The sequence below is a fragment of the Cynocephalus volans genome, chromosome 6, assembly GCF_027409185.1.
Source record: "Cynocephalus volans isolate mCynVol1 chromosome 6, mCynVol1.pri, whole genome shotgun sequence".
In the NCBI taxonomy this organism is placed as follows: domain Eukaryota; kingdom Metazoa; phylum Chordata; class Mammalia; order Dermoptera; family Cynocephalidae; genus Cynocephalus; species Cynocephalus volans.
Genome location: NC_084465.1, coordinates 3,955,269 through 5,108,701, shown reverse-complemented (window position 1 = coordinate 5,108,701; position 1,153,433 = coordinate 3,955,269). Strand labels below are relative to the sequence as shown.

General features: G+C 42.9%; 1 protein-coding gene across 1 annotated transcript; it reads left to right on the top strand.

Annotated features, from left to right (window-relative positions):
- The first annotated feature begins 389,396 nt into the window (after window positions 1-389,396).
- DPP6 (dipeptidyl peptidase like 6) lies at window positions 389,397-1,131,555 on the top strand. Its single transcript, XM_063099369.1, has 26 exons — window positions 389,397-389,642; window positions 762,393-762,507; window positions 782,860-782,958; window positions 841,227-841,321; window positions 860,146-860,220; window positions 927,671-927,723; window positions 953,583-953,664; window positions 994,966-995,086; window positions 1,020,213-1,020,367; window positions 1,023,657-1,023,754; window positions 1,043,873-1,043,996; window positions 1,045,432-1,045,470; window positions 1,053,557-1,053,664; window positions 1,055,435-1,055,526; window positions 1,056,537-1,056,584; window positions 1,058,542-1,058,660; window positions 1,097,239-1,097,286; window positions 1,111,152-1,111,250; window positions 1,114,782-1,114,851; window positions 1,117,585-1,117,779; window positions 1,126,378-1,126,432; window positions 1,127,497-1,127,608; window positions 1,128,515-1,128,573; window positions 1,128,956-1,129,028; window positions 1,129,121-1,129,194; window positions 1,131,409-1,131,555. Exons 1-26 carry the CDS (start codon window positions 389,397-389,399, stop codon window positions 1,131,553-1,131,555), a joined length of 2,601 nt encoding a protein of 866 aa, XP_062955439.1.
- Window positions 1,131,556-1,153,433: the final 21,878 nt, after the last annotated feature.

Genomic DNA, 1,153,433 nt, shown 5'->3' with positions numbered 1-1,153,433 from the left:
GGAAGGAATGCCTCTCTCTCGAGGGTTCCAGGTGATTAACCCTTTTGGGGCTTCTCACTGCTCCGAAGAGATGTGCTTTGAGTAATCTTTTGTGGCTCTGTCACCCAGGGGAAGAGAAGTGACAAATCCATGGGAAGCAAAGCAACAATCAAAGTCAGCAGAAGGCAGAAATAAATTAAACAGAGAATACAAAAATTTTTTTTTAAATACTAAGATTTGCTGTTTTGAAAAGACTAACAATTTGACAAACCTTTAGCTAGACTAATTAAGAAGAAAAGAGAGAAGATACAAGTAAATAAAATCAGAAATTAGAAAGGAGATGTTACAACTGATTCCATAGAAATAAAAAGGATCATAAGAAACAAATATAAGTAATTATATGAAAACACATTGGAAAACTTAGAAAAAAAGGATAAATTCTTAGAAACATACAATGTACCAAGAATGAATTGTAAAGAAATAGAAAATCTGAACAGATCAATTATAAGTAAGAAGATGGAATTAGTAATCAAAAACCTCCCAACAAAGAAAAGCTGAGAACCAGATGCTTTCACATGTGAATTCTATTAAACATTTAAACTGAACCAACCGTATGTTAAGAGGATTATGCACCATGGACAAGTGGTGTTTAACCCTGGATTGCAATGGTTCAACATACGAAAATTAATTAATGTGATACACCACAATGAAGGACGAAAATCACAATTTTCTCCATAGATGCAGAAAAAGTATTTGAATTCAAAACAATTTTTATGATAAAAACTCCCAAAAAACTAGGAATAGAGGGAAATTATCTCAACATAATACAGGCCACATAAAAAAAGCTCACAACAAGCATCATAATCAACATTGAGAAACTGAAAGCTTTTCCTCTAAGATCCGAAAAAGTCAAGGACACTTTCACCACTTCTATTCAAAATAGTACTAGAGGTCCTAGCTGGAGCAATTGAGCAGGAAAAAAGAAATAAAAGACATCCAAATCAGAGAAGAAGAATTAACATTGTCCCTGTTTTCAGATTATGTAACTTCTATATAGAAAACCCTAAAGACTCCACACACAAAAAACTGTTAAAACTAATAAAAGAATGAAGTGAAGTTTCAGGATACAAAACCAAAATACAAAAGTCACTTGCATTTCTATGCACTAACAAAGAACCATCTAAAAAAAATTAGAAAAACAATCCCATTTACAATAGCATCAAAAAGAATAAAAGACTAAGAAATAAATTTAATGAAGGAGGTGAAAGACCTGTATACTGAAAACTACAAAGTTCTGATAAAAGGAATTAAAGAAGAAAAGCAAATGAAAAGGCATCCATGTTCATGAAATAGAAGACTTAATATTGTTAAAATGTCCATACTACCCGAAGTGATCTATAGATTCAATGCAATCCCCATCAAAATCCCAATGTCATTTTTGTATTTTACAGAAATAGAAAAAAAAAAAAAGATAAAAGCAATCCTAAAATTCACGTGGAACTGCAAAGAATCAAGAATACCTAAATCAGTCTTGAGAAAGAACAACAAAGCTGGAGGCATTACATTTGTTGATTTCATGAAGGTACTTTTAAAAGTTTGTGGAGAAATGGATTTAGAGATATTGCAAATTTTTCCATAAACTTTTTGAAGTACCCTTGTATATTACAAAGCTACAGTAATTAAATAAGGATGGTACTGGCATAAAGACAGACATGTAGACCAAAGGAACAGAAAAGAGAGCCTAGAAATAAATCCGTACATACACAGAAAACTGATCTTTGATAAGGGTGCCAAGAATAGGGAAAGGATAATCTTTTCAAAAAATGATTTTGGGAAAACTGGATATCCACATGCAAAAGAATGAAATCGGACCCTGATCTTACACCATAGACAAAAAACAACTTAAACATAAAACCTAAAACTGCAAAACTCCTAGAAGAAAACATCGGGGGAAATCTTTATAACAATAGTCTTGGCAATGAGTTCATGGATATGACACCCAAAGCACAGGCAAGAAAAGCAAAAATAGACAAGTGGGACTACCTTAAACTAAAAATCTTTGGCATAGCAAAGGAAACAACCAGTTCAGTAAAATGAGAAATCATGTATCTGATAAGGGTTTAACTTAAAAAATATAACAACTGTTACAACTCAATGAGAAAAAAACCTAATAATGCAATTAAAAATGACTAAGGACTGGAATAGACATTTCTCCAAAGAAGACAAATGACTGACCCATACATGAAAAACTCCTCAAGTCAAAATAACTAATTACCAGAGAAATGCAAATCAAAACCACATTGAGATGTCACCTCACACAAATTACAGTGATTATTAAACAAAACAAAACAAAATAAAGCATTGGTGAGGGTATGGAGAAATCGGAAGCCTTGTACAAATGGTGCCGTGGTTATGGAAAACAGTACAGAGGTTCTTCAAAAAAAGTAGGACTGCCATATGGTCCAGCAATTCCACTTCTGGGTATTTATCCAAAAGAATTAAAATCAGGATCTCAAAGAGATCAGCACTTCCATTTTTATAGTAGCACAATTGCCAAGATGTGAAAACAACCTAAATACCCACCAGTGGATGAATGAATGAAGCAAATGTAGTCCATACACACATTAAAATATTATGCGGCCTTAGAAAATCAGGAAATCCCACCATATGTGACAACATGTATGAACCCCAAGGACATTATGCTAATGAAATAAGCCAGTCACAAAAGGACAAATACTGCATGATTCCGGTTTAATGAGGTATCTGAAGCAGTCATACTCATAGAGTCCGTCAAATGGTGGAGCTGAGGGGAAGAGGAAATGGAACATTGCAATCAGTGGGTATGAAGTTTTGGGTATGCAAGATAAATATGTTATAGAGATGGCTGTACAAAATTGTACCTATAATTAACAATAGTGTACTGTACACTTAAAAATTTGGGGAATAGATCTCATGTAATATATTCTTATCACAATGAGATAAATATATTTTTAAAACTGCTCACTATCTCAGGGTACAGCTGTGGGCCCCTCACTGGCAGAAACCTATTTCCTACCTGTGCTGTCTGTCACTGAGCACCTCTGATTCAAGGTTGTACTGTGGTACTCAGGAGGCAAGGAGCTAACACAATGCTGATCTTGCTTTGCTATGCCTATAAGTAATCAGTTGCTTGGGTTAAAAAACTAGTACTTGGCAGTCTAAGGCTGTTGAAGTGGCTGAACAATGCTAATAGGGTCTCAGGTTCTTTTCTTCTTTCTGCTCTTCTACTACGAACTTGTCTTTTATTCTCGTGTTTGCTGTCTCATTGTTACAACATAGCTAGTCATCACATCTGTTTTTAAGTCAGGAAGATGTGGGTAGGGATGGTGCCAGCTATGCCTCATTTAATCAGGAAAACCAAAGCTTTCTAGAAACTCTGACATTCTTCCAGCATCTGTCACTGCCAGGTGTGTGTCACAGGGTCAACCCCTACCTATAAGGGAGGCTAAGAAAGTGCAACGACATGAGCGTTTAGTGGGTACGTTTAGTCGTAAACAAACCCTGTCTGTCATAATTTACGTATCAGTCTGAGTCCTTACTTGTAAACCACAGAAACCATTTCTGATTATGAAGCATAAAATGAATTTATTAAATGGAAATTGGGTCCTTCAGGAAATCACTGAAAAGCCTGGGGAACCAAGGTTAGGGCTAAGTTTCCAGGAACAGTGCCCAAGACCACTAGAGAATTGGTCTGATGAGAAGACAACTGTGGCTCCCACTGAGAGCTGTTGCTTCTGCGTGGGGAATTCAGTTCAATTTCTATAGTGACAACCACTATCTCAATGTCCCTTCTGCTCCAGGGTCTTTATCTATAGGTATTGGTACTGAGGCCAGATCCAAGAAATACTGAGCTCACTACCACTTCCTTCCTGCATCACCATCCTGAATCCAGGTTGGGTGAGGGTACATCTAATTGGTGGAGGCCAGGTAATAAACCTATGCTCTAGCTCTGAGAGATCTAAAAGGCAACCATACAGCATGTCTGTCTCCTTAAAGGGAGAAGTCTTTTTCCCCCACCAAGATCCATGAGATGGATAACCTCCACACATGAAAGGGACAAATGCTATTTCAGATACATACATATATACATGGCAAATGTGCACTATATAAAAATATGTGGATGCCAGGAATGGTTGGCTTCTTGAAATGCTGATGGTGCTACTCATACCTGGTTAGTCTCCACTCATTGGTTACAGCCCAGGGTTACAGCAGCCAGGCAACAGCTCTGCGGGGGCAGTTTTCTTGTTTTTCACTTTTTGCCTGGGTGACGTGGAGAAATAAGATGAGGAAAGGAGGTGGTGGGCATACCCAGGGACATGCCACTGTGGAAGGCCTGCAAGTTAAATGACTGTGAGATTATGATTCAATGGAGAAATAAAGAATCCTTACAAAGACAAGTACCATCAGACTACAAATCTGGAACCTCGATCATTATCCAACAGAAGGTCACCACAAAAGAGAGCCACTAGGTTGAAGTGAAGGAACGAAGGAATGGCACCCTCAAAACCTGAGGCCTTGAAGAAGGAGGCAGGTCCAGGATAGTGCAACAAAGACCCTGGAAACCTGTTTCTCCACGAAAAGAGACAACACTGACAGAAATTGTCAAATAAGTTTTTCAAAGACTATGGAATTTAGCTCAAGCTTTGCAACAATTTAAGGAGAGTTTATTTAAAAACAATAACGACAACAACCAAACAATGGAATCTCAACAAGAACAGCGAGCACTGTGGCGTTTTAGGTTGCACTGTCCCTGCCCTTCTCGCTAGCTCCGTGGTAGCCTTGAAAACCAGCAGCCCACAGTCACAGCGCCTGTGCAGAGCAGCAGCCCGGCAATAGCAGGAGGGGGCAGAGAGGCGTGGAGCTCCCCAAGAAGCCCAATTCTCAGAGAACTGTCATCATTTGACATGTCTGACAGCTCCCTGAAAATGCCCACTAGGAGGACTTGTCTTAATTTGTCCTGACTCAGAACCAGCAGACTGCAAACAGCACTTTCTCTGGGGACGCTTGTTGAAAACAAATTACAAGCAATTGTTTAACATCACGACTTCTTGAGGCAGTGGTAACAGAACAAGCGAGAGGCTGACCAAAAAAACTTGAAAGGAAAAGCAGGGGAATGAGAAATTCATGGCAGGCTTTGAAAACTCCAGAAAGACGCCTGGGGATCCAGAAGGTCACACGCATGCCCAGCACAGATCTGAGAGACTCTGGTCTCACTCCGGCTGATCTTGAGGGTCTGTACCAGCAGGCAGTGACTGATGAGGCAGAGTTGTGCACTGCCCAAGTGTCCAAGGTGCTGAGGCAAAGGCAGGAGACATGTTGGTCAAGGTATTGAAGGAAATCTCTGTTTAGTCATTAGCTGACCACTGAGCTAACTGAGCAGAGATTTCAGTGACAAAGAATACAGACTTTCCAGAATCAGTTCAAGAAAGTCACTAAACAAATAGCATGAACAGCAACAAGAATATGATTGCTCTGGGATATGGGAAATATGATTTCCATAGTTACCACGTTATAATATTTAAACTGCAATGAGAAGTTGAGTTCAGGGCTGCACAGCACACGCTGTTGGTGGTAATGGGAACAGTGCAGCTGCTTTTGAAAATGTCTGGCAGTTCCTCAAAACGTTAAGCATAGAGTTACCATATGACCCAGCCGTCCACTCCTAGGTATTTTGGTTTCTTATTGCTGCTAAGAAATTACCATGAGCTTAGTTGCGTATGACAAAACAGGTTTATTATCCATCAGTACCGTCAATTAAAAGTCCAACACAGTTCTCACTTGGCTAAAAACAAAGTATCATGAGGGCTGTGTTCCTTCTTGAGTCTCTAGTGGAGAGTCTGCTTTCTGTCTTTTCCAGCTTCTGGAAGCTGCCTACATTCGTTGGCTCGTGGAGCCTTCTATTATCCTTGAAGCCAGCAACAGCATCTGATCCTTTTCTCTTCATATTCCTCTGACCCCCTCGGCTGCTCCCTCTTCCACTTTTAAGAACTCTTGCGATTACATTGCACCCACACAAACAATCCAGGATAATTCCCTTATTTTACAATCAGCCAATTGGGAACATTAATTCCATCTACAACCTTGGTTCCCCTCTGCCATGTAGTACAATGCATGTGTATGTTCCAAAGGTTAGAGCGTGGATGTCTTTGGGGGGTGGGGAGGGAAGAAGGGGGTGTTATTCTGCCTATCTTGATATGCGAGAGGATTGAATATACATATGCACACAAAAACCCATGCAAGAATGTTCATAGCGGAATTATTCATAATAGTCGTAAAGTCTAAACAACCCAAAAGTTCATCAACTGATGAATAGATAAACAAAATGTGAAACGTTATTCAGACATTAAAAAATACATATATATTAATAGATGCTACAGTGTAAATATATTTTGAAATCCTGTGCTAGGTAGAAGAAGCCAGTCACAGAAGGGCCACATGTACAATTTGATTTATACAAGATGTTCAGGACAGGCAACTCTTCTGATAGAGAAAGAATATTAGGGGTAACAAGGTACAGTGAGGAAGGTGACCCTGAGCAGTGACTGTTCGAGTTTGGGTGTTTTTTGGGGGCGGGGAGTGAAATGTTTTGAAATTAGTGGCGATGGTTGCACAACTTTGTGCATATACTAAAAACCACTGAATTATACATTTTAAATGGGTGCATTTTATGGTATGTGAATTGTATGCTAATAAAGCCATTACTAAAAAAACATGAAAACTTTGAGAGAACTTGCAGACTAGACTGAATTCTGAGTCCCCCAGACAGACTCTCACAGAATAGCTGAAAACTGTCATTAAACATCAGCTTTGACCCTGCTCGTTGGGATCAGTCATTTGTGGTTCATTTCTCAAGTCAAGGGGAAATCACTTTGCACAAAGTTCAAGACTATACACATATAAAACACTTTTTTTAATTGGCACATTGTAGCTGTACACATTTATGGGTTGTGCTTTGTTCTTTTACATATATGTAGTGTGTAATGACTGAGTCAGGGTAGTTAGTGTATCCGTCACCTAAAGCATCTGTCACCTCTTTGTGATGAGAGCATTCAAAAGCCTCTCCTCTAGCTATAGTAGTGTACTGTTGACCATAGTCACCAACCGTGCAATAGGACATCAGAACTTATCCCTCCTTTCTAAATGTCATTTGGTACCCACTGACCAACCTCTCCTCGTCCTTTCTTCCACCTTCCTTCCCCAGTCTCTGGTAACCACTGCTGTACTCTCTGCTTCTATGACAGCAACTTTTTTTTTTTTTTAAGATTCCACATATGAGTGAGATCATGTGGTTTCTGTCTTCTGTGCCTGGCTTATTTCACTTAATGTTATTCAGATTCATTCATGTTGCCACAAATGACATGATTTCATTCTTTTTTATGGCTGAATACCATTCCGTTGTGTGTGTGTGTACATATATGTGTATATATATATGTATATATATACATATGTATATATATCACATTTTCTTTATCCATTCTTCCCTTGTTGGGCACTTAGATTGATTCCATATCTCAGCTTTTGTAAACTGTGCTTTAATAAACATGGCAGTGCAGCTATCTCTTTGACATACTGACTTCATTTCCTTTGTTGATATACCCAGTAGTGGGATTGTTGGATCAAATGGTAGTTCTATTTTTAACTTTTTGAGGACACTCCATACTGTTTTTCATGATGGCTGTGCTAGTTCACACTCCCACCAGCAGCATGCAAGGGTTCCCTTTCTGCACATGCTCAACAGCACTTGTTTTCTTTTGTCTTTTTGATAATAGCCATTGCGACTGGAGTGAGGTGGAAACTCACTGTTGTTGTGGTTTGCACTTACCTGACTATTAGTAATGTTGAGTATATGTTTTTAAAGTCAAACAAGCCTTGGATCAAATCCTAGCTCAGCTATTACTAACTCTGTGCAATTTATTTTACTTTTACAGTCTGTTTCCTCATTCTAATATAAGAATAGCTGTGGAATTTTTTACAACTTCCTGCATGAATCAGCTGTGCAGACTAGGTAAAAGCATGTGTGTATCTAGAGCATGTATTCTCATGTGCAGGGTGATACTACACTGCCCCTAGGGGGGCAAAAATTGTCTGGAGGGACAATAAATCACAGATATTACGATAGTTTTTGTCCCTCCAATAATCAGCCGTATGCCTGACAAAATCTTATTCCTTAGTATTTATTGTCATGAAGTGGGGGAATGCAACTTAACAAAAAATATTTTAAAAGGCCCCTTAGGGAAGCAAATTAAAAAAAAAAAGTTGAGAGAAACCTTTGGAGCTTTTCTTTCATTAGTTGATTGGTTCAATAGAAATCCTCAAAAATCATGGCTTTTCACCATTACATGTAGTTGGAGTTGTTTTCTCCTTTCTTAGGTTGAAACAGATTGCTATGTCCAAAATTACAGGCTGCTGGGCCATTTGGAGAATGAAAAGCATTCTGCCAGCAACCCAAATACCATATTTCCAAGAAAGTGCCTTTTTACTTGAAAAACTGTGAAAGAAGCAAGAAAGTGAACCCCTGCTACCTGTATTGCTCTCCTGGTTTTCTATCACATCAGTGAGCCATTGGGTTCTTCAACTGAAAGGTCGGCTGGCCGTGTTTGCCACCAAAAACTGCTCTGCCCTTCTTGGAGGCATTCAGACAAGTGACTGCTGATGGAAATATTGTCCACCATGCCGGCAGCACACAGCCGGGACCTGAGCAGAGGCAGGATTGCCTAGTGCCTCAGTTTCCCCTCCATGTCTTCAGGGGGTCCCTCCTGCTGCCTCAGGCTGTTCTGTCTGTCTCCACACTCAGGGTCCCCAGGGCACTATTTCTTTCTCACCAGTTCCCCACACAGTGCCCATTCCCAACTCAGTAAAGCTTATGCTACAAGATGTAAACTCTAAGGGTGGAATATATCATCAAACATAAGGAAGCTGAGTATCTTAGCAGGAACTGGGTTATATCTAGTAGGCATTCACATGTAAACCTAAATCTTCATGGACGTTTTCATAACCAACATCTTCACTATCCATTTATTCATTTCTTTAACACTTACCTCCAAGAATAATATCGGTTTATTTTAAAAACTGAGTGTAGTAAAGGTTACATCACCTAAGGTTGTGTTTCATTCAACAAATATATTTCGAGCCATAGCTGTGGGCGGGCACTGTTCTAGACACTAGTGATGTGGAGGTGTACAAGGCAAGTACGTTCTTGGCTTCATGGGGCTTACATTCCAGTGTGTGTGTAATTTGTGCTCTTAGCCATGCCTGAGTTATTCTTACCCCTTTAGGAAAGGGACAGCACACGGATGAAAAACATGAATGAATAAATAAATATCACTCTATGATGAAGTAGGGATAAATACGACGAAGAAAAATAGATCTAAAATCTAAAAAAAAATAACCTTAAGTCTCATTAAGGGGGTAGAGAATGGAACTGGGTTCTAGTTATATGTGTTCAAACAAGGTAATGTTTGAGCACAGAAGAAAAAGCAGCATGGGGATATTTAAGGAAATGGTGGTCCAAGAAGAGAAAAGCAGGTGACAAGCCCTGAGATGGGGGTGTGATACTCCTTGTGTGTCTGATGAACCACGTGGAAGCCAGTGTGTGGCTACAGCTCAATGTGTACACACACACACACACACACACACACGCACAAATGTGCACAGAATTTCAGTCGATGTGAAATTGCAGTTGATAGTGTGCTGTTGCACTGAGTGATACCTATTACTTGTTTTCCCTTAAACTCTCTAATTCCTTTTCATGTCTCAGAATAACTGTTCTCCCAAACCACCATGAGAACTTCATTTGCATACTGAAGACTACAAGAAAATTCAATGCCAGGTGATATGTGCACATGCAATTTTCTTTTATCCACTTACCACATATATACTCACACACTTCTGAAAACCCTGAATTGGTTTTGGGAAGTCTCTTCCCCTTGTTCAATTATATAGTTATACACAATTTATGGTTTCTCCATTAGTTTCTTGGTCCCCCATCCCATAAAAGGTAATCCAATGTGTAACTTGTGCTCGTCGCATACTCTAGCTGTTTTTGCCCCTTTGGGAAAGGAAGGTGCATTTTGTGGGATGACAACCATAAAATGAGTTAATTACAGAGTGTCTGTCAAGTGCACTGTGCTATGCCAGTTGCTTTAAATCTATTATTATTATAATAATTCAAACACTAGGCATACATTTTTTATCATTTACACTTTAGGCAACAGTAACCAAAATGTTAACTCATCAAGGTCAAGGGGTGGCTGAGTGGCAGAGCTAGACTGTGAGTATTCAGGTCTGGCTCTCCCCCAAGCACCCTCTGAACCATCGAAGCATGAAGTCTCAGTGTGGTGTCAAGAGATGAATGCAGACAAGGGTCACCTCCATGGTAACTCACATGCACGCCCCTTTGACAACCAGAGGCTGACGGTTTTTGACTTGGGCCTTTTCTCAACAGGTGGACAGCAGCAGGATATTCTCAGAGAAATGGAAGGTGAGGTTGTGTACCCCATGGCTGCAGGTCCCAGGAAGGCCAGACGGCCTGTGCTGTCCACTCTCGGCTTGTACAGCTTTGCAAATGAGTTTTCTTTTAATTTAATTGCACCGGACAGACAGGGACATGTGCATTTGCTTTTGCATTTAACATTACTTCAGAGGTACCTGAAACATGTAGGATCTGGCAGTTAAATGATCCTCCATCCTGTTCTGAAAAGGGAGTCTCTGGCTTGGCCTGATGGCTTTCTCAGTCGCTCTGCATTCTGTCTCTCTTCGTGTGTGTGTGTACACATATATACATATAAGTGTCTATGCATATATACACAGATGTGTGTGTACATATATGCATGTATAATTTAGCTTCTCATCATCTCTAAGAGTAGTCATTTTTAATTTTTAATTTTATAAATTGTGGTACAATTAAAATGCAACAGATACTTAAGTTCAAGAATTCCATATTCCCGGCATAGATACAAGCAATCACCATCAAAACAGCATGTAAAACATTCCCATTGCCCCAGGAAAGTTCTTCGTCACTTGTTCTGGTCAATCTCCCTCAGCTCCTAGAAGCAGCCACTTTCTGATTTCTATCATCAGAAGTAGCTTTTGCTAGTTCTTGGGATTCAATACAAATAGGATTGTATAATTTTGTGTCTGGCTTCTTTGGCTCAATGGAATATTTTTAAGACCCACACCTGGTGTTGCCTGTATCAACAGTTTGTTCTTTTTATTGGCTGTGGTATATTTCACTGTATAAATATTCAACATTTAAAATCCATTTTCCAGTTAATGGACATTTGGGTTGTTTCCTGTTTTGAGCTCTTTGACTAAAACTGTGGTGAATATTTTTATAGAAGTGATATTTGAGGACATATGTTTTTTATGGTTTATTCAGAAACGATGGATATACAATAAAATGCAGTATTTGAGATATATAATTAGATACATTTTGACAAAAGAAACCATCATCCCAATCAGAATAATAAACGTATTCGTCCTTTCAGAAGTTTCCTGTGGTCCTTTGAAGCCCTACTCTCTGTTATGACCCTCATTATCCACAGGCAACCACTGAGTGGCTTTCCGCCTCTATCGATCAGCTTCAATTTTCTAGAATAAAAGGGGAATCCCAGCCTTCTTTCATTGAGCATGGTTCTATTGACACTCGTCAGTGTTACTGTGTGTATAAATTGTTCATTGCTTTTTATTGCAAAATAGTATTCCATTGTAGGGGTATAATTACAATTGTTTATATATTTTCATTTGATGTACATTCGGGTTTAATCCATTTTGACTATCAAAAATAAAACTTTGGGCCGAGCCCGTGGCGCACTCGGGAGAGTGCGATGCTGGGAGCGCAGCGACGCCCCCGCTGCGGGTTCGGATCCTATATAGGGATGGCCCGTGCACTCACTGGCTGAGTGCCAGTCACGAAAAAGCCAAAAAAAAAAAAAAAAATTAAAAAAATAAAATAAAATAAAACTTTAATACATATTCATGTGCAAGTCTTTGAACACATGTTTTTATTTCTTATGGTAAAAACCTAGGAGTAGAATGACTAGGTCATTAGACAGATAGTTGAACTTTTTAAGAAACTTCTGGTGTGTGTTTAAAGAAGTTGTACCATGTTTCACTGCTTGAGAGATTTCCGTGGCTCCCTGTCCTTATCAGCACTTGGTGAAGTCAGCCTTGGTTTTAGGCGTTGACGTGTGTGTCGTGGAGTCTCACTGTAGGTTTAGTTTGAACCTCCCTAACGGCTGACAACACTGAGCCTCTTTACCTGCTCGTCTGTCACATGCACATCTTCTCTGTTAAGGTATCTGTCCAAATCTTTTGACTTCTTAAACAAGTTGTTTATTTTCTTGTAACTCGGTTTTGAAAGTTTCTTATGTATTGTAGAAGCAAGTTCTTTATCAGATGTGTAACTGAAAATGTTTTTCCTGGTCTGAAGCTTGCTTTTCTATTCTCTTAACAATATCTTCCAAAAGAATATTTTTCAGAACTGTCATGCAGTCTTATTTATTTTTCACTTTATGGACTATGCTCTTTGTGTTGTATCTAAGACAGCTTTTTCTAACCCAGTCACGAAGATTTTCTCTATTACTCCTGGGTGTTTTATAGATTTATGTTTTATTTAGAACTATGATAAACTTTGAATTAAACTTATATGTAATGTGAGGTATGAACTGAAGTTCATTTGTACATTTGTACCCCCAACTGTTCTAGGATAGTTTGTTGAGAGCACAGTATTCACTAAGTTGCATTTTCAACTTTGTCAAAAGCCACTTGACCATATGTGACTGGGTCTATTTTCTACTCTGTCTTTTCTTTATCTTTTCTATTTATCTATCTTTAAAACTATTCTAGAGTGTCTTTACTACAGTAGTTTTATTTTAAAAATCTAGAAATCAGGTAGTGTTAGTTTAAAAATTGTTTTTATTTAAAGATATTTTTGATATTCTAGGTCATTTGTATTTCTATATAAATTTATCAATTACTACAAAAACTCTGCTGGAATATTGACTGAGATCATAATGAATCTATAGAACAATTTAAGGAGAATTAGCACCTATACAATATTCAATCTTTCTATCCATAAACATTCAGTTTATTTGGGTGTTCTTAAATTTCTCTTGGTAAAGATTTTTTGTTGTCAGTGCAGTGTTTTGTAGTTTCCGGAGACCTTGAATATCTTTTGGGTGATTTAAATACCTAAGTAGTTTATATTTTCTGTCATTGTAAATTGTATTTTTAAATAACCCTTTTCTTTTAGAAAAGTTTTAGGTTTACAGAAAAATTGAAAAGCCAGTACAGAGGATTCCCATATACTCTGCATCTAGTTATGCCTTACTAACATTCTTACATTACTGTAGTATATGTCACAATTAGTGAACCAAGAGTGATGCGTTATTATTAAAATTCATACTTTATTTAGATTTCCTTAGTTTTGACCTAATGTCCTTTTTCTGTTCCGGGACTCCATCCAAGACAACACATTATATTTAGCAGCCATGTCTCCTTAGGATACTCTTGGCTGTGACAGTTTCTCAGATTTTCCTTGATTTTGATGACCTTGAGCAGTACTGATTATGTGGTTTTTTCCTCACCCTTTTAAACATATCAGTTGTCTTTTTTATTAATGACTTGGAAGTGTTCTTTACATATTCTGGATATGCGCCCTAATTAGGTATCTAATTTTTCTTTTTTATTAAAAATGTAAAACAAAGTTCCTTTACTCACTAAATATTTTTTGTTTTAGAAAATAAAGCCATTTGTCACTTAAAATATATTATTTGCATATTTTAACATGTAATGGGTTTATTTTTATTTTTATTTTTTATTATTTATTTATTTATTTTGCAGGATTTTTTTTCTCTTTTTTTATTATGAATATTCATAAAATATAAAACTAATTGTCACCCCTCGTGCCCATGACGTGAGGGCCCGATTCATACTGGCAGCATACCCATTACCAGAAATTGCATTTGTACCCCGTGTTCCCCACCCAGTTATCCCCAGCCTCCCTCTCCCTCCCCCGTTCCTCCCCACTCCACTTTGTAGCCCAAGGAATGTTCTCTCCCTCTGCAAGATCAATGCACCACTGTGGTCTTTCTTTCCTTCCTTCTTTCTCTCTTAGCTCCCACATATGAGTGAGCACATGCGGTATTTATCCCTCTGTGTTTTGCTTATTTCACTGAACGTAATTATGCATTTTGTAGAATGTGTCTCCACTGACATTAGTCTGATGTTTTTCTCATGATTAGACTGTAGTAATGTGTTGTTGAGAGAAAAATCACAGAGGTAAACTGTCATTCTCGCCATATCATACCAAGGGTTCATATTATTGATATGATCTATTATTGTTGATGGCCTTAGTCACCCGGCTTGAGACAGCGTTTGTCATGTTTCTCCACTGTTAAGTTACTCTTTTTTTTTCTCCGTTCCATATTTGCAGTCATTGGAACAAAGTCAGTATGACAGCTCTCTCTTAAGAGGTGGGAGTTATGCTCCAGCTCCTTGAGGATATATGTATGTACTAACTCATGTATATACACATTCTATGGGCAACATCTGTTTTATATTAAGCTAAACATGAGCCAATACTGATGTCTTCAACTCTAATCCATTACGACGTGGATTATTCTAACCTATAAGAGGGCTTTTAAAACATGACAGGAAGATAGCTGCTCTCTGTGTCCCAAGGAATCTGTCTTCTCAGGTTTATAGAGCATGGTTAGTCTACAGCACAAATCTCTTAACATGCAGCATAATATACTTTTCTCTAATGTACACCAGTTTGTCTCAATGAGGGTTATAGCGTGCAAAAACTAATCTAAAAATCTCAAAAGTTTAATACATCACATATTTATTTATCACTCATGCTACATGTGCAGAGAGGGCCTGGAGGAGAGTTCTGTTCATATGCTCTGCTATGGGAGAACGCTGAGTCGTGACATGTGCTTCCACAATCATGAGGAAAGAACATGCAATTTGAGAACTGGCACCTAGAATTTACACCTAGGAATGAGTGGCATGCCACTTTCACTAAGATGGTATTGGCCAAAACAATCAAAATGGTCTTTCCTAACTTCAAAGAGAGTTGGGAAGTATTGTACAACCCTACCATAACACCCAGAAAGATCAAAACCATAATTTTTATAAACAGCGTTAAGAATTAACAATAAAGGTTAAGGATGCATCTTTTAAAAATTCTATATCTACTTATTCAAGAGTGCTACAGTCCTTATTTTTAAAAAGCCACTTTATTGAGGTATTATCGACAAACAAAAAGTTGTACATTTCTAATGCATACAATTTGACGAGTTCAAAGATGAGTATATAAGATGAAATCAACACCACAATTTATGCCATAAACCGACCCATCACATCCAAAAGTTTCCTCTCATCCTCTTTATCTATTATTATCATTTTGATAAGAAAACTTAACATAAGACCTACCCTTTTAGCAAACTTTAAAATCAGGATCCTGAAAAAACATCTGCACTCCCATGTTCATTGCAGCATTATTCACAATAGCCCAGATCTAGAAACAACCTAAATGTCCATAGACAGATGAATGAATAAAGAAAATGTTGCATGAACGTACAGTGGAATATTATTCAGCCTTTTGAACAAAAAGGAAATCCCGCAATTCACAGCAACATGGATGAACCTGAGGACATTATGCTAAACGAAATAAACCAGGCACAGAAGGAAAAGTACTACATGACCATACTTCTATGATGCATCTGAAATAGTCAAATTCATAGAAGCAGAGAATGGAATGGTGGTTGCCATGGGCTGGGGAAGTGAGGAGGTTACAACGTTAGACTTCTAAACCACTCTGAGGGACTGGCCTCTCCATCATTACACTGAACATGGTCTTAGTCACACCGAGGCACTGAGATGTTTAATCTTCTCATAGACTGGTCTGAGTAGGAAAAAAGAAAAGTAAACAAATGTTTATTCTAGTTTCCTTGGTACTTCCTGGGCAAACATTAAAAATGCAAACTACAATTGCTACAGTCATATTATTCCCTTACGTGTTTTTTTATTATTCCCTCACACTAAATGGATTCTAGAATGAAACAATATTATGCATTAATCTCCTGGCAGTTGTTGAAAACACTTCCTGTCTTCTCACTCCCTCCCGTTCTGTTATATGGCACTTGTAGCTTGAGGGGGCCTCTGTCTTTACACTACAGGGTCTCTGTGGTTATTGTACAGATGCATAAAGAACAGTATTGTGTCTTGACACCGCAGATGGTAACCAGAGTGTGAGGAAGGACAGGAGGTGATGGAGGAAGCCATCTTCAAGACCTCTACCCTGTCTTTTTTTGTGTTCCACTCCTCAGTCCCTGACACAGGGCCCACAGTTCCTCTAATTCAACAGTGGACTAGCCTTTGGTTATTTCGTTACTTACTAATTGTTCAATTCCCAAAAATTTTTGCACATTGAAAGGAAGCACTAGAAGAACTAAAATAAAACATAGTAACCTCTAACAACTTAATTTCAGACTTCATAAAGAGAGGTTTACATCTGTTGTGCAGGCAACGAGCAATGTCAGCACACAGGCGGTGACACAAAGCAGTGACCCCAGGCAAGTGGCTGGGAGGCTTTGCAGAGTGGAGTACAAGAGTGCAACAGGAAGGCAAGACTGAGACTGCGGTCCCTCAAATTTTATGACCCCAAATTGAATTTGGCAATATACCTGGAGATCATGGAATTTCAGGTAACTCACCATCACTAAACAAACTCAAGAAAGATGGAGGTAGAAAACTCAGGAAAACAACTTATTCAGTTACAAGGGGTCTAGAGGAGGATGCACCTGCTCTCCTGACCTGTGTGCAAGATCAGGGCACGCTCTGTCCTGGGAGGTGTTTGGATACACCCCTGAATGTCTGTCTCGGGACGCAACATTTTAATATTTGCATTAATGATTTCTTTGTGGATACAGTTACTAACCTAAAAATTGTGTTAGTTATAATAATAACAGAAGCAAATAAGACATGGGTGTTTAGAGAACACATTATGTGTCAGATACTGTTTTAAGTGCTTTACATATATTAACTGGTGTAGTTCTCACAACAACCTTACAAAGAAACTGAGGCACAGAGGAACATAATTTTCCCAGGTTTGTACAGGAGCTGGGATTGAAACCCTGGAAGTTCGTTTCCAGGGCCCATGCTTATAGTCAGCATGTGTCATCAGATTATAGTTCAGATCTTAGCCTAGGGTCCTTTTAAGGTAACTGTATTTTTTTTTTTTCTAATTGATTTCAAATTGATTTTCTAGTTTGGCTTCCAGGAGCTGCTCCCAGCTGCATCAGACATATTTATGGTTGCTGCCATATACTCCCAGACCCTGTGTGTGGTTTCCATATTAAAAGGGATTAATTTTAAATTGATTCTGACCTTCCTGTATAGCAGCCTTTCTGGCTTTTAGTCTTTTTCCTTTGTTCCTTTTATCTTTCAGTCTCAGTTCTACTTAACCTCTGAGGACTTTGTCACATTTCAATTTCCTCTGCCTGGCAAGAGATCCCAAGAATAGTTTGCAGAGGGACTGAGGACAGATAAAGCTGCCTCCCATAGGACCTAGGAGCAAGGCTCACTGGACAGTCAGCCCGTAGAAATGCCTCAAACAGGGATAACCAATTTTCAGGGAAATAGAAGTTCATTTTTCTTCGTGGAATATTTCTAGGGCCCTGTACCAATGTTTTGAGAAGTTTGGGAGCTTCTCTAGTAAAAGATTGTACAAGAAGCAATGTCTGCCCTTGTAGGCTGGAAAGGGACTGGACAAAAGACCCTAGTTAAGCCCAACTTCTTCCTACGGCAGCTCCACCATTCCCAGGTAGGAGCATCATACAATTGACCACTGGGGGACAATGTCTGCACCACATAAACATATCCCTTACATTAGTCCTGCCACACGGTCTGAAATGTTCTCATTTAGATGCATAGTTCTTCACCTTTCAAGGACGATAGATCCCCTTGAGAGTCAGATGAAAACTACAGACTGTCTCCCTATAAAATGCTCATGTGCACATATGTAAACGCTCGTGCACACAAGACTCTGTATGCAAAATCCAAGAGCTTGCGCCCAAAGCTGAGAACCTTGCTACTGAGCTACTTTCCTGTGGATTAAAATTTTACTGTTTCCAGACATAGCCTTTGAAAAAGTAAACCTCTGCAATGAGCAATACACAGAAGAAGACTTTACTTTGAATACATGACCTTATCAGAAATTAGCAAACCAGGCACAGCTTGATTCTGATGGAGGGAGAGTTGCTTTTTGGGGGAGAGGAAGAAGCCTTCAGGTCCTAAGAGAAGGGGATGCAACCTACGCAGGTTGGTTTTCTGTGAGGGCAGGGAGTCCCGGCCGCCAGAGCAGGAGGCAGCTAATCCAGATCATCTCACTTCACACACTATTGTCCTTCCTGCTCATCTTCTAACTCACTGAGGTCAGAAACTATTTCATAGTTCTTAAGACCACAGCTGCATTCTGTGTCCTGAACATGATAACTCTTACGACAATTCCATGGGATATCATTCCCCTTTTATGGAGTAATAAACCGAGGCCCCCAAAGTTCAAGTGGCTCCTCTGAGGCCAACTAACTAGTAAATTGTGAAGCTAACTTTGGACTTTTTAACCAACCTGCCGCTGTACTCTGCAGCTCTTAAAGGTTTAAGAACTGATGACATTTTATAACTGAACATAGCATACAAGTACCTGCTCTTTTTAGGGAACTTTACAAATCCCACATGTGAAATATACAGGAAATAAAATATATGACATAGTATCTCCCTTCAAGGTATTTTCAGTCTAGTTAGAAAGACAAAGATTAACGCATGTGAAGTTAGAGTCGTGATTTTCCGACTGTAATTGGTAGTTTCTGTAATGGGTTTAACATTTTTTGAAACTATGCAAATATTATCTGAATTACCTGTAAAAAACATGCAATTCTATATACTTTGATTTTTATATATGACTAAAAGCCTTTTATGCATTACCTAATAAGTGAATTGTGAAGGAATGTTAAAATTAACAGACATAAACAAAGATTAAACACAGAAGCAGAGTTTCCTACACAGAAGTCTGGTTACCAAGAAGTGTCTGGGGGGAAAAAAAGCTTCTAGAAAGCATGTACACATATAGATAGTTGCATTTTTCTGTTTTGAGAAAGGACTCTGTTATCATTGCAACATCAGTGTTGAGCTAATTATAATGTACAATTGCTGCTATTTTTGCTTTTGAGTTACAGATTCCTAGTATTTTACATTTATTGTTATCAGTTCAGCTTTTGAGTAGTATTTGATTAACCTAAAATGAGTAGGGATGAATATGTGCTTTAGCAGTATTTGTGCTTGTGGTTTTACAATAATTAGACCTTAAGTATGTTTGTATTATAACTCAGACATTAATCTCTGTCAGAGAGTGAACAAAACCAAACATCTTGTGCCCCACTTGCCACACCGGCTCCTGTGTAGCCTCATTCCTCTGTGTCACTGACCCGTTATAGATTCACGTTAGGGCAAATGTAGAGAGAACATAAGATTTGGGGGTGAATGGTTTATTTACAGCAGGTGGTGTTGGAGGTCTGTACAGTAGCATCACAGGACCCCCTGACTCATAGGTCAGAAGATGTTAGCAACTTATTTTTCTTACGGTGTTTCCTGAAAGTTATTTTTAATAACGGGTCTTTTGCTAGATAAGCTTTGCCTAAACCGGGAGTGCCAGAGCTCTCATCCACTGTAGACATCTAATTCTTTGCAGCGTGCAACTTTCCTGTATGTAAGTTACCCCTGTAATAAATATCTTTGTATTACACCTGCCTGCTTCCTTCTTTGGTCTCAAAGTACTTTCTCAGTTCAGAGGGTATTAACTTTAACTTCTTCCTTGAACAATCACCATCCCCAGGCTGGCAATAATAAATAATCCACTGAAATATTCAGGGACAGTGACTTGTCATTATCTTTATATTTTTTCTCACATAAAGTTGGATATGGTCATCTGTGAAATCTTCCTTTCCCTCACTAAACTGCAACTGGAACATGAGTAAAAAATGTTTGGTAACTATTGCATTAGAAAACATAAGACAATGCACATGTACATTTGCATGATAGAATTAAGTGTATATGTGGTGATGAGATCAGTGTCGAGCATACACCTCTGAGATAGTTTCATTGAGGCAGTAAAGCCTGACCATTCTGCATTTGACTGATTGATTGACTTGAACTGGACCTTGCTTGAGGGTTAGAAATGGCCTAAGTCCAAGGAAAGAGCAATCACTTTCAGCTAAGGCAGTGGCATGAGTAAAGCATTGGGGTGGGACGTGTGAGGTCCCTGAAAATGGTGCGAGGATAAGCCCAAAAGGAGTAGAAAGCAAATATCAGAGGGTCTGGAGATAAGATCAGATGGGTCAGCAGGGACCATGACATAAAATGTTCTAAAAGCTAGGAAGAGCAATCTGGAAGGGATGTGGTAACTGCCAGGGCTGTCTCCTTTAAACACCACTTCTCATTAGTCTTGATTCTCTTCCTGGACTCTTCATGGCCATTCGTGGACCTGTATTTATGAAGGGGCAGCTGCTTCTGGGATGCTCAGGGTCTTTGTGTATCACTGATTCATTTGGGAAGAAAATGACCCTGGAGAAAGTGAGTAGGCACATCACAGCTGGCGTGAGAGCTCAGCAGAAATTAGGAGTTCCCAGCACAGCAGGACACGAGTGTGAATTCCAGGTGACAGTTCTGCAACGTTCTCTCTTCTGGTGGGCTAGGTCCCGTCAGAAAAGAGTGACTCTGCTGAGGAAACTGCTGGATTTTCAGTTTTTCACCAGAATCAGGGTTTGAAAATTACTTTCTCTGCATAATACAAATTCCAACATGGATTTTATTGTGAAATATTTAATTAATTGGAATAAACAAGTTGTTAATAAGGCCGAGAGTCATTTTTTAACGAATTACTTTTGAAATTTTATAAAATTAAAGTAATGATATATTAAAAAATTAAAAGTCTTTGCATAAACCACTGAGCTCAAGAAATGGAATATTTTTAACAAAACTAACTAAGCACTTGAGCCCCCTCCCAGTTGCCTTGCTTTCTTTCTATAAAACCAAGCATGACTGTAAATGTTCTTTGTTTCTCTTTTTAGTTTTACTAAATATGTGCATATCCCAGAAATACACCAATTAGCTTTGTTTGTTTTGGAGCTTTTAAAACGACATCAATAGTTTAAAGGACACAATTACACATTTTTTAAAATAGATGCCAAAAGAATATTTGGGTTAATTTTCAAATTGTTGCCCAATGATAGAGGAAAGAAGCATAGTATAAAAGGTAATACAATTTCTGCAGTAATAGAATTTGCAGTCTATTTAAACATTCTTATAGTTTTAGCCAAAACAATAAGAAAAGTTTTTGTCACAAAATGGAAGAGAGAAAATTATCTGTGCACTAAACTGTCTATCTGACAGTCCAATTAATTCAACTGAAAACTTCTTAAAACTGAGAACTTAGAACTCATTCAGGAAGGTGGCACTTTATAAAGTGCATATAACAAAAGCAATGCTTCTTTAATATACCAGCAATAATCAGTTAAAAATAAGATTTTTGTATCCTGATTTGAGCATCACATATTTCACACAGGTATTGATATTCACCTCTATATCCCACAGATATACCTGTGCCCTATAGTACAATCAACTATGTTTCAATAAATAAAAAATAAATAAAAAATAAAATAAAATAAAATAAAATGATCTCTTACTATATGATTTCTTTTGTGACTTACTTTCTCCCCCAGAAATGTATATGTAAGGGAATCACCCATGTTGGTACATGTTGTTCAAGTTAATTTATTTTTACTGTTTTATATCATCCTCTTGCATCAATATGAATATACCATGATATATCTATTTATTTCATTGTTAATGGGCATCTGGATTTTTTTCTGCTCTGCATATTTTGTTGCTGTTGTTGTTATTTTTGCCATCACAGGCCAGGCTGCGGGAGTCTCTCAGGCAGTGGGAGAGAGTCTCTCTAGTGCACGTAACTAAGAATCTCACTGCTCGGGACAGTATCCGCCAACCTTGTTCTCTTTTCCCAAGAACTGTCTTCTCTGTCTCATTGTTTACCAGGGAATCGCAGCTTAGCAGGGTGGAGGTGAATGTTTCACAATGTACACATGTATCATCAAACCATCAAGTTATGCAGCTTAAGCATATACGATTTTTAATTGTCAACTATGAGTATATCTCAATAATATTTTAGGGGAAAAAAGGAAAGACCCATGTACAATTGACAAGCAGTAGCCTCCTTTTCAGAGGTGTTAGTACAGGAGACTATTGAGATCATAGCAGGCTGGGGTAGGCCTACCTACCTGGAAGATCCATTCCTTTGCATGAGGCAGCACCTTTTCCACTGATTTTCTTTGGAGACTGGTAGCACCATCAGCCCTGTGGAACGGGGTGAGGGCTACTGGGGCACAGAGGCGGCTCGCATCTCAGAAAGGGAAAGGGGAGGAAAAGGAAGAGAGACACAGCAGAAAGTCTTCAGAGTGAGAACCATTTTAGCTGGATTTTAAATGACAACTAGGAGTTTGTCACTAAAAGATTATCATTGATTCAGCAAAGATACAGATGTATAAGAATATTTGTGTCTAGAATACAGGTGTCAGGTGAGACTCAATCCTCAACAACTGTAATTCAGTTTTCATTATGGGCCACATGGTGCTGGCCTAGAAAAACTATCTTTAAAGTGGGGAGGAGAGAGATGAGAAGGACTGGGAATACCCCAAAAAGGAGTTTGGGTTTTGGGGGACTTTCAAAGTTTTAAATTAGGAAGTGATATGACTGGATCTCTGTTTAAGAAAGAAATTTCTGGAATTCTGATTCTAGTATATGATAAACTAAGTATTTTAAAATTTAAAATCTCTCAATAAAAACCATTTAGACATATGCTGAATAAAATATGACAACCATCCTTTTAAATGCATAGCTGAGCTTATAAAGAATATAAGAAAAAATGTCTAATTTGAACTGAAAGAACTGGAAATCTGAGTGGAAAGCTAGTGCTGTTGCAAAGCTGATCTGCAGACTTTTGGCAATCTCAAAATAAGAGGCTTGTGATTGAAAGACCTCTTGGGACAAGAGATAAGGTCAATGCAAAAAGGGAGATGGAAACAAGTCCTCTGCCTCGCCTAAAACAGGACATAACAGGGAAAACGATGAGACTGATAAGATCTTCAGACAATAGGATTATCAAATGCAAGTTTGACTAAAATATTTTAAAAAATTAATGATAGAATTTAGTTTAGTTTTTTCTTATAACTTCTTTAGATTAATATTTTGATTATTGTTTTTAGCATTTTTTCCTAATACTTTCAACTAATGACATAAATTTTCCTCAAAGTACGTCTTTAGTTCTATCCCACAAGCTTAATATGAGTATTTTCATTTAAAATATTTTTGAGCTTCATAGTGTTTGTTTCTTTAATTAGTGGGTTATTTTGAAATGTATAACTTAGTTTTAAACATTTGACAATATTCTAATATTATTTTCATTATTAATTGTAGCTTGAATTAACCATTTAAAGAATGGTACTCTGAGTTTAATCCTTTTAAATTTGTTAAAACTAACTTTATGGCCAAGCATACAGATCTTTTGGTAATTAACGCATGTGCAGTTAAAAAAGAGTGTATTCTCCAGTTGTTTCTTTTTTATATTAGGTCAAGTTTATCAAGTTCATCAAAAGTTTATAGATCCTTATTAATTTTTTGCTTACTTTCTATGAGTTTCTGAGAAAAATTATTAAAATTCTCGGTATAACTATTATTTATGTATTACTCCTTTTAGCTCTGTTAGCTTTTCTTTATATACGTTGAAACTATGTTCTTAGGAGCATGCACTTTTGCACATTTTTAAATAACTGCTTGGTGTATTTACTCTTTTTATGAAATGTTCCTCTTTTTCCTATCCACGCTTCTTGTCCTAATGTTTACTTTATCTCATTAGTATAGCTGCACATTTCTTTTCATGGGGGTGGAGTAGTCTTTTCATGTTTAAAGTGTGTCTCCACATAGTAGAACTGTTAAAAATTCAGTTTAATAGTTTTGTCTTTTAATTTCAATATTTAATCTGTTTATATTTAATCTAATTTCTGAGATATTTGGGTATAAATATATCATCTCCCTACTTTATTGCCTTCTTTGGGTTTAAGTATTTTTTAAAATAATACATTTTCCAAATTATGTTGTTTTCTTTTATTATTCTCTTAGAGATTGTTTCAGAGATTACAACTTGCATCCTCTACTTACTAGAGTAGGATACAAATAATGTTTTGCCACTCCCATGATTTTCAAGGACCTTAGAAACCTTTACTTCCATTCGTCCCCATGTTGTTTTGTTACTTTGATGCCTCATGTTTTAATTTATCTTTACATATTTATATAATACCTTCATAGATTACTTTTGTTTTATTTCACCAATATTTATTTAGACTCACCCACATATTTATCCTTTCCCATGCTTTTCACTCCATTTGCATTTCTGTGTTTCCATCTGATATCATTTTTTTTGTACTTGACAAACCTACTTTAGTATTTCTTTCATCTGGGTCTGACACATCTTTTTTTTACTTTGAATTTTAAAGGATATTTTTTCTGGTCATAGTGTATTTCTGTTGAGAAGTCAGTTGCCAGACTCATTTTTGTTCTCCCGAAGGAAAAAATATATAGTCTTTGTTAATCAGTTTTGCTATGATCTGCTTAGGTTTTGTTTTCTATATAATTCACTGTGAAATTTCATGGTAATTCTTAAAATGTGGGTTAATGTCTTTCATTGGTTTTGGAAAATTACCAGCCAGTAGCTCTTTAGTTATTAGTACTGTTCCGTTATCTGCCCTCAAGTTCCATAACTCAAATCCCATGCATGCTAGATATTTTCATCAGGTACCATATGTTCCTTTGACGTTTACCTGTATTTTTCATTTCTTTTTTCCTTCTGCATGCTTGTCTGGATATTTTCTACTGACTTATAATCAGGCCTAATTATTTCTTCTCCTGTGTCTAATTATCTGTTCAATCCATCTACTAAGCAATTAATTTCATATTTAAATTCTAATATTTCATTTTGTTTTACAGATTATGATACTCTGGTGAAATTCTCTATCTTGCCCTCTATTTTGTTTAATATAGTAACAAGCTTACTTATGTTCCATACCTAATGATTCAGTATCTAGATTGCTACATGTCTGTTTTTATTGCCTTTCCTTCCCCTTTCTCTGCAACATTTGGTTCTATTTCCTGGTTAGTACTCCTGAATGCTAGACCTTTTTATGGAAGCTTCTAAATAATCTTATTTTTATTTACAGAGAGTTTATTTTTTCTTCTGGCAGGGATTAGAGCAGATCACCTTGATCCAATAATGCATTCACAGTATTTGAGCTTGATTTCAGCCTTTTGAGGGATAGTCTAATTTGTTCTTACTCCCATGTCCTTGTCTTTATCAGGTTTAATAGAAAGTCTTGGGTGTTTGATAGGACCCTGACTTCAGTTTTCTCTTACCAAAAATTGTAAGCCACACCATGTAAGAATTGGCAACTGCCTCAATCAGAAATGAGGTAAAAAACATTGGTCTCAACTCAGGAAACTTTTCTTCTCTCTGATATTCTACCCTCAAGACATGGCTACCACAATTGATCTCCTTGGGGATTTCTCTTTAGCTTATTTTAGAGATATCCCTTATTTTCTTTAAGCCCAGATATAGTTCAATGGATTTAAAAAACATTTTTTATAAAATGATTTGTGTTTTGTATTGGGAAAATATTTTAAGAATAAATGGACTGCCTATTGCCAGAAGCAAATGTATACATTATTTTTATACATTTTGCATGTATCACATATTTCATAATTTACAAATAAATACATTTCTGGTAGAAGCTAGAAATATAGTTATAGGGTGAAAAGGGACTTCAACCAGGAAGTGTATTAGAATGATTTTGCAGTAATTCAGTCAAGTTTAAAAGGGTCTGAATCAGGATCATGGTAATTAAATGAAAAAGAATTTTAAGTAATTAAGATTTCAGAAAGCATATTAAAATAAATTTGGTGACTGGGCAACTTAGGTCTGCTGAGAAGGAAAGAGAGAGGGCACAAGGACATCTTCTAGTTGCATCACTTGAAATAGTAATATCTTTTTCTGAAACAAGAAGCACTTGAAGAAGAGTAAATGTATTAGTATAAAAGAGGCAGGCAACGCTGTAAGTTCGTATTAAATTGGAAACACCTGCAGTGTATCTAGTTCACACCCAGTAAGTGATAACATATATGATCTATATGGTCCTGGAATACAAGTTTATGGAGTTCTCCAACTTTTAATGGTAACTGAGTCATGTGTACCAAGGAAGGAAAATACAGGTTTAGGGGTTTGGGAAGCAGAGGACCAGAGAGGAGGGAAGGGAAGGGTTGTGATTTGAGAAACAATTTACCCAATATTTTTAACTGTGCAAATCGAAGACATAATTGTACATTATAACTAATGTAAAATTATTGTACCATACATGTTAAGACTTCCCGATACGGGGCCGAGCCCGTGGCGCACTTGGTAGAGTGCTGCGCTGGCAGCGCGGAGACGCTCCCGCCGCGGGTTCGGATCCTATATAGGACTGACCGGTGCACTCACTGGCTGAGTGCCAGTCACGAGAAAAAAAAAAAAAAAAGACTTCCCGATACGTGGGTAAGAATAATGTATTTAAAAATTCTTGGTCACTACATGTTTTAGATAATGTGTAGTCATTTATGAAAAAAAATTCTAATGTTATAATCTCTGGTTTCACGTGGATGGTTCTTTCTTAGCCTTTAGATCCCAGCTTAAATGCCCTCTCTTCCTCAGCAATGTCTCCCCAGTTTGCCTGTTCCCTTGTGGTAGGAAGTTTCACTACACTGCTGTCTGTCCTACACTCAGCATCTTCCACACTAGGTACTTGATAAATACTTATTGCATATATGAATTAATTGTAAAACCTTGTAGAGAGACTCACAAATAAAAGAACTCCACTTAAAAATAATCGTTATACTATATCCTGAGGCAGCAGGCCATCTCTATAATATTTGAATCAAATTGTGTGGTTCTACCCAAACGTGGAAATTAGATTGCTGGAAAGGGGTAGAAAGCAGGGTGCTCTTATTTTCCAGAGAAGTGTATATAATGATATAACATATTACCTAGAGCTGTGTATTGTATTATTTTTAGCCTAACCTCCTACAACATACAGATAAAGTTGGCATCATATCAATAAAGAGAATTCTATTTGCTTCTAATTACTTGGAAAGGATTGAGATACTAATGGAGACAAAAGCAAGGTTGCAAGTCAGTACACAAGTATACTGCCAAGAGGGGTTCATGGTTAAGAACATCAGCAATGTCATTAAGAAACCTGCTTAAATATTTATGTTGTTTCTAACTTTTAACTGAGGTGAAAGAATTCAGAATTACTAAGGCTATTTTCTGCTTTTTCTAGACAATAAATTTGCGGGCTTTCACATTAAAATAACATAAAAAACCCTTTTATGAATACTTTATTCATGCATATTTATGCATACTTGTCAGCTTCCAGGAATTATTATACCATATGTGTTCTTTGAGTAGTTTAGTTTTGAAGAATATCATTCAATGTGATGTGGTCCCAACCTGTGCATGGAGATAAATTTTTCCTAGGGCCAGAATTATGAAAGAACAAAGTAGGCAACGGCCTCTGTGGTCCTACACAGTTAATGTTCCAAAATATTGTTCTACCAGAAGAGCTTCTTTCCTCAGATCTTCACAGTTTCCAGCTTGGGACATATATCACGTAATTTCGTGATAAAATAAATCCATATACCTATTATAGGTCAGTAATATCTAAGGAAAGAAAAGGACATGAAACTAGAGAGATGGTTTGGGGACAATATTTTGAAGAATTTTACAAGTTATATGGTCGAGCTTATATTTTATCATACAGATGTTTCCGAGAGGATGAGGCAGGGAGATTGGAAGGTGAGTGGAAGTGATGATCCAAGAGGCATTTTAAAAACCGAATCAACAGGAGTATTCTAGGATAAGGAAGTTGCAAAGACTCTGCATTTCCTAACTAGGGTGACCGAGGGGGTGGTTATGCCATAAATGGAGACTAACGAGGGGATGGAGAATACAGGAAAAGGAGGCTGTTCGATTTAGAAATTCCTGGTGGTACTTGTGAAAAAAAAGCCTTCTTAAGTGAACTTTAGCAGTTTTGTGTCATTCATGAAACTTATCCCCTTTATGTGCATTGCTAAAATGTATTGGCATAAAGTCGTTCATTCTATGCCCTTATCATCCTTCCAGTAACTATAGAAATCTACTGATACGCTTGTTACATTCCTGACACTGGTGATTGGCGTCTTCTCTGTCTCTCTTTTTTTCCCATGTAGTCTGGCTAGAGATTTATGGACTTTGTCTATAAATTTTCCCAATTAATCAGCTTGTGATTTCATTGAATTTTCTCTACTATTTTTCTCTTGTCTATCTCATCAATCTCCACTCTGACACACATGATTTCTTCTGTTGTACTTACTCTGTGTTTCCTTTGTTCTTTTCATCCTTATTGCTGAGGTTATTGAATTGAGCCCTATTTTATTTTAATGCAGTTGTCTTTCACTATAATTCTAAGCACTGCTTTCACCACAGCCCACAGATTTTGATATATTGTGCTTTTGTTTTCATTCAGCTCAAAATATTTTCCAATACACCTTTTGATTTCTTCTTTGACCCACTTGTTATTGAGGAGAGTGTTATCAAATTTTCACATATTGGTGGATTCTCCAAAGATATTTCTTATTAATTTCTAATTTAACTCTATGTGGCCAGAGAACACACTTTGCATTACTTGAATTCTATATTTATTGAGAGGTGTATTGCGACCCATGATGGGATCTATATTGGTAAATGCTCCACGTGTACTTGAAAATAATGTGTATTCTCCTGTGGTTAGGTGGAATTGATACAGGAAGTGTTCAGTTTCCCTGGGTTCAGGTTTCAGGACATGCCTCTTGGAGGAAACTTACAGTTGCCAGTTGGGCCTATTTTCAGCACCAGCATGGGAAAATGAGACCACAAGGGGCTGGCTTATACAATCCAGTGGCTGGGCATGCTCAATAAAGGGCACAGAATATTCTTGAATATGCCTGGTGCGTGTGACAGGGTCTGACAATGAACATGCTCCAGGAAGAGATCAACTGAGCATGTGCAAGATGAAATGTTAAAAACCTGGGAACCACCCCCTTAGTTGAATATTCTTTAGATAGAGAAACTATAAAAACTGGATTCCAGCTGAAAGTGGGGCTGCTGCTCACGCTCCTGGATGCAGCCCACACTTCGCTGGCGGAGGTGGGTGTCTAACTTACTTTCAGCAGCAGCTGCTCATTCTCTTGAGCCAGCCTACACTTTGTACGAACTTTAAGTATGTTTTTCTTGCTTTTGCACTAGACTTGATGTCTGTACTGAACTTACTTTTGTTTTAAACTCGGTGTGGGCCCAGCTCAGTCTCTGGAGCTATGCTGAACTCTCTTTGTGGAACCTGCATTTCCTGTTATATTAAACTTGTTATCACTGTCTACTGTGACTCAGCCCCTGAATTCTCTCCTGTGGCGGAGTCAAGAACCTGGTAAGAGAACAGGGTGGGTTGAGGCTGACTATCCAGCCCCTTGAACCCTACCTCTGACATCGTAAGATTCTATGTTGATAAGGTTAACTTGTTTAATAGTATGGTTAATATCTTCTTTATCATTGCTAATTTAGTGACTGTATTTTCTTTCTATTATTTAGAGATAAATGTTGAAATCTTCTTGAACTCTACTTGTGAATAAAGCTACTTCTTGCATTGCATTAGTTTTTGCTTCACTTAATTTAAAGTTACATTTTTAGGTACAGAAATGTTTAGAATTCTTATGTCCTTTTAATAAATTGACCCCTTATCATTATGAAATTACCCACTTTACCCCTCATAATATTCTTTGATCTGAAATCTATTTTGTCTGATTTTAATATAGCCACTTCAGCTGCATTTTCATTACATTAGTATGTGTGTTTTCCATCCTTTTACTTTTAGTAAATTTTTATTTTTATGTTTAATGTGGGTTTAATTTAAACAGCATGTAGTTGGGTCTTGCTTTTTTATCCAGTTTGATAATCTCTACCTTATAATTGGGTTATTTAGAACATTTACGTTTAGTGAGATGATTTATATGATTGAATTTAAATATTTCATTTTCCTATTTGCTTTCTATTTTCCTCATCCATTCTTTGTTTCATTTTCTCTACTTGCTTTCTTCTGGATTAATGAAATATATTTTATAATTTCATTAATCTCCTTGGTTGTGTTAGCTTAGTAGTTATTATAAGGTTTATAATATATATTTTTTAATATATTACAGTCTATTTTTGAGTGAGTCTATACTACTTCATGTATAGCATATTTACCAATAGCATCTTTCCATTTCTCCCTTCCCATTCATTTTGCCATTACTGTCATATATTTTACTTCTGCTATTATATTATACATTCTTAAATACATTGTTGTTATTTTTGCTTTAAGCTGCAATTACTTTTAACTGACTTTACATAATAAAGATACAGTATGTTCTAGTTTTTAATGTAGTTCTCACACCTGGTACTCCTCATTTCTTTGCATAGATACAGATTTCTAGCTGGGTTCTCTCTTAACTTCTTTTAACATTTTTTACAGTTCAGTTCTTCTGGTGATGAATTATCTCAGCTTTCAAATCTCTGAAAATCTTAATTTACTTTCGATTTTGAAATAGATTTTCACTAGGTATAGAATTCTGGACTGACAGTTTTCCTTTAATCTAAAGTTGTTGCTCTACTGTCTTTTGGCTTGCATCAATTGTGACACAAAATATTCTTTATCCTTACCTTTTTTTCTGTACACAATGTGGCTTATTTCCTCTTTATACCTTTAAGATTTTCTCTTTATTTCTTCTTTTAAGCTAATTTATTATGATGTGCCTTGGTGTAGTTTTCTTCATGTTTCCTATGTTTGGAGTTCACTGAAAATCATGGAGCTGTTGTTTTATAGTTTTTAAAATCAAATTTTTTATAATTTCCAATCATTGATTATTTCTTCCAGAACTTTTTCTGTTCCTTCTGCTCCTTCAGAGATTTTAATTACACATATCCTAGGCTGACTGAAGTTGTCCCACAGCCTTCTGATCATCTCTTCTTTGTTTTCTGTCTTTATTTCTCTCTATTCATTTAAAATAGTTTATGTTGCCATATCTTCCAATTTACTTACTTTTTCTTCTTCATTGTTTGATTTTCCATTAAACCTGTCTGGTGTATATTTCATAACAAGCATCATAGTTTTTATTGCCAGAGGTTTAATTTGGTTCTTTTGCTTGTCTTTCACATCTGTACTTAAGATGTCCAGTTTTCCCCCCTGTAGTTTCTTGGACATATAAAATGCAGTTACATTAACTGCTTAATGTTTTTGTCTGCTAATTCTATTAGCTGTTACATTTCTGGGTTCACTTTCATTGTTCAAAGTATAATTAATATGATCTCTTTGGAATCACTGAGGATTAGTATATTAGGTCTCAAGCTTCTTAGATTTCCATTAAAGATTACATTTTCAAGACCAGAAATTACAGTAGATGTCCCTGAGATTCCTTGAGGGAAAGATGGGTATAAAAAAATCCCAGGGAAATTATGTTTTAGTTCTTCATGTACTCTTTCCTAAAGTTAATGTGCTTGAAAACTTCTGTGATCCATGAGTTCTTTAAAAACTTATCTTTTACAATTGCTTTTGCCCATTAGTTACAAGGTCAGGCATGTTCTTGCTCCTTCTGGAATCATACTCTTGTGCATTTCCCCAGGGCATGAAAGGAATAAATCAACAGTGCTTCGCTCAATAGCCAGCATCCCCTAGGAGCAAAGGCAGATCTTCAGTAAGAAAAACGGAAAGGGCAGCATCTTACTGTATCCAGTTCACAAACTTTGCATCTGTCCTAGAATTATAACTGAGAAGTGAGACGGTTTTTACAGAGACTTAGTATTATCACATTTTTTTTTCAATTTAAAACATACAGTCAGACTTTTTCTGATAATAAATAGATCTGATTTGACTGGTCAGGCTGACAACGAGGACTGGCTTTGCAATTACGTCACATGGCAGATTTGATTTAAACCTGTAGCTCTCATATTTGAATATCTACAATATTTGAATATTTATAATATTTAATAATCTTATCTACTAAACTTCCAATGAGAAAATTTAGATGTCAGATTAAAAAGCATATGGTTTTTAAGGAATATGAATGCCAAGATTATTATTCAGCTAAGAGTTTTTAAGAATCTAGACTTTAATTGCCAATGGTATCAGTTTTTATCAGAACGTTTAAAAAAATAAATACATTAGTTGATACACAGCTAAGAGACCTATAGAAGGGAACATAGTATAATTCATGGGGCATGAAAGGAGAGGATCTAATAGGAGACATTAGTAGGTGCGATTGCTCTGGTAAAGTCACAGTGAGCCTGCCGTGACCAGCAAGGGCACCTGTGACTGTCCAAGCAGTGGCCATTCTCAGTGACTTCAAGAATATAGTTAGGGCATTGCTTGGGAAAGGAATGTGTTATCAAAGAGCTTCCTTCAGATACTGGTGCCTAACCTAAGTAATACTGTGCAATTATATCCCTGGCTCTGAAAGACATCTTCTATTTCTAGTAAGTCGAAGGAAATTCATGAGAACAAGAAAACAGTCTTCTAGTGCCCCCTTTCCAGCCCAAAAAAAAAAAAAAAAAAAAAAAAAAAAAAAATCACCAGACAGCTGAAATTGCAGAGGAGCGCCCGGAAGTGATTATAGTAAGGGAATTCTTGAAGACAGAAAGAACTTCAAGGCTCAGGTAGTAAATCTCCAATCAAATCAGAAAAAAGACGACTTAGTGTGGAAAAGGACCTGCTTGAAAAGATAGAGCCTGGCTGGGGAAGACGGTTCACATTCATGTTAGTCATTTGGGTTAGTGGACAGAAGAAGGGAGGGGAGAGAAGGGAAGAAGAGAAAGAAGACAAGGGGGTCAGAAACATTGTTCTTTCACTTTCCAAATGCTGCATTCATGAGATTAGTGATCTTGCAGCTGTTTTAAATACATCCATTTCTTAACTTTAATGAATTTACAATCTAAGCAATGAAGCATAATCTACACCCATAAAACAGAGAACTTTATCATTTTTAATTTTTTTTTGTATTTGTTCATTTATACCCCACTTTCCCCCACGACTTATTCAAACAAATGTAAGCTTTCATATTATACAAGGGGTCTTCAAAAAGTTCACGTAAGGATTCGTATTATCTTTTAATTCAATTTTTCCACGAATTTCTTGAAGTATCCGAGTATGTTCAATATAAATTCCAAAAAAGGGAGGAGCAAAATGAGTCGAAGCAATTAGAAAAGGGCTTCATCAGAAAGTCGATGAGTAGAATTCGAGGCGGGCCTTGACTGCCGTGTAGAATGTCACTGGAACAGCAGTGTTGCTCAGAAGCAATGCATGGCCATCGCATGGAGGTCCCAATGGTTTTAGCATGTGAGAAGAGAGCCTAAAATTTGACCTGCCCACTGGGCTGCACCAAAATTATGCTAACAGGGAATGAAGAAACATTTTTAAATCAACCTTTAAGAAATATTTCCCATCCAAAAAGTATTGTTCCAAGTGACACAGTGGCAATTTCTGAATTTTAGCTCTCTGAGAATAAACTTGGATAAATAATTCATCTTTCAGTATCTTCTCTCTGTAGTTTCTCTTGAAGAGTTTGACATGTGTGAGTGTATGTTGTAGTTTTTGTTTTTAATATGTCAAAACAAAAAGATAAGTTTTCTTTCATCTGATGTACTTGTCTTTAATGCAAAATTATTTTAATTTAATATAGAAAGAAAACAAATATTGAAAAGAATAGCAACTGGGGTATATTTATCTGCATTTTCTGTGTGATTATTTCTCACACCCTCTTCTACTAGTTCTGTTTAAGGGACCCTCTACTTGGCATTACACATCTCAGTTAGCCAAAATATGACCATTAGTTTCACATTGTGGCTTTCCTCAAGTTACTCTATTTTCTAGAGAGTGTGATGTTTTGGGGGTAAAATGACTGCTGACAGTTCTCTAATTTGTTCCTACATGCCTACATGTGGTGTCGTTTCATGAAAGTTTGAGACTGAGTGGACAATGAAAGTCCATGAAATCCCCCAGAGAAGAAAGCCCCCATTACAGCATCTGCACATTGTTTGGATGGCAAGACTTTCACTCAGAACAGCAGGGTGTACCTTTGGGAGCTATGTCAGGCAGGGCTGAATTTTGGCAATGAATTGCAGGGAAGTGCTCTCATGTCGGACCTTTTGTCAGGTGTTCCAGGAATACCATACTATCTAAACAAATATAAGAATGATGTTATTGATATATAAGTAGGTACATCCCTAAACAAGTGGTTAAATATTTAGTTAATACTCTGCAAATTGATGAGGAAAAGAAAGGAAAAAAAGGAGGAAGTGGAAAAGAGAGAGACAGAGAAAGAGAGAGAGAGAAAGAGAGAAGAAAAGAAAGAGAAAGGAAGAAAGAACTTGAAGTAATGTTTTCAAAATTCAGAATATATCAAAATTTCCTGGAGAGAAAAAGTCAAGGATGTCCACCATCCTACTTTTATTCAATATTTTACTGAAGGTCCTAGCAAGTGCAATAAAGTGAAAGGAAGGAAGGAAGTAAAGGAGGAAGGAAGAAAGGAAGGAAGAAAAAATGATAATCTATTCAGAAAATCCTAAGGAATTAATAATCACAGCTAATAGGTGAGCTTAGTAAAGTCATAGGAAACAAGGACAATGTACAAAAATGAAATGTATTTCTATGTATCAGCAATAAGCAATTGGAAATAAAAATTTAAGATAACAGCATTCAAAAATGACATAAAAGTTAGCAAAATATTGCATCTTATACACAAAAATTTATAAAACATTGCTGAGAAAAATTATAGGCAAGCTAAATAAATTGAGCTATACACCATTCATGGAATGAAAGGCTTAATATTAAGACATTAAGTCTCCCCCAAATTGATCTATAGATGCAAGTCAAACCCAATAAGGAACATTTAGGCTTCTAAATGGACAAACTAATTACACGGTGGAAATAAAAATGCAAAGGAACTAGAATAGTCAAAGCAATTCTGAAAAGGAACAGAGTTGGAGGACTTACATTTCCTAATTTTAAGACTTACTATATATCTACAGTAAGTAAGGCAAAGTCATACTTGCATATGAATAGCCGTAAATAGAATGGAATGGAATAGAATTGCAAAAGGTTTTTCACATATATAATAAACTGATTTTTGGCAGAAGTCCCAAAGTAATTCAAAAGGGAAGGGCTTGTCTTTACAACAAGGTCTTCTGGAAAAAAATGGATAACCATATGCATTTTAAAAAAACCTCAAATTTACTTCACACAGTTCACAAAGGTTAAATTGTTCATAGATCCAAGTGTAAGAGCTAAAACATAAAACTTCTAATAGAAAGCATAGGAGAATATTTTATTGGCCATGGATTAGGCAAAGATTTCTCAAACAGGACAAAAAAGTATAAACCATAAAACAAAAAAAGAATGAAAAATTAGACTTAATCAAAATTTATAACTTTTGTTCATCAAAAGGCAATGTAAAGAAAATGAAGAAGCAAACCACAGACTGGGAACATATTTGCAAAACATATAACTCATTAAATAAAGTTTCCAGAAAATATATATACATACACTTACAACTCAATAACAAGAAAACTAGCAACTTGGTTTTCAAATAAGCAAAAAATTTGAATAGACATTTTTCCAAAAAAGATATTATTGCCAAAAAATACTAGGAAAGGTGCTCAATGTCATTAGTCATGAAGGGAATTAAAAAGAAATCCAATAATGTATTATTATAAAATCAACATTTAAAAGACTATAAGTACCTGAATTTTAAAACAAGGTAACAATTCCAAGTTTTGATGAAGATGTGGAGCAAGCGAACTCTCATACAGTACTAGTGGGAATGTAAAATGGTGCAACTACTTTGAAAGATAGTTTGATAGTTTCTTACAAAGCTGATCATACATATTGTACAACCCAGCAATCTCACTCTTACATATTTATCGAAAAGAAATAAAAATATGTCTACACACTCATACTCAAATATTCATAGCAGCCTTATTCATTATAGCCCCAGATTGAATACAACCCCAAATCTGTCTACTGGTAAGTGCATAAAAATTGTGTCATAATTATAAAATGGAATACTCCTCAACAATAAAATTAAATGAATTATTGATATCTACGTAAATGAATACTAAACAACAGTGTAAATGAATACCTAGAATGTCATAGTAAGAATCCAGAAGGGTAGAAATATATATATGCATGATTCCATTTTTATGAAATATGAAAGACAAAACTCTAGTGAAATAGCAGATCACTGGTTACCAAGGAGTTAAGAGGGAACTTCTTGGAATAGAGGTAATTTCTTTACTATGATGTTATAGTGGACACATAACTGTATATATTTATGCAAACTCATCAAATTGTACTCAAAATTGGTGAGTTTTATTTTCTGTATATCTTAACTCAATACATCTGATTTTTAAAAATTAAACACTCTGGTTTGGCAGTCAATTAAATAATTATTGAGCTTGTAGTTATTTATGTAGTCATTTTACAAATCTCTACAAGGGAAGAAAAGAGGAAATCTGCCCTCCAGAGGTACAATACGTATTAGAAGCCCAAACCAACAGATCTGTTCAATCTGTAAAAATTCTAGCTTCTCCTGCCTTTGCTCCCTTGTAGCTCTGAGTCATAGCCTCTCACTGCAGCAATCATGGAGGTGCATGGCTCAGATGTCCCTTTAAGAAAGAAACTGCCTTTCCACTACAAGCAGTGCAGTCACTGCCTGCCAAGACATTTCCATCAAGGGCACACTGTTGCCCACAGCTCCATACAATGACTGAGCTTACAGGAGTAGCAGGACCAGGCCATTTCTGCCTTCTCTGATAGGCAATCTGTGCTCTAGGGCTTCCCATGTAGGTCATCTGAGGCTTTTTCAGACCTTTATAGTAGCTTGAGACTCTCACTGTCCAGTTCTGCTTCATTGTTTTTATTTTTCACAGGTATTATCCCCAGTAACCTTTTGTATTCCTAACTTCATCATACTGTCTGCTTCCCAGAGGACCCAAACCAACACTCATACAGAATAACAGAGCTGTTCTTATTAGAAGAGTTTGGCAAGGTAGAAGCAATGTTGGGTCAGCAGCCACCCCTGGGCTATCCAATGTGTTTGTACTGTCCCAACAATTTGTGTGTGTGCACACATATTTACAGGCAGGCGAATATGCTGTTGTCTATGTGTGTGTGTATCTGCACAAAGAGAGCAGCCCCCATCCACAGGCAAGTACCTATGTCACCTGCTGAATCCCTGGAGTTAAAATGCCATTCCTTTGGAAGAGGTTTTTCTTATACCATGACCAGGTAGACAGATGGATTACTCAAAGTAAAGAATGAAAGAATGATGCATAGGATTTCAGGTAAAGAGAAATCAAGGATTTTGATTCCCAGAGTTGTACACTTCTTCCCCAAATCAACTACCTGTAAACCAAAAGAAAACCTGGTCTCTACAGTTTTGTGAGGTGCAAAGTAGACACAGTACCTTGAGCTCCCTTCCAGGCATCACCTTTTCCAATCAATTAGACATTTACTTGTGGATGAGCTGAAAGAGTCTCCATCCCAACTGCTGCTTCATTTCTACCCTGAGAGAAATTCAGGAGTGAGGCTGAATCTGCAAAGGGCTACAGAGATCCCACATCAGCTAGCGTGGGGCTGCATTCACACACAGGAAGAATTGCAAGAGAAAACAAAAGCTGCTTCAGCACCGCACTGTGAGGCTAATGGCTCCCAGGGATCAGGCTCAAATCCTGATTCTTCATCATGTGAGATAGGACTGGCTTTCTTTGAAAGAAAATTATTACTTGATATAAAATGTACACCTCTGGCAAATTCTAATGATACCATTATCCAAGCAGTTATTGAATGTGAGGAGCGAGACCGAGCCTACAGCCATTCCTAGCAGAAAGAATGAACCAGGAGCAGAAACCCAACTCCTGGAATAAGGGTCCTCCTACTCTTCCTCAAAGGCAGTGGGTGCTGAATGGAATGAAGGAGGTAGAGGAAAGGCAGAGAAAAACCTCCAGGGATGCCCCAGGAAACCCTAATGCGTGAAGACCTGTCCTGTACACCATGATGCTTTCTACAGAAGTCAAGGGTAGAGATTAACTAGAATTTGAAAAACTCAGTCTTCTATCCTGCATGACTTTTGGTTTTTAACTAGTTATGTTTAATTTCAATTGAAAGTGATATAATATCCAACCCAAACAAGTTTGCAAAGTAAGTTTTGGGTCCGATCATGAAATGTTACAAGTCTTGGGCTAGCATCAGGGGTGACTTGATTCGGGGTCTTGAATGAAGTCATCGTGCCCTGGGTGGTTCTATCCATCTTTCCCATTTCCTACCCCCATGCCCTTGTTCACCCTTAGCCAGACTTCCCCTCCTGCACCCCTGACCTTACTGTGGTGACGAAGTAGCTGCAGAAGCTCCAGCTCTCACATCTGCTCAGCTTCACATCCCAGAAGGAAGAACAAATTTCTTCTCCTCTAATGTTTAAAAAATATATATTCATGTACATCCTTGGCCTAATGCTCATTGGTTTAAACTGGACAATGTACTCATTTCTAATCTAAAAATCACTATAATCAAGGGAAGGTGTTGATTAGAGCAATCAGGGCTGATCCCTGGTGCTGAAGGAGGATTAAATCTTATCTCAGGACTGGAGCTGAGAGAGAGGTGGCCCCTGTGGATTCTCGAGGACAGCATGTACCAGGACAAGGTTGAACTGGAGGTGCACCGACGGAGTCCATGCGACAATAACAGTGTTCCTCTAGAATTCCAGCTGTCCTGAAAACTGAAATCAACAGTTAATATTAGCTTAAAGTGCAATTCACCACCCTCCCCCACACAAGAGAAAATGTGAGGTTTTGTAGTGATAAAGCCTTTAGGTATCATTTCTGCTCCCAGAGAAGAAAGAAAAAGTTTGGTTTGGGGTGGGGTGGGGTGTGTTAGTTGTCATGACTTAGGACCTTCCTTGCATTGCTGTGGTTTTCCTGGTGTCCCTTGGCCTGTCAGTCCTTCAGGTATCCTCTGCCAGATTCCCACCCTCTCTGTCTTTCTGTCTCATTGTCTCTCTCTCTCTCTCTCGTGTGTTCATAATTGAGAAAAAGAGAAGGATTGACTGTGACCTCATCAATAAGAGCAATTACCACACCACGAATACCACCCCACCAAACACACACAACACCCCCACACCACACGCAAACATTCCACATACCACACACCCGCTCACCACATATCCCATACTACACACCCCATACATGCTTAGGCCACACCGCACACACACCACATACCCCACACCACACACATACCACATACTCCACACCCACACAACCCCTATATACACCACGCCACACCACACACACACACCTGTATACCCCACATTGCACACACCACACACACCCATATACCCCACACTACATGAGCCAAACACTTCCCCACAGACAACACACACACCCTATACACACCACACCACACCACATGCACCCCACCCATTGCCACCACCTTTTTGATCATAGCACCCAAGGTCTTTTGTCAACAGAAAATTTATGCCTAACTGTAAAATGGGCCTCAAACGAGCATACTTGGAAGAGTTCCTGATGGAGACCCAGCTCCAGCAGGATGCGACATCTCATCCGTGGGGACTTCAGCAGCGTCTGGTCCAAGTCCTCAGCCCCTGCCTTTCATTAACACCATGACTACAACTAACAGAAGCCAGGTCAACGTTGGAAAAACTCGGGTAAATAAGCTCTTTCTCAGCTACCCCAGCCGCTGCTCAACGTTCGCAGCTAAGAGCAGGTGCTGACGCCCCCTGGTCTCCAGATGAAGTCACCCAGGGGAGGGCGGGGCGTCACCAGGGCGCCCCCAGGGGGCCCCTCTCTCCACTCCTGTGTGCTGGTGCACGGGGGAAATACCGATCCCTGTTAGCAGGGATCAACTTGGAGGGATACAGGAATTTGTAATACCGAATATGGAAGAGACTCCTGGGACGCACATGGAGATGGGGAAGGGCTGGGGGGTGACTGGGAGGCAGCGCGGGGTGAACGGCCTCGGCGGCGGCGGCCTGGAAGAGCCCCAGCTGCACCTGCACCCGGGCTCGGGGGCGAGGCTGCGGAACGCCCCGCGCCTTCCTGCGGACGTCTTGTCTTCACTAAGCTGAAAATGCGTCTGCCAGCTGTGGCCACTTTTCAGCTACGAGTTTTGAGTCAGGAATTTCCACCTTGCAGAGATGATTCAGAAAATTGGGCAGAGATGATTCAGAAAATTGGGCTGTGGAGTAAAAATGAAAGAGCAGCAAGATCTGCTGGTGCATGGAGACCTGAATTTTGCAAAGAGATCACACACACTTTAATGTCTTTAGTAAAAATTATTTCCTACTGTAAAATCATTATAGGCTCACTGTAGACATCCTGGGAAATGCAGAAAAACAGTGAAGAATAAAAACACATATTAACTCCATCACCCAAAGACGATGATTTTTAATATTATGTTTTATTTTCTTCTAGTCCTTATACCGTGCAGAGATTTCTGTTGTTTTTGTTTTTCACATGCGTGAGATCAGATTACCCAAGAGAGCAGAATACGCAAATTTAACTTATCCTGAATGTTATAATTAGAGAAAAATGTTTATGGTTCCCTAAGTCTGAAGTTTAAGATATTTTCCAGGTTCATAAAGTCATGACTCCTTACATGAAAAAGAAATATCTGACATTTAACCACCTACGAGGAGATACTGTGCTCTCAACCCATTTGCTTTATAATATTCTTCAAGGCAGTTTTCACCACCTGACATGGTGTCACCTGCTATCGTATTGCATATTTAACTGCTGACCGTCTGGCTCCTCTAGCAGAAGGGCAGCAGGTCCTCGTTTGCTAGTCCCAATCTATAATCTCAGCACCTGGAAAAGTTTTTCAAAAAAAGATTGAATTTTTAAATGATTTATGCTCCTTCAAGAATATTGCAAAGGGGGTTGGAAAGGAGACGCAGTATTTTAGTCTAATCCAGTAAACTTAGTGGGATGCGATCATTTAAGCAGCCTCTTTAAGTAAAGTCTGCCTCTTCAGGTGAGTCAATCTTTCAGATCTCTCTCCTTCTTTTCCTCTTTGAAGTGGCGTCTGGATTAATGGAGGTTATTGTCTGTTTAGCTCCCAACCTCAATCCATTTCCCATCCCTTTTCTATCTAGTCGTGCCCTGGAGAGGATGACCCTACACACCACGTACCTGGGCTCACTTGCGCTCGGGCCTCTGGTCGGGTTAGGCCAGTGGAGGTCACCAGTGGGAGACAGGAAGACAGAGGAATGATGTGTCTGGGTATTTCCTCCATTTCCCCCTCACTTCTCCAGCACGGTTCTTCCGACAGCAGCTCCATCGCTCTGTTTCTTCCTGTCCTGCTGGGCAGCCCCTCTTCCAGGGCACAAACTCCACAAGGCTCCAGAAACACTGTTTCCTCCTGCTGCCCCTTCAGACCTGGGCTTGGTGACCACATCCTGCTCTTGCTGGTCCAAGGATGATTCAACAGCTTTTGTTGTTGAGCGGCAACAAACCTGCTCACCTTTCTGAAATAGCCACGTCAGCAAACGCTCTTCAGATTCTGAGCTTACTCTACCTTCTGTTTCTACTGTAAACTTGAGTGGTGCGAGGAGCCCGTGTGTCCTCATGGCACAAAGGGGAAGGTGCTTCCTGGCCTCGTGTTGTCTTTGGAGAGGAGCCCTGGGATGTACTCACCGCAGTGCTGGCACCCGCAGTTGAAGCTGTGGCTGGTGTAACTCCTGGTCTCTGATTTTCTGAACACCTCAGAACATGGTGGCCTTCTATGGTGACTCAGCCACACATTGGTTCTTTCCTGAGTCATGACTCTGTTTGCTATTTAATCCCTGGCTGGATTCATAGCCATCAATCTAGCCCCTCTTGAAGGTAAATAAAAATCGCTGGGTCCCTCCCACAACCTGCAGAGTCAAAGGAAGTTTGGGTGGGCCAACTTGGTTTCTGTTTTGTTTTCTTTGATTCACACCCCTCCACCAGATCTTGCAAGTGTGGCTCTTCCCAGATTCTCACATGGGGGCTGGCTGAGAAAGGGCTCTTATGCTTTTAAATATTTTTCAACCTCTCCAGCACAGCTTTCAGTCTTTGGTCTGGTCAACAAGATCTTGCTTCCTTTCATACCTCTGCCTTGCTCTACCTCTCAGAACTCAAGAAACAAGATTAATCCTTCCAGGGTCTGTTCAGTTAACTCAGTTGCTTAGAACGTGTTGTTATGACACCAAGGTCAAGGGTTTGGATCCCCACACTAGAGAGCTACCAAGAAAAAAATAATTAGCCTTCCCATTTCTATTGTGTCCGGATGGCTTGTCTTATGCTTTATCTTCTAATTTTCTGAAGTTTCATCCAATGTCACTATCCTCTTTTTATGGGTTTTAATGTTTAAGAGTCTGAGGAAAGGGAGGATAAACCAGATCACTGGTAAGGGGACATGAATTAGGATGTATTTCAAAAATATACCTTGTATTATTACTCAGGGTTCTCTAGTGAAACAGAATATATATATTCATGCAATTGTGGATTGGCTGGAAACGCAGGCCAGAGTTGATGCTGCAGTCTTGCGTCTGAATTCCCCAGGGCAGCAGGCTGGGAACTCAGGCAGAATTCTCTATTGAAGTCTTGAGGACAATGCTTCCTTTTCGGGAAACTTCAGTCTTTGTTCTTAAGGTCATCAACTGATTGGATGAGGGCAACCCACAATATGGAGGGTCATCTGCTTTCCTCAAAGTCTGCTGATTTACATATTTATCCCTTCACAGAAACATCTAGACTACTGTTTGACCAAACAACTGGGCACCGCAGCCTGGTCAAGCTGACACACAGCATTAGCCATCACACTTCTATATTTATTTAATGGGTTTAAAGGAGGGCTCTCACCTCCTGCGTTAGTTCAAGTGAGCTGAGAAGTGGACACTGAGATGAGATGGGACATGCAGGAAGTCTACGAGGGAGGGTGCAGGCTGGTGCACCTGTGTGAGGAGAGGGAAAGAGGGACGGTCGGGCACTGGGGGCAGCTCCAAGGAAAGTCTGGGGTCCTCAAGCCAAAGACACCTATCAGAAGAATCCCGTCTTTTACCAGGATGGGTTTGCCTTCATACCTCCACCGTGCTCAATAATTTTCTGGGAACAGCTCTCAGGAGACGTGGCTTCAGCTCATAGAACTGGATTGAGAGGTGCAAGAGCTGTGCTGTCAGGCAGCAGGACGTCTGCTGATGCATTTTTACAGCCGTCTCATTTCCCCATTCGTAGTGTAAACTCCATGAGGACAGAGTTACACTCGTGCCTTCAGCATCCATGTGACTTCCCAATGCATGACTGTAGAAGGATCTTCTGGATAGAAATTGGTAAAGATTAAGTAGAACTAGAAAACACTGACTGCAACGGGCTTTCACAAAGACATTTTTTAGTTGGGAAGACATTTTTTCAAAAGTTAAAAGAAAAGAAAATAACTTCCAAATTGATGTTTGTGGCTGTATATATGAGGTATTCCTAGCTGTGAAAGAAGATCAAAGGGCAAACTAGAAAAAAAAATTATATTGTTGGATTTTGTTGTATATCTTATTACTGGTTAAATTTTTATCATTAAGATATGGAAAGCAGATCAACATTTTCTTATTCATTTATCGAGACAGGTGCTGTTTAAATGTACAGATGAAATGAGATGGACTTCATTGTTATCAAAGGGCTGAAATGTGGGTATTTAGATATAACTCTTGGCTGTGATTTTTCAGATTGCTATAAAGAAATTTTGCAGCTAGGGTAATGAGAAAAAATGAATTTGTCATAAAGTATGTTGGCTTTATTTAAATAATAAGTAAATATTACCTTAGAACTCAGGAGACCTTATTTTGGAATGTAATTATATAATGGATTCTAGCCTGCATACATTTATTTGTTTTTCTTTCTGGAACATTTATAAAGTTTACAAAATGATCTTAGAAATGGTTATGGCAATACTTCCGATGAGCATTAGCAGCCAAAGCATAAAACCTGGAGAAAACATTCAAAACACTTCTATCTTGCCAGTTTTACAGAAATGTAAGAACACTGTGTCTCCTGGAGTCAATTCCATTTTAATTTTCTGACCAGTCTTACGGGAAAAGATGTATTTATTTGAGACCAGTGAAGGTTTCTCATCCTCAGGGACTATTGAAGGCCAAACCACATTGAGGCTGAAAGGACTGCACTGCCTCTGAACCAAACAGTAAGAAATGGGACCGAGTGGCACCACCAGTCAGTCTCAGCCTTACCACAAAGACCAGAAGGTGTGGCTTCCTTCCCCAAGCCCAGTCATCTCAGGGGAGCGGTCATTCAACTCAGAGAGAAGACAGAGGGGTGTTGGAGCAAAGATATTTGGAAAACTTGAACATGAGGTCTAGGAGATAACTTTGGGTGTAGTTACAGGTTCAAAGAGCTGACTAGAGCAAGTGGACCTGAAGCCTAAGTGTGGTTCAACTGCAGTGAATCAGAGACCAAGCAGTTGAAGGCTTGACAGTTAAAGACACAATCTGCTTCAGCTTTGCAGGAGCAGAAGACAGATTTAGCATCCTACGAGGCCATGATCCTTCACGCTGGCTTCAGATGTGGCTAAGAAAGGTGAAGGAAAGGAAAGAAATCTCCAGAGGGTAGAGAGAAAGACCATGGAGGACAATGGGCAAGGGTTTTCTCAGAAGAAAGCAAGACTAAGATGTAATCAAAGAAGGTTCTCACCCTCAGGTCTGGTGACCTTCACAGTGCGGGCACCACTTAGTGCCTCGGATTTCCACTTGCTGTGACCAGTGACTGCTGCGTCTCATCTCCACCCCCTCCCCCCTTACAACCATTAAGAATGCCTGAAGAGGGCAGTATTTAACTCAAAATGAAGATTTATGAAGTTTCAGATCCTTGGTGACTTGTGTGAAGAGCATCAAGTTTTACATCCTCATATACTGATGACCAGATACCCCACCCCAGGCTGCTCTGCTTGGCAGCAGTATGACATGTTCACCTCTAAATAAGAGCAATGGTTTGGAAAGTGTCTACATCGGAGTGCTGGGAAACTCCCCATGGAAAGACATTGCTGGGTCAGAGCCTAGAATCCTATGCACAAATTGTTCGAACAACTAAGGTGTAGTCAATATAAGGGATACAATAAAGAAGAAAAAAAGATATAGAGATTAAGTGTTGGTATTCCCAGAAACCATTTTCAATTCAACTCAGCACTCTCCCTTCCCTTGCCACGCCCACATCTCCCAATAGAGAGATCTGGTCTCTGACCTAAACCGTTTTCACTTGTTTGGTAGCACATGGCTGTGTGTGTGATATTATCCCTGGGAAGTCTGGATGTGGTTTATATTTTTGTGTTGTAATTTATTGGGTAAATATTTCAATATAAACATGAATATGTGTGTGTATGTGTTAATTCAAATTTGTACCCAGAAGAGGTTACTTGACATGATGTGCACCAATCAGGAATAGCTTCTCCAGGAATGGTTCTCCACATGACTGAGGCTTGGTTGGACCATGACTTCTCTCCGTTCACCAGCTATGATTTATAGTAACCTCCATGGTTAGGTTGCCAGGCAGAAGTCCTTGATATGAAAAAATAAATAAAGCTTTGTAATTCTGAATTATTTTTTATCTCTGCCCGTAAAATCTGGCTTTCAAAACTCTTTTCTCACCATGGATAAGACACGTCAGCTTTGAGGCTCCAAAATCCCATTCCAGATGTCAAAAACTGAACACTATATTTTTTCTTTCTTCTTTTTAAAAAGTATTTATTTATATTTATTTTGTGGAGTGCAGTGTGTTGTTTCAATACATGCATATACTGCACAAGTACTCACCTAGGGTAGATAGCATGGTTTTGTACCCATTAGTCCACCACTTCACCCCTCACTCCCCTCCCTTCCCCTCCCTCCAGCCTCTGGTAAATATTATTCTACTCTCTTCTTCTATGAGAACCACCTTTTTTTCCTGGGATCATGTAGTATTTGTCTTTTTGTGCCAGACTTACTTCACTTAACATGATGTTCTCTGCTTCCATCCATTTTGCTGCAAATAATAGGATATCGTTTCTTTCTATAGCTGAATAATATCCCATTGTGTAGATATGCCACAGCTTTTTAATCCATTCACCCACTGACTGGCATTCAGGTTGATTGCATCTCTTGACTATTATGAATAATGTCACAATAAACATGAGAGAGCAGGTGTCTTTTTTATATACTGTATATACCCAGAAGTGGGGAAGGTGGATTGTAAGGCAGATCTACTTTAGTTCTCTGAGGAACTTCCTTACTGTTTTTTACAATAGCTGTACCAATTTACATTCTCACCAACAATGTATGAGAGTTACCTTTTCTCCTCACCCTCACCAGCATTTCTTATTCTCTGTCTTGTTGATAGCAGCCATTATATCTAGGGTGAGATGATATTTCATTGTGGTTTTGATTTGCGTTTCCCCTATGATTAGTGACTTTGAATATTTTTTTCATGTGCTTGTGAGCCTTTTGTATGTCTTCTAATGAGAAATATCTGTTCAGGCCCTTTACCCATTTTTTAATTGGGTTATTTGTTTTTTTTGCTATCGAGTTGTTTGAGTTCCTTATATACACTGGATTTTAGCCCCTTGTCTGATGTGCAGTTTGCAAACACTTTCTTCCATTTTGTAGGTTGTCTCTTTACCTTGTCAATAGTTTCTCTTGCTGTACAGAAGCTTTTAAGATTGATGTAGTTCAATTTGTGTATTTTTGTTTTAGTTGTCTGTGCCTTTGTAGTCTTGCTCAAAAAATGTGCTGCCCACTCCCATTTTGTGTAGTGTTTACCCTGTTTTCTTCTAGTAGTAGTTTCATAGTTTCAGGTCTTAAATTTAGGTCTTTAATCCATTTTGAGTTGAATCTTGTGTATGGTGAGAGATAGGGGTCTAGTTTCAACCTCATGAGGGTGGATATCCAGTTTTCCCAGCACCATCTCCCTACTGTATAATCTTGGCACTTTTGTCAAAAATCAGTTCACTATAAGTGTGTGGGTTTCAAATTGGTCTATTGGTCTGTTTTTATGACAGTACCATGATGTTTTGATTACTATAGCTTTATAGTATACTTCGAAGTTAGGAACTGTGATATCTCCAACTTTTTCCTTTTCGTTCAAGATTGCTTTAGCTATATGGGGTCTTTTGTGGTTCCATACAAGTTTTAAGATCAGTTTTTCTGTTTTTGTGAAGAATGTCATTGGCATTTTGATAGGGATTGCACTGAATGTGTAGATTGCTTTGGGTAATATGGACATTTTGATGACGTGAATTCTTCCAACCCAAGAACACGGAAGGAGCACCTTTCCACTTATTTGTGTCCTCTTCAATTTTTTTTTTTTCACTGATGTTTTATAGTTTTCATTGTAAAGGTCTTTCACCTCCTTGGTTAAATTCTTTCTTTTTTTCCATTTTTTTTGGTGACTATTGTGAATGTGATGGCTTTCTTGATTTCTTCTTTAGGCATTTCTTTATTGGTGTATAGGAAGGCTATTAATTTTTGTGTGTTGATTTTTGTATCCTGCCACTATACTGAATTCACTTATTAGTTCTAGTAATTTTTTGGTGGACTCTTTAGGGATTTTTTATGCATATGATCACGTCATCTGAAAATAGGGATAGTCTGCCTTCCTCCCTTTCAATTCGGATGCCCTCACTGCTTTCTCTTGCCTTATTGTACCGGCTAGAACTTCTAGTGCTATGTTGCATAAGAGTGGGGAAAGTGGGCATCTTTGCATTTTGGTTGTAACAATCCTAAATCTAACTGAGGCAGATGAATTCTCCTGACCATACAGAAGAGACTACAGCAAGAAAATGTCAAAAATGCCAAAAATAAATCACTTACAGTGAGTTTAAGAAATATTATCATTATTACATTTATGGTAAGGTAAAACAGAGGTCATTTCTCTAGTAGAAAAACATTGAAAATGGTGAAGAGTTATATGAAAAACCTTTTCACAAATGCAGTAGAGTTACTAATTTAGCTAAGCATAGTAGTTTATCATGAAGAAATTTACAAAAGAAAGTAATTGTGGCTTAGGAGATAAGATTCCGACTTGGATTTCTGTGGAGTCAGGACAGATCCCTTCCCATTTCTGAACTTGAGGATAGCATTAGGCAAGAGATATGGGTGAAATATTCATTTTTCCCTCTAACACCCTAATTTTATCCTTAATCTGCATTCCTGGCATCAAGTTCCAGAGCTGGGTCAGGTCAGGGGAAATAAAAGGAGCCGTCAGTCAATCTGACACTTGGTTAGTATCCCAGCTCTCAAAATCTGGTGCAGGGAAGTCACAATTGTATCTTCAAATGTGGTTTGTGAGTTTTCATCTCACGTGTGGATGCGTCTGTCCGTGGCATGCCTTGCTGTCCTCATCACACCACTCTTTCCCTCTTACAGAACAGCCACCATGGGGACAGGGAGCACATCGCACACAGGTGATAATTATCGTTGAACACGTTATGTGTCAGGCATATCGTACTTTAGGGACCATGGCAGAATCTCATACCCAGGAAACCAAGCAGCCATATGGGATAGGACTGCATACTAGAAATTGGGAGGAAAACTGTTAGAAAATTGGATGCTATACATCCACAGGAGTGTTGTCTTCTTTAAAGGTGTCACCGTGAGCATGCGGCACTTACTCCAACATACCTGCCCACCCAAGATCAACACCAAACTAAACGTAAAACCACACAGGGCAATCTTTTTCAAGGGGATGGCATGGAAGTACTGAAGCATTTACAAGGAAATCAGCAACATTAATTTTTAGGCATGCCTTCTCTCTTTTCTCTATTTTGCAATGGGACCATGAAACCAGTACAGGAGAGAGGATCTAGGGTAGATTACTCTGCCTTTCACATTATGTTCTCAACACTACCTTATCAGCTCTTGATGTGAGTTACTAGATGCTGTGAGAAATAAGAAGAGAGGGAGGGAGGCAGGAAAAAAGAAAGAAGGAACAAAAGAAAGAGAGGGGGTTGAAGAAAAACAGGAGGGAGAGAGAGAGAAGTGTTGGAGTGAGCAGGACTGAAACCTGTTGGGACCTGAAACCACATGGGCTGTAGGCAAATTTTAAAGAGACTCCGTTTTTTTCTTGGCATGCAGTTCTCTGAGTTCTCTCTTTTCCCATAGTTGTTTGATATTTTGAACCTTGGTTATGGGGCAAGATGACATTATTTACATGAATGTAAAGTTGTTTTCCAGCCAGCCTGTAGCTGCAGACTTGCACGTACTACCCAGACCTTGCGATAGCAACAAGGATGGGAGCAGAAACCAGATGTAGCCTCGGCAGGTCTTTGCCCCTGGCCCCTTGCACATCCCAACCCTCCTGCTTTTCATTTCCCATGGTCCATTCCCTCAACGCCCTCTTTAAAAACTCCTCTGAGTCTCTGAGATGGCTTTAGTCTGGCCGTTATTCTTCAGGTTTACTGGAGAGATGGGTTAGCCTAACATCTCTCCTCAGGTCACTGATATTCCTGAATAAAAGCTGACTTCTGTTTTCACCAACATTTAGGGTTGTTTATTTTTGAAAGGGAGCAGACTGCTAGACCTGTGCCCATAGCAGAGAAAGAAAAAGTTCCTAGGAAGCTACTCTTTTCATGTTTTCTTTCCTTTCTTTTGTTCCCTCCATGAAATACACTTTGAGAACTTTTCATGTTTTAATCCACTTAAAATTGAGAGATGAACAAGATAAAATATTCCTACTTCCTGTAAAAACTGGCAGGAAAACAAATTTAAAAAATCAAAACCCAGATCAAAGTACCAAGAATATATTGAAGTCAAATCAAATGTTATTTGAAATGTAATATTTCCATCAGTGAACTAAAAACAGCTTCTTAGAAAAACAGAATCCTGGCAAGTGATAGTTTGGTGGCAGAAGACTATCCTAAAGATGAAAATAACCCACATGAGGATATGGTTTTCTGTGACCACTGTACCCTCCATGCATTCTTGAGACAAAAAGTCCATAGTGGAGAGTAGGAAATGAATCAAAGAGAATACCTTTTTTTTTTTTTTAAAGGAAAGGGACCATTGTGCCCTATTCTTCCCTGCTAATCAATTCTAGAATGTTTACATTGCATTTTCCAGAAAGACTATTTCATACCTTTTCCTTCTTCATAATTCTTCGACCCTCTTTCCTGCCTTACCTCATTGGACAGGGAGGTCTGCTCCATACAGTCAGTCGGGGACCCAGGCACCTCCCTGCCTGGTGAAGTGCCATCTTCAACGGCCATCCCCCAAGGTCACCTCAGACTGGAACACAGAGGGGAGAGGATAACACATGGGAGAATGACATGGGGTGCAGTGTCCAGGTGGAGGGCATCACCTCAGCCCATGGCACATCAGCCATGTGGTCATGTGGCCCCAACTAAATGCAAAGTGCTGAGAAATGTTGCTCGGCCACGTGCAGGAGGAAGGGCAGAAGTGCAGGTGTCTGTGGTGCCAGGCACAGCCACATCACTCTGCAGCCTGTGCTCCTTGAGCCCTTGAGCTCCCTGCAGGTTTTTCACTCTGTGCACCTTACCCTCCCTCTTCACATGCTCTCTGCTCCCCGCCGCCCTCCTCTCTGGCCACTCTTAGGCTTGTCCTCAGGGTTCATTGTCAAGCTTCCTTTGTCCTCTTTCTCCCTTGGCAACCACATGACTCACATGGCATCGCTTGCTCTCTACGTGAGGTGTCTCTAGAATGCACCCCAGCTCAGCCCTCATCTGAAGCTCCAGACTTACAGATTCAATTGCCTAGTGAGCATCTCCACTAATATGTTCCAAAGCCCACCGTATGGTCAAGAATGCTCCTCCAGTTATTGCTACAAACTGGGAAGGAGTGATCCCCAGGACATAGTGTTAAATGAAAACAGCAAGGTGTTAAAAAGGGAGTGGAGGAGGCTAGAGCCTGTCTGAGGAAGGTGGAGGGGACACCAGCCTGTCTGTGTATCTGATTGTTTAAACCTTGTGTAATAAATCATGAGAGTAAAAGTGGTTACCTGCAGGAGAAAGGGAACTCTGTGTGCAGGAAGGGGGATTCAGGAATAAAGCAAGGCTTCTTTGAATGTACCTTGGTTTGGAGAGTTGGCTTTGGAACCATGGTAATATTGTAAAAAAAAAAAAATATATATATATATATATATATATAAATACACACACGCACACATACAGACACACACAAACACACTCTCTTAAAAGTAATACTTACAAATCAAAAGTAAAGAGCAACAAGGAAATTGAAGTGTGTATCCAGCTGAGAGCATAAGCTCACAGACAGGAACTGTGCCATGCAGCTTTAAAACATAGTAATACCTAAGGACATAATGAACTGGGAAAAATGTTAAACTGTTTCAAGTAGTCCTATTGCTGGTGGCAGGTGGCAGTAATGGTATTGTTATTCTATGGTTGGGGTATGTGTTGTGGGATAAAGCAAATTATTTTGTTGGTATTCTTTAGAACTGTAGGGGAGAAAAGAGATAAAGATTTAAAATTAATCAGGTTATGTAAACAAAACAAAACAGAACAAAAAGAAAGCTACCTCTAGCCCTGAATTTGAACTTGACTTACCGATGTGAATTCCTGATGTATTTTATCTTTAAAAATATGTCCTAGTTCTATCAACAGAAAATGCCTAGAAACAATGGCAAATCCAGGAGCAACGTCTCCAAAAAGCATTCGCCCATCCATAGGAACTAGGACTCTCTGGAGAAAAATGGATTCCAGGTTTGGGCCAGAAAATATGCGAGACAAGCCTGCAACATCGTGAAATACCAGAAAGCTAGAAAGAGGACAAAGACTATGAAGTCCTGTCAAAGGACCCAGGAGCCATCCCAAAGAGGCTCCAAGCAGCCAAAGATGGAACAATTTGAGCCTCAATGTGATAATAACTGCAAAGGACTGAAACATAAAATGTGCCTAAATTATGAATTCATACTGACACTATGTGAAAAATTATCAGTCACCTTTGGAGGGTGTAAAGAAACCAAGTCAGTATTTTGAAAACTGCTAAATCAAGGTCAAGAGTCAAACAGTTCCCCGCCCTTCCTTTGTTGTCTGCAGCCTGTGAAAAACCTACGTGGTCCATGGAGAGTCTTCCCCCTATAGATGTATTCCAGTTTATTAACAAAAAAAGGTTGACGGACTAGAGTGTCTCCATTTTGCAACCCCTAATGAATTAATGGACCTAACAATGCAGGCATCACACTCGTGGAGACAATCAGACATAGTGTGACATGTACAGAGTTATCTTGACAGAAAAAACCCAGCCCAAACTTGAATCTCATCCAGCCTTCCGACAGTGGAGACTCTACTAGGTACGTGGTCCAGTTTCATCACGAATAAATTGCCAGGGAAAAAAGGAGGGAGGCAGAGGGGGAACCCATAGACTGCAGGAGACTTGAGAGATGTATCAGCCAGTTACGAGGCATGGCACGTATTTAGATCTGACTTAAGCTAACAAACATTTTGTAGAGAAAAGTGGGAGAAGAGTGAATCCTATCTGGATAGCTGACGGTATAAAGGAATTATTGCTTTTCTGCTTAGATGTGATAATGCAATTTTTAATAATGTAATGTTTTTTAAAAAAGAATCCGTATCATGTATTAATCTTGACCTTTCACCTTTTAAAGATATAGTCTCACTTATTTATGGATAAAATAGTACATGTCTGAGATTTGCTTTAAAGTAGTCTGGGGCAGGGGTGGAAACATTGAAATGAACTTGACTGTTGCTGAAAAAGATAAACAGATCCTAGAGGCATCCCAGCCTCCCCTGTCTCACCAAGTGACTGGCCTCAGCGACTGTCCAGTAACCCATGTCCTTTGTTGTTCCCTTTTCTCCTTCACTCTCCTTCTAATATCTAAATCCTGATCATTCCTTCTGCCATCTTAAAATTTCTCTAACTAGTTTTTTTTTTTTTTTTTTTTTTTTAGCATCCTACACTCTCTCTGCACCCTGGCTTGGAAACCAACATCATCGGCCTTGTTCGTTCCCCTCTCGAGGGGGACACTTCACCTCTGGTTACTCGTCATGCCGCAGACAGATCCATCACGTTGCTTCTGTATTTACACACATGAGCAGCCCTGACCCAAGACGCTGCTCTTAAGACAAAATTCAACATGCTGATTGGGTATCTCATGTAGTTCCGACTTCGTATCTCTGCAGAATTCTCCTTGTAATTTCCATGTCGTTTGAGTAGGCCTGTACTCGAGCTATGTACGTGTTCTCTTTTCCCCAGACCTTGGCTGGTGAGCCTGGTGTCCGTCTTCCTCCTGCTCTCATTTCTTCTGGTTGATTCTTGTACGTACCTCAGGAAGCTACCCCTGGTCTTCCAGGACTGGGTTATGTTACCATCCTAGGAGCTCACATAACTTTATGTTCTTATAATAATTTATAAGAACACTCTCCTACCTAAGGATATGGCAGGTGCATAGCAGTGCTCAGTAACATTTAATTGACTGAGTGAACAAATCACAGGAAGGAAGGAAGGAAGGAAGGAAGGAAGGAAGGAAGGAAGGAAGGAAGGAAGCAAGGAAGGAAGGAAGAAAGAGAGGGAGAGAGGGAGGGAAAACCAATTCAGATATGTAATAATCTGGGACAAATATTGGTACAGTAAATCCTGATCATACTAAAAATCAATGTAATACTGAACTACAAATCCTCCAGTAAGTAAACTTACAAATAAATTTACGTGTAATTAACATTAAAGAGCTTTGCCCTATAATCATGGGTATCTAAGCTGTAAATTCATTATTTCTGGATTATGCTAAATGAAGAGGCCCTCAAAAATCCAGGAATAAAACCCTGTAATAATAGCCTCAGCAAATTGGTATTTAACTCTTCCATGGAAGCTGTTTTCCCAACACATGATTATCTATTCCATCAGTATTTGAACAGTATACATTCTTTAGCCTAATGGTGGCTACAGTACCCAAATGTTATTTTTTCGAAATCCTAAGAAAGAATCTAGACTGAAAACAAACATAAAAACTCATTTTCTCTTTTTCTTTAAGTGAATTCAGTGGTAATAACCTGGCTTCTGTGTCTGAATCTATTTTGTTTGGTATGCCTACAGTACTAAAGGGAGGCCGACAGACAAACAGCTTTTAGAGTGCTTAATTATTCTTCCATGTATGGTCTGCAGAAAACTATGATGCTTTCTGGTGAGTTAAATGAATAGTATCACCATTATTATCATCACTGATCCTCACCCCCAATATGGGTAACAGTAATTAAACCCAACGCAAGGGAGTCACTAGTGTTCAGTACTGGAAGAGCAGCGGCCTCACACGGGGACCATTTCAGGATCTGAGAGGGGGACTGAGGAGTGAGACCTCAGACAGACACTGGGTGTTGGGAGAGGAGGCACCATGAGACAGGTGGGACGCATGCAGAGGCTGGAATCATGGTGTGAAGTCGATAATAGGATATGTGTGTCTGTGTGTGTGTGTGTGTGTGTGTGTGTGTGTGTGTGTGTGTGTGTGTGAGAGAGAGAGAGAGAGAGAGAGAGAAGAGAAGAGGGCATCAGTCATAGTGCTGTTGGCCTTGTACATCCTCCCACCTGGCTCTGGGATGTCCCCAGGGAGGCATTTGTTTCACACTTCACAGGTTGCAAGGCCTAGTCCCAAGTGGAATTTAACTTGACCCTGTAGCCCTCTGAGTTAAAGAGAATACATATTATTAGCCCCACCTTACAGATAAGAAAACTAAGAATTAGGGAAGATAGAAGTGACGATGTTCACAGTCAAGACTAGAGCCCAGGGATTTAGGCATCTTGCCTAAGGCTTTTTCCAGCTTCCCCTATAGAACTCTACTCTTTACAGGGCACGAGGCTTAAGAACACACAGAAAAACCCAGTGGTCCTCTATATGGTATAATCTGAGAGAGATATAAGAAAGTCTTCATCACCCAGCCAGTAACACCTCCACCAATCGAGAAATGCCATATAAAATCAAGCGAGGATCATTGGGCATAGTGGCCTGTCACAACCCTATGTGTTTATTAGCCAGTTATCTCTTCCTAGATTTGCAAAGGGAGAATATAAAAACCACAGAATGCTCTTTTATCTTCCTCCTTTCCCAAAATGAGTGACATAATAACAGAGAAACCCCTGTATTCAGAAATATGCCAGGATGCTTGAAATTTGGATAGATGATTAGATGGATGGATGGATGGGTGGATGGGTGGATGGTACATGGATGTCGGTGAGGATTTAACTGGTTCTGTGGTGGTCTGGATTCTGGACCAGCTGTTTGCTGCCATGGGCAGAGGTCTATCTAATAGACTAATAAGTGGTTGGGGCATCTGTGGAGATAAGACATGAGGACATTAGCACCTGGAAGGAGCTAAGAGAAAGTAAGTGGATATTGAAATGACTTCATCATATTTATATAGGGCTACCCTGGTGCTGTTCAGAGGCTGAATTATGCTGTAGATTCTTTGCCTGCAGAAGTCTTCATTTTAAACAAGATTTCAAGGTAGATGGGATGTTATTATTTCTCCACATGTCAACAGCTCCTGATGGGTTCGTTTATATTTTACTGTGCTGATATCTGTGAAGCCCTATTAGGCTGCAGCTAAAAGACATTTTTCTTATTGTTTCTTCCTTCCCTTCATCTAATTGACATACTGTATTTTGTTCTGTATCCTCTGTTGGTGCTTTATGACAAAATGTCCACATTTCTCATGCAGCTACCCCAAGGTGCTTCTTGTGAGCAAAAGACAAAGATGACTCTTTTTATCAGAAGAGAAAGTTTTCCAATTCTTTCCAATTCTGGGTTTAGTGCAATAAGCCTGGATTGCTTGACAGAGGGACTTCAAAGTTGCTTGCAGTGATGATTTACAAAACTAAATAAGAAGTTGAGAGGACTGGAACAAATCTATTCTCATGGAGTTAGTAATGGTTCTTACCTGGCAGAAACGCATAAATGGACTATTTCACAAAGAATGCAATACCATATAACTCACCAGGTATACTGGAGTTTAAGAAATAGCTATATGATTAAATTATTTCAAAATTTACCTTTTTAAAGTTCAGATCCTTTGTCATAAAGTCATTGGATGTCCAAACTATAAGAACCTAAGAGATATGATATAATTCATTTAGGTGTCTCCATCAATCCAACAGTGAATCAATCAACTAGCATTTTTCCCTGTGGATAACTTAAGTCGGTTAACAAACATGAATCCTATCCTGCAGCGTGGACCCCAGACCAAAGCTTAGGAAACCAGGAGGGGAGACCGTGACACAGCGTATGCACTTAAATGGCACGCAGGTTCAGAGAATGGGGGAATCTGAGCTGCAGGGCTGATGGAAGAGGTGGAATTTCACATTGGCTTTGAAAACCGTGTAACATTCGAAAAGGCAGAAAGAAAGGTTGTGATGATTTGAGACACTGGAGCCCGTCTGAGTGAGCCACTGAGGCAGGAATCAGCACAGTGAATGGCCAGGGAAAATGCAGAGCAGCCACACACGAGGTGGAGCTGACCCTTGACTTCATGTATCTGATATACTAGTGGAATAAATTTTAAATAATCAGATGGCCAAAAGCCTTAAGACAGAATCCAAGGTGGGGGAAAGAACACCTCTATAAATGACTTATAAAATATGAAGGGAACCCCAGTGCTTATGAGCATCTCCCTGACTTCAAGAGCTGGGTGTGCTTGGGTTTGTCCTGCTCCTTTCTTCTTGCCTGACTGCCCGCCGCTGCATACCCCCCTGTGTTCTCCCTTCAGCAAGTTCACTCATTTATACTGACCTGTCCATGTCTGAGAATTCCTTGATACACAATCACTCCTAGGAGTAGCTGGAATTAAATTTGGAATGGTATTTAGAAATTCAGATAAGAGTACAATGGTGCAGGCTGGAAAATTTGGAGACATGGAGGCTACCTTCCCAAGATGACCCTTCTCAAAGATGAAACCCTAGGATGACAGGAACGAGGTGATTGTTTCTATACTTTAAATCCTGTATTCTTCTTTTCTAAACATGGTTGTGGTTATCTTTCCCATACTTCTTTTCTCATGAAGATTTTATATTCATTTTGGTGTACATGCACGGTGGACGTACAAGCACCTGCAGCTAGTACCTTTGTCTTTCCATCATCTGCTGCTAGGATATCCCATCTAATGCTGGATTTGCCATTAACTCTTTGTTATGAAATGTTATATCTGTATATATTTATGCATTCTATATTTTGAAGTTACAGAATTAGGTAGATATACTTAAAATTGCTATATATTCTTGGTGAGGCAATCCATCAGCCTATGATTAATTTCCTTATTTTAAAAACACTTTCCCTATTACATTTTCTATAATGCTAGTGTGGTTTGAAGTTTAAGCAGTTGTATATTACTATTATTTTTGCTAGAAATAAATATGCCAGTTTATCCTTTTTTAACATATTTATTTATTTTTTAATTTATCCATATACAATGTAATTGGTTTCCATGGCCCTTTACCAATTCCTTCCTCCCCCCATCCTTCTCTCCCCTTCTTACCCCCATGAACCTCATATCTGTTCACTTATCTTAACAAGTTCAAGGAATTATTGTGATTGTTGTGTCTTTTTATTTCTGATTTATTTGTTTGTATATTATTTATTTATTTTTATTAGCTCCCACATATAAGTGAGAACGTGGTATTTGTCTTTCTGTGCTTGGCTTATTAACACAATTTTCTCTAAGTTCATCCACGTTTCTGTGAATGGTAGTATTTCATTCCTTTTTACAGCAGAGTAGTACTCCATTGTGTAGATAAACCACATTTTCCTTATCCATTCATCCAGTGATGGGTATTTAGGCTGGTTCCAACTCTCGACTATTGTAATAGTGCTGCAATAAACATGGGAGTGCAGGTATCCTTTCAACATGATGATTTCCATTCCTCTGGGTATATACCCAGTGGTGGAAGAGCTGGGTCATCTGGTAGATCTATCTGTAATTGTTTGGTATCCATATAATTTTCCATAATGGTTGTACCATTTTGCAGACTGTATATGACTATTTTAATAACAATTCCTAGATAAAAATAAGTTAGTATTGGTCTGATATCTTCTTAAAATTTTTAATTAATTTTTCCAGCTTTATTGAGGAATAATGAACAAGAAATAAAAATCATGCACGTTTACCATGTACAAAGTGATGTTTTCCCATCCTTTGACTTTTAAGTTTTCTTTGTTCTTATGTTTCTTTTACCCAGAGAATTTTGGTCAATATTGTGATCACTAATATGTTTGAATTCATTTTTTCCATGTTATTTTTCTTTTTATTTGTTCTACTTTTTTCTGCATTTCTCCACTTTTTCCTGTTTTTCTTGATTTGAAGTGATTGAGGTCTGTTTTTGTTTTTTGTATATTTTCATTCTATTTTCTCCTGTGCTAGTTCAGATATTATTATTTCTATATCTTTCGGTATTTCTAATATGCATATTTACCTTCAAAAAGTTTAAAGTATGTTTACAACCTTAGCACATTATAATGCTTTAATTCTGAGCACCTATTCCTGACTACTATACTACTATTTATAACTTCAAAGATTAGTATTTTTCAAAGTATACTTATTGTTATTTTTAGTTCTGTGTATACCATTTTCTTTCCTTGCTGTTAGTTTTACATGTCAAACTTTTCTCTGGAATTGTTTCTTTTTCCCTGAATTACGTCCTTTTGAACACTGATATTCAATATGTGGTCCACCTAATGGCACGAGTCTGCAAACTGTTAGTTACTGTTCACAACCTGATAAGGAGCTTGATCCAGAATGCAAATCAACATCATTAAGAATTCTGTTTATTACAGCCAACATGTTTTTCACAGCAAGACTTTCTCAATAAAAGAAAACAGTCTGTCAATTTATGTTCTGTAACAAGCTCTTCAACCTGTCCTGGGCCTGCCTAAGCTTTCAGTAACACAGCTCTAAGAGTTTGTTTCATAAGATTCTATGAGCGTTAAATTCCCTCGGGGATTTTTCGTTTTTGTTGCTGCTACTAAATGTTTTTATTTTGTCTTCATTTTGAACAAAATAGTTTTGTTTGATAAATAATTATCAGTTTAGAGTTCTCTCTTTTTATTTGCTGGTTATGCTATTGAGAAAGCTCTCAGCCCAGTTATTATTCCTTCGTAGATAGCCTGTCTTTTTCTCTCTGGACAGTGGACTTTTAGTCTACACTGTTTTTCGTTTTCTCTATCATATCTTGGTGTAGATTCCTTCTAATTTCTCCTGCATAGAATTTATTGAACATCTCATGTGTAAAGACAAGCCTTTAATCAATCCTAGAGAATTCCCTTCCAATAGCTCTTCACATAGTGTCTCTTCTCCATGTCCTTTGTTGTCTCTTCTGATACTTTCATAGGATATATTTTAGTCCTTCTTACTTAATCCTCGCTGCTCCTTTACCTGTCTTACATTTTATCACTGCTCTCTGGATAGCCACCTGGTACTGTCTTTAGATCTTCCAGCTCAGTAACTCTCGTTTAACATCATCTAGCACGATGCTTGTTAAGTTCATAGGCAGATAGACGAGAGATAGATAAACAGATAGAAAGATATAGATGACAGACAAATAGGTGACAGACAGGTAGGTGGATAGATGTAGGTGAAGATAGATAGAGATAAATAATAGGTAGAGATAGATGGAGAGGACAGATGGATAACGGATAGATTGATTGATTGATTCTGACAGGAGATATCAAGTTTCTGGATCAAAGAACAGCATCTGTCACTCACAGAGCATCTTAGCCCCAGATCTTCACAGGGCGGATCTATGAGGGACAGATGTTCACCTGCACTATTTTTAAGACTCCACTGGCCATAGTGAGCTGTAATTTTATTAATGTGCCTCATCTAACTCGCCTTTCTGTTGTTTTTTCTAAGTAGAAAACCACTGTGCCTCTCTTCAGCTGGGTAGTTCATTCCATCTTACCGCAGGTACCAAACCCTCTAGGATGCCTTCTCTAAACTTCTTCTTTGCTGCTTTAGCACGCTGTACTCTTCTCTCTCGATGCGCTCATCACACAGCTGTTCAAAAAGCAGATTATTGTTTGTCTATTTCACTGCACTATAAACCCCTCTAGGGCAGGAGAGATCTTTTCTATTCACATTCCTCCTGCTTATCTGAAACCCGGGCACTTACTAATTCTCAGTGTTTATCCACCCTCTAATCAAACAATCATTGCTGTCCTATTTCCTGAGCTTTATTATTATTTTGTAAGATTATATTAGGTTAATAAAGTGTTCGAAGTAGTTGGAAGCCTAGAGAATCTCTATGTTGCATTATACAAAACCATTGTAGAGTACCTTTTATTTGTTTTAATGTTAAGGACTGGTATTAATTAGGATACTCTTGGCCCCATCTCTCCTACATCTCATGGACCAGTACAAGTTGATCTGCCTAAAATCTTATTTCGTAGAAGGAAAGAAAAGTGGGTATCTTCCAGCAAGAAAAAAAGGAAATGGAAATGCCATTGGGTAAGTAAAACACAGAGTTTATAAATTTATTAGTAATATTATAGATATTTCTTTATTTCTATTTTAAATATTTCTCTAACTTTCATTACTGAGTTACATCAGTTATTTCTAAGTTGACAGAGAAGCAACTGTAACTCATTTATTTAAGTGTACTGTGATTTGCACAGTTTCATAACCTGTTAGCATCTGCTCATTGATAATTCTGAGCTTGTGCTTTCCTGCTGAATTTTTACTGCAGAGGTGGAAAAGCACTAAATGGCAATTTGTTCCTTTAATTTTCCTGTGCAAACAGGGAACAAATAAAGATGCACAGTGCCTGCAAAATATCATTATTATTTTATCAACTGTAATAATACAATACTCCATTAGTAGAATTTCTTAGTTATAAATGCACATAAAAGCAAGATCGCCAGGCAATGCAAAAGACAAATGCCCATAATGCTACATGAATTATTTTGCATAGGGCCAACAGTAGGCCAACCACCTACCGCATCCTAACAGATTAACTGCAAATTTTGCAATTTTACATCTATGTCACCAGCTTTCAGCCTGTGCATTAGCTATGGCCAAATAGACTAATGCATATGCAGGCTAATTATATGTAAAAGTAGAATCCCTAGTACACCTGAACTATGATTTCAGGGACTAGCACTTCAGTATGTGATCTCAGTGGCTACTGCTGGAAGTTTTTTTAAAGGAAAATAAGATTTTCCTTCTGATTGAAAGGTACAGTTTTTAAAAGTACTTCTTTTGGAGTGATAAAAATGTATGGACTTAAATTTGCCTTAAGGTTAAACTGATGAGAAGTGAAGTATATGTTCTGAGAGAATGAACAGGCTGCACGTGCTCAAGTAAATTTAATGCTTGAAGTAGAAAATGGAGGCCCATGAAAGCATATAGGGGAAAATAACATCTCTCTTTCCTTTAATTGCTAATTGAAATTTAGAATCTACTTTAATTATGATTCTGGACAACAACCACACTTGCATGAGCAATAACCTGGGTTTGTTACCATTAGAATACTATTAGATACTTCTGATATTTTTATATCACATTACAGCTGCTGCAAATACAGTATCTTGAAATGTTCATTCTCAGGATGACTTTGAAGTTGTAATTGTTGTTTTTTCCACCACATTTAATAAAGAATTGTTTAGGTTATTTTATCAAAAATTTATTGTTTTTTAAGTTTTGACTGCTGCAATTTCAATACAATTCATTGCCTTTGTAATCCTATGGCTTTCTTTTTCTTCTTCTCCAGCTTCTTTCACATTCAAAACCTTCATTCTGAGAAGTGTCTATAGAGGGGCCCAGATGGCCACAGGATCCATATCTCAAAAAAAGGGTAAACACTTCTGCCTTAAAAGTTGAAGAAAAAATGAAAAGTCAGGGTTCTGTTAATAAGGTTCTTCAACTTCACAATTTTGCTCTTGGCTAAAAAAGCAGATGTTCCCTTATGAATACACTAATGGACAATTTAAAAATCAATCTCAGTGTAATGATGGTGAGCACAACTTCCGAACAGAATCCCTTCTAGGTTGCCAGATTACAATCATCTATACCCCAAGCCTTAGGTGAGGCCAGAGGCCTGAACCTCTGTCCTAGGGAAATTCAGCTTTTACATAGCGATAAAAGAACCTTTATTATGTATGGAGAATTGTTTTGACTGGTATTAATTGAAGCTTGCAAACAAACACAAAAATTAAGTGAGCAGTAAAAGAACCAGGCAATGAAACTCCCTTTTCTCAATCATTTCTCTCATCTTCTACAACAACAATAACAAAAAGTACAGAGATAAAGAAACCATCCACTCTTTCTACTTACAGTCTTAGCAGGTCAATTACAATCCATTGAATGAACATTTTATGCTATGAATTTCTCAGGATTTGATTCTCTGATCTCGTAATCAAAACAAATATAAAATTTACCATTATGGATACTAATTTTTGTGCTAGACACACTGTTGAATAAATGAATGAATATGTGTTAAGCCCATAGTATATGTGAGTTACTTTTCTATACCAAGGGTTGGCAAAACTTTTTCTGTAAAGGGTCGGAGAGCAAATATTTTAGATTTTACAGGCCATATGACAATCTCTAATGTGACTGAATGCATTGCAAAAGCAGCCATAAACAGTAGGGGTGACTGTGTTCCAATAAATCTTTATTTACAGAAGCAGGCTCTGGACCATATGCAGACACAGGCTGTAGTTTGCCGACTTACATCTTAGACCTTACATCAGTGAACCGGAGATACAAAATTTCCTATTTCCTGGATCTTACTTTCTAGCAGAGGGAGATGCACAGTGAGCTGAGTGAAAAAGCTTGCTGCATGGTATATGATAAGGTGATGAGTGCAGGGGTGGGGCGTGAGTTCATGGGGGAGGTCACAACCTCAGGGTTGTCAAGGTGTCAGGGAAGGACCCTGTGAAACGGAATATTCGAGGAAATTTTGAAGGAAATGAGGGGCAAGCCAGGGCCAAGAGTATTTCAGCTTCTTTGATCACGAAAATGACCATGCAAGATAAAAAATAGTATTCTGACAAGAAAACAAAAACAAAAAAACCGCCACAGATTTAGAGAAGTTCATTTACTTTTCAAAACTCTGATAGCTAGGCTCATCTAGACCATGAAATCAATATTTCTTGAAGTGGGTCAATGTCGTTGCTATTTTTTTTAAAGTTGTCTAGGTGATTTTAGTATCCATTCATGGTTGACAATCTGCACCAGGCCATACTGACCTTTAATTTATTCTATCTATTTTAAAGAAAACAACCTAACATAAACTTTGATACTTTTATATGCAAAAATAAAAATAAAAAGAAGAAAAGAGAGTTAGTAGTGTCAGACACTCTATAGTGTCTGAGATACTTATTGTGTTGGTCAAAATATTCTGACAGGAAAACACCATGAAAATGTTAAACATACAAGACATTTATTAGGGGAAATTCCTGTGATAGAAAGTGGGGTGGATCTAGAAACACTGGGAGAGCAGTTAGGCCACAGTACAGGAGGGTGAGAGAATTGATATAGCCCTGCAAACAAATATAAATGAATCTTCCTCTCCATGCCAAGTGAATGTGAACTGTGTCCAATCATCTTTGCTAACTGGAATGGAAAAGGGCATACTGGCCACATCTATAGTTGAGTGCAATGTACACAAGGCCATGCTTGTCTGCTTTCACAGCTACACCAGGCCTGGCTGCAAATACAGCTGTTATGTGTTAGTCTGTGTTAACCAACAGTCTGTTTCCAGGATTCATCCAGGTTTTGCAAGGGCCAAACTGGTTGATTAAATGGAGACGCAATAGGGACCACTTTTCCTCTATTCTTGGGGCCTTTCATGGTGGCACAAGTCTTTGCTATCTCTCTCAGGATACAAAATTTTTTTTATTTATTATTTTGGCAGGGGGATGAGATGGAAATTTCCGAGGTTTCCACCTGGCCATTCCCATTTGATAGTTCTTATCCCACATTCTAGAAACACAACAAGAGGGTTACTGTAATTACTAAGAATAATCATTCCAATTATGTACTTGGGGATGGAAGAAATGATCCATGGACCCAGTGTACCACTGAGAGGTGGATTTTAGCAAAGATTTTTAATTTTACCTAGCTGCTATAGGCCCCCACTCTTAAAACTGGGCTGTGTTGTGTCTTTGGACCTCCGGGTATCAATATCAATCCAGAACCTATGTTCAGGAGTCTTATGAAATATGCTTTTATTCTCTTTTCTCCAGTAACCCAACTAAATGGCTGTAGATCCCTTTGAGGAAGAATTGGAATTTTCTCAGTATACACTTGCTATGGTGTGCCAGGGTCTTTCTTCTTAGGAATATGTTGGTGGGTTCTGAATCTGAAAATTTGGCTCAGGTCTGGGAACTGAGCAGGCCTGGTGGGGAAGGAGATGGGGACAGCTGTCAGGTGGAGCTCTTGTACTGTCAGGTAGAGCCACTGCAGCATCTGCTCATACAGCTAAATGTCCATTCTTATGAGGGAAATGCGGGCACCTTTGCAAGTCCAGCATGTTCGGGGGGTCTTAGAGTCAACAACCTGTAAGGCATACATCCTCATGTCCCTGTGCCATGTTCCATGTCTCGATCCTTTTCTCACCTGGGCAATGACCTCAGTGATAAATTCATATGTCCCTGGAGCTCTGCAGCTGTAACAATTAGGTCTTCTGACTGCCACTGAGCCAGGCCATTCACTTCCACTGTGGGAGATATGAGCCTCCCTTAACACTAACACACGGGCTCTCTTGCTTCCCTTCTCCACTTACCCAGTAGCTGGTCAACAACCCCCAGTCTCTCATTATCCTTCTGCAGGGAGTTAATACAACTGAGCCATAACTCATTGACTCCTTTGTCTTTATATACATAGTTTCCCTGTTGTGTATTTTTTTAAAAGTAGGAAAGAATGAACACATGATGATTGTCACATGCAAAAACCTCTTCAATTTCTATTTCAACATGTTATGTCCTTTTTGAGTGAGTTCCTAAAGTAGTGTTTTCCCAATTAAATAAACTTTGTAATAGCTCAGGATGTACAAGTTCTAGAGACCCTGCAATGTTTCTTGATCGATGAGTAAACCAGATTCTCTCTCACACACACATATATGTGCTCTTGATAAGAAAAGAGGGATCCGGGTCTTGGGGTAAGTTATACTGTAAAGGTGGGAATCCTTCTTTCTCACAGTTGGTAAATGTTCATCTCACATGTCATGCCTCTGAGGTGTTTTCTCTCATTTGTTACTGAAGTGCATGGTGCATGTGTGGTGACATCTCCTCACTGTCCGTGTTCAATGGGGACTGGGCTTCCTAGGGCTCCCCACCTTGTAGCAGTGCGCATGGCTTGCTACTCTGGAAGTGAGTGGGTAGGTGATTCAGGGCTGAGTCTACATTCTGCTGACTATGTAAGTGTACTGAGCCCAGGCAAATACAACAGTCCCCATGGAGGGCCCCTAAGGTCTAGATTCAAAGAAGAAATATGGGAGCTTATCAGTGTTCAGGTCAAAACCCCACTCACTCTATTGAAATGATGTAATTCAGATAAGATTGGGCATCTCCCTGGTCTGTTAATAGGCTGATACCTTTATGCACCTTCACAAGCCTAGAAAAAAATGCAAAAGCAAAAAATCCCTGCATAAAACTCTGGGAAGATTTCCAGGTGACCTAGGAAGCATCTTTACCCTAGCAAGGAGTATTTGCTTCCATTAAATACACAATACACAGAGAATTAGGACATGTCTTTGGGCTATGGCTTTTGGAGCATTTTAATTTTTTCTTTCTAGTCTAAAATTTTTCTGGACAATGATGAAGTGAAACCCAGGAACTTAGACACCACATATTCTATAATTACAAGATGTTTGTTGTTGTTTAGAGGATCCTGTGGGCAATTTGGCTTAAAGTGCATTTATTTAAATGTCATATAAATCAACTTATCAAAGTTGCAGGACCACTTTCAAGCTTGATGCCATGTTCCAAGAAAACAGAAAAGGTAATGGAATCAGCTTAGGAACTCTGGGAAATGGTTTCATCTCAAAGGACTACAAACATCACAAGAAGAACATTAAAATTGATTCTAGAACGTATTGTCATGTGTTTATCTTTCTAATTATAACACAGAATTAGGGTTCTAAGGTTGAAATAGACTAATGATGTTGCTTCAGACACCCCACTTGCTCTGCAAGCCACTCCCAAGCATGTCACTCCTTCATTATGAGATGTCCCTAAAGAAGGGTAACTCCTTCCTGTCTCCAACACTCAACATTCAATGTGTATTCTCAAGTTTGGGGGGTGAGTGGACAGGAAAAAACAGCTCTTCATCACAAAACACCTGTTACCCTTGGCTTAGCTGTAGCATTTACAGTGCAAATGTTAGAGTGGGGAGATTTAAGTGGGTAATATTCAAGGATTGTTGAAATTAATTCTCAAATTTTCAAACTCACATTTCTGTAGACCCTACTGACTTTGAGTCTATAGACATATATACAGTGTATACCAGTGAAAATGCTTAGAAAGAAAAACTGTACCCAGCAACTCTGCAATGGGAAGTCAAGGTACATTGCCTTGTAACTTGCATCTGGCAGATATACACATCATTTCATCTATGAACTTAGAGGGGATTTCGTGACATATTGTTTTAATTATTATTAATATCCAATACTAAGTGGCAGCTTGCCCCTAAAAAGTATCAACACATAATTTTTTAAAAAAATTTTATTTTGTCGATATACATTGTGGTTGGTTATTGTTGCCCCTTACCAAAACCTCCCTCCCTCCTCGCTCTCCTCCCTTCTCCCCAACAATTTCCTTTCTGTTTGCTTGTCGTATCAACTTCAAGTAATTGTGGTTGTTATATCTTCTTCCCCCCCACCCCAGTTTTCTTTTTGTCTGTGTGTGTGTGTGAATTTATATATTAATTTTCAGCTCCCACCAATAAGTGAGAACATGTGGTATTTCTCTTTCTGTGCCTGACTCATTTCACTTAATATAATTCTCTCAAGGTCCATCCACGTTGTTGCAAATGGCAGTATTTTATTCATTTTTATAGCTGAGTAGTATTCCATTGTGTAGATGTACCACCTTTTCTGTATCTACTCATCCGATGATGGACATTTGGGCTGGTTCCAACTCTTGGCTATTGTAACCTGTTCCCCAATGTTCATTGCAACACATAATTTTTTAAAAAACAACATAGACTATAAGTAAAACTCAACCATTTATTACTACCCCAAATTATTAATTTCTACTTCTGATATTACGATTGGTATTTGGTAACATCCAGCTATTTGGAAATAGCGATATCCTCTGAGATTTTAACTATAAAATCAATGCATAAAGGACCAAAGATTCATTATGCAAAGTCTCTGTGGAAAGAAAACAGATCTCAAGTTGGAGCAAGACTTGACTACAATCAGATTAAAGGTATTAATGTAGTTAAATAAGGCACAAGGCTAAAGCTGTACGTGTACCACAGGAAAAAAAATATTGGAATAGAGTTAAAAAGGGAAAACAAAAACGAAACATCTTCAGTGGGAATCAGAAGACTTGAGGTTCAGTCTTGCCCAAGACTAAAAAACTAGACAGACTTAGAAAGGCAGCCTGAAATTAAGTTTAGGGATCAAAGGGGTGTAAGATAATTTGCTCTGTCCTTGCAAAAGGGCAGTATTGATATATTTCAGAACAAGTCAGATGACAATACCCACGCATGACATTATCTTCCTGTGTAGACTCCAGGGAGGCCATGTTGCTGGCTCTGCCACTCTCTTTACACAGCAGGGCCAATTACACATGCTCCACCCTCTGCCCTTCTCTGAGCACATGTGATTCAGCTATGTGACATCCTGTATGCAGTTCCCACACTCGGCGAAAACAGCCCAGCCATGTGGCAGCTCTTTCATCCACAACATACAGAAAGGAGACAGGAAAGGCTCACTCCTCCAGGATCTGTAGAGTCTTCTTTTTTTTTTTTTAAGTTTACTCTTATACAAATATTACCCATAATTGAGATAGCTGCTAGGTCCAGATATCACACAGCATGTCCTATTAATAAAAATGATAAACATGCAGGCATTATTTTGCTTAAACACAGCTTAAAACCAATTTAATTCTAGGGCACATCTTGTTCCCAATGTTTTATTTTAAAAATATTATTAGATGTCCATAGCAGTTTTAATATAAAGGTATTTCAAATTAAATATTAGCTCCAGAGATACCAGATATCGTTTTATGCAAAGTTTTTAAATTACAATAAAATAGTTATGAAACAGCAATAACTTAGCAATCTTTTCTCATTAGCTTTAAATTACATCACATTACTCTAGTATATTTTATATAGTGTAAGTCTACTTTCTCCTTCTTTACTTTCCCTAATGCTTATGGTGTGCCTGTTCCCTTGTGTACTTCCTGAGATAAACAGCCCTTTCTCTGCACCTGTCCAAATTCTATTTTCAGCCTCCACAGCCTCCACGTAGCCCCTTCATGTGACCACTTTGGTCTTCAGAGCTGGTGTGGGCCAATAAACCCCTGTAGCCTTTTCTTTAGATTTTTGTTTGCAATGGATGCTGTACTAAATTGAAATTTTGGAGGCAGGATAATGAATGCTTTAAATGTCCATGTTCTCCAAAGAACTTAAGAAAATGCTGATGCAAAGTAGGAGCTTTAGAAATATGTGCTGATTAAATAATTCACAGGTATTAGGAAGAATGAGTATATTTATTTTCTTTCATTGCAAACACACACACACACACACACACACACACACACACACACACACACACACACACACACACACACGGATTAAGTTTTTAAGCCAAATTGAGATGTCGAATTTTAGGCACTCCAAGAGGTACTGTTGATTGCCATTATTTATGGTAGTTATGCTCTCTGAAGTTACTGGGAACAGTGAATTAGCAAATACTGGACCATTGTTCCTATGGAAAATGTAGGGTTAGGTTTCAGTGAGCCACTGGTCACAACATTCTTTTTGGTCAACTAATAATATTTATGTTTGTTTTATATGTTGCTGCTTAAAACAAATGAATATATATTGCTGATTTATTAACATTGAACTCACAGCCAAGAGTACTATAACTTGTGCCTTAATGAAGCTCATCTAAGATACATATTTTCTCTGTAAGGCACATCAAGGCCTTTTTGTTCTTCAGAGTACTAGACAAGGGCTGGCCAGTTAGCTTGGTTAGAGCATGATGTTGATGGCACCAAGGTCAAGGGTTTGGACCCCCTTACCATTAGCCATTAAAAATATAAATAAATAAAATAACACTAGACAGCACTTCAGCACTATAATGCAAAATCATCTACAAAAAGCACAAAAATTAAAACGTCATGGCATCAAGTAGACCAAGAAAGGGACACTTATTTACAGTATGAGCTGGGACAAGAAGGCAGAGGGTCACCTGGCTTGACCTCAGTTGGGAATATGCACATTGGTGATTCACATTTATTGCACCTGTACCTATCTGCAAATGGGTGTGAGAATACCGTGAGTATTGATTTGAAGGTTACGAATAAGTTTGGCGAATAGGCAAATTTGCAAATACAGAATCCATGAGTGTTTTAGTCCATTTTGTGTTGCTATAACAGAATACCCGAGACTGGGTAATTTATAAAGAAAAGAGGTTTATTTGGCTTATTATTCTGGGATGGTTGCGTCTGGCACGGGCCTCAGGCTGCTTCTACTCATGGTGGAAAGTGGCAGGGAGCCAGTGGGTATGAGCAGATCACATGGCAAGAGGAAGCAAGAGAGAGAGGAGGTGCCAGCGTCCTTTAAACAATCAGCTCTTGCGGGAGCTAATTGAGCGAGAACTCACTCATTACCCACCCCCCTAAGGGAGAGCATTAATCCATTCATGAGGGATCCACCCCCATGACTCATTCAGTTTCCAACAATGCCACATTGGGGATCAAATTTCCACATGAGTTTTGGAGGGGACAACACATCCAAAGCCCATCAATGAGTAATGAAGATGGACTCTGTGAGTTGTCAGAGGTGGAGTGCAGGAGTCTAAGAAGAGTTTTTCCTTTTGCATTATTTCCCACAGGACCCACCCACACCCTTTAGAAGGGTCTCTAGGGAAGAGTCGTGATTCCCAGGCACGAAACTTCCACGTCAGCCCTGGCTCTACCGTAACAAGCTCTGCATAGTGAACCCCAATCTCTTCATAAAATGGAACTGGACAGGATGAGAATATATTGTCTCCTTTTATATTTGTGTTAAATATAATGTACATGTTTCTAATACACATTAATTTCAGTTTAAAACTCTGTGATTCCTTCATAAAATCAGTTGTTGATTCATGCTAACACTCACACACTGTGAATTTACTGTAAAAACTGAGACCCGTATTTTTGTACTGAACTTTGGAAACCTGCAGGAAGAGTCGGATGACTTCTCATGGACTAAGGGAGGAGTTGCAGCTGTCAGGCCGTCATCAACTAAGCACTCTTTTCTGGTGGCTGGTCGGACCCTGCAGTCCTACCCAGCCCCTTTCCAAGGCAGGTGACAAACTGGTATGCGAGGTGTGCCAGACACTCTGCCAGGCGCTTTCACTCCCATTTTACTATGAATACCTGACACTGTACTTTTCAATTTCGGGAGCTGCTCTGAAATACCCAGTCATCTTTTGTAAAAATTAGGTGACGGATGAAGCCTCTGGCACTCGTTTCTCATCCCTTTCCTTTGAAAAAGCAACTTTATCCCTCCTGATGGGAGTTTTTTCCTGCCCACTATTCGGAAACTGGGTATGCACATTTTTTTTCCTGGCCCTTGATTCATTTACATATCTTTTATTTGAGAAAGAAAATCAATGAAGTCACAATGGGGTGTGTATGTGGCATTGTAATATGATATCCTTCCTGGAAAATTTTGCTTTAGATTGTGTCATCTTTCAGGTTGCAAAGGAGTAAATCTCTAATGGAGAAGTGCCAGGCCAAGGTGGCTGAGGTTGGTGGCAGAGAGCTCCAGCCCTCCACTGCGACTCTTCACGGGAAGCTTCGGGCATTGTCTATGTTAAGGCTTATCTCCCACTTCACTTAGGCCACAGGCACTTCCTTCTTGCCACAGATGCCCGATGTTATCACTCACTGGACACATTTCCACAACAGAACTCACCGTGCTGGCGTCTTCGGTCAGGAGAAAATGAGCGTGCACATCCATGGTGTTCACGGAGTGTCTGCATTCTCCAGGGCACTTGTAAATAGTACAGTAGGACCGTTTTGAAATAAAAACTTCCACCTTTGTAGGACTTCCCCCCCGACCAAAAAAAAAAAAAAGAATGAAAAATAGCAGGAATTTCAGGACTGCTGGGGGACAGAAGGGAAAGGAATGGGGAAGTCAGGTTACTTCTCCCTTGTATGGAGGAAAGCCAGAATGAAAATAATAAACAAAAACAAAATATAATGGCTTTGACATTTCAGTGATATTGATTATACAGAGTCACTCTCCCTATATGGGAGAAAAGTATTCCTCTAAATTAGCACTAATAAAACGATTCATTTGGAATTAATATAACCCTACATCTACTTTAACCTATTTTTAAAAAAATGCACATTATAGTATCAGTACATTCCCTATACCTATTTCCCTTTTCATTACAAAATGTATCTGACACAAACCATCATGAATTTTTATGTATTTTAGGCCTTTAACATCTAATATAGCATCTAATCCCTTGTGAGGTAGAGAAAATCTGTAACAACCAGATTTAAAGAGGGTTGAATATTGTTATAAATCAATAAAACGGCTAAAAGGCAATTATATTAAATCTTAAAAAACTTACTCTCTTTTTAAATTTGATTCATCAAAAATTGTTCTATGTCTTCATTTTTTCCTAACATAGAAGGAAAAATGAAGTTAGTATTAGTCTTAAAGACATCATAAATTTAAGAAAAACACGACAAATAACAATTTAATTAAACTGCAACTAAATAAAGGAGTTAAAAATGAAACGTAAAGCAATGTGTTGTTTATCATGAGACAGGTAATGAGAACTAAGGACAATGAAAGGTGACTGAATTATAAATTAGAAGATTTCTATTGTTACCCTCAATTTAACACTGACTGGGTCACGGTGGACATGCCACGTAAATGATTATTCATTCAGTAAATCTTATTGAGCACGTACTCAATGCCAGGCAATGTATGCAGATGGGGATACACCAGTAAAAATAGAGACAGACCCCTCACTCTCACGTGCTAATGTTACTTCCGTATTTCCACATTTATATTTCTCTGAGATTGAGAATATTATGGTTCTGTGAATAAGATTTGCACTCACTCCCTTGATAACTGCATTGAGTCTCACAGTTTTAATCACTATCCACATAGTAACTACTTTCCATTTTTTGTCTTCAGGTCTGTAGCTCTTCCCTGAAGTCTAGATTTATGTATTGAACTGTTTGGATATTTAATAAGCATCTCCAACCTAACCAGACTCCTGATCTTCCACCCCATCCTGCCCCTCCCACAGTCTTCCTCATCTCAGCGACTGCAGCTGAGGCCAGACACCTTTGATTCCTCTCTTTTCCACCACCAAGATTTCGGCAGAAAACTCTATCAGTGCATGTTAAAATACTGGACCCCAGAACTCATTGATTCACACCCTCACTCCAACACATCTACTTCAATGGCCTTGCCTGGACTCCTGAAATAGCCCCCTAATTGGTCACAATGCACCTGCCCTTAAATACCTACGTTGAAATTGCAACACAATAGCCAAGGTGATTTTTTAAAAATGTAAGTCAGGTTGTGTCACTCAATAATTCTAATAACTTAGCATCTCATTCAGAGAAAAACTCAGTACTTCTACAACGGCCTCAGTAGCCCGGTATACTCTGCCCTGTTGCCTCTCTAGCCAAATCTGCTACCACGCTCACCCCATGTCAGCTCCACAGTTCTCTGGTAGTGGCTCCCAGTAACCTAATCCTGTGTTTCCCCCGGGAGCAGTGGTTCAATATTATCTGATTTGTTGCTCACAGGACTTGATAGAACATACTACTATGATAACAAGAATCACCTGTAGAGGAGTCTGCCTTGTATGTAGTTGGGAAGAGTGTGTGTATCTGTTAAGGCGTAAGGCCAGATAAGTGGGAAGATAACATGTTTAAGAGCTTTGATCTTTTAGTTAGTGTATCATTTCTGCATACTTTCTGACCATCTAAAATAACATCTAAATTTTGAGACAAGACAAAATTAGATACAATTTCTTTTCATTGAGTTGATAAGAGATCGTAGTTCTCTGTACATAAGCCCTATTCTGGTGATGCATTTTAAAGCTGGAATATGATTATCTCCAGCAACCGAGCGGATTAAAAGAACAAAACATGGATTATGAACTACTCCCAGACCTTATTTAAGAACAACTCTCTTCTGAACTGATTTGAAGAAATTTGAGCACATCATTTTGAACACAATATTCCTTGAGTTTACATTTTTCTGTGAGGTTGCTTAAAAATGTCATTTCTCGATAAAGACTATTTACTGATAGGGTTCAGGACACACTACCACAAATATGGCACTTTAGCATTTGAGAAAACTGCAGAGACAGGAAGGTCATTCTCACTTTACCCCCTTGTCCCCTGAAGCGTGTCGTAGGACTCCCATTCAAGAGGCGCCCTTCGTACACCGTGAGGAAGGAAACATCGTTTTCACTGAAGTTGAAGGGCCACACAGAGGAACCTAACAAACAAGCCTTGCCACGTCCCCAGTTTATTACCATTGGATCATGCTTTTTTATCCAATCATACTTCTTCACCATTATCTACTTCTTCACCAAACCTAGTGTAAAAAATACATAGGTTTACCTGTTTCTTTGAGTCTGTTTCTGAATGTTTCCTTGACAGGCAAAACTTACATAAATACATTTGTATGCTTTTCTCTTGTTAATTTTTTTAAATCAGCCACGAACCTAGCAATGGGTGAGAAAAATATAAATTTCTTCCTCCCCTACATTCCTATACCTGAGGCTATATTATTGCCTTGCTCATTCAACTACATTTAAATTGTACCCTATAAATAAATATAATTATTATCTGTCAATTTAAAATAAAATAAAATTAACAAAAATGTCTAATAAGAGTCTACAAGACTCTGTGTGACTTAATCACTGCCTTATTTTAAAACTCTCTACTTAATTACAAATTATCTCAAATGACTGGAGGAGTTTGGATGATCATTGGTGTTTTACCAGATACTGATCCAGTCTTAACATTTTGTCATATTTTCTTTAGATTCCTTCTAGGAAATACTACCATAGAGATAAACCCAACCCCCATTTCGCTCCACTTGTCTCCCCTTTCTCCTCTCCCAGCCGCAGCACCCTCAAGGTGGCGCGTATTCTCAAACCCTTGTTTTATACCCTTACTACTCTTGCATGGAATCACGAACAATGTATAGTATGGTTTTCATATTTCACTCTCTACATACAAAGTCCCATTCTCTGCTTTTCCTTCTGGACATTTTCTGGTAAGCATTGTTTGTCATCCACTCTGCCAGTCTCTGCCTTTTAATTAGTGTGTTTAGACCTTTTATCTTTAGGGCGATTGTTGACATATGAGGACTTAAGTCTGCCGTTTTATTGTTTTCGGTTTGCTTCCTTTCTCTCTTGTTCTTTTGTTTCTCTTTTCTTACCTTCCTATGGGTTATATAAATTTTTTTAAGAGTCAAACTTGATTTATTTATAGTATATTTGAGTATATTCCTTCTTATAGTGTTCTTAGTGGTTGTTGTAGATGTTACAATATATGTATATAACTTATCACAGTCACTGGAATTGACATCTTACCACTTCAAGTACAGGAATCTCCCTTCTTTTAGGTCCCTTCACCCTCCCCACATTTTCAATATAATTGTCTCAGCTATTTTCTCTACATGCATTAAGGATCATGTCAGATGACATTATAGTTTTTGCTTCAACCACCAAAACTCATGAGGAGAAAGATAGACTATTATATTTAACAAAGTGTTTTACCCATTTCTAGGTTTCTTTTTTTTTTGCAGTTATCAGCATTCTTCTGCTGTCATTTCTTTTCTATTTAGAAAACTTCCTAAAGCTGTTCTTTAAGGGTAGATTTGCTCGCAACAAATTTCTCTCATTGTCTCTTGTCTAACAATGTCTTTATTTCCCTTTCATTCTTGAGGGATGATTTCTGTGGATATAGAATTTGTAGTTGATATGGGTACAAAATTATGCTATCCACCCTAAGTGAATCACTGTGTACAATATGCATGCATTGAAACAACACACTGTACCCCACAAAGGATATACCCAAAGGAATGGAAATCATGTCAAAGGGATACCTGCACTCCCATGTTTATTGCAGCTCTATTTACAATAGCTAAGATAAGGAACCAACCTAAATGTCCATTGATGGATGACTGGATGAGGAAAACATGGTATATATACACAATGGAATACTACTGTGCCATAAAAAGGAATGAAATTCTGCTATTCACAGCAACATGTATGAACTTAGAGAAAACTATGTTAAATGAAATAAGCCAGGCAGAAAGAGAAATACAGCATGTTCTCACTCATAAGCAGGAGGAAAAAAAAAAAAACATAAACAAATAAACACACAAAAAAGAAAGAAGATACAATAGCCACAATGACTCATTGAACTTTCAGAAGGAGAGAACGGAACTGAGGCTACCAAAGGTGGGAAAGTGAGAGGGGGCAGGTGGTTAGTGAGAAAGTAGAAAAGGGCCACAAAAATTGATTACATTGTGTAATGATAAATGTAAACTTATCCTGATTTGAGAATCCATGTTGCACACAGGTATTGATGTTCAATGCTGTACCCCACAGATGTGTACAATCAATTATGTTGCAATTAAAAATAAAGTTTTTAAAAACAAGGCTACTCCATCTTGGTGGAACCGTTGACAGTATTTTTTGAGTTCATGCATACTGTTACATGTAGGCTTAGTTTTTCAGCTTAATAATCATATGTGGTCAATTATATGAATCTATTGCAGCCTTCTGACCCATTTTCTTATTCATAGATGTTTGCTTTTTTTCCAGTTATTTTCCTTTATTAACAGTGATCAACTGCACATCCTGATATGGTCTGAACATACACAAAGATTTTCTCTAGAATAACCCAGGAAGTAGAATTACTGATTTGAAATTTCCCCCTTTTCTCTGTTGATTTCTCCTTACTCAGAGGTTTTGTAATCATCTCTGTTCAGTCCCAGGGACCCCTTATTAGAGCAGGTTTTATATCAATGCGCCTGATTTCCACTCTGAGGGGCATTGAGGATCTTACATATCCACCCCCTGAGCTAGAATGGCAGCTTGGCCCAGATTCTGATCTGGAAACAATCTCAAATTCCTCCCAGCTCCTTGTACGTGTAAGTGATTAATGACAAAAAAATTTTTTTTATCATCCACTAACTGGAAAGGAACTACTACCACCTAAGTCCTCGATGTTAAGCAGTGTGCCTGTGCAGTCCCCACCTGTCAAAGACACTTAGTTTTCATGATCTTACACAACCTGAGCTCCCAGCTGCCTTTGTCTGCTTAGAGATCAACAGGATGGTACTTTTATATTTCCCCTCTGTTTGCTTGTTTATAGTCTAGAGATGTGTATCTTGCTTAAAACTGCCTGTGTCTCTTAGATTTCCTCCATTGATGTTTTATCTTTCATTGCTCTGTGTTAGAAGAGAGGGGAGTTTTGGGAGAGGGGACTGAAAGTGTGAGGTTCCAGAACCCTCCTGGATGGAAGTCTCTACACAGCTTCTGTTGTGCTGTGATTCTGCATTTCACTTGCAATGCACTGTTCTGTTCGATCTGCCAAACTTTTCACACCTTTGGGTCCTCACCCACTGTTCTCTTGGGTCTCATCTTAAATATTTATCTGAATACCCTGTTTAAATACCGGAATAAATTACCTTCAAGATAAGCCCCTTGTTTGTTTCCTTCACTTCACTTATCATAACTTGTAATTATTTTATATCTGTTTTTTTGTGTGTGTTAGTGTCTCACCCCTCACTACAGGAGCCTCATGCCCACGTGGACTAATTGTATTCTGAGAGCATCCCATGGAGCTCAGTCCATAACAGGTACTCAATATGTATTTACGGCATAAATTCTAACTGGGCAGCCAAGGGCCAGCTTCCATTACAATAACTTGTCTTTAATCATCATTACTGATAATTCTGATTGAAATGTGTCCCACACACAACTTTGTTTTTAAATTTGTTCACGTGCAAAGTCAAGGAGGAAATACTTAAAATTTATGCAGAAAACCTGAAAACCTTAAATTATGAAGATGATAAACCGAATAATCTGTTTTCTTTTTGTTTCTGTTTTATGTCTCTTTCTCCAATTCCCAATCCTATCAACCTTATCTTTCCCTCCCATTTCCTCCTACAAAAATCCATTCTGAAGAAAAACTCTCATATCAGTTGTTTGCAGTCATTATGACTAAGACCGTAAAAGACTTCTCTCTGTGAGACAGTGTCCAGGATCTCTGTGGACCAAAAAACTGCTGCATCTTTTGCCACGTGGGGAGACAGTAAGCCCGGGTCAAAATGCACACGTTTTTACAGAAAGTAATGCACATTGACTTACACCTGGGTGGATACATTCATCAGATCTTGTGACTCTTACCCACACCAATTTCACCTGGAGAAAGACAGGGAAAAGTTGTGCAGGAAAAAAAAAAGGGGAGGGGTATTGAGATCATGGAAATGATAATTATTTCACTCTTTTCTTTGGGACTAGCCAGGATAGCAATAAAATAACACAGCTTTCTATTTTAGAACCCAATAATGACTATTAGGTTATTAACAATGCCAAAGCAGAAGAGCAACATTGTACGGGTGCTCATTGCACCAACATGCTTTCATTTAACCATTCACAATTCCTAGGAGACACTGTTTCTGTTGCCATCCCAGGTAAGGATGAGATAATTCAACAATGATTGTCAGTGTCCTGTTCAACAACCTGTCTTTAAAATCTACACGTATTATTTAAAAAGATGAAGTCCTTTAAAATATTGCACTTGGTGAATTTTGAACTTTATTTCTTGCATTTTCATCGGCAGTTGTTACTGGAGGTCATGGTTCACCACTGCAAATCAAAATGATGTCTACAAGTCCCTTACATCACAAGGAAATAGACTGGGTAGCTCAGATGGCAGGCATTCCCATGCCTGTTCTATTAATAATGCACTATCTCCCATCAGGGTCTGCTTTTCTGTCATCACTCATAGAGACAGTATCATTCTGCCTTTAGCTTTCCCGTGCCCTCCACAGCTAGAAGCATCATTTAACAGGATATTGCAGAATTCACTGGGTGTTTAGTCTTAGAAAACCCAAGGCAGAAATGCCCAGCCCACTGTCTTCCAAGTACTTGCTTTTGAGCTTTTAGAACACAAGAAAATAGTATTAAAGCTACATCTGCAAACACAAGTGGGGAGTGAAATTGGTTCTATAGAATCCAAATATACTCTTCCTTCCTCCTTGGAGCTACAGGCTATTGAAGCAACGCTTGCCTACTAACCATAGTCAAGTATTTAAAGATCCAACCTGCTTTTTCTCTACATAACCATTTTGCTAGAGTAAGACTGCCCTGCCTGGTTTACCAAGACAGGCTGTGAGAATTCATCTCTCCCACCTTTACTTAGACTTTGCGGGTGGCTTGGAATAACCAGAACCATTCTCTTTATCTTACAAAATCCCACTCAATCCTCAAGCCAAAACTCAAGTCACTGCTCCTCGATGGGGTCTTCACTGAACCTCACAGTATACATCTATTTCCCTGTCTCCTGCACGGATGGCTTTCAAAGTCTGTATCTGTAATAAGACAGTGAACATGCTTGCTGATGTAGAACCAAAAAGCGGCACTATTAATCCAAAAATGTCTGGACTTAAATTAAGTTTCCTGTTGTGGGATTTACTGCTCTTACCCACCAAGATCTGGTTGTTTCCTTTCTGGGCACACAAAAGTGACAATTCCCAGCTCTCTTGCAGTTGGTTAGAGCCACATGACTAACTACGGCCAGGAGACTCTGGGTAGAGATAAAATCCCCCTCCATGATGAAGCAAAGCCCTGTGTGGTCCTCTGGCTTTCTGTTCCCCAGCTGTGATACCCTGGAAGCCACACATGCAGGTGACTGAGCAGCAACATGGGAACAGGCTGGATCTCTCACAAAAGACATTGAGGAAATTAAAATAAAAACTTTTGTTATACTAAACTGCAGATATTTTGGCAATGATTTGCAACCATAGCATAATATAATCTATCATGGCTAATGCTTCTAAGTTCTAGACCTGCACCTACCCTTAACTAGCTAGTTTGGGCAAACCATCTTCTCTACCATCTCTGGTTGAATGAATTCATTTTATAAGTGAGGGAATGAGCTGGAACCCAAAACCCTACAGAGGTCAAGCAGGGAATCTGATGAAATGGAAGTGGGGGGAGATGCAGGCTGAATAGAGATTTCATGCATTGTCGAAAGAAGGTAGTTGCTACTCAGTTATTGCTGAAGGGCACATGAAGAAACCCAGTTTCCATGGAACCACATCTTGCCATTTCTTAAGGGAAGCCTTATATCTGCACGTATGTCTTCTATGTAGTCCCATAAATATCCCGATTTTAAAATCTTGGAGATATGCCTGTCCCTAAATAACAATTTTATCAGGTAAAGTCTTTGAAAAGTCCCAGCACAATAGAAAATATATATATTAAGTTTTACATATGATCATAAAAATATGTATATGACATTTAAAAGTAACTTGAATCTTTGCTCTATAACAAATGAGAATTAGCTCTAAGATCCTTCTAAAATAATATTTTTAATAATTATATATTTGATTACTCTTAGATCCTGTGACTATGTAGTATAATTATCCTAAAATTCAATATAATTATATTCAAATGCCTTTTAAAATATTTTTTACCTTGGAGTTCACCAGCAGGAAATGAAAAAGAATTCTGAATCAAGTCAAAAGTTTGAGGTTCAAAATCTGGCTCTGCTACAAATAAACCCTGTACGGTTAGAAAGTCCAGTAGGATCAGTTCATGACAGGCATTAGAATAAGAAACATGAGTTTGAATTCTGATCCCACCTCTTACTAATCATGTAACTTAATCATAAAGTTATTGTGAGAATTAACTGAGGTAATACATATAAAGGGCTTAGCATGGTATATACTACATAGTAAAAATAATAACTACCATGCATTAAGTAATAACTGTTAGAAATATTTTTTTGTAATTTAGAATGAAATTCTGTCACTCTCAAGTTGTGTGGGACCCAAAAAAAGGCTAATAACATTTTTCCTCTAGATTTTTCCTTTTCCTTTTTCATTTTTAAAAAATTAAATAAATTCTTGCTAAAAAAAAAGGTGGGGGGAGCAATAAGCAGTATTTGCATGAAAAAAAAAGACACTTCTTCACACAGTACTCAAATTCCAAATCCCCTCATTACCACCACCAAGCACCTCCTCCCCCAACAAAAAGAAATCACTGTCTAGAGTTTAGAGAAGGCTGGTAAAAAGTGTTTCCATGCCCATAACTAGAGTTCTACCTCATTTTTTTATAAACTTTATTGTGATATAATTTACATATGACAACATGCATATATCTTAGTTATATGTTTTGATGCAATTTTATAAATGTATTGAGTAGTGTACTTTGATCAAGATGTGGACTTACATAACTCCAGGAAGTTCTCTCTGCAGTCAGCCCAGCATACCCTCAGACCAGGCAGCGACTTACCTGCTTTCTGTACTACGTATTAGATTTGGATAAACAGCAATACACTGATGTCCTCTTTTGTTTCTGGCTACTTTTTAAATTATTAGCCTTTTTAATACTTCTGGAGTAGTATTTCGGTGTATGAATATACCATCATTGTTTTACCCAATCGCCAGTTTATGGACATGTAGGTTGTTTCCAGGGTCGTTTATGGTTTTTATTATTATTATTATTATTGGTTATGAATATTTATGAGATACAAAGCTTATCATCACCCCTCAGGCCCATGATGCCTAAAAGTACAAGCAGCAAAAGAGAAAATAAACAAATGGGACTATGTCAAACTAAAAATCTTCTGCATAGCAAAGGAAACAATCAAGAGAGTGAAATGACAACATACAGAGTGGGAGAAAATTTCTGCTAACTACGCATCCAACAAGGGATTAATATCCATAATATACAAGGAACTCAAGCAATTATACAGTAGAAAAACAAATAACCCAATTAAAAAATGGGCAAAGGAGCTGAATAGACATTTTTCAAAGGAAGACATACAAATAGCCAACAGATACATGAAAAATGCTCAATGTCGCTAGTCATCAGGGAAATGCAAATTAAAACTACATTGAGATATGTGTTGTTTTTGGCTCTTAAGAATAAAGCTACTAGATTGAAACCTTTACGTATAAGCTCTTGTGTGTACATGTTTTCATTTCTCCTGGGTAAATATACAGGAGTGAAATTCTGGTTATAAGGTAAATGTGTATTTAACTTTATTAGGAAGTACCAAACCATTTTCCAAAGGGGCTGTACTATTTTAAACTCCCAACTCAAATGCGTGAGACTTCCAGTTTTCCCACATCTTTGGGAACACTTGGTTTTGTCAGCCTTTTTAAAAATTAGCATATATATTATTACAAATCATACTTATTCTTTGTGCACCTTATCCAATCTCCTTCTCCCTGTCCCCTCCCCCTCCGATAACCCTAGATTTCTTTTCTCCTTCTGAAATAGTAAGGGTTACTCTGTTGATTTGTTGCCTAGATGATCTGTCCAATGCTGAGAGAGGTGTGTTCTGGTCCCCACTATTATCGTAGAGTAGATGCTGCCTCTATCACTCTGGAAGGGGCTTGTGGAGAGAGATGTCCTCTTCTTTTGTTTGGTCTCTGTGGTGACTCTCTTTGTGTTGATGCACTCGAGTGGCTGGCGGGCCATCTGCACGGTGGTTGTGGTGTCTAGCTGCTTTTGTGACAGCCGTGGCAATTGTGGTGGCTGTGGTGTCACCCACATGGAAGTGGTGCTTTTGGCATACTCCTTGCCTGGTTCTAGGAGAAGGGGTTGTTCTCTGGCTCCATGCTTCAGGACCCTGAGCAGGTCCTGTGGCAGTGGCAGCAGTGTGCCTGATTGTGAGAGGAGGCGTCGGTCCCGGGCTCCATCTGAAGCCTTTTTAATATTAGCAATTTTAGTGGGTATGAAGTGGTATCTTAATACAGTTTTAACTTACATTCTTCTGATGGCTGATGATGTTAACCATTGTCTTACGCACTCACTGGCCATTCAGGCACCTTCTCTTGTGAAGTGTCTGTAAAGTCCTTTGCCCATTTTTTATTGAGTAGCTTGTCTTTTGATTATTTAGTTATGAGAGTTATTTATATATCAGGCATAGCTCTTTGATCAGAGATATATTTATTGAGAATATTTGGTCTCAGCGTAGCTTTTTCATTTTTTTCAGTAGTGTCTTCTCAAAGAGCAGAACATTTTAAGTTCAGTGAAGTTTAATGTTTCATTTTTTCTTTCATAGTTAGTACTTTTGTTTTATGTTTAAAATTTTTGCCTATCTCACATTTGTAAAGATTTTTTTCTAAAAGTTTTCTAGTTTAAGTTTTATGTTTAGGTCCATGAGCCATTTTTAATGAATTTTTTCATGTGGTCTGTTGGAGGGGTCCCAGTGTACTGTTTTTCTACATGGATACTTAGTTGTTCCAGCACCACTTGTTATATCTTTTCCTCTCCCTGCTGAGTAGCTTTAGTGTTCCTGTTGAAAATAATTGACAATGACAAATTTCTTAAAAATCAATTGACAATATATGTGTGAGTCTCTCTTTTATTCCATGGATCTATTTTTCTCTTCTTACACCAGTGGTACACTGTCTTAGTTACTATGCTTTAGAGTAAAAGGTCAGATAGTGTAAGTCCTTAACTTTATTCTTTTTCAATGTTGTTTTGTATTTTATAGATCCTTTGCATTTCCATACATTTTACATTCAGGAGTACACTTATATAACAAATCCTGCTAGACTTCTGATTGACATTTTGTTAAATCTGTCAATCAGTTTGGAGAGAATAAATATAACAGTATGAGTTTTCTGATTTAGAAACCATATGTCTCCATTTAGTGGTTAGATTTCTTTAATTTCTCTCAGTGATATTTTGCAGTTTTCTGGTTAGAAGACTTGCACACCTTTTATTAAATATATTCCTAAGAATTGTATGCTTTTTTAATGCTTTTGTAAGTGGCATTTCCACACATTTTATTTTACAATTTTTCATTGCTAGTATATGAAAATAAATTTATTGGTGTATATTAATGTCGCTAACCAAATTCACTTACTAGTTCTTGTGCTTTATTTATAAATTCTGTATGGTTTTCTTTACATTATGTCTTCTGCAAATTCCTTTGTTTGCCTTACTGGCCTGGTAGGATATCCACTATCAGGTTAAACAGAAATTGTGATAGCCAATAAAGCTCCTTTTGTATATTCTTTTTTATATCTGCACCATATTACCATTCTTTCTTTCCCTCTCATAACTGTTTCTTTGTGTTCAAGATGGAATTCTTACTTTTTTTTTGGTGCACATGTTTTTAATATTGGTAAGTTAAATCTATTATATACCTCATGTTCTTTCTTACTTTTTCTCCTAAGCTAGAGGTTAGCAAATTATGGCCCACTGGTCAATTCCAGCCTACTACTTATTTTTGTGCAGAACATGAGCTAAGACGGTTGTTTTCATTTTTAATTCATTGAAAAAAACCCAAAAGATATTTCTGACATGTAAAAAATAATAAAAAATTAATTATTTATGAATTTAATATTTCATGATATATAAAATTATAAGAAATTCTAATTTTAATCTCCATAAAGTTTTACTGGGACACAACTACTCCCATTTGTTTATACAGTGTCTATGGCTGCTTTCATACTAGAGCTGCAAAGCTGAGTACTTGCAACAGAGATCATCTGGCCTGCAAAGCCTAAAATATTGACTAGCTGGACATGTACAAAAAATCTTGCAGGCCCGTATCTTATGCAGTATATTATAAAATTCCACTCATGTTGCTATGGATGTGTTTTATTCTTTTACATTTGCTTACCTGCTGCATAGCACTTCATGTGTATGCACCACATTTTTCTTATCTACTCTCTTAGTAAGGGACATTTAGGCCATTTCCAATATCTTACCATTGAAAACAATGCTGTGATGAGCATTCTTGTAGTCTTTAAAATAACGGTCTTTCTAATTAGAAACATGAGATTTTCATTTGTCATGATGAAAAAGTTCTGGAACTAGATAGTAATGATGCTTCCACAACATTATGAGGACATTTCATGCCATTGAATTCCACACTTTAAAATGGTTCAAATAATAAATCAATTGTAAGAAAGAAAAAGGGAGGGCGGGAGAATGGGAGAAATTCAAACATGTTTAATGTTTGATTATATTAAGGAATTATTATTGATTTTGAAAATGTGATTAAAAAATAAAATAAAATGGTTAAAATGGTAAATTTTATGTTAGGCGTATTTTACCATGATAAGAAAGGTAATTGATGTGCTAAATTGCTTGAAAACAATTTTTTATCTTAAACATTTTAGTTTTGTGTACACTATTGATTTGCTTAGTCAACCCCTTCCTCATAGAAAATACAAAAGTAAATCAGCCCAGATTTCTGCCAAATTAATAAGTTCTAACTAATAAAGCTTTGGAATATAATTCAAGAATCATTAATTGGACTAGGAGTCTAGTCAGTTCCACTAATGTCAAAAAAAGAAGTGGGGGGTGGGAAGGGTTAGGTGGGGGCCCAATGACTTTTTATTCAAAATGTAATAACATTTAATTTTCATGAAGTGCATATATACAATATGGTAACTTTTTATGTCTGTGTATTGAAATATTTAGCTCCTGCAATGAGTTTAGTGACCTAGGTATGCATATTGACCATCAATATCATATTTTGATATACTTTCCTGGAGAATTGGTGTACGGGAGTTAGTAGAACTGTCTGTGCAAAATTGTGCAGGTCTCTCTGAGGATCTGAGCATGCGTATGAGTTTCAAAGAACAAGGGCAGAGAGTGGTTGCCGGAAAGGACAGAGGAGGCTGTTCCAAATGTGGAAGCAGCATGCCTGGAATACAGAACCAGGGGCAGGGTCGAGTGGGGGCCAGCCAGAAAGAGCACATTAGTTGGCATGTGTAGGGGGCATAGAAGGATGGGAGATGAAGAAAAAACAGTAAAAAAAAAAAGTGGCAATATTCTGTGTCTGTTTCCTGAATTCAACCAGCATGATTTTAAAATCTAAGGAAAATATTAAGAGCTAAAAAATGGACTTTGCCATATGTTTTATAGAGTTTTCAAAATAATAATTGGGTGCATTGAATTAATTTACACGATCAATTCAAAAGGCACCTATATATCTTCAGGAGTGCCATATAATCAGACCAATACAACTGAGATATGATTTGGGATTTTATTAGTCAAGGAAAAAGGCAGCAGAGAAGGATTCTCCTAATCACAATTTTACGCTTTATTTAAGGCAGGGAAATGGAACAGAGCATCATTTTCCAAAATTTCCTAATATGATATCTCCTGTGAAAATGTCAAAACAGTTCATATAATCTTATTAGAGAGCAGATGAACTAGTGGCATATACTGACTGAAAAGAGATACTGAATTAAGATAGATGTTTCACTAATAAAATACTAATTTGCTTAACAATGTTATTCAGAGCACCTTCTCAATACATTTTGGAAATAGTTTTGTATAGGCGAGGCCATCATTTTACATACACAGACTCCAGACTCTGGTGCACATGTTGCAGGGAATCTACTAATCCATAGCTCTTATACCCCTGGAAGTTACAACTTAGTGATTTAAAAATTCTGCTATAAGAAAGCTGCAAATTCAAATTATTTTGTATTGTTTGGAATGCTTCCTTTCATACTGTAGGTTATCGATCTATAATACTTAAGTTCCCAATAACTACCTGAAGTAATCTTCTACTCTGGCCTGTGCCTCGACTGAGAAGTGAACTGATTTCTCCCATTCTTCACATGACACATGAGTGTGCTGGGCTGTATCTAATTCGAGGCCCCTTATAGTTCCAACTGTTATATAATTTACAGAATGATCAAATTAAGTGAAGGCTGTGGTTGTTAGCTTGTACCTCTGAATGTGTCTCAGTTCAGAGTTCTCTCTGGAAAAGGACTGTAAATCAAGGATTATTGTGTACAGGTGGTTAAGTGGGAAGGTGATGCTGTAAATGCCACTAGGAAAATAAAAAATTGAGATATGCTTGCCTTCATTTTTCAAGAAACAGACACCATGTTGGGATTGAACATGAAAGGACTTGATTTGAGAAAATACCTGTGTGAGGGAAAATAGGAAATGAGCCTGGGATGTTACCGGACCACAGTGTATGTCTGATCCCAGTGACGGAGCAAAGGAGAGAAGCTTGGGTGCTTTCTAAGCTATGGGCAAGTTTTTCAGGATGTCCTTGTAACAGAGCTGGATTCCAGCGAGGTTCTGCATCTCCCAAGAACAGGTCTGCATTAGTATCCCTGCCACCCTCCACTCCTGGCTGGGGGAAGGAGGTGTGGCCTCCCACAAATGCTGTCATGGATTCCAAAGCACAGCAGTGGGGCCCTCGGTCAGTTTCATATCTGTAGTAGGAGTTATGCCAGGGCTTTCTCATGACTACCACATGAGATACAGAAGGGAAGGGAAATCAAGAGAGGGTGCAGTGTTAACCAAGTTGCCAGTGTGGGTCCTGGGAACTCAGAGAGACAGGATGGAACATGCACCTCAAAGTCATCATAGTCTAGGATTGAGGACTGCGGCTCATGTCCCATGGTCAGTTCTATTGAGTTGCCAGTGGGTCATGAATTCTGTGGCACTTGCAGACTGCCACACACCCAGAGTGTGGGGAAAAAACCCTCTGGCAACCAGTACAGGTGCTTGCTGTTGAAAGTCAGGCCTGTAGGCACAGAAATGCCCAGTGCCAAGAGGACATGGGCAGGGCACCAAGAGATTCTGGTGCAATGTGCTAGACAGATGGTGGTGATGGAGTCCATCTGCCCCACCTGGGAGCCCTCCCTCCAGCCTCAAGACCATTAGAATAACCTTCTGAAGACGGAGGGCAGGCAGTACTTCCTGTGTTTAGATGCTTTGACGTAGTAAAAATGCTCTGACTTTACCTACCCCAGCCGCTGACTTTTTCAGTGTGGTACAGAAACCTTGGGATGGCCTCCTGTCTTTGCAGCCAGAAAGCTGCATTCATTCCTGTCACTGCCCACGAGAGAGTTTAATAGCTCTTTTTTTCTGTCCTTATGAGATGCATTGAGAAAACTATCTACAAGTTAGCCAGGCTATCAATTGAGAAGACCCAATAGACCTGAAGGAAGGGAACAAGGCACAGGGCAGTTAAGGTTCAAAAACAGAGCAGGGCAAGCTCGGCAATAAGCTGTGGGGAGCCAGGGAAGCCAGGTGGGGTGCACTATAGAGACAGGAAATAGGTGTGAGAGCAAGCTTCTGACTGGTGGGGATTGTTTGCCAAAGGTAATCTTGGATGACTTCACAGGTAGCCTGTGGTTATGTAATTGACTGGTCTCCAATAATGCCAAAAAGTGCCAAAGCCATGACAATGACAAGTTTAGTCGGATTGATTTGCAAGGAGTACGTGGTGTGCCTACAAATATGTAAATATCAGTCATAGGTCCTAGGAATATAGAACTTTCACACTATGTGTTTAGAGTTACTGGCAATTTTCTCATGACATTATCAGACTTAGGAGCATTCCAAAATTGCCCTGGATGCCAGGGTGACAAATATGTGCTTTCTATGAGTATTCTGCAGAAACATCAGCTCTGCAGAGTGCCCATTGAAAGTTCAGTAGTCGCCCAATAATTATTAATGAATGTTAACTCTAAATTAACCATGGAAGTGGTAGGTAAACCTTCATTACCATAAATGCATTTCTCTCAGTCCTGTTTCTAGATTGATGAGAAAGAGTGATCTACAACGAGTTCAATTCACTCTTCCATCAGATCCAGGGCTAACAGCGAGACAGCAGTGTTTTAGTAGCACTGAAAATGTTTGTGTTTACTGCTTCTGCCTCCCTCTGCTGTGAAGGATGGATGTGAGTTAGTATCACAGGTGGTTAAGCTAAAACTATACTGCTCTCCTGAAAGACAGATAGGAAGTTTAATCAATAAAAATACAATGCACAAGATGTAACTTTATTTTTAGTGATCTGCAGCTTGCTTAGCCTAGTGTGAAGAGTGGACTACCGTAAGATAGTAAGAAAACAGTAGACTTTAAATCTTACCATCCAAAACATGGAATTGCCACTAAAATTTGATTTAAAAACTCACAGGATTGGTGGCCTAACCATGACTTACAGCTTATTCACTGGGCAAGTTAGCAGAAACCCAAGTGCCCATTCTTTTTTCAGACATTGACTATGAGCACTTGTGTGTTTTCACATTCCTAATGAAAGGTTTTTTTTTAAAAAAAAAACCAAAATATAAAGTTGTTAAGCAAGCAGCATGGTAACCAATGAAGCCAATAATGTGAGGCCGTATTTAACTTTGCAAAACCTTAGTCATATTTAACTTGTTCTATGTACTGATTTTCTTATTCTTGGTAGGAAAGGAAGTTGGTAAGTATAGCCTAACTGTTTTAGCTTTGAGGATTCCTCTATTACACTAGCCTGGAGGTGGTCTATGTTTGATTCAACTTAAGAGCCATAAAAAACATGCTTAGGGAGTTTTAAAGACAGCAACTACGCTGTAAAGTAGCAATCACATAGCTCACTGGTATCCAGAAAGAGAGAGAGTTGTGGGGGAGGGGCTGGGGAATGCATAGCGGTGGAGAAAGGGAAAAACGTCCCCAAACCTCTGCTCATCCTCCTCTTACTTTGTGTCTTCAAGCCTGACACAGCATGATCTGTTGTGTGGTGTTGCTTATCCAGGACCGAAAAAATGGATCCCTAATGAACACCACCATATTTGTAAGCTACAAATGTTATTATTAAAAAGTAAAATTTATCAGTAAACCTGAACACATGACAATAAACTTTCTAGCCTTTATATTTATCATTTCAAAATAGTGTTGAAAGTTATAGTAGGCTAACTCTAAAATTTCTCCCAGTGATCTCATTGGAATTGGATTCTCTTAGAAGTGAGATGTTTATTATGAAATGGCAAAAACTTAGTGATAGTGTAGTCTGTAGTTATGCTTAAAACAGAAGATGTACCTTGTAGATGTGGTTATATAGCTAAGGAAATTTCTGGGCAGTGTGGGAAGTACTACCTGTTTTTTTTCTTACTGGTTATAGTATAACATAACAGAAAAGACACAAATTGAGAGAATAATTATTAAACAAAAACAAAATAGGAGACCCTAATGTCAAAAAAGTTATACTAAAAGATATCTGATTTCAGCTCCAAAATGTAAGGAGCTTAGAAGTCATCACTTCTACCCTACAACAACAACAACAACAAAACATGGATAAACTGAAAATCAATGCCATTTTTTGGACCCAGAAGAGAATTAATCTCTCAGAGCCAACAACGACCCCCAAATCTGAAAAGATAGGTAAATTAAGAGAGTAATAGCTGAGCTCTGCTTCCCGAAGAAGAAACCACTAGAAACAGAAACTGTTTGTTTAGTAACACTTTGATGGTAATTGATGATTTGTCAGAAGTTGAGAGTAGAGTAGTGTAAGAGTGGAAAACTCCTGGGAGTCACACTCTTAGGGTCTTGCACATTTGTGGATTTCACCTCCAGAAACCCCACCAAGTTCTCACAGTCAAGAGCTGAGAAACATGCTGTCATGGCCCTGTCAGGGGATGTAGAATAGTAATCATTGTGAAATGTACTCAGAGCATTCTCCATAACAAAGACCTACTCTCCAGGGAGGAAAACTTTACCAGCGACCTACCCCATCTGGGAGAAGGTCATTTATCCCATTCTGGACCCCAATGCCCTTCCTGTCCCTCATAAGTAAAGAAAATAAATATGTGTAATGGTCACATCCAAGGGACATAGGCCCAGTAGAAGACTGAGATGTGATTGTCTGATTATAAAATGCTTCCCCATGCTACACCTCACCACCATCCCAATGGGGTTCCAATAAAGCAACAGTGGGTTATACCTGAAGGAGCTGCGAGGCACAGACTCTCTCTGAGGAGGAGTATGTAGGGAAACCTAAAATCAACAGAAGAGGTAAAAATAAGGACATTAGAGGAATTTGAAGCCACCATCACCTACAGCTACAGCAGACATTAAACACAGCTCAATTCCTAACCAGATTAACAGCAGCAACAGCAACAACAAAAACAACAATAAAACTTACACTAAAGGCCTATCTATCTTAATTCTTACTACCCCATGAATCATGCCTGGTTTTCAACAAAAAACTTTAAGTCATGAAAAAAGGCAAGATAAAACACAGAAGAAACACAAGAAGCATCAGAAATAGACTCAGATAGGACACAGATTTGGGAAGTAGCAGACAGGGAGTTTTAAATAACTGTATTGAAGATGTCAAAAGCTTGAATGGAGGAAACAGATGACATGCAAGAACTGATGGGTAATGTAAGCAGAAAAATGATAACTATAGGAAATTTTAAAAAGCACTAAGAGAAATAAAGAATGCCTTCAATATGCTCATCAGCAGAATGGGTAAGTCTGCAACAGAACAGATAAACTAAATTATTAATTAATAGTTAAATTACTTAATTAAGATAATATAATAATTTAATAGGTAAAGATACCTATTAAAAGACAGACTTTCACTGGTATAAATACCAATTAAAAGACAGATTTTCATTGGTAAAGATACCTATTAAAAGGCAGATTTTCACTGGAAATGATACCTATTAAAATACAGATTTTCACTGGTAAAGATACCAATTAAGAGACAAATTTTCATTGGTATCATTACATGGTTCACATTGAAAATGATTACTAACAATGTTAGGTTAATATCTACCATGTTTTTAACTGTCTTCTATTTATCACATTTGTTTCTTATTTCTATACTTCCCCTGTTTTTTATCTTTTCTGATTTTAATTGAAGGACAGATTTTCACCATATGGATGTTTGTTTGTTCCAGTACCAGCTATTGAAAATATTATCCCTTTCTTATTGAAATGCTTTGGAACTTTTGTCAAAAATCAATTGACCACATATATTTGTTTCTATTTCTGGATTATCTGTTCTGTTGCATTGATCCCATACATGTGTGTCTTACTCCATCACCACACTGTCTTAATTACTGTTGCTTTATAGTAAGTCTTGAAAATAGGTAGTGTTAGTCCTCCCAAGTTATTCTTCTTCAAAATGGTTTTAGCTATTCTACTCCTTTACATTTCCACTTAAATTGTAGAAAGAACTGTCAATTTTGAAAAAAAAAGTCTTCTGTTAGTTTGATTGGTGTTGCATTGAATTTATAGACCAACTTATGGAGAACTGAAATCTTAATGGTATTGACTATTCTAATCTATGAATGTCATATATCTCTCCATTTATTTGGGTCTCCCTTAGACCTCTCAGAAGTGTTTTGTAGTTTTCACTGTAAGTTTGCCCTAAGTGTTTTATATTTGTTAACATTATTGTAAACAGATTCCCGTTATTAATTATTTGAATATACAAACAACTGTTTTATATATTGACCTTGTATTCTGTGACCTTAACTTACTTAGTAGATCTCAAAGGTTTCTTATATATTTCTTAGGATTTTGTACCTACACTGTCCTGCCATCTGTGAATAAAAGTTTTACTTCTTCATTTCCAATTCGTATAACTTTTGTTTATTTTTCTTACCTTATTGCATTGACTATAATATCCAGAACAAAGTTGAATAAAATTGGTGGGCATGGAAAGAAAGAAAGAAACAAACAAACAAAAAACCAGATTTTGAGAGTGGTAAAAAAATAAAATCCAACTATAAGTAATGTACAAGAAGCCCATTATAAATATAAAGATATAGATAGGTCAAAAATAAAGGAAGTAAGAAATATAAATTATGCCAACACTGATAAAAATAAATATTGTTTTGCCATATTAACTTTGGACAAAGCAGATATTAGAACAAGAAAAATTATGAGAAAAGGAGGAACATTACATAATAATAAAGGGGTCAATTCTCCAAGAAGACATAACCATCTTAAGCATTCATTCACCTAGCAATAGAGCAAAAACACTTAACAATGATGCAAAAGCTGATATAACTAAAAGAATACACAAATTAATGATTTTAATTGGAGACCTCAACATTCCTCTTTCAGTAATTGACAGATCAAGCAGGTAGAATATCAGTAGCTATAATTGACTTGATCAACACTATCAGTCAACTTGATGTAATTGACATTTATACAAAACTACCTATAAAACAGCATACCATATATTCTTTTCAAGTTCTCATAAAACATGAACCAAGATAAGTCACATTCTGGGCCATTAAACATACACAAACAAGTGTAAAATAATAGAAATCATACAAAGTATGTTCTCAGACCAAAATGGAATTAAACTAGAAATCAGAAACAGAAAAATTGCTGGACAATCTAAAAATATTTGATGATTAAAACACATAAACCTAAATATCACATGGCCCCAAAAAGTAGGCTCAAGAAAATATAAAAATATCTCTAAATTAAAAGAAAATGAAAAATCAACTTATCAAAATATGTAGGATGCACTGAAAGCAGCGTTTAGACAGAAATTTATATCATTAAGTACATATAAGAAGAAAGATCTAGAATCAATAATCTAAGGTTACACATTAGAAATGAGCAATTAAAATTTTATAGCAGAAGAATAAAAATAAAAACTAGAGCAGAAATTAATAAAATGTAAAACAGGAAAACAATTGAGAAAATCGAAGAAATTGGATACTGTTCTTTGAAAATATCAATAAAATTGATAAGTCTCTATGTAGGCTAACCAAGAAAAAAAGAAATGTGACACAAATTAACAATGTCAGAGATGAAACCAGGGTGAAAACTACTGATCCCATGGACAGAAAAAGGACTATACAAGGATATTAGGAATAACTCTATGCCCACAAATTTGATACCTTGAATGAAATGGACCAATTCCTTGAAATACACAAACTCACACAAAGAGAAATGAATAATCTTAATAGATGTATTTGTATTAAAGACACTGAGTTAGTAACTAATAACCTTTCAAAAAGAAAAGAGCAGTTTTAAATGGTTTCATTTAGGAAATTTTGCCAAATATTTAAGGAAGAATGAACCAAATTCTCTGCAATATCTTCCAGAAAATAAAAATAGAAGGAATATCAAGTGGAATTTATTACAGGAATGTATGAGTGGTTCAATGTTTGAAAATCAATCACTGTAATACACCACATCACCAGGTTAAAGAAAAGTTATGCAGGATCATACTAATTAATGTGGAAAAAGCATTTGACAAAATCCCACATCCACTCATGCTAAAAACTTTCAGAAAACTAGGAACTGTTGTTACATAAGTATTTATTGAATAAATTAAAAAATATATTTATGAATGTTATACACATAGAGAAACAATTTATATTTCATATTTTTCCTAGAAAATAAACATGAAGTTCTTTAAATTAACCTACAGAATTAAGTTATTTGGAAATCTTTTTTTTTCCAATCAGAACGTAATTGATTATATATATCTGTGAGGTTCAGAGGTGAATATCAGTACCTGTGTACAGTATGTGATGATCAAATCAGGATAACTAGTATACTCACTTTACAAAATGTAATCATTCTTTGTGCCCTTAACCAATTCTTACTAACCTTCCTCCCCCTTTCCCACCTCTAACCCACTACTGGGTGTACACCTGCCTTGGGTTGAATTGTGTCCCCCAAAGTCCGTGTATTAGAAACTTAACCCCCACTGTGACAGTGTTAGGAGGGTGGAGAATCTGATTATAGCAACTGAAAGGTGGGACCTTGAAGAGGTGATTAGATTGTGAGACTCATGCCCTAGTAAATGGATCAATAAGTTGATGGTTTAATGGTGGTCAGGGGCATGGTTCTGAGGGCTTTATAAGGAGAGCACATGAGGAGCTCTCTCTCTCTCTTTCTCTCTCTCTCTCTCTGCTATTCTCACCATGTGAAACCCTGCATTGCTGTACAGTCACCTCACCAGATGTGTTCACTGGACTTTGGATTTCCCAGCCTCTGAAACTGTAAGCAATAAATATTGTTTCTTACAAATTACCCAGTTCCAGAAATGGACCAATACAATAACCAAAGAAATGGAAATCATCATGTCTAAGGGATACCTGCACTCCCATGTTTATTGCAGCTCTATTTATAATAGCCAAGATGTGGAACCAACCTAATTGACCATTAGCAGATAACTGGATAAATAAAATGTGGTATATTTACACACAATGGAATACTACTCAGCCATAAAAAATAAAGAAATTCTGCCATTCACAGCAATATGGATGAATTTGGATGAAAGTATGTTAAGTGAAATAAGACAGGTATAGAAAGAGAAATACCACATGCCCTCAGAGAGAGAGAGAGAGAGAGGGAGAGAGAGGACAGAGAGAGGACAGAGAGAGAGACAGAGAGAGAGGACAGAGAGAGAGAGAGAGAGAGAGAGGACAGAGAGAGAAAGAGAGAGAGAGAGAGAGAGAGAGAGAGAGAGAGAGAGAGAGAGAGAACATAACATCTACAAAAACCTACAGCTAACATTATAACTAATGGTGAGAAACTGGATGCTTTCCTGCTAATATTAGGAGCAAGACAAGGGTGTCTCTTCTTACCACTCCTATTAGACATCATATAGGAATTTCAACCTTGGGCAAGAAAAGGAAATAAAAGGTTTCTAATACGATTGTCCAATAAAAGGAACCAGGGCTCCTTGGAGAAGTGCTTGATTCCATTCTAGTGGCAGGAAATGTACAGATGAGTCTGAAGTGCCTTGTAGTGCTACAAAGTAAGGAAGTACACAACACACAACACACACACACACACACGCACACACTGATGGAGGCATGGCAAAGGTGCACAAATAGGAGCCACTGAAAGATCACCCAATGGCCAAAGCTGGAATAATTTGAACAAAAAAGTGGTAGTATTGGATTATAACCCAAAGTATAATATAAATATCCACGAGTCCATGCAATATAGCTACAGTATTGAATAAGTAAAAAAATGAGTGAAAGGGACAGATCTGCCATGGGGAAGAGTGGAGCATTACTCCCCACTCTAAGTGTGAGCTGCACATGGAGGCTTCCTTCCAAAGAGTATAATATGCAAATGAAAAAAACAATAGTATTTTTACTTTACAGAAACCTTAAAAACACTACCTCAAGCCAGGAAACTCTGACGTTGCCTGGTTGGATTTCATAATTGCTAAGGAGCAGTGATTCCTTTGTGCCTCCCATTTTCCTCCTTTTTGAACAGGTAGGCCTGTAGCGGTTATCTAACACCTGTCTCATTATTGTATTTGGAAGTGAGTTGGGAAGCCACCTTATTTCTTTGCTTTCACATATCTGAAGATGGAGAACTGTACTCCAGGAGCTCCACTCAAGGAACAACACCTGAGACTGCTTTAGATAATATCATGGTGGGCTTTGACATGATGCTATAATAGGATGACCTTTGGAGACTTTGGAAGGGAGTGAATACATTTCACATGGGGAAAGACACAAATCATTGAGGACCAGAGGGCAGACAGGGGTAGGCTGCTCCTAATATGGTTCCCAATGGTCCCATCCTCCTGGTGCTCACACCCTTGTGAAAAATCCTCCCCTTGAGTGTGGGATGGACCTAATGACTGGCTACTAATCAATAGAATACAGCACAAGTGATGAGATATCACTTCCAGGATTAGGCTATAAATGACCGTGACTTCCATCTTGCTTGTACACTCTCTTTTTTGGGTTCTGCTGGCACGCTTGCTCTGATGAAACTGGCTGATAGCCCACCTGGCAAGAGAATAAAGATAGCTTCTGGTCAACCTCCAAAAAAAAAAAAAACAAAACAAAACAAAAAAAACAAAAACTGAACCCTCATTCCAAAAGCCTTTGAGAAACTGAATTCTGCCAATAGCCACATGAGTGGCCTTAGGTGCAGATCCTTCTCTAGCAGACCTTTTGGATGAAACCACAGCACCAGTTGACAACTTTATTGCTGTCTAGTGAAATACACTGAAGCGGAGGACAGAGCTAAGCCAGGACTGGATTCAAGACCCTCAGAAACTCTGACACAGTAAATGTGAAGGTTTTGTTTGAAACGTCCATGTTTTCACGTTATTTGCTATGTAATAATAGATAAGGAGTTTAAAATGGTACAAATGTTTTGGAAAATGATTTGGCAGTTTCTTAAAAAAATAAACCCGCATCTACCTTGGGACACAACTCCAGTCCTAGATATTTATGTGTGGGAAATGAAAGCATTTGTTCCCACACATAAATGCACAAAACCTTGTACACATATGTCCATAGCATCGTGACTCATAATAGTCAGAAACTAGAATGAGCATACGTAGTCATTAGCAAGAGAATGGATAAATAATGGTGCATCCGTACAATAAAATACTACTCAGCAACAAAAAGGATGAAGTACTGAAATAAGCAAAAACATGATGGATCTCATAAACACCGTCTTCAGTGAAGGAGTTTAAAATGTATGATTTCATTTGAATGAAATTCTAGAATAAGCAAAACTAATCTGTGATGATAAAATCAAAACAACTGTTGCTCATAGGGGGAGTTTATTAGAAAGAGTTTATCGAAAAGAAACACCCTTCTGGGGGTGGTGGGAATGTTATATATCTGAATAAGGGTGTGGGCTATACAAATGTATGCAGTTGTTGAAAGTGATCCGCTCATTTTATTATATGTAAATTACACCACAGTAAAAAATAGATAGTGATAATAAAGAAAGAACAGGAAAAGTTAGTGAAAAACCAAATCTACTATATGGCAATCTTCAGGAATAAAACTATGCTGTGGAGGAAAAAAAAAAAAAATTGTTGTTTTCCTTTAACGTAATTGATTATGTCAAAGTCAAACGCATTTCATTCAAGTGACATAAAGTCAATTGGATATTAATAACGTCTTTCTTGTCTTTTTCTTTGAAAATTTTAAATTTAATACAAAGGTAAACCATTAAGCTCTGAGGTCGTTATGAGTTCCTCTGAGGTCCACTGCACGTGCTCGTCCCTTAAATTCTTGTCAAGGGGCTTCTCCTCTGCTACAATGAAGGTTACAGTCAAGAGTGGGAGAGAACGTACACAAGTAATCACACAGATCAATGCACATGAGTAGGTGTTAGGCAGAAAAAGAGCCGAATGAGGTCATAGTGGCTCTAAATGAATGTGAAGTGCTACCAATTGTCCCAGGCAGTTGGTAACACAATCCTTGCCATTTGCTGAGCTCCTACTACCATGCTGACTAAGCACCTTCAACACATTCCTGAACCTCGTTTATTATTTTTGAGGCTCAGTCCATATATCTGACCCTCAGTTTCCTCACCTGGAAAATAGCAGCTATAACACCTACCTCAAAGTTGTAAGAATGAAGGAGAGAAATAATTTGCCCAAAGACGCACGCTAGCAAATGGCCAAGGAGAGATTCTAGCCAACGTCTGCCTGCATAGCCACGTTCTGTCCACCGTGTTATGCTGATGCCCAAGCTGTACCTCCGTATTCCCAGAGCAGAAATGTCCTGAGTTGCTTTTGAACGTCTTCTGCAGGGAAAAGCAACCAAGCATAATAACTTATTTTACCAAATGGGGATTATTCCACCTTGGAATTGGGGACCTTAAAGAAATGACAATGAACATCAGCAAATAACTGAAGAATTAAAGGAAATCTCCTTTTTACTCTTCAAGGGGCACCACACGGGGGTGTGCGCCTGTTCCCAAGTTCGTCTTCCTGAAGGGCAAGTGCAAGGCTGTACTCACAGACGACGCCAGCTCCTTCCTTCACTTCACACGGGATAAGACGAAGGATTTGGGGATGGGAAACAGAAACCGAATTACGGTGGCTTTACTTTTCCATCTAGGACATGCAAACTCAACTATTTCTGCTTAGATAAATCTAGAACTAATTAACATTTTGCTAAATAATATGCTGTCTCCTAATGTGCCTTTGGTCCGTTGCTCAGACTTAGGATTCTAAGATGTTGCAATGCAGTCTCCATCAAGCAATTGCTCTTTCTTGATTTGTTTTTCTTAATTCCCAAGGGTCAACTTTCCCTCCAGCTGTGTCCAAATACTGCCTAATTAGATCGTGATTTCACAGGTGCCAAAAGGCAAAGAGAAAGAAAAAAAAAAAAAAAAAACAAGAAAGAGGGAAAAGGAAACGCCTTGGGGAGCTGCAAAGACGTCTTACTGCAGAGAGGAATAGACGCACCCTGCTGCCTCCCCCAAATTCGACCCTCGTCAGCCAGACCCGGCTGCCCACACAGGGAGCTGACCGGGCGCGCAGAGCCTGCCCCGCCGACAGGGCGCTCGCATCCCTCAGCTGTAGCTCGTGGGGACCGTGCCGAGGCGCCCGGATACCGTCCCAGCTCCTCCTCCGCCCCCTCCACTTTCTCGCCTTTGCCTGTGCGCTGGCTCCTAGCAGAGCCTCGTATGCCACCTCCCGACCATCCCGGGAAGATTTGGCGACTGGAGCCCAGCGCAGGAGCTGCAGGCAAGAGCGGGCGCCAGTCCCTCCTCGTCGCCCTTCTTTACTCTCCCCTGCAGGGCGGGTGGACTGCCCCCGGGTGCGCCCCGATCACCGCTGCAGCCTGAGCTCTTGAGGGGGAGGAGGCGTGTGGGGACATCCACGCAGGAGCGGATCGCGACCCCGTGGGTCCCTGCAGCGGTGGCGTGAGGGCGTGACTGCGCGGGGCTCCCGAGCGCTCGCGGGTGTCCCCACCCCGTGCGCAGGGAAGAGCCTGCTCTTGCGTTGCCCGCACGCCTCACGCGGACACGTCCTCGCCCCTCGGCGGAGGAGCTGCCTTCGGGTTTGCTCCGGCTTCAGGTCTGGAGAGTCCTGGACTCCTTCCCAGGCAGGCAGCACCGGGCAGAGCGCCGGCTCGGGCTCCTCCGGGGTCCCAGCAGCTGCTGCTGCCTCTTCGGCTCTGGGCTGCGGATTTCACCGTCCCCAGGCGAGGAGCCGCACGGACACCTGCAGCGTGAAGACGCCCCTCGCGCTCGCCCGGACTTGGCTGCAGGGGGACCCTCGTCCCGTCTCCCCGGAGGCGCGCCCCTCTGCCGCCACCGTCCCAGCGCCGCGGAAGTTTTGCAGGTAGAGAATCCGGAACCCTCGACTTCCTCTGGACATGAATCAGACAGCCGGAGCCTCCAATAACGTCAGGTGTCCCCCCGGAAAAGGCCACAAGGTAAGGGACCCGCGACGGAGGGGGCTTGTGCGGGGGCCTGGAGAGCAGGTGGAGGCTGCAGTTTGCGGGCTGGTGGAGGCTCGCGCTGGCCTGTGGCTTAGGAACAGTCGCCGCTCCCTGCCCACCGCCGGCGGGGGTCCTTGAGTGGGGACGGCCGACTGCTGGCGCGGGGGACTGTGAGAATACGCGATGTTTCACGGCCCCGAAGCCGACCGCCGGGCTCAGCCGTGCACCTGCTCCGGGCCACCCCGAGCTACAGATCGCTGACTGGCTCGCCGCCGGCCTGCCAGATGCAGCTGTTTCCCGCGGTCGCGGAGTTTTAGGGGGCCCGGGGTCAGCGGTGGGAATCCGAACCACTCCCTCCGACCCCCAAATCCCTTGCGCCAGAGGTTGCAGAAGAGCGCTCCCCGGGACACGCGCTGGGCGCTCCCGCAGGCGCTGGCTGCTCCTGGTGTCACCGACACGTGCTTCTTGAACTTTAATGGTACCGTGCGTGCCTGGAATTATTTCCAGGGAATTAGTGACGTTCAGAGAAAGGACAGCGTGCAGAGGCCTGAGGGATCCTTACGGAGCCTCTCTAGCAGCCCGGAGTGTATAGGGCATGACTTGGGAAACGACTACTTCCACGCGCAAAGACACAGATCGCCACCGAGGTTTGCAATGCCACCCACACCCGTCTTGTGCGGCACAGACCGCCTTGGCCATCCCAGGATTACTTTTCTCTTTCTCACCTATCTGTGGCTCTCCTTAGGTTGTGGTTAGTTTGCAAAGAAATTCCTTACCTGGGTTACGTGGAGAAGCTCCATAGCAACGCATGTACCGATGGACTCTCAAGATCTTTGAGTATTTATATATCAGTTCTTTAAAAAACTGAAAGAAGGCGAGTACTTCTGAGCTCAGTATGTGATATGCAGCCTGAATCTATGCTCTGCTCTTCTGTGTCTTTGCTACACCTATTTTTACATGTACATGTTTGCGTGCATAGAGGCATGTGCATTTATTAGCATGTTATTAGAAAAATGTTCCCATGAATAACTACTTGTTGGGGTTTTGGACACGTGTGGAGTTGGAGTTAGTAATGATAACTGGATTCATTTGGTGGATAAACTCTTGGTCTGTTTGAGTTCTGTAAGATGAGAATTTAGTGCTGAATGCTTTTATCTCAGCTGAGTAATATCCAGCATTTTCTTCTATCAGAACCGGATGAAATATTTGAATCAGCATGCCATATCTCTGATCTCTGTTCTCATTAACAATGATTGGAGTAGTTACATGTTTCACGTTCACTTTCATATCATATGAAATGTCTTTTTAATGCACAGAAGCTGATATTATAAGATTTTAAATTAAAAATAATAAAGTTTCCCACATCAGTGATTATGTCGTAGAGACATCTGTGGAGTTCAGAAGATCATCCAGTAATTTCTTTCAAAAATGCTTTTGGCTCTGGTGTTAAAGTGGCTGCTTGGCAGAATTGGGCTGCCGGCTGTTGACACCAATAAAACTTTCTGGAAAGGGTTGGAACACACACCAACAATTCATTAGGTTCTAGGGGACCTGCTAGTCATGAGTTAGGGATCACTCTGCATCCATCAGGTGTCCAGCAAATACTTTGTCCATCGGATCATATTAATTCAATAAACAGTCACCACCAATAGTGCATTTGACAAGTGTCATAAACCCCGATTAGGTTCCAAGAACCGAGAACCCAGATATGAATTTAGGCCTTGCCTTTCCGCTCTGAAATGCAATTCTAGTCATATTCCACCCTTCTGTCTTTAATATCTCTGACGACTCCGCATTGCCTGAAGTGAGATCATGGTTATGCATCAGCTGAAAGAAAAACAAAGTCCAATGCTTTTGTTCAAAGACAAATACACTCAAGTCGTCGTTTGCCTTCAAAGTTTGTAGGTTTGTAGTGCGTAGTTTGTCTTGAAGGTCGTTGCAGTGAGACAGCAACATTGGAGATTGAAATGACAGCAGAGGAGGTGTTAGTGAATGTTCTGGAGTGAGTGAGAGACTGGTAGACGACATGGGATTGACAGTCAACAATGGATAGTATCGGACAGACCACGTGAGATTTAGGTTGTAACTTTTTAACATAAAATATAAAACTTAATAATGGTTTATTTTATCAGGAGTTTTAAGTAAGCTTGTTTCCGTTTTACATGCTGTTTTTAGAGTTCAGCTTGGGAGACTTCTGCGGGAGGGAGGGCTTCAACCTCTCAGGAAAGTGTTCCAGCTGGACTCACTTTTGTCTCATTCATTTACTGACTACTATTACAGCAATTTATATTTGCCAAATTATTATGATTTGTTCTTGTGCAGACATTTTTTGAAAAACATTTATTCTCTTTCTCTTTTAGGATAGCTACTCAATGGTTGGGTTTAGCCATCTTTTAGAGGTGTTACTTACCATGTGGTTCGTTCTCAAATACTAAAACAAAAGGTCCCTGTTGTAGCCTCCTGCTCCCGAATGTAAGAGGAAATCAACCATCTGCAAATAGCTGGGAAGGATCACAGAGGGTTAACTGACCATACTGTCTGCCGTGATCCAGGCAGGAGACACTGCTCCTGAGAAGAAACTCCAGGATTTATAGTCATATGGGATTAGGAAATTAAAAATATCCCTGTGGGATCATGCAGTCATACCTAAGTCTTTGGATGCTGGGCACAATGACTACTATTCATTAAGTACTAGTCAAGTACTAGTCAACAACTAGGGCTGTTCTACAATTAGTTGAGGCCAAATAATAAGATGCTACCCCAAATGTGATTCATTTAATAATATCTTTAAATTGTAATTGGCTCCTGGAAACTTGAAAGGTGTATTCATTTTTGAACAAAGGATACAAACTTGAGTTCTACAGAAAATGCAAAGAACAAAGATAAGATTGTACAACTTTAGCTTTGGAAGATCATGCTCACCTTCTGAGCAGGATGCAGACACCCAGCTGAACAAATGACGCCGGCCAAAGCAGGAGCTCTTCTTTTAGCCTCTGGTTTGAATAGAACACAAAGGTTTGGATCGAGTTTCTTTGCTTAGAGCTTTTCTGAAGAAGAAACTTTGCTGTGGCAGCGTGTTGCATGTATTACCTTAGGCAGCAAGGCAAAGATTGATGCTTCAGTCTCTGGAAGCAGGAGAGGTGGCTGTCTGAAGCCTGGACTTTGGAATCCAAATGTGCCAATGTCTTCCTGGATGAATTACTTAACTTCTGTGTCCAGGTTTTACAGGACCTTCATTGTAGGGTTTTGTGAAGGTTCAGTAAGCTGCTTCACATTTGGGGCTGGTAGCAGGACATGTGACACAGGGTTCTACTTCACTTTTGAGCACCCAAAATCAGCGAGGACAAGACAGTTTCACTTTAATCCTTTTCATTAGTTGTGGCACATACTTTCCAAGGTTTTGTATAACAGCCACTTTTTATGCGATCACCTCCTCTCACAGGCAGGCAGCTCCTCAGGAGCGGATCCCATAGAGTACGGACAGGTGGTAAAATCATTAGGAGGACGGACTTTGCAGTGAGATGGGAAGTAACCTGCTGAAGTTCACACAAGTGGGAAGAAATAGAGGAAGGACCTCATTTAATTTATCTTTGTACATCCGAAAAAAAAAAGAAAGAAACATAATGCATACATTATCTCCTTTAATCTGTAAGAAAATGCCCATGAAAGAATGTGTTTGCATTTATTAAGTACTCCCTGTGTGATAAATCTTTACATCAAGCATGGAGGTAGGTCCAGGAAATATAAAGAAAACATTGAATGTATATTTATACACAAAATATTTGTGAAAAAGAGATCTTTATATTATATTATGATCTAAGATCTCGTTTTATCTAAAATTCTTCAAACTACCTGAAGTTGTATTTGTTCATGTTTTATGTCAGTTTTCCCTTTTTTTCTTTTTTTTTTGTCTGCTTTCAAGATTGTCTCCTTATCTTTGGTTTTCCATATTTGACTAGCATGTGTCTAATCATGGATTTCTTCATATTTATCCTGGTACGGATTCAGTAAACATATCTAATTTTTAAATTATTTTACCATATTTGGTAATTTTGCACCATTATTTCTTTGAATAGTTTTGTGTGCTGCATTCTTTCTCTCTTGGGATGACAGCTGTGCATATATTACATAATTTATATTGTCCTACACATGGACACATCATTTAAACCATTTGATAATGCTGACCAATTTAACAGATCCCACAAGCACTCTGCAACTTTTGAGATTCCTCTCCTAGCTGGTTTTACTAACGAGGAGGAGTCTAGCTTAGCCCAGGCAAAAAACCCGTCAATTCAGAAAGGCACAACTGAAGGTAGAGATCAAAAGACTTTACTTTTCATTTGTAAAGGTGGGTTTCTAACATTCCGTTTTAAGTTGCTATTTCACTCTTCGCTTGTCTAGCCAGAAGGCATGAGATATTAGCCACATGGACCTCAACTCGTTCTTTTCATCGAAGAGTACACTGGACACTGTGATGAACACAGTGATTAATGATCCTAGTGTCTCCTGAGAACCCATTTGTGCATGTAGACTGAGGCCAGAAGTCAATCCTTATTTATCGCCTGGCACCATTGTCTGGTGAGGAATGTCATTTTCTACTAATGATGAGAATGTTGGTGTTTCCTTGCCAGGTATTCATTCAGTGAAAAAAATGCATCAAGCATTTGCATTTCCAAGCTGTGTACGATGTCCCAAGAGCATTTTCCAAGGTGTCAGGCTCAGTGTTCACAGGGGCTCGCTGACTTTCACCAGCTCTGCTACTTCTAGTGCTCATTTCACCACAAGGACAGAGAGAGCAAAGATATGGCCTGAGGACTCAATCTGGCTGGTGTGTCTGTCGTCTACTCTTTAGAATGTTTGAAAAAACACAGAGACTGTCAACTGAAGCCAGCTTGGCTCAATGAGAATGCATTTTGGGAAACAATACTAGTAAGACCCACCTGCATTTTTACTTTGCCTTTATTCTTAAAGATTTTTCAGTATGTATAAATCTTGGTGGACAAGATTTTGGTTTCTCTTTCAGCACTTTCATGATGGCATTCGGTTGAGTTCCGTCTGTTTTTTTCTAGTAAGAGGTGAAGTCACTGGATTCATTGTTGCCAGTAAGTGGATAAATCATGTTTCTCTGCTTTTAAGGTTACCTTTGGTTTTCAGTATTTGGTTATTATGTGCCTAGGCATTGTTTTCTTTATATTATCCTGGTGGGGGTTCAAGAATCATCTTAAATCTTTAAATACATCATATTTGGGAATTTTCTGGCCATTATCTCTTCAGATTTTTTTTTATCTTGCTTTGTATTTTGCATGGAAATACAGATGTCATACTGTGATCATTGGTTTGACAGGAGCTTAACTCAGACATTACTGGGCATGAGATTCTATTTATACTTTCATTAGTAAATTTAATGCCCAGGGTTTAGAATCAGTAGTTTTGGGGACCTTGCCTACTGAGAGAATTAATGACATCGAACTTATACTCACTAGTTGAATAGACTTACTATTTACTACCTTTTCCTAAATCTTTGGTTCAGCACTTAATGCTACTCTGCACTTTGACACTGTGCTCAGGAAAGAACGATTCACCCAATTTCATTCCGCCCAATATTGCTCTAATCTTCTATCTTCTCTCCGTCAAGACTTGGTTTAAATCCTGCTGAACGTCTCTGACTTGTTTATTTTTGCCCAATCTCTTTTTCATTTCCTCTTCTGTCTGTTCTTCCTCTACTCCTTTCTTTCATTTTCTCAGTTTGTTTTGTTCTCCAAAACTCACATTTTGATAAGTTGTAACTTGTTAAATCTAAAGGCCTTCATTTACTGTTCTTTGATGTTTTTTTTTTTTTTTTGCCTGCTAATAAAAAGCAAAACCTAATTTGATGTTCTTCCCCTGCCCAGATACCTCCTGTCTTTTTTTGCTACTCTTTCCTGCCCTTTCTTGTTTCCATCAACAGAGCTTCCCCCTCATGGAGCATTTCATCCACTTTCCAAACTTTTCCTCAGTGTACACTTCTTTGGAATTAAACAGCCTCCTCCTCCTTTTTCTTTTTTTTAACATAAAGGATTTCATCCCTCGATTTGAGGACACAGTTGAATCTCTAACTCCCTTTCTGTGGGAGGCTCTCCCTAAATAATTAGATCAGCCACTGACTCACAAGCTACTGTGGGCCATAACCAACTCATGCAACCCTTGCGAATTTTTATCAATTGCTGCTGTAATGTAATATGGCTCTTTTCCTGCCTTTTCTCTGTCCTCACACATTCTGAGGAGGAGACTTTCATCAAAACTCCCAGGTGCAGGAATCATTCTCCGGCTTGTTCTTTGGCTTGACTTTCAGACCTTCTACCTCCTCTGATCCCCATACCTACTAGTTCCTGAGCCTGTAATGTTTAGTGAATTCCAGGTTCCCTGACCCTGACTATTGATGTCTGTCACCTTCCATGGAAGTGTCTGGTTTCTCCCATGCAAGAGAATCCTCCATCCCTAATATGTAGTGTTTTAAACCAGGATCTTCCTTTAGAGTAATTTTGTTTAATCCTCTCATTTCATAAAACCCAAGGTCCAACAAAACACAGCTAGTTAATGAGCAAGCTGGGGCTCAAAGCCTCACTCCCCGATTCCCAGTTCCTGGCATGTTACGTTATATCAGGCTATTGCAAGGTTTCTATTCTCCATGTGAGCACAAAGTCAAGGTCCACATCTGATACACACTTAGACACCATGAGGGATAGTGAATCAGCCTGCAGGACACTTCACTAATACTTAACGATAGCAACAGCTTGTCTGGTTTATTGTTTCTTACCCACTGTTGCTCTTTATACGAAACAGGAAGCTTACTTGTTTGGTGGGTAATTTCTGGAAGAAATAGGAAAGGGCACTCATATAAATAAAAAAATGTATTTTTTTTTTTTTTTACTACCCAGAACTTAAATCATCCTGAAGAATTTTAGGAAGCTTAATGTAATGCATAAAACATAAATTGCTTTAATGACTTCCAGGATATTAGTAAAAGTCTATTTACATTATTTTGGTTTTACATTATTGATTTAAAAAATTTTAATCGTCCTCGTTTTCTCAATAAAGTACATAAAATGAATATAAGCTCATGCATAAGTTAAGTTTCCAGGAAGAGAGGTCAGTGAGCGAGTAGTAATTGCTTTTCTGGTTTTATTTGTCAGATTATTTTTTAAGTTAAAAGCTTACCTAAATGCAGTGTTTTAGTTAAAAGGAAATAGACTGAAATTTTATAGGACCCTCAAATCTGTTATTATTTTTTATTCCAGGCCTGAAAAATATGGGTTTAGTTAACATAAATGAAAGAAGTTACATAATTCCTTGGTTATCCCCTCCTTCCTTTTTTAGGGTTTTAGAAAGATTGTATTATTTTTATACCACAAAGATATAATGTGTATTTTCTTTCAGTGTCTGTATCTTCCTTTTTTATGAAAATTTCAGATTCGTTATTAAGGGATCATAAGATGTTTAGACAGTACCGGATAATTTAAAATTATATCTGATGAAATGTGCACACAGCAGAATGAATTCCTGTCTTCTTTAATTTTATTTTTTGTAAAGTAAAAAAAAAAAAAAAAAACGATGCCATGAGTTTGGATGTGAAAAACTCATGCAGTGGAAGACTATTTACTGAAGTAGAGTGGAAATAGGGAAAAAGGAAATCAACAGACTGTGCCTTATGTTGACCTGAGCTGGGCCCCTGCTTGGCACTTGCAGAGTCTTAGGCCGGTGATTGCAGCTCTCCTGGCCTTGTTTTCCTGTCTGAAAGCTGAGGACATTCAACGAGGTTCTGAGGCTGACGAAGCTCTAAATTTATGATATTCCAATCCTAGAAGAAACATAGGCAAAGTGATGGCCAAGGCATCCCTGGGCATAGATATCAAAGACAATTCTACAGTAAAATGTACCTAATCTAAAACCTAAGCCTGCAGGAGTGCTTTGGACTTTAGTATAAAAACAGTGACCACCAGCAACTCTCAGGAAAGATTGCATTACAGTTGCCAGACTAGTCTTTTCCAGGGCTCTTAATTGTTTTTCTTTTTTTAATGAGCACTAACCTCATTGTGTCATTTTACCTTGTAAAACAGTTTTAAAACAAGACCAAGAAAAAAAAAAAAAGATGATAATTACCTCTTTTGCTCTTGAAACAGATATTAAAAATACTGAAAAATCATGTTTAACAGCTGTATTGTGGTATAATTGACTGCACATATATAAAATGTACAATTTGATAAGGTTTGACATATGTGCTTGTGCACACCCGTGACAGCATCGCAACCAAGATAATGAATATATGTATCGTTCTCAGAAGTTCCCTCATGCTCCTCTATGATCTCACCCACCATCCCACCACCTCTTCCCGTCCCCAAGCAAAAACTGATCTTTTCTTCTGTTACTTACTTTTCATTTTCTAACATTTTATGTGAATGAAATCATTAAAGTATTTGTTTGTCTGTTTTTGGTCTGACAACTTTTACTAAGTATAATTATTCTGAGATTTATTCATGTTATAGCATGTATCAGCCGCTCATGTATTTTGTTGCAAAGTCACATTTGATTATATGGCTGTCCCACAGTTTGTGTATCTATTTGCCTGTTGATGGACATTTGAGTTACTTCCAGTTTGGGGCTATTACCAACTTTTATAAACATTCATGTACAAGTCTTTGTATAGACGGATGTTTACATATCACTTTGGTAGGATAAATACCTGTAAGTGGAATAGGTGGATCATATGGTAGGTATACATTTCAGTTTTTAAGAACTGCCAAATTATTTTCCAGAGTGGTTTTAGAATTTTACATTTCTACCTACAACGTGTGAGGCTTCCAGTTCCTCCAAATCCTTACCAGCACACAAAGTGATCAGTCTTTAATATTAGCCATTTCAATAAGTGTTTAGTGGTATCCCAATGTAGTTTAACTTAGTATTTTTCGATGACTAATGATGTTAAGCCTCTTTATGCATGTTTATTTGCCAGCTATAGATCCTCTTTGCTGAAGAGTTCATAAAAATCGTTGACACATTTTTTTTTTTTTAAATTTTATTTTGTCGATATACATCGTAGCTGATTATTGCTCCCCATCACCAAAACCTCCCTCCCTTCTCCCTCCCCCCCTCCCCCCAACAATGTCCTTTCTGTTTGCTTGTTGTATCAACTTCAAATAATTGTGGTTGTTATATCTTCTCCCCCCCCCCCCGGTTTGTGTGTGTGTGTGTGTATGTGTGTGTGTGAATTTATATATTAATTTTTAGCTCCCTCCAATAAGTGAGAACATGTGGTATTTCTCTTTCTGTGCCTGACTTGTTTCACTTAATATAATTCTCTCAAGGTCCATCCATGTTGTTGCAAATGGCAGTATTTCATTCGTTTTTATAGCTGAGTAGTATTCCATTGTGTAGATGTACCACATTTTCCGTATCCACTCATCTGATGATGGGCATTTGGGCTGCTTCCAACTCTTGGCTATTGTAAAGAGTGCTGCGATGAACATTGGGGAACAGGTATACCTTCGACTTGATGATTTCCATTCCTCTGGGTATATTCCCAACAGTGGGATGGCTGGGTCGTATGGTAGATCTATTTGCAATTGTTTAAGGAACCTCCATACCATTTTCCATAGAGGCTGCACCATTTTGCAGTCCCACCAACAATGTATGAGAGTTCCTTTTTCTCCGCAGCCTCGCCAGCATTTATCGTTCATAGTCTTTTCGATTTTAGCCATCCTAACTGGGGTTAGATGGTATCTCAGTGTGGTTTTGATTTGCATTTCCCGGATGCTGAGTGATGTTGAGCATTTTTTCATATGTCTGTTGGCCATTTGGATATCTTCCTTAGAGAAATGCCTACTTAGCTCTTTTGCCCATTTTTTAATTGGGTTGCTTGTTTTCTTCTTGTAAAGTTGTTTGAGTTCCTTATATATTCTGGATATTAATCCTTTGTCAGATGTATATTTTGCAAATATTTTCTCCCACTCTGTTGGTTGTCTTTTAACTCTTTTAATTGTTTCTTTTGCTGTGCAGAAGCTTTTTAGTTTGATATAATCCCATTTGTTTATTTTTCCTTTGGTTGCCCGTGCTTTTGGGGTCGTATTCATGAAGTCTGTGCCCAGTCCTATTTCCTGAAGTGTGTCTCCTATGTTTTCTTTAAGTAGTTTTATTGTCTCAGGGTGTATATTTAAATCCTTAATCCATTTTGAGTTGATTTTAGTATATGGTGAGAGGTATGGATCTAGTTTCATTCTCCTGCATATCGATATCCAGTTATCCCAGCACCACTTGCTGAAGAGGCAGTCCCTTCCCCAGTGAATAGGCTTGGTGCCTTTGTCAAAGATCAGATGGAAGTAAGTGTGTGGGTTGATTTCTGGATTCTCTATTCTATTCCATTGGTCAGTGTGTCTGTTTTTATGCCAGTACCATACTGTTTTGGTTATTATAGCTTTGTAGTATAGCTTAAAGTCAGGTAGTGTTATGCCTCCAGCTTTATTTTTTTTGCTGAGCATTGCTTTGGCTATTCGTGGTCTTTTATTGTTCCATATAAATGTCTGAATAGTTTTTTCCATTTCTGAGAAAAATGTCTTTGGAATTTTGATGGGGATTGCATTGAATTTGTATATCACTTTGGGTAGTATGGACATTTTCACTATGTTGATTCTTCCAATCCAAGAGCAAAGCATCCAGATTGGAAAAGATGAAGTCAAACTGTCCCTGTTTGCAGATGACATGATCCTATATATCGAACAGCCTAAAACCTCTACAAAAAAACTGTTGGAATTGATAAATGATTTCAGCACAGTAGCAGGATACAAAATCAACACACAAAAATCAGTAGCATTTCTTTTCTCCAATAGTGAACGTGCAGAAGGAGAAATCAAGAAAGCTTGCCCATTTACAATAGCCACCAAAAAAATAAAATACTTAGGAATTGAGTTAACCAAGGAGGTGAAAGATCTCTATAATGAGAACTACAAACCACTGCTGAGAGAAATTAGAGAGGATACAAGAAGATGGAAAGATATTCCATGCTCGTTGACACATTTTTAATTGGGTTGCTTGTTTTCTGTTGAGTTCAGAGTTCTTCATAGGTTTCTTTATCAGATATCTGATTTGCAAAAAGTTTCTCCTAGTCTATGGCTTGATTTTTTAATTCTCTCAACAGTCACGTTCGAAGAGCAGAAGTTTGCAATGTGGATATCCATATGCAAACAACAATAATAATTTTCATCCATACCTGACACATATGAAAATATTAACTCAAAACAAATGATAAACATACATTTTAAATCTGAAACTGTAAAATTTCTAGAAGGAAATATAGAATGCCTTTGTTATCTTGGGTTAGGCAAAGATTTCTTAGATACAACACCAAAACACTATTCACAAAGGAACGAATGGATAAATTCAACTGCACCAACATTTAGAACTTCAGTTTGTATTTTACAGAGTTTGGCTCATGTAGGATCTTTGCCTTTTCATATGAATTTCAGAATAAGTTTGACAATGCATAAAGAAACAAGCCTGCCAAAAGTTGGATTGCAATTATATTCAATCTATGCATCAACGTGGGGAGAATTAAAATATTGACAATATTGAGTCTTGTGATTCATGATTATGATATATCTTTCTCTCCATTTGTTTATGTCATCTTTAATTTTTATCTGTAGAACATTTTCTTGACTTTAATTTACAGATTTTTCACCTATTTTGTCAGATTTATCCCTAAATATTTTATGTTTTTGATGTTATTATAAATGGTATTATTTTTCAACTGTAGTATCTGGTTGTTCATTGCTCTTATATAGAAATTGCAATTGGCATTTGTAGGCTGATCTTGTATTCTACGACCTTACCAAAATGACTTATTAGTTCTAGAAGATTTTTTGGGTGGGGTGGGGTGGTATATTCTATTGAATTTTCTTTCTTTTTCTTTTTTTTTTGTCGTTTTTTCGTGACCAGCACTCAGCCAGTGAGTGCACCGGTCAGTCCTATATAGGATCCGAACCCGCTTCACAGACAGCATGTTGCCTGTGAATGACGATTTTACTTCTTTTTTTGCAATTTGCAATTTAATAGTAATTTATTTAGTAATATAGTTGGTATTTGTAGGTTGATCTTGTATCCTACAACTGTGCTGAACTCACTTATTATTTCTAGAATTTTTTTTGTATATTCTGTTGAATTCTCTTTATACGCAAACATGTTGCCTATGAATGAAAGCAATTTTACTTCCTTATTTGCAATCTGGATGTTTTATTTCTTTTTCTTGCCTCATTGCTCTGGCTTGTACCTCCTTTACTTTGTTGAGTTAAAATGGAAAGAGTGGACATATTTGTTTTTTCCTTGATTTTAGGGAAAAAATTCAGTTTTCACCATTAAATGAATAGAAGCTCTAGGTTTTTCATAGATACACTTTATTTGTTTGAGGAAGTTCCATTCCATATTGAATTACTTAATATTTTTACTAGGAAGGAACGTTAACTTTTTGCAGATTGTTTTTTCATGTATATTGATTCTTTCTTTCTAATTTAATATAGTAGTATATGTTAATATGGAGTTAACAAGTTAATATTGACTTATTGTAATTATTAAGCCAATCTTGCATTCCTGGGATAAACTTTACCTAGTAATGAGGTACTATTATTTTTATTATAGGATTTAATTGGCTAAAATTTGTATTTGAATATTTGCACATATGTGCATAGAGTATATAGGTCTCTAATGTTTTTACATGGTGTTTTTGCTTGAGCATCAAAATAACACTTGTGTCATAGAAGTTGATAAGTATTCCTTTATTTTCAATTTTTAGAAAGAATTTTTATAGAATTACTGTTATTTATTCCTTGAATGTTTGGTAATATTTGCTATTGAAGTTATCTAAGCCTTAAGTTTTCTCTGTGGAGAGGCATTTGATTATTAATTCAATTTATTTGATAGATATAGGGCTATCCAGGTATTCAGGTTATCTATTCTTTTTGAGTGAGCTTTGGTGGTTTGTATTTTTTGGGTAATTTGTTCATATTATATAAACAGTCCAACTTATTAGCATAAAGTTGTTTATGATATTCCCTTATATTCTTTTAATATCAGTAAACTTTGAAGTAAGATAACCTATCACATTTCTGATATTGTTAATTGTTTTCCTCTCTCCTTTTCTCATCTTGATTAGTCTGGATAGAGATCAATCAATTTTATAGATATTACAATGAAATAGCTTTTGATTTCATTGCTTTTCTGTACTGATTTTTCCTTTCTCTATTTTATTGATTTCTGCTCTGATATTTAATCTTTTTTCTTCTACTTATTTCAAGTTGAATATACTCCTCTACTTTCTTAAGGTTGAGCTTAGGTCATTGATTTAGACCTTCCTTCCTTTCTGATATGGATGTTTAGTGCTAGAAAGTCCTCACTAAGTATTGCTTGAGCCTAACAACACAAAATTTGTATGGTGTGTTTTCAAATACAGTCAATTCAAAATACTTTCTAATTTCCCTTTGGATTTCTTTTTTGACCCATGTGTATTCATTAGTTTCCAAATTGTTGGAAAATTTCAGAGATCTTGCTAATTTTGATTTCTAATTTAATTTCCTTGTAGTAAGAGAACATACTTTGTGTGACTTGTATATTTTATAAGTCATAGAAACTTGTTTTATGGCTCAGAATATGGTCTATTTTGGTAAATGTTACATATGTACTTGAAAACAATATGTATTCAACTAACATTTCTGGACATACTTTAAAATGTTAACCTACATCTAGATGGTTGATAGTGTTGTTCAAATCTTTTACATTTGTATTAATTATTTTTCTACTTGTTCTATCAATTGAAAGAGGGGTATTGAAATCTCCAACAATAATTATGAATTTGTCTATTTCATTTGTACTTTTATAAGTTTATATTTGAAGTTCTTTTTATTTTATTTTCATTTATTTTTTAAAAAATTTTTATTTTTTATTTTTTATTTCTTTTACATATTTCACTTTTTTTAAATTTTATTTTTCGATATACATTGTGGTTGATTATTGTTGCCCATCACCAAAACCTCCCTCCCTCCTCCCGCTCCTCCCTCCCCCCCCAACAATGACCTTTCTGTTTGCTTGCCATATCAACTTCAAGTAATTGTGGTTGTTATATCTTCTCCCCCCCACCCCGGTTTTTTTTTTTTTGTGTGTGTATGAATTTATATATTAATTTTTAGCTCCCACCAATAAGTGAGAACATGTGGTATTTCTCTTTCTATGCCTGACTCGTTTCACTTAATATGATTCTCTCAGGGTCCATCCATGTTGTTGCAAATGGCAGTATTTCATTCGTTTTTATAGCTGAGTAGTATTCCATTGTGTAGATGTACCACATTTTCCGTATCCACTCATCTGATGATGGACATTTGGGCTGGTTCCAACTCTTGGCTATTGTAAAGAGTGCTGCAATGAACATTGGGGAACAGGTATACCTTCGACTTGTTGATTTCCATTCCTCTGGGTATATTCCCAACAGTGGGATAGCTGGGTCATATGGTAGATCTATCTGCAATTGTTTGAGGAACCTCCATACCATTTTCCATAGAGGCTGCACCATTTTGCAGTCCCACCAACAATGTATGAGAGTTCCTTTTTCTCCACAACCTCACCAGCATTTATCGTTCAGAGTCTTTTGGATTTTAGGCATCCTAACTGGGGTTAGATGGTATCTCAGTGTGGTTTTGATTTGCATTTCCCGGATGCTGAGTGATGTTGAGCATTTTTTCACATGTCTGTTGGCCATTCGTATATCTTCCTTAGAGAAATGCCTGCTTAGCTCTTTTGTTCATTTTTTAATTGGGTTGCTTGTTTTTTTTCTTGTAAAGTTGTTTGCGTTCCTTATATATTCTGGATATTAATCCTTTGTCAGATGTATATTTTGCAAATATTTTCTCCCACTCTGTTGGTTGTCTTTTAACTCTGTTAATTGTTTCTTTTGCTGTGCAGAAGCTTGTTAGTTTGATATAATCCCATTTGTTTATTTTTCCTTTGGTTGCCCATGCTTTTGGGGTCGTATTCATGAAGTCTGTGTCCAGTCCTATTTCCTGAAGTGTTTCTCCTATGTTTTCTTTAAGAAGTTTTATTGTTTCAGGGTGTATATTTAAATCCTTAATCCATTTTGAGTTGATTTTAGTATATGGTGAGAGGTATGGGTCTAGTTTCATTCTCCTGCATGTGGATATCCAGTTATCCCAGCACCATTTGCTGAAGAGGCAGTCCCTTCCCCAGTGAATAGGCTTGGTGCCTTTGTCAAAGATCAGATGGCAGTAAGTGTGTGCGTTGATTTCTGGATTCTCTATTCTATTCCATTGATCAGTGTGTCTGTTTTTATGCCAGTACCATACTGTTTTGGTTATTATAGCTTTGTAGTATAGCTTAAAGTCAGGTAGTGTTATGCCTCCAGCTTTATTTTTTTTTTGCTCTATAATGAGAACTACAAACCACTGCTGAGAGAAATTAGAGAGGATACAAGAAGATGGAAAGATATCCCATGCTCTTGGATTGGAAGAATCAACATAGTGAAAATGTCCATACTACCCAAAGTGATATACAAATTCAATGCAATCCCCATCAAAATTCCAAAGACATTTTTCTCAGAAATGGAAAGAACTATCCAGACATTTATATGGAATAATAAAAGACCACACGTAGCCAAAGCAATGTTGAAGTTCTTTTTAGACATATTATTAGGTATATAAATATCTAGGATATTCATGTCTTGTGATAAATTGATCACTTTGTCATTATAAAATAACTTCACCATTGGTTATATTCTTTGAATTGAAATTGAATTTATGTGATATTAATATAAATACTCAGCTTTTTTTTGATAAGTGTTACCATGGTGTATATTTTTCCATCCTTTTACTTTTAACTCGTTGTTTCTGTATGTTTAAAATGCATTTCTTGTGGGCAGCACATAGTTGGGGTTTTTTCTGTAATACAATCTGAGAATCTCTGCTTTTATTTGGGATTTTAGAGTATTTACATTTAATGTAATTATTGATATGGTTAGGTTTAAATATATTATTTTGTTGTTTGTTTTCTATTAGTATCATCTGTTTTTTGTTCTCATTTTTCTCTTTTCCTATGGAGATATAAATTGAGTACTTTTTCTGATTTTCTTTTGTCACCATTGTCAGCATAACTGTAACACTTTGTTAATTTATCCGTTGCTTTAGGGAATATAGTTTATCTCTTTAATTTACCACTATCTACTTCCAAGTAATATTATGGCACTTCATGTATAGTATAAGAACCTTACAACAATACACTTCCATTTTTTTCTTCCTAATTTGGCATCACTGACATTATATGTTTTACTTATATATATATTAGCAATAACACAATACCTTGTAGATTTATTGTGCATGCTTGTGTATGTTTAAATAGTCAGTTGTCTTTTAAAGAAATTAACATAATAAGAAAAACATTTTATATATTTACTGATATAGTTACCATTTCCAGTGTTTTTCAATCCTTTCTGTAGATCAGGATTTCCAACCTTGGCACTATAGCCATATTGAGCCAGGTAATTTGTTGTTGTGTGTGTGTTGAGGAGAAGGGCTGACTGTGCACTGTACAATGCTTAGCAACCCTGGCCTCTACCCAGTGGATGCCAGTGGCATCCTCCAACTGTGACAACCAGGACTTTCTCCTGGAATTGCTAAATGTCCTCTGAGGGGGCAAAATTATCCACTGTTGAGAATCATACTTGTAGATTTATATTTATAAGTGATTTCATTTTTCTTCTGCCTTGTGAACTTGTTTTTAACATTTTGTATAGCAGGGATCTGCTACTTCTGAATTCTTAATACATTTGTATGTCTGAAAATGTCTTTAATTTGGTTTTGTTTCTGGAAGATATTTTCACTTGCTATAAAAATCTAGGTCAATAGTTTATCTTTCAGTACTTTAAAGACATTGCTCCACTGACTTCCAACTTGCATTGTTTGTAATAAGAAGTCTTCTGTCCTCCTTGTCTTTGTTTTTCTGGACATAACAATCCTTATTTATTGTTTTTCTGGCTGCTTTTTAAGATTTTTAAGTCATTGGTTGTAAGCAATTTAATTATTTTGTGCTTTGTTTGTAATTTTATTCATGTTTCTTATGCTTGGGAATTAATGAGATTCTTATATCAATGGGTGTATTCTTTTCACCAAATTTGAAAATTGGGGGGTCATTATTTCTTCAAATATCTTTCTGTTCCCACCTCCCTCTCTCTGTCTCCTCTTCTTCAGGGGTTTGAAATTCATGTATATTAAGGCTACTTGAAGTTTTCACACATCTCACTGGTGCTTTATTCATCTTTTAAAAATTCTCTTGTCCCTGTGTTTTATTTTGAATTATCCATATTCCTATGTCTTCAAGTTCACTAATATTTTCTTCCGCAATGACTGATTTATTGTTAATTCCATCCAATGTCTTTTTCACCATACACATTATCCTATTTCTCTCTAGAATTTCAATTTTGGGTCTTACTAATATTGCCCATGTCTTCACTTTACTTATCGCACGTATGAAATACAGTTATAATAACTCTTTTAATGTTTATGTCCATTAATTTTAAAAGCTATGTCAATTCTAGATCAGTTTCAATTGATTAGGATTTATCTTGTCCTGCTTCTCTGCAAGCTTGGTGATTTTTTGATTGGATGCCAGATATTATAAGTATTACTTTGTAAGTGCTGCATATTTTAATATTCCTGTACATATTCCAGAGCTTTTTTTTTTTTCTGGGACTCAATAAAATTACTTGAAAATAGTCTGATTCTTTTAGCTTTAGCTTCTAAGATTTATCACATGGAGCCAGTAATGTGCTCAGCGTAACGCTAATTATTCGCACTACAGGAACAAGATCTTTCTGTGTATTTTATCAAATGCCCATAAATCATGAGGTTTATGACACTGGTTTGTGTAAACGAGCAGTATTTCCTGCCCTGTATGAGTGTCAGGGCACTATTGCCTGTAATTCAGGTGATTCTGTCATCACCCTTGGTTAGCTTGTCTCATGCATGACCTATTCTGTATTCATCAGAAGTTTCCAGGAGACCCTCAGCAAATCTCCACAGCTTTCTGTGCTGCTATCTCCTCTCTCATACCTTCTAGTTATGAACCATGGCTTCCTTGTTCTCCCCAGGCTCTCAGCTACTCTTTAACACAGAGTCCCCTCCGCTCCACCTACGTTGTCCCTCATAACCTGGAAACTCTCTAAGGCAATAAGCTGAGAATATCCTAGGGCTTATCTCGTTTGTTTTTCATCTTTCAGGAATCACTGTCCTCCTTTGCCTGATATCTAGTGTCTTGAAACATAATGTTTCCTATATTTGTACAATATTTATTTGTTTCAGGAAAGAGGGCAAATCCATCCTATTTATCCATTTTGACCAGAAGTGCAGTCTCTAGGAAAACCTTATAAAGTCTACTTTTTGATTTTAGAAATCATGACTTTATAATAAAATTGGCTTAAGAGTCATAAGAAATTTAAAATTGTAAGCAAGTATGCTAAGTACACCTAATACAACCACATGCTCTGTATATCTGGTGTAAACTTGAGGCCTGAAGACTGAACAGTACCAGAAATGAAGAGATGATCAACAATTTGACATGTCTTTCTTCACTCTTCCACTTTTCATAACTTTTTCATGAATCGTGTCTTACTTCATGTTTATGACAGCCAATGAGGTAGACGAGATACATTTTTATTTCTCCTTTTTTCTGTACTGAGGGAACTGTGCTACATGATTACATGCAAATCGTGTATGGTCTCAAGGCAAGTAAACTTTTAAAAATGTTTTTAAACTTAAAACATGTAAATATTAATCAATTGTTTATTCAGCAAGCATTAACCCATGCTTCTTTCAACCTATGTGTGTATTAATTTACTCACCGTTGAGTATTATTTATGTATTTCCTGAGCATTGGGCTTCTTAGTATTCTTAAAAAAAAAAAAAAAAAAACAAAGAAGCAGCAGCAGCAGCTGCTACTTTTATTAATGAGTCAGGGTCTGCACAGATGAGACAAGAAACAACGGACTAAAATACACAGGGAGGTTAAAATAAATAAATCCAAATTGCAGGATTGTGGTTGGTCAGTATGGTTTAGGTGGGGATGGTTTTCCATAGGAAGCAGGGCTCATTGCTTACTGTTCTCATTATGTGTTCTACAGTCACAGAAGTGTCATATGCACTAAAGGGTCAGCATAATTGACTTTTTCTGCTTCCCAGTGATAACTGTCATCCTTGGCAACCTAAGGACCTGTACCATTTTATTAAACAGTTTTAGATAACATTTTCTGTATTTGTTTCTATTGACTTTTATTTGTGACCACTGTGAATTTTATTTGTGACTGTTGAGAGGAAGGGAAGGCAGAGAGCAGCAGAGATAATAGAAATTATGAGGCCCTAAAACACAGAGACCGTAGCCTCACTTTCAGACTTTCTAGTTACGGTCATGTGAAGCTTGTCTTTGTTTCTTCTTATTTCCTTTTTGGCACTTTCAGTATTCTGAGATGTACTATTAAGTAAAACTGATAGCACATGAAGAAAAACATTGAATTAATAGATTTCCTATTTTTGCTCCCATTCCCCATTACCTCCAAATAAGACTATTCTTGTTGAGCAGATTTTTCTGTATGCTTCTTTGCATTCTTATCTTGCACCCCAAGAAGAACAATTGAGAAAAAAAACCCCGTTGAATTCTGAATTGCTTTCTAAGCAGGAGTGGGAGTGATGGTTATTTTCCAGGTTATTATTTGATAGAGCTCGCTAGAATTGAATTTATCAGAAAAACAGAGGGTATCCGTGAGGCTTTGTGAGAAGAGATAAAAGGGAACCAGAATAACAAAGATGATGTTTCTGGCAGCCAGGAAATATGCTCTGGGGAACAAAATAGAAATGTTGCTGTATTTTATCTCATTTTTCAGAAATGTGTCAATAGAAGTCTTTTGGGTTTACTAATGTGTCATACACCTGGACCTGGGTTTCTGTGGTAATTGGAGTTTAATAGTTTGATGTAACTTTGTGTAGAGGTTCAAGATGGGAGTGGGACAAGAGCCCAAGGGGCACTCAGGAAATCTAAGTTACATTCATAATACATTTGTTTGTTGTTGTTTTTATTTGAACTTTTTGTATGGTATTTGTCTGGGTTTTTGCATGGTATTTGTATGGGTTTTGGGCAATCAAATGACTGCTTACAAAAATAATGTGTAATGTGCAAAGCACCTTGGAGGCTTCAATAGACATTAGATATGACCTCTGCCTTTAAATATGTTCACCAGTGTTATACTGAATATGTCAGACTCAGCAGCAATCATTATATGATTTTTTTTTTCTCCAACTTTTCCTTCACAACAAATCTTTGGCTAATTCCAAACAGAACTACTTTGATTTTTGAAGGTATTATAGTTTTTTCTGATTCTTTTGCATCACAAGTAGCATCATTTACAACATTAAAGTGTCCATTACAGCCTAATGTAATACTCTTAACCCCAGCATTCATTCAAAGATAGGCTTCTCTCTCACAGCTGGAGCCTGCTTTGGGTCTGGAAGTCTGCACTGGGGGAGGGCAGGGAGGCCTTTTCTGCTTCCTAGTGTATTTCTTATTCCTCTGCTCACCAGCCCCAGTTTCCCACTTCTCCAAGATTTGGTTCAGGGCCAGAAGGAATTAGGGAAAAGGCACAGTGTCACAAGGTGGATGCACTTGTACTCTGGTGATGGAACTCTCTGATATGACAGATACACAGGCTGACACTTTTTCTCATGGGGACATTTGGGGGAATTTTCTTTAGAGAACCTCGTGCAGGATGTTAAAAGACAGCTGTAGTCTTTTCTCCAGCTGTGATACCCTCATTCATCCTCATGCTTCCAGTTTCCACCGTCTGCTGCTGGCTTCGCCCTGTTAGGTGGAGTTCCTTCCAAAATGGCCCATTTCTGGTTCCTGAGAAGCACCCATGTTTTCCCACCATCACCAGTGCCAACACAGCTTGCTCCCAATACAGCCACTTCTGTTCACATTGGGCTGCCTTGGAGGTAGATCTAGTTTCAGCTTCCTGGTTTTAAATTTTTCTAGGAGGGTTATAGATACTACTGCTTGTGTTTGCAAGGCACCCTTTTCTCCAAAGCATTCATTTCAAGCTGAGTCTAGGATTGGGGCAGGAAGAATATAGCATGAACTTGGAATATCTTGTAGTACCAGAAATTAAAGAAGAGGGATTGTTGAAAGGACAAGGGGCTGAATTGAAAGAGAGCCTAATAGCCAAAGCTGTAAAGTTTCAAGCAAGAAAATAAGTAGAGTTGATATAGAATACTAACCCCAAAGTAGGAAATAATCATCCATGAGTTTATACTGATAAATAAATATTTATATCAGTTAAATGATTAGTGTTTGAAAAGGGATAACTCTTCCTTATGGAGTAATTCCATTACAAAAATAGAAAGAAGGAAATAGAGAATCACTGTATTAATCTGGTTCTGTTGCTTATAACACAATACCTGAAACTGGATAAATTATAAAGAAATGAAACTTATTCCTTACAGCTTTGAAGGCTTGGAAGTCCAAGGTCCAGGGACCACATCTGGTGAGGGCCATCTTCGGTGTGGGAACTTTCTGCAGAGTCCCATGGCAATCAGGATATCACATTGCTAGAATGGGCTGAGCAAGAGTGAGTCTGCATTTCTTAAAAAAGCTCCCAAATGATGTGCATGTTGCTGGTCCTCTGAACACACTTTGAACACCTCTGAACACTGTCACCTTTGCTAAGTAATATGTAATGCAATACATAACACATTATGTCATATATAAATGACACATCAGTCTTTCACTTTGTGAAAGTGGTCTTAGTGGTAGTCTGCACATAATAGCCTCTTATTTCTTTGAACCGTGGTTAGAAATTTTGGTGCCATTCATTTGAAAGAAGGATTGAGATAAGGACAAAGAGAATGGGGATCCCATGATAAGTTACGCTGTCAACTGGCTTTGTGGCCATTAACAAGTATCAGCATCTCTAGACTTTAGCCACTGTCATTAAAAGATTTGTTCAATTAGGGGGTCTCCAGACATCTCACCAATACTAGCATTCTATTTCTAAATATATTTTATGCTTATCTACCCAGCTATGTTATAAAAAGCCCAGGTGCTAAATCTTTATTTTTACATATATTTTTCTTCCTGGAACAAAATATACACCCTTACATTTAGTGGATGCTCAATAAATATTTGTCGATGATGATGTGGAAGAACTTTGACAGTGAAATGAGAGTGGATCTAAGTAGTGAGGAATCCATACAGTTAAAAAAATCATTTTAGCAAATGTTTATGGCTGAATGATATTGACTTACTAAAATGAAAGTAATAAATTCCATAATATTTTATGCATGCTGAGTTTCTCATCTCTGACTTTGACAAGGGTTAGTAGAGTCAACCTCTCCAAAATTCAGTAGTAACAGCAGGGTAAAAGAGATATAAATGTTATCATTATAAAAATAATAAAACTTTTTGAAAACACAAGGAATACCTATATTTCCTTGCTCACACTTTTTAGTGATTCTACATCAACGAAACCTCCTGCTCTCTTTAAGGCATAATTCACCAAGATATTACCAAAACCACGTAGTCTTTCCAAATAGCTCCTATATTCTGACTTCTTTAAGATATATTCTATTTTGATTCTACCCACATCAGAATCTACATAATAATTTGAAAACTCAAACTCAGTGACCAGCCTACAAGCTATCAGTTTACTGGGTTGTGGGGCCATAAGTTGACGAGGGTTGAGAAAAAGATCAATGAAACAGACAAAATGACCTAGTCATAGTCTTTAAATGATGTATTATTACAGGCAGAGAATGTCACTATGACATTTATGAGCTAGAAAACAAGATGGGGGAGGGGTGAGGAATCAGCTTACAAGACCTAGAAATTCCTACCTGATGTATTCGAGTGATGAGCTGTGAGGCAAATCCTTCCACTTAGCAAGGAGAGCAAAAAAATACCCACTTTTCTTTTACCTGTTAAGTTACAGCTCTTATTTTAAGGGACAAAATGTGCAAATGGCTGCACTAAATGCAACTCTGAAAATAAGAATAGAACATGCAAGTGTAAAACTTATATGTTACCCAACTTTCAAAATGGCGAGAAAACCTTTAAATATGTTTTAGATACTATGGGAAATGTTGGGGTCTTATTCTGGACGAGTACCTCAGATGCCATAAATTTTAAAATTTATGTCACTCCACAACAAACTTCCCTTTGCAGCACTAGTGCTTTGAGGGCTCTGTCTAATCCATTTTGTTGTGTTTGTCATAAAGTGGACACCTAGAACAGACGTGTCACTGTTGCATGTGAAGGCAGCACCTGGACAGTGAAAAATGTGGGGATGAGTAAAAATTGAGACCAACGTGAGCTATTTTAATATCTTCACAAAACATTTTGATATCTGAAGTGGACAGCTAAAAATTAAATAATTGATAATGGAATTAAGGTTTCAGGGGAAAAGTATTTGGATCTGGGTGTGGTAGTATGGGGAATGAGCTGGAAAGTTAATATGGGATCAATAAAGCAATATCTAGAAAATGTGAAAATATAGTTTAAAATAATGTGATTTGTTGTGGAAGAGGAATTTTTAATTTTTCTCTGGATGAACTAGTCCTTGGCAGTAATTAGGGAAGAAAAGAGAACAGGTCAATCCATAGATCAAAGGATGGAATACTTATGTGAGAGGAGTGTGTTTCATTTTATTTAACCCTCACAGTAACCCTATGATGTGCTTTTGTAAAGAAGACTCAGAGATATTCAGGAACTTGCCTAAGGTTAACTATCTGTCAAGAGCCAGAACTGGATTTCTCACCAAGACGCTACCAATCTAACAGTTTACTTCTCACAATACTCTGGAGAGTAAATGGTACAAAAGAATTAATTAATTAATTGAAATGGTCTTTTAGCAATTTGGTCATTTGTTAAATTGGCCTTTGATTAAATAAGGTTCTTCTCCATTATGGGAACAGTACCATACAGGAACAATGTCCTACTAGAAATTGTGGCTCTCATTTATTTGCCGAGCAAGCGTTGATTTTTCAGAAGTTGATTTTGTACCTATTAATCTAACAACGCTTTTGTTAGCTCTAATAATGAGTTTTTGCTAATTCTGTATATTTGATCATAGTATCCACAAATGATGACAGTTATAAATTTTATTTCCTATACCTTATTGCTCCAATTCATTTATTATTATGTTTTTTTTGTATTGTATACATTTAAGGTGTAGAATGTGATATTTTGATATGCAGATGTTTCTTGAGTTACAATGGAGTTATGTCCCAATATACCCAAAGTTGAAAATATCATGTCAAAAATGTATTTAATCCACCAAATCTACCAAACATCATAGCTGAGCCTAGCCTACCTTAAGTGTGCTCAGAACACTTACATTAGCCTACAGTGTGCAAAATCATCTCACACAAAGCCTATTTTATAATAGGTATTGAATAGCTCGTGCAATTTATTGACTGCTGTACTGAAAGTGGAAAACAGAATGGCTTTGTAGGTGCTCGAAGTGTGCTTTCCACTGAACGTGTACCACTGTCACTTCATCCTAAAGTTAAAAAATCATTGTGAACCATTGTAAGCTGGGGATGTCTGAATATGTGTTGTGAAATGATTACAGCAATCAGGCTAATGAGCATATCTGTCACCTCACATAGTCTTGGTCAGGAACCCTGGTGCTATGTTCAACAGTAGTGTGACTAGTGAGAGTTGCTCAATATTCTAGCACAGTTGGGGTGCATAATGGTGTCATTTACTAAGACAGGGAGCAGCTTTGAGATACATATGATTATCCCTGTGACATATTCAAGAAGAGCTACTCAGTAGGAAGTTGGCTATGAATGGCTAGCTCTGGAAAGAAGTAACTTTAGGAGATTTGGACTTGGACATTATCAGCTTACAAGAATTAAACTGGGAGGTGTAACTGTCCAGTTTTTTCTCAGGGGTGTTCAGAACTGAAAAGTACTACACCTGGCTTTACAACAACAACAAAAAAGCAAGTTAAAATGTCTTTGAGTTTTCTCTAATCCATTAAAGAGATGAGGTTGCAGGACAACCAACTAAACCAAATCTAGGGTGAGATAGAAGACTACGGGCTGGGATAGGATATGAACACTTTCTTACATGATTCAGATGAAGTCAGGCATCAGTAGGAAGAATCCAGCTGGAGTAGTAGGCGAAACGCTGGAGGTCAGGTGTGGCTAGTTGGGGAGTATAGAGCTCCTGGGGATGTTTATATAGGGGAAGAGGAACATTCACATTCTCTTGAAAACTTTTTCTTCATGAATCCAGGCATTCACAGGGAAGACTGGGAAGAGAGCTGAGAAAACTTTCCTACAGGTGCAAGCCTGAGGGAGAAAAACCAGCAGCTGTGGGAGAGGCTCTGGACTCAGCCTGGACTATTCTCCATATGCACAGTATGGAACCAAAGTCTTATTCTGCAGTGGAAAGGCAACAGAAACTGTCGCCCTTAGGCCCTTGTGAATACCCATTGCAACTGTATATGGAAATAAGAAAAACCATTTATCCCAGAGAGTACATGGGAATATATGCTGGACCTAGACATACAGCTGGAGGAAGGGACAGAGTACTTATAAAAGCCACACTCCCTGGATCAAAGGACACAGTGCCTGGCTAAAGCTGAGTCTAAATCAGAACAAAGAAGAACATCCTAGCTCATTTGAGCTTGAAGAAAATTATCATCAGTGAGATAGACACAGAAAGAGAAATACCATGTTATCACTCATGTGGGATCTAAAATTAAAAATGAATAAACAAATAAATGATAATCATAATAATAAATTGAACTTTTAGAAGGAGAGTAGAACTGTGCTTACTAGAGGTGGGAAAGGGGTTGGGGCGGGGGATAGCGCGAGGTTGGTTAATGAACTCAAAGTAAAATTACGCCTAGATAGGAAAAATAAGTTCTATCGGTGTACAGTCAAACTAGGCATCTATAACTAAAAAGAATTTACCATGTGTTATCAAACAGCTGGAGGAGAGGAGATCAAATGTTCACATCACAAAGAAATGATTAAATTTTGCATTGCTGAATATGCTAATTACCCTGAGTTGATCACCACACACTGTATACAATGCATTGAAATAAAACTCTGTACCCCATAAATACATATATAACTAATATGTTTCTTTCTTTCTTTCTTTTTTCTAAGAATATCTTAAACACAAGGTATTGATAAATGAATTTGAAACTTCTGGTACACTAAAGGTAGATAGCAACCAGAAATCCCAAACCCAGCCCAAGTTCCAACTAGATTAAAATAAACCTACACACACACACACACACACACACAAAAAAAAAAACAAACAAATAAACAAACAAAAAACCAGGAGAAGGGAAGGAATATTCATTTCCAAGCACAGAGCTGTTAGCCTCATTCCCGTCCAGCACAAGATGTCAAGCTATCATCAAAAAAGCACAAGATGTCAAGCCATCATCAGAAAAGTATGAGGAATATGAAAAGGCAAGAGACAAAGTATGAAAGAACCAGAACCAGAAAATTTTAACTAAACACAATTATGTTAAAGGCATTAATGGAAAATGTGAATAACATGCAAGATCAGATGGTAACTGCAGCAACTAAGAATCAAGTGGAAATGCTTAAATAAAAACCATGGTAATCTAGATGAAATATACTTTTGACAGGCTTATCAGTAGATCTAAAAACAAAGTAAGAATCAATAAATATGGGATAGATTAATAGAAATTATACAAAATGAAACACAAAGAAATAAACTGACTAAAGAAAAGAAAAGAAAAGAAAAAAAAAAAAACAGAATCAATGAGCTATGGGAAACATAAAATGACGTAACATAGGCATGTGTGGAACCCAAAAAGGAGATGAGAGATATAATGAGAGGAAATGTTTGAAGATATATTGGCTAAGAGTTGTCCAAAATTGATTAGAAACACCAGACTACATAAGACTCAGTAATTCCATTCCCTGGTATTTACCCAAAGGAACTATAGACATATGCTCACACAAAAACCTCTATGCAATTGTTTATAGCAGCTTTATTTATAGTCATTAAAAACTGAAAATAACTGAAGTGTTCATCTACAGGTGAACAATAAATTCTGTTACGCACATACAATATAATACTACTCAGCTGCAAAAAGAAATGAATTATTAATACATGCAGCAATACGGATGAATTGCAGAAGAATTATGCTATATGAAAGAAGCCAGAATCAAATATCTGATTTCATTTATGACATTCTGGAAAGAGCAAAACTGTAGGGACAAAGATTGGATCTTATGTTTTAAATACCATCTTTCAATAGAAAGAATCAGGGTATCCCAGAGAAGTGGTTGAGTCCAGGGCTGGAGCAGAAAAAATTCAAGATAAACCTAGAGCATCTTGTGGTATCAGATATTAAGAAAATGCTAAAAAAAAAAAAAAAAATAACAAAGAGGGCTTGTAGAGAGGGCACAGGGCCAACTGGAAAAACCACCATTGGAATACCCAGTTATAACTGTTACAAGCACCATCCACCACTGCATGCTAAAATTAGTGAGCAAAACTTTAGGGAGAAATAAGAGACTTGCATATTCTAAAAGATCTCCCCCAAGATATTTAATGATTACATAAGGAAAGATAATAACTTTATAGTGGAGAAACCTGGCAGATGCCGTCTTAATTGAGTAATCAAGGTAAATGTCATCAGTAATAAGGCATATAGGCATCTTACACCTCCTGACACAATGCAGTGAGAAAGGCACATATTCTGGCCCAAAATACATAACCTCAATCAGGACAAAACACCAGACAACCCCAAACTGAGAGATATTCTACACCATCACTGAGCAGGACTCTTCAAAAGTCACAGAGGACTAAGGTAGACACAGGAAAGGAACTATCATAGATCAGAGGAGACTAAAAAGACATGACAACTGGGAGTGTATCCTAGAACAGAAAAGGAACATTAGTGGAAAAGCAGAGGAAATTCAAATAAATTCCTTAGTTTAGTTAATAGTATTGGAGCAACATTAATTTCTTCACTTTGATCATACTATGGTTGTACAAGATGTTAACATCAGAAAAGATGCATGAAGCATATATAGAAATTCTCTGCTATATTTGCAACTTTTTTACAAACCTAAAATTATTTCAAAATAAAGAGTTATAAAACAGGAGCTTAAAGGATGGCAAGGAAGAATGTAAGAAGAGAGGCATAAAATAAATTATCATTTAAAAACGAAAGCACGAGCCAAGGTAGGTGTATTCATGAAAAGAGAATGAATGTTCACAAAAGTAAGCAGTGACTCGAAAGAGAACAGTGTTGTGCAAACCAAGAAAGAACACAGCATTGCTTGGAGTACATTCATGCAGAGGACTCTCATGAAATTACCCCTCTGAATAAAGAAATGATTTCATGGCTATTCAATCTTCTTGAAACCAGCAGTTCATATGAGCACAATTAACAGTTTGAGAATGTCTGCATTATTCAACTCTTTTTTTAAAAAAACAAATCTAACGTTCCCCCAAATTATTTAGCTATGAGTACTTTGTTTTCAAGTAACCTCGTGATATCAACTTCCTGAAAGCAGGACTAGCTCTATTTGGTGCCAGGTGTACAAACACGGTTCACAGTGCATAATAGATACATATTCATTACACAGGTATTTATTGTACAGTTATTAACATCCTTGGACTTTGGGTTCTGAAAAATATACTTGGGCAAAGCTCTAACAGACACAATGATACGATGAGGTTGTGGCTGACAAGAGGATAGTGGCCTTGGGGAAAATAAGATTAAATAACCCTGAGAATACGGGGGTTCTAGAAAAATGAAAAACAGTTCTCTCCCTGGGTTGCTAATAATAAGAAGAGAGAGTCTGTATTGGGAGTTAGTCCAGAAGAATCTGTTGGAGTGGCCAGAACATGTTTAGGTTGATTAATTCTACCTCCAAGTTTCCATGTGGATTATGATACAAAGATGTGGGCTTTTAACAAAGATGTTTCATCATGGAATAAATATCATACCTAACTGCTAAAGAAAGAATAAAAAAAGAAAAATGATTGCCGCGATACATTTTCCTGACATTTATTATAATTCTGTCTTGAAACATTTGTCAGGGAGATGTTGATGAGGACTGAACGATTTCATACACTTGGATGTATTCTCTGAATCGTTTTAGAAGAGAGTTTTTAATGCAGATTAATGGATCTCCTGTGCAAGTCAGGATAATGCATTATGATGACTTCTGGGTCCATTTCTCATCTCTCCTGTGCAGATTGAAGTCTTCCACCTCTAACTGTGGATTGGCCACCTGTTGCGATAGTTTTATGAAGTTTCAGTCCAAGATGAGAAATAGCCCAACAATTTGCTTAAATCCCTTATTAACCCAGTATCAAAATTCTCCAGGGCTGAGGGGAAGTTGTCCATGCAGAGCAGTGGCAGACTTGGGCAGTAAGTGATTAGCAGAAGATACTCTTGGTAGAGCTACACTAACTTGCTTTCTATCTCGCTGACCCTGGTGATGAAAGACATATTGTGGTTCTCCCCTAGGGATGGGCAGCAGTTCATTATGCAAACTACTTATGAACACCATGTTCTCTTTTGTGCAAGTCAATCCATTTGAAAGAAGTCAGACATAGACTAGTTTGCCTCATGAAAGCTTTTCTGCTCTTTCCTAGGCATCTCTTAGCAAAAAGAAAAGGTAGACTGGTTCCCTCTCATTTTGCTGTCCTCATGAGTCCCTGTTTATATCAGTGAGATGTGTAGACATGTGAAATAATTTCAGAGTAACATGAAAGGGTCACAGCACAGTTTTAAGTTGACTTCCCCTGTAAATCTGCCTCAGGATCGCAGTGCATGGAAATAGATGACACTTGATGAAAATAACTTAAACAATTCAATCATGTTAAGGATATTTGAATTTTAGCCTAATTTATTAGATGAGATTAATGTTTTGTTCATATATCAAGATAGCTAAAGTCATAAAGCACTGATTATTAACTAAAGTCACAAACTCTTACAATAATCTGAAGGATGTCGTAGGCCCTTTCCCACAAAGAATGCACACGTGTGCCTATTCACACACATCTTACATTTAATATTGACTGTCCAATCCAGAAGGAGCAATCAGGGCCATTATGATGGACACTGTAGTTTCCTCTCCAACATCTGTGAACCCTTTCTTCATTACAGGCACCATGCTGTCTGGGAGGGTTTAACCCCAATCCCGTTTTTTGGGTGGACCACGATTCCTCTAAACCAATATCTTCCTTTAATCACACCAAAATGATCAATTCCAGTGACTCAGGCCTAAGCCAATTAATCCTTGACATTCCCTAGGCCATAGTTAGGCATGGCCCAAAGATCTTGAATGGCAGGACTTTTGCTGGGAATCGAAGGTACAGCTGTCCTTCTGTATACTGTGGTGGCCAGGCAGGAAGCCTAGAATAAAAGAATTCATTTAGTTATCATGAAAGAAGCTAACCCTGGCACCATGATGATAAAGTCATCAACCAGAGGCAGGCAGAACTAAGAGCATCACGGAGAAATAAAACTGCAGCACTGAACAAAACATTTAGAATTTTACTGGTAGCCTGGGATTTAAACAGCTAGCTTTGTAAGCTCAAACTCCCTTAGTGCATAGATCCTTCCAGGTTTTGTTTTCTATTACTTGCCACAAACTGAGTTCTAAATGATAGCATTTAATGCTGCCTCTTTAAGTACAGAAGTGCTAGAGGGTGGGTGGGGAGAGAAAAGGAGGAAAAGAAAGGGTTTAGTTAATTCTCTGGCATACTGTCCTACTTATTTAAAGATGGAGCTGTTGACTTTCGTGCTTTCCCCGGAGGGAGTGGAGGTAGAGTCATCTCTGGCCATATATATTTCTCCACCCAGTCTTGTGACTAGACTTAGTCTGTGGTTACCCAGGGTCCAGTCAAGGTCCACAGACACAGAGCAGAGGCAAACCAACTGCATGAGATAACTGAGCCTATCCACAGCGTGGCTTCTTTACCACCACGTGCGACACCTGTCGAGACAGCCGTGCTGCTGCCTGGCTCGGCGGTACTCACTGAAATGTGAATGTGATCTACAGGTGGCATGCTGGGAGTTTCATGAAGTGTTGGCTTATCTTTTACTTTATGAAATTAAACTTCACTGAAGGAGAAGCAGGGAAACTGATAAATCTTTATGGAGCCAGCGTAAAGTGTAGCTTGCAGGGCATATTGCAGACGTGTCCACAGAACACAAAGCGAGGCACTGCATAAACATACATTCAGGTGTTTCTGACTGATACACTTATGTTTTTTTTTTAGCCACAACCACCTGTAGTTTTGGGCATATCATAAAATCTATATTAGATGTAGAGATATGGAAGTTGACAATACATGTTTGTCACCTTTCACTCCTCAAACCTTCTTGCATGGCAATAGGAACTTGCATGTGCTGGTGAGAGGAATGTAATCAGTACAGCTATTTTGGAAACCAAATTTACATACTAAAGCTGAACATGTCCATACCCTACCTTCCAGTAATTTTACACACATATTACACCAAGAGAAGTTTGCAGAATATTCATAGTAATATTGTTATAAGAGCCCCAAATTAGAAAAAACTTTGGTGTTTGTCAAAGTAGACCAGATAAATATATTGTTGTCGTTTTAATATACTGGAATTCTACATAGCTATATGTAGCAATATGAATGAATCTCACAATCATATTTTTTAAGGGAAAGAATTTATGATTTATGTGGTATATGATATATGTATTTGGTGTTTACCTAATACAGTACCTGGCACATAGTGGTTACTCTGTAAATGTTAGTTTGTCATTTGTCTTACAAAAGCACAAAAGAAAAAAAAATTCTTCTTCACTATACAGTGTACAAGCAATAAATCCTGAAAACACTTTGGGAAAAAAAAGATACAATTAGTGCTAAGTAAATTAAATGGATTTTCCTCGTTCTTGCTGTACATCCAAATGTGGCATTTATACCTCAAGTGTATCAACAAACATAATAAATGTGTCATCAGCAATTTGCAAAGAACATTGCCATGATGTAATCTAACTTGTTTTTCAAATCCTAATTCATCAACCTGGAAACAAAAATATGTATTTTCCACAGTTAGCATAAATTTAATTGTAGAAGATGAAAGTTCTGAATTTGGAATCACATGATAGTAAAATGATAAAGAATGTTATTATTTAATGTCTAGTTAATTCTACCTTGTTCATTAATATTTAGCTAGCATTCAGACTTTAATCATTTATAGCAATGAGAAGAATCAAATTATTTCAAAGGTAGACATCTGATAATTATGAATGTTTTAGTTCTTGTTTTTGAAGAATTACTTGTGGATGATGTAGTGTGTTAAAAATGGCTGAATTTCAGAGGAAGATATGCCTTGTGACTTTCATTTTGAATCTTAAGCACCCACAGAGTTAAATTGCAGTGAAGCTCATAAAAATCAGTTTATAATTGATGGGACATTGGATTTTTAATGGTAATGCTTTAGGAGTCTGAAAAGATCTAGTGGTCCATTATTAATAGGCCACCCTAAAAAGGTGTGTGGGTTTCCCCTCCCAAATGCTAACTTTTATAGGGTGTGAAGTAGACACAAACTTTATTCATATTTACTACTTTTGAATAAAATAATTTTAAGTAAGCCCTTAAAATATCAGATCATAATCAAAGGCTGAATAAGCATCCTTAATTATTGCAATATAAAATCTCTTGTAGCATATATCTAATTCCCTATTACCCAGGATCCTGGGGGTGGGGTGGGGGCAGAATGAAGTTATAACTACCTCCAATTCACAGGTAATCTATAAATTCAGGTAACAAATTCACAGTAAGCAATAGTAGACTGTAGGGTTTTTTTTGTCACCATTGTTTTTACTGTTTTGGTTTGTTTGTTTTTTAGTCCGTTGACAGTGCACAGCTGGGAACTGAAATGCGCTTAGATCTTCAGGAAAATAGGAAAGAGCTGGTTATCATGAGTGATCACAAACCCAAACCTCTCTGTACCTAGTTCTGTTTCTGCACGTTCTACTCTGCTCCCTTCGTCTGTCTGTCCCAGCACATGTACTTTGTTTTGTCTGTTGCTAGACTGTAAGCTCCGTGAGGGCAGTGCTCTTTGTTTGGTTCACTGATACATCCCAATTGCACAGAACAGGGTCTGGCTCATGGGAATTCAATACACATTTGTTGATTGAATTAATTATGCAAAATTTTAGTATTTTTTTTTTTTAATTTTATTTTGTCGATATACATTGTAGCTGATTAATGCTCCCCATCACCAAAACCTCCCTCCCTTCTCCCTCCCCCCCTCCCCCCCAACAATGTCCTTTCTGTTTGCTTGTTGTATCAACTTCAAGTAATTGTGGTTGTTATATCTTCTTCCCTCCCCCCCCCCCGATTTGTGTGTGTGTGTGTGTGTATGTGTGTGTGTGAATTTATATATTAATGTTTAGCTCCCTCCAATAAGTGAGAACATGTGGTATTTCTCTTTCTGTGCCTGACTTGTTTCACTTAATATAATTCTCTCAAGGTCCATCCATGTTGTTGCAAATGGCAGTATTTCATTCGTTTTTATAGCTGAGTAGTATTCCATTGTGTAGATGTACCACATTTTCCGTATCCACTCATCTGATGATGGGCATTTGGGCTGGTTCCAACTCTTGGCTATTGTAAAGAGTGCTGCGATGAACATTGGGGAACAGGTATACCTTCGACTTGATGATTTCCATTCCTCTGGGTATATTCCCAACAGTGGGATGGCTGGGTCGTATGGTAGATCTATTTGCAATTGTTTAAGGAACCTCCATACCATTTTCCATAGAGGCTGCACCATTTTGCAGTCCCACCAACAATGTATGAGAGTTCCTTTTTCTCCGCAGCCTCGCCAGCATTTATCGTTCATAGTCTTTTGGATTTTAGCCATCCTAACTGGGGTTAGATGGTATCTCAATGTGGTTTTGATTTGCATTTCCCGGATGCTGAGTGATGTTGAGCATTTTTTCATATGTCTGTTGGCCATTTGGATATCTTCCTTAGAGAAATGCCTACTTAGCTCTTTTGCCCATTTTTGAATTGGGTTGCTTGTTTTCTTCTTGTAAAGTTGTTTGAGTTCCTTATATATTCTGGATATTAATCCTTTGTCAGATGTATATTTTGCAAATATTTTCTCCCACTCTGTTGGTTGTCTTTTAACTCTTTTAATTGTTTCTTTTGCTGTGCAGAAGCTTTTTAGTTTGATATAATCCCATTTGTTTATTTTTCCTTTGGTTGCCCGTGCTTTTGGGGTCGTATTCATGAAGTCTGTGCCCAGTCCTATTTCCTGAAGTGTTTCCCCTATGTTTTCTTTAAGAAGTTTTATTGTCTCAGGGTGTATATTTAAATCCTTAATCCATTTTGAGTTGATTTTAGTATACGGTGAGAGGTATGGATCTAGTTTCATTCTCCTGCATATCGATATCCAGTTATCCCAACACCACTTGCTGAAGAGGCAGTCCCTTCCCCAGTGAATAGGCTTGGTGCCTTTGTCAAAGATCAGATGGCAGTAAGTGTGTGGGTTGATTTCTGGATTCTCTATTCTATTCCATTGGTCAGTGTGTCTGTTTTTATGCCAGTACCATACTGTTTTGGTTATTATAGCTTTGTAGTATAGCTTAAAGTCAGGTAGTGTTATGCCTCCAGCTTTATTTTTTTTGCTGAGCATTGCTTTGGCTATTCGTGGTCTTTTATTGTTCCATATAAATGTCTGAATAGTTTTTTCCATTTCTGAGAAAAATGTCTTTGGAATTTTGATGGGGATTGCATTGAATTTGTGGCAGAAAACTTCCCAGGTATAGGAAAAATCATAATGAACAAGAGATAAAGATTTCACAGAGAGAGAGTGAATCTCTTTCTACAGAAACTGAGCAGGGCCCACACCAAGTTTAACACAAAAGTAGGAAATCCACACTTAAAGTTCAGTGCAGCGTGCAGGCTGGCTCAAGAGAGTGAGCAGCTACTTGCTGAAAGTAAGTTTGATACAAAGGGAAAGAAATACACACTCCACAGGCAGAGTGCAGGCTGGCTCTAAGAGAGTAAGCAGCAGCCCTGCCTTCTGCTAGGATTCAGCTTTTATAGTTTTGCTATCTAATTAATATTCAGTTAAGGGGATGGTTCCCATTTATGTAGCATAGTCTTGCATGTGCTCAGTTGGTCTCCTTTTGGAGCATGTTCATTAATAAAATTCTGTCACATTTACCGAACACATTCAAGAATACCCTGTACTATTCAGCACCTCCTGTAGAAGGTCATTCAGCTACCAGGGTTATACCGCCCCTCTCTACTGAGCGTGCCCAGCCACTGGATTGGCATAAGCCAGCCCCTTGTAGTCTCATCTTCCCTATGTTGGTGCCCAAAATAGTTCTAACTAGCAACAGTAAGTTTGCTCTAGAGGAGGACCTCAGGAGGGGCCCGGAACCTTGGGGTAATGGCTTGAAACCCAGAGGTGTGCCCTGTCACCTGAGCCGAGGGAAACTGAGCACCTATCTCAGTAGTGCCTTGCCAATCAATGTATAATTCTAATGCATTTTCAATCTTACATTCTTCCATTGGGGAATGCGTACTATATCTATTTTTAAAAGTGTTTTTTCTATCTTTAGTATAATTTCTTTTCTTTATAAAAGAATAAAATGCATAGAATTCAAGTATTTAAATCTTTATGATCATTTCTAATGTAATCATTTATCCATTGCATATTCTAACTGAGTATGTTTGCTAAGACAGCATTGACTTCTGTGAATTTATTTTGTAATCAGCCATGTACTGAACTAACTTAGACCATGACTCATAGATTTTCAAGTTAGTTTTCTTGAGTATTCTTGGTAGACATTCACATCATGTTGACTTCTCTTTTGCAGTATTTATACATCAATCTTTGTATATTAACCCTTCCTTTAGTAATATTGATATATGACTAGAAATACTATTTAAAAGTATTAGTCTAAATAAATGAGGGATTGCATTCCAATACAAATATGAATACAAAGAAATTATGTAAATAACATTAATTCACACAAAAATTTCAGAACAAAAGCATTTTTAAAAGGTTCACATCTCTAGTAATTAAAACAATGGAAATTAAAATGAGACTACTATTTTGGTCTATCAGCTTGGGCAAATCATTCTTTTTTAATCTATACCAATATTTTTTTCAGCCTACAAAACAAAGTCATACCACTAGTTAGGGAGGTAAAAAGGTGTGCTAACACTCTAGAGATAAATTTGGTACTATGTACAAAAAGTCACTGGAGGAGGGAAAAAATTCCCCTTTAAGAAATGTGTCTTAAAAAAATGATTGGATGAATATACAAGAATGCTTGTAAAGAGATGTTCACTATAATAAGGAAAAAAAGGAAGCAATGTAATACCCAAACCTAAACATTCATTCTCCAGAGATGTTGTTCTTTATATACCCTACATTGTTGAGAAAAACCTTCTATTTTTGCTTAAAAAAAATAGATGTTCATATGTAAACATTTCATCAGAAAAAGTCAGTTTACTGGGGTTGTATTTAGGTATTGAGGTGAAGAGTGATTTACACTTTTGGTTTTTCTGTCAGCTTATTTCTTTTGCCTAATTTTCTGTGATGATCTGAATTGAAAAGGTGTTCATATGAGAACCACTAGTGTACACCCCAGGAGCTAGAACTGGGAAAGAAGTAATATATAATTGACATTCTAGTGGCTCAGTACAGGTATTCCTCATGCTGGTTGGATTCAAGTTGCCAACCCAACTCTACCTTTGTCAGATTTTCTTTTATGGCTGGAAAAAATTTTTTTAAGTTCTTAAAAACTTGGAAAATAATTTCATAATACTTAGATTAATTTGTAGACATTAAATATGAAAACCTCAAAACTACATTAATACATTAAAGCCTGTGCGTGTTATTTGGAAGATCTTTTTTCTTACATTTTGGGGCACATCCAACCACTTTTCAGAAAAGTGCCTAGGAGACTTTGTTTGAATCTGGAAGCATGCATCCATTGGCCTTTTTGAAACATTTAGTAAACTACAATCTGCAGCTTCAAACTGAATGACCTGTTCAAAATTAGACGGTGTATAGACTTTCTGGACAAAGTTACTCATACATGCAAAAGTTTCATTGGAGAAAGAGCCAGATAAAAGGACTCTACTGGATTGGTGGTTTTGAAACTTGTCAGTCCCACTGCCTATTTCGTGTAATACCACATTTCATTGTTTCATATTTAACATCTCTTGAAATAATCTGTGCTTTACAATGCATACTATATCAACTCAATGCTGGACAGTTTGAAACAGCTGTCATTTGTCTGTATATGCACCAGGTCAGAAGTGTTCATACTCTCCTAACTTTAACTGAGTGCTGTGGATTGCAGCATCTACATGTGTAGGGCTCAAGTCATTGAAAATGTCTTCCTGTTTGTTACCTGAAAATCTTCAATTGACACCTCAAATATGTTTGAGTGATGTTAAGGCATTATTTCATAGTTTAATTGCAGTATGTTTTTGCAAATTTCTTAACATAAAATATGCCATGTCTTAAAATCAATGCTGTCTTAGATTCAATCTAATAAGGAACATAATTTGTAACATCTTCTTTACTATCCTGAAATATAATTCATAGGTAATAAAGCTACCTAAGTACATAAATTTCAAGAATTATTGTGATTATCTATCTTGAACATGACAGATAAATAAAAGGCTATCAACATGTATTCATCGTGAAAATGATTTGGCATAACCACACCTGAATACATAATGAAGTAGTCAGATGTTTATATCTACCTATGAGGAATAATGTTGGATTTAAGAGAAATGAGATAATCAGAAACTATTCTTTAACAAAAGCACATGAGAATAAAATGCACGGGTACAGGTGGATGCTAGAGTAAGTAGTAATTCTGTGGTAAATAATAAGTGAAGATTATTTGTATTGATAAGAGACAGAGGAAAATACCCTTAATTGAAGTGGAGATAACATACATTGGAAAATTACAAAGTGCTGGAGTGGAAACAATGAAAAAGTGTTTTCAAAGAGGAGCTGGGACTTATTTACAAGTGTAATGTCAACATAATTGCCTTTGTTATGACATGGAATGGGTAGTGATAACTCTCATCGAAAATATGTTTACTGTTAGAACATCCTGTTAAAAGCCAAGGTGCACATTCAGTTCGCTAGAACTTAAAAAGATCTTGAAGGCAATGTACAATATCTTTCAAAGATTAGCTGACAAAACATTATAACACGGGAGCATCTAGAGAATGTGTGTGGGAATATTATCTGAGTAGAAAGGAAAAAAATATCAACCACAAAATGAATAAATAACTAATCAGTAACAATTTTCATAAAATAGATTTCTATCACCATGCTGTATAATTATTAAAATGTGTAACCTGGCAAAAATGTGAAATATTTTTTAAATCATCATTATTTATGAAATTTAATGAGATCCCTGAGTTTCATGTGGCTCCATCAATTTAATCATATTTGGTTTTAAGCCTCCTAAGTGGAGTCTCAATTCTTTATTGTGTATTTGCAATTGGGTCACATGTTTTTCTTTCTTTCTTTCTTCTTTTTTATTTTAACCAACACTTTGTAATTATACATACTTAAGGGATACAGTCTGACATTCTGATACACATGTATGTTGTATAACAATCGGGTTAGGGTAGTTAATGTACTGGTCACCTCACGCCTCTATCATTTCTTTGCATAGCTTTAGCTATTGCACTTTTCCAGTAAACATGAGATTCAAAGTTTTATAATTCCTTGAGTATATATAGGGAGTGAATAAATTATTCTGTTACTTAAGACAATATCTTTATGCATGTAAGCATCCCTCTCCACAACCATATTTTCCCAGATGTTTGTACTTTTTTGTAACTTCTTGTGAGACACTTCCACGATGATCATGTCCTAACATACTGGCAATAGACTGTATACAATAGGTTCAGTCTACTGGGCCATTTGAAATTCAGGAGAGATGTGGGACAATTTTGTTTTTCAGAATTGACCTGCACATCAAAGAATAGTTAGTAGAATTCTCCCCAATCTTCTAAATGCCAGTAGCACCCCTAATCAAAAATACCTTCACAGATTTTCAAATACTCCCATCCCAGGTGGCACTGCCCCTTCGAGAGCTACTGTAGTTACTAACCCTGGGGCACACGGAGTAGAAGGTGAGGAGGAAGGTGGCAACCTGAGGGTCACTCCCCAGTGGGGCTGGTTGAAGTATTACTGTCTTACTGGATGTTATTGGGATATATCCCAATGGGGGAGGAGATTGTGACCTCAGCTGGACCCTTCAATTAAATACATAGTGTACACTTAAAAACAAAACAAAGCTTTAACCTGGGAGATCCCTCACTGTAAATTAAGACCTGCAGTTTAGTCGGATGCTCAAGTGAGTCCTGTTCTTCCCTAGATATCTGGACAATAAAGTGAAGGACTTATTCCACAGCTTTCTCTCTATACCCTGAGGGCTGTCCCTTGGAACCAGTGGATGAAAGTGATATCCTATTACTTTGGAACTTCTGCATTTTAATCTGACTTGGACTTTACAGGAAAGTTAATTATTTGTTTTGGGTGGCAACACAGCAAACTGCTAATTCATATAGAAAACCATTGGGCGACTGATCGCAGGCATGGCCAGGCTCTCCTTAGATATTGCAATAGGAGAGAAACACAGAAATGTGCCTACACACACACACACACACACACACACACACACACACTCCCACAAATGCTCAAGTGACCCACTTTAGCATGTTGAAGGCTAGCCTATGTAGGAAGCTTTATTTTGGGGTCACTTTTTGTTAGTCTTATCAGTTAGAACAGAAAAATGATTTATTGCTAAAGTCAAATCAAGAGCACTGTGCTAAAGCTCCTTTTTAAAATGGAAATAAATGTGAAAACTTAGAATTTTTAGGATAAAAATTCATAAAACAGTGTACCTGTTAAACTTGTCTAATTTAGCTATTATTATATAAAGGAATGTTTTATTTGCTTTGGGCAGAGAAAGCGAGTAATACTCAATAAGGTTATGCAAGAACAATGAGCTTTCTGGAAAAAACCTGTTTAAAGACTAGATAACATGCACAGATAATATTAAATTCCAGATGTATTAGGGGGAAAAGTCATACAAGATTATAATAGAAATAAGTTATTGTGAAATTTACTCTAAGCTAGGGAGTAAAGAGAAATGTTGCAAAGAACACTGAGAGGATGGAATTTACAAAGTTAGGAAAAAAGATTCCATGAAAACAGAACAGAAAGAGTGAATCACATCACATACAGCAGAAATTTTGCCAAGCTATCAGCTAAAGAGACGAAGTTTTAATTATTACCAGTTTGACAAATGTTATTAAAATGTTAACCACCAATGCTGTCAGCAGTATATATACACTCATATAGGCTTTACATTATTTTATATTTATGTATTGTGAATGAATCTGTATTAAGCGAACACAAGAAGATTGAAGATATTATATGTTGTGCTGTATATGACAAACATTGGAAGGAATCTTTTTCTCCAGGTCTACTTTGATTCTTCTGAATCATCAGGGACACTTAGTAATATCACTGCCTCAGTCAGTAGGGTGACAGTATCCTTCAGAGAATGCTAGAACAGAATTAGCAAGGTAAATGGAACACCTTCAAAGACTTTGGGACTGACTGCATTCTTGAGGACACTCACAAAGACTTTTTCCTCTTTATGTATATATTCATAGGGATTAGAATATGATAACTCAAAAATATTTGTATTAGATCATGTATTCCTAAACTCTGAGCTGCTCTGCAGTATTTGTGCTTAAAGTGAATTTAATTTGACATTTTATATTAGCTTAAAATTTTGAAATAGATTTTCAAAGTTTTTATTATTATGCTCTCTTCAAAGTGAAGAGTCGTGATGACCATCAAATTATAATATATTTGTTTATCACAACTTTTAGAAGATTACCTTTATCATTGTCACATTGGGAGAGAGCCTATTAGTTTCGAACTGTGTGGAAATCTGTCACACTGTGTTCAACTTACTACTTCTTCCAAATTTGGGATTTGTAGTTTAAATAAATGTTCTCACATTACCAAGAAAATGAAGAATGAAAAAATGAATGATGATAGGTGGGCGTTTCTTCATGCACTTTGTCGAAAACCTCAGTAAGCATTATCTCGACAGGTATCGGATGCCTACTTTTTGCTATTTCTGTGGTGAGATGTTTTAGCAGAATACTGCCATTCGGCCCTCCTGGAGCTTTATAATCTTGGTTAACATGAAGTAATCGAAGAAACATTTAAAAGAGCGTGGAGAAAGTGAACAAAAGAAGAATAAAAACATTATCTGTTGTGTCAATTTTTACAAAAGGCAGGAGACTGACTTTTTCTCCTTATAGTGTCATAAAGCTCCGATGGAACCAGTTACCCAGAAGCAGCTTGTCTTTGAAGGAATACAGAGAGTGGCAGAAGAATATCTTGAAATGTTGGAGAGGCTCAAAATAAAGGCGCTGTAAACAAATCCTCGAGTTCATTTCTGCAGGACAATTATTCACCATTTTGGAAGACACAGGAGCCCAATAAAGGCCCCAGAAAAATTGAAAAAGGGAAATCATGCAGTTTGCCTTTTGATGATGTAGCTAAATGCAGTTCTGTTATCGCAAATCTCTTATTCATCTTTGTGTCAAATGAATTTGTTATAAAAGGCTCAGGAATATTTAGATAAATTGTATGTGTTTTGTGGCCATATGGTTACATCAATATCCTTAACATATTAAACTCATCAATAAGTTAGAGAAGAATGACTTCGAAGTCTATCCTATGTTATTAGTGTTCCATGAGAGTGAGGCAGTATTACTGAAACTTAGTGTTACGGCAAAGGTACTCAACATTACAGATAGATTCTGCAGCACAGTGTGAAAATAGATGCCTATTCACATCTCTGGGAAGTGCTCTGAGTTCAAAACTGACTTTCAGTGCTATAGGTAATGATTAGGTTCTTATAATAGCACATGGCATCCTATATGCTATTATTATATATTAATATAATATCTATATTATATAATAGTCTATATTAATCCCATAATATAGTTAAAATCAAGATAGAGGTCATGAACTTGAGACTTGACCATGAATAAGAGAGGGAGGCAAGGACTATTCATGTAGAGGCATTGTTTGTACCAAGTGATTTTAGGTTGGAGACCATGTGTATCTCCAGTATGAGTGGCAAATTAGGATCTGTTTACCAGGGAACTTTGGGCAACTTTGCCAATATGTTCTACACAACTCAAAGGGTGCTATTCAAAGAGTCTTTTTCTGGAGAGAAAACTAGTATCTTAACTTTTGTGATAACAATTTCCTTAATATTTTTTATAATATACACATAGAAAAATTTTGTTTGTAAACTTTATATTGCTGGAATCATACTGTATTTATTCTTTTATTATTTCTTTCACACCACAGTAACTTTGTCAGATATATTTATGTTGGTGTGTATTGTTGTTCTACAGCTTTTGCATTTCCATTTTCATATGAATTTTAGAATTAGCTTGTCAATTTCTACAAAAAAATCTTCTGGGAATTAAATTGGAATTAGCTTGAGTCTATAGATAAATTTGGAGAGAATGGAATTTTCTATTTAATCCTCTTCTAATGTATTTGTGCCTTTAAATTTAAAGTGCAGATGGTGTAGGCAGCATTTAGTTGGGTTTTGAATTTTTATTCAATCTAATAATCTCTGCCATTTAATTGGAGTATATAGACTGTTTATATTTATGTCGTTATTTATATGGTTAAGTTTAAATCTGCTCTCTTGTGATATGTTTTCTCTTATCCCATTTCATCTCTGTTTTTCTTTTCCTATTTTTCTAGCTTCTTTTGAATGAAGTGATGTTTTGTTCTCTTGTATCTGCTTTGTTGTCTTATTTGCCATAATTCTTTGTTTTGTTATTTTAGTGGTTGCTCTAGGTTTATAGTATACATCTTTAACTGATCACTGTCTACTTGCACATTATATTGTACAACTTCATAGGTAGTACCAGGAGCTTGTAATAATATACTTCCATTCTACCTTCCTTATCTTCATGCTGTTCTTAAAAATGTGTTTTACTTCTACACATCCCAACTCCCAAACTACATTGATATTAAATATATCAATATAAAATAACAGCATTTATTTTCCATTTATTCTTGCAGGATACGTATACAGTTATTCTTTTCCCAATACATTGAAGACATTATTTCTCTGTCTTCTGACTTATAAAATTGCTCTTCAAAAGTCTTCTGTCAGACTGAATTTCATTCCTTTATGGTCATGTGACTTTTCTCTCTGGAAGCTTTCATTTATTTTTTTTCTTTAACTTTGAAGTTCTTCAGTTTCAGTATGATATGTCTAACTAATGCTTTGTTTTTACATAACTTGCTTAGAATTTGTATCAGTTCTTGAATCTGAGGTCATGTGTCAATAACCAATTCTTAAAAATTCTCAACCATTATATTTTTTTAACAATGCCTCTCCAGAACTCTGTCTCCTTCAAGAAATCTGATTACCTTATATTATACTGTCTATATTATCTTATATCATAAGGTATTATAATAATATTAATACATAATATAATAATATATAATATAAGGTAATTTTACCTATCATATGATAGATATATATGGTATAATATACAATATCTGTAATATGATTACCTTAGATTATACTGTCTATAATATACTGTCTATATTATATTCTCTTATATTATACTGTCTCAGTTTATCTCCATATTTCTTTCTCCTCTTTTATAACTTCCATTTTTTGTCTTTGAATTTTGGCTAGTTTTTTTTATATTTATGTTTTCTTTCACTAATTCTCTATTATCTCTGTCTAATTTCCTGTTTAACTCACCTATTAGATTTTTAGTTTCAATCACTTTAATTTTCATTTACGGAAATTATCTTTGTGTTTTTTCCAAACTGTTCATTTTTGATATTCACTAATACTTGAGTCACACTTTAGGTGTCATTTTCATTTATTTAAGGTTATTAGAAAGTCATTTTATATTCCATACATAACAGTTCTAATACATTAAATATTTCTGGGTCTTATTTTGTATTGTTTTGAATGCTAATTTTGTTCATGATAGCTTTCTTTCCTTGTATATTTGGTGTATGTTTATTTTGGCACCATGTTTTTTGGTACTTTATGGGTAAGAATTCTTTGAAGTCTCAGTGTAAGGTGAGTTAATCCATATTTGACTTGTGTTTGCTTCTGATAGTTGCCTAAAGACACAATCCACCTGAGACAACTTTTGACTAAATTCTCAGGAAGGAATTCTTAAGCTACAAAGTACTCCCTCCAAACGCATGTGAGGTGTAGTTTCTGGCAAGCGATTCTTGGGGGAGAATTTTTTTCATCTACCAATTCGATTGGTCAGTGTTCTTATCATTTGTCTTTCCTTGGCAGGTTCTTGTGAATTCTTTTTCACTCGGGTGTTTGGTTTACTAATTTTATGTGGAGTTTCTGATCCCACTCCTCACCTTTCATAATTTGTGGAATGTCTTTTTTGTCCTATATCCCCAAGGCAACCACCAAGTTCAGTGCTCACTCCTTTTCTAGATTTGTCTTTCTCCCTGTGTTTATTTCCTGATAATTTTTTATACATTCTTTATAGTAAAGATTTGCATTTTATTATTTTACTACTTAATCTACCTACATTATAGATGTTTTTACTGAAAGAGTTTAATAGAAATGGAAAATTTTCCCTCACTCCTCTAGCCACAGTGGCCATCCTTTGTCATGTCTCTCGGACACCTCACATACATTCCACCTTGGTTCTTTGCATAGGTTCTCTTCTACCTGAATCACTCTTCTCCTAGATTGCTCCAGACCTAGCTCCTCTTTAAATTAGTAATTTAGTTCTAATCTCCCTCTCACAAAGCCCCACTCGTATACCAACTACTCCTTTTGAAGTATTCACTCCCAGATTGTTTTGTTGTAATTTTTGTCTTTATGACACTGATCATTATTTCATATTACTTTTGTTTCCTATTTGTTATCTGTGTTCTACCATTCAGCTGTAAGCTCCATAAAAGCAGGGACCTTATGAGTTCTGCTCATATCCGCATACCCCCACTCTCTTTAGCAAATCTGACTAATGATAGGTGCTTAAAAATACTTCCTTAATGATTGAACAAAAATAGGAACATAAAATATGACTTGGAAATGGAAAGACTGAGCTCCTACAATGCACTTGGAGAATGGAGACATTGGAGTGGTGCAATTTGCCCAGAAAGAAGAGACTTAAAGCGAAAACCAGACCATACAAAATTCACAGTTTCTTTTCCCACCAAATCAAAAGGATAAATAGTATGAGAGGAAGAAAGGAACAAATGATATTCAAAATAATTAGAAAACAACCAACAAATGACAAGAGTAACACCTTATGTATCAATAATAACCTTGAATGTAAACTGATTAAATGCCCCAATTAAAAGACATAGACTGGCTAAATAGATAAAGAAACATGACCCATCCATATGCTGCCTACAGGAAACGTACCATACCTTCAAAGACACATATAGACTGAAAGTGAAGGGATGAAAAAAGATTCCAAACAAAGGGAAAACAAAAGTGAGCAGGAGTAGCTATACTTATATCAGATAAAACAGACTTTAAATCAAAATCTGTACTAACAAAGAAGGGTACTACATAATGATGAAGGGATCAGTACAGCAAGAGGATATGACAATTTAAAATATATAAAGCCAGATATATAAAGCAAATATTATCAGATCTAAAGAGAGAGATAGACACCAACACAATAATAGTTGGGGACTTTAACACCCCACTCTCAGCATTAGACAGATCATTGGGACAGAATATCAACAAGGAAACATTGGATTTAGATGGCACTGTAGACTAGATGGACCTAGCAGACACATACAGAGCATTTCATCCAACAGCTGCAGTATAGACATTCTTTTCATCAGCACATGGAACATTCTCCAGCATTAATCATATGTTGGGCCTCAAAATAACAAACTAAACCCAAAATAAGTAGAAGAAAATAAATAATAAAAATCAGTGCAGAAATAAATGAAATTGAGACTAAAAATACAATACAAAAGATCAATCAAAAGAAAAGTTGGTTCCTTGGAAAGATAAACAAAATTGATAAATCATTAGCCAAACTAACCAAGAGAAAAAGAGAAAAGGTGCAAATAAATAAAATTAGAAATGCAAATGGGTCCATTATAACAGATACCAATGAAATACAAAGCATCAGCACAGATTATGATGAATAACTGTATACCAATAAATATGAAAGCCTACACAAAATGGATAAATCCCCGAACACATATGACCTACCAAGACTGAACCAAGAAATGGAAAACCTAAATAGACCAATAACAAGTAATGAGATTCAATTAGTAATAAAAGTCTCCCAACAAAGAAAAGCCCATGACCAGATGGCTTCACTGCTGAGTTATACCAAACATTTAAAGAACTAATACCAATACTATTTAACCATTTCAAAAAATTGAAGTGGATGGAATTCTTTCAAACTCATACTATGAAGCCAGCATTACCCTGATACCAAAACCGGGTAAGGACACACACACACAAAAGAAAACTACAGGCCAATATTCCTAATGAACATACATGCAAAAATCCTCAAAAAAAATATTAGCAGTGTCAAACAGCACATTGAAAAGATTATACACCACAATCAAGTGGGATTTATCCCAACAATGTAAGGATGGTTCAACATATGCAAGTCAATAAATGTAATACATCACATCAAAAGAAAAAATCATACGATCATCTCAACAGACACAGAAAAAGCATTTGATAAAATTCAACATCCCTTCATGATTAGGTATAGAAGGAAAGTATCTTAATACAATAAAGGCTATGTATGACAAATTCACACCTAACATCATACTGAATGGGGAAATTCTGAAGGCTTTTCTCCTAATAACTGGAGCAAGTCAAGGATGCCCACTCTACCACTTCTATTCAACACAGTAGTGGAAGTCCTAGCCAGAACAATGAGACAAGAGAAAAAATAAAGAGCATCCAAGTTGGAAAGGAGGTAGTGAAGTTGTCTCTGTTTGCAGATGACATGATTTTATACATACAGAAACCTGAAGACTCTACCGGAAAACTCCTAGATCTGATAAACAAATTCATTAAAGTTTCAGGATACAAAATCAACATATGAAAATCAGTAACATTTCTATGCAACAACAATAAATTTGCAGAAAAAGAAATCAAGAAAACTATCCCATTTACAACAGCACCAGCAACAACAAAAATATCTAGGAAAAAATTTAAACAAGGATGTGAACGATCTCTACAATGAAAACTATAAAATCCTGATTAAAGAAATTAAAAAGGACACATAAAAATAATGGAAAGACATCCCAAGATCATGTATTGGAAGTATAAATGTGGCCAAAATGACTATACTACACAAAGTGATCTACAGATTCAGTGCAATCCACAACAATCTACCAGTGACATACTTCACAGATATAGAAAAAACAGTTCAAAAACTTTATGAAACAATGAGACCCCAAATAGCCAAAGCAATCCTGAGCAAAAAGAACACAGTAGGGGGAGGAGGGAGGGGGCAGGTATCACACTCCCTGACTTCAAGATATACTACAGAGCTATAGAAAACAAAACAGCATGGTACTGGCACAAAACCAGACATATAACCAATAGAACAGAATAAAGAATTCATAAATAAAGTCACATATCCACAGCCAACTGATCTTTGACGAAGAAGCCAAAAACACTTTGGAGAAAGGACAGACTCTTCAGTAAATGATGCTGGAAAAATTGTAGATCTATATGTAGAATGAAACTACACCCCTGCCTCTCACCAAAATCAACTCAATATGATTGAAGACTTAAAAGTAAGATCTAAAACTATAAAACTTCTAGAAGAAAACATAAGAGAAACACTTGTGGACATAGAAGTGAGCAAAGATTTTATGCATAATACTTCTGAAGCACAGGAAAAAAAGCAAAAATTAGTAATGGGATTATATCAAAGTAGAAAGCTTCTTCTGCATAGCAAAAGAAACAATCAGCAGAGCAAAAAGATAACCTGCAGAATGGGAGAAAATATTTGCAAACTATGCATTTTACAAGGGATTAATATCCATAATATACAAAGAACTCAAACAACTCCGTAGTAAAAAAAAAAAAAAATCCGATTTAAAAAATGGGCAAAGGAACTGAATAGACCTTCTTCAAAAGAAGATGTACAAGTGGTCAACAGGTATATGAAAAAATGCTCAACATCATTAATCATCAGAGAATGCAAATCAAAACCACAATGCAATATCATCTGACCGCAGTTAGAATTGCTATTACCAAAAAGACTGAAAATAACAAATGTTGGTGAGGATGTGGAGAAAGGGGAAGTCTTATATATTGTTGGTGGGAATGTAAATTAGTATAGCCATTATAGAAAACAGTATAGAGATTTTTCAAACAACTACAGGTAGATCTTCCATACAATCAGGGAATCCCATTTCTGGTTATACACCCAAAGGAATGGAAATCATCATGTTGAAGGGCTACCTGCACTCACATTTTTATTGCAGCTCTGTTTACAATAGCCAAGATATGGAGCCAACCTAAATATCCATTGACAGATGACTGGATAAAGAAAATGTGGTGTATATATACACAATGGAATACTACTCAGCCATAAAACAGAATGAAATTCTACCACTTGCAGCAACATGCATGAGCTTGGAGAAAATTATGTTAAGTGAAATAAGCCAGGCACAGAAAGAGAAATACCACATGTCCTCACTCATAAGTGTGAGGAAGGAAGGAAGGAAGGAGGAAAGAAGAAGGAAGGAAAGAAAATAAAGAAAAAGAGAAAGACCACAATAATACGTTGAACTTTCAGAAGTTGTGAACAGACCTATGGCTTCTGGAAGTGGGAAAGGGGGATGAGGAGAGGGGTTGGAGAGAAATTGGGTAAGGGACACAAAGAATAATTATAGTTTGTAATAATGATCATGCTAATAATATTGATTTGACCATCACATTTTGTACATAAACACTAATAGTCAACACTGTACTCCCAAATATGTATAATCAATTATGTTTCAATTAAAAATAAATAAAAAAGAAAGGTACAACAATCACAATAATTCCTTGAACTTTCAAAAGGAGAGAACAGAACCAAGGCCACCAGAGTTGGGGGAGGGGGAGGGAGAGGGAAAAATTGATAAAGGGCCACAAAAATGTTCACATTGTGTAATGACAAAAAATTTTTAAAATAGTTACAGAAAATTAAAAATTACAAAAAAAAAAAAATTCATAGGTTTTCTGAGAGTGCCTCTGCTTTTTTATTTCTATCACTTTTGCCCTGTCCTTTACATCTCTACTTACTAGGGCTTAACAACTGATTTTAGCAGAAATTTTAGCAGAGAATTTTTGGCTCATATGAATGTGGTTTTTACACACACACACACACACACACACACACACACACACACACACACACACACAGTGATATAACTGGGATTTTAGGCCATTGATTTGGATTCATAAAAAACTCCAGACAAGTAAGTGAAAGTCATGTTCCTGATTCCTTCTGAGTCTCTGGGAATCAACGGTCATTGTGTATGGGCAGCAGTGTCCTGTACTCCAGATAGTTAAGTCAGTATAGAGTCTAAAAGCTTCAGTGTACAGAATGATGCTACCCATCTCTGTCTGAACCAGTTTCAAGACCCTCTCTCATCATATACCTGTATATTTATACCCAACTCAAAGGTTATATGTAAGACACCTGTGGTAGGCAGCCTCTAAGATTATCCTCAGTGGTCTCCACCCGCTGGTATTCATGACCCTCCGTATTTCTTTCCCTTGAATGGGGGTTGACTTGCTTCTAGCAAAGAGTATATGGCAGAGTTGATGGGATGCCACCTCCAAAATTAGGTTACAAAAAGACAGCGGCTTCTGTCTTTGGCATCTACTTTTTCTCACTTGCTTACTCATGTCGAGAGAAGCCAGCTGCCATGTTTCAAGCTGCTCTATGAAGGGGCCCATGTGGCAAGAAACCAATGTGGATAGCCAGCAACTGACAAGGACCTGAGATCTGCCAACAGCCATGTGATTGAGCTTGGAAGTGAATCATTCCCCAGGCGAGCTCTGAGATGACTGCATCCCTGGCTAACACCTGATTATAGTTATTTGACAGACTGTGAGTCAGAGGACCCCTCTTCACCACACCTGGATTCTTGACCCACAGAAACTATGGGATAAGAAATGTTTGTTCTTTTAAGCTACTAAATTTTGGGGTGTTTTGTTTCACAGTAATGGATAACTGATGTAACTACCAGATATCAAGAAAAATAGGAGGAGGCAGGATATTGGATAATTAAGATTCTGGCTCTAACATTAAGAAATTCTGACTCAGACTAATCTAAGACAATTTATTATATATGGTAGGAGGAAATCAAAAGTAGGGAGGATCTTGAGCTTGGATGAGTCCATGACTCAATTATGTCTTTCCATCTCAGCACTGGCTCCATCCTCACGTTGTGGTGAGATGACTCCACCTAAAACGCCAATGCATTATTAGCTCAGGCTGCTGTAACAAACTACTGCGGGTGGACGGCTTCAGACGTTCATTTCTCACAGTTCTAGAGGCTGGAAATTCCAAAGTCAAGGTGTCGGCAGATTCTGTTCTTGGTGAGGGCTCTCCTCCTGGCTTGCAGATGGCCACCTTCTCTCCATGTTCTACACGGCCGAGAGAGGAGGCTCTGGTGTCTCTTCCTCTTCTCAGAAGGGTATTAATCCCATCATGGAGCTCCACCCTCACAACCTCATCTGAATCTAATTATCTCCCCAAAGTCCCGCCTCCTAATACAACCACATTGGGGGTCAGGACTTCAACATATGAATTTGGTGGGAGAAGACACAAAAATTTATTTCATAACATCCAACAGCCAGCCATAGAGGAGGTATTAATTATTTGACTTTCTCTAGAAGGAAGAATGTTTTCCTACAGCCCTCCAGCTGATTTTCTTCTTTGTCTCATGACCTTTTCATGATCACGTGCCTGCAGCAATCACTGGCAAAGGCTCCAGGATCTGGCTGGGTGTGGATCCTTTACCACTGAGGCCCTTGGCTGTGAGGGGATGTTGAGGACACCTAAATAAAACTGGTTTCTTTAAGGAAGGAACAGAGGCGTACATATTGGTAGCTGCCAAGAGTGCTAATGAAGACATATAATTCTAAAAAAAAATTCTTCACCTTCATAATTAATGGGATGTTATTAGAAATTTCTATTTGAATCTTCCCTAGTACATTTCAGACTGAGTTTGATTTACTAAATATATATTTTTATAGAACTAGCCAGCCATACCAATCTTCAATCTTAAAAGCACGGAAATAAATTCTAAAGTTGCATGACCTTTTTTTTTGAGCTGGTTGGCTCCTAATTATTCATTTTTTTGAAGAATGTTGAGTATTTATTATGTGCTACAAGTAGATTCTGTGCTGAAAAAAGTAGATACCATCCCTGCCCTCCGAAAGCTTATGCAAGTCTCTATGCCATATACCACCCAGCTCTAGTACTCCTTTTCTAATTTCCAAGAAGTAATAATCAGCTTTTGCAGTTTACAGCCAATAAAATTTCCTCATTAATTCACTGAAACTTATCTATCTTACCCACTTGAGTGTAGCAAGCTTACTGCTTCAACACTGTTTGAAATTTGCTCCTTCCACTAAAAAGGACATTTTTTTGTGTGACCACTAGTTGCAATAGAATGTATTTGCACTATTAAGGCTAGATTAACTGTCTCTATTCTTCCAGTGAGTGTGCATTTGTAATTTTAGATAAGAATAAATTATTTGTACAATTTAACCACAGCTGTCATCAAATAGACTAAAAGTGATGGTAACAAGGCATATTATATGAGCCCTAAAATATTCTTTTTTATTGCTTAGGTTAAGTTATTTGTGGAACTTATGCATAAGCAAAGAGCAAATGCAAAAGGAAGTAAGTGGCCGATGGCACAGAACAGGCAGCACTTTTAGGAATTACAAAACCTCTGATGCTCCTACCAAATCACCTTAATATTGGGGGCAGATCACTTCTTCTTTTTAAACAATATTTTCTTTTCTAATTATAAAAATAATGTGTGCTTTATTTTTCACAGTTTCAATGCTAAAGAAAAGTATCCAGTGCTCAGAAGGAACCAAGGAAGGAAACTTTGAAAAGTCAAAATGACCATTGTAAAATAATGTTGAACATAGTAATTATTCCTGATTTGAGCATCACATACTGCACACAGGTATTGGTATTCAACTCTGTACCCCACAGATCTGTACAATCAGCTATTTGTCAATTAAAAACATTTTTAAAAAATTGAACAGCTGAGCTGAAAAGACTCCATGTCACTAAATCAGAATAAAGTGAACTTTATTATACAATAAAAAAAATGTAGGACATACATTTTAGGTCGAATCTCTTTCCATGTGCTCTATCTTCCTTATTACCCTTCTGGGTTCTTCCAAACCTCACAGGTCCCCAGACCGTGCACTAGAGATGGCAGGTGTTCAGTTGCAGAAGGAGAGAGGGAGCAGACTCTGGGTCCTGCATTGCATTAAACAGCTGTGTTCTGCACAAAAGGGAAGACCTTGGAGTAAGGCCGTGGGTGACGGCAGGAAAGTGGCTGCTGTAGCTGCTCTGCTGGCACGTTGTTGATAGCTGCAAAGATCCCTAAGCTGTTGAGTGACAACAGAGGAGATTCAGGAGACTATTCTGAAAAATATAAATAAATTAAAGAAGAAGACGATGAAAGAAAAAAGAAAAGAAATTGCAAAACAGCTCAAGGCAGAGATTCGTAAACTTTTTGGGAGAACATGAAAAACCATGAAACTCTCCCCAGAAGAAGGTACATAAACAAAAAATTGTGAATTAAAATTCAGAGAGCCCTCGAGGCAGCTTCTGTCCTCAGGCTGGTCATGGTTCATGGAAAGTTAACCCAACTCTTCTTTTCCAATACTTACTTCCCTCTTTCTAAAGTTCTTGCACATCTAGCATGTCATTTTATTTTTAAAAAAATTCTGTTAGGGAGGAAAGGCGGGTATTGATTTCCTCATCTCTGAAACAGAAAGGGAAATGCACAGAAAGCTGAAGCAACTTGCTCGAGATCAAATGGTTATGTGGTGGCAATATGAGATGTTGAACTGCATTGAGCTAGAGCTCGGAAAGCTTTGGTCTGTAGCCAGTATGCTGTGCAGCCAAAGTAGCCCAGGTTTTGGAGTGGGGCACACCTAAATCCTAATGCCACTTCTGCATATTACCTAACCCATCAGCAACGCTGCTTCCTCACCTGTGATGGGGATAGCACCCCCCCACCACAGAGATCCCGGTGTGGGTTCAGTGAAGTTAAAATAAATAATAGAAAGCTCCAGCCCCAAACCCAGGGCTCACCTGTGCCTACTGGTGGGGAATGACATTCTTCTATAATGAGTCATCTTGGGTTCATTGTTGAAATACCAAAATATTATTTAGATTTTCATGCAGTTAATATTTCCCAATAAGAGTTCTCTCTGTATTCTAGAAATTTGACAGTGGATAAGAATGAGAAGAAAAACAAAAACACTGGCTTCTTGCTGATCACTGAGATCAGCTCATACACTGGCCCAAAGCATGACATCTGATAAGTCCTCTTTCTGCACAAGTTATGACATTCCTTTACTCAGTCATTGATGCCTTAAAATGCACTAAAATTTTATCTCTATGATGCTGCTGCCTTCAATCCCCTTGTTTATTCAGAAAATGCATGGGGAAAGGAAATTTAATTCTTTTTGAAAGTGAAACTGTATTCAGAAATTTGAAAATTGTATTAATCATTGAATAAGAAGGCCCCTACTTTTATTGAAAACAACCTGGAAAGAAGCATGTTTGATGTGTCTTGAAATCCTACTGGCTGTAATTTCAGAATACACAAGAATCCGACTGCTTTTCATTAACACCATTGCTGTTGGCCAGTTCTGAAGCACCAGCACCCTTTGCCCAGATCGCTGCAATAGACTCATGACTGGTCTCCTGTTTTCCTCCTTGCCCTTCCATCATACTTAGTTCACTAGGCAGAGTGGTCCTGGAAAAGCATGCATCCTCTGCTCCAAGTCCTGCAAGGGCATGGTCTCTCACAGAGTAAATCCAACCCCAACAACAGCCTATGTGACCCTCCCGACCACCCTGCCCTGTATTGCCCACCTCTGCCCACTGGCTTCTTCCTTCTAGACACATGGGCTCCCTGATGTTCACCTACTACACCAGCATGTCCCAGCCTAGGATATCTGTCCCCTCGTTCCCAGCATATGCAAACCGTGATGGTTAATTTAATGTGTCAGTTTAACTGAGCTAAGGGTGCCCAGATTAAACATTATTTCTAGGGGTGTCTGTGAAAGTTTCCAGATGGGATTAACATTTGAATCTTTAGACTCAGTAAAGCAGTTGCCCTCCCTGATGCATCTGGGCATCATGCAATTCACTGAAGGCCTGAATACAACAAAAGGCAGAGGAAGAAGCAATATGCCGCTTTTTGCGTCCTGCCTGCTGCTTGGGCAGGGATGGCTCGTCTCATCTTCTCTGGCCCTCAGACTGGGATTCACAGCATTGGCTCCCTGGTTCTCAGGGCTTTCAACTTACACTGAATTATACCAGGGGCTTTCCTGGATCTCCAGTTTGTAGGTGGCAGGTCATGGGACTACTCGGCCTTCCTAACAGTGTGAGCCAATTTCTCAAAATCTTCGAGAGAGAGAGAGAGAGAGAGAGAGAGACAGAGAGAGATCAGTACATAAACGTATATGAAAATACATAGAAAGATATCTTCTGTAGTGTATAATATAATATGCATTATATAAAATGATCTTAATATAAATTTACATAAAAATTTATATAAAAGCAGATTCTTATATATACATGGAGCCAATTCCTCATAATAAATCTCCTTTGGTATGTATATGTGTGTGTGTATATATATATATAAAGATATATATAGATATAGGTATCTCCTGTTATATATATATATGTTATCTAAAATAGTCCTTTCATAATTTATATAAAGCTTATATAAAAGCAGATACATGAGATACATATGTACATATTTTTATACATGAAAAGATGTATGTATATAAAAGGATATATGTATCTCTCCTATTGGTTCTGTTTCTCTGGAGAACCCTGACTAATACACAAACTCTTTATCAAGATATCTGCATGTCTTACTCCCAATTTCAAGTCTTTGTTCGAATGTTAACTTTTCTAGGTCTTCCCTGTCCATCTACTCAAAATTGCACTATGCTTCCTAGCACTCCTGCTAACCTCTTATTATGCTCTGCTTTTTTTCCTCCATAATACCATAATTCATCAATTCTAATGCAGAGATTGTTTTCAGAATTTTAACATCTCCAAAACTGAAATGCATTTTAGCAATCTCTACTGTCAGGGAAAGGTGATGATACTGTAACATCGCCTATAGATTTACATCAAAACTTACAGCGTGGATGTCAGAGGTTTATGAGAACCCCATAGACAGTGACAATACACTGTTCACAGCATCGAGGACAACACCGTGCAGGGAGAAGATATTGACAGGATCTTCATGGAAAAAGAGGTTTTAGGAATGCAACAACAAACTTATTTCATGTGTATTTTGCTTTTTAATTACTGACACAGATGATAATGTGACAAACAATAGATCTATTCTTTTAATGAAATAAAGATATAAGTGAAAATTAGTGTTTCAGATGTTAAAAGTCAAAATGGTGTTTCTTTCTCAGTGGTACATGAAAAAATGGCCCGTCTTACAATGGGTGGCATTTCAGGCTTGAGAAAATATATAACTTACTTATTTTCTTGTTTATAATCTGTCAGCTTTATTCTTGTTAGTCAAGAGTAAAGAAAGCCTCAGGAAATCACAGCAGTTAGTCTTGTTGTTGGAACATGGAGGGGGTTGTCAGAACATATCCAAATCAGACTTCCTGAGGAGGGTGGTACTTGAGTGACGTCTTGAAGGAGGTACAGAGTTTATTTGGAGTATTTTTCTCCACGCTTTCATCTAGCTGAGGGAAGAGCACATATTTGACGTAGAAGAAGAATAAGTGTTAGGGAGCCCACAAATTTTTTAATAATTGAAACCAGTAAGGTTCCAGGGACAGGGGAGTTGAGTCCCTCCCTGTCTTTGGTCACTGCAGTCCTTCAAACTAGAATCCTGCCTTGACCCCCACTCCTTGCCACATCGTTGGCCTTTTAAAATCCTACAGATCTGTTATTTTTACATGTAATGCTACCTCCACCATGGGACCTTCCTGGAAGTCCTCTATGCAGACTTAATTTCTCTGTCTTTTCTGAATTCTAAGCACTTTATACCCCTGTTACTAAATGCATAAGTCATTTATTCATTCATTGATTTACTTCTTTGACAGAAATTTGTCGAGTGCCTTTTATGGGTAAGTCACTGGGAACGCAGGGTGAATGAGGTTGAGTATATGAGGGCACTTCAAAAAGTTAGCAGAAAAATAGAATTAAAAGATTATGACAACTGCCCTTTGAACTTCTTGAAGTACCCCTGTATGTATGTTCCTCATTTTCCAGCTATAATTTTGGTTCCTGGAAGTTAGGCATGAGGTCTTACATACATTTGTTAAATCCTTATATAATGCCTTCCATATCGGTGATGACTTATCAAGGAAGACGACTTACTGTCTTTATTAATTATGATACTTGTTATTTCTGTATGACTGTAGCAAATATAAAAATCACAGTGCCTTTAAATTCTCTTTTCCTTATACGCTTTTTACTTCTGGTCTTTTCTAAACTGCATGGGCCTTTAGGAATGACCATTTCTATTTGTTATAGTGGTGATATGTAGGTGAAAATTGACCTAGTTTCAGGGAGGGGATGGGGAGAGGTGAGGGAAAAAAAGAACAGGAAAAAGAGAAAGTTTCCTTTGAATATAAATAAATACTACCATGGAAATGTGCTTTACCAAAGTGTACTGGGAATGAGGCATGTGATTATTAAATGTGATCTAACTGAAGACCCCAATGGCCCTTTAATTTCCCTCTTTTCCACTAGAAATATTTGTCAAATTGCAGAATCCTTTTTCATTGTCTTGGTAAGTGAAAGAAAGTGAGCCAAGACACCAGGTACCGTTCAAGCTTTCTTAAAGGAAAAGAATCTGCTGGGTTGTGCTCAAAGTGGGTGGCAGCCCATGGCTGCCCTCAAAATGGAAGACAGTCCCAGGTGTGCGGGTGGTAGAACTTATATAGTGGGCTAAGGTCTGGCCAATATAATCAAGGAGGGGCATTATGCTAATGTGGGTCGGGGTGGAGAACTGTGTCCTTGCTGAAGAAAAAGGGGTTTTGTTTAAGTCAGGAGGCTTCTCATAAAGGGAAGCAGGGAGGGGTTTGGTGCTGGTGTGGAAGACAAGGCTAGCAGCTATTTTGTGCTTTTTGTGTGCACAATGGCGCCAGTCATGTCCAAAATCCATCATTCCCACCTTTTAAGCATAAGAAGGGAAAAGGAACGAAGGTCTTATTCTTTTGAAGCTACTTCCTGCTGAAGATGAGTGAAGATATGAAAAAAAAATAAAAGATTTATGTTGGCAGGTGAAACAATTAGGTGGCAGGGTATTGGTTTCGTGTGGAGAGACTGTATTCCTCCGGGGAAGGGTTGCTGATATCCTCCTTGCAGGAACAATTTGGCAGTCTTTTGGTTGGCGAAAGCCTGCATACAATCCTGCAAGAAATTAGGGAAACACCAAAAGAGACAAGGACCAAAAGTAGGATAAGTCCCAGCACAGTTAGGGGTCCTAGCAGGGGCATAAGCCAGGGTATCCAGGGGTTCAGTGGAACGGTTTCAGTTGTTTGGGATCACCCCGGATTCATTTACATAACAGCAGCATTCCTCCCCAAGAAGGGGCAGGTGCCTTCCTTCTGGCTGTAAGGAAGTAAAGGGCCCAACGGTTCTGTAAAGTGACTGTCGCGAGTGAGGTGACCTGTCACTGGAGGGAGGAGACGCTGTCTATGCTTAGTTCTTCTGAGAGTTTTGATATGATTGAAAGGCTTTAGCAAGGTCTGCTATGTCAGTTCCAGTTGCAGGAAGGATCCCTGCCCCAATTAAAAGAAGTACAATTAGTGCCCTACAGGAGTGGGGGGCCCTTCCTGAGAGGGGGGCTGAAGTTAGTCCCAGTCCTGCCTCCATCTCTCCATCTGTCTGGATGGTGATGTCAGGGATGAGCCAAATGAATATGTAAGAAATTGCACTAGGGGGCTGGCAACAGGGTAACGTAGCTTTACAAAGGAAATATATTCTGGTTTTAGGGCATGGATGAGGAGGGGGTAAGTGAGTGGTAGTGTTTGATGTTAGTGAGGCAGAGTGTGGGCAGGCCCCGCACAACGCTGACAGTCCCCACTGAGGTGACATTAGAGGAAAGTGAAGAGACATTTGTGGAAATGTTGTGGGCTGCAACGACAGGGAGGGGGGTGACCACAAAAATTTTCTAGTGAAGTGGGAGACAGATGAGTCACTCGGGGTCCAGTCTGATTCGCTGAGGACTGCATCATCCCTGCAGACCTGAAACCTCCATGTTCCAGGTAAGGGGGAGCTTGAGATAGGAGGGAAAACATGGGAACGATGCAAAAGGTTAGGAGCCAAAACAATTTAAAGGGCACATTGTCACAATGAAATTGCTAAGAAGCTTCCTACCAATAGAAGGTATAGGAGTGCAGGAGAAACCTTCCTATAATGTTACACTGCTCTGGGGCAGTTGCTGCCAATCCTGTAGCAAGTACTAGAACAGATAGTATAATAATAGCTCCTGTGCAAGGGACATGGAGAGGGCCTGCAAGAGTGAGAGGATAATCGCCGGGGGAAAGATCATCCTTCTTCTGGGATTGGGGGAAGAGCGGAGGTCCTGGAGATTTTCAGTTTTCTGGGTCCTAAAATGGATGAAGTGTAGGGAGATGTTGGGTTGGGGATTGAGCAGAGGGACCCCTCTGGCTTGGTGTTAACAGATTTTTTGGGTAAAGTCTCAGGTGCTAGTTTTACCAAGGATAAGTGATACCAAGGGGCCTTTCTTAGTACTTTTACTGCCATGGGGTTGGCAAGAAGTACTGTATAAGGACCTTCCCAACATGGTGAGAGGGGCTTTGGAATTCGGGTTTTTATATACACTTGCTGTCCTGGGCTCAGTTTAAAATCTGAGAGGGTGGTGGGCAAAGGATGAGGTAATAGAAGGTTGGCCTGTCCCCTAAGAAGATCCCTAATGAGTGAAAGAGCAGGCAGATACTGGCCTAACGGCAATGAGCTGGAAGGGAGAGGTGTGAGAGTGACGGGCCTACTGTACATAAGTTCGAGGTGCTGAGGCCTATGGGCTTGTGGGGGGCAGCCCATAGGCAAGTGAGTGACTGGTAGGGAGGCCAAAATGAGGGATGATTTCTGGGGTGAGAGCATGCATTACTGCTGCATCATCCTCTGAAGTACAGGGAAAAGCCTCAATCCAACCTGAAAAGGTAACTACTAAGGTTGGAAGATAGCGTGTCCTTTTGTGGGGAGAGTAATATAAGGGCTGAAGAAGGCGTAGTAGGAGTTCATAGCCTATATAAACTGAATTATGGAAATCTAAAGGGATTTGCTCAGCTTGTGTAGTAGGGAGGACATAGCAACTGGAGAGAGTATACCAGTTGTCCTTTCTCTGTGTCCCCAACTGTTGGAGGTGTATTTCTTGAGGTGTTTATTGGAGTAAGGGTGTAGGGGCCATGAAAAGGACCTGAGCAGGAGGGAAAGCGTGGGGGCCTGGTGACTGAGCAGCCTGTTTTGCCAGTTTGTTTCCCTGGGCTATGGGGTCGTTGGAGGTTTGGTGTCCTCTGCAGTGTATAACCCCAACCTCCTTTGGGAGTTGTGCAGCCTCAATAGCTTGTGTTAGATTTACTATGGCATAACCTGCCCAGGGGGCGGGCATGGAGGTGGCGCTCCCATCTACAAACCGTGTAATGGGATGTGAGGAGATGTGTGGAAAGGGATTGAGAAAGAGGTCTAAAGCCTCCATGCAATTGTGTTCTAAGGTTCGTGAGTGTTTTGGGATGAGAGTGGCTGGATTTTAAGGGAAGGCAAAGGTGCTCGCTTCGGCAGCACATATACTAAGGGAAGGCAAGGTTTAAAGGAGAACTGGGAGCTTTCAATGAAGGTACGGTAAATAAGTTGTAGGCAGGAAAGGGAGAGAATTGACTTGGGTATATGGCTGAGAAGGTCTTGACTGTTTGTTGTCCAAAAGGTAGTTTAGAGCTTTCTTGTGTTAAAAGGGCAGCTGCCACCAAGGCCTGTAAACAGAGGCCCATTCTTGAGCTCTGCTGTCTAGTTGTTTAGAGAGATATGCAACTGGGGAGAAAATATCTCCTGCCTTTTGTCCCAAAACCCCTATTGACAATCCTTGGGTTTTGGTGACATATAGGATAAAAGGATGAGATAGGTTTGAGAGAGTTAAAGCTGGGGCTGCGAGGAGAGTGGCTTTTAATCGCTGGAAGGGAGAATGAATGGGCTTTGTGGGGTCTAAGGGAATGGCAGGACCCCCTTTGGCTGCCCCATAAAGTGGCTTTGCTAGCACGCCAAAGTTAGGAATCCATAGGTGAAGATACCCTGCAAGCCCCAAGAAAGAAAGGATTTCACCCTTTGTGGTAGGAGTAGGAAGTTCAGGAATTAGACTCTTGAACAGAAGGAGAAGAAATTTGGGCCTTGCTGGGGGACACTCGATATCCCCTGGAGGTCAGGAAATTAAGGAGAGCAACAGTGTGGGCCTGTGAATCCTCACAGGAGGGGCTACAAAGGAGGAGGTCGTCCACTTATTGTATTAAAGTGCTAGAGATTAGGAGAAGTTCAGATAAGTCTTGAGCCAAGTCCTGGCTGGAAAAGTAGGGGCCATCCCGAAACCCCTGAGGTAGTACTGTCCAGGTGAGTTGTTGGGAACGGCGTGTGTCAGGATCAGTCCTGTACTAAGTGGTATGAGCCCTTAGGCTTTATAACTGGAAGGATGGGTGTATTGGAAAGCAAATGGGTAGGCCATGAGAGATGAGAAGAAAGGAGTTTGTGTACAACAGGTTTTAAGCCTGTTAGGTGTTTGTTAGCGATGGGGTATTGTGGGACATTAGGGAACAAAGAGGGGTTCTGCAGTTTAACAAGGATAGGGGAATGGTGCATAGCAATGAAGGGAGAAGAAGTGTCCCATACTAGGGATTAACCTTGTCTGAGGGGGAGGGGAAGGTGGAAGCCCCAGGGGCCAGGTCTGGGGTGGCCAGGTCAGGAGTATTGTAGCTGGAGTTAAAGTGTTTAGGGTAAGAGTAGCTTTGAATTTGAAAAGAATATCTTGTCCCAGTAAGGGGGCTGGGCATTGAGGCATTATTAAGAATTTGTGTGTGAATTGGGTGTGAGGTAGGGTGCAGGAAAGGGGTTGAGTGATCCATGGGTGGTATTCTGATCCTGTGACCCCTACTATTGTGATAGAGGATGGGGTTGTTGGTCTTGCATATTCAGGAAGGGTAGAGTAAATGGCCCCTGTATCAAGACAAAAGAGATCAGCTTACCTGCTACAAGGTGAGTTACCCTAGGCTCACGCGTGGTGATCTCTGTGGGGGCCTCAGGCCCTGGGCATTGTCAGTCCTCCTCCAGGGCAAAGCCTAGAAGCTCCAGTAGAGATGGCTGTGGAGCTGAAGGTTGTGGGTTAGAAACTGAGCCACTCCTTCTCTGGCGAGTGGCACAGTCAACTCCCCAGTGACCTGACCATTTGCAGTGAGGGCAGGTTATGACAGGCCCATGCTGAGTGACCCAGTTGACTGCATTTGAAGCAGTTCCTGGGTGGCTTGTCCCTTGAGGCAGCCAGCTTTGGAGTATGTGAGCCACAGGTGGCATTAGCCAGGAACTGGTATTTGGCCTGATTTCTTTTATAGTTTTTTTGAATATCAGGGGCTGATTGGGTAATAAAATGAGAGTGTAAGAGGGCTATGCCTGCAGGGGAGTTTGGATCTATACATGTGTATTCATTTAAAGCCTTAGAGTGGTAGGTTAGGAACTTGCTGGGATTTTCAGTGGATCTCTGTGTGATTTCTCTAAGCTTGTCGTAATTGACTGACTTGTGAGTAGCCTTTTGGAGGCTGTGAAGTAGGTGTGTGATCATGTTATCCTGGAGATCCTGATCCCCATGGCTGGCCTGGTAGTTCCAATTTGGATCCGTGCAAGGAACAGCAATGGATCCCACAGGCTGCCTATTATTTTGAGCGTGTACCTGAGCCACCATCCAGACCTGCTCCCTGTACATGGACTCAGACAATTCCTTCCATCCCAGCCACTTCACGGAAGGGTTATAAAAAGCTGGAGCTGAGGCAGGGTTGTTACCTGATGAAGGGGGAGAAGGGGAGGTGTTGGGCTGAGGATGAGCTTCTTGAGGCCAGGTGTGGGGAAGAGAGAGAAATGTGGAGGGCCTGGTGGAGGATTTGGAGTGTACAGAGGTAGTCAAGGCAGCCCGTATGGGTAGCAGAGTAATCTGACAGATCAGAGGATTGATCCAAGTCTGGAAGGGGAGGTCGAGCATGAGCTAGGGGAATTTGAGACATAGGACAGTTTTGACAGAGAGAAGAACGAGTTCAGAGATAGGAGAAGGCCTGAACAAGGAATCTCTACAGCTTTTGCCATTCCAGTGACAAAAGTTGTCTAAATTTCTGAGAGTATCTAAATCGAGTTCCATCTTGTGGCCACTGGGATCCATTGTGATGAGGTGTTCGAGTTTTATTGTCTCCCTGGAGGCTGAGAGGTTGTCCAGGAGGTGGCCCAGAGGTGAAGAGCACAGAGTACAGTGGAAAACGAGACGTCTAGGTTTGGATTGTGAGGATCCTAACATTTAGAGGGTGAGAAAGAGAACAGGCAGTCCTCCTAGAATGGTGCTAACAAAGAGCATCCTCTTTGCTGCCCACCTTCTTTTCAAGAGAAAAGCCATGACCAGCTAATGAAGCGTCCTTCAGTAGCGGGGGTGCATGAGAAAGGTTCCCTCAGGCAGGCGCCTGGGCTTTGAGAACGAGAGAGAGCAAGTCCAGGGAACCCAAGATGAGAGAGGACTGACCCACTGACTGACCCTAAATTGAGGCCAATGTTGGATGCCTTGGTCTGAAATGGCAAAAGGAGAGAGTCCCAGAGGCACCCGGTTTGGCTGGTCTGGGAAGGGCGGCCGAGGGCCAATCACCCCAAGAGAGAGGCGATTGTCCAACAACGTCATCCAAAACCCTTCCTGGGTTTTGGCACCGTAATGAAAGAAAATGAGCCAAGATGTCAGGTACCGTTTAAGCTTTATAAAAGGAAAAGAATCTGCCAGGCTGTGCCCACAGTGGGCGGCAGCCCATGGCTGCCCTCAAAATGGAGGACAGCCTCAGGTGTGGGGGTGGGAGAACTTAAATAGGGTGCCAAGGGCTGGCTGATATAATCAAGGAGGGGCAGTATACTAATGTGGATCGGGGTGGAGAACTGCATCCTTGCAGAAGCAAAAGGGGTTTCTGTTTAAGTCAGGAGGCTTCTCGTAAAGGGAAGCGGGGAGGAGTTTGGTGCTGGTGTGGAAGACGAGGCCAGAGGCTATATTGTGCTTATTGCGTGCACGATGGTGCCGGTCACATCCGATATCCATCAGTAAGTAAACTTTGATAAGTCATATGTAACATTTAGAAAATCAAAAATTCTGTTAGAAGTTAGAATGTCCTCATATTTCTCACCTTAAAAGACAACAGAAGTGGATTTAAAAGGTTTAGGAGATTTGACAGAATATGCACTGGTGCAAGGCATGGTATAAAAATGAGGTGTGCAGGTTGAGTCCCTAGCATCTGCTTGCTTTCTGGAGATGTGCCACTTTTTCCTGAAAGTTAAAACAGAGGAAACATTACTTATTTGAGGTTTTGGCTGGTTTGGGTGGAATGCATGTGATGAATTATTCCTTAAGTGCTCCGAGGCTGAGCACACTTACTGGTCTGGATGCTAAAATTCAGACAGAGACTTTGTTGTGCATGAAAGCCTTCTGCTCCTGCCCACTTTTCATTTCCAAATACCCATATTGATTCCTTCCACGACTCATATCGATCCTGTGGCTTGAAAGAAGCCTCTGCCTGGAAGCTGTGGGGGAGGGATGAAACGCAGAGTAAACTCTGTTAACCTGGAGAGCAGGAGGTGGCCTGGGAAGAGAGCAACGCTAACCACTCCCGATGAAGAGCAGTTTCAACAGTAGACAGCGTGCTGGGAGAAAAGTAGCTCTGAAGGGAGATCCCACCACCTTTCCCCTCCTTTTAATCATTTTTTCAGCTTTATTGAGGTATAATTGATAAATGAAAATGCTATGTATTTAAAGTGTGCAATGTGATATTTTGATATACGTATACATTGTGAAATGAGTACCACGATCAGGCTAACAAACACACGCGTCACCTTACATAGCTGCTGTGTGTGTACATGCGTGCACACATGTGCATGGTGGGCACATTTAAGATCTACTCTTAGCAAATTTCAGAGCACGCATATGATATTATTAACTGTATTCACCGTGTGCTACATCAGATCTTCAGAGCTCATTCATCTTACATCTGCAAGTTTGTGTTTTTTGACCAAGATCTCCCCATGCCTCACTCCAGCCCCAACCCCTGGTAACCTCCGTTCTACTCTCCACTTCTATGAGTCTGACTTTTTAGATTCTGCACGTAAGATCATGCAGTGTCTGTCTTTCTGTGCCTGGCTTATTTCACTTAATGTCCTCCAGGTTCATCCGTGTTGTTACAAATCACAAGATTTTCTTCTTTTTTAAGGCAGAATAATATTCCATTGCATGTATATGTGTGTGTGTGTGTGTGTATGTACACACACAATTTCTTTATGAATTTATTCATCAATGAACACTAAGATTATTTCCATATCTTGGCTACTGTGAATAATGCTGCAATGAGCATGGGAGTGCAGTTATCTCTCTGAGATGATTTTATCTCCTTTGGATATATACCAAGGAGTGAGATTGCTGGATCATATGGTAGTTCTATTTTTAATGTTTTGATGAACCTCCACACCATTTTCCATAATGACTGTACCAGTTTTCAGTCCCACCAACAGGGTACTAGGGCTCCCTTTTCTCCAAATCCTTTCCAGCACTTGTTACCTTTTATTTTTTAATAATAACCATCCTAACAGATGTCTCATTATGCTTTTGATTTGCATTACCCTGATCATTAGTGATATTGAGCGCCTTTTCATATACCTATTGGCCATTTGTGTGTCTTCATTGGGAAAATGTCCATTCAGTCCATTTGCTTATTTTTTAATTGGGTTACTTGGTTTTTTGCTATGAAGTTGTTGGAGTTCTTTATTCCCTTTTGATAATTACTCCCTGCTTTCTAATGTCTTGAAAGTTCCTGTCTCCACCCCATCATGTTTTAGCTTTCACTTAGCTCTACGTGATGTCTGAACATCCTTATAATCCAGCAAAGTGCCTAGCGTGGTGCAGATGTTCAAAAGATGGCTGATGAGTGAACGGATAAGGAAATGTGACTTGACACTTGCCCTTGAACAGTCTGTAATCTCCTGAGCTCTGTACAGGACCGCTTCTTCCACGGTCCCTGCCTTGCTGCTTTTCTTCTGTTGACTCCTACTGAGAATGTTTGTGTTGGAAGAATCTTGCAGCCCCTCACTTGCTGTGGTGATGATGGTTTTCTTTCCCACTCAGGGAATCGTAGTTCCTGAAGATAATGGGATAAACTAGCATCCCCTGAAGTGCTGCTGGACAGTAATCGGCCTGGAGGGAGCATGGGACAGCATGAGAAAGCCTATGGTCTAGTCTTAAATCTGTTTCCTACTGGGATCTGAGCTTTGCCAAGTCACCCAAACTCTCTGAACACACTTTCTCATATCATACAGTTGTAGGATTATTCCTCTCTGCTTTCTTCTCAGGCTTGTGATAAGGATCAAATGAGTTAATGTGAAAGATCTCAAAGTGTAGGCATTACTCATGTGTTAGGGATTATTATTTTTTAGCTTATTGTCTCCCAGGGAACATGTTTTCATCTTAGTAGAAGTCTTTGGTGCCTTAAGGGAGCTACCATTAGAGGGAATCCCAGGTGGATGATGGAGGAAGATGCTTTGGTGTCCTCAGGAGGCCCTGAGTCACCTTTTCTATCACCTCATGTTGAAGCTTTAGGCAGAGTTCACTGACCCAATGCCACAAAGGCAGGTCTGCATGACACCTGCTGAACAAGCTCCAGGCTTGAGTCTCACAGCCGTGAAGCCTTGTCCACGTTACTCTTGAATTTCAGCGAACAACTGATATGTCATCATTTCACAGCAGTCCATTTCTGGTGTTGACACATGACTTTATAGAGTTGGGAGAGAACTCACAGATGGTAAGACTATAGGATGTCTCAGCCCTTCAGTGAGTCAGGAAACATTTAATAAATCACATAAAATTCTAGACAGGGATAAATCTATTTTATTTTAATTTTAACCCTAACAATAATGCTGATACACAGTACAGAAAAATTTGAATATCTGGACCCAAAAGAATGGGATGTCATTGGTGTAAGATGTGACGGAAGGACCATAGGAGAATCTGTATATATTAAATGGAGCGTAGGAGGAGGGAATAATCATTCACCTAACTAGTGTTTATCCCAGAAACAATAACAATTCAAATGGAATAATCAGACTTTTTCTCAGTATCCTTTTTCTCCTACTTATCTTCCCTCCAAAATGATCCAGATGTCTGTCTCTCCCTCTTAATAAGCACTGGGACATCTATCCTATGGCATGTGCTTGATCCTTTTGACTGAGATACGAGAGTCTTGTCCTAATAAACTCCCATTTTTATTTCATTGAGAGATTAAAAATTAACTGAGTGGTAGCAATAGAGTAGTCTGATAGCCTCAGATCAAATCACACAATAGAAACGTGGCTATCATATCCAAGACGATCTTTTGACGAACTGTTCTATTAGAACAGGTTTAAACACATGGTCAGCCTATACTTCAGCCAGTACTGGAATCTAACACACAGCTGCAAACAGGAGTCCGACTTAGCTTAGCCCACACTGTTACTCAGGACATACTACCTGTCCTCTAGCAAGGATGCAATAGCCCAGAATAAAAATGTCCCCAAGTACAAATGGCTCTTGTTGATAAGTCAGGGATGCTGGGCATTGACTTGTCTATAACAGTAGATAATTACATAAGTCTGCTGACAATACCAGCTGAGCTGACCCAAGATCACCTACAAGGTTTGAGTTACAGGACACTCAACAGTTTCCCCTCAATACACAATGTTTCATTCTGATCAGTGACATCTAAGTTGAGTTTCATCCTCTTAAACACTACACTCTGCTTTAAATACAGACAGCTCTGGGTACGGCACATGAAATGGATTATTGGGGCAGAGGCCTTCTTTCCTGCATGGGAAAGCCCGGGCAGCGTTTAGGTTCCTAGAGAACTGCAAGTGAGGAGGAAGAGCCAAGCGAGCGGCAGCACACACCCAAAGTCGAGGTCGTCTGCTTCATGATCTTCCACGTTTGGGGGTTGCTTGTCATTTCTTCAGGGACCCTCTGCTTGTAGAAGGTAGTGACTTCATCCTTCCCGGATGGCTCCTTCTGAGTGACGACAGGAAATGGGACCACAGAGGCATAGGATGCTTGAAGTTGGAGAAACTTTTGAGGCTATTTGTTGGATTGTCTCATTTTTACAGATGTGGATATTGGAGCTAGTCTCTTAAGGTCACAGAGCTGTTATGTTTTCTATTGTGATATGCAAATGCCATTTTTCTGTCTCGTGTAACTGCTCTTTTTGATGGCTTTCCTCCTCCCTAGCCTAAGATTCTTCATGTGAATTCTTGAATTTCATGGATGATGACAGCTGGTGGCATCCGTAGGTGCTGGGTTTCGTTTTGTAGTTGTTATTATTTTGAGTGATAATGCCAAGTACAGTAAATAGATGACCTCAGGAATGAGTTGAGGTCATAGAGATTTAAAACAGAGTCAAGTGTGTGGTCTCTTCACTGCCCCCAGTGCACGGCCCTAATCCGAACGCCTTGACTTCATTGATTGTCTGTTTATCTTCCCCTGGATCTCCACGACACTCTTTTCTCCCATCTCCACAAGTCTTTTCCCACATTCAGATAAATGCTCATAAAAGGGCAACTGTGACATTGTTTCTGTTTGTCTTCTTGAAGGAAACTGGTTCACCTCTGCTACATTTCTAGCCTTGTTGGTTCTTCCTGGGTTTATGTTTGTCTATGTTCACCTTTTAATAATTAGGCCAGGAGAGGAAGAAGATCCTTAAAACACACAATTTCCATGTCTGAGGAAATTTAAGTAAATTTTTGTAGATTTTATTACTGTTTCGTGTGTATGTGCAAATTCCTTACCCAGTCAACTCACTGTAACCTTGAAATTCAGCAAGGTTTTGGTCATTGCGCTTGGTATTTGGAGACTATCCTAACCCCACCTGGCATGTGGCTAAATGACTAACTGAGAGGAGTCGCTTTATGATATGGGAGCCTTCTGCACGGTGACGTGCTAAGCTCGGAAAGGCATAAGAAGCCCCTCAAAGAGGTGTTTTCAGAACAAATGAGTCACAGCTGCATGATTCTTTGTCTGCCGAACGCAAAACCAAGAAGCCTGACTCTACAGAGAAAGTGATGAAAGTCAAGGCTGTGAGGACTAATATAGTGTTGGAATTCTTGCCCTTGACTCAGGCATCACAGTAGCACAAAGAAATAATACACTCCAGAAATCCCTCGGTACGTGATCTCCTCCTAGATCAACAGATCACCTGTATTATCAGCCTACGGTGCATTTGGGAAATATACAATACACTGCAACTAAAACAAAGCTTTGTTAAAAAAAAAGAAGAGAGAGAGAGAGAATAACAATCTTTGTGTGGGTCACTAAATGTTAATGCTAACGAAGATGAGTCATTGAGGTTATGAAATCACAGAAACCTATTCATTAGGATCAAAATGCCTAAAGAAGATTATGTCTTAAGTCAGAATTATCATTGCTACCATTACCAAGGTTAGCCTTTCTGACATGAAAATCCCAAAGCATTTCAGTGAGAGTTCTACAGAAGAGATTACATGAACTCCCAAGAAGTTAATACTCAGTCAGAGAAAGGTAACTTGTACGGCTTTCCTAGGGCAAATCTGGACAGAGATCTAGTCTGAACTTGTTTAAACTTGCAAATCTGTCATCTCTGCTTTGTGAATTATCTGTATTTCACCTGTACATTAAGTTCATCTCCACAAGTTGGCAATCTAAATTATGACTTGTTATTCTATATGCTTTATTGAAACATATTTATTTAAAGAAATAAATTAATATAAATTAAGGTAATATCACAAATTAGTGAAATAAGGAATGGTCAGTATTTTCCAAGAACCTAGCTAATTTTTTCAATGTCATTTATTATATAAGTTTTCTTATCACATATCATACCCAACTTAATTCCAGATATATTTAAGTAGCTAAATATAAAAATAGAAAAAACAGATAATACTGAATTATAAAAACTTACAGAAATGGAGATAAATTATTACCTATTATTTCAATAAAGAATATTATTCTCCAAATAAAAATAAAATGATCACAAGGAAAAATATTCTTAGATATTTCCTATTTAATAAACAAACTATACATTTACAATATCAAACAAAAATAAAAGGAAAACAAAATCTGATAAAATATTTGCAACAAATTTCATATGTTAATATATTTAATATACTAAGGGACCAAATAATTCATTAGAAAAATTAGGCAAAATACATAGTCAAGGGGAGAGGGGCGGAAGGGAGGAAAAAAGGTGGACTAACAGGTACAAAACTATGCTGTCTACCCTAAGCGAATCATTGTGCAGTATACGCATGTATTGAAACAACGCACTGTACCCCACAAAAATAAATATAAATAAAATTGTAAAAAAAGGTTCTAAAACTAGAAGCAAGTTTGAACTCACTAATAATTATTGCTGTTATTTACAATAGTGAAAAATTGGAAATAACTGTTTCCCCGTGACTTAATACTGACAACAGCGTGCAAATTACAATACATTCACATAACACTTAAGATGGAAGACTAAGCTTATGGAATTAAGCCCCTCTCTTCTCCCAAAGCTATTGCAGTAAGAGTAAAGAAAGACAAAAGGAACTGTGTATATAAGACACCAAAAAGCAAAGGAGGAAGCAGCATCCTAGATTCTGACAAATTTCTGTAAGAGAGAAAGAAGATGGGGTCATATTAACAAATGTCTCCTAGTGAAGGAAGCCATGGCTCAGAGTACACAGAAGAGAAGGTATCAGCAGGTGAGTCCCATTCATCAAGAGTGGAGTCTGCCCCCCATCACCCCTACCAGTGGAGCAGCTGCACAGAGAAATAGCACAAAAGTTAAGTGATCAGTTTTGGAATGGACAGAAGGCAATTCTCACCAAGCCACTCCCCCGGTCTCCCTCTGGGGATCTGAGAACATGGCCTCAGTCTGAGAAGGTAGTGCTGAGACCACGGCAGAGAAAAACCTCGTCAACAAGTGATACTAAACAATGCAGGGCCCATGGCTCATGCTCATGGGAAAACATAAAATCAGAAACTTTCCTCAGTATACACATATAAATAAAGTCCAGGGGAATTACAGATGTAAATGTGGGGAAAAAAAACTAAAAGTTTTTTAAAACGCATAGGCAAATATCTTTATGACCCCACTGGGAAGGGAAGGGTTTCACCAACAGGACACAAGCATCACATACCGCACAGACAAAAGATGAAAGTCACTATGTTGCATTTAAAAGCATTAGTACATCACGGGAAATCATTTTTTAAAGCAGGGACAGGATGGGGAAGTCATACACTGGGAAAAGCTTTGTCCATCCAGAATATCTAAAATACTCTACAAATCAATAAGTGAAAGACAAACCATTGAATAGAAAAATGAACAAATGATATAATCCACCAGTTCAAGGAGAGAAAAACAAATGGCCGATGATATATGTACATGTCTTAAACTGTATTCATAATCAGGAAAGTGCAAATTAAATCTGAAGTGAGACACCATTTCACATTCATGATGGCACCTGTCACACACAACTGGTGGAATGCGTCAAGCCCAGACACAGCTGATGAAATTCCAGCCCTAGGTATAAATCCTGGGAGAAGTAGTTTCCACATTAAAACAGAGATATATATAAAAGAATGTTTATTGCAACATTGTTTGTAAAAGTAAAAATTGGGGAACAATTTTTTAATGTATTAGTGGAGGGATAGATACGTAAATTGTATAATACCACGGACTACTGTACAGTGGCAAGGGAAATCTGCAGCTTTCAACATGGATGAACCACATAAATACAATATTGAGTGAAAAATCAAGCTGCAAGGCCCTTGCTGCGTGGAGCCGTTTATGAAATGTAAAATGTAAAACAACGATATGCATTTATCTAGCCAGGTATCGATTAAGATGGCTAAAGTCTTTTTTTAAATGGCTGGGTACAGCAAACACCAAGTTTAGGATGGTGCTGAGCTCTGGTGGGGAGGCAGGAAAAGCAATTTGAGAAAGGTAGGCAGAATTTGTAATGTTTTTATCTTTTAACCTGGTGCAAGGGTCATGTGATCTTTTCTGCTTGCCTGAAATGTTTTCTACTTCAAAAAATTAAAAAAGAGAAAGAACAAAGAAAACAGAGGACAGAGAAATAAATTAGATCATCTCCCAGAACTAAAGAGGACACCTATTTTCAAATTGAAATGGTCCACAAAATAGAACAAATGAAATAAGATCCATACTACCCATAAGATTCATATTTAATGTGAAATTAAAATAATATATGAAGACATGATCTTAAAAGGCGTGGGGGGTGCAGGAAGGGAGAAAGAGAAGGAGAGAGAAGTGTTCGATGCATTAAAATTCTTTGGGTTTTTGATTATTAAAAGGTTTTGGCCTCTTTATAAGCAACAGCAGGTACAGGAAGACAAAGGATGTGTCTTCAAGTTGTAAGGGAAAATGAATTGGAATCCAGTGTCCAATATCTGACCAGAAGGTGACATAAAGACATTTTTCATCTTGCAAGTTTGGGGGCATTTATCTCACATGAACCATTTTAGGAAAAGACAATTAAGATTATACTCTAGCAAAACAGAAAGAAGCCCAAGAAGAGAGAGCAAGATGTTTAAAAAGAAAAAAAAAAAAAAAAATGAAGCCAGGAATGCAATAATAAAGAATCCAGGATGATGGTCCAGAATGGGAGGTGCTTAGCCTGGAAGGTACATTACAGCTATCAACAAATATTAAAAGTAAGAAATTGCTTTTATGACCTGGGGATACAGTGAAAAAAACAATTCTTTTAATTTAAAAACATGAAAAGGCAAGTGAATTTCATCAGTTGTTTAAAGTCTATTTTGACTCTCTTTCATTGACCCTAAGATACAATTAATTATAACATGGACCTTATTATATGGGCCCTAAGGAAGAAAGAAAAAAATGTTGCCAATTTTATTTTAGCCCAATGTTTCTATCTCTCTTAGCACCTTAATTTTCTGTTTGTTGAAAGAGCTTGTTTAAAATTATGTAAAATTTTTAAAAATCATAGATCAATAGGAAACATTATTAAGAAGCAAAATGAAGTAAATGGGTTAAGTGTTGCTAAGTCTCTGTCACATTGAGTCACTTTTCAGGTGCAGAGTCAGGCGTGGTGGTGTTTTCCACACTGTCCCTTCCTCTGTGCCATCAGCAATACAGGTGATGCAGCATTTCTGTGAATGGACCGAAACTGTGAGCAGTTGTGGGTGCACAGGGTTGACAGCCCAGTGAGTGCAGAGCAGGTACAGGTCAGGACTGCGCCTGGCCGACAGAAGCCACGTGACGCAGGCTACTTAAGGGATGTCAAGTGTGAAAGAAATGTGCATCTTAAAAATCACTAAAATACCAGGATACTTCAAAAGTTCATGGAAAAATAGAATGGAAAGATAATATGAATCTTTCTTTTTTGTCGTGTTTTTGTTTGTTTTTATTGAAACATAATTTATTGTACATGTCTATGGGGTGCCATGTTGAATATCAACACCCGTGTGCAATATGTGATGCTCAAATCAGGATAATTAGTGTATTCAGCATTACACCATGTATGAATCTTTCCATGAACCTTTGGAAGTACCCTCATAAATGTAGTTTAATTCATATTTGTCCAAGGAATATTCATTCATCTTTTTTTTGTTTTTGCCTATGAGTTTTGCTATTTTTGTTGTTTGTGTCTTTTTATCCTCATTATTTCTATTAAAAGAGAATTCATGTGATCGTAAAGCTAGGAACGTTTTTCTTCAAGTGGTACTAGTCTAATAGTATGAAATTACATCTTCTCTATATCTTTAATCACACTAATTCTTCAGGGAATAATATTTCCATAATCCTAATATTTTAAATGTTTTTAATTAATTTTCAGTTTCCAGAGTGTATCAGGAAAGGATTAGCAGTAATTTCAGAATACAGTGTAAGTAGCATAAACCTTGAAATTACAAGAGGAATGAATGGCAGGCTTTCTATTGGAAGGCATAGGAGGTAAATTTGGGACATACCACATTCTTCATTGTGCAAATGGATAGCAAGAGATGCTGTGTAAAATTGACGGGTGCGTTACTTAAGGTACTCCCAGCTGCCACAGCAAATAAACCCTGAAATCTCACACTTTTAACAAAATGATAGTTTCTTTCTCAATCACTCAAAATGAAGTCTGTAGCCTTCAAGATGGTGAATCAAAGACTCAGATTCCTCCAACTCGTGGATCCATTGTCTCCTAATATTTTAGAATATTTTAATTCCAACTTTAAAATGAGAGAGAACCAGCGAGTTCTCAGAAGGTGTCTCCTGATGTTTCTATGGGCCAGGCCTGAGCATAGCATATAATTCTGTCACATTCCAATAGCTAGAACTTCGTCACAGAGCAAAGGAGGCTGAGAAATACAGTCTGGCTGTAAGGCCAGCAGGAAAAGAAAAACCAGTTTGGTGAAAAATGGGCAAGTTTCCACCAAAATGAATTAAAAAAACAGTGATCAGGGCTTATTATAAAATGATAATGGCAATTAAAAATAAACTTTAAAAGATTTATGCAAGAAAATTTGCTAAGAAAAGGAGAAAATAGCAATTGGATAGTGGAAGTAATTGAATTCTTCATCTTCTACAGCTGACAGATAATGCATTCTGTTTGAACTGAATTGAGAAGTGAGAGAGAAATTCCCCCAGTTTACATACAGAGAGATTCACCAGAAGAACCATCAAAAGTGGTTTTCTTTGAGGACTGGGACTGAGCAGGGAGGTTGTGTTGGTTCTGTTGGAGATGGTGATGGTGGTGACAAAGAATAATTTACATTTTTATTGTTACTTTTCAGTACTATTTTGAATTTTTATTTTTATGTGTGTGGATAACTTTTATCATTAGGCAATTAATTAATCAAAGTATTAGTGGTAAAATACAAGCTAAATAAATGAACCCACGTGCAAAGATCCGCTTAAATAATAAGCAACTATAGACAATAAGAAACAATATTTTTCAGAATATTTGTTATGACATTAACAAATATTCATATTAAGGGAAAATTCAAGATAAAAATTATAGATAATATAATCTCTTTTACATAAATAATATTCATAGAAAACACTAGAACTGCTGTGGCTTTAGAATATTTTTTATGATGAATTATATTATTGTCTTTATTTTTGTCTATGTTTTGTCTTTATTGTCATCTGTACATGATGAATTGTATTAATACCTATGCTTTTATGTCTAGAAGATTCAAATTAAATGTATTTCAGGGGGATAGGAAAAGGTTGGCCAGCAGATACAACATTACAGCCAGATAGGAGGCATGAAGGTTAATTCTAGGTGTCAACTGGATTAGATTAAGAAATACAAAGAAACCTGGTAAAGGTGTCTTTTTAGGTGTGTCCATGTGGGTGTTTCCAGAATAGATTAGCATGATAGCCTGAGTGGACTAGGTGGGAAAAATCCACCCTCAATATGGGCAGGAACCATCCAATCCTCTGGGGGCCCCAAGAGAACAAAAAAAATGGAGGAAAAAAGGTGAATCTCTCTCTCTATCCACTGGAGCTGGGACAAACTCTTCTCTCCTGTCCGTGGAGATCAGAGCTTGAGATTCTTCAGCTTTTGGGTTCCAGAAATTACAGCAAGGACACCATCGGCCTCCCTGGTTTTGAGGTCTTCAGACTTGGACTAAGCCACACTACCGACAACCAGTTTGCCGATGGCCTATTGTGGGATTTCTATTTGCAACTGAGTGAGCTAATTCCCCTAATAAATATTTATATACGTATCCTATTGGTTCTGTTTCTCTGGAGAACCCTGACTAATACAGGAGGAATAAGTTCTGGTGTTTCATAGTATTGTACAGTGACTATAGTTAACGATAATTGTACGACATCAGAGACTAGAACAGAGGATTCTGAATGTTTTCAACACAAATGACAATGTTTGAAATGATGGATATGCTCATTACCATGATTTAATCACTGCATATTGTATACACATATCCACATATTACATTGTACCCCATAAATATATACAATTATTGTGTGTCGATTACAAAATTAAAAATTTTAATGTATTTTATTGTCAAAAAATAGATGAGCCACAAAAGAAAATGCAGTAACTAAAGCAAAGCAGTATGTGGGGTGCTTGGCACTGCAGCTAGCTTTGTCTGATGACAGAATAATCATTAGAATTAGAACCACAAGTCCTAGGGTTTCATTCTGGATACAAGTAAACTTCAAAAAGTTCGTGGAAAGATTTGCGTTATCTTTCAGCTGTATTTTTCCACAAACTTTTTGAAGTACTCTTGTATATTGCTAACTAAATGTATGATCCCATATAAGTCACGTTATCCGTGCCTCAGTTTTTTATTTGCCAAGTGGTATTTATGTTTTCCCTACCTGTCACCTGAACATTTTACTTTAACCATGATACTCGTGTTTCCTGTTGATAGACAGCAGATGAAAGACACAAACCCTATGGAGGGAGAGAAGTGTTTTTTTTCCACCATGTATTTATACAGCTTGGTTCCCTACAAAACAAGCCTCTACAGGGGAGCACATTAGCCCTTCTCTAGCTAAATATTCCCAGTTTATTCCTCCTATGTAACTGGCCTGTTGTCATTTACTCGTCAGGTTGGTTTATGGCCCAACTAGTGTCCTTATAGTATTTTATATCATTCGTTCCCTGAACACCACTCTTCCACTCGATTATTTGTCTAGGTGAGCTGTTAGCAGGGGAAAATAAGGGAAAAATTAATTTTGTTGTAAAGAAGTTTCAGATGGAAGATAATATAATGTCTCTTCCCCAAACAGAGCAGCCTTCAATTCTCCATTTTCATGTCAAAGCAAGTGATATTTCCTATACATGCAGAAATGGTACATTTATTAAACAGCTAATAATTAGAAAACATCCAGGAAATAAAATCATATGTAAATACTCAATCTGATGAAGATGATTAAACTACCTACCGTGGTGAGCAGCAAATAATATTACTTGCTTGCTTTTATACATTTAGTTGATCTAACAAAAAAATACATTTGTAATATTTCAACCAGAAATATTTCTAAGTAATAAAATATAAATTATAGTGTTCCTTTATAGATTGCATGCTTTTTTCCTCTTAACATTTCAAAGAACTTACCTTTTTTGTATCACTTGAATAAAATCAAACTTCCTGAGGAGCTTAACACAATCTTCGCAGTACCGAGTAAAAACATATCTTCAACACGACATTTTTTTCTGGTCTTTAGGAAAGCTTTATCCAAGAGCTTTTACAAAGGTTTTTGAAAATGAAATTTTCTGAGAGAGCTTCATGTGTAACTGCTGAATTTGATAATTCTTAGCAATTGCGCTGAACTCCATTCACTTTGCAGCCAGCTTCCTTTCCTAATTTTATCACATAACCACCCTCTTCCTCAAAGGCTGCTAACCACCTTTGCAAAGATGACAACTTGGATTTCAGTGAATACGAATAGATTTAATTTACAAGCTCTCTGCTCTTTGCTTTGCTCTGTGTAATTCTTGATGAAAGTGAGAAGCCCAACTGAAGGCTTGAGAAGTGTTGGCCAACCACTAGCTAGCTTTTTTTCTCTTCCAGTAGCTCTCCCAGGTTCCATCCCAGCTTAACTCTGCACAGGGGTCTTCTTGCCTCCCAGCTTCTGCCTGAGTCCAGCCCATGGGAAGATCCAAGGGGACAGGACAAGGTCAGTGCGGGCAGGTGGACTGTGGCTGCCGTCTCTACCTAGCGCCCCCACCAGGCAGCCCTCTCCTGCAGCTACAGCATGATTGACATAAAACAAAAGTCCTCAGTGCCCTGGCAGCCACTTATTTAATTTCTGCTCTTACAGTTTTGCCTTTTCCAGAATGTTATATAAATGGAATTATGGAGAATATACTCCCTCGGTGTTGAGGGACAGGTCACACTGCCAAGGAGCATGGGAGACCTTCTGGGAGGGATGGGATGCGTGATGTCTAGCTGTTATATGACTATTCACAATTGTTGAAACTCCTCAAACTGTACACTGGAAAGGATGAATTTTATTGCATGTACATTATACTTCAAAAAAGCCAGCTTTAAAAGTGAGAAATAACCCTAACGATAATTACATCTCTTGTTCCTGCAGTCAGTTCCCCGACTACAATAGAAGGGCCTTCAGAAGATGCTTCCATGTCACTACTCTTCTGTGCATGGTGCATTTTCATAACAGACATTAATATTTATAGGCCTGATAACATAACCCCTCCTCATTTTGATTATGCAAGGAGTACTGACAACACACGCTCAAGGAGAAACTCCCGTGCCATCATTCAGTCTCCGAGTGGTTCTTCCTTCTCAAGGTTCCTCTTTGATCACATCTAAAGCAGAATTTGGGATGTATGACTTCTTTTGTAGCTGGGAAGCTTTTACAATCAAATTCCTACTCATGAAGGCTTTGTTTTAAGCCTCAACTCTTCAAAGGCTTGAGATTTCTCTGGCTGTACAATTCCTCAAAAACTTAACAGGCTCTTCTGATTTATTTGCTGCCCCTCAATTCTAAGTACGAATGTCTACACCTGGAGTTTATCTTTATATTCTCCAGCACGCCCTGTTTCATGGCCTTGTCACCCCCTTGCCTTCTCTCAATCTACAGCAACTGACTTGAGATTACTTAGAACAGGAATAGGAAGTCAACACCTTTAGCCAGATCTTTTGGCTAAGTCACATTATTCAATTGAGTAGCTGTATTAAGCCTTTGCTGTGTGAGACCTTTCAAAACCCCATCTCTCTTTGAGTTCAAAAAGCAGCTGGCTTCCAAACCTCAAGGTCTCAGATTTCTTGATTTCTTACCTTTCATTTTGTTTACATATTGTCTAACTATTTCCCGCACTCATCTATGTCTTATGTTAATTTATACTATTTTGCAGTGGAAAACTCTGCTTTCTCATATTAGAAGACCCTCTTTGAAGAGAACTGTTCATGAGTTATGTAAAAGGCTCTACCACAGATATCAGTACTGCTCACTTCCTCCGTGCCTTTTCCACATCTTCTTTGATGTCTTCTCTGACTTCTCCAGACATTCTCAGGATGCTGTGGAAGCAGAGCTGATGAAATTATTAGCATAGAACTTGTATACAGATAGACCACATCTGGTTTTAACAGTTATCCTTCCTCATTTCTACCGGACAACACCCCTTAGGAAACTGCACATTGCATCTTGCTCATTTTTCTATCTCCTGTGTCTAATTTACTGTCAAGTCCATAGCAGGCATGTTTGCCAAATGAAGTTTTCTTTATTTTTTCAAAAAACAACTTTGCCGATATGTGTATATTGTTAAGCTTGCATACTTGGCACTGTGAAAAATTGCAAAATAGCCCTGAACAGCCTTCTTAGGAAGATGTTTACACATAAAGGCAGCAAAGAGTAGACAGTAACATAGCAGGGAGAAGATACACACTGACTTCCACTCAGAAAATGGGACTGTCACTGGAAAATTGACTGCCAGGGCTGTCTTCATTGAAGAGCATCACATCAGAAAGTGTGCAAGATTTCAGTACATGGGGAATGGAATACAGGATATTTCAAGCTACAGCAAAAAACAGATAAAGTCAGCTTTGGGAATGGGCCTAGGAGGGTGGGGATAATAAACAACCTGTCTAGCCAAAGTGAACATACAATTTGGGATGGGATTTAGGGTTGCCTGAATCACTCTGAACTTTTCTAGATATGAAAAATTAGACTTTCTCTCCTGTGATTCTGCATAACCTCCCAATTCCACTTGAAACTGTGTCCACTGATGTGTGGTCTTTCTGTGTCCTTGGACCTCTTTTGTTTTCTCGGTTTGATCTCAGACATTTTTAAAGGTTTGCATTTTTCTATTGCTTGCATGAGGATTCTAAAAAATTGTATTGCTGTTGATAATTAAATATAAAAGGTTTCTGCTAATATACTTTACCTACTACAGCATTAATCTGGTTTCTGCATTAGTCTGGAAAGGGTTTAGGTTTTATCACCCTCATTAAAAATCCACTTAAAAAGCTTGTGTGCCTCTATTCTGCATGTAAAGACTTCAATTTGGCTGCCATATGCCACATACAATGGGAGACAAAAATAGATTAAGTCCAATATGTTAACTATAGCCCTGTAATTTATGATTTCTGTTGACTTGTGCTTAAAAAATTATAAGCACATGCATATAATATACCATGCATATACTAACACAAAATACGAATTTTGCCATATATATGTGTTAAAATGAAAATGTATCCATTAACCAGCTTCTTGATGGATAAAAAAATTACAGCTAGATAGAAAAAATAAATTCTATTGGTGCAGTCAACCCAGGAATCTATAATTAACAATGATTTACTGCATATTATCAAACGACTAGAAGAGTGATCAAATGTTCACATCACCAAGAAATGATTAAGTTTTGCAATGATGAATATGCTAATTATCCTGATTAGATCATCACACATTGTATACATGTATTGAGATGTAGCCTGTACCCCATAAAAAATAAAATAAAATGAAATGAAAATGTAACTCATCATTTGTTCAAATAGGTAAACTACAGGTATTTGGAAGAATAAATAGAACACTTAAAACAATTACAATTAACAACTTTTATGATGTTTATTGGGAAGTTTGTGATCACCAAGTGTTGAAGACCAGGTTTGAAAAGAAAAAAACTTAGAAGCATAAATGAAAAAGTTAAATCATTAAATTATAAAATATTATAGAAATTTCTATGATAAGGTGACAAATAAGTGTGGTAACTTTCTCATCTTTTAGGGAAAAAACACTTAAGTTTATGTCGTTATAATTTTAACAGTTTTCAGAAGAACACATAACAGTCTATGGAAATATCCAAAATACCAGAAAGAAACATACGCACACGCCGCAAAATGAATTTTAAATTGTCATACTTTTTATACTTCTGCTTCTGGAAAGATGGAGCAGACATACTTTTCTGTACTCTTCCCAGTAAGTGCAGCTAGAAACCCAGGACATTATAGGTAGAACAAAGTAAGAAGACTCGGAAAAGAAGATAGGAGAAGGCAGACCAGCCAGGGATCCTCAGACCAGAGCAACAAATCAGTGGTAGGTTCCTTGGGGTGTCTTTTTGTCTCCTATCTCTCAGACTAGGTAGTAGTGAGCCTGGCAAAGTGGGGACCCTTCTGAGTGCAAACCAATGCACCCCAAGAGGAGCTGCTCTCTCGAGTCAAAGACCAGAGAAGGGCTAGCAAGACAGTGACGGCTCCACTCTCAACAAACTCCACTTAAAAAACTGTGGTCTCACCCTCTGCACCTCAACCATGCAGCTTTGCCAGGCTGTCATGAGCCCCCAAGCCCCACTAGAGCGGTGCAAAAACAGGTCAAGTGGGGCAGCCAGGATGTTCCCCTCTCCCTGGGTGGTCAGGGGCTCCCCTCTCTATGGTGTCAGTGGAGACCCAGTGGAGAGCTAGACTTCTGCCTCCACCTGAGGTAACAACATGCCCCCCACCCAACTGGGGGTGTCAAAGGAGGCTAGTGGCGAGTCAGGACGTTCACCAAAGCTTGGAGACAACAAGGCTCCCACCCCAGAGGGTCAGTGGAGACTAAGCAAGGAGGAGTAATGAGGCCACCCCCGCCATGACCAGGATGCTTGGGTGGAGGCAGGTGCAGAGCCTGATGCCCCCTCACACAGCAGCACCAGAGTCCTTCCCTGATGTCTGCTGAGGCCCTGTAGAACCTGGACTTTCCCCCATCCAGCAGTAACAAGGGAGCCCACTTCCTCTGCCAGCCTAGTCTGAAAGTCCTGCCCAAACTCAAAATTCAAGATCTTAGAGCGCAGTATCCAGGAGTAAGGAAGGTAGGGGGGAGGGTGTGAATGTAGAGGGGTAGTGGGAGAGAGACGGTTGTGCTGATGAAACAAAACAGTTCTGCCTTGGTTGTGGGGGCTGTTACAGGAACCTATGCATAAGATAAAGTGACATAGAACCGTGAGCATACGTTGTACCGATGCTGAGTGTCTGTTTTTAACGTTATACCGTAATTATGTAGGTCATAACCATCTGGGGAAACTGAGTGAAGGGTACATGGGATCTCTCTATATCCCTTTGCAGAGTCCTGTGAATCTATCATTATTTTCATGCAAAAAAGTTTAAAAGTATATGCCATGCATAAAAAAATAGAAAAAATCAGAGATGACTTACTAATATTACTGTTATATCAATAAATGTGATTAGGATAAAACTTTCAACTAGGAAAGGAATTATAACCAATTCGAGAGTATATTCATGTGCAAAATCTTGAAATATATAGTACAAAGTTACGACCAAAAGTTCATAGAAAGATTTGCAATATTTTTTTTCCTTTTTCTTTTCTTTCTTTTTCTTTCTTTTTTTTTTTTACAGTTACTATAATGTTTCTTTGTCATTCCAGAATCTCCCTTTTCTGGGACCGGTCTGGATGGTACCTGCGCCTGAGGCAGCTGCGGCAGGAAGCTTTAGTTTGGGTTGAGAGTGTCTTTCCCTTCTTTGATAGGGCTTCCAGAAACTTGCTGCTATATTCTTCTCCAGTCTTCATTTCCCTCACATGCTTGGCCTTGCCCACTTCCTCTTGCTGGAAGATGGCCATAGCCATGCACAAGCTCTTTGCCTGACTCAGTAGTCCACCCCGAGGGTGTTTGTATGGAAGGCAAGGGAGGAAGAACCACCAGGGGGTCCCCAGCTAATGTGAACATGGTCCCATGGGTGCTCACCTCCAGCCTCTGCCCCTGGGAGTTAGGGGAAATTGGATGGCAGTGAGGTGGTGGGTGGGGCAGGGTGCTGGAGTCCCTTGCTCTTACCTCCCCTGAAAACCATAACTTTGTAGGTGGAGATTCACAAGTTGATTTTCCCTTTCCTAGATTTGTTCTTGCAGAAATTTCCCAGAGTTTCTGGGTGTGAATATCTCATTTTCTTTATTTTCACTGAGTGCATCTTTTCCACATTTTGTATTCTATTTTGCATTTCACAAGTCACCATTTATTCATTTGTCCTGTGGGCAGATCTCTTTCCTTCCTTCCTTCCTTCCTTCCTTCCTTCCTTCCTTCCTTCCTTCCTTCCTTCCTTCCTTCCTTCCTTCCTTCCTTCCTTCCTTCCTTCCTTCCTTCCTTCCTTCCTTCCTTCCTTCCTTCCTGTTCTCCTGTAAATAATACTTTCAGAGGCTAAGAAGTCCAAGGTCCACATCTGGTGAAGACTTCTTCTTGGTGGTGATTCTGCACAGCATCATTAGGGGTATCACATAATGAGGGCTGAGAAGAGCGAGAGTGAGAGAACTTGCTTCAAGATTCGTAATATCTTTTAATTCCTTTTTTCTGTGAACGTGTCTGTATATGCCTGGGAAGTTTCTAGAAGGATACATAGGAACTCTGGGTAGTTAGGCTAACAATTGAGAAGAAGCTGGGAATTTTCATTTCATTTCTGTCTTTACGTATTATTTGCAAATTATATCATATAAATTCATTACTTTCATAATTGAAATCCACCACCTAAAAGCCATAAAGGAAGAAATGATCTTGAAAATGTACAATATTTAAAAGACCTGTTTGGAAATAATATTAAAACTAAATTGAATTCAAACTACAGAAATCTGGATTCGGGGATAATTTGTTCACAAGGTATGTAGAACACTTGAATATATTTCTTCCAAAATTTACAATTTGGATTTCTTTCCAAATCCCTAGTGTGTGGTGCAGTTATATGGATGCATTATGGTTGTGCATTTATCTTGTATCTTTGTTATCTCTATGGCTACGTGGTTAGGTAAACAAAAATGCAGGACTGTGAGCAACAGTAAAAACAATATTTTGCAACTTCGGAGGCAGGAGACCCTCAAGAAAAGTCCTGTAAAAACCCAGAATCTTTCCTGAGGCCAAGTTCTGGTTTGTTAGTCTTTATTATTGCCTGTCCTCCCTCCCTGACTTCTTCTCTTCCTCCTTTGATATTTGGCATCTCCAGATTTCTGTCTTCATTCATTCTACTGTACATTCACTCCACAGAACATTTATTGAGCATCTATTATGTGATGGGCTGTTTTCTGGGTATTGAGAATATAGCCATGAGAAAACTAATGTCACTGCTGGAATGGAGTGTTCTTATAGAGCTTGGACACCTGCATGGCGACCCCTACCCCTTTCATCATGTCTCAAGCTCATGACCTGAAGCATGGTGTCAAGCAGGGGACAGGAACTGGGCAAATCAAACACACTGACAGATTTTGGGGGATGTTCTTTACATTCAACCTTAAACAGACAGCAGAGACCACTTCTCACAGCTGCAAGGAGCACACAGATATTTCATGTGAGAAGGTAATTTGGGCACAGCACTGTATTTTGGAACTTGTGTTCCATTTCATTATGTGTTTATAGGAAACTGAAATAGACCAAGGGAAAATAGATTTGGGCTCAACAATAATGCACTTATTTCCTGGTTACGGCTTTAATCATGTATTAAATTGTATAAATCCTTTCCAATTACTTTAATTTAACTCACCGTCAGTGGTAGTGGATTGATGTCAGGAACTTTGTCAGTTTTAGCTGTTAGCCAAGAAACCTCCATGAGGTAAACAACTTAGGAAGAAATACCTAATTCTTCTCTGAGATGAGCTTGGAAGGATTTCAAAACTTCAATCATTGGATTTCCATTTTTCATCATCGTGAAACCTGGAAAAGGAACATCTAATGCTAAATTGTTCTCTCTTACCAAACTAATCTGCGTGCACACTTTTTTTTTTAAATGCAGCAGTGATTAGCATGGTAACACTGGTCTTTGATTAACGTTCATGAGAATTTTGCAATTTTTTTTTTTTCCAGGAGCAATTTGACCTATGTAAGTCAGCCTTTGGTAGACTGTTTGCCTTGGCAAATACTCCCACAGAAGGTGGAAAGGAGTCAACTAAGATGAAGACTAAGAAGCACAAGTGTCGAGCCCAGTGTTGGCAGGAGCTCTCTTCCCTCTGTGTTGGTTTCTCGACTGACCACCGTTCAGTTGTTCTTGTACGTCTGCTCAGAAACCATGGTGCAGGGGATCTGGAGTGTGTTGTACCATGCATGTCCATCACGGGTAGCGCTTTCTCTCATTCTGAATTTAACTTTTTTATGACTGAAGAAGCAGTACTGCAGCACGAGAGAACAATAGCTTAGGGTATGTTTTACATATTTTGGACAAAGAGCTTAGGCAAGAGAGAAAAATATATCGTTTTATTAAATACTGACCATTTCACTTCCATAAAATAAAGGATTGATTAGCATTTTCTAAGCAAGCTGTTCTGCCTTTATTTGACTCACTTAGTGTGCATATATATAACTGATTTAGATTTAACATTCTTTCTACATTTTTGTAGATTACATTAGAGAAAAGGAAATTTTTCATGGGATGAATTAAACTAAAAGTGATCTGAGCACAGAGACATCATCAGAACCAATATTTATAAATTTGCAATTAATTTTACCAGTTTTACTAGGTTTTACCTGCTATGGAACATTTGACTGAATTCATGAGCTCATTTATTCAGTAGGTACATATTGAGGGCCAACTATGTGCCCAGTTCTGTGAAAGGGCAAGGAATACAACAATAATAGTGGCAAACAAAAATCCCTAGTTTTGTGGAGTTTATATTCTAGTGGAGAAAAGAAATAACATTTTAGAAGGCAGTTCCACATTTCAATATGATCTGTATAGGAGATACGCAAGGTGATGCCCGTGTGTAGCTGAGTGAAAGGAGCCCACGAAAACCTAACAGAGGAGTCGACATTAACGCTGAGACCTGGAGACATGTGAAGAAAACCAGCTGGAAAGGGGCTGGAGAGATGGCCAGTTAGGCTAGAGTAGGGGTTGGCAAACGTTTTCTGTAAAGGGCCAGAGGGTAAATAATTCTAGCTTTGTGACCCGTATGGTCTGTGGTACACCTAATCCACTTTGCTTTGGTAAGGCAGGAGCAGTCACAGACGATATGTAAACCATTGAGCATGGCTGAGTTCCAGCAAAATTTATTTATGGACACTGAAATTTACATTTCATTTAATTTTTATGTGTCACAAAATAGTACCTTTCTTTTGATTTTTTTAAAATGTATTTTATTTATTGAATCAAAACCGATTATACATATTTTTAGGGTTGAACATTGAGATATGTTGAGTAAATCAATATTACTAGCATATATATTGTTAAAATTATAATTATTCTTTATGCCCCTTGTCCAATCTCTCCCCTCCCCTCCCCAATTACCCTAGATTTCTTCTCTCCCTCTGAAAGAATAATGGTTACTCTGTTCATTTGTTGCCTAGATGATCCGTCCAATGCTGAGAGTTGTGATCAGGTCCCCCAATATTGTCATAGAGCAGGTGCTTCTTCTGTCACTCTGAAATGGGTTTTGTGGAGAGAGACATCCTCTTCTTTGCTTTGTCTCTGCTGGTGACTCTCCTTGTGTCAATGCACTCCAGTGGCTGGCGGTCCATCTGCGCGGTGGCTGTGGCGTCTAGCCGCTTTTGCAGTAGACATGGTTATTGTGGTGGCTGTGGTGGGTCACCCACGTGGAGGTGATGTTTTGGGTATGCTCCTTGGCACTGGCGGTATGCCTGGTTGTGGGGTGTGTTTGGTCCCCTTCTCCATGCCTCTGGTCCCTGGGCAGGCCCCAAGGTGCTGGCACCATGTGCCTGGTTGTGGGAGGAGGGTCCAGTCCCTTTCTGCATGCCTCGGGTACCCAGGTGGGCCCCGAGGTGCTGGTGTTCTGTGCCTGGTGTGGGAGGAGGGTCCGGTCCCTGGCTCCATACCTCAGGTCAATGGGTGGGACCTGAGGTACTGGCTTGTTGTCCCTGGTTGTGAGAGAGAGGTCCAGTCCCCTTCTCCATGCCTCGGGTCCCCAGGCGGGCCCTGAGGTGCTGGCACGGTTTGTATGGTTGTGGGGGAGAGGTCCAGTCCCCCTCTGCGTGCCTCTGGACCAGGTGGTCCGCAAGGTGCTGGCGTGGTGTGCCTGGTTGTGGGAGGGGGGTCCAGTCCCCTTCTTCATGCTTCAGATCCCCAGGCTGCCCCCAAGGCACTGGTGCAGTTTACCTGGAAGTGGGAGTGGGGTCTGGTCCCCAGATCCAAGCCTCTGGATCCCAGGCCAGCCCCAAGGTGCTGGTGGTGTGCCTGGGCCGGAACTAATTTTTTATCCTTTGCTTCTAACATGGGGAAACTTCCTGTGGGAACCAGTACTTGAGTGTGTGGTTGCTTAAATTGCTACTTTGCTGTTGTTTCCCTAGTGAAGGCTTTTTGTGCAGCTCAGGGTTTAATTATTGATCCTACAGGTACTTCTGGCTCTCCAGAGACCCAGTGGATCTGTGTTCTGTAGAATCTCTGATCTGAGCCTGAGTTTTTTCATCAAACTGCACCCCATGCAATTCTGCATTCCCGACCATTCTCCTGTGAGTGGTCCTGTGCTGATTGGGGGGGCAGGTTGGCTGTCCTTGCTGTGTCCCAGTGTTCTCCCGGTGTTCCCATCTCATCTACCGCCCATGCTCCAAACAATTCCCATGGGATGGGCCCTTCATTGGTCCCTGTGCTGGTCCCTTGTGGTGACTCACTGGCCTCTGAGTGGCTCCCCTTTTTCAGCTGTTCTGGCTCCTTGCTCCTGCATGGGTCCATGGGAACACTGTTAGTGGTCTTGCTGTCCTGGGGGCTGCTGAGGCCCTCTTCTCTCTTGCTGCCTCCAAGTAACTCCATCTGAAGGGCACAGCTGCAGCTTCTGCTGGCTCCTGCTCCATGTGCTCAGCAGCTCCAGCCTTAAAGCAACCACAGCCCAAAGTGCTCAGAGAAGTTTTCTTTCTCTCTTCATAGTTTCTCCTGCCTTCATGAAGTCTGTAGGTCTCTCCTCCCCTTCCCCTGAGCTCCAGCAGCCCCAGCTTGGCTGATGTTACATTTTTATAGTTGTAAATTTGAATGATTTGTGGGAGAGAGTGACTCTGGGGACTGTCTATTCTGCCATCTTGACCAGAACTTCTCAGATTTATTTTTTTTTAACCATTGAAAAACATAAATGCTATTTTTAGTGCACAAGCTGTATAAAGTGGGTAGTGGTAGCTGGATTTGGACAACACAGCTGTAGTTTGCAGACCCCTTGGCCAGAGAAGAAGGAGAGAGGGGGATAAACAGACGAGATGAGGGGCCTGAGATGAGCAGGATCCAGGTCATTCGAGACCTTAGGAAAACTAGAGTTTTATTCTAAGAAAATTGTAAGTCACTCAGGGAATTTAAGCAGAGGAGTAGTGGTCTGATTTATGATTCATAAAAGTAATTCCAGTTGCTGTCTGGTGAATGGGTTGTAGTGGGCGAATGCAGAAGCAAGACTATTTAGGAGGAGATTTTTAGAAGGCTGCGGGTGCAAGATGATGGGGCTTTCAACTAAGGTGAGAAAAGTACATGTGTATGAACATCAGTAAATAACATCTATTTCTCCTCTGCAGCCTCCCACCTAGCTCTGTAAATAACCAAAACTATGGATGGACCAATAAATACTAGCCAATTCCAGATTTCAGTTTAACATTGATACCTACCATGTAAATGTATAGAGTCTTCTTGATTAAAAGAAAAGCAAACAAACAAGAATCCTCTGTTCTCTGCTGGTAAAAGAGATGCCAAGATTGCTATCCCGTCATCATGCTGCATGTGTTCATAATAACATCCAGTTTATGACGCATCCTTCTGTACATCCATTTCTGCTAGAAACTTCCAGAGAATACTCTTTTGCTGATGAACTGAGTCTGATGCTGAGGGTGCCTGCATTTTATAAGAACAAAATATTAATACAGTGCATAGACATCAGCCACTTTTCAAGTGGTGCTCATGTAGGCTAGTGGAGTATTGCTCCCTGGTCAGTTTGCCTGATCCTGGGTACTTAGATGCATCACTTGTCATTGGGGGAAATATGAACAGGCTCCAGGGGTTCAAAAATAAGCTAAGAATGCATGACCCAGAGTGAAATATTGAATTTGACCAATGGGATGCCATAGAAATATGGGGCATGTGGTAATTACATGTTGTAGTGTCCCCCATTTAGCAGTGATTTTTTTTTTCTATAAGCATAAGGTTGTTATTCCAAAGATAATATGCACTCCTAAGCATAAATGACTTTATTTTGATCTATGGTCTCTTTGAATACTTTTTACTCTTTCATTTCCAAGAGTTGCATCATGTTGGGGCACAGGAGACAGCCACTGTAGAGCTGTTAGGATCTCAAAGCCCTTCACCTTCCAGTCTCAGAGGCTCAGAGGTGGGAGGTATCACAGGGATGCATTTGCTTATTTCTCATTGTGACACAGCTGGGAACATTTCATTTTCCTCTGCCTTGTATGGAAAACTTGGAATTCATCTTCAACATTGGCTAGTGATTTTGGCTACATGGTCTTTCTGGGTGAGGCCTGGCATCTTCATGGCAATATGAAAATACTGATTTAATGATCTCTTAAAGTATTGATCTCTTGCAAGTGCTTTAGTGGAAGGGCATTCGTACTGTGAAAGGGGATTCTCCAGGGTTGTTGATGAAAATAATCTGCAAATTGGACTTCTGTCTTCAGTCCTTCCTCACCCAACTCTAACTCATGTCATACACTATCTAAAAATCAATCTTACTTTTGTACAGGCATGAGTGCAATCTACATATGCTCCATATTTAAAGTGAAGTGTGTCCAATAGAAAGGGGAGAGTCTAACTCACCATTCTGGCTTTGGACTGTCTCTATGCTACATATTTGGGGTTCTATCTGTCTTGTACACAATGTCCAAAATAAATCTACTATAAAACTGAAATATTCACTCACCTAGAAATACACCTGTGGCATTCCCATCTCACACCTTGGTTCATGCATTTCCCATCATGTGGGCCACAGGACACATCCCGTTTTCCTTTCTGTATCTTTCAAGGTACAGTTGACCCTCTTGACCACAAAAGACTTCTAAGCCACTCGTTGTCTTAAGACATCTACTGTACTTTTTCCTTGAACTGTAAACTCCTGACCTGTGGGTTAATAATGTGAGTATATCCCATTTCTCAGAAAGGATATCAAGGGAAGTAATGGTAAATTAATTTCTTTCTGTGACAGCAATGTCAACAGTGCTGAAGATCTAAAGCAATATGCTTAACCCTTCTGGGACTCAGTTTCCTGAGCCAAAATTTCCTGAGTCACAGTTTATTTATATGTAAAACAAGGATAAGGATAATAATAATATCCACTGTACTTGATTCTTCTAAAGGTTAAATCGCATAATGAAACCAAAAGCCTAGCAACGTGTCTCTCAAAAGGAATTGCATGGTTGCATATACCGTTTGGTTTACATAGCATTTCACAAATATTATCTCTTTTGATTTTTGAAACAATACGATGGCCAGAACATTTATTTTTTTACCACCATGTTTCAGTTGAGTAAACTGAAGTTCAACCACATAAAGACTATTTTTAGGATGATCTGTTAGCAAACTGTATTTACTGGAACTTCATAATTTTAGTCATACATTGGTATCTTTGCCTATTAAATAATTGTTGACTAGATAAACAATTTGGGTCAGGAAGAAAGTATTTTTTTCGTACAAAGAGACAATGTGGCACGCAAGTAAACATAAGTCCTGTTAAATTAAGTAGCTACCTGTTAATGCTCATTTTCAGGTTTGATTGTTTAGGTAAGTAAATGCTGAGCATCTGTATTTTCATCCTACGTTAACCGTTAGCAAGAGCTCTGCTCAGGATCCCAGCATCCCAATACAGGGCAGTGCCTCTTCTGGGTGGCAGCATCAGGATTAAGAGAAAAGCAAGTGAAATCGACAAGGCGAGACCTTCCTCCTCTTGGCTGAAGTAACGTGAAGGTGCCCCTTCGTCCTTGTAGATGCAGAAAACAGACTGTAAATAGGTGTGACGTTAATGAATCCAGAGGCACACTAATGGAAGAAAACTGAATTTATTTTCGTTTAACATATTGTTCCTTGTCAGTTTCCTTCCTTTGAATTATAAGTTTTAACAAAATGCCTGACAAGTAATTTAGTGACGGGTGTGATTAATGCTGATGTGGCTTTTAAGTAGCAGTGAAAAGTTATAAGAAACATTTTAAATGTAAAGGCTGGGGGAGCAGGAGGGGGAAAAGGAGGAATTGGTAAAGGAACTGTGAAAATCAACTACATTGTATATTGATAAAATAAAAATGAAAAACATAATAAAAAATGTAAAGGCTGCCTTTCTGGTGTCATTCAAATGCCTGGAAAACTGAAAGACTAAGTTTGCCCTCTACTGGAATTGAGAATTAAACCACTGGCGGTCTTATGGCTGTAGAGAAGAAAGGATCTATATATACGAGGGTACTTCGAAAAGTTCGTGGAAAGAATCAAATTATCTCTTAATTCTATTTTCCCATGAACTTTCCGAAGTACCCTCTTATATGCTTCACACATTAAAAATTAGTTAGTATACTTTAAGTATAGTTCCAAACATAGATCAGATTATACAAAACAAATGCTTTCTGGTAGAATTTTGCTTCCCATGCAAGACAGCTTTGAAGAGCAGTGATCAGGTGCTCTGCAAAGGAACCACAGCAGCGATTTCTTCCCTCAAGAGTTTTGCAAAATATGAGTAATCAACTGACACACAATCAGGAGTTCTAATTCTAATAGTTTTGGACTGGTGTTTGGTAGTTAATATATAACTCCAGGAGTAAAATTATACCAGAATCTAGGACATCATCAGGCAGGTGGCTTTGAGTGCAGACCTGAGAGTAGTTAAAGGGAAAGGTGGTGTTAGGGAGGCAGGAAGCTACTCACTAGCCTTTTATAACGACTGCACTCCCAGTTCACACCTCTGAGCATTCCTCGTGCAACAGTCTGGGGGGCGGGGTTATTGTGGCAACTGCCCCTGGACCGATGCCAGTGAGAGTTCCAGGCTCAGGGATTTTGGAGAAGGTAGGGGTTAAAAAGATGGAGCAGGAGCTGGAAGAATGGTATTTCAAGGTGGCTTTGGGCACAAGGAAGTGTAACCCTATTTTGCCCTCTCCTTGCAGCTAAACATCGTTTAGTCCTCCTCTTCCTTACCTGATCTCCCAAAGCCACCAACTGATACCTATATTTTGCTGTAACATGAACATTTATATTTGCATACTCAATGGTGCACAAATTTCAGAAGCTGGAAAATAGGAAGGTTGTCATGCTAGAGGCTAATACAACTCAATAAATCAAACCATTGTGTATATATTCCTGGCTCAATTCTTCACATTTTATTGCATTTGGCCAAAGGTTCAGAGAGAAAATAGATACAATATTATTTATCAAAGGCAGAGTAAGCATTTGAGGCAATCAAAAAGAGAACAGCACATCCCAGACCTACACATCACCCTGCTATTTAGACTTTTGTATCTAAAATAGCAGTTTGTTCTGATTTTAAAACAGCCAGAGCAAAGTGGGTTCAAAAGTTACATACGCCTCCATGAAGGACATTATATAATTTATCTTTTCTAGTTCTCTATAATAGTAGAACCTGGCTCCTATTCTCTAAACCAAGATGTTCCATTGCAAAAATAGTATAATGACATTTTCCCCCCAGTTTGCAGAAAAATAGTCAGTGAACTAAATTTTATAAATGTTTGAGTTTTCTCTCAAAAGTTTTTCATAAAAGGTAGGTGCCTGCCACTACTCATCCCTACAAGAACGCAGCATATTATAGTCTCCAAGGAGGAATGATGTACGTTCAGATTTAAATAGTTAAAATTTTATTAAAAATATCATGGCATTTCACAACAAGGTCATGAATTCCAGGGCTCTGCCACATGAACAAATCCTAGATTTACTCCTGAATTCTAGTTAGAATTACTCTCAATGTTCAGATAAATTGCAGAAATAAAAGATGTGTGGATTAAGCTCTGTCTTGGTGTTACAGAGATAGAGGCTGCTGGGCAGGCTCTGGCCAGTAGTATCCTGTGTCAGTCATGGCCACAGGCATGCCTCCACAGCCAGGAAAAAGGATATAATGGGATCACTGTAATTATTATTTCATACCACAAAGAATGTATCTGCTTATAAACACGGAGGTCAGAAGAGAAGAGTCTATAGGGTTTTTTTTTTTTTTTTTTTTTTTAGATCATAATCACTTCTAAACATTGGGAGATTAAACAGGATTCTAAATCAAGGAAAATAAGAATGCTGGAGATGTTTTCTTTCTTGAAGAATAGCATGTGTTCATTACAATGGGATGCTGCATAATTTTATGTCTATTAGGAAAGGATTTTTGTTTTCAATCCAGGGTGTTCACAGTAATAGCTGCCAATCGTTGGCTGTCAGCTAAGTGCCATGTGTATTATGATAATTTACTAATTTAAGTATTTTCACAAGCTTGCAAGGCAGGTATTATTACCTCAAGGTTGAGTTAAAGAAATAAGGGCTGAGACGGCTCATATAACTTGACCAAGTTCACTTAGCTAACAAATGATCGACGCCGGGTTTGGGTCAAGTGTGTCTAGTGCTCAAGCTCACATTTTTCTGTGCTCACTCTCCAGGAAACCTGCTAATTTAAAACCCTTTTTCTATCCAGAATAAATACATTTAAGCACTGATACAGAGCCAGTTTTCTACTCTCTTTTTGAGTGTATAAAGGGTCAATGATAACCTCTCCAAATAATCATGCACTTTTACAGCTCTTGTAGTTCTTATAAGATTCCACCGCCTGTTTCCCAAGTGGGTATTATCAAAGCTACTTAGGAAAAGAAAGGCAAGTGTAATCATGGAGGGAAGAAATAATAGGGCCATGATATATTTGCCAAAAAGTCAAGAAAAATGTGTCTACACATTAGGTTGCCAACCTCACACTGGGCACCCAAGAGATGAACGTGGGGGTTGAGAGTGAACCAGAACCAGGAGTCTCATTGTGCATGAAAATTACACCAGACTCCACAGTCCTAGCAGCAAATTGACTGTTGTGTAGGGTGTCCAAGGGATCAGAGTCCATAATCGCAGAAGCAGAGCAAGGGTGTAGAACTCCATCTTCAGAAGAGAGACTTGATGACTCTGGACCCACAGATGTTGATGAAAATTAGCAGGCAGTTACAAACTTGGAGATTAACTCTGCCTTGACTGATTCAGGCAGAAAGAAGTGAGAATTATGCTACTAGGTCACTATCCATTGCTGAAGCCAGATAGAGATAAAAGAGAGAAACAGAGGAAATAAGAGGAAGAGAACAGGATGCTGAACAGCAAAGGAGTCTATGAGAGTCAGCTGGGGGATGTCCTGATCGAAATGATAGAAAGCAAAGTCAGGAGAAAATAGCTTCCATGAAGTATTTTATGTCACCAACTCCACCTGAATTTCATGGTATAAGAAGTGAGAAACTTTTATTGAAATTATAACAAGAAAACAGTCAACGGGAGAGCTGGAGGACACATTTTGCCTGTAGCTGATTTAGCTGGCATATGACATTTGCTTTAGCTTATACTAAAATAAAGCAATATTATTGCTCTGATTGTATGAGCTTATAAATAAAATTCTCCCCCATTTAAAGTTGAAAAATTAGGAGCAGGCATAGCTTGTGAATAACATCCAGAATTCAACACCAGTGGTTCTCAAACTTGCCATTAAAGTCACCTTCTAAGGTTTGTTCCAACTTTTGCTGGGCCCACCTCCTCATTCAGTAGATCAGGGGTAGGGCCCAAGAGTTTGCGGTTCTGAAACGTTCCCAGGTGGTGCTGGTGCTGCTGGTTCAAGGACCATACTGACAAACACAAAATGGTCTTGCTACCTGATATTACCTTTCTGTTTTTTTCCCTCTTTGTTCTTTTTTTTTTTTTTTTTTAAATTTTATTTTGACGATATACATTGTGGCTGATTATTGCTCCCCATCACCAAAACCTCCCTCCCTTCTCCCTCCCCCCTCCCCCCCAACAATGTCCTTTCTGTTTGCTTGTCGTATCAACTTCAAATAATTGTGGTTGTTATATCTTCTCCCCCCGCCAGTTTGTGTGTGTGTGTGTGTGTGTGAATTTATATATTAATTTTTAGCTCCCACCAATAAGTGAGAACATGTGGTATTTCTCTTTCTGTGCCTGACTTGTTTCACTTAATATAATTCTCTCAAGGTCCATCCATGTTGTTGCAAATGGCAGTATTTCATTCGTTTTTATAGCTGAGTAGTATTCCATTGTGTAGATGTACCACATTTTCCGTATCCACTCATCTGATGATGGGCATTTGGGGTGGTTCCAACTCTTGGCTATTGTAAAGAGTGCTGCGATGAACATTGGGAAACAGGTATACCTTCGACTTGATGATTTCCATTCCTCTGGGTATATTCCCAACAGTGGGATAGCTGGGTCGTATGGTAGATCTATCTGCAATTGTTTGAGGAACCTCCATACCATTTTCCATAGAGGCTGCACCATTTTGCAGTCCCACCAACAATGTATGAGAGTTCCTTTTTCTCCGCAACCTCGCCAGCATTTATCGTTCAGAGTCTTTTAGATTTTAGCCATCCTAACTGGGGTGAGATGGTATCTCAGTGTGGTTTTGATTTGCATTTCCCGGATGCTGAGTGATGTTGAGCATTTTTTCATATGTCTGTTGGCCATTTGTATATCTTCCTTAGAGAAATGCCTACTTAGCTCTTTTGCCCATTTTTTAATTGGGTTGCTTGTTTTCTTCTTGTACAGTTGTTTGAGTTCCTTATATATTCTGGATATTAATCCTTTGTCAGATATATATTTTGCAAATATTTTCTCCCACTCTGTTGGTTGTCTTTTAACTCTTTTAATTGTTTCTTTTGCTGTGCAGAAGCTTTTTAGTTTGATATAATCCCATTTGTTTATTCTTCCTTTGGTTGCGCGTGCTTTTGGGGTCGTATTCATGAAGTCTGTGCCCAGTCCTATTTCCTGAAGTGTTTCTCCTATGTTTTCTTTAAGAAGTTTTATTGTTTCAGGGTGTATATTTAAATCCTTAATCCATTTTGAGTTGATTTTAGTATATGGTGAGAGGTATGGATCTAGTTTCATTCTCCTGCATATGGATATCCAGTTCTCCCAGCACCATTTGCTGAAGAGGCAGTCCCTTCGCCACTGAATAGGCTTGGTGCCTTTGTCAAAGATCAGCTGACAGTAAGTTTGTGGGTTGATTTCTGGATTCTCTATTCTATTCCATTGGTCAGTGTGTCTGTTTTTATGCCAGTACCATACTGTTTTGGTTATTATAGCTTTGTAGTATAGCTTAAAGTCAGGTAGTGTTATGCCTCCAGCTTTATTTTTTTTGCTCAGCATTGCTTTGGCTATGCGTGGTCTTTTATTGTTCCATATAAATGTCTGGATAGTTTTTTCCATTTCTGAGAAAAATGTCTTTGGAATTTTGATGGGGATTGCATTGAATTTGTATATCACTTTGGGTAGTATGGACATTTTCACTATGTTGATTCTTCCAATCCAAGAGCATGGAATATCTTTCCATCTTCTTGTATCCTCTCTAATTTCTCTCAGCAGTGGTTTGTAGTTCTCATGATAGAGATTTTTCACATCCTTGGTTAACTCAATTCCTAAGTATTTTATTTTTTTGGTGGCTATTGTAAATGGGCAGGCTTTCTTAATTTCTCTTTCTGCATGTTCACTATTGGAGAAAAGAAATGCTACTGATTTTTGTGTGTTGATTTTGTATCCTGCTACTGTGCTGAAATCATTTATCAAATCCAGCAGTTTTTTTGTAGAGGTTTTAGGCTGTTCGATATATAGGATCATGTCATCTGCAAACAGGGACAGTTTGACTTCATCTTTTCCAATCTGAATGCCCTTTATTTCCTTCTCTTCTCTGATTGCTCTGGCTAGTACTTCCAACACTATGTTGAATAGGAGTGGTGAGAGTGGGCATCCTTGTCTAGTTCCTGTTCTTAAAGGAAAAGCTTTCAGCTTTTCCCCATTCAGGATGATATTGGCTGTGGGTTTGGCATATATGGCTTTAATTATGTTGAGATACTTTCCCTCTATACCTAACTTATAGAGGGTCTTTGTCATGAATGAGTGCTGAACTTTATCAAATGCTTTTTCAGCATCTATAGAGATGATCATATGGTCCTTGTGTTTGAGTTTATTTATATGGTGTATCACATTTATTGATTTGCGTATGTTGAACCAACCTTGCATCCCTGGGATGAATCCCACTTGATCGTGATGAATAATTTTACGTATGTGTTGCTGTATTCTGTTTGCTAGTATTTTGGTGAGAATTTTTGCATCTATATTCATCAAGGATATCGGCCTGTAGTTTTCTTTTTTGGTTATATCTTTACCTGGTTTTGGTATCAGGATGATGTTTGCTTCATAGAATGAGTTTGGGAGATTTGCGTCCGTTTCAATCTTTTGGAATAGTTTGTAAAGAATCGGTGTCAATTCCTGTTTGAATGTTTGGTAAAATTCTGCTGTGAATCCATCTGGTCCTGGGCTTTTCTTTGTTGGGAGCCTTCTGATAACAGCTTCAATCTCCTTTATTGTTATTGGTCTGTTCAAATTTTCTACGTCTTTACGGTTCAGTTTTGGGAGCTTGTGTGTGTCCAGAAATTTATCCATTTCCTCCAGATTTTCAAATTTGTTGGCATATAGTTGTTTAGAGTAGTCTCGAATGATTCCTTGTATTTCCGATGAATCAGTTGTAATATCGCCTTTTTCATTTCTAATTTTTGTTATTTGAGTCTTCTCTCTTCTTTTTTTTGTTAGCCATGCTAATGGTTTGTCAATTTTATTTATCTTTTCAAAAAACCAACTTTTTGATTCGTTGATCTTTTGAATTGTTTTTTGGTTTTCAATTTCATTCAGTTCTGCTCTGATCTTAATGATTTCTTTCCGTCTGCTAACTTTAGGTTTGGATTGTTCTTGTTTTTCTAGTTCTTTAAGGTGAAGTGTTAGGTTGTTCACTTGCCATCTTTCTATTCTTCTGAAGTGAGCGTTTAATGCAATAAATTTTCCCCTCAATACTGCTTTTGCAGTATCCCACAGGTTTTGGTATGATGTATCATTGTTTTCATTAGTTTCAATAAATTTTTTGATTTCCTGCTTGATTTCTTCTTGGACCCATATGTCATTAAGTAGAATGCTGTTTAATTTCCATGTGTTTGTATATTTTCCAGAGTTTCGTTTGTTATTAATTTCTAGTTTTAATCCATTGTGGTCTGAGAAGATACATGGGATAATTCCAATTTTTTTGATTTTATTGAGACTTGATTTGTGACCTAATATGTGATCTATCCTGGAGAATGATCCATGTGCTGATGAGAAAAATGAATATTCTGAGGTTGTTGGGTGGAATGTTCTGTAGATATCTGCCAATTCCAATTGGTCTAGAGTCTTGTTTAGATCTTGTGTTTCTCTGCTGATTCTTTGCCTAGATGATCTGTCTAATATTGACAGTGGGGTGTTCAGGTCCCCTGCTATTATGGTATTAGTGTCTATTTCCTTCTTTAGGTCTAATAGAGTTTGTTTTATAAATCTGGCTGCTCCAACATTGGGTGCATACATATTTATGGTTGTTATGTCTTCTTGATGGATCAGTCCTTTTATCATTAAGTAGTGTCCCTCATTGTCTCTTTTTATGGTTTTTAGTTTAAAATCTATTTTGTCAGATATAAGAATAGCTACTCCAGCTCGTTTTTCTTTTCTGTTTGCATGGTAAATCTTTTTCCATCCTTTCACTCTTAGTCTGTGTGAATCTTTATGGGTGAGGTGGGTCTCTTGTAGGCAGCATATAGTTGGGTCCTGCTTTTTGATCCAGTCAGCCAGTCTGTGTCTTTTAATTGGGGAATTTAAGCCTTTTACATTAAGAGTTGTTATTGAAAGGTGTTGATTTATTCCTAGCATTTTATTGGTTGTTTGGTTGTTTTAGGTGTCTTTTGTTCCTTGCTTTCTGATTTACTGTTTGTTTTCTGTGTTTGTTGGTTCCTTAGGTTGTAGATAGTGTTTTTGTTAGCTTGTTTTCTCTTCATGAATGCCATTTTTATTAAACTAGCGGGTTTAGATTTTTCTTGGGTTTTTATGGCAGTGGTAGTTATTTTTCAGGAACCAAACCCAGTACTCCCTTGAGGATTTCTTGTAAGGGTCGTCTTGTGGTAGTGAACTCCCGCAGTTTTTGTTTGTCTGAGAAATATACTATTTGCCCCTCATTTCGGAAGGATAGCCTTGCAGGGTAGAGTATTCTTGGCTGGCAATCTTTGTCTTTTAGTATTTTGAAAATATCATCCCATTCCTTTCTAGCTTTTAGGGTTTGTGATGAAAAGTCTGATGTTAACCTGATTGGGGCTCCCTTATAGGTGATTTGACGCTTCTCTCTTGCAGCTTTTAAGATTCTCTCTTTATCTCTGAGTTTTGCCAATTTGACTATGACATGTCTTGGAGAAGGTCTTTTTGGGTTGAATACATTTGGAGATCGTTGAGCTTCCTGGATCTGAAGATCTATGATTTTTCCTATACCTGGGAAGTTTTCTGCCACTATTTTGTTGAATATGTTTTCAATGGAATCTCCATTTTCCTCCCCTTCTGGAATACCCATGACTTGGATATTTGATCGCTTATGGTTGTCTGATATCTCTCTCAGATTTTCTTCAATGTCCTTGATTCTTTTTTCTTTCTTTTTGTCTGCTTGTGTTATTTCAAACAGCCCATCTTCAAGTTCAGAGGTTCTCTCTTCAACTTCGACAAGCCTGCTGGTTAAACTCTCCGTTGTGTTTTTTATTTCGCTGAATAACTTCTTCAGTTCAGCAAGTTCTGCTACATTTTTTTTCAGGACATTGATTTCCTTGTACACTTCCTCTTTCAGATCCTGTATACTTTTCCTCATTTCATCATGATGTCTAGCTGAGTTTTCTTGTATCTCATTCAGTTTCCTTAGAATTATCACTCGAAATTCCTTGTCAGTCATTTCAAGGGCTTCTTGTTCTATAGGATCTAGAGTTTGAGATTTATTAACTTTTGGTGGTATACTTTCTTGATTTTTGTATTTCTGGTATCTTTTCTTTGGTGTTCATTCATTGTGGCAGGGGGTTTCACAGTCGACCGGTTTGAGACTAATGACTAACTAGGATGTTGCTGTGGTTGCCAATTTCGTATGGCTCCCTCCGTGACTGCTCAGTTGGCCTCTAGTGCCTTGTGTGTGTGGTTGCCTCGGGTCTTGGGCTTCTCCGGGGATCCACCTTTCTGGTCAGCTTGTACTCTGCTGGGCTGGTGGATCACATACCACAGGGTGTGTGATCTCTGTTGAGCTTTCACTTCCTGTGCAGGACTTCTCCCTGTTCCGTGTGCTCTGGCCCAGGCTGTTAGATCGTGCAGTGGCGACCCCACCGGGTGTGTGGTTTCTGTCGAGTCTCCGCCTCCCTGGCCGCACGTTTCCCCACTCTGTGTGCACTGTGCTGGGCTGGGGCGTGTCTTCTGCACCCCTCGTCTATCAGCTGGGCCTTCAAGACCCTGCTCAGCACCACCTCGCCCAGGAAGTCTACCAAGTTTCTGCTAGGCACAGACGACCGGTCTCTCTGGGTGCCTTTGTAGCACTATGTAGATCTTTCTCGGGTCTTGTTCACCTTTGTATCCCCCCAGTATAAACCGAGTCTAGCGCCCACCTGCAGCCTGGTCTCCGGCAGGTTCAAGCGGACCTGGGAATTCTCCTACCACACTATTCCCAACCAGAAATTCGTTAGGCTTTTTTCCAAACTGGTGGCCGCAGAGATGGTATCTGCCTCCCAGTAACAGGGAGTTTACCTGGGGCCGGAGTCCAGGGTATGGTGGAGTGACAGTTGGCCCGCCCGTACTTCCTTGCCCTCCTGACACTGGCCGGGACACCCCCCACCACCAGCCCCGCCAGAGAACCGCGGAGGGAGTGGGAGTGGAGGCCGGTCCGCAGGCTCCGGAAAGCCCTGCGCCAGGCCAAGCAAGTGGGAGGGCTCAGTGACGGCCGAGCAGGGCGGAGCTGCCCTCACCTGGGAAAATGGAGGCAGCACTGGGTGGTGAGTGGCCTGGTGGTGCAGGCGGGAGCCGCGTGGGCATCCACCCCCCGAACAGAGCTATGCCAGGGATCACTCACAGTGCTGTGCCAGGTCGGGCGCTCACTCTCTGGCTCTGGTTTGCCGCCTTTCCCAGTTCTTGGCCGCTGCCGCCTCGGGCTGTTCAGTCGCGGCGCGGCTCGGGCGCTCCCAGGAATCTTCTTTAATGCCGGCCTGAAACCTCGAATCCTGAATAGGGCAGCTGGCCGCCTTCAGCGCGGCCCCTGCCTCCGGGATCCTGTCTGCATCCACAGCAGCCCTGGCGCCACGTTCCCTGTTTCGAGACTCACTTTTGCAGCTAAGAAACAGTTCTTTTCCTGCCCCACACTTCAAAGCTGTTGCCTGTAAATGAGGCAGCCTCTCCTGCCGGGGGCAAAGTGGCGGTCACCCCCCACGACTGGTCACCAGCAGTGGTCCTCCCTTAAGAGATGTTGAGAGGAAGGTCCACAAGTTTCCCAGCTGCCTGAGGCCCAGTGGCCACCTTATTCACCTCAGCTACTCCGCGCCAGCCGCCACAGCCGCCGCCATCTTGAAAAGCCTGTTTTTTTCCCTCTTTGAAGCTGATAGACTAAGAGAAAAAGATTTGAATTCTTACGCTGGTACCACTGACTAGAAAAAACAGTCATTAATCTGACAACTGTCGTTATTTGTTGTTTTGTTTTGTTTTAATCTGGCAGGTTAAAACATATGCAAAAGCATTTTATCATTAGTCATCTCTTTGCGGTTGTGAGGGTGCATCTTATCTCTTTGCCAAGGTGCGGAGAGCACAACCACTTGCCAGAGGTTTTGCGATGGAGGGATGAGGGATGCAGGATGTTCAGTGCAGGTGACAGAGCCAAGCTTGCATGCACCTGTGCTTTCAGACCTCTCTGAGCAGACCAGTCCAGTCTCAGAAGACCAGAGCAGTAAGAAGCCTCCCCTGACCTCCCTAGGGAAGAAAAACACACATTTCTACAGTGGACATAAATAGAATTGTTAAAGTTAATTTCATGGAGAGACCTAAATAATTATGTGGTGATGGGTCCAGTGGTTCTCAATCTGTAGCATGCATGAAAATCACTTGGAAGACTCATTAAAAAACAGATTGCTGGGGCCTACCCCAGAGTTTCTGATTCAGGAGATCTAAGTCTGATTCTGTGACCCAGGTGTTTGCATTTTTGATTCCCAGGTAAGGTTATTGCTGCTGGTCTTGAGGTGCATATTTTGAGAACCGTAGATCTTTATCTAAAATACATGAAAAAATTCTACATTGGCAAAGTAAGGCAATTATTTACAACACCACAAATACGTGCCTTTGTCTTTGTCCAGCAGTGGCAGCTCTTCATAACCATCATGTCCCAGTGTCTTTATGAAAAATAAACAGTTTCATCGAATATGGAAGTTTTCTACTTTGATTTTGTACAAGGGAAAAAATTTATACAAGATGCCAGTTTTAACGAGGACTAGCTATAAAATTTAGTATAATATTCCATCACAGCTTGCTTCACTTAACTTGTTGCAAACAGATGGGATTTAAGCAATTTAAATACGCTCAGTTATTAATTGCATACAAATATCAGAGAAAAAGAACACACTGCCCAGCAAATTCCAGTTCAGAAAGGACTGGATATGTATTAAGAATCTTCATATAATTTTAGGTTTATTACATTGAATTATAGAAATCAGAGAATCTAAACTTTGTTTAATCATCTAATAAAAATTCTTATGCTTCCTCTTAAAGCAAATCACACATTCTCATGCAATTTGATTCTTGCATTAATTTTGGTATTAAACAGGACATTTGCCGAGAACAGAATAAAGATTTTTCTAAAATTTCTGCTCCTGATGCTTTAACCAGTACCTCAGACATGACAGGTAATACTTACTCTTTAAATCAAAGGTTTAGCCCGACTCAGTGTAAGAAAGTGAATTGGAAATGAATAACCAGAACTTCAGAGCAAAGAGACAACCTAACGCTGAGGGTGGAGCACATGGTGGGAATGACCTGCTGAAAAATCATCCCACATTCCAAATTTAAGGATTGCTATAGGCATTTAAATCCTCATACCCAAGCAATTCATGAAAACAGACAGCAAATAGTCCTGCTTAGGACTCAGTATATGTTCATCGAAAGGGCTGGGGGTGAGAGTTCTATTTGCCTCTAACAATAACAGACCCTGCCCCAGGAACGAGCAGCTCAGGAGAGCCTTCCTCATCTGAGCCAAGCCTGTGAAACACGAAGCCAAAGGCATGTCTGAGGAACAGTGAACTTTAACTGTGGCCACACCCAGTGATGTATCAGGTTAAAAACCCCCTCCTGGGAAGAGAAACCAGTGAGTCTAGAAAGAGCAGAAGAGCCCAACTGTGGCATGTCCTTGGTGGGCTGTGGCTTGGACCTCAGGCAAAAAGGGTGGACGATCCCCTGCAATAAATGAAATAAAACACCAAACGAACTAATTATCAGGTCACTGACAATACTATATTTTGTCTTACTAGATATCATGTAATGATGCGGATTACTTATGCAGGGTGCAAAATATTTTAAAGATGAATTCCCAGTCTTCAAACCTTCTTATTATATTGCTTATACACAAAGACGCATTATTATTTTGAAAGTCAGAGGATCACTTATTTTATCACTCCTTTATATGAGTAACCTCCGGGAAGTTTCACAGTGAAAGTCTCAACTCACATGTGACAAATGATCTGAATAACTGAGATCCTCTTCTTCCTGATCTAAACCATCTTGTCCTGTTGACGGCCCACTCTGCTTTTTCATCCCCATTCTGTGTGTTAAGTTCATGCTGCTCAAACTCATTTTTCTTGTGCTGAATGAGGCATTGAATTAAATTCTCTAAATGCAAATTAAAGGGTTTCTCTGCATTACCAAGAGGATTTGTGTCTTGTTAAACAATATAGTGGTTTGAGTCAAATGAGTTTGCAAAAGCTACTCAAACCAAATTGGTTTTGCCCATATTTTAAACTCTTTTCACATTTCACTTATATATTCCACACAAGTGCATAAATCTTAAAGCAACTAGAGTCAGCTGAAAAAAGAAATGCTCTAAGCATTTACCATGAATAAAAGATATTTGAGAAAGTAGGCTTAGAAAAATTGGGAAGCTTTCTGAGATGAGCAGCAGTAACTGAGGAGCTGTAATGATTTAACACACTTCAAGCAAAGAGTAGACCAGCAATCATCTGACTGGTGTTTTCTTTTGATGTATTTATCTTGCTGAAGAAACTTCCTAATACAAAATAACTGTCATTATATGTTTTTCATTGTATATGCTCCTGTATGATTCACTAATTTAATATGTATCCATGTGGCTTTTCATTGATGATTCAATGGAAATTAAGAACAAAACTACTGAAATGGAAGAAGTCATCACAAAATGTAAATGCACAAAAACCAGAGCTTATTACATAAGCATGTTTCCTATAAATAAAGTCAAATACACATATATGTCTTTTGATCAACACTGCAAATTTTCCCTCCAGAAATGTTGCACAAGTCTACAGTCCAGAAAGCAGTATGTAGGAATGCTGCTAAACTTGACCCCAAACCAAAACAATTTGGCATTGCTTTGAGAAATCTCTCATTATTGGTACAATTTGTATTTTTCTTTATTTTCATTGTATATTGTCTGGTCGTATTTCTTCTTTGTAATTTACCATTCTTTATTCTTTGCCAATAATTTTGACTAAGATAACTGATCAATAATATATCAGCTCTTATAATTCAATATTTTTGTGGTTAATATTTTTATTTGCTTTATAGTTAGTTTTTAAAAATTTTTCTGTTTTGTGTTCAATCTTTTCCTTTATGGTTTTTGCCTGCTTAATAATGTTTAAAACTGCCTTTTTACTTCAAAATTATACAAATATTTATCTTAATCATCTTGTAATCCTTTTATGGCTTAATCTTTCACATCTAAATCTTCGAACCATCTGGGTTTTACTTTACAGTAGTGAGTAAAGAAGAGACCTTATTTCTTTTCCAACTGATTATCAAGTTTTTATAAAACCTTTTGAAGTAGTGATTTCTTCTCCGATTGATTGAAAATCCATTTTTATCATACACTAAATTATTTGTATTTGTAGCTGTGATTCAGAGATAAATTAAAGTTCAGAAATGGACCCCAGTATTGGAAAAAAATTTAGGACACATAGGTATTGTTGCAATATTCAAATCTCCTGTAAAAATTCTTCACCAATATCATTAGTTTGGATATTTCCAAAACTTTGAAAGAGAGTTCCTTTTACTGAGTGAAAACTGACCCTCCCCTCACTCACCCACCTGCACACATACACACACACACACACACACACACACACACACACACACACACACACACACACACACACACACACACTTCTTATTCTTTTATACCAGAGGTCAATAAACATTCTGTAAATATTTTAGACTTTGTGGCCACAGGTCTCTGTAACAACTGCTGTGTGTGTACCACAAAACAACTATGCATAATACATAAATAAAGCAATGCAGTTCTGTTCCAGTCAACCCTTATTTATTGACACTGCAATTGGACTTGTGTGTAATTCTAATGGGTCAGAAAAATTCTTCCGATTCTTTTTTTTTTTTTAACAGTTTGAAAATGTAAAAAACATCCTTAGCTTGCGGGTCCTACAAAAACGGTTGGTGGGCCAGACCTGGGCCCATGGAGTGTTCTATGTGACAGCACTCCAAATATTAGAAGGTAGTTGTAGAGCTAGGGCTAGGGCTCATAGACCCCTTGAGCCCATTGCACAGAGTGGGTCCCAAACCCTCCACACACAGGTCTATGAACTAGGTAATAGAAAAAGGTCCTGGGAGCCGTGGGTAACAAATTAATAGGCTTTATTCCGAGCTAGGAGCAGTCGTCCTAGTGGCTTCTCGGAGCATCCTGAGAAGCCACTGTGTGTCAGAGCTGTCAGTCCTTTTCACTTAGGTCCATTACCCAGGACACCTGGGTGCCCATATGCAATAACGTTAAGTAGCAACAAGGAACACCTGAGGATATTTACAGCAAATGCTCGGCAAGATTCTGAACATCTGAGGGGCCCTGGCCATTTTCCTGTTTTCCAAACATTTGCAAACGTATTCTCCCAGTCTCCTCCTTGCTTTTCATTCTCTCAGTGGTGCTTTTGATGAGCAAAAGTTTTTAACACTGATGAATTTTAAATTTATCAGTTTTTCCTGTTGTGTTTACTTCTTTATGTGTTCTTTCTGAGGAATGTGTTTTGGCCTATTTTGTCGTTCAAAAAATGCTCTACCTTAGTGAAATTTCATGTGCATCAACTTTTCTGCCTCGTTCAATCTTCCTTCTTGTGGAACGCCAATTATATTTGCGTTACACGGCTTGGGATCGTCCCAGAGATCAACATGGCTCTGTTCTCTTTTCTTTAACCTTTTTTCTGTGTTTTTCACTGGACAGTTACTTTTGTTTTATCTTCAAGTCCATGTGCTATTTCTTCAGACATCTCCAATCTGGTGTTAAGAACATCATGTGATATTTTTAAAATATTAATATAGTTTTCAGTTTTGGAATCTCCACTTGGTTTATTTTTTATCCTGTACATTTCTGTGATGGGTTACCCATCTCTTCACTCACTATAACCACTTTTTGCTTTAAGGCCTTGACCGTGTTTGTAACAGCTGTGTTTGATTCTCTGTCTGCTAATTCCAACATGGTGGTATCAAAATCTGTTTCTTCTGACACCTTTTCTCTTGACTATGCATATTTTACTATTTCTTTGCACACTAGTAATTTTGTACTGTATACTAGACTTTGGGGATAATACATTCTGGAGACTGTGGCTTTTGTTATCTTCTGAAGTTTTTGATGTTTGTTCTAGCAGGCAGTTGCCTTCAGGGCTGATCACCTTGAACTTGTGAAGGTTTGGTTTTGCACATTATTAGGGCAGGCCTCAAGGCATGAAACTTCTGGAGTTGTAATAGACACTCTGAAGTGTTTACCAAGTGCCTCTAATTTGGAAGGAGTTAAAATCTAAATCATGTGTTCCCTCTAATGGGCAACAAAATCTGTCAGATCTTTTTCAGCCTTCCAACTATTGCTTTCTATAGGACTATGCGGTATCTTCCACATACCTCGGCAATTCAGTTTCAATTACTTACTTGTGGGGTTTTTATATGCAGAGTTTCACCCCCTTCCTACTGTGGCTCCTTTGTTTCTGGGATTTCCCACTTCAGTTTACAGCCACTTGGGCAGTCTCACACTCTCTCCTGTGGCTTTGTGCTTTCTTTCCAACCACCCTGTACCACATGCAGTGAGAGCGCTGCTAGGGGACAGGTGTATGAAGATGGATTTAACTTGCTGCAGTTCTCTTTGTTTAAGGGTCCAATTTATTCTTACTTTTAGGAACTCTCTAGAGCCATCAGTTTTTTTGTTGTTGTTTGTTTTTAAAGATTTTCCCAGAGTTTATAGGGTTAGTCTGATATAAGCTACTTCACCGTTACTGGAATCAGAACTTCCCAAATCAATATTTGTGAAATCTCTCTTGAGCTATGTGTCATTCGTTGTGCTATCCGTCCTTTAAGGTTTCATTTTTGCTTTGTATCTTATCTCTGTGTATTCTCCTCAGTTATTTTTCTAATTGTGCTCATTGGTTTTGATAGTCTGTTGCTCTTTTGTCATATTTTCAATCATTTCTTTTCTCTTTAAACACATGAAATGCAATGATTTTCTTTGATAACCCCATTCTCTTCCGTGTCTTGGGGTCTGATAATGGGGTGCTAGCGTTTCTTTTGACTTAAATTTATAATGGCTTATTTGTTTATGTTTACTTGAGGTATTTTAATTTAATTTCTCCCTTCTCTCCACCTTTGGAACTTTATCTGTAGGAATCCATTGAGCATAGACATTAAAATGCATTTCTACAGAGAAGTATTTGTTTTATTTTTTCTACCAAAATATGGAGTACATATTCAAAACTGGATTGTCTTCATTAATATTTGTCTTGCTGTTCTGTGGGCCACACAGTTGCAGTGAATGGAGGCCCTAAATCCAGAGGTGGCTATAAATCATTAGTAGAGATGCTGTATATTTTTCTGAATGCTCTGTACAGTACTAAGACTGAGTCAGACAATTAGACCCACAAGTCCCTCTGCAGAGGTATGTTTCCCTAGTTCAGCCACCGAGGTGTTATCCTTGCTGGGTTCTAACTTATGATCTTGTCTTTAATCCAACCTATTGCTCAGGACCAGGACTTGTCTTTTTTTCTAATGCTCCATAAAGCCCTAATAATTCTCTCATTTTAACTCCCATTAAGCCACATGTTTTTTTTTTTTTAAATTAACTTTTTTTTGGAATGCCATAAAAGCTAAGTTTTTACCAAAAGTCTGTTTAGCAATTTTACTGGAAGTGGAAGTTTTTCTGTCAGCTTTCGTTTTATATATTTCAAAGCTGTGCTTTCAAGTACATAAGGGTTCTGACCTTTTTAATATTCTTTGAGAATTCTTCACATCACCAGCATGAAATATACCTCCTTGTGCACCGCACTGCTATTTGCTTTGCATCCTACTTTGTCTCATATACATACTGCTACAACCTCTGTTTTTGTTAGTATTTGGTTGGTATTTTTTTTATAAACCTTTATTTTCATCCCTCCTGTATTGTGTCATTTAGATTGAGTGAAAAATCAAAATTAATTTGTATTTTCTCTACAAGAACCCCTTTGTTATTTAATGGATAAATTTGGACCTATTAGTAATTATCGAGTATATTAATGTCATGGGATGTATTTCTGCTGTATTATTTTGTGCTTTCTACTTTTCATGCTTTCTAGTTGCACATTTTTTCTTCCTTTGTCCTTATCTATTGCTATGTAACAGTGTTACCATACTTAGTGTCTTAAAACAACACACACTTACTTTCTCACAGCTTCTGTGGCCAGGAGTCCAGACACAGCTTAGCTGGGTGTTCTGCTTTAGGGTCTCACAGGCTGCAATCAAGATGTTAGCTGGTGCTGGGGTCTCATCTGAGGCTTGACTGGGGAAGGATCTGCTTCCAAGCTCATGTGGCTGCTGGCAACATTCAGATCCTTGTGGGTTGTTGGACTGAGGGGCTCTGTTCCAGCTGGCTGTCAGCTGGAGGCCACCTTCTTTGCCATGTAGATCTCTCTACACAACAGCTCACAATGTGGCAAGTGGCTTCTTCAAAACCAACCAGGGAATGTGTCTACTACCAAGACTAAAGGCACAATCTCCTGGAATGCAGTCACACACACATAAATACATCCATGCATCACCTTTTCTATATTCTACTGGTTAGAAGAAAGTCACAGGTCCTGTGCACACTTAAGGGGATGACACTACAAAAGCACATGAATACCAGAAGGTGTCGGTCTGGGACTACCTTAAAGCCTGTCTGCCACATATCTCATGACTTGTTTTAGACTGATATTATTCTCTCTGTCACATTTATTGTAATGGTTTGAAGGTTATTTATATTTTAATATTCCTATTTACATGTATATTTTCCCAGCAGTGTCTAGAGTTGATCAGATTACATATTTTCTTCCCTCAAATAAGCCAATATCCTTAGCAGGCTTATAGTTCCTTTTATTACCTATTCCCACTTTGGCCATTTACCTTTTAATTATCTGGAATTCTAATTTGGTAATTAAAAAAACACATAAATGTAAAAATCAACAGTTATTTTGCTTACAACTACATCTTACTAAATCATTCACTCACTTTTCTTTAGACGCTTTCTTTTCTCGTGGGTTTACTTTGTGCATTTCAAAATATTTTTGTCTTGCTCTCACTCCTGAATTGTACCCTAACTCAATATAAAATTCTTTATTCAAGGTTATTTTTTCCTTCTGAATTTTAAAAATATTGCTTTAGCATTATGTGTGACACTTCATGTATCAATCTGATTCTTGTTCCTTTGTAGACAATCAGATTTTTTCACTTTTGTAGCTTTGAAGAGTTTTCTTTTTATCTCTGGCTTTCTGAAACTTGACAATCAGATATTTTAAGTTTTTGTTTTATATTATTTTTGTCTCTGTGTTTGTTCATTTACAGAGAATAACTTTAATATTAACAGACTTTTTTTCTATATCTAGGAAAGTTTCTTTGGATAGCCTTTGAATATTTTTCTCCTACATTATCTTTATTCCTTTTTTTCTGGAAATTTTATCATACTAATGTTTCAAATTCCAGATCTAGCTTCTATGTGTTTTTTTAAAAAAATACTTTTTATATCGCTTTAGTTTTTGACTAAATTCTTGAAGAATTCTAAACAGCAATTCCATAGCTCTGAAATTTACATTTGGAGTATGACTGCTAGTATCTGGATGACACACCAAATTTTTAATTTTGGTGATAAAATTTCGAATATACATGATTTCTCTTTAATTTTTACATATAATGTTTTCTCTCATGTCTCTCTGATGATGTTAATTATACTTACATTCTGCTCTGTTCCTTGGTTGTAAGCCATCCCGTCTTTGGAGTTTGTTATTTCATGGCATTTTCTTTTGATGCTAGGTGCATCTTGTTATGCCCTCAGCTCTTCCTGTTAGACTCCGTATCTGAGCAGCCTGGCTGGAGAAACAGTCAGATGCGTGGGAGTGATTGTTCCCTCTTTGAATCAGCACGCACACAAAGACATTCAAGTGCAATACATGTTATGAGCCATGGCAAACGTGTATGTATGTGTGTGTTTATACAGGAAAAAAATGGTTTGCCAGACATTTACCCTCATAAAATTTAATATTTATCTTCTTGTGAAATGAACTCTGGTATTGTATATTCTGTTCAATTTTACTTTTTTCAAACACTAGTTGAGCAGTTTATTGATTTCAAAATGCCAAAATGCATCTCAACTGCAGTTGATAAACACTATTTTAGGCCATTTTCATAAAATAAAAGAAGGGAGTAGACACACCACAAAGTAAGTCGTATCAGTGTTGTGAGGCTGCTGCACAGAAAAGGAACCAGAATACCTAACTGAGAATTTAAAAGGGGGTCTTTATTGGCTGGCCGGCAACTGTCTCTCCAAGAAAGTCTCGGAAGAGAACAGCCCTGACTTGAAATTTAGGTTTTTTTTTTTAAAAAGGAACATTTTTACATTAGTCACACAGTTAAAATTATCAAATAGTCACACACTTATAGTTATCATATAGTCACACACAGACACACATGCCCTCCTGGCATGAGGAGGGGGTTTGAGGAGGCCTAGCACAAGCTGATAACAGAAGCTGAAAGAAGCCAGTTAATCGCTCAGGGACAGCTTGGGTGGGGGACAGCAAACAAAATTCAAACTTCTCTAAGTGCAGGCTAATATTTAGCTTTTAACTTCTATCAAGGGGGCTGAAGAGCTGAGGGGGATTTTCAAACAACAACATTTTCTAAGCAATTCAAACACTATTTAAACTTAATCAGTCTATCTTGTCACACAGCAAGCAGTTTCACAGAAGTGAATTGTGTATGTTATGAAAGTGGGGTCACCCTGTCTCATCAAGAGCTAATTTTTGACACATGACACCCTTCCATTTTCTGGTCACCCCAGCCATCTGTACACACTGTCCCACGTATCCATAGAGCACCCAGACTAACTCTACTTAAAAAGCATACCTCCCTGTTGTTTCTGCCCAGATACAGAAAGAAAAGAGAAATGCAGAGGTGTGAAGTGCCTGGCTGTTCCTGCCGTAGTATCCCAACAAACACCTTTTAATTCACCCTGATTCCTCCTCTTCCTGTCTTTCATATCACGGTGGGAAGTATTTTTGGCCTATTCCTACCTTGTATAGCTTTTCTGCCTTTGTGTATTTGATAATGTCATTCCTTCTTCAACCTGATCTCATTTACTTATGCTTCAAAATTACTAGTAATTTCTGTTCCACCAAGAATTCTTCTTTTTATTTTCTAGTTTTGTACCAGATTTATTTATTTTTATTAGTTATGCCATTTCTGGGGCTTGAGGCTATAACATGCGCTCAATTTGCCATCTTGAACTAAAAAAATCTAGACTATCTTTCCCCAAAAGCATTAATGTCAACCAGAGTTGTTGTCGATTTAAGGAGTGCACATCTTCTTTGGTGACGTAACAAGTGGACGCATTTATTGGAAATCTCTACAGGACTTGTAATGCAGCCTGCAAGGAAAGCCATCCCATCAGCACTCAGAAGAAAGCTGGGAGAGATAGTGCCTATACATAGAGTCAAGGTATTTCTCAGGAAAGTAACTCATTAATCTGTTTGTCTCAGTGGACACAACAAAATCATGCATTAAAATTCAACTTAACAAGAAAACATTACTTTCCGTCTTTTAAAAAGTTAGTTCCTTTCAAGATTATTTTGGCTATTCTAGGTTTCTTACATTTCCAGACGGAGTTTAGGGTCAGATCGTCAACTTCTGCAAACAAAGGAGCTGGGTTTTTAATTTTCCTGTTCTTGTTTCTTTGCACGTCTCTAATTTTTTTCTTGAAAATTAGACATTTGAAATAATATACTGTGGGGATGCTGGAAATCAGATCCTCCTTTCCTTCCTCAGTGTTTGTTATATTTGTTGTTCTTTGTTTAGTGACTTTTCTGAATTAGTTATGAAAAGTGTTTTTTGTTTTGTTTTGTTTTGTTTTCATGCGTGATCACTGATAGCTTTGCTTGGTTAGCTTAATGATTAACTAATGATTGGACAGAGATTTTCGTTTCATCAGCCTGGAAGAGTAAGTCTCCCAGTCTTTGTCAAGGTGCTCATGTGCATGGTGGGGCACACCTCCAGGCTTAGCATTTGACAGGCATTTGACAACTCTGCCTTAGCTCCTACAACCTGTTTAGGTACTGCCTCAGGGTCAAGCAGAGGTGAGATCTTAGTATTAAAGCTTCTCTGACCTGCATGCCCGCCCCACCCCCCCCACATGTGCATGAGCTCCTAGAGTCCCAGGAATGTGTTGGAACTTTCCAAAGGTTCTACGGATACTTAACTCTCCAGCCTTACCTTTTAAGCTTTGTGGTTAATCTGTTGTTTCTCTGACTGTTATGTAATGCTATAGACAAGCGAGAAGTTAAAGAGTTGCCTCAATAATTTCAACGATTTCCCCCAAGTCAAAGGCTTTGTGCACTGGGCAAGCACCAAGTCATGTCAAATAAAGCAGACTGTAAGTGGGGTCTTCTGGGGATCTACAATGTGGGTGAAATAATGACAGTTCTCTGGAAATGAGGCTTCAAAGGAGCTTCAACCCTGTCCTGCCTCTTCCAGTGGCTGCTGGATTTCTCTGTGTTTGCAGGCTGCTGATTTTAAAGCCTGCTACAGAGCTGGGAGTAGGATTGAGGATGGGAACAGGAAAAGTTAGAACACCACTAGGTCACTAGTCTTATGAAAATTTGGCCATTTTTCTTGAATAAATGTTCTCCGGATTTGTGTACAGTTTTTCTATATTTCTGAAAAATTGATTTTGACCATCTTTGTCAGTTTTTCATTACTTTTTGAAGAAGAGAATGTTCAGAGGTTCTAATTCTGCCATTTTCATTGAAATCCTACTAACTTTTATTTAATTCAAAATATTATGTATAAAAAAATTAGTACAAATTTGCTATATTAAATATAGTCCTGAGAATAGCTGGTCCTGAGCATAATTATGATTTAGGAGGAATTCTTTACTGTGGACTTATATCCGATCCTGCCCCATGGAGGAGTCTACTATGAGTTTGTCACTTTTACCTCCAAGCCCATCTATAAATACACCTGCCCCATGTTCCATTCTTAAGGGACCTCTTTTGTTAACTTAGCAAAATAACTAATTAGGTTCAAGGGTTAAGGACTAATAATGACACTATATGTAATCATTCAAATCACATTTTTAAAATAACCAAGGGCTTCTGTATCTTAATCTAAGGGAGTGAACAATGTGAGGATTATTGGCTCCTTAAGAGGACCAATCTATCTTACATACAATGAGCTCTAAGCAAGATTCTTAGCCCCTGACAAGTGAAAGAAAGAAAAGATCACAATAATACATTGATCTTTCAGAAGGAGAGAATAAATCCATAATTACTAGAGGTGAGGGGGGGACAGGGGAGTTGCAGAGAGATTGGTTAAGAAGCATAAAGAATAATTACTATTTGTAATAATGAACATAGTAATAATATTGATTTGGTCAACACATGTTGTACACAGGTGATGGTAGACAACATTGCATGCCCCAAATTATGTAAAATCAATCATGCTTCAATTGAAAAAAATTCTTTCTTTGCAAATGCCAAAACATGATTTCTTTCAAAACATCTAAACAATGTTGGACTTCCTATCACCTAATTCATTGCCTCTCTCTATTATACTTTGCTAGTATAGACAATATTGAGGAAAATTATCAGACACATGCTCCAAATTAATTCCTTTTTCTGGTGTGAAAAAGCCTTTAAAAATGAAGATGATTTGTTTCTGTACAAGGCCACCGTATTAGATCACAAACTAGACTAAAGCTTTCATCTAAAAGTTTTAAGCATTTTTCTTTCCACACAGGTTAAGCAAAATTCTTAGTAGTTATTTAAAAAAGAATGGATATAATTCTAATTTATGCTTATTGCTATGTGTCCTTAGAACTCAGAAATTATCTCTCTGTATCCTTCTCTCTCTGTCTCTTTCTCCTTGTGTATGTATGTGTAGTGTGTGTGTGTATGTTTGTGTGTGTGTGCGCACATATAAAATTCTGGTGCCAGTTGCCATAGTCAATATTTAAAATGCTAAGCTCAACACAAAATCTAAAATTCTGTTAGAAAGGAGCTATTTCTACCACTTGAAAAATGTCCTCTCTGCCCAACCTCTACTCACAGCTTTCTGGCATGTGACTTTGGAACAAAGCCATGATTCTTCTACTGGAGAGTGTTTGGAGATGTACTTTGAATGTTAAGTTATTTCGGATGATGTTTTTTTTCATTTGATGCCAGCATCCACTGTTCATGCAGTATTAAGACATCAGTTAAACTTAAGCAAATGCAAAATAGATATTTTATCTAGACTAATTATAATGCTTAGTGTATAAACACGTATTCAGAATACATTTTTACAAAGATATGGCTATAAAGATGCAGTAATGTTTGTTTTCCTGACATATTTCATATCAGATCTGCATAGCACTAAAACCTCATAAGTAGAAGACCACACATTTTGATTTTGTGATAATTTGGATATGGTCAGAGTTAGATTACTTTTTGGATAAATGAAGAACAGGTTCAGGAAGTAAATTAATTGCATAAAAATGTTATAAATTGAGTTTTCATTTGCCTCTGAAGTTCTCTGGATTTAAAATTGTAATGATGTGATTTTTTTTCAAGCACCATTTACACACTGATGTGCTTGTTACATTTCATTCTAATTAGTCATTAACGCAAGTCTTCTAAAGACAGTTTAGGAAACACTCTGTTAGCTGAACTTGAGTTATGGGTTTCTTGCTTTTTGTTGTTTTCCTTTCCCCTCCTTACGTGAAAACAACAAGAAAGACTCAATTAAGTTAGATTTAGCTGATTAATTGCAGATTGTGGTAACTATAATGAATTTTTGAGAAAGACATGGCACAGATGATTGTACACACCAGGAACAAGGTTCCAGTTGCAGGAATTTGGAAAAATCACCCCAGGGGATTAGTCCTGCTAATGATATAGTGATGATATAGTTTTCAGTGTATCAAGGAAAACAGAGATGCCAGTAACAGCACAAACTTTTTTTTTTTTTTTTTTTTACGGTGGCAACAGTGACCCAAGACTGGAAACTTGCTCTTATTTCCGATCCATTCTATGTATTCTGTGATTCTCAGCCCAATTATGAGACTTTCCTCCCACCTCTGCTTGCCCTAGATCACACAAAAGTCTTCAAACGTTTGTGCTACTCATGTGTTGGTGTTTCTAAGAACCATTTTCTGCCTTCAGAAGCCCATCCGCGTTTTCCCCTTGCTGCCTGAGAAGCCCACCCTCTGCTCCCACGCACAGGAATCTTCACATGCTGCTCTGTAGACCTTTTTTCTCCTTCAGCTTTAAACAGAGTTGTTTAATGAAGATGAGACTTTTATTTCCTTTTCCTTATATAGGAGTTGCTGAATGCGAGGAGGAAAGAACGTGGCTTAATCTGGTGGAGTTGATGGAAGCAGTGTATAATTATCATTACCCGCTCCAATTAAGGCACCGTCAGGCTGTGTTGTGACAGTTTATTGTGGTATGTGGTGGAGCAGTAAAGTGATGTTTACTCCCCATGACTGCTTTGCCATTCGGAAATCCATAACTATATACATGCGTTCTGTGGTTAGAGCATATGTCTTTAGGATTTTCCTCTTAGGCTGGGTCTTTACATTGGGAATGTGGTCCATGAAAGGAAAATAGATTCATAGAATAGATCAGAAAGTAAAACATTGTTCAATGTTGACAATGAAGAAAATCCTCCTGCGTGCCATGTGGGTACTAGAGTCTGTTGGTAGAAGGCCTGGGGCTGGTGTGGGCGATGGCCCCGAGCTCAGAGGCAGGACTTGGAGAGATGGAAAGGACCTGCACGCACAGCACCAGGTGCAACGCGGGGAGAGACGCACCTGATACATTGACTGATGGGGCTTGCACAGACGTGCATGCAGCCCTGACTCAAGACGCATATTCGAACCTTCACTCAACCTGATAAATGGAGGCTGACATCCAGAGGGGACAAGGGAAGGCAGTGAGAAGGGGTGAGGAGCAGACAGTTCCAGAAGAGATGGCTGTCTAGACCGAGTCATGCAGGAAAACATGAGTGAGGCCCCAGAACTGAAATCAGCGTTCTGAGCTGTACAGGACAGAAGCTCTAAGACAGCCATGTGACAACTGAGTTCTGGCTTTGCCATTAACAGGTGGTGTGACTGTTAGCCCAGCTTACCCTCGGTAGCGTGGAGACATACATGGTGGGACTGACTGGCTAGGGTTGTTGCTGAGGTTGAATTAGCTAATGTACGAAAAGTGCTCAGGGCAACGTCTGTAATGTAGTTATCACTACATAAAAGTTTTCTTTATAAAAATTATTATTATTCCAGGACAGCCAAAGATTGCACCACCTATCCCAGTGTATTTCAATTATTAAAAGCAGACCACTATTTCATTCTACAGGAATGATTCGCAAAGATTTAAGTTTCAAGCACTTTGACATCTGGGGAATCTTCACAGAGTCGGGGCAGTGGGGAGCATGAGGCTTCTTTTCCTGCTCAACGTCCCTGAGGCTGATGGCTTGCGCTCTCTTGCCCTTGGCTTCTGACTGCGTGTGGTGCTCTGCAGTGGCTAATGTCTGGAATCCTGCTCACATCACCAATTGTGGTGCTACTGCTAATGTCTGGAATCCTGTCGACATCGCCAATTGTAGCACTCTTAATCCTGTTCATGATGCCAATTGTAAAGCTACTTGACCACACCCGTTGTTGGGCTCTTTTACCTGCTGGTGATCCTGCACCAACTGGGCCAATTTTTGAGCTAAGGCTGGGTCTTGAGCCTACAGACCCCTCAAGCCCGTTCACAGACTGGGCCACAAACCTTCACATACCAGGCTGGGTCACCAGACCCCTTACATGCAGGTCTGTGAGCTAGGTAACTGGCCAAAAGGTCCTTGGAGCCATAGGTTGGAGAGCATGGCCGCATACGGGCAGACACCCAAGGCCGACATCCACCCTCCTGCTTCACTAAACTCCTCTGTCACTCTCTCACTCTCTCTCTCTCTGAAGAACACAAGAATAGCAACAAAACTAAAAAGATACATTGGTGCACAGGCACACTAACTCCACACCCACACACCCACACAACACACAGACACACACACAAACCGGGGGGGCGGGGGAAGAAGATATAACAACCACAATTACTTGAAGTTGATACGACAAGCAAACAGAAAGGTCATTGTTGGGGGGGAGGGGGGAGCGGGAGGAGGGAGGGAGGTTTTGGTGATGGGCAGCGATAAGCAACCACAATGTATATCGATAAAATAAAAGTTAAAAAATGAAAATAAATAAATAAATAAATTTATTAATTAAATAAATTTAAGGCAGTGGGATTAATATCATTAACAATAATAGTCATCACAAACCATGAACATATTTATACTTTATATGTATTGCAAATTATAGTTAACATCATGTGCAGTCTCAAAACAAAAATGTTCTGCATAGCTACACTTTCTAAGTAAGACATATTTGGCCGATGGCTTAATATAAATAAATGGTAACTGTTTAACCATTATTCTCTAATGCATGTAGCATATCCAAAAGATGCATATCTTTCCAAAAATTGCACTGTCAAATAAGATAAAGAAGAAAGTTATGGTGAAGGGTAATTGGGAATTGGAAAACAAAGAAGGCAGGAAATGGGTTTGAAGGTAATGTCCATGCCCTGAAGGCTTCTGCAGTGAGCTCTGCATCCAACACAATTAAGGTAAATGCAATTAGCTGCACTATATACTCCCATATAATGCATAAGATGAAAATGCACCACCTAGTCAGGTAAAGCAAATTTCTTCCAAGTACTGAGACAAAGGGAAGTTTAATCATTAAAGGAAACATTGTGGTCATGTAGAGAAAACTGGACTTGGTTATATCACTGAACTGATTTTATTTATTGATCCGCTCAGTGTAAACAGATGGTATAACCCAAAGGGCCATTAGGTGGTCGCAGTTCTTTAGGGAAAAGGGTGAGAATGGTACAATCCAGGTAAAAATCTCTGATGATGGTCCTGATGGTCACAGCTGTCAATTAATGTTCCCAAATATTTGTTGTGATATTAGAGGGTATGGATCTCTCAAGAAAGTCACAAGGACAAAAACAACAAAGAGTTGTTGGGAATTTACAAGCACAAAGGAGAGAGAAAGAAATGCCACATCTGCTTCCATCCTTGACCTTAATCATCTTGCTAAGCAAAGCCTGTCACCAGACTAGGACTCATGCTTAAACAGCAAGTCGCTCAATGTAGACTTGAGAAATAAAAAGAAAGGCAAATGTGAGGAAAAGAGCTACAAAATTATTTCAAAATCAGGATGGATGCAGTTTGAAAAGTTGAAATAAGATTTTAAAAATGGAAAAGAAAGAAAAAGAGTATCTATACTGTTAAAGAGCATCTATACCCGAGTCCTGCAGACCCACCAAAGCTCAGAGAACACAGTGCTGTGACTATTTGCCACCAACATCCACTGGCCTGTCAGCATCAAAGTCAGGTCTGAAACCAGGTTCCACGCCAGAGATCTCAACTCCACATTTTGAATTATTTGACTCTAGTCTTTAACAACACTTAACAGGTCGCAACAGTTAACTATCACCTTCATTTAATTCAGGGTAGGCTAACCTCACAAGACAGCCCCAGCTCATCCTAATCTCTTGTTAAGGCCAGCATCCGAGGGGTAAAAGAAATTTGCCCATGAGAACCAGGTAATAGGAAAAGGAAAAGAGCTTATTTCTGGCAGCCAGGGCTACGCAGGCCCATCGAGGAGCGCAGCCCAGAGTTGAAACCTCTCGCAGCTTTTATTTTTAGCTAGGTGGGAATTTTTCACACCTGACACAATCTAGCCAATTGAAGCAAGCCAGCGGTACATAAGCTAATTTTGTGGGTAGCCCTGTAGCCCCTCCCCACCCTGGATTCCCCATAGGGACTTTTTAGGCTAAAATGGCAGAGCTGTCTAAAATGGCATAGGCCATCTTACTCTGTTTATTCCCCCATTTATTTTAGCAAGCGACTTTTACAGAAGCAGAATGCATATGTTAAGGTCAGTAGGGGTTGGGGAGTCCCTTAACATTCCCCCTATTGTTGTAGCTATAGCAAATCATTGCTATCTTAGGGGTTGAATTTTAAAAAGCACGTTAAAGTCTCTTTAGTCTTATCTTAGTTGGGTGGTCGGTGGTCTGGACGCTCCAGCAGTCGGTGTTGGGGTTTGAGTTCGGTGCCGGTTTGACGTGAGTCCAATGTATCCAAGCGTCCTTTCTGGCAACCTTTACAGCTGTGGGTGTGCTGAGGACCACCGGATATGGTCCAGTCCAGCGGGGCTGGAAGGACGAGGCAGTTAACTTCTTTATGTACACCAAGTCCCTGGGTTGAGGGATGGGTCTGGGTGGCTCCTGCTTTGGAAGGGAAGTGTTAGCATTTAGTTTGTTTCTGATTTGTGAACAAATCTGTTGTAGGGTTTGAAGTTCCCCCAAAATAGGGGCAGGCAGCTTTTGGGGGTCAGCCTCCATTGGCACCCTGGGTAATAGGGGTGGGGGGTGACCAAAAAGAATTTCATAAGGTATATATCCCTGTTTATATGGGGAATTTCATACCCTCAATAGTGCAAAGGGAAGGAGGTCTACCCAGTTTTCGCCAGTTTCTAAATGAAGCTTGGTCAAGGTTTCTTTTAAAGTTCTGTTCATGCGCTCAACCTGTCCTGAACTTTGAGGGCGGTAGGCACAATGTCACTTCCATTCTATTCCCAAGCATTTGGCCAATTGTTGGGATATTTGTGCCATAAAGGCAGGTCCATTATCTGACCTGAGGGTTGTGGGTAGCCCAAACCGGGGTAAAATTTCATTGATTAATTTTTTTTTACTACTATAGAGGCTGTTTCAGACTTGGTAGGAAACGCCTCGACCCATCCAGAATATGTATCTACTGATACAAGCAGGTATTTGTATCCATACTTCCGGGCATAACTTCAGTGAAATCAACTTCCCAATGTTCTCCTGGAGTATTACCTGTTTGTCGAACTCCAGACCATCGATGTGTGAGCTGTTTAGAGTTTACTTGAGTACATGCAAGGCATTGGTTAGTTAATGATTCAACAATTTTTGATGCATTATTAAAATTAAATGATTGTCTAATTAATTCTAATAGCTTTGTTTTCCCTAAATGGGTGGCTTGGTGAATTTCGTGAGCCAAGCGTTGACCCATTTTTTTCTGGTAGCCATATGGCTTTGTCCTTTGATTCATACCACCCAGTGGTTATGTTTTTTTGGTATCCCGATGTTTCAGCCTTTTCCTTGTCTTCTGGAGAGTACTCAGGTTTTAGTGGCAAATGAGGTTGTGGTAGCAAAGGTGCTATGATTGATGTCCCGGTAGGTTGGAGTGCCACTGTTTTAGCAGTCTTATCAGCGAAGTTATTTATTTCCTTGAGTTTCTACAGTTGTTTCCTTTTGGTGTGCCTTGCAATGAATAACTGCAACCTTGGTTGGAAGCCAAATAGATTCTAATAGTGCAAGAATTTCAGGAACATTTTTAATTGTCTTTCCTTCTGAAGTGAGTAACCCTCTTTCTTTGTAGAGGGTCCCATGTACATGTACAGTAGCAAAGGCATATCTACTGTCAGTGTAGATATTTACAGTCTTACCTTCACTAAGCTGAAGGGCTTTTGTGAGAGCGGTAAGTTCTGCCCGCTGGGCTGAGGTCTGGGACCCGAGAGCTTCTGCCCATAGTACTCATTCAGGAGTAACCACTGTGGCACCTGCATACCTGACTCTGTCAACCATGTAGCTGCTGCCATCTGTGAAAAGAGTTAGCTCCGCCTCCTTGAGAGGAGTATCTTGCAACCCTGGTCGGGTGCCCTGGAAGGTGGCTAAGATTTCAAAGCAATCATGTGTGACTTCACAGCGGTCAGGGTCACTGTCAGGGAGCAAGGTGGCTGGATTTAGGGCAACCGGGTTAGAGAATGTAATATGTTCGGGTCCAAGCAGTTGGGTCTGGTAATGAGTTAACCTTGCATCTGAAATCCATTTTCCTGGTGGGGTTTTAAGTACAGTCTCTACCCCATGAGAGGTAACAATATTTAGGGGCTGGCCCAAGGTTAACTTATTAGTTTCTTTTACTAGGAGTGCAGTTGCAGCTGTAGCTCGTAAGCATGTGGGCCAGCCGGTGGCCACTGGGTCCAGCTTGTATGACAGGTAAGCCATTGGTCGTTTCCATGGACCTAGATCTTGGGTTAACACCCCCTTTGCGATGCCCTTGTTTTCAGCTACAAATAAGGTGAAAGGCTTTTCTAGATTGGGCAGTGCCAGGGCTGGGGCCTGCGTAAGAGTGGCCTTTATGTTGTTGAATGCCAATTGGAGTCTCTCAGTCCAAGTAATTTGATCCCCTGGTCCCTTAGTAGCCTCAAAGAGGGGCTGGGCCATTTCAGCAAAGTTGAGATCCATAAGCGACAGTATCCTGCAGTTCCTAGGAATTCTCGAATTCGTGTTTTAGTCTTTGGCTCTGGTATATTTAGGATGGCTGTTATACAGTCAGGGGACAATTTCCTTTCCCCTGCGCTTAAGATATATCCCAAACATGTCACCATCAGGGAGCAAAGTTGGGCCTTTTTAGCAGATACCCGGTATCCTAGGTATTGTAAGGTCTTTAATAAATCCCCTGTGGCTTGTTTACCAATTTCCAGGGTGGGTGCAGCCAATAGCAAGTCATCGACATGTTGTAACCGTGTTATATTTGATCCCCACTTTACCTTGAAATCTTGGAGGTCTCGGCTCAGCGCTTCATCAAACAGCATAGGTGAGTTTTTAAACCCTTGGGGCAGTCTAGTCCATGTTAGTTGACCAGAGTAGCTTCCATCTGGGGCTTCCCATTTGAAGGTGAACAGAGGCTGGTTGATTTTGGCTAGGGGCAGACTGAAGAAGGCATCCTTTAAATCCAACACTGTATAAACCTGATGGAGGGGATTAACCAGGCTCAACAACGTATAGGGATTTGGTACAGTTCCATGGATAGTTTCCACCCTCTTATTGACTTCCCGGAGGTCCTGGACAGGCCTGTAGTCATTTGTCCCTGGCTTTTGGACCGGTAACAGGGGAGTATTCCAGCAAGACTTGCAAGGCACTAGTATCCCTTCTTGTTTTAATTTATTGATGTGAGGTTCTATACCTTGTCGTGCCTTTAATGGAAGAGAGTATTGTTTTACTCTGATGGGGGTGGCAGTTGCCGTGAGCTGGACCACTATTGGAGGTTGGTGCCTTGCTAGCCCAGGGGGATTAGACTCAGCCCAGACCTGGGGCACAAGTTTCATGTAATAAGCTAGCAATTCTTGGTGGTTGGAGGATTTATCGTCCTGCAATTGTTCTGGCCAGAGCTTATATTCTTTGGACAAAGGCAGTGTTACCAAAAGGGTGACAGGTTGCTCCAAGCTTAGTGGAGTAACTCTCTGCCCAATAAAGGCACTGGGCAGCCAGGCATTAAAATGAACAAATGAGTAACTGTGTTCTTGCCTAAGTCAGTGAGTCGCCCTTCTGTCCATGAACAAAATTTAGTTTTCTCTGTGGCCCCTTGAATGGCAATGGGGGACTTATTACTAGGCTATTCTGGTTTTTTTTTTTTCTCAGTACAGAGTAGGCAGCCCCCGTGTCCACCAGAAATGATACTGGTTTGCCCCCTGCTTGAAGAGTTAGCCTGGGTTCCTGGGGGTTAAGGGGCATGGAACCCTGACCCCATCAGTCTTCTGTGTCTTCACCCCAATGAAGCACAGTATTAGTCTTTTCAGGTTTTTCCTGTAACCAGGGGCAAGCCTTTTTCCAATGACCTTTTTCCTTACAGTAGGCACATTTGTCTTTATCCAATGGTGGGCGTTTTTTCGCCCCCCGTGTTGACTACTTCTTTAGGGGCCTGAGGTTTCTTGGGTTGGCCTTGTGTGGCCTGCAGAACCTTAGTTAGTCTTTTAAGCTGCTTATCTTCAGGTGGGTCGTGATTTGCAAAACCTTTTGGGCTATTTCTACCAACTGTGAAAGAACCTTGCCCTCAAATCCCTCTAATCTCTGCAACTTCCCTTTTATATCAGGTGCAGACTGAGCTACAAAGGCCAAATAAACTGCCCTTCGATTTTCAGGTGCTTCCAGGTCTATGGGTGTATAGATTGAGTACGCCTCTAGGAGGCGCTCTAAGAATGCACTTGGAGATTCGGTGGGCTGTTGGGTTACGTCACTAACCTTAGATAGGTTTGTGGGTTTTGGGGCTGCAGCTCGAACCCCTTGTAACAGGACCTGGTGAAACCAATCGAGAGCCTCCTTACCTCTATTACTATTTGGGTTCCAATCGGGGCGGTGGGTGGGGAAAACAGCAGCCAATCGCTCAGGGTCATCCGTGGGGAGACCATTGGGGCCCAGGACAGCCCATTGGGCCTCTCGGTGGATTTGTTCACGTTCCTCAGAAGTGAACAGAGTCTGTAACAGTTGTTGGCGATCATCCCAGGTGGGCTGGTGAGTATAAAAGACAGACCCAAGCAGAGACATGAGACCGTGTGGATCGGCGGAAAAGGAAGGGTTCTGGTTTTTCCAGTTGTAAAGATCACTGGTGGAAAAGGGAACATATACCATAAAAAGGCCGTTTGCCCCTGTGGCCTCACACAAGGGGAAGAGTCCAGGAGGGGAAGCAGTGGAGGGAGGTGAAGAAGGGGAAGCAGAGGAAGGAGAGGACACTGGTGGGGCGGGACTTTGGAGACGATAAGAGGCCCCAGAGCAGGTGTGTGTGGGAGAGATAAGTGGGTCAGACACTTGGGTGGGGTCCTCTGCTTAAGGTGGAGGGTGACAGATCAGGTCCAGCTCCATCCAGCTCCTCTGGAGCGGTTGATAAAACTTGCTTAGGGGCAGAATCAGGGTGCGGCTTTGTCAGGAGAATGGCGCGGTCTCTCAGTGCCGAGCATTTTTCTTTAACCCTGGAAAACATCTTTTTAACCAAGGAGGAGGGTAAGACAGAATTTCAATCCAAATGAGAATATAAGGTATCTGGTCGGGGTGTCCAGGTTTTCTGAAGATGACCCGTCCGACAGCCTGAGCTAATGGGGGGCTAAGAGAGCCCTCTGATGGCCAGTGACATTGAAGGCCAGCCAATCAATCTCACAAAGGACTCGCAAGACTTCGGGGTCCACAGAGGCCCCAAAGTCTGCAGCCTTCTCTCAGAAGGTGTTAAAGTTCATAAGAAAACATTGGAGGACAGTTGGTCTGGAGGATCCTTGTCCCATGATGTCCTGTGGAGCTGAAATGGCCAAGCTACACTTATAGCAGACGACACAAAACGAAACTAGACGAACAAAAGGACTAAAACACAGACCGAAACTAACAAACAATACGTATATAATAAAAGATTTTAAAATCAAAATGAAAGTCCCAACGACCTAAAAAAGGTCCCAACGGATCAGAATGACGTCTTGTTTGATCCAGGGAAAGAGGCGTCTACGGCTGCGTCCAGCCGAGCCTTTTCCCAACCAAGGAGTCGACTCACCAAATTCAGTGGCGCCTGCCCTGGGGTTTGTCTCTCTGGGGCTGAAAAATGTCTTTTCAGGAATTCCCCCTTAGAGATCCAAAAAGTCCCAGGGCCAAAAGGACTGTTCTTGAGAGGCTTTAAGGGATCCCGGACGAGCCCCCAAATGTTAAGGCCAGCATCCGACGGGTAAAAGAAATTTGCCCACGAGAACCGGGTAATAGGAAAAGGAAAAAAGTTTATTTCTGGCAGCCAGGGCTACGCAGGCCAATCAAGGAGCACAGCCCCAAGTTGAAACCTCTTGCAGCTTTTATTTTTAGCTAGGCGGGAATTTTTCGCACCTGACACAATCTAGCCAATTGAAGCAAGCCAGCGATACATAAGCTAATTTTGTGGGTAGCCCTGTAGCCCCTCCCCACCCTGGATTCCCCATAGGGACTTTTCAGGCTAAAATGGCAGAGCTGCCTAAAATGACATTGGCCATGCTACTCTGTTTATTCCCCCATTTATTTTAGCAAGCAACTTGTACAGAAGCAGAATGCATATGTTAAGGTCAGTAGGGGTTGGGGCGTCCCTTAACATTCTGACTTTTTCTTTTGTTTCTTTTCTTTTTAGGCATTGTACCTAAATAGTGCCTAAAGAATTGTTTTCCTAGTAGGCAGGCTTCTTTTCTAAATGAAGTTACGGTTACAAACCTATGCTGTGCTTGAACTTGCAAGGGGAAAATAAGCTAGATTTAGTAGGCTCATACTTTTTTTTATGTTTTAGGTTTCTGCAAATAACAAGTCAAAATTCAATCTTAATGCATTGAACTATTTGAAATATATTTATAAAAATTATTCAATTAAGGAAGTTTAGAGCTAAAAACAAATGGGTAACACATTACTTAAAGCATATAACAAAGGTCAGTTTTCTTAATGTAAAAGAAATCATGCAAATCAATATGCAAAAAAAAAAAAAAGTAATACACCAATGGGAAAAATAGGCAAATATTATGAGCAGATGGTTTACAGGAAAAAAAATGTGTATATATATATATTATATATATATATGTATGTATGTATGTATGTATATATATATGAGGATATATTTATCTTAAAAAACATTAGTTAAGTAATATCCTATCTTAAATGTTTTATTTCTAATTAAAACATATGAATGTGCATTTTAAACAATCTTTTGACATAATTAGCATTTTGTCTCCTTTATTATGTAACATACCAATCATGCATTGCTTTTTATGTCAAATTTTGTTTCTTTAAAGTACAACAAGAACTTAAAAACCTGCTAAGTTCAGAATACTTCTAGATTTCCCCTTTTTCCTGTTTTTTAACAGCCTTACAGAGATACAGTTTCTATACCATAAAGTTCACCCATTTATTCTGTATGATAAAAGTCAATGAGTTTTAGTATGCTGACAGAGCTAAACAGCCATCAGCTGCATCTAATGTTAGAACAATTTCATTACCCCCAAGAGAAACCTCACGCCCATTAACATTAACAGTCATTCTCCGCTCTTGCCCACCGGTCTTCACTGCCCCCAGCCCTAGGCAAGCCCTGCTTTACTTCTTCATAGACTTCCCTGTTCTGGATATTTCATATAAAAGGAATCATATAGTACGTTGTCTTTTGTGACTAGCTTCTTTCACTTAGGATAAAATATTTTCAGAGTTTATCCATGTTGCAGCATGTATCAGGACTTTATTCCTCTTAATGACTGAATAATCGTCCATTGTATCTTGTAAACATCAAATACATTTTGTTAAACACTTTGTGTTTATCCGTTCATTAGTTCACAGACGTTTGGGTTATTTCCTCTTTTTGCATATTATGTGAGAGTACATCAAAAAGTCCATGGGAAGATTCGTATTATTTTTTCATTCTATTTTTTTCCACAAACTTTTTGGAGTACCCTCATAAATAGCGCTGCTATAGCTATTTGTGTACAGGCTTTTGTTTGGGCGTATGTTTTCATTTCATGGGTATGTACTTAGGCTTGGAATTGCTGGGTCAAATGGTGAGCCTGTATCTAACTGAGGAGCTGCCAGACTGTTTTCTACAGCAGCTGCACCGTTTTGCATCCTCGCCAGCAATGTATGAAAGTTCCAGTTTTTCCACATCCTCTTCATTGCTTGTTGTTATCTGACTTTTTTATTATAACAGTTCCAGAGTGTGTGAAATGGCTGTGGTTTGTGTTAACACTCTTTTTGTAGAAAAGGAAAAAACTCAAACCTATGTTTTTAAACATATATGCCTGGGGCATTTTTAACAGGGAAGAAATAATGTGTGGTATGTACGCTTCAGCCATAGATATGCGATGGGACTTGCAGTTCTAAAGCATGCAGGATTTATTCCTCTTGGTTGCTGAGATGGATGGCAGTTTACTGACAATTATTCACAGTTTTGTTCCCTTCTGTGCATAAATGATCTTAGGTTCAGGGAAAAGTCCCCTGGCAGAAGTCAAGAGATCTGTGTGTTCTCAGCTCTGTTCCTAAACTGGCTGCATGAACTTTCAGCCCCAAATCTCATAAACAGTTGATAATAACTTGTCTCCAATATTTTGCCGACATGATGTGAACATGATGCAAACTGATAAATGTGAATAATCTGTGAAAAACTGAAAGTACTTTACCGTGCATCATATTTAGTAATTGTATTTTATACACATGTGTGCCTGCTCTCTCTCTCTCTCTCTCTTTCTCTCTCTCTCTCTCACACACACACACACACACACATGCATCGCATTATATAAACAGGGACGAAATAATAAAGAAAAGCCTTATTTTGTATAGAAAAATGGCAAAGACAGCAGAGACAGCAGTATTTTCTGGGCAAAAGGTTAGAGTACAAAATAGAGCATACAGGAAAATACAGTTATTTATTCAGGGCAACACCCAAGGGTATTTTTTGTTGTCGTTGTTGTTGTTTTCCCCTTTAGATTCTAATGAGGATGATTGATTAACTGGTGTCCTTCTCAAAAGGAGACAATAATCTTGATTTTCAGAATGCAAATAAAAGAGACTCTAATTTCTTCCCCTTTTTGAAATATAGTTGTCATTTAATAACTATAGCCTGACTGATAGCTAGGGTGCAAATGACATTTTAGTGGATAAAATTTGGTCAATATTAAATTTTATATAAATATATACTGTCAGTCCTCCTTTAACTTTTATGTCTTTGGCTAACACATCAAACAGTCAATAAGAGCTTTATTCAGAAGTCATTCATCTGTTCCAGACAGTTTGAGAGTCATTTCTTTATGGTTCCATCTTATGAACTTTCTTGTTGTTACAATTTGTACCTTTTGTCGCTGTGACTGCCACTCCACTGTCACTGAACCAGGACCACGGACTGCAGAGTGACAAAATCATCCTCACAACTTTTCCGCTTTCTGAATTTCTCTTTAAATATCCACATTAAGGGTGCTAATGCTCTTCCAGTATTCAAAACTCATGCTGTTTTATTGCCGTAACTTGCCCTTTATTCTCTCTTTAACAGATCCATAATCCTTCCGTCTGTAATGCTGTGTCCTAAGGAACAGTTTTTCTCCAAGTCAGTTCAAGGATCATTTGTATCAGCATCACCTGGGAGCATGTGCAGAATGCAGGTTCTTAGGCTGACGCTACACCTGTTGAAACAGGTGTGGCCTGGAAATCTGTATTTTTACAGGCATCCTGGTAGTTCACATGTACACATGTGACTTGCACCCACTGCCATGGAAAGTGCTTTGCTCTGATTAATCGAACAAATATGCAACAGAGTAAGCCTCACAGTCTGATATTTGACACTCTGGAGTAGGGTGGTGAGAACTCATAGGTTTTCCTCCCAGTGTGCATTACAGCCAGGGTGAGAATTAGCGACATAATTTTTGTTTAAATATTTAAAAATTATTAGTATAAACGTTAAATGTTTAATTTGCATCAAATATGCCACTGGTTGCCAGATTAACCTAATTCTCACTGACTTAGCAAGTCTTATATTTAGTTATAATTTTAAAACGATAGATAATGTATATTGAGTGCTTACTGTTAGCCCGGCATGGTTTTTCATAAATTAATTCATTGATGGGAGTATTTTACATTAACTCATGTAAACATCATAATGAGCCCATGCGGTGCTACTATTATTAGTATCATGATTTTAGATGAGAAAACTGAGGCTTGGGGGCCTCACACAGCTAATAAGTAGCAGAGTTGTGACTTAACACCAAGTCGACTATCACCAAAACTCTGGCGCTCAGCAATTACACATATGCCATCTCTTTGTTTGTAAAGAAAGTATATTTCTTTAATTTTTGACATTTTAAAAGTTGGGGTGTATTCACAGTACATATTTGTGGAGCACAGAGTTATATTTCAATGTATATACACTGTGTGATGATGAAATCAGGGTAATGGACATGTTCATTATCAAAAAAAAAGAGTCATTTCTTTCTGATGAAAGCGCTTGAGCTCCTCTCTTCTAGTGATTTGAAAACATACAAAAAATTATTGTTAATTATAGGTGCCTAGCCTTACCGTGCACCACTAGAACTCGTTCTTTCTACCAGCTGTGATTTTGTATCCCTTAACCAACCTCTTCCTATGCCCCTTCCCATTCCCTTCCCAGTTTTTAGTAACCACCATAAGCTCCTTTTTTATTTTTTAGCTCACACATGTGAGTGAGAATGTGCAGTACTTATCTTTCTGTGTCTGACTTATTTCCCTTCACATCGTGTCTTCCAGGCTCATCTGTGTTGCCACAAATGACACTACTTCATTATTTTTTATGACTGAATAGTATTACATTGTGTATATGTACCACATTTTCTTTATCTAATCATCCATCCATGGACACCTAGGTTGATTCCATATCTTGGCTACTGTAAATAGTGCTGCAGTGAACATGGGGGTGCAGGTATCCCTTCAGTGTGCTATTTTATTAACCCTTATTTTGAACAAAGTTCCAAATACGTATATATTGAATATCTAGCTATAATTGAGGTTTTTTTCCCTGCCTTGTGAGGACCCTGCCACAAGGTATCTGTGGCATTTATACAATATGTTCATTTAAAACTGCATTTGAGTGTACCTAATTTCAAATAAAGAGTGAAAACAAACACTGATCTACCCTTATATAGCTTACAATCTAGTTGCAGAGATAAAAAAGAAACCGAATAATCACAGAAATAAACATAAATTTTAAATGTTGTCAAATCATACAAGATAGAATTACTCAGAACTGTGAGAACTTTTAATAGGTGGATTTATTCTACATGGGGAAGTCAGGAGGGCCTTCCTTGGGTATGGGTGCGTGGATTTGAAAAGTAGCATTAACTTGGTAAAGAAGGGAGCGATGAGGGGAACACTGCCCCATGAAATGCAGATGAGAACATTCAGAAAAGGTGGGAGGCATTGCAGAGCTGCCCAGCAAGTGAAGACTTGAATGGTCAAGGTCTGAAAAATGGAAGAACAAACACGTAGAAAAATTTAGTACTGATGACTACACATTAGCACATGGCAGCTGACAGGTTGGGAATCTGCACAAACGCTCAGAGCCTAAAATAACTAGAGGCTCTGAAAAACACACCAGGGTTTGAGTTGGAATCCCCAAAGGACTACACACTAGAATAAAAGTACTAGAGATGGGTTGTCTCTCAAGGCTGAAACTCAGACTCTGAAGACTTCAACCTATGATTGGGTTAAGAACATTTGCTCCCTGCCTATCTGCCTGCTAGAATCAAAAGTGAATCCACTCTGGAAGAAGACAGAACACTTAGGGCCTCATATTAACTTTCCAAATAGCTTTGAAAATGTAGAGACTTCCACCAAAAATGACCAAGAGAGAAGATCAAAATAACTGAAAAAAATTAACACACACACGCACACACACGCACGCACGCACGCACACATACACACACACAAACACACACACACAAATAGAAACAAAATAACAGAAGAATCAGAAAGAAGTTATCAGTCATAGACTTTAACATACACATAATTTGCATGTTTTAAAAAATAAATGACAAAATGGAGGATTATATTATAAGCTGGAGACTATAAAAGGAATCAAATGAAAATATTAGAATTGAAAAAATCATGATATGAAATTATGAACTTAATGGGTGGATTTAACAGCATAACACAGCGGAAGAGAAGATAAGTGAGCAAAAAAAAATTCGGTTTGTTGCTACATATAGAAAAACATAATAAAGAGGGTAATGTACACAATGCATTTTGAAAACATTTAATATAGGTGCAATTAAGGCTCCAGAAGTAGACAAGGGAGAAAACAGAAAAGAAACTCTATTATAGAGGAGAACGTTTAAAAGTAACAGAAAGAAGCAAGCAAATTTAAGCAGCACTAGCACTCCAAACAGATTAAAACAAGCAAATTAAAACATATCTAAGGACATAAAAACAAAATTTCTGAAAACTGAAGACAAGAGAAAGTCTTAAAAAGCAGACAAAATGTGCATTACCTTCCAAAGAGTGATTATAATACTAATAACTGACAGCAGTGGAAGTCTGAAGACAAAGACATGACATTGTCAAGTGCAGAAAGACAGTGAGGGGCAACCTAGAAATCTAAGCACCCTCAAATTCTCCTTCAAAAAATGAAGGCAAAGTAAGGATATTTTTGGATAGCAAAAATCTGGAAAATTTGTTTCCAGTAAACCACCAGTAAAAGAACAACAAGGGAATTCTTTACATCAAAGAAACATAATCATAGAGTAAAATGGAGAAGCTAAAAAAAAAAAAAAAAAAAAGACAGAATAATGGGCAGGATAAATCCAAAGAAATATTGAGTGTATAAAACAATAATTAGAAAAGTGTATACGTATTTAAATAATTCATGACAAACAATAGTATAAAAGACAGGATTTCACTGAATGACATTTGATTATTCAAAGTTCCTTATTAACTGGAGAGTTGTAAATACTCGCATTAAAATAATTATCAATTAAACAATAATAATCATTTAAACGAATATAATTTTTAATATATTATACTATTTATATTAACTAAAAGTACATTTTGAACTTCTAGGATAAACATGGAAACAATAGTGATAAGAATTGTTTAATGACAAGCTAATGGGAAGGAGATGCAGCCACAAAAATACTTAACTCAAAAAGGAGAAATGGAAGAAATACGAAGTTAATAAGATGTTTGATTTAAATGTCAATATATTGTTAATTGCATTAATGCAAGTGGATTGAATACTCAAATGGCAAAAAATTGTCAGAGTGGATTAGCAAATAAATGCATGGAGCACACACACACACACACACACACACACACACACACACACACACACACACACACACACACACACAAATACTGCCTAAATTATGAGGGCAAGGAAAGGCTAAAAGTAAAATGATGGTAAGTTAAATACATGTGAAAGGTGGTCAGAGTAAAGATGGTGTAGATGATCTTGCAAATAACACTGAAAAGCAATAAATGACACATTTCTAAGCACAATTAGTGTCATTTCATAAGGACTAAATGGTCTATCTGACAAGAATTTATAATTCTAAATTAATACGCACCTAATCATATTGCTTTAAAATGTATAAAGCAAAAATTTACAGAATTAAAAGGGGGAATAGACAAATCTACAATCTTAGATTTTATCACACCTCTTTGATTATTGAAATAACATTCAAACAAAAGTTAATAAGGATATAGAAGATTTGAAAAGCACAATGAACAAACTTGATCTAGTTGAGAAATATAGAATATTATATTTGCGGTCTTAGAATACACATCACATTCTGTTTAATATAAAGATTCTTTGCCCAAATTGACTATATGTTTGAAAAATAAATGAAATCAAATGCACACAACCACAAATTATGATGATTGAAATTCTGAGTATTTTTTTGTCTGACTACAGTGAGATTAAGCTAGAAATTAGTTTCAAAAACATAGTTAAAGCATCCCCAAATGTTTGTAAACTACTTCTAAACAACCTATTGGCCAAAGAAAAGTTACAAAGGAAATTAAAAATACCAGTTATGAAGCCTAACAGCTCAGTAATTTAGACAACAGAACAGTAAGTAAAACACAAAGGATATTGTACCTATGAGTACCTTATGTAGCATTCTTATTAATTAGACAGAAATAAATGCATAATACAATTGAAAAGCTAAAAGTTGTTTTTCAAGCAAATAATGAAATTGATAAACATCAGACAAGATCGATTTTATAAAAAATCAAGTATTACCATATGCTGATTTAAAAAGAATTCATGTTAATGTAAGTCAAAGAGTACAGAGTTGTTTGCAATAGTTGTGAACTGACAAAAAAACTCATATCTTAGATATATTTAACATTTTTACAAATAAGGAAAGAAAAATAAATCAGACACTTAAATTAACAAGTGGCCAAAAACATTAACAGATTCTTTACAAAATAAAATATCCAAATGACTAAGAAATATACAAGAGCTTTTCTTTTCACCATCATTAGTCCTTAGGAAAATGCAAGATATTAGTATACTCCCATTAGAAATGTTGCTTTTTAAAGCCAAATAAAACAAAATATAACCTTACAATATCAAATGTTAAGAAGAATGTGGAGCAATAGGACAATCATATACTGCTGGTTTGGGGGTAATTTTGTATAACCATTGTTCATTAGTATCTATGAAAGCTAAACATATATCATACACATTCTAATAAATCAACTTAACTTCTAAATATATAGCTTTCAGAGATTTTTATATCTGTGAATCAGAGACTTGTACAAAAATGTTCATAACATCATTACTTATGTTAGCGTCTATTGACAATGTCACTCAACAGTATCATAGATTAATTATGATATAGTCATACCATGGAGTTCCACGTGGAGATGAAGATTAAATACAGCTACATACAGCATCAACGGGTCTCCCAAATAAAAGGCTGAATGAAAGAAACCAGACTCGAAAGAGTACACCTTATCTGATTCCATTTATGTAAAGCTCAAAACTATCTAGTGTTAGACGTCAGGATAGTGGTTGCCTTAGGTGAGAAGCAGGGTTAGTAAACAGAAGGGTGCACCAAGAAAGCTTCTGAGACACCACCACTATTTCTTCATCTGGTTTTTATAGCATGTGAGTGTTCACTTTGTAATAACTCATCAAGTTATATACTTATGACTTATGCACATCTCTGTATATGTTGTACTTCGACAAAATATCTTGTTTTGTTTTTAAAAAGAGAAAAGTTAGGGGAGAGTATTTAAGGTAAAGGAAATAGCAAAACAGACACCTGGACCAATGGAACAGAATAGAGAACTCAGAAATCAATCCATGTATTTACAGCCAACTGGTCTTTGACAAAGGCACGAAGAACATACATTAGGGGAAAGACTGCCTCTTCAATAAATGGTGCTGGGAAAACTGGATATCCATTTGTAGAAGAATGAAACTTGATCTGTGCCTCTTACTATATACCAAGATCAACTCAAAATGGATTAGAGACTTAAATATAAGGCCTGAAACTTTAAAACTCCTAGAAGAAAACATAGGGGAAGCACTCCAGGATTTAGGACTGAGCAATGACTTTATGAATAACACCCCAAAAGCACAGGAAACAGAGGAAAAAATAAGTAAATGGGATTATATCAAACTAAAAAGCTTCTGCACAGCAAAGGAAATAATTGATACAGTGAAAAGACATCCTACAGAATGGCAGAAAGTGTTTGCAAAATACACATCCAACAAGGGATTAATATCCAGAATATACAAAGAGCTCAGACAACTTTACAACAAAAAACCCAAATAATCCAATTAAAAAATGGGCAAAGGAGCTGAATAGACATTTCTCAAAGGAAGACATGCAAATGGCCAACAGGTATATGAAAAAATGCTCAACATCACTAATCATCAGGGAAATGCAAATCAAAACCACTTTGAGATATCACCTCACCCCAATCAGACTGGCTATTATAAAAAAGACAGAGAATAGCAAATGCTGGTGAGGATGTGGAGAAAGAGGAACTCTCCTGCACTGTTGGTGACACTGCAAATTAGTACAGCCATTATGGAGAACAGTATGGAGGTTCCTTAAACAACTATGGATAGAACTTCCATATGATCCAGCAATCCCACTACTGGGGATACATCCAGAGGACTGGAAAACATCAGGTCGAAGGATACCTACACTCCCGTGTTTATTGCAGCTCTATTTACAATAGCTAGGCGATGGAACCAGCCTAAATGTCCACTGATGGATGACTGGATAAGGAAAACGTGGTACATATACACAATGGAATACTACTTAGCCATAAAAAAGAATGAAATTCTACCATTCGCAGCAACGTGGATGAGCCTGGAGAAGATTGTTCTAAGTGAAACAACCCAGGTACAGAAAGAGAAATGCTGCATAACCAGGAGCTGAATCCATAAATAAACAAATGAATGATAAAGAGACAGAGAGAAAGAAAGAAAGAAACAACAATCACTGTAATACGCTGAACTTTTAGAAAATTAGAGGTGGAAAATGGGAGGGAAGGTGTGGAAGGAGGGGGGCTAATGAGGAATTGGTCAATGGACACAAAGAATGATTGTGTATTGTAATGATGAATAAGCTAACTATACTGATCTAACCAGCACACACTGTACACAATTACTGAAAATCAACGTTGTACCCCATGTGTATGTATAATAAATAAATAAATAAATAAACAAATAAATAAACTTAAAAAACAAAAAAAGCCCTATGCAGTGAGCAAGGTGGGTACAAAGACTGGATAAAGTCAATGTGCCTGGAGTGCACATACAGAGACAGACAGAAACACACACACACACACACACACACACACACACACACACAGACAGAAACACACACACACACACAGACAGACAGACAGACAGAAACACACACACACACACACACACACACACACACACACACACAGAGATAGAGAGAGAGAGAGACAGAGAGAGAGAGAGAGCGAGAGAGAGACAGAGAGAGACACCCCAGAGTGGTTAGACATGAGGCTAGAGAAAGGAGTTAACATGTCACCTCTCCAAGGTCCTGAAAAATTGGATACTTTTCTGACAGTCACAGAAAGCCAGAAAAGGAATGTAGCTGTGAAGAGAATGTTGACGCGATTACATTCATGTTTTGAATGTTTCCAGCTGAATGCACTGGAAAGGGAAAAAGGTAAATATGGGTAGATGTGCGGGAAAAGATAGCAATGGAGCAGCAGAGAGAAGAGTCGGATGCCTGCTTTGAGTGACAGTGGTGGAGATTAAGAAAAAGGCCAGCACAGGAGATGCTCAAGGAGCTATAGGAGTAGATAACGGTGAGGATGTGGGGCTGAGGGAGAGGAAGGTGTCACTGTGCCTACAATCTCAGTCCAAGTTTTCCTGACTCCAAAATACCTTTAAAAATTCATGTAAGCACGTTTCTCGTTTTCATAACTTAAAAAATAAAATTAATTGTTTATATTGAAAAGTTAGGACTTTTTCGTGTTCTAACCTAGTAACACTATTTCATGGATTAATTGTTTTAATGTGGGTTTCCTAGTCTTCCTAGTTTTATTTATAATCTCATTCGAAGCAGAATTTCTGACATATTTTATAAGGGTGGGCCCAATAGTCTTCGCTATACTGTAGACACATAGTAATTACATTTTAATAAATTTATTGCCTACTATTAATTTTTAATCTTTTTTGAAAGAAATATACTTAAGATTTTTGACTCATTTATTATTGATTGTGCCATCTTATGGGAAAATTAGCAAGCTATATTTATGAATGTGTCTCAAAGCTTATTTTTTTGAACACTTATGTTCAGATATTATAATTTTTAGCTGTCCATAATATGACTGTTTGTTACATAGAAGTTTATTATAAGCAAACTAAAATTCCTCCCTTTGCCTAAATAATTTTTGTATGTTCATTACTTTCTGTTTACAGGTGTTTGGCCATTTCTACTCTATAAAGATTTCGTAGGAACACTAAATTATATATTCTGCTGTACCGATTTTATAAAATAGATATGTTACGTAAGGAAAATTCACATTGCCAAAGGATTCTTATACTGTCAACTGCTTATGTTTTCCAATAATTTGCTTATTTACAAAGCTTCTTTTAAAAAGATTCTTGTGTATAAAAGAACTCATCCATAGTTTTATACCTCTTGCTGTTCCTTAAAAAGGTATTTAACATGAGTATCAACAAAATACTGCTCCAGTCGAGAGCCTTAACCAACCAATTCGAGTAAGAAGACTGAAGAATCTGAGGAGTTTAAGTAGCTGCTGTTTTGGAGACATGTGACAGTGACATGACTGGGAAGATAAAACCCAGGTTCCATCCTCTGTTTCTCCACTTGTAAATGGAGCACGTAGCAGACCCACTAGTTAATGTTCAGAGACAAGAATAAGAGAGAAAAGAGACACTGAGCTTGATGTATGAGGATACTTCAAAAAGTTCATGGAAAATGGAATTAAAAAATAATATGAATCTTTCCATGAACCTTTTGAAGACCCCTCATGTTTTGGTCCATAGAAGTCCATCACCTGACATGGGCCCAACCCATTAGGGCCAACCTAATCTGATGGATTAGAACAGAGTTATCTCATTCCTGAGAAGTTTGTGATTTCAATAGGACCTAGAAAATAACCCTATTACACTGAGTAAGGACTAAGATAGAGATTTATTTAAAGTATTTCTTTGATTCTTGGTCTACTCTGGCAAAATGAAACATTGTCAAGGATAAAGGTCTTTTAATTTAATTTGCAGGGTTGTTTGTGTATACACTTGGGATTTCTCTGATATATTTTTCACTAATAGGGCAATGTGCCTAGGCTTAAAAAATCTATTTATTAAAAAATTTTATAATGTCAATTTTTGGAAGGGAGGCAGTGACAGGAATGCCCCTTTCTTCATTGTTTCATTTGTTCAGGAAACATGACCTGAATGGCTACAATTGACCAGTCCAAGACTGACAGCACAAGGACACACAGAAGGACAGGACAGCACATAGCTTCAATTTGGTATGCAGACATGGACACTTCAATAAATAAATATGTGTGATAAGTTATTATAAATGCTATTCTAGCTATAAGAAAGATGGTTGATTTAATGGCCAACCTAGCCATTTTAATGTTATATCACTGAGGTGATGTGGAATTTAGTGTGCATCTCTTGGTTGTAAAGGAACACTGGAGAGCTATGTCAGATGACAACTGGGGTGACACTGGACTTCCTGGTTTTACATGGATGAGCTATAAATGACTCTTCTCTTATCCTTACAACCTACCCAAATGTCCATATTTTTATAATTCCCATTCGGAATTGGTGCAGGAGCTTCCTATTGCCTTGCCTGGCTTCACACCAGGCCTTTGGAGGGTAGATTAGAGGAGAAAGCATTTTATTCTTTTAAGACATGGGTCTGGCTGTGTCACTCTACTTGGCTTCGGCATCCCAATTTCCATAGGAAACAGCTCACATGGCTGTCGCTGCTGGCCCCCTGTGTCTGTCCACCCTCATCTTCCATGTGTTTGCATTCTGAACTAATCATGAAATCCCGCTGCAGGCATTCCTTTCCCTGGCTCCATGTTCCTAGTGGCTAAATTTATTTTGGTTCTGTGAGATGTATTTCAGATGTCACCATTGGTTTTAGCTTTCTCTGATATTTGTCCAAACACTTCACAAACCCTATCATTTATATTCCTGTGTCATATCTGTACTATTATTATTATTGTTGCTAATATCGTGAGTTTTGATGTCTCCTGCCAGACACTGTGAAATCCTTGAAGATAGGGACAGTTTTCTAAAATAAAACCCACCACCTATCATAGTACTTGGTATGTAATTTGTGTTCCAACATATTTTAAGTTAATTTTTCTAATTTCTGAGTAGGTGATTGAGAGAAAGTGAAAACAATCTGTTATATGCTTTCTCCAAACTATTATTATCATACCTGTAGATTTTGTAAAATAAATGATGTCTGGTCACATTTTTTCCCAGAAGATATCTTCCTGAAAATTTGTGGGTAAATTACATAGAATGAATAATATTTTTAATGCACTAGAAAAGCTTATATTTTAAAGAATATCAGTAATAAATTAATCTATGTAAAAGAATAGTTTGTGTTAAGAATAACCATTCTTCCTATGCCACCTTGACTTTCACTTTCATAAAGTGGGAATTTCACATGTTGAGTTTCCTTCTGGTGGAGTTTACCTAGGTGAAAGTATCCACACAGTTCAACTTCTAGTAATAAGAAAAGAACACTGATAAAGTGACATAAGGAATCTGTTCTCATGTTGTAAATATTACCTGATGTCAAATGTGAAACTGAACGTTTCGCCAAAAGTCTCAACTTAAATCAAAGCTACTTTAATCAAAGTCATTGCTAATGCAAACAAGACATAAATTAAGGATAGAGCAGAAAGATGGATGTACCAACAACTGCATGATGGCAAACCTTGGAGAGAGGCCGTCAGAGTAGATGCCCATGAGTCAACACTTAGCAAGGTAAGTGAGACCTAGATAAGAGAAAACAGGAAAAACAACCTAGACCAGAGAAAACAGCAAAAACTAGAGAGCAGAGCAAACACTTGTTGATATATATATAGAACCATATATATGTCCCTGTTTATAAATGCAACAACACAGGGGGGAAAAAAATCATTTTGCAGATGGGTTGGGGACAGAAGAGTGCCTCTAGAACCAAAAGCGAGTTCACCAATTTCTGGGCAAAGCCTCGTCCACATGACTTTAAAAGCTACTTTTCAAGCATTGGGTTTTGGTTTACCTATTTCTTCCACTGACCTCTCAAGCCCAAATCATTAGTTTTCATCTGCACACCAACTACTTTTATGTATCTTTATATATAATATATATTATATATTATACCGATGTAGTTAGTGTATATGCACTTATCATGCATGCATGTGGGCATTGTGGGTGATTTGCATGTCATTTCTGTTGCAGTTATTCAGAATTTTCTGCTTCTGTGTGAGTTTGAAAGTGGCCTCCTTCCTTTTACACACGGAGATTTTTTGTGAATGTGAAAAAACGGGAAGGCTTCCCAGCCCCCTCCCGGGCTGGGCTCTCGCTCCCGCCACTGCCCCTACCCCCCCCCCCCCTGGCGAGGGCTCGCGCGCCACACACACGCGCGCACCCCTGGCTGTGAGTTCAAGCCTGATGCGCCCGTGTCTGTCGAGGCAGCTCCAGCTCCGGCGTTTGGAGCGGCCTGGACCGTCTGCACACCAATCCCACCACCTTTTGCGTGCGCGCCCTCGGGAGCGCGCGTCCGTGTGTGGTCCCGGGAGCCAGCCGTGCGGTTGTGAATGATTGGTTGTGAATGACTGATGGGAGCAACACGGTCGAGGAACCCAGGGCGCGGTCCCAGGGCAGCCCGCCTCTGGGGTGGAGGTTAAAGAAACAGGCGCTGGGGTTTGGGCCCGGGCGAATGCCCCGGGGGCTTCCGGGGCCAGGCGGAGCTCTTGGTGCCGGCTGGGCCGTGGGAAGCAACTGGGACCAGATCCCTGCAGGCGGTGGAGAGAAAGCTGAGGAAGCAAAGTCTCCGAGAGGCGCGGGTGGGAGGCCCCAGGGAAGCGGAGCCTGGGCATCCAGGTGTGCGGCGGGGAGGGTCCCCGTGCCAGCCAGAGCCGGAAGCCGGGCGCTGCCAGTCCCCGGCAAGGTGCTCGGTGCCCTGGAGCCGTCGCAGCCGCGAACTCCGAGGCAGACCCGGAGCGCAACCATGGAGACGCAATGTGTGTCCCATAGGAACCTGGAACAACATTATTTATAAGCTGCCATCCCCAGCCGCCCCCCATTCCCCTCGGCTGCTTCGCCAGACTCGCGGCCAACGTGCACGGCAGTGTCTGGCTCTTCCCCGCCTCCCCTGCTCCGGCTGGCGCAGCCGATCAATAGTTAACACCCGGCGGGGGGCGGCGGCTCCACCCGCGGCGGGCACAGCAGTGCATGTTTGTAAAAGCCGAGCGTGCGTGCGCCGCGCGCGCACCCTGCCCAACGCGGAGGGGGCCTGCCAGGGGAGCGGCGCTCATCGCTACCCAGACAGTTCGGGCTCGATTAACCTTGATGCAGCCCTGGTACAGCTCAATTCAGGCAGAGCACGGGCGCGCGCGCGCGTGCACGCACACACACACACACACACACACACACACACACACACACACACACACACACACTCACACACACGCGCCGTCTCCGGCGTCGCCGCCTGGCCGGGCCCCGCCCTTAGGGACAAGTGCAGTGGCCGCTACGCCCCGCGCTGCCAGCCGGAGGAGCCCCGCGAGCCGGGGTCGCGCCGCCCCGTGTCCCCGGTGCGCCCTGCGCGCGTGCCGCGCCTCTGTCGCTCGCAGTGTGTTGCCCGCGAGCTCGGCGCACACGCCAGCTGTCGGGCCAGCGCTGGCCGCTTGCTAGCTCGGCTCAGCCTCTGCCCCTCCTGGGCTCTCTCGGCTTTTGATTGAAAGCACCGCCCCCCGCCTCCCGCTTTTTTTTTTTTTTTTTTTTTCCTTCCCTTTATTGGCAGTGGCCAGAAAGAGTTGACTGGTACTGGGGACCGCTGGGCAGCGGAGAGGGGCAGGGGGCTGCGGAGGCGGGAAGACGCGAGACCTGGAAGAATTCCTTGTTTCCTCTCAAGAGCCGTCCCTGCCCAGCCATTGGCCAGCCCGATCTCTACTTTAATCCTCACCGAGACAATGGATTAAGTTACTCTTCCCTGGGCCAGAAGTCGGGTTCAGACTTGGGGCAAAATGAAGGAAAAGGCCATGATCAAGACGGCCAAGATGCAGGGCAACGTGATGGTGAGTGCTGGCGGGCAGGGGCGCGCGCAGGGGTCGGGGCGCCGCAGTGAGAAGCGACCCTCCCGGGAATGACAGGGACACCCCCGTCCCCGCCCCGTGCCCGCGCGCGGCGGCGCTTTCCCCGCTTCCCACCCGGACCCACCCGGCGGCTGCGGAGGATCAGACATTAATTTGCAAATCGCAACTTTGTGGCTTCGCGGTGGCTCCCCTGTGGGCACGTCGCTTTGTGTCTCTGGGTGAGGGGTGGGCTGTGCGAGGTGAGGAAGGGGCTGTGGAGCAGCCCGCGCGGGCCCCGGGGTTCTAGTCCCGAAGCTCGAGACCTGTTGGGGTTGGCCGAGTCCCCGGTGCGCTCCGGGCAGGAGTCGGTCGCTCTGCTCCAGAGGCTGCCACCGCAGCCAGCGGCCGCCGGCCGGGTGGGGTCCTTCTCCCCGGGTTTGGTAGAGATGACGCCCCCGAAAGGTTGGCTGTGCCGGGGAGGGTGACCATGGCACCGTGGCACTGCGGCTCCCCCAGATAACCGTGCGCCGGGAAACACCGTGGATCCGCGGGAGACTCCGCGCGGCCGGCCGAGGGGCATCTTTCACGGACAACTTCGCTAAGTCGGGGGCCCCGGCGTTCCGCGCCCCCAGCGAGCCCTGCGCCCTGCGCAGCCTTGGCGCGCCCGCCCGCGGATTTCCCCAGCCGGCCCGGGGCATGGGGCCGAGGGGTCGGGGTGCCGGAATCTCCCAGCCAGGAGGAGGTTGCCATCTTGTTCTGCTGGAGCTGTTTGTGTGCCTGCGTGTGTGTATTTGGGCGGTGTTTTAACCCTTTAGGCGTTGGCGTGGGATGGTTGGTCGGAGGGTGCCAGTTTTTATGTTGCTCGCCGGTCCTTTTTCTGTGACGGAGGGACAGCGATGGGGACTGCCGTGTTACTTTCGAAGGTCCAGCAGGAAATGCAGGGATGCCTTCAGGTGCAAGGTCGGGCGTTGTTTACAAAAGTGGGCTGGGTCCAGGGCCTGGAGGTGGGGAGGTGGGTTCGGGAGAAGCCAGTAAGTGGTCCATTTGGAGGTCTCGCTTTAAACAAAAAGAGACGAGAACTGAAAATTTTACTTTAATGGAACAGATACCCAGCTGGCTTAACCACACCCACAGCAAGACACCTGTTGCCTGGCGGAGGCTGCTGGGTTCAGAACTTGACTTCTGACCTGAGGTGTGCGCTGTCCCATTCAGGAAGGCCCTCAGGAGCGCAGCTGCTGTGCACAGGTTTATTCTGCAGGACCCCTCCCCGACCCATGACGACGAGCTCTCATGCAGACTGAGGACTCTCACACTGGCTGACCTAATTTCTTTTTTTGTGAAAGTACATGTTTTTCCCACTCTCTCTTTTGCCATTGTGTTGTTCAGCATAGTTTCTTGTGCGGACAGTGCAGAAATGTGTATAAAGTCATGCTTTCCAATTAAGTGTCCACCCGTACCCACGCTTCCTCTTGTAGGTTAGGCCGTAGTGTGCTGGTGAAACATACATGTTTAGGACTGAGGCTAAAGGGAAGGATTCAGGTTAATTATACCGATAATGATAATGATACATTATTGATTCATTACATAAATCTGTTGTCAAATAAGTGTTTCCACTCATAATTTATATGGTATGTTATGAAAGAGCAATATCTTCATATTACTGTACATCTTTATTAAAAACTTTTAAGGTCTGCTCTTCTGCTATCCCCTCGCTGCCTTTTATTTCAGAAAATAAAGAACGAAAGGATTGCTAATCACATTTCTCACTCATGCTCCAAATAAAGATATTCCATGTGATGCTCACTGTATACGCTCCCCTGTGACTAGTGTTAATAAGTACAATTAGAGCAAGTTGAACTGAGCCTAGAGAATTCTACAGAAAATAATATTTTCAGAGTCATCCGTTGGATCAAGAGAAAAATGAGATGCAAACTTATTCAACTTTTAATGTTCTGTCAATTCTTAAATTGATAATTATGACTCCACAATATGGTTTGTAACTTATTTGAAATTTCATGTTCTAACCAAATCCATGTGGCTTCAATTGAGTGATCATTCCACACTTAGACATTGTTAATTTGGGACTTACCGATCCTTAATTTTTCATCAGTTGCTTTGAAAGACTCGCTAATCACAGCCTTTCTTGGATTAGATGACTGGCAAATTCTTTGCACTCCCAACTTGATTAAAATTCAGGTGATATTCTACGTTCAAGATGAGGACTGAATGATTTACTCCTATTACTGACAGTTGAATTGCTGCACATCTGACTGCTACAAAAAGCAGCAGAATGTTTTATGCAGTATCTGTGCATCCACATACTCACAGACACACAGAAACCAAATCTCAGTTGAGAGTACTCAGAGCTCTCTGAGCTGCCTGGACTCATATTTGAGGTTTGATATTTAAAAGAGAGAGAGAGAGAGAGAGAGAGAGAGAGAGAGAGAGAGAGAGAGAGAGAGACACAGAGAGAGAGAGAGAGAGAGAGAGAGAGAGAGAGAGAGAGAGAGAGAGAGAGAGAGAGAGAGAGAGAGAGAGAGAGAGACACTTGGTCCTGCCCAAATGGTTATGGAAATGCCAAAGCCAGTTACAGCCATGCATGCAGATTGTTTTTAATCCAGTCTCTTCTCACTTATGCTCCCATCGTGTGACGATCCTTGACCTGCGTCTGTGGTTTCACCAGGAGCCCTACATGAGCTATGACTAGCATCCCAGCTCATCCCTGACATGCCACATTGCTCAGTTGAAAATCTATTCTTATAAAATCTTCATGTTTTATTTCTCACACATTGCTTTAGAATTTTATTGCTGATTACAGTTTGAGGATTAAGGGAAGGCAAACATCTTGGTGCATGATCTGATCTTGCTTTGTGTTGAGTATAAGAATTTCCATCACTGGAAGCAGGTTCACAACTTCTGTTTTAATTCCTGAGAAGAGCTTACTTCATAAACTTTACTTCTAATATTGTGAGAATTAATCATGTCCAGACTAACTGTGCCACATTCTATCTGCAATTTAATACACTGAGAAAGAGATCAAGATTTACCACTCTCAAAACAAAAATTATTTTAAAAATAACTGTATTTTCATAAAATCTACATTTGAAAATTCGTAGGAGGGCTGATGTGCATACTTTTTCAACCCAATATTCCTTTATTGCTAATATGTTGCTGTCCTACTTATTTAACAGGGGCGTATCCACTTGTAATATGTCCGAGGGTCTATGGAAAATTCCATTAACTGAAAGATATTGCTTAATGTGTAATTCCCCTACTTTGTCCATGTGAGCTTTACCCAGACATCGAGTTGCTTCGTGTAGACTGAGTAAATGTTGCTTCACGAGTAAAAGTCTTGGGGACTGCCCTTTGACCATAGGAGCCCGCTCCCTTCCTTGATGTGTGTGTTGGTGGCTGTACAAGTACATTGTTGGGCAGGCCCTTGGCAACAAGAGGGTATCAGAGGAGGTTCAGACACAGACACAGAGGCTCAGAGGTCTGCAAGCCACGACGATGCTTGAGAATCCCATGGTTGATTGGTGATGGTTTTAAGTGACAGTTGCGTCTGGAACTCCTCTGTATAGGGAAAGCTAAAGTTTTTCTTGTCACTGCAACTGATTTTAGGTCTTTAGTCACTGATTGAATATGTCTGTGATGCTATGAGCCTACGATCTTTCCAGAACTATTGTCTTCTTCCTATGTTGGAAAAAAACCTCTGGATCTGAACTGTGCAAAATAAGAGTTTTCTTGCAGGCCATTTGAATATTTCACTGCTTCAGTGAAATGAAATGGATGACATTCCAGCCATGATCCTCTACTTGTAATAATCCAAAATGGGCAGAGGCTCTTTAAAATTTTTAGGCAAGTTATAGGGGCTGGTGTGGGACACAAACCTCCTGTTGTCAAGCACTACTTGGGAACAGCAACATACATTTGTGAGATGATTTTTAGGGGTGTAGCCTTTAATGATGCAATATTTTTTCCTTTATGCGAGAGTAATTGGAAACATTTCTCTTGCTTCTGTATGCGGGTTGGAAACTTGGTGACAAAAACCCTTGGGGTGTGTTCTAAATATGAGCATTTTAGAATGGATTTGGGGGGGGGCAGAATTTGCCATCTCAAAAGGGTTCCAAAAATTACTTCTCAGGTCACAAGTTTCTCTGGGAGTCCTCACTGTGTGTCCCAGTGGTGTGATACTTGGGTTGATATTTCTCCCTCTACATCCTAGCTGTTCAAATCGTCAACCATACAGCTAGACTCCTCCTTAAATATTGATCAATCCCATCCGTGCAGGAGAAAGGGGCTGGGCACAGATCCATTTCACACACCCTCTTTATAGGATTTTTAGAATTGGGAAGACTTTAAACTCATTAATGACCAGTAAAAATATACAAAGTTACTAAAATTTCCAGTAAGAAGTTATCAAAGCCGGAAAGAGTTATCAGCTCAGAATGTTTTATAAAATGTCTTAAACAAAACTTTGGTGGAAGGCGCCGCCCTGTTTTCCCACAAATCCCTGTTCAGGTCCTTAGTTCCTGTATCCATTGGGTCTGGGGTCTGAATGTGTGGACATATAGATGTACTAAAATGGCCATTTCCTGTCCCACAGCCTTTTCTGTATCCCATCCTGGTCACTAATCTCATTACTAGTCACATTACTCCAAACTTGTTCATCATGTGGGCTTTGAACTCTCTGTGCCATTCCCAAGAGATGTGGTGCATTTTGGAATAGTAGCATCTATTTATTATTCACCCAGTGGGTAAGTGCTTTGTACAGTAAACACTCAAACAGATGAACTGTGAAATGGGCGGATGGTGGTTGTTCGTTTCTTAAAGACTGCTTCGTATAGACTGTGTGTTTTTGAGAAAGGCCCATGATTTGAGTTGTACATTATTTTTTCTTTTATTTTACTTGAAGAAGTCCTTCAGGTTTTAATGAATCAAATAACACAAGAGATAATTCCATGCAAAGAGTGTTTTCCAGTTACAGCTATAAATAAATTGATGCTTATGCCCATTGTAGCGGGTAAAAAACTACTGCCTCAGTATCCTTTTCATTTGGGGTGGTAAATAAATTTACTCCAGACCAATTTCTTCTTTTCCATGTATAAATTTAAAATAAATTCAACAATATAGGAGAATTTTGTGACCTCGTTTGGTTATGGGAGTCAATTTTATTTGATTAACAAGACCACATTTTAGAACTCAAGAGTACACCCCAGAACTTTAAGTTCTCCTGTAAATACTGAAGTGGACAGAACCAGCCAGAATTCCTCTTTAACCATGTGCCTTCCTGTGAGGATAGGAGAAAGGGTTCCATTCCAAAGGTAGAAGTTCTAAAACCCATCTTGTGCAGTGGCTTGTAGCAATGGCTAGACAATAGAATGAGCTGGGAGGTTTTGAAAAATCCACGGGCACTTGTGAGCATGTGCAGTCAAGAGTCATTTGGTCCAGGGCAGAGGTTCTCAGTCTCGCCTGGAACTAGCCATTCCTCTGCCCCCCCACACACACCCACCTCCCTCCCCACTCCATCCCCCATGCTCTGGGGATTCTGGTTTAGTTGCTCCGAGCTGCAGTCTGGCCCTTGATATATTTATTAGTGGTTCTGTTGTGCAGCCAAGATCCAGCTCCTCTGGATTAGAGGCAGACTTTTAAAATAAACGTTGCCATCAAGGCTTAAGGAAATAATCATAACATTTATAGGGAGGCCTTCTGGAAAATGTGCAATTAAGTCTGATTTCATATGTGATGGAAAACAAAATATATGGAGAGGCAAATAGTGAGCATGGAATGAAGGGAAAGGCGAAGTGAAATGCCTGCGGGAGAGAGAAGTGGCTGCGGGGGGGGAAACGCTGAGGCAACGTGCTGTGTTTTCAGTTTAAGTTTCCTGACCTCAGTTGCAGACTGGGTATGGTCAGAACAAGAACTCTTGGAGAAACTTAATTGTCCTCCTGTTTCTTCATGCCCAGGAAAGAGCAATCTTTTTGATTGCAAGCTAGTCTATTATTTGTCTGTGGTCCACCTGAAAACTTATTTCAAACCAAATGCAGCAAGTAGAAACCAGGAGGGGGACAGAGACAATATAGCTGTAGACAGCCCTGGACCCGCAGAAGTTCTGCAATTGGTGATGGACTCTGAGTGGCCTGGACCTGTTTCCTCTTGTGTAAAGTAAGGGCATTTGAATAGATGGATTACGTCTGAAGTCCCTTTCCACTCTCTCTCCCAGTCAAGGGTATCCTTACTGGAAATAACCTTCTGTGCCAGAACAAATATATTGTTCGTAGTATAATTTCTTCTGTGCTGACTTACACATCAATTCCCAGCTCACCAGTCTGTCCTGCAGCATGTCACTGTTCAAAGGTAAAGAAAATAGATGGCACAAATTTATATACCAGCAAGTCACAAAATCTAGAGCAATTGCACCACAAGCCTTAATGAGCTGAGAAGAACTGTATATGTGTGCATGCGTGTGTGTAGGCTCACACACACACGATGCACACACATCTCAGATGTGAAGTGCTCCCCACCACCATCCAATATAGCTGCAGATCTGTTGGATAAGAGCTGCTGGGGCACAATCACTTTGACTTTCTCAGCCATTAAACACACACACACACACAGACACACACACACACACACTATAATAAAATAGGAGTGCCAAGGATGTTCTGGTTGTCAGTGTGATGTTACTCCTCTGTGAAAATAAAAAGGAATTGCTACTAGACAGGCTGGCCATGAGGCCTGGTTGGCTGTGCACCAGCTGGATGGGTTGGGATTTTCCTGGGTCTTCCCAAAAGGAGAGGGCTAGGACTGATCACACTTTCTTCGCCAATACTGGTATTTGAAAAGTAAGATTTTCTTCTCTCTCTTTTTTCCTCTCCTCTTAGACTGGTGGCCCTATTAGGCAATACAAATTTTCACTTCAAATCATTCTCATTTTCTGATTTTGATTATGTATAAACAACGTGTAGTAAAATCTCACTAATTGGAACCCAGTTATGAACTTGAGTAAACCAGACGGACAATCTCATATTGTTCCAACCCTTTTATCTAAAAATGGAGCTTCTAGGGTGTGTTCTTGCTACTGTGTACACTCAGCTCAACTTACTGTACTTTCTTATTCTATATGTGTGGGAATTTATAATCTTATTCTATATGTGTAAGATAATAATCTTTATTCTTTCTTATATAAGAATAATCTTTCTTATTCTATATGCGTGAATATAATCTTCAAGACTGAGGACCAAAATTCTTTCATTTTTACAGAAATGATTGATTATAGACTAGATTCTCTGTGCTAAGGCAAAGAAAAATTAACATAATTTAAAAAATCTGTAATTATCTGTAGCAGAAAATCAAAGACTTTCGGGTTAAATACTGCTTTCCCAGAAATTTCTCTTTATATCAGATCAAATCAGATCCTGAGCAAAGTTTGTTTTGGGGGGTATTTTTTTATGCTTATACATATTTATGGGGTACAGAGTTAACTATCAGTATTTGTGTATAGTATGTGATCATCAAATCAATATTATTTGCATATTCATCATTACAAATCGTAATTACTTTTTGTGTCCTTTACCCAATCACTCCCTAACCCCACCCGCCTTCTCCTTTCCCATCTCTAGTAACAATAGGTCTGTTCTCTCCTTCTGAAACTTCAATGTTTTATTGTGGTCTGTCTTTCTGAATAGTTTTTAGAAGAGGATTTTTCTTTTTCTATTCTTCTTCCCATGATTCTGTGAATTGTTCATATATATTTTAAAATCTTTACTCTTTCGTTTCAAACCTAGTTATATTAATAGCTTATGGTTGCATAGAGCCTTTAGCGCTTATAAAATAATTCTGTGTACACCCTTTTATTACGTTAGAACAATGCATTGTGTTGGCAAGTCAGATACTATTTCTTTTTTATGATTGAAAGAGATAAGACTTGGAGAGATTATATGGTGGGAATGAACTAGGAGCTGAGATGCTGACCCATTTCTGGGCCAGTTTCTTTGCAGTCCATGATATATTCTTTCAGAAATTCCCTCCTTTCCAATAGCAATTGGAAAGAAACATAGAATCAAGAAAATGTAGAGATCAGTATCTCTTCTGCTCTATCCCTGTAGGATTTCTAGCCTCTTCTGGAACACGTCTAGGGATGGGAAACTGCTGCCACCATTAGCAAGTTCTATTTGGTAGAACAGCGCTTCTTATGTTCACAGGAAACACGCCTTCATTGAACTTCTACCCACAGCTCTGGCTCTGAGCCTTCTAACTATACAAAATAAGTCAGGTCTCTATTCCACACGACAACCTTTCTAATAAGTTCAGACAGCTCTCATGTGGTCCCTTCATGGTCTCTTTCCCAGGGAAAACATCTCCACTTCCTTCAACTTATTTAAAAATTTGATCAAAGTAACTATGAATTTAACAACTAGATATGCTTTATTTTCTATCCAATCATAGCTTTTTTTTTTTTCAATTTCTCATCTTCTACAAGTTTTTCCCTATTTATTGTTGTTGGTGGTTGTTATTTATTTTGTACCTGTTTAAGGACAACAGAAGCACAGTTTTAAAAATTAACTTTAAAACGCCATGATTAAATTCAGGGTGCACACAACACTGGCAGAATGCCGCATTATCTTTTGCTGTCCTTCATAAAGGATAAGGCTGTCACTTACCAACAGCAATATTATGGCTATTCAGCTAACTTTTCTCATAACTGGTTTAGGTTTGCTTACAGAAAAGACGAAAGCAATCCCTGCCAACTTTTACAACAATAATGAGCTTTTTGCAAAGCATTATTTCAGTCTAGCTGATACATGTGGTTTCCTTCTAAAGTCTGTCTCTTCCTTTTTGATATATAAAGCAGTTCAACCTCACTTGGAAATAAGAAACACAATTACTTATAATTAATCTTTCTGTTCACTTGGGAAATATATTACACCCCGACTACAGCACCTATCTCCCTAATAACTTCTAGCAGAGAGGAAGAAATAACATGATCAGTTAACAGCAACATGAGGAAATAAAAACCCACCTATACTTTTAAGAGCCACCTTGGCAAAAGGAGAAAGTTTTGCTGGGCAGCACCTATCCAGATGTCTATAGAAAATATCTAAGTTCCCTAAGAATTTTAGAATAGAGCAGTTTGGTGCTCACTGCAACAACAGCCCAGTATAAGCTGTGGATCTATAGAGCAATATTCTCTGGGCCAATAGAATTTCACAAAAATGCACTGAGCACCTCCACTACATTTAGTCTAACCAGGGACATGCAAATTAAAATCACAATGGGAAAACACCCAGTGAAAAGTCTCAGGTTTTTAGAAGATTTGTAACACTAAGTGCTAGCACAGATGTGGAACAATGGAACTCTACACACAGATAGTGGTGGTGGGACAATGTAAACTTGGAAAACAGTTTCACATTAGCTGCCCAAGTTGGAGCTATACATATCTGATGATGGAGCAATTTCCCTCCTAGGTATTTCCCTAGAAATACATAGGAGAAATTCATGCACATATGCCCTGGGAAACATATACGAGAATATTTGTAGCAGAAATATTTCTGATACCTTCAGACTGACAGTAGGATATGTAGATACACTGGCGTATTTATACAATGGAATACCAGATAGTAGCAGAAATGAGTGACATCACACTCAAAAACATGGAGACTTTCTCATACACAATGTTGAGCAAAAGAAGCCAGGCCTGAAAGAATATATACTGCATGGTGACATCTATATAAATGTTAAAACAGGTAAGGTGAAAATATTGTGTTAAAAGATACTCACACAGTATCCCTGACAGAAGTGATATATATTTTTTTTTTTAGAAAAATTAAGGCAATTATGACTGTACAAATCATGGTAGTGGTTACCTGTGGTGGGGAGAAAGAAGGTTGCAGTTGGGAGGCCCGCATGGGGGGCCTCTGGTGTGTGGGGTGGGTTCTAATGCTTGGCCAGGGTGGTGTTTACACAGGCGGCATCATAATCAACTTTTGTATGTCTGTGCAAAGATGTTTAATGCACTTTTCTGGGTCTGTGTCACATTTCTCAATGCTTAAAGAAATATTTTAAAACAGATTTTGCATCTACTGGGTTAGTGTCCAAGGACACAAATAGGTGGACAGATGCCACTTTTTCCTCTAGAGGAAACATTGTTGCTTTCAGAGGTGGAAAGGGCTGTGATCTGCACGTACCCTTGTATAAAAAGGCTTGGTTATATTCCCATACACGAAGGTGATTACAGGTGCTGTTCTGTGTTGAGCCACTAGTGAATTGTCAGAGAGCAGCAGCCCAGAGGGAAAAAGTGGACACTCCAGAAGCCGGGGGTGAGGGGCAGTGAAGGAAAGACGGTGCCAAGGCAAGTGCCCGGAGGGTGGGAAGCCAAGACCTCCCACATATGGAGAATGGAATGACATATGAAGAAGGTCGAATCAGGCTAGAAGATTCTACTAGTGGCTTTGGGAAATACTGATCACTGGCCCTAGGAGGAAGGACAGTGGCTGTGTCCAGCTGCGGGCATCAGAGGCCTTCCAAAATGAGCAGTGATGACTGGCAAACAGGGACGCAAACACAAGTGATGAAATCCAGCCTGATTTCTACTAAAATCAAAGGTCTTGCCTGACTTGTACACCATCGACATCTGTGTAGTCACGTCTCAAAGTATGATGATATTTTATGTGCTTTGATTTGTATATAAATTTTACTCCGATATCTTTCACTCTAATAAAGTAGTTTCTTGCATTCCGAATAGCTGGTTTTATGAAATATTGCTGATGATCCGTTACTATACGAGAAGGGAGAAGGCAAGAGACATAGACACTGGGCTTCCATTAATGTTCAGAATTACAGCTGCACACAGAATCAAGGGCAAGTGAAAAGAAATGCCCTCCTATGGCTGCTGCTCCTTCCTTTTTTTTTTTTTGTTTTTTAAATTTGATTATCCTAAACACAATTTGTGTTTTTACCCACCTTTACTGAAGTGCTCACCCTTGTATTTACAATGGGAAATTGCATGCTGCAGCTGGAGAAGCAGAGCCCAGCTCCCAGGATGGTGTGGTCACCTCTAGTCTTACCATCCAGCCATCATCTCAGAAAGAAGGAAATCCTTCATTGGCACTAAAGAGAGCCAGGGAGATGGCTGATAGAGAAATGTGATGCGTCTTCTCTCTTCCCCCAAAAAACTATGTTTTCACCTGGTCAACGTGGCCAGAATAAGGGGCTATTTTATTTGTAGACTTCCTTGAAAAATGAATCCCTCTTAGTTTTGGATTTCGCATATCATTCAGGTTCTCCAAGGACCTTGCAAATAGCTGCTTGAAAACACAACAGTTTAATATAATTTGATCTCTCACTGCTGCTTAGCTTCTGAGACAGATGTTATGCTCAAAGTGCTCGTGTGTTCATTAAAATTGAGGGTATTGAAGTCATTAGAGCCCCCCGAACCTGTTTGAATGTGTGTGTGAATGTGTGTGCACGGCAGGTGCAGGTGTGTGCTCATGTGTGTATTGATGCTTGTAAAGCTGAATGTGATCCTGCTCACTGCGATAGTTTAAGACCATTGTAGTCTAAAGGTGAAAATAAAGCAGATGCTGGAATTAACTTGATGTTGACCCCCACTTTGACTCCTGGTGATAAACTAGAGTCATTGCGACTCTGAGAATGGTTCCAGTAGTGGGGTGCCTGGACCAGCAGTGTCAGCACCACCTGGGGGCACTCCAGAAATGCAAGATCTTCGGCCTCACCCAGACCTACTGAGCCTGAAACACAGAGGGTTGGTGAATCTATGCATGCTAAAATTTAGTCCTCAAACTGTCCGTGGTGAAGGGCCAGTGTGTTTGTTTTGTTTTTTAAATTTCTATCCCATCATGAATCAGTGCTTTTATAAAATACAGTCAACAAGAAATAATTAAAAAATAAAAGATACACAAAATACAAACCCACGTTTTGTGTTATTAGATCCAAAGATGTAAAATTACTCTGTCAAATTGCTCTAAACCTTTCTAAATGGCGTACTCTCAATTTCTTTTTCTTTTCTTTTCTTTTCTTTTTGTCTTTTTCGTGACCGGCACTCAGCCAGTGAGCGCACTGGCCATTCCTATATAGGATCCGAACCCGCGGCGGGAGCGTCGCCGAGCTCCCAGCACCGCACTCTCCCAAGTGCGCCACTGGGTCGGCCCTCAATTTCTGAACTTATCTGTTAGAGAAACGGTGACAAGCAGTTTGCAGACTGACTCTGGCCTGCTCTCCCTGGAGGGCTCCACAAGCTCATGGAGACTGTTAGCACTGCCAGAGCACCTGCTGGGGACATATAATTAAAACCAAAATCTCCTCCCAACCAAGAAAACCTCTCCACAAAGTTAGAAGAGAAAGAAAATAGTTTTATTACTGAGTTAGCCTTAAACTAGAATGAGTTGGGCATCACGAAAGAGACTGCAAAGACAGATGGAAATCTCATTCTTCTATGGAGCTAAGTGATATAACTCATTACATGAGGTAAATTTTGCAATTTGGAGTCTGGTGACAAGTTAGGCCCATCTTCTCTCAGGAAATTGGGAGATGGGATTTTAACTTCCTTGATGATTACATTTCAAAGAGATGGCTCCCAGGTCCTCAATACATACCTTTGTAAAGGACAGAGAAAGAAATTCTGAAAGAAAAGATTGTGTGTGGGGGGGGCAGGTGGTGTCTCTTTTATTTTCAACTAGGAGAATTAAACTTCTTATTTTTAATTTCCCCTTAAGTCTCCAAATTCTAAGGTTGTCATGTTTCATTCATTTATTTATTTATTCTATTTTATCTGTAGCATGCTTTTTGGTAAGAGGTTTGTGAGCTGTTGCCCCCAAATAATCTTCCTTCCTTAGTGTAACTGTTCCATTTTAAGTTTGATTCACTGTGGAGTGCTTGCATGGGTAGAAGAATTAAGGTAGAAGATGTGCCTTTCATTTTTGAGTTTTGTTTTTAAGAAAGAATTTGGTATTTTCTCTAAAGTTTATTTTTGGCTATGATTATTTAAAATGGTTCATTTTTTTTTTAGACATCTGGGAAATGTTAATTACTACAGATAAGACTCCCAATTCTAAAGCCAACCATAAAGGCTTTTCTTCTTCAATACATATAAAGGAGATAATGTTAAAATGCTCTTATGCAAATTTTAAAATTCCCTATTACATTAACAATGCTAATGACAATTAACGCATTCCTAAAGCTTCTGTGTGATCTCAGATACTCAAAGTGCGGTGCTTAGAAATGTTTCAGGACCACCCTGCAAATCTATGTGAAGCAGATTTTTCATGGAAATTAGTTCCTTGAAAATGAATTCAGTGCTGAATTTAAGAGACGAAGAAGAGCTAGAAAGTCAGTTTAGTGCAATACAGAGGTCTCAGCGGATAAAGGTTGAAACCCTCTCTTCCCGGACCACTGTAGGGGTAAGCACAGTATCTGAGACGAACGCTGCAGTTCAGTTAGAAAGGGAAATTGTCCTTTACAAAGCACAACAGAGGAGGGTGAGGATAAACAGGTATTACAAGGATAGACCAATGGACAAAACAAAGAAACTTCCTCTTGCTGAGAATGATGTCAACTTCCACCTGGACCAACTGGAGTGACTACAGGAAGGGCACTGTCATCCAGTAGATTGTGTCTTCAGATTTCAAGTAACAGAGGACAGAGCCCTGTTGTTTCTCTACTGACCATGGGAATTCTTCCTGCAATGCCTTTGAAGAATACAGATCCAGACTCTTTGCAAATAGCTCTACTTAGGTTAATTCAAGTGGCCACAGAGTCTTGCCACAGGTGCATCTGATTCTAGAAGCTTCTTTGAGTACTTCAACTTGTATTTTTTTCCTTCCTTCTTCCTTGAATTCCTTAACATTAAACACAGAGAAGGGGAAGCATGTGCAACTTACACTGTGGGTTAGCTGTAGTGAGAACGCCATTTGGGTGCCTTCTGAAAATTCCCTGTGGAATCTTTACAATAGAGCCTGTTGGGGAAACATAATTAAAAACAAAATCTTCTCCTAACCCCAAAATCCTCTCCCCCAAGGCAGTAGAGAAAGAGGCCACTTTTATTGTTTGAATAAGCATAAAATCAGAATGAGGTGCACATCATGGCCAATACGCTACAATATTGCAAAGACAGAAAGGTATCTCACCCTCTTAGATAGCCAGGCAGAAGCAACCCATTAAATTCTGTGTTTTCAAGAAAAATAGTAACTAATCCTCAGGAAAGAGGATTTGACAGTATCGTTTATCACATATAGTTCACCCTAACTTTACCTGGTTATTAGGGTAACTCTCTGTGCTAGCTGCTAATTGCCTTTATCCAAAGGAAAAAGATTCTCATGTTTTTATGACAGGAGGTAGCTTTGCATATTGCAGCAAGGTGTGGACCTCAGTTAGACTCCAGAAACTGGGAGATAAGGATGCTGTCTCCCTTGTTGTCTGCATTTCAAAAAGATGGTTCCCAGATTCTTAGTAAAGACGTCCCTGGGTCATAAAGCTGACAAAAGACCTACCTATCTCGTCTTCAAAAGGCAAGCATTTCAAAGAGATGAAAAAGTGCTTACAACTGCCAGTTTTCTAAGGCAAATGCTCTAAGAAAAAGGAGAGAAAGGACATCTTTTCCCTTATTTTCAAGAGGAAGAATTTAGCCTTTTATTTTTAATTTGTATTTGTCCTTATAAGTCAGAGCATTGAACGAGTCACCTTTACAACAGCCAGCAACACCACAGACACCATCCAGGGTGACTGGAGCCTGTCCCAGGCTTACAGATGCTGAGTGCTTGAGATGTCAACACAGTTTAGCCAAACTTTAGGATCAGGAGCCTGCCAAGGACACCAGGGCATGATGGGACCATTCTCTCTTCCAAGAATTTAAGAGCAAGAAAAAAATTCAGCAAAATACTCAGAGCACTTTTTATAGTTTTGGGGTCTTACATTTAAGTCTTTAATCCATTTTGAGTTGATTTTGGTATATGGTAAGAGATAGGGCTCTACTTTTATTCTTCTTCATATAAATCTCCAGTTTTCCCAGCACCATTTATTGAAGAGACTGTCCTTTCCCCAATGTATGTTCTTGGCTCCTTTGGCAAAAGTCAGTTGGCTGGAGGTATGTAGATCTATTTCTAAATTCTCTTTTCTGTTCCATTGGGCTATGCATCTGTTTTTGTGCCAGTACCCACTGTTTTGATTACTGTAGCTTTGTAGTATATTTTGAAGTCCAGGAGTGTGATGTTCCCTGTTTTGTTCTTTTTGCTCAGGATTGCTTTGGCTATTTGGCATCTCTAGTTGGACCATATAAATTTTTGAATTGTTTTTTTTCTATTTCTATGATCTTGAATGTTATAACCACAAAGAAATGATAAATGTTTAGATGATAGATATGCTAACTATTCTGATTAGATCATTATACAGTATATACATGCAATGAAACAACAAACTATGCCCCATTAACATGTACAATGAAAACAAAATGATAGATTTATTTTAAAAGTTCCTGGAGTAGGAGGTCTCATATTCTGCTCTAAAAGCATTAGGGGACTGCATGATGCAGGATGGAGGAATTCCTAAGGAGAGACTATGTAGGGGCTCTGGGCAAACTAAGGGGCTGTGCCTGAAGACCATGATGTTCAGGAGTCTTACTACCAAGGACTATTAATTATCCAGTGCCCACCAAGTAGCGAGCAATGAGGTAAGCACTTTCCATGCCGCATTGTCACTAAACCCCCATAGCAGCCCTGGATGAAGGTGAAGTTATCTTCGTGTTTCAAATGAGGCTCAAAGAACTTCAGTCAGAAAATTGCCCAGGGTCACCTAAGTATTAGGAAGAGGCCAGCATCCAACTCAGATGTATGTGACCTTGTCATCTTAAGAGAAGGGAGCCAGCTTTGGGTTTCCCATACAAAGATGATACTCTTCAATACATAAAAAAGTAATCATTCAGTAAAATCTTATTAATGCCATGTTGTCTGAGGCCACAGAAGGCTGTTTGGAAGCTTGTCCAATAATTCACTTCTGTTGGTTCTACTCAGGCCTTTGTTTTTTATTTTACCTTCTTACCCTTTCACTGCATCATCTTTTGAATACTTAGTTGTTGCATTTAGTTTCCAAAATTAAGTGTGTGTTACTATTGTTACATTGAGTACTTTCTGAGTCACAGGAGACCAGCACTTGTGCCCTGTCTCCTATTGAAGAAGGGGAGGACTTTGGGTAGTGGGGCTTTTCGCTCTTCTCAGAAATTGTCCATCAGTCATCATATCTATGACAAGTAGAGCGTTTCCTGTGTCTCTGCTACCTATGAAAAGAAGCAGATAGGAAAACATTTTGCTAATCAGAGAACTAAAATGAGATTCTTCTTGGATTCTCCTTCATTTTCTTTCAATTTCTTACACTTGGGGCAACTTATCTGTTCTAGTACCCTCATCGCTGTGGACTAGGGCAAGGGGCCGGGGTAAAATTGAATTTCTCCAGTGCTAATAATTTCATTAAAAGGCTTGGTGGGCATAGCAGAGGGGCTATAGTGGTGACAGTGAGCATTCTGAATCTCACTTACCCAAATCATCTCTTGAATGATTGAATGAGTAATGAGACATACATTCACTATTGACTGAGTGTCTCCTATGCAGGCACTGAGAGTGAGTGAAACATAGTCCTTACGTTCTAGTGGCAGAGTAGACAGTGTACAACTAATTATTCAATTACAAGTGTGATGCATTCTGCAAAAAAAAAACCTAGATTGAGATTGTTATCATTTCAACATAGGCATTGCAGTCTGGGCTGGAATGCTTTTACAACTAAGAAGGGTGTTATGTGGCCCGTATTTATATGAAAGATATGATAAATGAGAAAGATGTTTCCCCTAAACTGTCAATCCAAGGCAAAATAAAAAGGAAGTCATAATTAAGAATATTTCTAAAAGGGGATGAAACGACTACGTATTAGCAACTTACTACTACAGTGAGGAGTTTAAAAAGAGAAGAATTTAAATGAAATTTAAAGTGAAGCTTGGGTATCTATAATTTGTGAGTGTTGTGAGAGAAATATAACATAATTTACTGAGGACAGGCATCAGGACTCATTTGACTAGGTGTTTTATATGCTTAAAAGATACTAGGAAATGAGGAAGTACGAAGGAGTGACGGATAAGAGCAGCACGTGGATAGCATCGGCTGTGAAAGGTGGAGGTTGAACTGCAATTCCATCCTGGGACCAAAAACCAAAGAACTAGAAAGAGCTAATAATTGTCAAGCAGTAAAAGAAAAGCAAGAGTGAAGCTTGGGCGGTAGGACTTACTCCACACAAAAGTTGGGGAAAAAATGAAGTAAGGAGACTAATAGAAGTGTGATACATGTATTCTTCTTTACAAATGGAGTATATTTTAAGAGCACTGAAGGATCTTTGAATCCAGTTTCTATGAAGAATGTATATCAAGGCAGAAAGAAATTATAGACTTCTGTTAAATTTGTGTCAAACCCCATTCGCCAAGACAGAAGCTAGTATTTAACGAGCTAAGCATTCTGATGCCTTTTGTGCCAGTCAAATCTCAGCTGGATGTTCAATTCTGAGTGCCATATGTAAAGAGGAACAAACTGGCACATAGCCAGAAGAGAGGCATCAGAATAACAAAAACATTAGAAATCGTGCTGGTAAAGGAAATTTGAATTAAATGACAATGTTTAACCTAGGTGTGATGGTTAATTTTATGTGTCGGTTTGGCTGGGCCGTGGTCCCCAGATGAGTAGTCAAACATTATTCCGGATGTTTCTGTGAAGGTGTTTTTGGATGAGACTAATGTTTAAATTGGTGGACTTTGAGCAAACCAGGTCGCCCTCCCTAATGTGGGTGGGCCTTGCCCAATCAGTTGAAGACCTGCTAGAACAAAGGACCGACCTCCCCTGAGTAAAAGGAATTCTGCAGCATCATCTCTTCTCTGGGTCTCCAGCCTGCTGGCCCACCCCACAGACTCTGGACTTGCCAGCTCCCAAAATCACGTGAGCCAATTCCTTAATATAACTCTCTTTCTCTCTGTATATATGCACACATCCTACTGGTTCAGTTTCTCTGGAGAGCCCTGATTAATACAGTAGGAACGCACAGCTGTGAGATGGAGGTGTGACAAGTGTTTATAAATATCTGGAGGGCTTTCATGGAAATAGAATCAGACTTATTTTGTGTGATTTTGAGAGATCCAGATCCCTGGATTGAAATTAGAGGCTGGCAGTTTTAGTTTAATAGAGAGAAGAAAACAAAAATTGACAAATCAAGACAAAAAATTTTTTTTTAAAGGATTGACATGTGAGACAGCAAAATTCAAAACATGGAGCTGTTTATGAAGTCACTGGACCATCACTCACATTACATATTGTAGAATGGACTCACTGGGAATTGAGAGTGTCCCAACTGAGAATGTTCATTGGGAGTTAGAATTATAGAGTTTCATAAGTTTCTAATCTAGTGGTCCTTGTTTCAGGTAATTCATAATGTGAAGGACTGAGACACATTTTTTATTCCACAGTACATAAAATAACAAACAATCAAAAATGTATAATTATGGGGTTTAAATAGAAAAATTCAGACCACAGCTAGATAAGAACAAAACCCTGGAAATAGTGGCAGATTCAGTGCCTGGTTATTTTAATACTACTCATTTGTAGACATGGGTAGAGTATATGCAGAGAGCAGACTGTCAAATAAATACCTATTTCAAGTATAAAGGGAGTGGTAGTCAGACAGTTTCTTATAAGGACACCACCAAAGAACAGAGCTTATTACAGAAAGACATTTCATGTAGCTCTTTTACTAAGAACATTGTGTGCATATTTATCAATTCAGCATATTACAAATGAACTGAAAAACTGCCATCTTCAAGGATTTCATTATAGGATTCCTTATGAACACTGTCACAAAATGAGTGGCTAACTCACCCAGTGAATGAAACTACGAACAGTTAGGTATTGAATTTACTTTAGACAGGTTGTATGTGTGTTGGTAAATAGCATCAAAAAATGCGTTCCATTTTGTTGTTGCTTTAATCCTTTATTTCTTTCCCAGTTGGTTTGCCTGAAGATCTTAGATGACATTGGTCATGCTGAGGTTCTGCCACTGGTCAGGAGGACAGGTGTGAGGTAACCCCTAACAGCCCTGCGACGGTCACTCTGGGTCAGTGCAGGTGCACACCTGTGCAACAAAGCCAGGGGCTCGCGTTCTCAAGCGGATTGTTCCCATCAGACGGATGAATGTGCTCTTGTATTTTTATATCTTAAAAAACAAAACAAACTTAAAAACTCACAAAACAACTTCCTGGATGCCCTGTACCTTCAAGTTACCAATCTTTCCCTTGCAGACTCAACAGTACGATGCCCCTATCTCCACCTCCCCTCATCCCCATCCCCCATTTCCTCTTAAAATCTCTCTCATCAGGCTTTGGTTCTTACCTCTCCATGGAAGTGTTATCTGTCCATATCCCAAATGGCCAGATCCCTCCAGCCAGATCCCAAGGTCAATTCTCACTTAAGTTGGCCAGCGGGCAGCACCTCACATGGTTGATGACTCTCTTTTTCAACCACTCTCTTTACTTCACTGTCGGGTCAACCGTGCCACCATCTCAGGGCCCCTCATTTGCTTTACCCTTTCCTGGCGGTGCCTCCTGCCCCAGGGCTGAGACATCATCCTTCTGCCCTTTACTAGATGCTCTCCTTTGTCAGCATGGCTTTCAGCAGCATGTATGTTCTAAAGATTCTCAAGCTCATATCTCAACCTCTGAGTTCCAGGCTTTTATACCAAACTCCCTCCTAGACATTGCCTCTCACAGGCCTAATGAGTTATCGAAATCAGCAGAGCCAACAAGAACTCTTGACTCACCTCTTCACCCCTTTCTCCTTAGGCTTTCTGATCTCAGTGTGTCGGGCCATTCTTCACTCTATATCTTGGAGTGACCCTTGGTTACTGTCTTCCTTCCCAGCTCACAGCCAGTGACTCCATCCACAAACTGCTCTGGCTTCAGAAGTGTCCTGAACTGACCACTTCCCCTTCGTTTAGGATTTCCAGCTCCATCAGTGCTATCATCCTCTCCTACCAGGACCAAAAAAAGCCTCCTATTTGGCTTCCCTGCCTCCACTTTGGGTCAGAAACAGATTATGCTCCTCATAGCCTCCAGAGTGATCTTTGTAGACACAGGTCAGATTACTTCACCTAATAGCTTCTCACCATGCTAGACTAAAACCCATATTTCCTACCATACCACTGCCTGCTGCTGCGAAGGCCTCCAGCCTCACCCCCTGGCCTGGCTGTGGTGCCTGGAACAAATCAAGCCTTGTTGAGCCTCGGCCCCTTTGCACCTGCTTTTCCTTCCATCTAGAACTCTACTCCCCGAGGCGTTGGCTCCTTCTTTCTGGAATGCTCTTCCTCTGGACTTTCATGCTAAAATCATCCTCTATGCTCTATGCCCCTGCCCCTATATCATGACAGCTCCACAGTCATTCACTAACCAGGACCCTTTACTTTTCTTGAAATCATATGATCTATTTATTGGATTGATTGACTATTATCTATCTCCACAACTAGAATATAAGCTTCACTGATGGGGATCTTGTCTTGTTCATTTTCTATATCACCAGTGCCTGCACATAGGAGATGCTCTCCTAGATGAAATGAGTTAATGTGGGGTGGGAGTTATTCAGAATATAATTTTTTTAAAAAAGGCTTTAGGATCTCTCTCTCTCTTTCGGTTTGCAATTGAAAATGTTTGCAAGGCAAAGAAGTTACAAATTGATGAGCAGCACAACAGGATCATTGAAAAAGTCCTGTGCTGATGGTCATGCTATAAATGCAATGATATCTGTTCCAATCCTGGCTCACAGTGGCAGCATTATAACATGCAGATTCATAAATCGAGGTCAAAAGAACTTCCTCCTGTGTGAACAGAACCCAGAAATGGAAATACTCATACATGTGATGTGACATTACTGTCACCGATTTAGTTTTAATGCTGATACATTTTGACACCTATTTTTAAAGAATTTCCCTGTCATGTCTTCTCCTCTTGGACCAGGCACCACTTTTAGAGCACTCAGTGCAATGGGTATCCATTAAGCACTTATTAAGGGGATAATACCAGGCTGGATGCTGTCCAGCCTATACTGGTGCAAGTCAGAAGAACTTATGTGAAAACTTTGTATTAAGTGAGGAATTCAGAACTTTTCAGTGTTTAGGAAACTAACTCAGTGCTTTTATTGTATTTTGGTGACATCCCCAGTGGTATCTGAGACACCTATTAAAAAACAAAACCAAATCACAACTGTAATTTCTGCAAAAAATTAATATCCACACTAAATATAATGAATAAAGTTATCAATAGTTTCATATCAGTTACTGTACATTTAGCCACCACAGGAGTTCAGGGCAGAAAAGATTTTGCTCCCAAATGAGCTTCAAGGGGCTTTATGGATGCTGAAATTGTGGCCTCTGTATGATGTGATCTCTGCTTTCCTGGAGCTGAATCACTGCGATTGATTTTATATATACTCAAATGAAAGGAACAGGAATCCAGGCAGAGGATGCAGGTGGGAAGTGGCCTGACATCAGCTGAGGGGGGAGATCAGCCAGAACCCAGAAGCAGGAGCTTCATGAAAAAGATGTAACTGGACTTTCACTTGAGAGAAGGACCCCTCTGCAAAGAGCCAAATCCTCCCAAGCCTGGATCCAAGTGCTCTTTCCTATTACATTTCAGCTGCCAAAATAGCTCTTTGAATTTGGTGCTTAGAAGGATTTAGAGATACTAAAAATTGCAGCATTTCCTACAGAGCTATTTGTAAGAGGAAAGTAATGGAGGTAGAGAAGTGGGTTGTTGAGAATAATAGGGTGAACTTGAAAAAGGAAAAAATGTGGATTAAAATTAGGCCAATCTTCCTCATATTGAAATTTCACAAACTCTATATTCTCTAAGGAGGTTTAGTCTCCTTTTTCTTAAGGGGAAGAAAATCAAACTCTTCAAATTATGCATACGTCATGATATATATATAATTATATTCATCCGAATTATATATATATATATACATGATTTCAGGTAGGAGCAGCTGAGCTGTCAGAGTTTTACTCACCAGGTAATCTCTTTGGACTTCCTGTTCACATTAATCTGCCCCATTGCAGCCATCCTAACTTAAGAAAACTAGTAAACCTGTGGAATAGCCTGAAAAAGATGAATGCAGACATCTTCAGTCTAGCTTTTGCACATCATGATGTCTATTGAAAACCCTGTTATTAGGTTAGCTGGAAACCAAAGATTGAGGTTTCTTCTCCAGTAGTACTGGTGTGTGTAAAGATTTTTCTGTGTTGAACTGTGTTTGGGAGTCATGATCCATTTTCTCATCTTCAAATAGTGAGTTACAGTTAAACACTGCGGTGTGGTTCTCTCCAGTCTTAACATATCAGTTCTTTAATTTGAACTAGTATATAACAAAATAACTCTTAAAACAGATTCATTGATTGTTTCTTCATGTTTCTATAAGCTACATTAAAGTATCATAGTCTCAAAATTGGAAAGCATGCTAGTAAGAGGTTATTTGCTATTGCTTCCCCTATATTATAAAAATACTTTTTTTTTGATGTAGCAAAGCCAAGTAGCATTTTATTTTATTTCGTTGATTATGCATATTCGTGGGGCACAAAGCTGACCATCACCACCTGTGCCCAAAATGTGATGATCAGATCAATACTATCAGCATGCCTACCACTTCAAATTGCAATTATTCCCCATGTTCCCTACTCAACTACTCCCCAATTCCTCTCTCCATTACCCCCACTCTACCCTGGCAGCCCTAGGTCTGTTCTCTTGCTCTGCAAGTCCAATGCACTGCTGTAGTCTTTCTTTCTGTCCTTCTTTCTCTCTTAGCTCCCACTTATAAGTGAGGACATGTGGTATTTTTTTTCCCTCTGTGCCTCCAGGCTCATCCAGGTTGTTGCAAATGGCAGCATTTCATCCTTTTTAATGGCTGGGTGATATTCTACAGTGTATATGTACCACATTTTCCTTATCCAGTCATCCACTGATGGACATTTAGGTTGGTTCCATATCTTGGTTATTGTAAATAGAGCTGCGTGAACATGAGAGTGCATATATCCCGTTGGCATGATGATTTCCATTCCCTTAGGTATTTATGTAGAAGAGGGATTTCTGGATCGTATGGTAGATCTATCTGGAGTTGTTTGAGAAACCTCCATACTGTTTTCCGTGATGGCTGCACCAATTTACAGTCCCATCAACAGTGTAGGAGAGTTCCCCTTTTTCCGCATCCTCATCAGCATTTGTTATTCTCCATCTTTTTGATTATAGCCAGTATAACTGGGTGGGATAATATCTCGATGTGGCTTTAATTTGCATTTCCATGATGATTAGTGATGTTGAGTGGTTTTTTTTTTAAGTACCTGTTGGTCATTTGTATGTCTTCCTTAGAAAATTGTCTATTCATTTCTTTTGCTCATTTTTTAAACTGGTTTATTTGTTTTTTTCTGTGTAATTGTTTGAGTTCCTCGTATATTCTGGTTATTAATCCTATATCAGATGTATAGTTTGCAAATATATTCTCCCATTCCACAGGTTATTGTTTCACTCTATTGATTGTTTCCTTTGCTGTGCAGAAGCTTCTTAGTTTGATATAATCCTGTTTATTAATTTTATCTTTTTTTTTTGCTTGTGCTTTAAATCTTATTCAAAAGTTTTTGCCCAGTCCTATTTCCTGGGACATCCATGTGCAGAAGAATGAAACTAGACCTGCACCTCTTGTCAAATACTAAAATCAACTAGAAGTGGATTAAAGACTTACGTATAAGACATGAAACTATAAAACTACTAATGTATAAATACTTTCATTGACCTTAATTTCTACCTCCCCATAACTGCACTCATTGGTCCTACAGCTGTAGTTGGCACCAGCACCAAATATGTCTTGTCTCTTTCACCTGGTATATATTTAGTATTTGAGGAGACCCATCACATCTCCCTTCGGTATTCTTTTTGCAAAGTAAAAGACTTCAATTTGAGGTGGGGACTTGTTACACTTTGCATTTTCAGACCTCAGAGACATCACAGTTTTGCAAAGGAGCCCTTTGTTACTTCATGGCTGGGGGTGCTCCAAACCACCGAACACAACTCATGGTCCATGTATGTCTTCATCTGAGCAATGATTGAAAGAGAGCTAAGCCTGTTCTGGAGGGTTCTAATTTGCAATGCATTACCAAGATTTTCACATTTGACAGGTATATACTAGAAATATGGACTTTCTCATGAATACCAGGAAGCCAGTCACTCCTTCCGTTGTCTGAACAGCCAGAGAGAAAACTTGTATTTGGTATTCACTGAAAACTGACTTATTTGGCCAAGTCAGTTTCTGAGCCCAGGAATTCTGTAATTCCCTTTACCTTACCTGCAGCTGTGTGCTTATTAGAATTCTTTCTTGAGGAGGGATCCCTTTTAAGTTGCAGAAGTGCCTTCTCCTGACCACAGGTATATTGTTTTTAAACAGCTTTATTGAATTATCAGGTGCATTACATATTTAAGTGTACAATTCAATGAAGGTTAGTGTATTTACAGAGTTTTACTACCGTCACCACAGTCTAATTTTATAACATTTACCTCACCCTAAGAAGAAACCTCATCACATTCCACAGGCTTTTTTTGAATGTGGATCTTCTTGGAAAAGCCACTTATCCTTTTCTTTACAGATGAAAACATCAAGGTTCAGCATGATCAAGACTGCCTTTGTTCTTTATTCCACAGGGTCAACAGCACATCTGAGGGAGCTCTGGCAATACATCGTCAAGTATAAAGCATAATACAGATATTAAGTATTAGATTTTTTTGTCTACGCTGTGGTTCTCTACTCTCCTCTCTTTCCCAGGTTCATCAATAATTGGATCTGGACTCTTGGTTTTATTTATGATTTAAATTTCTCATTGTGTTTGATACTGTCTAGCTAAAGTTTCCTTTTAGGTTTAATTAATAATGTTATTTAACTGTTCAGCAATAGAAACTTTTCTGTTTTACCCATTTGTTTTCTTGGAGAGAATGAATTTGTTCTTATAAGGTTTGGTAAACATGTCAAGAGGAAATCACAAAAATTAGGCTCAAAGCTTGAGTCAGGGCCCCATAATTTTAGTTCCATATAGTGCAGAAACACCCCCCCCCCCCAATTAATAGGAACCTTTTAAGCATTCTGTAAAATTGTCCAAAGAAACTCCACTGACTTTTTAGTGAGAGTCAAGTTTTTGACCCATTTTCTGGCATCCTTAGGGATGTCTTAAGAACAAAGATCCCAGTAACGATGTCCCCACTCCCCACTCCTGACACTGGCCGTCTTCCATTTGCCTCCCCTGTTAGGGCTCAGAGCAACATGCCTCTCCTAGGAGTTATTTGATTACTCAATGTCCTACTCGAGTTTGAATGACTAATAGTTTTAACAAGATCTTCTTTTCAAAAAGTTTGGTTTTTTTCTAACACCAAAGTGAGATTAATGGAAACTGAGAGAATCAGATCAGAATTGAAGAGAGAAGAAGAAATGGTTCTGGAGGACTTTGAGGAAGGTTATTCCGTGGGGTAAGACTCATGTGTGGGATGAAAACCAGTGAGGGTCTCACAGGCCACTGGAGTTGGGGACAGAGTTGTTGGGTAGCAGAGTGGCACCGGGGGTATGGGAAATGGTCTCCTGCCCCTGTGACCTGCTGATTCCAGTGCTGGTTCTATGCTGCATTTTGTACTTTTGGTGAAGAGACAGTAAATAACAGCATTTAAAACTATAACACAATAATACCTTTAGATATATCTCTAAAGGATTAATACTGCTAAATTAGAGAAAGAAGAATTAGTAAACAGAAATAACCCCTTTACCTGGGCCCGTAGCTGACACTGTAAGAAAAATAGCTCCTTCCCTTTTGGTTCCAAACAACATGTTCTTGGAGCAAGCAGGGCCTGAACAGTCGGCCCTGTTCATCTTCCCCTCCATCCCTTCTCCTGTATTTTTGTATATTCATCAGGGCTAGTAGGCAGCTTCCAGCTCACAATGGCTCTTACCTTCAAGGCTATAAAAATAAATTAATGTATTTCTTTACCACTTATTTTATAAATTTTATCACCATAAGTGTGTGTGGGGGTGTTTTAAAGAAAAATTTCTGTTGGGTTTTCTGTTTGTATCTGTGTCTATTTCTGACTTCAGTGAATTGTCCAGACATGACCATTGTCATGAAAGTAGTTGATGGACAGAGCGTTGCTGACTCTGGCAGTCACCTTTGGGCTGGTGGGTGCCATAACATTGCTTTTCAAACTGGAACGTGCGTTCAGATCGCCTGGAAATCTTGTGAAAGTGCAAACTCTATGCAGTGGGTCTGGGGTTGGCATGGGACTCTGCATTTCTAAAAAACCCCAAGTTGATGCTGATGTTGCACGTGCAAGATGCCCTTCAAGAGGCCAGTTCTTTAGGGCCATGCGGCGGTGAGCCAGATGGGCCACTTAAGGCAGGTGTCCCCAAAGACTGGCTCTTCCTGTACCTCGGTTGATGGGGATTAGGGCACGATACACAACAGACTTGGATCAGGGGAATGTATTCCAGGAGGAAAGGAAAAGCGATGTTCTCTTTGCTACATTTTACCAGTTTTTAAATTTATTCAATGTGGATTGTACATAAAGTAAGAAATGTGTGTATCCTGGGGCAATGCTACCCCTGCATATGCTCTACCTGGGGGGCAGGTGGGGCAGGCCAGGGCAGGTGGGGCAGGTGGGTCAGGCGGAGGGCAGGCGGAGGGCAGGCCGGGGCAGGCCGTACCTTGTGCAGCTCCCCAGCATCCCTGCTGCTTTTTCCTCCCCCGCCACTGAGTGTTTCTGGACTCGGGAGGGTGTGGAGTCTCTCAGGAAGTTGCTGCCATGTTTCTCTCCCTCCAGAAATCTAACGTGAACTTAAGGGTCTGGGAAGATAGAAATGAGGTACCTCTGTTAAAAAAAAAAAGTCACAAAATCTTGGCATAAATTCATATACATTTTGTGGATTTTATATGACTACTCTAGTGTAGTGGGCTACGAGTGGGTTAGGCCTCCTGTTTAAAAATAGCATTTTTGTTTTGACATTTAAGATCGTCATTGTTTCTAGTTGCATCTAGCTTAAGTCATAGCAAGGTAAACATTACTTTTTCCTTTTCATTGACAGAAAAATAAAAGAAAATGTTTCCAAGACCTTCCTAAAATAATTTGATCCCTTCAATGTTGCTATCCTTAGCCATATGATTCAGAAAATAGCAAGTGTCTTTATAATCAGTTTATTTGCTTATTTATGATGTTTTCTGTTATCCTGGAAGAGTTATTTAAAGATGTGCAACGTATCTCCGATGCACTCACTGTTAGTTTTAAACAAATGAGACCCACTACATCTGACACCCTCAGACATCGTGAACTGAGTTGGTTCATTAACTACCATGTGGTATGTCTATTCCACACCGACTTTGTCAGATACCATTTTCTGGAAACAAGAGAACCATGAATTATGGGGTCTTACTTGTGTCTACAACATGACCCTTGGGTACTTTGATTGCCATGGAGACTGACACATAAAATTTTAGTGTGAAATATAATTTTAAATTGTCTGTTGGAAATTTCTTCATCATTCCTTATTATAAGCAGTGGAAACAATGTCTCAGTAAAGACTCCTTTTAGCCGTATCTCTTTTGGTATCTTGAAATGATTGATCATATTAGTCACTGGCTATATCTACTATGGCAAAAGAAAGAGGTAAATTTTTCAAAAACATTGTTGTGTGATGTCACCTCAGTGTAGCTAAGTAGGCCACTACAGATCACTGTCTTCTCCAGGAAGTTTTGAGTGATAAAATCAGAACTATTCTGTGTCCCTCTGGTGGGTGTGTGGGTGGGGGTGGGGGAGGGGTTCATGCTGTTCCCCATTGCAGGACAGCTGCCAGAGTTCATGGATCGAAAATAAATGTTAAATCACGATGGATTTCCTTGGTCTTACTCCCGAATTGCATGAACACACTGCATTGTCCAGGTACTAAGTGATCTGGTCTTCTGTCCCCTTTTCCACCAGTGGAGGATTGGGTTATGCCTTTTTCTTGGAGCTTCCCATGCAATCTCCTGCAGCATTCACTGTCAGGATGCCTGCTGGGACGAAAAGCCCAGACAGTGTTAAAGGAAGCTGACTCCAACGGCAACCCCAGGCCCATTCCTGGCCTCATTCACACAAGTTCATACCTAACATTTGGACTTCATGGTAAACTCTATCTCTGCCTAAGTTGTATAGGTGTCTACATTGCTGGAAAAACGTGTCTAATATAAGGTTTCCTGATTTAGCAAATTATAAATGATAATTTGAAAAGGATTAGAAAAATTAAATGCACTTTAATAAAAGAAATTCAAAATCAGGTGGATGGATTGTGCAGGCCATCCATTCAACCCCTTTTTATTTACAAAAGGGAACATTCATTCCCAGGGACAGTGACCAAGTTTATCAAGGTTAAGCTCATAAGTGACCCCAGTCCAGCACTCTCCTCACGGAACTGCATCAAAAACAAAAGGAAAAAACAAAGACAGGAAAACTTTGTCCAGTGTCTACTTTGTGTGATTCCAGGTCTTAAGTGTTCCACAGGGATTTGAGAGAGAGTGACAAAGCCTTTTGTCTGAGGGAAGCACCTCCTGACTGTCTCCTTTAGAACTGAGTTGGGCACGTGGAGCAGGTGTCAGGGAGACTGGATGCATGTCACTGTCGCAGGTCAGGCTTGCTCTGAAGGCTGAGAGGACACCTTGGCCGCTTGCAGCCAGCATTACAAAAGTGTGTTTTCAATTTATCGCAAACGCACCTCAATTCTCATTTATAGAGCTTTCTGCTTGATAGTGTACCAGTGAACTGCTGAATGTGTCTCAGCAGCTTTAGCACAGCCTGTAAAAGTTGTCTGTAAATCTAATTTTTGAAAATCAAATGGAATATAAAATACTGTTAAGGACGTGGCTTATTTAAAGCATTCCTTTGAAATACCTTTTGTGAAGTAAAGAATTATCTCCTAATTATCTCCTGATCTTTAAAGCACAAAAAATGCACATAGAATTACATGAGTGTAAAGTATTCTGCCAAACACTGTTTAAAAAATAATGAAAGCTTAGGCCTCCATTTTACTGATTTCTCAGTGAAATTATTCAGTGAGATTTATGAGCTTTTGTTTCAAGTATTTTAGATCAGAGAAGTCAAATAGGGACTGTTGATGTTGTAATCGTCTTCACAGCAATTGTGGGTTGCTTGTTTGTTGAGGTTACTGTGAAGCTCGGCAGAGAGTAGACAGACTTTTGAGACTCTCAATACACCTGTCCAGGAGGTAACACCTCTGGCTGGCAGGGGGGCACTTCCTAACTAATATTAATGGTAGCATGAGCTTATTAATGGGGTTTTACTGCTGCTTGAGCCCAAAATTTCCAACAATTATAATGACTCAGATGTATCTCACAGGAAATCAAGTAAGGTCACGCAAAGAATATGAAATATACACATTTTGCTGCTGTTGGCGGGATCCCATTTCCCACCAGGTGTAGCCAACAAACCTTTCTACTACCAGTGATAATTAGCCTCTCTGAAAGAAGTCGGGAGGTGTGAGTAACTGTGGACATGCCACTGGGTCAATAGTTTCTGTCTTACTTTTTTTAATAAATTTTTTTTAACTTCCTTTGATGCAAAGTTCTTTTATGTCTGGGTCCTCCCAGAATTGGCCAAGAGAACCAGAAAGCCACCAGCTTGCTATCCCAAGTGCTAAAGAATATTGCGATGCCATTGGGAATTCCCGTCACATTTCCATCACTAATAGAACTGATTTAAAAGGAAGAAAGGAGGGAAGGGTGAGAGGCAGGGAGAGAAGAGGAAGAAGAAAAAGGAAAAGAAAGGAGAGGGGAGGGGACGGATGCGTGTTCTCTGCATGTGGGGTACTGTTCCAAATAGCAGCAAGAACTCCTCACTGGTGGACCCTTAGCTCATTTCCTATTTAGGTAGTCAGCCTTTCTTAGTTATTATTAATATTGATAAACGGAGTCACCAATATCACTATCAGTATGTACTAAATAAGTCTACTTCTAAGTTGATTTATAAGTTACTAATAAGTTTTATTAGGTTAAAAAGCTAAGGCTCAGGAGGCTTAAGTAGTGGTGTTTACCCACAGGATCTTGAAGGTTGTGTTTATCTTTTACAATTATTTGATTCCTTGATCCATAAAGAGAGGGTTTGGCTGTAGGGCTTGTGTTGGCCAACAAAATATAAGAGACGGTGATACGTGAGTGTTAAGACCGTCTTGTGGCTTGCTGTGTCTTTCTTTTTCTGCTGTTTTGAGATCTGTATGCGTTCCAGGTAGAGGCTGTGCTGTCAGCCTGGGTCCCAGGGTGATGAACACACAGAGCAGAGTTCCTGCCCACACACGGCGGACACTTAGCAAGAAGCAAATGTCTGCTTCTGTGAGGCTCTGGGATTCAGGAGCTGATTGTTAACAAGGCAAAATCCAGCCTACCCAGACTGAAAGACACCCGAGGTAATAACATTCCAGAAGCCTTAATTTATGATTCTATAAAAATTTATATTATCACATTGCTCAGAAAAAAAAAAGATTAAATGCTGTTTACAGAATCCACCCAACTCAATGGAATTAAAGTGCGTAAATTATATAACACACCCATATTTGAGTAAAAGAAAATGAGGGCAGAGAAATAAATCATGGGCAAGCCTGATACCATGTGATCCAGTGAGTGTGGCAGGTATCTAACCAAGGTGAGCTGCAGTGCCATTATAAAGAGGGAATACATTGTTCGCAGCTTAGATAAACCAATTGTTTTCATCTCCAGTGAGTTCTGCACACAATGAGCACAGCAAAGTGGAAATTAAAGTAGACTACCTTATTACTAGCTGAACAGGTCCAGAAGGGCCCCTGATATAGAGTGCTGGATCAGGATATATCACTTGGCTCTGCAGACTCAGCAGAGCATCCTACCTCCTCCCTCTGTTCCTTCTCAACCCCCAAATTTAAAGCTCGATTCCAGCAGACTCCCATGCACGTGCAAGGGGAAAAGGACAGTCTGGTCTGAGCACCTGGCTCTGGCCAAGCTTACAGACCCAGCTGTGTACTCAGAGGGTGTGGCCAGACCTGCCTCTCTGCTCACCGCGTGGGAACAGGGAGCCTAGAAGAGGTGCAGCCAATGGCTTAGCAGGTCAGGCCCAGCAACCCAGTGCACTGTTAACCTGGTTCTTTGATCTCTTGGAGGGGAGTCAGAGTCTAGAGGTAGGGTTGCATTGTGCCGAGTCAGTGATGACCCAGTGATGAGGTGTAAGTACCTCCCACCCACTACAAACTGCAGACCCAGGTGGGTTTTTCTTTGTTGAAAATAAAAGCAACATTTCCAGGCACCTGTCACTGGCTTAATGCTGCATTTCTTCAGGTCTAAGATGCAAATTATGTACATATTTTTATAGCTCTAATGTCATGGTATACCTTATAAATAATGGCATGTCATATTTTAATTGGAAGTGATTTTTCTTTATGATTGGTCCATAAAATAATGTTGCATATTACAGTCACAGATCTCTTACATTTGATGAAGAATGGTAAAAGCACATTTGCCGTGGCAAAAATATCAGCCTGCCTCAGAGAAGAAAAGTGTTAAGTTTGGAGTAGACCATACTGGCTTTGAGGAGGGTCCTTAGCAAAGACCCCTGTGCTCCTGGTGTTTCTGGAATCCAGTGTTTGGAGGACAGACAAGAATGGGAAATACAAAGCTGGGACATTTTAAATGAGACAATACAGAAATCCACAGTCCCTTACACCAGTGATTTCAAATGGTTTGGGCCTCTTTTATCATTTTTATAAACTGGAGCTCACAATGGCCTAAGTCACTTATTCAGTGATTTGTCAAAGCAGGTGCTGCAGTTGGTCTTTCAGTTCCAGCGAGCAAGGAAGGAGTGGTGAGGTCAGATACTGCTATGGAGCCAGTAAAGCCAGGCATCCCAAGTGGAAAGAGGCAAACAGGGATTTAAGATTGACCAGGAGCACAGGACTTAGGGGGGCCAGTTCAATCCTAATGTATCTTTATGTTGAAAATCACTGCCCGTTAGAAAGGCAGCTCCCTAAGGCAAAGGGCAAGGTGAATATAGCGTCCTAAAACTTTAAAGTGGCAAATGCCAAGTTCAGTGTGTGTACATGTATGTGTGCATGTATTGCTGATCTCACATACTTAACTTCTGAAGCATAACTCACAGACAACCACACTAAGCTGAAGGTTAAGTCAACACTTTTTTAGGAAGTTCGATTGTCTAAGGAGGCCATGATCATGAATAGAAGATCCCTTCACCTTAGCAGGAAGGAGATGAGGGATAAACCACTGGTTGTATCTCACTCTTGCAATCCTCTTTAAGTAGTAGGCAGGGGGTACAAAAGGGTAGTATTTGAAAGTAAATACTGACTTGGTCATGCTGTGGCTTAAATATCCCCCAGCACCCAGGACTCAATAATTGCTCAATAAATCTGTGAATAAAGTTGTGTACAACCATTTACTGGCTGGATAACCTTGGGCTACTTATTTAATTTCTCTGTGTCTTACTTTCCTCATGTGTATAACATGGAATAACAATATTATTTCATGTTTAGGGTTTTGAGGAAGTTTAAATATATTCATTGATGTTGATGAGGGTGATGATGATGATGATGATGATGATGATGGTGTAAAGTTGTTATTAAGCCATCTCTCCCTCCCTTTCTTCCCTTCTTGGAGATTGTTCAGACTTTTAACTGGGACCTTTAAGAGTTTTCCTTCCTCTCTATGGGTCTGATCAGTGCTTTGAGAAGTGGGAGAATGCCTGGGGCCATGATGAGTTGGCCTCTGACGCTGATAAGCAGTAGACCATCTGCCCAGTTGTTGGTCTGAGTCGTCAATGGCCAGATCCAAAGACCAGAGAGGTACTGGGGTCAGGGTTACGGAATGTGGTGGGTGTCCACAGCCGGGCTGCATGACTGGGGCAGAGTGGCACCGTGAGCACTCTGTCGGCTGAGGGAGCATCGGGGATCCATTGAGAAGTCAGCATTCTGGGGATCAGGGTTTGGCAGGACGGTTTCTGTAAGCTTGTGGTGTGGCAGTCAAGAAAGAGTCTGGACTTGAGGACAATGCTGTCATTTTCACCTCCTTAGCTCCACTTGGTCTGGTCATCAACGTTGTACTTGCAGTGTTGTGGGTCTTCTAAGACAAGATCTGAAGACTGCTGGCAGGCCAAAGTGTGGATGGTGAAAGCAGTGGAGCAGTGCTGAAGGTGGGCAGAGAAGGGACTTATTAATTGAGTTGTCAGAGAGAGCTCGGATTCCCTAGGAAAGCTGGCCCAGGACTGCTAAGTTAAGTCCTAGGTTCTGATTAATGGTGGCTATCCTACATGGTGGAAGATCTAGCCAAGCAGTGTGAGCTCAGGAAGGTGCCTTAATCTTTCTGAGCTTCTGCTCCTAAAAACACTAAAATGCCCATTGATTACGGGAAACCGTGAATATGTACATTGGCTATGTACTGTAAGTGCTTGATATATTTCCAGTTACATCTTAGGTATGACTACTGTGATGTGATCATGAGAGTGAGGACATCCTCAGACAGTTCACGGGTGACCACAGCAGGCACCTGAAATCACTGATTTTTCAGGGACAGATTCTTCACACCCATTAGAGAGCAGTTCACTCTCAACATTTGCCTCCATATAGTCTCTCCAGTTGAACTCAGATCCATTCATTCAGTGAAAGTTTATAGAGCTCCTACAGAGCATCACCCCATTCCTCTATGGTTTTTGACATTCACAGTTCTGATTCACAGCTACTCAGTCCTTACATAATCTATGTAACCTGTCACTGATCACATACATGTTTCTGTCTTTGAGTCTCTTGTGCTCACATGTATAAGTAAATCACATCAGAGTAGGAATTGTCTAATTAATTACGGGTTGCTCAAAATCACTTTTTATCCTATTAGGAAAGAAAAAGAGAGGAAAACAAATTCCCAAAGCCCAACTTCTATGTAAGAGTATTGATATATTAAAGGAAGAAAATAGTGCTGTGAATTCATTATGGGAGAGAGAATGTCAGACCTCAAGCCTTCACTAACCAAGAGGTTGGACTTTGATCCTCCTGGTTCATGGAGTGTTTTTGGAAGATAGGTGTGTTTTATTTATGCAGTTCAGATGTTGGAAGGGGGTTGAGGGAAGCTGATAGGTAATTGTTCCTTGAATAAAGGACAAATGAAGTGTTAAAAAGTTAGCTATGCATTTTACCTCCCTGAACTTTTTCCCCCATCATGCAAAGAACTCAAAGATGGGTCTTTGTTACAGAAACTGGTTGTTACCTGGGTGGTGATTGGTGATATTACTTTATTTTTAGAACTTCTTCTTTTGTAACATTCAACAAATGAACAGCTCCACTAGAAAAATGCAGATTTTAATAAAACAGTATCTGTTACAAAAAAGTTTTCTCTCTATGTTTCTATCCAACAAATTATTTATGTATTTTATTTAAAACCCTTACTGTAAAAAATAAATACCCACTCACTGTAAGAAATTTCAGTGTAAAAATTTACCTAAATATCTGTCACCTTTTATTTTTTAAAAACATTAAAATTTATTTTGTTTTTAATTAAAAAATAATTGTGTGATATCACATTAAAATAATAATTATATATATTTATGGGGTGATGTTATGATACATGTATACAATGTAGAATGTGATAGATCACCTTTAGTATTTTGATGGACATCCTTTAGTTCATCTCTGTTGCACATATATGTATATCATATAGGATTTTGCAGATCATGAATGGATCATGAATTCCAGTTCAGTTAAGTCCATTATTATATCTGCTGGATGTGGCCAACTAAGTTACTAGAAGATATGGCCAACTAAGTTACTGAGTGTATGAACAAGAAGAACATTATGACTATCTTAAGACTAATTGTGTTCTTAAGACTAACTGTGTTCTTCCACATTTGCATTGTGGATGAGTTAGAAAATACAGAGAACACACAGAGAAAAAGTCATAACACCACATTCCTATCACCATAGGAAGACTTTATCTTAGTCTGTTTGGGCTGCTATAAATAAATACCATTAACTAGGTGGCTTATAAACAACAGAAATTTATTTCTCACAGTTCTAGAGGCTGGAAGCCCAAAATCAATGTACCAGTAGATTCGGTGTCAAGTGCGGACCAGTTTCCTGATTCACGTAGTGGAAGGGACAAAAAAGCTCACTTGGGTCTGTTTTATAAGGGCACTAACCCCATTCATGATGGCTCTTCCCTCATGACCTAATCAGTTCCCAAAGGAGCTCTTATTACAAAGAAATAGATACCTTAAATAAGAATGTAGATCTCCCGGAACTAAAGGGCTCATTCAATGAAATAAAACATACGACTGAGAGCTTAAGTAGCAGGATAGAGCAAGCAGGAGAAAGAATTTCTGATCTTGAAGACAGTCTTTTTGAAATAACTGAGACACACTAAAAAAAAGAGAAAATAATTTTTTGAAAAATAAAGAAAGTGTATGAGAGCTATCAGACAACCTTAAGCATGCAAACATCCAAATCATGGGTGTTCTGAAGGGGAGGAGAAAAGAAACGTCTTTGAAAACCTATTAACAAAATAATGGTGGAAAACTGCCCAGGTATTGGGAGAGATATAGACTTTCAGAGCCAAGAGGCTCAAAGATCCCTGGATTCAATCCAAAAAGGTCCTCTTTGAGACACCTTATAGTCAAACTGTCAAAAGTCAGACACAAAGAGAATCCTAAAAACAGCAAGAGAAAAGCATCAAGTTGTCTATAAGGGAGTCCCCATCAGACTAACAACAGGTTTCTCAACACAAACTTTAGAGGCCAGAAGAGAATGGAATGATATACTCAAAGTATTAAAAGAAAAAAATCCCTGCCAGCCAAGAATACTACACCCAACAAAGCTGTCCTTCAGAAATGAAGGAGAAACAGTGTATTTCCCAGACAAACAAAAACGGCAGGAGTTCACCATCACATGACCAGCCAAAAGAAATCCTCAAGGGAGTCCTGTATCTGGAATCCAAAAAATGATAATCACCACCACGAATACACAAGAAAGAACAAAACCCACTGGGTAGAACAGATATGCAAATGAGAAAGAAAAACACCTTAAAAAAACCAACAAACACTGAAGGCAAACAATAAAACAAAACAACCATATGAAAATCAATAAAATGTGAGGAGTAAGATAATACCTGCCAATAACAACCCTAAATGTAAACAGGTTGAATTCCCCACTCAAAAGACATAGACTGGCTGAATGGATCAAAAAAACTGACCCAACTATATGCCACCTACAAGAAACTCACCTCACTGCCTACAAGAAGACTCACACACTCTAATAGTGAATGGATGGAAAAACGATATACCACACAAACAGAAACCAAAAACGAGCAAGACTGGCTATTCTTACATTGGATAAAATAGACTTTAAATCTTAACTTCTGAATCAGCTCCTAACCTCTTAATGCCATCACGCTGCAGTGAGGATTTCAACATCTGATTTTTGGGGAGACACGAACATTCACACCATAGCATACTTACAATAATGGCATGCTATGTTTTCCCCAGGCCTTTTAAATTTATATATATATGAAAAAACTAATTAGAAAAATGTAGTTAAGAGACAGGATAACCTGGTGCACAAAAGTCCACACAGAGGGAGCAACTAGAAAGAGACTCTGTGCAGGAAGTTGCCTGGTATGTTGATTTGGGGAAAGGTAGAGCAGAGACCATGAGAGACATTGGTGGGAGAGGAGGTCAGAGAGAGAATGAAGGGCCGGATTGCTAGGACCTTACAGCACTGTAGAGACTTTGTCTTTTCCTCCAGTGAGAAGGGAGTGGTCTGACTTAGGCTTGACAGGATCTTGCTGTCTGCCTTTCTGCTCTGTAGGGAAGATACTACGGGAGAGCAAGGGCTGAAGTAGGGAGACCTTTCAGGAGCCTGTTTCCTTATTTCAGCCAAGAAATGATGGATGTTGGTGCAGACCAGGGAGGTGGTGCTCAGTATAGGACACAGGATTCTAGGTTGGATTAAATGTGGGAAATGAGAGATGTGGAGAGGTCAAGATGGCATCAGGATTTGGGCCCAAGAAACAGAAAGAATAAAGCTGCATTTTATTGAGATTGGGGAAGCTGTGGGTGATGCAGGTTTGGGGCTGAAGTTTTCTGTTTCATACATGTTGAGTTTGAAGTTGTGGGATGTTGAATAAATGAGTCTGGAGTTTGAGGGCAGGCTGGGGGTATCATTTTAGAAGTCTTCAGCAAATAGGTGATATTTACAGCCTTTAGATAGATGAGCTGAGGAAGAGTGGTGCATATGACAGAGAAGAGAATAGAACTGGGGAAAATGCAAAGACTTGTAAGGCTACAGATCACATATTTGCAGATGACTTTAGAGAAAGATATCAAGGTATTTTCCTACCAGCAGCAGGTGGGAATGATTGGCTCATTGCAGCTCATCTGTTCTCCGTATTGCGAATTTTTAAATCATGACCATCTTGAAAGAAAAACTTTGCTGAGTTACTGTTTGAAGTGTAATTTATTTGATTGTGAGAAAGGGTGGATTTTCATAAATGTATTAGTCATTTGCATTACTTATAGTGAAGTGAGTTATGTTCATTTCTCATAATTCTAAGTCAAAGGGACTGTGTTTTTTTCTGTCACAGTGGAAGCCGCTGAACATTTTTAAAGAGCACAGCATGATGTGGGTGGTTACTTGGGAATATTAATAGGAAAAGTTCCTATTTTCTCTTTATAATTCATTGATCAGTGATTCAGACTCCAGAGCCTCAACTTTCTGAAAAGCCTGGAGAAACTGGTTAGTCAAGTGCAAATGAGTTAACTGGTATTAATGGAATGAAACCCTTGCTGGTTACAATGGGGAGCAACCATGCAGGGTCATGTGTTAGCCTTGAATAAAAGCACAGAATATAGAGAGACAGATTCCCATCCTCTTATTTGCCTGTGTTCTTAAAGCCAATTATTGGCTCAATCCTCTATCCTGCCCCTCCCTGCACACAATGGGAAATACCAGCATTGTTCATCTCCCATGTATGAAATATGCGGTCAAAATAGTCACTGGTGGGTCATTGTCTTCAGGGAAGATGACATGTCTTCCATGCTGTCCTTTGATGGTCTCAGCAGGATATGGTTCTGAAAGAGTTTTTATCTTATTTTTTTAATTGACAGAAGTTGTATACATTTATCATGTACAACATGATGTTTTGAAATATACCTATATATTGTTTAATGGCTCAACTGAGCTAATTAATACATTGTACAACATGGTGACTATAGTTAATAACAGTGTATTGCATTTTGAAAATTGCTAAGAGAATAGATTTTAAATGTTCTCACTAAAGACTTTTTAAAAGTATAAAACGTATTGGGATCTACCTGCTGGCTCCCACTAAATCCTCTGACGTGATCAGCTCAAAACCCATTGGGGAGACAGCTTAAGGAGGCAGAATTCAGCTTTTCAAATTTCCTTCAGAACCTGGGGTATATTGTAGGGACATATTCTCTTAAATATCTTGAATGTCAAAAAAAAATGAGGGCATTTAATGGTGGCAATTGGGGTGAGCTTGACTTGGGGAAACATTTATGAAGCATGGCTTCGAATAAGCTAGCAATGTCTACCATGTTTCATATGCACAGCTTGTTTTAGAAGAGTGTGATTAATTTTCTTACAAGGTTCTGAAAGCAATTCTCAGAAAGGAATTCCAAAATTATTTTTAATAGCAGCAGCATTATTAGGGTTAGCTGTGTTCCATCCCAAGGTGACTCCTTTATAGGAAATGATGCTCATTCAGATGGCTATGTCTCAAAACGTGGCCTTTCAAAAGCAATCTCAGAAGATCATAGTCACAATTGTGTACTTAGGGATTTCCCATTGAATTAGAAACACTGACTAATTACCGGAAATTATGCATTTAAAATCACTATGGATAAGAATCAAGGTAGAACTGCAAGATCATATTACCCACTTTCTATAAGGAAGAATAATTTAGCGCTCAAAATCAGAATGGAGGTGTTTAAAAGATTTGTGATTTTAAGAAGAAAAAAGTGCCACGTTCATTAAAGCATTTGCCAAGAGAAAGTAGCAGCACTAATATAGGCCACACCCTCCTGGAAGCTTTGACAGTCTTACTATGATGGTAAATGAGACAAGTTTTGCCCTCATTTCAGGCTCATTGCTATAAATGCAACTTTTCTTTCTTCAGGTAAATGTCCTAGGAAGAAAAATATTGTTCTTTGAAGAAAAACAAAACTAGCTAAAGTATTTCACAGGGGGGGAAAAACCTATTTAAATTCATTATTCTGTCAACTTCAGCTGAGGCCCTCTGAGGCTGTCAGAAACAACCCTTTCCCTGAGCACTTATTTCTGCCAGACCCTGAGTGCACAAATTCTTTTTACAAATGATTTTTCCTTAGACAACAATTGAATCCTAATATGTTTATCTTGAACTTGTATTACGGCTGGTAGCCAAAGCATTGTGTCTCAACAGCCTCTTAAAAGTGTCCATAATGGATGTGGAAAATCAAAGTGCCGTACGTGCAGTTGCTTTTCAGCTTTTTGCACCTTAATTTGCATTGCCTGATCAACTGATCATCTGCTGAACACATAAAACAGTCTTTATGAGGCAGTTAATTTATTGCATTGCAGAACAGTTGATCTCCAAAACAACTTGTAAGAAAACTGCTCCTTCTCATTTGCTTTCTGATCAGAACAGCAAAAGGAACTCATGATCATTTACAAATGACAAAAATGAGGGCTATGAAAGGCAAGGATTTTATTTTATTTTTTGCGACTTGCCTTTGATTTATCATTTTGTTGATGGGAATTATAGGACACCAACGTCAACAAAGGAGAAATGTCTTCTGATTGATATAGCTTTCTTTTTTCAAAAGAACTCTGAGGAATAGTAACAGCTGAGGGATGAGAGCTATTTTGTCATCTCTTCTCTCTTATGTGCAAGAACAAACAAGAGTGGGAATCTGGTTGCAGTGAAGAAGCATTGTTCCTTAGACTTGCTCCAAACCTTGGGAGGATGACCCATTCCATAAAGAATAGGGAAAGCATGAAATCATCATAGTTTGATGAACTTTGGACAGTGATCGCAAAAGCCTTGTTTATAATCAAAGATCTGCCGTTACTTTCTTGTCTCTCTTTATGATTATCCTAGCCTGTGTACATCCTCAGTTTCCTCAATTGTAAACACAATTTTTTTGACCTGATGATCTCTAAAATCACATGTATCTTTAATATTCTATGATTCAATGAAAATGGCTACCAAGTTACAATGCATAAAGCTCTGTACTCTCTTTCTGGCTAGAACAGAGGAATGCCATACGGGCACTCCCGGAAAGGTAAGAATGCCTGGCTCCTGCCCTGTCCTATTTAGGCAAACCATTGTCTACATTGAAAATATAATAAAGTTTATAGTAACTAGGAGGAAGTGCAATACAGGAGTATTCTGTGTCTTTATCAACACCAGGAACACTTCTACCATCTTCAACAAGTTCATTTCTTCTGAAGCTTCACTGTGCATTTGGCACTGCACCAGTGCCCTGTGGCACATTAATAGGCATAGAGGAAATAAGAACATGATTCATTCAGATCATGCAGGCAATTATTTCTCTGCTCCACTCCATTCTTTACCTGTCATTCAAATATTTTCAATGTCCTACATTCCCACATTCTCTCTCTCTCTCTCTGTCTCATTCACACACAGCTGTGTAGAAATATACACCCCAGAACCAAGCCTTCCATGTTTTAGTTCCTTCCAAAGAGGCAGACGATATCCTACACAGACTGGGTTGTTTCAGAGTCAATGGGGCAGGAGGTGGCAGACTACAGTCTGCCAGCCAAGTCAGTCCACTGCTTGTACAAATCGTGTATCATGTTGGAACACAGAGGCTGTCATTTTTCTGTGCATTATCTATGTCCAGAGCATCAACAGCAGAAATGAGTGGTCACATCAGAGAACCGTATGTGGCCTGCACAGTCTCAAGTATTTATAATCCAGACATTTGTAAATGAAAGAGTGCTGAGCCCTGCCATAGGTGAGACCCTCCACCTTCCCATGTTTCTCATCATCTCCACTGGCTGCTCTAAGGGGTGCCATTCCTGAAAAGTTCAGAATTAGGTGCATGCCTTCAGCTAACTTGAAGCAACTTTTGTTTATTTCCTGTGGGGACTGTCAGTCTTGGCTGTGTGTGACTCAGCAGGCTGAGGGCAGGTGAACCAGGTGAGCCAGGAGCAGGAGGCTCTGGTGTGATCGTGGTGCCGCTCACCCCAATGCCCACCTCCCTATCCCCGCACACTCTTTTGGAAGGAAGCAAGTGCACTGCAGGGAGTCAAAACTGCCTTTTCCCCCCTGCCAAGGCTGTTCTTGGGGTTTATTTTGACCAGATTTTATGTGCATTAAAATAACAGTTTTGGAAAGGAGGATAGTTGAATTTTATGGTCTGTGTTTCAAATTATCTTCCACATTTTGGGATACCCCATCAAAATGGAGTGTAATTTTTCCTAGAAGCAGATTATCCCAAATTTGACCTGCTCTGCTCCAACCCATTCTAATTCTAGAGTGAGGGGAGAGTGTTTTCTGTAAGGTATAGGAATAAGCCCCAGGATATTCATTTTCTGAACCACCATCGCACCTGAGCACATGCACCCACACCCTCACTCACATCTGCAGACGTGAAGGGGAGAATTTCTAGGACCACGCTGACAGCAAATGAGAGCTTTGTTGGCTACAAATCCCACTTGTGGGGCATGAGGAAGCAGAGCACGTCCAGATGCTTTCCTGAGCCAGGGCAGCAAGAGATGTCTATGGGTCAGACAGTACTAGGACGTTGTGTGCTCCAGGACCGACACTGGTCAGCGGGTCACATGAGCCCGACGCTGCTGGCCCAGGCAGGTATCTGGTGCCTGCATCTCCCTCCTCCGTGGTTGCCAGAGTTTTTGGATGAAATGGAAGCGAGGGTTCGGCAGCCAGGAGGCCAAGGTTCTGCCACCACCCTGAGTGCCGTCCTGGTGAAGGAGGTCACAGTGGGAGACACAGACCAGGGCCAGGGACTGCGAACGTCCTAGTGACTCACTCAGTGGCAGGACTGGCCCTGTACACGGTGACAGCTGCAACACTCTACACTCGCTGGGCTGCAGGCAGGTGGAGGGGAGCTGCTCGTCAGGCAGAGGAGGGGACTAGGCATCCTGTGCCTGCAGAAGGAGGAGGGAACGTAGAAACAGGCAGGGGCAAGGCGGGAATGTCCAGAGCCAGGCCAAGCCACCCTAATCCTAGCTTTAGTCATGTGAACCTCAGCTTAGAAACAGACCTCTTCCTCTAATGTCAACATTAAATGGCCCAGCATAGAAACCCCACATCTGCCCACCTAACCTCCCACACAGCCTTCCCCCCATCAGTCCTCAGCACAGAGCGGCTCCTGCCCCCTGGCTAGGCTGCTCCCCTGCTCCTGGAGACCTGCTTATCCCTCGGTCACTACCCACTTAGTGGATGGAAGCTCAGGGCCAGTGCTATGGCCAGTGCTTGTCACCATCATCTTGTTTATTCTGTACAGCAACCCTGGGAGACAGGCCATACTAGCCCCATTCTACAAATGGGGAAACTGAGGCTCAGGTGGTAAGGTGAAGATGGTTTGGGCTCTCAGCCTGGCTCTGTCTCTGATCAGTGGACTTCCCCACCACAGAGTACTGCTCTCCCATCCGCCCGACCCCAAACTTCCACGAAGCCTTTGTGGGATTCCCCCCACACCTGCACCCCCGTGGTATTCTGCTAAGACCAGGTGTGGGATTCTGTGCCACATCACTCTCACTGAGCTACACTCATGCATGTCACCAACGGACATGTGATGACACTAATTAGTAGTCTGAAATGTTATTTATTTTCCTTTTATTTCTAGGAAATCTAATGTCACATGAAGCCCTTAGTTCAGCACTGGGCTAGGCACACTTCTCTTAGCGGAAGGCGGGAATGCTCTGTCCATATCGGCTTCTGGGTTCGAATTTTTCCCAGGTAACGTGCAGGTACCACAATAAAGTGCTATAGGATGCAAATTTTGTCTCCCCAAAAGCTTATAAACTAGTAGGTGAGGGCTAGGCATACATATTCAGATAAGTCAACCAGGGCAGCGGTAAGGAAGAAATCACCTAGCAAGACAGGAAATGTTTTCAATGAGGTCGGATGATTCCTGTTAGGAGTAAAGATAAGTTAAGCAGTATGAGCCAGAGTGGCCAGGACAGGATCAGGATGGGGAGCCCAGGGCAGAATGTTATGGGGGAGACCAAGAGCCAGCCACTCCACGTGCCTCTGCCACTTGCTGGCTGCAAGGATAGATGGCGTTCCCATGTTCTCACAGTCAGACGTAGCCCTGTGACTGAGCCACTGCCACTGCCACGTGAGAGGAAGTGGCATATGGCCCTCGCAGTACTGCCCTCAGGGCTGTGAGATGTCACATTTCTATTGTGGAATCACCCAGTCTGCGGTACTTTGCTGTGGCAGCCCAAGCGAGCTAGTACACCAGCCAAAAAGTCATTCTGATTCTGCAGGGACAGAGAAAGAAACTCAAGGCCAGGACTCAGAAAACATGAGAAAGGGGTTGACTTGAAATTGGCCACCAGGCAGCATGTGGACGTAGAGTCCTGTGGGGGAACACCTGGAGATGCTTGTTTCCAGGAAAAGCCACTGTGGGTGCATGTGGCTGGGGGAGAAGGGCCTGGCCAATTCTAGAGTCACTCTTAGGATAGACAGAGGGGATCTAGAAAGCTCCATGAGCCTCAGGCTCCCAGCCATCAAATAGTGAGGAGATGGTGATATGACTCTGCCAGCCCATGGCTGCCATAAAAAAAAAAAAAAAAATGAGTCTATTGCATAAAAGCCGCCCTAATTTACTAGTTATCACTAAAACATAGAAGCTGTGCAATCTAATTCTTCCAGGACACCTCCTTTCTTCAGTTTGCACTTTAATGTTTTTTTCCCCTGTAAAGCTGACATTGATGCCCTTTTAATCAGATTCAGTGTGACGTGGAAGAGAGTATCCCTGGGGATTTGTGCCCAGGGCAGCCCTAGGAAAGATTCCTGCCCCTCAGGGCCGCCAGCTGCATCAGGTGGAACAAGAATGCACACCTCTGCATAAGACTGATGGAAATACACGTGCTCAGTCTCACTCTGCTAAGGAAGGGCAACATGCGTTCACAACGGTATGGCTGGTGCTACGAAGGCTGTGCTAGTTCTCAGTTCTCCGGCTGTTACCTTCCACCCAGTGTCCCTTCCCTCCGAAGACAGGACAAGTCCTTGCAAATTCTGATCTCCTCCCTGGTTAGAGGGAGCAAGTAGACCCTGAAGAATATGGCATTTTTATTGTGCCTGGCATCTGACATATTACCCTTTCTCGCCTCTCTCTTTAAACTTCATTTTTTTTTTCTTTCATGCATCTGCTCCAGATGAGCAGGTAGATTTTCAGATCTGAGGATTAGGGGTTTCCCATTTTGTACTGAGGCCCCATCATTAAGCCGGCTGAGAACATGCAAGAGGAATCCATCGGGTTTATCACATGGAAGTCTAGAGCAGCCATTTAAATCCTTTTAGAAAAAAAATGAGTTTCCAGGGTAGAGATCAAGCGTCTAAGTCTAAAGAGCAAAGCAGACAACATTTGCTCTTTCAGAAAATCATGAAGATTTTCTACCTGTAGGTGCCTAGATGCTAGAAAAAGCCTTTTGAGTTGAGAAAAAGACAGCATGAGTGAAAATTGGTAGCATGTTTGTCGCATGCATGTGTGTGCTTTGCTGTATAGAGTTGTCCGTGTTCTGCCGCAGGAGACCAGCGCTCTCCGCATTTGCTTGACTTCTCTCACATCTCCTTTCCTCCTCCCTGCAACTTTCTCTTTAGTTTCCTGTTCTTCAAGTTCTATTCTTTGAGAAGGAAAGCAAAGAATCGTGAGAAAACTCACATACACAAAAGTGACTTTTCCTGAGGACAGAACTCTGCTGGATCGTCTGAGCTGTGACATTGACTTTCATCAGTGTCATGGTGGCGAGAAACACTCAATTGGCCCAACCAAATCCTTTAATTAAAAATTCTCAGGCCGTAGCCTCAGAAGTACTTTTTCGACATACATTGATGCCAGCACAAAAGTAGGTTTTAATTCATTTGTGTGTTCTTATAATACAAAGGTTCCCCCCCCCCCGCCACCCAAACAAAATGCACTTTTCTCGGGTATCACTACAATTCTGTAGTCAAAATAGAAATTGGTAATAGGTGGAATGAGGTCATTTTTGATAATACATTGTTTTTGTTTTTCAGTGCCTAGAAGTTCATCATCCATGACATCAGAAATGGTGCCATTAGCCGCATACTTTATATATAGTACGAACATTATTATCATTGACACAGTGCTCACAATGTTCTAGATAATAAACAGTTTATAAAGTATAAGCATTAAGTTATAGCAGTGGGTACTTTTTCTTCTGACTGCCAAAAATTATTTTCTTGTTCTCTTAAACAAATATTTATTAAGTGCCTGCTCTGTGTCACAGCTATGAGCAAAACAGACACAGCCCCAGGGCTCAGGGAGTGTACACTTCACAGTCCAGCAACAAAGACATTAAACAAACAACCGCTGCAATTAGTCTTAAATTATAGTGTGACAGGGACTCAAAGGTGAGTGTGGGACACTGTGAGGAGTACGATAAAGGGAACTAACTCAGGCTTTGGTTGCAGAATCCTCCCCAAGACTGCTTTCTTTGAATGCCTTCATTCACTTACTTGGCATTTATTTGAACGTGTCAAGTCCTGTGCTGGGTTCAGGGAGATAAGAAGATGGATAAAATTCTTATTCTCAGGGAATTCCACACTACAGTGTGAAAGACAGCTCTAAAAGCAAATAGTTGCACAGACTTCCTTATGTCACTTTACTCCACTTTGCTGTGAAAGGTGATCTGCTCACACGCCCTCCTGAAGATAGGAGCTGAGTGCCGGGTACACAGAGAACTAGAAAAACCAGCTGGATCTCGGAAGATGAGTTGGTGCCATGGTAGCACAACGTAAAGTTTTTTCTTATTAAGCTAAAGGAAAGAAACATTCCTGATCACCGTATAATACAGAGCGTCATCAAAGTAGCAGAAAGTGAGGGATGCTGGTTAACATTCGACTGTGATGCTGAGTTAGCTAGGACAGGAAATGGAATGACGGCTTCTTCCCACAAACAAAATCATGCTAACAAGGAATTCTGGCCCTTGGGTTTCTCCCTACCTCTTCTGGCTGTGCATACAGGGAACAGGTTTTGCTCAGTTTCTGCATTCAGAATGCAGAAAGTATCCAAAAGGAAATGGGGGATAGGCATTCAGTCACTCCACTTAAAAGAGGACACCACTGGTGCAGCCATGACCTCTTTCCATAGGGAGGACCAGCTTAAGTATTGACGGTAGATCAAAGACATGGAATTTTCTTATCTGAACCCTCATTTTCCTTTGGTAGGACTGATACAAACTAAATGGGCAGGAACTCAAGTGTCCAGGTGAAGTTGGTCATTGCTCTGCAGCGATAGGGTCTCAACAGTAAGAATTAGTGTGAGTAGTTTTGCTCTGAAATAGACTTCACGTGGTTGTACTAGGTGATCCTTAATTTTATAGTCGGGGAAACTAAGGTTCCAGAGAGGCGAGATGATTTATTCCAGATTGCATCACCTGTTATTCAAAACGGATGGAGACCACACTTTTTCTACACCAACTGCAGTCAATACCCCAGCTGCCACTGGGAGCAATCTTCGGGGTCCCGCTCTTTGAACCCCAAATACATGAAAGATCTCAATATGAGCCTGCATTCACTAAGCATATGCAGCTTCAAGACAAGGCATCTGGCCTCTTCTTTCAACCAGATTGCTGCTTATAAGTCTTGCCCGTAGAGAAAGCTGGAACTTCCACAGGCATTGTTGGTCAGGGTCTCTGCATATGGGAGACACCTCTGGAGGGTGCCGAGGATAGGTATGTTTTGTTTCCAGGAGTGACCGAGTTGCCTTAGGAACTTTCCCATTATAGTCCAGGAGATTAATCATGGACAGAATAACTGTTCTACACTGATTTTATACTGTGAATGTTTAAAGTGAGATGTTGTCCCTAAAGGGAGTGTTTTGTGATGTCTTAGCAAGTGTGCACTGTATACTAGGTTTCTTATGAAGGTTAAATGGGCAAATGCATGTTAGGCACGAATGCCCAACAGTGGCTAGCACATAGATGAGCCCTAGAAGTGTCAGAGCACGTTGCAATTATGAAGCAGCTACTGTTGCTACCACACGGCCTCCGGTTGCTAAAGCTGCTGTAACCCAGGAATGCCTGAAACAGAGACAGCCACAGTGTTTTAGCTAAAGCAAACACATAAGCCCACGAGCTCCCTGCCCATCGATCTTGGAGGCAGGGGTGGTGCCGAATGACTTCTGCAACGAAGCTGAGATTTCCAGGTCCCTCTGAGGTTCGGTGGTTGAAAGTCTTTCCCCCTAGCTCAGGCCTGGATTACAGCCTTGAATGAATCGCTGGCAGGACTCTGCAGGACGGAGAGAGCCTCAAGGAGCTCCGTCACCAGGGTGACCTTCCATATAAGAAAGAAGAAAAGAGGAAATATGTGTGTAGTCCTTTCATGTGCAGCAACCCGAGTGCATCTCGTAGCCTCTGCTGTTCATGCATGCAGCGCTGGGTCTTTTTCAGAAACGTGAATTCAAAAAACATGTTTTTTAAATTCCATTGCCCACGCAGCTAAAAAAGTATCAGGTACACAGCAAGATAAGAAGTACAATCCACGTCAGAAAGAATAAATTTGTTGTCACTGAAGCTTCTGAATGAATAATCAGAGGAGTTTCCAGAATATGCTAAGAACCACTCACGCTCTCTCCCTCTCTCTTTTTTCTTGCCTCTCCTCCTCCCTCTTTCTGTTTTTCTCTCTCCCTTCCTCCTGCCCTTATCCCCCTCCAGAAAACTTCAATTTCCACATGTTCTTGTAGCCTTGTTTTTCACGTAAGGCTGTGAAAGAAGGGGAGTGTAGAAAGCCAAGTACCTCTAAAGAATATTTGCAACAGTAACTTAAAATCTTATGGGGAAGCCACAGGACGTGCCCCGTGGTTGCTTGCGGTTTTGCCTCTTCTCCACCACCCTGCCTGGTAATTGCAGCAGATACGCTGCGGGAGCTCCATGCTCACGTCGAACGGCCACTCCACTCACAGCCGACGTTCGTAGAGTACCCTTCACTCAAAGGCAGGGCTGGCCCAGCACTAAATCGCCAGCCCACCTGCACGAGGCTTTGGCATTTTTTACCACCCCCCTTGCCTGAATTTCCTTTTCTGTTCCCTTTTAGACTATTGCAATTTTGTAAGAGCCTTGTTCTTCACCAAATATCAGCATATCCCTAATAAAGTTTTATTAATAAGAGATTTTAAAAGGACCCAAAGGCAATTATTTCATTTGTTGGGGAACTCGTAAATACAAAAGTTTGAAGACCCAAAGGAATGAATCTCTAATGACCAATTCCTGGCACTACCTGGCAGCTAGGGAGATAATTTGAGGCAAAGAAATCTTCCCTTGCCTGTCAAACTCTACAAGTAGACATCTGTTGATTTCGTAAGTGTGATCTGTCCCAAAGAGTGGCTAGTCATGGACATTTCAGACCTCAGATTGATTCAGTACTTGCAACCCCTGTCAGGGGCCCCTAAAGGACTTCCAACCCAAGTTACATCAAGTCACACCCATGCCTCTCCCTTTGGTTCTCCATCTACTCAGTGGTGTTTCCTTCCAAGGAGGGAGGCAGGACTGCAGAGCTTTCTCAAGATGTCCTTTGGTGCACTGTGGCTTCCGAGGCTCATTTACTTTCTAGTGGCCTGCCTCTGTTTTCATTCCCTTTCCAGTGTCAATCTCAGTTGCAAACACCCCCGGGCAGCCACAAGGCTCCATTCAGCTCCTGCCTTTGTGTGAATGAACAAGGAGGTGAGAAGAGTTTTTCATAGATTATTGCCAGAAAAATGTGTCTGCCAGCTTCAGGGCTTATAAAGAGTGATGTCGCTTCCCCATAAGCTAGCAGTGTTTACTAAACACATAATAGAGAATTTATATTTAATATTGAAACATCTCTATGCCCTGAGTCTAAGATGTCTGCTGCATTTTTTTTTACAAGAGGGAATTTGAAAGAATGATGAGCTCCAGCGCCCAGCCTGAGACAAAGGAAGCTCCAGTCGAGTCTGCAGAGTCCTGTTCCTCCCTTGCCTCTGCCTTCCCTCCTCGGAGAGCAGCTCCATGGTTTCCCCACTTAGGCAAATGAGCATCTGCTGTGTACATGGAAAATGGTCCAAGTGCAATAATACAGGGAGATGCTCCTGGCATGTGAAATCATCCCCCCAATTATCAATTGAAATAAGATTGCATAATAAAGCCCTGTTATAATGAGCCTTGTGATTGCGTTGACTCCAGTACACCCCAGTCTCGATCTGTCTAGCCATTCATTTGGCAATTAGCGTGTGCTGTGTCTCCCCTCAGCTAACTTGTGTGTGTGTGTGTGTGTGTGTGTGTGTGTGTGTGTGTGTGTGGTCCTTCACCACTACAGTAAGATTTTCTTCTGCAGTTTGTTTACACACATACGCTGAACTGAGGCATGTGCTTGGACCTGTAGCTGCAGGAAAGAGGAAGGTGGCAGGGCCCTGCTCAGGTCATATGATGTTAAAGCAGAGTTCTGCAGGACAACCAGGTGGTGGTTGTGGGAAGGGAGAAAAGCAGGAGGAGAAGAGTGTGCAGGGAGAGGCCATGCTGAGAAAGTCTGTAGGACCCATAAAGGAACGGCTGGTCTCGCTGTAATGTAGACGGGAAAGCAAGGGTAGCACACAAAGACAAGACAGGAGAGACCTAGCATCACACAGGTCTGGAAGGCCATAACTGCAGGGGAGTGACTATCAGTGTACTGCTTTTGAAAGGTTACTCAGGAGGAGGCTGCAGATACAGGAACCACCTGTCTGTTCCCTGAGCAAACCAGGTTGTTTCCTGCCTCAAATCCTTTGTACTCGGTGTTCCTGCTACCAGGAGCATCACCCGTGCCATGCTGTGCCAGGACAGGTTCCTTCCTACAGGTGTCAGCTTACACAGAACTGCCTTGGAGATGTCCTCTCTTATCATGGTCTCTAAGAGGCATCCTGCCCTCATCTGCACTGGTGTATTATTCTGTGCCAATGACTCTGCAGCACACCACACTGTGTATTCTTGTGTGATCACAAGAACATGCCCTGCTTGTGATTATCTCATTTCTCTGTTTGCTTGTGTACTGTGAGTCCATCTCTTTTTTTCTCCTTTTGGAATTTCTAGGAGAGGACTGATCCATCTCCTTGGTTTTTCCTCTACCCCAGTGTCAGCCACACGTGGCACAGAGTGCACCATCAGGAAATCCGTGCTGAATGAATGAATGAGTGGAAGCCAGGGGAGAAGTCATCAGAAGCTGTCTGAAGTAAGACAGAGATATGGTGGCTGCATAGAGTAAAACAGAACTAGTGGGGTGGAGTGAACAGGCCGTGTATGTTCTGAGAGAAAAAGGATGACTTGGGAAATCAGGAAGTTAGAAAAATAGAAGGATGGAGGAAAGAGTCTCTAGAGATCACCTCTTTCAAGAGCGAGAGGCACAGGGTCGGTGTTTGAACACCTTGGAGGCAGGAACAGCGAGTGCTCCCTACTTTTCTCTTTGTCACCACAACTCCTCCGAGGCTGTGGGTAAAGATCTTACTCAAGCCGGTAAAATCGCCAAGTTTTACATTTCTCAGAAGTGGTTTTACCAGGCAGTAAGTGTGAAGGACAGAAAGGGGGGACTGTAGAGGTCTAGAGGTCTGGGGCAAGTGGCGTCAAGTGGCCTGTATTTCCCCAACCTGCTAGCCATGTGGGCTGAGTACTGAATTCTTCTCAAGTCTTTGTTGTTATTGAAGTGAAACAGTATTGATTTTCAATCAGTTGATCAAATTCCTAAGTGGAGCACCTTTGAATGTGTGTGCTTCTTTTGGGTCTCATGGAAAGATATGGAAGATGTCCAGGTCTGGGTGTTTACCTGCAAAGAGGCCACAGCCCCTCTTGTGAGAGAAGACTGCCGTGGACCAAATTTCCTGTTTTTTATGAAGACACCAGTCATACTGGACCAGGGCACCCCAAAAACCTCACTGTTACCTAATTGCCTCTGTGAAGAACCTGTCTCCAAATAAAGTCACATTCTGAGGTTTTGGGGGTTAAGATTTCAACATATGAATTTTGAAGGACACAATTCAACCTATAACAATTGCCATGATTATTTTCAAATAAGATTCTATTTACTAGGAAAAATAGATCAGTTCTAATTATGTGGTCATACTGTTTTTGTTACTAGCTGGTGGCACTTCTGTAGTCTAGGGATGACAGAGGAAGTCAAGTCGTTTTGTTTGGAAACTGAAACATTATCATGCATGGGCATACCTGAGAGACAGTGAAAGAGAAACCAGACTAAAGTTTGGAAATAGTAGTCAACTGTGCATAATGATGCATGAAGACTTTTGCCATGAATTATGGACATATTACAAGAAAACCAGCAAGCCCACCACAATTGTTGATATGTAAGTCAGGAATCACACTGGCTGCTGGCCCTAGTCCCACCAATAACTAGTTTCATGGCTTTGAGAAAACTACTTTGAAATATGTATATTAATATTGGGATGGATAAACGTGGCTAGAGAGAGTTCCTACTCTACCTTCTTTTTTTTTAAAGGATAAAATGAGATAAAATATGTAAACTTATTAAAATGTATAAAATATAATACAAGTTTATGACGCTCCCACTTAACTGTCCTCTGCAATGCAGACACCCCCCAAAACCCTCCCTCAGAACAGTCATTGTTTCACTTAGAAAGAGTAAAATCCTCATTTCCCTCAAGGAGTAATCAAGATTGTCCAATGACATATTAAACAAGTGTTAAATAAATAGGCACAGTTAAAGACAACTGAAGAAGTTATTTTGATTCACATTTAGGGCGAATCATCAAGTAAAGTTATAAAAGAATATGAAACAAAACATGCCTGGTCACTACTCATAAAAATCTCGCAATTAATTTCACCATGTTTTTAAAGATAAATACAAAATGTGTACATATGAAACAATAATACATGATTGAGTGCGTTCCAAACGATGAGACAAAATTTATTTATGACATGATGTCATTCTGAGACGTCTCCCCCAGGCTCCTGGAAGGGTCTGTGCCTAGAACGTTTGCACCTAGAACGTTTGCACCAGGAGTGCCCGCTGTGGAGGGAGTCCTGCGTCCTCCCTGCTCTTGCACACATTGATGGGTGTTTGCAAATGCGGCTGTTAAGAGCAGCCGCAGAGATTCAATCTAAGAACACAGGGTGCTCTACTTTGAGGAAGGGAGGGCGAGTAATAATTCCTGTAAGCGTAGGTTCCCTGCTGCATTGTCCCTGGTGCTTCTGCTGTAACATACCTAACCAAATCCAACCCTCATTTCCTTGCAGCTCAATCCATTTTTCTCCGGTCTTGGGAAATTCTTTTCTTATGACTCAATCAAGAGTTTAGACGGTATGTGGTGCTGGCTCCACTTTCAAAGCCTGCTTGAGAAAGACGTTTCCTAGATCTTTCTGCTAGTTTTTCATGCTTCCTGCATCTTAGCCAAGATATTTGCAGGTAAAAGAAAAAGGGTGACACTTAAAATGTGTAGTTCAGTGAGTTCTGACAAATGGGCGTGCCTGTGTAACCAATGCCACAATCAAGATCCAGAACATTTCCATCACCTTAAAAGGTTCCCTTGTGCCAATTTGAAGTTCCTTCTGCCCCAGGCAACCAATGATTTGATTTCTGTCAGCATGGAGTGGTTTTGCCTGTTCTGGACTTTCATATAAATAGAACCTTGCAAACTTACTGCTTTACGTCTGGCTCGTTTTGCTCAGCACAACGTTTTTGAGTTATTCTTTTTGTTATGTTTATCGCTAGTATCAGTAACAGAGTCTTTAAAAAAACTTTGAGTTAATTCTATCAAAATGTCAACTATTAGGACCACATTATAAATTAATGTTTTATTCAAAAAGAAAAAAGATAAAGGACAAATAGAGTAGAGTCTGTCAAAGGGAATCATGAAATAGGCTTATGTCTCTTCCAAAAAATGAGCAAGTTTATCTGTCACTCACCTAAATGTCAAGACTTGTCATAATTTAAGTTCTGGACTTTAACACCCCAAAGTATTATGTACCTTGCAAACCTTATTTTCCTCTAAGCATTTGGAAGAATTTGGTTTACTGCGTGTAACTGTAGGGAGTAAATACGCATCAGTGAGTAGAAGGTGGAAAGTTTCTCCCTGTACTAAGCTGAAACATTGTAACCATCTAAAAATGGTGGGTCACCTGGTGAGAATAAACTGAGCATCATTTCAAAGGTTTAAACAGGGTCTGGAGGATGAGCAGCTGGCTCTGTTTTAAGGGGAATCACAGAACTGGTTAGAAGCTAGGCTGGAATGATCCAGTCAACAAACCCTTAACGTCACCCGGCCTTAGATAGCACTAAGTAGACATGGTTACGGAAAATGAAGAAAAGTTACAGTCCACAGGCGACAGATGAGGAAACGGTCATTATTATCAACCTGACTGTAGAGAGTGAAGGTTACATGCAGGCTCAAGGCGGGGCAGGTGTGTACTGAAAAGAGCACCCAGGCTGACCTGGGGCAGGGCTGGGAAGGTTTCATGGGACAGGGGGAGCATGTAAGAAGTTAAAATTTAAGCTGAGGCACAGGGGCTGAACAGGAGTTTGTCAGGTAGACGGGAGAGGAAGGGATGCCAGGCAGAGATGGCAGTGTGTGCACAAAAATGACCAGACCCAACACAGCAGCTGAGGCTTAATCGGCTGCACGAAACGTGGTGGGCAAGAGGAGGGATACAGCTGGGCTGGGAGTCGGGAGCCTGATCGTGACGATCCTTCTGTGTTACACAGAGACTTTGTAGGTGTTGAGCAGCACACATTAAATAAATCTGAGCGGAGAGCACCGTGACCACATGTGCCTGTTAGGAATATATTTGTGGGTGGAGAATAGGCTGGTGAGAAATGAGACTACGGGGGAAAAAGGCTATTAAAAGATGTCCTCAAACAATTGCAGATAGATCTACCATACGACCCAGCTATCCCACTGCTGGGAATATACCCAGAGGAATGGAAATCATCAAGTCGAAGGTATACCTGTTCCCCAATGTTCATCGCAGCACTCTTTACAATAGCCAAGAGTTGGAACCAGCCCAAATGCCCATCATCAGATGAGTGGATACGGAAAATGTGGTACATCTACACAATGGAATACTACTCAGCTATAAAAACGAATGAAATACTGCCATTTGCAACAACATGGATGGACCTTGAGAGAATTATATTAAGTGAAACAAGTCAGGCACAGAAAGAGAAATACCACGTGTTCTCACTTATTGGCGGGAGCTAAAAATTAATATATAATTCACACACACACACACACACACACGAAAAAAAAAAAAAAAAACGGGGGGGGGGGAAGAAGATATAACAACCACAATTACTTGAAGTTGATACGACAAGCAAACAGAAAGTACATTGTTGGGGGGAGAGGGGGAGGGAGAAGGGAGGGAGGTTTTGGTGATGGGGAGCAATAATCAGCCACAGTGTATATCGACAAAATAAAACTTAAAAAAAAAAAAAAAAGATTATTTCATAGCCCATGAAAGAATGTCTAAAGTGGGAATGGAAGAGAGAGGAGATATAACTCCTTAGGTGATGGACTCGATAAGATTTTAGAATTGCTCACAGAGAGAGGAATCATGGAAAAATAGGCCTTATATTTCTTATTTGACAGTTGGGTGAATGCTGACTTAATTCACTAAGAAAGGTGAGTGAGAGGGAGCAGAGGACAAAAAGATGGACATTCAGACTTGCACGTGTCCAGCGGAAAGGAGCACATTGGTGGTGCAACATGGAATATGGTGAAGAGTCAATAGCTGTGCAGGTCTGGAACTTAGAGACAGGTCAAACCTGGAGATCTAGTTCGGAGTCACTGCTGTACCCGTGGTGGTGGAAGCCACGTAGGTACGCATGGGATTCCCCAGGTGGTGGAAGCCACGTAGGTACGCATGGGATTCCCCAGGTGGTGGAAGCCACGTAGGTACGCATGGGATTCCCCAGGTGGTGGGAGCCACGTAGGTACACATGGGATTCCCCAGAGAGAGCAGAGAGGATAGAACACTGGCACAGCCAGCATTTGGCAGGGGAGCAGACTGCCAGGCTATGCGGGAACATTTGGCAGCACGAGTGACAGCGATGAGATGGAAAGCAATAAAAGTAAATGTGGTGAAGGCATGTAGAAGGGAAAGATCAAAAATTCCAAAGGTCAAGGAAAGACCAACGAAGCTTCCCATTGTATGTCCACCGCTCCTTGGTGGCCATGGCAAGAACCATTCTGGGGAGAAGTGTGGGTGAGAGCTGAGGACCTACTAACCATAGCTCCAACATAGCTGGGCATAATGCAGGGAGAAGAAGGGAGAATTTTTTTTTTTTTTTTAATGAGGAAGGATCTGAATGTGTTCCTGTTTGAAGGTGACATGCCAGTGGATAAGATGAGCTTTGGGATAAATCATACAGCAGGGGGTGAGACCAAGGGCGCAGGTGGAAGGCAATGCTGTCAGGCTAAGGCAAGCCCCTTCTTTCCTGTCCACTTGGTTGCCTGATGCGTCACCTCCTCATTTAGACTGACCCAGGCTTTAGGGGACTCTCTCTGTCTATACCCCTCTCTTCGGCAGTCATCAGTGAAGATGATGTGCTGTGCTGTCAGATGTGCAGATAATTGATCGGCCTTACTATCGAGGAATTTACAGTCGAATTGGTGAGAGTCTTACCGTACTTTATTTTTGGATGATGTCCTCCTAACCCTTCTAGCACCAAACATAAAAAATTTTTCCTGGCATGTTTCCTCCCAGGAACAAGATAATCAACAAAAACTTATGGAATTAATCTCATTACTCAGTTGAGCAATTCTGCCATCGTGGGAAGTTTGTCCTTGTGTGGTGGAATATATACCTCTTAAATGAAAGACCGTTTTCCTATTATTGTCTTATTGAGAATAATGCTTTAACACATGGTGCTCAATTAATGCTATGTCAAATGCAATTCTCTACCATTGCTGTCATTTCTGTGTAGCTGCCTTTCATGAGTACCATGCAACTACATTGTAAAATACATATTTCCATTCCCATTTGACAGAGGATTAAACTAAGGCCCAGAAAGATTAAGCAACTGTTTCAAACTCATACAAACAGTTTATAAGTCATTTATATCATTGGGTAAGTCTTTTTAAGATTCAAATCCAAATTTTAATTCTATTAAGTTTGTGGAAATCAAACAAAATGTTTCATTATTTTTTTCCCCCCTTGGGGATTCCAGCAAGAAGTGCAATTTGATTTTCCAGATACAAACAGTAAAGTACACTGAGTTTACGACAGAGAGCCTCCCCCCAGAAGGGGTGATATGTGGAAAACCCAAGGCTTTGTAAGTATCTTTGGATGGGAAGACTCCTTCCAGTAGAAAAAGGGCATTTTAAAGGTTTATTTATTTCTTTACCACACTTCATACTTATTTAATTAACAGTTTATAAATCTCAGCTAAATCTCTAGGCCATAATAAATTACATCGTTCACCACGATAACTTGATATGGAATTCAGTTATAACAATTTATCACAAATACTTAAAATTGGTATACCCCATGTCGTTTAAAGTCCTGACAAGTACAGAAGTCAGTCAGTTACGATTTTAAAAGGCTTACCATAGAAAGCTCTAAATCTTTGCACAACAAGTGTATCTTAATAAAGGAGAAAACTATTTTTGTAAATCTACCTAGAAGAATTTTGTGTTCTCTTCTACAATCGTGTAATGTGGTGGGGGCAGGTGGCAGGAAGGGGGATAAAAGCCTGTGTTTATCTTTAGCTTGCATGAGTGTAATGAGAACACAGAAGGCATTCCTTGAAAACCACTGAAAACAAGTATGAATACTACCATTATCTCTCTTTTTTTAAAATTTGGTAGTCTCTCCCATTTCTTAAAACAGTTTTTAAAATTTTCCTTTAAATTTCCAGAGTGCCCTGAAATGCATTTTTCATTTTATCCTCAAAACCACAAGAATTAAATAAGAGCTGGTATTATCATTGCCTTTTACAGATAAGGCCACTGAAGCCAAAGAAGTTTGGGCAATTTGCCTAAGATCTCACGCTAGTTAGAGATGGAACTAGGACACAGATCTCCTAGCATTTTTTTCTAGCAATTTTTTTTAAAGTAAAAATTGTCTAATCTCTTCTTCACTTACCCCCCAAATACTGTGAAACTCATTAATGAATTGTTGTGGTTCAGTAGAAAGTCTATGCCCGGGTCAGAGAAGGATCTAGACCTGCCTCCGCAACTAACTTCCTGCACCGTCTTGGGCAAGCCTTTGATTTCTTAGTATCCCATTTTCTCTTCTGTAAAATGATACAGCTGGAAGGGAAATGGTAATTTTTTTATACTATTGTGTCAGTCAGGATTTTCCAGAGAAACAGAACAGGATATGCACATGAATGTGTATATTTTAAGGAACTGGCTCACATGATCTGGGGCTGGTTGGTCAGGTCAGCAGGCTGGAAACTCAGGCAGGATTTGTATGTTACAGTAATTCTCAGCTTTTGCTCTTAAGTCCTTCAGCAAATCAGATGAAGGCCACCCATATTTTCAAGAGTAATCTTTACATAAAAGTCAACTGACTGTGTTAATTATGTCTATAAAATCCCTTCACGGAAACACCAGGGCTAGCGTTTAACCAAACAGCTGGGAACCACAGCCTGGCCAAGTGGACACATAAAACTAGCCATCACAAAAAAATGTCTCTTTGGACGACAGTGTTGTCTATAAAATTTAGCCACCACAACTGTGATGTGTGTGTCTTCTGGATAAAAGATACATCCATTGAATAGCAGACGATAACCAAAGATGTTCAGTACTAAGGAACTTCCTTTTTGAAAACCTAATTGCAGAACTAACAAAACGTAAATTTCTAATAAATACAGCACGTCTTTTCATGTTCCTCTGCTAATTATCATACTTTAAATTTGAAGGACTCTAAGCTCCTGTATATAGTGCAAATATTTATAATTCTTGAAGAAGTTTTAACAGGTTGGTGCACTGTGGAAATGGAATAAACCTGTGATGGTTAATTTTATGTGTGAACTTGGCTGGGCCACAGTGCCCCTCATTATGTTCAAACATTATTATGGGTGTTTCCGTGAGGGTAGTTTTGGAAGAGATTACCATTTAAATCAGCAGACTGAGTGAAACAAATTGCCCTTCATAGTGTGGGTGGGCCTCATCCGATCAGCTGAAGGTGTGGGTAGAAAAACAGGCGGACGTCCCCGGATCAGGAGGGGATTCTCCAGCAGATGCCCTCGGACTTCGTCTGCAACACCGCCTCTTCCTGATTCTCCAGCAGATGGCTTCAGACTTGAACTGCAACTCTCTCCTGAGTCTCCAGCCTGCTGGCCTCTCCTACCCAATTTTGAACTAGCCACGCCTCCATAATCTTGTGAACCAAGCTCTGAAGTAAATTTCTTCCTCCACATCCTACTGGTTTTGTTTCTCTGGAGAACCCTGAAACAAACATCACTGAAACATAAACAAAGGCTGAAAACTTCATGCCTGCATGAAGGGTCGAGCAGGGATGACAAATGAGCGTCTGGGGTCGGGACTGAGTGGTGGTTGGCAGGTGTGCAGTGTGGGGCTATGGTGACCTGGCGACCCCAGGCTTGACAGAAAACATTTCAGCTGATTGTTTCAGTGAGAAAATGCGGGGCCAGAGTGACCAGATTTCCTATTTTTTAAAGTTAAGCTCTAAATATGGATTTTATGTGAAATTAAAATTTTTTTAAGTGTTGGCAATTCACATTTGAAATTAAACTTTATTTGGTCAGCAAGTCTTCTTCAGCCTGCAGGTTACCAGCGTGTGGCATCCCTGGATCTCAACAGGGTATGATCAAGTTTCATCATAGTATCATTATGGATAAGATGGAGAAAAATGTGCTGGAAAACAAGCAAACGGGGTGTTGATTAACACCAACCTAGAGGAAAAGTCCTGATGGGTTTTTAGAGACTGCTATTTTTCATGCTGTTCTAGGGAACATTAGCATCAATGGCTTGGTGGAGAAATAAAACCTTCTTGGAGGAAGAAATCATCATCATCATCATGGATTCATATGAGTGCTTATGAGGGCCTATTTTGTGATTTGCCTGCATTATCTTAATCTTCATAATAATCATTAGAGTAGATGCCAGTATTGTTATGGTTGTGTTGTTATTTTAGAGCTAAGAATAGGAGGCACAGAAGATATTAAGTAACCTGGGAAAGGTCACGCAAGTGGTGAATGGAAGAGCAGGGATTTGGTCCCAGGAAGTCAGATTTCAGGGCTACATTCTTAACCATACACACACCCAGGTATAGTCGTTCAATCTGCGGATAACACAGAGAAGGAAGAAACAGTGATGGTGTGGGATGACAGATTTGGCCCTTCATTCCAGCCTGCTAGATTTTTTGGACGGTGGTCCTAAGAAGGTGGCATGTCAAGCAGGTGGACATACAGTGCTGCCCGTGGGCCCTAGGTCATACCTGCAAAAATACGAGGTGTTGACTAAGGGTGATATTCCCAACCCAAGGGTTGACCCAATACTACCTGGTGTAGGAGCCAGAGAAGTCCATGAATGCTTCAGCTGCATCATTAGAGAAGCGGGACTTGGAACTGGTAGGTGGGGGCTGTGATCCAGTCTGAGCTGCTCAGAGCTCCTTGCAGAGTTCTCACTGGAACCACCATGCAGGAGGGAGACCGGGCTGACCAAGGAGAGACCATCAGAGGTGGGAGACGAGGGAAGATGTGGAGGAGGGGAAGCCATGCTGCTTGAGGAAGGCCTGAAAGAACTGGAAACATCTGTCCTGGAAAAGAGAAAACGAAACTTGCAGCTTGAGGAAGGTGACAGGTGAGCGTGATAATGGCTGTCTCAGCTCACGGGTACAGTGAGCCCAGGCGATGGGTCTTCTTATGTGCAGCCAGTCTGTGACGTGGCCTTGAAGGGCAGCCGTAGTCCCAAGTAGCTTCCGCACGTGGTCCTCTGCATCCTAGGCTGTCTGATCTTGGGAATGCACAGTGCTCAACCTGGTGCCTTCTTCAGGTACCCAGGAGAACAAGCTGTCCTAACCCCTAAGCTACTGCAGAGGACCATAGGCTTTTGTCTTCTGCAAGAATTTCTACTTTCAGCTTATCATTGGGCAGATTTCTTAAACAAAGCACAATCACGGCAGCAACCTTTCTTCCACATGCCAGCCAGTCCCAGCCTCAGCACGCCCTGCAACATTTTCCGTGATCCTGCAGTGTTTATGTATCTTTCACTACTTCTATAAGCAACTGTATTACGCAGCACCGTGGCCATCCACTACCGTCGTTATCTGGAATTAGTTCTAACCAACTACTTAAAAACTACCTTCGGTATCAAAGCTTGGGATTTTTAGTGTTAAAAAAACCAACTAAACAACAACAACAAAAAACCCCCAGATATGATCTTAGTTCTAAATTCTGACTAATAAAGAAGTTATAAGAAAGCAGGCTTTGGAGAGGTCTATTTGTAAACTCCTTGTACGCTCCTAAATGAAGTCAATTACCTGAGGAGGAGGAAATGAGCTTCCTGCCACTAGTAGCGTTTAATCAGACGGGCAGTTGTTCAAGGGACAGATAGAAAGCCGAACTAAAATAATCCAAGGGTAAGAGGAGAAGAGCAATGAATGGCGTGGTGTTCAGAGTCCTGGGATGTCAGAAAACAGGACAGAGTTTGAACATGTGTGAAGATGCAGAGGACTTTACGTACCCACAGTGCTTCTGAGTCCTCCAGGTGCACTACAAGTTGAGGGACTGTCCCCCAGATTTGTCTCAAGTAGGAAGTTAGGTGCTGTGGTATCTGTTGCATAGATGAGAGAGCCCAAGCTTGCGGAGGTAAAAGGAACCTTCTCCAGGCTCTCAGCAGACCCTTCAGAGCCAGTTTCAGACTGTCGGAGCTTATGAAAAAACTCAAGTTAGCCCACTTCTCATTTATTCACAGAACTCAGAGAGGGGAGCTGTGGGACTTGCACGTTCCTACAGGGCAAGCCCCTCAGGTCACCAGGAAGGAAAGGAGCCTTGAGTGAGAGAAGGGACTTGTTTATTCCATGCAGGTAGTTTATGGAGAGACCAGCCAGCACTGAATATTCCCGGCCTCTAATCCAGTGGGGTTATTATCCTACTATTCACTCTGTTTTCTGCTGCTTGCAAATGAAAAATTCAGAACTAATTATATTTCTCTTTCCTCTTTCATTTGGAGAAGGGTGTTAATTTACTTTCTTGTCCAGTTCACATGCTCTTTGGCTGATAATTGTGGACAGGGTCTCTGACTGCAGTTAGGGCAGGCTAGCTGCTGTAGCAACTAGACCACAGCATAAGTAATGGCACGAACACAGGACGCACCTGCAGTTTGCCTGTGCGGCACGTGGCAGAGCAGGGTGGCGAGGAAGGGTGTACTCTGAGCAGGCTCTGCTATCCTCACTGTATTTCTCCTGATGTGGCTTGAAGGACTGCTTCATTCCATCCACCCGAGCAGATAAAGAGCGTGGAGGACAGGACGCAGGAGACTTTGAGAGCCCCGGCATGCGTCCCGTTCCACAAGGCAGAGCTCAGTCGTGGGACTGTGCCTGGCTGCAAGGTGGGCTGGGAAACGTAGACTGGGCAGTGAACCGAGGGAGAGCGGTGGTCTTGCCTCTGTCCCAGCTCCACCTGCACATCTAGCCAAGAGCCGAGGGTTTTGCAGAATGCTGAGCAAATTTCTTTCTTTCCAGTATGCTGCCTGATTTATTTTTAAACTCCAGAATCACTGGATGGGGTTTGCATCCATGGCACAGTCCCTTTCTCTTTCCCACATACACAAAGCTCTTGTCTGGGGGGTGGAGGACAGCAGGAACAGGTACTGTGACTGAAATCAGCTCTCTGGCTCTGTTCCCTGAGAGCCATTGTCATTTCTCCCTGAGTATCTGGCTTGCTTCCTGGGGTGTGTAGAGAGGCCCTCTGTTCCTTCAGGGCCTCAGTTCAGCACCTGTGAACATGGACTTAAAAAAATCCTCAAAAACTGCTTGCTGAGCACTTGGAACACAATCTGCTCTGCATGCACCCTCCCACACCCCCTGCTTGTAATAATAACATTTACCTGCTTGGCAGAAAGAGCCATTAAGGGCATACATGAGTTCACCTGCTGCAAGGAGTTCAGAGATTCTTTAATGAAGGCATTCGATGGCAAAAATTAATTACGGCATATTTCAAAGGCAGGCCGAGAAGTCAGCTTTCTCTCCATTCTGCTTATGGGCTGCTCCGATGCTGACGGTCACCAAGGGGAAGACAATGACAACAACAATAATTCATGACTTTTTTTCCCTTTTTTTTGGCTGATTGTGAATAGCAGAGTGGGCGCAGGCTTCTGACTGCAGCTCCAGAGCACTTTACTGCAGTGCTGTTCTCCCCCGGCACATAGCATACTAGTTGTTAACGGGCCCTAAATGAACCTAAAGAGTCCCGTGGCTCACTAGTGGGTTGAATTGCACATGTTCAGCGAGTGTGGAACCCCCCCTAGTGTCACCAGACTTTGGGGGGACTCAAGTGACAGCCTTTGTGTGCAGCAGCATGCTGAGGAGGAGGACAGGATTTGTTGAGACTGTGAAGGAAACACATGACCTGCAGACACTTCGGGTGGAAAGCCAAACTGCTAACTTATTCTCCTAATTAATTCCCACTATGAAAGAATTAAACAGAGTTCATTTTTGACTCAGTTTTGGTGTCAGAAGAGCTGATAGTGATGAGATTTATGCCTGCTTCCATCACAAATCATGCTTCTGGGCATCAGTACGATGCAATGTGATGTTTATTCCTTTACTTTCATTTTTTTTCTCCCATCTCCTGTTCTACTTCTTCCCCCCAACAACCCCCACCCACGTGTTTAAGGCTTAAAATTGCTGTGTGTGCTCAGTAATTCCTTGGCACTGTTGATATTGAATGAGTAACACAATTACTCGGTGAAAAGGCTCAAAATCTCATGGGAATAGATTGGACCACCTTTAAGGTGGCCTCTGTCATTAAAGCCCTGTGTGCATGACTCTGTGTGTGTGTGTGTGTGTGTGTGTGAGTGTGTGTGTGTGTTGAGAGGTAGATATATGTGGATATATGTAGATTTTTAAAATATATTAAAATTAATCTTTTATGTTTTGGATACTCTTGTTTTCTCTGAATACCTTTTCCTAGGAGTGAGCATTAGTGTGAAACAAAGACAATTATTTATATAATTTTATTTCAAACTCCATCAGTACCTATAATTTTAGTTTAAGTGTACAAGAAATATATTCATGCATTATTCTAATCATATGCTAACAAATTAAACATAAGGCTTGAGTCCCTTTTCATCATCCCACAGCCTTTATCCCAGTATTTTTTAGAAGGAATTGTCATTACTTTGGTATGTAAATTATTAGTCTTTATGTATATAATGTATATGTATTTATATGTGTATGTGTAGATACATACACACATATACATATATATAGCCACATGTACATTTGTATATGTAGAAAGATATATAGGTATAGATATTATTTTATTCATGTATGATATTTTAAAATAAATAAAATACTGAAGTATTTTTTCTCAAGTAATGTATCACCCAACAACAAGATTTAGTAATTTTCATTTATTGACTTGTTTTGAATGCACACACAAATGCACACACAGACATCCTCATTCTTTCAAACTGCTGCAGTGTGGGGTATACCATATCATATAAAACCTTTCCCCTGTTGATAGATATGCAAGTGATTTTAAAAATGTTACTTTTATCAACAGTGCTGAAATGATCATCTTGCCATGTTCCTGCTGGTAACATACGTGTTGTTGCTTGTCTAGCAGAGCTACTGAGAAATGGAATAGCTGGGATATAAGTTACGTGTATCTACATTAAAACTGTAAATGACAAATCATCTTCCAAAATAGTGGCCACAATTTATAGTCCAACCGATTGTAGAAAATACACATATTTCTTCACCTTTTCTGATAGAATATATTTTTTTAAATTTTATTTTAGTTTGTCAATATACAATGTGGTTGATTATTGTGGCCCATTACGCAAACCTCTCTCCGCTCTCCCCCTCCCCTCTCCCTCCCGACAACCTCCTTTCTGTTCTCTTGTCATATCAGCTTCGAGGAATTGTGATTGTTGTGTCTTCTTCCCTCCCCACCCCCACGTTTATTTGTGTATTTATTTATTTATTTATTTATTATTAGCTCCCACAAATAAGTGAGAACATGTGATATTTCTCTTTCTGTGCCTGACTCGTTTCACTTAACACAGAATATTTTTTAGAACACTTACCATGTTGAGGTAGAATCTGAGAAGACACATCAGTGTTTTTGGTACTCACTCCAGCGTTCTTTATGAGTTCATATATACACCTCTACAAAGTACCGAAGTGGTAAAAATACATAATAGTGAAACTAATTTTTCTATCAAAACTACTGTAAATAATGATCCACATCAGTGCCTTAGCATGCACCATAATGAAACCATTGTGTGAACAATTTTGTACATCTCCTTTGGAATTCTATGACAAATTTTCTTGAATTTCTTCAGAAATTGGGGGCAGAAGGAGAGTCTTTGAGGATAGATTTTTGGTTTTCGAAAGAGTGAAAAGCCATTTGGAGCCAAATCTAGCACATGAAGAACGTGATCAAACTCTAATTGCTTAGATATCTGGCATCGTGAAGGAGTAAGGCTGACCCTTGTGTACACATAATCTCATAATTCTAAGGCACGGTTTTAGTTTCTCAAAAACAAATCGGTCACATTCCTTACAGCCATGCCCATCTGAGTCAGGAAAAATTCTTGTAGAAAAAAGCAGCAGGAATTTGCTCTTCACATTATTGCAAAAGATCGGTGCTGGCTGATAGGTGAAGGAAGGTGGAAACTGAAAAGTGTGAGTGGTATTATGCTTTATTTTGTTGCAGAAAATACATGCATTATTTTCATTGCTGAGTTTAGCAGTCATGCGCTGGACCATAGCCCAGCTCAGCAGCCTGAGTATTCGTCTCCAGGGAAGAGTGCATGTGTATCATTTCTCCAGGTGTCTCGTGCCACGTAGGAGACACTGAGTTGATCACCTATCTCCAGTGTGTCACTGGGTGATCTGAGATTGTATCCTTGCCTGAGTACATAAGTATGTTTTCCTCTGGTATCTCCCTTCAGAAAAACGTCCAGTGTTCCACAGATGGCTCGCCAAAGGGTGAACTGTTCTAACACCTTCTGGAAGGACGGCGTGTTACGTGTTACGGAGGGCCACTGCTCTTTTGACTCTTCATTGGGCCTGGCAGGCGTGTTAATGAGGTAGCAGGAAAATCATGCTGTGCTTTGAGTTTCCATAGATGTGATTATTCCTAACACTTCCTTTCATGACTATTAGTCTTTGGAAATTGCTCTGAGCTATTTTTAAGAAGTCTCAGAACAAAGAGATTATCCAGGAAGGTGAGGGAAGCAGATGCCCTAGCACTGCTGAGAACAATGATATTTGGCATTTATCTAGGTCTCTTTGTCCTCGTGGATTGGATGGGCACTCAGCTAACCGGGGATATCTGTGTCAGGAGTCTGGAAGCTGTGAGTTGCAACATCATTTTAGCTGCTTACCCTCTTGTGAGGGGCTGAAGATGACTCATGTCCTCGCCCTTGGCTGCCAGGACCAGCCCCGTGTGTGGCAGAGTAAGCTGAGGCACAGAGAATGTGACTCGGGGTTTTTGGAGAGCACCCCCTTTCGAAATGGTCTACGAGTTGACCTGTGACCTGCCGGCCCACGTGCGTAGCCGTTCTGTGTCGTGCCTGGTGGCAGATCAGCTTACTCTGCGAGCACAAACTACACGGGAGAGAAGAGCGTGGCTGGGGAGAAAAGAAGCACGTGTAGCACCATGTCTCTGCGAAAGGCTGGGTCCTGGCATCCTGGAGGCAGAATAGAGGTGGCATGTGTGATTCTTCAGAAAACATTACTTTAAAGCAACCAAATACATGACTAGTCTCCGAAGAAAGAGCCGGACGGCTAGTGGGCGTGCTAAGGGCGGAGGTTCTGGAGACCTGCCCTGTGGAATGGCTCTTCTTTGTAATCCCATGGCCTATTTTAAGTCCTTAGCCTATTTCATGCTTTCTACAGGATGGGATGCTCATGACCACTCCTTTTTCTGAAGCTGCGCTCGCCCTCTGTTCCCGTGATGACTGTCTCTCCTGCCTTTCCTGCACACTGTGACTTCTTTCTGCCTCTCTGCCTCCACCTGGGCTTGAAGAATTGGTGTTTCCAGCCTTCCTGGCCTCACTCCTGTTCATCGTCTCATGTCGCATGGTCACCGTGTGATTTTATCTGCTGTCCCTCCACTCTCAGGCCCAGCTCCTTAGGTGAGCTGGATGTTTAGTGTGGAACTCCTGGCAAGCGCTGCTGCGTGGAAGCGCCGTGGAGACCGAGTGTGCAACACGTCGAGCGTAAACACGTCATTTGGTTCTCCAGACTTTCTCTGCTTCCTCTCTCTTCTGTCTTGGTTAATAGTACCATCATACACCCAAACGGAACAATCGAAAAGCCAAAGAATCACCTTTAAACACCTCCACCCCAACTCACAACTATTCTACATTTTAGCAATACAAGACTACAGCACTGTCTGAAACATAACAGAACATTTTCACTTCCACGTCTTTGCCCATGCTGTTGCTTCTCAAGATGCTCTTGCTTCGTTTCTGCACCTGGCACACTCTTACTCGTCCTTTGAGACCCAACTCAAATGTGGCTTTCATCCTGGGGACTTTTCTGACTCTTCCACCCACACTGATTAACTGCTCCTTCTCTGTGCTCTCTGAAGGTTTGCACTACTTTCTATTGCAGTCATTAAAGACCCCTGAGCTAACAAAATAACCTCACAAGTGTTGTCATATTGAAAAGTGGAAAATGAGAGCAAATGAGGAGCCAAGTGTGGGTGAGGACGGAGGTGAGGAGACAGGTGCAGGGAGGCAGGGGTGAAGGTTCGCAGCAGAGGTGGCCAGTGAGCCTCCTGAGGAGGAGATCTGCTGCCCCTCGGCTTTCTCAGTGTCTTCCACGTGCTGGGCTCTGTGGGGGATTCGTGAAGGGCTGGAGAAAGGGCCCAGGTTCCCGAGCTTCAGAAGGCTGCTGTCCAGAAGTGGTGCCCTGCTGCCACCTCATTAAAGCACGTGCAGTACAGGAGACTTCCCAGGAGGCCTTGCAGTGGAGTCTGCTGGTGAGAAAACCCTGGGAGGCTGTCTACTGCCTTGGGAACTCATGCTGGCAAGAGTTTGTCTGCCCTAGAGTCGTTCAATGGTGATGACTTTTAATGGAAAGCACATGTTATCCCCATTATTGGCCTTTCTGAAAATACTGCAGGTTATAGAGACAATGCCATCTCACGTCCCCTGGCAGTGCCAGACGCCCCCCAGGCACACAAGGGCTCCATGAAGATGTGTCACTGGGTGTCCGTGTTTCCACTCTGAGATTTAGGAGAACTGGCTCCAAATCCCGTGTCTGCACCAACTTCCTGCAAGACTTTTGGGGCGATTACACTGCTGAGGACACTCAATGTCCTCATATATTTGCAAGGATGGTGGACAGGGTGGACTGCCAGCTCCACGTTTGGTGATTCCCTTATTAAAGGGTCTCGTGTTGGTGGCACACCTGGAAAAGATCTGCAGCACGACCTGCCAGAGTGGACTTCGCTCTGATACTCCTCAGTCTTCTCCATGGCTTTTCCCTATATTTATTTATTTATGGAAAGAATTGGGATGATTTTGGTTAGTTACGGCATGTCCATTAATAATTTCTGCTCTATTAGTTTCCTCATCTAATACACTGCTTGCTCTGCCAGCCAGAATTCCCTTTGTCTGTAACCACGGCTCTAATCCACCGTATCTCATTATATTTATTTTCTAAAATAATTTGAGACTTACACTCACTAATGCTTTCATTAGTTCACATTTTAGAATGGGTTGCTAGTGGGCGGTCATGATAATATTGTGGCAGCTCTGCATCTGTGTCTCACAGCCGCATGTGCTATTTGAAGGTTTGGTTATTTCTCTAGTTTTTCCCTCATAAATCATTGTGGTCCCTCCTTAGGCCACAGTCCACATGGCCACTAAGAGTGAAGCCATGTCTCCTGCAGTCATATTCTGCATGGACAGAGATGTAAATAGCTTAGTTTCATTGGTTTTTTAAAAACTATGCATGATTCTGCAATGCACCATTTCCGTTATGTTTTTGTTACTATGAGCAGTAATAAAGAAAACCTACAGCTGCTATATTAATCTGGAAACATGCGTGTTTTTGTACAAGAGGATTACCTGCTTTGAGACTGAGCTAGTGTTAATTTAATTTTCCTGATGATACAAACTTGATGATGGCTCAATTCCCCCACGGAGAAAATCATATCAGAACATTTTATAAGTTTGCAGACCCTTGGGATTAGACAGAACTTTAAAGAAGGGATAGACATGGAAAGACTTTGCAAGAGGAAAGCCCCTGACTTAGTGACAGATTGGATGTGGAAGATGAATGAAAGCAGAATCAAAGAGGAATCATAAAAGCATTCTCTCTGGGGGTGTCGAAAAGCTTCTCAGTTGTTGAAGAATCTTCTGTGTTGTGAGGTGGTTAGATTAAAAATACACAGACACAGGTTTCTGACAAAATATATTCAACTGTATTAGCAACTGGTTCGCACATGGGTGTGTGAGAGTGTGTGTGCACGCATGCACGTATGAATGAGTCTGATGTTTATGCCACAGCAAATTTTTCTAAAAGATTTCTCAAAGGAAACACTCATTCCCGTCTCTCTGGGGCCAGCACTGGCTCTCCGAGGGGGAAGAGAGAATGCATCTTTAGTGCCCCTCACAGTCCTCTTCCCTTCCCTCTGCCCATGTCCCCTAGTCCTCTCCCCTCCCCTGGAACCACGTTCCCCGGTGCACCGCCTGACCTGTTCCAGAGAAAGAAGTAATTAAACAAACTATTCTGTGTTGACTTTTTAAGGATGTGGGACTTGTAAAAAATACAACTTACTCTTAGTAGAGGTACCAGACAAAATGAAGACAGTCTCATTTATCCTGAGACAAGGTGAGGGAAAACATCTTCGAGGATAGTCCCCATTCATTCCACCTGCACAACTGGGCCCATCCTGTGCTTGCCTGGGATGCTGGTGGCCTTGGGCTTGTATTTATTTAGGTTTGAGTTTGGGTTTGTATCCAGGTCTGAGGCGTTTTTCCTGATAAGCTCAGCATATTATGTTATTTAGCTCTCAGTTTCTCCTAAGTAGACATCCCCAAATTTTGAAATCCCGGTGTTCCTAGCAGCCTCTGTTGCTAAGAAGCCAAAATATCTGACAAAGAGCATCTGACCTCAGCTTGACAGGCCAGCAGCACTCAGAGCAGTGGTTATGGCAGAAACTTCATGAGTTACCTGGCATTCCCTGCAGCGACTGGAGAAGCTGGCTTCCGTCACATCCTTTCCGTGACTGGTTTGTTAGCTGGCCACGGGAGTGTTTCCTTGGCTCATTGAGTGCAGGGCTGTCCTTCAACTGCTCCAGTCACATACAACCTGATACCCAGTGTCTCTCTCATTTCCTGCAAGCGTCAGGGCTGCTCATGATGTGCTGTTGTGAGTGCTTTATGGAGTTTACAGTGTGTACGTGTGAGAGGGTTTTAACTCTCTCTTAAATAAACCATAAGTGGACACAAATCCCAGGCTGTTAAAGCTGAGGAGCAGGAATCAGAGAAGGAATAAGTAACTCAATGATAGAAATGGAGGATGTTGCAAAAACAGCAAAGCTATTTATTGAGTCTATGGCTAGTGCTCCCAAATAATTGAAACTAGATCTAGTCTTCTCCAGAGCCACAAAGAGGGGGAAAGTGATGAGTTTCATGGTGTTCCGAGGTGTATCAGCATCTCCAGGAATCTTGTAAGATACCAGCAAGTGGGATTACCCTGATTGGGCACCAGCCCGTATCCCGCAGCTCATGGAGCTGAAGCGCGGACGCAGGGCCTAGAACACCCTGCACAGCACCAGCATCTCTTCTCCAACATGCACCTGCAGCAAGTGTGGAAGGAAAATGAAGGACTCCCAGGGGGAGGTCACTTGAGATCAAGTCTTCCTATCTTTTAAAAAAAATTTAACCATCATGTGCAGAGTTCTGACTTAATTATGTCTGGTGTGGGGCACTGGCTGCTTCAATCCCCTCTTCCCTTTCTCCTTTTTCACCCCTTCCCAAAGCAATCATTCTAACGTTTTTGATGTGTGTCCTTTTATTTAGACAGTTTACTGTAAAGGTAATACCATTGTACTTATGGGCATAAGATTTTCTTAATGATAAATTTTGTACTGATATGTAATTCACAAACCATAAAACTGACATTTTTAAAGTATACGATTCCTTGGTTTTTAGTATATTTACAACTATGCATGTTCTGAGTTGAGAATATTTTTGCCACTTCAAAAAAGAGACCTTGCACCTATTAGCAGTCATTCACCACCCCACTTCCTCCAGCCCCTGAAAACCACTAGTCTTTTTTCAGTTTCCATGGATTTGCCTATTCTAGACATTTCATATAAATAAAATCGTATTTTGTGACTGGCTTCTTTCACATAGAATGACGTTATCGAGGTTCAGCCATGTACCACGTGTCAGTATTTCAGTATTGCTCTTTATGAGCAGATTTTCCCATTGCATGGGTATATCACATTTTATTTATTCATTGACCAATTGTGAACATTTGGGTCCTTCCCACCGTTTGGCTGTTATGAAGAGTGCTGCTATGAACATTGTGTACAAGCTTTTGCGTGGCCATACGTTTTCATCTCTCTTGGGTAGACACCTAGAAGTGGAATTGCTGGGCCACATGGTGACTTAACCTTCTGAGTTGGAGGAGGAGGTATGGTAACGTGGCAGGTTATATAGACACAAAGCTCTCTGCACTGGCCAAGATTCAGCCATTTTCCTTGAATAAACAGACTGCAGATTATTGCAAGTTTGGGGTTAATTTCCAGATTTTGACTATTTTTGCCCATGTTCTTGTTGCTTTTATGGAGGAGTGGCTTTTTGGATGTCCTTCCTCTGTTGATCTTGCTAACATCGGGGTGCATTTGTACTTAATGAGTGATACTGTGCTAAAGTTCTCCCTCTATTTCTTATTTTTATTAATTCCTTTGCTTTTAAGCTCTGTTAGTGTTGCTTGAACTTTGCTTCTAATGGATGTGTTGTGTTCCAGGGATCAACTCATTAAATTACATTATGCTCCCCAAAACTTTGACAGAAAGACACCCAGTTCAGGGCACCTTGGTGACTGGGGTTTTCCCTGAGATATTTTTTCTTCATTGCACAGTAAGTTCATACCCTACTTCTCTCTCTCTTTTTCATTTTTCTTTATCCATTTTTGGGGTCATATTTATTGAGGGATAATTTTCACTCACTAATGTTCTCCAGTATAAGAGTACAATTTGATGAACCTTGGAAAAGGCATAGTCATGTTAACACCATCACAGTTATGATATAAAACATGTTTTATCACTGAAAGTTCCCTTTCGTCCTTATACAGTCGATCCTTTCCTTTACGTCCTGGCCCTTATAAATCACTGGTCTGCTTTCTAACATTGTAGTTAGGTTGTTTCCAGAATTTTATGTGAATGGAATCACGGAGTATGTATTGTTTTGTGTGCAGCCTCACATGTATCAGTAGTTCTAACCCTTTTTATGACTATGTAGAATTTCGTTGTGTCAACAGCACAGTTTACTTATCCATCTAATAATTCATGAGTGTTTGGGTTGTTTCCTGTGGGCTATTTTGAATAAAAACATAAACATCCATGTACAGGTAATTCTGTGATCACAAGTTGTAATTTCTTTTAGAAAAATACCTAGAAGTAGACTAACTGGTCATATGGTAAGTCCATGTTTAACTTTATAAGAGACTGTCACGTTGTGACTAATGAAGTTGCGCATCCTTTTGTGTATCTATTTTGCCATCTGTAACTTCTTTGGCAAAAGTATTGCACAAATCCTTTGCCAATTTATTACTGGGCTGTACCCTTCATATTATTAAATAGTAAAATTTCTAAATATAAATTGTTAAATAAATGTTTTGCAAATACTTCATTCCAGAATGTTGTTGGCATCAGTTTTCTTAACAGCCTTAATAGTGTCTTTTAAAGAACAGAGTCTTTTAATTTTGTTCAGTTCTAATTTATCAATTTTTTTGTTTTATGATTTTGCTTTTCATGCCCTATTTAAGAAACTTTGGTCTCACCCAATACATCAGGGTTTTGTTTCCTGTTTTTTTCTAGAAATTTCACAGACTTAATATTTATATTTATTTCTGTAATCTATTTTATGTTTATTTTGTGGGTGGTATGAAGTAAAGATCAAGGATTTTTTTTTTTGTACAGGGCTATCCAATTGTTTTGGTACAACATGTTGAAAAGATGATCATTTCCCCAATGAGTTGCCTTTGTTTGCCTCTTTTTCTGGTCTCTCTTTATGATCTATCTGACCACCTCTACAACATTACTGCATTGCCTCGATTACTGTCACTTGTAAAAGGTCTTCCCATCAGGTAGTTTAGGTCCCCAGATTTTCTTCCTCTTTAAAATTGTTTTGGCTATTTACATTTCAGTATACACTTTAGAACAATCTTGTCACTTTTTACAGAAAATCCACCTGGAATATTAAGGTTACATTGACTCTATAGGTCAATTTTAGGAGAGTGGACAAGTTAGTAATGTTGGATGTATTTGCGTGTAGATCTCTTTACTTATTTAGGTCTTTTAAAATTATTCTCTCTGTAGCATTTTCTAGCTTTCAGTGTACAAATATTATACATTTTTAGAAGTTTATTCCTTAGTTCATATTTTTGTTACACTTGTAAATGTTTTTTAAATTTTTTACTTTCTATTTCCAATTGTTCACTGTTAGTATATAGAAATATAATTTATTTTTGTACGTTGATCTTTTATCCCTCAACCTTGCTAAACTGATTCACTAATTGTTGTAGCTCTTCCATAGATTTCTTAGGATTTTCAACATAGCTGGTCATTTCACCTGCAAATAAAGCCAGGTTCACCCATTACTTTCCAATTTGTATGGCTCTTATTTCTTTTTCCTCCCTTACTGCCCTGGCTAGGACTGCCAGCAGCACAAAGATGACTACAAGGGCGAGAGATGAAATCTCTGCCTGGCTTTTGATCTCAGGGGAAGAGCATTTAGTCTTTAATGATTAAGTATAATGTTTTATAGTTATTTGCATTTTTACTTAAACATTTATTCTTTCTATAGGGCTGAATCTCCTTGGCTTCTCTCCCTTACTCCAATAATCAGCAACATAAGTCACATTAAGTTCGCTGTGGTATTTTGGGGTATGGCATGAGATATTTAGAGCTCATGGATATCTTAAAAGTCATTGCTCTGAGCTGCATCAAGCAATCCTTTTTGAACACTTTAAACACTCAGTAAAATTTAGCCAAGTTGGCATAGTCTAAAATGGACAATGTGAATGAAGTCCCATGGGTAAAATCGGGAAGGAATTCCTGTGGAGTCTAAATGTGTCTTCTGCCTCCTGTTAAGTTCACTCAAAGGTTAAGTGAATTACTGCAGTTTCTATATGCATCTGTTTGTGAATCCATCCTTCATCACAGGTTGGGCAACGGGGCTGGAAGTCTGCTGTGGAATCTGGCACTTATATCAGCGCTCTCACAGCACCTCTGGTGAAGGATGACGGATGAGCCTTGGCCAGTGGTGGGGTCACCTAAAGAGGACTCAGGGATGGCAGATGCTGTGAGTGTGTGTGGTGCTAGGGTGGTTCAGTCTCTTCTCTTACTGCTCCAGAGAGAGTACAGGGTCCTGCATATTCTCTGAGGGCTCTTCCTGGTAGCTCATGACAGAGTGTGAGCTGTAGAACTTTATCATGTCCTTGAAAGAGTATCTTTAATATGTGGCCCTGTTCATTATTAACTTTTTTGTAACTCTGGTCTTGCTCTACATTTGGCTTTAGAGACAAGGGTTCTTAGGTAAAGGCTGATGTAGCTTGATTTTGGCAATTTTAAAAGCTTTATTCGATTAAGCCTCAGCCAGCCCAGTAAGTCCCTCATACCACCATCAGGTGAGCATGCCACAGACAAAGTACTCAGCAGGTGGACTTACCTATGCAGGTCCCATGATCTGGAAAGGATTGGGCACATGGAGCTTGCCCTGCCTGAAGAAATCTTGAGAACACTGGTTGATAAGTCTACCTTCCTTTAAGCAAAACCACAGGCTTTTTGTGTCCAGGGCACAGCATGGTTGGGCTTATCACGCTGGCTGGTGAGAAGTGGCACCTCTACTGGTATCTCAGGCAAGCCACATGCACCTGTTATAATAGCCGCAGGGATAGCGGCTGATGCCACGTGAGGCAGACGGCAGGCAGATGCTCTTTATGCTGTGCTTCAGCGGTGTGGGAGCCTGACCTTGGGGCTTAGTAGTTGCAGTGATTCAGTTCCTAAAGCATAAAATATGAACTTACTTGTTTCCTCATCTGTAACAAAGAAAAAAGGGCAGGGGGTGGTTAAGATGATATCTTTCAGCTTTCAGAGTCCATAATGCATTTCCTGATGCAGAATCATAAATGTGTGGGTGTGCAAATGTGGAAGATGAAGAAGGAAACAGAAAAAATCAAACACAAACACACATTCAAATCAACTTAAGCAAGAAAATATTCCTCAACTCTTCCTTCCTTTCAACTCCCTCCTGTTGTCTCTGAGGCTCACTTACTCCTGTGCCCTGACCCAAGGGTCAATTGCAAAGAGCCTGAACATGACGTCCTTCCTTTTATATCCAGTCTCGTGTCAGTGGCCATTCGTGGACATTGGAAATCGAGGACCCTGTGATCAGGGGCCTCTGGTCTGAAGCAGTCAGCTGTTCACTTTGGGGCTTGCTCCCTGCTCCCAGCTCAGCAAGAGAGAACAGTGCATTGTGCAGCCACCAGAACTGAGCCCTCTGCACAACTCAACCCCGTTGTCACTCTTGAGTATTGTTATTGCCGGAAATGAAGCTAATCCTTCAGAATGCACTGGCCCCTTTGACCATGTCCATGTGAGGGTACCCACTTAGATTAATACTTTTGAATCGTGTTTCAAGGAACTCATTTTCACTAATTCAGCGTTCCTCTTTATTTAGCAAACACTTAATGCCCACCATGTGTAAGCCAGAGTAGTAGGCACTGGGGGTAACCATGGGACACAAAATCTAGGTACACAGTGAGAGTCTTAAACTTGCTAGAATTAGGGAGTTCAGATGTATATCCAAGTAAAGAAAATGTAGTGGAAGAAATATCAAATGCAAAAAAGCAATGATCCTTAACTTTACAAAAAAATAATATCTCACTTATGAAAGGAGTCCTCTGTGAGACCGACTCTAGATACAAGGTTTGAAGATGGATCATTGGAAATAGGACACACACACACACACACACACACACACACACACACACACACACAGCCTTTGAAGACTTTCTAGACTCTCTATTAGAGAAGTTTTACTGGAAGGTTACCTCTCAAAAAAAATGGCGATCATTTTACCCAGAGGCCTTGCAAGTTTCAGAGTGAAGTATTGTTGTTATAAGTCTACAGGGAATTAAGGCAGCTTGAACTGAAAGAGAAAATATGGTACATTTTCTAAAAAATACTGCAGTGACAGTTCTATTTCTTTACTTGGCCATGTAAGTCAGACCTAAAATTTCTCTGTAAGGCCTTGGTCAAAATAAAAGTATTCTTATTACTTTGGTTCAATATCAAAATGATGAAACATGAACTAGAAGTCAAGATAATAATTTTCTTCAAATCTTCATCGCAAATCCTTCAAAAATAAAAAGAAAAAGAAAACATGATAAAAGCAATACAGCAGAGACATCGAGAGCAGAGGCTGGGAAGTAAAAATGCCTGAATTCTAAAAATGGCTCTCCCCCTTACTGGATGTGTGATCTGGGGCAATCTGTGTAACCTCTCTTAGCCTCGGCCTTCCCATCTATAAGATGAAGACAATAACAGTATCTACTTCACAGGGTTATTATGACAAGTAAAGGAGTTGATGCTTGAAAAGCTTTTTAACAAGTGCCCGGCACATAGACAATGTTCAGTAGATCTCAGTCACGGTCACTCTGGTTGCTAGTATATGATAATATATTACTGCAGGGTGCACGGTGTTGGGCTGTGACTGCTCGTGGGAGTGGAGAAGGTGGGACAGGGGTGAGCTGCAAACATAAGTGAGCCAAGAGCCCGAGTCAATATTTAGTGAAAGAAAAAGAAGCCAGGACCCTTGGAGATGAGGAGCAGCGTGGAGAATATGAAGGAACTTGAGAGCCCGCAGAATTCTCTCGGCGTGAACACTGAGTCATCTGGGCCAGCTTTGTAAACCCTCTTGGAGACATTTTTCTAACAAACAACAGTGAGGCGATCTGATCCAACTAGCCACAAAGACAGTGTGGAGAACCAGCTGCATACCCCTCTGCCAAGAGCCAGCCGTGCTTAAAGTAAGGTTTCCCGTGGAGGTTACGTCTTATGATCCCCTCAGGGATCCAGAAGTCATCATGAAGGTATTTTGATAAAAATGCATTTGTACATTTAAATACTAATGATAGAAAATATATTTTGTTAAAAACAGTAAGAACTTCAATCGAAATATACTTTAGAAATAACTTTTTAATGAAAGTGAAAGATCTCATGATGTTTACTCAGGTGGGGAGGGCAAGAAATGCTTCTCATGGAAAAGGGGAAAAAGTTGATATTTTGAAAAGCTCTGCTGTCTGGAAATCGTAACGAAGCATTAAGGGACCTTGTGCATGAAGGAAGGAGGGTAAGATGGCAAGGCATGCTCATGAGCATCGTCACAAAGGGATGGAAAGGACACCAGGGGCTGCAAGCTGGGTCCCTCTGTCCCCACATCTGGCCCCACCGGGACAGCTCTGTCTCACCATGCAGACCTCTGGCCTGGGATGTCCATTCTGGGTGACCCGCTGTCTTGCCAAGAGACAGCATCCTTTGCCCAGCTGTGCTCACCAGGGCTTTCGCTGTCTCCACCCTTCTCCCCAGCTGCGGTGGCCTCTCGTTCCTTTTCATGTCACCTAAGCCCCTTCAGTGAAGTAATCTTTGAGTTTTGTTTCTTTTTTCCTCTCTGTCCCTTACTCTCCTCACTGCCCAAAGCCTAACTTGGTAGCACTTGCATAAGTGGGAACCTTCAGGTGTGTGTGCGTGTGTGTTTACCATTGCTCTGGTCTGCTGTCATCACACAGGTGGTCTATGGCCACACCTGCATGTGAGGGGTGCTGCTGGCACGTGTAGCCTCAGGCTGGGAAGTCACCACTGAGCAGCAAACGCACACGAGGGAAGAGGAGGCACACGGCTGACAGAAGCCATTTCTGCCACAGCCAGTTCTGTGCCTCGGGGTCTTTCCTTCTGCCTCTACTAGATCACATTTATAACAGCTCTCTGTGCATATGTCTCTAGGTTTACCAGCTCCTTGAGGGAAGGGTTGTAACGAGTTTGCTTTGTTTTTCCAGGCCCCAGCATCATTTTTGTATATGATTTTCACTCCACCCTCTCGCCCATACACATGTGAGCGTGCACACACACACACACACACACACACACACACACACGCAATTTACAGATGAAACTTCGGGCAACACATTAGATCTCTGTGAATATCATTCACACAGCAAGTGTGTGGTTATCACAGGATTAGAAACTGGATCTCCTAATTCTTAGGTCAAAGCCATTTCTTTTTATGTCTCTGGTTTCTAATTTGTACACTGATTTAAGAACTTATATAATAATTTTAAAATTCACGAAATCTTTATTGAAAAGTGCTTCCTTCTACATGTCACAGGAGAGCTTAAGAAAAGCTCTAGCACAACATATCCAGACAATAGGACCAGAAATCAACCCCCAAAATAAGTCAGTGGGAGCACAGAGCAGCGGCTGGCCCAAGCTCTGTCTGTGCCCTTGCCAATCCTGAGACCCTGAGAAGCACCTGAACGCCTTGTGCATAAGGCTGCCTCACAGCAGGTGCGGCTGCAGAGGAATTGTTCTCATTTTCCTTCTACTGCGGCAAAATGAACATGATGGAAATACAGACTTCTGTTCCACTGATGTTTGCATTTGCATACCCGAACTGGAAAAGGGACCGACAAAGTACAGTGCGTTGGTGGCATCTGCGATATCGTTTTGTTCTTTCTTCCATGAATTACTCCATGAGGACTTTGAAATTTTGTTTTGTAATTCAAGCTATTTTAATGTAAACTTTCTGTATGTAGAGTGTTCTGGTCTCATTTTTGGCTGCTCTGACACTCTTCCCTTAGGAGCAAAGTTGTGACCTGTGGCGAGGAAGTTTGAGTCCCATCTCTGCCATTTGTTCCAGCGGCTGTGACAAAAAAGAACTCGTGTAGAGGCACAGTCAGCACAACAGGGAGAAAAGGGCCAGTGCCTCTTCATTTCACAAGTTAAAGTTGTGCCACACTCATTCTACCAACCTTGATTGAACACCCACTTCTCGATAACCATTGCATTCGGTGCAAGATAGGAAGATGTGGGCAAACCCTTTTCCAAGGTGCTGCCTGAGCATTACACTGATTTGCCCACGTAACATGTCTTTACATCTTCCAACGTTTAAAGTCCACTTTGCCTCCCCAGTGACCGAGTGGTTCTCACGATTGGGCTAGAGGGAGGCAGGACACCTCAAAATGGAACAGAAAGAACCTGGGGTGGGGAATTGTGAGGGGCCAGCCAAAGCTGTCTCTAGTCTTCCTGTTAGCACAGCATCCTCCACAGCCTTGCGTTTGCTGGGACCAGTTCTATTGTACTAGGCAGAAACACTGTAGAAGACTAAAGTCACCACTCCCCTGGGGGTCCAAGGAATCCCCAAGCTGAACATGTGACTGGCTATGGGGACACCAGTTCTCCCACAATTCACACGTTCACAGACTCCCACTCTTCCTGGTCAGAGAGGAAATTATCTCTTTTTTTATCCTAGTGCTGCAGATGGGACTGAGGAAAGGAAGGGTTGGGGGTTTTGTCATATTATTTCTCTAATTTACTTTTGCACTCAAGAGATTATGTTGACAGGCATTTTCTCATCCAGTAGAAAACTGAACATTCCATATACAGGTAGAGATTGAATAGCTGAGCAGAACAGCAGGGAAAATAAGACTATATAACAGTTTAGGGAATAAATAAACTACATTTCTTAGACATTGCATTTGACAATTTGGGGCGGATAAAAAATGAACTTTTCATATTTCCTTGAAACTGGTAAAACTGAGATTCTGGAACAATATAGATTATCACAAGAACCTGACTATGAAAAGGAAAATCCTTTATTTCAAGTTCATAATTGTCCTTTGAGGAACATTTCTTTTAGGAAGAAAAAACAAAAGATCTTAACAGGCAATCTCATCTACAGCCATCTCTCACTTGTAGGCATCTCAGTAATCACAAAGGGAGATAGTAACTTCTCTTTCAAAACAGAGCAAACACCCAATACATTTTTAAAACTCTCCAAAGAGAGAAAAAGAGGAAGAAAAATGCCCTTGGTTCCACTGGTTGCACATTCTGATGTCTGACCTACATCCCTGTGATGAAATTCAAATCAAACCCTTTTCTTTCCCAGTCCCCATTGGAAACAGAAAATAGATATCCATTTGTCACTCTTTAAAAAAGTCTTCACGTAAAAAACTGCTTTGAAACTCAGCTTGTGCAATCATGCCTTCCTCAGAAATTCTCTGTGCCTTTTGTCTGTTTGGCTAAGTAGAGAAATACGTTATCTTTTCTAATTTTTTATGGCTTCCTCTGAGTTCCTTCCAAGACTGCTCATCTCACTTCTGATGGCCCCAAAATAGACATAATATTTTTGATTAAGATATGATCCAGCCAGGCATTTGCTTAGATCTCACAGATCGGGGGGGGGGTGCCCTTAAGAAAAAATGAGGCAAATAGAATTTAACGTCCTTGTCTCGGTCCAAACTTGAGAGGACTCATTAGACGGTCAGCCAGAACAGGGAGCAGAGAACCTGGAAGATAGTACTGGGATTGAGTATAATCTTCGTGGAGGTCAATGAGATACTGCAGCACTCAGTCCACATTTTAGCAGGAACCAGTGGCAGATTTTTCCTATAAAATCGTGCAGATTCTTCCTTTTTCAGGCATAAACAAATTTATACTAAAAATTTCATAGATAATTAAATTTCAGAAAGAAATACCATTGACTTATGAGGAAAACTGGTCAAGTGGTTTGTAAATTATGAGGAAAACTGATAAAGTGGTTCGTAAATCAAGGGGTGTTGATGTCTTGTATTTCTCTTTATGCTACAGAATACCTTGCACAGAGATGGGCCTGTATGTAGGTGGGAAAAAAGTTCAAGTTGAAAAGACGAGGGGAAAAAGGCTACTTATAAAAGGAATCAATAGTAAAGTCACATTGTTCTAGAGTAAGATTTGTTTGCTTTGGTTTGATTTAATTTTTAGGCAGGCACAGTTTATTTTGGAAATAAACAAATATAAATTTGTTGAGATGTTATTTATTGTTTGGTTAAAGTTGCACCAAATTCACGGTTTCATGCCTCTGAGTTTCATAGCTTCATCCTTGCTGATTTATTCATGATTAGAAAAGAAAACTCTCAATGAGGAGAAAATTGTAACATAAATTGTCAGTGTTGTCTTTAAAACTTTTCCGCTCGTGCGCCGCTCCACGAAAGAAAGCTCCTGGTACACTGACTATGCTTAACTGGTTTTTGATCGTGTTGAATCACTGGCTATCAGACCCCTTTAGTGAACTGAGCAGATTTAGAAAATCATCACAAAGTAGGCATGTTTCACGCAGTCTTAGAACAAAATTCCTCCTGGAAGCTTATGCCCCTTCACCAGGGAGGAGTTAGGGGGAGATTCTCAATCCAGTCTGCAGATAAGTACCTTCTTGCCTGTGTGTAATCAACAGAAATAAGAAGGAATAAAGCCAAACCATCATTTTTCTTTTTCTTTTCTTTTTTTTTTTTTTTGCCCTCAGAAAACTAAATGTCAATCCCATTCCATTTCTGTTAGACTCCATTGCTTAATATCCTAAATGCCAAAACAGGAGTGGCTGGGTAGAGTGCACGCTGACCTCAATTGGGGTGAGTGGTCATCCCAGGGCCCAGCAGCGAGCTGTGGACACCATGTCTGGGAGGACACAAGGACTTTCGCCACCTGTTTCCCCTAGTAACATTGATTTGTTGTCTGATTTAAATGTAGAGTCAATACTCAGGCGTGTGAGTACAGCATAAGTGAAATGGCATCCTCCTTCAGACTGGAGGGACCTTCATCTGGGGAACTGATATAATTGACAAGGAGCCAGGTAGCAGCATTCACAAGTAGGCTGCCTTGTCACCAGCCAGCATGGAATTGGCCAGAGAGATGGGCTTGGAGGAGGGGGATAGAGGGAGGGGAGGACAGGACTCTGAAGGAACTAGACCGGGGCACGGGGACCTAAACCTTGGAAGCCAATTGTAAAACACATCCAGAGCTGCTCAGCCATGGCTTCCTAATTACCCTTGTTCCCTGGAGAATTCCAGGGAGAGAGGATGGGATTTTCTCAGTGAACTTAATCTGAGGTGGGTAAACTTTCCTTCTCCTGCTTCCTTTCCCTTGATGGGGGAGGGAAGGGGCGCTTGGAAGGGCAATGCATCACCCGGGGGTGACAATGAGCTGGCGGGCTGGAGTCGCAGGAGCGTCTGGGGCCTGGGTATCCTGAGGTGTGCAGATCGGGGTGGTCACAGTGTCCCTCCAGGTTGCAGCCCATCAGAAAGCGGATACCACTGTGTCCTCCGGTTTTCCTGCCAGGCTGGTGAGGGGTGTGCGTGCGTGTGTGCAGGGAGAGGAGATGGGCAACTCGACCTTCATTCACTCGGATTGAGAATTATTGAGGTTCGCACCTTCCTTTGATCTTCCAAGTTCTCGTCCTAGCCACCCTCCTTTTCAAGCTTGACTCCTACCTGGACTTCTGAGGAAGGCAGGAGAGGGGTTAGGAGGGAGGTCCTTCCCAGCCCACCATCCAGGGAGGGTGCTGGCCCCACACGTCGGGGTGGGCAGGCGGCAACGAGCTGGGGACGTCAGGGAAGGAGGCGTGAGCAAGACTCCAGCCTAAGCCGAAGGGATAAAGGCATCCCGGACATGCGGCTTCTGTGAAGTCCAAGCCACTGTGGAGATCGTGTGGCTCTCACAGGATGGGACATCGAGGAGTCCTTGCAAGACGCAGAGTGTGACACGTGGGAGGGCAGCGCGAGCTGGGCAGGCGCGGGTCACACGGTCACCGAACAGGGTTCTTCGTGCAGAAAATGAGGTCAGCACTTCAGCCTGTGGGGTCCTGTGGCTTCTCGAGCCCGTCCTCCCTCACCGTCTCACAGAGGTCACCTTCCACACGGGGAGCCGGCCAGGCCGGGCCGTGGGCAAGGAGCACAGCCTGCTGGTGTCCAGCCCTGAGTGTGAGTGTGTGAGTGTGGGTGAGTGTGAGTGAGTGAGTGTGTGTGAGTGTGTGGGTTTGTGTGTGTGGGTGGGTGAGTGTGAGTGTGTGTGTGTGGGTGAGTGTGTGTGGGTGAGTGTGTGAGTGTGTGGGTGGGTGAGTGTGTAAGTTTGGGTGAGTGTGAGTGTGTAAGTGTGGGTGAGTGTGGGAGTGTGTGTGTGGGAGTGTGTGTGTGGGTGACTGTGTGGGTATGTGTGTGGGAGTGTGAGTGTGTAAGTGTGGGTGAGTGTGTGGGTGAGTGTGTGTGTGATTGTGTGAGTGTGTGTGGGTGAGTGTGTGGGACTGTGTGTGGGTGTGTAAGTGTGTGATTGTGGGAGTGTGTGGGAGTGTGGGGGGGTGAGTGTGGGAGTGTGTGTGGGGCTGAGTGTGTGTGTGTGTGGGTGAGTGTGGGAGTGTGTGTGTGGATGAGTGTGGGTGTGTGAGTGTGGGTTAGTGTGTGTGGGTGTGTGAGTGGGTGAGTGTGAGCATGGGTGAGTGTGTGTGTGTGAGCGTGGGTGAGTGTGTGTGTGTGACTGTGTGTGTGTGAGTGTGGGTGAGTGTGAGTGTGAGTGTGAGGGTGTGAGTGTGTGAGTGTGGGTGAGTGTGTCAGTGGGTGAGAGTGTGTGTGGGTGAGTGTGTGTGTGGCACTGTGTGTGGGGGTTGAGTGTTGAGTGTGGGTTGAGTGATTGTTGGGGGTGTGAGTGTGGTTTGAGTGCGTGTGTGGCAGTGTGAGTGTGTGTGGGTTGAGTGTTGGGTGTGGGTTGAATGATTGTTGGGTGTGTGCGAGTGTGGTTTGAGTGTGAGTGTGGTGCTGTGAGTGTTGAATGTTGGGTGTGGGTTCAGTGATTGTTGGGGGTGTGAGTGTGGGTTGAGTGATTGTTGGGTGTGTGTGTGGCACTGTGTGTGTGGTTTGAGTGTGAATGTGTGGGTTGAGTGTTGGGTGTGGGTTGAGCGATTGTTGGGGTGTGTGAGTGCGGTTGAATGCGTGTGTGGCACTGTGAGTGTGTGGGTTGAGTGATTGTTGGGGGTGTGAGTGTGGGTTGAGTGATTGTTGGGTGTGTGTGTGTGTGTGTGTGTGTGTGGTTTGAGTGTGAATGTGTGGGTTGAGTGTTGGGTGTGGGTTGAGCGATTGTTGGGGTGTGTGAGTGCGGTTGAATGCGTGTGTGGCACTGTGAGTGTGTGGGTTGAGTGATTGTTGGGGGTGTGAGTGTGGGTTGAGTGATTGTTGGGTGTGTGTGTGTGTGTGTGTGTGGTTTGAGTGTGAATGTGTGGGTTGAGTGTTGGGTGTGGGTTGAGCGATTGTTGGGGTGTGTGAGTGCGGTTGAATGCGTGTGTGGCACTGTGAGTGTGTGGGTTGAGTGATTGTTGGGGGTGTGAGTGTGGGTTGAGTGATTGTTGGGTGTGTGTGTGTGTGTGTGTGTGTGTGTGGTTTGAGTGTGAGTGTGTGGGTTGAGTGTTGGGTGTGGGTTGAGTGATTGTTGGGTGTGTTTGTGTGTGTGTGGTTTGAGTGTGAGTGTGTGGGTTGAGTGTTCGGTGTGGGTTGAGTGATTGTTGGGGTGTGTGAGTGTGGTTCAGTGTGTGTGTGGTGCTGTGAGTGTGTGTGCGTGCATTCGTGCACAGTCTGGGCCCAGGCGGACATGTGAGGACAATCAGGTCCTCCCGGGGCTCGCTGCTCTCTTCCTGAGCTGCCTGCAGGCGCGGGAGCCCACCTGGGAGCACCATGCCTGACTTCCCCTTGCCAGGGTGTGCGGGAAGTGGCACCAGAGCTGAGGTCCGGGGAAGGAAATGCGTGCACTGGCCCTGGGGTTAGTCCCTGGAAGAGCCCCGCAGCCAGTGACTTCTCCCCGGGTGAGTTTGAGAGCGTCTGGGGTCAGAAAACACTGGGGACAGTGGTAGGAAGGCATGGGTGCCTGTGGGATGCTGGTGGGACATGAGGTTTGCCCAAGTAGAGGACAGCCACAGTGTCCAAATACTCAGTGCCCCACTCACCTGATGGACGCTGAGCGACCCTCCCCTCGGACAGCACAGCCTCTCAAACAGCACAATCCCTCCAGTGAGAGCCCCACCCCTCTGCCCAGCCCCTCCCCTCTGCCCCACCTCACCCCTATCCAGCCCCATCCCCAGCAAGCCCCGCACTTCTGCCCAGCCCCTCCCTTCTGCCCAGCCCCTCCCTTCTGCCCAGCCCCTCCCCTCCACCTAGCCCCTCCCTTCCGCCCCGCCCCACCCCTCGGCCCCGCCCCGCCCCTCCGCCCAGCCCCACCCCTCCACCCAGCCCCTCCCTTCCACCCAGCCCCATCCCTCCACCCAGCCCCTCCCCTCCGCCCAGCCCCACCCCTCCACCTAGCCCCTCCCTTCCGCCCAGCCCCACCCCTCGGCCCAGCCCCGCCCCTCAGCCCAGCCCCACCCCTCCACCCAGCCCCTCCCCTCCGCCCAGCCCCACCCCTCCACCTAGCCCCTCCCTTCCGCCCCGCCCCGCCCCTCCGCCCAGCCCCACCCCTCCACCCAGCCCCTCCCTTCCACCCAGCCCCATCCCTCCACCCAGCCCCTCCCCTCCGCCCAGCCCCACCCCTCCACCTAGCCCCTCCCTTCCGCCCAGCCCCACCCCTCGGCCCAGCCCCGCCCCTCAGCCCAGCCCCACCCCTCCACCCAGCCCCTCCCCTCCGCCCAGCCCCACCCCTCCACCTAGCCCCTCCCTTCCGCCCAGCCCCACCCCTCCACCTAGCCCCTCCCTTCCGCCCAGCCCCTCCCTTCTGCCCCACCCCTCCCCTATGCCCCGCCCCGCCCCTCTGCCCAGCCCAGCCCCTCTGCCCCGCCCCACCCCTCTGCCCAGACCCGCCCCTGCCCAGCCCCACTCCTGTCCATCCCCTCCCCTCTGCCCGGCCCTCTGCCCAGCCCCTCCCCTCCGTCCAGCCCCACTCCTGTCCATACCCTCCCCTCTGCCCGGCCCTCTGCCCAGCCCCGCCCCTCCGTCCAGCCCCGCCCCACTGCCCAGCCCCGCCCCTCTGCCCAGCCCCGCGCCTCCGTCCAGCCCCGCCCCTGCCCAGTCCCACTCCTGTCCATCCCCTCCCCTCTGCCCGGCCCTCTGCCCAGCCCCTCCCCTCCGTCCAGTCCCACTCCTGTCCATCCCCTCCCCTCTGCCCGGCCCTCTGCCCAGCCCCGCGCCTCCGTCCAGCCCCGCCCCTCTGCCCCGCCCCACCCCTCTGCCCAGCCCCGCCCCTGCCCAGCCCCACTCCTGTCCATCCCCTCCCCTCTGCCCGGCCCTCTGCCCAGCCCCGCGCCTCCGTCCAGCCCCGCCCCTCTGCCCGACCCCACCCCTCTCCAGCCCCATCCCCAGCAAGCTCCTCCTCTGCACAGCCGGGTCCCCTGGACAAGGCAGCTCCTGATACCCTCGTGGGTCCCAGGGCTTGCCCCTGACTGCTGGGGTGACCCCAGTACCCCTGAGATATCCTTCCCACCCTAGAAGAGCCAGGAGAGCAAAGAGGGAACAGCAATTTAAATGCTAAACAGGATAACTCACTCTTACTTTTTTTCCTGCACTCAGGGAATTGCGATCAATTCCAATCACAGTCAACAGAACGGGAGGCGTTTGTTGTGAGGATGTGTGTTGTTGGGGGGGGGGCGGTTCAGGCTGGCACTATGTGTTTTTGTTTGTTTTGTCGCCTTTAGTACCAATTCTTATTGTTTGGAAAACATGGGGTGGCTTCCAAGAATAGGCCGCATTCCAGGGCCGCCCTGTGCTCAAGGACACCAACTTCCTCCTCCAGCGGTCTCCATGTGTCACCTCTCCTATTAGAGTGCGGGGGTTCCAGAGAAGGGCAGGCGACCTGTCCATATTCAACAGGAGTGACGTCCAAGCTTACTGAGCTTTGGAAAGAGAGTGGCTGGGTTGTGTTGAGGGACTTTCCTGTACTTGTTGATTCAAATGGCATGTCCCCTCTGGGTGATTAAACTGTCAAGAATGTTTCTGGACACAAAATGGGAGGATACGAAGCCCACCGGTATGTGCGACGGCCCCCACAGTCCCGCTCAGGGCGAGAGGACAGAGTGTCCCCCTAGAACGTGGGGAAGCGACATTGCGGTGTTTGGGAACAAATGTGTGGAAGAAAAGCCTGCAGCTGTCCCAAAAGCAGAGAGACCGCGGTGGGCAGCCAGGAGAGGTGCGTGGAGGGGCAAGGAAGGAAAGGGCACCCCCACTTGTGGAGGGACAGCTCAAGGCTTTGTGGAGAGGGCGCTGCGGTGACTGTCGCCTGCCTCTCCCATGAGGAAACCAAATAATTTTTAAAAAATTACATGTATGTTAGAGTCATATTTTATATTTGTTTTAAATTATTTTTAAAAATAAGGAAAATAGGGAAAAATCCTTAAGTTTCCCACTTACATTTCCCTGCATTAAATAGTTTACATTTTTAGAAATATTAAACACTCAAGCAAAGCTATAAAAATTCCTCTGTGTGTTTTTAGTAACTATTCTAATAAAACTAATTTACTTGTAGTTTAAAAATGGAAGTGTTTGGTGTTTTCGAAAAAAGTAAAATTGGTTTTCTGCAGCAGGAATGTTTGTCATCTTCTTTCCCTGAGTTAAACTGATGTGCATGTACCTAAAGGCGCTGGGCTCTGGCTGCACCCGCCCGTGCATCATCAGGTCAAGTGCTCATTCAGTGCCCCAGGGGCCAGTTTTGAGGACACGGCTCCTCTGAGGCGTCACTGCCCATCAGACAGCAGTCTGCGCCGGACGGGCTGACTCCATAAACTGTTTCTCCAAAAGGGTCTTTAACCTCCCAACCCTCCAGCTGCTGCTTCGCCACCCTCAGTCCCGCCCTTTCTTTATCCTCTCTCTCCTCATCCTGCCACCTATAACCCATTTCATCAGGCCCCTTCACATCTACTAGTTCCTATTCCCGACTTCTGATTGTTATGAAAATCCCCATTCTTCCACTAATCCATCTTTGACACTTTTAATTTCTCTTTTATTGCCTACGTACAGTCAGTGGCCACGTTTTACCGATTCTTTCTCCCGCATAAGTGTGGTGTCCTGTAACTAAGCCCCTTCTCTTCCCGCAGCCATCACTTGCATCCCGCATTATTGGGACAGACCCTGGCATGCTCCATGCCTGCCTTCTCCTCTCCAGTGTCAAATCTACCCTTCCTACTGCCATCAGATCGAGACAGGAGAGCCCAGTCCCGATCATGTCAATCCCAGCTAAAGAATGTCCATTGTCAATTTAATCCAAGAATTTGCCTAAGTTCTTTATGCTCTGATTACTCATCGCTTTCACCCTCGTCTTCTACATGTAATCCACACTGCAACCAAATAGGATATTTTGTCCCCCCTCCAAAGGCTCTGAGCATTTTTGTCCCCTTGCTTTTGTAATGCAGCTCCTTTGCCTACAAGGGTCTCACTCTATCCCTGAAATTATCATCCCTCATTTTTATCTCTTGAGATACTGTCCATTATTTTAAACACATGTCTCCTTTTTTACAACGATTCTCCCATTTCCTTAACTTGAAGTGACACCTCTGTTTCTCTCCTGCTCCCCCATTATCCTTCACAATTATTAACAGCCAAACACGTGTGTGTTGACATTTTTCATATTCCTGTACCAAATAGGAAATGTGAAGAGCAGAAGCCATTCCTTCACTGCAGCAATTCCCTACATAACCACAGAGTTTGTACTTCACTAAGATGCAAGCCTCGTTTTTGTTGGTGCTGCGTCTAAATCAGTGCCTGGCACGTGGTAGGGTTTCAAGAGCACTGCTTCCATGAAAGGATGAGTGAATGTTTGCAGAAACAATAGATCTAGCACCAAGATTGCTCCCACTGTCTTCCAATTACATCTTTAGATTGTCTTTCTGTGACTTCTTCAAAGTTGACATCAATATGTATTTAAATTTTATTTCACCTAAATAAAAAAATATTGTGCGGGAGTGATCTGCCCAGAGCCCATTCTCCTTAGAAAATTCTACCTCAAGGGTTCTTAATGTTATATTCCTGACAAAAGGATGTATTCTTTGTGATGTATCGACCTCAGCAGCAAATCACAGCAAACCACAACTGGGTTCTGTTTAAAACCAAGGCTGTAAATGTGAAGAGTGTGTGCGTGCTTCCCCTACCCACCCTGTACAACCTACTTCATCCTCATGCATGTGTAAGGTCATAGGTCAACTGAGGCTGCAAACAAGAATGTGTGTAAATCCCAGTCATAGGCTCATATCACCTCAATGATCTCATTCATTCATTTCACTTTTCCAACATTGAATGAATAAGACTGATCATTTTCTTATCTTCCTAAGATCTTTTGGTGCTGGTTCCAAACCAAATTAAAAAGTAGACCGCAGTTAATAACCCATCTTTCCCAGCCACCCAATACATTTCTTACCCATACCCAGGGAAGCACCTGTATGCCCCAGTTCTGGCCAATCTTTGCTAAGGTGCGATCTGTAACTATTCCAGTAGCTGTTGGTGAAATATGATTCCCGATCAGGGATAATTTCTTCCAATAGGGAATTCTTAAAGAAACTTATATCAGAGCTGTTGGATCAATGATTTAACATTATAGAATTATGCAATTCAATGTTACAGCTAGACGGAATCTTGTAAATATGTATTCTAACTATTTCCTTTTATAAGTGAATTAAATGACCTCTTTTGGTTGAGTGATGTGAGTCCTAATCCAGACTTTGCTATGAACTCCCAGTTTATGTGTATTTCCCCATAGCATGCTGTTTCTTCGTCAAAGACTCTAAGTTACAATAAGAGCATAACAAAAGTTACAAGGAGGGAATAAAACACTGGGATTCATGTTTTTTAAAAGGCAGGTCTTCTCTCAAAACATATCATGTAATACCAATTTCTCTGCCTAGTGATGAAGACAACCCCATCAATTTTCAGTAAAAAGTCGGTTGTAATATTCAAGGAATAATGGGGTTTGTGATAATGCACTGGATTTGAAGTTACCCAGGGGCTAATTTTAAAATATCACCTTTATATCCAATATTAAATTTATTGTTAGCTATTTTCAATGTGTCTGAGATAACTTCTGTGCCCTGGTTAGCAGCGTCTGGAGAGAGTCATCCATTTGAATAATGACAGTAGATTTAGACTTGCAGGAAATGTGCAGCTTTAGTGATTTGGCTGTGTCTTTAATGATTCCAGAACATCTGCTAGAAGTTGCCCATTTTAAGTAATTTAAACTTATTTTTCCGGTGTTTTGTTTCTTTCTATTAAAGGCATCTCCTAAAATTCTAATTTCATGAGAATTCTAATTAGTTGGAAAGTATTTTTTTCTAATTGAAATACAAGTCAAAAGTAATATTGATTCCAGGTATGAATTAAGTTTTACTTCTTGTAGTGCCTGTGAAAGACAAAAATTGTCCTGTTCACAAAATGTTCCCAGGGGTAAGTTCCACTTAACTGTTTTTAAAAGTTGCTTTCAGGGCTCTTAATTTGCCCTAAGCAGGCATTTGGCATCCCTCAGGTAAAATGTAATTGAGCATAAGGTCTCTTTATTTATTTGAGTCTGTTTTTTCCATATGAGATTCAGAAGCTTCAAAAATACACTGTCCTTCAAATTTTTAAGTAAATACAAGGGGAGGGATTAGCCTGAAGGGAACATAGAAATCAAAAAACAACAAATCTTAGGGTAAGCACAGGTAGTGTGGAGACTCTGTTTCAGTGCAGTTGTTAGAAATAAGCCACCGATTGAGCTCTGAGCTTTCTGATAGCCGTGGCAAGGAGGGAAAGCCATTGAGGTATTAGCTGCAGCAGCCACCAGATAAAAACAAAGCAGCCATTTACTTGCCGTTTCCTGCTAGTGAAACCCAAGGACAATTTCTCTCCAGGGTTCTTTTAAGAAGGAATGAAGAATCAGTTGCAATGTGATACAGGAATTTAGTGGATGATGTGCTTGGTGATGATAATATTTTGTATGGCTTTCCGTAGAATGTGCCATCAGCATGTATTAACATATAGCAATTGAATGCAATTCAGAAAAGGTAATTCTAAGAGGGAATAAATGCATCAGATGGGAGGTATGGTTTTCACTCTTACCTAATTTCTACCTACCTTCAAGATCCAGATGAAGCATCATTTCCTCTAAAAAGCCTTTAGTGGACTCAGGCCACAGGGACCATTGCTGTTTCCAAACCTCTACACCATCATTAATCATGCTGTTTATTTAAGAGTAGAAGGGGGAATTGACAAAAACCCTGAGGTCTTTGTGTCTTAAGTAGGCAATATTACACAAGGTCTGGGATTGGGTCATATGTTGTTGTAAATCTAATGTCTAGTTCATTCTCTGGCACCCAGTAAGCCCTTGTTTCTGTCATGGATGAATTAACACATAGTCCTGGACCAGGGTAGCATTGGAGACCCCAGCTCTCAGATCCAAGTTCAAGAGTTGCTCTAACCACATGTCATGAAGATAGGAGAAACTAAGGCAATATTGAGAAGTAGCAAACATCTGTTTCTATTTTACTTGGTATTGGCTCGAAGAGATAAGTAATTTACTTAGGATGAAAAAAAATAGTGTTCTGTGTTTGAGTATCTTTTGAAAATTATTATCTCTTAAGTATTTTTCATTAGTTGACCAATTCTTCCAGTCTTAGAAAGATGTAGGGATGGAGAAGTCGGGAATATTCTTTCCCATCCTTCAACGTTCCATCTCTCAGTCTCTTTCTCAGGAAAACCTTTTCTGGCCATCCCAGCACAGACAGTCATAGACTTCCTCAGTCTCCCAAAACACGGCCTTAAGATTAGTTGGAATAAGTGATCTTCTTGTGTACAAATTTCTAATCTACAGCATGTTATGCATGATTTGTAGTGGGAAAAACAACAGACTGAAAAATACACACTGAAACCTGTGTTTTCTCCTTCAAACTCGTTTACTTTGGTGGTCCTCTTTGGTAATTTTCTTTCAAGTCTTCTAAGTAACTTCTAGGTTGTCAAGTTTTTAAATCACCCCCAACAGATAATTTTTGCAAACATTCTGCAAGTGACAAAAGGTAATTTAATGCAAGAATAATAAATAAAATAGACATTCAAAATGGATATGATGATATTTTTTTCCAGAGAAATAGTTGTCCTAAAAGTATGGAAACTGTTTCTGTGGATGTTTTATAAAGGTCGAGTTCCTCTCGGCATTACCTGCAGAGTGGGAATGCCCTAACCATGGTGGGGGTCACTGAAATCAGTGACAAAATTTCTTTTTTGAATGACAGTATTCCCTTTGAATTAAAAAAAAGTAATAATCAATATTCCTTTCTCTCTCATGCCTATAATCACACCAGATGTCCATTTAACCACACCGGTGTCTACTTCAGGGTGTCTGTAGTCTACATCTACATAACATTGCATAAACATTGTGTGATGTGAGCGTTTTTGTACACACAGTTAGTACTGTACTGCTTTATATTCATTGCAACCCCAAGGGGATGAAACCCAGCAGCTTATGTCATGGAAACCACGGCTTGGTCCTCCAAGGATGAGCTGAGGGAAAGGAAGCCTCTTGGGGGATGAATCAGCTGGACGGTGAGTGGAGCTCCTACAGCCCCCTCATCTGTGCCGCCCCACGAGGCTGGCTTCCGGATGGCGGCCCCTCTCTCACTTGTTCTGAAGTGTTGTTGACTCACAGTGTGCTTTCCCGAACTCTTCTGGGCTGAAATTCTTCTCCAGCTGGGAGACTTGTTACTCTATGCTATTTTTAAATATCCATTTTCCATCTCTGGGCCTTCAGTAAGGCCTCGTTTGTCTCGTGAATGAGTGAATAATATGAAGTTCCTAAATCAGTTTCATTCAGCATGTGTTTTATTGAGCACCTACTCTAAGCAGGCATTCACCTGCTTGTCTCCTTGCTCCCAGCTTGCCTGCCTGTAATCGAGGTCTTTTTATTCCCTCTGAGGATAATGGTGCATGCACACGCACACACGCACCTGTTTTGGATTCAAACAAGCCAACCATGCTCATTTATATACAGCTTTTCCCTTATCTGAGGCACCATAGATATTAAGAAATGTGACACTCAGATAAGGCAAATGCATTTATCAAACATCCGACAACGGGTTAGCAGACACTCACTACACGCAGCGCTGTTCGGGAGCTGAGAATGTAGCAGCGTACAAAGGAGCCGTGTCTACACTCACACCACTGACATTTTAATAAGAGAAGAGAACATAAAAATAAACAAACACTTGTCAGGTGGTGAAGAATGCTAAGGAGAAAAATGAAAGAAGGGGCAGGGAGTGATAGGGAATGTTTATTTCAGAGAGTGAGGTCACGGAAGCTTTTCTGATAAAAAGACAAGGGAGAGAGAACTGAGTGAAGATAGGGCTGGCACCATGGGGATGTTTCAGCAGAGACAACAGTATCCTGGTCGTCATGTCGCACCGAGTCACAGACGCGAGAGAGGAAGGAATGTTGGCACCATGTAACCCAGCATCCTTCATCTCACAGTTTAGGAAAGTGGCCAGGGAAAGCTCACAGGCCCAAGTCAAGCTCACAAAGACATATCTGTAGATAAGAGTGAAAGAAAATGAAAGGAGAGACAGAAAATGCTGAAAGTGGACCATGCAGAGAATCTGCTGAAGACACTTAGCAAAATGTACAGGAACTAGCTGAAAGATGAGTTCCTGAATATTCCATCAAATTTTCTATATTTAATTTCATGCTTTAAGGATGCAGGAATATAATAAAATTTGCTCTTCTCAGCAACCAGAAATATTAATTTCACATCTTATCCTCAGGTTGTAGACAAATATGCTAGGGGAACTATCATCTCAAATTTTTAAGTACAGTTAATGCCCTGGTACCAATACTCTGAGAAACCTGCAGACATCAGTTTCAACCACCTTATCTGAGACCTTAGTATCCAGAGAGAAGACAGCAAGGCTATGGCCGTGGGCCTGAGAAAATCAGTAGAGAGAACCTTACAGAAAACCAACTCATTGATTCACTTGTAGGGCAACAGGAGGTGATTGTCATTTTTCTTGGCAGTTTTAGACTTTTACAGATCACCTACCACAAGTGAAATGTTCCCTCCACCCTGTATCCTATTAATGCTTTTATAGCAACTGCTGTTTGTAGAATTTTCTACCCTCTCTCTTTAATTGTTAGTACTGTGAAGACGTGACTGCATGTACCTTGCTATTTATTATATCTGGTCCTTAATCAAGAGCTAAGTATTTTTTGAATAAATGGAATTCCATCTACAGAGAGCCAATTGTACCTTTGAATTAACAAAAGTTATCTTTTGTTCAATAACTGCATAGAGCTGGTAGAGTGGGAGCCAAGGGGCTTTTGTGTGACTCCTAAGTTCCTCAAAGTGGTCGGTGACTGATTCTGTCTACAGGAAGAGTGAAGCCCTGCCCAGGCCACAGAGAGCTCTGGTGGGAATCCATGTGTCCTCCAGACACAGTGAGAGCAGCACAGTCATCTCTGGAAGGAGAATCAGATGCCTTGAGAGTCCTGTTTTCCCAGGGCCTGAGCTGCATAGTTTTGTGGCTTGGGGCAATTTTTGAATCATGTGGGAGAGGGGCTATTTACCTTTGGCTGCAACTTACCACGTTTGCACAGCTTGCAGATGCAGAACTAACTTCTTGGTGTCACCTGCACCGTGGATATATGTGGATCACCTGCAGTCAGTCTAGACACCTGATACCCACACCATGGTTGGCTGTTTCTCCCATGCAAACCCACAAAGCCCGCTTGACCATATGGGCACTTGCTGACTTCCTCCTTTTCTGAGGTCATGTAGCACTCACTGACTCTGTGGATTCTTTTCGTGAGTGTTTCCCAAGTGCTCACTGTACTCCACGTAACGAGGATAGAGTCGTGATGAAGTCCTTGAAGGCACGGGTCATTTTTATAGTCTAGTTTTATTCTACTTAATATTATTCTTTCATTTCAGGTTTTCTGGAGAAACGAGATTACTATACATTAAAAAAAAAAACAAACTCCTCAAAGGTGGAAAATGTATATAAAATAGTTAAGATAATAAGACTCAGTAGCTTTACTTTGTGATATTTACAGAACATGAAGCATTTCGCATTTATAATTTAAAAGGATGGGAAAATGAATAGGTTCTGGGTATGAAAATATTTCCTTTGAGCACAAATATTTTTTATGATTGTCAGACCAGCGAGGAAAACTGCTGAAGAAACCAAACATTGTTTCACAGGCACAAAACATTTTGACATTTTCCCTCCAAATAAAGATGTTGGAGTACAGTTTCCGCGAAGATCCTTAAAGCTTAGCGCAGATACCAGTGAGGAGAGGGTTCTGTGCTTCCTCGCCAGCTTTACGCTGCTTGTGAGCCGTCTGCATCAGACTGGCTTTAGCTCCCTGTCTGCTGATAGAAGGATAGAGCCCATGACTAACTGAAGTCTCTTAAGTTCCTGGAAAACAATTGCTGGTGCAGAGAAGTTCTGGAAGACAGCCCGCCTGCGCCGAGCAGTTGTGTGCTGAGGGACTCAGGTGGGCGAGAGGATGCACCGCTGCATATCCTCCAGTCTTGACACCAGAGGAACAGTTTCCTGACCTTGAGAAGTAATCTTGGCTTCCATGTTTTCTTCTCCAGTGACAAGAGTTTGGAATAAGAGGACAAATATTAACATAGTTAATATTTCCTGGGTACCTGTATGTGCCAGCTTCTCTTCTAGATGTATTCATTCATGCACTCCAAACAACAGCCCTATGATGAGATCCTCTGTTGTCCCCCCAGTCATGACCACCTGCATGACTTGCTCAAGGTCACACAGCTGGTGGCCCAAGCTGCATGGCTGGGGAGCCCAGGTCCTGAACCATGCTCCGTGCATATTGTATGCATCCTGTCTGCAGCATCAGGCTCAGACCCAGAGATTCAGCCCAGGGGAGAGAACAAGAAAGGGGAAGATGGGCAGATAACAGGGTGGGGACAGCTTTCATGAAGGGCACCTGGTTGGTGGCCTCCATCATCCCAGGATGCCTGGGAAGGCTGCCTCCACCTTCCAGCCCTGCCTTCCTCACCTCCTTCCCCATCCTGTGCAGATCAGCCCAGCAGTGAGGCACAGCCTGGGGTCAGATATCCTGCAGTTCATCTTAGAAGCTCTGAAACAATCCAGTCTTCATCTAGAGGCTGCTCTCTGTTGACATTTTGAGGACATGAAGAACACTCTGGGACCCTTTTTAGAGAACGCTTTCCTAACATGCCCCAGAGGAAGATGTGAATGCTGTGTGAATCCCAAGGTCTTCATGTGCCTTAATCAATAAGCCATCAATTGTCAGGCTAACCTTGTCAAAATCCCGTGGAGAGGCTAGGACTTGGTGATGTTTAACTACTAAGCTCTTTCTTTAAACAATATCCTGAAGTCCAGTATGTAAAACCTTGCAGGGAGTCTGCTCTGCAGGATAGGAAGCACAGAAAGGGGCCTGGAACCACCTGCCCCCATTCTGCCTCCCAGCCCTGGGGCAGCTCTATTGCACCCAGGGCTCCACTGCAGGCAGTGTGTAACCTGCAGGCAGTGTGTAACCCGCAGGCAGTGTGTAGTCTGCAGGCAGTGCGTAATCTGCAGGTAATGTGTAATCCACAGGCAGTGTGTAATCTGCAGTGTGTAATCTGCAGGTAGTGTGTAATCCATCAATGCTTTCAGCGAGGGTTGTCAAAACATTACAGTATTAGCAGATCATTGAGCTAGATTACCTCTAAATTCCTAAAGACTGGCTTCCGCTTGAGATATTGTTATAGACTGTTAACAGGCTAAGTCCCTACCTTTGAAATTACAAAATGACATAGGGAAGGCAATCTATACAAATTCCTGTACTCCCCAAGGGGAATAAAAGCAGATACTAATTATCATTCCCACGTTCCTGGTAGCAACTTGGGACAGCCTGTACCATCCAGCCTTTGCAGGAGCTACTGCAGAGCACTTAGGCTTTCCTGAACACCTACATGTTTTATTGTCTATGCCACTCTTTGGTACTTATCATTTACATATTTGAGTTGTGCATTGTTTCACAGGTGTATGTTTTCAAAGTTGCTGCTATATCAACTTTTGTGTAATTTCTGATTTTAAAACACGTTTTAATTTAAAAAATTGCAGTTTAGCTTTCCTCTAAAGAAGATGCAGGTAAATGGATCACATGTAGCTTGGGTGAGCAATCATATATAGCACAGTGCAGGTTTTCAACTTCTCAGGTCTTGCGCATTTATGTGTCCTGGGCAGCGTAAGACTTGACTGCTTTTTTAGGCCTCTGACCAGCTTACTCCTAACTGTGGTCAGTAGCTGCCTAAATAAAATTTGTGGATCACGAAAAGCAAGACTTGACCTCACGTATCACTTTTATAGACCTGCTACAGTACCAGAAAAGTCTGCATTGCTCAGCCTATGCCTCAAGGCTGAAAACTTTCTAAAATACCAGAATTGCTGGAGGATTTGTCTCTATCTCTTTTGTTATCGTGTGCCCAGTACCTGGCACAATACCTAGGATATAGTGGATATCCCCAAACTATTGAATAACCTGTAGGAGTTTTGTGCATTACTTTTTAATGAACTCAAACAGGAGATGGGATATGGATGGACCTAGACAGAGCTGGCTCACGTGTGAAAACTGTCAGCTGGTGGGAATAGTGTTGGGAAGGATTCTGAGGATGTGTCCATTGGAACTAGAGGAAGGGACACTGAGCTCAGTCAGCAACATCCGTAGTGGGTACATGAGGGAGGAGTGAAGACACAGGTGCCACATCGTCATTTCTGCTCCAAAGTCTGAGGGCGCTGCTCAGGAAGGCAGGCCTGGGCACACCAGCATGGGATCGACTGAGGAGCTGGTGACAAACTCTCACAGGGAGAAATACGGACGACTAGAAAACTGCCCCTGCCCACGTCCCAATTCTGCCTGCGTCTGTCACTGTCTTTCCTTTCTGGAAATGTCAGGATAGCTTCCCACGTGACATTTCAGAGCCTTGAGTTTAGGCCAAATCAGGACTTGAAGAGGGTAAGAAAAAAAAAAGGAGGGGGGGGGAAGAGGAGGAAAAGAATGAAGTGTGATTTCCCAGACAGGTTTTCAAGAAAGGAGAAAAGGGCTTTGCTTCATTTTGGGGACCTCCAAAAGGCTGGGCAGTAAGGACAGGGGAGACGAGGTGTGTGCGGACTTTAGAGGAGCTGCTTTGCTTGTCTCGCTGCTCTCCACGTGTGGGTGAACCACAGAACTCCACACTAAGCCATCTAGTAGTTGTGGGATAGCATCCAGAATGACTGCCTAGACGTTACAAATCTTTCCTAATGTGTGTGTCCCAGATAACAAGACAGAAAGAAAAAAAAGTTAAACCTGTGTAGATACGTCAGGTATGAAAGTGTTGAACAACTAGGAATGCTTTAAGAAAGAAATCTGTACTACGTCAGTTTAGCCATGATCAAAACCCATAGTCACTTGATAAAAGCTGAGTTTGTCTGACACTCTCCAACATGCAGAATCCTGTGATTCTTTTGGGATGTCTTTGCTGGGTGCATCAGCTGGCGACTGCTGTGCCAGCACCTGGGTATTCAGCGAACATCACGCACAGTCGTTCAGTGAGGAGATCGCGCAGCTGGCTTGGCTGATCTTGGCTGTGCTCATCCTTTGTCATGTTGGCTCCTGGCCATCTGGCTCCTGCTTGAGCTGTGGGCCCTGTTACAGTCTAGGCTTGCCAGGGGCATCTCGGCCAAGGCAGACCTGCTCCATGTGACCTTCCTTCTCTTCCTCCTGGGACTAGGGGCTTGGTCTTTGCATGGCCATGGCAGAAATGCAAGAAAGCAAGTGTGCGCATGCCAGGTCTTTCGAGACCTTGGCTCAGAAGAGGCACACTGTCACTTCTCTTTGTCCTAGTGCTCCAAGCAAGCCACACAGCCAAGGAATGGGGATGTATGCTCCATTCCTTCTGTGGAAGCCACTGTGGAGCTACAGGGACTGTGGGTACGGGGAGGCGTGAAGAATAGAGGCCATTCGTGCAGCACGCCACACCTGCACTGGTCTCGGCTCTCCCTGGTGCTGGGAATGGTCCTTCCAGACCCTGACTACACCCAGCAAGCCATCAGGAGGGAGCCTGCGGTAGAGGCAAGGTGGATTATCAGGACGGCTCTTACTCTAGTCGTCAGTTGTCAATAGTGTTTATCGTAGACTTGGTGAGGTTGAGATTCCTGAACTGGTAGAGAAATGTAATTCTTGGAATTCGCCTCTGTCATCAGTTAGTGAATCAATCAACATTCGTTGAGTAGCTACGAGATGAGAAGCATCTGCCACGTCCTGGGTTCATGGTGACATAGGGGAGAGGACTCACATTTGCTGGGTAATCATCTCACGTCGGGCTCTGTGTGAAGAGCCTGTCAACTCCAAATTAAGTGAGACAGACATTTTGGTGGGGAGATTGTACGAGCATGCTTTTAGTGTTGGTTCAAGCATTTGTCCAAAGTGTAAAGAGTTCTTGGGGCCATCAACGATGAGGAATGGGACTCCATTTCTAGGGTTTGTGCTTAAATGCAGAGAATAAAAATTTTAAAGTGGAAGTTTGCTGTGGCTTAGGTAACGGCTGTATTTTTGCTTAGTAGTGCTCCAGACTCTGAACTTCTTTTTAAACAATGTTTTCATGCAGTCTGAAGCCACAGAGGTTGCATTCAGAGCAGGAGAAGCCATTTCTCCATGTTTCCATAACAGATACTGAACATATTGCCCATCAGCTTTGGAGGGCTTACGTGACTGTAGTTTACATGGAGAATGTTGCGAAACTTTTTACTTGTTCAAAATGTTCTAATTTTGCTTCTTGGAAATACATATGGAACTAATTCATTAATAAGTTTCATTTCTCTTAACATATGCTCCCTGCACATTTGTCTCCTCTGACAGTTGTTAGTGGCTTAAAGAGGGTCATGATGGTCTGTTATGTCAAAAGGTGCCACCGCTGTTTCCTTTCTCAGTGTTGCCATGGTTTTCAAAACGATGGTACACTAAGACCTGAAAAAAGTATTTGTTTCATAACCTACAAAATAAGAAAACTTTATTTCATGACCTACAAAAAGCAATGTTAAACAGGGTACAAATTCTTATTCTCCAAGTGTATACACTGACAAACAACTGAAAGAAGACAAGGTTATCTGAAAAGCCCTATTTTTCAGATATTATTTTAGAGATCTTTCATCACAGTTCCTGACCCTCAAAAATAACTAATTTGGATAGAGTCTGGTTAATTCTGTTTTAGTCTAGAATGTCTGCCTGAGCCATCTGAGAGGTAAGCCAGCTCCGTCTGGGGGTGTCAGCAGTTTGCCTGGTTCACACAGGGGTCCTGACTCCAGCCGATTCCACTAGTCCTAACAGCAGCCCATCGGAGTAAAGGTGGAATACTGGGCAGTAGTCCTTGCGGTCAGACCCCAGGATCCGATTTTCAAGTATACTCCTCTCAAAATAAAAATAGATTGCCTGGGAAGGAAGTGTGCGAAGTCATTAACATTGATCAATAGCTCATCAAAAATTAGGTTTCTACCCTGGGAGAGGACAGAAAAGCCTGAAGAAAGGAGCCCAGGAGGCTGGACCTGGGGGTTGCGGTCCCGCCAAAAGCGGATGGTTTTGGGGTGGGGAGGAGCAGCCCACCCCGTAGAATAAAAGGAGAGAAGTGGGTGAAGTTTTCCTTGGGCTGCCATTCCACTTTCAAGTTGAACAGGCTGTGAACGTGTGTTTTTTTTACCAGGGGCGAGTTCCCTCTTGGCATCGGAGTGCTGGCAGCTATGGAAATACGCAGGCACCTGCTGCTGTCGTTCACTTCATGCCTTCACCTGGCACGTTATCAGCACTATGCTCCATGGAGAGACCCGATCCCTGCCTGCTTTATCTCGATGGGCTCGGGCAGGCCTGGAGGCTCCAGGTTCTCAGGGGTGGGGCTGTACATGGGGGGACATCAACGTCTAAAGGGCTGGAGGGAGCCAGACCTGGGGGGGCCTGTCAGATAAAGACCTGTCTGAGGGTCAGCGCCATGAGTCTTGACAGGTAGGCAGGCACAGTGATGGGGGACATGCAAGGTGGGAGCTCCTGCACTGTCCCTGGCGTTGTGATAACACACTGCATTGCCGAGAACAACACACAGTAATGAATGCGGGCTTACACCTCAAGTGTTTTCTCTGGGTGCTGGGTGGCCCTAGCAGGTTGGGTTCAAGGTTTTTATTATACCTAGTGAGGGTCAGAACCAGTCCTATTTGCAGGTCTCAGGACGGGCTTTGTTGTAACAAGAGGTGACACTGAGTGGCTGGAGGCAGAAATAGGTTCCACTCCAGATTCCATTTTCCATGGTTCTTTCCAGATTCTTGCTGAATGTCCACAGGTGTGCTCAAGTGCTAAATTCAGCTACCTTTGAAATCACAAAAAGGGCTCCACAGGTGATGGGCTCTTCCACCAGCAAAGCACATGATTACATAATTCAACCGCAGGGGCAGGCTCTGAAGCCTTGTGGCCTGAGTTAAAACCCAGGCTCTCCCCTGACTGCTGGTGGGACTTTGCCCAAGTTATCTAACCTCTCTGTGCTTCTGTCCCGCACCGGAAAACCGAGGCCACAGTTGTTCCTGCATCATAGGGGTGGCTACCACCCCCAGAAAGGGCTGGATTTTCCATCTCACTCTGGCTGTTCACCTGAGAAGACATCCAGCTCTTCCCAAGCTACTGGAAGTTTAGGAACTGACTATGTGCACAGCTTGGATGTTCCTGGAGCCATGGAGGCTTAGGGCTCCTGCCTGAACCAGCCCGGATGGTGCTATTCTGCATGAATTCCATGGGAAGGAATGTGCATGGCACCCCCTGGAGTTGTGAGACGAGCAGATGACCCCATCGAGAACACCATTCACATTCGTCTGCTCCCCCAGGCTTTTCACTCTTCCACTCAGAGCGAAGTGTACTTGGGCTCCTTGTAGAAGAATCCCATACTCACATCTAAGATGTCATTCGTTCCTTTTGCTTTTTGGAGTGACTTAATGTTCATGTGAGTGGCCTTCAAAGCTTGCTGTGCTTGGAAATCTCCCGTCGGGCATTTAAAATATACGCACTGGATCCCATGCTAAGAAGCTGCTGTAGCAGGTCCTCTGGGAATCTGCATTTTCAAAAATTCCTCAGATGATCACCAGGGACAACAACCTAGTTGCTTCCCTTGTTTGTCTCTTACAACAAGCTGTGACAGCATCAGTCTGATGTTATGGTCCCTGTTTATAGATGAGAAAACAGGTACGTGGAGTTAAGATTGGGCTGAGGTTGCATAATTAAATTATTACTCAGGGTAACTTCAGCTCACTTCTTTAGCCAACACTTCCTAAACCTCAACAGCTGAGCCCAAGAATGTGTATTTCTTATGGCACAGTTGAGTGGCAGCAGGGGCTCCCTTGGGCACCTGCTCCAAGAGAGTCTGAAGGATCTGTCCATGGTTCGGTCCCCTCTTCTGTGGTCACAAGACTCAGGGTCTGTCACTTCCAGGCATGTGGGCAGAGGAGAGCACGTGGTCATGTCACTGGCCAGAATGCAGGTGTGCCATGTGGCCCACCTCGATGTGATGGAGTCCAGGCGAGGTCATCTCCCGCCACGTTTAGAAGGAAACGACCTGGTTTGCTGAGCACATGCACTGAAACCTAGATAGAGAGAATCTTTGTTACATGAAGCCTGTGTTTTCACTGATATTTTATGTTATCTTCACAACAATCCAACGATGTAGTCATTTATCTGCCCACTTTTTAAGGATAAAAATACTGAGATTCAGAGACTTTATCTGACTTGCAAAGGGCCACACCCTGGAGAAATGAGAGAATCAAAGGACTTGTGTGCATCTCTCAGAAGTCTAGGGCAGTTTGGTCAGATTGCATTGAATGTGGAGCTAGAACACAGCTGGGGCCAAAACTCAGGTTTCTTGACTGGCATCTTAGTGTTGCTTTTTCCCACTACCAGATATTTCTTACTGCTGTGAGCATGCTCTATTACCATATGGACTGTGGGCTTAGATTTAAGCAAGTCTTCATTGACTAGAAGGGAGAAAGAAAAAAAAAATAAAACTTTAGTAAAGGTTACTGAAAGGTTTTACTGTTACCAAACAAATACAAATTTTTTCTACTTAAATCTGTTCATACTTCTCCTGAGGGCCTTCTCTCTGAGAAGCTCATGGAAGAGTCCATCTTTCTCAGATTAGCCTGCAAAAAGTGCAGTGTTTGGAAATATTATTTATAACTCACAAGAGGCCTTCTGCATGTTAGCTATCTCTCAGAGAAAATATTTTCCAGTATTGTTTTCTCTTCAACCTATACCAGGCAAATTTCAAAAAAAATTTTTCCCCCACTACAAATTGATGAGGACTTTTTTGGGAGCTTGGGAAGAGTTAGTAGGTTATATTTCTTCTTACTTGAGCAGCCTTTCCCTAATGCTAGTGTTCATTCAAGTCGAGCCCATCTGGAGCCAGTTCCTCTGAGAGTCTAGAGCTTCCGGCACACCCAGGGAGTCCCCACCTGTCAACCGCGTGTGTCTGAGGGCATCTGCATGGCTCCAGCCTGACCAGCCAGCCAGGGCTTCCGACTGTGAGCTCATCCTCCTAGGAAGATGAGCAGAGTTTAGCTGCCACTCACGTTGGCCTGGTGACCTTTGAAGATTGCAGCTCCAGAAGAATGCAGGCCCCGTGTGAGTCATCTCTGACCTTGTGCCCTGGCTCCATGGGAGGGAACCCAGAGCCCTGCCTGGCTGACCTCCTGCTGGTAAGATGGAAAGCAGGAGTCTTGACCACACCGTGAGAATCATGATGCTAGCCTCTCTCGTGTCCCAGCTGTGGCTCCCTTTCAATAATTACATGCCAGCTCATTAATTCCTGCTGTCCTTAAGGAAGGAAAAGGACACTGCTGTCTTGCCTGCTCTGCTGGACCTTGGGCCCTCACAGCATGAAGCAGCTATCCTGCCTCCCCCTAGAGGCAACTGTAAAGAGATTTAAAGATGCAGCTACATTACATAACCCCATCCTGAAAACACCTGAAGTATATGAAACCATGTTGCCAGACACTTGTAGACAACTAGAATTTCATAATTAGGCATTACATCTAACTTATGTATCTTACATAAGGAAGTTGTCATCTTGGCACAGTTCACCTGCCTGAAGTCACGTAGGTAATTGGAGGCAGCTGAGACTGGATGCGCTTCCATGACCAGAAGCAAATGCCCAGCTAAGAGGGAGTCAGTGCAAGAAGTCTCTATTTTCTTTCTAAGGTTTCTCTAGTATTTGGCTTTCCCTGCCGTGAGACTGCCTTACCTCTGAGGAGACTAATCCAACTTAGCTGGAACAACACTGGTTTTTTGCCTGCAGTCAAAGCCTCTAAATGAAGAATACAAATCAGCTTAACTTCTCTCAGGAAACAGAATGCAGCAAATCCGCCTCAGCAGACAGGTGCATATAACTTTCACCTGCACTATCGGGAAGGCAATTTATAAACAGAAACAACCAAAGCCTGGAGGGCCTGGGCATGTTACAAAATCAGAGTCCAGAAAACTCACCACCCCAGACCACAGTTCAGGTATCATCTGAAATAATGGAATTCAGAGCCAAACTCATCAATTAAACCACAATTACTTATTGATCATGTTACACTGCCTCCTGCTTCAAACGATTTCTCACGAATTAGTGAGCCTGTCTACCTGCCTATCAGTACTTTCTTTTATGTTAAACCAGAAAATAAAATGCAAGATTAGGTTCTGATCTCATGTCTACTTTTCTGCTGTATCGATTCAGATAGCAGCTAAAGATTAAGCCACAGAATGGTTCTACCTTTAATTCATTCTTTAAAACAAGCTTTTATTTTTATTAGTGATGAATGAAGGGAACTTGGTTTGGGGGAATTTAGACAGGTCACTGAAGTAGCCCAGAGTTTGAAAATTTTTATAACACCCAACTGTGCAGTTGGATTGAAGTTGTGCTAAGAACAGGCTTCCAGGCCAGACTTGTACCCAATTCCATTTGGTTTCTGGCAGAAAACCCTTGAAGAATGGTATTTGGTTTTGTTTATTTGGCATTTCAAATGCTGGTTTATCTGGCTCCCATCTGGGTCAGAAATAGAACTGGAAGTAGGAACTTCAGCAGTGGCAGAGTGGAGTCATTTGAGCATGGCGGTAGCTGGACTATGTCCCCATGACGCCACTGAGGGTGCTGCTGTGAATGCAAAGTAACCTTTGTTGCAGCACCTCCAAGTCCCCTCATGTCTTGCTGGCTGATATGATAATCTTCCCTTGGGCTACTGATGGCTCCCTTTCCCCTCTCTCCTCACAAATAACTCCCTTGATCCAACTCTGTTCCCGAGCGCTTGCAAAGTGCATCACAGAATTTCCACTTGGGGCGGGGGGTAATGGTGGTACAGATGACTGTCCCACGTCCTAGCCATGGAGAACGATGGCCTGCAGCCTCACATCCTGATGCTAACGAGAACTTGTCTCTTTAGCTGGTGTTTTCATCAGGAGACCCCACTGCCTGTGTGTAGTGTTTTGTACTGACACTCTGAGCTCTGTCTTTGGATCCTTCCACAGCACAGTAGGCAGCTGAAATCTAAGCTTATTTCAACAGGGAGGAAAAAGAAGGAATCGTTTTTAAGTGGGCCGTGAGACCTAAAAAAATAAACCTTATTTCATGAACTTTAAAAACTCAGAAATGATAAAAAATTGTATTTGTCTTTTCAATAATTATATAATGTCTAAGGCAAGAGATACCGATTTTACATATTACTGTTTCTGCCCAAAGTATTCTCTCTCACTTAAAGCAAATATTTGCTTGGAAACAGGGGTTAGTGCCGGCAGACAAGCCCATCAAACCAAAAAGGTAGTTTTTAAACAAAATGTTATTCCCTAAGGGTGAATCTAAAAAAATATTGCCAAATGCATTCCTGAGATTAGTAACAGAATGTTTAGCACTGGAAAGGACCTGAGTGGTGGTGTAATTTGTCTTTAATTTCACAGATGAGGAAACTGAGGTTCAGAACCACCTAGACAGAATGAGTAAGTTGGAGGTCTGATTTTAGAACCTTTGAATAGTGATTCCCATGTAAGTATTCTTATGATGAAACTGTACAAAATGATGGAAAGAAGAATAATAATGGCAAACACAGCTAGCACTAAACACTTTCTTGGGAAGTATCTTATGAAATTACAAAAAAGTAGACAAAGTATCCGTTTTATAGATAGTAAAACTCAGGACCGGAAACATTCAGTAACTAGCCTGGGGTCACAAAGAAGAGAGCACTGGAGCCAGGTTTAGTGCATAGGATGGTCTAACCAGGGGGTCAACTTCTTTGTTTATTTCCTTGCCACTAAATGAGAGTTCCTTTCTGTTGTCTTTTTTTTTTTTTTTAAGTGGAAACCTTTCTTCAAAAGAAACTAATGACCAAAAATCTAAATGTAGGAGCTAAAACTGTTAAACTTTTAGAAGAAAACAAAGGCGTACATCTAATGTAAAACAGAACCAAATGGAAATTCTAGACTGAAAAGAACAATATCTGAAAAGCAAAATAAATAGATAAAAACGACCTTTGATAAGTTTATTGTTTTTTAGATATGGCACCCAATGTATAAACAACAAAGAAGAAAATCGATAAATTGGACTTAATCAAAATTAAAAACTTTTGTGCATCAAAGAACACCATGAAGGAAATAAAAACACAGCCCACAGAATGGGAGAAAATTTTTGCAAATCCTATATCTGACAGGAGACTTGCATCTAGAATCTATAAAGAACACTATGTAATTCCGTAATAAAAAGACAGATAACTTGATTTAAAATGGAAAGTACCTTTTCATTTAAATCATTGATGAGTTCATAATAGCTGCTATAAATTTCGTTCCTTGTTATTCTGTCTATGATCACTCACTCTATTGCTATGGAATTATTTTCTCCTGGTTATGGTCAGTTTCCCGATCTTTTCTATGTCTAATAACTTTTAACTAAAGGCAGCACATTGTAGATTCCATATTTTTGAGAACCTGAATTTTTAAAATTTCTTTAAAGAGTTTGAGTTTTGCTCTGGAGGCAGTTCTAGATCAGAGGCCTGGTCACCCCTTGCACATTCCAGCTGCCTCAGCAGACTCCGTCTCTGGTTTCTGTCTCTTCCACCGGGGAGGTCAGTGTTCTTTGATGGTCTCCACCTCCCAAAGATGCAGGTTGGAAAATATCCCTAAGCAGATGTCTGGTGTGAATAGGAGCTGGCCTCATGCTTCCCCTTCTCTTTTAGGGTCCAATCCCTGAAAATGTTTGCTTTATATATTTTGTCCAGTTTTGGGCTTGTTTACAGTGAGAGGGTAAGTCTCATCACTCAGTACTTTATCATAACCAGAACCACAAGTCTTTTCTACTTTATTTTAATCACTGTGATTTAGATGCATTTAAGTGTTTTGCAGTGTTTACATTCTTTTATGGAGAGTTCATGATAAATAATGAAATTAGCAAAACTTTTAGTCTAGTGTGTATTTCTTTGTCTTTGTGTGTCATTGTATTTGTTTTAGAAGTTAAAAAATAGCCACAACCAAATATAAATTAGTTGAAACAGGGAAATCCATTTGAGTTAACCCTTGCACCGTTCTACTGGGCCAGATGGTAATGTCTAGAAAAATATGGTAAAACTCTTACCATATGGGTGTGAACATTTAGAGGTTGGCCTCTATGTGCAACAGCATTACACAGGGAAATAATGTAGAGCACGTTCTGGTGTCTTCTTCTTATTTCTGGACTGTACGCTGTACCCTCACCTCAGTTTCCTATCTTGATTGACATGTTGTTTGCTCAGCTCTGTCATGCTTCTATTCATTTAGAAAATCCACTAGAACTGTAAAAGGAACAAAATATGAGCTCTGTGTTAGTCTGTTTCTATTGCTTATAACTGAATATCTAAAACTGGGTAATTTATAAAGAAATGAAATTTATTTCTTGGAGGCCGGGAAGTCCGCATCCAGGAGGTGCATCTGGTGAGGGCCTTCTACTGGGCGGTGACTCTCTGCAGGCTCCCGTGGAAGAGCGAGCTGAACCCCTCCTTGCTCCCTTATAAAGCCATGAGAACCATGCTCATGATAACTCATGACTCCATGAACGGATTGCTCCATTCACGAGGACATAGTTCTCATGATCCAGTTGCCTCTCAAAGGCCCCACCTTTCAAATACCATAATTGGATTTCGCACTCTCTTAACACTCTTACAATGGGGATCAAGTTTCCAGTACATGAACTTTGGGGGGACACATTAAAACCATAGCAAGCTCTTTTCCAAGTCCCTTTTAAATAACCCCACTATCCTTTGATTTTAAACAAGGGAAGTCTGAGCCTTAATCTGATCCTGCTCAAACTGTGACGGGAAGATGGCTTTAAGGCCATCCGCTCACTGTGCTCCTCTCAGCTCCCCTCAGCCATCGAGTGCCCTCAGCGTTCCAATCTCCCACCATCGTGTTTCCCTGGGCTCACCCCGGCCTGTGCATCTCTCCCTGGGGATCTAGAACTGATGAACTAATTCCAGGAAGGGGCTAATGACCGAAGCTGGCTTCATGTGTTTTGGAAAGCGGAGGTGAAACATGGAGAACCTAATACAGCAGGGGCCTTGATCATTTTCCTCAAAGTGATGAGAATTTCTGAGCTAGCTCAAGAGGTGCTTGTGAAGGTTAATTCTAGGGGTCAACTTGGTTAGATGAAGGAATGCTGAGAAACCTGGTAAAGCGATCTTTTCAGGTGTGTCCATGAGGGCGTTTCCAGCAGAGATTAGTATGAGAGTGTGAGTGGCCTGGGTGGGAAAGACCCACCCTCAGTGTGGGTGGGAGCCATCCTATCCACTGGGGGTCTGGAGAGAACAAAAGACAGAGGAGAGTGGTGAAGCTCTCTCTCTCGATCCGCTGGAGCTGGGACACACTCTTCTCTACCATCTGTGGACTCACAGATGCCTTATTCATCATCATGGCATTCCACACAGCATTGCTTCTGACCAAGGAACTCACTTCACAGCTAAAGAAGTGCGGCAGTGGGCTCATGCTCATGAGATTCACTGGTCTTACCATGTTCCCCATCATCTTGAAGCAGCCGGTCTGATAGAACGGTGGAATGGCCTTTTGAAGTCACGGTTACAGTGCCAGCTTGGTGCCAATACCCTGCAGGGCTGGGGCAAAGTTCTCCAGCCGGCCGTATATGCTCTAAATCAGTGCCCAATATATGGTACTGTCTCTCCCATAGCCAGGATTCACAGGTCCAGGAGTCAAGGGGTGGAAACGGAAGTGGCACCACTCACCATTATCCCTAGGGACCCATTAGCAAAATTTTTGCTTCCTGTCCCCACAACTTTATGCTCTGCTGGTCTAGAGGTCTTGTTTCCAGAGGAAGGACTGCTTCCATCAGGAGACACACAAATAATCCCGTTGAACTGGAAGTTAAGGCTGCTGCCTGGCCACGTTGGGCTCCTCATGCCTCTGAATCAACAGGCTAAGAAAGGAGCTATGGTGTTGGCTGCGGTGATTGACCCAGACCACCAAGGGGAAGTTAGACAAGTACTTCACAATGGAGGTAAGGAAGATTATATCTGGAATACAGGAGATCCCTTAGGACATCTCTTAGTGCAGCCATGCCCTGTGATTTAGGTCAATGGAAAATTACAACAACCACATCCAGGCAAGACTACGAATGGCCCAGACTCTTCAGGGATGAAGGTTTGGGTCACTCCACCAGGTAAAGAACCACGACCCGCTGAGGTGCTCGCTGAAGGCAAAGGGAATACAGAGTGGGCAGTAGAAGAAGGTAGTTATAAATACCAGCTTCGACCACGTGACCAGTTACAGAAACGAGGGTTGTAATTGTCCTCCCTGTTTTGTTAAGAATAGGTCTCTATGTATATCTACTGTACACATATTAAGCAATTATATTTGTTTTTGTTCCTCTTTATTCTTTGTCATGTACCATGAGACTTACTGACTTTATACCAGCATTTAAATGTTGTTAATCTTAATTCATAGTATTTGCAATTTTAAATTATGGGATATTGGGAGAAGGGTTAATATCATTTAAGGACTTTACCTTTTTCTTCCTGGAAAGGGATTAATGCTTTTCCAATTGTACACAGGATAATGTATCATGTTACGCAAAACTATTATGTTATTGTACCATTTGAAAATTAAGTGTGATTTAAGGGATAGTATGGACACCAAGGTGACAAGGGGTGGTCTTGTGACGGTTAATTCTAGATGTCAGCTTGGTTAGATGAAGGAACACTGAGAAACCTGGTAAAGCTATCTTTTCAGGTGTGTCCATGAGGGTGTTTCCAGCAGAGATTAGTATGAGAGTCTGAGTGGCCTGGGTGGGAAAGACCCACCCTCAGTGTGGGTGGGAGCCATCCTATCCACTGGGGGTCTGGAGAGAACAAAAGGCAGAGGAAAGAGGTGAAGCTCTCTCTCTCGATCCGCTGGAGCTGGGACACACTCTTCTCTCCTGCCCGTGGACATCAGAGCTCGAGACTCTTCAGCTTTTGGGTTCCAGGACTTACCCTAAGGACACCATCAGCTTCCCTGCTTCTGAGGCCTTTGGACTTGGACTGAGCCACTCTACCGGCATCCAGTTTATAGACGGCCTATCGTGGGACTTTTCTTCATAGTCACGTGAGCTAATTCCCCTAATAAATCCCTCTCATATAATTATAACATACCCCATTGATTTTGTCTCTCTGGAGAACCCTGACTAATACAGTGCTAAAGTCAAAGCACATCTTTTTCTAGTAACTGTCCCTCTCCCCCACTTGTGTAATGCTTCAGATTTATACGAATTTGAGGCCCACCTTGTCTATGGCTGTATCCATGCTATTTCACTACCTCATTTTTCTGGTCACATTGATACATGAGCTTGCTCTTCTGCTTGTATTTTCCAATTCTTCACATCCTCTTACTTTACATTCCTCGATACTCTAGAAAGGAAACCTCCCTTCACATTTCTAGTTTGTCCCCTAAGGACAGGGAGGCAACACTTCTGGTCCTGAGGAACCAGGATGAAGCAGTCACTAAGGGTCCCATTTAAGGTCAAGCATGCGATTCTTAATCTCACAACACCTGCATGACAATGATGGATACTTATTAAATCCATTTCTTATGGGTCTCAGAATATGCTTTTAGGATGATCCAATTTTTCATTCAGACACTTGAACTTGATTAAATAAAATGTTGGAGGAACTGTATTCTCATTGACACATTTGCTGTAATGGAATCAGAAGGTAAGAAGTGCCTGGATACTGGTTTTTTTCTCAAACATGCAGGAATCCCAGGGGGTTGTGGAGATCCAAAACTCTCCTCTGCCCTCACCATCTTTTCTGCCTGTATCTTATTTTACTTTCCTGCAACGTTTGATGTGTCTGACCTTCGTCTTGAATCTCTCTCTGCTGATTCTCCCTCTTGCTGCCCTGGCCACTCCCCTTAGATCCCCTGGACTGGTTCCGTCTCCTCTGCTGGACCTCTTAGTGTGGAGGTACCTACAGCTCAAGTTTGGCTTGACTTCTTTTTTCTAGGTGTATTTTTTTCCTGGATGAGCTCATCTGACTGCATGGTCTTATATACTATATCTATAGGGTTATGACTCCCAATTTTATATCTCTAGCCTTGTTCCCATAAGTGAACTCCAAACTCAATTTTTAAAATGCCCATCTGGCCACTCCACTTGGGTGTCTGATATGTTCTGACTCAACACATGGCCACTGAGAACTTCCCGTCCCCATGGCCTACTGTGGTTTCCCATCTCAGTAAATGGCACTGCCATCCATCCAAAAGCCCTGGAGTTACAATTTACTCATTTTTTCCCCTACACCCCATCTAATCCATTCAGCACATTCTATCAATCCTGTCTTCAAAATGTATCCCCAATGAATTCATCATATCCCACCTCCCACTGCCATCCACAGGCCTAGCCGACATCATCTCTCCCTGGGATCACTGGGGTCACTCCCAAAAGGCCCCCTGCTTCCACTCTTCCCCTAAAATCCATGCTCCACGAGAAAGTCAGGGTGGTCTTGTAAAAATGCAATCAGAGCAGATCGCGTCTCTGCTTTATATGACTTACCTGTGCACGTCACCCACTGAAGCTCCCTACCAGCGTCTGAGGGTGTGCACACCCTGTTTCTCTGGACATATAAGACCCCTCTTCCCTGCACATCCTATGCCCCGGCCATACTGGAAAGCCCACTTTCTATCCCTCAATCATGCCAAATTCTTTCTCCATTAGGGCCTTTACCCTTGCTGTTTCCTCTACCTGGAAGACTGTTGTGGACCTTCCCATAACTCTATCATTCAGGTCAACCCAAATGTCACCTCCTCAGAGAGGCTTTTGCCAACCCCTCTACCTGAAACCTCTCTCCTGCTCCCTCAGTCACGCTAACTCCTCATTCTGTTTTATTTCATTCTCAGCAAGTATCACTATTAAGACATTAAACAAGGAAGTAATTATGGATTATCATGTCAGTTTCCCCACTAGAGAATGACTTTGTGTATTGTTTTTTGCTTATACTTTCTACAGTGTGCTTCATAAATATGTATAAAGTCAATATACAAAAAAATTTAAATTGAAATATTCAGTTCTAAAAGTTGATTTGCTCCAGGGATGCCAAGTACATGGTGTGCACGGTAATAAAACACCTGAATTAAGAATCTGAAGACTTGAAACGCAGCCAGAAGTTTGTCATTACTTACGGTGACCCTGCACTTCTGTGGATGCCCATAATGTCTTCCTTCTCTTCTTCATAAGATTGGTGACAAGATTAGATGAAATAAGGGATTTGCAAATACAAAGAGGATCATAAATCACCACATACATTGTATGTTTCTGTTTATTTTACATTGAAAGAGCCACTGGAAAGGTTTTTTTTGGCAGCATGTAGAGCCAGGTGATCCTCATGTGAGTGAGGCTGTGGCCAGGGACGCTGGATCTTTGTGGCCCTGGCATTATTATGCACACCCACAGGACCCACTGGACACTCAGTGTTGTATGTGGTAGCCAGAGCAGGGCAATTTACAACCACCATGCCTCTGTCCATCAAGGTGACACCACCAGAAGGTCCCCATCCAGCCGTGGTTGACCTGAAATGTTCTGTCTCCTTAGCAATCGCTTCCTTTTCTCATCGATCGTGAATGTCCGTCTGGTTCATTGTGGTACCCAGAGCCCAGCACAGTGCCTGGCACATACTAGGTTCTCAGTGATTGTAGGTTCAATAAGGTAGGGGAAGGATGGATGTTGGGGTGAAAAATGGGAGAGAGGCACTGAAGGGAGCGAGAGTGAACATCAGGGACCACATTTTGCCCATTGGGTGGTATTTCACCCACTCTGCAACTAGTCTCAAGGTCACAGCTTTATTTTTCTCTGGAATGAGTGGAAGCCAACTCTTCGTGGAGTCTAGGAACAGGCAGACAGACACCTGTCCCCATGCTTGGAAAAGGAAGAACGGTTCGCAAGTTTTCTGAGCTCACAACCCAGCCTGTCTAGGCTTTTCGGTGGAGTGGTTGCCATAACATTACAGAGGAGAACTTTCCAGGCAGCTCCCATGCCAGGGGCACAGGGTGACTGTGATATTAAAAGAAGGATTTGTTGCTCTTTATACTCAGAGGAAATCAAGGTGAACTTAAACTCATTAACGCAAGGCCAGAGCACATTTGCATGAGCGGAATGTGAACACAGGCGGCTTCTTGCAAATCAGCTTCTTTCTTGCAGAAGAGACTGAGAGCTCCTCCTGAGCCTGTTTGTTCTTAATTAAGGGAGATCCTTCTGGGATAAGAAGGGTTCGTAATGGCCTTTCTAGCCCCATTGCATGCCTTCTCAGATACCCAGATCTTCAAAGCTTCAAATACAGCCCTTACAGCAAGTAGAAAGAGGAAACATGGAAAAATGTAAAACAAATTCAGCAAATAGGGAAAACAATTTTAAAAGATTCTACGTGCATGTGAGTAATGCAAACCTCCATCATATTTCTTTTCTGTGATGCATCCATTTAATTTTAATAATTTGCAAATAAAAATGACTGTCACCATTTTTCAACAAGCCTAGTGTATTCTGGCTACAAACCTCCGATGACCTAACATGGTCCATCTTATGAAGAGTTGATCTTTTTTTAAAATTTAATTTTGTGAGGAATGTGATGTTTGGAAGAGGAGAACAAACATCTTGCCTGGAGCCTTCTCATTCCCTCCCACCTCTATCAAATATTTATCTGCTTCCACCATTTCCTTTTTTCCTTTCTTTCTTTTTTCTTTTGTTTTTACTTAGTTTTCAACTCTGAGCCCATAGCTGATGCACACGGCATCACTAGTTTCCATAGCTGAGCATTTTCTCCCCAGAGATGTTTTATCACATGACAAGGAGCACACACAAGGCAGCCGCGTTGTTTTTTCATATTCCTCTTCAGTGAACATAGTCATTAAAGAACTGTATCGAGAGGAGACACTTTTATAATGTGGCTGTCTCCAAATTCTGAGGATGGCGTGCTTATTGATTTAGTAATAGCTCACAAATCACGGCCCCAAATTTGTTCTTCTGCATTTATAATTTTCTCCCCTTCATTAAACCTTTATGGAACAACCATGGCCAACAACAGTCATAGATGATACTCTGCTAAATTCAGTCTTCCTGCAGGTCATATAAAGTCTTTTTCGGGAAGTCCATATAAGAGCCCATGTATCCTTTATTACTTTGGTTTCTGCAGGAACCACGTTTATTGTAGATTCTGGGTGATCACAGGACTGTCTCACAGCAGTCTGTCTATAGAATGCATGAAGTGTTTATCTTTGTATTTCTTGGTAACCGCACCTCAGGTGTGCAACTAAACTGACATCCCAGGTCTTCAATTAAACTTCATGAAATTTTACACACACAGTATACTCTCATACACCAGGTCTACAATCTAAGACATCAAAATGCAGGGGTTTGTTTTGGTTTTATTTGTTTACATTCTGTGTTCTGTGTCCATATGTTTTACATTTTCTTCAGGTAAAAATGTAGTGGGGTTTCTCCATAGAGAACTATGGTGAAGAATTCCTAATGCTGCATGTGGTACAGGGTGAAGGTACAGGCAAGAGAAGGATGGAGAACAGTCAGGAGAAAGAGAGAAAAGAAACAGAGGCGAGGTAGGTGGAACCGGCCGACGACCCGAACCCTCAGATCACAAGGTCTCAACCTCATTCTGCAGGAAGCCTTGGAGAACTTTAAAAGATTTGTCTGGAGTCTCAGGCAGAGAGTCCAAGTTAGGGCCAGGTCTTCCTGGTTCTAATCCAGAGTTTTTTCCTTCTTCTTGGCCGTGGCCTCCTTGCCTCTCATTTTACACTTTAAGCATTTCAGCAAGATTCTTCCAGTGCCAGCTTCTCTCTAGAATGGTGGTCAAGCTCTGCCAAGTTTCAAGGGAGTTTAAATCATCTCTGACCTCAATGAGCTCAATTTCTTACTGTGCAGGTGATCTTTAGCCCACAAACTGATCAGACACCTGCCATGCAGCACACGGGGCAAGTGTAGGAGAGGACAGAGGAGTGTTCCGGGATCTAGGACCATCTGGGAAAGAGTGGCTGGAGATGATCTTCCATCTTTCTAAAGCATCTGCAGCATAAGAAAGAACCACACATGGGGAAGGGCAAAGACAGAGCAGGAAAAAAGACAAGACTCCACGGGGACCTGGAAAGACCTATGAGCCCTCTCGCCAAGGAGCTCTGGTCTACACAGAGGATGACTGGGGTGTGTAGGAAGGGTGCCAGGCACAGAGGAAGAGACAGCCTGCCAGGACATGGCATCATTTCACCAACCAAGGACCATAGGGATTTGGGTAAGAGCCAACACACAGATAGGTAAGATGAAGACTCACTTCCCGTCCCCAGCCCATCACCAACCACTGACGATCGCTTCACAACACCTCTCCCCTCAGAGCAGTGCTAAGCACCCCGTGAGTACTTGCTAATACTTACTGATCACCATGTGCCTCCCAAGAGCCAACTGGGCCATTGCCATTTTCTCCATTTTCTGCATTTAGGGGTTGAGAGCAGGGAGTCACAAAATGGGCCAAAGATCCTGGAGTCTGAGAAGTCATTCAGCCATAAACAACATCCCATCGTTTCCTTTGACTCAGCTACCACACTCCTCACAGAGTGATGAGCGGGGCACCCAGGTGCACATTCACAAGGCCACATTCATACTGCAGAGCCTGGCCCTCCCCAGAGAGGGGTGTGCTTCCCCACTGAGTGGGGCGGCCTCAAAAAGCCTTCATGCTACACTGTTTTACAGCAGCCTCTCCAGATATTTGGTAGGAGATCAAGTACTTCCAGATTTGCCTCCAGCCTACATCCAAAAACAGGAAAAACTGAGGTAGGAGGAAGCATGCATCTCAAACCAGGGCCAGCCCTCCTCTGCGTGTGGGGGCCGGAGGCTTGTGATGCTGTGAAGGGCCACTGTCTCCTTCCTTCCCGTGGACTGGAAAGAGGGTGGTGGACTAGCAGCCCCATCATCTGGTCATCCTTTAATTGAGACGATTCGACCTTGCACCTGCACATGTATAGTGCTGCGTACTCAGCCTCAGTCTCCTCTCTGCCCAGGCCTTGGACTTTAAGCCTCTATGTCTCATTTATCAGGGGATTGGGTGATGCCCACCCACACCAGTGAGGGTGATCTTTACTCAGTCCATGAATCCATATGCTAATCTCTTCCAGAAACACCCTCATAGACACATCCAGAAATGACCATCACAGTTTCTAAGTCCAGCTCAGATTTAAGGGGATGGAGATTAGACTTTACCTCTCAATGGGAGGATTCCTAGTGCATCAAAGTTTCCTGCCAACATTCTTACCAAGTGAATAAGAGGAAAATGAACTTTACACCTGGCTGAAGAAGATGATGGAAGATATAGAGCAGGAGACATCATGATGATGCTAATTCTATGTGTATTTCTTTTGTGATGGAAACAAAAATAATAAATTATTGTAATACTTGCCTCAGACTTTTTCTTAATAAGAGAATGCTCTTTCTTTAGAGAAACAGTTTGAAAAGTGGCTTGAATGTGGAAAGTGAGATGCTGAGGACCCAAGCAAGGCCAAGAAGGTTTGTGCCACGCTGAGTGGAAAGTGGGGACATTCGTGTTGCCTTTGAGAGGGAAGGAGAGAGGAGTAAATGGAGAGAAAAGATGGAAGAAGCCAGAGAACTGGGAAAGTGCACACCATGTGAAAATAAAGGCCAGGAAAATTCCTGGTGAGAGGATGGAAGAAAAGTCTCTATCACCTAAAAGATGTACATTACGCTTCCTGCCGTTCCCTCCTCGTATTTTAAGGGAAGTCTGTGGACTAACGATTGCTGTCTTTGTCTGGGTGTTGTTGTCTCGTGTGTAGCATAAAGTTGAGGAAGAAGCTGAGTGACAGACAATCTGACTCAACCTGAGTTTGTGTCTCACTGAGTACGATGGGGAAAGAGACTGGAGCAGAAAGGAGAGCTCACCAGCAGGGGTGGCAAGAAGACTGTATCTTTCCTTGGAATTCCAAGAAATCCTAGTGAGGACTTTTGGACTTTCTCCAGGAAGAGACAGAGGTTGGAGCTTGTCTTAATTAGGCTTCAAAGTGTGGGGAAAACCCAACTGCCATCTGGTTTACATGTGGCTCGTGGTATCGACAGCTGTCTCCTTCCAACTTCTAACCTTAGAGTCACTGCAGGGCAGGTTCTCCCACTTCTCCAGGGGTAGGAGCCTCCTAAAGCTTGAGGCACCACATGCTTGTCATAGTTATAAGCTGGGATGACCTCTGGCTCTACCATGCTATATGCTGATCTCTGCGTTTCACTTAATGCTCACAACTGCAGGAATGGACTTTAGTGAGTCCAGAACACCTAGTGTGGATTGTGCAAATCCTGCCTCTGAGGTGGCAAAGGCACAGACTCACCTTTGGCATGTTTGCACTTTTATTCAGAGTTTCCATGGAGTCATGGACCCACCTCTGCACAAGCTAACACGAGGAGTCACACCTTCTGCAGCAGGTTCTGCAGGTATTTCTGTGTGGGCATGCACACATGCCGCCCCCCCCCCCCGCACTTCTTAAGTCTGCATTCCCCAAACAATAAGAAGGGACATGATTTTTCACAACCAACTGCATAACAAGAGCTCACAGGGCTTTGCCATTTGGCTTAATGGAATCGGTATATTTGAAGCATTGCTGCTGTGTTTTTTTAAATAACAGATTGTGATATTACGAAGGCCTACACTCCTCCAAAAATATGTTATATATTTTTTTAATTACTCAAAAAAGGAGGAAATGATTATAAAAGATTTATCTGTCTCTGTTAAAAATAAATCCAGACATTTATTAGAAATTAGGGCTGTCAAAACATCTTATCCACAAAATTTTAGGTTGAGTTTTACTACTTTTAAATGCTTACCTATGTGAGACTGCAAAATGGTGCAGCCTCTGTGGAAAATGGTATGGAGGTTCCTCAGAAAATTGCAGATAGATCTACCATATGACCCAGCTATCCCACTGCTGGGAATATACCCAGAGGAATGGAAATCATCAAGTCGAAGGTATACCTGTTCCCCAATGTTCATCGCAGCACTCTTTATAATAGCCAAGAGTTGGAACCACCCAAATGTCCATCATCAGATGAGTGGATATGGAAAATGTGGTACATCTACACAATGCAATACTACTCTTTTATAAAAAAGAATGAAATACTGCCATTTGCAACAACATGGATGGACCTAGAGAAAATTATATTAGGTGAAATGAGTCAGGCACAGAAAGAGAAATATCACATGTTCTCACTTATTTGTGGGAACTAAAAATAAATAAATAAATACACAAATAAACTGGGGCCGGGGAGGGAAGAAGACACAACGATCACAATTCCTTGAAGTTGTTAGGAAGTGGTTGTTGGGAGGGAGCAGGGAGAGGTTTCGGAAATGGGCCACAATAATCAACCGCATTGTATATTGACAAAATAAAATAAAATAAAAATAAATACAAAAATTTTTTAGATAGATAAATAAATAAATAAATGCTTACCTACGACCTTTTTTTTAAAAAAATTTTTTAATTTTTTAATTTTTTTTTTTTTTTTAATTTTATTTTGTCGATATACATTGTGGCTGATTATTGCTCCCCATCACCAAAACCTCCCTCCCTTCTCCCTCCCCCCTCCCCCCCAACAATGTCCTTTCTGTTTGCTTGTCGTATCAACTTCAAATAATTGTGGTTGTTATATCTTCTCCCCCCCCCCGCCCCGGTTTGTGTGTGTGTGTGAATTTATATATTAATTTTTAGCTCCCACCAATAAGTGAGAACATGTGGTATTTCTCTTTCTGTGCCTGACTTGTTTCACTTAATATAATTCTCTCAAGGTCCATCCATGTTGTTGCAAATGGCAGTATTTTACCTACGACCTTTGATGTTCTGGTTATTCTGGGAGCTTCTGGTACTTATATCCATTCAATCTGCTAAGAGAGGCAGTTATACTACCAGGCAGCATAATTTCCTTCTCAGCTGTAAAATAGCTCTTTAAAAAAGTGTGGGTGGAGAGAAATTATGGGAGCAAATACGGTATTTATCCCTTGAATTAAAAGACTTAAGCTTGCCAAATAGTCCAGCTATCAATCCACAAATAGCGTCTTTTGCTGGCAGCCTTGTTCAGAGAATTTGATGAGTAGATATATTTATATGTGCGCATCATAACCATCAAAACCACTTTTGTGTGTATTATTTTTCTTGTCACCCACAAATCATAGTGTAAAAAGATTGATCGTAATTGCATAAATTGCTGTGTATACTTAGAGACTGGGCTTGTTGGAGACATAACAGATTTATTAGAGGATCAATTTCATTTTTTCTCCTATGCCAATGCTCATCGGAACACTTCTTTCTAAAGATGCAAAAACCAAGTCATCAGAACTGGAAAAACAAGCCAAGGTTTCAAGGGATGACTTTGAGGGGTGATGTAATGTCAGAGAAAATACTGAACTGGAAATGATACTTCCATGAACAGATTTCATTGACAGCACTGCTTGATTGAGATAATCTCTAAAATCCCTTTTAGCTTGTACCTTTTAAGATTTCATAATGCAATTCTTAATGCAGAGTTTATTTGGATGACTCTTACTTAAATAATTGCGCTGTTTTACAAATGGAGTCCCAGAAGGTGGACTCCTTCATGAATGTAAGAGCTTTTGGATGCTGCCATTTTTATCCTCTCACTTTCCTGCCAGGTACCAACAAGCTGATATTTTGTAATATCAAGGTCCTAAGCTTTTATTTATGTGGCATGAACTGGAATCCTCCAAGGTCACATAGTCAACCAAGAGCTCTTTAAGGCTTAAGCCATTTGGGAGGACATATCCTATATCATCCAAAACTCTATCACCTACAGGATCAATGGTCTCCAAAAGTCATAGTTTTGGGGGAGGAGAGGGACGTGAAAATAGTGTTAATGGCCAACAGGTACATGAAAAAATGCTCAACATCACTAGTCATCAGGGAAATGCAAATTGAAACTACATTGAAATACCACCTCACCCCAGTTAGACTAGCTGTAATCAAAAAGATGGTGAATAACACATGCTGGTGAGGGTGTAGGGAAAAGGGAACACTCCTACACTGTTGGTGGGACTGTAAGTTAGTACAACCACTATGGAAAACAGTATGGAGGTTTCTCGAACAACTACAGTTAGATCTTCCTTATGATCCAACAATCCCACTTCTGGGTATATACCCAGAAGAATGGAAATCATCATGTCAAAGAGACACCTGCACTCCCATGTTTATCGCAGCTCTGTTCACAATAGCCAAGATACGGAACCAACCTAGATGTTTATCGATGGATGACTGGATAAGGAAAATGTGCTATGGAATACTACTCTGCCATTAAAAAGAATGAAATACTCCCATTTGCAAAAACATGGATGAGCCTGGAGAAACCTATGTTGAAAGAAATAAGCAAAGCTCAGAGGGATAAATACCGCATGTGCTCACTCGTATGTGGGAGCTAAGAGAGAAAGAAGGAAGGAAAGACCACAGTGGTGCATTGGATTTGCAGAGGGAGAGAACATTCTATTGGCTACAAAGTGGAGTTGGGGAGAAGGGGAGGGGGGAGCGAGGTGGGGGATAATGGGGTGGGGGACATGGGGTACAAATGCAATTTGTGGTTCTGGGTATACATCCAGTATGAATCTGGCCCCCACATCACGGGCACGAGTGGTGACAATCAGCTTTGTATCTCATGAATATTCATAACCAATAAGAAAAAACAGTGTTACTTCTAGGACTCCCTCTTTAAAGGTTAATACCCAGGAGCAGTAACTACCAGCTTATCCGGACTTAGCACTTTGTGCTAATTACATCATCCGATTATTTTCCTCCTTTGCAGTTTCTGAGAAGTGATAAGAGCAGATGAAAGTGTGGGGAAAATTCAGCTCAGAAGACCCTGTCTTGCGGGGGAAAGGCCATGATGTGCATGTTTGGGTGTTGGAATGGGAGAGGAGGTGGGTGAAGAGAGGTTGTCAGGAGAGGAAGGATCTGGAGGTGACAGAGAAAGTGTCGCCTTTCACTAAAATGTGACCAGTGTAGATCGTGTTTCCACAGCTGAGCCAGAAGCTCCTTTCATCCTGTCGTCCCGTCCCGTTTTGTTTATACATGAGTAATCTCCCCGTCAACTGTCAATTAGTGATCCCAAGTCTAGCACAGTGAGGAACTTGGCTGCCCATCCTTAAAATAATGGCTCTGCATGCCTCAGCGCTTTAAACGTTTTAACTCTCTTGCCATTCGTTTTTCTATAACATAGGCTGTGACACATCAGAAGGTCATGAAATTAATCCAGTGGGTCATGACCAGATTAAGGAAATAAAATGCAGTTAAAATATACCCAGTGCCTAGTAAATAGTAGAATGAACTATTGGATTGTAGAGTTTTGTCTACTATGCATGTATCTAGAATGTGTTTACTATGTTGCTATGTAAGATATATTTCTCACAATAGATTGCAGTCTTAAGAGGTTGAAAGCCTTTGAACCCTTTTTGTGACCATGGAAACGAAGAGGGATGCTGTATGGGAAAGAGTCAACTCCGCAGGTCTGGTTGCTCAAACCCTGTCTCTTCAGTCTTCGGGAATAGCCCTTGGCTGACTCCTGGGAAATTAGCTGTCAGCCCTTGGACTATTCTGCCTGATAAGAGTGGCTTTGTTTTGTTTTGTTTTTTGTATGCCTTAGGCCTTAAGCCACAAGAAACCAGTTTGGTCAGATAGTTTATCCTAACAGTGTGATTTATGGTGAATGCTTGTTTTGCTCTGGGACAGCATGAGTAGCTGAGGTCAGACTCTGTGCAGGTGCTACATCCCTATGTGACTAACTCCCAATAAAAATCCCAGACGCCAAGGCCTGGGTGAGCTTGCTTGGTTGCTAACATAATTTACCAACTGTGGGAGAATTCACCATGTCCAGGCAACTGGACTAGCAAAGGACACCTTGAAGCTTACACCTGGTTTCTCCTGGGCTGTGTCCCATGTCCTTTTTCTTTTTTCTGATTTTAACCTGTATCCTTTTTTTTTTTTTTTTTTTTTTTTTTTGTAATAAATCATAACTATGAGTATAACTCAGAAAAGTAAGCTTTTCTGAGTCCTGTGGATCCCAGGGAATCACTGAGCCTTACAGTGGTCTCAGGGATCCCTGACACAGATGCAGAGATTGGAACTGAGACTTAGAGAAGTTAAGGGGCTTTCTGGAACACATACACCAAGTTTGAGCTGGAGTATGACTAGAACAAGGGTATTGGGCTAGAATGGAGGGTCTGCACTAAATGAGCCCTCTTTTGGTGAGTGGTAGAAAGGCCTTTTCTCCATTTCTTACAACAATGATCCCGAGATGCTACTTGTTCAAGTGTCATTGGTGAGTTTAACAGGATGAGAGCAATATTTCAATCTTTTCTCAGTCCCCCATCAAGGAAATAAATAGCATGAAACTGGTATAAAATAACAAAGCTTATTATCAACTTTATCTCCAAAGTTAATTCTAGCCTTCCTGACATCTTTCATATGGGCCTATTGTTCTATTTCTTAATGAGTTCAGTGATGTTTAACTTTTAAAATTATTTTCGATTATATATTTTTCAATTAATTTATGTATTTTAGTTGACACATTGCAATTGTACATACATTTGAGGTACAATGTGACGTTTTAATACATATACAGGTTATATAATGACCTGGTCTGGGTAGTTACTGTAACCATCACCCCATGCATTTATCATTTCTTTGTGGCAGAAACATTCAAAAGCCTCTTCTCTAGCTATTATGTAATGTACGACACTGAGCTGTTAACCACAGTCACCCTGCTGTGCAGAACACTGGAGCTTTTTCCTCCTAATTGTAACTTTGTATCCACTGGACAGCATCTCTGTCTTCCCTTCCCTCCTCCCCTCTGCAGTCTCTGCTAACCACTGTTCTACTCTCTGAATCTATAATACCAACATTTTTTAAAAGATACCACATACAAGCGAGATTATGATCATTATAAGCAAGTATCTCTTCAGAATCCGCATGAATGGAAATCAATGTAAAATCAGAGTCTAAGGCATTCAATGAAAGTTTAGCAAATGCAGCACTCCAATCCTCTCTACTTATGGTAGGGTTTCTTGTTGGGTTTCCTTGTTTTGTTTAGGAAAATAATGCAAGAGATGAGTTGTAACAGCTTTGAAATTTAATGATGATGAGGGAGTTCTAGAGGAAATTAAACACTGAATGATGACTTTTAAAAATATACATTCAATACGGCATCTTAGCAAATAATTCTTCCCACACTTTGAGCTCACTTCCCATTAGGAGGTAGAAAATAATTTTTGAGAATGCTCATTAATGACAGTGTCTGATTTAGGGCACTTTTACTGTTTCTGAACAGTTTCTCATATTGTGAGCTTACTTGGTTCTCCAGGTTTCACTTATCATAGTAATCACTTTCAGATAATACATAGTTTGAAAACTACTGTATTGCTACATCTTCTGCCTTCTAAGAACCCTCCGCTTTCAGTGGAAGGTCCGGGGCTGAGATGGGATTGAGGGTGGGAAGAGTGAGAGAAGGTGTGGACCCCTCCCTGTAGCCATGAGACTCAATAATAAAAATGTGGGAGACCACTGGCTTAGGGGAGGGAGTCCTGAAATGGACATCGGTGGACTTTAATTCTCCTTGGGATGTTCTTGACACCAGAGAGTCTTGTTCTTAAAAGGCTTTGGCTGTTATCATTTTCAGGGTACCCATTACCTTTTTCTGTGCCATCTGGAATTTTCTCATCTTCCGCTGTGCCAGATTCCTCAGATGCTGATCAATTAAGTTTGGCTACTACCGTAGCGTGATCAGAAAAGAAAATTCCTTTCTCCTTACATTCACGTATTCTCCCTTGGTCATTAATTTTGTCAACTTTACTTGCCTGCTTCCCTCCTGTAAATTTTACTGTTGAATCTAAATAAGCATCTCTCAATCCTGCATTCTTATAGATTGAGATATAAATATTTGTTTTCATAGGTCACTTTTTACCCATTCTCCACCCTTTGCCTTTTCCTGAAGTGCAGTTAAACCTCTTTCCCAATCCCATACTTCTTATTGGAAGGGCTCTAAGCCTTTAAATGATTTTGTCCTTCTTCATTTATCTAGAGTACAAATAATTCTATCCATTTAATCTTTCACTCTTCCAACCATGAAACTTTCAATCTGAGAACAAGTAACTTTTATTTATCAAGCACATTCCCATCCATGTTGACCATATTTCCTCTCTAAAGTGTTGAGAATCTCAAAGTCACGACTTTCATACACGGGATGATTCCTCTTTCTTATTCCACCTTGTCTCTTGCTCAGAGATTAAATCAGGTCTCTGCTGTCACTAGACTCAACGCTACCCTTCCCAGCGTCTGCACATCGTGCCCCCCAAGCCTGTGTTCTTGTTGAAGGAATGCTCCTCGTTCCTGCAGCATTATTCAGTTCCTTGAGGCCTTCTTTAGGGGTCCCCTCACTTTTTCCCATTTGGGTGTTCCTGTTCTCTCTTCTCCTTCCTTGGTCCCATGTTCTCTTGGCTGTAGCTCTTCCTCCTCCTGGGACTTGAACCCCATCTGGACTGCGCCTGCCATGCACCTTTCCTTCACACTCTACCAGCATTAATCTCCCACATTTTCCTTGCTCCCTGTCTTAGTCCATCTGGGCAGCTGTAACAACATATCATAAGCCAGGTAGCTCACAGTTCAGGAGGCTACAAGTCCAAGATCGAGGTGCCTGCACAGTGTCAGGTGAAGGCCCACTTCCTGGTTCAGAGACACGTCTTCTCCCTGCATCCCAACATGGTGGAAGGGACAAGGCAGAGCTCTGGGGTCTCTTTTACAAGGGCACTAATCCCACTCATGAGGTCTCCACCCTCATGACCTAATCACCTCCCAAATGTCCTGCCTCCTGTACCATCTCCTGGGGGCTGGGATCTCAATGCATGAATTTGGGGGGGACATTTCAGTCTCTAGCACACCCCATCCTTTCATGTTTTTCTGCTGTGATCATCAGGCAAACACAGACTTCAGGAGTCCATTTTCTGTCTATTTTCTCTCCCTGTGATTCTCACTCACCTGGACAGGATACTGTTTCCTCTGTCCTCTTATCCAAATGATGAATTCTTCTCTATCACGCCTCTCCTCTTCCAGAAGCTTCCTCAGCCCGTTTCTCATACAAGGTCTGGGAGATTTGTCTGTATCTATTGAACTCACAACACAAGTCCAAATGTCTTTTTTCACAGTTTGTTCTGGACTCTGGGGACAGGGGAAGTTGCCTGCCTGCCTCAGTCTACCTCACACTCCTAGCAGTTTGCAATCTTTAATTTTACAGAATGAGACAGAGCCACGTGGTCTGCAGAGCCGGCTGCCTGCTGCTCTGTGTCTTCATCCGGGTGCTCCCGCATGGTGTGTGTCTACGAGGCCCCGAGATCAACTATGACACGTGTGTGTTTCCTCTGAACGTTGACGGAGAAGCTCCCAGTGTGTTGTGGTTAACCTCATTCTCTCTGGTAAAATTTAATTTTAACCACGATTCCTCCAGCAAACCCTAATGTGTTTGTTTCATGTACTGAAACTCTCAGTGCATCACTTCTGTCGTCTCAGCAAGGTCGCGACATCGCTTTCTCTTAGCTGTTTACTCGTGAGTGGACGGGATCGTCTTTATGCTTGTCCTGCTGGGCAGGGCTCGGCCAGACCCGACTAGAACTCCCAGTGCTTCTTCAAGTCGTGCTTCTCTCCAAGGTAATTCCATTGTCTTCTACTCTGTGAGATGCATATTAAACCCTTATTTTCTGGGATTAGAATAGATGTGTGTATGCACACACACATATGTATGCAATACACGTATTTTCCCTCAGTAGAATTAGCATTCAGGGCCTTTACCACGTATTCCCATATAGAAAGGGTCCTCATGGTAAACCTTCCCCTGAAGAAGACGACAAAGGCAGACACTGCTGCCAGTGAGCTCTGCTTTGCCCAGTCCATTTTTTTCTTCCACCCCCCACCCCATAGCCTTTCTTGTCTCTTTCTTTAAGTCCCTCATCTGCCTCTGACACAACTCCTGATACATGTGTTGCCTAAAATCAGAGGAAAATCCATCGCTGAGTTCAACATACCCCCAAAGGCTACGATGCTGGCCTTATGTGGAGGCACCTTCCTTCCCCAGGCTCTGAGAGCAGCTCCAACCCACACCATCCTCATGCTGTCCCCTCTCCACTATACCTGAGCCCCAGCTTCATCCCAAGGCCTGGCACACACCTCGGAGGAGTCTGGCACTGAGCAGAGCTCATCAGGGCATCGCTGCACCCACACTGACCTAGGGAATTTGTCTCTAAAAAACTCCCAAGTATTTATTATCTCCTATATTTCCTAATTCCACTTTAAATGAGAGATGTGACCATTGTTATTTGACTGCATGCCCATTCCTTCCTTGGGACAGTGTAGTGGTGGACTAGAAATTGCCTAATGTTAAAAATTAGCAATTTTGGCTCTTGGCTCTTTCTCAGTCTTCACCCATATTTTTCTGAAATGTTACTGACATATTCCCAACTGAATCAGCCAGAACATCTGAAATAGCCCAATAAGCTCCTTTGTGCCTGGCAGACATGACGGGAGATTTCTGTGGGGTGGCGAAAGTGTCCAGCTCTGAGTCGGGGGACCTGAGACCCAGTCCTTAACCTTGAAGTCATGACACTGATGGGCTGAGACCCTGCCAGCGTCAGCTGTAAAGTTTATACCACGTTGAGGATATGCCTGAGCGAGGCCTAGGAGTACCACCATTTCAGTAGATGCTTCCCACTGCCCAAAGGTTATGTCATGCCTCTCCTCTGAGAACACACCAGGCCAGCTGATGGAGTTGTAGCTGGCATTCTCCTTTACAGACCCAGACCTCAGTTCCTGGAAGGTGTCAGAGCTCCTTTCTCAGCTTCTTCACTGGATGTGATCTGCTCCTCTCTGATACCCTTTGCCTGAATGCCTGGAAACTTTCTGTCTCTGCTTTAGCATCTGGAGCTCCCCACCCCCTGCCACTGACTATTCTCCATGGGAAAACTTCCCCTCCAGAAGTCCCTGGTGACCACTCACACCCTGATCTGTCACCAACATTTTCCCTTCTGGAAGCAGTTATTGTTCCCAACTTGCCAGCTCTGAAATATTTCAGAGTATCTGAAAGTCTTTGAGCTGTTCATACATGCGAGACCCCTTTCCAGCCTCCCCAGTGTTTCTGAGGATGTCTAATAGGTGCACCATCTGGTTAATTCCAGCTCTAGATGTGGCCACCAGCTCAGCCAACACCCCACATGTCCTGGCAATGCTGTGACCACGCTCTTGTCCGTTCCACCCCTGGGGTGAACCCAATCCCTTCTGCACACTGCAAGACACCACTAACACATTGGTAATGTGTATTTAAGGGGCCTCACCCACAGAAGTTTTAGGAAAACCCTAAACTTGAATACCAGGCAGTCTTCTCTGTTCCTCAAGTTTCCACATCTTTTTTCTCCGAGGGAGCCTCTCTTGTACCTTAAGCCCAGACCTCTTCCCATCTCAGACTCAGAAGCAAGATTTCTTAACATGGGGTCTCAAGGGTCCATGAACTTAGATGAAAGAAAAAAGGTTTATAAGTATTTTTACCAATGTCTAACTAAAACATTAGCTACACTTCAGCATGTCTCTGTACCTGTGACCAATGAAAATCACAGATATTTTCATATCACAACAATTGACGATGTCTCAAAATATACTTTCCTCTCACCATTAATTCAAAATTATAGTCATTTTTAGCCCTACCCCTTTTTTTTATAGGCTTTGGGACAGTAGACGGACACTGAAGAACAGAGCTGGTCGGTCTCTAGTAATGCTATGCTCAGTAGTTTTGGCCACAAAACTTCAAGTTGCACGCTCTCACTACGGGAGTTTAACTCAAAAGCCTTTGGAGAACCTAGTATTTCTGGAGACCAGGTTATCTCTTCCTTATAAAGTTACAAAAATGTGCATTGTTTATAATCATGTATCTTTGCAAAACAGGACTTCCGCTCTTATAACCATCCAAACAAAAAAGTCAGAACTGGGTATCCAACCTGATAGGCCTGTGTCCTCGTCAAAGTCGATCTCACAGTAAAATGCTATTAATTCATCTGAGCCAAAACAGCCATTACACTGATAAATCTTCACAAATAAATATTTACTTTTACTTGCCTATGTTTTAAATGTATTGTATAGAGAATCATTAATAAAGCAAGATAAATGTATTTTATTTTTCGATGTTTATAACTTTGTTTCAAAATAATGTACTTTTGTAATCTGCTATCTTTTACTTTATATATTTAAATACAAGATTCTGAGAAAAGAGATATAGTCTTCAGATTGCCCTCGGAGCTCACTTTTGTCTCAATTTTGTCTAAAGGGACAAAAAGTGATCTAGAATCTCTTTTCTGAAGAGACATTTTTCTTCGTTCCTTTCATCTTGAAATTTTACTGCCTCAATCCCCTTTTTCTTCAAAATGTGTGTCTCTCTCCTCCCTATTTGTTATGCAGAGCAACTTAGCTCTTTTTCTTTTTTTTTTTCTTTTTTTCCCCCTTTTGCCTTACGCAGTTCTGTATCTCTGGGGCCTTCCACAGCTGAGTGAAAATACCGCCCATCCCAGCCAGCCTTAGCGAGCTCCTGTGTGGTGGTGATTTGCCTGCATCATTTCACAAAGGCGTGAAATCATTTGCCCAAGACCCACAGTAATGGAAACAGGATCTGAATCCAGGGGTTCTGCCTCTAGGGCTTTGGGGCCTGTGGTTCTTAACCACTGTCTCTCAGCTGTGGACTCGATATGGCATCTTTCCACACACTGCACCTGCTCCTGCTTGTCTTCTTTCTGCCTCATCCTCGGAATGAACACTCGTGCAGTTACAAACGTGTTCTTTCTTTCTCTCTCTCTCTCTCTTTTTTTTTCTTTTTTTCTTTTTCTGCATTGAAATCTGACTCTGGAGAGAAGTCTCTTGCATTCTGAGGCTGTTTCTTCATTTCTAAATGAAGAGGTTCAGACTGAATCATCTCCAAGGCCTCTTTCAGCATCAGCCTCCTATTTAAATTCAATGTAAGACAGGGTACCTGACTACGGTGGCCTCATGACCTGGTCCAGGCGTGACTGTTCCTTACATCACCTGCAGTGTCACAGAACTTGCTGCAAGACTCTAAATCTCTCCATGAAGAGGTGACCCTGTATCTATAGACCCTTCATCTCCATGTGTCTTTGGTGCAGTGTTATTTGTCACCTTGAATGACTCTGTAAGCCAAATCAGCACTTGCCCATGTGCCTTGGTGGATTAATTTTCTAGAAAAGAAAGAGCACATTTGTCATCACAGTTCTTTTTTGAAAATCCAACAGGATCTTAACATATATCTCAAGTACTGGTACAAAAAAACCCTCTTTTTACTTGGTGCCCATTTCTGTGTAAACAAAAACAAGTGATATTTCTTACAAACAACCACTTCTTCAATTCATTCTAGTATGATTCGGTTTTTAGATTCCTTTGCAATTTGAGTGGAATTTATAAAGGTCATTCGAAGGCTTCAAAAGCACATGTTTATAGAGACACCAAGCAGAATATTTCTTCCGTGGTGATATTGGTAGAAAGTTCATTGAGATGATTAGTACAAATGATGTGAACTCTATAATTCTAGTACTAGAGTTTGCAGTGGTATCAAATTATGGCTTATTAAGTGTAGTGTCAGCTAAATAACCTAGATATTTTTTCTATATAACTGTTGTCAAGCTAAATTTGTTTCTTCCCATAAATTGTACAATCTGATTTTTTTTTATCTAAAGACAGAGATGTACCTGGTCAAATCCTTTCATAGCAGGAAAGGTGTTCTGTTGCTGATAGGATATTTCAGAAGGCTCAGAACATGAAAGCACCTCAAATGTTCAGTTGTTCCAACTCTTTGAATATATAGCTGAGGGAGCTGAATTGCTGGGAGGTTGTGGGACTTTTTCAAGGTTGTACAGATGGGGGAAGCAGAGCCTACATAACACTTGTCACGTGAGAGTCTTACCATGCCTTATCCCAGCTCTGCACACCACAGCTAGCGGTATGATCCCCTTTTTTACAGTCAGGGTCCCCTGACACAAATTTACAGACCCTACTCCCTCCTTCCTTCCCTCCCTCTCTTCCACCCTTCCTCTGTGTGTGTGTGTGTGTGTGTGTGTGTGTGTGTGTGTGTTTCTGTTCAGATCAATGGTTCTTCTTTTAGCCTACTTTTGACTTAGAATTTGTTTTGGAGCTTGGCATGCATGACTTAGCTGTGCTACAGTCCCCTTACCTTTTATTTAGCTATTATTTTTGTGTGTGGGGGGGGAAAGTATCCATATCATAGAATTTGGGATCTTAACCTCCCGTTTCCTTTTTATTTTTACCAATTATCCATACATTCTTAGACCAGTCATCAACATAATGTAATGCCACCTTCAAGTGACCTAAAGTCATGAAGCCAGCCAAGACAAGCATGCCACCCTGCAGACGTGGGCATTGAGTGTACCTTTACTGCATATTGGCATGAGACCCACTTCACTTCTGTCTCCATCTCCTTTCCCTGCTGCCCTTGACTTACTTGCAGGTCACTTTTGTTTCACAAAGGCTCAACAAATAGACCATTTAGAAAGCTAATCTATCAGTTTACTTGGCCGGTTTTAGTCATGGGCTGAATTCTTAGTCTCACACTTATCCAATCCACGTTGAGAGAACTTGACCTTTTCTGAAGCTAAAACCACACAAGATGAGCAAAGTCTGTGGCTTCAGCTGGACCTGCTAGACCTTGGTTTCTTTTTAGAGCTTCTTTCCCGTCCAATCTTGAGCCCTCCTGAATCCAGCAATCTCATTGTGCCCTAAGACTTTCAATCCTTAGGGCCTTTCCTGGAAAAAAGTTTTTACCATTTCTTTGTGGAAAAGTTGCTCACTAGCAGATCATTAGGATTCAATGGACAATGTATCCTTTTATGCCATCTCCAAATGAGAGAGTGAAAAGGCTCCATTAGAAAAGAATTATGATGTGGTCACGTAATGGATTCACTTTAAGACTTGAAAGTAAATAAGTAAAGTGAATGAATTGCACTCTACAATTCATTGCCTTTCATATATAGTGATACTACAGTAATGCAATAATTACTTTGGGTTTCAGTGTTAAATTATGTGAGTCATTTCATTCATTACGGATGATGAACTAGTAACACAAGCCTGAAGTGATGTCTTCCTTGCACTACTGATTTGCTTTATTTCCTTTCTGCCGCACATCAGAGTACAAAAACAAAATTTCTTTTTTTTTTCTTTGCAGAAATTACTTGTAATGGTGGTGGTAGCACCAGGAAATTAAGACATCCAGCTTCTGACGTACAGGTTCCATCTGTACATACTGATACTCTAGCATATGCGTTTATCCAGACAGGCTTTTATCCATTTAAACACAGCTAGAAAGGCTACACAGAAGATTTTAAAACATCAAGAAACTCAAACTTACAGCAGAGCCACGGACTGAATGTTCATAAATCTTGTCTCATCTGCAGATATCCACAAAGATTATTTCCATGGATCATTGTGGTGCCGTTTGACCTCTTCATACCTTCAGTACAATACATTTATTAGCTCTACTGAAGAAAATAGGAGAGCAACTCTCCTTGATGTCAGAAACCTTGGCAAATGTAAAGTATTTAAAAAATGAATAGACTGATTTACAAATGTAAATTCACTGGGTTTAGCCAGTCATGATGAAATGACAGTAACAACGTGACACCAGAGAGATTGGTGAATGGCCAACAGTTGTGTGTGTGTGTGTGTGTGCGTGCGCACATTAAAATAACCATCATATGGTAAGTTTGTTTATTCTTTTTAATAATCCTCTAAAGTAGGTGCTTATCTCTACTTTCTCCAGTGGGAAATTTAAAGGAGCTGAGCTCCAAATGCTTCATCTATAGCAATTTTGAGGCTCTGACTTGGGGTTTTTATTCTGCCATTTGTAAAGTCACCCAGCTGCTGGGCCCCATTATTCTTGGCAACTGAGATGCAGAAAGAGCCCCAGCTTAAATGCAATACAGATCATGCCCTGGGCATTACTTTTACCCTTCTTCAAGAAGTAAGACTAGAAACAGACAGCAGGTGGGCTACCTATTTTGAAAGTATTCTACCCATTCAAACAAGAGGTTCTTTTCCACTAGGAAATAATATTTCTAAACATAACTGCTGCTTTAGTAGCCACTTGCTACACTTCAGTGTCCACAGGAGACCAATTGTGTGTCGTAAGAGGGCAGGGGACAGAAATGTGCCAGCGCTAACACAATTTTTGCGCCATTGCCCATAAGTATGTTCCCGTGAGGATTTCCTGGTATCTACAGACCCAACAGGCACATCTTTGGTGAATGTGCTTGGTCATCTGCAATTCCAATAGAAATTATACCCCAAGGCAAAAGGAAATCAAGAACCAATTTATTTGTGAATAATATTCAAAAATATAATATTATTTTGTTGCATCTTGCTTAGTCTTTCCAGTTAAAGGTTGACTTGAGACCCAGGGGTCTTGATTCAGACATTTGAAAATCCCTAGACTTGATGGAAAATTATGTTAATTACAAATCAGCAAGCAAGCTGTACGAGAGAAGCTTTGAGGTTGGTGGGAGGACAGCCTTCCCAGGAACCATAGAGGAGAGAGCCAGCTTTGAACCTGGATGGTAATTTGGAGGAAAGATTCCGTCTGTTTATATCCTGTGGATTCACTTTCCCTTCTAGCATTTTCAAGTGTTCATTGGGACTGAGTCATTGTTTGGCGCCAGTAGAAGTCTCTCAGGATTGCATGGCGGGCTTATCCAAAGTCTCTGGCCTGGAGCCACATGTATTTTCCAGGGATTCACAGGTAGTCCTTTAAGCAAATATTTATAGAGTTGTTTTTAAAGAATCACTGATGCTGTAATTAGAAACACCACTTAGTTTTCAAAAATGACTTCATAGATGAATAAATAAGTGAATAGGTAATTAATATATTTGATATCACTAGTACATATAAGAAATTAATTTCAAAATGTGAAAATATTACATTGGCTTCTTATCAATGGCATTAATCTATTTTGGACGGATAAACCACTTTGGGGGGATTTTATATCTATTATAAGTGGCATTGTGCAAAACTAGTTTATCTAAGATATGTTTTTCTTAGCCTCTTAGAGATAAATGACCATTTCACTAAAATATAATAAAAATTCCAAATGAAAGTTCGTTTCCTATTCCCCCTGTTAAGCTTCCTCTGGATGGAAGATCTGTTCAACTTTGAAGGCTTCTAGGAGGCAAAGGGGGGCCTTTGGCCACCTGGCCCTGGTGCATTGAGTACATTTACTTAATGAACCTTTCCTTTTTGGAGTCTTATGGCAAAAACCTAACTTGATAATTCATATACTCTGATGTCTTGCTTGATTGATATGATAACTATTTGGTTTTTTATATTCACCTTGGAAATCTAGGGGGCCAACAAATCCCCCCCAATATAAAATACATAGTGATAAATTCAGAGAAATAGCATCTAAAATGGCTTCAATAGCTTTCACATGATATAAACCAAGACTCACCTGCCATGATTTTGTTGTTGGTGTTATAGCTTCATTCATTCATTTAACAAATATTTTTGCTCACCTTTGATGTTCCAGGCACCATGATAGACACTGGTTATGAACAGTGAAGGAGACGGAAGCAGCCCCTCCTCTCACAGACCTTGTATATGTTGGTGGACACCTAAGGGAGGCGTCCCACAGGACAGCCTCTCTACCTGGGAGGGGCCCATTGTGCATGCGTGAGAAACACACATACGGTGTACAGATTTTTCTAATTTTCCTTAAAATCACACACTAATTTCACAATTAATATGACCTATCAGTGGATTATAGTGCACAGTTTTTGAAAGCCACTGTTGTGAACAATACACAGTAGCCCCACAGTGGGGATGCCTGAGACCGTTTTCTCATGTACACACATATCTTAATAAAGCTTAATTCATAAATCAGGCATGGTAAGAGATTGACAACAATAACTAATAATAAAATAATTACAGTAATATACTGTAATAAAAGTTATGTGAATGTGATCTTTCTCTCTCTCAAAAACTCTTATTGCGCTGTGCCTTGAGTAGCTGAAACTATGGAAAGCAAAGCCATGCATAAGGGGGGCTACGTCAGCATCGTCACACACTGGTTCTCAGTAGGCACCACTCAGAGTGGCTCCTAACAAACTCCAGAATGGCATCTCCCATCTGAGCACCTCTGTGAACACTGGCTGGATGTGGCTTACATGAATTTTAGTCTAATTTGAGCTCCTACCCTGTGTACCAAAGAGTTCCTTGCATGAACCTTAATCAGACACATATCTTCTTCTTAGAGAATAGATAAGGGGAAAGTTGAGACATGGCCAGCCACGGTAAATGCTTAACCATGTGTGTCGCATGAATAAGTGAATGAATAGCACATGATAAACATTGGTTTTATAAGTCAGGTACATGTGGATGTTATGAGGATTCAGCAAGATTAGCAGTAGCTCCCCAAAAATCACAGAAGACCTCTCAGAGGGAGTGGCTTTTGAACTGGGCTTTGAAGTAAGGTTATGATTATTCCATCCAGAAATGCAATTTCACAACTTCCTGGAGGGTGTTTCCAGTGAATGACTCATCAAAATGACAACAGTTTAAGTGTACAGAAGATGACTGGGAATCTTCCTGTATGATGTAGCGCCCAAACAGACCTGCACTCGAATCCTAACTCTCTAATGACTACAGCACAGGACTTTAAAAACTGTATTAAATAAGATGATGCATGTAAAACACATGATGATAAAGCTACCCGCAAACTGAATGTATTATTCATCAGTAAAACCCTTCATGGTTTAAGAGTTTACAGATAAATTCAGAGTTCATTTGGTGGTGTCCAATGGACCTATTCATGTCCTAGTTTCCCAGATCCACTGTCAGCGTCTATGAAAACATGCATTTTAAAAATCCGACTGAAAAACAAATTGTGAAGCTGTTTTTTTTCCCCCAAATGAATCAATAACTTTTCAAAGATCAGAAAATTAATGTTCTCCAAGAAAACTGGTGCAGACATGACCACCTAAGGCTGCTGTCCAAGGTCTTCAATTCATTTAATATTTCCTCAGAGAGGGTGTCAGCTGTCACAGCTACCTGCTTTCCTCTGGATTTCTTTTTGTTCTGTAAGGGAAAGAAAGTGATAGGTGGAATGGGCCAGCCCAGGCTCAATAATGCTTGTTTTTAATCCAGGGCCATCACCTTTCTCAGCAACCTTCCTGCTTTGCTCCCACTTCATCAATGACAGTTCTGTGTCCCATCCATCGGTGGCCCAGGGGAAAAGAAAAGGCCGAAGGTGATCCAGGATCCCTTGTGAACCACAAACTTTGCACACCAGGCCCTCTATATATCATATGTCTGTCCTCCATGACAAGTGGAAACTAAGCTTGTTATCAGCCCTTCTGCCTCCTCCTCGAATATCAGACTCTTCAATAAGTGAGAAGACAGAGATATAGTCCATCTCTGACTTGACTTTGATATTTCTGAGAGCATTTAAAACATTCATAAAGCAGCAGTCTCCTTTTTACAGGAAACAAAAGTCTTCTAAATGACTGTCTCATTTCCCATTGGATTTGTTGAATACAGAAAGGGTGTGATCAGAATGAAGGCTGCCCTTCCTCACCAGGGCTCCGCAGAAGGAAGCCCACATGTCTGAACTCCCACAGCACCCTCAAGTGGCGATGTCAAGCCTAAGCTGCTCTCCTTGTGTGCTTTCAGGAGACTATGTTTTGTTTTGCTTTGGCTTTTCTGCTGTTTGTTTTGTTGCTTTTGTTTTTGCGGTTGATTGAATTCATCAGAGGGTTATCAGAATAAAAAGCTGTCAGTGAATAGGACCTGCAAAGTCATTTTGCAGTGACAGGCATGCTGTTACAAGGGATGCTGCTGGTGTGCGAGGAATGGGCAAGAGAAGCAGCAGGAAGAAATGAGAATAAAAGAGAAAAGCATGACATGATGAGAAATGTGTTTGTCTACTTTCTCACGCTCTTTTTTTTGTCTGGATCAAGGCCCCAAACCAACGACACGCAGGGTCCAAACTATCAAAATAGAGTGCAAGATAAAGCGAATGCACTTTATGAGCCCGAGTTTGTTTTTTTCCCCCCGCCCCAACACTAAGTTGCATGTAAGATCATCTGAAACACAGGCTATGTATGTCGAATCTGCTTAATGGCCGATCCCCGCTTTTGATAAACAGTGCTGATGAACATGGAGTGAAATCCATATTCAACCATCCTAGACAGGATGGATTAAGACTCAGTGGCCCTAAACACTCATCAGATTGTGCTTCCTCTCCCATCTGCAATTCCAAAATGGAACTTCTTTTGTGAAATAAAAACTTAGATGTGCTGAAAATAAGTTTCTTCCCAGATATTCTGAGTGTAAAACTCTGTTCGTCGGGGCTGGAATATTTCCTTTTATTTTGATCCTTCTTCTGATTATAGGTGCCCTGGACACTCTTGGCTGCCTGCAGCTCCCGCTGCTGCCCATGGGCAGGGGGTCTCAGCCTGTTGTCTTGTGGCTCACTGCAGCCTTGGTGGAGTGGGTTCCAAACCGGCTCTTCAGATGCCAAGTCAAGGTCTGCAGCCTCTTTAGGGCAATGGGGTTGTACCTCTGAAAGCCCATTAGTAGGAAGTTCTGGTAAATATAAGAGTTTTATTTTTAAATAAGTTTGGTAAAGCAATGATTCTCTTCTTGCTTCTGCCCTTCCTTCCCTAGTCCCTCCTGTCTAGACCCACACTCCTCTGTGGCGTATCAACTCTGGGCAGAGAATAGCTCACAGAACTTGTTCTCAGTCCACGTGTATAAGAGGACTGAGAGCATTGAAACAGGTTTTCTTCTAAATACTCTATTTGAAAGAATGTGCAAAAGTCAATGAGAAGCCCAAATACAGTGGTATTTTCCCCCAGAATTGTGAACAATAGCAAACAAGAATCAGGTGGAAAAGCTTACTGATTTGGTTTTTTTAGATTCTTAACTATAGACAGCCATACTATTTTCTAAAGGTTGGGTGTATATATATATATATATATGTGAAGTTTTGGGTTTTCCCCTATGTGACATTTATTTGGACCTCTTGGGGGATCTGGTTTGCAGGTAAAGCTGATGAGATTAGCCTCTCTGAGCATCTTCATGCTAAAGACAAGAAAAGTGGTGCTTGGAGACTCCTCCCAGTGCGAACAGCCAGTCAGCGGAGGAGCCAGCAGTCTGGTGGGGTCGTCTAGGAAGAGCTTTGGCTACATAACAATTTCTAACCCAAAGGGGTTAAACCAGAGGGATTTCTATCTGGCGTGGAGGGAGGACTCTGGCTTCGGGTCAGCGGCTCAGTGCTATCTGGGCTCTGGGTTTGCGTCATTGGGAATATTTGCCCTTCTTGAGGTCACAGCAGCTGTGAGCTTCAAGTCCTCTCACAGCTGTGTTCCAAGACAGAAAACATAACTCTGGTTTCTCTTTAGGTTGTATAAATCTTTTGCTTTTTACTAAAGACAGAAAAAAGAAGGAGGTGACACTGGGGGAAGGAAGAGAGTCCCTTCTCTTCTCACCCTCTGCTACAGGGGAGAAAAAACATCTTTACAACAGCCACCTAGAACTTTGTATTTCTCTTTAGTCAAGTGGATGCCCTTAAGTTGAGCACAGACATTCTATATTGGTGGGTAAACGAGTGATAAGGGATATGGGCCTAGCATTTGGACAAGCAGCGAAAGGTCGGTCGTGCTGGCAGGTGTGAAGAATGCGTATGTGAACCATGCTTATAGTTTCCTCTGGGACACACAAAAAAGCTTTGGTCTTCCCCCAAGCACGAATCCAATGAACAATATCCAGTTTTTACCTGGCGTGCATTGCAGTGCCAATGGAGAGTTATTTTTAAGTGCAGAAGTAACAGAAGATACCTTTGTAGAACGCTCCCACCGTGCCCTGAGAAATCACTTCTGACCAATGCCGTCGAGGGAAATAAGAAGACACTCTCCGGGAGCTGAAAGTCACAGAACCTGGAACTAGGGGAGGGCTAGTCCCTTTGTGGACTTCTGAACCCTCCTTCTCAAAGAAAATTTTTGAACAAACTAGAATTGCATTCAATTTAGTGATGATTTTTTTTCCCTCAGAGACCCATGGCATCAATGGGAGATAGAACAGTCTGTGGATCGCCTGTTTAGGTTCTCTTCCTGTAGCTGTGCAAGTTGATTCCAGAACTTATCATCCTTCCACTGAAACCAGGAGTAGAAACCATGAGGCGGGTGTGGCTTAACCACTGAGATGCTCTGAGCGTTTGAGAGGACATCGTTTTTCATCATATGGACAAACCAAACCAGCTGCTGTCCCAGAAATCAGTAGCTTTGTGAAGTTCAGAGCCCAAAGTTCACACTTTTTGATTAGAGGGCTTAATAAAATGCAGATGTAATTAGTGGAAAAAATGTTAGACCAGTACCTATTACAAGTTTTCTGTTAAAGTGCCCAGTATATTAAGACCACTTGAGGGTCAGGTCTGTGGTATAACTGCATGATTTATTTGAAGTCTTATATTTTATATTAGAATACTCATGAGTTCTGTATTCTATCCCATGGTATATTAATTTAACAATTTTATGTTATTTGAGCAAACTGCCTACTCAAGAAAGATAATTATCTTATGGATTTGAATATCTCAACTGGGGAACTCCACATCCATCGAGATCACAACCAGCCACTTACATCTCATTTTGAGTTGAACTTGAGGTTGTGGATGATATCCAAGCCCTGAGAGAGAGAAAAGAAAGAACAAACCCTAAAAGACAGATGTAAATATAGCCTTACAGTACTTTTTTGCTGCAAGACGGCTAAGAAATCCTTCAAAGTCCTTTGAAAGCCTTAGTTTATCCACCTCTCCCAATGAAGATTGAAAAGGTTCTATATAAATGATTCAATTTGAGTACTGTTGGTTATAAAGAGAGGTAATGGTGGTTATTATGGGTGCAACACAGAGGACTGGGGTAATGGGACCAATCAGGGACTCAAAGCAGGGAACCAATGAGACCCAGCTCAAGCTATTGCAGCTGAGAGTCAATTTTCTTGTTGCCGTGAGTGAGGAAAAAAACACTATTCCAGCCACAGGCTCATGTGACTAATGGATTTATTTAGCCAACAGGCAATTTCTGTTTACCTGTCCAACAAAATGTAAATATAAGTGATTGTTAAGGAAATTACTTCTTCGGTTTTAAATTACTATGATTTGAAATGCAATTAGTAGTATAAACAAACCTATTTTTCCCTTTTATAAGTAAGAAGGAAATTGTTCAGAAAAGGTTATGGTAGAACTGATAGTGTTACAGTCCACAATGAATTGAATTACCCACAAGAAGCAAGTGAGTGGCTTCATTTCGGTTTTATTGCCCTTAATACAATCTGTTTTCATTAGTGAGAACCGCTGCTTCTCATATCTGACATGGCCACATATGCATGAGTTAGGGTTTTGCATTATAGCTCTCGTATTTGCTCACGAGGATGTGAAGGTGCAGAACCTTCAGATTTTACTTGGAGTTTTTCTTTTCCAAGGTTAGGCTTCATACTCTTTATTTAGGATCTATTGTGTATACAGTGATATTTATCTGTAAATATTAAACATGTACATGTGGTCCAGAGAATAAGTTAAAATTCAAGAAAACTATTGAGACACCTAAAGTAGCGTTAGCCAATTTTTAAATGTGTAGGTATATTCCATGGAAATTTGAAGAAAATCTTAAGTGATGGGAAAAAAATAAAATGGGTTTTTATAATGAACATTTTAACATACTTTAAAGGAGTAGATTCAGAAAAATTAAGTTCATACAAGTCAGTTTTCAACTTAAATATGTTTATTAACTTCATTGATTTTTAATTAAGGACAGTTTTTATTTATTTTTTTATTACATTAAAAAAGTAATGAGTCCAAACCAGAGACACGGAGAATTTTTTAATGAAATCAATTTTTGAAAGTAAGGCTTTTTTTCCCTTGCAATTCTGCAGAGCTTATCTGCCAAATTGCACATATTCTGTCAAGATGGGAAAGGCTCTCTGATAAGCTATAAAATCAAAGTATCCTTGAGATAAGCCCCAGTAGTTGTGGTATCTTAGCTTTGACCATATCTTTGCTTCTGCTTTGACCATGCTCTTTTGAGCACTACTTTCTTCCTGAGATGAGCCTTCAACATCAATTGAAGGATGAAACATCTGAAAATGTCCTGCAAAGTCTAAAGAACTTCATTCTATTTTGACTGTGAATGAACTGCAAAGATAACTCCCATTTAAATGAGGAACAGAGCTTTCTTCTTACATTCTTTTAAAAAAAAAAGTCCTTACTCTTAGAAGAATGCTCGTTCAATACTTTGAATGTGTAAGCCATTTCCTGAAATAAGCAAACCTTTGGAAAATCTTTCAGGACACCTTGGTGCCATGTAGAAAATTGCTCTAGTACATTATTATTCTAGTGTAGTTGTTCTTAAATTTGAGTGTGCACCAGAATCACCTGGAGAGCTTGTGAAATGCAGATTGCCTGGTCCAGCCCCGAGTTTCTGTTTCAGTAGGTCTGGAATGCGCTCAAGAATTTTCATCCCTCACAAGTCCTTAGACGATGCTTATGCTGCTTAGTCCAGAAGCAACTTTTTGAAATCCACTGTGTTAGTGGACTAAAGATACCTCCTAGTGTTCCTACAATAAAAAAAAAAATAATAATAACTAGGGCTTTGTTATGAAAACATTTGTGATCTAGTGGTTTTTAACAATTTTTTTCCTAACAAAACTGGCAGTGCTGTAAATGCACCAAAATGAGAAAGAAATTGAAAAAAACTGCATTTATGCATAAAAAGAAAACATTATCAATCTGGTAATTTATAGTATCAGTCCCAATTCACTTTGAAATGTGTTGACTGTAATCTGTATGAAAGCAAGTTGATTTTAGTTCATCATTTCATCCTTCCAACAAGGCACAAGTGGCACATAGTAGGCACTCAGCATTGACATTGGCTATACTATTTTTTTCATATGCATTTGGGTTTTGTCTTACTGAGATAATGACACAAGCATGCAGTAGAACAATTTATCCCCAAGTGCAATGGCTCACACGATATGCGTTTATTCCAAGACCCACATTTCTGGCTGGTCGGCTGTGATTTAGCTGGTCTACACTGGGCTCAGCTAGTTGGATCTGCTTGTGCCCTCCAATTGCTTGGCTCAGACCCAGGCTATGGGTTGGGTTCAGGTCTGCTCCAGTTATCTCTCTTTTGCAGGCCCAGGCCAAGGTGGCAGCAGCTAACTGGGCTATATGGGGCCATGTCCTTTTTTTTTTTTTTTTTTTAAGAAATTTACTTATTTTTTTAATGGAAATGTATTGATTGTACATATATACAGGGTACAGAGTTATATTTTAACACATGTATACATTGTATGATGGTCAAATCATAGCAATTAGGATATGTTCATTGCAAAAACGTCATTTCTTTGTGATGGGGACATTAATCTCCCCCTTCTAGCCATTTGAGGACATAGAATAAATTATTGTTAATTATAGATGCCTATCACTACTGTATACCACTAGAACTTATTTTTCCTATGTAGCTGTAGTTTTGTGTCCATTAACCAACCTCTCCCTCTCCCCCCTCCCTGAGCCATGTGCTTATATGATGGGTCACCAGAGGTTGGCCAGGCTGTGCAAGGACCTGTAAAGCCTCTGCCTGTATCCATTCGCATTCCATTGGCCAAAGCAAGTCACACAGTCAATCTCAAGGTCAGCGGGGCCAGGTAGGAGACTTCCCTGCTGAGGATATGGGGCGAGTGGGTATTTGCTGAACAACATTACGATTCATTACAGTTTTGAATATGGAAATAATGGCCTACCTCAAAGATGAGTCATCAGGACCTAGAAAAATGTAGCTTGGAAATGCAATCATGTGACCAACTGTATTATGCTCTTGGAAGAGGAGGCTGCTCCTCAGACTGCGCCACTGCACACCTGAACAGGTGCTTTGTCGTCTTGGTGCAGCCAATGCCACAGCTAATGATTGCTGTTTTCAGTCAGGCCTTGGTTGTATACTAATTATACTTTATTGATACTCTTCTAGACAGTGCCTTAACTCAAAGGAATTTGAAAATTCTTGACGTGGGGTAAGATGGTGAGGGAAATTTTTTGGAAGAGACTTTTTCCTGTGTGACCAAGTGGATGTCCAGGAAGCAGGATACACTTCTGCCATCCTGGCCTGCCTCAGGGGTGGCCTCCAGACCTGAGTGTAAGGCATTCCATCATTACTGTTTGACACTTAAAGGAAGTCTCTTCTCTCTTCCCTATGCTCCACAGCCAGTAGGTTGCTGACAGAAGAGATGCAAAAATAGGATGGGATATTAGAAGCGTGGGCCTGGAGGCCAATTCGCTGGGCTTCTCTTACTTTCTTTTACTATTTCTGGCAGACTAGCCTTCTCTTTCTAGGGTGAATTAAGTAGAACTCAATCCTTCCCACATCTTCCTCCTGATGCACATTCCAGGGATACACCATATTCCTTTCCTTCTTTGTAACCACAGCGGGTTTTAGTGGAGGGAGGTTTCCCATTTCCTGTAACTGTTTCCATGGGCCTGCAGGCAAGCACCAGCTTACATGAGGATGATGCAGTGGCTTCGCCTCAGCTCTGTTTCCTACTGTCAGGAAAGAGACTCTGCATATGACAGACCCTGTTTCTCTTCCACTGTTGCTCTGCAATCAGAGCCTGAGAATCCCTGTTGGTGACATGATGCAAAAGCCCCGGGGGACAGTCTGGGCCCTGTCCTACCCTAGCCCATTCCACTCAGTTCTATAAGTCCTTAAAAACGCTTGCCAGTGGCCACCAGAGAGAACAGATAAAAGCCTTGTCTTTTCCCAGAACACAGCCATGGCCTCTAGTGGTTAAAACACTAAAGCACTGAAGTGCAGAGGCTCATTAATGCCACTTAAATATTACAGGGAAACATATTTAACTTAACTCACTGGACCCATGGAAGTGCGCGATTTGAAAAGGGCAGGGAGCTCTGGGGGCATTTCTGAGCAGAAGTCATAACCCTTTTAATCTAATAATGCTTGATCTATACATTAAGACATTTCAGAGAATGGCATGGCTGTGTTCAAAAGATCACCAGGGACAAACAGAAACAGCATACTCTCTTCTGTATCCCCTGTTCTGAAAATCCTAAGAGCCTTGGAAAGTATCATAGAAGCTTCTGTACAATCAGAAAATGTGAAGAAACAGAAGTTCGTGCCTCTTCTAGGATGAGAAGTGATTATTTGGATAAATCTTGAGACAATGTTGGTAGTAAAAAACAAAATTTTGTATTCAGAGAACATCAAGGAATTTTTAGAGAAAAGTTATATATGAGCCTACTGATATACATAAATATCAGTATATATATCGTATATAGTTTTCTGATATTGATCCAGAGAAAAGACAGAATGAAAGGCAAGAAAAAGAAAGTGAAAGGAAGTTAGAAAGTGGGAGAAAAGAGAAAGTGGATTATGGTCAAATGCAGAAGGGACAGGTAAAGAATAAAAGGGAGAATCCGTAAAGGAAGGTGAGACAGGTGACAGATCCTGCATGAGGCCAAGAATAAAACGTTTTCACTTGGTTGACACCAGCCAGTGAGTTGAATCAATGGTGGTTTGACTTACTTGGCAATAAACTTTAACACGTGTGTTGATCAACCACTTGTGTTTGTGAACATGCTACTAGCATACTTAGTCATACATGTGTTTTGAACTGTGTATAAAAAGAGGCAGTTGCACAATGCCAGTGCTAAAATGAAGAGAAAATTGCTACTGGGAAATTAAAATTTGCCTTTCCTGCTAGCTGGTTTGCTCAGTTGGTTGGAGTGCAGCCTCGTAACACCAAGTTCAAGGGTTCTGTTTCCTGTTTCCACCAGCTGCAAAGAAAAAAAAAAAAAAAACTATTGATTTTTAGAGAAAGCCTTTTATTGGGTTAAAATAAATGCATAGAGTTGAAAAGCTCAAAATAAATTTAATTTATACTTTAACTTTGTGTTTTTTAAAAGCCCGAAATAGCAATTTCTTTATTGTATATTGTGTGTGTGTGTGTGTGTGTGCGTGTGCGTGTGCGTGTGTGTGTGTGTGTGCTGGATATTTCCTGTTTGAAAGTTTGTGAAGAGGTCATACTTCCTAGTCCCTAACTGGTAGTCATCTTGCAAAAAACAATAACACAAAGAACAAAACATTTTTGGAGAGAGAGAGAGACAAAGACAGATTTTCAGAGTTGAGAATGTGTTTTATGTAATTCTCTCAGAAATAAGAAAACCTCTTGGTTAATAAAAGTCATGCTTAGGCTGCTGAACTGATATACTTTTGGTATTCCTACAATGCTTACCTTGCATGTAGACCAAAAAGTCCCCTTTATTGTCCTTTTTAAATGACTGGCCAACATATTTTGCAGCATCTGCCTAATTCCGATAACATATCATATTTGTTTTGTAAACTGGTTCCAAGGAGTTCACATATTTACTTAAAAAATGGAGAGAAAAATAGGCCAGTAGGCATTTGGTTTCAAGCAGTGTTGAGGAATTAAAATTTTGACATGAAAGAGTCTACTATATATTTTCAAAAATATTTCCCCATCCTTACCCAATGAGTAGGAATGAAAATCTGCTTCAATACAGCATATTCAAGATGTTCAAAGACAAGCCGAGTGGAAGAGATATTGACTGATTCCTTCTGAAATGCTGCACCTAAATTGAAATGCCTATTGGGTAGTTTTGCTATTTTTCAGAATATCTATTTCCTTATCCGTGTGTGTGTGTGTGTGTGTGTGTGTGTGTGTGCGCGCGCGTGCGCGCACGTGTGTGTGTTGGGGTAAGGGGTTTCTGAAAAGGGGGCAAGAATTGAACTAATCGCATATCATAAACATAAAATGCCATAGCTTGTCATTCTCTAAATAAGAATAAAATTTTTGAAAGTGAGGTATGGATGTGCCTTCTTTATCCCACAATATTATTCAGTCTATTAATGAATTCTATCTGTTATTCAATCAGTGATTGCTCATATGCACACATCTGTAAAGTACTGTGTATGATATATAAACTATACATAATTACTATATTTTGGCTAAAATGTGTTAGTATAAGGTGTATATGTAATGCTTCTTATTCTTATAGTTTGTGTAAAAACTATACATGCATATATTATATGTGTCTATGTGTGTGTATCTATATTAGGTGAGTGAGACCCTAAGAGCCTCTATATTTAGTGAAATGTCAGGATCCTGATGCTGCAGCAAACAGCAGGAGCATTTCTTTCAAGTCTGTTTGGAAAGGCAGCTTCCTCCTGTCAAAAGCACAACTGGGTGGGGAGGGGGATGGGCGTAAGGTTTTTCTTGTCCAAATGGGCTGACCTTTAAAGGTTAGTTTCATGGATCCTTTAATTGTCACCTTTGTCTTCAAAGGACAGTGGAGCTGGTGAAGCTCCCTCCACCCCCAGACCTTGCCATATAGTTTCTCCCCTGCAGTGAGCCTTGTCGCTACTGGAATACTGGTTGTGAAGAAAGTGTTTCTGAACTACTTTAGTGATTACACACGTTTCCTCACAGTGGAGGGAAACCACTGTGGAATCAGCGGAGCACGGGCGTGGTGCAAGGGTTGGTGAAAACTGAAAACTACCCACTGGATCGCGAGCTTGGGGGAAGGAAGCGTGTGGAAGGGATGGAAGGGCGTTTCTTCCCAGCAGATTCTGCTCACTGCATCCACAAGTTAGGGAGCCGCAGGGAGGAGGCAACCCCAGGGCCCGCAGGCCTCGTGCTGGGCTTCGCTGGCGGGCCGGCGAGCGCGCAGTCGGGCCTGCCGAGTGGGGCCGCGCCTTCCAGCCTGGTATTTTGACGGCCTCATTGGCAACAGTCATGGAAACCCCGGAAGAGCAGAGAGCACCACCGAGTGGCGGGAAAAGGAGAATATGCCCCCTCGAGTGGGTATGGGAGGGGAACAAAGTGTCCGGGCAGGTGCGAGCGTCTCCACCGGTGCCCCCTGCGGATCCGCCCCAGCCTGGAGGGGCCGCCAGCAGGAGAGGGCCAGGGCCGCGCAGGGAGGGTGTGGGGACGAGACGCGGAGCCCCTCAAACATGACAAGGCACAGATTGCAGAAGGAAGAAGACCCTGGTGGCCAGGAGACGGGGAAGGAAAACCCGGGCGCAGGCGCGCGCTGCCGCACAGGGGCGCTGGAGCACGTCTGCAGGCAGCAGCACGAGGCTCTGCGAGCCCCGAACGGGGCCACCGCGGGGACCTGTCGCCCCGCTCACTTCCTTCCAGAGCGGGGCTCGCAGGGAGGAGGCCGAGCAAGCTTTGGAAAAGTTGCCGGCATCCCAGATGCTCCAGCCTCCCCGTGTATCTGTCGAACGCCAAACGGGTGATGTGCGGGCGGCAGCGTCCGGAGGCTCCGCTCGGAGGGTCCCCCTCGGCCTTCCCCCGCCGGCCCCAGCGACCTCTCCCTTGTCTTTCTCAGGGCGGGTGAAGGGAACGCATCTGTTTCCTGGGAAGCGCTGGGCTTGGGAAGGCAGGAGGCTCCCCCGGAAACCTGCGTCTCCCGGTCCCCACTCGCACCCCCAGGCAAGAAGAGCTGGACGGAAGGCACGAGGGCGCCCCGGACGGGAGGAGCCGAGCCCCGCGCAGAGACGGGGCGCCCGCGGGGTTCAGCCCACCCCCCGCTCCCCGCTCCCCCGCGCCACCCACCGGCGCCCCCGCCACCCCGCGCCCCGCCACCCCTCGCCCCGCCACCCCTCGCGCCGCCACCCCTCGCCCCCGCCACCCCTCGCGCCGCCACCCCTCGCCCCGCCACCCCTCGCGCCGCCACCCCTCGCCCCGGCCACCCCGCGCCCCGCCACCCCTCGCGCCGCCACCCCTCGCCGCCACCCCTCGCGCCGCCACCCCTCACCCCCGCCACCCCTCGCGCCGCCACCCCGCGCCCCGCCACCCCTCGCGCCGCCACCCCTCACCCCCGCCACCCCTCGCGCCGCCACCCCTCGCCGCCACCCCTCGCGCCGCCACCCCTCACCCCCGCCACCCCTCACCGCCGCCACCCCTCGCGCCGCCACCCCGCGCCCCGCCACCCCTCGCGCCGCCACCCCTCACCCCCGCCACCCCTCGCGCCGCCACCCCTCGCCGCCACCCCTCGCGCCGCCACCCCTCACCCCCGCCACCCCTCACCGCCGCCACCCCTCGCGCCGCCACCCCGCGCCCCGCCACCCCTCGCGCCGCCACCCCTCGCGCCGCCACCCCTCGCCCCGCCACCCCGCGCCCCCTCCGGGCTGCCCGCGCCCCGCCACCGGTGCACCCCCGGCCGAGCGCAGGGCCGGGGCGCGGGGAAGGAGGAGCCGCGCCGGGCCGGGGGCGGGGAGCGCGGAGATTCGCTCCCGACGCTCGCCGGTCTCTAGGTGGTGCCAGATTCTGGGGCCTAGGCTTTCCCTCCCTTTGTGTTTTTGTGGTTTTTCCCGTCCTTCGGTCTCTTTGATTAGGCCGTACGTGGCCGTGGACAGGAGGTTTTTTTTTTTTTTTTTAAACAAATCAGAAAAGAGAAAGAGCGAACACACCCAGACCCCCGGCCCGGCCGAGCCGCAGCGCGCGGGGCGCAGGAGGCTGAGCCAGCCGGGGTCGCCCGCGGGGACTCGCGAGTGGCGCGCGGGGGAGCGCCGCCGCCGCCGCAGCCGCAGCCGGCCTTTCTCCCGCGGCTGCTTCCCACCGCCTCTGTCTGTTTTTTCTTTTTCTTTTTCTTTCATTTTTTTTTTTTTTTTTTCTGGAGGGGGTTGGGGAGCGGGATCCGAGAGAGGGGAAGCAACATATTGAAAAGCCCCAAAGCAGACAGAGCGCGCGCGGTGACCGATGGCTTCGCTGTACCAGAGGTTCACGGGCAAGATCAACACCTCGCGGTCCTTCCCGGCGCCCCCGGAGGCGAGCCACCTCCTGGGCGGCCAGGGGCCCGAGGACGACGGCGGCGGCGCCGGGGCGAAGCCCCTCGGCCCGCAGGCGCAGGCGGCGGCGCCCCGGGAGCGCGGCGGCGGCGGCGGCGGCGCGGGTGGCCGGCCCCGGTTCCAGTACCAGGCGCGGAGCGACTGTGACGAGGAAGACGTAAGAGCATCTTGGTGGGCGGGGGTCGGCAGCGGGGGCTGCGAGGCGGGTCGGCCTGGAGGGTCCCGGCGGGTCTTGGGTCGCCCTCGTGCCCTCCCCCCACCGCTGCCCGGGCGCCCAGACACTGTCCTTAGCGCCAGATCTCGGTCACCGCCGTCCGGGAGCGGGTCCCCGTCCCAGCCGCGGCGGCCAGGACTTGGTGGCTGCAGAGAGCAGGGTTTGGGGGCCGCGCCTGCTGGGATCTGGGATTCGCTGGGGCTCGCTGGAGGCGTGGATGTCGGTTTTAACCGCAGGCTGCAATGGATCCTAAGGAGGCAATTAGATCTGTTTACAAGTTGATTTTTGTTTTTTTTTCCTGCTTTAAGATTCGAGGAAGATATTGTCCCAGGCTCTTTTTGCCGACTTCCACCTGTCCCTGGAATCTGCCCACCGTGCCCCTCCTCGCCTCCCCTACTCTGTCCCTTGACTCAAATGCCTGTTTCCTCTTCCCACTTCTCCCAGATACTTTTCCCCAAGTGGTGGTAGCGGTTATTATCTTTCTCGAAAAAACATAAAAGTCCTAGCACCCAAGCCCCAGCCCCTTACCCCAGGGCTCAGCACAGTTTTTGTCGATGGGCGTCCGTCTCATGGTCCCAGCCTTGGACTAGCAGCTACACCTTAGGCCGTGAGTATGTTAAGTGAAAACTTCTCCGAGAGCACGTTTCCTACTCTTCTAGGGGCTGGGAGCCTGGGTTTCAAAGGTGGGATTTGCATATGGCCCTAGTCACCGATGACTCATGCAGGGCACCTGCTGCCTTAGATGGATGACTTTAACCACCTCCTATAGATCCCTTCTGGCCTTTTAGAGGGCTGGTAGGACCGCGAAGAGAGGAAACTGACGTTATCTTTGAGAACTTATCAGGGAAAAGAGAAAAATCCCAGACAAGCTCTCAGACAAGCAGGTGTGGCATGGCTGGCACAGCCCTCAGAGACAGGCAGGGTGTGTTGCCTTGTAGAAACCACCGTGTGTATCTTTGAGGACTTTCCCACTTGGCAGCACCTTTTAAGTAGAGTTGTGCAGTCCTGGGATCCCCACACAACCTCTCAGATGGTCTACCCTGCCATACCCAGGACACTACATGTCCCCTGCGGGGAGCAGGAGATTGTCATCATTAAACACGTCATGCCTCGGGGCACTCTGCTTTACCATTTGGTATTTCTTTAGTTCAAGAGTTGTGTGGGGGACTGGGGGGAGGTGAGTGTTTTCACAGAGACAATTCTCAATTGCCAGATCTTACAAAATCAGTGAGGTTTTGTTGTTGTTACTGGTAGTTTTTGTTTTATGAATGGAGGATGTGAACACTTTAATGGAGATGGCAAAAGTTTGTGGGAGATGTGGTTTGCACACACAATCACTCAAACACCCAAACCCTACAATCCTAATCAGCTCATGTATGACATTTTTCTTATTTTTTCTTGGCTCATTTCCAGACTTCTCTGGTTAGATAAAGAGATGTCACAGAGAAGTCCTTCACTTTGGTGGACAGGTCCTGAGAAAAATGGACAAATTTATATTCAGTCATCAGGTTCAAGGAACTAGAAGTTTAGAGGGGAAGGGTTTCATTGGGGAAGGTGAAGAATTATAGAGAATTAAACCACTGAGAATCTTGGGAAAGACAACTGAGCTGCAATGCAGACCAAAAAGATGCACTTTTGCCATATGTCTGACTTAAATCTCAAATTGTAGATGTTTAGAGAACAGTGTGCAATTTCTTCTCGACAGGCTCTAGGTGTCGCTAGGAGAAAGGAAAGACAAGAGCTTGTGAATTTTGTTTCGGATGGTCTCCGCCCATCTTTTTTTTTTTTTTTTTTTTAAACCTGAGCTTGGAGCATATATTTCTTTGTTTTCATTTTGACATATGTCTAGAATTGTTTCTCAGATAAGCAAAGTGTTGAACTAAGAAAAAAATCAGGAATATAACGTGCAAATGATTTCTGTTCATAGGGCTTTGAACAGTGTCTCTAACTTAGGTGTTAAGTCCTGATATCAATATTTTCCCTGGAAAATACGAAAGTATGTATGCATAGGTGTAATGTGTATAATATATATGTTTGTGCCCATTATCTGTGCATATATATCTGGTCATAATCAGTACACATCTGCCAAAATGGATTGTACATATTCTCTTTAAGTTTAAAATGTATAATTATGGTTGTTATATCTTCTCCCCCACCCCGGTTTTGTGTGTGTGTGTGTGTGTGTGTGTGTGTGTGTGTGTGTGTGTAAGATATAACAACCACAATTACTTGAAGTTGATACGACAAGCAAACAGAAAGGACATTGTTGGGGGAGAGGGGGAGAGGGAGAAGGGAGGGAGGTTTTGGTGATGGGGAGCAATAATCAGCCACAATGAATATCGACAAAATAAAATTTTAAAAAAAATTAAATTACAGAAATTTAATTGGCACTTCAAACCAGAGAAAAAATAAATAAATAAAATAAAATGTATAATTAAATAATGACGCAGGGCTAAATGTAGCCTCAATTTCCTAAAAACTTTTACATACATTTCTCAGAAAAGTTATTCAAAATTGGAAAAGTTATGTTCAAAGTTTACTAAAAGGTAGGTGTACCTATCAAAGAAGCCACTTTTCCTCCAGGAACAAAAGCTTCCATTTGCTTAAAGATAAGAGGTACTAGTTAAAGAAAGGCAGATATAATAAAAACTGCTATTTAGATACCAACCCATTTTGCTACCCAAATTTAAAGCTGAAGATATACAGTAGTTGCAAAGTGCAAAACAGGGGCACCATGCTCTGCCAAGTGTGCTAACCGGCAAGTCCTGAAATTCATTTTTAAAATCATCTTAAGCAGTTTGAGAGTTTAATGGCTTGTCTGGGAGCTGTCCGGGGTGCTGAATGTGTTCTTTTTGCGTTAGTGCCCAGGAAATCTCCATCACTTTTGTCTGATAATCACGGCTTTATTGCTATTTGCTATTCTGTGGCTTTTCAGTCAAGGAAAGCTATGCCAATATGCGAAAACAGTTTCCCCATCTTGGTTACCGAGATGGTAGTAAGCAGCACACGTTTAAAATCCAATTGGCTTTGTACCTCTTGTCTTTCCATCACAAAGGGAGAAATAAAATGTATAGTTCTTGGCTGCTGTGCATGTGTGTACACACATGCCTACATATGACTACCAGATGAGATCTAATAAGGTCTACACAGATAAGTCAAATGCAGAGGTTGAACGGCTGGTGATTAACTAATAATGCATTGTGTAAACTACACTTGTAACTGGGGGACCTCCTACCCGTGTCACTCCACAGAGAAGCCTGTGTTGGGTGGGTCAGTTTTAAGATGGGAAGTCTGACTTTAAAATGGAAATAAAGCCAGAGTGCCTTTCTGTCAGTTTCCTCATAAATCTTACATTTATTTAAATATAAAGTCAATTACTTAGGCAACTCCTCTGAGGAATCAATAGCCATTTTGATTTAAAAGTCATTGTGTAGGTTTAAATATAAGTTGACTCTTAAAGGAAATGTTGCTGGAAGTGACTTTAAATGGAATTTAGTAACTTTCAATGGGAATTAACTGTGACTGATTTTAAAAGACTGAACTTTGTCATGCCTCTGCTTGGCCATTTCTTTTAAAGGGCTTAAAGGGCTTTGGAGGCCTCGTGTACTGTCAGGCCAGTTGTTTTGTTAAGGTCACATAGTGTTTTCCCATATTCTCATTTTTGGTGACACATGATTTCCTAACAATACAAATGTGATGACAACAGGATTTTAAAAGAGCAAATTGGTCAAAACAGGGACTGAATAACAAATCACTGACCGTACTGTCTGTCAGCCTGATGGGGTCAGTTTCTTCATCCTGTATGTCTTTCTTCCTTCCTTCACTTTGATTTTTCATTGGTACGATGTTAACATCCTGTTATGTGTCCTTAGGATCTATCAGCTTTATGATTTCTTAAATAGCTCACCTCCACAAATCTTTTTATTTACTCTATTGCTTTCTTCTACTCCAATTTTAAATGTTTTCTAAAATTGTAATTTTACAATATTTTTGTAATATAGGAGAAAAAGGATGAACCTTTCAACTGTCTACTTGATCCCTTCACTCTGTCACTAACTTGACCATGCTTAGTGAACTCACCTAAAGAATGGTTGTGGGACATTGTAAGGTTGTTGGGAGCTTTAACTTCAGAGGTGTGTGGAGCTGCAATGTCACTTACTCCTTGTACCACTAGTACTTTTAAAGCAGGTGCTACTAAGTGCCAGGTGCTGGGAAGTGCTCAGTAAGTAGGGGGCTGCTGCTATTCCTAATACTATTACTGCTTAATCTCCCCTTCTCTACCGATTCTTCTCTGCCTGCAAACAGAGACAAAGGTTGTCTTCGCTGGTCTGTACTACCACCTCTGGCTGCTGCTTTTCTTCTTTTATTATCCAACTTCCTAAGAAGGTAGTCTACTGCAGAGTCCACTTCCATGTTACCAACACTCCTCTTTTCCTCAGGTATCTCAGCTGCAGACTTACATTCTGAACTATCTTCACTACAGAAACCACACGAAATGTCATTGGTGTCCTCTTAACTTCTTGAGATAGTGGCCTGTCTGATGGTACCTTCATCCTGATGTTGACATCGTGGTTGCTTTTGGTGCTGTTCCCACCTTCGTGTCTCGTGTCTTTCATGATGCTTCATGAATCCATGTCCTGTTTGCGTCTCTGAACTAGACCTTTGAGTTCTTTGGTAAATCATTTTCTCCTCCTACCCTTTGTGTAGGAGAACCCACCTTCCAAGGTTTCAATCCCCAGTGTTTTCTTCTTTTTGTTTTGTGCTTTCATCCTAAGATAAATCATCTACCTGTACACAGAGGTAGCTGAGTACATTCTGCAGCTTCTACATTAGAATATGATTCAAATGGCTTTATTACCCTGATGCACTCATATATCTCCTGGCATTTTTTTCTTTATATAATTTGCTCTTATATTTTACAGAACTGGAGAATTCTAAAATTACGGCGACCTTGGGGATTACCATACTGATCTCTTGTACAAGCTTTCATATCATATGTGAAGTAGTCCACAAGATCATTCCTGGGGTGCTGGCAAGATATCCATATGGAATATATCCCTAACTTTATTTGTTATTCGCTTTCTCTTTATATCTGCTTGTTCCAAATAATTTTTCTCCCTAATACCCTTTTGTCTACTGCTAGTATCACCATTTTTTCCACCTCCTAGCATGGCATACAATGTTTGTGTGTACAAATTTTATCCTCCTAGTGTCTTGTTTTCTTTCTTATAACATTAAATATTTTATTAGATAAGCTTTTAAATGTCCTTATGGCCCTATAACAGTTTATTATAGCACTCTGCTGGATCTGATAGTCACCTTCCTGAAAAGTTCAGTTTTTGTACTTGAGAACTTATTTAACACATAGGAAGTATTTACTACCTAAAACAGCCTCACAGTGAATACTTTGGTAAAGTGAATAATCACTTAACTTTTTCACATAATTCTATGTCAATGAAGAATTTGCTGAAATTGCAATATGTCTATAACAAAATTATACACAATTCTGCTTACTATCTCAGCACAGAGAATGCCATCATAATGAGGAAGTTGTCTCTGTCACGAGAAAGTAATATATTGACGTACACAAAGAGGTAGTGCTAGCTGAATAAGAGCTGAGCCAAATATAGCATCAAAAATACCTTACCTCTGCACTGCACCTCGTGATGTTTAAAACACTGCTACGTGTATCTCATTTCCCCTTCACGGTACCTTGACTAGAGAGAAAAAAACATAAAAAGGAGCTCATCTTTGGGCTTGAAAAATAAATAAGGGTAAGCCCAACTTCTTTTCATTTGGATGGTTCAATTGTCAACTGAATGATAACAAACAAATGTCAATGTGTTAAAGAGCCTTTGATCTCTAGAGTCAGCCAAAAAAAGTACGTGTTTGTGAAAAGGAACGTTATATCTTCCCAGTGGATTTGAGTTCTGTGTGAGCAGTATGGGATTCCCAGATGGGGACTCAAGCCTACTTTACATGCTGTGCTTTTTTTGATGGCTGCCAACACACTCTTTTTTCCGTGATTTACTTGTGTAAGCTACCTGTAGATTTAAGGAGGTCTGGAGCTTTAGAATAACACAATATTAATTTATAGTTTTGACAATGACATCAACTCATTTTCCCACATGAGATTAATATTCTAGCATCACTAGGTAGACAAAAATGTTTCTGGATGTTGGCTTTGGACATTTTTTCTTTCATCAAATAGAGCTTTTTATTTCTTACCCAGAGCTTTTTCTCCTTTGAGGTCAGAATGATTAATGAGTTTAATTTTTGCAAGCAACTGTCAGGACATGCTGAGTAAGATGTACATGCTGATTGTATATAACCCCGTTCCTTTTAATTACTCTGATGATAATAATGCATTAATCAAGTGCACGAGAAATGCTTCTCTGCATTATACAATATTGATCCCTTTCATAGAGCATTGCCTATAAACACAATAGTCACTATAATCCTTTTAAGATTAAATTCTGGTTAATAAATTTACTTTTAAGAGCACTGAGCACCCACGTCCCACATTAACTTGCTTCCATTTCAGGCACACTAGTTTGAGTGTATGTACATGTAAAAAAAATCAGCTTTTCTCATTAGCAACTTTTGAAACATTTATCTTTAAAATGATCAAGCATTAAGAAATCATGTGAAATAGAATATTTTAAAAATTAATACCATCTAATTTTACAAAGGAGACAACTACATGTAATTATGTAAATGGTATTAGGCTAATTGTTTGTGTTTTTTGGACCTCAGAGAACTTCACTCCTGTGTTCTTTTCGATATCCTCTGCTGTGCCACCATTGAGTTGGGGAATGGATTATATACCTGAGTTTAAAAGTGTTCGAGGCTGGCAGGTTAGCTCAGTTGATTAGAGTGCGGCCTTATAACACTGAGGTCACCAGTTCAGAGCCCCATACTGGGCAGCCACCAAAAAAATAAAATATGAATTGTTTGAAGATTATAAAATATAATAGTCTAAGATATTTTGGTCCTAAACGGGAGTGCTAATTGCCAAAGGGAGAAAAAAGCCACAATTTTGCCACAGTAGTGTACCATTTTGCCCTGACTTTGCTTTCCCAATAGTTTTGCTTTTTTTCTGTATACATTTCTGTGTTTTCCAGCATCATCCATATACAATTCAAGCACAATAAATGTTCAGTTTGGCCCCATGATCTCTCTTTCTCACACATGCATGTGCACACACACACAAACACACACACACCTCACAGGAAGACTAGAAGCCCAGTAGGCTGGTGAGGTTCGGATGGCAGAATTCCAGGTAATATCAGGCCTTGGAGGAATACCCTGTTTCTCAGTGTGGGAGCGTGTTAGTGGACAGTGTAGAACATACAGCAGGCTTCAGGCAGTGAAGCTGGATATAAACACAAGGCAGATATTGGGGCCTGCAGGAATGCAGGACAGAGGGAGAATCCTGTAGGTACAGATAGAGTGGTTCTCAGGTCCTGAAACTGTCTTTATCTTAAAAAAAATAATAAAACAAACAAACTGACTTTTGGGCAGCGCTGTATGTGTAGATAAACAAATTGAAAACATTTAGAATACATTAAAATCATCCTGGCAATACACCCAATAGAAATAAAATCTGTATACACATGTACATGCATACACATTTTTTTAATTCAAAAGAAACTTAAGGATTTTTCGGGCCATCAAAGTCATTGTAAAAATCAATTTTTAATTTTCTATAGTGTTAAGATTTCATTTTGATATCAGCTTTTAACTTAGATAATTTTTGGTCGATTTTAATGTAATGCTAATGTTTAAAAAGTGGCATAAGAGATATAGGCATCTTCTCCAATTTGGAATTGGGAAAACTGATTAATCCTTTCTATATCCTATTGTTTACTATTGTGGGAAGATTTATTTTAAATACAGAACTACTGGAATTAATGCAGCAGTTTTCATACAGCAATGGGTTCTTGGTTATACTGTCCATAATACATTTATATAATTATATATATATATATATATATGCACATTATATATTATACATATAATATATATTAAGGTAATGGAATAAAGGAGCAATGAGAGAACTAGGAATAAAACAAATTGCATAAGAGGAGCGGGGGAAGATGAAGCAGAATTTAAAGGTGGAGAAATGCCAGAGAGATCACTGGCCTCCAGCCTCCCTAATCATTTTCTCCAAAACACTCAATTTTCTAAACTGTGTTCAAACCAAATCAAATAAAACTGAGAAACCTCTATGAAAGTCTTGAGAGGTGAGGTTATCTCCTATCTTTTTGAAAACTTTTTGAGTTGTTGGGCATTTACAACCTTCCAAGGTAGCCCACCTCCAATGCGAGCAGCTCCAATTATGAAGAATTGCTGGAGAAGCGTTTCTTGTCCCGTGCTTCTCCGTAGCTTCTGCTCCTGCATCCTGGCTGTTCCATAGCTGCTGGGGGAAACAAAGTTGCCTTCCCCTACCTGAAGCAGGCAAAGCCATGTGGTCCCGTGTCTTTCCTCATTTTCTTCATGCTGCCTCAAGGATGGTGGACAGAGTTCCCTCCCCACATTTGCAAGTCTTCCCAGGAATATTCTTGGAGGGAATTGGTGCAATTTTCTAGAACACTCAGGCTAAGTTGCAGAACACCTAGCCACTTTCCCAGGGGAGCTTTTAGGTCTTCTTCATCATATGCATTCTGCCATTTCCAGTTTGCAAAGGCATGCCCTCCATAGTTGGGTTTGAATAGAACATTCTGCAAGGAATCACTGAATCCAAAGTGAACCCATCTGCTAGAGTGTCCACCCCATGTTCCTGCATCTCAGTGTAGTGCCAGCTTCTATATCCTTTCAGGTGGAACACAGGCTTGGCCATAACTTGTGTGAGGATGATGGTTGGATGGAAGGATGGAGAAGAGATGCCAGTGGACAGCAAGTGCAGGAATGGAGCAAAGAATCACACTGGATCCAGATTTTTCCAAACTCAAACTGAGAGTTTGGAGAGAGCGGGCTTCTCCTGTGGGTAGACGTAGGGGTTGTGAGTGTGGCTCTGCAGATATTTCCAGGCCTGTAGCACCTGGTGGGCTGTGCTCCTCTGCCCCCTCGAGTCAGGTGTAGCCATGCAATCCACTTTGGCTGATGAGAAGGGAGTGGAAGTGAGTGTAGCTTTAAGAGCCAGTGCAGGATTTGCTGTGCCCTCTCTTTCCGTCTGCCATGGAAACCAGCAACATTCCAGATAGCTGCTGCTCAATGCACAGTCTACACACTTTGGCTTGCAAATCACTGAAATGTGTCACTACAGCAGGACCTAGCCTGTGCTTCTGCAATAGGATAAATGTTAATTTGGACAAGTCGCTGTTCGTTTCCGGGTCTCAATTGCTTCATCTGTGAGCAAAATTGAGTCTCTCTAAACTTGCATAGGGAAGTTTATATCTTCCCATTATCCCACTTAATGCTTTTCAGTTCTCAAAGAGACTGAAGTGGAAAATGTCTCAGGGAAGGAGTGCATGGATCTTAACAGCACCTTTCTTTGGGGAGTGTGTTTTGTTAGGAGACAGGGAAAAGCGCGAGAAAGTTCCAGTTTCCTGAAAGGTGAGTGCACCTGTCCAGGGCGTGTTTGGGGGCTGGGGCAGGCAGTGGGAAGGATGAGGGCTGCAGAGATGGGCTGCTAGATAATGCCAATGAAAGCAAACACGGCGGACTTCAGGATGTTTCCAAGGGTCACTGCCGAGATGGGGCCTCTGGGCCTTCGAGTCAGAGAAGCGGAGGATCACAGGGAGAGGCTTTCCAAGGTGAAGGTTCCCTGTGTGGAGAAAAATCTAAGTACCTTAGTCTGTGTCCTCAGTGCGTGCTCTTCTCTATCATTTTATATGGATTTAGGACAAGGTTATTTACAATTTAGAGTCTGAAGGTTACATGTCTTCATCTAAAGAGCAGGCAATGTTAGTAGAAACATTTATCTTTAGCACGATCCTTTCTCCCCTGATTCGTGTCCTGCCTCTTACCATTTAATCTTCATTTTGTGTAAGGAAGGGGTGTCACAGATTTATCTTCCTTCTTTCCAAATTTTTATTTTTTCCATATGGATAGGAAATTCAGCCCCTAAATAGTCCCATTAAAAGGAGTGGGAAATGCTGAAGAAGACAGGGGCTTTGTTTCTATAGAAACCAGAGCTGACCGAGATGGGCAGGGGCCTCGGGGTTCCTTGTGGGGTGCTGGGTTTCCTGAACGCTAAGTCACCCTGCCGCTGTCCTCTGCTCCGATGAGATCACAGCCATCGGCAAGGCTTCTGTTTCCTCAGGTGAGCAAAGCACCTGAGCAGTGTCCTGATATTCCGCTCTTGCCTCTTGGTGATCTTTCTTGTACCACTGCCTCTGCCCCAAGGCTCTTGTATTTTGCCACAACCACAGGAAAAACACAGTCTTGTTCTTAGAGCCTGTTATTGCTGCTGGGGATAATCCCAGCATCTCAGAAGCAGGAGAGACCATAAGTGGTCATTTCTGATTATGCAAGTGTCACCACCTGCATTATCACAGACCTGAGAGTCATTTTCCTACTTGACCATATGGGCAGAGAAAGTTTCCCCATGGTTTTCCAGCATATATTTTCCTCTTACCCATATCCAATCCAGCTTGTTGCAATTCAAGTCCATTTGCTTGGGTTCTGACCTTACTTAAGACATTTGTTCTTTATGATGCCCCGCCCCCTCATCAGATCTGCCTCTGTCAGTCTCAGTTAAGACCCTGCAAGGGCACTCGTTTCACTCCAAGCAAAAGCCAGAGTTCCTGCAATGATGTAAAGCCCTGACGTGATCTGCCTTCCCTTACCCATCTGGCCATATCTACCCCTACTCTACTCCAGCCCACAGCCGCCTTGGCATGTCCTGAACACATCAGGCTCGTCTCCTTCTACCTGGGCACCTCTGCACAGGCTATTCCATCTGCTCAGCACCCTTCCATGCAGCATTTCTCTGCCTGGCTCCCTCCTGCTCTTGGCTCAAGTCTTCATTCCAAAATCACTCAATAAAGTCTACTCGGACCACCCTTTTTAAAATCACAGTTCCAGATATTCCCAATCCTGCTCTACTTTTCTTTCTCTAACCACAGCATTTATCACCTTCTGGTATATTATGCAATGTTCTTGTTATGCCTACTTTTATTTTTGTCTTCTCCTGTTAGAATATTAGCTCAACTAAGTACAAAGATCTTTGGCTGTTCTATTCCCTGGCGTATGCAAGTGCCTAGCACAGAGCCTGATACATCCAAAGTGCTTGGTAAATATTCGCTGAATGAATGAGTGAATGAATGTTATCCTACCTTAAAAATCTCTGGTCACTTCTACCTGAATAATCACAGTTCCTTTAACCCTGTTTTCCAAACATCTGTTAAAACTGAAAGAGTTCTGTAATTAGAACTTTGAACCTTGTGTGTGGCTGCTTGCAAGTGTCTGCAAATGGATTCTCTTCAGGATTTCATGATTGTCTGATTCTGGGCAGGCTCTTTCTGACTATCCAACTTAAGGGTACAGCTGAGTAGACAAAGTAGTCACTATGGAAACAATAGAATTTATATTTGTAGAACCTGCTTAAAATATGTATGCTAAGTATTTGTAATATTTTGGATTTCTTTGCTAAATTAAAAGAAATTGTAAGTTAAATACAAGTTTTCTATGTATGACTATCTGGTTGACTTTTTGGTGGTAATCAGAGAAAGTAGTAGAAAAGAAGCTCCCATGGGAAAAATGCAAATCTTTGAGAAGAGAATCCTATAAATATGGCAATGTGATACATTTTTCATTAGATATTTGCATTACTTGATTCTCAATTTAATTGGAAAAAAAAGATCACAGCTTCTTTTTCTATGATACTGTGATCATTTCTTTATCTGGCAGGTAGAAAGTCAAAGAGTATTTTTGAACCATGTATCACTAGAGGAAAACTAATGTTCCTGGCTCAAAATGCACAGTTTCTGCCGTAAAAAAGTGTTCCTGGATTCTGTAATCTATTTGAAGCTGCCTGAGGCTCTTTAGCTATCTACAGCATACATTTTTATGATAATACAATCAGAACGATCTGGCAGTTACAAGGGAGCAGGGACAGAGGACTGAAATCTTGACCTTAGCTCTGCCTGTCTACAAAATGACCTGCAGAACTCCCCTCCTCAGGCTGTATGAATGCTGCAGTAACATACTTCAACTCAAGTCTCTATAAGTAAAATATGCAAAATAAAGACGAGCAGTTTTTATTTTCTGTTGCCAGACTAGGTGGAAATGCAAATCTATGTTTTGGGTGCTATCCACACCAAACTGCACTGAGTTGCTTCAACAGCCCTGCGGAAGTTGAACCAGACCCTTTGGTTTGCATATGGAGATGTCACAGGCAGCGTGTCACTTGGGTGATCAGATTCCTGCAGACAGGCTATACCCTCCATCCAAAGACACACTAATATGCATGTGTAGTTCTGGGGTTGTCAGCTGGTGCCAAAGTGCACGCAGTTGGATAAAGATAAGCAACAGATAATGAGGAGATGCAACGGTGTGGACCATCTGTTCTCTGACTGCTGGATTTAAGTAGCCAAAGTGCCTCAGAACACTTGAGGCCATGAGACGTCTAAAAACACATTTCCTGCGATCATTGCATCAAGAACAGGAATGTGAGTTACTGTGTCAAAGTTCCGAAGCTCAGCATTCAGTTCAAGTCCAGGGAAGAAAGAGTGGTCAGTGCCACATAGGAAAAGCCAGCACACACCCACACACACACTGGCCATCGGCAAAGCAGCCCGAGCAGGGAGGACACAGAGCCTATCTTTCACCATCCCTCCCTTTATGTCTCCAAGGGGCCCAGAAAGTCATCAGCGTCTGTGTGATTTCAGGGCCATCCTAGTGCCACCATCTCATCCTTTCACTGTCAGAGTCAAAGTGACTCAGAACAGATAAATGACCTGAAAGAAGGTTTTGATGGAGGCAAGGATGAGGAATGAGGGCACTCAGTTTTTTGGGCATGGGTCAAAAGGGGGAACCTCAGAAGAGATGGCAGAGCTCAGCTCAGCATAGCCAAAAGTTGGAACCAACCTAAATGTCCATCAATGGACGACTAGAAAAGGAAAATGTGTATAAATCCTCAATGAAATACTACTCTGCCATAAAAAAGAATGAAATTCTGCCATTCGCAGCAACATGGATGAACTTAGAGAAAATTGTGGTACGTGAAATAAGCCAGGCACAAAAAGAGAAATATTGCATGTCCTCACTCATAAGTGGGAGCTAAAAAGATAAAATAATAAAATTTAAAAAGGAAGATATGACAATCACAATAAATCGTTGAACTTTCAGAAGGAGAGAATAGAACCAAGGCCACCCGAGGTGGAAGGGGGGTGGTTAGTAAAAAATTGGTAAAGAGCCACAAAAAAATGATTACATTGTGTAATGCTGAATATAGCAATTATCCTGATACGAGCATCACATATTGCACACAGGTATTGATATTCAACACTGTAGCCTACAGATACGTGCAATCAATTATGTTTCAATAATTTTTTTTTTTTTTTTTTGCTTGGGGTACAGGGGAACTTGAGGGTCAGTAGAATTTTGCACTATTAGAATTTTTCCTGGGGCAGCCAGGATAGGTCAAACATCTCTGTTTGAGAACAGATCCACTGGGCGCTGTGTAGGGCAGTGAACACCTACTGCAGCTGCCTTGTGACAGCCAGATCCCAGGCTTTGGTTTGGAGTCAAGACCGTCAAACTCCGTCACAGGGTCTTGGGTTCCTGATGGGAGCCACCAAAGGGAGGAAGAAGACGAAGAAGACGACGAAGCCAGCACTGCTTTGCCCTCCTTAAGGCAATTGCGCTTTTTAAAATATTTTACTTGTATATACAATTACAAATGAAGAAAGGGAATTTGCTATTAAATGAGCTCTCTTGGAGTAACAGCCAAATTATTCAATAAGCTCACAGATATCCAGCAGTGTTGCATAATGAGATGTTCTTGTTACAGTTTATAAGAGCATTGCACACAGAATTCAATCAAGCCTGCACCGAATACTACTATTACAGTAAACAGGACTCGATTATTGCTTGATGGCTGCCTCAGAAGACAGGATTGCTCAGTGGTTGGGCTGCTGGCTCTGGACTCAGACCGCCGGAGCTTGAATACTCACTCCATCTGCCCTGTATCAATTTTTTTAACCTTAAAACATTACTTCACTGTTTGGGGGGCTGCAGCTTCCTCGTTTATAAAAGGGGAGAAATCATTGTGGCATCTTTCTTATTGGTTGACTGTAAAGCCTGAGTTGACACATGTGGAAGACTTAGGACAGTGCCTGGCAAGCCACAAGGGAATGCAATTTCATCACAAAGTCCTCATGACTCATCCCATTGTCCTTGCTAGGAAGGGAAAGGACCGGTCTGCTTCAAGGCAAAGCCGGCCTGGGGCTCCATTAGCAATTGCAGGGGCGACTTTTCTTCTCATTTAAAATATGCCAGAAGTGTCTTCATTCCGGCTCCACAAACCAGGTAGAAGGCCATCTGAGCATATCCTCAGAATCCTTGGGAATGCTGATGTGTGTTTGAAGTGGTTTCTGTAGCTTTGTGAGGTTGGGGATGTGTCTTCACTCCAATGGAGCAAGGGAGAGTGTCACAATGTACTCGAGGACAAGAGTGCAAGAGGGTTTTCAGAGATTAGACAGCACTGTGGTGTGTTTCTTCTCACGGAGCAAATCAACAAGCTAATATACTCCTTCCACTCACCTCCCGAATGTCCAGTCATATCCAGCTTTTCCATCATACATCCCCCAAACACTAGCACCACACCAAATGCACACCACATGCACACACACTACGCAACACATAGCATGCACACCACAGGCACAAACACCTCACATACACACATAACACACACACACACAGACCACACGCAGAGAACACACCACACACACACACACACACACGCCATACACACATATACACCACATGCACACACCACACACACGTACACACTTACCACACACAACACACACACAATACACACACAAACACCACACACAATACACACACAAACATCAAACACACATATACATCACATGCACACACACCACACACACACACACACACCATACACACATATACACCACATGCACACACCACACACACGTACACACTCACCACACACAACACACACATAATACACACACAAACACCACACACCACACACAATACACACACAAACATCAAACACACATATACACCACATGCACACACACCACACACACATACACTACACTCACCACACACACCAAACACACACCACACACACAAACACCACACACAATACACACACAAACACCTGACATATATATACCACATGCACACACCACAAACACACCACACACAAACACCACACATACACCACACACACACACTACAGTCACACACACCACACACAATACACACACAAACATCAAACACACATATACACCACATGCACACACACCACACACACACACATACACTACACTCACCACACACAACACACATACACCACACACACACACTACACTCACACACAACACACACAACAAACACACAATACACACACACCCCACACACATATACATCACATACACACCACACACATTGTGACTTAAAGGGTCATGGCAAGCACAGAGACAGCTACATATCTAGTGCAGCGACTAGCCCAAAGCACTAGAATGCCCCACCCTTTGAATCAAAGGTGTGGCTACTGAGTATCTGTCAAAGTGAGGAGGTCGCACTCCTCCAGGCAGACTGCCTGGTCCCTGCTGTGACCCAGAGTGCACAGTGCCTGGCTAGTTTCCCAAGATTCATATGTGGTGTGAAGACAGAGCACAGACTCAATGCTGAGTTGTGACACTCTCGTCTGTGGGGGACCAGTCCCTGAGCTCGCTTATCTCAGGACAGCTCATCAGGCAGCATGCCAGAGAATGCGATGCCATCAGAGACAGAGAAAGAGAGAGGACAACTTAACAAACAGAACCAGAATTATATTCAAGGGGTCTTGAGAGTGTTCTACAAACTCAAAAATCATCGGGATCAAAATACTCTGACATTGACCCAAGGGGTCAGTTACAGCCTCTGATATTGATCCAATGTTTGAGGTACAGCCTAGGAAAGGCAGTGTGTGTGGTGAAATAGTTGATGCTCAACCCTGTTACCTAAGACCTCTGGGGTCTGCTGTGTGCACCAAGGGTTCCACGTGTGCCCACTGACACTTCTTCTCCCAGGAGACCATGTATGATGGGTGCAGCTTGGAAACTCAGCAGTGCTCTGGGAAGACATAGTAATATCAGTGGGCGCCCGCTCGCTGTCTGAGCCAGTGCTAGTCACAGCCCAAAGCCTTCAAAGCACAGACATTCACAGAGAAGGGCATTCATTCCCAGGCAAGCATGCATCAAAACACTTCAAGAGGAGAAACACATCCAGGAAAAGACTGAAGAAAAATCTCTTATTAACCCAGCTCAGTCAAGAGGCGAGGTGCAAATTTCAGCGAGACCAATCCAGAGTGACAAGGGAAAACCTGTCCATTTTTGGAAAAGTTCCTACTAGCTCTTAGAGCCTTGCTTTTAGGTATGGACATTTCCCCTACTTCCTTTTATGATGCAATTCTAGTTCAGCATTGAAAACTAGGAGCACATCTGATTGTTCTGCATAATCAGCAGCCCCTGGCATTTTTCCTAGTCTTTATGGCTCCTCAACTGGCCTGTTCTCACGTTCATCGAGTTCAAATAAAACCTGTTGACTGGGAGAATATAAAATTTCACTTAAAAACACAATTATGAAGAAACTAATTTAATCTAATTCTTTAACATCAGGAACGTGTGTGTGTATGTAACTGTCAGCTTTTCAGTTTCTTTGAAATAAGATTGGGTCCTTGTGCATGCAGAGCTTAGGGAAACCTGCAGGGGTACTTTCCAACTGGTACGTTTTAAAATCTCTACTTGTACAGATAGGATCTCATGGTCAAAAAGTGTGGAAACGTTGAACTCTTAAAGGTTGCCTTATTGGCTTTAAATGAGAGTTTCACAATGAATATCAGAATATTAAGCAGATTTATTTATAGCAAGATTTCTCACGTTTTTGTGTCAGTTTGTAGTGATAGCAGTATTTTGGGGGCAGATACACTGTGCCCTTTCCCCTTCAGCAGGGAAAGAAGATTGTCACTGCTGAATCCCACAGCTATTCTGGTTACTTTACATCATACCCAGGTTAAAAAGTGTCTATCTGTGACTGTATTAGTTTCCCAGGGCTGCTGTAATAAAATGCCACAAACTAGGTGACTCAGGACAGCAGATTTATTGACTAATAGTTCTGGAGGTTGGAAGTTCAGAATCCAGGTGTCAGCAGGGCCCTGCTCCCCTTGAAACCTATAGGGCAGGATCCTTCCTTGTCTCTTCTGCTTCTGGTAGCCCCAAGTGTTCTTTACCTATGGCAGCGTCCCTCCAATCTCCTGTCCTCATCCTCCTGTGACCACTAGAAAGTGTGTCTCTTCCCTTTTTTAGATGGCACTAGTCATATTGGAAATAGAGATCACCCTATTCCAGTATGACCTCATCTTAACTAATTACATTTTCAAGAACCTCATTTCCAAATAGAGTCACATTCTGAGGTCCTGGGAGTTAGGACAGCATATCTTTTTTTTGGGGGGGGATATAAGTCAACTTGTAACACTGATATACTGACATTTTTCTCAAAGCATATAACTTTTCAGTTATTTAAGGCTATCGTGGAGGGTTACTGCCTGTCTTGTTGGAATTCCAAGGAACGATATGTTTGTCACTAAATTTGACTCATCTGCTCTGCACAATGCTCTTTTATTGATGCTTTCAGTTTTTGGTGGCTTTTCAAATCCTTTGGGGGAAGCGATTGTTGGAAGAAGAGGAGAAACTGATTTCAGTATAAATAATTAGGACAACAATAAGATATGGAAGTGGCATGCGTGTTCTTTGGCAGATACACAGTCAAACAGGGACATGTCTAAGCCGGATGGATTAAACAGGAAAGGGATGGCCAAGGTTAGGTAGTGCCTTCAGACTCCAGAGAATGGCAGCTGAAGGTTCCCAGCCCAGAGGTGTCCAACGTCCTCTTTTCTTACGTGACTCACTTCCTTCTGCAAAGACTACTGATTGGCTCTGCCCTAAGATGCCAGATGGTTGATGTGGGAACCAAGGCACAGCGAATTGTGTGACATGAAGTCGGAACCCACACACCTGTTTCTTTCATCCTTTTGTTTTGAGCAATAACAAGCAAGCCTCAGGCAGGGCCACCGTTGCCAGAAGAAGCATGGCTTTATTTATAGTTCTTATTTCTTTCTCTCCACCCAAAATGGATTGCAGACGTGAGTAGTGAGGAAATTAAAAAATAAGATAAAGTAAAAGTAGATAGCTGTTAGACTGCAAACAGAAAACCTAAGTGTATTCTTTGCTGTCACGACATGAAGTTGTCTACAATCTGTGGCTACGAAGGTATCCAAACACCGTCACATTGATGCTCAGGACCAGTGTTGGCATCCTTAAGGAACCTCATTATTTCTCCCCTGGCCCCTGAGGAGGGGGGCCTGGGCTCCTACAGGGAGCAGGAAGGAGCATAGTGATCTTGTTCTCATGTGGTGGCGGAGGCTCTTGCAAACCAGTCTGGACCCACCTGTTCTAAACCTATATTCTGAGGAGTGGCTGGGGCCGTGCCAGGTCACCTCTGACCTCAGTCTTGAGGAGGCGTCCGTCTCAGCACAGAAGTGAGGTGGGATCCAGATGTGAGCAGAGGCTCCTAGAGCTGCGGGAGACTTTTGCCCGAGCCTCTCTCCACGGTCCTGGCCATTCGTCATCTTTGTCCCTATTTTAGCCATCACCAGCCCCTGACCAGAGTTCCCATCAGAGAGTTTGGGTGTTGCTAACATGTGGCTACAAATAGTTCCTTGTTCGGAAACACTTAGGCCTCATCCCCTGCACACTGGGCTACAGCTTAGACTCTGCAGTTTTGGTAAAATCTCTTAGGGGAGGGAAACTCATTTTATGGCTCCTCTTTCTGACTGAGAGTCACCTAATCACCATGGTGGGTTTACTGTCACTCTGACGTGCTCTGGGAACCTCTGTGGGCTCTGCTGTGCACGCGCTTATCACATCTCGGTGGCAGTCTCCTGTCCTTCCTCTTGCTCCTCCCTGGACTCCGAGCTTCTGGAGGGCAGGGCTGAGCCTTGTCCTGGGGGTCTCCGGAATGCAGCCCCTGCCACTGTGTGGCAGGACGCAGAGCTTGTGTTGCCCACGCTCTGTCTTTCGTGCTCTTCATTCATGACTTCACCCAACAGACAGGCCAGGGTGGGGACGAGGGCATTCATGATACATCCCCCAGACCAAAAGTGGAGAAGACGATGGAGGAATCGCTGCAGCTGCCTGCTCAGAGGACGCCCAGCACCGCTGACCTGTCTCCATTACCCATTGCTTCCTTCCCTCGCACCTCATTCCATGCCGTGTCCAGTTTAAAGGAAACGAGGTTCTTTTTAAGAGGTGTCTTTTCACACAGCAACAGCTACATCTCTCTTGGGATCGCTACTCACCTCCCAGGCGCTGGATAAAATCTGTGTTTAGGGACAAACAATCAAATGGAAGGGTTTAGTTGGGAAGCAGGAGATGGGAAACGTCACAGGGCATCAAAAGCAACAGGCCATGTGCCGCACTTTTTGTCCAGCCATGGAACAAGCAGGCTTTCACCTCGAGAGACCTTTGCTGCCGAGACGACCCATTTCTGTCCTCTCTTGGTGGGCCTCCCAGCACAGGTGGGCCTCCCGGCACAGGTGGGCATGTGGTGCTGTGCCTGAGAGCCCTGAGCCCTCCCTCTGCAGGCCCTCCTGGGCACACTGCACCTCGACGCATGACATCCAGCCTTTCCCCAACATGCCAGGCTCTTTCTTGCCTCCCCGCCTTGGGGTGCACAGTTCTCTGCTACTATCCATTTCTGGAAAACACCTCTTCATCCTTCAAGACCAGACCAGGATCATGTTCTCGGTGGGGTAGGTTCTGAAGGTAAGGCTGGGACAAATCCCTCCTCTTTGCTGCCAGGTCACCATGCCATGCCACATGTCCCACACAAGGAGTGTGCTCACCAAAGTGATGTCTTCAGTCATTCCACATTCCCACTGGCCAGGGCTCTTTAAAGACAAGGGTGTGTGTCATTCATCTTGGAATCCCTAGTGCTTGAAACAGGGCGTGTATCAAATACCTGTTTGGGGTGTGGGGAGAATTGGAAAAACATATGTGTTTCTTTGGATTATTTCTAAAATGACTGCACCTCTCTGCTTTATAAAGTAGGAAATAATTAACAAAATTGTGGTGATATCGATAAAACTGACTTCCACAGTATTGGTCTAGTTAAGAGACCGACCACTTTTTCTGGGAAGAGCAGAGAGTAGAGGTTTCTGCTTTGTGGGCCATGTGGCCTCCACCACAACTACCCCGCTCTATGGTGGGATCACAACAACAGCCACGGACAACACGGAAACAAGTAGACATGGCTGTGTCCCGACAGAACGTTCAAAAATAGGCAGAAGGTTGGAGTTAGCCCACAGGAAGTGGTTTGCAGACCCCTGGGTTTCAGGAAGGAGAACCATGAACATGCAACATCAACAGAGATGTGGGGTGACAGTTGTCACAACCCAACTGAGTTCAGCCTCCCATGCACTGGGAAAATAGGCCGAAAAGTTTGGATGGCTGTTGCATGAAAACTGGTGACCAGAGAGTAAGGCTGTCACCGTGGGTGTTTGCTAGATCGGCTAGGGCAGCTGCAGCGAGCAGTAGCTTTGGCTGTCGTGTAGCAGGAGAAACGCTGATAGAGAAGACAGTGCAGGGAGGTCCCTCTGGGAGGTGATGACCACCGAGTCTGGGAAGACTCTGGGAGCAGATCACAGAGCCAGAGTATCCAGGAGACGTGGAAATGGAAGTGGAGGAAGAGGAACTTTGTTCAAGAAGACAAGGTCCAGAAGTTGTTATACCTCAACCAAAAGTCAAGGCCCCAGGCTGAGCGCAGTGGGGAGGAGCGACCTGGAAAGTGGGGGTGCAATTGGACACATATAAGCACTGCACTGTACACCTGCACATACATGTGGGAAGTCAGGTTTTTGTTTCATTTCTGTCACTAACATGAGACTTCAACTTTCAGAGATGGAGAGATTTGCCGGTTAGGGCCTATTAATGCAGTGCTAATAAGGCTAATTCAAAGCCTCTTCAAATAATGAGCCTGAAATGCTCCCATTAGGTTTCGTTAAAATGCCCTATGAAGACAGACAAAACCCTCGCCGGGCGTCCCCAGCTTTCACCGGGCTGTCCCACCACGTTGATAACTGCCTGTGCTTCCACCTCTGCAGTGAGGGGACATTTCAGTGTCACCACTCGCTGCCCACTTGGGCTCATGCTGGTTAGCACCACCTTCCCTTAGGCTGCGGGCTAGCGCCTGTGTCTCCAGCGCCTTTGGGATGTCTCTCCGCTCCCAGCACGAGCTCTTTTCCGTGCTAAAGGGCACACTCCTGGAGTTGTGCCAGAGCACAGTCGGTAAGCACTGTCGGGGGACGGGGAGGACAACCCCGCTCCATCTCCCGTTGCTGCCTGTCCTGCCCCCACTGGGGCACACTCGGTGTGGGGGTGCTCGCCCAGTGGTGCCTGCTGGTTGCTGTTTGGGGTCTCCCACAGCCACCTCACCTGCCTGCTGCCATGGTTTGCATCACAGCCCCTCTCTGCTGCTGTCCCCTGGGACTCTCACCCACCAGCAGGTTGAAGGGCATGGAGTTCCCTGAATCCACCCACACCTTCCCACCTCTGGATGTCATTCTGCGATCATTTCGTTACCATTGCACTTGTACCGGCAATTTTCTTTCACCTGAAAGTGACAGACACAGTCCAAAGTGCTTCACACAAAGCAAGAACACATTATACCTCCTCAACTAACACAATCTACTGTTTTTCAGAATTGAGTTCCAGGGGTTGTGCGACGCAGTCGTTCTGGAGTAAGGGCTTAAGTGATGTTCCCTGAACTCTCTCCATCCCCCAGTCCTCAGATTTGCTGTAGTCTGTGTCAGTGTTAATCTCAGACAGATCTCAGAGGCTGTTTCTGCTCTGCCTAGGCAGTAAGAGAGGAAGACAGAAGCGTGCTCTTCCCCAGTGTCTGCAGGTGAAATCTCACCAGTGCTTCTGGCTGATCCGGCATGGATCACGTGCTGGAAACAGCCCCTGGGAGCTTGTTTCGCGCCAAGGCCTGCACCCTGAGCCCATCCCATAGACAGGAAAGTGACTGGCCAGGAGTGGAAGCTTCCTTAACACTAAATGGTTCTCCAGAGCTTGTCCCATCTCCTCCCGGAATGCCATTCCCTTAAAAAATCCTCCTTCAAGTCTGTGCCTCCTTTCAGGTCTTGTTCTAATGCTATCAGCCCCCAAACAAGGATGGTCTTATGTGCCTGTCTTGACCCTGCTCCTGCATCTGGCTTCCCCTAGCACTGCTGTGACACACAGTCACCCTCTCCATTCTCACCCCTGCCTGCAATCACAGCTACCTGTTGTGAGTGACAGCTTGGAGGGCAGAGAGCACGGCACTCCAGAACAAACTCCAGTAAGACAAAAACCGATGGAACAAACAGAAGCGGGGAAAGGCAAGGGCCCCGGGAGGAAGGGGGTGACTCCTGTCCCTGGCTGCCATGCAGAGTGGGAAAATATGCAACCTGAGTTCCCAGACTCGTATTCCAGTGCTATCCCTGAGTAACGAGGAAAACATACCCTGTCATAGAACGGAGCTCTTGTTTCCTCTTCAGTCTCCTCACCGACAGACGCACAGCTCAGCCCCTGCTGTATACCACCAGCTGAGCATTTCCACTGTCCACCCTATCTCCCTCCCCAGACCAATATCTGTAAGCAAATTGTCACTCAGGACATAATGAGTAAAGGCACAAATTAGGGCCAGGCCAAAGGCCTAAATAGACCTGCCTACTCCTCCGCCCCCAGAGCTCTGCAGAGATGCCCAAGCTCCGCAGCTGCCATAAGCACCAGATGGGCACAGGCCCTAAATCAGGCCAGACTCTGTTCAGGGAACAGAGAGATCCTGGGGCTGAGGATCTCTTCTGACCTGCCAGCATGATGGCCTCAGAGTGAATCGTTTCATCCTTTGCAAAGCCCTCCTGGTATCCCTCTGGCACTAAACATCCCCATGATATTTTTAATGTTGGAAACCCCCACTTTTTTCTAAGCCTCACCTTAATATTTCTGTGATTACTGAAATAAATATCAGCCATAACTAGGTTCCAGTTTCCTTATAATCACACTGCAGTGCAATTAAATGGACTGTCTCATGGAACAGAGCCCTCTCCTGATCTGCTTGAGCCACATGGACATGGTTATGCTCAGTGCCGTGAAGACCACCCGCCATGCTGAGGGAGATGCAACTGTAAACCCTGCAGGCATTCAGACGGGAAACTGCCATGACTTGAGGCAAGCAGGAGGTAGGAGAGAACAAGGTGGGGTGGGGTGGCTTGAGCAGGCCCTGGAAGGTTGGTAGATGGCTTGGTAGAGGTGAGAGGAGGAACACAGAACAGGAGGGTCATCTGTAGGATGGTGAGGACACCTTCCAAATTAGGGCAGGTGACAGAGATTGCAGGAGAGACTTTATTCATTCATGTGACAAACTTTCACTGAATACCAACCATGGCCCGATGCATAGCATACAGAAATGCCTCAGAGCCTCAGTCTAGGGGAGAGGCAGACATGTAAATAAGTCTGTCCCATGAAGGGTCTGGAGTAGTGTGGACCTGAAGAATTTTCTGTGATGACAAACATGCTCTATATCTGCACTAATGAAAATGCTGTATATCTGCGCTGTCCAATCCACTGGCCATTGGCCCTTTGCACTGCTGAGCACTTGAAATGTGTCTTGTACAATGGAGGAACCAAATTTTAAATTGTATTTAATCTTTATTTCAAATTTAAATAGTTGTTTGAGGCTAGCGGCCTCCCTAGTGAACGGCACAGGTCTAGGGGATCAGGCTGAGAAGCGTGTATTCAAGTAAGTAACAGGAAGATGTGCTGATTCGTTCATTTACTTAAAAACCCCATATTGATCTTTTTTACAAGTCCTAGGGATTCCGTACACGGTGTTCTGCACATAAAGCAGTCCTTGCTTCCAAGCTAGGCATATCATGAGTCATTATTATTTCCTGATAGACTATGCAAAGTGCCCCATGGGCACAGAAGAGAGACCCTTCCTTCAGTCTCAAGAGTGTCAGAGAGAGTTTCCTGGGAGACACGCATGCTTATGATGATTCTTGAAGGATTAATAGGAGATAACCATGGGAAGCAGGAGAAGCATATCTCAGGTTCAGGTAACAGCCCCTTCAAAGGCACAGCAACATGAAATAGAACAGCAACCGGAAGAAACTTCCCAAAATGCAAATGGACCTTACCTCTGGGTGTACCACTGGGTGGATTTCTGTTCTTCCATTTCCATTTTAGAATTTGCCAAAGAGCTGGGTGTGTCAAAATGGGAACAGGGAGGAGCACACTCAGGAGCTTCTTGCAGTGCACTGGATGGGACCTCCTCCTCCAGGAAAAGGTCCTGATCAGAGAAGGCAACTGGGGAGTAAAGCAGCCAGAAGGGACGATGCCATTAAATAAACATAAGAATGGAGGACAAAACCAACCATGTGCTTCAGAGGAGATCCTGAGTCAGGAGCACTCTTCAAGACTAGACGACTGGCGACTGTTGCAGATTTAGTAAATTTGGCCACTGGGACTTAATTCCTTGCTTTCCAGTTTGCTGATTAAAAATTAACCAATGAGAATTATCAAATAATAATGACTTTTTATCTCCCCTGCACTTACACAGATGCGCACACACGCACACGCACACGCACACGCGCACACACACACACACACACACACACACACACACGTCTTTTAAGAAACAGAAAAAACCCCAGCCACAACAAAGATGTCAGCTCGACACATCCAAGAGCCCGTGCTTCAGTGCACGTGGTAGGAAGATAATAAGACTATAAAATAGTGATGAGGAGGGACTGTGTCTGAGATAGTCCCCTAAAACCAAATTTGGGCTTATTTCCGTATTCCTTATTGAAAACATGCATAACCATTATTTTTGTAATATCGTGACTTAGAAATAAAACTATAAAATAGAAAACTCAATGAAGGCAACCAATTTACTTGGGTTTTCTCATGGCTACTTTACAAGGATTAATCTCTGAACCCCAGAGTCTGAGAATTAAGGTCAATTTTAATTTTAACTTTAATTTTAAGTCTTCAAATGATACTTATGGAACTATTTGGCTCATTATTTATATTTTTGATACTTATTTGGAATTCAGTGTAGCACTTGGGTTTTCAGAATTTTAAACCTGATTGAGAACAGGGTTGTCATGAACCATTGGTTATTTTTTTTTTCTTTTAATGATACTTCATTTAATAATAAATAAATGTGTTTGATAGAGTTAGATGCATTATTCAAGTCAATGTTTACTTTATTCCTCCTTGAAGTGGTATTTTCTTTTTAAAAGAAACATAGCTTTGAAAAATGCCTAATTATTTAAAGAGCTTAAAAAATCTGATTTTCTCAAGTTCAACTCTCCATAGATACCTCTGAGCCCTTCAGTTGCGTCTCTATCGGGAACGCGGTAAAGCAGCCCTGCACGTTCTCAGGAACCGCAGGCTGAGGCAGTGGGAATTGCTCTCGCATGCCATCGGTCATGGGCTGGGCTTTTCAACGTGCACAGATCGGCAGGCTGGGGTGCTGCAGCAGCAGGAGAGCTGCTTAGTAGACCACCTGGGGCTGCATCCTGGCTCTATCACAAATAATTACAGTATGTTTGGGAAGTGATAGGTCAGGTAAAGGGCATAAAGAAATGTCATGATTTGTAAGAATAAATATGCTAATTATAAAATTTAAATTAAAAAAATTAATTACAGTATGGGGAAGACAATCTTCAAGCCTCAGTTCACTTTTCTCTCTTATAAAATGAGACAAATAAATGCATTTATTCTTCAGAAGACAGTTTTGATATATGTGTGTGTAAAATATGAAATTTTATTAATTGTTGAAAAAGTCCTAGAAAAATTTCAGGTATTTTATATGATCAGTTGTATAATATTCTAGTAAGTAGATGGCCTGGGTCTAATCAACACACTGTCAAATTTTCCTCCAACCTCTGCATCTGCTTCTCTAAGATGTATTTTTCCTGAATGACATAATTAATTACTGAGGTCATGCAAACTGAAGAAAATGACTTTTAGTTTTCTTCATTAAAATTTATTTTAAACAAGAACTGTTTTACTCTTAGTTTAATAGAAAATTGAAATTAGCAGCACAGAGCATTCTTCAAATATTTTGGTTAATTGAAGATACGGGAAACTGAAGATATATTGAAACCGTTCCTAATAAGTGAATTTCCATGGGCCATACTCTGGAAACTGGTGAATAAACTGTGTTATATAAAGGCAGCGTGGCACTATTAGTTATTTTCATATTGCCTCTAACCCATCTTTTCTGATATAATAGAGGCTTGAGATACATTCACGTTATTGAATAGGAATGCTTTAACATAAAACCAATCAACAATGGCATATAGTATCAAATAGTAGCTTATCATATGTGCCTGCACGTTATCTTTTTGCTGACTAAAGTTGGGTGATCTTATGATGAATTTCACCTTGACAGGCTGAAACAGAGCAAATTAACCCTCTCAATTAGGGTTTACAAGGGTGATCCCTAACAAGTGGGCATTTATACTGGTTGTATTTTTTGACCATTGGAATTTATCTGAGGGTTGCTGGAAAAAGAGAAAGGGAAGCTGTCATTTGCCTAGCATGCGCCAGGCATTTTGACATACTAGTTTTCTTTATCCCCATAATAACCTTGTGTGGGAGGTTTTATTATTCTCATTTTGCAAATATGGACAGTATCAGAGACTAAGACGGATTAAGTGGCCTTTTGCCCAAGGTCTCGGAGTTAGCGAGAGGCAGAAGCAGCGTGAGAACCCAGATCTCTCTGATTCCAAACCCATGTTTCTTCCATGCCCTTGTTTTATACATCAGAATGTCATATCTTTATCCTTTAGCTATAGCTGCTCAGTCTTCCTCAGACTAAGAGGGGGAGGACCTCAATTTATGGAGATTTCCAAACACATAGGAAAGTGGAGGGGATTATGTAAGAAACCCATTATGTCCATTGCCAGCTGTGTAATTATCAAGACTTGGGCTGTCTTGTTCCGTGCATTTCACTAGCATTATTATCTTGAAGCAAATTCCAGATATCATTTTGTTTCCACTGAAAATATTTCATTATGTTGGCCTGGGTTCTCTTTGTGTCCCTGTATCATGCTCAACTCTCACACAAGCTGTGTTCTAGGATGTCTTCAAATGACAGCGTAAGAGGGCACTTCTCTCTTAACAAAAAAAACAAATTATTGGGGTAAAAGAAGGGGATTTACCTCTTTCTTCAAGTCTCCTATGTATTGCAAGAAAAAAAAAATCCAGCTAGCAAAATTAGTCTAAAAATCTCAATCCCTTAAAAACAGAAAAGTCAACAGTTTTAAGCAAACACTGTTGACTTTGAGTGTGGACAGCAGAGGGCAGAGTTTGCTGATCAGATTCTGTTTTCTGGGCTTTGCAAAAGTGCAGTGAGCCTGGGGGGTGGGGGTGGGGGAAGAAGGAGCTTAAGAAAAAGTATTCCTTATGTCAATGGAAGTGTTTTATTACGTTAAGAGAAAAACTGGCAAGATGGAAGGACCTAAATTAGCTTGCAGTTCCCCTTACATTCTCAACATCATTTCAGGATTTTCATGAGAGAGGCTCTTTGGAGAATCGATTGCTTCTCAGCAATGTTTGTTTATTTTGTGAAAAATAAAAACGCTGTCCCGAGGCCTGGCCCTACGGACCGTGCTAGCAGCATGCTGCTGGTTTCAAGAAACAACGAGTCTTTCTGCCCACCCAAAGGAATAATTATCAATAATAGGCAGAATTAGATTCCTTTAAGTGGTGAAAAATTTTCCTGCCTGTGCATTGGTAATGCATGGATCTCACCTGCCACGAAGCTTACATCGTATCAGAGTTGGGTCATTACATCCAATATAGTTCTTCCAACTCAACAGAACGCATCGGAAGAGGGCGGGTAGTTGCCTACCCTGATATAGTTGGTCATCAATAGGCTCTTACTTACAAGTATGGTTTTGTTTTCATCATAAACTAAGGGTTGTCAGGCTGTCCTGAGTCTGAAGCAAATAAAAATAGCCTGTAACTGTCCTTACTTCGGGGCCTTGTCTGAGCACCTCACTGATGAGCCCAAGGGCATGGGCTCAACTCCTGTGTGGTCCCCTCACTGCAGCCTGGAGGACAACGTCGTCAGGAGCTGCTGCCCAGACCCTGACCCTGGCCTGCGCTGTGCTGAGCAAGTGCTGTCCCCACGGGGTGCTTGGTGGACAGTGAGGCCAGATGACCACAAAGAACACAGCATCCACCCCCTCCCGTGAGGCCTCTTGCCTCCAGTTGTGCTGCCCTCTCCAGCCCATCTCTGCAGACACAGAGAGTGGACGTGGCCACACCGTAGCTCCAGGGCCTGAGAGGGAGAGTTCAGTTGTCAAACTGCTGGGTCTGGTGAGTTCCTTGCTGCTCAGCCTGGCTGTTGGTGGCTCCTCCGTGTCCAACGGGGGTGGCTGCTGCTGTCGGGCACCTCGTGTTCCTCTGCTGCCTTCAACCTCCTCCCCATCCAGAATGCCCTTTGTTGGGTGAACTCCTACTGGTCCACCATCTCCCCTAAATCTGTGCCCCTGGAAAGTATTTCAGAGCCTCCGCTTCCTCCTGTTGCGTGGACCGACTTCTGCGATGACATTTAGCATTTCGTAGGGTCGGTTATTTGCTAAAATATCGGCCATGCCCACGAGTCCATGAGAATCTCAAGCTTGAGGACTTTTTCATACTTATCGTTACACAAAATAGGTGCTCAGTACTTAATGTGACTGATAAATGAATGGACTTCAGTGAAAGATTTCCATTCTGTAAAGGCCAATATTAGAAACAAACCCTATAGGTTTGTGGCTAAAAATTCTCCCACATATATTAGATTTAAGTTCTTGATATTAGTTAAGGATTCTAAGGAAAAACTGGTATTCATGGAAGGGAAAACTTGCTATTATTTAATTCATTTAAAAATGGGTTGTTATTTTCCAAATATGTCAGTTCTATATAAATTATTCAATAAAGTCAAGTTGTCTCAGTAGAAATCCCAAGAGATTTTTTTTTCCCAAAGAACTTAACAAGCTGATCCTAAATAAATGTAACAAGTCCCAGAACAATAATAATTATATGAGTTTTTATGAAAAGTGTATGCAGTGGTCCCTCAGTATTAGTAGGGCATTGGTTCCAGAATTCCTGCATATTCCAAAATCCACAGATGCTCAAGTTCCTTATATAACATGGCAAAGTATTAGCATGTAACCTACACACATCCTCTTGTATACTCTGAATCATCTCTAGGTTATTTATGATACCTAATGCAATGCCAGTGCTATGTAAATGATTGTTGTATGTATTTTTAATTTATATTATTTTTTATTGTACTGTTATTAAAAAATTTTCTTTTTAGATTTCAAAAACTTTAAGCATCTAAGGTTTTTCTTATGATATAGAGAAAGACTGATTCACACATATTGTTGGTGGTGGAATAAGATGCTAAAACCACTCATGAAAGCAATTTAGAAGTATCTAATAAAGTTGAAATTGTTTACATACTATACCCAACAATTCTCTTTCTGGGTATATTCCCTAGACTATGTCTGACATGTACAAATAAAAATAAGTGCACAGAAATATTTACTTGTAATAACGGGAAATGAAACAATTTAATCAGTTTGTAAATAGAAGAATGCATAAGTACATAGTGATATTTTCACAAAATGGAACACTATATAGCAATTAAATAAAGGAGCTAGATATTTTGATTTACCATGGGTAAATCTCAAAAGGCTCCCTTTGTATTACAATCCACAGTACAGTCTGATACGATCTAGGTTCAGTTTAACTCACACGTAACAGTTCTTGTGTATTGATCCTACATATGAAGGTAAAGTATAAAAACACAGGATGAAAAGTTGCACACCAACTTCAGGCCATAGGTCATTTGGAAAGGGAGAAAGCAGATTGGGATGGTGGCAGGTATTGGGCTTCAACAGTTTCATAAAGTTTTATTTTTAAAAAATTATCATAAATATGACCAAATGTTAGCATGTTAACCATGAGCATGTGTTATATTGTTCTGCATTTTAAATATAACTTTTTCTATTTTATAATTTGCAAAGGGTAAAGGTGAATTCTTTAAAGAAATACAGTAATATTTATGACAGGTCACTTCTCGTTTTTGTGGTGTGCACCTGCCATTCTGGTGCTTCCTGCATGTTTCTCCCTCTCTTATTGCTGACATTGCTATAGAGGAGGGGTGGGAAGAGACAAAAGATGCACACAATAGGGGCAACAATTAGAAGCAGGATGAACTCAAATGTGGGTGTTGGAATAAGTAATAATAGATTTGACTTGTCTAGTAAATAAAAAAGTAAAAAAAAGAGATACACTGTGTTGGAAGTAAGGGGTGTGTGCCAAGGTGGGTTACAGACTGCCAGAGTGGAGAAAGTTGGCAAACGTGAGATTCTCCACAGTGAGTCAGATCTTATTTTTAAGCATGCTTGTCAAACCGATTTTCTCCATTATGACTATTATGACATGCGGGGGTGGGGATGCAGTGTCCCTAGGATCCTACCACCTGTCAGGGCACACATTCCAGTCAAGGCGTTGGAGACCGCATCCTTTGATATTTAATGAGAGATACAGCCTGGATTGGAAAAAGAAACAGAAACAGAGAGGCTTTAGAGAAGTTGTGTGATAAGAACCAAGAGACAGGGTCACAGAAAGACTGAAAAACAGTAGACCCCTCCCTCCAAGAAATAATTCTAACATGTAATTTTTACAATGTAGATTTCTTATCATTTTGCTATCATTTTAAGCACATGTTCTAAAAACACCTTTTTGATAAAATGTATTGATACTTTATATTTCATGTGCTTCTGTTAAAAATAATGATTGGTTCTCAAAATATTAATGTTTAACAAAGTTGATTAAAATGTCTTTGAATTGTTCCATGCTTTGTGTGGTGACTGCCTCTGCTCTGAAACCAACTATTCTTGCAGTGGGACCTTTTATGATATACTAATTAGACAGAGTGTCTGGCATGAAGAAGCCAGCATCCATCTCTATGACTAGCTCGTCCTGAATCCCTTGGACCCTTTGTTTTTATCTGGTAAAAACTTCCAGCATCTTGATGTACCAAAGTACTACTACTGACTGATCATTCTGTGAGTTTATTCCAGCGAGCCTGTTAAAACCAGGGAGAGCCCACAACCTCTCATGTCCAGTAAAGGACATGCACACATGGCAGGGTGTCCAGCATCCCTGGCCTCTGCCCTAAATGCCAGCAGAGTCCTGCACTCATTGTGACCACTGAAAAAACTCCACATTTCAAAAATGCCTCCTAGGAGGTAGAATGCCACCTTTGAGAACCCTAAATTCACCGTAGATCTAATTCTTCCTGTTGTTTATTCTTTTGCAAAACCCTGGCTGCAAAAGCATCCTCTCCAAGCTTAGGTATTTCAGACAGTGACCACCTCCTTCCTCTGCTGCCCCAACTCTTTCTGTGATTTACGTATGAATATGCTCCTGGCCTTATTTCATATGTCATCTCTCTATATTGTGAGCTTAAATTTTAATTTATTTTTTCCAACCAGATAGTAAGTGTGCTGAAAGGCAGGAGATCTTGTCACCTTTTCTTAAATGCTTCAGAAATTCTAGCATTGTGCTGACGATATAATAAATGCACTGAAAAAAGGTTTGACGATAAAATGATTAAAGAATAAATTCTTTCTTCCTTAATGCATATTGCATTCTCCTGAGCTTCAGTGCACATGTGCACACACACACACAAACACCATTTTTAAGCATCATTAAACCTACATATATCTTCCACCCTGAAGACAAAGCAAGATTCCAAAATGTCAGAAAAATTTCTAAGTCTCTTAGATTATGAGCAATATGGGGAGAAAGTCAAGCTGCTGAATTATTCCCCAAAGCTCATTTAGTGACAAAGTTGTGGGTTGGTTAGGCTTGTTAAAGCTGCGGCCAAGTGCTTAGTGAAGGATTGTAAAAATTAGAAACCGATGTAGGATATAAATTAAGACTACCTGAAGGCCAGGAGATTTGGGGATTTTTTTTTTTGTTGTTGTTGTTGTTAAAATATCTAGCCAACTCCTGAAAAATAATGAGTAGTTGCCATAGCAACTCTGCTTTCACATGACACATGGAAGGACATGAAAACGATTGGAATCCGAAAAAGCCACCTGGTTTTAGACTGTAATTTTGGAGAAGGAAATTCACCTAAAATGATTCGTAGAACAAATTCTGTCATAATTTCTTTCCAAAATGATTGTAGATTGTTTTTAGTAAAGGTTTTCTTTGTTTTGAAAATTCAAAATACCAAGAGGCTTGGAAATGATAACAGGTTCTTTCCCATTGACGTGCCCTGTCCTCCTACCCCACTGCTCCATTTCCTCCTCTGCAAAATTGTTGCTGGTGCTGTTTTGAGGGTGGCCGTCTTGGACTGCCAGCTCACAGAGTTTTGCCGAGCCCGTTATCCATTCAGCAGTGATTTGTAGAAGAGCCACATCTCGTGGCCTCCACTCTCAAGTGTTTCCCTCGGGAACCCTTAAGAAAAATTAAATATGGAGCAAATGAAGAGGAAAGCTTTTGAAGGGATAAGGAGTTTGACTTGGCAAACGCAAGAAGGCTCGACAGGAGGGGCAGGGTGGAGCCTGGGATTTTCACTGAAAGGATTATAGAGATGGCAGGAATGGGAGATTCTGGAGTGGGAACAGGGTGATACCGGGTAAAAGAAATAAGTATGGCCGATGTGCAGGGGGTCAAAGACCTGCTGGGCAGGGTGGGAAGTGTGTGGCAGGCATCGTGAGCTGAGATGCTGGGAAGTGAGATGGGACTGTGGTCAGGAGACGAGTGACCACAGAAGGCTTCTCTGACAGGCCGAGTCTGGAGTTTCCTGCCTGTCTGAACAGGCTCACTAATGCCCTTCCGTGCTCCCCACCTGCCCCGTGCTGTCCGTCCCCCCCACCTACACACACTCTGTCTGTACAGCCCTGCAGTACACTGTTACACAATTGGTCCTGGGAGTCAGCAACTGTGTCGCAAACATGAGACCTGGGAGTGATATAGTGTGTCAGTCAGGGTAGTGGGGGAACAGAGGGGACACCCAAATTAGGATAGCTCAAGAAGAGTTTTTAAAAAGTCATCAAATACAACTTGGGAGTGGGCCGCAAGGTATGGTGCTGGGGGAGGGGACAAGAGAATGAGCTGTTATCAGAAAGGGAGCCAGGAGAAAACTGTCTGGAGACAGCTATGTGTGCGCGTGTGCGCGCGCACACACGTATAGAGAAGGATCGCAGGCAAGGTGACCACAGGGCGGGAGCGGGGTGTGACGTGCTGACCCCACAGCCTGATCTCCTGCCAGCCACCCCTGGACCCAAGTGAAGTGGGAGCTTGAAAGGAAGCTCAGCTATTGACTCCAAACGTGCTCCCAGGTGTGCAACCTGGGACTGGCCATCCCCTCATCTGGGCTCTATGGGAGGGTGCCAGGGGCTTACACGCTGGTCAGGAAAGGTGAGGTCTCCATTCCCTTCTTCCTTTAGTTAAAACTTCTGAAGCTGAATCCCTGGAGATGTTCTTATATCCATCTCAACGTTAATCTTAGAACTGTGGAAGATAAGCAGTTCTCAGAATTTTGAGCTGTGGCCAGGGTATTTAGCAAACAAAGGAAATGAGGGAGAGGCGAGTGATGGAGGCTTGAGTGAGCAGGAACCAAAGAGCAGGAGCTGGGGAGAGAGGATGGGAGCATGATTCCCCGTCCGAAGCTCCATGCTTGTAGGCCTCTGTCCTGCTGCTGCTCCTGGCATCTCCTGGCACCTGAAGAGACATGAACAGAAGGGAGAGATGCTTCGGGCGTTCTGTTCAGAGCCTGCCTACCCGAGTGGCTGGGCTATTTCTCCTTCAAGGAGAGTTCCACGGCCCTATCCTTTAGGGCAAGTAGTAAAACATCAGGTTGGTGCAGAAGCCCCATGCCCTGGAGAGATGCACAAAAACAAACCAACCCTGAGCTGTTCAAACTAGTCAGTCAAAAAACACACACTCACAGCAGCATCCTGCACAGATGTGAGTACTTTGTGTCAATTCTTTTCTCCCCGAGGTTTGTGGACGCTGACTGTCACTAATGGGGGTTTGGGTGGCAGCAGGTGTGGCAGAGCGAGCTTGGTTAGATCAAGCCTTCAACGCTATCTGACCTGGGACCTGGTCTCCGAGAGTCGAGGAAGGGGCGAGGGTCGGCAGGCAGGGGTCACCTGCAAAGGGGATGGCAACCGACAGTCAGTGGACACCTCCAGGGGTCTGGACACTTTGTGCACTTCATGTCATTGAATGAAACTTGGGGGGCTCTTTCCATTCACGGGGTGACTGCGTGGAAATTGTGTGACTTCTTGCCACCCCTCTCTGGCATAAGTGGGATTTGAACACCCCAAAGCCATGCTTCTTTCTCCATCACGTAAACTCAGTGTTCGACACGAGACGAATTTCCCAGACCTCTTGGAATTCACTTCTTTTTCTTTAAATTTGGAAGTATAGAGAGTATCAAAACTATTCCCACAGTCAAACTGCTGTGGAGATGAATTTAGAGGAGATACAAACGGATTTTCTGCAGATCTCTACATTCAAGAAGGTGCTAAGTGTACACTGAGTAAGATTTATTCGTGTATTTATTTATTCATTCAGTGTTAGTTGAGGGCCAGTGGCTACATAACTCTTCTGTAGGATTGGTTTCAAACCTGACCAACACTCTCCCTCTTAGACTATTAAATCGGTTATTTTCTGTGCTGCTCAGCGTTCACACGCAGCGTGAAACGTGGACGGGTTCTGAGAGGGCTGAAGGTCCCCAAGCAGACTATATGGTCCAAGAGAGCTTCTGATGCTTTGCAGGGAAAGGTCATTTGAGTTGATTTGTAACACGAAGCAATAGGAAGACATCCCCAAGGAAAAGGTGGTCTCAGGAAACCTTCCGCAAGGACCTTAAAAGTAAATATCCAGTTTCCCTTATATACACCAAATTGCCGCAGTATACATAACATACAACCTTATTCATTAATATCAAGAGCTGTCATTTTCTACCACAAACTAGAACTACAAAAAGACACATTCCCTTCCATAATTAGCATTTGGCATTGAAAGGCACTTTCTGAGGATTTTGGCATGTCTCTAAATAGCAAATGTAGCAGGCATGTTTCTCTTCAGATAGTAAGAAGTTATTTCTTTGCTCTTGACATTATCTTCCCTCCTGCCCCTGAATCCCACCACCGATCTTGACCCAAGGCTCCCTCTTCCTGGAAGCCCTGGCTGGCCAGCACACCTCATGCAGCAGAGACTACTCCCTCCTCTGGCTTCTAATGGCACAGGAGGCAGGCAGGGAGGCAGAGGGTGACCACATGTCCGTATTTTGCTAGGAACAGTCTAGCTAATGCCTGCTGTTTTAGTGTCATTATTAATAGCATATCCACTCTCAGAAGTGCCCCAGTTCTTAAGACACTGAACAGACCAAGTATATGCTATTCATGTGACTTACAAGGGTTATCAAGCCTTATCTGAAAGCGATATCTCCCAAGGAGACCATGCATGTCTCCCAAACTCTATTTTACCATGTTACTCCCTCCTCTAAAGCATTTCTGTAAACCTAGAGTAGAAAGGAAACCTCGGTCTCCATCTTCATGGTGGCCATTCATCTTCCTTTCACCTGCTTTCCAGGCTGCTCATCCCAATACCCACCTCCATGAAGACCCCCCAAACACATACACACACCCAGCTGTAGGTCCCCTGGCTGTGCTTAGATGCCAGGATGTTTTTTTTTTTAATGGGCACATAGGGAGAGGCAATCTAACCTAACACCAACTTGTTCCTAAATGAGCTAACTTGAAAAATAACAACTGCCATTTTCCATCACCATACTTTCATAAAAGAAAGGGCATTTTAACATCAAAGAAGCTGGAAGAACATATTTTCAGAATGAATACCATGTTTTTTCATTGAAAAAAGTTATTTTTACAAAATATTCTTTCTCTTGCCTTCTCTCTCTCTCTTTTTAATTTTACCACAAATTAAGTCAAACTTTATTAAAGACCAGCAATCAAAGAACAAGCATTTAGTAGTTACTGACTTAGTTCACGCTGGGCTAGTAAAGTTTCTCCATCTGGAATGTTCTTTTACATTCTATTTTATCCAATTTCCAACATTCCTTCCCATCCCCAACATATTCCATTCCTGGACACTCTGCGGCAATCTCTTCCTTGTCTGAACTGAAAGCGCCTCTCGCCCCCTCTCCTTAATTGGCCTTTACCCTTCACTGTGCGTGACCTCTCTTTCACAGTGACTAGCCCTTGATGTCTCTTGCCAACTAGAAAAGAAGCACCTCCTCTTAACTTCCATTATTTTTTATCAAATATATGGTACTTTATAAGTGGGCTTTGAGAGTTTGTTGAATAAATACAGTAAGTTCTATGTCATACTTATTACCTAAAACAGTGTTGTTGTTTAACTAAACTCATATAGATATAGAAGTTAAGGCAGAGAGGAATTGAGAGACTGGCCCCTAAAATATGTCATAGTTAAAAATCAGAAAGTTAAAAAAAAGTCATTGCTTTCTATCCTAACTTTCAAATTACACTTAGCATTTACGTCTAAGCCAAGTCAAAATATTAAGCTCTGATGAAAGCTTTTAGAGAACATTACATTGTCCTAGTGATTTGGAAATAGATAGGAGAGTACATCAAAAAGTTCATAGAAAGATTAGTATTATCTTTAAATACTATCTTTTCCACAAACTTTTTGAAGTACCCCTGTAAGCATGGGGGGTGTGAGCAGAGGAAAGAGCAGTGGGGGTCTTGGGACCTTGGAGGAGCACTTCTGACTTACGGCGATGGCGAGGCGCAGCAGAGAGCCTTCGTAAAGGCGAACGGTCATTCTTCTCTGGAGTTTCTCTTCTGATCATCTAAGCCAGACTAGGAAAGGACTACAGCCATTTGGTTTGAAAGGCCCCTTGGTCCTCTGCTGCCTTTTTCTGCTTTTCTAACCAGAGTTTGGTTCTTTGAGCATAAATTGTTGAATGTTGCATGTCAGTGGTTAAGTGTAAATGGAATGGTACTCAAAGAAGCGCAAGGTGTCTATGACCCCAAACTGCTACTTTTGGGGATTATTAAACACACACACATGCACGCACACACGCGCACACACACACACACACACACACACACACACAAGGTCACAAGAGTAACTTCCGACCTGAGAGCAGGGAGCTGCTTCTACAAATATTGGGTCTCCAAAATGCACTTAATGTGGGTTTGTGTTGCTTTGCCTCCCACGGATTTGTCACCCCATTTCCCCTGGGTGACGGAGCCACAAAGGATTACTCAAATCCCATCTCTTCTGAGCAGTGAGAAGCCCTGAAGTGGTTAACTTCCCCAGGACCCTCAAGTGAGAACCATCCCTTCCTTGGGAAATTAACCCCGAATTGGGGTTCTCTTCCTGCATTTATTTTCCAGACCAGGAAGTTACAGGAAGAGAACATAGGTGGGGTTATAGTTTAACAATATAGGCTGGTAACTTTCAGTGAAACAAGCCAGATGACATTCCATTAAGGCAATTAAGTGATCCATTAACAAAAGCTTGATCTTAGCAAACATTCCTTCTCCCTCCAGCAATTTTCCAATATCTTTACATTTCAGTCAGTAACTAGTCTGTCCTTGAGCCAGCAACCTTGCTGTGCCACAAATCTTTATCTTACACCAGAGACTTTATAGCCTGAGGAAAATTTCCAGCCCTCTGCAAGGTCAAAATTTGAAACTGCAAGGATTTGGAAAACCAGACCCTGTGAAGCACATTTGCTTTATATTATATTCTACAGGTTTGGAAAATTCAGCAGCTTTCACTGAATGTGCAGACCTGCCGCAAAGCCTGGGTCTTGTACCTCTGCTAGTCTTCTTGGGTGTGCTGGGGCAGAGGACAGAATTGTATGTCCTTGGTGGACTCTGCCCTCTTGGCCAGTCTGTGGTCCCACTTTTGGAGTAATGGGAAGCCCCTCATGGCACAGAGCATGCACCAGCACCGTTGGCTGAAACTGAGAACACCAGTGCTCGGCTTGGCAGAGCCCTTGGCCATCTCTAAGTGCTCTGCTCTGGGGAGGCCAGTGTTCCTGCCTGCCTAGCACCCCCACTTCTGGTGAGGTCACTTGGCATGTGGCCCTGGGCTGCGGTGGCTGCATTCCATTCTGACCCACTGGATGGGGACCCCAGCCAGGACGGACACTCACTTCCCAGACACATCTCTGTTCCATCTCTGCTGAGATGCAACTTGCTATCTGAGAACTGCTGCTTGATGAACTCCATCCTTCAAGGATTATCATCTTAAAAACAGATTGGCGTGTGGGAGTCCTGCTCACTGCTCACTGAGGTAGGGCAGCAGTAGCCACACAATCCTGGCAATTCTCCCAAGCTGTGCAAGTTCCAAGCCCTGAGAATGCTGCCTGGGGAAGCCAAGTAAGAGCAGGAGAGGTGGGACTGGAGAGCAGCAGATGAGCAAAAAGTCTTATAGGGAAAGGTGGACTTGAGCACCAGATTTGCAGAAGTCTTATAGGGTATAATTGATTCCTAGTGCAAGATGAGTCATCTGGGTGATGTGGTCACTAGGAAACTGAATGCCATATGAGTCTGTGCCAGTAGAAATGGTGACTGCCAACTACACCTGCAGCACTCTGTTCAGTTCTAGGACACACATTTTTAAGAGAAACCTGTACTTTCCTGGGGAAGTTCTGATCCTCACTGTCTAATACTGTAGCCACCAGCAACCCATCGATATTTAAATTTTAAGTAACTAAAATTAAATAAATTTTAAAACAGATCCTCTGACTCTAGCCACATTTCTCAGGCTCAAGAGCCACATGTGGCTGCTGGATGGAGTGTCAGGCAGCACATAGGCAGAGCATTTCCTTCTCTGCAGAAAGACATGCTGCACAGAGCTGCTTAGAGAGTGTCCAGCCAGGGCGGTGAGGAGCCTGGAAGCCACACTGAGTGAGGTCTGGTTGAAAAAACTAAAGCTGTTTGCCCTGAAAAAAGTTGTCCTGAAACAATTCAGGGTCTACATTATGGAAATAGAAATTGGATTTCTCAAGAATGATTTAAATGAGCTTAACTTGGACTCACTGAAGGAATATAGTTAAGAGTGAGCTTTTGCTCAGTGTAAGTCAAATATTCCTATCAGAACTGTTAACAAAGTGGAATGTGAGGTCTCTAGGAATTGCGATTTTTCTGGTGCTCAAGATGTTCAAATACAGAGTGATGTCCAGTTATTGCAGATGCTGTGGAGGCAGTGGGGATCCCATAAAGAATATGCATCTTAGAACTAGATAAGTTTAGTCCAAATTCCGGTTCTGTCATTTTCTAATGTATGACTTTGCTCAATTCACCAAACCCCTCAAGTGTCTCCTCAATCAAATGGGGACAGTAACAGTAATTGTCTTGTAATACCACTCGGGGTATTAAACGAGACAACCAATACAGAGTATCAGGAGCAGCTCCTGCCTCTTTGTGGGTGCTTTCCTCTAGTCAGCAAACATCCCCAGCATTGCCAGCCCCACACGCATGACAGATGACATCGCACGTGCAGTTCATTCCTGGGCGATGCTCATGCCTTCGCTCAACTGCACCCCACCCAAGACATGGAACTGAAGTGCAGGGAAACGGAAACGGTGTGATCATGGAGGTCTACTTTAATCCTCTCTGGTTCATTTTTTAAATACGTTATTTACAGAGCTAGACTCAGTCATAGTTAGTAGCAGATCACGTTAGTGTAATTATCAGGTGTAGAACCCCGAAGCTGAGAACCCACGTGCTAGGTGGGTTTTAAGCCCCGTCCAGCTTCAGCGTTGTGTGCTGCCCCTGAGGTTTGAGGCCGTTGGCTTTATTCACAGGAAATTTAAGTGAGACCAGTGTTTAGTTGTGAGCCTCACGAGAAAGACCGCATCCCTTCCTCTCTTCCATCTCCATGTCGGTGCAGATGTGCCGAGCGGGCCCTCAAAGTCTCTTCCCAGACACTCCCAGGCACGGCGCTGTGTGGCTTGAGGAGAGTGAGTGGTGTCTGCGTCCTCGTCCCCAGAGCCAGCCATGGGCGGCCAGCAACAAAGCAGCCTCTGCCCAGCCGGGACCCTCAGTGTCGGTGGGGAGGGGATCTCTGCTCCAGGCTGTGCTAGTGCTACCCCCAGAGCTGCAAATCCAAACAATGAACCAACTGGTCACGTGTTGTGGTGAAAGAAACGCACATATGCTGGTCTGTGAACAGGGCTGAAGGATCTAGGGTCCTGTAGGACCCCGCAGCTCACTGGCCTGAAATATTTCAATCCTCTTGCATTCAACTGAGTGTGAATCATGAACTGTGCCTCTTGAAAGCTGAGCCTTGTATTCACATCCATAACACAGGAAGAATAAAACCTCGAAAACTACGTATCAAAGACTACATTTTCCCAGTAACTTACAACCACCACCACCAGCTGTCCCTATAGGTGCCCACTGAGTCTGGCCTTCTTGAAGGTGAGAAGTAACAGGTCAAGTGAGCTTCTGAGGCCACTGGAAACCCAGGTAGAAGTGGCAAGAAAAACTCAATGCGGTACTTGGCTTTTATTCATCTTTCAATTACAGTTCTTAAGCCTTTTCCATATTAGCTTGGAGCCTTAAACAGTTCAAGTGGCTACTTTAAAATTCAATTCTGTGCAGTTTGATAGTACTTACTGAGGAGCCCCTAGGTTCCGGAGGAACTGAGCCAACCCCGGAGGGAGTGGGAGAGAAACAGAGCACCGATCAGTGGGTTTGCAGAGCCAAGAGGAGCCCTCTCGCTCCCCTGCTTGGAGACTCAGGATTCCTCATGGCTACCAGATGACGTCTTAGCCTGGCAGTCAAGGCCTCATGTATTTTGTCTACAGGCTAAGGCTTTCTTTGGGGCATATTTCTCATGGCTTATTCTCCCTGGTTCGGTGGAATGCCCTTGCATGACCCTGGCAGAAGACAAGTTTCCACCGGTACTGCTGTAGGAAAAGAGCGTGTTCTCAGATGTGCGGGCAGCAAAGAGCCTGCTGCATTAACTGTGGCCTGTCGGAAACATGTGAAAGCCCCACCAGCATTGTGACAGTCACTTTTCACTTAAGGGGACAGAAAAGTTGCACTGAGCCACTGGTGAGGCCAGACGGGGAGGACAGGGGCACAAGCCAACAGCAGAGTGTCCCTCGCCTGCTCCTCTACCCCATGCCACTACCCCATACCACAAGGCCTCAGGACATAAGACAGTGTCACTGTTCAGTTCTGGGATAGGTCAACTCTGGTCATCCTGGTCCAGCAGATGAAGAGATTGAATCAGCAAGAGGGCTATAGATGTCTACCCCTCCGCATTTTGATCACAATGCAGTCAGTCTTATAGATGGTCCAAAGCAAAGTTCAGAAAAGGCAGGATTTCACAAAAATCTCAAGTCAGGTTCCATCTAGGATGTATAGACGTCATGGTGCTTGGGTTGATAGGCTTACCTTTGATGGCTCTCAGCAATTTTCAGGGTGCTGTGTTTGTCTCACGTCATGCTCATGGGGAAAGAGATTCTCGTCTGACTCAGCCCTCTGTCTGCCCACGCTTTCACCTTTGTGTCACAACTCTATTTCTGTAGAATTTCAAGTGTGCAGAACAGTTCCAAAAAATAGCACGAAGAACTTCCTTACATACTTTACCCAGATTACCAATTGTTTACATTTTGCTCCGTTTACATTCTGATTCTCTCTCTCTTTCTGTATGTGTCCATGAAATGTTTTTGCTGAGCAATATGAGAATCACTCATAGAAATCATGCCCTTTTACCATAAATGCTAGAGTGTGCGTTTACCAACGAAAAGGACATTTTCTTGCAGAGGTACAGTTGTCCAAGTCAGGATATTTATAATTCATACAATGTTATTATCTAGTCCAGAATCAGTATGCTGATTTTAATTCTTCCAGTGATGTGCTGTGTAACTATTTCTACCCCATCCCAGGGTCTGATCCAGGACCCCCCAGTGTTGTATTTAGTTATGCCTCTTTAATCTCCTTTCAACTGGAACATTTCTTTCATCCTTTTTTGCCTTTTATGACTTTTACGTTTTTTAGAACAGACCAATTTTTCTGTGCAATGTCTGTCAATATGACTTGTTTGATGTTTCCTCATAATTAGAATTTTGGCCCGAATCTCACAGAAATGATGTTGTGTCCTCACGATGCGTCATATCCAGAGGCCCCTGACATCAGTGTGTTCCCCTGGAGGGGTTAGTGTTGATCTCTTGGTTAAGGGGGTGTTGGGAAGGTTTTTCCACTGGGAAGCTGCTGTATTCCCTTTGAAATGAACATGTAATGTGTGTGGAAGTTCTTCAAGACTATATTAAAATATTTTGCTTCATCAATTTTTTACCAACCAGTTTTGGCATCTGCTAATGATTCTTGCCCGAATCACTTCCTATTATAATGGCTGCAAGATGGCAATTTTTCTAAAGTCATTTCTCCTCCATCTTTTAGTTGTCATTCTACAAAAATGTGAAGCACGTCATGAATTTGTGTGTTACCCTCTGCCAGAGTCCTGCTGATCTCCTGCACAGCATTGCAACTTCAGTGCACCCCAGTGCTCTCAAGGCTAGTACCACTCTGATAGCACACACCACACACACCACGCACCACACATGCGCCATGCACCACACACATGCCACACACCACATATACACCATACACACACCACACACACCACATATACAACACACACACACCACGCACCACACACACACCATGCACCACACACACGCCATGCACCACATATACACCATACACACACACACACCACACACAAACCATGCACCACACATGCACCCTGTACCACACACATTCCACACACCACATATACACCATACACACACCACACACACCATACACACGCACCACACACATGCCATGCACCACACATACACCATACACACACTCACACCAAACACACACACCACACATATACCACAGACATGCACCACATATACACCATACACACATGCACACCACACACAAACCACGCACCACACATGCACCATGTACCACACACATGCCACACACCACATATACACCATACACACACCACACACACCATACACACGCACCACACACATGCCATGCACCACACATACACCATACACACACGCACACCACACACACCACATATACACCACACACACACCACGCACCACACACACACCATGCACCACACACATGCCATGCACCACATATACACCATACACACACCACACATGCACCACGCACACATCCTACACATGCCACATATACACCATACACACACACCATACGCACATGCACCACACACAACACACACAGCACATACACAACACACACACACTACACTCACACTACACACATATACCACATACACATACCACACACACACACATACACATACATCACACACACCACATACATACACACTACACACAACACCACGTACACACATACACCACACCACACACATTCACAATACACCCACCACACACACACATATACCACACACCCCCCACACACATTCACACCATACACATACCCACATATACAGGCATCACATACATATGCACTACATACACACACCACACATACACATGCACACCACACACATTTACACCACACAAACACACTCCCCCCACACACCACAGACACACACACACACACACCACACACGTTCTGCTGAGTCATTCTGTTAAGACTGTGGCACACCACTATCAGCCACTGCATCTCCCTGTTGCAACTAATTCTTTCGATCTCTGCCAGTAATTCTCTCTCCCAGAGTTAATAAATGTGACAGTGAGGCAGATGAGACATTTTGACATATCAATGGAATCTTCAGGACCAGCTAAACTGTAAAACTGCCTCGCCGGACAAACCTCTTATGAGACACGCATAGTAGTCACTGCAGATGCTACCCCGTGTCTTTCCCACCCTGACAGTCCCATCTGTGTCTCATTACATTGCCTTTCATATCGCTCATATTAAAGTTTCTTTCATGTTTTGCTTAAGGCTATTTCCTCTAATCCTTGGTGGCTAAAAGAATGAGTTTTTCCTAAACAATTCCTAAGTCTGGAAAGGGAGATTCTTGGGATGAGAATGTGGAACAATTAGAATAATTAAAAACTGTATATGTACACACACATAAAATATGTATACCACATCTATGTGCATGTGTGTATATATACATATATACGCATATATATTTACACACACACACACACACACACACACACACTATCCACCAGGAAGACTCCTCCTCGAGGAGTGGGCAGTTTGCTTCATAATAGATGCAAGATCATCTTCGGGCCTATTAGTGTGCAGTTTCACGGGATGCTTTAGAATAAAAATAAACATTTAAGGAGTGGGGGAAGTTCCCATCTATACGCAACTCTGCCGGACTGTTCAGGGGAGATGTAGTGGCCACACAGTCATGTTACTTATTCTGGAGGAGACGCTAGCCCTCCAGAATAGTTTTCTGCTTATGTGTGACTTCTCCTGGTTTGATGCTGTGTCATCCAGTCAGTGGGACTCAGTCCAGTACTTGGAAGAGCTGTACGTAACTGCTCACGTTGTCCAGAAATAAGGACTTGGGCTCTACGTTCTGAATTATTTTTGTGATAATCACCTGGATGTGGAGAAAGGGGTTGGCTGAGAGGCACGGTCAGAGCTGGAAAGGTACACAATCTTGATTTCTTACCTTCTCTGGGGGAAGCAGAGTGGCAGACCAGCCGTCCGTGGGTCGTGTCTCAGTGCTGTCTTCTGAGGCCAGTGGCGACCCTGTGCAGCCTGTGGTGGGGCGTGCAGCTGACGGGGTCCTGACACCATTCCCACACATCTCTTCTCTCGGCCACGTCCTTTGTGAATGCCTCCTGTGGGAGTTTCGGTTCCACGTCCTGGGGCTGGTCAGTGCCTACCTATCACCTCGCTCCGTGTGGTGGAGACTGGTGTTTGGGGTGTCAGTCTGGACCGTGAGGTAACTCCTGTGATCCCCATCGTGGGTGAGGGAACTGAGTCCCAGAGGCTCACATCACACATTTAAGGCCCAAGTGAGAAAAGGGGACCTCTCTGGATCCAAGGTCCACACCTGTAAGCCCCTCAGGGGTGTGGGATGCCTCGGGTCTCCAGGTCTCCAGCAGAAATTGGAGGTGTGTCATTCTCTACTGAAGTTTTAAGATGACATCTCGCCATGAGTGAGGGCAGAGGACAGAGAGGAAGACTGTGTCCCGAGCAGGGCGCTCACCAGCCTTTCCATTGGGGTCTCTCCACCTGGAAATATCTCTGCCTGCGTAGGATCAAAGAAACAAAGGGAACCTCTCTGTCCTTCAGGAGTATTTTTTCCCTACATCAGCATCAACAGTTACTAAATAATAGAGACAACAGAGCAGAAAAGGAGGAGAAAGGAGAGCCCCAGCACCTGCTCTTCCAAGTGGCCCCCAACTGGACAAGTGGCAAAGCAAGAGATGCCACTTTGAGGGGAAAATAAGAATCTCTTCACAAAGTCTCTTTTGGTCTTCTGCCTTTTTCTGGAAGGTGGCCTTGGCATGTCCCTGAGACACTTCTGTGGTGCACAGGGGCTCTGGCACTGCACGTTTCTCGGGCAAGGCCGGCTGCCGTGGCAGGTCTGTGTTCCGTGGCAGCGAAGGGAGAGGAGCGTGTGGAAGCAGATTTACAAGGTGGCTGGGGTGTCCTCTTGTAATTCACAGTAGAAGTACCGTCTTCTGGACTACAGGAGCCAATTCCCAGGTGGGTGCAAGCAGGTGGGTGCAAGCAGGTGGCTCATCGAGGAGATAGAGGAGACCAGAAGTCAGCTCATCTCCTGCAGCCTCAGGCTGGGAAACGAAACAGACGAGAGCTGATGCTGCTTGTAGTTTCTGCGTCACCTGGGTCATAGCTGGTCATGCTGGCACCAGAGTTGACGAGTAAACCTTTCATAAGATCTTTAATGAGTTATGTTAATTAGAGTGAGAAGGCAGCTGGGTGTCGTGGAAAGCAAATGGGGTTTGGGTCGTGCCCTAACTGTGCCATTTTATGCACACAAAGATTTATCCACCATGATACCAATTTGATAATATGTATTATAATGAAAAGTTGCAAATAATTTCATGTCCCCTTCCTACAGATAAGAAAAATTCCTCAGAGGCATTGAGTGACTTGATGAAGTTCTCTAGTTATCAACCTGGTAGTTGTGGTCATATTGTTTAAGTCACCACAAAGTTTCAGGAGAGTCAATGAAGCAGGACTCAAGATTAGGCAGGTCATTAAAGGCACTGGTATCTCTCGGGGCCTTCAAAAAATAAACACAAAGGCCTTGTTAACATACCATGTTCTAGAGACAGATCTTCTCAGGACTTCTGCCCGCCCTTGCTTAGGGCGTGCAGCTGCAGAGGGCTGGCTCGGCCTGCCGCAGCGTGAACCGCCCTCCCTCTGCACATGCAGAAGGTGGAAGAATGGTGGAGGCTTTAGTTCATCTGCATGTCAGGATCCAGCTCAAGGAGCAGAAGATGCTCCTGCTGGGGGGCTGCCTGATCACTGCTTTACTCGGCAGTGATATACGCTTCCTTAACCTTCCCTTGCAGGAACTGACGATGGTCGTCGCTGTAATAGACGTCCACTTCTAAACATGGGTGTAAGTAAAGCAAGTGTCTAAACTCATTTTTGCCCCATAAAATGTTTACACTTTAAATCATGCCAAGCTGATCCTATGGGCAGAAACTGTAAGCAGACTTTAGGTTTGTTTTGTACCAACCATGCAGTACTTATCCTAACATACTGTTATAGTGGAGAGATTTATGATTTTTAGGGAAAACAACAAAACCTAAGCACATATTTTGCACGGAGTGAAAATGTAAATCCAGTGAAATAACATGGAGGTTGCTCCGTTTAAGGACAGGGTCTCATTCAATTTAGAGGAAAATAGGAGATAATCTATTCCATTACCCTGCCTTATACAGAAGTGTAGTAATGCCAGCTTATCTTAGAAATAAAATTAAAGATGTTCTTCGTAAGCTACTCATTCATCAGTAAATACTGATTGAATGCCAGTATGTATGCCAGGCACCAGGCACTATTTGAAGCACTTTGGATTTGGCAGTCAAGAACAAAAATCCTTGCCTGCATTGGGTTTATATTCTAATGCATTGAGATAGAGAATAAATAAATCATTCAAAATTATTGTATATTATATAGTAATAAATTCAAAGGAAAAAAAAAAGCAGGGAATGATTATAGAGGGTTTTGGGGAAATGGCCTAAAATTATAAAAAGTGTGGCCAAGAAGTCACATTTGCCCAGACAGCTAAAAGAGGCAAGGGTGGGGACTGTGGGCTGGCTGATGGAGAGGGTTCCAAGAATAGAGGGGACAAGATGCAAAGACCCTGGGGCAGGTGGGGCCTGGTCTGTACAGAGCACTGAGGAGGCCACATGGCTGGAGAGAGAGGTCGGGGCTGGAGGAGGAGCCTGACCACGCCTGCCTGTTGGCCATTATTTAAGGATTTGGGAGGCGGCTGGAGGGTTTCAGGGAGGAGGCGTGTAAGGGGATGGGGTGCTCTGTGATGATTGACTGTGGACAGGTGAGAAGCTGTTGCAGTCACTAGCCAGCAAGCGGTGGTGACCTGCACCAGGTGGCAGGGTTCTGAGAGTGGATGGACCAAGGTTTACCACAGGCAGATGTGGGAGACAGGGAAGGTCAGAGCCAGTTGTTGGCCGAGGCCCTGGAAGTCTGGAATGCCATTTTTTGAGCTGGGGACACTGTGGAAGGAGGAGGTTTAGGGTCATGTTTTGGTTTGTAAAATTTGAGATTCTGTTGGGGGTTGAAGTGAGTGTTTGAACCTGGAGTTCAGGGGGAAGGGTTAGATGAAACTAGGGTAGAATAGAGCAAAATAAATTTCCAGGCAAAAGGTGGGATTTTTTTTTTTTTTTTTTACCAGAATTGCTATCTTTTATAAACTGAGAGGAAAGTCCCTTGACTATTCAGAGAAAAAAATCCCACAGTATTCTCTAAATTACAACGTCCTTACACATAATTTAAGAACCAGCTGGTGTCTTTCTTGGCCTGTTTCCTATTCTTGTATTCTGTCGACTCTCTGGCTTCTGAATGGCAGCTTTACTTTTCTCTCTGCCCTGCGTAGCAGACTTTCCCCCACTATCCCTGCCCCAGCGCCCAGCCCAAGGCACTGCCCTGTCCCCTTCCTGGCCTGCTGCTCAGACCCTCTCGCTCTGCCCTTGCTGTCTGCCTCCATCCCTAGACGTGGAGCTACACTCCGGGAAAGACCCTTCTCCAGTGCTTCCAGGCTTCCCCGCTGCTCACAGAGGCAGCCTCGTGCCCCTGCAATTGTCCCTGCCCCTGTCCCCACGGCCCCAGTGGCACGCAGCCTTGGCACACACCGGCAGTTCGGGCCAGTCTGCTCTCAGAGTTGCAGCTCTGGGCAGACAGCCAATGCTGTGTGTCTGCTGAGGTCCCTCTGCTTTCTCTGGAATGGACCTTCCCTCCTGTCACTACTCGCTGGCTGACAAAAAGCCCACTGGGTCTTCAGACACACCACAAGTCACCTCTGCCAGGAAGCCTACCCCAGCCCCGTGCCCTCGACCTCGCCCTAACCCTCCTGCAGGGCCAGCCCCAGGCCCCTTCTCCTGGCTCTGCAGCTTGTCCCCTCCCTTCTGATGCCACAATTCATTGTGCTGTGGCAGGTGCCCTCCTGTCTCGCCACTCCTTCCTCCGTCCCTGTCCCTGGATCTTTGCATCCTCTACCTACTCAGCCTTGCAGCCCGACCCCACCTTGTCACCCAGAGTTCAGATTCATTGTTCATCCCACGTGGTCCAATACTGTCCATAGCTTCCCGTCCTTCTGCCACGATGCATATCGCTGTGTTTGGGACTGTCTCGGTGGCTTTCTGTGCAGTCCAGAAAGACCCCAACGAGAATGGACCTGCTTTATTTACTTTATTAGGACCTGCCTCGATCTCAGTAAACATTTGTCACTTCATTCCTTCTTCTTTTCTCTTCCCTCCACCCGCCCTCCCTTCTTTTTTCCCTTTTTCTTCCATGTCACACTCATGTATAATTCCAAACCATGGAAAAAGAAGAGTTAGACAAAGAGAGACGTTTCGATGGGGGAGTGTGAGGGCAGAAGGAGGACGTTTCATCAGTAAGTGGGTGGTCAGCAGTGCTGCGTGTTGTCACAGACACAAGCATGCGGTCCAAGCACTTCTCTAGATTTGGCCATCGGGACATGCTGGGAGCATCATGTAAAGAATCTGAGAACTCTTGGTGTCCACCCCCGTACCCCTTCACGCTTCCCCCCACTCAGCACACATTTGCTTCACGTTTGCTGTCCCCACCTCGCTTTTGTGGGCACTAGGACTTCAAAGATGAAGCTATTCTTGCAAGTGCAGACAGCCAGGCAGTTGGGGCTCCCTGAGCTGAAGGTCCCTCACACAGCGTGGAGCTTCTATAAAGCTCCTCTGTCTGCATCCTGTTTCATCTCTGTGGGACCCCCTCCTTCAGCCACAGGTTTGCCTGCTTGATGGTCACTTGGTTTTCCCACCTGCATGTGTTTCTTTGCTCTTTAGTCATCTCTTCAGCTTGAGTGTGAAAAATATTTCAGACTTTTCAGTATCTTCCTTAGATAAAGCTTGTACCTTGTACCTGTGCACGCTCAGAGTTATCATTAAATAACGTGAGGATAACTGCCTGGGCGACCACAACACTTCTCTTCTTTATTCCATGTCATAGCCCTAGCTCCCCTTATCTTTCCTTCCAATGTCTTTTTCCTAATGTTTTAATTATTGTTTGTTTCTCTTACAGTGTTTACTGGGCATGCGACCTATCTCTAAAATCATACCATTTCAAGCCATTCACAGAATCTTATGAAAGTCTGGTTGGTGTTATGTTCCAATCAACTTGCAGTTGGATTATCAGAACAATAAACAAGGTGTTCTTTTGAGGGCCTGGGCTCTACATCTATTCAGAATTAAAGAGGCCAGCCCCGTAGGATCAATTTGTTGTCCTGATTAGCCCTGTCAAACCTGAGTTCTCCATGCAGACATTTAATTTATGCCCACAAGCTTCCACCTACTCAGCTCAAGGTGCACATCTCCCGATAAAGCTGACTTTAAGAGACATGCAATCTACTCAGCAAACCTCTTTCTGTATCTCTTATTCCTTATTCAGTCTTAATCGTTGAAGGAAGCAACTCCATTATGTTAATCATGCTTATGGTACTTAGGTTTCCCTAAAACATCAGGGTTTTAAGCCAGGGAAGAAAATCCTACAGTGAATTTATATGTTGGTGGTCCTCTAAATAAGGACCTAATTGAGTCTAGGAGGAATTTTGTATACATTTATGTGATGCCAGAAACTTTACAATTTTGCACACCTTTCTTGGCCTTGCAGAACTGCTCCTTCCTCTGTGATTCTCACTATGTCACTCATCCTCTGGGTCCTCTTTTCTGTCCCTCCTTCACCACCTAAACTTCCATGTGTCCTCACTGATCACATGTCACATCACCTTTCTGGAATCCCATTCTCCTGAGTGTCCAACCCAACATGGAGACGTATCACCTGCACCTGATGGGTAATCATGAGGAAATACACCTGGCCTAGGGGATAAGGGGTCATGCTTTCCTGATTTGAGGGGGCTAGATCTTGAAAAAATTTGCTTCCTGGACAATTTAGTCATGGTTTATGAAGATCATTTGTCAGTGGCTAGAAAATTTGACACACATGATATATAGCTGGGGAGGACTAATGAGTTCTTCCTTCAACACTTTTTCAAAGTCAGGTGTGATGCTATGGTAGAGCTCACTTTAGCAACACCAGCGAATGTGGTCTGATGATTAAGAAGGCATGATATTCAAATTTCTAAGCTCCTGCGACTTCTCAAAACAGTCCACTACCGTGAATTTATTTGGTGGCATTGACATGGGACACATTTGGGATTTTCTCAGTTTCCTTCAGCTTTCACAGGCACCTCTGGATCTGGGCTATACATTTGTCAGCTTGCACATGTTGCAGATCTTAACCTATGAATAATTCAAGTGAATTCTACTCCACCCTCCTTCTCTCTAACAGATGATCTAAGGTGTCAGAAGTATTTGTGTAAAGAAGGCAGACGGGGGAGGGTTGGGGTGGTGGTGTCTCATGCCTTCCATGTTTGATGATGTTACTAACAGGGAGGGGATGGCTAAAAATTCCAATTAAAGGAACTAACCAAAAAGAGCTGATCAAAGAAGCATCTAAGTCCAGGGTTCCCAATTATGACCAGTCTGCTCACTGTATCTGATTCTGTGTGACCAGAGGCTTGGCTACAAATAGCATTCACCTTTCTTCATAAATCTCCAGCAAACATCCCACCATATCCCAGCTTGAGGTCCTCAGAATGCATAGTTTTAAAGAGTGGAATATTCAGGATAAGTCCACCTTGCTAATAACAGCTCAACAGGCTCTTCAGTGCATGGTCCCTGACTCCCTTTCCAATTCTACCTTTTGCCTCTTCCCCACATGCACCCTGAGGCCCAGCTATGGCCATGGAATTACATAAATCCCCTGAATACGATGTGTCCCCACAGATCCTGTGCCTTTGCACATTCCATGTCCCCCACCACACAGAGAAGACAGAAAAGGATCTCTTACTACCTGCCTGCTCATCCTTGCTTCTCACTCAGAGACAACTTCATTCAGAAAACATCTTGAGTTCCCAAGTCTCAGTCAATTCCTTGTTCACTCCCACATCATCACCCCATGAGAAATGTCTGTGTATCTGTCCGTCTTCCCCTCAAGCGGCTCAGTGTCTTACGAGTAGAAGCAGAAAGAGTGGGTCTGTTCTCTGTATCTCCAGCGTTCAGAGCGGCTTGGGAGGCATTGCATCCTTGGAGTATATTTGCTGAGCGTGGTGGTAGACACTGACTTTTCAGGGGGGAGCAAAACAGATGTGATTTATACTCTGGTAAAAGGGCCACACAAACCCATAATTAATTATATATGAAAAATGTCAGTAATTGTCTCAAAGGGAAAAACAAAAATCACAGAATCATGCATCTTTGCTCTGGGCATCTCATAGTGTTGTTTGTGAGGATCAAACCTGAATGATTTTAATGTAGCCACTAAGGTAGAACACTTTATACTTTGTAGCATCCTTTCTTTTGCATATTTTTATTCAATAGATACTTACTGATTGATCCTGCTATGTCCCCTGTACTGGGCTGGGTGCTAGAGGTTCACAGTCATTCATTCTGCTTGTGAAAGTAAAAGGTAATAGATGAATGAGAAACAGAATAATCAAGTGATCATGACTTTGTAGACATGGGGGTGGGTGAAGCATAATTGTTGAGTGGGGAGCTTGCTTTGGTTGGAGTGGCTGGGTAAGGCTCTTCTCTGAGAAGGTGACAGTGCAGGTGAGACTAAAGGGTGAAATGAAACTAACCCGTCCCCCAGGGCCAGATGAGAGCAAGTGGGAAAGGGCCAGAAGGCTGGAGGAAAGGGCTGAGGCGGGCGTGGCTGCCCAGTGGCCAGTGCAGGGAAGGGTGGTGAAGGCTCAGATAAGGGACCTCGAGCGGCGAGGGTGGGAGCAGCACGTGGACACTGAACTTTCAAGCAGGGGAGCACTGGAAGGGGATTTCACCTTGAAAAGCAAATGTGGAAAGATATGAAAGGTTGGCCAGGAGGTGGAGGAAAGGGAACATTTGCCCATTGTTGGAATGTAGATTGATACATCCATTATGGAAAACAGTATGGAAGTTTCTCAAAATAGTAAAAAATAGAACTACTGTATGATCCAGTCATCCCAGTACTGGGTATATATCCAAAGGAAGGGAAATCAGTACATAGAAGAGATATTTGCACTCCCAGGTTCATTGCAGTGTTGTTCGCAATAGTGAAGATGTAGAAGCAAGCTAAGTGTCCATCAGCAGATAAATGGATAGAGAAACTGTAGCGTATATACACAACGGAAAACTACCAGCCCTAAAGAAGAAGGAAATCCTGTCATTTGCAACAACAGGGATGAACCTGGAGGATATTAAGTGGGATGAGCCAGACACAGAAGGACAAACACTGCATGATCTCACGTATTTGAGCTCCAAGAAGTTGACCTCATACAAGCAGAGGGTAGAATGGTGGTTACCAGAGGCTGCAAGTTGGTGCTGAAGGGGAAAAGGAGAGACGTTGGTCAAAGGGTACAAAATTTCAGTTTGACAGGAGGAATAAGCTTTAGTGCTCCATTGCACAGCATGGAGATTATAGTTAATAATGTAACGTATATTTCAACATTGTTAAGAGAGTAGATTTGAAATGTTTGTGCCCACAAAAAAATAAGTAGATGAGGTGATGGATATATTGATTAGCTTGATTTAATCGTGCCATATGTATACATGTATCAAAACATCTCATTGTACCCCATAAATATATACAATTATTATTTGTCAATTAAAATTTTTTAAAAATGAATGTGGAGATTGGGAACCCTCCCCAGGGTGGGCTCCATCTTGCTGCCGCATATCAGGTCCAGAGGTGCTTGTGAGGGGTGCTCCCAGCTCTGTGGCACAGGTGTTGATGGGGCCCTCCATGCCTGTGACACCCCAGACTCAGGAACCCACGCAGAAGCCCTTCACAGGGGAGGGCTGTGTGTCAGAGCCGCCCACAGCTTGCAGCAGTGATTTAGTTTCATTTGAACTTGAGCACCCTTCATCGCCTTTGAAATCTCACTCAGTTGAATTTAATAACAAATTAATAATTTACGGAGCCTAGAAAATGAAAAGAAAAGGAAAACGAAGAAATGTATTTGCCCAAATGTATAAATTGCCACCTATAACTCAGTCTTGTTTCCTACCTTCTATTTTCAGCAGGCCTGCTTGCTTCTGGGGCCAGATTCGTGGGAACAAAGGAAGGTGCACTAACTATCTCAGGGCACTGAAGTCTCTCTCACCATGAGATGTCTGTCTCAACGGTTTGGGCAAGAGATGGACAAATGCCCCACCCCCCACGGGCTAGCCTCTTGGCCACCAACTTGCTAAGTGACCCAGTAGTCATCTCTGAGCCTTTGTTTCTTTGCAAGTAAAATGTAGGAGCCTTTAGTAAAATAATTGACTTAGATAAATGTCTTAAATGGATACGAAAACAGTTAGCTCAAGGTATGTACATGGTACTAAAATATCACTCCATGGATCACTTGCTGATTGCAAGGAGAGCGACGTGACTTTATTCTGGAGAATACTGACAATCACAACCTTAACGCATTTATCAATTTTTGCATCCCTAACAATGGGACAAACAGACATTCTGTGATGCCCTGAAGTGGCCAGCACCACCTGTGAAAGAGTGCCGAGGTTCATGAACTGAGTTTATTCAAGCTCTTGGGTCTAACTTTCAGTCCATAGGAAACTTAGGATACAGAGCATCCAGTTAATGGACACTAGGAGGAACAGACGAGTCTGGAAGGTGGGAACTTGGAATGCACATCTGACCACTTTTTTCAGTAGGCCAGTGTTGTGGGGTGGGGCTGGGGAGCTACTGGGATGGGCACACTTCAAGTTATAACATATGTAATCACCAAGGGCAGCATACAGGCTTTGGTTAAATCCTTATGTATACAAACAAGCTTTACAAGCCATTTTTGAATAATTAGGAAACTTACTAGATAGCATTAGGAAATTACATTCTTTTTTTTTTTAAGTGTTAAAGTGTTCTTAATTCATTGTGTAGGAGAATTTCCTAAGCTTAAAGTCTCTATTCTTAAGAGTTGCCTACCTCCCACATTTTTTTTTAAAGATGCATACTGAATTATTTAGAGGCAAAATGTCTTAGTGTCTGTATTTACTTAAAATAATTTAAGAATAGATATGGAGTATGTATGGAAAGGGAGTAACAATTGTCAAAATCCAAGTGATGGGACAGGATCTATTCAAAGTCAGGAAACCTTCCACAGTCTGGATCACCAGATTGTCTGCACACAGGAGAACAAACAAGGGAAGGTGAGAAATCAGCATAGTCTGGAGGCTTAGAGTGAGCAGTTTTATGATACAGGATGGGTAGAAAAGAGTAGGGAGGCATGGAGAGGAGAGTGCATCAGAGGCAGGAGAAAACAGAGAAGGACCTCGTGAACCTGCTGTGTCTGTGGGACAGAAGGAGGCCCAGCCCATCCAGAAGGGCTTCATCGAGTTCCACTATAACAACAGATGCCTTTGACTGGCTTCAGAAATTGGGGTCTGGACAAGTACTACGCACGAGGCTTGACTCACGGGACAGACATACAAAGTTGCTGTTATTTGTGACGTGACAAGCTCCATCACTGGTGATGCTGAGCATAGTTTTTGAGCAGGCCTGTCCCATCAGACTGCCAGGGTTCCAGTGAGTGGACAGTAAGCCATCAGTAGCCCAAGCAAATTGAGCTGAATTGATAAATAACTCATTGGCGCAGTCACTTAACTCTGCTGTGCCTCGGTATCCTCATCTGTAACACAGAGGTAATAAGCGTGTCTGTCTCCTAAGAATGTTGGGAGAGTCTTATGAGAAAACCATTTCAAGCTCTTCTAAAAGTGCCTGGCACACAATAAGCACTCAATGAACACTAGCATTGTCATTAGCACAGGTGTGCATACTGTTGAGGTACCTGTCAGAGTGAATCGTGATTTATGCTAGTGGCTAATGGAGAATACTTATTTCAGTTATTTTCTTGTCTGGGCAGTGCCAGAGGAAATAATAAAAATAAAAACAGGCAGGTATTTTTCCCCCTGTGTTTTCAAGCATAATTTAGTTGATAAAATTAGATGTCTCTTCTGATCTATTTTCTCTTTGTCTTCATACCAGACCATAAAATACCATCTAAATACAACTAAAGAAAATCTACATGCAGCATCTTGATGGGAAAATGTGACTGATCCCCAGACTGATGTGTGGGCAGGTTCTATAATTAAAGGTAATTTTTCAACATTATTAAAATATTCTTAGGCACAAGGCAGGATATTTTTTTCTTGACCAAAAACTGGTGAAACATACATATTTTAATTTTTAAAATTTTGATTGAAATTTTATTTAGGCCAAAATGGGCAAGGACTGAGTTATAGAAGCCACATTTTCCAATTTTCTCTCCTCTGCTCCAAAACATTCTCCTTGCGTATTGGTTGTAATGGATAACGAAGACTAGGAAGGCTGTGAAAGATGGAGAAATTGGAATGTCCAGCAACTTTGAAGAGAAATGAGTCAAGGCTCATGATGATAGGGACAGTGGATATTGTAACACATGGCATATGGTGAAACCACCACCAGCCTTTACATCCTGATTCCCACCAGACACCCTGTGCCATGGCGAATCCATCCCCAGTGCTTACATCACAATTTTCACCAGACACTCTGATGACTTTCTGTCAAAGAGGGATCAAATACCTGGTGAGTTTAAATCAAATATTACACTGTCACCAGTGGAAGAAGGAAGAAATCTACGATGGAGTTTAGCAAGGAATGCATCCACAATGGGTAAAAGGAACCCCTCAATAAGTACTGAACAAGATGAGAAAAACTTAGCTATAAGTATTCCTCTCTCTCTCCCTCGTGAGAACACTTAATGTGAGATCTACCTTCTTAACAAATTTTTATGTGCACAGTACAGTCTTAACACACACACCCTTGTACAGATCTCTGGAACTTATTCATCTTGCATAACTGAAACTTTATATCCTGTGAGCAGCAACTTCCCGTTTCCCTTCCCCCAAGCCCCTGGCAACCACCATTCTACTTTCTGTTTGTGATTTTGACTATTTTCGGTACCTCATGTAAATGGAGTCATGCAGTATTTGTCTTTCTGTGACTGGTTTATTTCACTTAGCATAATGTCTTCCAGGTTCATCTGTGCTGTAACATATGGCAGGATTTCCTGCTTTTGTAAGGCTAAATAATGATCCGTGGTATGTGTGTGCCACATTCTCTTTACCTATTCATCTTTCAAGGCACATTAAGGTTGTTTCCATGTCATGACTATGGTGAATAATGCTGCAATGAATATGGAATGCAAATACTTCTTTGAGATCCTGATTTCAAATCTTTTGGATAAATTCCCCAAAATGGGATTGCTGAATCATGTGCTAGTTCTATTTTTAATTTTTTAAAGAACCTCCATACTGTTTTACATCACACCTGCCCCATTTTATATTCCCACCAATAATGTACAAGGATTCTAATTTCTCCACATCTTTACCAACATTTGTTGTCTTTTGTCTGTATTTTTTTTTATAAGAGCCGTCTTAACTAGTATGAAGTAATATCTTATTGTGGTTTTGATTTTCATTTCCTGATGATTAGTAATGCTGAGCAACTTTTCATATGCCTGTTGGCCGTTTGTATGTCTTCTTTGGAGAAATGCCTGTTCAAGTTCTTTGTCTCCTTTTAAATTGAGTTATTTGGTTTTTTTGCTATTGAGTCATAGGAGTTCCTTACATATTTTGGATATTAATTTCTTATCAGATACATAGTTTGCAAATATATTCTCTTATTCAGCATACTGTGTTTTAACTCTGTTGATTATTTCCTTTGCTGTGCAGAAGATTTTAGTTTGATATAGTTCTACTTGTGTATTTCTGCTTTCGTTGCTTGTGCTTTTGGTGTCATATCCAAAAAGAATCATTGCCTGGACAAATGTCATGAAGCTTTTCCCCTATGTCTTCTAGGAGTTTCAGTTTCAAGTTTTGTGTTTAAGTCTTTAATCCATTTTGAGTTGTTTTCTTATGTGTGGTGTATGTATGGTGTCTATATGGTCCAGTTTCCCAGCACCATTTTTTGGAGAGACTATCCTTTCCCCATTGTGCATTCTTGGCACCACTCAATGGTGAAATGCTGAAAGCTTTTCCTCTAAGATCAGAAACAAGACAAGGGCACTCACTCTCACTGCTTCTATTTTAACATAACAGTGGAAGTCCTTGCCAGAGTAATTAGGCAAGAAAAAGAAATAAAAGTCATCCAAGTAAGAAAAGAAGTAAAATTATCTCTGTTTGCAGATGGCATGATCTTATATGTAGAAAACCCAAAGTTTCTCAGCTTCACAGAACACTGTGCATGAGTTGAGCTTCTGGAGGAGAAACTGAGATCATTTTCTTCTCTGGTAGTAACAAAGTCCTCCTATCCAGAGCTTCATTTAGCACAGCCCTGGCCTCACCACCAGGTGCTCAGCAAATGCCAGACAATTTCCAGTTCAATGGCCAATTTTCAGTTATCCACGACAGGATCATCCTTTTTTTTTTTTTTTTTTTTTTTTGTATTACCTGGGCCCTGTCACACACTAGCTTTTACATTGAGCAAGTTACTCATATTTTGTGAGTCTCAGTTTTGTTATGTACGAAATGGGAATAGCAGTGCCTGTGCCACAGACACATTATATATTTTGCATGAGATCCTATTAAGCACTCTATCCAAGTGCTGAGTTTGACACAATAATAAAAACTGATCTTTATTCGATTACTGAGGTGGGGGAAAGAGGAGAAAGAGCAGGACCAAAGCACAGAGGTTATTTCCCAGTGAACTTCAAGAATCCATCATTTTTATCTTCCTAAGATGGAGGACTTAAAAGCACTGTCTCACGCCCTCACCCAGGAAGAGACAGAGAGAGGTAAGGTGCATTCAACTCACAGGCAACCAGCATTGGGGACTGCACTCTCAATATTAATGGTATTATTAATCTTCCACCTTAGTAAACCCATCTCATAGAGTTCCACTTTTTGAAATGTTTCTACGTGTGCCTGGGAGGCTTCTGCCATCTTTTTTGCTGTGAGAATGTCCATGCTGATTTACACTGACTTCCTCAATACCTGGGTGCTCAGATTTGTGCTGCGTGCTGGTGACAGCCACCATTCTGGTTCTAACACATGCTTGCTGTGAGTGTGGGGAACAAGGCAGGAGCAGTTGGTGGAAAGCGAGGTGAGAAATGACCCATCAGTCATGGCCCTGCACTGCTGCCTGGCCCTCACCAAGCTTGTTGGCGTGCTAAAGTTCTGAGGTGTGACATGCAAACCCGGGTGAGGGTCTCATGTTTTGTCCAGACAAAGATACTCCATGAAGTGCTGAGGAGAAGCAAGGACTGGCTCTCGGGGCTGCCCCTGTGACATAGCTTACTGCGGGCAGGATCCAGCTATACTTGCAGAGCTTCTTCAGTCATCAGATGGTGTCACGGTCAAATGCATCTGTGCCCACAGTGGCAACCGACACACACAGGGCATCACCCATTCTCCTGCTGCCCATCAGCACCTGCGTGAACTGCGGCGACTTCGGCACCACTCAAGGCACTCAGCATTCTGCATCCCAATTACAAGATCCTTCTCATAACCAGTATAAACCTCGATGCCAATCAGCAAGGAACTTTGACAAAGGACTCCTCCTGGCTTTAGTCAAACAGAATAACTAGAATTGTAAGCCATTAGGGTGCATTTGTGAACCTCATGAGTTTCAAATCTTCATTCCAATGGCTCTCATCAGAGATCCAGCCTGAGAAGATAGTCATTTATGGCCATAACTCAGCGATCTCAATGCAGAACAGCTCTCCTGCCACTGGATCTCGACTGTCCATGGGTGGGGTCTACGCTTGAAGTCTTACAATTGCGAAAGCTCACACAGACTGTGGAATATGTCCTTTGCCACTGATGACACCTGCTGAGGTGTGTCAATTATAGGGGGAAGAGCTCTGGTCTTAGGGTACATCCAAGCTGTAGAGTTGAGTTCTTCAGGTTTGGTTGGTTGACTTTGATGAAGTCTCAACACTTCTGTTTGTGAAATGCAAACCTACAAAAGTTACTGTGAATACACAGCCATCCAAATACCTATGTGTGCACAGCCGAGCACTTTACTTTCCTGAATGCTGTTTGGTAAAACTGTTGCCAGTCATAGACAAATAATCAATGCATAAGATAAACTCATTGGAGGGTTCAAAGTCTAAGCAGAAGAAAACAATCCCACTCCAGTTATAAACAAATTAAAGACAAATGTAAAATCAAATGTGTGTTTCTGTTGTCACAGACCTCAAAGGTAAAGACAAATGGTCCAATTCTTACCTTTTCCAAAACATTCAATAGTCGTAAGTTCTGCACATACCCACCCCGTTCATTCACGATGTTTACATACAGTGTGTAGCTTAAGTAAGACACAGTTACTCAGATAGATCATAAACTTCTCAAGTCTGAGCCCGTGTTTCAACTTCATTTAAATTTTCTCATCCAAAGAAGAATTAAATAACAAATGGCTGAACGAATAAATGAATGAACATTTACTCTCTTGAATTAAACCTTTATATCTGACTTGGTTTTGCAAAAGAATAAAATACTAGCTTCAAATTTTTATTTTTAATTGGCCTTGAGGAGTCAGAGTCCCTCTTGAATAAACCTCTTGCTGAAGAGCAGAAAACATTTGTATTCTGACCTCAAATCTTTCACAAAGGCTCTCTCTAGATTTGATCTGCAGTGATTCATTTCTAATTAGATTTTCTAATTCTCCCAGAAAGTCATTGAACAAGCAGACAACCAGCTTGACACATACTTTTCCAAATAAAACAAAACCTGAGGTAATTGTCCCTCAATAGATTCTGAACATTCTCTTCTTGGTGTCTGTTCAAGATCCACGTGTTCCTTCACTTTCACCTCCCTTTAGATATTGGGCCAACTCACCGCTATAGAGCAGTCCTTTCTCCTTGGATCTTTTCTGATCTGTCTTTCTTGACTGTTTCTTTACTTTGTTATTTTACTTTGTTATTCATCCAGCCAAACCTTTGTTTAATCAGATACCTCAATTGTTCAAGACCTGTCTCTTTTCTCAGGAGATGAACTTAGAGAATAATTCTAAGAAAATAAAGTAATAAGAATTGAAAAAGGAAAAATAACCAAGTTCCAAATGCTGACAGGGCCCAGATCAAATTCACTCCTCATTCTTAATCTTTCTTTTACTCTGACCTTGGTCAGTGGAGGGGCACCCTCTGAATGCTGACCCCCCAGGACTCCTCAAGACCCTCTAGCATCCAAACACCTCTCTTCACTGGACTTCACTTTCTATGGCAGCAAGTTGAACTCACGAGAATCAATACATCCTCAACCAAAAATATAAACTGAAAGGATTTCTTGCTTAGACTACCAGAAACTTGATCTAATCCACTCATTTCCCAAGCATTTCATTGACTAGAGATGAAAATAACAATACTAGAGATAAAGATAACAAATCTATAAATTTTGCTATTTCACAGGGTGATCACAATTAGTAACTCAGAATGATTTATTGGAGAGATCAGATTCATGACATCTTGTCTTTACCCTTGAGGTCTGCAGAACTATATTTTACATTTTCTTAACTGGAGAACTTTTTTAAAGGACCATGTACTGCAGTCCTCATCCTTTGCTTCTCATATTTTATATTGACATGCTCAGCACCTTGGTGTCTTTGCCTGTCCTTTAGGGGAAAGGGAATCCACGTCTCAGGCAAGAGTAGGACAGAAGCCATTCTTACCTCATTGCAAGTTGCTTTAAAGAGCATTCAGTCCTGAAAATGAGATGCAGATTCCTTTCACTCCTTCCTCTATCCTCTCTTGCAACCTTTATGTTTTCTCATTGTTCAGCATGACTTGGAACCTACCAGCTCACTACAATGAAATATAATGATTTTTGCAAAATGTTTGTTAAATGCCTTGAGCTTAGGAGAGATTCATATTAGAGGCTGCTGCTTAATAAGCTTAAATCAACTGATCATTTGCTAAATCTGATCTGCCCAGTGGGGTGGATGGGAGAACACTGGAGAGGATGTGGGAGGCACAGACAAGCAGACAGGCAGTCGAGCACATACAGTGTCTCTGAGTGTGAAACATAGTTTGGCCAGAATGCTGTCCCAACACAGAAAAGGAGTTCTGGGATTGTGACATGAAGGTCCCATGCTTTAGGGGCTAAGCCTGCTCTTATCACCCCCTTGAGAGAACTAGCCATCTGGTTGAGGGTGAACTTGCCATAGATAATGGAAATAAAGAGGAGATGCCTGTTTCTAAATGTCAGGGGCATTGCATGGAAGCTGAGCAAGAGGAAGAAAAAACAAAACCTGTGTGTGGCTGTAAGGCGAGTGAGTCTGTGTCCCCAGCATCACAGACATACAGCTACTCTTAGAGACTGAGGAAAGTTCAGAACAAGTGTCGAGGAATGCAAGTCATTTCCTCATGCAGCTGTAAAGCTCTTCCTCATCCATATCTGAGATGACATATCGTATGAAATCTCTCCAGATTCACTTCTGAGATGGCAGTGACAAGACAACATATTGGTTTTTAGGCAGAGACGGGTAGATCTCAAGAGACACTGTGAAATTGGGTGTCATTGTTTCCAGGTAGTCACTGGCTCTTTTATGAAATACAAATATTTCCCCGAAGTCCATACTTCACAGATGCTGGGGGGAGCAGTATGCCTGTGGAGGTCGTGAAGATTGTTTTGGAGGGGTGGTGTGCCCTTGACAACTTCATAGTCGTGAGGACACACGATGTTGTACACATGAGGGGGCCGTGAGCCCTGCCCTGGGTGAAGGGAAGTACCTATATCCATGGCAATCAGGGCCAGCAGCAGCCAGCACTGTCCACACAAACCAGACCAATCACGTGGGAGTCATGCAAAGGAGGACAAGTACACCTGGAAGGGCTTTGCCCGGGTTGTAAAGGAGGTAAACTCTTCAATGCGTGTTCAACCCGAGCTTTGCGTTCACACCACTCCCTGAGTGGAGTCCTCAGTCCCTTGTCTGATCTCACAACACTGCCCTCGAAACACACACACACACACACACACACACACACACACACACACACACTGGTTCTTCTTCCTGAATATCTTTAATTTCCCATCTCTAAAATAAAACCTGACCAACCGGTCAGAATAAATGCAAACCTAACAGTATCTGACATGTCACAGTTTTACATTATCTCCTGTGTCTCAGCAACACTGTGAGGTAGGTCATGTTGCCTTCCCTTTTGGACAGATGACATGGAAACGTGGACGTATAAGGTAATTTAGCCACAATGGATTGTTCTACCATCAACTTGTGGTGTTGAGAATTTCTCAGAACCTCCGTGCTCTGTCTGTGGTTCTGAGCCAGAGTTGGCCAAAGTGAAGTTGAAAGAGATTCGGACGGTGAAGGGAGCAGCCACCACTCTGACATGGAGGCTCTTGCTGGTTAGGAGAGTTTGTCTAATGTCTTTCTTTTCTCTATTTCATTTCGTTCTGCTCTGGTATCTACTGCTTCTCTCCTTCTGCTTGCTCTGGGCTTAGTTTGCTCTTCTTCTGATGGTTTCCTAAGGTGGAATGGTAGGTTACCCACTGGAGATCTTTATTCCCTCTTAATATAAGTGTTTAAAGCTATCGTTTTCCCTCTGAGGACTGATTTTGATGCATCCTGTAAGTATTGGTATGTTGAGTTCTTGTTTTCATTCAGTTCAAAGTATTTTTCTTTATTTCCCTTGTGGTTTCCTCTATAACTGGTTAATTATGAGGATGTTTAATTTCCCCATGTTTGTGTGGATTTTCCAGTTTTTCATCTGCTATTGATTTTTAAGATTCCTTGCATTGTGATCAGAAAAGATACTTGTGTGATTTGATCTTAATCTTTTAAAGATTATTAAGACTTGTTTTGTGGCCTAACATATGGTCTATCCTGGAGAATGTTTTATGTGTCCTGGAGGGGAATATGTATTCTGTTGTGGGGGGAGTCTGTAAAAATTTATAACACACCTAGTTTCCACCATAGGCATTCTAGCCAGAACATGCTGGAGAGCACAAAAAAATTAATCTCCACCTTTTCTGTCTCTAAGGCCACATTGTATATTCCCAATTCAAATACAAACATATATTATTTTAGCTGTCTATCTAAAATGGCCCATTATCCTATTCAACAGATTGCATTTCTCATAATTCTAGTAATTACTAGAAATAAACACATGAGGTTGTTCTCTTTAACTGAAATATTATTTGACCTTATTTTTCATTAAATCCATTTTAGGAATTTGTATGTGAAGCTAGGGAAGGACATAGCTTCAGAAAACAGTGGGTTCGCTTCTCTCAGGATGGGTGTGCGAATGTTGGTGTAAAGGTGATGACATTATGGGAGCCAAAAAGTATAAAATAACGATGAGGAGGGATTATTCCCATCTCAGAACATGTCACCACCTCACCTCTGGAGTGTCAGGAGCAGCTGTGCACGTGCATGCTTGTGTGTTCAGCAGAGGTGCGTGGTAGACAGGGCAGCAGTACTGACATGGAAATGTCAGGAATTCCTCGTGCCTGAGACCCAGAGCTGATTAAAAAGCAAGCCAGAAGGAGAACCAAATGTAATCAACGAAAGGAGGTGACTTAAAAACGTACAACGTGATCTTGAAATGACTTATCTTAACAAATACGCCGTCTATTGTATAAGATGAGCGCAGGTCATTGGAAAGAGACGTGGGACTGCATTACCTGTCACTCACTAGCTGACTGGCCAGGAGCATGCTTGTAACCTCTGGGAGCCTTCTTTTCTTCATCTGTACAATAGAAGTTATCAAAATACCCACTTTAGCAATGTGCTGTAATAATTAACAAGATCTTAAAACATATAGTGTTTGGATCTCTATAGTAGTGAGCCTCTAATGTATAGTCACATTTTTACTACGGTCAAAAATTATTCTTTTAGGTTATTATACTTTCTCATAAACTTTGGGCCCTGACCATGAGACCTTCCTCCATGTGACCATCTCCCTCTTCCCTCTGACTATCACTTTCCTCCCTCTGTCACCTTCCTCCGTCTGACTATCAGAGCTGCCTCGCTTTCTCACCCAGCAGTCATTGAGCTTGTCTTACGCAAGCAGCCAACAGCAGCCAGGGACAGATCCCCGGGCACTGTTTTTCTGTCGGAAAAATGAGAACCAAATCAAAGGGCATAAAGCCTGAACTGACGAGATGCTTTGGGGTTATTTATAACAGCGAGAAATGAAGTCTTGAAAGAATCAACCTATAACACAGAATATGACCTCCAAATGACTGAATTGCCTTCAGCGATCCCCAAAGACCTTCGTGTTTGACCCATGTCGAGTGGTTACATCAGTAAATGACCACCTGCTCCTTGTACTTCTCTCCTGCCATGGCCTGAATGGCTTCTCCTCTCCAAATAAATTTCAAAGCTTTCTTTAAAGCAGTCTTATAAACTTGTCATACTTAGTCCACATTCAATTAAAGCTCAGTCTTAAAGCTCTTTCTTAAACATTTGATTTGCATGTACATGAAGGTATTTTCCTCTTAAAACTGTTAGGAGTATAGCTCATTTCCAGTAAAAATGAGTGATATTTTATATACCAGGATATATGACCCTTTGCTTTCCGATAGTTTTCTTCTCCTAAATCTCAGTGTGTTCTTCCTTTGAGCCTGTGAGTACAGGTGCAAGTGCTAATGTTATACCCCATGCATGCTGTGCTGCATCTCTGAAGGCTACTTAGAAGCATGAACTTTGACTCTGAAGAGTCCGTGGAGTGTGCTATCACTCTGGGACCCTGTGGACTATGTCCATTGAACTGTATAATTAAAAGTAACTTGGCACATCCAACAGCAGCCTCTGGGCACTGAGCCACAGGCAACCTTACAGGGACCCAAGTCAGATTTTCCCTCCTTAGTCTTCTCCCTGAGCCTGAGAAGTATAACTGCAGAATCGTTCGTGCGGTGTTAGGCTATCTGTCGTAGGGTGACCTTCTGCAGTACCTGCACATAGTTTGCTGTACAAGCTGTAGCGTGCACCGTTCTGGGTGGAGAGGGGATAGCAAGGAGTGTCCCTTGAGCTTTGTCTCCTCTCTACCTCGCTGAGGACACTGTATCTTCATCATGAATCCTTAAAACCCATCATCTTCCTCTCCCCACCCCCACCCCCGGGAAAGCCTGGGAAGTTCTATCAATGTGCTGTCTTTAGAATTTTCCCAATTGGCAGATGAAGGTCATCCAACCCCGGAAATGTCAGGAAGAGGAAGATTACAGAAGCTGGAAGGGAACTTAGCGAAGGTTTCCTCCAATCCATTCCCTGGGGTCAGTGTAACTCGCTTTAACAAGTGGCTTTAACAAGAGACATTTCGAGCTGGCCAGAGCCAGTTTTGTGGCTCAGTTTGAGAGCTGTTTCTGCTGCTCCACCGTGCTGTTCTCAGACAGAGGCTCGCTCGGAACCAGGGATGGTTAGGAGCAAAGCTGTGCACTAGAGTTCTTTTTACAAGACAAAGCTGCTGAGCAGAAAGTGACAGGTGGCCCAAACTCAACGCTCCTCTTTAGCTCCTTTCCCTGCTAGTCTTCATTTTATCTTATTTTTTAATTGAAATATAATTGATTGTACATCTCTGTGGGGTACACAGTTGAATGTCAGGGCCTGTGTGCAATATGTGATGCTCAAATCAGGGTAGTGGTATATCCAGCATTACACAATGGAATCGTGCTCCGTGGCCTGTTACCAATTTCCCACTAACCCCTCTCCCTCTCCCCCTTTCCCTCCTCTGCTAAACTCAGTTTTTCCTGTCTTCTCCTATTGAAAGTTCAATGTATTATTGTGGTGGTGGTTTCTTTCTTTCCTTCTCTTTCTTACTTTCTTTCACTTTATTTTTTTTATAGCTCCCACTTATGAGTGAGGACATGTGGTGTTTCTCTTCCTGTGCCTGGGTTGTTTCACTTAACAAAATTTTCTCTTTAAGTTCATCCATCTTGCTGTGAATGGCAGAATTTCATTCTTTTTTCTGACAGAGTAGTATTCCATTGTGTAGATATACCACATTTTCCTTATCCAGTCATCCGTTGATGGACATTTGGGTTGGTTCTAACTCTTGGCTGTGGTGAATAGAACTGTGATAAACATGGGGGTGCAGGTGTCCCTTTGACATGATGATTTCCATTCCTCTGGGTGTATACCCAGCAGTGGAATTGCTGGATGGTATGGAAGATCTATCTGTAGCTGTTTGAGGAACCTCCGTACCATTTTCCATAATGGCTATGCTAATTTACAGTCCCACCAACAGTATAGGAGGGTTCTCCTTTCACCACATCCTCACCAACATTTGTTATTCTCTATCTTTTTGGTAATGGCCAGTCTAACTGGTGTGAGATGATATCTCAGTGTGGTTTTGATTTGCATTTCCCTGATGCTAAGTGATGTTGAGCGTTTCTTCATGGGTTTGTTGGCCATTTGTATGTCTTCCTTTGAGAAGTGCCTATTCAGTTCCTTTGCTCATTTTTTAATCATGTAACTTGTTTTTTTACTGTTAAATTGTTTGAGTTCCTTTTATATTCTGGATATTAATCCCTTGTTGGATGCATAGTTTGCAAATATTTTCTCCCACTCTGTTGGAATCTTTTTTCTCTGTTAATTCTTTCTTTTGCCGTGCAGAAGCTTTTTAGTTTGATATAATCCAATTTGTTTATTTCCTCTTTTGTTGCCTGTCCTTTGAAGGTCTTATTCATCACATCTTTGCCCAGACCTACAATAAAGTTTACACATAAAGTCTTTGCCCAGTCCAGCTTCACAGGACAAATGAAATAAAGCAAGAATAGGTTATGCAAGATGGGGCAAAGACAGCCACTGAAGAAGCCACCACAGAAGATCCTTGGTCAGATGTTTTCAGGTCCTTCTCTACACATTGCCCACAGAGAAATGTTCTTTTGTCAAGTGTAGCAAGAGTCAACATGAATATAAATGGAGCAGCATGTTTTAATAATAAATGAATAAGGTAGGAGTCAGTAAGCAGAAGGTCCGGAATCAAGAGCCAGGATGTCGACTGAGGGAACTTGGACAAACATTCTGACTTTCTGGTCTTACCCTTAAGTCAGGGGGACAAGGCGGATTCGATCTCTGTTTTCTATTAGTTGCCCAGGATATTCAAAGGTGTTATTCATAAAAAGATAATTAAGAAAATTGGGGGAATTTTTTATTCAATGCAATTAAGTTTACTTATTTAGCATAGGAATTAGAAGCTACTTTAATCTACTGAAGTCTCCTGAGGCTCCCTGAAGGACGTGTGACGTGCAGCAAAGCCAAAACTTATATAGGCATGACATCTTTTTGTCAAGGAAAACCTGTTGTGACTGATGACACACTACACCTGTGTTGGGAACACTGAACCAGATGATCTCGAGGTCTTACTCTCTGGCTATCACTGCATAGAGGAGGCCCAAAATGAGAGTTTCATGTCAGAGGTCCTCATCGCTAAATCAAGTAGATGCTCAGTTTGATTCAGAAGGCCGCTTGGAAATATGCCATCTCCTTCAGCTGCTCTCTGCCTTTTGTTTTATAATTGTAATATGCATCAAGAAAGTTATCAAAATCCTATCTGGAGAATATTGGATTAGCGGCAAGTTTGATTAAATCAATAATTGGAATAGTAAGGGATTTTTCTCTTGCTAATTACATCTAGAGGAACTAATGTTGTCTGTAGGGATAAAATATAAAGCTTTGTTCCTTGTATAAGTGAAGATAGCTTCAGGAAAAAAATATCTTGTAAAGGTGCCCTTTGGACTCTGGCTTATAAGTATGTCTAATAGGGAGATACTCAAGGAGAAAAGGATAGACAGTTTCAGGAAACTTTATAGAAGTTCTAATTACAAGAGAATCAGTTCAATTCACAAGTTGTGTACTCCTCTGAAAAGTTAAATATCAGCCTGGAAATATAAAAATAAATTGGATCTTTCGTTTTTACATGTTTGTACTCGTATATACACACCTTTTCCCCCCTCCCAACTAATAAAACAACTTTCTTGAAGAAACCATTTGGCAAGTTCTGCAGCTTAGGGTCAAACCTTATTCACTTCTTCCTAAATTTAACCTAGGTAGGAGGACTATTTCCAGTTACTCTATGTCCTACCTGGTCACAATTTGTATTGAGACAGAAATCACCAAACTCAAATCTCCATCCACCCTCTTTATCAGAGGAACTTTGGCTGGATAGCTGGTTGATTTGCTGGTTTTACTGCTAGCTTAATATTGATCTGACTCAGTATTTCCCTTGGCTTGCTAAATATATTCTATATAAATCAAGTGAAGTTTTTTTTTTTTTTTTTTTTTTTTTTGTCGTTTTTTCGTGACCGGCACTCAGCCAGTGAGTGCACTGGTCAGTCCTATATAGGATCCGAACCCGCGGCGGGAGCGTCGCCGCGCTCCCAGCGCAGCACTCTACCAAGTGCGCCACGGGCTCGGCCCTCAAGTGAAGTTTTTGATGTCTTAAAAGGAAGTGAGTACCTGACTACGGTTATTGCCTGAGACCTTCTGCTCAGCTTAACGCATGCGGGGCTTGCAGAGGGGCGGTTAATGATGACACCGTGCACCTGTCCACTTCCCTGCTCAGCCTGCAAACGGCAGGTGCGTTCTTGCCGCTCTGTCCCCTCTGGTCTGCCATCCCCCTTCTCTTTCTGTCTCTGTCATCCCTGTCTTCTCTTTCCTCCATTCCCATGGCAACTCTCCTGCCTCAGGCCTCATTCTGTTTCAATGGTCTTGCAAGAGCTCTCCTCCCCTCTTTCTTCCAACACATCTTGTACTCTGAAGGAGAAAGGGTCTTTTATGTCTTCATTGGGTTCCCGTGGCCTAAATGACTATGCCTGTCCTCCTCATTCAGGAACAAAGAACCCCACGTTATGTGGCCTCAGCCATCTGGCTTCACCCCTCGTCTGCTGCCAACACACTCCACACGCCGACCACAGGCACCACTGCTCGCTCCCAGTGTGTGCAGCGCAACAGCGTGTCTTTGCCATTTGGTCAATGCTATTCTGTCGTCCCAGAATGCGTTTCCCACTCTTCCCTGTGAGCCGAAACATTGTTCATCGTCCCAGCCTGGCTCGTCTGCAATGCTTTCCTGCTCTGTGTGAAATGATCTCTCTCTCCTCTGTGCCCCATTCTGCTTTGTTTATATCACTGTGTGTTGGCCTCATGAATCTCCCTTTCCCTGGTCTGCAAGTGCCCTGTAGAGAGAGACAGACAGAGAGAGACAGACAGACAGAGAGAGACAGAGAGAGACAGAGAGATCATAATAGTACTCATCTTCACTAATAGAAACATACAAAAAAAAAAGTTAGGTCTCAGCCAGGACTGTGTTAGTCGCCTTAAAAATGATATTGTATTTAGTCTTTAAAATAAGTCATTTTATCAGACCTCACATAAACAGCGGTTCCGAAAGGCGAAATACAATCCTGAAGTCACACAGCTGGCCAGCAGCAGAGCTGAGACTAAGCCCAGGCTGCTCTACGTTCGTCCTTCCCGTTACTTCTCTCCTGCTAAGTGATCAGTCAACACGCAGAGGGCTCCAAAAGCTTTTTTTTTTTTTTTTTTTTTGAGTAGCTATGAGGGGTTCTCTGCCTTGAGCAGAGTCCTTTGTTAGGAGACATAAAGACGTTCCGAGGACATTGTCAACGGAATGCCCATCCTCAGGGACTCACTAGCTAGAGAGGGGAGATGAGTAAGAATGTTTTATAAAAGTGGACTCAGGTGACACCAGCCAGGCACAAGGCACAACAATGCTGGGAGAACACGGGACAGTTGCTCTCCTTCAATTTCCTAATGTCATAGTTTTTGTACCATTTGGAGTTAATCAAAGAGTAGATAAAGTGAGAAAAAAAATGTTTATTCAACAGGAAAAAGGTGGGGCTGTCACACAGCTGGCCAAAGCTGGGGTGGCAGGCTCCCTGCTGTGTCTGAGACAGGGTCAGTTATTTTCAGTAACAGCTCTTGAGTCTGTGGGGCACAATTCATCTTTAGTGCCCATCAGCTCAGTGACTCATTCCTCTAGCCCAGACCTGGCATTGTCCCAGAGACACAGAGGCCGATGCAGTGGTACCACAGGACCACCCAGATCTGCTCCACCGACTTCCTGTTGCCTCTGCTAATTAGGTTCACACCTCTGCTCAGCAGTCTGCTAATGTGAGGAGACACCCCACACTGGAAGAGCTCCTAAACCAGTGTTTATGGAAACTCATGCCTGAAAGTTCAAAAAGGCTAATGCAGTTTTACGTGTTGCCACTTGGTGCAATCTTTGAATTTAGGAACATATCCTCCCTCGGCAGGCAGTCTGCCTGCGAATCAGTGAGACACGTAGTTTCCAGATGTCGCCTAGGGGACCGCCAGGGATGCACACACAAAACAAGGCTGACTCTCTTTACTATGCTTGACACTCCTCCTTTCGGGCTGAGACTCATCTTTCTAGCATAGACTCACAAAGAGGAACCAGAATTTTAGTGCTGGATGTCTCCAGAACTGTGATCGAGTGTTCATTTCCTTTGACCCCTTTACCGTGATGTTATCTGACTCTTACACAGACAACTGCCCAGCGAGGTGGTAGAGGAGTGGGGCAGCATCAGCATGTGGTACAGTTTCCCAAGGAGGAGGGAGCCTCTGCAAGAAACCACCTGACTCCCCACGGCCAGGCTCAGTTCAGTCCCAGTGCACACCCTCACTCCCCAGCGCCGACAGCCCAGGAGGTCAGATACATGCAGAACCCAGGCAGTGCGTGGACCTAATTCTCCTTCTCAAGAAGCCTTGCATGATCTGGCCCCCACTAGTATCTCTGGCTTCTGATTGCACACATCCTGTGAGCACACACTTCCCGTGAGTACACACTTCCTGTGAGTGCACACTTCCTTTAGTGCACATTTCCTGTGAGCCCACAGAGCATTCCACCTGCACAATCACTCTTGTTCTTGGGATACACAGGATTCCTTACCACCCCAGAATCTTTGACTGTCTTGCTTTCTGAGACTTTGATCTCTCTTATGCTCCCCGAATGTGCATTCATCTTTCAGATCTCTCCCTAAATATAGCTGACCTCCCTGTGGTATGCTTCCACTGAGACCTGCGTTTCTTCTTTGTGGCTCTTGTGTAGAAGGATTGTCATTTCATGACAGTTGACGTCTTCCCTGCTAGATGGCCGTTTTCAAGATGGCAGAGCCGTATTGGCCTTGACCTTTGCACTATCTCTAGGTTTAGCCTTCTCTGGTGCTCCTGGAAAGTTCTCTAGCTGAATGGATTAAAGAGATCGGGTTCCCCTCCTTTGGGGACATAATTAAGATTAAAAGTGAGCCTGAGGTATTTTTAGTATGCGTTTTCTTTACAAGTAAACTTTGCATAAACACAACCTATCAATTTCCCCGTAATCTGACATACCGCAGTGGTAACTAAGCACATTACAGAATCTTTAGTCCAGATTTTTGGAAAGGTGGGCAGCACGTTTGATTTAGACTGGTGAGCAGTATTTTTGTATTCTGTTGTCAAGAGATGTTCAAACACACACCAAAGAAACTCATAAAGTCCTTTTAAAATGCCCTATCAAGCCCTTAAATATGTCCCTTCTTCCTTTTTACTTGGACAATTCAGACTCAGAGAACTGCTTTTGAAAATCTTAATCATAATTTCTCACACATAGTATTCTTTAGGAAGGTAAAGAACACAAAAATGTTAATACGGGTTTCAAGATGGCGGCGGCTGCGGCGGCTGGCGCGGAGTAGCTGAGGTGGAAAAGGCGGCCACTGGGCCTCAGGCAGCCGGGAAACTTGTGGACCTTCCTCTGGCCATCTCTTAAGGGAGGACTGCTGCTGCTGGCCGGTCGTGGGGGCTCAACGCCACTTTGCCCCCGGCAGGAGAGGCTGCCTCATTTACAGGCAACAGCTTTGAAGTGTGGAGCAGGAAAAGAACTGTTTCTTAGCTGCAAAAGCGAGTCTCGAAACAGGGAACACGGCGCCAGGGCTGCTGTGGATGCAGCCAGGATCCCGGAGGCTGGGGCCGCACTGAAGGCGGCCAGCTGCCCTATTCAGGATTCGAGGTTTCAGGCCGGCATTAAAGAAGATTCCTGGGAGCGCCCGAGCGGCGCCGCGACTGAACAGCCCGAGGCGGCAGCGGCTGAGAACTGGGAAAGGCGGCAAACCAGAGACAGAGCGAGCGCCCGACCTGGCACAGCACTGTGAGTGACCCCTGGCAAAGCTCTGTTCGGGGGGTGGTTGCCCACCCGGCTCCCGCCTGCACCACCAGGCCACTCACTGCCCCAGTGCTGCCTCCATTTTCCCAGGTGCGGGCAGCTCCGCCCTGATCGGCCATCACTGAGCCCATTTGCTTGGCCTGGCGCGGGGCTTTCCGGACCCTGCGGGCCGACCTCCTCTCCCACTCCCTCCACGGTTCTCTGGCAGGGCTGGGGGTGTGGGGCGTCCCGACCAGTGTTGGGAGGGCTAGGAAATACGGGCGGGCCGACTGTCACTCCACCACACCCTGGACTCCGGCCCGGTAAACTTCCTGTTACTGGGAGGCAGATACCATCTCTGCGACCACCAGTTTGGAAAAAAGCCTAACGAATTTCTGGTTGGGAATAGTGTGGTAGGAGAGTTCCCAGGTCCACTAGAACCTGCCGGAGAGCAGGCTGCAGGTGGGCACTAGACTCGGTTTATACCGGGGGGATACAAAGGTGAACAAGAACCGAGAAAGATCTACACAGTGCTACAAAGGCACCCAGAGAGACCGGTCGTCTGTGCCTAGCAGAAACCTGGTAGACTTCCTGGGCGAGGCGGTGCTGAGCAGGGTCTTGAAGGCCCAGCTGATAGACGAGGGGTGCAGAAGACACACCCCAGCCCAGCACAGTGTGCACAGAGGGGGGAGACGTGCGGCCAGGGAGGCGGAGACTCGACAGAAACCACACACCCGGTGGGGTCGCCACTGCACGATCTAACAGCCTGGGCCAGAGCACACAGAACGGGGAGAAGTCCTGTACAGAAAGTGAAAGCTCAACAGAGATCACACACCCTGTGGTGCGTGATCCACCAGCCCAGCAGAGTACAAGCTGACCAGAAAGGTGGATCCCCGGAGAAGCCCAGACCCGAGGCAACCACACACACAAGACACTAGAGGCCAACTGAGCAGTCACGGCGGGAGCCATACCAAATTGGCAACCACAGCAACATCCTAGTTAGTCATTAGTCTCAAACCGGTGGACTGTGAAACCCCCTGCAACAATGAATAAACACCAAAAAAAAGACACCAGAAATACAAAAAATCAAGAAAGTACACCAGCAAAAGTTAATAAATCTCATACTCTAGATCCTATAGAACAAGAAGCCCTTGAAATAACTGACAAGGAATTTCGAGTGATAATTCTAAGGAAACTGAATGAGATACAAGAAAACTCAGCTAGACATCATGATGAAATGAGGAAAAGTATACAGGATCTGAAAGAGGAAATATACAAGGAAATCAATGTCCTGAAAAAAAATGTAGCAGAACTTGCTGAACTGAAGAAGTTATTCAGCGAAATAAAAAACACAACGGAGAGTTTAACCAGCAGGCTTGTCGAAGTTGAAGAGAGAACCTCTGAACTTGAAGATGGGCTGTTTGAAATAACACAAGCAGACAAAAAGAAAGAAAAAAGAATCAAGGACATGGAAGAAAATCTGAGAGAGATATCAGACAACCTCAAGCGCTCAAATATCCGAGTCATGGGTATTCCAGAAGGGGAGGAAAATGGAGATTCCATTGAAAACATATTCAACAAAATAGTGGCAGAAAACTTCCCAGGTATAGGAAAAATCACAGATCTTCAGATCCAGGAAGCTCAACGATCTCCAAATGTATTCAACCCAAAAAGGCCTTCTCCAAGACATGTCATAGTCAAATTGGCAAAACTCAGAGACAAAGAGAGAATCTTAAAAGCTGCAAGAGAGAAGCGTCAAATCACCTATAAGGGAGCCCCAATCAGGTTAACATCAGACTTTTCATCACAAACCCTAAAAGCTAGAAAGGAATGGGATGATATTTTCAAAATACTAAAAGACAAAGATTGCCAGCCAAGAATACTCTACCCTGCAAGGCTATCCTTCCGAAATGAGGGGCAAATAGTATATTTCTCAGACAAACAAAAACTGCGGGAGTTCACTACCACAAGACCACCCTTACAAGAAATCCTCAAGGGAGTACTGGGTTTGGTTCCTGAAAAATAACTACCACTGCCATAAAAACCTAAGAAAAATCTAAACCCACTAGTACAATAAAAATGGCATTCATGAAGAGAAAACAAGCTAACAAAAACACTATCTACAACCTAAGGAACCAACAAACAAAGAAACCAAACAGTAAATCAGAAAGCAAGGAACAAAAGACACCTAAGACAACCAAACAACCAATAAAATGCTAGGAATAAATCAACACCTTTCAATAACAACTCTTAATGTTAAAGGCTTAAATTCCCCAATTAAAAGACACAGACTGGCTGACTGGATGAAAAAGCAGGACCCAACTATATGCTGCCTACAAGAGACCCACCTCACCCATAAAGATTCACACAGACTAAGAGTGAAAGGATGGAAAAAGATTTACCATGCAAACAGAAAAGAAAAACGAGCTGGAGTGGCTATTCTTATATCTGACAAAATAGACTTTAAACTAAAAACCATAAAAAGAGACAATGAGGGACACTACTTAATGATAAAAGGACTGATCCATCAAGAAGACATAACAATCATAAATATGTACGCACCCAATGTTGGAGCAGCCAGATTTATAAAACAAACTCTATTAGACCTAAAGAAGGAAATAGACACTAATACCATAATAGCAGGGGACCTGAACACTCCACTGTCAATATTAGACAGATCATCTAGGCAAAGAATCAGTAGAGAAACACAAGATCTAAACAAGACTCTAGACCAATTGGAATTGGCAGATATCTACAGAACATTCCACCCAACAACCTCAGAATATTCATTCTTCTCATCAGCACATGGATCATTCTCCAGGATAGATCACATATTAGGTCACAAATCAAGTCTCAATAAATTCAAAAAAATTGGAATTATCCCATGTATCTTCTCAGACCACAATGGATTAAAACTAGAAATTAATAACAAACAAAACTTTGGAAACTATACAAACACATGGAAATTAAACAGCATTCTACTTAATGACATATGGGTCCAAGAAGAAATCAAGCAGGAAATCAAAAAGTTTATTGAAACTAATGAAAACAATGATACATCATACCAAAACCTGTGGGATACTGCAAAAGCAGTATTGAGGGGAAAATTTATTGCATTAAATGCTCACTTCAGAAGAATGGAAAGATGGCAAGTGAACAACCTAACACTTCACCTTAAAGAACTAGAAAAACAAGAACAATCCAAACATAAAGTTAGCAGACGGAAAGAAATCATTAAGATCAGAGCAGAACTGAATGAAATTGAAAACCAAAAGACAATTCAAAAGATCAACGAATCAAAAAGTTGGTTTTTTGAAAAGATAAATAAAATTGACAAACCATTAGCATGGCTAACAAAAAAAAGAAGAGAGAAGACTCAAATAACAAAAATTAGAAATGAAAAAGGCGATATTACAACTGATTCATCTGAAATACAAGGAATCATTCGAGACTACTATAAACAACTATACGCCAACAAATTTGAAAATCTGGAGGAAATGGATAAATTTCTGGACACACACAAGCTCCCAAAACTGAACCGTGAAGACGTAGAAAATTTGAACAGACCAATAACAATAAAGGAGATTGAAGCTGTTATCAGAAGGCTCCCAACAAAGAAAAGCCCAGGACCAGATGGATTCACAGCAGAATTTTACCAAACATTCAAAGAGGAATTGACACCGATTCTTTACAAACTATTCCAAAAGATTGAAACGGACGCAAATCTCCCAAACTCATTCTATGAAGCAAACATCATCCTGATACCAAAACCAGGTAAAGATATAACCAAAAAAGAAAACTACAGGCCGATATCCTTGATGAATATAGATGCAAAAATCCTCACTAAAATACTAGCAAACAGAATACAGCAACACATACGAAAAATTATTCATCACGATCAAGTGGGATTCATCCCAGGGATGCAAGGTTGGTTCAACATACGCAAATCAATAAATGTGATACACCATATTAATAAACTCAAACACAAGGACCATATGATCATCTCTATAGATGCTGAAAAAGCATTTGATAAAGTTCAGCACTCATTCATGACAAAGACCCTCTATAAGTTAGGTATAGAGGGAAAGTATCTCAACATAATTAAAGCCATATATGACAAACCCACTGCCAATATCATCCTGAATGGGGAAAAGCTGAAAGCTTTTCCTTTAAGAACAGGCACTAGACAAGGATGCCCACTCTCACCACTTCTATTCAACATAGTGTTGGAAGTACTAGCCAGAGCAATCAGAGAAGAGAAGGAAATAAAGGGCATCCAGATTGGAAAAGATGAAGTCAAACTGTCCCTGTTTGCAGATGACATGATCCTATATATCGGACAGCCTAAAACCTCTACAAAAAAACTGTTGGAATTGATAAATGATTTCAGCACAGTAGCAGGATACAAAATCAACACACAAAAATCAGTAGCATTTCTTTTCTCCAATAGTGAACATGCAGAAGGAGAAATCAAGAAAGCCTGCCCATTTACAATAGCCACCAAAAAAATAAAATACTTAGGAATTGAGTTAACCAAGGAGGTGAAAAATCTCTATAATGAGAACTACAAACCACTGCTGAGAGAAATTAGAGAGGATACAAGAAGATGGAAAGATATTCCATGCTCTTGGATTGGAAGAATCAACATAGTGAAAATGTCCATACTACCCAAAGTGATATACAAATTCAATGCAATCCCCATCAAAATTCCAAAGACATTTTTCTCAGAAATGGAAAAAACTATTCAGACATTTATATGGAACAATAAAAGACCACGAATAGCCAAAGCAATGCTCAGCAAAAAAAATAAAGCTGGAGGCATAACACTACCTGACTTTAAGCTATACTACAAAGCTATAATAACCAAAACAGTATGGTACTGGCATAAAAACAGACACACTGACCAATGGAATAGAATAGAGAATCCAGAAATCAACCCACACACTTACTGCCATCTGATCTTTGACAAAGGCACCAAGCCTATTCAGTGGCGAAGGGACTGCCTCTTCAGCAAGTGGTGCTGGGATAACTGGATATCGATATGCAGGAGAATGAAACTAGATCCATACCTCTCACCGTATACTAAAATCAACTCAAAATGGATTAAGGATTTAAATATACACCCTGAGACAATAAAACTTCTTCAAGAAAACATAGGAGAAACACTTCAGGAAATAGGACTGGGCACAGACTTCATGAATACGACCCCAAAAGCACGGGCAACCAAAGGAAAAATAAACAAATGGGATTATATCAAACTAAAAAGCTTCTGCACAGCAAAAGAAACAATTAAAAGAGTTAAAAGACAACCAACAGAGTGGGAGAAAATATTTGCAAAATATACATCTGACAAAGGATTAATATCCAGAATATATAAGGAACTCAAACAACTTTACAAGAAGAAAACAAGCAACCCAATTAAAAAATGGGCAAAAGAGCTAAGTAGGCATTTCTCTAAAGAAGATATCCGAATGGTCAACAGACATATGAAAAAATGCTCAACATCACTCAGCATCCGGGAAATGCAAATCAAAACCACATTGAGATACCATCTAACACCAGTTAGGATGGCTAAAATCCAAAAGACTCTGAACGATAAATGCTGGCGAGGCTGCGGAGAAAAAGGAACTCTCATACATTGTTGGTGGGACTGCAAAATGGTGCAGCCTCTATGGAAAATGGTATGGAGGTTCCTTAAACAATTGCAAATAGATCTACCATACGACCCAGCCATCCCACTGTTGGGAATATACCCAGAGGAATGGAAATCATCAAGTCGAAGGTATACCTGTTCCCCAATGTTCATCGCAGCACTCTTTACAATAGCCAAGAGTTGGAACCAGCCCAAATGCCCATCATCAGATGAGTGGATACGGAAAATGTGGTACATCTACACAATGGAATACTACTCAGCTATAAAAACGAATGAAATACTGCCATTTGCAACAACATGGATGGACCTTGAGAGAATTATATTAAGTGAAACAAGTCAGGCACAGAAAGAGAAATACCACATGTTCTCACTTATTGGAGGGAGCTAAAAATTAATATATAAATTCACACACACACATACACACACACACACAAACCGGGGGGGGGGGAGAAGATATAACAACCACAATTATTTGAAGTTGATACAACAAGCAAACAGAAAGGACATTGTCGGGGGGGAGGGGGGGAGGGAGAAGGGAGGGAGGTTTTGGTGATGGGAAGCAATAATCAGCTACAATGTATATCGACAAAATAAAATTTAAAAAAAAAAAAAAAAAAAAAAAAAAAAAAACAAAAATGTTAATACTAGAACCTTGGGACATTCTAAAAAGGAGATCTGTGTGAGACGGATAATTTAGGCAGAGAGTTCTGGAAAACATTAATCTACTAACACATGCCTAAGAGAAGAATGCTGAAAATCTTGATAAAAATGCTGCAAATATAACCTTGTTCCAGCTGGTGAGTGTGGTCCATAAAAACTCCTCCCGAAAAGTTACCGTGTAGACCAACCGCAGAGTTCTGCACTCAGTGAACATGCTACTTACCTGCAGACAGAGGTAATGGAACTGCCCTGTCTTACCACAGCGAAAGTCCACCCGAGAAGCTGCAGGAACCTGGGAAGAGAACCTTAGGGAGACGGTCTAAGAGCTCCAAGTTCTTCCCGACACCTTCCTGGTAGCTTCTTATAATCCCCTAAACTGTCTATCAGGATAGAGAAGTGATCAGAGTACTTTGCTGTCACCCCCTTGAGGACTGCTCATAGGCCTTGTTTTATGCCGACCTTCGGAACTCAGCTGCATCTCCTCTGGCCTGTCCAGAATCGGGGCTACCCCTCCTTATCCCTTTGCATAATTCTTTCATGAGTGTCCTCCCTCCTGCAAATCACCTGTCTTCCCAGTCCAAATCCATCTCTCTTTCCACTGCTATACATGCCTTTTTCTTTAAAATGAAGTCAGACCATTCCAGTCTCCTGCTCCATAAAAGAAGAACCTCAGAAGTGTATAATTTTCAAATATGAAGGGATCTTAGTGATGTGTGAGTCCAGTGGATGCCTTCCCCAGACACCCAACCCAGTGATGAAAAATGGCATTTCTACACAGAATTGAAATCTGTGAAGGACAGGCTTACAGCAAGAAATACATACATCACAGAGCAGGAAAGAGCCAGTTGGCTGGTGTCGGGCTCTTTGCCAAGGATCTGCGGTGCACCTGACACAGGGGAGCAATGCTGAGGAAGGGGAATCAGGGGGCAGGTAAGGGTGGAAGGTGATCATCCTCTTGGATTACCACACACTTCTCCTGTTGAGGACAGCATGCAGAGAAGGATCGTGACCACCAGCCACCACTACCTCCACTTCTCCATTCACAGGGCACTGAGCCAACGTACATCACATGGAATGTCGTTACTGATTCAAAGTGAAGATGACTGTGGTCTGCGGGGGAATGAAATCAATGTGGTTTCTTTCTCCAAAAGCACCAGGTAGTCCTTGCCTCAACTTGTAAGAATGCACTGATGTTCTGGTGTTGCCCCAGAGGCCGTAGCTGACACAATTCCTGGGGTCAGAAAATAGTCTGTCCAAGCCCAGGGTATCCCCCAGAGGAAAAAAAAATAGACCAATTTTCATAAATAGCCAGGCTGGCTTCTGATCCCATCTATTTCCTTTGAATCCATACCTCTTCTTTGCAAACGAGGTGTTTTTTATGAACAGAAAATACGTGGACTTTACTGCCTTACTTACTCTCTCAGAAGTTCATTAAAAGCTTACAAACACACCAACCAAGCCTTTTTATGGGACACAGCCAAGACATTTCACGCATATGGAGCCAATAAACACGCTTCTCCAGAAGAAAACAGTGCTATTTATGTAAAGGAGATATGTAATTCAACTGAATGGAAACAGCAAATTAGGGAATGCTTGATTATGGCATTGAAGATGCTCTCTAAGGTGAAGACATTATTTGGAAAATCTCCAGATGCTCAAAGATTGAGCAATGCTGGGATCAGGCAGGTGACTCTCTGTAATAGACTTGCATAGAGACTAATTTTATTCTCTTTGGGCACAGCTCAACTGGAAGTTCAGATCCACAGGAAAGGGGCCTTTAACCTGGAAACTGTGGACCAAGGTTGTCTCCGGAGCTCTTTGGTTGTGAGACTTGACAGTGATTCTGTATGGACAAGAGCGTATTGTATCTGCCTTGCAATTGATAGTGTCATAGCCTGGACCTATGACCTATGACCTATAAGTAAAATAACAAGGGCTAGGAAGCAGAAAATGTCCCCATGGGTTTTGGAGGGATTTCTGCTGCCAAACAATGGGTTTAAGCAGTTACTTTTCTAAACTGATCTTTTTATATATTAATTGGCCAAGGCAACCATCAGTGTGAACCCACCTCAATACGAAAATCCCTTGGGCCCTTCAGATCACTGAAGCGAAGTCATTTGCTACTAATGGGCAGTGAACAGACAACACCATTTAGCATCTGCCTTATCAACTCAGGCTGACCAGGAAACGTATCAGTTTCCGAGAAGGACCTGGGCCCGAATACCTCCTTCAAGCAGTAGCAGCCTGAATGACTGTGGATCCCTCCTTTTAGCTGGAGAGCAGAGGAAGTGGGCGTGGCCAGACTCAGAGAAGGGTCCCGGGCAGTGGGTGTGTTAGTCAGGGTCCTCCAGAGAAACAGAACCAATAGAAGACGTGGATATACATGTGGACGTGGATACAGACATAAATGTAGATATAGATATGCGAGGGGATTTATAAGTGGAATCATCTCATGTGATTATGGAGACTGAGAAGTCCCATGACAGGCCATCTGCAAGCTGGAGAACCAGGGCAGCTGGTGACATGGCTCAGTCCAAGTCCTGAAGGCTCAGAAGCAGGGAAACCAATGGCATGACTCTCAGTCTGAGGCTGAAGGCTGAAAGCTACTGGTTGGAGTCCCAGAGCCCAAAGGCCAGAGAACGTGGAGTTCTAGTGTCTAGGGGCAGGAAAAGAAGGGTGTCCCAGCTCCAGGAGAGAGACAGAGAATTTACCTTTCCTCTGCTTTTTCTTTCTATGTGGGCCCTCAATGGATTGGATGAAGCCCTCCCACATTGGGGAGGATGGATCTTCCTTACTTAGTCCACTGATTCAAATGCCCATCTCTTCCAGAAACACCTTTACAGACATACCCAGAGGTAATGCTTTATTAGCAATCTGGGTGTCCTTTAGCACAGTCAAGTTTATACACAAAATTAACCATCTCAGTGGGGCAGGGGAAAGGGAGGCTGAGTATCTGCTTCCTGGTGGGGGACACAAACTCCCTTGAGTGGCTCCATCAGCCCCTCATAGCCAAAGGGTCTAGTGAAATGCACCTGACCCATTGACTACTTTTCACTCCTATCAATTGCACTGACCATCCGTCTGCTCTTTCCCCAGTCATACTCATCATTGCACCTACTGTATGTTCTGGATCATAACCACTGCCACCTTTCATCTCTTTCTTCCCTACACCATACTTGGCCCCCTATGCAGCTCCCACAGCTAGTCTGATGAGAGAGAAATAATGGCATTGCCCTTGGGCAAAGGAGAAGCAGATTAAGATGCTCCTTTGTTCTCAAGTCTACATGACCTCTGAGTATAAGTCCTGTCTCAGTGCACAGACCTAGTTCACAAGAAACACCTTTGCTGGTTTCCAGTTTTGGCTTCTGGTTCTAATTGTTCTTACCCACAGATTCCTTGATGGTTTTCTTGAGTTGTAGCAGTGAGCAGTGACAAAGAGCTTTGTGAAGGTTAAAGCATCAAGGAGTAGCCCTTGGGAAGATATCCATCTGATTTCTTCAACCCCTTGATTAGAGCTGATGGGAGCAGCCCAGTGACTGGTTGTGATGTCCTACAGCTTGTACTTCTAACCCTGCTACACCAAAGTGATTAATTTTATTTACACCACATTTTTTTCTGAAGGATTTCAGAAATTAATCATGTAAACATGGATAACACTTCTCTATAATATAGTTCATGTCACTTGCCCGACACAAACCCAAGGAGCTGATCTTAGGAATCCTTTGAAATACCAGAAGGATTCAGCTTGTTAGTATTTCTTTCAAGTGCCAGTATATACACAAGAACCTAAATTATTTCCCTAGCATAATCTAAATCTATGGAGTTTTAGATACGCTCATAATAATAACATAGTGATTAACCACTATGATTGGAAAATTGCCTCAAAACCTTTTAGGAAGCAGGCGGAATCAGTTAATACGTGAATACAATGCTGGTTCTCTGATTTCTATATATCAAATTAGGGATTGGCCCCACTAAGTAATCTTTAACAAGGCTTCTATGCAGAAGTCTACCAATTTCCTGTTAATTTCAGGTAAAGTTGCAGGCCATTTTGTCTTTTGTCTTTGCTGGAAGTTCAGTGAGCCAGGATGAATGGACCATGTCTGGGCATGGAAGGGCTCTAGCGTCATCCACAGTCAAGCCCTCACCTCTGGGGCTGTGTGGATGTGTGGGCGATTGTTGGCTGCAGCACCTGTGTACAAACACATTTGGTTTTAGAAAGCCATAATTGATAGTTTGTTTTCTTACCCTACTGAAGAAGTCAGCTTGTTGCCTTCTGGCAGATTAGAATTTCAGTAGACCTTTCAGTGGAGAAAATACAGCTTGTTGTAAAAGCTCCGTGTGTGCTCTGTGCCTCCTTCCCTTGCCCTCCTCAGTACCTGTGTCATTTCCCAGGTGGAGACACTGAGGACTATACCTTGTTTACTCTGAGCTTCTGAAAACATCAGGGTTGTAGTTCTTCTGTTCTGTTTACTGCTATATCCCCATCACCTGGCATTGTTCTTAGCATGTAGTAGCTGCTCAATAGATACTGTTTGAATGAATGAATGAATCAATCAATCATCAATCAATGCCTGTGATGCCTGTTCCTAAATTCCTTTGGTCTCTGTAGGTGCTTTGCAACACCTTTATTTCTTCTGCATCTATTAAGGTGACCTTCACAAACCCAGTGGCCAGAGACACCCACATAGCCCATGTAGAGAGTGCTAACTACCTGGAGAAGCACATTTGTGCCTAATAAATGCTTGTGTTGAAGCCCATTTAAAGTAAGTGACTTATATTTTATGTCATGAAAAGAAGCCCTCAGTAGAATGTTTCTCAGTGTCCCCAGCAAAGGGACCCACGTTTGTGGAAACCTGAAGTCAGCACAGTCAGGGACTGAAGGAAGTGTAGCTGGAGATCAGCAGTGAACCAGATAAATTAGTAAATATTTGTATTTAATTTATCAACAGGCTCATATTGAAAGGAGATTTGAATATAATTTAGAGCCCTTTAGTTACTGCCAATTGCTTGCTTGCAGCGGGACCAGTCAAGAAGAGCTAAACCCAAAGACCCAGAAAGATGTAGAAGGATTCTAGATAAGGTCATGCAATTAATTAAGCATCATCTCTTCAGAATACTCTTCTTCATTGTGGATTAGCGTTGAAAGATACTCCCAGGAAAGGTACAAAGATTACCACAGATAAATTGATAATGACCTCAGCCTTAGTTCATTGCACACATACTCAATTTAGTGGCTTAAACAGGTGACAGAGGTTATAATTTAAATACAAGTAGATTAGTAGAAAAGCATTTGAGTTTAAGGGTGATTAACACAGTGAGCTAAATATGGTATAAGAAACAGAGTTTGGTTAGCATTGAATAAATTATTTGGTTCAAGATTTGGGTTTCCAAACTGAATACGTAATAAATGGGCAGGTATACAGTGAACACCAATATAAATAAATACAGCTTCATTTTCGCTGTTTATAATATCTTCCCCAAAATATGTACAGAAGTGTAATATGAAGACAGACAGTTAACTTCCTATGCTATAGGATAGGGGTGAAGGGTTTTACAAAGCTACAAAGTATTAAAAAAATTACTCATTTGTCTCATCTTTAAGACACAAGATTCAACGATGTATTTGTAGCATTTACACGTATCCTTTAGTTTTGTTCTTTTTCTGCTCAAGTGGGTATCCAGCTGACTCACTTCAGGTGGACTTTCATTGTGATTCTTCACTTTACTATGCCTATTCATATAATTGATAAAACCAGAGAAATTAATATGACCCATGTCCCTTATTATTGCAGTCGCTACTTTCATTTTTGTATTTTGTTCTCATTTTTACAAAAATAGAGCAAAGTGTGAAAACAAAAATGACATAAATGCTTTGGTGTAGGGGAGAAACAGAGATGCTGCCAGCAATGACCTGCTGTCTGCAGCACAGCATCACGGCATCTATCCAGTTGTCAGGTGTGAATGACGTTCAGAGTTTGACACAACTTACCAGTCTTCCATGTGCCAAAGTGTGGATTGTTCTGAGGTCAAATGAACCTCCCTACCCCACAGGTGTATCCCTTTTTAGTATCCTATACTGAATAGTTGGAAGACATCAAGGGGTCTTAGACAGCAGTGGAAAAGTTGTCTAGGGTTTAGCAATCACCATGAGTGTAATGTCTGTAGGTTGTTAGCAATTGTGGGTCAGTGCAGCACCTGCTTCCTGTGTGTAGAGAACTGTGTTGTGCCCTAGAAAGAAGAGAGGAGCAGAGTCTGCTGTACTCCGAAGGAAAAAGGCATTGCATAACAGTATTTTGTTGGTTTCCAGATAAATCTCTGATTGAACACAGTGCTGGAAGTGCTACCATGGGGACTCCTTGATGTAGTCTTTGAAGGAAAAGTGTCACAGTCAACAAATCACAAATTATAATGCTGTCAGTAGATGTGAAGGTCTTGGATCTAATGTAATTGGGGGATGCCAGCTTAACTCTCAAATAAGCTCCAAAACAGTTTAACACTTTATTTTGGAATAAGCAATAGACATTTAATGTAGAAAAATAGAAAAGTAGTGTTATCAGATAAATTAAAAGCAAGCAAACAAAAATACAAAAGTGATCCATAATCTAATCACCAAAGATAATCACTGTTAACAGTTTGGCAAACATTCTTCCTGGGATTTTCTAGGCATCTATAGTTCTATTTAGAGCTACATTTATCTATACTGTATCTATTTATGCATACAACTACTTTTTCTTTACAAAATGGGATTACTTTATTTTCTAACCTGCTGTTTTGCATAGAAACAAATTATGAACATGTTCTTATGTCACTAATCATACATGGGTCACATTCTTAGTGGTTGCATGGTATTCATCTACTGGGCTATACCTTGATAGATTAAACCACTAGATAGTCTCCAATTATAAGCAATGGTGCAACTCACCACCTTGTACATATATCTTTGCACATTTGTTAAATAATTTCCTAAGGATAAGATTTTCAGAAATAGAATCTATAGGTCAGACTTATATGTTTTTCAATACATTTTATATGTGTCAAAAAGCTGTCTTTTAGAAAAGTCATGTCAATTTATATCCTCGCCAGCAGCATATGAGAGAGCCTGCTCTATCAGCACTCCTCAACACAGGCATTACCGTTCTCTTTAATTGTTGCCCACCATGGAGGCAGTAGACTCTACTAATTTGCATTTTGTTGATGACTAAGTAAGGTTACATTTTTTATGTTTATTGACCATTTTTTGTCTTGCCTCTTCATGTCTATTTAGCCCTGCCATTTGGTGCGATTTCTCCTACTGCTCTGCGAGTTATTTACTTATTCATTTATTCACTCATTTATTCATGTATGCATTTATACCTCCTTCTTCATGGGTTGCAATCCCCTTCTACCCCACACTCCCAGTTTATTATACATCTTTTAATTCAATTTATGTTATTTTGTGAAGCATAGAAAATTTTTATATTTGCGCAGCCAAATCTACCAATTTTTTCTGTTATAGTTTCTGACTTTAAGTATTTGAGATCTCTGTGATTTCAGTTGTCCACTTGCATACTCAAGCTAAAACCAGCAGTGGCTTAGAAACTGCCTCTCCGAAAACTGTGACCGTGTCATTTGCAGTGAGAATGAGTGAAATGGGAGTAGAGTTTTTTAATGTTCAGAATAGAAAGATTTAGAAGGAAAACAAAGTTAAGCATTATACTTTTATGGACTGAATTGTGTCCCCCACCCCAAATCCATGTTTTAGCCCTAACTTCCAATGTGTTTTCGGAGATGGGGCATTTAAGGGGGTAATTAGGATTCAATGATGCCAGGAGGGTTTGGTCCTAATCCTATTGCACTGGTGCCCTTAAAAGAAGAGGAGGAGACACCAGAGCTTGCTCTCTCCTTGCCATGTGGAGACACAGTGAGGTGGCAGCCATCTGCAAGCCAGGAAGAGAGCCCTCACCAGGTAACACCCTGCCGGCACCTTGATCTCAGACTTCAGGCTGGTACAGTTACCAGTTGTGGTGAGAAGTCTAAGATGGCCAGAAAAGGGGGTTAGAAGATGTGGTCTGGAAGGAAGCAGACATCTTTGTTGTGAACTGCCTGTGGGGCCACATGCTAAAGAACTGCAGGTCCCGTAGGAGCTGAAATCTAAAAGGAAAACTAGGACCTCAGTCCTACAACCACAGGGCAATGCCCAGTGAGCTTGAAAGAGGACGCCAACCCCTGGAAAGAGGACCCAAGCACACGCCTGCATTTCAGCCTCGTGAGTCCCTGAGCAATGATGCTATCTAAGCTGAGCCCAGACTTCTGACCAACAGAAACTGGGAGATAATAAATGTGCATTGTTGAAAGCCACTAAATTTGTGGTAATTTGTTACACTGAAATGGAAAATGAATGTGCCAGGGTTTGCATCCTGCAGAGCACAGAGGGCACATGCTGTCGAGGTGAGAGGATCACTAGTTCCCCAGCCAGGGTGCGGTGCTTACAGGGGCCTGGCCAGTGGTGCAGCTGTTCATGAGCAATGTGCCCACCCTGCTCCTCTGAAATACATGTGAGTGGAAATTCCATTCAGTGAAATTTACTAGAACATCTGTCCATAAAAAGCAAAATGATAGGGAAACAGAAAGTTACAGAATCCTCCTTCAGCGATATTTTTTTTTTTCAGAGAGGTCAAGTCAATAGCTATTTGGGGCTTCCTACTAGGTGATGAGAGGGACATAAGAAAACTGGTCCCTGCTTTGAGGAATGAATGATGTTGGGGACCCAAATCTACATCCATGAAGCAACTAGGGACATCGCCGGCAGCAGGTGCCTGGGGTTTCTGGACATGCTGCTCTGAGCAGTCTCTAGGCTGTGGCTTTCACGTCCCTCCAGGGCCCACTCATCCCTCTTCTGTCTTGTACATCTCTTTGTTTCTTCTACAACCATTCTCCAAATGTGCCACGTGCTTTTCTGACTCCCCATCTCTGTGGAACTGCTTTTCATGATGAATGGAAAGGACTTACTCAAGGTCCAGCAAGATGCTACCTCCTTCACGAAGCCATCTCTGATTTCCTGGAGACAACAAGGTAAATCCACCCACTTATCCAATCCCACGGCATGTCCCTTATGCCCTGACACCCAACAAAATGTTTTAAAAATTGCTGTAGACAGAGATTCCTGCATATGTGTGTTCTCCACCCCGGCCGCTCCTTATTCATTTTTCCCACTCTCCCCCCCCATCATGGCACCTCGCCTGGCACCTCTGCTGCAGCAGGAGCTGGTGGTGGGTGTGCAGAACTCACCGAGGATGACGGTCTGCTCAGACTGGCGTTACCACAACCAGGTAACCACACCTAGGAATTCCGTGTGCCTCCATATTTGCCTTGCATTATTCGCATAAATACACTGGGGTAGAGCTGTCAAAGCAGCTTGTGTTGAAGAAAGACTGGCTGCTACCAACCCCAGCCACAGAAATAGATGAAACAGGGTAGAGGACGAGCAGGAGGCCCGGCCGAGGTAGGGCCCTGCTCACCACCCAGGCGCAGCTTCTCCGTGGGGCACGTGACCTTCCTTCTTTGCAGCTCAGTCCAAAATAACCAACGACTGGACGTGGGGCCCCAGGCACAGGTGGAGATGCCCGCCGCTCTCTCTCCTCTCTCTCACCTTCTCTAGCTCACCCACTTCCGCTGTGTTTCAACCTCCCTCTCTCTCTCCAACTCTTTTTTCTTTTTATTTCTGCAAATGAGTACATGTATAAGCATAAGAATAAAGGAAAAAGTTTAAAAAGAAATCTATCAATCTATCACTGTTCATTATTAACTACTTACCTGTAGGTTGGGTGGGGGAGCTTTTACTTTTTATTAATTTCTATATTTGATTTTTATTTATTTTTTTTTTAGAACACATGAAATCCTTTTACATTTCTTTTTAAAAGCAAGGAACAGAAAACAGAAACAGTGTTCTCTATAGCTCAGGCTTATCTGTCCTAAAGGAGCCCAAGCCTCACAGTTATACCCCCTCCCCCACCCCCATCTCCCCGACCACACCCATCCTAGAAGGATGACATCTGGGACTAGGACCCCACATTTTCTAGGAGCCAGAAAAAAATCCTAAAGGATTCTGATAAGCGACGTCCTATAGTCACTTCATTATAAAGTTTCAACTGGACACTGAACACCCCAGGCTCTGGCCTGTAGAGCTCAGCAGGAGTCACTTCCTTCAGATGAACATTGGACAAACTCTGGTGAACAGTGGAAGGTCCCCTCCTGACCTGCTTCTGCCAGTCAGGCTTGTCCCACCTCTGGCACCAGCAATGACCTGGGGACCAGATGGACTGAGGGCCCACTTCCAACTCACTGCGCACATTTACAGACCACGATTGCAGCCAGCGGGCCTGGACTGGAGTGGGTGGGTGTGAGGGTGGCAGAGCAGACCCTCCTTAGAGGGACAGTGAGGTGTTCAGGCCAGGCACTGCTCCCTACAGGGCGTGAGTTTGTACATGTGATTTGCCTCATCTTGACAAGAGAGTAACCTTGTTAGCAACCTCAGAAGTTAAAGGAGCACTTGATGAGAAAAGCACAAGAGCCCGCATGTGCCAGCTCCTGCAGTGAGTGCTGTCTGGGCTTCACTGTCACCAATGATGATTAAATGCTGGCTCATTGCTATAATAGATTTAACTTTTTGAAGCAATGATATTTAATTTATTTTGAAATTTCAAATGTCATTAAAGGAGATGTGCTACTTTTAGGGCATGAATTTCAAATGCTTGCAAAACACCCCACCCCCACCCTCCTTATTAAAAGCACCTATCAGTGGTCCTCATGGCTTTGGTGAGATCCACACAGAGAGGGTCTCCTGCTGATGGAGGCAGCGTGCAGCCAGGATGATGGTGCACATAAATCTGTCACAGTTAAGTACAGGATGCTTGGATTTGCACCCCTGACCTAGTTTCTGAGCATGTTGACATGCACATCTTAATGCTGTAAGGAGACAGAGACCAGCCACAAGATGGGGAATTTTGCTAGAAAGCAAGAGGCAGTGCCAAGCGAGCGTGGAAAGGGATTACCTGAGGAAACCGTGCGGCACCTCCAGCAGAACCCTGCGGGCAGCAACCTGTCCAAAGGCAGGTCACAGCCTTTTCCTCCCTTCCAAGGCCATTCCCCTAGTTTATAATCCCAACCCCCAGGGTAGCTGCACCGTATCTGCAGAACATTTGCAGCACCTTTTCCATCAAGCAATGTGAACTCCAGCTGTCAGTTCTACCTAAAAATCTGCATATCCTAGGGTGTCCTGCGTGCTCGCGCTGCTCAGGCTGCCAGGGCACCTGCAGCTGTCATCAGTCAGGATGCTTGGCACTGGGCCTGTTGATTCAAGCCCTGCCCTGACTTCTGGCTGCTGGATGGGGAATTGCAGTGAGATTCCTTCCCTCCAATGCTCCATCTGGTGCAACATCTGGACCTGGTCCCCCAGCATGAGGAGGACGTGCACGGAGTGATTAATGATATCCCAGAACTGTAATATCGGGGAGGGGCTGACCTGTTTACAAACATGATTGCGAATCTTAAATAGCTCTGGGGATTCTAAACTGCTTCTTTTGGAAGGCTCCCCGCTGAGTGCATTTCGGGCCCCTTGAAAAGCAGAATTATAAAAATGGCTTATTCAAATCTTGATCATGCTTCAGGCATTTGGAAGGAAACGGATGTATGAAGAAGAAACAGAAAAGATTATAAAGAACTGGAAAGCAATTTACTTTTTACCTGCTGGGATACTAATCCCAAGTGCTATAGAGGAAGTTCTAGGATGAAAAGGAGCTAGAATAGTGATGTGTGAAAACTGGGGCAGCCACGATCATCAGCACCCTCCCATGGCAGCCCAGACCACCCAGAAATTCCCGGCAGACAGATACGCCTGCCTCCCAGACAAGAACAGTTTGCGGGGAAGGGTCTTCTGACCTGTATTGTTGTTACAATATCATTATCGATCTATTTTTATTTGTAGTGTGATTATTAGCAAAGCAGAACCAATAAACGTTTGAAAAAATCATACGGTTTTTTTTCTTGCATCTCTTGAATCTATAACAAAACTGTCAGAAAAACTGTCACAATGGAATTTGATGTCTGACGCTGACAAAACCCTCGTACGGAGGTTGTGCTTTTGCTTTTGTCTTGCTGGTCTGAGAAGCGTGTTGATGGGGCTGCCCCTCTCTTCCTGCTCTCACCTCCTGCCCCTCTCTACACATGCCTCATGCTTCAGGCCAGCCTGACGTTCTCCAAAGAAACCAGACACTGGCCAGCTCATGCCTTGAGCATCCTCCACACCGTATTACTTTAATCTCAAGAGATTTTTCTTGGGTGTATGTGAGAACATGAGATTGCTAAAGGTACCATTTACAGGGCAGAGACGGAGAAAGAGACAGGGGAGCAGGCCACGGGCACACAGAGGATGGGAAAGAGGAGACATCACTTCTCTGCAGGAGCCAGTGCTCCTTGTCCTGCACGAGGAACGGGGTGCAAAGAGGGGAGGGCGGTGTCTTCATGCTGAATGTCTGTGAGAGAGGTGGGGGGATGGATCCTCCCCTCTTCAGGTCCGTTGAACACCTGGAGGCCAGGACTTGTCCTCGCTCCTTAGTGTTCCTGTGCACAGAGATTTATGCCCACTGTGTGGCTGGGCTGAGCGAGATGCCTGTTGCACGGGGCATACCTCTTAGCTTGGTGAACATGGCAAGGATTCATGTCTTTGGCTAATTTTTCAGGCCCATCCATTTTTAGAAAGGAACATTATCAGGAAATAACCTTAGAATTCATTTCTTCCCCCGGGTATGGGACAGGACCCTCTGGAATGAGGGTCTTATGACCTGCTTTCAGGCAAGGTAGGTCAGAGAGTTCTTCATGACCATGCTTCAGGGGAGAAAGGGAGAAGTCAGAGTGACCTTCTTACCTCTACAGTTTTCTCAGTTCCCAACGTGCCACATTTTGGAGTATGGTGTTCTGAGCCCCTATAGGTCCTTCATGTGGGTGGAGCCATCTGGAGGCTAACATGGGGCTGGAAATCTAAGATGGGAATGGCTGAAGCAGCAGAGTGCTCAGCAGGCATCATTCTAACCCCACATGTTCACTTCAGCAGGGTCCCCGAGCCCCAGCATCCCAGAGGATAGGCCCCAGTGTGCCCTCTGGGCTTTGGCTTCACCTTCTGGATCATCTCCCTTTTTTATGGGAAATGACCCATGCATGCAGCTGAGTAGCTTAAGAAAGCCTGCTTCCAGCCCATAGACATTGGGAGGTTCAGAGGCCTCTTTTCATTTTGAACTCAATCCTTTTAGTCCAAGCTAAAATCTTGTGCATTTCCTATGTATCAAATTATCTACTCCATTAGCAAATCTCTGCAAGACAGGCCCCATCCCTTTTGGGCTATGAGGAAGGGTGCTGTGGGACAATTCCCTTAGAGTGATTGGTCATCTTTCTGTCCAGCTCAGAGGGTACATGAGGACTGATCTTACTCTTTTCTAAGTTTAGCCAAGAGTCTTAAAGCCACACTAATGATTTGCTCTTGATACTGAGGCAACCTTTTATTGGCAGTGTCTTAGGTTTGATACTTACCTTGAGACTATTTCTTATTTTAAAATTCTTTTACTTGCAGAAGAAGCTAACAATTAGAAACTGCTCTATTTTTCAGCCCTATAATCTGTGGTTGGACATTTTTCTCCAAATGCTCCTTAGAAGCTGAACAGTTTCTTCTTTAGTTCGCCTGTCTCTCCCCATCTTTTACCACCGACTGAAATAAGCCAAGTCACACTTCTCGTTTTCTGTCTGGAAACCTCCCTTTGTGGTTCACTGGTCTCCTAGGTGCATTATCCTCCTTCTCAGTCACTGCAAGACGTGTCTTGTTCTTGTTTCACCTACACACACATGGGACCTCTTTTTCCAGTTCCAAATGGAATCTTCCCACTGTCCCCCTAATCTCCTGCCATCCGTTGGGCCTCTGCCTGTCACCTGGTTCAGAAGCCAATACAACGTATATGAGGTGTTTGTTGTGGCAGTCCCCCCAAGTTGCTTTTGCTGCATGACAAACTGTCTCACAGGGTCACAGGTGTCTTCGTTTGCTCACGACTCTGCAGCCTTGGCTTCCCAAGGTGGGTTCTCCTGTTCCCATCTGAGCCCATCGTGTGGTACAGTATCCAGAAGCTCATTTGGGGTGGTTGCTTCAAGGTCTGTATTTTGATGGGAAGGTAATGTCCAGGCGTCTCTTACCCTCCACTAGGTCTCTTTAGAGAGGGCCAAGACCTCTTTACAGCACAGCTGTGGGGTTCCATGAGGAAGAGAACCTGTGTGCAACTGCTCATTCATATCACATGTGCTGCATCCCATTGCCAAAGCCAGTCACATGGCCAAACCCAGAGTCACCGTGTGGGATACACACCAGTGGGGGCAGAGGGCACACGCCGTCATCAGAGCAATTTAAGATGCACAGCTGCTCCTCTGAACTGCCAACAGCTGGGCCAAAGTGCTCAGGCAGCAGGGCTGGGCCAACCTGTGCAGCTGGAGCAGTGGTCTTGGGCATTCCCAGTCCCTTCACCTTCATGCCTGATTGGCTTCCACAGGCAGGGTTTTGTGCAAGTTCATCGGTTCTGAATGCCATCCTAATTAGAAGATCTTCTTGAGAAGCACCATGGAGCAGGGAATGTCTTGGGTGTCCTCCCATTTCCTTGTCAGCTTCTCTCCTCATCCTCCTGGTGTTTCCGGCCCTGCAGGGGTCCAACACATGTCCCATGACTTTAGACCCTCGCCTGTTCTGCATATAATAGCCATAGGAAGAGTCAGTATTAGGAGGTTGCTAAGTAGAACCTGCTGGTGCCTCTCCTGAACTCTGTTATGGGGGTAAGGCTCTGTTGGGGAATAGACAGGGGTGGCCTGGACCAGGGATACATTGATAAACCATCTCCCAAAACATTAACCTCCTTTAGGCTGTTCTCAGCAGTCTGAGGAATCATCAGCACTAGTGGTTCAGAATGGAGAAACTGTGAAACATGTGGAGTTGATTTTCATTGGACATAGCGGACTTTCTTTGGTGGGACGTGATAAGAAGAAAAATTGAGGCAGCAGGTTACATGATCTTCATAGACAGTAAATCTCACATACATCCCTGAACATACAATTCACAAACACATACAACTTCTTCCTTGATCAGTGAATTTTTTCCCCCATCAATATTTCTTAAAAAGTTGGCCAAAGCAGGTACAGTTTGGTTTCTTGACAGGATTTAGACCTTGAATTAAATAGGACTTAAATATACAAATGACCTGTGGATATCAAAGAATTTCATTTGCATCAAATTTAGCCAAAGGAGACCAGAGTGACATAATAAACATGTTCCTCTGGGAAAAGCACTTTAAGCAAACATCTACTCTCCATCTTCAACCCAGTCTTTCTCCCCAAGCATCTCCATTGGTGGGCGGGTGGTGCTTTCCTTTACGTAGCTTTACCTTGTTTCACTGGTGGTGAAGAACAGGTTACCTTTGTGATATTGGAGAAGAATTTAATTCAAAAGATATGCCCTGACTGGGATCATTAAATCCTGATGTGTGAGGTTCTTTCTATTTCTTAGGTAGAAGAAGATTTGCTTGAGGTATTCACGTTTTGGTTATTCTAAACATTTTTACTTTACATGCTGCAGAGTCACAATACTTCGGGGCAAGTGTGTTTTTGCATCTCATATATATGAAATATCCTCATTTAAAATTTTGGAGCCCCAAAAAGAAGGAATCAGATAGCGATAGCTCAGTGAATTAGCTGCTGGATGTTCTGCCTCTCCAACTTGGGTGAGAAAACTTGGAAGAATTTAAAGCCAGTAGCCTGCACAGGGTACTAATTCCCTTCCCAGTTTTTGTTTCTAGAAAGCCTGGGAAAGCACAAGAAAGACATAAGAGATGCTCTCTGAGGAATGGGAGTTCATTCCATAATCGTCGGCTGCTTTGTGTTTGTTTTTCATTTAAAACCATTTTTCGTGTTTATCTTTTTCGAGGTAATACATGCACAAAGGTTGTAAAATTAGTTTCTTTTGGCTCATGTTGAGTAGTGCTCTCTCCCCTTCTTCACCCCAGTCTTGCTCCCCAAGTGCTGACATTTTCTATTTCTTTTTTGCCATTTTCCCCAACAGGTACTTTCATATTTCTCAATAACATACTTACATATTATGAGTATTCATTTAGACACTGTCTATTGCTCTTCTGCTGTAATAGATGAAGGTGAACTCTTCTGTAGTATCACTTTTACCCAGTCTCACCACCCCCCATACTCTCATATAGTTTTATTACAATTTTGGTTAAGCCAATGTGAGATGATTGCATTGCTGCTGAGCAAGAGGTGTAATATTAATACTTTCCCTTTTCATATAACCTTTCTTTCCCTGGAGTAGCAGTATGCAGATAGGTCTTTTTCCTCCTGGACAACAGACCCCTGGAGACTTCCACCCTCCAATTCCTAATGGACCCCAGTGGTCTGTGAGCAGCCACCTGAAGCCTTCCTCAGCATCAGCCTCCTGCATCAGGAGAGTCACAGATTTTACTTTTTCTTGTAATATCCTGTATTTGAAGCATGCATCCTACCTTTTCTAATGGAGAAAAGGTGCATGACAGGTAAATGACCTTGAATGTATGAAATTGTCTCACCTCTACCCCAACACTTGATTCATAATCTGTCTGGGTAAAGAATTTTAGGTTGGACATAACGTTCTGCCCCAATATCTTCTGACTTTCAGTGTTGCTATCACAAATCCAGTGATAAGCCATTCTAACTTATGTCCTCCTGTAATGTAACCTACCTTTTCTCATGAGGAATTTTTGAAATTTTGACATTATGGCCTTAGTGAGTGTCACTTAAGGATCCTTCCTTCTAGAGACCTGGATCTTTTAGTTCTGAGAGATGTTCTTATATCTCCTTAACTACCCCCATCCCCAATTTTTTTTCTTGTAGTTTATGGAATTGAATCATTTGGGTAGTATATTAGTCTGTTTATGTTTCTTATATCAAAATACCTGAAACTGGGTGATTTACAAAGAAAAGTGTCATTTATTGCTTACAGTTTCTGAGTCTGGAAAGTCCAAAGTTCATCTGGTGGTGGCAACAGTGACCCAGGGGTCTCACATTACAAGACGGTGGAAGCAGAGAGAACAGAGAGAGAGAAAGACAGACTCTCCTCTTCTTTTAAAGCCCTCAGAAACATGGCCCTGACCACCATTTTTAATCCATTCACTACAGCAGGGTCCTACAATCCAATCACCTCTTCAAGGCTCCACCTTTCAGTGACCATAATAGGATCTCCCACCCTCTTAACAGTCACAGTGGGGGCTAAGTTTCTCATACATAAAACTTGGGGGAGACAATTCAAGTTTCAATGAGTTCTGGGGGTACACAATTCAATCCACTACTGGTGAATATTCTAATTTTAAAAATATTTTATTTCCATTACTTACTCTTTTAATTCTGCTTTCTGGGAGATTCTCTTACCTTTATTTCCCAGCCTGTCTATTTGCTCTTTAAAGTTGGCTACCATTCATTTAATTGCCAAGATCTCTTTCTTGTACTTCGTTTCTTTCCTTCTTTTTTTTAACATTCCCTCCTTAATTTATGCATGTGATACATACCATATTTTCTGAAGCTATTAATAAAAAAACACATTTTGTTCTTTTTGATTTTTTTTTTCGCTCCCCATATTGTCTCTACTATATAATTTCAAAATGTTTATTCATGTAGTCTCTGTCTTTATGAAAAAACTGTCCCTAAAAATCTGGAGATGTTTGAGTAGAATTAAGAAAAGATGATTGGAATCTGTAGGGTGTCCACTGGTAGGTGGAGTTGTAGGCGATTAAGCAGTGAGCTGACTTTTTAATTCAGCACCCCCGCCCCCCTCCACTGACTAACTTTTCTCCAGAGCCCTGTCATTTTCCTAGAGTAGAATCACTCAGCCTCCCCCAGGGAGCATGAGCCTGGCTGCTGGAGCTCTAGGAGTGGGGCTGGGGGAAGGGACAAGGAGGCTTATAGGGGGTGGGTCTCACTATTCAATGTGGGCACTTGTGTGGAACCCACCTTCCACCCAGCACTTCATCCCACTGTCCAATGCGTGTGGTGTCCCTAAGACCTGAACTCCATAAGTTTGATTTTTCCAGAGAATCGATCTACCATCTGTTGTGTTATTGGGGGAGGTTTTTGCCCAGCCACATGGGCTAAGTGAAGGTGATGCTGAGGAAGGGTCTGGGGGGCCCAATAGTCAGCCTCAACCCACCTTGACATCTTACCAGGTTTTTGACTCCAACACAGGAAAGAACTCAAGAGCAGAGGCACAGCAGAAAGTATAAACAGGTTTAATGTAACAAATGAGAGATACAGACTTCACGGAGAGTGTGCAGCCTAGCTCCAGAGATGGAGCAGGGCCCACACCACGTTTAACATGAAAGTCAGAAACACACAACCCACTTAAAGCTCAGTACAGAGTACAGGCTGGCTTGAGAGAGTGAGCAGCTGCCTGCAAAAGCAAGTTTGATACAAAAGAAGGAAATAAACACCTTACCTGGTGAAGTGCGGGTTGACCCCAGGTAAGTGAGCAACTACACTGCCTCCTGCTGGGATTCGGCTTTTATAGTTTCACTATTAATGCATATTCAGTGAAGGGGGTGGTTCCCTCTTATGAGACATAGTCTTGCACATGCTCAGGTGGTCTCTTCTTGGAGCATGTTCATTGGTCAAATCCCATTACATGCACCAGACACATTCAAGAACATTCTGTGCTCTCCAGCAGCTCGAATGGAAGGTCATTAAGCTACCAGGGTTATATGACCCTGCTCTACTGAGTGTACCCAGCCACTGGATTTGCAAGCCAGCCCCCTGAGTTCTCAGTTTCCTGGTATTGGTGCCAAAAATAGGACTAACCAGAAACAGTAACTTTCCTCTAGAGGAGGACACAGAGGAGGAGCCTGAAGCCTTGGGGAATGGCTTGTCACCCAGAGGCGTGTCCTGAAACTGAGCCGAGGGAAGCTGAGCGCCTCCTGTCTCAAAGGGACAAAACTGTGCATTCTCGGACTTTCCACCTCCCTGCGTTTCATTCTCTTCCTCGCCTTGTTCTCGGCCGGCTCCTCCCTTCCCAGAGATTCTCCTTTGCACTTCCCAACACCTGTCATGGCCTTTCCTGGGCTTTCAACCTCCCCAGGTATTTAGGCTCCTGTTCCTCTAGCTCTGCTGAGCCAACTCACGTTCTTCCACCCACGTCCCGTCTTCCCCTCCATGTGTTCAAATCTTCAGTCATAATCTGCTGTTCTCTCCTCTCTCATTCTTCTTTTCATTTGTATTTTTACCTTTTTATTCCTTTATTGTTATTTTGGTGGATTTTCAGAAGTGAGAGGAAATAAACATGTGTTCCCTCCAGAGAAATCCAGAATGGGTATGTGGAAGTCTGTGATGCCCTCTGCCTTTTTCAGATCAAATAAGTAAGATGACTACATCAAAAGGTAATAGGTATGAGATACAAAGACTTAGTCCCTCTCTCTCAACAAAAACAAAGGCTTCACTCCTTTCCTCATCCAGTCTCTTTGCCACATACGAACTTAGGCACGGAGGAGTCAGGGAGAGGTCTTGCAAGACACTGCTTCTCAGCCAGCCCTGCATGACATAACGAATGGGTAAAGTGCTGCAAACACAGAACACTTCTGCTCGGGTTATTTATACCGATCTTCCCAACAATTCTACTATGGTAGTTGTTAATATCTCTATTCTGCAGGTGAAAAACAATATCAGGTGAAGAGAGGCTAATGGGCTACTCGATCTGAGCAGCAAGTAGCAAAAATAGGATTTGAACACAGGACTTCCAACAGCTTGTTGGGTTTTTCTCAGTTATTGCATCATGAATCAATAGTCAAATGATCATTCATAAGTGGAGCTACCATCCTCAACGATGCACATTAACTCTTTATAGGCCACTGCAGACTGTGTAGCACAGTATTTTATTGTGCTCAGTGAGGGTCAACTATTCCCACAGTTCTTCCTAACCCAGGCTACCTACAATCATTGTGAAAAATCACTTATTTTTTCCTGACAAACTACCTTTAAATTAGCATGGAGTGCCTGCTACTCTATGTTGTATACAACTGTCACAGAAAGATCAATGTAAGGGGTCCCTTGCGTTCTCAGAAGCACAAATGGCCATGAGAGGATTTGTCCCTTAGACACTCCATTTATCACTTGGCTGGCTGTCACTGGTGGATAGTGACGTAGAATTTAGGAAAATTTTATAGAAGGCATTACCCAAGCCCTGTATACACCCAACATTATGTACACCCAACTTTGGCTTAGATTGACATTTTGGCACTTCTAACATGAATGTTAGACTCATTTCTGGAAGGCAGGGAAAGATGACTTGGAAACTAGCTTAAAGGCAGAGAGTTAATGAAGCCCAAACCTCCCTTCATCTGTCATCTTGGCAATGAAATTACTATCTCATACAATTCAATAGAGCACTTGATAATACTCTACTTAGTCCCAGGGGAAAATGCCAAAAGTATGTAAGATATCTGACATCAAGAAGTTTTTATCCTTTGGAAATGACTGTATGTAATTACATACCTACAATTCCCAAATTTAAAATCCTTGCTCCTTTAATACCAATGGAGGTCGATCTACCAGGGAGCAGTCAGAGCCCCCTGCCAATGCCGTAGCACAGCGCTATGCCACATCCACCAGTGGCCACTCTTCTATTTGCCTCTTTGTCTTTGCCTTAAACTCTAGTTTCCTATTCTCTCTAGACCTTGGTTTACTCTGCCCTTAACCTAGTAGCTGACCGGTTTTTCTAGAAGGTGCTTTGCTTGTGTGCTAGAGTCTGGAACACAGTCCACACTGTATACTTTCCCCTTCCCAGGCTGCCTCTGCACATTTCAATCTGTACATAACTATTGCAGGGGTGGATAACTTGGGATGCACTGAGTCTCTGCTCCCACATTTTCCCAAGTTTGATCAGTTAGAATCCATGGCTGAATCCCAGAGGGTAAAGTCCTCGAGAGAAGGGAATCAACCAACATGGCTCCATGGCCCCATTTCCTTTAACTCTCTGTTTAAAACAGGTAAAATGATGTAATTGTCCATAGAATGGATTTCCTGTGAGCACCAAAGAACATGTTTCTATTTAAGCAGAATTAGGGTGTATTTGATAGCTCTACTAGAAAAATTCATCACCCAAGAAAAGCAGAGCAGTCTTCCCTGAGTGAGAGTCAGGTGTGCCATTTGGAATAACGCCAGCAGGTCTGCGTGACAGAAACTTGAATGATTACTGAGCCCCACATGAGGCCGATGACCCTTAGCCCCACCACTGAGATTCTAATGTCCCTTACTTTTCCTCTGAAGAAAATGTTTTTTATCATGATGGACATGCCCCCAAAATCTAGAGGTGGTAAAGAAAAGGGTTGATGAAGCCACATGCTTGTTGATTTTCTTCCTTGCTTTGGTGTTGGTTATTACAGTGACGGTGGCATTGCTGCTGATAAGAATGGGGCACCTTTACTTGATTTTCTAGGCCAAAGGCCAGTGCCTGAGTTGACATAGACCTTCCCAGAGAAGACATCTGAACAGCAAGTAGGCTGTTTTCTCAGTCACCTGAAAAGCCATAGGGTAAGGTATTAGAAAGTATTGCGTTCTCCATGAGAAGAAGAACTGAATTGATCCTTTTAAATCTCTGTTCAGTTAAACTACTCAAGTGAAAAAATAATCTGAAAATCAAAAGTCTATACTACCTCTAACAATTTTCTGGTGTATTAGCAAACATACTCTGGTTAAAAATATATTCTGAAGAGGGTTTTATTTAATTATAAATATATATATGTATTATTTTCCAGCTCTTCTAAGAAGGTAAAATAAAGTAGGAAAAGGCACCAGGGTGACTCTTGAAGCTCACAGGCAGCAAGGTGTGGGGCAAAGAGGGTTAGAGTGGGAGGTGGGAGGCCCAGGTGATGATGCAGGGATGGACACCAACCAGGGTGTGGCCCGGGACGCACCTGTGTGAAGGGAGGCTTTGGTCTACACCTACCATTCTCCAAACATGGTCCTCAGTTGGCTTGTAGACTAGGAGTGTCTCATAAATGACAGCAAACTAACCCAAAGATGGAGTTCAACTCTTGGTTCTTGTGAAGTAAATGACCTACAACTCCATACACATTCAGTTTTACATACACTGAAGGGTTACTAAGGAAGTTACTAAATGTTATTAAAATCTTGAATATGACACTGAAATTAGCGTGCTGCTGCAGCTTACCCAGGATCCATTCAATACCGCACTGAATCCGGCTCTCACCGAGGGCTGGCACATTGTTGAGCTTCGCTTCACCCAGCAGTGTGTAGAGTCGGAACTTGATACCTGCGATTTGTGCAATGCCAGTGTTTTTAGTTGGCCATTCGGTTTTTTGAGTTGGGCATGGTTTGCAGGTGTAATTGAGAGCTGTGGTAGAAAGGCTCATCAACCACTAGAAAAGACCCCTGGATTTCATACGGCTCCATGGAGCTGTAGGGGTGCAGGTAGGAAGCCCCTGGGCCACTGGCGTGCAGGAATGTGGTGAGTTGGGCAGCACTCTGCCTGCTCAATTGCTCCTGCATGAGGTCTCACCTTTTCCTGCCAGATGCCCTCAGAGACAAGAGTCTTGCTCTGTTCCAGCTCAGACCTTCCTCTCTGCTGACCCTTCCACCTGGATTTCCAAGTGCAATTGCCCAAAAGTTCCTCATCACTTTCCCCCACTGCCTGCTGGGCTTGGCTACCACCCTAAGCACCATGCTCTGCTGGTCCAGCTGAACCCCTTCCAGGCTCCTGAGGTCCTGGACCATTTGTGAACTTGTTTTCCCAGCATAAGTACCTGGGCCGTTCTGACCGTGCTCTAATACAGGCCTTAAGAGCTCTCTCTCTCTCTCTCTCTCTCTCTCTCTCTCTCTCTCTCTCTCATGTCCTCCAGGAATTAAGACAGTGAACATTCTATCTCACATCCATAATTTTTCAAATAGTCCCAGAGGAGCCAACTAATGACTATGTGATTATCTCCTCAGTCCTGCTTAAAACATCATCACTGTATTTGACTTAATACGGCACTCGTCTTGACCGTTACATTTGTTTTACATCTTCATTGAAGTATAATTTACATACCATAAAATCCACTGTTTTAAAGGGTACAATTCAGTGCTTTTTAGTACATTCACAGAGTTGGTAATCGTCACTTCAATCTAATTTTAGAATATTTTCATCATTCAGAAAATAAAACCCTGCATCCGTTAGCAGCGCCCCCTACTCACCCTTCACCAGCCCCCGCAAGCTCTCACCCACTTTCTGTCTCTGTGGACTGACCGTTCTGGCCACGTCATATAAACAGAATGGCATGCTATGTGGTCTTTGCAAATGGCTTCTTTCACTTAGAAGAATGTTTTCAAGATTCGTCCATGTCATGGCATGTATCTGAACGTCATTCCTTTTCATAGCTGATGACGCGCTGTTGTGTGGTCCCCTGGCATCTCATTTATCCATTCATCAGTGGCTGATCACTCAATGGTTCTGCTTTTCGGCTATTATGTCTAAGACTGCTATGAACTGTCATGTACAAGATTTTATGTGGATATAACCATTATATTTATAATGGTTTTAATGAGCCATTTTTGTATTTTTAATGAAACTGGGTATTTTATTCCTCAGAAAGGGGACATTTGAGCTTCTAAACATAAATTGCATTTGAAAATATTGGAGCCTTTTCATCCTGACATTAAACACTCAGTTTAAAAGAAGCAATTTCAAAAAAAAAAAAAAGTAAGCAATTTCAAGATATTTGGTTTTGCTCCAACTAAAACCTCTCCCGTAGTTTTTCTTGGTCAGTTCATTTTTTTTTCATTATTGTTTATTAAAATTTCTTCTGTAGCTGGCATCACCAGCACAATATGTTCTGCAATATTTTAAAGGAGCTTTGTTTTCTCACTGGGACTCGGCCTCTTTCTCCCCCTTTTGGTTGCAGTTCAAGTCTACAGCATAGTTAAACTTCCTCGGAATGGCGCTTTCTTTCATTTTAGGTTTTAGATTTGTCAATCACATGAGCTCCACTAAGCAGCTACTCTGTGCAAAGCCCTTCCAGGTGCTGAGGGGACAATGCTATATCTGATCACTGCCGTGCAGGACTGCCCTTGGAGCTGCAATGTGCTTGGGGCAGGGGCTGTGTGAGGGGTCACCTTGGAGGGGTCACTCCTGGGTCTTACACATAAGATGTCCTTATCAGAGGGTCAGACAGGGTCGGGAGCCAAGAGAGCAGACCGGGACTCGGGAACTGAGGGGACACTCACACATCCTAAGAGGGGTGGGTGGAACAAGCAATGATGGGAAAATGGCATGCAGTTCTGGTAAACTGAGGCACGACTACAGAACCAGCCCTTATCTGAAGAACTTTTGAGAATACAGACCTAGGGCACCCTTTCTGATCTACTAACTCCAAAACACCAGTGGTGGAGTCACAGGTACATGACTTTATAAAAAGCTTCACAAATTGCCACTTTTAGGTGGGTAGCCTCTTGTCTTGAGAATGGGAATTGTTTAGGATTGTGACTTATGATTGAGCATGTGCCACTTTTTGCAAGCCCTGGCATGTTTCACCAGGCTGGAGGTTAAGGGTGAGCCTTTACGTAAAAAAGGCAGAGTGTTTCGGCAGTGGGAACCTGCCCTCATGTAGCATACAACCTTGTTGAGGGGACAGGGCATATACCCATTGGAGACACAAGGCTACACATGGAAAAAGTCAAAGGAAAATAGACATTCAATTCTCAAGCTGCCTCGAGGAAGGACAGGGACGTCTGGAGGTCAGCAGTCCAGAGTCTTAGTGTAAGAGGTAGGCTCTGAGTTGTTCTCGCTAGTGAAGACCCTGTGTACAATCCTATTTCTTCTTCTATACCTTCCTTTTTCTTATCCAATTCATTCCTTCATTTACCCAACAAGAAAACATATATGGAGCCCTATTTTCTAGGCACTGTACTAGGTCCAGTGATACTTGATTTCTTCAAGGCTCACGCAGTCTAACGGGGGCAGGATCAGGTGCATTTGAGTTTTGAGATTTCCTTGTTAACGTTGACATCATAGCTGTCACAACACAGTGCTGTATGTGCTTGGAGGAAGAATGTATGAAGAATCCCCAGAAGGCTTCATAGCTGGGGTGCAGATGTGAACAGTGGGCAGGGGTTCTGCAGATCACCAGGAGCCTCGCCTTCCTGATTTTTCTCTTTGTCCCTTTTTCTGTTGCATTCTTTTCTTTAATGCGTCCTTCCTGGTCCCTCAGCCTGTCTAGTACTTTCTGCATGTCAACTCTTATCCATCCTAGGTGTCTCTCCTCTTTTCTTCAGTCTTTCCCAATAAAATTTAAGCAGGACTCATAATGGATAACTTTGATAGAAAAAATACAGCCATGAAATAGTGCGTGTCATTACATTTGGAGGAAAAGGAAGCTGGGACTATTCCACAGGCACATGTTTCACTCTGGTCACATTGAAGACAGCAAAATGGTTTCTAGTCTCCTAAAGAGGGGAACGGACCGTTCCTCTCAGTGTTGCCTCTTCCCGGCTAATGGCCAGAGAAATCCAAGATTCTCTCTCCCTCTTGTCCCCTCACCTGCAGCGGTACTAGGTGATTCTGCTGTAGGTTTTGACCAAGTGGCCTGAAGGGGAAGGGGGATGGGCTCCGGAAGGCGTGCCACTCCGTGGAGATCCATGACCCACTGGCACAGGGCCGACCAGGCAGCTCCCATGTGCAGTGCAGAAATACAGGACCAGTTTTCTACTCGCATGTCCCAAAGTTCACCCGAGATAAGTGTACTTCTTTATTGAATAATTGAAAGTGACTGACATGCCCATCTGTGTTTGACAGAGGCCGTGCCCATTCCCACTAGTCAGCAAAGATCTGTTAAGCACCCATTTGAAACCCAACCATTGTGGGTGTTTGGGATATAGAAGCAATGAAAGAGGCATTTTCCATCCAAGAGTTTACAATTCAGTTGTGAGCGTATGTGCGCTCACGTGTGGATTTTGGTAAGGGCAATCTCTTCCTGTGCACCCCCAAGTCTGTCCACGGTACAGGAATAGTCCTCAGGAAAACCACCAACTGGGAGGTTACTGTCTTGCCACAGTTTATCTTGGTACCAGGCCTGTCTTCATGTCAGATAATTCAGAAATAGAAACCACACAGTGGATCAAAGGGACCAGGAGTGGTATGTAAGGCATTGAGGAGAGGGTGGGAAAGCTAATAAAAATTAATTACCTTAAAAGAAGTCATCCTAGACTTCAGAGCTTAATTGCACAGACAAACTAGCAATGACATAGCAAGTGGCATTTTTTAGGAAGCTACTCAACTTAGTGCCAAACTTCTACACAAGTACAGGGCATTAGGTGCCAGGTGAGTTTTGCGCAAAGTCATGCTTAGGATGTGTTAAGTCAAAGTTTCCATTCCTTAAAGTGAGCACACTTGCTGATAGTGCATTTTGTTCAAGGCAGAGATGATCACTTGGATGTGCTTTTATATTATAAGTCAGATCTTGAAATTTGAGGAGCTAAATTCTTTGCATAAGTATTTTACAGCTTGCAAACGTAACTGTCCTCCTGGGGGTTCTCACCATCTCCTCATGCCTGGTGCTTCCCAGGACCTCTCTCTTATTTGGTTGAGATCCACTGTATCTCAGTAAATGCAGACCATTCTGGGGGCAGTAACCTGCAGAGGTTGCTGGTTTCAAGCGGTATTTGAGCCTTGTATATACTCAGGCCCCTAAAACGTTCACTATGTGTGGACTTGGCAAGAAGAATCTAGATTTCTCAGTTAATTTAGTGACTTTGTCATTTTGCTAAACCCTATAAACTGCTCAGCACAAATGATTCCCTTCAATCCCTACAAACTGCCCACAAGATAGTTATTATCCTCCTTATTTTAGAAGAGTAAACTACTTTTTTTTTTTTTTTTTTTTTTTTGTCGTTTTTTCGTGACCGGCACTCAGCCAGTGAGTGCACCGGTCAGTCCTATATAGGATCCGAACCCGCGGCGGGAGCGTCGCCGCGCTGCTAGCGCAGCACTCTACCAAGTGCGCCACGGGCTCGGCCCTAGAAGAGTAAACTGAGGTCCAAGTAGGATTAAGTGTGTGCACAGAGTTGGAGAGCCTGTAACTGGCAGAGCATAGACTCACGCCCACGTAGGCTCGCCTTGATGTTCCACGCAGCCCGTTGGTGTCCTCGGCTGCAGGCACCAAGTCTATGCGGCACAAATGCTGCTTGTGCCTTACCCAGGACAGACTGGCCTGTCTCGCACCTGTCAAGCAACTTAACTCCTGACACTGCTTTCTGGGCCCCCATCCAATCTCATTTGGAGCATTTATCGGTGCACAAATCTGTTCCTTTCTATTAGACTCAACAGAGGCCGAGGCAGACCCTGGAGACAGATGGGTGGCTGCAGGTGATGCTGGAGAAACCGTCTCAAGGAAAGGAGCAGAGCCGCTGCAGTTAGACCACCACTCTCCCGAGCGGTTGCAGAGTCAACAGGAAAGCAGCTCAGTGCCCTGAGACTCTGAGACCTCAGGAGCCAGGAAGAGGGGAGAGAGAGCAGCCCAGAGGCCTTATTATTCCTGCTCTAGGAAGATGCACAGGGTCAATAAAGTAAATGAGCTGTTTTATCCAGGCCGGCCATAGGGATGCATGGGTGGTCAGACACACAAACACACTGATCAGCCCGTAGAGCCTACAGTGTCTGTCCTTCATGCAAAATGTGGGTGGAAGGGAGGTAAAGAAAACATACCAGATACAGTTCCAGGACATGGCTCTGGCCACAGGTCACCTCCTTCTTTCTGAGAAAGGGCAGTGTAGAGCTAGGGCTAGGGTCTGGAGCTCACAGACCCCTCGAGCCCGTTCACCAACCCTTCACACACAGGTCTATGGACAAAACGGTCCTTCAGCCTTGGCTGAAGTAGGAATAGTCTTTATTCTGCACACACAACACTAGGAGCTAGGTAGTACAAAGGAGAAATTCAGAAACTCAACTGCTACCCGCAAAGCCCAAAGGAAGACTGAGCAGCTTCCAGCAGAGTAAACATGCTCGACTTTTAGACAGGAGCTCTGCCAGCCAGCTTCTGCTTCACAAGCTGCAGAACACACAATATTAGTGAACTAAAAAGATACATGGGTGCACTTGTGCACTAACCACCCACACACAACTTGTTTACAAGAAATGTGCTGCTCAACCCCCAACCAGACCTGAGCCAAGGGAGCCTGACTAAAGTATCATATTTTCCCCACAGACAGTCACACTGTGATCTTTTAAGATACAGGCAGAGGCAGTGATGTAACCAAGGCTATGTGTCACCAGCAAATACCAGGTCTCGGGGCTAAGGCTGAGGCATGGATCCTCCAACAAAAGTGCTCAACATGGGCCTCTATGTGGTTCTTTGAAGTTGACAGTCTCTTAATCATTGACTCCAACTTGACCCATGTTCCATTGACATGAGGACAGGTCAGGTGACAGGTGTTTATAGTAACTTGTGATAGGGATGGGAAATATACTTCTCAAATTGTAATGACATTAGCAACAGTCAACATTCATTGAGCTCTCTCCACGAACCAGGACCTGTGCTAAGCACTCTACAGGAATTTCCTGTAAAACCTCCCCACTAATCCAATGAAATAAGTGTTCCTGTCCCCATTTTTAGATGAAGAAATTAAAGTTTAGAGAGGTGCATTGATCAGGTGTATTTCTGCAGCAACTGCTGAGACTCAACTTGAACTAACCATAGCCAAATATGGCAAAGCTGTAAAGTGGGCGAGAGCAAGGCTGGTCCTAAGGACAGCTGGACAGGGACTCAAGTGAAGCTAAGACCCTCCCCATGCCCCTCTTCTGCTCCCTGTGCTGGCTGCTGCACTTAGGGAAGGAGAGGAGATGACCACTCACTATATATCTTATTCAAAGTCCTTCCAAATCTAATAAGTAAAATTGAGAGCCGACGTTCTTATGAAGGTTAAAATAGGAGATATTATATCATGGCTCCCTCCTTCTCAGAATGCCTAGGCAGTAGTTCTGGCACCCCTCCTGTACTCCCTAGGTTTTGCTGACTTGCTTAGTGGAGGCACACTCAACAGTCATCGTGAAGGGGCTCTGACCAAAGCCACCTCTGACCCAGCTCCATCATGGCTGTGGGCATGACTGTCAGCCCTTCCTAAAAAGGTCCACCTCTTATAAACCATCGCACTAGGAGATCTTTCCAGGTTGGGTCTCCTGAAACTCCTAAGGCCTGTTATTATCCTTTGGTTGCCAGTTTTCCTCTCTGCCCATGCATGCTTGGACATGATGTTTCAGACCATCCCTTGCTTCTCAAAACCAGCTCTTCCATGCAGTCTGTTTTGTTCCCCATCCTAAAGACCATGGTCGACACCTTGCCTGACCCTGGCCTAAAGCTCAGACTCTTACTCAACACAGGGGTCAGATACAGCCTTTGACCTCAGGTCTGTGTAGAGATTCCTTACCCATGACAATTTATCATCCTAGGACTGGCCTTAGGATTTGGATGAGACCTGGCTGCCCATGGCTTGCCTTTGCCTGTCTGAAGCCTCACCATATCCACAGGAAGTGGGATGCAAAGACTGACCAGGGAGAGGAAGGAGCAGGAGCCCAAATTCACAGATGAGATATCTACAGATAAAGAACACACTAGGGTTTTTCTGTCTAGACTGGATTATATGCATCAGTTAGTTCATCCCTTGTCATTGGCACCTTTTTTGCCAAAGCCTGTACTGACATTGCCTGAAGCCACTTTCTAAGCTGAAGAATTGGGTTGACCAGTTTGCCTGATATCCTGGTACTCCATCAATGGCTGATCTATGCTGTGAATGAGGGGCACCACCTTGTGAACACAGCACCGCTCTGGGCACCCCGCTGCCTTTCTTCCTGCTGCTGGCTGGTATGTGATTAGAAAACCAAGTCCATTTACTCATTGGCTTAAAGCAGGAACCATGTTCTCTGAGCTTGAAGGTAAACTTCTCACGGAACTTTATTGTTATGGTCTTGGGTTCTGTGACCTTGAGCTAGTTGCCTGACTTCTCTGGGCTTCCGTTTCTCCTCTGTCAAATAAAGGGTTGGGGCAGCTGGTCTTTTATAGCTGCAAAAATGCAACACGCTCTGAGACAAACCCACAGCCCAGTGTGCGTTCAACAAACCTGGCAGCAGTTTGTGTGATCCCTAGCCTTGTTAACTCTGTGAGCAGGGACCGGTCTGTCCTGTTTTGCCCCCATTGTCCAGCCCCGTGCCTAGCACTTGGTGGTCATTCAATGACCATGCCTTGAGTGACTCTGTAGCCACACTCTTGCACTCCCTGGTCTGAGATTATATTTATATTTATGTTTATGTTTATATTTGTATTTATAGTCCAGAAAAACAACGGAGTGCCCTTGCTTTGCTCTCAGCGCATCTCAGTGCTTCTTCCTTCATGGGACCCTGCTTGATGGGTGGAGGGTTAATTGAGTTTGGTTCCAAGGATTCATCTGTAAGTCACTTTCAAGACTCAGGTATAAATCAGGTCTCTGCTTGAACCCCATTACCACCTCTCACCTCTAGCCCCAGGCCTGAGAGGGACATAAGAAGAACAGAGCCTGGCCTGAGCTGAGAGCCGTGCTACAGCTCAGGCCAAGTGAAGAGGGTGCCAGAACATTCTCAGCCTCACTGTCAACCTTTATAATTTTTGAAAGGAGGCCACGAGTCCTCCTCCAAACCTGTGACAACTGAGCAACCCCTTCATTCTCTATTCTCCTCACCCTACTTCATCTATATGTAATAATTGAAACTAAATATTGTCCTTGATTACTTCACACGCAGAGCCTCTAAAATGGTAATTTCTTTCTTGAGCAAATTTTACATCGATAAGTTATTTTCCATTTTTCGTCACTAACATAATGAATGGAACAGGGCAAATGCTGATATTCACGTGTTACCAAAGTACACACTGGGATCCAGAGAGGTCATGCAGCCCAAGGACAGCCCAAGGTCAAGCCTCTTGACTTCTGTCTCCCTGAGTCTCATTCCAGAGTTTGCCCAGACGTGGCCAGCTCCTTCCTTCCTGCCATCACCAGGCCCAGCTCCTGTTTAATAAGCACTGACTCTGTGCCGGGGCTGGGGTGTGTTTCTGCTCTCATAGAGTTTATATTTAAAAGGAATGAGTAAATAAACAAGTATACAAACAAGAACATATCAAGGGGTGATGCAAGCTCTAGTCAGTGTTATTTATTTAATATGTTGAAATTGCAAATGATATAATGAAGGAAGGTCTGGACTAACCCAGCAAATGTTATCTGGGCAGCTGCTCTGAGAAGAATTGGATAAAGGACACCCCAGGTAGAGAGAATCATCACTGCTGAAAGTTTTGCATGTTGCTCTTAGCTTCGCGGATCTGCTTATTAAGATCTGAGCCCCGACTTCCACCCATGACCCCTCGCCCTGGATAATGCGCAGTTCTAAGCTTCGGGCCACAGCTCAGGGGACTGAACTGCATTTGGCTGTCCCGCAGTCACGAGACCTCTGTGGTTGGTGGCTTCAACAGCAAACATTATTTACAAGTGTGTGTCACCAAGAAATCTATTCTGTTTGTTAAAAATCCATAACGTGAAAGGAACTGTAGCAAAGAGCAGGCTATTTTTACATTTAAAAGCAATGTCAAGTGTAAGTGCATTTCCTGGAGGGTTAGGTTATAAAGATCTCAAGTCCTGACTACCTTCATTTCTGTCAGAGGAATTTTGGCAAACAGTTGGTATCTCAGCCTCGTTGAAGTCTTGGTTAACTGATCCCAACAACAATAACAGTTACCAGTGTTTGTACAACAAAAATGCTTTCTGACTGTGCCAGCGTGGAAGAAATGAGAGTTGTTGTGATTTGTTTTAAGGATTGGAGATTTAGAACAGGTTAAGAAAATTTTTAATGAAATATATGGGCAGGATTTTTATTCTTAGTAGCTTTTTAAGAGGTGTAAGCCTGGCCCCTCCCGTAGGGATTCAGGCCACTCGAGCAGACCCAGGGAACGAAGGGGACGCTTCCTTTTTTCATCTCTCCTTTGCTGTAGAGACCCTCGGCTCCTGCTCCCCCTGCCCGTTCTCTCCTCCCCACTGTCCACTGCCCACTGGCTGCAAACTGGCACGCCATGTCTCCTGCACCAATCTGAATTCTGAAACTCCATGACCTTGGCCGTGTGTTTTCCTAGAGACATAGGTTTGTTGCTTAAGGTACCTGGTTTCCCATAAAAGCCTCTCTACCACTCTTCTAGCCACAGACTATTTTTAAAATATGCACTTACTTTCCTTTTCGATTTTTCTATTTCTTTGGGTGAGAAAAGAGTAAAACGGTTATGACCAGGGGCTTGAATCACGCTGGTTTGGTTGAATGCTAGTGTCACCATCCAGGAGCTGACTTTGGGAAAGATTCCTACTTTCTCGAAGTTGCATTTCTCCACTGGAAAATGAAAATAGTAAGAATACCAACCTTACATGGTTGGGGAGAAGTAGATAAGCTGATCCCTTCACAGCACGTGGCAAAAACTCATTTTTATTGTGGTGAAACACACATACACATATAACATAGGGTTTACCATCTTAACCATTTCCAAGTGTTCAGTTCAGTGCTGTGAAGTGGATCCACGTTGTTACTCCAGTGCACAGCACATGTTTATCATGGAAAGACCCCTGCTGGAAACGAATCCTTGGGATTGATATGTACTAAGAAACAGTCTGTTGTCACTAACTGTGCAACTGGAGGACCAAGGCCTTTTGGCTCCCTAAGAGTGAGCAGGGGCTCACAGGCCTGCCTAGACATGTTTTGTTCTGTTCAGAATTTTCTTTTTATCACTATTTCTTCATTACTGCAAGCCTGGCTCTTTGCAGATGAATCAATACCCTCAAGGTTAAACACCTTGTTTCTGTCTGTCTCAGCCGCAGCTTTGGAGGCCTGTGCTGACCGTGCTTGTGGGTTCCTGCCCCTCGGGCGCAGTCCTCCCTTCCACCCGGCCGCCCTGTCCCCTTCTGTCCTCTCCTTTCCTACCTTCCTCATTATCTCATCATAACTTCTCCCCACAATTTCTCTTGCATACATGATTCTGCGATCTCCTCTTCTCTCCTCTCTTCCAGAGCCCATTCTTCAATCCACAGCTTCATGTTTAATCCAGGGCGGTGGAAATCGGTGGTGATCTGACCAACCTGGGCATGTAGAGCTTGATTTTCAAATAAGAGCAGGATTGAGCCGTGGAAATGCCCGGGGATAGTGCAGCAGTGGCAGCTGAGGAGTGAAGGGAGTTGACATTTGTGGCTTTTGTCCACACGACTACATCTCTGAGCCTCCTTTTGGCAAAAGCAACTATGGAAATAAATTATTCAAGAAGGTTTTGGAGGATTCTCGCTGGCTCTCACCCTCTGCAGTCACAACCAAATGCTGTCTTTGAGTCGTTCATTGCCTGTGGAGGGACTCCTGGATGAGTTGACGCTCAATAGGGCAGAACCTCATTAATTTAATTTTCACTTATTTTTAATATTACATAACATAGAGTCATTTCCCAGCTAAAATGTTTTATGCTTGAATTATTCTTAATACTTAATAATGCCCATCACACAAAAGATGATGTCACTAATCCACTGCAGTCGGCAGAATTTGGGCTCCTATGGTCTCTGTCCTCTGGCATTTTGCTCATGAATATGATACAGTACATGGCAAAAGCGACTTTTGGAACATAAGTTGGGAAATAACCTTGGATTATCTGGGTGGACCCACTGTAATTATATGAACCTGTAAAGCAGAAGAGAAGGTCAAGCAGTCCTAAGCAAGGGAAGACTCAGTGTGTGGTCACTAGCTGGATGAAAGGAGAAGGCCTGAGAAGGTTCCGGATCCTGCCCCCAGAGTGAGCTCGAGAGCAGATTCTTGGCTGGAGCCTGCACAACGAAAGGCCAACAATCCCCCTCCTCCTTCTCAGACCCTGACCAGAAGATCCAGCCGCACCACGCTGCTCCTCTGACCCCCAGAGCTTTGAGGCCATAAGCAGGTGTTTTTTTTTTTTTTTTTCTTTTCTTTTTTTTTTTTTTTTTTAAATTTTATTTTGTCGATATACATTGTAGCTGATTATTGCTTCCCATCACCAAAACCTCCCTCCCTTCTCCCTCCCCCCCCCCCGACAATGTCCTTTCTGTTTGCTTGTTGTATCAACTTCAAATAATTGTGGTTGTTATATCTTCTTCCCCCCCCCCGGTTTGTGTGTGTGTGTGTATGTGTGTGTGTGAATTTATATATTAATTTTTAGCTCCCTCCAATAAGTGAGAACATGTGGTATTTCTCTTTCTGTGCCTGACTTGTTTCACTTAATATAATTCTCTCAAGGTCCATCCATGTTGTTGCAAATGGCAGTATTTCATTCGTTTTTATAGCTGAGTAGTATTCCATTGTGTAGATGTACCACATTTTCCGTATCCACTCATCTGATGATGGGCATTTGGGCTGGTTCCAACTCTTGGCTATTGTAAAGAGTGCTGCGATGAACATTGGGGAACAGGTATACCTTCGACTTGATGATTTCCATTCCTCTGGGTATATTCCCAACAGTGGGATGGCTGGGTCGTATGGTAGATCTATTTGCAATTGTTTAAGGAACCTCCATACCATTTTCCATAGAGGCTGCACCATTTTGCAGTCCCACCAACAATGTATGAGAGTTCCTTTTTCTCCGCAGCCTCGCCAGCATTTATCGTTCAGAGTCTTTTGGATTTTAGCCATCCTAACTGGGGTTAGATGGTATCTCAATGTGGTTTTGATTTGCATTTCCCGGATGCTGAGTGATGTTGAGCATTTTTTCATATGTCTGTTGGCCATTTGGATATCTTCCTTAGAGAAATGCCTACTTAGCTCTTTTGCCCATTTTTTAATTGGGTTGCTTGTTTTCTTCTTGTAAAGTTGTTTGAGTTCCTTATATATTCTGGATATTAATCCTTTGTCAGATGTATATTTTGCAAATATTTTCTCCCACTCTGTTGGTTGTCTTTTAACTCTTTTAATTGTTTCTTTTGCTGTGCAGAAGCTTTTTAGTTTGATATAATCCCATTTGTTTATTTTTCCTTTGGTTGCCCGTGCTTTTGGGGTCGTATTCATGAAGTCTGTGCCCAGTCCTATTTCCTGAAGTGTTTCTCCTATGTTTTCTTTAAGAAGTTTTATTGTCTCAGGGTGTATATTTAAATCCTTAATCCATTTTGAGTTGATTTTAGTATACGGTGAGAGGTATGGATCTAGTTTCATTCTCCTGCATATCGATATCCAGTTATCCCAGCACCACTTGCTGAAGAGGCAGTCCCTTCGCCACTGAATAGGCTTGGTGCCTTTGTCAAAGATCAGATGGCAGTAAGTGTGTGGGTTGATTTCTGGATTCTCTATTCTATTCCATTGGTCAGTGTGTCTGTTTTTATGCCAGTACCATACTGTTTTGGTTATTATAGCTTTGTAGTATAGCTTAAAGTCAGGTAGTGTTATGCCTCCAGCTTTATTTTTTTTGCTCAGCATTGCTTTGGCTATTCGTGGTCTTTTATTGTTCCATATAAATGTCTGAATAGTTTTTTCCATTTCTGAGAAAAATGTCTTTGGAATTTTGATGGGGATTGCATTGAATTTGTATATCACTTTGGGTAGTATGGACATTTTCACTATGTTGATTCTTCCAATCCAAGAGCATGGAATATCTTTCCATCTTCTTGTATCCTCTCTAATTTCTCTCAGGAGTGGTTTGTAGTTCTCATTATAGAGATTTTTCACCTCCTTGGTTAACTCAATTCCTAAGTATTTTATTTTTTTGGTGGCTATTGTAAATGGGCAGGCTTTCTTGATTTCTCCTTCTGCATGTTCACTATTGGAGAAAAGAAATGCTACTGATTTTTGTGTGTTGATTTTGTATCCTGCTACTGTGCTGAAATCATTTATCAATTCCAACAGTTTTTTTGTAGAGGTTTTAGGCTGTCCGATACATAGGATCATGTCATCTGCAAACAGGGACAGTTTGACTTCATCTTTTCCAATCTGGATGCCCTTTATTTCCTTCTCTTCTCTGATTGCTCTGGCTAGTACTTCCAACACTATGTTGAATAGAAGTGGTGAGAGTGGGCATCCTTGTCTAGTGCCTGTTCTTAAAGGAAAAGCTTTCAGCTTTTCCCCATTCAGGATGATATTGGCAGTGGGTTTGTCATATATGGCTTTAATTATGTTGAGATACTTTCCCTCTATACCTAACTTATAGAGGGTCTTTGTCATGAATGAGTGCTGAACTTTATCAAATGCTTTTTCAGCATCTATAGAGATGATCATATGGTCCTTGTGTTTGAGTTTATTAATATGGTGTATCACATTTATTGATTTGCGTATGTTGAACCAACCTTGCATCCCTGGGATGAATCCCACTTGATCGTGATGAATAATTTTTCGTATGTGTTGCTGTATTCTGTTTGCTAGTATTTTAGTGAGGATTTTTGCATCTATATTCATCAAGGATATCGGCCTGTAGTTTTCTTTTTTGGTTATATCTTTACCTGGTTTTGGTATCAGGATGATGTTTGCTTCATAGAATGAGTTTGGGAGATTTGCGTCCGTTTCAATCTTTTGGAATAGTTTGTAAAGAATCGGTGTCAATTCCTCTTTGAATGTTTGGTAAAATTCTGCTGTGAATCCATCTGGTCCTGGGCTTTTCTTTGTTGGGAGCCTTCTGATAACAGCTTCAATCTCCTTTATTGTTATTGGTCTGTTCAAATTTTCTACGTCTTCACGGTTCAGTTTTGGGAGCTTGTGTGTGTCCAGAAATTTATCCATTTCCTCCAGATTTTCAAATTTGTTGGCGTATAGTTGTTTATAGTAGTCGCGAATGATTCCTTGTATTTCAGATGAATCAGTTGTAATATCGCCTTTTTCATTTCTAATTTTTGTTATTTGAGTCTTCTCTCTTCTTTTTTTTGTTAGCCATGCTAATGGTTTGTCAATTTTATTTATCTTTTCAAAAAACCAACTTTTTGATTCGTTGATCTTTTGAATTGTTTTTTGGTTTTCAATTTCATTCAGTTCTGCTCTGATCTTAATGATTTCTTTCCGTCTGCTAACTTTAGGATTGGATTGTTCTTGTTTTTCTAGTTCTTTAAGGTGAAGTGTTAGGTTGTTCACTTGCCATCTTTCCATTCTTCTGAAGTGAGCATTTAATGCAATAAATTTTCCCCTCAATACTGCTTTTGCAGTATCCCACAGGTTTTGGTATGATGTATCATTGTTTTCATTAGTTTCAATAAACTTTTTGATTTCCTGCTTGATTTCTTCTTGGACCCATATGTCATTAAGTAGAATGCTGTTTAATTTCCATGTGTTTGTATAGTTTCCAAAGTTTTGTTTGTTATTAATTTCTAGTTTTAATCCATTGTGGTCTGAGAAGATACATGGGATAATTCCAATTTTTTTGAATTTATTGAGACTTGATTTGTGACCTAATATGTGATCTATCCTGGAGAATGATCCATGTGCTGATGAGAAGAATGAATATTCTGAGGTTGTTGGGTGGAATGTTCTGTAGATATCTGCCAATTCCAATTGGTCTAGAGTCTTGTTTAGATCTTGTGTTTCTCTACTGATTCTTTGCCTAGATGATCTGTCTAATATTGACAGTGGAGTGTTCAGGTCCCCTGCTATTATGGTATTAGTGTCTATTTCCTTCTTTAGGTCTAATAGAGTTTGTTTTATAAATCTGGCTGCTCCAACATTGGGTGCGTACATATTTATGATTGTTATGTCTTCTTGATGGATCAGTCCTTTTATCATTAAGTAGTGTCCCTCATTGTCTCTTTTTATGGTTTTTAGTTTAAAGTCTATTTTGTCAGATATAAGAATAGCCACTCCAGCTCGTTTTTCTTTTCTGTTTGCATGGTAAATCTTTTTCCATCCTTTCACTCTTAGTCTGTGTGAATCTTTATGGGTGAGGTGGGTCTCTTGTAGGCAGCATATAGTTGGGTCCTGCTTTTTGATCCAGTCAGCCAGTCTGTGTCTTTTAATTGGGGAATTTAAGCCTTTAACATTAAGAGTTGTTATTGAAAGGTGTTGATTTATTCCTAGCATTTTATTGGTTGTTTGGTTGTCTTAGGTGTCTTTTGTTCCTTGCTTTCTGATTTACTGTTTGGTTTCTTTGTTTGTTGGTTCCTTAGGTTGTAGATAGTGTTTTTGTTAGCTTGTTTTCTCTTCATGAATGCCATTTTTATTGTACTAGCGGGTTTAGATTTTTCTTAGGTTTTTATGGCAGTGGTAGTTATTTTTCAGGAACCAAACCCAGTACTCCCTTGAGGATTTCTTGTAAGGGTGGTCTTGTGGTAGTGAACTCCCGCAGTTTTTGTTTGTCTGAGAAATATACTATTTGCCCCTCATTTCGGAAGGATAGCCTTGCAGGGTAGAGTATTCTTGGCTGGCAATCTTTGTCTTTTAATATTTTGAAAATATCATCCCATTCCTTTCTAGCTTTTAGGGTTTGTGATGAAAAGTCTGATGTTAACCTGATTGGGGTTCCCTTATAGGTGATTTGACGCTTCTCTCTTGCAGCTTTTAAGATTCTCTCTTTGTCTCTGAGTTTTGCCAATTTGACTATGACATGTCTTGGAGAAGGCCTTTTTGGGTTGAATACATTTGGAGATCGTTGAGCTTCCTGGATCTGAAGATCTGTGATTTTTCCTATACCTGGGAAGTTTTCTGCCACTATTTTGTTGAATATGTTTTCAATGGAATCTCCATTTTCCTCCCCTTCTGGAATACCCATGACTTGGATATTTGAGCGCTTGAGGTTGTCTGATATCTCTCTCAGATTTTCTTCCATGTCCTTGATTCTTTTTTCTTTCTTTTTGTCTGCTTGTGTTATTTCAAACAGCCCATCTTCAAGTTCAGAGGTTCTCTCTTCAACTTCGACAAGCCTGCTGGTTAAACTCTCCGTTGTGTTTTTTATTTCGCTGAATAACTTCTTCAGTTCAGCAAGTTCTGCTACATTTTTTTTCAGAACATTGATTTCCTTGTATATTTCCTCTTTCAGATCCTGTATACTTTTCCTCATTTCATCATGATGTCTAGCTGAGTTTTCTTGTATCTCATTCAGTTTCCTTAGAATTATCACTCGAAATTCCTTGTCAGTTATTTCAAGGGCTTCTTGTTCTATAGGATCTAGAGTATGAGATTTATTAACTTTTGGTGGTGTACTTTCTTGATTTTTTGTATTTCTGGTGTCTTTTTTTTGGTGTTTATTCATTGTGTCAGGGGGTTTCACAGTCCACCGGTTTGAGACTAATGACTAACTAGGATGTTGCTGTGGTTGCCAATTTGGTATGGCTCCCGCCGTGACTGCTCAGTTGGCCTCTAGTGTCTTGTGTGTGTGGTTGCCTCGGGTCTTGGGCTTCTCCGGGGATCCACCTTTCTGGTCAGCTTGGACTCTGCTGGGCTGGTGGATCACGCACCACAGGGTGTGTGATCTCTGTTGAGCTTTCACTTTCTGTACAGGACTTCTCCCCGTTCCGTGTGCTCTGGCCCAGGCTGTTAGATCGTGCAGTGGCGACCCCACCGGGTGTGTGGTTTCTGTCGAGTCTCCGCCTCCCTGGCCGCACGTCTCCCCCCTCTGTGCACACTGTGCTGGGCTGGGGTGTGTCTTCTGCACCCCTCGTCTATCAGCTGGGCCTTCAAGACCCTGCTCAGCACCGCCTCGCCCAGGAAGTCTACCAGGTTTCTGCTAGGCACAGACGACCGGTCTCTCTGGGTGCCTTTGTAGCACTGTGTAGATCTTTCTCGGGTCTTGTTCACCTTTGTATCCCCCCGGTATAAACCGAGTCTAGTGCCCGCCTGCAGCCTGCTCTCCGGCAGGTTCTAGCGGACCTGGGAACTCTCCTACCACACTATTCCCAACCAGAAATTCGTTAGGCTTTTTTCCAAACTGGTGGTCGCAGAGATGGTATCTGCCTCCCAGTAACAGGAAGTTTACCGGGCCGGAGTCCAGGGTGTGGTGGAGTGACAGTCGGCCCGCCCGTATTTCCTAGCCCTCCCAACACTGGTCGGGACGCCCCACACCCCCAGCCCCGCCAGAGAACCGCGGAGGGAGTGGGAGAGGAGGCTGGCCCGCAGGGTCCGGAAAGCCCCGCGCCAGGCCAAGCAAATGGGCTCAGTGATGGCCGATCAGGGCGGAGCTGCCCGCACCTGGGAAAATGGAGGCAGCACTGGGGCAGTGAGTAGCCTGGTGGTGCAGGCGGGAGCCGGGTGGGCAACCACCCCCCGAACAGAGCTGTGCCAGGGATCACTCACAGTGCTGTGCCAGGTCGGGCGCTCGCTCTGTCTCTGGTTTGTTGCCTTCCGTGTTCTCGGCGCTGCCGCCTCGGGCTGTTCAGTCGCGGCGCTGCTCGGGCGCTCCCAGGAATCTTCTTTAATGCCGGCCTGAAACCTCGAATCCTGAATAGGGCAGCTGGCCGCCTTCAGTGCGGCCCCAGCCTCCGGGATCCTGGCTGCATCCACAGCAGCCCTGGCGCCGTGTTTCCTGTTTCAAGACTCGTTTTTGCAGCTAAGAATCAGTTCTTTTCCTGCTCCACACTTCAAAGCTGTTGCCGGTAAATGAGGCAGCCTCTCCTGCCGGGGGCAAAGTGGCGTTGAGCCCCCACGACCGGCCAGCAGCAGCAGTCCTCCCTTAAGAGATGGCCAGAGGAAGGTCCACAAGTTTCCGAGCTGCCTGAGGCCCAGTGGCCACCTTTTCCACCTCAGCTACTCCGCGCCAGCCGCCGCAGCCGCCGCCATCTTGAAACTCTGCATAAACCTAGCAGGTGTTGTTTTAAGCCGCTAAGTTTGTGGGTATTCGTTACAGCAGCAACAGAAAACTAATACCCCTGACATTTCCTGACAGATCATTAGCTTCCAGTGGAAGCTATTTTTCCTTACAAGAGGGTGGATTTGAGCTGATCTTACACCACATTCACTCTCTCGACTGCTTTCTGACCAGCACCGTCGTCCACGTGCAGGGTCCCCAGCTGAAGCAAGTATCTACCATGTCCTTGGAATAGGATGACATTAATTGACCCTTCAGAAATATGTGACAAGATTTCTACTTAGATATATGCCCTAATCAAGTGAATTGACTGAAAGTATAGGTTCTGATCCAGTATTTGTAGCACAGGACTCTATGGAAACCTGTTACATCCTCTGGGAAATAGGTTAAAAGTACAGAATTGTGAGACTCATCCCATATTTACTGAATCAGGATCTCTGGGGATATGGGTAGGGACGAGCATTTTTGATGAGTACCCCAGCAGTTCTGCTGCATACCAACATTTGAACAACACTGCTGTGCTCCACTGTTTTCTAAACAGCTGATTGAGATACAGTGGGTTATGAAATCAAGGTAATCCTTTAGAAAAATAGAAGTGAATATAAAAGAAAAAATAATGCTATCAGAATGCCTTACAAAGTGGTCAGGACAAGCATTGTTTGGTGAAGCTTTTGTTTCTGCGTGTGTGCATGTGTGTGTGTCTGTGTGTATCCAGAGTTACCACGTAAAATCATCAGGAATATTTGAGATATGCTCCTCTAATCTGATCCTGCAAATCCCAAGCCTTTGTCTGGGACCCTCCAATGTACTAGATGTCCTATCAACACTCTTGTGTCTGCCTACCTGGCCTGCCTTGTTACATGCAGGGCTATCCTGTGAAGGATCTTGCAGACAGGGTATGGCTGGGGCTTTCGGGGATACACTTCCTTCCCTCCAGGGACCTGCAAAATATGTCAACGGAATCATTTTCCATTTCATGGTAAATAAAGTTTCCAGGCATTTCCCAGAAAGACATACACACAGCTATAGAAGCCCCTTCAAAATTGGCTTTACCAATGAAATATGGTTAAAGAAAAGAGGAAGTTAAATGATGAAAATTAGAGAGATACAAGACATTAAGTATGAGACTTAAAGGAAGTGGTAAAAGCAAAATTGCACGTATGATTTTAAAATGGAAGTAGTGAAGTGATAGAAAGGATGGAAGGACACTGGGACAGCTACAGAGGGCTGGCGTCTTCAGCCTCGGAGTTGCTGACCATCTCACATATGCCTCAGGCTCCTCCCATGGCCCCAGCCCTCATGTAAGCATGGAGTGGACCCATTGGAATACATGATGCTAATGGTGTCCCCCAGAAAAGGGATATGTGTTCATTTATACACTTTTTAAAAGCATCATTTCTGATGTGAATAATTCATGAATCAGATTGGTTTTGAAGGCAGGAGCTCTCTCCTTGCTCAACCTTGTTTGAGATGCCAGGCTACAGGGGTGGTAACAATGGTACTTGTGTACCAGGTGTGGTCAGAATGATGCTGTGCTCTGATATGACAATATTGTACAGCACTGACGGACAGCTCGTGGTGGATGTAAAGTTAAGCTTAGTATAGTCCATAGATGGCTTAGAAAACAGTGTCTTTGCCATTTGATGGGGTAGAAAAATGAGGCACAGAGAGGCGAGGGGAGCTCACCCTAATGTTCGCTGTCAGAGCTGGGGCAAGAGCACTGTGGCCCCAGGTCCTCATCCAGGGCTCTTTGCAGGAAGCCACCCTACCTGTCATCGAGCAGCCCCTCTCGCTTTCACCAGCCACAGGCAAGTGCTCTAAAGAGCACTGAGGGGTCAGCACAACTGGGGTCCAGGCCATGAGAGCAGGTTTGAAGTCTTAATACATAATCCCTAGAGAAGGTGGAATTTGCACGTTTCTGTTCAATGAGCCTTAAAGACAAAAGGTCGTTGCTAATCTGGGGATAAAACTTTTAAATAGACAACATCCTGCCATCAGTAAGAGGGCTCACATCCGCCATCTGCTCAGGAAGCAGAGAAGTCATTGTTGAACAGACCATGAGTGACCGTGGCCTCAAGGACCACCACGCCCCTTCTAGAGTACTTTCATGCTGACCATCTTTTTTTTTTTTTTTTTTTTTTTTTTTGGCTCTATCATCAGTCTCTGACCACAAAGTAAAAAAACCACAGAAAGGCAGAAAAGTACGATAAATGGGCTTTCTCTACCCATCCCCAGCAAGCATCTCACAGCTTTAGTAAGTCATGGATACTTACACAAGGAAAACCCTGAAAAACACCAACTCCAGTTGAGAATCTTGATTTCAGTTCTCTCCGAAGGAGTCGTGAGTAGGAAAAACGTGTCCCACTGAATACAGACCTCAGACACAGACGTGTGTCTGTCACCCACTATGGCTTATCCTAAAGTACTGTGCACAGCTAATGTCCTCATAGGGTTTTACAATATGAAAAGACCCCTGCTCATAGGTTATCCTGCCTCAGTCTATGACAGCACATCACAGTTCGTGCTGGGGGTTACAGGTGGGGAGGAGGTTGGAGAGCCTTCAGAAGCAACTAGACACAGTCTCAGCCAGAAAAGAGAGGGGAAGTTGGCGCTTCAGGGTCAAAACCAGGCAGGTGTCAAGACCCCATGTGGAGGGCTGGATGGTGCCCTGGCAGGGCCTGGGGCCCAGCTTTTTAGCCCCCAGTCCCTCCAAAGGACTCTGTGTCCTAGGCCAGAACACAAGCAGCAGGGCTACCACACCTACGGGAACGATGCAGGCTGAAATAATTCCTGCCGCCCTTGACGAGTTATCAGAGACCTCCTCCCCCATGCTTTGTCACTGTGTGAACCCACAAGACCTTGGAGCAGGCCCGGGGGTACCCCAAAGGGGAGGAAGATTGAGTTCCCTGCCAGCCCTTTAGAACAGAGCACTGGATTCAAATTCTAGTCACTTAAGGAAAATAAGGAAATGTGATATTTCTTGCACACCTGAATTTGTAGATTATGTACGGAACAAAGAGAGGACAAAATGAGGGGCCAAGATGGTATGCAGTGTGTTACGTGAGGGCTGAGTGAGTGGAGAGTCAAGAGTGTTTAAGGGGCACTGGAGTCAGATTAGGAAGGACGGGTCTTCAGCTGTCCCTGTACTGGGCATATACTGAAAGGAAATGAAATCAATATATGGGGAAGACACCTGCACTCCCATGTTCATCACAGCACTATTCACAATAGCCAAGAGATTGGCACAACTTAAATGCCCATCAACAGATGAATGAGTAAGAAACTGTGGCATATACACACAATGGAGTACTATTCAGCCATTAGACGAAATGAAATCCGATCATTTGCAGCAACATGGATGAAACTGGAGACCATCATGCTAAGTGATGTAAGTCTGGTGCAGAAAGACAAATACCACATGATTTCACTCATGTAGAATCTTAAACAAAACAAACAAAAAAAAGTGGTTCTCATAGAAGATGAGAGTGGTTGCCAGAAGCCAGCAGGGAGGGAGGTTGGGTGAGGAGAAGGGGTGGACTAACAGGTACAGAACTGTGCTGTCCACCCTAAGTGAATCATTGTGCAGTACGTGCAAATATTGAAACAACACGCTGCACCCACAAATACGTACAAGTAAATATTAAAATTTTAAAAACTTAAAAGAAAAGAAACGGTGGGTCTTAAAATGGATATTTACATTAGAAGCCATTGGTCTGAATATTGATATTCTAGAGCTAAATTCTTGATAACCTAAAATTCAGCCCTTACACATACAAGTGACTGTTACTGCATGAATGTTGTCCCTGAAAAACAAATGCTAAGCGTGACCTCCCCACTGCTGGGCCACCAACAGACCAGCAATGAGCTCCCTCTTCCCCTGGATCAAAACCCAAGATCTGCCTTCATCTTATGGCAAGTCTCACTCATCCTGCAAATCACTAACTTGCTGTGGGAAGCTGGCCTGATTTTAGATCACTTTCATCTTTTTAAAGTATGAAAACTGTACTCGTGGTTGTTAGTTTCAGTGTCATCTTGCATTCCGTGGTATTTCACGCTATTTGTGATCACTTTGAGCATATACACCTTGTACTACTGCAGTAAGGCAAAAACTCAGTGAAGGCAGCTTCCTTCATTTATTTAAAAATCAATAAGTCATTAATGTTATTTTAATACAATTCAAGCTAGAAATCTCATTACAAAACTTGATTTACCAACAACCTCTTAAAAAGATTTGGAATCTCACCTGAGGATTTTGGTTTAAAATGTTGAAAAATGCCTTTTTGTATAGAAATGTTAGGGTGTAAGGCATATGTTTAGAAAAATGGCTAATTAACGAAATATTAAAGAATTCATGTTAATGTTACTAACATTTTGAAGCTTTCCCCTTTCTTTAAACACTGAAATCCATGAATATTTCATTTTTAAGTGACATGGGTGACATAACCACTTGGGAACAAACATTTTAAGAATGACAGAATCTATTTTTAAGCCTTGCGTAATGAAGTGTCAGAAACCTACATTTGTTACCCATGTTTTCAGTGATTAAAAGTTTTTTTCCAATGCTAAGTTTCTGCACAGTCTGTTTCCAGGGTTACAAATCCATTATGCCTACCTTTCCAAAATCATATAAATTCAGGTTCACATTATTTTTATCAGCCATCAATTAAATATTAATCAGCTTTTCTTGGTCTTAGCCCACAGGTTTTACTTACAAGACTCTTTAAAAAGGAAATACTAGAAACCCTGCCAGGTCAAATCCCTTGGCTTGGAATAATTTTGTCAGCAATACTGATTCCTGTAGCTGTCTGCGTTGCTTAACTTGAGACTTCTCTTAAATGGAAAGTTGAAAAGCCCTAAGAGTATTAACTTGCACAGTTTCCATACTGACATGATCAATAGACTACACACAGATCTGATGTATTTCGATTTCCAAATTAAGGGCACGCCCCTTGAAAACTGCTTGTGAGTGGTTCTGAATTCCAGTAAACCTTTAAGCTCATAAGATTATGACCATATCTTTACTTTGGTTTTCCACGCATATAGGCTAATGTGCTGTCTTTCAGATAAGGAGGCAATGCTACTGTCCAGACGGTGGTGATGTGGCATAATTTGAGAGGCACTAAAATTCCACCCCTCCCCACCCCACCCCTACCATACCTCCTTGCAAAGGCTTGTTCTGGTGCCAGAAATTTCCCAGTGTTTTATTGGTTTATGTAAGACATTACTGTCTCCATTATGCATGGCCTAAATAGAGATATTCTATCAATGATGTCCTTAAATAAAGATACTGAGTCTTCTGTCCTCATAATTCAGCTGAGGAGGAGCTGAGTTTGCAGAATCTAAACTATTCATTTATACCAATTGCAAAAAATGTATGAATATGTTTAATACATAAAGGTGGTAAAACATTTGTTTGTAAACACTCCTTTGGATCCCTTGCCTCTCTCTATGGACTTAACTGATGTCTTTTGCTATTTTTAAAACATTTGAGGTGTGTGTGGAGTTTATGAAAATACATCTCTCAGTGATCTTGAGGTGCCGGACTGGGTGACCCTGCCTGGATTAAGGAGGATGAACAAGCTCATCTTTTCCAGTAAGAAATTGCAAAACACCCTCACACCTTGAAACCTTTAAAGATTAATTTAGGGGTAACTATTGATTGCTTAGGGAGATGACTAATTAAGAAAATAACTTTACAAATTGTAACCACCAGGATAAGCTAGGTGACCAACAACCCCGGCAGCAAAGAATGCCAGGATCTCCAAGGCTCAAAGAAGAAAGTCTCCCGCCCTCTCTCTCTCTCTCTCTCTCTCTCTCGGCACATGTCCATCACTGGTCTACAAGGGAGCTCCGCCATACACCTCCTCACGCTGGTCACCACGCCAGAGAGAGAGAGAAATCAGGACAGTTTTACACTGGCGATGCAAGGCCCTGATGCTGAAGAGGCATGCTGCTTCCTTCCACAGCTCACGGACCCGACCTGTCACATGCTTCTCTGCAACCCCAAGGGACCAGTAATGACAACACAGCATGTGTCCAGGGGAGGTGGGCCACAAATATTTGGCAACCAGCACTACATACACACAAAGGACAATGACGTGACCCTCATTGGAAAGATAAGGCAGCAACCTCCTTCCAGAGGTCAGGCATCCTCTGTGTTCCATGATGACAAAGAGGTTTTACACTGTGTCTCTCGGTGCACTCTGTGATCCACTGTATTACCCCAATTGTCACCAAAATTCTGCTTCCCCGTAAAGAGAAAACTCACAGCTAACTGCTTAGAGAATGTCTCGCTTTCTCTTGTTCTTGCAGCCCCATCTCTCAGTATTCTCTCTGGAACAAATCCTCTTTCCCCACCTCTCTTTCCCTCATGAGCACCTCTCTTCAGCTGAAGGACGGTGTCCTTCCCGGTGACTGGAGACTTCTCTTTGTGAGTTGGGATGAAACTGGCTACAAGGCTAATGCTACCAGTCTCTGAGGTCACCTCCCAAGCAGAGATTCTCAGCAGTCGTGTGAACATGTTGCCATCTGCCCACTTGAGCGGCCCCTGCTAGCTCTCGTGGCCTTTTTCACTTTTCTCTTCTATTCCTCCATTCTTCCTGGGCTATTTTTGTTGAATTAAGCCAAACTTCTCAAGTCTTTTCAGCTCATTTGTGTTACCCTTGTCTCTGAGCCATCTTTTCAGTGCATGACTTTCACCGTTCTAAAGTAATTTTTTACACTGCTTCTGTGTAATAATCAGAAGTTCCTGGAGTGCTCACGTACTGCCACAGCCCCTCACGATGAAAAATAGGAGACACGTGGACAACGTGAAGTGATTGTTTAGATGAGGCTCCTAATCGTGTGGAACGGTCTGAACGCGAGCTGAGTTATCTACACACGTCCAGTCCTTCTGCTAAACTCCTGCAGAGGCAGAATCGCTGCAGGGGCTTTATTCTTCCAGCGTGGTGATGGGAACACCCAAAGTGCTGCACAGACAGCCTTGGGATTCATCCAGGCATCTGGGCCCTCCCTTCTTCCTCTCCCCCCCACCCACCCCATTAGGAGATCTTGTGCAGTTCCACGCCTGGCTGGGTGCTGGGTCAGGCACTAGGAAGCTCATGGCCCAGCCTCTGCCCTGAAGGATCCCACGGTCTCATGGGGAGAGCAACAGATACGTCACTACAGCACTGGACCACAAACCTCATGAGCACAAAGTCGGCCCCTGCCTGGCTCATACTTTTATACCCAGCACCTACCAGAGTGCCTGGCATAGAGTCAGGACTCAAAACACATGTGTCGAATGAATCACTGAATACTGGGGCTAGCAAGGAAGTGAGTATAGACAATTATGGGTCTCTCCCTCTGCATGATGCTGTTCTCTGATGGGGCACTGAGCTATCTGAGGAGGTATCTGTAGATTTACTCCTCAATATCCTAAACACTGCTTAATACTTCTCTGAAATACCTAACTATCTTCCTAGCTTAAGATTAAGTGGGTAATAGCCAGATCTTTATTTTTCTGAGCTGCCAAACTTAGCAGTCAGCATTTAGCCTTTATCAGAACCCATAGATAGAAAGCCTTGCTCTGGGTATGCCAGACACATACCCGCCTGTGGACAGAACCCTGAACAGAAGCAAGGACTAGCCTGGGCACCGTGGGGACCCTCTGCGTCGGGAGGACCATTTTGAGCTGAGACGAACATTAGTGTCTGTCTTTCTCAGAGCAGAATATGATCTATCTAGGATGTAAAGCCCATCTGAAATAAAAAGGGGAATACAGCGCCATTTGGAAAACACCCCATTCTTCCCAGGGCGGCCGATCCCCCTGAGTAGGTCAGAGGGATCAGCTTGCACGGGGCGTCTCGGCTCCCCTCTGTCCTCCAGGGGCTGAGCATGTCGTGTTCTCTATTGGTCACCACGTGGGGCACGGCGAACTCTGTGGTTGCTGGTGAGCAGCGTTAAAAGCCAGGGAGTGTCTCTGCTGCAAGATTCCCTGGGCGTCGCGGTGCTTCCAACACCAGCCTGTGCGAGCTCCTGAGACGTCTTGGCAGCTGCAAGGGGCACCCATCTGACCCACGACCAGCAGGAATGAACGCGTCCAAACTGCCGGGAGTGAACAGATTAAAGCAATTTTGGACGGTGAGTAAAAGGACACTAGTAAACTTACTAGGAAAAGAAAAAGTTTAATTTTTGGAAAAGCAGATAGCGGCAGTGTGACATGTGGCTTGAGATTCTTGCATTTTCTTACAAATCCTCTGTGGGGAGATTCGGTTGTGCATATCTGATGTCTCGCCAAAGGTCTAGAATTTAATTTGAACTAGTCTGCAGCAGCCAGGTCAGCTTTGGTCTTTACTCAGAGCAAAAGTTTTCTGGAAAAGGCAGTTTGGCTTATGAACCACAGCAGGATGACCAGCCGTGTTGACTGCCACCCAGATATCAACCAGCACATCCTGATCTTAGACTCAGGGAACAGATTTAGATGTTGACTGTGATGCTAATCGACGGAATCATGAAAATAAAGGGTTTGAGTGTGTTTTCTTTCATTCTGTCTAGTATCTATCAGAAGCCCTGGCTGACTAGAAAGAGGAAAGACAAGAAAGTCTCAAGGTTTGCATTGCACTACGAAAGTGTCAGACCGTACTAAGGCAAGTGTAATCACAAACCATTCAAATGTACGGCACACACTGTAGCTTCTCAACCATCGTCCTGAGTAATGAGACGGTCAGCACCACACCAGCCTAACAGCAGACGGCTTCTTGAATTGCAAACGCTGCCTCTCCTCCCAGGATCATAAAACACCTATGGGAATCATTGCTTATTATCAGTTGTCAGAAGCTGGATTCAGGGCAACAAGTAAATAATTCTTTCCTAAATAGTTACTTGAGATTCAGAGAGGTGGTAAATGTCCACGCTGCATGTCAATATCAGAGTCACATTTAGGACCTGAGGAGAAATGGATGACCCTACAACTGATTTTCAGTGATCCTTTGCACATGTAATGCGGGCTGGAATAAAATGACCAGTAAGTTTCCATCTTGTTCTAATTTTGTGTGAGTCTATGTTTTCTTCGAATGGTAGCACTGGCAAACTGCTCATTAGAAATCACTCTGTCACATTAATAAGTAGCAAGCAGTTGTGCGTCTAATACATTTCTGACAATAGGCAAACTGCTTTTCTCTCTGTCTGCTGCTCTAAGTCATTTAAGAAGGGGCTGGGGTTTCAGATGTGCTTTGTCAGTTACTTATGGAATCATACTATCTATTTATTTAGACTTGTAATGATAAAATCTTGTGAGTTTGCAGTAATTTTGAAATTACTTCTTAAGGAAGGCTTTCCATTGGACTGGGTAGTACCATAATAATTTTTTCCCAAATTAAAACCTATGTATAGTATATAAATGGGTATTTCTTCTGAGTAGACAGGAAGGTATTAAAAATACTGAAATGAAGAAACTCTACAGAAGCACCCTGTGCAGCTTGCACAGCTCTGGGCTGAGGTCAGACAGCCAACCCCGTGTGGGTTCTGGGATTAGCCTCTTGATCTTGGGCGAGTTGCTTAATACCTTTCATCTCCCACCCGTAAAGTGAGTGGTTTCTCCCAGCTCTGAGAGTTAATCTGAACAACATGGAAAACAGATTACTCTCCGCTCTAAATTCACCAAATGTCTGTCTAGATGGAGACTGGAAATGTCTGATTAAATTTGTTGGGTGTCACACTTTCTAATTAGAGGACTCTTACAATGTCTTGAAATCATGCTCAGATCTGGCTCTAGATTCTAGAAATTTCTTTCTCAGTGACATCAGGTGTGATGAGTAAAAGTCACTTGTAGATATGTTGGAGAACAGTTCGCTAGTTTGTATTTTCTCTTTCACAGACTGAACTTCATTTTAGCCATTAACATCTCCAAATGATCTGAAAGTTTATTGCATACAACATCCCAGAGCTTCAGATGGAGCCCCCATAAACACACCCCAGGGGCCCTCTGGCATCCTCCGAGAGAGGATGTCCTTTTGGATGCACAGCACACACAAGTGCACAAGAGTGACTGACTCAGACCCACGCATTAACACCCAGGCATGGCCCTAGCCAACGACACCATCCAGATAGTGAAGCAAATTCTAAATAATCTAGGAATTTCTTAATTATTTAGGGAGCTTAAATGGGTAATATAATTACTCTGTTGTTTCAATTCTGAATTATTCATTCCTTTTTTCATGGTAGTGTTATATTAATAACTATAGGCTATTGATACATTTTTTAAAAATCAGAGACAGAGTGGAAAACAGTTTCAAAGAAAGGATTTGAAAGCCTCTTAATGGAGCAGTGGCCGCGCAGCATCACGTTCAAATAGCCAAAGCGAGAGCCCTGCGCGGCTTCCCCATCTGTCCGTCTCACTTCCTGAGCTGGTTCCCACTCAGAGTCTGGGCTAAATGAGGCCCCCCAGGACCATGACCCCATCCAGTGAAAATTCCTATGCGTGCTAAGGGTGGCTTTAAAAGAAACACTTCTGTGGTGGTGTGAGCCATGTTCCTTTCAAGATGATGGTATAGAATTTCAAGGACTGGACTTTGGTTGCTGGCAAAAAATGAAACTTTATTAGACTACTAATTTATTCTCATAAAAAACAGTGAGAATTTTGCGATGATTTTACTAGCTTCTGTTTATTTATACATTTCTTGTAGCAGCAAGTGCAAAAAAGAGGGAAAGAGGTTGTTTAAACAAACCCAGGAATCTTGAACCTGCTGTAGTTGGAAACAGAAAACTTTTGGAGTCACTATTAGTTTAAATGGCTTTGCTATTTAAACTGCATCTATACAAGAGTCAGATGATTATTGGATTTTGCTAGAAAAATCCATACATCCAGTTATGGATAGTGTGTGAAGCCATTTGCTTCAACAGACGTCTGACAACAGGAATCTACGTATTGAAAAAGCTGGTGCGAGTTTACAAGAGGAATCAAAAGAGCTTTAATTTTTTCTGTGTACTCTCTTTGTTGAATACAATGGCACGAAACAACCCAAACTTGAACATTTAAGAGCACCCACCACTTTGAAAGGCAGCCTAATACACCGGAACAGTGAAAGGTGTGCAGGGAATCCTGGTTGACTCCGCCTTTCCCACGGTTTTGCCCAAAGTGGTCACTTTATCTTCCTAAACTTGGTTTTACCACCTATAAAATTGGGGAGGTATAGATCAAATCCGTGTGATTCTCTATGTAGGTAGCATTTTTTTTTTTTTTGTAACTTTTGATGCCCAGGCTCTACCCCATTCCAATTAAGTCAAAATCACAATGGGTGAGGCCAGCTATCAATGCATGTGTTTTAAAGCTCGCCTGGTCATTGTAATGGCAACCACAATTGAGAACAGATACACTTCTGAAGTCTCTTCTGGACCCAGCATTCCATGTGATAGGATTATAATGGTTTTTCTCAACCCCAAAGCATTGTATGGCTCCACTGCAGTTGTGACTATTCTGGTCACTGCAAAAGATGCCGAGTGGAAAGTCACAGAGCAGCAGATACAAAGGACTTTGACACCCCACTCTCCTCCTTCTTCCCTCCCCATGACTTTTCAAGGTAAAGGCTTTGAATATCCTTGGTGTGGACAAAGCATTCCACTCAGTGCCCATCTTAATTTTTAATTCCCTAATGGGATGTTTTTGTCCTTAAGAGCAGTGAACCCTAGTTTCAAGGGGATAAAACAAGTGAAAATAATACCTTTCCCCCCATATATAAGTTTGTCACAGTTGCACTGAGGTCTAATCAGATGTTAAGTATACAAAGACTAATAAGACACAGTCCTTATCTTTAACGAATTTACAATCTAGTGGAGGTGAGAATCAAATTAATAGCCATTAAGTGATCTGGGTGTATCTAAGTCTGATGTTGCTTGGCTATGCAATTTTCTAGTGTCAAACACTTGGCTAATAAACTCAAAACTGGAAGGAAGACCCTCACCCCCACCATTTGCCCACTTAAAAGTAGTTGAGTTTTATGGGTGAACGTTTCGTTATGCTTTCTGTATTTCTTTGAGACACAAAGATATCCAAAAATATACACACACTCCCACACCTACACACATCTTATACTGCAAAATGTTTATATTGATGTTCAACACACATCTATGCATTTAAATATGCAAACCTATATTTATTCATTTCAATAAAAGAACAAAATGCAGGGGGTATTTTATAAGTAATGACGAAAGGTGAAAACCAATTTAAAACCCATGCTATCCTGTGATTCTTTCCTTAAGCAGTTAAAGGCAGCTCTCGTATCAAAAATCTTAACCCTCCCTGTCCCAGGTTTGCCTCAGTCTCTAGCCCCAGTCCGGAATTCTTCAGGTCGGGGAGAGAAGTAATAGTCTGGGTCCTGGGGTTCCAGCTGCAGCTTTGCCTTTCAGCAACTGGGTAAAAAACTCAAGCTGCTTTTTGAGAACCTTTGTCTCTTACTTCTAACATGACCATTTTAGACTAGTTTTCTGTAAGACCCCACTTTATGTCCTGTGATTCTACCTGGAACCATTTTCTTCAGGATGTTAGAAGGCAGGGAAGACAATTTAAAAAAAATAATCCAAAGAGGAAGGAAGACAGAATAGTGATTTTTTTTTCTTCCAAAAGAAACTAACCAACCCACCAAGCTACCAGTATAGCTGGGTGGAAAAGGCATCGACATTGCAACAAAGCAGAATTTGAATTTGGATTCTTCCACAACCTAAATGTATGAGCATAGATACGTTTCAGTCTGTTTGAACCCAAATTTCAAGATACTACAGCATAGTGTTTGGGGTAAAGGTTAAATTTGATACCTTCTATATAGCAGCTGTTAAAATAACTAACACATAATAGGTACTCAATTAAGGATGTCAAGGATTGCTAACTGTTGAGGGAGGCTGACCCAATTAAGAGTCTGTTCTTAGTGGCTCTGTGTGACACAGGAGGGGCCCTGGCATTGCAGTAGGACATTTTGAAGAAGGAAAATACTACCTCTTAGCCTCCCAAGGTAATGGAGTAAATGATCTCCCTGCATAGATTTACATCAGCCAGTTACCCCTTCATCCACCTCCCGTATCTCTCTGAGGGTGAGACCTCTGAGGCTGTGTTTGCATTTGAAACTCACTTTGTTGTCTGGCTCCTGTTTTAGCATTTATCTTTCCATGCAACCCAGATCAACTGCTTTCAGCTCTGGGAGGAAAACAAAGAAATGAAATATGATATAGTCAACAATTTTATTTCTCAAAGTCTTCATGATTCAAATAACCAGTGATATGTTGCAGTCAGTCATTTTGATGTCTGGTAAAACCACCCGTGGCTCTTTATTTGGCCTTGAGTACTGTCCCTTTGGCGAAAGATCTTAGTTTCTTTTTAACCAACACTCAAAAATTATTAATTTGGCTCTTTATTCACAAACATTAAAAGCTGGAGGTTAGTAAATATTTTATGATTCTAAAGCTTCAATGCAATCTGATTGATATTGAGGGATGAAGAGTTGAAGGCAAGGAAAAGGCCTTTTCTTTCCAGAATTTGCAAAATTAATGTAAAGTGGGCTTTTACTAACCTACCAAGGGTGTCACTAACATTGGCCAGAGCGCTGCCAGGCAGACCCGATGCTGCCTCTGGAAGGTCTCCAGGTGAATTAGGGCATGGCACCTCTTCCTACCCTCCCAGGTGAGGTTAGTTGCAATTCCTCGGGGAGGAAGATGGAGTTTATAGTAACACCGTCAGTGAGGCCAAGAGAACTACAAGTATTTCATATTTCAGAGAAACGTATAATAGCTCTCCCTCCTCCAAAGACGAGAAATGTGTTTTTGAAAATCAGATGTCAATCTTGTAATAGTACTCAGTAAGCAAGCAAGTCATCCTGCCAGTTACAGAATACTTACGTACACATTTAGTTCATACAATGTAATTTTTTTTTTCCTGCTCAGGAACTCAGCTGTAGTGTTGATTTTCTTTAAAGATTTTTTTCTCCTCTTGCTGAACCAGAACAATTCTTTGGGGTTGCTATTGATTACACAGGTGTATGGGTCTTTCTTATGGGCTGGAAGAATAGAACCAGGATAAATAGAGTCTATTTTTCCTGAAAAGTCTAAAAGGCACATGAATTTACCTTGTATGCTGGCAAGAGCTGTTACTGCCTAAAGCAAAAAGAACATCGGGTAGGTTTTTCATGGGATGTTCCTTCAAAGAACTATTCCGAGCCAGCAAAATATTTTAGAAACTTGTTTTGCTGTGTGTTTGTGTAGGAACGTAGACATTTTCATTATCAGGCATTTTAAAAGAAAACATGTATTTTCTTTTTATATTTTATAAATGGAATAGTTCATGAAGGAAAAAATATTTGAAATTAAATTCTCAGATGGATTTCCTTGATACTTAATAATCAAAGAGCAACTGCTATTGATTGCTGAGAAGCTCAGTGAACAAACGCATGAACTGGAGGCCTTCTGATACTTAGTTATTAGGGGAGTAATTTGCTAGGTTGAGGTTCTATGCTTTGACTGCTGGTGCCATTTTCTGCAGACGTTGCCCGAGACAAGTCACCGACTGGAAGGGTGTGTGTGTGAGAAATACAAACATACATGTAAGATTTTAAAAATATAACAATTGAAACACGGTTACTGACATCTTAATGAAGCAAAGACTGATAATTATCTTTGACAATGAAAATGTACAGAATACTTGTTTTGGAGGCAGGTAGACTTATTAAGCTATCTTGAGTAGTTCTTCAATCATCCTGCCTCAGTTGCCTTATCTATTCAATAGCGATAAGATTACTTATCCTGTAAGATTTTATTAGGGATATATGAAACCTAGAATGTAATGATCACGCATAGAGCTTGTCACTCCTTAATCCTTGGTTTCTCTTTTCTCCTCTTGTGAGCATTGGCCCACATTTAATCTTTAGCTATAGCCCATAGACTAAGGGTGTGTGTGCTCAGTAAATATCTGCCCAGTGGAAGAACGGGTGGATAAGTGAATAAAAGGGGAAGCTAGCTTACATCCAATTAATGTCTACATTAACATTTATGACTGAACCTTGAATCACTCAGGAATGCGTCAAGTCTATTTTTAACTGGTCTCCCTCACTGCTGATATTAATATTATCACATTATCCGGAAACATTAGAAAACGATCCCTTTCAGGGTCAGCCCATGGCTCACTTGGGAGAGTGCAGTGCTGATAACACCAAGGCCAGGGGTTCGGATCCCTATATAGGGATGGCTGGTTTGCTCACTTGGGAGAGCATGGTGCTGACAACACCAAGTCAAGGGTCAAGATTCCCTTACTGGTCATCTTTTAAGAAAAAAAAAAAGAAAAAGAAAAAGATCCCTTTCCCCTGTTGCTTCTGTTCTCACCTGGCCCTCTTTAGAAATATCAACATCAGGTAGTTCTGGCTATCAGCATTGTGTATAGACATTACTGAAAGGTTCAGAAAGAATTGGTACCCAGACGAGAAATCAGGCTAGAAGGAGTTTATTGGCACAGGCTGCACGGGGTGGGGGGGCATAGCCACAGAACCTAGCCCAACCTTCCCCCCACCCCCAACCCCCAGGGATCGGGCTCATATCTCTTCTTGTGGTGAGTTGTGTTGCTCTGATTGGCCATAGCTTATGTTGATGAGGAGTTAAATGAAATATCCAGTGGGAGTTGTTGAGGCCTTATGTTAATTAGGTGATTTTTAGGTTCGAGATTATTGGTTCCCTTAGTATGTAAAGTAGGGTTTCAGAGGGGACCAATAACACGGAGTTCTGTTGCAGTTATGAGTTCCTTTGTCTTTTTATTTTACGGGGAAGTCCTGTAGGATGGGAACCAGCATTGTGAGTGTCTTTGGGTGGCACCATCTTAAGTGGTCCTCCTTGAACCTAGTAATTACACATGTACTGTTTGGTAGCCACCTTTGAATTGAAGATTGCTCTTTGACTTAGGAAGGAGAGTATTTCTACTCTATAATTTATTGACTAGGAAAAGAAAGCAGAGAAAAAAAGGAAAAAATCAGCATTTAACCTGAGTCTCTAGGGGACCAGTGTTGGTGAACTTCTGTCTCAGTACTTGAGCATCTCTTTTCCTGTCGTCAATGGCAGGAATGCTGAGAGTGAGGTAAAGGCTGATTTAAAGGAGGCTCTTACATCAGGATGCCTTGTCTTGGCAAAGATTTTAGAGATAAAACAGTGTCTCCAGCTGAACAGGCAGTTATCGTTGACCTTTTTACCACTGAATTTCCATTTTTTTCAATTGTACAACGTGCTGACAGCATCATCAATCCCTCGTGAAAATACATATTTGCTACTTAATGAGCCTACCAACAAATAGCTGCTCCTATCTCTAAAATCTCCCGAATTTGATTCCTGGAAAAGTTAGCTAACACCTAGTCACCAATTAACCTAATACACATTTTGGTTCTCTAACTGTTTCAGGTACCGGGTACCGCACAGGCACTCTACAGGAGGAATCAGGGCAGAGCCATAAATCAGAAGGCCCTCAGTGAACCCGTAGCCAAGCACAGGAAATTAGAATGTGTGAGAACTACCAGATAGAGACAGGAATAAAGTATTCGTGAGACACCCAAACAGGGCAATTAATTTTGGCTGGAAGGCAGAGAGTTTGAGGAGTACCACACAAGGGAGATATTTCAATTAGATGCTTAAAAAATGAGTTTCAGAATCCATTCATACGGACCAAATGAATTCTAAGCAGAGCAAATCATGTGATGCATGGAATAAAAATATGGAATTTTATAGAATCTCATGCAAACAATAGATATTCCACTCCAGCTAGTGAAGTAGGTGTTTGAAGTAGGTGGGGGGAAGTCGGAGCAGGTGGGTGACTGTAGATGAGGCCAGAGTCCACCCCTGGACAGGTGGAAATATGTCCACATGGTGAAGAAGTCCAGAGCTGTTGAGCTGAGGCACATGAATTATTTCAAATAGTAAACATAGAAATTAATGCATTGGCTCTTCAGGATGTTCAGTAAATAACACTTGGAGATAATTCTTTCTGTATATACGTATATTTAGGTAAGGGTCTTCAACATTTGTACCTTTTATTGCCATTGAAGATCCCACAACTGTGCATCTCAATTGCAGCAGTTTTTGCTCCCGGCTATTTACATGCAAATTTCAATACCAGATTGAAAACACTGGAATGGTTTTGTTATCAATAAAAAGCACATTATGCTTTTAGATTCTCTTCAGGGTCTATTAGCGAGCATTACCTGTGTGTGCAGGAAATCCTGAGGTGACAGAAGAAATGGGAGAAAACAGCATTCACATGTGCAATAGATAGATTCCGATTTTTATGTACCATTCTCTGTATATTTGCCACTTCATATTTTGGAGAAGCAAGAATTATTTATTGGGGTCCTATTTGGGACTCCCTCCTATTGAAATAGAGGGACTAAGTTTTTACTGAAGCTTTGGTGGTGGATAACATTCCAACACAGAGAGAAATTGGGTTGATGCACATGAGCAAGAAAATCAAGTGGAGGACAGACACGAAGGTGGTGTCCCAGGACGGCAAGGCTGACACAGAGCCAGCATGGCACATGCCCGCAAAGGACCACCAGTGAGCTTGGACTGCTGGGTTGAGGTGTGAACGTAGGACATCTTAAAGCACTTTGTTCTTCTCGCTGGCGGTCTCACGCATGTGACATCTCCTGTGTGACAGGAATAATCAGGTTCTGTGAAGGAAAGGGAAGGAGATACATCGCTACATAACATTCTCACGTTCAAGCAGCAACGTGAGGTGCAGTTGGCCGTGGAAAGGTACGGGTGTGAACTGCACGAGTCCACTTACACACGTGAGTTTTTCAGTTATTATGCAATTGGCCCTCCCTATCTGCAGGTTCTGCAGCCACAGATTCAACCAACCACGAGTTGAAAATACAATATCCTCGAGAAGCCTAACTCTCTGCTAAAAAGGCCTGACTTTTCACATCCATGGGTTCCACAGGGCCAACTGCAGGACTTGAGCACCCATGGATTTTGTTACCTGGGGGTGGACACCAGGGACAGGTGCAGGAGGAGAGCAATGCTATTTGCTCCTCCTGCCGAGCAGGTCATGAGAATGGCCGCACCCTCGCGAGCCCCACCACGCACCCTCCACAGAGGCAGGGCTGGCCTCTCTAAAGTATACCGGATGCAATATATATAAAAGAGCAACTTCTTTCCACAGGAAGGCAGTGTACCCAATCTGAACTAGCTCTGACCAAGTCAAGGAAAAGCAGTGACTCATCAGAGAAGCTGCCAAACCTCAGAGAAAAACTGTAGCCCCAATATGAGGGTACTTTAAAAAGTGCGTGGACAAATAGAATGAAAAGGAATGAACAGATAATATAAGTCTTTCCATGAACTTTTTGAAGACCCCCTCCTGTATCTGTCACCTGGATAAGATTCTTTTTTTTCTTCATAAATGTTTGTCACTATGAAACTTAGAAACCCATCCCATTTCTGGAGGCTATTGCTGTTAGTGTAGTTTGAAAACACCATCATTTTCGTATGACCAGGGCAGCTTATGCATGTTTGTAGGCACAAGGCAGAGATAGAAAAATTTAGATGTCAGAAAACACAACCAGTTGGTGAAATAGAAGGGAATTATCATGAAGATGCAGACTGAAGGGTTATGGATTATATGCATACAATTCTTATCTTTTTTGAACAGCTTTATTGAGAGATAAATGGCATGCAATAAACTGCACTTATTTTAAAGTGTACAAGTTGATCCGCCTTGGCATATGTGTATATCCAGAAACAAACCCTACAATCCGGACAGGCATCTCCCCTAAGAGCTCCTCCTTTCTCTTTGTGGTCCGTCACTGGTTCCCTCCCCAGGCACCTGTGATCTGCTTTCCACTGAGACGCGCTGATGTGCGTTCAGAGGAGGTAACGTGAGTGGAATCCCACAGCACGCGCTCGTTTTTGTCGGGCGTCTTACTTTTGTCCCTTCCAGTGGGCACGCAGCACTGTCTCGTCAGGGTCAGGTCAGCACTTCCCTAACGAGGAATGTCGTTGAACATCTTTCTGTGCACTTGTCTGTTTTCCTTGCATGTTGTTTGGTGAAGTGTCTATTCACATCTTTTTTCTGTTCGTTTTATAATTTTGTTTTGTTTTGTTACTATTGAATTTTGAGGGTTCTTTACATATTCTGGATATACGTCCTCTGACAAATATATGATTGGCAAATATTTTCTCCCAGAGTGCAGCTTGTCTTCTCATCCTCTTAAGTGTCTTTTGGCAAATAAAACTGTTACATTTTGATGACATCCAATTTACCAGATGGTTCATATCTAAGAAATCTTTGCTAAACACAAGGTCACATTTTTCTCTTATCTTTTCTTCTAGATGTTTTATAATTTTAGGTTTTACATTTAAGATTATGGTTCATTTTGAGATAATTTTTGTCTACCATGTGAAGTATGGTTCAAAGTTCATTTTTTGCATATGCATATCCAATTGTTCCAACACCATTTTTTGAAAAGATTACCCTTTCTCCATGAGATACGGCTTAAGGATAGAATGCTTGATATAAATAACTTCCAAAGTTACACTTCTGATGTATAGTAGAAATGCCCAATTACAAGTGTAGCTCTACAAGTCAAAGGGCAGGAAATCGGAAACCTGTAGTCAGCTGACAGACTGTTGTGTGAGCAATGTCAGACCTCATGCTGTGACGCTCTCCCACTCACTGACACCTGTTACCCCTCACATATCGAACATGATGTCCAGTTGGGTTACTTTGGGATGTCTGTGTAAAAGTCTCCACTAAACGTGGAGGAAGGTGGCCACCAGACAAGCGACCACACTACCTTCATCCAGGTGCTGGATCGTCACAGTTGAAGGGATCTTTCTACTTCTCATCAACAGGATTCATTGTCCACATTGTTGGATGATATTTCTAGAAGATAAATTCTACCCTGTCACTCCTCTTTCATTTATTAGCAACCTCCAGAAGGTCCTACTTTCTCAAAACTCTAGAGGCTGCCAACACACCCCTGGTTGTCCCACCGTCTGCCCACAGGACCTGTGCCCCGTCTCACGGCCCTACACACGTGCTATCTCATGATTCACGCAAGGGGTGTGGCCTGCCTGGCGTGGCCCTTCCTTTTCTCTGTTTGGCAAACACCTGCTCACTTTTTAAGACTCTGGGAAAACATCTCAAGTACTCCCAGCAGGATCAGTCTCTCCTTACTTTGTGCCACCAGATCAGATTTTTCTCCAAATATCATTTTCATCTCATCAGATCCAGTCAGCGGCTCCTCCTCCCTGGTCTGCCAGTCACCTGGGTGGCGACGGAGGCCTGTTCATTCTTACACCTGCTCTAGCTGGGATGTAATCTCACGTGTGGGTTTCAAGTAAGAACCCACAGATGAGTTTCAAGTAAGAACCCTTATTTTCTCCGTGAAGTTTCTCTTTCTGAGCTTCCAGGCTAGCCTCAGTGCAGGTTCAGCATCTCACCAGGCACTGCTTCGTGGTATTGCGTTTGGTGATGTGATTGGATTATGTGCATTTCTGTAACCCCTGGCAGAGCCAGGCGCACGGCAATATTTATTCATTGATACGATGGCAGTGGACGTGGGTATGAGGAAAGAGTTTGCCAAAAGCCAAGCACAGCACACATGAAACTCTAACTGTAGAAGGTGATTATTTATCTCAGAGAAATGAGGAAACCCACAGAGAGTAGCCAGACCATAGCTTCCTAGTGGACAAGAAGCTTCCGTGCACCTCTTGGACTCCCTCCCCGCTCCCAGCCCCTACCCCAGCCCAGCTCAGGAATGCCACATGTAGGAACCATGAAAACAACTTAAAGGAAAGCCCACATCCCCCTGCTCATATTCAGGTGGAAGACCTTCCTTCAGAATACCTGATCGTCAGAGAACATTCCTGACTCGTGCTTTTGCAAGCAAGAGGTGACCCAGCTTGGAAAAAGAAAAGAATGAAGCATTCTCTAAAATTCACCTGTCCTCCACATCTGGCCTTTGGATATCCCAACAAAGCACAGTTGTGGGTAGTACCTGTTGACCCAATTCAGTCAGCTTTGTCTATTGGCAATGAGGTGCTATCATGAAGCCCGTTTGACACATCAATATTTCCATGCCAAGATGCACATTTGTTCTGAAAAAGAATCAATAGTGTTCAATTAATATAGATTATGTCACTAAGCAGTTAATTTAGAATGTCATTGTTTTGCAGCTTATATCTTGACCTAACTGAGCCTCATAACATTCACCTAAAGAGCCGGCCACACCATTAGGATGGAGAGGACCTGATTGCTCCACCCCCAGACCTGGACTTTCATTCCAGCAGGCACAGCACCCAGTGATGCCTTGCTCCCATGGAGCTGTCAGGAACCACTCTCTGCAATGACGTCACTGGCACTCTGGGCAGGGTGCAGAACCATTTTTGTTTTCCTGATAGAGTCAGTGCTCACACCAAGATTTTGGAATATGGATCAGACAGCCATAGATGTTCAAACTTATGACTGCCTGGGAGCAGGGTCCCCTGTGTAATGCGGATCATGCTTCATGTGTCTATACTGCATTTTCTTTGTAGGCTCTTTCCTTTTCCTGGCACATAGACGGGGCAGCTGTGCTACTCAGTGTCACCCTCTGCCCATTTCATCTCACTCATGCAGAAGGTGAGAGTGGACAAATGGGCCCTCAGTGTAATTTTTACTTATACTGTAAAATTACTGCAGCAATCTAAGCATTATCCAACTCTGGTTAGATCACAAAGATAGCAATACATCTAAAGGTTAGAGGTCTTAACTAGATCAACCATAGTGTGCACACTGGTGCATATGGATGTCAGAGGACTCCAGTGGCCTCTGTCCTCTGCATAGCAACTGGACCTTTAGCCTACATGCTCAGAAGTGAGTCCTGGGGAGGGTGGTCGAGTTGGTTAGATCTGGCCATTTATTGCATCTTCCTGTCCTTCTGAAGCCACAGCCCCTTCTTCTGCTTTCCCTGACGTAGCCCTTGCACACAACTTCGGTTTCCACTGGTCGTCACTGTGGACCTCCCAGATCCTCTCTGCATACTTTCACTTGCCAGGGCCCTTGGTTGACTAGGGAATTTTCACAGGATTTGCCGAAGTGTTGGGAGACCTGGCTGGAGGCAGCAGCTGGGGTCCCTCCCAAGCTGCTCGGTGCCCCTCGTCCTGGGCCAGGTGTCCGCCCCCTCCCTCCCTCCTTCCACTCCCTTCTCCCCAAATCGTGAATCAGCAGTTTCAAATGACCACAAACATTTAGAGAAGGCTTGTCGGCTATTTGTAGCCCTTTCAGCCCGAAGACTGTGCTGGAATAGGTGTGGATTCATTACCTGAGGGTCAAATCACTACTTTTGTTACCATTCACCCTTTCTTAGTAGGAGCTGTTTGTAAAATAGATATTAACATCTATGTCACTGAATTAGTATTTTTCTCTTCTACATCGTTTCACTTGATTCCCATTATATCCTATTAACTAGGTGGGACTCATTTTTCTAGATGAACATTCGATTCCCTTGAGAGACTTTGGACAAAGCTAATTGGGAACTGAGTTAGAATTATACATTTCATTCACTTATTTATCCATCCTTTAGATATTTATGAAGGATTTGCATATAAACCTAGCACTGAGTTAGTGATAGAAAAATTAGTCCGATGGTGTCTCTGCCTTCAGCCGGTTCTTTTCTTTTTTATGGAGAAACCGTTCTGACTGTTAGTACAGAGCCCCTTCTTGCTGTGGTGCCCAGCACTCTGCAGGCTGGTGGGCTCAGCACAGTCTCCTCTGCCTGGGGGCCACAAGGGAACCTGGGATCATGTGGAGCTTTTAAGAAAAAAAAATATTCCATTTGAAAATCCAGCAGGTGCACACACACTTACAGGTCACACACCACAGATTCTTTATTTAATCAGTCCAGGGTGTGGCCTGAAATTTTAAAAGCCTTCTGAGTGATTCTCCTTTGTTTTTGGAGTGCAGATTAGAAGACACCTGGGTCATTAATAACCACTTGAGTCACTGAGAAAAAGGCCCTAGAGGCCTTTGCTAAACCCAACCACTCAAGGTTAGTATCAAAAACTACTCAGGCTATTTTCAGGCATTTTTGTCTCAGAAAATTTCAAAACAGGTGGGACACGGAGACTTCTGTTTCATGGGAGAACTCTTAAGGGGAATTCATTAGCCCTCCTGAATTAGGTTATAGATACATATTTTTTCTTTTTGAGTTTTCTTGGGGGGAATAGTAAATGACGCAAAGGACCAGAGTCGTGCCATTGTTTTAGTGCATAGAAGTGCGAGGTTGCAAACTGTTGCATGCTCAGAGCCTTAGCCCCTCCTTGATGCTGTTGTGAAGCTCTGTATTAATTAATTGAGCAAATTCTGCTGAAGGAAGACACTCTTCCTAATCTCCTTGATATGAGATAGTTGCAGCAATTTTCTTGCAATTGGTTTCCAATTTTTTTTTTTTTTGCAACCTTCCCTTCCTTCAATAAATGGCATCCTTTTGACATGAATGAAGAAAGCCTAGGGTATGACCCAACATCTCCAACTGGATCCTCTGGCATGACCGTGTTTCATAATCAGCAGTAAAAAGACAAATTTGAATTATAGTTGCAGGTGGTGGGGAGAGGATTTCCCTTTTCAAGTGAAATTTTCCAGGCAATCAAAGAGTGTTGAATGCTGGTCAAGCACATACTGAAAACCCTTTAGATCTTTTTCTGGGACATTCCTATAAGGCATTGGGGCAGTAGGTTGCAACAGGAATATTGAGGCTAGCTCCATGTGACAAATATTGATCATTTCTGTTCTCTCTAAACTATGTGTGAGGTATGGCCAGAGCTGCATCAATAGGTAACAGTGACTCCAGGACTAGTAATTAGTAAATCCATGTGTCATGGTTCTACTGAAAAGGAAAGTATAAATTAAGTGGGACTGTGTGTCATTGCATTGGAAAGAGCCTTTGAAATAAGGGAAATCTAAACTCATGCCCTAGCACCATCACTTAACAACTCTCAGATCCTAATCTCCCCGGATATGTTTTTGTTATAATGATTTCATCATAAAAATCCTTGTGTCACAGAGTTGCTGCAGAGATTGAATAAAGCGATGCATAGCAAACACCTGGTAAATCCCAATTTTTGTTAAATTAGGGCCACTTTTATTCACCGTAGTTAGTATAACCTGGAAGTGGAGCTAGGACTAGTTTTCTTGGAGTGAGTTTTGGGAGGTTTAAGTAAGTGAATGGTTTGATGGAGTTTGGAAATTCCAAAGCACTATAGAAAGTGTTTGCACATTCCTCAGATGTTCACTGAGTGAGTCCTGTGTTCCAGACACCCTGGTGTGATCTGGACATGAAAGGCTGATAGGACGTTGCCCTGTCCTCAAAGAGTTCACAGTCAGTTAAGAGCAATGTATGCACAAATGGATTTATTGAAATACAAAATACCACAGGAGAAGTGAAAATACAGTGACTGTAGGGAACATGGAGGAAAACAGATAGCACAGCTAAGTCTTACCAGACAGTGACAATCATGCTGAACACATGTACACACTTCTGTGGAAATGCAAGCACTTTCATTTCATTCTCATTAGTAATAATCACATTTTTTGCCAGCCTCCCCTCCCCCGACCCCCTGCTGTCCTGCACCTGCATCTCACTACAGTCCTGGCAGCTTCCCCAAACTCCATGCATCTCCGTCCTCTGTCCCCTGTGACTTTCTGTGCTGGGCCCTCCGGGGAATATCCTCCCCTTTGAGCTCAGCACCCCCCAGTTGTTACATCTCGGTGTGGGGTCCTGTGAGACCACCTGCTCCAAACACTAGCTGGATCAGTGGGGTCCTGTTCATTCATGTCCCCTCTTATTTTCCGGAATCTTCCTCCATCACAGAAATCCTCCTGTTTCACATGTTCTCCCCTTCCACACACTGAGCTTCTTGAAAGAAGGTACAGTGATAATTTTACCTCCGCATCCACAGAGCTTAGCATAGACCTGGACTATATTAGACCTGAATTTTTTTCCCCAGATATCCACTAATACTCACGGGCACACGCACACGCACGCACCCCTTCATTTTGTTCCCTGCAGTAGACAAAGGCAAGAGTTTGACTTTGGTAGAAGATCTTAAAGATCGGTCATAAGGATAGCAAAGTCAAATAAATTTGGGTTTGAGCTCTGATTTTGCCACTTCCTTGGTTACTAGGTGGTGACCTTGAATAAATTAACTTAAATGTAGATTTGTTCCCTTTCACTTGAAAATGGGAATAGTGATAATCATAATAACACACTTTTGAGAGTGTTAAATATGTAAATGAGCTAAAGGTAGCTCATGCCCAGTGTATAAAACTTGCAGCTAGCACTTAGAGTGCACATCATTGCTGCTGTGTTGATGCTGAAGTTACACAAATGCAGAGAGTGGAATATGTAGATAATTGTCCAATAACCTGCACCCAAAGCCCTGTCATGGAAGGAAAGGTCTCCTTGGTCTGAATTCCCCAGTGTCCTCTACAAACATCGGGCAGAGCCAAAGCCCACAGTTGAGGTCATCCGAGGGTGCGTGCTGTGGCCTTGTCATCACAGGTCATTGTTTGGCTTCCCTACCCCTGCTCAGAAGTCCATCTGTGCTGTGAACCAGGCTCTGCGCTGCTGTCCCATTAATGTCACAGCACTTGGGTTTGCAGTCAAAGACTTCAGCAGGGAGGAGGCGTAACGCAGGACAGAAGCACCCAGTAAAAAACACTCAACACAACCAAACAAATATGTAACACATGTGTGCGTAAACCCCGTACACACGTGCTACATATAAGGGGCGTTGGAAGGAGAGAGCTGAAATCGAATGCTCAGAAATGGTGAGACAGCTGGAAGCGGCCGCTCCCTCTGACCCACGAGGCCTCTGCTGCAGCACAGGCTGCACGCGCTGTGCTCACCCCGTGGCTTCCCGCCTGCTCCCATGCAGCCCTAGTCAAGCCACCAAAATTTGCTTTACCTGTCTCCTGTGTTATAAGAAAGCAGAAGTAGTAATAGCGACTTTTTCATGTTTTTTATGAAAGTGACGTAATATATAAAAGGGCCCATTAAATAGACATGCATAATAAATAGTGGCTATTGTTGTGAGTCAGGTGATGTCAGAGGAGCTGTAAGGATGTTTCAGGGGCAGGTTTCCTTCACCCAGAAAGTGAGTCCTGGGAAGATGCCCGTTTTCCTTTACAACCCTACATCAGCTTAGCTGTGCAGCTCTGCAGTTTGTTTCCTCTTACGTGCACTCTGACAGGTCCCCTGCAGGCGTGCCTCCCCAGTGGCTGTGTGGCATGCAGAGCAGCACCAGTGTCATCAGCGTCAGACCGGGGCATTGCCACCACCTATAGTCCCATCCACGGATGAGAACGCCCTCTGGAAACTCAAGTGAAGGTCTCTCCGACAGGGCCGGCTACGCTTCAGCCAGAACCGCACCGCTCCTGCAGCTCCTGCAGCTCCCGCACTTCCTTGATGGGAAGCGTGGGAAGGAGTCGTGGGGGTTTCATCTTGTTCTCTGTGTAGCGTTGGGCAAGCCTCTCGAGATCCATGCCAGTTTCCCTGCCTCTAACAGAATGGGCAGCAAGTCACCCTTGCCCAGAGTGACACTGAGAACGATTAACTATCCAGTGACTGAGGGTGCTTCCAATTCAAGGGGAGTTTATCATCACCATCAGCCTCCCCTCCCCCATGAGACCAAATGACACAACAAGGGAGGCTGATTGGAAAGGATGCCGCCACTCAGACATGTGGCTCTGCTGTCCATGGGTGGATGCAACGCCATGTGGTTGTTGGCACCCTTGTGGCAGGTCATGGTCAAGGTTAAGTTGGGAGAAGGCATATTTCTTTTCTGTGACATGGTTTATTCTGAGGAGAGCTCATGCTTTGCCTGGAAGCAGCAGTAACCCACGAATCTGTTTTATTTCTGCTACTAGCTAGCTCAGCGACCCTGTGTGTGTGAGTGTGTGTTTATACTCTCTATATGTATACATGCATTCCTGGAACTCCTACTATGTGCAGAAACAACCATCATTCAGTCACCAACTGAGTATGTAGGAGCCACACTTCCTGTGCTGACCTCCATCCATGCCCATCACAAGCCTTCAATGGTGACATAGATCAGAGCCTGCTCACATCTTTATAATAAGCACCTTTTCCAATGCTGCTTCGATACACTCACTGGTCCTTCATTAATCATTACTGATGTTATTTTTCTCTAAGTGTTCACACCTCCATTTTAAAGAACAAACCCAATGTGGGTTTTTTTTTCCCCTTTTTAAAATCAAGCTTTGTGTTTTGTGATATTTGTAGATTCATACGCACTTGTAACTAATAATACAGAGAGATCCTTGTATCGTTTACCCAGATTTCCCCCAAGGGTAACATCTTGCAGAACCAGAGTGCAAGATCATAGCCAGGATGTTGACAATGAAGCCTCCCAGATACAGAACATTTCCATCCCTGCGAGGGTCCCTCATGTTGCCCCTCTACAACCACACCCAATTCCCTCACACCCCCACCCCTCTGTAATCCTGGCAGCCATAATCTGTTCTCATTTTTATAATCTGCCATTTCATGTAGTTATATAAAAGGAATCATGCAGCATGGAACTTTTGGGATTGGCTTTTTCCATTCAGCATATTTCTCCAGAGATTGTTTATATACGTCCACGTGATTTCAGTCTTGGAGGAGTCCTGAGTCTGAAATCCTAGAGTTAAAATCGGATGATATCAGAGCTGGACGATAACTCTCATTCGAGGGATGAGGACTTGGTAGCTCAGAGAGGTTAAGTGCGATGCTCAGGTTTGCACAGATCCTCCATGGTGCACAGATCCTTAGTGGTGCAGCCAGAACTGAAAGAGAGAGAGGGGATTGTGTCTCCAGGAGAAGAGCACTCTCCTGTCATGAGGAGATTTCTTACAGTGGAGACAGTGTGAACCTCTTTTTAATTTCATCAAAGCTAGAACTGTAAGAGTAGGCATAGGATGCTCTATTACTGCTAGCCCCAAGGGAGATTCCTGGTCATCCCGGCCTCTGTGGTCACCAAACAGCCATGGCCTGTCCCGTGTGGCTGCAGGAGCTCGTGCTGATGGCGCGCAGGCTATCTGCACAGCTGTCTGCCCTTGCCTTAGGCTGGCCCCAGCTCAACGGTGCAATCAAAGGTAATGCAGCTCCTTAGTGCCTCACAGAGTCCCGCTTGTTAGCACTCTGGAATGAAGGTCATTAAAAAGGTAGCGAGAGAGCAGCACAGACAGAAGACACAGACAGAAGACAGCATCCCCACACCTGCTTTCTGGCAGAAGGCTGCTCGCACCCGGCTGGCCATCCCTCTCTCCTAGCCTCTCCTCCCCTCTCAGACTGCGTTCCCGCCTGCGAGGACTCTCATATCTTTTTCCTGGTCCTTCCAGACCAGGGTCCTCCAGGACTCTCAGGCTCTTTTTCTGTTCTTGCTCTCTGTGCTCTTTCCAAGCCTCTCCTCCACCCTTTCCCCTGTCCTGTAGCACAAAACAGCCAGAGAGAGCAGGAAAGGGAGACACATGCCCTAGAGGCTCACCCCTGAATGCATTCCTGTCTGGGCTTTTCACATGTATTAGAAACTTCCCCAGGGTGTTCAAACCAGTATTTCTGCATGGATTGACCTCTTCTTTCTCTTTCATTAGGATCCTCACCTACCCCATGGCCTCACCAGTCCACCCAAACAGTGACAGGGGATTTTATAAAGTTAACCAGTTTGCATACATCTGCTTTTCTCATCAATACATCAGAAATCATTGAAATGCCCTAGGGGGAAAAAAAAGTACGTGATAAGGGGTTTTACTTTAGAGCGATGGAAATGTTTTGGAACTAGACAGAGGTTAGATAACATGGTATCCGTGTAAAATGACATCCAATTGTTCACTTTAAAGTGGTCGATGTGAAGTTTCATGAATTTCACCAGAACAAATTATCTTTAACAAAATGTACATGATGTCATTTCAAAGGTGAAACATTCAGTTGACTCTCAGACACGGGGTACAGAGAGAACATTCTTGAATATATTCGAGCAAAAGCTTAGAGGAGCCACAGACTGAGGAGGAAAAGGAGACAGAGACGCTCTTGTGCTGGGTCCCAGCTCCTTGAAACACATGCAGTTAGAGAATCAAAGGCGGGAGCTCGGTGTATTCAGATTTGAAGTTTTACGGGGTGTGAAATACACTGTTGGCAAAGCAACATTAACACACCCACAGAGCACACATGTAAAAGTTCCAATAACTATCTAGAACTTTAAAATCTAGGGCTTACTACAAGCAACTCAAGTTAGTCAGCACAGCTGTGAAAACCCAATCATATGCATTTCCTGACATTTTGAATTTGCAATTGTAATGTCATTTGTTTCCGTGTAATAAAAGGGTATGATATTTGGAGGATGTATATTTTACTGTTAGATTTAATATAGTATATTCATCAATTTGCATGATTTAAAAAAAAATCTAGCATTAACGTCAAATATATACAAATGTTGTATTTAACGTCAATGCTACTAAATCAAACCGCTTCACCGGCTGGGCTCTCCGAAGCCTTTTTGCAGACACAGTTTGTTATTCACAGGCACCTGCAGATAAAGAGGCATTGTCCACTAAGGCTGTGTTGTTGCTTTTACTCTCCAAAGAGTAGAACCTCAGAACTTTGGATGACAGTAATTTGTAATTTGCAATAAATCGGTTATAGGTGGAGTTAAGATGACTTGCACCGTAACTACAAAACAAGTTTGTGCAAAGAAACCTAGAGCAATGCACACAGTTAGACCCAGAATAGAACTTCCAATGTATGCTCTCAATTTATAAATAGAACACCAAGAATCTTTTTTTGAATAAGAATTTGAAGAAAAAATATTCTTTAGAAAGTAGCATCTATTTTTAAAAATATCTGTATTCTGGTTTATACATGTAATTTAATACTTCTAATTTCAAATCATTTTAAATTTTAATTCCAGTGATATGACGCAGAAAACAAGCATGGGTTAGTGGTTACTCGCTATTTCTTTAAAAAATATATGATAGACCATCAACCTCCATAGGTGTTTACTAACATGCCAAAGCCAACCTCAATTTCTGGCAGTCACTTAGGGAGAGAGAGGCCCTAGTGTTTGTGTGCCCATCACATCAAAAACTTTTACTACTGGAACTCCTCCTCATGGTGTTTACAGGGATCCAGAAATGGAGGCTTCAAAAATTATTATTAGATAAGAATTGGCTAGAGAAAATGAAGCATTTCCTTGGCCAAAAATGTAGCTGAATGCTGCTCATCACAGCTGCTGATGTGACACTGCATATTTATTTCCACCGGTATTTGAAGAGTCCTAGATAACCAAAGATATCCAGGGCTTTGCAATATCCACATAGCCTGGCTGATTCATCCCATCTGGAACGTGTGATTTGCTATTTATCACTTCTCTAGTCATATTCCACTCTGCCCAACATGATAATATTAAGTGCTATGTACTTACATAATTTGCAGAATTGATCGGCTGCCTTAAAAGCTTGATTCCCCAACAAAAGAAAATGGAACACTTTGTGCAAAGGTTAAATGCACAGCTTAATTGGCAATTGTGCATTAGAAACCTATTGTAAGACAATCACGCTTGGAGGGGATGCTCCAGATAGCACAGTCAGGAAAATAAGTTTTCATTTTTGGTCATTAAAAAATCAGGTCTTGAAATTGCTGTGAAAAAATGGGGCAGCCTCAGTCTGGATTTCTGTCTCACCAGAATGTCATTTTCTTCCTCCTAACTCAGAATTTAGAACACATTAAATATGCAGACTTTAAAGATTCTTTCCTTACCTAAATAATTTATCCAAGTCTAGCAAACTGCTAAATATCAGAGAAAAGCACACACGTGTGCACACACACAAATCTTGGGTATTTACGATTTTAATTGAAATACATTGAAATCTGGCAAAGTCTTAGGAAACTAATTACATGGAGTAAGAGCATTTCACAACAGTGATTTCTCCAAAATATTTAAGACAGTGATTAGCAGGAAGTTAAGGTTGTCACAGCCACTCCAGTGGAAACTAAATGACGTGTTCTGCCTTTTGTTCCGGTGGGGACATGGCTGGGGATTTGGACATCTTGTTTCAGGTACTGAGAAGAGGTCAGAGATATCTGTGGTCTCCGGTGAGAACTGTTAGACTCCGGAAGCAAGCTCCATTCCATGCAAAAGTTGTATCCACGGTGAAAAATGTGTCATTTTGTCATATTTAGTGTGTGGTCTAGTGCCTGCTAGAACATTAACTTTCCCCATCCTTGCACTTAGGTCCTACAGTTACAAAAGGCTGCCCAAGGGTTTCATGCTAAAGCAGTTTTGGTTTGTAAAAGTCAACCTCAGTGTATGTGTCACTCTGTGGCTTTCCTTTCTGTCTTTGATTATCATCTGAGAGTTTATAAAAATGGGTGGTAGTACCTTTAGCAGGTGATTAAAATCCCTAGTAATTTCTAGGTATCATGAGCAACTTGAAGAAAGAAAATGTTTCATCGGATCTGACTGAAAAGGTTCCAGTGATACCAATTGTACTTAGTTTCCTTCCTCATAAAGCAACAATCTTTTAAGTACAGAGAAGCCCAGATGCAAACCACCATAAATTATGACCATCATTTCCTGCAGTGAGCTCCGAAAGGGCCATTTGCTTCTTGACTACTGCAAAAAGCCAGATCAGGAATTCACCTTGTGCATCAGTCATCATTGTGATGCTAATGTTTGCAGAGAGTTCTAGAACAGGAATATTAGGACTGCATCTCTCATTTCTTCCTTGCCAAAGGGAGGGATGAGACAGGCAAATGGAACTGACCTTGGCCTTTGATTGAAAACACTACAGATGTGCATTTACACGAGTACATACATTTGTAATGCAACAGGACTTGAAGTGGGGGTTATCTAAATAAGGAGGCTGCAGGATACCACCTGGAAAACACATCCATCATCAAATTTCCCTCGCTCTGGTTTGGTTGAGAAACACATCTCAAGAAACATCATCCCCAACGTTGAACCAAATGACAGTGAAGAGGAGTCATTTGTTGGAAGAAAGAAATGTATTAAAGGGAAATAGGTCTTGAGAAGGATCAGCAGGAAGGGCTGCTGTGTTGTCCCAGCCAAAGGAGAACATGGGAGGAGCTCCAAAGCCTACTTTCTCTGTAACCTTTAGAAGTCCACGCCATCATCCAGGACAGGTCATGCAACTAACAACAATGGCCTCATGTCCCTGATGCTTCCAGGGTCTTCCTTGAGCAAACCTATCTTTTCCTGTGGCCTGCCATGAATTTTCTAGAATTTTCTCAAATGAAACTCTACTAGTGAAGAGCTTGAACCCTGGGGCCAGGTTGCAGAATTGAATGCTGTCCTCACTTCCTAATAACTGGATTCTTTACAAAAAAAAATGTCAAATGGCAATAATGGTAGTACCTACCTAATAATGGTATTGGGAGGATTATATGAATTAATACTTGTAAAGAACTTAAAATAGTGCCTGGCACATTAAACCCATGCAATAAAATTAGTTATTTTTATTATTTAACCTTGGCATGCTGTCTGTTAGCTTTCCAGAAGACACAGTCAGCAAAACACAGCTCACATGAATTAACTAATTAAGTCACCTCCAGGCACCTGGACTAGCCCTGAGGCTATGGGCAAAGACATTTTGGGTAGAGGAAAAGGTAAGAGAGCCCTGAACACTGAGAGACCATCCAGAGAAGCCAGGCTGGGTGGAACGGGGATTTCTAATCGGCCAGGAGACAGAATGGACACCCAGAGCTCCTGGAAAGAGCAAATTATCCACAAGGATAAAAGGACCGTTATAGTGGTAACTGTGCAGAAAAACTAACAGTAGCTGTAATCTTCAGGTGCCGGGGACAGTGCTAACCACACTGTGTATATTATCTAATTTGAACCTAAAACGATCTTCTAAGATGGGTGTATTCTCATTTTATAGATAAAGAAACATGTCCAGAGCGGTGTCATTGCTAAAGTGTGGGGCTGGGACCTAAACTGGGATCCATTTCCATGTTAGCCATGTCCTGCCGGCTGTCACAGGCCAGAGGAACTGTGGAACTTAGCCCTCTGGAGCTCCTGAGAAGCTCCTGTTAGCAGCTCTCCTCGCCTGAACCCAGGCTGTCTTAGGAAAGCTGGACCCCAGAGAAGCCCACCCCTCCCTCACCTCCCAGTGCAGAGCTGCCCGCGTTAGGAGTTAGCATTGACTGGAATGGGGCTGTCCCCGCACAACCAGCTGTGGCAGGTGTGGGAAGACTGCAGGAGGGAAGGACCCAGGAGAATGACCCAGCCTGGGTGCAGGAATCTGAGGAGAAACAACTGCCACTAGGATTTCACATTCAAGTCGGGGAATCACTGGGCTCCCCAGCTAAGGGACCCTCATGTCCACCTCTGTGTTTCTGCTCTAGCCCATTCACTCGGGAAGTGAGAGAGGGAAGTTTCACAGGTTGATGCAGTTTAGGTAATGCTAGGATTAGCAGTCTTTAAAAACTAATTGTTGACTATGGGGCATTTGCTGACTTTTTCACTCCTGTCCAGGAAGAAAAGTACATTTATTGTTTTCTTTTAGGCTCCAAGACATTAGTTCCAGGGCCTGATTTTTGCCCTCTTCTCCACCTCCGTGAGCAAAAGCAGGGGTTGTTCAGCTGTGACCCTTTCATCGGAGGACCTGTGGCTCCCTCTGAGACCGTGTTACCAAATCTCATCCATAGCTGCAGCCTCCTGCAGACCCCCTTCTGTGCTTGTCTGGAAATGAATGAACCCCAAAACTCCCCACCCTGCTCTCCCCGAGATCCACACTGAGGGATGAGGCAGCCTTGTCTGAGGCCTTTTACATCGATGCTAAAATCCCCCCATTTGTGAATTCACGTGGAATTCATGGGAAGGAATATTTGCTGAGCTCCTCCTTGGGGCTTGGCAGGTGCTTCTCTACGTCGTCTCAATTCATCTGCATGGGGCGTCTGGGGCAGGCAGGTTATTCCTCATTTTAGATGAGAAGAAAAAAGGTGCAAACGGGTTGGGTGACTTGCCACCGTCATGTGGCCAGTAAGCAGTGGACATCCGAGTATGAAATTGCCACTACTCCAGTGACAGCCTTTTCTCTATGGAGATAACTTCGATTTAAGAAAACTTTAACGAGTCTTGTTGCATTTCCACGGTCACATGTTCCAGAAGACATTGATTTTCCAATGGGGGAAACTTTTAGGACAGTTTCCCCAGGCGTTTTCTTTATATTTCATTTTTTTTTTCCTGCTTCTTATACCTTGGAAAAAATGCCAGATGCATTGCCCATATCATTGCAACATTCCTTAAGAAAATAAAGACATCTAGCTTGTAGGAATTCTGGGGAAATCATTGAAAAATGAATGAGGCTTTGGGACGCTCACAAAACAAGCACTCTGCCTTAAATAATTAATGCTGAGAATTCCAACCAGACCAACTTTTCCTCCATTATTAAAGCAATCCAGGGAAGGAGAAGATGCTTCTAGTGTCTGAAGATCCCCTTGTCTCTAAATACCTGGGCATATGATGCTGTAGGACCAAGGGCCTGGATAGGGAGGGAGCTTGAGATTGGTCAAGGCCTCAGACCCATGAATTAATCCATCAGCAAATGCATCTTGGGCACCTATTGCCCGAAATGATGTTCTATTCATTTATTTATTAAAAAGATTAATTACTGAGGACCTACTATGTAATCACATGCAGACAAAATCCTTGTCCTTGCAAACCACAGCCAATGGAAGAGAACACATAGAAATTGTTACAATGCAGGATGGTAAGTGCTATAACAGAGGAACAGAACAGATGCTGCAGAGCGCAGGGCAGGACGCTAACTCAGGCACCAGAGCAGGGTGTGCTGAAGGCATCTTAGAGCTGACTTTCCAAATTCAGTGCCAGGACAAGGAGATTTGAGAAGGCCTTCAACAAAAATGCCCATTAACACAGGCGTGGGAGCACACGTGCTGGAGGGGAAGCAGGCAGAGCCACACCAGTACTAGGTGAGCGTCACAGCAGCTCTCTCAGGCAACAGGACGGTGCCTGCTCTGATGGTCTGGGCAGGACCAGGTCTAGTTGCAGCTTTGGGTACAGGGAGCATGATCCCAGGCGTGGCCTTGCTTCTTTTAGGAGTCCTGAGGGTGGACATTATTTCATAATCAAGACCTGCCACTGCAGAGAAGGAGCCTCCCTGGTCTGGGTCAGGAGTGACAGTGGGTCAGAGGGGAAAATTTGCAAGTGGGAATTTCATGATGACTGAGTGGGAATCATTTGACATGTTTTTTTGTTTGTTTGTTTTTTGTTTTTTTGTCTTTTTCATGACTGGCACTCAGCCAGTGAGTGCACCGGCCTTTCCTATATAGGATCCGAACCCGCGGCGGGAGCGTCGCCGCGCTCCAACGCCGCACTCTCCCGAGTGTGCCATGGACTCGGCCCATTTGACATGTTTTATGTGTACACAAACACACACACACACACACACACACACACCCCACATAACAAAGTTCTCATGGGTATTTCAGATAACAAAGGCGACGACCCATGGTTTCTCTGCCCTTGAATGGAAGCACATGTTCCCAAGTCAACACTGTTCTTTTTATTCTCTGTCACTGCAGGCTGTTCAGTGCAGAACTACTGCAAAAACAAGGTGTTCCAAGCGCAATGGAGATAGGAAACAGCCCAAACACTCCACTTCATCCCTGCCCTTGGCAATGTGCTTGCAGGAGGCCGCACAGGCAGAGCTGGGAGGGGCACATGAGGTCCTGTCTTCTGACCTGCATTCACATGGGCTCAAGTGGGAATTCACTTGAGGGCTCCATCTTTCCCACTCGGAAGCCTCCTCATGTGTTTCCCAGGACTGCCAGTGAGGCCAGAGAGAGCAGAGAAGGATAAGGCGCGACTACAGACCTTCAAACACAGGAGCGATTGCCAAAGCTTCAAATTAGAACCGCTGCATTTCCCTGATGGCTCTGCCCACCCAAAGATGAATGTTCTGTTTGCCTCTATAGTTGTGTGTGCCACGTGGCACTTTCAGATATTGCGATCTGAATCCCCCAGTGATTGATACTCATGCCCTCCCCTGCAGACTGATTGAGTCTATTGAGGAATGGGCTCACTTTTACCCTGCAAGTACTGCAAGGAAACAGATGCAATCAACACATAACACAAAACAACATGAGCACAGGCTGGGCAGAGGCTCTTTGGAAAACCAAAGAGGCAGAGAGGCACCGACTGTCCAGCAGGGCTGTGTCCAGCTGGAAGCTGTTCCCTTCCCCTCCCGCAGGTAACAGGAGGGGTGAGCACATTGCGAGATGGTCTTTGAGGGTTATTGACTTCCTCCTTTTCCAGCAACTCAATTGTGCCTCTAAGTGGCAGTTCTGAGGAAACATGAAGCCTTCAGGGCAGGTGGCTGGAAACGCTCAAAGCTTTTCAGGCACCACCGCTAATGAGGAACAAAGTCGCTATTTATTTGAAATGGTGACACAGCCCTCAGACACTATCAGCACACTTAACACATTTCAAATATGTGTTTAGGTTCAAAATGACAAGGATTTCAAGACCAAAGGCTTTCTGAAAATTCCAGCAACCCAATTTACCCACCAAAGCATTAAGCCAACACCTATTTTACATCAGACTGTTTGAAATGGAGATTTGGGGAATGCGCTCTTGATGTAGGGCCTCCAGGAAAAGACTTCATAAGGATGCCCCTGACCTCAAAGGACTGCTCTGTAGAGTATTAAGCAGCCCGAGCTCAGTGCCTGGCACATCATGGGCACTGTAGACTTGTTCACTGAAGGGACGGAGAATGATCCCATGAACAAAAGCCACTTTGATGTGTAGAGGAAAGAGTCAGAGACACCTAGGATCAGATAACACCGTTTCCACTTTTGATTGACACTGACAGCAAATTACTTAAGCTTTCTGAGTCTTCATTTCCTTATCCGTAAACTAGGGATAAAAATATGTATCTCATAGTGTTGTTGTAAGGCTCAGTGAGCTATTTCCTGGTGTTCAGAAGCAGCTTAATAAATGTTAGCCCCCACCAGGGCCATTCCATTTGAGGGGAGACTGGGAGATGTCTGTATCAAGTACGTGTGTAGACTTGAGCGGCGGCTGGAAGCCCTGGGAAGTGTGGGAAAGCGTGAGCCTCTTGGGATTTGCTCTCCACAGATGTGCCCACAGACCCTGTCTGCCCACAGATTTTGGTAACTACAGATCTTACTGTATCGTTCCTACAAGCTTCCCTTCTGGAAAAGCAATGAACAGTGACTCCTATTTGAGAATGCAGAAGCCAGAATGCTGCCATATACAAATCCCAAGGTGGGGTTTTGTAAGGTGTGAGGTCTGTGGAAGGGCCAGCTTCCAGGATCAGAGTTCACACTGGGACCAAGGACTAGGGCAGGGCCTGCAGAAGCTGGTAGCTTTGGGGAGGGATGACGGAGAGCAATTGGTTACCCAGGGCACAGAGATTCTTACACCTCTGGTTTATCTATTAGAGGCAGGAAGGGTTTATGATGAACCTCTTGTTCTCTCTTTAAAAAAGAGTTGGGAGCCTCCCTTTCAAATTGTAGAACAGCTGGTAGGAATTCTTCTTTCCGACTACCCAGTGAATAGGGACCAGGTTCCCCCAAGTGCCGAGCCCCGGGACAAAGACAGCTGTTCCTCCTTCAGGGGAACCTGTCCTGGGCACAGTTGTGTCCTGGGGTAAAGTGGACTTTACGGCATTGCTGTTGTTGTCTTAGCAGAACTCAGGTTTTTGTTATTGTTGTGTTTTCCTAATTACAGACCTGGCATATGTGTGACAGCTTCACACTTCGGCTAAATCCAACCTGATTGTAGCGATCTAACCACAGAGGTGAAACCTGTCTGCAAAAGAAAGAGGGAGTGAGGTCCAGGGAAACAACTGGGAATATGAGATCTATTCTAATGGGCAGTTCCCTGTGTAGGCTGTTTCACTTCCCGTGGAATGTGAGGAGAACACTTACTTTGTCGCATTTTAAATGCGTCGTCCCCCCCCCCCCCCCCCCCCCCCCGACCCCTCCACAAAAAAAGCTGTCAAATTACCTGATGGTAGGTACTGCACTTAAATACCTTGTGACAAAGGCACAGAGGTGGGCAAGTCAAGGGGTGTGGCCGGAGGGTTTACACTCGTGTGCACAGGAGCCTGGGTGCAGGGCTTCCTCCTGCAGCAGGCACGTCTGCACAAAGTGAGAATGATCATTCGAACTTTCAAATGTTGGTTTGCGTAGAATTACTAATTATTTGACCCACACAAAAAGGATAGAATGAAATGGAAAATAAACTCAAATTTAAAGTATTAAGAGCTTTTGTCAATCTCAAATAATGTGACTGAGATGTTAATGTGTACATGGGACAAGATTCAGTTTATGAGCATTGGAATTATACTCTATTTAGGAGGTAGGGTGCTTTTGTTCTTACAAAATTACAAAATAACTTTTTCTAAAAGATGACGATGACGGAAGCCTCTAAGAAGCTATCAACAGTCATATTGTTTTTAAAAAAAACTTTTTTAAAGCGCTCCTGTGGCTGCTTTCACTTACCCAGGTTAATGTTAATAAGATGACTGTTAAGAAAACAGGTCCATGCGGTCCCACATCCTCTGTTCCTCATTGTGACAGGGATACCAAAAAAGTCGTCTATTGTTTGCATTTCCTTCTGCCCAGTTAGAGGAAGAGAAGCTAAGAGCATTGCTGTGACCAGAGGAAGAGGAGAGGGCACAGATCACCCCTCTGCCTGGGGACGCACGTCTCGAGGGCAGGGTTGGGGACCAGAGTGAGCAGGGGCTCCATGGGAGCTCGACCTGCAGAGGACCTGCATTCTCACTCTGCGGTAGCCTACTGGGTATTGAAGTTTATTTCTCTCAGCCTCCTGAATCTAAATATTTTAAAAAGCTAACTCAGTCAAGGGGAGGAAAAGCACCTCACGTCCGAGATCCATCCAGCGTTGTTTCCCCATTTCGTCGGTAGCCCACATGCTGAGACGGGCTCTGCACTTGCACTGTCTCTGAGGAGAGAGTGAGTTGGGACCCTGGAGAAGCCAGTCACTTGCCTGTCAAAGACAGCAGGAGAGGTGCAGAAAGTGCCTTTATCGATAACTCCTGACTTCCTAATTCACAAATTCGGTGCCCTCCCACAGCCTTCCAGCAATTACTGTCACCCGAAATTGCCCAGACATACGGATTACCTTCAATGAGATGTGCGAGGGCAACTTTATCTTTCAAGGTACTTGAAACATCATATTGATATTAAATCAAATTCTTCAGCTAATTTGTCCATTTTCCTCAGGATGAACTACACTGCATAGGTATCCACCTTCAGGTGGCCTAATGCATGAAAATGTGAATTATTCATGGGCTTCCTTTGGGTTGCAGGGAACCTTAATATAGCTTTTGTTTCCTAATGTATTTGATAGGCTCTTTGTGTATGATCACATTATATGGGCATTGCTGGCAGTAAAGTAAATTTTAAATTATATAGTCTGCAGTTTTGCTCTAGGAGAGGGTAGGAGGTGATTCATCATCCTCCTTGTCTTCTGTTTACATGTGGACGTATAATTCTTGCTCAGAAATCATCTTTCAGCTCATCTGGAAGTGCTCCATGAGCCGGCACAGAATCCTTCTCTGCCAGTCATGAACTGTAAATCACTTTTCTATTAAACAGCAGGGCTAAAAATGCAAACAAACGTACTTTAAATATATGTAGCCATCTCTAACTCCCAGCAGATGAGCCAAAATTAAAAGATTATCAAAAAAAAGCAAGTGCTAGAATTTAATGAATGAATTATTGGACTTAAAGGCATCAGAAATTTGCGTCTTTGTGTGCATATGTATTGAGGAGATATACATATATAGATTTCCCAGAATGGGCCCATATGTGGCAACTGTACATTTTGCACAAATTTTAGTACACTAAATCTTAATTATTCTGACATTTTACTTCTTAAGATTATTCATTCATGTAGTGTAATGAGTCAGACTTGATGGCAGAAAAATAAAAGGGTTTTTTTAAAGTTCTCAGTTGGTGCAGAGGGAAGCCATCTCCTTGGTGGCCATCCCCAGGCCAGGACAATGAAGCCATTTGCTCAGTATGATGGACCCCAAACTCGGTAGTGCTCTCACTTGCAAACACAGATAAAATTCCATTTGCCAAACCTACTTACTAAGGCAGCGGCGGGATTTAGATATTTAGGAAAGATTTTCAACATTGCAACTGTTTTACTGGAATCTTTGTAATCTATATTATTTACTTGCCTACTTTCTTGAGCAAATGATGCCAAACAGTCCTGTTTCACTCTGTTTCATTCATTCTGTTAGGAATTGTTCCGACTGGCTGTGTCTCAGTCTACGTGCTCAGGTACCTGCTGTAGCACTCATGCCTTCTATCTGTGGCTTCTATTTGGCATGTTTCAAGAACTATGCTTCAAAACCCAGTTTGCTAGGCTTGTGCTATGGTTTAAATGTTATGCATCCCTCCAAAATTCATATGTTGGAACTTAAACCCCCATGTGATAGTATTAATATGTGGGCCTTTGGGAAGTGAGTATGTCATAAGGGCTCTGCCCTCATGAATGGGATTAGTGCCCTTATAAAGAGGCTGCAGAACTCCCATGTTCATTGCAGCTCTGTTCACAATAGCCAAGACATGGAACCAAACTAAATGTCCATCGATGGATGATTGGATAAGGAAACTGTGGTCTATATACACCATGGAATACTACTCTGCCATAAAAAAGAATGAAATTCTCCCATTTGCAATGACATGGATAAGCCTGGAGAAACTTATGTTGAGTGAAATAAGCAAAGCACAGAGGGATAAATACTGCATGTGCTCACTCATACGTGGGAGCTAAGAGAGAAAGAAGGAAGGAAAGAAAGACAACAGTGGTGTGTTGGGCTTGCAGAGGGAGGGAACATTTCTTGGGCTACAAAGTGGAGTGGGGGAGAAAGGGGGAGGGAGAGGGAAGTTGGGGATAATTGGATGGGGGACATGGGGTACAAATGCAATTTGTGGTAATGGGTATGCTGCCAGTATGAATCTGACCCTCACATCATGGGCACGAGGGGTGACAACTGGCTTTGTAACACATGAATATTCATAAGCAATCAATAAAATAAAATAAAATAAAAATAAAAATGAAAGGGGAAAAAACAAAAAAGAGGCTGCAGAGAGATTTCTGGCCCCTTTTTGCCCTCCCAGCACCTCTGCTATGTGAGGTCACAGCATTAGTCCCTTGTTTTAGTCCGTTTTGTGTTGCTATAACAGAAATACCTGAGACTGGGTAATTTATAAAGGAAAGAGGTTTATTTGGCTTACGATTCTGGGACAGCTGCATCTGGCATGGGCCTCAGGCTGCTTCTACTCATGGTGCAAAGTGTCAGGCAGCCGGCGGGTACAAGCAGATCACATGGCGAGAGGAAGAGAGAGAGAGAGAGAGGAGGTGCCAGGGTCTTTTTAAGCAACGAGCTCTCGTGGGAACTAATAGAGCAAGAACTCACTCATTAATCCCCCCTCCCCCAGGGAGAGCATGAATCCATTCATGAGGGATCCGCCCCCATGACTCAATCAGTTTCCAACACTGCCACATTGGAGATCAAATTTCCACATGAGTTTTGGAGGGGACAACACATCCAAACTCCATCATCCCTTTTCACACTTCCGCCCTTCCACCACATGAGGACGCATCAAGAAATCGCCCCCTGGGAGGCAGAGAGCAGCCCTCATCACACACCAAATCTCACCATAAACTGAATCTGCTGGGTTCAGCCATTGATCTTGGGCTTCCAGCCTCCACAACTGTTAGAAAATCAATTTCTGTTCTTTATAAATTGCCCAGTTTTTACAGCAGCATGAACAGACTGAGACAGCTTGGATTATGAATTTACAAGAGTTTGTAAGTCCTGCCGAACTACCTGTGCACCCTTCCTACGGAGCAATGCCCGAGGGCTGTCATGAACAAGGTTTGCCAGAGCTCTTTTGCAGACCCAAGGGCTCTTTTGTGGGGGCAGGTTTGGGGGACGTGCTGCTTTCTTCTTTATCTCGTGGTCAGTCTTAAATCAGTGATCTCCAGACAAGCAGGGTTTTACTCCATGTGTGGAGAGCAGGTGGGGGTCTCAGTTGAAGCTCGAGTCTGGAGATCCTTCATCAGGGACACGGACACAGGGTCTCTGCATGTCTTAGTCCATTTGTGCTGCTAACAAAACACCGGAGATGGGGTAATTTATAAGACAGAAATTCAGCTCTCATGATTCTGGGGGCTGGAAGTCCAAGATGAAGGCACGGCAGGTTCACTGTCTGTGGAGGCCCAGTCACTGCTTCCAAGATGATGCTTTGAATGCTGTGTCCCCACATGGTGGAAGGTGGAAGAGCAAAAGGGGCTTGGCTAGTTCCCTCCAGCCCTTCTGTAAGGTTGCTAAGCGCATTCATGACGGCTCCATCCCATGACTTACGTCCTAAAGGCCCCTGCCCTCAGCACCAGCCAGTGGCAGGTGCAGCTTCCACACATTCAGACCACAGCCGGCTTGTCACCGAGGCTCTTCTCTCCCCACCCAGCCCTTCTTTCTTCCTTTATTACTTCTGTTCAGTGCAGCCTATTTGATGACCTTTTCAGTCCTATGACTCAGTGGCTTCGTTTTTTGACAATAAATCACAAAGAGGTGGCTTAACTATTGAAAATTGTATTAAAATGGTTATGATAATGACTTCATGACTCTCAGAGGCGCCCAGCCTTCTCCTGGATCCAGGGAAGCCGGCCATGCAAAGGCATCTGAGAATCGCTATTAACCTCTCCTGAATTAACAACAGGGATGAATGAACAACGCTGGAAGCGGGCCAAGCCCTCTTCAGAGATAATGATCACATTATAGTATCCCCAGTTTAGATATAACACTTCTGCATTATTGAAAAAGGCTTATTAATTCATGGTAAACTGAGAATTTAATTTAATTTTCCCTAGGTTAGTTTAAAAAAGAGATGAATCTTTACTCTGCTTAATTTGGTTACTGTGAGGAAAGAAAATCCTTACAGGAGAGCGTCTGTGACGTGGCACCTGACCTTTGCATCCTACCTTCGATGCCCAGTTGTTTTCTACTTATTCTTCCCTGTGAATCCAGCATAGCATCCGAATACAAGCACAGACCCATGTGTGTTCTGTACCCATGTTCATCTCTAAGCCTTTGCTCCGAATCTATCACTTTTGACCATCCCCTTCCTCCAAGCAAGCCAAATTTAGCACATCTTCGAAAGCACATCTCAGATTCCCCTACTCCATGCCTTCTCTGACTCCACAGGCCAAGATGCATCATGTTCCTCTTTCCTTCCTCAGCTCTTAACAGTTTGAAATGAAATAGAACAATGGGCCTTGCAGAAGATATAAATCTTTCAGTAAATTCTCCAGATCAAGAAGATCATTTCCAGCATTTTTAAATCTACCTTATGAGCACCTGCCTCCTTGCCTTTGTGCCTTTGTCGATTGGTACCCAGGTTATGGAATTTAAGCCACAGGTGCTTAGCTGGGGGCTCTGGTGGCTTTGTTGGCAAGACCTGGGACACTCTAACCTTGCAGGTCACAGGAAGGTTTTTTGTTTGTTGCTTTTGTGTTTATTGTTGTTTATCATCTAGGGCCCTAACACCCCTTCCATAAATACTATACAATTATTTTTAAAATTATAATCCTTGAGAAAGTTGAGAGCAACCCAGTGAGGGTGTGGAACCCAAGTTAAAAATAAAACTTGGGTTCCACAAGTTAAAAATAAACTTGTTTAACCCATGTTAAAACTCTCATTGTATTGTTGAGATACAATAGATGGCTAATGAGAAAAGAGTTTTTCTACCTTTGTAGGCATAGACATGTTTGCATATATAAAGTCTGTTTCCCATCCTATGACAAACCCTTGGCCCAAAACTAATCATTAAAGTCATGCTTTTATTGGTCAAAAAGATGGTGCGGCCCAGCACAAGCAGAGCATAATGCAGACTGTCACCAGGGCACAACTCGCTGACTGTAGATGACAAACGCAAGTGCTGACTACCCACTTATTCATTTACTCATTCATCCTTTAATACATTTTACAAGTATTTTCCTCAGCAGCCACTATGTGCTGGGTACTAGGGATTCGATGGTGAGAAAACGGAGAACTGATGATATATCGTCAGGGAGATAAGAATCAAATGCAACTATGTAAACAAACGTAAAATTGTACCCGGGCAAGTGTTCTGAAACCAAAGAGAGGTGGGAGATGCTGGTGATGGCCCGTGACAGCAGAACTGAAGCCAGCAAGGTCAAGCCAGACCTCCCTGAGGATGTGCTCTAACACTGAGTTCTGAGGGATGAGTAAAAGATCAGTGAAGCATATTCTAGACAGAAAGAAGTGGCACAGTCCTGTGGGGGACGGACAGATGAGCCTGTTGTTCCAGGCTAGAGGGGGAGGGAGAGAATGGGATGGGATGTAGCCCTGCAGTGCCTGAGGGCCATGTCAGAGACTCCTGACATCATCAAAGAGCAAGGGGAGCCCAGGAGAAGGGTTGGAGGGGTTAGGACAGGGTGGGAATCATATCACATTTCTACATTTTTTAAAAAAAATCCCTTTTCCTTCAGTGTGGAGAAGAGATGGGAAGGGGTTAAGCATAGAGGTTAATAGAACAGCTCAGACACCACTGCAGGCACAGGCGGGACACAGGCAGCCTGGCCATCAGCCGGGGCCACGGCAGGAACAGGAGGAACACAGGCAGCCTGACCATCAGCTGAGGCCACTGCAGGAGGAGGCCGGACACAGGCAGCCAGACCATTAGCTAAGGCCACTGCAGGAGCAGGTGGGACACAGGCAGCCTGACCATCAGCCGGGCCTGTGCAGGGACAGGCGGGACACAGGCAGCCTGACCATCAGCCGAGGCCAGTGCAGGAGCAGGTGGGACACAGGCAGCCTGGCCATCAGCTGAGGCCAGTGCATGAGCAGGTGGGACACAGGCAGCCTGGCCATCAGCTGAGGCCACTGCAGGAGCAGGTGGAACACAGGCAGCCTGACCATCAGCTGAGGCCACTGCAGGAGCAGGCGGGACACAGGCAGCCTGACCATCAGCTGAGGCCACTGCAGGAGCAGGTGGAACACAGGCAGCCTGGCCATCAGCTGAGGCCAGTGCGGGAGCAGCTGGAACACAGGCAGCCTGGCCATCAGCTGAGGCCAGTGCGGGAGCAGCTGGAACACAGGCAGCCTGGCCATCAGCTGAGGCCAGTGCAGTAGCAGGTGGAACACAGGCAGCCTGGCCATCAGCCGAGGCCAGTGCAGGAGCAGGTGGGACACAGGCAGCCTGGCCATCAGCTGAGGCCAGTGCGGGAGCAGCTGGAACACAGGCAGCCTGACCATCATCCGGGGCCAGTGCAGGAACAGTCGGGACACAGGCAGCTTGGCCATCAGCCGAGGCCAGTGCAGGAGCAGGTGGAACACAGGCAGCCTGACCATGATGGTGATGACTGAGTGGAGAGAAACATGATGCTGAGAGATACTATAATGTAAAATCCACATGATAAGGTGACCTATGGTTATGGGGAGTTAGGAAAAGAGAGGTATGGAGATGACTTCTGAGTTCTGTGTTCCACATAAAAATAAAACTCACCTTCCCGAGGAAACTCTGTACTTTAAATATTTCTAAATTGGTCCCCAGGCCACTCCCATCAACTGCAAAGCTTTATCTTTCATAGAACATGGCATTAAATTAAGACCTGTCTTTTTAAATTTGCTTCGTCCATTGAACACCATAATGAATAATCAGAAAACGAACATTTCCAAGTTCCTTATTTAACTATGACATCTTGATTAGTTTTTGTTTTCAAAATGGAAATCACTACTGTCTTCAATGTATAGAATTAAATTTTAAAATTTACTAAAGTGAAGCAACTACAAAAAAGATTCCTAGTAATAACCAGAGAAAATTAGCATCAGCAGCACAATTTGGTGACATTGGGGGGCTTTGCAACATTTGATCTGTTCCTTAATTGTTAGCATTTTTAAAACGTCCTGATTTCAGAGTAAGGTATATCATTAACAAAAAATTACCGTTACACCTTTAATTTCTTTTGATTTTTAGAAAAAAATAAAAATATTTTCAGAAAATATGCTGTTTTAAGAGAAAAGTCTGCAAAATAATAAGAAAACAAGAGTTTCCTTCTAGATGACATTGTGTATAATGGGTACATGACGTAATTCTACTGTTTTAATGTCACGCCCCTACCCTACGATAAAATAAAAGAATGTTAACACGTGTTTTTCCCTTTATCATAAGAAAAAAATTGGGAAGGAAAGAAAATTTCACTGGTTTAGAAGTCGGCCATGTGACAGGCTCTGTGTGCGTGTGCGTGTGTGCGTGTGCGTGTGTGTGTGTGTACGCGTGTGTGTAAAATCGCATTAGTAATCCCAGCACCTGTTACACCTGTGTAGAGAAGGTTTCATTTTACCTATTCGGTAGATAAAGAGATTTGTATTTAAAGAACAAAGATATTCATTAACTTCTCTAAAGTTACTTGAGGCAAACTTTAAATATGGGAATGTCTGGCCCAAATTCTTTCCTGTCCTTAGAAACATTTATCTCCGAATACACCCTTAATCACCCTCTCTTTGGAGACAGTAAAACTTTAACTTTGATTAGCAAGTAGTGTTTTAAAGCAACCTCACGATTTTTGTTCCACAATCTCTTAAAAATGGCAGGCGACTGTTATTGCCTACTGATTACACGATGCTGTCCCTTGGAACTTGCAGGGATCAGGCCACAGAGAAGTGGGAAAAGGAGGAACATAGGACGAGAAGTCATGGGACAGAGTCCTGGGGCTGAAGGGATGACAAGAGGAGATGAAGAGCCTTTTGGCCAATGGTGCAAGATGCTTTTTAAGAAATTCTAATAATTCCACTTATGAGTGAGATCATGCAGTATTTGTCTTTCTGTGCCTGGCTTATTTCACTTAATTAATGTTCTCCATGTGCATCCATGTTGCCACCAATGACAGCATTTTATTCTTTTTAAGTAGAACGGTGGTTACTGGAGACTGGGAAGGGAAGGAGGGAAAGGAGGGTGGAAAGAAGGTGGTCGGTGGGTGCGAAATTACAATTAGATAGGAGGAATAAGTTCGGATGTTCTATTGCACAGTAGGGTGACTATGGTTAACAGTAAAGTGTCGTATATTACAAAATTGCTAGAGGAGAGGCTTTTGAATGTTCTCACCACAAACATGATAAATGCATGAGTTGATGGATACACTATCCTGATTTGATAATTATATATCACATATATATAAATTTGAACATATATATCAAAAGATCAAATTGTACTCTATAAATAGTACAATTACAAAGTGTCAGTTAAACATTTTATTTTTAATTTAAAAAAAAAGAAATTCTAATGAGACTCAAAAATATCTTGCCAACGAAACTGGGAGTCATTTGAAAAATTGAAATTGAGAGTTTTTGTCTTTTGCGGAACATGAGTTCATGAACATAAAATCATAATTTGGGGATTAAGTATCAGGGTTTCAGATGACACAAAAGAGCTGAGAAAGGCAAGGAGTGAGCACAAATGCTCGTTCCTGCCAGTATCTCGCTCCAAAGACACAGCGGTTCCTCGAGAGAGAGGCTTCCTAACATCAAAACATTTCTTGAGAAAAGCATCTTTCATTGCGCTGCACTCAGTACAGTGTAGGAACTTTGCCAAATCCCAGAATATATGACTGTAAATATGTGTTCCTATTACCAAGCTTTGGAAGAATTGACTCCATGTGGGCATCCTCAGTGGTGTGTGCTAGAAAAAAATCCATAATTAATGTTGTTTTAATATTTATTGAGGCAGGTGTGGACGCTTGTAGAGAAAAATCATAGTTGAGCTTCTTTGCTTATTTTTGGTGGTATGTAATCTCTAGGGCTAGAAAGTGGCGAGTCTTGGGTTAGGAGTCCTTTGTCATTAATGTGCTCTTGACTTCAGAATGTCACTTATCACCCTGGGTCTGTCTTTTGCACCTGAAGAAAGTGCACTTCAGGCAATTGCACGGACCCAATAAGAAAACAGATGGTACAGAGAGTCTTTGTGCAGTGTTGGTGGCAATGTAAAATATAAAATAGTGCATCCACTGTAGAAAACCATATGGTGGTTCCTCAAGAAGGTAAAAATATAATTACCATATGATCCAGCAATACCAATTCTGGGTATATACCCAAAAGAACTAAAAGCAGGACTTCGAAGAGCTGTCTGTGCTCTCATGTTCATTGCAGCACTAATCACAATAACCAAGATGTGGAAACACGCCAAGCATCCATCAACAGATGAATTACATGAGGTGTCTAAACTACAGTAGTCTCCCCATATCCTTGGATTCACTTTTCATGGTTTCAGTTACCTGCGGTCAACCGTGGTCCAAAATTATTAAATGGAAAATTCCAGGAGTAAACAATTGATAAGTTTTAAATTATGCTCTGTTCTGCGTAGTATGATGAAATCTGGTGTCGTCCTGCTGTGTTCCGCCCGGGATGTGAACCATCCCTTTGTCCAGTATCTATGCTGTCTACACCACAGTCTCATTAGTCACTCATTAGCTGTTTCTGTTATCAGATGGAAAAAACATAGTACATATGGGGTTCGGTATATCCGAGTTTTGGGTTTTGAAAGGTATCCTGCGGGTAAAAGGGAATGACTGTAGCCAGACTCAGTGGAACAGGGGCTGCCAGGGTGTGGGCAGGGGATTGGGAGTTGCTGTTCAAGGGTTATAAAGTTTCAGTTATGCAAGATGAGTGAGTTCTAGAGAGCAGCTGTACAATGGTGTGCTCATAGTTAACAATGTTGTTCAGCATGCTTAAAATGTAAGAGGCTAGATCTCACGTTATCTGTTTTTACCACAATAGTATTAACAACACAAGTTTAAAGCACCATGCCAGATGTACCTAAGAGGTGTTCTTCCTCCTCTCACCAGCCCCTCTACCCTAAATTGCTCAGCATCCTCTGGGACTTTACCAGCCGGCCATACAAGGAGAGGTCCGGGGTAGGTTAGGCTGAAGGGTGAGAGCATCATTCAAATCTGCATGTGCACTAGGCGCCAGGCACTGTCATTGCTGTGACCACTGGTGGAGAGCCCTTCTATTTACTTGCATAGACCATCAGTAAGAACGAGGATGCCCCAAGATTTGTTCTGTGCCTGCCTTGTACCCCACGTTTCTGCTCTCTCATTCACTACAGTTACCATTTACATAACCTGCCTAGAAAGTTCAGGGGGAAAACAAGAGGATGAGAATCAATAATAATGAACAATCTGCCATTCAGAAGCATCATTAGGGATTTTTTTCCTTATCCCATTAGTAACACCAAATTTAGAAGATATCGTTATAAACTCCATAGCCCAAGCTTAATGGAATTAATAATCAAATGGGATCTTCAGATCAATAATCCTCAAATTGTTTTTTGTAGTTCAGTAATTCCCAGTGTGTACTTCAGAAGGAAACTGACACTTCATTTTAAAAACAATTTGGAATGACTTTTGTACCTATGAAAGATGCCAAATAGATAGTTTAAAAAATTGATAGTTTAAACCCAACACTGAAGAGACAGCATATACTCAGCATTTAATTCTTTCTTTCTGCATTTCACAGGATCCTCAGCTCATCAAACCACCTTGAAATACTTATTTAATTAATTTACAATTTCTTGAGTTTCTACCTCAGAGTAGACCAATACTATGTCCTTCTTTTTAAGATAGGAATGAAAGTAGTTGACGTAAAGTTTGTTTCAAGTAAGTCATTATTTTGTGCCTCTCTGGTTTAAACGGAGCCAGAAGACAGACACGCTGGCAGGCTAAAAGAAAGAGAAAGAAATGGGGATTGAGAAAGGTTTGATTTCTCTTCATTTTAATAAGACATCACTAAAAGATATTGTCCTATGTTCACAATTACAGGGATGAAAGAATTTGAATTAGTGTTAAAGATAATTTTTTAAAATAATAACATATTACATTTGAATAGTGCTGTATTTTTAAAAAAATTTTTAACCTTATCAAAAGATTAAAGAAAACATGTCTGGTTTAGGAATTGAAGGTCATAAAAGAAAGTTAAGAAGTTAAAGATCTGAACTGGTAACCTGAGAACCAGCTATCCACATTCCCTTTTCCATCCGTTTTATAAACAGTAGAACCAAAATAAAACAAAGCTGAGTATAACATAAAATCAATCCAGACTATCCTACCTGTGCATGCATAAAATGTAAACATATTTTTGCATTACTGTAAAGAAAATATTTTATCTCACCCCTTAATTTCAGTACACAATAATTGGTAATTTCTTATTTTTGATATTTGTAAGACATCTTGAAAGATAGAATCTGAAAACTGCATGTAGTGATAGATTCTTCTTTCATTATTTTCTACTCTGCTTTAAACTTGAATTTGGATAAGAACCCCATGAGCTCCTGATGAGGTTTTCTATGCTCAAGGTCTTAGTAACTCAGGCTTAAGGTTTAATGCAGATCACACTGAATCTTGCCTTGGAAACGGTGTGTCTTGACATGAGAGAGAGATGGCTGGCATGACCTCAGTCTGCTGTTTCTGCCCTTCCAGGTGGCACAAGAGACAGCTGAGAGACACTGGGCAGTCATGAGTGGGAAATGAGGCCTCTCACAAGAGCAGGTGCAGAGCCACTGGGCGTCATGTTTGGTGCACTTTGTCAAAGCTGTATATGAGCACATCGGGAGATCCCCAGGAAGACCCGTGCCCCTTTTGGTACATTAGGCTGGATGGTTAAAACCAAGATGCATGTGTCAGGATAAAATTGGGCCTGTGAGCCCCTCTTTGGGTCTAACAGCACAAAAGAGGAGGTGGCCTCATCAAATCTGAGCAGTGGAAACAGCCAATGTGAAATAACAGAACTTGTGCAAGAACAGGCATGACATCCCAGCGGGGAAGCAAACCCACTTCCACTGCCCCGTGGAGGTTCTCCACAGTCACTTCCCTGTTCCTCTCTCTGCTCCCGCCTGCTCAGTCCTTTTACTCCCCAGCAGAACAGCGCTGTAACTCTTCAAAGCCCCTTCACCTCCCACCTACCCACAGGCCACTTTCCCTTGGCACTCTTGCAAGGCAGGGCTGCAGGATGCTGGCTGTATCCTGTAAATAGTATTGTTGTTTCTGTTGTTAATAGGTAACCCAATAAAAAGTTCATGTTTTGTCTAACATTTATAGACAATAAAACTTTACAGTTATTTTCCTGAATGCTTCATATATGAATTGTTTTTCCTTGGCTTCTATATAGCATCTGGAGTTAAGGTGCTGGGAGTCAAGGCAAGGCAGAGAACCCAGAGTTCACATGAGCCACTCATGACCTTGGAAGAGGTGACTTTTGCCTCCACAGGAACCAACCTGGGCAAGATCTAGGCCAGCTATGAGAGGGGGCAAGGAATGGGAGGACTTAGTGAGTAGGGGGTTCTCCAGCAGCATGTGAGGCTGGGAACAAGGGTGGCACTGATGTGTGGAAAGTGGATTCAAAGACAAGGCATGTTGGCTGTGTTGTGCGTCTGTGATTCCCATAGTGACGTGGGAAGATCTGAACCCCCAGCCACTCTAGCACTGTTCCCTTGTCCTTCCTCAGTAGTCTCCTACCCCATTTGTGTCCCTTCTGTGTCCTTCTGCTTCTCTGTTACCTTTACCCAAGGCCACCTAGTTCCCTTTCTTCTAGAGCACTTACCAACCACAGAGGAGAGATAACGTATCAGCCACTGATCACAATCTAAAAGGTACCAGGGAACAGCCCCCGCTGGGAGCTGTCCGTACTTCTACCTCCAAAAGACTGTCAGCAGGTCATTTTTGAGTTTCAAATATTTAACCATATTTTGGCCTTTGAAGTCAAGTGACATCCTGGAAGATAACCATCTTTCTAGTCCATCCGTGGTGGCGGGGAACTGTCCGTGGTGCTGCCCAGCATCACAAAGCCACAGGGTTGTCATGGGACAGCAATCACCTGCATATGTGACTAAGGCTCAGCCAGTGTTGTGATCCATGATGCAGCACTATGGGGACAAGGACTTACCTCAGGACCAGTGGAAAGAGATCAGGACTTGGGAGGGAGCCTAACAGGACAGGACAAGACAGGACAGGATGATGGGGTGCATAGGGTGAGCGAGGTGAGCTGAGAAGGAGGCAGCCACTGTAAAGAGCGTGCTGTCTAACAGGCAGAGCATGCTCTTCAGTGGGCAGTTACTACCCAGTCAAGTGTAGGCAAGGAACCAGCAATCAAGAATCACTGGCACAAAAACAGGGTGTTCCAGCAAACACTAGAGCCCAGAAACAGAGGCTCTGGGGCTGGGCACACTCAGAAGTTCAGGCAGGCAGACTTCTCACCTGGAATGATTATTGACTGATAGCAAAATCCCAGTCACCAACAGGGCTTTGGGTTCGGGGTCCCAATCCCTGGAAAGAAGATGGACACTATCAGAACAAGAACACACGTCTGGATGGGACCAGGATTAAGGGTGACTTGATAATAAGTCATCCATGCTCAAATGGCTCCTGCCTTCTGTGAGGTTGGTTGTGCATCCTAGAGGCAGTGTCTGGACAGCAAATGACCCTGTTATGGGGGAAGATGGGAGGAGGCTGGGTAGTCAGCCGACATCCGTACCCACTGCAGCAGGTCAGTATGTTCTTTTATATTTTGTAAAAACCTTTTGTCCAGACATTTAATTGTCTTCACACATCGCACCGCACAGCTCACATCAGGCTATCCATATCTGTTTCTTTAGCTACATCAGTATTTGTATCTTGAAGCTACCAAGCATAGAGAAGGTAGGCAGAAGCCAGAAGTCAACGCAAAGCAGCTGAGATGAATGATACACAATGCAGAAGGAATGCAGATGGAAATAGATGTCGTGAGAGTTTGGAGAAGCCGGGAGCCATGAAGTGCTAAAGTTTGCAGGGAGGCTTTCCTGCTCATCTCTCTATTTGTATTACAGATTATTAAATTTCCTGCTAGTGTTCAATGAAAGTCATTGCCAGGTGCTCTATTCTGAAGAAAGAAAACTTGGTTATGATGATTTTACTTAGAAGCCCAAGAATGAAACTGTTGTGTATAAGGAGGAGTCTGTGTAGATACTAAGTCTTACAGTCATGAACTAGAGTGGTCAGTACAAGTCAAATTCAGAAATTATTTTTTGAGAAAAGCTGGAATAGAGAGGGAAGCATTTTTGCTGGCGAGGTTAGAAGCGGGATGGAGATATAACCTGTATGCAGCTGGGGATCAAGAAGGCTTGGGCAAGCTTTCCTTCATTCCTTCATTCAGTCGTAATGTATTCATCACTGTGGTGATACACAGTGTTTAGAAAACACAGCACTGGTGGCTCAGGAGGTTGCACACTAATGAAATGTTAAACAAATTTGTTATGGGTTGAATTGTGTCCCCCCAAAATTCATCTAAGTCCTAACTCCCAGTACCACAGCATGGTACCTTATTTGAAAATAGAGTCATTGCAGATGTAATTAGTTAAGATGAGGTCATGATGGAACAGGGTGGCCCACTACTCCAATATAATTAGTGTTCTTATAAAAAGGGGGACATTTGGACACAGACACACACACACACACACACACACACACACGCACACGCACACGCACACGCACACACAGGAAAAAAGGCAGCTCCCTGGAAAATTATCCTTCCCGAGTGGAAGATTGACCGAAGTGTCACCTGTACTCCTTTCAAGTCCTAGATAATTAAATGAAAAATAATTTGTTGAGAAGATCATTTCAGAAGCCTGGTAGAGTCAAACATAATTACATACATAAGCCTAGAGAAACCAGTAACTTAGAACCACATTGCATTTTGGGGAATATCTAGTCTCTCCTTGTTTTAGGCATGAGAAGTCTGAGGTCCCACAGGACAGCTGAACACCCTGTGTTTGGGGGGTTCTCTACAGGACAGCTAGCCTCCCTGTGTCAGGCCGGGGGGTCCCCACAGGACAGCTAGCCTCCCTTTGTCAGGCCAGGGGGGTCCCCACAGGACAGATTACTTCCCTGGGTCAGTGGGGTCCCCACAGGAGAGTTGACCTCTCTGAGTTGGAAGATGTGGAAGGGGAACAGGGAACAGTGCACAGACCATGACTTTCAGAATTCGGACAAACCTGGGGTGGAATGCTGTTTCCCAAACTTAGCGGCTGGAAACCCTTGAGTAAATCGTGCAGCTTTTCTGAACTAGTGTTTCCTCATTCATGAAATGAGCGCATCTAGATCTGCTGTGAGGATCTGTCAAGGCACTGTGGGATGAGTTGCGTCGGGTTGGCACACAGAGCGAGCTGAGTCACGGGCTGGACTCTGCTCTCTCCACCCCACACGGCCCGTGCTTGGACCCAAGCAGCTCCAAGAGTGGGCCAGGTCCTGGGCCTTCCTCCAGCTCCTCCTCCAAGCCTTGACCATGGATGGCATGAAGGATGGTACAGGAGCTTTGGGGGTTTTGTTCTGTTTTGGTAACAGCTTTATTGAGATGTCATTTATATACCACAAAATTCACCTCTCTAAAGCATATGATTTAATAATTTTTAGTATATCCACAGTTGTGCGACCATCACCACAATCAATTTTAGAACATTTTTATCATCCCCAAAGGAAACTATCCTTGTCAACAGTCACTCCCCATCCCCTGTCTCCAACCCCTGGCAGACATTAATTTTCTTTGTGTCTCTATGGATTTGCCTCTTCTGGACATTTCACGTAGTGGGATCCTACAGTATGTGTCTCTCATGTCTGGCTTTTTTCACGGAGCATTGTATCTTCATGGCTCATCCATGTCGTAGCACATGTCAGTGCTTTATTCCTTTTTATTGCCAAATAGCTACACAATGTTTTTTAAAAAATTATTTCCACGTAGGTTACTCACCACTGTGCTTTGATGGGTTGGGATTTAGCCAGTTTAGTGTTGCAAAAGCTGGAGAATTCCTTTTTTCTTTTTTTTCCACCTTGCTGTACTGACTAATGCTAAGTGGCCATTGAAAGCGTAGGCTGTGCAGCCAAGCTGCCTGGGCTCGGAGTTTGCCACACCTCTTCCCAACTATGTGACCTGGGCAGCTAGTGACTCATCATCTCAGTTTTATCTTTAAGATGAGATTAATCATAGCAGAAAACTAATAGGGATGTTGTTAAGTTGAATTATTTAGTAAACCATTAAATCAGATGAAACCATTATCTGGCACATTTGTAAACACCCTTAAAAGTTAAATATTACATTTCATATTCTGTTTTTTTTAATATGAATATGTCATATTATAAAATATATCAGCAAGCAGGAACAGGCACTTCATTTGCAATATTATTTAATACTTTAATTTATTATGAACCCAAATGGCCAGAAATCTCAAGTAAACAATTTCTCCTATAATTTTACACAATAAAAATTGAGATTTATGCCAACAATTTCAAAGTAGTTTAAATTCTTAGGATAACATTTTTACTCCTTAATAAAACATTCACTTTCTTCTTGTGAAAGATCAGTGGAATTTTACTGCAAGGGAAGATACAGCCATTTACTTCTCACTAAACCATAATTTCGTGAATGGTGAGGGACCTCTCAGCCTGCAGGTTCGGTAAATCCATCTTTTATGTGGATTCGTGGAAAGCCTCAGCATGTAACCATATGAGAAAAAACATGCAGCCCTGTGAGTTTCCCTGACTTCTACATTGCTGGGCAACATCAGAGTGGCTTACATCCCTGGCACCTTATTTTCTATTCTGCACTCACACAAAAGCCCCTCCAGCAGAGCAGATGGAAAGACCACTAAGTGTTACCCCTCTTTTCCCTGTAGCGTATCCCAGGTAGCGGATACGAAGATAAGAATTACATGAATACTCAAGCACTATGTATGCATTGAGGCCCGGATGGACTGCATTTCAGGAATTTCTCCATTAGGAGGAGCAAAACTGGAAGTGGTAGCGCCCTCCAAAGTTAGCCTCTCTTTTTTTATTGTAAAGACAGGGAAGTTTTACAAGAAAATTCAGTTGATTTAACCATTACAAAGACACAAGGATATCGTCAGAATTATGGCTAACAAAAGGAAAGCTAGTAGCATCACTGAAATAAGCAAAGTGACCTTCCATAATGCAATTTGCAAGAGGTTAAGTCGATCCACCAACAAAAGCTTGATCTTAGCAAACACTGTTTTTCCCTACAGCAATTTCCCAGTATCTTTACATATCAGTCAGTAACTTGTCTGTCCTTGAGCCAGCAACCTTGCTGTGTTACAATTCTTTATCTTACAACAGACTTTTAGCCTGGGGAAAGTTTCCTGTCTTTTGCAAGGTCAACATTTCTATAAGTAATTTCAAAAGATTAGGCTAAACCTAAAACTACAGGGAACTATGCCCTGTGAAATATATTTGCTTTATAATATACTCCACAACTAAGAAATAAAGAACTGGGACAATATGTATCCTGGAGAGCTCCTCAGCCTCCCTCATGCCCCATCCCATCAGAGCTTCCAACACCTGTGCCCAATACCTGAGTGGTCTCAGGCCTTTCTTCTCCCCCAAAACCTGCTCTTATAAATTCTCAGAATCCTTCCCATTAGGGTTTAAACCACTGGTGATGGTTTAAACTGTTACAGCTGGGGGGGGGGGGCTTAGGGTAGTTCACCTTGAGCTAATCTAACCTGAAGCTGGTAGCAGGATTTCAGATAGCAGCCACAAGTGGGGCAGGGGGTGGGTATAGTTCTGGGACAGCGTTCCTTTCTACAAACCTTAATACTGCCCTGTACATGGCTGGCTCCGAGACTCTGCATCTGAGAGTTTTTGAGGATGTCTTAAATATTTCCTTAGTGTCTTCGTGTACATATTATCACACAAAGAAATTCATTAGGACATAGCATGAAACGGAGAAAGAGCCCAACCACTTGAAGGAGGCCACTGTTAACAGTTTCAGCAGTCAGCTCATTCTTGACAGCCCTTAAGGTTAAATTCCAAAATGTAAGGTGCCCTGTTTTAACCTTCAGTGATCTGTCCCGTCCAGTGTCAGATTTCAGGAACCCCTACAGGCAGTTTACCTGGGACCCCTTGGGCTTGGGAAAGGACCATGTTGGTGACGGGCACATTCTGAGCCATGTGCCCAGTCACCTCTGGCCACCCGGGACCTATGTGCGGCCTGCCCCAGACCCCCTGCTCTACGTTCAGCCCCTCCACTCACTGCTCACCAAGGAGTCATTCCATTTTATACCGAAACCCTGCTCTTTATTTCTTTCCTTTTCTCTTTTCTTTTCCTCTTTATAGCCCTTGAAATAGAAATCAGTGTAGTCCTGGCCCAGTTGACATTTCTGGGGTCTGTGCTCCTACTCCTAAAAGCTCAGACACTCACATTCCCACTGATGCCATCATAAGAGAAATAAAAGTGTCGGGTCCGGGCTGAGTCTGTGGCGCACTCGGGAGAGTGCAGCACTGGGAGCGCAGCGACGCTCTGGCCGCGGGTTCGGATCCTATATAGGAATGGCCAGTGCACTCACTGGCTGAGTGCCGGTCACGAAAAAAGACAAAAAAAAAAAAAAAAAAAAAAAAAAGTGTCGGGTTCATGGTAGATGATCCGTCAATATGTATTGGAATAATACTTAGTTAAAAAAAAGTGTCCTGTCCCAGCTTAGGATAACCCAGAGTGCCCGTAGGTGCACATCAGGGCAGAGAAGCTGGCCAAAGATGCAGCTACCAACACAGAGAGAGCATAAGGGGTGTCACAGGTGTCCTCTGGAAGCTCACATCTGAAGAGGGATTGCAGGTCATTCCTATATTGACTTTCCCCTCAAAGCAGACAGTAAAACTTCAGATTTCACAAGGGCGCGGAGATATCTAAGGGATCCTTTCCCTCACTAAAGAGATCTGCTCCTCTGGTATCTTTAATAGCACCACCTGCCATTGAGGGGAAAGCTCTGAGCTGCAATATTGATCTTGTCTCTTTGGGGAACAGTTTGATATTTGGGATTATAAATAACATTTTCATTTGCTCAGTTATTGTGTTCAGGCAGTGCTTGACGGCTGTGCCCAGGAATATCATTTTCTTATCAAATATAAAGATGTATACTTTTCCTGAGGTTTGAATTCCACATCCTAAAATAATATTGACACATATTAAAGAGTAAGATTTACTCTGAAATGTTAACAATCCAAAAAGGATGTAAAAGTTTTCTCCCTTAGAATGAAATAGAGGACAATACGAGTTGTCAATCGCAGTGACTGGGTAACATTTATTAAGCCCTAACTCTGAGTCAGGTTCGAGTATCTGATTTAAGTCCCAAAACAGCCCAATAAGGAAATACCACTATTGTTACTATGACTCAGATGAGCAAGCCAAATCAAAGCAAGGTGCCCACCGCCATGTGACCCGTTAAGTGGCAGAGCTGGGATTGGAACCCAAGTGCACCTGCTCCAGAGCTCGTACTCAGGAACCGCTATGCTCTGTCTATGTTTACACCTACACGTGTACAGACTCCCTTACTATTGCGCTAAAAATACCTTCAGGATTTCATTTCACATTTTTTTCTCTCCCTTGATCCTCATGAAAATCCTTTGAGGTGCACAGGACAAATATTATTATCTCCATTTTACAAGTTAAAACCTAAGGCCCAGAGATATTAAAGGATTTCCCCAATGTGACATTGGTAATTACCTGTAGATCAGGACTCAAATACAGATCACCTCACTAAAACTCATTTATCTCTTTGATTTGAGCAGCACAGAATTATTACTGCTATTGAAAGCAACTGTTGTTACATTTAAAAGATAAGCTAAGCTCTTCATGTCTCTCGATGGCTGAGCTGGTAAACAGAATGTATGTTGGAGGCCTAGCCAGCTCTTTGCTAGCAAGCTCTGGAAGAATGTTTTAAATGAGTTCCCAGAGAAGGGGGAAACAGTTGGAGCTTATTCTTGTAGGGGACTGAGCTTGAGATATTTTCCCACAAGCTAATTGTATTCCCTTAGAGAGCACCTGATTTCCCACATGGAACTGAATATCTGTGTTTTCAAGAGAAACAGCAAAGCTATCCCTCAAAACATGCTTTTCTAATGTCTTAGCTCTTAGTTTCTTCTTTATGTATGCATTTGGCTGTGGTATAAAGTATTCCAGAATTCCATTTACTGTTCGTTTTTGTTGTTCATCTTAAAAAGAAAAGAATCACCTCTGATATTTTCACCTCTGTGTTTCACTAAGTTTATGTCAATGGTGCAATTCTAGCCGTATTTTAAGACCTGCCTGCACAGACTCTCATTGTTATCAATGAATGCCAGTCACAAGAAGGCATTTATTCCATACATCAAATCATGGGAATGAAATAATCTCTTTCCTTAATTTCTCAGCCCTGCCTGCTTTTATCTGAATACCGTCCACATGTTTTTGCCTTTTGATGAGGTTTTCCTACCATATTAAGAACAGAAATAGAAAATGACCACAAAGATCTCCATCTTCCATACTGTGCTTCACTTAAGGCAAGAAAGAGTGAAATAGTTGCTAATATATTCAAAAGAACCATCTTCTGCAAAGTCATAAACACTGTAGCATATGCTAGAGATGTTCAAACTCTGCATCCTTAATGTTTATTGACTGATGGGTGTTTCCTACTAATGTTCCCTCAGTGTTCCTGGTTTGAGGATGTAACCCAAGCTGCATAAGCAAATGATTGACCCAATACTCATGCTCAGTTTTCCACCTGATTTCTTTAGGGATTGATTGCATTTCATCAAGTTCTGAATATTGATTATTCCAGTACTCTCTTATTAGGAAATCGACAATGACCGTTGTTTAACTGCTCTCAGTGGGTTTTATGCATGATGAGCTGTGAGGTTTGACCAGTCGATCCAATGGACATGGGTGATAGTTCCACCTTGAAATGACCTCACACACACACACACACACACACACACACACACACACACACACACACACACACACATATATTTAATATTATTTGGGACCTTGACCAAAGCACCTTAAGTCAAAAGGCTGTGACTTTAAAAATTTCAATCTAAGAACAACGGGCCAGCTTATTCTCAGTCTTTACATCACTTGAGGTTGGAACATTGTGAAGTTTCATTGATAAAGATATTGATTTAAACCTCCTTTTTAATAATCTAACCACATAATATTTTGCACCAGTGGTGACGCACAAAGATAAATGTATTTATAACAAGACATTGTAACATGCTTCGTGTACACAAGTGTAAGGGAAATTCCAGGTTCTGCTGGCTAAATCTGGGTTCTTGGGGTCTTGAACAAAGATTTGGGCAGATGTGCCAGAGTTGAAAAACAAAGAGCAGTTTTATTTGGCAAAGCGAGGGTACACTCCAGAGAGGATGGAGTGGGCTCGAGCGAGAGTGGATCAAGAGCCCCGATGGTTACATTCCCGGGGGTTTAAGTCCCCTTTGCTGGCTTCCTGCCATTGGTCGTTGGTTAAGCCTTGAGTGTAGTCTCTGTCTTGGTGGTTAAAGTGATTGGTGCCCTAGCTGGTGGTAGCTCATTGGTGCAACCAAATGGTGCCCAACATGGGGGAGGGCTCCCTATGTGGAATTGTCTTTCTCTGCTGTGGCCACTTTTGCACATGTGCATGCTTACATCCTCGGGGAACCAGTTGTTCCAGTTGTCCCACTTGCCAATAACCAGGTTTCTTCCTCCTGCTCTTGTCTCTATCTAGCTTCCTGCCTCCTTTTCCCCCTGAGAGACATGATCCCCATAAATCTTTATGGGCTGTAGAGGGGCATTGGCCCTGCCTATTGGGGATCACAAAACTCTCATACTTCCTGATCTAAATGGGAGAGCGGGGTTGGGGCAAATGGTTGTGGTCAGCTTAAGGCCTGTTAGTGGGTGAGCTGTTCAGGGTCATTTATAGGGAAAGGAGTTAAGGAATACAGGCCAGCATCTCTGGAAGTGGTTCATTCTGTTCTTCCTGGATGCATCATGGACACGTGCTCAGTTAGGGTTTTGGTCCTTGCGCCTGCTCAGTAGGTCCAAGATGGTGGTGGTGTTCATCATTGTCACCCCAGGAGGGTCACTGTGGCAGTCACCTTGAAGCTTTGTGCACACGTGGGGATTCCTAAAGGGGTCTTAAGGTTACTCTGTAATTTAGTTTTTACAATTAAGGTAAACAAGCCTTGGGGAGGGGTTTTGCAACTCAGTGTATATCTGTTCCCCTCTTATCTCAGTTTATTTTATCAGGGCGGGCCATGGAGTAATGATGTGCCCTGAAGGTCTCATGATGTAGGGGTGGAAAAGTAACCAAGTATCCTCTGCTGGAAAATGGAGTCAGTTTGGTTCACAGGCCTTGCCTTACTCTGTCTCAGGTGCACTTGTGTATATGTGCTCATATTATATGCAAATTAGCTTTTGTCCATTTGTGGACAAAAATATGCAAAGAATATGCAAAGACACATATTCATAATTATGTTTTTCTTTAAAATGTACTGAATGAGAGTGTGCCTTCCTGTCTTTTCTTGTTTTATCCAAATAGTCCTCATTTGTAAAGATCCAATTCCATTTTTATCGACTCTAAAAAGTCTCCCTAAATTATTCTTATATCGATTAATTTATTCTTCCTCAAAATTATGACTCAATATCACACCATCCAGCACTCGATTATTGCCTATGGTATTTACATCCCCCTCCACCAAAAACAAAAACAAAAAAAACAAAAAACACCATGTTTAACCTGCCACCTGCATTATGTTTTAAGTTTAAAAAAAAAAATTCTGACTGAAAAAGTTTATTTCAAAACTAAACTAAAAACAGGAGCCATCCCCCATTTCTCTGAAACGCAGCCGGGATGCTCCCGTGCCCCTCCCCACACCCCCTGCCTCTCCCCACACCCCCTGCCTCTCTCATTCTATTGATTTTCCCTCCTGTTTGCAGAGGGCTGCGCTCCTAGCAGATGTTAATTGAATTCTGTATGTGTGATTATTCGGCCTCTTTTAACTTGAAAAGGGGAAGGCAGTGTCAAAGAACAGAGGGAGAAGCATTCAGAGGTTCAGGAGTCACTCTTCATCTTTCCATATTTGGGTTCCATCCCTCAGAATGTGCTGTCATTTTCCTCTTTGAGAAGCTCTCGGAATCAACAGAGACCTGTCATTTCTGCATCCCCCAGACTGGCACCTTAGAAATTGGATCCAGTCTTGCCAACTGCAATTTCTGACTTGTCTGACATTGACATGTAAGCACCCTGGAGCAGGCACGTTGGCTCAGGCTGTGGAGTAGGGCATGAGTCCACGGTGCTCCATAAATAACAATGTGTGCAGTGTGCAGAGAGACCAGGTTGACCGACGGGTGGATGGCTTTGTAGTATTTCATCTCTGGTGACACTAACTTGAAGAGGCAATGTCTGCATGTGTATGCATCCACATAGGCTAGTGTGTGAAAGCAGATGGTGTCCTTTTCTTCTAGCTGTACTAGAGTGACTGGCAGTGTGCATTTCCTCCTGGCATAAACACTGTAAACGTGGTACAATGTGCAAAGCAGCTGTTTTAGGGCATTAACCAACAAGCAGCACAGAACCATAATCCTTGAGAGAAAGGAAACATGGGAGGTGAGGCTCAGATTGCCCCAGCTCTCTGCCTGGGACACTTTCCTGCAGACTTCCAGCAGAACTGTAGACTCACTGACCTGACGAGGAGACTGGAATTATGGCTGCAGAAGCAGTGGAAGTTGTGGAGCAGGGTACCAGAGAAGAAACTGGGCAGATGAGTTCCAGAAGTCTTGGTGAAGACTCATTGCAGGCTCCCGGCTGAAGGCTGCCCATGCATAGGGCAAGAGTACACAGTGCCTGGCAGTGATCAGGTGGCAGAGCCAGGAAAGAGTGTAGGCATCTGAGGTCATGCACTGCTGGGAGAAGTTGGAGCTCCAGCTTAGCCAGAATGGAGAGACCACACTGAGCATCTCAGCATGGCACTCAATTGAAACTTCAGAGAGTCCACACCTTAGAAGTAAAAGCCATACTAGGAATAAGGGTCTCACCTTAGGCCGTAACTAAGTTCATGTCAAACAAAGAAGAAAAAAATCAAGCCTGGTATGACTGAAATGATCCACTGGTAATTTCGCTGTTGCCAGAACAAAACTCAACACATCTTTAAGTTAGAGAGACATTATCTAGAACCCCTAAAACATTTTATTCAAAATATCCAGCATAAAATTTAAAAAAAAAAAATCTTGAATTGCAAAGAAACACATATGTGACTGATAGTAAAGGAAAAAAGCATTCGATAGAGACAAGTCCTGAGATGACAATGACCTTGATGTTGGAATTTTCAGATAAGAATCTTAAAGCAGTTGCTATAAATATATCCAAAGAATTAAAGGAATACATGACCATAATGAGGGAAACAAGGGTGATTTGCAACAAAGAAATAAAAACTATTAAAAATAAAATTCTAGAACTGAAAATGTGTTAAATAATAAAAAACATAGTAGATGAGCTTAACAATAGATTGAGACTGGCAGAAGAAATGCTAGTCAAGGGGAAGGCAGATCAGCAGGGTCGTCTAACCTGAAGAACAGAGACAGAGAACAGAAAAATATGATAAACTATCTCAGTGACCAATGAGACAATATTCAGGTGGCCAAAACTACATGTAGTTTGAGTCTCAAAAGGACAGAAAAGAGGAAAGAGAGAAATGAAGGACACCAGAAATAGTAGATACACAAGTAAATAGAAAATACTATGTGTCTTTTTCTCTTAATTTCTCAAAATATACCTGACTACAAAATGTTTGACCATAATAGCATAGAAGGTATGGGACTAAATGGAATGAAACTGCCATCAATTTCTTAAGTTTATGTGAATTGGTATAATATTGACTTAATACAGACTATGACAAGGTAAAATGCACACTGTACTCCCTAGAGGGGACACATTTAAAAAAATCATACAAAGAGGCATATCTAAAAAGCCAATAAAGGAATTGGAAATGGAATACCAAAATTATTTGATTTGCCCCAAAGGAAGTAGAGAAGGAGTAACAGAGAAATATTGAGTAAACAGGACACATAGAAATATCCCAGTATACTAAACTTTAAACTAAACTTATCAATAATTATATTGAATCCAAATGGATTAAACACCTCCAATGAAATATAGAGATGATCAGGTTTGAATTTTTAGAAAATCAGGCCCAATCTGTATACGATCTACAAGGGAGTAGATCGATCTTTAATTACAAAGACACAGATAGGTTGAAAAAGAAAGCAGCTATGGCTATATTAATATTAGACAAGGTCAACTTTAAGCAGGCAATATTGTCAAAAACAAAAAGAGATATTTGATAATAGTTAAATGGCTAACTCATAAGAAAGACAAAAATAATAAGCATGTATCTATACAGTAACAGAGCTTTGAAATACATGAAGCTAAAAACTGACAGAACTAGATAATTTCACAAACAGTTGGAGATTTTAACATCCCTCCCTCAGTAATTGATAGAACAAACAGACATCATTTCAGTAAGTATGTAGAAGATTTAAAGTACACTATTATCTTGTCTAATTGACATTTATAGAACACGAGCCCATAGTTGCAGAATACACTTCTTTTAAAGTGCAAGCAGAACTCACTATGTGGATTCATACTAAGTCTAAAAAAAACCAAATGACCACAAGACAATTAAAATAGAAATCAAAAACAATAAGATATTTAGAAAAAGCACAAAATGTTTGGAAAATAAACAATACTATCTTAACCCGAGGCTAAAAGAAAGTACAGGAGTAAGTTAATACATATTTTAAGCTAAATGTTAATAAAAACACAATCTAACAAAGCTTTTGGGATGCAGCTAAAGTAATGCTTGGTGAGAAATTTGCAGTTTTTAATGTTTATTTTGGGGGGAAAAAGGGTAAAAATCAATGACCTAAATTTTTTCTTCAAGAAGTCAGATAAAGAAATGAAAACCAACCCGAAATAAGTAGAAAAAATGAAATATTAAAGAAAACAAGAGAAAACTAACAAATAATAGAGACAACTTAAATAAATGAAGAGATTCAATATTGTTAAGATATCAATTTTCCCCAAATTGAGTTATGGGTTTAATACAAGCCCAATGAAAATTCCAATAAGATTGTAGAAATTGACAAGCAGATTCTAAAATTTATATAAGAATTAAATGGTCTTAGGATAGCTAAAACAGTCTTGGAAAAAAAGTACAAATTTTAAGGACTTTCACAACCTATTTTCAAGACTTACTATAAAGTTACAGCAACAGAGTGCGGTATCAGCATAAGGAAAGACAAATAATCAATGGAAACTATTTCTGGAGAGTGTAGACTTAAACACACACATATGCAACCAATTAATTTTTGGTAAGGTAGAAAGGCTTGCATAAAATTATGGAAAAAATGAACTTTAGCCCTTACCTCTCATCAAAAACAATAATTAATTTTAGAAGGACCATATATCTAAACATAAAAGTTAAACTATGAAGCATCTAGAAGAAAAGAATAGAAAATGTTACAGCTTTGGGGTTGGTAAAGACTTCTTCAGTGGGACCCCAAAAGCTCCTACCATATGTCCCGCGCTACCGTCTCGCCAGCAAGAACGACGCGGCACACAAAGGATCCTTCTGCAGATCAGCTTTAATGCATCTTGAGAGGGAGAGCATAAGCTTGCCAAAAATGGAGACCCCGAGCGAGGGAACCCGCGCCCTTTATATAGAGACTGCTCCTCGCCTAGGACGTGCTCCTACCTTATTGGTGGCTGCCTAATCGGCCCAGGCGTGTTACCGAGCAGCCCTGCCCTCCACCGGAAATCAGCGCCATCTTGTAATGGCGATTTCGAGCAGCTCCTCACATCTCCCCCTTTTTTATCATTTAAAGCGGCTGGTACAAGCTCGGCGGTCGCGGACAAATTAGCCAGCGTTCCTGTCCTAGGTCGTCCCTCCACAGACTTTGACCTTACCCGTCATAGGTTGACCCTATCGCCACCGGGCACCATGTCTTAGGTTGGTTCAAGTCTGGGGGAAGTTGCCCGTCTCTGGACACACTGGAGCCTGTTGTTACACATAGACCTGTTTGAGCAAGGGCGAACTCCTCTGAACAAGCTTCAGGGAGGCCAGCCAACAGGAAGGGGGAAGGGGAGTCAGAGCAGGCTAATCCTTAAGCATGGACAGCCAAACGTCAGGGTTGGCCCCCTGTTCCAGGGCTAGAAATGCCTGGGCGATGACTACCCTGTCTCTCTGGGTCTGGGCTTTTAATCTGCAGACCAACCATAGTAGGAGCACAGTTCCCCCACATAAGAACATGCCAACCCCAATCACTCCTGCCCACTCCTTGAAGTGGGACACGGCCGTTTTAATCCATGAGGACAGTCCGGCTGCGAAGGAGACATCCACTCTTGTTGAATTCACGGACACAATGGCCATGCGCAGCTGGTTTATCAGGTTGTCAAATTCTCTCGTCCAACCTGTTGAAAGATGCTGGGATAATTGTTTAGACAAATTTGCAGCTTCGGTATACTTTTTATATTGGATACTGGTGACACATAACCCTGAATATTTCCATTGACACCCCAATTGAGCAATTTGCCATAAAACGTCTATTTGTTCCTGCACAAGATCCACCCGCTGGTTAACCACCATTAATCCTCCCTTCAGCTGAGCGTTTAGCGCAGTCTGTGTTTCTAGGGCCTGTGTTACCGCGGAGGACAAATTATTCAACGTGGTGGCAGTCTGTACCGTGGTAGTCAAGGAGACGGCAGCAGCTGTGGCTGCACCCGCCGCCAGGGATACGGCGGCGACTATTGCCGCAGTGAGACCAAAATCCCTCCTCTGCCTGAACAAGACCATAGTATTGGGAGCTTCTACTGGGACAGGAATCCATCTAGGCATTCGAGCAACTATGGCCAAATTGAACAGCGTAGCATTCCAGCACTGTGCATAAAAGCAAGTATAGTTATCACAAGCAATCTGACTCCTCTCATCACTAATATTAGTTAAAATAAACATGAAAGGAGGATAAAGGCAAACTGGTGTTGGCGGGACAGAGTAATTTGTTCCAAGCTGTTTTATGGACACAGTGGATTCAAAGGACTCAGTCACATTCCACTCAAAAGAGGCATTTCCCCAACCACCGCCTTTTGAAAAGGCAAATGGTGAAAGGTCCGTGCAGCTGCCATTTACCCCACACAACAGCCAAACATCAAATGGGTTGGAACGGATCGCCATCATGGGGTTTTGATATGTCCAATTGTATCCTGCAAAAGAAACATTATACTGGGTTCCTATATAAGGCGAAAAGGTAAATTGATTTTTCACTGCCCACCCCGTCTTCTTGGACTGGCAGCCCGTCCAGGGCGGGGTTTCCCCTTTCTTAGGGAGTGTCTTCCAAGCCTTAATGGCAGTGTTAGAAACTTGAACATAAGCACCCCATGGGAAAGCCGTCTGATCAGCGGCAAATGGGCCCTGGCCTGTTAACATATCAAAGGTCCAATCTCGCTGCTCGGGGGTCAGTGCAGCAGCGTTTGCCCTGGCTTGAGCTTGTGCAGCCTCATGCCATAGCGCCTTCCATTCCATGTATTGACCCATGGTAGGGAGCGCTGCCTTAGCCAACATTTGCCAGTCAGCGGGTGTCATAGCCACACCAGCAAACCTTTCTAGCATTACTAGAGTAAAATTGGCATTTACACCATATTTTCTAACCGCCTCTGCTAGATCCTTAATTTGGGTGTACTCGACGGGGGCATGAACTCTCCCTCCGCCCTCAACCTCAAAAACTGGGAAGGCAGCTTGAACCTTTTTCCTCACTTTATCAGAGAGGAATGAGAAGGGATTAGAAGACTGCACGTAAGGAGGAGGCGCCGAAGGCGCAGGCCGTGCGGGGGCCACTGGGGGCGGCCGGCATTTCCACTCCCCGAGTGGTCTCCGCCGCCTGTCGGGATGATATCTCTCCTCCTCGTACCTGGCAGCTTCCTCCTCCAAATCGGATTCCTCACTAGGGCTGAGGGGATCGGAGTCGGACTCATCCAGATTTAAATCTTCTAATTCTTGTTTTAAGGCCCCCAGCTCTTGCATAGGGTAGAGGCCTCCTTCTTTCCCTTCCAACTTTTGTCTGGGTTTTGAAATCCCTCCTTTACCGGCAGATGTGCCGGGAGTGTCACTTTGTTGTTTTAGAATCTCTCCCTCGTCCGTAGACTTACCGGGAGGGCCCTTTTTCTTATGGGAGACGTCTCTCCTCCTGCGGGTACCCATCCTCTCACTCCGTTCAGTTTCTGACATGCTGCCTTGGACCTCCTCTAATGTATTTTGCCCTACTATCACTACCGGTTTACAGCCCTCATCTTCTAAGCAATTTTTAATAAACTTCCAAATGGTCTTGGTGCCCTGACGGAGGTCTCCCTCCGCGTACTTGCGGTCAAGGTCTCTGCCTAGTTTGTTCCAAGAGCTCAAAGTCAAGGAGCCAGAACAAGCAAACCACGGCGCTACACGATCTACCTCTTTTACAAAATTTTTGAGCACACGGCCCCCTACCTTTATATCACGTTGTCTCAGCACGGCCTCTAACGCGGTAACCATGGACTGAGTGGAACCCATAACGCGCCCCACTCCGTGGGAGGCGCTGTGAGACGCGCCGTTCCCTTACGTACTAGAGGCTCACACAGGTCTCTGGTGCAGCTGCTTATCTACGTCAGTCTGACCACACCAACGGGCGATTTCAAAACCTTTTAAACCAACCGGATTAACCCCAGACCAAGAACAGGCATACCTCTCCGAACTTACCCTCCTGCAGTTCTGAATCCTCCCTGTCTCCAGGGGGTCTCCGAAGGTGCTGACGATGACACAAGTTCCCGGGTTTCGGCACCAAATGTCCTGCGCTACCGTCTCGCCAGCAAGAACGACGCGGCACACAAAGGATCCTTCTGCAGATCAGCTTTAATGCATCTTGAGAGGGAGAGCATAAGCTTGCCAAAAATGGAGACCCCGAGCGAGGGAACCCGCGCCCTTTATATAGAGACTGCTCCTCGCCTAGGACGTGCTCCTACCTTATTGGTGGCTGCCTAATCGGCCCAGGCGTGTTACCGAGCAGCCCTGCCCTCCACCGGAAATCAGCGCCATCTTGTAATGGCGATTTCGGGCAGCTCCTCACAACCATAAAAAGTTGATCAATCAGACTTCATCAAAAAAAATTTCTGCTCATTAGAAAACACTGCTCAGAAATTAAGTAGTTGAGTTAACAGATTGGAAAAACTATTCAATTGCATATATCTGATAAAGGACTTTTGTTCAGAATATATAAAAACTTTTACAAATCAATAATTTAAAAGAAAAGAAGATCTATAAATGGTCAAGAAGAATGTGAAATGGTGCTCAACATTATTAGGCCCTAGGTAATGCCGGCTAAAACCATATTGACATTACATCTTGCAACACAATAGAATGACTATAGTAAAAATTACTGACACCAAATATTGGCAAGGATGTGAAACAAAATCTCTCATGCGTTGTTGGTGGCAATGCGCGACAGGTGGCAGTGTGCATATTTGGATAGCTGTTAGAAAGTTTCTTATCAAGCTGAGTATATAGTTTCCAAGTGCAATCTATTTCACTGCTGGGTATTTACCCAACAGCAGTGAAAACATGTCCACAAAAAGACGTGTACTGTGAGGTTTATAGCAGTCCTATTCATAGTACTCCCAAACTAGAAAGAACCCAGATATCTTTCCACAAGATGATGGGTAAATAATTGTGGTATATTCATATACTGAACTAGTACTGCGTATCTTAGTTGGCTTGGACTGCTATAACACAGTACCATAGATGGGACGACTTATAAACAGAAACGTGTTGCTTGCAGTTCTGGAGGCTGAAAGTCCAAGGTCAGGGTGACAGCACGGCTGAGTACTGGCAAGGGCCCACTTCTGGACTGCAGCCTGCCACCTTCTCCTGGCATCCACACATAGCAGAATGGGTGAGGGAGCTCTCTGGAGTTCCTCTATAAAGGCAATAATCCCATTCAAGGGGCCCCACCTTCATGACCTTCTAAAAGCTGACCTTCTAAATTTCAACACACAAATTTTGGGGGGACACCAACATTCAGACCATTCCAGTAAGAATGAAGAAGGCTGCACTTCCAATACACATCACAGTAAGGATGAATCTCAGACGCGAATTTGATGCCTGACATAAATGAAGCCAGCTCTGTAATTCAGCATGCAAGTAGAAGAAATTGAATAACAGTGAAGGAAAGCAGAGCAGTGGTTGCTTATGAGAGAGTGGGGATGAAATTGACTTTGAAAAAGAAATAAAAGAAATTTGGGGGATGATGAAAATACCCTCTATTTTAACAGGAATGTATACATTTGAGTGTATGAACCCTAATGACTGTGCACATTTGCAAAAGTCATTGAGATGTTCAGTTAAGATCTGTGCATTTCACTGTGTCTACATTTCACCTCAGTGGAAAGGAAGGAGTGTGTCTTGGCATGTGCCTCTATTCTTTAAGTCTATTAATTATAAAACTGCACGGCCCAGATCCCACTAAATAGCTATGAATAGGATTGCCCTGAGATTCATAGATGTGCATTTGGCGACCTAAAGGTGTTGAAAACTCACAGTGAAGCTGACGTGATCATAATCTTTTTTCTGTTACCATCTCAGATTATGGCAAAGTTTTGGTGTTCAGCTAGGTGAGAAATGTGCTTTCTCTCTTTGAACATGCTAGCAAGAGGCTGTCTTCTGGTTTTGTGCTTCAAAGACAAACATCCTATTCATTTTTTAGAAATCAAATCTAACTTTCTTTAGGAAAGAAGCTTTAATTTGATAGAGAATGAAAAATATCAATTAACCTGTTAATTAACCCAGAAAAACTATTAGCCCGGGGAGATAATCTAATTGCTTTTTAAAAGATTACCTGACAGTAGAGAAACCGCACAAAGAATTACTTCTGCAAACGTGCAGTGTTCTTCCTTTCTCTCTCAGATATTTGAGAGAACGTCAATATCAAAGAATCCTGATTCTTTCATAAGTGTCTTCTTTAGCTTTTGTAAAAACCATACTTTATGGTAAGCTCGAGGATTTTGCTCTGTGTTTGTGGGGAGGCAGGGTGCTTGGGCGTGATTCCAGGTATCAGTCTACTGCTCACAGCCTTTTGTGCCCCCTGAGAATGTGTTGAGCGCCATGGGGCCGACCCCCAGACACATTCATTTCTAACTATATGCATACACTTGCAATTTTGCACATGATTTCAGGTTTGTAGACCCCTAGAATTTTTTCTCGGACCCCTAGACAACCTAGTCTGAAACTGAAACCGTACTTCTCATTTTTTCATGCAATCTCCTCTCACAGAAGCACAGGCTGGTTTGCGGAGTTGACATGGGAGTGTGGGCAGGTCGTGGGAGGGTGGGTGGCCGCACTCGCTTGGGGCAGGCTGACAGTTCATGGTCGGCAGCGCGCTGATCTCACAAGCCTTTGACCAAGGCACCGTTGTCCTCACTTTCTACCTGTGAATTCAAGCAGGAGATAAATGGATTTCCTTCCTTTTTCTGATCTTGTGTGGCAACTATAGAAAAACCGGTGTTTCTACCTAGTTAGAAGAAATGCCTTTACCAAAGATGAATTCAGACAGCTTTATTTAAGGGAAAAAATGTCTTGTCTGTCTCTAAATGCAGTCTTCCCTGGTGGCTTATAGCTGGCAAAAAGAAAGATTAGTCTCTCAACTTAAAGAAGTCTATGTCAAGATGAAGGAAGGGAGAGAGATTAAAAGAGAGAGAAGGCAAGGAGAGGCAGAATAAAAAGCAAAGTACTGGGCGGGGGCGGGGAAGGCTGAGGGAAAGTATTGCCTGGGGGTAAGTCGGTTAGCACCTGGGTTCTAAAATTCTCGAAAGCTCGGGGACATTTAAAGAACTACATCCAGGAGTGTAGAGAGGCAATGTGGGCCACGTGGACATGCACAAGGGGCTTCCCTGGTTCCAAGGTCAAGCCCCACCAGCTGGGTGGATTTGCAGAAATTCCCTTATCATTCTGGGCCTCAGTTTCTCCATTTGTAGATGGAGCACAGTAAGTGAGAAAATATTCATGACAGTCTGGCTTACTGCGGGAGTGCTGTTACTTAGTTTCTCTCCCCTTAACAATGAAGTCGAAGTGGACAGGGTCTTTCAGCAGCCGGGGGGATGTTGTCAGAGAAAGGTGTAAGGTATCTGCCTTGATGCGCAGACAAATGTTCCACAAGAGCTGTGCATTCCACAGGAAAAGCTACAGACGGTGTGGGAGATGGTGAGCTCTAGGGATGATGGAAGAACGGGCACACAAGAAACGACTAAGGCCTGATCCAGGAAGGAGCTGACCACCCTGCAGGCAGAGTCAACCAGAAGAAGTGCAGGTCTCATGGGAGATGAAACACAGACAGTGTGGTTCAAATGAGATGGAGAAAGCCTTGTGGAATGACATATGTATAAGCCAAAGCTTGCAATGTACAGCCTAGCTTTAGCCTACTGCAGCGTAGGGATTGATTCTTGAGTAAACATAAAGATGCTCCGTGAATGGCTCCTATTGGTTGTAGTAACAGGGAGAGAATATTTATCTACTGCAGTTAAGATGAAAATCAGTGCCCCACAATATCACGTGTGTGTGTGTGTGTGTGTGTGTGTAGTGGAAGTGGAGGAAGAATGTGTGAGATAAAGGTAACGTTCGATACAATTCCTTCTGTTCAATGGTGAATCAGCACTGCAGATAGAGACCTGGGAGTCATCTTCCTAGGCAGAGAGGGCATTTGATTGCTCATATTTAGAACTGCTGGGCTATTGTACTAACAAAAAGGTGACTGAACCTTAGTCAGATCTATTATTGTTTAAATTCTCCACAGACAGTATACTATCTTATTTCCTGTCCCTGGGCAGACTGATTCCACCACAAACCCCACCCCACTCTCATTTTTATCAATAGCAACTGAACAAATTGCATTGAAACTATTCTCAATCGATTTTTACTATATTATCAAAACAGGAGACTTACTGGGCTTCATGGATTATGACACATTAAGAAAACAAAAATTACATGAAAAACTTAGACTTATGCCTGGAGAATGTCAAAACTAGTTGGAAAGGTAAGACTAACCTATCTCAAGTAAGAATGGATGATTTTAACCAGTTTCACTGCCCCATGTGCAGAGTCAATAGAAAATACAGTCAAAATCGTCCTTGAGACCCAATCTTCCCCGACATGTAAGTAGAAAACCTTGTGGGAAGAGGCTGCCTAGTACCTCACCTAAAAGTTTTCCCTTCAGGGAGAGGTTGGGCAATGGGTACATAATTACAATTAGGAGGAAAAAGCTCTGGTGTTCTGTTGCACAGCTGGGTGACTATGGTTAAATTCTGTAGATTACACAATAGCTAGAGGAGAGGCTTTTGAATGCTTTTGCTACAAAGAGAGGATAAATGCATGAGGTGACTGATATATTCACCACCCTAACCCCATTATTACACAAACGTGTGATGATATATGCACTTGCTGTTTTCCAAACAGTCCCCCATTATGTTCTTTTTGTGGAGGTCTGTATGAATGTGGTACACTATAAATACAAAGAAAATAACTTACACGGCCCATGAGAGTTGTCAAAGAGTTTTGTGCTCTTTCACATAATTAAAGTTCCCTAAGGTGCTGAAAAGTAGCCTTTTCAAGGAGTGTGAGATGTACAGTTTGTTTACATACATTTGCATTGAGTTCAAGTAACCCTAAACCTCATTATGCATAATATGTTTACTAATGAAGGGCCCAAGAATATTCAAGCCAAAACATGACATGTATAAAATTGGTAACAAAGTTTTCCACCTATGCAATATTTTGTGGTGGGACAAAGAGGCTCACTCCAAGTCAGCACACAGCATTCTTTGGTGTCATGTGTACTTAGGAACAGCTTCAGTCACAAATACTTGCATTTAATCCTAGATCGACATCTAATTAGATGTTACTTTGGACAAGTTATTTATCTCTCTAAGCCTACTTCCTCTTAAAAAATGGGAAATAATAAAATCTGTCTAGTTTTATTATTACCTAATAATAATGATTATTGTTATTATTATTATTATCATCTAATATTAATCTTATCTTTATTGTGAAGATAAAAAATATATTATTGAAAGCTTAGCATAGTGCTTGGTAGAGTGAGGATGGCCCAAATTGGTGGTTTTGATGATGGTGATGGTGATGATGGTGTTGACGATGATGGTGGTGTGATGATGATGTGATAATATGATGGTGATGGTGATGGTGATGGTGATGATGGTGATGAGTTTGTAATGATCATAAAAACATTGATGATGGTGATGGTGATGATGATGATGGGTTTGTAATGATGATAACAACATTGATGATGGTGATGGTGATGGTGATGGTGATGATGGTGGTGGTGATGGTGGTGATGGTGATGGTGGTAGTGGTGATGGTGATGGTGATGGTGATGATGATGGTGGTGATGATGATGGGTTTGTAATGATAACAACATTGATGATGGTGATGGTGATGATGATGGTGGTGATGGTGATGGTGATGGTGATGATGATGATGGGTTTGTAATGATGATAACAACACTGATGATGGTAATGGTGATAGTGATGGTGATGATGGTGATGGTGATGGTGATGATGGTGATGGTGGTGGTGATGGTGGTGGTGATGGTGATGGTGATGGTGATGATGGTGATGGTGGTGGTGATGGTGGTGATGGTGATGGTGATGGTGATGATGATGGTGGTGATGATGATGGGTTTGTAATGATGATAACAACATTGATGATGGTGATGGTGATGGTGATGGTGGTGATGGTGATGGTGATGGTGATGGTGATGATGATGTGATGATGATCATTTCAAATCATCAGACTGTACCCCATAAGTATGTATAATTACAATGTGTCAACTAATTTTTTTTAAGTTTTCCCTTTTGTTTAAAAGAATTTTAATCTGCTAAAATTAAAATAAAATGAAAATAAATATAAAATGTTTTAAAATCTCTAGCAAGAAGACAGATTGGCAAATCACATAGGGAAATTTGGGGGAACATGGGGTGAAGGGGTGGTCTAGAGTAACCAGTAAAGTAAGGTTAAACATTCGATGCAAAGTATATAAAATAATTTCAAGGCAGAAGGGAGTGAATGACAAAGTACTATTAGCATCATTTTCGGAATAACCATTCTCTGCCAAGAAAAAAGCAAGTCTCACTTTTCTATGCAGATGAGTTGACTGTGGAAAGAAAAGGAACTGGCAAGACAGCTCTCCTTTTTCTGAGGGATGTTAATGAGCCACTTCATACCTTCGGTCTCATGGATAACTGGAGTAGACCGGAATAAGCAAAAGCAAGTGCAGGAGAGACAGAAAACCAGGACAGCCAGCCCACCCGCAGGCAATAGCATATAAAGAAAGTCCTTGTAGCCAGAAGGGAACTCAAGTTATTTAAATAATGCTTGATGCGTTCTACCTACACACTACCCTATGTGTTAATATTTGTTTAATTCTTGCCTTTGCCTACCATTTGAAAGTTAGAAATGATTTGATTGATTAGAAATTATTTCAGGTATTATTATTCAGAAATATTTGCAAATTTATAGAAATGTATATATATATATATGTATGACTAAACTTACATGCTATAAAACATAGTGATAAAAATGATGACTATGTGATAATGATGAAGATAACATGCTCTCTAGAAAGAAGAACAATATTCCAGGTATTTTAAATATGTTATCACATTTATTCATTACAATTATCCTTCACAGTGTCTATTTTTATCCCCTATCTATAAGTGAAGGAATGGGGGTTAGAGAGGTTAAGGAAATTATGCAACATGATAGCATTTTTGCTTTTAGTTATGCCCAGTCTACCTATGTGCCATTAAGGCTGTATCTTTGCCCTGACTTCTTTTCAAGTTGAAAATTTCTTTTAAATTGTTTGCTTTTTGCTATTACAAAGCCAAATCTAAAGAATCTCATTCTAATTATATGTATTATAGGTGTAATGAGAGGTAGTTTTATTATGCTTACTTAGGGTTTAGTTTGCAACTGAAAATCCATGAAGTGATGGCAAATGGCAAGTAGCCCATCACAAATTTTGGTGGAAGAAAACGTGTCTGTAGTGAGCTTCTAAGACAGACCAGAGAGGGGAGGCTTGAGTTCTGGAGCTGTGAATGCACAATGTTAGTTACATAAGATGCTCCCTTTGGCCATTCTGTGTGTGTGTGGAGGGGGGGGGTGGAAAAGGGGGGTGGATACCCGATTTAGTGACTGCACCAAGGAGATGCATGGGGCTTGGCTCGATGAGTATTAGCACTGAGGGCTAGATGACTTAAGAGCAGAGAGGACTGGGAAAAGCAGTCACATTTTCACCAGGTTAGGCATTGAAACAAAAATATAAGCTTCAGTGAGAGAATGAACACACATTGCACATTTTAATGAGTGTGGGAGCTGGAGAGCATCTGAGGTGAGGTTGTACCGAAAGATTCAAAGGTAGAAAAATGAGTCTGTTGAAAGATAATGAGAAAGGAATAAATGTGGGAGGAATGCATTATTAAGGAAAAGGAAATGGGTAATTGCAAACCTAGAGAAAAGGAGAGAAATTAAGAGAACCATATGGACAAAAAAATTAAAGCTGTGTGAAAATTTCTGATAATACCAACAGAGGAGTAAAGATCTATGCTAGGAGTTTGCTTAGGACACCTGGTCTGCTCACAGGGAGAGTGAGGGGGTTTGTTGGTGGAGTTTGTCAGTAGAATCAAAAGGAAGGTGGAGGGGAGTGACTGGATGGGGGCATGACTGCAATCTGAGGTGGTGAGCACGCTGACGGTATTGATCTGATTGTCACCTCTTGGGCACGGGTGCTGATGGTCAGCTCTGTGCCCCATGAATATGTATAATCAATAAAAAAAATCTAAAAGTGAAAACTACAAAAAAAAAAGAGAGAAGACTATTCAAGCACTTAAATCAGGAGTCAAAAAACGAATTAAAGACTGCATAGTAGTGTAATGAAAAGGAAGTCTCTTTACTGCAGCCTTCTGGCAGCACTAAAATAGGAACACTTTTCATCTCAGAAACAGGAAAAAAAAAAAAAGGAAGGAAGGAAGAGATGAAGGTCACATTCTGGAAATGGAAATCCACTCTCCTAGGGGCAGTGTGAAATGTTAAAAGGTTTTGTGTGATGCCGGAGCAGATAGTTGGACAATGAGCACTATTTGAAAGCTGACAAGGCAGGAGGTTTAGTGAATTATGCCCCAGATGAGTGGAGAGGAAGAGCCAGTGAAATGTGAAATGTGGAGATGTGAGCACCCCCAGCACGTGGAAGGGAAGGCAGAGGACAGAGGTGCTCCTCTGAGTGCTGGGGTGCAGGCTGAGCAGGCAGGACCTTGAACCAGGCAGGCCCGGGGGAGGCCAAGGCATCCCACCTCTCACCTGCTCCTGCCCCATGGGAAAAGCAGAGCCCCCTCCTCCTTTTTCTTTCTTTCTGGCATCATCCTGCTCTCCCTGACTAGAACACAGTTGGTCAATCCCATCACAGAAGAGGAAATAGATGTTTCCCTAATTTGTATGCCATGGCGCTTGGACATTCTTTGATTTTGCAATGCATTTGCACTTAAAAGACAACATTACTTAGTAAACTCTTAAAATATTATGAAAAAAAAAGATAGCCAAATGAATGAGAAGACTGTGTTTCTATGTCCAATAAATGCTTTCTGTGTTATTTGATTCATCTCTCCTAACTTCTCCATGTTTGTTTCACGACCTGTGAGAAATAGAAATAATAATATCTGTTCTCTTTACCAGTTTTCCTAAGGACCACATGAGAACACACTGTGAAAGCATGAAATGCTTTACAACCTACAGTGTTATTTTTGTAAGGATCAAGCAAAACTGCAAATGCATCTGAAATCTCAGAGTTGATAAAAGAAAGATATATTCTGCTGTAGACTCAAACATGGTATGATTAAAGTCTGACGACATGAAGAGAAATCATTTCCTGATGAATTATGAGACCCAATTTATGGAATAAATTATTGAACTGGTTTTTAAAATAGTCCAATAGTGGTTATAATTTATCTTGATTAGTAGAAAGGTTTCATAAACTATAGTATGCAAGATATTGATCCATTTAATAAGCACACTGGGCAGGGGCACCCTGTGAAAGTCAGATGCCCCTTTGCTCCATGGAGGGAGGCTCAATGACTTGCTGTCCATTGTCACAGTGGTGGAACGGCGTAAGAGCTGGATGCTATCATGGAAAATTGTCAGTCTGCATGACTGGTGCACAGAAACAAAGCACAGCATTTGAAAACACATTTCCTGCAAAGATCTTGAAAGATTTTTTGAACCACAGCTCACCCACACACATACATCCTCCAAATTAGAAACCAAATCATTACAGAATTTTGGTTCACCTCCCAGTGGCTCTGCCCTCCCTTGCTCTTACCTGTATACAGTTTTCTTTCTGCTCAGGAGATAACCAAATAACAGAGAATGAAACTGAGACGCTATTGCATTGTGGTAAGTCACCTTTTACAGCTATCACTGGAAGGAAGAGAAATTTAGAATCTAGATTCTCAGAAGGTTGTTCCTGGTTAACACTTGCTAACCCCAACTCAAGCATTTAATATATCAAGGTTTTGTGCATTTCAAATGTCAGCCTGAGGTTCCGGTGAGACGTCAGGAAGTGCTCAAGCCCAGGACCGCCACCCTTAGTTCCTTCTCAGCCTCACTTCGGGGAGGTCAAGTATGTTTAGAAAATGCCAGGCTTAAGAATATGAGCATAGAATATTCCTCTGGGTCCTTTAGCAGAAGGTGGCAGCCTGCAGCCCAGAAGTGGGCCCTTGCCAGAACCCAGCCTGAGGATATTCTCACCTGTTGCAATGGGTCTTCTCCATCTACCCCTCCTCCTACCACACCCTTCCTGTCAGCATCTTCCCATCCGCCCTCTGGGACTACATTCCTCTCCTGAGGTGGACCCATTCTGTCCTCTGAAGGCAGTTCTCCGACTTAGAATACTTGGATTCCATGCCCAGAACAAGTGGGGAGGCCCTCAAATAAGATGCAAGGTAATGATTTCTACTATTTGCATAAGAAAGTCACGCATGGATGGATGGCTTGTGATGTCCAATGACATAAATGGCATAGCTGCAATGGCCTTGTCTGGCAGCTCTTGGTCAGAGATCCTTGACATCCACCCACTCCATTTGCTTTCTTGAATCTTAGCTTTTCTTCTCCTTTGTTCCCCCAAACAAATATCAAAGGGAAAACCGCTTGCCATCATTTCTGGTTGTCATTTCCTAATGCAGTCACTTTAAAGGCAGAGAAGCCAAGGGCATCCCTGGAAACTATGTGTGTCGTAGGGCAGCAAATGGAGGTTAGGACAGTGAGATAAGGTTGGGGCATAAACCACGGCAGGAGCTGCCCCCTCTTTGCACCTCTCCACATGACTCCTCTGGCTTCTAAGTGAATTCACATCGTGTTTTAGTGAAATGAAATAAAACAATTAACTCGATGTTTAATTGCTTCAATACACATCATGTTTTATCCCTGTAACAGTGCAGTTTCTGTTTTTTTCATACCCGCTTGAGAGATGAGAAAACGGAGATTCAGCAAGATTTATGCCACCCACCGAAAATCACACACTAATTAATTCATCTCAGAACTTGAACAGTAATCAAGATTCAATGGAAAGAAAGTGCACCGGGGAGGTAGACTTTGCTATGGGAATGTGTGCAATTTACCTATTAGTTAAGGGGGATTTTGTTTGTTTGTTTCACTATTTGTTTTTTAATCATGCTCCACTAGATATAGCAAAAGCAACAAATGCATGACATAGAACAATACAAATGAATAAAATTGTACTCGTGTATTTTAACCTAAATTAGCAAATAATCAATAAAAATGTAAAAAGGTGTCTAATGGTGCTGGTTTCCTCAAAACATCTAGAACAGGGCCACACAGTTTGGAAAAATACAGACTGTTCTGCTGTAACAAAACGTGTGCACTCCTAAAAACTCACTACATCCTACAAAGTCACTCAATAAAAATGACAGTGATTATGGGGGAAATGGGGCTGTGGACAAAACATTCAAATACTTTGCCAGTGACATATGAGGAAGTGACGGAAACCTAATGAAAAATGGTAGCATAGTTTCAGATATGAAATGGTTAAGAAATACATAGAAACTACAATGTATATGGGACTTTACTCTGAAACAGACCTGGAGGTTGTTGGAGAGGTGGGCACCGGGGAGGTTGCTAGTGACTGTGAGAAGAAGGGCATCTGAGGGCAGGTGACAGCTGTAATGCCAGCTACCGTGTGTGTGGCTCCTCACATGCAGCCAGGAGGGAGTGGCAGAGGGTGACCGTGTGTGGCGTGTCTTGTGCTGTCCCGCAGGCGCGGTTCATCAGCTGTGGTGCCGTTTTTCACATTCACTTCATGTTCCTCGCTGGTGAAATCACACATCCGCAAACACAAAATTAATGTTATGCTCAAATTCTTCTCTGATGTATCGGTTACGTCAAAACGAAGTTGCATCTTCAAAGCAAGCATTTTTGCAGACCTGAAGGCACCGAGATCCTCCCTCTGAGGGGCTTACCACCTTGCTCAGAATAAAATATAGACAAACAAGAAAGACTGAATTACTAAGTGCCAAACTGTGTAGGCGGGTGTTTCAGAAAGGGAGGGGTCCATGGGACAGTCGGAGAAGTTTTCTTGCAAGCAGCAATTCTAGAAGAGATGATCTAAGCAAAGGCAGAGAGGCAGAGATAAATAAGATGGGAGAAAGGAGGAGGGGGCACACCTGCTCAGGGTAACTGAGAGGTAGGCTTGAGCAGGTGCTGGAGCAGTCACCATAAACACTGCCCAGCTCAGGATGGCGGAGCGTGTTTAAGTTTAGGCAAAAGGCATGTGTGTGGCACCAATGGACGGACTGAATACTTATGGATTCATGCCTTCATTCTGTACCTTACACTCCACCCTGTTCATTTCTCATTCTATGATATTTATGGAGTTCTTGCTACACGCCAGATGTGGCTCACACCTGAGGACAGAGCTGTGAACAGGAGACACAGTATCTGCCCTAAGAAGTTTGCATGCTGGTAGAGGAAACAAGCAACCCCCAAATAAGGAAATAGACTGACCTCAAGTAGAAACAAGGACTTGCAGGCCAGTGAGGCAGAATGAGGTGGAGGGGTGATGGGTTTGTGGAAGAAGGGGCTACTGCAGAGAGGGGGCCAGAGAAGACTTCTCTAAGGAGTCAGCCTTTGAATGCCCTTGCGGCCAAAGAGGAGTGGGAAACAGGGCTGGAAAAGTCAGTCCCGGGCAGAGGAAACAACAAAAGGAAGATGCTGAGATGACTAGGGGCGGCCCCAAAGTCTGTGTAGACAGAGGGTGGGGAGGGGGAGAGAGAGAGGACAATGATGTGACCAGATATTGGACAAGTAGGGACCACACTCCCTAGGGATGAGGTCCATGGAGAAGGGTTAGGGTTCCATTCTAAGTCCATGGGAAGTCCCTGGATCATTTTTGAGCAGGACAGTGTCATGATCTGATTTACATTTTTTAAAAGATTATTCTGTTTATGTATGAAAAGTAGTCTCTGGGGGTAAAAGTGGAATTGCAAAGATGAGGTACAGGAGCTGCAATGGTGGCTTGGATCTGGGCAGCAGATGTACGAGTGAGCACAGTCAAAGAAAGGAGAGAGGGAGATGGGAAGGCAAGGGAAGGGAGAGGAAGGAGAAAGCCGGATTCAGTAGGGTTTGAAGTTAAAGCCTGCAGAGCACACTGATAGACGGGATGTGAACTAGGAGGCAGGTGGAAACTGAGGATAACTTATGCTCTGCCCCCTTGCCCAGACCTGAGTGGATGAGACCTGAGTTACTCAGATATGGATGACACTGAGAGGTTGTGCCCCTCGCAGATGCATATGCTGAAGTCCTAACTGATTACCAGGACCTCAGTGTGACTTTCTGCAAATTGGGCCTTTAAAAGGCAATCAGATTAAAATGAGGCCAGAAGGGGAGACTTTCCAGTATGACTGACATCCTTATAAGAAGAGGAAGTTTGGACACACCATGAGACACCAGGAATGCACCTGCACAGAGGGACGACCCTGTGAAGACTCAGGGAGAATGTGGCTGTCTGCACACCAAGGAAGGAGGCCTCAGAAGAACCAGCCCTGCTGGCACCTCGATCTTGGACTTCCAGCCTCCAGAACTGTGAGAAATAGACTTCTGTTGGTTAAGCCACCCAGTCTGTGGTATTTCTTGTGGCAGCCCTAGCAAACTCATATGAGTAGGTTTGGAACAGAGAGAGGAAAATTAAGTGCTCTTTTTCAAATATGTTAAAAAATTGTCAAGTGAAGCTGCAAGAAAAAATAGACTATAGATTCAGCTTACAAAAAAGACCCAATCAGGGCAAGCCATTCTGTTGGGGGATAAAAGCAATATTTGCAGTCAATAACACAGCTTTTCTGATTTGAGACTAAATGTCTTTCAGTTATACATATTTTCTTGGAGCCCAACTTATTTCTTAAGATATCCTGTGGCTTAACTGTATTTTTTACCTGCTGATACTGACTGGCTAACATCAGTGCAGCAAAGAGAAATAGTGGATTATGAAAGTTTCTGTTTGCGTAGGTTACAAAAGTGGGGAAAATTTTCCCTTAAGTAGTCTAGTCCAAGAATCTGTTCACCCCCGAAGAGGAATATTGCCCTGAATTATGGTGTTATTGACTGCAATACTTCAATTCTGTAAAATCTTTGTTTCCAATTTGAGAAGGAGTCAGGCAAACACAGGACATGCTTAAGGAAAATAATCATGATGTTGAAAACCAACGGAAAGTCCAGAATAAGAGACCCATCCCTCCGCCTTTTCAGCAGTTACCGTCTGATACAGGACCAAGGTGGACTGGCAGGACAAAGGAGAAGACATCCCACAGACACTGATGCGACCCCAGTTAGTCTGCTAAAGGAGTAAAGAATGTCAGCTCAGGATGTGTTTATCTTGCCAGGACAAATTCTCACGTTCAAGATCAAGATTAGGAAGCTGGCTAGAACAGATTAGTTTCTTTTTATATATGAGCAATTTTTATTCCATAGCTGTTTTGGGGAAAATCTGAGTTATCATGGCCTACATGACAGAAGCTAAATCAACCTCCCCCAACTTGCAGGTTTAGAATCTAGGACAGAAGGAAATTGATTCCGATATGTGAGATTCTACAGATTTTAACTAACAGGTTTCCACAATAAGTGGGTGCTTCATTAATTCCCATCCACACATCTATTTCTGCACTTCCTACAATGCCTCTTGTGCCAGCGTCTGACCAAGCACTTGCTGCTTTCCAAACAGTCCCCCATTATGTTCTTTCTGTGGCAGTCTGTACGAAGGTGGTACACTATAAATACAAAGAAAATAACTTACATGGCCCATGAGAGTTGTCAAAGAGTTTTGTGCTCTTTCACATAATTAAAGTTCCCTAAGGTGCTGAAAAGTAGCCTTTTCAAGGAGTGTGAGATGTACAGTTTGTTTACATACATTTGCATTGAGTTCAAGTAACCCTAAACCTCATTATGCATCATGTATTTACTAATGAAGGGCCCAAGAATATTCAAGCCAAAACATGACATGTATAAAATTGGTAACAAAGTTTTCCACCTATACAATATTTTGTGGTGGGACGAAGAGGCTCACTCCAAGTCAGCACACAGCATTCTTCGGTGTCATGTGTAATTAAGAACAGCGTCAGTCACAAATACTTGCATTTAATCCTAGATCGACATCTAATTAGATGTTACTTTGGACAAGTTATTTATCTCTCTAAGCCTACTTGCTCTTAAAAAATGGGAAATAATAAAATCTGTCTAGTTTTATTATTACCTAATAATAATGATTATTGTTATTATTATTATTATCATCTAATATTAATCTTATCTTTATTGTGAAGATAAAAAATATATTACTGAAAGCTTAGCACAGTGCTTGGTAGAGTGAGGATGGCCCAAATTGGTGGTTTTGATGATGGTGGTGGTGATGATGGTGTTGACGATGATGGTGGTGTGATGATGATGTGATAATATGATGGCGATGATGATGATGATGGTGGTGATGATGATGATGATGGTGGTGATGATGATGATGATGATGGTGATGACGGTGTTGATCATAATGGTGATGTGATGATAGTGATGATGATGATGGTGATGGTGATGGTGGGGATGGTCGTGATAATGATAGTGATGGTGGGGATGATGGTGATGGTGATGAGTGTGACGATGACAATGTTAAACTGAACAAAATCTCTCCAAAATAAAACGTGGTGCTGCTTACTCAGATCATTGGGCAAAAATGAAGGTCTCTCAGGACACGTTTCTTCTATGGCATGTGCCGTTCAAGTCTTGGTTGGCTTTCTAATAAGATAAATTAGTTGAATGTGTTTTACAGAAATGCACCATTTAATAATTCCTCATATAACACAAGGTCAAGAAACACAGATATAGGCAATTGTTTCATAACTTTTAATAAATTTGTTCATCATAATATTCAGTATTGCCATACCATAGATTGCCTTAGCAAGTATCAAAAACCTGTAAGTGATAATGTAGCCAATTTACAAAAAGTTAGCTTAAAATTACTGTTTGGGCCAGGAAATTTTGGGGGATCAGGAAAGGGAGATGAGGAAAAGACAAATATTTAATATTTGTAGTGTATTATATACGTGTTATTGTATTTCTTTAAAAAAAATATGTGCAAGTGAATATTCTCTCAAACCTCAGACTTTTTTGTTATTACTTTGGCCTTTATTTTGGTCCTATTTTTAACTAATGAGAGATAAGACAAGGTAGAGGGAAAAGACAGACAGTTACTTAAAAGTGCGACATTATAGGATTGCAGTCTAGAAACGTCTTGGGTGGCGCGTGTTAAGTAAGCATCTGGAACTGCCAGATGATGATAAGTTATAGACAGATCCGCCACCTCACCCCATGTTTGTGGGGAACTGGTGTATGTTGAGGTTTCGGGAGACATGATACTGTCGTTTTTCCCTGAGTATCTGTGGGTAAGTCACTAATTGGATATGACTTGGAATTCCTCCAGAACACCGCTCAATGCACGCTAGTTGAATAAATGAATGAATATATTAAAAAAACAAACAAACAAATGTAACAATCTCAGGGGGGCCTCAATTTGGAGAGATCCTGGAAATCAATTTACCTTCTCAAGGAGCTTTGGAGAATCATAGTCTTATTCTCCAAGATCTGGCTGAGGCTCTGAAAGTGACAAGGGGACTATCTGTTCTATCTGGACACTTGGACAAAAAGTGTCTCTGACTCTAAGTCCATCGGTTAACTGACAGTGCTTTCTGGGTTTTATTTGCAGAATAATTCACACTGAGTTTGTACAAGTCACGCAACATGGCTGAGCTTGATTGATGTTAAATGAGATGATTTGACCAGAGGTTCTCAGAGTGTGCCTGAAGACTCTGGGGGTGCCCAAGACCTTTTTAAGGAAGTCTGGAAAGTCAGAACTATTTTAAAATAATACCAGGGTGTTATTTGCCATTTACACTTTCATTCTCATAAGTATGAAAAAATAATGGATTTGGTTTTAAAGTCCATATTGCAAAAAACCTTGTCAAGTTTTAATACAGTACCAAAGAAAAATGTCTGCAATTACATAAGGCAATTAAAATCCACCCTCTCCACTTATCCAACTACATATATTTGTGAGGCCAGATTCCTTAAATATACTCAAAGAAAAATAATACAGTTCAACAAATTGAAAGCAAAAGCAGGGGTCAACTCCAGCTGCCTTCTGCTGTCTTCCTTCCTTTTCTTCTCTTAAACTCGAGATTACTGAGATCTGCCAAAATCTAAAACAATGCCAGTGTACTTAATAATTTTTTTTGAGAAAATACAGTTATATTTTATAAAATATTGTAAATATATTAAGATATAATATGTTTTTGTTTTAATAATTTAATGAATACATATTTTTAAATTTTTTCATTTTCATTTTTAATATGGTAAATATTTACATATATAGCCCATATAAACACAAGCTCTTTGGGGTTCTCAATAACTTCCAAAAGTTTTAAGTGTTGATGAAGACCAAAATGTTTGAAAGCTGCTAGACTTATTATGAACTCTCAAGTCTGACAGTTTTGGGTTCTAAAACATGCCCCGCCCTTTCTATGTTTTATGAAGAATAAAAGTGATTGTTCTTGCTTTAATTCTGCCTGCAACATCGTTAAGGAGACAAGGCGCATCACACACATCAAGATGTGATATAGCACAGCGCTCTTAGTTTATTCAGGCTGCTACAACAAAATAGCATTAACTGGGTAGCTGATGAACAGCAGAATGTATTGCTCACAGTTCTGGAGGCTTAAGTCCTAGATTAAGGTGTCTGCAGATTTGGTGTCTCGTGAGAATCACTCCTGGGCTATAGACAGTCATCTTCCTGGTGAGTGCTCACAGGGTGGAAGGAGGGAGGGCCTTTCTCGGGGGTCTCTTTTACAAGAACACTGATCCCTTTCATGAGGGAACCTTCATGACCTGATCAGCTCCCGAAAGCACCACCTCCTAATACCAACACCTTAGGGGTTAGGGTTTCACCGTATAAATTTTGAGGGGGACACAAACACTGAGACCATAGTGACAGCCTAGAACCAAGCACCGAATTGTAGTTCAGACTAGGGGAACAGTGAGAAAATGGGTTTGCAGAAAGCAGCTTCTCCATTTACCTCAGTAATTTTCTCCATGATGACACGTACTCTGAATGGTGTGTGTTCTACAAAATGCTTCTGTATTTTATTAAGGGACTTTCTCTGGAAACCAATTTTTATCTCCATAAACTGATTTTAAACTTACAAAACCGGACTGGGTGACTTTGAATTAGCTGTATTAGAACTTTGAAAATCGCCTTGTTTATTGATTGTTTTGATGCAGGATCAGGCCCTATCACTAATGGATCAGCAGATGAAAAGGCAGGGAGGGCTTAGGCTGGCCAGACCTGGGGGTGAAAATGGACTCAACTGCTTCTGTCTAAAAAGACGCTGTGCATGTCTCCTGATTACGAGTCTTTTTCCCCCATCTTTAGTATTGACATGATAGCTGTCATTTTTTAAGCCCCCATGATATTTCCCGTGATCTAAAAGACACTTTATCTGTGTTATTGATTTACTTCTCAAAACAACATGCTGATGTAACACTATGATCCTCATTCTACAGATGGGGAAAGTGAAGATCAGAGAATTAAGTAATGGTTAAAATTGGGCAATTGGTAAGTGGAGAGGCTGGAATTTCAATCCAAGCTGTATGATTCTAAAGCTTTTTGTGATCCTTCTTCTACACTAAACTCATTCAATGGCCAGCTTTCAGAGTTCTTGGAATAACCAAAGAAAATTAAGCCTGCAATGGCCCACTACCATGTCAGGTATACAGTAGGTGCTCAGGCAGTCTCAGTGCCCCTCATCCTGCCCTTGTCCTGCGTCATGTCACTTCATAAAATAGTATTGTACTATCAGGTTTAGCTGCATGGAGCCCATGAGAAACATCTTTATACTTAGGGGTGTCCCTGTGCACCTGCTGGTGAGTTCTCTCTTATGGCTGTGCTGTTACCCATGCTGTGATCCTGGACAAGTTCCCAATTTCTGTGGGATGTGATTTTCTTTTCTGTAAAAGCATGAATCTGGACAAGGTTACCATAAAATCTTGTTTACATCTTATAGATCTACACTATTGCCAAATTTTTTTCAAACATGAGTTCCCCAAAATAACGTAATTTTACTATTTGAATGCTTTCCTCAAACCCCGGAAGTACAAACTGGATGTCTTCATTGCAATTAAGGGAATGTGGTGTATAAGAAAAGCAGTAAGATATTCTGCTTTTCCATAATGCTTAGGCATCTGGTATAAAATTGACGCTGTGGAAATTTCTTTCTTCATCTAGTGTCAAACCCTAAGAAATGAGAAATAACACAAAGGAAATATGTTTTCTATTAGTACGTAGAAAGAATGACTGTCCCAACAGCTGTCATTTGGTTATGTTTTAAACTGTGGGCTAACACAAAGACCTTCATTTCATGCTTCTCTTCATGGTTAGCTCATTCTCATTTTTCTTTCAAATTAAGGGGGAAAGATTAAATTCAACATGTTGAAAGAGGAACATGGCTTTGTTCTTACACTGTTTTCCATTTTCACTGTGTTATATAACCATTAAGTATATTTAATCATGTTGTTATTGAGTTAAAAACGAAGCGTGATCATCCAGTTTTGCAACAGGTGCTGTTATTTTCAATCTGATATGGCAGGTTGCTGCACATGAACAATGTCTTGCGTCAATTTAGAAAATCTGATCATTACTGTTCATGAACTGATAATATTAGAAAAACTAGTTTGAATGGATAGCGGGGGAAAAATCGCTTTCTGAAACAAAAGCAAAACAAAATGTATGTGGGATGTGGAGTAACAACTCAGAACCATAGTATCCAGAAGCTGTTAAGAAACCATCGACACTGGTTCCGCCAAGTGCCTGAACATGAAATGATATGTGCGGGTGTCGCTATCCCCCAGTGGCTGCTCAGGTTTTAAGCAGCAATGTCTAATCTGTTCAGTTCCAGAAGCACATGAGGTTTTTCCCCAAGAAGGAAGAAGCTAAATCCCAGCCATGGGGGGCAGGGGGGGGAAGTTTGTACTAAGCCACCATGAGGGGGAGTGAGGTAATATGTAGGTGCTTCTGCAGAGGGAAGTTTTTCCTCTGTGAAAACAGGAAGAGTACAGGTGTCTGTGCTCCAGGTGTGCCTGAGCGGGAATTCCGCCCTGTTCCCAGGCTCATCCTGATTCCAAGGCACATAATTCCAAGAACAGGAGTTTCGATCCCTTCGCCCATGTCTGTTTCCTTTACCACCCACAAAAACATTCCCAGTTCACGTGGGCCAACTCTCCTTTCATTGAAAACGTTTGTTTTCAAAAGGAATGTGTTGTATTAAATATTAAATTAAATGAATGAGAGACATTGCAATACTAAAGACTGAGTTCTTATTCCATTGGAAGTTTCCAAGGCCCCAGGATGTCAGTTCCTGTCCATCTGACTCAGAAGCCTCCATGTCTTTGTTAATCAGAGGGAAGACAGTTAAAAATGTTAAGCTCCAGAAAAAGGCTATGTAAATTGACTATTGACAATTTATTTTGTCTCTACGGAGTTTAAGGATTCAACGGCACACCACTTATTTATCAATCAAATCTGGCAGTTGCCTGCTCTGCCTCTTTCCAGGTAGTAAACCGGGAGGGGTCTAAGGTGAAAGTTTCACCACTGGATGTGATCGCAAACAGGCCCGGCGCTGCGAGCAGGGAAACGTATTGAAACTGGATGAGGGCAGGTATTAAGTTCGAGGTGGTTTGCTATTACCCAGGATACAGAACAAGGGAGGGGACTGAGAACCTTGAATACACCCCCAGCAGTGGGTCAGAAAGGCTGAGAAGGTTCCAGTATGGACAAGAGACCCTTGCCGTGTTTCAGACAGCATAGCTCCCTCCATCTGATGCTGGTGCTGGAGATACATGAGACGGGCTTTCTTATTTGCAAGGACCAAAAGCTCCATGTGCCCATGCTACTACAGTCATCGAAAGAAAGACGCTGCCTTCCTGGGCAGTTCTAAGAGGGTCATGGGGAGGGTCAAGGCTTGCCACAAGACATCAGGCTGCCACCCTTGAAGCATCTTGTCTCAAACACTAGATCTGAAAGAAAATCAGCATCCCCTGAAGGAAAAGAATCAGATGAAGAAGGACGGTGTCACTCAACAAAGCCTCATGGTGTCCCTGTCTCCGGGGTTTCCTGCCTTCCAGAAAGACTTCTTCTGCCTTATGGAAAGATTGGCTTATGAACGAGGTGCTTTGGATAAAGTCTAAAGCCAAAACTCCTAGGTTATATCGAAGGACCGCTGTAGCCAGCTTCTGCGTTTAAAGTAAAAAATTCTCAAAACTTCCTCTACATCCCGTATCCTGAAATGACTGCATACCTATGTCCCTGGATAGACAATTAGCTTCTTAAGCACAAACACCCTGATTTATTGGCTTTTGAATCTCCACCTGCCAGTATAGTGCCTTGAACTGGACTAAACTTCTGTGTGAACGTTCTATGTCTTCTGCTCAAACAGGCTTGCCCGCTGCAGCTGTTTGTGACAGGACCACTCCTAATATTTACTTTCAATTACATGCAATTTTCATCAAAAGCCCAAAACAGCTTCACTTAGTACATTACTTCAGACTACAAAGAACACACCTCTGTTTCTTCTTACGGGCCTTCTGAGATAGCTGTGAATTTAGTTTCACTCACTTTATTAGTGTAATTGAAGATGACATTAATCCGAAGGGATGCATTTTTGTCCACCACCTGTGTAAAAAATTACATAGAGGCGGATTTATCAGTATTGCGCTTGCTACTTAAATTTCGCCTAAAGAGACCTTGCAAAGCACTCAGGTAAATTTTCCTTTTCTCCTTTGGAATTCAATTTAAAAAATTTGGATATATCAAGAATTTCACTGGTTTATATTAAAAATCCCACTGTGGGTGAGCAGTGTAGGGGACCTTGTTAGCCCAAGGAATGCTGAGGAGAAACATAAAGGAGTATTTAAAGTCCTTAGAATGGAGCGAGTATAAAAGAGCCAGAGCTGTCTGTGAAGAGGTTGGATACTCGTTATAACCAGGACTGACCCAGGGGTCGCTAGGTGACAGTGTGGCCAGCGGGTGCGTGTGCTCAGACTGCAGCCAACCCACCCTCAGCGCAGCCTCTCCTCACCCCACGCCTGGTCCTGAGTCCACCCTGTCGTCGGGTCTGTTGAGGTCTCTGTCGCACAGTCTGCAGAAGATCTGTCCTCTCAGGCAACGCTCCCCAGCGCAGAGTGGCAGTGCGATCCATACGTTCTCACACAAGGTCACAGGAGCACACCACCCCAGAGACGACCGACGTGATGACCAAACGCGACTTGCCATAACAGGCCCTCCCAGCGAGCCATCCATTCTGTGCGTGGGGACATGGCCACTCTCACTGTTATGACGATCATGAGCTTTAACATTGTCAGGTAGCAATTACCCATATTGTGGGGTAATGCGCTTTTGATACTGAAGCAAAATAGTCTTATTGGTGGATAATTACCTGTGTAACAATGCACCTCATTATGCAAGATGACAAAAAGAGGAGAGAGAAATAATTCACATTGTGTGGATTACATGATTATGCCCAGTTTATTAATAACCAGTATTTTTAAAACCACAATTTTAAAGTGTACACTTTAGTCGTTTCTTTACGTATAAAGAGATTGAAGGAAAAAAAAAAAGGTTTGTTCCTTAAAATGAGTTTTCTGGAGAGGTAGCCTGGCATTAGAGTCAGGAGCAGAGCGACATAAGCTACAGCGTCACAAACAATTAGGAGAAAAATTGCCATCACCTGGAACAATTCTACGCTTCTCACTGTAAATACATCGACTTTTCGCCTCGGACAGATGCGGAGTGTGAAAATGACCGTTCATAAAAACAGTCGTGGTGTCAGATGCTTGTCCCTGCCTCTGTGCGCCTTTTCATGCAGTCAGGAAGCCACACAACAGCATCTTCTTGTTCAGAGTCAGCAGCTCCACGTGACAGTCGGGCTTGCATTGTCTCCCTCGCCGATTTGGGGAAGTCCCGAGGACTCAGGGTCCTCAGCAGGTCTCGCACAAGTGGGTATTACTCCATCTCCCATGGCCTTCTCAGCCCTAGAATTCTGCGGTCCTGTCTCTGTCCCCGTCCTCTCTCCAAGCCTTCTCATTGTAAAATGGCAACCTTACTGCCAGGTTCACGAGTTCCAGTTGGCATTTCGATGGGATTCTGCAGTTCCTTAGTCATAACACTATTCTTATGTCCTGGCAGGGCCAGGAAGAGCATTTCACAGCAGGTACAGCAGCCAGTTTCCCTACAGCAGAATATGTAGATGCCATTTCAAATGGCGCTGGTGGCTGGACAAGCCAGCTGCTTCTGAGAGCTCTGGTCCCTTGCTCCCCCTTGACATCTGCAGGGCCACTGGCAGCTCTGGCACGTGTGCCCCTTGTCCTCTTAGCAAGCAGAAGTGTTACACCCCAAATTTTAGCATTTACTGAATTGGGATACTTTCATATGCTTTAGAAGATTTAATTCTTCAGTAAGTTAAATTCAGACATACAAATTAAGATTTTTTCCTGGCCTTGGGCACCAGTTACCAAAACCTGAAAATCTGTATTTATCTTTCATGTATCTTCTTCTATTTCACAACAAACTGTCAGAAATATATTTTTTAAAAAAATTAAAGCTGAACCTTCAAAAAAAGAAAATATGCAGCTCTTCATTCTCATCACTCTTAAACGCCCTGTCATCGTCATAGGCCACAGAGCTACATTGGTGACAAATGGGATCCTTCTGTGGTTGGGGTCAGAGACTGCAAAAGACACTGAACTGCTCTGGCCATTCACTCCCGGACCCTTGACTGTCCCCTGCACACCTGCTCCAGGTGTGCTCTTACGCCCAAGGCCAGCACCTGCTCTCTTCTCTGGAGGCTCCTCGCACGCTGCCAGGGCCCTTACTGCCTGCCGGCTCCTGGACTCCTCTGCTGGGTCAAGGCAACGTTCTGCCTGCTAGACCTCCTTCCCTTCCTGTGCCAGCTCTGCCCCCCAGGGTTTCCCTTGAAACACTTCCTAGAAAATCACTTTCACATGAATACACATTTCAGTCTGCTTCTCAGCAACCCAACCTAAGGAAGACACTTTGACCAAAGTAGTGATGAGAGGCTCAGCTGGAATCACTGGTGAACCATGGCTGTGGGACACTAGGCCATGGGGCCTCTTCTTTAAGGATGTATTTTTTTCCAGGCTGAGTTTAAAGATGCCCTTGTCCCAAGGGCATTGACAAGACCAAAAGCAAATGATTTTGTAGGTTTCCAAAATTATTTCACACCAGATTGACAACGGCTCTTTAAAAATCGATTGAACTCAAAGAAGGTGTCCTGAAACCCTGGGACGATTGCTGCCTGGATCGTTCATCAGAGGTGTGAGAAAAACCTCTTCAGTTTCTCTCCATAGTGCTCTGTGCTCTGGGAGATGTTGTGGGGAAGGAACATTCAAATATCAAACACAAAAGCACTGGATCCCTCCTAACCAAAAGGGGGACAGTGTGGCACTAATCTTAAAGGCCAGGACACTGGAACTGGGGAACTCAGTGGTTCCATGGTTCTCACACAAGTAAGTTCCCTGAGTTTTTCCCAGAAGGTGTTACGTCAGCATTGATTTGATCCACTCTATCTGGAGCCACTTATTTTGAGAATTGTTAACAATCGTGACTAAGTTAATTACTCATTGATAGTAAGTGTTAACATTTCTAAATATGATCAGGCCTGTAAGGCTGTTCCCCAATCCTGTGTGTCCCCTTCTCATGCCCAGCCCCACCCTCTCCTGGTGTAATAGCTCTGAATTCAGAATACCTCAGAGTAATGGGCTTAACCTAGAACGGGGGTCACTGCCTGTTGGGCACTTTGGAGCATAAGATGAGCACTTCCAGGCTACACTATGGGGGAGGGTGGTGATGGTTTTGCTAAAAACATAAATGCTTTTATTGATGGAATACCTATTTAGTCTCAAGCTTGTGGGTGTTATCTTAGAGACATGTGCTAAAACCCCAAGGGTAGCTAATATTTCCATTTTAGAAACAAGGCAGCGTTGACTTAGATTTGCTAACTAACTTTTCCCAGGGTCACTCAGATAAAAATGGCAAATCTTGAACTCAGAGTCCATTCTGCCTGGTGTTAATGTCCCATATGCTTCTTGATAATGAGATGTCTTTTAGAATCACAGTGGGGAGGTAAGTAGGTAAAGCTGAGGGAAAAAGGACGCTTTTCTCTTAACGTCCAGTATATTATTGATTAAGAAATAGTACTCATGAAGTCAAGAATTAAAACTGAAAATAGGAGTGTTGCTCTGACCTCTGGGGTGAAGAATGCCAGGTGGAATGGGATTCCACTCAGCTTTAAATGAGGAGGAAGACAGACACTGTCAGGTCTTGCTAGTCACAGTAGTTTTGCTCTATAAAGTTGCTACAGACAATGAATTAACATATAATGAGTTATTGCTCTTAGCAGAAACATGGGATTAGGTTCCTTCTAATGTCTGGTCACAACATTTTCATCAACAGATCAACTCATGGCCTTGTTTTCCATGTGTTTCTATTTAAAGACGCCTTATTGAATATGTGTTGTTGATTCATTAACATTGAACTCAGGGCCAACAGGGTTGTAATACGTGCCTTAACGAATCTTCTCTAACACACGAATTTTCTCTGTAAGGCTCACAATAGCCTTCTTGCACTTAGAAACCCTAGACAGCACTTCTGCACTGTGCCTGGGGCCATTTTAAAGAGTGAAATCACCCCCCCCCCTAAAAAAAAGGCACAAAAATGTGAAAAACATGGCACAAAATAGACCATAAAAAGGATACTTGTTCATAGTATGAACTGAAACAAGAAGGCAGAGGACGCCCCATTCAACCTTGGCTGGAAATGTGCACATCAGGCAACACATTTTTCTTACTCGGTGCATGTGGACAAATGACCTTAACGACACCACGAGTATTGATTTGGAGTCACAAACAAATTTTAGCAAGTAGGTGAATTCTCAAATATGGAATCCATGAATAGTGAGAATCGACTGTGTTTGCATTGAAACAGTGTTTACGTTCAGAACCGTTATAAAACAAAAAGCAATCAATCAAACCGGAGGTAATATCCATTCATACACGAAGTTGTAAATAGCTTGGGAAGATCAATTTGTTCCTTTAGTTAAAAAAATTAAATTAAAAAGGTGAAGAAGAGGACAGAAGCCATCTCTTTCCTTATCCGGCAGTTCTGAATCACCCTGGCAGTTTGCTGATAGGTTTGCTTTTCCTATGCAAATGTGTAACAACCTTGCCAGCAGGTAATGTGCAAGAACTCTCACTGACAAGAATCTCACCACACATTTTCTGAGCCCTGCTGACTCATCAGGTAGGTGCTCCATTCCTCTGACACCCAGGTGAGAAGAGTCAATGTGATGATTCCCATCGTGCAGGTGAGATATGGCTCAGCCACGCAGAAATAAAAAGCCAGAACCTTCCTATAACTGAATCAATAACCACTTTGTAGACAGTCTGTTCTCAGGCGTGGAAGGGAGAAACAGCCCACAGTTTTGCCTAGTGGCTTACACCTGCAGGGTAGGTGAGAGGTGCCGACTCTGGGCCTGGGACACACAAGGACCAAAAATCGTGGCCTGTTCCAACCGCTGACTCAGCAAAAAATTCTAACTCAGAAGCTCTGACTGAGAAAGGGTTTTCACACTCCAGAAAGTTCTAAATGGCTTTCATTTGCTGATGGAACAGACTCCCTGGGAAGAATTTGCTTACTGCTTGTTTTCATATGCAGCTTGAAGAAAACTCCAGGACACCAGGCCTCCAGCTGCTGTCACAACAGCATGTCTTTACTGATGCAAACATGCCGTGACATCTGCCATATTTATCGTGGATGTAGCACATATATTTCTTCCCTTGTGTGAAAGTACATACACGTAAGAACCTTTGGCTACAAGGTGATGTGACTTTTAGGCAGTCATTCTATAACTTAACACATCTGAATGTGTGTTTTCTTCTTCAAAGGAGTTACCTGTGAAGTATTACACTTCTGTTAATATTGCTGTTGTTCAAAACATATTTGGAAGTGTTTGAACCTATTTTTAATATGTTTAGTGACATTAAATCACAGTCCTTTAAGTAAAGACATGTGTGGGTGTTGCGTATGTTTGTTATGTGTGTACATACGTGTATGGGCATGTGGGTGTATGTGGTGTGTATGTGTGTGTATGAGTGGGGGTATCTGTGTGTCTGGTGTGTGTACATACGTGTATGGGCACGTGTGAGCATGTGCCGTATGTGGGGGTGTGTGCATAAGAGTGGATATATGTTTCTATGTGCATGCACGTGAGTGTGAGTGTGTGTGTGAAGAATAAATCATTTGGAGGAAGTATAGTGAATGTCATGGTTGATCTAGGTAGTTTTGCATAGGTATGTGATTATAAAATTTGTGATTGATATTCTTCTGTGGTCCTAAGACTGACACTGGTCAGAGTAGTGTTGGGTTACCTTCAGTGGCAGTATCGTGGGGATATGACCATGGCTTTCTGAGGGGCGGCTCTGGAGCACAGCACTTACTGGGATATAGAGCTATAAATACAGGGATATTTAGAGTAGCATGACACGCATGTGGAGTTTTTTAAAAGTGTCCCGTTAATGTGAGCCTTTCTTACTGCGGTACTGATGATAATGATGTTTAGATTGCGGAGTCTCATTAGTTTGATTTTTGCATCCAGGGTAAACTCTTTGAAGAGGATGTTGATGTCTCCACTGAAAGTGGGGAAGGTACTGAAGGGAAACATGACTTAATTGCATGGGGGTTGAGCACGGTGCCTGTCTGAAGAGCATGTTGGCAAGTCCTATGACTTGGTCTCCTTCTGAGGCCACTTTGCCTCATTGGGTTTTGCTTTAAATCAAGAACCCAATATACAATAATCGCATAGGGACGATCCTTCAAAGAAACAATTCCAAGACCTCTGCAGTAGACTGTGTCTTCTCCCACTGTAATAAGAAGCATTTTACACCATTGCTTTGAATTATAATGCTTATATCCTACTCAGAGCTTAGAACATTATGTAAGTGTAAATAAATGTTAAGAATAATCAGCAGGATTTTTTGAAAGAAAAGTTACATTTAACACAGAGAAAAGTTAGACAATTGTTTATGCCTGTGACTGCATTCAGATGGGCTAACAGCAGGAGAAATCACTCTGAAAACCATGAAAGTGGAAGAGGCCTGTCATTACTGAAAGCAACATATTTAACACTTGCTGTTATTTTAATATTTGTTTTTTCAAAATAGGTTCCTATTTCAGAGCTCTTGAGTGTTAGACTATAATGCAATGTAAATTGTAAATTGTGTCCTTCGGGCTTTACAGACTTGAGCTAGGTACTCAAGAAGTGAATCTCCCTGGGGAAGCTCTTCTCTTAAAATGTGCTCTGACTCCCAGGCTGAGACAAGGGCCTATGAGAGTGGGCATGCAGGAAGCACATGGAGTTTGGGGCGAGAGCACCTGGCTGTACTCACCTGCACTGTACTCACCTGGGCTGTACTCACCTGGGCTGTACTCAAGCTTCCACCTGCTCTACCTTAGGTCCGCCTTCAGCTTAGATTCCTTTACTTGGAAACAGTGACAATACTGCCAAGTTGCTATAGGGATTGGTGTTGATATATCCGACACAAAAATTGGTCTTATTGTAGCTATTTAATAGGTGATGGCCATGATTATGACTATTAAAAATTAATTAGCTACTCATCCAATTTACATTTGGATTTAATTAATAATAGCAATGAGTGGGTTTATTAGCACTCCAAGAATAACATATTTGCAGTCTAAAAAATCATTTATAGGAAAATCACAGTATTGACATATTTCCATTTCCTTCTCTCTCTCTGTTCCTTTAATGTGATGGAAGAGTCAACACTAACCAGTTGCTCACTTTGTGCCAAGCCCTGTTCTAAGCACCTTGGAAATTAATATTTGCCTCTGTTACCCTCACAGTCATCCCATGTGATGCATGTAATTTATCCCATTTTTACAGATGAGGAAACTGAAGCAGATTAAGAAACAGCAAAAGGTAGTAAGTGGTAGAGACATGTAGCTATTAAGTAAAAAGAATACAATTTTAAAATGCCAGACTGCATACATCTAAGACGACCTTACCCTCCTGTGCAAGGTCTGTGAGTTGGCAGTCTCCCCTTTGCTGTGACTTTTCTCCCTGGAATTGTCTCCAAAATAGTTTACGAGGTCATTCCCGTTTCCTACCTTCATTGCCACAGCTGGTTTATAGACCCAAATGATATTATAGCTAAACACCAGCACTGTTCATTGTAAATTCACATAACTTGTGACTAACTTTTAAAAAACCAAATACAACCACAAAGATTTCCCACCATCGATTATGTAAGAGAATGTACTACGAGATCTCAGGAATAAATGTGCAATTCAGATAGGACCTGACTTGAAATGAGCCACACAGACGGATTTTAGCATCAGAACTTATTCATTTCGGTGGTCTCTTTTTTAGACTCATACCACATATTTAGGAATTTGAACTTTCTCTGAAGCAGTAGATTGTATCCTGCTACCTGAGAAAAATACAAACCACCCTCGTCCTTGCCTGAAAAAAGAGCTTCTCCCGGTTTCTCAGCATCAAGTATGGGGAAGATGGGATTGCATGGGGTTTGGGAGTCAAATTTGATTTGAGACATGGGCCTTCGTGATTTATCTCAGTGACAATCTTTCCACACCTCAGTTCCCTCTCCAGTGAAATCAGGAGATTCACCCCACCTGAGAGAGTCATCGTGAAAATCATGTGGAGTGACGTGTGTTGGCGGGGTTGGGGGTGGACCTGGCACAGTGTCTGGCTTGTTCTAAGCATTTATGATGTTACCTTCTTTTCCCTCTGCATGCCATTCTGTCCATGGCCCCATAACAAAGGCTTCGATCTGTAGTTTTAATTTGATGGTGGCAGCTATTGCTAGGTAATTGGTCCTCAGTTGTCTGATCCAATAATTGTGCTTTCATTGACATTCTTCTTAGGACTGTCCTCCCAGAACACGTATCCCTGGTGATCTACATAGAGACTTTCCTAATCGGCACATCAGTAATAAAGCAGAGACAGCCACGTCGGTGACTGACTTGCATCCCTCGTGTGCAATTTTTAGGACTCTATCCCTTCCTTGCTGGGTCTTTCTTTCCTTTGCTCTCTTTCCCCCTCAGGAGAGTCATGGCATGCTATGAAAGGTGTACACCCTACCGTGGGCACAGCTCTCACTTTACAATCCAAAGTGAGAACAGGATGTACAGCCTAGTGCCTCGCTACCCATGGCATTTTTCAGAAGCTGTTTCCTTTGATTTGCTGTCAAGCTGCATGCTTATTTGAAAGGAATTTACACATAGTGGTTTATTTATGCTAGTTAGGCATCAAAAAGAAGATTGTTCTCCCAGCCTTTCACTATAAAACAAAACAAAATCTCTGATGTATGTTTGAGCAGATAAATATCGGGTGGTTTCCTAAATGGTTTAGAAGTAATCACAAATGGTCAATGGTCAATGTATAACAAGAGAGTAAGCGAGAGATGGTAACTCTTTGGAGCTATGCCCAAATACCAGAAGTTCCCCACACATGCTGCTCAGGCCAGGAGTGACACCTGTGTCTCTGTGGTCTCAGAAGCAATACCCATCCATATCTGATGGGTCAGGACACTGACATCCTGTCTCCAGTTCCCACCCTGTTGAGAAGCAGGAAGTGATATTCAGAGTGAGCCCTCTCTGAATTTGGACCAGTCTCACCTTGGTGTACAACTCTCTGGCCCTAGTAACATACTCTGCTCACCTTCTGAATGCTGGAATCCCCCTTGTCCTGCCCTAGGTCACTCATTTGAGACACAAAATAGAGGTTCTAAGCATGAACTCTGCAGCCATATGCTTGTTTTGCATCCTGGACTTGATGCAGCTGTGTGATCTTGAGCGAATTATTTCAACTTTCTGTGCCTCAGCTTACCCATCTGTAAAGTAAGAATAATAATAATATTATCTACTTCATAGGATTATTTTAAGAATAAGTGAGTTAATACATAAGTAACTGCAGTATTAGAATGCCTGGAACATAGTACTTATTAGTAAGAGATAACCAGTATCATCATCAGTGTTGTCATCACCATTGTCATCATCATCATTATTGTCATTGTCATCATCATCACTGTCATTATCATCACCATCACCGTCATCACCATCATTGTTGTCATCATCATCAACATGGATTTATTGAGTACCTATAAAGGCTCTATGGGGTATACAATGACAGATAGAAGTGGCTCCTTTCTTCAAGGAAACTACTCTCCTTTTAAGGCAAACAATGATAAGCAATAACAGAAAGCATAAATCATCATCATTATAGAGCTCCTTTGACACAAGTCACGTAGGAATTCCAGTGAGAGAGAGAGAGTACCTGTGTAGTTGACCTACACAGTCAGAACTTGAGCACTATCAATAGTCCTGGTGATCTCGCTGGATATAAGCTTGGATGGTCAAGCAAGACTCAGACTTAACTCCATGCAATTCTATCTACATGCAGTAAATTGGATATTGCACTATCCATTGGGAGCTTTCTTCCTTATTCTGACACCAGTTCTTCTAGACTTTAATCATTTCAGTCCTCTTTGCAGATGCATGGCATGAAAACAGCTGTTTCAGAATTCAAAAATTATGTATCATGCTATACATGGATTTTTGTTTTTTAAATTGTTTTCAGTCATTGCCTCATTTTGTCCCCATGACATTAACGTTAGGTTAGCATTTCAAGAATTATTTCTCTGTTTGACAAATGGGGAAGCTGAGTCCAGAGGACCCACCTCATTGTGGTCATTGGAAAGTCGGGGAGCAAGTCCAGGAACCAGGCTGGGTCTTTGGCCTTCTGAGTCGGCTCTTGGTCCATGGAAGAGGGAGACACCTGTGTGGGTGGGTCTTTGCTGACTCATAGACCCAGTGGAGTAATTGTTACTGGATTTGACCAGCACCATAAAAAATGTTTGAAGAACATTAGAAGTATGAGTCATGCAAATTTCAACTAATTCATTGTATTTCTGACATTAGAAATAGCTTTAAAAAAAACCCCAAAGAATGGAAAACAGGGACTCAGATACTTACTTCTATGCTAATGTTCATTACAGCATTATTAACAATAGCCAAAAGATGGAAACAACCCAAGCGTCCATCAATTGATGAATAGATAAATAAAATGTGGTATATCTATACAATGCAATTCTATCAGCCATAAAAAGGAATGAAGTTCTGATACATGTTACAATATCAATAAAACATTATGCTACGTAAAATAAGCTAGATAGAAAAGGACTAGTATTAAGTGAATCCACTTACGAGAAATGTCTAGAATAGGCAAATTCATAGAGACAGAAAGTAGTTGGAGGTTACCAGGGGCTGGAGGGGGGAAATAGGGATATGTTGCTTAATGGCTACAAAATTTCTGCTTGGGGTGACCAGAAAATTTTGGAAATAGATAGTGGTGGTGGTTGCATGATATTGTGAATGCACTTCCTGCCCCTGAATTATAGACTAAACTGCTTAAAATGGCAAATTTCATTACATTATGAAAGCACAGCTAGAGTAGTTTTCTGTGAGGAAATAGTTAAAAAATATGAGAAGTGGCAACATAAGGAATATTATAGATTGAGAGAAGCATGCTAAGTTCTTATATTTTCTGTGAGAAAAAGTATTGATTTCACATCGCAGAGGTGATCTTATTTTAATTTCAAGAGTGATTATTACTGCTATGCATGTATTAAGTGGATGCAGGGTGCTGATGTGCTTAAAATATAAAAAAGACAGCTTGAAAGGAGATAATTTAACTTTTTGCAAGAAAACCCCAGCATGTTTTTCGTTCTGACAACTTGACTGGAGACGAGGAAGATGCAGGATCACTTTTGTGAACTTGTTTATTCCTGCGCTCTCCAAAGCCTTGTCGTCTATTTTTCCCTGTCACACTGAAATATGCCTCCAAGAAAATATAGCTTCTTCCTCAACGTTGTTTTTAAATGCATGTGCTCTTGAACAGTGTGCTACATGTTTCATAGTATCCTGCAGGTTGGGAAGGAATGGATTCCCTTTCCCCAAACCATGAAACGGACAGAGCACTTTTATTTTAAAGAAGGGGAGGGGGGAGTCCACTGAGTGGGGAGACAGTTTTGTCCAGTGATGGGGAAAAGAAAAAGTGACCCCAGGATCCTGGTCTGAAGTGAGACTCTTGCTTGGTCAACAGCCTGAGCAATTCCATCTTCTTTGTGTGCCTCAGTGCGGCCGTGAGTAAAATCACTTTGTGATGCTTGTTACTTCATGGGCTGCCACTCACGCGCATTCAGCGTAGACACCAGCCTTGGGACCCTGCTACAGGTGCCACAGGCCATGGTGGGACATTCAGAGCAGATGACACAACAAAGAACTTGCTCAGGTAGGCAGGCAGGGTCATTTGATCATTTGATGACCTTGCAAAGAGAACACCTTCATCTACTAAGAGACTGAAAAGCATGTTCCCGTTTAGGCAAGGGAATTATTGGGAAGACCTGAATTTTAAGACAAAGCTCCCCAAATGGCTGAGAGTTTGTGGCCAGTTGACCATCAAGCCCAGAATTTGGATGGCTCCGTCCCTCTGCCAGAGCTTTGGGGCTTCGCTGTGCCCTTGGAGGACAGTCCAGTCCTTCCCCACATGTGGAGAGAGCAGCTCTTCTCTCCTGAAGCTCCCAGAGGCAACAGCTCATTGTCAGCACCAACACCATCTCCACCCCTGTGATTTCTTCATTTCAGGGACATAAAACATATATAGTGTTAGTCTTTCGAGAAAGGCTGAGGGTCCCAACAGCAAGACGTATCTTGCAAATGCAGGAGAGACTCAAGCTCACATAGAGGGAGGGAGGTGTGTTTACTGAGTGCTGGGTCTCCTCAGTGGGGTCAGTTTATGAAAATGTTTGACATGACCATGGAGGGATGGAGAACAAGAAAAAACTCAAACTCTGCCGACACTCAAGTGTTTTGGGTTTCAGAGTGGATGACACGCATCCGTAGACACAGAGGAGGATTTCATTCCTCATGGCTGGGTAAGTTACTGTCAGTCTGGACAAACCCTGCTCACTACAAAAAATCTCCCAAGTTAATCGTTCATGTCAGCTGGCTTAGGTAAATGTCACATCGTTATGCAGCTGGACAAATCCCACGTGGGCTCTGCCCTCTACAGTTGTCATCTGTTTTCCAAGAACTCAGTCCCAGTGAGAAGAATAGAGAATAAGCCCAGGAGGTGGGAAACAGTCGGGAGCCACAAGGGGGAGAGGGTCAGACTCACTGTCTGCTTTCCGCAGCGTCTGTCTGCTCGGCTGGCTGAGACCAGCGCCCGGCCACTCCTCTGAGGATTAGACTCCCCAGCGGGCCAGCAGAAGGGGATCTTGTCACTTCCCAATTAAATAGGAACATGAGGAAGAGCAGATCAGCTGTAAAGTGGGGCAGGAGAGGCCCCATCCTGCAGGGAAGGTCATCCTGAGGTGCTTTGCTGTTTGGGGACCCAATTGACTGAGGACACTAAAGGGGATAAAGAGGACCCAGCTGGAAGACGTCTGAAGAGTTTTGGAGGATTGACCATCCCCACACTAGAGTGTTTCTTCTGCAGAAATAAGTCTGGTGAAAATGGGGTGGAAGCCACTCCTACCCAGGGGAGAGTGACACTTCTCCACCCAGTGTCCCTGCTGAGTGGTGTCCCAGCCACTGGGCAGAGGTGAGAAGAGCTGTTTTCCTTCGCGTCCGAGGAGGCTTCCTCTGGCTTCAGGAGTTGACTTCTCTTTGGTTGTCCATCGGGGAGAAGTTCATTCCATGTTCATTCTTCAACGCAGCCCAGCAAGTGACCCTGGCAAATTCTGGCCAGAGATGAGGAAGGTGGGCAGGCAGAGGACACAACCGGGAATGACAAGACTTGCAAGTCAGGACCAAGTGAAGAGACTTGGAAACGGGACATGGAACGCAAGGATGTCACTATGCCCGCCTGGTTGGGACCCCCATCACCCTCTCCCCAGTGAGGAAAATGTGTGGGAGAGGCACAGTCCTCTAAGATGCTTCAGCCACCAAAGTCCCCCCTTGGAAGGAAGGCAGCAATGCCCAGAGGACTCCAAGTGAAGCTCAGTGCCACCCTCTGCTACCGACCAGCTGAGTGACCTCAGGCCAGGAATGCAGCCTCTCTGTGCATCTGCCATGCCCAACAATTCTTCTTTAGGATGAGTGATGATTTATGCCTCACCCCCTTCTTAGGGCAGTTTTGAATAAAGTCATCTTAAGTAGAAGCATTTTATAAGTTGCTGTCTACATGGAAGCCATGATTCATAGAAAGCAATTTGATCCTATGTGATGAATCTCTCCAAGTTTTGCTCCCTGCAAGAGGCAGAAGAGAAATGCTCTGTGACAATGAATGTCTCAACCGGAACTCTCTGAGCACCGACAGGCTCAGTCGGGCACTGTTGTAAGCACTTGTGACACGTTAGTGAAAAGAACAGATGCAAATTCCTGCCCTTGTTGAGCTGAAATTCTAGTGGGCATTGAAAGAGATCTAGTTCCACAGAGAGGAGCGAAATGACAGGGAGAGTTACACGCAGAGCATGAAAGCCACAAGCAAGCAAGGGACACAGATGCCAATTTCTGGAATTCTTCATTTTAAAAATTAGGTATACTGCCAAGCTCCGCCACTCGGAGGTGACTATTCTCTCACCTTTCTCTGTCCTTGTTAAGCCCAAAGAATAAAACGTGTCAGGAGTGCAGACCTGCTTGAAAAAGGAGGCTGCAGGGTCTCAGAAAAAGGCACTTCAGGGCAGACGATAACACTAAACAAGGCGACGGAAGAAAGAGAAAAAAAATACCCACCAAAGAAATAGGATTCTGGTGAGGATAAAGTGTTAGTAGAGAATAGCTGAGGTGAAGAACAAGAAGCAGAAGCCATATTTGCTAGACTTAATAAATCATCCAGACCCTGGCTCCCGGCTCCCGGCTCCCGGCTGCAGGAGACTCTCAGTGTGGCATGTGTGGCTGACGCAGCTCAAGGTGACCGGGCCAGTTAGGAAGTGTTCTTTCCGCCCGATTCCATCTTTGACCTATGGCTTGTGGGGTACCGACGACATCTAATCCACTGGAAAAGTCAATCCTCTCATGTCTGCAACGACCACAGGTCCTTACGGAGCGCCTGCTGTATGCTAAGCACCAGGTAGGGGTCAGCCATATAGCCGTGAGCAAGGCTGGCAGGTTCCTTCCCCTGTGGAGTCCTGCGCAGGGTGATGAAATCCAAGCCTAGAAGGTAGAGGCGACTCCTCAGCTCACAAACTGCCCACACACGTGGCAGACCCTTTGGTCAAACCCAGGAGGACTGCCGTCTTTGCACAACTCGAGAGGGCATTACTGACAATGAATTTTTATGTTCTCCTCTGTTTTGCTCAACACCCCCATCCCCAATGTGTAAGTTACTTCATCCAGAAGTCCTGAATCCTGGCACAGCCTCATTGCATGAACCAGACTGATTGGGATCATCCATAGGAGGAACCAGGGAGCCCTCAGCTTGAAATACAATGGTTGGGAGAAAATGTGATGCTTGTTGGAATGACCAGATGGAAGAGGATGTTGAAAATAAATGAGGTGTGGTCACTGGGATTCATCCCGTCGATACAGAAGCGCTTACTGTACGTTCCACATGGGCACAGAGAGGTGCCAGGTGCAAGTACAAATGGAAGGTGAAAGAGAGACAAATGTTTCCATTGTTGGCAATGCCTTGTTCTGGGCCTTCAAGAAGATAATTTGTGCCAACAGCAGCCAAATGTATCCGAAGAAAATGGACCAAATCTTAATCAGTCACCATGTTCTTTCAATTCTAAATCTTTCTGTGCTGTTTCACTTTGGGCACTTCTTCTTTCTTGCTTGGACTGTTCCAAAAACTTCCTAAACTGGTATCACTGCCCCGGCCCATTTCCCACATTCTGAAAAGAGACTTTTCTAAACAGCAGATCTGCTTGTGACATTTTATTGCCTAAATTTGTTCAGTTATCTGCAGGGAAAGGTGTTTCTCCTAATGAACGAGCTCCGCTGTGGTGTGAGCTTCACCCCTTCTTGCCAGCTCACACCCGTGCGCTCCACCCATGCTGATTCCCTGGAAATGCCTCAAAAAGTCTTCTTGTCCATTACTACTCTTCATTTCTATGTGGTGTCCCACTTGACGGTCCCTTTTCCTCCAATCCACCTGCCCCCTCGTGTTGCAGTGGGCTTCTTTCCTGCACAAGCCTTTGTAGAATCACAGGTCCATTGCATTTCCTCTGTTCAAACCTGCTTTCGTGATCAGCCAGAGGGATTCTGCTCATTTCCCTGTTTGTCTTCCACTAAACTTTGGGAATCTTTCAAAGCCAGAGGTTGTACTTCATGTATCTCTGTTTCCCCAGTGTTTAAATTGTAACTGGCATATAGTAGATGCTCAATAAATGTTTGGACATACAATGAGGGAGAGAAAAAAAGATAGTAACTGATCAGGAATAGGAAAAAAAATAGGAATCCAATAATAATCTCTTGTTTTTGGGTGGAGTCGGAACTCTTAGCAAGTTGGAAAATATTGTTGAGCTTGGGAACCTGAATTAGTTTGTACTCACTACTTGCCCTCCCCCCCAAAAGTCCTGGATGAATTCCATCTGATCCCCAAATGAGAGGGTCATAGAGGTGGACACTAGCCTTGGGAATCCTTATGCATTAGTTTGTATTGGGATCTTTTACATTTTCTGATGTGAAAAGGTCCCAATACCATCCACCGTTAAATTGGAAACCAGCTTAGGTTTGAGAAGGAGACCTCTGAATTTGCATAAATCCCAAAATATAGGCCAGAGTTTGGTTTGTTTTAGTGCAAAAAAAAAAAAAATGTTGCATTTGAGCTATATCTGGATAAATTATTGTAAGGGTACAGTCCCCTGGAAATGGGAACTGGGAGGTTCCCCCAGGCAAGACCGCCCCAGGGTCTGGCTGCTCGCTCCCTATCTCTGGTGGCACAATGAGGCCGCGCGTTCATTCTGCCGGCTGGTTTCCATCCCACTCCCGCTTCTTTCCTCCTCTAGAGCACACACGACCGTCACCACTGCTTCTGTACAGCAGTGTCCTCCCAGCCCAGACCTTCCTCCTGCACTTTCAGCTTCAGTCTACTCCATCATCTACTAAGTGACTTGATTTGTCCAAGTTCAATTCTGTGAAAGAGAGAATCAGATTGGCTTGACATCTCTTTGCATGGAATGGATGGCTGCAGGCCGGCTGTCCCAGGGTCGGGCCACAAACCCTGGTCAAATCCCCCATGACATCATATTTTCATCTTGTCCTGAGAGGAATACCTGCAGGGGGGGTTACCATCCAGAATGAACCTCATGATGAACGTTTTAGTTATTTCCTATTAGAACGTAAATATTCCAGAGAAGAAAAGCATGTTCCACCCCTAAGACTCCCATATGAATGATGTTCTCTTCCCAAGGTACAGCAGGAATCTATGCACATCAGGAGACCACACCCTGTCTGAAGGATGAGGGGGTTTCTGAAAGCAAATAAGGAGAGCAGAGGAAGAAGGTAACCCTGAGTCTAAAAATTATTTTCCTGAATTTCTTCAAGTTAGTCCTCTGGCAGTTCTGTTAATTTGATCCATTGACAAATTCTCAATACTGGGTTAATATAGAGAGATGGGATGTCTGATGTCAACTTTATCTGTATCAATAGTTTTATAATTGATAGCAACCACAAACGATAAAAACCTAATTGTGATTTTGAAGTTTTAATAAAGAAGATATTTCAAAATTGGAGCCTTTCTGCCCCTCATAAATTTTACTGTATCAACTGTGCTTTTCTCGGCCTGTCGTTGTACTTGGCATGGGCTTTGAGAAGTCATGAATCCTTTTGCAGGTGTCTGTCTCTCACCCTTTCTGAGCTGTGGCTCAAACTAGCTCATCTCCTGGTGGACTGTGTCCAGCACAAGGGCAACCTTTCTCGGCCTGCTGATTCATTCCAGATGTGCTGTCCCTGTGCTGCATGGAGGCGCTAAGTTGATTTGGCACACAGGCGTACTTTATAAATGGATATGTAGGATATGAGAAGTTAATAAGTGTTGGAACTTGAGAGTGAGGCCTCTGGTATCCACTTCAGAAGGTCTCCCAGACAAGCTAAGACCATTCTTAGAAAGAGAGAGAAATACTTTAGAATAAAAGGAACCACAGCCCATGGAAGGCACAGTCTCTCTCTGTTGACTTCCTTTAGAACGTAGCGAAGCAGCTTTCCGATAGTTCACAGGTGACCCTGTTTCATAAAAGTTTCACAAAATAATGATATCCTTATTGAGAGCTATATCCACTTATATTTTCTATTTTATTCTACTCTCTCTTTTATTGCTGCTTGACACAATAATGGATAGAATAAGTTAATTTCATAGTATAAATTTTGTCTTTTTATTATCTTTGGATGGTAGTTGTCTTTATTTGATTGTTCTCGTGGTCGCTGCTGAGTATTTATCTTTTCTGTTTCTTGTGGGGGCTGGTGGACATTCTACCTTCCTGTTCCATATCTCCTTTATTACTTCGTATAGGAGATTATTTTTTCAATTTGAGAGGCTGGGCTAAAATTCTTAAGGACTTTAATACTTAGCTCTAATTTTCAGCAAGAGACTCTTAAAAGAGACATACGCCACATGTAACTTATATGCCTGTCTGATGAACTGATAAAGTATATCTTCTTCATGCAAGTTCGTCTTTGATTTCTAGCATGTAAGAAGTTTTCTTCTCTTTAATAATCATTGTTCCTCTCTTTTCATCTGTTTTCCTTTCAAAAGTGGGCATCTGTAACCTGGGTCTTGATGGTTCCAAACTGTTTTAAGCTGTGGAACCCTTTGTTCCAATGATCTGTAGCTCATGAAAAGGAGATAAAAGTGCAGGTGCCAGGCTGATGGTGGGGAGATAGCCCCGAGTTCCAGCAAAACCTCTCTTTCCAACCCCTCCATCCTGGCAGCACGTGTGAGGTTTCTCTAGCATAATTTGAAAACATCCAGCTGAGTCATTCTAGCCTACATTTTCCTTATGCTGATTTTATTTCCATGCTGCCAGGGCAGCCTACATAATTGTTTTCTGGTTCATGTTGACATCTCTCAGTTATTTCTAAACTGTGACCATTCTACCCTGGAAGATTCTATGAGGAACTGTGTGTTGTGATGCTGTCTGGATTTCTTGGCAGATAACGAGCTGCCTAAAATGAATGATGTGGTTCTGACCTCGCTGAGTGCATCACATGAAGACACTCATGTCTCTTGATTTCAGTCTAGGAGACATTCAAGTTTTCCAAAGTTCTCTCCCTAACACACCCACTGTTCTGTTGTTTTCTGTGCCTGAATGCTGCAGACATGGAGAGGAATGCGACATGCCGTGAAGGCGATCTCGACCTAGTGATGTGAGATGTCATTTAGTGAGTTCCTACTCTGTGTCTGTTGGTTTACACAGTGTATCTCATTTAATTCTGACAGTGCTCTCCAAGCTGTCTATTGTGTCCACTTAACAGCTGAAGCCTGGACTCAGTGAAAGGACCTGGGATTTGCAAACAAGAAATTATTTTGACTGTAGAGCTGATCTTTCCTAGCCCCTGCCGTGGAGGAACTCACAGTGGGGCCAGGATGCCGGGCAGGGAGGTGGACTGTGATGCCGTGATGTAACCAGCACTTTGCATAGGCACAGGACACGAAAGGTGTGATGGAGACCAGTGAGGCAAGGGGTCAAAGCTGTGGGGGCTGAGGAGGAGGAGGGACATTTGAACTGGGCATTAAGGCATAAGTAGGAGCTCACCAGATGGAAGAGTTGGAGCTGGTGCTGGTGCGTTTGGAGGGAAGGCAGGTTTCTTTGACTCTCTCTTGTCAATGCTTTGATAATGTGTCTTAGGAGAAAATGCTAAGTGTTTTGGGTGTCCATTGCTTATAGGTATTTCATGTGTTAAGCGGCCCATTTGAAGGCCCATTTACACAACCCCCAAAGCTGAATCGGATGTTTTGCAAAGCTGAACAACAGGAATTGTGTTGACTGATTCTTCTCTGGGAATTTTCTGCACAGATCTGTTTATTCTTTCATTCTGCATTGACAATGAAGGAGCAGATAGAGGTTTAGAGAACATTTTGCATAAGACGTAACCCTTCCCAATCTCAATACTATTGCTAAACAATTAGGCCCAGTTCAGAGGTGTGGGGTGAGCAGAGCATCTGGGAAACCTCAAGAGAATATGAAGCTCGGTCCAGGAGGAGTCTTCCCAGGGCTTCTCTGGGATATCTTTCCTGAGATACCATTGAGGACAATGTGGCAGGGAAACATCTGAGTCACCCACCAAACAATGAGAGAACTTTGCTCCACAGCTAGCACCAAACTAGGGCTGAGTGAACAGCCTGGAAATTCCAACTGCAGTCGTTAAAAACCAAAAACACAGTAACTGTCATGCTGCTGCAGCCAAGGTCATTGGTGGCAGGAGGTGCCTAGGAGAGGTACAGACGCCCGCGAGCAAACCTGCCTGTGCCGGCGTGACCTTGCTCTGCGGGTGGGTTCCACACTGTGAGCTGGTTCAGGGGCAGACACGAAAAGTAAAACAGCTGGCATGAAATGAAGCTACTTTGAGATGAAACACGAGAATTTTAAAACGAGGTTTCCAAAATGTCATCTCATCGGCATTGCCTTGGGTGCCCTCTCACGGTTAAATTGAAGGTGCCATCAAAAGCTGGGATGGGGACATAAAGCCATGTGAGTTGGTTTTAAAGCCTTTTTGCATAAAAGCCTTTTGTGGAAAGCGATCATCAACCTCAGAATATCTACCTGGACTCACAAAATAGAATTTTCTAGCTGGAAGGGAGTTTAGGGAACACTTAACTTAGGGCCTGTGGTGTGGGTACAAAGGGCAGAGGGCTGGACTTCCACATGGCATTCACGCCCGGGCTGTCAGTGAAACCACTGCGTGAGTGACCTCGGGCCGACGAGTCCTTCCCTCTGAGCCTGATTTCCTCATCTGTGAATTAAGAAGTGAGGCAGGTCCTTGCTGGGACTGCTGTGTGCGTTGAATAAGATGGCAGGAGAGGCTGGGATGCCTTTCCTTCCGACGCTCTGTTCCCACCTGCAGGTGAGGAAACTGAGATTTGAGAGGGGAGCACCTGGCGCATTGTCACGGGTAGTCCAGGCTAGAACCACCTTTCTCCTCCTTTCCCTTTCCTGCTTACCCTCCCTCCATTTTTCCTCCCTCCTTCCCTTCCTTTTTCCTTATTTCTCTTATAATAGACCCCTTCTTCTCTCCCCACCTCAGCACAGGGAAGCTTTTTGTTCGCGTGCATTCTTTCAAAGTGCGTATTTTGTATGAATGTATTTGTTAAATGGTTTGAGTTTAGGTATATATGCATACACATGTTTTGTGTATATATACGTATGTATTTATGCTTCTTACTTTTTCCTGAAGCACTGTGTTCACAATCTGCCCGTGCTGCTCTGTATACACAAAATCACTGTTTGATGTTGGGTGGGGTGAAGCCAACCTACCCCACAGGCCCCTCCACAAGGACGGACACCCAGGTTGCCTCCAACCTCCCCCCCATCTTCTATCTCTTTGTACTTCCTAAGGCAGGACCAAAAGGCATTTGCTCCTTATGGTGAGAGCAGATTTCCCGACTTTATGTACAAAGCAGCCAGCACATAGCAGTTTCTCAGCAGACACAGAGCACTCGGCTTCCTGGGCAGCTAGACACGTTGGCTCAGGCCAAGCGTCCTGTGGCCTTGGTTCCCAGCAAGAGTGACTAGCATTGTCCTAGCTTATAAAGGGATCATGAGGGGAAGTGTGTTTTAGGAAAAGATGACAAACCTTCAAATGTGACTTACCATAGAATTCCTTTAAGACCTGAAGACACCACATTGTTCATTCATTTATTCAAACAAATATTTTTGAGCACTTATTCTTAGTGATGGGTGGTACGGATTCGGCAACCATTTGAATGCTTTCAGTGTTTCCAAAATCCACAGGAGATTCCTGCTTCCTGGGCTCTGAACCCCATGCCATGAATCTTGTTGTGGCATTTGCAGAGGGTGCTATTAGGATCCACACGTTTACTTGTGGGATGGAGGCCCATCAGCCAGGTCTCAGTCTACCGAAGACAAGAAACGTGACACACGCTGACAAGCAGAGTGGGAGGTGGTAATGTCTTAATTCGTATAAATATTTTCATCCCTGAGAGGCATGTCTGCAAGGTTGACTGTAAAATGTACTAGATTTTTCTCCCTGTTGTCTTTCCTTTTTGGGAGTGCAGGGAATAGTCTACTCTGATACTGGAAGATTTTTTTTCCAATTGAATTTGCAATACCAAGTAAACAGACCTACCTTTAGTTGACATGTAACAGAGTTGCTGTAGACCAGCAGTAGAGAAACTTTTTCTGCAAAGAGCCAGGTAGTAATTATTTTACACTACAGGCCACATGGCCTTTGTCACACTGTCATCTCTGCCATTGTAACACAAAAGTAGTCATTAGAAAATATGTAAATGAACAGGGATAGCTGCATTTCAATAACACTTTATTTACAAAACAGGAAGGGGGCCATTTTGGCCCATGGGCCAAACCCTGTTTTAGATGCTGACCCATTGCAACATAAATGTAGTGGGTCTAATAAGGCAGATCAGCTACTGTCTTTTCCAATATTACCTGCATTTATTTTCGGAGGACACTCCTAACACTGTTAGCAGTGATGTGGAGAGACGACGGAAGAGACATTTGTACTGTTCACTTCACTGGGTTAACTTGGCTGTGCATGCCAGAAAACCTAAAACGACAGTGGCTTATTCAAGATGGGAGTTTATCTCTCTTTCTTGTAAATAAAATTTGGAGTAGTGGTCCGGGGACACTATGGCTACTCATCTCACAAGATCCTCAGGCTCCTTCTATTTCGTTTTCTCCCACGAACAGCATTGGCCTCCTGGCTCAAGATTGTAGCAGGTGCTGCAGGCGGGGAGGTGGGAAAAGGGAGGGAGGAAAGGGGGGAGTAAATGAGGAACGTTCTCCCCGACAGAGACTGCTATGGCTCTTCCACTACAGCCTGGCACAGTGATTGCAGGTGTCAACTTAGTGAGGCCATGGTACCCAGTTTTTGACCAAACACCAGTCCAGATGTTGCTGTGGGGTTTTGTTGTTGTTTTAAGATGTGCTTAAGAATTCACTCAGGGGACATAGAGTAAAGCAGATTCTCCTCTACCACGTGGGTGTGCCTCATCCAATCAGTTGAAGGCCTTAAGAGGAAAGACGGGGTCTCTGGAGAAGGAAGGGATCCTGCCTCCGATGGCCTTTGGGCTCGAGCTGCAACATCGACTCTTCCCTGCATCTCCAGCCTGCTGGCCTGCCCTGCAGATTTCAGACTTCCCAGCCCCGGAGTCACGTGAGCCAACTCCTTACAGTCTCTCTCACTAGACACACACACACACGCGTACACACACACACACAGTCCTACTGACTCTGTTTCTCTGGAGAACCCTAACGCATAGCACATGCATCACACAGCACTCAGGTGGCCACGCCTGGCTGCAGGGAGGCAGGGAATGTGTCCTTTCCTCACACAGTCTACTGTCGTGGAGAAACGGAGGACAGACACTGAGGAACAGCCTGCCCCACACAGGAGTGATGTGCACTGCACCTCTGCACTCCTATTTTTCTTACAAATAAACAATTTGAAAATGAAGAAAACCCCAAATCAGTGGGGTGTGATCCTCTATCCTTTTCCCACTTTTAATTTAAGAGACTTACCAGCGATGCCCTTAACCAAACGAGAGATATCCCGTGCGTTGCTCTAGCAGGCGGTGACTGAGCATGGGGCGGGCAGGAGGCTGGCCGGGCTTCTGGAAGCTCATGGAGGCCGCTCCCTCGCTGCTCACGAAGAGCCAGAAGGCAAAGCTATGGCTATGCGGTTCTTCTCATCGAAGCTTCCAAGAGGAAGCTCTTCCATCTCAGAGCCTGGTAGGGACAGGGAAGAACAGTCTTCGGCCAGGTCAGGTCTCCCGGCTGTAGTTCAAAGTGTGGGCAACGTTGGCCCAGATGTTCCGCCTTGATGCTGGGGCTGGTTCCGACCCCGTTCTCCTCAGTGAGACCCTCTGCATCTCTGACCACCCCACGTCGCTGTGGCTCTTCTCTGAGATGTTCTCACTGAACGAGAAGTAACCCCCCAAGTTGAGGTGCGTGGACACAGGAGTGTGTTACACACACCGAGGAGAATGGATTGCAGCTTGTCATTGTTCTGACACCGCGGAGACCTCTCCTCCCTTGGTGAGCTTCGCCAGTCCCTACAGAGTCTCACGGATGGTTTTGGTCAATGTTTGGTGCTTTTTCTTTCTCTCCCTGGTCCCTTCTGATGTCTTCCCAGGCCTCGTCCTGTGGTTTGCACGGCCCACTGCTCCTCACCTCCCATGCAGGTGTGTGCCCAGCACAGACCCCTGTGGTCCCCGAAGACATCAGCAGTTAAGTAACTGGCTCTCAAGGGAATCCAAAACCAACAAGCATCCAAATACAGAGGGAAAACTCTTCTGCTGGAGGTTAAGGTTTCTGGATAAAATGTCAGTAGCAAAAATGGTCTTGGGGTGTCCAACAGCTGGAAAGCTGGTCCTCGGTGCAGGAAATTTATCCATAACCCCACCTTGATTATTTTTAGCGTTGTTATAATAAATACACATACACACACACACACATAAATATACATATATACATTTTATTTTTTAACTTGTTGCTTTGGACCCCTGCATGACTCCTGGGGTAATCTTACCTTGCTGCCATGCATTCCTTTTGATTTTTAGGGAATTGCAACTTAGTAGCTTCTTCTGCAAATGGTAAGTGCTGAAAAATGCAAAATCTTCACAGATCATACCTTGTAGAATCTTGATCTCTATCATACTGCAACAAATTGGTGGGCAAGCCTACTTCTCATAGGGTTTTGCTGTCTGCCCATAGTAGGCACTTGGTAAATACTTGCTGATTAAATGATCCTTGAAGCAAAGCTGTTGCAGCTGATTGGCTGCTCCAGGCAAGGTGGGTGCAAATGAGAGGGATGAGAAACTGCACCTACCCATAGACGGATGCAAGCACCCACATCTGCAAACAGGCTTAATTAGCCTTGCCTGTGCCAGCACCCTAGTCACACACACCTGGAGGGGAGAGAGTGAATGGGTTTGTCCAAGTGAGAAAGCTTCTATCCAGGGAGTGTGGCTCAATCCATTCCTTAAGGCTGATTGCAGTGTCAAGAAATTTCCAACAGAATTGGACAAAGGTGCCAGTGGGAAAGGGAGGTGAATGGTTTGGCAAGACTGGCAGCTAGGATGCGTCTTGTTGGCAGAGACCTGCCCCATGCTCTGCCAGGCTCCAGGTACCTATGCCCAGTGAGCTCAGAGAAGAGCCATGTTGGCCAAGAACCAGGGTCTGGCATGGTCCTTGCAAACTGTGTTTCTCAGCTGCCCTGAATGTGCTCAGCTGCATAATGGAAGTGCTTCACTTGGGGATACATGAATCTCACTTGGGAAGGGCTGAGATCAGCACAAGGTCAGCTGCTGCTCAGAAAGTACTTGTGCTCCATCAAATTGGGACTCTTCCTAGACCCAAAGGGAGGGACTTGCCTGGAGTCCAGGTCTCAGCAAGACCCTTGGAGCTGCCTATTGCTTAGCAGGGGGCAGAGTGGTCAGACTTGACTTGGGGAGCCTTGCTTGTGTTTGGAGAATTAGGAGATGTATCTCCTGCCCAAGCACTTTGGAAGTGTTTGAAGAGACACAGGATGATGGGTGTGTGTGTGTGCGCTCACAAACGGTTTTGATCAGACAACTAGATCTGAATGTCAGCTTTGCTGCACACTACCGACAACATGACTTTGCAATAATTTCTTATTCATTCCAAGCCTCCATCTCCTCCTAACTGAAGTGGGGCTAGTAATAATTGCGATGCATTTTTGTGTCCTCCAAAGATTCATGTGTTGAAGTCCTAACCCCCAGCTCCTCAGGATATGATTGCATTAGGAGATGAGGTCTTTAAACAGGTAAATCAAGTTAAAACGAGGTCATTAAGATGGGCCCTAATCTAATGTGACTGGCGTCCTCATGAGAAGAGATGAGGACACACAGGCACAGAGGGACGGCCGCATGAGGAGACCCCATCTATATGCCAAGGAGAGAGGCCTCAGGAGAAACCAACACCTGACTTCAGATCTAGCCTCCAGAGTTGTGAGAAAATAAAGTTCTGTTGCTTAGGTGAGCCAGTTTGTAGGGCTTTGTTGTGGCAGCCTTGGTAGATGGATCCAGTAAGTACCTAAGAGATTTTTAAGGATTATCAGACAATATGTATACAAAGCTCAGGGGCATTCCTGGAGCATAGACTAGGTCAATATTTTTAATGTTCTACTATTTAGGTCTTCCAAGGCAGTGTAATATGGTGGTTCAGGGCCTCGACTGCTGAGGTTCAAGTTCTGGTTTGCCGACTTACTTTGACCTTGGGTTTCCTATCAAGTTCTTGGGGGAAGCAGCAGTGCCTCCCTCCCAGATGAGCTGGGGTGTGAGGTCAGGTACTGCAGGTGTAGCACTTGGCCCAATAGCATGTGCCATTCTCACTGTTATTGTAGCTGAAGGCAGGTAAGCATTTACAGTCTTCCTCACTGTGTCTGTGTGATGTCAATTCAATATTCGTCATGTACGTCTCTGTGCCGGGCCCTGTGAAGGCAGAGCAGAGGACAGCTACCCTGCTCCTTTTTGCCTCACTCCTGTCCTCCTAGATTCACCCTAAACTCTTCTTTGCTGTATTCCCTGTGGTCTATAGTTATGGAAAACCATAATATTTATATATGCTGCTTTCCAGAAATTTATCTATAGATTCTTTTTTTTTTTTTTTTGACTGCACAACCTTGGAGGATCAGCATGTCGTAATGTCCTCTATTTGCCAGTTGTTAACCTTTTTCTCTGACAAATGTGTTTCAGATGATATTGCTGATAAAGCCTGGGAGACTCTAGTTCTGATCTCCAGTAAGAAACAGATCTGTCTGTATTTGTAGTGACACATGCACACAAACATTTAGCTCGAGAGGATAAACTTAAGTACAACGTTTGTCCTCTGGAGGGATACTGAATAATTTTAAAATATAACTAAAAGCCCTTTCTCTTTTTTTCATTGTGAGGACATTTAATACGAGATAACGTTCTTAACAGATTTAAGTGCACAGTACAGCGTTGTGACCTACAGGCACAGCGTTGCACAGCAGGTCTCTAGAACTTACTCATCTTGCACAACTGAGACACTGTGTCTGTCCATTAGCAACTTCCCGCTTCCCCTCCACCCTCACATCCCTGCGCCACCACCATTCTCTTCTTTGCTTCTGTGACTTGACCATTTTAGATGCCTCATGGAAGTGGCATCAGACAGTACAGTACCCTGTGCCTGGCTTGTCTCACCTAGCATAACATCCTCCAGGCTCATCCATGTGTCGCATGGGGCAGGATGTCCTGCCCTTTTGCTTTTAAAAGCGGCCAAAGTCAAGTACACAGAGACATTGGCAGCTGGGGCCTTAGTGCAGAAAATTCCACGGAAAGGTTCTGAGTGGCACTACCTGGCCTGACCCTCCACCAGTAATTCTCAAGCTTTTCCACTTGATGGCTCCGGATGACAGAGTTGATGAATAGGGGAGGGGGAGAGGTTGCTGGCTGGGCCGACATCCAAGTGTCCTGGTGCCAGCAGGACATTCCTTTGAACTATCATGTATAATCTTACAGATGTCCACACACTTGGCTTATATCCATATTTGTTTTGGATATAAAATAATGGTTTAAGCTCTTTACTGAGAAGTAAAACGGGAAGCAACCAGAGGGGTTCCCGTACCCCATGGCTGAGAACTCTGGGGTGCCGCTTCCTCCCTTGAGGCCCAGGAGGGGCCCTGGAAACAGTGAAGGACACAGGTCTCAGCTCCTTTCAAATCTCCACCTTCCACCCGTCTGCTGTCGTTCCTGTCCTTGGAGATCAGTGCTGGGTACTGTCCGTGGCCTTAGCGGGTTAGCAACGAAAGCTTTCTGAAATGTTAACAGATGGTGGCTCAAGATTTGATCCACCCCAGGGCTTTTAAGTTTAAGAGGAATCTCTGGAGGGCAGAGCAATTCTGAGACTGACATCGCGGAGGTCTGTTGTGAGGCGCGGGCTGCTGATTTCATCTGTGCGTCTCCAGGGGCCCGCTGTGTGTCAGGTGTGCGAGGGGACTGGAACTGCTCAACTTGTGGCCTGGCCCTTCTTTCTGAGCCTGTATCCTTTGCTGCTGGGGCTCTGGTGACAGGTGTGCTTAGCAACCTCACACCACAGTGACTTCCTGGCCTAGTGAAGTGACCAAGGTGAGGCCAGGCGCCTTTCACTTAAGAGTCTGTAACCATAGGATAGGAGGACGCGCTGATGTTTGCCAGCCCTCTCTGGGCTCGGCACCCTCCCTTCTGCCAACATTGATAATGACAGGTTCATCCATCCCAGTAAATGAACAAGACCACCACTCTCCCCACGCCTGAAATGTACAGGACTGCCTGGAAACCTAAAGCAATGCAAACAGAGCAAAACACAAACCCTTACTGTGCGGCAAGGACTTCACACGGGGTTTTCTTTTCTATATTTTTGGCCAAACCGTGCAAGCCACCAGCTGTCCATCCTGACCTCTTGGAATCTGTGCCAAATGCATAGATGAGAATTAAGTTCAGCCTGGTAGAAGTAATCAGCCAACTCTGCCATGATTTGAATTTATCTGTCAACTCCAAAGGACATGCTGTCTTGGATTTTGTTAGTTTGTCTGCTTTTATAAAATGACTGGGGGTTGGATGCTGGGATGGAGCTGAACTAGGGGAAGTCTTCTCTTGGATACCTTTCAAATGCAAACACACGCAGGTTGCCTCTTCTCTGTAAGGCACTGCACTGGGCTCCACAGAGCCAAGCGACGCACTTCATCACTGAGAGCAGGTCCATGTACACATGGCTCAGCTCTCCCCAGTCAGTGAACGCCTGTCACCAGGAGCCATCTGGGTGCAAGTAGAAGTTCAAGACCAGGAGTTGAAGAAGTATGAACAGAGGGCAGGTCACACCCACTCAGGGGACACGGACGGGCAGGAGAATGCCTCTTGGCACTGAATTCTGTCCGAGTTTCTGGAGGGCCGCAAGGTATTTGCTGCTGCAACTCTTGGTGGACCCGCTTTCCTTAGAGTTCAGCACATGTCCCTCTCCTCTACCCACGGAAGGCGTGCACTCTGCTAGGTAAGGAGCAGGGCAGGGGCAGTTCCCGTGGTCAGGACAGGTCCCAGAGCTCTGGCCTCAGGCAGGGAGGGCAGGACCGCCACCTTCTATCCCGCTTTCTCCTTGAGCTCAGGACGCAGCAGGGAGCCCTTATGTTCCTATAAAGTCAATGCACAGGCTGGAGATTTTTTTTTTTTTTTCCCTTGCTTGCTTCTAAGGGGCAGACACCCTTGAAGTCCTGGTTGATTTTCAAAGAGAAATATAGATTCTTTGACTCAAGATGAAATATAAGTTTTCTGATTTTAAGAAAAATGAAGGCCATGATTTCAACAACCAGCGTTTCCGAAAACCAACTGGGCAAACAGCAAATATGCCTTCCAGTGGTGCCCACAGACCACCCTCCTTTTCAAATGCACCAGGCACTCTGCAGCAGGAAAAGCAAAGGGCATCCCTCGCTTGGCCACTGTGCCCCTCGCAGGTCGAGTTGCGGAGCCGTGGGTTCAGGCCCCGGGGTACGTCGGCAGTGCAGCGACGCGGCTCCCGCGGCCGGCCCGGGCCTGCCTCCAGCCCCAGCCCCCTGTCCCCAGCCCCCCGTCCCCACTCCTGCCCCCAGCCTCAGCTCCAGCCCCTGCGCCCTGTCCCCAGCTCCAGCCCCTGCCCCCAGCTCCAGCCCCTGTCCCCAGCCCCTGCCCCGGTACCCAGCCACAGCCCCTGCCCCCAGCCCCCAGCTCCAGCCCCTGCCCCCTGTCCCTGCCCCCTGTCCCCAGCTCCAGCCCCTGCCCCCTGTCCCCAGCTCCAGCCCCAGCCCCAGCCCCGAGCCCGCGGAGCGGCGGCGGAGCATGCGCCGTGCGCCGGGGCGGGAGGCGGCGGGCGCAGCGTGCAGCGCCGGGTCCCCTTCCTGCGCCCGGCCGCCAGTTGCCGGTTGCTAAGCAGTTATCGTTGTTTCTGTGGTGATTGCAGAGGCTGTTGCTAATTGGAGAAGCCCCACTAAGCTGCAGCATCTTGCCTCTTCTGATCCTGCCCTGCTCTTGGCGTGTGAAGAGCAAACTAGGCTGGTCTGCCCAGCCTCCCTCCCCCACCCTCTCCAAATAGCCTCGCGATCTGGGAAGTCTGGGCTAGAACCGCGCTCTCCCTTACCTGGCGCTTTGCACTCGGGTGTCCTTTGCACTCTGGTGGCGCCAAACTCAGCGTCAGATCCCACCTGCCCCCGTGGTGGGGAGCCCCAGGACAGACCATGACTACTGCTAAGGAGGCGAGCGCTTCAGGGAAATCCGTGCAGCAGCACGAGCAGGTAACGCTGCTGTCGGCGTCCGTGTGTGTGTGTGTGTGTGTGTGTGTGTGTGTGTGTGTGTGTGTGTGTGTGTGTGTGTGTGTGTGTGTGTGTGTGTGTGTGTGTGTGTGTGTGTGTGTGTGTGTGTGTGTGTGTGTGTGTGTGTGAGAGAGAGAGAGAGAGAGAGAGAGAGAGAGAGAAAGAGAGAGAGAGAGAGAGGGGGGGGGTGCTGGGGTCTGCCTGCCTCCTCTGCCTGCACTTCTATTTTTAAAGGATGCCTTGGCTTTATCCATAATGCATAGCCACAAGGAGCACCTGGCAAGGCAAACTTGATGCGAAGCACCTCTGGACAAAGGCCTCTTCTTCAGAGCTGCCTGATTTCACGTGTGTTAAGTTGTGAAGGTTCTCAACTATTTTGTAATTTGGGGGGGGGGGTGCAAAACTCAGCTCATTCTGACCCTCCTCCGGGACTTTGCTTTGGTTCTAAGATAAGTCAACAGAAGATGAGTTATGTCTAAAGGACTTTTTCTGGATACCTCGTGTCCGTGTTCCTCCTTTTGCCTCGTCTTTTTTGGAGGTGTGATTGGATAGATGTTGCTGATCCTGGGCAGACAGTGCAAACTCCCTGCTGGGGAAGCTGAAGTGGGTGCAGTGAGGACCAGGTAGGGCTCAGCTGAGAAACGGCAGGTTTAAAGACAGGGCGAGGATGGCGAAGGTCGGCCTGGGTGTCCCACATGGCCGAGGGCAGCTGCTCACCCCACCTTGAAGAGCCCTCCAGCTGCAGAGGCTGGGAGTGCTGGGGGGAGTAAAGGTGAATCAGCAAGCCCGGCTTCACCACTCACTGCGATATCGTAATTCCCTTCTTAGGAAATCTGGACGGTTCTCGTGTTTAAATCACTGCTCGGTTCACCTCAGGCAGATCATTAAAATAGATCCTGGGAGACACCAATAGATTTGCAAAGCAGTTTGTTCAAGCTTGGTAAATCAACAGTACAAGCTGGTTTCTCCTACTTATTTTAGGGTTGTCTTTAGATCTCATTTGCTAGGATTGGAGCTAAGAGTAGAGCCTTCTTTGCAGAAAAGCAAAGAGCCTCTGTGGGGACATGTGTGACAGAATCCCATCATCAAACACTCAGACAGGCATGAGAACAACTTTGGATCTGTATTTAGTGTGAATTCCACTTTTTGGGTCATTTCCCCAAAGCCCATTTTTTAATTAAAAAAAGGACCATCTTATTAGTATTAGTATTAAGATTTTGCAAATGTGGAAATCTACAAATGTGAGACTATGTAAGAGTTAATGCGCAGTAAAGCTTGACAGGTTCAGGATAGACACACCATGCCCTCTTCCTTTAATAAATTTCTACAGAATATTTGCTCAATAAAGAAATATTTTCACCCTAGATTAACATCCTATAACTAACTGGGTTTCCTTTTATTACAGTTCTGCTCCCTCACTAGATATGAAATAAATGTTTGCTGTGCTTACAGTCTTGAACTAGATTCAGGTAACATTTCTGACCATGGGACAGAGGTATTAAGTATGAAAAGAGAAAATTGCTATTCCTAGGTCTGAACCCGAGGACTGGAAGCTGAAAGCCCAATCTGTATTGTGTGAAAGAAATTCCCTCGTTCCTGTACAACTTGCCCTTATTTTGCTTGATACATCAGCCTGCCGGGAGGGCAGAAATGGTTAATGAGGGTGTGGGTTTTGGGGGACGTATGAGCTCTTGGTTTGATTTTATCCCTTTTGATCATTGGACACCCCCATCCTTGACCCTGCTTCCCTTGTGGAAGGCTTGAATTGGTGTAAAACTGAACACCGGAGGCAGCTGTGGCTGCAGAGAGCAGGTGGGGCCTCCAGAAGCAGCTGTCCTCGGCACAGACAGTTGGGAAGTCCCTGTTCCTCCATCCTCAGATGGCAGCTTCTTGACTGTGACAAATTCACAGAACCCACTCTGTGAACTACAACGAAGACAGGAGGGTCATCAGCCGGACTAGGATAAGAGAAGCAAAATGTGATGGAGGACAGAGATCTCACCTCTAGAAATATATATGATACCTTTAGGGGACCATGGATAAAATCCTAAACTGCTAAACTGCTCAAAACACAGAGAGGTAAATAAAACACTAAAATAAAAATTCCTGAAGACTATTTCTTATTCGTCTATTATATCTACATTTTTAAAAGGCATTGAAAGTATTCTGTGTGCTTAGACTGCAGAGCTCTTGATGAGTTCTCCAATTCTTTATTTCATTTTTTTTTTCTTGCTGCTAATGAAACTTTGGGGATAGCCCCTTGCCCAGACTGGTAAAAATTTGTAGGGAGATCAGGAAAGAGAAGTATGTTTCCTTTTAAAAAAAAAGTAATTTTTGGAGAGAGAGAGGATTATTGGTTTGGTCTGGTTTTTATGTTGGAGTCATTGCACCGCACTGACCCAGTGACTTCTCCAAATCACCAGGCACTGTTCCTTATGGGAAGCCCCATCTCAGTGGGACCTCACACCCTTATATTGTGAGGCATTAATCTGAGGGTTTGGATTTAATGTAGCCTGATGCTTATCTCCAACACTCTTTATAGATTATTTGGTTACTGCCATAGACTATCCCTCACTTCTTAGCAAGCTAACGGAGGGATGCTGCAGTCCCTTTACCTGCCTCGGAGTTGGGAGCCAGGTATGTAGGTGGTGGGTGGAAATAACTTTTGTATGCTAAGGATAACCACAAATTACTGAAAAAAAAATTAGGAAAAGATATAAAAGCAAATGATTTCACCTATTAATTAGAGATTGCTATTTTTTCCAATTTGCTAAAAAATGTACTAAAATAGATGAATATATAGAAAGAGTTTTTCTGGATTTGAATTTTTGGTTTTTGTTTTTTAAAGGGTATTGTATGAACACAATGGAATAAAAGGAAAAGTTGACTTCTAGAAGACCCTTTCTCTTTCTCTTTGGAGATGTTAAAGTTTATTTTTAAATGTAGCATTGTCAGCCCAGAGATGTTTAGAAACAGTCTTTTAATCTGAATGATGCATCTTTTAATCTGAATGAATTGAATTCATCTTTTGCTTCTGAACCCAATCAGATGAGACCGAGACTCCTCAGTACAAATGGAATCAGCACTGGCTAGACCCTCTTTCACCTCACGCTCAGAGTTAAGCCTCGTAAGGGAAGTAGAAAAAGATGAGGCTAGTTTGGTTTAAATTTAGTGTATTATTACACTAAATTTAATAAGCAAACCAAGCCCTTTCTTAGAGAACCAAATTAAGGGTTTATTCCCCTTAAAATAGGTAAAAGTTCAAATTTATTTTAATACATCCATTCCCCATTTCAAATGATTTAAATTGAAAAGCACTGATTAGTCATGCTATGAGTAAGAGAAGACAGAAAGTAATTCTTCATGCTTCCAATGTGCCATGATGCATTTTTGCTCAAATATTGAGCCGTGGTAAGTTTCCAGTTGCATACTCTGTATGTGTGTGTACACACACAAGCACACAAACACACACACTTACACACACACACAGGCCTCACGTGTCACAAAATCATAGCCGGAGGAGACCCCACAAATGCACCGTGTCCTCGTCCACCTTCTTGTGCTCAGGAGTCTCACTAATCTGTGAGAAAATACCTTTTCATAAACGATTTCAAGAAAAGCCTCTTCTCATGTGCAAATGTCCTAAATTCTGTTGGCTAATTTGGATCTTTCACTATATGTTATCTTCAGTCACATACTTTACTTCCTTTGACCTAAAATCCAGCTGTTCTGATCCTATCTTGTATATGTGACCATTATTTTTTGCTGCTTCACAGTTTTATGTATGCTGTGCAAGTCCTAGTAGACAGCCCCCAATGTGTCTATGAAATTGTGGGCCCCAGGACCTAGCGTTGACTGATAGGTTCAATTATTTGTCTGAACATTTGTAATAATAATGCAATTGCAGAAGAACTTTTTGAAATGAATAGAATGTTATAAACAACACATTTGATAGAGTGGACTTTAACATGCATATAGCTTAGAATTCTGAGAGAGGTTAGGTGACCCCCCAAAGAGCACAAAGGTAATGACCTGGGAACAGGACTTCTGAGGTTCCCGACAAGTGCCCTTTGCATTCTATCTTGTTGCTTCTTGCAGTAGTAAAATGAGATACTGAAAGAGAGGATCCAGCTTTGATCATGTGACAGTTAACTTGCTAAAGTAACCCTATGAAGGGAGAAGGCAAGGTGAGGAGTCTGCATTTAAGGCACATGTGGTATTAGAGAAAAAAAAAAGTAGTGGAAGGAAATCCAGAAAAACAAAATTCAGTATGAAGAAGTGCAAGTATGACTTACTGATGAGTCCTGATAGGAGAGGTAGTCCTTCCATGACTCAAAAAAGTAACATTGGATGCAGTAACCATATTCATGTAAAGTAAATTCCATTCTGTGCACGGTCTACGTCATCTAAGACTCTGATTAAAAAGAAAACTTCAAGGAACTGGGTGAAGAATAGGAACGCCAGGTTCTTAGGACTGTGTGGAAATCCGCCTAGGACTCACGAGCCTCCAGAGCAGCGAGAAAGAAAGGCATATTTTGGCTGCACAAATGGGCTTCTGTGAAGGATTTGAGGGGAGAACTCAGAAGTTGTGAGTATCCTAGAGAGAGCACAGAGAAAGGATATCCTAGAGAGGGTATCCTAGAGAGAGCATAGAGAGAGGGTGTCCTAGAGAGAGCACAGAGAGAGAGAGAGGGAGAGCACAGAGAGAGGATATCCTAGAGAGAGCACAGAGGGAGAGAGTATCCTGGAGAGAGGGTATCCTGGAGAAAGCATAGAGGGAGGATATCCTAGAGAGGGTATCCTAGAGAGAGCATAGAGAGAGGGTGTCCTAGAGAGAGCACAGAAAGAGGGAGAGCACAGAGAGAGGGTATCCTAGAGAGAGGGTATCCTGGAGAGAGCATAGAGGGAGGATATCCTAGAGAGAGAGGCCTGTCCAGGGTCTCCAGGGTTGGGTCCTGGAGGTGAGGGATTAGGTGGGGAAAGGGTGTAGCTGGTGTAGCACTGTCCTCAGATGAAGGTGTTTGTCTCATCAGCAGAGAGAGCAGCATGGTGATGAAGTCAGCAAGGCTTGAAGCTGTAGTGCTGTGTGTTCTGGGGACCTGCAGGGAGTTCCCAGTCTCCTGGGATCCGTGACGTGGGTCACACAGTCTGTTAAAGCCTATCAGCAAGTGCCACTTCATACAGACAGTGAAAGCCCAGACAGTCTGGGGGCAGGGGGCAGATAGAAGATACCCGGATTGGCTGTTGGTGCAGCTCAAACTGAAAATGATGGAAAGCAGCTACTTTTCTGTCTGAAGCATGCTCTCTGTGCCTTAAATGAATTTTGCTTTATTATACTGACGTTCCATTGAACTTAATCCTGTCCCTCATTTTCAATACTGTCGTTACCAGGGAAGGCTTAACCAAGACCTTCAAATGCTTCATGGAGAAAACCTGGGGGACTTTGAGAGTTGGAGTATGCTTTTCATTAACCTTCTCCAGAATATCTTTAGCTCCAGTGTGCATGTGGTAAATGTTAAGATGCTAATTACTTATAGTAATGAACAGTCAACCTGTTTCCGCCTCATCAGAAATTGTAGCATTATTATCTTTTATGGAAATGAGGCATGCCCGTGTTTGGCACTAACTGATTGGGTTTTGCAGTAGACATTGTTCACCCTCTCTCCTTGAGAAAGAAGGCAGAGTGAATCTGTCGATCTAGAGTTCCAAAAATTGAGGGAATGAATACAATTTGAGGGGAGAGCGATTCTCTGTACGCTTTTAAATATCAATGGTTGGGTGATGTCTTTGTCTTAAAAAGATCAGACAGGCGGAAATTGTGTATTCTTGTTTCAGATATCATTTGGATAGACAAAATGAGCTGAAATGGCTTTATTTCAAGTTTTATGTTTGGTTACCTTGTGGCCTTAAATCTTGGGGGTAGGTAGCTACGTCCATAGGGGTGGAAGCCTCTGTCCTGTTCGTTGTCACTCCACATGTGGCTGTCATCCTCAGGTCCTTCTAACTTTGATAGCCTGTGTTTCTTGAACTGGGGAAATAACCAAAAAGGGGAGCGGAAAGGGTTCACCACAGACTTCCCAGGTAAAGTGGTCAAATCCAAAAGTTTATTCTCAGTCCTCCTTTTGTCCCCATGTTGTGTTGACTTCTCAACACTCTACTGCTGTGTTCATTTAGGCTTTTCCTCTCCACTTGTACCTGCCAGGTACCCTCGTTGCTCACACTTGACTCTCTTTATTAAAACTGCCACATGGGCCATTCTACCTGGGACTTGCCAAATGACTGAAACAAATACAATTGTTATACAGCCAGCGTCATATGCTATTCTGCTGAGAGCATTCGTAATGTTAGCAGTAGCCATTGGTGATGAAAATCAGTGGAATTATTAATGGTAGAAATTTCAGGTGAAAAGTTATGGCAGAGCCGATGGGAGAAAAAATAAAGTATTTAGTCACAATTAATAAAGAAAAATTAAGTCGAGGTCACAGTGAGGACAATGTCGGCACCCCTGAAATCACTGATAGGGAATGTGATCCTGTAAGTACCTGTTCATTCTGCGTTTCTATTAGAGCTGGTCTTATGTCAGGCAGGTGCCAGATAACAGTTTCTACTGCTTCTTTCTGCTTCCAAATCCAGGGGGATTGTATGGTAATGGAGTTGAAATTTACAGCAATCCCTTCTTAGGAAAAATCGCCATAAGTGCAGACACCGAGTCTGTGCTGTGGGTCCACTTTGATAGCAGTGTGCATCTATTTTTAGAAGGGGTGGCCAGGATACCATAGGATCCTGAGTGCAGTCCTCCTCCCATGGCTTTACAGAGCACATTACTGATGGTATAAAGTCTTGCTCATAGAATTTCCACCGACAATTTATATATTATTCCCTTACTAGCATCTCATCAATGTTTTAAGAGATTTAACTTCCCCTGCCAGAACTCAAGAAAAACTGCTTTTCCCAGTCTGCAACTGCAGGAGACTCTGAACACCATCTCAAGCTGCTAAGCCGTTAATTTGGAACACAGGCTTCTAAAAAGATGCCTGTGTGTGCACTGTGTGTGTAGAGGTGGGAGACAGACCAAAAAGCCCCAGCACAGACCTGCTGATTAAAATGGGAAAACCGTGGTGCTGACGGTGGCGGAGGAGCTCTTTCACAACACTTTAAAAGGTCAAAGTCTGTCTTCTGACATGCTCATATGGTTCTTCTTGAAGATAATGGAAACTCATTCTTGTGAAAGGATAGATTCAACCCTTTGAGTAGGTTACTCACAGCAAGATGTAACATCACAACCAGAACATACAAAATAGATCCCTATCATTTTTCCCTTTTAGAAATTAGCATGCAACAGAGGTGCCCTTGAGTGATAATAATGTTATGTTTTAAAATTAATGGAAGAATTCTACTTTATGTTGAAGAGGTGATTATTTTCTCTTCTTGTTACAATATTTGAAGTTGTTATGGAATCCTGTCTAGGAATTTTGAAATTATGACACTGTGTATCTCAAATCAGGTCCCTGAGTGGGAGAGGGAAGTAAATATATTTTTAATTTTAATAGCCTGCCTAATACCCCATCCACTTATTAGACAGATGTTGACTCACAGGAAGATTTTTATTTTGAAAAATAGGTAACATAGTCCAAGGGAGCCAAAGTAGGAGAAAAGGAGAGATAGATGGGGACAGATCCAGGTTGGCAGAGAGAAGGAAAATCTCCAGCCATGTTGCCCCAACTGAAGGGGCACTGAGTGGTTTGGGGGCACGTGGAGATGATTTGGGAAAACGGAAACAGAAACTGGAAAAATTCTGTAAAAGTGTTTCAAACCCAAAATGGCATATAAAGGATACAATGGAAAGCAGCAAAGGATTAGTAAAATTCTTGAAGAGGGGGGAGAAATCTGAACCTGACCTGCTCAGGAGAACAGAAATTTAGGAAACATATGAAACTGTAAGAGTCACTAGGACATAAAGGCTTTATTTTGTTGAGTGTGATTATTTAATCTAGGCATGTCCTGATGGATGAAACAAGGACACTGGAAGCTTCTGGTTTGCAGAGAGCTATAAGGGTTTGTGACTTCACAAATAATTTCAGTTTTACCTAGAAGCGACAAGGAATTTTAAGACATTATGATACGTGTAATATATAAATGTATATCTGTAGTATTTCTTGAAATAGCAGGAGAGAGAAATATTTAGGAAGCCTCAAGACAATTAGAATTTCTGGCTTTGATTTCAATAAGCAGAATAAATGTACCATGCCTCCAACCCCAAGTCATATGGCACACGGTTAAAGAATGAGCTTAACCAATAAGATAACTTTGGTAGGTAAAAACTCTTGTCATTTAAAATCATGAAGACCTAATGTCTCAAAAGCTCCCTAAATGCATTTGATTAATTTAATCTGCTTGTTATAAGGATCAGGGATGGGAAGGCCTTAACCTTTGCCCCTGTTTGGAGAAAGTGCGACAACAGGTGTGCTCTGGCACAGAAGCCTCCAACTTCTGATCCCAACTCTTCCCCCTGCTAGCTGAGGGAGCTCAGGCAAATCTGGTCTGATTCCATGTGTATAAAGTGGGGATAATGCCCAACTGTTGTTGTGGGGGAAAAAAAAAACACCGATTATGTACAAAATGCTGTTCTTGGCATGGAGATTTTAAACTACTGTTTAACGAGCACTTATACTGTGTGTTGACATGATAGTGATGTTTGAATGGACCTTATTTTCAGCATTCGGTGAGGGTTTGTATGTTCATTCTAAGATGTGTTGTTCTATAAAATTATAGAACATTTGACTTTTAAAGTATCTCATAGAGCATCTTTCCCAGTGATTTTTGGACTTTTGTTTTAGTAACAGAAACCTTTTCTCCAAAAGGCAATAAGCCAAATTGGCCCACGAACACTGTGACAGTACTTCCCTGGTGGCCCTGAGACATGTCAGCAGAGCCTCAGAGCAAGTTGGAGTGCAGCTCACAGACCACACGTCTAACTCAGCAGTCTAGATTTTACACAGGAGAAAACAAAGCTCAGAGACATTGAGTAAATTACTAAAAACACATAGCTAGCTAATTGCAGACTCAGAATACACAACACACCTCCCCCCCCCTTTTTTTAAATTTTTGCTCTAAATCAAGCAATCCTGAGTGAGACTTGGTAAAAATAAAACGCTGAGAAGATTAACACAAAAACTGATATTAACTGGAAGCTGCAAAGGAAATAAAGCAGTTAGGCAGTGCAGATGGATTTAAGAGCCCCTGTCTGGAGGTCAGTTGAGAAAAGGTGCGTGCTCCAGGTAAGTGGAGGGCTGCTGCTGCTGTCCTCGCACCTCATGGACAGACATGGCCACTTCCTCTGTCTATTGCACCAGCCCTGGAGGCATTAGGTTTTTCATAATAACTTTTCATATTTACATAATTAGTTATTAAATGGGTTAATTTTGTAACTAGGAAAAAATGAGGGTGTAACAGTTGCTTATCTCCCCAATTCCTAACAGGAAACAACAATTTACTATGCGTGCTTTGGAAGTATGCAGTCGGTAATTTTCAGTCTCGTGCCTGAATAACCTCAGAGGTAGTAGTTGTACAACAGGTGTGGGAAGATGGGAGCATCAGAGAGAGGAGTCCCAGGATGTCACTGTACACACTGGGGATGTGGCCCAGCAGGGGTTCCGATGTTGAAACATCTGGAAATTTTATTTGTTCACAAGCTTAAGCTGAACGAAAACTATGTTGATCATTAAGTCTTAGATTACAGATCCGTTTTGGGAATCTGATGAAAGTCATGGACCTACTCACCAGAAAAAACTCCCCTGTCTTCTTGAGTTTGTGAAGTTCACATCCCCTTCCAGGCTGAGTGTGTCTGTTGTCTTCACGTGGTCTCCAGCAACTTAGCACAATCTTAAGATTCATCAGTAGAAATGTACTCAGTGCTCAAGCCTGATGCAGATATTGATCACACAGCTAATACATCTGGGTGCTGTGCTGGGTACAGGAGGAGGCATGACACAGGAGGGGCTGGAATGGGGCAGGGGGAGAGTGGTCAGGCAGAAATGGGTAGGAGACCACAAAAGTGGTAGATAATGGATCCATGAGCCATGTCGGGTGATGAAAGGCTAAAGGAATGTGATCACACAATTAAGATAGGAGGAACTAATGTATGTCGTGATGATGTCTTTAATCAATATTCAGGGGTGGTTGCATATTATTAGAAGAAGATGTAGGATTTTGATCTTTTCTATTTTCTGTGTTGCTCTAAAAGGCAAAACTATGGATCTGTGGGTTCATGTCAATAGTCAGCAGCTTTAGCTGAGCCTCATGGCATGCCCTTCAGTTCATGGCTGGCTTGCCCACGATTGTCCCAGGAGAAGATTGGTGGAATAAGCAGGGGACACTCCATTGTGCTCTTCCTCCAGTATGAGGAAGTTTGATGGAGAGCCCCATCTATTGAATATCCCAAGACTCTAACATGGTGCCTATTTTACCTGCCCTTGACACATGCTATGAGCCTCTGAAGGGCACAAATCATGTCATGTTACTTAGTGTGTCTCTAACACCAGGCATTGTGCTGGACCCACACATCCCTGTGCTAAACAAATCAGTGAATGAATGAATTGTATCCTCCTCTCCAGAACTGTAACCTTCTCTAAAGAATGATCCACAAAGGTAAAGGTCTGTGGTTTCATTCTTTATTCTACAAATGAATCATTGGACAAATGAGTCAAATTTTCGGAGCCCTAGAGGAAAATCGAATCCCCCTCCGAATCACCAGCTTGCTTGTTTTCCCTGATGCTTGAGGTGTCCTTGCCGCTGTCCTCCCAACGTGTCCCCCGCGCCTCATGCCTGAGACCGCTGCTTCATCACAGAAGTGTCAGCCCTTCACCCTGGCCACCAGCCACGTGTCACCTTCCATCTTGCCGGTCCTGCTGTGAGTCATATCTGTAAAGTAGATGAGTGGTCCCTCCCTTACCAACTGTGTAGATAAGGAAGTCAATTAACTGAAGATGAAAGAACTGTTGAATGGGTGTTATCTATCGCCACAGTCCTCTTTTGTTGTTGCTAAAGCAGAAGCACCTGGTCTTCCTCGTCCACTGACAGCCTTTGCTGAAATGAGACAATGAGATGCAGGTGCACAGCCTTCTCCAAGGCACAGAAAAGCTTGAACATTTGGGTGGATCCTCGAATTCCCAGGTGGGACAGCTGCTGTGAAGGAAAAGGAAAGAAGATCAAGATTGAGGGAATGGGAGGTTCTGGAAGGTCTGCTCCAGGTGCCCTCTGCTGGGGAACCTCGTTGAACCTTTAAATGAGGCAGTGTAGGTTCGAGAGGGACCTCAAGTGTGAGTGATGGGGTAAAATGGTGTCTCAGATAGACATGAATGAATTGGCGAGACTATGGCTTGCAGGGCCAAGGCAATAGGGAATGATGGTATAGGTGAAACCAGCTTTGGATTCAGACAGGCCTGAGTCTAAATTCCAGCCCTGGCACTTACCAGCTCGGTGGCGTTGGACAAAATACTGTATCTCCAACACCAAATACAAAGCCAGACCCATTAATGTGTGTGCTCAATGAGTCAGTGAATGGATGAATGGTGGCCTCCTCTTTAAACTTCCTCCAGTGAATGATCCACATCTTTTCATGGGTCACCTCAGTTTGCACGTTGAGCAAACGCTTGACTAATAACAGCTGTGCGTGTTAGCAGCGTGGAAATTATGGTATCACAACAGGTAAAGATGCAGAGATGTGATGACTTGATATGACTTGAGTCAACGTTTGACAGTCTCCATGGCTCCACCAGTGTGGCTGCAGGAGAGTAGTTTCTAAACGGACACAAAAAGTGTCTGTGCTGCTCTGGACGAAGTGGTTTACTTTTCTTTAACTGCTGCTGTGCTTGAAATTGGGCATGTAATAAGCTGCAGTTGAAGCAATTAGTCTACGGTTTTTGACACTATTAAGTTCACATAGGCATGTGGCTGAATAGTTATGTTAAGTACTGGAAGCTCAGTTGTGGTGTTTTAGTTGTCAAAAGCATATTTGCAGCCTAGACGAGTGCTTAACTTATCTCAGTGATGCTGTTGTGAACTTGAAGTTGTTGAGAAGCTATTGCATATAACACTGCATGCAAAATAGACTCCATAAGAATATTTTATATTTATTGAAATCTTAGAATGAGGCCAGGTTTTAGACTACTAAATTTAGATCCTGAAGAATTATGACCCCAGTAATGAGTGGATACATGATTAGAATTTTGTATTAGTTTATTTTTATTCCGCAAGATCTCTATTGAAGTTTTCAGATTTATGTAATTGGGTTGTCTTTGCTTGAATGAGGAAATTATACTTAAAGTAACAGACGGTAATTGAATCCAAGAAAAACACTAAAGAAAATATAGATCACTGCGTAAAGTGGGCTTGTGTGTTTGTGATCCTCACGGTGGCTTGCAGGATATGTTCTCAACAAATGAATATCAAGGAAAGGAAATACTGAACTTATGTGTGTTTTCACCTCAGATCTTCATTTCATGAAAGAAACTCAAAATACCATTTAATTATGTAGCAGCTTATGGACTGATCCAATGTCTTGTATTTTAGGAGTATGCAGAGAATTCAGATAAACATCAGATTTTAAATTTTTAAAAAGTAAAATGTTCTATAAGCCTCTGTCTTTGGGGAATCCTCACTTCTGGCCTCAAGTCATGTAGTTGTTGGCACTGAAAATATTTACAGGGATTGTGCAGTACATAGTTGTATTTCGAAACGAGTGGGAGTTCTAATGGCATAGGGCTCTTTACTGTCTCTCTTGCTCACTCTTTATGTGCTTGGGAATGCCAGTTATTTTCTTACATTATCCTGTGAAGAGGTGCAATCAGTTTAAAGATAATGGGAGCAATCTTGGAGAAAAATTCTTAAACCACAAATTAATCATATCCCTACCCTATCAACCACACTCTCTCCTGGACTCCCCACCTCTCTGCCAGCCCTCCACTACCAAGACCAAAAAACTGGGCATTCCTTTACTGAAGTATTTTGAAAACGCCTTGTACACTGATAAAAGTTCTGGAAAGATAAATCCCTTTGCTGATTTTTGTGGAGTGAGTTGAATATTCCCCAGGTCAGGCCTGCGGCAGTATAAGCAGAAATCACTGAGAGAGGATGTATTTGACCTGCAAGGTGGGAACGACGAGGTGGATTTCTGTCCTTTGTTATTCAGGATGTCTTATTTTATTTCTTTTGGGGCTCAATAAGTAGAGTGTAGTAACCATCCCATACCATTGGTCCCCTGTCGTCTGAACTAGTGTACATGTTATAGAAAAAAGAAAGTGCTTGGGTATGTCTGACCACTTGAGGGATACATTGTCTGGTAGGGTCATTGATGTGGGTGATTTGTGCATACCAGGCACGTGTTTCCTTCCAGCCAGCTGGATCTGCTCCGCCCCCTCTGGTGTGGGCATATATCAGTTTGATACTGCATGCTGGTTTTCATCTGGTGCCTAAGGCCAGCAGTAGGAGAAGGGGACTGTGTCAGGGCAAAGTAATGAAGTATGAACACCGGAAGGTTGCCTACACATGTCTCTCCAGAGGATTTGTCATCATGAAATTTTACTGATTTTTTTAAAGTAAGAATTATACATGATGATTATCTATTTCATGTAAAAACACAATGATTGTTTTGATGTAAAGATTGAAATAAAACAATCATTTTTTTTTTTTTTGGCCCTCCAATTCTTTCGCTATAACACAGGTAATATTTTAATTTCCGAAGACAAGGTTAGAACTCCTAATTTTTCTCTGCGTAGTTTAAATATATTAAATGGAGTAAGAATACTGCTTTATATTTGTATAATGCTTAGCATGAGTGATACTAAAAATGCAACATGAGCTACATATGAAATTTTAGAATGTTTAGTAGTCACATTATAAAATTAAAAAGGAACAGATGAAATTAATTTCATTTAATACAGTATTTCCAAAATCTTATCATTCTCACAGGAACCCAATTTAAAAAATGTTAATGAAATATTTGACACTTTCTCCCCCACACTAAGTCTTTGAAATCATGTGTGTTTTGCACCTACAGCCCATCTCAATCCAGATCTGCCACATTCCACTTGCTCACTCTCTATATGTAGCTTGTTTCAAGCAGTTTTGATGGCAACTCTACACTGTACTTGGTTTTTACATAAATTATCTTATACACCCTAATATCTTCAATTCTACAGTAACATGAAATATTCGTCTACAGGCAGTAAAAACTGTATCTAAGGTCCATATTATGAAGAGGAAAATTAGCCGAGTATGTTTCTCTTTGAATTTACATTGGCAAATGTAATTTTCTAGAGTTTCAAAGAAGGTAGTGTTGGTTCTTTATAAAATACTTGCTGAGAACTTCTGCTGCAAAAGGTAGTATTCATTCAATAAAACTACTTACTGAGCCTCTACTTGGTGTAAAGCAGACTTCTAGGCACAGAAGATCCAGTAGAAAAATAGGAACATTAATATTTATTTTTATTTTATTTTATTTATTTATTTATTTTGTCTTTTTGTGACCGGTAAGGGGATCGCAACCCTTGGCGTGGTGTCGCCCGCACCATGCTCAGCCAGTGAGCGCACCGGCCATTCCTATATAGGATCCGAACCCGCTCCCAAGCACCGCACTCTCCCGAGTGCGCCACGGGGCCGGCCCGGAACATTAATATTTAGCAAGCTTCTGCTGTGTGCTAGACACTGTTCTCTGCATTGATAGAATTTACACCAGTTAAGCTTTTGCCAAATAGCTTAACTGGTGTTGTTGAAGTTTTACAAAACCTGCTTTCCTGTACCCCTTGCTCCCCTCCATGAGATAAATTCTGGCTCTGGGACAAGGCCACAGCCACAGCCGCAGTATGCATGGGGAGAGGGGTGGGAACGTGTGTGGGGCTTTATTCCCCCGGCTACTTCATGATTGCTGCTCACTGGGGACTGCTGAAGACTAGAAATAGGAGATGTGGCCTTAAGGGAGGAGCTTCTCTCTCCTGCAGACATTGGCTCCTAGAGTTTGGTTTGTTTTAAGCAAAAGTGAGATTTATTGGAAATATACTGTAGTTGATGACACAGAATCACAGAGGGCTGAAAACCCAGGTGTGGGGATGGCAGCTGCTCCCCTGTCAGAGATGCTCTTTTGCTCTCATGCAGAGAAGGTGGCTACCGGCAGTTTCCACACCCCCACCCCAGCTTAGTCCCTTACAAGAGCAACCCCCTCCCCACCTGCCTGCAGCCCAGCCTGAAAAGGCCATGGAAGGACCCTGCCTGGCTAATGTCAGGCATGCACCTCTGGACCAGCCACCTGGCCTTGGGACAGAGTACCGTGAGCCCACATTCTGAACGTAAAGCCAACCATTAGGAGACAGACTTGGAGTGTCCTGTCACATTACGATGCTGTGTGCACTTGTGTTTCTACAAGGAAATGTGTTTGAGTGTAGAAAAGCAGAAGAGCTTCCCCCAGTTCTAGTTTGGGCAGAATGAGTACCGTCTGACTACCTCTGGGTTCCTGACCCGCCCTCACGCTAGCAAGCCAACTGTATGAGCAGGAGGGTCACGACAGGAGGGAGACACTTTTCATTTGGTCTCAAACTTTATGACTGGTGATATTCCGTGCCATGATGAGAATCACATTAATAATTCATTTTCCAGCTGTGTTAGACAATATAGAAGATTCCAAGCAGTGGGAGCCTGACCTCCACCTTCAGGGAACTTAACAGTTTTCTATAACAACAGAGGTATGGAGAAGATTCCTGAAACCATAGCAGCATCGGATAGAACAGAAAATTTGCTAGACTCTAGCAAACCTTTTAATTCCAGCTATTCTCGGAAAGATAGTATTTGCTGGATATCTGCTATGAAAAGTATTATATACTGAAAAGGGTTTTATAGGTAGTAAACATTATAGCCCATGTCTTCAAGATGTTTGTAATATAAAACACGCCCACATGCACTAAACATGCCTACCTCAAATGCCTGTCCTTATGTCACACAACTGTGAAGTTATCAACCCAATTTCAAAAACCATGTGCAAAAATCCAATCAGGGGATGTGTATAAAAGTTCATTATGAGCTGCAGCACGGTACAAACCGAGATGGCACTGCTGTGATCGTGCCTTCTGTTCTCTAGTTCACTACAGAAGCTGGCCTGCTTGCACAGAAGAATGGGCCCATTTTTCCTGTTCGGGAAAAGACAAATGGAATAAGGAAGAAAATTCAAATCCAAATGAAATGCCCTTCCACGTGCATCTTGAACGAGTTTATAAAGTAGTTTGAACGTGAAGGCTACTGTAAGCTTGCCAACAAAACTGCAAAGACATGGCTTCCTTTCCAAGATTCACTGTTCCGCAATAGCTCTAAGGTGGAAATCTCTTGTGCAGTTTATGTGTAGTTCTTTAAATTGGCACAGTTGGCCTAAAGCTAAAACTCTGTACTTTGTATTTAGGAAAGAAAGGAAGGAAGCTCTTTTGCACAGGAGGCTGTAGGAAATGAGAGCTGCATTTAAAATGAGGGTTGGGGGGGGTGTGTGCATGAGACCCAGCCCCCACTTGGCAGTGGGCCCTCGTTGGAGGCCAGCTCTGATCTTGGTGACAGATGATTTTGTCAAGCTCCATACAAGAGGTATGTGTCTATTTTATCATCAGTGACTCCTCCAGAGCACTTGCTGCTTGAGGTCCCCCAGCCGTGAAGTTTTATTGACCTATTTGCCTTCTGTCCTGTAAGTGGATGTGATCATCTTTCCTGAGGGGAGAACTCCCAGAATAATGTCACACTTGTCTGAGCAGTTGGAGCTTGCCATTTTTACAGATTTCAGCATTTTAGCATTTTAGTTCCTTTATTCTTTCTCTGTCAACCCCGGGCTGCTGGTGGAGGGTGTGCATGCTGTCTCTGGTTTCAGTAGAATGTTCATGGTCAGTCTGAGCCTCCACTTTAGCTGACGCCTGTGAGTGCATAATGTTTTGATCTGAGCTGGTTGGAGTTTGAAATAGATAAACCAATTTGATATCATTATTCCAGGGGTCTGGTGGGTTTGGTAGGAGTGAAGGCTAAGGAGAGGCTCCAGTGAGCTAATACAGGCAAAAACCTGACACAACCCCTGGTATGACAAATGCACAGAATACACACCTACACCACTCATATTGTCCATGTACAGTCAAAAGGAGTGAGGATAGAGGACATCTGAGTGGTGTCCCATTTCTTCAACAGGACAGAGCCCTAAATGGAGGAAAAGTGGGTGGAATTCCATGGAAGAATTGGAGCATATATATGTTTTTTTTTTTTTTTTCTTATTTGGAGATATCCTACCAATTAATTAAATTATGCTCACTATAACTCCTCTCGCTTCATGCTGCTTGTTCACAGTCGCCTTCCTTGTGTGTGGCCAGCTGCTTGGGAAGATGTGTCTGTTCCCAGCCTCACAATTCCAGTACGCTTTGTGTAGTTGATGTTTCAGATAATTTAATAAAAGCTGTGTTTGCTGGAGCACTCTTGTCTTTGATGGTTCTCTTTGTACTTTGCTCCTCAGTGAGACGAGCTGAGAGCTGGCCCTATGGCCACGTGCCCCTTTGCTGCTTCTCACCGGCCTGCATCAGAGCTTGGATCCTCTTCTGCAGATGTCCCAGCACGTGATCTTCCCTCCTGGGTTCTCGCAAGCATAAACCCAGGTCCCCCTTCTGCCCTACTCAGTCCCACCTACATTTGATTGCTACCCCAGTCTCCCACACTCCTATCAGTTTTGTGAGTATTTCCATGTCTGAAGGGCATTTTTTATTTTACCCCAGCAGGACATCTTGTCTTTTATGAATGCCCTATATTTTAACATGACATAGAAACCATGATGCTAAGTGACATGTCGTGCATCTTCACTGTCACTCAGCCCTTTCACAGCCAGGAGTTTATTGGGTCCCCACAAACTCCTGGGGTGGGACCTGTCATCTCCGTTTTCCACAGAAGGAAACAGAGGCTGAGTGAGAGAGCACACAAGCCCCAGTGACCCGACAGGCCTGCTTGCCCTGGTCCCATTGCATGACCCATCCTACCACGAGCCCTCCTGCTTAGGGGGATTTAGGGCCCATATAGCAAATAGTAGCTTCAGGGAACCTCTTTACAACAAAAATATTTTCCTCTCCAGAATGTTCATGGCTAACCTTGATAGCCTTGAGCCTCTGGTGCCCAGAGTTGCTGCTGGGACTTACTTTACACCTTTATTTCAGAGGCAAACTGGGATGTCATTATCCTTGCTTACAGTCGATCTCTTTACACAGTGCCCTAGGAATCACTTTAAAATCGACGGGAGTTTAGCTAGAGTCTCTTCTGTGATGGAAATTCCATTCCCGAAGAAAGAGCAATATGTCTTAATTAGGTATTTATTCTAATGATTCAGGAAGTTAATCAGTTGGTCCTGTTTGCTTTATTCTCATTAGGAGCTGAAGATTTGGATGGTGATTTCATGATCTACTGAGAACTGCACCAAGACTGTCAGTATTCAGTAAATATTGTTACTAATCTGAGGGAAGATGCTAACATTTTCCGTCATGTGCACGTACACAATGCTTATACCAAGGGCACATTTTTAATGGATTTGAATAACAGATGTAAATTTGATTCTCTGTTACTTGAATATCTTACCTGCTTGGAGGTTTTATTGCCCGGGGCTGCCCAGTAACAAGTATGCATCATTTTAATTGAAACTTAAGCTTGACACTTTTATTGAAAAAAATGGATTTCAAGTTATTTTTCACGCACAGAGCCTGTGTGTCATTGGTGAAGACCATCTCAGACGTGGATTATCTTACCTCCATGCCTCAAGGAAAAACAAAGCCTCACTATCTCATTTCCTTGAGATTTGGCAAAAATCAATCAATTATCTCTCCTAAGACCTATAATAAAATGACTAAAATGAGCAAAACAAACTGAATTGAGTCATGATGACCAGCTCATCAATTTGTGTGTGACCCTGTGCCTGAGGTCTGCGGCATCAGAGCCTTGGGTTCTGTGCATGGTGATGTCACCTTCAATGGATCATGTCCCTATCCAGAAACAGGATGTAGCCATATCTTTGGTAGTTTCTAATTTATGTAGACTAGTCTTTCATATTCTGAAGTCATTCCTGGAGGATAAAAGTCAGAGCTCAAAATCTATCCTTTGACAAAACGAGGATGCAGATATGGATTGGGTTAAGATCGAACCTCAGGCCTCAGAAACATGATATAAAATATTTGAGAACTCTACCTGACACCAGTGGATTAATTCCTTTCTCTTGTTGTCAGGGAAGACCTCAGCTGGATCCAGAAAGGCTCGTATCTGCACAGTGTTGGATATTTATCAAGAATGTATAATTCTGGCGTTCTGTTATGTTGTTAATTTGAGCCTGGAAATATAGAAGCACTTTAAAGTATTTGCAGGCTACTGTAATCACCGTCATAAATTTTGTGAAGTTGTTGCATTATAATACCACTTTGTTTTTCCATCATGATTTTTTTAGAGAGTTAGCTGTTCGGCACTAATTCATCTCTCTTCCCAAGATATATGGCAAATAAAGTACTCTACTGATTTCCCACAAGGAAGCAATGAAACAAAGGAGGGGATTAGTCTCTTTGGTCTGCAGACAGTATTCAGTGAGTCCTGGGAGGGTGGGCATAGCTAAGGATGCAAAAAAGCTTACATTTCCAGAAGTTCCCGTATTGTTAGAGAGATAAGAAGCACTGTGTTCTGGGTCTCTTTGGTTCACTGCTAATGTCTTGCTTGGTGTCTGGTCACCCTAGCTCATTGCTGGCGTCTGCATGAAGATAGGTGCCTCAGGGATGGGGCGGGGGGGGGTGGTTAGCTTCTAGTCAATGTTGAGAAATAAGAGGAAAGCCTTGGGATGATGGGTAGCAGGATAAAATACAAGAATCAACAGTTATTAGAATTATAGGATTAAAAAGTAGTGCTAAGTGACTTATAGGGAGGGTAACTATAAATGTCAGTTTGCTCAAGACAGTCCTGGCATATGCCAATTGTCCTGACTTGAGTTTTTGTCAACATATGTATTAATGAAGAATTAATATCTTAATACAGCAACAGATTAGGAGTGCAGATTAATGTGAAATCAAGTTTGAGGTCCCTTTTACTACACTGTAATTTGGTATCTATATTGATTTCTATTTTTATTTGAGTAGTAGTGTTGACCCTGTTTCTTAGAAGAAAAATGAAAGTAAGAAAAATAATAAAATTTTGTTCAAGCTGTTATAAAATTTTCTTTCGAAAGTGGAACTGGAATTCAGAACTGAAAAACTCCATTGTCTGTACAAACACCCACTCCACATGATGGCAAAAATGGATAAAGCAAAATAAATAACGGTGATAAAATGTATGGTATGCATTTCTCTCCTCTGTTACAAGCTCGTCTCTCAGCTTTCACCATTTGTACTGGATATGTCATTTGGTTTGCTGGGACAGAAAGGAAAAAACACAGATATTATAAGCCTTGTGATAATTTGCAAAAGAAATCTCCTTTGCCCAGGCTACTCCATTTCTGTTCTGCCTTCAGTGGAAACACACGTTACTGTGAGCAGTTCCTGACATGGTAATGCTTTTGAAACAGCAGTGCTCTGGGAGTGTGTTTCCTAGAACCCTCTGGAGGTAGCTGCTATTCATGTTTGCTGGAGCAATCTTTACCAGGTCTGCGAGCTCAACCAGGTCACGGGCTCAGAGCCATAGAGTGCCAATTGCCAGAGACTAAAAGAAAAGGGAAAAATTGCTTGTTCAGATCTCCATGTTCCTTTGCCCTCACTCAGAGTACTATATGTGATCAGGGTTAAAGAGTGATTGGTAGGAGCAGGTATTGCTTTTGGTGGGTATGACCTCCTAGAAAAATAGCCCATCACACAAGATAATGAGAGGCTCATGAAGAGCTGAGATCTGGAGTCGTCATAAAGTTACGTCCCAAAGTAGGAGAAGTGAACTCACAGTAATGAAGGACATGGGGGCGGGGGGATTCCTGTTCAGTTGGTGGGGCATCCACTCAAGAGTTTTTCTGAAGATGAATTTAACTGATGATGTATACGTAAAGTGAGATAGAATGAGGGGAGAAACAGGGGTAAGGAACCAAATAATTTGGCATAGGTGTGCTTCTGAAAGTACTCTCTGCCAGTCTGCCTGGTATGGTCTAAAATAGTAGAGGAAGTCTGGGGAATCCTATTGATTTGGGGTTTGTACCAACAGACCATAAAATATTAAAACAGAAAGGAGACTTAGTAATCATTAAGATTATTCTGAAATGAAAAAAAAATAAATCAAACCCACAGAAACGAAGGGTTTACTTAACTGATTTAATGATGTTCACAGGCTAGTTAGTTTATAACACACCTACTGCCTCTTTGACATCCATCCTGTTTCCCTAGAGAGCAGAAGAGAATCCTGCGGTCACTTTGACAGGTGAGGTTCCAGCGAGGCCAGGTCTAAACCTCGGGAAGGAAGCCGTGTGTTACTTCGTGGTCGGCATCTGCCCAGTGATTACCCTCTCCCTAATTCTCATCAGCCAGGGTTGTTTAGAAACATTGAAAATAATTATTTCTAATTGTGGATAGCTCTGTTAAGTAGGATCTCCCATTTTTCTAACCATTATTTTTTTCTTCCTATAACAAGTTTTCATAAAAAGTGAAACCACTGGTTTTAACCTTACGTATCTTAGGAAAATATAGACGGGTAGGACATTGGTGTTTTGCTTAAGTTTATGAATTTACTTAAATTTTCCCCATCAAAGCTTCAATGTACACATTAGTTTTATTCCTGATTTCAACAGATGTGTTCTGCACACCAAACACAATATTTTCTAGACTCGCACAGTCCAATGGAATTTGTAGTGATGACGGGATTGTTCTGTACCTATGCTGACCGATACGGCAGCCTCTAGCCAAATGTTGCCATGGAGGTCTTAAAATGTGGCTAGTGTGACTGAGAAATGGAATTTTTAAATTAGTTCTAATAAATTAAAGTTGAAATTGTTATAGCTACCTCTATGGCTAATAGCTGTACTATTGGACAGGACAGTTGTAGACATTGGTGTTGGGTGGAAAAAATAAAAAGATGCTTCATGAGCCCTGATACAAGGTGCTCGCAGCCTGGAGTGGGGGAAGGGAGGGAGACGGTAAAACATTGTTGCACTAGGGAGGGATCACCGAGTAGGGTCTGTGGGAGCACAGAGAGCGAGCATGATTCTTCTTTGGGGTGGAGGAGACCCAGGGAAATTTTGAGAAGGAGCTGATATTTGAATCTCGAGGAATGAGTTGAGACAGCTCCATGCATCAGATGAACAAAAAGAGGAAGGAACTTTCAACAATAGAAAAAACATGTGCAAATTCACAGTCGGGTGAAGAGCCGGGGGAGATATGTACACATTCACGCCCCGTCGTGGGGAGGGCGCTGGCAGCCGGTTAGGGTAAGAAGTGGCCCTGTGTTGTTCTGCTGCACTTTTGCCCTTATTCTACCATAAAGTGCTGTGTGACCTCGGACAAATCAATCTGCCTTTCTGGACTTCAGTCTCTCCTTCTGGAAATGGGAATCGTGGCTCAAAGCCTGAAGGCGGGAGTGAGGCAGTTTTGTGACTCTTTCCTCCTCCAGCCTTGGAAATTATACGCTTCTATCACATTTGCTGGAGGCAGCTCCTGCATTCTCTAGCTCCTGCAATGGCCTTCCTTCAAGATGATGAAGACATTCTTGCTGTCTGACACTGGGCAGTATTTAACTAAGGTACCCCAGATGGCCTTGCAAAGTTACCACAATTGCTGATGGGGCAGTCTCCTCCAGCTCAAGTCACAGTCCCATGCTTTGGGCCCCTGTATGGTGTTCGCATGATTTTCTAGTCTCTCAGGTATCTTAGAGCCCAGAGAGAAACGGCTCCTGTAGGGAGCCTATGTAAAGATTGCATCACATTTGGAACTGGTAGGAAGAGATACAATTTTGGGGATTCATTCATCTATCATTACATCAACTGGCAGTGCACTCATTACACGGGGCCTGTCTGTGTGGCTTTTGTGAGAGGATGTAAGGTTCGTTTTTCTCCATGACCTACCTGCTGGCACAGAACAAAAGTTCTCTGCCAAGCTCTGACGGTTCTCACTTGAGCTCGACTAATAGGCAGATAGAGAACTGGTAGACCAGAAGTTTAGATATGAGAAGAAAGAACTTACCTTTTGTTATTGAACCTCTCAGGCTTTTGATTTTGCAGCCCTCAAATTCTTATATCAGCAAAGATGGTCACACTCATCTGTAGGGAAGCTAATTTTACAGGAAATGGAACAAGAGGGGGTTGCTGTGGGATCAAGAAGATGCAGCTTTGAAGATGTCCACAGGGGAATAGCCATCAATTTGCCGTGTGTGTGTGCTCTACCAATCTACAGCACACCCAGAGCACGGTGTACCTGTCCTCTCTCAAGGTGGACAGGGTATCACGCAAGAGCTGATCATTAACACAGCAGGCGTGGCTAAATATAGAGATGTAGCGTGAAACTAATAGCCTGCTGAAGAAAAGAGCCACTTTTACAGGGCCCATAAAAGCATGCTCTCTGAATTTCCCAAAATATAATTACTACACATGAGCCTAGCAAATTTCAGAATGTTTTATTATGTGGTGCATATCCAAGCACCTACACTCGGCATATGTGTTTATTTGTGAATGGACTAATCATATTAGGACTTTCATATTTTCACCAATTTGTGTGATGAGTTCTGAGGCCAAAGATCACAGAAGAAAGTAACCAATGAAGGAATCAAAATGTGATGTTCTTTAGGTCTTAACCTGGTGCTTTTCAAATTTTAATGGCATGCGGATCACCTGGAAATTTTGTTAAAAGGCAGATTCTGATCCTGCACACTCCGTGTGATGCGGTTGTTGCTGGCCCACAGCTAGTCCTTTGGGTAGCAGAGCTAGGGGTCTTCATGTGTCCACATAGTGTATGTGTTTTCACTGTGAAGTGAAGGAACTGGCCAGAGTATGCCAGGATATTTACATAGGACCAAGGAAGTCTGAGAAATAAAGCGGTGCAGCCATTTATTCACAGATACAGGTTTAGAGAGTGTGAAAGCATTTGTGGATTCTGGGTTGTTTTTACTAAAACAAGTAAAATGAAGTCTTCCATTGCCAAGTTCCGCGAATGATTTGTTTGTCTCTGATACATTTTGAGAATGTGTATTTGGTGCTTTCGCACTCAGTGTGCCCTCCCCGTGTCCCTGACAGCACTCTGGCAGCAGCATAATTGGAAAAAGTCAAAAACCCTTGCCTTGGAAGTGAGATGCTTATCTGGGTCTTGTGTGCTGGAGAATTGCAGGCAGGGGTGGAGGCTCGCAGAGAGTCCCAGGAACAGCTGCTCTGTTCTTCCAGCAGGAAATGCTGCCGTCGAAAGCCAGTGATGGATGCTGGTGCTGCCAACCTCCGTCACATTAGAGAGGAGAGCTCTCTGCCTCCACATAATGATAGCAAATGTTCCCTTTTGGCTGTTTTAATAGTTCCACTTCAAGCATATTTGTTTTTCCTTTTTTCTAGTGTCTTTGCAGAAAATCTATCTGATGCTATATAACCCAATTTGGAGAGACTGGACGTGTTTGACTCTGTGAGGAAATATACACATTTCTCAGTTTTTTTTGTTGTTAAATTGGGTGTTATTGTACTTTCGTGTTTGATTTCCAGGTGGTCTTTAATGTGAAAGGCAAACACATTCATTTTCCATCAGTTCCTGGAAAATGTTCCCAAGTTTAAAACCTCTAGACTGGTGTTGCCAAAATAGCAACATAGTGACAGTTACTCTTCTATAATTCTGTACTTAAATCATGAACAGCTAGCAGTATAGATTAATGCTTTATGCAGTTTCAAAGCTGAACTCCCATGCTGCATTTGAAGGTTCAAAGCACTGATTTCTCTCTCTGACAACTCTTAAGATATTGGCTGCCAAAAAAATGGGGGAAGGTTTGTTAATCTCTATGGCACATATGTTTCTTGCTGTAGAGAATACTGATGAAACATAGTTTTTCTTTATTGTAAGATGCAGTAGAGATATGAAGGTTGCTTTAAATCATTGTGAAAATTAGAATGAGAAAAACAGAACTTCCTCATTAAACTCAAGAATTTAGGACCCAAAACAACATTCAGTTTGGTATTTGGCAATTTATTATCTGACTTTATGTAATTGTAATTATTAAGGTCAGTCTTTGGAAGTACATTACATTTGTAATGATTTCTATCCAGACTGTTTTTATTGTTTATAGTCCTGGACAAGACTAGAATGGAAGAGGAAGTACCCGAATTAAAATTTGTTAATATCATCTGGTGTAGTTAGAAATTAGATTTTAGCGGACTGTTTTTATAATACATCCCAGAATCATTTTCATAAATGAATAGTAGGCACAGAGAAGGATTTAGTGAGGAGAAGTTTTTGCTGTCATTCTGTTGTGTGCTGTGCTCGTTTAAATTATTCTGATCATGGGTGTATTATTAGCACCTCATCTTCAGAGAGAATTTAAGTACAGGCTGACTGAATTTGTGTGGAGTTTGTATTTTCTTATTTGTTAAAAAAAAAATAGGGAAGGAGAGAAGAAAAACCTTTGAAAGATTCGCTTTTGAGTGCTACTTTTCCTGACCCCTAGGTATTCTTATGTCTCTTGCAGAGATGTTTTCCTCATACTGTGTCTTCTAGAATGGAAAGTTTGAGAGGGCAGTAGTGGGATGACAAAGCAAACAGTACATGATCATAGCTGTCACCTGCTCTTATCCATTGTGATACTGGAACAAACATGCCCTAATACCATTCTGCAGTGTTTGGAAGTCCCCAAGACCACCCTCACTCTGCCATCAGCTGCAAATTCTGGGGTCCCTGAGCCTGTCCTCAGCATTCAATAATTTGCTGAAAGGACTCAAAGAACTTGAGAAGCCTTGTACTCAGAGATAAGTTTTAGTACAGTGAATGGATGCAGATTAAATTTAGCCAAAGAAAGAGACAACTAGGACGGGGTTCAGGAGAGTTCTAAGCTTGTGGCTTCCAGCTGTTCTCTCCCAGTGGAGTTGGGGACAACACTATCTTCTCCAGCAGCTGTGTGTGACAGTATTCACAGACTGTTGCCAGTGAGGGTAGCTCTCAGTGTGCAGGTTTGTCATTGGGGCTGGAGCATGGAGGCATAGTTAACAAACCATGTGGCTGAGCTCAGTCCCCAGCCCTTCCAGAGGTCAGGCTGATACCACCACGTGACCCCATGACCCCACCCTAAATTGCATTGTTAGCACTGATATACCTTAACAGGCAGGCTAGTCCAAGAGCTTAGAGGTTACCTCCCAGGAGCTGAGAACAGAGGCCAGACCTATCTTTGGGCAAGGTTAATCCTTAACTGCACACAGAATAGTCACTATGGAGCCTGTGGGTGGGAAGTGAGGTGTGGGCATTGTTGTAAGAGAAACAAGACATGTTAGAGCTTAGAGATCACCTCATGCATTTTTTTCTCACAGACGTGAGGATAGTGAGGCTCATGTGTTTAACTGCATGCATGATTTTGGACACATCTCTTTCTTAGAGGCAGATCTGGATTAATGCTCAATGGAAGATCTGGATTAATGCTCAATACCTTTTAAGATCATTTACAAATCATTCAAAGCACTGTCAAGATAACCCCATATGCAAAACCAGATAATATGAAATTTTATAATAACAGAAAAGATTACATCTGTGCTCTTTCACTTTGTTTTTTCACCCATAATTTGGAAGTCACAAAAATGTTGCACGATTGTGTTTGGTCTTTGATCAAGGCTTTCCTTTTGAACTTTATTTTTAGGGCATCTGTAATTTTATTGATGTAGTTGCTAATTACCTAAGGAAAGATTTTAACCTTATCTCCCTTAAGCAAGTAAAATATTATGAAAGTGGGAAGTCTTTTCTGAATCTTCTTCACAACATATCCTTCTGTAATGCTATTGGTAGGCATTGCTGTGAGAATCTGTATCTTCCAAAGACGTCCAGTAAAATCTGTGCAGAAAAAGGTTTCTTACGGACGGGGTTAACATTAATATTCCATTAACCAGTAATTCCATTTCTAATTATTTAAGCTTTGGATGTAATCACGGATGTGCCAAAATTGTGTATTTGAGGACAGGTATTTATTACAGTATCATTTATATATATAAAGAACCAAAATATTTAAGAATTAAAGATGGTTAAAATAGAGCATAGCATAGCATTGCCTATGCAGCCATGGGAAATGATGTTCAAAGAATAGTAATTAAGGATACATCAAAATGTTTCTACTGTATTAATGAGATAATACAAACTGTAAAGACGGTACTATAATGGTGCGTGTGCCTATGTGTAATGGCATGAAAATCATATTAAAAACCAAAGCGATTGTTCCTACATCTGCTGGGTCCAGGTTTGCAGGGTGAAGCTGAGAAGGGAGAAGATGCCACGTTCTTCCCAGCTCCCAGTTCTTTATGGCACCTCCCGCCTGCGTGGGGGCGGGGAGGGGACACCCTTGCCAGTTTCACTGTGCTGTCCACGCTGGGTCTAAGACTAGAAGTGCAGGCTGGGCCTGGAGCTGTGCAGGTTTGAGAGCTCGATTTCTTTCGAAGAAAGGTGAGGTCAGTTGAATTTCTTAGAGGATTGCAAAATGAGGAATCCAAAAGCCAGAGGAGTGGGGAGGTGTGAGTCATCTGGAGTGAGTGGTGGGGCGCAGGAACGCCGGCAGGAAGTAGAGAGCGAGCCAGGGAAGGTTCCCATGACCAGACGATGGAAGCTTCTCAGCAGAGGGCTGGCTGATGCTGGACTAGGGTCTGCATCTTCAGGATAAACCTCCAAGGCTGAGCCTTGAGCACTGTGTGCTGTCTACCCAGGGGCCTGGGGTGAATGATTTTGGGGGAAGTCAAAGAGAGGGTGAAAGTCCCCCTCGTGGGTGAGCACAGCAGAGTGCCGTGGTCGCCGGGATCCTGGTGACTGGAGTGTGGGGAGCCAAGCTGGGGCCCCAGCGGAGAGACCCTGGCAATTGGGTTCCTGCCCATTTTCAGAAACACCAGTGAGGGGGTCCGACTTCCCCCAGATGTTGGGCCAGGTGGCGAACTCCAGCTTTATTTTAAACCTTTTTTTAAAAAATTATGGTATAAAACATGTATGACATAAGGATTGACATTTTAAGTATTTTTAAACTTACAGTTGCGTGGAATTAATTACACTCACAGTGCTGTGTGACCACCATCTCTATTTCCAAAACTTTTTCATCATCATAAACATGAACTCTGTACCCATTAAGCAAAAACTTTTCATTACTCCTTCCCCCAGTTTCTGGTACCTTCTAATCTACTTCTGTCCCTGAATTTTTTTTTCTTTCTAATTTATTTTTTTCTTAATTGACCCATGATAATTGTATATAATTAAAGAGTACAATGTGATATTTGGGTACATTTATATGGTGTGTAATGATCATATCAGGGTACTTAAGCATATCCTCAATTAATGTAACAAATGCACAGTGATACCTAGAAAAAAGCCTGAATAGATATACCCATTGTTATCAGATTTTATCTCTAGGTGTTAAAATAAATGGTATTTATTTACTTTTTTTCTTTTGTGCTTTTAATTATTTTCCAAATACTTCACAGTAGTGACTTTTACTATTTTTGAAACGGTGAGGTCCCAGGGGTCACGGGGATTGGGCAACTAAGTATTATTTCTCATGATTACAAAAATTTTTTGACTAGCAGCCTCCAAGTGTGCAGACAACTGCTGTTTCTAGATTTAAACCTGGATAGAACATTTGCAGATAGGATTTCACAAATTTGCAAAGCCTCAGTTTGTCCAGCATGCATCTTGCTCCACTGTGAGTCCTCAGACCAGGGCTGGCCAGTTGAATGCAAAGAAAAAAGAGGGGCAAATGTTGTATTATGTATCCCTTGCATATGCTCCCTAGATCCCCATGGGACCCTGGGATCAGGAACGCGTGCTGCTGCACTACTGCTGTCAAAACAAGAGGGGAAGCTCCCACTGCCTTTTACTGGAGGACCAGAATAACTCCAGTGCCACTTCCAAACCCCAGTCCAAAGAGATTTTCCTCTTTTTGAGATGGAAGATCTAAGGAAGACATATTGAGCTGCTGGTCAGGATCCAGATAGAAGTTCATCCACCAGCATCACCCACAGACCTTTGTGCAACGTGTGTCTGTGCTGGATGCTGCAAGAACTACCTTGAGCGGCCTTTTCCTTTTCCCAGTGGCTCTGATGAGTGAGCGACTCTAAACTGCTGTGTGGGCTCACAGTTCCCGGATGTCCCTTGTGCTAACACATGTCCTGTCTGCTTTCCTGGCTCTCCTGTCTGCTGGGCTGTGAGGGATGTGAGAGTAGAGACCATCACTCTGTCCCCCCGACAGCTTGCACAGAAACGGCACGTCAAAGAAAGTCATCAACGTGAGTTGAATGAGGGATGAATGAAGCTACACGTGAAATAGTTAGGCCATGAGCATTTTATTTGTATTTAAAACTGGGAAATGCGTGCATATTACGGGGGAAAGGAGAGAGGAGGAAATTAGTGGAAATGGAAGCCACAGGTAATTCTCTACCCCTGTTACTTTCAAAATATTTGGGGGAGGTGAGATTTAGGAGCAATTTGACTGAGTACAGCTTAGGTTAAGGTCTTGTGGGTAGTGACTGTGGGTAGTGAAGTTACCTCTATGGCAGCTTTTTGGGGGGTGGATGTTTGAGTTAACAGTGCTAGTGCAGGCCCCAGAATCCTGGGCAGAAATCTTAACCCTGTTGTCTGAAACGTAGATCTCTCATCAAAGTGCATCACGGGAAGAGTACAGACTTTACATTCTGACCGTGATTTAGGTCCTGGCTCAGCTGCTCACCAGCTGGGTGGAAAAGCCAAGACGACCCTTATCGTGTGATGTGTCTGAAGTGCAGTAGCTGCTCAGTGAACACCGGCAGCAGCAGCTGCTGAGATTCAGCAACATTCCACAGAAGGCAAATATCATTATATGTGGTCCTCGTATTCACACCAAGCTTATTTCTGCCTCAAATTGTTTCTTTAAACTTGTGTGCCACTTCAGGTGTCATGTGCCAGCAATCCTGTTCCTGAGGTTAAAATAGTTATTTCATTTTTTTCAAGACTTAAACATAGAAAGCATGCCAGTAAATCTGTGATGCACGAAGAAGGGTGAGAAATACAGGAAGGAGAGGACGTGAGAAGGAGCGGGTAATTTCACGCTCTGGCTGCTTCACACGGCCGCGGTAATTCCCCTCATAAGGAGCGATGGGTTTTAATTGTTCTGGCTTATCCCAGTGAATGCAGCGTACTAGAAACAAGCTTCCCATGTCTCTTACGTTGCTGATTTATAATATTGAGTGAGAGTATTTCTTTTGGAAAAAAATAAAACTCCCAATGCCACACACCTGAATGATGGGTACTTATCCTTTCACCTAACGAATATCGATATTTTGCCACTTACAGGTTGTACATGTGACCGTTAAGACAATTTGTTGGACACAGTACACACCATTAACCTATAAACAATGTGCACACGTGGGCAGTAAACTGTGGCACTCAGAATCCAAGCAGTGCCCACAGTGGGAAACAGCACACATCTTGATAGACAATTCCTGTAGTAGATTAAGAATACAGAATCAATGCAGGAGGCTGGTGACTTAGAATAGATGCCACGGTCCAGTCTGTGTTCTAACCATGCAGCAGTCCCAGCACTACTTGTCACACTGCACAATGAAGGTTGCAAGCCGTCCTGGGATGCAGGCTTCCTGGAAGTGGTTCGTGCTTTGTGTTCTAATTTGGAATTCTACAGTATTTGTGGAAAAGTATCAATCAATACATTAATGAAGTTCCTACAGTTTATGGTGTTGATGGCTTTTCGTTACGTGTTCTGTGGGACATAATAAAACGTAACGTGTTCTTCTGTCTTACATGGCATGGATGGAGAGCCCATACCTGTCCATACACCAGAGAGCTAGTGTTATCAAACTTGTAGCACAGACTTAGGAACCTAGAAAACACACAAGTTTCCTGGATGGAATTTGGATCTGCATCTAGAAGATATGAAGCGTCTTGTTTGAGATGCACCAGGCAGAGCTGGGGCTGAATGCGGGCCCAGTTCTCCCCAGGGGCTCTTTGCCCAGCCTGCCTCCCTGACAAGCAGGGTACGAATGGTAAAGGGCAGCGAGTGCCACCGTTGGGGCAGGAGGCAGCACTGAGGACACGGCAGTGCCACTGCCACTCTGCTGTGGAGACGGCGGATGCCTGTGACATTGTGCCCTGGCATCTCGATCTCAGTGCCTCGTCCACTGGAGCACCGGCCTTCTGCTCTCACAGGGATCTACCGGAGCTGCTGCGCGTGACACCCACTCACACTTGGGAGTACAATTGAAGATAGAGTTTATATCAAGTTCACAGTATGTGTGATTGAAACTAAATGCCGGGATCATTCAGAGTTGTGTGGGGGGAGCCCATCGTGGGCAGATGAGTCAGGGAAGCATCACGGAGGAGAGCTGTGCAGGGTTTTGATAGATGGAAAGGAGGTGGGCAGGACCGTGGTTAAGGAGGCAGGGGGTGGGTTGGCTACAAGCAGAACAAGACCACCTGTGGGGGACAGGACACTCCTGCACACTTGACCTGATGAGCAGGAAAGACAGTGCCTTTGTAGCCTCCTTGGTTAGCCAGGTGGCCAGCTGGAAGTGGTCTCTGAAGGCTGGGAGGAGTGAACACTTGTTTCCTAGTGGGTGTCCCTAGATGTTAACCAGAGAGTGGAGCTGGAGGAGCTAGGGTAGAAAAGAAGCATTTGAAAGTCTTGTGCCTCAAGTCTCCTTTCAGAATACCCAGGTATAGAAAGCAGGACCGCTCCTGACGGTTGGCTCCTCCACTGGGAGGAAGCAGATAGGATGGAATTTTAAGCACCAGCTATGAGGTGGTTGCAGGTGCTGGGCCTTTTTTTGTGCCCCTGAAGGATCTGTTGTGTGGGAACTTTTGTCTGGTGTCCCTGAGTTGGCACTGTATTGAACATCAGCCTGTTCTGGGTCTGGCCGGCCATGGCAGGTTACCCCGAGTTGCCCCTCTGCTGACGACATTTCTTACTGAGTGCATATTTGTCTTGCCTTCTAGCAGATATTTTCCACATGGCATTTTGCTTATTTTTAGTACAGATTCTAATGGTTTCCTTCAGGAGATGAGACTCTTCTCCAGGACATTACAGAGAAAGGTGAACGGCAAAGGTAGACGTTGCTTAAATGTCTGCACGGGGCTCTGGGAGCAGTTTTATTGCAGTAGAACTCTTATTCCCTTCTTGCTTCTCCACCTTGTCAGAGGAGATCTGCCTGAGAATCTTTATGTCCCGGAGCCCCTCTGATACATTATCTGAAAGGCCCATTTTAAACGTGTGAGGAATGCTGTGGTCTGAGAGGTTTTTTTTACAGGAGAAAAAAAACCCTGTAAAGCATCAGGAAAAAAAAAATATATATATATATCATCTCCGAAAAACCTAAAAGTAACTCATGATCAAGAGAACTTTAAAATCTGAAATACATCAGCAGCTGAAAATGTCAGGCAGTTTCAGTATGTGAATGATTAAAGCCAAAATAAAAAATTAAAATAGAAGAAAAATGAGTTGACCGTAATTGTACAGATATTTTGCTCAGAGCCAGTGCTAATTTTTGCACCTGTCTATAGGGACGTTTTTTGAATGAGTGCACTTGGGTCCGTCCCTCTTCTTTCTTCCATTAGCATCAGAGAGTGAGATGGTAAATTCCTGCATCATCACCTTCCTTACCAGTGTCTGGGCCCTTTAACAAACATAACCCCATTGAATAAAGAGAAACCAACACTCCCACGGATGTCCCCTTATTACTCATTAAGTAATTTTGCACTTCTCTCCCTCGCCTTTTTTCTTTCCTCTTGAACATGACGCGAAAGAGCCCTTTGCAGCAGGCACAGGGCTGCCCTCATTTGTCTGTGTGATCCTGGTTTCTCTCTCTTGCTGAATGGCCTCACTGTTCTAACAAAGAACCCGGCCAGTGTGTCTCCCTGAGGTTATTAAGTGCCCAAAGTAGCCATTAAAACTCCACATTTCTACATTTGCACCAGACTGGTTGTGGACAGGCCAAATTATTTGTTTGCTTTTAAATAAAGTGCTTGATCGTTGGGTTGTGTGGGGTGGATCCTTGGTGGTTGTTGCCATGTAATAAACACGCAGGGGCTGTAAGAAATGTGGTTTAATAAAACATTCTGCTGTGTTTTCTTCTTGGAGATGTATGAGGCAGCATGCGTCATGCATTGCAAGTGCAATTAATCCAGCATTTACAGGGAAAGGAGCGGGAGCAGGGGAACAGGAACCACAGGGATGTGGGCCAGAGAGACATGGGTTCAGGCTAATTTATTTTTAATGCAGTGGTTTGGCTGGTGGGAATGCAGAGTGGGGAAGAGCCTCTGGCTGCGTGCTTGTCCCAATGCAGAGGGGGCTTTGCAGCCCACCCAGTGGAACTGATGTTTACTAAACAGCTTTTCCTAAAGAGCCCAGAGAAGAGAAAAGCTCCATCTCCCACAGGCTTCCAAGAAACTTCTTGCAGCCAATGGGCATGTTCTGTATAAAAGCCCACTTGAACTTAGCCATAGTTAATCTAGTGATTCATACGAATCGATCATGTAATGTTCGGTCCCCATGGAACGAACCACTGCATCCACTCACAGTTCTTAGTTTCTTTTTTGGAGACACAGCTTTGGGAATTTGCAGCTGGTAAGTTCAGATAGAAGGTAGTCTTTGGTGTAAAAGTGATATGTTCTAAGTCCTTGGATGCACTTGTTACGATGGCCGTACTGTTATGTGGTCAGCAAATTAATGTGGTGGACCGTGATGAGCACGGCATCAAATTTTCTTTGGAGATATCTTAGTTGATCAATATACGTATGTGAAGATCAAATGCTAGGTCTGGCAGTTATAAAATATATACCATAGGTTTTAATTAATCAGTTTTATACAGTGTGTTGCAAAAAAAGTCTTAATGCCTCAATGAGATACGATCTGTACTCTATAATCGCTAAATGTTATTTATATTCTGTGGACATGTTGCAAGGTGCAAGTGGTTTAAGAATGACACAGGGGCTGGCCAGTCAGCTCAGCTGGCTAACATGAGGCCTTGTAACACCGAGCTCAAGCATTCGGTTCCACATACTAGCCTGCCTCCCTCCTAAAAAAAAGAATGAAATAAACCAAAACTTCCCAAATACTTCCCAGTCAGTTCGGCCTCACAGATGCCATCTGGGTCTCTTTAGTTCTTTTTCTTCCTTTCCCGTCCCAACTTTTGACATGTTGTAGAGCAGCCTTCAGAAGTATCCTTGACTCTCTTGACCTTTGTGCAGGTCTCCTAGTTCACTGGCTGTGGTGAATAATTTATCCTTCTGATTTTATTCATTTTTTAATTTTTTTCATTGCATTTATTAACACAACCAATAAATGATTATTGAGTGTTTGCTGCCGGCTAGACACAGCAGGTGAAAGAGAAAGACAACGCGTGCCCAGCCCTCATGAGGCCTAGGGACCAGTTTGTCTTCTGCGCTCTGACCCTGATACAGCCCAGCCCCAGGCACTCAGCAGGAGACCCAGACTTCGTTTTCCTCATGCCTATTGTCCTTCTGATGTTAATACACTACATTTTGACACGCAATCTCTTTGCTTAAAAACGTGTTTTAAAAAAAATATTTTCATTAATTTTCTAGGTATCAGATATGGAAGTGTCAGTGATGGCAGCAACAGCTGGCAGTATTTATCAAGTAGCCAATGCCCGTTGTCGGAAAAGGTGTTTTACGTGATCTCGATAAGACCACCGTCTTTGTCACTATTATTCTACTCACTTTACCACAAAGAACAGTGACACTTGTACAGTTTACATTTCTTGCTTGAGGTCTCATAGGTAGAGAGAGGCGTAAACCCCACGTCTACAAACAGAAAGCATGGTTCTGCTCCTGGTGGCCATGGGTGTGTGTTTATAATTTAAAAACAAAAAACAAAAAAACACGTTCTTTGAGACCTCCTTTTCTTTTAGTATTTGGACTCCTTTCAACATATATAAACATATAAATTGCATTCTTATTATATAAACATATAAATTGCATTTTCTAATGAGTGAATTCAAGGCTGTTAGCATAGACACTAGTTTCTAAAGCAATTTTATTATTTATAATAAATCACACTTAAATATCAGGCAATCAAAATTCTAATAAATTACTCTATCCCGCTTTTGGTATTTAGAAAACACCAGAAAACAAAACAAAACAAAAACCACAAGCCATATTTATAAAAGATGCCAAGTAGGGTTTTTAAATAATGGGATTAAACAGTGAAGGTGTCACAGCGCAGAGGCGATTGTTACATATTTTTCCTTTCACATCCGGATGTCAACATCAGCTCCCTGGCTCTGTCCTCCCTACCCCTCTGCTGTAGCTCTGGTCCACACGCAGGAGGTAGCTGTGTAGGACTTGGAGAAATAAATCATTATAAGTATCCCATTCATTCAGGTAGGAAAATGTGCAAGTATTCAATGTCTTATCCTTTATGTTTAGTCGTGTGTGTGTGTGTGTGTGTGTAACTTTTTCCTTAACGATGTTTAAGATTGCATCAATTTCCATATTCCAGGCATTGTAGATCTTGCCCAAATGACTGGCTATTCCTCAATTGCCTTCTTCTATAATATAGCTGTATGAGAACAACTGTTGAATTTGAAAGGCAATAAATTTAGAACCAATTAAAAGGAACTGTTTTAGTGCAAGATGTGGCACTTGCAGGAGGTCATGGGCACAGAAGTTGTCACATGAAAGATGGGTGGCCTTCACCCACACTGGGAGCTGTAACCTTGAGCCACTGCTTGGGTCCTTCTAGGGTGGAATCATTTCAGAACCAGAATCCTCTGTCATGCTTTTCTTGTTATCAAAGGCAGAAAAGGTTGGCACAGGTTCTACCTAGAAAGAGACACAGTTAATAACTAGTTGATTGTTAAAACTGATGAAGACAAGACATTACAGCTGGGGTGATTGGAAGGTTAAGAGTGCCCAGGCTGTCGAGCAGAAGGAACTCTTGATTAGTCAGCAGAGGCTGATACCTTCATGCTAGCACCTCCAGAAGATCGGAAAGGACTTAGGTGGTGTAGAGAGAAGGTGGGAAAGGAATGCCAGTCTGAGTGGACAATCACCCAAGCACCCTAGAGCAGCATGGGAGGACAGCCCCATGATTTGAGTCAGGGACTAGGAAATGGTCAGGAATTGAGGAATTGAGGCCTTCCCTTACTTGGGAGGCAAAGGTTTTCCTGGAGGCAAACCAGTAGATTTGGCCAGTTGACAGAATGGCCAATGTTTCCTATCCAGAAACTGATATGGACATCCAATGGCTTCTGTACCTTTCAGTCGTAAGAACCACATGGTGACTATTGTGATTTAGGGGAACCATAAATGAATTAGACCACTCTTTTTCCTCCAGACATGAGATCCCAAATGGAGCAGAATTGCCACCCACTTCTTACAGGTGGAGGGTGCCACCGCTGTAGTGATGCTGCCAGAGCAGAGATGGCAAAACCATCCCTGTTGAAGCTCTTAGTTTGGTAAGCTGGTCCACTGAAATGATCAATCTGCTTGTAATAGGATAACCAGTCATTTATTTAGTAAAGAAGCTAAGGTGGGGCCAAAAGCCTCCAGTGGCCAATATTGGTGTGGTTTTTCTTGGAACATGCTGTTTAAAACCCACTTTACTACAACTGAGACACAGTTGGATTGTTCAGTCTTGCTGAAAATGGCTTGACATATATGTAGTTGCATCTGGGCAAAGGGATTGTAAACTGCTATAATGCTACAGGATTGGATGCCCTGAGAACAGGAAGGGAACTGCTGCTTCCATATTTCCTGAGTGCCCGTGTCACTGCCTCATTTAGTCATTACAACCCCATGCACGCACACAGGCGGAGGCCTCCCAATTTTGCAGGTAAGGCTCAGGAAGAGTTTGCACATTCCTCAAGGACACACCGCTAATAAGTAGTGGCGTCAAGTTGCAGACGAAAGCATTCTGTCTGCAAGGTGCATGTGCATCTCGCTCTCGCTCCAGCAGTGCAGGGCAGCTGTCCAGGCCCTGGAATTGACAGCTTTGAATTTGAGACAGTGCAAGTCTCAGCCAGCTCTGTCCCTGTCTCAAGTCAAGTCACACCAGTACAGGAGTAAGTTTGTTATCTCACCTATTGGTGGATCTGGCCCCTACAGGGAAAGTTTTGATAAATTCGTCGCTCTGCTTCACTTTTCTACTCTAACATCTTTTTAAAAGATTGATGACGTAAGAGGAGACGAGACTGGTGAAAGCAGGTAGGAGGAGACACTTGTCTGTCCTTGGCTCCAGTCTTTTTTCTCTCTTAACCCCAGTCATTTGTATTCAGGTAACTGTTGTGGCACAATTCACACCCACAATTGCCTGTCCTCAAGCATGCCTCCACGTCTGCATTCTAACTCCCACCTTTTACTTACTTTCTTAATAAAAATAATGCATGGGGTTTATAAATGCCTCAGGTTAATTTCCCATCAGGGAAAGGTTTTAAACTGAGCACCGCTACCAGCTGTAGCAGCATGGTGTATGTGCTAAGGACTCGTGTCACGCAAGAAAGATCTGAGTTCAGCTCCAGCTTCGAAATTTAGGAGCTGAGCAAGCTTGCACTCATTTCTTGGCACCTCTGTCTCTCTTTTTTCTCATTCGTAAAACACGATCGATCAGTAACTTCAAAACATTATCGTATGGGTTAAATATGAGAATATGTTTAAAGTGCTTAGTACCTGATACCTAAAGAAACATAAATGAGAAAATTTATAAAGTAACCCCTTGTCAGCTGTCTCTAGTACAGAGTCTGTTCAGGCTGCTATAACAAGTTACCATATGGGGTGGCTGAAACAACAGGAATTTATTTTTCACAGTTCTGGAGGCTGGGAGTCCAAAATCAGGGTGCTGGCAGGTTTGGTTTCTGGTGAGGACTCTCTTCCTGATTTCCTCACAAGGTAGAGAGAGAGAGAAAACGATGTCTTTCTGTCTCTTCTTACAGGTCCCATCATGAGCCTCCACCCTCATGACCCGATCGCTTCCAAAGGTCCTACCTCTGGGTACCATCCCATTGGGGTGAGGATTTCAGCATATGAATTTCAGGGAGACACAAACATTCATTTCTTAAAAGGCACACTTTAGAATGTGTTGCCTCAATGAAGCTGATCCGAGAGGTGGATTTCCCAAGTACACGCTAGTCCTGGGGCCTGTCACCGACCCTTGTCCCTCCCTGTGGCTTCGCATTCCCCCTCGTGCTCTGTGGCAGAGGCCCAGAGGCACTTTCCGCGGCCAGCTGAGCTTCCCGTCCTGTGTGGCTCCACCCGTGCGTCCTGGGAACTGATGCCAGCATGCCTCCGAGTCCCTCACGTGTGGTTCCTGGAGCAGGGAGCTGTGCCTGTCCTGCCCTGTGCTTGCTGTTCCTGCCAAGTCTAGCTGCAGAGGGAGAAAGGAGGCTCTGGTGACCAGAACAAGTCCTCTGCTCACTTTTCCTCTCCACCCTTTCTTGTCATGCCACGTACCTTCTAAATGTCACGAGAACTTTCTATGGGTCAAATACACACACTTTGTAACTGAAACAGAAACACTTTGATCAGAGAGCTGGGAGGGCAGCTTCTTTCCGTGAGGTGTCACCAAAGGGATCTTCGAAGTCTTTCTCCCCACTTTCCAAGACATCAGCAAATGCACCACAGTTAAGAATCAGAATTCCATACACTTCCATAGCAGCCCCTGGGAATTTCGGGATGGTGAGATTGTTGCAAGTAATGTGCGTGTCACTCTTCCCCAGAGATTGGTCAGATTCCCAGGATTAGGGTATGACCCTGGGTCTTCACATATGGAAGAGGACAAAATGGAGGACTTTCCAAGCACCTCATAGGTGCGTGGGGCCCTTCTCTCACCCCCACTTCTGATTTGAAGCCTGTGTCCTGAGGAACCCTGAGCTACAGTACAACTGAGTCACTGGGTCATTAATCTTATCACTCAGGGCTTTGAGTTCATGCCCAGGTATTAAGACTTCCAAGGTATTACTGTGCCTGTGTTGTCACTTACTTTAAAGCAAAATAGCAGGTGTTTCTCAGGGATACATTAAAGCCATGGCATATTTAAGATTGACTCTGGGGTTTCGAGTAACTGAGAATCTACTAATCTCACGGAACTTTCGCCTATGGTTAAATGATTCCCATTTTCCCTTCCCTGTAGCTCTTCTCTAGAGATTGATACCAGGGGTAAGAGGTGAACCCTCCCTCACTTTGGCAAACCCACTGAAATCAATATTTATCCTGTGTACACACACGTGTGCGTTTACACACACACACACACACACACACACACACAAAAATTATTTTTGTGATGTTACTCTGTGTCAAATTGTCGCCTTTGACCAAACCCAAAGATTTTGAATTATTTTTCTGTCTGGGTCACATAGAGTACAGAGGACAACATGCTCTTTGAGTTTAATGTTATCTTTCCAGTCTTGACTTGGGTTGGGCACACATTCACAGAGACTGTAAACTCTTGATTCAGGGTTTAAAAACATCGTAATGCTTGTGAGTTAAAATGGAAAAGATTTGACCAATATTCCGTAGCCTTGGATGAAACTTCATTTAAAGAGTGATGTTTTAGGAAGAAATTAGTTTTCAGAACATTAAAAGATTCTAGCGATAATATTTGCAAATCCTTTCATATGCATGAAAAATTAGCAACTAAATCTGGCCATTAAAGCATAATCTTTATTTGACCAAAGATGATATAAAAATGGAATAAACTGTAATTTATCTTAGCTGACAGCTAATTACCTGGAAGTCTGATTAAAGAGAAAACTAAATTTACTTAATTAGTGTTTTGGTGTTTAGTCTGTATACATATAAATATGCCTATCTCTTCTTCTACATGAACATTGCTAGAAATAAATTAACATTTTTATTTTGTCCCATTCAAATGCTGCCAAACTGAGGACAACATTAGAAGAATGGGTATTTTACTAACAATGACAACAGGTGTTTGTAGACTATGAGCCTGTTAGTGGAGCAGAGCATATTTACACAAGAATAGGGTGTTTATGACAACGCAGTTTTCTCTTTTTCCCAGTGGCTCCTTCTTAACTGACAGGGAGAAGAGAACCAACTTGTGGAGTGAGCCAGCCCTGCCAACAAATCCTGGAACAGCAGCGGAGAAATCTGCATATAATTAAGCCCCCCCCCCCCCAGGCAAATGGACTTTGATAGACAAGAGGTTGCTTTGAAAGCCTCAAAATCACTTGTTTGTTGGGAATAGTATTTGGTGTTGTTGCTTTTTTAGGGTTTGAAGAACTCTGCAGTAAGTACAGCCAAAGGCAGAGGAGGTTTTACGAAACTGTCTCAGCTCCCACCCACAGTTTCTGATGCTGCAAAGTTCTCCCAGCAGATGCAATTTCAACAAGATACACCTAGAGTGGTATAATGAGATCATCTTCCTTTCTGAGCTTCTGAAGTCAAAGAAGCTTACGTGAATTTTTTAAAGTTATCTGAAAGTCATGGGATGCTATTCTTGGGTTTTCCTTACTTAAATGGCAGACCTACCAATAGTTCAGTCATATGTTTATAAATAATTGAACTAAAATATGATTTTTAAAGAGCGCTGCAGGTTTTAATAAAAATCCCTAAAGAAATGAAAGTCTTAATTAAATCTGAAACTCTACTTCCCAGACTTGAGATTTTCAGTGTTATTATTCATTCTCCCCTAACATCCTCTATGATTAAAATAGAACATAAGCAGGGAAATAGATAATTATTTAAAGGGCAGTAGTATCATAGAAAGAAACTCAAAGCACATAAAACTCATTTTGGACTTTGTTGGGAAAATAGAATAGTGTGGTCAGGGCCCTCACCTGGGGTCCATTTGGGTGTGGTTCAGCATCCTTTGTAAGCAAATTGTGTGTGTGTGTGTGTGTGTGTGTGTGTGTGTGTGTGTGTAGTTAGTGTGCATGTTCACCAATGTATCTTTTTAGTTTTGTTGCTATTCTTGTGTTCTTCAGAGAGAAAGAGAGAAAGAGTTTGGTGAAGCAGGGGCACGGGCGTTAGCCCTGGGCGTCCACCCCATGCAGCCATGCTTTCCAACCTATGGCTCCAGGGACCTTTTGGCTGGTTACCTAGCTCATAGACCTACATGAAGGGGTCTGGTGACCCAGCCTGGCATGTCTGGGGTCTCACGCCCCAGCCTGGTGTGTGAGGGATCTGGTGACCCAGCCTGGCATGTCTGGGGTCTGGGGCCCCAGCCTGGTGTGTGAGGGGTCTGGTATGTGAAGGATTTTGTGACCAAGTCTGTGAATGGGCTTGAGGGGTCTGGGAGCTCCAGACCCAGCCCTAGCTCGACCATCGGCCTAGTCAGTGCAGGATCACCGGCAGGTAAAAGAGCCCGACAACTAGCGTGGTCACCCAGCTTTACAATTGGCATCACAAACAGGATTAAGAGCTAGACAGTCGGCACTGTGAGGGTTCCAGGCCTTAGCCCAGCCAGCCAGACCTATGGAAGGTGGCAGGTGAAAGAGCCTTGCACAGCATCATCATTCCGTGAAGTCTTTTGGGACAGGGTTCATTTCGTTACCTTCACTCTTGGCATTGCAGAACTGTCTGGCATGATTGGAAGTTTTCCAAAATAACTAGTTCTGACAATATTTCTAACAATTTTGGAGTGGAGATTTGTAAAAGGACAAATATTCTTAATGATTTGATAAAGATTGAAGTAGCAGATTCTGGAAGCATTACTTTTGCCTACTTCCCAGCCATCACCCACCTGTCCTCTCCAGCAGTTAACTTACTCATTTTCTGCAATCCTCTTCCTTGTTTATTTTGCCACGTGACTCAATGGCCCTCTGGTTACACAGAGTAAAAGGACTCTGACGAGGTTAACAAATGTGACTAGTTCTCATGAGGCTATTGAAGACGCAAGTTACCTGTTCTCTTTCATGTTTTTTCAGGGTTTTGGACAAACGTTGTCTAGTGAATAATAGGCCGATGGTGGCGTGGAGTATTAGTGGTTTCAGTCAAGTGTTCAGCTTAGTGTTGGAGGATGTACCCCATTCGTGCCAGCTCCTAAGTTGGCAGAGCATGGGAGTGCAGAGACACTCCAGGCAGCAGGTGGAGACAACATGGTAAACACACACCGTGGAACCACGGTGAGAAAGGGGATGACTTGTGGTTTTTATGGTGGTTTCCTTTTTTGATGTCTGAGTAAAAAGATGTTCAAGTTTTCAGTGGAACACACACTTGACTCTGAGATACAATCGTTGCCTTAATACAGGCTTGGTATGCTAAGCTGTAAAATGTCAGTGCCATAGTAAAAATGGGGTTGTGTTTATGGAGTGTCTCCAGGAGATTGTTGTCAAAGATATGGTTTTTAGAAAATAATAAATTTCTCATAGTACATTTGGCACGTGTGACTTATGGTGGTATTCACTGGGTCAGCGTGTTCCTCTGAACGTTACCTTATATGGCTTTAGCACTTCAAAAACCTCTGTAAAGGTTCGTCTTTCTCAAAACCCCAGTGCTGAAAAAATGTGTGTTAGTAAAGGTCAGAATTAGAATTTCAGCCATTTATTCTACGAGTAGAGTAAAAAAACAAGCGTTAAGACTTATTTAAGTGTTTTTCACATGAACAATCCTTTGAGTCGGGAAACTGGCTAGGGTGGAATTCAGGTCCACTCATCAAGCAGATGTTAATACTCACTGTAAATAAAATAGTCACGTGCACCATAATGATGTTTCGTGGTCAACAACGGAATGCGTATGTGACGGTGGTCCCAGATGTTTGTAATACCGTATTTTCACTGTACCTTTTCTATGTTTGGATGTGCTTAGATACACACCTACTTACCATTGTGTTATGGTTCCCACAGTATTCATTACAGTAACATGCTGTACAGGTTAGTAACCTAGTAATAGGCTGCACCATGTAGCTGAAGTGTGTAGTAGGCTATACATTAAGGTTTGGGTATGTGCACTCTGTGATGTCCTCACAATGATGAAATCACCTAACAATGCATTTCTCAGTACATACCTCCATCATTGAGTGATGCATGATGTATTCTTCTAAGGATGCCAAAATGAGCACAACACTGTCTCTGTCCTCGGGCAGAGGACAGGAAGACCTGGTGGGTGAGCATTAAGTAAAATATGAGACAGACAGATGAACTCTATGACAGAACTACCAACCAGGGCACCAGGGATACAGAGGAGACCCCAGTCACTTCCCCTAAAGAATATGGAGAAGGCCTTGGCTGACGGATGTTTGATCTGGAAGCCTTAGTAGAATTTTAGCAGGGAGGGAAGGAGGCAGGAAGAGAGAGGGGAAACAGCTGGTTTGTGAGACACTAGCGTCACATTGGGAGAATTCTAAGTGATGTCGGCAGGAGCGTGGCTTTGATGGTAGGAGACTGATTGTCCGTTTGTGGAGCAGGGACTTACTGAGCCTGTCATGTATGTGACGTGGTGCAGCTCTGTGGAGGACTCAGCCCTGGATGACACACAAACCCAGCCTTCACGGAGCTTGTGTTTGGTATGAAGACTTAAGTCATAGACCCATGACTTAAATAACTGTGCTTTTAAATGTCAACTGCATATTGTGGGGACCTTTACAGAGCAGCACTGTCCACTAGCAACACTCAGAGACCAGAGACTGCTGTTGTCTGGCCAAGGCCAGGAAGGTACGTAATTCAGAGTGGCGTGGGGGTCACTGCTCTGCAGCTCAGGGCTTAACCCTGAGCAGAATGCACCCTGGTGAGCATTTGACTGCACAAAGAGGGATCCAAAAGATGAAGCCCTACAGGGAGGCAGTACCTCACACTTTGCTGGCCACCCTCATTTTCTGGGCCTCCACCCACTTGTCCCTCTCCCTCCCTAGGACCTTAACTGGGGTGAAGAGATTAGGGAAGAACTGGGGAAGTCTCTGGAATCTCCTCTGCATTGTAGGATGGGGAATTCAAGTTATTAGCAAGTATTTCACAGGGAAGTGGGGCTCACTGGCCAGCCCCCTCCCCTGTACAGGGCCGGCCCCAGCTCAGCAGGCCCTCTGCATGTGCCACCTGCTTTCTGGGCACCGCCCGCCTCTCCTGCAGAGCTGCCTTCCATTCTGACCCGGCCAGAACCCAAGTGGAGGAGAAACGAACATTTATAGAGCATCTGTCTTAGGCTACCATCATTTGTCCTTAAAACTTTGAGTGATTACGGACTGATTTAGGGATTCAATGGTAAGTGGTGATTTCATCTGTTTGTTTGTTTTTACTTTTTGTTTTAAGAACAAGAGGATGGACCGGATTCCTTCTGCCTCCCCTCATTTCCTCTTTAGAAATACAAGCTACAAATAGGCCTCAGCAATGTGAGGCCAGTAAAGACACTCAGAGAATGCCCATAGCCCTGGTCCCTGCACCAGCAGCAGAACCTCAGCACCCAGCCCAGACCTGCTGACGTGGAATCTGCACGTTAACAGGGTTCCCTGGATCATTCCTATACACATTCCAGTTTGAGAAGCACTGTGTCAAAAGACAGGCCTGGGATTTCCCTGACAGGATATTTGGTGAAACTTTCAATGAAGTTCTTCCTGTTGAACTGCATTTATTTTCTTGTAACAAGAGTTTGGGCTGGGGTTTATTCAGAATCTTTTAAATTGACATAGAAGGAAAGATATGCATGCACTTGTTGGGGTGGAGGGAAAGTTTCCACTTTGCCCTCTGAAGGTTGCTGAAATGAACTGACAATAGACAGGTTAACAGGTGAAAAAGCATGCAAATCTATTAACCTGCAGGAGAAAGCCACAGGAGAGAGATTACCCCACAACCCAATGAGGTTTAGGATTTTGCATGCCTATCTTCACAGGGGAGGGGGAGATGGGGAAATGTTGCCAATTTTGAGGGGGTCGTAAATGACTTTTAGGGGAAATGAATGTGCCCAAAGAACAGACAACAGTTTGTGAATGATTCTCTTAGGAAACTGAATTGAACAGACAATGGCCTGGGATAAAGTTCCTCTGAGCTCTGGTAGAGGTGGTGGCACCAATTACTGGAAGGTAAGGAGCAGACTGCACTGTGAGCAGAGGTTGTCTTCTTATGCAGATGAAGTCTCCCAAGGAATCTCTCCAAGCTGCCCTCACAAGAACAGATGAAAAGTCTGCCTGGGCTTGGTCTTTTCTGCAGTGGTTAATCTTTCCTAGTATTTGATGAGATTCTTAGGGAGGGGAATTTAAGACAATTGCATTTCATTGAAAAGAAGCCCCTCCCTGCACTTGTAGGGGTGTGAGGGAGGTTAGAAAGTCCTTGGTCCTGAGGCAGCTTCTAAGGCCTTCCAAATGCCTTTAATTTGAAAGTGCTTAGCATGTCAAAGCAGCATACTTTGGGGTATCTGAGCCCCAACACATTCAAGTGGATGTGCCCAGCGTAAAAAGCACCAGAACAGTGAACCTCTGCAAACCGTAAGGGCATTCAGAGAGGTGAGCATACTGAGTATATCTCCAGCATCAAGGAGCCAGCCCATCATTCTAATCTGATTAGGGAATTCTCTGTGACAACTGATTGATGGAAGGGGGAATTTTAAATTTTTTCTGTGTGTTTCTTCTGGCAGGTGGACAGGCCTTTTGATAAGCCCTAGCTCTGATTACCAAGGTCTTTAATGTAAAAGACAAAAACATACCAGACATCTAATCTACTGAAATTGAACTCTAGCCAAATAAAAGATGATTTTCTGCTGTAAATCAACAAGAGACCTCCTGTAAACAGAAGACAACTCTGACACTAACACTGATTTAGGACCAGAAGCCTGCAGTTAAAACTGAGCTGAAGGACTGCAAGCTTTGTATGAAAATGGCAGGCCACAGTGTCTGTGGTTTGCAGAACAAACATAATAGGCTATTGTCTTTGCAAAGAAAACCTTTTTTTAGAAAATAAATTCCATTGGCAAATTTTGTTTCTCATTCTGCTCTGCCCTTTAGTGTCTGAGGAGAATTTCTACTGAAGTCCATGAGGATGGGGTTTACTCAGCTCATCATAGACTCATTAAGCCTTAGCCATGTTTGGATCACTGTGCTAGGCACAGGGGATTGAATGAAACAAGCAAGCAATGGTCCTTGTGTCTCTCTCTGTGCATCGGCCCTGGCTCCATGAAATCACTAAAGAGGAGGAAAGAACTTGTGCCAAGTTTACTCCTGTGAAGTGTCATCCCGCTACTTATTCTGCTGGCAACCACCTGAACCCTGCTTCTCAGCCATCTTTCACATCCAACCACCGAGCATGCTGGCTTCTCTAACAAAGTGTGTTCCCAAATTGTTCCTTCCTTTCTATTTCCACAGTTCTCAGTCCAATAACAAAAATAACCAACATTTCTTAGATATTGTCATGTGTCATGTGGCAGGCACTGCTAAGTGTTCCATGTGCATTTCACCATTTAATGCAACAGCCCTGTGAGCAGGGCACCATCGCACCCCAATTTATTGATGAAACCTTAGGGACTGGTCCAGACGCCCTTCATCCTGGGCCTAGCCCCTGCAACAACTCGGAAACTTTCCCTCCTAGTTACAAGTTATCCTTTTCCAATATATCCTGCAAATCTTCCCTATTAATGGTCCTGAAATCATAATTTCACGAGAGTCTTGTCTCTTGAAAGTGAACACACTTCAGACACCTTTCACCATCCATTTGCTTTAGCTCACTTTTGAACTTTGTATAAATGGAATCAAGCAATAAACATTCTTTTGTGTCAAATCTAATTTTCTCAGAATTATCTCCGAGAGAGTCACCTCACATGCAGCAGTGGTTTACGCTTTTTGTAAAGTATTTTATTGTATGGACATAGCAACATTCATTCATGCTTCTGATAACGGACAGTCACATGGTTTCCAGATTTGGTTATTGCATGCAATGCTGTGAAGATCCCTGCAGGTCCAGTGCATAAATGCATGCATTCGTGTTGAGCATTGTAAGCTACGAGTATGTTGAGCTTTGGTGGGTACTGCCAGAGGTTTCCGAAGCAATTGTACTCATCTGTGCTGCTCTCAGCAGTGTTGTGAGGACACGATTTATACCACCTCCTCTCCTCACCAACACTTGGAACGAATCCAGCGGTTTTGTTGTTGTCGGTGGTGATGGTGACGTTTTTTTGTTATCTTCTGGGAGCTTTAGCATTTTATCTTCAACATGTAGATCTGTGATTGATCCAGAATATATTTTTTAGTGTGGTGTGAGGTAGGGGTCATGATTAATTTGTTTTTATATGGATATTGAATTACTTCAGCCAGCCTCAAGCAGTAAAAACACATCTTTTCCTTACAATAGTGCTGTGGCACCTTTGATAAAAGTCAGGTGACAGGCAGATCTGTTTCTGGACTCTATTTGTTCCAATGCTTTATTTGTTTATCCCTGGACTGAGATCACACTGTCTCAATTACTGTACCTTTAAAATATGTCTTGTTAACTGTTTAAATGCTTCAGATATTATCGTTAAGATTGACTTTACTATTCTTTGTCCTTTACCTTTTCATAAAAATTTTAGAATCAGCTATGAAATTATACACATGTGCACGCACACAGGAGATAAATTTGTAAGAATTTCCTTATTTACAATAAAAAGTTTTCTGATCCATGAATGTAATATACTCCTCCATTTATTTAGACCTTTTAAAATTTCTCTAGATAACACTTTAAAGATTCTGTGTAAAGATCTTGCATATTTTTTATGAGGTTGATTCCTAAGTATTCGGGGGTCAGTGATGCTAATATAAATGATTTTATTCTTCTATTTTAATTATTTTTCTATTTCATTTTTATTCTATTTATTTTCCATATGTTTATATTAGTAAAATGGAAATACAATTAACAGTTATTTTATATTGATTTTGCATTTTCTTAGTCCTTATTTATTTATTCTACACAGTTTTGTAATTTTATTTTCCATTATGGTAAGAGTACATTTTGGATTTTTTTTCCTATCCTCACAGTACTTAGCCCAATGTTGAACAAATAAATGCTTAACTATTTGTTGATTTGTTGATTACGATTTATATAAGGAACTTTAGTCCTCCTGGGTTACCTTAAAAGTACTAACTTATGAGACCAATTCTTTCAATAGTCAAACAATTCTTGCTACACCTAAGAAGTTAAAGGTAATTGAATTTCATCGGCTTCTCAATCATCTCTTCAAATACAACTTTTAAAACAAAGAAATAACCTCCTCTTAAGTCAGATAAGCTCATTTTCCTGCAAATGTTTCTGCTCTGCATCAAATCTTGCTGAAGGTCATTTCGGTCAAGTTAATGTAAAATTGAGAATGCATAAAATAAGGATTAAGAAGAATAAAAGAATAACAAATAGAATGAATAAAAAAATTAAAGATGATTAGCAACTGTTTTTGAAATTTGACACTAGTACGTTAGCAGCTCAAATTTCATGAAGCTTGAGCCTTCACCATTTAGAAAATATTAAATTGTATTTTAAGAGTTTAAAAAATAAATAAAAGGTTATTGGACAAAAGTTTCACCCAAACCTAGCATTTAATAGATAAATCATTGTTAAAATGAAAGGAATCTATTACTGCATTTACGGTGAACAATGACTATATGACCTTAATATGTAAGGCAAGAGGTTATAGTAAAAACTACTTGATCTAAAACTAAAAATTTAAAGACGCACACATTAGTTCTCTTTGATCTTAGACCAAATATGTATAGCAACTCTTTCATTAATGCATTATCTTTAGAAAGTAGTCTGGGTTTTTAGGAATTGAAATAAGATTCATTTAATCAGATATCGTAGTTCATCTGTTAAATTACAGCACTTTGCTCTCCATTTGTAAAATAATCTTCAAACTAATGAAGTAAGGTCAATTGCATGCAGTTTTATTCTAGCCAAATTGCTGTTAATTGCATCAAAAGCATTGGTAAGGTCAATAATGTTGCCTTTTTATAGCCTCTCTTGAAAATGGCAGAAAATAAACGCCTTTTCTCTGTAATGCATTCAGGCTTGGGGCCACTCAGAGCAGGCTATTAGATTTTCATTGCCTGATCTGAAAATGTTCCATTTCTAAATAATAGTAGGAGGGACTGGAGTTACCAAAGCAGTTTTAGAAAAGACAACTTTATCATAAATGCTCCCTTGTTACTCCTTAATAACGACAGTGGTGTTCCTCAGAGTCAGTCTGCTGCTGAACAACTCAATGTAGATTGTGGACTTTGACTATTTTTTTAATTTTCATGATAATTAGTGTGGATCAAGTCATCCCTTCTGCCTTAACTTCCCTTGCTACCAACAGTGTTTGCGAGTCAACTCAACTCTATTTACAGTGTGAGGTCTACGAGCTGGCAGACCTGGGGAACCCTGCAGCCTGGGCCAGTGTAATGAGGGGACAAATCACCTCCACCCAATCAGGGGTCAGGACTGTGCTGTGGCCTCAGTGCTGCAGACCTGACCCAGTCTTTAGGACTTGATCACATCTTTACAAGTTTTATCCTTTAAAATACAGATTGAGTATCCCTTATCCAAAATGCTTGGGACCAGAAGCGTTTCGGATTTTTGATTTTTTCAGATTAGGGAATATTTGCAGAATACAAACCTGTTGAACACCCCAATCTGAAAATCCGAAATCTGAAATGCTCCAGAGCATTTCCTTTGAGCGTCATGTCATCATTCAAATATTTTGGATTTTGGAACATTTCAGACTTTAGATTTTTGGATTAGGGATGCTCAACCCAGGCATACTTTTCTAATCATCTCAATTTGTAAACTATTAGCACCGTGTGTGTGTGTGTGTGTGTGTGTGTGTGTGTGTGTGTGTTTCTGAAATAGTGGAGATCATGGTATGTGAGCTATATATATATTGCAGGGAAAGCCAAATGCAAGTGGAAGGGAAAGCAGTGGCCAAAAGAGGCAGAAGAGAGGGTGTGGCCAGGGGCTGGCACAATATGTGCAGAGCGATCCTATTGAAGAGTTGCACACACGCCTATTTTTTGCATCCACATGAGGTCACAGTTATTTTTACAGTATGTTTGATTTTTTATAGTTCGAGAAACAATGTTCTTCTCTTAGCACAGAACTAAGCAGAAATATTTTGAGTAGCCCACTGAATTCAGGAAATAGGATGTGTGTCTCAGTAGACATAACCACAAAGACCACAGACAACATGGAAGGTGGTAAAGGAAACCTGGGTGCTTTCTGGAACAAGACCTATATGCTGGGTGTTGTGGGTGGCCTGTCTCAGTGTGTGGCATAGACAGTGCAGCCTTAACTGAGGCATTCACATGGCTAACACCACATTTGCCCATTGCCTGTTGGCACTGGGCTATGTGTTGGAGGGACAGGAGAGCCCTGTTCCTGCCCTGGAGGGGAAAACCAGAATGGGGGAAACGCACACCCTTCAAGTCCTTGCCCCAAAATTACTTCTCAAGGAGCCCCTGACCCTCACTTGCTGCTGCCCCGCTCCTCCTCCTGGTCTGCACTCCTGCCCCCTCTCCCCCGCCTCATTCTCGAAGCACCACCACCTTCCAACATATGCGTAAGTGGCACCTGACTCACTGACACACAGGCCCCTAGAGAACAGGGAGTTTTATCTTTTTTGTTTGCTTGTTTTCACAGAGGTATTTCAAGCACCTAGAACGATGTGGTATGATAAGCTCTCAAAGGTATTTGCTGAGGGAATGAATTAATTCACGAATAAATGAATTCATGAAGTACTAATAGAGGTAGACACAGAATTCTGTTGGATAGAGTATAAAAGGCACTTTCCCCAAACACAGGGGTTGTTGAGAGGCACTCAGATAAATAGCCAGACACTAAAGCACTTGTGGCAGCTAAACATTTTGATTAATCAAGCAAATCTGCCTGGAGAGTATAAATTTCTGCATTAAAACTGGAAAGTCTGAAAAGCCGTAGGAAGGTCCAGAGGATAGGAACATTTTCCTTGGTGGAAGCAATGAAACAGCTGGCTGTAGGAGGGCCATGTGCAAAGGAAAATTTGTTTTTCTAAATGCCGTTCAGCTTTGAGATGTAAGATTTAGATGTTAGACACTTCCTGGCTCATTTTACCATGTTCCTCTCTCTTTTATTTGAGAATTGGAGCTGGCGTGAGTCTGTCTGCAAGCTGCCATTTAGTAGCTGGAATAGAGTGCTACGTTAAATTCACTTATTCTTCAAATATCATCCAGGGCCCAGGGTAACACTGAATGGTGAGCTGTAGAGGGGCCACTGCCCATGGGAGTCTTGGGAAAATGCAGGCACCTCTAGACCTGAGTTTCAAGCCCCCTTCATCTCTCAAGTGTCTACACTTTGATCCAGACCCTTAAATAACTTCCCCTTACTTCCTTCTTTTCTGAGCACCACTTTTAGTCCCAGGGTATCTCCCCACTTCTGGGGCCAACTTGACCCCAAACCAGTCCAAGATGATCTTTCAGAGACTCGCAAGTCCTGAAAAATTACCTAGAATGGACCTAAATAGAATAGTGGATGCCATTTGTTTATACCTCTGAAAACCTCTTGATTCAGCGCTTTCCAGAAGAAGTCTTTACATGATATGTCAGTTGCTTCTAATAAAGAATCTACATGCACAGAGGAAATGATTGCCTTGTTTTAAATTTTCTAGGCATAATAATGAGTTGTTTTCTAAGTGACCAGCATGTGTGATTTATGACTGTCTTCCAGAAAAATTCAATTATATGACTAAATAAATAGAGTGAGGATGTGGCTTCACAGTAACAGGAAGGAGTACAATTATTATCCTCTCCCACCCGGAACTCATGACTGACGACCTGCTCTGGGCCTTCCTTCTGTTGTGCATGGAGTTTTTATTGTGCTTGATGAGATTTTGCATTATAAGATGCTGGATTCCAAGGGCCAGTGGCTTACTGAGAACATCTGAGGGTGCCTCCGGTATGAAGTTATCTGATGGAATACAAGTTGCCATTGCAGGTTCTAATATTTATTTTTAGTAATGATAAGCCGGATAACAGCACACTCCCATGTCACCAAATGAAGTGTATTCATTCTTCATTTTGTCTGGAACAGTTCTCCCTGCAGGTCAGGGTGTGATGAAAGGATTTTTGAGGTTTCTTGCTGCCTCAGTTTGTAAGAATGTTAGGAGACCTGAGCAACCATCGTCCTTTGAACAATAAAATGCATATGGGGCGACAGATCAAAATTGACAAAGTATAGTTTACCAGGGATAAATGTAATCCTTCATGCAGTTTAGAAAAAGAACAAAAACACCTGAGCAGGGATTTCTTGAGAATACATGCCAACAAAAAAATAAAAATAAATAAAAAACAAAACAAAACAGAAACCTGGGAAGATCTAGAGTCTATAGCCAGCCCCAGAGAGACTGATATCAGTATGAGGGAGGGATGTGGGCTGCACAGGACTCTCAGGACTCCTGAGGGTGGGATTCCTGCAGTAGGTGAACCAGGTGAACATAAAAGTCTTCTCCTATTCTAAAAATATTTGGTATTAGATATAAAAAAGATGCTATTGCCTCCCTAATAACAGAGTTGCAAGTCCTTCTTGTAGAAGGTATGTCCGGAGCCAACTTCATACTGTATCGACAGGTCAAAGTCACCACAGATAGAGTCCTGACTACTCAGAGTGCGGCCCGTGGACCAACTGCCCAACACCAACTAGAGCTTGTTTGAAATGCAGACTCCCAGTCCCAGTCCCCAGCACTGACCACTGGTCAGCGCTGCATTTCTACAAGATCTCAGATGGTTCTATGCACCTGAGGTTTGGATGCCCAGTCCAAGGCTGTGGTTATCGAGCTTGGCTGCAGATAGAGCCACCTGAGGCAGTTTTCAAAGACTGAAGTCTGGGTCCTTCCTCCTCCCCCATAGTTCTGGGATGGCCTGAGGTATCAAGAGTTTCCAGAGCTCTCCAGGTGGTGCTAATGTGCTGCCCGAGTCCAGAAGCCCTGATGTAAGGCCCTGGAAGCCTCGTAACCAGCCAGCCCTCAGGAGGGCCGATCATGAACTGATCTGTATGGCTGTTTTGCCTTTTAAACAGTTTTGATTAAGAGCAAACACATTTGCTATGAAAATACTCAATGTTAAAGAAGCACTGCAGCTTACTGATTAGGAATTTTTTATGGCAATTTCATTCCAGTTGGTGCCAAACTCTTCAAGACGAGGGTGGGTAGGGCTTTTTGTGTTTGGGGAAGTCTCTGAAGAAAGTCACTGAATAACTGAACCCCTTTACTTAGCTATGAAGAGGTTCGAAGATGTCCAGTTGACTGCTGGGGTGGGGGACTAAGGACCTCGGGGTCCTCTAAATGGAAGACTTGAGAGTCCCCAGGCAGAGGACAGGGAGCAGTCCCTGCCTGCAGTCTCTTTAGATTGATCGTCTTCCCTGTTTCGGTGTGTGCCTATGAACCTGTGGTCTGTATATTGACAGTTTCTGGGTTGCTTATTTGTTTCATCTTTAAAAGTAACTTTATATTTTAAGAATACATTTCAGCTGAATTTACTAATACAAATGCTTTCATTTTAAAGTTCGACCATATTTCTTCAGCTAACATGTGCTCTTATTTTTATTTAATCTAGTTTTACTGTTGAGTTACTGCAAATTGTCATGTTTTAGTCTGTTTTTTTACGTATTTTAAATTACAGCTGTCTTGTCTGTTAACCATTTTTATCTGCTTGATATTAATATTTTTAAATGTTATTGATTGGGAGGTTATTTACTTGTCTTTTAAAAAAACAGCTCTGGCTTCACAGCTGGCGAGCAGGAGGTCAGGGCAGGAGGGGTGCTGTCATTTCAGCCCAGCCCTTTTCTGGGGAATGAGGGGTCGGTGTGCTCCATGCACTGGTCTTGCTTCCAAGTTACTTTCTCACCTTAAGACTAATCAGTAAATATAAACTGCTCAGTTTCTATAAACACAAACAGAACCAGAAAATACAAACTAATCAAACTAATCCTAAGAGTTCTCAGTAAGTTTATCTTTAAAGAGTTCCCAGCTTTAAAGAAAGGTGATCCAGTGTATAATCCAAGTTCCGCAGACTCTCATTTATTATGTCCCCCTCGCCACACTCAGCTCTCTGTTGTGTCTGGGGGACAGGTACACATGCAAAGCACACTCACAGGCCCAGGACACAGGGATGCCTGCCTGGACAGGTCAGCCCAATTCCCTGGAAACTGACCTGCCAGCCCAACTCATCTCCTTGTTTCTTGAATTACACAGTTTATTTATGAGCACAAGGGGAATGTGATCCAAAAATCCCTGGTTTCTAATCCATCAAACTGCTTGATGCCCACCAGGCTGTGCGAACAAGCCAAGTGGCCACATGGCCTGAGTGGGAGGTTCCATTCCGGAAGAGCCCACAGAGGTCCCTCTGCCTCCCTTCCCTGAGGTTGGTCACAGTGGAAGACCTTTTAGCTGTAATTCTCCCATTCCAAAAGGATGAATGAGACACCAGGGCAGGCTTCCTTCCACCACAGTTTCACCCCAGTGCTCACATCACCTCTGTGATCCACAGGGTCAGGAGTGTTTTGTCAACAAGTTATACTGAGTTTGCAGGACCAAATAACTGCTTTGACCAGACGAAATGAATGGGCCTTTTATTAGACATGGCATCAGGCTGAAAGGCAGCAACTTCATTCACCACTATTTCAAGAAATAGATTGATCCAGGAATTAATTACACTACAGATTATTGTTGAACCACCTGGAATTAAAGGGCTTGCCCGATACCAGATGCTTTACTGGAATTTGCCAAGCTAGATGGTCAGGCTTCCTCCCAAAAGGAAAATAGGAACAAAACAACAAACTTTACAGCACCAGAACTGATGTTAAAGAACAGAATAAAGATGCCAGGATGTGGTGGGGAATATAAAATTCATAGGCCAGAGTGTGATCTATACTTGCATTTGGTCAAAGCTACAAAGAACCCAGGAGAGTGCTCTCTATTGTGTCATATTTCCTAGGCAGAAATCAATCACCCTTAATGTGTACCTCAACCTAACAGAATGAGGACATGTGACTATGAAGTTCAGATCACATTGAGACACAGCCTGGCGCATTCATGCTTGCAGTCGGACTTGCATAGAATTCATAGCCCAGATTCCCTAATTACTGTGCCTGGCCTTTCACTGCCCTTCCTAGAGGTGGCAAAGGGAGCCTTTTCTCTGTCTTCTAGGTAGGTGTGTGTCCTGCTGCATTCCTTACAGGCTTCACAGACTCTGGTCCCTGCACCTGGGGCCACTGTCTTGTCACAGCTCTTCACCTGCACCACAGCCTGGCTCTGAGTGAACTTGCCTAGAGTGAGAGAGGACAGTCATGCAGCGCAGGTTGCCATGTGTGCTCACTGAGGGGCCTGTGTGACCGCAGACTGGGACATTGAGGGAAATGTGCAAGCGATGCATGGACCAGCTGGACTCACTGGGGACCTGCAGCCAACACGCTAGGATTGGGGGACGCTGGAAAATATTCTCTGCATCTAGAGCCAGATATGTGTCCCATCTCCTCCCCAGTGGGGAAAATCATTCTGCAACTCAAGGCTGACTCTATGACTTAGCTCTTTAGTTATATTATGTTACATATGGTGGCGAGAATCACATCAGCAGCAGCACAGTGGTTCTCAACTTTGGATGCTCAGCAAAATCCCTGGAAGAGCTTTTAGAAATGCACGTGCCTGGTTTTCACATGCAGAGATGCGGACTTAATTGGCCTGGGGCAGGATTCCTGCATTGGTAATTTAAGAGCTCCCCAGGTGATTGTAATGTGCAGCAGAGGTGAGGACCCCTGCTTAGGGTGAATGTCCTCATCAGAATTTTTTTAATCAATAGGTTTCAAGAGTATGAGATTGAAGAATTGGGTGGCGTAGAACACACTCAAAAGGTAAAGGGGTAAAAAAAAAAGAATCAAAAAGTTGAAAGAACTAAAGGCAGATGTTACTTTGTAATCGTCAGGATATTCAGTTTTGTCTAAGTCTTCACATAATTTATTCCCTATGAAGCCTTAAAAATTTATTAGAACCGTCTTTAGTGACAGAGTTGAATAATAACACCATCGGATTAATTTACAAGGAGGCGTTTAAACATGCATAGAAAACCTTCTGGGTGTATTATTTTGTCATTGAGAAGCTCTTCTATGTAACAGAAGGAAACATATTATCAACGTCATTGTCCTTTCAGGAGAGGGCTCTCCCCATTTCCCGTGGTTTATTGAAGTAACTGAGACAGAAACCAACATGCTCGATAATCATTTCAATGATGGAGCCCATCAGTGGTCTCCCAGGATTGCTGCCATGGTGATAGGCAGGGGCAGAGGTGGACAGGGTCCTGGAAGCCTCCTTGTAAAGTAAGGCTAATCATAACTAAAGCCAAAATGTTTCATTATTTTAGTTATTATTTTAGTAATGCTAAGTTTTCATTTGTATTGTCAGAGCTAGGGCTCAGACCCTTCAAACCCATTGCATAGAGTAGGACCCCAGACCCCTCACACTCCAGGCTGGGTCCCCAGACCCCTCACACGCAGGTCCATGCTAGGTAATAGGGGAAGATTCTGAAAGCTGTTGGCAGATAACATGAGCTCAATCCTCCGCAGCAGCAGCAGCTTACAGATCCAGTAGCTTACAGGTCCGGCGGTGGCGGTGGCCTTGTGGAGGATCATGGGGGCACTGGCAGCAGCAACCTCCAGCAGCAGTAGTGACCTTTCCAGGCCTCCCCCAACCCTGGAGGGACATCCCAGGGGTGAGAGGTGCCAGGGGTCAGAGCCACTCATTCTTTATACTTAAGTCCATAACCCAGGACACCTGGGTGCACATGCACAATTATATTAGACGATAACCAAGGGACACCTGAGCGCACGTGCATATTTACATCAAATGCTCAGCAAGACTCTGAACATCTGAGGAGCCCTGACCATTTTCCTATATTTTCCCAACACTCCTACTTTGGGGACCCATCACCTTTCACATTCCCATCATCAGCCACTGGCAACTTCTCTTCCAACCAGTGCTGACTTTGAGGCACATCATGACGAAAACAAATTATGCTGTGCCCGGAGTTAGTGTAACTTTGAAGTGTACAGTTTACTAAGTTGGAAAAAAACTTCTGTTTATTTCATTTCTACTAGCCTGGTTTTCTCAAAGGACTGGAAAAATGTTTCTGCATTCAAATTTCTGGCATTTCTATAACAATTTGAAAGGCATGATTTTATAAAATTATCTGTACTAACAGTTGTTACATGTTCATGTGTTTTGTAAATATTAATTTCATTGACTCTAAGAGCCCTACGTCTGTTTTTTATGATATAGTTTTGTTTTATTGACTTTTTCCCGAAATTATTACTAGAATCCCATTTAAGAGAAAGTCTGGGCGGGATGGAGTTTGGGGTGGTCTCACATGTGTCATGTCAACCCGGGTAGACAACTGCTTTCAGATGAGTCGGGTTTGTGACAAGGTAACTCCTGCAGTAGACTCTTTAGTAGCTGATAAATAATAAAATTCTTTGTTGAATTCTTACCTTTTGTTGATATAAATTTGTACTTTATCCTGTTCCTATATCCCTCACCTCGACTTTAGCAGATTGATTAAAATCAGGTGATGGCTCATGAAAAAAAGCATTTCAGCTTTTGAATGTGACTCCCTTAGACATCTATTTCTTTGTAGAAATATTAGACATAAATTCTTTCAAATACTGTTCCTCAGAACCTCATAAGATACTTGCAGAATTTTTCTGATGCTGTTTCGTCTATTGTTAATGTAAGTAAACACACTCCACTAGAAGTTGTTCTTTAAGAAACAGAGTGTGGAAATCCGATTACTTCAGACAACACGTTACTTGTCCTACCAGGTGCGGGGACACCTTTCAAACTCAAATAATGAAGCAGCTTGAATGAGCTCACCTGAGTGTTCTGACGAGCTCTCCTGAAGCAGTTTTAGAATTCTCTGCCTGTTTGACTCAAAGGTCTGCTCCCTGTTCAGGAGAGGTTTTAGCTGTCTGCCAAAAGAAATCCTCTTTCAACTTCAGATCAAATGTTGAAATGAAAGAGGATCACCGCACACTGATGTAGGAATGGTATTTCTGCCCATTCTCCTGAGTAGGCTCCCGCTTCTGAGAAGAGAGAAAGTGGGAACACAAGTGACTGCCACCTGCAGACTGGCCCTGGGTCCAGGTGTCCCTAGCAGGCAGGCCTGTGAGTTGCAGGCTGACCTGCAGACAGATTCCTCCCCATGTATCTGAAACGGGCCTGTGAGCTGAGCAGGATGTCAGGACAGATGTCTGTCTGCGCAGGGGACAGCAGGGGAGACAACAGCCAGGTGCACACCTGGGCACATACCTGTGCTGCTTGATTTCAGGGGTGCCAGGAAAGGCATCTTTTCTAAGCGCCAACTAAAGGAGCCCAAAACAAATCCACACGAACAAGACCTCTGGCGCCCACGGGCTGAGGACACAGTGGATCCAGGAGAGTGTGCATACCTGCCGGGAGGCCGGAAGTGCTGTGCCCGCCTGGTCCTGTGGCAGTGCGGATGGACTTATCACGCCCTTTCCTGCAAGCAGGCCGGGGTATAAAGGAAGGAAGACGGGCTCACCCCAGAGTGAGCAATGCTTTTGCAGAGACACCACATGGGGAAAGGAGAGTTGTGCAAGGAGAGGTTGGAGTGAGCCTAAGGCAAAGTTGAGGTGTGCTTGGGGCGAGCCGTATGCAGGCTGCCGCTCGTGGGGTGCTGCGGGACCCCAGTCTCCAGGCAGGGGACACATCGCACGTCCTGCACTTTGAAGGCAGCGTGCCCTGATCGTGGGCCAGCATGAGCGCATAGCATGGAGCATTGGCAGACGTCTTCCTCGCGGGGTTGAGAGGAATCTGCGCTGCCTCACTGGGAACGAGACGACTGCAGAGTAATGGACTGCAGAGTAGTGAGCGCATGGTCTCTCGGCCAGCACTGGCGCTCCTGCCACCGGACTACACCCGTGGCCGACACCCTGCGGCCCACACCTGCCGGCCCACACCCTGCGGCCCACACCTGCCATCCCACACCCACTGGCCCACACCTGCGGCCCTCACCTGCTGACCCACACCCGCGGCCCTCACCTGCCGGCCCACACCCTGCGGCCCACACTCACCATCCCACACCTGCCATCCCACACTCGCGGCCCTCACCTGCCGGCCCACACCCGTGGCCCTCACCTGCTGGCCCACACCCGCGGCCCTCACCTGCTGGCCCACACCCACGGTCCACACCCGGCTCCCTGCAAACAGTCAGACTGACCTGAATTCCCAGTGGGCTTCGGCGTTCACCATCAGCTGGGCTCCTCGGCTGGGCCCCCTGATGACAGACAGTATTGACCTTGTTGATTGACCTGTTGGGATTTGCAGCCAAGATGCTGTGGGTATCCAAAGATCCTTTTTAAAAAATTACTTACTGGGAAATAAAGAGGAATTGCCATTCTGCATAAGTTGAAGTGGTCAAAATTTGGTTTACAAACAAAAGCCAAAGAATGCAAGCCAAACGTTTTAATTGGAAGCAATTAAAATTGGAACACAGAGGCTCGGAACAGATGAGAGTCTGGCAAGTTCTGTTATGTGAGGCACGTCTAGGTTACTGTGTGATAGCGTGAGTCAGGTGTCCTTGTCCAGTGTCATAGCCACCGCTCTGGGAATATCTCATTCATAGAAGTGTGCGGTTATAGACCACCTCCCCCTGCCCCCTCGGCTGAGCCCCCTCCAGACAGAATCAAACCGCCTGGACTGGCAGGGCCCCTTGGGGCAACCCTGGATGGACTTCCTGTGGCCTGGTTGTCCTGTTACAGTCGGTCAGTGTCCTCTGGGCTAACTCCTCCTCAAGCATCTCCTTCCCTCCCCTCTTTCTTTCCCTGAATCATCCATCCGTCCATCGACACATTTATTTTCCCTCTCACACTTTTACCTTTTTACATTTTAAGTATGAGCAGAAACAAATGATTTTCATGTGACAAATAAACATAGTAACTAATCAATAAACTAAACTCAATTGTGTGGTGAAAGGGCCCATGTGGAATTTTGGGGGTAGGTTGTAAACTTTTAGAACAGTTTCTGCATTCATTCCTGTGTGTGCTCATTTAAAAAAATTTTTTAATGTGGTAGAATGTACATAATATAAAATTTACCATCGTGACCATTTTAAGCACACAGTTCAGTGACATTAAGTACAGCCGTGTTGTCGTGCAGCCGTCACCACCTCCATCTGTAGGACTTTGTCATCATCCCAAACTGAAACTCTGCTCACTAGACACTAACTCCTGCCCCTCCTGTCCAGCCCCTGGCAACCACCTCCCTGCTTGTCTCTTTGATTCTGACTACTCAGTACCTTGTCTGAGTAGAATCATAAAGTATTTGTCTTTTTGTGACTGGCTCATTTCACTTAGCATAATGTCCTCAAGGTTTATCTGTGTTGTAACATGCATCAGAATTTCCTTCCTTTTCAAGACTGTGTGTTCTGATTTTTAACTGATTGGTTTATAAACAAAAATTCTGGAAACCAGCCTATTTTCATGCAGGAGACTCTCTGTGCTTCCAGAAAGATGACTAATTCTGTCACACTTCTAATGAGGGCACATAAAAACCACAGGTTTTGGATCAGACAGACTCTACTTGGGATCCTGGCTGCCTGATCACCAGCCGTGTGACCTTGGAGAAGCTATTTGATCTTTTCAGTTACATGTTCATAAAATTAGGGCAGGTGTTCCATGGCCCAAATTGTCTGAGGTCTGTGAAGCACTTAGTTGACAAGTGAACGAGGTTAGCTTACTAGGTATTGGCTGTCCTTGGGGTGTGGTGGCCATCACTGTCACTGCCACTGTCGTTGGTGAGCCATTTTAGGAAAAGGTGTATTTTTCCTGTCATCTTTCCTGTAGCAAGTGCCAGGGAGCACACTGACACATGGAGACCATGCAGGAGCTTCCATGCCCTGCCCTGAGCAGCATTAGCTGGTCCTTTTGTCTTTCCCCTTCACATTTTTGAGAGCAGTGGCCAACAGTACAGTTTTAGTTACTTCCTTCAACTAGTATTTATTAAGGACTTATTATACGCAGATAGCAGGGAGACACTGTATGTAATGAACTGTAGGGACTTGGCCCTAAGTACACGTGGGAGGCAGATGAACTTGCAAATTATAAACCATCCTCAAGTACTGAAATAAAGTAAAGCAGTGTAAGAGTATTGGGAGTAAGAGGATGGACAGCTCTGGATGGATGTTCAGTTAATCTGCTTGGAGGAGATGGCTTCTGAGCAAAGATTGGCATGAAATGTGGGTGTGAATTATGAGGAGCAGCGGGGGAAACGTTCCAAGCAGACAGAGTGAAAATTTCAAAACGCTTAGCTGGTGATAACCTCAGTGTATCCCAAAGCCAGGGACTAGACCACGATGGCCAGATGACCATGAACTGGGCAGAGTGGTGGGAAATGACGAGTTAGGCATGATATGGGAAGGCATAATAGGCCTCAAATTTCTATTAATCAGATTTTATCACACTGTTAGTTTGAGCCTTGTTTTAGACTGAATGTTTGTGTTCCCCCAAAATTCATATGTTGAGGCCCTTACCCACAAAGTATTTGAGTCCTTTGGGAGATGATTTGGGTTAGATGAGGTCACAAGGGTGGGGCTCACATGATAGGATTAGTGTCCTTATAAGAAGAGGAGGTGACCCCAATGTAAGGGCACAGAGAGAAGGTGGCCATCCACAAACTAGGAAGAGAGCCCTCACCAGGAGCAGAATCTGCTGGCACTTTGATCTTGGACTTCCAGCCTCCAGAACTGCAGAAAATAAATGTCTGTTGTTTAAGTGGCTCAGTCTTTGGTATTTTGTTATGGCAGCTGGAGCAGACTGAGATATGCCTTTTATTCTGCAAGTGATTCTGGTCATTTCTCAAAACCCATGCCTTTCTCTATGACTCCCACAAACTTTTTAAACAAATTCTGCCCTTTGAAAAATAGTTACTGAGAGTGAGGGAGAGCCAAATACCTTCCCACTCAAGGGCATATATATTTACCTGGCTGCCAACCTAAGGAGCCCAGCCAGGCCAGTCCCAGGAGTGGCAAGTTTGGCCCACTCCATGTGCCCCTCACCAGAGCCACCTGGACTCCACTGGTCTTCTCAGAAATCATATGCATTTGCATGAAGCCATAGAGTAAACGTTGAGCAAATTTTTGATCATATGGTACTTTCAAGAATCCGCCAGCATTGGGTAATTTGCTGGACATGTGGAGATGGTGCCGAGCAGGGGAGGGCTGCTGGGCCACGGACCTGAGCAGATGGTGGTCATTGCTGGCACCAACACGTGACCAAGCTTAATTGCTGGAAAGGCTGAGGCCATCGATGGTTGCTCTGTACTTTGATCCTACTTAAAAAATTACTTCTAGCAGGAAATAATTTAGTATACAAGGAAGCACTAGCAAATAAAATATCAGAGTCTCAGTAAATGCCATTTCACCACCTGTGTGTTAACAACTATTTTTAATATTTAGAAATATGTGGTCTCTCATTAATCATCATTTGGGTAAAAGTGAGAAGGCTTATTTTTTCAGTGGATCAAGACTAAGTCTATGGGATTTAAAATTGTACAGCTCTGCTAAAATTACTGATAGCAATGCCCATGTGAACTAAATGATAAATACATTTGTGCCCTATAGAAGAAACTCAGATTTAGCTGTTTATGTGTAAAATGACCCCTCCTGGTTAATTGACTTGCAATTGGTAGTTTCAGGTATTCATGCACAGTAGCTCTCACTGGAGCATGTCTGTCAACCCCCTACACATAAAGCTAATCTCTCTGGCTAATAGCTTGCAGCTTGGGCCTCATTAAGTCAAAGAACTCCTGCACATTCAATAGGTCTAATCCTCTGTATTAGTATGCTGTAATTTGGCTCCTAAACAATGAATTTTTCTCCTCTCATTGTGTGGTACAGTAGAAATAGTATAGTTTCCCTGCATTTTGCTTTTGAACAAAGTCAGTGATTCTATGTTGTATTCCATACCTCAGGAAAGATTCCTTGGTTGTACTATCTTACATCACACATTTTTAGTTAAACAAGTCAAATTAAAATTTATAATAATAGTAAATAATAATTTTTTACTATGTTCCATGTGCTAAGAAGAGTTCTAAGCTATTTTCCTGCATTAACTCATAATTCTCATTACAATCCTATGAAGTAGGTATTCTTATCCATATTTTGCATATGAAGAAACTGTGGCCCAGAGTGTTTAAGTTTCACTCAGATAGTGACCAGGCTACGTTATAAACCCAAGCAATCTGATTTAATGTTCAGACTCTGAATAACTATTCAATATAACCACATTGATCATAATATAACAATCACTCTATCAACATAAAGTAACTTCTAAAACATACATTTGAGTTATCACTTGTAGGCCAGACCACATGAGTTGCTTGGGCACCTGCCTCAGGTTCCAGGTGAGCCAGAGCAGATACCAACCCAATGGATTGTTGCTTGTTATAAAAAGAGGAGCCTTGTCTTAATTGTATGTTGGAATCTTAGGAGCTATATCTTCTGAACATAACAGAAATACCTTCATAATTTTAAATAAACTTCTTATTAGTATACAGAAATAGTGAACAGTAACGTCTTTTTGAGGGTAGACACTATGATTTGTTTACTCTTTCATCCCCAGGACCCAGCAAAATGGTGGAACCACACTCAAATATTTCTGAATGAATGAGTGCCATTTTTTTTTAAGCTGTGGGATTTTATACACTATTTTCCACCATTGCCAGACATTTGCTGTCTTTATATTTTGTTCTGTATGTGAAAGCAGTGATGTGGATTAAGCTGTTATATCCTCTCAGGTGGAAGATTAAAGAGATGGGAGGTAGTTGTGTAAAAGTAGATATAAACTGCCATCAAAAAGTAATAGATTTCACCCTCTTGAAAAACAGGTTGTCTTAACTTGGGCTGCTATAACAAATTACCAGTGACTGGATGGCTTAAACAATGGAAAATCGAGAAAATTTGTTTCTCATAGTTCTGGAGGTGGGGAAGTCCAAGATCATGGTGCCCACAGATCTAGCGTCTGGTGAGGAGGGCTCTCTTCCCGGTTTGCAGATGGCTGCCTTCTTGTTATATCCTTGCATGGGAGAGAGAGAGAAAGAGAGAGAAGAGAAAGCTCTCCTGTCTTTTCTTATTAGGGTGCTAATCTCATCCCTAAGGGCTCCACCCTCATGACCTCATCACATCCCAAAGGCCCCACCTCCTAATACCATCTCATTGGGGGTTAGGCTGTCAACATACAAATTTTGGGAGGACACAACATTCAGTTCAGAACACATGTGTTGATATGACAGCTGGCTCCAAGAAGTACCCCCGTCATAGATCATGGAGACCCCAAGAACAAAGAGCTGCCTGGGTTTCAGCAGTGAATTTTACATCTAAAATTTTTCCTTAAGAATTTACCCCTCAAAGATGTTGGCAGTAAGAAGAGTGGAAGACTTTCCTTTACAAGGGAACGCTCCCTAATAACTATAGAAAGAATTATAGGCTTAGAAAATTATGATTTTGCAATTCTCAATATCATAATTGATGCAGCCCCAAATTACCAATGAATATTAAAAATCATTAAACAGTAGGTTGTTGGAGAATAAGATATCAACAAAAGCTTATTGTGTCATTCCATAGATTCTTATTAATTAAAAATGGAAAAATAAAGTTACCTTTCTAATGGAGAGATCTAGTGGACACTGCCTAACCAAATGGTCAAACTCAGCATTGCCACTATTGGGACAAGATATGCAATTCCTGATATGAGGTGATAGCAGTCTACAACATCCCTTCTGAGATACTATTGCCAAAAATGTCTAAGTGAATCTAATCAGGAGAAAAACATCAGATAAATCCAGATTGTAGGACTTTCTACAAGACAACTGGCCTGGATTCTTTAAAACAGAACAAAACCCAAAACAACATCATGTCAGAGAAAATAAACCAAATAAAAAGTGGTGAGGTTGGTGGGGGGGAGACATTAAACTAAAAGAAATAAAATGGACATAACAGCAAACACAAAACATTAACCTTGATTGTTTTTTTGATTTAAAGAAGATAGATATAAAAGTCACTTTAGAAAAACTGCGGAATTTGAGTTGGAGCTCCATGTCACTGTTAAGTACAGCAGGTGTGAGAACAAGGGCAAGACTACGGTTCTGACAGTGGAGGAGACCGTCCTTACTGGGAGATGCATGCTGAAGTGGTTTGGGCTGGTGTTTGCAAATTATCTTCGAATGGTTTAGCCAAAAAGAATTGTGTGTGTATGTATGTATGTGTGTGCACACACGGTGCGCATATGTAGAGAGAGTGGGAGCATAAACATAGTGACGTGCTGACAGCTGGTGACATCTTCACGAGATGTGGACAGATGTTCCTTCCCTGTGCTACCCATTCAGCTTCTCCCAAGCTTTGTGGTTCTGCATGACACGCAGTGCCAGGGCAGGTGGGAGACGTCACCCTTGTGCACCAGATGAGGCTCACGTGGGAAATGGCAGGCTGGGTCCGTACTGCTGCACTGTCCTCTAAGACCCCTTTTCTCTGGTGCGCCACTGCCCTTGGGTGCAGAGAGGGAGCAACTGTTTAGGATTCTCCTTTTCTCATGTTCTCCTGATACCTTTTTTCCAGCAGGGAACACAGTCCACCGTCTGTGCCCTAAATCCCCAGTTGCCAGAGGAGGGGCTGGGGGAGTGGGAGGCTAGTCATGTGGCTGCTTCTTGTGTTGTGTCCCACGGGACGCACACCTGGGGCTATCCTATCGCTAAGGTCAGTGCACGGTCAGTCCCCGCTTCTCCACCATCAGGGCACGCCTCACCTTGTGGTTCCCAGGAAACATGTTTTATTTGCGCTTCCTCACTAGGTGAGTGGGCGGAGAGAGGGTCATTACTGTCGCCTGTCAGGAGGATCCCAGAAATAGCACCGCCATTCAGTGGACAGCAGACGGCAGCCCCTCCCTCTCATCCTGGTGTCCGCCCTCCAGGGATGCCCCACTGTAGGCGTGGACCTTCTCTGCGCGTGAGGGGCATCGGGAAAGGGTCTTCATGCTGCAGGTGTGTCACAGGATGTGGCAAAACTGGGCTTGGGCACCAAATAGGAACATTCTCATGGGCTCTCTTCTGACTTCATACACAACGCTCCAGACTCTTGGTCTTTAATGCCAGGAAGCAGCTCTGAGAACCCTTGTCCCCAGACCTCCTGGCTCCCCCTGATTCTCCTACCTCCTGCCTTTTATGTCCATTAGCTAAGTATGTATTTTAAAGGAAAAGAGGAAACAACAGTGTTGCCTGTATTCTCAAAATTTAGACGATAACCCATGATGACAAACATGTTCTATGGACCAGCTCGTGCACTTTTGCATATAGATGGGTTTGTGTGTATATGCAGGTATGCATGCCTGTGTGTGAGGGGTGTGTGGATGTAGGCGTGTGTGCATTTAATATGTGCATTTAATATGTGACCCAAAAGCTTCATCAAGCAGTCCTCACACTGTGATGTTCACTAGTATGCTCAGTTCTTTAAAGAGAGGCTGCCGGTGAGGCCTCCCAAGTTTATTTCACTACCTGCTCTTTGAAAACTACTGCTTTCAGTAACACGGGTGGCACAAAAAAGCTAACTGTAGAACAGGGATTAGAAACCAATTCTGTCTGATGTGTATGTGTCTTAATACGTGATTGTGTTTAAATGTGCGTGTGTGTTTACATGTGCGTCAGCACTTGGGGGTATGTGTGCATATACATATTTACATGTATGTCTGGCATGGACAGCCTGTAGCTGGGGGTCTGCACTTAGGTGTATGCATGTGTGTGTGTGTACATATACATATTTACATTTACATCTATGTCTGCCGTGGACAGGCTGTAGCTCGGGGTCTGCTGCCCGTATCAGTTGTTTCTCTCCCCACTGAGAGGCCCTGTGCTTCATGTGACTCTGGAGGAAAGAGGCTTGCAGCCCGGTGAAGTTACACACAAACCAGGTTTTTTGTCCTCGGGAGAGGGGCTTTTTCTTTGGGAGCCTGTGTTTTCTTGCACCCATCTTTGCTGAAGCAGCCGCAGAGTGAGCCAGGGCTGCGCGTGGGCTCGCAGGTGGCCTTCTGCCTGCAGTTGCCAGGGCTGAGGCAGAGCATGCGGTTGTCGGCTGCAAGGTGAACCTGCTCTGTAGCAAATACACTGTTTCAGTAGGAATCTTTATTTTCCCTAGTCTGAGGATTTGGCCTATATCACTTTCCAATCAATGGGATGATAATAACAATAACAATGACAATAATAATAATGACTACCAAATGCTCACCATGAGCTCAGTGCTAAGTGCTCTTTGTGCATGGTTCTCCTGTGTTTGCTATCAGAGAGTGAACTCAGCAGTTACCTGCTTCCATCGTATACTTTTTCCTGTTCCACCTGTGTTTGGTGGCATATATTTTAATATTCCTTTTGAAAATTTCAAACCTGCCAAACAATATAGGAGGAAGAATTATCAGCTCATCAGGCTCAGAATATCAAAATGAACTGGTGACAGGGTGGCAGTCACTCACAGACAATAGCAGTATGAACATGTGACTGTTTCTGGCAAGGCCCAGGTGAATGATCAGAAAACTGTCAATACATTGTCAGGCTGTCGTTGAAAAAGTAAATGAGCAAATACTTGGAATCCCTGCACAGTTCACCCCAGCTCTTCCCTGGCCCTTGTGAACCGACCACGACAGCCTCATGAAACAGCCTAACTCCTGTCCCTCCCTTGGCAATCTCAAAGCTTTCGTTTTTATTTTGGATCTTCCAATTAATAAAAACACTCTCATTTTAGTTCACACCTATTTTTAAAACATTGTTTCATATGAAAATGTTTCCACGTCTTGCCTTACAGGCATGTTGGTTATTCCACTTTGGGTCAATTCTGATGTAAGGAATTAATGTGCACTGTCAATAGTTGTGTGAAAAAATACAATGAAGCTTTTTTCCTCTGGCTGATTTATTACTAAGCGTTTTAAAAATGTGTTAGTGAATTGTTTAAAATAACACTCATCTTTTTTTTAAATTGAGAAGTAATTGATTATGCATATTTGTGGAGTACAGAGTTGAATATCTGGTTCTGTGTATAATATATGGCGATCAATTAGGATGATTAGTATATGCATCATTATACAATGTAATCATTTTTTGTGGCCCTTTAATTTCTCGCTAACCCCCTTCCCCTCCCTCTTGCCCATCTCTGGTAACCTCACTTCTGCTCTCTCCTTTTGAAAGTTCAATGTATTATTGTGATTGTTGTATCTTTCTTTCCTTTTTATTTATTTGTTTATTTTTTTAGCTCCCACTTACGAGTGAGGACGTTCGGTATTTCTCTTTCTGTGCCTGGCTTATTTTACTCAACATAATTTTCTCCAAGCTCATCCATGTTGCTGTGAATGGCAGAATTTCATTCTTTTCTATGGCAGAGTAGTATTTCACTGTGTATATATAACACATTTTCCTTATCTTGTCATCCATCAATGGGCATTTAGGTTGTTTCCAGTTCTTGGCTATTGTTAATAGAGCTGCAATAAACATGGGCGTGCAGGTGTTCCTTTGACATGATGATTTCCATTCCTTTGGGTACATACCCAGAGGTGGGATTGCTGGAACATGTGGCGGTTCTGTCTGTAGTTGTGTGAAACCTTGTCCATATTGCTTCCATAGTGGCTGCACTAATTTACAGTCCCACCAACAGTGCAGGGGGGAAAAGTCCCCCCTTTCTCTACATCCTTGCCAGCATTTGTTATTCTCCGTCTTTTTGACAATGGCCAGTTTAACTGGGGTGAGATGCTATCACCCTTGCGTGTTTTGACTGGCATTTCCTTGATACTGAGTGATGCTGAGCATTTTCTCATGTATCTATCAACCGTTCATGTATCTTCCTTTGAGAAATGCCTATTTACCTCCTTTGCCCATTTTTTAATCGGGTTATTTGTTTTTTATTTTTTACTGTTGTTTGAGTTCGTTGTATGTTCTGGATATTAATCCCTTGTCAGATGCATAGTTTGCAAATATTTTCTCTCATTCTGTAGGTTGTCTTTTCACTGTAATTGTTTCCTTTGGTGTGCAGAAGCTTTTTAGCCTGATAAAATCCCATTTGTTTATTTTCCCTTTTGTTGCCTGTGTTTTTGGGGTCTTATTAATAAAGTCTTTGCCCAGTCCTACATCCTGAAGTGTTTCCTCTATGTTTTCTTTTAGGAGTTTTATAGCTTCAGGTCTTATATTTAAGTCTTTAACACATTTTGAGTTGATTTTGGTATATGGGGAGAGGTATGGGTCTAGTTTCATTCTCCTGCATATGGATCTCCAGTTTCCCCAGCACCAATTGTTGAAGTCCTTTCCCCAATGTATGCTCTTGTTGCCTTTGTCAAAGATCAGTTGGCTTTAAGCATGTGGGTTGGTCTATGGGTTCTCTATTCTCTTCTATTGGTGCAAGTGTCTGTTTTTATGCCAGAGCAATCCTAATCAAAAATAAATAAATAAATAAAACTGGAGGCATTAAACTACCTGACTTCAAATTGTACCACAAAGCTATAGTAACCGAAACAGCATGGCATTGGCATAAAAATGCCCATCTCTTATTGGGACTTTGTACATTTTCTCATTCAGTCTTCACATGTGCTCCTCGTTGTATACACACTTGTCCTCATTTTGCAGTGGAGGCTTGAGTTGAATGAAAGCATTGGAGTGTGACAGTGGGACTGAAATCCAGGTCTTTATAAAGCAAGGACTGCACTCAGTGTTGAAGAGGGTGGCATCCCCTGCCCTACAGGAGGCTACCATTTATTTCAGGAAGCAAGGCTTACCTAGTGTGTCAGGGCGTCAAGCCCATCACGTCTGAGCACAGGCCACAGTTGCTGCAAGACGAGGGTGGGATTCTGAGAGCATCTAGGCGGTTGGGGGGGGGCTTTTCTGAGAGAGTCTTGGGAGAATTAGGAACAGCTTCCTGGAAGAGGAAACATCTAAGCCAAGGCTGAGGGAGCAGTAGGTGATCAGATGAGTGGGTCCCAGCCCCTGGACACAGCATCTCAGGATAGTATGTGGTCGACCCAAACGCAGTTCTGAGTAGCTTACTGTTAGCATATAGGGTCTGTATTAGTCCATTTCTGTTGCTTATAACAAAATACATGGAACTGGGTAATTTGTAAGAAAATGAAATTTATTGCTTACAGTTCCTGAGGCTGGGAAGTCCAAAGTCCAGGGAACACATCTGGTGGTGGTGACAGTGACCCAGGAGTCTCACATGGCAGGAGATGGTGGAAGCAGAGGGAGAGACTAACCTCTCACATGCTCTCCTTTTAAAGCCCTCAGAACCATATTCCCAACCACCATTATTAATCCATTCACAAAGCCATGGTCCTACATTCTAGTCAACTCTTCAAGGCCCCACCTTTCAATTACCATAACAGGATTTCCCACCCTCAACAGTTACAGCAGGGATTAAGTTTTGGGGACTTTCAACACAAGGCAGGGTCCCTACCATTTATTTTGTCAAATGAGCCAGGACTGCTCCTCCACCAGCCCCCACATCATCATGTGCACCTTTCATCCAGTCCTTTCTGGCCTCCCCCACCCAGCGCCACAGCTGCCACCTCTCAGGACACTGCCATCGGTGGCATGACATTCAGGACTAACCTCACGTCCGTTGCTCCCTTCAAATCAGCTGTTAGGAGCCCATGAGTAACTACGTGTGGCTCTCTGTGCCCCGTGCATCTCCTTTCTTTCTTTGCTGCTTATCTGACGTATCAATATGACCCTCAAAGATATGCTCCAGAAGGTCAAGAGTTGCCTGTCTTTTGTTTTTTGTTGTTGGACTGTTGTATACACAGCAACACAGCACCCGAAGAGTGGATGGCACGCAGAAAGCACTCAAAAAATATTTGCCGAATGACTGAACTGTCATGTTAAATTATTTTCTACATCTTATTTGGTGTTTTTGAGACTTTGAAGACATTGACATTCAAATCCGATAGTTTCAAAATTTAAATGATCATCAAAATTACTTGATGCACTTAAAAAAATGATTTTTAAAAAAAAATCCTGACCCTCCTCCAAGACACTTGGAGTCATTAATTTTGGAGATGGGACCCGAGAGTTTTTATTTTTGACTCAGATGATGATCCAGGCATGCGAACCCCAAATCTAGCCCACTTCCACATGTTGCCAGGGAGAGAATAGTCCCCAAGACAGAGAGCGAGTCTGTGGTCCCTGCCAGTCACTGTGGACAGACCTGCCCAGACACGGGCCAGCATGCTTTGCTTCCTGGCCATGGCTGAGGGTGGGACCCTACCATTTGCACCACAGAGGGACGGTGCAGGAAGGGGCAGCTCAAGGCTCAGTGCGGAACAGGCTTTTAAGGGAAATGTAGCCTCATGACTGGTAATGGGAATGGGAAGTAGATTCCGGGTGAAGAAAACATGTATCTGTTGCCGTTTAAGTAAAGTTAAAATCATAGGACCGAGATAATTTAATAGAGTTTTCCATTTGTCTAAGATTTATGTCTTATTTCTTGGTGATTTGTTTCCTTCTCAGATATACTCTCTGCTGCAAATGACATTCCAAGGGACCATTTCAGTCCCCTGAGCACTGGGATTTTTTCCAGGCAGTAAACCTGCTGCAGATTAAGCTGGTTTGGAAAATTGTCCTTCACGTTGATGGATTACGGTCCCCGCGGTGAGCACTCAGTCTCCACAAAGTTCATGGCATCCTCACCTTAAGGACCTAATTTATGTAGAGATGTTGATAAATTATTTAGGAGGGCATTCTTGCTGATATCAGCAATTCCAGAGCAACTGGGGGAAGACAGGGGAAGACTTTGAAAGTCATGGGCAGTGCTGGCTGCTCTGCTGCTGTGCCCAGGGGCCCCCCATGAGGACAGGATAAGGAAGCTTAGAAGAGGTGTAGCCTCCCGAAAGGCTAACCATGCCTTTCATTCAGAGGCTTTCGGTTCAGGGTGAAAACAATCAGTTAGAAATCAATAAAAAAAAAATTAGGCGATTTCATCCATTTAATATGTGCTTGTGATTTCAGGAAAGTTTTCCCTAGATTCTTTTCACTGCAGAAAAGGTTTCTGTTCTGACACTTTCATGAAGTAGCCGTCATTTCACTGTCTTTTTACATTTGAGAATTAACCTATTGTGTCTTGGAATGAGTCAAACAATATTTTAATAGCATTTTATAGTTATTTATTTCAGTGCCTAAATATTTAGAAAACAAAAGCAGGAAGTTTTATTTTCAAATTTATGAGCTACATAATATCTTGAAGATGAACAACATAGGACACTGGTTTTCCTTGCATTCTGACATTCCCCACAGTGTAACTGGCAAGTTCATTCTTAGACAGAAGCCATTTAATCAAACCTCACATGATAACTTCCATGCATAGCAATTGAATTTTTTCTAAAAGGATTAAATGCCTAAGCTTTGAAGTTGGATGGGTAATTACTACAAAAGCCAGATTAATACAATTTGACCTAATTTCTAGTCAATGACATTGTAAGCAGCCTTGTAAGAATAGCTATTATTGCCAAAATGTGTGTTTATGGGGCATGATTTTAAAATTGTCCAATTTTTTTTTTTTACCAGAAGGTATGTGTTTGAGAGCATGTCCTCCATGAGCGCTTTTATTGGTAGTAAAATAATGTTACTATGGAAAGAAGTTGAAGTTTTCCCTTGTTTATTCCTCTATTCATTAATTCAACAAGGAATTTATTGAACATCTGCTCTGTGCCAGTTGTTCTGTTAGGCACCTAGATCCAGGTGGGGGCAGGTGGTGATGAACAGGAGAGCACATCGTATGTCAAGGAGAGACATGAAGAAAAGCATGGTGGGGCACAGCAGCCGGGCGCAGGGTTCCACCGGGAGCTCGGGGAAGGCCTTCCACCTGGATGCAGGAGCTGACCCAGTGGTGACCTGCAGCCAGGTGTGAGCATGTGCCACCTGTGGATGAAGTGAGGCTCTGGGTTTCATTCTGAGTGAGATCGGAAGGCTTTGGGGAGTTACAAGCAGAGAAGCAACAAGTTCTGCCCATGTTTAAAAACAGCCATCTCAGTAAATTGTGAAATTCTGAGACATAGGTTGGAGGGCACCGCCGGGAGGTAAGACTTCTCCCAGGAAGTCACGCGAGCAAATTCCAGGCAGGGTGTGGACCTGACCCTTCTGAGGAGAAACACGGGGCAGGGGAGCACTGACCGGGACACAGAGCTTGCTCTGTCCTCAGCCACCGTCTTCTCTGGGACCATGCACCATCCTCTTTGTTTCCCTTTTCAGTGAAAAGCCACATTTCACACTGGGAAACCTCCTGTCCTTTGACATCCAGGGCCTCTTCCGAAAGACACTGTTCAGCTGCTCCTGCGCTCACTGCCTGCCTTTATGGGATCACCTGTGGGGCCCGGTGTCAGAGCACACAATTCATCATCGAATCACATGCAGTCGTCAGAATGACCCCACCCCTCCTCACTATGTGACTGTGAGCAGGTTGCTTTACCTTTCTGCACCTCAGTGTCCTCGCCTAAAAAATGGGGCCAACCAGCCCACCTGCCTCATAGGATTAAATGAGATGACATCTATGAAGCTGTTGGTGCTGCACGTAGTATATAGTGGGCATTCTGCAAACACCCCCATTACTATCATTGTCCCACTGTCCTGTTGTCGCATCCTTATGCTGTAGTTTTATACACGATGTCCCATGTATTGATTGTTCTCAGTTATAAAATCCTCTAGAGCAGGTGCCATATCTTAGCATTGTATTTTACACAGTACTTCGGGCAGTGTGGCCATTCAGTTTTTTATGGGATAGCGTTGATCAGTAATCTCCGCTAACGTCACTCAGACTTTCTCCATCCCCAGCCTCCCCAGCCTGCATGGCTTCAGGTATCACCTCTAGATTCACGCATGCCAAATTTATGTCCCTAGTTCTAGAATCTTCTAAGCCTCTAGTTTGTGTTTCTTGTCATCTGCAGACATGTCTCTGGATGTGTCTTTCCAGACTCAACTTTAGTTCATTTCAAATCAAATTCCCCTTAAGACCTATTTCTCTTTAGTTCATAACTCAGGGAGCCCTACCTCCGTTAATCTGCCAGTCAGGCAAGAGACCTGCTCTGTAATTCTTCCCTTAGACTTCCATCGCCTCTCGCCTGGCCAAGCCCAGCCTCTAGGCTCTCTCCAGCCCCTCTGGGACATCTTGGCCAGAGTATGTGTACAAGCAAAAATGTCGGTTCTTGAATATGGTGCAGACTCAGCATGGGTGCTGATGAAGACAGGAGGGTGACTTGTTTTAGGGGTTCTCTAAGTGAAGCACGTTTAAAATTCCCCTCCCATGTAAAGGCCATCTTGGTATGACCAGGGTCTCAGTGACCAGTGCTCCTAGGGAACAGCAACCAGCAGGATCTCCTCCTAATGACAGTGGTACTAAGTATTATTATACTGACAGAAAAAAGGAGACAGATGTTTGTTCTGGCACTTGAGGTTCCACATCAGGAAATGTCCTCTTTCCATAGTATTCAGCTGAGGCATGAGCATGTGTGAGTAAGTAATTTAATCCGAACCCAACTGAGCAGAGACCTCAATCAATTAGCCTATTCTTCCTTTTATTAACTCCACGTTTAAAGAGAAGCAAGTACAATAAAGCACTCCTGTGAGCTATTTCATGCAGACGGAGGGGATCCACCGACCTTTCTTACAGCTGCTCTAGCAACACCGACGTTCACCCAGAGGTGGTCTTGGGCTTTGAGGTGGTCAGATTTTCAGTCATCCAAGGTGGATTTTGTTTAGTTGACTTTACTAAGGGTAGAGGTGGCACTAATATGTCGCAGGAAGATTTTCAATAGAGAGCTGAAGCTAAACAGTGTTTCTTGTTCATCCTCAGTTAATTAGAAAATTAAATTAACCACAACCCTCATTCCCAGAGCATTCTGGTTAATTGATGTTTTACTGTATTTGGATTAGAGGAGGCCCCAGGAGGCACAAAGTTATAATTGTATAGAATAGAGAATTCAGGGAAGAAAGAATCGCAGATAATTTGCAAAGTTCCAAGGCAGCGGGTCCTCCCAGAACACCCATGGCGAAGTCATTGCTTTGTGAGTGTGACAGCTTCAGGAGGTGGCAGCTGTGGGTCCAAAGCTATTTAAAAGAGAATTCAAAAAATGAAAGTATTGCTTTTCAATGTTCATTAGGAGAAAATACATCTAAAATAAATAAAATAAATTTATTTTCTAGAGAAAATAAAGCTAAATTTACACCCTAAAATTAGAGTGGTTTAATTTGCATTTAATATTTTAATGTTTTTCTTCTCCCAAGTATCTGCCATTTTCTATAGTTTCCAAATATTTGGATTAAACTTACTTCAAAATTAACAAAGTAGAGGACAATCTAGATTCTTGATGGGCCAGAAGTCTATATTGCCGAGGGATTTAGATCAGACATTTTTGGTCTTAAGGTAAAGCTTGAACTGCCCCCAAATGGAGGACCTTCTACATGGAAGCAAATTACAGTCTGAATGATCCATGCTAATGCTTAAAGCCTATCAGTAAAAACAACTAGAATTCATATAATGGCTAGAAGAGAGGAGATCCAATGTTCTCATCACAAAGAAATGATTAAGTTTTGGAATGATGAATATGCTAATTACCCTGATTTGATCGTCAAACATTGTATATATGTGTGGAAACTGAAGTTCAACTCTGTACCCCACAAATATGTATAATCAATACATTTCAATAATAAAAAAAGAAGAAATTGAATAATAGCAATATCTTGGAAGATTCTAGTGCAAATTGAGGCTGGTATGTGGACCATACACCTTTTATGTGTCAGTTAAGAAAAGCCCGTGGTTATTCAGGGCAAGTATTTAGCAAAACAGACTTGGTCAGAATTGTCTTCAGACTCTTGTTTTTCTGGGAGAGACCTGGGACTTGGAAGAGGGGAGAGGCCGTAGGAAATCTTTGGAATTGGCCTGCAACACAGGAAATTGTTCCATTTTTATTCCTCCTTCTAGACCCAATAACTTTGGGATTTACATTGGTTACTTTTTTCCTCCCAATTTTTTTATTGTGGTAAAATACACATAACATACCATTTACCATCTTAGTCATTTTTGAGTGTACAATTCAGTGGTATTAAATACGGTAATGCATGTCATAACAACGGGGATACATTCTGAGAAATGCTTTATTAGGTGATTTTGTCATGTGAACATTCTAGAGTGCACTTGCACAAACCTAGGTGGTATAGTCTCTGCACACCTAGGCTGTATGGTATAGCCCATTGCTCCTACGACTGTCCTATACGTGGTCTGTTGACTGAAATGTCATTATGTGGCACACGACTGACTGTACGTTTGCATTGTGGTGCAGCCGTCACCACTATCCATCTCCAGAGCTCTGTTCACCTTGTGAAACTGAAACTGTCCCCATTAAACACTAACTCCTCATTCCATCCTCCCCAGCCCCTGGCACTAACCATTCTACTTTCTGTCTCTATAATTTTGAACTATGCTAAGTTATTTTGTATAAGTGGAATCATAAAATATTTGTCTTTTTGGACCAGCTTATTCCATTTGACATAATGTCCTCAAGGTTTATCCATGTTGTCAGAATTTTGTTCCTTTTTAAGTCTGAATAATGTTCCATTGTATGCAAATGCTACGGTTTGCTTATTTATTCAGTTGGTAGACAGCTGGTTTGCATCCATATTTTAGCTATTGTGAGTAATGCTGCTATGAACATAGGTATACAAATATCTCTTAAAGACCCTGCATAAATATCTCTTAAAGACTCTGCTTTCAATTCTTTTGGGTATATACCCAGAAAGGGTCTTGCTGGATTTTTAGGTTTTTGAGGAACTGCCACACTGTTTTCCATAGCGGCTGCACCATTTCACATTCCCACCAACAGTGCACAAGCGTTCCAAATTCTCCACATCCTCGCCAACACTTGTTATTTTCTGTTTTTATTGTTTTATAGTAGACATCCTAATGGATATGAGGTGGTATCTCATTATGGTTTTGATTTGCATTTCCCTGACGAGGAGTGGTATTGAGCATCTTTCTATGTGCCTATTGGCCATTCATATATCTTCACTGGAGAACTGTATATTTAAGTCCTTTGCCCATTTTTGAATTAGGCTGTTTGGTTCTTTTGTTGTTGAGTTTTAGGAGTCCTCTATATAGTCTGGATATTTATCCCTTATCAGCTATATGATTTGCAAATATTTTCTTTCATTCTGTTTGTAGCTTTTTTACTTGTTGACACTGTCTTTTGATGCAAAATTTTAAAAACTTTTAATGAAGTTCAGTTTTTCTATTTTTTTCTTTGGTTGCCTGTGCCTTTGGTGTTGGTGTCATATCCAAGATATTATTGTCAAAGCAAACATCATGAAGTTTTAGCCTGTGTTTTCTTCTAAGAGTTTTATTAGTTTTAGCTCTTGCATTTACGTCTTTGATCTATTTTGAGTTAATTTTTGTATATGCTGTAAGGTAAAGGTCCAACTTCATTCTTTTGCATGTGCATGTCTGGTTTTCCCAGCACTATTTGTTGAAAAGACTGTCCTTTCCCCATTAAATGGTCTTGCACTCTTGTCAAACATCATTTGGCTGTATATGGGAGGGTTTGTTTCTGGCTCTCTGTTCTATTTTATTGGTCTATGTGTCTGTCTTTATGTCAATACCATTCTGTCTTGATTGCTTTGTAGTAAGTTTTAAAATCAAGAATTATGAGTCCTCCAGCTTTGTTCTTTGTTCAAGATTGTTTTGGCTAGTCAAAGTCTCTTTAGAACCACGTGAATTTTAGGGTGCAGTTTTCTATCTCTGCAAAAAGGGTCATTGGGATTTTCACAGGGATTGCATTGAGTTTATAGATCGCTTTGTGTAGTGTCTTACTCCATTCAGGCTGCTCTGAAAAAATACCATAGACTGGGTGGCTTCTAAACTTCTCACTGTTCTGGGAGCTGGGAAGTCCAACATCAAGGCACTGGCCAATTCAGTGACTGTTGAGGGCTGCTTTCTCGCAGAGAATGCCTTCTATGTGTCCTCGGGTGATGGAAGGTACAAACAAGCTCCCTTGGGCCTCTTTGGTAAGAAAGCAGTGCCATTCATGAGAGCTCTGCCCCATGACCTAATCACTGCTCAAAGACCCCATGTCTTAATACCATTTCATTGGGGATCAGGTTTCAACATATAAGTTCTGGAGGAAAACAAACATTCAGAAGATAGCAGGTGGTATTGACTCTTAACAATATTATTAAGTCTTCCCATCCATATGCATGAGATCTGTTTCATTTATGCATGTCTTTAACTTCATTTAGCAATGTTTTATAGTTTTTATCGTACAGGTTTTTCATTTCCTTGATTAAATTAATGTGTAAGTATTTTATTCTTTTTGATGCTATTGTGAATGGCCTTCTTTTTATGATTTCCTTTTCAGATTGTTCATAGAAATGCAACTGATTTTTGCACATTGACTTTGTATCCTGCATCTCCACTGAATTAATTTATTAGTTGTAACAGTTTTTAAGTGGGATCTTTAGAGTTTTCTACATATGGGATCATATCAAGTGTGAACAGATATAATTTTAGTTCTTCCTTTCCAATTTGGATACCTGTTATTTCCTTTTCTTGTCTAATTCTTCCGAGCTCCCAGTGCTATGTTGAACAGAGATGGCAAAAGCAGGCAGCCATGCCTCATTCCTGATCTTAGTTGAAAAGACTTTGGTCTCTCACTGCTGAGTATGACACTCTCTGTGGATTTTTCGTATATGTCTTTTATTATGTTGAGATATTTTCCTTCTATTCCTAGTTTGTTGAGTGTTTTTATCATGAAAGGGTGTTGAATTGTGTCAAATGTTTTTTCTGCACCAATTGAGATGATTAACATTGATTTCTTTTATAAAGGTTCTTATAACTTTGGATGAGAGTATACAAGGGTACTTCAAGAAATTTGTGGAAAAATAGAACTAAAAGATAATATGAATCTTTCCATGAACTTTTTGAAGTAGCCTTTTCTTTCTAAATAGATTTTTTTTCTAATTGACCTGCTTTAATTCTGCAATCACTAAAATAATAGTACAAATAAAAATAATAACTATAATTGTGTACTTACTACATGCCTGACACTGTGCTAAGCAATCCATATTCACTGTACTTAATACTCAGAACACCTCCTAGGTAGGTATTATTGCTATTCCCACTCTAAAAGATGGGGAACCAAGACTCACAGATATTCAATGACATGCCCAAGGCATCAAGCCAGGAAACAGTAGAACTGGGATTCAAACTCCATCCATCCAGCTCCTGAGCCTGTACTGTGCTGTGTGTGTGGACGGGAGACAAATTCTGACACTGTAAGGTGGACGAGGAAAGAAGAGATAGGGTGCAGAAGGAAAGAGAATGCTCCTCTTTTCCTATAACTTCAGGAAGAATAATTATCCTACTAGCACCTTCCTGGGCCAAAGGAATATTTCATGCTCGTGTTGAAACACGGATAGACATGCAGTTCTTGAAGGATTGCAGTGAGGATTAAAGGAGCCTGGAGCGTAGCCTTGATTTTCTTGATTTTTTAAAATGATAAATAGTTGGCATTTGTTAGTAGAGCACACACAAAAGATATTCTTTTTCACAGAGGCAGGACATTATGATAAGTGACTAAATAGACATGAAATAGGAATGAAATGAGACCTGCTTTTAGAATCATCTAATTGTTTTAGATCAAGATGAAGCCACTTCATATGATTTTTTTGTATGACTGGTTAGCAATTTGTACCAGCTGAACACTAGTACAGACTGGCCTCCAGAATTATGAAAAATTTTCATGAGTTAAATTTTAGTCTGTGTCTTATGAAAATGGTAATGGAAAAGACAACTTGCCTGAGAAAGGAATAGGAGAACCACATTCCAGTTTTAATTTCTCATACATAAATTTCATTAGAAAAGAAGATAGAATTCTAGAATCATCATATTGATGGAAAATAATGTTTTCCCCCAAAAAGTAATGCCTTTTTATGAAGTGGCACCTGAAGTATTGAATAAAATATCATTCGTGTTGTGTGTGATATGATTTCAGTGGGAGAAATTATAAGCGAATGACCCAGAATAAAGCATATGCCACCACTGCATGCTGTTAATACCAAGATTAATTCTCTTCTGATAGGGAAGCTACTCAAATTCTGATGGAAATTGCTGCGTTTTGCATGAGTTCTAACACACTTGTTTGCTTTTAATCACTGCTGAGAGGAGACGCAGAAGCTGACCCGCAGGTGCACACCACATTCATTCGCTGTGTGCTGTCTGCTGGGGGAAGAGAGCAGAAAGGCACCTGCTCCAATAAACAACCCTCTTTCTGCTTCTAGGTCCCCAAATATCTCCAAGTCTTGGTGCCTTTGGGCTTTACTGCGAGTCTTTTAATTAGAAGAGTTTTCAGGGTTGTATTCATTTCAGTTTTCCCTGAATATACATTTCTAGATTTATATCCAAGAATTGTGATGCTATAAAACATATGGTAATGCTGGGCATAGTAAAACTGTTAGTAAAAACAGAACACTAACCCTGGAAGTGTGTGACATGCCAGGTGTGGCACTGAGGGTGGTAATGACAATGGATCGAGACAGTAATATTCAACACCCGTGAAGTGCCAGGCAGCCGCCAGACATTTTCCATATGTCACTTATTAATCTTCCCACTACCTTGATGAGGTACTCATTTTTAACCCCATCTTAAAAAATGAAACTGAGGGGCAGGCAATTTAAATAGTTTGCCTAAGATCTCTCCAGTAATTAGTAACAGAACCTGGATTCAATCCGAGTTGCACTTAACTCTAAAAATTAGCGTGCTACACCATCGCCCTGCCAGATTCATCTTTTAGGCTCATTTGTGCGTTGCATGCAATGACAGTATCTCTGCTTTACATTTGTGCTTCAAATACTTCATGACTAATCTGAATACCCTTGTATTTAGGCACCAAAGTGACTGTAGAAAGAAGAAATTATTATCTGTCATCGTCATATTTCTTTTTCCTTTCTATTTTATGATCACAATTTTTCTCCATTTCAAGTGAAGGGCAAACTTCATTTCTCTCTCTCTCTCTCTCTCTCTCTCTCTCTCTCTCTCTCTCTCTCTCTCTCTCTCTCCTGGTTATTATGCTGTGTTCATTTTGCACTGTGAAGCACACACACAAAGCAGAAAATTTGGTGTGTCAGGTGCATCCACACATCACTGATCTCCCAGGGCATCAAATTCCGGTGTCTCAAAGGCATAATTTTCATGGGGGGAAAATTACATTTTGCAATCTTTGTTCATTTATCACTTCTGTCTCTCATAAGGTCCTTTCTTAAAAGCAGCAAGACTCAGGCACATGGCAGGTCATTTTTGTATGGCACACTTGGTTGCTTAGGAAAACAAATTTGAAAATTACTCTCTTTAGATGGAAAGATATTGTTTCTCCAGGGTAAAATATTTCAACCAGATCCTTGAGAGGACCGGACTCTAACCAATCCTGCCTTCATTTCAGCTGTTGTAACAAGGCTTTGTTAATGGAGTTTATAGCTGCTTTTATAATTAACAATGAATGGAATATTTTAAACTTCGACCCCGTGTTGATCCTTACAACACTATGTTAGGTGAGAGAGAATGAAGGAGGAATGATAGCGAATCTTTAGATGCTGGACACTTGGGGGAAACTGTATTACTTCTAAAGAGTCCCCACCTTTCTTTCTGAACCAAGAGGGGGGTATCCTCTCATCCCAGGTAGCTGTGATGCTGATCACTTGTTTATTAATTTAGTTTAAACATGGCCTTTACATTTTAATGCAACTTTGTGACAAAATGGCTCCAGAATCTGATTATCGGGATTCTGTCTGTAACACTTTTCTTAATTTTTATAGTTATATCAAATAATCAAAGTAATTTTTCAAAGACTCCATTATCGTTTCTGTAAAATGGGATAGTCAGACCTTCCCTGGTCACTTCACAGAAATGCTGAAAAGATAGACTGAGGCAGTGCATGTCTTCGAAATCGGTATGACCCAAACTCAAATGCCAGATGTTAGTTTATTCATGTGTTTACTGCAGTCAGCAGATACTGAGTGATTGTTTTGAGCATTTATATTGAGGATGCAATGTGGGACAAGAACCCTGTTCATGTTGGCATGGAAAATGCATCTGTCTTTGCACACCAGTACCTGGGGAGGAGGTGATAGTTCCTGCTGAAGACAGATGCAGGAGGAGAGCCCAGGATGGGAGGTGGGGGCCATCGGGTGCTACCACCCCCTGTCCCACCTGCTTTGGGGTGTGTAGCTTAGATAGCTTAAGGTAGGATGGAATTTCTATTCAGTTGGAGGGTGGGGGTGCTTCCCAGAGGAGACTGAATCTTAACTTAGTCTTAAATGATAGATACAATTTAATAAGTTATACATATGATAAAGTCTTCAGTGAAGAGCTGATGCCCAGGGTAAATGGGCAGCAGGCACAGGTGTGTTGGGAGAAGGTCAAGTGGCTCATCATGGAGGGAGTGTAGGTGTGTATATGGGACTTGGGTAGTCTTTCTAGAAAAAGGCATCCAGGGGAGTTTGCAGAGGGCTTTGAATACTGTTGAAAATTATTTGTTGTCAGCACCACATTCTCCCAAGTGAGCCACAGGCCGGCCCTGAAAATGGTTTGTTAAGCAACAGGAAGCTGCCGAGGCTGGGGTGGAGGGTTGTAAGGAGCAGCTGAAAGCGTGGTGTCCATCCCTGGAGAGATCAAGGCCCGAGTGCTCTTCTCAGGGTAGATGCCATCAGCAAAGAGAGGCAGGTGTGGTGGCTAGAAGCCGTAGAGACACAGCTCTGGCTGGGAGTCTTCCCACAGCTGAACGGGAGTTTTCTCTTTTTTATTTTTTTAATTTAATTTAATTTAATTTTACTTCTCAAAATACATTGTGCTTAATTTTCATGCCCCTTTACCCGTTCCTCTCCCCCACAACATCGTCTCTTCATATCTATGCACTTGACTTAAATAGTTCAAGGAATTTTTGTGGTTATTCTTCTTTCCCTCACACTTTTTGTTTGTGTGTTTATATATTTATTTATTTTTAGCTCCCACAAATAAATGAGTATTTCTCTTTCTGTGCCTGACTTGTTTCACTTAATATAATTTTCTCTAAGTCCATCCATGTTGTTGCAAATGGTAGTATTTCGTTCTTTTTTATAGCAGAGTAGTATTCCACTGTGTAGATGTAGCACAGTTTCCTTATCCACTCATCTAATGATGGACGTTTGGGCTGGTTCCAGCTCTTGGCTATTGCATATAGAGCTGCGATAAACACGGGAGTACAGGTATCCCTTCGGCATGATGATTTCTATTCTGGACAGGAGTTTTCTTAAAAGAGGGCCAGACTCCAAGCAGTGTCTTCAGCACAGGCGAGGCCCCCACCGAAGAGGGACAGTGAGAGTAAATTCAAGCCTCAGGAAGTGCATCTGGAATGAATTTGAAGTGTGTATGGACTGAAGATTCTTTTTAGGTGATCGCTGACATTATGAGCCTGGCTGAGATCACGAGGGAAGGGAATTTTGAAAGAGGAGAAGACTGAAAACAGACTGTCAAAACCAGTGAGAGAAGAGGAGGCAGGACAGCAAGCCGTTTCCCAGGGCAGGGGAGCCGTGGCCAAGGAGAGGAAGAAGCGACAAAGCTTGGAATTCACAGGCAGGAGCTTCAGGCTTCTGTTCGGTTGAGATGCATTTGCAATAAGGTGTGATGCTCCCAATTTTAGGTTGAATTTTGCCCACTCCATTTGGTTGAACTTGATTTATTTATTTCTGTGCACTCCCGAGCATCTCTTCATTGCAAAGAGCTCCCTGAACTCATCACTCGTACATATTGATAGAACTCTGCTGGAAATAGATGCCCTCCCAAGTTGCTGAGCAGATCAGGTGCTCCCGGATGGGGGAGGAAGCAAGGAGAACTGAAGGGTCAGAGTGTCCCTGTGGGGCTGCAGCCTGGCTCCACTGCCGAGCAAAGCTGCTAATCCAGGGATGCAGGGAACGGAGCTGTGCGCTCCCTGGGGGACCAGGCGGGCCGTGTGCAAGGGAGACAAGTCCAGAGCTGCCTAAGCGGCAGAAGTGGGGCTTATACCTTGTGTCTACTGATGTGTCTGAGTGGCTAAATGAATATTCATTTTACCACCTGTTGACTCTGTTTTACAAGAATCGAAGTTGAAAAGAGGAGCTCCTCTAAAGGTAATCTCTCTGTGCTGGCTTGTCTGGGAGTCTTCAAAGAGCACATCATTATGAGAATTTCTTCCCATAACCAAATTCCAGAGAACGGTGGGGATTCCTTAATGACACGAATCTGCAGAAAACAGGTTTCCTAGACTCGTTGGCTGTTGGAGCTAGAAACGATTTAGAAGCTGGGCCCGCTTGTCTCATTTTAGAGCTCAGGAAGAGAGCCTGGAGAGGGGCAGCGGCCTCCAGCCCTGCGTTCCTAGCCCACGGGAGACCTGTGTGCAGAAGTGGGGGCCAGATGCCCTCCGGGGACAGAGGGTGAGCATGGGACGGAGCTGCTCGCCTGAGCCATGCAGCTCCTCGAGCAGTTGAAAGTCTTAATTTACGTTTAATAATAATTACCTATCAACACTCCGAGGACACTCTCCGAGCAGCCTGGTAGTCACTGTTCCTGGTTAGTACGCGCAGACAAGGGGCAGGGTTAAACCGGCATGCTGCCGAGGTGCCCGGCTGAGTCCCAACAATGAACTCATACCCCCACCCTTGAAAAACAAAGCTAAACAAAAACCAGAGCAATATTATAAAAAATTAGCGTAAGGCAGTTTCACGTGTGGATGTGGAGAGGCTTTACCGCAGCTGCACTTAGTGAACTTGGTTGATTTAAAGCGGACAGTTGAGTCTGAGCTCCTCGCAAGCCACTTAGCACTCATTGTCTTTGACTTCTTCCTGGAAATCTAAAAGATTCTGCTTTCCTAGAGAAGAAAATTCTAAACTGCAGGTCTCCCTTTGGTCAGATTCTGAAAACATTTTCCACATGTGTTTGTCATCTTCTGCTGCCTGACCCAGGGCCTCACAGCTCAGCAACCTGAAACAACCCACAGGTTGCATGTCGCAGCCTCGGAGGCTCAGGGGCTCGCCGGAGGCTCGGGCACTCTCAGGAAGTGCTGGCAGCTGGTGGCCAGGCCTGCGTCTTCTCCGTGCTACACCGGGCTGGGAGATCTGCATCCAGGCTCGCTCACAGAGCCCTTGACCGGGGGCTCCGATGCTTCACTGTGTGGCCTTCTCACAACAGGGCAGCTGGCTTCTGCCCAAGCAAGTGACCCAAGAGTGTGTGCCACCAAAAGGGGAACCACAGTGTCTTCTATATCTTCACCTTGAAACTGTCCAGGTTCTGTCGGTCCCAAGCCAGGTATAACCTGCGGGGAGCACACAAGGTTGTGAGGCTGTGAATACCAGCAGGTGGGGTGACTGAGGCCACTTTAGAGGCCGTGCATCACACCCCAGAGATTCAATTTATCTAGTTCAAATCTTCTTTTAGAGTATGACACAGGCATGACGTAGAATAAAAAACCAACTATCAACCAGATGGGCAAATAAGGAATCACACATACACATACAAAATGCATCTTTAGAGAAATATGTACCTTTGCATATAATGGTTTTGAAACAAAAACTTTTTACTTATTTTGTAAAATTTTAAATTTCTCATTGTGTGACATTTTTTTATACCAAGAAAGAACCTTGAATTACTCTTGATGTTGATTCAGTCCTTTTGTTATCTCCACTGTTATTATCCTAGTTTAAAATATTAATTAAGCATTGATTGTTATGTCATATGTATTTCAAAGCTAATTTAAAGGTGGAACTGGCCGCCTCCTTTGGAAAGAGTACCCTAAGTTGCACTTCATCCAATTCTAAGGAGGCAAAATTCAAGGATACCTTCAAGAAGAAACAGAGACATTCTTAAATAATGACAACTTTGGAAACTAATCTGTTGCTTAAGTTTGTCCACTGCAACCCAACATTTTTGATTTATGAACCTTTCTGACCCTGGGAAAAGGGGCTGAGGCAGGGACCGCTCCCCTCCCCTCCCCTGTCCTCCCCTCGGTGAGGGGAGCGGTTGTCGAGTCCCTTGCTGTTGAGTGCATAGACGTCTTTAAAAATCCAGGATTAAAAAGACAGACTCAGTGATGGTTTCCCAGCATCACTATTGGGAAAGGAACAGGGCTAAATAAAAGGAAAGAGCTTCAAATGACAATAGGAAGGATTTAGACATGACATAGGTGAAAAGAGTAGAAACTTTAAAGACAAGTACATCTTGGTCAGAGGAAACTTAGGTCTTAGGCTCGGAGGGGCCTAGGCGTTTCTCCACAGTTACAGCAGGATGGAGTTTGGTTGTGTGTACGACATACAAATAGCTAATTATCGGGTCATTTATGGGACTGAGTCAGATACATACGTGAAACTGTCTCATACTGTCCGTCCACCAAGTGAGAGCACTGTTAAAATTGCTTTCCTTTCTTTGTGGGTCTCACACTGTGTCACCCCTGCGTTCCTGGGTCTCTATGTGCATGCATGCAGTGAGGCTGCAGCATGTGCTCCACCAGTGAGGCCTCACTGATGTCCTCCCGTGTGTCCTGCATCCAGGGTGCATGTGACATAGTCATTGCCCTCCCGTAAACGTCACGAGAACATGCAGCAAGTTGACCACCACTGTCCACTTATGTGCGGGTGACAATTGAGAGTACTCCAGGGGCTTCCAGGAAAGGAAGACAGTGAGGACTGGAGTTGCAGTGGATGCCTCATGGGCTCTGCAGGGTCAGGAGCAGGGAGAGTGGCAGATAGTTGACAGGGAAACCAGAATAGTCATGAAGGAAGGACGGGATGCAGCTTCGAGGGGCTTTTCCATCTGCATCCTCGCCCCTCCCCATCTGCACCTGCTGCAGGAGTTCACAAGCATTTCCAAAACTGGGCCTGGGAGGCCGAGCGGGAAGAGCGATACCTCCAAGCGCTCCCTCCAGGAGCAGAAAGGAGAGCTCACTGCACCTGCTGAGGCTGTGAGGGTGGCCGGGCAGCGAGGGAGGCAGTGGTCTGCAGCTTTCTTTTCCTGCAAGTCCAGTCTTCTCCAGAAAGCAGGTGCAGACAGCCGAGGCACAGATCACCCAGACCCTTGCCACTCCCCTTCCTCTGTATCATGTGTCGGGCCCGTCGGCAGCAATCTCAGTGCGGGGCATTAAGGGCTGCTCTTTGTGAATATCCACCATCCCTCTCCTACTTAGTTTTCTTCGGAAGCATTGCGTTTCCTTTTGTAGGAAATTGGAGCTGAAGTGTTCAGAAGGCCAGTGATGATAAGCTCTTTAAACTCACGTTCACCTTTGTCTTTTGTTTCAAAAGACGTCTGTCTTGATTTCCAGTGTGCCACAGGAGAATACTGTATGAAAGTTATTTACTGTCCTCTTCCACAAACCCACCCCCTGAAATATTTAACCGTAATCGTCACGGAGAGGAAGCTGAGTGTTTAGCGACGGACTTGGAGCTGCAGGGTGATCCCTGTCATTGGACTCCAGATAGAAACTGGAATCAAAGTCACTGGGGCTGTGATTGGTACTCAGAAAAAGCAATAAACCAAAGATACAATAAGGCTGATACTGCAGCATGCACTATGTAAATAGGAATAATGATCAAAAGTCATGCAAGCTGAGCAGAGACTTTCTGTGCTCAAAAGCAGTGGGGGAAATCATAAAGGAAAGATCAATAAATGTTACATAAAGACAAAAAAGTGGATTTTATAAAGTACCACATAGAAAATCAGAAAAGAAGAAATAGAGCCCAGGGAAAATATTTACAAGAAATAGGAAAAAGGATTACTATCTTTGAGCTACAGAAGTGCTTATGTGAATCGATTAGAAGAAAACTACAAAGGCCAAATCCAAAAAGAGCCTAGGACAGGAACAGAGGAACAAAGATAACAAATGACTGCCAGGCCAGTGAGAAGTGTTCCACTTCACCAGTAATCTAGGACGTTCAAATGAAAACCAAAAGGAGATCTTTTGCTTATAAAATGAGGAAATATTTTTAAAATAGATAACTTTCAATTCTAGTAACGATACAGTAATAAAATGGGCACCCTCTCTCCACACTTCGTAAGACTGCAATTGGATGTAGGTGTTTTGTGGACAGGAAACTGACCTTGTGTTGCAAGAGCATTAAAAATCTTTATGCGCCTTACCCAGAAATTCCACTTCTAGAAATTTTTCCTAAGTAAATAATATGATGAACAGACCCAAGACACAAAAATATGCACCAATATGTTTACAGCAGCATTTTTTTAAGTAGTAAAAATGCAAAAAGACATTCATTAAAAACTATAGTTAAAATAAGTTTAATAATAGTAGCAAATGTTTATTTTGCACTATGTGCCTATATATGTGTGTACATATATATACATATATACACATATGTGTGTATTTATATATATATGTATACACATATATATATGTCTATATACATTTTCTCATTTAATTTTTAAAACCAATCCTATAAAGTAGGACGCATTAATAATGGGTTTTCAGATGCGAATACTGTGGCTTAGAGAGTTTAATAGCTTGCCCAGGGTCACACATTCATTCAATTACATAACACTTGCTCCAAATCTTCTGGTCGGGATCCACTGAGAAAGGAAATGATATTAAATAGAAGTCCCCAAGGTTTGTTTTTGAATAAATATTTCCCAATACCAGGAAAAGATGTTCAGTTTTAAATCATATTTTATGACGTACACGTAGTGGTATTTTGCTTGTTTTTCCTTCCAGCTACAAAAGTAAAGATATTTTCTTCATCAACATAAAAGTACTGTATATTCTTTTAGGATCTGCTCCCCCCTCTTCCACTGCTTGTCATCTCTTAAAAAAGAAAACTGTGTTCTAAGCAGACTGAGAAAGGGATATATTAAAATGCAAACTGCACCATGTGGGTGAGCTGGAGTGTGGGGAGGTGTTGGTCCCACCGGGCCCTGCGGGCTCCTTTCACAGTGCGGTGGCTGAGCCCAGCTGGACAGTCAGAGCTGGGCAGGTCGCTCAGACGGTGGGCTGAGGAGGCAGTCTGAACAGGACCCTGGGGGCGGGGACGTGGAGGACCATGACAGTGATCCTGGGATCTGCAGGACTGGTGTCATGCAGCTATGTCCTCCTTCCTTTCAACATGAATATGAAAATGTTTTCCTTTTACCCACCAGAGATATTTCCGGAAAGTGACACAAAGATGTGTACTTGGTGAGCGGGCATAGTCATGCACACGAAGGAACTCAGTGGTCTGAGGAAGCCTATGGCAAACACTTCTCAGAAGGAAGAATGACTTAAAATATGGTGTAAAATCTGAATGACCTTTTGGCTGAACTTAACTTGGATACTGGTACATTGAAATTTCTGAGAAACAAATATAAATAAATCTTAATACTAGTTCAAGGGAAACCAGGAGGCATGCTGAAATGTCCACACAACACAGATGCCCTTGGAGAAGGTAGTTGCTACATGTCACATATTATTGTCTAGGTATTCTCATACTTCTAAAAACGGAAACCAGAAATTCACCAGCCAGCCTTTTAATTTTGAAAAAAATAAGTCTACAGTTTAGTTTTCATAATGGCTTTAAAATCAAACAAACATTTTCTTTTATTAAACACAATTCACAATTTAGTTGTGGTTTATGAGTCAGTCTTGTCTTGAATTATTTCACAATTTTACAGCATTGAGAACTGGCTCTTAAACCAGCCTCTGGGTAAGATTAGGGGTGGCCAGGAACACACACATACATACACGTGCACACACACATACATACACGTGCACACACACATACATACACGTGCACACGTACATGCACATTGACCTAGCACTAAATGCTAATAGTTGAACCACGATGGCCCGGTGAAGATCATGAATCTGCAATTGACCTCCAGGCCAGTGCTTCTCAGAATGTGGTCTTCAGACCTGCACCATCAGCATCACCTGGGAATTGATTAGAAAGGCAAATTCTTAGGTTTCATCCCAGACTGAGTCACAAACTCTGGCTAGATCCCTGTCATCCCTTAGTACATTTCGTAAGATGGTTCTGTGTCAGCTCATGGTGATCAAAGACAGAGCAAGGTGGAGACAGGATAGAGTAATAGAAAACCTGATTTGGTCTCTTTGGGCCACAAACACCCATCTGTTCCTGGGAAAGGAAGGAACTGTGCAAACCCCGTGCATGGGGGCACCCTAACCAGTGCCTGCTGGTCACCCACCGACAGCGCAGGTGAGCATTGACTTTTCATCAGCCCCGAGTGCCCTCGTTTCTCACCTGTGAGATGAATTCAGATCCAGAGTCTTTATTTGGTGTCAGTCCTTCCCCGCCCCAATGTCAAATCCCACATCCCATTAATTTTCTCTTCTCACTCCAGAGAGATAACAGACTCTCTGTACAGCAGACACCATCACAGGCCTCTGACATTTATGGTCTGCTGCCAGCCTTCTCTTCCAACTAGAATTCCTCCACACATTTAAATTTTCAATTTAATTTTAAGATCCTTTGAGAGGATTCCTCCAAGTCATCCCTTTTCTTGATGGCTTATAACTCTTCTTTTCTGCAGCAGTCATTTCATTCCTCACCGTTAATTTTTTTAAGTCATTTTATACATGTTACATCTTGACTGCCCCAATCTCATTGAGAAAGTTTTGAGAAGAAGAATCACATCTCACATTTTTTGTATCCTTTCAGTGCCTACCCAGTGCCTTACAAACTGTCAGTTATGGTGTTTACTTTGGTGCCTTGTCAAAGATGAAGATTTTTGCTCTTATGATTGTGCCATGATGCACTTAAATATATTCACCTTTGGTCCCCTCTCCTCTTTGCAATTCCTTAGATCATGGAAGATGTGTTTGGTTTGGTCGAACCAGATGGTTGTTTTTTCTTTCGAATACCAGTTTTAAACTATGATGCCCCTTTAAGGGGATTATGGATTCTGTCTCAGTCCCCAGTACCTCCTGTACTGTGTCCAGTATCGATAGTGAGTTCCTGTTAATCACCCCACATGCACTATTGGTCTTAGATTGAAGACAATTCTCCATAAGGACTGCCTGGTTTCTATTGTTGACTTTGCAGATCACTGGCCGTATCTAAACAACCTTGTGCGAGATATTTAACCTCTGTCTCTGAGTTTCCATTTTGTAAATTAGAAATGTAATGGTACCTAACTCATAAGGCTGTTGTGGAGATTAAATGAGCTAATAAAATACTTAAAACAAAGCTGGCACACAGTGAGAGCCCAGAAAGTGTTTGCTGTTATTGTTGTGGTGTTGTTAGGAATAGGAGCTATAGCAGCAGTAGCAATAGTACATATTTACTAATGTTTCTCTTCAAGGTAGAAAAACAAAAGATGGATTAAGAAAGTCTGTGTTTCAAGAAAAATGGGAAGAAAAAAATTTCCTTTTAAAGCATTTTCCTGTGTTTTCTATGTGTAAAATTTTTACAGGGTTTCTATATTAAGGAAAATATAAATTAAGATGTCAGTTTCACTAGTTACCCTCTTGGGTCTTTATTAGATTGAAGTTGGAAAAGTGGGTTGCTTTTGATTTCTTTGAGCCAAATCCTAGTAACAGGTTTGTGTTGTTATTGGGTTTTTTCAAAAACTCTTTTTAGTATATATTTTTATTTTGGAATAATTTAGATTTACAGAACAGTTTCAAAGATAATATACAGGGTTGTTGTATACCTCTCACCCAATTTACCCCTTGCTGCCAACAACTTACTTTTCCACGGTATGTTAGTCAAAACTAAGAAACTGACACTGGTACATTACTGTTAACTAAACTCTGTACTTTATTTGGGTTTCACCAGTTTTTCCATTAATGTTCTCTTTCTGTTCCAGAATCTAACTCTGAGTAGCACATTGCATTTTGCTGCCATGCTTCTCCTGTGTCCTCTGGTCTGAGACAGTTTCTCAGTCTTTCATTGTTTTTCTGACCTCAAATCATTTATTTATATCAGTATTGTTATGAGTCGAAATGCATCTCTCTTCCCCTGAATTTTTATGTTGAATTCTCCAGGATGTCAGAATGTGACTGTATTTAGAGACAGGGTCTTTAAAGTAGTAATTAAGTTAAAATGAGGTCATGTTGGTGGTTCCTAATCCAATATGCCTGGTGTCCTTATAAGAGGAGATTAGGACACAGCCATGCACAGAGAGAAGACCATGTGAAGATAAAGAGAGAGGGCAGTCAATGACAAGCCAAGGAGGGAGGCCTCAGAAGAAACCAGTCCTGCTGACGCCTTGAACTTGGACTCCTGGTCTTTAGAACCCTGAGGATTAAATTGTTCTTTAAGCCCACCCAGTCAGTGGTATTTATTATGAGCCCTAGAAAACTAATAAGTATGAACTCATATATGAGGATACTTCAAAAAGTTCATGGAAAGATTTGTGTGATCTTTTAATTTTGTTTTTCCATGAACTTTTTAAATTACCCTCATATATTTATTTTGAGCTTTCATTATAAACCAATTCTTTGTTTATACTGCTTCTCATGTTATTTCAGCTTTGGCCACTGGACCCCTTTTAGGTTGGTTTCTGTGTCCTGTTGGCATGTCCCTATGCCTTTGATTTTTGAGTTTTTTTCTGCTGCTACAAAATGCTGCAGGCACATTTGGTATTTTCCTTGCCCTGGCCCTAGACTTCAGCCATTTCTGCAGGTTCCTTTTCCTGGAGAATGGCATTTAGAAACTAAGATCTGTGGTAGCAGATTTTGAACCCTGACCTGTGGCACCACCTGCAACATACTCTGGTTCTGTAACAGTACTAGCTAACAGGCTCAGCTCATGTCTGATAAACCACATTCTCCATATTGGAAGCCTGGTCGCTCTCCAAGGTACTGACTGTGAGAGGCTGCTTTTCCTTTGTGCCAGGAAAGAGAAAAAATACATGACTATCACATTTCAGCAGTTACAGTCATTCTCTGTTCTGTCCTCATTCACGATGTTAATAAAGGAAGGAAGATATATCACTTGGGTGAAGGAAATTCAGAAATCTTAGAATTTAATGAGTCATGCCTGTCTCTTTGCAAATCCATCCCTTGAAGAGGACAAAAGAGCCTCTTTAAAGAGAAAATACGATAAGACACTGTCCCAAATGTTATATGCGAACAGAGATCACTCGATTGTGGACTTGCCTAACTCCACATCTTAGTGATGACAGTTCAAGAAGAAATATGCTCAAACTGTGGCTTGAAGGGTTTAGCTTAGATATATGCCTTTCCTCACAGGCAAGATTTGTGGATTCTGGAGAAAGTGAGGTTTATAGAATGTTCCGATTCTGCTAATAAATGGGCACAAACTGGCTTAAACACGTACTTGGATTAAAATATTTTAGATTCAGTATTTCATTATATATAATTTTTTTTAATTCATGAAGCAGAGAAAATATTGGGATTCCTTTGGTTCTGTGCACACATGTTTGACGGCACATATCTCTGGGTAACCAATACTGTGATATACTGTACTTTTTTCCTACAGCTTTCTAACATGTCTATCTGTGGAGATAGGTGGAAGAGGCAGTGCTGGTTATAATTAATTAACCAAACATTATTTTTCACTTAAGGATCAATGGATGTTAAGAGCAAAACAGATTCTGCATTATTACTGCAGTAAATTTTAAATTTTACTACTAATAAGCATTAAAGTCTCGTAGTGTGCAACATTTTGTTTTTTCCTTTAAAAAAAATGAGAGCTATTGTATTTCTTCAGTGGACTCATATTTTTCTTGTCTTCCCATATTTCTAGTTCAGCTATGTTGACGTCTGGTTATCTGGTAGAGCAATTGCTTTTTCCAGTCTCTCCTTCCCTGGACTCCACTAGTGACCCTCCTTGTGTCAATGCAGTCGAGTGGTTGGCAGTCCACCTGCACAGCAGCAGTGGTGGCTGTTGTGGAAGCAGGCCACCCTTGTGGCAGCAATGGTTGGAGAGGTGGCTTTGGCAGACTGCCTGCATAGCAGTGGTGGCTCCAGAGGTGGTGGGATGCTTACACAATGAGGCTGGCTGTCTGATGGTGCTGTTGTGGTGGTGACTGCAGCTCTAGTGGTGACAGCAGCTGTCCACTTGGCTGCAGTGTTCATGGTGGTGGCCAATGCAGCTACAGTGTCTGCAGTGGCAGAGGGGTTACCTCACGTCGATGGCAGCGGGGTTACCTTGTGGGGTAGCAGCAGCAGTGGTGGCTGCAACTGCCTTCCTTGCATCTGGGGTGTCCACAGTGGCAGTAGGATTACCTCATGGGGGTAGCAGTGTCACCAGTGGTGGTAGCTGCCTCCCTTGCATCTGCTATATCCTTGGTGGCAGCAGGGTTAACTCGCGGTGGCAGCGGTGGTATCTGCAGCTGCAGTGATGGGCTATGTGCAGGACTGTTGGTCTGTTGGGTGTTGCTCTGCAATGGGTGACAGTTCTGGGACCAGATCATGGTCTGACAACTACAGCAGCAGTGGCAGTGGGCTTGCTTCAATCTTATGCAGGAGGAACATGCCCTAGGCAGCTCTAGTCCACCGTCTTCTCGGAATTCTCTCTCCTTTTAAAAAATTCAGTTTGGTGTTTTCCCCTTAGAGCCTGATTTCATTTGTGAGATTAAAAAGCATTTAAAAATCATTGTTTAACACATGGAAAAGCATATTGATTGCTGTAATTCTTTCTTTTTATAAAGAAAAAAGTGCACATTTAGGTCCCTGAAAAATACATGAACTTTTGTAGTTGGCTTTTAGCAAGTAAGCCTCATGGATCTGCAAGGCTTCCCTGAGGTGGTTTGATCCCAGAATGTCCCCTACCCAACCCCATAAAAACTTTCCACTAAATTAGATACTTCTAGGACTGGATATTCCCTTGGAAGGTCACAGAGAAATTCCCTCTCTACCATTGACTTAAACCTAAATAATCTTTATGAAGAGAAGACTGCTTTGTGTTCAGTGGACATTTCACAGAGATGGATATGGAATAGCATGATTCAATGCCTTTTCTGGCTTTAAATAACTCCCATGGCATTCAGTCTCTTCTTCAGTTTTTAAAAATTACAGTGGGTTTTTATTTATCCAGGATATTTGTAATAATCCTTCCTGAATATCAGTTGGTAACCTAGATCTATATAACTAACCTTCCAGAAATTCTACACACAGGCCAAAGTCAAGTGTACACAGGAAGACGTTTATGAACTGTTTTCCACCAAGCCGAATAATACTTCTCGGTGTATTTTTTTTACTTTTGTTTGTAGGCCACACATAATTTTGAAGTGCGTGACTACATTGCTTTTGTAGGAATAAACTTATTCTAAAACATCTGCATTTGAATAACTGTAACTTTATGATTTGGGGGTTAGTAATACTAATAGCTTAAACTCTTTGAACAGAAGCATACTGAAGTAGGCTGGGGCTAGTTCATCTGCTTTACTTTCAGGAAAGTGAGTGTGTTAGTTTGCTTGGGGTGTATCTTAGTCTGTTTCATCTGCTATAACAAAATACCATAAATGGGATGGCTTATAAACAACAGAACCTTATTTATTACCATTGTGGAGACTGGGAAGTCCAAGATCAAGGCAGATTTGGTGTTTGCTGAGGGCTTGCTTTCCCATTCATAATGAGCACATTCTCACTGTGTCCTCATGTGGTAGAAAAGGTGAGGGCTCTCTCCCAGGCCTCTTTTGTAAGGGCACTAATCCCATTTATGATGTCACATCACCTTCCAATCTCCCCACCTCCCAATACCATCTCCTTGGGGTAAGGATTTCAGTACACAAACTTGGGGGACACAAACATTCAGAACATGGCTGGCTGCTATAACAGAATACCAGAGACGGGGCAGCTTAAACAACAGGCATTTGTTTTCTTACAGTTCAGAGGCTGCAAGTTCAAAGTCAAGGTGTCAGCAGGCTGGTTTCTGGTGAGGCCTCTCTTCCTGGCTTTCACCCAGCACCTTCCCACTGTGCCCCTCCCGGTCCTTCCCTGGGCATGCACTCTCCTGGATCAGGCCCACCCCTGTGACTTCATTTAACCTTAACTCCTCAGAGGCTGTCTCCAAGAATGGTCACACTGGGAGACAGGGCTTCAGCATGAATTTTGAGGGACACGATTCATTCCATAACAATGGGTATTCAGCCATTCCAAAAAAAAGCTTATGTTCTAACTTCCCACAATTCCAGAGAAAGAGAAACAACATTTTTTTTAACACAAGAAATCTTTAAAAGTTTTGTATTCCTATACCACACTTATTCAGTCTGCCTTATCAGAATAACTTCATTTCACTTGATGACTTCACCTGATTATTTCCTGATTTTTGTCCTGCCAAGGGCGCAGATCCTGAGCAGGTGAATACATTTGCAGGTGTACACCAGTGCAGCCTCCATGGGTCTAGGTTTTCTTTTTGTAAAATTATATAACTTCATCAAGGGTCTCACAAATCCTCTTTCCAAACACCTTCCTTCACTGAATTCCATGGGTTGTCAGTTTAGAATATTCAGAGTGCAGTCCTACAAATGCTGGCATCACCTGGGAGTTTATTAGAAATGTAGATTCTCACCCCCACCCAGAGCCAGGCATACCACCAATGCCTCGGGGCCCCACCTAGGGGCCCGGGAATGGAGCTGGGGACCAGACACCCCCACCCACAACCAGGCACACAGCCAGCAACTTGGGGTCCTGCCCAGGGGCCCAGAACATCTAGCTGGGGACCGAACCACCTCACCCACAACCAGGAACACCACCAGCACCTTGGGACCCTACCCGGGGGCCCTGGGTATGGAGCCGGGGACTGGACCTCTCCAACAACCAGGTGTACCACCAGCACCAAGGAGCATGCCGAAAACACCACGTCCATGTGGATGACCCACCACAGCCACCACAGTAACCACAGCTGTTGCAAAAGTGGCTAGACACCACAGGCACCACGCAGATGGTCCACCAGCCACTGGAGTGCATTGACACAAGGAGAGTCACCAGCAGAAACCAAAGAAAAGAAGAGGATGTCTCTCTCTACAAAGCCCATTCCAGAGTAACAGAAGAAGCATCTGCTCTATGATTATATTGGGGGACATGAACACACCTCTCAGCATTGGACAGATCATCTAGGCAATAAATCAACAGCATAACCATTACTCTTTCAGAAAGAGAGAAGAAATCTAGAGTTATCAGTGGTGGGATGGGGCAGGGAGAGGAGGATAGGGAGGGATTGGACGAGAGGCATAAGGATAAATACAATTTGTAACAATATGCATACTAGTAATATTGATTTGATCAACATATGTCAACATTGAACCCCCAAAATATGCAAAATCAATTATGATTCAATTAAAAAAAGGAAATGTAGACTCTCAGACCCCCCCTCCCCAACCTCCTGAATCAGAGCCTGCATTCTGTAAGACCCCAGCTGATCTTCACACTCAGTAGAGTTAGAGAAACACTGCTCAAGAGCGGCCTTGATATTTATTAAAAGCAGTTGCCCACCTCAGTTGTCTCATTACCGCACTGCCACTACACTCTCTTTCAGTCTCTTCTACTTAGTTTAAATAAAGCTAGTCACATTTCCCTCAAGGGACTCACTTTCTTCAAACATCTCATCTGATATTTCTGCACCTGCCAGCTTTTAATGCAGCTATTCAGAGATCACAGGCTGTTTCTATGAAGCCTGTTGCATATTGCAGGAATCTGTTGATAGTAAGGTAATCTGTGCTGAACCGTACAGCTGAAATGCGAAGAGCGTAAGGTTGTGTAGAGTGCATGGTGTACGGTAATTTTTGTTCAGTGGCACTGTCTTTTATTCACATGCCATATGCTAATTTTCCTAGAGTAAAAATATAGGATGTTATTTAAATCCATTTTCTTGAAGCCACATTTTAAGTATTTTTAGTTTGGAACATTTATTCTGTATTAAATATACAAAAGGTTTTATAAATAAGGGCTTCAAATAGCAAGCCCTCCCCTGTTCAATATCCTTTTATTATTTATCATTGGGCTTTTAGAGGTATGCATAGGTGTGAGTCGAATTCTTTCTTTGCAACTGCTTGGAAAATTTAATAACCAATTATTTAAAATAGTTGAAAATTAAGTGAGAGTCAAAACTCTCAGTGAGGATAAGGCAAGTTTTTTGTTTTTTTGTTTTTTTTTTACACTATTCACGCATTCCAGTGAGTCAAACGCATGTGTCCCACTTTCTCATGAAAAGTAATGCAAGGGTGTTTTAACAATCAGAAAATGCCCTGCAGAACAAGTTCCTTCAGCATCTCTGTAGTATAGAACTTTAAAAAAAAGTTGTCTTTGAGAGAAAATAAAGCATGCAGTTTGGAAATCGCCTAGGCTTTGTGGCCATCGTGGCTGTTGTTTTTAAAAGAAAGATGCTGACTCCTCCCCCTGACGTCTGCAGACCCTGTTGTGGTAGAACTTTTCACAGCTGGCCAAAGGGTCGTTTTAAACTTTGCTCTTTGATCTGTCATCATTAGCATATGGGCACCCAAATTTTTAAGTGGAGAATTCAGGCTAATACGAATTTAGCTCATGAATGTGACTACTCAGACTAACAAAATCCAAACGCTCCTGAAGAAAAGAGGAGGAGCTTTCTCTTCAGAAAGAAACGTTTTTTACCTTTTGAGTTTTCTCTCCCGTATTAGTTATGAGGTTTGATTTAATTGAAATTAAAAAGGAAACTTTCACAACATGTAGTTTGAATCAATCTCCTCGCATCCAAAGCATCTTAAGCTGAACCCATCCCACTTCTTTTCATCACCTGTCTCTCTGCTCCTCTTTGCAAATACTCTGTTCCAAATAGCCTACATGTTATACACCAAGACTTACGCAGTTGTTCCTGAGAGTCCACATTAGTTATCTATTGCTGCAAAACAAATCCGGTATCAGACCAACTCTGACTCGCCCTCTCTCATGAGCTTGCTGTCAGATGCCGGCTGATGCTGCATCACCTGAAGGCTGGACCGAGCTGCAGACCTCTTCCCGGGTGCCCCCTCACATGGATGTCCAATTAGTGCTGGCTGTTGGCTGGGCCCTCAGCTCCCCTCCACGTGAGCCTCTCCATAGGGCTGCTGGAGGGTCCTGCTGGTATGGCGTCTAGCTTCTTCAGTAGAGAATGATTTACAAGGCCAAGGCAGAAACTGTGCTGCTTTTACAACCTAGCCTCTGAAGTCACATACTGGCATTTCTAGCATTCTCTGTAGTCCATGCATAGCCCGCCCTGATTTAATGTGGAAAGGAGTAAACAGCAAGAGGAGGCCATTTGGAGGCTGGCTGCACAGGGCCTTTGCACACCAGCAAAGCTCATGCTATAACAGCTTCACGCTTCCTTCAACATGCAGGGAGATGCCCCCTTCCTCTAGGAACCTTCCAGACCCACCTTATGTCAAAGTGAATGTCTTCACATCTGAAACCCCCTTAGCATATGGTATCTACACCAACCAGGCATCATGCATTGTGTTTGCATGTAGATTTGTCTCTAGTTGAGTTACACTCTAGGTCAATCACTGAAAACTCTAGCTTAGAAGAAAACCCTCCATATGGTATGTACTAATAAAGATTCCTTGATGATTATTACTCAGAACTGAGAGAGTAAAATTATGGTACATAATACATTCTATTCTTTTAGCCCTGGGTGCCTTTGGCTAAAGTTAATCTGCATTCCTCGAGCCTGCTTGAATTTGGTGTGAGTGGTAGGTGTATTGCAACTCTGTGGAGTTTTTTTGAGAATTGGTCTGATATTGCATGTTCTCTAGGCTGTGAGATGTGAAGTACAAATGGGTATGGGTGTCTGACGTGGTATTAAGATCCTATTTATAAAGTGTCTGTGGGTTCCAGAGCGATCTTGGGTTCTCTTCTGAGTCAGTAAAGGAAGATTAAATTAAACTCGGTTATGTAGTGTTAAATTTTGACCCAGTAGTTGAACTCTTGGAGAACCACAAGTTCATCAATGGGAAATTGGGCACCCTCTGCCATCTGGAGTGCCCCATTACCTGGCCAGGCCAGAGAAACACGTTTTCAGTATTGGGAGTGCTGAGCCGTTTCTTGTTTTTGTTTTTTCATTAGAGACATTTGTCTTTTGAACTGAGTTTGATATCTCCTCCAAGACATCCAAAATGACAGAGATTTTGGATGAAGCAGGACTAAGAACTGTGCGAGATGGACTTGAACTGGGACCCGCAGCTCAACCCCCTACCCGCATTTCGGAGTTGTATAGCTCTTCCGGGAGAAACAGCCCTATAGTTACTTAGCTGCTAAATTCTAGCCTGTCAGGATAGTTAGTCTTTACCAACTTGAATTAATAGGAGTTAAGTGAAATTATGGGAGTGTTGTTTTTCTGCTTTCAAGTGCAGACATTGACCTTGATGGACAACTAGGAATTGCTGCCAGCCTGAGCTTCTGGGGAGTGCGTGGCCAACCCTCACTCTCTGTATGCAAATGATTAATATGCAAAATCTCTGAAGTAATTAATCTCTCAAGTGGGCTAAGCAGGCTCCTCAAAATCATGTTTACAGTTTCACCTTGCTTACCAAGGCTGTTTAGTTCTAAATAAAAAGTCAATTACAGCCCAGGTCAAGTGATGATATAATCCAAATCACTGGAGCCTGATTTAATGATCATTTTCTATACATCTTCAGAACATACGACCAATTATCCAGGGTGTGAATAAAACAAGTCCAAGGTGTCTGGACTACTTGGATTTAGGATGATCTCAAGGAACCTCTCCCCACTCATTACTTTCCAAACTGGCTCAGAGACACCCCAAATTCCTTAGTTAGAATGTCTTCTGTCTTTGTGGTTATAATGTTTTTCCAATTTTTGTCTGCATAACTCATCCAGGTATCCTGTTAAAATGCAAATTCTGTTACAATAGACTTGGGGTGAAGTCCCCCCATGCTTCTAGCCCGGACACCATGCATGGAGGTATTAGAATGCATAAACTCCTAGAAAAACGATGCCTGAAACTTTCTTAATGAAGAGTCATATCTGCAGTGCAGGTTATTCCCACAAACTCCAGCCCACAAACGTACCCTACGCACCTGCAGTGTGACATGCCCCAACCTGAATTCATGACTCCTCCCTTTGGTTTGTCTCTCCCCACCTACCACCCCACTCCCAAGAAAGGAAAGGTGGGCTTCACCTTCTTTATTCCCTGCCTTGGGCAATGGTCCAGCATCTTTACACTCTCCCAAGTTAGACATTTCATTCATCTTAGGTCCTTACCCATCCCTCACCCCCTCTCCACATCAGTCACTTGGGCTCGTGGGTCCTGTGTTTCCTCCTCCCCATCTTCAAGGCCACTCTGGGCCTCCCATGTCACTTCTCACGATTGTCTTCCAACCAGTGCAAAAGCAGTCCCTGCTTTGCTCTTCTCATGCTCTCTGCATCCTCTGCCTTGGGGCTGTTAGGAACGCATTATGCAGTAGTCTCACTACCCTTCCTGCACGTGCGTGGCTCTCCATGGCCAGAACCCTTGCATGTGAGATCAGTTTGACTGCCAGTTATTGCCCTTCCACAGTCTGCAGTCCATCCACACTGGGAAATGTACCTTTGGTAACAAGGTAGGCTTTTACATTCCTCTGTGTCCCCAAATTTTCTTTGGCCAGAAACCATCTCTCCTGCAACCTGCCATGACAGAACCTAAAAAATCTGCTCATGTTTGAAGGCACTGCTTAAATTTCACTTCCTGTGTAAAGCCTTCCTCAACTCCACCACCCCTGTTCCAAATCAGAACAACCTGCCACACCTCGTCTGCTGTTAGATCTGGCTTTTGTGGCATTTTTTTTTATCCTGTTGGTATTGTACATTTAAGTTCTTTTTACAGAATTGTACATTTTGAATGACAAAGTCTGTCTTTTATTGACCTTTGTATCTCCCAAATCAGCCAGCACAGGACCTTGTTTACAATAGGTTTTTAATAAATGTTAATCCATTTGTCAATTGGAGGAGTGGGTTTCTGGGTTTCTTTTCCTGAGAGCAGATTTGGTGGAAGAAGAGTGGGAGGGATTAAAGATACCACATAATGAAATATTAAAAGAGGAGAGGGGGAGTCTGGAATAGCTGATGCCACATGTATCTGAAATGCAGCTTTATCCAAAAGTCCAAGGGGGACTTCGTAAGGAAACTGCTCCTCTCCCTGCTTCCTACTTCTATTTTACACCAAGTGATGTCTCTTCTGCCCTCTTTGAGAAATGTTATCTTTGTCACTTGTCTGTGATTTGTAATTACCTTTATACCTGAAAGACAATTCTCGGCAAGACTGAGAATCTGAAAGACAAGTATCTCTATCATCCACCAACTAAAGTAAGCACCATGGATCCTTCTAGAAAAGTGAGAGTCTAACGTTTGAGGCCAAGGATGTTCAGATACCACCAGGCAGGAACATCAGCCATGGCAGAGGTTGAGAATTTTAGGCCTTCCAGCGCTACTGTGTCAGAAGTGTGTCCTGTGTTTTAGACACATTGTGGTTAATGGAAATAATCTCAGTAATTACAGGCAATGACTAACATTTATCAAGCGTCTCCCATGACTGTTGTAAACGAGATATAAGAATTAAAGCTCCAAGAATTCATAACGATCTTCAGAAAAGCTTATGGCTTCATTCACAAGCTTTCGTCATTATAGTATTAAAGGAAAAACAAGTGAGATACCGAACCTTGTCCTTGTTTCCTTAGTGGATGCTGGGCTTGCACATATAAATAAGCTGGGAGGTTAGCTTTGTGCAAAGCCAATCATTACTTGTGTGCGAGCGATCATGCAGTGATATTAAATGAAAAGCTGAGAATTGTCTTTTCAGATGCAGTGGATATGCTTTATTTACAGATCGGTTATTCCTTCCAGGAGTTAAATTTGTACTGGATTAACTATTATTTTTATGTACAGCTCACAGCTCTGTTCTAGATAAGCTCACATTTTTCTCCTCTCTTGACCACTTGGAAGCAGGGTGGCCTCAGTAAGAACGAGCTCTGTGCTAAGGACATTCTCCTTGCTCTCAGAGTGGCACTTAGGTTCTCCGATGGCAGTGGCAGTGGCTGCTGGTGGGTACCTCTCCAGTGACCTCCCACACCCCTGATTCTGCTCTGGCCTTGTTTTCCTTGTTCTTTCATCCTCTTGGAAGTGGTTAGAGCCAGAAGCCAAAGGAACCACAGTCTCTAAAATCAGTGAGTGTTGCCCTGGCAGAGAGAGGACCCTTAGGACTCTGAAGCGCAGTCTAAGTAAAAAGTGACCTCCCACACACCTACAGCCATCTGATCTTTGACAAAGGCACCAAGTCTGTACACTGGAGAAGAGACTGCCTCTTCAGCAAGTGGTGCTGGGATAACTGGACATCCATATGCAGGAGAATGAAACTAGACCCGTACCTCTCACCATATACTAAAGTCAACTCAAAATGGATTGAAGAATTAAATATACACCCTGAAATAATAAAACTTCTTAAAGAAAACATAGGAAAAACACTTCAGGAAGTGGGAATGGGCACAGACTTCATGAATATGACCCCCAAAGCATGGGCAACCAAAGGAAAAATAAACAAATGGGATTATATCAAACTAAAAAGCTTCTGCACAGCAAAAGAAACAATTAACAGAGTTAAAAGACAACCAACAGAGTGGGAGAAAATATTTGCAAAATAGACATCGAACAAAGCATTAATATCCAGAATATACAAGGAACTGAAACAACTTTACAACAACAAAAAAAACAAATAACCCAATTAAAAAATGGGCAAAAGAGCCAAATAGGCATTTCTCGAAGGAAGATATATGAATGGCCAACAGACACATGAAAAAATGCTCAACATCACTCAGCATCCGGGAAATGCAAATCAAAACCTCACTGAGATACCATCTAACCCCAGTTAGGATGGCTAAAATCCAAAAGACTGTGAAACATAAATGCTGGTGAGGTTGTGGAGAAAAAGGAACTCTCATACATTGTTGGTGGGACTGCAAAATGGTGCAGCCTCTATGGAAAATGGTATGGAGGTTCCTCAAACAATTGCAGATAGATCTACCATATGACCCAGCTATCCCACTGCTGGGAATATACCCACAGGAATGGAAATCATCAAGTTGAAGGCATACCTGTACTCCAGTGTTCATTGCAGCACTCTTTACAATAGCCAAGAGTTGGAACCAGACCAAATGTCCATCATCAGATGAGTGGATACAGAAAATGTGGTATATCTATACAATGGAATACTACTCTGCTATAAAAAAGAATGAAATACTGCCATTTGCAACAACATGGATGGACCTAGAGAGAATTATATTAAGTGAAACGAGTCAGGCACAGAAAGAGAAATATCACATGTTCTCACTTATTTGTGGGAGCTAAAAAATAAATAAATAAATACACAAACAACCTGGGGGGGGGGAAGAAGACACAATAGTCACAATTCCTTGAAGTTGATATGACAAGCGAACAGATATGAGGTTGCTGCAAGGGAGAGGGGAGAGGGAAGAGGTAGTGAGGTTTTGGTAAGGGGCAACAATAATCAACCACATTGTATACTGACAAAATAAAATAAAATTTGGAAGAAAAAAAAATTCATGGCCCGGGTCCTATAGTAGTTTTGTGAGGCTTTTGAATTTTTTCAGGAACTTCCATACTGTTTTCCATAGGAGCTGCAACTACTGTGTTCACTTACAACACTGTTCACAGTAGCTGAGATTTAGAAACAACCTGAATGTCCATCCATGGGTGAGTGGATAAAAAACAAATGTGGTGCACACATACAATGGAATTTTATTGAGCCTTAAAAAAGATGAAAATTCTGCCATATGTGACAACCTGTACGAACCTAGAGGTCATTCACTAAGGACAGTCATTCCTTTGCAGAAGGATACATGTTGCATGACTCCACTTGCAAGAGATATCTAAAATAGTCAAAGTCATGGAAACAAGGAATAGAACTGTGGTTGCTAAGTGCTCCAGGAGGGAAATGGGGAGAAACTAATCAGCAGGTATGAAATTTTAGTTATTGGGGAGGGTGGGGAATGAGAAGAAGTTGGTCAGAGGGAACAAAGTGTCAATTTGATGGGAGGAATAAGTTTTAAAATCTATTGCCTAGTGTGGTGACTATAGCTAATAATAATGCACATTTGAAAACTGCTGAAAGAGTGAATTTTAAATCTTCTCACTGCAAATAAATATGTGAGGTGATGAATATGTTAATGACCTTGATTTAATCATTCCATAATGTGTACATATGTATCATAACATCACAGTGTGCCCCATAAACATATACAATTTTTATTTGTCAGCTAAAAAACTTCTGTTATGCAAAACAAGTAAGGTCTAGAGATCTACTGTCAATATTGTGCCTACAGATAACAACACTGGTTTTGTACACTTAAAAATATGATTAGAGGGTAGATCTCATATGAAGTGTTTTTACGACAAGAAGACTTAAAAAACAAAAAGAATCGACAAAGAGAATAGGCAAACAATTAAAAAAAATGTTCATGGGCTCTGGAACGAGGCAAACCAGGATTTGAAGTGTGATTCTACCAGTGACTAGGTATGTGACTTCGGTGCCTTACTTAACAACTCTGACACTCAGTTTCCATATCTGTAAGGGATATAGCAATCTCTGATTTTCAGCATCATTGTAACAATGGTAGACTCTGCCTCAGCCTCTAGCACTTGTCAATAATGCAGAAACTTGTAGCTTCTGTTACGTGGCTGATGTTCTATCTTTGGTCCTTGTAAGCTACATGATTTTTGACAAATAATTCCACATCTTTGAATGCCAGTTTCTATACCTGTAAAAAGAGGGAATTGAACTAAGATTATCTATTTGGCAGGCAGTCTAAAGACAGTGTTCAAATTATGCCAAAAGCTTTTGGTGAATCCAGTTGGTTCAGTCAGACAAATCATTAGTGGAGAAACAAAGCCTGCTATTTAATTTAAATACTGGTGTGTGTCTCATTTATTACAATAGGGCCAGTGCCCATCACATCGTAGGCACTCAGGAAACAATTGTTCAATGGCTGAAATAACTAGTTGTGCCAGTCGCAGCCTCAGGAAATAATAGATTGCACACTCAAAATGTTTGAAAACATACAATGGAGCGACTACTTAGAAAGGAATGGGTGGTGTTAGGAGAAAACAGTAAAGGTGGTGAAAAGTCCTGGGGCTGGAATGTGGGAAACGGCTCCCACCCTTGGCCCAAGGGGGCAGTTAGTGGACCCAGCAAATTTCTGGACAGAGTCTGTAGGAATAAACACCCCGACCTCTCCCCTGACTTTCTGGGCTCCTGGTAGAGCTTCCCACTGGCTAAATCCAACTGAAAGCCAGAGCATGAGGAACCTAGAGCTCAGCCTTCTAAGGCAAAGAGCAGGTGGAGAAAGGAGTAAAGAGGATCTGAAGGGGCAGAAGAGTAGCCCACCAAGTAGGTGCCCATGAGTATTAGTCCCTTTCTGTTGCTTCTAACAAAATACATGGAACTGGATAATATATAAGAAAACAAAAAAGGCTGGGAAGTCCAAAGTCCAGGGAACACATCTGGTGAGGGTCTTCTTTGGTGGTGGCTTTACAGCAACGCAGGGGTCTCACATGGCAGAAAGTGGTGGAGCAGAGAGAGAGAATTCTTCACTCATTCTTCTTTTAAATTGCTCAGAACCATGCCCTGACCACTGTTTTTAATCCATTCACTATGGCATGATCCTACAATCTAATCACCTCTTCAAGTCCCCACCTTTCAATGACCATAACAGGATTTCCCACCCTCAACAGTTACAGTGGGGATTAAATTTCAATGAGGTTGTTGGTGGGGGGAGTGCAATCCAATCTACAACACCATGTAAGTTAACAAGGTGTGGGGGGGTGACTAGAATATCTTATTTGTTTTTATTACTCTTTTACACAGGCACAAGAAATAACTGCACACTGTATTTTGGTCTGAGGTTTGTCTTTTCCACCAATAAAGTTAACAGGGGTAGGTAATAAAGGCAATGATCATCTCCAAAAATCACATTTTCACTAGTCAATGTCAGGTCTGATCAGCTCTTTTTGGATGGATGGACGGATGGATGGATGGATGGATGGATGGATGGATGGATGGATGGATGGATGGATGGATGAGTGGATGGGTGGATGGATGGATGGATGGATGGATGGATGGATGGATGGATGGATGGATGGATGAGTGGATGGGTGGATGGGTGGATGGATGGGCAGATGGATGAATGGACAGATGGATAGATGGGTGAATGGATGGGTGAATGGATGGATGGATGGGCAGATGGATAAATGGGCAGGTGGATGAGTGGAGTGATGGGTGGATGGATGAGCAGCAAGTGGATAGGCTTTGGCTAAATTAGGGTTGTGACTTCTGGAGCACAGCAATGGTTAAACTAGAGTATTGGCAAGGCAACAGCATTCAGCCAGGAGGACAAGTCCAGAGCAGGATCTCCCAGCAGGCTTGTAATGAGAAGGGAGACACTTCACATTTTTGTGAGGACTTTCAATGCATTTTGGTTTCAGTGACCAGGAGATATCCAGCTTCCCTTTAAGCCCAGCTTCTCATGGCAAGGCATTGTCTGCTGGTGGTTCTCAGCTTGTTGAAAGATCACATCCTAAGATTGTATGTTGTCATTTGCATAAGTATAGAAAATCTGTGCCCTCTTCACTAACCCGTGCTAAAGATAAACAATGTCAGACACTAGTTAAAATGGTAAAGACAGGTTTTAATCAGGAATAACTACTGCAATAGGGAAAGAAGTCCAGTGTGAACTGAACTTGGGCTCGATTTGTACAGCAGTGACTGGGTGTTTTAAAGGGAGGATGAGGAAGTAAAAAAGGAGACAAGTGGGCTTAGTAGCATCATGGAAGTAAAAAATTGCAAAGGGTTGGTCTGTGTAGACGCAATGAGGCCAGCTGTGTCTGCTGGCTGGCAATTATCAGAGTTAGGATCCCGTCCTCTAGCACAGATGGGGAGACAGACATCCTGTCCTCAGGTGTTGGCTGGAACAGTGGCAAATTATTTGGCAGACTTGAGTGTTCTAAGGCAGGCACTTTGTGAGGGGTTGGGGTCATCCTGGGGGTGCAGCCCTGAGCTGTTGGAAACCGTGTCAGTGTTTGTTCACGTCTTTATAGACCCAGGTTGAGGCCTAGCTGAAAAAGGGCTCAAAGGAGCCTGGCTAGAGTTTGGAGAAGGAGAGAGTCCTTGTCACCTGTTGTTTTGTAATAGTGAGGCATGTAGGTCATCTCTGAATACCTGAATAGAGAATGTGGAAACAATGAATACAACAAACTAGGTTGTCAAAGAGCAGTTTTATTGTCAAAATGCATCTCAGTGATGGCTAATGAGTTGGAAGATTGTAAGGTGTCTCCGTTATTCGCTTTTATAAATTAGTTGAGTTTTTCAGCATGACTGGAAATTTTGATTTCATCATTTAAAGCCAAGTTGGAAAAGAACTATAAAGTGCAAGTTTATTTTCTCTTCAAAAATCTAGGAAACAAATTAGCCTGATTATTTGAAGGTGCTAATGAAATTTTCCAAACTGCACATTAATGCCTTCAGAAATGGAAAATATAAGAATTAGAGCCAGAAATTAAAAGAGTCAAAGAAATGTAGAGAATGAAGTCTCCCCTGACCCCATCAGACTTTACAGAGTTTGTTTTATGGCCTTTTGTTTTCCATGCTTTCTTCATAAAAAGAAAGTGGGGACACACGTGTAAAAATGTTTGGATTCCTCCCAACCAGACTGTAACAATAATGGTATCCTTTACTATTGTCTCCTCCTTTGTGCAGCTGGAGGGACGAGATACAAATATACTGTAGGTCTAGGAGCCTCTCCACATTAGCGCCGCAGTGTTCATCTCAACTCACAGGCCTCTCTTACAGGCTAGGGTTGTGGTCCACAAAAATCAGGAAATTGTTCAAAGAAAACCTGGTAGGTGACGTATTAGTTTCCTGTTGCTGCTGTAACAGATGACCATCAACGACTTAAGACAAAACAGATTTATTATCTTACATCCTGAAGCCCAGAAGTCTGAACTGGGGCACTTGGCTCAAATCAAGCTGTCTGCAGAGCCATGTCCTTCTGGATGCTCTAGGGGTGTCTTAGTCCGTTTTGTGTTGCTATAACAGAACTACCTGAGACTGGGTAATTTATAAAGAACAGAGGTTTATTTGGCTTACGATTCTGGGACAGGTGCATCTGGTATGGCCTCAGACTGCTTCTACTCATGGCGGAAAGTGGCAGGTGCAAGAGGATCACATGGTGAGAGGAAGCAAGAGAGAAGGTGCCAGGGTTTTTTTAAGCAATGAGCTCTCATGGGAACTAATCGAGTGAGAATTCACTCATTAATCCCCCCACCCCCAGGGAGAGCATGAATCCATTCATGAGGGATCCGCCCCCATGACTCAATCAGTTTCCAACACTGCCACATTGGGGATCAAATTTCCACATGAGTTTTGGAGGGGACAACACATCCAAACTCCATCAAGGGGAGCATCTGTTGTTTTCTTGCCTTTTCCAGCTTCTAGAGACCACCCACATTCCTTGGCTCATGCCCCCTTCCTCTGTCCTCAGAGCCAGCAATGGTCATGGCTGTGTCTTTCTAGCATGACATCACCCCCATACCAACTCCTCTTCCCCTCTTCTACCTTTAAAGACCCTTGTGACTTCACTGGGCCCACTTGGATAATCCAGGATGGTCTTCTATCCTAAAGTCACCTGATTAAGAATATTATTCTATCTGCCGCCATAATTCCCTTTTGCCACATCATGTAACATGGTCACAGGTTCTGGGAATCAGGTTGTAAATGACTTTGGGAGCCCAATAATCTGTCTACCATAGGTGAAAACATTTATTATAATGACGTGACTTCCATCCAATGCAATGCTATGTTGGCCTATGTAAGGACCCATCTCACACTGAATTCTGCACTGTTACCATGACTTCTGACAGTAAAATGTGTATAAGAAAACAGAGAACTGGATTAGGAATTAAGATAGAGTCTAGATCTAGCAGATGCCACTTGACAATGTGTGACCTTAGATAAATTTCCTGACCCTTAAAAAAATGCTTCCCTTTCTCTTCTCATCTGTAAACAGAAGTTTTGTGTTGAGTTCTCTCTACAATCTCTTCCAGGGACCTCCAAGTCTGAGCATTCCTTTTGGTCTGAGTTGAAGGTCATAAAGAGTAATTTGCTTTGGCGTGGGTTTCGCATTCTGTTGATTTATTTTTATCTTGGATACCCATAAAGTCTTATGCATATTTAAAGTTAATTATTTCCTTATTGTGTAATTAAAATGTAGGTGAATTCCAGTATAAAGTGTCAGATGGATAGCTTGTTCTTTCCAAAAGAGGATGAAAGACTAATTCAATCACCACTTTTCTGCTCCCTCTGGAAACCAGTCATCGAGCTGTTTTAGGGTTGACTAACCTAAAGGATCAGGTATGGATTTTTATAGATTACAATAATGTACTTTGGGTACCTCCCAGTAGTTGATTACGAACTGTTTTCATTTTTTATATGAAACACACGGCAACACTGAACAGAAATCAGACACTCCTAAAGTGGATTTGAGCCAGCAAAAACAGCTGCAAATGTTAAAGCATAACTGTCTCGGGCTAGTGTCTTCTGTATAGGCAGTTGGTGCAGCCCAGAACATTGTTCCTGCTGGAGCTCCGCCATAGGACTCTAAAGATCACTTTGTTCTGTGCTTGATGGGTCCTCTCTCTTAGTTTGCAGAAACATCGGTTTTGTAAATGTGTGGCCTCAGGGGGACTGGAATCGCTTCCTCCCTTTTATTTATAGCTTAGTTTGAAATAAAAATGTGTATATTTTAAGCCTTGATTCACTATGTTTGACTGTTACAGAGTTAAAGCAAAAGATGAGATTTTCCTACAAAAAACATACAGGCTATTTCAGAATTGGATTCAACTTCCTTGCTACTATAGAGCACATCACATGCTAGATTTTTTATGCTAGATTTGATTTGCCTTGTCACCTTGCTGATGGTCACTAAAGTTGTCCTGTTACTTTAGCTCTTTATTCGGCATAAAGTGTGGCAGATGAAGACTAATATTTAAGCCAGAATCTTGGCAAAACACTTTGGTACAATAAAATATATTTAAGAATTTAACATTTTATCTTTGTATTATAGTATTAAGTAGGGGATGGAAAATTAGCCGACTATAGGACTATGAGGGTCTGCATTCAAAAGAGAACTTTTACAACACAAACTTTTGTTTATTTACTTAGTTGAGGACCCACCAAATGCAAATAATTATGTGGGGATTTGGTGAGTGAGGTGATGCACATGACATGGCATGACTGACTTCAGAGGGGCTTGCAGTTCTGTGGTAGGATATGTGTAGAAAACCCTGTATTAGTTTTTTTGGGGTTTTTTTTCTGTGTTGATAGTGGTGTTTTTTTGATGGGTATAACTCAGCTCTTTGGAGGGTTTCTGGACACATGTAAGATTTCTGTAATACCACGTGCTATGTAGGTAAGATGCAGCCTTACCTGTATTTGTCTAGTGGGGGACACACAAGACTGTCCTGGGGTTAAAGACTTGCTGTGCTGGCTGCTTGGTCACTGTTGAGAGGGTGTGTTAAAATGACATACAAAACCGCTGAGAGATGATGACTTTGGAAGAAACATCAGCCAAGTGAGTTATTTGGTATTCTGCAGAAAAATGGGGCAAAAATATTCAAAAAAGTAGTATGAGTAGATCATTGAACACAGAGTTCTAAAAGAGTCCTTTGTTTCCTACACCAGGAGTTGAATGTGTTTGTTTAGAGAGTAACATGTGAGATTTTCTGACCAAAAAAAAGTAGAGCATTCCTCTAGCAATGCTCTTTGTTCATGGTTCAATGCTAATTGGTTTATTTTAATCAGAAATAATTTTGGTAAAGATCTTTATGCACATAAAATTAGCAACCACGATCATCAGGGTTTTAACGTTGTAAGCAATTTTATAATCACATTTTCATTCGTTGTTTTTGGTTCTCTACTTCTGTCACCTGAAAGCATCATTTGAGATAGACACAAGTACTGTCTCTATTATTAGTGCACTAAAATTAGAAGTGCATTCTGTATTATTTTGTATTCATAAAATTGTTTTTCAAAAGCTTAAGAGTAAGTTAAATTCACATGCTTTTAACAATAGTTTTGGGGGATAAATTTAAGTTTATCTCTTGGGTTTCTATGTGGTTGAGATATTGATATATGTATCCTCTTTATTCTCCAGAGGTTTTTTTTTTCTTAAAAATAAAGTCACTTTTAAGAGTTAAATAATATTGTACTTAAACGTATAGTGATTTGAAAACAACCTTCAACCTTCAGAAGAGGCTGAACTTGGCTAAAACATGACCTGCTAATATAATGTTGCACATTAATCTTAGCAAAAGCTATCGTAAACATTTAAATATTGTCATTTGGTATTTAGACATTGTTTTTCATCCATAACAGATTACACATAAAGCCTATTTTTCTTCTCTAGCTCTCATTAATATCAATTCTAGTTTATCTTTTGGTTCTTCTGGGTGACTTGTATATGCATGTGTCTTCAGTTGTGACCTGTTATGGTAAGAACACACTTTTCTGTTGCCTCTGTAGCCACTGCGGGGCCTAAAATAGCAGCCTTCAGGTACCAGGGTTTAATTCAGTGCTGGAATAAATGGGATATCCCGGGGTAGCTAATTTCTTGAGGTTAACTCCCAAATCATTGATTTGCATGGCCTTGCCCAAGATCAAACCAGCAGAATATTTTATAAAGTAAGACTCAGGTGTGAGTGGTATGAAAGCTCTGAATTAGTTGCTTTATCTTTTAATCTAAACTATCAGCATTTTGAACTTCATATTTATACTGTAGCCAACTAACCTTATTTAAAAGACACCTAGATACATTGATAGCTCGGTGTTCCAAAGTCTGAACAAGGTAAGAGTCGTCTGGTAGATGAAAGAGGTGGGTAAGAATTTAGCATAACTTCCATTGAGAGATTTTTGTTGAAAACTGCAAAGTGTGAATTCTTCATAGAATTTCATAAAATACTTCAATACTACTATAAAGACCCTTTGAAAAGCCAGAAATCAGTTGGAACCATTGGCTTCTAAAGATAAAAAAAAAAAAGGCCTAAATTTTTATTTATTCTGATATCCCCTTTTTTTGGCATAGCACACCTAAAACAAATGAGATATTAATACAGGTGAGTGAGCAAAGTATTCAGAGGAACATTACATTTTACAGCTAGAAAGAATGCTCGGGAATATCTATCTTGCCTATCTCCCCAGGTGAAGTCATCAAAGATCATCTGATTTTGAACCTGAAGACCTGGCCTCAGGTCTCATTCTGCTACTTAACAGCTGTGTGACCTTGGGCAAGTCCCTCAACCTCTCTGGGGTTTAGCATCTTAATCTGTAACAAGAGAATGATTCGTCCTGTCCTTGTTTTGATAAAATAGGATGAGTTCTCAGAAATCCATTTGAGCTGGTCCGTAGGATCCGAGGGTGAGGGAAACAAGGCCTGACGTGCTCTCTGGCCCTCTAACAACCTAGTACAGAACTAGGGAGAGCCTCAGAGCCCAGGCCTGCCCCTGCGGAGGCCAGCCTCTCACCTTCACCTTCTGATGGAAGAAAACATCGTGTGATGGAGCTCAGAGACGATACCCCAAAATAAGGCACTCTGACATGCTGAACTGAAGAAACAGCCTCAAGGTCTCTCCAGCATCTTCCCCCTTCCTGTTTTTCAGTCCTCTGTCGCTTCCGAACCATCACGAGGCTGTTCTCTGAAGCTCCCGTATCTACCTAGAAACCAGGACACCAAACAGGAACCAAATTGCTTTTGCTCCCCTTGCTGGAATTTCATTAACCAGAGAAGAATGAAACTCATGTCACGGAGGAAGAGACGATGAAGTAAATGCCACACCTGGAGACCAGAGGAGCCTTGTCTCTGGTCCCACTCATTTCCCAAACAGAATTAATTAACAGTTGTGGTCTGAGCACTGGGCCCATTCATTCTCCCTAGAAATTATTTACTGTCCTCAGAATGGTCACTTTTCTCCCATCTCCCTTCCCTTGTGGAGAAGGTATCTAAGGACCCGGACCTCACTGGGTCACTGTTCTGTAATTTGTCTGTGCTCATGCACATTAAACAGATTTACATGCCTTTTTCTCCTGTTAATCTGCTTATTTCAGTTAATTTTCAGCAAGCCTGTAAAGGGTGGCCCCTACAGTATATTGGAATGTCATCTTCCCTCTTTCTTCTGGGGCATTTCAACATCAGAGTAGACTGGTACAGAGCACTGTTTTTAAGGGACAGCCACATTATATGACTCCCTTTCATAAGACATTCGAGAGACTTTATGTAATAAATCAGGAGAGCCAGCCAGCTAGGTTTACAACTGTGTTGTACCACGAATGCTGTTCACTTGAACATGATAAGGAAGACGTGCAATCATCACAGGGCAATTTATAGAGACAAGTGCCAGTCTCAAAGCTGCTACCCAAATCAAAGATGATACATTGTTGATGTTGAGAACATACCATTCCTCCCTGGATTGCGGGGTTTGGGGGGCCCTGAACTAGGAGAAGGGGCAAAGCAGCAAATGTCTCAGATCATGTCTGCAAATGTTGGTCAGAGCTGTCCTGGACCATTCAGCTGGCATTGTGTGTCGCGTCAACAGACCTGGCGTTTATTATCATCACTGCCAGCACAGAGGGATTCTGGCCTGCCGCTGGCTGGTTTCTGGGATCCAGGCTGTCCTTTCTGTCAGTTCTGAGGCACAGACATCTCAGGCCTTCCGTCCATCAACAGAGTCAGCCTGCGTGTTTCTGGACACCTTCCTAGCTCTATGCCTTTGAGTGCTGGAAGCTTCTTTCCTGGGGCTGCTGTCAGAATCTCAGGGATTTGAGCTGCTTTACTCCCCTCCAGTCCTCAGGCTATTCGACAGCCTTGGATTCTTAAACAGGTTGCTGCATCTCATCTCTGGACGAGTGTTTGCTTCTGTGCACAGACAGCATCCTGGCATAGGCTTAGTTTCATGACGCAGGCCAATGACGAAGGCTTGGTGCTATAGAAATGCCTGTTTTTATGTTTTCTTTAACTTCTTGTCTCAGTCTAGGCTGCTGTAACAGAATGCCATAGACTGCGTGGCTTAAACAACAAACATTTCTCTGTCCCAGTTCTGGAGGCTGGGAAGATTGGGGTGCCAGCATGGTGGGTTAGGGCTCAACCTAAGAGTTTGGGGGGACACAAATGTTCAGCCTGTAACATGTCTACAATAACACAGCAGAGGTGCACTGCGGCATTGTTTTTATGCCATAACGTGCACTAATAGCCACGACTTGCTGACTACCTACTCTGTGCTAGGCGTTCCACTGCTCTCCACAGGTATCCTTCATCCTCACTTCAGTGTTGTGGGGTCTTATCCCCAATTTACAGATGCAAAATCTGAATGTCAGTGAGGTTAATGCTTGGTCACTTGGCTAGCAAAGGGTGCAGGAAAATCTGGGAGTGTCTGACTCCAAGGCTGAGGGTCATTTGAGTGTTTCTTTCCCCAAGTGCAGTTCCATCTTCTCCATCCAGGAAACAAATGTCATGTGTCACGTGTGTGAAAGCATGCCCAGGCTCTGTGGTACTACAAGGACAGATCTTAATGATGCCTTGGGCTCAAGGTGCTTCCTTCCAGAAGTGACTGTGAGGCTGATGAAAAGACAGCACACTGAGAGAAGTGATGGCAAAAGCCTAAAAGAATAGGAAGGAGGAAAGATTGCTTTGGCCCAGGGATGAGGATGGCTAGGGTAGGGCAGGGGCAGGGACATTTGAGATGAGCTGTGAAGAGCAGGTGGGATTTGGCCGTGTGGAGTTAAGAGAGAGGCTGTTCAGGTTTGGAGAAGGGCAGAGGCAGAGGCCTGAGTGCAGGAGAGCAGGTTGCTGGGAGAACAGCTGCCAGGAGGGTTCGCCAGGCGCCATAGGCCATTGGATGGGGCATGTCAATGCCATCTTTTAAAGGTGCAAGTGACACTCAGTCACAGAGGGTGTGTAGGTGTGAGATCGAGCGAGCCTGTCATTTCACAAGTGGCCTTGGCTCGGGGCAGCTACAGCCCCTCCTCTGTGCCTGCTGCACATGATCTGCAGGAGGCAGCCCTGCCCTGCGGGGACCTCAGAGGAACATTCAAGGCCCACCAGCTCCAGCGTTCTCAGATAGCCCCTGTAGGCAGCACATAACATCGGGCTCTGCTTTTCTTCTTTTTTAAAGCCACTTCTTTGGAATTGCTATTCAGGACCCTCCTCTTCCTTAGATTCTGCCCAGGGCCCTGCTTGTGGCTCTGTGCTCTGCAGCATCAGGCAGGGCCATCCACTACTGGGCCTCACCCAGATCCTTGTCCTCTCCACTGTCCCCTTGCCTGGGAAGGAACCGTAGGGGTAGTAAGGAGGTGCTCTGAATAAAGTTGTTTCTATTGTCCAAAATAATTCAAAGAAATGAATAACCAAAATAATAGTACAAGTAGTTTATCTTCTCCTTGGTTAATCTGCGATAACATTAAATAAGGCTAGCTTTGAGTAGTTTGGTTACAGTGAATTCCACCTACCAAGTTGGCAGTTTTTTGTAACAGGTGTTACCTAATGATTCCTTGGAGAATTGCTTATATGATGCTGTTATTTTGCAAGAACACAGCATTTGTACATTCAGGCACTGACTTATGTCCATCACTATTTAATAACCACTGTCACAGTTGGTCAGTACAAGTGTCTATGGCCCTAAGAAACTTGAGATCTGTTGCCTGATACATATCTCAACATTTCGGCAGGGAAAGGGATCCAGAGAGGAACAATGAGTTAGTCCTTTAATAGGTATCTTCTCCTTTCTTAATACTGACCTAGAAGCTTTAGGTGGAAAATACATATCTGCTTTTCAGTCGGGACGGAAATTGCTCTCGCTCATGTATCCTGTCACACTGAGATTCAGAGCAGCCTTTTAGCAGCCGCAATGGGTTTTAGAATACATTTGAGTTTTGTAATTGTTGTTATTGTTTTTATTTATTTATTTACGTTACCAACAGGTGCTAGCCACAAAGCTTATGTATGCTGAGCTTGGTTTTTAAATTTTGAGTTTTGCTGAGACATGCAAGATGCAGTAGTGGGCATAATATGTCCTGAGTCCTCATTTGATAATGAAGTCACTGGTCTCACATATTGCTTCTGATTTTGTTTGGGGGAAGCTGCTGCTCATGAAATGTGTACTAATACTGTAGTTAAATAAGGCCAGGCAAGGAGCAGGCTTTTGACACTGGTGCAGTAAGACTGCAGCCAGAAGTTTGTTCCTACATGGGCTTGTTTCCAAACTGGTCTATAACAGTTAATGGGTAAAATTTTACATTTGAAAAATTGCCATCACAGACTCTTATTTTCATATAGGTGTTATGGAATGTAGATTTGTGGTTTGGACCTCAGTCACAGAGGCCTGTGCCACTGGTATTTTAATAGGTGGAAATCTTTTGTACCCCTCAAATTCTAATGTTCAGAGCAGGAAAATTGGCTTTCCTTAAAACCTCTTCAACTAACAATAATCACCCCAAAACAAGTGAAGGTTTTCTATATGCCAGAAGAAAATGCTAGTAAGGAAAACAGAAAGTCTCACTTGAGTTTCAAACAAACCAGCGCCTCCAACTTTGAGGATGTCACTAAATACCTGCAACAATGGAGCTTCAGTGATTTAGATCCAAGAAACTTCAAATGTATGACAGCTGTGCTGAATGCCACATATACACTATTCATTCCCTTTGCACAGTGCAGTTCAGTTTAAACAGACCTCCTGGCTGTGAATTTTAAGGTATTAAAGAAAACTCGTTCTAATTAATCAATAAGGCAAATATTCACTAGGATCTATATAAAACACTGCATGTGGCATTATGGTAGGAATGGGTTACAGACCCACTTAAGACATAGTCCCTTCCCTAAGGAAACTTACTATATAATTGGCGAGAGACCAGGTCTAGGATGAGGGCCAGTGTGTGTTGCAGATAATGCATGCTCACATTTCATTGTGGGTATAAGAACACATCATGGGGCACTGCATCAGGCAGGGCCATGGCAGGAAACCTAATCCAACTCAGTTGTTCAAGACTCCCAGGAAGGACTGTTTATAGAGGTATGGGTGGGGTTAAGGGAACTAGGTAAGCCATGTGGGGCCCCAGAATAGTGGCAGCCAAAAATGGATGCCAGCCCAAAACAAAGCCTGAGGGGACCAGGCTGGCAATAGCATGACTGCTGGTCAGTGAGGGCTGGAGCTGCGGATCCCATCAGGGGCTGCAGCTGTGAGAGGAAGCCCCCCTGGGCCAGCCAGGAAATAAATAGGGCAGGGAGAGCCTGGGAGAGAAATCTCGAGACCTTCTCAGCCAGCTCCTGCCAGTGCCTCCTGTTGGCCACCTTGAAACCAGGCTGCAAGAGTGTGCAGGGGGATGTGGTTTGTGGTTGGGGTCCACCTCCTGGGAAAGGGAACAGGGCAGGTGTGGAATGAATCACGGGGGTGGGAGGAAGGGAAAGCGTCCAGCACCGGAGCCACAGGCTTTCCCTCTGAACAACACATAGAATAAAGAATACCAGAGGGGAAGGGGGCTGCTGAAGATGCTGGGTGGCCTGGTGTAAAGCTAAGCAATTGCTAAGTGACTACGCCAATTGTACTGCTACAGACTGGGTCACAAACCCTTTACATGCCAGTCTGGGTCACCAGACCCCTCACATGCGGGCCCACAAGCTAGGTAATTGGGAAATGTCCCGGGAGCCATTGGCGGATGACATGAGCTCAGTCCTCAGCAGCAGTAGCAGCAGCAGCAGCAGCAGCACCCACACCCACACCCTCCAGCAGCAGTGGTGGTGGCCTCCCAGAGGGTCCCAGAGGCCCTGGCAGCAACAGTCTCCAGCAGCAGTGGCAGCCACCCTGTGGCCCCCCCAGGGGTGGGGGACCCTGCGGCTCAGAGCCACTCATACTTTATACTTAAGTCCGTAACCTAAGACTCCTAGGTGCACATGCACAATTACATTAGACAATAACCAAGGAACACCTGAGTGCACGTGCATATTTACATCAAATGCTCGGCAAGATTCTGAACGTCTGAGGGGCCCTGACCATTTTCCTATATTTTCCCTACCCCTGGGATCTGGAGGGATTGGAGAGCCGATGCTCAGCACCAAATCACCAGCCCCTGTCTCAGAGCAGCATCCCTGGGCACTCTGTCCTTAAACCAAGTGGAGGGACCTGGCTAAACTATCTACCGAGATTACAGGTGTATGTGAGACGCTCCTGTAGATAATGACCCTCCTTCTTTGGTATTAATGAGCATCACCTGGGCACACTGTGGGACATGCGCATTCTCCGGCCCTCCGCCAGAGACTCCAGTTCATCAGGCTCCAGAGGGTCCACGTACACCCAGGGGATCCTATCACTGTTTCCAGAACGCCATTTTGAAAAATACGTGAAGTTATTTCAAATACCCTTTCTTGTAATGTGAATTAGTTTTCTCCCTCTGATCCAGGGACTAGATGATTATTATTTCTTTTGTCCAAAAGCCTCTGGATTATATGCATGCATTTTATGTTACTGGAAGCTGTAATTCAGCTCTGGCCTGGCCCTTTTTTGTCAGATATGTACACTAATTACCTTGACCTTTCCTTATAGGTCCAATTTTCAACAAAATAATCACTGTTTGCTTTCCTTTAGGCTTTTCATTTTTTCACCATGTCCATAGCAAAACAGAGATTTCTGTTTCTCCTTTCATGTTGTACATGTCATGGTTAAACACGTGTCTCAGTTTTCCTCCATGTATCCTCAAGTGCGGTTACTTGTTAAAACTTCATTTTACCTGTAACAACAATGCAGGTATCCTTAAGCTTTTTTAAAACTGCAATATTTAAAGACATTGGGTCATAAACTATGGCTTAAACTGGGCTGATAAAACCAAACTAAATAATGAACAACCTGAATTTAGTTTAAGCCATAAACTTGCCCATCTCGTTCCTGATCTGTGCAACTTCCAGATAACTCAGATTTTGCTCTTTAAAGTGTGGAATATGTTTTAATAATGTCAGAAATTATTTGAAAATGTACCATGTAAATAGCTGCTGTAAAAAAAGGCCACTGTGAATCTACATTTTCCCTTTCCTTAGTTCTGCAGAGTCATAATCTCGCACGCAGAGATCCACAGGGTCTGTGGGCATGTGGGCCGTTTGCTCCTACCCCGAAGGCCAGACCACGGGCTCTCCAGCTGCCTCTTCTTCCTCTTGCAGCTGCGCTGTCCTTGGGTGACAATCTGCTTCTCACTCTCCCTGTGGCTGACGTCCTCCTCCAGGTTTTCTCTCGGTGCATTATAAATTATTTCCTTCATGCGTGGTCTCCTCTCCCCCCTTCTGTTCTGAGCTGTCATGGGCTGTTATTTTGATCATCAGCATTTTCTAATCAAAACGTTCTTCTCTTCTGATCTGCAAAGTAACGCCTCACGTAAATGACTGAATTAGCGACTCTGGGTATTTGAGTCTCTGCCATACTGTTGATCAGTGCTTGCTTGTACTCAGAAACTTCTCGTTTGTGGTTGCTGCTTTTGTGTTCATGGCTATTCCAGAGGGAGAGAATTTTGTTTAAACCACGGGTTGGGGAGTATTGACTATGTTTGTGTGAGCGAGAGTGGTAGAGGCAGGGGCATGGGAGACAGAGAGGCGAGAGACACGGAAGAGAAGAAGCAACAGAGAGAGACGTGACTCCAAACCATTGTGTGTTCCTGGGAATCACTGCCACAGGCTCTACGGGCCAACCCGTCCCACCAATTTCTCCAATGGAGATTGGCCCGCCAGGGCCTCGTTGCCACCTGCGTGAGTGGGGACCACGTGGAGTCGTGCATTTTGCTCTGATCTACTCTGACATTCCTTGGCCTGACCTTGATCTTCGTTGTGCTTTTGACACCTTTATGAAAAGATAAGAGCTACCGATAATGGGGATTAAGTAAATGAGCCAGTAAAACAGAAATGGGAATGCGCACCCAGCAGGCTCATGGGGAGATTATTGACGGGCATGTGTCAGTTGCTAACTGTTATTTAAAACTTGTTCCTGCTGTCTTAAAAGTCATTTATTGTCCCGAATATGGAAATACAATGATTAGAAAGCTGTTCTACCATCCTGAGATGTAAGCACCATTGATTTTGTAATTTGTTGCTACCTTCTACTTATAGTAAATGGTCCATGATACATAAAAGAAATTTATGTCAGAGATTTTCACAGTGAATAAATATTAGGAAGAAAGTACATTTAGACAGTAGAATGAAGCAATGTAGCGGGAGATCCTGTGGTCAGGTGTGTGTTGTTTATTCTCTCCAAGTAGTTTTTCCAGTTGCTGTGTGAATATTTTGCTTTTTAAGGTGTGAAATCCCACCTTGGTCTGACATCCGGCACATTTTAAGGCACGGTAGAAGAAGTCACCAATCCTGTCCTTTCTCTGTGCACTTTTTTGATGTCAGTAAACAAGTTGAATAATTCATTAATGCCTGACTTCTTCTAGAAGTTATTAAAAGGCTCGCAGAACCCTTCGCTGGCTTCCTACTGAGTTTTTGATGGAACACAAAGCACGTGATGTTGTCTACAAGGCCGAGCCTGGTTTTCTCTGTGCCTGTCCCTCCAGCCTCATCACGTGACCCTTCGCCCCATCCCTGTGTCCGGCCACCTGGACAGCAGCTCACACCTGCACCTCTGTGCTTCCTTTGCGGGCAGCCTTCCCAGATCTTCACCTCCTGACTCCTGCCTGCCCTTCAGCTCTCCACTTAGATTTCACTTCCTTGCAGCCCTTGCCTGCCCCCTCCCCAATGAGAGTTATCCCCTCCCCCATTATCACCCTTGTCACTGCACCTGATCTTCTTGCCATTGTTCTGTCTCACATGTCATTTAATGTGCCTGATGTCACTCTCCTATTGGGTGTGGGCACAGGGAAGGATCTCTCTTGTTTACTGCTTTTGGCCAGGGCTCACTGTCACAAAGTTGGTGTACAGTACACATGCTTAACCTTTCCTGTTGTCAAATATTACAAGGCGTTTGTGACCCCTCTCTCCCCCCTGAGTTATGCACCATCCTGGATTTTATGGAAATCCCTTTCTTACTTGTTTTCATGACTTAAGTGTGAGCCTCTTACAGTAGTTTTGCCCATTTTTGAATTTTATATAAATGAAATCATTCACCAAATATTCTTTAGAGTCTGACCTATTTCAATTAAAATTATATTTATGGTATTTATCCATGCTGTGCATGTAGCAGTAGGTTGTTATTTTCATCTCTGTCTGGCATTTTATTACATGGAATATACCACCGGTAGGCAGAATAATGAAATCCCTGTCCTTGATGAAGCTGTCCACATCCTAATCCCCAGAACCTGTGAATATTTTAAGTTACATGGAAAAGGGAGATTAATTTTGCAGATGGAATTAAGATATTAAGATTGCTAATCAGTTATATCCTGGTGGTTAATCATTTCTCTGATGTTATGTCTTTCTATTAGACTAAACCATGTGAAAATGCTGGTGTTAGACCAATAGCTGCTTAACATGTATCTACTGAATAGATTGCATTTTAGCCAGCTACAGTTTAAAAATACTGCAGGTTTCTTTTTGAGTAATTTGTTACCAAAAATAGTGACTACCTCAGAACAGCCCATTCTTCTAAGACTGTGAACGTTCTGTGTGCCAACTGTCTTGGCTGGCATTTGCTTCCATTTGAATTAGCGTCCTCCTGTGACAGAGGGGACTGTTCTACAGCACTGGGTGATGGTGACAAGTTGGATTCTTGAGGGTCTGTTAAAGTAATTGCTAAATTTCACTCAGAGCTCCCCTGGAAGCATGGCTGTACATAATGGTGGAATCACCAGCCTTTTCAAATAAATTGTACATCAAACAGCAAATCAGTTATTTCGACATCATAAACCAAGCGAGTGGTTAAAATTTTCACCTAGTTTTCAAGTGTGGGCTTGGAGCATGGAGTTTATCGGTGAGCATGCAACTTGCTGGGAATGAGCGAGGGGCAGCTCCTGGGCTGCTGAATGGGGTGACTTTCCTTGCTGTGTGTCCAGCGTCTTTGTTCTCAAGTTTCAGAAGGCAACTCAACTAGTTTAAGTAAAGAGAAATGAAGTATTTCATAATGTAGGAGGAATGTGATACTAAATCCAAGGGGAAAATTCGTCCCGGCCTCAGGGACAAAGTTAAGTCAAGAAATGGAGACTGAATACGGGCTCCTTTGTCCTCTGTTTGTGTTTTGGCTCCTTGTTTCTTTGTTCCTTGTCCTCTTTGCTTCTCAGCCTCTCTGATTCATTCCCTCATTCTATAGACCTGCTTTATTTCCTTCTGAATCCCCACACCGTGTGGAAGTAGACACTTAACTCTCTCTGCCTGCCTCCTGTTTTCATGGTTCACGACAGCAGCAAAAATAAGCTAGAAGATTTTAATCCCACACCTAAAATCCCGGAGCAGACGCCTGACCCAGGTTAGGCCAATCAATTACTGAGGAGGTGAGGAGGGGGCTCGTGAGTGCCAGTGTGGAGGAGGGGGCAGCCAAGATCATTTTAACCAGGGCGCTTTTCACAAGGCATCTATGCCATGCTGGGCATCGAGCCAGGTAGCAAGCCCTCTTGGAAAAAATGAGCTCAAATTATGTTAGTCTCTGCCATTAAATTGCTGGTGGTTTTTTGCCTTTGAAACTGGTTTGTTAGTTACTTAATATTTATTGAGTGCCTGTGGGGATTTTTTGACATTGGGAAGTGACGTGTTGAGCTTGCCAAAAATCTGCCCCATGCAGAAATTGAGTGCCTGTGGGGATTTTTTGACATTGGGAAGTGACGTGTTGAGCTTGCCAAAAATCTGCCCCATGCTGAAAACTTGTCTCAAAATCGCCCGTGGGTTTCAGTGAGTCTGTGCAAAGACAGCCATTATCTAAAGATGCTTTTGAGACATTGTTATCGTACACAGCAATGTGAAAGGTACAAATGCTCGATCTTAAATTCTGCAGTTTACTTTCATAGCCGTATTTTCACTGAAAAGAGTTTCTCTTGGGCATAAGTTGTGAAATTTCTTATGATGATCGGGTCCTAGTACCTCTGCATTTGGGGATTTATGGAACAACTTTACACCTTTAAAACATTGTATCCAAACAGATCCAAATAAGACTGAGTTCTGAAGGTAAGAATAACTTACATTCTGAATTAATTTCACAAAAGCACTTATCAGACACAGTCAATTAAACTGAATAGCCTAAAATAATTTGAGCTCTGGTGTATGCATTTGCAGGTAAAAATAATCAAGAAGAAATTTTAACAGATAGATATTGGAGTCAATAATTTGCCTGTTTGGGTTTTTTTTCCCCCCTCTAGTATTGGCAGAGCAGGAGCTCATTGTCCAAACACAGCTTTGCTAAACTGCAGGCAGACGGTTGGCAGCTGCCGTGGCAACAGTGGGTGGGTAGGATTTCCCAGTGCAGCACCTTCGGGCAGTAATACAAAGTCATGTTATGTAGAATAGTCAACTTTAGAAATTCCCAAATGTATGAGAGAAACATGAGGCACATGTAGAAGGGGTCGTGGAGAGCCCTGGAGGACCCTGAGCAATGGGACGTCCGTTATAAACGTGGAGCAGATGGGACATGTCCAGGGGAAGAGGGACACCTGAGGGTTGGTGTCTGATGCACTAGGGAATAGTGATCTTTCACGACGATTGTCATCATTCATAATTAACCGCCAGTCCTCAAAAGTTGATCTGGTCAACCAAAATTAACTTCTAATTAATGAAATCAGCAGGAGTGTTTTGAAGGGTAGGATTGTGTCCTCCAACACCGTCACCCCCACCTGTCACTTGCATGACCTCGGTTGCTTCTGTCTTTGAGAAGGGGCTGCTGGGCCCGCCCCAGCCCTGTGTTCTCCTGCAGAGCCATTCGCGTGGAATCAGCGTTCTTCACATGGAGACGGTGTCTCCCTGCCTCACACCCACACCAAGGAAAAGCACCCAGAAGTACTCAGGAGGAACAAAGCATCAGTGGTGGTGAGGGTGGGGAGGCACTCAGGGAGTGTGCAGTCCCCCTGCTGCATAGGAGGGCCCGAGCGCACAGTGGGCTGCAGGACTGGGGTGAGCGCACAGTGGGCCGGATCTGCTTGCTCAGATATGACTGGCCTGTTTTCACTTCTTCTAGCCTGAATTGAGAAGCTCAGCTAGCTGCTGATCTGTACGTGTCCTCTGGAATTATTTAAAACTATCAATTACCTAAACGTAGGTCTAGCTGTATCCTAGAAAAGGCCTCTTTCCATGTTGGGGGCCAGAACTGTCCTGTCCTCTGAACATCCTTCTGAAAGCTGCCTGATAGAAGATGAGATTGATTGGCTTAAAGATGGCTTATTGTGAGAAAAATAATTTAACCCACTTCCTCCTGCCCTGGTGAGAGGGCCATCTGGTTCACCTCTCTGCCTTTAACTAAGGGAAATAAGATGTGACATTGCCGGTTGTCCCTATTGGGGCTGGTGCGGCCTGGGCCTTTGCTGTCACGCAGCCCTGCTGTGGCCTGGCCACCCTGATTCCTCCTGTGTCCCACGCACCAGTCTTCCACTGCAGCGGCGTGTCTTTAGGAAGAGGCTTTAGTTTATTGTGAAATCGTCTTTGAATCTCACTTCTGGTGGCTGTTGGTTCTTCTGTCTGTTCAGCTGTGGGAGACTATGCTTACATTACATAGAACAGGCATGTCCTGTGAGCTGTGCTCGAAACAGTCAAGGTGGTCACTGTTGCTGCTGGGAGAAAGCATCACTTTATCGTGGAGTCACATAACTAAAAACTGTATCCCTCTTCTCTGGGGATCCAACCAAAGCTAAAATTCTTATTTTCCCTGTAGAGTGTCAGGTAGAGTGCAGCGATCACTGTGTGTCCTTCACTTTCTTTATGAAGCGCAGGAAATGCGATGTGCCTGACACACGGTGTATCGAAGGTTGCCGAAACATGAGTCAGTGGTGATAGCAATAACGGTAAAGTAATAGCTTATGTTTCTATAATTTTTAAAATTATAATGTGCTGTCAAATACATTTACATTTAGTTCTTATAGCACCTCAGCAGTGGGTTTCTTCTCCCACTTCATCCCTACAGCCTTCATTTTCTCTAATTTAAAAAAATTATTTCCACCTTAGAGTTTTCATTTGAAATTCCTCATCACAAGCCACGAGGTATGGGAAGGGTAGTGAGGAAAATCTGTGGGCGATATAAAGCTCAGGCCGAGATGAGATAAGGCACAGGGGAGAGCACAAACGTGTCACCTGCTGTAAAGGCATGGGTTCTGGGAGCCGCTGCCGTGAGTGGAAAATAAATCAGCATGCAGATCTGTTATTCTCGATCCAGTTCACAGGACACGGTGACATCTCTAATTATTACTCTAATCTTTATTTCTTCCTGTTCAGGTGTGCCAAATATCCAGCTGTAATCACAAATGACTAAGATAATAACATTCTGTAAAAATGAATTTCATATTTAAAACAAACAACTCAGGAAAAGGTAGAGTATGTTTTTAATTCACTGTTTTCTTTTTGCCTGAGTTAAAAATAAGTATGAGCAACCGTGATGTCACGAAGGACAGAAGATTGCCAACTACGCGTCAGTTAGCATCTTTTAGGATCTCTTGCTACTTTAAGGCCTTGTCAGTGACACTCAGCTTGTATTAACCTTTTGCTTTCTGCATCAACCAACAATTGCTTTTCTGCCAGACATGCCAGCAAATAAAATTACTTCCTCTAAAGGCATTCATCCGTTCAACACACATAGTCTCTGTGCACTATGGTATTCCAAGTTTTGTACCAGGTATTGGAACCTTGACCATGGCAAGGTAACTATGTCCTTACATAGTATGCGGTGTGGTGATAACACAAGCATGAAATACATAATTTCATAGTGCAGTAACGTTACAGAAAAGCACTTGCAGAGTGTTGTGATAGTGTCCAGATGGAAGAATACAGCAGTGTCCACCCCATCCACAGTTTTGCTCTCTGCATTTTCAGTTACCCCAAGCACAGTATGAGTACAATAAGATATTGGGAGAGACCACATTCGCACACCTTCTGTGACAATATATTGTTATAATTTTCCATTTTATTATTAGTTAATATTGTAAATCTTACTATGCCTAATTATAAATTAAACTTTATCGAATGTGTGTGTAGGAAAACGCCATCGCTAACAGGGTTCGGTACTCTCTGAGGTTTCAGGCTTCCACTGTGGGTCTTAGTCTCCTTTTATTCCCCATGGATAAGGGGCCTGCTGTGATGTCTTTGAAGATAGAGGTGATATTTCAGCTGATAACTAAATAATGCTAAGGGGGTTGCCTGGCAAAGTGAATGTGAAGGGAAATTTCAGGAGACAGATGTAGAATATGCAAAGCTGCTGGGGGAGGGGTGAGGGAAGGGGGCGTGGGACGGAAAGCTGACCTGCTTCAGGGGCGGTCGGGGCTGAGCGGAGAGCGGGCAAGAACTTAGCTTCGGCTTGGAGGTAGAGGGAAGGAGGACAGACTTGCTGTGTAATACGCACAAAGGGCTTTTTCTTTTCTTAAAAACTGGGCCCCTCAGACAGGGCTGTAAATGCAAAAGGATACATCAGTGCAACCTGACACCTAAGTCTGTATGAGCTCTTTGGAATGCCACCGTGGACTGACTTTTTCCCATCATATGCTCAGAACTCAACTACTTCTCACCACCTCCACCTCCACCACCACCGCCATTTGGGACAGATCTCTGTCACTCTCTCCTCCTCGTGGGCCCCGCTTGTCCCCACCCTGGCCTCTCCAGTTTTTCTCTATGCAGCAGGCCCCTGGTGATCTTTCTAAATGGGAATTGGGTTCACACACAGCGTGCTGTAGCTCCCTTCACTGGAGGTGAGCCACAGCCTGCACCGTGGCTGTCACCTCCTGGCCCTCGCTCCTTCCCTGGCCTCCTTTCTCAGCTCCATCACCTTGCTCCTATCACTCTGGCCACTGTCTCCTTTCCTCTCTCGCAGGCTGGGCACCTGCCACTCCCTCTAGCTGGATTGTCTTCTCTCAGTTGTTGGCCCTGTGTGCTTCCTTCAATTCTGCTCCAACGTCACATTGTTGGGAGATCTCTCTGACCTCCTTCTATGCAGACAGCTCACAGGGCCCCTGCTATCCTGCTTTCTCCTTCTTCCCTTAATGGGTTCATCTGTCCATAGTTTGTCCCCACATCCCTACACTAGAATGTAAGAAGAGAAAATGGAGTAAATGAAAGCCATTTGACTTGGATTGATAACAGTGTCACTGCCTGTTTTGTTCACTGCTGTATCCAAGGTTCTAAGAATGGGGCATGGCAGAGAAGCCCTAGACAAATATGTGTTGAATGGATGAGTGAATGAATGGATGGATGGATGGATGGATGGATGAATAGATGGAAGAATGTGGATGGACGGGTAAATTGGCAAATGGGTAGATGGATGGATTGCTGGATGGATGAATGTGGATAAAAGGATGTGGATGGATGGATAATTTTGTGGATGGGTGAATGAATGGATGGATGAATGTGGACAGACAGTTGGATTGCTGGCTGGATGGATAATTTGATAGATGGATAAATAGATGGATGGATAAATGTAGATAGATGGCTATTGGTGTGTGGGTGGGTGGATGGGCAAATGGATGGATTTGGATAAATGAGTGTGGATGGTTGGATAATTTGGTGGATGGATGAATGAATGGATGGATGAATGTGGATGGATATGTGGACTGGTGGATGGGTTTGATGGATGAATTGCTGGCTGGCTGGCTAAATGGATGTTGATAAATGTATGTGGATGGATGAAAAAATGGATGGATGAATGTGGATAGATGGGCCAATTGGTAAATGGGTAGATGGATGGATGGATGGATGGGTGGATGCGTGGATGGGTGCATGGATGGGTGGATGGGTGCATGGAAGATATGTCCTCCTTCTTAGAGTAAATGGTTAATTGTAAACATGCTTTTCCATTTTACTGGACCTCCCATGTATGCATCTGGTGTCAAACAAAATGGGGAATATATTATAGCCTCATTTTTACCATTCAGGGCAAAAAATATGTAATTCTATTGAGAAATGCACCACTGAAACTCAGTGTGTCAGGGGATAATTTATGGACTTATCTTGCCCTTCATGGGAAGCAGGGTCACCTCTACTCAAATTTTTGATAGTTCAACTCCTGCAAGTTAAGAGGAGGAATTCTGAATTTGGGGAGCTAAAGTCGATGTTCAAAGAAGCGATATTAACCTGCATTTTAACTTAAAAACCATATCTATGCTCTGGTTATACCCATGTAAAATTAAATGTGCATGAAACCAGGAATAGAAAGGACTATGGAAGGGGTGAAAATTTTTGATTTCTTGGATTAGAAAGATTGTTCATCATGTTTTTCCTCTTTGTTTTCCATTATTATTGTTACAATGTTGTTTGTGTAGTACAATAAATTTACCTGCACTCTGACAAATGAAATTTGGCAAAGGAAAATGGAATTTAGGGAAGAAAGTCTTTGTTCCCATGGATAAAATCACCCTGCTTTTTCAATGCAAGATCACTGCCTGAAAGACAACGTGCTGCATCTGTATTTAAGAAATGGTGTGCGTAATCCAGAATCACTTCGCTTAAGTGGGACATGCAGTCAAAGCCTGTTCAGTTATCCTATTGTGCCATCTCTCATTCAATAATATATAGTGAATTGGTTGCCTGTGCAAAATCTTTTCTGAGTCCAGTGGGCATGTCCCCTTTCAGGAAGCGTCCTGATTCTCATTCACGTTCCTACCTCCAGCACCGACTTCCAAAGTTTTGCATCTTTCTTCTCCATTCTATATGTGTCCATAGGACTTCTGCTGTGTTAGGCATTTTTAAGACCATCAATTTCCACCTTCCTCTCTGAGGGACTGGCTCTCCAGGATCCCCATTACATGTTCATCCATCCTGCTTGCTTCCTGGTGAAGCAGTCCATTCTAATATTAGGCAATACTAATAATTAGAAAATCTGAAGTTTTATTGATACACAATTCTGCTCCTGTGAAATTTCCTTTCAGTTCTCACTCTGCCTTCTAGAGCTATGCAGAATATATCCTCTCTTTCTTCCGTTTGATACGTCTTCAAATACATGAAGACTCTAAGTGTTCGGTATTTGCGGCTGAACACTTCCTTCAAAACTTACTTCATAGACATGTTTTGCAAACATCTTCATCTTCTGGTCATTTTTCTCAACATGCTCTTTATATAATTATCTGTGACAATATCCAGCCTAGACCGGGACTTTGTATTGTGGTGTGTTTGGGCTAGGGAGGGACACCCTGGGAATGTCACACGGACCTGTGGCTGCAACATTCGATCAAGGGCACTTTTGCAAGTAAATCAGTTACACTACTGGCTGGTCAAGAAATTCATGCAAAGTGAAAGTCCTGGGGACATTTTTGTTTTGTTTTGCACATAAACTGCAATCTATTTATAACAGATAGGTTTAAAACAGAATTTAGAATTCTAGATTATTCTTATTAGAAACAAGATTCAAAAGACATAAACTGTTTGAGCTGATAAAGACAATAACATTACTTTTATCATTCTGGATCTTGAATAGGATTTGGTCTTGAGTATTAAAACATTCTGTTTTTGATGGCTCCCCTGGGATTTAATCTTAACTGTATGTCAGCTGGGGTGTGCAAGAGACTATACACACCAGGTTGGTTGTATAAGTACCACTTAAAGATTTATACAATTGGCAAATTTGGTGAGAAGAGCTTATTTTCTTTTTGAATTTGGGTGAAATTAAGAGCTGCTGAATCTCATCACCTGTTCTTGGCATTAGCCAGCGATATTCCCACAAAGAAAACCCTATCTCATAGGAAATGAGGTTGAGTCAGTGCCACTTTTTGTAATAATTTCATTCTTATGTTTAGTCTTATTTTTGAAGTTCTAAAACTCTACTTTTTAATATATAACTTAAGTTCTATGGCAAATAGGACCAGTTGAAATTTCTAAACAACTGTAAAATTCTTTCCTGCTGAGACTAGAAGGGTCCTTTGAATTTTTCTTAATTTGTTAACCTATTTGCCATCCCATGATTAAGTATTGTCATGATTAAGTATTGATTTGCACAAGTTTGATGGTTTCTAGTGAATGTTCAATCATGGACTAAGACGTATTTACGTGTTGTGTTGTCTACCTTTTGAAGCCATCTGTGCTCTACTTTACTAAGCCTTGGTTAATATAAGTTGTACTCATGGGGACTATTAGCAGTATTCCCAGATCTATACATAGGCAGAAGTAGTCCTTTTACCATGTAACCATATGTCCTTAGTTGCTCCTATATGAGTTGCTCCTGTATAATTAATAATTATTAATATATAACTTATATTTATTAGCTATTAAGAATTTTTAATATTGGCTCCTTTGTCTCTGAAAGGATCCCAGTTTGGACTGTAACTTATATGATCCCCCTAATTTAAAGGGAACTGAAAGTTTGGTCTCATCAGCCAATGTACCTGATTAATTTCCTGCATTTATTCAACCTGTAGCATTGTCTCCAGATTCCCCCTTTCACCCTCAGCCCTTACTGCAATGAAAATATGGTTCCATGGATGGGACTAAAACCTAGAATAGGGATGGGTGAGTTGCCCAGTGAAGAGAAAGCTGGAAAACCTTGAAACTTTGTGTGAGGAGCTATGAAGGAAGAAAGGCTCGAGGTGGTCAGAGATGGGCCTGAAAGAGAAGTTCATAGTGTGGATGTAAGGAAAGGGAAAGATGAGAGAGGGCTTGGAGCTGGAAAATGTTGTCATACTTGGGTTTGACTCAGTGGGAGTTAATGGGTTGGGCTGTAATGATGAGAAAGCTCCAAGACTACCCTGTGCTGTAGAGTCTAGTTTATTGGGAGAAGGAGAATAGGGTTCACACAAAAGCTGTAAGCATAATACAATATCAAATTCTTTCTTGAGATTATGTTTTGCCATGGTACAGAAAGAGACAGCCCGAGGCTCAAGGCACTGAAGGTGGAGGGGCAAATGCAGCAAGAGCTCACAGTAGCTCAAAGTGTAGGAACACGCCCCTTTAATTTTTTTATTCTTGGTTTAAATGAAATATATGTATTTGGCTTGCTTTATTTCCTTATTTCACTCACTGGGGTTCTTTTCTTGTTTTCAGGAGCTGGTGGGGAGTAATCCTCCACAAAGGAATTGGAAAGGAATAGCAATTGCACTGCTTGTGATTCTGGTTATCTGCTCCTTGATTGTCACCTCGGTCATACTGCTGACACCAGGTATTTATATTTATTCTAGAAAAGCAAGTCTCCATAAGGGACAAACAGCATCTTTTTACTTTGCAATTTTTTTTTCAAAGTCACCACCTATTACATGATTTAGTTTTCCCAGGTTCTAATTCTCATTGTGCCATATAATAAAATGATATAGGCGTCCAATGGAAAAAGTCTCCTTTATATGCTTTGAATTTGTTTACATAGTTGTTGACCAGCTGGAAATCCTTGGCATATATTAAAATTCATTATTACTTATTCATGCCTGATGAATTTAAAGACATTCTATGTCTCGTGGAATTGCTGGGTATTTTATCAAGGACAAATTAAGAAAATTATTAAAACAACCTATATTGAGTGCCAACTAAGGATAGGTACTTATTAGGTTCTATTGATGAAATTAAGTACAAGCCAGAGTCAGAAATCTCCCAGGGAAAAAAAGACACACCAAAATAAATCTGCAGCAAAAACCTACAGCAAATACATACATATGCATGCACTATTGTGTGGTCAAACAAAAGTGCTATAGGAGTTTACAGGAGAGAAAGATTCTTTATGAGAAAGTTCATGGAAAAGATAATATGCGAAGTGTGTTTAATAGAATGCTAAGGATTTAGAAGCCAGAGCGTGGTGGAATTAGGGAGAGAAGAAAGCCTAGGCCTATGAGAAAATCTTATGGGAGTTATCATAGGAAAACTCTGTGGCCATTGATAAAACAGTATGTAACTCTCATTATCATATTAGATGCCTATCTGTGTGGGCAAAAAAAATGTTCCAATCTTCAGTAAGTAGACTGCTAAGACCTTAAGGTATTAGACCTTAAGATGGAAAAAGAAGCAGATATTGCAATGTAAAAAAATGTTGATAGGTACAAAATGCAGGGAAATTATGATGTCTGCTTAAACTATTACCCCAAAACTTATATAAAGAAAGTTAATATGTACCCTGATACCAAACTAGATAAAGGTATCACTAGAAATAAAAGCTACAGACCAATATCCCTTAAGAAGATAGATGCAGAAAACCTCAGCAAAATAGTAGCAAACAGACTTCAGCAGCATATAAAAAGATTGTACACCATGACCAGATGGTATTTATCCCAGGAAATAAAACTTGGCTTAACGTATGAAAATCAGTCAATGTAATATGCCCATATTAGCAGAGTAAAGGACAAAAACCACATGATCATCCCAGTAGACACAGAATAAGCATGTGACAAAACTCAAAAATCATTTTATGATGACACTCAGCAAGCTAGGAATAGAAAGAAACATCTTCAACTTGATAAAATGTATCTATGAAAAACCCCACATGCAACATCATACTTCATGGCAAAAGACTGAAATCATTACCCCTAAGCTCAGGAGCAAGACAAGGATGTTCATTCTTATCATTTCTATTTAACATTATATGGGAGGTTCTAGCCAGGGCAGTTAGGTAAGAGGAAAAAAAAAATTATATATATATATATATCTCCAGATAGGAAAGAAGTAAAACTATCTCTATTTGTAAAAGACATGAACTTGTATATAGAAAATCTTAAGGAATCCTCAAAAAAGAAAACCCACTATAAATAATAAATGAGGTCATCAGGATGGATGATATAAGATTAATATGTAAAAATCATTTATATTTCTATACACTAACAATAAACAATCCAAAAATGAAATTAAGAAAACAATTCCACTTATAATATTTTCAAAACAAATAAGATACTTAGAAATAAATTTAACAAAAGAATTACAAGACTTGTATACTAAAAACTATAAAGTAAGTTTGAAAGAAATTGAAGACGACCTAGGTAAATGGAAGGATATCCCACGTAAGTGATTAGAAGATATAGTATTGTTAACATGGCAATACTCCCCCAGTTAGTCTACAGATTCAACCCAATCCTTATCAAAATTCTTATTGCCTTTATTGAAGAAACTACAGGCTAATTCTGAAATTTATATAAAAATACAAGGTACTCAAAGCAACCTTGAAAAAAAAAATCAGAACACTTATGCCTCCTGATTTTAAAAACTTACTATAAAGCCACATTTTAGAATTGAGAATTCAGAAATAAGCCCATACATGTTTAGTCAATTGATTTTTGATGGTGCCAAGATTATTCAATGGGGAAAGAACAGTCTTTTCAACAAAATGTGCTGGTGCACCTAGATATCCACATGCAGAAGAATGAAGTTGGACCCCTAACTCACACCATATATAAAAATTAACTCAGTGTGGCTCAATAACCTAAAAATAAGAGTTTTGTGACCTTGGATTAAGCAATGATTTCTTAGATATGACAAAAAAAGTGCAAGCAACCAAAGAAAAAATAGATAAATGGGACTTTGTGAAATTTAAATCTTTTGTGTGTCAAAAGTTATGTCAGGAAAGTGAAAAGACAACTCACAGAGTGGGAGAAAATATCTACAAATGTATATGCCCAATAAAGGTCTAGTATCCAGAAAATATAAAGAATTACAGTTCTTTATATATTATAATTCTATTACAATTTGAAACAAAGAGACAAATAATTCAATTTTAAAATGGCCAAAGGATTTGAATAGATATGTAGTCAAATAAATACAAATGGTCAATAAGCATATGAAAATGTGCTGAATATCATTAATCATCAGTGAAATGATAATCAAAGACACAACAAAATACAACTTCACACCCACTAGGATGATTATAAAAACAACAAAACAAACAAAAAATGGAAAGTAACAAGCATTAGTGAGGATACAAAAAAATGGAACCTTTGTACGTTACTAGTAGGAATAGAAGTTGTGTAGCCTCTACGGAAAATAGTTTGGTAGTTCCTCAAAAAGTTACACATGGAGTTGCCATATTACCTAGTAATTTCGCTCTTAGGTATATACCCAAGAAAACTGAAAACATATATTCATACAGATACTTGCATATGGTGTCTATAACAGTATTATTCATAATAGCCAAACAAGTAGAAACAACCCAAATTTTCATCATATGCCGAATGGATAAATAAATGTGCTGTATCCATACAATGAAATATTGCTCAGTTATAAAAAGGAGTGAAGTACTGACACATGCTACAGCATGGATGAACCTTGGAAACATTATGCTAAATGAAAGGAGCCAGACACAAAAGGCTACATACTGTATGATTCCAGAACAGGCAAATCCATAGAGATAGAGAGTTGTTCAGTGGTTGCCAGGGGCTGGAGGTGGGGAGAGCATGAAATGACTGCTAATGGGCATGAATTTTCTTTTGGGAGTGATGAAAATATTCCAGAATTTGGTAGTAGGGATGGATGCACTACTCTGTTAACATGTTTAAAAAAACTGAGTTGTACACATCAAAAAAGGGAGCTTCATGATATATAAACTTTATCTCAATTAAGCTGTTAGTTTTTTTAAAAGATAGGAAAGTTGTAAAGGAAAAAAAAAAAGTATAATGTGCCAAAAAATCTGCCTGATGCTGAAGAGGCTTCAGCAGTGATTCTCCAGAAGAGTGCTGTGATCTGCTTCCTGAGTGAGCTTTATGAATCGAGCAGAATTGCCTGGAACATGTGGACTCAGGCCTAATACTGTGCAGCTGATTGAGTAGGAAAAAAATTGATTCAGCTGTTGAAATCTAAATGAACACAGTTGAGAGGGACTGGGGGAGGATTAGCAATGACAAATACAGATGCTCCTTGGCTTATGATGGGGTTCCATCCTGATAAACTCACTGTAAGCTGGAAATACCATGAGCCAAAAATGCATGTGATACACCTCACCTACCACATGTCTAGCCCAACCTACCTTAAACGTGCCCAGAACACTCACATTAGCCTACATCTGGGCAAAATCATCTAACACAAATCCCATTTTATAATAAAGTACGGAGTATCTCGTGTTGTTCATTGTTAGTGCTGAAAGCGAGAGACAGAACAGTTGTGTGGTCCTCCAGCACGGTTTCTGCTGAGTGTGCATCGCCTTCGCACCATTGTACAGTCGGACGCCCTGAGTGCAACCATTGTAAGCTGGGGACCATCACGCTTGCTTTGTGTTGTGATTGTGCTGCTGCTGGTGGAACACAGCTGGGGGCTTTAGCAGCAAACATATTTCTGATTAATACAGAGGAAATCAGGCCCCTCCGGACCTGGGGAGCGTGTGTTCCTACTTTGCTTTTCTTTGGACAGAATTGTGCTCTATCTGAGAGAGTGATTATTGAAGATTTGATTCTGTGTGATACTCTCTTTGGGACTTAGAAAGCAGTGATGTCTTAGGTGGTTTGCAGTTATGCCCACCCTCCCAAAGTGTACGTGAATGTTCCTGTCACCCAGAGTCTGAGGGCTATCACAAGCATTACTGAAATGTGGCATAAAGCTGCTGCCCAAGGGTCCTTACTCAGGAACGGTTCATAGCAACAAGGCAGTGGTAGATGTCTTCCGAGAAAGTCCAGGCCTAAGCATCGGGTCCCAAGTGCCCGCCCATCACATGCTCAACTCAACTCGTGTGGCTGGACAGGGTCCCTCAATCTTCTCCACCACACAGGAGTCAGGTCAGCTGCTGCTCCCTCCGACGACACCGCAGCTGATCCTGAAAGTATTTTGCATTCAGTTCCTGTGCAGCAGGAACAACCACAGCAGCACCCCTCTGCAATAAATAGACACTATAGTCATTGTAAACTGTTATCTCTGAATGCTGACGGCCGTTGTCAGGGGCAACAGCAGCCAGCGGGAGGCAACTGCCAGTGGATGGGCTGTAGTGAATCACTGAATTCCAGAAAAGGCTCTGAAGAGGGACATTTTCTTTTATTCTTCCATAAAAAATGTGCTGAGCCTTGCCTAACCCTTGGGAGGGCTTCCAAAGGTAGCACTTATCTCCCTAGGCTGTGCTGTTCAGGGCTGAGTGTCCCAGGCTCAGGGCTCTCAGTCGTGCCGGTCCCGGTGACTGTGGTACTGGGGCTGTCTCCCAGGACAGCCTTTCTGCATCCGTTCTCCTGCTGCACAGCGGGGGCTTCTGTTTGGGCATTCAAAATTCTGTCAGTCAGAGGAGTCTATCAGCTCATTCAGTCTGCCAAGAGCTCCAGAGCTTTCTCAAATCCACTGATATTCAGAGCATCCTGACATCAACCAGTAGTGCCTATCAATCGATCCAGCATTAATGATCCAGGTTAGAGCTGAGAATGCTGTGCTCAGTGCTGGACAAAATGTAGAAAAAGAAGATATAAACACTCTCCGTGAAGCTTAGAGTCTGCTAAAGACGAAGCATTTGCAAGGAGAATTCCATAGTCGTGTGATCATTAAGCAAACCTAAAACACAAGTCACAAGGCGGGGCGTGATTGAGGCCCATTGAGTTGTACAGATAACTGAAGTATTGACCCAGCCGACTGGGAACACTGCTAAGGGCAGGAGTGGCTTCCACCTGCTGGGGGCTGCATTCGTTCTTGAAGAGTGGTGCAGAAACACTTTGGATGTATTTACATGGTTTTGTGCAAATCCTACAGCATTGCTTCCATCTTGATAGATTTAGTTAGAAATTGTAGTATGCACTAGTAAAAAAAATTAAGTACTACTAGTTTCCAGTCTTATAGGCTGGTTTATTTAAACTCAGAGTACAGTATCTGTTTCCTACTTACCCCCCAAATCCATCTGCTCTCATTCGGATTCAGTCTTTTTGTGACCATGTTTCCTGGCACACACGGCCCCTTTCCAACACGGCAGGAGGAATCTGAGGAGCACGTGGACTGCCCTCTGAGGGCCCGGGGTCTGCAAGGGTCTCATGGTAATCATGCTGTACAACAGGCTCCTTGTTCTGTGGTGCAGGCTAATTATCACCAGTTATGCACAATTTATGTTTTAAAAATCAAATTAAAAGTGTTTAAGGCAGTCTTAGTTCCAAAGGGATTCACCAGATGAGGACGTGTCCTTTTCAGTTTTGTCATTCATTTCTCCCTTGCTGGTCTGTGCACTTTTCTAAATTTCTCTTTGGAGTAATAGGCTCAAAGTTACCTTTTTAATTTTCAGATATTAAATGCATGTCTGCAATAGGGCACACACAGCGCATGCCTTTTGTTGGTGTCTACAATTCTCGCATTCTTATAAAAAGGACTCTGATATTCTCCGGTGCCACAGTCATTGGGGTGAGATTCTAAAAATCCACCAGGTTCATATTTGCATTGAAACGTCCCTGACATTTGACTTTTATGGATTTCCACATTAGAGAAGAAAAACAGAGGTTTTTGATGGAAAACACTAGCACACTTTCAGGTGGTATATTAATGAAAAGCGCTGGATATTTGAAAGTCATTTTGAAGGGAGACTTTGGGTTAAGGCCAAGTATGGGTTATCAGAATAGGAGACTCATTAGGAGTCTGCTTTTGGGTAGGAAGGTAACATATAGATTATTTTTTTTGGAATTGAAATGTCATCATTGTTTGGTTTGAGTCTAATGTCTGTGACTGCATTGCTAACCCTCAGCTTGTCTTAAAAATTCTGGAACATATTATTTTAAAATATCTTATTGAAGAAAAAATGCATATAGGATATACTTTTTATATTAAATATTAAAATTGTATATAAATTAAATACATAAAATAAATGAATATTATATTTTTTGATGATTATTCAAACTGAACATGATTCCATAATTAGCACCCAAATCAAAAAAAAAAAAAAAAAAAAACAGAACGTGGCTGGCTGGTTAGCTTAGTTGGTTAGAACGTGGTGTTATAACACAAGGTCAGGAGTTCAGATTCCAAACCCTGAAGTGGCCAGTCAAAATAATAATAATATGATAATAATAATAATAATAATAATAATAATAATAATAAATTAAAAACCAAAGGTGGAATTATTTGAAAAAAATTGCAACTAAAATTTAAAATAAATATCCATGATTTTATATTGGTATAAATAAATAATTGAATTAAAAAAAATAGAAGGAAGCCATCATCCCCAAAGTCCCCCACACCCAATGCCTTTTCTCACCACTAATCCCCTCAGGGGTAACCTAATTTCTGACATCATGGAATAGTTTTGCAAGGTTTTATACTTTTTACATATACGTTATAAATATAATCATTTGGCATGTAGATTTTATGCCTATTTCTTTTGTTCAGAATAATCGTTGTGAGCTTTACTGTTGTATTTTATATTGGTACACAGTTTTTAAGCTATATTGGATTATCTCATCATAAGGTGCTACATAATCCCTATGAAAATTGCAAAATAGTTTAACAGTATTTTAATGCCTTTTGTGTACATCATGCAAGTAACGTATATCTTATAATGTTTTAATCTTGTAGAGATAGGTAGCTTGACCCTTATCCTCTGGGCATTTTTTCTCTGTTCTCTCTCCTACATTAAACTCATCTCCACATCCAATCTTGTCACATTCCATCTGTTACCAGAGCCTACGGTCTGAGCGTGTCATCACTGGGAGCACAGGTTACTCGAGCAGGTCTCTGGCACTGTTCATTTGCATTGGGCGTCTGTGGTTGTTTTCCAGATTCCTTAGTGCCCGTGCTCGCCCATCTGCCAGCTGACTGACTGGGGCTCGTGCTCTCTGCTCTGGTAATGAAACAGAGATCTGCTTTGGCTGCTGCTGAGGCTACTGTTGTTAACATTGTTTCTGCCTAAAGTTTATTTGTTAATGTTCATTAAGAGTGAGTGCTATAAATGTGAGGAGGAAGCATTTGTGGAGGGCTCCATGGAGAATGAGCAGTTAGAGACTTTGCAAGGCAGGTCTGGCAGACATGGGAGGACATCCAAAAGGGACGATCACCATGAGCCCTAACAAGTCTGGGGTGCTAACTGGACAGAGGACAGCCTGGCCTGGACGTCATGGAGGGACGTAGTGAGTGGTCAAGAGTCAAGGCCGAAGGGAGACGTGGTGGCAGACTGGACTCCTACTGTCTACACCACGTGATCCATCATCACCATCTTTAGAATCTGATGAAAACTACAAGTCATCTTTTCACTGGAAGGAAAGAAAGGGCATACGTGTACACACATGCACGTGGATACACTTCTGAAAGTCATGGACCTCGTGCACCCATCCATGGCCATCTCAGGGATCTGCTTGAGCATCTGTCCGATACCCAGATGTTATAATGCTTCAGTTAAAATATTTTTTGTTCTGTAAGTAACAGAACAGCTAACTAAAATTGTTCAAATTGTAGGTGTATATATTGTTTCACAAAACAAATTCGGATGTAGCCATCCCTGGCTGAGTCGGTGGCTCAGAGATGTCATCAAGGGCCATGTTATCTCTGACTTTCCCTGCTGCCATCAGCAGCACATTGGCAAAGTGGCCTTAGTGGGTCACATGTCACGTGCCCCCCCAGGCCGGAAGGGAGGGACACATAGAACATGCCTCATGAATCTCTCGTTCTCTATCCTGGAGGAAAACAGTGACCCGAAGCCAGCCCGGAGACAGCTCATTTGCTGTATCTACACTGCATGACAACCTTAGCTGAGCGGGGTGGGAGGGCAAGTCTTCACAGGGGTCAGGCTGTGCCAGACTGGAAGGGAGCAGAGAGGCAGCAGCACCGGGACAGGCAGCCTACAGTGTCTGCCTAGCACGTAAGACCCCTTGATTTATGAAATACTCGAGGAATGCAGTCTACATGCCTTGAACAGTGAATTTGAATCATTTTTTAAAAATTGAAACAAATCTGAAAAGAGGGAGTTCTGACAGATCCTCGTAAAAGCAAGGATTACTTTACAATGCTACTAACCTTACAGTGGGTTGCAAACTTCCAAAGTGCTGAGAGGTGAGTCCCTAGGAGCAGCTTAACAATCTGTCTTTTGACTTTCCTTTATTAATTCTAGAACGATTGTTAAGTGCATCTTGGTTATTTATTGAATCCTTAACAATAAAGAGCCATTTTCCTAAAGGATGGCGATAGATGCTTATTATTCATGCTTGCATTAAGATTATAAGCTAAGGCAAATGTGTCTACATATTTATCCATAAAGGGGCACTTTTCAAGCATTTCTACATTATGCATCCTATTTTAAAGGCACAGTTGTATATAGACCATGAAAAGGAGTAAATCTTATCCTGGTGCCCTGGTTTTTCCCGGATCATATAGCCTGGTTTAGATGAGAGCCTCTTGGTAAATTTCAAATAAATTTTGGAAGCCTTAGGAACCATATGCTGCGAGGGGCTGGCTGATGTACTAGCTGCTATTTCAGTGAAGTCTCTGGCCCATCAGGAAGCAGGGCAGCAATTCAGGAGTCTAAGTCAAGTTGCCAGGTCAGGGTCAGGAACATAGAAATCTGTGATATAATAAATCAGGGGACCAAGAGGAAGAAGTTCCAAGTTGAGCTGGTTCCAATGTCTTCTTGAGGCAGGACTCTCACCTTCAATGCTGTCTGAATACCCTCTGTCACTTCTGCAGATAAGGTGCATGCGTGCTTTTTCAGAGTGCTATTGAACAGTCCCCAAATCCCAGATTCTTTCTAAATTGACACTGTGCTTTTAAGTGAGGTAACAAAATCACCAGAAATTGGGTTAAGTGATAATACACAGAACCTCAGATTTAATCTGTCCTTTTCTCTCTAGCTTTTTCCTTACTCAGATTCTTCATGTCTTTTTTTTTTTTTTAATTCAGTAAATGTATGATTATTGCCTGTTCAGAGGGTACCTGCTAACGTGGTGGGTTAGATGGAAATGGGAGAAAGGACTTGAGGAGTATGATAGGCTAGAAAATGTCTCCCCAAAAGATATCCTATGTTCAAACCCTTGGGACCTGTGAATGTTGCCTGATATGGCAAAAAAGAAGAGCCCTTTTGTGATTATGTTAAGCATTTTGAGATGGAGGTTAATCCCAGGTTATCCAGTGGATCCTAAATGCAATCACATGGATCCTTATAGGAAGGAGACAGAGGGAGATTTGACACAGACAGCAGAGGAGAAGGCCATGTGGCCAACGTCACCACAGAGGCAGAGATGGGAGGGATGTGGCCACATGCCAAGGAAAGCCGGCAGCCAGCAGATGCTGGAAGACACAAGGGGCAGATTCTTCCCTGGACCCTCCGAGAGAGTACAGACAGCCCTGCTGACACTTTGATTCTGGCCCAGGGGAACAGATTTCAGACATCTGGCCTCCAAAACTGTGACAGAATAAATTTCTGTTGCTTTAAGCCACCAAATTTGTGGCAATTTGTTATAGCAGCCATAGGAAACTAAAATAAGGGAAAACAAATGCCATTGCCAGTTGTGCAAGGGTTTTATCTCACGGGCAGCCATAGATGTGGGCCTGTGGAGAGGTCAGAACTAGGAAGAGATGAGCTGGCAGTTTGGGACCATGAGCTTGACAAGGACCGGCTGGGGCCTTCTCTGTCTGCTCTTTCCCGCCCACTCACAGGGATCGTGCTGGCCTCTTCTCGCAGCTCTCTAGGGGTCTCCTCTCAGTTTCAAAATGTGGTTCTTTATCGTCTTTACCACCAAGAAGGGAACTGAAATTCATTTGCATTAAGGTTTGCACTGATGTTTTTCAAAGTTTGAGAGGAAAAGGCAATCCCTATCTCCCGCATTGACTGAATTCTTTAAACTTTACATACATGCATTAAACAGATAAAAGCTCCACCTGCACTTCGTATTAAATTAACAAAGATAGGCAAATTAAGTACAGATCAGTCAATGAAGCCAATAAAATTCAAATTAAAAGTATACATTTTGTGTGATTTATAATGATTTCTGAAAATAGATCACACCGTAAAATGTGTGTATGGTGTTCTCTATGTGGCACGGGTATTTTGTATTTAACATGCCATTCTCATAGACAATGGATCAAGAATTAGTCAACCTGCCATTTTTCTGTTGGGATTACTGTACACCTTTGTTCATATGGCAACCACATGGTCATTCAGGAAGGTTAGATTAGCTGACCTTGGTGTTGGTGCATCGTGAAGACACATACTGATTTAGGCTCTAAATGTGGGTGTGAGTATGTGCTTATGATCAGAATATGAGTGCATTAACTTTTATTGCACAAATAATATGTACAAAATAGAAAAAAATAACAGTAGAAAAATAAATTAACAATAAAAATCAAAATAATAATGATAATTATTATAATTATCATTATTATTCTTTTCTCATACTGTCATTTCTATAATCAGTGCCCAGATATCATCACTTTTCATGATTTCTGATTTTAGTTCTTCTGGTATTTTTTCCTGTAATTCTCGATATTATGCTTATCTGCCAATGTTCACAGACTACTATGAAAGTCAAAAATTAAGCTCAGTTATATTTACTCCCACGTCCTTCTCTTTACCCTAAGTTATAAAACCTATAAAGTTATTTGAAGTTCTCTGTAAAATTATTTCATCACAATATATGAAAATTTCTTTATACATAATTTCATCTTCCATTAATCTTAAATGTATCCCTTGACTCATTACTAAAAATAAGATGGGAGATTAGCATGCCTAAAAGGCCTTCTCCACAATCCCTCCTATTCTTCTCAGCTTTGGGCAATATTTGCAACCTCTTTCCTCACTTTAATAAAATCTCCCATCAAATAATAAGAAGTTAATTTTAAAAAGAAATCATATTTACAATATTCACAATTTTCTACCTAAATAAATATTTCTTTTGTAGAATCTGAAAATGTAGATGAATCCACAGAGGGAGAAAAGATTGTAGTCCCATGTCACTAAACAATTTGTCTTGAAATATTCATGTCAAGTGGGCTCTCATTTCTTAAAATCCATCAATAGCTACAACTAGTTTATTGTTATTTGGACCATGACTTTTTTAAACTGGGTTTTCTTGGCAATTCTATTGGATTATTTCTACTTAAAAGGAGGAAGTAAAACTGTCTTTCTTACAGACAAAATGAATGCCTACATAAGATATGCTAATAGAATATGTAAGTAAGTTTAGAAAGGTTACAGAATACATACAAATATTAATTGTGTTTCTATGCATTAACAACAACAAGGTGGAAATTGAAATTTTGAAAATACTAATTGTATTAGTCAACTCAGGCTGCTGTAACAAAATACACACACGGGGTGGTTTAGGCAACAGAAATTTATTTTCTCATAGTTCTGGAGGCTGGAGGTCCAAGATCAAGGTATCAGCAGGGTTGGTTTCTGGTGAGGCCTCTCTTCCTTACCTGCAGATGACACCTTCTCACCATGTCTGTACATTGCTTTTTCTGTGTGTGTGTGTGTGTGTGTGTGTGTGTGTGTGTGTGCGCGCGCACACGTGCGTGCGCCCACAGAGGCAGAGAGTTCTACTGTCTCCTTCTCTTCTTACAAAAATCATCAGTCCTATCAGATTAGGGCCTCACCCTCTGACTTCATTTTACTTTAATTTCTTCTTTAAAGCTACTGTCTCCAAATAAAATCACATTGGGGGTTAAGGCTTCAACATATTAATTTGGGGGGGTGGGTACAATTCAGTCCATAACACCAGGGCAAGTGGATATTTTTAGGGGGACATTATCTTACCTAAGACAGTCTGCCATTTGCCCCCCCAAATTAGCATCCATCCAACACATAAAGTATATTCCTCCATCCCAAGGTCTCCAGAAATCCCAGGCTATCACAGCATCAACTCAAAGTCCAAAATCTCATCAGCTCAGAAGTTCCAAATTTCATCATCCAAATTGTCTCAGTGAGTTAAGGGTAAGACTCTGGGGATGCTCCAACCTTAGGCACAATCTGTGCTGTGGATCTATGAAACTAAAGAAGTAAGTGTCAGCTCCTAAAATATAATGGTGGGACAGGGTAACAGTTGTAGACATTCCTGTTCAAAAGGGGAAAAAATTGAAGGAAAAGAGGAGTCACAAGTTCCAAGCAGTTTCTAAACCAGTTGGGAAACTCCATTGGGTTTAAAGGTCTGAGGATAATGTTCTGGGGCTCTCCGATCTGCTCTCTGTCATCCTTCCTTTTCATGAAAGGTAGCATGAGTTTGTAGCTGAATAGTTTTCACAGCAGGTTTCCTGCCTGAGAATTTTGGGGACCCAACAGCCATCTTTTATTTTATACTCTCTCTGTCCCCTTCAGTCCAAGATGGCAATGTTTTGCAGATACAAACTTCTCAAGATCCAGTGGGTCTCCTACATATGTGATGAGGATTCTTTCCATTAGGCAAGAGGCTCCTCCACGAGATTTTTCTAGACACACCCATCTCTATGCTTGGTTCCTGCTGAGATGGCTGAGGGGATCTATGAGCCACACAGTTAAGGTCTTCAGATAGCTTTCTATGTGGCTGAATACTCTGACCTCTTGAACTTTCTGAGGTATTAGTGGAAGGTTTTCAGACACACCCTCAGCTTTTCTCTGCTGACAGTGAATCTCTTGATTTTAGCATCTTTTATAATCTGAATAAGGTGAGGCATTTCTCCAAAGAAGATAAACAAGTGGCACATGAAAAGATGCTCAATATCATTAACTTTGCATTCCTACTCATCCTTAAATAGCAATTAAGTGCTGGTCCATGCTGTACATACTACAACATGGATGAACCTTAAAATCATTGTTCTAAATGAAATAAGGCAGCCACAAAAGAACACATATTATATGATTCCGTTTATAGAAAATGTCCAAAATAGTCAAATGTATAGAGACAGAAAGCAGATTTTTGGTCTCCTGGGGCTGAGGAGAGAGGAATGCCTGCTGCTGGTCACCGGGTTTCTTTTTGGAGTAATGAAAATGTTCTAAACTTAGATCATAGTAATGGTTGTTCAACTCTGTGAATGTGCTAAAGCCACTGGGTGTGCACCTTACATGGGTGAATTTTATGGTATGTGAATTTTATCTCAATAAAGATGTGAAAAAAGGGAAACACTTAGGTATGTAAAGATATCAACCTATGTGCAGACTATCATAAGCAGTCACAGGTGCCCAATGGTTATAACCCACTAAAGGAAACAGGATGATAAGTGTTTTCTATGGCTTCAATTCATTTTCTAGATCTAAAGGTATCAAGTAAGGACCTGAGGAGGGATTGATACCTTTGATGTATTTGACATAGAAGCTTTGAAAACACACACACACACACACACACACACACACAGACAACTAGAATTTCTTAACTTATAAGGTGTGTTGAATAATGCTGATGACTTAATTTCCAGCATTTGAATAAAAACTATAACGTGACTAATTTTGATATTATGCTACTAGTTTTCTTAAGTGGTTTTGAAGACATGAACTTGTAAGAAAAAGCTTTTAAGATAAATTAACATCTGTGGGACTTTTCATAGACATGACTTTGGGGTATAAGCAGAAAAATAAAAGTAAAGGTATAGCTTTATAGAAAAAAATGCTGCCTTTTCTCAAAAGAAATGGATTGAATATCTGTTATGTGCCAGGCCCTTTAGATAGATGGTCACAATTCTTATCTTAAAAAGGAAGAAAAGAATCAAGCTAATATGGAAAACAGATTTGAAAGCAAGTGACCAGTGTGATGATAGGTCTGGGTAGTAGAATTGCTCAACTTCGGAAAGTCAAGAGGAAAGGCACCTAAAAATCCTATGTGTTGACTGTGGATTTTCTCGTAGCTCCTCCACTGTCACTCAGATCAGGTGACTTAGTATAATTCTTATCCCAACCATGGTTATTTCATTTCTTACACTCAGGGTTGAACTATTCTGGAGAGACTTCTCCGGGGAAATGTGTCTGGATGATTTTGGAGGAAATCTCTCGCTCTGTAGAGGGAGAAAGCGCTCCCGTGCCTCGTGGCTGCGGCTGCTTCCTTCTGTCTCTAGGGCTTTTCTCTGCGGATGAGACGTTGCCTTCTCAGAGCTGACCCGAGGATCCATATGGTGAACAATCTGCCACAGCTTAATTCAGGATTATGTAAAAAAAATCCCCAAGGTTCATATTGTGATTTGCAGACATGTTGCCCGGTTTTAAATTTCATTGTTCCTAATCTGTCGACAGTAGAGTATGATCTAAATTTATTCTTTCAACATAGTAAGAATCTGCCAAGAAAATATGAATGCCATCTGCAACAGGTATTGCTGATTGACTTTTACTTACAGAAAAAAAATCTAATAGGAAATATTGGTCCCAGCACCTAGCAGTACCCAACCCAGGGCACTCAATCAATAAACGTGCTGGCAGAGCGAAAGGAAGTATTTCCTGTGTTCCCGCTGGCATTTTTCCTTTTTACTAAGCAGCATCGTGTTAGGTTCATCATTAATGGAACAGACCCTTGGGGTTTGTTTTTAAGCAAAAGCTATCTCATTGGAGCTTCTGAAATCATGGTGTAGACAATAAAAAATGGACAGCTTCTTTCATTTCTGCATGCTCTTCTGAAGTGTAAGGGAGCAAAAAATATTATCAACTTTTGCAGAGACAACATACACATTATTCTAAATATTAAGAGTACTTTACCCTGAGCCTCAGCTTGGGGATCTGTCTCCTCTATGAAGCTGTGGTCTTCATCTCCTCTGAGGTTTGAATATACTCGGTACTGGGCACCTGTCACACTACCCACTGCTGGGTGAATGCTTGCTATGTGCTGGTCACTGTAGCATGTGCTACTTGTTGATCCCTTTTGCAGGCTGATAAACTGTTTCTAAAAATAAATTATTATTATTATTATTATTTTTTGTCGTTTTTTCGTGACCGGCACTCAGCCAGTGAGTGCACCGGTCAGTCCTATATAGGATCCGAACCCGCGGCGGGAGCATCGCCGCGCTCCCAGCGCAGCACTCTACCGAGTATTATACTATATTAAATTCATTATAATAAATTATTCCCAACATAATTTGTACATAAAAATGTTTTTAACCTTTTCTTTACTCATGGATGACATTCTTACCCAGAGAACATCGTGTTTTACCAGCATCATTATTAGCATTATGCCTGATATTTTTTATATTTGTGATCTTATTAGCATCTCACTTCTGGAATGTGCTGTGAACAAGCTGGATTCTGTGAATAATGTCACTGTTCAGGTTGTATTACAATTAGGCTGGTGTTAGCTGTACTAACTCCCCACACATCTTTGGAGTAGCCGTTTAACCTCTCAGGACCTCAGGTTTACCTTCCTTAAAATGGTTTTTCTTCCTCCTTTTGGGTGAGAATCAGAGGAGGTTACCATTGTTTGCTCAAGACTGTACTGCGTTTTGGAAGTGCCAGCTCTTCCGATTGCTCACGTAGAAAAACCTCATGAGAGGCCTCTGACTAGTCTGCGTAGATTGTATTTCACCACCAAATTGGGTCTGTCCATGGCTCACCTCCACCTGCAGTGATTATAACACCTCTAGAAGCTCTGAACCCTAACACTAACCTGATCTGTTTTAGGGTGATGGGATTTATTTCTAGTTTCAGGAGTTTCTAGGGAAGGAGTTCCAAAACGTTTTCCGATAATTTGCTATTTAACAATGTAACTGTTTCACAAATATCTTGGGAAAGGAAGGAGTCTGAGCGATTTGTGCTACGTACCGACCCTCAGAAAGACTGACTACACCCCTGGAGGGTACAGCGTGCCTCTGTGTGCCAGCGAGCTGACCCGGAGGCCGAGAGAATTAGAAGTGTCATTATCTATTACATATTGAGCTAAGAGGCTGAAGGAGACTTTACTTTTCAGTGATCCCTGAACTACCTTTAGGATAAAATTCAAACTGTGAAAGCCACTGGATACTTCTTGTATCTCCCACTTTATGCTGACTTCCAGCTTAAGATGAAAGACTGAGCACAGAAATCCCCCTTTTGTTTGCAAGCACATAGACATGATAGAAAAATAATGAATACAGAGCTTCACTCAAAAACAAGAAGAGCTCTTCACGTACCTGGATGGAAAAGTGTCCTTGAAAGAAGGAGCAGGTGAAAACCTACAGCAGGAAGTAAGCTGGATCCCTGTCGTCCTCAGGGCATAGAGATTGAAGTCAGGCACACAGGAGAGGCAGGAATGCTGGTATCCTGGACAAAAGCCCTTGCTTTAAAACTGGGCTCATGCTCAGAGGGCCTTTAATCACATCACCCATTTGGGGCAAATGGCTCCAGCCCACTTGGCCACATAACACTTGGTTGAGAGCCGTTACCCAGGCAGAGTCTCCAAACTGCCTAAGGACATTCTTGAGACCACACAACCAAAAGTCTCTCATGACCCAGAACACTTGTGGGACAGAAGCTTACAACCAAGAACCACAAGGCCCCTACAAAACCCATCCCCCTAGAAAGCAGATCACCTGCCTAACTCACATGAAAACTGAAATCCAAAGAAATTTAAATCTACAGGGACAATAGAAAATGACATTTTAGATTTTTAAAAGAATTATCGACGTGATAAGAGAGCTTGAACCTATAAAATAAGAGTAGATGTTCTTTAAAAAGAGCTCATTAGGAATATTAGAAATTAAAATATAATTATTTAAAATTTTAAAACTTATTAGCTGGATGAAAGAACAGTCTAGATGTGCTAAAGAAAACATTGAAAAATGAAAGATTGAACTACAGGAATCATGCAAATCCTCCCAAAGACATAAAAAGGCAGAAAGAAAATGCAGGGGATGTGGGGGTTGGACCTGGGAACTCCTGCACAGGCCCAGTCGGAATTCTGGATGGAGGAACAGAGTGGAGAAGAAGCAATTTTAATATGATCATTATTGGTAATATTCCTGATGTGGAAAAGGGTCATGAAAATACTACTGACGGATAAGCAGGGTTTTAAAAGAAAATCCACAAGTGGACGTTTCTCCAGTGGAATTCCAGAATATGAAATACAGTGAGGGAATCTACCTTCATCTCTGGCTGTTTCCCACCCACGCTGTCCACTGTGCCAACGCCAGCCGCAATTTCCTGAAAAACACAACATCCACCGACACATTCATGCACTCTCAATCCCTCCTTCCTTAAAGTTTCTTTTACCTCCTTTATCTCGACTAGCAGGTTCTTTCCTCCAGGGAGTCTTCTTGAAATTCCTCCCACCTTCTTATTCCCTGATCCCCTTAATTGTTAGCACAGAGGGTCCCTCTGCTCTCAGCACGGTCGCTGTTGTGTCCTGGTTGTTCATTTGACTTCGGCTCCCACTGTCTGTGAGCTTCTTCCTGTCAGGAATAAGGTCTTCCAATTTTGATTCTTCAGAGCTCAGACGGTTTGTGGCATATGGCAGGTATGCATACCTGTCATCACCTCCAATGGTTTGGGACTGAATCAAACTATGAACCACCGAATTCGATAGATAGTAGTTGAATGTGTGAATGAGTCGTCTAGTTCTGAAAGAGGTGGAGCTCGTGATTGACAACGTCAAGTTTCCAGGCTTGAATGGAGCACTTTTAATAGTATATACCATAATACCTCCTCCACAAACTGTCCCCTTATGAAAGTCTTATGTGTTTGAAAAGTTCATTCAAAGCCAAATAAAGTAAAAGTTTTTAAACATAAAATACATTTTGAAAAGAAAAATTTTCAGAACGTGAATAAGTTTCTCATCTTTGATTTCTAAAGTTTGTTTAGACGGCAGTCTTAAGATTCTTCTTTTATTAGACACATGGACACCTCAAAATATGCAACTAGAATCATCCCTGAATAGTGAAGTTTAATCAGATAAAATTTAAGTTTTAATATGTTTATTTTCTGACCATATACTTAAGAGTATCTCAAAAATTTTTAAACTTCTTAATTGCTAAATCACAGTAGAACTTTATTAGATCAATATCTAGTAAGCTTTAAAATTCTCAAGTATTGTCTGTTTCCCATATGGAAATGCATCACGTGTGAAACTGTGTGTCTTTTTCAGGGCTGCTTCAGTTGCAGACAGAAAACTCCTAAAGGGAAGAACTTGGTTTGGTTTAACATGTTGTGTTTAGCACCTGGGATAATTCCACATATGTGTCTCACAATAAGGTCACCTTGAATCACAACATTCTTTAATTTTCAAAAGTCTTACCCTCGCTAATCCTATTTGATATTCAAGAAATCCATCAATGCACAAAGGAACACATGGCTTTTCTGATGACTTCAGTAATCTATAACATGCAGAGAGGCAAAAAAAAAAAAAAAAAAAGAGAGAGAGAGAGAGAGAAAGTGACATCTTGCAATCTATGTCCTAGAAGAAGCTTGAAGATTTCATTCAGAGATTATTTATTCTTATTTCATTACGTAATTCCAATAAAGTTTCTTGCTGGTTTTCCAACCTGTCACAGATTTTGAAACAAAATTAAAAGAGGCCATGTGGAGGGCAAGCACATGACAGGTCAGGAAATGGATGCTGGCTCAACTGCCAGAAACTGAAGAGAGAAGCAGAAACAGCAACCAGACGCCAAAATGCAGAAACACCATGCTCTGGAGCCACCTCACTAGAATGCACACAGACCTGCGCACCCTCCTTAGCACCAAGATACCCTCACGGCAGCGCACACGGAGCTGGCGATTGAGGACCAGCGTCTTCAGGAAAAGTGCATTGACATTCAGCATTTCCGCTTGAGGGGACCGGAAGTAAATCAGCATCCCAGGCAGACAACATGCATCAGAAATCGTCAGGCTAAGATGGTTTCCTGTTAGTGCAACAGGAGAGGGGGTGCTGTGATGGGCTGCCCACTGTGCATTTCATCTGGTAGCTTAGGCTCGTGGGTCAGACACCCAGGCAGCACTTTGTCTGCTCAAAATAGATACATGGATTTTGTGCCTCTCATGGAGAGAGCCTCTTCTGAGGGAGAGTCAAAACCCCAGAAGCTTTGACCTCTGGAAGTGAGATCAAAGCTGCCGGATTTTTAAGGTCTCACCCACTGGTGCCGTTAACTAAACACCTCTTCTTGGGATGGATATTGGCTTACCTCCTTCGTAGGCTTTTCCTAGGTGCTTACTCCTAACCGTGGTCATCAGGTTGGGGCAGGGCAGAACCTGGCAGTTTGCATACGGACATTTGGGTGTGATCCTGTCTGAACAAGAGCTAACCCACAACCCAGAGACGGCCAGTGACAGGTGAAGCTTATGGAGAATAAATATCTAAGTTATGCTTTATGTGTCTTTGAATTCCCAGGTCGCAACATGCTACCTGTAGTTAATGGCATATAATAATGCTCAACGAATGCTTGATCACATGATACCATTGAGATTCGTTCTGGACGTTGATACCTTCCTCTCTTGACCATTCCCACCTTACTGTTCATAAATTGGTCTTGAAATAACTATTTAGCTCCATACCTGAGAAATATGATCATTTATGTGTTGCTGCGTGTGTGTGCGTGTGGGGGGGGATATGACCTTTGACTTAATCATGATTTTCTTACCATAGTTTTGATAGTTTAATTAAAAACAGAAAGAAAGACTGGATTTGCTCACCATTCATTTATAGACATTTTATGTTCTACCGTATATACTATTTCTGAATGTCAATCAGAATGTTTTATGGTCCTCTCCTTTTACCAATTAAAAAAAAAGGTTAACTATTTGCCTCATTTTTTTTTTTTCTAGTGGAAGATAATAGTCTGTCTCAAAAGAAGAAGGTCACTGTGGAAGATCTTTTCAGTGAAGATTTCAAACTTCATGACCCTGAGGCCAAGTGGATCAGTGGTACGTCCTCGGGCAATGGCTCCCCCACTCCCGGCCACTTTTTCATAGTTTGGGCTCAGCGGTGTGTCTCTCAGGTTCTCTGGCTGTAGAGGGGCCCACGGAGCTTTGGCTGTGGCGATCTTATTACCGTTCTAAGAAAATGCGTATCTGGTAGAATCGGGCTCCTGAGAGACAGTCTGCTGAGGACACCTCCTCCCTGTGTCCCCTCCTGAAGTCATCCTTTCTCAGATGGAGATGTGAGAGGTTGCTAAGCAACAGGGACAGCGACGAGGCACAGAGGAGCTACCTTCTGGGGAGCGGGGTGTGTGTCTTAATTCCTTTCTGTGCTCTTGTCTTCACTTTCCGCATGATAGAGAAACCAGAAGTAATTGAAAGAAAGGATTCTTCTAGAATACTTCCAAAGGAACAGTGGAGCCTGGTGCACAAACGCAGATAAATTCATTTTCCCTCTCAAACTTTAATTTGGATTAAATTAACTATTTTCAATTAGGGGATTTTTTTTTAAACAACAGATCAAAATAGAATTGAGGGCAGAAGGCATATGTTTATAATGCTTTTTTTGGTTTTTTTGTTTGTTTGGTTGGTTGGTTGTTTTATTTTATTTTGTTTTGTTTTTGCTTCATGCGTAATCTATTTCCTCTCATTGGGTCTGAAATAATTTGAGTGCACTCATGGAAAAAAAGATGCCCAGGGCAGCTCACCCAGCCCTCTCCAGGCTCGGCCGCATCCCTCGTGGCCCCTCCGGTTATCCCCATCTCTGCCGTTTACGTTCCGTCCCCACTTCAGGGGACTGCGCTTGCAAATTAATCCTCAGGTCAAAGAGCCTTTGTGGTGGGGTGCCTGGGGTCTGGTTCAAATCCTTGCTTTTATAAGAAATGAAGTCCAGAGAGGTTAAGTGACTTTTCTGAGGCCACAGAGCTTGTTAGCACAGCTGTGGCTGGAAGCCCGACTTTCAATTCGGTGCTCTTTTCACAGTACTGTTTGGTTGAGTGACACAGTGTCATTGTGTTTTTCACTGTCACACTGCCTCTGAGATGCTGTTCGTGCTTCACAAGCTCTCAGAAATCAATTAGCTATGACTCTGCCTTTAGTCTCCTACTTAGGGCAGTAGCTTCTCTTTTGTCCGCTACTGCTGAGACTTTGGTATTAATTTCTGACCCTTAGGTTAACTTATTTTAAAATGAAAAAAGAAGATGAATCTAGAAGGGATGTATTTTATATAAATTGGGGAGAAATGAAAAAAAAAAAACAAATTGGGGAGAAATGAGAGCAGTATGTTGTGAATACTAACAGAGGGCACAGAAATCCAAAAAATAGAGCAAAGGTCTTTTTGTTTGACAGAGGAATTGATTTCACCTTTTGTTTTGAGGCCGACTGAGCATCTACTGTATGCTTGTGTTTACCCATCACATAGAGCATGCTCTGAGCCAGATCTTGGGAATAAAACATGATCACTCTCTTTAAGGAGCTCAAAGTCACGTTCTGGAGACAAAACAATGAACAACTAATGGGAATCCTGACACATAGAGGAGGAACATGATTTTCTAATTCTTCCTGAGAAGACATTTCAGCAGCAGTACCTAAACTCAGTCTCAGAGGGATGGTTAGGAATTTGTTAGAAAAGACAGAGAATAGATCCCTGGAAAAATGTTAAGTCTAAAATGTGAGTCTGTGCTCAGTCCTGGTTGGGAGAACCAAGGGTAAGCTGAGCAACAATATCCAGGGATAGAAAAGAAAAACAAAACAAAACAGAACCTGGTGGACAGGCAGGATCAAGGAATAAGTCAAGAGGCCAGTCCAGAGCTACTGGGATCAGCGTAGGTTGGAGAAGACTGGAAAGACTCCAGGAGGTGCTAAGACAACATAGTCGTGCATTTTTTTTTTAATTAGGGTACCCATGGTTTCAGACTTGGCCTCAATCAGCATTCTGTATGCCAAAAAAAAAAAAAAAAGAATGTAAGCAGAGCTGTGGAGGTGCATGTAAGCTTCTGTGGGAACCTGTGTCAGCCAGTAATATGAGGAGTTTGCATTTCATAAGTGAAGAGTAGAGCTGGCCCAGAGATGTGCTGGGCTCTGGCCAGAGGAAACCAGCCAGAGTTTCTTCACGTCCACAAAGTCGGGCATTAGTACGAGCAGTTTACAAGTGGCCACCTGCCCAGCAGAAAATGCTCAGCCTGCCCCTTCTGGCTGGTCAAATCTATTCATAAAGACCACCTGTGGTTCTAAATAGACAGGCCTCAGGTGTGCAGGAGCTTTCTTAGGAGGATTCTTTCTTTGTATATGTACACACTGAGTGTGAAGCTTTGTTATAACATAACTGGGTGGTCAGGTCTCCCCAGAGACCAGGCGCCATTTAGAGTGTATTGAAGCATAATTATGCCCCCAACACACACTACTTTTAACTGTCATCTTACTTTTCGTTTACTTATTTCTATTCCTGACCATTCCCTTTTTTCCTGCTTCCTAAAGATGTAATAGTTCGAAGTGAATGAAGTAACTTTACAATGATTAACTGAGCCTTTGTAATTGGTTCTTTACAAATACCGTAGAGAGTTCACTCATATTTTTATACTACAAGTCTATGTGTTAAGATCCAGGAAAAGATTACTACAAATTCATAGTCTTATCTTGTGTTATTAAGCTGGGATGAGTTTTAGAACTTATTAGAACATTCATTCATTCGATTAGAGTTTATTCAGTCCCAACAATGTAGTAGGCAGATTGCTGGGCCCAGAGAGGGTGAGTGATTTGTTCATGGAACTGTTACTTAGTAGTAGACATGGGAATCGCCACTTACCAGGGTCACCCTCCATCCCCACCTGCACCCCCATCTCTTCCTCCTCTTCATCATCATCATCATCACTATTACATCATCATCGTGACATCATCACCAGGATCATGTCATCATTATCACCATCATCATCATCATCACCATCATAATCTACTGGCTGTTTATCATGTCTTAAGCTGTAGGCTAAGTGCTTTACACACATTAAGTCATTTAATTCTCACAACTACCATTATTCCTATTTTACAGACAAGGAAACTGAGGCTTAGTGTGTCTAAATAACTTGATCAATATCACACAGTTAATAAGTAGTAAAATTCAAGCTTGAACCTAGATCTCTCTGGTTTTTATAACCTATGCTACATAGAATTCAGGTCTCCTGACTCCAACCAATTTTGTTTGTAGCCTCACTAGCTACATTGAGCTAATGAGGCTACAAAAGTTTTGAGCAAGATTATAGGTTGTGAATATTTCAGAATTATTGCCACCCTTTAAACTCTCTATTCTAGCATTCCCATGATGCCTATATCAGAGTAACAAGATACCCACGTGGTAAAGAAAACTGGTGTAATTCTCTACAGAGGAAGAAACTTGATTTTTTTAGTGCACATTAACCACTAAAATTAACAAAAAGGTGTCTTGGGTTTAATATTGGAGTTAATAGTTAGAACGAATGCACTTTATTTATCAGGAGGAAATGTGTTGGCTTGGAGTTGTTTCCCCTCCCCCATTTTTATACCGCACACTTAATTTTTTAATCTAACTTTTCTGAAAATAACTGGTGTAGCAGCCTGTACGTTTTCTACTATAGCGAAGCCCTTGTGGACTTGCCTCACAAGTCTGTTACCGGGGCAAGCCCGAGGAGGTGTGGGAAACAGCAGAACCGACGAGACCGGGGTGTCCCCGCAGAGGAAGCGGCCGCCGTGGGGTCTCTGCACGGGTCAGCCCTGTAGATTAAATTCCGGTATCCATCATGATAACCACATGGCACATCTCAGCCTTTTGAAGCCCTGTATGTGCTGTCTGGGATTCCATGATGGGGGCAGCCACTGAGATGAGGAGTCATCCTGGGGGCTCCTGGCCCTTCACTCTCTCCCATTCCTAGAAAGGGACAGCTTTGTCCTCTCTGCTCCATCCGCCAAACTTCCACCACATCCTCCTCGGTGGAACCTGCTGGAGGAGGGCTTAGGACCCTCCCACCACCACGTCTTCTAGCATCTACCCTGCCAAGTGCTCGGCCTGCCCCTCCTGTACCAGCAGGTGACCCATCTGCTGTCCACGCTCAAGCTAAAGAAACTACAGGTAAATTCTCTTCGCTTAGTTGAGAAATAATTGCCAAAAAAACCCCTCTCCTTTCTCTCCAAAATGCTTTTCTTTCTCTTTGTTAGATGGTCCCCATCATGAAACAAATATGCTGTCATTTCTGTCACTTTAAATGCATGCCTACGTTTTGAGCAGACATGCCCCCCAGGCTCTGTTGGTTTCTCTGTCCTGGTTGCAGTGTGAAGCAGTTTTCTCCAATTACCCTTCTTCTGTCTGAGCACACTCCAGTCAGCCTTCTGCCCCAGCACTCTCTGCAACTCCCCTTGCCCAGGTCATGGATAACCTCCAGGTTGCTAAATTCAATGGTCATTTTTTTATCTCATTTTATTTCACCTCTCAGCGGCATTCAACAGGATGATTGCTCCTTCGCCTGGATGAACTCTCTCACGTGGCTGTAAGTCACCTCATCTCCTGCTTTTCTCTCTGCCTCGTGGGGACCTCCGTCCAGGCTCCTTGCTGGTTCTCCGTCTTCCTCTGACTTTAGTGCTGGGTCCCAGGGCTCAGTCTTTGGTCCGCCCCTCGCTATGTCTGCACTCCCGCCTTCGTGTTTTCATCCCGTCTCATGACTGTAAATATTCTGCACATACTGATGACTCCTAAATGCCTGTCTGCAGACCAGACCTCACTCCTGAACTTCTCTGCAGTCTCACAGACATCACATATTTAACCTTAGCATCTCCAAATCCAAGTTCTTAATTTCCCCTAAAAAAAACCAAAATCACAGAAAACAAAATTCTGCCCTATCCACTGCCTCGGTGATGTCAGTTGATGGGAAATGTATTCTTCTGTCAGAACAGGCGAAAACCCTTGCAGTCATCCTGTACTCTGCTCTTTCTCTTATGCCCCATACCTAATCCATCAGGAAATCCTGCCAGCTCTACCATGAAAATACGCAGCGTCGATCCCAGACTGAACCTGACGTCAAGGCTCATGGCCGCATGGGTGTATTTTGCCGCAGCCTCCTCTAAAGCCTGTAAGGCTGGAGACAGGCCTGGCAGCAGCAGGCCCAGGGGCAGGGTTCTCCTCGGGCCCCTCCGATAATGGCTCAGGTGCAAGGAGAAGGGATCTCTAAGTGCCTGGGGTGGAATTTCTATGTTTCCACCTTTTAGATGCCTGAATTCCTGAGACCTCTTATTTCTTCTCACTGTGTACTCCCCCTGGGGGAAATCATTCACTCCCAGACATTCGTAAATATCTGTAGGATGATGAATTTCAATTTCTAGCTCAAATGCTCTTCTGAGCTATAACCTTGTAGAGTGGGTGTGTGCCACTGACTAAGCCACATGTCCACGATAGCATCCTATGGACACCTTACGTCCACGTGCCCAGTAGTACATCATTGTCCCCAGTCTTCCATCGTGGAACTTTCCCCAGCTGCTCTTAGGGTGAGACACATGGTCCTGGACCCACAGACCCTCCATTTCTTGGACTCTCCATGGCCTGTTTATTTTTCCTGCCTCATCCTTTGTCAGTCTTGCAGTTTTCTCTTAATCTTAGCCACCTGGACTTCTTTTGCTTGCTTCAGAAAGTCTGTCTTCTTTTCTCTGTGGAGTGGTTCTTGTACAGGATGTTCCTTCCGCCTAGAACATGCCCTCTCTTCTCTCTGCCCACTGATCCCTGTTCCTAGTGACCACCTGCATGTGTTGGGATGCTCTCTAATTCTCACTGCCCAGGCAGGCTTTTCTGCAGGGTTTTAACTCCTCCTGTTCTAGTTCTAGGCTCTCACATATCCTGGACGTACCCTTTCATCACATGCATTAAGTATAATTATTTATTCAGCATCTGTCTTTCCTTGCACATGTAAACTCCACAAGGACAGGATTCACCTGTTTGCTTAGTACTGTATCCTCAGCACCAGCAACGTACCTGGTGCATGCCACCACCCAGCATGTCTTGAACATTTCTTCATTTGATACTTAAGCAATGTAGTTTTGAAGACAGAAAAACTTATGAGCATGCAATTTCACATACAATGGTTGGAAACCTTTTCTGATGAAGCGAGTTCAAGCAGAGACCTGAACATGAGAATTAGGCACGTAAGATCTCTGGGGGGAAAGCATTCCAGGCAGCATGGAACAGCAAACACAGAGGCCTTCATGCAGGAGCCCGCTTAGCTGAGCCAGGAGGAGAAGAGCAATAGATGAGAGCAGGGTGGGAGCTGGGACCAGAGTACGAAGGTTCTAGAAGATGGGGAGGGGAGGGAGAGGGGAAGAGGCATGAAGTTCAATTCAGAGAAACCAAGAAGTTGGGCTTGACCTGTTAACATTGAAGGTTTTAGAATAATGGGGTGACATGGTGTGCAAGCTTAGGCATATACATCATATCAAATATATATATGTATGTCACACATTTGTTACAGTAAATTAGAAATCAGAGATGAATCCAATTCTAAAGGATGATTAAAATCACCCATGACCCCTTTAACTAGAAATAGCCACTATTAAATGTTCACACATATCTGTTCAGATAATGCAATATGTGGGATGATACTAAGTATATTAACTGGGAAAATGTTTACAACCTATATGATAAACATACGCAATAGGAATGCATTCCCGTTATCATTTTAATGTCTCAATAGCATTTCATTATGTAAAGGTGCCTTAGTATGTTCAGTCTCCTGACACTGAAAGTTTGGGCTGGGAATGGAAAGGGAGTAGCACGTATAAAAAGCCATCGTGAGTGATAGATCAGTAGGATGTGCTGGCTGGGTAGACATGGGGCCCTGGGGAGGAGGTGTAGTCAAGGGTGACTTGGGGATTTTCAACCTGGGTAACTAGGACGGTGATTCTGTTGAAGGGAGTCCATTTCTGTGATTGAAAAACAAGTTCAGAGTAGAAGTTAATGAAAGATAACTGAGTAGAAATGTTCTTTAAGTAGTGAGAACCGGGGACAAAGCCAGGTGAGAGCCACTTGGAGAACGTTGGCAAGCCAGGACACTGAGGTGCCTCTCACAGCCTCCTGGAGGGGAGGGAAGGAGGGGTCTGCAGGAGCACTGAGGAGGCGTGGCCAGAGGCCAGAGGGGACTGCGACCTTGCAAGGTCAGAGAAGACCCAGGAGAAAACCTCTCAGGAGAGTTGGTGTTCTGCTGATTCCTGAAGGCAGATGTAAGTGAGAAACTGCCCTCCCGCCACCAGCCCCAGGAACGTGTTTTCTGCTAGTCATTTGGACAGTCTAACTAATGTTTACGTTTTGGATCTCCTCCCGCTAAAAGGTAAACTGAGGCACAGTAAAATTTTAAAGAGTTTGTTTGAGCAAACTGTGATTCATGAATTGGATGGCTCCAACCCAGAAGTGGTTGGGGGGCCCTCTGAGGGAACACAGGGAAGGTGAAGGGTTTTGTAGGTGAACAGGAAGGTAAGACCAGGAACAGGTTTGACTGGTTACAGTTATACGGTTCCTTACTTTGTCTCTCCTGCTGGAAAGCCCTTTTAACTCTAAGTTAGTTGGCAGCTTCTGATTGGCTAGCCTTCAAGTTTTATTTTTCTTTAACATAGGCATCTACAAGAAATAGCTCAAGTTAAGCTTTGTTTGTTTGCAACTCATACGAGGGTAAGGTCACTTATGAGGCCAATTGGCTTTGTCTGCTCGGGGATTCTTCAGGCCCGGTCTCCATTTTAACTTACTTTAACTCCCCTAAGCAGACTAATTTGTATGGCCAAATACCCTCTTATTAACCCCATTTCAAACTATTACAGGGGGAATGATAATTTAGAGAGACATTTTTACATAGGCAGCTTTCCACCCTCTCCTCACTGCACTTGGGAACAGCAGGAAAATTCCTCTGTATTAATAGAATCGGTCACTCTGCTCTGGTAGCTGATGCTATAGCACCCGGGTGACACGCACTCTTAACAGACATCTGCTTTTTCAGATTCTTCTTTTACGAAGGCAGCCTGGGCTGAACCTTGGAAATGGTTTGATAAGCCCGTGCCCCTGCTCTGAGTGAGCCAAGGCTACCTGTATCCTTCTAGGTCCCTGTTGTCCCCTCTGTCCCAGTATCTGCAGGATGCCAGCAGGCCCGGGGCTGGTCGGCAGAGGCTGCTCACTGGGCCTGATTAGCTTGTCTGTGAGCTGCAGGCAGAGCTCGGGCTCACAGCCCTCCCCACACTTGCTTCTCCCTGCAGCACGTTCAACTTCAGTGTGAATGTGGCGAGAGACCACATGGCTGGCAGCAGAAGCTCCTGGCTGTCTGTGTTTGTTTACGCTCATTTTCATTAATCCAGCCTCTTGTTAGCAGAGAGCCCTCTGTGTCTCTAGGATGCAGAACTAGAGAGACTGTAAAATTGAAGAAAATTGCTTCCTTTGAATGTAAGAAAATATCAGCTGGCTAGTTGATACTGGAAAAGTATATGTTCTAGAAGATAAAATTGGAGTTAGTGCTCAGGCCTCAAAGCAACTTGATTTGCATACATGCGTTTTCCTCTTCTCTTTTGTTTTTCTGAAAAACCAGATGAATTTTTTTAAATGTAAAGCTTATGAGGTTATGTAGAGGGGAAATTCAAGTTTAAAATGGATTGAGTATTTCTCTTACTTTTTGGAGGTTACATTTTTCCGTCGAAATCATTAAGCCCTAGGATTGGAGAGAGTGAAAAAGTCCCCTCGAGGTCACCTGGTGCAATAGCCTGTACCTTGGCCAGAAGTAACTTCAGGAAAGTGCCCAGAAAAAGCAGGTTTCTAAAGAGTGAAAGTGTTCTTCAGTGGCTCAGTGAGTAGTCAGAGATGATAGTAATCATTTGAAGTCATTACATAAAATGCACATTAATGAACATCGTTGTGCCTTATTAAAACCCTTAAGAAATTAACAAAATGTTGATTACAGTCCCTGTTTGTATAAACCACCAATTTATTTTTTCTCTCTTTCGTTGTCGTGTTCATGACTCCACCTACCCTCAGGAGAAGAGAACCTCGGTCGTGTGGCATCTGCATCCTCTCTCTGACCATTGTCATGCCCTAAAACCTGCCACGCCATCGCTCGCATTTGCACAACCTGACGGTGTTTGAGCAGCACTTGTCTGCACCGTTCTATCTCATCCTTAATGCATCTGCCACATTTCTACCCTCTGAGCTAAGACGATTATCTGCTTAACCTTCTCCAAAAGTTTCCTGTGGTACCTGCAGGAAAAATGCAAAACACAGTAGCCGTTGGTGCCAGGGACAGTAGGAGCAGTCACAGTGACAGTAGCAGAAATAACAGTAGCGAAGCTAAACAACTCAGTTACTTCATGTCAGTCTCCACTAACACCTAGCAAGGTAGGAATTTGTATCTTGACTTTAGGAAGTAGGGAGCTATGAATCAAAGAAATTAAAATGCTTTTTTAAAGTGACCAGGATGGCTGCAGGGAATCCAGGGCATTCCTGGCTCGGTGCGCCTCCCTGGTTTCCTTTCCTCCTCGCCTCGCCCGACGCGCTCTCTCTGGGCCAGGACCTCCACTAGCATGCCCCTGGCTGTATCAGGGTTCGGGGTAGCTTAGTGCCTTTATCTCTGCTCTCTTTTTCTAAAAATGCTTTTGTTCCACACTTCTTGGCTTCAGAAATTTTCATTTACCCTTTATGGCTCGATCCAGTATAAATTCTCTCCGGATTTTCCAAATGAAAATCAGTTGCTCACTTCTCCATGTTGCAAAAAAATACCTCTACAGAACTTCAATCAGAACATTGACTAGAGAACCATCTGGGGTCAGCCACCCTTGGGAATGCCGCCCACACCACAGAGGCTGGACCTGCTTCTGCTCAGTGGCACAAGAAGACCGCCTCAGGGCAGGGCCATGACCAGCCAAGTTCTTCCCCACTGACCCCGCTCCCTTCCAGAGGAGCTGAGGTCCTCTGCCTGCAGGTGGGACTCTTCAGTCCCCTAAATGATGGCATAATGCTGGGCCCTGCTGCTGATACGGTTTAATTCACGATTTAGGGACTCAAGTCTCTGCAGACTCAGAGGGCCCAACACTCTTCCAGAAACGAGAGACGGGTTTTGACTCTTTTAATTACTTTTTGTCAATGTTGCTTTCCTGGTAAATTTCAATACAACTTTCATCTTTGTTGAATCCAAACCCGACCCTGGCCAAGAGTGAAATTCCATTTCAACGTTTTGTTTGTTTGCAGTACAAAAGCACAGGTTTTTCCTTTATTCTTTTTTTAAGTTTTAGTGAAATAAATATATACACACACACACACGAGGAAGGACCCTGTGTGTGTATACATATGTGTATACATTTTTTTTTTCTTGAGAAAAGGCACCTCAAGTGAGATTTACATGTAGCTATGCGTCAAACATGTCCCCCAGAAGTTCACATATTGGAAACTTAATCCATCTTAAGCCATGATGGACCGTACCCTTGTGAACGGAGTAGCACGTTGATGGTTTGATGGGTGGTGACGGTTCTGGTGTACATGGTTCTGGTGGCTTTATAAGACAGAGTGGGCAGGTCAGCTCTCTTGCTCAGCCCGTTCTCTCCATGTGACACCCTGTGTTGCTGTGGACAGTCCCCACAACAGAATAAGGCCCTCACCACATGTGTTCCCCGGACTTTGGATGTTCCAGCCTCCACAACTGGAAGAAATAAATTGTTTTTTATAAATTACCCAGCTTCAGCTATTCTGTTATACACAACAGGAAACAGACTAATACGCATGTTACTTTTCCTCCTCCAAGAGGTAGACAGATGTTTTTCAGGATGTTATATGCTTGTTTCAAGATGATGGAGTTTGGATGTGTTGTCCCCTCCAAAACTCATGTGGAAATTTGATCTCCAATGTGGCAGCATTGGAAACTGATTGAGCTATGGGGGTGGATCCCTCATGAATGGATTCATGCTCTCCCTGGAGCTGGGAGGGGTAATGAGTGAGTTCTCGCTCTATTAGTTCCCATGAGACTTGGTTGTTTAAAGGACCCTGGCACCTCCTCTCTCTCTCTCTCTCTCACTCCCTCTCTCACCATGTGATCTGCTTGTACCTGCAGGCTGCCTGCCACTTTCCGCCATGAGTAGAAGCAGCCTGAGGCCCATGCCAGATGCAGCTGTCCCAGAATCATAAGCCAAATAAACCTCTTTCCTTTATAAATTACCCAATCTCAGGTATTCTGTTACAGCAACACAAAATGGACTAATACACAAGAGATCAAGGCTCTTTGAGGAATTTCTCTGCAGCCCCCACAGTGCTCAATCAATCAATTTTCCCACCCAGTAGAGCAGATGAGAAGGCATGCCTCAGGCATGACGTGGGCTGAGCGGGGTCTTTCTTCAAGGCCAGGTCAGAGTCCAGGGCAGGTGGTCTTCTGCCTGACAAAGCTGCCCCAGCCCAGGAACATCAAGAACACTTTTACCCAGCAGCCCACAGACCAGGGCTCACACATTTTGTTTTCTTTCAGTGTAATGCAAATGGAAAGATTCTGAGAGCTCAGGTGAGTCCCAGTGTCTTGTAGCTGTTTGGCCCTGGGTGGGGTTCATCTGTGCACTCATTCTAGAGTGGTCTTTGTTAAGCACATCAAGAAGGCCCATTAATTAGAGACTATCCTTCAACACGGTGACCCTCACACAGGTACTGACATTATCATTTATTGTCTTAATTGAATTATTCCATGTAGCCCTTAATCACGGCAACCTGCTGGAGCATAATTAATTATCATTGACATCTTTTCAAATGTTGATCGCCTTCTTAATTAATAAAAAAGATAATCACTTGATCTCTTCCATAATTGAGCATATCCCCCTATGACCCATCAATTTGCTCCCCGCACTGTGTCTCGCTTTATGCTCGGGCGTCTGTTTACATCTCTGTCCTGCCCTTGACAGTAAGCTTCTTGGGGGCCATAAATGTGTCATAGTAATTATCACACTTCCGTCTTAGGCTGGAGTGTCTGGCATGTAATAAAGTTTCAGTAAATATTAATGGATGGAATTATTGACTCAGCAAATGGGCAAATTGGGTCTCCATGGAAGAGAACTTAGGGAAACTGAATTTCCAGTTGATTGAGAATTAATTGGGTTCTTTATTTGTTGTCACTCTTGGTGTTTTAAGAAATTGTACATTCATTTATAGTGATAAATACGTATCTGAGTCTATTTTCTTGCTTTAATTGGGAGACTCTAACAAATGCTGGAGATAGCTTCTGGGACTAGATTTGTTCCCATCATAAGTCTTACACTAGCCACTTCTTGACTATGTCAAAATGTGCCAGACTCAGTGCTAAGTTCTCTAGATGCATTTTCTCAATTAATCACTCAACCACAACATGGGGGACATGTGATGTCATCATCTCCACATGGCCCAAATAGCCACAAATCTTCCAGCTCTGTGGGATCAGCCAGAAGCATAAACACAAACCCATCCTACAGTGTCTGGTGGCCTTTTTAATATCTCGCCTGTTGCATGTCCCAGTATCCCCTCTCTCCTGCAGTCTCCATCTCATGCACCATCTTGAGTGCCATGATGAATTCTCTCTCATGTCTACTTTGCTCCTTCATGGACACAGTCACGTCTCTGCTGTCCAAAATATACTAACACAAATGTGCTTAATAACAGACTTTTACAAAAACTTACAGGATGACAGAGGAGAACTATGGCACAGCACAGAAGATGAAGTGACTTAGGTCTGACACCACAGTACGCTCTTCTGAACACTTCTTGGCATTACTGCCTCAGAGAAGTCATTCCTGGACCCCCTCTTTTTCTCGTGTAAGAGATCTTCCAAGAACGTCATGGCCTGGTTTTGCTGCCATTGCTTCAGTCGCAGGACATTTCAGGAGCCCCACACCTCCACACCATTGCCGACAAGGACTGAGTTAGGACTAAGGGAGACAGAAATGAATCAAAGTTGCCTTCAAACCTAGCATGAATCTCATGATCACATTTTAATAGCTTTAGGGGCCCTTCTGTGTAGGTCTGATAGCCCATGTCCTATGCTCTCTACAAGCTGAGTATCTTCCGGAAAAATGCTGTTCTGAGTACCAGGCTAGACCTTTCCAATATCTGGTGGTTTACAAATGGTTGAAATGGAATTTATCTTTTTCGCTGTCTCTTCTGGTATCTTATTGGGATAGAGTGGTAGAAGCGTAGAAGAATAGACATGTTGGCATCTGTATGTTTCTGATGCTGAGCTGGTTCTGGGCTTTTAGACCCAAATCCCCCAAACAAGAGCCAATCTCACCTCTGATGTTTCAGCCCAATATGCTCTGGATCCCAGCCCGGACAGTCTCTTGGGTCGTGATCTCTTCTCTGTCAAGATCTTTGACTCATCCAGTCTCTTCTCTGAATATTTGAGCTCCTAAAAAATCTCCTTCCTCTAGATAACACAGGGAAAAGTTCCCAGATTCTGGCCACCTTGCCGAGTAGGTTATTTAGCTGTGCACACCAAGCCTCTCTTCTGTGCTCCTGCCTTGAGTGCTATTCAGCCTTTCTCAATAACAAACAAAATGATGAATTAAGGACTTTTCCTAAACTGAAGGCACATTTCTGGGATCTCTACTCTATCCTTTGCAAGGCAAGGTACCAACAAGTGAGTTAATTTTCTCCCAGATCATATTCTTAGACAGGGATTTCATCTCCACCAAAAGTGGGGGGACACCTACTTTTGACCAAACCTCAGAAGTTAAAAGTAACAGAATGCCTCTTGTTAACACCAGTTTTATGGAACATGGAACCAGTAGTTGGAGAAGTAAAGTCACTTGTCCTAGGTCATACAGCTAGTAAGTGGAGCAACTGGTCTTTTGAAGAGTTATGTCTGGCTTACTCTGAAAATGTCTTCTGAGGATTCTGAAAAGTTGCCCAAAGTTAGTGGAAAGTTGTTGTTTGCTAAATACAAGGGCACCAGTGTAGTCATCGTGGAGTTGAACTTTAATGAGCAGTGGAAATCAGGAAGTGTCTGTGAAGGACAAGACACGTCCTTGGGTGTTTCTCCTGCCCTTGGGCTCTCTCAGGATCAGCTCAGCTCGTCAGTGCAGCCCATGGCAGCAGTTCCCTTGCTACTGGCCTTCTCAAGCCTGGCATCCTGAAGGTCATAGCAGAAGTGCTGAGGGGTGAGGGGTTGCTTTGTCAGTGTCTGCATGGCATCCTGGGGCTCCAAACGGCAGCCAGATGCAGCGTGAGCCTTGCTTTTTCCACCAGGTGTCTGTACTTAGTTTTGCTCTTGACTTATTTTTACGTTAGCTTCTCAGCCCTATCTCAAACACCGCTGGACTCCAAATACTTTCTTTAATGCAATCGTCACCTGCAAAAACAAATTCCTAAGAAATAAACAGATAAACCTAAAAAGAATAATGTTGCTGGAGAATTATTTGGAGAACTTAAATGAGTTTTGCTTTTTTGTTTTTAATGTAACACTTGCTGATAAATTTCTAGTAAATCCACACTAGCTCCTTAGGGGTTGATAAGTTCTAAGTCAAGGATTCTAAGTTTATATGCATCCTGCTCATTTGCTGCCTAGTTCTTGCCCCTGGTAACATAAGTTGTAGAGTGACAGCCAGAGATCAGGAGTGCATCTGCAGAAGTCATCCCAGTTACTTGATATTATGTTTCAGTTGCCTCCTTAATGAGACCCTGTGTGACTGTACTGTAAATCCCCATATGCAATATGCCTGTGAATGTGCACATGCAATGTACAAAGGAGAGAAAGGATGTGCTGTGGTCAACTAGTGAGAATGTACCTTTTTGTCTGAAATCAGATAGGTAAAGGACAACGTAATGTGATACCAATCTTTCATGGGGTGTTTTCTTTTCCAATGACTCTTCACGTAAAAATAGGTTATTGCTTAACATAAAGCACCTATTTTCATCCTTAAACCAAATTATTGGGTTTTTAAAACTTAATGTTAGGTCAAGACCTCCTAAAAAGTAAGGTTAAACAAACAAACAAGTGGACTGAAAATAAAATGAGAGCCTGCTAACTTACCAGCTGATGGACATTAGGAACAGTGACCACATTAGCATTCCCCAAGCTCTTTCTTAAGCTGTTAACAGCCTTCCTTCCTGATTGCTCAATCCCATAGACAGGTCTAGAAGAAAACATTAAATGCCTAAGAAAAGACACAACATATTAAAGCCTAAAAATAAGTTTCTATTGCACTCTGACTGTCAAATAAATTCATTTCCTCCTTTTATTCTTCCCAGCAACTTCCTTTGTGGCTAGGGTCTCAAATGTATCCATGATTTTTGCCTCTCACTGTTTTGAATCAGCACTGGAGAGAGTTTAAAAGAACAAAAACTCTCCCTTTACCGTTCCCATCTACCTGACGTAGATACTTAATGACTAGGAGAAAAGGAATGGAAAAGAGAATCAAGGTCATCGTATAATTTTTATGGAGGGTCTCGAATTTTAAACCATCAACTGTGATCACTTGATATTTCTTCTAGGTGTGGTGGGAATACCCTGGGCATCAGGAGGATAGTAATTTGGGGATCCCAGGCAGACTTTGGCAATCTCCCATATTCTGCTTCCTCATGATGTTTAGAAATCTTTTACTAATGTGTCATTTCATGACTTTCCTTCCAGGGTAGTAGTATAATCTCTGTAAGTGACCCCTTTCTAATCTCAGTAACTCAAGGTTTCCATTATGATACCAAACAGGACTAAGTTCTCCATGGATCCAGCTGCATAAAACAATGTAAGAGGTAAAGGAGCGTTCTTAAAGCACCCTTCGTTCACTTCATAGGTATTATTAAGGCTCTGCTAGATGCGTAGAACTCTAATTTGTTGGATAATTTGTGATCACAGAAACATACGAGACATGATTTACAGCTTGCATGTAGAACATAAGGTATGTTTAGAGTGTTAACTTAAAAGGCATCAGTTTATTTCTGTTTGATTATGCTGGGGGCTGTGTCTGTACCACCTAGTACAGTGCCCACTGAACATTAGTTAAACGAAAGCATACAGGAGCACACCACTTTGTTCCAGAAAGGATATGGGACAAGTCAGTGCAGACACCAGGTAGCAATATGGGATCCCAACAAGTACAACCAAAAGGAAATAGTAGAGAAGGTGAGGCCAGTGCCACAGTGTATGTCAATTTAATAGGAATTTCAAAGGAATGAAAGTCCTCTGTGGCCTGGAATATCCAGAAGAGGCTTCCCCCTCTTGCCTCTCCTTGCCTGTTTGCCCAGCTGCACTCGTTTGCCCTGCCTGCCCCTTCCTCCTCCTGTTCTGTGCTGGCCAGAAACTGCAGCAGGTGCCATGGGCATGTGAGCTCTTTTGATATTCACAGCCATTTTTTGTGGCTGGTGGAATCTCCATTTTACATATGAGGAGATTTAAGCTTAGAAAGTAAATGATTCCAAAAAATAAAGCTGGAGGCATAACACTACCTGACTTGAAGCTATACTACAAAGCTATAATAACCCAAACAGTATGGTACTGGCATAAAAACAGACACACTGACCAACGGAATAGAATAGAGAATCCAGAAATCAACCCACACACTTACTGCCATCTGATCTTTGACAAAGGCACCAAGCCTATTCACTGGGGAAGGGACTGCCTCTTCAGCAAATGGTGCTGGGATAACTGGATATCCATATGCAGGAGAATGAAACTAGACCCATACCTCTCACCGTATACTAAAATCAACTCAAAATGGATTAAGGATTTAAACATACACCCTGAAACAATAAAACTTCTTAAAGAAAACATAGGAGAAACACGTTAGGAAATAAGACTGGGCACAGACTTCATGAATACGACCCCAAAAGCACGGGCAACCAAAGGAAAAATAAACAAATGGGATTATATCAAACTAAAAAGCTTCTGCACAGCAAAAGAAACAATTAACAGAGTTAAAAGACAACCAACAGAGTGGGAGAAAATATTTGCAAAATATACATCTGACAAAGGATTAATATCCAGAATATATAAGGAACTCAAACAACTTTACAAGAAGAAAACAAGCAACCCAATTAAAAAAATGGGCAAAAGAGCTAAGAAGGCATTTCTCTAAGGAAGATATACAAATGGCCAACAGACATATGAAAAACTGCTCAACATCACTCAGCATCCGGGAAATGCAAATCAAAACCACATTGAGATACCATCTAACCCCAGTTAGGATGGCTAAAATCCAAAAGACTCTGAACGATAAATGCTGGCGAGGTTGCGGAGAAAAAGGAACTCTCATACATTGTTGGTGGGACTGCAAAATGGTGCAGCCTCTATGGAAAATGGTATGGAGGTTCCTCAAACAATTGCAGATAGATCTACCATACGACCCAGCTATCCCACTGTTGGGAATATACCCAGAGGAATGGAGATCATCAAGTCAAAGGTATTCCTGTTCCCCAATGTTCATCGCAGCACTCTTTACAATAGCCAAGAGTTGGAACCAGCCCAAATGTCCATCATCAGATGAGTGGATACGGAAAATGTGGTACATCTACACAATGGAATACTCAGCTATAAAAACGAATGAAATACCGCCATTTGCAACAACATGGATGGACCTTGAGAGAATTATATTAAGTGAAACAAGTCAGGCACAGAAAGAGAAATACCACATGTTCTCACTTATTGGTGGGAGCTAAAAATTAATATATAAATTCTCACACACACACACACACACAAAAACGGGGGGGGGAAGAAGATATAACAACCACAATTACTTGAAGTTGATACGACAAGCAAACAGAAAGGACATTGTTGGGGGGGAGGGAGAAGGGAGGGAGGTTTTGGTGATGGGGAGCAATAATCAGCCACAATGTATATCGACAAAATAAAATTAAAAAAAATAAAAATAAAAAAATAAAAAAATAAGAAAGTTAATGATTCATTCCCAGTCTTATGACTAGTGTCATAACATAGGAGATGTGACTTCAGGTTTGTCTGTCTCCAGAAGCCTACGATGTGGCTCGTATACCATGCTACACGGAGGTGGTTCTTTAGCTGGGGACAAAGCTCTTGTTCTCATTTCCCCTTTGCATCCGAGGATCAGTTGTAAAATCTCATTTAAGGGCTGAGAGTTATTTTGGATTAGCCCAGAACTAAGATGTGACCCAAAATAGAAAAACAATCTTTAACCAGCCAGTTAAAATCCATAGAGCTCTCATATCCATCTTCTTAAACAAGACCCGGTGACCCCAGTCTGCAGATTAAATCTGAGATACCTTTAGAAGATAGTCCTTCATATATTGCTAGAATTAATGAAAGCAGTCAGAAATCAGGACAGAATTTAATATGGGATCTATCAAAAAAGTCATTCAACCAGAGGATAATAACTCCCCCGTCCCCATGTCTGCTGAGAAGCCAGGTGTGAGATGGAGCCAGATCTTCAGGCTCATGCTTCAGTGACTTGGGGTCAAGCATGACTTTAGTGAATGAATTATACATTAAATAATGATCATCTTACAAGTGAACAAAATGATGACATAAATCTAGTTCTTGGTGCATACCTCCAGTGTCATCTATAAGCACAGATCTGTAACTTTCCATGGTTCAGTGCACTGGGACCCTGGGTAGGTAGGCCCATGGAAGGCCTCTTGGGGAATTTTATTTAAATTGATACAAACAATTGAGGTTTGATGTCCTATAGTTTCATTTAAATCTGAGAAGACATAACTAAAATATTTGGATTTATTTTGTTCTCAAATAGATTTGTCTTTTTCCTTTGAATGCCTAGAGAGATAAAATAGTTATAGTATGATGACAGTCATCTTATGTAAATAAAAACACAATTCAATAATATGAAATCTTGCACCTTTCTCTTGGTCCTGGGGGTCACAGGAGGCAGGGCTATACATAGCCTCTGCCAGGAGTCCCCCAGGGAGCAGGGCCGCATGCAGCCCTGCCAAGAGAGTGCAGCGAGGTGAGCTGCTCAAGGCATGCCTTGAACTAGGGGCTGCTGCCTAGGGAGGTGGGCAACCAGAAACCAGACACAAAGTTCCGGGGCTTAGCGCACGCACTAAGCAACTTTATTGGGTACAAGCATTTATTATATATGTTTTAGCCAGCTGTAAACCCTCCCGCACCTCCCCGTCTCCTAGGTAACTCAATAGGTAGTCTGTGGTTTGCAGTTAAGCTTTGCAAATTTTTGCTGACCCATTCTATTTACATTTCTGCTGACAGTCTAAATCCTGGAGAGCAAGAGTGCCTCCATCTTTAACAGGTGTTCTCCTTTATTTTCCTCCAAAATCTTACTAGTTCTAAGAAATTAAAATGCCTGGAATAATTTGTTTATACTAAGTTGCCTTTCTATTTGTCTTTCTTGAACTGTATAATAAGTAATTTTTAAAAGAATTCAGGGGCAGGGAGTCCATTTCTGGAATTACATACGGGTGCACTGTGATTGCTAAGACTGTGTATACATGCAAGCAGGCAATTTTGCTTTTCCTTTTATGTGTGAGCAAGATGTGAAATGGATCTGCAAAAGCCATCCAATTTTGTAGATCCTTTCCAATCGGAGTTGCTATAGACTTCTCCAAAGAATTGTAGATTGTAAGACAAGCCAAGAACCCTGAGGACCACCTTAGATGGGAAGAGGGAGGCCGTGGAAGCTGGACAGTTGTTTTTTGGTATTGATTCTTATTTATTAAAAGACACATCACTTGTAAACTTAGGTCAACCAATGTTAGTAACACACTTATTGTGACACATTACATAAATGATCTGGGCACCCTAAGACCTTAAAATCTGAGATGGAGAGCCTCTAAGCTGGATAGGTTCATGTAATTTTCTTCCTATATTTTAGGTAAACCTCAGATGCCTAAATTTTATACCTTTCGCTAAGGAATTAAATAATATGCTCTTCTTATTCCAGGTGTCACATTATTGATCTTATTGATACCTCATTAATAAGACTCTTTTTTGTGAGAGGAGAAGCTGGATAATTCATCCAGTTTACACACCAGGCCTAATGACCCACAACCGAGTGCTTTCTCCAACATTCTACCTCCTCCAAGTCAAACAAATTAATTAATTCATTCATTTATTCATTCACTCATTCATTTGGTCAGTAATTGAAAAAAATGCTATAAAGATAAATGAGACATAGTCCTTGACCTTTGGCACTTGCAGATTAAGGGGAAATTCAGATAAATTAATAAATTGTAATGAACCATGAGTGCTTTCCCAAGACACACAGTGAGAGTGCAAAGGAATGGCAGCTTCTTGCTTTGGGAGCTCAGGACAGTCCCATGCAGGTGACATTTGGCCCAAGTGACATTTGAACACAACTAAAACTTTGCCAAGTAAAAATAGTTGATGGTATGCAGAAGGAGAGGGGAATTTTTTTAAATATTGGAGGCAAAAAAAAGATATGAAAAGAATTGTGGCATATGCAGAAACTGATCAGAGTGTTTGGTTTGGCGTAAGTGTGGAAAATTGGGGAGACTGGTAGGAAATGAGGCCATGAGCATGGGTGGGCGCCAGACCACGAGGGCCCACTCCTCTGAGCAGCAGGGGCCAGCAGTGGTGTCTGAGTGGTGAGACCTGCCTGTTTTATTTCTTGGATGATGAGGTGGAATGTAGGTAATGGGCAAGGAAGAGGACGTGTAGATATGTTTTTTGAATCACGTTCTACATACAAAGTTCTTTGCAGGACACAGGTGGGGGAGATAAGAATGACTTACACAAGGTTGCTCTCTTAATAAGCTCATGATCCATCAGGGATGTGCCTGGATGCAGAAAGGGGAGCTGGGGAAAGAAGTCACCAAAACGCTGGCACAGAGTGCAGTGAGTGGGGATCGCTGGCCTGCACTTTGAGGGCCTTTGTTAATGAACATTAAATGCATACCTTTTGGAAGAGAGCACGTCTCCTTCACTGCAATTCAACACTACGGAATTTCCATCTGGAGGTACCTCTTTGACCTGGAAGATTTACTGTGCAAAGTCTTACATTTTCATAAAGAAGAATTTCTTAAGAGTTGGAGATTTCACAAATATATATCTTAATTTTTAATAAGATATCCATGATGTGTTTTTAAGATTTTTTTTTCTCTCTGGAAAAAACACTGGTGAACATAATTCATTTTGGGAAAAATACAAATGTAAGCAGATTTTAAATGCACTAAATATAATCTTTTTGCTCAGAATCTGAGCCTGCAAATCTATGGTCTAGAAGGAATGAATTAATCTTTGAAAAGCAGAATGAAGATGTTATGAACATTAAAGCTATAAGTATTCACTTAATGTAATTAATTCGACCCAAAAGGAGTCCATGTGAGCCGAGAAATTTAAGGTTTTTATTGTATGAGAATATTCCGTTACCAAGTTTCATGTATTTATCTCATAATTTCACCATTTTTGCTGGGGGTGATTCTTGAACCGTAAGTGCCCCTGAGTACTGAGAATGATGCGCAGACGTGGGTAGACCCAGAAGGAAGGTCAAGCTCATTTAAACCCAGCAGTAATGGAGTTCTTGCCTCTATTACAGACTTTGTGAGGAGGCCTCTAATGAAAAGAGGAACAAGTCCATTTAGATCTGATCCATCTTTACCATCCTGTGCTGCTATAAGCAAACAAGATTCTGCCTAATGTGCATTTCTTACAACTTGAAAAGGGGTGCTGAAAAACAGGGTAGAAGTCTTCTTTAATGTCACTTCAAAATTTAGAAATTAGAAACGTGCACCTGACACCCATTTTCTTTAAGTGTCAAATGTAGATTGTATTAGTCTGTTTTTGTTGCTTATAACAAAATACACAGAACTGGATAATTGATAAGAAAATGAAATTTATTGCTTACAGTTTCTGAGGCTGAGACATCCAAAGTCCAGGGGACACAGCTGGTGAAGGTCTTGGTGGTGGTGCCAATGGTGGCAGGGTATCACATTGTGAAGTGGTGCAGCAGAGAGAGAGAGAGAGAGAGACAGACTTTCCTCTCTTTCCTTTTAAAGCCTCAGAACCACACCCTTGACCACCATTTTTAATCCACTCACTATTGCATGGTCCTGCGATCCAATCACCTCTTCAAGGTTCCACCTTTCAATTACCATAATAGGATTTCCCACCCTCTTAACAGTCACAGAAGAAGCTAAGTTTCTAACACATAAAACTTGGGGGACACAATTCATGCTTCAGTGAGTTTTGGGGGGACATAAGTAATCCACTGTGTAAGTCAACACACCCATGATTTTAGCTAAAACATTTTAGATATATTTTAATTGATTAGCCCATGCTACCTTTAGAGAAAATTTACCCCATCTTCAAGGAAGTTACTGGTTCATTCTCTCCCTCATCCAGCATTGTGTCGAGGACCCACTATATGTCAGGGACTAGTTTGGGCACTGGGGTGAAGAGGTGGAGAAGACAACCCCCCACACTTGCACCCCCCCATGAAGCTTACGTTGAGGTTAAGTCCAATGGTGTCTGTCAGAGCTCAAAGCCTGGGACAGCTGGAAATAACCTTCCTGATCCTGTTGTTCAGCCTCTCACTTAACAGACTAAAAAACCTAAAATCGCCAGGGCACTCTGCCCAATTCAAGCTCCTTTTAATGTGAGCTGTGCCTTCTGAGAGACTTTTTCAACCTGGAGCTGAGACTGAGGTAGGGAGGGAGTGTAGTTCCAGCCTCAGGAATAGCACTAGAACGAAGACTGCCCCCACAGAAAGATAGTCACCATCTAGTATTGAATAAAAAATTTGAAAATAGCACTAAAACATGCCCATTTCTCTTCAATGGATCTACATCTCCTACATATGCTAGGGGAAAAAAATCTAAAAGAGAATAAAACAAAGCGTCTCTCATGTTTATCTCCTGGGATTAGGACTGGGCACGCTTTCTTTCTTTTGTATTACTTACCTCCTTATAACAATGGAACTCATGACTACTGAACTCGCCCATCCAGCCAGCCCACTCTTACCAGGTCACACACGTCTTCCGTGTTCAGCGGGATGATGCAGAGGATGCACTGAGTCTCCACCATGGCAATCGGGAAAAGCACAAGATATTCTTTGGTCAGGGATGGTGGGAAGCAGAAGCGTGGAAGAGGATAATATCAGAGGCAATCACCTGCTTTCTTGGTAGTTATAGAAAAGTGAATGGTCAGACAGCGTAAGTGAGCTTGCCGTGGTTGACATAGCTCAGAACCGAGCCCTCTGAAAACCCTAAGGGCAGAAGGAGTTGAGAACTCAGGAAGAATGCAAAAAGACTGAGTCACTTGGACTGAGCTTGGCTGAAGGTAATAGAAACCCAAATAAGTGGTGTAACCAAATAAGAAATTAATTGTTCTCACATGCAAGAAACCAGAGATAGAACATCTATGGCTCATGTAACTGCCCCCAAAGAAAGTCATCAAGAACTCAGGCTGCTTCTAGACCAGGTTTTCTAACCTCAGCACTATTGACATTTGGACCTCCTTTGCTATAGGGTGTTGTTTTAGTCTGGTTCTGTCGTTTATAACAGAAATACCTATAACTGGGTAATTTGTAAAGAAACAATATTTATTGCTTACAGTTTGGAGGCTGGGAGCTCCAAAGTCCAGGGAACCCATCTGGTGAGAGCCTGGTTGGTGGGTAGTGACTCCTCACCGCAAAGCAGCATGTCACATCGTGGGTGGCAGAAGCAGAGAGAGAGCTAACTCCTCACCCCTTCTCCTTTTAAAGCCCTCAGAGCCATGCCCATGACCACCATTAAACCATCAATGGATTAATCCATTTACTTGAGCACGGTCCTCACAACCTTCAAGGCTCCACCTTTTAATTACCATAAAATGATTTCCCATCCTCTAAACACTGTCAACGGGGTCTTTCCCCCGGAACAATTGGGTCTCCCTAGGCTTCTGGGTTTGTGATGGGAGGGGTGGCCCCAGAGATTTCTCCAGTGTCTTCAGGACCTTTTTCCCTTTTCTATAATCCTGTTCTTCTGTACTAATCTCCTTAGCAAATACATGGTCGCTGGGCTACACCCTTGAATTTTTCTCCTGAAAATGTTCTCTCATTCTTTACCACGTGGCCAGGATGCAAATTTTTCAAATCTTTACACTCTGCTTCCCTTTTAAATTCCGGCTTTACGTCATGCCTTTTCTTCCATAACTCAGCGTAGGCTGTTACAAGTAGCCATGTGACTTCACGATGTTTTGCTGCTTAGAAATTTCCTCTGCCAAATACACCGGGTTAGTACCTTGAAGTTCCACATTCCATAAAACTTTTGGGCATGAAGAGAATGCAGCCAAGCTCCTAGCCAGTTTATAGCAAGGGTCATCTTTGCCCCAGTTTCCAATAATCTTTTTATTTCTATCTGAGACCTCCTTAGAATAGTCTCCACCGTTGATATTTCTGCAAGCATTCTGATCATCACCATTTAATCAGTCTCTAAGACATTCCAAATTTTTCTCATCAGCATCTAGGCTTTTCCTAGCCTGCTCCTCCAAATTCTTCCAGCCTTTGTCCTTTACCCAGTTCCAAAGCTTCTTCCACATTTTTAGGTATCTATATAGCAACACCCCACTCCTTGGTATCAATTTTCTGTTTTAGTCCATCTCTGTTGCTTATAACAGAAATACATGAAACTGGGCAATTTGTAAAGAAAAGGTATTTGTTACTTACAGTTTAGAGGCTGGGAGATCTAAAGTCTAGGGAACCCATTTGGTGAGAGCGTTGTTGGTGGGTAGTGACTCCTCACAGCAAAATAAGGTTCCACATGGCAGATGGTGGAAGCAGAGAGAGAGCTAACTCCTTATTCCTTTTCCTTTTAAAGCCATCAGAACCATGCCCATGACCACCATGAAACCATCAGTGGCTTAATCCATTCACTTGTGCGTGGTCTCCACAATCCAATCACCTCTTCAAGGCCCCACCTTTCAAATACCACAGTAGGATTTCCCACCTCTTAACACTGTCAGTAGGGAATAAGCTTCTAATACACAAAACTTGGGGGACATAATTCAATCCATATCATTCTGTCCCTGGCCCCCAAAATTCATGTTCTTCTCACAGGTAAATACATTCATTCCCTAGCCAAAGTCTTAACTTGTTTCATCTCAAAGGTCCAAAGTCTAAATTTTCATCTGTGAAATCAAACAAGTTATCTACTGCCAAGATACAATGGTGGGACAAACATAGGGTATATATTCCCACTCGAAAAGGGAGAAATAGGCCAAAAGAAAGGGATAACAGGTCCTACTAAGCAAGTCTGCAATACTGCAGGGCAGGCATTAAATTTCACATCTGGTAAATCAAGTACCTTGACTCCATGTTCGACGTCCTCTGCACACTGGTGCGGGGGTTGGGTCCCCAAGTCCTCTGGCAGCTCTGCTCCTATGGCTTTCCTAGTCTCAGGCCATGAGCTCTGCAGCAGCCCATTCCCAAAAGCACTGGTTCCCACCTATATATCAACACCCAGTTTAATTCTACTGCTGCAAGAAGAGTCTTGGATCAACGTGTGCACATATGCAGTCTTCCCACATGGCACCCCACTGCGGTGAAGCCAGCAGCTAAGCACAGAAATGGAGTGGCATAATCGACCATTGCTCAAGCATCTCTTCATTCATTATTGCATCTTACTAGCTTCAAATATTTTTCAAGTGTTCCATTGGTCCTTTAGAACACCACACCCTTTCATTACCTTTTTTAATAAAAAATTCAATGATGTTTAAAATTAGAGAATGGTAAAACAAATCCCCATGTAACCTCATCCTTAGCTTCAACAAGTAACAACTCATGGTCAATCCTTGTTTTATCTATATCCCCCCACCAATAACTTTGAAAAAAAATACATGCACTATGTTATTCCACTTGAAAATATTTTAGTATGTGTGTCTGGGGTCTTCAAGGACCCCTAGGTTAAACGATTTGCCAGGGGGCATCACAGGACTCAGCAGTTAGATGTATCACTGTGATGATTTAGTACAGTGAAAGGACACAAAGGAAAACTGTCCAAGGGAAAGGGTCTGGGGTTGAAGTCCAGAGGAAATCAGGTGCACACTTCCAAGGGTCCTGTCTCACTGGAGCCATATGGATGTGCTCAGTCCCCCAACAGCAACTGGTTTAACATGGATTAAATATTGTCTACCTGCAAACCTCATCAGAGACTCAATGTCCATGTTTGTGTCAGTGGCTGGTCACACCAGGCACTTTGGCATGTGCCTATCACGTACCAAAGTTCTAGACTTTGAGAAAGAAGAAAAAAAGTAGAGGATCTGCATAAACCACATTGTGCAAATAGTTTAGGCAAAGTGAGCCACTTTTATCACGATGAAAATTTTCTGGAATTCAGTAGTCATGATGGTTGGACAGTTGTGTGAATACACTAAAAAGCTCTGAATTGTACACTTGAAAATGATTAAAATGGTGACTTTTGCTATGTGAATTTTACCTTAAAAAAATGCATTCTACCTGGTGCCATTTCTATAAAAAGGAACAGTGGGAGATACAACTTACCAGTTAATGTTGGGACCAAACTACACCACATTGGATGTCAGGTAAGGAGACGAAATTCTATTTGTGGCCTTCTTTATAGGAAGGCCATCCTGGGAAATTTTTGTCAAGGGGAAAGTCATACATAGTGATTGCCCTGACAACAGGGTATAGATAGTAGCCGGGGATACAGCGTTTGGACAAACTGAGTCACAGGCTTGTGGAACATTTTCAGTAGAGTCTTTTAAAGTTGCAGAGTCATTAGGCTTTAATGCCTATAATAGGAAACTTGAGCTTGCCTTTCAAGGTCTCTGTCTGGTCAACAGCAGAACAGCTGCTACCGAGGATCATTCTCTGTGTGATTCTGCATTCCCTGGGAATTCTACTTATCCGTGCTTTCTCTGTTTCTTCTCCAGCAGGGAAAACTGAAAATCAGAGAGCTGAAGGTATTCTTCTCAATATATTCTTCAGCTTTTAATTGTGGTATTGAAACCCTTCAGCCAAGTAGGTGAAGTTACAAGCTTGTCCTCCTTTGTGACTATCCATATATTTCCTTATTTGTTTATTAAACGTGTTTACTGAGCATCTTCTATGTGCCAGGCTGGGTGATTCATAAGGAAATAGAACCTAATAGTAAAAGAGAAAGGACATGCACTTTGACGTCAGTAGATGGAGATTCCTGTCCTGGGTTCTATACTTCCTACCCGAGCGTTCCTCATCCATGCAGTGTACCTGGAATCATGCTTTTCTCATGTAATTGTTTGAGGCAGGATGAGATCACTTGACTGAAAGCACTTTGTAAACACGCAACCTTGGCCATTATAAATGATGATAGAAGAATACAACTCCTGCTTTGGAATCTGGTCATACTCTTTGACACTAACTAAGCATTTGGTCAAATCCAACAACAAAAAATTCTTGATAAAGGAGTATTTCAAGAAACCTGACTAATAGTCACAACATTTAATATAATAATTATATACTTTGTGAGCGGGCTTCACATAGGTTTGATTTTTTAGTAAGGAAGCTGAGGCTAGCAGATGTTTTGAGACACAATGAGTTAGTGCATCCGTCTCTAAGTGGAAGACAGAGATTTAAACTAAATGCTCTTGATTTATGAACAAATAATATTTTATTATTTTATTTTAGCTGAATTATTCCTGGTTGCTAACACTGATGAATTCAGAAGTGTCTCCAGTTCACCTACTCTGTTATTTCTAGTTTTCTTAGCCTCCACACTGCTTAGAGCATTTTATGGAACAGTGCCCCCCAGTGGCTAAGGACACCCTTGGAAATTACCGTCCTGATGCTATTTTTAGTCTAGCTAGAGAACTGATTGTAAGGCCTGCATTTAAAGAGATTTATCATCTTGCTGCAGATGTATGCATTGTATATGTGTAGCAAATAAGCACGAGACAGATACTGTCTGTCCTGTTAACTGGGTGTATGATTTCTTGATCACTGACCTATTAATTTGCTTATTAATATCTAATGTTACCCTCAGTGTAAATTTAGCTGCCTCGCATTTATAATAACATTAGCAATGTGACGTATGATCATTTGAGCAAGAACGCTGCTTTCTGCCAAGGCCAAGAGCCTCAATAATTATTCTTTAAATTGTAGCTAGGTGTGATTTGGAAGAGATATGAGTACAGGAATAGATGAGTCAAAGGATCAACATATGGGACCTAATTTTTATGAAAAATTACCCTTGTCTCATCCTTCTTTTTTTGTCCCCCAGATTGTTACAGCTCCAAAGCTTTGCAAATTAAATACTGCTTCTCAAATTAGCCTTTTGTAACTAAAAATATCCAAGTTTATCTTTTAAAAATGTAGATAGCTTTTGGTTAAAGAGACAAAATAGTAAATGGAAAATATACAATATCAGTTTGGTTTTTGCTATGGAACTTTATTAAAATTAGATTTTTTTAAGCTTGTAGTCTGTGTTTTTAAATTTCCAATCATGCATTACATAGCACATATGGAGCCATGCAGACAACGTCACTGTATTGAAAGAGACTGTAGTTTGGGAAACTAAGGACCATAAATGTTTAGTGAATTGAATTGAGAAAAAGTACTACATTTTGTAATTGCAGAATTAGAACAAGAAGGCTCTGTTGACTACCAGGAATTTATTCTTTCCACTGTGTTCCAGATTGCAGCATCTGAAAAGTCTAAATATTGTAATCTCATCAGAGACTTCCAACACAGATTCATGGGATTCTGGAACTTAAGGGGATCTCTGTTAGCCCAGCACAGTCCTCTTATCCCCCATTATACTTCTCTCTGTGTGACGCAAAAAGATGACTCAAAGCAACATGAATGCCATGAGAAGCCCGAAGGGACCGCACCTCAGCAACTCCTCTGTTAGAAGGAGAAACTGGGTACAGCCTTCATTCAAAGTTAGCTTCTGTTTTTATTGTAAAGACAAGGAAGTTTCACAAGAAAAACCAGTTGATTCAATCATTTCAAAAGGACACAAGACATGGGCAATGTGACAAATGTTATCTACGACTAAGTATAGCTTCAACAATAGAAACTGGTAACATCATTTAAATTAACAATGAGACATTCCAAAGTGCAATGTGAAAAGCTAAATTGATCAAACTGTGATCATTATCTAATCTAAAATATAACCTCTCCTTAAAAGATTCAAGCAAAAGTTACATTCTTATGATTAAATCTAATTGTCTCTAAAGTTTCCACCAACAGCTTGCCTTTAGCAAACATTTTTTTCACATTTTCCCCTACAGCAATTCTTTCAACATCTTTTAACAACAATCAGTATGTTAAATAATCAAAATACAAAATCCCGTCCCTCAACAGTGATTAGGCTTGATTAGAGGGGCTGTTGCGTTGCTGCTAGCTGTCGGCTCTTGCCCCCTAGCTACGGACTTTTGTCCCATAAGTTTTTAGCTAAAGAGCCCTGTCTAAAAATCAAACGAGAATCAAGATTTTTAACCTTCTACAATCCCCTAGTAATCCCTCACTTGAATTTATTTTCAAAGATTTTTTAAAAAATAAACTATTTTAGAATAGATTTATATATGTGGAAAAGTTGCAAAGATAGTACAGAGTTTCCATATACCCCCCCCCACAGTCTCCCGCATTATTACCACCTTATGTTACTATGGTACATTTGTCACAATGAATAAACCAATGCAGATGCATCATTACTAACTAAAGCGCACTTGATTTAGATTTCCTTAGTGATTACCTCGTGTCTTTTCCCCCAGGAGGCTACCAAGGAGACCACGTTCCATTTGGTCATCAGGTTTCCTTGGGCTTCTCTTGCTCTGATTGCTTCTCAGACATTTCTGTTCCTTGTTTGTGGTGACCTTGACAAACGTCAAGTATTTGAGAAGTATGGGTCAGGTCTTTTGTGGAATGTTCTTCAATAGCAATTTTTCTGATTTTTTTCCTCATGGTTAGACTGGGGTTACAGGGTTTGGAAAGAAGACCATGAAAGTAAAGTGCCCTTCTTGTCACAGCATATGAAGGGTACATACTATTGGTGTAATCTGTGACTGTGGATTGTATCCTTGATCACATGGCTGAGGTAGTGTTTGGCATGTTTCTCCACTGTGACTTTACTTTTTTTTTTTTTTTTAACCCCTCTTCCCATACTGTGATCTTTGGTAGGACGTCACTAGCACAGCCCACAGCCCACACCTCGAGTGAAGGGTGACGTTGTTTCTTCCTGAGAGTGGAATATCTGTACAGATTGTTTGGAATTCTTCTGCATGGGAGATTTGTCTGTTCCATTTGTTGAATCACTTATTTATCAACATAGAGTTATAGATATTGTTATACTTTGTGTTATAATCCAATGCTGTTACTTTTTTTTTTCTATCAAATGTTATTTTCTCTTTTGTGTTCAAGTGGCCTATTTCTTGACTCCCACACACTTGACATTGGATAATACTCAAATACCCATCAATGCTTTCAAGAATTTCCAGAGAAGATTTTAAAATGTTTACAATTTTCTGTGCTACTAGAGCAGTGCATTTTTAGAAGGCAGGTGTTGAGTACATAGAAACCCATATTTCTGATATTATTAGTGTTTAATAGTATAATTTATAATAATACAAGTATCTGGAAAAAAGTCACATTGTCACATTTGCTCTGCAGTGTTCAAATGGCTAATGCTTTGAGAAGGAACGTCCTCTGAATAACAAAATGTGTCCTGTCTTGTTTTGCTTATTTAATGTATAACATTAATGGGATACTCAGTGTTTAGCTAAATTCGTCCAGATAACCTATTTAAAAGCAATTTATCTTTCATTATTTTCTGTATAGAATTCTAAAAACATAAAAGAATGTCACTTCACCTGAAAGAGAAAAACATGACTTTTCTTTTCTTTCTCTCTTGAAATTAAAGTTTGTATTTAGGATAGCAGAAGTAAGGTGCTGTCCCCACCCCCTTACTAAATCTACTAGGTGTGGTCAGGGGACCACCATGGAGAAGCACCATCAAACATTTCTTTCTGCACTTTCAGTCAGGAGGATAATGAATGTGTGCTTATACATTTTCCCTTTCTAGTAGTAAGAGATGAACAGGATGGAACGATTGTCCAGAAAGGTCTCTGGGAGCCTGCACATTTTGCACTAACTTTTCTAGCCCTGGGCCACTTAGAGTTTGCCAAAGTCTCCAGCAGACATAGAAACTGGTTTCCAAGTAAACTAAATATAGTAGCCAATCTCCTACAGCATTTTTTTTCTTTGATGACCATTTGATGTGTTAAGCAGCAACTGTATGCTCTTTGTAATAAAAAGCACTTTAAGTTGAGTGATTGAATGCTCTTGGTGCTTACAAAATAAGAGAAGTTTTAAAAAAGAAAAGTAAACCTTGGTGCAACTAGAGAATATTTAAAAAGCATAATTAAATAAAGAGATTAAAAAATAATAATAAATTTAAACTCAAAGTAAGATGGCATATGCAGAGAAGGGTTTTAAAAGACTCTGTGGAGGTGATATTTAAATTCGCTTTTTTTTTTTTTTTTTGGTGACTGGCCAGTATAGGGATCCAAACCCTTGACTTGGTGTGTAACCAACTGAGCTAACTGGCCAGCCCTTACATCAGCTTTTAAAGACATTTATGGGCAGGATTCTTCTGACATTCTGAACCAAGGCCATGATGTTCCGTAAGTCATTCATGGGAGGTGACAGCAAGCAGAAGCTTGGCTGGGAGGGGGCTCATTCAGCATGATTGAAACAGTCTCTGATTAGAAATCTGAGAAGAGACGTTTGGGCCCCAGTTTAGTAATTTATTAGCTTTGTAGGTAAAGAGCAGTAAAACTGTCTGAGCTGCTGTTCATGTTTGGTGACCATTTGTCTCTGTTCCTTCCCTACCTGGGATGTGGCTCTAGGAAATCTACTCTCACTCTTACCTCTCAGCTTCGGACACTCTGCAAGATAACCCCCCTTTGTGAACTCCTACCTCCATCCAGTTCCATCTTGTTATCTGTATCTGGATTCTCCCTCTCTGCCCAGGCACTATGGCAATTCGGATGGTTTAATTTCTTCCTCATGCTGCAGTTCATGTGGCTGGGGCTGGAGGAGCAGGTTGCTTCCTACAGTTTCCCAGGGATTGAGGCTCCTTCCATCTAGTGGCTGTGGTTTCTGTAAGGTCTCAGATTCCTCCACCAGACACTCTGTATCTGGATGACAGACTCGGGAAGAGAATAGAGAGGCTCTCACAGAAAGTTTTTAGGGGCTGATCTGAAAGAGGTGTGCATCTCTTCCACCTGTATTTCTATCAGTTCAGATTCATTCTCAAGGCCACATCTAATGAATGGAGTGGCAGAGAAATGTGGCCCAGATGAGTGGCCAGGAGGGAAAAAGGCCAAACCTAGAAGCAGTGACATCACTTCTGCCCCTACTTGTGCTGGAATTCAGGCACAAGTGCTGGAATTCAGGCACAAGTGCTGGAATTCAGGTTGTGTAGCCCCACACAACCTCAGAAGAATCTGTGAAATGCAGAACAACTGAAGACTGAGAAGGAAGCGGCAGTAATTAGACTTTCCAAGTTTGTCAGCCTCAGAGGTAGAAGACAGCACAGAGCTTCTATGTCACAGAGTAAAATTGCATAAGATAAGGTCTGTGAAATTGCTTAGAATATGGTAAAACAGTATAAAAATGAATGATAATCTCTTTTTAACAAATGGTTCTGGGATAACTAGACAGCCATATGCAAAAGAATGACATAGGACCCTTACCTCACACCATAGACAAAAATGAACTCAAAATGGATAAAAGACATAAATGTAAGAGCTAAAATTAAAAATTGAATAGTACCCCTTAAATTAGCAAATTATGTGGTTGTGAATTATATCACAATAAAGCTATTAAAAATCAGTGATAATATATGCATTATTGTTATTAAGGTTCTGGCCTACTAAGTGAAAGATCATACAAGAGTCATGGCCAACCCTTAGAAACCAAATTCTGACCACATAATCATGAAAAATGCTAATGAGGAAGAAATAGGACACGCATTCCAGAAAACAATGTAGTAGCCTGGTCAGCTTTCTGATGATCTTGACTTCAAGAAAAATATGTATAAAAAAATGGAGCCAAGCTCAGAACTTTAGGAGTCATGTGAAGATGACCAAGATCCAAGATGATATGAACCTTATAAAAAATGTGAAGGGCTGTGAACACACCTGCCAGGTAATATTGGAGCAGGTGACAGAGCAAGGAGGTTGCACAACTCTATGAATATTCTAAAGATCATTGAATTGTACACCTCAGTGAGTAAATTTTATGGTATGTGAATTACATCTTGATAAAGTGCTCTCCCCCCCCTTTCTCTCTCTCTTTCACACACACACACACACACACACACACACACACACACACACACACACACACACACACTCAGAAAAGAGCAAAAATAAGATAGATCCCCTGCTTAGAGGACGTGTGTAGGGTGATCCTGCAGTGAGTATTCTTGTTTGTTCACCGGTAAGGAAAGCATAGTACTCTTCAAAATTGAAAAGGTTTAGGGCACTAGCACCAAACACCTAGCATGTATTATCTCTTTTAATCACTGTAAAGCCCAGTGAAGTGGGCAATATTATGACCACTCATTCGGAGAGGTTAAGTAACTTATTCTAAGTCATGCATAGCCAGGACTAAAGCCAGTTTGATCACACCCCTCTCTGGTTCTGGAGGCAGAGGGAAAAGCCACACCATGTGTTTGGGAATTCAGAGCAGGTAAAGGAATCCCAAGTTTACATCAGTGATATTTTGTTCAGTAGCCAAATACTGTAGTCCTAACTCGTACCAGCTGACCTGTCGATGAAATTACAGAACCACTGTAAATAATCTATAAGAATGTTCAAGCAAGTGAGAGAGGAGCCAAAAGACTGGAAAAAGGAAAAAGGTAAAATCTACAGTACTAATATTCAAAACTGGCAAAAATCTAGAGCAGATTAGCAGATTAATAAACATGTGTATGTCTTGTAAACTAGGTTATATCCTTATAGAACCTCCTTTTAGGCCATAGAAATATTCCATTTTTCTAACTTTTTATGGAGAATCTGTTATAATCTTGCCATAGTGTTGCTTTTATATTTTCAAATGAACTTGATTTATTCAAACATTAGTTGGAAACATAATTTTCATCATGCTGTAAATGATCCTAATAGAATGTTAAATCATTTAAATTATTAATGCAACAGCATCTTCTAGATGTATGCTAAACTGACATTTTCCATAAACTCTCACATAATCAGTTCCCTGATTCTTTATGGAACTGTATTCCACTTACACAAAATTGGCTCAGTTACTAATGATAAAGTTTAAATAAAGGTCATTGATAAAAAGCTGTTTTTTTCTAAAATCATGGCACTCAATTCATAAACATTATTCTTCCATAAGCATTTTTCTTCCAATTTGTGTATATTTTTAAATATAATTGTGTTTTAACTTTGATTGCCCAGTTAATGGGAAAAACTTTAAAGCTGTTAGACAGTTTCTTTATAACAGCATAATGAAATCTGTAATGGCTTTTGGATAATCCTGTCACAGAAATGATTATTCAAAGTGCTCCATGTACTTCTATGTGTAATGTTACATAAAGTACTTTAAAGGATGCTATATTGTTTTTCATAGTAGTATCACTAACAATTCTAGTGGTAATTTTTCTTTCACACTTGGTAGCTTCCAGGCATAATGACACACAGCATTAAAGCTTTGAATGTTAAAGCCTTCTGCCTATGGGTCAAGAAAAGAGAATTGAGAGTTACAAATAGCGATTTTATCATCATTTTCATTGGAATTGGAAGGTCTTTGATGGAGAAGGTGATGCAGGGGATGAGCACAGTCAGACATTTGGTGCCTGATCACTCTGTCCCACAAATAAATCTCAGATCACACATTACAAAACAGAAGTGGGTAATGCGACGGGAGTGAAATTGTCTTCTCTAGTGATGACACACTCTTGTTGAGAAGGATGACTTCATGCTCAACAGCGTGTACTTTGCAGATAGTTGGCTGAACAAAGTGACATCTCTTGATTGATAATAAATTTTGTGAGGACAAAAATATCTCTAGACTGAGTTGTCAGTCATTAGTCTAGACACAAGGATGCGTACTTCAGTGACAATAGTGTGAGTGCGTAGAATACATGATGACTTCCTTACCTGTTGGAGTAGGAACAGTTTTGCAATTTGGGGGTGACTGTCCCTAAACAGCAAGAACACAAATACAATGTGACTATTAAAAATATCTCAAGAGCGTCTCCTAGTACTCTAAAGGGGAGGCCATCCTGCCAGTTTATCCAGCATTTTCTTCTTCCTTCTCTTCAGCCTGACTGCCCTAAATACATCCAATTATAGAATTCCTTTAAGTGTCTTCTAGACACTGGGAATAGAATGCTTGTCCATGTCTTCTGTTTCATGCTAATGGCCTCTTGTTAAATTGACACTGCTGCTCTTTGTTAGGAATAAATGTCCCGTAGAACATCCACCAACACAGCAGTCCTGGAAGCCTGTGCTGTCCTGTGTAGCCTGTCAGGTGTGGCCAGAGGAGGCTCTACCAGAGAGGTTAATTGCCCCGAACATTCCTCTTAGAATTAAAGAGTTGAGTTATGTGTGTGTGTGTGTGTGTGTGTGTGTGTGTGTGTGTGTGTGTGTGTGTGTTTAATGAGCTCAATCTTTTATTGGTGTGGACAAATGTTGAGACACAAAAGGTTTCTGATGCATGGATTTTTCCTATTTCCTATTTCTCTCTTCATGGGTGGAGTATAAGTCTCGACTGACCCACTCCAGAAACTCTAGGGATGAAACGGGACTCGAGTCTGCCTTCCCATCAGCTCAGATAATCCATCGGAAATGCAGGTCCTGGAAAACATGGGGAGAATTTCAAATAACCCAAAGCCCCGCACGATTCCACCACAAACTCCCAGAGGTGTCTGGGCCTCATCTGTCATGTCATCAGCATGACTCTGTATGAAGACAATTTCCTTCCTCAGGGTCATCTCAGGAATGGCTGCCCGGCCCTGGGCATGTGCCCCCAGCAGCAATTCAGAAAAGCACAATGGAGAGAGGATTCTAGATCAACTTGATCCCATAAACCTTTTTAAAATTAGCCATAAGTAATTTCTTTCATGCCGAACTTTTTTCCTAAGCCTGTGATAGTCAAAGCCATAAACTTGGTTCTGAATGAAAGTAGGAAGGTTAAATATGACCTTTCCCTTTTTCAGACCTCTCTCTTTTTCTCATACTCTACATCAAACCCATTTTTCTGTCCCAGGAATTTTTTTTTAATTGTTGTAAAACATTTGTAACATAAAATTTGCCATTTTAACATTTCTAGATATACACTTTATTGGCACTAAGTACATTTACATCATTGTACAACCATCACCTTTTATATCTTCCCAAACTGAAGCTCTGTCCCCATTAAATGGCAACACCCCATTTTTCTCTTCCCTAGCCCCTGGCACCTACCATTCAACTTTCTGTCTCTATGGTGTTGACTATCTGGGTACCTTATATAAGCAGAATCATACAGTATTTTGTCCTTTTGTGACCGGCTTTCCTCACCAAGCACAGTGTCCTTAAGGTTCATCCAGGTTGTAGCTTGTGTCAGAATTTCCTTCCTTCGTAAGGCTAAAACATATCCCATTGTAAGTATATACCACATGTCTTTGTCCACTCATCCGTCGATGGACACTTAGCTTCCACTTCTGTCTGTTGCGAATGATGCTGTGCAAATATCTGTTAAAGAACCTGCTTCTGCTTCTCTTGAGTCCATGCCAGAAGTGGGATTGTTGCTTCCTGTGGCTTTTTAGTGTTTTGAGGAACTGCCATGCTGTTCTTAATTTTCCAAAAATCATCCCAAATAGCAAATGGACCCAGGGAGACAATGTCGTTTCAATGCCACTTTAACACCCAGGATATTAGGCCTAAAGGAAAAAAGTAGTTGATCTACTAAAGGACAAATAGTTCAAAATTCTCTTCAATTCAAATGGAGTTTTTTCTCTTTGTTAGTCTATTCCTACATTATGTGAAAGTGGCTGGAGAGATGATCTGATTTAGAAAGTCTTTTCGGAATGATCTGACATAAAACTCACTTTGGGGAGCTCTGGTGTGGCACTTCACAAGGTTAGCCACGCTCCCCTAGAAGGCTACATGATTAGAGAAGCAGGTGTGTTTCATTTTTCGTGGAATCTCAAGTTCCATCTTGACCTTCTTTATGTACATTCTGCAGCAAACAGGGTCCAGGAGGCAACGTGGGGAAGTGCACGCCATGGCCGCGGAGCCAGGCACCATCCCTCTGCCACGTGCTCGATTTCTGATGTTGGTTTTTACTCTTCGTGAACCTGACTTTGATAATGTCAGTAAAATAAATAAGCTGAACACACAAAGACAGCACCCATGTCTCCTGCAGCTCTGAAATTCCACGGTGCAAATGTCCTTCATTATCATCAGTGCTCGGTAAATTTTAGCAGATTTGGTCCATGGTATACATCAAACCTACTAGCTTTTCCATTTCCTTTTCTCTCTTTTCTGTACAAATGGCCACTCTTTCTCGGGTCTGGTGACATTCCAACGGGCTCTGGTCGGAGGCTTAGAGGTCTTTCTTTGGCCAAGCTCTCTGTGGCACCAGTGTTGTTTTATGCAGTATTCTTAAAGCTGCTCCGTAACGTGACCTCCTGTCAGGGAGTTTTCCTGCTTGCCATGGTGACCAAAGATATTTCCTCAACATTTGCTCAAAACTCTGGTTTTTGTTGGCTCAGGCAGAAACATGAAAACATGAGTGCTGCATTCCAAGATGCGTGGAATCCAAAAGACCTGAAATGCTGTTAGACTGTGCTTACCAACATGAGGAGACACTGAGGAAACTGTGTGCTCCAGAAAGTAAGAGAAAGAACTAGAGCTCAGCCCAAAGAAGGCACTGACGGCCTCCTAGGTGAAATGTACCAATAAACAGACTCAAGAAATTGTGACTCCGTCACTAAGGGCATACATTGTGAACACTGTGGCTGACTCTATTGAGAAGGGGAAGCAACCAGACAAATATGTGTGAGGAAGAACAATTATTTATTCACGTGAGTAAGACCCGATCCTTTGATTTAGCCCGTGGAGTAATGATTTAAGACTTAGGATTTATCTTACATGCATGGAGTCAAAAAATAAAAATAAAACTGGAATATGTGTTTGCTGCTGGTTTAAATACATAGCAGAATAGAATAGACACCTAAGCAGAAATCAAATTGCCTCTCCTTTTTGAACAATAATTGATGGCATTGCTAGCTGGACTCAGGCCTTAGAAAAATACTCTCCATGTGGTAGGTACTAGTAAAGACTCCTTAATGATACCGTCTGGCAGAGGATGATCTACTTTCTAATTCTGTGGAGTTGAGAGTAGAGGAAGAAGTATTTCACCTTTGAAGTTGCATTTGGCTGATTGCTGAGCCGTTCCTGTTTCATAGGTGACGGTGCACATGTAAATCACAGCAGGTGCATGTGCCAAAAGCAAATACAAACAAAAATGGAAGAAAGGACACCAGCAGAACTTGGGCACTTAGAAAAATGTTTTCCCTAACAGAGTAAACAGATATCCCACTGAAGGTCACAATTTTCAACGTCATTTGCCCCGTTCTTCTACCATTCAGAAAGGCAGCTCTAATAAATGAGACACAGCAATGCCCTTTACCAGCTCTGCCGCAGGTAGCTATAAACTGAGCCAAACCCTTCCAGATTCTAACAGGACAGAACTCATTACTAACCAAAGATTGCTACGTTGCCTTTGACTCAGATGTGTGCCATTAAAACGACACCACTTCACTCATAAAAACAGTGTCTTTCACTGCGGAAGACCTGAAATGCCATTCATTGATTTTGTGGATTACTGCAATAATACAACCTAAAGATTAGCTGAGCCTTCTTGTGTGTTTGTCACATTACAGTGCAGATCAATTTGTTCTCGAGAGAGGTGATTTGCTGCTTCTCAAATTAGAGCCTTTATCGATGGCATACTTGGAATATAATTGTCAGATTTACAATCCTGACAATTCAAGTGTAGTTATCCACTTGTTTCAAATACATTAAAGTGAAACTTATATCCATTAAATTAAGTCAGGATTTTGAATTTTGAAAACTTTGGGTAAATAAGACAATTTGTTTCTGCCAATGCTAACCTTATTAATTAGTGAACACATCTGAACTATGCTGAATTTTGGAATTAACCATGTTCATATCCAGGTGACATCACTTGCCCTGCTGTAGTTATTAAAGCACCCTCTTAGACATTCATGTGCCCTAGTTTAGATGATAAATTAAACAATCTTATTAGGAATATATTAAATAGAAGGATTGTAGCACTAATCTTCATGTTACAATTTTATCTGGTCCTACAGGTAAAGCGCTTCTGTAAGGTCCTATGAATTTTCACAAAAGGCTTCAGTTACCCAGATGCTTAGGAATTGTCACTGGCTGTTTTCTGCTAATAGTGTTAGTAGTCCTTAATACTTAATACTTTGTAGGGTTTAATAGTTGAATCCAGACATTGTTCTAATGTCCTATAAGATAGGTATTATTAGTATCTCCTACATTTGTTTTTTGTTTTTTTGGATGAGAATACCTGAAAAGTCAAATAACCTGTCTAAGGTTGTACAGTTAATAGCTGGTAAAGGTGGGCATTTTCTAGTACGTTGGGTTCACAATCTACCATCAGATGTGGGTTCCTGCTTGACTATAAAATAAATGTGAGCACTTCCTTACTTATAGTTACTATAATATAATAATGACTAGTGTGTGATGGGTCTTTCTCTTATTTGGAGCTTAGATTCATAATGTTCAGACTGATTGGTCCTAGCTCCCTAATTAATTAAACTTTCTCTAATAATCCCAGCAAAGCCTGTAGGGGTCAAAGCCAGAAGGCAAAGATTCTCTGGTTAGAACCAGAGACTTAAAACAAGTGAATTTGCAATCATGATGCCATTTGGCAAACTTCCAACATGCTACACCTGGAGGAGGAGCCTGGGTAGGTAGGAGCACATAGACTCCTAGAGCTAGCCAAGTTCAGATTCCACCTAGAGCAGACCCACCCAGGCAGTGAGATCTGCCTTTGACATCTATTAGTTACACCTGAGAAATCTTCGCAGAAACAAACAGCCCTCCAGTATCCACTATGTAATCAGGCACTTTGAGGCTTGAGGGAAGTAAATGAGCAAATCAGGGGAAATGAATGCTTGCTTCAGAGGGTGCCTGCCTACTTTTCCTGGGAGAGTGAAAGAACCTCGAATCATGTGTTTCTCTGTTTTTCCAACCCAGTGAACGGACAGAATTGTTTTGTGTAATGATTTCCCCCATTCTGTATAAGACATCAGCCAGCCTGCCGCTTGCATTCTGGATGATTTTGTTTACGTTAAGGTCAGAGGGACAAGAGTCGTACAGAGGCAAGCTTTCTCACAGATCCTACCCGTAATTCTCCTAGAATATGATTCATTACATTTTATTTTCTTTACAAACAAATAGTATGTGAGTGAGTGTTAAAAAGGCAAGTCATCTCTCCCTTTCAGAAACCCAAGTGCTGCTGGTGGAGACAGTCTCATATTTATACAACATAGTCTTTTTTTCTTTCAAAATGCCTCCGCATGGCTGATCTCAATTAATCAGCACCATAACCCTCGTAAAAAAAAAAAAAAAAGGTATTCTATTATTGAAAAGGGTAGACTGAGAGAGCAACCTGCCTCAGGAAACACTGCAACAGGATTAGAAACAAAGTCTCTTGACTCCAAATTCAGAAATTAGAGTCAGAGTGTGATTGTGTCTCCTTATTAGAATTAGATTCATCTCTGAGCCACCAAAAAAGAAAAATAATACTGGTTTAAACAAGATAGAAAATATTTTCTGTCAAATTTCTTTCTCATGTAAAAGTCAGATACATGCTCTATTTTACTTATATATTCCATTTCCAAGATCACCTGAAGGACCAAGATAGCTGCTGTAGCTCCAGCCATCATCAAAGCATTCCTGCTAGCTGGTATGAAAAAATCCAAGGGGAATAGCAAGCTCTGTTCCTTTAAGGACACTGCTTTCAGAGCTTTACTGTATACTTTAGGCATAGCCAGTCTGTGGCATGGCCTGCAATATAAGCCAAATTTCCAGACTCCTAGACCAAGCTTTCTCAAAGAATGTCTCCTTCGCCTGGCACATTTTTCCAAAGTCTTTTCTTCTCAAGTTTCTTTCAGCCCATCTATCAGTCTTTGCTAGAAGAGGGTGATTTTTTTTCTTGGAAGGGTGGATAAAGTAAGGTGGTCATTTTAATTAGGCCTCTAGGTACATTTATTTGTTAATTTGTTTTATGATAGTTATGCAGGGTGAACAAATTCGACACAAAACTTGTTTACTTTCTGCAGCAGTCTTCTGCCTTAGTACTGTCTGCTGACAGTTAGGTTATTCAAAAAGGTATATCTTCTAAACTTTCCTGGAAAATAGCTACAGCCATGGAACCTCTTTTGATGAAAGTATGTAGGGAGCTGAGCACTGATTCAGCTCTTAGCATGCTGATTAAAAGGATAGCCCTTAGAATCATGCATGAGATTGCTTTTTTGAGAATTACTGATTTACTAGTACTCTGGCACTGAAATAAGCAACATGCCAGTATTTCATTGAATACTGTAGTGAATTTAAGAATCCACTAATGGCTCATGACTTTTGAAGTATAACTAATTTTGATAAAATTTGGTATTCTATAAGACAGCATGTTTAATCCATAAGTTGATGTGTGGCTTAGTGATTTTTTTCCATAGCCCATCTGTGAATTTTTGTCCGTGTCTTATACATACTGAACTTTTATTGAAGAAGAATTTTTAAAGGTTAAAATCATGAGGTTCATTAATATAAAATAAATCCATGTCAAAGATTTTATTTAGCTCATAAATTGGAGAACTAGTAACATGTAAAGAGAAAAATTGAAAACAGACATACATATAGGCAATTAGAAATGCTCAAATGAATTTGCTGCAAAACTGGTCTTTGGCATGGGGTGGGTGGGACAGAGGGTCCATTGCGTCTCCGTCGGTCAGATAGTTTGCATCTCTGGTGAGAGCCCTTTGCATTGTTGTCAGTTTTCTGAAACTGACCAAGTCACAGAATGTTCAGCGGCAGTGATAGGAGTGGACAAATAACCTGAAAGGCTGCACTAGACAATTCTCATATTCCACCGAAGAAGTAGCCAGTGATCTTTCTTGGTCCATTTAAAAATCTTTTAAATTTTTTTGACACCTTTGATAATACTTGTTATTAATTTGCTCCAAGTGAGATTTACTGAATAATAAGATCATTATATTATAATCACTTTAGAGATCCTTCAGGGAATCTTAGATTTTTATGACAAATAATCATAAGTACCTTTAAGAATGTGTTATCAGTAAAGTCCTTTTGCTCTGTTAACAGGAAAGAACTTTGCTGACAGCACATTTTTAAGGACTCTTATTCTTGGGATACATTTTGAAGAGTATTTACTTTTGCTGATCTCTGTTCTTCACAGTCCAAACATTTGAAAGCCGCTCACTCGCGTGTTTTCTTTTATGGTAGGCTCAGGTGAAAAACTAAATTGCAAGAACAAATTCTAATTCTACAAATAAATTGTTTTTTCCTTAGCCACATATGCATGTGATTGACAGGGTTTTGGTGTAATAAGCTGTTTAAAAGTCTAAACACGGCTTTGTTGAGGCACGTAAAAGTTGTTCCCCTTAAGAAGCACAGAAGATTTTAAAAGCTGTTTGGGCAGTCCATTAATCAAAGATAAAATTGGGCAATCTCAACTCTTGTCATGAAAATTAAGTGAAATTCAAAGCGCTAAAGTCATGTTTGAAAGGTAGCTACCTTCCAAGTAATTTCCAAACAGAAATTATTATTTGTTTGAAGGTACTCGCCTATGTAATTACCCAAGATGTAAGAGCGGATATTGTGGTATCTTTTTACCATAATTTGAAGCCCACAGAATTTAATAACCTGCCACTCTCTATCCATCCACGCACACTTATCCATTTCAGCTTCAGAGAATCCAGCTTCTTTATTTCTAAGAACTTGGGTTTTCTAACGCAAATGCCTCTCAGTGCCCTCTGACTTAGAGAGCACAGTACCTGGTTGCATTCTTGAAAGGAAGAAAGAAGAACATTACTATGGTCCTTCTAACTTATCTCGTGCTCAAGATCCCACAGGAGTGTAAGATACAATTAACTTCCCAGACGGGCTGTCCCTCCCTGTATTAGTTGCTGGCACAAGTTGGCATCAAGAGACCGCGTGAGGCCCTTGAACCAGAGGCACTATTGTGAGCACCATTATGGACTCAGTTTTGTTGCATATTCAGTGTGTTTTAATCATTTATAGCATTACTGTTTGGGTGTTCAAATTATCCCAACTTTGGCTACTGAGAGTCTGTCTAGCTGCATGTGCTGTCCTTGTCTCAGTTACATACAGCCACAGGAGTGCTGTGTGATAAACAGCCACCCACCCTCAGTGACGTTAGAAATAAGCATTTATTTCTCACACTCCTGGTTGTCGGCTGGTTGATGGGCAGGCGACTCTGCTTATCTCCCGGCTCATGTGCTCACGGAGCTGGACAGCCAGCGGGCTGTCTGTTGATGTAGGGTGGCTTCCTCTTGGATGACCTCGGCAACTCGGCTCTGATTGCAAATCTCTTACTCCTCCCGGGACCCAAGGACTCAGCCAGGCATGTTTGTCTTGTGGCAATGGCAGAAGCCAAGAGACGGCACGTCCACTCTGCAAGAGCCTCCTTGCTCATAGTAACTCCAATGCTGTTGGCCAATAAAAGTTGTGTGTCTGAGCCCAGAGTCAAGAAAAAAGGCCCAGAAGACTTAGATGGCAAAGGCTGGGGTGAAGAATGTGGGCCAATTTACCATCTACTGTGGTCTTCCTGACATGTCCCTATTAATCATTTGTCCCCATTAGTTTCTGCTTTCTGGCCAATAAGATATTCCAGATTCTTACTATACATTATATGCCTCAGATCTGGAAACACCCATATTTTTCAAGGATCCCTGGTTCTTTTTAGTGAAACTGGCACTTAGAAACAAAAGTCTGCATGTCAAAGATGATCGTGATTCTAGTCCCTTTCCATGGACAAAACTATCAAGTATATATTTTCGAAAAATAAAGAAATGCTAGTTCCTATTGTTATTTCTGATGCAAATTTAGCATTACATGATTTAAACTTTTAACTGGACTCGCATGATTTTAAATGTGGATTTATTTTCTCTTACACTGAAAATCTTAGTTCCTCATAACATTAACAGATTTACTTATTTACTTGGAACCACGTCTTATAATATGAAACTTTACTACAGCCAGCACACAATACCCACCATCTGAACGCAAGTTTAAGTCAGAATGTGGCTGATTCGTGGTCCAAACCAAATGTCAAGAGTCTGAGAGTATCCTGCACATTGTAAATATTTTTTGTCACTTAGTTTTTTTTTTTTTTTTTTCTTTGAGTTTTGCTTCTTATGCTCATCATTTCTCTCCTTGGAAACACTCACCTTTTCTAATCATAGTCTCATGAAAATGAGTTACTGCACTAATCGAAGCAGAATGCACATAATTTCTTTTATATTTTCTCACCAGCCCTGTGTGTACTATTTCCCTGATGTGTTAGAGGACTGTGTGCAGTTCTCATAATTTTAAATAAAAGAATGAAGTTATCGTGTTGGGTACTTTTTATTTTTAATATCATGAGTTTCAATACAACCTAAGAAACAGCAGTCCCTTTGGCGTTTTTATGACACTTAGGCTCCTACATTTTAGTCCGCTGACTCTGATGATGATTATTGACACACTCCTGATTCAATACAAGCCGCACATATCCTTTTTAAAACAGTATTGTGACATTTCGGTTATTCTGAAAATATTTTTTAACTATTTAAATGTCTCTTTTACTTCCCCACAACTGACATCTTCTTGTCTATGAGAATGCAGACGCATCCTTGGCGAGAGGAATCTGAAGGTCTCCGGATCACCTCTGAGGACATCCGTGCGTTTTCCTTTTCATAGCTATGACCCGATAAGGGTGATTTTTCTGAATTAAAGATAGACTGTGGTGTAAACTAGACATTCTTTGGAATTACACTCACTTATTATAACCTTCCAGGTAGTGCTGTCCAGAACTTTCTGCAGTGATGGAAACGCTCCATCCCTGCAGTGTCCACACAGTACCCACCAGCCACATGTGGTTATTGAGCACTTGAGATGTGTCTACTACCAACGAGGGGATAAATTTTAAATTTAATTTAAATAAGTTTTAATAATAATAGGAACATGTGGCTAGAGGCTACATATTAGCACCACAGTTCTAGATTATAAATACGGTCCAACTAAAAATATTTGCATTCGGATTCTATTTCCTAAAATAATCATGATTTCTAATGTCAGCTGTCTAAGCATTTTTGGCTCTTCCTTCCAACTGTCATCCGTTGCTACAAGTTCATACCCCAGCTCCTGACTTTAGAAGGAAACATTTCAGAATTTAAGTTTGTGGCCCAGTGGTGCAAACACAATTTCTAACTACCTGTGACCGAAATATCAGATTAATTCTTTAAACACACGTTACCGCACAAGCCCATCAAGGGGTGAAAGGAAAGAATGAGGAAACACAACTTTATTCCTGTTGTAGCTGCGTGATTTTTTTAAAAACTACTTGAACTTTAAAATCAATTTAAGTTTTTACTGTAGAAAATTTCAAACAAACAAAAATAGAAAGAATCGTAAATAAACCTTCAGGTATCCATAATCCAACTTCGCCAAATATTTCCTAACGGCCGATCTGTTTCATCTGTGTGCTGACCTTTTCCTCTGCCTCCTGTGTAATTTGGAAGCAAATCCCAGATACCGCATTATTTTATCCTCACATGCTTCATCGTGTACATCTCTGAAAGTTAAGACTTGTTATCTCCTGAAATAAAAAAGCATGACCACCATATCACACTGAAAATAAAACCAAAACCCTAAAGAACGATAGTTTCCCGATACTATTAATTAACCTAGTAGTGTTTAACTTTTCAGATGTCACATAAACATTATTAGTTATTGAAGAAACCAGGTCATTTCTCCTTTACATTTTCCCTGCAGGTTCTCAGAGTCTCCTATTTATGTCTTTGTGGTGTTGGTCTGAATGTTCCTCTATCCTGCCTATGTATTTTTGTAAATTCAAGTTGGGTCTAGGATCTTGATTAGATTTGAGTTCAAGTTTGTTTTTTTTGGGGGGGGTTAGGATTCATGAGTAGTGTTGTATTCTTCCTTGAGTAGGCACTTAATTGTGATTGCCTCTGATTGCATGTATGAGAAGCCTTTTACGATCCATATCTTAGTTCATGTGGAGCTACAGAATGGTGATATTCTAATTCCATCAAACTTCTTCCTTCAATAACTGGGATATTTCTATAAGATGAAACTTCCCCTTACCTATAATTTGGTTACTCAGTGGTACAATTTATATAAGAAAGAAAGAAAATTTTCTTAATTCTTTCCATGTTATTTACCAGTTTTTAGATAATAGGCTGATTTATAAGCATCTTCTAATGATGATCAATTGGATTAGTTGTCTGTTTTTTAAGTATCATTTTAAGTTTATGGACTTACGCATACATAGTTGATGAGTTTCAATCCATTGTGATTATTATTATTAATGCTTGAAATGTTCTGTACTTGGCCAGTGGAAGCCTCTTCAAGTTGGTTTATGAGTCACTTTGACATAATCCTAATAGACTTTGATAGTTTCCTTGGTCTCATATATTTCCTATTACAAATCCAGAATCAGCTCCTTACAGAAGAAATCCCGGTTTCATGTGGTGGGAAATGGTTTTCCTAGACTACAATGTGTGTGCTGGGGATTACAAATCAATATTTTATGAATACCATATTGAGGTTGACTTTCAGGGTGCATGTATGTTGTGTGCTATTTGTTATCAGGAAATACATAAATACAGGTAAATTATAACTGAAAAAAAAGCAATAAAACATTGTTTCTATTAGAAGCTATTTAAAATTAGAAGAAAATCATCATGAGAAAAGCCAAATCTACTCCATTCATTGTGTGCGCTATTTGTTTCAAAAATTAAAATCTATTCCTCTGCAAGTATTCTTTGTGATATTTATGCAATCAATGATTAAGTACTCTTCAAAACCAAACAGCATATACAAATTACACTTGGTAATGAAAACTAAGTTAGCTCAATGGTTAATAAATCTGTAGTACAATAAGATGCCATAGCATCATTTAAAATTTCATCTTAGGTGTGACCTTTGAAAACATATGTAAAAATGCACTATTGTCCAGCAAAAGTAAGCAACACATAAGCTGATATATGATACTCCAAGTAAATGACAAAAATTTTATCTTATTTCTGGAAGAATTAGAAAAATAATCTGTTAACATTTGTTATATATGTTTATATCACAGTTTGGGGAAACAAAATAAAAAGTAATTATCTTTCCTGTGCTAGCTACCAATGCAATTTCTGTCTATTTCTTTAATGTTTTTAGCTTTGAAGAACTACATAAGTACACAGGACAATGAGAATAGTGACATATTTTAAATGCAGAGCACTGGATACCTTGTCTATGAAAACTAACTAACTAGCAGTTTGGGGTGCTGTAAGCTTTTTTTGAGAAATGTTTCTTAGAACCACTATTGGACGTGGCTTTCAACTTTGTCCCCCTCTCCCCATAGTGTTCAAACACACTGTACACTCTCCTGTGTAACATCCAATTGCACTGCAGCTATGACAGAGTTTCATGAAGAGGCACAAAAGGTATAAATTGAAAAAATGCCATCTCCAGCTCCTCTTCCTTTCCCTCCACCTCTGACGTGACTCCGTATTGAGAGCAGTGACTCTCACAAAAGAGGTTCTGCTAATGTTTCACATGTAATGTGGATATGTGGTGACCCAGACTTGTGATAGTATTAATTTTCTCAATTCATCATGCATTTACATAGCACTCAATTTCATCCCAGTCATTACGCTTGGTGTTGGAGACAGAAAATTAATAAGGCATTGCCTCTTCCCTTGAGAATCCTGCTCTCTAGAGGAGGAGATGGAGAGTTTTAACAGACAAATTATTCTAACATACTGTGAGGATGTTATGATGTTTGGGCTGAGCAGAGAGGGATTAAACTGGCAGAGGCATACAACTTTGCAAAGGAGGTGACCTTTAATCTGAGCCCAGAAAGACCTTACCTGGCAGGAGGGAGGAAGGACACTGCAGGCAAAGGCAGAGGCATGGGGAGCACAGAGGCATGGGAGGCACGGCAGTGCACAGTGCTCTGGACACTTAACAGGAGATGGCGGAAAAATAAAATGGGAAGAGACCCAGGCCAGAAGGCAAAGGATCTTGACTGTCAGGCTAAGGCATTTGGACAGAATAGTTTTTTGCCAAAAAGCAGCAAAAAAAGGGGGGAGGAGGGGTAGGAGTGTGGCCTTGTCTGCACTTGTCTGCATTGAGAATGGAAATAACAGCAAGTGTCCTTTGGGAGGCTGCTGTAGCAGTGCACAGAGAAGCGGACGGCTCAGAACCAGGGCAGGAGCACTGGAAATGATGAGGAAGGGATGATGAACAAGCCTTCAAGAAGAGGAATGAGCAGGTTAGGAAAGCACATCCAGCCACTGCCTTCCCTCACCTTTGATTGACCTGTAACTCACACGTGTGTAAAAGAGAATCGAAGCGGTTCAGCTAACCATAAAACATCTGAATTGAGAGTGATGCTGCCACCCAAGAGACAAAGTTGCCAGTCCAAAGCTAGCAAAGAAAATTACCTGCTAGAAGAAAGGAAACAGAGCTCATCGGGGAATAATAACAAAACCCAGAATGTCCAGGACTTAATATCCACAAAGTTTTGGATATAATCCAACATTACCTTGTGGATGAAGAACCAAGAAAATGGAACTTGCTGTCCACATAAAAGAAAATTAACCCAGTTTGACCCTGAAATAAAACAAATTTTGGAATTAACAGATTTTAAGAGCTATTATAACTGTCCTCAAGGAGTTAACATCTGCAAGTTTTCAACGAATGAAAATCTTGGCAGAGAAATGGAAAATTTCCAAAGAAAAATTGAAGCAATGAAAGAACCAAATGGGAATATGTAAACAGAAGAATTCAAATTCTGAAATTATAAAAACTTATTCGATGGACTTGATAGTTGAATGATCATGACAAAGGAGAGATGAAGTGATATTGATGGTAGATCAATAGAAATCACCCATAGAGAAAGAGAAAAAAAACTTTTTAATGAACAGAGCATCAGAAACCTGTGAGATGATACCAGACTGCCCATAATACGTGTGATTGGAATACCAGAAGGAGAGGAGATGAATAAAGGTGTAGAAAAAATATTTGGCAAATTAATAGCTAAAAATGTGGTGGAAGGCATAAATTTGCAGATGTAAGATGCTCAGTAAACATTAAAAAAAAAAAAAAACCCACAAGGAAGCCCAATCAAAAGTGCATTAGAAACAATCTGTGGAAAACCAAAGGCAACACATAATTCTTGAAAGCAGCAAAAGAAAATAACATTAAATGCTGAGAAATCATTCATTTAATGTCTGACTTTTCATTAGAAGCCATGGTGGCCAGAGGGGAGTGGAACAAAATTTCAAAATGCTAAACAAACAAACAAAAAGTATCTACCTAGAAATTTATATTCACAGAAAGTATTCTTCAAGAATAAAGGTTAAATAAAGATATTTTCAGATAAAACAAATATAAAAGAATGTGTTGCCAGCAGACTCATGTAAACAGGAATCCTAAAGGAAGTTCTTCAAGAAGTAGAAAGTGATATCCAATGAAAACTTAGATCACTGATAAAGAATAAAAAATATTAAAAATGGTAAATAGTAGGCAAATGCAAAAGACAATTTTTTCTTTTTGCTTTTATATCTTAATTTTTTATAAACCATATACTGTTATAAACAAAAATTATAACATTGTCTTCTGGAATATATAAAGTATGTTGATGTAATACACATAATAAGTGTAATTGCATGGGAATGGATATGCACCTGAAAGCTTGACTGTATTTCTGTAGTCTATAGACTGTACTTCTAAACTTGACAGGTTTTATATTTCATGAGAAGGGGTATATTATTAACTGTTTGTGAACTGTGAAAAGTGTGTGGTATATATTGTAATCACTAGAAAAACCACTAAAAAACCAATGAAAGAAATGTAGCTAAAATAGGGAAATTAAAATTCTAGAATGTATTCAAATAATAAAAAGAAGACCAGGAAATTAGAGAAAAACAAGAGCAGAGGAGACAAGTAGAAAACGGACAGACAAAAAATAATGGACCCAAACCCACTCATATTAATGATTTTATTAAATGTGCGTATGATACATTTACAAGGACAGACCATAGTATGGGCCATAAAAAATGTCTTAATGAGTTTTATTAGACTAAAATCTGCAAAGAGTGTTTGCTGATTCAGTGGATTTAAATTAAAATTTTATAACATTAAGATCGCCACAATAACTTTAAATATTTGGAAATTAAATAACAGATTTCTAAATAATTACTGGGCCTAGCAGACATTACAAGAAAAATTAAAAATTATTTTAACTAAATAATAATGTAATTTAGTAATCAAAATTTATGAGTTGTAGGTAATACCATTCATCGAGGGAACCTTTTTTTAGCTTTAATATATTTTTTATTTTAATTTTTATTTATTTATTTTTCCCACATCCCCCTAATATATATTTTTAAAGAGGATAGAAAACATGAAACCAAATACCTAGGCTTCCACTCTAATAAGCAGTTTTAAAAATGAGTAAATTAAAGCCAAAGCAAGTAGAGGAAAGAAATAACAAAGAAAAGAATGTAATTTTATGAAGTAGAATACATAAATAATAGAAATGATAATACCAAAAGCTTGTTCTTTGAAAAGGTCAACAAAATTGATAAACATCTATCCAGTTTGATTAAGAAACTGGAGAGAAGACACAAATTACCAATTCAGGAAAGAACATAGGGACATAATTGCAGATCCTACTATCCTACTAAAGTATAAGCTATTATCCTACTAAAAATATGATAAAATAGTATTAGAAACAAAGTTTATTTTGATCGGGTTCAGGACATGCTACCCCATAATATGAGGAAACAGACATAAGAAAACCTCTCTGACCTCCCACTCCTCTCCCCCGAAGCAGGCTCTAAAAGAGTTTTCTGACTTTCCTCTGAAGTGAGTCATCAGACTTTTATTCCAGAGGTGCAGTTTCTATACCGAGAGGAAATGAATCTTCTTATCTTTGAAGATACAGGGTCACAGAGAAGAATCTGAACAAACAGGCCTTGCTATGTCCCCACCCCCAGTATTACCACTGGATTATACCCTCTTTATCCAATTATATGTCTCCATAAATGTTCACTCTTTATCAAACCAAGGCATAAAAATACACAGGTTTCCCTGTTTCTTTGGGTCGTTATTTCTGAAGGCTCCCACATAACACAAAACTTACATTAAATAAATTTGTATGTTTTTTTCCTTGTTAATCTATCTTTTGTTATAGGTACCTCAGCCATGAACCTAGTGATGGGTGAGAAATAAAATCTTTTCTTCCCTATAATACCAATAAAATTTTACAAACTAGATGACATGTACACATTTCTCACATGATTCATATTATCAACATATACCTAAGAAGAAACAGGAAATTTAAACAGCTCTATGTCAATTAAAGAATTTGAGTTTGTAATTTAAATCCTTCCCACAAAGAAAACTCTATGCCCAGATAGTTTCACTAATTAATTCTATCAAATACTTAAGGCAGAAATAATACAAATTCAACATAAACTTGTTCAGAAAATAGAATAAGACATAACACTTCCTAACTCATTTTATGAAGCAGTAATATTCTGGCTCCAAAGCCAGACAAAGAAATCATGAGAAAAAAGAATTAAGACCAATACCCTGTATGATCATAGATGCAAAAATGTTCAACAGAATATTATCAAATTGAAACCAACAATATATAAAATAGTATGAAGTACTTAAAAAGGTTCATGAAAAGATTTATATTATCTTTTAAATCTATTTTTCCACAAGCTTTTTGAAGTACACTCATAAAATACATCTTGACCAATGGCATTTATCATAGGAATGCAAGGTTGGTTTAATATCTGAAAATTAATGAATATAACTACCATATTAATGACAATAAGGGAGAAAACCCATATGATAATTTCAATAGCTGCAGAAAATGCATTTTATAATAGTCAACAACCTCTTATGATAAAAACTCAGTAATCTAGGAATAGAAAGGAACTTCCCCAAACTTATTAATGTCATCTATGAAAATAAAAATACAGCCAATGTCATACTCAATGCTGAAAGACTCAATGCTTTCTAACTAACATTAGGAACAAGTAAAAGATGTACTCTAACACCTCCGCTATCTAGTATTGTAGTAAAGGTCCTGGTGAGTGCAATATAGCCAAACAAAAAATAAAAGATAAACAGATTTGAAAGGAAAAAGTAGACCTGTTCTTATTTGTGTATGATTGTGATATGATATGACTGTGTATGTTAAAACCCTAAAGAATATATTTTTAAGTGGATCAGAACTAAAACTTACATTAAGTAAAGTTGCAGAACACAAAATCAGTAGACAAAATTAATTTTATATTTACATACTAGAAACTAACAAATAAAATTAAACAATAATTTTATTTACAATAGCACAGGAATACTGAAAAGTTTTAGAACCGATTTGTTAAAAGACATTGAAAATGGTACATGAAAACTACTAAAACTGCAATCTGAATCTAAGAAAGTTCTAAAAAAATTAAAAGATATACTATGTTCATGGATTGGAAAAACCAATATTGTTAAAATGGCTACTCTCCTCAAATTGAATTATAAATTCAGTGTAATACCAGTTCTAATACTTTTTTGAAGAAATCAACAAAGTGATTTTCAAATTTATATGGAAATACAAAGTACTTATACTAGCTGTATTAGTCCGTTTCTGTTGCATACAACAAAATACCTGGAACTGGGTGATTGATAAAGAAAATGAGATTTATTGTTTATGGTTTGATAGGCTGGGAAGTCCAATGTCCAGGGTACACATCTGGTGAGGGTCTTGGTGGTAGCAACAGTGAGCTGGGGGTCTCATGTGGCAGAAAATAGTGGAGCAGAGAGACAAGCCTCTCATGTGTTCTTCTCTTAAAACCCTTGGAACCATACCCCTGACCACCATTGTTAATCCATTCACTAGGCATGGTCCTCAGAATCTAATCATCTTTTCAAGGCCCCACCTTTCAATTACCGTAATAGGACTTCTCATCCTCAACAATTACAGTGGGAATTTAAGCTTCAGTGAGGTTAGTAGGGAGGGGGCATCCAATCTACAGCACCAGCCAACACAATTTTGAAAAACCAAAACAAAGTTTGAGGTCTCATGCTACTTGATTTCAAGACTTACTATAAAGTTACAATAATCAACACAATGTGGCATTGGCATAAGAATAGATATATAGATAAGTGGAATGGAATAGAAGTTCTAAAAATAGAAGTCCACACATATATATTCAATGGATTTTTGACCAAAAAAAAAAAAAAAAGTGGGAAGGGGGCTAAGATGATTCAGTGGGAAAAAAACAGTCTTTTCAACAATGTACTGGAGTAATGAAGGAGATATCTGACTGGAAAAAAAATGGTAAACATTGGTGTTTGTCTCATAAACTGCATAAAAGTAACAAAAATTTGATTATAGACCTAAATGAGCTAAAATTATTAAGTTTATAAAAGAAAATATAACAGGAAATCTTTGTAACATTGGAGTAGGCAAAGATTTCTCAGAACACAAAAAACATGAATTATAAAAGAAAAATATCAATAAAATGGATTTCATGCAGATTAAAAATATTTTGCTTTTCAAGTAAGTTTACAGTCTGGTAGACAATTTATTAAAAATACATATTCAACAAAGACTTGTATCCAGAATGCACAAGGGACTCAGCAATAAGTTTTTTTAAAAATGGGCAAAATATTTGAATAGATACTTTGCACAAATAATGAACAATAATGACATGAAAATATATTCAACATTATAAGTCATCATTGAAATGCAAATTAAAACCTTGGTGAGATACCACTACACACCTGCTAGATGTTTAAAAGACTGATAATGTCAATTGATGACAAGGAACTGGAGTAAATGTAACTAACTCTTATACAATTGCTGGTGGGCATAAAAAATGGTACAGCTGTTTTGGAAAACAGTTTAGCAGTTTTCTATAAAGTTAAGTATAAACATAACATATGACGCAGCAATTTATGCCTAAATATTTACTCAAAAGAAATTAAAACGTATGTCCACACACATATGTGAATTACTTATAGCAGCCTTATTTATAATAGCCAAATCCTGGCAGCAATTCAAATAGCCATCAATGCATAAATTTGAATGCATAAACAAATTGAGGTAAATCAGTATTATAGAATTCTAGTCTGCAATATAAAGGAATGAAACATTAATATATGCAACAACATTGATAAATTTCAAAATTATTATGCTAGGTGAAAGGACCATGCGGCATATGATTTTATTTTTAAGAAATTCTAAGAAAGGAAAATCCATATTGTGACAGAAAGCAGATCAGTTGTTATCTGTGGCTGTTGGTAAGATAATGATCTACAGCAAACTGGGCATACAGGTCTTTCTCATCTTTTGTTAGATTCACTCCTAGAAAGCTTATTTTGTGGTGTTTTCATCAATGGAAAAATATAAAAACTCATTTAAAGATGTTAAAGATACCCAAATAAATGGAAAGGTGGACCACATCCACAGAAGGAAGACTCAGTATTGTAAAGGTGTTAAATTTCCTCCAAATTGACCTTTTCATTTAATGAATTCTCAATCAGTTTCCCAGGAGAATTATTTTTGAACTTAATAGGCCAAATATAACATATATAAGAAACAGCAAAATCCCAAGGAAAACCAATCCCTTCCTGAGGGAAAGTAATGCTGGTAAGTTAGGGAGACCTTCCAGATAGCAATATTTGTTCTAAAGGTATATTCATTTCATAGTGTGATATGGACACGTGGAGGAGCCAGTTCGTCAGTAGCCACAGTAAGAAGCCCCATATGATTCTATGAATGTAGATGGGATTGATGAAATTTTATTAGTCATAATTCGTATTACTGAGAGAATAATGGCCTTCTCAAAATGTGCTGGTGTTTTATATTTTTCCACCAACAAATAGTTACAGATATAAACAGATGAAATTAGATCCCTGCCTCACACCATATGTCCAAGTCATTTCTCAGTGAATTAAAGCTTTGTTTTTGAAAGGAAAAACCAAAAATGTTTCAGAAAAAATGTAAGAGAATATCTTTATGATCTTGTAATAGGGAAGAATTTTTTAAATGGGGCACATCAAACACTTGCAGTAAAAGATTAAATTTTTTTTACTATATTTAAATTTTCTGTTTATCAAAATATATTCCATGAATAAAATGAAAGGAAAACCACACTATGAAAATCTATTTTCAATATATAAAACTAATAAATGTTTCCTTTAGATGTATAAAATAAAACTCAAGAATCAATAAGATAAAAACAGTGCAATGGAAGAAACAGTCAAAATAAATAAACCAGTACATTTCATAAAATGAGAAACAAAAACAGTAAGTAAGCACATTAAACACTCTTCAAGTCACTAACAATGTGATGATGTGAATTAAAATCAGAAAGAGACACCGTTCTGTGCCCACTCTACTGTAAGTAATTAAGAAGTCTGATAGTAAATTTTGGAGAGAATGTGAATTATGAGAACTCTTACACACTGGAGGTGCAGTTCAACTGCCATAAACACCTGACAATAACTTGTAAGTTTAAGCACTTATGTACCCTAGACACCTGCACCTCCATTCATGTGTATACACCTTAGAGAAAGTCTTGCACATTAATGCCAAAAGTTGTAAAGAAGAATGTTCATGGTAGAAGAGTTTGTAAAAATAAAACTAGAAATGAGTGGTATTTGTTGTGATATACACTTGAAGAGTATACAGCAGTGAAAACTAAGAGCTCAACACAATAGGGATTATTCTTAGAAATATAATGTAGTATAAAGTAATGAGGATCACTTACATTAAATACCATTTTATTAGGCTCGAATACAAGCAAAGCTAAATAACATTCTATTTAGAGATACATAAATATGTGATAAAAATGTTAATTAGAAGTTTTGAAATGATAAAATTCGGGGTGCAAGAGGATGGAATAGAAAAAGCATATGAGAAGATGCAGCAGCAATCATATGTTGTAACTCTCAAGCAGTTCAATTGGTTTCACTTTATTACATAAACAGTATGTACATCAAATATTACATAACATTAAAAAAATCAATGCATCTTAGTGTGGTTAGGAATGTGAGGGGTAGAATTCCTTAGGGACATCCCTGGGAGTACATTTTCATCCTCTGAAGCAGATTTGGTTTTTAGAAATTCACTCAGAGCAAAAGCTAGCGAATAAAGTGAAATGAGGTGGTGATTGATTAAGTAGTAGCCTCTTTAAAACTTTCTTATGTAACTGGTGAACCGACTCTTGAGTGCTTCCCCACCCCCCAAATTCTAAAATTTGTTGTATGAAGGCAGCTTTACTGAAATGATTGAGCAGTTTCCCATGGTGACTCTTTAATGATAGCTCATTAGATAAATGCACCTTGGTGTGTTTGCTTTAAAAAAGAAAAACATAAGCCATTTGATTTGTGCATGAAATTATTGCCAGAAAAAAAAATGAAAACAATTTCACCTGAACATCTATTGGTAACTTTAGTGCTGAACCTGTGGAAGTACTTTACATAATTCATAAAATGAATCAATCTAGACCCATGTAGATCATGAAAATTTACTATGTTGATAGACTTTAGTTTTCCTCATTGTATTGCTAGGGCAATTGTTGGAATCCTGCCAATGTAGCCAATTGTATTGTTGAGTTCGGGCCCACAGACCCTTCAAACCTATTGTACAGACTGGGTCACAGACCCCTCATATATCTGGCTGGGTCACCAGACCCCTCACACATGGATCCATGAGCTAGGTAATTGGGAAGGATCCCAGAAGCTGTTGGAAGATGACATGAGCTCAGTCCTCAGCTTCCTCAGCAGCAGTAGCAGCTTACAGCAGCCTCCAGCAGCAGTGGCAGTGGCCTCCTGGAGGGTCCCAGGGCCCTGGCAGCAACAGCTTGCAGCAACAGCCTCTAGTAGCAGTAGTAGTGGCCTCCCTGTGGCCTCCATGGGGGTGTTCTGGGGGCTGGGGGCCCCATGGATCAGAGCCACTCATCCTTTATACTTAAGTCTAATAACCCAGGACACTTGGGTGCAAGTCAGACAACCCAGGAACACCTGGGCACACATGCACAATTACATTTGACAATAACCAAAGAACACCTGGGCACACATGCATATTTACAGCAAATGCTCAACAAGATTCCAAACCCCTCAAGGGATCCTGACCATTTATCTTTACTTTCCCTACACTCATAAAATCTAGACATATTTGAATGATAATAACTTTGCTTTTGAATTAATCCCATCTGCACAATGTTTTTCAGTTATCAACTATGACAGTGTGAAATGCCTTTACCATCCCTCTGGCTCAGTTTACCTCCTTCACTCAGAAAGATAGCATTTTTCCTTATCTCCATTGTGTGCCCTGCCTCTCCACCAACAATACTACCTTTCAGAAAGTTTACCCCTTTATTCAGAGTATGTACATGTATATATGTCCGTATGCATACTATTAGTGTAAGTGTTTTTATTAATTTTCTAAGGGGATAAGTAAAATCTTGGTTGATTATATACAAAAGACCAGAGTCACCCCCAATGCAATGTATAGGTTCAATGATATTTACGGCAGCAAAACTGCCAAGTCCTCCAAGAGTAGCGAGGGGAGCTTATAGACATATTGTAAGCAAATGTTGGAGGACATGGACGTAGGCATCACGCTTGTGTACATACACAGACTCACTCCAAAGTTCCAAACAGAGGAAACCAGTGCCTTTACCACCAATTACCTTTCCCCCTTCTGGTAGCTGATTTCTTACTCTGCTCTGTCCACTCTGTGTGTCCTGCCCAAGAAAGTTCCAGCGTGTTCCAAAGATTCTATGTGTGGATGTGCTTGTACTTTCTATATCAGTGTGAGAGGAAAGGTTCAGAGAGAAGCTTCACATGGGGCTGTATTAAAAAAAGCTGGACATACTTCACCATATTTAAGGGGCCCATGAAATGATGAAAAGCAACACATCTTTTTTTCAGAACTGTCAATTCATTTTACAGAAGTGTCCATTAAAAACCTAGGTGAGTTCCTTGATGTTTCATGTTTCTTTTTTATTCCCTCTGTTGTAGATAAAGAATTCATCTACAGAGAGCGGAAAGGAAGTGTGATACTGCGGAACGTTGAAACAAATACTTCCACTGTGTTAATAGAAGGCAAAAAAATTGTAAGTACTCTCTGTAATGATCAGGACCATTTCAGTTTTCTCTCCTACAAGTCAATAAAGCAGAAAATGACTTTAGGTTTCAACTTTTAGTATAGCCAAGGAGAAGCAATAAACTTGTAATACTACAGGCTGAGCAGCTAAAGATGATGTGAAATTGAAACCACACTCATTTAGGAAGAGGAAAGCACAGTTTCTTTCGGCATCCAGGATATTTCTCTGCAGGTGTTGGAACAAGTGGTGCATATAATATATAATTGAAAGATAAAGTCCTAAGTCTTTTCCACATTTACAGAACAATTGCAACAATGCATACAGAATACTTCAGGAGAACTTGCTCAATCTTGTTAAAAAAAAAAAAAAAGAACACCTCATCTCCACATGCGTGCACATGGAATATTGACTTAGGCACTGAGACAGCTGAGACTGCACTTACCCTGATTATGTTAAGTGATGCTTATGCTTTAAAACAAGTACTGAGCCTATCTGCATGCCACTGTTTTATAATCACGGAAAACTTATTTTCCCAAAGATTTGAATGACATTAAGATTTCAGGTTCATGTACAATTAAAGAAAGTTATTAGATACATCGACTGAAGTTATATACCAAAAATTAATTTAAAAAAGAATTAAGTTTGTTTACAATATGCTCGTGCTCATCATGAGAGGAAATAAATCTCCAGCTTTGAGGGGTTGATCATTCTCTTGTCTGATATGCTGGGGAAATCAAAGGAGGAAACTAAAGCTACATCAATGTAAAAGGGGAGAGTTGAAACAAGCCGTGAATTCCATGCCAGAACTGTCATAACAAGGCTCTGGTATGAATCAGAAACACAGAAATTCTAGGATCCTATAATCTAGGATTAGAGGAAACTGTAGAAAACAATTAGTCATCTCCCTGGGTTTACAGATAAGGATCATGAACCCAGAGTTAGAGACTGAGTTTTCAGAGTCCCGCAGCTCCTTGGTGGCTGGGGGAGGGTTCAGGTGGGGTCCACGGAGCCTCTGCACAGGTGGAGGTGGGGAGGTGGGAGATGGCTTCATCGTTGTGCCAGCCCATCCCTGGACCCATAGAAATCCTGCTCTAAAGAACATTTAACTTGCTGTTTAAATACTTTCTATTTAATTTCTTTTGCGGGTAAAAATACTTTTTTTCTTAAAAAAATAATGTTTACTGTGGTTTAGTGTTCAATGGCTCCTGCTTCACATAGACTGCTGGTGTGAGGGACTGCTCACACGGTTGAATTATGGTGTAGCTTCCAAAATGATCATTTGATTGAATTAAATAGTATCCTGCAAAGTAAGACCCGGAAAAAATGAATGTACCTACGTTTTCGCATTAAAAATTCATCGTTAGTGGAATTACTCCCTTCGGAAAATTTGATTCAACCCACTTAAAAATATTAAAGTTGCAGAAATGGTTTTCTAATATTAATCGAGAGTAGAAAACGATCAGATGTTAGCTGAAGGTAAGTACATTTTAATGTCAGAATGTTCTCAGAATTTCCTGTGAGGCTGGCAGTTTAGTAAAGGCAGGGAGCACTGCAAACAGCTGCACTTAGTAATGAAATATGAGAATATGAACAGCCTTCTCTTTCTAAAATCAATAGCTTGTGACAGGGCATATATTTTAACAAAAGTTGGTCTAGCTAAGTTATAAGGCAACTCCAGAAACCACCTTTGGTAAAGAAAAGCCCTCATGTCACAAATTAGCTGGCTTATTCTATATAATACAATCTTTGTCTCCTTAAAATGTCACTTATTTACTCATTTTATGACCATTTATTGAGCACCAAATGCGTACAGCCTGATGGATTTTTTTTATTAGTTTTGTCTGAAAGCTATATTTGAGTGCTCCTGTAAATAGACCTCAAAATAAGGAAAACCGAAGAATGTCCCTTAGGGGCCTCTGTCATAATTTAGAACACAGAAGCGTCAGATTTAATTTCCATTGAACCAGCCGGTCACTTAAAATGATTGTGCTTCTGCGGCTTTATCTTCAAATTAAAGCTGATTTCTTCTGCCAACCTAGAAAGCGGGTCTTCTGTGAAATCTGGCAGTAGACTGTGTACTCTCTGTTTCATGAGCAAGTATTGAAAAAGTGAGGCATGGTGTTCCCAAGGGTCCAGAATGTACGGGTCATCTGCAGCCTGGAGGATGACTGTGGAACAGAGGGGACAGGGAAGGTAGAGCCATTGCCTGTGGGCGTTCTGTTCTCTTGCCTTTCTCATGACTAACCAGCTGGTCTCTTCTTGTTTGAATTCCGGAAACTTCTGAGTTTGTTTAAATGATAAAGGTGGCCTGAAGCCGCTCTTAGGCCGATTGTCACTTCTAGGCTGGTCTATAAAACAACCTGAACAAATGGAGAATTGGAAAAGTGCCTGTGAATTCTGTTGTGAGCAGAATTTTAATATATTTCCTGTGACCTTGACCTCTAACCGGATTCTCTTTCCCCAGCTGGTAAAGACAGGCCCTTCACATAGATGGCCACTTCAAGGTCCCCAGGCCTGTGTGCCTCCAGACTCCTCCTGGCTTCTTGGCTTACTGCGAATGGCTCTTTCCCAGGATAGGCTGATGGAAGGGCGTGCAAACCAGTGCAGACATTATGTCAATCTAGCAGAAAAGTTTTTAAGATCCTTGATGATTATGCAAATGAGGAACCCATGCTAAGTGCTGTACTTACATGTGTCCCACCCTGCTTTCCCAAATAACTTCTTTTGACTGAAAGTTTTAATTTGATCATCCTTTATCATGCCTGAAAACGGTAGAAATCGTGAAATATTTCAGCATACCACAAAGACTTTGAATTGTGAGTTCATGTAGGTGTATACAGTTAACATCCTGTGATGATTACATGATGGTTCACACTCTTTTTGGCATCCTTTTATTTTTTATATATTTTTTTGGTAGTGGGGTATTTTCAGATTTTTATTATTTGATAGCATATTATATTTAATGGTATATAATAATTAACTTTTAGGAAACACTTATTAAAGTGTTTTGGTCCTATATTTTACATTGTTGAAGTGTTCTTTAGAGAATCAATTGAGCAATTTGTCCGTGCGGGTCAGATTCCTCAATTGTGATCAATTCCTATGGGTCAAATAGGGGAAATACAGGTTTTTGATACCGTAGGTACTACCCATCAGCCAGCTGTTGGTTACTTGGAAACTGTTGGAGACTGTTCTTCCCAGACTTTGTGCCTGTTCTGCAATGTGTAGTTCAGCCCAGTTCTGCCATTCACTCTGATGCATGGGGGGTGTATCGTGATGTGGAGGCTCTCCTCAGGTTAACAACAACGTAAGGACCCCAACTTCCGTTTCCCGTCACCTCTTGGCAGGCATACCCCAAACATCGGGTCCTGTTGGAACCAATGTAAAGCAAAGTGGAAAACCATGAGAGGGGTTTGTTGCAATATGTTGAACTTATATTTGACCTAATTTAGGTAACACCATTGCACATAAATTTGGAAATAGCACTTTCAGTTTACTTTAATGCATATATGAGAACAATTTCCTGTTAACTAGTAAGATATTTTGACTTTGGCTGTAGTGTTCTTTGGCACACATATCCAGAGACAAATTTTTCCATTGAATTTATGTTTGAGGGACAAATTGTTCAATTGATCCCTTTTAGATTCCTACAGAGAATGAACTAAATAAAAGTGCAGCCCCCCAAATCTCAGGAAGCATGCTCCTCAGCTGGAAGGTCTGCTGCTCAGCCGTAAAGCCTTCTGGAAAAGGTTCTGCCTTGGATTTAATTTTGTCTCCCACTCAGTGTCTAGCACCGTAACCTACACCTAGTAGGTGTTCCACAGCTGTGTATTTTACAAATGAATATTAAAGGTAACAAAACAATAGAGATGAGCGGTTTTCCAGAAACATTCGTGTGGGTGAGAGGTTTGGAGGGGTGGTTCAGCACTAGGGTTATGATCTCAAGTTTCAGGCCTACCTGCCTACTTTGCAATTGCACTGAGCTCAGTAGCAAAAGGACCTCAGGCCAGATGTACAAGCTCTGTACACCCCGGGCCTTCCTTTCAGGAGCATTGAAAGGACTGAATCGGAAACTATGTGTAACATGCTGGAATGTGGGCATAAGCCACAGAGGATTCCAGGGTGTCAGGCAGGGCTCAGGCAGATGAATGGGAGGTTCTAGGCAGGAAGATATGAAGGATGGCCAAGTCCGGAAGAGCATGATAAGAACCCTTCCGTGTGTGGACAGCGTCATGAGTCCAGGGAGCGGCAGCAGAGAGCAGAGTCTGCACCACCTTGACTTGAGCTTCTGCTCTGTGGGAGCCAAATCTAGGCTGCACCCTACCAAAACACTTTCCTCCCTTCTTTCTCCATTTTTCAATCTCTCCTTTTTCCCCCTTCCTTCCTTCATTTCTTCCTTCTTTCTAGTAGAAGTGCACTTAAAATAGTCTTAATACATTTTGCTAAATTTAATTAAATATATTTCATGGGAACTATAATTCTTATGGAAACTTAACACTATCTCTGCAGTTCTTCTCAAACATAATAGAGCAAAAATTCTCAGAAGGATGATGTGTTTAGCCTTTGCTTACTATTTAGATATTTAAAGTTGGAATAGTCTTTGGAGATTATGTCATTCAAACTCTTCTTTCTTAGATGAGGAACCCAGAAGGTACAAAAACAGAACTCTGTCTTGACCCCCACTTATACTGCAGCTGATTCAATAGGCTAGCTCAGAAAAATTCACTGTATCGACCTGTGATGCTCCTATTTTATATGCTTTTTTTGTTGATAACATAAGTGGTGACAGGAAGTGGTAAAATTGATACAGTCGTTCATTTAAATTTAAATTTAAATTGTGCCAGGTGTTTGGAAAGCAACTTGGCAACACATTTCAAGAGCGATAAAAATATTTATGCATTTTGATTTACTCCAGGGAGTTTTCTATAAGTAAATAATCTAAAAAGTACAGACACACAGCATTATTTATAATAATGAAAATACCTGAAAGTAGGAAAAGGAGATAAGTAAGTAAAAATAGATAAAATAGGATGTAGCCATTAAAATAATTGTTATAGTAATATAAAAAATATTTAGGATGTTATATTAAATAAACAATGTAAGACACTATAATACAATATAATACACTTCAGTTAACTGAAGGCCAGGAAGTGAACACTGAATTGTGAAAATAGTTAATCTTGTTCTGTGGTAAAATTCTGTGTATTATTTTCTAGTGTGGTGATTTCTGTAATAGCTGTTTCAATGCCATTTACCCAATAATTTTAATCACAGTTTAAAAAATTCAGCCTCCTGTTTCAAAGAGATTATACTTCCTCCAACGATGAATATGTAAGAGCCGTAGACGGTTCCCAGAAATATTTGGAAAGGAAAGTAAGTGGAAAGAAAAAATAAAAAGCATCCTGTTGTTCTGCTTATGTCAGGTTTTCTCACTCCTTATATCTTTATTTGTTTTAATTACTAATTTACTTTTTTAATTCTGTATTTTAATTATTAAATGAATGTTCATATAAAAAGTATTTTTGTTTTTCTAATTTATGCCCCCCCTTTGATTTTAAATAATCATTAGCCATAGAATTTGAATTTTTATCTTTCTCTAAAAGTTAATGAGTTCTGACGCCTCACAGGGAGGGACATAATTAGCAACCGTGCTGAGACCCATCCCCAAAATGAAGAAGAGGAGACACAGGCCTGCCTGTGCTGCAGAGGGAGGCCAGAATGTGCTGGAAGTTAGACCTCGAGACCGTGCTGATTCCACTTCATCCAGGAAACTGTCTGGGATATCTGAGCTTTGTACTAGAGATTTTCACATTAGCCTGCTGCCTTCAGATTCCGCTGCATGCTTCCCCCGGCTCTTAGCCCTGTCAGCCCACTAGGTGGTAAATCTGGGAGGAGGACAAAGCCACTGTCCCTTCCCCTTCCTGCTGTCCCCACAGCCCCGCACGCTGTTGTACTGGAGGGTCTAACAGGTGTTGTGCAAGTGGAAAGCGGGCCAACCCGGAATGGGCCCTGTCTTGACTTCAGCTCCTGTGGTCCCAAGCTCACCATGGGGACACACACCAGACTTGGGCCCACAATGGCCTGCAAGCAGTGCTCAGTCTCAGGCTGGACTGCACATAGCACAGAAGTAAAACCATGAAGGGGAAATAGCTTGTTTTTGTCTACAGTTGGGAGGACAAAAGCCAGCAGTATAGAAGATGTTTTGTTTGGCCTGCAGAGTGGCTTTTACAAACGCAAAACCTGGATTTCTGGCATCTCTTGAAAATAGCAAGATTTGGCAGCAGCAAATTCTCATTTTTCCACAGATAACAAAATTTGGCTGGACCTGGAGAGCAGCTGGCCCCTTGGACAGGCCACAGGCTGGCCAGTCCCCATAGTGACCCCCACTTACTAGTGTCTAACCAGACCTGCCTCTGAACTCTAAACCCCTTTAGTCCAGGAACAAAAGGATGCGGTAAAAACCTGATAGCTTTTGCTAGAATACTATAAAAAGTAGTGGACAAACTCTCCCCACATCTTCTGGATTGTATCTATGTGACTATCTCTATTTTCTGTGTCCCTCCATGTCTGTTTTTTTTCCCTTGTGTCTCAATGGTCTCCTTTTTCTTTTCTTTTCCTCCTTTTCTCTCTTCCTTTTCCTTTTCTACTTCTCTGACTATGAGATAGAACAGAAAATGAAAGTATTTTTGCTTAATTTTGTTCTAATTTTTACTTATAGGCTATTCTAATTTTTAAAGTAGGCAAGTAGAATATTTTATACTTTTGTCTTTTAAAGGTCTGAAAAGAAATGAAGTAGTGGTTTACTCTTTCTGACCCCAAAGCTACACTCTCAATAGGTTAAGGGTGGTGTGTTGTGACAGTAAGGGACTGTCTTCTCTCAGCCAGGCCCTGGCTAGACAATGTGAGTTAGTAGGTATAACGATTAATAAAGCACAGCTTTTACTCTTAGGTAGCTTTCAGCCTAGATATAAAAGAAGTAACCATTTGAACATAATATATTCTGCAACGGGGTCCAATGTACATGAGAATAAGGTGAGAAAGCAGAGCCTTGTCATCGACTCTAGGTAAGGATTTGAAGAGGGAGCCAACCTTGAATTTGGGAGACAAGTTGGAAATGGCATCTCAGGCAAAGTGAACAGGCTGGGCAACCCATGTTTCAGGGCAGACAGTGTGGTGAGTAGGTTGTTTTGGGAGGGGGTGGAAGGTTGTTGCTTAAAGGTCCAGAAAAAGGATGGAGAGCAGGTGTCAGGAACCTTTCTTTGTTGATGTAGTCTTTACTCTGCAGGACATGCAAACGCATAGAATTTTTGAGCTGGACAAGCCAGTGTGCTTTAGGAAAATAGTTCTAGGCCAATAAGAAAGAAGATTTGGAGAAGGGAAATATGGGCAAGAAGTCCACAGGGGCAGCCTCGAGTCAGGTGAAAATGAAGGAGATCCCAAAGTAGGATGGTGGCTTTGCAGACATGGAGGGGAAATGGGTTTAAGTTGCATCATGGGTGCAGAATAGAATTGATAACACTGGGCTATGTTTCAGGCATAGGTGGGTGAGACTGAAGTAATAGTCTGTGTTTTCTGGGGTTTTGAGTCTTGTTAATGGGGAGGGATTGAACTCAGAGATTGAAGTCTGGAAAGTAACTGATTGTAGTGTGGAAAACCAAGGCCACTTTGAGGAAGAAGATGCTGGAAGGTACAGTCGTAGTGAATTAACTAGTAATTGATACTGTGAGTGCTTATAGGGTGACCAGAAGTGTCCTAAGCACTGTACTCACATTATCTCATTTAATTAAAATCCTTAGGAATCCTGTGAGCTGCCACTTCACTGTTCTTATTGTGCAGATCAGAAAATAAGAGGTTAAAAGAACTGTTTTCTAAGTCACACAGCTGGTAGCTGATAGTCTTGAGAGCTGAACTCAGCTTTATCTAATTCCAAACTAAATTATTTCTAGGTTGCATAAAGGATGCAGCTGTCGTCTCAGTTGCTGCAGTTATGGATGGGGTCGAGGCCATCATTCCACTACTGAGAAGGGCACAGCTTCCAATCCTTTGTTCATACCTGTGAATTCACCACGGCATGTCACAAGAGTACTCCTTGAGGGTAGTGCCCTCAGATAAAGGCTACAGACACAAAATGTTGAGTCAGTTTAGCCTAATACAAAAAGCGCTGATGCAGCTGAGTGCTGTGGAGTCATCTGTTATCAAGGTTGGAAAGAACTCAGGTTTAAGCCCTCTGGCCACCTGTTCAGTGGCACAGCTTCAGTCACCTTTCACTCTGCTCTGCAGCAGCCGCTCTTCCAGGTGTTCCCTGACTCTCACAGTCAATGCGGTCCTGGGAGCTGCACCTGGGTCTGCCTGAGTCCCAGTTAGAGGGCTGTCAGGTGGATTCAGAGCCCAGAGGCAGGCGGCAGCTGCCGTCACTGAGAGCACTGCTGGGCCGTGTCCTCGTGGACCAGGAAGAGGAAGAATATGATCACCTGTTCTCTCTAAGGAGGGTGTGTGTCCCCACAGAGTTGCACAGTGTCCTTATCACTCAGTGGTTCCAGTGTGGTCTTTTGTCTGTCATCACTCATCTCGTACGTTCAGTTCTTTTTCTCTATGACTTTCATGAGGGGATTGTTTTCAGAAAATAGCCTCTGGATGTGTTTATGTTTTTACCTTCGTTTCCATCTATGACTTGACAAGTTGGGCATTCTATCATTCTGTCTTTCTCTTCCACTAACCGCCTTCTTTCCTCCTCTGCATTTATAACCACGTATGTATTTATTTATTGCTTGAAAAAAGAACCCACCCTTTTGATATGTATGTTTTCTCATGAGAAACATGCCTAATATTTTCTATAACTGGGATCACCATACATGTACACAGATTTGTTTAAGGTCAACATAATGTTATTCAAAATTGTTATTGGTTATAACTAAGTAGTCCCAAGTAATGCAAAATGTAAACTGTACACTAGTCTCAGTAGTGAGTAGAGATATAAAAATTACAAACAAAATATTAGCAAGTAGACGCCAGCCATGTATCGAAATTATGATATGCTCTGAACAACTAAGGTATAATCATGACAATAGCATTTAAATACCAGGAAATCAATCAACACAATTTATTACAACTATAAAATAACAGAAAAATTCTTATGGTTAAATCATTAGATGCTGAAAGAGCATCTGATAAAGTTTATTAGCAACTCCTAATAGAAATTCTTCGTAAAATAAAAATGAAAAACTGCTTAAATATGATAAAGGTTATTTATCAAGAACCAATCAGCAGTGAAAACTGTTCTAAATGACAATAAATGCATTTCAATTATAGTCCAGTATCAGGCAGGAATACTTACCATCACCATTAATATTTAATATTTTCTTGCAGATAGTGCAAAATACATGATTACAATAAGAACTAGAGAATAAAAGAAAAAAATTTTTTCTGATAACGTAGTTCTATCCCTAGAAGACCTAGAAGACATTAGCTTTAAAAAAAAACTACCCTGATTAATATGAAAATGTCTTAATATGGCTGAATACCAGAAATATACTAATAAACCAATAGCTTTTTTCTTCACTGATATAGGTACCAAGAAGTGGAAATAGAAGAAATATTCCATTCACAATATGAACCAAAAATATAAAAAGACTTAGAGTAAATTTAACAAGAACATGGCAAGACTTAGAGGAAAGCAAACTATACAATTTTGTTAAAGATTTAAAAAACTTTAATGATACCATGTAATCGTAGATGAGAAAGCAGTATTAAAAATTTAATTCTCTTAAAATTGATATAAAACTTTAATATGAGGGTACTTCAAATAGTTCATGGAAAAATAGAATTAAAAGATAATATGAATCTCTCCATGAACTTTTGGAAGACCCCTGTACAATCCTAATTAGAACTCTGAAAAAACTTTAGTGTTGAAGACGACAAATGATCTTAATTGTTATACAGAAGAATAAACACCTAAATACAGCTATGAAAAGTTTCAAAATGTGTAGTGATGTATACTCTTTTACCTGATATGAAAACACATAATAAAGACATTGTACTAACCTCAGTGACAATAACAGCTGACACTTTTGAGTACTTACTCTGCCCCGGGAATTGTAATCACTTCATCGAATACTCACATGAAACTATGAGGTAGATACAAATATTATCTCCATTTTACAGAGGCACAAGAAGTTAAGAAATTCTTTAAACTTCACATAGTAAGTATAAACAGGATACAAATCAGAGATTTTCGGCATCTACAGTCCAAAATTAAAACTGTCAGATTTTGCACAGGAATAGCAGAGAGGGCAGTGAAAGACTAAAGAATTCAGAGGTAGGGGTCAATACAAATGAGGATTTGACGTATAAAAAACACTGGGGGAAATGGTGACCCCATTAAGTCTATCAGTTGTTTTAGCACAAAAGAGGAAGTTTTAATCAAAATAGAAAATCCAGACTCTATAAAAGATGGCCATATTTAACTTGCTGTATAAATTTTTAAATTTTCATTTTAAAAAGCAAAATCAATAGACAAATCATGGATAATATTTACAATCCAGGTAACAAATAAAGGGATGATATCTACAATCTACAAAGAATTCTTCCAAATTGATTAGAAAAATACAAATAAATAATAAAAATAGATTAAAATATTGCAGGAATAGCTCAGGCAAGCCTGAAAACAAGGCCCGCTTTGCTTGGGGAATTGATGTTTAATTCATAGTTTAGAGGTATACGAGGTGTTTTTTGCATTCGTCATTTGCAGTTGGTAAAAGGAGGACCTGCAGCCTAAGATTTCCATAACCATTAGGGGCATGGCAACCAGGATAATCAGAAATGCATGAAATCCTATCTGAGAGTGCCAGTGGTGAGCTTCTCACTGTCTCAGAAATTCTCGTTGTTTCAGGTGGTATCATTAGCAGTTAACCCTTCATCAAGGAATGTGACCCAAACTGTTTTCTAAGTGTAGAAAGTTGCATTCTTTGCTGATTTCTGTTGCTATTATTTTCAGGTCAGTCACATTGTGGAGACTCTTGTAACAACTGAGGATATAATCATTCGTTTATTCAGCAAACATGTGCAGAGCATCTATTATGAGCCCATCACTGTTAGGCACTGGGAATATGGTGGTGTTAAAACAAACTGAAATTCTCTTCTTGACATCTGGTCCTGGCCATGAGGGTATAAGATGATCAGAATTACCCTCCTAATAATACCAGCTATAAAATGGGACTAAACATGGAGGAGAAGTTTTCACATATTAGACGACAGGCAGTGCATAGTTATAATCCTTGGGAAAAGGAAAACAAATGAAGGGAGCCTTCCATCACAGGGGCATTTCGTGTGAATGTTACTGCTGGACTGCAGCACAGGAGGGAAAACTTAAATCCTACAATCTTGCCAAATTAAGGAGGCAGAGGTCAGAGGGAAAAAACGAAGCTACAGTTTATGAGACTGAGTTCCCAAAGGGAGGAAGGTAACTGGAGAATACTCACAAAATCTGCAAGGTATTTTCTTTGAGACATTGGCTAATTATTGATCATTATATGTGAAGAATAAAACACTGTAAGGCAGGACAAAATAGAGCTCCAAGGAAAGATCAATTACTGGGTCCTGTAAGGTGAAAAATTCCCAGATTTCACACATTACCAGGAATCATTTAAGTTTCTTCCAGCCATGAGACATTAGAGACTCCAGAAAAGGAACCCCCTAGGAATGAGGCTCAGTTAGCAACAGAATAATTGCTACTGTAGAACAGCCTTTAAAACATCTTAAAAACAAAACTTGAAAGAATAAAATTAATGCACAAGTAACAAATCAGCTGTCATAAGAAGTTTCTTTGAAGAAACACAAAGAAATTCAAGTTTCAACAAGAGAAAATTCAAACTATCTGGTGTTAATTCTTTAAAAATACTACAAATATAGAGAAGCAGGGAAAATCAAAGAGAAAAATCGGTCAGTATAAACAGATCTACAAATAACAGAGATAATGGAATTAGCTGAAAAACATATTAAAACTGCTAAGATAAATATGTTCCAAATGCTTAAGTATATAAGAAAAATCATGGTCAATAAAACATTAAGATAAAAAATTCTTTAGATTAATAGCAGATTAGACATCACAGAAGAAAAATCAAAACAAAACAAAACCCTAAACTATAGGCAATAGCAATAGCAACTATACAAATCTAAAAACAAAGAGGAAAACAGACTTTAAAAAAAACTTGAACAGTTTCAGTGGCCTCCTGGGTGATATAAACTGGACTAATAGACCTATAATTAAAAGTCCCAGAAATAGAAAAGAAGACAAAAACTTTTGAAGAATAATGACTGAATTTTTTTCCAAATTGGATAAAAGAATTCAATAAACCCCAACATAATACACATAAAGAAAATACACCCTAGCGTATGATAATCAAGTTACTGAAAATCAGTGATAAATAAAACATCTTACTAGCAGCCAAAGGAAAGAGACATGTCATGTACAGAAAAGCCAACATAAGAAAGACAGCAGACTCTTCAGATATGCTGCAAGCCAGAAAGCACTGGAAGAACGACTTTAAAGTACAGATGGATGGCTCAACTTCAGATTGTTTTACTTTAATGGTGCAAAAGTGATTTATGTTCAGTGGAAACTGTACTTCAAGTAATTACACAACCATTCTGTCTCTCACTTTCAGTACATTATTCAATAGATTACATGAGATATTCAACACTTTATTATAAATAGGCTTTCTGTTAGAAGATTTTGTCCAACTATAGGCTAATGTAAGTGTACTGAGCACATTTAAGATAGGCTAGGCTAAGGTAGGCTGTCACGTTCGGTAGGTTAGGTGTATTAAATGCAGTTTTGACTTACATTGTTTTCGATTTATGAAATTTATCAGGACATAACCCCATCACATCATGAGTCGAGGAGCATCTGCACTGGGAGGTGAAAAAAACTGTCTATCTAGAATTTACCACATATCTACACTATAAGAAATTTAAAGGAAATTATTTGAGATAAGAAAAATTATACCAGATGAAAGTCGAATCTATATGACAAAACGAGAAGTGCTAGGAATGGTAAATATGATCAATGTGTACCTAGGTTTTTGGTGGAAACTTATGTAAAGTAAATTAACTAGTTCTTTAACATATTCTTCTTTTCATCAAAGGGTCCTTTACATATGATGAACATGTCCAGCTCCTCTTAATGTAACTTATTTAAGACTTTTGTCTAAACCTTTTCTCTTACTCTCAACACTGTCATAAAAAGAAAAAACACATGCATAGAATCTTCGGAACATGTTAGGACTTTCTTGGGCAGAACACGACTTTCTTGGAAAGCCGTGGTGCTAAAAAAATCTGGTACAATATGGGTTGGAAGATAAATGGAAGAATAAATTACAGATTTTCTACATCATGATGTCCACAAGCTCCTCTGAGTACTCTTTTAAAAATTTTAAGTTTAGTTTAAAAAGAAAGACCCACTTATAAGCTATCTATGATACTTAATTTAAGTATAAAGGCATAGCTTAAAATTAAATGAATATATGTAAAAAGATATACTATCCAAACATTAATCAAAGTAAATCTTGAATTGAAAGTATATCAGACAAAATAGACAACGAAGGAACATTACCAGAAATGAGGAGAAATGTTTCAAAACGATAAAGGAGTAAGTTCATTAAGAAGATTTAAGAATCCTAAAGGTGTGTACAACTAGCAATAGAGATACAATATTTGAAGCAATAATTGGTCTAACCAAAAGTAGAAATAGACAAATATAGTCCTCTCTGAATAGATAGAATATGTAGAAAAAAATCAGTAAGAATATAAAAGTCTTAAGAACATTATTAACCAAGTCACCCTAACTGACATTTCTGTATCACACCATTTATCAAAAGAAAAGTACACATTCTTTTTAGTGCACATGAAATATTTACTAAGGTAGATCATATTTTGGGTTATTAAACAAGTCTAATTATATTTTAAAGGATGGAAATCATACAAAGTATTTTTTCTAACAAAAACAAACTAGAAATCAATAGCAGAAAAATATCTGAATATATCCTAATAATTAAAAATTGAACAACATACTTCTAAATAAAAAATAAGCCAAAGAAGAAATTAAATGGAAATTAGATATATTTTTAAATGAATGAAAATTTAAAAAATAATATCAAAATTTACAGTATACAACTAAGCAATACTTGAAGGGAAATTTATTCCTTTAACTGCTCATATTAGTTTTCATCTCAAGAAAACTGAAAAAAAAGGAAATTAATTAAACCCTAAGTACACAGAAGAAAAGCTATAAAAGAACAGAAGTCAACCATATAGGATGAAAAAAAAGAAAAAAAATGAACAAAACTCAAAGCTGTTTTTTGGAGTAGATCAATAAAATCAATCAAGAAAGATAACAGACAAAACAATCAATATCAGAGACAATCACAACAGACATTAAAAAGATAATTTAAAAATATTCCAAACAGTCTTATGTCAACAAATTTGCCAAAATAAATGAAATAGGTAAATCCTTGAAATACACCAATTATCACAGCTCACTGATGAAGAAATAAGTAACTTGAATAGCTCTATTTGATATAATAAAATGAATTAGTAGTTAAAAAGCTCCACATAATGGAAGACTCAAGGCACAAATGGCTTCACTGATCAGTACTACCAAACATTTATGCAAGAAATAATACCAATTCTATACTAACTTATAAGACAAATGGAAGAGTAGAAAAAAATGCTTGCCAAGTCCATTTCTTAGACCAGCATCACCCTGAAATGAAAAGCAAAGATATTACCAGAAAATAAACCCATAAACCAATTCCCCTCATTAGCACAGATGCAAAAATCCTCAACAAACTACGATTAAATTGAATCCAGAAATATAGAAAAGAGATAGTACATCATGGCTGAATAGAGTTTATCCCAGGAATGCAAAGTTGGTTTAACACTTGAAAATCAGACAATGTAATTTACCATATTGACTGACTGAAAAAAGAAATACACCATAATCATCTTCATAAATGCAAAGAAAGCACTTGAGAAAATCCAACCCACGTTTATTATAAAACTCTGAGCAAACTAGAAATGGACAGGAAAGGTCTTCAACCTAATAAAGGAAATCTACCACAATATCATACTAAGTGGTAAAGAGCGAATGCTTTCTCCCCAAGACCAGGAAAAAGGCAAGTATGTCCTCTCTCACCGCTTCTACTCAGCATAACACTGGTGGTTCTCCAGAGTATAAGAAGGCCATAAAAAGTATCCAGTTAGGAAGAGAAGAAAAAAATCATCTTTATCCACAGAAATCATGATTACATAGAAAATTCTAAGGAATCTATAAAAAATACTACTAGAGCAAATAATTAAATTTAGCAAGGTTGCAGAATATAAGGTCATTTCCAAAATCAATCCTGTATATTAGCAATGAATAATTGGATATTGAAATCAAAACATACGTGTATATTTTACATGCACAAAACATTGATTGTATTAAATGCTTTGGGATAAATTTAACAAAATATGGGCAAGACCCATGTGCTGAAAACTACAAAACACTATTGAGAGAAATTAAGGATTAAAACAAGCCTCCTTTCAAGGAGTTTACATTCTATTGAAGGGAACAGGCAAGATTTAAGATAAATAAGTAAAATATATATTGTCTTGGACAGTGATTAGGCCTAGGAAAATAAATCAGAGAAGGGGATTATAAAAAATTGGAGGCAAGGCAATTATTTCCTAGATGTAATGGCCATTGAAGGACATGGAAGGCCTCACTTGACTTGAGAAAAAAGCCAAAAGAAATGAAAGATGTGGAACGTTTGAGGCAGAAGGAAGGGGAAATATAGAGGCATTGAGACTAGAGAGTACCTGGTGCTCCAGGAATGTATGGAGACTGGGAGAGCCACAGGCGATGGGAAAAGCGCTATGAGGGATTAAGGGTAGAGTAATGGGAGATGGGGACAGAGCACTAAGAGGGGACGAGGACAGTAGCGCCTACAGGTCCTTCAGAACCTTGGCTTTTAGCAGGAGTGAGATGGGACACTGCGGGGGGTTCCTATCAGGGAGCTGATGGTTTATCCATTTAAAAGACGGCCCCAACTACTGCGGTGAGAATAGACTGCAGTGTAGCAAAGGAGGAGCCTGGGAAAGCTTTTAGAAAGCCACCGCAACATCTCTAGAAAAAACCGTCCATGCCTTAGATGACAGTGGTGGCATCCCCTTTATGGGGAAGGGGGGATGGTTCTGAATGTGTTTGGAAGGTAAACTGATCATATCTTCTGACCAGCTGGATGTAAGGTGGGTAAGACAGACAGGAAGAGAAAAGCCAGCCACGACTTTGGCCTAACCAGCTAGTGAGAGAGGCTGCTTCTGTCTGAGATGAGGGAGGCAGGGGAGGACAGAAGGGCTGGGGCTGGTCGGGCTGACTGGAGATGCCCAGCCGACCCCAAGTGGAGATGTTGGGGAGGCTGTTGGATACACAGCTCTGGAGTTCAAGGTCAGATGCAGTTTAGGTTCAGGTGGTCTGGGCTGGAGACATGAGGGCTGGAATCCTCCGCAGGTACCTGGTTGTTTAGAGCCATGAGACTAGATGAGCTCACATAGACAGTGATTTTTTTATTTAAAAAATCAAGCGATCCAAATATTAATCCTTGTGCACTCCAACATTCATAGGTCAGAGAAATGAAGGGAAGCCCAAGAGAGCATGAAAAGAAACAGTGAGGGAGGTGGCAGAAGGACACAGAGCATGTGTCCCAGAGCTGAGAGAAGGAAGTGATCACGGGTGTCAAGTAGGATGACGACTGAGATTTTGTGACCTTTAGCAAAGTAAGTCTCGGGTAACCTCGAGAAGAGCAGCTTTGGTCAAGTGGTGAGGGTGACACAGGATGGGGGTGAGTTTAAGAAAGAATCGGAGCCAAGAAATTGGAGCAGAGACAATATTTTCAAGGGAATATGGACAGACAGTTTTCTAAAGAGAAAATCCACATTGCCTAAAACACAGATAAAGAGGATCAAATGTACCCATAAGCAGGGCAGTAACTAAATTATCAATGAGGCACCACGGTACACCCATAAGAGCATAAGAATTGAAGAAAATATACTTTATGGTTCCAGAGAAGGGAAGAAAGGTTGCCTTCACACATCAGTAGTGGGAATGCAAATTCCAAAAACATTTTTGCAAAGCGAATTGGCAATAACTGTTTAAATTTTTTTTTAAACTTTTAAGTCATCAGTCTCGCCCTTAGATATCTATTCTATGAAATAATTTTTAAAAGCACACACATATCAGGACAGACACGTAGATGACGATCTTTATTACAGCATTGTTTGTAGTAACCACACACTAGGCACACTTTGCAGGCGAGCCTCACGATGCACAGCTTTTGTACTTGCAAATTCACCAATGTGATAAAATTTACCTCTAACCCCCAAGTAATACAGCACTTGAGCAGTTATACTTAGGCACAGCGGCTAAAAATTTGAGGCCCAACGTCTGCGTTCCCAGCTGAGGCAGAAGACGGCAGCAGCCTGCTTTCTTGTTTCAGTGCTCACGCTGTTAACAACTGCCCTTGTTGGGGTCTAAGTAGCACCAAGTTTGTGCTTTAAGTTGGTGATTTTGCTGTTTAAAATGGCCCTGGGCACAGTACTGAAGTGCTGTCTAGGGGTCCTCAGCACAAGAAGGCTGTGATGTGCCTTGTGGAGAAAATCCATGCGTTGGAGAAGCTTCACTCGGCATGAGTTACAGCACAGTTGGCCTTGAGTTCAGTGTTAATGAGTCAACAACTTGTATTCAATAAGGCATCTTTAAACAGAAACACACGGAAAAACGTTATCTATTGATCAGTAGGCAAAAATGTTGTGACCAGAGGTTCAAAGGAACCCGACGCTCTATCTCCCCTAGGAGCAGTGCTTCCGTATTCACTGATTCAGTGTCTGGCGACGTTAGAGAACATAACTATCACGCATAACAAGAATGGACTGTTACCCAGTAGTGAGGACTGTGAATATATTGAGGTATATTTCATGGTGTGGATATTATGAACTCTTTAAAGATCACTGATTCAAGCAAACGCAGTTCATTGGGGTCATTTCTGTAAGGTTTCACTGTATGAGAAAACTAAAGGCAGAGAGATATACAAGGTGATGTCATTTCTAAGCGTTGTCATCTCTATGCTTTCATGTGATTGTCTGAGCATGTACAGCATGATGCGTGCAAAGCTGACACTGGAGGTTCCTTAGAGTGGGTGTCTCTGCCCCATGCACGTGCAACACAGAGGCAGGCAAGTTAAAGGAAAACAGCGTGGTCGATGATTTCTTTATTCAGAATTACTGTGTGCTGTGAAGGAACTGGGAGGAAAAAGCAACAGTCCTTCATGTACTGACTTGCAGGGATGCCCATGACGGTGAACTAGCGAGATTAAAGATGATGTGCAAAATGAGGTTCTGTTTTAGGAACAGCTCTGCCTAATGTATGTTTCTAAGTATGAGAGTGAGCGAGAAAAAAGTGTTTAAACACATGGAAAGATTGGGAGTCTCGTGGGAAAAGGTTATTTGTTTTGGGGCTTATTTCTATTGATTGGTTTCAGTAAATACAATAATATTGTTTTGTTGAAATTTGAAAAAAAATACAAATAAAATCTGAAAGTGCATCAATGAACTAAATATCATTCATCTAACAAAGAACGGACATAGCCATTTTTAATAGATGGTGGCCAGTTTGCTGTGTACTCATTTTGTTAGCAAATTTTGAAAAGGACACCAGCAGGTGCAGTTTTACTACAAGATTCTGAGTTGTTATATGCAATACTTTAACATTCTTTGTTTGTTTGTTTGTTTGTTTCTTTCAGGAATCTTTAAGAGCCATCAGATATGAAATATCTCCAGATAAAGAGTATGCGCTTTTTTCATATAATGTGGAACCAGTGAGTACCACCCTTTTCTGTCTACGAAAAAAAAAAATGTTTCTTTATCCTGATACCTCATTAAGTATATTTCCTTGAATCTTCATTCTTAGTGATCTTTGAAACCTGAAATATTTTCTGGGTCCTGGGCAGTGTCTTTTGTATGTCATACTGCCACCTAGGAGAGAAGGAAGGTATGAAAAACTCTGACAGGAAAAAAACTACTCACTTTAGGGGCTATTTTATGGGTTTTTCTTGGGGAGATGGTTAGAATTTGTCTTTTTACAGAGATTTATCTTACCCCTTTGTGAATGTATTTTTTCTTACCATTTTCTCAATTAAACTATAAATTTTATCTCAAGAACAAAAAGTAACTGCCAGCTTCTCCCTAAATTAAAATAATATGTTCATCATCTCCTGGTCATCATAGTGTTCTGGTGAAGAATTTAACTATCATTTTCATCATAAAAATCCCTGTTTTTATCACTTCGTGGATATGAGCCTTCCATAAAACTTCACCAGAATTTTCTGTAAAATCTCACCATGGGCTTTAGCAGCATCCTAAAACTTCCTAAGCCTGGCTCTTTTTCCTTTTTCTTTTAACATAATGCTATTTTAAAATTCATTTTGGCTCTTTAATTTTAAATGAGCTAGAAGGTAAACTTTATTTGGGTAAATGGAGCAGATGTTCTACTTATGAGATTAGCAACTTTAGAAAGGTGCATTTTAGGCACTTTATTCTCTGGCAAATAAAATAATAGAGTTCTAGTGTCTTTCTCGTTCTTCTGAGACCATTCAAATCGGAGTTTTCTGAAGCTTCTGTGAGGGATAATGATACTTGCATTGTAATTCAGGCCAGAATGGCTCCTTGGTAAGTTTGAGAGAATCTCTTCTGGCACGAGGCAGGCAAACTTTTTGATTTATATCCCACTGGGAAAGCTGCGGGATTTTTTGCATAGAGAGGCAGTCCAATTCTAGAATTTAAAAAAAAAAAATTTAAGTTTTTTTTTTTTTTTTTAAATAGGCAAGGGCTAATCTTCTTTATTTGTAAAAAGCTCTTACAAATCAATAAGAAAAAGACAAACAGCCCAATGAAGAGTGTGCAAAAAGTCTATAGAAAAAGGAATACCAATGTTTCTTTAACATATAAGAAGATAGCTAGCTTCATAATAAGATAAATAGAAATTAAATTTATACAGACATCGATTTTTCATGTGTTAGTTTGGCAGTAATAAAAAACAACACACAGCAACATTGTGGGGAGACAGGTGCTGTCATACGTGACTGGTGGAAAAATTAATTCATACAACCTTATGCAGAGTTACTTGGAACTATCCTTCAAAATTATAAATATCATGCTTGGACTTTTTAAAGCCAGTGCTAGGAATTTATTCTGTAGGTTTGTTCATGTGCACAGAGAATGACATGTTCACAAGATTATACATTGCAGCCTTGTCAAAGCAGAAAATTGGAAATTTTTTTATCAATAAGGGATTACTTTAATAAATTATGGCATAGCCACATAATGGAATATGATGCATCCATAAAAAATGAGGATACTGTTTATATACACATTGAATATCTCCAAGATATTTTGAGTGAAAATATTTAAGGTGCAGAAAATTGGGTAATGAAAGAGGAGAGAGAGAATGCTTAAACTGGATATGCATTGTACGCTCCTATATGCATAAAATACATCCAAGAGAATATCCAAGAAATTGATAATATTCAGTACCTTGGTGGAATCCAAGGAATTGGGTGCCTGGGTCATAGGTAGGAGAGATATTTTTTTTGCTTTGTACCCCCCCCCCTTTTTTGGAAATGATTTAGTACATAATTTTTTTTTAGAGTCTCTCTCACAAAGTACTTATTTTAATTACAGGGGGGAAGAATAATAACTTTATGGTGGATAAACATGTCATACACCATGTTAGCCATAAAAATCACAGTTAATATCCCCAGTAATTAGACATATCTACATTCTCTATCTCCTCATATGAACCACAAGAAAGGCACAGTATCACTTCTGTGACTTTCTTGTAAAAATTTATAATGACAATGTAGACAAACAGAGATTGAGAGGTAATTCTATAAAATAACTGGCTTGAATTGTTCAACGACCTCGAGGTTATGAAAGAGAAAGACCAAGGAACTGTAACAGATTGAAGGAAACTAAGAAAACATGACAACTAAATGAAATATGAGATCCTGAATTGGATTCTGGACCAGAGAAAGGTCATAGTTGGAAAAATTGAAAAATTTGAGTAGTTGCAGATCAGATCATAACATTGCATTGCTGTTAATTTCCTGGTTTTGATAATTTTGCAGTGCATAAGTAAGTTGGGAAGCTGGAGAGGGCTTAAGGGAACTCTCTGTATTAAAAGTTGATTGGACATCTAGATTATTTATTGGAGATTTCAATTTTATTACACCAAATGCAGATTTTTTAATTCTATCTTTAATTTTCCATTTTTTCCATTTTTTAAATGCCCATTATATAAAAGTTTTCATTTTCTGTATCCAAATTCTTTGGAATAATTGGGCATCTTTACCTATTTGACTGGGAGCAGCTGGTGAGCCTGATTTTCTTCTTTTTTTCATTTTATTAAAAATCTTTTAACATTTACTTGTACATATTTGTGGGGCACAGTGTGTTTGTTTCAATACATGCATATACCTATATGTATGTGCATGTATTCTATGTATATGTATGTATTCACTTAGGGTAGATATATTTGCTGCACAATGATTCACTTAGGGTAGATAGCATAGTTTTGTAGCCATTAGTAACCCTGGGACTCTGCATTTTCTCCACCCAGCCCTAAACCCCCTCTTTAAGCTTCAGGTACCTGGGCATAATGTACATGGATCATAGACTATTTCAGTTCCCTTCTTTGCCCTTGGAAATGATGAAAAATACAATCTCTCCATCTGAGTAAGGGAAAAATCTCAGCAAATATTTGAAAGACTTTCATGCATGTGTTCTGGGTTGCTCCATGAGGCACAGCTAACACCTGAGTGAGAAAAACATAGGAAGATTTCAAGTTACTTTGCTAGAGAAACTTTTAATCATTGTATCACTGCAACAATGGATGGAGTGCCTCCAGAGGTAATGAGCAGCCTGTCCCTAAAAGTCCTCAACACAAAGTTCTGTATTTGTTCTCTAGAATGTTATAGAAGAGGTTCTCACACTGCTCCTCTGGAAGAGGAGCGTTCTCATCTGTGGCTCTGTGCAGGCAGAGTTCTCCCCCAATCTCCCACCTCTTCCCCACACTCCTTCCAAAAGAGACCTGGGACCCAGGGCAACCAATAGCCATTTTGGTAAAGAAAATTTTGCTCAGTATGAGTCTTTATCACACAGAACACTGACTACAAATAGGACCCTTGAAATAACCCTTTCTCACTCTGTAGCATTTGTTGGCATTTGCAGTAAGACTGTTGAGTTTATTTCTCAACCGAAGGAAAGTATAGAAAATTTGGAATGGATTTAGAGAACTGTAGAAATGATTACAGTATTGAAAATGTAAAAAAAAATCTATAGAAATGGCTCCTTTTTAAAAAAGTTACCCTTAATAGTTGTCAAGTACTGAGAAGTTATTGTACACATGACCATCCAAGCAAGTATTACTCTCTGTTCTTCTAGAGGAAAAATTAAAGGGAAAAGAATTTGAGATTTTTCATGGAAATTTGGAGTTAGATATCAGGAAGAACTTTGTAACTGGATAAACTGAGATGTAAATGATTTTAGAAAAGGGGGATGGGTTCCAAGAGAAGAGTTTAAGTCTGTAATTCTGGAATAAGTAGAATAGACTAGAACTTCCTAAGTTGTGTTTACTGTCAGTAATTATTATTAATAGTTTTATTGTATTGTAATAATTAATAATATTAATGAATGTTAACTAATAATATATTATCTCTGGGTATTCTTTAGAAAAATAAAAAGTTTCATACTCAAATAAATTTGTAAACTCTAGATAAGCAAAGTTAAATAAGTTTATTTACTGGAAGGTGTTTTAAAGCTTTTGATATTCTAGTAAGGGTTATCCGGAATCTTCCAAATGGAATTCCCATGGGAATTATGGAATTCCCATCTAATTGTAAGGAAGGTAGATTTTTTGGATGAATACTAATCATATTCTTATTTAAGTATCTCAGAGGGGGATAATGTATCTTGTTTATATGAACCAACTTGAAAAGACTATCCTAACAATGTGTTAATATAAGCCAACTTTCCAGGTACTGGATAGCTTTCATTTATTTGAGTAAATGTTTCGTTTGCAATAAAATTTCAAGGTGTTGGGTTATGATTCCACTAAAAATATCCAAATATTTTATATTGCATCGGGATAATTACCATCCTTCCAACCCTGCTTTTCTTAGCTGTCTGCCCAAAGACAGTGGACTTGTGAGCCAGATAACCCTAAACCCAAGTGCTAGATCTGATGCTCACTAGCTATATTTATTTGGGCAACCAATTGACTCCTATGAGCCTGACTTCTCATTTTTAATATGGGGTTACTGTGTATCTAGTCATGCTGCTGTGAGGACTGATTGTCACCACACCACATAAAGTGCTATACACTGAGTACTGCACCTGAAAGAGGGAACATGCTCCATAAATCTAAGTCCTCATTTCTTTCCAATATTCCTCTCCAAGTCTCCAATGCAGGACGTATTTCCCAGGAAGATCTCAAGTATATTCTAGTTCACAGCGATATTGCCATTTATTATTTTATTAAAACAAACCAAACCCCCCCCAAAACAATTAGGCACTATTTTGTGCAAGGGATACACTGCCTTACCTCATGGAGCTTACAGTGTACTCTAATAAGTATGCAAGCCATGCCACGTGACGAGGACTGCAACGGGGAGTTTCCTAAGCAAAAGCAAAGGGATTTGGCCTCATTAGGCAGATCAGGGAAAGCTTCCACCAGGAGGTGAAATGGAAGCTGGAATCTGAAAAATATGCAGGTGTCCCCAGCAGAAAGGAAGGATGAAGACACTGAGTGTGATTAGAGAGAAGAGAAGTGTCACCCCAGCATGTTTGGGGCTCAAGGAAGGGAGAGGGACCTTGAGTTGTTCATGGGTTTGGCTTTGGAATCGTTGAGTTTCAGGTGACTCTGGGACATTTATCAAGAGATTGCAAGTATGTAACTGGAAGGTGGGCATGTCCTAGGTGATGTCGGGAATGGAGAAAATCTTGAGGGTAATTATCTATAAGGAGGAAGAGAAAACCATGGGTGTGATGAAGTCATCTGTGGTGAGGGACATATGAGATACGTGAAAGTAGAAGGAGGCACGAGACTGCGTCCAAGGAGCTCCAGTGCGTTAGGAAGTCTCTAAAGGATAAACCTAAGGCGTGAGGAGAGGGGGGCCACACAGGAGGGAAACTGACAAAGTGTCTTATTATGTATGAAAAGGACAGAAAACGTTCCGAAGTGGAGGGAGGGCTCCTCACTGTGGACCTCTGAGTGTCGCAGTGCCCCGGGGCCGGTCCCTTAGCCTCGCCTCCATCTCACTTTCCCTCCAGATGATTTATTTTTTCTCCAGGCTGGATGAGGTTGAAGTCCTATATTGTGTTTTTGTCCCAGACCTTTCTCCTACACTCCAGAGGGACTGCTGACACAAATGTATTGTTGGATTCGTTGTCGCCATGACCAACTTGTTCTGGGCCCCTTGGGGCCCTTCTGTCCAGCCTTATGCAATGCATCTTGGCACTATCTGCCTAAGTGGCCAAAAGGGGAAGCATTTATCTCTTGACTTCTGTTCTCCATGGGGAAGGGTGTGAGAGTGACCCAGTGAGTCTCAGCTCCCCACACTTCTAACTTGCACAGCCTGAGGATGGAGTGGCTCCCTGCATGTGTCTGGGGCCAGATGCAAGGCCCGGTCCAATTGCACAGGCATGAAGTTGGTGGAAGCTGATGTGGAATCAGTGCCTCCGCAGTGGCTTCCACAGGATGTGTAAGAGCAGAGGTGTGTGACACAGCACATGTGATGAGGGAACTGGATAAACAAGAGGACAGAGAATTAGAACGTTTGGATACAAATGGTAAGGCAGTAATTTGAGGAGAGTTAGAGCTGAAGAAGAGACTTTTGAGTTTAATTTTTGTAATATGTACTGTGTAGCTCTTCCTCTCATTTATTCAGACAAATTGCCATGTTGTGTTGATTCCCAGTTACTTGACATAGACCACTTTCACTTGCCCGTTGTCACACTGTCAGCTACTCAAAGAGAGGGGCAGGTCTTTTCATCTCCTGTGGACCCCATCCCTTAGCACCCAGCATGGGACCATCTGTGTAAATGTGGTGATAAACAAATATGCTTGTGGTTTTATCTTCTCTCTGAACCTCTTAGCGCCGTATCAACATGCACTTCAAGTTTTTGAAATTCCACCAAATCCACAAATTTTGTAATAAAAAAGAAGAGACCTCAGTTGCAAAATATCTTAGCAACATTACGTGTTTATTTTAGAAATGTGGGCTCGTGCAGATTAGCACACTTTCGTTCCTACTAAACTCTTCTAATTTTACTAAATCTTTAACTTGGCTAACATACTTGAACATCCACAAATTGGCTCATTTTAACTATGTCAACCCTATGTTTTACTGATAGCCTCAAAAGTATCCTTGAAAAAAAGGTGTAAAAAGATATCAATTATCAAGTAGATTTGGTTTTTATGTTTTTTATTGAATCATAATTAATTGTACATATTTGGGGGGTTCAATGTTGACATATGTTGATCAAATCAATATTACTAGTATGTATATTGTTACAAATTGTACTTATTCTTTATGCCCCACGTCCAATCTTTCCCTATCCTCTCCCTGCCCCCTCCCACCACTGACAACCCCAGATTTCTTCTCTCCCTCTGAAAGAGTAATGGTAACGCTGTTGATTTATTGCCTAGATGATCTGTCCAATGCTGAGAGGTGTGTTCAGGTCCCCCAATATTATCATACACCAGATGCTTCTTCTGTCACTCTGCAATGAGCTTTGTGGTCTCTTCTTTTCTTTGGTGTCTGCTGGTGACTCTCCTTGTGTCAATGCACTCCAGTGGCCGGTGGACCATCTGTGTGGTGGTTGTGACGTCTCAATTATCAAGCAGATTTGAAAAAGGGTATACCCTAGCTCAGTTTTTCATGTTTCCAGGTCTAAGATATCTACAGGTTCATAAGTGGTGTGCCTAAACTATGGAAAATAATAAACAATATCATGTTTTTATTTATATGGTACCAGCCCTATAGTTTGCAAAGTGTTTATTTAAACCATCTCATTTCTTTTCAAAAAATCATTTCTGTCCCAAAGAGCCAATGTTTGCTAAGTGAGTTTTATTTTGTTTATTTTATATGTATAACTTCAAAACATTTCTCGATGTACAGTTTCTGAAAGGTTCCCTTGGAACTCAGCTAGATGTTGGGGGAATGGTAATTATTTAATTTTTAATTTGAAAACTATATTAATTATACTAATAGGGAAAAATTGCCTTAAAACAAACTTATTTAATTAGAGCATTCATGTTCCTTCATACTAAGGTATATCTGACAAACATGAAAAGTTTCCAAAACTCTTTTGGGAGGAGGAAAAATAATTTTAAATGTAATGTCTTAAATCATTTTTAAATATTTTGTTGCTTTCAAAAAAAGAAAGAGAAAATATTCTTCCTTAGGGAATCTTTACTGAAAATAATCACTGAATAATTGTGAAGAATTTCATTTTAACATTTTAAGGAGTTAATTGGAATGATTACTCTTATAGCCAGTGGAACATTGTTCTGATCCAAATAAAATTTTGTCCAAAATCTGGTCTAAATAAAATCTCAGTCAATCACACAGTTACTGAGTTAGAAAGATGGGTTGATGTATGTGAACCAATCTGTTTAGTTATCTGTCACTACATAACTAATTACCCCAAAGCTTAAAGCAGACAAACAACATGTATTAGCTCATAATTTCTGCTGGTGGGAAATTAGGGCTCAGGTTAGTTGGATCCTTTGACTCAGGGTCTTTCACAAGACTGCAGTCAAGTGTCGTCTGGGCAGCAGTCTCATCTCAAGGCTCAACTGGGGCAGGATCTCCTTCAAGATGACTGGTGTGGTTGGTGATGGGGCTCACAGGATGGATATACAGCTTTCATGAACTAATGTCAGAGGCAATATCCCCTCCCAGTTACCATATTCTATCAGTTAGGAACAAGTCACCAGCTCCAGCTCACTCACAAGGGGAGGGAATGTCACAAGGCAGTGACTACCAGGAGGGGGATCACTGAAGCAACTTCAGAAGCTGCTCACACCCCATCAGTCCTATATAAGAAAGCGTGGTCCTTCATATTTATCCAGTGCTTTAAGATCATGCTGTCTTTTAAGAGGATATCTTCTAACGGGATATCTGCACAGTTAGCTCCTTTCTTTCTCACAGAACCCCAGATGTTTTAAGAAATTCCAGAAGCAAGGAGGTGTGATTATAGCCTAGTCTTGAGAGACAGTGCTGGGCTGGGAGTCAGAAAAACCAAGTTCTCTTCCCTCCTGCTCTTAGATGACCCAGGGAGAGCCAAACAACTTCAGTTTTTTCTATCAGAGACATGGAGAGAATGAGTTATTCATTAGTGACACTGGGGTATTATGAAAACCAGTGTGGATAACAACTGACCAGCCTGGATTTTATGCAAATTAAATGAATAATGTAAGAGAATACCTAGCCCAGATCTTAATATACAGTAGATTGTCTGTATTGTTATTATATTTTTATTATATATTAAAGCTCAGTGAAATAAAGTTGCTACATAAATCCACAGAAGTGCAATATTTCTATGATTCTCTTATGAATCCAAGTGGAAAACTTACTTTTTTGTGTGCTAAGTACTTCCAGGATCTCAAAGTTAGCAATAAACGTAGAGTAAAATAAGAAGTCACAGGCCCTTAAATATGGACATATTGCTCTTGGTTTACTGGTACATTTCTTAAAGGGTTTTTTAAAGTTGTATACTAAAGAAAGAAAGTGTCCAAAGAAATATCATGATCTCTTTGTCTTCTTAGGATTTTGTATTAGCAGTTAGTGACGATACATACCACTCAACAGTTAAGGAAGTTAATCAGATGTCCTGTTATTCTGAATAGAGATGACATTCACATTCACACCAGGTGTCACTGTTTTCAGGTTGCCACCTCCAGCAACTCTCACCTGCAGCGCGTGACACAGAAGCTCTGGAAGTGCCCTTGTGAGGCTCGAGCAGCCTCAGGCATTTGTCCTTCGCACAAAGGCAAGAAGTGGCCTCTTTCTTGAGGACCCAGCTTTTAAAACATTTCCTGTCCTGGTTTTTAACCAAGTCACAGACCTTTTACCTTTGTTTTTCTCAATGTTGCATGGCAAATGCTGGTGATAGAAGAGGAGGTTGAATGATCCCTTAGCTCCAGAAGCTTCTATCCCTGAGAAGGGAAAGGCGCCGTGTTACTCTTCCTCCTCACAGGAGATGGGGTGCCCTCCTCAGACATGAGGGTGCAGTGTCCAGTTTCATCCCTGAATATGGATATCCAGTTTCCCAGCACCATTTATTGAAGAGGCTGTCCTTTCCCCAATGAATATTCTTGGTGCCTTTGTTGAAAATCAGTGGTCTGTAAATGCACGGCTTTATTTCCGGGCTCTGTATTCCATTACGTTGGTCTGTGCGTCTGTTTTTGTGCCAGTACCATGCTTTTATAGCTCTGTAGTATGTTTTGAAGTCAGGTAGTGTGATGCCTCCAACTTTGTTCTTCTTGCTCAGAATTGCTGTGGCTAACTGAGGTTTTTTGTAGTTAAGGGCAAATTTTAGGATTATTTTTTTCTGTTTCTGTAAGGAATGTCACTGGTGTTTTGATCGGGATTGCATTGAACCTGTAGATCACTTTTGATAGTATGGTCATTTTCAAAAGAAAATACCTAAGAATTAATTTAAACAAAGAGGTGAAAAATCTCTGAAACAGAGTAAGGCCAGGCCTGTGAACCAAACTGACTCCATTTTCCCTGCAGAGGACACTTTGTTACTTTTCCACTCCTCAGTCATGAGACCGCTCAGGGCAAATGATTACCCCGTGGGCTGCCCTGACAAAATAGACTGAGATAAGAGAGGAAAAATATTTACTGAGTTGCAAAAACCTTCCCCAAGGCTTGTTTATTGCAATTGTAAACGTTACAGACTAACCATAAGACCCCTTTAGAAATTCCCACCTGTGCACAAACCATCAAGGTGACTGCTACAATGACCCTCCTGGGGTGACAATGATGAATACCACTGCCATTTTGGACCTACTGAGCATGCACCCATGATGCGACCAGGAAGAACAAAACAGACCACCTCCAGTGACGCTGGCCTGCCACCCCTTAACTCCTTTCCCCATAGAAGATTCTGAACAGCTCCCCTCGGGGGACCAGCTTGACTGTCGCTACCCCCCCTTATGCATAAGTCTATCACCTCTTATAATAAAGTGCTGCTTGCTTTACTGTTGGGTATGTTGTTCATTTCTATGACTTTGGAATCTGAGAACCTAATTTAATCATTGGCAAAAATTGGAAAGCTTTGGGCACCAGAGAGGACTGCAAGAGGCAAGTGGCCCCTGGAACTATTTTGCTCCCAGGTCTCTGCTGCTGGTAGATCTCTCCTGGAGTCCCTGGTCTAACTTCTGACAAGGCAATGCTTTATTCTCTTTACCTTTCTCTGATTTTCTGAACCTTCTTCTGTTTGGTTGGATGGTATCCACTTCTGTATAGGTGCACCCTGGAGGGCTCCCGGCCAGGCTTTGTTTTTCTGATTTAAATCTAGTCAATACTTTTCTTCTTTATGCTGAAAACAGTGGGGAGAACTGCTTTTATCAATTACTGTTAATGGAATAGTTTGGCCCTGCCGATTGGGACTAGGCTGAGCTGGACCCCACTGCTCCTCTTTTCTCTTTGTTTGTTTGGTTGGTTAGATATTTAGTTGAGTACCAGTAATCTGAATAAACCTTCCAATCCTTGCATCAACTTTTGGACTTTCAGGTCATTTGTTTAATGCGAGAGGGCAAGCTGGGCCTGGACTGTTGGTAACATTTCTGCAAGGAAAATTGTAAAACACTGGTGAATGAAATTAAAGAGGACACAAAGAGATGTAAAGACATCTATGTTCATGGATTGGAAGAATTCATGTTGGTGTTTCGTTTTTGTCTTCGAAATTATAGGTTTATAGGGATTTTGTTTTGTTGTTTTTTGTTGTGTTGTTTTAACACAAAACTGGTTCAATAGTGGCACCTGCAGAATTTTTGTTGTTGTAGTTTTGTTGTTTTTTTATTTTTATGTATATTTCTATTTAAGTGTTGGAACTAAATTTAAAAGCACAAATTTATGCATAGATAAAATATCGCCCAAACAATGTTTTTTTCTCTCAACAAAAAGCAAATGTTGGTAAGGTAATTGCGGGTGTATGTGTGCCCACACACGCATGTGTATGAGTGTGTTGTTCTGGCTAGAGAGGAGAAATAGGGGATTTTACTTACCTGGAGCACTTCATGGATCAAAAACTTTAAGAATTAATAGTTTCAAGTATAGTTTCTGCAGGGTACTTGAAATATTTATTTGTATCACAGAGTGCTACAAAAAGAGACATTCTGGCATTCCCACAAGCAGGAGAAAAGCCCTAATGAGACAGTGCCCACAGGTCTGGCCCTGCAGTGTGAGTGGCTGTAACAAATGTAATAAGTGACAGCCTGCAGCCATGATTGTGGTGTGCCAGGAAACAGATCACCTACCAGCACTCCAAACTGCACACTTTTTCAACCCACCTAATTGGTTTCTCTGCTCTTTTCTCAACCCCTGTCCAGGTTCCTCTCCATAACACAGCCAGAGTGATCTTTTAAACTTGTAAATCAGGTTCCATCACTGTGCTCCCCTTTGCCTCACATAATGTGATGGGACACTCACTCCTCACACAGGCCTGAGGCCAAAGGACCCGTCCCCACCCCCCTCACTCTGCACACTCTGCCCAGCCACAGTGGCCTTCCTCCGAGACTCAAGCGTGCGAGTCCTTCCAACATCAGGGCTTTTGAACTCCCTGGAACATTCAGCCCTACAAGGAAAAGACTCTTCCTCACTGTAGTAGAAAGAAAAGAGGCAACTGCACATGTAGGTAGGCTTGTTTGTTGTAGGTTTAGTGGTGGAAGGATCACTGATTTCTTTCAATGCATCCTGTTATTTTTCCTGATGAATTTGAGATGCAGTCACTTGTTGAGGATGATAATGGAGTAGTGGTGAGTGTGAGGGAGTGTGGTCTGAAGAGAGGAGACGCAGGGGACAGTGCTCAGAGGCAGTGTGAGTGCTGTACTCCAGGCTCACAAGGTTTGTAATGAGGAGGTCGGGCCACTCGGACAGCCCAGCTGCCCCCTCCCCTCACAGTCTGTGGTTGGTATCACCTAGGGCTGGGTATTCGGCAGGTGAGTGAGACCAGGAGTTAATGGTATCTTGAAAGGAATGATTGCCACCACAGGCCACAGAAACTAACCTGGTCATGGGGGAGTGGAGTCAGCAGAGGCCATAGGTGGAAAACAGTGGAGTCGATGGATTCACAGTCTTTAGTTGGGTCTGAAACCTGAGGTCATGGGGAACCTTGAGCAAAGGTGGTAGAAGGATCTAGTGTGGTCATCAGCAGGTAAGCGCGAGGGGTGGAGACAGATGAAGGTCCAGAGCTGACAGGTGTGAACGAGGTGTGCAGAGGTGTGTAGAGGTGTGGCCTGGGGGACACTCAGGACTTCAGGAGAGAGGGGAGTAGAGCCTCAGATTTGAGGGGGAGGAGGAGGAAAGACCCCCTCTTCCACCTTCCCATCCTTTGGAACATGGGAGGGTGTTTAGAAAGAACCTCACCTGGAGAGGTGGACCCGTGACCTGTGGGGAGCCAGGCTTCCATGCAGGCGGTGGAGGGAGAGAGGTGAAGACAGAGACGCTGCCGCTAATCCACGGGCAGGTGTTTCAGAGGACAGTGTGGAAGTTTGCAAAGTGAGGAGCAGGTGACAGACGGGGTCCCACCAGCAGATGTGGAGTACCTGTGAGGACAGAGCTTGAAGACAGCAGCAGCTGCTGCAGCTTCCCGAGCACGCAGTGATAATGGAATAACAGCAATTCGTGGAGACCTCCAGCTTGTGGGGGGGGTCTGCATAATCTAAATTAACCAGTGACGCTTGTGTAATTGGTAATAAAAGAAATGAAGAAATGTCAGTGAGTAGAAAAGTGGGTTTGCTGAGCGACGCAGTGAGATATTAAACAGCGAACACTTAATGGCTTTTGTAATGAATGGCCATCACTGTGATGTAGCGAGGGGGAGAGATGACTCAAATTCTTCCTGAAAGATCTGTTCTTCACTTCCGATGGAGCTGTCCTTTATTGTGGGTGAGCGCGTTCACAGCAGTTATATGCAGAGACTCAAGACTGATGAATATGGACCGAGTTACCGAGGCCTTCTGAACAGCAGCGAAGGCTTAGGGACTTGTACTGTAGATCGTTATGTCTACTTTGTGGTTCAAGCATTTTTATACTACTAAAAACTGTAAGGATTAATTACAATTTGATCTGTGATTTGGGGTTCCAGCTGCTGTCAATAAAGTGATTTAACAAAATGCTAAGACATGGCCTAGAGTGTTACCAGTAACATCACACACATCTCTGTTTTAGCAGGAGGTAGAATTAGACAAGCCACTCCTGCAGACAGGTTAGCACCTGCTCTTGCTTTCCTTCTAGGCAGCTAAAATTATTATTTTTATGAGAGCAAACAGACTTTCCAGAATGTAATTTTCAAAAGTTTATTGTTTTCCCACTTAGTTTTTCACAACAAGGAAGCTGTATTATTTTAAAAACCTTATAATACTCTTTGCATGGTACAGCAAGTGCCTTGGAATTTTGTAGTTTTAGCACACAATAGGTTTTCATTTTCTAATAGTCTTTTTTCTACCTTACCAGGTTGCTTTATTCCTGAGTTTATTATGCAAAAAGCCTAGAAGGGAGAGTAAGCCTTCCGTTTGCTCTAGCAGGCCGGGTGCAATAACTACATGGGAACAGTGAGGCTTGGCAGCTTTTACTGATGTGTCTGCTCCGCTGGTGCTTGAGCCAAGCCCATAAACACAGTTTCTGAATCTGTAGAAATTAATGAGCACAAGTGATGAGTTGCTTGAGCAATTCCTAAATTGGTGCTGCCTTGGGTCCCTCAGTGATTTGCCTCAAGTGGACAGTGGTGCCAATCAGACACCAGCGTGTTTGCAGGATTTTCCTCTCGTGTGTGTGTGCCCATGCATGTGCGTGTACATGTGAGTGCATGTGCACATGCTTGTGCAGAGGGAGCAGTGAATAGTTTCTCCCTGAAGGTGGGCAACAGAGAGGAGGCGTCTGCAGCGCTATTCTTCCAACAGCACTGCAGTCTGCTCTTTGATTAGAAAGGTATAAACCAGAAAAACAGTCATTCCTTTAAGTGTGAGGAGCGTGGACAAGGGCTAGGCATCTTTCCATCATCAAGCTCACCTCCTGAACTGCACACGCAGAGCTTTGAGAGGTTCTCAATTAATTTTTGGCTGCCATAACATCTGCCAGAGTTAATCAGTTATCGCAAGAAGAATAATGTTTTATTTTCTTAACATTGGACTGAAGGAATGTGAAGTCATTGACATTCATGAGATATCCTATGATATCCAGCTCTGATTAAGTGATTTCTTAGGTGAGGAAATAGAAAGAATTCATGAAATCATCCAGTATTTTAATTCACATAATATTTTAATAATCAGCATCACTTGCCCCTGTCCTGAACTAATCAATTGTTTTGACGACCTGAGAGCACACAGGTGTTCTGAGGAGCCAGTGAGAGGCTGCTGCTGGCAAACGTGCCCTCGAGGTGTCATGAGTTACCTGTCAGTTGCCTCCTCTGCTGACAATTACAGGAGCCCAAAGTGCGTGACGGGGAGGAGCACAGGGGCAGATGGAAAGGGGACACAGGCTCACAGGAGCCGATGCATCCACAGGTGCCCAGTGCCATTCCCTCCGATCCTGAGGGAAGAGAGGATCATGGAGTGAGACCCAGAAAGGGTTAGGAATGTGAGAAATGTTTCTCTGCCTTGAGTATCCCCCTGTGCACAGAGGTGGAGGACAGAGAGACAAAGACACGATAAGAAGGGCAGTTATCCACATGACCCTAGGGACACTTGGGGCAAAAGCAGATTAAACTCCCTGTACGTTCTGGGACAAAACCTTTGAAAGAGAGAAGGCTTTCCCTGGAATGAGCCTCTTGACACAGACTGTATTTCCGGATTAGCAGAGCCCTTGAATTCCCCTGTAGCGCCGAGTCTCCTGTGTGGGCAGGGGTGGAATGGAGAGTTGAGTAATGGTTAGTGAGATCCCAAACTCAGGTCAGTCTGTGTGACGATTTCTCTCTGTCTCTCTCACACACACACACACAAATTAAAACTGTTCATTCATTGCTATCAGTGTATTTCCTCCCTAGCTTTGACCATTGACAAGTCTCTTGAGGCAGCCCATCTGTGCAGAATTCTCTTTCCTGTAATCTCCCCGTGTCTCTGTGAGTGACCAATGGAGTGACATGGGGATCACATGTTCACTGGACAGGAATTCTGGGGCCAGAGGAAGCCACATGGCCTGAAGATTTCTCCACCTCGTCTGCTCCACTGCCCCACCCCACCCCCGTGCAATCCTGTACTTTTGCTCTTCGGGGTTGTTCGAGTCTGAGGGGTCTGCGGGAATTAGTCTGCCAAGTAAACTTCCATGAGCAGCCAGCGCAAGGTCAGGCTGGTCTGGCTACTGTGCAGCCTCTGTCAGTTAGAACCTGACATTCAACCTGGGCTGAGTCCCGTGGATCAGGAAACGTGCTGTGTTGTGGTTGCTCAAGGAGGAGAGAGGACAGGGCTGGGGTCAGGGAAGGTGGATGGAGAAGAGGGCCTGGAAGGAGGGGAAGATGGAGAGAAAAAGGGAGAGGGCCTCCTGTGAGGTCGTGGCAGGAGAAAAGCCATGGGAAGATGCCAGCGTGGGGCAGCACGGCCGGGTCTGAGAGCAGCCGCACATGCTCAGGTGGGAAAAGAGGGCGGGAGGAAGAGAGAACAGCAAAGAGGGAGGAAATCCATCCAGACACCAGAACGTGGTCCTTTCCACCAGTGTAAACCTTCCCAGCAGGTAGGGCAGCCCCTTCCCAACGTGACCTCAGATGCAAGTTCTCCCAGTTCCTAGCTGTTTCTTCTACCTGACCTGCACTGGTTTCTTGAAGGTTCTGTAAGTATCTAGGGGCCCAGGTTGGGGGAGGGCGGGGAGAGGGAGGCAAAAGAAGGAGAAACCCTCCCCCTCTGCCAACCCAGAGCAGGAGCGAGGTGTCCTGCAGAAAGAAAGCGCGACAGAGCGTGCTGGGTGCAAGCGAGGGATGGGACGAAGAGCTGAACAAAGCATGAATTATCTCCATTTGATCATGGCATCTGGGGGAAGGTGGAGGGAAGGGACAATGAGCCCATCACACGGACCAGAAGAGAGGATTCGTGCCGGGGGAGGACGTGAGGGAGACGCGATGGCTCAGGCATAGCCGCCGTGCGGGGAACACACCTGGCCACCCACCTGCTCTGCTCCCTTCTTGGGGGCGTCACACCTGAACCATGAATGCCACGAGCACCAGCACTTCAGAAGCAGCTGAAGAAGAAGACATCCCTGGGTTCATAAGAGGAGGAGCGAGAGGGGAGCAGCGTCCCTAGATGCCTCGTAGATTCCCAAACCCTCCACAGGACCCGACTTGCAGGTGAGAGCTTATTAGTCCATCTTCTATCTACAATCGAGAGACTCTGAGCCTGCCGGGCACTGAAACAGGTGTGGCTTCTCAGCAGTCATGTGCACAATGCAGCAGAGAGTGACGACGGTGCGTCCCGTGGAGGTGCGGGGACTTCTAGGCTGAGCACAGCAGAGTAGTTGCTGCTGGAGGGGAGGTTCGGCGTGTGCACTGTACCTGGCTGTAAGCAGCACCTCATCTGAGAAGCTCTCCTATCCCCGCAGTGTCCCAAGATTACTTAGGAGGCCACCACTGCCATCCTTCCGACTGCCTTCTTGTGCGCTGTCAGAAACCAGGATTTTGGAGTGTTCTCCCTGTGACCCCAGTGTGCTCCTGCCCACAGGCATGATTGGGTCAGCCTGTCCTGGACTGTCCTCTACATAGCTGCAGGGTGGACCTCAGGTGTCACCCACAGCCTTCCTTTCCTCAAGGACAGCTGCCCACTACTGTGAACAAATATGTATTTAGAGACATGTTCTGCTGCTCCCCGGATGTTACCCGTCACCACCTGTGCCCTTGATCCTGGTTAAAACAGTCTTACAGCATGCTTGCTTCGAGAATCAAAGGTTTCTTCGAGCATAGGTGTAGTGATGCCTCACAAGGCCCTGGAAATAGGGCAAGTCAGCTGATGGGACACTCGTGGGGGCAACCGAACACGCGTCGGTTAGCGGGGCTCACGTCCAGAGGCTAATTACTTGTTTACAGCCTTTCTGAGAACAAAGGACCGATAGGGACAGGATCTGAAGAACATGTCTCCCTCCCAACAGGCCTCTTGGCCTCAGTCAGACCTCCACCCACCCCCCACACCCCTTTAACCTGTCTCCAAGTTGCCTTCCGGGCGACCATTCCCAATGCCAATCTGATTGCCCGTCCCCCAGTTTGCAGCTCTGTGGCTCCCCCTTTCATCCCCTGCTTCCACCCTGCAGCTGCCCTTCTAGGATGGAGAGTCCTTGCTTGACTGGCACCTCCACTCTCCACCCTTCACTGGCTCAGTTCTGCAGTAGCTGATGCACCCCCACCTCTGCGCCTCAGCTCCTGCTGCCAGCACCCTGCCTCCCCCACCCCTTCGGATCTCTCCAACCGGGAAGGGAAGCATTCCCTGACCCCACAGGACAGGGCTGTTGCCCAGTGTGTACCCCCATAGGGCCCACAGCACTTCCCACCGGGTTTTCTACCTTCCTGCTGATGAGTCTGCACCCCCAGTAGACTTTAAGATCCTTGAAGGTGGCCTCGCATGCTGGCTGGCCCGTAGCAGGTCTTCCAGAAGTACACATCGTGTTATAAAATGGAACACCCCACCACCTCCATGTGGCTGCACGTGGCCGCTCCTGGGCTGCGAGCATTTGTATGAATAGGGCATTTGCCCACACTGCTCAGGAATCCTGTCGTGACCACAAATGACTTCAGCTTCCATGATTCTAACTTCTTAAATCAAATGCACTTCAGTACGCCATGCACATAAGAGATCTGTTCTGTTGAAATATTTTTTAAAGCCTTTCATGCTGAGGAGGCCTTTAATGTTATAAATATTTAAGAATGCTTTGCAGCTGACACCACTAATTACTCAGCTCAGATGCAAGCGGAAATGCTGCCTTCCGTGGACTGTCCTTGGGATACTTATTGACCTGCCTTAGCGTCTGCCTTGACTTCAGTTCAGAAGCATATTTTTAAATAACATGATACAAAACTGAATTTTGCTTTTTCTTTTTAACCTGTGTAGCTTTTCCTTGCTGTGCAATTCTATGAGTTTTAAAACCTGGATAGAACTGTGGAACTGTCACAACAGGGTGACCCCAGAAAACCCCCTTATGTGCTGGCCCTGTGCAGTCCGGCCCTCCCCCAGCAGCAGCCCACTGATCAGGAAACCACTGATCTGTCTTCTGTCCCTGTAGTTTGGCCTTTTCTAGAGTGTCACATAAATGGCATTAAACAGTATGTAAACTTTCAAGACCAGCTTCAAAGTGAGGAGTATGTCTTATGTACGATTATCCTTTGGCTTATAATCGCCTTCATAGTCTTGGCATTTAGAGCATTTTTTCTATAAGAACTTATTTTCTGCTTGGGTGAAATATGCAACACCAGGTTATCTACTGTGTCCTTCTGTGCAGTAGCACAGTCCCTACCCTGAGGAACTCTGATGAAGCAGAGAAGAGAAACTCACTGAGAAGAAGACACAGGCCACGTGGAGCTGCGTCGTGGCGCCATGCCTGTGAGTGGTCACTCCAAAGGAGGCGTCTTTGGGGTAGGATCCTACAGGAAGCTGGAGGCAGAGTGCCAGTGTATTAGTCCATTTTGTGTTGCTATAACAGACTACCTGAGACTGGGTAATTTATAAAGAACAGGGGTTTATTTGGCTCACGATTCCAGGACAGCTGCATCCGGCATGGGCCTCAGGCTGCTTCTACTCATGGAGGAAAGCGACAGGCAGCTGGTGGGTACAAGCAGATCACATGGCGAGAGGAAGAAAGAGAGAGAGAGGAGGTGCCAGGGTCTTTTAAACAACCAGCTCTCACACAGGAACTAATAGAGCGAGATCTCACTCATTAATCCACCCACCTAAGGAGAGCATTAATCCATTCATGAGAGATCTGCCCCCATGACTCAAACAGCTCCCAGTGCTGCCACATCGGGGATCAGATTTCTGCATGAGTTTTGAGGGAACAACACATCCAACTCCATCAGCCACGGACTCGAAGCATAAGAACTTCAGTCATTGGGGTGGGAGAAAGAGAGGAAGAGGGTAGGCAGTCCAGACGAGAGAGGCTCACACACACAGCTTGGAGGTGGGGGTGGACACAGAGAATGTAGCATAGTGAGGAGCTGTGTTGTCACATGGAGCAGACAGGGCATGAGGGGACAGTGGAGCTGAGGCTGGCAAGGGGGTGGTTAAGGTAGGACTGACCTTGGTGCAGTCTTCTTAGAGAACTGTGTGGCAACTGAGCTGGGGAAAAAGCAAAGTCACAGGGTGAAACGCCCTGTTGAAATGTGACCTTGGGAACAAAGACCCTTCTTAGGATGGCCATTTCCAACCTGCCAGCCTCAGTTCATGCCAGCTTTCCTCTGCTCTGCTAAACACTCACCTTCCCTGTCTCACTCACAGTCCCAGTTCTGGCCTTGTAGACATGGCAGACACACTTGCTGGAAGGCCTCTGGGAAAGCTTGGGCTCTCTTGGAAAAGGGGCCAAGAGTCGGCCCCTGGCCCCTCCAGGGTTCCTGCCATCAATGCAGCCATGGTGTTGAGCATGCGAGGATAAGCCTGAGGACCAAAGCACAGGCGGGAAGATGTCAGGGTGTCACAGGAGCCCAGGCCCTCGACAGCCACGTCCACCACATGCTCACAGCACTGTCCTCTGGACTCATTCTGCAGGAAGGATGAAACTAAGCCGCTGCCCACAGGGTTTTCTGTTATTGCAGCTAAATGAGACCCAAGTGACTTTGCTCATGCTGCTCCTCCACCCGGACCTCCTCCTCAACCCTGTCCACCGGGTGATCTCTCCAGTTCAGAAATTAGCTTTATGAAGGCACACTTCCCCAAATGCCCCAGGCGTCAAACTCAATAAATCGCTTCCTGCTCTGTCTCCCCCATCACTGGGCTGAGCTCAAGAGCATGAGCTGTTCCTTATTTCTCTTTGTGTTTGGGAGATGATAAGTGATCAGCAAATATTTGTTGAATAAGTGAAAGAACAAATGAATGCCACAGGAACAAGAAGGGGAAATGCTGGAAAATTCTATAAATTCTCACTACATGTAGCCTTTATTCCTTCACAAAGGGAAGTGCAGGATGGCTGAGGATCTTACTCTGACGACCCAGAGTGGTGGTTCTCTTATTTGTCGTCCAAGCTTCGCCATCAATCCCTGCAGGGTCGGTGAGCACACGTCACGTGCACCTAGATGGTCTCTGGCTGTAAATCACAGGCCGCCAGCTTACTTGATCTTGTCTGACCAATGCATTATGTGGCTGCTTTGTTCCTGAATCAAACCAAATTGGATGATCTGCCCAGTGGAGTGGAACCCTGTTCCTTCCTCTCTGTTTCCACTGTGTTTGCCTTGGTCTGGGCTCCCAGCCCCTCTTGCCTGAACTGATGCTGTGGCTTCCAGCCTCACCCTTCCCTCCCGTGCACCCCACACAGGCTGCTGCTGGTGATGCTGCCTACAGATGGTTCTGAGCATGACACTCCTTCATTCAAAATGTCATACCTGTGCTTAGAGACCCAGAACGAATACTTTTTCCTCCATAAAGACCACACTGGCTTTCTTTGTGGATCCCCAACCTCCCATGCTCTTAGACAAAATAGCATTACAGAGCGTAAGTGGACCTTTCTAAGGTGATTCTGCCCATTTCCTATTTTGTAAATGAAAAAAGTGAAGTCCAGAAAGTTGAAATTGACTCTCCGGAACCATGTGACTCGTTAGCGGTAAAGTCAGGACATGTGACTCACTAGCGATAAAGTCAGGACTGTAACCCATCTCACCCGGAGCTATTTTTCCATCACATCGCCGTCTCTCTCTGCACTGCCGTATGGATGTTCTCAGCAGCCGATGGACACAACACGAGGTGGCCTGCTTGCCATGCACAAGGTGGGTCTGTTTTAGATGTTCCATGCGAGGAAACTGGTCAGGGGCTTGAATCAGCGTCAGAGGTGGCAGGATTGCCAACAGCCCCAGGCTGGGCACACACACGCTGCAGCCTGGGGCCGCTCTCCACAGCCTTCACGTGTAGGCAGCAGGGCCAGACCTGGTCGCTGTGCTCTTACCAGTCACAGCTGCTCACCCCGATGATAATGGAGAGCAGCTGCAGACAGAGCCATGTCAGAAACCCACCGTGTGAGCCTCACGGCTTCTGCTGTAGCACAGGCGTGCTCTCCCCACGCTCAATAAACACCGCCCTTGTGCATCCCACCCCCTCACTGGGTGAACTCAGAAGTCGCCCCATGAGGAGGAGCGGATCCTTCACTGGTGCAAGTGGCTTGCTGTAAGACATGCTGGCTAGGGACACCCTGTGAATATTTTAATTCCTAGTCGTGGGGAGGAGACTGGAACCCCTCGATTCCATCATGATTCCTCTGAGTGGCCATGTGGTTAGCTTAGCACGTCTTCCTTCAGAGTACAACATACACCTGTGGTCTCCAGGACCCTCAAATTAAATCTCTTTGCTAGCTCTTCCAGTGAGAAGTAACCTTATTCTAGGTTTCTCATTATTGGGGCTTTTCTTGCCTTTGTTAGTGTATCATTTATTCTAGGACTTCATCCAACAGGTCATACCTGTCTACCTCAGACTCAGAAAGTTTTGAAAACTTTCAGCTAAATAAAAGAGCTTTTTTTCTCTTGAAAGTAACTATCCATGGGCCTCACTGAATTAATAATGTATGTATTCCTAAAAAATGGTTTTGTAAATTAAATCAAAATTTAATTGTAAATTTAAATTAATCTTACAGTCTTTCTCTTTGTGTCTACAGCTGGTAACTGTCCCTTCTATTTGTTGCCCTGTGAATTCTGATGTGCACAGTTTCCTCGTAGCTTGGTGGGTAAACGTTTTCTCCACTAATGAGCAGGAGGCTTATTAAATGGTGATAGATTAGTCTATTCTCTCAAAGCCATTTATCAATGGAAAAACAGAATCTGGATGCTAAAAACTGTGCTGCATGAATCAGTTTACCCACATCTTCCATTTCATCTGTGACCTGAGTGTGTTTGTTCCTAGGTTTGTTGGTCATTTCTTTTTGTTTGGCTTTTATTTTGTTATTTTTCTTGAATGGTGGGGCTGGGTGGGGTGCACTTACCAGTTCTTGCCTGAAGTATCATTTAAGAATTCTGATTAGTCCCAGCATCACTTCTGCTTATTGGGATTATTAATTGAATGCATATTAAGCAGGTGCCTTCTGATGCTCCGTCTCTTTACCTTTCTCGTAATGAATGTATACTTTTTCATGTGCTGATTTTAACCCACTCCACGGTTCACAGAATCATAGAATTTTGAAACTGAAGTGATATCAGCAGGTAGAAAAGTCATGGTCCAGCATGACCTCTCTGGGAGACACAGAATTCATCCTTGTAGACCACCCTTTCCTGAGGCTGGACGTTCTGACTTTTGCCAAGTCCTTCTTTAGCTGATGTAACTCCACTTTTTAAAATTTCTCATCTCCTGAGTCTTGTTCCACCTTTGACACAGTGGTTTCCTCTGGAATTTTCTGTAAGGATCAAATGTTCTACAGCTGTGCTGTCCAAGACAGTAGCACTACCCCCACGTGGCTATTGAGCACTTAAATGTGCTAGTGTGCCCGAGGGACTCAATTTGTAATGTCATTTACTTGTAATTGAGGTAAAATGACATAGCCAGATATAGCTAGTGGCGACCCTGTTGGGCAGCACAGTTCTAGAACAACACTGAATAAAATTTTTTCTCCATTGTTCCTTGATGACCTTCCAATGTTTAAGGAGAGCTCTCTTCAGTCTTTCCTTTGCCCAGCTTGACGAGTATCCTGGAACAAGTCCCCAGAGACCCTAACAGCTTGGTAATTCTTTTTTTTTTTTTTTTTTTTTTTGTCTTTTTCGTGACCAGCACTCAGCCAGTGAGTGCACTGGCCATTCCTATATGGGATCCGAACCCGCGGCGGGAGAGTCGCCGCGCTCCCAGTGCAGCACTCTACCAAGTGCGCCACGGGCTCGGCCCACAGCTTGGTAATTCTTGACTGACCTTGTTAAATATCTGAATTGATAGTTGAAGTAATTAATTGGCTGAATTAGTGAATGAACAAGTGATTTTTCATTCTACATGCAAATCTCAACCTATCGAATCATCTTGTCTTCTTACATAAACTAGGTTTTTGTTTTGTGACCATGGATGGGGAGGAGTTGTGCAAAGGACAGGACCAAGGAGGGTCATGTTTCCTAAATCCCCCCATCCCACCCAGTTGGGAAAATACACAGCCTCTTTTGCTCTCGGGTGTCACTGGTTTATTAAATAAGGTGTATACAGCATTGCAGATGCTCCATGGTGACAGCTGGGATTGTCACTTGGTTAGCAAAATGACCCATACTGTACAGTGGAGCGTCTCCAACCATTCAAATTCCAAGAAAGCACACTAGGGTGCAGATGAAGTGAAACCAACATGTAAATCCAAACCTATTTTTTATTAATCAAGAATTATCTCCTTTTTCTGAAGCTTCTTTTTTGTGCTGTCACATCTCATGCAAGCTTGAACATCATTTTATAGCATCTTTTTAGAACCTCTAGGTGTCACAACAAATTCGAATTTATCCTAAACAAAGAGTGTGCTCCCTGTTACATTTGTGTTTGAAATGGGAGAGCTAAGTTTAGCAAATACGCGTTTATTTACTAATAAGGCAGACACCATTTCCCATTCAAACCAAAAAAATCCATTCTGTTAGAAAGTGTCTATTGACCGCCCACTGTGTTTCAGGCCATAGTGGTTGCCACTAGAAGGAAGATGGCCATCACTGTTGTCACCCACTGGACCACAGTGATGGGAATGGTGAGCTTAGGGATATGCACAGGGTGTCGTGCTGGGCTGTGGACATGGCAGCGAAGGAAACAAGCTTGGACTAGGAAGCAAAAGAAGCATTTGATTAGTTGTGCCTTCCTTTAAGCATCGTGGCATTTTTTGTTGGCATTGAGATTACAGACCAGTAGTGTAAATATGATGCCACGAATACCCCTGGGGAAGGGACAGGCCAGTGAGTAGGGGGGGACAGGGCAGCTGCACCTCTTCCCCTGACCGTTAGTTCACCATCCCACATGCCCAGGGTGAACTCTTAAATTGCAGGTTTTTGTTACAGGAAAGGAGCTGTTGCTTTTTGGGTTAAGACTGATCTGAACACTGGGTGTAGCTGTAATGATGATGACTAATGACAATGGCAGTGGTGGTGGTGAGGATGATGATATCCATGAAGGTGAAGAAAACAGTGTTAACAAGGACCACAACAACGCCCTTTGACTTATGGCATTGACAGTGTCAAGATAATTGGGGTGGTGGTGACGGTAACAAGCAGAGCAGGACTTACTGTCATGATTTCTGGTGGCCTCTCTTTGGGAAGAGAGTGAGATAATTAAAAGTCTGGAAGGAGATGAAGGGACAAAGTGCGGTCGGCTCAGATCCGCCCATCGCGGTGCCTGCCCCGCTGCATGCTGGGAGTGAAACTGTCAAGATTAAGGGCTTTGCTGTTTCAATAGCATTTCCACTATCTAAATATAAACAGCCGCAGGCCCTGATCCAGCAGGGGAGACCACAGCTGCCAAATCCATCACCAGCTGCAGGCCCTGGCTGGGCTTCTTTAGGGGAAAAAAAGGCCGTCCTGCCATGAACAGATTCCAAAAGGCATGAGCGGGGAATAGAATTCTAGGTTCAAGGAATGTTAGACCAGCCCTGCGTGTTCAGGTCACAAGGGAGTCAGAATGAGAACTTGGGTGTCCTGACTGCGGTGGTGCCATGCACAAAGGAAGGTTGGGACAATAGCAGGGGTGAGCAGGTGCAGCTCTCTAGCTCCTACAGGTGCCTACCTGTGGCCCCTCAGTCCCACCTGCAGAGGGACTCTTAGACCCGAAGATGGGATCTGCTGTTCTGCCTCTGGTGCCAGGGGAGCCTCAGCGAAGGTGGCCATGGTCAGTGCCCCCTCTGGACAGTGGTGGCCAGACAGGTGCGCCCGTCCATTCTGGCTTAAAACACTGCCTGTAATGACTCAGAGGAGGGGGATGGAAGAAGCAGCAGAAAAGAGATGGGTTTAAAACATGTTACCAGAAATGACACAGTGAACACATGAAATGCAGCCTGTCTGTCAATTCACTCCTGATCCTTGTCCCTATGCGTTCCTTTATCCAGCGGCAGTTTATTCCACCCTGAAAACATACCAGGCACTCTTGTAGGCGCTGGGAATACTGCAGTGGAAAGACAGATGAAGGCCCAGCCCTCACGGATGTCACATTCTAGCAGGAAGAGGCGGTGCTCTACAGGAAGACGAAGTCACACAAAAGACAGACAGCAGAGTGCCACCTGGGGGAGGATGGGCAGGGACGGCCTTTCAGGGGAGCCATATGGAAGCAGAGACAGAAGGAAGTGGGTGTGAGTCCTGTAATCTGAGGAGGGGCCACCGTGTGTGATGTTCCAGACAAGCACACAGAATGATATTTGAGCACTTCATCTTTTTTTTTTTTTTTTTTTTTTTTTTTTTTGTCGTTTTTCCGTGACCGGCACTCAGCCAGTGAGTGCACTGGTCATCCTTATACAGGATCCGAACCCGCGGCGGGAGCGTCGCCGCGCTCCCAGCGCAGCACCCTACCGAGTGCGCCATGGGCTCGGCCCGAGCACTTCATCTTTAAAACACACACACAGACGGTGACACAGCCACCTTCCCGGAGCCCATCGTTTGCCCCACTCACTCCGTCACCAAACTCCCCTACTCCCCTAAATACAGCTTCACAAAGTGAGCAGGGACGGGGAGGGGTGACATGACTCGTCTGTGTCCTAATCAATGCCCCGCGAAGGTTAGCAGAACACACCTCTGGTCCTCCGACCACCCAGGCTTCAGTCCAGAGCCGGGGCGCGGCAGGAGCACCGGCCGGCAGCGAGCCATGGTGGGCGGGAAGCAGCAGCACATGCGATTAGCTTTCCCAGCCTCATAGTCACAGCTAATTGTGTGGCACGATTGTCGGCAGGGCACGGTGCACTGTGAGGGCACCTGGCAGGTGTCACAGATACTGCAAATTAACCAGCGGTCCTGTAGCAACGGCTGTATTTATTTACACCAGGCATAACTGTAGTTTACCGCTCTCTGTTGGAGTCAGAGATGAATCGCTCCGGTCCAGCCGGAGTCTGATTTGCACGAGGACAGCAGAACAGCGTGAATGTTGACTGAATAATGATGTACTCTACACTGTTGATGATTCTGGGTGTAAGAAAGCTGCCTTCCTAGGACCACAGAGCAGATCTTCTCTAGGAAGCTTTGAAAAACCAAATGTATGGGAGTCTACTTTAAAAATTAGATTGTGTCCATATGCTGTGCTGTTCAAATTATGAACTGGTCTCACTTAGATGATGGGCCAGTGACTGCAACTCTAGCAGGTTGTTTATTCTTAGAGCACACACACACACACACACCAAGTTACATCTCCTCTCTTGGACCTTGGCTGCCACCCACGAGTGTCTAAAAAGGAAAAAAAAAAAAAAAATGGATCATGTGCCCAGAAGAATGGGCTTGTGCTTCTAAGCCCCAGTCTTTATGCCAGCTCCGGAGTAAGGGATGCTCCCAGCTGCACCTGAGGACTTGGTCAACAGGAACCTGAGCCCCTTCGGTGTGTGCAGCTCTGTTAGAGGCCCTGGCTGGGCTCAGATGAAAGAATAGCACCCCCTGTCCTTTCATTGTGGACCTGGGTCAGACACACAAATGACTCAGCTCACAAATTGGACGGTGTTGCTCACAGCTGTGTCAGATACTGCAATTATAGTATATTGTCATCATAAACTTTTGAGAGCAATTTAATAGTTAATAACATCCTAATCATACGATATAAATAATCTGCAGTCTTAAAGCAGCCGACATACGGGCAGAAGAACCGCAAGGAAAATGTGCCATATATTCAGGCACCTGGGGAGAAATTTCAGAAATGATGACATATTCTCTTACCTTCTAAGGCAATGGATTTTTATTCTTCTTTAAATTAAATGATTACTGCAGGAGTCATGTTATTCCTGGGGGTTCACTAGTTTAACTGATCCTCATGAATGGAAAAATCCCGCATCAGGAAGGACAGCTCAGTGGATTATGGGTGGAGATTCTCATGTTGTAAGAACATTCCACCAGAGCCAGCCATTCTTACTATGACCATGTACTGATGCTGTTTCCAAAACTGCATGACAGGTCACAGTTTCCGTGTATCCAGATTCCTTACGGGACTCAAGCTCCTTGAAGGTAAGGAGTGCATTTACTCACTACGGTATCCTCAGTATCTTGCTTCCCTGTGTAAGCTAAACAAATACTGGATGAATGAATGAATGGATGAATGAATGAATGAAAGGAAGTCGGTTAGTTTCCCCTGAGGTAGCAGCAACTGTCCTTCACTCCAGGTCATTCACGGGCAGGTGCTGTTTGTGACGTTGAATTCCTACAGTGCTTGCTGCTTCTCTGATTCTTTGACTTTATTTATGCCCCCTCTTGCATTTCTACTTAACCTCCTTGACATACATAGCAGACTCCCAGCTCTGAGTATCCTCAGAAGGATACTGAAGGAGTAATACAGAAGGAGTAATGTATTGTCTCTGCCACCTTCTGCACCACTACTACACAGCATCTGTCTAATGCTGAACTTAGAGTAAGCTCTCGACGGTCAGCTTTCGACTCATGAAACTGGAGGAAGTGGCTCTGTGGAGTTCAAATAGGATTCTAGATCCAACCTAGAGCAAGTGGGTCTAGACCCTGACTGAACATCAGACCTTTCCCTGTCACTAAACAGGACACGTGAATGCCGGAGCCCTTGTGGATTGTAGGATCGGGGCTCCCAGACCCAGGTCAGGGGCGGGATATGTCGATAAGGGCAGAGCATTTGTATTTTGATGAGCCTTGTGTTTAATCCCATTGTATGATTGATTTTTTTTGGTATTGACGTTAAAGTTTTTATTTGATATTGATGAATTTAAAACTAGCCATGTAATGTGGAATGTTACTAAGTGAATATAGACTGAGGGTGTTAGATTGCACCACTGCTCGGTCCTCCTAGTGCTGTCCTCCCCAGTGCACTCAGCAATCCGTCATTCCTCTCGCTGGCGCTGTCTTCCCTTCTCTTGTCTCTCGTTAACACCTTCCTTTGCTGTTCGGTCTCTTTATGCTTCCTTTCTGGGATTCCCCAAATCCCACACAACTGTGCTGTAGGAAAGGATCCCGGGCTTAACACCAGGAGAACAGGTGCCGTGTCCCCTGCCTTGCTGCTCTCTGGTTTGACCTTGGGAAAGTTATTGGAACTCTCTGGGCTTCTGTTGTGCCATCTATAAACACAGTGAGTTAAATCATTGATTAAAGACCACCCATTCTAGGATTATAAGCACTATAATATTTTCATAATGTCAGTCACAATACTCATGCTTCTGGCTAAAGGTTTTCTCTTCTCGTTGTTGTACTGAGTTAAAAAAAAAATCTCTAGTAGGTGTCACTTTCTGTACCCTTGCTGAGGAGGCAGATTACAGTACCACCCACGTGCCAAATAAGAAAGCTCTTTTCTTCTCTCAGTTCATTGAGCAGAGGGAAAGTGAGGCAGGCAGAGGCACCAATGGCTCTCTTTGCAAAGGAGGATGTGCTGCACTTCCTACCACATCATGCCTGATAGGCTGTGACGTCCCAGTGGGGATGGCACTGTGGAGCATTTTTTCTTTATACATAAAAACCCGTATCTCACATTTAGAACAGCAGCATTTACTTTTTCCAGGATCAGTTATTCATTTTAGTCACGAAAAGGAAAAGGGCATTTGACCCAAATTACAAAAGCTATTGAAATCAAGCAGCTCCATTTTTTCTTCATGCTTTCAGTAAAAAATGCCTTGAGCATCTCCTCCTCGTGCAGTGCCCAGGCAGGTGATGGGAAGAAGGTAGGAGGAGAGGGCTCGGTCTGCGTGCCAGGGGTGACCTGCCGCGGGCCGCACAGCATCCTCGCCTGGCTGCTGTCACTACTGCTCATGGGAACGATGTTCCAGTGTGGTTCTGGGGACACCTGAAAGGAAGTCCACGATACAACGTCTTTATTTCCACAGTGCATGAAGGTGTCAAGGAAATGAAAGCAGGAGAAAGATGGCGTGGTGTCAATTCGTGTGGGGAAACTTCTAGAAAGAAAGTGGATATCGAGCTAGGCCTGGGAGGACGTGAGTGCTGCCGCACTTAGTCGTGTAGGAGGAAGGGAGAATTTAAGTGTGCTGGAGACCAGCACGGAATTACCCAGGGCCGGAAACATGGAGAAAACAGCATCAACACGGGAGAATTCACTGTTTTGTAAACAGAGCCCGAGAATAAACAGCCCTTAAATGCCAAAACTTTAGGAAAATAATGGCATCCTGCTCTGCTTGAGATAAAATCCATTTCCTCACATTTCTGAAAGGAGTTATTTTGATTGGTTCATTTGTTGTGTTTTATGACAAATTAAAAGAAGAGATAAAAGCACACGAATAAAGTTCTCATGAAGTTATTAGCTGGTAACTGGCTCATGTCGCTGTAAGGTGATTATCTAGTGGGATGTCTCACTGTCACTGAATTCTGAAAGGAGTGAAGGAACAGCCTAGCACTTAGGACTCTAAGGCAGAGGGAAGACCACACAGAAGGGCTGTGGGGTGGGAGAATAGGGGCCTGTGTCGGGCACTGAAGGCTGGTGTGATTTAAACATAGGGAGAGAGAGAGACGGGTGGGGTCATCAGAAGCATAGTGTGTCTCAGTGTCTCAGGGTTCAGAGCCTAATGACTTATAATTTGAATAGCGTATGACTTTTCCAGGGCTGTCATATCAAAGCACCACAGACTGGGTCACTTAAACAACAAAAATTTGTCATCTCAGTTCTGGAGGCTGGAAGTCAAAGACCAAGGTGTCAGCAGTGTGGGCTCCTACTGAGGGCCATCAGGGAGAATTCGTTCCAGCCCTCTTTCCTAATTTTGGGTGGTTTTCTAGCAATCTTTGCTGTTCCTTGGCTTATAGAAGCATTACCCCAATCTTTACCTTCACATGGTGTTCACCCTGTATGTGTGTCTGTCTCTGTGCCAAAATTTCCTCTTTTCATACAGACACCAGTCGTAGAGCATTAGGACCCATCCTAATGACCTCATTTTAACTTGATTACTTCTGTATAAAGTCTCCACCTCCAAGTAAAGTCACATTCTGAGGTACTGGGGGTTAGGACTCCAACACATCTTTTGGGGGAAACACAGTACAATTCAACCTATAGCAAATATTTAAGAAAAAATAGAAAATTTGGCATTTGTCTTCTGTTCAGACTTCTATGAAGGGGCTTTGAAAAGTTCATGGAAAATACATATTATGAAAAACTATGCATGGATTGCAAATTTTGTTTTTTGTACAAAGTAAACTTATACTGACTTGACATAACATGTCTGAACAGGATCTAGTTTGAGGCACTAAGGAGGATAAGGCATCAGTTTGAAAAGAGCTCCCATCAGAGCAACATGAATTCTGCTAAAATTGAAGCAAGAACAAACATCAGATTTATGGTGAAGCTTGGGTGGAAGAATGGTGAAATCTCTGACACTTTACAGAAAGTTTATGGGGACAATGTCCTGCGGAAATCAGGAGCTTACAAAAGGATGACTAGTTTTAGAAGGGATGAGACAATGTTGAAGATGTGGATGGGCTGTCTAGCGGCAGACCATCCACATCAATTTGTGAGGAAATAATTAGTCTGGTTCATACCCTAATTGAAGACGACTGACAACAGCAGAAACAACAGCCAACACCACAGACATCTCAGCTGGTTCAGCTCACACAATTCTGAGTGAAAATTAAAGTTCAGCAAACTTTCTGCTGAAATAATGCCAAAACTGTTGCTCCCAGATTAGCTGCAAACAAGAGCAGAGCTTTCAATGGAAATTTTGAACAAGTGGGATCAAGATCCTGAAGCATTTCTTCAAATAAGTGTAACAGTAGATGAAGCATGACTTTACCAGTACAATCCTGAAGATGAAGCACAATCAAAGCCATGGCTACCAAGAGGTGGCAGTGGTCCAGTCAAAGCAAAGGCAGACCGGTCAAGAGTAAAGGTCATGGGAACAGTTTTTTGGGAAGCTCAAGGCATTTTGTTTGTTGGCTCTTTGGAGAGCTAAAGAACGATGACATCTTCTATGAGAGTGTTTTGAGAATGTTAGCCAAAGCTTTAGCAGAAAAAATGCATTAGAAAGCTTCACCAGAGAGTCCTTTTCCACCACAACAATACTCCTGCTTATTCCTCTCATCAAACAAGGGCAATTGGGAGTTTCAGTGAGAAATCATTAGACACTCACCTTACAGTCCTGATTTGACTTCTTCTGGCTTCTTTTTCTTTTCTAATCTTAAAATATCTTTAAAGGGCACCCATTTTTCCTCTGTTAATAATGTAGAAAAGATTGCATTGACATGGTGACGTTCCCAGGACCCTCAGATCTCCAGGGATGGACTGAATGGCTGCTATCATCACTTACAAAAGTGTCTTGAACTTGATGGAGCTCATGTTGAGAAATGAAGTTTATATTTTTTATTTTTATCTTTTAATTTCATTTTCCATGAGCTTTCTGAAATCTCCTCATATTAAAAGAGTGAGATGTGTGTTTTCCAAAATCAGAACCAAATTACAGGCCAATATTCCCTATTAACATCTATTAATGTATGAGACCGTGCCTGCATTTCATAAGCACACTTAAATTTCAAGTTCTGGTTTTCATACCAAAAACGCAGCTAAGTCAACGCTTCATAAGGTAAAAACCACTTTAGAAGGTAAGAAATAAATGAAAGAAAAGGAAAAAAGAAATACTCATTGAAACAATCTAACACTGAACTTCTGGATGTAATCAATGCAGAGCAAAATTTTTCTCACATGATGTTTTTTGCTGCAGACTGTCTTTAGCTGTTGGACTTGTACAGATCCTGAATGCAGTGAAATGTGCATTACCAGATCATTGCTCAGTTTCCAGATGCCAGCCTGTGTTTGCTGGTGTCACTGATTCTAACAACAAAACACTGATGCATGAAATTAACAACCTTATAAATAGATTACAGCAACTCTGACAGACAAAAGGCTGCAGTTATCCCCTGGAAACAACTGAACACGATTCCAGTAAAAGTCTTGCCAAATACTTGTAATTCAACAAAAGAACCTAACAACAGATGTGATGCACCATCTATTTTAGGTTCTGGAACTCAACTCTGCTGCATTGTGACTGAGGATAGGCTAGCACAATGTGTATGCTTCTCTAAATGAGCAAGGATGCTAGGGGAAATCTATAAGGTTGTTTGTTTCTTCATGGTGCTTCATATGATTGCTAATCTTAATTTTATAAAGTGCTATTTGGTATATCCATCTTTAGGAACCCTACTGTAAAACCATCACCTTTGATACTAAAGGTTGGCATTACCATGGGCCCTGGCCTAAAGGGGTTAAGTGCTGTAGATGGTCTGGGAAGAGCTAGCCATTTGCCTTTAGAAGAGACCCTGTGGCAGTGGGTTTGAGCTCCTCCAGTGAAAGAGCCAGATGATAGCTGCACCTTACTCTGGGGGTGATAAATCTCAGGAATGTGCATGGTGTGGATTTTGTGCTGCCAGCATCTTTACGTAGCAATGTATATCTGCAAATTGGTACAACCAAAGTAAACAAAAGCGCATGTTGATGCTTTGATCGAGAACTCAGCTATCTCCCCTTTCCGTAGTGCAAAATCAAGGACAAATGAAGGCCCCACAGTGGGTGTAGACGGTCCCGTAGGTCCCTAAGGAACACCATTCTGTTTTAAAGTTATAAACTACACTCATATTGTTTACTTCTTCTATTTCACAAAATAACTTCAGGAAGTAGACAGAGCAGAAAATATTATCCTATGATAATAGGATAATAAGATTTGACATATGGAGGAAATATGGCTGTGGTGGTGAAGTGAAAGTTTGTGGCAGAGCTGGGGCAAGAACCTTTGTTTCCTTTCTCAGCCAATTCTCTCTGCTCAGCCATGGGCGTCTGAGGCCAGACCCCACTCCCTTCTTCCAGCATGGGCACATAGGTATGTATGGAGTGAAATGATTGAATCTGGGCTCAAAAATGTTCTCTTCAGTCCCTCATGCTTTGGCAAATGTTCATCTCTGTTGCAACACTTTAGCTCCACTCTTCTCTATAGCAATAAACACTTTCTTTGCAAGACTACCTCACAGATGGCTATAGTCTGAATTAAAGCGTTCTTGCTGCTCACAGCTTACTCCATTTTGCCAGGTCTTTTGGGAAATGTAAACTTTATGGAATCGTATTCCTTTTGTGTAATTTTTTTTATCCTGTCCCAAAGACCATTTCATAAAGTAATATAATTAGCATTTTTGAGTGTTTAATACATACTGGGAACCATGTTAAAAACTTTATGCACATTATCTGATTTAATCTTTAAAAGAAAGCTATTGTGGTAGTTCTCACAATTTATCCCCATTTTACAGATGAGGAAACCAAGGCTAAGAGAAATTCAGTGAAATGTTCAAGGTCACTCCGCTGGTAATTTGGGAAGCCCAAGTTGCAAACCCAGGTCTATCCATTTTGAAAGCATGCACTTTTTTTGTTCAAGGTAATGGGATATTTGGTTTGTTGTCATTGTTTAATCATGAAATATTTCAAAGGTATGGATAAGCACAGATGGCACTATTTATCCAGAAGACTCCACTTTAACAACTATGACCTATCTTGGTGAATGTGCCTGGACTCTTGAAGAAGACTTGCATTCCCGTGCTGTTGGGTGACCTGTTCTGAAATGTCCATCAGGACAAATTAGTTTGTAATTTTGTTTCGGTCTTTCCTTTAATTATTGATGTGTTTTGTCTACTTTTCTATCAGTTGCTGATTGAGAAGTATTGAGATCTCCATCCATATTTGTAGGTTTGTCTAGTTCTCTTTTCAAGTCTGTCAAGCTTTCCTTAATAAAAATTGAAACTCTCATGTTAAATGATTGGGATTTAGGATTTTTATGTCTTCTTTCCTCATTGTGAAATATCTCTGGTAGTATTCCCTTATTTGTGTTAATATTCCTTGTTCTGCAGTTCATTTGTTTCAAATTAGTATAGCCATTGCTATATAACTTTTCCATCCTTTTGCTTTTAACCTCTCTGTATGTTTATGTTCAAAGTGTTTCTTAGAGATAATATATAGTTAGGTCTTTTTTTTTTTTTTTTTCATTCTGACAATCTCTGCCTTTTAACAGAATATTTAGACAAAGGATCAGCAAACTATAGCCCCTGAGCCAAATTCAACTCACTGCCTGATTTTGTAAATAAAGTTTTATTGGAAAGCATCACGAGCATTTGTTATGTGTTGTCTAAGGCTGCTTTTGCACCACCAAAGTAGTTGCAACAGAGACTAGAAAGTAGCTGCAACAGAGGCCGTACAGTGATGGCCTCCAAAACCTAAAGCATTTATTATGTCTTTTTACAAAAAATATTTGCTTACCCCTTGTTTAGACCATTAAATTGATGTAATTATCACCATGATTTGGTTTAGATCTACCATTTGCTGTTTGTTTCCTTATGCATCCCAGCTGATTTTTGGTTCAATTTGCCCTGTCTTCTTTGGGGTTAATTGAGTTTTTTTATCATTCCATTTTATTTCCGCTATTGTATTATTACCAACTTCTCTGTTTTGCTTTTTAGTGGTTGTTCTATGTCTACAATTAACATTTTTAACTTATCACAGTTAATCATCAGATGATATACCACTTAATGGGTAAAAGTTTTACAGCAGTGTCGTTCCACTCCCCTTCCACCATCCTTTCTGATACTTTGGTATACATTTTATTTCAACATATATTTAATCCCCATGATAAATTGTCATTATTTTTAATTTAAAAAAATCAACTATCTTTAAATAAGAAAAAATAGCTTTATAATTTACCCACCTATTTCTTGATTCTTAATCCTTTTTGTATAGATACGAATTTTCCTGGCATCAGTTTCTTTCTGCCTGAAAAACTTCTTCCAACATTGTAATGTTGGTCTGCTGGCAACGAATTCTCTCAGCTTTTGTTTATCTGAGGAATTCGTTATTTCGCTTTCATTTTTTAAGGATATTTTTGCTGAGTGAAGAATTCCCGGTTGACACATTTTTTCTTTCTTTCAGTACTTAAATATAACATTTCACTGTCTTTTGGCTGCATAGTTTCTGAGATCTCTGTTGTCATCTTATGTTTGTTCCACTGTCTACATGTCTCTTTCTGGATGCATTCGATGTTTTATCTTCATCTTTGATTTTCAGCAGCTTGAATATGATGTGCATAGATGTAATTTTCTTTGTATTTCATTTGTTTGGCATTCTGCGAACTGTACAGATTTGTCGTTAGTTGTCTTCAGTTCGATATTTCTTCTGTCCCATTCTCTTGCATCTCTCTTTCAAGGTCTACACTTAGGTGTTACGTTAGACTATTTATATTGTTCCAGACCTCCGGATGCTCTGTTATGCTTTTTAAAAAAATCTTTTCTTATAAAAAATAATGTTAAGGAAGAGAAGTCAGTAACAGAAGAATAAAACTATAATGGTTCCATTTCTGCAAAGTCAAAAAACGCTCAAACTAATTTATGGAGACAAAGGTTGGAATAGGATGCAGGCTTAGAATGTAATGATTGAGAGATACACATGGATTTCATAGTGTCAAAGTTCTATTTTTTTTATTTTCCTGGTTGTTATATTAGGGTTCACAGTAAAAATTCTTTGACTGTACACATGATTTATACATTTTTTCCTCAGTGTGTTATTTTTCAAGTTAAAAGTTTATTGTAAAAATGAAAAACAGTCTTCTAGGTGTTCTTCTAAAAGTTATTAGTTTTGTTTGGGTTTGTAATCATTTTGGAATGTATTTTTGTTTATATTGTGAAGCAAGAATCTAACTTTATTTTTCTCCTTCACTAAGTCTACTTTTTAACATGATTCATTAAACTGTTTGTCGTTTCCTGGTGGTTTTTATTATTGCAATAATGGCTGTTTATCAATGCCACGAATGCCTGGTCCATTTCTTGTCTTTCTCTTCTGTGCTATTTGTCTATCCTTGCACAATTCCCAAATTTTCAAATACTATAGCTTTATGGTCAGTCTTTGTACCTGGTGGGGTCAGTCCCCTCTTCCAGTTCTTCTCTTTAAAAATTGCTGTGGCTATTTATTTGCCTGCTACTCTTCCATATGAATGATAAATAGCTTTCAAATTTTATTAAAATCTCTATCAGTATTTTTATTGACATTACAATGAATTGAGATATTATACTGGAGAGAATTGACAACTTCATGAAGTTAAATTACCCCATCCTGCAATATGTTATGTAGCATAAGTAGGTAGGTCTTCTTTTAAGTCTTTCAGTAAAATGTTATAATACTCACCATAAATGTCTTAAATATATTTTAGAATAATTATTTCCATTTAAATAGTATGAATTAGTTCTTTCTAATCACACTTTACATTGAGTGTTACCAGTGAATAGAAATGCTAATAACTCTTTAATATGAATCTTGTGTATAGTGATGTTACCAACTTCACTGTGAACTTCACATGATTGGATTCTCTTGGAAATCCTATATAGACTTTTGCAAACAATGACAATTTTGTGTCTTCCTTACCTTACACATCGTCTTTGTGTGTGTGTTTGTTTGTTGCCTGCACTGTCTAGTACTTCCAGTCCAGTATCAGCCTAGAATCCATGATAGCATGCACTCTAGTTCTCTTCTTAATTTAAAATGAATATTTCTATCTTTTCATCACTAAGCGTGATTTCTGGCATGCTTTTGGTACTTGTCCTTGAATATTAATAAACGTCTCCTCTATCCCTAGTTTTAATTTCTGCATTTTAAATTATAAATGTGTTAAATTTTCAAATGATTTATTTTTCTATAGATATAGAGGTAATCATATTATTTCTTTTTGTTTCATCTATTACTATAGTGATTTACCTAAATAAAATGTACTGGGTCAAGCCAACCAGTATTGCATTCCTGAAATATACCCTAGTGGATGTGATGCATTTTAAAAATATACATTGCCGGATATGTTTTGAGGGTGTATTTGAGGGTCTTTATCTCTTTTTATTTTTATTTTTTTCTCAGTCAGATAAGCAAGGGAGTATCTGCAAGGGAGTATCTATTCCACCTGAGCTGGATACTCTTATAGTTCATTAATTCCTTTAAAACTACCGTTTCAGTTTCTTTAATTGTTATAGTTATACTCAGGTATATTTCTTCCCAAGTTAGTTCTAATATTTGTTTAGAAAATTAATAATTAAATGTAAGTTTTAAAAATTATTATAATAGAGCTATTTATATCTTTCCATATGATAGCTTTCTAATGTAGTTACACCCCCCGTTTCATTTCCAACACTATTTGTCCCTTTTCTGTTTTGACCTTGGTCAGTTTTGACATAAGTTTACATATTGTATTATTCTCAAAGACCTATACTTTGGTTTTTATTTTTTCTTTTCATCTTTGTTTTCTCCCTCATTAACTTCTACTCTTATCGTTCTGTTTTCTTCCTCCTGCTATCTTTTCATTTACTCTATATTTTTTCTAATTTTTGAGATAAATTTTAGCACATTGATTTCTGTCTTCTTTCTGTATTCTATGAGAGAAGGGGTGTGAATTTTTCTCTAATATTTACTACATCCACAAGTCTTGATATGGAGCATTAAATGCTTAATATTTTATATTTTACATTATAATTTTTACTCATGCATTATTTAGTTTTCAACTGTATCTTGTTTTTACCCTTTTAGCAAAAAGGATATTGATTTTTATAATAAGTTAAAAATCAATAACAAGAAGCTTGATAACAATCAAGAATGTACTCTCAGATAAATGCTAGGCATGTATCTGAGGCTTTGTGGGTCTACCACTTGATCAGTGTTCATAACAAGGATGAGTTTGTAACCATTGAAGTCGGGTTCTAAAAATTTTCACTAGCTTATTAGTCACATTGTTGAAACAGTCTCTATTCTTACCACATTTTATTCTGTTGACCCATCAGTTTTTTGAGAGCAATGTATTAAAATCTTGTAATTCTATATCCATTTGCTTTATGAATTGCAAGGTCATGTTGTTAAGTTCCTACAAGTTCAGGATTGTTATAGCTTCCTGATTAATTGCTTCTTTTTTATCATTAATTACTCACTTTATTTTTAGCAATGAGGTAGGTTTTTAAAATTTTTTATTTTCTCAAAGTCAAACTAGTCTGATAGTAGTATAATCACACAAGTTTTCTTTTTTTTATTTGACTGGAATGCATTTACCTTTATCCTAATTTTATACCTTCATCAGCCCTTATAATTTAATTGTCTTTCCTGGATTGCATATATTTTTAAATATCTAACAATAATTTAATCTGCCTATAGTTATGATTAATGATAAACCTTGACTATTCCTAAATCATATTTAGTTTTTTCTACATACATGCTTTTTCTTTGCTTCCTTCTTTCCCTTTTACTGCATTTTTTAGAATCAATCAATTGTTCTTTATTGCTGTTTTCCCTGCAATCATCCCTACTTTCATTTTGTGTTATTGCTATCGAGTATTTTGATCCCATATTGGTTAGTCCTCCCCCAATCAGTCATAATGGTCATTATCAATTTACACAGCTTATTTAGCTTTACCTACATATTTGATAATTTCTTTGCTCATTATTGACATCTACATCTCACTCTTTTCTGGATCCAGTCTCCTTTAGTGGTCATCTCAGTGAATTCCTGTGACTGATAAACTATTACAGTTCTTTGCTGGTTCATCATGTTGATAACAATTCAGCTAAAATTTTACATTGACTTCTTTTATTTTTAAAGATGATATATCATTTTCTCTTAGCCTCTATTGTTGCTGACAATAATTCTGCATGCAATCTAACTGGTTCTTTCATAGAAAATCTCTTTTGTTTCTGATTGCTTGTAAGTACACTTGAACTTTCAATGTGATTTATATATGTGGGATTTATTTTTATACACTTCCTTTATTATACTTCTTCATGTTGAGGAACTATATATTATGTCTAAACAAACTTTTACCCATGTTCTGTGTATTCAAAGAAAATACCTTTCTTATATTCTTTCTTTCCTTCTAGAATCTCTCTGTCCATATTGGACCTTCTTATTTTATCTTATGTATCTTTTGATATTTATTTTTATCTCATATCTCTCTATGCTACATTGTACAGAGCAATTGCTCTAATCTGTACCTCATTCCTCATTTTATTATGTCCAGTCCCTAGAGGAGCACTTTATACAATATAGAGGCTCCGCAAATGTTTGTAGGATACACACACACACAAATTACCACCTAGATCTCTTTGGATATCCATAAGAGACGCTCTGTCTCTTGGTTCTAGAAATGTTTTCTTGCTTTGAGACGGAGGTGGGGCAAGATGACAGGCTGGAGGTGCCCAGGGCACTAACAGACAGCTAAATATTGAGAGGAAGACCTTAGGAGTGCAGCAGGACTGCTGAAATCCCTGTGGAGAATCAAAGCCCAGGATGGTGGCATAGAGAGGAGAGAGAGGCACACAGCCTCAGCTGCCACATCTCTGACACTGGGATCGGAGCACGAGGAATTTCCCTTTGCAGCAAAAAAGATAAGCAAAGGAGCCACACCAACCCCCATCTTCACCCCAGAAGCCTGCAGATCCTTTGGCAGGACAAGCACGAATCCAAGTGTGGAGAGCAGCCTAGAATACACACACTGCATCATTCTAGAATACCAGCACAAACTGGGCACTCCCTACCCCCCACCCTTGGGACCCAAGTCCATGCAGGATGCACCATCTTCAAATTGGAACCTTTACAGGAGCATGACCTGCCCTGGGGCCAGTAGCCACAGTGCTTCCCCAGCCTTAAGGCTCTCCCCTAGTCCCACTGCACTTACCCAAGAGGCTACAAGCCCTGATCCTGGCAGCTTGAAGCCTGGGCTCACAGTGACTGTGACTCCAGTTCTGTAGTCTAGGGAGCCAACCCTAGTCCTGCTGAACTGACACTCCCCCATGTCCCCAGCCAGAGATCAGAAAGGCAGGTCCTCCTCAGGCAGACCACCCCCCATTCCTCTCTCTAACCCCCAGCTTCACCAGCTCACTCAGTGGTGTGTGCTCAAGCCAGAAAAACATCTCACTGGTCTCTACACTAACAAACATGTACTTGGGCCAGTGGAAATAAAGTACAACTGCCCCTCCCAGAGAAGTGACCAGGTGGTTCCATCCTGAACAGTCCCACCTAGTGACCTTCCCAAAGGTTCCAGAAGTGGCTACACCAGCCCATTCACTGCAGGCCTGCCTAGTGGCCCTACGTACCACCCAGAAGTGGCTGGACAGGTCATTTCACTTCAGGCCTGCCTAGCAGCATTGCCCACTTCCTGAGAAGCGACTCAGCAGCTCTGCCCTTGGCAGTTCAGCTCCTGAACGACTGAGGGAAGCATGAACTTGTATTGGGCCCAAAAAAGTGGCACAGGGGAAGGGTAACCAGCAACCACACTCAGGTAGCCAAGCCAGAGCATACCCATGCCCCTGGATAAAAGAAACAAGTTAGCTGTCATGCCCCTGGAAGACTTGCCCCCTAGTCTTTGAGCCATCACACGTACATGCATCCAAGTGAAATAGCTTGGCTGCTGTAAGTGCCCCTGGTGGGCCTATCCCTGGTCAAAGAAGCAGCACAGTGACTCTGCCACTGGCAAACCAGCCCCAGAGACCCTGACATGCCATACGCCCACAGCCCCAGCCTGAGAATCAATCCAGCAATGCATCCCCAGTGAGCCAGGTCCTGAAACAACTGACCCACAGAGTGCATGTGCACATCCCAGCCTGTGAACCAACCCAGCAATAGGTCCTTCAGCAAAGCTGTGCCACCACTGCCACAAACCTCCAAAGCATAGGTTGCTGAGTCATTTGCAGACAGAGTAAAAGTGAATTACAGCTGAAGAAACCACACAGAGTCTACACTACTGCATCCATCTGGAACAAAGCCATTGCACTCTACCTAGTTGACACCCTAGGACACATTTGCAAGTGAAAGTCTGTTCCCATTCAAGCCACTCCACTAAACCCAAAAAGGTGACTGTTCTACCAGATGCACAGATGTCAATGCAAGGGAAAAAGAAATATAAAAAGCAAGGTATAACATAACACCATCAAAAAAACAAAATAGTGCTCCAGGAATGATCCCAAAGAATTGGAAATTATCAAATTGCTGGAAAAGGGATTCATATTAATTATCTTAAGGAAATTCATTGAGATACAAGAGATTACAGACAAACAGCTCAATGAAATCAGAAAAACAACTCACAACCTAGATGAGAAATTCAACAAAGAGATAGATATTATTAAAGAAAAACATGCAAAAATCTTGGAATTGAAGAATTCATGGAATGAGATACAAAATGTATCTGAGAGTCACAACAATAGCCTAGATCAAGCAGAAAAAAGAATTTCTGATTTTGAAGATAACAGTTTTCAAATAACAAAGGAAGACAAAAAGACAAAAGAGAATAAAAACAAATGAATGAAGCTTAAAAGATCTATTGGATACTATTAAGCAAACAAATATTCAAATTATGGACATTTTGGAAGGAGAAGAAAATGAAAAAGATATGGAAACATGTTTAATGAAAAAATAGCTTTAAAAAATCCCTAGTCTTGGGAAAGATGTGAACATCGAGATCCAGGAAGCTCAAAGGTCTCTAAATAGATTCAACCCAAATAGGTCATCTCTAAGACATGTTACAGTCAAACTATCCAAAGTTGAAGACAAAGAGAGAATTCTAAAAACAGCAAGAGAAAAATGTCAAGTCACTTGTAAGGGAATACCCACTAGACTAACAGCAGACTTCTCAGCAGAAACCCTACAGTCTAAGAGAGAGTAGGATGATATATTCTAAGTACTGAAACAAAAAAACTGCCAGCCAAGAATATTACACTCAGCAAAACTATTCTTCAGAAATGAAGGAGCAATAAAGTCTTTTTCAGACAAGCAAAAATTAAGGGATTTCATCACCACCAGACTGGCCTTACAAGAAATGTTTGGGAAGTCCTACATCTGGAAGAGAAAGAACAATAACAACAATCATGAAAACACCTGAAAATATGAAACTGACTGGTAGATACCCAAATTAGAAAGAAAAAGGAATAAAACTTATCAATACAGAAAACCAATTGCAAGGATAAATATTAAGAGAGGAAGAAAGGAACAAGGATACACAAAAGCAATCAGAACACAACCAACAAAATGACAGGAGTAAGGCCTCACATATTAATAATAACCTTGAATGTAAAACAATTAAATGCTCCAAGTAAAAGAAATAAACTGGCTGAATGAATTTAAAAAATGACCCATCCATATGCTGCCTACAAGAAACATACCTTACCTACAAAGAAACATGCAGACTGAAAGTGATAGGGTAAAAAATGATATTCCATGCAAATGGAAAACAAAAGCAGGAGTCACTATACTTACATTAGATAAAACAGACTTTAAATCAAAATCTGCACTAAGAGACAAAGAAGGGCACTACCTAATGAGAAAGGGATCAATACAGCCAGAGAATATAACAAATATAACTATATACCCAACTTCAGAGCTCCCAGATATTTAAAGCATATGTTATCAGATTTAATGGGAGAGATTGACACCAACACAATAATAGTTGGGGACTTTAACACCCCACGCTCAGCACTGGGCAGATCATCAAGACAAAAGATCAACAAGAAAACATCAGATTTAAATGGCTCCATAGACCAGATGGACTTAAAAGATATATACAAAGCATTTTATCAAACAGCTGCAGAATACACATTCTTTTCATTAGCACATGGAACATTCTCTAGGATTGACCACTGATTAAAGGATTAAACACTGATTAAAGAAATGAAAGACATATAAAAAATGAAAAGATGTTTCATGCTCATGGATTAGAAGAGTCAATACTGTCAAAACGACCATACTACCCAAAGTGATCTATAGATTCAGTACGATCCCCAAGAAACTACCAATTACATACTTCACAGAAATAGAAAAAAAATTCAAAAACTTATATGGAACTACAAGAGACCCCAAATAGCCAAAGTAATCCTGAGCAAAAAGAACAAAGTGGGGGGTAATCACATTCTCTGACTTCAAAAAATTCTTCAAAGTGATAGTAATCAAAACAGCATGATAGTGGCATAAAAACAGGGACACGTACCAATGGAACAGAATAGAGAATTCTCAGAAATAAATCCATGCACCTACAGCTAACTGATTTTTGACAAAGAAACCAAAAACATACATTGGGGAAATGACAGTCTCTTCAATAAATGGTGCTGGGAAAATTGGAGACCCATATGGAGAAGAATGAAACTAGACATATATCTTTCACCATATATCAAAATTAACTCAAAATGGATCAAAGACTTAAATGTAAGACCTGAAGCTACAAAACTTCTAGAAAAAAACAGGGAAAACACTTTAGGACATAGGTCTGGACAAAGACTTTATGAATAATACTTCAGAAGCTCAGGGAATAAAAGCAAAAATTAACAAATGGGATTATACCAAACTAAAAAAGCTTCTGCACAGCAAAGAAAACAATCAACACAGCAGAAAGACAACCTGCAGAATGGGAGAAAATATTTGCAAACTATGCATTCAAAAGGGAATTAATATTCAGATATAAAAAGAACTCAAACAATTCAATAGTAAAAAAAAGTAATAATCCAATAAAAAAAATGGACAAAGGAACTGAATAGACATTTTTCCAAGGAAGACATACAAATGGCCAACAGGCATATGAAAAAATGCTGAACATCGCTAATATTCAGAGAAATGCAAATTAAAACCATAAGTAAATATCATCTCACCCCATTTAGAATGGCTATTATCAAAAAAAAAAAAAAAAAAAAACCCAGAAAATAACAAATGCTCTCAAGGATTCGGTGAAAGGAGACTCTTATACATTATTGATGGAAATGCAAATTAGTACAGCCATTACGGAAAACAGTACGGAGGTTTCTCAAACACTTACAGATAGAGCTGCCCTAAGACCCAACAATCCCACTTTTGGGTATATATCCAAAGAAATTAAATCAACAAGTCAAAGGGACACTGAACTCTCATGTTTATCACAGCTCTATTTACAATAGCCAAAATCTGGAACCAGCCTAAATGTCCATCAATAGACGACTGGATAAAGAAAATGTGGTGTGTATACACAATAGAATACTCCCCAGCCATAAAAAAAAAAGATGAAATTCTGCCATTTGCAGCAACATGGATGAGCTCGGAGAAAATTATGTTAAGCAAAATAAGCCAGACACAAAGAAATATCACATGTTCTCACTCATATATGGAAGCTAAAAATGTTAATCTCATAGAAGTAGAGAGTAGAATTGTGGTTAATAGAGACTGGTGGGGGAAAGGGGGAAGGGAAATGGGGAGAGGGTGGCCAGCAGATACTAAATTGTAGAGAGAGGAAGAATGGGATCTACGGTTCTATAGTAATATAGGGAGACTACAGTCAACAACAAAGCACTGTGTCTTTGAACAGCTAGTCGAGATAATGTTGAATGTTCCCAATGCAGAGGTGACAAATGTTTGAGGTGATGGATATACTAAGCACCATGATATGATCATTACACAGTATGAATGTACCCAAATATTATATTGTACTCCATAAATATGTACAATTGTATTTTTTAAAATCCCAGAGAAGTTTTACTACCACTCAACCATCCACTCTTCACCTGCAGAAGGTGCCCTTGTTTCTAACAATGAGACTTCTGCTAATAACACTAACACTTTATCTTGTGTATGTCTTTTACTTTTTGAAAGTTGAGCTTTGTATTTTGAGACAGTTGTAGATTCACACACAGTTGTAAGAAATCATGCAGAGATACCTACCATGTGTGCTCTGCCCAGTTTCCCCTGACAGTAACATCTCGCAAAAGCACAGTACAGTGTTACAACCAGAATTATTCAGATTTCCTCGTTTTACTTGTGTGTGTATTTAGTTCCATGGAATCTTATAGGTGTACTTATATGTGACATCACCTGCTATTGTTTGAATATGTCCCCCAAAATCGTGTGTAGGAAATTTAATCCCCAGTGACACAGCGTCTGGAGGTGGGGTCTCATGGGAGGTGTTTAGGTCATGGATTAATACCAATTGTAAAACGGGCTTGGGGCTGTGAGTTCACTATTGTTCTTCCACCTTCTACCACGGGATGGAGCAGCAAGAAGGCCCTTGACAGATGCAGCCCCTCGACCTTGGACTTCCCAGCCTCCAGAACTGTGAGGCAATAAATCTCTGTTTGTTATAAAGTAACCAGCCTGTGGTATTCTGTTACAGCATCACAGAATGGACTAAGACACCACCACAATGCAGATACAGCACAGCTGCCCCACAAGGCCCCCTTGTGATGCTCTGAAAAGCCACAGCCACCCCCGGCCTCCAGTCCTCTCTGACCCCCTATTGTCCATGTCTATTACTTTATCATTTCAAGAGTGTTATATAAACAGAATCGTAGAGAATGTAACCTTTTAAGGTTGGATTTTTTCATTTAGCATAATTCATTGAGATACATCCAAATTGTTGTGTATATCAGTAGTTTGCTTTTTATTGCTGAATAGTATTCCATGGCATTGCTGTAACAGTTTAGCCAGTCACTTTTTGTTGGGCATCTGTGTTGTTTCCAGTTTTGGGTTATTACAAATAGAGCTTTTATGAATGTTCATGTACAAGTTTTATGTGAACATAAGTTTTTATTTCTCTGGGGTAAATGTGTAAGAATTCAATTGCTGGGTTGTATGGTGATTGGATGTTTATTTCTTAAATAAACTGCCACTGTTTTCCAGGCAGACTGCATCTCTTTGCACTTCCACCAGCAATGTGGGAGTGACTCAGTTTCTCTGCATCTTGCCCAGTGTTTGGTGTTGTCATTATTTTGTATTTTAGTTCTTCTGATAGGAGTCACCTTAGTCCATTTGGGCAGCTATAACAAATTACCATAGACTGGATGACTTGTGGACCTCAGAAATTTCTTTTTCACAGTTCTGGAGGCTGGTAGTTTGAGATCGGGGTGCCAGCATGGCCCTGCTGCTCTGCGTTTCAGGCTGCTGACTTCTTGTTGTCCCCTCACATGGCAGAGAACAGATAGGGGAAACAAGCTGTCTCGTGACTTTATAAGGGCACTTGTCCTGTTCATGAGGGCTTTCCCTTATGACTTCATCGAATCCTAATTACCCAAAGGCCACACCTCCTAATACCATCACATTGGGGGGTAGGATTTCAACATATTAATTTTAGGGGGACACAACCATTCAGTCCATAACAGGTGTGCAATGATATTTACTTTTTAAGTTGTATTTGAATGTCATTTTGTTTTCCACTAACTGTAAACCAGGGAGTTGGGAACTGCAGATGCTGTCAACCTCACCAGATGGCTCAGATGCTGAGAGGCTGGCTTAAGATCACAAGCTCACTGATGGCAGCACTGTCCAGACCCTACCTCCCTGACTTGTCACTATATGCTCTCCTGATTAAGCTTCTAACTAATAATAAAATCTATTGTTCCTAAAATTGTGAAGATTGGGTGGCCTGTCCCCCAAGCCTCCCACTTTGATTCTAGAATGTCAAACACATGTGAAGGATGAGCAGCGGACCCTCCTTTAGGGTTTGGCGGGGATCATCCCTGCTCTTTCCCACATACTTACTTTCGGCCTGGCCTCTGAGAGCCGCTCTCCGGCACAGCACAGCCCCTCAGCCTCCTCTCTCCACCCGCCTCCCTTCCCCGCTGCTGCTCTCCCTGCCTGACCCACCAGCACATCTGGGTGGCCCCTCGTCCCTTCAGCCGCCTCCCCTCTGTCCCCTTCTCTCTTCAGATAATAGAGCTAACATAAACTTAGCTGGTGTTAGCTCCTCTTGACTGGTTTTGCTCTGTTTTTAATTTTTCTGTTTTTTGAGTGGTTTAATCATGGGAAAAATTGCAGTCTGTCTTAACTAGATAGTAACAGGATTGGCCTGTGATGTTTGAAGGATGGGCGAGGAAAGCAGTGTTCAGTTTTGCTTGATGCTGTTTTGTCCATCAAGAACTGAGGTTGCTTTTTTGCAGGCAGAATTTAGGTGCAAATGGAACCGGTTTCCATTCAAGTCAGACTACAGTGCCTCCTTGTTTTAAATGGCTTATTGGGTTTTATAGCTCTGTTTTCTTTTTTCTGACATAGTTGTCCCCCCTTTGCATGAAAACCATGGTATTCTGAACTACTTGGGTTCCTTTATTGCTTGTGCTTAAATTAATGTCAGCAGCAAAGCAATCAGTAGAAGTTTCAAGTTAAGTTCTCCTGGGAGCTAACGTAAAATGTTAATGTTTCATTTAATTGAGGCTTTCTGAGATACTAGCTTTAACTGTCTAAAGTGCTTTTATTAGATAGCAAGGCACAGGGAAGAAGAGAGAGCCTTAGCTCCTGTAAGTCATTTCTGTTGGACATTTCCTGAGGACTTGCCCTAGTGGGGTTGTCACGAAGCCTCGCTGGCGGGTTTCATGCAGTGGGGCTGCCTGGGTGCTGCGGTCGGCTGGAGGTCCCACTTTGACAGGAGGTGGTCAGAATTTAAAGTGTGCATTTCCTTGGGGCACTTTGACTTTCCTGTACAGGAGAGTTTTGCGGTGAGGCACAGAGGGCTGGAAACAGGAAGCCTAGTTTCTTGACCATCGTTATCATTAATAGGTTTCTAGGACCAGAGACCAGAGCCCAATGTCTTCCTTGCCATTACGTGAGAGGAGCGGGAGATTATCCTCAATGACCTTCTTAGCTCTACGATTCTAGCAATTATATGTATTCTGTGAATGGCCAATAATGTGCGATCACTCACAGTAAAAAAAAAAAAAAAAAAAAAAGACTGTGGAGCCCATCAAATCACACTTCATATACCTACTCCTGCAAATAATAAAATCCCTCTATTATTTATTATTTCTTATTCACATACAATGCATTCAAATTTTCTTTCCCAAGAAGTATTATATCTATATAAATTTCTTTCTAAATGATATTAATCACATATTGAATTAATAAACATAATCCGTTTCCTCCCTCCAGTTTTTCCATGGTAAATACACATGCTTATGAGTATCCTCTTAGCCACCCGTAAGTGTGCAATTCAGTGGCATTAAGCACATTCACAGTGATGTATAGCCGTCACCATTGTCCATACACAAGACTTTTCCATGAGCCCCAGCAGAGACTTGCACCCACTGAACACCAACTCCGCCTTTCCCCTCCTTCCTGCCCCTGGTAATCATCTCTGCTCTGCTTTCACTCTCTGTGAACTTGCCTGTTATAGGCACCTCGTACAAGCACAATCATACAGTAGTTATCCTTCTGTATTTGGCTTATTGCTCTTAGCATAATGTTTTCCCCTCCAGTTTTAAGAGAAGCTTTTCCCAAGGAGATTTTTGACAAGAGGAGCAGGCTGCCAGCTTCCTGGGGTGATTTAGGTACAGTCCTACCCAGAGGCTTTTGATACGGCTTTCTCAGTCAGTTGCCCTGTTGAAAAGCCCATCTGTCCCAAGTGTGGGGACCTCCATGTCTCACAGGACAGTCAGCTGTTCCCATTGCCAGGATGAGCTCTGTCTGGAGTCCAAAGGTTTTTATCATAGTCTCTCAACAAACCCTGCAGATAGATAATCAGTCTGACTTGGTTTCCCAAACCCCACTGGCTCCGAGTGCTTATGAGCATACAACAGCTCCCCAGCAGTTGTCGAAGAAGCAGATTCTCAGCTCCACCCCCTAAAAACACCAATTCATCAGGTCTCAGGCAAGACTTAGGAATGTGCATTTCTGAAAACTGACTCCAGTGCTTTCAGTATCTTTTCAATATTGAATACTGTCTGCTGTAAACAGCTCACGATTGTCTAGGAAATTGTGAGCTTTGAAAAATTCCAAAATGCCCCTTTATTTTTGAGATGAAAGAGGGTAGGATCCAAAACAGTGTTAGAGGGAGTCTGGAAGTGTGAACGCAAGGGGTTGAGGGCCTGGGGGAAACGAGGCTGGTGGGAAGGAACAGGGTACAGCAGATCTTCCCCACGTGGGACTCGTGGGCAGGCGTGAATCCCCCAAAGGAGTGCCAGAGATCCACTTCCTCCAACAGGAGATGGTTCTAACTAGAACTAGGTTCAGCTAAGTATATAGGTAAATGCGCATTGTCAGATGACTGGAAAAGGAAAATGTGGTATATTTACAAAATGAAATGCTACTCTGCCACAAAAGGGAATGAGAGACTGCCATTCGCAGCAACATGGATGAACTTAGAGAAAATTATGTTCAGTGAAATAAATAATCAGACACAGAAAGAGAAATACGGCATGTCCTCACTCTTAAGTGAGAACTAAAAAAATAAGGAAATGAATTTTTAAAACGAAATAAAGATACAACAATCACAATGATATGTTGACCTTTCAAAAGGAGAGAACAGAACTGAGGTTACCAGAGGTGGGAAGTGCGGAGGGATGTAAGAAAGGAATTGGTAAAGGGCCATGAAAAATGGTAACATTGTGTGATGCTAAAGATACTAATTATCCTGATTTGAGCGTCACACGTTACACACAGATATTGATATTCATCTGTGTACCCCACAGATATGCACAGTCAACTATGCTTCAAATAAAAAAAATAATAACAGAAGAAAATATACACAGATGAAACTGGGTGCCTACGTACCTAAGGAGGAGCAGTAAGTGTTCACCTTGAGGTCATCACAGTGACAGGGAACATTCTGGAATGTTAAAGACTTCATCTCATTCAAAGGAAGCAAATGCCTAAATTCTGTAGTTTAGCTTCTCAAAAATATTATTTCATCAAATTAAAAATCTACAACCCCTAGCAGAGAAGAAACACAGCTGCAGGTTGCAGAGTATGGAACTCCCTTTCCAAAGTGTCCCCGTGTGGCTGCTGATGCCAGACACCAGCCGTAGTTGGTCCTCGTCACTCTTAAGACCAGATATTTGTTAAGTTTCTGCTGCATGTTATTGTATCTCTGACAGAATGTCTTTCATTGGGTTTTTAAGAAAGCTCACCGACTGAGCATATGACCTGAATCACACACTTACCAAGCCTGGGAAGTTCTACAGAAGGCCCAGCACTCGGTTAGGCACAGAGAACAGAAGGATAAACCCGGGTGTAAGGACAGAAGGCAGGGAGGCGGGCTCTTTATTCCACATGGATTCTCACTCCACCCCTGGCCCACGCTGCAAGTGGAAGCATTTTCTGTGGGAGTACAACATGTATTGTTGGTCATTGTCATCTTGTGCAGTAGAGGATCCTGGAGTTATGGTGTCCAGGGTTCTATCTCCATATTATGAATAGCCATGAACCTTTAGAGGTATGCAATCTGATTGCGGGGATATGTTGCATGAGGTGGACCGGAATGAAGGACCCTCCAGTAAGACGTGCTGACCTAAATTGGCTCTATTTTATCTCTTACTATCTGTGATACATGGTAGTGGACTTCGCCACCCACCACAACCCCTGCCTTTGGCAACTACTCAGTGAACATTTGTTGGGTGGATGGACAGATGTATGTTTCTATGGTTAAGTAAGTTAATAAATAGATGAGGGTACTGGATACTTGAGTACTTACTAGCGTATAAATAAGCAAATACCTGCTCCATACCATTCCTCCCAGGAAATAGCAAGTCATTCTCAGTTAGAAGACTGCAGAGAAACTCCAGGGTCCAGGCAGATGGAAGACAGATTCAGGAAAGAGAGAAGGTTTAAGAGGGCTTGACAGTCAGAATGATAGACTGTTCAGGGAAGTGGTAGGTGTTGTGCATTGTTTTCATAGAAAAGAAAACTTGACCCATAAGGGCTCCAGTAAAGAAGGGCGAGTGGACCTGCACAGCTGACTCAGTCCGGAGGTGGCCTCTAGGAGCTGCAGACCTGGGACTCAATCTGAGCAGGACTCAATTTCTCACTTTCTGTTTTACTCATAATGTTGTCTTTTCACACGTGTTTTGCCCTTTACTTTGGTGTTGGCTGCATTGTCCAGCTACTTTTCTCATATAGCTATAAGACAGCTGCTAGAAGTTTCCAGAGTTGTGTCATTCTGAAATTATACCCTGTGGGAAAGTACACATCTACTCTTCTCACACCGTGAGTTTCTTTGGTCCTAATGGGCTTTTCTAGGATCGTGTCCCGTTCCCATCCCCTAAAGAAGCTCCACAGATTCTTTGGGATGAGAACATGCACCATTAAGAGGCTGGATGGAGATACATGGATGGAGGTCTCAGGGAGACCAGCCTCCACGCCCCAGCGAATTGAGTTCTCCATCCTTCCTGTGCAGCACATGGCACTGACTTCTCATACGTGGTTTTCCCTTTGTATAGTTAGAGCACTGATTCTTCTAGAATCTCAAAATCAAAGTGCACAAAGGAACCTAGTTTGACTGTCATCATATTTTTATATAACCCTATATCTTGCTGATGTGGAACCTGAAACCCAAAGAGTTTAGGATGTACTTGGAGCCATGCCAGCCTTCACACCGCTGATGGGGCCGTTTCCACGTGCTGCCTGCCCTTGCATGTACTGAGAACTCAGCATGTACCTGCCACTATAAATGCTTCCTATGCACGATCTCGTTTTAACTTCATTAATCATCCAGGTTCAATGCCATTACTTTCCCTATGTCATAGGTAAGGAAACTGGGACTCAGAGCCTATTTTTAATTTGCCTGAGGTTGCACAGCCGCTGAGTGGCCCAGCTGAGAGGTCAACACATGTCAGTCTGTTAATCATTACACCAGTGTTTCTCACACCTGGCATTTGCACTCCGTGTTCATGAAGTTCATGTTATTTATTTACTATTATCTTCCAATCAACTGATAGTTGATTAAGCCTGATGTTGTTACCTATTGCCAGTCAGTCCTAAGCAATAATGCTGGTGGAAACTAGTTTTGATGGGATACTCATATCTTTTCAATTACATATGAAAACAAATACAGTTATGATAAGGAAAAGAATGTGTGCTCACATACCGCTGAAGATAAACACACTCATGCAAACTCTGACCTAAACACATGGTCAGGGAGGATACTGTGTTTGTGGCTGGTGGTGGGCCAAGAAGTTTACAGTGCTGCAGGTAACAACTCTTGAAAGAGCCCTGGTAACCTTAGTGACAGAACTGATAGCAGAGAGCTATCAGCAATCAAGGTTAAGTTCTTTTTTCTGTGCATATTGATGCGTAGAGATATAGATTGCTAGATATATAGCTATACGATAACATTGTACATTATACCTGGAAGAATGGGTTGTGTATGCCCCTCTGCACATTAGAATCCTTGACAGTAATCTAGTAAGTCAGATTTTCTGATGGTGGGGGGAATTATCTGGGACTCAGATAACTCTAAGTACAGCCAGGTTTGTAAACCAGGTATCTAGGACAAACGTTCTTAGACATTAGTGTACTCACCTAGGGGCACTTGTTGAAGTATCTGTTCAACTTTGCCAAAATGCAGATTCAAAGCCTCAAAGACTATAATGCAGTAAATCTGGGGTGGACCCAGGAATCAGCATGTTTAACACGCACACAGGAAGTGATCTGAGGACCACACCTGGAAAGCTCCATTGCAGAACCAGGCTCTTAGAGAAGCGTTGCCATCTGGTGAGTCCTGAAGACCCGTGCTAGCTAATTACCTCCAGTATTTTTAGCTCCAGGAAAAGATGAAAAGAAATCAGCAACCCAGTCCAAATAAGGACAAATTATTTCTTAAATGTTCATTAGAGAACCTTAAGCGTATGGCAGACATATAGTCAGTACTGACTGATCACTTTTTAATGTCACTTTTGTTGTAATCACGTGGTGTCTGAATGCCACGCATTAAAATGTTACCTCCCTTTCTTCCTAACCCTGGTTTAAAATTTGTCTCAAAAGCAAAACATGCTGTGATTCCTCAAATGTCTTTGGAATTGTCAAAGCCAGAAGATATATTTAGAGCCCTTTGTGCAGAACACAAAATTGCACTACACACAGAATTGCCAATTAAGACGGGAGGCTCTGAAACTATCTTAATGACACAAATAGACTACATTTTTTCCCTCTGCATTACATGAATAATTTCAAGGATGCGTTCACTCTGAATGAGTTTTTTCTTCCTTTGGCACTGCCTATAGAATCTTCTCTTCAGTGGAGGCTGTGTTAAGAGCAATAATTACTGTCCCCCGTCAGCAATTAGAGCCCTGTGTTTCACGTGCCTATACTTATTTCTGTGCCCTCATTTGCCCAGGTTTGTCTTCACATCCAGGACTGAACCAAATACCAGAGAATGTGTTTCTGTGATATGTTAGAGGATTCCTTCCCATCTGAAGTGACCGACAACTTACACTAAAAGCAAAGCTCATGACCCCTGCAATCAGAGGCCTGTCAAGATAGCCTCAAATTTAAATAAACACCATTTTCAGATCACCTATACTGTTCTGGGTGTCACCTTGGATCTGTTAAAAAAAAAGGGGGGGATTTTACACACACACACTCACAGTCATTTAGAAAAAACAAAAACAACATTAAACAATTTAGTAAATTTTTTGAGCTCTGAAAATACGAATAGGGATTTTTACCTACCAGTGTTAACATATATCAAGTTATAGCTATGGATAGCATTTTATTCAGGAAAATACACAGAGAATAAAACTTACCTCAAGGAATTTACATTTTAAATATTTAGAAATCGTCTCAGTGGGGGTGGGGGGAAGGGTTTATTTTTAAAACATATAGACAAGAAGGTACTTAGGAGCACAGTTGGAGGGACGAGATGTCAGAGCACAGGACCTGCTTCCAGGGCATGGGGACATCGAGGAGAATGACTGGGTGGGGTCCAGTTACCTTGCTGCTCTGCACACAGATAAGAATAACCGAAGCCCTTGTTAGAAACAGATTCTTCAGCACCAGCTCAGATGTAAGGAATCAGTATCTCCCAAGAAGAAACATGTTAACCCACATAGTGACAAGCACCCCACCAGTCCTTGCCATCAGAGATTGGTGAGATCTCAGCTAACACAGCAGAAGCAGGTACACATGGTCCCTGCTCCCCTCCCACCTATGAGCATGCTTCAAGGCTTAATGTGGGACCAACATTTTACATTTGAAAGATGGATCTCACCTGAAAGAACACAGATATGTGGACACCACAATGAACTGTGAAATCACCATCATGCAGACACCAGTGGGATTGGGTGGTTTAATGGTCAGTGAAAATATATACATGAATACCAAGGGGAAGGTCAATAGCTTAAAGGTTAGGAGAAAACGGTGCATCAGGAACCGAACAGGTAACCATCAGATCATCCTTGAATGATCCGATGATCATGATAGGGCAAGAGGAGCAGGAAGAAAGCAGGGCATGCATGGAGCAGAAACCGTAGGAGCAGTTTGTCTGCAAGTGAGCAGGTGTGTTGGGGCCAGTAGACTTAGAGAAAGTGAGGTGTGGGTCAGTGTCCAGGCGAGTGATGGCAAACAGGGAGATCATCTAGAGCCAGAAGTCCAAGGAACGGAGGGTCCCAGAGAGACACAGTGCTGAGGAGACACGGGAGTCACAGGAAATCCCCTTTTCTCTGGGAGCTGTCTTCTTGAGCTGGCCCTGCAAGTCTTTGGATGCGGGAGGAGAGAGGAGGAAGGGATGATAGCACATGACCATTGGGTGAATAATCAGGAAACAGCAGCAGATGTGCACCATGAGGCCAACTTACAAGGGACTCAGGTATTATTTATACAGCTTTTAGGGGGTTGGATGCTGGCTTCATACTCTTACCAGTGATTTTTAAAGGAAGATACTTCTTAATTCCATGTGAATTGCCACTGAGAGGGATCCAGTAGGCTCCACTCTGGGGGGACAGAGTAGAAAAGCTTCAGGAGGTGATGGACCCTCTGACTCAAATGAGGAAACACATGAGAGGAGAGATCATCTTGCAAGTCTCTGGTGTGGGCTGATGAGACCCCTGGTCAAGATGTTTAATAAGTCCCCCTTACAGCTCCTTTATCCCGTGAGCTTGATTTTCCGGAAAAAGCTAAGAACCTGTGAAAAATCACACTCTATTTTGTATTTACTTCATCAAGAACAAAAAAAGTGGAGTTTTTTGATGAAAGACCAATGACTATGCAATATTTGAGTTTAACACGTTAAAGACCTGATGCTTTGAAAATCGGGAAATATGTGGCATCTGCGGGTATGTGGTGTTAGCGTAACTTCCTTGTATTAAATGATGTGGACAGACAATGTTTTTCAATCAGCAGGATTCCAACAGCTGTTCACAAGTTTTAAATGGCCTTGCTGTACCTTCACGCGTTGGGGGAACCATATGCTATCACAGTGAGCGCTCTGCAACACTGCTAGCCTTGCAGCAGTGGTTCCCAGACGCTGCAGTGCCTCGCAAGCATCTTGAGAGTTTGCCGAAACACACACTGTGGCTCCACTCCCGGGTTTTCTAATTCAGTAGGAGGATTTATATTTCCATGCCAGGTAATGCTGATTTTGACAGGATCATACCTTGTGTATTAGGTTCCTAGGGCTACCATAGCTAGTACCTAGTACCAAAAACTGGAGGCGGGGGGCAGTGTGAACAACGGAAATTTATTGTCTCCAAATAATGGAGGCTGGAAGTCCGAGATCAAGGTGTGTGCAGAGCCCTGACCCTGTGAGGCCTGTGAGGAGGACCCTTTCTGCCTCTTCTGGGGTCCGGTGTCTCTGTCCCTATGGGGTGTTCTCCCTGTGTCTCTTCACGTCATTTTCCCTGTATGCATGTCTCTTTGTCTAAATGTCCCCTTTTTATAAGTATACCAGTCATTGTATTAACCCCCACTCCAATGACCTCATTTTAACTTAATTACCTCTGTAAAGACCCAATTTTCAATTAATGTCATATTCTAAGGAGCAGGGAGTTAGAAGCTCTACATATGAATTTGGGGGACATGATTCAACCCATCGCACTTGGGGAACCCCTGCCAATCAACATAGCTGAAATTTTTCTGACTATGACACACAGTGAGGCAGCGAGTACATTTTACATGTTACCAGGAGATGTTATAAACACAGACTTCACAGTTTCAGAGAAAAATTGGTGTTGCTGAGTATTTTTAGCAGAAGATCTCTGCAAAGCCACTGTGTTTTGTGATGCTGTCTACCTGGTCATAGACCATTACTGCTCTAACCATGTGACCATGAGGAATGACTGGCTCCTCGCCCTCTGGGAGCCCCCAGCTTCTGGGGTGTCAGGAGGCTCTGCAAAAGCTGCGTGATACAACTCACCAGGCCCACAGCAGACTCTGCCACTGCTCCTGGTGCCCAGTGCAGCCACTTAACCAGCCCAGAGCAAAGCACTTTGAGGGTAGAGTGTAGGGGCCCTCAGTTCACAGTTCAGCATCCATATGCACCTGGGGACTGAGTTCCCCGCTGCTGCCCTCCAGGCTGGAGAAGTCCCGGCAGGGACCTTGTCCTGAGTACCAGAAGCTTGTCATGATGGTGGAGTTGTTGGTCTTGTGTTTCTACATATTTATTGTGAAACTAATGTTGTCCCCCCAACCCCCCACATCTTAGTAGGGGAATAAAGAGGGGTGGCAGAGACCCAGGCAGAGCCTTCATTCAGTTCACTCAATCTTGACCAGTATGGGGCAGCAAGACGTGCATAATGATGATAATAACAAGAAGAATTTCTGTATGAAGAAATTCTCTGTAGAGGAGGAGCATTACAGCTAGATCTTAAAGGATGGGTTGGACTTACACAGGCCCCGGAAAAGAAAGCGTGCCCAGGCAGGGTGAGGAGCCTGAGCTAAGGAAGGCAGAGGGCAGGGTCAGAGTTTCTGGGAGAAGAGCTGCCGAGCGCAGCTGCTAACCCTGGAAAAGCTGGAAACGCAGACTGAGATCTAGTCACAGGAGGTTTGAATGTCACATGAGGGTTTGACCATGACTCAGGAGGCCAAGGGCACATGCTGAAGTCCATGAAGATGGAAGGAAGCGATATGTAAGAACGTGTCGGAGAAGCGGGCGACCAGTTAGAAGCCCCTGAGACAGAAGGGCGCATCTGTACTGGCTTCTTTTCAGAGGAGATCAAAAGGTTTGGTGACAGAGGGACCAGCCCGCTGAGTGACTGACCCTGGGGACAGGAGAAGGACCCAAGACTCACTCCCCCCTGAGTGACCCCAGGAGAGTTTCTGCTGTCCAGGTAGACAGGAAGGTCGGAAGGAAGATGGAAGGACAGTTCTAGTTGGCTGTAGACATATATTAATGGGACAGCATATCCAAGCACGGTGTTAAGCAGCTGATAAATAACTAAGGATTGGAACGACAGACTTAAATGTCAGTATCGTGAACCTGGCTTCCAAAAGTCAATTAATGAGCTATTTAGCATCCTGTGGATACACACTGTGAACTCCAAAAGAGCCAGTTCCTCCAGATGGATCCTGAGACTGGCTAACGGGGTCTGAAGTCTAAGTAGAGTCGGACAGCCATTTGCTAGCTAGAGGTCACACACGTGCCTGTCTGAGGCTTTCCATGGGCCACCTGCCCTGGCCTGTGCCCCAGTAGCTGCTGCGAGGGGGTTCACTCATCCCCCGTATTCAGTCAACAGTCTGCACCTGCCAAGTGTTAACACTGTCCAGGACACAGCAGGCCAGATCCATCTTCTGCATAATGGGCCACACCAATTCAGGACTGAGCAAGCAGGGGTCCTTCTTTCGTACAGGTAGAGCAAACAGGAACCTGGGCAGGAACCTCGGCTCTTAAGACAACCCTCTCTCTGTTCTGGCACAGCACATTTTCCTTTGCTAGCGAGGGCTGCGTCTCCCCATTTGCAAACCGTTCATTGAAACAAAGTCTCCTTTTATCTCCATACTTCTTTTTCAGTGACTTTTGTGAACACACACACAAAATGTTTTTGTAAAAGGTAGGAGGAGGAAGAGGAGGAGGAAAGGAAGATGCTGAGTTGACAGGACTCTTCACGCTAACCTTTGGTTTAGACACAGCCTGTGTGTGCGCGAGCGTGTTGCTATTTCCCATGAGCTCTCCTGTGGAGGAGGACATGGAGGGGTTTTTGTCTTTGCGTTGTTGTAGGCAGGTACCCAATGAGCTCCTCCATGCCATTAGCCCCAGTCACCTGGGAAGAGAACCAGATGTTGGAAGTAAGCCCAATGCACTTGAGCTCAGTGCTCCGAGAGACCAGGGGGTCCGGGTGGTGAAACACACGGCAGGAGAGGCTCCGAGGAGGTCCACGAGCCACTGTGGGAGTGTGCGGTGCAGGCGGTGCAGAGTGGGCACACAGCTGGCGGGGGCGTGCGGAAGGCAGGCCAACTTCACACCCATGGCCTTTCCTTCATTTGCCCTCATTTCTTTCCATTTTTCACCGTGGCCTTCAGCACCTGTTTTGGGTTCTGGACCATTCTCCGAGTCTTGCTTTCAGTTGGTTAGGAACTGATCCCTTTCAGCAGGTTAGCTCACTGTGGCTCTAGTCTTCATCTTCCCAGTTATTTTCACTTCGATGTGGCTCTCTTGGGAATGCATGCATCGGTAGAGCATGTCTGGCTGGTACAGAAAAGGTGGTGTAGGGTAGAGAAGCATTCTCACCAGCACGTTATCGTGGAACAGTTGTAAGCTATAAATGTAAGGACATTAACCTCCCAGTTCTCTTCCTTCGACTTTATGTGACCCTGGGCAAAGTGGTTTGCATCTCGGAGCCTCAGTTTCTTTTTAAATAAAGACAAAGCCAGGAGAAGTTGCTCCAGACACAAGAGAAGTTACTGTGAGGGTCAAGTTAAAGAATGTAGACAAATATTTTGTAAGTTGTGAAGACTTACGCAATGTGAGGAAGTTTTATTTACTTCTGTCTCGCCTCTCCACAAGGCTGGACCTCCAGGCAGGATACGCAGATGAGGGAAAGAACACAGTGAATCAAGCCAAAAAAAAAAAAAAATGTTCTGTTCTCAAGTGAAAGTAGGAATGAGTCAGCAGAAAGGTCTGGCAAAACAGCAAAATAGAAAGGCAGTGAAGGAGGAAGTCACCTGCCAGGCCTGGTGTGAAAATCAGTCATGTGTCTCCCAGTGGCCAGCCAAGGAGGGGACAGGAGTGTGACACACGTGGGAGGAACACGAGGCATGCAAGTGCGTGTCCTTGAGAATTAGTTAGGAAGGAAATTCTCCTGGATCACTTCCTTCGAGTTTCCTCCTGGCAACACTATGGCTGATTTCATTCGTTTCCAGAACATGAGCCTAAGACAAACGGACACGGCTGTTTGAATTGAAATGTCCGTGTGAAGACTGGAGGGAATGATAAAACAATTACTCAGATATTTCTAGATGTCAGAGATGTTCTTGAGGTGGATATTTGGAAACAATTGGAATCATAACTGAAATTTTCACTATTTATCTTTGAAATGTGGCATTTACTCTATTAGATGCATCCCCATTTTTAATCATATTGTTTTTATGGTCAGACGTTCTCCTCATAGCAGCCCATCACTGAAAAGCATTGCATGTGGAGAAAGCAGACGGTGAAAGAAACGTCTCTACTACTGACTTAAACGAACAGGAATCAGTCACAAAAGAATAAACTAAAGTATGTTAGGGTTGGGTGTGATATGAAGGGCAGAAGACATTTGAGGTATACAGGTACAAGAGGTGACAGGTACAAGAAGAAATCACCATTTCTCCTCTCAAGTTTAGGAGGTTTCATGGAAGATTCCTTATTCCAGGAGCAGAGCAGGAGATGAGATATAAATACTGAATCCTAAGGATCTCTTGACTGCTTTTGTATTTTGAGCCTAAAAACTGTGTGTCTTCTGTATATTAACCTTTGCCTCGATGACTGCACTAAATTGTGAGTCCCATATAGTGGAGAAGGAAAGACATGCAACCAGGGGAAAAACAAAAGAAAACATTTAGTTTATTTGAATTATTTCCTAATATTTGTTTTATATCATACGAACTAACCATCTTTACTTTTTGCTGAATATTTCAATTTGTATGCAGTTATTTGGGGTCTTCTAGAAATTTTTTTTTAAATCATTACAAGAGGTTTAACCTCATGATATAAGATAAATTGGCAAGGTGTGCAGAAGTGTGTGCCAGATATAGCCATTAGGATGTAGGGGTGATTATGGCCTCTCCCAAAAGAGGGGAGAGGCCCCTTTTATGAACAGGGGCCGTTAAGCCTTTTCGGCGTTGGATAGCTTTAACTACCAAAAGATGGTTTCCTTGGTCTGGAATCTATTTCCTTGTAATATGTGCTTGTCAGCATTATTCTCCCCCTGGAACCAAAGAGAACAGGCCTCCTCACATTTGCTCATAAAGCTCTTTAAAACCTCGAAGACATCTGTCTGTCAGTCTCCCTGCATCTTCTCTCGTCTGCGCAGCCCACCTCCACCTGCTCCCGTTGCTACTCAGGTGGCTGTTTCCAGACTCTGGCCAACCTGCTCGTGTTCTCTACAGTATTTTGGCTTATTGGTCTTACTCCTAGAAAAAAAGTGACATTCGCAACTGGCCCCATTTCTCCAAATGTTAAGGGAGAGAGTCTCTAGACAAGGTAGGACAACGTTTCTTCCCAGAAAGACCTTCTAAACAGGTTCATTCTTGTCTCCACTGATTTATTTGAATTATTCAAGGAAGAATCTGGATGAAATAATCAGGGGATCTGCTTCTACCTCCTCTACCCTGAATACCACCTGGGACTTAGCCGTTCCACAGAGTGGGTCCTTGAGGGCTTTGCTGGAAGCACAGCCTCTGCTGGATGATGGAAGATTGTGATAATGCATGGAATTAATTACTAAAACCAGGAGTGCAAGGTTTTGTTAAAGAAGTTTTGTCAAGACTGAAATTTAAGATGACACCATATAAATGTGGCAATTCATGAAATACTTCTGAAAAATGAGGCTTGGTTCCTCGTCTCCCCTCTCCCCCATCAACTGAAGGGGGTGTAGGGGAGAGCACCTGGAATCCAGACTTAATTGTTCAATCTGCTCTGACTTCTTAAAAGGTTATCAGAGTCCAAAAGGAATAGTCACAGGGCATTACCTTCATGAAGGGCCTGTGAGTCCACAAAACCTCAGCTTGGGTCTTGGAGGCAGATTGCTTTCCGTCCTGTAGGGACTGACTGCTGTGATAACTCCCAGTGGCACTGGATATGACTGTGCCATCCAGCACCTCATGGAATTTCCTTTTTATCTGCTAATGAACAATTCAAAATTGTGAGAAGGTAAATGCTTTGAGCAAATACTTTTTCTTATTTTCAATTTTAAAGCCAAGAAATATAACATTTTCCAGCTTCATTCTAGTGTTTTTACTTTTCTTCTTCAGGTATTAATTTTTTTCCCACATCAGCCCTGACTTCTCATGCAAATAACTTTCCTTTTTTTCTCTTTTTACTGCCCAGTCTCCAAATCTCACTTGCTTTCCCTGCCTCCTCTGTCTTTTCCTGTGTTAATCTTCTTCTGTACTTTCAGCCCCTTTCACATCACAACATCACATTCTATCTCTCTAACTATGCATATCAGCCACGGGGGCCTTGGTCCCAGCTTGGGAAATCTTACTGTGGGCTCATCTACACCTTCTGATACTTTTCACTTCTTCTCCAAGTGGAATTATGGGATTAAACAATAAAGGGATTGCAGAGGTCCCAGCACCAGCTGTGTGGCAATGCATGCTTCCATTCTGGAACATCCCTGGGGAAGGCTCTCCAACCTCTGCTCAAATACCACCAGTGCTGGGGAGCTGACATCTCCAGCAGACCCTCCATCCCAACAGGATGCTCTAACTGGAACACACTCATGGATAGAGGGTTGAGCTGACCGGATGCCCAATCCAAAGAGACCCTGGGCAACAATCTCAGATCCAACTCTGACATTTGTACTGGAGTTGCTGTTTTCTCAAGCCCAGAAGCGTGGAGAAGAAGTAGTTTCATGGACTCTGCAATGCTAGTAACTAGACCATGCAGTCCTCCTCAAAGTTTAAACAAGGGGGTTCTCTAGTCCCTTCTCATGGTTCAAGTTTTCTTAGCAGCTACTCACAGCTCTTCCACCTATTTTAAATAGAAGGAAACTAAGACTCAGAGGAGTTAAGTAAATTGTCCGTGTCCCACCGAGTGAGTAGCAGGCTGAGAATTGAACGCGTGTCTTGCTCTAAAGCTGTGAATTGGTAGTAGCTACAAAGCAGCAGCTGTGTCCCCCACAGCTTCTCTAGCCACCTTCTTCTACTGCTCCCAGCTTGGTATATGGTTAAGAAAGGAACTCTCCTGCAATGGGAAGAAGGGGAGGCTCAAGTCCCCGGAAGGCCACCGGTAGCTGTCGGCATCCCAAACTAGGGCATGCCACTGAGGGTAAAAATGTGGTGTGAAGCTGGAGACATTCCAAAGCTACAACGTCCAGTGCCACTTGGTAGCCAACTGTGCCTGGACACTAAGGAAGGTGAATGATGGGAATGGTTGAAGCCAGTTCCAGTCTTTCTCTACTGAGAGACCAGGTAGATGGAAGAATAGTAAAAGTAAATTTTTAGTAAGAAAATGGTGTATTTAGTTTTTAAAATATTGAATTTGGGATAAAAATTCAAGGTAAAAGCATCCCTGTTGAAAGGCCCAGCACAAGCTAAAAATATGAGCCTAGAACTCAGAAGACAAATCAAGTGTAAAAGTGAAAACTCAGTAGGAAGCTGCCTGAGAAAGCAGAAATGAGTGGGACCTGCCAGCCCAAGTGTGACACCAGCAGGGGAGGAGTCCCAGGGTGGCACGCTGGTGCCTGCCTTCTATGCGGGGGACTGCAGCAGCAGGAGAGAGGCAAAAAGGCCTGACGGAGCAGGGCAGGAGGGAATGGGGGCATGGCATGGAGTGAAGAAAGGACAGAGTCCTGTCACCTTCATCATGCTGCAGAGACGGAGCAAGCTGGAAGTCTAAAAGACGTCGTCGTGTGTGGCAGTTGCAAATGCACGGGGAGAATGCAGTTTGAGCATGTCAGGAGTACTGCAGTGGGTTAGAAGTGAATAGAAAGTCAACCAAAGTGTTGTACATTAAGTCATAGCTAGAGGGGAGGCTTTTGAGTGTTCTCGCCATAAACAAATGATAAATGCCTAAGGTGATGGATACACTGACCCGATCATTTTACGATGTATTAAAACATCAGACTGTACCCCATAAATATGTTCAATTATGATGTGTCAATTAAAATACATTAATAAGTTTTATTTTTAATTGAACTGGTGAAGCAGCATAGACTTTTCTTATACAGTGCCATGATAGTTAAAAAGGAGTTCAAGGGCAGTATGGCCAGGGATTTTTTTGTTTTGTGTGTTTATGCGGGAGATTCGAGTTATATTCTATAGACTTGGGGGAGGGAACAGAGGCACGGGAGAGTTTAAAAATACAAGGCAGGGTGTTCTGTGGTGGAGGAGTTGTTGAGGTTTGACGAGAAGCAGAAGGGAATGGGGTCGAGGCTTTGGAGGTTGGTCCTGGGAAGGACCCTGGTAGTTCCTTCTGCAGGAGACAGAGGATGGAAGAAAGTTCTGAATTAGGGCACTTGCCCTGGGGATGAAGGATGGGTGATGGATTTGAATCTGAGAAGTTAATCAGGCTCGATCTGGGGGTCAATTGGGTGGGAGTAGGGAAAGGTAGGGGCTCAGAATGGAGTCGAGGAAAACCAAGTTTTCCACTCAGTTTACTGAGTAGGTGATGCATCCACCAACTGAAACAGGAACTATCAAAGTAGAATGAGGTTTTGAGGGTTGAGGAAGAGTTTATTCTGGAGCATATTGAGTTTCTGGCGCCTGTGAGACATGGGATGAAGACGTCTGTGTGGAAATCTGGAGTGTTGGACTGTAGCTGGATCTGTGGGAGTTACTGCTTAGACGATGGTTAAAATCCTCAAGAATAGATGATTTCATAGAGGAAGAGGATGTGACGTGAGCAGATGGGAGGCCTAAGAAAACACCCCATGTGCACGATTGTGCTGAGAGAGGAAAGACGGAGGAGTCTGAAGTGTGGGTCAGTGGGAGGGCAGGAAGGCAGAGCACAGGAGAGGGAGCTCTGCGCAGAGGGAGACTTCAGAGAGAAGCAGCAGACCAAACGTGAAATTGCCTGTGACAAACACTTGACTTTTTAAAAATAATTCGTGGATGCCAATATCAACTATTTTGTGTGCGATATATTTTTTAAAAATTGCTAGAATCACTTCCCCATTTTGTGAATGGTGTTTGGGGTACTAAGTTTCCATATATTCATTTTGCAAGGGAAATGTAATGGTGAAGGTTGAGACTAAAATAACTCATATTCATGAAGTTCTAAAAATGCACTCAGGATAGTAACTGAATCCAGCCTTACTAACTTCTGACTCTGTACATTTTTCCATGATCAGAAATACGTAAAGTCTAGTTTAAAGAAAAAAACAAACACAACCATGTCCACAAAACAAAAAGAATGATTTCATCTTTCTCTAAGGAAAAAATACTTTCAGTGAGATGTACCTTTTTTTTTTTTTAATGCCTTTCTAAGTAAGACATTGTACAAATGAAAACTCTCTGAATTTGTGCTCTTTGAATAGCATTTCCTTCATGCCCGTGGTTCTTTGGCTCTGTGTTGAGGGCAGACTTTGTGGAAGGAATGATATTTTATTGTCTCAGTTGGAGCAAGAACACCGTTTCATCCTCTTTCCACTCCCCATGTTCTAGGAGCAGCACACGGGTCACCCCTGTGCTTTATCTTTAAGGTCTCCCAGTGCATGACCGGTTTTCTCTGGAGCGCCCCTTTCACACCTTTCCTTGGCAGAACAGCCTCGCGGGTTTGCCTGTCTCTACTTCTCAACTCTCTCATTTGGGTTCTTCCCATGGCCCTCGTAGGGTCTTCCCTTTTCTCATGGGTGCCACTTGGGAGATACTCACTGAGTTGAATGTAAGGTCCTCTTGTGGTATATTTAAAGAGAAATGCAAAGATATGTCTTTGTATTTGTTTTGGGGGTGGTATAACCAAGCAATGAATTTAAATCACTGTTTTTAGATGAATTAGGTAGGCCTTCAACCCAGAAAGGTGTATGAGTTCTTTGCATATTGATTATATCTGTTGCTATTCTGGAATTTTTAGTTGACAACAATCAACTTGGTCTTGCAACTTGAGCATTAAGAGATAGACCCTATGTTCAGGCAATTTTCAAAGTAGGGATTAGAGAGAGACATATCTCAGATCAATTTCTACCAAGGTTGACTTCAATTCCTTAAGATACAATTTTCCTGCTTGTAAAAATGGGACAGTAATATCCAACCTCACAAAGACTGAATGAGTTCCTCTATGCTCAAGAGCTGGCGTGCCCCCCTCTACTTTTGCTGTATCTCAGTTTCCCATCTTAACAAACATTAGTAACCTTTTGCCTGCCTAGGGATACTGTGAAATAAAGTGAGACGAAGTTTTGGAAGGAGAGTTTAGAGACACTGTATAATGGCACCACGTATCATAACTGTGCAAAGATGGGACAGATCCATCAACCTCCAGCTCCTGCCTCTGAGGAAGCTGTTTCTGCTCACAGCGGCATTGTTTAGACCCAGTGCAAGGTCCCCCGATGGGCTCTCTCTGATCAGTAACCCACTCAGGACGTAGGATCTAGTGCCAGGTCCTTCCTTTTTTTCTGGGGAATCAGCACTACATGACACTTCAGAAATAACCAACTGAGTTAGATTCATGTGTTTCTTATTAGATTACTCTGGTTGCTCCGTAAAGTTCTCCTGCATGGCTGTGTTCCCTAGTGCATGTTTCTGTATTACTAAAGCAGTATCTGCCTATCCACTGCCCTCCAGCAGGTGACCTGGGCTCCATATTTCCAGTTCAGGAGTCTTAGTCTCTGCAAGCACCAGCTTGTTGGAATTTAAGTGCTGTTTATTTTTATATCTGGGCCCTTTTTTCCAAATATCTCCAAGTTCACTGTGATTTCCTGAAAGTTAATTCAGTGGTCCAGACTAGGTAGGGAATCAGTGGTACTAAGATCCTGCCTGTCTTCTTTAGCAGGCTTGTTTTCATCATCATTACCCCAAATGCATGCCCCTGTTCCACACACTCTGCATGAGCCATGTGTTCCTTTGCCTCCGTGTCCCTCACCCATTATTTGTAGAAAGATGGTGTTAAATGCTAGTCACTGAACATGTAACCACACAGACAACCCTCAGAATTTGCACAGGTGGAGGAGAGGAAAGTGGAATGTGGTCCTCACTGCAGCCCCACAGAGTGACCCATCGCCCTGCACACACTGGGGAGGGTCTCTATCCAGAAAGCTGCAGGTGGACGATGCTCACGTTTCTCAAACTACTTATTCTCCCTTCTTGGAGGTATCCCTTGAATTCTATTCATTGCACTTATGGACTGGGCAGTAATCTCCTGGCTCAAGATTTGAGAGAGGGGGCATTCCAAGGAGTTTGGAAACACTGTTTTGGTTTTTTGTTCCCTCCGTTTTGAAAGCCACACTACCTCCTACTGCTTGCACAGTGTTTTCATTGACCACTCTCTCGGAGGCTGAAAGATAGATGTCAGGTTGTACAGAGGGTCAAGTTTACCCAGTCGAGCCTGTCTTGATTTCAATATTGCAGCTCACTGCAGATACACAGCAGAAGTTCTGCTGACCCCTTGCCATGATTTGCAAGAGCTCCAGCAGTACGTGGGTCTTAGCATCCCATCAGGTCTAGGTGACTGTGTCTGAGAGTCTCCAGTGACTACGGTGTCCTCATTAGTTCTGTGCTATATTTAGTTAAGCTGGAAATCTGTGCCCCTAATTTAATCACAAACCAGGTAGCCATAGAGATGACATCGAGCCTCTGGCTGCCCTATAAACCATTATAAATGATGGAAATAAAATAAACAGGATATGCAAATTAACTTCATAGGTAAATAAAAGACTTTGCCTCCAGATTTCTGGATTAGCTACTTTTGGTCCACTGATGTTTGTTAGGATTCACAGTAATTTGAAAAATATCACAGTCTCAATGCTTTTTTTATTTTCTTTGTCTGTTTCAGATATATCAACACTCCTATACCGGATATTATGTCCTGAGCAAAATTCCTCATGGGTAAGAGTGTTCTTTCATTTTCTTTTCATTTGAAACCTGCAGAACAAGTGAAGGGTAGAAAATTGACTACTTGTTAACCCTTAGGGCAGGGAACTGGGTGTCTTGGAGGGTCCTGCCTGATATTGCTGGGACCTCTGTGACTCGTCCCCAGGCAGCTACACTGAGGGTATCAAGAGGGTCATTCAAGCCCAGCTACTTGGCCATTTGTGAAGCTCCCTCCCTACAATAACTCTGCCCACTTTCTGCTCTGATTCCTGAACCTCGAGGTTCTGTGGAGCAAGATTTTCCCCTGTCCTTGTAATCAGGTGCTGCCCCATCTCAGTCATGTGGGCTGGCCCTAGGACTCCCAGGAGGGTTTCTGTTATGACCACACTAATACAAGGGAAGCCTCTCTCGTGTCATCAGAAGTAAACCCAGACATATTCGTGGGATTGTGGTAAACTGCTGTGATCACAAATTCAGCAGAGCACTGTGGAAGGGGTCAGGATGAACCCGTCAGTCTGAGCGAGGAATACAAAGAGCTGCTCTCTACCCTATAGCCCCAGGTGATTAATCAGTGGTGCGTGTGTGTGCGTGTTTTATGGGCTTTTCTGAGCTCTGCTGTGCTCCTAGGTGCAAGGTCATTGCCCATTTTGACTGGGCCACCCAGCTTCATGCCATTTTGCAACCTCAGATTGCACAGTGCATGATTTGGGACCCAGAAGTGTGGGTGGGAAGGAAAGAAAGAGGGCAAGAGAGACTTTTAGTTTTCAGTGCTGGGTAGACCTACCCATGTACAGCGTTTGGGTGCATTGCCAACAGCTTCATCTTTGCAATTCAAGGACAGTACAGACACTGGTTAAAGTGTGGTGAGGCCATTTGTTAAGTCAGACACAGATTTAGGAAAAAAAAAATTGGGGGGTAACTAGGAAAATCCAGCAGGGATGATGGGAAGACATTTTGTTGCTTTCAGTTTTATTCTTTCCGTCTCTCCCCATCTCATCCTCCTTTCTCCCCCCCACCACCCCCTCTCCTCCCGTCCCCTTTCTCTTACAATGTCCTCCTGGCCTTCTTGTCCCACCTCATCTTCCCCATTCATAGCCCCCATGGTTTCTATCCTAATCCTCTGAAAAGGTGAAAAGGTTAGGTGCTCGGGAGATGCTTATAAAGAAACTGAATCGTGCTGCTGACCGGGTTGTGTCGGATCCTGTGAATCTTGAGGTTGAGGCATCCTGATTCTCCCAAGCAGACCTAGACAAAGAGCAGGAGCTGCTGAGAAATATTGCTCCATAAGAGATCATTAATCACAGCATGAATGTTTACAGCTGCTGCTGGCCGTCTGTTCTCCAGGCTTAGCTAGAATGTGGGCACATTGGAAAACAAACATGAAGAAATAATTCCGTGTGGACTTCAGAGGAAAGGTGTATTTAGATATGCAGCAAAATTAGGTTGATAGATTCTGTTAGATTATTAGAAAAATTAAGCCCAAAGAAACTGAAGATAGCCTACCATAGTAAAAATATCCTTAGGAATTTTTCATTAAAAGCATATTTCAAATACAAACCCAAATGTTCTTCAGTAAAGAGGAATTTTTCTACTCTTTTTCAAGCAGATATACATCTCCAAAGGTCGTGGCAGGCAGGATATAATTATGCCTTGAGATTTATCTGCGTTTTCTGGGAACAATGGAATTTGTTATAGATGATGGATATTTCATTCCGTCTTATATAAATTTGTAAAACTCAAAATCCTAAAAGCAGTTTATGCCTAACATACTGTATTAATATTTTACTACATTTAGGACAAACAGATTCTGAGAAGTTGGCACAGGAGTTTGCCAAATGAATTGGAAACCTAAGGACAAGATATTCTCAGTTTCAGTGCTCAGATACCTGGAGCCTATGATAATCCTCCTCACAGATGATACTATACATAATGAGGTGCTTCTGTTATTTTAAAAATAATCATAGTAATTATAATTGCCATCACTTGTTGATTGGCTTTTATGCATCTTCACCTCAGCTCAACAACTTGCAAAAAAAGCATTCTTATCCCCATTTTAAGTGAAAGCTCTGAGAGGTTACGTCACCCACCCGATATCTCACAGATAGGATACAGCAGAGCTGGAATCCCAACACAAGTCCGGCTCACTCCAAACCCCATGCCATTAATACAAACTCTTTGGATTAATTAAAATTAAGGTCCAATCTTACAAGGAGGAGAACAACAGTATAGCTGTAAAAGTAGGATTTTTAGTGAAATGCTAGTTTATTTCCTTTCTAAGGATTCTTACCGTATTGAAAGATGTAGCAGATTACTTATTACATTGCCTGGAAAGCAATCTCTGGTGGATGACAAAGTGAACGTCTGTCACCAGGGTGATGGAGATGCAAAGGGTTACTCAAAGCCCATTTCACCAGACCAGTGAGAGGCCCAGAAGGGGTTAATCCCAGGCAATTCTTTCAAGAGGGAAGAATTCCTAGGAAGTAACCTCTAATGAGGTTTTCTCTCAGTTTTTATTCTCCAGGCAAGAAAAGGAACACAGGTGGTTACAAAAAGAACAGAGATAATCATCATGGCAACTCTTAGTTCCCCAAGAAACTCAAAGAAACAGCTGAAGGCGAGATGAGGAACATCCCCCAGTCATTAACCTTGAAGTCTTTAGCTCACATACTTTCCCATCATTAGGTTTAGCTGCACCAAGGACGTTTGCCCTTAGAGCAAGCATTTTTGCTGTGTTAAAAATTTTTTTTTTATCTAAAACAGAGACTTCAGTCCTGGGAAAGCTTTCTGTTTTTCTCAAGCTTAGCATTTCTATGTGCAATTCTAAAAAGTTAGGCTATACCTTAAACTACAGGGCTGTGGCCCTTCTAAGCTATAAGTTAGGCCCTGTAAAATATATTTTCTTTATTAATATCGGTATCCTCCACAAACATCCCATGCTGTCACCATAGAACTGAACCAGCATTGCCAGAAATGGCCTTGCTCGACCCACCCAACTCTTCCCCTTTGCCATAAAATCATCTATGGGAAATTAATCCATGAATTAATTGCAAATATTGCCAAAATCGTATTTGTATGAATGAGATAGTGGATTTCTGAACTAGACAGCCCTGCATGCCTGGAGCTTTTCCAACTTCAGCCTTCAAAAGGAGCTGTGTGGCCCCTCAAAGTCCAACTGTTTATGGTTCCCCCTGACCCCAGACCCAGTGACAGGCGAGTAAAATGGCCCAGGGTGTTAAGGCTTGCGCTGTAGGTGGGTTTTGGATAGAGATGAAATCACATTGGTCTTTTAAAAATAAAAACGTCTTAACTGAAATATTTAAACTTCATTATTCATATAGAAAATATTTAAATTTCATTATTCATTAAGAGCTTTTGTGATAGTTCTGAAGACACAGATTTGCACCTTTTTCATAAATTCTCACCTTTTGTTCCTCCACTCCTTTCTCTAAATTCTTGTCTTCAAGCCAGTGGCCATTCAGTCTTCAGGATGGGATTATTTGTTGTTTATAGCTTGAATTTTTTCCTTAGCTTCAGGCCTTCCAACCAGTCACAGAGAAGGGTCTAATTAATTTTCAATGTCCTCTGGTTTCTGGTTTCTTTCCCTTTTGCAAATGGAGGAGGAGAATTTGGGGAGGGCATACTCTTTCCCCATCCCTCTTGCTGTAGTTTTAACCTCTGCAGCTGGAGCCGGGTGGAATTCTTCTTGTGAGTAATGGCTGGAGTTACAACAAGCATCCCAAGACAACAGAATTTTCATCTATTCAAAGATCTAGCACCTAAGGGAGGCCCGTTTGACTTTCACATACCAAGTTTTCAAATATTGTATTCTTAAAGGACATGTGTCTTTTACACAAATTTGTTCATTTAAACAGAATTAAAGCTAGTTATTTTTAACATAAAGCATTTCATGAAAAGTTTTTATTTCTGAATTTCAGCAGAATAAAGCCATCTTCTACAGAAGTGATTATAGCCTGCTAAATGCTCTCTATCAAAGATCCGTTATATATTTTCATACGTTTCTTTTGTAGACTTGTCTGCTTCTTGACATGTTCCTGGCATGACCTTTCTTGACTTACTTTGCCTCTGGCTTTAGTTCTTTAAAAAATGTACATATATTTTATGTATATATTTTACATATATTTTATATACATATGTATATATGAGTGTGTGTGTATATAGGTATATAATATGTAGTCTCATATCTATCAAGATTGTTCTGAAAGTCACATGGACTAGAGAAAATCAGCTCCTCTTGTAACAGAAATCAATTTCAAGGAAAACCGAGCATACCCCTTCATGAGGTAGCATTGGCAGTTTTGAGTCTGGCAAACTCAGAGCAATAATAGGATAGAAACTGCAAAGTATCCAAAGGTACTTTTTCAGTGTGACAGTCCATTTCTGTGGATACTATTGCCTTCACTTCCCTCAACCGTTGATAGTTTTCAGTCACCAAGCAAAACTGTGCAAAAATTGTCTTCCTTTGCAATTCTGATTGACTTTTTAAAGTCACATTTTGTATCTGTGAAAATAATAAAATGAGACACAGATTCCTTCTGCCTGGAGTTATACTCTAACTTTATGGACTGAGAAGCAGAGGACCATTCCATTTTTTACAAAATCGATGTCTAGGTCACAAACAAGAGCATGCTGCCCAGCACTTGCCTAACAGCATAATGCAGGGGCGAGGAACCTCCGCTGTGCAGTCACACAGACCTGAATTCTGCCACTGTGTGACCAGGAGAGAGTTGTTTTACTTCCACAGCTCTGAGTTTCCATATTTTTAAAAAGATGATAACAGAGCCTATCTTATAGGCTTCTTATGAGAATTAAGTGAAATGATATATGCAAAACATACAACAGAGGATTTTACTTCTAGTGAGCACTTAGTTCTTAGTATTGTAGTGTCTACCCAATATATGTATATATTTGTAGTCTTCTAATTAAATATCATCACTCTATTTTCCGGCCAGATCCAATCCTTTCTGTTACAAGTAGAGTAATAATATACCTCTGCAATAATAATACTCCCTTTCATAACTTTCATAACTTCAATAACTTTCATTCCCTTTCACAACTTTCCTAAGCTGAGCCTTATTTTATGACACTCAGGTAATTATAATGCCTGTGTAATTTTAATTTCCCTCTTAAATGAGGTGTCTATAGCCTCAACTATCTACAATTCTCAATGCCCAATCAATTATTTTTCATCTTTTCTCATTCTGATCTGCTGCAGTGATTTTCAGGTATTATTGTTTTGCCTCCAGTGGAAGCAGAAAAGACACTATAAGTCAGCATATATTTATTGAAATATTTTACAGAGCAATAGAAGCATGATTGCTGTCCTTAAGGAGTTCAAAATCTTGTTGAAAAGAAAGACACAAACTTCTATAACAATGTACAGTACAGTGCCTCCAATGAGTATTTTCAACACGGAGGACCAAAGAAGGGAGTGAGAGTTGTGGACGTCACTGATATCATGAACGGTCTCAAGAACGGAGGTGACTTGAGTTGAACCTTATAGTTGAGTAAGGTTTTGTTTGTTAACAGATGGAGACAGAAGGAGATATTCTAGGCATTAAACAAGCTTGGCCTTTGCAATGAACCAATGCTTCCTGGAATTAGTGAGGTGCCAGGTTAGGCTGGAGCTGGAGTGTTAACCTGGGACTCTACATGGGTAGAGACAGGGTTGGGTAGGTTGTAGGATGTGCCTGGAGTGTGGACAAGCTAAACACCACCCCAGTGTAATTGGTCTTTACAACAGGAACACACCAAACACTTAGCGCAGAAGGGAAATGTGATGAGACTGGTAAGCTTAAATTAGGTTTATGCTTCTGTGTAGAGTAGACTGGAGGAAAGAGAAGATTAGAAGCCTGGATTCAATTAGGAGGCCTAGGGGGAGGATGGAATAATGCAGACACAGAATGTGAGAGAGCTCAGTCAGTGTAGAAACCACACTAATTGTGACTAGGGGTAGCTGGTGTTCTCCAGGAAAATGAAGACAGATTTTGAGTGTTTATATGCCATGTCCCTCTGATTAAGTCTTTGGCAGCCCCTGCTCCCTTGTGAGCTGAGCCTGGTGCAGGAGAAGATTCCAAACAGTGAGTTCAGGAGGGCAACGATGAGAATTCTTAGTGCTGGGGTGGGTCTCCCTTCCAGCCCTTTCTTTCTGCACGTGAGTCTCCAGGGCTCCTGCTCCTGCACACACAGAGACATGCTTATGCTCCTCACAGCAGCCAGAAGGTGCACGACCAGAATTGTTTGTATATCTTGGGCAAGGAGCAAGGTGCAGCCAAGATGCAGAAGAAAGAGATGATCTTAGAACGGCATTTATGTGTCTCTACCACGGCATGGAGGGGAGAATCCCACCATTATTTGGCTTCCACAGATTTTCAGAACTATGGACAGCTCATAAGCTCTAGCTGTAAGACTTGTCTTAGCTGCTCCTCCGTCCCATCCTCCTTCCTTCTCTCCTTCCCTCCTGCTAAAATCCAAACTCTTAGCAAGCATTACCAAAAAACATGGACTTCAGAGCCAGATAGATCTGGGAATAAATTCCCAGCCAGTCCCTCTATCTGTGTAATCATGGAAAAATTGCTTTGCTTCTTTGGACACACTCACTGCATATATAAAATGCCTAATTTATAGATAGGGTTCGTGTATGGGTCATATGGAATTCTGTACGATAATGAGATGCTGTATCAGCACCTTCTTTGGTGCACAAAACATGCTATGAGGCTCTATTCATGGTGGACACCACGACCTTCCGGAATATGGCCAAATCTCATTATTCACCACTCCCCACAATTTCTCTACATTTGGGACAGAAAATAAATTTCATCCTCAGTGCTAATTCTGATCAATTAGTAACAGCTCCCTGGAGCTCTGAGTTTAAAAGTAGGTGAAAGCCATGCCCGGCTCTGTGAGGAGGGGTGCCATGGCCGGTGAGTTTTGTCTGTAACACGGGAGAAGAAAGACACCCGTGCTGCCTTCTGCAAAGCAGCCACATCAAGCAACGTGTCCATCGCTGCTGCCAAGCACAGGTGTGCTTCTGGGTGTCCACACCTTGGTTTGCACCATTCCCCCACCACACACACACAGGTACAACAGAAATTGTTTGCTCACTGTGCATTTTTCATCCAACTCCTTCCGATCCTTCAACCCCCAACTTGAAAATCACATCCTCTAAAAATCCTTCTCCAACTACCTGAACTCCAAGAGTCAACACTGCTTCTCATTTTATGCTGTAATTTATTCTTGTGTTAAATTGCCACTTATCTCGTTGTAGACATAATTTTTCTGAAGGGAATGTTTTCAGCATGCACTTATTACCTGACATTTTCATTTCCATCCTTCTAAGGCATCAGACAGGAGTCCAGCAGGAGGGCTTGGCCTGTGTCTGCAAAACCAGTGGCTGTTGCATGGACAACAAGATGACTTTGCATGATAAAAATTGCACAGGAGGCTGCACCAGGAGGTTTCTTTCCCATGGTGCAAGTCTCAGTGACAGGCCCGAAGTTAGTCAGCAGGCGAATTTCCACCTGGTTCAACCATTCTTTCCAATGGGATAATTTACTGTTCTCAAGGATTTTCTCAGCATGTCTAAACGATTTTCAAACAAACAAATCCTTCTGAAAATGAAGTGAAAATACACCATTCGTCATTTCATCAGGTTCCCTGTTCATCCTAACCTGGACATTCACGTCCCTTGTTCCATACGTGTTGGTCGACAGTTTGAGGATGTGAATTAAGTAACTAAGCAATGTTGACTAGTGCAATATACATGCCCGGGCCCTGCCCCAGGCTGGTTAAACTGGAGTCTCCGAGGAGGGGCCTCAGGATCGTTCTAAGAGTTACCTTAGTGATTTTAGTGTGGAGCTGGGATAGACTGGCCTGCTTCCTCCTTCACTTGCTGCCATTGCTAAGTGACGCCCAGAGCCACAGTGGAGCTGAGAAATAGTGTTTCTGTCTCTGGAAACAAGTAACTAAAGTTTCCCCTGGAACATTAATTTCCTTGTCCTTTCAACAGACTCAGTGCTGGATCTCAGACTAACAATGTTCCTGGAGATTTACTTAATGATACTCAGTAAAGGCGTGATAGTATCAAAGTCTGCACTGAAGACATGAGACAGAGGCTGCTCTTTGGTGGTCTAATCCACCCCCGTGAAGGGGCACCACGATGTTCATTTTAATCCTGTTCCTGGACCTGCCCAAACTCGCCTTTCCCTGGGGCTCCACCTAGTGGGATCCAGCCGTCAAGTCAACTATTCATATTTATTCTTGCAATTTGGGAATTGTGCTGCAGACAAACATGCTGAATGTTACAAGTCATTGCATCTAACACTGTGAATTTTTTTTTTCTTTTCTTTGTCTTGGCTGTTGATCGCTTTCTCGTGTTGAGGAATCGTAGGGCCAGTTTTAAGTCACACAAAACCAGGGGCACGTATGTTCACCTGGAGATCGATCACCTGGGGAAGAGCTATGCACACCCCGAGGCAGCTCCCCTCTTGCTCATGGATCTTTCTCCAGAGAGAAAAGCTCTCATGCATTAAGCTGGCACCCTGGATGGCTGAGCCTGGTGGAAGTGGGCAGCGGGCTGGACGTTTACTCTTGGCGAGAAAACAATTGAGCACCCAGCTTGTGCCTGTGCTGGGCATGGGGATGGACAGCAAAAGGCCCTACATATCTCTTGCTGTTTGGTTTACTTTGTTTTCTTTTTACATCACCTCCTCTCTTCTCTGTGCTCCGGACTGCCCCTAGCAGAGGGCTAGACAAAGCCCCCGCCCCGCTCCCCACGGAGTTTGCGCTGGCTTAGATTAAACATCAAGGGCGTCACTGAAGGACAGTGGGAGGGCCAGTCTGTCCAGATGGTGGGTGGGAAGGCTGATGAGAAGAGCACACTCTGGTCACATGTATGCAATTACAGCCTTCTGTAGTACAGTTTACACGTGATAAGTTTACGTTTTTTTAAATGTATAGTGCAGTAAGTTTTGACTAATGCATACAATCACATGAGCTCCCCCACACCAAGATACAGAACATGTCTGTCTCATAAAAACGTCCCACTGTGCCCTTCTCCACCCCTGGAATTGTCCTTGGCAGCCAGTGCCCTGTCCCCTGTCCCGCACTTTTGCCTTTTCCAGCACGTCACGCAAATGCAGTCACACAGTTCGAGCCTCGTGCGGCTGGCTTCCTTGTTCGCATGATTGCTTCTGAGACTCACCCACGGGTATGCATTGTTGTATTGCTGAAGAGTGGTCCATTGCATGGATGTACCATAATTTGTTTATTCATTCAATGTTTGATTGACATATGAATTGTTTCCAGTTTGGGAGCAGTTTTGAATAAAACTGCTATGAACATTAGCACGAAGATTTTCATCTGGTATATGTTTTCCCTTTTCTTGGGTAGATACCTAGAAATGGAATTGCTGAGGCCTACAGTAACTGTACGTTAACTTGATAAGAAATTGCCAAACTGTTATCCAAAGTGGCTGCACAGTTTAGAACCCCCCCCCCTTTTTAACTACCCCATAGGGCTAATTTTTTGACTGCTGTTCTCTGCCTGGTCACTGTGCGTGGCTGGTGCAATTTGCCGTGCACTGGGATAAGGCTCTGTGTGCAGCTGTGGGGAGAAACCCCTGGGCCCCTGCACACAGGTTCACACCCTCGACACCAGCCCGTGTTTTCTCTACCCAGTGCTGGGGCCTCGCGAGCAGGTGCCGGACTGTGCCATCTCTCTTCCCCACAGATGATCTCCTTGGAGCACTTTATAAATGACAGGTCAGTGCTGGGGAAGTTAGCAGTGGGGCCGAGTAGGAGAAAAGAGGCAGAGCAGAAACTCCCTGATAGGGCTGACTATACTATGCCACCCTGGGCTAAGCCCCAGCAGTGGTTAAGACAGCTCCAGCCCTGCTTGCGTGGCGAATTCCTCACTTCTTGGCCAGAATGTGGAGGGAATCACCCCTCTTTGTCCTCAGGAAGGACAAAGAAAGGATCAGATCCAAAACTGTGCACATCCTGGTGACTTGGTTGCTTCAAGCCTTAAGGAAGAGCACGGAGCCTCTGCTCCTGGACGGTCTGGTGGTCTGTGCAGCAGAAACCTGTCTCTGGCATCGAGGCTCCCACCCAGGGCTAGCAAAGGCCACAAAGCCACTTTTCTTGGGAGGACATTTTAGGCTTTTCTTTTTCAGACTTGCATATCCAGGCATTTATTATTGTATCTTGTTGACACCACCATGAAAAGGACAGGCAGGCACTGTTGGGCCTCCCTGGGAGGTGAACTGGTTTGAAAAGTAGGACCAATCTGGTCTGTATATCTGACTAATAAGTATTTCTGGAGCCATTTGCTACAGACAGTACAAAAGAAGACAGCCGTGGTATTTTTTCATTGAGAAAGCCCAGTGCCGAGAGCAGGACCCAGACACCCAACAGCACAGTGTTTGTGGAGAGAACACAGTTGCTTGTTAGGTGGACACCTTCCCAGCCTCCCAGGATGCTCAGCTACAGCGTGGCACTGCCAGGCGTGGACACTCAGCCACGTGGACACGTGCTGCGCCACCGAGGCCAGGGCACTTGACTGAAGAGAAGCTGCACGGAACGAATGTGTTTGCTTGTTCAAACCAGAAACGAGTTGAACCCGGGCCTGCAGCCTCTGTCTTTTCTCCATCCAACAAAACTGGTGGGGAGGGTTGGAGTTAGAACTCTTTAGAGTTAACCTTTTCATAAACACAGAAAGCCTAGACAGCTATGTTCCCAATTTCTAATGTGAAGGTCAAGGTTTTTTTCTCTCTGTGTGCATCCTAACTCTGATTCAACACATCATTGCCCTAAGATAAATTTATGTTGCCTTTTTGAAATGCTTAGGGGATGTCTCAGGGCATTGTTTACATAAACACAACTTCAAAGGTGCCAGTACTGCACCAGCTGCCAGTACTGCACTAGGTATCAGCACTGCACTAGGTAATAGTATTGCTTTAGGTACCAGTACTGCCCTAGGTAATGGTATTGCTGTAGGTAACAGTACTGCAGGAGGTACTAGTATTGCTCTAGGTGCCAGTTCTGCACTAGATACCAGTACTGCTCTAGGTTCTAGTGCTGCACCAGGTACTAGGAATGACAGGGGAAAAAAGAGGAAATCTTTCTGATTTTTAAGGAATTTTCTATATGGCTGGAGAAACCAAACTCATTAGATAATGAATTAATTACCTTTGCTCTCCTGTTAGACTGTGTCAGAACTATGCAGTGTCACGTCCTGGAGTTACAGACATAATTTTAAATCTGCTGTATCACAGCATGCGAGAGATCTGCTCTCCTTTTTCTGGTTGAAGTTCGATCCCCAGTACCTACCTCTGTCCCATGCCGTAGGGCACCACATCTCGGTGAGAACTCTCCTTCGACAGGCCACACTCAACCCGGAGCAGTGTTGGCTGTTAATGACTGGAGCACCACCCTGGAGCCAGGGCCAGTGGAGTCAGGGAAAAAAATCATTGCAGTCCCACAGGGTCCTAATTACATCAGGTACTGCCCAAAGTGGCATGGCCAAGGATAGGCCGCTGGTTTTAAAATATCGTGATTCCTGTTTATAAGGACTGAGCCTGCTCTGCAAATTGCTTCAGTGACATCACTCTCAGCAAGCCTCTGGTGTCTGCCTTCCCACTTTACATAGGGGCAGCCTGAAGGAAAGGATGAGAGGGCTCACAGGAAGGCCACCAAGGAGCACAGGGCTGGCACTGCCCTGGCACTGCCCTGGCCTGCTTCCTCAGCTCGGTCTGCACTGCCCACAACCCCACACTGATGGTTTTCTGCAAGAGTGAGAAACCCTTTCCCAGGGCGCCCTCATCCAGTGGAGTACACTGAATAACAGGGTTGTTTCAGGTCTTTTTCTAATCGTAAGCTCCTCAGTTAGGTAAGATCAAAATAAATGGTATCAGACATGCTTTAGAAATTGAAAGGAATGACAGAGAAGGTTGAGCAGAAAATCTGTAAGTAGTGGAAGAGGAGCCGCCAGATCGGATGCCATCCTGAGAACCAGCAGTGAGCTCTTGTGGCAAAAAAAAAAAAAAAAAAAATGAAAGCAGTTTCTCTGCAGGCTTCAAGCACATCAGCTAGAAATCTCATCTACACCAGGGCAAAGGACAGATGGGAGGCAAAGTCACTGACACTTGGCATCTTCGCCCGGGTCCTGCTTTGCTGATTAGCTGCAGCATCTAGTTTCTGCTCCAAGCCATTTTTCTTCTATAGTGTTCACGGCTGTGCTCTCTAATTTACGTCTTTTCATTCCCTACCTGGGCTGTGTTCACTGGCTTCTCTGTGTTTTTCTCTAGTCCAATTTGTTATCACTAAGTTTGTGCTTTTTTTTGGATCAATATAAACAAATAAATTGGTTTAAAATAATTCTGTGAAGGACCTCATTAGTGTCCTCAAAAAAGAGACAAAGCAGCTTTGGGTCAGAAGAGAACATTTTTGGGGGACCAGGAGTGCATGGCCTGGAGCGCTACCTTCCTCCCAGGGTGCAGGACACGTGTGTGTGCATTGTGAGATCCCCCTCCCTCCACGTGTGCAGAACACACGCGTGTGCATTGTGAGATCCCCCTCCCTCCATGTGTGCAGAACACACGCGTGTGCATTGTCAGATCCCCCTCCCTCCATGTGTGCAGAACACACGCGTGTGCATTGTCAGATCCCCCTCCCTCCATGTGTGCAGAACACACGCGTGTGCATTGTCAGATCCCCCTCCCTCCACGTGTGCAGAACACACGCGTGTGCATTGTGAGATCCCCCTCCCTCCACGTGTGCAGAACACACGCGTGTGCATTGTCAGATCCTCCTCCCTCCACGTGTGCAGAACACGCGTGTGCATTGTCAGATCCCCCTCCCTCCACGTGTGCAGAACACACGCGTGTGCATTGTGAGATCCCCCTCCCTCCACGTGTGCAGAACACACGCGTGTGCATTGTCAGATCCTCCTCCCTCCACGTGTGCAGAACACACACGTGTGCATTGTCAGATCCCCCTCCCTCCACGTGTGCAGAACACACATGTGTGCATTGTCAGATCCTGCTACCCCCGTGTGCAGAACACACGTGTGCGCACTGTCAGGGCCATGGGCCACTGGGATGGCATGTGCCCCTGGGATGGCATGTGCCCAGCAGTCCCGGTGTCCTGCTGAGAGCCGTGCAGAGCCCGCGTTGTCTGTGAGTCTCACTGAGACGCACACGCTGCTGTGGAGCTGCCCAGTTCTCCATTTCTGCTGGATTTTTCACAGCACTTACGTTCACCGAAACTGCATCTTGAGCTAAGGCTTTGAGTGAATTGTTCTCGAGGCCGGTGAGAGCAGATTTTCCCAGTGTCAGAGCTGATGCGGGTAAATTGGTTGAGAAAGTAAAGAGGCCTCCGAGAAGGGTCTGAAGGGAAATGACCCTCCCAGTGGGAGGGGAAGGCAAGGGCCTTCTGCAGCGGCTACATTAACATCTATCCATTTTTTAAAGGGCTTCTCTTTGAAACCTCCAATTTTCCTCTCTCCAAGGCTGGGATTTCATTTTGCTGCTGACATAAGCCTGGAGAATTCACTGGCTTCCTCTCGGCCTGAACTTCAGGGCGGCCTCCTTGCGTCCTTCTGTTTGTAATGGGATTTTACTGATGGGCAGGAACAAAAAAAGCCCTGGAAGCGATCAAAATCCTGTGTTTAATGCCGTATGGTGTAAGGTGAACTTTATGAGAAGGTAAACAAGTCTGTCTTGTAACTCACTGTAAGAACGCTGGTGGCTACCCTGTGTCCTGCAGAGGAGCTGATCCAACTTCGGCAGGGCACGTGGCTCCTGAAGCTGCAGGAGTCGCCTCAGCGCCGCAGATGAGACAGACCATCTCATTTTGCACAGACCTTGAACAGATGGATTCCACACGTCTTTCTTCTTCCTCCTCCTCCTGCCTGTCTCCATCTCCAGCAGCTGCAGCAAAAGCGCAGCAGACTGATTTCCAGCCTCCAGGTGCTGTGCTAAGCTTTTACATTCATCCCCTCGTTTATCCTTGTAATAGCCCATGAGGAATGACCCACCTCACGGAGGAGAAAACAGAAGTCAGAAAGGTTCAGAGATTTGCCCTAGAGCTGCACAGCTTGTGAGTGGTGATCCTGGGATTCCCGCCCTCATCTGAGTCCCAAGAACTTACTTTTCCTTACATGGAACAGCAGGAGCTAAGGTGTTGTTCCCACCTGAGAGGTGTTCTGTGTGTTGGGCACACTCACCTGGGGTCTGTTCTTAGAAAGCAGGGCTTGAAGGAACGAGACCAGGAAGAGGCGCCCTGTGATGTAGGGAAAAGAGCATGGAAGGTTCCGCATCACTCAAAGCCATCTGGACGGTGAGCCTGGGGTCGGGGTGCCCCTCTGGGCTTCCTGGAGGGACGGAGGCCGAGCTGAGAGACACCAGAACTTAGCATTAGTTTTGCCTGGAGCTGGGTTCTTTTACACCTGTTTTTGAGGAGCGCTCCCTAGCCACAGGATGTGGTGACAGAAACGAGTGGGGTCGGGCCAACTTCCCTCCAGGGCCATTGGGGACAGTGGAGCTCCTCTGCAGCCCTGCTCAGGTCCCGCGCAAAGGAAACAATCAACAGAGCGAAAAGACAACCTGCAGAATGGGAGAAAATATTTGCAAACTGTATATCCAGCAAGGGATTAATAACCAGAATATACAAAGAGCTCAAACAACTTTACAGTAAAAAAAAAAAAAACCCAAATAATCCAATTAAAACATGGACAATGGAGCTGAATAGAAATTTTTCAAAGGAGTACATATGAATGGCCAATAGGTATATGAAAAAATGTTCAACATCACTAGTCACCAGAGAAATGCAAATCAAAACCACACTGATATATCAGCTGACCCCAGTGAGACTGGCTATTATAAAAAAAGACAGAATAACAAATGCTGGTGAGGATGCAGAGAAAGGGGAACTCTTCTACACTGTTGGGACTGTAAATTAGCGCATCCTCTACGGAAAACAGTATGGAGGTTCCTCAAACAATTGCAGATAGATCTACCGTATGACCCAGCCATCCCTCTTCTGGGGATATATCCAGAGGAATGGAAATCATCATGTGGAAGAAAAACCTGCTCTCCCATGTTCATTGCAGCTCTATTTACAATACCCAAGAGTTGGAACCCACCTAAATGTCCATCAGTGGATGACTGGACAAGGAAAGTGTGGTACATATACACAAAGGAATACTACTCTGCCATAAAAAAGAATGATATTCTACCATTTGCAGCAACGTGGATGAGCCTAGAGAAAATTATTCAAAGTGAAACAATCCAAGTGTAGAAAGAGAAATAACACATGTTCTCACTCATGAGTGGGAGCCAAATCCATAAATAAACAAATAAATGAGAGAGAGAGAGAGAGAGAGAGAGAGACAGCAATCTCAATAGTATACTGAACTTTTAGAAAGAGAGAAAAGAGCGGTGGTTACTAGAGGTGGAAAAGGGGACAGGAGGAGGGGCAAAGGGAGGGGGTTAATGAGAAACTGGTTAATGGACACAAAGACTGATCGTGTAATGATGAAAAAGCTAACTATACTGATCTGACCATGATACATTGTACACAACTACTGAAAGTCAACTTTGTACCCCACCTGTACGTATGGTAAACAATCTTTTAAAAAAACATTATGCAGATTTTATGTGTGTGTATAAAGATATATTAGGAACTGCTATCCATCAAAATAAAATTAAAAAATAAAAGGAATGGCAGCACAAATCTTTAAGTGCTGCGTGAGTTTAAGTTATTAGTGACCTTAAGCAATTAGTAATTGGAGGTTACACTAGATTCCAATTATTAGTCCATCCATCCATTTATTTATTGTTCAATTAGTACTTATTGAGTATTTACTGTGTGTCAGGTGCTCCTCCAGGACTTGGGAGTGTATCTCACATCTTTATGTCACTCACCATGCTAAGTACATGGAAGGACTCAAAAAACATGTATTATGTGATGTTGAAAAATGATATTTTTTTTGTCTTTAGCCATGAAAGGTTAAGAGTCAGAAAAGCAAATTTTAGGTTTTCGTTTTTGTTTTTTTAAATATTGTTGGAGTTGGAAGTTGGAAAGTTTTCAAACTCTCAAAATAGCTTAGGAAGATAAATGGGTAAACTTTGCTGCACTGATTTACTTTTCAAAATTCAACATGATTTATGCCCTGTTTTGTTTATTGCTCAAATAAGCAAAATCAGAATGGATTGCATGATTATTTTGAGATATAGTAAGTCCAGATCATTTTATTCTTCCTTAATCATCTTTTTTACCAATCCATCTCTACACTGGAGATGATTTATCACAGAGCCTGCCACAGATTCTTTAAAATGAATTAATAAATAAAAATAAAGAAAATGGAGGAGGGGCACTAAACAGCTCCAAAATAAATCAACATATACCTTTGTGCGCTCTCTCTCTCTCTCTCTCTCTCTCTCTCTCTCTCTCTCTCTCTCTCTCACACACACACACACACACACACACACACACACACCAAGAATTTCAGAATAATCCAGTTACATGATGGAAAATCATTTGATGGCAATGAATTAGATCTTGGCCTTAAGGCGAGGGCACTTCTAATTCCCCTACGTGTGCGAAAGTAGAATCCCTATTTCTCCTTTGATGGAAGAGTGTGTCCCACGAGGAGGGCTAGAGATAAACTCCCGCAGGGCTTGCTGTTGCCTTGCTCTCTGAGGGTCTTTCTGCTATGTTCCTTAAGTCAAAGTTTTTTTTTTCCTCTTTGACCAAATCTTCAAACAGAAGCTACTCAGCTGTGGGTTTGAGCAAATCACTTTGGGACTCAGTTTATCTAAGAAATGAAGGGTATCGCAGTTTCCAAGGGCTGCAGTAACAAATGACCACTAACTGAGTGGCTTAAAACTACAGATATGCATCGTCTCACAGTCCTAGAGGCCAGAGTCGGAAATCAAGGTTCGGGCAGGGTCCTGCTCCCCTCGAAGGCTCTAGGGGAGCCTCTCTCCTTGCCTCTTCCTCGCTTCTGGTGGATGTGATCAGACCTTGGTGTTCTTGGGTTTGTACATGAATTAGCCTAATCTGTGCTTCTGTCTTCACATGCCGTTCTCCCCACGTGTCTATCTGAGTGTCTGCTCTTCTTGTTTCACCTGTTATTGGATTAGGGCCCACCCTAGTGCAGTATTACCTTATTCTAACTTGATAACATTTGCAAAGACCTGATTTCCAAATATGGCCACATTCAGAGGTACTGGAAGTTGGGGCTTCAGTATGTCTCTGGGGGGACACAATGTGACCCACAACAAATGGTTCTGGCTGGTTGATCTTGCAGAGGCCTGCAGCAGGTGTCCAGCTTGCGTGACTGGGTGGATTGTGGTGCCACCACCAGAGAAAGGGGACGTGGAGAACGATGAAGTGCTCAGTTTCACACGTGTCAACCTTGAGGACGTGTGGAGTAACTCTGTGCAGGTGCCCTGTATGCACTCTAAAGTTTGGGGTGAGACTGGGCCAGCGATGTGGTGTGGGTGCGCCTCGGAATAGGAACTGCGGAAGAATGTGATAGTGATGGAGGTGGGTGGGGGTGGGATGAGAGGAGCGGGCGCTGCCTGGAAGCCCAGGACACTCACTTCTAAAGAGTGGGCAGAAGAAGCAGATTCCCACGGAAGAGAACAAGGCCCATGAAGGACGTGGTAGGAGAGCCGGGAGAGGGGAGGGTCGTGGGAACCAAGACGAGGTGGCGTGGGCAGCGCCGAGCACAGAGAGGCCACGCGAGGCCAGGATGGAGGGAGGCCACTCCATCTGGCACTTGGAAGGAGGTGGGAGCACTTAGGACGAGCACATTCAGCCTCACGATGGGATGGGCGCCACACTGCACTGGGGCGGGGCCGGGGCGGAAGGTCAGAGCGTGGCCCCTGGATTTGGATAGCTTTTCGTTTGTTTTATTTCATGCATTTTGAACCTAGATGGGAGAACAGCTTCAGGGAAGGAGTAAGAACAAAGAGAGGGTGAAGCCAGAAGGGGCATGAGCGGGAAAGCCCTGGGGCTGGAGAAGCCTCAAAGGCATGTTCATCAGAGAAAGAAGCCAGCCCGAAAAGGCTGCGTTCAGGATGACCCCAACTGTAGGACGTTCTAGGAAAGGCAAAGCCATGGAGGCACGAGAAATGTCAGCGGTTGCAGGGCTGGGGACAGGGAAGAGAGGGGAGGTGGAAAAGTGGAGCACGCGGGGTTTTCAGGACAGGGCAGCTCTTCCTCACGACACTGCAGTGGTGCAGACACGACCTTATGCGCTTGTCAAAACCCATAGAACATTCCAGGCAGAGTGAACGCCAACGCAAACTATGGGGTTTAGTTAATAATAAAGTATCAGAACTGGTTTATCAATTGTAACAAATGCACCAAAATAATGCAAGATATTAATAATTTCAGACCCTGAGGGCAGGGGAAGAGGGAGTGTATGGGAACTCTCTGTGGTTTGGGGTTTTCTTTGTTTGTTTTTTCTGACAACTTAGAACTGCTTTAAAAAGTAAACCTTATTCATTTTAAAATGATAAGTAATAAAGGCTTACTAAGGAGGTGAATGGAAAGCAAAGGATTCGATGGCTCTGGGCTGAAATGGAAAAGGAGGCTGACCCTAACCCGTGTGCTGTGCTGCAGAGCGAGCATCCTCCTGCGGGGAAGTGACAGCCAGGGCCACTGGTCCTCCAGAAGCAAAGGCGGCGTGTGCAGGAGGTTTGCTGAGAGTGACACTGGGGAAGGCAAAAGGGGCAGCAAGCGGGCCCAGGAGCAAGAGCCTTCAGGCCATGATGCAAACATGAGGGCAGAGAGGGGAAAGGGGGAGGAAGCAGGACTTGGTGGAGGAGCCTCCGAGCATGCAGATGGGACCACCTGGGACATCCCAGGAGAGGACTCAGAGCAAAGCCTGCCCAAGGTGGAGCCCTGCGTGAGTGGAAGTGCCAGGCTGTCACACCTCGGGTGGACGAATGACAGGTTCTTCCCAAGTGGGGACCGGAACAGTGATCCTTCCTGCATGCACCTCTGTGGTCGTCTGCTTTAGTCAGGGGCGGCAGGAAGAGGGATGAGACACAGAGAGCAGGCAGGGCTGAAATTATCATCAAGACTGACTGACCAAGCATCGTGGTGATGGCGGGAGTGGTTAGTAGCCAGCCCAGGTTATGTTTAGCCCTGTGCATTTCTCTGGTCAGTCTCCATTGTAAGGTATTGATGTGGAGGAGGCAGATTCAGCATAAAACCAAACTGGGTGTTTGCTGGGCTGGGGCAGAGAAAGAATTGTGTGAGGGAAGCCCTTTGACGGGAGATTGGAACAGAGGATGGAAGGCCAAGGGGCTCACTGATGAAGGGACCCCCACCATGGAGGGCAAGTTGGAAGAGGTCACCCTAAAATCCTCTTTTAACCTGAAAGCAAAAGGATCTGAAACCATCCCAAGTTCCAGTGCAGAAATAGTGATTTATTATATAGAAGCAAGTATGGGAGCATGACTGAGGGCTGAGACCCCAAACCCCACCTCCCACCAGACACAGGGATTTAGGCCGTTTGTTTTAGCTGCTGAGTTCCATGGAGTAAACTTAACCTTTCATCTGATACATTATTGGGCCTTTTAAAAAATTACATATAGATAGTGGTTGCATTAACGTTTTTCAGTATGCGACCATTTGGACCTACTAACCTTTCACTAATTAGGTGAAAGGTTGAATGCGCACACACATACACATACGTGTGTGTGTTATACTATGTGGTCAAATTAATTACTTACCAGTTTATCCATGAATAAACTGGCATTTATCGAATATCTGCCAGGTACACTCTGTGCTAACAGTTTTCACCCAGAATATGATGGATGAGGCGAATATTATCATCCTCATTTTATACAAGGGAAAGGGAAACAAACTTGGGTTAAGTAACTCTATTGCCCCGAGCCCTATGTTAGTTAGTGGGAGAATTTGGAATTAAATTTGCAGCTTCTTGGAATTCTTTACACTGCTTCACAGCAGTCCCTGGGGGAGCACCCTGGGGTTTTCATTAAGACCCTTTGCTGCAGCTCTGGCAGGCAACTTGCTCCTGGCATTTTGTTAAACTTATGGAGACAGAGAAAGGTTGAGAGATTCACTAGCTAGCAAAAAGAAGATAATTACATCTGTAGAGTATGTAAGTTTATAAATTAATATTCATTTTTCTCTTGGTTTTCATGACCATTCTGTAGGAGAAAGGTAGACATTGTCCCCATTTCTCAAGAGAAGCAGCCGAGGCTTAGAGAGCTGCATAAAGTCGTGTGCTCTGTGTGTCATAGACTGGACCTAGGATTCGGCCTTTTGGTCTATGGGTCTTCCGTTCTGCTGTCATGCTGTGGAAAATCCTCTAAAGCATTGGTGTGAGGGAAGGAAATGCATGTTAGCTTCAGGGAGGAAGTAAAGGCCTCCCTGTGCACAGATGAGTAAAGGTGATGAGATGGGAATGCATTTGTCACCATGGCATATCGGCCCTGGTGCTCATGAGTCTCATGAGGCACTTTTTCCTCTTGAAGATGCCATTTCCAGTTAGCATTCATAGGAATTTACACTTGCCAGATTAAAGAGAGGCCAATCCCCTGCCTTTCCTGAATATCCTAGACTCCTATTGGAAATCACAATCTAACAAAGTGAATTTCAATATTAGGTAAGGCTATGGGGTTAACTTTTTCTTTCTGCTGTCCTATTCTGCCCTCTGTCCTTAGAAAATGTCAAGTAAACCCGGGTCAAGTGAATTCATTAGATTAGTCTCTAAATTTGCAAAGGATCTTTGCTGAGAGCCGCCTCTGCAAACTATTTATATTTACGCATCTATATACTTATTCAGATGCACGTATTGAATGCTTACGCTGTGCTGGATATGGAAGTAATCTTTATCTTTTTCAGTTTGTAACATCTAGATCACACTATGTTGAGAGGGAAATTATCTAACTTTTCATTCCTTCCTATAACAATTTTTATAGCCAATGAGATAGAAGCTATAGACATTCCCTTTTTTGACTTTTTATTTTGAATGATTTTTTCTTGAATAACTTAAGTAAAAGTTGCAAAAATAGTGCAAAGAATTTTCTATATTCCTCATACCACTTCACCTAGTGTTAACACATGTCATAACCTCAGTATAACGGTGAAGAATAGAAATTTAATGTTGGTATGTTATTACTCAACTACAAACCTTATTGAATTTTACTGACTTCTCTGCCAACGTCCTCTCTCTGTCCCAGGACCTCCTCTGCCTTCGTTCTTTCTCCTTAGTGCCCTCCCACTGGTCACATTCCCTCACTCTTTCCCTGTCTTTCATAACCATACACTGTTGAAGAGTCCTGGTCCTTTATTTGGAGTGTCAATGTGGGATTTTCCCATGTTTCTCATGTCAGGTGAGGTTATGCACTTTTGGTAAAGATACCATGTAAATGATGCTGTGTCCTTCCCAGTGCACGGTATCAAAAGGGCTCTTGGTGTTGAGGGGTCTGGTGCTGGCGATACTGACCTTGACCCCTTGGTCAAGTTGCTGTTGCCGGGTTTCCCCACTGTAAAGCAGCTTTACAGTGTATCTTCGGGAAGATACTGAGACTGTGCAAATCCTGTCAAACTATTCCCTACTAATTTTAGCATCCTCCAGTGGATCTGGTCTGCAACACTTATTACTGTAGTTTTAGTCTAAAGGTGATTCTATTTCCTTCTTTCCTTCTACATTTTTAATTAGAATTCTGTTGTGGGGAGAACTAATTCTTCTCCCTGGCTTTTTTATTTATTGGGTTATTTATTTATATTAGTATGGACTCATGGATATTTATTTTATTCTATGGCTTAACCCAATGCTATCATTAATTTTTTTCTTGTTTAAATTATTCTGGCTTTGGCCAATTTAGGACCTCCTTTAGGTTAGCTTTGCTGTTCTTTCAACAAACCCCTATCTTTTTTTTAGTATTTCCTTACTGTATTAGTCCATTTCTGTTGCTTATAACAAAATATTTAGAACTGTGTGATTTATAAGAAAACAAAGTCTATTGCTTACAGTTTTGGGGGTGGGAAGTCCAGAGTGCAGGAACACATCTGGTGAGGGTCTTGGTTGTGGCAACAGTGACCCAGGGGTCTCAGATGGCAGAAAATAGAAGAACAGAGAGAAAGAGACAGGGAGACAGAGACCAACCTCCTCATTCACTCTCCTTTTGAAGCCCTCAGAACCACACCACTGACCACCATTACTAACCCATTCACTACAACATGGTCCTGCAATCCAATCACCTCTTCCAGGCCCCACCTTTCAATGACCATACTAGGATTTCCCACCCTCAATGGTTACCGTGGGATTAAGCCTCATTGAGGTTGGGGGAGCATCCAATCTGCAGCACTTACTTTCTGGCCATATAAGATGTTCTGGACTCATCCTGTATTTCCCCTGACCCAGCCTGGATACAGTCACTTCTCCAGGAGCCCTATTTCCTTTTATTGGAGAATGGTGTTTAGAGACCAAGGTCTGGTGCTGGCTGTGCTCATTGCTTCTAGGACTTCTCAGTGGACAGAACTAGGGCAGTGATTATGTCCTACGGACTCTCACCCACAGACTACACATATATCTGTATTTGGGGTCTATCGAAGGATGTGAGTTTATACTGATACCTCTGATTTCAGTCCAACTTCACATAACTTACTTTAGCCTTCCTCTTTCCTTGCAACTTTTTTCTCCAACGGTGAGAGAGCTGGCTCTCTTTATCGCCAATATACATACATTTTGGCATATTTGTTCAGTTCCAGTATACATGTAAAGTGGTTTCAGAACTGATAACACAAACCTCTATGAGAAACGCATTTACTCACTGAACTGCAGCGTTTATTTTCAGTTCTTTTTATCGTTAGCTTGACACTACCCACTCAAAATACTGTCTCCAGAGTTACTGGTAGGTACGTATTGTCTTCCTCTCGTTTAGCGTAGTTGGTGTTTCACTTGTAATAGGGTTTTGTTCTTCTGTTAGTATTTCTGTTCCATTTTGGATTTCCCAACATCCTGTTTGTTTTTAATTGTGTCATGTTGGGATTATGTGAAGAGTATGTGAAACCCTATCCTGGTCTAAGACTTGGGGTTGTACAAAAAAATATACGCAGAGTCCTCATCCCAGCGACCCTATTTCTAATTCCTGCTTCTTTCCACCCTTTTTTTACCCACCCCCTATGAGTAACCAATCTCTGGTTTCTGGTTTCTGCTTCCTATATTTCTTTTTTCACCAATGACTTGATATGTGTATATTTTCTTATATTCCTTTCTTATCTGATGGATAACATACTATACATATTTGGGGCTTTGTGTAAGTCCATCATGGAAATCGCTCCATATCAGTTTTTAAAGATCTTTACTCTTTTTTACAGCTGCACCATGCTTCACCATATGGATGTACCATAGTTTTGTTTTGTTTTTTAATTGACACACAACAGTTGTGTATTTATGGAGTGCAATGTGATGTTTTGATATATGTATACATTATAGAATGATTAGCTCAAGCTAATTAATATATTCATCATCTCACATATTTACCTTTTTATTGTGGTGAGGCATTTAAAATCTACTCTTAGCAATTTTGAAATATAATTACATTGCTATTAACTACAGTCACCATGCTGTTCAGTAGATCTTAAAAACTTATTTCTCCCATCACTAAAACTTTGTACCCTTTGACTGACCTCTCCACATGCCCTTCCTATCCCCCACCTCTGGTAACCAACCATTCTTTTCTCTACTAATTCTATTCAGCCTTAAAAGGAGAATGCATCAGATGTGGTTTATTTAACCACATATTGTTTCCAATATTCTGTAACTGAAAATAAATTTGCAACAAATACAACCCTGTGCACATGTATTTTTCTGTTACTGGAAGTGTATCTTCTAAGAGATGTCCTAGAAGTGGGATTGCTAGGACAAAAGTTAAGTGTATATCTAATTAGGTATTGCCAAATTTCCCTCTGAAGTGATTGGACCAATTTGTATTCCCACCAGCAGGGCACGAGAGCCCGTTTCCCACAGCCCTACGAGCACCACGTGTCATTTCCTTTCTGTCCTTTTTAGGCCAGTCTCACAGGTGAGGAATGATATATCAGTATAGTTTTAATTTCTATTTCTCTAATTTTATGTGCATTTGAGTACTTTTTCTTATGCTCGACGGGCATTTTTATGCCTATTTTGTGAATTGTCTGTTCATGGGGTTTTTTTCTCTCATATTTCTATCATTTTTTTCCTCTGTAATCTCAATTTTTAGAGTTCTTTAAATGCTAGGGGCATTAGCAATTTGCCCCTGGCATATGTTATGAATATTTTCCCTCAATTTGTCAGTTGTCTTTTGTTTATACTGATTTTGTCATACAAAGGTTTTAAATGTTTTATGAAGTCAAATTTATTTGTCTTTTATTTTACTGATACTGGATTTTGAGTCATCCTTAGAAAGGCTTTCTCTACACCAAGGCTGAAGAGGAACTCAGCCATGTTTATGAAAATGCGTTGAAACACTCGAGACATACAAGTTCACCTGGACCTGCAGTGTAGACTCCCTAGGTTCCAAGTATGTCTCCTGCCTGCCCAGCAGCTGCTGTCCCGGACAATTCCTGCTGCTACTGTGCTCCTTCATTTAGCTTCATAACATGCCATTTTCAGTCTGCTGGGTTTCTGCAAACCCAGGAACTTCATCTAAAAGTACAGCAGGGCACTATGGACTCTCTCGCCTTCCCGAACTCTTTTCCCTCCTACGTGTACTCCCTGGTTTTTCCTGGTAGTAGTATTCAGCAATTATTTTAGGATTTTCTGCTGAGTCAAGCCCTGAATCAGCATGTCCTTACCCAGTTCAATTTCCTTCCCTTCTTGCCTCATCTCCTCTGTTCACGCAAACCCTAAAATTCAGCATTTTCCTTTTTCGAAGATTATTCAAGCATTTTCTCTGTAGAGATGAATGAGCACATTTGTAGTTGTGTCTTCATCACCAGAAATCTTACAGCCAGGTGACAGGTGCTCACCTGACAGAGTCTGGCCTCCTCAGCAGAACACAGATGTAATGCCTCATGCAGAGTGGCGTCATCCAAGAGAAATATGAAAATCCATCTTGTCTACGTGTCAAAGACAGCAGTAGCTACAAAATATACTAAAATATATAACACTTATGAAAATGTTACTTTTTCTTATTTTTTTTTTTTACCAGGACCTTTATTCATTATGACCTTTAAGTACATGAATAGGATTTTGTTGTGGTCGTATTTTGCATGTGAATACATTAAGAATAAAAACTATAAGTGATGTTTGAAAGGAAAAAAATCTCTCAATTTACCCCCCTTTCCCTCTCTCTCTTTCTCTCTCTCTCTCTCTCTCTGTAGAGCTGTATCTACCAACACAAAACAAAGGGTGAAATCTGTCCCAAGACCACTGGTTTGGGAAGGTCAGAATGACCTGGCATTATGCTTAAAAAAACAACCCCCCCCCCAATAAAAACTGTCTTCTAGGAGAACCGAAAAGGAAGATATAAGTTGTGGGGATTTATTACTGCATAGATGTGCATTTCAATTTTCAATTTTGACTCTCCTGGATGTTTTAAAAATTGATCTATAGATCTCTCTGCATGTTCTCTCTTGATGAGTGTTTACTATTTGGGTTAAGCAGTGCTATCTCAGCTTCATGGAAATTATGTACATCTGAAGAAATCTAACGGAGACTGAGTGAGACATATTATTTAATAACACAAGAGGCAAGCTCCTGAAACTAATGTAATGGATGGAGAAAGGAGTAAGTTACACCCTGAGGATAAAATTATAGCATCTTAAATTCTTGGTTCCCAACATTTTGCTTTGTTTTTGTGTGTTTGTTGTTTGTTTTTCCAGGGATCCCCAAAGTCTGGACCCGCCAGAAGTCAGCAATGCCAGGCTTCAGTATGCAGGGTGGGGCCCTAAAGGCCAGCAGCTGGTAAGCCCATCAAGTCCGGGAACCCTGTTTTGATTGTGATGAAGTTCGTGTTTTCCAGGCGGAATGCATCTCACTGAACGTAGCCTGTATGTGCTCTGTAGGTGTCAATTAAATTTTGGATAAGAGCACTAAGGTGTCTGAATATGTAAAACAGCCATTTTTTTTTAGATAGAGAATTCTCATAAAATTGGAATAGTATGTACTTGTCAATACCCTCAGGTGGTTCCTGACTGTAGCTGTGAGTATGGTCTCTAGATTTACTGTGAACTCAAACAGATAAACTCCATCCAAAGGACAGCACATGGTAGTTATCAAAATCGTAGAGTCACTGAAAGGTGCTCCTTCTGTGGAGGGGGTTTGGAAGAAAGTAGATTTGCTGGTCGTTACGGGGCCAGCTCTTCTGCAAGCAGCATCAGCACACAAAATTCCCCATAGTATTGCAGCCCTCTTGGTTTTAAAGCAAACATCTTCAGGGTTTCCCACCCAACTGGCAAAACAGATGTTTCAAAACACTGTGAACAGCAAGGATGGTACAGTGAAAAGGGCCTGAACAAAGAGGTTTCTGATATCCATCAGTCATTCAGACAGTGTAAGTGACCATCACACCTCCGCAGAGAGCTGTCCCTGCATTCCACTGCTCGTCAGCAGCCCAGGCACCCCAGCCTCACCACACCACTGGTGGGGAGAGGATGGGAAGTGTAACCTCACTGGGTGGCCATTGTCTGACCTTTTAGGGTAATCAGGAAAAAGACATCATAAACTTGATCACTTGCTCAGGCGTCCCTGCTGCCTTCCCTCATGGCCCGGTGGTTATCTCCAACCGTGTAGATTCACAGCTCACCATCTGCGTCTGGAGATGGGCCAGAGTTGGGTAGAGTTAGGACCCCAGTCCTGCCTTCTGGTGGGAGTGTCCAGCATGAGGGAGCATTAGCTCACAATTGCATAAGGAGAGGTTGTGTGTGCATGTGTGCATATGCATACACGGGCACACACACAGAATTATGTCTAGGATTTGGAAGGCATTTGAGCCCTCAGGTTGATGACACTCCAGACCACTTATTCAGTCAGCTTCTCCCCTTCCTGAAGCCACTGCTTCCTCTTGGACAATTGACTGACTTACACTCATGCCACACTCCCTTGGGGACGGGGGTGGGGATAAGTGATCACAGAAGTCACCATGTTCAATCTTTTAAAGAATAAGTAGCCACAAACAAAATAGGTGTCAACTTCTCTGAGAAAGCTTCCTGACCCCCACCCCAGCGCACTCACACACACACGCAGCCCAGTGGCGTCTTCAGGCCCCCATGACTCGCTGTGCAAGCTTCTATCATGCATGCTCTCTTCTTGCCTATTGACGTGTGTCCCAGAGGTCAGTCTTTTCCATCTTTGTGTTCCACAGTGCCTGGCACAGTGCTTGGTGCTCAGTAGATATTTATTGAGGTGAAAAATAAATGCATAAACAGATCCATTAATTAGTTAACCTGTTCTTGTCAAACCACTTAGGGATAAAAAAATTGGATGGAGATAAATAGAATCTGTGGCTATGGTCTAGGATGGTACTAAAGGTGAGGGACATTTAACCTCTTTTCTGCTTCAAGGAAATGAGTATTTAGGTAAGTGTTAATTGCTAATACTTGGGTTTAGTCCCAAAGGTGCTAATATGTTCATGGAATTTTTGAGGTACTTAACTTATTTGAACTTTTGGATTATTATTATGCAGTCTTGTACTGAGTGTTAAGAGGCATACAACTCATGGTTGAGAAGGTGTCCTATGTTCTGGAGCAGGGCTCAGCAACCTTCTTCAGTAAAGGGCCAGGTAGTCAATGTTTTAGGCTTTTCAGGTCACAGTCTCTGTCACAACTCCTCATCTGTGCTGTTTCGTGCAAAAGCAGCTGTAGACAAGATAGAAACGAATGGGTGTGGTCGGGTTTCAATAAAACTTTATTTATAAACATTATAAACACAGGCAGTTTGGCCTGCGAGCCATAGTTTCCTTGTTTTAAGGGATCATGTGCTCTCTTGGTTGTCCTCCACTGGGGAAAGCCTGACCCTGGCCCCACCACCCTAAGGACAAGTACTTGCTGTGCCCACTATGTCTGCAAAGGAAACAGGCCACTCAGGAGCAGGCCTTGCAGCCCCTCACCTGTTAAGTGGGGCAAGCAACAAATCCCTCACTGCCATGTTATTTAAAAAGTAAATGTTGCCCCCTAAAGTAATTCTCCTCTAGTGGTGACATGTCAGGGTGAGGTGGGTAATCCCCCTTTGGGCACTGGGAGCACAGCTGTGGTTGAAGTGCACCGGGGCTTCGCAACACCGTGGCCTCCAGGTGCTGAGAGGTTGCAGCAGCGCCAGTGGCTGGGAGCCCCACCCCTCACCGGAAGGCAACCCACGGCACCAGGAGTGGGATCAGGGTATTTTCTTCTAAGGCCTCTACGTGGTCTCCAGTTAGTGGCTCTTTCCCTTTAGAGTAAGTCTTACTAAATCACATCATCGGTAATGAATCTCGCTGAGTGGCCTCTGAGTCATCAGAGGATGGGGGAAGAGAGCGTGGGAGGCCTCGGTTCTGCCGAGTCTGCCCGGTGCTGGCCTGTGGCTACGAGCTGTCCACCACGGATAACCGGATTGTTTCCAGGACATTTGCTAAGGGCCCAGAAGGCGACTTCATCTACTGAGCCTGGAAGCAGGAAAATGGACTTGGCCCAATTGCATAGGATTAAAGGAGGAAATGTATGTGAAATGTTTGACACAGTGTCTCCCCCTTGACACCTCTTCCTCCAAACAGGAGTGGTCAGTACAGGTAAAGATTTACATTCAAGACATCTTATTTCAAAATGTTTCTGTGTAATATACCTTTCTCCATTTATCCTCTTGGGATGACTCTCCCTGCACTGAGAGCTCCTCCAAGTTTCTTTTATCTTTTCACAAAGTTCTTTCCCCGTAAGTGTTTATCTATTTGTATGAGGTTTTGTCTCGGCTAACCTAGAATGTGATTCAAGTGTCTGTTTTAGAAATATCCTTTTATGCTGGCAGATTAGCTCAGTTGGTTAGAACATGCTGCTGATAACACCGACATCCAGGGTTCAATCCCCCTGTCAGCCAGCCACCAAAAAAAAAAAGAAATATCCTTTTATTTCCTTATATGTCATTTCTGCTAGGGACATGTAATAAAAACACACACACTTTGAGGGCAGCTGCCATGTTCTTAAGATGCACATTTGAGTTAAAGCCGCTTGAGGGTGCCTTAGCGGGTTAACAGGCAAGCCTCGGGAACCTGTGCGAATTTGTTGCATAATAGTGTTTTCCTTTGGAAACAAGTGCCATGGAAATTTTTGCAAATGAGATTGCACAGCATCAGACAACATTAAGAATTCAGGGCTAGAGTCTTTGCTGGTACACTTCGAAGATCAGACACAAAGCGAGTGGGTCTCTCTTTGGTTGGCTTGCTACCATGATAGAGATAAATGAGCAGCTTTGAAAGGGGTACTTAGTAAGTCCTTTGGGAAATCTTCACCACAGAGACAGCTTCAGAATCTGAACAAGGAAGAGCAAGGAAAGCAGTTCGCCAGGAACCCCGCTGGGACCGGGCCGGAGCTGTCCTCATGAGCGTGCGTGCCCCAAAGGAGCAGGTGGTGATGCCAACCACCATGGCTCACGGAAACCAAGGAACGGCCACAGGCTCTGCCTTCCAGCCAAGACGAGGAAGCCGACTTCCCCGTAGTCTCCCGGGACTGAAAGGCTGCGGTGTGAGTACCAGGGAGAGGTCGTTCTGTGGCTCCCTGGAGGCCAGAGAATAAAATTCAGTGTGTTCACCAAAACGGGAGGATTGGAGCTGGACTTTATGAAGAACTGTCTTGATTATAGGGCTTTTTAGACCCTAGAATAGTTTTCCAGGGAAGGTCATGGGTACAATCATTTATCAAGGGGAATCAAGGAATCATCATTGAAATCTGTAGATACTCACAGTATATAGTAAATATATAGATACTAGCCCCCAACACACGCAGCAAAGATGGCAGCTCTTTTGACAAGGTTTGGGACAAGGTAGACTGGACCCCAAACACTCCCCAGCCCCTAGAGCTCCCTGGAATGACAGACATGATCACTGGTTGCTATGGCCAGCCAACTACACGGGAGCCCCGGCGACCCAACTACACGGAAGTCTCCGACACTCGTCTGCTCACTGGCACCTGCTTTGATCACGCTGTGTTGCGGACACCGTGCTGGATGCTGGAGAGTCAGAAGAAAGACCAGGTCTCCTTCCTCACAGGCTCCAGCCTCCAGTGGGGAGCCCACCGGTCACGGCACTGACCAGCTCTCAGTGACCACCACTGCTCCCTGTGGCTTTGTTGTCTTGAAGAGTCACCCTCAGAATTGCTCCTGTACTTTCCTGGCTGTCATCTCAAGCACGTCACCCAAGCCTCGGTGTCCTGTCTTCAGCAGGGGATACAGGGTGTGGGTGCTTGCCTGATGTGCATTATGTCCTTCTCGTTTTAACCAAGACCCTCAGGTCCTTGAGTCTCAACAGAACAGTGCCACCTGGGACAAAGCCCCCAGCCAGGCCTCACCTCCACTGGGCCATTCCCTGCCTGCTGGACGTGCTGCCCGTCAGGCCAGTTCAGCTCTCAGTGAAGAGCCTCAGCAGAGAGCCCGAGGCCAGGCCTCCCCCCGGGGCCTCCCTGGACCACATGTCATCACAGTTGCCCCCCAGCCCTGGGCCTCCTGCTGCCTGTGGCCCCATGGCCCGTCCCCATCGTGGCCAGTGTTGTCTGACCATCTCACCAGGCACCTGTTCCCAAGTCCTGGCCCCCACCCCTGTGATGATGAGACCTTCGTAGTCCTGTGACATGGCAGTGGTGGCTCTCTAACAACTGAGCTTCACTCTAAGGAAACAAGTCAAAGGATGGTTATTTTTCTTTCTCATATGTCAACAGCAAAAGGGAGTGAGGGCCTCGCTTCACCCGTTCCCGAGCATGAGTGTGTGATGTGGCTCCGACTTCCTCTTCTCGAGACAGCGTTTTGATGCCTTTTTCTGTGAGTCAGAGACGGGTTCAGGAAAATCCAAGCTGAAGGGTTTTTGCACTCACACTGGGTCGCTTCAAGGCATTCGGCTTTCTGCTTTAAAGAAAAAGAGTCCTTCAAAATAGCCCATTAAAATTGTAAAAACTCCATGCTACCAAAATGTCAATAATTGAATGTAAGACACAGGATGAAGAGATTGTTCTGGAAACACCAAAATGCTTGTTTAAATTGAACAAGGGACAGGAAGATAACAGATCTGAGGGTTGCATTTGCTTCCTGCAAGTGTGGGCATCTGCAGACAGGCTGGCAGCACGAGAGGGGCCATCAGATCGCAAGGTGACGGGAGAGCACAGACAGAGAGTGGCACCATGCAGCAGCTGTGAGCACCATGAGGGACAGGACTAGTGTAGCCAGGAGACAGCTACAAAGCCAGAGTGAGACCATGGGAACCTCGGACCCGGTAGACTTTGAATTTAGAAGCCCCCACTGAGAAACTCCACTGTAGTGTCACAGGCCACCTCATCAGTCTCAGAGTCTGAAGGTTAATTTTGAGCTTTAGAGAAGGAAAAGAAAATTTTATTTTGTTTGTATTATCTTTCAAGAGTTATTAGTAATAAAAGGTTTGGAATCAAAAGGACCAGATTCAGATCTTGGTTCTGGCACTTACTAATGGTGTGACCTTGATTAAGATACTTAATCTCTCAAAGCCTCAGTTTCCTCATCTGTAAAATGGGGATAATAGTGCTTGCCTTGGAGGGGCCACGGTGTGGATGAAGGTAATCTCCTTAAAGTATGTGCCACGGAGCCTGGCGCAGAGCAAGTACCCCACAAGTGACAGCTTTGATTGTCGTCACTGTTATCAGTGTAACCAAGACGCAGAGAATGAGAAGGAAGAACTTCATCAAATGGAGGTTTGGTACGTGTCAAGGCGAGAAGACAGAAGCTGGTGGACATCCAAAGGGCTCACTGACAAGCGGCCACGTGTCTGTCACCATCCAGGGTGCCTGTGTGGCTTCACGTCCCGCTCCTCTCCAACTCTTGGGGAGTGAAGAATGTCATTCAGAAAAGATATCACTGATCTCTATTCCTTGAAGTCATTAGCTCCTAGTAGGTTGCGAGTGTCTGTGTCTTTAGAAAAGGCCATTATCAAACAGCAGGTCCCCTGTTTGGATGCCACCCCGGAAATTATCCCTTGAACAGAGAGAGTGTGTCCTGACAAAAAGCCCTGTGTCCTCCCCTTCCTGCACCCGGCCCTCCTGTGAGCCGGAACCCCCGTCCCAGGAGCCTCCAGCGGGTCCGCAGCTCTCTCTGCTCACGGGCAGCCACCGCGGGTCTGAGCCTCAGCCTTGCCAGGCCTTGGTGCTCACCGGGTCCGCAACAGTAACGCAGGGGCGGGGGCATCGCATCCAAGTCGACACATCCGGCGAGGGGAGAAAGATTGATCTCTCCAGCCAGAAGAGAGTATTTAATGAAATGTCGCACACATGGAGAGGACCAGACTGAAGTGACATCCCATTAATAACTTATAAACGCCTCTAATCAGTTTGGGTTAATTTGGTATTCATTGTAAAAACATTCATCATGAGCACTGAAGTCCGTGACAGTAGCCAAGAAATTAATATCACAGACATGGAAATCGCCCAGTGTACCCTCAAATAATGGATGGAGACAGTTTGGGGAATGATTTACTAGTTCCACCCAGGGTACCCTTCTCATTTCACGCAATGTGTTATCACGTCATGGCTCTGTGGGGCTACATCACTGTGATATTCACTTGCTCTCAAGTAAATAAGCCGGTTTCTGGTAATTAACTCGAGTGGATGAGGTAGTGTGTCACAGCTCCCTGACGGTCACAGTTAAAGGACTTGGAGAGTCAGGAGATGGTCACGGGGGCTCTGTGCTGCTTCCAACAGGCCCTCTGAAGAGACCGGATGTCGAAACACAAACGCAGATTCATAATTGTGGCATTATAGAGGAAATGAGAGAAAAAATGTGAATAGTAGATCGTGATGTGGTAGAGACATTTTTATCTTTTGTAGGAATACAGGAGAAGAGCATAAGAGAAAATTCACTCCTAAGACAATATAAAAATAAGTAGTAAGAGTCATAATGACATTCCTATACTTTAGCACAGAAATCCCATTTAAAGAGAAGCCAGAAGCCTTATAAACAAACACATTTGTAATACTGTTATCCATAATAATAGTTTCTAAAATCTGGAAACCTAAGTGTTTTCAGAAGAGCAATTTGGTGAATTAGAGTGCATCAATAGGAAGACCTATTATACCACCATTAAGAGTTATGATTAGCAAGACTGTATAGGAACATAGCACATATATCATCTACAAATAATATTAAGACTAAAAATAAGGTGTTTGGTCTATTTTGCATATAGGAAAAGATTGGAAAGTGATATATTAATGAAAATAATTATTTTGGCCTGGGCAAACTGTGAGCATCTTTCCTGCTTCTAAAAGTTTTTTGGATACAGCAACATTGTATATTCATTAAAAAATTGAAAAGAGAAGAAAATTTATTGTCAAATATGAGGTTTAGGAATTCCATGCAGAAGGCATGTGCTCATGGAGTGTTACAGGTAAAATGAGGTGCTTTTTGCAGAGAACACAAACATGAAAACGCCAGTCTGTCCCTCAAGGTAATCTGTGACTCTACTGTTGGTTTTAAAGCTCTGTTACAAACCTTTCAGGGATATTTTCTGGGACTCGCTTTTTTTTATTAATATTATTTTTAATTGACAAATCATAGTAGTACACAGTTATGAGTTGTAAGGTGACTATAGTCAATAATAAAGTTGATTTCAAAATAACTGAGAGAGTAAATTTCAAGTGACTCACCACAGAAAAATAAGTAAGCAAAGTAAAGGAACTCACTTTTAAGCAAAAGCAAAATTAAGTAAAAGGTGGATTTAGGGTTGAAATGGCCTGACCCAGCTGCCCACATTCGTCTGCAGGATGCAACAACGTTCTGTTCCTTGTCAGACCTTCCTTAATGCAGTTGTGACTAAGGTTTATTATTTCTTACGAAGAATCAAATTTAGAAGGGAGCCTGCGTCAGCCTTGGCAATATTAGGTTATAGAATTTCAGGATAATCTGTCAAATAGAATTTAAAAGCAGGACCAGAGTTCTGCATTAAGGAAGAATGCGTTTAATGATAGATTCCTGAGTTAATGTAACAAGACAGTTCTAAATTAGAATAGCCTTTTCAGACATTTGGACGGAGAGTGGAGCTGCAGTCACGTCTGCAGCCCTGGGTGAACCATCATTATGTGGAAAGGACAGGCCCTAGACGTTTGGAGATGTTTCCACTAGTCGGGAGTGGAGTGGGGTGGAGAGTTCTGCACCCTTTGTGCTGCCAGGAATTCCCCTTGGTGCATATAATGGGATTTTGCAGATTACTCTGTGATATTCTCCCATTTGGGTGGAGGATATGCCTCTTCATAATAGTTCCTAAAATGTATCAAAATTGGAAGATAGCAAAGTAATGTTTCATCTTCTCATCTATGTAGAATAACTGTGGCCTTTTCTTCCACTAGACTGCAGACAGTGTCAGTCCCGCCTCTCGCAGCAGTTAATTTGATGTCTCTTTGTCTTACCATTCAACTCTTTCACTTTTGAGTAACTATTTCCCAGACCAAGTGTAAGCTGTTTGAGGACAAAGAATGTTTTTCATTGTATTTTTATCTTCTATGGCCCATTGCTCAGTATGAAGCAGAGGATAAGTTCTCAACAAATACTTGTTAGATGAATGACATCAGAAGGGAAAGTAAAATTAATGTCATGCTTATGGACATAAGCTTCAAAATTCATGGAAACTGGAAAAACTTGATGTTATAACCTAAACAATTTAAGATTTAACAACTCATCTGATGGTTAATTAACTCAGCAGTTCAGATGGTAAACAATACCAAGGAAAGGATTCTGGTTTTTTGAGTCAGATTTTTTTCTTAAAATGTTTGTTATGTTGTGAAAGGTCTTACAACAAAGGTGTGTGTGTTCACTATTGAAACCTGTTGAGGAGAACGGGCTGGACTGAGCAGGGTGAAGAGTCAGGACTCCTTGGCTTTCCAGGGAACTTCAGAGGGTGAATCACCTCCGCTTTTGCCTGGTCAAGACCCAGCTGTGATTTTGTTTCTCTTGACATCACAGGGAACAGTCAGACCTCACGGTCGTGTGTACATCACTCACCTTCCAGCTTAGACTTGAGATTGACCTTCATTCCAATCACCCGCGAGGGCCTTAGGGGCTACTGTCTGGATGGTTGGACATCGTGGAGACAGGGAGTGCCCAGGACAGAAGATATTTAGCTCATTTAAGACAAGGTGTTTCCCAGACCTTCTGGAGACATGCTAGCAGTGTCCAAGTGACTTATCTGCACGTGATTCCTCCTGCTTTTCTCCACAGTGGACTTCACGGGACTCCTCCTTTACCACATTTCATTAACCCTTGTTGATTATCATAAATCAATTATAAATACTGCAAAGTGGTAATATTTCACTTTTTAAAAGAACTTCTCCCGATGCTGATGTCTTTCTGCCCTTTGACATGCTGTGTCCACACCCAGGAGGTTTTCTTTACCTCTCTGACTCATGGGCAGCACCGTGTCTTACTCTGCTAGGGCAGCGGCAGAAGTGAGCACAGATAATCAATGCACAGACAATCAATTGATTTCAACAGCAGACCCACTTTTATTTCTTTTAGACCGCATTTATTTTACGTATATCATGGCTAAAATCTAGTTCAGCTATTTTCACTCTAAAGAACAGTTAGCAAATTAGTGAATTGATTTTTCTGTTTGCTCTTTAATTTGGAAACCTAATCATTTATCTGAATGGTTTTAGCTTTTACTATAATGGCTTCTCTGGCCATGAACAGTTGGAGTGATGTTTTAATTACCTCAGTTAGGCCTGGCGTAATTTAGTGTAAATGATGTATGTTGGTGAGTTGCACACGGTCTGCACCTCCAGCCTCGATCTCCCCCGTGGCCATCCCGGAGCGAGCCGGGCAGCTGTGCATCTCCACCTGAGCTTCTCAGCAGCGCCCAGACTCGGTTATCCATCATCTGAACTCACCTTTCTTCCTGTCAAATCTTCTGTGGCTGATCTTACAAAAAAAAAAAAAAAAAAAGTCACTGCTTAGTGAAGAGCAGCCCCGCTCTTCAGTAGCCTGTCAGACCCTGGGCACTCTTAACTCCTCTGCCTGACTCACCTGCCACCTGACCCATCAATAAGCCCTGTGAATTCTACCTTCTTGATTTTATTAAAGTCCGTCCTCTTCTCCCTGTCCCCACCATCACCTCACACCCAGACTTCTGTGATAGCTGCCTGCTTGGCTTCCCTACCCAAACCTGCCCCCTCCACAGTGTTCTTCCTGCTGTAATGGAGAGATCTTCTAAAATGCAAATACAATCGTGTCCATGTTCCCATGTAAAATCCTTACATTGTTTTTCATTGCCTTTCGGGTGAAGCCCAGGCTTAGCGTGCTTTGCAAAGCCTACCCTGGGGTGTTCTCCCAGATCTCTCCAGCTCTCAAGGCTGAGGACCAGCTGTAATGAGCTATATCCAGTTCCCCAAACGTTCCAGACCTCCTCTCATCTCAAGGCCTTTGCACTTGCTGTTTCTGAAGTCCTGAACACACTAATTCCCATCTCCTCACCCCCAACTCCATCCTCCCTAAGATTGAATAAAAACCCTTTGGCTGCGTTCTCCTGCCACCACGCCGTTGCCACTGCCACCACGTTTATTGCACTGTGCTGTCATCCTGTTGACTTATTTTCCTCCCCAGCAGACTATAAGCTCCTTAAGAACAGGTCACTTCTCCTATTCACTAGTGAATTTTCAGCCCCTTAGCGTAGACTTGACTATTCTGAAGCATTGAATAAGTATTCAAAGGCTGAAGGAGTGACTCAGTTAAGACATATTATTTACCCAAGGTGAAAATCAATTACCTTTTTCCATTTAAGCATAAATCTGTTGCTCATTTGTGATATTTTTTCCATATTATCTCCTATTGTAGAAGTTAGCCGACCTTCCATTTTAGGCCATAACTTGTGACATACCTCCCTTAAATCTTAACCTTTTCAGCCCCCAAATGAGTCATAATTCCCCATGACATCATGTTCAAATTCAAGCTCAGCCAAATTCCAATTACCCTTTGGATTTTAAAAAGTGATAATTGCATGCACATGTATTTATTTAATTAAACTAATTTTCTCCCTATTCATACAAACTCATATTTTTAAAATTAGCTAAGAGATGTGACTGTTTAATAGAACCTGAGTCATTAGAATGTCCTCTGAAGTCACTGTTCTCTATTTCCTCTAAATCTAATCACTCCAGGACAAGGCTCTTGATGGGCTTGCTTAGTGAATTCTGTCTTTTAAATTTCCTATGTGCTCCTGTATTACAAGATTAGATGACTGCAATATCTTCCTACCAAAAGGCTCAGAATAATAAAAGAATAAATTAATCAGTCAATGGAAAAGTAAACTTTTTATTCTAGGCTGATGAAGCATAACAGAGCATCTTATTGTTCCATTAGCTATCTCCCCACATCCCTGTTGAATCATATCTCAACAGCGAATCTGTGCAGTAACAGAGCCAGCCTGGTAATCAGCTGCTAGCCCTGCTTTTCCTCTCCCGTGTCATAAAGAAATGTGCCAGTGTATTTGTAACTTCCTCATGAGGTGGTAGAGTCTGTTAATCCTTTCTTTCAATAACCCTAAAATTTTACTGGCCAAGGGTTCAACAGTCTGGTACACATTTTGTGAAACAAAAGGCTTATGGTGGCAAATGATTGTTTACACTAATAGTTCTTAACTCAGCTGCACTTCAACTCTTTACAACTGCCAGTGCCTTGGCTCCATGCCCAGAGGTTCTGGTTTATTTTGACCAGGGTGGGGCTTGGGCATCAAGATATTTGAAAGCTCCCCAGGTGCTCCTAATACGCAACCACATCTGAGCATCACTGGGTTAGATGATTGCAGGCAAGGCCAGGACTGGAGGAGCTCTTTAATAAACTTAGAAGCTTCACGGTCACAATTCTACTGTCATGACAAAACAAAGAATCTGTGAGATCATGTTTTTAATCACCAGGTCTATAACAAGGGAGTGTATTACATATAATATTGCCAGTCATTGAAACATTCCCAGGGAAACCATTGCTTCAAAAAAGCAGCTGTGCTCCTGTGGACCAACAGGCACCTGCAGGCGCTGCCACCCACTCCGCAGCTTGATTTGGCCCCAGCCCATCAATTCAATTCAAAAGTAAAATTAAGATGTTACGTAACCTGGTGAGGAGTCATTGCCCACACTGACAGATGTTTTATGCAATATTAATCATTTTTAGTGTGATTTTTCTCGTATCAAACCTATAAGCAACAAAGACAGCCTGTACTAAAAAGATGCCTGTTATAGCAAAAGCTCTGGGTTTCTGGAGAGTCATCAATACATGGCTGTGTAGGATGCAAAGTAATAACTGATAATAACAGTGACTCTTTAATTAGGGTTTACAGTGTTCCAATCACATGATCAGCACTTTGCGTGTGCTGTCTTTTTGTTCACAATATCTCCATTCTGCAGGGAGAAAATAGAAGTTCAGAAAATGCAAATAATTTGTCCAAGGTCACGTGTTAGTGATGGTATCTGAACTAAAGCGCACGTACTGCTGTTTTGGCATCTTCCTTTGCACCAAACTCTAAGTCTGGGCTCAGTGTCCAGAATGACTTATCTCAAGACCAAATGAGTTAATGTCTATGAAATGTCTTTGAAAATCTCTTAAATGCCCTGCAAATACAAAGCATTATTATTAATATGAATGGTAACATTTGTATTCAAGGCCACCCACAAGAATCTTTTTGCAGTACAGAAATGGGATGTCTCCTGATACGACCTCTGGTGTAATTAATAGAAAGCCCTTATCTTTGTCCCCACTGATCAGCCTAAAAGGAAATGAAACATTGACCTAACTAATATTTCCATCTGAAATCTTTGCAGGCTCCATAAATGAGTTTTCAAAGCCCCAGAGCAGCCACTGAATTCCAGTTGGAATAAAATGTTCCCCCATGAGGGATTGGATCATTATTCCAGTGCAGTGGTACTCTCATTCGAATTATGTGCAGAGCCCTTTTGGAGGACAATTAAACAAATAAATTTATGTGTCTCCTTCCCCAGGGAGTGACCCACACATTTTTTTTTCTGTTTTCTACATTTAACTGTCATTTGTTGTTTCAGATGAATTTTATATGTTAATATTTTATAAATACAGCAAAACCCATATATGAAGTATAAAGAATAATAAAATGAACACTTATATAAACCTACCAGTCAGCATAAAATATGGAAGACTGCCAAGACTTCTGTAGTGCTCCAAGTACTATCCTGTTTGTATCCCCCCCATGAACCACTACCTGCCAATTTTCTTTATATTCTTCCCTGCTGTTTTATAAAAATAGCTTTACCACATATTCATGAATCTCTAAACAATATATCATTTATATTTTTAACTTTATATAACTGTTACCATACAGTATATATACTCCTATCACTTGATTTTTGTGCTCAGCATTGTTTGTAATGTTCATGGATGTTGATACATGTAACTATAATTGAATCTTTTTCAACACTATCTGGTAGTTCATTATACAGATGTATCACAGTGTGTTTATCCTGAATATGCAGGTTATTTCTACTTTAAAAAAATTATTTACAGTGTTACTACATACATTTTGCTCATGTTTTCTGATATACATGTACCAAAGTTTCTGTTGATTTTACTTTGCGTATGCAAGGGGACTTCAAAAAGTTAGTGGAGCAAATGGAATTAAAAGATAAAAATAAAAAATATAAACTTTATTTCTCAACATTAGCTCCATCAAGTTCAAGACACTTTTGTAAGCAATGATACCAGCCATTTAGTCCATACCTAAAGAATTGAGGGTCCTGGGAATTTAACCATGTCAATGCAGTCTTTATTACATTATTAACTGAGGAAAAATAGGTGCCTTTTAAAGATTTTTTTAAGATTAGGAAACAAACAAAAAACTGTCACAAAATTGCCCTTGTTTGAAGAGAGGAATGAGCAGGAGCTTTGTCATGGTGGGGGACTCTCTGGTGAAGCTTTCTTAAGCATTTTTCTGCAAAAGCTTTGGCTGACTTTCTCAAAACATTCTCATAATAAGCAGATGTTATGGTTGTCTGACCCTCCAGAAAGTCAACAAGCAAAACACCTTGAGCATCCCAAAAAATTTTTGCCATGACCTTTGTTCTCCACTAGTCCACCTTTGCTTTGACTGGACCACTGCCACCTCTTGGTGACCTTTGCTTTGATTGTGTTTGCCTTCAGGATCGTACTGATAAAGCCATGTGTCATCTCCTGTTACAGTTCTTCAAAGAAGTGCTTCAGAATCTTGATCCCACTTGTTTAAAATTTCCATTGAAAGCTCTGCTCTTGTCTGCAGCTGACCTGGGTGCAACAGTTTTGACACCCATCAAGAAGCAAATTTGCTGAATTATAATTTGTCACTCAGAATTGTGAAAACTTAACTCATTAGACATCTATAGTGTTGGCTGTTGTTTCTGCTATTAATCGCCAGTCTTCTTCAATTAGGGTATGAACAAGATTAATTTTTTCCTTCCAAATTGATGTGGATGGTCTGCCACTGTGGGCTTCACCTTCAACATTGTCTTGTGCCTTCTTAAAACAAGTCATCCATTTGTAACCTGATTTCCATGGGACATCGTCTTGACAAACTTTCTGTAAAGCATGGATAATTTTCCCATTCTTCCATCCAGTTTTCACCATAAATTTGATGTTCTTGCTTCAACTTTAGCAGAATTCATGTTGCTCTGATGGGAGCTCTTTTCAAACTGATGCCTTATCCTTCTTAGTGCCTCAAACTAGATCCTGTTCAGACATGTTATCACAAGTTAATATGAGTTTCTAATGGTGCAAAAAAAAATGTTGCAATCCATGCATTGTGTTTTCATAACACATTTTCCATGAACTTTTTGAAAATCTCTTATTGTTTTTACTAATGAGGTTGAACATCTTTTCTTGGGTATATTTTTCATTCATGTTACATCTTTGGTAAAACACCTGTTCATCTCTTTTAACCTTTTGGTTGGGGCAGGGGTAGTCCCTTTCTTATTGACATGTATAGTTCCTTTATACATTTTTGATTCTAATTATTTTTCAAATATATTATTTTTAATATCTTTTCTCATTTTAAAGGTTGTTTTTTCACTCTCATTTTGACATGCTCTTAGTAAAAGATGTTAACTTCAATGAAATTTGTACATTTATGGTTTATATTTCTTATGTGTTCTTAAAAAAATTCTTTCCTACTCTAAGGACATAAGCATATTCTCCTATATTACTGTCTAACATTTTTGTGATTTTGTCTTTTACCATTATGTCTTTAACCCACCTGAAATTGAGTTTTGGTTAGGGTGTGAAGCATACTTACAATTATTTTCTGTAGAAAAACCCCAGAATCTTTTGTTGAAAAAGTCTTATTTTTCTTACTAGAGCTGTATCTGCCACTGATCAAATTTTTGTGTATGGGTAGGTTTGGTTTGAGATGACTCTTCTCTATTATGTTCCACTGATCTTTTGTCTATCGATGTAACAAAACCACATGTTCTTAATTGCTATAACTTTATAATAGGTATGACATTGAATACAGCTAGTCCCCCAGACCTGCTGTTCTTGAGGGTGTCTTGGTGATTTTTGACTTTTTGCATACATACATGCCTGTGCACGTGCAGACACACACACAGAATTTGGAATAAGTTCAGTTCTTTTAAGAACACTTTGGTGGATTAGCTTGAATTGCATTAAATTTGTAAACCAATTGAGGGAGAATTTATAAACTTCAGCTATTGAAACTTCTAATTTGTGGTCTAGTCCTCTATTTACTTTTTCAAAAAATGTCTTTCACTAAAGTTTTATAATTTTCTCTATAAATGTGTTGTTTATTATTGAATATCTTTCTCCAAAATTTTGGTGCTATGCATATGTTTCATTTTTAAAATATAATTTTTCTAATTTATGTTTGCTAGTTAATAAAATCACACTTGACATTTTATATTGATCTTGTATCTGGCAAACTCATTTAATTCCAATAATTTATCTATTGTTTCTTTTGGGTTATGTATGTGGACAATCATATTCCCTCTGAATAATGACAAATTTCTTTCTTTTTCATCCTCTACTCTTTTTTTCTTTTTCCTATCTCACCGTACCCTCTAGGACCACCAACACTATGCTAACTGGAATAGTGGTAGTGGGAATCCAGCCCTTGTCTTGTATCTGATCATAAAAGAAACGATTTCACATTTTCACCAATTAGTGTGAAGTTGCTGAAGATTTTTTCGGTAGATGCCCTCAATCAGTCTAAGGAAGGTCATTTTGGTTTCTGGTTTGCACTGAGTTTTCATTTAGTTTTTGTTTTGCTTTTTTGCTGTTGTTGCTCTTGTGGTTTGTGTTCTATTTTTCTTTATTTTGGATGAGTTTTGAGTTTTACAAAGTGTGTTTTCTGTGTACTTCAGAAAGTTCATGGGAAGATTCATGTTATATTTCAAATCTGTTTTTCCATGAACTTTTCGAAGTACCTTCATATTGTATTGATCATTCTCCTTTAATCTGTCAGTGAGGTATATTGTATTGATCAATAGAAAACCAGCCTTACATTACTTGAGTTGGAACAACTGGTTGTGATGTATTTTTGTGTGTGTGTGTATATATATACACATTGCTGGATTTTTTTTTTTTTTTTGACCGGTAAGGGGATTGCAGCCCTCGGCTCGGTGTCGTCCGCACCACGCTCAGCCAGGGAGCGCACTGGCCATTTCTATATAGGATCCAAACCCACGGCCTCGACGCTCCCAGCGCCACACTCTCCTGAGTGAGCCATGCGGCCGGCCCCATTGCTGGATTTTTAAAGTAATGTTTTCTTTAATATTTTGGCATCTGTGTTCGTGAGTGAAATTGATCTATTGCTGTGGTAAATTACATTACTGAATTTTACTTAAATTAAAAGGGGTACTTAGATAGGTACAAACACAAAACTAGGTATGAACTTATATAACTATAAAGCCAAATATAATTTCCCAATTAACTTTAACAGATCTACAGAATCGACAATAATATTGATTTGCAGTGCTGATGCTTTACTGAAACTGTATTGCACTGAATTGTGACTATGGCACTGACTTTTCTTGCACTTGTCCTTTTATTCCTGGTGCCTGTGTCACCACATGCCATGTCCTGACTCAATCTCCCGTGACTATTCTTTATGTGACCTGCAGAGAAGCCTTCACTGGAACAATACACCATATTATTGTTGCTTCACGTGGCAGGAATACATCGTTAAAATATCAAGTTCACTTATTAAATTATTTTTATTGTAATATTTTATTTTAACTTTTTTATTATTATTACTCACTGGCTCACAACAATTTAAATAGCACCACTTGGCACCAATGTGCTTGCAAACATAAGCTCAGAAACTAAAATCAGATGGTAGTACTTTGTTATTAGATAATCACCTCGGTGGTCCAGAATATGTGATATTAATTTTAAGATTCTCATCAAAATGAATATATGAAACTTAAAAATCTTTTAAAAGGACATATGTCCTCAGATTCCTAGGTTATTGTCACTTAGTTGGGGAAACATCCACCTAGAGTTTTTTTTTTTCCTACAGGGAGTAGTAAGATTTGTTGGGTTGCCCTTAAACAAACATTAACCTTCTATTAGGAACGTGATAAGTAGAACCTACGTGAACAGTAGCAAGTCTTTTAGAGAAGTTTCTCCTGCTCTGGGGACTCATCCACGAGTTGACTTTGCAGAATGCAGAACTTTTTACACTTAGTTTTGGTAACCGTTTCCCATGAGGAGCTGAAAGACAAACAAACTGTGTCCGTGGGGCCACGGTGCTACATGACCTAGTTGAGTTGCTTTTCCACATACAGCCATCTCTACCTGTGGAGGAAGGAAAGTGATGGACCCTCCAGCCCAGACCCTCCACTGCAATGAGGCCAGCATGAGCAGAACAGGTATTTTTCTGCTGTCATTCCCTATGCATACCCTACAGAAAGTCCTTCAGTAATTTCCCTCTTGAAGGCTGCCTTTATTCTCATTTTAACCTGATTTGAGATAATTAAAGTGTTGAGGACAAAAAAAACAAACAAACAAGCCAACACTGGTTTTATTTGCTCTGATTTCTTCACCCACATGGTGGTCAAAGCTCCATTCATTCAACAGGTAGTTAGGTGCCTTCTGTAACCAAGGAACGCCCTGCCTTAAGGACCACCTGCTATGAGTGATCCCCGGTGATACCATCATCCTAAGTCATTTACACTAAATGGCTTAAGCAAGGCTGATAAAACCTAGAACATTTTTTCAGGTTTTTGTTTCAAAGTACTCCACCTCTATCAGGCAGAGAATCGTCTGTGACAAGCAACTTCAAAGTGTTTGGATGCAACTCAAACGCTTTCCTGAGACTGTTTTTCTCCATAGTATACAAGTCAGGTCCCTTTACGTCACGGAACAAAGTGATGAGACATTCAGATGGTCAAAGACATGATTTTAGGTGCTACATGGAGAGTATTAAGGAAGATTAAAGTACAGAGTAAAGAGAATTATTTCAAGTCTTTGTAACTTTGGCTTGCAGACAAAGAGAAAGACTTTGACATCTCCTAATACTTGTTAATCTCCCTTTTTAACAAAGAGAGACTAAGCCACAGGCCCAGAACTTTGGGCAGGCCTGGACAGAATTAGTAATAATGTTTTGGGGTTTGGGCATTTGTTTTAGGCTTATCACCTTTTTACTGCAAAGAATGCAGGTGTTCCATTTACAGTAGTAATACAGAATCTTCTTTATAAATAAAACTTATTTACATAAAAAGGGGATTTATTGAAAAAAATAAAGCAAATAATACTACCAGTGGGACTCAAATATTACAACAAATCATGAACATAGTTGGTGGTTAACCAGCCTTTGGGCGGTACCTCTGTAATGGAAAGAACCCAGGATTTAGAATCAGTCTGAGCTAAAATGAAAACCAGCCCTGCCACTCATAGGATTGTATGATGTTTGTAACTCCTCTTTTGTGAATAGGTAAAAAGACCTCCCAGGGATGTCGTGAAGGTTAAATGAATTAACTTACGGCAGCATCACTTATGTCATAAGTGCTAGTTCCCTTTCTTGGCCACTGATGTTGGTGGAGAAAGTTAATATTATCTTGAATCTGGGCCAAAGACATAATTTTTGCACAAGTGATGAGAAAATTACAAAATGAAAAAACATGAACTTTGGAGCAAGACGATCCTATTAACTTTTTTGACCTTGAACCTTCTGAATCGATTTCCTTGTCCATAAAATGAAGATGATTGAGACACCTATTTTGCATGAGTCTTGGGCAAATCTGAGGTAGCACATATAATTAAACTGCACTGTAGAGATCACATAAAGTACAGAGTAGGCACTCTATAGACAATAGCTATTTGTCATAGTCCATATTTGGGAATTACCAGTGACTTCCCTTCCTCATACAGTAGCCACCTTTTTCTTTTAAACAGTATCCTCATGTGCGTAAAATATTTTTCAGTGTTTGGAGGGACATCGCTTAAATGTTGGAGTCACAAAGCAACAGATGTTGAGGGGTTATTCTCCAAAGCTTTGACAATTTGAGTTTCCCAGTTATACTTTATGTGATTCAGGTGAAGCTCCGGAGCCTAAGCAGAGTCACGCTCGCCCCATTGATAAAGGTTCATGGCACAGAGCCCATCTACTCATGATTTCTTTCTCCCATGATACTTTTATTTGAAATCTGTTCTCTCTCCTCCATTTTTCTACTGAGAATTACATTCTACCTTACCAGAGGTCTTTTTAAGGGTTAAGGGATGGTTATCAGGCTCTTCTGAGAGGAATGTGTGTAAGGCAGTGGTCTCTAAATGTAACGTGGATCGTAGCGTAGCTGTTACGCTGCACTTGGGGCTGCATGAGAGACAGAAAATGCTGATGGGTGGTGAAGGAAGACCCTCACCAATGACGATTCCATGATGTCTCCTCCAAGTTGCATTTCAAAACATCTAGTGATATTATGCAGCTTGAATGTCTCCTGATATTATAAGGAGGTTGAAATTTTGCATTATTAATTATCATTTTCATTTTGCTCAAATTTTGGAGTGCATCAATCTTCCAGAAGTGCTAATTACCAAGCTCACAGCAGAAGGTTGGCTGCATGCTAAAATATTTCCTCACATGCTCCCTGCTGAGCTCAAAGATGTCCTCATTCAACCGATCCAGTCTCCCAGACAGGTGGGAGGTTCCTTGCTGGTGCCCTTCACAGACTCCAGGACTCTTCTGACCCAGGCTGGCACCCGAGTTCCAGGAAACTTGCGTTCTCAAAAGAGTTATGGCCACATCTGTCTTTAAGCAAACTCTGTTTATTGGTGCAAAGCCCTGGTATGGACTCCCCTCCCACCCTGCAGCTACAGCTCAGAGAATCCTGTCATGTGGCACATCACACTCATTATGAGTCTAGAAGGCCCTGGAAGTTTCTAAGCCTGAGCAAAAATAGAGGGACTCATTTACATCACCCCTCCTGGCTGTCAGAGTGATAGACATACAAATACATGCATGAAGGTTTCTATGTGGATGTGTATTTCACTATGTCCTAGTCTTTTGGGGCTGCTGCAACAGAGCACCACAGACTGGGTGGCTTATAAACAACAGAAGTTAATTTCTCACAGTTCTGGAGGCTGGAAGGCCGAGATCAGGGTGCCAGCAGGTTCCCTGTCTGGTGAGGGCTGCTTCCTGGTTCACAGGTAGCTGCCTTCTCTGTGCTGCATCCTCACATGGTGGAAGAGACAAGGGTCTCTCTGTCATCCCTAATATAAGGACACTAATTCCATTCATGAGGACTCTACCCTCATGACCCAATCACCTCCCAAAGATCTACTTCCTAATACCTGTCCCATCGGAGGTTAGGATTTTAACATGTGAATTGGGGGGGGGACAGAAGCATTTAGTCTATAGCACCATAAAGAAGACATTAAAACTCGCTATTTTATACATAGTTTTCAACATTGACCATCAGGAATTTTCAATCCATGATATAAGCAATGGAGATCAGCTTTTGATCTGTCAAGGCCCAGCAGAGCCCTCCTCATCTTTTACAAAAGCCACCTAAACCCAGCATTCCCCACCTAAACCCAGGGTTCAACACCTACACCTGGGACTGAGGTCAGCTTCTCCAGGACTGAGGGTTTTCTAGGACAGTGGCTGACCACTCCCCCAGACATTGGAGCCACCTACTCTCCTCACACCCTGGCCCGGGAGTGTTAACATGCCCCCTCCCGGGGCAAACCCTTGCACACACGTGGTCCCTGTCCCATTGTGGAATCTCATCTCATGAGTCGGTTAATGCCCCTGCTCCTCACCTGCTCTCAATATGCCTAGAAAGTGAGATTTGCTACCTTCCCTGGACATTTTGAAAGGTTGTATCTTCTGTTTTGTCATCAGAATAGGCCCTGTGTCTGTGGTTGGCGAGTGACATTGAAAGAGGAATGGGGGGTGAGAGGGTATTGATTGCAAGGAGGCCTGGGGAGGCCAGAGAGGAGGACGCTTAAGACAGAGCTCGCTGTCTCAGCCCTGGGCAGGAGCTGCAGCAACATGCAGATCAGGCGAGGGCTGCGTGAGGCCGAGGCCATTGCAGAGTGTGATGCTCGAGGCCAGGAGCTGGAAAGAGCTGTTAGGACACCAGGCCAGGGATGAGGAACTCAAACGAATCCTGCAGGCCCCTGTGTTTGCCCGGGGCTGTGCTAGTGTTTGTATGAGTTAAAGGAGAAAAAGTGAAGACATTACCATAGCCAGAAGGAGACTGATATTTGGACAAGACATGTGCACATGACATAAACTAAGAAAGTTATTACAGAGTTTCAGGAACCATAGAGTCTTACCTCTCCGTTTTTAAGGCAGGGGAATTATACCGAGTGATCCCTGCAGTGCAGAGAGATGCAATAATCCACTAATCACAGTCGTGTTTCATGAGTGGAGGGAAGGGAGACGAAGGTGGTTCTTGAAGGCTTCCTGCAGGAGGTGGGTAGACTTGGGCTCCGCAGAGCAGGGCAGGGCACTGAGGGGCCGGGAGGCCAGCTGTGCAGCAGCACAGCTATCGGGTTGGGGCATCTGTGGGGCATGACGACAGTGGGCCTAGTCCAGGGCAAGTGGCCTGTGCAGAAATGAGCTCCTACAAACACCCTGGAGAGGCACAAGATCTCAGCCACAACCGTAGGCTTCCTTACTGAACAGGCACGCTGCCTCCACTCGGAAACCTCCCCAAGACCACGGTCTCAGCCCCTGCACTCCTGACCCTGTGTGACCTGCCTGGGGAGGAGGAGCCCAGGGAGGCGACCTGGAAGAGGCAGGCCTGGGGTACACTGGCACTGAAAACCCACACAACATGCTTCTGTGCATCAGCCCAGGCACCCCAATGGTGTCCCATGAAATCCTTGGAGGCCAGCCTCATCCACAGGAGAGCAGGTTTCCCGAGCCTTGCTTGGCCATCGGCTTGAGAGAGAGGCAGCTTCTGATCCACATGGGCTCCCAGCTTGTGTGACCCGACACAGGCACAGGGACACGCGGCACCTGGCAATGAAGTCCTGAGCAGTGATGTCCTGGGGTGAGGAGGAGGAGGGGAGGAAAGCTTACACAGGCCCGGTGACCAGGCGCAGCACATTTGGCCCTGGTCTGCCTGGGACCAGCTGTGTTTATCCCATAGTCCTGGGAAATTACTTCCTTTCACAAGCAAACGTACCCCCATTTGCATGATAAATCATAGGTTCCAAGTTACTGGTGACCTCTGAGGTCTTGGGCAGACTTTGCTGTAACACCATTACAGCTGAATGGTGTTAGGGGAGCAGCCTAGCGCGGAGGCCACAAGGAACAGACCTGGAGCCACACAGCCTGGTCCAGATCCCTGCTTGGGGCAGCCAGAGGACCCACCACCAGGCAGATTATGGGATAATAACCTGAGGCAGGTGTCAGGAGCCGGCTCAGAGGGGGGCCATTGGCAGAGGGACTAAGTAAGTTGGAAGTCAGGTTTGGATCTCAGGCAGGAAATTGCTACAGTAAGAAAGAGTTGAGACAATGTCCTGCCCCCCAACCCTGAGAGAGTGCAAAGATTCTAGAGGTTTCCTGACTCCCATTCCTGTCACTGAGTTTTGCAAAGTAGAGGCTGGAATTATTGACTCCACTGAAGGTTTCTGATGACAGTATTACAGGAAATAAAGGGGAAATGAACATAGAAAAGAACCAAGGGTCTTCCCAGGTGCTGGGAAGGGCACACAAGGGCACCTTACAGGTGAGGAAGTCAGCCTCAGGGGCAGCGCAGACCACCCAAGGTTTGAATCTAGGTGGCCGGACTCCACGGCTGCCTCCCCTTAAGGGACTTAAACAGCCCAAGCCTCCTTGACCAGAGCACCGAATCCTGCGGCCTCCCTCCCCTCCCCCACAGTGCCACTTCCAGCCAGGTGCTTCCACACACCCTGTGCATCTGACATCCAGAGTCACCACCGTCTTGTCTACACTGGTTCCGCGCACTGTAATGCAGCCTGCCCTGGCGCAGCCCCCGCCTCATCTGGTCCCTTCATTCGCTGCTCTTGGCATCAGCGGTGGCCCCTGCTGTTCCACAGCTTCCTCCTGAGAGCCCAGGTAGGGGGAGGATTTGGTCTGTTTGGCAGAGATGACACAAAGAGCATTGTCCCAATGCCCCAGGCTTGAAGGTTTTCATGGTGTCTTCTGTATCTCTCCAGAATATTATTTATTGCTTTTAATATTAATTATCCATTGGCAGAGAAACTCATTTTCAGACAAGCAATAAAGGAAGAAACAATAAATGAGAAGGTGAAAGGGGTAGTGTCGAAGGTAAAAAGTAGCACCTCTTCCGGGAAGGACTCCGTCTTCCAGGTTAGATTCCCTCGTCTTGAACTCCCATGGCTGCTGGGCCCACCGCGTGTGGTCGGTGTTCGTCTACGGCCTTTCCCCGTAACACATGACAGCCCGTGGGCTCAGGGTGGTGGCATGCGAGTGATTTTATCCCCAAGTCCCAGTACTGGTGCCAAGACCATTTTAACGTACTTGATTAAATTTTATCATTCTTTTGTTTTCCTATTGTAAAAATAATACAGAACACAGAAAGCAAAAATTATGACAAAACCTTATAACAGAACCAATAGAACTCATATCTACAATTGCTATTAATATTTGAGTATGTTTTCTTAATCTTGTTTCCACGAGTAAATACACTTTTTACAGTTGTAATTATTACTTTTATATCCCAACCTTTTTGCCCACTATCATATGATTAGCATTTTATACTTAAATAAATAAATTATAATTAAATACATATTATAAACATAATTTTACTAGTTGCATAATATTTTATTGAATTGATTTATTAAAATTTAACCATTTTCCTGTTGGATAGCTAGACCATTTATAACATTCCATATTATTATAATTGATGCAGTAAAACACCATTGGGCCTAAAATGTCCTGAGGAACATTTTCTAAGTGAAATTACTGAGGTGAAACAATGTGGACACTTTTTCGAGGCTTCTGATACATGTTTGCCAGTGGTCCTCTGTGTGCTTAATTTCTCATCCTGATTACTCGCTCACAGCACCAGGTGAGTGTGCAGCTCATTTTAAAGTTATTCTAATAACTTGATTATTCTATGATTTTTAAAAAATCTGCTAATATAGTTTAATCACACAGCTATTTAAATCAGCATATACTTAATTATATCTCATAGTTGATTAAATTCATGTTTTCAATGGTAAGTTGATGACTTTCTGCAAATTAAAACCAGTGATATCTTTTTCGTGAAGGATGTGGTTTTATTCTTGGTTCATTTATCTTTTTGTGCCTTGATGTGTAAACAACAGAAAAGAGAAGATCACTGAAGGGGAAAGACGGCAGAAATCACTTCTGAGTACAACCCAGTTTCTCTGGAGCTAGTCCCAGCTGTGTCACTGCATGTCTCCTGAGTGTATGTGCCACAGAGGGGACTTCTGAGCTGGACTCTGTTATTTCCCTGCCCAAGCCTCTGGGGAGATGCTAATGAGCAGCTACAGAACCAGAGGAAATAGAAACTTGAAAGACCTCAGATCATCTGCAGACTGGATAATGAGCCCCTGCAGGCTGAAGAGGCGGCTAGCGGTTTATCACATCACTTTGTAGAAGCATAAAGTTTTAAGATCAGTCACCCAGGGGACAGCAGAGGGAAAGGATCTGAATGGGACGAGCTGGCATCATCTAGGAAGTGTGGGTGGTTTCACTATACCCTCAAACCGACCACCGCTCCACTTCAGATACCTGGCACCATCCAGGTGCCTTGACCAGGAAAATCTGAATGTTTCACTGACAGCATTTCCACCTTGCTGGAAGCCAGAGCCCACTCATTTTGTTGGACTGCATACAAAACATCTCAGAAACGTACCAAGAAAAGATTGATCTAAAACCTTGGGAAGATATTGAAAATTCATTCACTTCTCTGGAGTCAGAGGACGAATTTTAGCAACTGATGAGGCTTGGATTTAACTTCAATCCACAAAGATTTGTGGGGCAAGACAGTGCTCAGAAGGTTTTCTACCAGGCAATACATGTGTCAATTCACAGTATTTGAGTTTTGGTTCCGACGCACTCCCATAAAGGGCCCGAGGTCCAGCAGTCCACACAGTGGAGCTGCTTGTGATCATTGTGTACTATTTTCAGCTGGAAGAGGCAGCCAGGCCCAATGCAGTGGTTCTCAAACTTCAGTGTTCATCAGTGTCACTGAGGGTGACCTGCATCCCAGACAGCCAGGACCCTGTGCAGTGTGTGACTCAGTGGGTCTGGGTGGGACCTGGGACTGAGCGTTTCTAATGAGTGTCCTGGTACTGCTGCTGAATGCAGCACATGAACTGGCATTCATTTTCTGCCATAATTATATATATATATATATATATATATATATATATATATATATATATATATGATATACACATCATATATGCTTTTAAGCATGGATGAGAATGTGCCTGAACCAGATGAGGGGCTCCTCTGGGGCAAAGACCTTGTCATTACTCACAGTACCTGGAACAAGGAAGAACTCAGGGCAAGGAGGGTGGGAGAAGGCAGGGCACAGAAAATGTGGTAACTGTAGCAAAAGAAGTCTATGTGTGGTCAGGACTTGTCCATTACAAAGAGCAGAATCCCAGCTTAAACTGGAAGAAACAAAAAAGAGAGTGTCTGACATGCCCCGGATGGGCAGAAGTGGGTTCAGCATCAGACATAGCTGCATCCAAGGATTCAGATGACACCCCGGGGTGTGTCTCTCCTTCCCCGCTTCTCTCCCTCTATCTATCTTGCTTTACCTTTTCCATGACCTCTCATTAGCTCTACTCTCTGCAAACAGAAATCCTCCATGTGGTCAGGAAGACAAATAACCCCTGGTACCCCCAGGTCTCTATCATTCCAGCACCAGAACCCAGAAGCAAGAAGCGGTCGACCTTGAAGCTCCATCAGGAGAGTGCCAAGAAAACCCACCCCACCTGGTGTGTATCACAGGACCTTCACCAAGTGTCACTACTGTGGGTGCAGGGATGGCCTTGAGATACACACGCCTGGGCCATATGCCCTTTGGGTGACCAGGGCAGACACTGGCCATCTCACAGCTTCTGGATCTGCAGGATGTAGAGGAGAGACAGCTTTGAACTGTGCAATGAAAAGTGGAGATCGGCTCTCAAGTAGTTAGCCAAAACTCCCACAAGTGAAATGTAAGCAAATGTTCTCCTAGGTCACCTAGCCCAGCAAACAGACTTGTCACTGTCATAGGGCAATGTGGCTGTGCTAGTGATACAGCAACATCGACCGTTGCTTTCCACTCAGGCAAAGTAGGCGGTTTGCTGCAGACAAAGGTTGGAGAGCCCTGGAGGGCTTTGCAGATTCCCTGGAGCAGTTGGCAATATGGTCAGAGGTCCTTTGGGTGCCTTTAAAGTGCCACCTCCCATCACCACCACCACTTTCCCTAAAGAAAACTAGCACGTTCAGTGGTTAACACTGACACCTGCTGGTGAATTATGTGGTGAAATTGCTTTTCTGGTGGCAAATGAGATGAGGTATTAAGGGACTGATGGTCTCCATGGGGTGCAGAACTAGACAGAACACCCGAGGAGCTTGGGGCTGTGCCAGGGAATGCAGGCCCTGGCTGCACTGGCTGTCAATGTGCTGCCGTGGATACACAGGGTCTCAGGCGTGGACCGGGGGGCCAACTGAAGACCAAGGAGGGACAAACTAGTGTGTAGGGATGGCTTCCAAAGCGGTTTACAAATGGCTCAAGTTCATTCAATGTTGACAGGCTATTGGGCGTAATAGGAACAACTCCTGCTCAGCCCACCCATAGCCTGGGACAGAAACCTCTCCAAAGGCCAACAGCCTATTTGCCATGTCCACCTGGATTGTCACCTGGCTGTGTCTAATGATTCCCTACCTGCCCGCCTCCAGCAATCGCTGGTGGACACCACTGTGCTGATATCTAACATTGTCCTTGACACCTGCCTCTCCAAGCCCAGGGACCTCACCTGCCAAATGAGTCTCAGACTCACCCACTTAGCTGCATTCTCGTGGCTGACACCAGGCCCGAGCCACCATGGTCCTGGTCTTTGTCCCTAACCCACGCTTCCCCCTCCACACAGCAATGGGAGACGGTGTGGAGAACACAACCCCCGTCCCACTCCCCCATTTAGAACAACCAGCAGCCACAGTGACAAGCAAAGCCCTTCAGCAGCTCCCCAGTTCTCAAAGGCATAAAGTCATCCGCGCAGCCTGCAGGACCCTGCATCACTGTCCCCGTCTGTTCTCCAGCCTCATGCCCCAGCACACCGTCCGCCTTGCCCCAGCTGCACGGTGAGTGCAGCTGCTCTCCAGGGCTGCTCTTTTGCCTCCCTCCCTCTCGCCCTCTGCTCACCTTCAGGCCTCAGCCCAGCTGTGACCTCAGAGTAGACCTCCCAACTCCCAGACTAGATTGACAGGGTGCCCTGTTGTCTGTCCTGAGGGCACTTTACACATTTCCTCCTAGGCTTACCGACCTGAAGAATTTCAGGAAGCCTGGCCTGGCCACCCAGCCATCAGCCCCTTGGGTCTCAAAGACCCCCTGCAAGGAGGGTGTGCTGCCAGTGCCTTCCCCTGCTGCAGCCCAGCCCTCTCTGCATCCCAGATCCACTGGGAGAGGCATCCCTGGATCTACTGGGAGTGTTTAGTCAGCTATGAAATCTGGTAGCTCCCCTGTTAAACTAAATAGCCTCAAGGTGGACAGTGAACATGTGCTCTCAAATGCTCAGGAGCACACTTTTATTCTGAGACCTTTTTCTCAGCTTTGAAAAAATAATCCATCAGAATTCTCCACGTTAAAATCTGGGTTCAGCAGGTGAGAATTTTTCCAGGTGGGAGACTTTGAAAGGGAAGATTTTCCTTTAATGTTGGCAAGCTGCATTGATGGGAAGGTCTTTACTATAGCGTGTTGGATTTTCATCCTGATTTTGGTTGACATTTTGAAAGGAAGAATAATGTGACTACTTTCTGGTGAGAAGAGTAATTTCAGATTATCTACAAGCACTTCTCTTTCTTGGCACTAAACTCTGCCCTTTGGTATTAAATTTCATATTAATTTTCTGGAGTGGAAACTTGATGTAATACATTGCACTGATTGTCGAAGGAAAGGGCAGAGGAAGAAAGTGCTAAGGCGGGAGAGACAAGAACCCTGTCACTAGAAGGAGCAGGTGCTGCACAGAGTGATGGTGCGTATTATGCTAATGACATGCAACCTTCAGATGTGCTTTATGACCTCCAAGCTCCTCTCCCACAAATCACCTTCTTTTATCCTCCCAATAACACTGTGAGGTGAGCATGGGAGGCGTGGTTTTCTGTATTTTGTGGATGGGAGAATCAAAAGGCAGAGCGATTAAGTGATTTTTACCATATCCTGTAGCTGCCCAGGCAGGAACCAACATGAGGACCAAGTTTTCTGAAGTTTAGGCTGATGTGTTAACTGGAAGATATGAAATATTCCCTCAGAGTTACAGGTGCTGCAAAGACTGGACGAGGTCTTGCTTAGGACCTCACCTTAGTGCTGGTGCTGAAGAATCACCAAGACTCTTAAGACGTCTCTTTGATCAACAGCTTTGGCATCTCCGTTATCCACCCATTTTCCAGATAGGGTTGCCAACCACTGTACATACGGAAAGGTCACTTCTTTCCCCAACTAAGCAGCAGAATGGCCAAAGTACGAAGGATCTTCAAAAAGTTCATGGAAAGATTCATGTTATCTTTTAATTCTATTTTTCCATGAAGTTTTTGGAGTACCCTCATACAGGGACTAGGAGAGCACCGTAAGTGTTTATAAAATCCACAAACTGAATGGTCATTTTCTACCACTGAGCACTCTGGGAATGAGCCCCAGCTACTTCAGGGCTGTTTCCACAGGAAAAGGCATATGAGCACCTGCAGGAGGGGTCTTCAGAAAAGTTCATGGGGTATTTGTGTTATCTTTTAATTCTATCTTTCCACAAACTTTTCAAAGTATCTTCATATATGTCCATATTATTATTATTATTATTATTATTATTATTATTATTATTATTATTATTATTATTATTATTATTATTATTATTATACTCCCTTTTAGTTCAAAGGTAACAGCTTTCCACTACTGTCACTTTCTTTACGTATGTCTTGAAAAGGCATGCTGACCAGTTTGTAAGACTTAAGACAGAATTTCTGCGTTGCAATGGCATGTTTTATTCGCACATAGTATTCCAACGACCTGAGTTAACTATACAATGTTTCCCGAGGGATTAGGTTAGCTCCCGCAGAGATGGTCCAATTTGCTTTAGGAACACATGACTTCCTTGTAATTATTGCTGAACCAATGGTGACAGCAATTCCCGTGACCAGCAAACTGTTTTGTGTTTCGCCCTATACGTTAAGTTTCATATCACATATAACGGGATTTTTCATCTTTATTTACCATGAAAATGTCAGTAAAATCGTACTTGATCAGGAAATGGAGTAACTCAAAGACAAGGCAGAATACAAGGAGGAAAGAGTTTGGTAAATAGTCGTTACTACCTGGAGGTGTTCTCGAGATAAGGGAAGTCACTGTAATATGTCAATTAGAGAAAGCGAGGACGTGTGATAATTGAGGTTTTTAATTGATACTCTATTTTCCCCCTTGATAATAATGTGTTGGATTCACTATGAATGTTTGATTTCCCTTCATCATAAATAGTTGTCCTTTTCAACAGAAGTTTCGTAATCACGTAACTAATTAATTTGCTACATGTCTTTTCCTGATGTAAATATTCATGAGGCTTTTGGATCATTCAATCTAACCTCTTATTTTATAGTGAAAGAAATTACGTTAAACAAGGATAAGGAATCTGCCTAAAGCCAGACAGCTCGTAGCTTCAGAGCAGAATTCAGGCCTCTACTGCAATAAAGTCCAATGTTCTTTCTTTTTTATCATTCCACCATTAGCTGTATTGCTGTCTTTTTGTCAAACCCTGAGCTATTCGACATGTTTCCCTTTGGCTCTTGATTTTTCAGAACTAAGAGCTAAATTGTGCCCAGTTATAGTAATTATCTCATCACCAGTTCCCATGTGATTAGCTCCCTCTTTAGATGTGTGTGTCTCTTTAAGCTTTATCATACCACATGGGACATGTGGCTTGTGCCATCATTGTGATCAACTTGGAGTCAGTTTTAGAAATATTAGGGTATAAGACTTCTAGTCATGGCAGAATAGACAGTCCCCAGTGTCACTCTCTCGCACAAATCAACCGATTTACGACTATTAAAAAACAACGACAGCCACTAGAGCTCAGGGGGAGAGGAGGAGAGACCTACCGAGTGCATGAAGGCAGGAGAAGCCACGAGAGAAAGAAAAAACCACTCTAACCATTTCGAGCCCCAGCCACGTCCAGGCTGGAGCTGGTAAGGAGCGTCCAGGCATGTAGCCTGCTGTGCCCTTTGGATGGAGTTGCTTGGAGGTGGCAGGGGAGAAGAGAGCCTTGGTGGCCCCTAAGCCAGCAAGACCACTAATAAGGTTCCCAATGACCCACATAGGAGCGAAGAGCCAGAACAGCTGAAAAAGGGGAGCCTTTCAGAGGCCAGTGAGTCATCACAAGGGACCAGAGCATGGCCTGTCCCATGGGAAGTGTTTGGAGCACAGGTGGTAGGGGAGATGGGCCCACCAGGGGAACACTGAGACACAGCAAAGACAGCTGATCCAGCCCCCAATCAGTGTAGGACCACTCAGAGGAAACTGTCAGGAATATAGAATTGCATGGGGTGCAGTTTAATGAAAAGACTCAGGCCCAGACCAGAGTTTCTACACAACCCAGGTGCACTGGATCTTACGAGAGCCAGAAGTACCCATAAAGTCAGCCATTAAAACGTGAGCTGCACAAAAAGCCTTCCCCAGGGAATCAGCAGCAAAGCAGCAATTTAGCTCAACCACAGGGCTCAAGTACTGGTCCCCACAGGAAGTTCCCCCATTCAGAAGTAAGCAAAGGACAACAAATTAGTTCCAGCACAGAGTTTAACTGGTCAGAACAGCAAATAATCCAACACAGAACTGAAAGAAAAAACAAAGTACACACAACCAGAGACAAAGTTTGATATTAACTAGTAAAGGTCTCATTTCACCAAAGAACAACTATAACACCTAGAAGGACTGGAAGTACCCTGGGCTACCAAAGCCAGAAAAGAGGGAAGGCCGGGGGCCTCAGCCATGCCCCCCAATACACACAACCAGTCCCAAGGGTGGGTACCGAGGGCCTCGGCCACACCTCCCGACATGCACAACAACCACCAAGCCACCACAGGAAGCAACCCAGGCTTTCCCGAGCCAGGGCAGTTGGGGGCTGAGGGCCTCAGTCACACCCCCTGACATGCACTACAGCCCAGTGATGACCACTTAGCCACCACAGGAAGTGCCTCAGGCTCTCCTGAGCTGGGGAGGTGGGGCCCCCCCCCCCCCCCCCCCCGAGGGCCTTAGCCACGCCCCCCAACACATGCAAACAGCCCACCAATGACCACCGAACTGCAGCAAGAAGGGCCCTGGATTCCCAGGCTGGGGTGGTGGGGAGCAAGGGCTTTTGCCACATCCCCCTGACATCTGCATCCAGCCCGGCAATGACCAAGCCACTGCTGGAAGCCCCCAGTCTCCCCTGTGGGAATGTGGGGGTACCACAGGCCTCAATCCCACCCCTCTCCTTCCCCCTTCCATCCCATTTCCTTCCCCTTTCCCTCTTCCCCTCCCCCTCAACTGCTCTGCAACAACATAACAGAATGTAAAGAAATAATATTAATAAATTTTTTTTAAAAAAAGAAATATTAGGGTATAAATTATCACTTAATTCACACACGCACACACATATCCTCCACTGATTTCTGCTCAGTGAGTTACCTGCCATTTGTATAAGCTTCTCAGATTCCCAGAAAAGTCAAATAAAGCTGCTTGTACCCCAAATATATGTATAATCAATTATGCTCCGATAAAAATAAATAATTTTTTTAAAAGCCTCAATTAGTTAAAACCCAGCTAACTCACATAATAACTACTGAGATCGTCTTTCTGTAGACTCCTTACATGAAAACGAGTAACAGTAACACACAGTATCAAGGAAAATGGTTTCTGGGAATGGATGTGGATTTAATCCAATTCTTTCATCTACAACTACACCAATGAATATATATATATTTAGGTGATACAAGGTCTTCAGTCAACAATAATTCCATATTGTATACCTCATTCTTTGTAATAAATCAGGAATAGAAAAATATAAAAAGGTTTCCCTGATAAGGACTGAAATTGAAGATATCTTTGACAAGAAAATTGTTTAACTGAAAGTTCCCATTCTTTAGAGAATTCCACTTAATTGAACTTTCACAGGATTTACTGTAACCATGAGTGTATGAACCATATTTAGTCTAAAGTGCTCAATTAAAAAATCAGACTAATGAAAATGTGATGTTTTATTAAAACAGCAAAATATACCCTACTGTCTATTTCCTATCCATTTAGTTTGTGTTTTATGAAATCTCTGTTTAGAGTCAGTGTTTGATTTGGGGCGGGGAGTGTGTGGAAATTTCTGTGAGCCTGTGCTGTTCCCAGACTTGCACAGCAAGGGTAGTGGAAACCTGTAAAATGCCTAGAAATGAGGGAAGAAGATAGTCTTGGTAAATCAAGATAAAGCCCAAGCAAACTTTGCAGAAAATAGACTTCTGCCAACCAGTTATGTTTGAAAACTAATGCATTTTCTTAATTATTGAGAATTGCCACGTACACAGTCCTATTAAGGCTGCAGAAGAGGAAGGAAAGGCAGAGGAGACACAACCCCCATCCTGCTGGAGTCTGAAGGGAACAGAAGAGACGAGACATCCAGGTATTGAAGGGGACAGAGACCATATGGCAGCAAAGGCTAAGTGGGTGGAAAGTACAGAATAAGTCCAGAGAGCTGGCAGGTGGGCAAGCCAGAGTGCGCCCAGTACGAGGACAGGAGAGACTTGTGTCCTCCTCCTGTGCAGGATGGCCAGGCGGGGCTGAGAGGAGGGTACTGGCATACCCAGCGCGGTCTTGCCCACGTAGAATTGAGCAGGCTTACTTGGGAAATAGAAAAGAAAAGAACCAGGCAGGAAGGAATCTGGGGCAGGAAAGAGCGTGGGACAGGTAGACGATGGCTCAGAATCCCAAGCGGAGGTCTTTGGACTTTCATCCTGCAGGCTCAGAAGGAATGATAGGGTAACATTTTATGAAAGGACTATTTGCTCAGGTGATACCTGTTGGCAGCTGCATTGGCTTCGGTACGGTTTTCAGACGAAGAGAAGGGATGAAGCACTCACAGGGCGTTCCAGCCTCACCCCAGGAGCACTTGCCAGCAGGACGCAGCTGAAGTGGGATTATGACGGGCTATTTTAAGCACTTGAATATGACACAATTTTGGACTATAATAGCCCCTCCAAATAGCACCCTGCAGCCTGTCAAATATGAGGAACTTCAGCGTGAACACTGATACCAAAGGGACCCTCAGAGGACCTCTTTTTCCCCTACCCACCTGATAAAAATGGACGTCTCCCTGGCTGCGCACTCAGCCCTACTCTTTGCTCAAGAAGCACTTTGTTTCTGGGGGAACTTAAGCTGTATACGGTGTAGCTTTGCCTGCCATCTGTAGATGGCGAAACTGACGTCTGGGTGCCCCGTCTGTCTCTAGATACAAACCTCCACCTGCCTACGAGCATCCACCGGAGATGTCTCCGACGCATCTCACGTCCAGCCTACCAAAATCCACACCTGACCTCCTCCTCCAAACCTTCTCTTCTGTCTTCATTTCCCACCTTAACTCTCAGTAACCCCATCTACCCACTCACCTGAGAACCTGAGAAGCCATCTATTTCCTCCTTCTTTCCCGCCACACACCCGCACCCTGTGGATTCCAGCTCCGAAGCGGTTTTTCTCAAGCCTGTCTTCTCTCGGCCATACTTATTTCCTCAGCTGATGCTTTACCGTTTCTCATGGCCTCCCTTCCTCCAGCTTTGGGCACCTCCCATCTCCAAGCGGCCACTGTGGTAATATTTCTGAAATGCAAATCCAATTACATCATTCTGTATGTCTTCTCTTTCTAAGTTCCCCCAATACCAAGAAACTCAGGTCCAAACTCCTCAGCATGGAACACAGGGCTCCCATGACCTAACCCGCCCCCCTCTGGCTGCACCTGTCACCAGCCCCACACCCTACGTGCAGACTTCCTTCAACTCTTCCAACCTACTTGCAATTCCCCAGATGCATCAGGTTTTTCCTGATTTTCAAGGCTTTTCTCATATTTGTGCCAGTGTCTGATACGTTCTCCCTCCGAGTCTCCCTCCGTGAACATCTAACCCCCACCACACACACGTAATGAAATCTTCAAGGCCCGTCTCTCTTCCCTCCTCTCCCCCAAGCACAGTTTACTTTCCCTCCTCTGTGCTGCACTGGACCTAGGAGAGTAGGTAGGTGCCTGGTTCAGTTCGCATCTTTAGTGCCCAGCAGGAGATCAACACATGTCAGGTCAGTGGATACATGTGCATGGGTTGGTGGTGGGTTGGTTGGTTCAGGACAAAGAATTTACTCAATGTAAAAATCATGTTACTTTTTCCCAAATGGCCAAAACTGGTTTTCAAGATAGCCCAATATATTATGCCATGGTTCATTTCACTTCAATATTATTTTTGAATAAATTAAACTTATTTAGGAAATTTCAGCACCTTGCTGTTAGTTTTTCTCTCCATTTTAACCACCGCCCATCATTTTTAGCCACTTCAGCACCAATAGTGAGGTTCTCCTTAAAGCTTACTCTGATGGATTTTACACTTCCTCTACTTTAAGATCTCTTATCTCTCTGCCTTTTAGCCACATCCATAAAATTCTTTATCACCCACTCCTCTGAAGAGTCACTATTTCTATGTTGTAACACCTCCAGATTTATTAGTTTCTGTCCAATTGATATTTCTAAAATTACAGATATTTTACTATTCAAAAGTTTTCTTTTTAGGTCATGAATTAGAGAATCATAGCCTCTCCCACCACTTAAAACTCCCTCTTATTCCTCTAAACTGAAGTACAAAGACCATTAAGGTGTCAGTGTTTGGACAAGTCCATGGGCTTGTTCTCTATGGGCCTTACCTGTTTAGGTGTTGTCTGGCTTACACCCCAGCCTCTCTACAGCAAAGAATGTTCCACCTGGACTTGGGGGCTCCAAAGGGAGCGGTTATGGGCCAGGATGCCGGGAAATCTTCCATCTGTCAAACTTTGATGAAATTCATTTAAAATATTTTCCATTAGCAATATTAATGTATGCCTTATTATACACAGAGGTAATGTGGCCTCAGGTGGAGGGAAGAAGACTACAACACAGAAGTGTGACACATGGCTCCTGCTCTCATAGAATTTGAAATCCAGTTAGTTGAGAAGACAAAATGAACCCATAAGAGGTGTGTGTAACCCACATGTCCGTATGTCTGGTCAGATGACGTGGGTGAGGAGGGAAATGACATGAGTAACGCTGCTGCAGAGGTAGGAAGAGCAGAGAAGGGTGAGGGAAGAATCGGTAAAGGGCTACAAAAAACGGTGACATTGCATAATGTTGAATATACTTATTATCCTGATTTGAGCCTCACATGTCATACACAGGTAGTGATATTCAACTCTAGCCCACAGATATGTACAATCAACTGTGTTACAAGAAAATAAATAAACTAATTAACTAAATAAATAACTCTGCTGGGGACTTTGTCCCCCCAGTACTGACATCGGGCCTCACTTTCTTGCTGAGGTCTGCAGACATCACTGAGTATTCAGAATGGGCCAAGTCTCCTCACAGGTGGCTGCCAGCAGGTGCTGGCCGGGGCCCTGCATGGGGCCAGGAGCCCCTGGGCACACCTACCCCACCTCCCCGGGCCAGTAGACGCCACTGCCACTCTGCTGGTCACCGCCCCCACCAGCCAAGGTGGCCGCATTCTGGGCAGAAACAGGGAAATGGTCTCTCCCATGTCTGTGCTGATTGTGGTCACCTCTGAAAAGACCTGAACTTGTGCCTGGAGCCAAAGTTGCTTCGGCTTTGACCTGGAGCCTCTGTCTGTGGGCTCGGGGGTGCTGGGCCAGACTGGAGAGGAGGCAGCATCGTGCCTCACCCTGACTAAGCCCCCTCTTGTCTCCCGGAGTGCTCTGCACCTACTTTCACCAGCCTCCGGTGCTGAGGTGGAGAGGGGAGCCCAAGGGCGCATGGGTGGCCGGGGCAGAGCTGGCTGCGCTGGTCCAAGCCTCAGCAGCAGGCAGGACGTGCACAGGCTCCAGGGAGAACCGTGGGTCCAGGTCAGCAGATGTGTGAACGAGGCGCTGAGTGGGGAGCACCCATGGGTTGCCCCCAAGACAGTGGGGAAGCAGGGCCAAAGCTCCAGGTGGGTCACTAGGCCAGCAGCCACATGCAGGAGGTGGAGATGGGTCCTTCCATCTCGCTGGAAAAGCCTGGGTGCCTGTCACATGCTGGTGGGTGTTTGGAAACCACCACAGGAGGACCACAGAGCAAACTTCTCTCTTATTTTCCTGTGCTTTATGTATCTCTGATTATGTTTTGGAAACCTGGGCATGTACTTTTCAGAAGTTTTCCGGAGGAAAGTGCCAAGGTCAGAATGAGTTTTTGTAAGGATGGCGGGAACAGCCATAGCGGCAGGTGTGCTGCGTCCAGGTGCTTGGATTTGTCCACTGGCTGCTCCTCGTGCCCGCCCTGAGATGACGCGCTGGTGTCTCTACCGACGGCTGAGGTGATAGAGGCATGACAAAGTCCGGCAGCTGGCCCGGCCATGCGGCATAGACGCTCTTCTGTGCCCTGGAGCACACTGAGCTGCGTGGGATGCTGCAAAGGTGACTCCACAGGGCCAGTGCCGACCCTTTACCCTCATGTCCCTGCCTGTGGGATCTCAGGAACTTCTGCAGGAGGGAAAGAACTAGAAGCATCTCAGACCTGATGCATGAAGGAACTTGGATTCCAGACTAGAAATGTAAACTTTATTCTGGAGACCTACCTCGTCCAGAGTTGCCATGGTTTCCAGCTTCAACGGTGCTCCCAGGGAACCCAGTGCCCGTCCCCCAACCTGGCTAGCCACTCAGAGCCAGCCCTCTGTCCCCTGCTCACAGCACCCTCAGCCCGCAGCTGTGCGGCAGGTGCACCAGGACCACCACCAGGCCACAGAGGCCACCATCAACCAGGTCAGCCCGGAGCTCTGTGCCTCCTACGTCCACCTGTCTGTGTCTTACTACTTTGACCATGATGTGTGGCTTTGAAGAACTTTGCCAAATACTTTCCTCACTGGTCACATGCCAAGAGACCAAAGAAGGTGCAGAGCCAATGACGTGGCCGAATCTACCTTTGGGATGTCAAGAAAGGGGCTGAGACGACGGGGAGAGCGGGCTGAATGTGACCAGTGCGCACACACTTGGAGAAAAGCAGAATCAGTCACTACTGGAACTGCACAAACTGGCCACTGACAACACCCCCATTTATGTGACTTCATTGAGACGCATTACCTGAAGGAGCAGGTGAAATCCGTCAGATAATTTGGTGACCACATGCCCAAGTTGCACGAGACACGTGCCCTGAATCTGGCAGGGCAGAGCATTTCTTTGACGAGCACACCCTGGGAGACAGTGATAGCAGGAGCTGAGCCTTAGGCTCATTTCCTCAAGGCCACCGGGTGACTTCCCTGGTCACCGAGGAAGTGCATGTGTGCTGGGGTTTCCTTTACCTCCTCTGTAAGTTGCACCAAAACACCCACAAGTTCTCTCATTTGTATCATTCCTTCAAATAAAGAAATTTGGTACTCCAAAATAAATAAATGACTTTATTCTGAAGCAAACAGAAAGTTATTTTAGGTTTTCAGAGACAGAATGGTGTGGGAAAAATGGGGGTTTCTGTAAAGGCTGGTCTGGACTGCGGTGCGTGAGCTAACCTGGGGAACGGGACGGCAGGACGCGGGGAGGCTTGTTCGTGTTGAGCCGAGCTGGGCGGCACGCACTGCGGGGCAAGCTGTGGCTGTATGGAGTTCGGGTGGGTGCAGGGACATGGGAGATGGTGCACAGACTAATCCAGACATCCACGGCCTTGCCTGGGAAGGCGTCGAGCTCCTATAGGAACCAGAAACTGGGAAGCTCAGACAGGCCTGCGCTCTCTGCCAAACGTGCACATGGCAGATGAGAGGAGAGAAACCAGCCGCTCACCACGCTATTTGGTCTGCCACGGCCCAGTCCCCAGTGTCCCCTAGCAGCCCCGTGTGGAGCACTGCAGGTCCACAGACAAAACTCGATCCCCTCCGTCGCTTTGTATTCAGATAGTTTAACCCGGATGTCAATAGGAAAGCAGGGAACATGCTCACAGCAAACGCGCTCTTCTTTACAGCTCGTTTTCTCCATTTCCTTCCATTAAAAATAAAGTCAAGGTGAAGAAAGACTTAATATCTATCATGGCAAATTTCACATACTCAGAGTATTAAGTGGCTACGTCTTACGTGATTCAAAAATCCACTGTAGGCTTCGAACGCATAAAAGAAGCTAAAAGTTAGTGATGCACCCTCCACTTGGGCAGATGCATGAGAACAGCTGCTGAAGTTCAATCGGGAGGTACACTTGTTTCTGGAAGTTTTCCAGCTCATTTCTGGTTGAAGTGAACACGTTAAGAGTCAGGAGGCCTGAGCAGAAAACCAGTACTTGGCAGCACTTTCAGGTCCATCCTTCCATGAGAATGACCAGGGGAAAAACACTTCTGAATTTTCAATTTTAAAAAAATCAGTATTTATGTCATTTCCTGAGTTTCTTAAATGACACTACAATATTTTTTTTTCTAGAATTTCTTTTAAAAAAGAAGAAAAAAGTGGTTTGATTCCTGTTCTTGGTCTGCATAGGCCACTTTCTGTAGACATTCAGGATTTGCTGCATCACAGGTGATTAGCTTCAGGAGACGGTATTTCCTGGGCCACTGGTTCCTGAATGTGGCTGCACGTTGGAATCACCGGGATGTTTCTTAAAAATGCTGATGCCAGCCCAGAGCTTCTGATCATTGGGTTGGGCAGGTGGACTGGGCTTTGGGGCTCCCAGGTCATCCTGATATGCATCAAAATCTGAGTCCCACCGACCTCAACCGCCCTCCCCCCCCTCCCCAGAGAGGGGGTGACTTGCCTGGGGTCAGACTCTGTGCACCCGGCTCTGCCAGCAGGCTGCCATCACCCGTTGCCCAAGAGCATGGCTGGAGAATGACTTCCCCTCATCCAACAACTCACCCCCAGTCTCAGCTCGCTCACCACGGCCAGGGGCCCCCCACCATCCGCCGGCTGCCGTTCCAACTCCATCCCCATCGTCAGTGCTGCTCAGGTGGCGGCAACAGGATCCTGCCACCGTTCTTGGGCTCCCTCCTGGCAGCCACACTGCCACTGGGCCTACCCTCATGTCACCCCTACTCTGTTGCCAGGGGCTTCCTGGTGCCATTGGGATCCCTAAGCTGCCTGCAGACCCTCGCGAGCTGGCCCTGGCCTCTCCAGTGTCCCCTCCTTGTACCTGTCGGGACAATACTGAGAGATGTTCCCAGGCCCCCCAGCACCCCATGCCCACTCTGGCCTCCAGTTTTCTCTCACAACGCTTCACCTGGTGACTTCCGTCTCAGCTCCCTGGGAACTCATGCTCCTGTGTCATCAGGTCTTAGCTTGAAAACACTTTCCAGAGTTCTGACACCCACTACACATAGATGCACCTTGAAGACACTGTGCTAAGTGGAAATAAGCCAGTGACAAGGGGACAAATACTGGGTGATTCCACCAGTGTGAGGTCCTTGGAGCTGTCATATCCATAGGGACAGAGAGTGGAATGGTGGTTCCCAGAGGCTCAGAGCAAGGATGGGGAGTTAATGTTTAGTGGGACAGAGTTGCAGTTTAAGATGATGAGAAAGTTCTGGAGCTGACGGTGGTACTGGTTGCACGACATCGTGAATGCACTTAATGTCCCTGAACTGTACACTTAAAATGGTTTAAATGGTCAAATTTGTGTTATATGTATTTTGCCACAATAAAAAGTTTTCTTTGCTAATTACTTTTCAAGGGAGGCCTTGCCAGCCCTTTGGCCTGAGTCGAGCAGCCTTGGTACATGTTCCCAGAATCCACATGATTCCTCACAGAACAACATCCTATTCAGAGTTTGTCCCCTTTACCAGCTTGTAAGTGAATAAAGGCACGTTATTGTTCCCCCCCATGACTGGCACAGACTAGGTCCCCACTACATCATTTTCAATGGATGTTGAGTGAATAAAACCCAGATTTACAGTTTCCCAGCCCACCAATCTTAACTGCTAGAAAAAATATGATTTCGAAAATAATCCAATTTGATACTAAAGTTCCCCAAATCAAATTGCAAATTTTCCATTTGTGGCAAAAATGATGTGGAGTTTGAGTCTCTGATTCATCCTCAAATGTAGATTATGTTGGAAGTGGGTGAGCCCCAAATGATCCTGAGACTACTGTGTTCTACCAAATAAATACAACAGGGAAATGAAAACCATGCGGAATATTTCAGAATTTTTAAGAACACCCTATTTATAACCACTTGCTTGATTAACGCTGTGGGGTTTTTTCCAAATTAGATATTCATCTTTGAAAACAATATCTACTACTGCGCACACGTCGGGAAGCAAGCCATCCGCGTGGTCTCCACCGGGAAGGAAGGCGTGATTTACAACGGCCTCGGCGACTGGCTGTATGAAGGTGAGCCCAAGGAACCGAGGCAGCAGGGCCTGTGTGGCCGGTGCTGCCGCTGCTAGATTGGGGTGGCGTTTTCTTTCTCTTTTGTCTTTGACTTTAACTATAAATTAAGGCCCAATTTCTTGAGGTTCTGATAAATTAAGCAAGATTCTGCTGGGACTGCAGGGAGCATGGGCGGGAGCCTGCGGCTCTGAGCACCCCCCTGGTGGCAGGTGTGCAGCTTGGCAGGGACTTGCAGGTCCTCCCTGAGAAGCAGGACGCCTCTAGTGGGAGACTGAGTCTAAGAGGAGGCGGCTTCTGTGACCTTCCGGGATGGCAGGTGCATTAGTTTCTCTACGGTCACTGCAAGGTGTGGGGCACCGTGTTTTGCCTTGGGTAGGGGACAGTTGGGAATGAAAGAATAAGGTAAATCTTTCCAAAGAAACCAGAGCGACTTCTGTCTATGCGCATCCACCTTGTGAGCATTTTCTATCATCAGTCTGTCTTTGGCACCAGAAGACTACTGCTGTATACATTATTAAATAACTGTATACATTATTAAATAAAAATCTGAGAGAGAAGCGCTCTTAAACTTTTAAGTTCTGCCTCCGTGTTGTTGACACCTTCGTCACAACAGTAACCACCAGGCATCGATTGCTGTCAGGTGCCAGGCACTGTTCTAAACCCTTTGTTATCGCACACCTCATTTAACCTTCTGTCTCAGTTGGTTCAGACTGCTGCAACAAGATGCCACAGATTGGGTGGCTTAAACAACAGAAATTTATTTCTCACTGTCTCAAGTCTGGGAATCCGAGATCAAGCGACTCCGTGTCTGCCGAGGACACTCTTTCTGGCTCACATACTACCGCCTTCTACGTCCTCACATGGAAGAGAGCAGAGGACTCTGGTGTCTTCATCCCATTATAAGGGCACTAACCCCATTCACTCATGACCTCCGAAAGGCTCTGCCTCCAAATACCATCCCCTTGGGGATTTAGACCTCAACCTGTGAATTTGTGGGGACACAAACATGCAAACCCTAGCACCCCCATAACAACGGCATCTCACAGACGAGGCATGGTGAGGTTAAGTAGTCTGCCAAGGTTTACACAAGGTTGGGGAATGTTTCGGGGGAATGTCGTTGTTCAAGTCCAGGACAGTTACCTTTTTAAACATCCAGATGGATCAAGCATGTTCCTGCGTCCCCTACACTGGGCTGAAGATCAGTTTAAGCTCTTCTCAGCCTCCGGGCCTGGAACCATGTGGTCACAACAGTAATTCACATGCCAGGCCAGCTCCAGGGAGGACCGGGGATATTCTGGGCATGTTACTGGCCAATATCATTTTCTCCCGGCGCTGTGTTTCTCAAGCTGCAGTGCAGTGGCTTTATGTATTATGACTTACAAAGTTGATAGATTTATAAGCTTAGTAGTACTTCTCTTCATAATTTCACTGAAGTCACTGAGACATTAAGTTCTAGAGTTGATTTTTAATTTTTAAAATTGAGGTATAATGTGTATACAATAAAATGCACAATTTGACGGTTCGAGGAGTTTGACAAATGGAGCTACTGTGTAGCCCCAATCCAGATGTAGGGCATTTCTGTCATCTCAGAAAGCTCCCTCGTGCCCCTTTCCAGCCAGTTCTCCCCACACCCAGTCTCTCTTCCAGAGACCACCACTGTCCTGGTTTCTATGCAGTTTTTAAGACAGACTGGAGCTCACACGTCCAAACGCAGCTGTCCTCTCCAGCGCAGATCCTTAGAAGCCCCAGGTTTATTCCATCGTGGCTGCCAGGACTCAGAGCACTCTTAGGATTCCAGTTTCCAAGTTGCCTTCTGAGCCCTAGGAGAATCAACCCTGAGGTTTTATTGTCACATTTTGACCTTTGCCCCACCTGAGGGAGCCATTGGAGTGAAACGAACACTGGCCAGAGTCCACTGAGGCTCAGCTCCTTCTGTGCAGAAACAGACCTGGGAATGGTGTGTGCCGAGGTGTCCCCAGATCCTTGCAGGAGGCACAGCCAGCAGCAGGCAGGGAAAGTGCAGAACAGCCCTGTGTCTCGGTGCTGGGTACAATCCCTGTGTGCATGGGGTCGGCTGCGAGCTGGACCACACCGTATACTGGGCAGGCTGTTGATGGTGAGGATGCCAAAGTCTATGATGTTGCCCTGTAAAAACAAACCCATAAAAGGCCTTATTCCTAGGAATGCGTAGAAAGCTTGGGAAGGGAACCCAGGGACTGGGGATCAGAATGTTTAGTGGTTAAAGTCAAGGCTATGTCGTCACACAGACCCAGAGGGGAGACCCAGCCTAGTCACGCGACCTTGGCAAGTGCCTTCTGCTCCAGGAACCTCAATGTTCTCATCTGTCAATGGGAATAATGCATTGAGCACACTATGCTCCCCAAGGATTATGTCAGATTGTGAACGGAAGGTGTTTATCACATGCTAGTAAATAGTGGATGGCAGGCGCTGCTGCTGTTTCTTACAGTAATAAGAAATAACTTATTATAGTAATTAATGTGGCTATCCCTATTATTATAGCTGTTTGTTACTATTATTTTTATTGTAAAAGAAAAAGATGTACAAAAAAACAAAAAAAAAATGGCATTATGTACCAAGGCAGTGTTCCCCAGGTAGTTCAGAGAGGTCAGTGCAAATAATGACCCCAAAGGCCCCCAAAGAGAAAGGGCCCTGACATGCTCTAGGACTAATCTCCTTTAAAAATCTATAACCAGGCGATTTAAAATATCTTTTTTAGTATCTTCTTAAAATAAAAAGTTTATTGTTTTGCCATGCAAGTTAAGCTTTTCCTTTAGCAAATCTGTTGAAAGGAATTATTTTCTTCAAGGCATTTACATGAAATAGTGTTGATGTGATAACAAAGCCCCAAATATTTTAAATCAATCACAGTTGATGGGGCAGCTTAATCTACTTAGTGTTAATCTCTGGAAGGTTATACATGCTGATGCTTAGATTTCTGAAGTTGGGAGTTTGGGAGCCCCAGGGGATGTTGCTTCCTGTATTATTAACGGGGAAGTAAACTTTGAAGATTGTTTTTACCTTCTGTGACTTACCTGTTTCTCTTCCAGACTCTTCCTTTAAAAAGGGGAGGGGGTTGAGGAAAAATACACTGAAAGCGTTTGCAGAGCACCTAACTCACGTGGAGATGTTAGTTCCTAGAAAAAACTCAGCTGTGTTATTGGGAAACTGCCACTGTGGATTATAGGCTTGCAGGCAGCAAAATGCCATGTTGATTTGCTATGTTTCCCAAAACGGATCTTAAACGTGTTAAACACTGCAGAATTTGGGGAACTGTTGGAGAGAACTAGGAGACATGGGAGCTGCCAGGAATCTCCATCTCTTGACCAAAGATTTGCACATACAGCGTGGGAAAACCTTCTCAGTCACCTGCATGCCAAAATGTGAGCTCCACGCCGCTGCCTATGGCTCGCCAAAGGCAGTCCTTGGCTCATGTTGGCCACAAACTGATTTTGGTAAGCAAGGTGCATATCTCTACTTTATTCTTATGGGCAAATGTTGTTACATAGAATTTTGATTTTAATATAAAACTAAAGAGAACTTAACAGTGTCCTACAACCGTGTTAAGGTTTATTAATGTCGGTTATTCATAAGCTAAAATTAACATGTTACTAGAGTTTCCTGAGGACTCTGGATGAGTGTTCTGTTAAGAATTCACATTCTATGCAAGACTTATAATTTGGCAGAGCCCCTCATACATAGGCATATGGGCAAAGAGTTGGAATTTCCAAACTTTTACGAAGGGTCCTTTGTTACCACTGTCATGAGTCGGTTGCATTTTCCAGTTGCTGCTCTTTGTTGCAAATCACTGTTAATCCATTCTCCTCACCGTGTGGGTGAGGGATGGTGGTACAGCTCAGGATTTCTGGCCTATAATTTTCTAGTTACAAGACCGTGTGGCCAGGCAGCATCGCCCTGTGGATGTCAGTGTGCATAAGGCCCGTAAGGCTCCTGGCCAGCTTGTCCCATGCCGGTTCCCCTTGCTTGGTCTTAGGACCCACTGAGTCAGGCCATGCCTGGTTAACGACAGTCCGTTCCCGCCGTGCCACTGCCCAGGCACACTGGCCACCTCCTGTCTTCTGGCATTCTTCCCATTCCCTGCAGCCTTGTCCTGCTGTTCCTGTGTCCCACCTCCTCCCTGGGGTCACAGCCCTCTCCTCGGCCCCTGTGGTGCCTCTGTCGTGTGCCCACCGACCTGCCTCGACCATTCCATGCTGACCACTGCTGTTCCTTGAGGGCTAGCATGGAGGAATGTGGATATGACTAGTTTGGCCAAAAGTGGCTTCTTCCCACAGCTGCTGCAGCTGAAGATATAATTAGCACATCTGGAGTTGGAGCTCAGAATGCTCTAGAAGCACTGTTGGCAGTGCAGCCCGGCCTGCTGTATGAGTAGGGCTGGCACTTTGCTAAGCTACACTCACTCGATGCTGCCCGAGGAACACCCAGACCTGGTCATGTGGTCTTTAACCTTCCTCTGTGCATCGCTGCTGCTGCTCAAACTCTTGTCCAGAGACTTTAAACCCAGGGTAAGGTAAGGCCTGTTTTGCTATGCTTTACACAATTTCTCAAAGCAACTTCTAGAGTCAGCACTAATGACCCCACAGTTTTCTAGTCCAACAAATGCTCTGAGAAGTTTCAACACAAGGTCAGGTTGGCCCTAGGTGGTGGATCAATTTGTGTTACTTAATGTTTTGGGGGAGTTTTTGGTACAATTCTATGCCTTAGAATTTTGAGTATTCGAGGAAGTGGGGAGCTGGGGGGGGGCTTTTATGGGGGAAAAAAACACTATCACAACAAAAGCATTTGTGGAGACCCATGGAACGACTTTGAATACGTTTGCTTTCCACAGGAAACATAATCACGGAAAGAAAAGGGAGTTCTTTTATGCTTATCCAGATCACCCTAAACTTTCTAAATCCTGTGAAAGCAGAACAAAATTGCTAAGTACCATTTCACGTGTAACTTGCGGATGGGCTTTAGTTTAGATCCCTGGTATATTAAATATTTGCGTGCATTTTGTGTGCCGCATAGCACGTCAATGTTCCGTGCATCGAGTGTCCATTTCACACGTGTCATGAGCAGGCCAAAGCCAGTCTGGACCGTTGACGACTGTGGCAGTCTCCTAGTGAATGTCAGCAGCCCCGGACTGTTAGAGGTGGATGGAGAATACAGAGCATGCCATCTTTTCATCAGGAGAAAGCGTTTCTAGTGCATCTTGTGCTATTTTTAAAACTCCCTGATGTACATTTAGAGAACGATATTTGAAATGCTTATGGAGCCATTCTGGAGTGCAGCCTCTTGATTGGGTTCTTCAAACATTAACTGTCTCTGAAGCACCTGCTTAGAGCCCTTCAACTGCTAGAAACTGTACCCAGGAAACAGATCACAGTAGATCTACATACCCACCCTACGTCATGCTGACCATACTAATAGTTTTAAAATAAGTTATAGAGCCAGTAGCCCAATGGGACTTGGAATAACGTTCACATACGTACATTACTATTTAATCCATAGATTTGTGGTTATTTGGACTTTTTGTTGGTCACAACTCTTATCTACATGATGGGAAATGTTTGGTCAGACAAGGAAATTGCTGTCAGTAAATTGGCAGAAACTTGGATTTGCTTTCTAAAACTCTGTTACGGAAGGGCAGCGTGGATGTCGGTAAGAGCAGGGTCTTTGTAGTGATTGTGCCTGTGTCTGAATAGTAGCTTAGCCACATAAATGCTATGCAAATTTGAATGAATATTTAACCTCTTTGTCTTTCTGTTGCCTTGTCTACAAAACAAGGGTAACAGCAGTGTGTGTTCCCTACCGTCATCATGGAAATTAAAATAAGCTAATGCCCACAGGGTTCTTAGAACAGTGTCTGACACTAGTAAACTGTAAGTATTGCTATTACCACTACTATCACATTACCTTGCAATTTCCAAAACTTGGCAAAATAGGACACACCTGCCCCGCTTTTTCATCTGGCATTGCCAGGAATCAGGAGCATTCATGTATCATTAATGATCCCTCAATGTCAGGTTTGTAAACTATTAAGCTCTATTCACTCATAAATTATTGTCAACGGTATGTTTGTGTAAAAGGTGCATTATGAGTTCCTGATCAACTTACAAAGGCTGTTGATATGGCGTTGAATCCACCCTCATTTGTCCCTGACACATGACAGAGAGACAGCTGTTTTCTTTATGAGCCCCTAAGGTCTCGTAACTCAGTAAAAATTATGCCTCATGATCTCTTGTAGAAATCAAATACTTAAAAATTATATTCCTCTTCATCTATGATTTCTAAAGGAGGATATGAAAGTAACAGGCATGATGGAAATATCTGAAATGTAATCAGTGTCCGGCAAAGCAAAACCATCAGACCAGCGAGGCTCTGTGCAGTGGAGCACCGGCTAAATCACAGAGCAGCCCTGTAAGCACTGGGCTCAGTGCTTTTGCTATTTGATGTAACTGAGATGAGTACTTTCCCATCTAGCCCTAGTCTCCAACTCCATGAAGTATTAATGACCTTGACTCGGACAGAGTGGGAATTTTACCTTGTAGGGAGACACGGACAAAAAGCTGAAAGTTGTTCAGCAGAGACTTGCTCAGCTCCGGCCAGGAAGTGCTTGGGTGACGTAGTAGGTTTGCTCCTCTCTGCTTTCTCTGATCCAGTGAGAGATGTCTTCAGGCTTCTAGATTTCTGTACAGGTCAGTAAGAGCAGTGGTCCGAGGCAGGAAATGAGAGTGTCAGGAGCACGGTGTAGAACGCAACAGCCACGTCTATACACACTGTTGTGAAGTTCCTCCTGGCCCACTGGTCCAGCTGCATCTGTGCTGGGGCTTCCTTGCATGTCCCCAGGCCCCATCAAACCCCACACCTGCTGTCAGCAGGGCAGTTCTCACCTTTCCTTCATGGCCCAGCCTCAGTTCCAAAGTGTAAATACAGGTGGGTCTTCAGTGAACACCAACACGTCCTCATGCATCACCTCTCTCTGCGATCACAGGTAGACACCACCTTCCTGCTGTGACAACACAGTGTCGTGACCTCGCCTATGTGTGCTCCGTCTGGGTTTTCTCAAGAGAATATCACATGCTATTGATTCTTTAATCACAGAATTAGGGAGCGTTGGAGTGGAAGTGGACTTTAGCATCCTCTGGTCCACGGACCCACAGTGTTTCTGTAAAGGCCCAGCTGGTAAAGAGTGCGGGTTTTGTGGACCATGTGGTCTTTATCACCACTGCTCAATTCTGTTGTCATAACAAAAAAGCAGCCATAGACCAGAAGTAAACACATAGCATGGCTGTGTTCTGATAAAACTTCATTTATGGACAATGGAATTTGAATTTCATGCAATTTTCAGATGTCATGAAATATTCTTTTTTTTTCAGCCACTAAGAAACACAAAACCACTTCTTAGCTCTTGGGTCATACAAAACAGGCAGCAAGCGGCATTTGGCCCAAAAGCCATACTTTGCCATCCCAATTAGTCTAGTCATCACATTATAACAGGTGAAATTGCTGACATCCAAAGAATTAAGTGTCTGAATTCTTCCAGCTTTTATAATCTGAATCAAGATTGTCTATACTGATGACCAATTATTTCAAATGTTGTCTCTCCAAATAAATCCAGTTACTTGAAAGCAAGACGTGTATTTTATATTGTGTTTCCCATAACACCAAGAGAATGTCAGTAATTAATAAATGTTCAGAAAATACATTAGAATGGGTTCATTCATAGAGAGAAACTTGCATGTTCTAGAAACGCCCCCTCCCCCAAGAAAATCACACTGGTCTCTTCTGCTCACTGTCATCAGAATTTCCCCTTCCACAAATTTCCCTTGGCAGAAAACACCTGACCAACAAAGAGCAGCAATGACCATCAGCCTCACGTTAGTGACCAGCTTCACTTTCCATCTGCCCCAGTGGTCGTGGTCCTCTCGCTGGAGCCCAAGGTCACAGGAGCACAGCTATCCAGACTCTAGGCCACCTCTCAGTTAAAACCAAGTCATCGTTTACCTACTGAAAGAATGAGACTAGCAGCAGCAATGTCTAACTTTCAGTGAGTGTTCCTTCCAGGCCAGGCCTTGCACAAATAAACATATTTAATCCTCTCAAAAACCTGTGCAGAAAGCACCACTATTATCCCATGTACAGCTGTGGAATCTTTAGCTTGATGATATTAAGTGACCTTTCACTGGGTCATACAGCGAGGGACCTGCCTGACTCCAAACCCAGGCTCCTAACCTTGTACCTACTGCATAAAAGTTGCATTAATTTTTTGCATGTAAAATTATGCTCAGATGAAAACTCAAGTTATAAGTGCCTCCCTCTTGATGTGATCTGCTCAGCACCAGCAGCCTTTAACCATCGAGTTCTGCAAAAGGAATTTCTTGTAGTTCAGAGCTGAGAGCCCAGCAGGACTGGGCTTCAGTCCTGTAGGTGCCCCTGAGCTGCTCGGTGACTGTGAGTATCACATACCTTGTCAGACCCTCAATTTTCTCATCTGGAAAATAAGAATTCAGATACCTTCCTCAAAGAATTATCATGAAGTTAAATGAGAGCACATCTGTAAAACACAGGCATATTAAAGTAGAGCCAGAAGAATTGCCAATACATGTAATCACACGTAAGCACATGGATGTCAAATGTTCAGTGAAGATCAACCTTCTTACTCCTGGCACTGCTGGCTGTGGCTGCTGAGGTCTTCAGTGTGGCAGAGTCTCAGATGTCCCTGTGCCTGGCATAGAGTACTCACCATGGAGGGAATGAAGGTATTTTTTCCCTGGAAGGTCAAACCTCATACTTCAAAGTACAGCACCTCCAGAGACCCGCAGCAAAGCAAAGATCGAAGCCATGCCTGGCTGCTCCGTCCTCGTGGCTGTCCCCGGAGACACTGCACAGGGACTTCCTTGCTCAACATCTTCCTCTCAAGGCTCCCAGTTCCTCGTACATAGTCTGACCACACTCCTCATTGCCATGGTGATGGGTAGTTTTGCCATTTAATTAATGTGATGTCTTATTACATCTGTGCCCTGGGAGTTCTCAAGCAAAGAGCTGCCATTTAAACTAGGAAGCAAAAAAAATGTCCAGTTGTAGGGATGGGAGAGTCATCCTGGTCCATTCCAGAATGTTCTTCTGAGAGTTCTGGACTGAAAAGTTTGCCTGGCAGAAGTCAAGGGGAGACAGCAGAGCACGCTGGACATAATTCTGCTTCTGGAATAGTTAGACGGAAGCCTCCGACTTCCAGGACAGCAGCGAGGGTTCCTGCTTGATGAAGATCTCTTTAGGAGGAGGAAATACTAGAAATTCAGTCGGGAGCTTCCTGTGAAGTTCACTGCTCAGAGCAGAGACCGTGACTCAGGCTTTGCAGCCGGCATTCTCTTCCCGAGCTTCTGAAACTTGGGGTGGGCTAGGCTGGCTGTGCATGATAAAAACCAAACAGAACAACCAAAACACCACTTCCGCAATTTAAAACAGCAAGGTGCATTTCTCATCAGCTATCACTCGGGCTCCCTATGGGTCAGGGTGGGTTAGGGAGACCACTCAGGGCTCTGACTGCTGGGGCCACCCCCATCTCAGGCATCGCAGCCACTCTAGTGAACAAGGGAGCATTCCAGAGGGACGCACGCTGAGAATTAAATGCATGGCCTGGAAATGACATGGGCACTTCTGTACATAACTCATTGTCCAGACATGTCCTATGGCCCCACCAAGACAGCAGGAGGTACCATCCAGCAACTTCCCAGAAGAGGGGAGGACAGACATATTTGAGAAACAGCACTAAAGACACCACCTCTGGGCAGGGTTCTTGCCAACAAATGACCTCAAATCTGGTGCCCAAAGCAGAAGAGGAATTTTCTGATTGGGAGGCTGCCATGGAGCAGTGGGAGGTGGGGGGAGGATGTTGTGGGGGGTGACATGTCTGCCCAGACCACAAATGACATTAGTGAATGTGCTGCACATAAAAACAGCAGGTCCCCTCGTGGGCCACCCATATCACAACTAGGAAAGGATATTCCCAGGAGGAGCCAGGGTCTGCACCTCTGTGTTGTGCTAACTCACCTTACCGTCTCATGCTGAAGGGCTAACGGCTAAGGGGAGTGACCAGGACCGTCAGCTTCTGCCGTCTCTTCAGTGGAAAGGTCTGTAAATGGCACATGCACCTTGCAGTAAGCTCCCTTCTTTCCTGGCATCTCCGTGGCATCTATCAGTTAATAGACGCGGTTTCCAGCAGGCCGCCCTCAGACTGCTTGGGACAAGCGCAAGCGTCCTGAGTACAGTCAGGGCCCGTGTGCAGCGTGGTGTTCCGTGGCACTGAAACAGCCTAACTGCAAACCTCTCGCTCTCAGAATCAAAGCTGAATCTGACAACCTAACAATCCAGTAGAGGCTTGTTAGCATTTTAGAAAAATGATTGATTATTTTAATTCAACATGAAGAGAAGATCCACTTGGAAAATCAGAAATAAGACAAATCGGAGAAGAAAATGTTATCTAAAGGCACAGGAGAAATTCTCACTGGTCTTGAGCAGTGTTTCTTACAATGAATGGCTTAATCCTGAGAGATTTTGATCAATAATATATGATGTTCAGCTGCTCTATTTTTAAAGCTTTTTAATTATGCATTTGTCGTGAGATTAAGACAAACACATTGTCACCTTTTTCTCATGGAGTCTTAATGACATTTAAGTGTTCACAGGGGACGTGCTTGACGCCCTTGGGAACTCCGATGCCTTTTTTTTTTCTGTCTTGTTGAATCATTTAAAGAGATCTGTGATACAATTGGGAGTTTTGTTAACCCAGTTCTACAAAATGCAAGTTGCAAACACTCAAAGGAAGACTTGCCGGGCACCGTGTTTCTATGTACTTAAAACCCTTTCGTTTGCTACTCAGAAGTTGCATTCTAGGCTCAGCCCTTTTGCTCACTAAACCCATTTCCTAACCTCTTTGAGCCCTTAGTTCCCTTTCCTTGTTCTGGAAACATTTGTGTATAGGGAGAACCTTAGTCAGGTGATTCTGATAAACCTGCCCCCATCCCCAGGTGACACCTATCTGTTGTAAAAGAATCAGACTTCTCTTTTATTCCCCTTTTTTCTCCTATAAAATTTGCATTATTAGCATAACTTTTCTTTCTACCACAGGCCGCCCTGGGAAGGTGCTGTTGACTGAGACGACAGTCACCTTCTTCAGTCAGAACTGGGAATCTTCCTCACATGTTCTATGAGCTAGGACCAGTGAGTGCAAAAAGATTCGAGGAGTCAGATTTTAGGCACTTTGAGCAGAACTATATTTCTGATTTAAGACTGTAGAAACACTGAAAACAGAAAACCAAGCAATCATTAATCCATCAATTCAAGCATTAATTCTTAAATTTTTTTTTCCAAATTTTCTTCTCTCCAGATATTACCAGAACATAGTTACCAAACTCTTTTCCAATTTCTGTCTTTCATTACACAGTTTCAGATTTGAGATCCTGTAAGGTGTGACCCAACATAAGCCTTTCCTAATGCAGAGACTTATCAAATAGCTAAGGGCAAAAGTGGATGATTAGAAAATGTGTGGTTTTCCCTATATTATCACCTCACCAGGAACATCCCAGCCCTACTTTGTAACTATGACGAATGAGGTGTCCCACCTCTAGACCGGGATGTGGCAGGTAGGCACAGGCCGGGCATTGCCTTCCACTGGGGCATGTGGCCTCTCCTGGCTCTGTGCAGACAATCAGCAGTTCCAGCCTCCGTCCTCTTTCCTGCACTGGCATTTAGAAGCTCTGGCAAGGGTGTGCAGGGTCGCACAGCCTCCAAGACTTAGGGATAGAAGACAGAGCTCTACACTGGTCACTCCCCTTCCAAAATACCCAGCATGTCAGAACCCCATCCCCCACCCCTTTAAGCCAAATTAAGGTCCATGCACACACACGAGAGGGCGAGCGAGGTGGGTTGCACCTAAGCTCCTCTAATACTTCTTAAAATGTTTGACCAGCCTAAAGGTAACTTGCCATTAGTGCCGCTGTTGCTTTTTGGCACTGCTGAAGTTTCAAGTACTGTCCTGACATAGGAGAATGACAGGGACCTTGTCCCCCTGGATGGAGCGTGGCCGAGTAGCCTTTGTGCAGCAGGTGCATTTGCTCACGTCCTTGATTCTCCCTGCGGCCACACACAGGGGGGCTCACTGGACACCAGCTAAGCCCTGGGCTTCCCACCCCACAGAAGCAGCTCCTCGAAAATTTCCAACTTAGATTTCTCCAGCCACAGAAGCATTTCTCGTCTTTTTCCCCAGTTTGAAAAAAGGAGGACTGGGGAATCAAGGCCACCCATCAGAGTACTCAGAGAAACTGCGCACCAGCAGCCAGCGAGGTCCTGATGGAAATCTGTTGGAGCAGCCCTGGCGGTGGAATAGAATATCAAAACCCAAACTTCACGCTTCTCACCAAAGGAACGGGAGGGGACGCTGCCACCTGGCGGCCATCTGAGGCATGTCCAGGGAGCAGAGCGTCGTCCCTGGGAATTTGCAGCTCTCTCTGATGGTAATGAGGGCACTCGCTGTGTGTAATATGCAAATATTCAGCCCTGATTAGCCAGAGAGGCTGCGAGCCTAGCAAGGTAAAAGCTCCATTTGCCTTCTGGCTCCATGTTCACTGAGTTGTTGTTTTTTTTTTAACCCCCAATTTAATTCTGCTCTTGGCACCTTGGATAAAATATTTAGGGGCAGGAAAAAGGCAACAGATGCAAGCAGGAATAAATAAGATTTTCTGTATTTAGAATGAGCCCATTTATTTTCCAAGTACAGATCTATCAGGCACGTTATTTATGTCTTTTGCAATTTTCCAGGACCCAGATTCCTCAGGGTGCTTTGATTTTCTCAAATATCAATAGCAGCAGGACTGCAGGGAGCACACCCTAGTACACCAGGCACTCACAGACAGAAGCCGCAGAGCCGTTTCATTTCGTTTAGGATGATCCCAAACTCCGTCGCACTGTCTGCATTCTGTTTCGATCTGTATCTTGCCTCATTAAGAGATGACGATCTGCAATGCTGGTATTGCTCAGGCAGGTGGGTTCTCTGAATGCCGAGCCGAACTGCCAGACTGCATGAAGGATGACACAGAGAATTAACTGCAGTCTAGGTCTCTTGTTTGCCAGGTCTTGCGTGTACTGGGAAGAGCAACAGAGCCGGAATCGAGAGACTAACCAGGTCCTGGCCTCACCCGTCCCGTGATTCTGGGTATATGACTTGGTCTCCTCAACCTGGAGGGCTCCTCACTGCTCCTCAATGGTTAAGTCGGCTCAACATTGCACCTGGAGTCAAATCAAGGCATGTTCTAGCGATTTGGAACAAGTTGGCAACATCTCCGAGCCTCAAGTTTATCCTCTGTAAAATGGGATAACAAAAGTAGACCCACAGGTCACTAGAAGGATTAATATAGAATTGCCACAGTATCTGGAATCCTGTAAATGTTCACTAACTAGTAAGAAAACAACATGTCCCAGGCTTAGTAACACCTGCCCTTCCCCATCTCATTAGATGGCTCTGAAGTTCAAAGGACACAGGGCACATAGCTTTATGTGAGGGTGTTGACTGGTTGTGAATGTTCTTATTCCTACAGCATTATCAAGTAAAGAAGAAGGAAGCTGGTTGGCGAAAGAATGAGCCCAGGGTATACAAGAGAGTCTTCAAGAGAAACTAGAGAATGTTCTGGAATTTTAGTGTATACGTAGTGGCAGTGGGGACACGGCTGAGCCAGGTGCTCTCTTTGTGGGGAGACATGTCATTGGGCCTCTGTGTTCCAAAGGCACAGCATTGAAAAGCACAAGAGACTCTGTCCACTCATAAGGCTTGGAATTCCCCATGTGGTCCCCAGGACCCGCTCTGGTCCTCTGACCAGGACGTTAAAGCCCTCCCTCCCCAGATGAGAAAGGGGGGCTCTGTGCTTGGCGTTAGGGCTCAGCCTTCTCTTCAGTTTATTTGGGACCTGCTGAGTTAGGGACTTGTTGACAAAGTCCCTCGATAGTGAGACTCCCAGATTGACTGTACCATTCTCTGTTGGAAATTCCCACCAGAAGTACTAGCAACTCTTCTCAAGCTCCTAGAAATTTCTACCTGGGATTATTTTATTCACAGAGTAATTTTGGCAGCCAGTGTTACTTCTGTTTCTCCACTTTGGACCACAATTAGCCAAAAAGCATTAGGAGAAAACTGGTCATAACACTTAATTTCAGATTTTGATATGCCGTTTGGATTTTGGCAAAGGGGAATCCACTGTGACTTGCATTTCACTGTAAGAAGTTGAAATTTTCGGCCAACTATTTCACAAAAACAAATAGAAGATTCAATGAAAGAAGTGGAGAAACACCTCATCCTACAAAACACAACTAAAATATATTGTCTTTATCTTGGGAATGAACTCCCTAAGAGGATGGAAAACAAGTCGTTTGCACGCTTCTCTGACTCAAGTGTGAGCTCTCTCACCTCCTGCTGTCATCCCAGGGCCCGGCGGGACCTCACACTCATTGCTCCATTTATACCTGATAATGTCAGTTATAATCATACAAGCTCGTCTAGGAGTGAAAACACCGGCAGGCGGCAGCGGGAAAGCTAAAGAAAACCCTGGCTTTGCAGAAATGAGAGAGACATCGTGGACTCACTCAGAGTAATTACCTGTCAGCCTTACAATCGCCCTGTCCCATCTGCTCTGTTTTGGGGAAAGTTCATCTCACCGCAGTGTGTTTCGTCAAAGAGCTGGTTTTTAATTGGCCTCGTACCACTTAATTTTCATTTGCGTTCCAGGAGCTGTCTGCCTTGTATTATAGATATTTTCATTTTACTCCAAAAATTGGGTCTAAAATCACAGGCTGTTAGGATGTTGTAAACCCGCAATTGCACAGAGATACCCAGAAGTGAAACGGCTTGCCCACGGCACCCAGGGAGATGCAGTGTTGCAGGAAGAGAAAGAGGTTTGGAGTCCAGCAGCCCCGGGTCCGAAATTTTACCTCTACCACTTCCCAAGTGTGTGGACTGAAGTGAACTCATTCACCCATGCGGCCTCCGTTTCCTCACCCGTAGGGTGGGCACAGCAGCATCCACCTTGTGCAGTCACTGTGAATATGCCCAACCACATGTCATTGTCCAGCGTGGCCGGTCATCTGCAAGGCACTCAGCAAATTGTAGCTATTGGTGCTTATGGTGTTGCTCCTAGAAAACACCCATATGTTAGTTAAAAAAAAAGAAAGAAAAAATATATATATTTCCTTGTTTCTGCCACTTTCAGTGCCCAAGATCCTCACAGAAGGACGTCTTCATCTCTGCTTGGTATTGCCACCCCCAGCCCAGAATAGGGAAAACAGCTGCTCTCACAGCCTCAGCAGTTTAGGGACAGCGTGTAGTCATGGCTGGCACCCGGGTGGTTCCACAGGACGAGTGGGAGGACATGTGATAAGAAGTACAGTGCCCCACAAGCTGTAGGTTTTCCTCTTATTATTACTAAGAATAGTTGCCTTATTGAGTGCCAGGGGTCCAGGCAGATCTCTTTGCCATCGCTCCGGTGCATTGATTTAGTGGTAATGATGGTGAATGGGTGAAAGTGTCCAGCCGCCAGCTGGCAGTAATGTCACTTCAGTTTGGTTTGATTACATGACGGGTCTTACAGGAAGAGAAGGCACTTGGAACTCAACACCTTACCCCTCCCTCTTCCCGCAAGGAGAGAGGCAGGAGGCGGCCACATGGGAGATGGCAGCCCATGTAGAGGGCCACGTGGGGGATCCTGCTGTGCCCTGCATGAGGGAAAGCAAAGATTTCAGGCAGAGCGGGTGGAATAAAGATCTCAGGCAAAACGGGAGTCTCCAGCTCGAGGCACAGCCCATAAGCCTTCTCTCTCCATCCCAACGAGCTTCTCCCCTGTTGCCACCCACCCTGTGGTCCTGGTGGCCTGGAGCCCAGGGAGAATTGGATCCCAGAGCTCATTACCAACATTGTCAACAGTTGACAACACTGCTAGAAGAGCTCAATAAATGCTCTAAGCTAGAACCAGCGCCCCTTGAGGCCTCCTGCCAGAGAGAAAGCCCAGGGAGCCCTGGTTCCTGTGCTGCTGAATGCTCAGCATGCACCTCCCTGCTCATTAATGATCTCGCTCAAGTTTCCCATAGAGAGAGGTAAGCCAGGGCCAGGTGTCGCTCTTCCCATCTCACAGGTGAGGAATGGGGCAGGGGAGCCGCATGCCTTGCTCAAGGCCCCATGGTTACTGCTCTGGTTGGGATATACGCGCCTGTCACCAGGACGCCCAGTGCAGCCCTCCCCCACCATCAGCCAGCTCCCGTCAACAGCTCAGGCTGGGGTGAGGGTCAGTAGCAGCAGGTTTGGGGCACTTAATGTCCAGATAGATAGTCCAGGTCCTTCAGACCACAGATCATGACCCAGTCGTGAAATCCATTTAATGAACCAGGATGGTCTCGAAGAGGATAGGAACTTTAATGAAAGAGGGTAATGAAGGACAGAATAGAAAATACCAGCACGTATGAGAAATGGTAAGAATGGGTAATGTTTCACAGGCCTTTGCCCTTGGTGTGTGTGTGTATGTGACAGTAGGTCATGGTCAGAAACACCAGTCGCTGTTGACACTGGTCATTACAGAGCATCTCTTCGCCCAAGAGCAAGGGTCTGCAGGAGGAAAACCCACCTGTAGATGATACCCTTTGTGGAGGTGGGGGAGGGGAGCGTTCTCCAAGAGATAAAGAGTGGGTGTCGCAGCCCATTGAAATGTGGACACGATATCTGCTTTTATGGAACCACACTCGGGCCACGTGGGCTACAAGGCCTGCCTGTTTCTCAGTGCTCTACTGTCTGTGACGCCAGGTCCCACTCTGCAGTGGTTCCTAGTGGTGGATCATGCAGGGAGCAGGGTGAGGACAAGAAGGAAACACAGCCAAGCTCTGAGAGGTGAGAGGGCGCAACAGTCCTCACTTCCTGTGTGCGCAGGTGCATGCCCTGGGAGGTGCCCCCTGGAGAGGAGGAGGGACGGCCCGCAGGGGCAGAGCTGGGAGCGGCAGCGATGTGATGCTCGCTCTCCGCCTCTCCCCTTCCGCCACGTTTGTCACCTAGCCCTGCAGGTCTCCACCCACAAGCTGGAATGTCTTCATCTGGAACATGGAGAGAGGAATGGGCGATATGGGAAAGACAAAAGCCACTGTTGGAGCAAGCTGGAGGAAGCTGTAACCTCGGGGCAGGCGGCAAGACGAGCGTTCAAGAGCATTGGGACCAAGAGGCACAGCGGGAGGTCTCGGGCACAGAGGGGAGGAGGGTCAGACCGAGGGAAGATACGGGTGCCGTGCACAAGAGGGTCTGGACGGCGAATCTCTCGCTGCACAGCAACAGAGCATGTAGATTCCAGAGCCAAACTGGGTCAGAATCTCAGATTCACCCTTTATTGCTGTAACATATTGGGAAGTGCTCCTGGTGACTCAGTTTCCTTATCTATAAATTGAGGAAAACATGGAATGTTATAAAAAGGGATGTGCTTGGAGCAAGCCTATTTACCTTTTGGGGGGAGGGGTGTAGAGGGAGAGGTTTTGTGGTGTTTTATCAACAGCATTAAAGGAGACGTGGGTATCAGTCCTGACGGTCTCCAGATCAGGCTGGGATCCGACAGTGAGTAGTTTCTCCTACAAGGCTTGAAGAAGTGTTAGGATGCCCATGATGTCGATAAAGAAAGTGGAACTAGAAAGGCTGTGTAATCCCGCAGATGCTGCGTGGCTAACCAGGCAGAAAGAAACACGTCCAGACTTGACCCTGAGAAGTCCGATGTGTGTTCTCCAATCACGCCACATGCCAGTCCTGCAGCAGCTTCCAGGAAGATGGGGTGGCCAGGACTTGCACAACGTCAGTGCCCTCTTAGGAGCAAGAAAGCAGAGCAGGGAGGTCAGTACGGGCTGAGGTCTGGCTAGGCTGTCAGCGATGGCTGAAGGGAGGAGGAAGAGCAGAGGAGGCAGGGAGTGTTCAGGGGAAAGGGCCGTTTCTGCGTTTTATGCACCGCATCTGTCTGCAGAGCCCAAGTGTGCAGAAGAGGCCAGCACTGGAGAGGCCGGTGCCTCCTGTCTCCGCCCTGTGGGTAACTGCACAGTCCTCGCCCTTCTTGGCTACAGGGTCTCTAACTGAAAGCTGGGTTGCAGATACTGCCAACGAGGGGCTGCTGTCCACTGTAGGACACCACAGCTTTGACCCGCCCAAAGGGAAAGGCTCCTGACAGCTGCCACATTTGGGCTTCTTCTGGCCCTGTTGTCGTAAACCTCGCTCACCCTGACCCGTCAGCTGGTGAACTGATTCCTCCCCCAACCATGGGAATTCCTGAGTCTGGCTTCATACCAGGATAGGTAACCCAACCTCTGTAATGATCGGCTTGCTGTGAGGATTACACGCGGTGCTTGGAATATGTGGCACCGGAACCGGCTCCTAGAAAACCCTGCAGATGTGCCAGCTGCTGCTGCGGATCCCAGGAGCCGTTGTACCACCACGGATGGCTCTCATGCTTACCTCTGCTTTGAAAATGCTTATTGAGCACTTCCTGTGGGCATGGTACTTTTGGAGGACTGTGCTGTGTCACGGGTTGCTCTGTTGTAGGGTTGTCCCAGGACATGGGGACACTGACTGAGACCAGAGAGCTGGAAGGTTCTATGGATGAGATGCAGTTGTGAGCACAGAGGTGATGCTCAGGGGCTGTCAGTGCCGCACCAAAGGCAGGGGAACAACGTGGTGGACAGGTGTCGCCCAGGGAACAGGATCTCTCCCTTAGCTTCTATCCAGCTCAGTTCAATTCACGCCATCGGGAGCGCCCGCAGTGTGCTGAGCGCCTGCCCCATGCAGAGCGCCTGCCCCCTGCCGAGCGCCTGCCCCGTGCCGCCGAGCGCCTGCCCCCTGCCGAGCGCCTGCCCCCTGTCCGAGCGCCTGCCCCGTGCCGAGCACCTGCCCCGTGCCGAGCGCCTGCTGCCTGCTGCGTGCCAAGCACCTGCCCTGTGCCGAGCAACTGCCGTGTGCTGTAGAACTAGATTATGGGGTTGCTAACATTATGATACAGGAATAGGTGGGTAGTGTGTGGAACTGGTGTTATTCGTTAATCAAGTGTAATATTACATGCTGGTATACAAAGGTGTGCCTGCTGACCCTTCTGAATCCACTGTTTCCTTGAAGGCAGTGACCCTATCCACGTGCCCAGGGAGGCACTGGATGTGAGATTAAGACCCAGCAGGTACTTGTGGATTCCCCGGTGTCATCCCCCTGTTAAAACCACGGATATCACTCTCAAGCAGTAGATAGCAACACTGTCGTCATTTATAAAGGAAGTGGTGGCGTGGATTTCTACCAGGCCTTTAGTAATCACTGCCTGTATTGGAGAAAGGGCTGCCCAGCTTAGAGACATAGTCTGGACTTGGCACATTATACAGCTAATGTGCCCATCTGGAACGGGTGACCTCGTCCTCTTTAGCATAACGCAAGGTCCACCGAGCGGCGTCAACTTGAGCCTATGACCATAATCCCAGGAAAGTCTGAGAACAGAAGCAGTGGGGTCAGGGTGGTCAGCCCTGAGCTCAGGGTTTTGCCCGGCCTTGCTGTCTGCATTCTACGCTCTTTGTCCATCTACATCCTGGAAACAGCAGGACGGCATCCTGCGACTATGAGTGACACCCATGCCTGCTCCACGTGGTGACAGGAACAGCCCCTTATCCCTTTTCATTTCCATGTAATTCTGGAGCTGTTTCCCTGTAGTCAGGATGCATCTGTACAAGTCAAAAGGCAGACTCTTGTTCTTTGAACAATAGAACCAAAAATAGTTAATAATCCATTGCAGCTGGGTGTAGAAACTCTTCCAAGTGCTGTTTATAATTTAAAGTTAATTAGCCTACCTCTTAAAAAAAAAAAAAAAAACTTGAGACCTAATTTCCTGTCTGATGCACAATGCTTTTGATAGCCATTATTTTTAAATGTGTTTTCACTGATATTAGGAAATAATAATGCAGACTATTTCAGGCTGATCAAGGTGGCTACTGCTCAGTTAGGATTTTCTTTGAAAATATGTGTCGTAATGAGCTTTTTTGCAGTGCATCATAAGAGCAAATATTATTCTCATAGCATAATTTTAAAACTACAGCCAAACAATAAAAGAAATGTTACATATAATTTTAAGCCTATAATTTTGCTTCGTGGAGAAAAACTCTAACTTTAAGAACAGGACAAAATAAAGTCAGCACTTTCAAGAAACGGTAACTACAAACTGTGGTAAATCTCACCTGGTAAGTAAGTGCCTATCCAATTAAAATTCTAATTTTGGAATCTCAACTATTTTTAACTTTTTGGTGAATATTAACAGAATGACCAGCTTTTGGCACAATGCCAGGAAGAAAACTATAACTTCTAAGGAAATTAAAATTCATCGTGGGGTTGCTAGTCCATTTTACCTAAGACTCTAAACCGATCACCGTATAGATTACTAAATTAATATCAAAGTGAGTTAGGGTATTATGTTGGAACGTTTTTTTGAGATGGAACGTGAGGAGCTGCATCTAAGTACCAGGGCACAAATGACGGGCCATCTCCAGGGCTCCCTGATGGCCAGCCCTGGGCCTCTCGGAGCGTGTTATTTGGTTGGATCACCTGAGGCCTGCCGGACGTCCCCACTGGCCAGGCACGACGGCCACAGGTGGTGGGAGAGGGGTGAGAAGAGGAGAACGGGGTGAGACAACGGCTGAGACAACGCCACGCCCTTCAGGACTCCCCGTGGGCTTCTTCACTTACCAGCTGTGTGGGCTTGAGCCCACTATTTAAATTTTCTTCCCCTTTTATTTTCTTAAGGGAAAAATAAAGATAATGATAGTATCTGCCTGGAACGGCTGTTTGAAGGATTAAATGAGTGAATACATCTATAGCCGTCACAACAGCCGTGGCGGTTGTTAAGTGTTCGCTGACTGCTGAGTGTTGCTACGAGGGCACTGCAAAAAGCTCATGCAAGGGTTCATGTTCTTTTAATCCCATTTTCCACAAACTTTTTGAAGTGCCCTGGTATCATCATGATGACTCTTCTACAGAGGCTCACCCAGAAGCTGTCAGGTCTTTCTGGGATTCAGTAAGAAAACTTACTTAAGAAAAAAAAAAGCCTCACATGTGTGTCCACAGGCACACGCACACTCATACACATGTGCACGCACACACGTCTTACCTGTAGGTTTTGACAGGAAGACGGATGACTCTGTCACCCAGAACTGCGGTTGGAGGAAGGGATCGTAGTGAGACCCGTCGTGGACCAGGGATGATAGAACAAGGGAACCTTTGCGTCTTCATCCATGTCATTGCAAATGATGGGATTTCCTTCTTTTCTAATCGGTTCTTCTTAACCAGAATGGACACCAAAGTCACCTGTAGAGCTTCTGCAGAAAAGGATCCTGTGCCCTTCCCTGCCCCCAACAAATAGCCATTCTCCTGCCTGGAGTGGGGCCCGGCATCACGTCAACAGCACACAACACACACAGCCAGCGTTCCATGTGCCCCCTGTGAACCAGCCCCAAGAGGATGATGGAATAACGTTGGTGCCACCTCTTACTCTGCATCTGCTGAACAGCCTAGAAAATGTGAAGATTCCTCTTCTTTTTTGAATTGGCCTTTATCACCTTGAGCCCAAACGGACTTTGTCCTGCGGATTTGCCCTTACCACTGTCTGGTGTGAATGCACAACACTTCAAACCATGGAGTTGGCATCTATAAGGTATAACGACCAGAAATGAGGAGAACCAGCCCAGACCCTACTTTGAGCTTCATCTGCATGGATAAAACTTTCGGCATTTTCAAGAGAGAGACAGTCTCCAAATGTATCTTTCTTTTTTCATGCTAAAATGGTCCTCCAACAGGGCAGAGAAGGTGAAGGAAGGATATATACTCCAGTTTTCCTAAGTTAATTTTACTGGCTCAAGAAGGCAAGTTATTCATTTTGTTCCAAGGCAAAGATTCATGCAATTAATTTAGTCGATGAAATAGATTTTTCCTCTCTGTCTGCAAAACTCTGTTCCTAACGCACATTTGGTGCATGGCATTTAAGCCAACTGCCTCATTAAACTGGGGATTCTGAAGAAAATGTTTGCAGAATTGGGACATTTGTAATTAATGTTAAAATGTCAAGGTTTTGTCTGCCTGGCCCCTTCCCCTTCATTTCTTACACACAATTATCTCTAACGAGCAACTAACATACAAAAAAATAAAAACACCAAGGAGGAATGTGTTAAAGGACATTTAGGGAAAATAAACGACAGCCATCCTAGTTTTGTAGGGCTGGCCTTCTGGTGTGGCAGAGTCTACTTTGAAATGCCCCCATCTCACCATGGGATGGAGCTGAAAGGAACTAACCTTTGCCACCACAGTATCAGATATTTGCTATCCCTGAACTAGACGGGCTCCGAGTTCCCTTGAACCAGTGCAGTTCGTCGTTCTCAGTGATCGCTTTTCTGTGTCCACATTCTCTGCGCAGGGAGTTGAGCTGAGTGGACATGCTCTGGCCCTTGCTGACGGGTTTGATGGAGACGTAGTTTCCCCAGCCCAGCTCCAGGTCCAGCCTTCCCAGTATTCCTCGGTCTTGTTCCCACGTGTGTGGGCCCCTGGCCTGTGCTGGTCAGACCCTGGCAGCGGCGTTTCCGTGAGGTCTGAGGGCATGTCTGGAGTGGGACAGAAACGACAATGAGGGGAAGGGAGGGCCACCTGCCCGGATGCCCCTCCCCAGGCGTGCTGGGGAGAATGAAAGTGGCTTGAGGCTGTCCACGGGTGTCGATTGCCTCCCCTCTGGTCTCGGGAGGCTGCTCTAGCTTCCAAGAGAAGAAATAGGTGAGTTGCTTCATCGGGGCTTCTGTCGTTATTCCTGTTTGTTGGTGTTTGTCCGACACCTCTTTGTTGATAAAGCCCTTGTCGCAGCCAGCTGTTTTTCTATTTGGATTTTCCTGCGTTGGCTGTGAATTAATGTCCCATGGGAACCGCTGCCAGGCTCCTCTCCTGGTGTCCGGCAGTCTCTGCCCCTCGTCCCCCTGCCCCTGGAATGCTGCTCACTCACAGGGACCTCACTGGAGCCTGATGGTCCCTTTCCTCCCAGCCTGCAGCCCGGGAGTGATTGAGCAGGTCCACCGCACACTGCGTTGCAGATGGCGCCTGTTTTGTCTGGCAGACCGTCTGCCGGAGTCTGTTACTCACCATGCCGTGCGCACAGCCTGACGGAACAGGTGACTGTATAGAGTCGCTGCTCAATCACCTCACTTCAAACTCGCACCTGGATGTCACTCTCCTGGCCTCTGACAACACTGGAAAATCACAAACCCTTGAAACTCAGCTTCATTCCTTCCTTCCCCCCACTTACCTCCGCAGACCCTGGAGTTGTCATCGCAGCCCTGGGGGGAGGGACGTCAGAGGCAAAGCTGTGCTCCTCGAGTTACCGATGGGGACTGGGAAGTAGACAGCAGGGCCACACCTTGAACCCAGGACTCTGGGCTCTCTGGTTCACTTCTTGCTGAGCGCTGTGCTCCAGACCCCAGGACTCGTCACCAGCTCCGTATTTCAGAGGCTCTGCTGCCTGGGGATGGAGCCCGGTGACAGATCCCGTGGCACATTGGGTAGGGGTCTCTGCAGGCCCAGAGGAGAGCACTCCGAAGGATGAAGACGTGCTGCTCCAGGCCACAGACCTCTGGGGAGGATGGGGTGGGAGGACTGCACCATCGGCCCCTGCATGGGGTCTGGCTCATTCACTGCTGCAGGAGGAACTGCAGGCTGCATGACCACATTAGTGTCTGAACTCGGCCATGAAATGCTCTCAGAGGCGGCAGCAGCAGGCCCTGAGCACTCCTGTGTGAGTCTGCGTCCCCTGCCATCAGATCTAGTCCCCTACGTACCCTGGGGAGCTGGAGGCTGTTGACATCTCTGCTGTGCAGGTGGCCCCTCTCTCCAATCCTCCCTTTCTGCCATCGAGTTCTGCTGTGGCCAGTCATCCTCAGCTTCATTCCAATTTATGCTGTTCCCTGTTCTATTGTATGCTCTCATTTTGTTTTCTCAGTGTGATCGTAGATTCCTTAATTGCCTTTCTACTGTGACAGGTACATGGAGCAGGTGTACGGTATACACCTAATAATGACCAGTTGAATGGGACCCCTATTATGTACTTATATCCATCGTCATTTTAAAAACAAATACAGAGGGAATTAGTTTACATGACATATATAGCCTGTACAGGAAAAATCTCTTGACCTCTCTGTTTAGCACTAAAATGGATTCTCTGCTTCCGAATACTTTGACTTGGTACTCTTCGGAAGTATCTTGACATGTTAAAAGACACAGTAGAATTTTTCTTTCTGGAGTAGATATCAGACCCACAAAACTCATCTATAGTTAAAGCTCTAATTAGCCAAGATGCTTGTGGGATGGGATGGAATAACAGGTGTGTCTGGTTGAAGCCCGGGAGACTCACTGTTTCCAATCCAGTCTTTCTTAAGATGGATGCATTTTGGTTTTCTGCCCCACAGAGGGAAATTGCCTCCTTTTAAGAGTGACGAGCGTGCTGGGCCCTTGCACACGGTCTGCTTCCTCCAGGCTGGCGATGCGGACGCTCTGCATGTGTGCACGGATCCCTGGGCGTCTCCACGAGCTGATCTGTTTTTCTGGGGTGAAATTCCAGCAGAACTTACCTTCTCACTCAGTTCCGTCTGATGCGTCATACTTCAGCGTGAACTGATTTCGTCTGTTTTTTGTTTTTCTTTTTCCAAATCCTATAAAAATAATAATCCACAACAGCATAATAATAGTTCAACTCAGAAGTACTTGTTGGGCTCATAGTGTTCAAATTTGTGCCCCCCAAAAGTTCCCAGACAGTCAGCATCTGTCCGGTTGAGCTTTGATTTATAGGGTTTTACTGTGCCAGAGTTTGGTCGTCAGCCCCTGAGCCCCCGTGGACTGAAGGTGCATACAGAGCACAGTGAAGATTTCTTAAAGTTGTGGCAGATAAGTGACCTCTGGGACCTTGTGACTTCCTGACCAGCTCACCATCGCGCCTGCAGCTCCGGTCTCCACTCTCTTGCCTGTTCACACCTCTCTAATTTGCTTATTTTCCCACAGAGGAGATTCTGAAGACCCACATCGCACACTGGTGGTCCCCTGATGGCACGAGGCTTGCCTATGCCACGATCAACGACTCCCGTGTCCCCCTCATGGAGCTCCCGACCTACACCGGCTCCATCTACCCTGCAGTGAGGCCCTATCACTACCCTAAGGTAGGCACAAAGAAGCTGCAGAACAGACCTCTGAGTGGTCCACAGCTCCCCACCCAGTGACTCGGAGCAGAGGTGTGATCATCAGACGTGTTAATGAGCAAACCTGTGAACAGGGATTGCATTATTTCTCATTTCCTTGCGTTAGATGCCCAACTTTGTTGACTTGAATTTGTTGGCAGTTGATATTATTTTAAATAATTGAACTACGGTTAGCCATTTTTCTAAGCATCATTGAAACCAAAATGAATACACTGCTCCACGTGAGACTTTATAGTGACAAAGGCTCATACTGTCCACGCTTGACTTCACATTGCCGTTTTCAAGTTGGCGTCTGTGATGTCAGAAGGACTTGTCTGCCCCTGGTCCCATGGTCTGGGTGAGGCTGCTCTGTCCTTGGTCAGTGCTATGTCAAAAAGCTGGTGTCCTCCCAAATACACACACTGAAATCCTCACCCCTGAGCTGATGGTGTGTGAAAGGTGATTGGGCATGAGGGCAGATCTCCCCTGATTGGCATTAGTGCCCTTACAGAAGAGACCCCAGAGAGACCCCTCCCTGTTTCCACCCTGCGAGGACACAGAGAAAAGGCACCCTCTGTGACCTGGGAAGGAGCCTTCCCCAGACACCAAATCCACTTGATCTTGGACTTCAAAATTGTGGGAAATACATTACTGTCATAGATGGGCCACCCAGTTTAAGGTATTTGTTATAGCAGCTCATGTGGACTAAGACAGTCATGTTTTGATCCAAAGAGCCCATAGAACAGCAAAGGTCCAGTGGAGGACAGGGAGCAGGAATGTCCCAACCTTGCTGTGTTTCAAAATCACAGCAACACATGGTAAGGAGAGCCTGATGCTAAAACCTCTGCAGCTTACTCAGTTGGAGAGAGGCTGCCATCCATGTATGGACACAGCTCCCGGGGACACCCAGGTTGGCTGCCACCCATGTGTGGACACAGCTCCCAGGGACACACAGGTTGGCTGCCATCCTGCACCCTAGCTTCATGAGGCTGCTCCACAGGTGCCAGGTAGATGGAGCTGAGCAGCTCCTGCCTGGGCCCTACCTGAGACTGGGGCTCACTTCTGAAGGCTGCCTCTGAAGCACCCTTCAGCCCCTGCCAGGAAGCATCTAACCCTGGAGAGCTGTGAATGCTGATAGTACGTGCCTTCTATACCATAACCACTGCCTGGACCTGCAGGCCTGTATTTTGTAGCAAGAGTAGCCATACAGGTGAAGTACATGGGCCAGTGAGGTTCCTAGAGCCTCAGGCCAGAGAAAGGAAACAGAGGGTTGAAAGAAAGCCAACATCTCAGGTTGCTTGGCTGCCATGACAAAATTCCAAAGACCTGGGCAGATTAAAGAACAGACATTCCTTTCTCACAGTTCTGGAGGCCAGATGTCTGAGATCAAGGTGCCAGCCAGTTCGGTTCCTGGTGAGGGCTCTCTTCCTGGTGTGCAGATGGCAGCCTTCTTGCTGTGTCCTCACTTGGAAGAGCAAGAGAGGGCGCTGGTCTCTTCCTCTCCTTTTATGGATACTAATCCCATCATGGGGGATCCCTCATGAGTTCACCCTCCAAAAGGCCCCACCATCAAATACCATCACAGTGGGGGTTAGGGCTTCAACATATGAATTTGAGGAGACACATTCAGTCCTAGCAACTGGTAATACAACAGCCCCTGGAGCAGTGTGGCTGGTATCCAAGGGGGGTCCCAGAATGGAGGAGCATGATTCCTCTGGGGCCATGGCCTTTGTGTCTGCCCTTTTCCCATCCCAAGAGCATCTAGATGTCCCCATACCACACGACTTGCTCTTGACAGAGTTCTTTCACTCCTTTTCCAGCTAATCTTGAGTGGGCTTAACTCTGTGTTATGTGGAAAAGTCTAGGGTTTTAACAAGAAACACAGTTAAATAACATCTACTGGACTGATGCCAAATCTTTTCTGACCTTCTATGTCTGTCCCCACAATGTCTCCCCCACCCACACACACACACAACAGCTGGTGGCTCTCTTACCTTCACCTGACCACCCGGAAATGGAATGGTTTCCATGGTGAACTCTTTTATGGTAGTCCCCCATCTAGAGTGACAACCTGAAATCCAGTAGAGCCCCCTGATGTTACAGTGAACTCTGGGACAGGTGCTCTGAAGCTGGGATTATGAAACCCCAGATCGCTCAGGATTTGGGGTTTCATGTTTTAATGGAAAGTCGGCACGTTCTGGCCAACAGAGTTTGGCATTCTTTTCCCCAGTCCCACCCACCCACCTCAAATCTGAGCCACACGTTGGTGAAACAGCCTGATTGTGCCCTCTCGGGGCTGGTTTCCTCTGTAAACCTAAACACTTTCTGCAGGGTGCAGAGGGGGTGAGGGCCTCAGATAAGACCCAGCAGTGCCCTGACAAGGAAATGCCACATCCTTCCCTAGGTCCTTCCAACAGGTTCTTGTCCACAGGGATTGGGGATCAGAGGGACACGACAGTGCCCCAATTCCTTTTTCCCCACTGCTGAGCCGGGGACGCCATCCACTAATGTCCATTACTTGCTCACCCTCTGATAACAGAATACCTGAGACTGGGTAACTGATAAGAAAATGAAATTTATTTCTTACAGTTTTGGAGGCTGGGAATCCCATGGTCCAGAGAGCACGTCTGATGAGGGCCTTGTTCTTGGTGGGGACTCTCCAGGTCCTGTGGTGACCAGGGTGCTTTTGTGTACTCACTTGCTCTGCATGTAAAGCCCCCAGGCCACACCCCTGGTAACTCGTTAAACCACTAGCCCAATACTCCACGAATGGATCAATCCATTCATGAAGGCACAGTCCTTACGATCCAGTCACCTCTTGGAGGCCCACCTTTGCACACTGCCACACTGGGGCTCAAGCTCCCACCCGAGGTTTGGGGACAAGCATTCAGACCTCAGCACCCTGTAGCCCCCTCTTCCTGGCATTTCCCTGTCTTTTCTGTCCCATTCCTTGTCTGATCTTCTCACTTCCCTCCCATGGTGGTTAAGCACGTAGAGTGATTCTCACTTCACCTTGGTAGACTGGGGGGTTGGATGGAGTGGGACAGGAGTGGCGTTCCTGGGGAGGAAAAGGAATTGGCCTGGTGATCTCTCTGTCCCTTTTAAAACTCTACGCATAGATGATGTGTCCTCAATGTGAACTTTGCTCCTTAGTATGGAGCTGCACTGTCCCTGGAGTCCCGCTTGTGAATCTCTGGGGGTTTCTGCAGGGTTCAGGCCCTCTCCAGGCATGAGGCTGCGTATCCATGTCTCTGTCCCTTCTAATTCCCAGGCTGGATGTGAAAACCCCAGTATTTCCTTGCACGTTATTGGATTAAACGGACCCACCCACGACTTGGAGTTGATGCCCCCTGATGACCCGCGGATGAGGTTTGCTTCTTTTTCTCTTATGTTACAAAAAAATGAAAGTGAATATTCATATACATGGTGTCTTCAGGATCAGATTTACCTTACTAGTAATTTAAACATCCAAGAGACAGATACATTTTCCGAAGTCTTCCTTACTGCTCTACGATTTGGCTTTCTGGAGAAAGAACCTGCAAGAGCAGGTGCTGCGATTTCTTCCCTTGTGTCAGCGCAGGCCAGCTCCCCAGGGCTGGGCATCTCTGGGAGAGACATGTTGGGGTCAGCCACATGACTCAGTGGGGACACTTCCTCCTCGTGACAGACCCTCGATAGCCCCCACTGGATGAACTGACACAGTCTTCCCAAGAAGATCCACGGAGCTGGACTTCCTGGAAATGGCGCCTGTTTTTAGGAGCATTGTTTTAGACCGTTTCTGTACATTGCCAGTGCTGAATCCTGCTCTAAGAAGGGCCAAGCCTCCCAGATGCTAACAGCCATGTAGTTGGTGGAACCTGCTGACAATATTATTGACTTATTATTAACATCTGGTTTTGATAGGTTGTTTTTTTTTTAATCCAAAACAACTGAGTAGAATCTAAGTGAAGCAGTCTAAACATCGGTTTAGTGTTGTCCCCAAATTCAAGCAGTCTAGGAACTGATTTTACTTCCAGAGTCCAGTTGTACCATCGTTAACCTCTCTCTGCTGAGAGCATGGATGGAAGACTGAGAAAAGAGGCGGGAACGGGAGCGGTGGCAGGATCCACTCCCATGCAGATCCTGTGATTCTGTAAACGGGCTCTGTAACCTGGAATGTTTCACTCTGAGGCTCAGCAAACACCCATCCAAATGCTGCCGTCCTCTAGCCCGGGCCTTTACTATTCAGTTACAGAGCTTCACTTTGTGAGTAGCTTCCAGCAGCTTCTGGAAGGGCTGAAGCCATGGCCCTACCACTCTGGCTCCTCCTAGGTCCAGCTCAGGGATGGATGCTCGGGCACCTAGGGACTCTGGTCCTCGCTGAGTGATGTGTCCTCCTGCAGTGGTTTCCTCTGCTGTCCTTATCCCACACCCCAAGCACATGCACAGAAGGCTGAGGCCTCTGCAGAGTTCCTTCCGAGGTTCTTTTCACTCTTTCTTCCATGAAACGTAAAATGCCACAAGGTCCTTGGGTGGGCAGAACAGGCACAGAGTTCCAGTGCCCTGCAAGGGCCAGTCACTGCCTCCCCCGACCATCGTCTCCCCAGAGGGTTAATGAACCTGCTCCCACACCATGGGCCCCAGAGCCTGACTGATGATTCATCCGTCGGGGGTCAGCCCTCAGCACACACTGGCTGGGGGAGCTGGATTGCTGTGGCTGATGATACTTTCGTTGGTATAAACGTTCAGGTGATTGCTTTGGCTTCTCTCCTGGAGATCTGCATGCCTCATTGTTTTCCTGTCCGCCCCCAGCCCTGCCAAGCCTCCCGGGGTCTGGTCCAACAGACTCACTGAATTAATATGGAAAGTCACCTGGAAAATCTCAGCCATCTGTTTGAGTTAATTGAAAATCTCGTGTAGTCAATTTGATAATGCTGTTTCCCCAGACTTGATTAGTGTCAAGGACAATGAAAAATTAGCTTCCATCGGACTTGAGGTTTGGGTGCTGGGTTTCAGGTTTTCTGCATGCTCGGGTTTCTGAAGCTAAACACGGTAACGTGTCTTATGTGCAATATAAACCCGCACCGTGTAGTGTCCCACATCCTCATACCGCTTCTCTGTCTCACATCTTTGAGACTTTTCACAAGTAGGCACAGCTATATCAGAAGTCACAGACTGAATGTGACCAGGATTTGGGGATTCACTGACCATTAGACTGAGCACTGAGAATTTAGTGGTGAACGAAAAATGCAGCTTACGATGCGGGGGAAATAGAGAACATGCACAGTAGTGGTGGCAGGTAACAACCACAGGGTGAGAAGGGCCGTGGAGGGTGGAGGAGACGGATGGCCAGCTGGTGTGGAGGGCGACAGTGTCAGGGTTGAGGCAAGAGCTTCTTGGCCTCAGCACTGTGGACGTTTGGACTTGATGACCCTCTGCTGGGGGCTGTCCCCAGCATTGCAGAGTGTTGGCAGCACCCGCGGCCTCCACCCACTAGATGCCAACCACACCCTCCACCCTACCCCCAACTGTGACAACCAAAAATGTCTCCAGTCATTGCCAAAAGTCCCCAGACTGAGCATCACTGGTTTAGAGAGAAGGTTCTCCAGCCAGCTACCTGGGTCCAAATTCTGGTTCTGTGATCTCGGCCAAGTGACTCGCCCTCTCCTGCTTGTTTCCTCGTCTATCAGGTGGAGACAAAAGTGTTTACTCTCATGGGCGGTTGTGAAAATTAAATGAGGTAGTGCACGAGCACAGGGCTGGCTCGTGCCGTCAGCCAGGCCGTGGCTGCAGGCACACCTGCACGTGGACGGCCCCGGTTACAGCTCAGCCCTGACCTGCGTCTCAGCCTGGGGTTCACATAGCTGCCTGCCTAGCCAGCACCTCACTGTGGTGTGGTCAAAGTACGATCTCTAAAATGGTCAAGTTGTAACTCAAAGCAAAGGAAATAAATGTGTGTCCGTGATTTCATAGAACTCATTAACTAACAAGGGAACTGGTGAGGGGTTAAACCAGTCCAAAGGGCATTTGAGAAGCTAGGTGTGTGTGGACAGCCTCACAACGAAATGCAGGGATGCGTGTGCTGGGTACAGGTCCAACGGGGCCGCACACGGTGACCTCGGGGACATCTGATCCACCAGGCAGAAATCCAGGAGAGAAGCTGCCCAGCATAGTTGAGAGTTGCCCAGTCACTCAAAAGTCAAGCCCAGCATTGCTCTGGAAGAACAACTGGCGACCACGTTTTCCTCTTTACAAGTTTCAGATAAATTTTCTGACAGTATCGAGACAGCAACTCTAACTGAGGTGGTCAGGACGGAAATCCTGCTCTCTCTGTCCACACCTGCTCCCACATCTGCCCAGCTCAGCCCAGCACGGCCCCATGTTGCCGGCACTCAGGCCACCTTGAGCCTCCCTCTCTGCTGGAGACCGTCCTCGGCAGGTGCCCAGCATCCGCTGCACCTCCCCTCCCCACCCTGCCAGCACCGCTCCCAGGGCTGCGACTCTCCCAAGCTCCCCCTGCCCCCGCCCAGCCGACCCTCACACAGTGGCCGGAGTGACCTCTTAAACTACAGCGGTCACACCACCCTCTGCTCAGAGCCATCCATAGCTCCTTACTTCTCTCGGAGTATAAGCAGAGCTTCCCACGGGAGCCTGCGGAGCCCTCATGATCTGCTGCAGGCACAACCACCAGCCCCCCACTCCTGCCCTCCGCAAATACGCTGGTCACCCCATTCCCCTTTGAGTCCTGAGCGAGCGTGCAGCTCCCACGAGGACTTCTGCCAGCCTCACTTAATGTCGCCACCCACCCTCTTCCTTTCCTGCTCTAGTTTTTTTCTTCGTGGAACTCATCCCAGCAGGATTCTTCAGATCCTTTATTTTCTCCTTTCACCTCCCCGCCCACCGCCTGGAGGGTGGAGTGTGCCGCGTGGGGACAGACCCCAGTGCACCTGTGCAGCGCCCGGCCCCAGCCTGCAACAGGGCCTGGCACTCCAGGCAAGCCCAGCACACCTTTGCTGGGTGGATAAATTGACTTAAAAATTAGTCAGTAAGATCTTATTTCAATAGGGTTTCTGAAGACTGAGATTTCTTCAGTGGTCCTGGTGCCTTTCTAAGAACCAAACTTTTAAAATATGTCACCATTGAGGCTGTCTCCACATCTCAAGCAGAGGATTCTAAAGGAACGAATCCAGAATGTAAAAATAAGACTCACGTAACGGAGGGATGTGAAAAGGAACAGGATCTAACTTATGCCTTGAAAGTCTAAGAAGGGACAGAGGCGGAAATTTCTGGGCAGGCATGGCTCTTGTCCTCAGGCTGCTCAGGACATCCAGAGGGTGCGTCAGTGCCTGACCTTCACACCTGCGTTCCAGTTCCCTCTTTTGTTGACCTGTTCATCCACCTGCCATCCCTCGGATGCTGTGGACACTGCGTCCGCCTGTTCCAGTCCAGACAGACACACACCATCCCTGCCATGTGCTGCACTGGGCACTTGGGTGATTGAGATTCGGTGGCCTTTCCCATCGGTAGCTCACAGCCCAGAACGTCGCGGCACCTCATCAGTGGCTCTGATGGACCGTGGTAGGAGCCACCCATGGGGCAGAGGTGCCTATGGCAGGGGTGAGTGGGTAGTGCTTGGAATAACTTCACAGTCTCCACAGGATCCTGGGCAAAATTGGATGCCATTGTGGAAAACGCCTACGTTAAAGAAGACTAAGAATGGTGACTCCTTGTAGCTGGGCTTAGCCCTCCGCAGCCTGTGCCAGCCACAGAGAAGCCGTGTTAGGTGCAGGAGAGTCCTGCTGACCCCATGGAGGAAAGTGCAAATGCGGTACATCCACTGAGTGGAAAAAATAGATGGAAATCATTATGCACCGCCTGTCTGTGGTTTCTAGTTCCACACAGAAGCCCACTGCACTGATAAAACAAGCAGTTGTTTCTGCTGGTTTCCTCAGGGCTTCCCAGAGCTGCTGAGCAGGTGCTGAATTAAGATGCAGCAGGTACCCGGCAGTGTCATTCCCAAGACGCCATGCCCTGTGCTGACGTGCATTTTTATTCTGCTCCAAACACCCCATTCAGATGTAGCACAGCTGCCACCCATGCTCTTTTCCTGATTGCCTGGCAACGGATCACAGGTGGATCACAGGACTGAGCCAGAGACCGACACCAGGTCCCCCGGCACCGGAGCCCCCCACCACCCACTGCCATGGCCCAAGAAAGGCTCACAGGCCTCTCGCTTTCATTTTATGTTGCTTCCAGTTATTTATTTTGATCCTGGGTACAGAGGACGTAGGTGTGGCTCAGCTCCCGGCCCAGCCATCGTGTGCCCACGCCAGGCCTCTCTCGTTTATTGATTCGATCTTTTCAACCTTATTCCCTTCTCCATGCCCCACCCACACACACACCTCATAGGCACCTATTTAAAATGGATTTGAGTACCTTTTCTCCTCTGTAGTCTTGTAAAACGTGTCGTTGTCAGGGCATGGGCATGCTTACGTATATAAATGGCATGCCATACAGGTATAGACACAGCTGCTGCTACAGCTACAGAGGTCTGTTTCCTCCCTGTGTCCCCCTCAGCACTGGGGAAAGACCTAGCAATGGACATGTTTGTCCAGCTCACTGCTGCTCAACAGATGCAGTGATGCTAGACTTCTGCAAAGTCCTGGGCAGCAGACGTGCCCACGGCCTCCTCTGCCTCCAGCTCCTCCTCATGCACTGCCCATGATTCACCCCATGCTCCCCAGATGCGGAACTCAGCCTCTTTCCTTCCAACTTAGACAAAACATGGTATGTCGTCCGGTCGTTACAAAGGGCTGAGAAAGCCACAGGTCATCAGAGCAATGGAAACAACACAGAACCACAGAGTCCCCATACTTCCTGGCCTGAGCCCCAACACCACCCCTTTTCCCCCATCCCACCCCCCACCACCATCATCACCACCAACACCAACACCACCATCACCACCACTAACACCATCACCACCACTAACACCATCACCACCACCACCATCACCACCACCACCACCACCACCATCACCACCACTAACACCATCACCACCAACACCTCTACCACCATCACCACCAACACCACCACCACCAACACCACCATCACCACCACTAACACCATCACCACCAACACCTCTACCACCGTCACCACCACCACCACCACCAACACCAACACCACCATCACCACCACTAACACCATCACCACCAACACCTCTACAACCATCACCACCACCACCACCAACACCAACACCACCATCACCACCACTAACACCATCACCACCAACACCAACACCACCATCACCACCACCACCACCACCACCACCACCACCACCAACACCTCTATCACCATCACCACCACCACCATCACCATCACTGTCACCATCACCAACACCACCATCACCACCATCACCAGCATCATCACCATCACCACCACCGTCACCACCACTGTCACCAACACCACCATCACCAACACCTCTACCACCATCACCACCAACACTGTCACCACCACCACCAACACCAACACCTCTACCACCATCACCACCACCACCACCATCACCACCACCACCACCACCACCACCACCATCACCACCACTAACACCATCACCACCAACACCTCTACCATCATCACCACCAACACCACCACCACCAACACCACCATCACCACCACTAACACCATCACCACCAACACCTCTACCACCGTCACCACCACCAACACCAACACCAACACCACCATCACCACCACTAACACCATCACCACCAACACCTCTACCACCATCACCACCACCACCACCACCACCAACACCACCATCACCACCACTAACACCATCACCACCAACACCAACACCAACACCACCACCTCCACCACCACCAACATCTCTATCACCATCACCACCACCACCACCATCACCATCACTGTCACCATCACCAACACCATCACCACCACCACCACCACCATCATCACCACCATCACCAACACCATCACCATCACCACCACCATCACCACCACTGTCACCACCACCACCAACAACAACACCTCTACCACCATCACCACCACCACCACCACCATCACCATCACCACCACCACCACCACCACCTCCACCACCACCAACACCTCTATCACCATCACCACCACCACCATCACCATCACTGTCACCATCACCAACACCACCATCACCATCACCAACATCATCACCATCACCACCACCACCACCATCACCACCATCACCAGCATCATCACCATCACCACCACCATCACCACGACCACTACCCCCACCATCATCACCACCACCACCACCACCACCACCTTCCACCCTCACCCCCACCTTCACTGCCAGATCCCTTGGTCCCTGTGGCTCCTGAGAGCTCATCTATCTCCTTCCATAACATGAGCAGGCTCTCTTACCTCACATTTTAAATCCCACATTTTACCCTTAAGGTAACTGAGCTGACTTCCCATGACTGCACTTTTAATTAGTGGTAGAACCAGGGCTTGAACATGAGACTCCTGATACCAAGGTGACTGCTGGCCACTCTTTGGGAGTTACCACGCCTGCTGTATTTCCCTTAAATATCCAGGTGCCATGGAGCTAGATTGGAGGTTTCCCTGGAAATACCTCTCTCCTTCCTGCTTTCCTTTGTGAGAATGTCATCAGGTGACTCCAAAGCATGCCCAAGGCAGAGATGCCTTTCTTGGCAGTGATATCTTTCACCAGGAATGGGAGAACTGTCTCATTTGCACAGTAAATCTCTGCCCCTGAATCTGCCACTGAGCCTTAACATACTTCTAATCTCTCTCTTGTCTTTAACAACTCTGGAGAGAGAGATTGTTTCATTCGAGCTTGACTCCCACATTCCTTTGGAAGTGGTTTGGGTGTTAACTGTAATTGTGTAAGTAAGCACTCCATTGCCCTCAGAGGGAGTGCTGCTTCTGTTTATACCTCACATGTTCAAGTAACCTGGGTACCCCAATAGTCAAACGTGTCTGCCGTAGTGAGCATCTGTTCAAGGAGGTTGGCTCCGCCAGACAGCTTTGTGTCCACAGAGTCAGACGGGGTGTGGCCTTTGTCGTTCATTAGGGTGAGAAGCTATTCTGAGCAACTGGGGTGAGCTAGAAGCTCCAGGTTGGGAAAGGACTGATCTTTATTCTGTTGATGCACTGAAAAGGTTATTCACAGAGTTTCTCTCAATCACAGGATTCTATGCTCTCATTAGTAAAAATGTCCAGGGCTTTAGGAGGCTGGAAATCTGAGTCTCATATGTCGGGATAAGTAAGTTTCAGGTGAAGAAAGGATGTTCTACATTGTTGTGACCAATGTTTAAAAGAGCAGCTGGATTGTTTTAAGATACTGTAAATAGATATGTGGGGAATGATTAGCTATTTGGCAGGCTTATGAATAGCAGGAGATGTCAGAAAAATAAAATGTGGTTCTGCCTATCCCATCCTCATAAATAGCACACCTCTGTTAGCCAACAAGCTCTACCAGCAAGCAAAACAGTCTTGACAACTGAAGAGGTCAAGGGCGCACTGGACAAGGCTTTCCAAGGCCATGCCTCAAGACCAGTGACAGGAAACTCAAAGGGCATGAGAGACGGGAGCAGGTTTCTCCCAGGGCCACAGCTGGCAAGTTCAGAACATGGATCTGACGGCATCTGCAGAAAAATGGACTGGGCAAAGCTCACCTAGCGTCATGTGTTTAAATGTGTCAGGCGTGCATCGAAGCATGGGCAGATGGGGTCCACACCCATTTCCCACCAGCAGGTCTGAGTTTTACCACAGTCTTCTTAATGGCTCCCTGCTTCAAAGATTCTGTTGCTATTAGGTTTTCTGATAACCTTCCACTTCCTCCACACTTTGCAGAGGTGGCGAAAGAAGCCCCCAGGAGTCAGCTGACTAGTACAAAGTCACACCAAACCCACTGTGGGGCCCAGCCTGGAGTTAGCTGTCCATGTTTGGCACCCCTGGTCATAACACTTGTTTCTCCTCGTCCACTTGAGCTCCCACCTGGCTCCCCGGAGACTCCGGAAGCCACCCTCCCCCTCCGCAGCTGCGCTCACCTGTATTCTCAGGATCAGAAAAAATATTCGAGTGCCTACTCTGTGCCAGACATTCTGCTCGGTGCTGTAAATGGGACCCGAGGAGGTTTAGGATATGGTCCCTGCCCTAAGGATGCTGACTAGACTCCACACTTCAGTCGGAGGGTTTTCTCAGGGACTGAGTTATTGCTGTCCTGACTTCTGGGCTTGTGAATAAGTCTCTTGTCCCCTGGGCCCAGGATTTGACTTATAGGTCAGAAAACAGCTGCAACCATGTGTCTGTCGAGCTGAACTGCAAACCTCTCCCACTGACCATTCCATTCCTTTGACTTTTCCGTCCTTGCCTGAAGTCTGGATGGAGTCTTACGGCCCAGCCATCTCCTCCTTAGGGGACTTGTGTCTGTGATGTGTGCTCGTAGGTGTCCTTAAACATGCAAACAGGCAGCTATCCCTGGGTTGTAATTTGAGGGGCAAAGACCCCACACGCTGCTGAAGATTTTGGCTGACAGAATTACCTATAGACAGAAGAGAGACTGGAGTCCTTTTATCTGGGAGGACTGACAGCCTGACTGTGACTATGTCAAATAAATCAAGTCCATATTAGACAGGGAGAGACTTTAAATAGAAAGAGAGACTATTGCAACAGAGAAAACACTCCAGTCACAAAAATCTGCAGCCTCTCCACATCAAACAGAAGAGGCTTTTCTTCTACAGGGCAAGGTAGGGCCAGCAGACACGAGCAGAATCACAGCAAAGGAAGATGCCCAGCGGGCTCTGGCAGAGACCAGGCCCCACCTACAGTTTGGAAAACACAAGGCAGAAGGTAGCCCCTGGGCAGTTGTCATCAGTTGGTCAGCTATGGTTACCACAGTTTAACCCAACATCAGACATCATAAGCATGTCTTGAAATGGGAAGACAACAGAGGTTTGGAATAAGGGACTTCCCCATAGCCAGGGGATGGGAGGACAGGACAAGATGAAGATGGCAGGAGCTGAGGAGCAGGACTTAGAACCAAAGCCAGTAGTGGAAGTGGCTGGAAAGGGAGGGAGGCAGAAACCACACCCCAGCCCAGATCTCCACAAAGGCAGCAGCTGCAAGGAGCAAAGCCTGCCGAGTGGCCCTGGACACCGAGTGGATGGCTGCAGGCATTTCAGAGCTTAGAGTGGCCAAGACAATCAGGATGTTTCTGTGTGGGTGTAAGACCTGGCCCTGTCTGGGCACAGCAGGTTGAGAGTGAGAGATTGATGTCATGTAGATAGTGCCATGCAGGGCATTGGCAAGGCACCAGCTGTGGAACAGGGGGGGTCATCTGATCTGCCCAAGCCCCAGCAGTCACCTTACGGTTCCTCATCTGTAAAAGGAGGGCCCTGGGTCCTTTGGCATCTCAGGGCCTTTCTGTTTCTGAGTCCATAATAGCTCAATACTTTACCCTGACATTTTAAAAGCTCAATTAATGCTTTAACCCCAAGGGCTGACAATTACTTGAATGAAGCTGTGGTCAGGGGGGGTTGTGGCCCCTTTCTGTATCACTCCATGCTCCATCAGGAAAAAGAAGTATGTGGGTGGGTGGGATGGGTGGATGATGGATGGATGGGGGGAGGGTGGATGGATGGATGATGGATGATGGATGGATGGATGGGTGGGTGAGCGGATAGATGGATGATGGATGGATGGGTGGGACATTGGGTGGATGGATGATGGATGGATGAGTGGGTGAGTGGATGGATGGATGGATGATGGATGGGTGGGTGGGTGATTGGATGGGTGGATGATGGATGGATAGGTGGGTGGGTGAGCGGATGGGTGGATGATGGATTGATAGGTGGGTGGGTGAGCAGATGGATGGATGATGGATGGATGGGTGGGAGGGTGGGTTGATGGATGATGGATGGATGGGTGGGTTGATGGATGGATGATGGGTGGGTGAGCAGGACAGTGGGTGGATGGATGATGGATGGATGGGTGGGAGGGTGGGTTGACGGATGATGGATGGATGGGTGGGTTGATGGATGGATGATGGGTGGGTGAGCAGGACAGTGGGTGGATGGATGATGGATGGATGGGTGGGACATTGGGTGGATGGATGATGGATGGATGAGTGGGTGAGTGGATGGATGGATGGATGATGGATGGGTGGGTGGGTGGTTGGATGGGTGGATGATGGATGGATAGGTGGGTGGGCGAGTGGATGGATGGATGATGGATGGATGGGTGGGAGGGTGGGTTGACGGATGATGGATGGATGGGTGGGTGGATGGATGGATGATGGATGGGTGAGCAGGAGAGTGGGTGGATGGACGATGGATGGATGGGTGGGTGGGTGGGTGGATGGATGGATGATGGATGGATGGGTGGGTGGTTGGATGGATGGATGATGGATGGGTGGGTCGGTGGACTGATGATGGATGATAGTTGTATGGATGGGTGGATGGGTAATGGATGGACAGGTAGATGGATGAATGGATGATGGGTGGGTGGGTGGACAGTTGGAGTATATGGGTGGGTGGGATGGGTGGATGGTGGATGGATGGGTGGGTAGATGATGGATGATGGATGTATGGATGGGTGGATGGGTAGTGGATGGATGGGTAGATGGATGAATGGATGATGGGTGGTTGGATAGATGAATGATAGATAATGAATGGATGGCTGGATGGATGGATGATGAATGGGTGGATGGATGCATAAGATGGGTGTATGATGGATGTATGAATGAATGCATGGAGGGACAATGAATGGATGGATGGACAGATGGATGGACAAACTGGTGGACAAATAGATATATGGGTGTTCAGTCTGTGAAAATAAAGAGCTGGAGAAAGGACAACATGAGACTTACCCCACCACTCCTATTCAGTGGATCGTCTCATGTTCGAAGCATCTAAGCTGGTGAATCTTGATGCCACAATCCCTCAGGTGTGTTCTATGGGACACTCCCTCACTTCATTCTCCCTTATCCTGGGCTGACCCTGCATTAGAGCTGGCCCCTGAGATGGATGGGAAAGTCAGTGTGCTCTGTTCCTGCATTGAAAGTGAAATTATGGAAACATATAGAGAATAGTAATTTGCCTGAAAGTCATCACCTTTCTGTTTTGTGAAGTGCACTCTGCCTGCAGATGATTTCACACAATCACGTGCCTGTTCAGAGGGTTCAGGGGACATAGAGCCAGACACTTCACCACAGGCAGCCCTTGGCATTTAGCGTCATTTCGCTTTGCTCAAAGGTGCCCTCTGTAAAGCGCATCATTTTTAAAAAATTCCTCTCGCAATATATTTTTGCCCCAGCTTGATCCATGGAATAAACATTGCTAAAAAACACCAAGTGGGTTTCAGGCTCTTTACTTCCCTAGATAAACAGGCTTTTGTCCCCTTGCCTTCACTGCCACACAGCTGTCAGAGCCTCTGCCAGGATTTGGAACACCAAGATGTGAAATGGCACATCAATCCCTGTGAAAGAGACAATGCTTTATTAATATTTTATGGCAAACAAATGGACTAATAAACAATTCATATACTGCTCACCAGGAAGACTTGCCGCCTTCCAATTTGAGGGCCCCTCTGGCTGGGGATTCGCGGGAGTGTTACATTTCCTCAACAAAACTGCATTTTTACAAGTGCTCCTCCCACGTGCTCCATGATAGGGCCTGCCATCCTCTATTGCAGCAGTCCCCACCCTGTCCTGAGACTAATGGTTTGCTCCTCTGTGTCCCTTCCAAACTGCGAGGTCCCCTAAACAAGGGTCTGCCACCTCTGTCGTGTCGGCACCCAGAACCACGTTTACTGCACACTAGACTCTGATGAATAAATGTTTTTGTGAGCAGATAAAGTGCGTTAGAATACAGAGAAAATTGGTAGCATTTCTTCCAGGAATCTTTGCTTTCTGTTAATATTTTGGTACCATGTTCTTTTTTAAAATGCAGTTTCAACAATTATCAAAGTATAATGACCTATTTTCTATGATTACCAAAATGCGTCAGGACCTCTCTCCATCAGATCAGTCCTTTTGTCTTTCAGCAGCTCCAGGCCTGACTTCTTAAACAGTGACTCTGCTTCCCATCCTGTTTTCTCCTCTCCTTCCGCTGGTACCAAACTTCTCTTCATTCTGAAGCCCTTGTCTGCCAACCAATGCATCTCGTCACTCAGAGAACTTCAGGAGGGGCAGAGGTAGAAACAGAGATCTGTGCTTCAATGGCGCTTGGAATCGTTCTCACGTGGTCTCCTTCTGACCTCACATCTGTGGTTCTCAAACTCATGCACTGGAGTCACCGGCGGCCCTGTTAAACCAGGCATTGCTTGTCCCCACCCCCAGAATTTCAGATTCGGTGGGTCTGGGGTGGGGCCTGAGAATCTGCATTTCTCACGCCTTCCCAGGTGCAGCTGCTGGTCTGGGGCCCACTTTGAGAACCTCTGACTTCGGTCATTACCAGTGGGGTGCAGAGGCTATTTCTGCTTTGGTTCTCCTCTAGTGACACAGGCTCTGGCTGCTTTTGTCACAAAGTCCATGTTTCCTATTGCCACTCTGCCGCTCTCTCTGGGCAGGCCCAGCCTCCCCAAGAAGGTGACAGGGGGACTCACACGGTCCCTGATTGCTGCAAACCCAGGCCTAGGCACTCCAGGCTGGTGGAAAGGAGCTTCTCTGACCCTTCCCAAGTTCTTCAATACCTTAAAATGTCTTTTTTCTCATATATGTTTAAAATTTTAGCTGTCTGTACAATTGGAGTTTTATAAAGCATCGTCCCTCAAAGCGAGGGGGCACAGCTCCTTTGCTTCTAGCATTCAGTGTTGTAGATTATTAGCCTGATAGGAGCCTGATGCTTGCTCCTCTGTGAATCACCAATTGTTTTTCTCTCCCCGAAAGCTTTTTGAATTTTGAAATAATACATCTAAGTGTGGGTTTTCTTTTCACTTATCACCTATTTCATCCATGGGCTTTCAACTGATACTCCTGTGTCAACCCCGTTTATCAGTCCCTTGCTATATTTTACCTAGAGCTCTGAGTCCCGGAAATTCTCTCTGGGGTTTCAAGTCTGCAGGTGTTTCAAGCTGCCGCTTTCTCCAGACTTACCCCTCGCTATCCTGCCATCTGTTTTCTGTCTTCCAAAGACACGTGGAAATCTCTTCACCCTTCCTGTTGCCTTTATGGTTGTAGATATATACCCAGTTTCTTCCTTCATTATCATCGCAATTAGGTTTCTGAAGGGAAAAGAAATTAATGCAATAAATCCACAAACTTAAATCAGAAACTTCCAGTGTTTTTTTTTAACAACCTTCTTCTTCTTTAGAAAGTAATCTGTGTGGTATAAAAAAGAACACTCACTTGTCACAGCACTGCCCACAGGTAACTGCGTGAGCAATTCGATAAGTTTTCCTTTGAAATGCTTTTCTAGAAAGATACACTTGTTCTTTGTTTGTTTTTAATAAGTAAGCCATGTCCCCAGCACCGTTTACTGCAGAAGTCTTCTTTCCCCCTCTGACTTGGGATGACATCTTTATTAAACAGTAAATTCTTACACAAACTATTATGTTCTTGTATAAACCACTGTGTTTTAAGGTTGCTTATTCGCTTGTAGATCGACCGATTATTACATCAGTAAAACGCCGTGCAGCTCTATAGCTACATTAGCAACTTTTTGTGTATATCCACTCTCACTGTTCTTCATTTTTAAAAGCATCTCGTCCATTTTTATTCATTTCTTCTTATATGTGAACTTTAGAATTATTTTATTTGATGCCCCAATAAAAATTCATTGGTTCTTCTATTAGAATAAACCTATTCCCTTAACAAGGGAATTATATGTATTCCTTTTAACAAATGTTAAGTATTTACCATATGTGAAGCACTATGTAAGGTGGATGTGGTCTCTTCTTACAAAGCTTAAATATAGTAAGCTTAAAACTCAGTTCTTCCTGACTGATAATTATTTTGAAGTTCACCATGTTTGTTCTCCTGTTCCAAAAACACAGCGTGTTTCTATCCCTTCTTCTTAATTATCTATCTGTTCCACATTTGTTATGTGTGCTTCCTTCTGTTTTTAATCTTCCTGTTAAAATTTACTGAATATTTATAATTCTACAAAATATTTGCACAGTATTTCTTTTTTATTTTTCGTCGGTTAATTTGAATTTATAATCCAAGTGTTAGAATGAGCTATCTATGAACCGATTTTAGAGATCATCTCTTTATACATGTTGAGCTTTCTATTGGAAGACTTTAATTCTGAGTTGCTTTCCCTAAGTCATTGTAGGGTATATTCAAGTAGAAAATATGTTTTAAGCAAGAAGATATTGTTAAAAAAACACATTGAAATAATAAATAACAATAGACATGGAACAGAGGAGAAATTTTATATCAGCCTGAATTTTGATCTTTTGTCAAAATTTATTTATTACAGATTGTTATGGAATTTCTATTTCCCTATAACTCAAAGATTCTATTGGAACATATTTAGGTGGTGTATTAACTTCCCTGGAATAGGGACAGTCACGCTGGCTTCTGCCTGAGAAGCACTTCTGTTCTCAGCTGTGAGGACGACCTGTCTCCTTACCCTGACTTCTTGGACACCCTCCCCAAATTCCCTCAGTTTCTCTGAACCAAATTTCTCTAATTTTCAGTTTTAGTTTTCTTGCAAGCCCCTTGTCTCAACTTTTCCATCTCATTTCGTATTTTCAGACTTATGTTCATTTCATTTTTAGTGTGATTTCCATTTTCTTTATTCTGCACTGGTCTGGCCCTCATAGTTTTTCTACCTGTGAATGCAGAGCTCCTTACACACCTGATATTTGGCCACACACAAGGGGTGAGAGTTACCTTTGACTCTCTGATTTTGGGGGTGTTATTGAGCCCTTCTCAGATGTAAACCTAGGAGATGCATTCTAACCCATTTCTATCTGGGGTGATTCTGCTGTGCTGAGTTGAAATTGTTTTTCTGCCTTTTAGATTAGAACTGTTCTTTGACACTCGAAGACACTTGGCATATGTGAAAAATTATAATTTTCCATGTCACCCACACAGTAAAGGTTTGGCTTCCCAATTCTTTGGCTGGTTTGAGCCCAGCACTTCTGAGGGAAGGACAGACGGGGGAGGAAAACTGTCTTCCACCTGCTTTCCCATGGCCAGTGCTGCTGTTTCCTACAGGAAAGCACACTTAGGCAACCTGTTGTTTGGTTTTATTCAGCTCCATCTGTGTTGTACTTAGAGATTTTTCAGCATTTTTAGTACCATTGTGAATTTTCAACATTTTTTGCGTCTTTATAGGCGTGATAACAAAAAGTTGGTAAAGGCCATCTGAGATTTGCTAGCCAGACACCAGTGCATGCTGAAAACCTCTATGTGTTTATAGAACCTACATTCAACACAGCCATATGTTTGAGCCATTTGTGACAACCAAGCAGACACTCCCTGTAAATGATCAGCAATAACTTGACACAAGACACAGCACTGGTCCCTGACACCAACCTTACAAACAGAGTCTACTGCATTTCTTCTGCATTAACTATTTAGGTTAACAGCTTTGAAATTAAGAAAAATAGCAAATATATTAGGAATTAGAAGAGCTTTACTTATTCTACTTAGGAATGTTTGCTTAGGGGAGACTTTATTAAGCAGGTAAATGTTTTATTTTCCTTTCCGTTAACATGTAGTCTGACTACAAAACCTTACATAGCAGAACATCATTCCACCAGTGTCAGCTCTTTCCGAGGTGCCACACCTCACCACCAAAATGCTGCTAGCACTCCTTTTAAATTGCCCCATTGGTGGCAGTGTTTTATCTTTGTAAGTTGACTTGAGTTTTAAAAAATAACCAAAGTTTATTTGACAACAAGCCTAGTCATTGATGCAATTCATGGAATTAGGAAATGTTGATTAAAGACAAGATCTTGCTGTACAGTGATGAGTCAATGCTAAGTTCTGAGGGTGAGTCACATGAGGGCTCCAAAAGCGTTTTGATGTGTGGCATCATGGTCGGACGATGCGTGTAACTGCCTGAAGCGTGAAGAACCGCCACTTACACAGAGCTAGAATCCTTACTGGTGTGTGTGTATTTTAAAAAGAAGTTTTATTAAATAATCTTTATAGGGTCCCTTAATAATTTTTATTGTTTCAGAGTTTTAAAAATATTTCTCATTATATGTCATGACCATAAAATCTCTGAAGGCACCACCAGGTTTTTGTTTAATTCGTGTTACACAAATGAAGAAACGGGATCCAAGTTCCATGTAATATCAGCTGTAGAACCACGGCTTTCTCAGACCTCTCACCACATGCCACGCCTTCCTCCAGTGTGATACTCCCCACACTGGGCCAGGCTCCTTTAGGTGAAGTAGGTCCATATTTTACTGTCCTAATTTTTAGCACAATTATTTTTTTCATCTGTGCAATGTGCCTCATGTTATAAATTAGGTAAGAAAAAAAAGGTTGTGGTACTCACTTTACCTAAGGGCATTGTACACGGTGCTGGAGGAAAGACACAGGGCGGCTGCCAGCTCCTGGAAGCAACACCCCTCTCCAGAGCAGTGTCCCTGCCCCTCTAGCTCCATGACGCAGGCAGCCAAGCATTTCCATACTGTGTGGCCAACATGAGCAAGAGAGTGGTTGCAATGGCCACATGGTCGCTGTGATGCCCACCCCATGCTAGTCAACCACGCACAGCTTCATGATGCTCCTTGCTTGATTTGTTCCAAAGGTATTGCCAAGGAGCTTATTACCAAAAGGAGAAGGTTTACAATTATCTATTTATTTCTATTCATAACATTTCACATACCAAACAGGAACTGGAGAAGTTGAGAATACTGCGTGGTCGTATTTGACCTATACGAGATAATTTGTGCAACAGAAAACCATAAAATCTAGAAAGGGGAAGAGACGTCATCAAGATGGCAGAACAGACGGCCCCCAGCGCCACTATGTCCCACAATCTATCAATTTACAACTATTAAAAAGCAAAGACTGCTAATCTAGGACCACTGGAGAAGAGGAGGAGAGACCTGCAGAGCTCATGAAGGTGAGAGAAGCCGTGGGGAAAGAAACAAGGGACAACTCTGACTATTTGGAGCCCCAGCCACTTCAAGACTGGCCCGGGTAAGCACATGGAGCAGGAGCTGGTAAAAGCCGCAGCTCTGCCCTTTATGCGAAGTTTCCTGGAGTCTTCAGGGTAGAAGAGAGACTCAGCATGCACCCCACCAGCCCCCAGGCCAGTGAGACCACTGACAGGGTTCCCATGGGCCTACAAAGAAGTGAGGGGCTGCAGCTGACCAAAAATAGGAGCCACCCAGAGGCTGGTGAGTCACTGAAATGGACCAGCACATCGCCCATCCCACAGGAAGAATTCAGAGTGACGGTAGAGGATGGCTTATCAGGGGAACATTGGGGCACAGCGTGGGCAGCTGGTCAGCGTTCCAATCAGCACAGGCCCACCCAGTTGAGACTGGTCAGGGTGATAGAACTGCAGGGCACATGGTTTGCTGGAAAGACTCAGTCCCAGGCCAAAATTTCCCCACAGCTCAGGTGTATCTGACCTCACAAGACCCAGAAGTGATTAAAAGGCCAACAAGTAAAATCCAGTCCACACAAAAAGCCTTCCCCAGAGAATCAGCAGCAAAGCAGCAATTTAGTTCAACCACAGGGCTCAAGTGCTGGTCCCCACAGGAAAGTCCCCCATTTTGGAATTAAACAAAGGACAACAAATCAGTTCCAGTGCAGAATTTAAGGGGTGGTGGTAGATAATAATTCAACATAGAACTAAAAGAAAAAGAAGAAAAGAAAAGAAAAACACAGATCAGAGACAAAGCTCTAATATTAACAAGTAAAGGTCTAACATCACCAAAGAACACCTATAAAATCTAGAAGAGGCAGCAGTCTTCTCAAATGCCCAGACATCAATGTAAAGACACAAAGATTAAGAACAGAAAAATATTACACCATCAAAAGAAACAAACCAAGCACCAGCAATGGACCCAGAGGAACAGTGGATTTATGAAATGTCTGACACAGAGTTCAGAATAACTCTCTTAAGCATGTTCAGGGAGTCACAAAAAAATACAGATAGAAAATTGAATGATATTTGGAAAACAATCCAGGAACAGAATGAGAAACTTGACAAAGGAACTGAATCAATTAAAAAAAATCTAGAAATAAAGAATACATTATCTGAACTGAAAACTTCAATAGAAAACTCCTCACCTGGTGAGGAGGTTCACCAGGCATGTCCTCAGTGAACCCCCCAGGACTGTGCTGGGCAGCTCCAGGGCCACCCCCTCCCTGCCACAGGCCAGACAGTCGCCCAAGTCAGCAGCCTTTTCCCGCATGCAGACTGGGTGTTGGTACAGTTTGCTATGTGCTCTTGATTTAGGATAACATGTTAAACACTTTAACAGGTAGATTTGGGGAACAGGAGACACAAAGCAATTTAATCTCCTGGTTAACTGAGGCTTCAGAGCACCTGGTTATTCAATCCTTTCTGTTGAAAATAATGAATAAATGTAGTGAGGTCCCTTTCCATCTCACTGGGAATTGTCTGGCAAATGTGCCGCAGTTTTAGGTGATAAAAGATCTTGTAAGACCACAAAGTAATCATTCTGAACAGTACATCTCATTACAGATATAGATGGGGCTGGCGACTGAATGTGTGTCAACTGGCTTCCAGAACATTCTGGGAATTCACCTAAGGATATTCATTTGGGGCACTTATTTTCTTCACATTTTCTTTTCATCTTAAATGTAAAATTGGTTGGTTGGTTGGTTGTTTTTTTAAATCTAGTTTTTGGAGGTCTCTGATTGAAGTGATTGAATTGATTGAACTGATTGCCAGAAGCCCCAGTACTCCTTGTCCTAAGCACAGGGCAGCGCAGAACACTGGTTTTCCAGGTTTGGGCAAAATCAGGCATGTGGCACCTAGGATATCAAACTCGCCTGAAGCCCAAAGCCATGAACCGATTTCCCTACTTAGCTAGCAAATGTCCCTAGGTGTTTGTCTTTGTCCTTAAGGAGAAGGAGAAAAGAAAGCAGAGCCTTCCTCCCACGGTGGGGGGTGGGGGTCTCTCTCCAAGCCCCTTCCTGGCTTTCTCTGCCCACCTCTCATCTGACCCCCTCTCTACCTCCGGGTAACTTGGGGTGTCCCTGTGCCCTGGACTATGGCATGAAAATCAAGTCAACAGAGCAGCACCGGCCGGAGCATGTGACTTAAAAACCCACCATCAGCCCCAAATGCCCTCGCCCTTCAGGGTGACAGGGACAGCTGCTTGTGAGGACACATGCACCTACATGGAACTCTGGATTTCTCTGGGCTCATTTTAGGACATGCCGATACATGCGGCTTCCCCCAGAGTTCTGTGTCTGCAGATATTCTTGATAAACCCCGTGTCAGAGCCCCTGGGATGTCCCCGTCACCTGCACCCTCCAGCACTGGCCCCGTGGCCGGGTGGGGATGGGGGCTCCCACTCCACGCTAACCCCCTGCGTTTGCTGTTGCAGGGAGTACTACATCACCATGGTCAAGTGGGCAACCAGCACCAAGGTCGCCGTGACCTGGCTGAACCGGGCGCAGAACGTGTCCATCCTCACCCTCTGTGACGCCACCACAGGGGTCTGCACCAAGGTATGGGGAGGTGGGAGGGGGGGTGGTCCGAGGCAGCTCCAAGGTCACCTTGAGCAGCTGGGGCAGGTTTCGGTGCCACCTTGTGGGTAAATGCGGTCCTGTTGCAGAACCCCGGGGTGAGTCCTTGTGGCTCAGTCCTAGCGGGACCCCATCCCCTCTCGGAAGGTCCCCGGAGAGGCCGGCGGGGTCTCGAGGGGTCTCAGGCTCTCTCCATGTAGGATAAGAGGAGGCAGACATAGGCAAGAGAAAAATGGAAAATTCTTAAAGAGGGAGCAAAGAAAGAAGGAAAGTCATTCTTAAGGCCTGCTGTGCAGGGGAAACAGGGATGTGACCACGTGGCCTCCTGTCGCTCGGCCCCCTCCCGGCCCTATGGGGCACACCCTCCACCCCGTGAGCAATGCTGCCACACTGCTGGGCCATCGCCCTAAGGAGCAGGTCAATGAAAATGAAACTCTTTTTTGACCCTAAATTCTTGTTTCTCAACTGAGAAGGCAGAAGGCCTGCATAAGCAGATTTATTGTGACTCGTGAGGCCCCTAAAAAGCAGCTCTGGTTGCACAGCCCCATGGTTTTGAGAGGAGTCTTAGTGATTTGTTTCTAAGTTTTATATTCTCAAGTTGGTCGGTAATTTGCCTTACTTTTATATAATGTGGAGCACATTCCAGGTTATTCTGATGGGCTTGCTTGAGGGGAAGGAAGGAAAAAGCGAATACATGCCTAAGCAGATGAGAATTGCTTATAATCTAAATCTTCTCTGTGCCCGGCATCTGTGAGTGTCAGCAACGGAAACTCCCTCCTGCCAATAGTCCACAAATAAAAGAACAACGTCCTGAGGTGTCCAAAGGTCCAACCAGCCCAGCAACAGGCCTGTGGCACCTTGGGAGGACACTGTGTGCAGAGCAGCGATGTCTGGTGATTTGGGTTTTGTTTTCATTTCGTTTGTGCATCTTTGCACACAGTTCTGTGAGCTCTACTTTTTATATGTTTTAACCCCTTTTAAAGGGTTTTGATCCACCAAGATTTACTCAGTTACTACTAGAATTTTGGCACAATGTCCACACACGAGCATGCGCACACAAATACACACAAATTCCTAAAACAACGTAACCCCTGAGGTCTGCCTTTAAAGGGACACATGCCTGGGCCCTGGCACCAGATGGTAAAAGTGCCACCATCTTACAAAGGATTCCTGCCCACCGTGGATTTGCCCTCTTCGTTAGGAATAGGGCATTTTTCTTGTTCAGGGACACTTATGTTCAGCTCTAACCCACAAACACGACAAAGAGGAGAGCTGGATTACCTCTGCCCTGAGCCAGCCACTGGGCCACTCTGCCTGTGCAGCCACCGTGCAGGGGAAGCCAAACTGTTTTCTGCACTGTTGGTCGCAGACGCAATGCATGCAGTGACCCTTTTCTAACACTCTTATTCCATTTCAGAAACACGAGGATGAAAGCGAGGCCTGGCTCCACAGACAGGTAACTGCCCCGTGCACCGGCCACCCAGCTCACCCCCACGAGCCACGCGGGGTGTAGGAGTTCTTACAGCAGCCGAGCAGCTTCTCAAATTGAATCACACGGGACTCTCCAGATAGAAAGAGACCATGTGTGGCTCTGGTGGGGAGGTGGCAGGGGCTGCTCAGCTCTGTCGCATCTCTGTTCGCCGCCGCAGCCCCGAGGCACTGCTAGAGAACCCGGGAAGACGGTTTGAAAATCGCTGCTCTTCAGAACGTAGGGTGTCTGGTGAGGCCTCAGTTCTCAGTTAGGTGACATCCTTTTGGTGAATTAAAAACCATGAGCCCATAGAAGTTGCCTTGAGATAATCTTCTAGGGCAAAAGAAAATGAAAATGTGGTTGACATGCCTGTTTATCCTTGAGTGGGGTTTTGCCGACATCTCCTTTGAAGTAGACTCCGCTGTGGTTTGGCAAGAGCCTTCCTCGGGGACATGACCTCAAAGTCATCCCCAGGGTTTTTCATCCCTAAATCAGATAGAGAAATGCACGTTAGAACAGTCTCTAGGAGCTTGGGATTAAAAGAGACCAGGAGAAGGCTAGAATAAATCACTGTTTGGGAATTTTTTTCAAAAAAGATTAAACTTACACAAGAAATAAAACCCTTAGCACTTAGTATTTTCTTTCTTCAATTCATTTTGCCTCATCCCACACGCTGACATCAGAACAAATGGGTGGAAAAATTTCAGAAGCTTACTTTCTTCTTGTGCTACCTAATGGAATGAAAGTTGTCTTAAAATTCTGTAGGAAAAAAATCAAACCTTATTGGAGTCTCAAGAATTATGGTGGAGAGGCACAGCATGCTTCCTTATTGATACGGTAGATTCTATTTACAGAAAATCAGTGAAGCTGGACAGTACAGCTATCAACAGTGGCTCTCCAAGAACATTCTGGACTCTCACGGCAGTGCTGCTTCTTTTATCTGTGGGATTAACAATCTGTTGCAGCCTCTGTTGACCGTCTCAGAGGTGATAGCCCCATCTGTGGGCACTGTTACTTTTTAACATATCCTTTTTCTGCTCCGTGCCAATCTTGTCCAAAAGAGGAATGTCTCATTATGACCACTTTTGTTTTCCTGTGCCCAAGTTGGGGTGCCAAGTCCAAGCCAAGAAGAAATCAAAAATGAGAGAGGACTTGGGAACCCTAAAATATTAGCATGCTGGGAAGTTCTCAAATTCTGCCTGGACCAAACGTATAAGCATAAACATCAAAAATAATGTATGATGTCCATCTTATATCAAAAAGAATATTAGAGAGACTGAAATGAAAAGGTTATTTTTAAAAATCCATTATCTGTATAGTCATGTGTTCAACCAACATTTATGTATCATACCAGGCACTGTGCTAGATTTTGTGGATTTCAAAAATGAATCAGCTACTATCACTGAGCACATGTTGTAGCACATGTCAGAATTTCATTCCTTTTTATGGCTGAGTAATATTCCATTCCATGGATATACCACAATTTGTTTGTCTGTTGATGGACACGTGGGCCGTGTGAATAATGCTGCGGAGAACATGATATGAGTGCAAGGAACCAGGCCAAGGTCCCCTACTGCACAGTCCCGCATATATAAAGCATCCAGAATCAATAAACTCACAGAAGCGGGGATCTGATTGGTGGTTGCCAGGGCTGGGGGAAATGGGGGTAACAGCTTGATGGATATTTGGGGTGATAGAAATGTTTTGGAATTAGATAGAGGTGGTGGCTGCACAGTATTGCGAATGTACTAAATGCCACTGAACTGAACACTTTTATTAAAATGTTTTATTTTGTGTCAGGTGGATTCCACCTCGCTATGTCTTTTTCAAATGAATCATCAGCAGGAGCGGCAGCTCTCAAAGACCTTACGGTCTAGGCAGAGATGGGATGTGCACATAAATTCCAAAGTGTGGGAGACGAAGGGAATCCTGCAATATGTTAAGATCCTACAATATGTTCATAACTTGCACTTAAGTGTTTAGACCGACGTCTAGCGGGCACGGGGCGGGAAGAGCAGAGTGACACCCGGCGGTGGGTGGGCATGGGGCCTCAGGCCACACACAGACGTTGTGCCAGATCAGCAGCAGGTGCAGCTGCGCCCGAGAGCCCCGCGATGGTTCTTCACTGGGGCCCGGGGGGCGCATGCTCTACTTCCCAGGCCCGCTTGAGGGTCGCTGCCCCTGGAGCCCGGCTTCCTGCCGGCCACAGAGCGCACGTCTTGCAGGCGGGCACCTGCCGTGCACCTGCCCTGCTCCTGCCCTGCTCGCCCACCCCGCGCCACTTGCAGCGAGGCCATCGGCGGGATTTTCCGGATCCACTGACAGTGCATGCACCCCAGTGCCTCCCTGTGCACCCCGGCCCTGACTGGGGTTTGGGAAGCCAGGTCTTTGCAGCCTGAATGGGGTTTGGGAAGCCAGATCTTTGCAGTCTGACTGGGGTTGGGGAAGCCAGATCTTTGCAGCCTGTCTGGGGTTTGGGAAGCCAGGTCTTTGCAGCCTGACTGGGGTTTGGGAAACCAGGTCTTTGCAGCCTGACTGGGGTTTGGGAAACCAGGTCTTTGCAGCCTGACTGGGGTTTGGGAAGCCAGGTCTTTGCAGCCTGACTGGGGTTTGGGAAACCAGGTCTTTGCAGCCTGAATGGAGTTTAGGAAGCCAGATCTTTGCAGTCTGACTGGGGTTGGGGAAGCCAGATCTTTGCAGCCTGTCTGGGGTTTGGGAAGCCAGGTCTTTTGCAGCCTGACTGGGGTTTGGGAAGCCAGGTCTTTGCAGCCTGAATGGGGTTTGGGAAGCCAGGTCTTTGCAGCCTGAATGGAGTTTAGGAAGCCAGATCTTTGCAGTCTGACTGGGGTTGGGGAAGCCAGATCTTTGCAGCCTGTCTGGGGTTTGGGAAGCCAGGTCTTTTGCAGCCTGACTGGGGTTTGGGAAGCCAGGTCTTTGCAGCCTGAATGGGGTTTGGGAAGCCAGGTCTTTGCAGCCTGAATGGAGTTGGGGAAGCCAGATCTTTGCAGCCTGACTGGGGTTGGGGAAGCCAGATCTTTGCAGCCTGTCTGGGGTTGGGGAAGCCAGATCTTTGCAGCCTGACTGGGGTTGGGGAAGCCAGATCTTTGCAGCCTGTCTGGGGTTTGGGAAGCCAGGTCTTTTGCAGCCTGACTGGGGTTTGGGAAACCAGGTCTTTGCAGCCTGACTGGGGTTTGGGAAGCCAGGTCTTTGCAGCCTGAATGGAGTTTAGGAAGCCAGATCTTTGCAGTCTGACTGGGGTTGGGGAAGCCAGATCTTTGCAGCCTGTCTGGGGTTTGGGAAGCCAGGTCTTTTGCAGCCTGACTGGGGTTTGGGAAACCAGGTCTTTGCAGCCTGAATGGGGTTTGGGAAGCCAGGTCTTTGCAGCCTGAATGGAGTTTAGGAAGCCAGATCTTTGCAGTCTGACTGGGGTTGGGGAAGCCAGATCTTTGCAGCCTGTCTGGGGTTTGGGAAGCCAGGTCTTTGCAGCCTGACTGGGGTTGGGGAAGCCAGATCTTTGCAGCCTGTCTGGGGTTTGGGAAGCCAGGTCTTTTGCAGCCTGACTGGGGTTTGGGAAGCCAGGTCTTTGCAGCCTGAATGGGGTTTGGGAAGCCAGGTCTTTGCAGCCTGAATGGAGTTTAGGAAGCCAGATCTTTGCAGTCTGACTGGGGTTGGGGAAGCCAGATCTTTGCAGCCTGTCTGGGGTTTGGGAAGCCAGGTCTTTTGCAGCCTGACTGGGGTTTGGGAAGCCAGGTCTTTGCAGCCTGAATGGGGTTTGGGAAGCCAGGTCTTTGCAGCCTGAATGGAGTTTAGGAAGCCAGATCTTTGCAGTCTGACTGGGGTTGGGGAAGCCAGGTCTTTTGCAGCCTGACTGGGGTTTGGGAAGCCAGGTCTTTGCAGCCTGTCTGGGGTTTGGGAAGCCAGGTCTTTGCAGCCTGAATGGGGTTTGGGAAGCCAGGTCTTTGCAGCCTGAATGGGGTTTGGGAAGCCAGGTCTTTGCAGCCTGAATGGAGTTTAGGAAGCCAGATCTTTGCAGTCTGACTGGGGTTGGGGAAGCCAGATCTTTGCAGCCTGTCTGGGGTTGGGGAAGCCAGATCTTTGCAGCCTGTCTGGGGTTTGGGAAGCCAGGTCTTTTGCAGCCTGACTGGGGTTTGGGAAACCAGGTCTTTGCAGCCTGACTGGGGTTTGGGAAGCCAGGTCTTTGCAGCCTGAATGGGGTTTGGGAAGCCAGGTCTTTGCAGCCTGAATGGAGTTTAGGAAGCCAGATCTTTGCCGTCTGACTGGGGTTCGGGAAGCCAGATCTTTGCAGCCTCAATGCGGTTTGGGAAGCCAGGTCTTTGCAGCCTGACTGGGGTTGGAGAAGCCAGATCTTTGCAAGCAAAATCAAGTCAACACTTACAAAGTGGCACCAATTACAGTGACAATTCTTAGGGTTTTAAAATGTAAACTTTAAAGCACTAAGCAAACAGCTAACATTTTTAAAACAACTACTTAAAAAAAACGTCTTGAGTTTGAAGTGTGATGTTCCTCTGAGATGCTGCATTCCTGGTGGCTCAGCCCCCAAGCCATGGCCACATGTGCCCCGTGTCACAGGGCAGAGGTGGCCCCCAGGCCGCGGGGGAGGCATGCAAGCACTCTGCAGAGAGTGCGTCTGTGACTGAGGCAAGGCCAGGGATCCTCGGTCTGTAAGAAGCTCCAATTTCAAATAGTTTCTCATTGCATTCCTTTCTTCATAAAGCAATTCATGGACCCCATTTTTCAGAAATGATCGGTAGTGTTCCTGCATCCCTCAAGATACCGGGAAGTCCTGGTGGGCACCTTAGGAACTTATTGAAGGCTCGCTCTACCCTCTGCAGCCACTTCAGGTGGAACTTGGGTGCTTTTCTCCTCAGAGGCCTATGGGACAAGTGAGGATGGACCTCTATTCACTCACCTCCAATGGGTCACAGAAGCTTGCCCCAGCCAGCCCAGAAAACACTGGAATCTGGAAAGTTCTGCAGACCTCAGGGAGACCGGGTCTGCTTAGATCAACCAGTCTTCCCATTACCGCTGCCAGAGGAGGGGTGAGCTGCACCACAGTCCCGCCAACTTCGTGCCATCCAACCCTCTGTATCCTCCCTGCCCACCTCTGTCCCTGAGTCCTCAGCATGCATCCCTGCAGAGATTCCCCATGAGCCAGAAGGAAGAGGTGAATGTGTGTGTGTGCAGCAAGTTTTCCCTCTCCTCTGGGAATATTCCAGAGAAACAGGTGTTCCCTCCACCCACATACACACCTGTCACTGCTGCCCAGACCCGATGCGACCCACGAGGCTGCCTCCAGAAACATCCCATTCTCATAGAACCTGGAACCTGTCATTCTGGTTGAAGACTCAATCCCGTGGATCATTTCTGTCTTTCTTCTCTAACCAGAAAAACTTTGGCTTTGTGGTTTCAGAGTTTGGGCTGGGAAGTTAGATGAGATGAGTACATCTGAACCGTGTGAAGAACGGGCAGAAATGCTGCAGACAGCTCACAGAGAATCTCTCCCCAGAAAAAGGACTGGTTCTTCATAGACCCGCCAGGAATGGAGCTGTAGAAACCGGGCCTCCTGTGTGACCGGTTCTCTATTATCCAGAGAAACTACAAACAGGAGAGGCAGAGCCAGGGTTAAAATTCAGGTCCCCTAGTCAAAAGCATTGCACTTTGCCACTAAAAATGCATTCACTGCATCAGAAACCGAGTCTCAAGGAGATGCAGGGAGAGCTCCCCTCACCTCGTGCAGTGGAATGTTTCGGTGGAATGCTGCAGAGGTGACATCAGAGTGGTTGAGGCCTTCTTATTATTAAAATAATGCTTCAGGCCAGAATTAATTATTTATCACATTTATTCATTTTTCTCTGCCACAAGTGCAAACATTTACCCCAGAAAACTGAGAGAACCTTGCCGTGCCTATCCTGCAGTTGGTAAATGGAAGAACATTTTTAAAAAGCCAAATTAACTGCTGGTCTTTCCATTTCCTCTACTTTTAAATACCAAGCTTCCAGCTCTAAATAGAAAAATCAATACTTGCAGATTAAAGGGTTCACTTCATTGCAAATATTCATGAAGATTAAATGTCATTTTCATCACATGTTAGTTTATTCCCTGGGCATATGGCGCATTTGCATGTGTTCATTTACCGCAGAGAAGTGAGCTTCCCTTGTGCCAGCTGGGGTTTCTTTCCCATCCGTTCTCCTCCCCGCACTCATGAGGAGCTCCGTGAATCAGAAGATGTATGTCACAGTCACCTAATTGACGTTCACGGATGGGAACTTTCAAACCTGAGTTCCAGAGAGGCTGAGATGCCACCGTTACAACATCCCTTTTCCCAGCCACAGCGGCGGCCAATCTTCGGGGGTGACTGGGGGCCGAGCAACTGGTGGCTGGATGTTTGCAGGGCTGGATGGAGATTGGGAGCAGCAGTCAGGCCTTAAATCCAGCCTGGAATCCCCCCACCCCGGGGACAGTAGGAATGCCGACCTCATCTCCCGGGAGAAGCGGCAGTGGATCCGGCAAGCACGTGCCACCTAGTGCCGCCTGAGGTCGAGCTCTCCAGGCTAGAGTGAGCCCCGGGCAAGCTGTTCCTGCTCATCTGTGTTTCTGAATATACAGGATGTGTCCTTGGTTTGTTTTGTTTTTCTTGTCGTCTTGGTGGGCCACTCAATGTGAAATAGATTTTATTAAATAAGAACAAAAGACAGGACTGAAAGAATAGAATTCGTTTTTAGGCACCATTTGGTTTGTGATTGTTCAAAATTGTCTTCTTTCTAATAGATAATAAATGCCACTGGAGAAGTTTCACAGTGCACTGTGGCTTCAGTGGGTGACAGTATGGGGGGGAAGTACCACACTGTGCTTTTTGACAGCCGAGTCCCTGCTCTCTCTGGAGAGCTTGGCACACACACGCGTCAGTTCCTTTCACTGGTGCTGTAGACTAAGGGATGTCTTTTTATCTGCCTCTGCTTACGCTGTGGCCTCTTAATTCCCCATTACTCCTCTTCTTTTAGAAAACTGATGGTTTGGCTCAGGATTCCCAAGGAAAGAGAATCCCCATGTGCCACTTATTCTTTCAACCATATCTCTCGTTAGAAATTACATAGCCAGGCCACTACCAGAAGACAGAAAAACAAATGCTGATGAGGATGTGGAGAAAGGGAAACCCTTCTACACTGTTGGCGGGAGTCTAAAGGAGCATCACCTTTATGGAAAACAGTATGCAGGTTTCTCAGACAACTACAGATAGAGCTACCTTATGGTCCAGCAATCCTGCTGCTGGGTATACAGCCGAAGGAGTGGAAATCATCATGTCAAAGCACTCCCATGTTTATCGCAGCTCTATTCACAATAGCCAAGATTTGGGAACCAACCTAAATGTCCATCGATGAATGACTGAATAAAGAAAATGTGCTATACGCGCGCGCACACACACACACACACACACACACACACACACAGTGGAATACTACTCAGCCATTAAAAAGAATGAAATTCTGCTATTCACAGCAGCATGGATGAGCTTAGAGAAAATTATGTTAAGTGAAGTAAGCCAGACAGAGAGAAATACCACATGGTGTCATAAGTGGGAGCGATAAATAAATAAATAAGTTGAACTTTTAGAAGTGGAGAGTAGAACTGTGCTTACTAGAGGGGGGAAGGGGAAGGGAGAAGGGGATGGTGAGAAGCTGGTTAATGGACAAAAAATTACAGCCAGATAGGAAAAATAAGTTCTATTGGTGTACAGTCGAGCCAGGCATCTATAACTAACAATAATTTATTAGTTATGGTGTCACACGGCTAAAAGAGAGGAGTTTAAACATTCTCATCACAAAGAAAGGATAACTTTTTGCAATGGTGAATTTGCTAAGTATCCTGATTTGATCACTACATATTGTATACATGTATTGAAATATAACTCTGTAACCCATAAATATGTACAATTAACACACACCAATTAAATCTTTCACAAAAGCCCCCCAAAATTAAATTACATAGAAAATCAATCTCCAAAACGAAATGCAGCCTCTGCCTTGATTTAACCAATTGCTCTTGCCTGCAGAATGAAGAACCAGTATTCTCCAAGGACGGCCGGAAGTTTTTCTTTGTCAGGGCGATCCCCCAGGGAGGACGAGGAAAATTCTATCACATCACTGTGTCGTCATCCCAGGTAAATCCTGCTAGTTTCTAAAACCATTTTTGCGGTGTTGGTGATGGCCTCTAGCATGTGCACACTAGCCATTTTCAACACAGCACAGAGTTTGCAAGTCAGGAGTTCTGATTGGGGGCATGGGTGGAGCTTTGCTCCTTCTGTGAATGCTCAGGGGCATGGATGGCATCTGGCAGTATCAGGGGAGACCTGGGATTCAGTGTTTGTGGGAGGCTGAGGACCTGGGATGACCATCTTGAGCCTCCTGCTCCTTCCTCTCCCTCTGCTGGGGTGGGGGTTGCCCAAAACACTCCCTCCCTTGAGGCCGGGTCCAGTGCTCCCATGGTCCCTCATGAGACCGGCCTCCCGAGCCATCCCATCTCCACCTTTAGCTAAGCGCAGGTCTTATTTTATTATTCAGCTGCAGCCGATCGTCACTCCCCTGACTCTGGGGTCTGATGGTTTAGGAGAAAGCATCATTGAGCAGGCAACTTCAGAGATCAATATCCATGAACTTAGAACCAAAACAGACATCCTGGTGAATCCAGTCCCCTGCAAAGAGGTCACCCCAGGAAGCCTCACACTGCTGGAGGCTGCTGGAGGCTGCTGGAGGCTGCTGGAGGCTGCTACCGCCACAGCCTGGGCTTTTCGGAAATTGCCCTGAGAAAGAAGGTGGGGAGGGGTGGGCATGTCCTTGAAGCACCTCATGACCACAAACCCCATCTTCCATGTGTTGGATTTTTGAGGCAAGTCTAAAGTTGTTTGGGATTAGGGTAAGTGAATAAAATTTGATTAGGAAAAGAGTCTGATCACAAATATTCTGTGAATATAAAGTAAAAGGCTAGTATTTGTGATGTGGCCCAAAAGGCAAATTCGAAAACAAAATCCAAGAATGTCCCTCCAAAGAGCAGCTTTGGTGGCATAAGGGTGAAGACTGCTGGGACTTCCAGGACAGAAGTAATGTTTACTCGGGGCTTAGGTACAGATACTTTTGCTTTTAATCCACTTGACCACATGACTTCAGAATGTCTGCAAATGATTTTCATCCATTGATTCTCATGGTCTTTGTTCTACGTCCCCAGATTCCTTGGTTTTCTCATTTTGGACCACTTCAATCCAGATAAAAATTTTAGTTGCTTTCATTGGACCCCAGTCTTGAATTGGTCCAAGTGGTCAGCACTTGCTGGGGACCCTGTCAAACAGTCCAGCAGGAGCAGGTCTCCTGCCCATTGCCCAGGTGGGCGCCCACTCCTGCCCAGGCTCTTTGCCTCTGTCCCCAGGGGCTCCTCGAGCCCCCTCGGCCTGCCGAGTCACGCCCCCAGCTCCTCACGCGCTCTCCCTTCTCCTTTGTCGGTATCTGCGACCCCAGCGTTTTAGCCTCGGTCCCTCCCTGGATTGAACCTCCTCTCGCTGGCACCTGCCCTCTGGGGCACTGCACCCCACACCCCATTCACATTGCCGCTGAAAACACAGCTCCTGCCCAGTCTCTGTCCTTCTGTTGTGACTTATGGTTGTAATTATTCTACTTAGCTCCGGGGGCGCCTGGGAAACATGTGATTCTCAATACAGGAGGGAAGGCACGTGCCAGCTGTGCAGAGGAACCAGCTGTGACAAGCACTGCAGAGTGCGCCAGTGACACTCCCCACCATGGGCACCCAGAGGGACAGAGCTGCGGGGCTGGGGTGGGGCAGACGCAGCCTTGTTCCTAAAATGGCTGAGGGACGGCTGAGGCCCACAGCCCAGCCCTGGGCCTCTCCTCCTGACATCTGTCTGTCTGTCTGTCTGTTTCAGCCCAACAGCAGCAACGACAACATCCAGTCCATCACCTCTGGGGACTGGGACGTGACCAAGATCCTGTCCTATGATGAGAAGAGGAATAAGATGTGAGTGAGAACCAGGGTCTGTCCCGCGGGCCACTCACAGCAGAAGGCCCCACCTCACTGGCTAATGGGACACACGCGTTATTTCTGGTCAAATCGTCTTGACCGAGTGCAGGAGGCAGCACAGGAGGCCTTATCTTTCCTTCCTAGATGATGTCACTAGCTCCTGTTCTTGATGAAAATACATGGCAGATTCCTGTCTTCAGAGCTGCAGGGCACGGGCGGTGAAGCGGAGCTTGCAGCAGGGTGGCGAGGTGGGCAGGCCGTTGGTGGTGGCACTGGTGGTGGCAGCAGCACTGATCTTCACCAAACCTTTACCAGTAGCAGTTCTGACCTTCCCTGAGCTTTGCTAGTCCTGCGCTCTATGCAGAGCTTCATGAGGGGCATCGCACCTAGTACAACAGCTCCATGAGGTAGGCTTCCTGCTTTCCTCATTTGAAAAGTAAATCAATGAGGAGAGAAAGGAGTTATTTACTCCAGTCCTCAGCTGGTCACAGTGGAGCTAGCACTGAGCTGAGAGAATGGGAGCCCAGCTGGTACTTCAGCACGACCCTGTAGCCCCCCACTCACGTGAGCACAGCCACGGTTTCTGCACTGGGGGTCGTAAGCGAAAATCAATCAATAAGGATTCGTTGGCCCAGGCTTTATGTCCGGACTCGTATGAAGTGTGTGCTCAGGACTTTGCCCTCCAGAAGGTCAATATTCTTGTAAAGAAATTCCTGCACCAGTGCAGGTGTACATCACCGCCATGCTCAACCCTACAGCTCTGAAGGGACAGTGGGTGCAGAGATACCTAGATCCAGTAGAATCTGCACTGGCATGTCCCTCCACCCTCAGGTGTCTGGCCACCCCTGCTACGGCTACGTGTGTAACTGCACCTGAACAGGAGAATCACTCACTGTAGGCCATGGAATGGTGGCTGTCCCTGAGAAGTGTGTGTAAGGGTATGCAGAGAATGGGAAATGCAGGTGTGCCTGGGAGCAAACTAATCCTGTGCACCTTGATCTTTGCAGCTACTTCCTGAGCACGGAGGACCTGCCTCGGAGACGACAGCTCTACAGGTAGTATCACTCCTCCGGCACCAGGGGCTGTCCCCCAAGGAGTGCTCCCAGGCTTTGCCCCGTTGCACATTTGCAGCAGTTGGTAGGGAGGCAGCAGAGAGAGATGCCCATGGATGAGTAGCTATAAAGTCTGGAGAGAAATCCTGACAAATGCTAAGGCCATCAAATCTGAGGTTTTGTTTTATGTTTCTGCTTTTGTTGAATTGAGGGCTTTCTGCCTCACTTATCTTCTCCTGTTGGTAATTGACAGACTTCTCCCAGTCCTTCCTTTTCACCTACATTCAAATGTTAAGTTAAAGGAACTGTTCTCAACCTGGGATTTTGCAGGAGCATACAAGCTTCTAATCTCAAAGAAGGCAGAGAACATATGAGCTCTGAATCCTGGAGAAGGATGAGATTTTTCCCAGGGTCTGTCCCTCTCCGGCATTTAATCCTGTCACCTGCCACAGTTACTGTTCCCACTGGAGCAGGTTTTGGTTCTGAAGTGAAATTAGCCCTGGGAGCTGCTGCCCGTATGGCACAGGTGGAGCTGCGGCAGTCTGCTAGCTCCTTGGTGCTTTGCTCATGAGAAGGGGAGTTGCAGCTGGCTGCCGCCTAAATGCATGTCAGCTACTGAAGAGGATGTCGCTAGTGTAGACTCAGGGAGTGAGGCCAGTGCCTCATAGTCTGGATGGAGCCAGTGGCTCTTCTCCCCACCGCCGTGATGTTGGAGAAGCCTGCTGGTGAACGGTGGCCTCCCTCCCACCCAGTGGCCCTTCTGCCAAGAGTAGAAAGGCCGGTGGTATAAGGGAGCCCAGGTGGAGGTGGGAATCTTGGGCAAATCCACGTGGTCACAGTCTTGCTCTCTCTGTAGACTTTCCATCACTGCAGGACTACTAGGAAAATTGAACTCAGTCATGTCCCCAAATTAATAAAAAGTCATCAGGCAGCCTGCTGACCCTTTCCTCTGACTTCTAGTATTAGAGGGTTGTCATCTCTCCCGCATGAAATATCTTCAGTCTTGCAAAGATAGCCTTTGCATTGTGAGTGGACCCCTTCCCAAGCAAAATGCTCAGATAAGACCTTCTTCCAGAACTTTTTACAGCACCCCCTCCACCTGGGTGACATCTTCAGAATGGCTCCTGTTTATCCAGCTCTGCTGAGTGAGAAATAGTGCTCTTCATTTCACTGTGTCAGGAGAACCAGCTGGTGGACACAGCCAGAGCAATGTTTCCAGAGACAAATCCCAGTAAATGCTGAGGCCATCAAATTGGAAGCTTTATTTTATTCTTCTGCTTTTGTTAAGTTGAGTTTTTCTGCCTCGCTTATTTTTACCTTCACTTTGGAAGATACATAACACAGAGATCCTATTCTCAAATCATGTCTCCTCCACTCAGAGACACAACACCTGGATATGAAGCACTAGATAAGAATTCCTCACACAGGAGGCACAGAGCCAGAATGAAGCAGCGTGCATGGACAGAACACACCATGCCAGGGAAAGGAGCTGAGAGTTCTTGAGAGTGGGAGGGTCTACCTGTTCAGGAGGGTCTACCTGTTTGGGAGGGTCTACCTGCTCTGAAGGGCCTACATGCTCAGGAGGGTCTACCTGCTCAGGAGGGTCTTCCTGCTCAGAAGGGTCTACCTGCTTGGGAGGGTCTACCTGCTCCGGAGGGTCTTCCTGCTCAGAAGGGTCTACCTGCTTGGGAGGGTCTACCTGCTCAGGAGGTTCTTCCTGTTTGGGAGGGTCTACCTGCTCGGGAGGGCTTCCTGGGAAAGAGGAAGTGGAGCTGGGTGTTCATGTTGCTCCAGCTGAGAGAGTCGGGGAGAAGGGCAGAGAGGCCACAGCAGGGAGCCTCAGGCCCCCTTTGTGCAGAGAAACCCATCAGCATGAAATGCCCAGCTGGGAGGCTGGGATCTTGCCCACTGCAGTCAGCTCCTCTCTGCCCCAGTTCACGCCATGTCTTTGCCCTTCCAGCGCTGACACGGTGGGTGACTTCAACCGGCAGTGCCTGTCCTGTGACCTGGTAGGGAACTGCACCTACTTCAGCGCCTCCTTCAGCCACAACACGGACTACTTCCTGCTCAAGTGCGAGGGTAAGTTCCCGCCACTGTCACAAACCTGTTTCAGACTCCGGTGCCATGGTCCAGGGACAGGCACACCTGCAGGAAGAGGGAGGCGGCCATGGTGGGAGCACAGCTTATTCCAGACAGGTAAGATCCTGTCTACCTGATGACATCACTCACGGGACAGGACTTTTGGATTGCCTCTAAGTCTTACAAAAGTTTACAGCTTGTCAGTATTTTCTGCATACTAAGCCCGTTAGCCACAGTTTGTCTCCATTGTCCATAGAAAAAGAATAATCCTGTGAGCTAGTTGAAGCATCTTCCACATCGATGAACCTAGGCCACTATACTGGTAATAAAACAATTTCAAAGATCAACCTTTCAAGCATGTTTAAGGCTTGGGGTTATATAAAAGAAGTCTCAGGAAAATATTTTTCTGTCACCACTTCATTGATAATTTATCCCAAACTTCAGCAAGTGTTTTATCCCACCAATCACCATACATGAAAGAGTAGACCATGTCCTATGGTGGATACAAAGAACATCTTTTCATCTTGTCCTAGTTTTTGAAAAGGTATGAACCCATGAAAAGGTAAGTAATAAAAAACATGGTCATAATAAAATATGTCTCAAAGAAGAGCTTGATCTACTGAGATCACCTCAAAGACTGAAAATATGCTACAGGTGACCCTGATTAAGATCAGGAGCAATTCACTCTCTGTTAGAATTTCATTCCTACAAATCAGAGATGAAGCATGAATAATTTTTATTAGAGCAATGTCTTTGATGGCCTTTGGTGGCCACCATGTAGCTCATGTCTTCACACTCTTTTTATCAGTGTCACCTAAAGTCTTGAAAAGCCATAAAACAGCAAGACTCAGCCTCTTGACCACCACAGCCTCAGCCCCGACACTCTCCAAAGATAATGGAGAGAAAGCCGGGGGGAGGAGGACAAGGCTTCCAAAGTGAACATTAGTCCCCCAGTCCCCTCAACGTTTATTGTTCCAAACTCCTCTTTCCTGTGCTCCCCAGGAAGCAGACCCCAAGTATCTGAAATCATAGGGTGCTACAGGAGGAGAGAACTTTAATTGACCCACTTCATGTATCAGATGGCAAAGCAGAGGCCAGAAGTGAAGTGGACCTCTGGACTCCTGGTACATCAGTGATACAGACAGGACCAGCAACACAGCCTCTCAGTTCCTAGCCCAGTGACACCTGTCCCCCTATGGCGGGATCTTCATGAAATCACAGCTTGGAAAGCATAGAGATTTATAGGGCATAGAGACTGGGAGAATGTAGCAAGCAGACCCACGAGGAGACACAAAACTCTGACAAAAAGCTGCATAATCAGAGATCTGAACTCTTATCTCAGAAGGAGGAAGTGGCTTTAAAACACAGAAGGTTGTGATAAAATACAGAAAGGAAAAATTGAAGTAGATTTAAAGAAGAACGTCTCAAACAACAGTGGTTGACTAGAAAGGAAGATCATCAAAAGATGGTACATACCACTTGCCAGAAATGAGTTTAAAAATCAGAAGGCCTCACCCGAAGGCAGAGCGTGAACTGGGGGCCTTTAAGATCTATGGTTTTAACTGGTCAAAACAGTAACAATTTGGATTTGAATTTCTTGGATTCTTACTAACTCTCACTGTACCTGCTCTGTGCGGTGATCCTTCACAGAATGCAGCATCTGGTTTGTTGACAAATCCTTTCTCTACTTCCCTTTGGAGATGAGAAGCTCCCTGCTAAGTTCAAGCCAAAGGTTAGTCTGGATGGTTTCCTAACAACGGGAAGCTTTTTATTACTGTTTCCACACACTCCAGCCCTGGGCTGGAACCCGAGAGGCTCCCCCAGGAGATCCATGGTCGTGGACTCAGGCAAGGAGGTTCCCATGTCCCATATGGTGATGTAAATATGGTACCCACATTCGGAGTCTATTTGGACATAGTGTGTTTTGAGATCATTGAACAGTCATTGGTGTAAAATTTTCCCATCTGTCTGCTGGCATTCCATCCTTGGGGGTAATGACATCTCTTTTCATGTTTATATCTAGCCAGTGTGGGGACATTTATTATCTGTAAGGCTGCTCATGTTATCATCTGTGAATGCTTAGTACGAAGCAAAAGCTCCTCAGTTGTGACCATGGAGGAAAACAGAGAACTGGTGTAGCCATACTAGGTCAAATACACACTGACCAGCCCCCAGAGCCCCTCCAGGAGCCCAACTCCAGGAAGAAGGAGATGCCCCTCCCCACAAATGCCTGCATCCCCCCAGTAATCAGATTCATGGAATGTGAGGAACAGGCATAGATCTCAGAGACCATCCATCCCATCTCTCCCCCGCCATTTTATTGATTAAGAAACTGAAGTCTTAATTGACCATGAAGTTATCACCCTAGAATTTTCTGAGTCATTTAAAACCTATTTAAATATTTAGCCTGTTGCCTCATCTTAACATAAGCATAGACTAGCCCCCTTCTCTGCAAAAGTGTTTTTTAAAAATTTATATATAATAATCTATTTTCTGTCCTGAATTAACCTCTCCCCAAATCCTAACCAAAACTCCATTTTAAAAAAGGGATTTCCTAAAAAGGCATAAATTTCCAAACAAAATGGGACAGGAGACAACGGTAGTAACTTCTTGAACCTGGAAGCAGGCACTGGAGGTAACTGACTCGGCAGACCCTGAGAGCTGACCCCGTATCCTGCAGTGAGCAAAGATGAGCATTGGCTCAGTGTCCCCACAAGCATCGGTGAGGATCACTGTAAGGGATAAAAAGATAACTGTCATGGAATTTCAAAGGAGAAAATTAGGATAGCCAGTTAGGTTGCCTGGAGTTTTTTGCTGGGGGAAAAGAACACAGGCAAGCTTCAGGGAATAGGTGGCATTTTGAATAAATGGGTGGGTAGAATTTAGAAAATGAGAGTGGTCCAAGAGGAAGGTATGGCTTGAGAAAAAGCATAAGATTTTGTGGTAGAATTCTAAGACTATGTGGTGGAATTCTAAGACTGTGCAGCAGAATTCTAAAACCAAATGGTGGAATTCTGAGAATATGTGGTCGAATTCCTTTGCAGCCTGTGAATCACAATCAATCTAAGGAATACATGCATTTAAGAAGTCCAGTTTAAGAGGCAAAGATAATTTAAAATAATTTTAGTTTTCTTCATATTTCTCAGCAGATATTAAAGTTGAACCAAATGTGTAGTCCACAGCAACATTCATTAAACTCCTGTTTCCTCACCCTTTTATTTCTTTCACACCCGAAGCTACTCTGAGAGACTCTTGGAAACCTTTGGCAAAAATAACTTTTGCACTCCTGGTGTTACAGTCTTGTTTTCTTCCCCTATCATCCTCCTGCAGCACTTTATTATGAAGATTAACTTAGCCTCCCAGATGAAACCAGAACCAAAAAACTGTTTTTCATTTTTAGGCAAAGGGAAAAGGTACTGGTGACTTACGGAAGGGGAAATCCATAAATGCTCCCACATTCAAAATCATTCACCCATCACATAGGCATTCAGTTTGGGCATGGGCAGAGATGACCGCCAAAGGATTTAACAGCTAGGACAAGGTGAACAGCAGCCAGCCAAAATCGGTGCCAATCAGAGTGGACACAGCCATCACGCTGCATTAGGACATAAGGGCTGGGTATAATATTAGCAGCTGTGAAGTCATGAAATTGCAGCAGCCTCATGTAAGCTTGATCATTCTTTCTACCTTTCTGTGTTCCTTCCATTAGGACAGTTTTTGGTAAGTTTATCTGATATTGACCTATCCCCTTAACATACACGCAGTGCTCAGAGTTATAACTTTATCATCTTAGTTTGTTTGATCAACTACAGCTAGGTACCATAGACTGGGTGGCTTATAAACAATAGAAATTTATTTCTCACAACTCCAAAGGCTGAAGACCAAGATCAGGTGTCAGCATGGTCGGGTTCTGGTGAGGGCTCTCTTCCAGGTTGCAGATGGCCAATTTCTCCTTGTGTACTCACATGGCAGAAAGAGGGTGAGAAGGTTCTCTGAGGTCCCTTTTATAAGGGCACTAATCCCATTCAGAGGCTTTCCCTCATGATCTAATTACATCCCAAAGGCCCCACCTCCAAATACCATTACCTTGGGTGTTAGAATTTTAACTTATAAATTTTGGGGAGACACAAACATTCAGTCCATTGCAATCACAGCTGATTTTAGCTCATGAGTTGCTTATAATCAGTACTTTTATTTAGTTTGTCCTTTGGCATACTCCTAATGTCCAGTTATTCTTTTATAGTATATATTGTTCATCTTCATCGTTGTAGCATTCCATTTAATCTTATCATGTGCTTTCTTTAATTTTTTATTAACAATTCTATGATTTCTTAAGTTTTGACATTTTTATGTTTTTTTGTAATTCTTAATTTCTTATTGTTTAAAGTCTGTATGACCTTTTGAATGATTAAATTATTTTTATACTTTGCATAGTTACATTAAAAATACAATAAAATAGAATAGATAAGTAAAGACTCAGAAATGCTTTTAATGCCTATCTACTCACTACCTGGCTGGTCCCACCTATCAGTGTTGATATTTGTATCTGAAAGGCGTGGATTTCAGGTGATCACTGGATACTTTCATGAGGGATCACCTGTAAACCAGACTCAGTAGAACCTTGTGGAAACTCACCTAGGTACTTAATGTGGAGAGATTTAAGTTTCTTTCCAGCTCTCTATTGCCTGCCAGTGAAGCCAACTGCACCTCAAGCATTATACAATGATGTAACCTTCTGTAATGATCTTTCAGGAGGCAGCTTTGGATTTACATGCCTACTTGATCTTTTCAGTGACCCTGTGAGATGGGTAATAGTAGAAATTTCTCCTATTTTTCCAGTTCTTTACAGTTTGAAAAGTATATTCTTTACTATATAATATTTGATGTCTATATTCCCATTTCTGATTTCTCACAATTTATACTCCTGCACAAATTGCTCTGCTTAGAGTTCCCTAAACTCAATATCATGTTGCACATTTCCGTCCTTTTGTCTCTGACTGCCTGATAAACTCCTGCATATTCTTCAAAGGCAAAGCAAGATTGATTTTATCCCATTCTCAGGAGGGATGAATTAGAAGTGGGGAGATTGCCCAGGTAGCGTGGGCCTGGCTGTGATGGGAGCTCAGTTCCTCCGCTGTCTTAGATAACTAGGGACACCCAGGAGAAGTCTGGGCTGTCTCCCCCACACCAAAGAGGCATCCACCTTCTAGTCCTAGAGAAGCCCAATCCCATCTGTAAAGAAAGAAGTAATCACCTCCTGAAGTCGTTTCCTAGGGCTGTTGTAACAAATTACCGCAAACTGGATGGCTTTAACCATCAAAAAATTATCCTCTCATGGATCTGAAGGCTAAAACTCCAAAATAAGTTGTTGGCAGGTTTGGTTCCACCTGGAGGTCCTGAAGAAAAATCTGTTCCAGGTCTCTCTCCTGCTCTGGGCGGTTGCAGAAGTCCTTTGATTCCCTTGACCTATGGACACACCACTTTAATCTCTGCCTCTGTCTTCACATGGCCTCCTCTGTCTCTCAGTGTCCAAATTTCCCTCTTCTTATTAAGGATGCCAGTCATTGGATAAGGACCCACCTAATCCAGTATGACATCTTAACTTGATGACACCTGCAAAGACCTTACTTCCAAAAAAGATCACATTTACGGGTACTAGAGCTTAGGACTTCAGCATATCTTTTGGGGGGACACAAACCAACAGCACCTGACTTCCCACACCCAGATTGCATTCTTGTTTAAGCAAGAGATGAAAGAGAGCATCTCTTGTCTTTCTTAGGAACACAAGGTTAAGGACAGCCACATTAGACTTTGTGTCACAGACCATTTTTAATGGCTTCACCACATTCTAAAAGGAGTGAGAGAGGTCACTTAGGGAAATTATATTCTCCAAACCACGTTTGTGTAAGATAACTGTGGCATTTTAGAGGAAGAAGAGCAGTTCCAGTGTGGATTTTCTGCAGGAGTTACATGGAGCTATAAAAGTCGTGTAGGGTTTTCTCCTCCCCAACTGAATTTGACCATCAGAGCCACCGAACGACCACATCAAAGTGCCCAGTTTGTGTAATCTGAACTTCACAGTCACAGCCTCTGTTTAGAGTACTGGATTTTTCTCTTCAATCTGGGTCCCAAGAGCATGATTCATTTTCCTTAGGTTTATCAAAAGGACTCAGTTGATCCTGTTTCCAAGAAATGTCCAAATGCCACCAGGGAGACGGTACCTGTGTATGAACTGGACATTTGCTGCTTTATACTGAAACAGTTTTTGTATTTTTAAAAATAAACTTTTTTTTTTTTCCTTGGAGCCAAAGATAGAACTACTGAGTGAGAAAGGACAGTCTGTGTTAATGCATCTTGCTGCAGTTCTGGGCTCTTACCCCTGCCCTCTCACTGTTAAGTTGTGAGTTAGGGAGCAACTCTCTAGTCTTGCAGATGTTTGGTCATAGATTCAGCAGCTTAGTTGAAATTGAATTGAAGCAAAACATTATTACCTGAGCTTAAAATAAAACAACTCTACCCTGATTGCTGTTCTTCTTACTATAAAATATTCTGCGACCCTCTATCACCACCATTGCCATCGTCATTGAAATCCAGGAAGACAAAAGTCATAATAATAAAGAGCTACAGAGAGAAAGACATAAGTCATAATAATGAGCTCTAGCGTACAGCACTGGACAAAGCTAGGCTGGAATCTGGGCCCTGCCGCTTACCAGTTTTGTGGCCTCGGGTGTGTTGGTTGACCTGACTAAGTCCTCCATGTCCTCATCCTGAAAAGCAGGGATGACAAACCTACCCTGTAAGGACATTGTGAGGATCAATCAAGATATTGCATGTGAAGTGCTTACCATGGGATCTGGTACATGGTAAGTGCTTAATAAATGTGAATTGTTATTGTTCTAATCACAATTATCACCCTCATCAACACCTTAGGAATCAATTAAGAATTTCTTAGACATCTACTTGCTACCGACTTAAAAGTTGCGGCCAAGACTAGACTTCCATGAAATTAACCAAGGAACATCCCTCATGTGGAGCGTCCAAATGTGAACGGACATTCTTATGTCACACCGAGCTCATGTTAGAATCCCTAGGCCTTGTGCTTACATTGGCAGGTTAGAAAGTTCTAGAAGAAACCATGGATGCCTGAGCCACAAAACATTATGTTGATCATCTATTAGGCATGGAGATAAAGCACCTGATGACTTCAGGAGTCCATATGCCCAGGGAGCCCACCACAGCTGGCTCTTGGCAGAACTTGTGAAGTACACCAATGTTGACCTTTCTTTCTGTACCATTTCCCTCCGAGCCTCTACTGCTTGGTGCCCAGTGCTCCCAGTGGCCCTGCATGCATCCTGTCATTGGGAAACATGGTTTATTGGTGAAAAAATGTGCATTGAGGTGCTATCAAGTTATGTTACTCTTCCCTGGGTTTCAGTCACAACAGAGCAGTGATAAGGCAGGGATGAAAAGCACACACCAGCAGACACTGCACTGCGCGGTGCTGTCTGTGGTGCGGCAGGAAAGAAGCATTCAGAGGCTCAGTTGGGCTCGGCGCAAAAGAATGTCACGAGGGATCAACTGGTGATGTCTTCCATGCACAGCAGTTGGGGGGAAGGAGCCAGCCACGCATCTATCACATTTGGGGAATCCCCTGAAATAAATGAATACCTCTTTAATGACGAAATTTCAGATTTCTTATTACCTGAGATGAAGTATGTGGATACTTCAAAAAGTCCATGGAAAATTTGTATTCTCTTTTAATTCTATTTCTCCACGAACTTTTTGAAGGACGCTTGTATATTCAGGTGTTTGAGATCCATCCTGAAACTCGTCTGGCTGCAGAATGAAGTAGAGCAGACTACTTTTTTCAAGGGACCTACCTCCTAAGGTGTATGGTCAGCCAAGGTAAAAATGGCAGCGCACCATCTCAGAGCACAGGAACGTGACTCATAAAGAGGCGCACACAGGGCTCTGTTACTCCGAGGAGTGGAAACGGCTATGACAGCAGCTGTCCCCAGGGAGAGCTGTTGCCTGGGGTTTTTGATTAAAGGGCACCTCTGCATGTCCTAAGTCTTTTTTGACTGGGGAGAAGAATCCTCCAGATTCCTCCCAAGTGGTCCACTGGTAACTAGTTCATACCCCTTCAGGGTTCTGAATCCACAGTTTAAGCAGGTGTGTATCCAGTCCCAATGTGGGAATTAAATATTCTGCTGCTGTTCAAATTATTTGCTACTAACTCATGCCTAACTGTAAATGCCCCAGAACTAGAAAAATAATAATCTGCATCCTTGTTGATAAAACTAAATTATTAGCATCAAAAAGGTAGGGTGCTACTATTCCCAACAGCAAATTTGAAAACAAATGGTTTAGATCTATAACTAACCTCTTAGACATCTTCTACCAAGTTTCCAAGGCATTAACCTCTGCTGCCCTTTTTAATTTTGAATTTGTGGGAGTGCATTTTGACAACCAGGCTTTGGGCTCCTCAGAGCATTGCCAGTATGCTTGTAAGAACATCTGTTCAATCTCAAACATTTGGAGCAATTTCCTTTGAGGCTGTGTGTACCAAGAACACAGAGAGGGACTCTCGAGGCAGGCTAAATCATTAGCATAAGTTGTACGAATACTTTGGAAGATGTTAAACTCTTCAGTAAATGCTGCCAGAAACCAGGCACACCACTCTGTGGGAGCATATTCCTCCTCAGTAACAACCAAATAAACATCTCCCGCAGAAAAGAAACTTCTCACTTTCCTGATTGGCACCTTCCCCATCACTGGGCAAGTGTCATATTCACACCAGGTGCCAGTGCACCTTTCTGCAAAATGAGAAGGCATGTCCTGCAGTGTCTTGCTTGAAATGTCCATTAGAAATAAATAATGATGCTCGATCCAAGAAACGATGCCTCCGGAGTCTGTCCATTCCTTTTGTTCCTGTTGCCCTTGATCTGGGTAATAAGAGCCCTTTTGCTACTGGGCAGTTTTCCTACAAGATCTCCCAAAAATCAGCTTACTTTGCTCCTGCCTGAAATGTAACTGCATAATATTTCCTAAAAAAAAGTTTCAATTCCAAATGGCTTCCTGAGCACATACATTTCTCTCTTTTCTTAGTAAAATGATACAGGAAATACAAAAATAAAAAATGAATAGTACCACTGGGCCACTGAGAAGGGAGGCACTGGCAGACCGAACATTGAAGAATGTTTGAAAAGAAAATATAAATGGATCACATTGAAAGTGAAAGACAAAGACAAGGATATGTAATATGGTTGGCAAAAAATGTGATTATTTTTTTAAAAGAAGAAGGAAAAGTTTGTTTACTCAGAATTCTGAATTCTGGAACACCCATCAGAGTAGAGTCAGCCAAGGTCACAGATGACAGATGGGAGATGTAAGGGGCACTTATTTAAGGGGATGTGTGGTGAGATGCCCACCCCTGCTCTAGATGCTTCCACCTCCCATATTTGCCCCCAGGACAAGAGGAGACTTGGCCACGGAGACTCCTAGAGTGGACGATGGGCCAGAGTGGGAAGGGGAGATGCACCACATGGCCACAAAGATAAGGGACCCAGGCACTGAGGGACAGCTATGCCTCCCTGCCTCCACCACCACACCCTGGTTTCTGAGTCTGTGTCCACTGCAGGGTCTGTGCCTGCTGAGGTCACACCTTTCTAGCCTAGACCCTCACCTGCACATGAGAGTAGCCAGCCAAGAGCCACAGAAGTGCATAAGAAATGTAAAGAGAGACCTCAGACTGAATGTTGGAAAAGGAAATCCTGGGAGGAACATCTCAAAGATCATTTCTGTTGGCTGCAGTAAGTCTGACTGTAAATATCCTCTCAGAGATTCCAGAAGGTATCACCTTTATAAGACAAGAACAGGCCTCAGTGAAAAAGAAGTAAACTGAATGCTCGAGACTTAAAATCTTAGCAAAATTTTTTAAAATGTCCAAAAGAAAAACCTAAGAGAGAGGGTAATCACATGCAGCAGTTTCCCCCAAGAAAGCCCTGGATGGTGCCTGACCTCGATCGTGAGAGGCCTGTGTCTCAGTGCACACTCCCTTCACACCCTAATGTGTCCTTGTTTGGGCCAAATTATGAATAGAACACCACCAAAGAGTAACCTGGAAAATGTAGCCAGAGGATATCCCAGAAGACCGTACAGCTGGACAGAGATGAAAATCCAATGAAAACTTGAGAACTACGAATAACAGATCCAAGAAACAAAATCTGTTTGTAGAAATTCTAGGAGAGATTGTGGAGAATAAAGGGGCAAAAATAAACCAAGATGTAATAGGAAAATATATACCCTGAGCCTTGAGGCACTAGAGAGAAAAGACCTATTGAATGTGTTTTAGTCCGTTTTGTGTTGCTATAACAAAAATACCTGAGACTGGGTAATTTATAAGGAAAAGAGGTTTATTTGGCTTATGATTCTCGGACAGCTGCATCTGGCACAGGCCTCAGGCTGCTTCTACTCATGGTGGAAAGTGGCAGGCAGCTGGCGGGTACAAGCGGATCACATGGCGAGAGGAAGCAAGAGAGAGAGCAAGGAGGTGCCAGGGTCTTTTTAAGCAACGAGCTCTCGCAGGAACTAATAGAGCGAGAACTCACTCATTAATCCCCCCTCCCCCAGGGAGAGCATTAATCCATTCATGAGGGATCCGCCCCCATGACTCAGTTTCCAACACTGCCACATTGGGGATCAGATTCCCACGTGAGTTTTGGAGGGAACAACACATCCAAACTCCATCGGAATGTAATTATAAGAATTCTAAAAGACCTGAAGTTAGATACTGCCTAATGGAATTTGATAGTTCGAAAGTTAGAAATTGCATAAGATCACAGAAAGAAAAATAAAAACATAGGACCTTTTCCCCCTTTTCTTTTCTGGAAACAATGGGCCAAGGCCCACTAAATGCTGCTGGGGGGAAATGATTTTTAACTTCAGTCATTACCTAGTAAGTTCTTTGTACTAGTCCATTTCTGCTGCTTAGAACAGAACACCTGAAACTAGGTCATTGATAAAGAAGTGAAATTCATTTCTTACATTTTTCAGAGGCTGGGAAGTCCACAGTCCAGGGGGCACATCTGGTGAGGGCCTTGTTCTGGGTGGTGACTCTCTATAGCACCTTAGGGTGTAACATGATGAGAATAGCCTGAGCAAGTGAGCTGATGTCCTCACTCATGAAGACCTGGATCCTTCCCCAATATTCATTTATTTATTTATTTTTACACAAACCCCACATACAATTAATTTTACATATACTTCCATAAACCTTAATATGAAGGAGGAGGTTAAGTGTATGAAGGCTCGGGATGCCTGGGTGTTTCAGACTGTTTCTGTTGCTTATAACAGAATACCTGAAACTGGGTAATTTACAAAGAAATAAAATTTACTTCTTACAGTTTTGGAGGCTGGGAAGTCCAAAGTCCAGGGAATACATCTGGTGAGGGCCTGCTTTTACAGTGGCTCAGGGTATCACATGGCAAGAATGGGCTGAATAAGACAGAGCTGACCTGCTCACTTGCTCTCCTTATAAAGCCATCAGAACCACGCCCATTACTCCATGAATGGACCCATCCATTCACAAGGGCACAGTCCTCACAATCTAATCACTTCTTGAAGACTCCACCCTTGAAATACCATAATTGTATTTCCCACCCTTTTAGCACTGTTACAATGGGGGTCTTTGGTGAGTTTTGCGGGGGACATTTAATCCACAGCACTCTTGTTCATAAAATAGACAGAAAAAGGAATCTGAGGATATTCAAATATATAAAATTTACCATTCACACTTCTGCTCTGGAAAAAATTACACTCAGATGCACTTATAAGAAAATGGCCAAGGAGTGAGGCAGACCTGAGAAAGAGCAGTCACGAGCAAAGAAACTGATGATTCTTGAAAAATGCAAAGCATTGCTGGGTAGAATTCAGTGCAATTGTTAAGTAAAGATTCCTAAAATAGGAGAGTGTTTTAAAAAGCTAGAAAAAAAACTAGATAATTTCAACACATTCTGGCAAATGCAAATGTGCTGGCAAGAGCTGGGGGCATGGTGACTGTAAGGCCAGGCACGGAAGAGGGACAAGAACATCAATGGCTGTCCATCATAGGTGTCACATGGACTGAATGTCTGCACCTCCCCAAGCTCACATGTTGACACCCCCAATGTGATGGTATTTGGAGGTGAGGCCCTTGGGGAGTGATGAGGGCTAGATGAGGTCATGAGGGTGGGACCCCCGCAATGGGATAATGTCCTCATAGGAAGAGGAGGAGATGGGCCAGGAGAAGGTCCTCACCAGGACCCACCCGTGCTGGCACCCTGGTCTTGGACTTCAGCCTCAAGAACTGTGAGAAACAAATGTGTGTTGTTTAAGCCCCCAGTGTATGGTATCCTGTTACAGCAGCCTGGACTGACCGACACAGAAGTTGATCAGGAAATATAACTTCAATGACACCGATCGTGTAACTCTCCAGCGCCTTTAAAAGGCCAGTGGGTGTGCTGTGTCCCTGTCACACACCCTAGAGCCTGCTGTGATGCCTGGCTTAGCAGAGTGGATTTAATGCAGACTGGCCCTGTGAAAGTTGTCTTTCGTGTTACTGAACGGATGTTCTTAAAGCTCGTGCTGGGGACATTCATTCTACTTATACATCAAGACGTCCTCTGCAGAGGGTCACATGGAGTAAATCTCTCTCTGGTCTCGACACCAGGAATGGTCGAGCTTCTTATAAGTGAGTGCCTGTTTCTATCTAACGGGCTGTGAATTGTGCTTACCCACCTTGTGTCAGCTGCTGGAAAGCATGGAGTGAAATTTGTAGCCCCTGTGGGTACGTGTTCATAGCACACATTTCATATTTTAATTTTTTTATTAATTTATTTTTTGTCCTTGTTTTTACATTTTTTTATTCTCACCTACTTGTTTTAAGCTTGTTTTATTTTCATCTGTGCATTTACATGCTTCTCGTCTGCCTTAAATCCTTTTTGCCACAAGATCCAGGATGGACAGACAGATGCGAGGGGAAGGACTGATTGGCAGTTAAAAAATTAAAGTGCTCTTTTTTTCTATCTCTTTCTTTCTTTTGATGTTTTTAATTTTATTTTTGATTGTACATATTTATGGGGTACAACATGATATTTCACTTTATGTATATATTGTATAATGGCTAAATCAGAGTAATTAGCATATTCATTATCTTAAACGTTTATCATCTCTTTGTGATGAAAACATTCAAAAACCACTCTTCCAGCTATTGTGAAATATGCAGTGCAATATTGTTAACTCTGGTTGTCCTACTATGGGACTGAACACCAGAACTTATTGCTCCTGTGTGTGGCTTTGTACCCGTTGACCTCCGCCTTCCCTCCCCAACCTCCGGTAACAACCGTTCTACTGCCTGCTTCTATGAGAACAGTTTTTTAGGTTCCACAAACGAGTGAGATCATGCAGTATTTGAATTTCTCTGCCTGGTTTATTTCACTTAACATAATGTCCTCCAGTTCCATCCATGATGCCACAAATGACAGAATTTCATTGTTTTTAGTGGCTGAATAGTATTGCACTGTGTAGCGTTCAAGACCGTCTGCAATCTGGCCCCATGGCGCTTATCCAGCCTTGTAATTAGACTATCCTAATCAGCTTTTCTAACCCTTTCAGCAGCACAACCAATTTTCAAGTGAAAATGTTCAAGGAACTTCAATATATAGAACAGATAAAAAGTGGTGTGTTGTTAGCATTAAAATATTTTGTTAGTGCAAAAGTGTAACATTCGCTTTTCGGTTGAATCAAAGGGGACAATAAGGCTGTTTTGGTGAACGCTAAATGTGTGAATTGTAAATTCAGGTATAGAGGTAAAAGGTACAGCCTTTTGTTAATCATCTTCAACATCTATGAAATCAAACCAAACTTTTGTAGAAACATAGCAGCACTTCTATTTAAAAACCATTGCTGGAATAACGTCTCAAGTTTCCCAGATGTTGTTTCTATACCTGTAAGACTCTCTACTTACACCTTCTCAACACTTAGATATCTTATATGGCCTCCAAAATCCAGCCGCATGAGCTATCTCCGACTACACCCCGTCTTTCTCCTTCCCTGGGGCTCTGAGACCATTTTCACCTGTTCTGTGCTCCTGTATCTTTCACCTTTCCCCTTTTGGGCCCTAAGCTCCCCAAAGGCGGGACCTATTTTATTGGCATCTGGCATCTGCACAGCAGCTTTATAATATACCAAATTCATCCTTTTGGGCTGTTATAACAAAATACTATGAACTGGGAAGCTTCTAAACAGAAGAAAAATATTTCTCTCAGTTCTGGAGGGTGGGAAGTCCAAGGAGAGGGCAGGCTCAGTGTCAAGTAACTATTGAGAAAAGGAGTGTTAGCTTAGGCTTAGAGAAAGTTCCTGTCCTCTTATGTCAGTCTCCTTCCCTTCCAGAATTAAATTTGCTGTATATTCTTCATCAATACCTCATATTAAAAGCATACTCCCTGAAAATATTAGCACGATCAACCTTGCTATCTTCCCAGTCTTATCGCTGAACTGATAATCAGTGGTCACTGTTTGATGGACTAATGGGGATTCACAAGAAGGAGGATTTCCATTTCTCCACCAACACCCGAAGACTCCTCGAGAACCTTCCAGAGATGAGAATACAGAAGGCTGCAGTGCAATAGAGTCATAAATCATGCCTGGAAGGACAGCATCCTGTTGTCCAACAGCGACAGAAAGCCAAAAGCCAAACTGGAGCAGGGAGGGGGAGATTTGGAAAGTGGATTAGAAGAAGGATCAAAACTTTTTACAAAGTGCTTTCTTCAGAAAATGTGGGACCGGAGAGGCCAGAGGCTTTTTCTGTTAATGAAGATAAGGTAGGATCGTCCACGTGCTTGAAGCAGTCACATGTAAAGAGCAGAGACATGTAGCTAAGTGGTACGATCTGCTTTCACTTCCACTAAATTTCTTTCCCCAGAGAAGGGTGTTAGATAATGCCGGACAGCTGCTGAGGGATAACACGGCACTCTGAATGCATTTTCAAAGCCCCCTGTGTGATAGTTTGTAGCCACAAGTCTAGACAGAGTGAGACAACATGGATGTGAATATGGGGAACACAGGACACGAAATAACATCTGTCACATTAGACGTGGTTTCTTAGCACACAAGTTAGGCTATGGTGACAGGAAGTATTTTAAGTTTTTCTCACTCGTTTCTACTTAGAATGGTAATATATACTATTTTTAACCAGATATTATAGAGATACAAAATATAAAAGACACGCTGAAATCCACCCCCCAGGCACACACACGTGCACACACACGCGCTCGAAGATGTCCACTGGATGATGAAACTTTGAATCATTTTTCCCTCATCCTCACACTCTTATTCTTTCCCCTGCCCTCCTATTCCCATCACCAATTCAGCCCTAAAGCCTTTGGCCGGGGCAGGACAAAAGTAGGCACCTACCTGCACAGAGGAACAGCCCAGGGGGGTGGCCGAGCCCATGCCCGGTGACAAGGGCATCCATCCACCCTCGGGAGCACCTGGGCAGGGAGCCACACCTGGCCAGGCAAGGAGGGCATCCAGGCAGGGGAGTCAGAGCCTGAGAGGAGGGGAGGGCGTCCACCTGGAAGGGCAGCCTGGCGGGGGTGCCAGAGCCCAGGCAGGATGAGACGGGTGTCATCGGGGGAGGTGCTGGCAGGGGCGATGGGAAATTTCACATTTGGGGGAGGGACCCAGTAAGTGAGAATAGTAAGGATCATGAGATATGGGAAGGCAGAGACCAGCGTGAACACCGCATGGGGTGGGCTGGGGCCGGGTAGTGGTGTGAGTCCCAGGCCTTCTAAATGCAGCACCGAACTTACACTGGATCCTCTTGCTACAGGGGACGTTACAGGGACAATCAGCAAAACTCACACGGGGTGTGAAGATCAGCATCTATTAGTGCCTGGGTGTTAATTTCCTGAATTCGGTAGTGACATTGTGGTTTTGTGGGAGATAGCCTCGTTTGTAGGAAATGCACAACCCCAAGAGCGTCAGCGGAGAGGGGCGTTGGGTCAGCAATTCATTCTCAAATGCTTCAGGGGAGGACATGCTTTGCACTGTACCTGCAACTCTCCTGTAAGTTTGAAACTTCTGTAAAATCTTTTTTAAAACATATAAAGTTTTACAAAATAGATAAACTGTGTGGTTAGTGAAGCCATTTGAGGAACCGAGCAGCGTGACAGTCACTCGCTCCTGGTGGCCAGCGTTCTTTCCTGTACTCACACGTGTGTATTAGCCAATGGCAAGATCTTATTCTACAAAAATTTAAACACATTTCTAAAAATATGAGAAGCCAACCAGAAAAGGTGTTGCCTAAATTATCCTTCCCCATTTAAGACTTTTTTTGTCTTCTCTAATGTATTCTAATGGGATATGACAAACACCTGTTCAGGTAAAAATACACACATGTTCTAATAGTCAATATACTTATTTTATGAAGATAATTATTCCAAAATATCATACTTATCATTTATGAAGAAAAATCTACAAATCTTTCCCCGAGGTTCTGTGATCCATGCAGGTGTGTGTATGCTTCCATCCCAACCCATCTTTAGATAAGCAGGTTACAAATACCACAGTTCTAAAATGGTCGTAAATCCTAAAACTGAGCCATACTGACATTTCAGTTTCAAAGTTCATCCTCAATAGCTTACACACCTCATAAAAAAATTCTTTTAGTTCTCCAACCCTGCTTTCAATTCCTTAGCTTGCTCTGAACATCAGACACGGTGTCAGCAGTTTGTTAAGTCACATGATCATCAATAATGCAGACAATCATATTTGTAAATGCCTAATTATTATTCATGTTTATATTTATATTACTAGAACACCCAGTACATTTGCCACATACCATACAGTAAGAAAAACAAAGATATTAGCCAGAAAGGGACTAGATTTCTGAACAAATCAGGAGTTGGTCCAAGAGTGACAAGGGGTCACTAGCCAACCCCAGTCCGATCATGTCAGGCAGGTGCGGGCTGGGTTGATGTCATGTGGAAGAGCAGGAAGCAACTGACCCTACTTGGTTTGGCCAGTGAAGAAGTGCTTGAAAAGGAATAGTGGAAAATCAGTTTGGAAAGATAGACTGGGGAAATATATAGGTATAAAAGTTGTACCGTAAGATAATTGTAGATAATGTCACCATTACATATCCCTAGAATAGCCTGACTATCTGGCTGGGAAGCTTCACCAACAAGGTTGCTTCTTAAAGAAAAAGAAATTTGCCATAAAAAAAAAAGAAAATAAAAAAACCAAAGCATTCTGAGCAAAGGGTAGAGCCCCACCCAAGAATCAGAGCATAAAACAGCCTTACAGATCCATGGAAATGTAAGTTATCCATGGCTTAATAAGGGGTGTGGGGAGGGATTGCTGTGGGTTAAATGTGTCCCCCAAAAGCTCATGTACTGGAAACTTGACCCCCGTTGTAACAGTGTTAAGAGGGTGGGAAATCCAATTATGGTATTTGAAAGGTGGGTCCTTTAAGAGGTGATTAGACTGTGAGGACTGTGCCCTTGTGAATGGATGCGTCCATGAGGTGATGGGCCTGGTTCTGATGGCTTTGCAAGGAGAGTGAGTGAGCAGGTCAGCTCTGTTGCTCAGCCCTTTCTTGCCATGTGGCACCTGGTCACCACAGGACCCAGAAGATGGTCCTCATCAGATGTGTTCCTTGGACCTTGGACTTCCCAGCCTCCAAAACTGTAAGAAATAAATTTCATTTCTTTATAAATGACCCAGTTTCAGGTGTTCTGTTGTAAGTAACAGAAACAGACTAACCCAGTGTTGCTATGAGACAATAGCTTACTTAAACTTATAATGATTAACTTATTTATAATGATTTAATAAACAAAATTTCAAGATACATATTTAACATGTTTCAACTTTGCAACCATGTGTATCTAAGAGCTTTGTTTGAATCAAAGCATATCCTGATAATGCAAGGCAACTGTGAAAGAAAAAAAATATGATAGAAAAACTAAAGTAAATTTGTACTAATAAAATAATAGCTCTTAGTATTTTTTAAATGGGAGTTCAGGGTTATGTTTTATTTTAAGCAGGATTCTGCCATTGGGAAATGAGAAAGCCACAGTTAGAGATGACAGGGAGCTATGTAATGATGCAGCCTAGGCAGATTAGTGACTGACGGGGGGAAACAACCTGGTGTCCACATGAAGCATGGACTTGGAGCTTTGCTTTCTTCCTCTGGGTTCTTCTTTTCATAGTACTGGTTACAGTTATGAGAACTTTGTCATTGACACTCTCCACAGCCCAGACAATCCAGTCTCTCTGGGCCTCGGCTTCCTCATCTGTAAAATGGGTTGTTTTCTGGTGGTGAGAGAAGAGGGAGAGAGGGATACAGGGAAGCTGACGTTGCCTGTCCAGCGGAACATCTCATGGTCCTGCTGAACACTCGTTGTGCTGCTTTGATTGGATTTTGGTGTGTGGACCCACTCGGTATTATTAACTTTTTTTCCTATCTTGTATCCATAAGTGTTCTCCATACCCTGAGGACTGGCAAACCCAGCCTCAAGGACAGGATGCTCCTTGGTCTTCGACTAACCTCAGGAATCTGCTCATTCCAGAGCACTCGGAATTAATCACCATCATATATTTCATGTCCCTATAATAGTCTGACTATCTGGTTGGGAAGCTTCCCCAACAAGGTACCTTCTTAAAGAAAAAGAAATCAGGGAATCAAAGCTTTATGGTCTCACACCTTGGAATTTGTAAATGATCACCTTGTGTACTGATCTTATACAGAACTATTTGCATCTGGAGGTCCAGGCTAATTCAAACATGAAACTGTTACTTCTTGGAGCTTATACTCCACCACTCAGTTCCTTCTGTGTAAAATGAGCTTTATATCTGTTATGCATCTCTTTAACTTTAGCATAGGTGCCATTTCCTTTTATATTTAACTAACAGATAAAATTTATATAGCTTTATTAAGAAAGGTTATAGAAATATCACATTGTTCAAGGTGTACAACATATTTGATATATGTATATATTGTGTAGTGATTATTACAGTCAAATTAATGCACACATCCATTACCACGGTCCTTTGTGTGCATGTGTGTGTGTGTGCATGTGTGTGTGCGTGTGTGTGCGTGTGTGTGTGCGAGTGCGTGCGTGTGTGTGTGTGTGGCTGGCCGGCATGGGGGTCTGAGCCCTTGACCTTGATGTTGTCAGCACCATGCTCTAACCAAGTGAGCTAACCAGCCAGACCTACCGTGGTGCATGTTTTAATACCAAATTTGAAATGTTATCTTTCTAACAAATCCTCTCACCACCACTACCCAAAAAATGAAACAATTCATTCTAGAACATTCATGGGCAAATCAGCAAGAGCTTATTGTTTATCACTCCACTTTGACAAATCTGTTTTATTTTCCCTAAATAATCCAGATCTTAACTATTTAAAGCTCTCCCTTTCCCCCTCCATCCCTGTGGGTTACTGAGGCATTGCCATCACCAACTTGCAAAGCGTTTTGAAAAGTTCTGCAAGGGAAGGACTTTCAATCTCCCAGTGAGGAAAGACTCTCTCAGGAACAGCCGTGACTCTTGGCTCCATTCTCAGAGCACCAGGGTCTCAGGCTTCAAGGGCAATTTGGGATGTAACAATGCAGGCATGGGGCGGGTAGCTTCCGCTCTCTCCTGGGCGTGTGGCGTGCTTTTCCATGCCCACGTCTGCTGAGCATACCAGTCTCCCTGGAGAGGCGATGCTCCCTACGGCGGAGGCCCTGTCGTGAACATACTTGGCCTCCTAGTTACTTTATTTCAGTTTTAGGACAATGGTAATTCTTACCCTTCACGCTCAGAAAATGCCATCCCCCATCCTCAGCTCGCACCTTAGAAAAAGGACCGAGGAACCCTCCGTCCAGAAAGAAAAGCCTCGGCACAGGGAGTGATCCGTGATCAGCCACAGAGGACGCTCCTGACCACCTTCCATCAAGGGCTTGGGAAACAGCCGTCAGGAGCCGGAATCCTGCACTCGGAATGGTCTTCATGGATATTTTAAGGTTTTCTTCAATCACCGCTTGGCCGTACAAGCCACTGTGGTATAAACCCTCACTAATCCAGGGGCCTATGATTTAGGGTTACTGAGAATTTAGGCGAGGTGGGTAGAAATTTAATAAGGAAGAAAAATCTCTTTCTTGCAAAAACAAAACCAAAAAAGAAGCTGCTGAAAGGATGTCAATTCTGCTTAAAAAACTACTGCACATTCGATTTCCGTGCTGATTTCTAATATGATTTATTTTCTCATTTCAGCAGGTAGCAATTTCAACTCATAGTCCTTAAAAGTTACAAAATCTTATTTTTAAAAAAAATAAAACTTATGAAGGAAGATTTCTCACACATTCCAATTAGCCTTTTCCCATTTAGTCTGAGAAGAAGCATTTTATTAGTCTTGGTCAGGTTTTACTCTTAATGACAAGAGATCTTATGTAGACCTGGATTTCACTTGGTCATTCCAGCTCACTGGGAGAACCAGACCACAGGCAAGTCTCCTGTCGCCCTGTCCTCTCAGTTAAAGAGGGCACCAGCGGGAACATAGCTGTATAAAGTAAACTGCTAGCTTGACATTTTGACATTTCTTTACAAAAATACAAAAGCGTCTATGTCTCTTCTTTAATACAAATTAAACCCACATGAAATAATTTATTATGAGACTGCAAAGTAAAATGCAACTTACTTTATTAAAAAGGCAAAAATCTGCCTGGTTTATTTCTCAGTAGAGTCATTACTGTTTCAGGGAAAGCTCCTTTGCCAGCTGCTTGCTTTTCCTAAAATGGATTATGATCTTTCCCTCACTCATCCATTCATTATTAGGCACCTACTGCATGCCAGGCAAGGAACTAGATGATAGGAATAGAAGAATCAAGTAGAATTCCTGCCTTTGAGGGACTCATGTTTGAGGGGAGAAGGACACTTAAAAGACTGTCATTTAATGCAGCAGGTGCTGTGACAGAGACAGACGCAGGGAGTTGGGGACCCAAGGAATTCTCCAGCTACATGCCAGAGACTTTGCTGGAGCCAATGATATGCATTTTCACAGGGCATCGGGCTAGACCTCGGGGAAGTGACAGACTCTACCTAACAAATATTCACAGAGGCTCAGTGTTTGGAACCTGGAAGCTGCTCTGGAAGTGCCGGAGTCCCTCTCTCCCTTCCCAGTGGCAAAGCCACCACCCGTTTCACAGGTGAACATATTAAGACACTTGATACATCTTGCCCAGAGGCACACAGCTAATCAGGAGCAGAGCCAGTGCTGGAGTTGGCGTTTTTCCCACATCCACAAACTCCAGGAGCCCATGAACACACCTTTGCTCTCTCTCCTGTGAGCAGGGGAGAACTGACCTCTTTGCTGACCATCATTTTCTTAAGAAATCTCTTCCACAGGCCTGAGTGCATCGAGCCCTGGAGGTGCCCTGGACACAAGAGGGCGCTGTGATTCTGCATATTTGTGCTTCTCAGCCCTGCAGTGGGGTATGTGGAGTTGCTGGTAACTTCCCAGTGTCTGGTTTTTCCTCCAGTGTGCAAATCATGCCAATTCGATTGAATATGTCAGACCACCCAGCAGGATCACAAAGAGCAAACCCCTCCAAGTTGAGAAGTCTTTCTTTGACACCCACTATTTGGCAGACACAGGTCTGAGTGCTGAGTGTGCAAAGATGAGTAAAACAGAGAGGCCCTACCCTCACACAGCCCAGGAAAATTGACAAAGTTATGAGACCAGGAAAGGGGAGAGGACTTGCATTCGCATTTGCCAGAGTCTCTACCAGGTGCAAATGGGTGTTGACTCTCACCCAGCAAGGGCTCTGATGGACATGTGAGCAGCTGACTGGAGTGATGGCCACAGAGTCCGTCTGCTCTGGGAGCTCACTGTCGTGCAGACAACACGTGCAGCCGATAGAAGGACAATAAAAGGTGGAGGGAGGAAATTGTTTGGGAAAGACCATAGTGCTACAGGTAGACAAGAAAGGGAGTGTTTTGTAACTGGTAAAACTGAGAGATAGGTGGGCAGGAAGGCAAAGAAGAAACAGGAGGAAGTGACCTTGTGCATTAGCTGCCTCATCTGTAAATTTGGGATAGTAATAGACCTGCCTTGTAGGGTTTAAATTATTTATTATCTATGAAACACTTGGAGAAGAACCTGTTGTTTATAGGGCTGCAGCTGCTGGTGATGGTGGTGGATGTGATGTTGTTGATGTTGTTAATAATGGTGGTGGTGGAGATGCTGTTGTTGATGTTGATGCTGTTGATGATGATGCTGCTGTTGTTGTTGCTGTTGCCATTGTTGATGTTGTTGATGATGTTGCTGTTGCTGTTGCTGATGTTGATGTTGGTGCTGTTGACGATGATGATGTGGCGGATGTTGATGTTGGTCTGTTGATGATGATGATGTTGCTGTTGCCAATGTTGATGCTGTTGATAATGATGGTGGTACTGTTGCTGTTGTTGATGTTGTTATCTTTGTACCCCAACTCTGACTCAGTATCTCAGAGGTGGGGGTCTTTGGTCATTCTCACCTATTCCCTATAGTGGGTGAAAATTCACCTCTTGTTTCTGGTGACTGGCAATATAAATCTATATAGCCATCAGTTAATAATTGTTACTGAGTTTCCATTCTGTGGGAAAATTAGAGTAAAATCACCAAAGTTTCTCGTGGACAAAGGACATTTTTGAACAAAGGAAATTTATGCAGGCAGAGGATTGTTATCTTCTTTCTGGGTACAAGCAACAGTTGATGGCAGCCTTCACAGGTAGGGAAGCTGGATACTGAAGACCTGGGCTGGGACATGGCCATCCTGGAGCAGCACGGGATGTAATGTGTCTTCATGCAGGGAACCACAGGGACGTCTGTCCTCAAAGGACTCACTGTGAGTTAGATAATCAGCACCATTTCAAAATAGAAACAAAACACAGACATAAGTAGGTGGTGGATTTTGCCTTGCCTGGGACCCTTTGCTGGGTGGGCAGACACTCTCCCTCCCCTAGATCTTAAATGTGGCATCAACCTGTCTCCCTGGAAGTCCCAGCTGCTGCTGAGGAGTACTTACACCATTAATAACCACTCGCAATTATTCTACTCTTTCAATGGCCGAGAACTACAAAGACGGTCTATTTCTTTTAGTCCTTGGGAACAACACTGCTGTCCATATTATACATCTTGGAGACCAAGGCTCAGAGGCCAGACTTGCATAGTTGTAAGTGGGAGGGCTAAAGACTAAAAACCAAAGCTTATGGTCTTAATAACCCCAGTCTATTCTGCTGCTATGGGATCGTAATGTTCAGGGCTAAGAAGTAAAGTTTAATTTACTCATTGCAGAAATGATCATTTGTGAGCCCAGTATCAGGAGAGCCCCTTTTTTCTTTTGTGTGATTCAGAACCAGTTGTCTACAGTCTGAGCAAGTTGCTGCAGGGAGTGGTGCCACAGGGCACAACCACCAGGGAAACTTTGTTCTGACAGTGATAGCTTCCATGCTGTCTTTCATTGGTCTGGGGTGTCTTGAAACTTAGCCTGTGTAAGATATATAAAGGAAAGTTTCTTTGGGAAGGAGAAAATGGGAATGACATACAGGTAGGGCCAGTATGTAATGTGTGGTTCTTCTGACAACAACATAAGACCTGCCTCTAGGCCCCTGTTGTGGGTTGAGTTGTGTATCCCCCAAAAATATGTTGAAATCCTAACCCCCAGTACTTCAGAATGTGACCTTATTGGAAATAGGATTGTTGCAGATGTAATTAAGATGAAGTCACACTGGAGTAGAGTGAGGGTGTCCTTATGAGAAGAGAAGAGACCCGGTCACATGGAGCAGAAGACACCAGGGGACAGCAGAGGCAGAGATGGGGGGAGGGTCTATAAGCCACGGATTGATGGCAGCACCAGGAGCTGGAAGGGGCAGGAAGGATCCTCCCCTGCAGGTTTCAGAGAGAGGATGGCTCTGCCCACACCTTGATTGAGGACTTCTGGCCACCCAGTCTGTGGGACTTTGTTAGGATAGCCCTCAGGAAAAGATCGAGTCGCCAAGTACAGACTCCTCCAAACCTTTCCTCAACCACCTAAACTTCCACGCTGACTTAAGGCCACTGAAAAGGAACTTGCTAAAATAATTACCTGAGAGCGGTGGATCCCAAAGCGTGGTGCCTAGATCTTGTCACACACACATTCTGAGGCCCCATCACAAATCCACAGAATGGGTTTTTCAAGCCCTCCCAGCAATTCTGATGCAGATGGAATTTGAGAAAGGCTACTTTAGAGGGAGTGCACAAAATCCCATTTTCCTGCTTTTAAGACATAATTTTTGTAGTAAATTTTTCTGAAATTCGAACAGCTCTCACGAACTCTTTAAAATCTTATTGAATTAATGTTTTATCTTACAGTTGATAGTGTCTTAAAATCAGTGAAAAATAGCAAATACAACACCTCATCCAATATGCCTCTTAAGCACTGTCTTGTGTAGGAAAGCTGCAGCTGAGATAGAAACTGTTCCTGTAATTTTAGAGTTGTTTGCGTCCCAGCCGTGGCAGTGAAATGAGCACCTCAGGCACCCTGTGACCTTCAGCAATGCTCATCATGAGGCTCTGAAACCTTCGATTCACTTCTGATGCACCAAAGCCGGCCTGGGGCCTCATCCCTGGGTCGCACTTCTATTTAATCACTGCGAGCTCCGTTTCTGCCGTCTCCTGCCGTTCAGAGCGTCTCTGGCCTGGCGGCTTCACTGCTCAGATGTGCCCCTCACGTGGACAGGCGCCCCGCCAAGGGAAATGGCATGTGGCTGACTTGTTTCTTCTCTCTCTTCTGGAAGAACTTCCTTCTGAAGCCTGCTGCTCCATCTCAGCCATCCCCAACCCACTTGGGGAGCTGAGACTTCAGATAAAAATGGTACGCGGCTAGGGGGCTGGTGTTTAAGAGAACATCTGTTCTGTCACACTTTAACAACATGGTTATTAAAGCAGAAGAAAGTTAATTAAAATTGTCACTCGTGTGGCTGTTCAAATTGCATTTTTGCTTCCTCTCCACAGAGCACTCACGTGTGTGTTATAAAATATTTCGTTGTGGTGTTATACATCATTAGCTTTGTTTAAATTATTCTTAATTGCTCACTGACATGACAAAAAATGAGGAGTAAATTGGGAGGAAGAGCTATATTATTTTCATAATAAAAAAACATGTAAAGGATGAATTTTAGTAACGAGCCCCGGGCTGGTGTGGGCACGTCCGTGAACAACATGTGCACATACTAGCACACACACGTGCACATGCGTACACACACAGCTCCACACACACACGTGTGCACACACACGCACCATTTACTCTGTATCTGTAAAAGTATTATCGCTCATTTTTCGTCCCTCTCCAGGACTGGTGAGGGTTTCTAGAACAATTATTACCCAAGACCCAACAGCTGTGTTGGTTTCTTCTTTTCCCACTTCTTTTTGTACAATTTCCACTCCAAAGCAAAAAAAGAAAAAGAAGGGGAAAAAAAAACACTTAGACTCACATTCCTGCAAGAGATCTTACAATTTTTGAATTTGTTCATTTATTTTTTAAAATGTTTAGTCAGGGTTCTGCATCTGCAGGAGACTCTGGGAGCCCAGTGGGCACATGAAGATGGTCCTCAAGGGCTCTGAGGTTTAGGTGACTGAGACGATAGATGTTCGTGAGGACAATAGTGCAGGGAGAAGGCAGACAGTATAATGAGCGCAGTAAAACAGTTATTAAATAATTCAGAGAGCCAAGGGCTTACTTCTGGCTGGAGGCTGCTGGGCATGTTTTAGATTCACGGGGTGTAAGGACAGAAAGAAGTTGCAAGATCCTCTAATCCAAACATTTTCAAACATGTTTTAAGCCACAGAGTCCCTTCTTCAAAAGGAAGGTTACTAGGAAGCCCAACATGGAAACAGAAGCTTCTCTAGAGACTCCCATGACTCTGTGGAAGATCTCTGATCCAGCTCTATCGCCTCATTCTGCAGATTAAAGAAATGTGGGGGACAAAAGGTTAAGTAATTAGAAGAGTCTACTTGAAGGAAATAAAGGCCAGTTGTAGCAAAAGGCTGCATGTGACAGCACAGAAAGTGGGTTTGGCTTATTGTAGTAGATATTTGGGGGAGCTTCTATGCACGATGCCCACAGTGTCCCTGCCTCAAATGCCTAATAGTCGAGATGTAGAGATGAGACAGACAGGCAGCACATGGACAGATGCAGCTTAATGCCATCGGGAGTAGACCGTGGCCGTCACTGCCACCAGAGAAGCCAGGCAGGCTTGGAAGAGGAGCCGCTGGCACAGGACCCAAAAGACAAGCAAGATTGAATAACTGGAGGCTTCAAGTGTGCATTTGTCCTTGTAAGTCACCGACCTAGGTTGGTTGTGTGGATCTCAAACATCTCACTAAATGTAGAGCAGGTTCTGAAGATGGCAATGCATGCCCCTTCAGCCAGGTCCCTGGGGGATGACGGGGTGGAGGGTCAAGGGTGCTGGGACACTGGCGGCCCGTGGACTGAGAACAAGTGCTAAGGGAGAGGTCCAGTTATCGTGGACAGGATTTCTGTAAATAAATCCCCCTGCTGCGGGGGCTTCTAGTCGCTCTTTTCAAGGGGCCTTCCCCTAACTTTCCCCACTCAGCCAGCTCGCCACTGTGACCATGCACACGCCCAGGAGCCCCAGGCAGCAAAGGGCGGGTGGATGGATGTTCATAGCTCCTTGATGAAATCACGGTGATAATAGCAGTGAGTAGAAATAATAACACCAACAATTGGCACACTTACTGAGAGTTTACGAGGGGCGTGGCATATTCTAAGCATTTTATGTGCTAGCATTAGTGCTCAGAACACTCTTTGAGATGACTGGTAGTATGATTCTCATTCCACAAAAGAAAGAAGTCAATCGAAGTAACTTGCCCAAGTCTACTGAGCTAGCACATGGTGCAGCTAAGATCGAACACTAACGTGTACTGCTACTTTATGGTAAAGAAATATACATGCAGGAGTGGCCAAATGGAGAGGTGGTGGGACCCGGTGGGTGCAGGATGGAGTCTGGCCAGACTGCCTGGGTTTCAATTCTGGCATTACCACATGCCTCAGTGTATTCATCTGTGACATGGGGATATAGTACCTATTTCATAGAGCTATTTTAAAGAATAAATCAGTGAATATATGCAAAACACTTAGAACAATGCATGGCACGTTATAAGCATGCTACGACTGGTAACTATTACTGCTGTCATTACTATATTGTGGCAACAGAGGAGGGAATAGTCAGAGAAGCATGGCAGAGGAGATGTTTACACGAAATCTTGAAGACGATGTAGAGGTTTAGTAGGAAGCCTGGGAGGAAAGAGCAGATTCGAGGTATAAAACAGCACAGTCACCCGACAGAAGAATGAGGAGCCAGGGGCTGGCACTCGAGGTGTATGCTGGAGAGCAATGGAAGATTAGGTCTGAGAAAGTCTTGTACTTCATGCCAAGGTTTGAAACCTTTTTCTGTGCGCAATGGAAACCACAGAAGGTCCTAATCAGAAGAGTACCGCGGTCAGAACTGTGTGAAAATCCTTGGGTGGGAGAGATGCAGGCTGCACCAAAGACATTGCCACAGAGATGGGGGCCTCTCAGCAGGGGCAGCTGAGAGGACCTAGTGAAGAATCAAAGGTGGGGCTGAGAGAGCGCAGAACAGGGGACCACTTCCATTTAACAGATATGATGTGCTTATTCCTTATCCTTGAGTCCAAAAAGAAAAGCAGGTAATTTTGTGTCTCAAGTAGTGTCCACTCAGTGTTGGGAGCTTTAGGGGTCAGCCCACCTCATCCACCCCATTTCCCTGTAGCAGGTGGTGTCGCCTGCCGGACAGATAAGTGAGTGAGTTCGCTGCCCTCAGGACACACACCCTGGTCTCGATTCTAGCGTGGCCTTGCACAGGGACAAATGAAACGGCCAGTGTGCCATCACTTTTTCCTGTATGTTTGCCTCATCTCACAAAACTAATAAAACCAACTTCCCTCCTTCATGCTTTGAATTCTGTGAATTATGTGAAGCATCTAAAAACATCACTAAGGTTGATGTGTAAAAGGTACAAAAATGAAGCTATCGCACATGCAGATAATTCCTACAACTGAAAGCTTTTATGAATCAACTACCCAACGGTACCAGCTGAATTTTGAGAGCACTCAGAGACTGCTTCTTTTCTTTTCTTTTTTTTAATGATTGGGAAGGATTCTCTTACCAAAAAATGCCCATTATGAGCCCTAAGTATATCTCATAATTTCTGGAGCAAAAGGCCACACACGACAGTAGAAAATCCGCGTGGCATCGCTTCATGCCATCCGTGAGCGTGTGCAGCAACCCTCTCGTTTCCAGGGCCCCCCTGAGCGATGCTGCTCGGGCAGCTGCATAGAAATAGGACCACTTTCAAGTTCCCCGGACGCCTCAAATTGGATCGAAGCCAAACTAAATGCTGGGGGACGTGGGGGACGGGGATGTCAGGAATAACAAGGTTTCAAAATCAAAGGGCCAAAACACCTGTCCCCGGTGTTGACTAGGAAACACTGTCTTTGGAACAAATATTTTAATTATCTGCAGCAGTTCTGGTAGCTCGTGAGCTCCCTGTTTATTCGTATGATAATGTCACCTCGATGTATGAGCTTTATGTATCAGACATACATAATTCATGCACTGGCAAATAAAGAGATCTGGAGTCTGTACTCAGCGGGGCTGTGGCCAATTATCTCTCCGGGCCAGAGCCCTGGGCTGCCGGCCCGCTCGCAGCTGCTCTTTGAAACCTTTCACAGCGCTTACGAGGTAGGCGGTGCCTGAGCTGCCATTGTTTATGTCCTGTGAGGTTAGCCGCTGCTTGGAAATGATCTGTCACCTAAGCATCCTCTGAGGATATAGACGAGAGGCATGAAAACCAGCGCTGTCTCTAGGAATATTTTTATTTATTCTGATGACTTTTTTCTTTTACAGTGTTGTGTGCTTTGTAATTACTTCATTTTCCTCTGTAATTGTCAGATTTCTCCATCTAGTCAAGCAGGTGCAAATCAATGACTAAAATGAACAGGGCTGGAATCCAGAGATGCAGAAATAAGCATGTGCTGTGGACAAGTCAGTTGTGCATTTCAAAGCTTTTCCTTTTTGTGATCTGAATTTTTGCCCCTCTGGCCACAGGGTCTTTATTGACCAAAACTACTTTCTCTGTTGGTTGTAAATCCACTTGCTTCAATTTGTTTATTTTCCCTTTTGAGAACAATACAAATTTGGAAGTCAGATATTTAATTGAGCCAAAATAGTATCTGTCACTAACTAACATTTTTAAAAGGCCAAATGTTTTTATGGTAGTTATCTCTTCCTAAGCAAAGGCTGAGCAAATATAATGAGTTTTCTGCTGTCAGGGGACACACAGTTCTACATTTACATGAGAACATTAGTGCTCTTATTGTGCTATCCAAGGGTGTCCCAGCCATGAGACAGGATTATTTATCAAAGACTTAAGAAATACTAGGATGGGGCAAAGAGAATCATAAGGCACAAGTTTATGACTACGTTTATGTGTTCATGTATGCTTGCTAATATGAATTTAGGAGCCTAGCCATAAGAGTATGACACTAGGCATATACACATGGACTCAGATATTTAATATTTAACCTAATTGAAAGTGAAATTTACAAATATGATTATGTGCTTTTATTTGGAAGCACATCCTATGTTCTAAGACTAGATGAAAACATAAGAAAGAACAAGAAGCAATCTGCCTTCTCATCCTCGTTTCCTCCTTGCCTTCCACCGCAGGCTGAGACAGCACCTCCTTCTCAGGGCAGGTGCACAGCCAGCTCCTGTCGTACTTTCCCATGACCACTGGCCAGTGTTGACAATTCAAAGGGAGATTCTGATCCCAGAGCTCTGACCCCTAGAACAGGGTACACTGACTGCGCAGTTGTGATGAGGTTGAGAGAATGGCTCTAAGGCAACCAGTGCCTGGTATATAACAGGAAAAATATTGGCTGCTGTTGTTTTTTGTGAAGCTGCTGTTGCTGTTACTAAAAGTAGACCTCAGCAACCCTACATTCTGCAGTTGAGACCCAGAGAAGGAAAGTTGCTTACCTGGAACCACAAAGTAGCTGGTAGCAGAGCTGCAACCAGAACCAGGTCTCCTGACCCCCTCCGTACTCATGGGAGTTGAGGCATGGACCTCTGGACCATGGACTTCTGGTGATTATGCTGACCACATGGCATCAAAGCATATTGGGGGACATGTCTGTCTTCCCTACTGGAAACTGAACTCCCTAATGGCAAATACCTTGTTTATTTCTATCTATTTCCCCTGGACCTAGCCTGTGGCTTGCACATGGTAGAATCCCAGTACATATTACTTGAATTGAATTACATGCAAAGTAAAAAGAAACTAGGAATATGAGTTGTCAGAAGAATAGCAGTTAAGTGAAGTCCTGAGATTTAGCAGCAATAATCTGACACAGGCAATAGAGATTAGTTGTCTTACAGGCAGCAGAGACAAAATGGAAAATGCTTTCCATGGTACAAATCATTGAATAAGTTAGTTATCAACTAGACTTGCATAAGAGCATTTGGAAGAAGAGGGAAAAAAGTAACGACAAATTTAAAACTTCAGTGGGAAAGCCTCTCATAAGACTCATTAGGAAAAGTATTGTAAATGTTGGAAGAAGAGCTCCCTTTGTATGTTACAAGCCCCCCAAAACCTTGTGTATGCTGTTAAAGTGTTTAGCATATCCCTTCTTTTCTTAAAGAAATCTTAGGTAAACACTAACACGGGTCTGGTCAAAGTATCACAAACTACAAATATCTGAGTCCAAATTAGGATTCTTCTGCTTTTATTTCTTAGGAGAAACTCATTTTGATTTAGGTGTTTTCCTAAATTACCTGCCAATTTTCAGGATTTTTTTTTTTTTTTTTTTTTTTATAATTCATACAACAGAACAGTGGGCATAAACCACCCGTGCCAGAACAGGAGACGTGATGACAACCTAAGGTGTAAAGCCGGGAGCCTGGGACTCCCACCAGCCACAGACCCAGCCAGGGGCTCCTGCCCAATCCTGGAGGAACTGATCTCAGGGCAGGAATATGGATGGATTGGATGGGATTAGGTTATAATCAATAGATATAAAATTATACATGGGACTGTTTTTCGCTTTTGTTTTGTATACTCTGTAAATGTAGTTCTATTTGTGGTGTTTGTATTTGATTAATATAAGGAAGTATTCTGTATTAAAATAGCAGTGAAGATAGCCTGGTTGTGATGTGGCTCTCAAGTAAAGAACATAATTCAGATTCCGTAAATGGAGACAGCTACCCTCCACACTTAGTGAGAACGGCAGGAGCTTCCCTAAGTATCTACAGAGACAGTAACCTGAATTATAAAAACAGGACACAGAATGGTCGTAAGAGACCTCTCCTTAGCCTACCTATATTTGCCATAGGTAAATATATGTCATAGCCAACTATATTCTTAGAAGGTCATCCGTTCATTAACCGTTAATCCATTCGGCAAACATTTTGTACACAGTGCTGACTTCCAGATACAGGACAGGTAGTGGGGATGAGACACAGATTCACGGCCCAAGGATTTCAGTGTGTGTCCGCCTTTCTGTCTGTCTGGGGTGGTATAGCTACTTGGTCAGAGCAGTTATGTTTTTAAAATTGCAATTCAGCATGATAATTTCTATTATTGGTACTTAAGGACACTTTTTTGAGTGACAAATTAGAAAAAACACAGGAGAAATATCTGCAGCAGTACAGTAATTTCCTGAATAACATAGGAACAAGCAACAATGCAATTAAAACAGGGCAAAGAGAAAGGCTGGTTTTTGTCAAGAACGTACACCAGAAATGCAAATGTCCCATAAACACGAGCTGTCCAGCTTTGCTCAAAAGTTTTAAAATTTTTAAAAATATTTTCCACTAGAGAGGTTAAAATTTTTTTTAAGTTATAACCTAGCCCTCCAAACACTATTAGTCAGTATTTACCAAAATGTGAAATGTTTCCAGCTTATGTGGAAGACTATGTTATTGTTCCCAATGTCCCACTCCCTGCCTGTAAGATCGTCACCATCCCCATGGCTGCGTAACTTCCTGCGTGTCCTTGGGAGATTAGAACTCGGCCCTGCTCCGTTGGGGTCTGACTCAGCCCCCTTGCTCATTTCCTGTTGTCATGAGTTTGGTGTATTCCAGATGAGGGCTGCTCTTCCAGCCGGGATCCTGGAATGAAGACATTTCCTGGAGGAGCGCCCAGGGACTGCATCGGGGCTGCATGCACCTGTTTACCAGGATGCAACACTAACAAGAAGAAAACAAGAAGTTGTTTTCAAGCACTGGGATCTGGGGATTTGTGTTTTAAACCACACACTTATTTAGTGAAAGCTAGCTACAAAACCTTTTAAACCCAATATTGCAATGCTACTAACTTGCTTAACTGACAGATACAACCTGTGTGCAAAGATATGTATAAGAGTTTTCTGCAACAAAAAAACAGGAACAGCCTAAATATCCATTAGTAGAGAATAGACTGAGGAAATTATGATACATACATATAACGGAATACTATGCATCTCTAAAAAAGGAACTTTCACAGCTTTGTAACATTATAATTATGTATTACAGTATTTACCATACTGCAACTTGATGTTTTTACTCAACCTTATATTTTTTTCTTTTGTCCATGTTGATAGGTACAGATCTACTAATCCATGTTCTATAGCATTCCACCATGTGCATATACTGCATTTTATTCATCCACTCTCCTGCGAATAGATTGCTGGTTAATTTCCAATTTGTTACTTGCCCAGGGTTGCTGGTATGAACAATCAACTGCATGCCTCTTTGTGCATATGTGCAGGGATTCCTCTGAGACGGATTCCTAGAAGTGGAACCATTAGAACACAAGGCAATTCCTAGATATTGCTGAATTGTCTTCTAGAGTTGCTGTTCCCACACTTCTGGCCTTATCCTCTGGCAACTGTCAGAGTAGATATTAAGACTGTAAAAAGTATACTACATTGAGATATGTTATACTACAGGTGGCATTTTTTTAGCAAATTTTTAAAATACAATACATTGTTATTAATTATAGTCACCATGATGTACAATAGATCTCTTAAATTTATTTCTCCTGTCTAGCTGAAATTTTGTATCATTTGACCAACATCTCAACCCTCTCCTCTCCCCCAGCCCCTGGTATTTCTATGAGTTCAACTTTTTTAGATTCCACGTATAAGTGAGATCAGGTGGTATTTGACTTTCTGTGCCTGGCTTACTTCACTTAACATAATGTCCTCTAGGTTCATCCTTGCTTTTGCAAATGACACGATTTTCTTCTTTTTCAATGCTGAATAGTATTCCATTGCATATATATATACCACATTTTCTTTATCCATACATCCATCAATGCACACATAGGTTGATACCATATCTTGGCTATGATGAATAATGCTGCAATGAACATGGGAGTGCAGATATCTGTTCAACATGCTGATCTCATTTCCTTTGATATACAAGGGTAGTTCAAAAAGTTCATGGAAAATAGAATTGAAAGATAATACAGATGTTTCCATGAACTTTTAAAAGTACCCTCATATATCCAGCAGTGGGATTGCTAGATCATATGGTAGTTCTATTTGTAGTTTTTTGAGGAACTTCCACACTGTTATCATAATGGCTGTGCTAATTCACATTCCCGCCAACAGTGTACAAAGATTCCCTTTTCTCCACATCCTCTCCAACAGTAATCTTTTGTCTTTTCAATAATAGCCATTCTAACAGGTGTGAGGTTATATCTCACTGTGGTCTTAATTTGCATTTCCCTGATGATTAATGATGTTGAGAATTTTTCATATACCTGTTGGCCATTTGTATGTCTTCTTTCAAGAAATCCTTTCCTTTGCTCATTTTGTAATTGGGTTGTTTTCTTACTCTTGAGCTGTATTCGTTATATTTTTCAGATGTTAACTCCTTATCAAATAAATTGCTTGCAAATATTTTCTCCCACTCTGTAGGTTGTTTCTTCACTCTTGATTGTTTTCTTGGATGTGCAGAACCTTGGTAGTTTGATGTAACCCATTTGTTTCTTTTTGCTTTTGTTCCCTGTGCTTTGGAGTTCATATCCAAAAAAATCCTTGCCTAGACCAATATTTTCTATGTTTTCTTCTAGTGGTTTTACAATTTCAGGCCTTATATTTAAATCTTTAATTCATTTCAAGTTTATTTTTGTATCTGGTGTAAGATAAGGGTCTAATTGTATTCTTTTGCATGAGAGGATGTAGTTGTCCCAGTACAATATATTGACGAGATTGTCCTTTCCCCATTGGGTGTTCTTGGCATTTTCATCAAAAATTAACTGATCATCAATGCACGGATTTATTTCTGAGCTCTCTATTCTGTTCCATTGTTCTGTGTCTGTTTTTATGCCAATACCATGCTGTTTTGATTCCTATAGCTTTTTGGTATATTTTGAAGTCAGGTAACATGATATCATTAGTTTATCCTTTTTCCTCAAGATTCCCTTGGCTGTTCAAGGTCTTTTGTGGTTCCATACAAATTTTAGGACTTTTTTTTTTTACTTCTGTGAAAGATGTCATTGGAATTTTGATAGGGATTGCATTGAATCTGTAGATAGATTGCAAAGAATCTTTGGGTAGTTTGAACAATTTAACAATATTAATTCTTCCAGTCCATGAACACAGTATATCTTTCCATTTATTTGTGTCTTCAATGTCTTTCATCAACATTTTATTGTTTTCAGTGTACAAGTCTTTCACATTGTTGGTTAAATTTATTCTTAAGGTTTTTTTCTTTTTCTTTTTCTTTTCTTTTTTTGTAGCTATTGTGAATGGGTTTGTTTTCTTGATTATTTTGGATAATTTGTTGTCAGTGCATAGAAACAATACTGATTTGGGTGTGCTGACTTTGTATCCTGCAACTTTACTAAATGTATTAGTTCTAACAGGTTTTTTGGTGATCTTTAGGATTTTCTATACATAAGATCATGTTGTCTGAGAGACAGTTTAACTTCTTTTCCAGTTTGGATGCCTTTATTCTTTTCTCCTGCCTAATTGCTCTAGCTAGAACTAGAGCACAATAAAAGGATCATTCACCATGATCAAGGGGGATTCATCCCAGGAATGCAAGGATGGTTCAACATATGCAATCCAATAAATGTGATATACCACATCAACAGAATGAAGGAGAAAAACCATATGGTCATCTCAATAGATGCAGAAAAAGCATTTAACAAAATTCAACATCCTCTCATGATAAAAAATCTCAATAAATTAGGTACAGAAGGAATGTACCTCAACACAGTAAAGTCATGTATGACAGACCCACAGCTAGCATCATGCTTAATGGTAAAAACATAAAAGCTTTTCCCAAGAGATTAGGAACAAGACAAGGATGCCCACTCTCATCAATTCTATTTAACATAGCATTGGAAGTCCTAGCCAGAGCAAATAGGCAAGAAAATGAAATAAATACTCATATGTTATTAGAAATACACAACCATGTGACAAAAATATCTTTCAAATATGAAAGGTACTGATAAATTCTAACTTCAAAATGATGGTTATTTCTGGGAAGGGAGGAGACTGAGATTAGAGCAGGGTACACAGGTGACCTTTATGTTTTATTTCTTTTTTAAAAAAATGACAGGGCAAATATGGTGTAGTATTAGGATCTGATAAAGCTGGCAGAGGTACATGTAAGTAGTTTTGTGTTATTTTTGTCAGCATATTTAAGATATGTGCTTATGTGTAAATACAACCACATATATGCAGACAAACATTTTAGGGCATTTTAGAAACATTTAGTTTATATTCGGGAAGTGGGGATAAAATGGGCCTTTTACTTGTCACTTTATTCCTTTCTTTAATGTCTGAATAATTTTTAGAAACATGTATTGAGTTCATGAATTAAAAGATGAGAAGAAACTAATCCAGGCTCAGCAGGTTTTTTATTGCATGGACAAGACAAAAGACTTAAAGCTCTCTAAACCTGTGTTTCCGCCTCTGTAAGATATGGATAGAAACACCTACTTTGCAGAACTGCTGTGAGCAATAGATTAGAAATTATTCATATGAAACATCTACAGAGTGCCTTTTACATAGTAGGCATTAAATAAGTAATACTTGTTTACATTATTAATAAGAATGTAGGGAATGCTCTGTTTCCAAATTGACTCACCCTGAAATGTGCAGAGAAAATAGATAGGTTCGTTGTTTCTCAATAACTGATCTGTTCTTCCACATGGGCTCCCAGGGGAGGGGAATGGAACTTAGAGTCAGGAAACTTAGCTTAATTCAATAATTTAAATCTGCAGTCAATGTTTAAATCTCTTTTGGTAAGTGCTGTCTCTTCAGGTCTAATCTAAACATGTAGACTCTCAGATCACTGGTCCCTCCCTGCGTAGCGGGTGTCAGATTTAGCAAATAGAAATACAGCATGCCCAGTTACATATGAATTTCAGGAAAACAACAAATACCTTTTTAGTGGTGTGTCCCAAATACCACAATGGAATATTTATACTAAGAAAATATTCATTGTTTATCTAAACAATATTCACATGTAACCAGCCATCCTGCATCATATCTGGCAACCTATCTATGGGTGAATGAATGGGGGAAGGGGCACAGTGTGGAGAAAAGTGCCCCTGGATCTCTTGGACTTTGGATGTGCACTGGATAGTGTCTGGGTCCAGTCCCTGGGAAATGCATAGGCATCTGCTGTGATGTCTGCAGCTGGTATGACCCACAGTCTGTGTCTCTTGGCTTATCCAGGACCTGGGGGTATGCCCTGACTGAACCTACCCCACCTCATCTCTCAATGTCGAAGACCCCTTTGCTTTTCTGCCTCATCTTCTTTGGACCCAGGACTGAGATGTTCACTCTACAACCTCTGCAGAAGGGCCTTTAAGTGCTCAGCATGGTGGGATCCATAGCAGATTCCCTGTATCTCAACTCAGGCACTTATCATACGACCCCTCACAGGCGTGAGAAAAGTCTGACGATGACCCTGGGGATGCTAAACTCCAGCCACCCCTCTGCCCAAATATTGTGTGTCCTCCAGCTTTGATGTGTCCTCCTGCTTTGATGTGGCCACATCCTGCAAGTTCATGGCATCCCAGTATCCCAACCTGAAGCAGAGCAGAAGCAGCCCTGGCTGGTGATCCCCAGCAGATTTGTCCCCCCCGGCTCAACTGCCTCCCACATCCTTGCTGTCCTTCATCCTCCCACAGTCCACCCAAGCCCGAAGTGGCAGCCTCCCCCGTCTCTCCTGCATGCACAGAGCCTCTCCTGCGTGTTCTACGATCACCCATTCAGCACTCACCCCACAAATATGTGATCTAATACCTGCTCTATTCAAAACACCGTTCTAGATGCTGACAATAACCACAGTAAGTGAGACAAGTCTTGGCCACCGTGGAGCTTACATCCTACAGCAGCTGAGAAGAAGGGTGATAAGCAAAGATACTGATAATTACGTGTTCTACGGTCCTGACACTGTAGTGCGTGGTGGTGATCTCTATGAAGAGACGGGAGCTGGGTGAGGGGACTGAGGCTGACCGTGCGGCTGCAGAGGATGCTTCTTTAGAATAGGTGGTTGAAGAAGGCGTTTGAGCAGAGACTAGATGAAGAGAAGGACAAGCCATGGCAATTTCTAGGGGCTGAGCATTTCAACAGAAAGAACGACGGGCCCAGAAGGAACATGCCTGGCACAGCTCAGGCCCTGCAGGAAGACCAGCTGGCTGGAACAGAAGGTGTGCAGAGGAGAGCACAGAGGTGAGGTCAAAAAGGTCCCCAGGCCTGCCTCTTCATATGTTTCCAAAAAGATATTTTAAAAATTCAGAAAGCCCTTTTTTTCTTCTTTCTGGACTCTCCTTTTGCTAAAGAGAATACAGACGTCAGTCTGCAGAGAAAGCTGGTGAGGGGCCACTTTGTCCTGAGTTGCACCTTCCTTCTCATTTGTCGGACCATGACAGCCGTGGCGCTGGGAAGCTGCAAGCTAAAGTGATCCAAGGCAAAAGTGAAGCACAGTGTAGCATTTTCAGAGTGTGTCTGCTACACTAGTAAGTTTTACAAAGTGTTATGAGAGATCAGTGAACAGAGAGACTGCCTTCCTGGAGGAGCCAGCATGGACATCTTTTAAAAAGCTAACAAGGCACTGAGGCTTGAGTAATTTGTTAGGACTCTGTGAAGCCATGATTTTGTAATTAGCATGGGATTTGTGTCTGGACAGTAAAAATGAGGTTATGAGGATATAAACAAATGTAATGTTTTCTAAAATGACATTTTATGTCATCACAGTAATCTAGAAGTGTGTACTTGAATTGAGCTCGTTGTAATTAGCACGGGTGCAAAGTTAGAGAGCCTGCCTTTAACAACCCACGGTTAAAGCCTGGCCTCTCCATCCCTTCACTGGGCGTCCGTGAAGTCAGGTTCTCCAGATTCCACAAATCTGTCTTCTTTTTTGCTCTCAACTAAACCAATGGCCTCATTTTTGTTTCTTTTCTGGATTCTCTACCCACTACAGGTCCTGGAGTTCCTACGGTGACAGTGCACAACACGACAGATAAGACAAGTAAGTGCTCTTTTTTCTTAAACCTTCCTGAGACTCAGGAGAAAGAAAGCAAAAATGCCTTGTGAGATAATCCAGCCCACACTTTCTTATTCAGAGACAGAGATGAGTCATGTCCTAGCAGTTAAGCACGGACCCTGCTGATCACTGATACTGATTGACTGTGATGAAAGTAAAGGTCACAATAACCCAGCGAGAAGGTCCCACACCTCCTCCCGGATGCTAAGCCTGGGGGTCACTCCAGGGCTACCCAGGTTATTGTCTGAGATACTCTGAAAGGAGCCTGAGGCTGTATGAATTTGAATAGCCAGCTGTTAGGGGCTTTCCTAGCCCGACATGACCCTTCCCTCCTCTGAGAACCTCCCACAAGGAGCCAAGGCTGATCTGTTTTTGTGGGTCCGTGGGCATCTTCATGGCTTGGGGGCGCTGTGCATCCATGCTGCCACAGTGCGTTAAAGAAAAAAATATTCTGACGCTTATCAACACTATCGTGGAGGGCGAGAGAGATCGAGCTCAACTCCGAATACAAGGACAACTGGGGATTTATAGCCACAAGCAGAGTGAGGCGTCGCTGGATGGAAAACTACTAAGGGTAGAGAGATTCTTGCTAAGCTGACCTAACAAGACTCTTGCTGAATTCAGGCGGGCCTAGGACTCAGACATCAAAGGTGCAGGGCGAGTACCTTGATCAGCTACCGAGGGTGAGGGCTTCTCAGTGGACTTACTAAGCAGGAATCTTGCTAAAACTGGATGATACAAGCCAAAGACCAGATGCAGCCAAGGTAAGGCCTCTTCCAAAAGAGGACTCAGAAGAGCTTGACTCAAGTTCGGTCAAGGAGAGGGTCTTTGCCAAGGGAGGAGACTTTCCAGAATCTTTTGAGGAATTCGTAGCACATTTTTGCCTGAAGGCACGCAGGTTGCCACGCGTATGTCTACAGCAAGGATTTGAACTGATGTTTGCAGTTGGAGGCAGACTCTCAGTAAAGCTGAGAAGTAGAGAGGACCGCCCGTGGGTGCTCCTGTCCAGGACTGCCTGCACCTTATCCGCAGCAGCCCTGTTCCTTTCTTCCCCCATCCTTCCGGCTCCTTCCCCCACCGGTACCCCTTCCCTGGCAGGAAGTCAGGTCTTGGGGCCAATTTTTGTAATTCTCTTAAGGTCTGGTGACAGCAGTGACTTTGAGAGGAATCAGAGAGTCATTCACACTTGGTGTTCATTGGACACCAACGCCGAGTGTGAGTGACAGCGTCTACAGTGAACAGCAAGCACGAATGACTCTGATTCCTCTCCCAGTGGTAGGATTTCAAGCACCAAGGAGAGCTCGTGAGGGGGAAAGAGCTGGATAGGAGATCTCCAAAAAACGTATTTAGACACTGCTAAGAAGTGGCTAAAGCATTCAACCGTGAGTAAAATAGAGTTGTTTAAAGAGACAACATTTAGAAAATCATCCCAAAGAATAATAATATTCTGCCAACTTATTAACTGATTATTAGAAATTCAAAATTAAAGCATCGATGATAATAAAATCAGGAATAAATATAAAATAAATGGGCTTTTTACTTGTTTAAATGCAAAAAAAGCCAAAAAGCGGATGTCAGAACAGTTACCCAAACCACTCAGAACCCTCCTGTGGGCATCAGAAGAGCAAACATTGAGAAGGAGCTGTCACAACCCTCCTGTCATCCTCCCCGGAGCAGGGGCTGGTGTCCTGGGTGAGAAGGGCACCTGCTGCCATGCCTCATCTCACCTGGAGACGAGTTGTAGGGGCCTGCGAGGTTTGGGGATCTGGGCTGTATGTAGGATGGGATGGTGTCCCCTGAGGGATTTGGAGAGTTGAATGCCTGAGTTTCAGCACGCCCCCCCACCTCCACCCCCATGCTGCCCACCCAGATGGGCATGGGCTGTGCAGAGCCCTCCAGGAGGCCCAGCTGCAGTGCTAGGCGAGGACTTCTACTCCAAGACATGGCATCCACAGGGTCAAACAGACATGCCCCAGTACAAGCGTGCTCTTTTAAAAATGCTCGTGCTTAGACCTCGTTAACTGTGTTTTTCACTTAAAAAATACAAATATTTCACAGACCCTTAACTGTGACATCTTTTTTCCTTAAGAAAATGTCCATTATTCATGTTGAATGTTTGTTAACACTTAAGAGTTCATGGATGATTTTCTGATATTTTGTGAGGTTTTTTCCCTTCTTAAAAAATCGACAGTCTGGTAAAAATTGAGGAAGGTGCGTAGTCTCGTTGGTGGCGCTGCACCTGTCAGTTTCCTGGCTTGGCTGTCGCACTACAGTTATATCAGATGCCGCCCCTGGAGCCTGGGGGAGGGGACTCACGACTCTATGTACGAGTTGTGCAACTTCCTGTCAACCTATAATTATTTCAAATTTGAATAATTTTCTAAAAGTCAATGGTCTAATAAAAAACACAAAATTATCTCTGTGCTTTTAAAAATATGATACATGACTCTTTCTACAAAAGCCATTCACTTAAATACTTTCACTTGCTTCTTTGGGTGATGCTATTATTAATCCTCCTGAGTCAAAAGGTTAATAGACTGCCTACTTTGGGGAATGCGTTTTGACTTTCAAGCCACTTTCAGGCCTGGATGTGATCACTCCTCTAAGGAGCTTGAAGGCTCAGGGCGTGGAAACATTTAGTCATCCTGTCCCCTTGGTGCTGCATAAAGTCATCACTGGTTTCCAAGGCTCCCTTTTGAACAAAACTGAAGTAGACCTATATCTCAGCTACGTGCAACATTGTTGAGAATGTGTCTTATTCAATCCATTTATAAAAAGAAGGTGATGTATGGGTGGGGTGAACGTAGTGCTTTGGAAGAGAGCTCAGGTAAGAACTTACCAGACACGCTCCAGCAGATGCAGTGTGCTAATGCTCTCAAGGCTCAGAGATGTAGCAACTCTGCTGGGAAACCGGACAACCACTGCTTTTCACCTATTGGGTTGACTAGATGCACTAACCAATCAATGCAATCAATATTGACAGACTGGACAGTCTCCTGTGTCTTTTGTGCAGCTCCATAAACAAAGAGGAAGTTTTTTTTTTTTTTTTAACCGGTAAGGGGATTGCAACCCTCGGCACGGTGTGGTCTGCACCATGCTCAACCAGTGAGTGCACCGGCCATCCCTATATAGGATCCGAACCCACGGCCTCAGCGCCACCAGCGCTGCACTCTCCTGAGTGAGCCACAGGGCCGGCCCCAAAGAGGAACTTTTGAAGTATATTTACTGCTCGCATATGAGCTTCACTTTTGTGACTGTGACTGCCAGAGGCAAAGAGATAGGACACAGTGGAATAGAAATAAGAAACACTGTGCACACAGGATGAGATTGGCATGGCATGTCTATGTCCCATTCTTCTCTGAATGAAATTTAACAGTGGACCTAAAGGTGACACCGTTGTACTTTATCTCAGCAAAGTGCTGATTAATTGGAAATTGGACAGCATTTATGCCACAGGGTGGTGCGTTGAATTTTTTATTGTATTTATTTTACAAGACTATTTATAGAGCTGTATTTGAGCTCTGGTTTTTCTGTAGCCTAATTCAAACTCTGGGGATATGTCATTCTGACCTTGCCTGTTTCCATTTTTAGTTGTCAATATAGTTCAAGTTCTTTCAGAATGTTGATTTAAACCATGATTTTAACTTGGGTAAAGAATGATTAAGTGTGGCTGAGTTGGTTGTAGTGCTATTAGTGTAGACCTATTTCCAAATAAGGTCACATTCACAGGTTCTGGGGGTTAGAACTTCACCGTCTTTTGAGGGACACAGTTCAACCTGTAGCACTAAGCGGGGTTTCTGCGTCACTTGCACAGTTCTCATTTGGGCTCCTGGCTGCACTGTTCTCTTGCCTCCCTTAGGAAGGCCTGGGGGAGCCGGTTCCTTCTCGCATGTGACCCCGTCGTCTTCGGGGCCCCTGCTTCTGCCCTGTGGATGGGAGAACAGACGGTGGGAGGAGTGTGCAGGGTTTCTTTGTATGGAAGTGTAGAATGGCCTGCGTTATTGGCCAGAACCTGTCACATGTGCCCCCCTAGATGCAGGGGAAGCTGCATGTCAGAAAGGAGGGAGATGAGACATGGGTCGCTACTAGTGGCCGCTATCTCGTAAGGAAGAGGACAGTGAATATAGATGACAACCAGCTGCCTTTGCCAGTCCGTGAAAGGAGTGACATTGTGGACAGTGGTTGGCCATTTGTGCATAGATCACTTTGGTCTGAGCTCAGTGATCAGATACTTCCCTCGCACAGTCCAAGGGCTTTCTCCAGAAGGAACCAGGAGGACAGACAGGAGGTGCAGAGCCCGAGAGGTCGTGGGAGGGTGACCAGCCGAGCAAGGTTCTTCAATTGGGCACATGGGCATGGGATACCAAGAGGAGAGGGGTCATAGCACGGAACCAAGAGGACAAGGGGAAGGAATGAGGCTTGAGACCTGGTTCCTCCATTTAAAGAGCTTAGAATCTGCTTAGGACATTAAACAAAAAAAAAGACATAATGGTGCAATACGAAGCACTTTTACCTATATTCTCTTATCTTTGCTCCTCGTAATAATGCCACGAGGGAAGCAAATGGGCAGAATTAGCCCCATTTCACAGATAAGAACACTGAGGTTTAAGTGCAAGAATACTGACACTAAGCCATTATTTCTGCCGGAATTATGGCTGCTCAAGAGCAAATAATTCCAGTGAGAGGAGAAAGCAGAAAGTAGTTGAGAGAGGGAGAGAGAGAGGAGAAGGAGGAAAGAAAGAAGGAAGGACAGACAGCAAGAAGCCACACAGCAAATCTTCTAGTGAGCTCAGACTTTTAAAAGATTAAGTAAAAGGTCTGAATTTTTAAATTCACTCTGTTGATAAACCTAAACTGCACGCACACTATGTGCCAATCACAGTATGGGTCTCAAGGAGATTATGTGGCTTGCAAATAATTCTTTGAGGAGGAGTCTAAAGCCCTGGCCTCCTGAGTACAGCCCCAAGTTCCTTCTGCTCCATCTCAGAGGCCCCACAGCTGCAGAAAAGGCTTTGGATCCTCCAAGAAGATACGAACCAGGAGTTGCAGCCCTGGTGGTTATGTCAGACCCAACTCCGGGCGTTGCCACCAGGTGTTGTCAGTGGGAGATGTGGGGTTTCACCTTCTGATGCATCTGATGTCCTCTCGGGGAACCCACGGCCCAGCCAGCCCCAGCTGTGTCTGCTCCAGACAAAACGCCCATGCTTTCATTTTGTCTGTCAAACTGGTAAGTCCCAAGAGAGGAGGCAGGTCCCCGGTGCTCCTGAGCCGGTGCATGCAGCGGTGTCTTGTCTGCCGTGTGGTTGGGCGTCATCAAAGCCTCGTGGTGGCTCTGTGGCGGGCACGGGGCCCACAGCAAGCAGGTCGATGTGCATCTCAGGCAGGCAGCAAAGCCGCGTTGGGCCAGCGCTTCATAGACCAGCCTTCGGGCCTCGGGTAGGTTTCAGATCAGCTGCGCTTGCATGATTGAAAGGGCCGCTGGGAAAATTCCAGGAGTTAGATGAAGGCAAACAAGGAAGCGATCCCATCCTGCAGATGCCGCAGGTTCGGCGCTGCCCCCAGTCTGCATCGTTAAGATTCTGCAAACCCCGCCGTGTGTACGTGTTTCGCTGGATGCTTAGTAATGTGTCCCGGTCAGGGGGCCAGAGAGAGGCCAAGGTCTCGGGAAGTGGTTGTAACAACAGTGGCTGCAGCCAGCATTTATCCAGTACTTTCTCTGGGCTGGACGTGTTTAAATGATTCATGTGTTTTAACGCATTCTATCCTCACAACAGCCTTTGGGACAGGAACTGTTATTATCCCCATTTTCAGTTAAAAAACTGAGGCACAGGAATTTAGATGATTTGCCCAAATACACACAGCTGGAAAGTGGTGGCACCAGGTTTTGATTGAGCAGTGGGGCCCAAGCAGAAACCATTCTTCCATTTGTCACCGTACTGCACAGCCACCTGCCACCAGAGTGGTCTGGAGGGCCACTCCACTCCAGAGCCCTGTCCATCCTGCACTCCCATGGGATGAGCCTGAGAGGCAGAGGTGGCCCTGCTCCCACGGTCCTGCCTTCTGCCCCTCACACACCCCCTCAGCCCAGCCAAGCCCGCGTTGGAGACAGTGTGCACCGGCACCTGCTCCCATGCGGGCACCCCACGGGAAGAAGCTTGGCCTCGCACACAGGCTGGGGTGATGCTCCATGTGGGGAGGACTGAGCCCCGAGCTGTACCCTCGGGTGCCACTGCTGCTTCACCTGCATGCCATGCCTCTTGTCCAGCACCCACTATTCTGTGTTTAATGCACCTGTAGCGACCCTTTAATGCCGTGTGTCAGCACATGCAGGGGCTTTGCAGACAACATCTGTTCCTTATAACAACATCCCCTTCACCCACGATCATGTGGGGAAAGTCAGGACAGGACGGGAACCCTGGTTTATCTGACTCCAGAGCACTTGCTCTTGACCCTCGTACCAGATGTCTCACTGGGGGTGAGGGGTCGTCCCCAGGACCCAGGAGCTCTGCCTTTGCATCGCTGTCACCTAGGTAGTGCCCTCACCACACCGACCTCTTTGACCACCGCCGGTGGGTCCTCCTGGCGTTCGTGGACCAGCAGAGCCCCCCGCCACTGAGTCAAGAGCGCTTCTGAGCAGCTGTGGGCCGAGCTGGGGAAGAGGCCACACCTGCAGCGGCGAGCTCCAGGACAGCGGTTCCTGAGCAGACCGTGGGGAGCCTCGGTGACAGCTAAGGCGTTACGGGGACAGCCAGGACACAGGCCATCGGAAGGCTGCGTGTCAGGCAACAGGAGAAGCCTGGGACAGTGGGGCTCTGACCTGAAGGCGTTGCCTCATTTTATCTTACTCCAGCCCCGCTCTGAAATTTGAGATTACTGTTTCACAATTCTTTGTCCTCTCTCCACTTCTCCCTGGCCTGACCCCAAAGCCACCGTGGGAATATTTGACTTTTTTCCCCTTTAGAAAATCTTCTCTACAAACAGAGCCTGCGGGGTGTTCACAGATGTGAGTCTGAATTATTTAAAAGCTTTATTCTTAAGAATGTAATTATAGTTGGGACCAGTGTGTACTCGTCTGGTGCCTGGGTATTCAAACAACTTGGTATCGGGGGAGAAAACCAGCGGAAGCACAGCCAGCGCGTCGCTGGTTGTCATGTGAGTACGGAAGGGAACGTGGCAGCTCCGAGGGGTCGGGCACACCGCGAGCTCCCCGCGGCGCCACGTGTGTGGTCACCAACTGTGCATCACCAGGCGGCACCAACTGTGCATCACCAGGCGGCAGGTGGCCACTCCTCGCCAGCGTGAAGAGATAGGTTGCTCTCCCGCCTGCTCTCCTCGGCGGGGACCTTGTGAAGAGGCAGAACCGACTCCGTGGCCAGCAGCATCCAGGCAGGCTGTGCGGTTGCACGGACCCCGCCGCTCCGTGTCTCTGCTTCTCTGCATGCACGGGATGGAGCCGTCCCTGCCTTCATCCCCTTCTTCCTGAGCAACCACCTGCCAGCATGTGGCGCACAGACACGAGGGGACATGGACACTCGGCAGGCGTGCAATCTCAAAGGGCCACACGTCCCGCCCTGCAGGGCCAGGCAGTGGTGCAGCGGGTGTCCCTTTCCCGGGTGTCAGGGCGCCACAGCATGTAGGGTGGGCTAGAAGGGTCCATGCGGCTGGCAGGAAGGGCTGCAGGGGGCTGCTGCAGACGGTGGAGATGAGGGCCCAGGTGAATGGGCGCAGCCAGTGGGGGCTGTTCTCTCAAGACCCTGCAGGAAAGAAAGAAAGAGAAACGAGCAGAAACAGGGGGTTGAAGAGTTGCCATTTCTTTTCAGCAGGGGAGAGTGTGGCCTTTGCTGATGGTGGCAAACTGTCTTGGAACTTTTTTACAGCTATGGCCCTCAAAACCTGGGTCTTCTCCGGTCCAAAACCAGCCATAGGGACTGTCACCAGGACTGGGGCTGCCCAGCAAACACACGAATCATTTTCAAACACTCTACACTTATCATTTCCAGCCCAGCCCTGTGCCTAATCGAAGCCCTGTGTCTTAATTATGATGCATCAGGCAAGTTCACACGTAGGACCCACAGTTCTCAAATATTTCAAGGAGCAACGTGGTGGCCAAAAGAAGAAAGTTGTATTATAAAGTGGCATTTGTGCACCTAGGTCCATGCTGAGGAATCCCGGGGCAGGAGCCCTCAAAAGCTTTGCCCTGTGAATCCCTAAAAGAATTTTGAACAATCATGTGCCTCTTACACACTTCTAAGTTGTCACCTGAAGTTTTCTTCATTAATTCAAAGAGGTACATGAGATATACTTTCAGCATATGGTACAATATCTCCGTTTTGAAATTAAAGCATTACATAGTCCTATGGTATCTAACTACAGTAATGGGACACCTGCCATTGTCCATTCAAACATTTCTTGAACAGTTTCTTCTTTAACAGTCAAAAATCTTACATCTTTTTTTACCCCTTGAACTATTAGCATTCCATTTGTTGACCCCTGCACTGCAGAATCCTGTCCTAATGTCATATAGGCTTAAAAATCTTTCAAAGGTCTTTTAAAAAATTTCCTATGACCATAAAGCTGTAATTATTTCCTGTTTTCTTCTAGATTGAATTATTATAATTATCAGCAGTTCACATCAAAACAACCAGAATGTGTGACAGACTTTGATCGTTGCCTGATGTACAAAGTAATGATTTCCCTGACACCCATCCCTAAGCGACACCGTCTTTTCAGTTAGTCTGGTATGAACAGGGGGGTCTTAGTAATTTCCAGAGTGGGACCGTGGCGGGACGGTGTCTGCTTTTGCACCTGCTCTCGGTGCTTGCTCCCCTTTGTTTCGCAGTCGCTCAGAGCGCACGTCCAGGCGAATGACCACGAGGAGAAGGAGGCGTTTTGTTATAGCAACGCCACTTTTTTTGAGCTCCTTCTGAGGTGTGCACCAAAATCTTGTGACCCTTCTAGCATTTTAATGATCTACCAATTTCAGCTGTTAGATTTCCCTTCAGTTTTAAAAATCGAAGGACGAGGAGCCAACCATGTTGCTAGGGGTTCCCCGTGACACTGGGGGTCCTCTTAGCCCAGCCTCGGTGGCCCCTCAACCTTTGTTTGCATCCCACCTGCAGGGACAGATGAGGGGCTCGGAGCTGGCCTATCCCTCATGACGCGTGTGTAAGGCTGTGATGGAGTGGGCTGTGGCAAAGGAGAAGCTTCCTGGAGCTGGTCGCAGGCACATTCGCGCTCAGCACGTCATTTGCTGATGGGCACATATGGGCGCGGAGGGCCTGGGAACCGGTTCCCTGCAGCCCTCGTGTGCCTGTGTATCTGCAGAAAGTCTTCCAGACCCCAGGGGTGCACTCATGGGGAGCCTTCCTGAGCAGAGTGATCAGGTTTCCAGACGGCTTCATGGCAGACCTCAGCACAGCATCGTTGGTGGATGAGCTGGCGTTTGGATAACACAACATAGAGCGCGAGCAGATGCCAACCTGGTGCCCCACATCTGCAGGGACGTCTGGATGCCTCTTCCTCTCTTCCAGGGGATACTAGAAGGGGGCTGCCAGCCTCACCACACATGTCAGCTCTCGGCGACTCGCACTGTGCCCACCGCTGCCCCCACTCCCAAATGGTGATGTAGCTAATCTGGGTTGTGGGGGACACGTATCAGCCCATTCAATGCACAACTGCTCCAGCCTCAAACACCTGTCTCATGCCAGCACAGTGCCAGAGGACCAAAGACAGAGCATGCTTACGTGGAACCTGCCTTCAAGTTGCTTCAAATGTAGCTGGAGGAAAAAAGAGACATGGCAAGAAGAGTAACCGTTGCCCAAACTGTGTCACACTGACTCTAACAACTAAGCATGCAGAGTTCAGAGAAAAGAGACATCGGTGAAGGTGGGTGAGTATAAAGTGTTCCTGCAGGCACGGGGCCTGCATCTGGTCTTAGGATAGGCCCGGGCAGCACAGCCCTGGGGGCAGACACACCTGCCATGATGCTGTCAGTGTGTCCCGGGACCACGAAGGATGCAGATAGCCCAGGCAGGGGAGGTCAGACCCACGCGGCAGGGCGATGCTGGAATCGTGCATATATCTCTGTGCATGCACAGGATCCTGCAATTTCGCTTCCTCTAGAAATGTGAGAATTTAAATTCTCCTCTTTAGGTCAGTTGCTTGTTGGTTTCCATTAGGATCCGGTGGCTGATATTCCACAGTTCAGCACAGTGGTGGTTCCAACAGTCCTCTGAACCAACCAGGCGACTTGGAAGCATGTCTCAGAACAGCTCCTGGGCCACACCACGTTCTGCCAGCCACACACAGCCGGGGAAGCAGCCTCCAGAGCAGGCGTTTGTCGCTGTGGTTTCACTGTGTCCATATCTGATAATAGCTAATTCCACCAAATATTAGGGGGCTCACATTTAATTAAGGAGTCGCCATTTGTATGCTCCAGTCTGGAGGTCCCCACTGCCCCGAAGTCAAAAGAAGAGCCCTTCAGGGAATATGCCAATCTTTCCTCATTTCTCTGCTGAGCTCCTGCCCTCTTTGAATGCAATTATGGGAACAAATAAAATGGCTTAACTCGACTCCCCTGTGGGACAGCCAGCTCTCTGCTGATAAAACCAGTTGTGTGGGCAACCATTAAATGAGAACTCTAATATTTAACTAAATTTAATAGTCTGTTGCTTTGGTGCTTTTCTGTGAAGGATGGGATTTCAGTAGGGAGGAAGGAGTTATTCAAATGCAGCCCGTGCAGTCAGCGAGTGTTTGGAACACGGTGCGTTCCCACCCAGAGCCACAGCTCTGAGGTCCAGGAGTTGGTAACGGGGTGCTGGTAGCGAGACTGAGCCCTCTTAGCTCCATGCAAGCTTAGCTCAGCAGGCAGCAAACAGCATTGTAGCTGAGTTTCAGATTGCTCCTCTACAACCACACTCGAGATTGCAGAGCAATGCCCGAAGCATTAAATTCAAAGGCACACCTAGGAAGACGAGAGCATATTTTAATGGACTGTGAGAGGGTCCATCCCAATTCTCTTCCATTTTGAAATGTGGTAGCTCAGCTCGGGCCTTGCCACCAGCAAACCTCTCCAGCTGAAGCCCTCCTGGGCCCCCGGAAGGAGAAGCTATGGGTGGCGATGGGCCTGTCTTTGTTCTTGTTGGTGGAGACACATTCTTCCTCTGTTCTGCTGTTTCCATGGCTCTTCCTGAGCTGCCATTTCTACAGTTTGACCCACACCTGCACACCCCAGGTCCCTTACCTGTTATCCACCTGGGCTGGTCATGTACGCAGGCAGAGTGGCAGAGATCACAGGTTCTCCAAGGGCTGCAGCCAACTTCCTGTGGGCTGAGGCTTCAAGATGACCTCGTGAGATCCAGGCGCTGGTCTCCTACAACGTGCTTGGTTTTGGTAGTATCAATGAATTTCCTCTTAACCCCAGCATTAATTGAATAATTATTTATGTATATCATTAGTCTTTCAAGCATGAAATGAAATCAGTTTAATGAAAGTTTGCTCTGGTTTCATTTCTGTTTGCCTCATGTGGGGAGCCATGGTTGACAGGCCTCAATTCCTTCAACTCTTGCTGCTCAAGATGTCTGAACCCCAGGGACCTCCGAGAGCCTTTGGGCTTTCTGAGACACCCAGGAAGACCTCTCAGTCCTGTTTAGTTTCCTCAGGACCTTTCCGGGGCCGTGGGGAAGGGCCACGTGGGAACAAGGAGAAAGACTTGGGTGAAAACCCAGACTCAGCCACTGTCTAAAGATGCCTGATTTCGAGGGTATGGATTGGATTTCACAAGTAGGTTTACCCAGGATACTGGAAACTAGAGCATGTTGTCCCTGGGATGGAACCAAACACTGATGCCTTGTAGGGAAAAGGACCAGAACTCTCACATGGGGTGTGAGGTATATCTGGAGAGATTGACAGTGTGTCTGAGATAGGATGGCCAGGGCTTCTCTTTGAGGAGGTGACGCCTGACTTCGAGGAGAAGGAACCAGCCAAGAACCTTCCAAACATGAGGAGCTACAAGTGCAGAGGCCCAGAGACAGCAAAGGGCCGGGACGACGCTGTTCTTTTCATCAGGCCGCAGAGCTCCTTCAGCTCGTCCCACCCCGTGGATGTGAATAGAGCACAAATAACCAAGAGTCACTACCTCATAAACCAACTCCTCTCAACTGATCGTGTGTGCCTGGAGCATCGTGTTAAAGGGCTGAGGGCACTTGGACTCAGCAAAAGTGAGTACTGTCTCAGATGTTAGGAATACAGGCCGTGGCTGTGCAGCAGGCAGTGGGGTACGTGCCACCTGGGGCAGAGCACTTCTTCCCTGGCCTGCATGCATGACCACAGGCCAAGCGTGCCATCTTTCCAGCCATCTCTCCAGGTCTCAGAGCTAAGGTCAGGCTACTTGGGCTCCCCTAGGCTTTGTCACCGCATGCACCTGGCAGGTATACTTTCCTGGTGTCTGCAAGGGACACCATTTCTTGCATGCTCTGTGGTATTCTGAGTCTTTCCCAGGGGGAGTCCAACTTCAGATCTTTAAAAATCTACCTACTTGGAAACTAGTTTCACCATTTCTCTCCTTACCTTTCTATCACAGCTAAACAGTCACATATGCGTCCGGCAACTTGTAAATCATTTTTCGTTTATTTCCTTTCTCATCACAAGCACCAGGAACTTTGACATCCCTCTGTTCCAAAGACATTTGCCAGCCCTGCTCATCAACGCGCACCAGGATGTTGGTGCTGGCAGCCGAATGTTGCTCCACAGATAAAACCACTTATCCTGGAGTCTCCTTGTTATGAATGATGATTTGACCTCCAATTGCCTTTGAGCAACATACACCTAGAGTAGCTTTTTTTAAAGGGAGTTATTATGGGAGTTTGGTTCAACATTCATTGTAACATTGTTTATGATAATAGTTTACTCTTTAAAACGTTCACAAATTATAGCTGTTTCGAAGTGATTTGATGAGCCAAAGGTAGAGCTCCTTGAAGATGAAATTTCCCTTCCCAATGAACCACAACTTGTCCTTACATATAGGCTTAATGTGAGAAGGAAAAAGGAAGGCAGATGGTTTTTATTACAGATCAGATGGTGAAATAAGGGGGAATGGCCATTTCTGTAGCTTAATGAACTGGGCTCCTGAGGGGGCTTCCTTGCAACTGGAGAAAAGCGTAATGAGGGCATTTATGTGTTGTTACAAACTAAAGAATAAAAATCCAGTGCATCTAAGCCACAGGCACAGAGGTTACCTGAGTCTCTCTGACATGGTGGTAGGATGGATGGTCGGTCCCGCTACACCATAACGTGCTGCTCGTGTGGCTTTAATGCCAATGAATATAACCATCCAAATTAAGGTCTCCAAAGACCAGACAACCTTATGTTTAAGATAAGAAATCTGAATTCATTTTTTTGTGGGAAAATTTAATAAAGATAACACTCTAGTTTCTACTCTCCCTTCCTTCCCTGGTTATTATGGACACTTTATTTGGAAAACCCTTTGTCCTAACAGATTTTAATGTTGATTTTCCTAAAACCAGCAGTCTTGAGATGAATCATACCAAAACCTATACACGTAAATGAGAAATGTCATGCAGAACAAAAGTCTATGGGGACAGAGGAGGTGGTAACCTAATATGTGGAGAGAATCTCCGATCTGCCCAGGTTCCTGATGTGAGACTAGGTTTTCCATCGTGTAACCTGAGCAGGTTGTTCAATGTCTCAGTTTCTTGGTCTGTGCAATAAAAATAGTAATAGGACTGATGTAAGAATTAGTGGTGTGATGCACATGAAAACCGACGGCTCACATAGGTATTCAGTAAAGGATGACTAAATCTCAACGTGATCTTTTTTTTTCTCTCTTTCAGAAATTTTTGACCTAGAAACAAATGAACACGTGCAGAAAGCCGTAAATGACCGACAGATGCCTAAAGTAGAATACAAGAAAATCGAGATTGACGATTATAGTAAGTGCTGCTTTTTTCTCCTTTAAAAAGAAAAACAAAACGTCTCTGGGATCGCCATGCAGGGAAGGCTCACGGCCTCACACAGGTGGTCTCCTTGCCCAGCAGCTCGTGCTGCCCTGAGCTTGTTGTGTTCAGAACCAAGATCCTCACTCTGGTAACAACCCAGAAGAGGCAGCGCCTGTGATTTCTGTCCTTGAGAGGTTAGCAATTAAGATCTCACACTGAAACTCTGTCCTTCTTTGGTGAACGTGTTGTGACACTGTCCAGAAAAAAACACCTTCCCTCTGGAAACTCCTTTTCTGTGTCATCTGACATCTCCGTGACTTCATCGCCTCTGCATGTAGACTTGGGGCTGACAAGGGGTGTCCTGGCAGCTGGCGTGTCGTTACAACCAGAGAAGCACTTATGTTCTGCCTTTCTTTGTGTCCTTCCTGCTCTTGAACTGCCCATCCCATCATCCCGTAAGTTTTTACAAGCTCTGACTACGTGCTTGGCACTGAAAATCCCCAGAGTGCTGGCTGGAAGCGGGCTCGTGTCTCCAGGAGGGAGTCAGAGTGCTCAGGGCTTCGACACTCACCTCTAGGCAGGTGGCTTCCAAGTCAACTCGGCCAGTCCTGTCGTCCTAACTGCCCACCAGACGTTCACCCCTGAAACCCCAGGTGTAAAATGCCCACAGCACATCTTACCATCTTTCCCCCAGAACCCTGTGCCCCTCGACTTTCCGGCATTTATGGACAGCATCTTTTGTTTGCTGGTTGGTGTCCAATAGCATAGATTCAGACCTCAAAGCTGCCTTTGAGTCATTCATTCAGATGCCATCTACCCATCACCTCTGAGGTTGTGAACAGGATCCATCTCCTGTGTGAACTCTGACTGATTGAAACTGCTGGAGCTTTTTGCTGAAGAGGAGAGAAGGCTGCCAGGGCTCCACAGGAAATAGTGTTAACACTGGCAAGCGCTGTAGTGCCTACACTGCCGGGACAGAGCAGGAGCCACACCGCCTTGTGCTTGTGTCCCTGACCGTCTCTGGAAGCTCTTTGTCTGCCCTTTCTCTTACGGTAGCTGTCACCTGCATCAGTGGGCCCTAAAGTATTAGCAGGCACCCCTCCCACCCGCCGTCCTCAGCAGCTTAGAGAAGACACAACCACCTGAAGACTGTGAGCTCCTAAGAGCGCAACCCAGGCTCACCCCACGAAACAAAAACACGTTGATGCAAACAGGATGTGTGAGCACCGCACAGCTGCTTCACCCAGAGCAGAGAGCAAAGAGCACGGGCGTTGGGAGAGGAGCCTGAGACCAACCAGCTTGTGTGGGGAGGCTCCCTGGAACATGGCCCTGGAATGGGGTCCCTAGAGGTGGCTTTAGGGGACAGAGAGGAGGGCAGAGTGCAAGCCAGAGGAGGGGGCCCCATGAGCCGGGGCTTAAGCAGGAATTAGTGATATTCTCCGTGGGTGGGTCGGGAGGCTGCCTGGAGATCCAGCCTGCGGTGGAGTCCCGAGGCGGAGCCAAGACACAGGGGCCTCACTCTGCAGCCCCCATGCTGTCCCTGCAGCCAGCCTCAGCCTGCTCCTCAAAACATGCCACTCCCAGGCTTGGGCAATAGGGAGTCAGTCTCTCAGAACTTTTTAGACATTGCTAGAAATCCATGCATTTCCCCTGTTGTCCTATAGAGAGATGTATTCGCCTCTGAGCATCAGAAAAGTATGAAAAAATGATGTGCTGCAAATCCTTCTCCCCTTCCCACCACAAGTCCAGAAGCTTTCTTTTCTGAAACCCCAAATGTGACCGCTCTGGGGGAGGGGACAGTGAAGGAAATGAATACGGAGGTGTCCAGGGGAGGAGCAGGAACTGAACTTAAGAAAACCATAAATGGAGGCTGTGGCAGTCTGCTCTGGCCGAGAAACGTGCTCGTGCCCTCTCACTCCCACCATCCCTGAGCCTGCCTCCGTGTCCCCTCGGGCTCCTGCACAGCCCTGGCAGCCGCATGTCATTCCTTCACAGAGTCCTTCCCAACCTGCTCAAGCCCAGTCTCCCCCAACCCACTCTACTCACGGCCGTCCCCACAGTGTCCCCTGATCCTGAAGACCCAATGCATGAATATCACCCCTTCTGTCCTCAAAAATGCAGAAATGACATTTAGAAGCAAATAACCAACTTTCCATCCTTGCCACCAGCTCTTTCCAGATGGGCTTTCCTGGGAAGGTAAATGGGCACAGCTCCAAGGGAAGAATGCATGCGGCAGGGGCAGCGACCGGCACTGAAGGTCACGCCTTTGGATCACAGAAAGCTGAACGACGTCAGCCCTAGCCCTACCCACCTCCCCCCCCCCCCCCATTTCATGCTACCAGAAGCCAAGGCTTTCATTAGTAAAGTAAGAAGTCTTCAGGAAGGAGCCTCCCCTGACATGTTCAGCCAGCCAGAGCCCACCTTCCAAGGTCTGCCCTTGGGCTTATTAGTGGCAGGAAGCAGCCCAGACCATGTTTTATGGATATTTAAATGACAAAGTCCAATGCTTGCCTTTCTGCCAGTCCCTGGGTCATTGATCTAATTTGCAATCCATTAACATTCATCCCAAATCAGTCATCAGAAGCCAATCAGAGCCAGGCAGCCCAGCCTGCTGCCCAAGCCTGGGGGGCGTATCTGTACAGTAATTGTATTGAAAAGCCACTAATCCCAATTTAATTGCTGTGCCTTTGGTAATCTGGGTTGTAGTTGACATCAGTAAACAAACTCCAACTTGGCTGGAAGCTTTGTTTGGGGGCGGGGGGCTGGCAGAAGAGACTGGTGGGGAAATTTCCGCAGGTTTGCTTCGTATTCCCCATCCTTCACCCGCTGGACATCACACTGCCAAGGACCAGATCCCACAGCCCTGGTAGCTGTAGGAACAACCAGGCTACACTGCTCCCTGCCCAGTGTCTGCTTGTGGCTTCAGCAGCGGCAGCCCTGCCCAGCACGTGCCCGCAAGCAGTGAGGCCAGCTGAGCCACCTGGCCTGGCATGGAGGCCCCCACAGCTCCCACCTCTCCCCTCTGGGCTGCCACCCCTGCAGCACCCCCCACTCCCATTCCCCACCTCTCCCCATGTCCCCACTGCTCCCCAAATCCCAGCTGTGTGGCCAGCACGGCAGCCCAGCCAGCTGGGAAGGAAGGGGTGGGTATCAGACACTGTGAGACCCTTCCTTGCAGGTGGCAGCGGCCAGCCCTGCCGCCCTGCACCATGTCTCCCTGCCTGGAGTTCTGCTTCTAGCACGAGCTCACGGCAGCCGGCATGTCTTTCTGTTTTTCAAATCACTCCCGTATGCAAGATGGAATTTAATCTTCAGATGGGGGAACTAAGCCTGGCAGAGGTTGGGTGACTTTAGTCACTGAGATGGAAATCTGGCCCCGCCTCTGTGGACTTCCTGCCCACACCCCCCAGGGCGCAGCTTGTGTCCCCTCTCCCCGCCTTCAGTGCCCCGGGAGGCCTTTCCAGCTCACCTGGTGAGCGCGTCTCCCGCCCTTCCTAACCTGCCGCTGTGTTCTGCTCTCCCCAGACCTGCCCATGCAGATCCTGAAGCCCGCAGCCTTCACCGACACTGCCCACTACCCGTTGCTCCTGGTGGTGTAAGTATCGCCGCCCTCTCTTCTCAGGGCGCCTGCTGCGGGATGCAGGACGCCGTGGAAAATGAATACTGAGCTTGTCAGGAAAGATGAACGGGAGAAATGATACTGTTGCAAACTAAAAACTTAAAACAGCCCATCAGCAAGTGTCAGGTTCTTGTCACAATTCGTGGAGACCCCCAGAGGCTTAAGGAAAGTGGGAGCTCTGTGCCCCCTCCCCAGTCTACTTCAGGGCAGCCTGTTACAATGACAGCAAGTCTTAGGTCAAACGCCACAGAGCGTCCAACAGTGGCTGACGAAGGGCTCGGATACAGCAGTAAAAGCTGGTCGAGGAAGTAGAGCCAGCACCCTGCAGACACGCTGACCCTGAGGCAGGCAGGGGACTGGTGCCCAGAAACAGACACGGGACGGCTAGAGCCCGTGGGCACCCGAGTGAGAGCCTGACACCCATTTCCAGCTGGCACCACTCATTTGCCAGCAAAGAATGATCAGCCACCCTTATGTGAATTAACAAGCCCCCCCAGCTTAGAGTTTGAGAACACTTTTTAAGTGCTCTATAAACACCTCTGAAGGTAGGAGTCTGATGGGCTTTCGCACACTAGGACCTCCCTCCGGTGTGTGCTCTGATGAGCTTCCTCTGGTGAGGGTGAACTTGCACTCGCCCGGGCACGGAAACTTAAAGGAAGGCAAATAACCCATTCACCTCCCTGTCAGTTCTCCTGAGACCCTGGAGCAGGAGGAACTGCTGCGCGCTCGCGCCGCTCTCTGAGAGCCCGTCTGTCTCCCGGACTTTCCCGAGTGGCAGCCAGGGAAGAGGCCTGCACTGGGTGGTTGGAGGGTGCAGCTGCCATGTGCAGCTGCCCACCTGCGCAAATGCCACACAACCTGAGGGCGCGCCAGCGAGCTGGACGGCCTTGCCCTGCTCCTGTCCTGGGGGCTTGGTCCTGAGTCACAAAAAGACCTCGTTAGGAAGATGCCTGGGGTTTAGACTCCATGTCTGATCCTATTCGCAATCAACCCACTTTCCTCACTCTCTGGACTGGTTTAACGCTTTGCCAACAACCACACACACCTTGTACCACTCCACGCACGTGCACACGCCACACAATTGTATACCCAAACACATGCACACACACATGCACATGCCCAAACACACATACACACACCACACACACACACATGCACACGCCCAAACACACACACACACACCACACACACACACACATGCACACACCCAAACACACATGCACATGCCCAAACACACATACACACACCACACACACACATGCACACACCCAAACACACACGGACACAGCACACACACGTCTCTCACACTGACTCTCCTTCCTTACTCCCATGTTTTCACCACTTTCCAAAAGATGCTAATGATTTCAAAACCAGCTTTCACCCCCTGTACACTGGTGTCTTTGGTGATCTTACAGGAAGTCCCAGAGGCTTCTCAGTTCACAGAACGACTCCCTTCCCTTTCGGAAGCAGAAGTGACAGAGCCTCCAAGGCAGTGGTAGCCTGAATTCAGACAGGACCTGCCAAACGCTAACAGTGTGCAAACTAGCCGCTTAGCTAGCCTAGTAGGCAGTGTCTTTTTGCTTATGTTTTTTGTTCTGACTTCAAATGTGACAGCAAGGAGATTTGGGGACCCCAAGACTCCAAAAGAACTATACAGATGGTGCCTGCTTAATATAAAAAAAACATACAAAAGAAAATAGATGCTCGCTTCACGTCGAGCAACACCATGATGTGGGCTGATGCTTTCCAGGTTGGCCCGGCTGCAGGACTGCTGGGCCGCACCACGCCACTGTCCCCATGCCCTGGGCAGGGAGCCGGATGGCTGTGGCGGTCCCTTTGGAGGCGGGATCCACGCAGTTGTCAGCTGCCACTCAGAGGGCTGCTGCTGCTGCTGCTGCTGCTGCTGCTGCGGGAGACTGCGTGACCCCGCATGCTCCAGCTTTCTCTCCTTCCCTCCTTCCCACCAAAAGGAAACATAGCTAAACCGCCTCTGCCATCCCCACTCGTGTGCCCGCAAATGTCTAACCACCAGTCCTCACTGAGAGTGGCCCTGTGCGTGGCATCACCCATTTCGCTGGTGTAGATTCTCCAGCCTGGGCACCAGCATGGCGAGCAGGGAGGAGCTGAGGAGGGACTAGCCGGGGGCAGGGTCACCCATGGGGAGCTCCACACACCACTGCCCGGCGGGCACAGGCCACCTTGCTGTCCAAGGGCATGCAGAGGACGAGGGGCTCCAGGACAGCATGGGTGCTGTTTCTTCTGCCTGAACCAAAAAACAGACTACTTCTTCAGACCAGGCATAGGCTAGAAGGAGTCCACACCTTCCTGTCACTCAGATGGCAGGGGCTGTAAGGAGCAGCCCGCGACAGCTAGAACCCCAGGAAGGCAGGCAGAGTCTTTCCGGGGGGAAAAGCACCCTGAGAGGAGAAGCCGGGAGGACTTTATTGTAAACACCTCTGATGACTGTCTTTGACAATGCCATGTGTTTGGTGGTGCAGGGCTCTGAGCATGCATTTTCTTCGTCCCTGTGCTACATGGACAGTGCCTGCTGGTGCCCTGGGCTGCCAGACCTGGGGGGGGAGGGCACCAGGCACCTGGCAGCCGGGGCAAAGGATAAAATCCCTCAGGAAGGGGTCATCAGACGTGAGTTTGCCAGACTGGCCGCTGCCCACCATGTAGCCCACTGAGGCCTGGGACCTTCTCTTCCAGGGACGGCACCCCCGGGAGCCAGAGCGTGGCTGAGAAGTTCGAAGTGACCTGGGAGACAGTGATGGTGAGCAGCCACGGAGCGGTGGTGGTCAAGTGCGACGGCCGAGGCAGTGGCTTCCAGGGGACCAAGCTCCTGCACGAAGTGAGGAAGAGGCTGGGCTCCCTGGAGGAGAAGGACCAGGTGGAGGCTGTGAGGTGAGCGATCCCTCCCCACCCCGAGGGAGGAAGGGGACGGGGCCGTGCTCTGCCCCACGGTCCCTTCAGATGAACGGTTTTTGTCCGAGCACACAGTTGGCATGCACTTTGCGGGCCATTGCAAGCCAGTGTCCAGGGAACTGTGAGTGGCGTTCTCCAGAGACTGTTCTGGTTCCCATAGCCACGTGGGTTGCTCATTGAGTTGATTAAAACAGGTGCTAGAGGTGGGGATGGCGAACTGGGTCTGTCTGGCTTCTCTGTGCTGTGTCACCAGCCCTGCCCAGTGTCCACACATGTCTTTACCATTTGTCACAAAGGGGAGAGGAAGGAGGTAGGGAAGGAAAGACAGACAGACAGAGAGTATGAGTGGGAATGGGTCCACACCAATGGGCCACCCCACTACTGAGAAAGGGGCGCTTGGCACGTGCAGGTGCTGGGTCAGAGCACCTCGTCCTGCTGCAAAAGGGCGTGTGTCAGTTCACGGTTCCTCCACATCACAGCTGTTGAGTGAGCAAGACCAGCTGAGGACCACGGAGAACAGAAAGGCCAACCGAGGACCACGGAGAACAGAAAGGCCAACCGAGGACCACGGAGAACAGAAAGGCCAACCGAGGACCACGGAGAACAGAAAGGCCAACCGAGGACCACGGAGAACAGAAAGGCCAACCGAGGACCACGGAGAGCAGAAAGGCCAACCGAGGACCACGGAGAACAGAAAGGCCAACCGAGGACCATGGAGAACAGAAAGGCCAACTGAGGACCACGGAGAACAGAAAGACCAACCGAGGACCACGGAGAACAGAAAGGCCCACCGAGGACCATGGAGAGCAGAAAGGCCAACTGAGGCCAACCAAGGACCACGGAGAACAGAAAGACCAACCGAGGACCATGGAGAACAGAAAGACCAACCGAGGACCACAGAGAACAGAAAGGCCAACCAAGGACCACGGAGAACAGAAAGACCAACCGAGGACCACGGAGAACAGAAAGGCCAACTGAGGACCACGGAGAACAGAAAGACCAACCGAGGACCACGGAGAGTAGAAAGGCCAACCGAGGACCACGGAGAACAGAAAGAGGCTAGTACCAAGGGCAGAGGTTCAAAAGCATTTATTGAATTTTATTGTCTCCCTGGAAACGAAGACAGACATCAGGAGCCTGTGCCAGACTACAGCTGGCCTTCAGGTCACCGGGAGGAAACACAGTTCTCACCACAGGCTTGCAGCACAGAGGACCGTGGCTCTGGGCATGACTTGCTCTCTGCACAAGGTTGCCGGAACCACTCACCCGGCTCACCCGCCTGGAACGATGGATGGCAGGGAGAGCACTTGTGACAGAGGCCAAGGTGACAACGGCTGTCTGCATGGTGCGTGGGGTGCACGATGCTGGCCCTGGTGCATAGAGGGCAGGGCGGAACCCAGCTCAGCACAGGTGTGTAGACTGAAGGGCTCGTGTGAGCCCGGCGTCTGGACCTGGTGCCATGCTGGTGGGCTTTCAGGTTCAAGGATTTTACTTTAGTGACTTGTCAAGACATTTTCTCTCATTTTTAAAAAGATGGATGGCACATGGTAGGCTCCCAGGAAATGAATCTTAAATGGGGAAAACAGCGAGCGAGTGAACGGCCCCTTCTCCTTCCGGAGGGATGAGCTGGTTGAAGAGAGGCAGACAGTATCTCCTGAGCCTTGTGTGTGCGACAGACAGAGATACAGAGGGAGACAGTTCTGAGGGCTCAGCTAGTCAGGGGAGGTGGATCTGTCAGGACTTTTGTCTGGAAGTCAGCGGCAGCACCACCACCAACACACACACACGCGTGCATATACACACACAGGTGCACGCACGCACACACACATGCACACACTCACACGCACGTGCATGCACTCATGCACACACACATGTACATGCACGCACATGCACATACACACAACCATGCCTGCACGCACACCACACATGCACGCACGCACACATGCACGCATACACACACACACACAACTATACATACGCATGCACACACATGCACGCACACGCACGCATAAACACACACAACCACGCACACACACACATGCACACACGCACACGCAAACACACACACACAGAACCACACACACACAGACACATGCACACACACACAAACACACGCGCACACACACACACGATCCCAAATGCACGTTGAAAACAGGAGGGCAGGAGAAAGCCACCAGCAAACGGACAAGGAGTAAAGGAGGAGGAAGTAAGGGAGAGGCAAGGAGAGCCCCACACGACTACCAGGTCCTACCCGCCCCTCAGAGCCAGCTGGGCCCTTCCGATCCTGAGCACCTTCTGCCACCCGCCCAGCAGCACCTGCTCTTCCTGCTTCCAGAGAGAACCACGTGCTCTCCGCTGCCTTCCCCTGGGTACAGGCCAGCCCCACACCAGGTGGGACGGGCCCGTCGGTCTCAGGGGAACTCCTGCACTTCTGTACCGATGTGAGTTCTGGGCTCTGGGTTCAGGAATGAGCAGGGAAGGGCCAAGGAGATGGAAGCCAGGGTTTGCTTCTGGAGAGGCTCATCCCTTCCTTTCTGGAAGTTTCTGGAAGTGGTTCCCTCCCCAACCTGCTGGAGGTGAGTGAAGATGCACACAGCCAGGTGCTACCAACAGCACCTGTGAGCATGACAAGGGGCCACAGAGGACGAGGCCGTCGGGGTTGGCCGAGCAGAGAGATGGAGAGCCCTGGGTCTTTGGTGACATCGTTGGTCTCTGGATGCGTCGACCCTGAGGTCTGCCATCCCGTGGAGTTTCAGAGCCAGAGTAGAAAGGAAGGCAGCTGAGAGTGTGCGTGGTTCTGTCTGGAAGCAGAAAGCGCAGGTGCTGCCTGCAGCCGCCGAAGGTGCTCATGGATCGAAGGGGCCCCAGCTGGCTCTGGGGGCAGGTAGGACCCGGTAGCTGTGTGGGGCTCTCCTTGCCTCTCCCTGCTCCTCCTTTGGTCCTTGTCCACTTGCTGGTGGCTTTTTGCTGTCCTCCCCCACTCCTTCCTTGCCCTACCTGGTCTCACTCCTCCCAGTGAGGATGGGGTTCCTCCCACCCATCAAGGGCCCAGGTGGAAGGTCACAGTGTCCTTCAGGCACGCCAGCAGGCTGCTCACGTGTGGGCACTTGGCTTCTTCTAGCTGTTCCCCTTAGAGCACAGGAAAAAGAGCGCAAAAGGCTGTTTTCCCTTCGCGTCATTTTCTAAAAATAAAGGATTGACCCAGCCATCTGTTTGAAAACAAGGCAGAACCTGTTCTGGAAAAACAGTCAACAATATCAACACTTAAACCACTGAAGCTTGCAAGAACAAGATAGCATAAACCATTGCAAAGCTTCTAGCCACATAAACACATAGACTTCAGTAAGGACTGACACCCAAATGTTTCAAGCCGCAGAAAACATACTAACCTTTCTTTAGGATCTGGGTCTGTATTTCATTAGTCAGATATAGCCCAGTTTTATCAGAATTGTAGAAATCGTGAGGCCAGCCTATCACGCTGACTCCCAAAGCTCCCAGGCTCCCATCCCAGGTCTCCCATCTGCCTCCACCTAATCCTTCCATCTGGGAACCCACGGGGAGCCACTTTCCATTAGCAGCTAACACAAGCAAAGTCCCCAAGTAAGAAAAGAGGACAGTCATTTAGATGGATAATTTGGGTACAGATTAGAGCTACACTAGCACCTGAGCACAGTGCTCCAGAAGCCAAAAAACCTGCCTGGGAGGGCTTCTGGGATGAGGGGGCCTTTGGGAAAGACTTTGAAGAATTAATAAAGATTTGCCAGATAGAAATAAGAGATGCACATTCCAAACAGATAAAATATTGTGAACAAAGGCCCGAGATAAAAGAAAGGCACAACTCATTTGTGGCACACTCAAACTTAGGACGAGGGTGGACCATGGAGGGGCAGGAGGTGGATTGGGGGGTAAGTGGGGACTTGACACTGTGACACTTCCCACATCACATTCAGGAGTCCTTCATGACAAGAGGCAACAGTGGGCCAGAAGATGTTTCTTTAAGCGAGGAGGTTGCAAGGTCAGCTTTGTCTCAGAACCTAGTTCTGGCAGCAGTGCAGCTGGGCTTATGGGCCCTAGTCCTAGGAGAAAACATTTAAATTTGGCGATTCGAGGAGAATGAGTAAGTGAGCGTGTACAGAGGCATCAGCAGGTGGGGTTGGCGTCGTGTCCTGGGGCCGGTGACAGCCGCAGTTATCAGGAGGAAGAGGAATTCCCTCACGGGCAAGGGAGCCCCAGGAGCTGTGCAGGGCGGGAGCCAGGAGACCCCACACCCTGACCAGAGGCCTCGCTGCCGCTGCGTTCCCCATTGGCTGAGCCCTGGCTGAGGGCGTGTGAGCCCGTGGCCGCTCCCAGCGTCACCCGCAGGCACAGAGCCTCACTCGGGCCACAGGAAGGGGCGGCAGGCAGCAGACGGGGGTGAAGGGCATTGAGCGAGTGTCCGCTGACGGCCGGCACCGCCTGGACTTCCTGGGTGTGAACTGGCGACTGCCACAAACAATCCCAGGAGGTGACACTATTATTCCATTGTTATAAATGGGGAAACGAAGGTCCAGAGAAGAAGAGCTGGTCCAGCGACGGGCAGCTCAGCCAGAGTCAGGAGGCAGCGCAGGTCACCAGCGGCCGACTGTGGCTGCTGTCCCGTGGCTCCTCGTCACACAGCAGGACATGGCCGGGGTGGCCAGCGGTCAGGGGGGAGGCCGCACCACTGCGAGATGGAGAACGACTGGCAGATGTTCCCGAGGCAGAGCCGGCGAGATCGGTGGGTGAATAAGTCTGGAGATGGAGGAGTTGAGCACCTGGAAGCGTCCACCTCAGGAGACCGGGGTGGACGGTGACTGCTGGGACACTCGGCAGTGCTTACAATGCCGCTGCGAGGTTCCCCCACTCCGAAGGTGCCCAAAGTGGCTGTGGTGTCAGTGACACCTGCGTCAGCTCGGGTCCCCCGAGAAGTGGATGCCAAGATGGAATTAGATACGCATGGGGACAAGTGTCAGTGGAGGGTGGAGGGGATGGGGTAGGAGGGGTGGAGCACCATCAGGCTGCCATGGCAGGACAGTGGAGGGAAGGGGAGACTGGTCAGAAAAGCCCAGGTGGCAGCACGGCGAGAGAGCCACTGCCTGGCTGTCACGAGCTGGGAGCCAAGGACATGCTGGAGGAGCCCGTGGAGTGGACGTGGCCCGGCCTTTGAGCCCCTGCCAGGTTTGTCACTGACCAGGCCCCAGCAGCAAGGACACAGTAGCAGGTGGGGAGATGTGGCGGCTGGTGCCATCAGCCACCTGCAGCCAGCCCTACCACAGATTCCCTTGAAGGGAAAAGAGAGAGCCACAATCTGCAGACACACACCTCTGTGCTGCCACCTGTGTCCCCAGATGTCCCCACCAACTCTCCATGCCACACATGATGATATCATCACTACCGAGGTCTTCTCCATGGCCTCCCACATCCATAGTCCCCGCCAGCCCAGCCCAGGCTTTCCTGACCGTTCCATCCCTGCTTGCGGCTCAGCTGCTCCAGTGGCTGCTGTCCGGGTGACCCATGGAGTGGACAGCACACCATGCCATGGATCCTTGTTTCTGCTGTCCCACCGTGGTGTCCTCTCTGCCCACAGATGCACACTTCTCACGGGCTGGAACTGTGTCTTTCGGGGTCCTTCCTCCGAACCCTCCACAACCTGGGCGTGGAACTGAACTCAGTCCACCCTCAATAGAGAAAGATGCCCTGACTGGTTCTGCTCTGCTCCTTGCTGTGCCCTGGACCATCCCCAGCAATAAAAAGTGCACCCCACAGAGGAAATGGGGTCTCCTCTTCCTGGAGCTCCACTGTTCACCAGGAAAAACTCATCCCACAGGATTTGCTCAATTGATTAGTGAAAATATAGCTACAAGATAATAGAAATATTTGATAATGGAAAAAATAACTATTCTTGGAAGACTCCAGAGTACTTTACAAATGAGAACCATTAGCAAGATTTATGGCTTTTAGATCAGGAAGCAAGAGTCACCGATAATTAGAAGAAGGGGAGCCAGAGACCCAAGGCTGCCTGCTGAATTAGCAGCAGGGCTGAAAATAAAAATATGAGGCTTTGTACAGATTGGAATGAAGCCAAGACCCTGGTCTCATGCCCTTCCCAGTACAGCGGGCTCACCCCACACTCCATGGTCTGGTCTGCACAGGCTCCTGCTTAGATGCCCAGCAAGTGTGGCCTGGACATCTGGCCATGGTTCAGGATCCGCATGTGAGCAGGTTAGCCCATCCTGAGGGAAGGGAGCTGACTGTGCTGGACCATTCCACCCAGATGTCCCCAGATGAACCTCTGTGTATCTGGGATTGAGGTCCTGAGGAGAAGATTCAGGAACTAGGAGAAATGTATCAACGGTTTGCAGATGTGTGGACGTGCCTGCAGTGTCTGTCAGCCCATACAGCACTGGGGTATGTGTGTGTGCCTCCAAATTCCAAGCCTGCCAGACGTTACTTGAAGTCTTCCAGGCTATCCTGTAACACCTGTGTAACATTTTGAAAAAACAGAAGTATTAGTTTGCTAGGACTGGAACACCAAAACCAAGGTGTGGGCAGGGCCAGGCTGCCCCTGAAACCTGCAAGGGGAGGAGCTCCCTGCCTCTTCCCGCATGCTAACTGGCCCACCATCTTTGGCGTCCCTGGGCTTGTAGATGCAGCTCTCCAGTGGTCTGTCTTCATGTGGCGTTTCCCCTGATCTCTGTGTCTCTCCTCCTCTTATAAGGACACCAGACATGTTGGATTAGGGCCCCACCCTACTCCAATGTGACCTCATTCTAACTAAACTAATTACATCTGCAGTGGACCCTATTTCCAAATACGGTCACATTCTGATATATTGGGGATTAGGACTTCAAAATGTCTTTTTGGGGGGGAAACACAGTCCAACTCATAACAAATGCTCAACACCAACTATAAATTCTTTGTGCCACTGCTGTCTGCCCTCCCCAGTCCTCCCCAGAGGCAGCCACTCTCAACCCCATTAGCTGTTTTGTCAAGTGTTTGCCTCCATATTTCTGAATGCAGTTATGTACCTCACAGTTTATCATCTACTGACTCTTTTTGTAGAAGATGGCAACTTAGCTCTTTGGTACACCACCCACCCCTTTCTCTTCACCTTCTCAATGATGTTAAATCAAAATGTCTAGTTAAGCCAGTAGTCTGAGGTGCAGGGTTGCTATGTAAACATCGCTCACTGCACAGCCAGGTGGTGTACTATAATGCTCTGTTTTTCTATACATCTGTTAATTTTTCCAGAAGTGTTGCTTTGTCTTTCACTTGGGGCATTTTCTGTGTACCTATTCATATTTCCCAGGTGTTTCCTCATTCCAATTAGTATTTTTTACAAATGCTCAAACGTACTAGTCACTATTGACTCTAATTTTATGCATTGAGGTATTCTTCTGCCTTCTCTACTCCATTTGGACAGGTTGTCTCCAGGCTCAACTTGGGATTTCCTTCACCCTTTTCCTTTTTGGATCCTACGTGCACACACAAGTGCACAGACACACACACACCCTAGGTTGTGTGCTAAGGAACAACAGAACATGTCTTCCTTTTTATCTGTTCATTCCTTCGTGTCTAGAAAATGTCTAAAAATGCCTTTATTCTATTCCCATATTGACAGTGTAGTTTGGCTCAATATAAAATCTAGTAGATAATAATTTCTATCTAGAAAGCCAGCAGGTAGCAGGTCTCCTGCTGCTGATTAGGGTCCAGAAACCAGAAAGTTCCCAGACACTTTGTGGGAGACACAAGGGACCCCAGTGGGAAGGGTGGGTGGGATCCTGGCAAGAGGGAGAAAAGGAACCAGGCAAAGTCAGCTGGAGCACTGAGCTGGTCACTTCCTAGGCAGGGCTATGTCAGGAAGCTCAAAAAAGAATGATTCTGTGGCCAAAGTCTTGTAAACTGGGAACAAAGGGTACTGCAGGTGGAGTGAGAGCTGGCTGGATTCTAAGCCCTGGGTTTGGAACCAGGGCTCCTCTTATCCCTGCTAAACCCCAGGGGACCATCCCAGAACATCGGGTGATTAGGAGTCACAGGGTTCCAAGGGAGGGGTGAATAGCAACAGAAGGACAGGGACTAAAAGGGGCCCAGGTCTCCCAGAATGGTCTCTGCTGCTTTGGACTATTTCTCAGTAAGCTTTATACCAAAGGGGCTGGCCGGTTAGTTCAGTTGGTTAGAGCACAGTGTTATAACACCAAGGTCAAGGGTTCAGATCCCTGTACCAGCCAGCCACCAAAAAAATAAAGATACTACAGGCAAGCTTTATGTACCTAGATGTCTACAGAGTTATAGCAAGGGTGCTTGGAGTTTTTAATTTGAACATACTGCCCATGTACTAAATAAAAGGAGCAATAAACAATTACATTAGAATTCTAGGATTCCCTTTTCTACCAACCAGTTGTCAAAAAAAGAAAAAGAAAAGAATAAAAGCTAGGATTCCGTTTTATTTAAAAAAGGGTTTTCATGCTTGATATGGTTGGAAAACACAGCTCTAGGCCACCAGGATATAAGGCGCAACCTCTACACGTACAAAATCCTCTCTCCTCTTTGCCCTTGCAGGACGATGCTCAAGGAGCAGTACGTGGATAAGACACGGGTCGCCGTGTTCGGGAAGGTGAGTCTGTGCTGTCTTCTGCCAGTCCAAGAGCGTGGAGCTGTGTCAGCCCAGACCTCTCCTGATTTGCTGAGCGCATCTCTGGTCTGGTGCTGTGGGAGCAGTAATTTTTCTAAGAGTAAGATGCTGGATGCTTAGTAGTTCTGGCCACGGGAGCTTTCATTTGACCAGCTCATTTATCGCTGTTTCCTTCTTCATTCTCTGGAAGGAAAAGCTTTATTAGCTTCCTAATGACTTGTCTTCCGCAAGCCTGCAGTAGAGCTTGGTGCGGTACCCAGGACAGAAGGGAAGCTGGAATCTGTCTCTGGATATCTTCACGTGTGGTAGCTACATTAATTACCACATTTACTTAGGTGAGAGGAAGGGTGTGCAGACATTCATGCCCTGAACTGTCAAACCAGGGAAACTTCTATCTGGTGGCCCCCATGGGAGGCTGTGGCCTGGGACAGGGAGTTAGGTGCCTGGAGGGACACCCATTATCACCCTGGTCCACGGCCCCTCATTCTCCTTAGACAGGATAAACCTGTGGCCTCTTGACCTCAGTAAGGCTAGAACGCAGATGGGTTGCACGGATCCGTCTTTTTAATGAGACAAGAACTCGGCCAGGCCCTCCAGAGGAGGCCTTGCATGACCCCACTGCAGGTAAAGGCTTGAACATCTCTTACGTCATCATCCCCGAAACCTCGGAGCCCAGCGTTGGATGGGAGCAGTGTGACTCGAGACCAGGATGTGCCCTGTGGGGTGGTCCCAGGAACAGGACATGCCAGGCCTCCCACACCCACATCCATGCCTACCGGAGGTGGGGCGGTCAGGCAGAGAGACCAGTGGCTTCTCTCCTTGGTTCAGAGACAGACAGGAGGCTGGGCACAGTCCTAGAGGTTCATGCCAGGCATGTAGTGCCCTTAAACAATTTTAAAAGACAAAATTTTTTTTAAAAGAAAGAAAGAAACCGCTGACCGTGGCTGCTTAAGTTGCTGGTCCTCCTGGGTCTGGGGCTGGGTTTGTGGTGAAGTGTTGACCGTCACTCCCCCCGCCTCTCCTCTTTCCCTCTTGCGCTTTCCCAGGATTACGGTGGGTACCTGACCACTTACATCCTCCCAGCGAAGGGTGAAAACCAAGGTCAGATTTTCACCTGCGGCTCTGCTCTCTCTCCAATAACAGACTTCAAACTCTACGGTAAATGGCCTTGAGGGGACCAAGGGTCGTGCCCCACAGGCTGCCTCCTCCACCCTCCCTGCAGCATCCCCGTCCCTCTGCCTCCCTAACTTTAGGCACCCCGAGTCCATAATAAACCACTTGGGGTTGATGGCTAAGGGTGAAACCTCATAGGCAGAAGCCTCAGAAGTAGAGGGGCGAGTCTCAAGTCATTTGTTTTGAGTAAACGTGGTCAAGCCTCTGGTGCCAATATATCATATTCCCAACGTACAAGACCGGGAGTCAAAAACAGGAGCAGCGGCTGGGCCGGCAGGAGTGGGAGTTGGTGAAGGCTTGCGTGCTCACGGAGGGAGAGGTCTGCTGCAGTCCCCACCGGGCCACCTCTACTCCTTGTCCCCAGAGTCCGGGCGGGGCCCTGCAGTGAGTTCTGCATCTGGAGTGAAAGCCTCTTGTCTCCCTTTTGCCAACTGGCAGACCCTGGGTCCTCACTGCAGAACCTGGACCTGGAGCCAGGGTTTGTGATTGAACGGGACGTGCTAGATTTTTTAAAATATCAGTAAATCCTCATAGAAATTTGCTCTCTTACCACGTGTTTCCTTTCCTACAGGTTGAAATGCAATAGGTGGTTATCTGTTTACTTAGGATTCAGATAAATTAGGTTTTGCTTAACTCAGGTGTTGCTGTACTGATAAAAACCCAACCACCAACACTGCCATGTTGAACTGCTACTACTGTGCTATCTGATTACCCATGTAGAGACCCAAGAGATTTAGGTGGTGTTTTTAAAAGCAAACATTTGCCGTGGAAGTGGAAGTGAGCCCGCCCACCCCCAGCCCAGTCCCTAAGCCCCCAGAGTCCAGGCGCTCTGCACCGACGGGGTCTGGAGGCCGGGACATGACCTGCTTCCCTCTCTTTGCTTCTGTCCAGCTTCTGCCTTTTCCGAGAGGTACTTGGGCCTCCACGGGCTGGACAACAGAGCGTATGAGGTATGCTTGGGCGCGATCACCACGCGGTGGAATGGGGAATTTGATGAAATCCATCAGCCTCTTCCCTGAATTCCTCTCTCCCACCCCTCCATTTCCGTGCAACTCTGTGGCCCCCTGAGGCTACCTGTAGTTGGAGAAAACTCGTTCCTCCTCTCCCTTCTTCTCTTCCACCCCCTCCTCTTCCTAAAGAGTCCCTGTAAGGGGACACTGAGGCCTCTGAGATTGGCCGTGCATCTCATTGCAGATAAGAAGCATCCCAGTTTCCCCGGAACTTAACGTTTCGGGTACAGTCCACTTACCTTCCCAGTCAGGCTTCCAGTCAAAGCACCTGGCTGCCTGCAGCAGGGCCCACTAACCCTCTCCCCTTCCCCCACACGAGCAGATGACCAAAGTGGCCCATCGGGTGGCAGCGCTGGAGGGGCAGCAGTTTCTGATCATCCACGCAACTGCGGACGGTGAGAACGGGGGCATTCATTGCTGAAAGCATGCTCCTCGATGGCGTGACCGGTTTTGACAAACGCTGTCCTCTTGTTTTCTTTTTTAACAGAGAAAATCCATTTCCAGCACACGGCAGAACTCATTACACAACTAATCAGAGGAAAGGCCAATTACAGCTTGCAGGTACGGCATGCGTGTCTACTCTGGTTCCCACTTGGAGCAAGACATTCCTCTCTGCGGAGGAGAACGGATGGGGTTCAGGACACCCCGTTTCTGCAGATGCTCCTGTGCAGTGGCTGCCGGGAAGGGGCAGGCACGTGAGGTCACACGTGAGGTCACACGTGAGCGCATGCCACTCTTCTAATTAGTGAGAGCACGCTCAGCACTGAGGCCACGTTTAAACCCCTTCAGAATGACCCTGCCCCCGGGCACTATGCAGGGCCAAGCCAGTGGGCTGCTGCTGCTCTTGGCCTGGGGAGATGGGGCCACTGCCCCCGTGTTGCCAAGCATAGCACTGACCAGTCCTGCTCCTTCTCTCCCTAGCCTCCTCTGGACAACACCCCACACCCCTAACACTGGCAGGATGTCCCCACACATCTGTGGCTGAGCCACAGTGAAAATGCGCTGCCCTCGTGATAACCAAATCCATGCCTGTCCTGCTGCATCGAGTACAGACCCAGCAGCACCAAACCTAGGCTCCTGCCAGCAATGCACAGGGCTGCTTCCAGAAACTTCTCCCATTTCCTCCCTGCCCTCTGGTTCCTTTGATGAAATAGGTATGACCTGATGCTCTCCTCAGGTCCCAAGTTATATGGGAGGGTTCCCCCATGAGAACAGCAGGCACCCCGTCTCCCTGGAGGGCTCCCACCCTGGCACCTGCCTCTGTCTCTCAGTGTCGCCAGCCTGTGGAGGGCCACCTGCGGGCTGGGCTGGTCAGCCAGCACTTCCGGCAAGAAGGAAGCTTGACCCAAGTGTTGATGAGTGGGATGGAAGGACTGAGTTTTATCACATTTGAATTTCCTTCTGGAAAATGGTCAGAGCATGGTAAACTTGGTAGCTGCCAAGGCATGTACACTTTATACAAACGATGCGGCCGTGGTGGATAAAACATAGATCAATCAATGTGAGGGGTCTTCAAACAGTTCATGGAATTATTAATTCCACGTATTATCTTTCAACTCCATTATTCCACGAACTTTTTGAAGTATCCTTGTGGGTGCTGATGTGGGCCACTCCCTGAGACACGCTGTGTTCTGCCACCCAGGCACTGAGCTGCCTCGTGGGCTCCACCGCGTCCATGCGCAGGGCCACTCAGTGCCTGTGTGCCACACAACAGGCGTCTTAACAGACACTCGGTGAACTTGTAGCCATGACCAACTCCAGATAAGAGCACGGGGACGGGGCTAAGGCAGGAGACAGACTTCCTACTGGACACCCCTTTTGTGCCACTTGATGTTTTAATGACCATATAATAGCCTAGTGACATTGTCAATAAGTACTTTAGAATAAATGTGAATGTCACCCTCTGAAAACATAAGAGGAAGGCAGATTCATAGTGCAGGCAGCAGCCTGGTATCATGGAAAGAACATGAGCTTTGAACCCCTGGGAACTGTGTGGAAGGGGCATGGCACAGCTAAGCCCAGGCAGTGTCAGTACAGTGGCAATAGAGTCAGGGCACTGTCCTGCCAGCATCGAGCACTGACCCGGCAGCAACAGGCCTGCATCCCAACACCCCCTGGGCTCCAGACCAGGTTCTAAGCCCTTTACAGGTATCATATCCTTTAACTCTCAAAAATCGTGAGCTAGATTCCATTACAATTATCATCCCCACCTGACACAATGGGAATCCAAGGCCCAGGAGAGTTACCTGTCCACAGTCTGGCGGCGAGTGAGCCACGATCCAGGCTGCACACATGGGCAGGCAGCCCCGTGGACACACGACGGCAGGATTATTGACGACTGAGGGTTATTGAGATGGCGAAGAATTCTTTTCATTGCTTTTCCAAGTCCTGACACCCCCCAGACTTGGGCTCTCACCTCCAGACCCTGAGCACATGTCCAGGTTGCAGATTCAAACAAGCCCATCTAGACTGGAGAGAGTCTGTAAGGACGTGTTTTCTAATTTATTAGCCAATTCTCGCCACGTGCACACTTAGCATGGTGGGGGCAAGATGCCTGGAGGTGGAGGTGGTCGGGACACTGGCAGGGGGCCACCCCGTACAGCCAGGTAGAGCTTCCGGGAGGAAAAGGCACAGTGTCACAGCTGATATGGTCAGGAAATACATTCCGACCCGCATGGTGCCTGGGTTTTGCTAGGCTTCTTTTCTTAGGTGCGTCTCTGATCCCATTGGGAGCGTGGGCCGTGGGTGAGTAACTCCTCCCTGCCTTCTTTGCAGATATACCCAGACGAAAGCCATTACTTCAACAGCGCTGCCCTCCAACAACATCTGTACCAATCCATCGTCAACTTCTTTGTGGAGTGCTTCCAGATTCAGGACAAACTACCGACAGTCACAACGAAAGAAGACGAGGAGGAGGACTGACCACACGTCATCTCTAAGCACAAACGTGGCTCTTTCTAGGACAATATGCAACCGAGGAACTGTCCCCTCCTTCCCCCCCGCTCCCCAGGGCTGGGGCAGGGCGGAAGAGCTAGTGTCCCCACAGCATGTCTCAGATACTGAGGGCAGCTCTGCTTCAGAAACAAGCTTCCTCCCTGGTGGTCATCACTCTGATGACCCCGGCAGAGCCTGGAACCACTCTGCGTCAGCAGCATCGCCTCCCCTGCCCCACAGTGACTGGCGTGTCCCACGGCCCCTACCCCAGGAACACAGCGGAGGATGGTGACAGCCAGAGCCCACAGGAACCAGCCCTTACATTCGAGCTATTGAGCAGTAGCATTAAGACCCACCCTGTGCGTGAGCAGCATGACATCCTGTCTTCATTACAGTGCCCTGGAAAGAAAAGCAGAAGCACTTAGAGCACAATCGTCGTGACAGTGCGGTGCGCACATATCGGCTTGCTCCCGGCTGCAGTTCGGAGGTTCAGCCTTGCAAGCGGCTGCGCCAAGCAAACAGACGCTTTCTGTATAAAGTATTACTGTGGCTACGCCGGTGCTTAACCTTACAGAGTTCATTTGCGTTCTTCTGGGTTTAGCCTACACGCCATGGTCTCCCGGTCACCGGATTGTTCTGCTGTGCTTTGCTTTTCTTTTGCTTTCTTTTCCTTTTGTTCCATCAGTGTGGAGACTTTGCACTTTTTGGATAAAGAACCAGCTCAGAAGTGGCTGCTTCTCCTCGAGGTTGTCTTCAGACTTTGTGGAGATGCTACAAGATGCTGGCAGCGGGGGGAGCGGGGAAAGCATCCACTAGCACTCGCTAGAAGAAAACACGTAAATAAAACTGTTCCCACCGAGCTTCGTCGGGATTTGGCTGTAGATTTGCAGTGCCCATTTACATATGTCCTTAAAACCATCCTCGTCCTCCTCGACAAGCTGTCAAGTCTTTTCACATGACATTTGATTAAAAACATAGACAGACACGGTATTGATTCCACCCCAGGTCTGTTGCATGTGCTCTGGTCACGACAGTCCCAAGGGGAAGTGCAGGACCGTGCCGGCATCCACCTCGGGTCCTGGAGATGGCGCCGTTCCCTCCTGTTGCAAGCAGTAAGGTCAATGCCATTCTGCGTTAGCCTTGCAAGATGTGCTCTGACAAATGCACGGCCGGGGTTCCAGTGTATATTCCATTTTGCTGTACATAGAGGAAGACATGTGCGTCAGGCACCTGTGCAGTCGCCACCCGCCCCCGCCGGCACCCACCTTGTGCTGAGCTTGCATGCTGACACGCTTGGCGGATCTGGACTCTCTAGAAGCGCTAGTTTGAAATATATCAATTACCGTCCTTTCTTTTTGAGCTTGTTGACAACCTGAATGTCAGTACTGATTTCTCCAGCTTCCGTTCCCTCTGGGAATGTCCTTGACATCCTGCCAGCAGACAAGATGTGTCCATGTCACTATTTGGTGTTTGGGGTTTGGGTTTCATCCACGCGAGCTTTGAACGTCAGCTATACTAGGTGGGTTGGAAAATCTCCATCGTGGGATTTTTTTTAAGGGAATACGTCACTCTTTGTGAAAAGGATCAGCGTGCTGACAAACAGGACCGATGTGAACACGACATGATCATGCTTTTGCTATTTCAGTGAGCTTGACCAACCGCAAAGCCAACTAGGTCTGAAAAGGGAAGCCAGCTCTGGCCACTAGCTCTGGTCGGAGGGGAGTGGGATGTGGCATGTGGCACTGGTTCATCCATGGAATAAAACATTATTTTACCACTCGGATAGCTCTTTTCTTGCCTGTCCTCCTGCGTCTCCCCTCCAAACATGTGCATAAAGTACTCATGGGGCCCCTCAAAGACCGATGTACCACCTCCAGATCCTGGTGGGCACCCAATAAAAACTGCACCCTGGTGGCAGCAGTATCAATAGTTAAGAAAGTAGGACTGATCAAATGTATCACAGTCCCAAATCAATCAGAGAAGGGGAGTTTGAACGCACCTTGGAAGTTTCACAGTGGAGACACAGAGCCACTTCCTAAACTGAGAGTGAGAGACTTTCTCGGTCAAAGCCCAAGCATTGCCCACTAGAAAACATTAGACAGATCTCTTCACCTGGTGGACGTCTGTCCACAGTTTTGTGGGTGTTAATTCAGTAAGTCTGGTGTCAACAGGGCCCAGCCTGAAAGCAAAGGGATTAATTAAACAAACACTTCCAAGTCATTGCAGGGCTGCTGCCTCAGGGACTGGGGATCAGTCCAGCCGCCCCTATGTATTTTCCCACTTTTGAAAACGCTGGGTATGGCCTGACCAGATAAGACCGGCCCTGAGAACAGACAGTGTCCACAATCACTCGGGAGCACTCCAATTCTGGCATAAAGCTCCGTCTTCCCCCAACTCTAGAATGGCTTTGGGGCGAGCCTCCCCAGGACCGAGGTGGCTGCAGCAGCCATACCAAGTCTGTGGCCCAAAATCTCCCCACGTGTCCCTGTGGGGCAGGAAAGGTCCCCCTTTGTCATGGAAGGCAACAACCATAGGTTACAGGGATTGGGGAACAGATGTCTTATCGGGACTCCTTAACACACCCCATGGGAAAGGGATTGGCCCCCAGTGCATGTGCACAGCCATGAAAGTGGCAGGCCCTTCTCAGGGGGGCCTTCCCTGCCCACCAATGAAAGGAAACTCCAGAAAGGTACAATTTTTATCTGTTTGGTTCACCGCAGAAGCCCTAACACATAGAACTGTGCTTGAACCTGAGCTGTCAGTAACTCTGTTGAATGAATAAATGAATTAGTGAAATTAAAAAATATTCTGCCTGCTGAGCGGGGGAGGGCAGAGCCTCGAAGGCAGAGAGCATCTGCCCCATAGCGTGAGCACAGGGCACCACCCGGCTCAGCCCCTCCAGTGTCCCCTGGCTCTGCCCAGGTGTTTTCCAGGCAAGGAGACCATCAGATACCTCCGAAACGACGCTCCAGGCAGTGGGAGACCAGCCGGGTCTGGTTGAACAAGGTTTGGCAAACACCAAGTTTACACTCAGAGGGGAAGAGGGTCATCCAGACATCACAGTCTGGGAGTCTGGGTGCTACGGTTTGAACGTTTGTCGCCTCCCAAACTCATGCCAAGAGTTAATTGCCACTGTGACAGCATTAAGAGGTGGGGCCTTTATTCATCCTGCCCTCATGAATGGATTAACACTGCTATTGCTGGAGTGGGTTCCTTATAAAAGGATGAGTTCAGCCCCCTCTTCCCCTCCCCCTGCCTCTCTCTCTCTCTCTCCCCCTCGCCCTTCCACCCCCCACCACAGATGGTGCAGCAAGAAGCCCCTCGCCAGACACCAGCCCCTCGATCTTGGACTGCCCAGACTCCAGAACTCAGAGCCAACAAATTTCTGTTCATTATAAATTACCCAGTCCATGGTATTCAGTTATAGAAAATGGACTAACAGTGCTGAGGGAAACAGGCAGATCCCAACGGTGGTCCCAAATAGAGACAGCAGTCTGTGATTCGCTTGGTGAGGATGTGATCTGTGGACTCAGCGGGCTGGCTCAGAAGCTCATAGAAGACTTTCCTACATGGGCCCGAGCCAGGGTGGAAAATAAAATGTCTGGGAAAGAGGAGGATCATTTTCACAATGACTTGAACATACAGGGCACAAAAGTCAACACTGTAATGTGAAACATGCAAGCACACATTTCTCTCCGGTCTTCTCATGAGCCTGGTGAGCAGAGCTCTGTGTTTCTTTTGTTTGTAAAGCACTAGCATCGCAGGTCACCTGCAGTATAAAAAATCAAACGTAGTAAATGGAACAAGCACCAGGAGACAACCATAAAGCAATCTGAACACAAGTCCTTTTTGATTTTTACATTTGTCCTCTGATCATGCATAGCTGTCTCACCCACAGCTTGTTTAACTACATTTTTTTAGCAGTTCACCTTTATCTAATCTTTCCAAAACACTTCATTTTTATAGGAATGACATCATTTTGTTTTTACACTCATTGTCTAACGATTTAAGTGGGAATTAATTAAATTAAGCACGGTGAGGACTGTGTGCTCGCCCCAGGTCTCCGGGCCCAGCCCCTGAGCACATGGCTGCTGGCGGCTCACAGCTGGACCCATCCCTGGTCTTGCCCTCCCTGGGGGCCCTGCCTGGTCCAGGGCTGCCACCCCTCCCAGGAGGCAGCACAGGACCAATGACCATGTGATGTGGGGTAGCAAGGCACACCCCTTTGCCTCCATTTGGGACAACATCAAAGGTTATCCTGGCCCCAGAGCTCCCTGGGAGACGGGCGAAGCCTTCAGTTCAAGGGCAGGGTCCCCCTCTGCCCACAGGTGCACCTGCCCAGTAAACCTTCCCGAGGCAGCTCTCCACCTGCGAGCCTGCTCAGATCCTCGTCTAAGGTATGACCAAGTAAGAGGTACAGCTGGAAAGGAAACAAAACAAAACAGGCTTGGGCGCAAACCCAAGAGACTCTAGACGAGCCCAGCACTCAGCAGAGGACACAGGCTTCCTGGAGGGGCGTCCGTCCTGCCCGCTGGTTCCGTGGATGTTGGTAAGAAGAGACCTGCTACTACCAGAGTAGACACAGCCTGCCGGGGACTCCCCCCTCTTCACACCACGGGAACTGCCCTGGGGGTGGATTAGCTACTCCCTACCTCTGTCTCCCATGCCAGGTACTGCTTGCTGGCCTTGTGGGGCCTTTGCCTCGTGGAAGCATGGAGGACCAGCCCCGGCATCTTCTGCACACGATGCTTCTTCCTCCCTCCTGGCCTTGGCCCCAACAAGCAAAGACCTTGGCTCTCTGGGGCCAAGTAGGACGGGTCTGGAGCTCCCTGGCTTTGACTTTGGTTTACATAACTGATGGGACCGGCTCTCCAGATAAGGCCAGCTCTGCCCATGACCTGGTCATTCTTTGTAGGCAGCATGGTTGGTGTCAGCCTGCTGGGTACGTGTGCGAGCACCTTCAGCCTCACATTCAGTTCAGCGAACTTTGATGTGCTCCTAGTGTTTGCAAGACCTGCTTGGTGGGGAAGACAGTTACCCAAGGTAGAAGGAGCAATAGCTTCATGGTTGCCAGCCCTGGGGTCGCATGCTGCCCACCAGCTGTGTGACATTGGGCAGGTTACTTCATTTCTCTGAGCCTCAATTTTCTCATCCTTAAAATAGAACAACTACCTGCCTCTTCAGGGTGTGGTACAAGTTAAACAAAGGAAGATAAAGTCCTTGTTAACTTGCATGCTGCGCAAGTATTGGGTGTGGTTACTGTAAGTTTCATTACCATTGGGGTTCAGAAGAAGCTCTATCAGGTCCTTGTACGAATTACTTTTCTAGCAGTGGAAATGGGCTTGCATGAATGCAGCCACGAGTTGTCTTCAGAACATGCTCAGGTCTCACAGTCCCTGAGCCTGAGGCTGGACATTTGCAGGTGACTGGACTTAATTAGAGGGATCCTCTGATATTCATGCGTCTGAGGTCCCTCAGGGCCCCCACAGCCCAGGTGTGCGTGGGAAGCTATTTTTGAGAGACTTCAGTCTGCAGATCTGACGCCTAGACAAGAAGAGGTTAACAAAATGAGATGAGAAACAAATCCCCGGAGAGCTGCTGCAGCCCAGCAGGAAGCCTGTGTCACAACATCATTTTAATTAAAGTATTTGCCTGCCCGTAGCCCAAGTTCTTTTATGCACAGCCTAATTTCTTAGGGCTAATCTAAGTGACTCCAACCCACCACCCCGAGGCAAGCGTTTTTAATTTGGAGCTTGAACTATTAGGGAAATTCATGGATGGGCTTCAGGGGTTCTATGAGGCCCTGAAATTGCAGGTGAAAGCTGAGTCCTGCATGTCTCATGCCATCCTGGTGGCACCTAGACTTGCCACCTGGAAATTAAAGGCCATTCATCCCCAAGGGCTTTGGACATTGTGTATTGAACTCCCTCAAAAATCTCACTCTATGAGGCAGCTCCTGGTCTGAAAGAGAGTGAGGTACCTCCAGACTATAGGGGAATCTTATGGAGCTTTATTTCCCTTTCTCTGGAAAAAGGCAATAAAAAAATTTGACATTTTCTTGCAAACTGACAGCCAGCACAGACTCAGCTAAAGTAGCAGCCACGAACCTCAGCTCGAGGAAAATATGGTGACTGCACTTTCATGTTATGATATTGTAGAAGTCTCAAAATATCCCCAGGAAAGAGGTGATGCAGGGAATGTGACTGTCCCAGTTTTACAGATAAGAAAAGGTGCAGAAATTTTAAATGATTTGCCCAGAGACCATCGCTAGCTGATCGTTGAACCAGCTCTAGAATCCAGTTACCGTATCTCCCAGCCAAAGGCTTTCCCATTGGGGAAGAAAAGAGAAATTTCCTGTTTCCCAAACTAATCATCCTAGTGGTCAGTAGACCTTCAGGAGGACCTAACATCAGATTGTGGGTTCAATGCTTTTATTCCTGGTGATCTAAGCCTCCACAGCAACAAGTGGAACCAAAGCCATATGTAAGTAAACTATAGCCATGGTACGCTGATTAAATGAACACTTGGGAACATAGTTGGCTCTAATGGTGCCAACTATGTCCCCTTCCTGGTGTCCCTGTCCTTCCATGGTCCCTCACACACAAAATCATGCCCGACCTCTGTGACACCAGGGTACTGGAGAGGTGACAGTATTTGACTTCAAGGTAGGTCATTAAAGGTATTGTGGCTTCCGTCCTGGTCTCCTGGATCAGATCGCTCCCTGTGGGGGAAGCCAGCCACCATGTTGTGAGGACATCCAAGCAGCCCCACGGAGAGGCCCACTTGGAGAGGAACGGAGGCCTCCTGCCAACAGCCAGTACAATTCTCCAGCCATGTGGGGCAGCCACCCTGGAGGAAAAGTGCCCATCTCCTCAGTCCCACAATAACTGTGGCCATAGGAAGGGGCAGAAGGATCTGAGATTCCTGCACCACACGTGGGCAGTCAATGGGCTGGGGCTCCTGCAATGGCCAGAGGACGCTGCACGGGGACATTCCATCCTGGCCAGGGTTTCTTCAGCGGCACTGGTGGGCATCTTTCATAAACAGAAACTGACTTCTTTTCACCCAAATGACAAGCCCACTCGGGGCAGCGATAGTGTGTGCCTTCTGGGTCCCCTCCTCTGCCCTTTCTCCAAGAACAGCTCCGAGCCACAGGAGAGACAGGAGCTGAATGAGCTGGCAGGAGGATGTGGGGGTCTCAGCCCTTTGTTGAGGGGACCATCTTCATGCCTCTGGAACCCTGAAGCTGACCGTCTCACTGCTCAAGGAGCAGGGATGTGGACAGAGGAAGGAAGGAATGGGCACTTTCAGGGGCAGGAGCGAAAACAGGTTTTACTGCGTTGGGTGGCAGGCGGCAGGCGGTGGGGGGTGCGGCGGGAGTGCACGGCAGGGAAGAGCGGTCCAGGTCCGGGTAACGGGGTAATAAGTCTCGTACTGTGCATCTCATGCATAATTCATCAGGCGTCATAAATGTCGAAACACACTACAGCTGTTAGCACTTCGGCACAAACCCTGCAAATATTTCTTCAATTATTCAGTCACTATGTTCGGGGAACTAGTCAACTGCTTTAAAGTTACATTTTTAAAAAGTATCAATTACAGCACAGTTGCAGGGCTCGGCTCCACTGCCTGGAAAGGTAAAACTCTGTCTGTCTCTCTCTCTGTCTGTCTCTCCCTCCCTCCCTCTGTCTCTCTCTCTCTTTCCCTCTGTCTGTCTCTCTCTCTCTCTCTGTCTGTCTGTCTGTCTGTCTCTTTTTGTTTCTCTCTGTGTGTGTCTCTGTCTCTGTCTCTCCCTCCCTCCCTCTCTCTCTCTCCCTCCCTGTCTCTGTCTCTCTCTCTGTCTCTCTCTCTCTCTCTGTCTCTCTCTCTCTGTCTCTCTGTGTCTCTCTCTGTCTCTCTCTCTCTCTCTCTCTGTCTCTCCCTCCCTCTCTGTCTCTCTCCCTCTCTATCTCTCTCTCTCTGTCTCTCTCTGTCTCTCTCTCTCTCTGTCTGTGTCTCTGTCTCTCTCTCTTTCTCCTCTTTTCTTTTCTCACCCCTCCCTCCTTTTTCTTGTCCTTCCCTCCCTCCGCCTCCCCTCCCCTCGATTCTTCCCCAACAGGGGCCCTTGGTCAGGCACCGGTCAGGGATGGGCCATCGAGAGCACAGGGGAAGCTGAGTTGACAGCCCTGTGGGAGACCAGATGGACTTGGATAGGGACAGTGGGTTGACGAGGGGGTCCTCAGGGTTGGGAGGGTGCAGGGGTGGGGGTCTCTGTGGCTGACATTCTGGATCTCGGTGTGGAGGCTGCTTCCACGACATACTAGCCGTGTGACACTAGTAAGTCACCTCACTTTCTGAACATCCCCTGCATTGTGTATGAGAATGGCAGGTGTGCTAGTTTCCTGGGGCTGCCTTAACAAAGTACCACAAACTGGGCGGCTTCAACGACAAAACCCATCACCTGACCTTCTGGGGGCTGGCAGTAGACATCAAGGGGTCGGCAGGGCCGTGATCCCTGCAGAGACACTGGGGAAGGATCTGTCCCGGGTCTCTCAGCTTCTGCTGGTCCCCTGGCTCGTGGCCACATCACTCCCATCTGCCTGTGTGCCTGTGTCTGTGTCCATATTCCTCTCTTACAAGGACACCTGTCACACTGGAGTTGCACCCACCCTGCTGCCCTCATTTTAACTTGATTACCTGTGTACAGACCCATCTTCAAATAAGCTCACATTGGGATGTACCATGGGTCAGGACTTCAACAAATGTGGTGGGGGGAGGGCACAATTCATCCGCAACAGCAGGGTTTCCTACCAGGAATTAAATTTGAAGGGGTGGGAGGAGGGAGAAATTGCCGCAGCTGGAAGGACAGTCCTAAGGAAAGGAGCCCCCCCAGGGGGCTGAAGGGGCAGGGCTGACCCTGACCCAGTCATTTTGACCCAGCCTGCAGCTGGCTGGTGGCTCCAGCTGCTAAGAGGCAGGTGGCCCATGAGTGACCCTGCACCGGAGCCTCACTGGGTCCTCAATGCTCCCAGGAAAGGCCACATCAGAGGACCCTGGACTCTGCAGGGCTCTGGCCCTCCCTATGGTGTCTGCTGACTTTCATGTCAGTCTCACGGTGTCTCCTGCACTCGAGCTCTGGAGAGAGCATGGCCCCAAACAAGCAATTGCAGAAAGAAAACAAGAACGATGCCCTGTACGGGACTGTCATTAGGTTTACGAGAAGGTATACACAACCTGCGAGCCTTCCCATCAGGTCATGGAGGTACCTCATCCCAGGAGACAGGGGCAGGGGCCACAGCCCATGCAGGGCAGGGGACGACCAGGGGAAGCTGGCGGGGGGCAAGGCGTGGGGAGAGCCTGGCAGCAGAAGCTGCCTGAGAGGCTGCAGACAGGAGCCAGTGAGATGCAGGGAGCAGGGTGCGGTGGAGGGGAGGACTGGAGAGGAGGCCGCAGGTCTGAGGCCCGGAAAAAGGGAAAAAGTTTCATTTCTGAGCTATAGGACAGGACCTGGGCACTGCAGACCCCAAGCTGACCCCAGTCCCCCTCCTGACGCTCCCATCCATGACACCACCTGGTGCCCACAGCCCCGGGTAACACTGAGCCCCACGTCCCTTGGGTTCTAGACACCACCCAGCTTTGCCCTGGCTGAGACCCTCCCTCCCAACGTCCTGTTCTTTTTGGCCACAACCACCGCCCTCCGAAGTGACTACTGGCCACTCTGACTAAGTAATCCACGTGCTCATGTTCAAGGGACAGAAATCACTTGCGAGTGCTTCTCACGCTGTACTGCTGCTGTGGATAGAAGGTCAATTCACAATAAACAGGCTCTGTGAAGGTTAAATCTACGTGTCAGCTTGGCTCGGCCACAGAACCCAAATGTTTAATCAAATAGATGTTTCTGCGAAGGTATTTTTAGGTAAGAGTGACACTGAAGCGAACAGATTTGGGATGAAGCAGGTCACCTTCCACAGTGCATGTGAGCCTCTCTCAGTGAGCACGTGGCCTGACCAGAAGAGCCCTCCCCGGAAGGGGCAGTTCTGCGGCAGGGCCCTTGGACGTGAGCCTGAGCGTCAGCTCTCGCTCGGGTCTCCGGCCTGCTAGTCTACTCGGCAGATTTTGCCACCCTCCACAATCACCCAAACCAATTCCTTAAAACAAGCCCCTCCCTCTCAGGCACACACTTTCATGTATGTGTTTCACGTATGTGTACTTCTCAGGGGCTGTTGGTGTTAATAAGCTGCCGCTTGTATAGTTTAACTTAATATTACGATGGTCAAGCCTGTGGGACCAAGCCAGTCAAGGCTTGAAGTGTAGGATAACTAAGGAACCGGACGCATTCAACCACAACGGTAAAGGGAGTTTGATGGTGATTTGGATTTAGGAGGAGCTGGACTGGAGTGTCGTTGGTCAATTGAGCAACAGGGGTCTGGGGGTCCCTGGGAGGTGAAGAGTCTGTAACCCCCACTTGTGGATGAGGGGCATCTCTGGCTCTGGCGTTCGAGCACAAACCCACTGCACTTTGTGGGTACCACGGTGCCAGGGCTCAGAGAACAGATCACAGCTCAGGAGCCGCAGATGCCTGCTGGAGCCAGGAAACACCCCATGTCTTGATCAGGCCCAAGTCAGGCAGAGCCAAGCCCAGGCCGCGTGCTCAGTCCCAGCGTCGTGGAGAGAACGCAGGTGAGGACAGACCATGCGTTTGTCTGTTGCAGGCACGGAAGCTGCCATCACTGCCACTTGCAGGGGGACGTTCTAACTGCATCTTTGTCCTGTGCATTGCAGGGTGTTCCGTGCAATATCTCTGGCCTCCACCCACTCGCTGCAGTAGCAGCCCCACCTCCACCCCAAGTCATGACAATCAAACATGTCTCCAAATACTGTCAGATGCCCTGAAGGTGCCTATGGCTTTCAGATTTAATAAATAAAATAAAGGACGCCCAAATACCTTTTTATAATAAGTAGGTCTCATGCAATATTTGGGTCATACTTGTACTATAGTGATTTGTGTGTTGATCTGAAATTCAAATGTAACTGGGCATCTTGCATTTATCTGGCAAGGCTGGCCGCCCGCAGGAACAAAGTGCCCGGTGGAAAGTGCAGAGCCACTGGCCTGGGGGCTGCAGGAGAGGGGGCTGCAGGAGAAGACGCTGAGGAGGATTGAGAAAGTACAGGGAAGGCAAAGCAGCAGTGCCCAGGTCTGCTCCTACAGTCTCACGTCCTGCAGTCCTGGAGCTTGGGAAAGAACCGAGTAAGTATCGCCCTCTTCCTTGTGGGAGGCAGAGATGGAGGCTGAGAGACCAGGTGCCCTCTCCAGCCCGGACACATAGTGGGAGTGGATGTGGGACAAGACCTGGTCAGACCTCATCCTCGCAGAAATTATTTAAAATTATATTTTATGACCATGACGGTATAAAGACGAGTATTGTGTTGTTCATGCTGTTGTTAGTATTAATGATATTTTGTTAATATTATATGCCAAAACATTTTTTGACCTAATCATTGATTTTTTTCCTTCAGATTTCAGTAGAAATTAAACCGTGTTCCTAGGCCCTTACAGTGACTGGGGCCCCAGACACCAAGCCTCCTACGCCTGATGGGCCAGGCAGCCTGCCCCGGCCGGCTGAGTCCCCCAAATTTCCCCTGCTCCATGTGCCCCCCAGTGACCAACTTCAGGCACAGCAACGGTGTCCTGGCACAGCCAGACCTTCTCCCGCCCCTCGAGCCTGATTCCCTGGGCCTGCCCTCTGGACAGCATGGGCACCAGCTCTCGGCAGCACCTTCCTGATCCCGAATCAGGTGCTGGTGAGCAAAGGTGACCTTTTAAGTTATTACTGTTAAGTACAGGCACAGCGTTGTACGGCAGGTCTCTAGAACTCACCTTACGCAACTAAAACCTCATGGCTGTTGAGCGCAGCTCCTCCCAGCGCCTGGCAACCCCCATTCTAGTCTCTGATGCCACGAACTTGACTATTTTATATTATTCATGTAAATGAGATCATGCCTTTGTCCCTCTGTAACTGGCTGATTTCACGTAGCATAATGTCCCGGATTCATCGATGTTTGTCAAATATGACGGGATTTCCTTCTTTTTTATGGCTGGATCTCATTCCCTGGTGTGAACACAACACATTTTCATTACCCGTTCACCCACGGGTGGGCATCTGGGCTGCTCTCACATCCTGGCTGTTGTGCGTGGTGCTGCAGTGACCTCGGGAGTGCAGACATCTCCGCAAGACGCTGATCCCGGTGCTTTCGGATAAATACTCAGAGGTGGGACTGCTGGATCATGTGGCAGTGCTATTTTTAGTTATTTAAGGGAGCTCCATAGGGTTTCCCTTAGCGGCTGCACCAATTTACATCCCACCGACAGTGCACAAGCCTCACCCACAACCCTCACCCCGCAGTGAGGTTGGTCAGGGGAGGGCAGCCGGGTTGGGCCTCTAGCCTCCTCTGTCACCCTCTGCGTGACCTTCCGCTGTGACCTTGGCCCCCACACCCGCTCTTCTCCTTACCGACATGAAGGGGAGGGTGAGATAGTGTCTAATGCCATTTCCCACCCTACAAGTCTGAAGTTCTAAGTTTTCCTCTGGCCTTAAGAGGCTTTCTGTGCCTGCACAGAGGACCGACCAACCCAAGGAGGGAAGAATATGGAGCAAATAAAACCGCCACCTGCCCTCACGCAGCCGCCTTTTACCTGCAAAGCTTCGGACGAGGGAGCCGAGCAGAGCCAGGCCGGGCAAGGCCTCGCCAACCCTCCTCTTCCAACCCACCCTGCAGAAGGCGGCTCCTCTCGCTGCCTTCAGACCTTTTTTCCCATTTTCTTGGCCGTCCCCTCTGTCCTCCCTGTCCCATGGCTCTAGCGGAGCTGCCGTCCTGGAGTAGAGCTCGGACACTTCCTTGAGGAAGATCCTGCCCCTTCTCAAGCCTGTGTCTTCGGTACCTCAGCATGTACCGAACCAGAGGGAGTCCGCCGTCCACCTCACCACGCGACTGAACAGTCCCTCGGGATGAAGTGTGCAGGGTAAAGGACGGTGTGTATCTGAGTCGTCAGTCGAGGAGAACCAGGCAGCTTCCGGAGCTTGAAACCTCCAGCTCCCCAGAGCTTAAATCACAGATGCTCGTAGGTGGGAATTTGGGTGGGGGTCTCAGGGGTCGGGTGGGGTCCCGCTGGCGCACTGCATTCCTGGCGTCCCAATAAGGGTCTTCCTCGGGGTCTGGGCTGCAAATGCTTCGCAGTGGGGTTGCAGTTACAGGTGATCTGGAAAACATCTTAACATTTACATAGACAATGTTTTCTCACCCATTACTGCAGAATAAACATTTTGCTTAGCCCAAGGAGGGCTACATGCTCAGCTAGCTCCGTTCTTCTCTTATCGTTAAGCAAGCTTATTGCTGCTTTGTCTGGGAGTTCAGTCAGTCATATTTGGCACGTAAGTTTTTCTAACAGAACTTTCTCTAAGGCTGAGGGCTGCCTGCTCCAGCCGTAGTTATGAAATCAAACATGGGGTCCTGCTGGATGCAGCTTCGTTACAGAAACCCAGCCTCCAAGTCCTCCTATGGAAAACCGAGAGAATTTGACTGTGAGTTTCAAACCCGGTACCTTGACCCCTGGTCACCCTTCGTAAGGTGAGTCTCAGGTACAGGTGATCTGCGTGTCATTTGGGGTGACTGCGGTCCCCCCAATTTTGTGAGCATCGCTGTCACTTGCCCTCCACTGTACCCAGTGAGGGGGAGCAGACGGTGGGTTATCTCAGCAAGCACGCAGGAGTCGCTCACGGCCGCGTGGCCCGTGGTGCACAGACGTGTTTCTTCCTTCACGCTGGTCCTGCTCACCCTATTTCTCTTCCTAGAGAAAGAGCTCAGCACCCCAGGTGTGAGCCATCGTGGCTACTAACCCAGATGTGTCCCAACTGATGAGGAGTGATGGTGATGGACACGCTAGAACGTTCTAGAGCATTTATGGGGCACTGGGCGTGCACCTGGCTCTTTCATGTGTTAGCTCTTAAACCCTCACAACGCTACAGGTGGATTTTATTTTTATTGCCCTTTTGTGGTGAGAATCAAAGTTCAGCGAAGCCAGCATTCAGGAATGCCGGCGAGGGCCTGGGGCTGCTCCTGACGTCCCCAGGCTGCCTGTGGCTCCACCACTCAGCAAGGGTCACGCCCCATCCCGAGGGGTGACTTTGCAATTGCAGACACCACAGTGGAGTGGCCACACGGATGGAAAGTGGAGTCGATGCAGGTAACCAAAGAAGCGGTGGCGTTCTACCCACGGGTGAGGAGTGACACTCTGCCCACTAATCTCTCATATTCTGAAGCCTGAGAGGGCTGAACAGAGGACAGGGACGTGCATTTCAGTGGAAGGGACGTGCAGACAGTTGGAAGGGCTTGTGAGCTACTTCCCTGGTACACCTGAGTCATCATCGTCACATCATTAACTACCTGACAGCCAGGAGAATATGGAGCAGAATAAAGAGCAGGAAAAGTTGAGGCTAACATGTTAGAAGTCACTCAGTTAAGGATCCGCGTCATGACTGATGGCACGCGGCTCTGAAAGGGAAGGAAATTTGGGTGGTTGTGAAGGTCCCTGCGTCCCCGGCTTCCCCGTGCTGGGGCCACGACAGCCTTGGCTTCCCACCCCTCCAACTCTATCCCTGGAACCCCCCTCCTCTTGCCCAGCTCCCCCAATTCCAGCTTCCTGGGCAGTCCCCCTTCCTGCCCCTCTGTGGTCACTGCAGGTCCCACTCATGTCTCAGGGAGCCACCCTGCCACCCTGCCTGCCCTCAGCTCGCAGTGCTCGTGGAATCTGCAAATACAGCCTTTTTCTTTTCCTTTCCTCAGACATCCCAGTTCTCCCAACACCCACCTCGGTAGAATCCCTGGAGACAGCAAGGACCACCCTCAGGACAGGGAGGAGCAGTAGGGCCGACCCCACCCACTCAGAGGGGACAGGCAGCCGGTGGCCCTCTCCTGCTCTCACCCGGGCCACGTCTCGGGCCCAGCTGTCCCTTTGGGATCTCTCCTGCTGGTTGACCAGATCGCCCCCTCTCCCCCAACCCAGCCTTTTCAACCAGCAGCAGCCTCAAAAGGAGAGCCACTCCCCACGGCGCTGGCAGGCCTCTGAAGTCTCTGGTAGCAGACACTGCCCTCCGACAAGTCCTCTGGGCTCCCTCGTGCATCTGCGCCCCCTGCCCTCGCTCTTCATCTCTTGTACCCCTTCCCAGACACTCCGAGGTAGCCCAGTCCTGACTTTGAATACAGAGACCCTGGAAACTGTCAAGACGCAGCCCCGGGACCCCCAACCTGCACCTCCTCACCACTCCCCTCTCCAGCATCTGTGCTCCCCCTTAGGGTGCCCGAGCCCCGCTCTCTGCAGTGGGAGGGGAGAGCCTTGTCCCCATCTGGGCTGTCACGCCAGGCACAGCGTCGAGGGGTGAGCACAGACGGGGAGGGCACAGAGCACACCAGGAGACTTTCACTTCTTTACTTTCTGACCCGAGTGAACAGCCAGGAAACCCGGCTCAGTCCTCTGGGCGCGCCGCGCTGAGGATCCCACACTCCACCAGCTCCTGGCAGACCCAACAGCTGCACGTGTTCCCATCGCTCTTCCCACCTCCACCCCAAACACCGGGCACCCCAGCACGAGGACGATGAGTCTACACCGTGCGGTCCTCTGTCCCCCAGTCAGTCGTACAGCGGGTGGCCAGGCAGCTCCTGAACTGCATTCCAGGTTCCACAAGACCTGGCGACGTCCCTGTTTCCAGATCTGTGAGGGCGTCCAGGCTCCGTCTAGCCATGTGCACCTCACACATCGCCAGCATGCAAGGAAGCCTGAGGGGTCCGTCTGGTTTTGAGAAACAGGCTGAACCATCGCACCAAATATCAGATTCTCTGGTGAATGTGATTTTGTCCAGCTGTAGACTTTGGAATCCAAGGGCTCAAGAGGAAATTGAAGGAATAACCAGACTGGCTTGGCCAGGGACAAAGGGGAGCTGCAGAGAGACAGGGAGTAACAACAGTCTAGGGGCGTGTACGGAGACACCTCACCCTGGGTCTGCACATGCCTATGTGGCTGGCTGGACATATCGAGAATGCCAGACTCTGGTCCTTCTTACCCTGGCTGCACCTCATCCTGGCCACTTCTCGCCCGGCCATTCTGTGGGCTTGTGCTTGCAGTGAGCCACCTTGAGAGGCAAGAGCTCACCTTCCTTTGGGACAGAGGCTGCTTGCTGCCACTGGTGGTAAGTGGTGGCTCCTCAGGCAGTTCTCGTCCTGGGTGCAACCCTGGTGTGTGGCATCCCTTGGGCCCTCAGCACCGCCCCATGGGAATTGGGGATGGGATTAACACAAACATGTGGGCGCACATGCTGCCTGCTGCATGTGAGCAAGAAGGCCCTTGTTCTCTGCTCAGGAGTCTCGTGCCTTCTGCTCATGTCCATGCGACAGTGACAGGTGTGTACTAGGGTAAAATCCAACATCAGACCAACACTGGTGCTGCCGCCGGTATCAGCCTTCCCTTGAGAATGGGGAAAGGGACAGCCACACCCTGGAGGGTGCCATGAGGACAAGCTCTCCTGCCCCACCAGCATAGGTAGAAGGACAGAGGGTGGGCAGAGGGCCTAGCCCAGCACAGAGGTAGGAGTGAGCCGCAGTCTATAGGGACAGGGGACAGACTGGAGCCACTGAAGGACACAGTTGTCCAGAGCAAAGTCTGAGAGCAAACTTGACAGTCACCACAGAGGGATGCTGGGGGAAGGGACCATGGCAAGGATGGCTCCTGAGGGGGGTGGTCAGTCAGCTGTCCACCAAACACCACTGTCTGTGCTGGCCAGCACTATGGGGATGGTGGCATTCCCCAGCCCCCAGGGGTGAGTAACTAGCCCTACATATAATGCATGGGGAAAGGGAGTCATGCGACCCACTCCTGAGCTGCCACACCTCAGTGACTGCAACAGCCTCCAGGTGTCTTTCTCTGTCCCAGGACTATCAACCATCCAGAAGATGACTCTTCTGTCTGTCTTTCCCAGAAGGATGAGTCATGGAGCAGAGCCCCCAGCCCATAGTCAGGGAGCAGGCAGCATAAGCGAGCAATAAACCTTTATTGTGCTGAGCCTCTGGGAGCAGGACTTGTTTGTTACTGCGGCATAGCTTCAACCATCCTGACTGATGCAGTGAGCTTAGGCAAGATTTTGGAAACTGAACACGTCAGCAACAGATCATCGAGGCATTTTAAGCATCCTGTAGGAAGGGGAAAGGTCTTGACTTTCAGTGGCTGTGATGAAGCCCCGTGTGCTCAGGACCCGCTGGGCCGAGAGCTGCTTCCCGCAGGCTGGGCTGCAACCTCCTTGCTCTGCTGTGGGGGCAGCTGGAGTCTGATCAGGGCCCGCTGTGTCGCCCACTCACACACTGGTCCGGCAAACATCGAACACACGTCTGTGTGACACACAGCACTGCTGTAAGAGCTAGAATCAAAGGCAGACAAGACACTGTCCTCCTCCACACAGGGCTCAGCGGCTGGTGGAGGGTCATCGCACTGGTACAGGCAGCCTGGGTTTCTGTGCAGGGCTGATCGTGCGGGCAGGGTCAGCGGCACAGTTGGAGAGCCGGCTCCTCCTGGCCCCTGTGACGGCCCGAGTGGGCAGTGGCCTAAGGGGGACTGGTGGCCCAGGGCAAGGGCACTCAGAACCCCAGAACTCCATCCAGCCACGACAGGGCAGCCTGGATTTCTTTCTTTTGGGAAGAAACTCCTTTATTCCTCCAGAGCAAGTATTTGTCATTACCACGAGAAAAGTGCCCCCCGCGCTCTGATCCACGCTCACGGAGGGCAGGTATGTTTGGGGGTGGGGGTGCAGGGCTGTACTGATGCTGTGAGGGCGCTGGCTTGAGCCGTCCACGGTGAAGGAAGATGCCCTCTCTTGGCAGAAAGGGCTCCTGTCCAGACTCACCTGAATCAGAGGTCGATAAGTTGGCTAATCAAGTGTCATCACATTTGCGGGCCTTATCCGGGGCTGTCCCTGTGCCGTGCACGTTCAGAAGGTGCTGCCTGGTTTGCTCAGTGTCTTCCCTGCTTTGTAAATTGAAAAAGTCCGGCGGAACTTCTCCCGCCCCCTTCTCCTCTGGGACTGGCAGGTGTGCTGGGCTCCACTCACGCCGCACTTGGGACCTGCCACAGCTCCTGTGCCAGCCTCCTTTCTCCAGACACACCTAGACGCGGGCTCTTCATTATGCTCTTTTAAAGGTGCTTTCTCTCGACATTGCTTGTAATTAGTCATCAATCATCTGCGATTACATTGCAAAGGATTTAAAGATAGAAACAAGACCCTCTGCCCCTGTGTTCTTCCCACTATGCCCGAGTCGGTCAGGAGCCCAGAGACGCTGCCTTCTCTGTTACAGGACAACAAGGAGTCTGAGCCAGAGAGCCAGCCCAGGGGGCACGGACCCGCCCCACGCACCCACACAGCTCTCTCTCCAGCAGTCGTCAGGTTCTGGGCACTGACGCACAGGGAATCCGCCTGCCCCTGCCAGGAGGGGTGGGGTGGGAAGACATCCTGGGCCGCGCAGCTGTGGGGTCCCCACTGCAAAGGAATGGGAGATGGGTTTGTGTCTGGCGCCCCATGTTTCCTAGTGGGGAGACCAGGACACTGTGGCCAGAAGGTGCCACACTCCCAGGGGCAAAAGATCAAGGCACTGCTTGGGGGTGTTGGGGGCAGACTCAGAAAGGACATGCACTGGGGCAGCTCCAGGTTTGCAGCTTGTGGAGGAGACAGAAGAGAGTAAGTGAATGCCCCAAACCATCACAGAGTCGCCCAGGTAGGACTGTGCAGGAAGAAAATTGCCTTTTAAAACAGGATCCCTGGGATTTGAGGTCAGACTTCTGCTCAAACCCTGACTCGCTCATTCTCCTGGGTAAGGGGGCTTGGAGAAATTATTTAGTGACTTTGTGCCTCGGTCTCATTTGGAAAGTGGGATTTACATTACTAAAGCACAGGGTTATTGCTGTGGGAGTTCATTAAATCGTGTCTATCTAAATGTCACTCATCACCACTTGTCGGGGTACTTTTAAAAAACTAGGAGGCCGTCCCTGCTTTCCTGAGATGGACAGCCATTCCCAGCTTGTGCGCTAAAAAGGGGATTCCCGAGGCACCCATGGAGAGCTGAGACCCTGGGGCAGGGGGGCAGAGGTGTGCCTCGGCTTCTCCAGCTGCAGCTGACTCAGCATCGGCCAGGACTGTCCTCACACTGGGCCTGTGAGCGGTGACCGTACCCAAAACAGGCCGAGGCCTGCCCCCGGCAGCCTGTGTGAGTGTGGGACCGACAGCAATGGAGAAGATGGCTTTATTTTATTAGAAATGACACGTGACGAGGAAAAGTGAAGCATGCATGAGGAGGGTGGGACATGGGGCAGGGGCTGCTGCAGGAGCCCCTCTGAGAAGCTGGCACATAAGCAAAGCCCCACGGTGAGCCTGGAAGGAGCTTGGAAACAAACATCTGGGAAGGGGCATTCCAGGCAGAGGAACCCCAAGTTCAAGGGCCCAAGGGGAGCATAGGCCCAGCACGATCACAGAGTTTCAGCACCTGTGTGGCCAGGGCCAGGGACAGAGGGGCAGAGAGAGAACCCTGGCTGCCTGCTGTCCTGCTGCCTGTCCATCTTTGATGCTGCACGGGGTGAGCCCTCAGAGGCCACAGGGCCACACCCATCCACTAGCTCTGCGTGAGCCCGTGATGGTTCCCTGTCGTCTCAAGGGGCCAGCACAGACCCCCGCCTCTCCCTGGTGACTTGCCCAGAGGCACAGTGCTTGACACACACACCAGAAAGGCCACTGGGATCGGGTGGACAGCAGGACCCAGGCCTGGCTGCTGGCAGAGGACAGCCCTGCCCCTCCTGTCCAAGAGCAGCCCAGACTAGCACTGACATGTGTACCTCCGTCCCTCTTGGCCTGGACCCCTGTGAGCTTAACCTCTGGACCCTGAATTAGTCACGCACTCAGATCCTAAGCTCCAGCCCTATCCCATAGTCTGGCCTGAGATCCCTGTCATGTCCAGCACCAAGAGGGTCCCCGTGATCCCTATCCACTGGCATTCACCCCTCCCACCACTGTGTGACCCGTAGTGATGTGTGTCATTGCTGAGGGCGGGTCACGAAAGGCTGTGGCTTCTGTGGTGAGGGCTTGATCTTTCCTCTCCCTCTCTGCGTCTGTGTCGGTACCTCATCCCTCACTCTGGGGGGACTCAGTGGCCATGTTGTGAGGACACTCAAGCAGCCCTGAGGAGAGACGCAGGTGGTGACGAACCACATGAGTGAACTTGGAGGCGGATCCTCCAGGTCCCATTGAGCCTTGAGCCAGCGGCGGTCCCAGCTCAGAGCTTGGCAGCAAACTCACGGGAGCATCTGAGCCAGAGCCAAGCTGGCCCTCAGGCACCGTGAGGTGGCCAGTGTTTGCTGTAAGCTGCCAAGTGCGGGTGTTGTTTGTTACCCAGCAATAGGTAACTAACACAGTCACAAACTGTAATCACCTGAGCCCCTGACACCCAGGAAACAGCTGTCAGAGGAAACATCTCTTGGTCCCATGAATTCTCTTGACTTGGTCCTGAGACGCCAGTGGTCTCTCCTGCTGAAACGAAAGCACCACAGGTCCGGGATGCGGCACTCGACCAGATGCTGAGATACTTCTGCCACATCCTGCAGGCCTCAGCCCACCCTGTGGCCCTCGAACCCTGGACAATTGCTCCCATTTCACCAGGGCTCACACCTGAAACCACAGACCTTTACTTTTAGAGGATCACAAAACATGGCTTACTGACAAGCAGGATAGTGGTGGCTCGATATCAGACCATGGAGGCTGAGCGACCAGCTGTGCTAACGCGACGGCTCCACACCTCCCCACGTCACCTGCCCCAGTGCTTCCTGCGCCAGCACGTGGCGATGCTTGTCCTGCTCACGAGTTGCTCTCAAGTGGGTTTTGTTTCCCTACTAGACTGAAGGCTCCTCATGCCCCAGATGCAGTGTCTCGTGTGAGTCTCATGGAGAAGGGGATGCCCATGGTGGCTGCCAGGCCATTCCAGCCCACGTCAGCCCCCGCCACCTGGCACCAGAAACACGGTGGCCCAGCAAACAACCCGCCATGCGATGGCAAGTCACTCACGTGTTTCCTTCATATAGATCTCCAGCTAACGTCTCCACACTGCAAAAGTCCTCACAAGGGTGCAGGGCAGGGACCACGAGGAGCTGAGCTCTGTTAACAAGGAATGAAGTTAAGGGACACCGGGAAGCGCCCGTGCTGCCCTCCGAAGGCCGGTGGAGGTGCGACTGCAGCCACAGGTCTCAGCCTCGAGGGAGCAGAGGTAGGAGGGAAAAGTTAAATCCCCAAGCTGCAAAGTGGATTTGCCAAGAAAAACCCTCCCAAAATTGTGCCCCAGCACTACCCCCAGTCTTTGAGAGTGGATCTGTCCCTTCCGCCTTCCCTCCGTGCTGGAGACACACAGCAGAGATGGACGCGGCAGGTGAGCGGCCCGAAGCACGGGCAGGTGCTGACAGCTCAGTGTTTCTAGCACCCAGGACTATTGAAAGCACCTGCTTTTGAACTTGGCCACTAATAGAAATTGCTTTTTGGCCAAAACAGAAACGGGACAAACTCCACCTGCTGGGAAGGGAGCTCTAACCACGGGAAGGAGACAGAAGTGTCTGGCGAGTTCAGGTCAACTCTGAAGCACTGCTAGTCCCTTGGACTTTTTCCTGCTTGGTCCTCGTGGCCCTTCCCTGCAAAGCCCACCCTGCAGCGTCTTTCCCGGCTGGACATCGCACAGGGGAGGGGCTGCAGGGAGGCACCACTGGGCGAGGGCTCTTGGCTTGTCCCAGCCCTGCGCTTGGGCTCCTGGCACGTGTCCGG

Excerpts from the sequence above, each read along its gene's own strand:
- DPP6 (XM_063099369.1), top strand. The coding sequence starts at position 389,397 with ATGGCTTCGCTGTACCAGAGGTTCACGGGCAAGATCAACACCTCGCGG. Across the intron at positions 1,053,665-1,055,434 it reads TCACTGTGTCGTCATCCCAG|CCCAACAGCAGCAACGACAA; the intron begins GTAAATCCTGCT and ends TGTCTGTTTCAG. Across the intron at positions 1,058,661-1,097,238 it reads CTTCCTGCTCAAGTGCGAGG|GTCCTGGAGTTCCTACGGTG; the intron begins GTAAGTTCCCGC and ends TACCCACTACAG.